This window comes from Stigmatopora argus, chromosome 22, assembly GCF_051989625.1.
Source record: "Stigmatopora argus isolate UIUO_Sarg chromosome 22, RoL_Sarg_1.0, whole genome shotgun sequence".
Taxonomy (NCBI): Eukaryota; Metazoa; Chordata; class Actinopteri; order Syngnathiformes; family Syngnathidae; genus Stigmatopora; species Stigmatopora argus.
The window spans coordinates 7,642,147-8,760,141 of NC_135408.1; the positions used below are offsets into that span (position 1 = coordinate 7,642,147).

At 40.9% G+C, this 1,117,995-nt stretch overlaps 69 protein-coding genes, 7 long non-coding RNA genes and 1 other non-coding gene across 171 annotated transcripts; 41 read left to right on the top strand and 36 right to left on the bottom strand.

The window, feature by feature from the left end:
- Positions 1–2,968: 2,968 nt before the first annotated feature.
- On the top strand, positions 2,969–28,931 carry stk32a (serine/threonine kinase 32A). Its single transcript, XM_077591812.1, has 13 exons — positions 2,969–3,261; positions 4,669–5,038; positions 7,265–7,320; positions 8,894–9,045; positions 17,857–18,030; positions 20,919–20,956; positions 21,674–21,763; positions 21,923–22,026; positions 22,767–22,883; positions 23,859–23,984; positions 24,291–24,419; positions 27,391–27,455; positions 27,563–28,931. Exons 2-13 carry the CDS (start codon positions 4,987–4,989, stop codon positions 27,678–27,680), a joined length of 1,221 nt encoding a protein of 406 aa, XP_077447938.1. The 5' UTR covers positions 2,969–3,261; positions 4,669–4,986; the 3' UTR covers positions 27,681–28,931.
- A 2,175-nt stretch (positions 28,932–31,106) lies between these two features.
- Positions 31,107–43,565, bottom strand: dpysl3 (dihydropyrimidinase like 3). 2 transcript variants are annotated; one of them, XM_077591811.1, is made up of 15 exons: positions 43,358–43,565; positions 39,375–39,463; positions 38,725–38,909; positions 37,829–37,993; positions 37,450–37,511; positions 37,151–37,231; positions 36,586–36,654; positions 35,807–35,927; positions 35,584–35,740; positions 34,988–35,129; positions 33,958–34,128; positions 32,670–32,849; positions 32,183–32,336; positions 31,595–31,710; positions 31,107–31,377 (listed from the first exon to the last, which is right to left on the bottom strand). In XM_077591811.1, the coding sequence occupies exons 1-14, from the start codon at positions 43,394–43,396 to the stop codon at positions 31,616–31,618; spliced, it is 1,710 nt and encodes a 569-aa protein (XP_077447937.1). In that variant the 5' UTR covers positions 43,397–43,565; the 3' UTR covers positions 31,107–31,377; positions 31,595–31,615. The 2 variants fall into 2 exon arrangements, with proteins under 2 accessions (XP_077447937.1, XP_077447936.1); XM_077591810.1 differs by having other exon boundaries at positions 31,107–31,710.
- Positions 43,566–46,949: 3,384 nt separating this feature from the next.
- jakmip2 (janus kinase and microtubule interacting protein 2) lies at positions 46,950–59,852 on the bottom strand. 5 transcript variants are annotated; one of them, XM_077592823.1, is made up of 24 exons: positions 59,699–59,852; positions 55,929–56,176; positions 55,494–55,748; positions 55,159–55,401; positions 54,783–54,992; positions 54,271–54,369; positions 54,044–54,190; positions 53,823–53,963; positions 53,633–53,689; positions 53,254–53,373; positions 52,955–53,083; positions 52,635–52,718; positions 51,906–51,968; positions 51,696–51,794; positions 50,807–50,908; positions 50,669–50,722; positions 50,516–50,581; positions 50,370–50,438; positions 50,221–50,298; positions 50,040–50,090; positions 49,691–49,843; positions 49,562–49,627; positions 49,136–49,212; positions 48,336–48,483 (listed from the first exon to the last, which is right to left on the bottom strand). In XM_077592823.1, the coding sequence occupies exons 2-23, from the start codon at positions 56,055–56,057 to the stop codon at positions 49,162–49,164; spliced, it is 2,466 nt and encodes an 821-aa protein (XP_077448949.1). In that variant the 5' UTR covers positions 56,058–56,176; positions 59,699–59,852; the 3' UTR covers positions 48,336–48,483; positions 49,136–49,161. The 5 variants fall into 5 exon arrangements, with proteins under 5 accessions (XP_077448946.1, XP_077448947.1, XP_077448945.1 ...); XM_077592822.1 differs by having other exon boundaries at positions 54,035–54,190; XM_077592820.1 differs by lacking the exon at positions 49,136–49,212 and having other exon boundaries at positions 46,950–48,483; positions 54,035–54,190; positions 55,929–56,160.
- Positions 59,853–61,195: 1,343 nt separating this feature from the next.
- On the top strand, positions 61,196–68,166 carry LOC144068361 (sodium- and chloride-dependent GABA transporter 2-like). The gene is made up of 14 exons (XM_077592824.1): positions 61,196–61,510; positions 61,571–61,705; positions 61,868–62,008; positions 62,379–62,469; positions 62,622–62,754; positions 63,558–63,692; positions 63,866–63,969; positions 64,117–64,241; positions 64,817–64,929; positions 65,022–65,159; positions 65,533–65,635; positions 65,706–65,806; positions 66,517–66,687; positions 67,109–68,166. Exons 1-14 carry the CDS (start codon positions 61,324–61,326, stop codon positions 67,250–67,252), a joined length of 1,821 nt encoding a protein of 606 aa, XP_077448950.1. The 5' UTR covers positions 61,196–61,323; the 3' UTR covers positions 67,253–68,166.
- On the bottom strand, positions 68,022–75,647 carry p4ha2 (procollagen-proline, 2-oxoglutarate 4-dioxygenase (proline 4-hydroxylase), alpha polypeptide 2). Of its 3 annotated transcripts, XM_077592825.1 has the most exons (16): positions 75,487–75,647; positions 74,545–74,644; positions 74,121–74,217; positions 73,772–73,923; positions 73,125–73,262; positions 72,630–72,869; positions 72,064–72,269; positions 71,579–71,755; positions 71,396–71,466; positions 71,104–71,203; positions 70,650–70,703; positions 70,090–70,149; positions 69,966–70,031; positions 69,563–69,631; positions 69,269–69,365; positions 68,022–68,630 (listed from the first exon to the last, which is right to left on the bottom strand). In XM_077592825.1, the coding sequence occupies exons 2-16, from the start codon at positions 74,624–74,626 to the stop codon at positions 68,560–68,562; spliced, it is 1,680 nt and encodes a 559-aa protein (XP_077448951.1). In that variant the 5' UTR covers positions 74,627–74,644; positions 75,487–75,647; the 3' UTR covers positions 68,022–68,559. The 3 variants fall into 3 exon arrangements, with proteins under 3 accessions (XP_077448951.1, XP_077448952.1, XP_077448953.1); XM_077592826.1 differs by lacking the exon at positions 70,090–70,149; XM_077592827.1 differs by lacking the exon at positions 69,966–70,031.
- Positions 75,029–99,785, top strand: tmem135 (transmembrane protein 135). Of its 3 annotated transcripts, XM_077592828.1 has the most exons (20): positions 75,029–75,206; positions 75,355–75,464; positions 81,511–81,659; positions 89,790–89,960; positions 92,464–92,524; positions 94,981–95,221; positions 95,613–95,740; positions 96,046–96,138; positions 96,217–96,250; positions 96,416–96,481; positions 96,556–96,602; positions 96,679–96,720; positions 96,811–96,987; positions 97,227–97,296; positions 97,368–97,535; positions 97,594–97,657; positions 97,719–97,795; positions 97,906–98,004; positions 98,084–98,151; positions 98,277–99,785. In XM_077592828.1, exons 6-20 carry the CDS (start codon positions 95,084–95,086, stop codon positions 98,425–98,427), a joined length of 1,422 nt encoding a protein of 473 aa, XP_077448954.1. In that variant the 5' UTR covers positions 75,029–75,206; positions 75,355–75,464; positions 81,511–81,659; positions 89,790–89,960; positions 92,464–92,524; positions 94,981–95,083; the 3' UTR covers positions 98,428–99,785. The 3 variants fall into 3 exon arrangements, with proteins under 3 accessions (XP_077448954.1, XP_077448955.1, XP_077448956.1); XM_077592829.1 differs by lacking the exon at positions 75,029–75,206 and having other exon boundaries at positions 75,299–75,464; XM_077592830.1 differs by lacking the exons at positions 75,029–75,206; positions 75,355–75,464 and adding an exon at positions 79,301–79,388.
- Positions 76,402–82,998, bottom strand: slc43a2b (solute carrier family 43 member 2b). 2 transcript variants are annotated; one of them, XM_077592832.1, is made up of 14 exons: positions 82,737–82,998; positions 81,382–81,676; positions 81,139–81,194; positions 80,957–81,033; positions 79,773–79,865; positions 79,560–79,693; positions 79,256–79,449; positions 79,033–79,176; positions 78,800–78,817; positions 78,116–78,248; positions 77,863–77,995; positions 77,631–77,704; positions 77,408–77,531; positions 76,402–77,341 (listed from the first exon to the last, which is right to left on the bottom strand). In XM_077592832.1, the coding sequence occupies exons 1-14, from the start codon at positions 82,894–82,896 to the stop codon at positions 77,180–77,182; spliced, it is 1,797 nt and encodes a 598-aa protein (XP_077448958.1). In that variant the 5' UTR covers positions 82,897–82,998; the 3' UTR covers positions 76,402–77,179. The 2 variants fall into 2 exon arrangements, with proteins under 2 accessions (XP_077448958.1, XP_077448959.1); XM_077592833.1 differs by lacking the exon at positions 78,800–78,817.
- Positions 84,865–94,179, bottom strand: hephl1b (hephaestin-like 1b). Of its 2 annotated transcripts, none has more exons than XM_077592818.1 (19): positions 93,877–94,179; positions 92,394–92,638; positions 91,648–91,860; positions 91,309–91,491; positions 90,963–91,217; positions 90,649–90,817; positions 90,229–90,368; positions 89,997–90,128; positions 89,710–89,915; positions 89,386–89,527; positions 89,026–89,238; positions 87,804–88,020; positions 87,588–87,727; positions 87,306–87,431; positions 87,121–87,227; positions 86,464–86,695; positions 86,117–86,256; positions 85,770–85,926; positions 84,865–85,653 (listed from the first exon to the last, which is right to left on the bottom strand). In XM_077592818.1, exons 1-19 carry the CDS (start codon positions 94,047–94,049, stop codon positions 85,580–85,582), a joined length of 3,264 nt encoding a protein of 1,087 aa, XP_077448944.1. In that variant the 5' UTR covers positions 94,050–94,179; the 3' UTR covers positions 84,865–85,579. The 2 variants fall into 2 exon arrangements, with proteins under 2 accessions (XP_077448944.1, XP_077448942.1); XM_077592816.1 differs by having other exon boundaries at positions 89,386–89,530.
- A 255-nt stretch (positions 99,786–100,040) lies between the features above and the next one.
- Positions 100,041–133,350, top strand: ltn1 (listerin E3 ubiquitin protein ligase 1). Of its 3 annotated transcripts, none has more exons than XM_077591550.1 (38): positions 100,041–100,329; positions 100,547–100,753; positions 100,822–100,920; positions 101,131–101,361; positions 101,438–101,490; positions 101,560–101,740; positions 101,883–102,056; positions 102,223–102,413; positions 102,548–102,713; positions 102,796–103,041; positions 103,119–103,415; positions 103,516–103,719; positions 103,891–103,932; positions 104,035–104,224; positions 104,476–104,715; positions 104,793–104,946; positions 105,163–105,310; positions 105,390–105,594; positions 105,700–105,856; positions 106,131–106,244; positions 106,344–106,471; positions 106,552–106,687; positions 107,037–107,181; positions 107,257–107,470; positions 107,721–107,958; positions 108,106–108,180; positions 108,264–108,450; positions 108,533–108,698; positions 108,783–109,003; positions 109,437–109,631; positions 110,033–110,200; positions 110,483–110,572; positions 129,134–130,204; positions 130,290–130,343; positions 130,428–130,464; positions 130,550–130,602; positions 130,684–130,727; positions 132,683–133,350. In XM_077591550.1, the coding sequence occupies exons 1-32, from the start codon at positions 100,288–100,290 to the stop codon at positions 110,543–110,545; spliced, it is 5,277 nt and encodes a 1,758-aa protein (XP_077447676.1). In that variant the 5' UTR covers positions 100,041–100,287; the 3' UTR covers positions 110,546–110,572; positions 129,134–130,204; positions 130,290–130,343; positions 130,428–130,464; positions 130,550–130,602; positions 130,684–130,727; positions 132,683–133,350. The 3 variants fall into 3 exon arrangements, with proteins under 3 accessions (XP_077447676.1, XP_077447678.1, XP_077447675.1); XM_077591552.1 differs by having other exon boundaries at positions 129,134–129,370; positions 130,159–130,204; positions 130,290–130,464; XM_077591549.1 differs by having other exon boundaries at positions 130,290–130,464.
- LOC144067708 (cell adhesion molecule 2-like) lies at positions 125,999–252,712 on the bottom strand. 9 transcript variants are annotated; one of them, XM_077591554.1, is made up of 11 exons: positions 252,335–252,712; positions 175,121–175,147; positions 168,930–169,079; positions 158,611–158,763; positions 156,917–157,054; positions 149,813–149,974; positions 149,647–149,737; positions 148,938–149,116; positions 145,841–145,951; positions 132,789–132,911; positions 125,999–131,995 (listed from the first exon to the last, which is right to left on the bottom strand). In XM_077591554.1, the coding sequence occupies exons 1-11, from the start codon at positions 252,393–252,395 to the stop codon at positions 131,877–131,879; spliced, it is 1,314 nt and encodes a 437-aa protein (XP_077447680.1). In that variant the 5' UTR covers positions 252,396–252,712; the 3' UTR covers positions 125,999–131,876. The 9 variants fall into 9 exon arrangements, with proteins under 9 accessions (XP_077447680.1, XP_077447679.1, XP_077447681.1 ...); XM_077591553.1 differs by having other exon boundaries at positions 145,841–145,954; positions 252,335–252,711; XM_077591555.1 differs by lacking the exon at positions 175,121–175,147 and having other exon boundaries at positions 145,841–145,954; positions 252,335–252,711.
- Positions 252,713–263,554: 10,842 nt separating this feature from the next.
- LOC144067784 (uncharacterized) lies at positions 263,555–385,365 on the bottom strand. Its single transcript, XR_013298033.1, has 5 exons — positions 385,077–385,365; positions 375,786–375,931; positions 308,601–308,671; positions 268,535–268,608; positions 263,555–263,614 (listed from the first exon to the last, which is right to left on the bottom strand). It is a non-coding gene; the product is annotated as an uncharacterized LOC144067784 (long non-coding RNA).
- On the top strand, positions 342,099–349,107 carry paxbp1 (PAX3 and PAX7 binding protein 1). Its single transcript, XM_077592532.1, has 18 exons — positions 342,099–342,532; positions 343,012–343,122; positions 343,257–343,457; positions 343,594–343,815; positions 343,881–343,981; positions 344,094–344,308; positions 344,542–344,731; positions 345,896–346,019; positions 346,631–346,733; positions 346,806–346,921; positions 346,999–347,198; positions 347,277–347,424; positions 347,534–347,655; positions 347,728–347,804; positions 347,873–347,939; positions 348,159–348,305; positions 348,385–348,539; positions 348,614–349,107. The coding sequence occupies exons 1-18, from the start codon at positions 342,229–342,231 to the stop codon at positions 348,732–348,734; spliced, it is 2,724 nt and encodes a 907-aa protein (XP_077448658.1). The 5' UTR covers positions 342,099–342,228; the 3' UTR covers positions 348,735–349,107.
- On the top strand, positions 349,444–362,894 carry slc7a1a (solute carrier family 7 member 1a). 3 transcript variants are annotated; one of them, XM_077592506.1, is made up of 14 exons: positions 349,444–349,586; positions 352,224–352,408; positions 354,894–355,165; positions 355,239–355,421; positions 356,013–356,171; positions 356,243–356,420; positions 356,791–356,924; positions 358,135–358,357; positions 358,731–358,870; positions 359,953–360,055; positions 360,461–360,654; positions 360,921–361,072; positions 361,161–361,269; positions 361,366–362,894. In XM_077592506.1, exons 3-14 carry the CDS (start codon positions 354,985–354,987, stop codon positions 361,542–361,544), a joined length of 1,935 nt encoding a protein of 644 aa, XP_077448632.1. In that variant the 5' UTR covers positions 349,444–349,586; positions 352,224–352,408; positions 354,894–354,984; the 3' UTR covers positions 361,545–362,894. The 3 variants fall into 3 exon arrangements, with proteins under 3 accessions (XP_077448632.1, XP_077448633.1, XP_077448631.1); XM_077592507.1 differs by lacking the exon at positions 352,224–352,408; XM_077592505.1 differs by lacking the exon at positions 349,444–349,586 and having other exon boundaries at positions 352,126–352,408.
- mtus2a (microtubule associated tumor suppressor candidate 2a) lies at positions 363,093–385,088 on the top strand. 2 transcript variants are annotated; one of them, XM_077591723.1, is made up of 16 exons: positions 363,093–363,206; positions 369,608–371,869; positions 372,341–372,593; positions 374,078–374,317; positions 377,951–378,115; positions 378,447–378,545; positions 379,324–379,487; positions 379,579–379,704; positions 380,217–380,283; positions 380,394–380,608; positions 380,853–380,958; positions 381,043–381,116; positions 381,190–381,288; positions 381,442–381,561; positions 381,668–381,768; positions 381,923–385,088. In XM_077591723.1, the coding sequence occupies exons 2-16, from the start codon at positions 369,875–369,877 to the stop codon at positions 382,395–382,397; spliced, it is 4,299 nt and encodes a 1,432-aa protein (XP_077447849.1). In that variant the 5' UTR covers positions 363,093–363,206; positions 369,608–369,874; the 3' UTR covers positions 382,398–385,088. The 2 variants fall into 2 exon arrangements, with proteins under 2 accessions (XP_077447849.1, XP_077447850.1); XM_077591724.1 differs by having other exon boundaries at positions 381,671–381,768.
- Positions 385,366–385,668: 303 nt separating the features above from the next.
- stoml3b (stomatin (EPB72)-like 3b) lies at positions 385,669–389,243 on the bottom strand. The gene is made up of 7 exons (XM_077591730.1): positions 389,091–389,243; positions 387,488–387,591; positions 387,335–387,407; positions 387,176–387,258; positions 386,901–387,104; positions 386,695–386,829; positions 385,669–386,614 (listed from the first exon to the last, which is right to left on the bottom strand). Exons 1-7 carry the CDS (start codon positions 389,152–389,154, stop codon positions 386,426–386,428), a joined length of 852 nt encoding a protein of 283 aa, XP_077447856.1. The 5' UTR covers positions 389,155–389,243; the 3' UTR covers positions 385,669–386,425.
- Positions 389,244–389,498: 255 nt separating this feature from the next.
- Positions 389,499–396,311, bottom strand: proser1 (proline and serine rich 1). Of its 3 annotated transcripts, XM_077591727.1 has the most exons (13): positions 395,827–396,311; positions 395,676–395,741; positions 395,531–395,599; positions 395,299–395,393; positions 395,099–395,192; positions 394,897–395,007; positions 394,289–394,390; positions 394,090–394,168; positions 393,822–393,914; positions 392,269–392,754; positions 391,410–391,650; positions 390,456–390,600; positions 389,499–390,269 (listed from the first exon to the last, which is right to left on the bottom strand). In XM_077591727.1, exons 1-13 carry the CDS (start codon positions 395,869–395,871, stop codon positions 390,147–390,149), a joined length of 1,749 nt encoding a protein of 582 aa, XP_077447853.1. In that variant the 5' UTR covers positions 395,872–396,311; the 3' UTR covers positions 389,499–390,146. The 3 variants fall into 3 exon arrangements, with proteins under 3 accessions (XP_077447853.1, XP_077447851.1, XP_077447852.1); XM_077591725.1 differs by having other exon boundaries at positions 391,410–392,754; XM_077591726.1 differs by lacking the exon at positions 393,822–393,914 and having other exon boundaries at positions 391,410–392,754.
- Positions 396,312–396,509: 198 nt separating this feature from the next.
- On the top strand, positions 396,510–399,845 carry vps36 (vacuolar protein sorting 36 homolog). The gene is made up of 14 exons (XM_077591729.1): positions 396,510–396,701; positions 396,815–396,883; positions 396,987–397,057; positions 397,150–397,264; positions 397,332–397,415; positions 397,804–397,890; positions 398,010–398,042; positions 398,139–398,216; positions 398,288–398,422; positions 398,506–398,571; positions 398,657–398,721; positions 399,210–399,294; positions 399,412–399,488; positions 399,608–399,845. Exons 1-14 carry the CDS (start codon positions 396,606–396,608, stop codon positions 399,687–399,689), a joined length of 1,143 nt encoding a protein of 380 aa, XP_077447855.1. The 5' UTR covers positions 396,510–396,605; the 3' UTR covers positions 399,690–399,845.
- A 681-nt stretch (positions 399,846–400,526) lies between these two features.
- thsd1 (thrombospondin, type I, domain containing 1) lies at positions 400,527–406,872 on the top strand. Of its 4 annotated transcripts, XM_077591686.1 has the most exons (9): positions 400,527–400,650; positions 401,479–401,592; positions 402,152–402,540; positions 402,606–403,266; positions 403,742–403,903; positions 403,974–404,337; positions 404,439–404,859; positions 405,012–405,129; positions 405,196–406,872. In XM_077591686.1, the coding sequence occupies exons 2-9, from the start codon at positions 401,541–401,543 to the stop codon at positions 405,624–405,626; spliced, it is 2,598 nt and encodes an 865-aa protein (XP_077447812.1). In that variant the 5' UTR covers positions 400,527–400,650; positions 401,479–401,540; the 3' UTR covers positions 405,627–406,872. The 4 variants fall into 4 exon arrangements, with proteins under 4 accessions (XP_077447812.1, XP_077447810.1, XP_077447813.1 ...); XM_077591684.1 differs by having other exon boundaries at positions 405,012–406,872; XM_077591687.1 differs by having other exon boundaries at positions 402,606–403,182; positions 405,012–406,872.
- On the bottom strand, positions 406,125–408,529 carry fgl1b (fibrinogen like 1B). Its single transcript, XM_077591695.1, has 9 exons — positions 407,945–408,529; positions 407,809–407,874; positions 407,512–407,734; positions 407,260–407,419; positions 407,099–407,196; positions 406,935–407,023; positions 406,736–406,861; positions 406,595–406,659; positions 406,125–406,498 (listed from the first exon to the last, which is right to left on the bottom strand). Exons 1-9 carry the CDS (start codon positions 407,948–407,950, stop codon positions 406,318–406,320), a joined length of 1,014 nt encoding a protein of 337 aa, XP_077447821.1. The 5' UTR covers positions 407,951–408,529; the 3' UTR covers positions 406,125–406,317.
- Positions 408,530–408,545: 16 nt separating this feature from the next.
- tpte (transmembrane phosphatase with tensin homology) lies at positions 408,546–413,459 on the top strand. 2 transcript variants are annotated; one of them, XM_077591693.1, is made up of 19 exons: positions 408,554–408,736; positions 408,952–409,036; positions 409,169–409,249; positions 409,887–409,934; positions 410,010–410,171; positions 410,331–410,450; positions 410,545–410,644; positions 410,716–410,779; positions 410,848–410,912; positions 411,007–411,067; positions 411,200–411,281; positions 411,414–411,502; positions 411,792–411,853; positions 411,928–412,008; positions 412,384–412,489; positions 412,596–412,693; positions 412,766–412,861; positions 412,956–413,026; positions 413,109–413,459. In XM_077591693.1, exons 2-19 carry the CDS (start codon positions 408,990–408,992, stop codon positions 413,209–413,211), a joined length of 1,536 nt encoding a protein of 511 aa, XP_077447819.1. In that variant the 5' UTR covers positions 408,554–408,736; positions 408,952–408,989; the 3' UTR covers positions 413,212–413,459. The 2 variants fall into 2 exon arrangements, with proteins under 2 accessions (XP_077447817.1, XP_077447819.1); XM_077591691.1 differs by lacking the exon at positions 408,952–409,036 and having other exon boundaries at positions 408,546–408,736.
- A 10-nt stretch (positions 413,460–413,469) lies between these two features.
- On the bottom strand, positions 413,470–417,658 carry smpd1 (sphingomyelin phosphodiesterase 1). 2 transcript variants are annotated; one of them, XM_077591688.1, is made up of 9 exons: positions 417,483–417,658; positions 417,114–417,346; positions 415,818–416,138; positions 415,214–415,494; positions 414,966–415,139; positions 414,733–414,904; positions 414,542–414,618; positions 414,279–414,424; positions 413,470–414,209 (listed from the first exon to the last, which is right to left on the bottom strand). In XM_077591688.1, the coding sequence occupies exons 2-9, from the start codon at positions 417,330–417,332 to the stop codon at positions 413,818–413,820; spliced, it is 1,782 nt and encodes a 593-aa protein (XP_077447814.1). In that variant the 5' UTR covers positions 417,333–417,346; positions 417,483–417,658; the 3' UTR covers positions 413,470–413,817. The 2 variants fall into 2 exon arrangements, with proteins under 2 accessions (XP_077447814.1, XP_077447815.1); XM_077591689.1 differs by having other exon boundaries at positions 417,114–417,658.
- Positions 417,659–418,839: 1,181 nt separating this feature from the next.
- nectin1a (nectin cell adhesion molecule 1a) lies at positions 418,840–425,835 on the top strand. The gene is made up of 10 exons (XM_077591690.1): positions 418,840–419,140; positions 422,872–422,984; positions 423,100–423,358; positions 423,463–423,580; positions 423,675–423,856; positions 423,932–424,049; positions 424,121–424,272; positions 424,349–424,481; positions 424,584–424,647; positions 424,922–425,835. The coding sequence occupies exons 1-10, from the start codon at positions 419,089–419,091 to the stop codon at positions 425,243–425,245; spliced, it is 1,515 nt and encodes a 504-aa protein (XP_077447816.1). The 5' UTR covers positions 418,840–419,088; the 3' UTR covers positions 425,246–425,835.
- A 156-nt stretch (positions 425,836–425,991) lies between these two features.
- On the top strand, positions 425,992–432,872 carry vsig10l2 (V-set and immunoglobulin domain containing 10 like 2). The gene is made up of 12 exons (XM_077593063.1): positions 425,992–426,879; positions 427,233–427,580; positions 427,786–428,061; positions 428,204–428,479; positions 429,538–429,807; positions 429,947–430,204; positions 430,523–430,813; positions 431,080–431,430; positions 432,275–432,397; positions 432,479–432,503; positions 432,580–432,680; positions 432,766–432,872. The coding sequence occupies exons 1-12, from the start codon at positions 426,831–426,833 to the stop codon at positions 432,870–432,872; spliced, it is 2,475 nt and encodes an 824-aa protein (XP_077449189.1). The 5' UTR covers positions 425,992–426,830.
- A 113-nt stretch (positions 432,873–432,985) lies between these two features.
- Positions 432,986–436,662, bottom strand: chek1 (checkpoint kinase 1). The gene is made up of 13 exons (XM_077591694.1): positions 436,432–436,662; positions 436,007–436,121; positions 435,808–435,916; positions 435,643–435,707; positions 435,497–435,566; positions 435,238–435,426; positions 435,066–435,170; positions 434,911–434,994; positions 434,754–434,838; positions 434,523–434,691; positions 433,996–434,127; positions 433,430–433,531; positions 432,986–433,349 (listed from the first exon to the last, which is right to left on the bottom strand). The coding sequence occupies exons 1-13, from the start codon at positions 436,494–436,496 to the stop codon at positions 433,233–433,235; spliced, it is 1,407 nt and encodes a 468-aa protein (XP_077447820.1). The 5' UTR covers positions 436,497–436,662; the 3' UTR covers positions 432,986–433,232.
- A 1,441-nt stretch (positions 436,663–438,103) lies between these two features.
- On the top strand, positions 438,104–444,827 carry LOC144068450 (complement factor B-like). Its single transcript, XM_077593004.1, has 18 exons — positions 438,104–438,230; positions 438,335–438,541; positions 438,618–438,803; positions 439,384–439,560; positions 440,101–440,187; positions 440,293–440,432; positions 441,187–441,331; positions 441,421–441,552; positions 441,621–441,731; positions 441,797–441,931; positions 442,431–442,528; positions 442,635–442,767; positions 442,972–443,110; positions 443,191–443,267; positions 443,764–443,861; positions 443,943–444,072; positions 444,411–444,460; positions 444,540–444,827. Exons 1-18 carry the CDS (start codon positions 438,176–438,178, stop codon positions 444,711–444,713), a joined length of 2,274 nt encoding a protein of 757 aa, XP_077449130.1. The 5' UTR covers positions 438,104–438,175; the 3' UTR covers positions 444,714–444,827.
- Positions 444,828–448,051: 3,224 nt separating this feature from the next.
- layna (layilin a) lies at positions 448,052–451,157 on the top strand. Its single transcript, XM_077592582.1, has 6 exons — positions 448,052–448,117; positions 448,800–448,957; positions 449,030–449,071; positions 449,135–449,194; positions 449,281–449,377; positions 449,645–451,157. The coding sequence occupies exons 2-6, from the start codon at positions 448,849–448,851 to the stop codon at positions 450,339–450,341; spliced, it is 1,005 nt and encodes a 334-aa protein (XP_077448708.1). The 5' UTR covers positions 448,052–448,117; positions 448,800–448,848; the 3' UTR covers positions 450,342–451,157.
- A 170-nt stretch (positions 451,158–451,327) lies between these two features.
- alg9 (ALG9 alpha-1,2-mannosyltransferase) lies at positions 451,328–456,142 on the bottom strand. Its single transcript, XM_077593087.1, has 15 exons — positions 455,967–456,142; positions 455,154–455,289; positions 454,740–454,874; positions 454,598–454,668; positions 454,376–454,464; positions 454,160–454,295; positions 454,009–454,096; positions 453,820–453,925; positions 453,327–453,449; positions 453,100–453,254; positions 452,902–453,031; positions 452,674–452,821; positions 452,204–452,333; positions 451,999–452,129; positions 451,328–451,872 (listed from the first exon to the last, which is right to left on the bottom strand). The coding sequence occupies exons 1-15, from the start codon at positions 456,104–456,106 to the stop codon at positions 451,749–451,751; spliced, it is 1,842 nt and encodes a 613-aa protein (XP_077449213.1). The 5' UTR covers positions 456,107–456,142; the 3' UTR covers positions 451,328–451,748.
- Positions 456,143–456,456: 314 nt separating this feature from the next.
- On the bottom strand, positions 456,457–459,667 carry fdxacb1 (ferredoxin-fold anticodon binding domain containing 1). Its single transcript, XM_077592407.1, has 5 exons — positions 459,253–459,667; positions 459,023–459,179; positions 458,567–458,770; positions 458,324–458,482; positions 456,457–457,951 (listed from the first exon to the last, which is right to left on the bottom strand). Exons 1-5 carry the CDS (start codon positions 459,428–459,430, stop codon positions 456,778–456,780), a joined length of 1,872 nt encoding a protein of 623 aa, XP_077448533.1. The 5' UTR covers positions 459,431–459,667; the 3' UTR covers positions 456,457–456,777.
- A 198-nt stretch (positions 459,668–459,865) lies between these two features.
- LOC144067712 (mitochondrial import receptor subunit TOM40B) lies at positions 459,866–464,130 on the top strand. The gene is made up of 10 exons (XM_077591574.1): positions 459,866–459,989; positions 460,386–460,583; positions 460,661–460,728; positions 460,825–460,917; positions 461,000–461,101; positions 461,805–461,910; positions 461,998–462,120; positions 462,215–462,291; positions 462,366–462,468; positions 462,542–464,130. Exons 2-10 carry the CDS (start codon positions 460,400–460,402, stop codon positions 462,682–462,684), a joined length of 999 nt encoding a protein of 332 aa, XP_077447700.1. The 5' UTR covers positions 459,866–459,989; positions 460,386–460,399; the 3' UTR covers positions 462,685–464,130.
- On the bottom strand, positions 463,747–468,193 carry bicdl2 (BICD family like cargo adaptor 2). 3 transcript variants are annotated; one of them, XM_077591570.1, is made up of 10 exons: positions 468,093–468,193; positions 466,989–467,412; positions 466,255–466,470; positions 465,975–466,091; positions 465,366–465,512; positions 465,020–465,166; positions 464,689–464,763; positions 464,351–464,433; positions 464,162–464,276; positions 463,747–464,070 (listed from the first exon to the last, which is right to left on the bottom strand). In XM_077591570.1, the coding sequence occupies exons 2-10, from the start codon at positions 467,232–467,234 to the stop codon at positions 463,900–463,902; spliced, it is 1,317 nt and encodes a 438-aa protein (XP_077447696.1). In that variant the 5' UTR covers positions 467,235–467,412; positions 468,093–468,193; the 3' UTR covers positions 463,747–463,899. The 3 variants fall into 3 exon arrangements, with proteins under 3 accessions (XP_077447696.1, XP_077447698.1, XP_077447699.1); XM_077591572.1 differs by lacking the exon at positions 468,093–468,193 and adding an exon at positions 467,493–467,601; XM_077591573.1 differs by lacking the exon at positions 465,020–465,166.
- Positions 468,194–468,548: 355 nt separating this feature from the next.
- Positions 468,549–469,607, top strand: mia (MIA SH3 domain containing). The gene is made up of 4 exons (XM_077591576.1): positions 468,549–468,741; positions 468,802–468,935; positions 469,075–469,185; positions 469,263–469,607. Exons 1-4 carry the CDS (start codon positions 468,624–468,626, stop codon positions 469,284–469,286), a joined length of 387 nt encoding a protein of 128 aa, XP_077447702.1. The 5' UTR covers positions 468,549–468,623; the 3' UTR covers positions 469,287–469,607.
- Positions 469,608–469,759: 152 nt separating this feature from the next.
- Positions 469,760–494,004, top strand: cfap54 (cilia and flagella associated 54). 4 transcript variants are annotated; one of them, XM_077591563.1, is made up of 58 exons: positions 469,760–471,963; positions 472,193–472,298; positions 472,364–472,513; positions 472,628–472,793; positions 472,854–472,912; positions 472,990–473,133; positions 473,490–473,609; positions 473,727–473,828; positions 474,119–474,311; positions 474,394–474,492; positions 474,584–474,696; positions 474,788–474,899; positions 475,123–475,199; positions 475,277–475,396; positions 475,459–475,585; positions 475,664–475,719; positions 476,084–476,212; positions 476,309–476,489; positions 476,555–476,688; positions 476,837–477,034; positions 477,115–477,207; positions 477,304–477,492; positions 477,558–477,676; positions 477,754–477,901; positions 478,045–478,200; positions 478,563–478,685; positions 478,773–478,895; positions 478,985–479,105; positions 479,374–479,463; positions 479,536–479,662; positions 479,751–479,850; positions 479,926–479,999; positions 480,081–480,278; positions 480,472–480,638; positions 480,702–480,826; positions 480,995–481,204; positions 481,281–481,477; positions 481,718–481,853; positions 481,932–482,034; positions 482,103–482,456; positions 482,572–482,659; positions 482,775–482,945; positions 483,036–483,102; positions 483,330–483,515; positions 483,584–483,670; positions 483,757–483,876; positions 483,963–484,010; positions 484,110–484,251; positions 484,377–484,507; positions 484,584–484,738; positions 484,817–484,928; positions 485,023–485,170; positions 485,513–485,667; positions 485,826–485,972; positions 486,038–486,207; positions 488,955–491,060; positions 491,154–491,272; positions 492,120–494,004. In XM_077591563.1, exons 1-55 carry the CDS (start codon positions 471,647–471,649, stop codon positions 486,149–486,151), a joined length of 7,527 nt encoding a protein of 2,508 aa, XP_077447689.1. In that variant the 5' UTR covers positions 469,760–471,646; the 3' UTR covers positions 486,152–486,207; positions 488,955–491,060; positions 491,154–491,272; positions 492,120–494,004. The 4 variants fall into 4 exon arrangements, with proteins under 4 accessions (XP_077447689.1, XP_077447690.1, XP_077447691.1 ...); XM_077591564.1 differs by having other exon boundaries at positions 493,027–494,004; XM_077591565.1 differs by having other exon boundaries at positions 480,705–480,826.
- LOC144067713 (alpha-crystallin B chain-like) lies at positions 469,910–470,836 on the bottom strand. Its single transcript, XM_077591575.1, has 3 exons — positions 470,573–470,836; positions 470,342–470,464; positions 469,910–470,273 (listed from the first exon to the last, which is right to left on the bottom strand). Exons 1-3 carry the CDS (start codon positions 470,750–470,752, stop codon positions 470,079–470,081), a joined length of 498 nt encoding a protein of 165 aa, XP_077447701.1. The 5' UTR covers positions 470,753–470,836; the 3' UTR covers positions 469,910–470,078.
- On the bottom strand, positions 486,306–496,757 carry LOC144067710 (homeobox protein PKNOX2-like). Of its 3 annotated transcripts, none has more exons than XM_077591568.1 (11): positions 495,422–495,510; positions 491,715–491,821; positions 491,075–491,211; positions 490,033–490,204; positions 489,740–489,925; positions 489,500–489,635; positions 489,276–489,373; positions 488,856–488,975; positions 488,679–488,755; positions 487,921–488,099; positions 486,306–487,683 (listed from the first exon to the last, which is right to left on the bottom strand). In XM_077591568.1, the coding sequence occupies exons 2-11, from the start codon at positions 491,799–491,801 to the stop codon at positions 487,418–487,420; spliced, it is 1,458 nt and encodes a 485-aa protein (XP_077447694.1). In that variant the 5' UTR covers positions 491,802–491,821; positions 495,422–495,510; the 3' UTR covers positions 486,306–487,417. The 3 variants fall into 3 exon arrangements, with proteins under 3 accessions (XP_077447694.1, XP_077447693.1, XP_077447695.1); XM_077591567.1 differs by lacking the exon at positions 495,422–495,510 and adding an exon at positions 496,663–496,757 and having other exon boundaries at positions 486,307–487,683; XM_077591569.1 differs by lacking the exon at positions 495,422–495,510 and adding an exon at positions 496,663–496,757 and having other exon boundaries at positions 487,632–488,099.
- A 340-nt stretch (positions 496,758–497,097) lies between these two features.
- On the top strand, positions 497,098–501,284 carry tmem218 (transmembrane protein 218). Its single transcript, XM_077591934.1, has 3 exons — positions 497,098–497,513; positions 498,413–498,515; positions 498,722–501,284. Exons 1-3 carry the CDS (start codon positions 497,404–497,406, stop codon positions 498,854–498,856), a joined length of 348 nt encoding a protein of 115 aa, XP_077448060.1. The 5' UTR covers positions 497,098–497,403; the 3' UTR covers positions 498,857–501,284.
- On the bottom strand, positions 499,197–507,267 carry dgat2 (diacylglycerol O-acyltransferase 2). Its single transcript, XM_077591932.1, has 8 exons — positions 507,105–507,267; positions 505,887–506,015; positions 505,529–505,636; positions 504,403–504,473; positions 502,895–503,099; positions 501,714–501,888; positions 500,946–501,148; positions 499,197–500,873 (listed from the first exon to the last, which is right to left on the bottom strand). The coding sequence occupies exons 1-8, from the start codon at positions 507,142–507,144 to the stop codon at positions 500,719–500,721; spliced, it is 1,086 nt and encodes a 361-aa protein (XP_077448058.1). The 5' UTR covers positions 507,145–507,267; the 3' UTR covers positions 499,197–500,718.
- On the top strand, positions 507,079–525,407 carry map6a (microtubule-associated protein 6a). Of its 3 annotated transcripts, XM_077591931.1 has the most exons (9): positions 507,129–507,191; positions 507,261–507,333; positions 509,636–509,785; positions 512,711–512,791; positions 514,746–515,742; positions 519,849–520,062; positions 520,531–520,742; positions 523,531–523,641; positions 524,998–525,407. In XM_077591931.1, exons 5-9 carry the CDS (start codon positions 515,042–515,044, stop codon positions 525,143–525,145), a joined length of 1,386 nt encoding a protein of 461 aa, XP_077448057.1. In that variant the 5' UTR covers positions 507,129–507,191; positions 507,261–507,333; positions 509,636–509,785; positions 512,711–512,791; positions 514,746–515,041; the 3' UTR covers positions 525,146–525,407. The 3 variants fall into 3 exon arrangements, with proteins under 3 accessions (XP_077448056.1, XP_077448057.1, XP_077448055.1); XM_077591930.1 differs by lacking the exon at positions 512,711–512,791 and having other exon boundaries at positions 507,079–507,333; XM_077591929.1 differs by lacking the exons at positions 507,129–507,191; positions 507,261–507,333; positions 509,636–509,785; positions 512,711–512,791 and adding an exon at positions 513,698–514,024.
- mogat2 (monoacylglycerol O-acyltransferase 2) lies at positions 508,716–513,928 on the bottom strand. Its single transcript, XM_077591933.1, has 7 exons — positions 513,854–513,928; positions 513,620–513,746; positions 513,016–513,194; positions 510,004–510,208; positions 509,592–509,766; positions 509,075–509,274; positions 508,716–508,961 (listed from the first exon to the last, which is right to left on the bottom strand). Exons 2-7 carry the CDS (start codon positions 513,711–513,713, stop codon positions 508,807–508,809), a joined length of 1,008 nt encoding a protein of 335 aa, XP_077448059.1. The 5' UTR covers positions 513,714–513,746; positions 513,854–513,928; the 3' UTR covers positions 508,716–508,806.
- A 396-nt stretch (positions 525,408–525,803) lies between the features above and the next one.
- Positions 525,804–529,818, bottom strand: umodl1 (uromodulin-like 1). The gene is made up of 10 exons (XM_077592579.1): positions 529,639–529,818; positions 529,274–529,386; positions 528,958–529,177; positions 528,655–528,792; positions 527,496–528,430; positions 527,258–527,418; positions 526,804–527,040; positions 526,446–526,602; positions 526,260–526,344; positions 525,804–526,168 (listed from the first exon to the last, which is right to left on the bottom strand). The coding sequence occupies exons 1-10, from the start codon at positions 529,730–529,732 to the stop codon at positions 525,981–525,983; spliced, it is 2,328 nt and encodes a 775-aa protein (XP_077448705.1). The 5' UTR covers positions 529,733–529,818; the 3' UTR covers positions 525,804–525,980.
- Positions 529,819–531,188: 1,370 nt separating this feature from the next.
- Positions 531,189–532,355, top strand: LOC144068238 (uncharacterized). Its single transcript, XR_013298139.1, has 3 exons — positions 531,189–531,246; positions 531,428–531,492; positions 531,575–532,355. It is a non-coding gene; the product is annotated as an uncharacterized LOC144068238 (long non-coding RNA).
- Positions 532,356–535,555: 3,200 nt separating this feature from the next.
- Positions 535,556–542,146, top strand: zbtb21 (zinc finger and BTB domain containing 21). The gene is made up of 2 exons (XM_077591697.1): positions 535,556–535,675; positions 536,770–542,146. Exon 2 carries the CDS (start codon positions 536,772–536,774, stop codon positions 539,772–539,774), a length of 3,003 nt encoding a protein of 1,000 aa, XP_077447823.1. The 5' UTR covers positions 535,556–535,675; positions 536,770–536,771; the 3' UTR covers positions 539,775–542,146.
- atg101 (autophagy related 101) lies at positions 542,140–543,570 on the bottom strand. Its single transcript, XM_077591703.1, has 2 exons — positions 542,699–543,570; positions 542,140–542,636 (listed from the first exon to the last, which is right to left on the bottom strand). The coding sequence occupies exons 1-2, from the start codon at positions 542,948–542,950 to the stop codon at positions 542,232–542,234; spliced, it is 657 nt and encodes a 218-aa protein (XP_077447829.1). The 5' UTR covers positions 542,951–543,570; the 3' UTR covers positions 542,140–542,231.
- c2cd2 (C2 calcium dependent domain containing 2) lies at positions 543,543–552,002 on the top strand. 4 transcript variants are annotated; one of them, XM_077591698.1, is made up of 14 exons: positions 543,543–544,449; positions 545,123–545,218; positions 545,321–545,440; positions 547,081–547,182; positions 547,324–547,440; positions 547,554–547,665; positions 547,881–547,989; positions 548,083–548,147; positions 548,232–548,347; positions 548,414–548,582; positions 548,732–548,973; positions 549,041–549,308; positions 549,619–549,655; positions 550,247–552,002. In XM_077591698.1, exons 1-14 carry the CDS (start codon positions 544,165–544,167, stop codon positions 550,425–550,427), a joined length of 2,019 nt encoding a protein of 672 aa, XP_077447824.1. In that variant the 5' UTR covers positions 543,543–544,164; the 3' UTR covers positions 550,428–552,002. The 4 variants fall into 4 exon arrangements, with proteins under 4 accessions (XP_077447824.1, XP_077447827.1, XP_077447825.1 ...); XM_077591701.1 differs by having other exon boundaries at positions 543,544–544,449; positions 547,557–547,665; XM_077591699.1 differs by lacking the exon at positions 549,619–549,655 and having other exon boundaries at positions 543,573–544,449.
- Positions 552,003–552,149: 147 nt separating this feature from the next.
- prdm15 (PR domain containing 15) lies at positions 552,150–559,548 on the top strand. The gene is made up of 23 exons (XM_077591696.1): positions 552,150–552,247; positions 552,790–552,829; positions 552,907–553,000; positions 553,123–553,276; positions 553,345–553,497; positions 553,581–553,686; positions 553,947–554,141; positions 554,425–554,634; positions 554,740–554,834; positions 554,934–555,021; positions 555,419–555,586; positions 555,682–555,776; positions 555,844–555,975; positions 556,159–556,299; positions 556,385–556,548; positions 556,690–556,769; positions 557,011–557,130; positions 557,194–557,325; positions 557,394–557,477; positions 557,617–557,792; positions 557,868–557,948; positions 558,023–558,244; positions 558,319–559,548. The coding sequence occupies exons 2-23, from the start codon at positions 552,799–552,801 to the stop codon at positions 558,850–558,852; spliced, it is 3,255 nt and encodes a 1,084-aa protein (XP_077447822.1). The 5' UTR covers positions 552,150–552,247; positions 552,790–552,798; the 3' UTR covers positions 558,853–559,548.
- Positions 559,549–559,973: 425 nt separating this feature from the next.
- On the top strand, positions 559,974–568,014 carry ripk4 (receptor-interacting serine-threonine kinase 4). Its single transcript, XM_077591767.1, has 9 exons — positions 559,974–560,229; positions 562,923–563,214; positions 564,071–564,219; positions 564,305–564,354; positions 564,682–564,840; positions 565,002–565,117; positions 565,807–566,050; positions 566,115–566,656; positions 567,076–568,014. The coding sequence occupies exons 1-9, from the start codon at positions 560,057–560,059 to the stop codon at positions 567,670–567,672; spliced, it is 2,322 nt and encodes a 773-aa protein (XP_077447893.1). The 5' UTR covers positions 559,974–560,056; the 3' UTR covers positions 567,673–568,014.
- Positions 568,015–568,164: 150 nt separating this feature from the next.
- Positions 568,165–577,229, top strand: c22h21orf91 (chromosome 22 C21orf91 homolog). Its single transcript, XM_077591770.1, has 5 exons — positions 568,165–570,891; positions 571,567–571,712; positions 575,148–575,648; positions 575,955–576,017; positions 576,106–577,229. The coding sequence occupies exons 2-5, from the start codon at positions 571,586–571,588 to the stop codon at positions 576,294–576,296; spliced, it is 882 nt and encodes a 293-aa protein (XP_077447896.1). The 5' UTR covers positions 568,165–570,891; positions 571,567–571,585; the 3' UTR covers positions 576,297–577,229.
- Positions 576,193–604,190, top strand: cxadr (CXADR Ig-like cell adhesion molecule). Its single transcript, XM_077591769.1, has 8 exons — positions 576,193–576,302; positions 577,684–577,948; positions 592,402–592,571; positions 595,662–595,866; positions 599,289–599,444; positions 599,534–599,656; positions 599,955–600,093; positions 601,812–604,190. Exons 2-8 carry the CDS (start codon positions 577,789–577,791, stop codon positions 602,089–602,091), a joined length of 1,233 nt encoding a protein of 410 aa, XP_077447895.1. The 5' UTR covers positions 576,193–576,302; positions 577,684–577,788; the 3' UTR covers positions 602,092–604,190.
- A 4,996-nt stretch (positions 604,191–609,186) lies between these two features.
- LOC144067900 (uncharacterized) lies at positions 609,187–635,129 on the top strand. The gene is made up of 8 exons (XR_013298062.1): positions 609,187–609,297; positions 611,180–611,329; positions 612,168–612,215; positions 612,904–612,994; positions 629,060–629,125; positions 629,514–629,633; positions 631,062–631,469; positions 634,503–635,129. It is a non-coding gene; the product is annotated as an uncharacterized LOC144067900 (long non-coding RNA).
- On the bottom strand, positions 629,158–782,034 carry auts2a (activator of transcription and developmental regulator AUTS2 a). Of its 14 annotated transcripts, none has more exons than XM_077591965.1 (19): positions 781,856–782,034; positions 778,785–779,514; positions 761,847–762,056; positions 738,414–738,518; positions 699,776–699,805; positions 658,662–658,710; positions 642,727–643,270; positions 641,567–641,838; positions 640,454–640,692; positions 638,911–638,955; positions 637,974–638,069; positions 637,827–637,898; positions 636,689–636,718; positions 636,498–636,569; positions 635,908–636,049; positions 634,842–635,072; positions 634,475–634,721; positions 630,423–631,439; positions 629,158–630,386 (listed from the first exon to the last, which is right to left on the bottom strand). In XM_077591965.1, exons 2-19 carry the CDS (start codon positions 779,061–779,063, stop codon positions 630,215–630,217), a joined length of 3,852 nt encoding a protein of 1,283 aa, XP_077448091.1. In that variant the 5' UTR covers positions 779,064–779,514; positions 781,856–782,034; the 3' UTR covers positions 629,158–630,214. The 14 variants fall into 14 exon arrangements, with proteins under 14 accessions (XP_077448091.1, XP_077448093.1, XP_077448094.1 ...); XM_077591967.1 differs by having other exon boundaries at positions 629,158–631,439; positions 634,475–634,709; positions 634,842–634,925; positions 634,992–635,072; positions 781,856–782,030; XM_077591968.1 differs by having other exon boundaries at positions 629,158–631,439; positions 634,475–634,709; positions 634,842–634,925; ... (1 more) ...; positions 635,908–636,046; positions 781,856–782,029.
- A 38,578-nt stretch (positions 782,035–820,612) lies between these two features.
- LOC144067901 (uncharacterized) lies at positions 820,613–821,204 on the bottom strand. Its single transcript, XR_013298063.1, has 3 exons — positions 821,127–821,204; positions 820,919–820,998; positions 820,613–820,724 (listed from the first exon to the last, which is right to left on the bottom strand). It is a non-coding gene; the product is annotated as an uncharacterized LOC144067901 (long non-coding RNA).
- Positions 821,205–821,935: 731 nt separating this feature from the next.
- On the bottom strand, positions 821,936–832,395 carry ints2 (integrator complex subunit 2). The gene is made up of 25 exons (XM_077592174.1): positions 832,043–832,395; positions 831,185–831,479; positions 830,946–831,084; positions 830,708–830,810; positions 830,052–830,165; positions 829,489–829,619; positions 829,225–829,395; positions 828,852–829,072; positions 828,644–828,769; positions 828,445–828,516; positions 828,148–828,262; positions 827,748–827,816; positions 827,490–827,624; positions 827,222–827,398; positions 826,703–826,817; positions 826,508–826,612; positions 826,226–826,390; positions 825,674–825,875; positions 824,291–824,416; positions 823,877–824,078; positions 823,529–823,810; positions 823,061–823,168; positions 822,861–822,966; positions 822,532–822,708; positions 821,936–822,152 (listed from the first exon to the last, which is right to left on the bottom strand). The coding sequence occupies exons 2-25, from the start codon at positions 831,475–831,477 to the stop codon at positions 821,977–821,979; spliced, it is 3,630 nt and encodes a 1,209-aa protein (XP_077448300.1). The 5' UTR covers positions 831,478–831,479; positions 832,043–832,395; the 3' UTR covers positions 821,936–821,976.
- A 203-nt stretch (positions 832,396–832,598) lies between these two features.
- On the bottom strand, positions 832,599–874,177 carry med13a (mediator complex subunit 13a). Its single transcript, XM_077592173.1, has 30 exons — positions 873,418–874,177; positions 869,935–870,169; positions 861,012–861,180; positions 853,246–853,391; positions 851,286–851,486; positions 850,778–850,972; positions 850,512–850,674; positions 849,631–849,741; positions 848,614–849,357; positions 847,126–847,342; positions 845,033–845,063; positions 844,640–844,761; positions 844,457–844,547; positions 844,046–844,257; positions 843,579–843,775; positions 840,849–841,768; positions 840,577–840,744; positions 839,989–840,212; positions 839,351–839,540; positions 838,783–839,137; positions 838,478–838,709; positions 838,028–838,219; positions 837,278–837,501; positions 836,370–836,512; positions 836,131–836,289; positions 835,254–835,442; positions 834,999–835,141; positions 834,445–834,609; positions 834,179–834,279; positions 832,599–833,563 (listed from the first exon to the last, which is right to left on the bottom strand). The coding sequence occupies exons 1-30, from the start codon at positions 873,481–873,483 to the stop codon at positions 833,431–833,433; spliced, it is 6,438 nt and encodes a 2,145-aa protein (XP_077448299.1). The 5' UTR covers positions 873,484–874,177; the 3' UTR covers positions 832,599–833,430.
- A 15,006-nt stretch (positions 874,178–889,183) lies between these two features.
- Positions 889,184–892,317, top strand: rnft1 (ring finger protein, transmembrane 1). Its single transcript, XM_077592373.1, has 9 exons — positions 889,184–889,363; positions 889,913–890,254; positions 890,370–890,446; positions 890,533–890,633; positions 890,708–890,861; positions 890,954–891,112; positions 891,186–891,251; positions 891,316–891,417; positions 891,489–892,317. Exons 1-9 carry the CDS (start codon positions 889,357–889,359, stop codon positions 891,621–891,623), a joined length of 1,143 nt encoding a protein of 380 aa, XP_077448499.1. The 5' UTR covers positions 889,184–889,356; the 3' UTR covers positions 891,624–892,317.
- Positions 892,318–893,233: 916 nt separating this feature from the next.
- On the top strand, positions 893,234–895,788 carry LOC144068618 (uncharacterized). The gene is made up of 4 exons (XR_013298220.1): positions 893,234–893,300; positions 894,628–894,715; positions 894,788–894,934; positions 895,681–895,788. It is a non-coding gene; the product is annotated as an uncharacterized LOC144068618 (long non-coding RNA).
- Positions 895,789–898,824: 3,036 nt separating this feature from the next.
- On the bottom strand, positions 898,825–943,337 carry LOC144067819 (ribosomal protein S6 kinase beta-1-like). 5 transcript variants are annotated; one of them, XM_077591795.1, is made up of 19 exons: positions 943,092–943,337; positions 942,425–942,468; positions 939,957–940,023; positions 933,235–933,363; positions 905,800–905,881; positions 902,949–902,992; positions 902,720–902,840; positions 902,596–902,664; positions 902,343–902,490; positions 902,190–902,247; positions 901,916–902,016; positions 901,723–901,813; positions 901,564–901,654; positions 901,383–901,490; positions 901,263–901,325; positions 900,947–901,024; positions 900,768–900,875; positions 900,539–900,651; positions 898,825–900,426 (listed from the first exon to the last, which is right to left on the bottom strand). In XM_077591795.1, exons 5-19 carry the CDS (start codon positions 905,806–905,808, stop codon positions 900,204–900,206), a joined length of 1,425 nt encoding a protein of 474 aa, XP_077447921.1. In that variant the 5' UTR covers positions 905,809–905,881; positions 933,235–933,363; positions 939,957–940,023; positions 942,425–942,468; positions 943,092–943,337; the 3' UTR covers positions 898,825–900,203. The 5 variants fall into 5 exon arrangements, with proteins under 5 accessions (XP_077447921.1, XP_077447920.1, XP_077447924.1 ...); XM_077591794.1 differs by having other exon boundaries at positions 943,081–943,337; XM_077591798.1 differs by lacking the exons at positions 942,425–942,468; positions 943,092–943,337 and adding an exon at positions 941,591–941,713.
- ptrh2 (peptidyl-tRNA hydrolase 2) lies at positions 943,293–945,145 on the top strand. Of its 3 annotated transcripts, XM_077591800.1 has the most exons (3): positions 943,494–943,509; positions 943,619–943,709; positions 944,145–945,145. In XM_077591800.1, exons 2-3 carry the CDS (start codon positions 943,690–943,692, stop codon positions 944,686–944,688), a joined length of 564 nt encoding a protein of 187 aa, XP_077447926.1. In that variant the 5' UTR covers positions 943,494–943,509; positions 943,619–943,689; the 3' UTR covers positions 944,689–945,145. The 3 variants fall into 3 exon arrangements, with proteins under 3 accessions (XP_077447927.1, XP_077447925.1, XP_077447926.1); XM_077591801.1 differs by lacking the exons at positions 943,494–943,509; positions 943,619–943,709 and adding an exon at positions 943,293–943,385; XM_077591799.1 differs by having other exon boundaries at positions 943,432–943,709.
- Positions 945,146–945,341: 196 nt separating this feature from the next.
- cltca (clathrin, heavy chain a (Hc)) lies at positions 945,342–962,140 on the bottom strand. The gene is made up of 30 exons (XM_077591928.1): positions 961,847–962,140; positions 959,314–959,521; positions 956,346–956,614; positions 955,944–956,105; positions 955,754–955,867; positions 955,466–955,639; positions 953,834–954,031; positions 953,354–953,554; positions 953,129–953,281; positions 952,920–953,042; positions 952,694–952,831; positions 952,456–952,620; positions 952,167–952,347; positions 951,614–951,777; positions 950,502–950,627; positions 950,289–950,431; positions 949,949–950,183; positions 949,752–949,874; positions 949,536–949,681; positions 949,265–949,448; positions 948,994–949,186; positions 948,525–948,682; positions 948,169–948,441; positions 947,680–947,997; positions 947,430–947,561; positions 947,231–947,341; positions 946,972–947,142; positions 946,671–946,892; positions 946,525–946,600; positions 945,342–946,462 (listed from the first exon to the last, which is right to left on the bottom strand). The coding sequence occupies exons 1-30, from the start codon at positions 961,886–961,888 to the stop codon at positions 946,326–946,328; spliced, it is 5,040 nt and encodes a 1,679-aa protein (XP_077448054.1). The 5' UTR covers positions 961,889–962,140; the 3' UTR covers positions 945,342–946,325.
- Positions 962,141–964,784: 2,644 nt separating this feature from the next.
- On the top strand, positions 964,785–969,858 carry nherf4b (NHERF family PDZ scaffold protein 4b). 3 transcript variants are annotated; one of them, XM_077592608.1, is made up of 11 exons: positions 964,785–964,804; positions 965,675–965,696; positions 966,099–966,157; positions 966,234–966,439; positions 966,947–967,151; positions 967,212–967,348; positions 967,783–967,987; positions 968,058–968,254; positions 969,049–969,240; positions 969,309–969,509; positions 969,589–969,858. In XM_077592608.1, exons 1-11 carry the CDS (start codon positions 964,789–964,791, stop codon positions 969,616–969,618), a joined length of 1,470 nt encoding a protein of 489 aa, XP_077448734.1. In that variant the 5' UTR covers positions 964,785–964,788; the 3' UTR covers positions 969,619–969,858. The 3 variants fall into 3 exon arrangements, with proteins under 3 accessions (XP_077448734.1, XP_077448735.1, XP_077448736.1); XM_077592609.1 differs by having other exon boundaries at positions 967,783–967,981; XM_077592610.1 differs by having other exon boundaries at positions 964,788–964,804; positions 965,675–965,856.
- Positions 969,859–970,041: 183 nt separating this feature from the next.
- Positions 970,042–974,762, top strand: LOC144067718 (polyubiquitin-A-like). 4 transcript variants are annotated; one of them, XM_077591582.1, is made up of 2 exons: positions 970,042–970,644; positions 971,572–974,762. In XM_077591582.1, the coding sequence occupies exon 2, from the start codon at positions 971,580–971,582 to the stop codon at positions 974,547–974,549; it is 2,970 nt and encodes a 989-aa protein (XP_077447708.1). In that variant the 5' UTR covers positions 970,042–970,644; positions 971,572–971,579; the 3' UTR covers positions 974,550–974,762. The 4 variants fall into 4 exon arrangements, with proteins under 4 accessions (XP_077447708.1, XP_077447711.1, XP_077447709.1 ...); XM_077591585.1 differs by lacking the exon at positions 970,042–970,644 and adding an exon at positions 971,020–971,061; XM_077591583.1 differs by lacking the exon at positions 970,042–970,644 and adding an exon at positions 971,076–971,506.
- A 165-nt stretch (positions 974,763–974,927) lies between these two features.
- Positions 974,928–976,174, top strand: atp5l (ATP synthase, H+ transporting, mitochondrial F0 complex, subunit g). Its single transcript, XM_077592511.1, has 3 exons — positions 974,928–975,096; positions 975,428–975,588; positions 975,994–976,174. The coding sequence occupies exons 1-3, from the start codon at positions 975,045–975,047 to the stop codon at positions 976,090–976,092; spliced, it is 312 nt and encodes a 103-aa protein (XP_077448637.1). The 5' UTR covers positions 974,928–975,044; the 3' UTR covers positions 976,093–976,174.
- A 358-nt stretch (positions 976,175–976,532) lies between these two features.
- ftr82 (finTRIM family, member 82) lies at positions 976,533–981,822 on the bottom strand. Its single transcript, XM_077591458.1, has 7 exons — positions 980,194–981,822; positions 978,682–978,777; positions 978,256–978,489; positions 978,013–978,172; positions 977,872–977,928; positions 977,642–977,719; positions 976,533–977,548 (listed from the first exon to the last, which is right to left on the bottom strand). Exons 1-7 carry the CDS (start codon positions 980,782–980,784, stop codon positions 977,028–977,030), a joined length of 1,737 nt encoding a protein of 578 aa, XP_077447584.1. The 5' UTR covers positions 980,785–981,822; the 3' UTR covers positions 976,533–977,027.
- A 2,202-nt stretch (positions 981,823–984,024) lies between these two features.
- On the top strand, positions 984,025–989,125 carry ftr83 (finTRIM family, member 83). 3 transcript variants are annotated; one of them, XM_077591457.1, is made up of 8 exons: positions 984,025–984,744; positions 984,856–984,951; positions 985,265–985,498; positions 986,075–986,234; positions 986,488–986,544; positions 986,963–987,031; positions 987,370–987,448; positions 988,227–988,357. In XM_077591457.1, the coding sequence occupies exons 1-7, from the start codon at positions 984,169–984,171 to the stop codon at positions 987,420–987,422; spliced, it is 1,245 nt and encodes a 414-aa protein (XP_077447583.1). In that variant the 5' UTR covers positions 984,025–984,168; the 3' UTR covers positions 987,423–987,448; positions 988,227–988,357. The 3 variants fall into 3 exon arrangements, with proteins under 3 accessions (XP_077447583.1, XP_077447582.1, XP_077447581.1); XM_077591456.1 differs by having other exon boundaries at positions 984,026–984,744; positions 987,370–987,444; positions 988,227–988,372; XM_077591455.1 differs by lacking the exon at positions 987,370–987,448 and having other exon boundaries at positions 984,039–984,744; positions 988,227–989,125.
- A 360-nt stretch (positions 989,126–989,485) lies between these two features.
- On the top strand, positions 989,486–989,558 carry trnav-aac (transfer RNA valine (anticodon AAC)). The gene has a single exon. It is a non-coding gene; the product is annotated as a tRNA-Val (tRNA).
- Positions 989,559–989,760: 202 nt separating this feature from the next.
- LOC144067658 (15-hydroxyprostaglandin dehydrogenase [NAD(+)]-like) lies at positions 989,761–992,387 on the bottom strand. Its single transcript, XM_077591459.1, has 7 exons — positions 992,212–992,387; positions 991,391–991,514; positions 990,682–990,788; positions 990,485–990,581; positions 990,263–990,339; positions 990,040–990,197; positions 989,761–989,971 (listed from the first exon to the last, which is right to left on the bottom strand). The coding sequence occupies exons 1-7, from the start codon at positions 992,302–992,304 to the stop codon at positions 989,842–989,844; spliced, it is 786 nt and encodes a 261-aa protein (XP_077447585.1). The 5' UTR covers positions 992,305–992,387; the 3' UTR covers positions 989,761–989,841.
- A 2,992-nt stretch (positions 992,388–995,379) lies between these two features.
- Positions 995,380–1,013,305, top strand: larp1 (La ribonucleoprotein 1, translational regulator). Of its 6 annotated transcripts, none has more exons than XM_077591939.1 (19): positions 995,380–996,043; positions 1,002,585–1,002,649; positions 1,002,840–1,002,905; positions 1,004,041–1,004,112; positions 1,005,093–1,005,246; positions 1,006,146–1,006,268; positions 1,006,348–1,006,657; positions 1,006,844–1,006,988; positions 1,007,256–1,007,424; positions 1,007,502–1,007,686; positions 1,007,912–1,007,986; positions 1,008,071–1,008,397; positions 1,009,424–1,009,547; positions 1,009,745–1,009,950; positions 1,010,030–1,010,294; positions 1,010,382–1,010,526; positions 1,010,582–1,010,691; positions 1,010,759–1,010,886; positions 1,011,090–1,013,305. In XM_077591939.1, the coding sequence occupies exons 1-19, from the start codon at positions 995,695–995,697 to the stop codon at positions 1,011,264–1,011,266; spliced, it is 3,195 nt and encodes a 1,064-aa protein (XP_077448065.1). In that variant the 5' UTR covers positions 995,380–995,694; the 3' UTR covers positions 1,011,267–1,013,305. The 6 variants fall into 6 exon arrangements, with proteins under 6 accessions (XP_077448065.1, XP_077448064.1, XP_077448067.1 ...); XM_077591938.1 differs by having other exon boundaries at positions 1,007,502–1,007,671; positions 1,007,894–1,007,986; XM_077591941.1 differs by having other exon boundaries at positions 1,007,502–1,007,671; positions 1,007,909–1,007,986.
- Positions 1,013,306–1,013,335: 30 nt separating this feature from the next.
- On the bottom strand, positions 1,013,336–1,016,798 carry faxdc2 (fatty acid hydroxylase domain containing 2). The gene is made up of 9 exons (XM_077592260.1): positions 1,016,736–1,016,798; positions 1,016,115–1,016,190; positions 1,015,813–1,015,907; positions 1,015,619–1,015,722; positions 1,015,183–1,015,304; positions 1,014,357–1,014,562; positions 1,014,019–1,014,124; positions 1,013,768–1,013,934; positions 1,013,336–1,013,706 (listed from the first exon to the last, which is right to left on the bottom strand). Exons 2-9 carry the CDS (start codon positions 1,016,142–1,016,144, stop codon positions 1,013,550–1,013,552), a joined length of 987 nt encoding a protein of 328 aa, XP_077448386.1. The 5' UTR covers positions 1,016,145–1,016,190; positions 1,016,736–1,016,798; the 3' UTR covers positions 1,013,336–1,013,549.
- Positions 1,016,799–1,016,838: 40 nt separating this feature from the next.
- Positions 1,016,839–1,024,880, top strand: macroh2a1 (macroH2A.1 histone). 3 transcript variants are annotated; one of them, XR_013298102.1, is made up of 10 exons: positions 1,016,839–1,016,976; positions 1,017,909–1,018,114; positions 1,019,483–1,019,679; positions 1,019,796–1,019,902; positions 1,020,434–1,020,628; positions 1,020,714–1,020,821; positions 1,021,628–1,021,727; positions 1,022,123–1,022,213; positions 1,023,396–1,023,485; positions 1,023,557–1,023,615. XR_013298102.1 is itself a non-coding variant. In XM_077592259.1 (10 exons), exons 3-10 carry the CDS (start codon positions 1,019,508–1,019,510, stop codon positions 1,023,977–1,023,979), a joined length of 1,104 nt encoding a protein of 367 aa, XP_077448385.1. In that variant the 5' UTR covers positions 1,016,841–1,016,976; positions 1,017,909–1,018,114; positions 1,019,483–1,019,507; the 3' UTR covers positions 1,023,980–1,024,880. The 3 variants fall into 3 exon arrangements, 2 of the variants coding, with proteins under 2 accessions (XP_077448385.1, XP_077448384.1); XM_077592259.1 differs by lacking the exon at positions 1,021,628–1,021,727 and adding an exon at positions 1,023,814–1,024,880 and having other exon boundaries at positions 1,016,841–1,016,976; positions 1,023,557–1,023,731; XM_077592258.1 differs by lacking the exon at positions 1,022,123–1,022,213 and adding an exon at positions 1,023,814–1,024,880 and having other exon boundaries at positions 1,016,842–1,016,976; positions 1,023,557–1,023,731.
- A 4,815-nt stretch (positions 1,024,881–1,029,695) lies between these two features.
- Positions 1,029,696–1,037,548, top strand: LOC144067659 (glutamate receptor 1-like). Its single transcript, XM_077591460.1, is given in 16 exon segments — positions 1,029,696–1,029,902; positions 1,030,201–1,030,338; positions 1,031,136–1,031,375; positions 1,031,446–1,031,630; positions 1,031,702–1,031,755; positions 1,031,887–1,032,036; positions 1,032,106–1,032,273; positions 1,032,336–1,032,440; positions 1,032,513–1,032,623; positions 1,032,686–1,032,892; positions 1,032,965–1,033,180; positions 1,033,261–1,033,553; positions 1,033,618–1,033,816; positions 1,033,884–1,034,131; positions 1,036,123–1,036,237; positions 1,037,293–1,037,548. Coding segments are annotated over 16 exon segments (2,685 nt in total). The 5' UTR covers positions 1,029,696–1,029,790; the 3' UTR covers positions 1,037,437–1,037,548.
- Positions 1,037,549–1,038,306: 758 nt separating this feature from the next.
- Positions 1,038,307–1,046,144, top strand: LOC144067661 (uncharacterized). 3 transcript variants are annotated; one of them, XR_013298016.1, is made up of 9 exons: positions 1,038,307–1,038,638; positions 1,039,014–1,040,216; positions 1,040,354–1,040,472; positions 1,040,957–1,042,898; positions 1,044,321–1,044,389; positions 1,044,535–1,044,634; positions 1,044,695–1,044,786; positions 1,045,648–1,045,722; positions 1,045,814–1,046,144. It is a non-coding gene; the product is annotated as an uncharacterized LOC144067661 (long non-coding RNA). The 3 variants fall into 3 exon arrangements; XR_013298015.1 differs by having other exon boundaries at positions 1,038,308–1,038,638; positions 1,040,957–1,041,029; positions 1,042,755–1,042,898; positions 1,045,648–1,046,143; XR_013298014.1 differs by having other exon boundaries at positions 1,038,308–1,038,638; positions 1,045,648–1,046,144.
- On the bottom strand, positions 1,038,665–1,040,941 carry LOC144067660 (magnesium transporter NIPA2-like). 4 transcript variants are annotated; one of them, XM_077591466.1, is made up of 8 exons: positions 1,040,859–1,040,941; positions 1,040,302–1,040,439; positions 1,040,180–1,040,236; positions 1,040,035–1,040,125; positions 1,039,796–1,039,956; positions 1,039,541–1,039,714; positions 1,039,389–1,039,471; positions 1,038,665–1,039,329 (listed from the first exon to the last, which is right to left on the bottom strand). In XM_077591466.1, the coding sequence occupies exons 1-8, from the start codon at positions 1,040,887–1,040,889 to the stop codon at positions 1,038,937–1,038,939; spliced, it is 1,128 nt and encodes a 375-aa protein (XP_077447592.1). In that variant the 5' UTR covers positions 1,040,890–1,040,941; the 3' UTR covers positions 1,038,665–1,038,936. The 4 variants fall into 4 exon arrangements, with proteins under 4 accessions (XP_077447592.1, XP_077447588.1, XP_077447591.1 ...); XM_077591462.1 differs by having other exon boundaries at positions 1,039,796–1,040,125; XM_077591465.1 differs by having other exon boundaries at positions 1,040,035–1,040,236.
- Positions 1,044,503–1,046,136, bottom strand: LOC144067662 (uncharacterized). Its single transcript, XR_013298017.1, has 3 exons — positions 1,045,667–1,046,136; positions 1,044,701–1,045,469; positions 1,044,503–1,044,621 (listed from the first exon to the last, which is right to left on the bottom strand). It is a non-coding gene; the product is annotated as an uncharacterized LOC144067662 (long non-coding RNA).
- Positions 1,046,145–1,047,241: 1,097 nt separating the features above from the next.
- On the bottom strand, positions 1,047,242–1,050,993 carry LOC144068113 (FH2 domain-containing protein 1-like). Its single transcript, XM_077592382.1, has 12 exons — positions 1,050,848–1,050,993; positions 1,049,913–1,050,329; positions 1,049,780–1,049,841; positions 1,049,379–1,049,481; positions 1,049,227–1,049,312; positions 1,049,014–1,049,114; positions 1,048,872–1,048,942; positions 1,048,704–1,048,811; positions 1,048,568–1,048,638; positions 1,048,385–1,048,502; positions 1,048,111–1,048,275; positions 1,047,242–1,048,036 (listed from the first exon to the last, which is right to left on the bottom strand). Exons 2-12 carry the CDS (start codon positions 1,050,240–1,050,242, stop codon positions 1,047,392–1,047,394), a joined length of 1,860 nt encoding a protein of 619 aa, XP_077448508.1. The 5' UTR covers positions 1,050,243–1,050,329; positions 1,050,848–1,050,993; the 3' UTR covers positions 1,047,242–1,047,391.
- Positions 1,050,994–1,051,319: 326 nt separating this feature from the next.
- LOC144068465 (arfaptin-2-like) lies at positions 1,051,320–1,055,810 on the bottom strand. Of its 6 annotated transcripts, none has more exons than XM_077593030.1 (9): positions 1,055,502–1,055,810; positions 1,054,654–1,054,869; positions 1,053,580–1,053,654; positions 1,053,054–1,053,162; positions 1,052,888–1,052,982; positions 1,052,537–1,052,758; positions 1,052,315–1,052,472; positions 1,052,085–1,052,259; positions 1,051,320–1,052,012 (listed from the first exon to the last, which is right to left on the bottom strand). In XM_077593030.1, the coding sequence occupies exons 2-9, from the start codon at positions 1,054,861–1,054,863 to the stop codon at positions 1,051,857–1,051,859; spliced, it is 1,200 nt and encodes a 399-aa protein (XP_077449156.1). In that variant the 5' UTR covers positions 1,054,864–1,054,869; positions 1,055,502–1,055,810; the 3' UTR covers positions 1,051,320–1,051,856. The 6 variants fall into 6 exon arrangements, with proteins under 6 accessions (XP_077449156.1, XP_077449158.1, XP_077449161.1 ...); XM_077593032.1 differs by having other exon boundaries at positions 1,053,598–1,053,654; positions 1,055,502–1,055,806; XM_077593035.1 differs by having other exon boundaries at positions 1,053,598–1,053,654; positions 1,054,780–1,054,869; positions 1,055,502–1,055,804.
- Positions 1,055,811–1,061,371: 5,561 nt separating this feature from the next.
- LOC144068219 (protocadherin-16-like) lies at positions 1,061,372–1,091,264 on the bottom strand. 5 transcript variants are annotated; one of them, XM_077592549.1, is made up of 30 exons: positions 1,091,215–1,091,264; positions 1,086,973–1,086,993; positions 1,086,192–1,086,930; positions 1,085,911–1,086,108; positions 1,084,785–1,085,558; positions 1,073,789–1,073,968; positions 1,073,492–1,073,723; positions 1,073,140–1,073,376; positions 1,072,015–1,073,064; positions 1,071,749–1,071,936; positions 1,071,584–1,071,680; positions 1,071,045–1,071,202; positions 1,069,938–1,070,369; positions 1,069,507–1,069,802; positions 1,069,320–1,069,435; positions 1,068,732–1,068,971; positions 1,068,537–1,068,662; positions 1,068,221–1,068,430; positions 1,067,777–1,068,033; positions 1,067,500–1,067,706; positions 1,066,902–1,067,298; positions 1,066,717–1,066,830; positions 1,066,419–1,066,630; positions 1,066,205–1,066,356; positions 1,066,000–1,066,130; positions 1,065,400–1,065,686; positions 1,065,156–1,065,297; positions 1,064,909–1,065,080; positions 1,064,406–1,064,815; positions 1,061,372–1,064,316 (listed from the first exon to the last, which is right to left on the bottom strand). In XM_077592549.1, the coding sequence occupies exons 1-30, from the start codon at positions 1,091,259–1,091,261 to the stop codon at positions 1,062,272–1,062,274; spliced, it is 9,867 nt and encodes a 3,288-aa protein (XP_077448675.1). In that variant the 5' UTR covers positions 1,091,262–1,091,264; the 3' UTR covers positions 1,061,372–1,062,271. The 5 variants fall into 5 exon arrangements, with proteins under 5 accessions (XP_077448675.1, XP_077448680.1, XP_077448679.1 ...); XM_077592554.1 differs by lacking the exon at positions 1,091,215–1,091,264 and adding an exon at positions 1,090,342–1,090,597; XM_077592553.1 differs by lacking the exon at positions 1,091,215–1,091,264 and adding an exon at positions 1,090,233–1,090,253.
- A 6,468-nt stretch (positions 1,091,265–1,097,732) lies between these two features.
- Positions 1,097,733–1,103,164, bottom strand: dpp3 (dipeptidyl-peptidase 3). Of its 3 annotated transcripts, none has more exons than XM_077592342.1 (19): positions 1,103,031–1,103,164; positions 1,102,347–1,102,502; positions 1,102,105–1,102,249; positions 1,101,928–1,102,017; positions 1,101,652–1,101,789; positions 1,101,492–1,101,566; positions 1,101,132–1,101,222; positions 1,100,937–1,101,067; positions 1,100,720–1,100,850; positions 1,100,592–1,100,650; positions 1,100,334–1,100,528; positions 1,099,792–1,099,904; positions 1,099,628–1,099,720; positions 1,099,411–1,099,473; positions 1,099,200–1,099,324; positions 1,099,005–1,099,125; positions 1,098,760–1,098,939; positions 1,098,304–1,098,466; positions 1,097,733–1,098,053 (listed from the first exon to the last, which is right to left on the bottom strand). In XM_077592342.1, the coding sequence occupies exons 2-19, from the start codon at positions 1,102,469–1,102,471 to the stop codon at positions 1,097,914–1,097,916; spliced, it is 2,178 nt and encodes a 725-aa protein (XP_077448468.1). In that variant the 5' UTR covers positions 1,102,472–1,102,502; positions 1,103,031–1,103,164; the 3' UTR covers positions 1,097,733–1,097,913. The 3 variants fall into 3 exon arrangements, with proteins under 3 accessions (XP_077448468.1, XP_077448469.1, XP_077448467.1); XM_077592343.1 differs by having other exon boundaries at positions 1,103,014–1,103,061; XM_077592341.1 differs by lacking the exon at positions 1,103,031–1,103,164 and adding an exon at positions 1,102,869–1,103,007.
- A 572-nt stretch (positions 1,103,165–1,103,736) lies between these two features.
- Positions 1,103,737–1,107,200, top strand: LOC144068300 (solute carrier family 35 member F2-like). Its single transcript, XM_077592717.1, has 9 exons — positions 1,103,737–1,104,109; positions 1,104,505–1,104,595; positions 1,104,681–1,104,853; positions 1,104,928–1,105,055; positions 1,105,412–1,105,571; positions 1,105,641–1,105,797; positions 1,105,909–1,105,961; positions 1,106,074–1,106,228; positions 1,106,535–1,107,200. The coding sequence occupies exons 2-9, from the start codon at positions 1,104,507–1,104,509 to the stop codon at positions 1,106,730–1,106,732; spliced, it is 1,113 nt and encodes a 370-aa protein (XP_077448843.1). The 5' UTR covers positions 1,103,737–1,104,109; positions 1,104,505–1,104,506; the 3' UTR covers positions 1,106,733–1,107,200.
- Positions 1,107,201–1,107,585: 385 nt separating this feature from the next.
- Positions 1,107,586–1,112,956, top strand: elmod1 (ELMO/CED-12 domain containing 1). Of its 3 annotated transcripts, XM_077592719.1 has the most exons (12): positions 1,107,586–1,107,750; positions 1,108,422–1,108,484; positions 1,108,660–1,108,805; positions 1,108,886–1,108,914; positions 1,108,990–1,109,087; positions 1,109,370–1,109,499; positions 1,109,563–1,109,696; positions 1,109,933–1,110,001; positions 1,110,436–1,110,456; positions 1,111,412–1,111,462; positions 1,111,529–1,111,662; positions 1,111,730–1,112,956. In XM_077592719.1, exons 2-12 carry the CDS (start codon positions 1,108,468–1,108,470, stop codon positions 1,111,903–1,111,905), a joined length of 1,005 nt encoding a protein of 334 aa, XP_077448845.1. In that variant the 5' UTR covers positions 1,107,586–1,107,750; positions 1,108,422–1,108,467; the 3' UTR covers positions 1,111,906–1,112,956. The 3 variants fall into 3 exon arrangements, with proteins under 3 accessions (XP_077448845.1, XP_077448846.1, XP_077448847.1); XM_077592720.1 differs by lacking the exon at positions 1,110,436–1,110,456; XM_077592721.1 differs by lacking the exons at positions 1,110,436–1,110,456; positions 1,111,412–1,111,462.
- The last annotated feature ends 5,039 nt before the right edge of the window (positions 1,112,957–1,117,995 follow it).

A 1,117,995-nucleotide genomic window follows, 5' to 3' on the forward strand; every position in this document is an offset into this window, starting at 1 on the left:
CTTGAAACACACACCAACACTAATTTAGGAATGGATGACACTTATTAAATTTGCTCCCAACCCTATTGGATGTTTGTGGGCTGTCTTTAATTCTTTCAAAACAACTGGGTGTCACTAGCACAATGGAGTTTTAAGAAAAAAGTGATGTGATGTGCTTAAGATTGACTTGACCTGAATATAAATTAGGATTGGAAATAAAACAAAGGAATTACCTGATTCTTGCTGACAAGAGCAAAAATCTTGGCTCTCCTCTTTACATGTTTTGTTGTCTTTGCTTTTGACCCTACCCACTATCTGACACAATAATTCACTTTCTCTATAAAAAATAAAACATAAATAATGCTTCACAGCACAATCTTCCCCAGACAGGATGAAACGAAGACTCAATAGTTCCAAGAATTTGTCATAATCCTCATCAAAAACCCTGTTTAATGAGGCATTAAACAGCAGCCACTTTGCTTCCTGTTTTATGTTTGAATGCACTTCCTCACTCTATGTTCCATACTATAAACCCATTTGTTTTCAAATACAAGTGAGCTGTGGGGGTGTGCAACGGCAGCGTAAATATTATTTCACACGACATGATTGTTAAAAACGTTGTCAACACATCTTGTTTGGTTGGAGTCGCACAGCAAGCAGCAGGTGTGTTGCCACTGGCTTTTTGTCACCGTGGTTAACACCTCCCATTAATTCTCACACAGGCCAGGCAGCTGAGACACACCACAAATGAGTCATCAGATGCATAGTGACATTGTATGGGCCTAAATATTGGGCTTCTTTATATAAAAGCAAAAGGACGATACAGAACCTATAATAGTTTCCACTAGAAACAGAAATTGGATTCTTCCATAAGAATACCTTTGTCCAAAATGTCTTGCTGAAATGAAACAAGACTATGTCTGGAGTTGTGATTTCTTCAGAGCAAGTTTAGTTAGTGTAGTTTCTCGTTTTGCCCTGTTTTCCAAAGTCATCTCATTAGAGGATGAAAATGACCAAATTCGAGGAAATTAATATAAAAATGTCAGATGTCAGTTTCTGTGTTCAAATTATATTCTAAATAAATCTTAAAATAACCATGCAGCAAAAATAGGAGCATTGTGTACAATATTTTATTAATTGAATTGTTAAGCTAAATAGATACTTAATATACTATGCTTAATTTACAGTAACTATGTGTTTCAAAATCAAGGTGACATGCTACGTGTGTTAATAGAGTATAGATTACTCCAGGGACATTTATATTGGTAAAATTAGTGAAATATGGGTTCCTGTTCTATCGTTTTCCTGACGTTAGGGGGGGCTACTTTCACACTTTGTACAATCTTTTTTTGCTATCAAGAGCTGTTATCGACTTTTTCCTTTCTTAACCTGTAGGAAGGCAAATAGTTTAAAACAAGTACCAGTCTGTTGAGGTAACTAAGCTGTTTGATTGTTGTGTCTTTCCAGATGAGACAAAGCACATCCGTCCATGAGATTGTACCATTTTGAAAGGCCGGCCTGGTTAGTTAGAGTGGTCATCCCAATCAATGTGATGTGCAGGAGGCTGTAAATAAAAATGGGCATTTCTCACCTCACTGTGTGTTTTGGAAAGACTCGGCAGAATATAAAGTATGCACTGTAGATATATCTAATGTATCATTCTATTGTCTGACCGCTCAATGCCAACTGCTATTGACCTTGGACTCCTCACTTCACAGGTGACACATTAATAATACTTTAGTAGTAAATTAATGATCAAATTGTATCTGACATTAATCAGAGTTAGCAGGAATCTGATACTTAGGCATTGTGCAGTGCTGCGTGTAACCCTTCTGTTCTGCTATTTCCTTATTTGCTGCTCTAAATCTAAATGACTTTGTGATTAGCATATTCCATTGTTGACTGAACTCAAGTTAAGGCCTTAACTGCTCCTGCGGCAAGTTGAAGCTTGTACATGGAGCTGTGTTATTGTTTACATTAAATGGCCCGTGACAGTAGCTTCATCAGTTACAGCCAATGACAGTTCCCGTGTATGGAAGACAGATGCTACTAAAAGTTAAGCTTTGCATATTCCACATTTTTGACTGAGATAACAGGGTTGGGGGGGGAGCTTGGGGCCTGGGCGCACCTGCGGATGTAAAGAAGTGTGGTTGGGTGTGGCGTGTGGTTAAAAAAATGAGCACCACAGTTTACAAACCCTGCTGGTTGCTTTCCCTCAAAATACCTTGTACCCAACACATGAAAATGTTTGTATACTCCTATTGTTGTAAATTGCCCCTAGGTATGAGTGTGAGCATGGATGGTTGTCTGTCTGCTCGTGCCCTGATTGGCTGGCCACCAATTCAGGGTATCCCCTCCCAGTACTTGGTCGTTTGGTCGCCAGGAAGGTTATTGATAATTACCATTTAAATCGTTGCTCAAATTCCCTAAATACAAACTGTGAATTATTATTTAGTCATACTTAATGCCCTATTAATTATTAGGCTAAAGAAAAGCTCCAAATTTCCCGTACTTTTTTTGTTTTTTTTGTTGGAGAACTTGTTAAGACCCTGACTGACGTACCTTCCTAAGGGGAAAACTCATGTATACATACAAACTCTTATACACTCACACGTCCGCTCAGTGAAACTGCTCAGGGCCATTGTTGGCTTTTATGGATGCGTAGACCGTGTTGTTTTACCTTGTTTTGTTGCTGGTCTTTTGGTCGCCGGTCTTTTGGTCGCCCGTTGTTTGGGTCCGGGCGACCAAAAGACGGCGACCAAAAGACCGGGGACCAATCGACCGCACACGCCTCTGCCCGGTGCCTATAGTTAGCTGGGATATGCTCCAGCACCCCCCACGCATAAGTGGTTCAGAAAATGAATGGATGAATGAATGAATGTTAAAAGTGTCCAAAAACGGCATTTTTAAATTTAAAGAGCAAGGTTGTGTGCATGAGTAACATCTACTGCCAACCAGCGTCACAGCACCTCAGCGCAAGTGCGTGCGCGCGTGCGTGCGTGCGCGTGGCCACAGTGGTGATGAGCACACCATCCAGGCGGCATGGTGGAGGTCAACGAACAAAACAGACGTCCTCCACAAAACGACATCTATGTTTTCCTACTTTGTGGTCGGGCAAAGCCAAATTTCATCCGCTATTATGATTGATTTTGGCACTTGTCATGTCTTATCGTGTGCGTGTGTGCGTGTGTGCCGAGCTGTGGACAAGTGCGCCTTTCAGAGCACTGTTGCTCTCTTGCAAGCCGAGCTGGAGATGCTCCTCTGAATTCCACGAGAAGAAAGGTAGGCTATGTTTTCTGGTGACTTCCTATTCGGTGCATGCTTCACCCATCTTCATCCTCACCGTCATCATCCGCGCAAGAGTGTCCTCTGCGGGGTGCTCGGCAATGCGGCTCCTCGCACTAGTTTGGGGGGAATTTGTTCACATCTGATCACACTGCCGCTCAGTGACATTGCATTTAAAAAGGGGGGTCACCAGCACACGCGTGTGCCTTCCCGAATTTAGTTAAATCATGCTTTTTAGAGGACACATTTGAACTCCATGCCTAGAATATGAATCATGCATGCTGTGTTAAAAAATGATGGTTCTGCTGCACAAGCCTGATAATAGGTTAAACATATTTTACTCCATCAATATCCAATGTAGCCCACGCTTTGGAATGGACTAGCAGAGTTCTCGAAGAGGTTCTGGTATATTCTCGTTTGGAAAAAAATATAAAATTAAATAAATATAATGAGCTCATCTGACAAGTCATTGTGCATTGAAAACTGCACAGCATTGTACTTCTGCAGTTCAATCCGTAAACTCCCCAATTATGAGTTCTACAAGAAAAACTGTTGACACTACAAAAGATAAGCTGTTCTCCTCGGGTGCGTTGCCCTGATTAAAGTATACTGAACAAGAGCCTGGTGGATTTGAGTAGAAAAATGACAGCTTATTAAAAAGAATAAGGTGTCAAAGTATTTGAATCCTCTTCTCAAGTAGGAACTTTGGAAAGGGGGCTCCACCTGTGAAGTTTCCTGAAAAAGTCATTTTTCTATTTAGTTATACAGTGCTACTCTGAATGAAGAGAGAGAGCCTTGGTGGGAAAGGGGTACACCCTCAAAAGTGGCGAAGAAAATGCACAAAATGAAAAAGGGCCTCACAAGAACAGTAAAAAAAATAGCAAACAAAGTGCATGTAGGCTTGTTTTTCCTGTATTCTCCATACTCTGTTGTTCATTGTTATTTCAAGTGCTCTGAAATGCACGTGCGTGCCATTTTTTGCCTCTCAGCTGTTGTATTTGCTAAAAATGTAATGGATCAGGGTGACTATAACAATGGTTCCAATAGCTTGCCAAATGAGCAAGCATTTTATTAGAGACTAAACTTTAGACTTATTGGTTACACTAAACTCTAGACTGCACCTTAAACAGGTGCATTTTTTCTTAACCAGTTAGTCAGGCTTTGTGAGAGGTAAACAGTACTACACTTGTTTCTGCTATTCTGAAAAGCACTAAATATAGCGACCCTTTTGAGACAAGTTTGCTTAAACACTGTCGCAACTGAACAATTTATCAACCCTGTGACACTTTGATTTCGACGTGACGCGCTTACTGTATTTTTTATCGCTGCTTTCCGCGCCACACCACCTGCTCGCCATCCTCCCCCTCCACTGACGGTGTCATGTTTTCCTTTCTTACCGTGCAGGTTAGACACTCAGTCACTAGAGGGTCACTAGTACATCAACCAGTCTCCTTCTGGGCTGCCGGAGACATCTTTCCGCCGGCACTCATCCAAACAAGACGGGACAGCAATCTGCCAAGGGGATGTGATTGTGTTTGCACGATTCTGAACGCCTGTGGTATACTAGCTCTTCCTCTACCCATAAAGATGTGGGGTTGCGTATGTGTGTGTCACCGTTGAAGAGGCTAGTCCAGTTTGTGTAAGCGGGCTATGAGCGCAAGCCGCCTTTGGATGCTGAGTTGACCGACGGGAGCTGAATCGGAGGGTGGCTGAGGAGTCGCCATGGGGCTCGGACAGTCCAGCAAGTCTCCTGTCAAGGGTGACACTGACGAGGGTGAGTGTCAACTGTGAACTTGCTGAAAACTTGTAGCACAAATGATTTAAAAAGTAAGTAATGCTATGCTGGGATCCTTCAAAAGTTGAACTGAACCGGTCTTTGATGTGAAAGATGTTTCATCTTATACATTAGAAGACTTCTTTTGGGGAATCGATATAATGAGATGATTTCTTATGGCACTTTCGTTCCATTCTGGTAAAAACTATTAAAGAAGCCATATGGCTTCAGCACAGCATGGCTTATCCATGCAGAGGCAGTGAAGGGTAACAGCTGTTTTTGTATTGCTATTATCTGGACCCTGGAAAAACATGCATGTTCGTTGTTTGGATTGGATTGGATTGGATAACTTTATTCATCCGTATTCGGGAAATTTCATTTCATCAAAAATACTGCTATCAAAAAAGGAAGGAGGTTTTTCCCGATCCCAAGTAAAAATCCTGACATAATCCATTTGGTGTGTTCCCCAAGAGTGTCCTTCCACAACTTTCTTTTTGCACACTGAATGACACAAAGGCCATAGGGTTTATTATGCGGATTTGATGCTCGAACTTCTGGCCCTGTAGTGTCCCATTAAGAATGTTACCAACATGCCGTTAATATTTTAATTCCACATTTCCATGACTCTTTTGTGTGGGGATATCTGCATGTAAACGGAAATGCAAAAGTGCATCTCCAGTAGTGCAGTCCTCCCAGGTCTTGTCTTGGTCCCCTTTCTTTTGCTGCTCTCATCTTGTGAAGTCTCTGTGCTAAAGGATACATTCCGAGAATGTTTTTCTAGCTTGCATCTGGGCACAATCAGCCAATGCTGAGGCCCCATTAATTGATCCCCACAAAGCCGTGTGCTTGACGGGGACTTTGTCAGGACATGTCCTTGCTCTCCTTTGAGGATGATTTCTTTATTCCCTGTGCTCTACACAAGGCAACTATGCTTAAAACGCTTGTTTACTGTTGATCGTGCCCTATTCACTTTGCTCAGTCACATGGGCCCATGGCCTTTGTTGCTGTTGTTGAAGCCACAATGTGAAGGCTGATGTTTGCTCTTGGCTTTTTAAGGGGTTCATGAAGTTCTGGTTGTGCAAGTGTTTGACAGATGACACTGTTTATCAACCCATTTTTTATGCAGGTTTTCCTCAGAAGGGATAGTTTTGAAAATGGTTATATTATGCATATTTACTGGAAAGCAGTTGACTTTTTTTGTACAATAACCTATGGGATTGTCATTATAAAGCTGGATGTCTTTACCTATGATGACTCAAACATCTTTGAGTTTAGTGTGAATAGTGAAATATGCTGTATTATAAGGGAGTACTTGCATACAAAAGGATTTTTTTTTTTTTACTTTCGATGACAGCTTGTCATACCCAGTGCAATTTTATCATTCCAATGGTTCAGTCAAATTCAAATAGACAAGAATACAAGCTCCTCATGTAAGACCATCCAGTTGCCTATTACAGTTGTGTATATAGCAGTAATTATACGCTCTGATACTCGTGAGTTGTTCCTTATAGTTCTTCATAGTGTATGAACAATCTGAGTCTACACACTTCCACTTGCATGCACAGGCTCAGCTGTCTCTTGGAAAAGCCATCAAGCAGAGAATCTCCAAGTGGCTCAATGGGAAAACGTGAATGGTGATGTGGACATGTGACCATAGATAGTAATTGTAAATCAGGCCTCTTGTGGTTTCTATTAAGTTGAGGACACGCTCTAAAATGGAATAGAACAAGAAGAGGAAGTGATATTTGGTGAATTGGTCAAAATATTAACAGTTAAAGTATGTTTGTACTGTGGGCGTATAAGAGCTTGGTCACATGAGTACGTTAGGCAATTCTCAGAGGAAACGCAAAGACTGGAAAATCTCATTCTCTTTGTTGTCACGGTAACCAGAAACAAACAGCCCATCCAAATGGCAGGACTTGCTGTCGGTCAATGATGGAGCGTATGTGTGTGAGTCAGATTAGCATTGGTCCAAAGAACACATTAAATCTTAAAGGGAGAGACAAAGTTTAGCATTTATGGCAAGAATATGTAAAATTATCTGCTCAAAGAATCTAAATTTGCAATGACAAACGATCTGAAATACTTGCATTTATGCTGGGATGCACTTGATCAAAACCTCATTTTACCCTTTATATCTCAGATCCTTTTGTTAAATATGACATTAAAAGCACGATGCATTCTTCATTAAATTAACTCCAGTCCTTTTCTCATCTTTTCACACAGTCAATTTTGACCACTTCCAGATCCTCAGAGCAATTGGAAAAGGAAGCTTCGGAAAGGTAAGGTTAGCTTTTGCAATTCTAATTTAGCACTCTTGCCCAGCGATTGGCTGGCCACCAATTCAGGGTGTCCCTGTAGTTACAATATTTTTATCTCATTCATTGAAATAACATTATTTTTTAAAACTCCAAAAGGGAAATATTGGAGAAAACATTTTTTTTTACTACAGATGATCAATGTGTTCTATTTTACCTCAATTTCTACTTTTAAACTTGCAGTGCTAAAGTACTTATCACAGGCATGCAATTTTCTGTACTGAGCAATTTTAGGCATGCCAAAGCAAAAATTAGTATTTTGTCATAAACAATTCCAGCGCCCATCCAGCGTTATTTACAGTCCGGAAAAAGCACTTCTTTTTCATTTGTCCGAGACCATCCCGCTGATTAGCGCTCCATTGTAGAAGGTAATAATTCACGTCAACTTTTTCAGCGCGTGCAATGACTTATAACAATGCTAGTGCATAGGCCAACTGTACACAGCATCAACATTCTGTCTGACGGCAGATAAGCAGTCTAATCACGGTACATGGCAAGCTGCTCAATGGGGGGAGTGATGTGATCAGGGTCTGGCTGATTAACTGTGCCAGCTGCTCTACAGAAGACACTCTTAAATAGCAGATAGCGGTAATCACCGTCTTATTGACGCTTGAAGCACAGCCGCACGTCTCCGTTACCGCCGTAGTCTCCTTGTCAAAAGACACTAAGACCCCTAATGTGTCATGTCTTTAATGAATTTCCAAGCCAGGTCTTGCCAAATAGGGTTCCCTTGAATTTATTTTTAGACTGATATCATATTAGGAAACAAGTCTCAAAGGACAGAAAGGAATAGCAAATCTGTTTTTTGTCAATTGTCACAGGAAAATATCTCATATCAAAATATCTTACAAGTAAACTCTCTGACGTTTGGTAGAACGGACGTTTGGTAGAACGGACGTTTGGTCGCCGGGTTGTTACTGTTGAAACCAGCTCTCAAAATTATAATCATGAGAGAGAGTTTAATATCTAAATATCTAATATCAAAATATCAACCTCATCTCTGTCATAATTTGACAGCGAGCGAACCCGGCGACCAAACGTCCGTTTTACCAAATGTCTATTCTACCAAACATCCGTTCCACCAAACGTCCTGTCGACCAAACGTCCGGTCAACCAAACGTCCGGTCGACCAAACGTCCGGGGACCAAACGTCCGGGGACCAAACGTCCGGGGACCAAACGTCTTTCGACGAAACGTCCGGTCACAATATTGGGAGTGAACTTCAACCAAAGTGGTGTATATGCTGCAGCACAAGCCAGTGCAGGAGGAACTCAGTATTCAGCTCAGGGAGACAAAGGAACAGTACCGAGGGATGGGTTGAAGACAATCACGAGCTACATATCAAAAGAGGTGGCACCAAAAAGGAGTATTTTAGCAAGAGCAACCTAGCTGAACCCATTTTTTCAAAAGTAACTCATTCACACATTTACCCTTCTATTTTGTCTCATACAACAACACCGTCAGGCATTTGTGTGAAAATGTGACTGATTTAATTTCTTCGTCATTATTTGCAATTAAGGTGTTACCCTATTCTCAGGTTTGCATTGTGCAGAAGAAAGACACTAAGAAGATGTACGCCATGAAGTACATGAACAAGCTTAAATGTGTAGAGCGTAACGAAGTGAGGAATGTCTTGAAAGAGCTGCAGATCATGCAGAACCTGGAGCATCCATTCCTGGTGAACATATGGTAAACCCTTTCATTTTTCTACTTGTGTTTTTGTTTTGTTTCTTGTAGCGTCTTCATTCGGCCTATTAGGGTTCACGGATGCATACATGAATACTGTATATGGAAAGAGAAAACACACCATGAGCACTCTTGTCATTGATTTCCACTTCCACTGCCTCCCATCGTAACCACAACAGCCATTTAAAGGCTGTTGTAGTGACACTGTCCATCAACGCGATCTCAAAAGAGGAAAATGACCCATTATAAGGCCGTCTAGCAGTGAGTCATGAACACCCACAATCCCCTGAGCGGATCATCCGTCCCTTTGAAGAAGCCGAAAGCAAAAAATAGTGCCTGCTTTGCTTACTCATCTCAGGCTTCTTCAACTTTCTGCATGTCATTTGCCTTACTTTGTTTGGGAAATTCTATGAGACAGCCTACTCACATTTTGAATCATCACAATTAGACTACTTTAAGCAACTTGATCATCAAAATTTCAGCGTGAGAACTGGGCAGCAAGAATCCCCATTATAATAATGAATTCCAATTTAAAGGCGCTTGATATGTGTGCCCTGCAAGCTTTTCGGTCTGAAAACCTTCATTAATTCTTGATAAGCACGCCTTCTCTCCCACACTCTTCTATGACCTCGAGAATCAGAGGTGGAAAGAGCTGCTGGCAGGGCTGAATAAAAATGAATAACCTCTGCAATCCTTTGTAGTCTGTTTGTTTCAAATATGCACACACTTTTTTGCTTATTCCTCTTTCAATCCTTAGGAGCAAACGGAGCTCTCAAATCAGTCTATATCTGTCAAAAGCAATAGTCTAAGAAAGGTACGACGTAAAGACGACTTTGAGGCAAACACAACCAAGCATCTCACTGGCAAAAAAAATAAAACTCAGCAGAGAGCGATAGCAAAAGATAGGATAGGATTGGAAAGGACGGACATGGCTACAGACACGGGCGATGTACTGATTTTGCAGACAAACAATGACAGCGCAGGTGTTACACCCTGCATTCGATCTTGACACACAGGGGGAAATAATCAGAACAGCGAGATGTTGTTGTTAGTTCAATCCAAACTTTTACTGTAATCATTAACACAAAAACCCATAACATACAATTAAACCCATATATATACATTATCAACACGTTAGAACCCAAAACATAATGTACAATTACACCTATATATATATAAATATATATATTAGCAACACTTTAGAACCCAAAACACAATGCACACACACACTCGTTCAACACACGGTCATAACTTGTTATATCTTTTCCTATTACAACTTCTAGTAGTCCTACTATTATTCAACAGGGCAAACAATGCAATATCAATAATATAACATCCTTTCTATGACCGTTATAGACACTGTCAACGATAATGGTGGCCGAAGGTAGCGTGCTAAATGCTATTCCATGTGCGAGACTCTCACATTCACACGTAAATAAACATTAATAACCATTATCTCTTTTCTCACACGCTAAACAGTGTATATTACAAAACCCAAACTCAAACAACCTTTACAACAAACAGCATACCTTGACACACAGGGGGAAATAATCAGAACAGCGAGATGTTGTTGTTAGTTCAATCCAAACTTTTACTGTAATGATTCAACAGACCTCCCGTGCCTCAAGCTCTTTGCTAAGACATCAATAATCGAATACCGATCTACTTTAACATGCCCCACACTTGCCATGTGGATCCAAGGATCACCAATCGAACACCGATACACACATTCAATCCAAACTCGTCATAGCTTCTTTACATGCAATCGTTAATAAATCAAACACTCTAGCATGTCACACTAATAAATCAAACACTCTAGTATGTCACACTAATAGATCAAACACTCTAGTATGTCACACTCTCCCCCACAAAAACAAATGTCGTCCCGACATCAGTATATTCCAAATATCTTCCCCTTGTTGGTTGTTATGCTGAACAGTCTAGCGAACTTGTCATTTCACATCCTCTTCTGTAAGCTGATACTCATGAAAAACTCCAGGCGGCAAGGGCCACAGTTCAAATATAATCCACAACTCGTACGGTCCACGTTCACTGGATGGAAACTGTAATCACAGTCGTAACAGTCCATGTTCGCATAATACATGCCACCCTTGTAGGCTCAAGCCTGTTGGAGTCCATACATAAAGGGTGGTTGAATGTAATATGGCTGCAGGTGTTTTCCTGCTGGTGTCTGTTGTCTAGCAGTTGTCTATTCCTCTCTTCTAGCTCTTGTCTAAGTCGTCTGATCTTTGCCTTTGAATCGGTAGGTTCCACCATCAGGTGTTGCTGAGTTCCCACCTGCTGCTGTTGCATGCTGGGAGGATTGACGATGGCCAGTGGACTGGGTGTGCCACAAAGCACACGAACCACACCTTCCCTTTCCTGAGTTAGCTCTGCTATTGTCTCTTCTTTTAGTGGTCTGCCTCCTCGGATTTTACATCCAGCTTGGAAATGTTCTCCACTCCCACACCGATAACAATGTGTGCACTTCACATCTCGCCCTCCCTGCTGACAAGCAAAACACCTTCTTGGGACATAAGCAGGGCGGCTAGTGTTCCAGGGGGGTGCTGGGGGCTTGCTGTAGTAATTTTGTTTTGCAGAAGGTGGCTGGGGCTTCCGAACTGATCTTCTAAATGAAGGTGGGAGGTAGGACTGAGGCTGAAACATAGCCTGCTGTAGTGTCTCTCTGATCTGAGCTATCTCTGCACTGAGATCTTTAAGAGAAGCAACACTTGCCTTAAGTTCAGTCAACTCCGCTCGTACCTCACGGGACACTTTTGGTTTTTCTTCTCCAGGGCAATTGGTAGGTCGTAGTTCTTCTAAGTGCACCTTGCTAATATGTGTCGCTGCCTGTGGGGTACTAAACTTCTTTTTATTTCTCCTTTCTGTTTCATTAGCACAGGCTACATTTAACCGCTCTAGCAAAAGCTCATCTGAAGTCTTACAGTTCAGCAAGAGAGGCTGCATATCTACTCTAACACTGTCACTCTGGAGACCAGTGAGTATCGTGTGCAAGCACATACGCTGGACTAAACTTGGGTTGTACTGGATCCCTGATTCTGATTCTCGAGATGCAAACAGTACCTTCTGCCTAAGAACTAAGACTCGCATTAAGAAACTTTGAGGAGTCTCTTTGATATGCTGCACTTCTGAAGCTAACTGCACATAGAGGTCGGTAGCACTCCTTTCCTGAAAATGAGCGCGTAGGATGCGTTTGAGTGTGGGAAGAGTGAGGTTAGGTTTCTCTTCCAAATAATTACGTAGCTGCAAACTGGGGGAGATAGCTCTGATAACTGCATCAATAATTTCCACATCTAGGTAACCCCTATTCAGTCCATTTTCAATTTGATGAACAAGGCTGGAGAATGTCAGCTTGTCCCTCTGGCCTGGTTCACCTATTTGGCCGGCAATTTTGAAGTCCTTGCGCCAGTATGAGCTTGGCTGGGGCTGGGGAGACACACCCCCTAGAGGGTCCGCAGCATCTGGTAGCTGGGGCAAAGTTATTGGAGTCTCTTCCAATCTTGATCCTTGCTTTTCGTTTTCATCTATTTTGACTTCATGCTTCATATCTGATATTTTATCTTTCAGTTTCAACAATTCAGACATGCCTTCATCCTCTACTTCCTCTAGTTCTTCTCTTTCTAGGTACTTCACAATGTGAGCCACTAATGATAGACGCGATTTCCGTTTAACACTTCTTAATATGTTAAGAAAATCACATATTTCCAGTAGGTTATTTTCCGTCAGGTTGTTCAATGTTCCTACCACCTCTTCGAGTAACTGTTCCATTTTGTTGACGATCTAGGAGCTCTGTTGACTGTACAGGAGTGAACTCTGAACTGGCACGTCTTTACTGTCCATCTGATGATCTCGTAGGCCTCAGATGACAAGTACTCAACCGCCAACTTCCAGTTCTTCTTAAACAGCAACACCTCCTTTCACTGCCATCTGCCTGGTTTTGTGGGGGGATTTAGCTGGCTCAGAATTCAGTGAGCAGGTCTTGGACACTGGACATCTGAACAGCAATCCCAGCGGTGCCTCCAAAATGTTACACCCTGCATTCGATCTTGACACACAGGGGGAAATAATCAGAACAGCGAGATGTTGTTGTTAGTTCAATCCAAACTTTTACTGTAATCATTAACACAAAAACCCATAACATACAATTAAACCCATATATATACATTATCAACACGTTAGAACCCAAAACATAATGTACAATTACACCTATATATATATAAATATATATATTAGCAACACTTTAGAACCCAAAACACAATGCACACACACACTCGTTCAACACACGGTCATAACTTGTTATATCTTTTCCTATTACAACTTCTAGTAGTCCTACTATTATTCAACAGGGCAAACAATGCAATATCAATAATATAACATCCTTTCTATGACCGTTATAGACACTGTCAACGATAATGGTGGCCGAAGGTAGCGTGCTAAATGCTATTCCATGTGCGAGACTCTCACATTCACGCCCGTAATTCACACGTAAATAAACATTAATAACCATTATCTCTTTTCTCACACGCTAAACAGTGTATATTACAAAACCCAAACTCAAACAACCTTTACAACAAACAGCATACCTTGACACACAGGGGGAAATAATCAGAACAGCGAGATGTTGTTGTTAGTTCAATCCAAACTTTTACTGTAATGATTCAACAGACCTCCCGTGCCTCAAGCTCTTTGCTAAGACATCAATAATCGAATACCGATCTACTTTAACATGCCCCACACTTGCCATGTGGATCCAAGGATCACCAATCGAACACCGATACACACATTCAATCCAAACTCGTCATAGCTTCTTTACATGCAATCGTTAATAAATCAAACACTCTAGCATGTCACACTAATAAATCAAACACTCTAGTATGTCACACTAATAGATCAAACACTCTAGTATGTCACACTGGCTTTCTGGCATGTTGCGTCGGGCTTGGGGGGGTGGCAGAGTCTGGAAGTGAATGTTTTTGGCAGTGGAAAATCCACCCCTGGGAGGGGTAGTTTCCCCCAGAGATGCTTGGGTCAGCAGCTTCCCTGCTCATCCACTCCCTCTGTTGTGTTGAGCTGGCACATGTTTGTCCTGAGTTAAGTATTCAAGGTCGAAGACCGAGTATTTATTTGAATTTATCATGAAATAAAGGGAACAACTCCCAAGATTTCATCCCTTTCTATTGCATAACATGTTCAAAAAATTTTGCTCTCAAATTTGCCAGACTCTAATATATTTCCACCATTCCTGCTCCCCCTTCCGTAATAAAAAGAGAAATGAAAAACAAGAAATGCATCCGACATATCCTTCTGTCCAAACGTTTAGTAGACGTGTGACTCAGCTAATTTGCAACAGCTTCTTCATATCATTGAGTTTGGCATCCCAACCTATTTGTTGTCATCATAGCCAATGTCAACCAAAATCAGTTGCAATGGCTAATTTAATATGTCTGAAGGAAAAAAAATCAATAATTAATCAGGCTACCATTGATTAGAATTGAAAAATATGGTGACAGCTCACTGGCGTTGGCAGCTAGATGCTTGGCTCCATGATCCAGCAGGCCGGCAGTATCATCCCTAATACTAACTACCCTTTAACCAAATAACCTTGTTAAATCACATATTTGTGATAATATGAACATTAACTGCAGAACAACCTAATTCAAGAGTCTTATTTTACTCAAATTGTATTTCTTTCATGTATCATATAGCCATGAGAGAGTCGCCTTTTCAGTTATTTTTGCTGGTCATCATGAGCGAGCGTATTTATTTACACATTTGAATGAGAAACTTTACTTGTGTGACCTCTGACCTCCTTTTTATGAATTCTTTATTCTTTTATTTTTTCTAAAGATAATCTCACAAACAAAGACACTATTGTACAGTGACAATGCGCAAGTGGAACAACAGGTCATACCGTACTACAATGAAAAGCTTAAACTGCCTCAGGGGGAACTCTGTTTTGCACCAGCAAGTCTTTTACAACTGACGATCTTTGTAATCCTCTGTTTGTACTCCTTATACTTTCCGAAAATAGCAATGTCTTAAACAATGAGACTTGACAAAAGATATCCACATGAAATAGACATACTACAATGCCTGAAAATGTTCAAAGTTCACAACATAATAAACCATCCATTAGTAATGGATTTTTATACATCGACATGAATTGGACTTATGCCAATCGATAAAGAATATTAATTACATTAGCAAAAAATGACAATTATTGATTTAAAAGGGGGAAAATCAGGAAATTTAATATACACATATACTCTTCATTTTAATTGGATCCTAAAACAGAAAGTCAGCACTCATGATTTACTTTCCCGGGCCACACAAAATGATGCGGCGGGCCAGATTTGGCCCCCGGGCCGCCACTTTGACACATGTGATCTAGATTGAAAATCTGGATCCACTCTGATGGGCCTGAAATCTAAAAAAATAAAAAATAAAAATACAGCCTGTGCTGATGGACTATACTATGTAAATCAATTATTTTCATATTTCTGCAGAATATACATCATTTCTTCTGCATCATACCATTAACTCAAGGACAGATTGCATTTGTACAAAAATAGTTTCATAATTAATCAATTACTGAATATCATGGAGTTGGAAAATATAAGTTTTACAAGCCAAACAGAATGACTGGAGTTTGCTTCGGATAAGTATCGATAATTTCAACAATTTTAAATTCCAATTTGCCTTTTGATCGCTGAAACATCCAAGTTCCAAATATACTTCCTAAGATTATTTCATTTCCTTCTTTGGGATTGACAGTAATGTTGAGAGAAAATGTCAGGCCCTGCGCAGCATTTCTATTAAATTTGATAGGGAGGAAAGGAGTCTCTTGTAAGGACATTATTCTGCGAGCTACTGTGAGACTTCCATTACCGAAGTTGCCTGCGGTGTCTCTGCCTCTCTAAAAGCTCCATGCAGGATGCGTCTCCCTCAGGATTGGCTGCCTGGAGGCCACAAAGTGGTCACATTCAAACACATGTGAGTGGAGAGACACAACAAGACAGCCAGCAGAACAGGGACAGCAAGAGAGAGAGAGAGTTTCCTTGGTGCCGGGAAGACTTTCAAAAGTGCTTTTCCTCACTCTGAATGTTGCTCTGTGAACAAAAAAAAGGCAACAAGCTGCTAATGGATCTCTAAGAACATGATGTTTTTACTTTTTGTCCTTTTATCCACTCCATTTTTTCACCCCTCATTCCATTCAAGTAGTATTGTAGCCGACGGTGAAAAAGAATGTGTGTAAAAATGTATACATGCATATAGTATTCATCTTTGTTTTGCCAAAAGGATCTTTTAGAGAAGTAATAAAATATATATTGGAAATAAAGATACCTTTATATTCGTGTGACAGCTCTGACTCATTCTAACCTTGACAAAATCCGATGAAAGGTATTCACATTCCATATATAAGTGTCTGTGAATGAGAGATGGAAACAGACAACACGATAATTAAAATAATATATAATAATTGTATATAATGATTGGGTGCGGGGGCCCTGCGGCTGAGTGATTAGCACGTCAGCCTCACAGTTCTATAGCCTTTGCGAAATTTATTTTTGAGGAGAAATTGAAAGCTGAGAAATGTAGGCAAAATGACATGTTAAAAAAATGTGTTGTACAGTTTTGCTTTGCTTAAGTTTTAGTAGAAAACTATAAAAAAATGTGTGATTAGTATTTTACTTGGCAGCATTATTTTTTTCCGTACATGGTGCGCTGTATAGTGAAATATTTAGTTGTCGTTTTAATAATTAGTTAACAGTATGGCAAACCGCAATATTCTTTTGCCATGGCATGTGTTGTGCAAAAGAAACCGCAAAGGCAGTGTATGTATCCTGTTTCCAACCTTGCCAGATATACTTTCTGTCCTGTTAGACCAGTCAGATGTTAAGTGGTCTCAGCAGTATCTGAGCCCTAACAAACGATTTGGAGTCAGCTCGATCAATCACCACCCATGCAGAAGAATCACCTTTAGAACTTTGAGTGTTAAAATACAACAACACAACCCGACAGTCTAAATGGACGGTTATGTCTGAATGAGGCTATTTCTAGTTACAGACACAGTGGGATAAATATTGCATTTCCCACCTACACAAAAATGCACTGTACAATGGATCATCTAAAATATGCAATTCATAACACCCAACAAATTGTTTAGAATTGGTAGTGTATCAAGTCATGAAACCATTTGAATTTGAATCAAATTTGTATGTTTGTTTTTTTAAATTTTGTACAGAACATAAAAAAACTTACATAATAGATTTTAGGACAGTAGGTGTGTTTTTTTGTTTACTCTGGGTCCAACATTTATATTGCATGATTTGAGTACACCAACTTCACTCGGCGTGAGTATGTGCATAAGCGTATATTTGTATAATACTCTTTAGTTATTGATTGGACACCAGTCAGTGGGAAATCCTATCAGCTTGATCCGGCTCCAGCTCTTTTGCGACGCTAATGAGGATATACGCAAAGTCTAAACGAATTGATGGATTATGACTGTACTTGAACTAACTGCTCATCCAGCAATATGTTGGCCAATACAGCAATTCCTATCCATCACTGTATCGAAACACTTTAATTACCACCCAAGACAGACTATACAAGCATGTTGAACATGTATTGCCAAAAATGTTTAAAATGTCAATGTTAGTTTGAAAGCCCCTTATTTTTGATACCTTACATACATATGTATAAATTCTGCTGAATACATTTGGTATTTAAGGCTAGACTGTTGCATAGCTTGGTCATTGCTTACTTCTAACCTATCTTCCACTTAAACAGGTATTCCTTCCAGGATGAGGAGGACATGTTCATGGTGGTGGATTTGCTACTCGGAGGAGATCTGCGCTATCACCTGCAGCAGAATGTCCATTTCTCAGAGAGCACGGTCAAACTTTACATCTGCGAACTAGCCTTGGCCCTGGGTTACCTCCGCTCCAAACACATCATACACAGGTTGATGTTGCCTCATATCTTCTTCCCATATTCCATTTATATGATAATTACTTATTTGCTTCTCAATACAATATTCCAATAATCACAAAATGTATAAAAATGTAAATGAGCACCTCAATAGCTTACCTATGGATAGCGAAGTGAAAAAATATGCAGCCCATTCTGAATATAACATCATCTTATGTTTTGAGATATTTTTAGTAGGTGGGGCAAGGCAAGACAAGAAAATTAATTAACATCTAACACCATTATTAAACCTTTTCTCCCACTTATTTAGATGGAGTTTTGTCTGAAATATGATTTTAAAGTCACTTCCTGTAGTATTTCATAGCATCATTAAGTAGTATGTTTAATTCTTCTGTGTCATTGCCTCCACTGCATTTTCCACTTGCCTCCCATCTTCTGTGTTATTTAGTCATAAAAAGACTGCTTTGGCAATGTGTTGAAAGGTTAAAATAGCATGACGCAAAAGCTCTACCCGACACAAATGTTATCCTTTTGCTGCAGACTGTGGTTACTATAAAATATGCAAGATAAAGGCTTATTTAATTCGTAAAATGCAGGTTAAGTGCTTTTTAAGCAGGTCGTGCCACATGTCGACTATGCAGAATTCTTCTGTGGGAACAAAAAGTCCTGAAATCCTCGACTACGCTCGGGACGATTAATCCTCCATTTAAAATGTGTTTATTCTGTCTACTGGCAATCACACCAGTCTGAAAATACTATTAACATTTAAATCAAGGTAACACTGTATTAACAGTTAGATTACAGCTTGCCTTTTGGAGCAAGTAATTGTGAATTTTGGGACTCATGCTGCAGATGTATGCATATTTTATTGTGTTTGAAGCCTAAAGTAACCAGCTTTCTGTAACCAAGCTAAAATTATCTCCTGACCATATACTGGAGCTCAATTTCTGCATCCTCCTTGACATTTAGTCTCTTTCAGAACCTTAGTGTCAGAACAGAGTTATCTTCACAGTCCTGGCAGCGCCTGTAGATTTTTAAAGAGTAAAGCCTCAAACGCAAATGAATCATCAGTGGATATGACTGATGGTAAACATCACGGTAATTTCTAACCAAAATTACATTAACTGATGATTGACAAGGTTGCAAGACCATATCGGTGTTCTTGAACATCAGCTAGAGTGAGAGGAGATTTAAAATGAGACGAGTTATTAAGTTGCAAATTGATTCAGCCCAATCGAGTATGTTTTATATTTATAAGTATTTATTGAAGTGATCTTTTCTATTTTACTGCCGTGGAGGACAGGCGTGCCAGCTGATGCAGTGATAGAATCAACATCTCCTCAATCTGCATTCATTAGTTTTAAATGAGATGAGACTCTCATCTCATTTCTATGGAAATTGAAATGAAACCTTTCTGCAGATGAGGACATGCTGACTTGGTAGTACATGTTCCATAAAGAATAGCTTCAAGGCAGTATTCCATTTTGCATTTTGCCTCTAGAATTTGAGATAGTGTCAGACTAAAAAAAAAAAAGATAATATAAGTTTTAGTTTTAAATTACTTTGTTACTGTCAAACTTCGCTCCACAGCTCAATTGTTTCTGATAACCATGTCCTCTAAAACTAACTTTAAACTCTGTCATTAGTGTTCATTTAAAGAAATAATGGAAATACTAAACATCCTGTAACACATGTAAATTTAGCCAATAAATATATCGATGCTATAACACAATCTGGACTATTGAAAGCCACTTATTATTGTGCTTGTTAATCATTCACAGTATTTTAGAAAGTTTTAACAGCTTATTACTGCATCATTTATAGCATTCTTTGTAATACCAGAAAGATGTAGACCTTGGGCCTCTGTTTTCTGTCGTGAAAAGCCTACCTAATTTCCTCATGAACATCCAAGCTGTGGTTCTTAGATGAGTAGGCAAGCTCCGGTATCAGCCAAGGATCATATGACCAGGTAACGGTTTCAGTTAGCCCTCTCCTGCTGATAGCAAGCTGTAATGAGGTCATTAGATCTTACTAATAGCTTGTAGAAACAGTCAAGCTTGAGAAAAGCAACTTAGATCAGCTTGCACCAACCAAGCCACGCACTACTGACATTACTCAAAGACATCCGCATTTTTCCTCCTTAATTAATCTTATCTCACATTGGACTTCTGTGTTTTTTCAATAGATAAATCAACCAGGTGCTGTGCTTGAATCAGAAATAATTACTATTACTATTTTATGTCCTATCCTCAGCCATTTTGGGGGGGTTTCTCCTTGTCCCTCGACTTAATGTCAACCTGGCCTCTTTCACTAGTGAAAAAAGGCTTGCTTTTCCTTTGTCGGTCTCCCTTTGCCTGTGTCTGTCACTTCCCTACCGACCGCCTCTGAGGCAAATGTCATCTAATTAAGGCTTACATGACCGACCTTTCTCACCCTCCCACCTGTGCACACGCACCACTTGATCTGCCAGAGCAAGCGTGAGCTCAGCACCGCACTCCTCACGTCTGCCACAGGGACATAAGCGCAAAACCCAACTCGGCATGGCTTTTGATATGCTAAATACCACAGACTTCCTGCAGGGCAGCTAACTGTAATGAGGGGAAGCACAATGAGGCGGCTTCTGTAAAAGGGATCTTTACATTCGTCCGAATTAACGAGCAACTTCATCCAGTTGCGATTCAGGATCATATATGGAGAAAATATTGTCTTTTTATTCATTATAAATGTACTCCATTAACTGAACCGGACACACTGTTAATGTGTTTATTAAAATAGGGTCATTTATATGATATTATTATTTATACCTTAAGAGAATACTGGTTGTAACTTTTCTTATTGAATAATGATTTTGAATTTACTATATCTGTATGTCCTTTTATGAAAAAAAACATCTCATCCTAACGTTGTGTTTCTCTCTTTAGAGACATCAAGCCTGACAATATACTACTGGATGAACACGGTAAGATGCATACCATATATTGATTATTATTAGACAAGTAGGGTAAAAAAAATCATCTCAAACTACAAGCATGAATCCATTATTAAATTAATTTGTGAATATATTTAGCATATGCAGAGTACTCTTTTTATCATAATAGTGGCCAGAAGCATTTGCAGTGAGGCAATATAAAAATAGAATAAATGCACAGAAGATCAATCTCCACAACAGGTATTGTGGTAATCCTGGTAAACTACATGAGATAAACTGACAACACCATTGTTTCGACTCTGGCAAGAATAATTGACCATACTGCAGAAGTGTGCTAATATTAATATCAAAGGTCTGAAAGAAAATAAAAATAAAAAATAGATGGAAAAAAAAATGTTAGGTGGAGACTATCATTAAATAGGAATAATGTTTATTTTAGATTCTACTTAGTGTTTTAGTCCTATGCATATTTATACCTATTAAACTAAAATGACATATGGCCACCCTCATTATTGAAAAGTATCTGCCAAGTCAAACTAGAATGATAAAAATGAGAAATTGATGAATGACATTGAAGCAAATGTTCCATTGGAGCTAATGTTTAGGTGTTTATCATGGAGAAATAGGCAGAAATTTAAATTTTGCCATTCCAATGATCATTGGCAGAATATGCCTGGTATACATATTGTACAAGATAAATACATTGTAAAGATGTTGTCATTCACGTACAATCTCTTTATTTAACAGGTCACGTCCATCTAACAGATTTCAACATTGCAGCCATTGTGAAAGAGGACCTTAAGGCCACATCTATCGCCGGGACCAAACCCTACATGGGTAATTGTCACGGGTGTGGGCGTAAACAAATCATAAATGAGGGAAGCTAGAATGCAGGAAACAACAAATGGCAGACAAGGGCGGCAGGACAACGGATGCAAATTAGAGATGGACAAAAAAATAACAAAAAAATAACAAACCTCTTCTTAATGATTGTAGCTCCAGAGCTGTTCCAGAGCTTTGAAGGCTCCCATCCCGGTTACTCCTTCTCAGTGGATTGGTGGTCTTTAGGCATCACAGCTTATGAACTACTGAGAGGACAGGTAACTAAAAAACTTTGATTAGTCTCTTCCTCATCAAATTACTGTCAGTCTTGGCCCTGTGTAGGTTATTATCACACTTAATAATAAATATGAAAACCTAGTGGAGTGTCCCAGAGCAGTCTCTCGTCTCCATAAAAAAAGAAAGGATGAAGCTCTAATTGAATTTTACATTTTGGCTGACCTTACCGGCAAATATGCTTGACGATTTTAGTCACGCCATTAGACAGATGGCTCTGGGGGTATATATGGAAATATACTCAAGAATAATTCGAGGGCCGTGTAATTGAAATTGATTTTCTCAAACGGGATTCATAATTTTCCTTTTGCTGTTCTCATCTGGAGGACGTTAATTTAAAATGCCATGAAAATAAACGTGGTGCCCCTCATTTCTAAGAACACCGTGGATTATACTTAAGACGTAAAAGATCAACCTTATGGGTCAGACACTGGTAGGCATAAATTGCTACTGTGTTAAAAGAGGAGGGAGGGAAAGAAAGCAGCGACAAAGAAAAAAAAAAACAATTAGAAATCCATCTTTTCCTTGGTCAATTGAAAAATTGCTTAGTCCCTCTTTGTTGTATCATTTCTCCTTTTGGGGGCGAAAATGAAAAGAACCAGAGGGGCAAAGAACAGCAAGAGGCTGATTGCTTTTAAGACACCTACTTTGTCATAGAAATTTCCACTGACAGTTAAACGTGAGCATTTATGAGATGTTCTCCCGTTTTCTCATCGGCTTTCAGAGACCGTATGTGATGAGGTCCAGTACTCCAGCCAATGAAATCCTTCACACGTTCCACAAGGTGCACCTCAGTTTCCCAGCAGCATGGTCCTCAGAGATGAAGTCACTTCTCAGAAAGGTTTATCACACTCGATATATCACACTGGCACGCCACACAAATCTATATATGCCATTAATCTTGAAGGACGATCGGTCATCTTTAACTGATTGGCTTCTAGACGTTTGTTGGAAAGTTTATACCATAAATTTCCATAGAAACTATTGTCTTCCCTGTAAATCTTTGTTTGGATTATAGAGCAAATTATGAATTTGCATGAAAATATTCCTATTTAAATGTAAATGAACGTCTGTATTTGGAAAGAGTTTTCAAAGCAAGACCATCTTTTGCATTTTTCAGATTTACACAAAATATCCTGGAAAGAGCTCCATTGTTTCTTTAGTTAATCCAACATGTACCCTCCCCAAAATGTCATCTTCCTGCGGTCAGCAGATGATGACTTTAAAGTAGAGGAGCAAAGACAAAAGGGATGCCAAGTGTTTATAGAAGAAGTGTTTGGACTCCATTACTCTTGTTTCGATTAAGCCTTCCACAAATCCTTGTCAGCTGTTACAGTCCAATGTGTGTGTATGTGGGCTTAGTTTTGGCAGCCATCCACTGCAGTCTAACTGTTGCATTGATGCGCGCGGCGACTTCATGCACCTCATTGGCATTCCGACCACGTGAAAGTGTGTGTGGCGCTCTGCTTGCGTGCGTGTGAGACAGAGAGAGACTAAGAGTGTGTGTGAGAGAGGCTGATGTAAAGGCTATGCAAGAGACGAATTCCACGCCTATTATACGTTACCATTACCCTTCACACTTACTAACCTTAAGAGTTTTCTTCAACCCCCATTTACTCACTATATTGAAGCTGTTGTCTTTTCTCTTTTGGCCACTCGCTTTATTATCAACCTCCACATCTACTCCCCCCAGCACACACCCATTTTGCAGCTATATCCTCATTCTCAGACAGATCATGTCTCGTTAGGGTCTGTCTCCCCTGCATACTCATGACGCCTTTTTTTTGCCTAAATTGGATCTTTTTGTCTTATTCAGTTGCTGTCCATAGACGTCCTGAAGCGCATTTCTTGTCTAGCAGAGCTGCAAGATCTTGACTTCATGTCGGACGTCAGCTGGGACACTGTGCTTGGCAAACAGATTCCGCCAGGATTTATTCCCAATGTGAGCATGACAATTCAACTGACATAACACCCTATTTGAGAAAAAAAAAGATCAATCTCGGTAAAAAAAGAGCATTTTGCTATCTGTCCAGGCTCTATTTCCTTGCACATTGTACATATGATGACACTGTCTTCCAATTTTCACAATGTGCCAGACAAAGCTTCTTTACTCCAACGATGAATCTAATGAGAGAGTCAGTTAGAACCTCATTTTGGTCTGGCTAATCCTGAAAATCTGCCTTTTATTTATCATTTAATGACTTCCAGCTCATGATTACTCCTGTATTTGTGACGTGAATTTTTGCAGAAGCGTCGACTGAACTGTGATCCTACATTTGAGTTGGAGGAGATGATCCTGGAGTCCAAACCGCTTCACAAAAAAAAGAAAAGGCTTGCCAGAAAGACCAGGGATCAGGGTTCTGATGGGTCACCACAGGTAATGTTAAATTATAAGCAGAATCAAGCCTGTACTAGTACAAATCATATTTTTATTTAAGCGACGGCACCTTAAAGTGGTTGTCTGTCTCCAAATTGCAAATAAGAACTTCAAGGACACTCCCTCAACCTCCCAACAAATGGTCCACCTGCCTGCTCCCTGACTTTGCAAGGCAAATAACATGAGCACTTTGTCCTTTTTCCATTTTCCTCACAGTCTTTAACGCTCATAAATCAGTTGTACTCCTCTGGGTGTTTATACAAAACAGAGACTAGAACCGAAAGGTTAATTTGATTGTCCACCGGTGCACTCGCACATCTACACAGGGAACGCACTTTAATGTAAGTGAAGGACATTAGATTGGAAACGTGAGTGATTTAATCCAATGCAGCGTGTTGATTCATGTGGAGTGAACCACTGTTATTGGAAAAGACCTAAAGTGAGCTTTTTGATTGTGCCTCACATTTTATCATCTGAAGTGCTAAAAAGCTTGCAGCTATGCTAAGGTACAATGCGAAATGTAGTCATTCATGTTTCAAGTAGTCCTTTGGTTTAAATATCCCTGGACAAAGTGCTCGAGGCTAGAAAAAAAACAAAACAAAATGACTCACCCGCTACTGAAAGAAAACATTGTTTGGATTTTATGTAGCTCGGATGAAGTGATGGACCATTTATGCCTTTATTTATTATCTTATTGGGTAAAATGCAATACTTGGCTTTATTCTACAGGGCTTCTTGTGACAAATGCATCTAGAGGAAGCTATGAAAAGACTCAACGTCATATTGTGTGTTTGAGCAATAGATTTTTAGCTTGATAACTGGGGCGTAACACTTCAATATTAAATGAAGAAATCTAGCTGTCCTCATCCTCATCTCTAACTGCTTCCTTCACTTTACCCCGAGAGCCTCTCTGTATTCTTTTTGCATATTTAGATTTCCTCTTCTGTCCTCCTTTGTCCCTCCCTCTGCAATGCTGTCTGCATGTCATTGTCACTCCCTTCTACACCGCATGTGACCTCTTTTTTTATTCATTTCCCCCCTATCTCACAGCCTTATACCACCGACCTCATAATGTAGCACTGGATTAGCCTGATGGGAACTCTTTGAGATAGTGCAGATATTTTGATTCATTTACTGCACTCGCATACACTCTTGAGATCTGAAGCGTGAAATGAGAAAACAGAACTTATTGACATTTATTTGAAGCTCATAGTTTGAGCAGCCTTCACGTTGGCACATCAAACCTGGTCAAGGACGTTGAAAAATGTCCCCGTCGGGCTCTTATCCAGCCAAGCACTCCCCAATGTTTGATCTACCAGTTTGAACGATGAGCTGTTGACTTCTTTGCCGGTGATTAAATGGGTTGTATTGTTATTTGCTGATGCCAAAAAGTCATCACGTGATTTCAAACTAAAACAAAAGGAAAACATAGAGGTTAAAATAAACAACAGCAACAAAAAGTAGCACTCAAAAGTATATTTCAAACAAATATCCTGAAGCCATGGCACATACTGTACATTTGTGTACAAATTATACATTATAAGTGTGGTAAGAAAACATCTTTGATCGTTGAGGTTGGCATCTCTTTAAAAGATGGACTATTTTAATATGCTTCACTTGTGCCAAGTGAGAGTAAAGTGGAAGAAGTAGTGGCCCAAAGTACAAGGTCATAATAGCAGAGGGTGGCACTGGAATGATGCTGTAATTAGCAAGATATCATCTAAAGTGTCATAAAAAGCATATTATCACACAGTTAAAGCCGTATACGCTTGGCTAATATAGAACAGACACCCACTGATGCATGTTTAATATCTTCTAGCCAAGAGCAGGATTTTCCAGATATTGAGAGAATGATCTACTATGTCACTCATTTGTGATTCGATTAACTTAGTTGGCAGATATTACTCCTCCCTGGGTGGCTTATGTTTCCCAAATCCTCCTTATTCTTTTCTGTCATTACTTGGCTTTTCAGACGCTTGTGGATGCATTATTTAATGAAATAAATGTTAGCAGAAGAACCAGTGACTGCTGGGGATGTCACTAAAAATAGGTCCAATTTGTAGCTTTTGTTGTTTTTGGTTCATTTGGTACAAAATATTTAATAGGCTGAATTATAAGTCTGTCCATTTTTGGAAACTCGCCATACTTAGTATATGTATGTATAAGTACTACACTATGTATGAAAACATTTTTTTTGTTTATCTATGAAACCAATTAGTTTTAGCTGTTTAGATTTGTAATTAAAATATTACAAAGATCATCGGAATGTAGCCCTCTCTGCTGGAAAGTCGTAGCAGGGAGTCGGGCACTTCTCATTGATGAGGGCACCATGCAGTTGGTGTTCGATCATTTCCGGTTGCAAGGGAGGCAAAAGGATAACCACTCATCTCTTAATCAATGGATCATAGTTAACATAAAATGGACAAATGTGGCCATCATAGAATGATAGAAAGTTGCTCGATGCAGACTTATATCTAATTCACTCCTGAGTCCTGACCACGTAGACTATGAAATGATCGAAAATTGCGTAACATGAACATGAGTTTTTAGCAATGACAATATAAAAGGTATTGTGTGCAGCATAACTCTGAATTTCACTGTAGACTATGAAGTTAACTTGGGTTAGAGTGGCACTGTGATCTCTCCTTGACATAGTAATGAAGCACCTGCGCTGTTGTCGCGGCTCCCCGGGAGATTGAGAACACAGCAGAATTTGCTGTCTTGATGAAGTGGACCACATATGCACCGGCCGGGAGGCGGTGGTCACAGCGGAGCACAAGCGTCCTCTAAAAAAATCGCAGTGTTCCGTTAACTTTATCCAAGGGGCAGAAAGTGACTGTGTGCTTTGTAGCATGGAAGGAACAAAAAATAAAGATATTGTTGTGCATCTATGAGTACATATACTTTTCAGGACTAGATAATGTTGATGAAAAATACAGTTTATCAGTTAATATGTTTGTCTTTTCTCCAGAACGGTCAGTTGCAGCAACGTTTGGATAATGTGCAGAGAGACTTTATTATCTTCAACAGAGAAAAGTAAGACATTTTTCATTTGGATCATTAATATACCGGACAATAAGAATGTCATAACATAGTCAGCGACTGTTCAGTCTGACTCATGATTTTTCTTTGTTGTTAAACAGGTCAAAGAAAGCAATTGTCAATTCGGACTCAACTGAACTATCCACAAGTAACAAAAACAAAGCGATAGAGGACGGTCAGAACAATAATGTGGAAACTGTCGACTTTTTATCAGGATAGGACAACCAGGTTCCGTATCCCCCCACCTCCCACCCCCTCAAACTGTCCTTTTATCTCGCAACATGGCTTTTAGAGTAGATCAGCACTAACAGTATAGCATTCTCCAGTGATGTAGGTGGGCTGCTACGTTGCATCAACGAACAGAGCAAAGACATGACGAGTACTGCGTGAGAAAGCTTATTCTAAGGATGTTTTTATGTTGGAAGAACCTTGAGGAGACATGACTCACACCTTGCTACTTTTCACCAGAAGAGACAATTTCATACCCATGAAACAAAAGACAGGACATTCAGTTGAGATCTAGTTTATCTATACGCAACTTTGTCAAGAATGGTGGTTCACCTCTGTGCTAATGGTCTTTGTTTTCCTTTGAATGTTTGTCTCAAAGCTTTGCTGGTCTTAACTTTGGAACATGAATCCTGCTGATTTGGATTGAAATGCAACACAACATAATGTAGGTTACAATGTCTGCTTTTGTGGTACACTTCATTTTTAACTTCTATGTCAGAGCAAGTATACAATTCCTTTTTAATATGCAAATGTGGTAAATGTAGCAATGGTTGTTTGCACTGGTTAATTTTGTGGGAGGAAGATGTAAATAGTCAGGCAGCATTGCAGAGGGACAAACAGTAATGGTAAAGGATTTTTTTATTTTATTTTGGCATTTCTACCAGTCTATTAGTCTGTCACTGCCCAGAATGATTAGCTTAACCTTTACTAATAACCCTCAACTGTAGTGTGCCAAAAAAAGTTGGATGAATTGAATATTTTGGCACCTTTCCCATAAAAACAAGCAATTTGACAATGTTCTTCGATTTTTTAAAATATAAGTCCTTCCTGATATGTTTGATTTGTGTATGATTATCTCCAAAAAGTTGGTAATGTTTTATAGATCGTAAAAGACGGAATCACAATTATTAATTCCTGTTGTTATACGTTGCTCTGTCAGATACTTGTACTGTATGTTTTCAATTTTTCCAATTATCCACTAAAAAGGGGGGGGTATAGTGTTTGGACTTGCTTTTCTTGTGTAGTTGTTATTTATTGTTAATGTAAAGTTACACATCTTTCCTGTATTTAAGTTTGAAACACTGTGTTATATAGTCTAATGCAGCTAAATCTAGTATAAAGGAAACAAGGTAGCAGACCTGTGAATCTCAAGATGGAAGTTTTGTTGTCACTTAGTTGTTCCTTCCACTCTGTCTATTAATGTGTGCCTTAAATAAGAACTAAAATTTCCTTTTGAACCAATCTGACTCTGTCATTTCCCTTTATTGCATACAAAATCATGGTTTCTGCCAGGGTTTATGTTTGGCTCATTTGTGTTTGTGCTTTATTGTGGGTTGTCTTTGTGATTATACCGGATTTCACCTATTGCCTCATTGTGCATCCACCAATCAGTTGTCTCTCAATTCATCCACTTGTTCTTCATTGTTTCATTCACACATCTGTGTGTTGTTCATTCCTTTTTGTGTTGTTTTTTAATGTTAAATGTGTGTTACTGTGCTCCTGATTTTTTTTTTATATATACACAGTTTTTTGTTTGGCTTCTCAATTTTTGTTTATCCTTTGATTTTCAGACTTTTCATTGGAGTTTTAGCATGTTGTGTGTTGTGGTTTAAGGTGCAGTAGAAGGCAATATAATAAAACTGTGTTTTTAACCTTTGAAAATGATGGCAGTACATATATACAAGCTTTTGTGCTTTCAAAAAGATATTGAAACTCATTTTTAACGTCAAATGTATACATAGTTTTAATATTGTAACAAGGGAGAGGGAGAATCATTATTGATGTGCTTGTAGCCTCCCCTACTGGAACGATACGGTATTGTATTCCTTCATAGGCACTAAAATAGTGGGTTCACCCCTTTGTATTGACTTTTCTTCATTCGTGTGAACTGGAGACGATCCCAATTTGCTCCAGCTGATAGACAAATAACCCTTCAATGGATGTGGTAAACAACATAAGGCATCTCAAGAAATATAGTTGTTGATGTTTTTTCTCAGTTTGCGGTCAGGGATGCTTGAGTGAATAATTCACTCTACATCAAGAAGCCCACATCATTCAGTTCTGCTCTTCATTAATCTTCCAAACTTGTATGAGTGTCACAACTAGTTGTCGATTGTTGCCTCACTCTATTTATTCATCACATGGCCCTAAACAAAAAGGCCACCCAAAGTTATGAGCGCAATGTTTTCTTGACTTGTATCGTGCAATCAAGTGATTTTAAAGGAAAAGTGTCCCACCACACACAAAAACAAATACACGCTTTAAGCATTCTTCATCTGTTACCCTTTTTTATTCCAGAACTAAGTCAGACCATCACAACATGTCTTTTTTCCACCTTTGCCATTTTAGGGGGTTTATACAATAGTATAAAAAGAAACAACATATAAACAAACCAATATAAATACAACAAACACTACTTGATTCCTACAAAGTTGTATTAGGGCCACACTGAAAAGAAACCACCAAATTCTCTAATAAAACAATAAAATTTTGAATAAGTTTGCCTTTATTCTTGTAACATTGTTTAAATTGTAGAGGTACAGATTTGTAACCATTTACTTTTGGACATATTTTTTTATTTCTTACAAATATTACTACATTATTGTCATGCTTGTTTGGCCATTTCTACTTGTTTTTCTTTTCAGTGCGGCTCTCGTGTACTGTTGTATTTTTCTGTCTCTGAGTCAGTCAGATTAAAAGCACCAATTTCTCCCAGTCCATCCTTTCCTCCACAGCGGCACACCATTTACATTGAATGTTAGGTAGAATATTAGATGCATTATGTTGAAGTGCTTGCATAAGGATGTTCTGGTGGGAAAGCTGCAAATTGGGATGTATATATGTGTGAGTGTGTGTGTGTGTGTGTGTATGGAATGTAGAACCCAAAAAGTGAAAGGGGTTGTCTTAAAGCTCATTTCTTCTTCTGCTGTGTATATGGGATCACATGCACTTATCTTTGAATTTGTTACTTACTCATTTTACAGTTGACTGATAAACATCAACAAATGCCTCGACATGTTTTTTTACAATAACAATAGTGTTATTTTTTGCTACTTTTTTTCGTCCAAATACACCTTATTCAGTACAACACATAGATCAGGTCACCTCAGAGACATATTGAAAAGAATCATGGATCACGTCACCAATGTGTGGCCCATGCAGTTCCATGTCTTCTGTTCAAGATCGGCCCCCCATTAGTATCTCGTTTATTATCTGTCCCTCAAAACAAGCTAAATAACATCACTCACAAAGCTACATGATATCTAGCATATGTATAATCACACGGCGAGCCAATTAGGATAAATGTGTCATTAATGAACAAGTCGTTTCCGTACTTTTTAAACAGATTTACTAAACCAAGAGCACCAGTACAGAATCTCTAGCATATTTAACTGTTGAGAAAAAGGCTGAAACTGGTTGTGCTTTGGTTGTTTTATCATTTTTTAATAGAATAAAAATTAAAACAAGGAAGGGGGTGGGCATTCAAAACTTGGTTCTTGCCAAAGTCCTGAATAAAACTTATGTTTTCAAAGTCTAGCATAGTGACGGGTAAGGCATGTATAGTCCATGTTATTGTTTGTTTTTTAATTAATTGTAGTTGTTGAAGTCAACCCTACCCCTACTCACACGTGCACACAAATTAACACAGTCTGGCTCTGGAGGCACACAGTTGACCCTACCGCAGGGGTGGGCAAACTGGTCCTCGAGGGCCGCTGTGGGTGCAAGTTTTTGTTCCAACTGAGCCAGCACAGACACTGAAACAAGAAGCACCAGACTGCAATCCATTGATTGCACTTGTAGGACACCAGATTGGTGAAAATGTGTCCTCTTTATGTGTTGGAATGAAAACCCACACCCACTGTGGCCCTTTGTGGAATAGTTTGCCCACCCCTGCCCTAATGGGATGGGAGCTGGGGTGCAGGGGTTTAACTGAGGGAGGTGATGTTGGACCGGCCACCAGGGGGTACCATAATACGACGACCAGCAGGCCTGCTGGAGACATCATCAGGGGTGGGGGGACCTGACAGCACAAAGAGGAGGGAAGCGTAAGGAAAACGCAGGTTTGGATTTAAACCAAAAACACCGAACACGAGAGTTGCGTGTCTGACACTGTCATGCAGGAATTTATTCTACAACGCTTGTATTTTTGTAGACGTGTAAAAACAAAGAACACATCCATTCTGAATAAAAAAGGGGGCAGCTAGTAATGAAATCATGTACAAATTCCTTCCCAGGGAGATCACCTCCTTTGTCTTATTTTACCCTGCAAGCTTAACTATGCTTGTTAAGACACACCGACAACAACCAAGACTGTATGTTGTTGAGTAGCACAATACAATCATGAGAGCTTTTTATTTTATTTACTGGTGGAGATTCATGAAAAGTGTGTTTTTCTTTAGATGTAAGCTTTCCATGCAGAGGTGTTGTAATAATGAGGGACTATATATCGCGTAAATTGAGGGATTTATGCTCACCGCATGGGGCAAAGTTACCTGATAGAGTAAATCCTGACTGGTGCAGGTTCCTGACAGGCTGCTTGGTGGGGGACGTGCGCGCCGAGGCAGACGGGGTGCCGCCTCGCGACATGGAGAATTCCGACACGGGGCCGTCATACATTCCCCTGGGCACTGCCCTTAAGACAGCCAGCTGCATAGAACCACAGACAGTAGGTTAAAATGGGACCAATAAAGAAGGATGACAAATGGGAAAAAGGGCTGTTTTGCGTGTCATGGAACTTTTGATAATTTATTGATTTTCCACTCATCCAGGCCACGTTTACATGAAAACAAGTATGTTGCTTGTATTTTAATTGCACAAGCCTGGATTGGTTTATCCAAATACGGACATCTCTTTGAGAAACCTTTCACCTGGACTCATTATTGCCATCTGCTGGGGGTTGTGAAGCAGTAAAATTGTGGACTTTTTTTCATATTGAAAAAAATGAATAGACAAAATGCTCCGAAGTGGACACACTTTTACCTGCTTCCTGGCTTTAACACGCTTGTAGGCGTAGTCCGGGAACGGCGAGCAGGGGACGAAGCGGCCCACGCCCGAGGTTACGTGCAGGTTGTCATCTTCCAGGACGATCTTGCCTTGACAGATGACCACTTGGGGGGCGCCGCGCAACTCCATACCCTCAAAGATATTGTACTCGGCAGCCTGGAATTAAAGTAGAAAAGCGAGACACGACGCATATGATGGATTAAATTGAAATGAAATATTCCACCCACTCCTTCCTCTGAAAGTCTATTTTCCAAATGTGGTAGTTTTCCACTTTCAGTCATTTTTATCTTTCTAATCGTGACTATAGTTAACTCCCTCATTCCACTGGTGCTCCTTTCTGGCTTGTTGTCCAAATTGAGGCCAGTGCAGAGCAGAACTCGTAGTGGCTGTGCACCAAAGATGATGTCATGACAAATAGCGTGCGCGAGTGGGCTCAATATGATAGGAAACATGGCCACTCCTGCTTGGCTAGGCAACAAAATATGCATTAGGTTAGATTTATTGTTTCTGGGATCAACTCTGAATTGAATTTTTGTGTTTTGGTGGATAGTCAAACTGTGGGAAATAAAAATGTGAACATCATTGACTGAGATCTCTCAACTCCTACTGAATCAAATTGACACTTTGTGGCGCAAAGCACAGTCAAATTGTTTTTAATTCAAATGTTACACAATTTTATTGTTGTTTTAAGAATTTTTGTGTTTGTTTGTTTTTTTACTTTACTCAGAATTTAGTAAATGGGAATTCTAGTCAAAGGAAGAGCGGATTTAGGGAATTAGCATGGTTTGTTACACCGTGAAATCTAATTCTATGTCTAAATCTGATTTGGGAAAATAAGTATAAAAGAGAGATTCATATTGTTTATCTCATCATATCCATCAGTAAACACATTTGCCATGTGATTGTGTGCAAATACAACAAGGCTCATTTGTTTCATTTTTTCATGAAACAATACCTCCGTTTAATGCATGGTAACATAACTTTGTGGTTGCTATTTTTACGTAAGTGTTTTCTTTTAATTCAGTAGGCGTGAATGTACTTTGTGAGTCAGCTTGAGATCCTCTGAGACCTCATTTCCGTTCGGAGGAACTCTGAGCTCTCTGGAGCCTGGTCAAAAATGTGTGTGTAAGCCAGTGTGCTGTACAACAGCACACACACTGTCTGTCTCTTATTCTACCTCCAGGGTGGACTTCCTTCATATACATTTGCTTCATATAGTTTTTATGTAGTGAAGAAGTAAAATGATGCACGATTTCCTACGCACCGAGTTGTGTTTCTTTGCCGTGATGGTTCGGATAGCATCGGTGTCCCAGATGACGAGGTCGGCGTCAGAGCCGACAGCAATCCGACCCTTACGTGGGTACAGATTGAGGATCTTAGCTGCGTTGGTGCTTGTAACTGCCACAAACATGTTCTCGTCCATCTTGCCGGAGGTCTACAAAGAGAAATAAAATATCGGATATTCAAATTTCTAAGAAGAACTTAGGGACATCCATTTAAAAAAGTGCATAACAAGAATGATACAACACCCAGAGTGTATTTGTTTTGTTTCCTAGGTTACTACAAGGATATTTAAATTAATAATAGTAAATTCTGACATCAATGCGTTTTGCTAATAACAAATTAACTTATTTCTGTGAAATTTACCCTCGGCAAACAAAATGTTGCCTCGGCCCTTATGTAGTAATTGGTACTCGGCCGTTTGGTCACCGGAATTTTGGTCCCCGGACTTTTGGTCGCCGGACGTTTGGTAGCCCAGAAGGTTATTGATAATTAACATTTAAAATTGTTGCTCAAATTCCCTAAATACAAACTGTGAATTATTATTTAATCATACTTAATGCCCTATTAATTATTAGGCTAAACAAAAGCTCCAAATTTCCCGTACTTTTATTGTGTTTTGTTGGAGAACTTGTTAAGACCCTGACTGACGTCCCTTCCTAAGGGGACAACTCATGTACATACAAACTCTTCTACACTCACACGTCCGCTCAGTGAAACTGCTCAGGGCCATTGTTGGCTTTTATTGATGCGTAGACCGTGTTGTTTTACCTTGTTTTGTCGCCTGACTTTTGGTCGCCGGACTTTTGGTCGCCGGATGTTTGGTCGCCGGTTGTTTGGGTCCCGGCAACCAAACGTCCGCGACCAAACGTCCGGCGACCAAACGTCCGGCGACCAAAAGTCCGGCGACCAAACGTCTGGTCACGGTAGTAATTTACCTCGAAACTTTTGTGCCACAATTCGTAAAAATAACAATAAGCGATAAAAGTAAAGAAGATTCCAGGCTTTCTGACCACAGCTTTGTCCCAGATGAGGGTCATCCTCTCCTCCACCCCATTGACTCCTTCGGGAATCTGAGTGAAGTCGTCCTTGCCGATGGCCTTCTGCGACACGCTAAATGTACAGTGAGCGCTGCCGCTCACACTCAGGTCTCCGCTGGAGGACACACAAGTTTTGTAAAGCAACTACGCTATCGTTATCTTCACAGGTGACATTTGACAGTCTCACACAAAACAGGACCCAGGGAATTTGGATGGAAAAATAATTCCTGTTTCCACTTAACTGACAAGTTGTGTTACTAGCAAAAAGAAAAAAAATCAACCCCTACATACTTTAAAACTACAAGCAATCCAGTGAAGCACACGTGCATGCATTTTGCACATATTATATTGATTATATTCAATGAGGTTTGATTTAGGCATATAAGCCAAGAGGAATTGTTTTCATCTGTTTGTTACATCTGACAGTGCAAATAGCGGTCGGTTAAGATAATGTTGGAAATTATTTTTCAAACAATAGAAAGCAACAAATTCCAAAGGAGCTTTCCGCTTGTTTCCCAGGGATTTGGAGGTTAGGTTATGTATTGCAATAAAAATAATGTAAGGTGTACCTGGACAGGAGCGTGTTCAAGTAGTCTGGAGTGGTTGGGTCAGGACTGAGTGGTGGTGAAGTTACAAAAGAAGCTGCTTTGGCCCAGTTTTTGCTCCAGTAATGGGTTCCGTCCGTGCCCAGGCTGGCCGTGATTGGCTCCCCAAAAACAACGTTTCCTAAGGAAGAAGCCTAGTTTTAGAAAATGAGCAGCAAAAGATGGCAGAAGGATTTCAGGCATTCACCTTTTTTGCGAGCCTGCGATATGATGTCGGCGGCGCTCTTGCTCATGACGCGGGTCACGTAGAGGGGACAGTTGGTTTGGCTGGCAATGGTGATGGCTCGAAAAACGGCCTCTGCTTCCAGCTAGAGCAAGTAACAAAAAAAAGGCACAGTTAAGTATGGTTTTCACAGTTTTTTTCTACGCAAATGCTAGCACAGCAAATATTATTTGAGGCTGTTTTTAATAAATACTTTCCAACCAAAAGTGGGAACTTTGAACTGTAATGCCAGAATTTGCAGTGCTTCAGTTACTACATTGACTTTCATGCATCTTTTGTACAGTATACTGAACTAAACAAAAGATATATAGACAAATCATCGGAGGTCACATTCATGTCATTGGACAATTTAAGAACATGTTCAGTCAGTTCTTAAAACCAATCAATTGAAAACAAAGGGGAAAGGTTTAACTCAGTTATGTCTTTGACATAAGCATCTGATTCTTCGTAATCCCAAAAATTCCTTTCACAGAGCCTCAAAGCAGACGAGTTGCTGGAAACTAAATCATTTAGTGACACCAAACTGCTGATTCACATCCTCCCTGTCACTTAAGTGCATGAAACCACATGCATAATAATACCAGCGCGATTGTGAGCGAGAGTGAAGTCTGTATGTGTGGCCATACAAGTTGTTTTGACTATGAAATTGAAGAGAAATAATTCTAATTCTCTTCAAAATCCTGTGTCAACACATAGATTGAGTAGTACTGTAGTGTTTGTTGTGTGTTATGTTATATTCCAACCTCTTCCGGCCGACTTAGCACGTGACCTTCCGGTCCAGTAATTCCCATCTGCAGCATACGGGCCTGCTCCTGTTGGACCAACATATAATGGGAAAACTTAAACCAGCATAGAACATAGAGGATTGCAAATAGTCAGGTGTATTTTTGGTTGTACTGGTTCAAATTAAGTTAAAATTACGTTATTTTTAGTTCAGAAATAGCAAAAGGACACTCTGGCCACAAATGGTCTAAGTTAGGTTTTGGATGTCATGGTTACCATCATAACAGTGGCTTTTAAGTAGACTTGAACATCATGTGGTTATCATTTGTTCCTGAAAACATGATAATGGACTCCATCCAATTCCTTGTTTAAAGCTTGATAAGATAGAGTTAGAAATAGAGCTGAATCAGATCCAACACTTTCATTTGCCCACCCCACCATGTGGAAGAAGTACTCCTACTCTCTTTCGTGACAGTGTGTTTAGTCTTTACGCAAAGGAGATACTCTATGAAAAAGGAGGGGGAAAACCAGATGATCCAATTTAGGTCACGAGAAGCTGTTTGTGAGAAAAGCAGTTTTCGTTACCTCTGCAATGATCTCTCCGTTTTCCGCATGGACCTGAGCAATGGCCCCCCTTTCTGCCAGGAAGGTGAACACCTCATAGAGCTTCAGCACAACAACAAAAAAACACAAAACACATTTCATTACGCTTGCAATTTGTTTCTATACGATAAATAAGATGTCCCTTTTGAGGCAGCGACCGCGTCTCATGCTGCAAATATTTTGTGTGTTGTCCTGAAATGACTGAGTATGTGTGGGGCAGTTCTCTAGTCAGATGCATGACACATGTTGGAAACTGACAGTTAGTCAGGAAAGCTATATACCTCACTGTTGCTCATCTGGTAGTAGTCCTTATAAGCCATGTACACCTGGAAAGAGTTTACTCCTATAAAAATGAAAAAAGACATATAAGAAGGTTGGTGCCTTGAGCTAAGCAAATGAATTTGACCTCCATTTTGAGGAAAATTAAACCAAATATAAATATAAAGAACCAACATTTTATTCCAAAGTTCTGTGTTGGTAAGAGAAAATCCATTTACAGCTATGTACAAAATATTTATTTGTAATTGAGTTGCTGTTTTGACTGGAAAAACAAACGATAACAAGCTTCTGTTTTGCACTAACGCCTTATTTTGTCATCCCAAGACAATTTCCTCTCTAGGACAAACAAAGTGTCATTGCATTTAAAAAAAATGATGATACCTTTGTCTTTCATCAGGCTTTCCACCTCCTGTTTGACACTGTCATTCCAGTGAGTGATGTCCACATGAAAAGAGTAGTCGCAGCAGGCCTTCTCGTCAGCCCACTGCTTCCACTGGTTAAAGGCCTCCATCAGGCTGCTTCCTGCCTCTGGGATCACATGGTCCACTGTATGTGGAGGAGAGGATAGTAACCAAAGGGTCACGTCAAAAGTTGTGTACTGGTGGTTCCTATTTTTCCATTATATCTTGCAGAAGATCATTTGTCAGTGCATGTTTTGGCTGCAACCCACTTGTGGCACCAAACAATGGCACATGTCACATTATAACATGAGATTGTCATATAAAATTGACCTATATTCTTGGCCCGTATTATTAAATCAGTCAGGGGACAGGACTGAAAAAACCCACACCAAAATTCAAATATTATTACCACACAAACAATATATAATCCCACTAAAATCTTACGTAAGGGTGAAGAAACTGTTCACTCCACACCCAACGAGTGAATGTTTTTACTTAGTCTCGAAATGTAATCCCCCACAAATGAATGGGGTGCGTGAATAGTGCTAACAGGGGCATGTCTGTTAGTAGATCTCTCACTGCCAGCTTTCATCGAAGTTTAGCGTGACGGCGACGATGCAATCTCGCAGCTGTTGGCTGTGATGCCGACGTGTCTCTTAGGACACACACGTACAGTAGATATGTACTTGCTATGTTAAGACAAGCGGACACACTGTTCTCAATTTCCATGGGAGCCGCTTGCCCAAAAGACCCCCCTCTTCTAAAACCTTTTGTATAGACTTGATTTGGAGAGTGGCCCATAGGGGGCTCGCTTAGAGTGTCAGCTCCACCTCTTTTACTCATGAGATTTTTAACCCTGAACTGCCACTCTCTTACCGATCATGGTTGTGCCCCCGGCCAGAGCTGCCTTAGACCCTTGAGCAAAGTCATCCACAGTGGTGATCCCGCGGTACGGCATCTGGAGGTGAGTGTGGATGTCGATACCACCGGGGATTACCATCTTGCCATTGGCCTCGATGGTCTTCACCCCACCGGGCACAATGAGGTTGTCGCCTATTTGCCTGCGAAGAATTAGTCAAGGTTATCCAACAGTTGGGTTTATGAGGTGTTATACCCAGCATTAACATTTAAAAAATATTAACCAAGCATGAACAAAGCTTAGTAAACGTTAGCCATTTATCCGAGTTAGTACGGACAGGTTTTACTAGGAGTGGGTGCAAACCAAAGTTGGTTATGTTTTGGCAATCTTCATTAAAAACAGGATTTGGAGAGGTGAACTTCAGAAAATATTAGGCATAGTGTATATTTATAAGTGTTTGGAAAGGGTTTGCAGTAGGCAATACTTAGACTTTTTTCTTTACTCACATAGTAACCCTCAAATAAAACTTGGAACTCTCTGAGTTCTGTGCTTTCCAGTCAAAATGGATTTCCCCTTAAATATCTTAGCTTGGATTTGCAGAAGCTCTCAAAGTGCTAATGAGGCTAAGGGATGAAAATCAAAGGGAGGGGGAACAGAATGGTCTTACTTGATGAGACCATCCTCCATGTAGATGTCTGCATGGAAGGATTGATCATCGTTCACAATCCGGCCGCCTTTGATAAGAAGCCGGTCGCTCTATGGATTAAAAAAAAGGGAGATAAGAACGAGTTCTATGCATACATTGAAGAGATGCAGCATTGTGGAGACTTGGGATTGCTAAACGTTCGTATAATAAGATCACTTGGTGTAAAATAAGAACGACAACAAAATATTAGATTACTTTGCAATGAAAATTATTGCTTGATTCGGGCATTGCCATGACGCCACACAGTCAGATAAATCAAAGTCTGCATCTACCGCCGAGTTGTGGACTGACTCCAGCGTGCTGCTGCCATGGCAACCAGTTCACCGCAGGGAGGGAGAGTGAATAGATTGGTCACTGGCTTTTGCTTTGTTGGAGAGAAGCAATGGCTGTTGTTACTGGGGGAACCAGTTGGAAAATTGCGGCTAATAAATTAAAACAAATCCACCACAGCGTATAAAACATTGTTAGATGAATGCATTATGAATTAAATGCATTAATTTTTGTACATGTAAAAATAACACGGACCTTTGTAACATGCGTAATACAGGGGTCTATTGATTAATGACGTATTAGTCATGCTGATGTGTACAAAATAACCTTATCCCATAACATGATTCCAAAATTTGTGATAAAGATATTAAGATTGACTCTGGTTTTGTGCTATATTTTCAGAACTTGGTGCTGCATCACTCTCTTACCAATGCCTACTGTTAGTCCAGACTCCAAATTGTCAATAGGTGTGAACATGAGTCTGAGTTGTTTGTCTATATGTGCCCTGCAGCTGACTGGCATGCAGCCCAAACCTAAAGTCAACCATCATAACATTCAGCTAATGCAGGACTGCATTGAGGACAAACAGTCCCGAAACTAAATGGATGGTTGTCAAGTCTGTTTCAGTCATGATACATCCCTTCCAGAATAGAGAAAAAGAGTCTTGGTTGTCTTCCAAGAGCTACAATCAATATACTGTATATATTTAGTGTACCATAGTGATGAAGTAGTATGTATTGAGTGCATGCTCAGAGGTTTTTCAGGCAACCACACCCTGAAAGCATTACACTACTCGATCGGAGTGCTCGCTCACAACTGGAACGTAGCTTGCCTACACATCAATGCTGCTCTAAAACTGTCGATTTAGCACATCCCCTCCCTCCACAAAAATAATCCCACTATTGCTACCTTACAACTGATTTCTTTCAAATGATACCTTTATTTGACAGAAAAATATTTTCAAAACAATTTATCGACCATTTTTACTTTATGCTGGCAATGGCTAGACATGTTTTACATTTCAAACCTTTTGCCTTAATATCATAACATTCTAGTTTTGTTGTTTTATAGCCTACTGTTAGTCTTTTTTTCCTTAACACCCCCAAAAATGCACTTGCCAATAAGTCTCAGACTGAATAATCCTCTTTTGGTTAATCGAGGCAAAGCTCCTTGACTTTCGGTGACGGAAACTCTTTGAAACCATGTGGCAGCTTTGGTAATAGACATCATATGACAGCAGGCCTAACGTTTAAAAGGGATGGTGTGATAGACCTATTGCGAGTACGAGGAAAAGAGTCGAGCAGAACAGTAAACATTCACCCGATATGATCCTTTTGATCCTGATCGGGTCAGACCATCCAGGGTCAGGCCCCAGTTTGCCACTCCCAATGACTGCATACTGCTTTACGAGTGGAATTTAAAGAAAAAATCCCCAAAGCATCATCTGTGTGTAGTAGTTATAGCTATAATTAACTACAGCACAAAGACCTCTAGACTGTTATCTGGCTTGTGTACATACGGAAACATGGAAATTCCATTCACAATAAGTATTTCTTAACAATGAAATATATGTACATGGTCAAATGTGTTTCTGTATTATGAATGACTGATGTCACTTCCTGCATTTAGAGTTGGGGATTTTGTGGTCGTTTTTATTTTATAGTGGGTGCAGGATTTGATGAGATTGCTTCAAACTAAAGCATTTGGGAGGATTAACATGCTCTCAACACGCAATGCCATCAGTGTTCAAAAAAAGAAGAGTAGGAAAGAACAGTATCAGGACAGTATCACCAAAAATAGAAATGATTCTACCTTTTTTAGATAATAATTCCTGGCAGATGAATTGAGTAAAAGTTCAAGGAAACAAAGGGCAATAAATTTCTTTTTTCTAAACAGTAATACCTAAAAAAATGCCTAAAATAGCACGCCTCTCCACAGGAAACTGTCTTTTGGCTGCTTTCTTCTATTAAAAAAAGGATGACAGGATGTTTTCATGTTATTTTCCACTTTCGCCAGAATGGAGGGAAGAATATTTCATACTGCCTCTTTTCACTTCTTGATAATTGTGGAAATTACTGGACAACTCCCAGGTTCGACAGGATGTTAGGAGCTTCTGTTACATTAGGGTGGAGTCTGCACCCATGCTTCCATTTTCTCGCAGTTGCATAGAGACCAAATATTTACCCAAAAGCTACATTTTTATAGAGTTGAGAAAAAAATACACATTTGAGTGGATTGCGGTAAAAGAAGTGCACCGACATATAGGGTATGTGTTTTGGTGCCATCTTAAATGCACACCGGTCGTCATGGTGAATCACATCTGGCTAGGTCATGTGTTTTGTTTGCATACAAGCCCACTATATGGCAACACGCGTGTTGATTGCATGAGCCCGAACTCATTTCGTGGCTTGGGGTTTTCGGGGAGAGGTCTCATTGGAAGCAACATTGGAGCGGGTGGGGTGGGAGTATGTTAGGATGTCTAGATCCAGGTTTGTAAATGATGATTCATGTCAGAAGAGACCGGAAAATCTTTTGTTCTGTTAGACCGCCCAACTTGAAACATATTATTCATTAAAGTTAAATATAACTAAACTGTAATCAGGCAGTAGATCATTCAAATACCACTAGAGAGAGCCAGCACTCATACCACCAGACAATTCTGAACATTTTAGAGTGACATTTGTTACTCACAAGCTCAGAGCTTGGTCCAATCACATCAATGGGAATCAAGAGCTGTGCATTTTGCATTATCATGATGAAAACGGAAGGCCAGACACGAACGGAAAACACAACCTGATTTTTTTGGACATCATTCCGTCGCTAAAACAAACGTGACGACAAAGACATAGCAATGCGGCACATCACTGCAACGATAAAAAGACAATGGAGAGATGTGCAGTTGGACGACAAACCAGAGGCGCAGCTGTCTTAACTGGCCTCCGTTCAACCTCCACCCTGCACGCTGTGACACAACTGCTGGCCTCCATGAAAATCTCAATTCAAGACACTCCTTTCCCTCTTCTGCTTTATCTCACATCAACCCAGAAATGGGCGTGTGCCTCCCATCAACCCCCCCTGCCCCCACCCTCTCCTCTCCTCGCCTTCCATCCACCTTCCTTGCCTTTCACTCGCTCCTCTGCACCACACAAGCCTGCAACATCAACGCTCAGCTCGGAAAGAATAAAATCCCCTTTGAAATGACGTTTGATTATTTGCCAAAGTCTCTAATCATGATCGGGCAGTGGAATTAAAGGATATAGAATATAATAGGATAACATGACCGTAGAGCAAAATGGCTGCAAGGCTCACTAGAAAAAAAAATCTCGTTTAATCCTACACAATGCAAAACCAACAATCTAAATCTAAAATACTACTAAAATAAAAAAAATGAATTGATTGAGATAAAAACATAAAGTGATATCTTTAATTGAGTGCTCACATGGGCGAGTCCCTCAACAAAGAGACTAATACTACATTAAACCATGACCAATACATTGTCCTCACCGCAGAATGGGGGCTGACAGACACAAAAATATTCATAATAAACATATTTTTTAAAGACTTTTGCTGCTAAAAGGTCTAGGTTAATGCTCTTGCAGACCAGGCTAATGCAGTGATTTATTTATCCCAGCCATCAAAGTTGCCAATTCCATAAAGCGTCGTCAACTACTCACCGTGATCTTCGGGATGTTCTTCTTGCCTTGATAAGACATTCTTTTTTTCCCTGTCAATCAAAAACCCAAGAAGAGGTATAAAATGATGATGATAATTCCCCTCCTGGACGGATGCTGGATGTGGAATGTGAAGCACGATGCGCGCGCGTACACATAAACACGCACACCCGTTCACGAGCTCGGCAAGTGTTGCAGGAGCGTCAGTGCTCGGAAGAGAATACCAAAATTTCAAAAAAAGACGGCCCCGCCTCATATAGAAAGGGAGCAGTGGCAATAAATTGTCTTTAGAGGACGCCAGAGAGACCCCAACGATGCATCCATCTATCCATATGGAAAAGTAGGCATTAATTATTGATCATTTGACTCATTTAGGGGCGAGGTCCACCTTTGCAATATAAAAGTCGTTATCCACTTGAATGCACTCACAATGCAAAAATCGATATTTAAGCATAGACACATTAAAAAGTACATAACAAAGCCAACATACTTTGTTGAACATTTTTACGTAGGATAAGTAAATAGTAGCATTTTGACAGTTTTATTTTCAATTTAACTTTGTGTTAGTCATAGAAAGCAACCTTTTGAGGTGTACAGATTATTCCTTGTTTGACAAATTCAAATGACAAATTGACTTCAAGTTTAACGCAAAGACCACATATTCATTCCCTGAATGAATAATGCCATTATTAAACGTGTGCACATAGAGTATGCATATATACGTTAGGTTTATATATGACAAAATAAGAGGAAACAAAACACTATCAGTAATTTGATGACTATTTTTGCCGAGATTCTCTTTATTTCTTCCAAATGGAGGAGGGGTGAAATGATGTAGCAGCTGTCACAGATGCTCTCCAGCACATGACACACCCACATTCTAATGATTCTATAATCTATCAACACACTCTGGATGCCCCCTAATGAAGCCATGTGACTCTATTGTTTAGACCCATGAAACACCAGCCCTTGCTTTCTCTCCACCAGATCTTTCCTACATTACTCAATCATCATCTTTAATGCACACATGTTTAAACAAACACTGAAACTCACCAACAGCCATGTCATTGTCTACACTATAAATGTATGTATGTACAGTACAGTATGTTCTCGTTGACTTTAAGTGTATAATTAATAGTTAGAATAGATTTTTTTTCTTATTTGTTATTATTATCGGAGAACTTTGCCCAAAAGGTGACATCACACTGCTGATTGAAACTTTTCTGGCTAGATAAGATGAGCTGTCCTGTAGCATTTAAACACTTGAATTTTGACTCGGTGACACATCGCTGACACTTTGTTCGACCATCCTCAGCGTTTTTAATACATTTGAGGTAGACAGGTCTGCTTTCTCCTCACTGTGACAACTTACATCACTAGGGTTAGTCTAAGGTTATTTGAACTGCGGAAGCAGCATTAGGGTGACTTTAATGCTGAATAATAAGATGTAATGTGTTTTACAGCAGTGTTGGCTCATAGAAAAAGTAAAAATGCTGCGCATAGCACGGGTTATGATCTGTTCAGGACTGATTTGTCAACTTCTATCCACCATGAATCCAGCATGTTCTGTCACCTGTCAACAGATGTACACGTATTTGTCGAGTCATCCTGGGGTTATCACAAATGTTTTGCTTAGCTGTAATGAAATAAAAAACACAATGAAGAACAGAATTCTATCACAAGGTGTTTGCTAAGAAATTAAACCCCTCATCATGAATACAGCCCTATATTATCGAAGCCTGTGCCACCCCGATATTTACAATTTCCAGAGCAGGTTCATATCCAGATTTGCTTATACAATGTATAGATGAGCAAATGGATTACATTCTACTGCACTTTACATGCCAAAAAATAAAAAATAGAGATGTTTTTGAAAGAATATACAGTATTTATTTGAATAGTGTACTGTATATGGCACTGTATTCTTGGGATTTGTGGCATGTATTGTGAAGAGTACATTGAGGATTGTGTTCATAAATGTAGACAAATATTAGGGAACTAATTCCATTTATAACAAATCTATCTATTCTCAACACTCGTTAAGCGGCTGAATGCCTGAATAAATTATTATTTGCAATGGCATGTCACAAACATTTTACGGGTTGGTCCAAAGGCACTAGTAGTCATATGTATGTCATCACGAATACATGCTGGATGCTCACCTTCTCAAACGGCGGGCTTTGAAGAGTTTCCGTCCCTTTGTTGGCTCGCTCGTCCTCAGAACCGATGTCTGTTCCGATTGAGAGTGAGGCCCTGGGGGTCCTCTTCTGACCCACACTGAGGGCATCAAAGTCTAGAGTCTTACTCTCAAAGGCGTCACTCACGCTGCAGAACATGCCGCCAAATTTTTGTCGAACCCTTTGGTCTGTAGAAGTGGGCCGGGCCAGGTACACGGGCAAGTCGTCTTGGGTCTTTTCCCTGTGCTCTGCCATGCTGCACGCCTGGTCTGGTGACACGAGAGAGGGGACAGAGAAGGTATCTGTGTGCTTGAGTGTGCGGGTGTGGAAAAAAGATGAACTGCAGAATAGTGGCTGTTTGCTGGACTAAAATATCGCGCAAAAGAAAAATGTGTGGCTAGTTTAACATTTTGTGGCACAGGATGGGTTGTATAATTTTATTTTCTATAACAAATTAATTTCAGCATTCAGTTGTCAAAGTATTCTTCAAGTAACTTGTTTTAATCATTACACATTCTTAATGATTTTTTCCCTTTCTTATTTTTATCTTTTGTTTTATGAAAATGCATTTTGGTTGGCTAGGAGATATATCATTATATTATTTAGTATTTGGAACTAAATATCTTGGTTTGGTTCAGCACAAATGATTTTTATTCTTTCTTACATCATGATAAGCCACAGTTTTGATATTTGTCATTATTTTTGACCCATGTTGTGCATTGAAAGGTTAAAATGTGAATATTGAAATTTACAAATTTCCATATTTAGGTTAGAATCTTGTTGCAAAGTATTATTAAGATTTTGGTTGTTTTGACTTGTTACATGAATGTCTTGTTTTTAATATGGTAGGCCTATTTTTTCTTTTTCTAATGAACTGGAGATGGACTTCATCTGCAGACTGCATTTTCTCTAACTTGATTGTATGAGCATCTGGCAACGCTGGACAACAGGCGGAAGCAGCTGCCCACTCTGTTTATGTTCTGTTGCTAGACAACACCCTGTTAGCATCAGACAGATTTGCTTTCCTGGAAGTCAGACTAATAGTTTGCATATGAATTTACAGTCCATTCACTATTAAGCCATTAGACATTAGGGTATATTTGTAAAAGTCAAGGTGGTCCTTCCTTACATTCAGCTACAATTAACTCCACTTGACATGTGTGTGCGTATTTGGCCCACTTACCCACTTCTCTGAAGGTCCCTGTTGCTATGAGGCCTTTGGTGGCAACTCTCTGAGGAGGATTTGCCCAACTGACTCCATTACGCACCATTGCACTTTACACTCGTCAGCCATGAGCAACATTAATGTCTCAGGACAAAAAGACATTCCCCCTTTCGTCCATTCAATTTGTATTTTGATTAAATTTGTCATGAGGGTTATACCTTCTCGAACTGAACACATTCACTACAAGTCCACGTGTCATCCAACAAAGGCAAAGTCTTGTTTGACTTTGTCAACTTTATTTAATCATTTCTGGGAAAAGAGGAGCGGGATTCAATTTCTATCGGAAAACAGATTTTTGTTTTTAAAAAAAGGTTTCTCTGTGAGTTAAAAACAAAATATATAGATTTAAATATACATTACACAATAATATCAACCACCTGGGGGAAAGAAATAAAACATGGTATCATAGGAGGCCTAGAATGTACAAGTGAAATATTGGAGGAAATGCATTTAAGGCAACTGCTTGTCAGCAAAGTTTGCACAAAAATAGCCTCGGTCATTCCCCGTAAAGTCATTAATGGAACGTGAGGCCAATAAGAGGTGCACATGCACCGATGCAGAAGATTGGAATGGCATCATTCCTTCCATATTGCAGGGACTGGGTAGAGGTTTTGGGAAAGAATAAGCCTGGGGGGGTTGTTAGTTTGAACTTGTGGTTAGCAAAAATAAGGGCAGTCATAATATGAAAATTATTAGTTTTGTCTAGATAATTCTTTTGTCTGTAGCTAATCAAGATTTACAATAATAAAAAAAAAGTTTGACAATATTTACAAGTCAGATCATTCAAATTTTAAAAGGAGATTCAATCTATGTTAATGTGAAACAAGTCTGCCCTCGTCTGGTCTGAAAGGGCATCTGCATGGTAAAAGACCCAAATGAGGGGAGAAATCATCTGCATTCATCTTGTTTTCCAGTTATTATGTTCAAAGAAAAAAAACCTTGCAACCATCATCACAGTTCGTTTTGGACAATTTTTAAAAATATACAATTGCCACACACAAAACAATGTGAAAGAAATGGCTTAAATGTACATAGAAAGACCAAAGATGTTTGGAAATGACTGCTGGCGAGCTGTTTAAAAAAAGGAAAGAGAAAGAAAAAAAGAACCCAATAAAACCACAGAGTCAAGATCTTACTTCATCTGCCCGCTTTTGGAGGAAAACTCTGAAGAATGTTGACAATCCTGTAACTTTAAAGTCTCCCCAGTTGTTTGAGTCTTCCAACCTGAGTAGCTTTCCAGTGGCTGTGCACTTTCCTTTGGACCTGTGTGACTTGCGTTTCTATCATTTTAAGCTTGAAAGAGGAGACAATAAGCTGTGGGCGGGTGCTTTTCTTCTCCTCTGTTCAATTCCCATAAACAGTGACACACAATAATATTAAGATTATTACTATTACCCTGCATAGCAGAGACATTGTTTACTTCCCAGGCTTTGGTTTTGGATTTGTCAAAGCATGTTTGTCCACATAGACGTGCGTCTACATGCAACTGCATGTGCATGTCTTTGAATTCTCATGAGTGTATATTGTTCTTGCAGTCGTGTGTCCTGAGAGACCCACATGAAAAAAAAAAAATCAACGAATAAAAAATAAAAGTGAGTCCATTGCCAACATCCAATTGACTTATATACAGTCACCACACAAACAGCCACTGTTGCTTCACCACACTTGGATGAATAATAAAGAACACAACAGCAGTGACCAACCGGATCTCTGAGCAGATGCACCACCTGCAAAAATAGAAAACAGTGGAATTAGTACAGATTTACCAAGAAAATAATTAAATATTTGCATGACACGCGAGTGATTATCAAATACGGTTATCACTACAGTAATACAAACTGAGTGATCATGTCCAAGAAATGTGGATGATGGGAAGTAAACTAGGGTTTAGAAGACCAAATGTGTCACTAAATGCCCATTTGTACAGCGAAAGTAAAAAAAATGAAAAGAAACTACCATAATTTTGCCTTAAAACATTTCCAACATTGTGCTTTGAATGGAAATGTCCTCTAATTTTAAATCTACCTTTGTTATACTAAAGGCCAGAAATCCGGAAGTATTTTTGTTATGTAAGAACTTGACGATGCATTAGTGATGATTGGAGCTGTTCTAGTCGAGGGTATGTGGCCTGTTTCCATCAAGCAGACTAATCCAGTCTTTGGAGCTGTTGCATTTTGCTCACAAGTGTTGTAAAATGGCCCAAAATGAAACAATTTTCACTGAGAGCAAATTGTTCTCCTGCTTACAGGACAGTATATATATTGAGATAGTTAATGGTCACTTGGTGGAAACGTGGCTGAACAATCATAGTAGTTGCAGACCTCTTATTTTTGGAATTAAAAAGTAGTACCATGCCGATATTTTTACCCAAAAACTCACCTCTGCTATGGGACCTGCCAAAGACCTCAAGGCCAAAGGATAAAGGCAAGAGAAAAGAACAAGAATAGAAACAAAAACTGCAAGGAAAGAAAGCAAAAATACAGAAAGAAAGAGAGAAAGTGAGAGAATTAGAGGCACATGCAGTATGTTAGTCACATCAGGAACACACAAAGAGGAACACTGGATGTCAACAATATTTTCAACTTTTGACAAGGTCTTTAGATGAATGGAATCCTAAAAGCAGCACACTGCATGTAATGAGACTCAGGAAAGCAAATGGATTCAAATTTGAAAATCAATTGTTTCTGGACTTATTTGTCCGTTACTTCTTGGACTGTTGTGTCATGTGTGTGTACATTTTGACAATAAATAACTGAACTGATCAATAAAAGACAAAAAGAAAGAGATTAAGCAGTAGAAATGTACCTTCTCTTCAAGATCTTTAATTTGCCTCCTTTGCATTTCAGTCTTGTCCTCAAGATCGCGAATCCTCTAAAAATATATGCATATAATTGGGATGATATTGTGCACCACACTTTAATAATGTGAATATACCTGGTGTGCCTGGTGCAGTAGCTCCATCCTTTCTTGCAGAATCTGACAGTCATACTCTCGACTTTTCCTCAGCATCTGCCTCCTTAGTTTTTCCACCGAAGTCCGTAGCTCATCCCGCTGAAGCTCGTCCAAGGGCTCGCCGTATTTAATCACCTATCAGATCAGAATTAAACTAATCTATAAACATTTTTGACTAAAAGCCTTGTGCATGGGAAATTTGTAACTATTATCTTAAATCACAATTGTCCTACATAAGAACCTGCTAACACTTTCGGCACAATACCAATACGTGTTTTGAACATTGTGTGTCTTATATATGTATGTAATATTTAATGTGAAGTGAAATGACCTTATCCTGCTGCAGGGCGTTGTATAAGGTTGCCTCCAACTCCTGAATTTGCTGTAAAAAAAGAAAAACAAATACAATCTGTTTGACTGCTGATGCATTGAATAATAAATATGGCATCTGGGAGTCATCACAAGATGATGCTTTGGTGCAAAATGATGTTTCTTCTAGCACACCTTCTTACCATGTAGGCCTGGTCCAGGGCTTGTTTTCTATAGTCTAGTTCCTCCTCCAGGTATCCTTTCTGTTTACAGAACATCTCCTGTAAAGCGTGAGAATTCAATGTTACTGACTCATAGAGTATAGATAGTATTTATGAAAAGTGCTAATTACCATCTCTATCTCCAAGTCCATCATTTTCTGGTGGAGTGCTGCCTCAGTCCCCTCAATCTGCTGAATCCACTAGAGAGCAGCAAATATTACCGTTAAGCATGAAAGTGAAAAAAGATCAATTGTAAAACAGTTTTGCCTTCTCTGACCTTTTCTGCTAACGACAAAACGGTGCTGGCCTGAATTATGGCCACTTGTTCTTCATTTCTTAAGTTCTTACAAAGAAATAAAAAACATTTGCATGATTGAACATATGTCAAATTTCAATCCAATAAATTCTAATGACGTGAATTGTGAATTACCCCGTTGTCCCCAAGGATGTCTAAAAGTTTGATCAGATCTGGTATGCATACATCCTGAAAAAGAAATATGGATTTATTAAGGTTGCAGGTTGCTGCCTGTTTTACTGTTACACAATATAAATTTACAATATTGCATACCTTTACGCCCTCCTTCATACAGTAGATCTGAAGTGCGCTGACTCCCTCGGAGAAGGGATGCATCCTCAGGTGGTTGAAAGGAGGCGACCTCCTTTCTCGCTCCTGCACCCATAAATTAATATTGTAGTTAACTTACAGGAATGTGAAACTGAATCGTTTTTAAGTTGCAATCATACAAATCATACATTATAGCTATAAATCACGTCTCAAGGTGGCGGCCCGGGGGCCAAATCTGGCCCGCCACATCATTTTGTGTGGCCTGGGAAAGTAAATCATCAGTGCCGACTTTCTGTTTTAGGATCAAATTAAAATGAAGAGTATAGATGTATATTAAATTTCCTGATTCTACCCCTTTTAAATCAATAATTGTAATTTTTTTAACATTTTTTTCTGTGTTTTTAGTTCAAAAATTATTTTGTAAAATCTAAAAATATATATAAAAAAGCGTAAATAAACATTGTTTTAGATCTATAAAAAACTGAATATTCAGGGCTTTTAATCCAGTTCTTTTAATCCATTTTTTTAAAAAAAAATCTAAATATTATATCTAAAATGAAATCGAGTTGACATTAACGCGGCCCGCGAACCAACCCGAGTCTGACACCCTTGCTATAAACAATGAAACACAACTAGGAATGTTGCGATTGCATATTTCTGCTTATGATTGTATGATTGTGACCGTGGATGGTCGTTTGTCTATCTGTGTGCCTTAGGACTGACTGGCGACCGGTCTAGGGTGTACTAGTCTGTAGATGACATTATCATATAACATGAAGTTATATATACATGACTGCCTTTATGACTTTTTTTTTTACAACCGTCATGAAGTTAATTCAAGTCAGGATGGAACATTCCTTCAGGCTGAATGCTTCAAGTATTGCAGGCTCACCTCTAGTTCAAGGATCCTGAATTCTAATAGTTCGTTCTGGTCTTTGGAGTCTTGGAGCTCCTCCAGAACACGGCTGTACTCCGTCTCCACTTTTTCCACCTGAAAACAGCACCATTTTTTTCAGCATAATTTGATGATGTCCATAAAACATCAAACATTTGCATTTCCAGACTGATTGCTCCTAAATGGGTATATCGATATATAACCAACCTTCTCTAAAAGTTCATGATTTCTTCGTAAGAAGAGCTGCTTCTCCTCCACCCATTTGGAATCCTGAGTGGAACAGAAAGGAACTTGTCATAGTTGACAATCTCTCGTGTAAGAAATCCTTAAAGCAATTTAAAAAAGATGTACGTCTATGTACTTTCATGTCCGCTGTCAGGATTTTAAATAACTAAAACTATCCAAAAGATTTAAATGTTCCTGTGATAGAGCTGGGCTGTCGGAAATTTACAATCGGTACTTTTGGAGAATGATATGCTGCAAAATTTTATTGTTTTGACATCATTGAAAGATCAGAGCTTTTCAATGGATAACTTTTCAGATCCTCAAAATTCCGAATAGACAGAACATTTGTTATTTTTAACTGGAAATCTGGCTTGGTGCAAAAAAAAAGTAGTGGCAACCATTTAAGTTAAATATGCATGTTACAGTTATTATTGAGAAATTAGTCTCAGAGTTTGAAAGATCAAAATACAATTATGACCGCCACCAATTGTTTGTTCCATTTTCTCAATTTAATGTAGAATGCTTTTTATAAACGCCTCATTCATAATAAACAACATAGGGACAAACTCGAGTATAGTTTCATGTGACATGTATAAAGCGAATTACACTAGAAACAATTGGCGCCGCCAAACTCCTATGATTTCAATCACGTGAGAATTGCTATCCGATTATGCATTTTCATCCATAAACGTGTTTTTGATGGAGTCGTACCTGACCCTTTGTGGTCAGCTCCCTCTCCAAGTCTTCTATTTTGGCCTTATACCTGAGTATGTCTGCTTGGAGTTGTTCCTGAGCCTGTAACATCAACAAAGTAGCTCAGTGTACTATTACATTTTCACATCTACAGGCCAACAAATAGGGAATAAAAAAAATACAGGGAAAACATGCAAACACCACACAAGATGGCCTGAAATTCAAATATTGGTGTCATAACTGTGTGTCATAACTGCTAGTTTTATCACTTTCCTATGCACTATAATTTAACTTTAACCCAAACCCATACCAGAGATGCTTGGAAATGCATGTGATACCTTAGCTTCCATCTCGGCATCTAATATCCCACCCTTTTGTTCTTGCAAAAGGGCATATGCTCGCTGTAAAGCCTGGTACTCCCTGGTAAGTTGACGGAACCGCAGCTCAGACTCCTCATTAGCCAGACCCTGACAAAAAAAAGCATCCAGGAAACACATTTAAGCAATTTCCGGTTCCAGATTGTTTGTTTGTCACTTGCAGGCACACATAGACAAACAACCTGTCATTTTTAAGAATATGGGAGGAAATTGGAGTCAAATGAATATACCAAAAAGAGAAAAAAAATCCAAAAAATCACCTGATCCAGATCTTCATCGGTAGCTGGTGTCCGGTCCATGCGGACAGAAGCCACGGAGGATGTTTCAGAATCCATTGACTCTTCATCATATCCAAAAAATGTATCCACAACAATATGCCTCTGCAAAAAAAGTGAGTCCAGATTTGTCCGCCTCATGAAATGCTCTGTTTATAAATATTACACAATGCTCCATTACGTTCATTCATTTCTGGCAGTACCATATTTGCCAGGTGGTTTTATTTACAGCCACCGAGACAGGATCCAAACTTGATGAAAATGAATGAATGAATAATCATTGATTGTGATTTTGTGCAAGAACTAACAAATTCTTGACTTACAGAAGATATGGTATGCTTGGGCTCAAGTATAATATTCATACCTTAATTGGCCTGGAGCTCCTTTTATGCCTTCTTTTCCGTAGCAGTTTCTCTCTGTCCTGGAACCAAAGAAGAATTCAAATCAATGTAATGCCGACCCTGTTATCTTCCATTTTAATGCTTAAAATGGGAAATGGCCTGGCTAAATAATCATTTTGTTATGGTCACGAGCCTCCTTTACGGAAAACATACTCTTGCAAGCTCGTCAATCATGCTCTGCTGCTCCAGGACTTGAAGCCTCAGAAAAGCTATTTCCTGGTCATCGTGGGCTTGGTCCAGGTCATTCAAAGACTTGGGCTTCTTTAGTGGTGGCTGGGAGCCTATCTTCTCTTTCTAAATGATATAAATAACAGATTCAGGTTATTTGTGGCTTGATTAAGCTGTAGAAAATGTTCATGACACACATTGCTGACCATCTCAAGGTTCTCTTTGGCCAGATTCCTTGCTTTCTCCTCCAGCTTCTGGATCGTCAATGTTAGATCATCATTGCGCTTACTCAGAATCTTGTTCTTGTCCAAGAGTGGTTTGCATTGCTTCTCTGACTCGCGCACGCGTTTTAGCTGTTCAGAGAAACAGAAAATAATTTTGTTCGGTAAAGAAAAGCTGAAGCGAGTTGGGGTAAAGTCAAGAATCGACTTACAAGTTCATTCCTTTCATCAACCAAAATGGAGTTTCGGTCCTCCAGCTTGCGGATTGTTGAATTGAGATCAGCCAGGCGCCTCTGATTTCTCCTCAGATCCTGTTAGAAATCAATCCAAAAAAATGAAGAACTAAATCTGAACTCATATTTATCATCACAATCATGTCAAAGGCATCATGTAAATGATTGTCTGCAAACAATCTCACTTACAGTACCTTGTTTTGACTTACAAAAAATAAAAAAGTGGCTTTCGTTTGTCCTTCAAGGCTATGATTATATCATGCTTTCTCGGCGGATGTGCAGACATGAAGGCCCCATAAGCAGTCACATGTCAGAAAATGAATCAGACACAGATAACGTGTTCACAACTATGATGTCGCAGTCAATCATATCGTTAATAAGCGGTCAGCTGTCAAAATTATAAGTCTATATGAAAACAGTTGCCTCAATTGAGATTTAGTGCAAGATCTGAACGCTTGCGTCTTATAGGTCTGTTTAAAAAGGGTACTTACCGGACTTCCACAGTGCTCTGCGCCGTCTGCCACCCGACCCGGGATCTCTCTTTTTGGGCTTCCGGCAACACACTCGGCCTCCTTGACCATGTAGAGTTGCTCATCCAGCGCATCCTTCTGAAGCTGCAGCCTCTGAAGGAACCCCGTCGTTGATTCCATCTCCTTTTCCAGGGAGAAGATGGTGCGATCTTTCGCTTTGATTTCATCCACCTGTAACATGAGAGGAACAAAAACAGAATGATTCAGACAGAATTGAAGCATCTAAGGTACACCTAAAAATCTAATGAAACACGCAAGTACGTATTTAACATTCAAGTGTGAATTGCAATTATTGTTATAGTGCCCATCTAGTGAATTTAGTCTAAAACTGCATTACCAGTCTCCGAATGTCCCTTTCGCAGTCCCACTTGATCTTGGAGATCTGTTCTTGGTGCTGCTGGTGCTCTACTCGAAGGTCCCCAGCCTTCATCTTGTCCGCCTGAATCATGTTGCTGAGAGCCTCATCAGTCTGCTTTTTGGATGTCTTAAGCTCAATGATCTCTTGGAGGAGCTTCACTCTCTCCTGGTCAAAGAAGCGGCGAGCATCCTCCTTGGCTTCCAGAGTCAATGCAGTGCGCACCTAATGACACAGATTCGATTTGAGTTCATTTGCAAGGACATAAAGAATTATTTTCCTGTTTTACTGGAAACAATCAAACATTTGCAGTTCACCTTCTCGCCGCTGCCGTCCCGGATGGCGCTGAGTGCGGTCTTGAGCCTCTGGTTCTCCTGGTCTTTGATTTTGGCATGGCGGGCCAGGTCTTGCTCATGCTGACGGGTCAGATTTTCTCGGAGAGCCTGAAGATCTTTCTGTTTTTCTTCATGCCACTTGGCCCGTTGCTCTGTCAGCATTGCTGTGTGGCGGTGCTGCTCCTGCTCGCGCACTCGCTTCACTTCCTGAACTTTGTCGCGGTCCAGCTTGCTCACCTATTGCACACGGGAAAGAAGAGAGATCAATACAAATACACATAACGTGTGACTCTTATGAAGAAAAGCGGTTCAAAAAATGAATAAATGTGACCAAAAAAATCTTCAACATGTACATTCCATCTGATGTCATGTTTTTTTAATGAATGAATACTATGTATTCTCTTTGTTTTACAGTACCTTGCATTTTTCCTGGTGCAGTTCAATTTGAATATCAGTCAGCTTGGATCTGAGATCCTCGTTGGCTGCCTGCAAGGCAGAGATGAGGACTTCGGGCTTCTCGCCCTTTGCACGCACTTTTTTGGCCATGGATTCAATCTTCTATACTGTCACTTCTGATACGTTCATGGAAACTTCACAGAAACGTTCACAGTGGTGCCAAGGCTTCCTGTTTCGCCTCTTCTTCATTCTCCTGTTAGACAAAGGTTCTGGATGTGGGTAAAGGTGGTATAAAACAGATTTTCAGTTACACAAAGGAATGCAATATCAGATTACAGTATCAATATATTGCATTAAAAGTAGTCCCTCCCTAGAGATCTAAGAAAAACCTAAATCCTCATTTTGTGTATGTGTTGCTCAATGGACAGTATACAAATATTGTGAAATTTTCATCAACACACATTACTCCATAAAATTCCACAATTACATTTAATTAATAAATGGTCCATGATCCGATTTCAATTGCAGAGAACATTTCCTTGCAATTTGCATTACCATTCTAAGAATTTTGAAAAATTACAATTGATCATATTGTACTGTATGTTAACCATGAATCAAAAACAAGCTAATATTAATCCTGTACCAAGATGTTATCGATGCACAATATCAATGACATTTTCCAGGAAGTCATCAGTCCACTGTTTTGATCAAATCTGCCTCTTGTTGCGTTTCTAATTCGAGTCATTTGAATTATCTGCTCCTTTAATCCCCTGCATGAATGGAATGATACAAAGATTTAAAGAGAGAGATCAAATTACATAACGTTGCTTAAAAGATTTTGCAACACAGATTTAAAATATAACAGTGGTCACATGGACTTTCATGCACTTTTTAAGTCATTTGTGTGGAATCTGTCCAAACTGAATCTGTAAATGTGCAAACTACTCTGGAGGTCTCTTGTCAGAAAATAATGTTCTTTCTGCCAGTCTTCTTTTTTATTCTTGGTTTGGAAATGAAGCAAAGTTCATCTTATCTTCTAACTAACCTGTTGCTGTCCTGTCTCTAACATGCCTGTGTTGATTGGTGGTTGTTTCTTAGGTTTGAAGGCAAATTTTGATGATAGTTTGCACAGTCATTCACTTTATATTACAGCAGTATTTTTGGTGATTTTTTTTTTCTTATTGTTATCCTATGGAAAATCATACGTAGAAGTACTGGCCACAAGACGTGCTCGCTTGTGATTGTCGGGTCAAGAAGACCTAAATCATACGTATGTAAAACCTTTGAAGGTTATGAGTCATCATTTTGATGCAGCCATGTACAACACCTTCATGTAAAGGCAGCCACCGTTTACCATGACTACTAATACGGTATTAACCCAGAAACCATTCAGAGCAGCAAAAACCAGATATGAATTGCCTGTGTTTTCCAAGGCTGATTACTGTCATAGTTCATCTTCGACAGTAAATTACTGGCAAGTGTCCAAAATTGTCAGAAGGCTTTTCTGGCAATAAATGAAACAAATCTGACCAGGCGGGTTAGCCAAAGAACTTTTTATGTTAACTGAAGAGACAAAAATTGTCCCTTCATATCTAGACATCAGAATCGGTTGAACTTTTCAAGGCAGGTCTTATGGGGCTGGAGAAATGATGAACAAAACAATACACTTAGTGAGCAGAATGGTACTGCCATTGTGGATGAATAGGTGAGCAAAACAAAGAATACCACAACATAATGCACATAACAATGAAAAGTTCGTTTTTGCACAGAGGATTAAATAAAACCATACTGTAGCCTCCTGGCTTCTGTCTGACAAAATCTAGCAACACTCACTGTCCACATCAGTATAGTTTTAGGAGTAAATTTAAATTATTAAGGAGTATTGTGACAAAAGGGGAGGATAAGTGATAAGTGAATATCACAGATTATTTTAAGATAAATGTTATCAGTTATGAGCGTAGTCAAGGAAGGAAATCAAACCCTGTTTCACACACACACTGTATCAACTAAATCCCAGCACCAATTAGGTTTGGAACTAAATGCGCAAGTACAAGAGGTCAAGCAATTTGGCCAAACCAACCAGAAACCAATTTCTTATTCCTCCACCCCTCAAAACCTTTTGTGCCAATGATGACGTAATTCCACGGATCATCCTGTCACATAAGTGACTGCTACACCACTAAAAGCATTTTGTATAATCTTGATTTTTACACTTCTTAACTACTCAACAACTTGCTTGTTAATCCACATTATGCAGTAAGTTTTTTTACTGTGAACTACACACAGAATCAATGAGAAAAATAAGTATGAAAAATATTAAGTCGGAGCAGGGCTCGGATTTAAGCGCTTTTGGGTTACCTGGACCAAGCAAAAAATGCCGGTAATGGGTAGGCAAATTATGAAGTTTATTTGTTGAGAAGATGAGCTGGCGCTTGTTATAACTCTGCTCAACTGAAGTCGTTTGAAATACACGTGCTCCAAATAGGTAACAGAACTTTTGATGTCTCTACTCAGAGATCAAGCTAAAGTGTATTTTTTTTCTTTGTAAAAGTAGCCACCTTGTTTCAAAGTAAAGTGTGGTTGGAGACTGGCTCTGAACACATGATTGAAAATGGTGGCACTGCTCTTGACAGGTGTCTGCATATGATAAGGCAAGACAGACTTTGGCGTATTGATTAAATTTTCTTAATGATAAAAATATTTTTGATCAATCAAGTATTTTGTGGAAGAAATTTCCATGTAAAAATCCCATGTTAAAACATAATACACACAATTAGGTGCAACCACCTATACATTTTTTTAAATTATTTCTTCTTTATTTTTATTATTTATTTCATTAAACTTATATATCTTATACCAAAGAATATAACAATGAATCAAGAAACAATCTGCAATTGGCTGGCCACCAATTTAGGGTTTCCACCCCCGGCAAGGGTAAGCGATACGGAAAATGAATGGATAAATATCATTAAAGAATACAACAAATACATGTAATTAAGACAAATAAAACTTATTGAATTCGACCAAACGTTTGCTTTTAAAATTTAAACTCATCATTGAGTTAAAATCAACCAAACCCTTACCATGAACTAAAGCTGGAGACATGCTCTATTGACATAATGGCAGATTGGATTATTTACAGCCCATCTGTGTGTATAAATCCCCATTCCTTGTTTATACCGTATTACTCTTGTAAAGAGGCAACTGCCTTAATAAGTGCTAAGCCTTAAAAAAAATGTGTAGCAAATGTATTTCTTTAAATATGGGGACCATAAAATGAGACCAGTGTGCCATCCCCCAGACATGTGAGGGCAGTCACTAACATTTTCGCCTGTCCTAGCATTATCCTCTTGTGTGCATATATTCTGATCGTGCTTAAATTAGCGTGGCATCCCAATGCAGAAAGGCTGTGCATCCCCGCAACTAGCTAATGCATGGCCACATCGATACGTGCAATCCCCATTATGTTTCTGAAAATGGCCATTAAGCACTCCCCCATCCTTCCCTCCGACGTCATCCGCGCATGCAGGCCGAGATGTCTCCCACTTCCGATATGCGGGCTAACCCGCTGCTTCGGGCTAAATAGTGCAAAACCCCGCGTTGATCGTGAGTCCCCACAGCTTTGATGATATAGATCGACATACTGTCTGTTCGGATCAAGTCGTTTACAGCACAGGAAGGGTTCTAAAACACGCTTTGTCGTCTAAAAGGCCCGCTAGTAGCGGAAAAGCCGCACGCTACGCGTCACCCGAGCGCATCCCGTACGTGCAAAACGCTGCATATCATCTTACCTCACAGTTCATGGCGAGATGTCCAAATAGGAATGATGCGCACTTCATGGGGGGTTTTGGACGTGTTTAGATGGAGAAAAAAGATGTCAGCATCATCAGCAGCAGTCAGCCCGATGAGGTGATGATGAGGAGGATAGTGATGCTGAAGCTAAGCACCGCCTTGTTCTTCACGTCGCCAATGATGAGATCATTGGCTTCCGCTGCAGTCCACCACGACTTTGAAATTTGGAGCTTGTTACTAAAGGCATCAAAACTATGAATGGACAGGAGAGGTTATGCACTTAGCGAACATAAAATAGGTGAAATATGTACATGAACGCATATTTTGCTATTCTAGTCCCTTTAGTTCCCCTCTGGTGCCTGTTATCTCACCTGAAATGGGTTTCCAAAAGTCCAGGAGTGTTTAGCACTTGTTGGACCCTTTTCCTTTCAGTCTTCGGTCCAGGTCACACCATCGCATCTTTATTGTGTTTAAGTCCAGTGACTGTGGAGGTTATCTTATCTGCAAAATATCCCATGTCATCACATCTCCTCCAATTTTCACAGTGACAACCAAAACATGCAGAGTCCATCCATTTACCTTTTCACAAGAAGACCCAGCAGTTGGAACCAAAGATGGAAAATTTGGACTTATCAGACCAAAGCATAGGTTTCCACTGGCCTCATGTCCATGCATTGTGTTTCGTTCTCTTTCATACCTCTTCTTCTTAGCACTATTTTCCCCTATACTGCCCATGCACACTATAATTTTTCCCCCGAACATAGATGCACATTAAATAAATAAAAAATATAAAAGTAAACTTACAATATACTTAAAACAAACACACACACTTGAGTTTGACATCACGAAATCGTGTCCGATGACAATGTCAAGTGCACTTTGCAACAACAGATAGAGCGGTGCAACTGTGGTGTCGTTTTAAATGACCATTTCTTGTCATTATGGTAGCTCTGGGGTGCCCCTTTTACCGGCTGGGGCCCCAGGCGACCGCCTGAGTTGCCTGTCTGCTACACCAGCCTCTACCATTAAACACTTTCTACAATTTCCACTGAGATCTTGGATTCTGGTTTAAATTATCTTCGATCATTTTTTTCCCCAAACATCTCCAATTCAGTCAGGGTTTCCTTATTTTCGAGCAAGGACAACAACCTAAAATATTTTCAACTATATTCAAATTCAAAAAATGAGATAGCATTCCATAATTTTACACTTTTTCCTATGCTATAGTGCCTTTTAGAGTTTGAGCATTGTAGAGGGTCGTTGTCACATTGAAATGTACAGACTGACCATAACTTTAACTTTATTAATGATTCATAAGGGCATAGAAAATGACAAAACAAACAACCAGGTTCTTTTTGGTGTGTAACCAGTTGTAAATTGATCTCCAAGCTGGAACGTTCCATACAAAGGCGCAACCCACTGTTCTCCTTAACTACTCACACACACATGGAATACACCAGCTACTGTCTCAGACTGCATCATTGTCAAGAGACAAGTGCTCCAATCACATCTGCGGAGTCACTATACTATTTCCAACTTTTGCAGGAGGTTCGGATTCACTTTTCTTTTAGTTTACACAGCCACAAAAAAGCTTTATCCCCTCTCACTCCCAAGTGCAGAAAAAATGTTCACAAAGGAGAAGGATGGTGGCAATTGTGTTGTTTTTGTATCCAACACGGGGCAAAAGAAGCTGAAAGAAGAACGAGGATACTGGGGGAACAAAGCCGAGTTTATTCTCACTGTGATGGGTGCCATCATCGGACCTGGCAACGTGTGGAGATTTCCTTACCTGTGCTACAAAAACGGCGGAGGTTGGACTTTATTTATTCATTTTTTTACCACTTTAGCGCTCATCGAATATTTCTTTCTAGGTGTATTCTTCATCCCGTATATATTGTTCATGGTCACCTGCGGGATTCCCTTGTTTTTTCTCGAGACTGCCATGGGGCAGTTCACCAACCAAGGGGGTATTACGGCTTGGAAAAAGATTTGCCCCCTTTTTCAAGGTGCTTATTTGCATATAAATGCATTTGACTTTAAAACGGAGTCTTTCGGGGAGGGTGCGTCTGCGCGTAAATACGCGTGGATTGCACAATCAGTTGACGGTTGGATCTTTGGATCTGTTTCAACGGGTTCTTTGTGAAATATTAGCAACCTTCTATTTGCAGGCATTGGCTATGCAAGTCACTTTATTATTGCATTCGGCGCCACCTCCTATATTACGATCATCGCGTGGGCATTCTTTTATTTATTCTGCTCCTTCAGCGCGGAATTACCTTGGACGACATGTGGAAACGAGTGGAACACAGGTTAGTAGTACTCTGCATTAAAATACTTCAAGATGATCATCCCTGTAATGAATTCAATTGTACTTTTAGAAAACTTTATGCAGGCTGACAAAGTGTTTCACATAGACTGTAGGAGTCAAACATGAAACCAGAATGTTTGTCTGCTTGTAGGAAAAAAAGGGACCAAATTAATAGATCATGATTTTCTCCTAATTTGGATTAAATAATCCCCTTGAAGAGGTGGTGATGAACTGAATGATTTAACCATAAGCAAATGGCTGTCAGTGCACATAATACAATGTTTTGCACAGATTATTTTTGCAATGTTAACTAACATTGTGCTTGATTTTGCAAAACTGTTCTCTTGCTGCCTTATTTCCTTACATTCTAGAGTCATGCATGGACTTCACCATTGCCAATCAGAGTTTCAACAACGTGACATACAGGCAGAACACCACTCTGCCTGTCTCAGAGTTCTGGGAGTAAGCCCGCATCAAACCACCTACCTCTCTGTCTTTACATTCCTCTTTTAACTGCTTTCTCACTCCTCCATATTGTAGCTTTTCCACCCTCTCTCTCATTATTCTTGTGTCTCACTATTGCCACCATTGGGCCACACATGTGCTCTTCTCAGGCGCAGAGTGCTGAAGATTTCTAGTGGTATTGAGGATGTTGGCAACTTGAGGTGGGAGTTGGTCTTGTGCCTCCTCCTGTCATGGGTCATCTGCTACTTTTGCATTTGGAAGGGGATCAAATCCACTGGGAAGGTTAGAAACAGTTCAGTGTGGCATACGTTAGTGAAATTCGGCATGCTTGTAAAACTTTTTAAATGACTTTTTAAAATTATCATATTACAGGCAGTGGTCTCACATTTTATATTGTATCGAGTGAGGCTGGCCTATGGGAGCATTTTATACAGCAAACAATGAAATTCTGAAAACTAAAATAATGAAAGGATTGCAATCTTATTACATTGTGCATTGTCTAAATAACTATCACATTTTCACACCAAAGTGTTACCGTGTTAGATGCCGCAAGGTAAAGGAAGGTTTTGCAATGAAGTGTCGCCTTTACTAAATGCAGACCAACCTTAACAGGGATAGGCTGCAGCTGAACCTCAATAACAATGTATTGTCTAGAATTGCATTAGTGGATATATATCATAATGTTTTACCATGAACATATAAGCATCATTTAAAAAAAATAGGAACAAGTATCTCTGATATTATATCTCAATTTATTCACATTATCTTTGTGAATAAGAGCAACAGATGCCGAAATAAGTTGAAATGGGATAACTTCAGTGATCAAAATGTATGTATAACTTTTCAACAATTCATTCAAGACTTCCACCCAAAAACAGGGATTTAGCCAACATTCACTTGAGGTGTCCAAAAACGTATTGTCATTTTGTCAACAAAGTTAACGTAAAATTGCTCATTAATAGGTTGGATCTAGTAATAGGTTTAGTAGAATTACTTGAACTCAATAATAGCAAGTCAAACACGTTGAATAGTTCTTTGAAGATTATTTTGTTCTGCTGAATTTGTTTTTGTTTTCTTGAATCCAGGCGGCCTACTTCACAGCAACTTTCCCCTATGCAATGCTGTTGATTTTGCTCATACGTGGTCTCACGCTGCCAGGGGCAATGAACGGCATTATTTACTACCTCTACCCTGATTTATCTCGCTTGTCAGATCCACAGGTAAACCAAAAAAATGCTCTGATATTGAATATTATACAACAATTTAGTATAACAGCATCCCAAGGCACAACAAAACACTTTGTTCAAAAGATCTAAGAAAGAAATATGTGAAATGTTATTCCTGAAAACTGAGAAAACCAAATTAACAAATATTGATACCTTTCAATTTTAAGGTATGGTTGGATGCCGGTACTCAAATCTTCTTCTCTTACGCCATCGGCCTTGGGTTCTTGACATCTCTTGGCAGTTACAATACGTACAACAACAATTGTTACAAGTAGGTCCATTAACTAAAACTAACATTCTGTGCAGTCAGAGGTTTTCAAAACCAGGAACACATGTTTACTTGTTTTTATCATTTAAGTTCTACATGTTCTTCCTTTTCTGTCCTGCTTCTACATCGTTGGATGCTTTTGTCTTTTAGAGATTGCTTCCATCTGTGTTTGCTAAACAGTGCCACAAGTTTTGTGGCAGGCTTTGCCATTTTCTCTGTTTTGGGATTTATGACCTATGAGCAAGGCGTGAATATTGCAGAAGTGGCCGAATCAGGTAAGTGGTAACTTTACTTTATTTTGTGAAACTAATGAGTTGCACCCTTCAATCTGTGTTGTGCTTCCCTTCGAAGTGATGAGATCCAATCTTCAATTATAAAGTTATAAAGTCTTTGCTACAATTGACACTTTCACAACTTTGTTTTAGCAATGCTGTCAATTACACAAATTCAAAGACATTTGGTTGCCAGAACAAACACTAGTTTGTCGTTGAAAGTACTTGACCGCGGGGGGGCATTCCATTTGAGGGATAAAGACCTACTGATATGGATTACACAAGCCTTGGAAAGCATCCACAGCTATCTAGGCATCTAAGTGCAGTGCTATGGAATTTTGGGTGGATTCAATTGTCTGGGGAAAAAAGGGTTTGGATTGTAGAAAGCGATAAATCTGGGAAAGAGCCTAGAATCAGACTTCTCTACTAATTCGATATAGCAGAAAATTCCCGTAAGACAAAAAAAACAAAAAAAAAACTTGGAAGGACATTTTTTTGGAAAAAGGCTTGAAAACCTTACTGAGAGGAAATAGGCTTGAATGATGTATACTATATTTTGAAACTGTACTTATGTTTAGGGCCAGGGCTGGCTTTCATTGTTTACCCACGTGCTGTAGCTATGATGCCCGTGCCACAAGTGTGGTCAGTGTGCTTCTTTCTTATGATCATCCTACTTGGCCTAGATAGTCAGGTAAGCATTCGTCTTTGGACATACAGTGCTCGTATATAGTACTAAATTCCCATAAGAATTTAAATTGAAGCCTTCTACCTTTACCAATGCAGTTTGTTGGTCTGGAATGCCTGATGACATCACTGGTCGATCTCTACCCATTTTACCTACATCAAGGCTACAGACGTGAGCTCGTCCTGCTGGCCATATGCAGTGTCTCCTTTCTGCTAGGACTTTCCCTGGTGACCGAGGTTTGTGACAAATAAACTATACAGGACTTTATTGCACCCCCCCAAGTCAATGTTTTAAAGGTTTCACATTCAGTGGACAGAACGCCGAGAATTTCACATACTTAATCATAATTCAAATGTCGAAGTGTCATCATTTCATGTAGTTTTAGAAAATGTTTTCTTTTTGAAGTATCAGGTATAACATGGTATTATATAAGTCATTCTTCAGGGTAGTGGGCGGCAATAGAGATATGCAGTTTATTAAGTTTTGAACCATGAATTCCATTGCCAAAATTCACATACTGCGGTGCACTACATCACTGAAAGAAAATGATTTGCAGCTATGTTAACATATTTCTGGTACTTTATGTTATTTTTCGTGAAATGCTTACAGGGAGGGATGTATCTCCTCCAGCTGGTGGACTTTTACGTGTGCAGTGGGACGACATTGCTTCTGCTTTCCATTAGCCAATCCATCTGCATTGCTTGGGTTTATGGTATGCTTCAGGAAAAAAAATACAATGTCACATGGGACGAAATATACATCATTCCCTCTTTACCTTATAGGGGCCGAGCGTTTTTATGGGAACATCACAGATATGATTGGTTTTCGTCCCTCTCCACTAATGAAGCTCTGCTGGTGCTACTTCACTCCCTGTTTATGTTTTGTGAGTATTCCATTGAATTCCATTTACAGTCTAAACCAGGGGTAGGGAACCTATGGCTCGGGAGCCATATGTGGCTCTTTTGATAGGTGCACACGGCTCTCTGCTAAAATGTGAAGTAAAATATGGTAACCGCTGTTGAGAGCTCAGTCCTGAATGCATCAGTAGGAGCGTTATGTGATCATTGTGGCACCGACACTACTTCTAGTGCGGCTTTAAACATTTTTTTCCATTAGATTCTTCTGCATGCATACTCCCATTAATTATCATTGATTAGCAACAGCGCGACAATGTTGTCAAAAGATCTCAGAGAACATTTGTACTTTAAAAGTGGGGACATTACTACAAATAGCACACATTTTAGTGTATTTTTTTTAGTATGGCTCTCAAGGAATAATATTTGAAAATATTAATTCTTTATGGCTCTCTCCGTCAAAAAGGTTCCCGAACCCTGGTCTAAACTAATGTATTCCCTTAAATTGCCCTGAAACGCAACACTCCAATTTGAAGCTTCCCTTTTCTTTCATGAGTTTATTTTCTTCTGTGCTATCCTGTCCAGATTAACACAAATTGAGAACGCATACATTAAGTTCAGGTATGCCCGGGTACCTAAACCTTTGCATTCCAATGGAAGATTAGCGGAAGAAATCATACGTAATTATGTAGTATTATACATATTCAACCATTATATTCATTTTCTTTTCTCACTGCAGGGCACCTTTATCTTCTCTATAGTAAGATACTCTCCCTTGAAGTTCAGCAGCGCTTACGTTTACCCACTGTGGGCCAACATCCTGGGCTGGTTCTTGGCCACTAGCTCGCTCGCTCTGATTCCACTTTTTGTGCTCTACAAACTAGCACACGGAGAAGGCACCCTTTATCAGGTGAGCAGAATATTCAATGACCAGCTGGAAGTCAATCTCCTGTAACTACGTGGCCAATCTAAAACATAGATATGTAACAATATCAGTATAAACAAAAAAGATGACTTAGGGGAGTAAAAAAATGGTATTATCCTATTACCATGCGTGTTAGCCACCTACAGACCTGTCTCGTAATTTACAATTTTTTATATAAATAAATTAATAATAATTTCATTAATAAGTAGGTGTGAATGTGTGCGTGCATGTGTTAATCAATTATGAAAAAAGGAATGAGATTCTGCCCAAAGTGAAAGAGTTGAAGTATCTTGGTGTATTGTTGATGAGATAAATGGCGTATTAGTGCGACATTTACTAAAAATAATGCAATGACTCACATATGAATGACTGAATTGACATTCTCTGGCCTCTCCTCTTTCCCCAGCGGTTTATGTTGCTCTGCATTCCTGAAGATGATCTGAAATGTCTCCCGCCGCTGGGAGACAAGGTCGTTGCACCAATCAACGAGCTTAAACCTTTGTCTTGTGAAGAAGAAGTTACCAAATGCCCAAGTGGGTCTAGTCCATAAACTAGGACAAGAAGATGAGAAGAAATTAAAGAACAGGCCTCAACTATATCGGAGACACCAAAAATAAATAAATATGTACAGTGCATTCTTTTTTTAAAGAATTGCATTGTTCACTGTAAACTTTATTTGCAAGAAGTAGTGACATCATCTGTTTTTTTATTTAGGTACACCAGTTATTTTGAATAGTGCATTATCATATTTGTATTATTTCTACGTGAGGTTATAATAATGATTTTGACAAATGTCTTACATAATATTATTTTAGGTTATTGTTTTTATTTGTCTGTCAAATCTAAGTCATGTATAGTTTTTTTTGTTTATGAATACTGTACACAAACATACTGGATTGTCGATTTCCAGATGATTTCATTTTATAAAAGCCCAAGTATATTGTTTATTTTGTGGTATTACTTTATTTCTACTGGTAAAAAAGACTATTTACTTAGAAATTGTCTTAGGTTTAGGCAACACAATATGTATTAGTTAATGTGCCTATTTGCCATATACAGGAAGTGTAATATAGATGAACTGGTGCCTCCTTGAGTTAAAGTTTTGATGACTTTTTCCTACATTGACGGGCTCAAGAAGCCAGCAGAGTTGTAAAAATCGGGATTTGATCATGGAAATTAACTTCCTGCCAAAGAATTTATGCAACAGGACAGTGCCTTTAACAACCAGACAAAAGAGAATGTATAAATCATGATGAAAAACTATATAATGATCATATTATTACTTGAAAGAATTTTGGTAACACAATAGGATAGGCATGTGGCATTTTAAGGAGACCATTTATTGACTTTCATGATGGCCATCTGGTAGAAAAAGTCGACTTCAATGGAATAATTTAAACATTCGATAAATAAAGAACAGGACTGAAAAAGACAAAAAAACAGCTTGTCCAAATAAAAACATTGTTAAAACATTTTGTGTGCATTTTTTATATGACAAGGTCATTTATTTTCTTTCAATCCTTTTGTATTAGCTTGTTGGCAGTCCTGATGGCAAGCTTGCTAAGGATGTTTTTACAACAATTCAGAGTTAACTCTTCAGTAGGGGTCAAAATTCAATCAATCATAGCTGATAAGTTTGATTTTCACATGGTTTAGGATTTTGCGTATAATGTAAATATATTTTAGGTTTCAGGATAGTGGATGAAGTGCAAGCTATGTGTACTTGTTATCAGAAAAATATGTTGGCAATGAAAAGTTGAAGAGAAAAAATATATAGGCTGCTTGTTTCAGAACTGTATGTCACATATAGGAGTGTTTTTTACGATCTTGTGGAATGTATGGGTAGGTGGTCAAAGTTCAGTCCACTTTTGTTAAGCCACACGGTCGCAGGAATTCCTGCCCCCGCTCATGAATCCACTTGTTTGACACTGGAAAAAGAAACACAAAATGTTTAAAATGTACATATTGAACCAACAGAAGCGCCAGTTCAAATTTGCCTGGGAAAAAGGCCAGAATAAATCAAAACTAATTCCACCATTAATGGGACCTATAACATGTAAACCAACGTGGTCTGGATTTTAGTGAAAAAGAAGAAAAACTCCTACAAGTGTAGGATTAAGGTACGCCAACACCAAACCCGTACAACCCCAAAATCTCAGTTGCTTCAAATGTTAAACGATGACAAAAAATAACAAAGCTATATAAGACTAACAATTTAAAGCAGGTTGAGTTCAAAGGCTTATCTTTTGGATTTAATCCCACAATTGTCATCATTCATTCCGCAGGCCACAGTCGCAAGTGCAAACACCCAAATGACATGAGACTGTACTAGATAAATGCTCTTGGCTGAAGGAATTATGAAGCAATGTGAGCGAGTCTCAGTAGTGAATAAACTTGGAAAAGAATTACTCATTCACACAAGTTGATGCCAGGAATCCACAGTAACCTTCCATTGACTAAAGCATTTTTTTTCTTTCATTATACTTTAGTCAACTCAATTATTTGCACATCGTAAACGTGTAATATATTTACATTATATATGTAATATAAGGACAAAGGAACTCACCCCATTTACTTCCAACTAAGACAGGACAGGCTGCGTGCCGAGTCCTGTAGTCTCCTTCCCCGCTTTCAAAAAGATTATACCAGAACACTGCTGTCCCCTGTCATGAGAAAGGACCAGATTGGACACAAACATCACCGAGTGGGCAATGAAAGCTGATAATTGAAACAATATGACTTATACAGGCACTAAGAACTTGGATTTTTTTCACCATTCTAAAAGCGCATAACACAAAACACCTTCACAGTTCATATGCACACACAAGCACTAAAAACATTTAACATTTATATAATATACCTTTCTTGGCTGGATTATAGCCCCAAGGTCAGGAAAGACTGTTGAACCGCCTGCCTCAACATCACTCATCTGCAAGAAAAAAAACATCAATATATTAATGCAATAATATGTGAAGAATGGCACAACTAATTGTGAAAATTATATACAGCAAACAACACTTTTTACCATACAATTTCAAACATTGTCTTTTAATAAGTTGTGTGTGGGGTGGCCAACAAACTCTACAATTAGTACTGGAAGCGATTGATGGGATGATGAGTACTTCTTGGCAATTTCTATCTAATCTCTAAATTTGGATTTTTGCTACTATCTCATTCTGTCAATCAATTCAAGTCCAAGATTGCAAAAAAGCTCAAGATGCCAATACTACCCACAATCAGCGGCGACTGGAAGCACTACTCACATAGTTCAAAAAAGTGGCCACACGATTTCCAGTGCCTAATCTTTTGAAAGCATCTGGCTCATCTTTCTACGAAGATAAAATTCAAGGGTAAAATATACAATGAAGACAAACCACAAGTACTTACGTAATTTAGGAAGGTGGCAAGCCTATTTCCATCGACCTTGAGGTTGCTGTCAAAAGGACGCTGCAACAGATGTTTATAACTTTAACTTATAATTAAGATGTTTTATCAGAGACGGGATTGCACTCAAATGCAATCCACTGGAGGCTTCATCAAAACAAGTTAAGTTAAGATGGTGGTGTAAAAAATGTTTGCTTCCTTCCTGATTTTCCTTTTATGTATGTTTTCCATTCATCTAACTAATGTAAATTTTAGTTAAAGAAACCACTGCATATTTAGTAATAATGAGTATCATTATGGTAACAAATCGGAATCAGGAAGGTGGAAAACAGTTCTTTAACAGCTGTATTTTTAATCGAAGCCAACAAATGTAATCTTGTTACATTTGTTTTTCGTTTTTTTCCCTGAAATGACTGGCTACGAGTTATACAAACCCTCCAATCAAACCTCTTTTTCCAAGCTCAAACATTTGTGCTAAGAACATATAGCCAGAGCAAATTAACCATGACTCCTGGAATTCAGTTCCAAGGTCTAACTCACATACAAAATCCACGTGAACTCACCCTGGAGAAGTCAAAATGTGGCTCGTACTGTCCTCCAACACCATAGTTAGCGACCTGGTCAACCATTAAAAGAGAAGACTTAAAGATCAATGTAAACAAATCATGTGCATTTGCAAATGTGACTTCAGTTGATGGTATTAATGTTTACTTTTCAGACATTTTTTGCTTGGATTAGATGAGCTCTTTCAATGCCTCACTACTAAGCAAATTAAGAAGTTTACATTGAAAAAAAAATCCCCATTGTTTGATAGTCTTGACATGGGGCAACTATGGAAAAAAAGGAAGAGCTTGAGAAGACTTCACCAAGTCAGAAAAGAAGATATACATTTATCATCACTACAACAGGTTGCAATAGTAGACCAGGCTTTTTTTTATATAAATTGTGAAGATTTCCTTACTGTAGAAAGGATGAAACTGTTTTATTATATAGAAGTTCCATGACTCTAAACATTACCTGTAGTAACTCTGCGGTGTCTACTGTTAGGCCTGTGATGTCCTGTATTCTCTGATTGACTCTGGAAATGACCGGGCCATCTTCTTCTTCTAACCAGGCACTGATTCAATGCAAACATTGTGCAATTAGCTTTATGATCTGTGAGTGTTAGTCTTCCATTTCACCAAATTATCTAACATGAGTTGTTTTGCCACATAATTCAGTATGTGGCAGAAAAGCGCAAAGAGGAGAATCCCAAGGGCAGATGTAGGAAAACTATAGCAATGAGGTTATGCGTTCATTCTGTCATTACCTTTTTGATACTCTGTAGTTGGCTGTCGTCAACACTCCTGTTTTGGGGTCTCGGACGGTCGCTCTAGCAAGCTTCAAAACAATATGAGTTAGTTATTTCATGGTGACTTTATTTGTACCTGTAGGTTGATTTATTTAACAGGCATTGACGGATAGTGTGTATCAAAGCAAAGCTATGTCTTACCCTAGGTTTGGCCATCTCTTTAATCTTTTCAATCTCATAGTCAGAGAGCGCTTCCAGGTAGCGTACAATGTGTGGGCTGTCCCACTCGTCCTCCTCCTTTATTGGCTTCAGCAAAAGACGAGGATTCCTACTTCCGTCATGGTAGCGACAGAACAAACGGCTGCGCCTTCCTTCAGTCTATAAACATGTTAACGTCAAAAGAAAGCAATTAATAACCATGTCAAATAAACAAATCTCTCTATTGTCAAACATAAGTGTGTAATATTAATTTGAAAGAAATGTTTCACTCAAGTAGTGACACTGTACTCCACTACTCCTGCTGATGTATCAGGTTAATCCAGATGCAAAAACATTTTAGTAGTGTTAATCCTTCAAAAACACAGGATTTCCTAATACTTATTTGTTGTATTGTTGTTTGAATTCCATTATCATAGTTTTATATAGCAATTGTTTTATTTGTATGATAGTAGAAACCACTAGCTCACCAATTTGGCTCCCTCCCCTCGGCATAGTGCCTCATAAATTTCTCTCTCCGGCAGGTGGTCTTTGGGTCTGACGTAGGTTCCAAGCTGGATGGGCTCCTCTGAAGAAGACTGGTCTGCCTGCTCCTCCTCCTGCTCATCATTCTGTTTTTTGAGGAGAAGCTTCTCATAATAACGCAGGTTTCCTCCTGCCCTCTGGTGGCTAGAATCTGTACACACAATTAAATTGGATTTGGCAATGAGCTCCACACACTATTGAACTGTTTCTAAACATACTCTATTTCTCCTTAAAGGATTTGCAGCTGTTGTCGCTGCAAACTTTGACGATAGGCCAAAAATGGACGAAAAAAACAGAAGTGCATCCATAGGGGTGCACCCCACCCTGTGGTTTTGATTTGCTCGGTACATAATTATAGTGGAAGTAATGGGGCTGCCTCAAAATGAGGTCTGCATAATGTGAAAAAGAGAAAGAACAAATGTAATGCTATAAAAAATGTTTAGAAAAAGGTGTGTGCACTGTACAATCATTTTCATTCTGAATCGTTTCTGTCATTCTTTTCATATCTTACCGATGGCCACCAGGCGACGCGTCAGCTCAATGGCACGAGGCAAGTCTCCCATTTGGTAAACGGAATAACTAAGATAGTCCAAAATTGACGCCTTGGAAACCACAGCTTCCTCTCCAGCGTCAAACTGCTTCAGGGCCTGTTGCACCCACAACACGGCGTGGTAATAGTCTCCTTCGTTGTAAGCCGTCTTGCCCATATCGAAGCAATCGTCCACCGTCAGCACCGCTTTAGAATGCATACCTAGGGCAGGATAAAGTGATATCTTCAGTAAAGATACTCTGGCCCTGTCTAAAAAAGCACTATTCACTATGCAAAGCTATGGATCTCAGGACTAAATGGGGGATGAGGCACGGCCGCCGTAAAGCTCAAATGTGATAGGTCCAGGACATCCGAGTACCTTCACCAATATCGTCACTTTCGGATATTGGTGTTTTCTCCCTTTAAATTTATTGAAACAATGTTAACTTCCCCTATCACTCCACACTTGTTGATTACCTGGAAGCCTCCCTTTGGAAAAGTCCTCTGAATCCAGACGATAGGTGTCCTGGAGACGCATCAGTGCCTTAGCTGCACCCTTCTCATCTTCTGCATCCGGAAAGTACTGTCTGTGCATGGTCACGTTGGAAATGAAGCCTGGACATAAGTGTAAAAACTTTGAGGCCTTCTAGGAACAGCAGTTATTGAGTCACACATCCATTTCTATCCAACTGTATTAGAAATGTGATCTCTAGCTAATCTTATTCACAGCGCCACATCTTATAAAATAGTGTACATTGTGAACATTTTTTTCTTGATTTATCTCTCTTGCAAAGCTACAGGGAATAAACACACACTCACACCAAAAAAAGGCAAACTGTAAACTATGCAACAGCTGCAACTGACACGTTGCTTCATTTCTCTGCTCATCTGGGGAGCAGAGATTGTTATCATTGAACTTACATTCCCCAAGGCTCACTTTAACTGCATCTGAGAAAAGTTGTTTTTTGTTGTTTTTCATACAGCAAAGCAGAACCATGTACCTTGGTTCCAAGGAATCTTGACAAAAAAGATTTTTTTCACCCTTCTAGATTTACCGCCACACCCTTTGACAAACAATTCTTTACAGACTATTTTCCAAACTAATTTAACACCCATTTTCCTACCATCTGAGGGGTTCTGCAGCACCAAGCTTTCCAGCTGAGACCACTCGCTGTGAAGCCTCTTCATGAGCTTATAGGCATTCACCGGGTGGGCCAGATAGCCCTCTGGGTCCGCCGTGGACACTCGAGTCAGGTCATCCAACTTTCTGGCCCAGCTTAAAAAAAAGCTAATAGTATTAACACCAAGAATGCATTATGCAAGCTATTTATTTCGATGGAATTTCATATATAGAGATGTGGCAGAACTAACAGGCTGAATTCCAGCCTCATGCCCTGACCTGTCTCTGTTGATTTATCATTGTTATCAACATAAGTTTGATTTACAAGTATATTCATGCATGGTGTACTTTACCTTTTTATCTCAGCCAGTTTAGATTCCTCTGCTTTAATATATTCTCGGAGGGAGTGGACCAGCTCTTTCTCAGTGTACAGGAGGTCTGTCATCTGGCCTGCACACATAGAAACGGTGCACATACTTTATTTCTTCCTTGCACTGAATCCGACAGCAACTTCCTATAAGATTTTGAGGCTTCTATTAGAATGGCATGCTTTTTAAACAAGTGGAAACATCTATTCATTGTGCAGCATACTTATCCTGGAGCAGAGCACTGGACAATTCCATAGGATTTTTCAACCGTGGTTAATTCACCGCGGCTGCCAGGCAGAGATATAACAGCCTGTTTTGCTTTCTGCTTGTACGCGTCACATCGAAACTACCAATCAAGAAAGGAAGATGATTGCTGGCCTCGGTGTTGCTGTCTGTGATTTGAACCCACCTATTGAAGTGAAGATCTCTGCTTGTGCCATCCAGCAGCAGCATAGCAGTAACCAGGAGACGGGAAACAGGAACAACCTCATATTGACTGATTTAATAACCTGCAAAGACAACTATATATTGTAAGATGCAATTCTTGAATTAATATTTTCAATCAACAGATGCTAAACTTAAAAATCAGTCTAGTAGTAGTAGTAAGTAGTAAGTATAGTAAATGATATTGGAACACAGAGAGGTGAAATTAATGTAAGAAAATAATAATAATATGGGATAGGCTCCAGCACCCCCCATGACCCTTGTGAGCATAAGGAATTCAGAAAATGAAATGATAAATGTTTGGTCTAGTTTGAAAATAAAACTTAATCACATGTAATTTCAACTCAGTGGTCACTTTCTGAATGCAATATGTTTTGTAAACAAGGAGATTTTTTATAGCATCTTTCGTTTTTTATGCGCAAATAAGGGATGACCTGTGACGTCACAACTATAGTAGTTTCTAGATGGGATCCCAACGCGTCAATTTGTTTGGGGCGCGTGGGTGGAAAAAGAAGATCATTTCTTGTGACAGCAGTACTAATTGTGTTTTAAATTTAAATTTAAAGAGTGTTAATGTGTCAAAAGGTGCTCCAGGCAAAAGTCGTGAGTTAATCGCTGTGGCACAAAGTAAGTATATTTCAATGTTTTCATTTTCTAGTAAAACATGACACAACGTGATCCATGTAGCTAGTTACACCGATCCAAACAAACATTTTGGAAACAAACTCGCATGAGTATAACCCAAGTTCATATTATGTTTCGAACTTGTTTTTAGGCTTGTAATCCCATCTAGTTGGACCGATCAGTGAGAAACATGCCAGCATGTTCGCGATGATAAACGAAAGGAAACACAGAAATAACAAAAGAAGCTAATGGGGGCGTTGGGTGAGCATCTCTATATTCTTACCTTTGTCTGTTGGGGTTCAGAGATCTAGTTAGTACCCCTGGGTGAAGAGGACGGAGAAGGGGGTGCAAGAGTGCCTCTGCCACGTACAGAATCTCCTGGAAGAAGCCGTAATACCATTATAGATGCGCAACGGTATCGGGTTTCGTCTGGGGTTTTTTGTGTTGCGTTTGTAGTAGCTCGTAAATTTCATTGTCTTGTCTATCCTCAAATAATCAATAACTCTCCGATTACCCCTATCATTCTGATCAATGTTAAAAAATGATCATAATGACAAACATTCCAGTGGTAGTATTTTGAAGTTTCTGGCTTCCATTGACGGCGATAGACGTCTAGACCATTTTGAACTATCATCGGACCCTTCGTGTACCGCTAGAGGGAGCCGGACTACCAGTTTATTAGTGGTACTGATGACCATGCATTTAAAAGTTGAATAATGCCATTGATGGAATGGAAATTGAGTGTGTAATGGTTACAAATTTTGGCGTAGAGTTGAAGGCATGAATGTGCATGCTTGCATGTGTGTTTTGCTCTACACAATAACTCAGGCCTGTCTATTAGGGTAAACACGGTAGTGCCGTACATGCACCTAGTCACGTTTACAATGTTTATCTTGTGTTTCCATGGCTTCTTTAATGGATTCCCTGCTACATTTTACATGACTTCTAAAGAAATGATGTAAAAAAATGTTATTTCACGTCAGTGTGAATGTGCAAATGAGATCAAGTGTATAAACATAACCAAATAATCCACATTTATAATTTTGAGGGTTTTTATCTGGAGAAATAAAAACAGAACAAGTCCATTTATTGCATACGTCACCGAAAATTGGCATATGAAATTTTTAAACCTGAGAATTTTATACAATTGACTGAATGAACATTAGCACTTAGTGCGTAGAGTCAATATTATTCATAAGGTAAGCAATTGCATCTTTATTAAAACTAAAAAGGCACATCTGTTAAGCTTAGAGTAAAAGCTCAAAAGTGTCACAAAATAAATATTCAAATGGTTACTTTGCTTTTAGCAATAACAATAATGCACCAATAATGCTGTGTGCAATGTAAGCCACCTAAATGTGGAAAAATAACAAAAAAACACAATAAATGAACACATTAATGACATGTACAAGAGTTCATATTGACATTACATTAAAATGTCAAAAGAAGGGTCTTGAAATAAAACTTGTTTAAAAAAAAATCCAAAACAAAGACCACAACCATTTTTAAAATTACTGTACACACAGTGGTGTCTTTGAGTCACACTGAAATAATGATAGTAGTACAATTATGATCTGCAGTTTTGATATTATGACATTTTTCATGACAGTCTTTTGTCCTTGCAATATTCTGACTTTTTCAGCCCGTTAAAGGGAATTTAAGCATTGACTTAAACAGTTCCACCCCGACAAAACAATGCTGAATACTGTAAGATAATATCAAAATAAAGTTGAGGATGGGGGAACACAGAGTGCTTATGCCTCTCTCCTTTCACAGTCCTCCGGCTTCATTTATCCTTTTCACCATATTGTGTTTTTTTTTTTCCACATCACAGAGTTTAAGTATTGCTTAATATATATAAATCCTACAAAGAGTATATGGTGAAACAGCATCCGTTTGCGCGCTGGTGTCTCTGTGCAGCACCACTCAGACGCTTTCTTATCATTCTTCCATTGTGTTGTCACCAGGCTTTGTAATTAGACAAAGGCTTCTTGGACGTCGCAGCCATTTATTTTAATGTATATTTTGGCGTTATTCTCCTTTTGTTGCTGCTCTTTATGGAGTCTATGTCTGTAGCAAACCAGGTAGAGAGGCAGCAGGAAGCCCAACATGCTGAGAGCGAGCAGGCCAATGTTCACCTAAATGGGGCGACATCTGAATTAGCGACACCCAAAATATTTGTGCACATGTGCCTTATTACATACCCAGAATGGATCTCCCTCCAGGGGTCCCATCATAGCCAAAAAGAGAGGTTGCTGTAGCAGGGCGAATACAGCACTGACCAGTGACTGCATACCGGTTAGACTGCCAAACTGTGATGATGGATACCTGGCATCACACAACAAGTGCATTTAGCACATGGATTTAAAAATGATAAAAGATTGTAATTGGGAAAGATAGATTCTGATCGTCAGCGGCGAAACTTACACAGCAGCATAAAGGCCACCAACGGCCGAATGAATGAATCCTCTCACGACAGTGTGTAAGACAAATGACACGATCTGAAACAAGAGCGCAGTTGAGGAGGTTTGGTGACTAAAATGATCATGGTTGAAATGACCAGGAATGTAAACAGTTGGAACTGCCATGCATGACTGCACTCTCAGGTACTATTCAAATAAGATTCACTAGAAATAAAACTTTCAAAATAACTGCTCACCTGGAGGGGAAGGTTCGGTATCAGGCAAGTGACTCCAAAGCCTACTAAAAGGACATTTGTCAGCACAAATGCTCGCAGGGCATTGGTCACCTTTTGGGTCTTTTTATCTCTTCGTTTTTTCTTTGGTTCATTCCTGTTGATGATATCCCGGTTAAGCCTTATTAATTATTATTAGTTCAGAATTTATGTGCCAACCCTAAAGGATCATCGCTTTTTAAAATATCTCATATTCTCAAAAGAGAAGAAGACTCACTTGTTGCAGGTATCCTTTGATTCCTCTCCATCATCACAGTCCTTTAACTTCCAGTCCATGATCTGACCAATCACCGGAGTGGTCATTAGGCAAAGCAGCTGAAGCATGCCGAATATGGATGAGTATAAACTCACTGTGAAGATCAGGGCCATAAAAAAATTACTGATGTTAGATAAAAGAATGATGAGGTATTTAGAACGTTTGAATACAAAGTAGAGGCTGTATAGCTATGCTTAGTAATGTATTAATTTGCAATTATTATGAAGTATGGAACTACTCCAAAGGTAAGTACCACAAAACTGAACAGGGAAAAAAAATCTAGGGACAACTGATGAAGCACGACATAAAAGGTAATAAGTAGAAAGCTGCGCATGTGGTATGTAGTCAGGAGGGCAAATTCAGATAACAAGCAATCATTAATAGTGTTTTCAAGCTAAATCTTAATGACATTTCTTGTGACTCAGCAGCGTAAACATGCCTTACAGCTAAGGTCAAACAAAGAAACCAAAAAGCAGCTATGAATAAAAAGCACAATGTTAGAGGGTTTAAGAGTAGCTGCTAAATGTTAAATGCAGGCCAACTGAAAGAAAATTTTTGCTAAATGTTAAATAAATGTTAAATTGTGAAAGAACAATGACCAGCTAGGTTATTGTAAAAGGGCAATTGCATAATTTGGAATCTTACCAACTTCCATTCTTTCGACTGAAAACCAAAGAGTGAGGATGACAATTATTTTTTCAGTTTTAATTATAAAACAGATGGCACTGATTTAAAGGAAAACAATCAAAATTGTCCTGTGAGAATGTGTGTCAAAATTTAAAAAATATAAATATATACAATGTGTAACCCACAGTCAAGAGTGATCATGAACTGCAGACCAGGATCAGTTAATTCTACACAAATAAAAGAACCCTAACCTGTGTTGAGATCACCATCACTGAGCACCTCAAGGACGCTGTTCATGGCGCCCATGTAGAATAAGAGACGTAGCTGAGTCACAGACATGGTCACCAGGCTGAGCAGGAATACGGGGGTAGTGATAGTTTTTAGGAATGATGAGGCTGCAGAAAAAAGTAGATGACTCATGATGATTCTAGTCAAGACTAGGAATGCTGAATGACTCAAGGCAACATTTCTTACACTCTTCTTTTGGCTTTCCGTCCAATTCCAGGTCCATGGTAGACAGGCAGAGCTTGCCCTCTTTGGATGGCAAATCTTTCTGCACCAGGCTGTTGCCAACACTGAGTCGACGACCCACTGTGGTCACTTGCTGGTAGAACTGTTTGCCTGTTATTTTGTGGTCAAAGCCTAGCCAGCTGAACTTGATCTTGACACTGAGAAATAATGGAAGGAGAGCAATGTGTACTATTTGTAACTTTGAAACTAATGTCAAGAATGCAACATATTTGATGAGTGCCATTGTGATCATCTGGGCAATACTAACGTGTAGTCCATGTCCTCTGGTCCTGGGAATGGTTCCAGGGGCCAGTTGAAGAAGCAGTTCAGGAAGACTAATCCAGCACACGATGCCCACACCACCAGAATAGTGATAAACGGTATGCCAAAGTCATAGATCACCTGCCCAAAGTGATAGAAGCTTGCTGAGAATACTAGTCTTATCCTAATCGTGGCTGAAAAGGATCAGTTTTCCTTTTACCTTGACACCAGGGAAGGTCACTGCAGAGGAAGCATAGGATCCAATCATCAGGGCAATAAAGGTGGAACGGAGGTCCCCGAACATGTTTGGCAACTGTTGAAAGGGAAAGAAAAATAGCAATTTTAGCATTTGGACTAAACCGTTTGTGCTTCTGCTTATGGCCCATATTTTCTCTATAGTTAACTGTTCAACAAAAAAAGACAGGAGACTCATTTATTACACCATTAACGATTATCACAGGTATATGTGATGTATTCACACAGTATGTGTTGTGGTTAGATTTTTCGATCATATTTTTTTGCACCCGAACTTGAGTCCGGGTCAACTGACTTTGGCGGTCTGCCAATATCGAGTACTGCTCCCGTACTCCTACATTTTTGCTTTCTTTCTTTTGATAACATCCTTGTTGTTTAGAAGTCATAAAAATCTTTGTCGCCCAATTCCACTTGGCAAAGAATTAAATGTCTAGTTCAAGTTTATCATAGGATGGCACGCATTTAGAAATAAAGATATTAACCAACATTTCTGTTTCGAGAGACTGAACAACAACAACAACCACATTCAATTACATAACAGATGGGAAAGGAGAGAAAGTAGAGGGGTGCCTCCATGGCGATAAGCCAGTGATCGCAACTGGCTGTTGCCCAAGAATTTAAAGGCCCATTATAGGGTGAGGTGGAGTCAGATAATAATTAACTAAACATGTCACGTTTTGAGATTATGTTGCGTGGGTGGGGGTGTAGTTTATGGTGAAAGAGAGAGGTTTATTTTTTTGCATACAGTTGTCCGAATATTGTACAGTATGGGGAGATTTACATGAGTAGAGCCCCTCTGTAATGAGCAGCATCACCATGGTAAACTTTTGGACTTTGTGCTTCCTTATAGGCTCCAATGTTGGCATAGACGTTGAAAAAAAGGAAAAGAATGCAAAGACGGTCACTGTTGTGAAACCTCATTGTTGCCCTTACTGGATCTGAGCTATTTTTAATTCCCAGTATGAGAAAAGCTGACTACAACTAAAGGAATTCCCCTAAGCAGCGTAAATATGTTCATTAATTCATTCGAATTTGGTCACCATGTGATGTAGGTGACTAAGGGTACTCGTTCCCCCATTTCCTATTATATATTTGTTATTGGAAGAAAGGAAAATGTTAATTTTCCCTGTTATATCCATTCAAACTTACCGTTAGGGAGGTGAAGGTCATGCACATGCCACCAAAGCCATTGAATGTCAGGGCGATAAAGATAAGAACTGAGAGTTCTGTCAAAGGAGAAGGTAAACCAGCTCATTGGTTAATCGAAACACATATACAGAAGGTGCATGTCTAAATATGGATACTCTGTACAGTGTGTGTTTGCACTTTACCATTTGGTTGGTAGGCTCCATAAGCAATGAGCAGACAAGACAAACCAAAGCACGTGCTGAAATGACAAAATACAGTTTGTGGCTCTTTTAGGATTCTCTAAAATGACAATAATATATGACTTTATGAACCGTTATGAGGTTCAGAGCAAACTCTATGGCTTCGTTTATCTTTTCAAACATGCTGTATCTATAGAAGTTTGCTTTTGTTGAAGTCACTCAGACCGATGTTGATTTGTCGCTCACCTTCCCAACAGACGTAGTTTGCGAGGACCGTATTTGTCCATGACGATTCCGAGCGGTAGCGTAATGGCAGAGAGTAGGAAAGAGCCAACTGTAAAAGCCAGGTTCAACATCTCATCCTGCTCTTTACAGATTAGCCAGCCGTTCATCTTTAAAGGCCCATCAGCAGGACCCAAGGGCCTCATCTCCACCCCGTCGCCGAGGGCCACAACATCTCCTTCGCCATCTTCATAGTAGTCAACGTACTCTTCGGGCGCTTGCGTCGTCTCCAGTGACAAATTGTAAGTGGAGCTGTTACCTGTGAATGGAAGTCAAATGAAATATAAACATGAAACATAGAAAATAATTTCCATCTCCAATGCATACATCATGTAATGTCATATTACATCATCAGTATCATTGATTTCCTATTTTTTTATTGTCACTCCTCTCTACTCATCACTTTCCTATCAGCCTGTTGTTCCCTCCCTGACCTTTATCAGTGGACTTTGAACATCCGCATGGCCACTACTAAAGTGCTGCTTCTGCTTTCCTCTGTCTCGCTATCACCTGTCACATGCCTGAAAAAGAGCTGAGCTGGTGCTACAATCACGTTTTTGAATTATCAGGCGCTAGATAAGATGTCTGTATCATTACACCGGAAGCTACCTACAAGGCATGACGGGGAAATATTTATTGTGTTGATTGGTTGGCTTAGGTAGAAACAACAGTCCCACAGATTAGGTTTTATCATTAACTTTGACTACTAATACACCAAGATAAATTGCCAATATAATATAATCAAATGTGAAGTATAATTCTAATTTCTATTAATTGTGCCCTCTTCAGAGGGTCTTTTTGGGTCGCTTCTGATCAAAAAGACCATCTGAGTTGAAACTAGAACTTCTTAACATGTTCCAACTGATCAATCAATGTTCTTAGGAGTCCAAAGACAATAAATGAGCCAGATGATCTCTGACCAGCCAATAGTCTGGTTTGGTGATTAACCACATGCATTTCATAGACATTAAATCAGTGTAATTAACTTTTGGCACTTTACTTACAGTGCAGAGAAAAAACAAATGCAAAATGCTCACATGATCTATTTCCCCATGAAAGAAAAAAATGAATTATAGTGGTGGTTATAAACCACCCTCGACTGGTCGCAACCCAAATGAATGGGATATAGTGTCTATACAAATATCCATTTGCACTCAAAGGATGTTTTTCCCACTTATCTTTGCGTGGTCTCTCACAAGGTGTGGATGTACTTTAACGATGATTCCAATCACTGAAGATAATAATCCAATTTTAACTATTCTAACTCAGCTCAATATTGTTTCGACACAAAGAAAAAGCTGTAGTGCTAAACAACTTACCTTCATAACTACAAAGGTATGAGTAGAAGCCCTCTGACTTGAGCATGATGAGAAGCGATCCCCATCCCAATAGTACAGCAGAAAACAGTAGATTTTCAACGATGGCTGTGACCGCCATCCACCAGCGGCGGGCAAACGCTGTGGCCAGCGTAGGAGCCATGCTTGAGAGAAGGATGACAGGCTATCAGACAGTGAGAAAGAACTAGACGAGTAGGAGACACTGAAGGTGGTGAGGAGGGGTGAAGAGAGGGAGCCTGTTGTTGTTGCCTCGTTGACCGGTGCTTGTGATGAAGGATCAGTGGTCACTTTATCTGAGAAGACAAAAGCCGGAGGGGAGGGGAGGGGACATTTTTTTACAGTCAGCCTATCGCTGCAAAACAACGACTAGTTGGGGTAACTTTTATTGCAACAATTTACTTTGAACCCTGCCTGATAACTGAATGAGCTACATGCGTGTAAAGCATTTTAACTTCATCTATCAGGAGTACATACTGGATTTTTTTTTTACCAGTGCAAAATGATGATGTTCAACTGAGTGAGCACCCATAGTGGAATAAAAGGGCTACTGTTGTTTTCGGCGAATAAAAGAAGATACTAAACTGGTCGAAACTGGGAGAAACTGGACTCCAAAACCTCAGGGCCCCTCAGAAGCTCCCCTCCTCCTGCCTCCCTGCCTAAATGTCCTCAGGGGCCCATTCAACCGCAGCACTGCAATTACTGTACTTTTGTGCATTCAAAACATAAAGGGAATACAAGACAAACAAATTACTGGAGACAAAAGCTTGCTTTTGTATGGGAAATTGTCACAAATGTTATCACAACTAAGTTATCTGCGCTATAATGCAAATATTCTCTTGAAAGTAATGCTGCAACATTACATAATAAAAATCTAGTAAGTCTTCCCTTAACTCACCTGTATGCACCATCAGTCATTTTATTATTATTTATTATTATTATATAATAATAAAATAATACTTTTAGGACTCCCTTCGTGGAAAAACGCCTCACTGACGTCATTATCTTTGCAAAAACAAAATGAGACAAAAACAATTGCGGGTCTATATTTTGATTATTACTGCAGTTTTAGACACGAGGAGGACTTTGCTTTCGTTGTCTTAAAGTAAACGAATAATAACATTGTTTAAAAATAACAAAAACTAAAAATGTTTTTACGGGGAATGTGATGGAAGATATAGGACAGGTTAATTGTTGACATTTAAATAATTCTTTAAACTATAGATAAATTCTAGTTTAGCACTTAGTGGATTCTGATAGATAAGAGTGAGTTCTTTTCTTCGGGCTATCTTGATCTTGACCGATACTGCACTGAAACCAGGAATTGATTGATTAATTGGTTTCCTACATCATATGTTTGTCCTATTCATTATATAAATAAGTGGGTCAACAAAAGCAATGAGAAAGGAAATGAAATAGAGAATTTAAACAAAAAGATCTGACACTAATGCAGGACATTTTCACTGGATGAGATTTTTCTTTGAACCTACACCAGAAACCAAATGCCATTTCTTATTTAAATCTAAATGTAGTACTCAGTTATTACTTTGTTGTTTTAACCAGTTTTATATATTATTAATATGTTTAGGGATAAAATATTTGAAGTTCTTAGATACTACTTGGTAAGATGAAATATCTACCTAAAAGCAGATTCAATTAAAAAATTAAAGAATGACTTTTAGATTTCTGTTTTTGCAGTGTAGTGAATCTGTAGCGTTGGTAGTGTTGTTGTTATCTAGGCTGATGATAGATTACACAGCAGAATGTGTGTGTGACAATGAAACAATTGCAACTGACTGGTGATGCACATGCAAATGAGGTCCCTCAGTGGTCGATCCCAATGCTTTATATTTATACAATATGTGTCGTTGCAGTGATCAATGTCTGATTATGTTTCAAACCGTTTGATCAGTTAGTCAATGATTAATCAGACTCTTGGTTCTACATCAAGGCTAGACTTTGTTAATAGTAAATCAAATAGTGACAAAAGGGAATGACTTATTTCCTCCAATTGAGGTCGTTTGAGTGCAAGAGAATTGAAATGGCAGGGGTCACTGACGTGGTGGTATAATTTGACCTGAAAGTAGTGTACAAACACAAACATAACACATCCCAACTTGACAAAGAAAGCTTTTATTCCAGTAAAATATTTGGTGCAGCAATACTATGCAAAATTAGCCAGTGCAACAATATAGTACACAGTACACACACATTCATTAGTAGTAGTACACACAGTTAAACTCCCACAGTCTTTGAATATAACCCTAACGGAACATCTAAACAATCCTGATTTTTCCTATTTTTTTCCCAGTGTATTTTCACAATTCCCAAAGTCTTTCAGTGTATCAATAATATGGCCCAGAGTTCAATTGTGATGGAGATAAATAACATCTGCATGGTGCCTTCAGGAACAGCAGCTGGGGGAGAATGGACACATTACAGAAAAGAAAGGCAGTTGTTAGCAACATAAACATGTACATATTGCATTAGAACAAAGGAAAAATTCAATTTTTTAGCAATTTATTTTATATAGAAACATATATTACTATAGCAAAGGTCTTTCTTTACCAATAGGCCAAATTTAATTGATAAAATTAAAAAGTGGGCCCTGGGCTTCACTAATCAAACAAATTTCAGAAATGAATAACATGTTTTGTCTGGAAAAACCTGAAAATGTGAGCTCAAAACACATCAAGTACTCTTGGTTTTTATTGTTGGCAAGCCAGTTTAAAGTGTGATGTCGCCATCTAATGATATCATGCTTCCACTGCAAGGACACTTAAGTCTGCACCAAATTAGGCTGCTATTCATTCCCCTTCCCCTCCAGACTAGTACTTTATAAAATTGTAATGAGCTACAAAAAATCTCACAAATAACTTACCATGTGAAGAGATTTTTGATTCTGGGGGGAAAAAAAGCAAATTTTAAGTCATAAAAACAATCTTCTTTAGTATCTACCCATGCAACTTTGTAGTTCCTTATGACAATGCAAGGCCGAGATGCATGTTGCTAACTTACTATTATTGATGGTAAAGGTTGTTTCCATGCCTGCATGGATATGGTCGGTTACGTGACAGTGGAGCAGCCACGTTCCCGGATTTCCAGCCACCATCTCCACCGTTTGAAAAGTTCCGGGGAAAAGGTCAAACACGTCTGCCCGGTGTACGCGGTCGGTCTACAAACACAAATAATTCATAATAATCCATTGGATTTGTATAGTATATCACTTGCCCAAGTACACTTTGACACCAAAAATTGGACTCCGAACCTTCCGTCAGTATTTCAAATCACGATAATTTTTCTGATCCCATGACTCTTAGGAAAACAAAGCCAATTTATTTGATGGTTTTGTGTGTGAAGCTCACCTTGTAAGTAAAAGTCTCCGCATGGAAGTGTACAGTGTGCATGTCCACTTCGTTACCCATGCCAAGTAAATACCAGTTAATCTTTTCTCCCTGGGTCATCTCCAATCCATGGAGGTTTCCATAAAGTTTTCCATTAATCCCTATAATTTAAAACAAGATATTTAAATCAGTTGGTGGGTGAGTGATTATCATATATTACTCACAGTCTGGAGATTAAAGATTGAATTCATTTTTTGTATGTTTCTGGCACACGTTATAATGTCAAAATTCTTTACTGGGTTAAAACGTGAGTCTTTGTGCTGAAATTCATCAGTTTTCATGTTTCACTGATCCTTTCCTTGTCTTACCGTGCATTTTATTGCTCTCTTCAAAGTCTTCATCCTGTATGAAAGTGTCAGGGTCCACTTTGAGGTATTTTTTTATGTTCTCTTTCAAGTAGTGGGACTGGTTTTCGTCATGCACCATGAAAAACAGGGCAAACTCCTTCTCTATGTCGATTCTGTACCGGTCAGAGCCTTCACCCTTTAGAACGCCAGATTTGCACACCACCAACGGGCCCAAAAGGCCACTGTAGATGTCCTAAAGGTGCACAAATGCTTCATCATCATTGTTTGTTGTGCCTAACTTCTGCTTATGAGAAATATTTTTAAAGTGAAAAGATCTAATTAAAGAGAGTAACAGAATCTACTATTCTCAGGAAAAAAATATACTAAATGATTTAAAAAAACATGTCTACTTATATCAGAATAAATATGAGTCCAATTAAAGGGCAATGATGTTGGCTGTCAATCACTGTCCTCAATCATTTAAAAGAAATTTGATTTAAGGTTCCAGAAGGATAAATGAGTCAAGTCTAATGTAAATGTTTCCCACCCTTTTGGTCAATATGTCCTATTTCCTCTTCCGCGGAACAGATAAGTTAATAATTAACATGTTCTTATAACACACTGTAAAGTCTGTGCTTTCATATCACTTACACCATACATAGGCAACGTGTACCGTACCTTGATGAAATTGACGTCAGAATAGTAGGCATAGGAAATGCAGTCAGGATCTGAGATCCCTGGTCCAGAACTTTCAGGTACATTCCACACCTCCTCGGTCAAATAGCCTGACAATACAGGATCAATAACGCTCAATTAGCCACCAAAAGTGAAATTTCTTCTGTATTTTTCCCTTCCATTCTTACCGGGGTCAACAGCAAGGGAAGGGCCAAAGGTCTTTACTCCATGTGCAGTAATGCCAAATGGATGCGTGGCTTTGTTCTTGAACGTGATTACAATCTGTTCGCCCACTTCGCATTTGATTATTGGACCTACATTAAAAGGAAAATACTAAATTAGTCCATTGTGTGACTATCGTGTATACATATTGGCTTTTCTAGTCAGAGCTTTAGACATTTTTCACACTTGTGAGCAGTGTATTGGTCTCTGTACACTATAATGATGATTATAATGAACAAAAATCCTACCCAGAATTCCCAAGTGTTCTTCACTGGAACTCCTTTTCTTTTCAACTGTGAAGCTTTCATCCAGGTATTCTTTATACACAGCTTTTTGGTAACGTGAGCCAATTCGGTTCTTCCCTTTTCCTACAAATATATTACCTGGACTGGGAAACAAATATTTATCTTTGTTATTACCGGTCCTAGCATTTGTCTTAAGTCCTATATATTCAGACACTTTACCTGTCCTCTGATGTGCTGTGGTGTTTTTCCAGCTCCCACTCCCTGCTGGGTGAGTAGTCCCACTCTATTTCTTCAGCTGCGATAAAATACCGAACAGTTTTGGTAGGAGCTGTATGTGAAATGTTCATTTCGTGGCCAGAGCAGGAGGTCACCCGATACTGCTGCTTCATGCCGGCTGAGTAGTGGTCGGTTACTCTGCAGCTTACCTCGAAAGTGTCTGGTGAAAATGTATGGAAAAGCAAAATACTGTTGTAGATCATGCACTTAACTCCATAGAGTGACAACCTACTAAGATTATTCTACCATACTGTGGCTTCTCAAAATTCCATTTGGATAACCCAAATCTCACTTTTTTTATGATTTATTCATGTACTCAAAAGTGTTAGTACCCCTTAAATCACATGTGTCAAAGTGGCAGCCCGGGGACCAAATCTGGCCCGCCGCATCATTTTGTGTGGCCCGGGAAAGTAAATCATGAGTGCCAACTTTCTGTTTTAGGATCAAATTAAAATGAAAAGTATAGATGTATATTAAATTTCCTGATTTTCCCCCTTCAATTATCAATAATTGTAATTTTTTAATCATTTTTTTCTGTTTTTAGTTCAAAAATCATTTTGTAAAATCTAAAAATATATTTTAAAAAAGCCAAAATAAACATTGTTTTAGATCTATAAAAAACCTGAATAATCAGGGCTTTTAATTCAGTTCTTTTAATCCATTTATTTTAAAAAATCTAAATATTATATCTAAAATGGTCCGGCCCACGTGAAATCAAGTTGACGTTAAAGCGGCCCGCGAACCAACCCGAGTCTGACACCCCTGCCTTAAATGCTTTGACTGTTCCTACAATAAACATTGCAGGGAACAATGTGGGATATTTGATTCACTGTCAAACCTTTTTATTTGCATTAATTTATCATTTACTTTTGTGTTCTATTAGCTGGCAAATAGTGGAACTTTTCCTTTAGCTTGGTTGGAAGACTTCCCCTGCATTAAATACTTGACATTTTCCAAATGCAGGAAAGGACAATGTTCAGATTTTCTTGAAAAAACTAGGAAATCTCAGTTCTGCCTTCGGAAATCTGCATGTAAAGATATCTAAACAGGATAGCTGATGACATAACTGCTTGTCAAGTACGCTCTTGAGAAATGGTTGGCCGCTCCCCAATTATTCGCAAAACAGGACGTGGTGTCCTTGTATGTATACATTTTTGAGAATGACCTGGAGTCTTTGGCTGCATCTCCACAGTTGCGGTGGTGTGAGGAAAGACGTTGAGAGTGTCCCGCGTGGTGCCCTGCTTTTTGAAGGTGTTCCCTTGGAAATAAACACCATGGATGTCCACCTCAGTACCGAGACCAAAGGTGTACCACATGACTTTGTCTCCAGCACACATGTCCAGGCCAGGAAGGTTCCCATACATGAGCCCATTCACAGCTGTCACAGTTAAAGAAAATACACTCAGTATAAAATGAAAACCAAACATGTCAGGTGTATGATATTGATCATACCTATATGATCCTCTCTATTGAAAAAGCTTGGTCTCTCTCTTGTGGCATCTTTAAACAAATACAAACTGCTCACCATGCATCTTGTTGCTTTCCTGGAACTCTTCATCCTCTACATTTGTCTCACGGCTGCCAAATGTGTTTATATTGTCATCCAAATACCAGCTCAGGTTTTCATCCATCACAGAAAACATGAGAAAGAACTCTTTGTCCACACCCTTCTGTGAACAATGTAAGCGGAGGCCAAAACTTTTTGGTACACAAAGGCAGTATAATAGGATGGGATACAAGCTCTAGGCATATTACGCATTTTTACTTAGCAAAAGATTCATTGTCAGAGGAATTTTTCAATCGCCAATATGTTCCTTTATGTTTGCAGTGTATTGGAAAGCAGAATAACCTGAGTTCCATCTTCTTCCAATGTTCCTCTCCGGCACACAAGCAGAGGTCCCACTAATCCTGAGTTTGTGTCCTCAACAGGTGCTGATGCAGAGTAGTACAAATAGGGGACGCAGGGAGAATCAGATGAAGATGGACCTTCCAGCACCTGCCAGGAGTAGGTGAACATCTCCCCCGGAGCAACGTGGGCGCCAGGTTTGCCGACACCTTATACACAGAAAGAAGTATAGCAACAGAAGATTCCACTAGAGTGTAAGTTCTTTCAAGTCCTTCAGTCTTTTCACTCACCGTCATCATAGCTGCTTCCTTCGAAGCGTTTTTCATAGTGCAAGCCATGTGGATGGATGCTGTAGTTTATATCAGCTTTATTTAAAAAGGTCACATTGAGCGTATCTCCTTCCTCTGCCTTCAAGACGGGACCTGAATAAATAAGGGATACCCGGCAGGATGTTAGAATTGAAAAGCAAAATGTGGGGGACAGGTTGCAAGAAAACACATTAAAGGAACACATAGCCCTCACCTAACATTCCCAAGTGGAGAGATTCAGGCTTCCGTAATTTTTCAGTACTGAAGGTATCGTCTGTGTATTCTTTGTATATCACCTTTATATATGTACCGCCAATCCGACCGCCATCTTCACCAAAAAATGCCTCTGATGGGCTGGAAGCATAACAGATTTAATCAGAGTTTATACAAACATAATGTCTTATAATTGGCATTATTTGCATTTAGAAGAATCTGAAGTCTTCAAAAGCATTGTAATAAAAACATTTTTACATGCGATTTGGCAAAATCTGATCCTTTTTATACATAAAACATATTTCATCAAAACATGTCACCAAAAATCCTAGGTATTTTCTACCCTAGTGTACTTGGATTCCGGGTAACAACAATATTTCATTCTGACAGAAGTTCTCACTAGACTTTCTTCTTCTCATACCTGCCTGCATCAGTGAGGGAAACATTTTTAATCAGGTCTTTTTCCAAAGGAGCATAGTTCCACCGCATTTTCTCTGCTGCCACATAGTATTTTCTGACAACACCACTCATGGCTTTTGTACTGGTTTCGTTGCCACAGGAATTTACTTGATAAAATGCCTGCATTCCAGCTGAAATAGACAAAAAACACACTGTAAGTCTGTCTTGGAGACTCACTATGAGCTATCCGACAACTGTTGGAATTGATTTTTTGTTTTCTAATTTTAATTCACCAAACCAAAGGGGATGGGGGGTTAAAGAGGTCTGGCACCCTACCCTGCAGGTGGTCATTAACTTGGCAGGTCAGCAGCCACTTGCCCTTCGCTGCGGGGACCATCTCAGCTGTAACAAAAGTAGCTGGAAAAAGGCTGAGCACGTCAGTCCGATGTCCGCGGTCCAATAAGGTATTTCCATGGAAAAAGGCAGAGTGAATATCCACCTCGTTACCCATGCCAAACAAATGCCAAGACACAGCACGGTCCTGGCATAGCTCAATTCCGGGAAGGTTACCAAACATGTACCCATTAATGGCTATTACACAAGGGGACAAGCAGACGTTATAAAGTGAGGAGACTCCTAAAACAAACAAGCGTGTTAGATTAATATTGAGCAGATCTCTTACCATGCATCAGGTTTGATTCCACAAAGTCTTCGTCTTCTCGGTCAACCCCAGACGGATTGGTGAGTCTCTGAATGTTATCCTCAAGGTACCAACTCAAATTTTCATCCATTACAGTAAACATCAGGAAGACATCTTGATTCACGTCATTGCGAGCTCCCTGTTCACTATTCTCCTTTAGCATTCCTGAGGAGTGAGTAAAAATACAAAACGTATATAGCAGCAAACAATCATCATTTAAATCCAATTTCATAATTCATACATTCAACAGGATTCAAGAGAGACCAAATGAGTTCAATGCGGGTTGATGGTCTGACGTGTAAGCACACGCCATCATCCTACCTTTCTTGCAAGTAAGCAGTGCCCCTATTAAGCCAGAGGCGATATCCATGGGGGCATCTAAGTGAGAGTGGTACACCCACGTCAGGCAGTTGGCGTCTTCATCGGTCGGCGCAAATTCAGGCTTGACCTCCCAACGATAAGTGTAGCTTCCCCCCGGTGGAACGGAGTCATCCAGCTTAAGGTTACCAGAGGTCCCGTCTGGATAAAGTGCCCCTGAGAGGCCAACAAAAGAAAAGTCTTTGTCAGTTTGCATTGAAAGGTTACTCAGAATGTTTCATGGATTTATGGGCCATTCTAAAGGAAAACAACTGTAATTTACTATAGAGAAATCAACATCTGGATGTTTTCTTGAGGAAATACCATATCTTTTTTGGCTTTAGCTCTTAAAAAGATTCCAAAGGCTGTTGTCCTCTTTCCCCTGCTTTGTGGGGGATGGGGACCTGTTGCATAACAAAGGGTCCAAAAATACTTAGGATATATTCTTTGGCAATAATTATTATCTCCAAAAAGACAAGTTAAGGATTGCAGTGCTTGTTTTTTATTTGTTTTGATTGTAAGATTGTAATTGTCACATTTCTTTTACCTCTGTGGCATTAAATAAGTTACTTTATTTTCACGTGTAAAAATGTTTATTTATAAATAATGGACTTTAGCTCACTAGTTTTACAAAAAAATGAAATGTTTACTTAGTTACAGATGCTCACAAAACAGCTATTTTCAGACTGAACTAGCTTTTAAAAGGCTACCTTCCATGTTCTTTTCATAGAAAACTCCATGGGGATGGATTGAGTAGCTTCTGGTTGCCATGTTTTTCAGGTGGACCACAATGATGTCGTTGACCTCCGCTCGCAGCACAGGTCCTAGGAAGCCTAACCAGGTGGGCCGGGGGGATTGTTGACTGTATGTGGCATTGGTATACTGTCGAAACATGGCCTTCTTATAAACGCTGCCAATACGCTGGGGTCCTCTTTCCAGAAATATTGATGCATGGCTGAAATGCATCATTTAAAACGTGAGCACATTATTATTGATGAGTCAATGTTTTTAAACCAAAACACATGACCCCAAAAGAGGACAAGGCAATCCTTACTCCTGTTAAGAAGAATGGGTAGAGATTTTAGTAACATGTTGGGAATACAGAATTATGTTTTCTGGAAACTATAACAAATAAATAAAGGTGGATGACTTCAGTCGGATTTTGATAGTTTTAGTGTCAGTAATGAGGGTACCTGGACAGATTTGAATTTAGTTATAGTAGTCATTGTATTTGAATTACACGACTTGACAAGAAAGAACATCATGGTACCCAACACACAAAATCAAAAGGCCTTAACTGAACAAAAGAAGTGCCAACACTTGTGGTGTTTGTTCTCCACACAAGTAGGTCAAAAGGCTGTGATTTATCTTTGCTCATGGTCAATCACGGACTGAAACTATGAGTCATGACTATGGGTCAAATGTCCCTCCAATTGTGTAGGTGGTTGACAAACAACTGCATAGCAGAAAACATTTCCAAGAAGCCAAACAGCTCCTTGGCTAAAACGCAGAAGTCCAGTATTATACAATCAGGCTCTTCTGGTTTCAAACGGGAACTTTAAAAATGCTGTGACAGTCCATTTCGTCTAGTGCAGTTTTAATCATGTTTACCTCAACTGTTCATGTGACTAAAGTGGTTCAAATTGTGCTAGTTTAATCTGTTTTTTTTATTTCCTGAAAAGTGGCGATTTTTTAGGCTATTTGCCATTTTTTTCTACCTTGGACAATATTTGCATTACACTTCAAATTGCCCCTTGGTATGAATGTGCCCTTTGATTGGCTGGCCACCAATTCCAGGTGCCAGCTGGGATAGGCTCCAGCACCCCCCACGACTCTTGTCAGGCTACAGAAAATGAATGAATGAATATTTGCCTTGTACTTCTTTTGCGAATGGCAAATCGCTGACGAATTTGGGATGAAACTCCAGTAAAGACATCACTCATAACCAAGAATGAGGGTTAAAAAAAAGAAAACAAACCAAAAAACAGGCAAATAACATCATATATTTTTGCTGCAGCCTGCTTGTGTCCTATACAGTTTTATGGGTAGTATTTTTTATAGTCAATGGAAACTGAAAGAGATTCGCCCAAGAGGTCAAAGTTTAAGAGGTTCTTCTGCTTCTCCTGCTCCAAGAACAAAACCCTTGTCAGGGCTTTTGACCACATGAAAATAAAAAAGCCATGATGGACTTACTCATCATCTGCGACGTCCACGTTGTTCAATAAATTTTTCCCACTTGGTGCGTAATCCCACAAATCCTCGACAACCGCCACATAGTAGACCCTCTCCCGGCCCCGCGTCCTCTCCACAGCCAGACAGAAGATAAACAATAAACAGACAGATCGTACGGTCCAGGTCGCCGCCATGGTTGCACGAGAGGGGAGGGAAATTCACCCTAAAAAGAAACAAGAGGGGGGCGAAACTCCGCGGAACGTTTCACCGTGGAAGCGCGCTGTCAGCGCAACAGGTCGCTTGAATTGCGTGTGCGAATGAAAACAGTCCGTCTATTGAGGACGGAGGAAAAAAGCAGCAGAGAAGCGACCGCCTCCGTTGAATGATGAAAAAAAAAAAGGTTAAAAACAACAACCCCACCAATATGACAGATTTGTCATCATTGTGAAATGTCCTACAGGGAAATTAAAGGACTGCCATTATGGGAAAGTGCAAATTCACCAGTCATGGGAATTTGCGAATTGGCTGTCAAATTGTCCATATGGTGCTGAGGGACATTTGGGATTTTTATTGCATGTGAGTTCATTTAGTTCATATCCCAGTTGTATGTGCATTATGATGTTAAATAATTGCTGACATCTACTGACCACATTTCAGCATTGCAAATGCACGATTTGCGCGTTTATTGGGTTTGTGAGGGAACACCTCAATAGTCAGCACTAAGGAATACATCATTATCTCGTGCATGGATTTAATTATGTGTTATGCTATCACCATAATAAGATGCGTAACCTCCTGAGACTGAAAACATTTAATAGTGATCCATTTTACTTTCCAAATGCGTATATATCATTCTAAATCAAACATAGAAAAAGGGTCCCATCATTAAGATTCAGGTGTATTTATTAATTCAGCTGATTACGAGATAAGAACTTTCCAGCCGTTCGTTTACTTATGAATAACAATGATAATAAAAAACAAAAACAAAAAAACAATTGTTTTGGCTCCATTCATCCCATGATGAAAATGCATGTTTAGTTCTGCAGACTGATGGAACATATCTTCAAACAATCGCACACGATTTTAAACATGGAATTGATTTTTTTTGCTTTTTTTCCCTGTCAGTCGGGGCTTGACGTCGACGGGGCTGGGCAACGTGAACGCCCACGTCAGCTGATGTCGTGTCCACCCACCCATCGCTGTCACTCAATGATCCAGCAGAACAACAATGGCAGCGCTCAGCAAATTAACACACAACTGCTACGAAGTCGGTCACACTTGGAACCCGTCATGTTTGGGGTCCACCGTGGACATAACGAGAGGCGCGCTTGAGGTCTCTTTCAAAATATACGCCCCTCTCTACGTGGTGAGTTGTTTACTCCTAACGCTAAAGCTAGCCACGTTAGCCTAGCAAACTAGAGTTAAGAGAATGTTTGAAGATCGCTTCGTTAAGATAGATAAAGCACGTTTGTGAAGCCCGATCTGCTTAACAAGTATAACTTTATGTCAGAAAGAATTGTACAACATGGAAGAAAAATGCAATATTTTTGATACACATTATCTCCCCTGTCAAGTGAAGATATATTTACTGTGTACTATAGCTTTGTACACAGTAATATATTTCTTATAGTAACTATAAGGACCCATGCAATGGCTATGAGCATGGTCGAGGGTTAAGTACATAAATAATCAAACAAAATGATGTCTCAGGCTAATTTATTGATTTTGACAGTTGCTCGGGCATTTTCATGTCACAGGTAGCAGCTATTCTTAGAAGAAGGAAAAAGGATTACTACTTAAAAAGGCTTCTACCTGAGATCTTACAGTCTACCTCGTTCCTCACTGCCAATGGAGGCCTTTATATTTTCTTCTTCTGTATTCTCAGGTGAGTGTTGCCCTGCAGAGGTTGCATTACTCCTGTACTACTACTACTACATGCGCACGTGCTCTTTGCAGTTTGCCATTTTCTCTATTTTTTTTTCCTTTTTTGACATGGAGAGTGGATTACAGACTAAAGAGTTGAAATGAGGCTGCCTTGACGGTCTCGTATATTCGCAGTGTTCTTGAAATGTAGTCAGAAAACAAAAACAAAGCATATGCCACAAGGTTTTCTGTAAAAGTTACTACACTCGTGTTTTGTTTTTTGCGGTCAAAATGTTCACACATTTACACAGATCGTTTCCATTGAAGGAAACTGCTGGGAGGTTTTTATTCTTGGTCCGCGGGGTTTGGTTCTGCCCTTCCTGCCTCATATATCGCTATCCTTCTGGAGCGTAAGAGCAGGTAAGATTGATTTTCCACATTCCTGATTATGTCATTCACTAGGCTTTAATTACGTGTCTTGACATGCTTCTTGTACAGAAGAGGACTTCTCACAATATACATGACAAATCTCGTAAGTACTGCTCTGTTCAATACACGCACTGTATTTCTTCAAATACTTAATATGCAGAAAGTAGCTGTTAAAGGAAGTCTTTCAATCTCCCCGTGACCGTTTGTCTGTATTACGAACATAATTGGAATACACTTGTACTATAGAAATGATGTTCCCTATTTGCAGGCAACAGAGAGCTTGTTTCGCATGGCCATGACGCGTGGCCTTATCAAACCCATCAAACATGGCGAGGTAAATGGGGAAAAAAAACCTGTATACCTTTTTCTTCTCATCTTCATTTCCTGATGTTCTTGTAATCCCCTCAGGTGCTCCTCTTCTGCATAACTGCATCCCTCTACATGTTCCTCTTTAGGTCAGATCCCATCTTTTCCACATACTCGCATAACTCAAACTGATTATTCATGTCAAATTTGTATGTTGTCCTGCAGGAGTAAAGATGGCCTGAAGGGTTTCGCCTTTTCGGCATTGAAGTAAGTTAGTGTGCATTCCTCAGCTATACTTCAATTCAGACTGAAAGAAAGATTTTTTTCCTCTTCTGCCGCACATTTTGCCACCCTCAGATTCATCATTGGGAAAGAGGAGATCCCATCCCACTCTGTTCTGGCCGAGCAGGTTCCGGCAACTCCCCTCGAGGCGCCGGCCGGCTCAGAGACGGAGGCTTCACACGATTCAAGAATTCAACGTTTCTCAAGGGGCAAATCTTTACTAGAATATGTCAGGAACATGCTGAAATCATTGTGAGGGAACACTCGTACACTGCTCATTATTTACAATTGGACCACACAGTGTTTTTGACGGACAAAATTATAACAATTAGCTATCGATTTTGTTTTCAAATTTACAAATTTAAATCATTATTCCTCTCGCCTCCAGTAGTCAACTTTACAAAAGTACTGCTTTTTCACATACATTTTTGACTTTAATAGAAGTACTGGTTGTTGTTTTGTTTCTCTTTGCATTTCTATAAATTATCCAGATGCCAACGAGGTCCAAAACACAGATGTTGTAAACATCAGCATGACAACTGTATTTCTTACTCTGTTAAAGTAAGTGTCAATACTTAATTCTTTTCATGTGATGCTCATTTATATTAATGTCAATGAATCTTTCTGATCAGAGTTTTGTGAGGATGTTCAGCGTTGGATACCTGATTCAATGCTGCCTTAAAGTGCCCTCAGCATTACGCTTTGTCTTCTCAAAACCTTCTCGGCTACCCTCTCTTTTCTACAACAAAGACAACTTCCAGCTCGGGGCTTTTTTAGGCTTTTTTGTTAGCATCTACAAGGTATGTATGTCCTTAATCCTGGTAAGAGTTTTTTTTAATCCTTTCCTGGTTCATTCAGGGAACAAGCTGCTTGCTTCGTTGGTTGCGGGATATTGACGATGAGCTCCATGCTTTGGTGGCTGGTAAGTCACTTTGTATTGCAATTAGTTAAGTTTGAAGAGCTAACATCCTATTTTTTTACAGGATTCCTGGCAGGAATCTCCATGTTTTTCTACAAGAGCACATCAATTTCAATGTATCTCTTCTCTAAGCTGGTGGAGGTAACATGAACCATATTTTTTGATATTTGTGTGTATTACTCATTTACAAATACTCATTGTTGATGCTTTTCTGATGGCTAAAACACATGACAACCTCCCCTCTGCACCAGACCTTGTACTTTAAGGGCATCGAGGCTGGCTACTTCCCATACTTCCCACAAGCAGATACATATCTGTACGCCATCTCCACTGCCATCTGTTTTCAAGCTGTGAGTGAAGACAAACAAATACACACAAAAGTAAATTGAAGCAACAGATTATGTGATTATAAGTGTCCGTCATTATTAGGCTGTGATGGAGATGCAGAATATTCGGCCCGCGTACTGGAAGTTTCTTCTGCGTCTCACTAAGGGCAGGTAAGATGGACTTATTGTAAATGGAGAGCAAAAAAATTATTCATTAAATAATAGTAAAAAGTTTGTTTCTTCACAATTTTGACATCAGTATTTTCCCCTCCTTCGGTTTTTTTCCCGTCTTCTAGGTTTGGTCTGATGAACCGACAGCTTCTGGATGTTTTTGGAACCCAGGCCTCCAAGAACTTTCAGGGTTTTTCGCCCAAACTGGATCCACGCTATGTTTCAGTGCCCAGCAAAACAATGCTTCCATCAGGAGGTGACATTCAGCTTGGATGACGTGGGTTGATGGTGTGGACATGATCAGAAATTGTGACCTTTTGTGAAGAAATGCTAGTTGGGTCTTTTTCAACCGGTTGCTGGTCTTTTACTTGTCGGTGCCCTCACAAAAATCTGGAGTAAGGATTTATGCATTTTTCACATAAGGTTGTAGCATTCCATTAATTACACCTTTCTTTTCTAATGTTTATTCCATTTTGTTCCTGACTGAGCAATGTTGGTCAGAATGGGTGTTTTAATGATACTGATAGTTGAGTTGAATTTAAACACAAGTGTGAGTTTGGTGTTTAAAATAAATTTGCCGATTAATTAAGGAGTGGAGAAACGTAAAAACCCGCCATTTGATTCTATCTTTACATCCATGCACTTCTAAAACTAAGATTTAATCCTGGAACTCTACTATTAAAAAAAATGTAAACACTATTCTTCATATATACATATTAAAAACAGTAAAAAAAATTGCATCATTGATTTAGATTTTTTTTCTTATTCTCAGAACTTCATAAACAGAAGTTTCCCTGTTAGCAAAATGGTTCCAAAATACAAATAATTTACAAATAAGTAGCTGCGTTTTAATGTCAGTGGTCCTGTATAATTTGTTTTTAAACATCTTTTCCCTTTACCTCCACCTTCTTAAACAGATGCCTACATCGAAATGAAAACACTTTGTCCCAAGTGTATTTTATGAGTTAAATGCAAATTAATGAGTTCAGTGTCTTCTAACTGTGTGCAAAATTTTACAACCAAACGAATATGTTTAGAGCTACGCAACAGCGAAAATATGTATGTGATCAAGCCATTTTAATGTGAAAAACTGCGACTAATTTACGTATTTGCAACCCTACACCAAGAGTTTCCAACTGTTACTTGGCTGCTAGGAATGAGACTTGAAAAATCTCATGAAGATTTCTGGTTGTCTGTGTTGTTTTTTTGTTGTTCTTATAATGTCATCACCAAGAGACCAACAACAGATTTTGACTACCACCAAAAAGATTGATTTCATAGCAAATTAAATGTTTACCATGTGTGCAAAGATGTATTATTTAGTTTTATATCCATGTTCTCGGGTTTTCCATTTTGCTCAATGACACATTTACAGTTTGGAAAACAGTCTCTACCCTGTCACTCCCACTTCCGTAGTATTTTATCTTCATGTGTTTTCACAAGTGGACCACATTTTGGTTATGCTGTAAAATGTCAGTTTTCTGAACATTTTGCACCTCCAAAATAGCTTTAAACACACATGACCTCTGGAAGATAATTAATTGTTATAAACATGACATTACATAATCTCTATTACACCAAGGCAACTGTTTGCATTTGTCAAAATGAAGTATTAAAAGTACTATTTTGATTCATATGGTGCAGCATGATCTGATTGTTTATCAAGGTAAAAGATAAAAAGTACTTAGACTAGTACATAACATCAACTTGAGATGTGTAACACAATTTTATTATAGTACATTTTAACGTCAATATTACAGCAAAATGCAGAGAAGCAGCCATGAGAAGGGCCACGAAGGAACCGGAAGTAAGACACGCCCACCAAGAAGAATATTTCAGCATAAAAGCACGTGGATCTACATACATGCAGAAATGTCAATAGTTTAATTAAACAGAAGTGGTAGGCGCAGATGTTTACAGTCTAGTTAGGTGTGTCACACATGAGAATCATTCTTTACACATGTATCACAATATTAAAAACAATTTCCTCCTACTCGATTTTTATTTGGAAAATATTTGCGCCAACACATGAGATCCACATCCTCAAATGTACAGTTACAAAAGTTGTATCTGGTCTTAATGTAATTTTCATCATTTCGCCAATTTCACAACGATTACCTCACTTTTTAATTATCCATGGGGGGCAAAAACAAACAGCGAACTAAAGGAAATGTTCGGGTAAGTACGATTTTCTTATTGATGTAAATAGTCTATCTTAGTGTTAGCAGCTAATGCTACGTATACCTGTAACACGTTTTGGTTAAAGTAATAATTTGGAGATCTGTCTATTTATGATCGCTGCAGTGTTTATTGCATTGTTAATATTTGCTACGATTCTGCGACTGCCAAGATTTTTACCCCAGTTATTAGTGATTTTTCTGTTTTTATCCTGCAGCCGTCCAGTAGCGGCCGGGCTGCCGAGGTGTTAACCCGGGAAGGTGGTGCCATTCCGGGTTTCGTTGGCTTCGAAACCACGGTGTCCTCGGAGTTGAGCTACGTGCCTGCTTTCCATGGAGCAGAGGAGCTCGACAGTCTGGTCGATGCAGACTTCAGACTGGTTCTTAGAAAACTATCAAAGAGAGATGTCGTCACCAGATTGAAAGTAAATTCCCCTTAAATTTGCAACATTCTTAGCATGTTTCTTAATGCACAGCATTGTGCTTTATCCAGGCTGTGCAGGATTTTGGATTGATGTGTCAGCAGCGTGATGCTGAAGATGTGAAGGGTGTCCTTCCATACTGGCCTAGAATTTACTGCAAGATATCAGTGGTCAGTGCTCAGTCCGTATCTTAAATTGTTAATCATTAGACTTCTATTTGGGCCCATTTACACTATTAGATGAACTCTTCACCATGCTACTTTAATCAAAGGTGTGCTGCTGTTGCACAAGCCTTGATATTGTTTGCACCATCTCTGCATTATACCTTAAAAGATGTATTGTACATTTTCAATGACTCCTTGTTTCATCCTATCTTTTAGGACCATGATCGTCGAATCAGGGAGGCCACCCAGCTGGCCCTTGAGCAGTTGGTACTGAAAGTACGCCGTAGCTTGGCTCCATTCCTGAAGAGCTTGATGGGTCACTGGATCCTGTCCCAGTGCGACACGTACACACCCGCATCCACCGCCGCACGTCAATCCTTCCAGTCCGCATTCTCGGCTGCCAAGCAGCCGGATGCCCTCAGCTTTTGCAAAGACGAGATCTTTAATGTGAGTTGTAATCGTGGATCTAACAGAGAGAGGATTTATTCTGCTAGCTATTTTTAAACATTTTGTCATACTACAGGTCTTGCAAGATATTTTATTGAAGGATACTGGAGACACACTCAGTGATTCTCAGTAAGTCAACCGTAGTCATCTTAAAGTAGCGGCTGGTTCATCTCATTATTTATGTATTTATTTTGTAAGAAACTTGACGGAGGAAGAACGAGAAGCCAAGTATACCCGAATGCTAACAAGTTCTCTTTTGGGAGTGAAGAGATTGCTTTCCTTACTTCCCCAAAATGACATTGCTGCCATGGAACACAGACTAGCTCATCTTGTCAGCCCTGCAAAGTTTTGGAAGTACAGCAAGCATAAGGCACCCCAGGTAAAACCTAATGTTTTTAAAAAATCTGGGTGCGTACGGGTGGTATTAATGTCTAGTGATGCACAAAAAGCATTAGGATTCAGAATGTGTTTGTCAATACTTTTAAATGAGCTCAACCTTGGATAATATTGCTTCTTCACAGGTAAGAGGGGCTTTTTTCGAGATGCTATGCGCTGTATGTGCGTTCACGCCAGGCCTTGCGCAAAATGAGGCAGCGCGTCTCTGTCCAGCCATTCTCCTCAGCATTGATGACACAGATCCACTTGTGCTCCCAGCTGTGTGGGAGGCAGTTCTTCATGTAGTGTCTTCCATATCTGTAAGTGTCTCTTTACCATGATTCTTTGTCCTTTTTAAGTTTTATTTACCTTGCTGGCCAAACTGCACATTTTGGATGTGATGCCTATACTTTATTTATTTGTTTTTACGGGACAACACAGACTTAAATAATATTTCCAACAACATCATCACGTCTCTTTTTGCAGGAGTGTTGGACACATGTAAACTCAAAGAAGGGCTTTCTGCCGAAATTGTGGACTCTTTTAAAAGAAGGCGGCAAAGGCATGGCTAAAGCACTTCATCCCAATTTGATGCCGTTGCTTAGTAAACTGCCTGAACAGGTGAACGATTCACCTTTGGAGTTCTATTCTACGTTCTTTACTTCACTCATACTTGGGTAATTATTTCAACTTTTCATTACACATGATGATGAAATCAACGCTCACGTTTGATTAAAGTTTGTTACACCCAAAAATCAGGAATCATCCACAGTTAACTGTGTATTTTACTGTGTATGTTTGATATATTTAGCATTTCCAGTGAACGAGCAGTCAATAGCCCTTCAGAAAGTGCTGTTATTGTGACGGCCACCATAGAGTGCTTGAGGTTCTGCTTAATGCGCCATTCAGCAGAGCGAGAAGAGCGGAAAGAAGAGGAAGATCAGTCCAAAATTCGCAACATGCTTATTTTACAACAGGTTAAAATAAAACGTGTAAATTTCCATTTTTTTGCCATATAAAAGATACTTACTGTGTTGTCTTTGTCTTTTCCTTTCTCAGCTATTGCCGCTACTTGAAAGCGCACTTGAGAGCCCTATGCTTCAGAATGGTCCCCTGTTCCTCCTAGTCACAGAAATGCTTGTTTCTTGGGAGAAGAGAGCAGGTGGTGAATCGAAAGCCCACAAAAATGTCTTTGGAGCTCTTGTGGCAGACTTCTGGGAGGAGCTTGGTCTCGCGTTTACGCGCCACACGGATAGCGAGGAAGCAAATCCACAAGTTTTGGAGGGCATCGCCACCTTGCTGCAGGTACATTTGCTCAATTCCTGCCTTGAGAGTCACTCGGATCAATGTGCCTTAGCTCTCGCTTTCTTCTATTTCTCCAGGTGATGCGCTACCCAGAGAAGGTGAACAGAAGGCAGATCATACAGAAAAAGTCGGTCAAGATCTGTTTGTCTGAGTCCGGAGGTGACAACGAGCCTGGCTTGGAGGGAACTGAAGGGCTGAAGATCGAGCCTGCGCCGGCTAATGTTTACAGCTCCCCGCAGACGCACCATTTTGAGGAAGTCGTGTGCCAGCTAGTACAATTGTGCCTGGTACATGTGAATGAGAGAAACTCGGAGAGGCATCTCGTCTTCCTTTCCTTTCTCCTGCAGTCTTTTCACACGCAAAAAATCTTCACCGTAAGTATTATTACTGCAGAAAGTTCCCCCCCTCCCCGTCTCTTAATCAAAAGCATCAAATTTGACAGGCATTTAATACATTAAATCTAATTTCACTTAGACATTGGTGGAATTGGATGACGCCGACCAGATAGTGGCGAAGAGTGCGAGCAGTCCGGCCGTTCGCTTCCTGCTGGAGCGAGTGGTCCCGTGGCTTGCCGACAAGACGCGGACAGACACGGAGCGTCTTGTGGAGATGGTCTTCAGCTCATTGTCTTGCTGCAGCCGCCAAGAGACCACACGCATCCTCGACCACATCACGACGGTAACGTTACGTCTATTTCCTACAACGCTTGTCCTGTTGGACATGCAAGTTTAAACTAATAAATGTTTAGTGTATGACAGAGTCACCGGTACAAGATTACTTCACGTTTCAGATTTTCTTCTGCCCCTCTTTTTTAATACTCCTTGACATCGAATGTGTTGTTTTTTGCAGATGGAACTAAACTGCGGCATCACTCTCCAAATCATCCAAAGAGTATGTATTTTTTTAATTTATTTTTGCTCAGAAAAATGTCGTATGGCATGAATTACTCCTTGCCATGTCATGTGAGTGGATCTTTGCTATCCTCCCTATCAGGCTTGCGAGGACCAAGACACGCTTGACAGTTGTAGAGACTGGCTCAAAGGTTCAATTCTGGGCGAGCATCTTCACAAATTAACCAACGACCTCTGCAAGGTCAGACCCAGCCGCTCCACCTCTGCTTCATCCCCCAGCAACCACTGTTGGACACTCATCAGCCTGGTTCTATCGCAACACAACAACAATGGTAATGAAGTTACTATGTTTTTTTATGAAGTTATATTTATCAATGCGTTATCCAGCAATTGGCGAAAGTACTTGGACACTAGAGATTAAAAAATGTGGGAGTACTATAATCAAAATCATCACTGTTGACTGTGTTTTAAGCAAAGTAAGAAGTATTGAAATCCATTTTTTATTCTAGTGAGCAAAGGCTTCAAGAAAAACCTTTCACTTTTATTCTTCAATCCCCGCTGACCATTTGTTTCCTCTCACTAGAACCTCTGATAGGGGAAGTGTACATGGAGAAGATCCTAGAAAATCTGCATGCAACGCTCTCTGAGACCAAGAGTCTGTCTGACGCAGGCAACATGGAGCCGCTAGTCTCTTTCATTTGCGACGTGACTTCTACCTTTTTCTCTTCGGTGCAAAACTGCCTGCTTCTCCCTTCTGCTGAGGAACTCCTGCTTACAGTCTTCCAGCTCATCGCCCAAGATCAAACACACACTGATCTGTCAGGTAAGACAATGTGACATCTCATATTTTCATATTGAGTCTTTTCTAGTGAGCTAATGTGTGTTTAACTTTGCCGACAGACACTCTCTTGGACAAAATGGGAAAGGTGTGCAATGCTGGTGTCCAGTCACTGGTGCAACTTGCTCAGGATGAAGTGCCGCAAGGTGGCTTCTTGCACAGTGCTGCCCTTTGGGTGCAGACCAGACTACTTACTGTGTCTTTAGATATCAAAAGGTAAAAATCTTCTCATGCAAGTTCAATGATTAATTGTTTTCAATATCTTTTATTAAACACAAAATAATTTTGTGGTATTGATATTTCTTCTTTATCAGAAGTAACAAATTGGCCCCAAAAATAATGTCGATTTGATTTAATTTAATAGCATCTGAGTACAGATGGCTTGGAAGCAAAATTGTGGTTGCAATTTTTAACTTGTAGCTTTTTTTTTAGTTTGGACTATTTAGTTCGGGCTGTACAGAGCATAGTGGAGACAATCACCTCTATCAATCAAGACTCAACACTTCTTCCCCAGTTCTTCGCCTATTTGATGCCTAGTGTCACCAGTTGGTCAAAACTCAGGCAGGGCCTGCCTTCACATGTAAGTCAACCAATCCTAAAAAGAAAAAAAAATGACCTGTGGAATATCTGTGTGATTTTCTTTTATGTTTTCTTTCCAGTGGGTCAAGATACCTTTGCTGGCTGGCCGTTTCAGGGGCATTTGCGAAATGTCCCGTGAGGACAGGTTCAAAGTGAAAATACCAAATGCCTTGCCAGCCCATTTATGTGCATCTGCCCTACTTGGAAAGGTGACTCGTGCTGCCTCGCTTTCAAATTGCAACCAACTGAAGGACTCGTGCCAGTCACCAAACCTGATAAACACAGGTACACATGTAACACACTCTTTAGGTTTACCTCTGTTTTTGACATTCACTACATACCTACTATTTATTCAGGTCCTTTTTAAATGTGGGTAATTCCTTGTCTCAGTGGCAGAACTGCTGTATACCCTGCAATGGTGTAAGGAGGTGGACTATGCACCTGCTATTGTGTCCACCTATCACCATCTACTCACTGAGTGGGGGCTGTCAGAGGGTCTCTACGACTTGGTGGCAACCACAGATTTGCTGGAGGCGCTCTACTCAAGGTGAGGGTTGCTCACTGGTTTGTGACAAGCTGTAAATATGTTCCAAGCGGCAATAAGTCAAATGTACATGTATTTCTTAATGAAGCTTGAATGCGTGGCGGAGAAAGCCATTAAGCCTCTGTGGATTAGTCGTGGTATTTAATGCTACTTTACTGCAATGAGAGTCAAAGAGAAACACGGTTATTCCTCATAGCAACATAACGGCTTATTTTAAGACAATGTAAATAAGCTTTATACAGCAGATTTAAATTATACACCACAACCGACCTCATAGATCAGTCAAGCATGGTGGTCTTTGGGCTCTAACACTGGAGAACTTCATCCAAAGTCACAACCTGGCAGACACACACAGCCCAAGTCTGAGGAAGCTGTACAACTCAGAGGATAAGTCAGTGATAATTAACCTCTAGTCATAAATACCTGTTATTGCGGACTGACTTGAATCGATTAAGATAAAGTTGTTTGTGATCTTTGCTTCCTTTATCAGTTTGTTGCCAGTATCACCAAGCCAACTGAGCACGCTGCAGGCGCTCTGTCACATTATAACGCAGGAAGAGCTACAGTCTCTGCTTGCCCTGGCCACTGCTGGAATCATCAATTGGGAAGAAGACGACAGTAAAAAAAACTTGCATAAAATATATATGTTTCCTGTCAATACAGTCAAGCCATAAACTTATGTTGTAAATGGTGTTTAGATGTGTACAGGAGTGTTGCAGTGCTGTTATGTTGTCTCCAAGCTGACACACAAGTAGAGGATGAGGTGGTGCTGGCTGTTTTGTCCGCCATGATGGAGTGGAGAACCCACAAGGAGGATTGGTTCCTTTTTGGCAGGTCAGCCATTGACATGTCGCCATCTGCTGTCGGTTATTGGCTTGACACTTGCTTCTCTATTCAACCAATTTGTGACAAAATATACATTTGTGAACAAGTTAATTCGTCTAAATGAGTGCCTAAAGCAATTAGAAACATCTCTATATGATTCAGTGCATTTATACACTGCTGTAGAAAACACTAATTTGTGTTAAATGATAAAAACCTAGTACTGAATGTGTATGTGTAGTACAAAAACCAAATGATGAGAACATGTGAATGCTCAATAAGGTTTTAATTTAATAATTTCAATAGTTCAATATAAAAATGAATATTCTGATGACAAATGTCTCAACTCTGTGTTTTTCAGCGACCTTTCTAAAGTGAGTACGCAACAGCTGAACCTGACAGTGGAAATGATGCGTTTCCTGTCCTGGGTGGTCACACGACGTCCTACACTGCTCAAAAATAGCCAGTGGGATTTCTTACTTTGTGCAATGCTTGCCTGGTTGGAGGTGAGCCTCTTTTGCCTCACTTTGGTCTTTTTGATATATTAATAGTCTCATCCGCACTTTTGTTCCTGATGTCAGGCAGCCAGTGATAACGTGAATTACCTGTGGAATCCGTGGGTGCAGCTGTTTGTATGTGAGAATGCTGCTCTGATTGTGAGCTTGAGCCAATTCTTTGCATCTGCCACTCCTGAAGTTCTGGAGAAGCTGCCATCGGAATTGGCCACCGAGTGGCAAGGCTTCTTTTTGGATGGAATTTACAACCTATTGTTACCTATGCCTGTCAAGATCACAGGTAGCTATTTAGCATTTAAACATCATTTCACCCAGTGCTTTAATTGGCGATAAAAAGAAGATATGTATACCAAGTCAGTATATGTCACACATATTTGCCGCAAACCACAGTGTGACCTTCAGTTAAATTGCTCCAATTTCTGAGTTTTCTATTGCAAAAGTTAGGTGCTATTTAAAGTCTATTCCTGCATATCAATTAAAACAAGTCAATGGCTTCAAGCTTTTCCTTGTGTTATCTTGTCTGAGTGCAGATGCCTTCAAAGAACCCGACGACCCCACTTTTCCTCTGGCAGTTCTGCAGTCACTTGGTGTGGCCCTGACCTACGTGCCTGTGGAGCAGCTGAAGCAGAATTCCCTCCCGGCAAAATTTGTAGCAGGCCAGAAGTCTAACCTGCCGCAGACCTTTCAAACGCTTCTGAACACTTTCTGTCCTCTGCTGGTCTTCAAGGCCCGACCTCTTCAAGTCACAGTCTACCACTTGTTGGCAAAGTAATACTTTATAACATCTCTAGGCAGACATATGCACCATTCATAAGTGTCAAGCTTAATCAATACACAGTATGTGTTAAAGGAGAGCACACTCCACACATTTTTGTTATCTCTTGGCTTTGGGGTAATTGAGATCTCTCACTACAGGGTCATGCCTGAGCTGCCTGAATGTGATGAAGGAGACAGCTGCAAGTCTGAAGATGAGGGTGACGAGCCAAGCCTGTAAGTCCAAATTTGGGTCGACACAAGTGTTCAGCAGGAGAAACGAATCAATCTGCTTCCTGTGATTTTTTTTTTTTGTTCAGCTCTCCTCCGGCTGCTTTGATGGCTGTGCTGTCAGCCTGCGAGGAGTTGTGTGATAGCATTCTGGAAGCAGTTCAAGTCGGAGAGTTTGCCGTGGTCTCGCCTCATAGCGTGGAGTACTCATGCATTCTGGGTTACCTGCTGGCCTGGAAGCTACTCCTCACATTTTTCAGGTCATCACCTTCCCATGTGAGTCTTACGACGTAGCAGTGAATTGAAGGGCTGTGAATGAGTTTGTAAGGGGATGGTTGTTCTTCTGATTCATCATCAGCTGCGAGCCCATTATGCCCAGTATCTCAAGAAAACATGCTCCCTGAACAAACTTCTACTTAACCTCTTCAAACTGATGCCTGAGAATCCTATCTACCCTGGCCAAATGACAGAAATGAGAGACTCCAAAACCTTCTTCACAGAGAATCTCTCTCTAGCAGTTGACAGTGAGAATTAAATGCCGCAATATCTATATATGTCAGCGGTGGCCGAGAGAAAGGGCAACTAACTCATCTTTACTACTCTCACAGAAAGGGACAAAATCAAGCAAGAGCTCCCCCACATGGCATGCAGTGTCTTCTATTGCACAGTGCAGGACCTGCCTGCTATGGTGCGACTGTGGTGGAATTGTCAGGAAAAGCGTGTGAGTGGCACTGTGGAAAAGTTCACCACCAAGTACGTGAGCCCAGTCCTATCGGCTCAGGAGATCTCGTCGGTCCACAACAGCACACAAATGTTTGAAAATATGTCGGTAAGGTTTTATTTATTATGCAAATTGTTTCTTAAAAAACTATAAAGTGGAAACTAATTAAGACAGACAGAACATTTTTTAAGCATATTAAAAAATATATATTTTGGGGAAAAAAGACCATTATTTTTAATGTTTTTTGCTATGAGCTAACCTTTCTGATGTCACACTGGGCAGTGATAGACAAACCCAATCTGTTCTAAAAAAACAAAGTTTTTATTGAAGACTCAGTTACTTGTGAATATTACCACTTACATTAACACAGTTCCTCCTGTTCTAATTTTATTTAATTTAATTTTGAGTCGGATTGTGCTGCTATATCTAATTGCATGTCTAATGAATGCTAAACATAAGCAGGTGTGGCCTTGGAGTCATGGAGGATGGTAATGTTTTATACTGCTGCTAACTTGTGCATCATTTCCCAACTTCCCGCCAGGTGAAAGCTCGCTCTGCTGCGTGGGAGGTGATTGCCACCTACTCGGTGGATGAGATTTTTATCGAGCTGGTGATTCAGCTGCCACAGAACCACCCGCTGGGCTCGGTCATTGTTGAGAGCGGGAAGCGGGTCGGCGTCTCTGTGCAACAGTGGAGGAACTGGATGTTGCAGCTCAGTACATACGTCACGCATCAGGTAACACCTGGCCTATACATACAGTACATCTGTGATATTAAAAAAAAATGCTATGTGTAAACTCTTTAGCTTCAAATTTATCTTGAGTTCAAGGTGCCTGTTCCCTTAAAGCAGGGTTTGGTAATCCGGTCCTCGAGGGCTGCTCTGATTGCAGGTTTTTGTTCCAACCGAACCAATACAGAGTTTAACCAATCAGATTACGGCTGAAACAAGCAGCACCTGACTGCAATCCACTGATTGCATAGCAAACATACCAGTTTGATGGGAAGATTTCCTGTTATGGGTTGTAAATAAAACTTTCATCCATTGCAGCCCTTTGTGAAATAGTTTGCTCACCCACATGCTCACTTTTTAAGGTTTAAAGTGTAGCCTGATGAACATGCTTTATTTAATGTGTTCAGAATGGAAGCATAATGGAAGGTCTGGCATTGTGGAAGAACAACGTGGACAAGCGTTTTGAGGGAATTGAGGATTGTATGATCTGCTTCTCGGTTATTCACGGCTCCAATTACTCGCTGCCCAAGAAGGCCTGTCGCACTTGCAAGAAGAAATTTCACTCTGCGTGTTTGGTAAGTTGTCTATTTCACACTTAAGTCATGTTGAAACAGAAAAAAAACAGCTATGTAAAATTCAGGTACAGCTCTTTGGTGTTTGTGGCAGTAATTAATGTTACAATTTCTACATTCTCCAAAGCAAACTTTAAGACTGTGGTTTGTACCTCCAAATTATAGCACCTTTTGGGGTTGGGTGTTTTTATTGAAGCCTTTTGAATTTTGCCTTTTGCTCATTTGAACTGGCTGATTAGTAATCAGTATTTTTTCAGCTTTATCACTTGTTTTCCTTCTTTGCAGTACAAATGGTTTACATCCAGCAATAAGTCCACGTGTCCACTCTGCAGAGAAACCTTCTTCTGATGAACAGCTTCTTTCTACAATCCATTGGTGCGTTGAGTTTTTTATTAGAATATTTTTCCTCTAGGGGCCTTTTTGACCACGGTGACAAATTGTTTGACTTTTTTGATTTTGCTGATTACCCGTTTGCAATAATATTGCCACAGCACATAAAAAAAATCATGTTTACATTATCCTTACCAATCAATACATTTAAAAAAAAAAAAAGTATTTTCTTCCAAGAGCATCAGCTGCTTTTACTTCAAATGTAACTATTGAACAATTAATTATTTTTCAATGTGGGGAAAAAGACATGCAATGTCCAATCAAATCTCAAATGTATTTTCCTAATATTTAGGAGTGTAAAAGAAATGTGATGTCTGAGCTGGTACAGTTCATCTGTAGCAATGATTTTTAGATCAAAGTCTAATCTATACATCACAAATACCCACCGAGTAAAATGTGTGATTATCACATTGGGTCTGCATATAATGAAGAACAAGTGTTTAGTTAATTCTTTGGGTCATTTATTTGTTAAATATCCCCGAGAATACCCTCTGAATTTTATCATCTATTTTTTAGATTAAAGTGTAAAAATCATAAAATGTTGGGCTTTTTTTTGCAAGTGACAAACATTTATGTGAGAAATTATATGGTTCTAAAACTGCAGCTCAGTTATTGCTGTTGAAAATGAGAAAAGGGGTTACTAAAAAGTACATTATGTGAATTGTACTTGTACTTTGTGAACAGAAAATCATTAATTATTTCACACCTAGTGCATAACTTTAAATTTGGACAATCATTCTTTCAGAATCAAAGCTTATAAAATACAGGTCTTTGTCCTATAAGGCTTGCCATTACCAATAAAAGAATAAATACATAGTGACAAATCTTTTATTTTAACATCCACAATTGATTGAAATGTGCAGTTATTCAGCAGTAAAATAACTTATCTATTCTTATCGTATGTGTACTTTTAATATTGTCCCCTATATTCATTTATCTTGGGGCCCACTCCATGTTGAATAATTCAACTCACCTTAAGGCCATTTTTGCTTGCATTTCAGAAGCTTCTCCGCTATTAATTATGACACCTTCAGGACAATCGATAAATTAATCGCACTCATTTTCCCTGCTATCGACAGCTCCTGATTTTCTGTGTGTTCATTTGTAATTCATTATGACCATCCAAATTCCATCAATACAAAGACCCAGCACCCATCATCATCCGCCCTTGACCTTTTTAATAGCCATTGATCTGTTTGCCAGACATAAATATTTATATTCTCTTGCCACATACCAAGAGAGACAAGCTCACTTCTTACTGCTCATTATCTGCTTGATTAAGCAGCATTGCAAATGTTTGTGAACTATACAGGAATACAAGCAGTCTTGCTTGGTTATGGGCTCAATCCAGTTGTCATCAATAGATGGCAGTGTTGACACAACACTGTAAGAATAGCTGCCTTGTGACGGATGGGGTTCATTATATACCTGAAGGGGCGGTGGAGGGGGGTGGGGGGGTTGAGGAAACGTTCACTGATCCCTAAAGACGAAATTGTTTTCTGACCCAATTTTTTTTTTTTTTTTTTACATCTTTAATTCTAAGTTTCTTGTTACCTTTCAAGTGCATTTCATAGTATCGGAATAGAAATAACAAGGACAGCCCAGTCAAGCGTGACTTCAACCAGCTTAACAATAAATGCTCAGAATAATAAATTCCTTACCGACCTCATGCATATGCCTGGTTTAAGAAATTGGGAAAAACTGCAGTATGGATGTGGCGAGGAGAATCTGCTGTTATCTTTAAACCAGTGACTGCAATAGACGTCCAATATGTTGGCCTGGCAGCGATCATTTGTTCCAGCCTCAGCCAATTCAAATGGATTAGATGTCTATTGCCGTCAATGGCACTGACACTTACTCGTTCACTGCTAGCCCTCCCAGTTTAAACGGATTAGGATCGATGAATATTCTGACCTGAGTCGGATAATAAAATGGCTCATGTTCAGGTCAACTTGACTCTGGTTGCGGTGTGTATACAGATATGCAGCATGCACGATATCTTTTCTATTGACATACATTTTACCTCACTTTATTTGCTTCTCTTTTCCACTCTCCCTCACCTCGTAGATCTTCCTAGCTCCTTCCTCGCTCACACGTTATTGCGTCTGTGTAATATTACACACTGAGCACAATCAATATCGGATTCTGAATTTAATCCTGGAAATTTATCCGGTTCGTTTATTCCAAGCCAAACGGACAACATGAGTAAATCATTGCATCTCTATTAATGCAGTTTCTCTCATGAACAATCAATATAATTAAGTGTTGTTAGCATATCATAAAAGCAGCAAATAAAGATGATGGAGCTCTTTTGGCTCTTTATCATTACCTACTGTGCTTCAGTTGAAATCTAACATTATTACTCTGTACAAACTTTTTGAGTTTTCTTTAGCATTGACATGTTAAAGCGTTAACAAAATCCATCTCGTACTCATGCGCATTGTATTGTTAAATCTAGAATGGATTAAATATCCACACAAAGCCCTTCCTTCACCCATTCATCCATCCATTCATAAAGCTATAGCTGCCCATCCATTATCCATACCTCCGTCCCTCTGCACAACCATAGACATCGATCTATCTCCGTCATTTAATCTTTTTAGTTCTCTTAAAGAACACAATCAAAACATGTTTTTTTTTCAGGTTGACAATAACATTTTCCTGCTTCTCTACGACATAATTCATTTGCACACATTTTATCACCTCCTCGCAACCCGAGTATGCTTTTAATGTGCTCTTTGCTGTAGTATCTCAACAAGATATATCCGTGACGAGTATATCAACGTGTGATCCAGCTCCATCTGTCGTCGTCTATCATACACTTGAATTGGCTGATAAACAAGTAAAAAAAAACGTGATCGGAGTGCAGTTTTGTACGTTGAACGTCCTGCAAAGGACGCTTCCGATTCTTAAAGTTTTGTACAATTAGGCAAATCCTAATTGGCAATTACTTTGATTGGTAATCCGAAAGGTATTTAATGAGCTCATTTAATGGTGCCGTGGAGCATGATAGAGGATGGTAATGGTGTTCTGTCAAAATACAACACCTGCAGTGCCACCTCCAATAGTACTATTGCCATTAGATGTCATTTGAAAGTGGGACTTCTCAATGCAGCACTTTGAAAGAAAAGGACACAAATAGTGTTTCCGTTCAACTCTTCTCACTCCTAAAGTCTATCAAATCCATCCGACACTGTCAGAAAACTTGGAAGCAGTGGTGCTAATACTATACTCAGCCAAGTAGGAAGTGACGATCTGGATAGAAAAAGCAGCAAGAGGACTAGAGTAGAGTGGGAGGCTGTGAAAAATAATGGAGATAGGGGGGTTGTACGCTGGGAGGGAGATGAGGTCAAGTCGGACACGGAAGAAAGAGGGAAGCTGGGGAAAGATAATGGGGAACTGAAGCGGGGAGTGGGAATGGAAGAAGAGAGAGGCTATGTGCCCTACCCTCAAGCGGGCTTGATATGACTGATGTCTGGGAGCAAATCTCAGTGACTCTGCTGATGAACGCCCGCGGCGCCAGCAAGCTGATCGACACGTACTCTACTTTCTAGTCTTACTTGCTTTCACAAACTTATTTGAGAGAAATTCGACAGATAGAAAAAATAAAAATGTGTGAGTGGGGGTGTTTCTGTGCAAGAGGGAAAGAGTTACTCGTTGCATGCTGTGTTGCAATACGGCTTTGTGACTCAGCCATGCCGTCGTTGTGCACTCAGGTGAATAGAGTTAGCTAACCCTAACTGATGAGAATAATTTATATTAGTGTGTCTCAAAATGTATTAATGGCTTAGTTCAATTATAATAATTGATTAAGTGTTATTTGGAGATAAAGACGATCGGATATTTAGAAAATCTTTGACCTGCCCTTGATATTTTCTTTCTTTCTTTACGACTGTTTCTTCCTAAATTCAAAATCACCACTAACAAAGTTGCCCCTCCAATCCGTAACTATAAACGAGCACAAAAAATGCATCCAAGCCACCATTTTAGCTCAACTTCTGTTGTAATGTCGGTACAAAATAGAATACAAATTGAGCCCTCTTAATACTCAACTACATTCTTTGTACTTGTCAAAAAGAAAACTTTAGATACAGGTATCTGTAACCACATTCTTCCTATTGAAAATTGGTATTTCGCATATCTGAATTGTCTTTATCTGAGACAAATGATGTCTCTCGTCATTTACGCTTATGGTGTCCCTCATTATAGATATCCACAAGGCGGCATCAGAATTTTTAGTATCTGCCTGCGGAAGAGTGGAATGAAAATATTTAGTCTTATTACTATTGTTCCAGTTTGAGGCGACTGAAGTATCCTATAGTCTAGTCAACCTGTGTGAAAATGTGTTTTTGATGAATTACACTTGTTTTTTTTCTCCATTCTGTCATTTTTAATCTGATTTGGAGCTTGCCACCTGATGGCCAATATATTCAGGTCAATTAAGCCTTTGAAGTGGGACTAATAATTCCCTGTTAATGAGCAGACAAATTTGCATTCTGAGTGAGATGGCTGAGGCTGCCTATGGCTGAAAGTCATACAAGAGAGCCATATCGCTGCTGGCCAAATAACAAGGTAATCAATTAAGCTAACTATGCAATTAAGGTAATTAATTGTGCATATGCCCAGGGGTGTCCTGGGGCTTGTCGCGTGGACCGCATTGCCACACTGGACGGTGATTAGGTAGCCAAGTTGGACTCGCCGTTTGACGAGCTCGTGTATAAGCAACAAAGTGGATTCCCGCTGCTTTCTGTGGACGGCTCTCCTAAAATCAACCATAAAATGCACCCAACTGAGAGGAAAGGAGCGTCTTGAGAATGTTTCTTGTATTCTTGGACCAAAACAAAGTCCTTGTTAGCCAAGGCCATCTCTACACAATCTCCAATTTGGACAAAATTGGACACATTTTTTTTTTAGATAAGGGTTTTTTGTTGTTGTTTTTGAGTAGTTTGCCTGGTTGCCTCGAGCAGTGTGGCTTTTCTCTTGGTATTGCAGTTTCCACCCACATTCCGCAAAGTATGCTGTCGTCAAAGATGGCTGATGACTCTAAATCTATTGGCCGCCCATTCAAATCAGATGTTTACCCAAGTGAGGATTACCGTTTTATTTTTTATTTTACTTAGTCAATTCTTTAACATGAGGGGTAGGAATAAATCTTCAAGTAAAAAAAAATGTCATAAAAATACAGGATAGTTATTTTGACATCCACCTGTGATGGATATTCATTTGAATTTCAATAGGAACAATTCATTTCATATAGGAATGAATTGAGATCCAATCTTTGTCATTGAATTAAATGCCTAAGTCAAAGCAGCAGTAATTTGTCTGCATGATACAAACGTGCACACCTTGTGCTCTTTTTCTCGAAACTATTATGAGCAAAGAGAGGTTGATTGTCATTACTGTAATGTGTTGTACGGGCGAGTGTGTGTCCGTGTTGTTTGCTGGAGCGTAGTAACGAACATTCCTGACAGATGAATTAGTAAAGTGTCGCCGCGCTACCATGTGCCATCAACACCGATCGCACAGCTGTCCTGTCGTGATAGCACGCTGGATTATAGCACAGCCAATAAAACATGTTGTTGGAAGCTCGTAAAACAGTCGGAATGGCCCTCCATTTGATTTGGCTGTTGTTTAAAGATCAACTCTTATCTTCACTTTTTGCCAGTCCTACCATTTGTGGGGGTCTTTGATGTCGTTGCTGCTTTTTTAATGAGAGAAAGCTCATTTAAATCACAATTCATAATAGAAATGCAATTATAGTTCAATTGACTTGACACGGACATTCCTCTCGTCCACAATCTAGTAACTCATTGGCTTGCGGTGATGCTGTCCCCATGATAGATAAACTAGTTGCTTTACAAATCAACTGTTTTTGCTCCCTAATTTTACCAGTAAGAGTAACTATGGTGTACTACCACTTACAACACTGGAACGAAGGAAATGCATCGACAACCTACTTACTGTTCTAGCAAATTTATTGTTATTTGATGAATTAAGTAACTAGTTGCCTTGGACAGTCATCGATCTTCATATTGACTGGGAGGGCCGACAAAGGTGGAAAAAAAAGAAACCGTGTGTAATCAGTGTTGATGCTGCGAAATGTAAATAAACTTACAAAAGTAACATAACCATACTTTGCTAGTACTCGAGCCACATCAACAAAACAGCGGATTAATGAACAGCGTACTTGAGTTTATGACTCAATCATAGCCACATTAAAGAGCAGCGTGTTGACTCGAATTGTTTTTTATGTCCGTCTAGAAGCAAATATACTTGCGGTGTGTTCACGCAGTGATCTCACGTTCCCTAAATTCGTGTACGCAATGCCAGCTTTTGGAACAAGCCCAGATGGTAGATTTAACACTAATTCAAGCATATGCCTGCTTCAAAGCTCATGCATCACAATTACGGGGCTAAACTAACTGCAAGTTGGAACACAAGGAGGCATATTTCGCTCGTATTCTGTCTGCAAGCTGGTATTCATTAGGTTTTATTAAAATTAAATGTGTTTGAGGGTCTTATCTGCTCAAAATGCGTTGGAATCATACTTTTTTCTTTTAAAGAGTTATTGAAGTAAAATCAAATGTAATGAAAAGTGGATTTAGAGCCTGATACAATTGAGAACATCATATAATTCTAGGGGACAAAAAAAAAGCCTTCCGTAGTTATATCACGCAAAATGTCCCAGGTTGTGAGTTTGTTTTCTGTTACCAAATTAAATTGCGTACCCAAAAGAAGCTAAATAATTTACTCGTTTAATGATTTAACACTGAAATAAGTCAACAGAAAGACTGTTTTCATATTTATAAAAGTTCATTCATAAGGCTCTTATTTCTTCTCACCTAGGATCATCTAATGCACATGTGTCAAAGTGGCGGCCCGGGGGCCAAATCTGGCCCGCCGCATCATTTTGTGTGGCCCGGGAAAGTAAATCATGAGTGCCGACTTTCTGTTTTAGGATCAAATTCAAATGAAGAGTATAGATGTATATTAAATTTCCTGATTTTCCCCCTTTTAAATCAATAATTGTAATTTTTTAATCACTTTTTTCTGTGTTTTTAGTTCAAAAATCATTTGGTAAAATCTAAAAATGTATAAAAAAAAGTTCAAATAAACATTGTTTTAGATCTATAAAAAACTGAATATTCAGGACTTTTAATCCATTTATAAAAAAAAAGCTAAATATTAAATCTAAAATGGTCCGGCACACGTGTAATCAAGTTGACGTTAATGCGGCCCACGAACCAACCTGAGTCTGACACCCCTGATCTAATGTATAATAATTATAGTAGATCTAGTAGCATCTTTTTGTCAGTGTTCACGTGAGTAGCCTACAAGATGGCGTATGGTTAATTGCTTCTGACAGTTGGTAAATACATAGTGAATATGTAGATAATCCATCTGAAAATGACAATCATTGAAGCCACAAGAGGCTGAGTGCATTCATGAAAGTGATTTTTAAATTTTTCAAAAGTTCTGCTCTTTGTCTTCCTGACAAGAAAAGTTCAAAGAGCATAAAATGTTCCATGATGCAGAAGCATGCCCTGCTTCTTTACCCATACTGCCATTTGGCCTTCTACTACAAGTGTTTTAGTGAAGTTAAACAAAGAGGTGTTTGCTCATCTTCCTCTTTGGCCCATCTTAATGGCACATCTTTAATAAATATTTATAGTGGGCCGCCAGGGGGGAGATATTAAAAAACATGCAATGCTAAGATGGCTTCATTCCCACGGAGATAGAGATCTGTGCAGACATATGAGGAAAGAGGTGAGGCCATACAGACTAGACAGTCATTAGTTTGCTGATGGCAGGCAAGAGGAGATGACTTTGGCAAGGACGTGCTTGATAGACATCTGTTGTACAAGATGTGGGCGATGGAAGGTTGATGCCACCTTTGTTCTTGAAGTGGAGCATTTAAGGGTAAATCAACAACAGGGCTTTATTAAGCTTTTCAGTAAAAAGCCTGTTATAAATGCTCTACTTTTTAAAAAAATGAAAACTCATTTTTTTAACAAATCAAGGCCTTTCTATACATGGTCTTTTTAAGATAAAAATCCCTGCTATTCACTATGAATACCCCGTAAAATAGCCTTAGTTTCGCCACTGGTGTTTAGATAAATTTCAAGACAAAATAAGCAACACATTCGTAACACTAAACTCCAAAACACTAAATAATTGACAGCAGATTAAAATTCTCTGAGCCTTTAATGTCAGAACAAAAAGTACGTAATTTCAAAATCTATTTTCATCATGATAAACAAACTCCAATCATAGTATATTATACAGGCTTAAGAATGAGGGTTTAAGTTTTGCACAATAACAAAGAATGCATGAGTGAATATGTATATGGACAATTTCTTTTATTGTATTTCTGTCAGCAATGTGTTGATGGCAAACCTCAGAACAAGGGCTGCACATACATTCCCCCTTTTTTTGCGGAGAGAAAGATGATCGACTGGAGCGGCCGTGTTGTTTTAAATCTTCAGGTCCGTTGAGGTGAATCTCCCTGTCCGATAGTTTTCCGGCTCATCGCCACTTGACCATCAATCAAGTCATATCAGCGACGTGTCTCCAAAGTTTGCCCGAGCTAAATGCGCCTCATTTATCACAGAGAAAGGCCTCATGTCTCAATCGTCCATGAACATTTCTTGTCAGAAGAAGGATAGGATCTATACGTATGCAAAGGCTCTTCAAGTGCACTTGATTAGTTTGTGAGGTCCTTCAGAAAAACACTGAAGAGTGACTGAGTGAGGCAAGAAGAATTTCCTGACTAGTGGGGAAAAAAAAATCAAAAGGTGTAGAGCAGGAAAAGACAAATGGAGGGGAGTGGCAGATAGCATCGCTGACTGATAGATTCTCGTGGCGAGCAAATTGGGCTTACGGGCCGAGGGTGACTCAGTCCAAGTCTTGAGTGACAGGCGACCGCGACGTTATCTATGATCGTTGAAGGGCAAAGTGGACATGGACTGAATTGCCTCATGATAAAGATACTCATTTGTAAGTACACTGCGCAAATCAATAATCACTTTCAATTGATTCCAAATGGATCACTTTGCTTAATCCTGTCTGTTGAGATGGCCAAATTGTACTATTTTATTATACACAATTGCTTGAGTTACAATATGAATTCCTCTAGGAATTTGAAATGGAAACATATGCTCTGTATGGGAAGAAGATATATAGTAGACAGGCACTGCTGTTTGGTCATTGATTGGGCCTCAAAGTGATAAAAGCAGAAGACGAACGGTGGTAATAAGACATAATGAAGTTCATGACAAGATGACCACAGGCTCATTATCCTTTTTCTCTGTCGACTTAAAAGAGCACTTGTCCCCATTTTCACCTCCCTTTGCCTCCTTGCGTCTGCACTCACTGTCCCACTAAACTGCCTGTAAAAGCCTCCAACAGATGGCCCAGCAAAATTATTTGAAGTGGGTGTGTGTGAAAGCTGTTTTTTTTTAAATTATATATATTTTTTAATATCAATCCTTAAAGCTGCACTGAGAACCACTGACATGAACACAGATTTTTAATTAACCACCTAAGTGCATTATTCTTATAACCGGAAAGATTTGACTACTAATTTAATGCATATTTCTCAGAACTAACACATTTACTGTTTAACAAGATTTTTCTATTACCTTGTAAGAGATGGATTTAATGATTAATTAAATGACTTGGGGAAAGTTTTAAAATATTTTGCAGCACCTCCAGCATTTTCTCCTTTATAAACATTCATCCTAAAACACCATTTAAAATTTTATGCTCTGTAATTGTACCCACGGAGACAATATGCATGCTACTAGATGTCCTATTTGGACTGGGAGATTTGGCATTTAATGATCATTTTCGATGCATTTGACGATGATCAAAATAATAGTATCTATAATAATTTTATTGACAATCTGAATATGGGAAAAGCTATGGAGGCGAGTCCTCACATTTATCAACACTATTGATTTGATTATTGATAAATTATGGCTGTCTTTTGAATAACACGATCGATTACAAAACTTAGAAATCTTTGTCTATTGTTGTCCAACAAAGTGCTCTTACAATTCATCCAAATATTTTGATAAATAGACCATTGAAGTCCAAACGTTTAGAAATGTCCTTTTTCCACCCTCAATAATTCAACTGTTAAAATCCAACCAATCATTAATTGGCCATATTTCAAGCGTCCTATCAAAAATAAATTACCTGTATGCCTTGAACTCTGTCACCCCGCCCTCAGGCAGCTTCTCTTTCCTTAATGGTGCAGTCACTCTTTTCTGGGAGAAAAAAAGCCTTAAGTCATAAATTAGGCGACATATAAATTCAGCCATACGCCCTCAAAAGGTTCAAGCAAAGTGAGAGGTGACCGTAACTTCTTCCGTGCAACACACTCCTTCAGTAGGGTTTTGCCAAACTCGTTAATGTTCACATTATTCAGCGTGAACAATTACCTCCGTGCCCTCTGGCTCTGCCTTCACATCGTTTGTCAGTTGAAGGAAGCTATCTGAAATTGTATTACTACCCCATCATGGCCATGACTCATCTTTACTGTAGACTCATCGCAACTGTATATTAATTACACACTGGCTAAAGAAAAGGGGCTGTTTGAGATCAGGTTAGTAACATCACATTAGTTTGTGCTTGTAAAGACACAATTTTCTATACTGTTGGCTGGAAGATTTTGTCATTTCTGAATGTCTTTCTATCTGGAGCTAGATTTCCAGCCAGGGAAATCTACGCCCGACTGCTCGATTCACCAAATAATGGTGAATTACCCAGCAGTGTCTGGCTGCAACAATACATGAGGGAAGTAGGATGTCTTTTTACTGACCACGTTAGAGGTTTCATAGAATTTTTATGCTCTTTTTAGGGGCTGAAAAAAGTCAATTTTCAACTAATCTGGCTGTATACAAAGAACTAGTATTTGAAACGGAGGAAATATATATTTTTCTTAAATGTCACCGGTTTCTGCTCCTCGTTATTTACAATGACTACTGCACGCATGAGTATTTTCTCACAGGAATGTCATGCCCCCGTTAGAGGTCCCATATATCGGACTTTGCCGTGTTGTGGTAAATTAGCACACTTGTTTTGATTGTTACATTTCATAAACCATTGTGTTTACTAACTATATATTATATGTGGGGTCATGTGTTGATCAAAGAAATTGAACATCATCCTTGAGCATTTCTGTGCACCCTGACAATACAGATCATTACAGTAATTTTTAGAGAACACCATGGCAACAGGGCACACACATACTACCACTGCTGACTGGCTCCTTAATTGGCTGGTCTCTTGAATAAGAAGTCAGCATTTAGTCTGGTCTTTTCTTTTATATTAATAGTTTCCGTCTGTACTTTGTGAATTCTATTTATTAAAAAAAGTGACTTTAAATGTCTTTAATCCCCTTAAAAAGATGGAAATCACTTCATTTATCCAAAAAAATGTTGACAATTTAAATGCAAATACCATTCAATAACTCAAAAGTACATTGTTAATTATATTTATTTTAAAAAAGTGACTTTAAACTTCTTTAAGCCCTTTTTAAAAGATGACAATCACTTCATTTTCCCCCAAAAAAACTGTTGAAAATTTAAATGCAAATTGCATTCAATAAATCAGAAGTATACTTTGTTAATTCAGAAAAAGTTGAATATTAATGATGAGAGATTATTAAGGTTTTCACAATTTCTGCATGGGTTTTCATATACTGTCACCATTTAATATGATTTATTATATACTTCCTGTTATTTAGTCAGAATGTACCAGTAGGTTAGATTCCCCACGTTTAATGAGCCCACTGACAAAATAGATAAACAATTAACTGGAATAGCAGTCTACGAAAAGTAGTCTTTGTGAATTTGAGCATGTTGTTTTTCTCCAAAAGTTTAAGCTAAAATTCAGAATAACGATGTGGCTAAAGCTAAACTTCACACCGACAGCCGGTAGAATGTGATTTTTGTTAATTAGCGTGATTAAACCCCTCACTTTTAATGAGCTGTCCCCTCAAATAGGTCTGACTATGAACTGCATAGAGACCTTTTCTATCTCACATTAGCGCCACATTAGCTGTAAATTAGAAAAATCTCTCCAACCGTGGCTTTGACCCAAAAGCTGCCTCCGATGCTTTGTGATGGTCCATAAAGCTCACATCATCAGAGTCACTGTCGTTTTTAAATGAGCAAGCATTTGGAAGGACATGCAGATACATCATTTTTTTGTATGAACTCTGCACTGAGAATGACTTGTTTTCTGCCCAGGCATCGAATAGCGTAAAAATTCAATATTTTCAGGGGCACTGCCATTTAAAGAAGGACTTTATGGAGTGATCGGATGATTTAAAACACTAAAACAGCTCTCCTCCACCTTTTGACATTAGAAACTGATTTATTTCTTGTTATTCAACTTTTTTTTCAAGGGGAAGTATTTGCTCTTTTGCTCTACTTGCTTGTTAACGCTTGGTATTTAATCACATGTTAAATATTGGGTTTAAAGCTTGTCATTTAGTGGTCTATTAGATTTTTAAAAATTAGTTTCCATTGACGCTAATAGATTTCCGAACTGGCTGACAGTGATCATTTAATACGTTGAATATTTTTTTTAAAAAACTGATTGATGCAATGATGGATAAATATTTAAAACGATGCTTAAATTATTTTGCTTTTAAAAGCTTTGCAGTATGCATTTCTTCGGAAACAAAATTGGTAATATTTATGAGCTACAGAATTGGTTAAAATCATGAAGGTTTTTCATTTCCTGAGATAGTTTAAACAAAAAAACTGATTGATGCAATGATAGATAAATATTTGAAACAATTCTTAAATTATATTGCTTTAAAAAGCTATGCATTTCTTCGGAAACAAAATTGGTAATATTTATAAGCTACAGGATTGGTTAAAATCATGAAGGTTTTTCATTTCCTGCGATAGTTTAAACAAAAAAACTGATTGATGCAATGATGGATAAATATTTGAAACAATTCTTAAATTATTTTGCTTTAAAAAGCTATGCATTTCTTTGGAAACAAAATTGGTTATTGGTTTAAACAAAGAGGAGAAAAATCTGGTATTGACCCAAACTTGACAAAATTCTCGGTCACCAGATGCTTACTGTGCTGTTGGTATCAAGCAGAGAAAATTCCATCAAAGGGAAGCCTGTTGGCATTAAAGTGTTTAGGTGGCATCCGGAATCACACCCGTCAGATCTTTGTTGTGTGTGTGTGTGCGCGCGAGCAGTCGAATAATGGCACACTTCAAAGTCTACTTATATCACTGTGGTCAAAGTCTGGAAATATGAACACTCTGAGGACACTTTATAGAAGATGAAGATAAAAAAAAAGGGATGACCGTGAGGCTACATAACAGTGTCAAAGCATACATGGAGAGATTTCTGATGAAGAGGGCAAGGCTGTGTTCCGTGACAGTGAAAAGTGAAAGCTGGAATTTTAACACCTTGAAATATAGTATTTACTAATGCAATAAATTTGAATTAGTAATGGGGACTTTCCGACTTTCCAGGAGTTCACAATGCAGTTCGAGTGAACCCCACGTAATCTGCAATCTGGACAAAAAATGGCTGTTTTGGGGTGTGGAAATCAAGGTTGAGTGGTTTATGCACCAATCTTTACCATTAGAATAATATAAAGTGCAAGTACATTGTCACATCACTGTACAGAAGCATATTTGATGGATGTTAATAGAATTGTTTTGTCTAAAGTAGTGGAAAAAGACAATTTATTATGTATTGGGAATAGGATTCGTTGTCATCTATTGTGACCTGATAAACTCCAAGTAAGATAAACAGTATTTTTTGATCCAAGCAGTCTGCATTAGGGAAAAATTCAAGCTGGATGGTATGGGAGAAGAAGATATTAGCATAGGGAGCGCCCACGCCTTCTTCCCTCACAGCATGAAGACTTGACAGCACTGGGCAGGTTTGAGCCCGTTCCATGCTGAGAGTGACACTTAATGAGATATGCTTGCTCGTGCACCTCACCCACGCTCCATTATTTCTCTCTCAAAGCCACACAAGTAAAGTGCTACATCATCTTAATTGTGAATGTTTTGTCAATTAATTTGCGCCAAGACCTTAGCTTTGATGATGCCTCCGATGACTGATTATCAGACTTATTTCGTTATCGTTAGATCTGGTTGTTATCTGTCCAAGAGTGTTGTCATGTACTTCTTCGGCCAGCACATTTTCATAATTCCGGAGCAAAAATGAATGCATCAAACAAAACCTTCCCATGCGTATTGTTTCTATTCCCTCTTTGGGTTTGAATCCAAGAGTAGAACAAACTGTAACTTTGCATTTTCTTGCTACTTAATGTTGATAACAGCCAGCATTTTCTCCTCCGATGAACTCAAGCTAATTTATTTAAATGCATATATATGAGGTTTAAGGGTGGGTAAACCTTTGGAACTCAGCCGAGGGAGTAAATTAGTTTCGATGAAATAACAATCCTAGTTACCTGAAATGAGTGAGCTCCTTACAGTTAGCCACAATGATTACAACTAAGTGATTATTCTGATAATCATCATCGTCAGTGGATGCTTGGCTAATAATGTTTCATGCTTTTTCTTTTTGACTGCTGTTCAGAACTAGATTGATTATAATGGTTCCTTGAATTTGAAGTTTTGTGTTATGAACTACAGTTTGGTTGATATTTTACCGGTAAAACTGAAATGTGATTGCTAAAAATGAGAAAACATCGGCCCAAGCTGGGGTTCTCTTGGACTAGAAGCTGGCATTTAGTGCACTCAGATGCAGTTTTTCTTTTTTTTTTTTCCCCTTCTTGATAATTGGTAAATGGCTCACTTCACATGTCCAAGCAGAGTAGAGTTGTGAGTCATAACACTGTTGTATATTATGATCAGAATCGGGCACAATTATGTTAGATGGCTTCAAAATGGAGTCCACAGAGTATAACAGGCAAGTGAAAAGAAGTTTTGCTTTCATAAAGAGGAGGCGGATATTTTTTCTTTTTTTTTTTTTTTTTAGAAAGAAAGGATTCAAGCTGTTATTATTATTCTTTCAAATTAATTGCAGTAGTTGGAGGTTGTTGACATAGTTACGGTTTGTTCCATGTCATCCAATTGCCTCACAAGGTTAATGTTTCTCCTTAATGGAGCTCAAGTGATTTACCAGCCAATTGAACAAAAAGGTCAGCATGGATTTACTGACACTAATTCTGTTTTTCGGTCGTTTTGCTCCGCTCTGAGACACGGGCGTACAGAACACAGCTGGAGGATTTAGGTGTTAAAACTGAAGCTAAGCATTATATTTATTAGTCCAACCAAATAATACGCCGACACACAACAAAATGTTTTTTTCATTTTTTTAATATAACTAGACTCTATTGTTATTCTTTTAAATCTGGCCAAACAAAGCCCAACAGACACACAGACACAAAAGTAGATGTTTTGGCAACTATTTATTCAACAATTCAATTTGATACATGAGAAGGAACCTCTAAATTAAATAAATCAATCCCCACAAACAATGGGAAAAAACACACATGGGTCATAGCGCTGCGTACGCCATCATGACTGCTCGATATAATATTTAATCATCATAAAACTTGTGGTTTCACCAAGAAGCTGCACTAACATATCGGTAGCGGGAATTCTGACCTTTTGTGTTTGCAGCACAACTACACACTCAATGACATCACGATGTGCACTTACCAACAGCTGGTATTTAAACAACATAGTGAAGAAAGTTCAAATTTGGTTATATTTAGCTTGTTTGTATTGGGTCAATATCACTAATATTAAGTAAGATATTTCTCCTAATTTTAAAATGAGCAACAAAATAAACATAGTGTATCTCTAAAATAGAAGTATATTCCTGAGATGCAAAACAAACAGTTGGAATGAGAGTTCAACCACCAATGAAGTATTAAAAAAAAATAGATACTTCATGTTTTGTGATCATAAGGCCATGATTTTCCAGTACCATGACATTAAAGTCAATTAAGTAATTGAAATATATAATAAAATAAAAATACAATCCAAAAGTATTACACATAAATATGTACTGTATGAGATGGCAGAGTTGAACAAATGTGGACGTTTATGTACATGATTTAAATTTCATTTCATTTATGTGCCAGAGTTACATACAACGACAGTATTTTTGCAAGAAAAGCAAGAAATTAGAAAAAAGTTAGCAGTGTTCTCAGCTTCACATGCCAATGAGTGACTCATTGCACAGCTTTGAACCCAGGTCAGTAAAAGAAGGCCAGTGATGACTCATGGAATTGATGCACTAGGTTATGGATGAGCAAGAGTTTTTAAAGCGTCATTAAAAAAAAAAGACCCAGATGTGATACATCTGCACTTCAAGTCAACATTCAGAGAGAGTCAGTTGATAAAAGTGACAACTTCACAAAAGAAAAGCCAAAATAAAGGTCAGTTCACCATATGCATGTCAGAAAAGGTTATTGAAATGTGTTTAAAAAAAAGCACAACTCAAAAGATGTCAATTCAAGTGCACAATTCAGGATTGGACACCTGCATATATACATAACATAACAGTGTAACTGCCTTCATTATTCTTTTTTTAAATCTAGCAACAAATCGTGTCAACTTCTATCGTGAATGAGTGAAAATTTACAAAGGTTTGAAAAACATTTCTCTAAACACATTCGGCTAGTATTATGTTTTATAAAACAACACGTTTCTTTGTTATCGATGCCTTTTTGACCATTATATGGGCAAAATGTTGTGTCTGGGCAAAACAAAAAGTAAAAAACTTCATCTCCACACATGTTAAAAAGACAAGAACGGTAGTGCGAATGCATTGTGGGTAGTCCGCAAGTAAGTACACGACAGCAACGCCACGTGTATAACCATTTGAAAGCAGAACTTGACACGTTTAAATCAAAATGCCTCAGCAGTGACGGGCAAAGATAAAAGCAGATTTATTGAATGCTTCCCAAGTTGTGACTCACTTCATGCGCTTCTGTCTTCCAAATCATTACAGGCAACAAAGGATGCATACGTGGGTGATATCGTGTTGATGAATAGACAGACAGAGAAAAGAGATTTGTAGCTTTTTGACCCACAACTGGGCCCTTTTCTTGGCCAACCCAAGTTAACTCGAAAGCCACAATATGTAGAAATTGACCTGTAAAAGATCTTTGAAAATGCACTGGCTTGTGGATAATGACGAGTAGTGTCATGGCAACGTCGTAATATTTATTAGTCATCTCCGATATTGGTGGATCATATTGAGCAAGGCTTGTCAAACCTTCCATTGACTTAACATTATTTTTTTCCTGTTCTTACCGTAAATCATGTACAATGGAGCCTGTAAAATGGTTCACTGACAAAATTGCTTAAAGAAAAAAAAACAGCATAATTGATTTTCCGCATGATGTCAACGTTTCACGTGACTTCTGTTCAATTGAGCATTATTGCAGTATTTTGCTTAGTCTTTCACGATATTTTTGTAATATCCCGCAAACAATCTTTTACAACAATAACAGTCCCCCCCCGATCCGGCACGCTTAAAGTGACCAACGTAAAATCTTGCCGTTATTTCCGCTGAGAACGTGAAACTTCACACCACTGAAAAATAGAACTGAACCAGATTTTTTTTTCTTAAATCATCCAAGTCTAACACAAACAGCTGCCTGCGTGACTGAGTATGTAAGTGAGTGTTATGTCCCACTCAAGGAGATGGCGCGGCGGCGTTTGAGTTCACTCGGTGACAAAGACATTACTTACGGACTGTATTTGCATAATGCTGGAAATTGGTCACCAAATTGGAGACAGCTGGGCCAACTGTTCCATTGCCCTTGGTAACAATTGCCTCCATCTTGCTCGATTAATATACTGCTCGCCTCATGTCTTTCACACAATAGACGACGTGACAAATTCAGTTTCGAACATGCTGGCAGGCGAAAATGTTGGATTATTTAGCTAAATTTTACAAATTTTCTCATAAATTAATCCTTACACTCAGATTAACAAACCAGGAATTCCGAACATTCAATTAGATAAAAGGCTCGTCCCTTTTATAAACAACAACAAACACTTCGGTTTTCCTTTTATCGAGTTTTAAAACATCCTTTCTATTCTCTTAAATATTCTTTCAAGTAATTTAAATAGGAAAGGAGGCCAACAAAAACTTGCCGATGTGTTTTTAAACACTTTAGTTTCTTACATTATTTACATGGCGTGTGCCAGGACAAATTTGTAGAAATTGACTGAAGTATATGCAATGAAGATTTAAATGGAAATGAACACAACACTGGTTCAAAGATGCTAATATACAAAAAGATTACAGAAGAGCTGGAATTCAATAGCAATTTTCACAACCAAACACGTTTGAGCAGACATTACACACCAAGGAGTTAGAATCCCTTCAAAGAAAAATATTTGATTTTTTTTGTTTGTTTTCACTCTGTTTTCACAAATTGGAAACAAAGATTTGTCCCATTGTCACCTTGGGGAAAAAACAAAACAAAAAAACCACCCCCAAGGCAAATGTGTTGTTTGCAATGGAACATGCTGACTCCATTTTGTGCTTTTTGTTTTTCAGAACTTGGTTTGGAAAATACCGTATCTTGACTGAGTGAGCTCCACATCAATGACACCCAGAGAATTGTTGGATTTTGTTACGCAAAGCGACATAATGGAATCATGAATATTTTGGGGCATCTTTCTACGGTACTGCATCCCTGAAGGGGATTTAAATGTCAATATTTCATGTGATTGTCACCGTGCATATGTGCGCTCCATGCACATATGGTGGACTTGGTATTGTGCAGTGACACATGTAAGTGAAATGCAATTTTTTTTCTTGATCCTTTCACCCTTCCCACCAAAGAATTCCACTATGCACCTGCTGCTAGTTGAAGTGCACATCAAAACGGAATCACAGAAATAAAATGTATTTACCAATAAATCCCTGTACAAAATGTAACTAATGCACTGTTTTTGACGCATTACCAAATGGTGTGCTTTTTCCCCCAATACGGCGGAAAAGAATTTACTAACTTAAACAACAGGGTCTTCCAAAATCTTTGACCCCCATTTCGTAGGCCAATAATTTTGACAATTTTCGTTGGAAATACCTCAAATTTTCACAGCTTGTGTGGAAACGTTTTAGGTTTTTGCGTATAATGTTTGCCGTTTCTATCTTTTCAGGTTAAGAATAGGCATTTTGCGTGTTAAAGTATGCTTGGACTCACTCACCGAAGATAGTGCAGCCTGCCTGCTTCACAAAATTTACAAAGATACCGACTACAAAACCAATTAAGACTTGGCACCAAAAATTTCAAGAAACACTCTTAACACTTCCTAGGACTATGCAGGAAGGCTTCACAAACCTGCTCCACTGTTTGTGCTGTCTCAAAATTATTGTCCTACGAAATGGGGTCAAACTTTTTAGAAGACCAGGTATTTGCGGGCCCAACTTAATAAAAAATCTGTACTAAACAGGTCAAAGTATGGTTTTGTGAAAATTATAGGTGCTACTCAAAGTAGCGGCTCTCATGTACTAGTTGGGCTTATGGCATAAAGGGTGCAGTGTGGCCTGAATAGTTACTACTCATTATTTTTAAGTGAGAACATGGAGAAGGCGGGGATCGATCCGAGTACCCCTCTCATGGTAAGTGGACGCTTCACCATTTGAGCAAAGTTCCCACCCACCTCCTTAATCTGCTACAAAATGGCTCTCTACATTTCTGTTTCAGCTCTAAGGTGACAAGTTGAAGGACGCGGGAATCAGTCCGACCAACTGTCGCATTGTAAGCAGACTCTTTACCATACCCAGGAAACCACCCACTAAGTCACAGAATGGCTCACCACATTTCTGAAATTTTCAATGTTAGTGTACAAGCTGCGATTTGATCCACAACCTCTCGCATGGTAAGTGGACGTCTTACCTCTTGAACTAAGTTCCCACCCACCTCCATACTAAGTCACGGAACGGCTCATTACATTTCCTTTTCAGGCGTCAAGTGACAAGTTGAAGAACGTGGGATTTGATCCACAACCTCTCGCATGGTAAGTGGAAGTCTTACCTGTTGAGCTAAGTTCCCACCTCCCTACTAAGTTACGGAATGGCTCACTACATTTCCTTTTCAGCCGTCAATTGACAAGTTGGGATTCGATCCACAACCTCTCACATGGTAAGTGGATGTCTTACCTTTTTGAGCTAAGTTCTCACCCACCGCCCTACTAAGTCACGGAATGGCACGGCACACTGTCTGTTTTAGCTCTAAGGTGACAAGTTGGAGGAAGAACGACTCGAAATAACTACCTTTTGCATGGTTAGGGAGCACTTTACTTTTTGAGCAAAGTACCCGTTTTCAGGGTAGTATGCCGCCAGCCCCCAGAGGACATTCGATCCGATAATTTTAGCAAAACCAAACTTATCTGTTTAGTGCAGTTTCCATTGAGTTTGGTCCGCAACTGTACAATTCTTACAGCTAGTTGTCCTGAAGCCATTATGAGGAAAAGGAAAGAAGCCAACGACTACCGGAATATACACAAAAAGTCCGTCGGTATAGCAGAATTAGAAAATGCTGTTCTATTCTTTTCGTGTCCTCTAGCATCAATAGTTATATTTTTGGTGTTTATTCTCAATTCTGAACAGGAGCACATTACACCCTCACTCTAATTACTATACACATAGATGAGCAACCTTGCTACACGAGTGTCACACAAAGCTTTCTTCTTATCTTACATGGTTCGACATTTTAATTACAGGTCTATTTAAAAACAGAAGGATCGTCTAAGAAATGTAAGTGCGAGTGTATAAGGCGCGGAATAGCACAGATCACCGAAACAATAATAATAATCCAAAAGAAGAAAAGACACAATGATGTGAGCTAAGCAATGGAACGACGGCCCGTTCAGGTGACCATCTAGAAAAGCATTTACATTGCTACCGACTGATACATGAAGGCATTGACACAAGTTCAATGGCGTCTGTCTTTTTAGGCACCGTGTTGATGTGAGATATGTGTTTGAATGTGTTTATATGAGCGGGAGTGTGCGAGCAGAAGGGAGTGGGAGAGCTCGTGGTGCTGTCTTCAGGTGTCTGAATGGGGGAGGTGTAAGACTTTAGTAGTCACGGGAGATTTACAGATTTACAGGATTGAGGGGCAAAAATACGAGTGAACTTCCACAGCGATGCCTGCGAAAAATGGAGGCCGAACGATTAGGAAAGATGAAGATGGAGTCAAAAAGAGAAGGACTTTGGGATCCTCTCTGGCGGACGGGTTACAGGCGGGGGACATCGAGGGACTGATGGCAAGGGGAGTGCCCTCCGAAGTCTAGATGAAGTACTCCTTCTTTTCTTCGGCGTGTGCATGGTTACCCTCGGCGTTAATGATGGCCGTGTCGGCGTCGGGTGCGTCGTCCGCTCCTTTGGCTTCGTTTGTCAAATACGTTCCTGAAAGGGAAAAAAACAACAACATGAATCTGCTTTCAAAACCAAGAAACGTTGAGTTGGCCTGCCCGACGTCTGATGCCGCAAGTGGAAAGCGACTCAGGGTGACGCTGCATTATTCATTCAGAATATGTCGCAATAGAAGAAAGCTTGTGAAATTCAACAGGCTACTGTGTCAGAACAACAAACAGTGCAAGCGAATACAAATAGGTAGCTTGACATTTTAAGTGATATGACAAGATTTTTCATAGCACAAGCCACTGATCTCAAATTCTTCAATTCAAGTCCCATTTGCTAACCTATTGACTAAATATAATAAAAGAGACCTACACTTTCTGTTTTTAAAACAAACATGGCTAAGCCCTCTGCTTACTTAACCCTTCTTAACCCTTGTATTCCTTAAGTGGAGCGAATCCCACCACTAATTTGATCAGATACAATCACGTGTGACCAAAATAAATGTTTTGTTCTTATATTACCTTTAGTTCAACCAATGCGGTTTAATGTGATCGGAATGATTTACAATATACGGAGTGGAAAGTCTGAATAATTTAACCTCATCCATCCAATGGTCTTTTCGGCACACTGTCATTTTTTGACCAAAAGGATTGCTTCAGTCTCACTTGCCTTAAGGGATTCCAACCTATATCAATTCCATGTCGTCTATTTTTCTTTGTCCGTCCTTCACAGCAGCGACTGCCTATCATTCATTTGCCACCTGGGGATCGTATGAGCACTGGGAACGTCTAACAGGACAGAGGGAGGTCACCGTGAGCCAAGTCCGCTGCGGTTTTACCTTTATGCCTGGCCAGGTATCTTCCCAGAACGATGATTAGACACAAGGTGACAAAGACCACCACGGCCACCACTCCCCCAATCAAAGCGTGGTCCGTGCCGTGATGGGCCAGAGCATTGGGATCTGAGGATGAAAACGCAAGCGTCAGTAAAGAGAAAAGGCAAACACTGCAACAAGGAATGAAGGCATTCTCTTTTCCAGTTTTTGCTTGTTCTAATGATGCTTCTGAGGTGCTCCTTCAAAATCTCAGAGGGAATAATAAAACCCTGAGCAACGGGATGAGACAAGAAAGACAGAAAGAGAGACATTCGGCCAGCAAGACAATGAGGAAGGCAGTCAGAAAAAAGGCTATCTGAATAATTCAGAAACCTCCCATGGAGTCACAGAAGTCGACAAAATGTTAAAATCAGCCTGGCAGTTGGAAAGGTACAGTAAATAAATCATCATTCGGAAAATTCCAAAAAGGAGCAGAATTGTTGTGAGCTGTACAGAGATGTAAAAACAGCACTGAGGATTGACAGAAGGATCATTATCATGAAGTTTGCCATATCACATGGGGGGGGGGGGGGGGGGGGGGGGGGATAAAAACAGAGCGGGAAAAAAAGGTGTCAATCTATTGCTCCTCAAACGTCATACAAAAGGGCAACAAAGCAGTCGAGCTGGATTTCTTTCACTTCAACATTCCCAAACCATGCAAAAAGCTTCCACAAACTACAACAACTACAGAGGCCTAATCATTTGTTTGTATTTGTTTCTAAACCGGTCTGTCGGAATTTACCATCTCCTCACACATAACCAACATTTTTTTCTTAAAAAAACGACATAGTATAGTGAGGCTTTTTTCTCTCGTAAAAAACGACATAGTATAGTAAGGCATTTTTTCTTAAAAAGTGTAGTAAGGCTTTTTTCTTTAAAAAACGACGTATAGTATGGCTTTTCCCCCTAAAAAACGACATAGTATAGTATGGCTTTTTCCCCCTAAAAAACGACATAGTATAGTATGGCTTTTTTCCCAAAAAAATGACATAGTATAGTAAAGCTTTTTTCCCTAAAAAACAACATAATATAGTATGGCTTTTTTTCTTAAAAAATGACATAATATAGCATGGGTTTTTTTCCTAAAAAATGACATAGTATAGTAAGGCTATTTTTCCTAAAAAAACGACATAGTATAGTAACGCTTTTTTTTTCTTAATAAATGACATAGTATAGTAATGCTTTTTTCTTAAAAAAACGACAGATAGTAAGGCTTTTTTCTTAAAAAAAACGACAATATAGTAAGGCTTTTTTCTTAAAAAAACAACATAGGCTTTGTTTCTTAAAAAACGATATTGTATAGTAAGGCTTTTTTTTGTAAAAAACAATATAGTATAGTAAGGCTTCCTTTCTTAAAAAACTACAAAGTATAGTAAGCCTTTTTTTCTTAAAAAAACAACATAGTAAGGTTTTTTTCTTTAAAAAAATGACATAGTCTAGTAAGGCTAGGGTTAGGGTTAGAGAATAAATCTGACTTCTGATTCTTCTCCTTCTAGTTGTTGCTGTGGTCCAGTGGTAAAAACATTGGGTCAGAACTTGAGGTGGCAATCAGGAGCTTCAGAACTTCAGGTGGACTCAAGTTCAAATCTGGAGTGAGTTCAATTCCACTCTTTGCAATTCTCAAATTGTTTATTGATGTAATGAAAATGATAAATATGACTTCCAACCACATCATTTCAGAAGTCACTGTGGTCCAGTGGCAAGGACAATGGGTCAGAACTCAATTTAGTGGATTTGACTCCCATGTGGGAGGCTGGGGTTCGAATCCCGGTGTCGTTTGACTGATCACGACACTATGTAGTTCAGTAAATGAGTAATCCTTTTTTCATTAAAATAAACACTTAGTCATTTTTTTCAGCAAAACAATTTGTTCCGGTCAGCCTTCGGCTGACCGGAAGACAGTTGGGGGGGGGGGGTTCCTGGTGGCGTTCGACAGTCGGCCTTCGGCCGACTGCCGACGCCATGCAGTCGTCGACACCGGGACGTGAACCCTCGACACCCATGCCGCAGGCAGGTGACTAACCCACTGCACCACGAGGCGGCCCGCCTATACATGATTGGAAGTTATATTTATCCTTTTCATTACCAAATAAACAATTTGAGAATGGCAAAGAGTGGACTTGAACTCACTCCTGATTTGAACTTGTGTCCACCACAAATTTCAACCCATTGACTTTGCCACTGGACCACAGTGACTTCTGAAAGGATGTGATTGGAAGTTATATTCATCCTTTTCATTACCTCAATAAACAATTTGAGAATGGCAAAGAGTGGACTTGAACTCACTCCTGATTTGAACTTGTGTCCACCACAAATTTCAACCCATTGACTTTGCCACTGGACCACAGTGACTTCTGAAAGGATGTGATTGGAAGTTATATTCATCCTTTTCATTACCTCAATAAACAATTTGAGAATTGCAAAGAGTGGACTTGAACTCACTCCTGATTTGAACTTGTGTCCACCACAAATTTCAACCCATTGACTTTGCCACTGGACCACAGTGACTTCTGAAATGTTGTGATTGGAAGTTATATTCATCCTTTTCATTACCTCAATAAACAATTTGAGAATTGCAAAGAGTGGACTTGAACTCACTCCTGATTTGAACTTGTGTCCACCACAAATTTCAACCCATTGACTTTGCCACTGGACCACAGTGACTTCTGAAAGGATGTGATTGGAAGTTATATTCATCCTTTTCATTACCTCAATAAACAATTTGAGAATTGCAAAGAGTGGACTTGAACTCACTCCTGATTTGAACTTGTGTCCACCACAAATTTCAACCCATTGACTTTGCCACTGGACCACAGTGACTTCTGAAATGTTGTGATTGGAAGTTATATTCATCCTTTTCATTACCTCAATAAACAATTTGAGAATTGCAAAGAGTGGACTTGAACTCACTCCTGATTTGAACTTGTGTCCTCCACAAATTTCAACCCATTGACTTTGCCACTGGACCACAGTGACTTCTGAAAGGATGTGATTGGAAGTTATATTCATCCTTTTCATTACCTCAATAACAATTTGAGAAATGCAAAGAGTGGAATTGAACTCACTCCTGATTGGAACTTGTGTCCACCATAAATTTCAACCCATTGTCTTTGCCACTGGACCACACTGACTTCTTAGATGATGTGATTGGAAGTTATATTTATCATTTTCATTACCTCAATAAACAATTTGAGAATTGCAAAGAGTGAAATTGAACTCACTCCTAATTTGAACTTGAGTCCACCTGAAGTTCTGACCCATTGCCTTTGCCACTGGACCAAAGTGACTTCTGAAATGATGTGATTGGAAGTTATATTTATTCTTTTCATTACCTCAATAAATAATTTAAGAAATGCAAAGAGTGGAATTGAACTATCTCCTGTCCATCTTAAATTCTGACCCAATGTCTTTGCCACTGGACCACAGCAACAACTGAAAGAAAATGATTGGAAGTTGTATTTCTCCTCTCTATTACCCCAGTAACAATGGAAAACAACTTTAAAGATGTAAGTGGTGGATTTGAACTCACTACTGATTTAAATTTCTTCCCACCTCAGATTCTGACCCAATGTCTTTGCCACTGGACCACAGCAAGAATTAGGAGAACAAAATAGCCTTACTTACAACAGTATAGTAAAGCTTTTTTCTTTAAAAAAACGACATAGTATAGTAAGGCTTTTTTTCATAAAAACGTTATAGTATAGTAAAGCTTTATTTCTTAAAAAACGACATAGTAAAGTAAGGCTTTTTTTTTCGTAAAAAACGACAGTAGAGTAGAGCTTTTTTCTTAAAAAACAACATAGCATAATAATTCCATATTTCATTAAAAACCAATTCGCTTGAATTTCTCTTCACTATGGCTAATGCATTATGAACATCCATATACGATTTTCACAAATCTAGCTGTCATCTGACTCTTTTCTTATATTCTCTTCCCATGTGGCTCAACTGAACAGCTGGCTCGCATGCGCTCCATAAGCCCGCGTGGTGTGAATGACCAGGCCTTCACACTTCACCGCCTCCCAGCGGACAAACAAACGCTCACAATGACACCCTCCCCACACTCAGGCACTTAACAGGGTTTCACTATTCTGAAGTTCTGCATGGTCAGTCAAGCAAAGCGGGGAGCAATGTCCCCCCCAAAGGCTGTGTTTCTGTGCCTTATTGTGGTAGGACTGTGAGGACTTTTAGGACATGCACACCTATGAGTGGGAAACACAGACATAAACATGTCACCGTGGCCATTAAAGCCTGCCGCTTGATGTATAGGAATGCTGTTACCGAATTAATTTGGAAAATACTATTGCACATAGAAATACAAGTTTTGCCATCGTACAATTTTTTTTGGGAGTGTCTTGTGTAAAAAAAGAAAAATCACTTTCAGATCGTCGTTTACAGCTGTCAACTTCTAAAATGTCACAATGTGGGTTCGATAAGTCGACCAAATTACTTATGTTTAAGCACATTGCAGATTGTTAGGAGATTTCGCCTAAGTTAATGACCTCCACTACGATGACTAGTACTATTTCTACTTCTCCTATGTGAAGATTGAGTGAAAGAAAGGAGATTTTTTGCAATAGAAAAACATCAAAGAATAAAACAGAAAGAACGGAAGCTTCTGGAGCTCCGTGGCTCTAAATCGCATGATCTTTTAACAAGGGCAGATACCTTCTCTGTGCGATTTCATAGCAGAGCACACTCCTCCTTCAATATTTATGGAGCTCTCCTTGTCACCCGGTCGTGTTGAATAAATCAAAGACGTTTACAGCTTGTGTGAGTCACTGACTCCACCGAAAGCATTTCTTTTCAAGCCACCAGCTAAATCCTCATCTGATGGGAATCACACATGCAATCGCTTTTAGGGGCTTGCTATCGTGACCCTTTGAAAAAAGTGAGGAGATGCTGCACAGAAAAAAGCAAAAACATGAGTGTGGCTAGAACAGCAAATGGTTCTCTGACTACAAAAACCTTGAGGAAACAAATTACGGCCTCGCCTTAGCCATTCCCAAGTTGCCATTAACAACCAAGAAATGGACTTCATTACGTTTAGCTACAGCTTCACAAGCACTGTAGCTAAGCAAATAGACAATGTTCAAAGTTATGATTAAATGAATGAATGAAGGAATGCTTTTTACTGTCATCGCATGAATGTATACCACGAAATCGAGGTGATATATACAGTGTAAATAGTAAAAGTGCAAAGCAGAAATCTTAAAATGATCATAAAAATGGAAATATTGCAGTTTGGAAGAGCACCAAAGGGGATTTATGTAATGCAATGTCATCGTTTGACACGATGGACACGACACCTGCACAATCTAAATAGATGTGTCAAATATCCTAGGCAGCGATAAGGTTCGATAAATACACCTCTCACAGAGTCTAATAATGGAAGCAAATAACAAAATAGACATTTTTCACGTGACCGTAAAGTGACAAGATAAAAGACATTTTTGCACAATTTCACATGTTTTTATCTATATCGGGGCCTCACCGTTGAGCGGATGTTTGGTTTGAAAGTCACCTCACAGGATTACATTCAAAATGGGAATCAGTCGTTATCAAAGTTTGTCTGTTGCACATCCGCCGTCTTTATCTAAAAAAACTCCAGCGCAGTCATTTACCAAACAGAATTGTCCTTTGTGCCAACATTCATCTCGCGAGGCTTAACAGATCAAGCTCAAACCATCAAATGCAGCATCTCCGAGGCCTAATAGACACCTTAGACAAAGGCTTACAGAGATTTTTTGTCCTTGAGTCTTAATGTGAAACAATAAAAGCTATACAAGAAGCAATAGAAACAACGCCAAATTGTAGATTTGCGATACCACATGCAGCACACCTGCAATGTCTACTTTTTCTCAACATAAGCAGGCACCAATTTTAAAACATGTTTTAAGTGTGGTAGACTTTACTCATGAATCATCTCATGCAAATAGCGGTTTAAATTATTTTTTGCCCACACAGAAAAACAATACAAAGAGGTCCAATGCAGTGGCTTTCAATGAGTTACCGTCACTACATCGTATTTTATATGCGCAAAGGTATGCAACTAGACAAAATTTTTGGTATTATTTTTCTTTATTTTGTACTGCCTGCAGGGGGAATAGAGAAAAATGAGAGCGTGAGACGTTTAAAGAAACGCAACGCAAGTCAAAACGCCGCTGTTTAAAACACGGATGTGTTTTTAAAAAAAAATGTTCCCCGTCCGTGTCCTTGCAGATTATTGCTAGGCAGCTCTGAGAGGATTAATTAGATTCTGAAAACAAATTACTTCTGCTAATCATTCAATAAAGCCCCTCACATGGTCGTGGACACTCTCTTGAATATTTAAGCAGCCAGACTTCCTCCCTCCTGTCCTGCTCTCACAATGAAAATGAAGTTATAATCAGAGTAAGACAATTAATCATATGAATTCATTAAGCCCAATGCGAGAATCAATCTATCACGATGGCTTTGCGTTCCGTGTAGTCGATGACCTCTGCAAAACAGTGAGAAGAAGCGACAGTGGGATAAGATGAAAGCGACACCTGTGCTAATTTGATCGGAATTTTATTGCCGCTGCTTCTCCTGCAACTTCTGTTAACACCACGTGAGAGGGATGTTAGCATTAACCGATTTAAATGAAAAAACCCACAGAGGGGCACGTCAAGCTAGAGTTTCCTTTGGAGACTTGTGTTAAATAAAGTTTCGTCAACAAATAAAAAGCAGAGCTTCAAGAAGGGGTTATTAGATGTAATTCATCGCATGCGACTTGAGAGCTACTGATTTTTCACTCTCCCTATTCTACACTGACTCCCAAATTGTTGCCATATTTCTTTCTCCAAAGCCAGTTAATGTGACAGCTCATCAATAAGCTGGCTCAGCAATAAGCGCAAAGCCCTTTGCATTGTGTTTGAATCGGTCGTGCGCCAATCGCTGTTATGCGTGGGAGGAAATGGACGGAAGATTGTTGTCTCTATTCAATATTTAACTCCTTTTGAACCCCCTGAGGATGCATCGACTGCAACATAACCCCTCTACTTTAAACACAAGTCAGCCACCAAAGCAGCGGTCGCGAGAGAAAATGTTATTTCTGCTCATCACACGTCTTAACCCTGTGCTAACGTTAGATCGATAGCAATGGAATAAAGCTGTTAGAAATCCCTCCAAGGAATGAAAATTGTCCTTTCACTTATTGAGTTTTCACAACAGGTTTCTCTCCCGTCTAAAGTAGAACACGCATAGAACACGAGTACCTGCAGAGTGCACTTTTTGTCCTTCATGTTCAAAGTTAGGGAAAAGTCTGTGTTTTGTCTTGATTTGATAATGGCTGAGACCAAAAATTGGAATTTGAACACGGTGGGGTCGACAATTATTATTTATGCCTCAGTAGATCACAATTTACTGCCACCTGCATTGTTTCATGTGACTGTCTTTTTTCTAATTCAAATATTTACTGGAAAAAAAATTAAACTACATTAGTGTAGATTCAATATCAACCAAATTTGGACTAGGCACTATTTCCAGAAGGTTTTAACCTATATTAACATCAGCCTATTATGCGAGGTAGGTGCAACAATCAAGAGCTAACGTTATGAATATTTCATAGTAGGGAAAACGATCCGATGTCTTTAAATGCAGACGGTACAAACCCTCAAGGAATAGAGCCCAAAGGAATGTTGGTAATTAAATCACAGCATGTTCGCAGTCTTCAGACAATCCACATTGCATCCCGAAACACACCCAGCTTTAGATAGAGATCGCCTTGCCACACTGAAGCAGCCCATTATTGATCCCCTCACCTTTGACTCTTCACGTAAACAACACATTCACGGCCCACAGAGAAAAATATTTGCCAATTTTCTGCTATATTTCAATCTTTAAATGAAAACAACAATCCATGCACCCTAGGAAAGTAATAGTTCATCTATCTGGGGAGCTTCTTAAAACAAAACAATTTTGGAATACTAAATGATAAAAAAAAAATCATACTTTAAGTGAAGCCTGCAGTAAACATAAAAATCCAACCAAAATAAATCATCATGGACAAAGGTGGCAAAATCAGAATGCAAACTAGTTTGGTAATTAAAAAACACAAGTGACTCAATAGGAGCAATGCACAAGCAATTGGTTAACAGACTCGAGGTCAAATGAGCCCTCTCGTTAACAGTATAGTAACGTTCATATGTGAACACCAGAGTCCATGAACTATACACTTGATTGATGGGAAGCATAAAAAAGACAGTGCTTTTAGATCCAAAACAAAGCATAAAAAACTCGTATTTCAAGGCACCACTGTCGCATCAGTCTTTCTATAACGTAGACTTTTCTTGGTAAAATCAAGGCATATCAAATGCATGTCTTGGAAAGTATATTCACTCGAAAAGGGACAAAAGGTTATTGAAGCTTAATTTCACAACCTTTATCCAAGGACTGAATTAAATAAGGAAAAGCCTTCAACCCTGAACATGTCAAGTCTATAAACAATGGATGCAAGTGTGTCTCTCCTTATCGAGTTCGCCTGTATTGAGCCAAATGGCTAAAATAATGCTATGAAAAGAGACCCTGATGTAACATAACCTATCAATTTCAAGTATCACATTCGGACAATTTCACTGCATGTCTCATGTCTTAGTAAAACCATTGTTTGTGTCAAAGCTCTTGGTGCAGTTTTTCTTCTTTTATCCTCTCTTCCTCTCGGTTACTAAGTAAGAGCAGATAACTTTAAGAGTGCAAGACGGTGGATGTGCTTTATTTCATTATTTTCTGCTCCTCCACAGGCAGAGGCACAGCCCATGAATAATTGCTGTCCTCTCGAAGACAGCGCCCATTCTTAGCACTGATATCACGCAAACCGGGTTGGTCAAAGGAATACTGATTGTGAGGACTGAACAGTAAATATTCCAAAGAAAAGCTGGTTGTGCGTGATTACTAATTTCAGCCGGGCAAGGTCACGCCTAATTGGCAAACCCGCAAAGAAGAACACAGCAGAAAGGCGAGCGGCAATGCAGGCGAGAATGTGTTTATGTGCCCTCTGATGACATTGCACAGACCTTTGGTGCTTGGGGAAAGACATATGATTGCCATTAAGAGTGACCGGGAGCACGCTCTAGCGCTTAATCAATACAGTGAATCACAGGCTAACTTCAGGCGTCAGAGTACAGTCATATACCACAGATTAGGGATCTTTATCTTTGCTCTAGCTGCACCCCAGAGGTGAACAACTATCACAAGGCAAAATAGACCTAATTAGAGTATTTATTAGAACCATCGAGTCTGCTGTATCAAATATTTATTGGCTAATATTCTTGCAAGCTTGAATGATTGTCACTATTCACCAAGACTCCAAAGCACAGACTACTAATACTAAACTACATGTGCTACACGCATTTCCAATAAGAACCACATTTGTGAATATTAGATCTGCATAATTGAAGTTTATTTCAGGTCTTATTGGATGAAATTTGCAGATTGTTATTGTTTGTAGAGGTACTTCTTATTACTCCCATATTTATAAAGTGTGCACGTCAGATTAGTTGAAGAATCTAACATTTTCAAGGGGAATGAATGAGTTTAAATAGATCATATTTTTTCTACCCTATCGTCCGTGCCGAACGTTTGCTGCAACTTATTGTTTTAGTTCAGCTTTATAATGTCAATTTAGAGTCATTACACCGTACATTCTGTCTCTATTATATCTATTTGAAGCCATACACTTGGCTAAAACTGAGCACAAAGGTCAGGCATTATCACAACTTCTATTTGAATGTGATGAACTGAAAAACAGACTTTTAACACTAACAAGAAAGATAAAATGCTATTTCTCATTAAACGACTGCCAGTTTTGTGTTAAAGACCACTGAAACCTTTGCAGAACATCTCCACATCCTGCATTTAAAATTCATCGTCAGCGTTATTGCAAAATCGTTGTTTGTTTCACCAAAAACTTCAGTTATATTTGCCAATTTTCAGCCAAGCAAAGGGAGCGATACTTTTATTGTGGCATCTGTTCAGTTTTTACAGACCTCTTGCTGTGAGATTAGATGACTTGTATTGGCAAGATTTACTTAGCAAGAACATTTTCTAAGAAGTGACTCCAACCTAGGGACCGTTATTCACATAGTAGAGCTTCATAAATTAAACATGAAACCAACATGCGCGAGAAAGTTCAATAATCTCATCTTTTAGATAAAATAAACCATGTCAATTATTTGTTCTCCCAGAAATGCTTCATGGTGAAGAACAGCCTCGTCCACCATTAGTAGCGCTCCAGGTCGAGGATAAATAGTTGCAAGGTATTGAAAAGTGAGCAGCGGATCAGATGAAAGAGATAATCAGCTCTGTTATATGCTAATATTCTGCTTTACGAGCTACAACATGGACGTCTTCAGCTCGGCACAACTTTATTAAAAAGACAAAACGTCATGGGGCTGTAGGAGCTCCATGCATGTTTGCTTTCATCTAGAGCCCGTGAAAAGAGCGAGTAATAAATCAAGAAGACACATGAAAGCAGATAGCGTAGCATTCCGCGACTGGGGACGCATTGAAGGAGTCTGATATCGAGATTCCCTCACGATACTCCGAGAAGCTCTGCTCCTCTTGTGTGTCAGCAGAACACAAATAGACATCACAAGCTGATGTGGAATATTTAACATTGTGCGGAAGCCTTTAGAGAGATCGTAGTGTACAATGGAGGAAAAGACAGTTTTATAAGGGGGAAAAAAAGGATAATCGGAAAGAAAGGTATTCGAGATGGTCTCAGAAAAATGTCTATTTCATCTTTGAGGACTATGTGGGGTCAGCGAGCTCATCTGCATTTTGCTTAACACAGCATTTAAGTTTTAAATTGATATGTCAATCAAACGCGACGCCTTCCGTTACCATATTAAATATGACGCCGTGTCAGCGTTATGGTATGGAGGTGCGTAAAGGGAATCACCAAGCAAACAGTAATTCAAAAAAAATGCTAATTCATTATTTTTGCCAGTCTTTTTGAAAAATAAATCTATTCCTTCATGTAGCATGAAAATATTCCATATTTTGCTTTGGGCATCTGTTCGTCCATCCTTCCGTGTCCAGCCATACTCTACATCCTTCTTTTCTTTTTGATTGGCTATTCTGGCCATCTGTTGGTCCGTCCGTTCACTATTCCAATCATGTCTCTTTGTTTATCAGTCTCACAATCACTTGCGAGGTTTGTCCATCTGTCCTTCTAAACACTGTATGGACCACAATAGTTTTCTTCTTCTTGTATGACTTCATTTGTCTCCCATCCAGTAAATTTTACTCTCTGTCCATGAGTCTCTTGCTTTGTCTTCCCGTCTATCTGTCCATTGATCTTTCTACTATCTGTCTCAAAGTAAATTAGGACAATCCCCCTCCATCTAGATGTACAACCACCCACCAAGCTATCTTAATATTCATCTTGATTGATTTACTTGATCCGTCTTCTAATGCCAAAAGTACTTCTTTGGTTAAACATGACTTCATTTAAATATGCAGACTATGTATTATTAAAAAGGGATTTGCCCTTAGTTCATTTAAACTTGGAACTTATCCCTAGTGGTGGTCTTAGTGAAAGATGGGCCAAAGACCACTTTTCTCTTCTTAAGTGTTTTTTTTTTACACCAGACTGACATCAAAGCCAATAATTGCAAAGTTTTCAATCGCTAGAAATATCTTGCACAACTCGTGCCTTATTACTCCAACCCCCTGTTGACCTGAACTTGAAATATGAGCAAGGCCATGCCAACACCCCCTCAATTACGTAGAAGGGTTCAAGAAAAGTCCTTCAATTGTTCCTTGTATCACAGACAATATCCAGAGAGTGGGGAAGTAGTTCTCATCCGGTGATAACATCTTTCTAGCTTCACTGGGCTCTTTGGTAGTCACCATGATAGACGCAAGCAGCCTTTTTGGACTGCAATCTTGGAAGAGCTCTTCATACAATGGAGGGCTAGAACAGAGTTCACTAAAATATGATGCTGTTAGCCTTGTGGAGGATTAAGGAAACCTACAGATGCATGAGCATGACCTTTTCACTCTGTATTACAAGAGGTGGCCAAGGTGTATGAAAAAAAAAAAATACCATTACCAATGGGATTCAGGACTCAAGGCCCTTCGCATAAGATTTATAAAATGATTTCATACCAACTATTGACCGTAATATACAGCGTTATCACATTGGAAGCAGATTAATGCTGTTGAGATGATGTATGAGATACAAAAGTTTAAGTACGGCGCTGAAATAGCCTTCTAGCTGGCATCATTTTGCTCTTCTTTGTAAAATATCACACTGCCTTTAATCTTTGCAAATCCACACAATCAACTGCATTCTTAAGTATCAATTACTGATGAGCTTGGTTTAGTCTATCCATTTTTGGCATAGCAACAATTTGTGAAATTTGAACTTGTTGTGACAAATGTTCACACCATAATGGATGTTTCATAGTCCACACTCCAGTGGAAAATAATGTTAGAATCAATTTAAATTAGCCTGCATGTCATCAACTTTTGTAGAAATGACAGACACTTAAAAATGGTGGCGACATCAGCATTTAGTAATCCTCTCTATAATGTTGAAATCCTCATTATAGATGACAACCCATTCTTCATAACACCATTATTTCAAGTTAATACGAGCGAGTATGTTAATGGCACTTCCTAAAAAGTTTGAGCTCTTTTTACGTGAGAAGAGTTCCTGGACTGAACACAGCATTAGAAGTCACGGTGAGTCATCTCTTGGGGGCAGACATTTGCAGTTGGACATGACATTTACTTCTTTGAGCTTTCCAGGCACATGACTACTGAAGTCATAGGAATGTCAAGGGGGTATTGGATTTTAAACAGCTAGACTCAAACTGAAAAAAAGACTGAATACCTAGAGGAACATTTTAAATGAAAAAAGCATGTCTTTTTGATATTGATGGAGTTGTGAGAAATGAAGGGAGCGCACAGAGCCGTAATAATGCTCAAATAAGCGAGATATAACGCGACGAGCCGTGTAGTTGGGACAAAAGTGGATGGTACTGTACCTCTGTATCCCGTGACTGTGGGGTCTGTAGCATGGGTGCCTAATAGAGCAGTGGAGTCTGGGGAGGTGGGATGGAAGGGGAGTGTGGTAGATGGAGGCAGGGTGGTGGGTTCTTCTGGCAGAGGGGATAGACAAACACATGAACAACGATAATGCAACAGGAAAAAAAATGGACTGAAAATGGTGCAGTAATGATGAGTAGTAATTAGATACGGCTGGTTTATAGCAAAGCATGATGTTAAAACAAAATAATGATTGTTAAAAACAAGCATTAACACAAAAGCATGACGCAAAATGGAAACATTTAGGATTATTTTTTTGATACAAATTACAAACAACAATTATGTACAATGTTGCTGGGGATCCTCATGTGTTTTTAACAGATGAAACCATTTCTAGTGAAAACACTTTTGCTTGATTTTCTCCAACTGATCATCTTCAATGCGTGCATGTTTTGATAATACGATAAATCGGATGCTCCTCTGCATATGAAGCGCCAACGACATGCTGTCTGTTTATGCTGGACACATTTACCTCTGATATTATCTTAGGTTAATTTCATATATCCGCAGATGAAGTACCCAGTGGTTTCTGTGACGCTAGTTTAACAACATAGAACTGCCAGTATGTTTCTATAGCAACCATATGAAATAAAAAGTTCAATGTGAAAGCAAAGAAACAAAATCAATCAGTGAAATAAAAAAACAAAAACAGAAATACAGTTACAGCTCGGTTGCAATTAACCTCACAACCAAACCCTTAAAGATCTCAAAATGGTTGCTTTCACAATCTTAAGACAATATTTGTCTATAGAAATAATTCTAAAGCAAAAAAATAAAAAGTAATGGTTTAGGCTAAAAACAACCATTGAAGTGTTTAAGTGGTAAGATATTATCGTTACAAAAGGATTGGCAGGGAAGCATTGTTTGACAAAATTAATGAGGCTACACCACCACCTTGTTTGTGTCGCTCTGGATTTTATGGCACTGTGGAGGTTTTCTTTTAATTGGCTGTGCTGAAAGGCCTGGGTGTCTTCGTGACTTTTCAGCCTCAGCGAGAATCGCACAACGGCTCAACTACGTGTCTTTGAGTGAAAATGTCTCTGTGGTGCAGAGGAACCATTAAAAAGGTATTTTCCAAGACTTATGACAGCAATTGTAAACGGCTAAAAAGTGCACTAATCACTAATGAATGCGGGGAACAAAGCAGGTGCCATTTTCAAAGAACAAGTAATGAATCTCCATTGGACTCTTTAACCCACCTGAGGCACAATTGCCTTTCTCTGTGGCATTTGAATTGGTCACTTTAAATGCCTCACTTTCATCAAGGGCATCTTTTTTTCTATGCTAATATTTTCAACAAAATTTTAAAGGAATGCTAGGCTTAAAAATATGCCGACATGCAGTAAGTAACATGCCAGGGCCCTCCAATTAAATCTCCCTCGAAATAGAGATCGATATTTGGTGTCAGTCAGTTACGAGTAGGTTAGACAAGGTGGTCTCTCTTTATTTGATGCCTGAGAAGAAAATAAACAAATGGTTTTATTTATGACATTTGCAAAAACTGGCGGCCTTTGTCAATCTGCTAAATGAATTTGTTTTTGTTATAGGAGTTTAATGAATTTTTAGGGGAACAAATGTTTTCCCAGACGAGCATTTAGTTGATAATTTAACCAAGAAAATACACACAAATGAGATAATCCGGTGGCCCAAAAATTCTTTAAAAAATACCCATACCATCACGCCTTGAAATAAAACATATTTATAAACAAGTATCTCTGCAGTCCGTGCAGCAACTGTAACTACAACCTGTAGGAGAAACGTAATGAAAAATGTATGCCAATCTTTCTTTGAATAGCCTTGCTATCTTATTACTTTGGAATTACTACCCGCATAGGACAACATGAGTTTCTGCTATTTCTTGACCAAAGAATATTCCATATACTGCTCATTGCAAAATTAAAACACTCCACCTGACGTGAGTAGAATAAAGCAGTATTTATGCCACACTTGCCCTAAAGCGAAAGGAAAATAGACTTAATACCAAGAGACAAATGGTCCGGAAGACACGGGAAGGGGAGAACGGGAGCTATCGGTTTTCCCTGACACTGATTCACTTCATCCTCCACTTCCCCTGGCATTGGTGAGAATGACTTATTCTCCGTGGTGATATTACTGACAACACAGCACTAAATTCCAGATATACACACTCTCACTCCTCCTTTATGATGTGCATGCATGATGAGGATCTAGGACGCGGGTTTATTTAAAGAAAGACGCTGGTGGTATTAGTGCCACCTGAGGCTCTGTTGAGCGATGCTACCACTAATCACTCACTGTGCTGCTGATACGTGTGCACAGTGGGACGCTCTAAAACCAGTTTCGCTTTTTAAAATGTTCTATTTACCTAAAAAATCCTTTTAGAACCATTTGCACCAGGCCGTGTGCCTTATTGGATGTATATATTTTATCCATGGGAAAAGGGTGTAGGCTCATTTTCCTTGGCTGTCTATTTATTTCAATATAAATAAAAATAATGTTCCAGGCTCAAATTCAATCATGAAATCCCTAGTTAAAACTTGATTGGAACTGCAAAGATAATTTTATTTGACATTTTACCTTTCTTGAATGTCATTAAAAAAGTACTTTATAATAAATTGGCTGGTCACTCTCCCTGCTGCCCGTTGTTGGCTGGGGAGGCTACTGCACCCCCGCAACCCTTGCGAGGATAAGCAATTTGAAAAATAAATGAACTATATAATGAAGTAAAACTACTCGCAGGTGGGGAAACAGCTTGAAAAGTCATCCTGTTTTGTAATGACAGTCATATCTTGATTTATGCCTTTAATATGTTTTGTGTGACCATGTTTGTAATTCAATTTACTTGTATATCAAATGTAAATTAATGTAGCACTGTTTCTCTATACATTCCATTTTTATAGGTTACCTTTACTCTGGAAAACCCAACTGAATTTGAACACTCAGTGGGAATGTTAGTTGAGAATCGATGGTGTCCTATTAGAAAATATTCATTGCCATTCCGTGAAACACAATCCATCACGTGTACTGTCCCCCCACCCTTCCCCCTAGAGGACTCACCATAGACGTAGAGTACATATTCATCACTGCTGGTACCGAGATGGTTGCTAGCTTCACAGCGGTAGGTGCCGTTGTCCGTCTTGTTAAGTGACGTAAATGTGAGCTCGCGACCCTCCACGATCACCCTGCCCAAGTCCAAAATTTCCACGCCATCTTTTGTCCACATCACAGGATCCGGCCTGAAAAGAATGATTAATACTTCTCATTGCTTTCCTTTGATTAATGAATTATGGCTCAGTGGTGGCGATGTATTTCTGCATACATTGAAACTATATATTAAGTACGAGACAATGCAAAATAAATGCTTATTCAAAAGCTATTTTACATTGTACATTAGAGGAAAGCAAAACAACAACAAAAAAACAGCCTTTTGAAAGGTCAACCATAACCGAAAATGATTACCTCTTACAAATTTGTGTGGACGGTACGTATAGGTATTTCATTACTTTTTGAAATGAGGAATAAATGGGATTTTACTCATTTTTTTCACAGGCCACTTTCATTGACCCATCAGCCGTGCTAAACGGACCAAAAATTGAAAATATTTTTCTTTATATATTTGACTGGGATTGTGTGAACAAATAGAATGAGTGGGTTTACTGTCGATGCTGCCATTATAGTTATTTTCTTTACACAACATGACTTTGGAAACAGCAGCATATATTATGATTGGATTAATCTAATGTATGATTAAACATTGGTGACTTACGAAGGATTTCCTTGTGACACACAGTCCAGCTTTAGGTACTGACCCTCCTGAGGGATAGCAAGAGAGTGAGCGATTTCCACCCGAGGTGCATCTGCAACAAACACAAAAGGTGCAAAATGAACGGACCTTTCATCTCTTCATTTGTAGCGCATCTCTTTACACTCACAGTGAACCTCGAGCACTTCGGTGGTCTGCTGTGGCGCCTGCAGGAGAGCCTCGTGATCCACTCTGCAGGTGTACGCCACGCCGTCGTCCCTTCTGTCCACGTGCAGCTGCAGCGAACTGCGCACGGTGAAAGTGTTCCCGCTGGCGTTCACTTCTTTAGCACCTGTGCGGAGAGCGCCACAAGAGTGTCAACGATGTGACGCCGAGGCGCATCGATATGCCGCGCTTTACGGTCTGTGATTAGGCAGACGATGCAAACATCCATACAACACAGATGGTAAAGCACACTGCAGCATTATCTAAAGGCAAAATATCCATAGTGCTCTGTTAATGTAATTAGATTAGCTGAGATTTGGCTGTGATAAACTGTAAACACAAGACGCATTTGATCTTGTAGGGAACTGGCTGTGACTACAGCTTTTATCTCAACAAATATAAGAACACTTCTACCTCGAGGGAACAATGAACAAGCTACAACTATACAGCGATGCCAACATATTCACTATTTTGTGTGCATGTGTGTTTTTAAAAGATTCTTAAATGTGTTTTGTGCATTCTTTCACTAATTTACATTGACAGAAGTCTTGTCACTTTGAACAAAAGAGCCTAAATTACGATATTTTTCACGTATTTCAAATCTTCTCCATCACAACATCACGGAACAAAACATAACCAGAGCTTATTGCCGCCTACAACCTTGAAGAATAAGGACTCTTAAACAGCTAAGAAAGGGGAGGACATGAGACGCTAGAAGAAATGAGGCAGCTCCTGATATGTAGGCACTCCTTTAAACTCTTTTCAATTAAGATCACTTCAATGTAGTCCTACTCCTATTACTATCTCATTTAACAAGCTTTGGCAAGACTGTCGTCCGTGTGACTGACGGATATCTCATTAGACTTTGCAAGTGTAGCTAATGTAGCGTGTGGTGAGTGTATATTGGGCTTAGTTGTTTATCTTCATTTGTTGTTGTTCTGCTTTGTAAAACAGTGTCCTACTTGTGTATTCTGAGAACAGTCAAGGGAGGACTCGCCTCCCTCGTGCAGGCCACCTTTTGTTTGCATCTCCTAAAGAGACTGTTTATTCTCCCCATGCTTCCCTACTGTGAGCTCATCTGCTCCACTTTTCAAACCATCCTACCAGCCTCGAATGCATCCACTTTTTTTTCCCTCTCTCGCTTTCTGTCTGTTTGTCTGTCCGGCTCGATGGTATCCAACATGTCAATCAACAATTCTGTTCTGTCACTTCCCTATACCGAGCCAATGAGCTCGCCTCCCACTTGAGATAAATGACTGACAGCTCTGCAGCGCTTGCAGCATCCATCCAGAGAGTGGGTGAAAATGGAAAAACGGCTGGGTGATTCCAAAAAATATACTAGAGAAAAGGCAAAAATCGTCCACCTTAAAAATGCCACTAGAAAATATTAAACAGATATTACTTTAACATTCATATCAATTTATTCATTTTTAAACTACTAATACGCTTGTATTTTGCAGTGCTGCATTGGAGCGCATCATTGAGAAACCTTAAAAACACTTTTTTACTGTATTCATGTTGGTAATGGCTTTTTAAATAGCTGATTTTTTTTCCTCCATTCTTTAGCTCATATTGTTCCAAACATCTCAATTCACAACTGTAAATGATGAAGGATTTATTACATTTCATCCCCCGCCTTTTTTCCTCCCAACAAAACAAAATATAATCTGTTACAGTGATATTGATCATAGAATAAAATGAGTGCATTTCCCAACATTATGGACATTTGAGGTGTTACTGGACAACACACATTCAGTAAATGTGTGATACAACACAGCAGGTATAACAACAGTGTTTGTATTTTGCGCTCATTAAAATATTTCCATTCCACTGAATGAGGCTTTTTTTTGCCATTTGATAAGAAAGTCTATTTGGGAGAATTTGAAATGTCTGTTTTCCTTCCTCATTTGGAAATTAATAGCCTTCATTTATTCCAACGATGCATATCACTTTCTCTCCTTCCTAGCCGAGGTCTTTGTCCCAGAAGCTCTTTTATTGTGTGCAACATTGTTTGTGTTAATTACTCCACGCCTAATAATCTGTGCGGATTTGTTCTCTAAGACCTCAACATTCAAAGAAAACAAATTGGAACTCCAATCTGTTCTGTTTGATAAACACCTGCATAAAAGTTGAGTCACTGAATGTACCATGTCCATTGTTTCAGATGTTGTGACATGTCCCCTGACCGGTCTTACTTGCTTGACTGTGCTTTTTACTGACATCGCCATGGCCGAGGGAACACTGTTAAAAGTAAGACAGTTCTATCAGCGCCAGGCAGATCTATACCACAATGTCCTCTCTGACGGAAGTCCCCAAGCATTCACTGCCTGAGAAGTGTCTTCATGAAACGAAGGGTCTTGGAAAAAGACCTGTGGGTCCTGTGGGCATTGGCACCTTGGCAGGCTGTCCACCTCCACTATGTTGATTCTAATAGGTTAAGACGGGAGGTGTCACAGTCTTATTTTTGGGACACAGAGCCAGCCGATTCTCACTGTCATACACCAACACTGCAGCATTGCATTGCATACATACAGATATGTACACAATATGGAATGACTACTTTGAATAAAATCATTTCTCCTACACAATGTTGTGCGAGTCTGAATCCTAATTGTGCATCTAATAATCAGTCAAAGAATGTTTGGTTTGAATAAAAGGTCTGCTTTAAATTGAATAGTAGTCAAGAAACTTAAAATGTTAATTACCAATTGCCTGTACAGTTAATCAAGATTGTAACAGAACAACATTTGACCCTGGATAATAGAATCATTTACATATTTTCTTTCATCAAGTGAAAAAATGTCAAGTAGCATCCAGAATGGATTTTGCTGGAGCTCAGGGCGTGATCTGTGGATTCAAATGTTAAGAAAGACTTTAATCTTATTTATTTATATATGGAATATTGGATATTTTCCAACAAGAAGATCCATTATGAAATCACAGACAGGAAAGCAATAAAGTGCAAAAATATTAATATCCAGTTACGGTTCTCTGATTTCTACTACAACCCAAGTGGAGATATTTACAGTGTATCTCAGATTTACAGTGATATACAGTGCATGAACCTGCTTCATAACTAATTTCTGTGAAATCTGCATTTCTAGTAATTAAAATGATGAGTGGCGAAAGGAAGATACTGGAGTTAATTTGGTTTAAAAAAAGGCACTAAATCTGAGTTTTATCACTACCTTGATTTCAATTAATGTACTGTACCATAGTAATTTGTAAAGTACTGTGATTTAGAGTGGGGACGAATGCTTTTGTGTGAATACATCTTTTATTCATGCCAGTGTGGCTTGCAACAGCCATCTCGGAATTACATCTTTAATGGTCATCGATCCACTCCACCTCACTCAGTGGGCTCTTGATGCTATGAATGTAGTCCAGGGACTGAGGCACGCAACAACAACAATGATGAAAACATTTTTTTAAGCTTAGAAAGGGTACTTAACTATGCCACTAAGCATGTAGTTCTCATTGACAGGAGAATACTCAGAAACCTCTTAAATAATGACATCTACCTCTCAAGGACAATGACTAGTTGGGACTATTTCTAAAGGTTATGCAGTCATTATCGAGCTCTTGGTGGACGAGCGTCCTAAATAAGTGGGGAAAGTCCGCATGCGGCAACAACAGCAGCACTTTGCCCTTGACTAACAACTTTGACAATAGAACAACTATGTGACTCGGAGCATTCTGAAATCAAATCTGTTTTCTCCTTCGAGCCCCCCTTAGGAATGGAGCTATCAAATATCACAACGAAGCAATAACCTCCACTGTTCAGGTCACACAGTATGATAATACTCATCTGATTGCCGACATAGCTACCCTATTTGGAATAAATATTCATTTCATGTGGCCCCCTGCATCAGTGGTGTGTAAACAAGTGCTACATTGCACTGGTACTGGCACAGGTCTCTCTGGGTCTTGGAATATAGCTGAGATAGAAATATATCATTACTTGTTGGTGACTGAAGGGACAAAGAAAGGGGTGAAATCAGAATATTGGATTTTCCGCCAGCACACACACACAAACTTTACATGCAGGCTATCGGCTTGATCTGTCTATTGCATCCTTAGGCACACACACAGATACACACTTTGCATAGGTTGTGTACTAAATGAATGGCAATGGGTGACGAACTGCTCCGCTGCCCGTGCTGCTAATATAATCGTCACTATTCCCAGAGATCCCAAAACAATATGTCAGAATCATCACTTATTCCTGCCATCGGGTGGCTTCTCATAGTAGACGCCGCCCTACTTTTCACCAACAGGAACACCCTAATATGGTAAATATAAATAATACATCAAATTTGCACTGTATTCATTCAGTGGTTTGATTGCCGGCTTTATTATAATTTTTTGTTGGCGCGTCATTGAAAGTCTTGGCGGGATGGAGTAATAAAAATTATGTTTCTATCTGTCTGTCCTACCACAGTCTTGACTGTTAGTCTCTAAAATCTAATTCCCAACCATTAAAAAATCAAGTATCAATTATTTATACCGGAAAAGCTACAAACCCAGAGATTAAAATTCATTCTTAGATGGAAAAAAGGCAATATTTGTGTGAGTATCAGCAAACTATCGGTATGTACATTTTTGTTGTGTTCTCAAAAGATTGCTGTTTTTGTTGACAGTTGGGCCTTGACTTAAAATGGTTGTCTGTTTGTGTTGTGAGCAACTGCTTGCACATGCTTGTTAATTATTCTTTTTTCCCCTAGTGCTTCTTTTGGACTAAGTCTTGAAAACGAAAATAAAAACACACAAAAGGGAATCCAAAATAAACACTCGCCTAACTTGCCCAGTGATTTTTGTTGTTATTGTATTAACTGCCAAAGAATCGACACTAACTTCAACTAAAAACTTTCATTCCAGCTTTAATGCCAGCAAGAGTGTTTGCAAATAGTTGGAGATATTATTTTCCTGAAAATGTTGTCTGAATCCCAAATGGTATAACTTTAAAGGCATTATATTTTAGAGGTTGCATTGATCAGTGAAAAGGAATACAACATGGTCAATATGATCTCCCGAGCGTACGCCATTAAATGGAAATATGCAGTGATGTTTGCTTAAAACTGCGTAGAAAACAAGCATTGATTTGATCCTATCTGCCAGCTTATCTGGACCCCAGGAAGCGCTAGTGCCAGATAGTGGGGCTGAGCTGTCGCAGCTTAAACTCAGCGAGAGAGGCAGCGCAATGGCAGACACCCAACGTGGGTTGAAACATCGCCTCGATCGAAATTCCTGACGAGTCCAATAGCGGAGCTGACAGCAATCTTCTAATCTGACGTTTGTATAAAGTCTCAAGGTGCTTTCTGTTGGGGGCCGCAATTTCTTTTACCAGGAGAAAAACGGGTACATGATAGTGATGTGCTTGTTTTTGTTCTTTTAATGAAAACTGTCTCCCTGTTTTGAAAGCTTTGAAAAATGTTTTGGTTGGACTTGGGAGACAGCAAAGAACACAATCACCGCTGATGGTTGTCACAGGGTAAGATGTAATAATACAACATACTTGGTCGAATACAGAGGATAAAAGATGCTCGCACACATCATTACTGGAATAGATAATAGTATTCTGACCTTCAATGCGACTCACTAAGAGCATTTTAGAGTGTGTCGCTGCATTTGTTAACCTTTATGGTAATTTCAGAGAAAATTATGTTCTGGGTGTGTTTCCATTTGTTTGATTGGGATCTCTCCTCTCTTAAGTGGACCACTGGGAAATGTAATAATCACCCATGTAGACGTAAGAACTATGAATACAAAGTTTCCTCGTACAAGGACTATCTCTGTGATAAAAGTGTCTGTCACCAAAGTATCAGCCACAGTATAAAAACTCAATTGACATTTCGATTCTCCTTCCAGGGAAACTAATACGGAGAGAGATTGAAATGATCTCTGTTGCGAGGAAAAACAGCAGCTCCTAATCATGTGAATCAAAGATGACTTTGAATTGGGAGGATGTCTGTTACGGGAGCTTTGCTTTTTTGTGCATTCCTACCCTATTTTGTCATTTAATGTTTGTTGTGCATCATGTTTTTAGTATTTCTGACCTTGGTAATGATTGGAGTGGTGCCCGCCATCTGTTGTTTCGCACCTTCACGGCATGTTAGCGGCCGCACTGTTTAAATTGAGTAGAAAATATCGGTGCTTTTTGACTGTCACCGCATTGCATGTGATGGTACAGAGCTGTAGAGACGCTTGCTGTTGTGAGCCCTCTAAGTGTACTATTTTCTTAAAATGAAAAATGTCAGCACTATTAGATTGTCTGTGATGCTTCGACTAACAAAAAAAAAGAAGAAGCTCGGGACAGAAAGGTTTAAGATGTGCGAATGTATCTAGACTAGCTAATTAAATGGAAATGTGTAATGACATTCGCTTGAAGCCAACATTGATCTGATTCAATCTCCTTGCTTATCTGAACCCTGGTAAGCTGAGGCTGGAGGGGGGAAAGAAACAGTGTAGTTGCAGACAGCGACGGCAAGACAAAGATATCCTGTGGCAACCGACAATAAACGCTTTCATAGTATAGTCGAGAAGGTGTAGTGTTTTGACAGTGAAAAAAATGGGACAACGTCTCTTGAGGGTGGACATGGCGATAGTCTATGCTTGACTCTGATAGGAAGTGACATCTCATTCAGCCATTGCACACTCTAGCCAATAACTTGTTAAGTGAGATTTTGATCGAACCTTCAGAAAGATGATAGTTTTTATTTAATCTAGACTATTATTCTTTTTTAATTCTTTTATATTGAATTGGTTTGGAGCGCAAGTAAGATTTTTCCGAATGCAAAATTTCCAGTTAGTGTTTAGACAGTAATTTCAGTTGTTTAATTGTTTAATTTCCAAAGAAACTAAAGGATTTTTTGAGACAGTGACTATTCACAAATGCAAAGTATTCCACAAAGGGTCACAGTGGTTGATTTTGAAAACTAAAACGACATACTTATTAATTCTCCATAGACACCAGGCCAGTACTGTTTTCAAAAAATACAGTAGTACAAAATGTTCTTAAAAACCCACAATATTAAGAAGGGGTACAAAGAAAAGAAGAAAAGTTACCTACCTTTGACCTCTTTTTCATTTCTGAACCAGCGCAAGTCTGCTGCAGGTTTACTGCCACGAGTCAGGCAGGTTAAAGTGATCTGGTCACCCTCCACGGCAGGCTTCATCAGGCCCTCGATCTTAGGCTTCTCCGGCACCCCTGAAGGATAGAGTGGAAGTCAGCAAAAAAACTCCGTTATTGCAAAGAAATCCCGCCCTTAGACACATGTGAAGCACAGTCTGAGGGGGCGCAATTATGATCATGTGCTCAGAAACTGACACCCAAGAAACTGCTAAAAGTGAAAGTGATGGAGTACATGACATGGCATAATGAGGTATCAACTATTGGTGTTTGACTTGTCAGTCTTTCCCAAAGAACAGACGGAATATATTCCTGGCTATGAGCGTTGTTGTATGCTATTTATGTCTGTAACTGCTGCTGATCTGCATGTGTTAAAGGAAAAATGATTAAATGTTGATGGCAATTTTGCTTTGTGTCAGTTTTGCGATAGATGGCCAAAATGTGATAAACACCTGTAATTATTAGAGAACTTTTTTTTGAATAATTGTTTTAGAATGAGCCAATATATGTACTTATTTTCCTATACATATTTTCAGTCCTGCAACTAATTTTTTGCAGCTTTCTTTGATCTTGCCGTAGCTGCGATGATTTCTTTGAGTACCTTTTTCTTTGTCAGCGAGCAATAAAGTTAGCCTTGAGCAGAGAGACTGAAAGCTCTGTCAGTCAGTGACAGGGACTCAGTCTAGCCTTGTCAGTCTCATCACCCCCATCTATAGGCTTCTTAATGGTCCTTGAGAGTTGTGCTATTCTGCAGTTTACTTCTACCGTCACTATACTACCGCTGATTTCCCAAAGTCAACTAAAACTTCGGTGGAACAGTTTGGAATATAAACAAGATTTGGGGAAACTAGCGTACTCACCACCAACAACAGTAAAGACAACAAGAACGGTGACTTGAAAGGGATTCAGCCAGTTGTATACAAATGTTTAAAAGAAGGGTTAATAATTTTAATTTAAAAAAAAATCATAACTACATGGCCTTAGAATATTAGCAACCACAAAATTCTAAGTCATTAAAGATTTTTAAAAAATCGATAATTAAATCAGCCTTTTAGGCGAGCTTGAGCAGTTGTAGTATTGTTTCTTATTAGTACTTTAACTTCCCACATCACCAAAAGTTGGTGTGTCCTATTAACCATTGGGCAGCATAGTGAAAATATTAATCTCTGTATCACTACTGAGCAATCTTATTTAATTTGTGCAATTCTCTTAATGCTTGTTAACAAAGCAAGGCAGCTAATGGGCCTAGAGTGCACGAGCACATCTATTAACATTAGCAAAAACTAATTGGCGAGTTAATATGGTGAGTGGCGCGAAAAGACAATGTTTTTGCAGGACGATGATCACAAACATTAGTGAAAAGGCTTGGTGTGTATGTGTGGATTTTGTGTGTGTGTGTTTGTATGTGGAAATTATTAGGACAAGCGGAGCATCTCATTTTAAGCGTAATAAATGTGTTTATCCTTTCAGCAAAACAAACACAGGCAAGAATTATCAAAGCCAAACTGATTCGGTCATTAGAAAGCATTTAGTTTTGAACTTGAATTTTCATGCACACAATTTGCTGCATTTGTTGTTGTTGTAACTGTTAGGGGAACTCTAAAGAGAACAAAAATAAAAAAGGACTAACTCACCGAGGACTGTCAGGTAGGCTTTGGCTATTTTGACAGGCATGGTGAAGAGAGAACAGGTGTACATGCCCTCATCAAACAGCGTGGTATCATGGATGCTGATGGTCAACTCCGACCACGAGGCACGAATCAGCTCGATTCTGTTGTCCCTCAAAGCTGGAAGGAGACACAAAAAAAGACAGACACCAATCATTCATTTGAGCTAAAGGCTAATATCAGTGGACCAAAAACAGAGTGAAACCCACCCCAAACAATTTAGGACCCCACCTTTCATTTATTTGGGAAAATAATCTAGTACAAAAATAAATATGGAAGAAATTTAAATAGGAAAAGTACATGCATTCTAAAAGTTTTCCAATATTCCAAAATCAAATGAGCACCAAACTGCAGAAAACGAATGCCGTACATTGTCTTCCCAAAGTCTTTGCACAAAGTTTTACTTATATGAAGATGCCATCCTCCAAAAGACACCAATGGAAATCAATAGAGCAATAAGAGGCTGTGAGAGAGGTCTAATGAGACTTTGGCAACACCAGGGAACTGAAATGGATTGGCTGAAATTAGATGCTTGGTTTAAAGATCTTTCAAACTCGACAATGTACATGACTTCAAAAATGACCTGGATCGTCACATCGGTAAAATTCACACCTTGGGAAGGAAAAAAAAAATCTAAACATGCCACAATTTAGCCGTTATTGGGTTCTCTGTAAAAATCAATGTCAGACTGAGTCGCAGTTTCTGTAATGAATTCTATCACAAGAATTTCAATCACACACACATGGCCATTCCGGATTCAAAGTCGTGGATTGGTAGTGTCGTGGTGTGGTTAACATATTTGGACTGTAACTTCCCTTTGACACTGACTAGGATAAATCTGTGTAGAAAATGCAGCAAATGCTGATGAATTGGATCATTTACTTTACGGGATACTGATTTAATTAAGCCTGGAGTGGTGTTGATGTGTTTTGTTCTGTGCTTATAGGCACATAAATACGGTTAGTTGTCATGCCAAAAAGCAGCAGGATCATTTTCCTAGTGAGGGTGGATTCAAGCTGGATTTAGAAATATAAAAAGCATCATATGATTTTGCCCATGAAGTCACGCTTGTTAGTAAATTATGGAGCCAGGAATAAAAAATAAACCAACAATCGTAGTCATAGTTACTGTATAAATATGGGCAATTTTTAAAAGGGTATTTTAGGTTTTATCTATTTGTTGCAATGATGTGCTCACTATTTGATAACTTTTTTTTCTGAATATGAATCATTTACAATGACTACAGTTGTACAGCTGCAAAATCGGCTAAGATCAATTTCAGACAGTGCAGGGTGATCCTGACAGCTGTTTTTGAATATTTTATTAATTTCAGTAGACGGCATTAACAGTATTTTCCCAACGGAGGCATGCTGTTGATTTTACTGAGCTGCCAAAAGGGAAATTTGTTTAAAGCAAGGTTTTTAAGTTGCCATTGCATCACTTAAACCTTCATTTGAGTTGTGACGATAATAATGCTCAATTCCAATCAAACTAGGGACAAATTGAAGTAGCTTATTATTGTGAGATGAGCCCCAAAGTGGAAGTACAGTATATGGAATTGAAACAAATCCACAACATTTTATGTTATCAAACACACAGCTGTGAAAAAAATAGACATGGTCTCCTAGGAAAAAAAGCCCATTAAAAGAGAAATTGTTTGTTGCAAGCTATGCAAAAAGGTCAAATAGGTCTTGTTTGCTTTTAGGATCAAATGTGGCATGTTTTTAACCTTATGTAGAATGTTCAGCTGAATTATAAATCACCACAACAAAAGGGTGTCCTTATGTGAATACACAAATTCAACCACTTGGAAAAGTTCTCATAACTAGACCAAATGCAACACATTTTCAAGAATCAAAAAAAAGCCTGTGGGAGAAAAAATATATATATAAAATGGAACCTCCTGTCAAGATTTTGATGTACAACTCAGAAAGGACCAACATTTTTCAGGAAAAAGCTTCATCAAACTAACTTCAACTTAAAACATATCCTGTACAGAAAGCTGCTCTGGAGGCTGTTTTCCTGACAATATTTCCCAATTAAAACCCCCAATGTTTCTCGCGGCGGCAGACTTCTAAAAATGGGTTTGTCTGATGGCACTTTGTTGCGCGTTAATAGGCTTCCAAAACCCCAACAGACAAGGCCTTTAAAACATATATACACACGGAACACTATGGGGCTTGATCTTGTGGCTGGGTGCCCAAAATAATGATGGCGGCTCCACAGCGATGACTATTATCCTCTTGTGTGCGATGACATTGGACCAGCAAACTGTCCAGTGATCCTCCAAATTCACAACACTTGGATTGTGAACCAGACTAGAAAACAGGCAATCATTTGTCTTTTGTTTGAGGCCAAAAATGAGCAAAACTAGCAAGTGGAAGCAGGCCCAGAAATCTCTTTTTTCCCCCTCCAGGCACTGGCACTGGCTGCAGAGCAAGTGAACACCATTAAAAGCAGCACGTAGGTAAACGTGTGCTTATACAAAGTATAAATATGACTAGGTAGAAAGCGCGATTGATACATTAGGATTTCTTTAACTGTACAGGACGCCAGCATGCATAAGCAATGAGCTCCAAGTATAAATTCACTTACTTTCAGGCTATCATGTTTGCAGATCCGCTCAACAACCTTTTCCTCCCCTTGCCCTTCCCTCTCATCCCCGCCATCCCATCCGCCGCCTTCATCTCTCCAGGGAACGCCTGTATCCGTATAGAACCCTGGCAGGTGTTTGCTCATTCAGCTGACACAGTTTTATAATGAGAAAAGTGCAAATTTCTGAATATACATTCAGCCCGCCGACGTCTGGAAGCGACGGCTCTCTTTTTCTTGTCAACAACTCATCAGGGGGACTTGACTCTGTCGGCCACGGACGGCGGCGCAATGCATGCGAAAGAGACAGCACGGGCGGGAGAGTGATGCAAAAAGAATGTTTTACTGAATAATGTAGATTTGGAATCACTGACATTTCACCAGCCCCTTTGCCTTTTCTGAGGGGAGGTGATGCTTTAGCAATGTTACATTTGGTCACTGTCTGTATAATAATTGGCCTGTGGAGATTATGTGGCAGTTCTGTTGGGCACGGGCAGTTTCATAGAAGTAGGTCGGTATAAAGCTCATGGTCTGGAGATCAGGTGGAAGTTTTTTTACTTGGATCATTGAGGTGGCTTTGGGCTATCGCCATGTGTGTATTTCAGTGGCGGGCCGTCAGGGCCTTCAAGGCTTTCTCTGCTGGCCTAAGAAATATCTGAATCATATATTATATTTTGTCCATCAATACTTATTAAATAATTCCAAATTGTCTGTTAGCTTCCTTTCATTGCTTTTCCCCCTGGTTGCACTGCTTCCAGGTGTGTGTTTTCATATTGAAGCATTTAACCAATCACATTTCAGCCATTATTTGTTGCCAGGGTCAGAAATCTGCCTCAAAGCCTTCACAATCAGTTCTGCGGGCTCTGCTGCATTAAACAAGCGTCGATAAGACTCTTGCTTTTACCAATCAGAGTTCGAGTGGCAACACCACAATGTATTGTCGCAGGCGTAGGGATACGTCATTGCCTTGTCGCAGGCGGAGGGATACGTCATCGCTTTCACCAACTATGATTAGCTGCCACACTGTATCTGGAGCTAGCTGCACAAGCAAATATATTGTTGTGTTGATTTAAAGCCATTTTCAAGAGAGGAGGATGGATATTGTGTACAGTTAAAAAGGATTTTTGGTGAGTAAAATATGGCTATATTCCTAAATAATATTTCAATTGTGGGCCCGGTTCTGATATCTGAAAAGCTGCAGTGTTTGTATTTAATCACTAAATGCTGCTAGGAAGTGGATTCTACCCCATTTTTGTGCATTGATTTATTGATTATTTTTTATGTGTCGCAGCTGTAGCTGCAGTCGAGGTTTTATAGCCATAAAGTAGTTTTTGAGGGTTGGATTGATTCATTGAAGGCGCTACAAGAAAATGCACGGACCGCCACTGGTATATTTATATTTTTGAAAAAGAAAAAACATGGTGATTGAAAAAGCTAAAAATGGACGTTCTGTATTCATTGCTATCTAAATTCACTACTTGCCATGAGCACTTTGGGCTCACGAATTGATACCAAACCAATTCGAAAATACAAATCCTTCATGCTCCGATCCATACATTTTCTATTCTATTCTGTACTGCTTGTCCTCATTAAGAGAGCGTGAGCTGGTGCCTATCTCAGCTGGCTTGAGGCAAAAGGCAGACTTCCGTCTGACAGTCAATAATCGGGCCAGCCACATATAGACAGCTTTTCCATCACAATGTAAAAACTGATTTAACGAGAATTAAGCAAACTAGATTGAAAATGCAAGTGACCTCAAAAAGTTGTTGTTTTTCTGATACTCGATAAAGTCTGTGGCCAAGTTAGATACAATACTTTTAATGATCAACACTATGTTTAAAAAATATCATAACATAAAAAACAATAGAGATTGAAAGGGTGATACATTAATTAGAATTATACAATAAAGGCTGATTAAAAGTGTGTTCATTGGGACAGTGAACCTTAAATGGAATACATTCCGAGTATTGGCATTTGTATTAGAAGTAAAATAGTGTATTATAAAATGATACTTACAATATCCTTTTATATATACTACAAAATGTGATTTAGGATGCATTTATAATTTGAAGAAAAAAAACTGAAGTGTCGATATTGCTTTTGAAAGAGCTCAAGGACTAAAAGAAAACATGTGAGTCTAAAGGTACAAGCCAATTAGATGTTTTTTTTAAATATATTTTGTCCTTAGGTATTTTTGTATTTCAACCTTGCAAACTATAAGTAGTTAGATTTGAACCTCCTCTTCGCTGTGCCTCGCTAAGGAAACCAAAGAGAAGCAGAACATTTTTAATTGCGTCGGGAAAATATGCCAGAAGAAAAAAAATCTTTTGTGCAATAAAAGCTGCATATTACACAATTCTGTACAAAGATGTGCACAGGGGTTACAGAAAGAGAATGCGGGGGCAGCTTGTTGAAGGTCAGAGAAAAAGTTTGACTGTCTTTCACAGGTTATAACTGTGTCTGAAAGCTCTCATAAAATGCCTCCTTAATTCCTCGCCTTTATCCCACAGAGGCCCACATCCCCTTACCCTTTTCCTATTTTTCCTATTCTCCTCATGTTTTATGATCCTTGTGTTGAAGGAAGGGGACTTGTAAAAGATTTACGATTTACAGCTGAGGTTTTTTCTCCTATCAGAGCAAACACCAACAATATTTGGCCCAATATGAAATCGTGCTTCAAAAAGTACAAAATCTATCTCAATAGTTTTCCTTTCCCTTCAAAATCGAGTTGGATTTCTACGCTAAATTGATATTAGCCAGACACATAAGTAGTTTTACATTCAGAGCACACAGCAGAGGCTAAAAATGAATACTTGGCCCTTCACTCCTCACCTGTAACACTCATCTTAATGTTTGACCAGATTCAATCAGTAAGCAGATGTCACTGGTAGAAATTAAATTTATTATCCATTGCCATTTCCTGCCAGGATGTTGCTTAACCTCCCATCGCTGACAACATGTGGGGCTACTTTAGAAATGGTTTGACAATGAACACATTGGCTGACAAGAAATTTAGGGCGCCTACTGCTGGGAGCGTGTGCAGTCGTTTGGTCGCCGATCTTTTGGTCGCCGGACTTTTGGTCGCGGTCTTTTGGTCGCCTGGACCCAAACAACGGGGCGACCAAAAGACCGGCGACAAAACAAGGTAAAACAACACGGTCTACGCATCAATAAAAGCCAACAAGGGCCCTGAGCTGTTTCACTGAGAGGACGTGTGAGTGTATGAGTTTGTATGTACATGCGTTGTCCCTTTAAGAAGCTACGTCAGTCAGGGTCTTAACAAGTTCTCCAACAATACACAATAAAAGTCTGGGAAATTTTGCGCTTTTCTTTAGCCTAATAATTAATAGGGCATTAAGTATGACTAAATAATAATTTGCAGTTTGTATTTAGGGAATTTGAGCAACAATTTAAATGGTAATTATCAATAACCTTCCGGGCGACCAAAAGACCGGCGACCAAACGACCGAGTACCGCTGGGAGTCAGCAGGGAGAGGCTTCAGCACCGCCACGATCCTCGTCAGGGATGATTTAAAATGTCAAATGTGTTTTTGTCACTCTATTCCAGCTATGAATAGTGACAGGCAGAACAATTATTCACAATTCCATCAGGTGGCAGAAGATAAAATATGCCTGTATATTCATTTGTTGCCATTCACACCAAAGAAAACGTCATGGCTTCCAAGAATAGACAGCTTGTGTTCAATTGAACAGACCCGCATTTTACACTGAATGTGAGACATCATCATCATTTCAGCATTTTGTTTAGCGTTGTGCTGGGATACTATTGGAAACAATGACTTCATGGAATATTGTGTCAAACGCTGACATTTTGTGCCAGTAAATCCAATAAACTGGTTTAGGATTTCAAGGGTTCAGTGGAGAAAAAAAAGTGAAGGCAACATTGAAGAATTAAAGACCGATCCTCTCGCTTAGCGGAGTACCGTGCATTCAAGAGTTCAGCAAATGCTTGTCTTAATAAGTTCTTCTCTATTCAATATCAACACAAAGGTAATTCCGCATTGCTTTGAAGGCTGGTCACATATTTCAAATTGAAGACACGATTATACAATTTCCAAATGAAAGAATTGGCATTCATGAATGACACACTGAAAATACAGCTGGGTCTTAATGTTCTGCCTTAGACACTACTCATCCATACTTGCAAATAGTTCCTAGAAAAGTAATTATTCATTGGTTTTCTATGCTTTGGGAGCAATGAAGATATTGTAATTATAGATCATACAAAAATGTCGCCTTCCTTGAACTTAAGCTATTATCATGTCTTAAGTTTCACGGAAGCAAAAGGGCAATTTGTAAAAGGATATTGGCCTCTTTTGAGACGTATAAAAGAGAGAATCCCTCTTGCCCAGTGCTCATCTGTCTCTTGCTGCCGAGGCACAGATTAAGTCCCTCAGTGGTGTCGTGATGGGGAGGACAAAGTGCCTACTTTTGCGCCAATGACTTATTTGAAATTCAAACAACCCTTTGCAGTCGTCGGAGCGTTCAGCAAGGACGAGTGACAAGAGGAGTCTCTTGCATCCGTCTAAGTGTCTCGAAGGTGAACCATCGTCAGCTGTGATATTAAAAGCCTTGGCGGCGGCGGCCAAAGCTCGCAGGATTGGTCGAGTTGTTCGTAGCAATGTCTGGGATAATATACTATGCCGCTAACTTTACCGGCGGTAGTAGGTGGTAATCTTTGTCCACTAACGTAGACATCATTTTTTTTGTTTATGGCATTGTTGCCATTCGTCAATACATTTTTATCTCTATTTTTTTTGGGGGGGGGATAAAATAATGATGGTGCTGATAATTTCATGTTTTATTTATGTATTTTTAGTTGTTTTGGGATTGTGAAAGGAAAGCACATAGCTATTTCTAATAGACTCGTAGCATGAAGGAGGCATACTAGGAACTAAAAATTGGGGGAATTTTTCTTTGAAAATGGCTTCCAGTTGGAGAGTAAAATAACCAAATTGTCCATTCTGATGAATTGCACTCAAAATGTTTCACTATGTTCAAAAACGCATACTGGCCCATTGCTGTCTCTAAATCACCAGCAATTGGCACAAATGGGTTGGAAATCTGTCACAAAAAAACACCCCCTAACTATTACCACATCATTTCCTCCATGGTTTTGTGTAGTTAATACCAAACTCTCATCCAAATGTTTCAGAACAAATTGATGCTCACCGGACTGTAAAATGTGTTTTCATTTTCAAACTTGAATTGTTCAAATTTTGTGTGATGAAGGGGGGACAAAATATTTTTCACTTTTGATTGCCTCACTGGCTTGAAAGTGTTTTCTGTCCACCAGCAGCATTCTTCCACCAACCCCAATGTCACTCGCTCCATTAATGTCAGCTTAGTTTAACTATCACAACAAGAATAAAGGAATTTAAAGCTATGTCATGTCAGAAGGAATTGCGATAGGGACCAGCAGGTCGACGGTATCAAAAAAAAAAAGAGTACTAGTCCAAACGGGCTCAAGTTTACGGTTGACTTCAGTACCCAGACGTAACATAAGTCTGGTCAACAACAAAAATGTAATGTGGCATAAAAACAATAATTTCCAAATGTTTTAGCTGTCCGGAAATCAAATCTGGAGTTAGATTGTTTTCTATCACGTTGATAAATTAAAATAACTGCAGTTTATTCCACTTGCAGTGTACTTAAAAATCCACTTGCAACAATGAGGTCTATTATTGATAAACAATTGAAATGTATTACTTTCTTTGTGATGTAATAATTGCTGTAATGCTTGATAACAAGATGCTTAAGCAGTATTGGTGTAAGCAGTGTTTTGATTTAGCATGCTATTTTTAGCTACCAAGTTTGCGTCAGTCATGTATTTGCTCCAACCATTGTGGAATACTAATATTCTATTTTGGCTGGACGGTGAACTGAAGTAAATGTCTTTGCTAAATACCGTGCCATATAGTATATTGTGTGATGTATATAATCAGAGGAAGATAAGACATGGTTAATCTAAAAAAAAACATGACGTAACAGAGCCAAACTAATGTCATTTTTTAAATCAGGCCCGACAAATTAGCCAAAATCACCATCTTGTTAGCTAAAAATATTTTTAAGCATTTGTTATTAAATTGCTGTCACATTTCAACATATAATTCCAGTTAATGAGAGAATGAAAAACGCCTGCAGTTCAGGGTGTCTTCAATTTCCCCGAGGCAACGGTTTATTTTTATTTTTAATCTTATTATGCAAGCGGTTCACCATAAGTTCATTTTGATTTTGCCACATACATACCGTGGCTTTTTGTCAGAACACGAATATTGAGGACTGTTAACTCTGCAACAAAGCCTGCAAAAAATAGATTGATGTTTCTTCGAACGAAGCCTTCTAAATCCTGATGTTTGAATTGTATCTTTCCGAAAATAGGATCACTATCGACTCTATCAACAATCCTCAAATTACGCTGATGTGAATATAATGAGTGTCACACACACACAAATAAATCTATGATTATAACTAAGAAAACTATATACAAAAAGTCACAGCGGGGTTGGGTATTTGAGCAAAAGTATGCCTGCTCCTAATCCTCGTCTTTCTCCCAGCAGGCAGAAGCAACATTAATCTGCAAGAAACTGTGCTCACAGCCGTTTGCAGCTCAGACATCTTCTTACACTGCCAGCGGCACTTTGGAAACACTCAGCATCGCAGCGCGCCCATCAGCATGTGCATGTGAAATGCCACGTCGGGCAAGACAAGCACAAACATGAGGCAAGCCACCCCCGCCAAAAGAAGTGCAATGCAATTCCGGGGTCTCAGTAGTAGCTCTACTGATAATAGGAGAGTCTCGGGGTGCCTTTTCCATTTCCAATCTGGCGCAGCTCTGCATTGAAAAAGCCACAGAATACGCCCCCGAGCTCAAGCCCCCCAGTGTGATATGGAATAACCCGCAGAGCGCATCAACTGTTGAATTTGATGCTTTTTTACGGCCGCTCTGACGGAAATTCGCTCGTGTATGCGGCTTCTCGTACGTAGTGTACAAACGCACACACCAAGAGAGCCAGTGAGCCAGAGGGCAGAGAGACGGGGATAATGGAAGAAGTGTAAATCCCACATGTGCTTAATCCGGACACTTACAAGAGTGTGTGATTCATACTCTATTACACTCCACTAATGGTGCCGGGAGACGCTGCGGCACACAATCAGTCAGCAGACTTGAACCCGCAAAAAAAAAACATCCATGAATCCTCTTCACGGGATTTAACTAAAGAGGGTGTAAAAGGTCAAAATAAAGCTTTTGTACTTATTAGCGATTAGAACAATGGCGGCTCTGAGCCACGCCCACATGATCATCAATGACATGCAGCTGAACAATTTGACTTGCCAGCTAAAATACATTTGGGATTTAAAAGGGAAAATTGTGAGGAGGATCGGACACTGATGGGAAATCCTTATTTGAGTTTGTGTACCGACTGCAGTGAGCAAATGCTTTAAAAAAAGATTATCTGTGAGTGTTGTACTCACTTCTGATTCCCACACTATCAATATTTTAAAGACATTATGAATAAAAGAGCATTTGGCTGGCGTCTTCTCCCCCAAAATAAAAGAAACTGATTTCTGTTGTGCTTTTAACTAAATTTCAGTTGCTGCATTATGTTTGTTAATGTGCGCAAAACAGACAAATACACCCAAGCCATGTGGATTGATTTGAATCGACTCACCCTTTTTGTCGCCGAAGAAGAGAGTTTGCTGTGCCGGGTTCGACCACTGGAGGGAGGTGTTGTCGTTGTACTCCACGCGACATGTCATGTTGGCCGTGCCTCCCTCTGTCACGGTGACATTCTGAACCAAAGGATGCTGACCGCTGATGCCTGCAACACAGAACCGAAAACACATATGACACCCATTTACTAATCATTCGGTTACTTCGTTTGAACAGACGACAAAGATCTGTTTAGTTTGAAGAAGAAAAAAAAAAAGAATTGGCACATAATGAATTGGTCCGAGGGTGCATTTAGCGTGAAGTGGCAAGCCTGAAACCTTGCTAAATGGAGAAAAACAAATTAAAAATCTGCTCCCAGAGGACCTGTGAACATGCGTGGGTGTTGCTATGTCAAAAACACCGAAATGTGAGACAAGTCCGCATTTACATATGAAACTGGAATTGCAAAGTCAAGCTTTCAGCACCATGGAGAGGTCTGAGATTTCAGCACAGCAGACAGTTGCAGATAACGCTTCTTTCTGTGCATGCATCTATTTTCAATGCTGTTTGCTTATCCGCATTCGGGTGGGAGATGAGATGAAATCTAACCCGGTTGATTTTGCCAGTTTATCCCTGGTCACTTGTCAGTCCAAAAGGGACAAGCAAGATCGGAAAACATTGGTGTGAAGGCAAGAGCTTGGATTCGAAACACCTACCTACACATTCTAAGGATGAGTGAATTCATTCTGAGGAAGGAAACAAGTAAATAAAAATAACCATAAATCTCTGTTCCCATTCCCAGAGGAAGGGCTTGAAAGGCTTAGGTTAGGGAGATTATTCATCCCTCACTTAAATCTTATTTTAACCCCCCAGGACAGGATCATCAAGTTAAAAAAATATAAATAAATAAAATACATTGGGTAGATAAATTGAAAATAAATAGCACATTGAAAATAAAAGTGATTCAAAGTCATTCCCAGTCAAACACTTTCAGTGAGAGCCCAGGTATGAAACAGTAAACAATTGCATAAATTGAGCTTGCGTGGAGGGAGCGGGGAATTTTTGGGAGGAGGTGAAGGAGGAAAGAAGACGGATCTAAGTCAAAGAGCACGGGTCATTTCCAGTGTTGATTAAGGCCTCCCAAGGTTAATCATGCGGAGAAGAGATAGAGAGGCAAGACGAGGAGGAGGCAAATGGATCGGAGCTTTGGGAGGAGAGAAATGTTTTATTCATGGAAGTTTTGCATGAAGCGTGCTCTGCCCCGTGATTTAGCAGCTTCCCGCCGCTGTCCTTGTGCTCTTTATTGCTTCCTCTCTTCACATCACTTACTTTTTGTCTCATTTTTCCCCAACTAATGCCGAAGGGCTACCGATACGTACAGTTAACCCCATTGGGAGAGAGTTGATTTCCTCTGCTCAAGCCACAAAGGGAAAGTAACAGTCAACCTTCTAAATTCATGGTTCTCGGAGATCAGTTTTGAGGAAGGCCCTGCAAAGTGTGACAGCCACAGTTACCGGTCAAAACTTGCAATTAAAAGGTGGAGTTTGGGAGCAACGTTCCTGCTCAATGGAATAGAGTACAAGTTGAATTTCTCCTTAAAAGAGACATTTAAGAAAATGTCAACAACAACTACCTGGTGCCAGAATTCGAGATCATGTTGCAAAGAGTTAACCTATAAACAATTACAGGTGGTTTTCAAAATACCAGGTTTGCCACTTCACATTCTTGGCATTTTCAACATCCCACCCTGACTTATCACGTCTCTATCCGACTTATCTTCCTTTCTCTTTTCCTTCAGTTACAAGTCCCTCTTCACATAGTAATTAGAATTGGACAATAGTTCATAGGTAGCATGTGTTTAAATGTATTTTTCTTGTTTTTCTTTTCTTCATTTGTCTGTTTCCCTTTTCTCTGTCATGCCCAAATCTTGTCCACCAATTTCTCCCAATAAATAAAAGAAAATAAACAATCCCACTGGGAGTATATCCAACTCCTAGGTGGCACATTAAAACCGTTCAGTCAATAAGAACACTCAGACTCCCATTCTCCGTGTTTATGCGGCTGAGCAGGACAGGTTTAGAGGAAGAATATTGACTATCAAGCATTTGGTATCACTCTAAAGCCCATGCAAGTAATTTTACTTTGAGTTGATTTGTTAAAGCTATATAGTTCCTACAGAACTCAATATAAACTTGTCTTTGCAAGATGGTTGTCTCACACGGCTGGTAATGGGACTCAGAATAATTTACAGATCAAACATGAATCCTTTTCACAAGGCCAAAACCACATTTTCGCAAAGAGAAAATAACGGGCAAGCTACTACAGGCGCAAGTTATCCTACAGAAAAGTTGTGGATACACAAATACAAACACTCAAATCCTATTTTGTCTGGCTTGCACATAAAAACAGTCTCACAGACGTCATATGTATAAAAAATAAAAAATGAATATTTGGATCCTAACCATGATCCTAAAGTTCTTTAGAATCGTCCTATTTCTGTGCGGTCAATGCAAATGTTTAAATTTAGAAGAAAATAAAATGATACCAACATATGCGAGAGTGGTCATTAATTAATATTGCATTAGAAAAATTGTTCAATTACTTTACTTAAGAATTGGTGGGAGTCTACATTTGCCATTATAAGGGAATGGATGCTAGCCTCTGCAAACTATAATGTGAAAAATGGCCCACTTTTGCAACATTCATTAAAAAAATTCAGACACCCCCACGGACACACACAGGTTGCACACACCAAGGTGGAACCCCATGACATCCAGTAACCTCTCCGAATTAATGGTCCACCAGGACAGAAAGGGCCAAAGGCACCGCCATGATGGTTGTATTAGAACAATGAAGTACTTTGTGTGCATAATTGACCAGTGGAGGAGCTTCTTTGCTTCTCCCTTCTGGCCACCCAGACCTGATTCAAATGTATCTCCTGAGGAAAAGAGGCAGCTGCTCTCCCCTGATTTCCATGTCTAATTTTAGATCTTCTCTCCAACTCGGAGCTTTCCTCTACTTTCTTTTCCAGTTCACACGCACGCCGTTCAATTCCCTGCTCTGTCCTATCCCTGGCTGTCGTGCAATTTCACTCGGAGTTGATCCCTGAAGGGTGCATTTCCACATTCTTGGGCTCTTTTTCATTTATCTTGATCTTTCCACCAGTCTAGCTTCCCTTTGTGCATGGGAAGAGCACATGGTGGGGGGTTGAGTTTAATTGCCCTCGACTGAATGACATGCCAACTCTGAGGCAGCTTCCTCATCTCCATGACATTAGCATGTGATGCAATGGGGAAATTAGCTCCTCTTCATTTAATTTGAACGACATCTTTCCAGATGAAGCACTAAAATTTAACATTGGCTCTGATCAAATGGTAAATTATGTTTCAATAAAATAAAAATGACTTCCTCACCACCAAGCTGACTCTGTAGCTAAAAGGAACAGTAGAAAGGAAGGACTCATCTACATCCATTTCCTCATTTATGAGGAGCGCCAAACAATCACGGCTGGCGCAGCGCTTTCCCGACAATCATTTGGACTTGTGCCTCCAAACCACTCATTACAGTCAAACTAGCGCATGCAGTCAATATGGCATCCAGATTTATTATGTTATACGCACACAATGTGTGGCTCTCTCAAAGAGACAGTACACGTGCAAAACTGGTGGAAAAGCAAATTAGAGGACAACTAATAGTAATATGAGAGAATTGAACATGCTTGCTCGGTGTGCTGCGGCTTGACCTTTCAAGCGAGTCTCCTAACTTTACTTATTTAGGCATTCAAGAGGCATTGAAGAAGAGGACGTGCAGCCGGACAGACGGACAGCCTGGAGCTGCTGACCTTTATGTCAGGACTGGAGCTCAACTGAGCTGTACAAGTATGATGTATAACTAGGGGGATAATGGATAAAGGCAGAGCAGGGTTTGTGGTCAGACCGGGTGCTTTCGAGATAGCTGTAAATTACAACTTTACTCATGGGGATCCCAAATCTTGGAGAAAAGACTGTTCCATTACTTTTTGAGATTGCATGTAAATGTTAAAGTTGATCTTGTAAAAAACAATCCTCAGATTTCTTATTATGGAACAGAGTGATGTAAAAAAAAGTTTGTGGGTATGAGATATGATAAGAAACATTTATATGAGTCCCTCAGGTGTGGACCAGAAGACGGTAAAACCCACTTGAGGTAAATTCGATTAAGAAAAAAAAACTACCATTCAAAGGTAAGAATGTAGGGTGAAAAACCCATAAAGTTTGACCGCTAAAATCTCATCCGTTCAACCTTAATTTAAAAGACGTGCCAAGGATGAGGAAATGCGCTGGAAGAGAAAGAACATAAGGATATATTAACTCACATGATGCCTGTGGTTATTTCATCAACAAAGACATAAAAACGGGTGCCGTCATACACTTCAGGACACTTGGTATAAGACCTTTTTTTTTTACTGTGACCGAAGTACGTTTTATTTTAGTTATTAGATATACATTCCAAAATTTGGAAACCTTCCATCATTTGGGAACAAATATTATTTTTCTAGATCTTTGCATTGTTGAACAATTTATTCATTATAGATCCCACATTTATTTCCTTTCATTCATTTTATTTAATGGCTTTTTCGAAATTTGGGCTCTCCTCTTCTCAAAAGTTTTGCAGTAGCTGACACTAAAGATCGCACTTAACACAATGGCATCAAAAGATCTTAACACAGAGTGTGGGATGATATCTCTTACTACTACTCAATTCAACCATAGCATCTGTTGTGCTTTTTAATAAGGGATTGATTTATTAACCTTCCCTTATTTTAGAAAAAAAAAAGAATGATAGCCAGCATATAGTCAATGACTCCAAATAAACTGCCCGGCAGGTACAGTACCGTGGACCCATTTAAATGAATTTGCCAAGCACACACTTCAGGAGGACAAGGGTATCAGGAATGATGAAGAGTAATGGGATCAGACATGGACTTGCATTTACAGTACAACCATTATTGCTGCCACTGATAATGTGATGAGGATGAAATAAAGGTTAACTGTAGAAAAACCCTTGACGTGCTTAATACACTTTGGATTTCAATATAGATTTCCACATTGAATAGAATGGAATTTCATGGGAGAAGATAATCACCGCCATTAGAAGACTACCAACCCGTTACACTAGTTTACATAAAAGGCCGGTAAAATCAGCCATGAATTAGTGAAGTACTTGCACTAGAATCATACAAAAATGGGCACAACTGACGAATCCAAGCTCGACCAATGGTTAATTGATTGACAAAAACATACAAATTACAAACACGAGGGGTGAAAAAGACTATAACTGAACTAACTTTGACACTTGGTGGAAAATGTTTGTTGCGAGTAGTCCATGAAGATTTATTAAGTCCATGCCAATCTACTTTTACAAAACGGAATGACTGTTTCCACTTAGCACTACATTTTATTTGTCCATGACACCATTGAATTGGTAATCCTTAAACTGGCTTGCGTTCCATGCAGATACGGTTGAATTGGTAATCCTTGAACAGGATTGCGTTCCACGCAAGTCATGCCACTTGCCAAGTAATAAACAAAGGCAGTACGGCAGACATCAAACTATGCTGTTTATTGACACTTCCTTTACACAATGTGCAGAATTTTTACTTTCCACATGACTGTCATATTTTTAATTACCATACATAATTCATAAACGGGGGAATGTACAGTATCTCAAATTACATTCTACAAACAAACAATTGGGACCCTAAGGTATAGGTATCAAAATTTAGGATCCTGTTCTGATACCTGTACCGCATCATGTTTGCTTTTTTGCGAAAAATATTTTGGCACTATTATTTATTTATTTATTTATTTCCTCCGCCCCCATGAATAAAGAAACCAAAACACAGCAGATCTCCAAACCCGTCTGTGTCTGAAAGGGTATCATAATATTTGAATTATAAAAAATAAAAACAATTTAATGTGGTCTTTTCACGACCTAAATGCATTTCCCACATTGTTAGAGTTTTGTGGTTTTACCAAATGGATCATAATCAAAATGTTGGTATCGTGACAACACTGTTTCGGTAGCATTCAAGATGGGAATGTCATGTTTGTGTCCCATTCGTATGATACCAAGTGGAGTCGTACTGCTTAGTGGAAACTACTAGGTTACCAAACTACACATCTGATTCATGTCCTAAATGGAGCTAAACTAAAGATGGCCACCACTCACCTCTGACTTTGCCTTTGGAAGCCATCACTGGTGTCCCCAAGAAGACAAAAGGGGGGGTTGAACAGACAGCGAGAGGAAGGAAAAGAGAAAAAAAAAAGAAAAAAAAACCAACAAAAAGGGACAAAGACAGAATACATGATTAGACAACTGTTGGAACAACAGCATGTCTCTATATTCTAGGAGGTGTAAAAATGTCTTCTTGAAAAGAGTCCTTCAAAATTGAATGTATAACACGGCCAATTCTAATCAATTCACCGCGACGTGAGCATCTCGCAATTTGGCAACCCTGTAGGTTGGCTGCTATTGACGACTCGGAGCTGTATTTCATCCGAGAAATCATCCAAGCAAACACTGCCGAAGGTTCACGCCCGCTGTTGACTGACAGCAGTGTAATCAGTCACGAAATGTTCAGATAGGAATACCTTCTGAGAAGAAATAACTTATGACAGAATGACAAGGACGTAGCATAGCTTGACATACTGATCATTTGATTAAAAAAGGAGATTTTTGGATTACTCAAAATTTTGTGTATATTTCCATATAAATATCCCATATCCTATATACTGTGGAAACCTTGATTTTTAGTCCAGTGTCATTTCTATGTAGACATATTGTTTTTTCCTAAAATTAGGAGAGCAAAGAGTTGGGGTTTGGCAAGAAAAATGGAGGAAGGCTTGTTTGCTTGCTCTGCAGGAGTATTACTGTTACTTAGCAACTGACACAGACAATAGTTCCAGGAAGTCCCAGGAAGCTGAAAATGTGGACATTTAATTTCACTCTCTCAGACCCCAATTTTAGCATTCAATGCACAGAATGATTTTAATGGGCACCCATCAACTGCTTTATGTCCTCAAACTGTTGCGTGCACAATCAAAGCAAGCTTCACTCCAAATTCTTTCTCTCATTTATAAGCAAATGCGTATTACTTAACAGAACCCTAGATGATTAATATTGTGCAATATAAAGTACTGACACTATTTTGTACTATGGCAACTTATATTGTCATGAAGTATTAAAAAAAACGTATTGACAATTTTCCCTCAAAAAGAGCGATTAAATGTAAACTTTTGTTTAGGTAAATTTTTGTAATATTCAACATTAACTTCTAGTCGTTTGCAGTAGTGAACATCTGCATGACTATAATAGGTTGCGCACTCAGAGTGACCTCAATGAATTAAATATGTTGTTATAGTTGCAAGAAATGGCTATTACATGAAGTCAATTCATACCTCAAGGCAACATTCCGAGTATCAACATGAATTTACTTTTCATTCCAATACCTGGGTCACTGGCTCATCTGGCTCAAGGCTAACATTATGAGCAAATAAAACGTGTGAGGCAGAGAGAGTGCGTTCCTAGGGTCACAATAGTGACGCGCAGAGATGTGAACAGCTTGTTGTCAGTCTCCGAGCATCAGCAGGGGAGATGTCATAAATAAACTGTGTGATACTTCATACAGGCGCCACCTGCTGTGACTCATATCCACATACACAAGGCACTGCGGTGATCACAGTGCTCCCTGAGGGTAAAGGTCTCGTGGGAGGACCAGTGTTCATTTCCCAGTCTTGTCAAAACTGACTTTTTATATCTTAAGACTTTTTACACCTTTTTGGGGGGCTTTGTGGTTTTCCTTGCAAGCAGAAGCAGATTTGCCCTGGAGTCAATTCTCACTAAGCACAAGTGCCAAAGAAGCAAATGTGACACTGGTTATTAAAACACAGCACGCCAAAGTGCTCCAAATCTCAAATAACAAAAAAGATGTTTCCAAGAAATGACATGAGTAATTCCATAAACTTAAGGTCCAGGACCCTATGGCTGTGACATGCAACAATCCCACACATTCACTGACTCCGTTCAGTCTCGTTTTGATTAAAATAGGTTTCCTTACCAACATAACGGCAAGTATAAACGCTGGTGATTCATCCAGTCTGGTGCATTTAAAAAGCCATGTCTTTCACAGTTTCCAGATGTCCTGATCAAGACCGGTGGGCACCAAATCTAATAAAGCTGAGGCAAAGCCAATGAACAGTGCATATATAGTGAGTTTGCACAATTTATGCCTCTCTGTATTCATACAATAACACACCATCTATACTTTTCTATCACCATTCAGACAATGTTGCAGAAGGGGAAGGTTCACAGAGGTATTGGTACATTTTGTAGAATTTGTCTCCAGGCAGTGCACTTAGTGAAGACTGCGGTCAGTGTAGGGGTGGTGGCAGGGTGTATAAAAGTATGGAGAGCTGTCTTTACTATAGCAATGTGTGATTTTTGATGCCTGGTACACATTCAGTTTGCAACCAACATTCCAACAGTGGCCAAGATGCTATTGCCAAAGTATTTAGCAAGAATCCAATGACAAGAATACATTTATAAATTAGGTTCAAAAATGTATTCACGCATGCAACAGTTAAAAAGGAAAATGCCAATATATGCATTCTCCCATTTGCATCGAGTCATTCATAAAATTGTGATGGCTTTTTTTCTTTTTATTCTTACATCACCACAGAATAAATATGGCCAAATGTGTCCCGTTCAGTCCAGCATATGCTTACGGCTGCAATTCATCTCGAAGCAATAAAGACAATGGTAAACATTTCTTAAAGATGGCATCATGCTTGTTTGCTGTTGCTTATTGAAAACATATTGGCAGCTTTACCAAATCGGTCTACTGTGACATTGTTCCATCACATGACAGGGAGTATGCATGTTTGTTTCATCATTTAAAGATTTTCACTGCAGATATCCGTGTAGGACGGATATTTGTGTTACCATCTGTGGTGATGATGCTGCGAAGTCTGTTCATGTGCAAATGACAGCATGCAATCTGGATTTTTTTTCTAATACATTTGCTGTATCACAGTAAGCATAAAGGCAATGGTCACCGCAGTTAGTTTAGATAGACGCTGTCAAAGAGGAACAGTGGTGTCTTGAGTTAACGCCCAAATTTGCAATGAGAACAGAGCGTCAATCACTTGCAGATTTTTGCAATTTGAAATAGGGAAGACTTTTCTCTGTAGTTTGATTTTAGTCATCATTTCAGAAAATGTATCAGTCATTTTTTATTTACTTATTTTCATCTCATTTTTTTGCAATGGCTCTGCTTGAATTCAAAGTAAGACTGGCGCTATAATCTCCTGCAGCTTTCTTTTTTCTTGAAAGTTGTAGGCTCTTCTTATGTATCATCATTTGGCCTTTTCAAGGAAACTCCCCAGGGATATTTGCATTTTACTCATTTCTGGTAGTTTGTGGGCTTACACTTTTACTGCTGTACCACATGAGCCAAGAGGTTTGACGCGTATGAAGAGGCACAGTGTGCACTTGATTTTTAATCTCTCTGTGTAAATGGCTTGGTGGTTGGGGACCGCTGGCTGAGATGACAATTCAATTAAGTAAGTAGAATAATACATCCAATTCTATCGCAGTGCAATTCTACACCACTACAAAATCTCTAATTTAAACAAGACTATCACTGATGAAAACATGGCATTTAAAGCTGTGTCCAATTAATGTTCATTACATTCCAGGAAAATTCATACTTATGCTGTTGTTTTTGAGGGACAGTTTAAATTCACAAGATGAATTTTGTGCATTAAAACTGTAATAACGGCAGCACTTCTCAGTGAAGGATAAGTCATTTTCTCTTACAATTTCTCCAGTCATGCAGAAATAAAATTTACTTCATAACACGTGAGTGAGAATTCTATGGTAAAGAACATTTGTCTTTTCAATGTAATATATTTACTTTTTTTAATCTATTTTTTTCGGCCCTTTCACAGATTTTTTATTCATAACTGAGTGCTAGTCAAAATGGTGACTTTGACGAATATTATCATTTAAAGTACATTTTATTGGGTTGTTTTATTTGTATGCTTCAGACTACACAAGACATTTATCAAACTGGTTGTCTACTTTAGACACAGAGGGATGTGAATGCTTTGTAGAGTTGTATTAAACAATTGCTATCATATTAAAATGATCAAATCATGTGGTGTTTAACATGTTACAGATTCCATCCTGAATTAGTACATGTGAATCTTAAGTTGCTAGTTTACTGGGAGTTAACATGTTTCTAATTCACTCAAACTGCTTATTATGCTTCGCATGATGCCATGCAGTTACAGACCATGGTACTATTATAGCAATCACTATTAGGTTAGTGGCCTTCCTGCCATTTAACTGATTGTATTCCATCCTTTGTAAAGGCAGACATTCGGTTTGACTACGACATTTGATCTCTGTAGACTGTGTAAGATAACACTAAAGAGAAGCTTTGCCAAACAAGTAAGCAATAAATTGTTTACATTTAGTAGTGTAAACCAAAACATTACGATAAAACGGTGCATAAAAAATGTATTAGATAAAAACTGTAGAACAGTTTTCATTTAATGAAAAAAAAATCAATACAAACGTTTTTACAGCACCAAAATAAACAAGTATACACATACACAAACAAAGAGACAGCTCATAAAATGTTGCCTTATGGCCTGACTCCAGATTTCCCCTCAGCTTGAGAAGCACATTTCCATTTCTCCAAAAACCCTGAGGGATATCGAAACCATGAATCACCCTAACAAGAATAGTCTAATAGGAATTGCAGCAGGATGGCGTACGCACCAAAAAAAAAAAAACTACACGCACATATACTGTCAAACAGGTGCTGGTGGAGGATGATGTACAATCCAGGTATAGCCCATAACTCAGCAAATGCTTTCTGTTTCCACCGCTTCTCCAAATGAATAGTTTAAAAGGTGAACTTCTATTGTGATCGATGCCTTCAGGCTAACAAAAGCATTCCTGAAGACAAAGCTTTGAAGCAAAAGGTGTATGGTCACCAACCTATAATCTGTTGCTATTCATCAGAGGGCGAGGGGACAGGAAAACTTAATGGATAATACAATCTTCATTTTTTTTAACCCTGTGTAGAGGTCAACTTCTCTAAGATGTGAGGTATCATTCAAAGGCAAGGCTGTATGAATGATCTCATTCCTTCCGGCTAGGGCTCCTACCACGAAATAAATATTAAATGTCATTTCAATGCCAGAGTATCATTTTATCTTTTACTTTGTAACTTCTTTGTATAGTTTGTCAAAGTAGCAATGTCCCCAAAATATGATAGTGGGCAAGAACAAGTGGAAAATAGGGTTTTCTAATAGGTTCAGTGAAGTGATATTTTTATACACAACCGTAATATTTTTCTGGAAGTTGTCTTTTAAAGGGTGGGGGATAATTTCAATAATGGAACCTCAAAGGTTCGTTCATGAGTTTGATGATTTGTATTAATGACTGACATGTTTCATAGGAAAGGGTGACCATTGGTCCCGCCTTTTCTCGAGCGTGCCTTTTTGATCAAAAATGTGTCATAGCATTTTGCTAGACCTGAATTATTCAAAGGTCAGCAAACAAAGGCAGCCTGGTGCCATGCTGCATTACAAAGGCGAGAATGGCGCTAAATTGGCAATGTGTTCACTGTGTCTCTGTGGGGAAGCTGACAGGTGACCTCTGCCTCAGGGGAGCATTTGGCATCACACGGAGTCAGCTCACTGTGATTGTTAGTGCTTAAAGTCAAGGCCAGCACCTGTTAGCGCACATATTCAAACCATCACCTTTATATCCCATTCTAGTTATGGCATTGTGTGGCTTTTGTGTATGGTGAGAGGTGAATGAACAATGGGGCCCATAAAATGACCAATGATGATTTATGTTGCTGTGTTTATGTATTTTGTGTTTGGGGACCAATTGACCACGAGGGCCGGTGTAACATAAGGATGAGCAATTTTGAGAAACTATTTATTTCTTCTTTCTCCATGTCCATTGGTTTTTCATTTTTTTGTAGTTTCATGCCAGTTTTCCGAAAAATAGAGACCAAGAATTACTGTAGGTACATATTGAGTAAAGTTAAACGTACAGGCTTGCCTTGAACAATCTATTAAGATTTCAGCCGAGACGACAAGGGGACTTCCAGCGAAGCATTATCCTCATCTCAATTTCAATCTCTACACTTTCCCATCTCATTAATGCATGTTCATGCATGCATGCTTATTAATAACATTCTAGTGAACAACACAACATGCCTTCACAGCCAATCACGGGGAAAACTTTCAAAGAACTGTTTTCTTCCTTAACTGGTGCTCAAATAGAAACATAAAATATGGAAATTTATGGAAAATACAAACCAAACTGGGCAAACCATGAAAGTGATGTTGGTCACCATGTTGAAGCTACAAATGGCAATTTGATATGAGAGTCAATGCAAATCCAACAAGCAGATCAACCTGGGCACGTGTGTTGTTTGCTTTAATCATTAGCGGCTTGACTTATTTTCTTTTGCTCTCTTACCAATTCGTTTTTCTTTTGTTAATCGCAATCTTTGTGCACAAAAAATGCAGTAGAACAACTGGTTTTCTACATATTGTCGACAAGTGTCATATAAAGTTGATAGACAAAATGGGGACACTTTACATGAAGCATTATAAATGCATCAAGGTTTATAATTATTGTACATTAAACGTAGATTTTGTACAACACTTTTAATGATCGTACTCATTTGATATTATTCGAAATAACAATAATTGTATTTGGAAAATGTCCTTTAAATGTCAATCTCATTTGTCTGACTTATAATTTTGCATATAATGATGTCTTGACTAACAGGTATAATTAATTCCATGCTGACTTGCCACTCTCATTTTTGTTAACAAATTTCAATCAATGGAAATATCAATTATATTGGAAGAACAGGAATCTCATTGTACAAATGTAACATTGGATTACTTTGGAGAGGGGATGAAACAATAACATAACATTGTGTAGAATTGATTGTTGATTAAAAGTATATTGAATCAAATGGCAGCATGGGGGTGATTTATTTAATATTAATCTCATGCCAATGCACATACTGTATGTACAAATAAACAAACAAAAAGTCTGTGTTCAATTACAAAAGACAAATGCAAGCTCCCCTGCATTATTGACAGAAATTGAACAATTTTTGGAGGACTCTAATTGCATGAATTAAGATAAAAATGCTTCCCCTCCCCATCAAATTAAAGATGACCCCTGACATGCTCCAGTTGTGTTATCCAAAGGCACCCAGGGGACTTGTGTAAATATAGAGAAGCCAGGATGTGGAGAGAACAGCTGTAAGTTAATGATTTGGCCTCCCGGGGCCATTGAACGCAGGCTTATTACTTCTCCAAAAATAAAAAGTATATACATATATATTTTTAAATCTCTCTATATACATCTTCATAGTTATCTACTCACTAACAACCTTCTCTATGAAAGTTTATCAAGATTTGATAAGACTCTACCTTTGTTTTTCTCACTCAAGGTGATAATTAGATAGAGATAATTGCACATGACTATCGTGGGACCTCCCAAGATGGCTAGCTCTTTCTAATAAATGTTCAGCCCCCACCTCACAGTGCTCCACACAATACACCAGAACATGGCTCTTCATCATTTGATACACGTGCAGATCTATCACCTGAGCTGATAAAATTTCCAATAGAAATCTACTGCATTATGTTCATTCATTCATTCATTACTAGCAAGAGGCGTCACCAAATACAACAGACTGTAACCCTAAAATAGTTCAAGCATGGGCAAAGACCTCCGTCATTGAAACTAGCCGTTTACTGACTTGGATGCTACAATGAGAAAAAGGATGCCTTACCCTCTCTTTTGGAGTGTAAGACACAAAGAGAGCTTGAATTTTAAGGTAGCGAAGGTTTGGCCTCCCATGGAGCTCTCAAAAGGAGCACTAATGTCAAGGAGTGGCAATGTCACATCCATCAGTGCAGACTTCCTGTCAGAGCCAGACAAAGGTGTTGACACCCCAACACCACATGGTGAGTGAAGGGGCCATTCAAGTGTCAGCTATTTGACACATAGCCACGCACTCATAGTTGGCTTAGTTTCTAACCGCTGTCTGTCAGCTTGGAAACTCGAGGAAAAGGCCGCTGCACATATATAAAAGGGTAGCAAAGCAAACCCTTGGGATTTAACAAATAAAATACTTCCATCTTTTGAAGGAAGTATTCAGTCAGTACAATCACTCTTGTCAAAACACAGACTGCTATTGGGAAAGGATGCTACTGTTGATTACGCTTTCTTAAGTTCATCCACTTATGCATATACTATTATGTTGGAAGTCAGTCAATATGTTCATTTTTTTTAAACACTGAATTTCGCTACTCTTGAAAGTGCCTTGTTTGCGATGACAAATATTCTATTCAATATTCTCCAATTGTTTTTGTTTTGGTTTAATTGTGAAATAAAACAAATTGATTCCATTGAGGTTTCCTCTATAATCCAGTTTACTAAATCCAGTGTTACTGGAGGCTCATAATATTATCCAGACCGATCAGGCCGGTGTCAAGAGGTTTAAGAGTGTTATTTGGAAATTACAGTGTTGCCATGTGCTTTGAAGGAAGCAGCTTCCCATTGCCTCCCACAAGTTTTATGGCAACCCCTCTCCTACAACACTTATCTATTCAATTTTCAGACTGTCTCAGTTGAAGTTCCGGCCTGTCAAGTTGACTTCTGGCTGACACCTTCTGTGTGTGGACTTCACCTCAAGCTGAATGTTAACAAGTAGATGCTCACGCAGTTCTGATAACTGTCACCCAAACCAGCACATATTGTGCTGGAAAATAAAACTTTTAGTGGATGTGCAGCATGATCTATGTAGTATGACCTGTAAAGCCTGAATTGTACCTTTAATTTTTTTGATAATAAATGATGCTTCCAAGATGCAGTTTCATTTTGAAGTACATTACAGAACAAAGAGAATACTACAGCTAAAAATTACACATTCTCTTTGTGTGTTCAATTGCTCCTTTTTTTGCAGCAACAGAATATTCACAACACACCTAAGCACAAACATGGATTCTTCAAAATGTGTTTTGAAATAATATGCATGTCACATTTTTCGGTAAAGTATGTTTCAACAAAGATTCAAACCTTAACTGTAATCTATATCAGTAACAACAAGATACGTTTAACAGCAAAAGTATATCATTCTTGTTGTGGGTGAAGAATGCTATTGAAACCTTCCGTATTTTAATGCTATCTATTAATTTCCTTCATCAGCACGCTTGCACGGAGCCGCCTGTTAGTTTCATCTGGCTGCTCTCGCAACCCCCAAGAGGGGCTTTCAAATATATACCAGGACATACACAATGCATGTACATCTCTCTACTATAGGCAAACACCAATAATGTGGAATAGTTAGCTCTTGGTGTCATTAGGAAGCAGTATGGATGAAACAATCCAACTAATGTGTTGCACACAGAAGGAAACTTATCCTGGTTCAATGCAGAGTAGTTTAGTGTGTGCAATTGCATTGGGAATGCAGAGGAAAATCCTGTCCCTGACTTGTATTGATTTGACTGGCCCAGCACAGTGTGGATGTGAATGCGCTTGTGTGAAGACACAGCTGTTTTTTTTATTGCTGTGTATGTGCGTGCCCTCTGCATCGATCCTCCACTTTGTTCCTATTATCGCCAATGGTGTGGAGCCTATTATTGCTATTTGCAAAAAGCATGGGGTAACACAAGAGAACACATCGACAAAGGTGATCCGGCAATAAGGCAGATGCGACAAACAATGAAACTTTGTCCGGTTTTCTTAATGATGCAAATGTCTAAGCAAAATACAATGGCACAATACTATTGCTTTTTTAGCCTTTTGCCCAGTGTATTCATCTTGTAGTCAATTCAGGTTTTCTACTGAAAACAACTGCTCGTAGTTGGCTGGGATAGGCTCCAGCGCCCCCCGCAATCCTTGTGAGGTTAAGCGGGATGGTCTGCTATTTGCAATATGTGAATATATTATCCCTAATTTGTTTGCGAAAATAAAACATTGCGCAACTTCCCTTATGGGCTGCATTACAAATGGAAACAAAGCATGTGCAGGGGAAATGTTATGCATTTGTATCAATTTGTGAAGGTGCATTTGCGCATGCGAATGAAAATCTCTCAGGCAGTTTGCGGCGCATTGTTTGATTCTACTGATTCGACTGGAGAAGTCACCCGAGGCTTGTTGCCAAGGTTCAGCCAATTGAATTAGGGATTTGCTGTTCCCTCCTCAGTCCAACCCTCTTGACCATTTACTGTTTCCACAAGTCCCAGAAGACCCTTGCTCTCCATTCAGCTGTGGGCTGTAATTGTGTTTTAGGATGCCTGTGCGCTGCCCAGTGGGATACATCCAAAGGGAAGATATACTGTAGAACAAGGGTGAAGGCAGAGAGGACTAAACCTGCTGAATGGGGAAATCAAGATGACACGTATAGATAAAATGACAGAATACTTTAAGTCAATTCCAAGGTTTTTGTTCAAATACATGTGTAATTTAATTTAATCTAGTTGAGATTTTTATTAATCAATTTAATTGTTTCAATTTGGTGGTAAAATGTACAAGAATCCTCATATCTTGGAAAAAAAACAAGGGACGCAATTAAAAGACACTATTCAATGTCTCCGAACTGAAGACAAAGTCCTAGTTGTAGTTGGAATAAAATAGGTCTGTAGGAGAGAGAGAGAGAGACTGCTGTAACTACTGCAGTGCTCACGCAATAAAGCAGGAATCTAATAGGCTATTACATCGGAAGGCATTAGGGTGGCGGCACAATGATTTTTCTTCACCCTCCATCTACTTAGAACCAGACTTGGAATCATATCTCATTGTAAGGCTAGAGTATCATCTTCAGTATGCCATTAGGACATATATCCATTTTTCAGATACATAATATGCTACATTAGAGTCACTACTAGAGTATGTCAATAACTCATTTAGCCTAGCATTTTGAGATCTCCATTCCTTCCAGTGTTAAACAATATCAATGTATTTGACTTGGCATTCTAGTAATATCAACAGGTGTCACACTTAGATGTCCCCGATCCAATCACGTGATCGCAAAATCGGACCGATCATGTACTATAAATAAAGAGCTTGATTGATAGTGATGGAAAAAGTTATTCACGGCAGAATAAAGATTGAGTGTTAGTTTAAAATGTGTTATGATCTCAACATTTGATAATAACCTGAGGGGGTATAACATCCAATTTAACTGGCATATCTGCCATTTAATATGAATGAGTGCATTTTGATGGCAGAACATTATTCAGAGGTGACATGCTGTCACAGTCCGGTTATAGCCAGAGAAAAGAGGAGGTTTGACAGGCTAATAGCCTGAGCTTGTAATGATTACTTATTCAAAACCTGATAAAAAGAAAAAAACATGCCTCTAGGGAAACAATAGTGACTTATAGTGTGTTGACACATTTTGTCACACCATATCATTTGCGAATCTTTAGTGCATTATTATGGCCTCTGTCGTAGCATCTGTACAATCTAATGAGATGTGCAAAATCTACAACTAGTAAGCGTAAGTAAGAGGTGGTGTGTTATAGTTAAACGCATCATCCTGAGAACACGCAACTAGAAAATAACACCCACACAGTACAAACTGTTCTAATAAGAACAAATCACCATCATTGATTATTTTTTAACTAAAATGTTTCTTTTTTTATATTGGTATTCTTTGTCAAATATTGTTCTTTTGCCTCAAGACAAAATCAATAATCGTCATAAATTCAATTATTGGGCATGTCTCTTGTTCTCATTAGGCCCTGCTGGTGGATGTGTGGTTAGTTTCTCAAATAGAGCATGTGAAAGCAAGGGTCTTCTACGGCACGCCAAACCTAGTCCTGGGGGACCATGAAGCTATTTTTCTTTGGTGGGTTTCCAACTGTTTAGCCTGACATGTGCTGAATAGCTTTTGATCTTCCCTTGGTTTTGGTCTGCAGAAAAAGGGGAACTCTCTGCACTGCTATGTGTCTTGCTTCTTTCAGATCAGCTCATCTTGACACACGTGGAATTTTTAAGGGGAAAGTAATACTAGGAAATTAAAGTATTTTTTACATGAACAGTAAAGGTGAATGACATAAATGGTGTGTGTTTTGGTGATTTTAAGTATATGTGTGGCTGCCATGGAAGGAAAATTAAAAAAAAAACAAAATCTTGCTATGAGAGTGGTGCCAACTGGTCTTCCATCTGCTACTGAGAAAACCTCCCCTCTTACTTTTCTTCCACACAACTGCTTTGACAATTCTCCGTGCACAGATGCTTGAGCTTCCTAACTCAGTTGATATCTTCAAGCGAGACAAATAAATTGGAGGGACCAAATACTTGCCTAACTAATTAGGAAAACTAAAAAGCTAAATCAATAGATGCTAAGTGATTTTTTTGTTTTGTTATTTAGAAGATAACGAGACAAAACGGAAAGTGCTACAACAAAATATTCTCAACTGATCTTGTAGTAGCCTTGATCGACCTTGACATTTTCCTCCATTGCCTCCAATATAAAACAAAATATATTCATCGGGCAATTCTTTTAACATCTATCAAGGTTACTGTTGTTGAATTGACTCAATTTCTGAATATAATTCCACTGGATAGTTCAGGTTTGTTTAACGACTTTAAATGCAAATAGGAATAGGCAACCTATTCTATAAATATTTCAGACAGACAATGTCCACACACAATGCCATAATTGCTTCTAGGCTGTCTTTCCCTTTTTAGAATATCGACTCCCAGCTGAAGGCTGTTCCATCTGCAGCCTTTAATTTGTTGGAGATGGCGCTCAAGCAAAGCATCACTAGGCATGCTGATGTGTTGAAATGACCTTTGGGCCGAATGGTGCATGGTTAAAAACAAGCTGTTGCAGTAGAATTGGTATAAACTTTGTATCAAATCATTTGTGTCGATAAAAAATGATGAGTACTGCAATCCCATTAACTTTTTTCAGGGCTGCAGCTGGCAAATACTTTTGGAATTGCAGATTTGATAGATTATTGGTCAATTTAAAGGAAATAGAATGTGCCTTGTATACAGACAATAACTTTGTGATAAGGTAAAAAAAGTGTGAAATGCATGAGATTGGGTACCCCTATTAATTTTTGATTGTATGGCTCAGTAATTTCAATGAGAAAAAAGTTTGAGTTATGGAAAGTGTGCAATAATTATTCAAACTAAGGAAAACAATTGTGCCAATAAGAAAACTAAGTGCTACATATATTCAAGTGTGTGGAAAAAAAAGAAATATTTTGATTGTCCCATTGTTTTCAAAAGAAAACTCTGATTTTGATCTTAACCTAAAATGCAACAAAATAAATAAGAGTTCCTATTATTCACGACATCACAATGAAGTCATTACTCACACTTAACAGACTGACATGGACGGAAATCGTTCTCAGTTTGAGTGATAGAAGCCACCAGGGGAAACGGAAGTGTAAACATGAAGCAGCTGACAAATGGACTGATAGGTAATGAGATGTCTTTGCTTTGTTGCCAAATTATACCAAGTTTACTGATCGCTAGCTTGCACTGTATACTGCCACAATCTCAATATAGTGGAACCTGGAAACTCAAACAAACTTCATCTGTCACTTGTCGCCTCTGCAGTTTATTATATGAATGGTTAATCAGCTGCCTAAGCATAGACAAGCAGCTTATTTCTGTGCAGCAGACATTGCTAGCGTTATGCCAGTCACATACTGTATTAACAGCAGAGCTCTACACTGAGCTACAATGATTGGAAGTGAATTTAAAAACAAACAAAAAAAATGCAGCATTGTCAAGGCTGCGGGTGAAGCAAAGCAAATTGGAATCATAAAGCATACAGCACAGAGTGTGCCTAATGTTGTTTCCTGTACTCTGCAAATATATATCATGTTACTCTACTAGATTTATCTTCCAACAGAGCTGCTGATTACATAAACCCCTAAAGTCAAACTGTTCACCCACACTCCCAAAAAATGTTTGGGATTTTGAATAACATTTTAATATTCTTTTTCTACAACACTTACCCTCATTAAATATGTTTGCTCGTGAGCTGGAGGTTTTCCAGGCTGACTTTAAGTGAGCCCATTATTTTCAACCATATGACGACTAAACGAATTATACTTGATATATGAATTTGGAGGAATGGGGTATTTTTATTCCCCTGATAAAAACTGATGTGTCGCATGATGATGCAAATTTATGACAAATAATATTCAAAATTTTGTAGTCCTTCCAAAGGAAAAAAATCTGACTTTTAATTTGCATTCAATTTTTTGGTTGATGTGGTATGTAAATGTTAATTTTGAGCATTGTGGTATCAATTTGTCAAAAAAATGCATGTCTCCGATAAAAATCGAGTAGTATTGTGGGGTGGAAAAGCTGAAATTAGCTGAGAAATCCATGGCGAATACCAATGCTTTCCTTGTATGCAGTATCAGTACTTTTGGATTTGATGGCATGGCATTTTCATTTGCAAAACTTGGCCAAGAATGTATTTGCCTAAAAAACCCTGACACGGGAGTTTGCATCAAATAATTTTACAAATGATTACAAACTTCTACAGCTCCTTATTCCCCAACTTGGTGAACAGCCCTCAAAGTGTCCGCCGAGTCTTAAAATGGCCAACACAGGACTAACTTCAGCCTTTCAGGGGACTAAAATAAGCAGTAGGCCATGTTCGCATCTTATGAGGCAAATCTCTGAGGAAGTGTGTAATTTAAAGAGATAAAGGATCCTGGCTTTTCCTTTGTAGTCCACTCGAAGACGACAACAGACATTGTCCATTTGGGATGCCATTAGAATGACGCAGTACCATGCATTCTGCTGACATTAGCAGGAGCCGTATATGTTCACTGTTTATTATTGGCCATTACAGATAATTTAGTGCAGCGGCAAGCAGTGACAGGGTCTCTAAAAGCTTCCCGCTAAGTCCAAACTATTCAAAGTGCATCTTTATGAGAAGCCACTGCTTGTCTACTAATGCTGCCGTATTGCCTTTTCCCATGGGACAGGTCAAATAACACTTCAGTCGCGACACATTGAGAATGTCGTCCAGCATTCTGCAGTCTTAAACGTATACTGATTAAATGAATCCAGATGCGTATGCATTTGGTCTTGATAACATCACAGAAGATGTGAAATACAATGATTTAATTAAGCCAATATTTATCTGTTTGGCATTACATATTTGCGTCTCACAAAGACACGTTCACATAACAGGTTTAGAGAGCTTACCTGTTGATGAGGCGACATGAGTCAAGATAGCAGTGAAGGGCCAGCCGGAAATGAAAGACAAAATGGGAAAAGAGAAAATATTAGGCTTCAAGTGATTTGAATGTAAACAGACTGAGGACATGACATGTTTGCCGATGTGATACAAGGTTTATAATGCTTCTCCTCCTTGTTACTGGCTCTGGGTTTGAGATGGAGGATGCTACTGTTTGTCTGCAGTAATCCATCACCGGATAAGGTCAAAGTGATACACTAACGCCCTTCCTCACAGGGCGACTTAAGATCAACAACACCACTGTACAGCAATGCACAAACCCATACAAAACACCATTTTCTGTATTGAAATCTTTAAGTGCCTTGTTTTAACGTGGCGAGCTGTATTTGTAAAGAAAGAGTGGCATTTGCTAAAACAGCAATGCCAGACAATCAGAATACCAGCAAAATAAGTGATGGAGAGATTTTTGGAAAAATTTAAGCTGGCGCTTGAAACAAGAGTTCTGCACATCTAGAGTCATACTGCAACCGAAAAACTGTGATCCTCTGCCTGGCTTTAAAACTCTAATTATAATATACTGTATTATTTTCTTTCTAAAACAAGGGGGTGAATGTCAAGGGGGATTAGGATTTCAATAATAAAGGAAGCAGTGTGGTGTAGAAGGCTGTTGGCAATGATCAATAGCTAGTCGTATACAAACTTTTTGGCACTTCAAATTTAGAATCAGCAAAAACAGAGGTAGAGGAACTCATTAAATCCACTTTCAGACGTTTAGTAAGGAGACACGGTGTCGCAAAGTGTGAGGGTGCCTTCACTCCATTGACGTTGACTAAAATTAACTTTAACAGTACTCCTCCTATCCAACTTGGAAAACTGGGAGCGTCAAAAATAATTTTTCAGGGGTTCCAAAATGAGAGTATAAGCTGGTACAGCAAACAATAGCGACACCCCAACGTTTATCGGTATTTAATGGACTGTGATGGGTCATAATCTGTCAACAGTCGCAGTGTTTAAGTCCATTAATTTTTGGGTGGGGATAATGTGCTTGAAATGAATTATGTTTTGTAAATGACTCGCAGATCTCCCTCGGATTGACGATAATTCCCTCTGCCGCTCCCCTTTGTTTACACTAAGCTGTGCCCTCAGAGGAGGGATAAGAGGGTTTAGAGTGTGTGTGATGGCAAACACACACTAATGGAAACAGTAGATATGCATACACTCATTGATCTGAGAGAGTGAACACTCGCGTCAGTGACCAAAAGTAAACTTGTTGGTGCTTGAGCAGGAAATGTAATCAATTCTCCTTAAAAACTCAGATTCCCAAGTAATTCTATCTATGCTGACTGTGACTGCAACAAACTTGTTGGCAGCACCCATGCTTCTATTCTATTTCTTCTAGTGCCGCAGCAGATAATGTCATTTCCTCCAGTCTCCCAGGACGATGGAAGGGCTAAGCGGTCACAGACAGTTTCGTGATGGGATTGCCATGTTCTTCATCACAGTCACTTTCGTTTTACACTTGTGTTGCTACTTGTAGCAGTGTGCTGAACAAGAAAAAGAAAAAAACAAATGCTTCTTGAGATGATAGGGGCTGCATTTTAAAAGAATAATGTAACCTGTCAGTAAAAAGTATATTGATAGGAACCCATAGTAAACAAAACAAAAACATTTACCCATCCATCCTTTTTCAACACCGCCTCACCTTCCCAGGTCACAGGGTGCTGGAGCCTATCCCAGCTAACTTTTGGCAAAAACACACCACACCATAAAATGGTAGCCAGTTAGTCTTAAGACAAACAAGGATACAGACAACCATCACAATCACACAACTTCTGCATGGGAATTGATCCCATGCTGCCCACGACAAAGTCTAGATAATCTTAAACACAAAAAAATATATCAAAACACTCCCACTGCCAAAATTAAACTGTAATATAATTTATATTATAGTGTATTGTAACTGCATCCCTCTCAACAAACGAAACAAACTAAGGCAAACCAAAAAAACAAGCATCTGTAGCTTCTGATATTGTTATTCATCTTCAGAAATGGGGTAGTAAACTTAACCAAGTTTTTAAATAATGACTAGCAAGATTTTCAAGCAGCTGTTGGTTTTATGTATTATCCCAAATATGGATGCTGGCTATCAAATCTAATCAATAGTCCACCAGTTGGATTTGAAGCAGGGGACAGCTGTTAGACACTTGAAAAGGTAACAACACAACCTACAGATGTTGTAGTGTGATTGCATGTGTCTGCGTGCATTCAAGAATACTAAATGAGGGTGCACAATTTAAATAGGTAATGTAGGTCAGGTAACTGCTTTTAATTTCAGAATTGGTTTTATTACCGAATATATTGCTATGACTGGCGATCTGATCAGTGCATTACTAAGATTTTATTACTTAAAGTGGACCGAAAAGCTGTTAATCACATCCCAATAGGAAATATTGGCCTGATATTTAGCATTTGGCTTCTTGATTAGTCCCACATGACCACAATTAATACCTACTCTCAATATTGTGACGCAAAAAAAGGAACGATAAAAGAAAAAAAACATGCAAAGTTTATGTGATGAACCCTCTATCATTTATATAATAACCCTATAACACACATGCACACACATTCATACACACACACACAGCTATATACATGTATACATTTTAAACTAAAACCCCCACAAGTACAATGTTTCCCGGCGGACGTCCGCAATGCATAGTACTGTAAAGAACAAACAGAAAAGTGGTTTAACCTCATAAGAGCTGGCATCCACAAGTGTGGACATCACATTTTTGGTTGTCAAAGACTACAATGTTAAATTTTGGACTACAAGGGCCTGGCGTCCGCTTATGGACATGTGGACATAATTTTTCTCAGAAACTACATCATGTAAAAAGCTAATTATTTGTTTTTACAAAGGTTCCAATTAGCCTAAATATCAAAGAGAAAATTAAATGCATGCCTTGCATATGTCTGGGTCGTGGGAGGTTAAAAACAGTTATATAGAAGATGTGAAAACCATAAACATATGAAGATTGAGGCTAGTTTCTGCTTTGTGCTTTTTTATGAATACCCTTGCGATGAGTTTAGCATACAGTAGGTTGTAAGAAAAAAAAAGTCATCCACTACAGTATAAACAATACCGTGAGTGACTGACTACATGTGCGCCAGCTGCCCAACACATGGCACAGTATATCATGTAGATAAGAATCAGCTTGCCAGTCGTTGCACAACAAACTGCTATGGGAAGTGAAATATGTAGGCCAAACATGGCACCTCAAAGTTATCCTGTCCTATCCTTGTTTTCCTTTTGGAAATTGTTCACCAAGCAGCCTCACTTAAATATGTCATATAAGCTCAGAGACACTATCATGACGCTGCTTTGAAAAATGTATTCACTTTTGATAGTGCACATTTAAGTGGAAAAACCGAGGACGAACAACAAAAGAAACAAAACCAGTGGAGAGCGTGCGGGTCTCAGAGGTGACTCGTTTAGTTAAGATTCTGACAGCCTTTTATTATCTCCAGCTTGCACCCATATTTGTTCATTCATGTCAGTCTTAACAGCCAAATGGATAATAGCTTTAATGAAGTCCATTCATACTGTGGACGACGGCCTATTCCCGACAACATCACGTCTCAAATCCTTAGTTCCTGGTTCCAATTCATGTTGACGGGGAAAGCAGGTCATGCCGTGAAACTCATGGTATCACTCCCATAATTAATCATACAGACGGGATTGTTTTGTTTACAACATGCTTCCTTCCTCTAATAAAATACCCCACTTCATATGACTGAATTAGGCTCCTCCATCAATTCAACAAAAGGTGCTTGACTCTAATATCAGATAGAAGATATGTATCGAAGAATGAATATGGTCATTGTACTGATTTGGGAACTATTGAATTGATATACTGTGAATTACATTTGTAAGTCAATGTGTAATTACTTTGAGGGTACAAGACTAAACTGACTTATTTGCTCTTTTTGGGATCCTACCCTCCCTTCACTGGTGTCAGTGTTAACAGCAGTAATTAGTGTATGTGGTCCTGTGGTGTTCCGTAGGAAGTGGTTGCCTAAATTGCACATTTAAAATCAGCGGTGACAAATGAAACACAGCTCAACCTGGGCAACGGGAATATTTTTAACTAGAAAAGGAGACTGCAGTAGATGTGGTAAAGTGGGGAAAAAAGAGTGGGTTGATCAACATTTAATGGGAGATGGACAGATGTACAGGTGAGTTGGAGATCAGATAATTCACTGGGTGGGAGTTTGAAAGGGGTATTTTTACTGCAGGGGAAAAAGGGTAGAGACTGATTTGAAATGGCAGCAAGAGAGATAATATAGAGGGCGGTGGCATGGTGGGAATGACATCAAGAACAATGGACTATTTTGGGACCATGCAGAAAAAGTTATTTTTTTTTTTTTTGGGGGGGGGTAAAAAAAATAATAATAATTACGTAACCCCTGGAGAGATTTGATTCAAGTAGAATAATTTCATTTTAATCCAAAGGGGTCGAAATGATGAAAGTATGTTAAAACCTTATGCATTTTTATAAAATATAGAAGTGACGCCGAACTCAAAATACATAATTTTTGGGGTAGTTTCTGGTGATCCCAGTGTCAGATTTTGCGTTATTGTATAAGGATGTTGCATTGTGTCTTCGAATGTAGAACTTGTGACACTATAAGACCATATTTCCCCTGAACAACACGCACTGCAGCAAAGAGACCAGCACTGAAAATAGACGTCATTGGGAGGCGGGACATGCAACTGTCATTCATGCATGGCGACAGAGGCACTTCATATCATAGTAGTGACAGTCCTCTCCTCTGCTTGGAAAGGGCAACAAAAAAAGACTGGATGGGGAGGAAAGGACAATATATCCGTATAACATTTTGAAGTCACCAATTTGTCAACACATTCACTATAAACAGGGAAGGTTAATAGGATTTTACGGTGTTTTTTTTGTCTGTATGGGGTGGAGGAACAGAATTATGTGTCCTAGTCTGAAGACAATGTATAGGTCTCACACGCTATCGGCATCCACACTCTCACGGGACAAAAAAAAAAGAAAGAGAGAGAGAAATAGAGAGAGGAATAGCGGTAACGAAATTACACTATTGGTCAATATTCACCGGAAATTCTGTCACCCCAGACTTCTCACGATGTGGTCGTGAGGCACCAGATTGGCAGTCGGTGGATATGTCAAATTACACAAGATGTTGTGACCCCCCCTCCCCACACACACCTAAAATATCAGTTGCAACATTCAACGATCCTCCATGATGTGTCTGTCAGGCTAAATTTGGGCTTGAATCCTTCCATTTCCATTTCCTTCCCCTTGTCCATGTCTTTTAGTGACATTTTTTTAGTGTATGTACACATAGGGTACTGTATATTCACTAAGCTTCACTCTATTTCTGTATCCAAACCCGTTGCCCCTGCCAAGACAAACATTCTTTCAGTATTTCGCCAACAGTGGGAGGATGTTTTATTTACTATGCCTGGACACCTGCCGTGACTCACTCACTCACAGCAGAGGCATCACATGATAAAGCAACTGCGGCACTGAAGGTTAAAAGGTTATGAATGAGGAGATTCAAAGGAAGAATAGATAGCGTTGAACAGTCCAGTAATAAACAAATCCCGAGTATTGTTAATGCCAATGTGTTCGGAATCCATTATCAGCACCACTTGGATAAAAATGGGAGGACAACAATTTGACATGGTCTTCTTTTCAATTGTCTTTCATAGTCCAAATAACAAGAGATGCAAAGTGGAACAAAGGCAGCTAATGGGATCTAAGTAGCGAGCCGTTTCCCTCCCAGCTTGAGTCACTTGTGATGGCCCCAACATTCTACGTGTGATACCATTTCAAAGAGTTACTAGCTAAGTGTCGCAAATTATCTTCATGACAAGCCTCAAATGAGCTTTTGTTGTCTAATCAAGCATGCTAATGCTGTATAAGCGAGAGCCTGAGATGGAGAACACCGAGTTTGTGCCAGCTTTTTAAATAAATCTCTGGGTGAATGATTGAGAAATTCTCCAAACTTCAAAAGACTGATCACTAACCTTCCACCGTTTACTTCTGTTAATATGGGTCGGTCTACAATTTTGAGTATTCTTTTTTTAATTTTCCATGATTTTACATCCTAAAAATTACAGTTAAGTTGCATGCAAATAGCAAAATAGAATGCAACTAATAGGAAACGGTATTATGCTGAATGGAAATTCAGCCTTTAAAATCTAAAGTACAATTAATATTCACTGAGGAACCATGTCAGTTTAGTAGGGTGGTCTTGTGCATTATTAATCCTTTTTGAAAGAAGAAGAAGAAGCTGTTACAGTGTTACTGCATGTCTGCTCATCGGATTAAGCATTTAAAGGTCAGGATATTTTTTCGGTACATGTTTTGTATGGCTATGCAATGGTAACACTGTGCAATTGGAACTCAGTGTATAATTAACTTATGATCCAATTTGACTTTGTCTGTATTCTAGTGACTCACATCAAATGTTATCATTACCAGTCAAACACCTACTAAATTAGAAAATACTAATTAAGCAGTATGCCGTTAATAGGAAAACAACAGTCACAACACAGTATAAAAAGCATGAATTTCTCAACTACTGAAAAAGGAAAACTAGACTTGCTATTCAACCTTATACAACTAGGTGAACAATATGGAAAATCATTTGTCAAATCGGTTTTAAATCCTGCTGTTATGTCGACTGTGCCATTATGGAAATGACAACAAAGCTTCAAAACAAGAAAAGCCTTCTCCAGAAAGTGCATCACCACACGAGTTGCAGTAATTCATTCCCTCTATAATCCTATATGAATATATGTATACCATTTTATAAATACTGGTTCAAAGCACATGGTGCACAGACCTCCCAAGGTCAGTACTTCAAAACAATGCAATACAGTGTATGCTCAACATTACTCATTCTTGCATCCATAGCTACACAAAAGAATGACTATAGAAAAAAAGTCGATTTTAAAAAGTCAAAATTGTTAGCCTAATAGCAAAATTGCCTTGTGTTTTTTATGCACCAAATTCAGACTTTTCCTTTTTTTCTCTAATAATTGCAGCACCATTTTGTCATCTTTAGTCCTAAAAATCTAACAATATGTTTGGGAAAAATGTGTTTTCTCCACTTTTCATAAAAAGATAAAATATGACTTAGGTAATTATGTTATCAGTTTAAGAATATATGTTTTTGCCTGTTTTGAGAATATTGATGTGATTAGCTTTTTTGCTGTCTTTTACGATAAAGCTAGACATAACATGAAAAAATTTGACTGTGAAACTATTGGTTTTCTTTTTAAAGCTTCAGTTAACTTAAAAATGCCACACTAGTGGATTTCTGTTCCTTGGCGTTGCACATGCATGGTAAACGGAGCAGGAAAAATCCCACACAAAATACCATGCGCATTCATTCGTGACTGAATAGCATGACTGTAAGATGTCGGCGGGTGCTGGGGGACAGGGTAAAAGTGGGTGAGCTGGGGGTCACTGGTTTTTGTGTGGGATTTGTTGAACTGCAAGCGGGGGAGGATGGATGCTGTGAAGGGACTGCACTGCTTCCTAATGCACTTCCTTTTAAAATGTGAAGCTGAACATTAAGTTTTCATAGACTTCCCACTGCTCGTCTTATCTGGCAAACTGGCGAGCCGCACTAGACGCACACATGCAGCCACAAAAATTTATGAGTAAAGACAAACACAGTCCAATGCACACAGAATGAATGCACGGTGAATTTGATGATCACACAGCAAGAAAAGAAAGCTGCCAGCAAAGAGTATCTTTAATGACTAGCTTGTGTACATGCATGGCTTCTTTATTCAATCTATAGCACAGGGTGAAGAGGCTTAATATTGATTTAGTCGGCAAGAATGAATTTGATTCTGGCAAGTTAACAAACCAGACTCCTCCTTGTTGCAGTGGACACTAAAACCCAGCAATATCGTCATTAGATTACATTTTTCTGACTGTAGTTACATATAGACATATACATATAGATATATATATATATATATATATATATATATATATATATATATATATATATATATATGTATATGTATGTATATGTATATATATAGAGTTGTAGTACTCTATTGTAGAATACTAAATATTGTTTCATTTAAATGGTTTGTTTTGTCTTCTGTGATCGATAAACTCCACTGGAATTTAACTTATTAGCAATAAGTATATATACAAATACATATATATGTCTATATGTATATATATATATATATGTATGTATATATATATACACACACACATACATATAGACATATACATATATATATACATACACACATACATATAGACATATACATATATACACACACACACACACACACACACACACCAGCACATATTAATCAAATATAAAGCACCGCTTAGAAAATTGAAAGACTTACAATATTTATTATTCTCTTCTCTCCTGCACATCTCATTTTGCAATGAGACTTTTCTTTTGTGGACCTCTTGGGAATTGAGGTCACCCAAGGGAATCAAATATTGAAAGCACTGAAAGGCATTACTTTTATATATAAATTTTCATTCTGCATTTGTTTACAAAGGTGGCGAGTGGAGGTGTGGCTGAATGGTGGCAGCCCCCATCTCTTTTCAATGGGCCTTTTTTCAGGGTCAGAGAGTCAGCAAGCTGAGTTTTCAGAATTCATAACTGTTTCAATAACAGGACAAGGGAATCTCTGGAGAATGTGAAGTATTGATTCAGAGAGAAGCTAAGAGAGCAAGTGGACGTGAGCACACATACACAAAGACATGCGATGTATCATTCCTGTTTACAGTATTTTCCTGCTACTACTCACTGAGGAGTTGTAGTACTCTATTGTAGAATACTAAATATTGTTTCATTTAAATGTTTTGTTTTGTCTTCTGTGATCAATAAACTCCACTGGAATTTAACTTATTAGCAAGTTAATGAGACCCAGGGCTGTAACTTAAGTACTTCAGGAAAAATAAGGAATCCGAAATTGATTAGGTTGTAACTGGTGATAATGTTTAGACTTCCACCCATTCACTTTTGTCAAACAGCTCTTAAATTCTTGGATTTGCTGGTGATCTAGTCTAAAGTCTTTCATGAATGAATTTAGAACAGAAAGGAGAGCCTGGACTAGTCGTCAGCCATACAACAGTTGGAACTAACCTTCCTACCTTGTTTTGACGACACATGCTGAGAAAATCACTATCTGATGGTGAACCAATGCGAAGAAACGTGCCTGTTTCGATGTACAGAAGAGACTGCATTTTTAAATACTACTAATGATTAGATAATTTAATCGTGGCTTCCAAAATGATGACCGTAATTATGATTGCATTATTAGTGCAGCCCTATGTGGAAGGAAACTGGAGTACGAAGAAAAAATACATGCAAGCAAAGAAAGAACATGCATGCTCTAGTCAAGATTTGAACCCAGGACATCTAGACTGTGAGGCAGACGTGCCACCTAGAATTCTGTTTGAGTTGGAATTTCACTTTTTAAACGATGCATGGCATGTAGTATGTTTTTGTGTGGATTCTCATAGGGGAGAGCGCATCGAGATGAGGGAGCCTAATCCTCTTCTCATGGAGATATCAGCTCAAGAAAGAAACACGTGCATCTCTTGCTGTTTCATCCTATCAGGTTTGGCACTGCTCTTTTATTTATATTTATCCAGGAGAGTAGACAGACCGTATTCTACTGGATCTGCATCCAGATTTTAATGTTAAACTTTGGCGGGAAGTTATATCTTATAAAGAAATTCTCTTTTATTGTTGTGAGTCTGCCACTTGTGGAATATATTCTTGCAGAATTTTGCCAAGTCTTGGACTGCATTGGTGCAGAATTTGTAATTTTCATGAGCTGTGTTAAGTGCTCAGCGAGACTCATGAAGTGTTTCCATAAGATACTCGTATCAATATTGATTTTTATTTTTTACACCCAAGGCTTTCAGCCTTTTGCTGTTTTGCTAGCTTTAATGCACACACTAATATAGCTGCTGACACAACAGGGAAAAAAAGAATTAGGCCATTAAAAGAGAGCAAATTAGAGTGATATAAAAATCTATTTACAGAGAACAAATGATGCAAGTTCTTGCATGTGTCCCAGAGTTGACAAGGAATGTAGCATCTGCTGGGGTGAATTATTAAAGATCTCTCCAATTTGAACCAAGTGACTGAATGAACAAACTAAGTGAATCGGTGGATTAAAGTACATCAATTCAGGTGAACTGAGATTACGTTGAGATACAAAATATTCCATTTTACTTGTAGACACTCGATGAGTGTGTTTAAAAACAATAATTGCCTGATGTGATTTGTCATTTAAAATGAAAAGGTATATCTACATAATGCAGGAATAAAGTTCATTCAGCAATCAGCTACTCTCGAGTTCACTTGAGTCAAGGACCGTTCGTTCCATAGTTGTTGTCTAAGGACACAGCCATGACATTCAAACTTGATGGGAGACAAAACAAAGAAGAGAAGCCTGCTTGGCATTCTGGCAGCACATCACCTCAATGCCAAAGTATATTTGGAAGCAAAAAAATAGGAATTGTGTATTGTCAGGGCCCCGTTTTAGAGCATTAAACTGATCATTACACAATCCCCAGTCCAAATAAACACAAAGGAATCTTCGCAGCTGACAGGCTAGAGTATGGAACGAGGCTGCAGGTAAGAGTACCTTACTCTCAATCACAGGGTTAGCGCACCATTTCTCCTTGTACTGAAGCAAAGAGAGCGCCTGAGTGACACAGAGAGAATAATGCCTCATGAGAGATGAGTGGAACACATTTCTGAGCCCCTCGGATGGGCGGAAAAGGACAAATAAGAGCGGAAATCGGTTCAAGTGCAACTCTTTTATGAGGGGAGATACTTATGCACTATGTATCCTTACGTAAAGAGTATTGTATTTACATTCAAGGCTATTACACTTTGTGAAAGACATTAGAATATTAATTTGAGAGAGCTTGATTCATGAAGAAAGGAAATTCTCTCTCGCTATATATAGTCTAGAACAAAAGCCCCTTGCAGTGCATTCTAAACTTTTCTGCTTTATATTTAGTGGACAATACATTCTCACTTTTCTTCAATTTTTTATTCAAAGTTCTGCTCTGGCATACTATTTATTATTGCCCACATAAACTTGCAAAAAATTACCAGTTCATAGAAATACTCTAAGTATGAGTAATGCCTTCCAATACTAAGTTTGCAGCGGGGAAACAAAGCTCAGCGTAGCGATTTCTTTGGATACGACAAGACAGCCTGAAATGACCAAGTAAATTAATTCTCTTTTATGAGTTACACACCTTTGGCATGAAAATAATTGACGTCTTATGAATGAAAAGAGAACCTCTAATGGGTTGGCGTTCGAGTCGAGGGAAAATACAGGTAGCTCAATTCATTGGGAAAGAGTAAAGAAAAAAAACAGGAGTTGAGTGGATGTATAAAACATCACACGCACATACTGTATACTTTGAAGAAAAAGAAAGCTAAAGTAGATAACGCCAACACATTTCCAATAGATTGTGACCTCCAAGGCTCATTCAGTACCGAGTTATGGTGCATAGATTGCACTAATGTTGATCAAACGCCTACTCTACATTTGTATTTATCTCTGCATCAGTATGTTTTGGGCCACTACTTAGTTTGTGGAGGATGGCATTAGATGAAGGGATCACGACATATTTATTCTCCAGTAGGGTTTCTTCGATTGCCAAAAGGGAGGAGAAAAAATTCTTAAAACTACAAGAATTAGACTGTGTATTTAACACACCCACATAGCTTCTGCTTGTCTTAATACAAACAATGCTAAAGGCAATGGGGGCTGTGATGTGTTCTAATGCTTTAAGCAAGAGATAATTCTGAAACTTTTACTCGTTTGTGTCTGCATGACTGTATAAATACTCTCTCCAGTGAAGCGGTTCAATGAATTAATCATGCATAAAGTGCTTTGATTTAGGGTTGGGATTTAATCCAAAAATTGTATTTAATAAACTCTGATTAATCACATTTTAATTGTACAACAATAATCATCCCAGCAAGCTACATTGTTTAATTTGAAAGGATTTTAGTCAACATATCAATGCTGGGTAAATTGTAATGCGATATAAACGTGAAAGCTCCAAAAAGCAACAAGACTACCTTTCTTTTTTTAATGTGGTAAAACATCCCAAAATATAAATGGTCAGCTATGAAACTAGAAAACTAGATTGGCTTTATAATAATTGATCTGAATGGACGCTAATATATTTTACATATAACTATAAGCGGTCGTGTGCTCTTGCAAATAACGATTGCTTACCATTCAGCAGAAAGGCTTGAACAGAAATAAATAACATTGCTGTTCAGGCAAATCTTATATCAGGAATGGCTTTGGCGCAGCAGGAATGATTGCTTCTGTATGGGGGCGACTTCCATCCATGCACATGGCTAAAGCCACCCGCTCGATAGTTGGTGAGGTGGGGAAGATGTGATAAGAAGGTGCTGGCAGGGTTGCCCTGTAATTAATGCACCTTTTCGCAGTCCGAAGATTTGTTGGAAATACAGTGAGTTTCCAAACACTGCGGATGCTTAAAGACACCATGACTCAATGCAAAGACATTTACAAGCTTAAAACAGCAGTTCACTAGGTTATTGGAAAGCACAAATCGAAAGAGAAATACATAAATCAAAAGGGCATGTTTTCCATCCGTGTTCTTCTGAGAATTAGAGACTGATTTAGAATAGGGGCTTATCTTATACATGCATTGTGTTCGATACCATAAATGTAGGTTCAGGGGTGTGCAATTTGCATTATTGATTTTTTTTATATAAAAATACACAAAGGAGATAAAACTGAATGTGCAGTAATGCCATTTTTTTTTACAACCAAGTCTAATAATAAAGATGGACAGACAACTACCAGACACATATATACAAGATGTTAAAAGTCGGAAATGACCGAAGTTTTAGTTGGATTCAGCCATTTCCTTCATGGCAACTGATTTGAACTGCCAAGGCGTCCATGTGTTGCAAATCTTGCAAATCTCTTACAGACTGTGAAGCCTTCACCAGCAATTACCCGCCAATTGACTTGCTTATCATCATCCATCATCTGTCACAGGGGGCTGTATTTTTCTCCAGCACATTATCATGTAAATGAACGACTCCTCAATCAATTAACACACTGATCCTTCTTGCATTTCATGCATTAGGCAATCGCTGATAATATGAATTATTAAAAAGCCCAACATCCTTTTTGTTGGCTTTGACGAAAGGGGACTTACATTTTCTCTTCTACTGTAATTAATATCAAATGTTATTATATAATTATCAAAAGTATTTAAAATGAAACTTTGCACTTCTAACTGCGTGTTACTGCTGAAGTATTTTCCACAGAGGTTTACCAGTATATGCTATTTCTTTCTTTTTACCCATCACACACCTTCGTGTTGACAGCTTCATTATGCAGAAAGTGTGGGAATGACAGAAGGTTGGGAATAAATTGATACTAATAACTAATTTGGCTGGAAGCATCTTTGAGATTCATATTTATGACACATCCAGGGAGAGGAAAAACACTAACTTAGAAAGGAGATGATTGACTCAACCATAAAATTGCATGATAATTAGGGCTAATTCTTACCATAATGCTGATAATTTAAATGAATATGCACCACTGGGATTTAATTCAGACCAAACTTACTTGCATTCCCTTCCACTTCCAAAAAAAGCGAGAGCCTTCTGACTGTTGATCCCTATTTTAAACGTGCAATTACATGGAGAGTCAGTGGCCCTTAACTAGGCTACTGCTTCCCGGCATGTGGCCATCACGTCACTGCACATGGATCAGAAAGGGCATGGAAATTAGGAGCCAAGGTATAAAATCAAATAAGTGGGAGATGGAAGAGTGAGCTAGAGCTTCCTCACCATATAAATCATTTTTTGTGGGTATTTTAATGGTGCCTGACTGAACATGTGACTGATTTGATCCGTTGCATATCTCATTTGCTGCTGAGATTTAGTAGCTGTCATTGACCCAGTAAATGTCTACGTACAAAAAAAAGTGAAATGAATGGAATGTTTGCCTAATAGCATACACTGTAGCCTTTAAAATAAAAAAAATCACAAAAATAATCAGCAAAATCTCTAACAAAGGCTCAGCAGCCGGCCTCTCAACTGTGATGCAAAACTCGAGTTTTGCACGCAGCAGGTAATTAAGAAAACAAATGAGTCGAACAGCGGGCTCTTTTTTCCAATGAATTTCAAGCCTTTTTAGTAAGCAGACAAACAAAGTGGGAATTTACAAATACAATACACTGTACACTGAATGTAAATGAGCAGTTGAGACGATCAGCGCTAAAAAGACGCGACGTCGCTCATCTGGGAGAAGAAGAGCCATCGTCATTAGGCTTGCTGACACGCGGCGAACTCCCGCGGCGAGGGAGGCAGCGATTGAGTCAGGCGAAGAGCGAGTTACATACTCCCCCCTCCTACCAGAGCGTCGAGGTCAACCTCAACTGTATGGCAGTGCCAATATAGCACCCAGCCTCTCCCACCCAATCCGTATAATGAAAATATTCAACTATCTAACCATTTCCAGTGGATGCCAAGAATATGTTGTTTGCAGGGACTAGCCTTAAAAAAAAATATCATTGTGCATTCTGTGTGAAAGCCTCAACAACGAACACAACATATTCCACCAAAAATATGCTTCACAAGACTCATCAGTTTAATCCGATCGATTTAAGATTTTTTAAGACTCTAATGAATACAGTTTAAGATCAATTTCACATCGATACTGGCAAAACTGTACAAAAGATTTGAAGGAAAATTAGAGGCCCGGAATTACTTTCGAAGTATATAAATGTGTTCTCAGCTATTTGCAGTGCTCCGGCTCCTGATGTAGAGCAATAGTATTTGATTTTGATTGATTTTATGACTGCCTTGAGCTTTTCCAATTTGCAATGGGATTCCAATGCCTTGATACCAAATGTACAGTGTGCTTCATATGCCTTAAAAAATGCACTGAACTGTTTTTTCCTGAAATCACAAATCATTAAATTTGCATTTACCCATGGATCCAAGTACTGCTTACAAAGCTGTCAAAACACAAGTGCATGAGCACAGTATCAGCTGTTGATGTTCGATAAATTCTGTCTGGGCAGCACAGGTAATTCAGCTATCGTGTACTCATTTATTTGAAACACTTAAGTGAGACTGAGGTTTCTGCATTTTCTAAATAAAAGTAACCAATAGGTTTTTAAGAAATTTCAAAATTGCATTTAAGATCTTTGAGATTTTAGGAGAACTTCAGATATTTTATGGCCTTAAATTCAACTGATTGGATTTAAGACTTTTTAAGACCCTGCGGATACCCTGGTCTTGATAAATGTGTTTAGCATAGGTTAATTCCTTTTCTTCATTGCTCTGGGATTGTGTGTCATTTTCTTCCGTCCATTTGAGAAAATAAATAACCTTCAAGAAGTCCCTGGCTATCTTTGCACTGACCTTTTTCTTCAGATTAGACTGGTGGCAGTAAATGGAGCAAATGTAGTTAATTTTTTAAGGGAACCTTCACTGAATTTCCACTGTTTCATGTTTGAATTACATTCCACCTCAAATATGTGGGCAATTGACGCTGAACCTATGCTAGGGGACTGTTGTCTAAAAAAAATAAAAAAAATAAAAATCAAGACTTTTTAGAAACACATTTGAGAACTGCTGTGCGTCTTGTTTGTTTTTGGAGGTTGTGAGTGACAGAAAATTGGATTTGCAAGTCTTATACACCCGTGAGTCACTTGTTTTTGGTGGGGGAGATGCACACTGTGGCAGCGCGGCATCAAATGTGCCTGTTGGAGTCCACTCAAACGGATGAAATAATCTGCATGTTTTCACTAGCTGAACTGCATGTTGATTGGCAAATACTTTGCTTAACTAATTTAGCGGCGGTTGCTTCGAGAGAAAAAAAAACAAAGCCGACATTTCAGTTTTTTTGAAACAAAACAAATACAGTTTAGCTTTTTGAGAGTGTCAAGATGTATTTCAACAAGGCTGTTTTCAATTGTTGGCTATGTAGATGGAACACCATGTTTTAATGAGAATTTAAGCCAAATGCACACACGAGATCACACAAATTATGTCAATGTCAAAATAAAAGCATGTGATTCTGTACATGCAGTGCGAATGAGCTGCAACATGCCTGTCTGACAGAGTCGTCCTATTTTGCCCTCCTGGCCCATTAGAACCTACATATGACACCGCTGCAATAGTTATCTATTAAACGATCTTCTGTTAATTATTAAATACCTGCCCGCCATCCACGTAAAGAGAGCTGACCCAGTCACAACAAGTCTGCATTGACTGGGAAGCATTGTGTCAGCTATTAGAATTAGATGAGCTTCTAAATAGCCTTTAATTTATTTGTGTAGAAATCCCTAAGCAATTTAGACGATTGATGATTGTGCTGTTTGAGCTCCCTTTGTGAACAGTAGCTTTGCTTTGAAGGACATTTCTAAGTTTGAAGACAGTTGGTAGCTGCCAGCCATGAAAACAGTGTATAATTGGTCAACAGAACCCAAATGCATTCATCAAATTAATACTGTGGGCATCAAATGAACAGAATGCCACTCACTAATACGAACATTTTTTTCCGCAATAGATCCCTTTGTGTAATTATTTGTATTTTAAAGTCTGTCTCCTTTGTAGAACTATTCTAAGTTCAATCTATTCCATATGAGTGATCCAGTCTTTCACCTGAAAGCAAGAACATATAAAGCCTGTCCAAATGAGAGCAATCTTAACATCTCACTAAATGTGTCACAAAACCTCCTGCTCCGTGTCACCAGTTTCATGCTCAGAGAAATCCAATCTATCATAATTACATGGCCGTGTGCCCATATTGATCACGTGCTGGTCAGGCAAGACTCACAGTGAGAGAGGTAAGATTAAAATAGATGTGCAAGTAGCAGCCATGAGCTGGGGGACTTTGACTCCACTTTGGCCGCACAGCTCTGTCTACAAGGCTTTTAAGTGTCATTTTGACAGATATCTTTCCACATGCAATATCCCCAGCACACACACACGTACACGCACACACTCCAACACACATATGCTGTCCTTGGTATATAAAACCTGATACATAGTTCAGTCTGGCACATATATATAGGAATATATTTGATACAAACACGAGACAAGTTCAGTGCTACGCTGCATCACTCCACTGTATACAAATCAGAGCTGCTGGCACAAATGCGTAAAAATGGTCCATCAGCCAAGTGTATGCTTGTGGTGATTTATATGTTGCAGCACCTCTGCTAAGATAGAGAAATGACATTATTCCAGACCAGACAACACCGCTCCTTTTTTGGTGTGTGCACGTTGGCCACCAGGGGACACTAAAATATAGACATTCAGTCACAATTTAAGATAATTTTCACAATTATGTTGAAGTAATATTTGTCGAATAAAACTATAATGGGATGTACTATGGAAATTTGGACTATTAATCGCTTGTGGACAAATGATTTGTTCTCTGGTGCATATTAGAACTACCTAGATGACGTCAAATCCATCTTTTTGACAGCAATCTCATTTCTAAGAAGCGCAGGAGCACAGTCTGAAAAAAAGACATATAGACAAGTCTAGAGGGACAGCCTGAGAGTGTCTGTGACACACCGCAAGTCACAAATGACTTAGTTCCCCATATGTTGAAGATAGCCCAGAAGATAGCGCAATTGACTCTCAATGTCGGTGTCGCTCCCTTGGGTGTAAATGTGTTGACACGAGAACATGGAGTCTGCCAACTGCCAGCTGGCCCATTTCAGCCACATCATTACACTTGGCTTTTACCTGAGCAGTATGTTGATAGCTACGATGGAAAAGGTGTAAATACAAAAAGGTACATGTGAACATAAAGACCCTGGACCAATGGACAAAAAGCAGAGATGAAAGGCCTAAATCAGGCAGGCTCTCAGTAGGGAGGGCGAAAGCGAATAGGCTGAAATACCAAAGCAAAGACAGGAACGAATAAGTTGTCTTTCCCATTTTTCATGTTCGCCCTGCTGCAGACAGCCCGTTTTTCTTGTTGCACACGCGCAAACCCACAGCCACACTCACAGAGAAGCGCACTGACAGACAGCGTCTTAGTGTGTATAAGTGCACTGAAGAAAACTATGAAAGTAAAATCGTCTTCTGAAGTGCATATCAAAATGTGAAAATGTGAAAGGGATGGCAAAGTATTTTTTTTAATTTAAACATATTTCTAATGCCACAATTTTAATTTGTTATTCCGCTTTATCAAGAAATCGTTATGGACTTGCGATTTTAAAATCACAGATAGAAATAAGGGTTCGATCTTGGTGATCAGTCTTTTCATATTTAATCGAACATTACATAGAGCTGATGGAAACTAAAAAAGAATCCATTGTTGACGATTTTTACGGTCCCAGTGAAGTAAACTCAAACACTAAACACAGAAAATTATACGATTTCCATTACCACTTCTTTTTCTACCAATGTAACAATGTCAGCGGTTATCTGCAACATGCTGCCTCCAAGTGGCCAATTTGCAAGCACACTGAAGGCTGTTCTTCTAAATTAAAATGGAATTATGAATCGGTATAATATTGGGCTAATTCCTAAATTCAGATGACAAACATTCTGCGTTTTTCTATCCCCTCTAGCACATCCAAATAAATAAATTTGTCACCATTGACCCCAGGCAAAAGTGTGATTACAAGTTTTTGTTTGTGAAGGGCAAAAATGAAGTGGCTTCAGCCTATTGCACCTTCCAATCCCTTCTGGGAAAGAGTGTGAAAAGGACGCTGGCTGCCGTTTCAAATGCATTGTGCTATACTGTATATTGTATACTTTGTGGGTCAATATTTCCCGAACGGCCTGTTTTCTTCTGTGTTCTCCTTTTCTCCTTCACACAATATGCCTCACTCATTCAGTAACACGATTGCAACTATAGTTCATACAACACAGATAATAAGGTCATGATACAAGGTTGTAGTCAAAGGTTAGTCAATACAACAGCTACAATACGCTATTATATTTTTAAAACGAGTTCAAGTAAGAATTATACTGTCCAAACATAGCATCTACTAATAAGTGACCTCAAGCTGCATTATTGTGGAAGAGTAAAGTTCATGCATCGTGTAATATATGTTGACCAGATAAAATCTGAAATGTTTCCCTATTATAAGGACATCATCTGGACAAGTATTGACAGCCAAAACAGTAAGGGGATAAGAAAACCGCAACCAAGATGGCGCCATTCAAGTGGCAGCCGGCGGCGATAGCTCCGTCCACTCTTGCTCGTATTGTGTTTTTGCTGCCTTTCTGTCTTAATGATTTGATATGGTGATAATCAATGATCCCATTTACTTTGATTTGCTTTGTACTTTGTGCTTTTGCTTTGTTGTTCTGTCTAATCACCCTCTTGCTACTGCCACAATGAAATTTCCCGAATACGGGATGAATAAAGTTATCCAATCCAATCCAAAACTTACACAAAAATGAGTGGTTCTTAACATAATAAATCACTATAGATCAAATTACAATGCAAATACTTCAATGTTTAAGCATGAATACCAGCAATTCAGGGATTGAAATATATATACAAGTACATACCCAATATGACAAATCATCTTTTGAAGGGCTACAATGGGAATGCCCAATTCAAATGGTGGATAGAAAGCGTAAGAAGAACTTTTCTAGGATGTGTTTTTTGATTTTTGATTTTTATAAAGTGCTTAGTCTCACAACGAAGTTGTTGCTCTACAACCTAATATGAAAACCCAATGAAAATAGAGCAGCTTTAAATAAGCGTCTATGAACAAATATAATTCACTGCGGTATTTTCCCCTTCAATTCAGCTCTCCTGAAGATGTCACAGCTTCCTTTGCCCTACTTTACAGGGAATGTTTACAACACAGAGATATGCATGCATGCATGTGTTAATAGTCAAGGGTATTCAACTTTCAGAAGTAATAGTGTGCACTGGCCCCTTCTGGCTGCTTCTGATTACCATTGACAGTGATTCATTGTAATGGATAACTTATAGTGTAAAGTCAAGATCCCTCACGTTTTGTTCATCACTTTGATACGCAACCATCCTCAAATGAATCCAAGAACCGTTGCTCAGCAATTTCTTCCCTTCATCAAGTATACTTTATCTAGGGGCAAAAGATGCCATTATGCTCACGCACTCCCTCAAGTTCAAATACTGTCGACAGATTAAAATCAATAGAAAAAGCACGTACAAGCCCATACTCAGCCTCTTATATAGAATTTGTTCAGCTTTCGTTCATCCTTTAACCTGTAATCACTTCTTAACCTCCACCGTGAAACACTTTCTCCTCAACCTAGCACCGACCTTATCAAACCGCCATCCTTTTCGCCGCATTTAAGTCGGTTCAGTGGCACTCCAAAGTGCCAATTTCATGTTACTTTGATCTTCGCTTGCCTGAGGACCTTCTGGTTCATGTGAAATTTGAGGCAGAACCGCCTAAATTTGACTTTAATCACAGCACTGAAGAGTACCATTGTGTGATTATCACCCACGAATATGATATGTAGAATAACAGCAAAACTAGGAGGAACACTAATAAGATTGAACCCCCCAGTAAGCCTTCCTACTGTTAATACTCTGAAGTAATACCAGAGTGTTTATTGGCTCTCACTTGGTCCACAGTAAATCCCCCACGAGATTCCCTGCCCCCCCTGGGTCAAACTCATAGCACTTATGTGTTGGAGTTGAAGTCAGCACAAATGATATAAGGAAGACTGGAAGAACATTGTGGAGAAAAAAAATGCTTTCTTTCTGATAGATCTATTTTTGGCATGTTTGGTTTTGACAGTAAAACCGCCATCCACTTTTTATTCAAAGCCTTACAGGTTGAAATTTCCACCCTGTTATTAAGAAAATGGCCAAACCACATAAAAATAAAGCAAAACCTTATGGATTAGACAGAACTTGCGGAATCCAACATTAAAAATCTGTGACACTTTGCAGTATTCACATACTATCAAAATAGTACTATGAGTCTATTTTAAGTGATGTAGAGAATTAATTTGTGTGAGACAGTCAATTTATGTGCGCACATACACTGCCTGTGTTACTCATTAATGTATCTGTGTGCCAGCAGGCCCGAGTGAGCTAATATGTTGGTTGGGTTCTGGATTTGTGGCTTTTCTGCAGTCTATATTTAACGGCAACAAAGCAAAGACCCAGACCTCAGCACCCTCCCACTAAATCCCAGTTCATTTTACAATCCCTCTACTATCCCAAAAAAACATTACACTTTTATATCCCGTAACTCATCTGGGACACATATGGGGATCTTTCAGAAAGATAAACAAGTGGGGAAATATAGTGTGTGTGTGTCTACCCTCTGTCTCTTCTCAATGCACATGAGTTTATACCACGAGCCATAACGGAATGCAAAACACGATTTAAGATAGTATTAAACATCTTAGTTCAGTTCCTGCTAAGTATGTCATGTTTAAGCGAAATAAACTGGCCTTAAATCACTCCAGTGCGTTTTGGTGGGTATGTTGAAAAAAGAAAAAAAAAATCTAATAGGACAGCCAGACCTATTAGTCCAGCTTTTCCATGCTATAAAATAAAATGAGAACACTAGCAAGTTGGCATAGTACAACTGAAACTGACACTGTGGGCTTTTGAGCTGTCATATTTGATTCCCGCTTGAAGCTCGTCCTTGAACGTTGTGCAACCCCATCAAAACGTGTCCATATTAGACATGCTTTTACTGTATGTTTTTCAATCAGCCCTCAGATATGTTCCCTTTTAGAAGAACAAGTAACGATATTGCTATAGTTACAATTGCTATAGTTACAAGTCAGCTGGAATGTCACCATTCACGTTGTCCGGTGGACAAATGGAATCAAGTTTCCATGCCAAATTATTCTGACATCCTTCTATGAATACTTGCACGCGTAAGTCTGTAGTCTGGCCCTCAGTTAAATGCGCAACAAAAAGCCGTTTTTATAATGAGTGAAATGGGAATGACGAAAAAACAAGGTATATATTAGGGAAATTTGGTACAATGTTAATCTAATCTGTGAATCCAGATAATACGTTTTAACAGCTGAAAAAATGATTAGTAAAATAAGATAACATTTCAACTGATGGCCCATCAGGTCTTGAAGCAAAGGCGGTATATTATAGACCGCATTATATAAAGGTTAAATAGGGGTGAGAATAGTATGACTTCAGAAATCTCAAGTGACAGAAGATGCCATTGGGCTTGTCTGTCATGGTGACATTTTCCGATTCTGAAGTTGGTTTATGAGATACATTGCATGTTGACTCTACTGTCAGCTATCATGTATAAGTGCATGCTGTAAGCATGCCATGTAAAGCATTTCACATGAAAGCAACATATCCCCTGATACTTGTTCATTGTGATGCACCTAAGATGTAGTTCAACGGGCTTAACAAGTTGTTTGGAAACAATATTGCAAATGTATTTATCCCTAATTGAGCACATTTGTTGGGTAAATATTTAAATGAGTCTTGATATGATTAAGCACATAGATTGACTCCCACATAATTAAAGCTAATTTGCTTTGGAGATTTGTATACTGAATTAAGTGAAGTAAAATCAAAGTCTTTTCTGTTTTAGCTCTGCATATAACTTGAGATGACTTCTTTTTCCACCCAACAGTTATGGAACGGAAAAGGCTGTTCTGTGTAATGGTTGGCAGATTGGTGTTATCCCTTGCACATGCAGAACTTCCCACTTGTTTTGATATATTTCCTGGTGCTTGGGTAGAGCAGGCCAAATGTTCCACTCGCTTTGCTTTTCCAATATCTTGAGGTTTTCATGTGCTTGTGCAATATGTCCCTGTATGCACGTGCGTGTTCAACACTCTGCCTTTTTATGAGGTACACGGTGGCATGTTATGAGTCAATGAATGAGTAAGGATTGATTTTGAGATCGCAAGCGAAATAAGTGGTTAACCTGCCAAAGATAGACGAGAAATTTGAAGGGTCTTTTCCACAAACCCTACAACGAGCATTTCTGTGCAATGACCTAAGCAAATTAGGGCAATTTGTGGTATTCATTGGAGCAGAGAGTAAAAGGATAAACTCCTTAAGTCCTAACGGCTGTGCAGAGAACACATCAGGAACAGTGACACTTATCATGAATTTTAGTCAATTTAAATTTAAAAAAAATTCATCCAAGCAAATTTTGATTGCCGGAAAGTAAAACTTGACAGTTTACTCTGTCTTGGTCTTTCAACAAGTCAAGTGTATTTTCTCCCAAGCTTTTAACTTGTTTCCAATCTGTCTTTCATGCTGATTTTTCCACTTACTTCTGAAAGGCCAGGAGAGATTCCACAGAATTGCAGTTAACAATTTGATGTATTATGCTGGATTTGAGAAACCTAGATAGTTTGTGAACCAACCAAATGTCATACAACTTTAACACCGTGGAGGGTCAAAATACTGGAACAAGACGCAACTTTAAGTCACGGACTGAAAACCTCATCTTTTGAATTCCATTGTACACAGTATGCTAAGACACAGCGCCAAGCAGTAAACCGTGACTGTAGAAACCACTTCAGAAAGTGCAAGAGAGAGAGGCCTGCAGTGCAGGGACAGAAGCATATCCCAGATGAGCAAGACTGAGCTAATGCACACCAGACTTACTTCATCATGGTGTGCTCCCCACAAAAAAAGATATTATCAAAACAAAGATGGGGGCACATGTATTCTATTTCACATGGTGCAGTGCTGGCTATTTCTATCATCAGGCTTTTTCTTCAAGTTCAAAAGTTTGCTTTCTTTTACCAAAAAGAGCTTTCTGATTCTGTTGTTTTTGTGAGTCAAATGTTCTCTGTAGTCGAAAGTGACTATCTGAAATGAGGTAGAGGAAACTGGGGGGCATGTCTGCAGAATGTCTATGTCGTGTTAGAGACCTGAAAGCTGAAAAGAGGTTGCAGAAGGGTTTCTTGGAGTCAAGTACTGCGTTTATTTTTAACCGAGTTGCGAAGATCACGACTAGGGACAATTCAAAAGTGTACTAATACGGCAGAAGTGGAATAAAATACGAAAAATATCGTTCACCAGAAGTACGGGTGTGTCCTCTATGAGTACGAGTGCATAAAGCAGTCATTTCAGAAAGTGACAAGTCGGAGAAGGTTGATTTGATCTCAACCCTATTATTTCTTCAATCTCCCCAAGAGGACACTGAACCAAGAGCATCCTTTTGCAATGAGCGTCTTTGAAGTGTCTGCTTATGCTGTTTTTCTCTTTTGGCTTGTTAATCTTTGTATTGTGCACATTTAATTCTAGCAAATAGCATTGTTGGGCTAAAAAAATGTTGCAGATTTCAAGTGGCTGCACAAGCCGGCACTTCTCCTGAATATGTACTTCAATGGAATCATCTTGAAAGAAGAGTGACAGCAACCTGAACGATGGGTCATGGGCAGACTCTTCAAGCACACATACTACAGTATATGTAGTGCCTACAAGCTTATTTCTCCAAAACTGAAGCATGGCCCCTATGAGAGCAGGGTACAGTACAGTATTTCAGATTGGAATGCTCTTCTTCTTTAGAAATCTTTAGGATGCGTGCATTCTCTATAAACTGTTCTGATAATCTCATGCATGCACAGTACAAATAATTGGACTCCATTGTGCATCTAATCCACCCAGTAAATGAAAAGGATGTGAACAGCTGTCATCATGTAAACATGAGGACTATTATTGCAATTAAATCACTGCATATTGACAGCCTGCAGATAGGCCCCTCTAGATCAGATGGTGAATTGCCGACTAGCAGGAGGTTTGTCAGAAATGTGAAAGCCTAAAGGAGAGACTCTTAATCTGAAGGCCGGGGGCTGAAACTAAAATCTGTATCAACTAAGTGTGTCTGTGAACAGATATTAAGCGACTGGGTTAAAGTTATATCTGTAGATCTTTGCTCATGTTAACCACTGGGTCCATTAACGGTTGAGGATTGGATACTTGTGCTGTCTACACAAGATCAGTGGCCTGAATTAATTTTGTCATCGCACTGGCCAACAGAACGCAAGTTGGAAAAACTTACTGCAATTCTCACCATAAAATTGTTTTGACTCTAATGGTAATGAAAAAGCCAACTCTAATTAAATTTAGCTCAGTGTTAAACGAAACTTATTTTCGTTAGCTCAAATGCATTTGAATTGGATGGAATTTTGGGCAGCCTTACTATTTCTTTTCATATTGTATCAAGTTATGAGCAATTAAAAAAGGTTAATTTAAGTGCATTTACAGAGAAGAGTTACAGTGGTTCACATTATTCTGCGCTTCAATTTACTTTGAACAAATACTAAAACTCAGGTTTGAGTTGTTAGTTTTATTACAAATTAATCATCAACTCATAATTGCTTTTATTTGGGAATTTAATTCCATTACGGTGGCTGCTGTGTCATGAATAAAATAAAAAGGTTTCTTCAAAATGATCGGTCTTTGTGTTAATCAAAATTTCATGTACGACACATCTCATTGATTTCGGCTACTTGGTATGAGAATCGGTGAGGACTACTTACATCACAGATCAAGTCGAAATCTATATTTGTTCAGTCCTTGTTTGCAAACCTGTCTGTATTTAAATAACAATGCTAAAATCCTTCATTATTTACAAGTAGCCTCCGGTGGCTTGTGAGGGATACAATTGGGAATCCCAGTCTGATATGCTCCCTTTGGCTATTGTTGGCTTGTTGTTTTTGCCTCAGGTTGTTTAACTGGAAACTGTTTGGATTTGCATACACAGACCTGATAATAGTGTATGTGTCATATTGTAAAATTCTCTCGTTAAACGTCACTAAGACTGAAGACTGTTTGTATGTTTTACCTAGAGGGTAAATATTCCACATTTTGAGGAGTATAAACAGAACTTTTAATTTATTAAAACCACAGTCGTTCAAAGCAGTTATGAATTTGATTGGGCAAATTTAATGTAATGTTTTAAGTATGAATTGGCTCAACAACTCCAGTGATTTTGATTTGCCAAGGGCAGCCAGCAAATGGATTCTTAAAAGTGTATGGAGGAAAAAAAAAAAAAGAGCAGAATATGATTGACTTCCTGCGTTTGAACACTGCAAGGCAGGGCTCACACGAGTTGATTTACTCCTTAAATATTGCTTAGTGATCTCCTGGGGTTAACCCATGTTCAAAGTACAGAACGGGTCTCCACTGCAGGTGAAAACGTATCAGTGTTATGGCTCTTGGCAAGAAAACCAAGCTAGTACTGCAAGACCTTTGAAAATATCTTTCTGCCAACGAGCCAATGATTGGAATGCTGCCCTGTTCCAATGTTTTCATCTCTGTCCAGAGAGGTGAAGTCATTTTGCCTTTGCATTTTTTGTGTTTTATTTTTCCAGTTCTTATGAAATGAAGAAAGGTAAATGGGTTATGATTAAATTAAGGAAGCAACTGTAGGCAATTCATAAGTCTTTCGAAATGTGGATTCGTCTTAAGGTGGAACAACTACCAGATCTATTATCCTTTATCTAATGTGGCATGAAACGGTCAGGTCAGGCTAGCGGTCTACTTTTACAGTGGATCCGCTTTTGCATCGACCCGACTTTGTAAAGAGCAGTCTGCTCTGTAGTGATGCTTAAATATTACATAGAGGGAGCAGGTGCTCTGACACGGATAAAGACAGATATTTTGAAAATATATTTTATTGAATACAATTCCATAATGGAAATGTGACATTAAGATTATTTTGAAGAAAGCAGCTTTTTAAGATTTAAAGGATACATTAGAATCAAAGTATGGTCAGTTTAGCCAAGGGTCATCCTCTCTTGCTTTATCTCAAACCTTTTTAACAGACGGTCTAAAAAAAGACTACAAATATCAGCTCTAATCATTTTAATGCCACCCGCAACACTGCAAAATTCGTAATTTACCAGCATGCTCGACGCAACAGCCCTACTTTCTCTAGCTAAGCATACAGTGAATAAAATGAGGTGAGGGAGGAGAGATTGTATGGTATTTTTTGCTGGCAGGCAGAACCACAGATTATAATTAGGCCATTAAAAAAGTAAAATATAACGTAAGAGAGGAGGCAGGACAAGTATTACATGCCACCACACTCATAGTCATCAGTCACACACAAATACTAAGGTGCAAGATTTGAATGTATATATATTTTCTCTCATAAACACATGCAGACGGCATTTCATCCATTTTAAAAAAGGAAACATTTGCAGATTGCAATGCAGGGGAAGATAGTTTAGTGATTTAAAAAAAAGTAAAGCAGGTTCATGGTTTTAGGAAGAGTGAAAAAGATGGGGTAATTTGTGTTTGCCAAGGGGAGTCCATATCAAAATGGTTGTTGCAAGGCACGTGAAGACATTAAAACCAGCCACACACACACACACTCACACAGAAATAACAGAAAGCACAATGTTTTACCCAGGCGATTTCTACTTTTAATCGCCTGAAAGCACCATGAACCTACACTTAAACACCTGGGAGGTAGTTTTCTACTGGCATTTCAATCCAGATGGCGGCGGGAGGTGTTTTGGCACTCACATTACAGCGTATATAATGGCCAGGACTGTGCAATTATACCTTGCAGGTTTGTGCAGGCAAGATAACCCTGAGCAGGTCAAATTGCAAGTGTAAAACCTTTCTATTAAATTCTTGAAATTTTCTAGCTGGTTGCTGTCAAGTTGACAGTCCCCACCTCCAACCCCCACCGACTCTCCTAATATATATTGACTATTCTATTTTTTTTCTCCTCTTTGGACTTTTGTTGACTGGATGCTAAGAAATATTCTGGCTCCAGTAAATGAAGTCACGTGAATGAATGAATGTCCTCACTAAAATATCAGCTCTTTTTACGGTGCATCCTGGGGCAAATACAATGAATTTAGATGGGCACCCATTGTACAAGGAAAAAAAAGTCGCAGACAGTCTGAACGCAGCATGAAAAATCTGCTTAATTCTTGACACAACAGGAAAGAATACAAAAACATGATTACGTAATGTCAATCTACTGACATCACTAAAGGCACTGCCTGGGTCGTCCTGACATCTGTGTGTTGAGGCTGAGCTGAGCGAGAAAGAGAGAAAGATAGAAAGGGAAGAAAGGAAGGAGAAAGAAAAATAAGGTGACAGCAGCTTGCTAAAGAATTGATGAGCGGAGTCAGAGAAATGTTTCATCCATGCCATTTCCTGCCGTGATACACGTCCTCCACAGTGACTTCCTGTCATCAATATCGTGACATTTTCGAAGGATGAGTTGGCTAAGATATTCAGTCTGTATCGATGCCTCATCGTCATTGTACAAAGGTGCACCGTGTTCATATTGTTAAACGGACGCCATGTTTGTAAAGGGTGCGGTCGGACATTATAATTAGGTATCGAACATTAACAGTGAATTAAGAAGAATTGACCTAACTACAACGAGCAGAGGCACTTTGGATCCATTCAACCAGATAAGAGTAAAATGTCATCATAATACTGAAAAAAGAACATTTACAGTAAATATACCCATATCGCAATGTAGTTTATATATAATATTATTGAATACTATTCGGCTAATAAAAAATACAGTATAGGCATGTGCGTAGTTTATCATTTTTGGGTTACTAGCAATGCCATGGCTTGAACTTGTGTCTCATGGTAGTACTGTAATGCTTTCGGGACTTGCAAAAGTACATTCCATTTTGTCCAAATACAAAATATCCCCCAATAAATGGGAATATTGTGTCCAGAAACTAATAAAACAACTCCCTAATCAAATATTTAGACTCAAAATGAATCAAGGTTTATGATAAGAAACGAGCAGGAATCCTCTGAGGCAAGGAATATTGCTAGAAGCGTGTCTGCAAAAAACAACAACAAAGAAGCATAGTTTGTCCTGCATTTGCTGTAGGACTCCTTATGAGTCATGTAATCCCGATTTACCAATATAAATCCACTCCATCTGCAACCATAGTATATTTTTTTACGACACAGAGATTGGGTCAGACGGTGAAGACACCGATAACAAAATGTCCCTGTGTTATATGGTAATGTTTTGAAATATATACATATGTTACTGTAGGGCAAAGTGTGTACACAACAGCAAGATTAGCCAAGGTGCCAGAGCTAATACGACATGACAGGTGTCGGAGCTGGTCTAACACTGTATACCACAACAAGAGTTGACCATAGCAATGCAAGAGCTAAGCCATCTTACCATAATGTTATTTAAAGCCAAATGAAATGTATGTAGTAAACATCCAATTTTCAAAATGACCTGACCGAACAAACAGAAAAGCAAAACAGACCCACTAGGTAGCGTTAATCATGTCATCCAAAACGAGTGAGTGTTTATCATTTCGGGTTTTGTTTTGGGGTTTTTTTCCTGGCGAGTGTTAATCGAGCAACCTAAAGTGTATAATCAACTTGTACCTGCATTTAGTTACCATGGAAACAGAGAGAAAAAGAAGTGCACAAAAAAGACAAGAACTCTGCTTCCATGGAGATAAAATGTTCGACAGATGGATGGAGTTATCCCAATGCAGATTTTGCAATCTATATTCCACAACGTTATCACTTTCCTTGCAACGCATAAAGTCTGTGCTCAGAGAAGAAAAAAAGCCAATATGCTATACAATTTTATACACTAAGAAAAATCTGATATTCCTTTACTGTGTTCTTTCAGAGTTGAGTAAAGGCTTTAAAGATGGAAAAATATTGTAAGAAGACATAGATTTTTTTAAGAATGATAGGTTGCATCATAATTCCTAATATAAAAAAAATCTCAGGTGACTTGTTCATAATGGAAATATACAGAGATTTAATATAATTTGTAGTAATTTAATTTGGTATTTCTTTTAGCATCTCTTCACAAAAATCTAACCAAAATTGTCTTTAGCCACCATTAAAATGTATTCTCTCAATGTTAGTGGCTTAATTGGTAAATGGAAACATTTTATGCCATAAAATCGACTTCAAATTGAAAGCCTCCTGTGAATTTTTGATTTTTGTGTGTACTTTTTTGGGTCTGGATATTTCTCTTACTCAGACATAAAGTCAAGCATCTATTTGATTTTTTTTTTTTTATCATTCAAGTGCATGGCAGATAATTTGGGCACAGGGAGGCTTTTATTTGCAGACATGTTATCTTATATTCAGCCTACTTTCTATGGGTTTAGGCCCTAAACTTTAGCGGGTGGGTGGCGTTGCCAAAGTTGAGAATTTGAAAGATATTAGCAGGAAGAAGCTCTATTCCATGTGTAAATACTATACATAGTTGAATGTATAATATATTATGTCCACCCTAAATGCTGTGAGTGCACAAGTGTGTATAAAATAAAATAAAAGATGCACCAACACAAGTCGATGATGGGAGATGGGAAAATGAGAATAAAGAAATATTGCAATATAGTGACTTTATATTTCACACATCCAAGTCCCATTTATCATGCTGTATTTGGGTCGTTATATATTAAGCCAACCGTTTAGAGTACAATCACCTCAACGCCTTTTGATGGAGCTATTGATTGAACGTTCACCTCTTTCACGTGAACAGCCAAGAAACATCAATCACTCGCTTATCCATGTCCGCACCACTGTCCCAATGCAAATGCATATATTGTTGCTGCTCACAGTCAGTGAAATCAATTTTAAATGATCGCACCAACAAATACAGCACACTAGATTTCATTGCCATCTATATATCAACTACCATGGTCTACATGTGAAAACAACGCAACGTGTCAGTTCATTCAAAATATAAATGATTACTATAAAAGACAGTTGCTCAACTAAATAATGTTTCAAAAAAATATATATGTATAAATAAAAATAAAATCAAACAAATCACACTGCTCACAGGGCCAGGCACTTTGTGATGTCATTTCTATCCAAGCACATACAAAATCATCTATTTGAGTACAGGTGCATATGTTAATGGGAATTTTAATACAATAACAAGGAATCATTGATATTCTGCCTCCGTACTGAGTGGCCATTTTCTCTAAATACTGGCTTTTATATAAAATTTTCTCCATTATTGGACATTAAAAATGTAATTCTGTCGTTTTCCAAGTTATTAAACAAGATGTTTTCCGCTGTAATAGAAATGATAAAAAAGTATTGTCTTTCCCTTCAAGCCTATACTGTAACTCTTGGTGTTAGGTCGGTAGATGCAGTCACGTCCATTATAGATGCCCTGTCCATTACACATTTGCTGTGTTGCATTCAGTCTTCTGGCTCTTACAGCATATTGGATATTGCGGCTACTTGGATGTTTTTTCAGCTCCTTGGTTGTATCCCTGTAGGCTAAGTATTGGTGCTGACTGCTACAACTCCTTCCAATGCATTTATGCTCTACCTTGGGAGCATATTATGTCTACTAATCAGGAAGAAGGTTTTAAATAAAAACTGACTTTGCATATACTTTTGCCTCCGACCGGTTGCACAACATTACCATAGCAAACGTAAATAAACATATTTGGTCAAGTTGCACCTCTGGGGATCTCATTCAAACCGTACTTAACTTTCACCCTGATTATAAAGGTATTATCAGCAGAAGACAGATGTGACATTCCATCACTTTGGATGGCTTCTATGATTTTTGAATTACCATGCATCAATTCAGTCACTCTAAACGACCCTATCATCAACAGAAAACAGCATCTAATATTTCAGGTTGAAGAATATTTGTCTTTTTGGAAATAAGCAATCATGCCTTGCCTTTTCAAACTAAAGTGGGTTAACTTGTGTGTGGCGCTCACAAAGGCCCCAACTTTGATAGAAGTTTGAATTACCATTTAAATAGGATTTCCGTTTTTGTTGTGGTGGGGGCTAGGCATCATACGGAAAGATAAATTACATTGTAAACAACGTCAAAACATTTTAATGACACACATGAAATAAAAGTGCCCACCCTGTTCTTTCTTGACTACCGAGTGAAATAAAGAGCGGACTGAATAAATAACGAGAAGGCCCCGGGCAAAAAAGCCACTATGCAGACTTGTTTTGTCTCTAGCTGGGCTTGCACTTTTAATTGACTTGAATATAAACTCAATTACAGCATTGTGGCCACCGGAGGGAGAAAGAGCAAGTGAGCGAGTAAGTGCAAAGAGGACGAGGATGGAGGGAGGGGGCCAATAGAAGGAAAGAGGGAGGAGGGGGAGTTAGTGGGTCAAAATGGTACCTTGGGGGTGGAATCAGGACAGCAGACAAAGCTTTTCTACTGGCATGTCTGTCTATGGGAATTACACCTCAGTAAGAGATAGACTGAAAAAAAGACAATGGTGGAAGGGGAGGGGGATGCATTCTCCTTGTCTCTTAAGTCTTTCTTTATGCATTTATTGTCATTTTTATCTTTTGCTGGTCTTGGTGGACGGGGAGACTGATTGAAGATGACAAGCATTGAGTCAGCCAGTAAGCAAACACGTCCTCATGATCCCCACTAGAAACTAATGTGATGCAATGAGCGGAAAAGGGGAGCGTCTTAATGAAAAGAAACATCCTCTGCATTGCAAAGAAATGGTGACAGGCATGAGTCATTACGGTTCTTGCTGTATAAATAGACGTGCATTTATGTTTTATTCTTAATTGTGTATGAACATATGGCTATGGTGGGAGGACTGTAGAAGTCTGAGCGTCCTATACATCTGAAATGGCAAAACAACTCTCATTCTCGCTCTCTCTCTCTCACACCCCCACAGCAGTCGATGCAATGTTTTCGTACTGTGAGCCAATATTTCCATGTATTCCGTGCCCAATGGTGCACGTGTGCGTAAGGATGGCGAAGCATTGTTGCCATTGTTGCGCTTTATTGATTAGTCATCTCTGTGGGCAATAGGCGGCGTTATCAGGCCTGACACGGAGACAGACGGGGGTGGATGATGCATGGGACGGCAAAACCGTTCAGACGCAAAGATAATGGAGCGACGCACACGCCGGCACGCAGTGCTGCCAAGACGGACGGCTCTGCAACTGGCACATGCTCTCACAGTCTCTTGCACACAAAATAGACCCCATTACACAAGTGAGCGCAAACATATTGGCAGCGATGGATTTGCTCACAGAATCTCCCGCCGCATATGGATTATGATTATCTACTGTCACTGCTGCACCTATCATGAGATATCGCTTATGGACGTCAAACACAGATGCCCTTAAGAATCAAACAAAGTAAGTGTCTCTCAGAACAAAAAAACAAGGAAGATAAAGTGCATAAAAAGACAACAAACCCCACAGAGCTTTTCCACCGCATAGAGCCAAGATTTCTGCAACTCACCTGCAAGAAAAAAAAACAAGAGAAAGAAAGAGGTCAGCATTAAAGAATAATAGTCAGATGCAGCTGAGTGTCTTCTCTGTACTTAATGGAGCAAAACATTTAAATGAGCTGCTTCTTGGAGCATGTTCAGCAAAGATAGACCCATATTTGCATTTTTTTTAGTAATTAGTCATAATGATTAAAACACATGTAAACCAAGAATTGAGAATCACTCCAAAGCTAATTCATAGTGTACTTATGGCAAGAAAAACAATTTTGTTTTGTTACCCATACACATTTTTTCGGAATGGTGTTTAAAAAAAAGGATGCTTCATTGTTGCACTTTGTTTGACAGCAGACTACAGTATTGGAGACTGAATCAGCTGGTTATATCGATTCCAGTTGTGCATTCCTCATTTGTCCATCAAGCTTTAAAAGATTCAGTCAATTGAGGAGTCAATCCACTATATGTCAATCTTGAGCTTTGTTGTGTTGTTTGGGTTCTTAGTGTTATTTTTGTACATATTTTTCATCTTAAAGAACCAAACATCCCACCCATGTCCATATATTTTTCATGAAAAAATTATTCCGGTGAAAAATATGGTACAGTCTAAAGATTGCAACTTTTAGCAACATTTTAAATGTATTCTTGTTAGTTTGGCTTGGTTTGTGGGTGAACCCTAAACTGGCTTTTTGAAAGGTCGATTGTATTTGCCTGTCTCATACATGTGTTCATTTTCCACTTGGGACTCAATTGAATCAGCCAGACCTCTGTTCTGGGATTTAAGTGAGTTGTGGTCAAAAGTCAGCTATAAAGTCGGCTGTCCACAAGAGGCCAACCACCAGCACACAGGGAATAGATTGTCATGGCGTGCGCACAATACTCATGTCTTTGTCCACAGGGAAACGTAGACTCAGGTTGCCCAGTCAACCGTGAAAATACACAAAGGTCAAGTTTTCCAGCACATTGGAAGGATTGTGGTTGGGTGAGGCCACAAAGCAAAACCACAAAAATATAATGCATCCATAAAAATGGAGTTTGTATGAACATTTTTGGCATCAAATGATCAGTCAATCACAAAGGTCAGATTTCCAAGGCAAAATGACAAGAAGTAAAGTGTTCCTCAGTCAAACCGTAGTTGTTAAAACTTGGTGTTAACAAGTTTACTATGACGGGTTTCTTTCCCTCTCGAGCCAAAACTCTGATATTTTGCATATACCTCATGATGTCTTTCTAATAGTGTTATGTTTATTGTTGGAATTGTTTTGTGCCTAAATCTGTTGTCAAATAAGACTTGCAGAAGCATGCAGAATGTCTTCTTTCTTTGTTGTCGCGTCTTATTTAAAAACAGATTCACAACTCTCTTTCTCTCCCTCCTGGACTGGGAGGGTATCAACAGAACAGCAGAAACAAAGGAAGGAGTGTCAATTGCAGACAACAATAGGAAAACAAAGCCAGCGAAACTATTCAGAATTCAATCTCTCTCCCACCTATAAACTGCACTGTGCATGTATTTTTTTCCAGGAAGGTTAAGTATTCATATTTTCTGTTTTGTGTTGTCAGGATTCAAATTGTTTGGATATATTTAAAAATATGTACGAGGAGTTTATTCAAGGATTAATGGTAAATAATGACCGAGCTGTCCATTTGGTCTCGCATAAGTAAGTCTTTGCAATAAGATGGTGAGACAAGACTTAAAGACTTACACAATCCTAGCTCTAATTATTTTCAAAACGAAAAGCCGGAAATAGAAATAATGCAGATTGCAATCTCTGCGACCACAACTATAGCTCGCTCTGGATAAACTGATCTGATTTTGTATCTGCAGGATCAGGACTGTATTCAGGCTATATATTCTCAATTGTTAAATTAGAGACTAATTAGTTATAAAAACAAGAATTGTAATAATCCAGTTTTGAATCAAGTACACACAAATAGAGAGACTGTTTCCTCTTTTCACTCTTCCAGACAGCCTGATTCGATTATGTTTAACAGGATTTCCTACAAATAAAATACATGTAGAAGAATCCCTTTAGCTTGTCCTTTAAAAAAAAAACAATAACTACAAAAAAACTTAAACTTAAGTAATTTAGTAAAAATACTTCAGGGGGTGATCATTTGGATTTCCGAATAACTCTGAATGGGTCATCTAAATGTTGGTTAAATGGCAAGGTGACTAAAGGAAGGACTAGTTTAGGCTCATATACTATTTTATATGGCCCATTTGCTAGACAGGAAGTGAATTGCGTGCAGGTCATAACCATGGACACTAAATATAATGCCCATGCTCCCCGCTTGACATTGACCCTGAACTCTAGCCAATAAACTGTAGGTCCAATAACCTTGTGGCCTAGGACAGCATGAATAATAATGGTGCAGACGGTGTTTGTCAAAGCAGATTAGAAGGAGCTTCAAGGTCTCAAGAAGTTATGTTGAGAGCTTTTCTAAAAGGGGTGCTGGAACGCAAATGCATGAAATTCCCTGAGACTGAAGTGTTGATCTTATTGCACTATAGTAAGTAAATGGTTGCAGTGTAAGTGGGGACCATCCATAAAACCCACGAGTTCTGTGTGGGAGTTTATTGATTTTCTTTTCCACCTGTTTTCTCATCTTCACTTCACAGGCACACCTGTATTTTTCTATTTGTTTGTGGACATTTTCCTCAGCGCTCACTCTGATGGAAAATGCAATCTTGTCCGGTCCCCTTGCTTTCTTTTCTTTCCTGACTAATAGAAATTCTGTTAGTGTGTTTGTATGGGATGAAAGATGAAAATAATTCTCTGCAAAGGAAGAAAGATGGTCAGGGAAAAGAGGGAGTCGGTGATGGCAAAAAAAATGGAGGATGGAAAATCAATGAAAGATGTAATATATGAGAAGTCTTGGAGCACGGTTAGGAGGATATGATGCCCATATGACACTCAGTTGGACCAAGCAGGGGCTGAGGAGTCTTTGCAAGATGGAGCGTGATAAAAGATGGATGAAGGCAGGTCTTAGGGTACACAAGAAACATCTTCTGAACTCAAACATGCTGCCGTTAATCCAGTGGAATTGTGAATTTGGATTTCCCCGAGGTTGTGTCAACTAATGAGTACATGATTAACATGCATTAAATGTCACGAAAAACCCAATACTTTAAATGGGTTTCCTGCCTGAAAAGCTTAGTGAGACAATTAAGGTTGTGAACGAAAGCGACAGAAGACCATGGGAGGGGGGGGTTAAATGACGGCTTCCCCACGTTCAGGCAATTGCACATTGTATGAGCCTGCGAAAAAAAAAATATCAGGTTGTGAGGCTCCCCATATAGTACATTGTACCATTGTATTTTGAATTGAATCACAAAGGGATAACGCGACAACTAAAGATGAAGCAAATGACCTCATTTCCGTTTACGTTTCTTAGACACACTCAACACTATTACTGGATGGAAGGAACTTTGGAACGGTTATGATGATCCTGGCAGAAATTAATCCACAAGATAAAAATATATTCCAAATACCAAGATCTTTTTCTTAACCAGGAGGTATTGCAATCTTATCAAAGAAGAAAAAAGGCATCCCACTCATATGAACAGTTTTATCACAAGGAGGCGAGAGAACTGTTACAAATAGCAGCGGCTAAATTTGCTGACGTGGGCGAAACATGGCCTGATACAAAAATGCGGAAACATATCTCCCGGCAGTCGTCCCACGCTAACTAATTCAGCAGTTAAGTCGCTAAAGGGGCCAGATCAGCAGGCTGTGTCTCCAGTCGCAAGTCCAAGTCCTAGTTCCATATGCCCAGACCATTAGAGCCCCCTTCTCACCTCCTACAGAGAGCAGGCCATAGAACAGCTGTCCACAGATGCCTCCCTGCAATAGCACTCAACTAATTAAAGGGCCATTAGTGCCTGTGCTCAGCGGGTGGCGTGTCGGTCAGCGAACCTGTTTGCATATGTAGCTATTCTTTGGATTAATGCAATTTGTTGTTCTGCGATAATTACTCTGTACATGATGTGATTGTTCATTGTAATTGCCAAAGGAGAAAAAGACATCCGTGTTAGTAGCTTTGTTTTCCCCACCCATCCACATGGGCCCCCCTACATGTATCAAACATTAGACCTCCACACTCGCCATCCCCCACTCGCCATCATACAATTTTAATTCATTATACAGACAGAAGTAGGTCATTTAACAAAAGTGTCACATCTGTTCCAATCGAGACTGTGGCTCCTTTTAGCATCAATGTTTCATCAGCGACTGACACGGAAACATAACCTGGAATGGAACCTAGTTACAAACATACCTGAAATGAAATCATCTGTAAAGGAGGTTTCTGTCAACAAAATGGCCAAAGATGGTTCTCGATTTGATTTCGAATACAGATACAGATGTGTAACTTTCACAAAACACAAGTCTAAAAAGCCAGCAACTCAGGTTCCCTTCCACAATGGACTCTGTTCTACAAAGTAGTGAATAGAACTGCACGAAAAGAACAGTGAAAAAATTAAACCATTTACTTGAACAAATGAGGCTTGTAAACTGTAATTATATGGTCAATAATTATACTATCTTCAGAGAGCCTAACATTTACTTTGTAGAATGAATTATTTGTTCGAATTGTTGTTGAAAATCCTCATACATACATTTAAGAGTTAGTTTTGACTATCTATATAATAGATGATTAAGTTGTCTTTGTAGTGTAAGACAATGCCTAAATGTTTTGGTTACCTGGAAATGTGAAATATAAAAGTATTTATATATGGCACAACATACTGAACATCAAGTAGGTCTTTTACACTAACAATATAACAAGGGTAATAACAATCAAGTAATTTTGATTACTATAATCTGGGATGTATTCATAAATGTTGCATAGAGCAGATTAAAGTGTGTTGGGATAAATTTTTTGTGAGCAACTCTCACAATCCGACAAATACAGTATACATATCTATTGTGTGATGCAAAAAGCGTGCAGAGTTGCAGCAATATTCTGCTTGGCTGGGTTCCATTTAAGAGCCGAAGCCACACAAATGCCCATCTTCTGTTACTGCTCTGATATGCCAGTTTTTTTAAATCTGTGTACCAGAAGAAAGGGTAGACCTAAGCATACCATGGAAGTAAACCAAAATAGAAATAAAGCCCTTCTATCTTCATCGCTTAAGTATTGTTGAAATGAAAGCAATTTTCTCCAAACAATTGTTTGTGGTATCATCTGCACCTGATCTTGAACGTTTCTGGGGAAGCAGGAGACGAAAGGAACGACAAGACATTGCACTCAGACAACCTCTGTCTCTTCAACTTATTGCTGCAGCCGCAATGTTCATCCATGCTTCAGTGCCTGCCACAACAAACATCAATAGCCATTGTCTTCATTGCGCCTTCTCGAATCCACTAAGCAGAAGTTCATAGGCCATTCACAAATTAAATATAAATGTGGAAGTTTTACATTTAGCCAAAACAATGAAATTGATTCATGTCCAGTGGATTAAATAATACAAATAATAATACAAACAAGAGCAACAACAATAATAACAATTGATAATAAACTCTACTGATATCTTAACTCTAAGAAATTGTGGACAATTATTGCTTCACTGAATGTTAGTCACTTCATAGTGTATGAATGTTAATGGGCACAATCATCACCATGTTATGCATCTGCATGTACACAAGCAGCTGCCTCTGTTGTTATTTTGGGAAATTACTCTTTTTTTCTCACCACGGTGATTGATCGCCTTCTTGTATCAATTGTGACAAGAGTTTGGCAGGGTCAGAACAAGGGTGTTGTAATTAAAAGTTCCTTCATGTCATGTTGGGAATGCTGATTATTTTCTCCTTGGATTCTTGTACTGGTACGATCATGATATAATTTATTTTTATATACATATAGATTATATTTAGATATGAATACATTACAGTATTTTCATATGCCTATAACTGCTGTAACATTTGATATATATATATATACACACACACACATATATACACACATACATATATATGTATATGTGTATATATGTATATACACATACACACACACACATCAGACAGACATTGATATTTTTGCACGTATATTACTTTCATGCTTTAAGGGGCATGGGATTAAATGTCACTGAGCCAGCATATTTCCCCCCCACATTAAACAAATCTGAATATCCCCGAGGTGTTTATCTGGGGGAAATGTGGAGCGAGCAGATTTTGTGATGAGCCAGCTTTAACTTCCTGCACACCTTTGCTCGAAAACCATGTCGAGGATGGTGCCGAACAACCTGTTAAAGTGATAGCAACACACCAACAACACATTCCTCCTGCAAACAAGAACAATCAAATCCCTAAGCTGCTTGCGCTTTGTTCCCCTTTTAGTAGTGACAAGCCCAGACGGCAGAGGGTGGTGGATGGAGGATAGGGAGCTGCCAGCCTGTGCCCTATTTGTAGCAGTTGCCAGACTCCATAAAATCCCCCTCTAGTTGTGTAGAATATGTCGCCCACCCACTGACAGCCTCCTCAGCTTGACACTCTCTACATTGCCGATGGGAGATGGTGGGGAGAGATTTTCAACCCAGCTGGGTTAATGCTGTTATACAGCTATGCACCAAGCACATTATCACCAAGAAAACACATTTAAGATGGAATCAAGCAGATCTTAGAACAGTAGAAAAGTTCAAGTTGTTTTTAGTTTTTTTTGTTTTTTGTCTTTGCTGTGTTAACTCTTCTAAAGGACGACCTCTGCAAGCAGTGTCAAAAATCAAACATCACCCATTAAACGATGCAGGGTGTCTTTCAAGATGAGCGTGAAATTGGACTCCTATCACCATTAAAGAGAGTCTTGGTTTGATGTTCCCGTAACTTTCTGGAAAACGTATTTTGGGGATTTCAGTGTAAGATTTGCAAACGAAATTGATATCTGAACAGCAGTTCTAATGTTGGCTAAACAAAATAGTAATATGTCATTCAGAACAAACCAAGGCTCAACCTCCTGTCATTTAAAATCAGCACCGGGAAGAGTTTGAAAAAGATTGAACTATCATATATTGCCCACTGGGTCTGGCTCAATGGGAATTACTAATATAAAGTATCTGTTCAAATAGTTACTGCTTGATTAATAAGTGCAATAATTGTTATTCATGATATGATGTATTCAAAGCTTTTACAATTGCAGGCAAGTCATAAATCTACATTCTACAAGCACGTGTTTTAGAATTGAAAAAAGAACGAAATCTATTTGGAGGAGCAAGTGAGTTGGAAACAAAAATTAATGGGTAGAAAGTGACCGTACACAAACACTGAATTTCAATTACTTTTCTTTGCTGTCTAAGCTGAGACGTTAGCTTGCAAACACACACTGGCAGGCAGGAAACCAAGACATAATATGGTTTGGCATTTTTCATTTATCTTCATTTTTTTGGTTCATTTTTTAAAGCTAGAAGACCTTCAGTGTACAATTTTATTTTGTACGTAAGTATTTTGTTCAGAAAAGAAACAAAAAGTCATGGTGACCCGCCTGCTAATACCACAACACACAGTCAATTTTCAGTCAGCGGAAAGGAAATGCATTAGAAATCAATTAGTCACATGGCAACAGCAGGAGCCGGTGTGCACTTGCTGACCACAAATTTTGCTCCAGATTGGTACATCAGTGCTTTGTGTTTTTGTAATAAAAACATACATTTTGGACAACATTAATTAATAGAATTGTTGTTTATTTTGTTGATTAATTAATTTATTTATTGATTTGCAGAATTTCATATTAGAGCCCTGGAGATCCGGTTTATATTCTGCTACGAGATGCATTTCTTGATTTTTTGTTGTTGTGTCAACACCCAAACGTCTTTGTCTTGGTCTCTGTGAGTTCTGGTCTGAGGAAAGTCTTTGGTCTCACATAGTGTGGTCTTGTTGGTCTCATTGCAAATGCAACGTCCAAATCCACCTTTTTTTGCTGGTGTCACATCAATGAGCTTTGCTGACCGTGTGTCATCATGACCAGTGCGACCCGGTACACGGTCGATTGGTCGCCAGTCTTTTGGTCGCCGATCTTTTGGTCGCCGGTCTTTTGGTCGCCGGTCTTTTGGTCGCCCGGAAGGTTATTGATAATTACCATTTAAATCGTTGCTCAAACTCCCTAAATACCACTTCAAGTCTGGAGCATTCTTTGCATCCTATCTAAGGATTTCAGGGTGCCTCATGTCAGCTCCTTGTCACTCTATCAAGCTTGCTGAGTGCCCCGACATGTTAACATGCAAGTCCTATGGCAGGGGACATTAACATGCAGAGCTGGTAGCCGCTAGGTAGGCCTGAGTCAAGCCATGGCAGGTGGCAGATAGTCAATGTGCATGGTTCTAAATCATTCATGACACTGGGTGGATGGTATTGCGCATGTTTGTTGGGCATCTGTCTACTGTACTCGTGAGAAGCTGCTATTGTACATTAGAAAAGGTGAAGTGTGTGCCAGATTATAGACTATTTGTATACCCCTAATTTCCATAAGAAGTAAGGGCAACGAAAAGGAGCGTGGTGGATGGGTGATTGGGGGATGATGAGAGGAGAGTAGGAAGGTGAAACTGACATTCTTGAGAAAGGGTAGAGCATGCAGGCAAGGTTTTGTTAATGAATTAGCATGCATGGCTGGTGGCACACAATGACCTCAAGCCAGGAGGTGATATACCGTAGACACTAGGTTGAAACAAACACCAACACCACAAATTATTGCCTTTTCATTATGGAAATTAGCCCTTTCATCTCATTTCTCCTACTTCACCTCCGTCACTTTCCGCACCTGCTTTTTCACTATTCTTCAACCCCCACACAGCGATGGTGGAAGCAGAGTGGTGTTGACTTAGAAGCAATTACCTGTCATTTATCTGTCTCTCTCCCTCACTCTGTGATCATGAATTTTTAAGTTACAGATGAAATAATTATCTTTTATCTCAGCAAATCAAACGCAGTGGGAGGGGACATGCCATGTAACAATATGCAGCATGACTTTAAAACTCCAATGTATTGCCTCTCTCATAAAAGAAAGTCCTAATATTCCCTAATATGGTTCGTTTTGCATCTACTTGGACTTAACAACATGCATACGTATGAATGCACACTGTCCGTGTAGGTGTGCATGTCACAAGCGGGGGATGTTGCATAAGCTTTCACTCCAGGCACCTGTTCAATCGACAATAGAGCTGAAAAGACGAGGATGCAGCAGGAAGACAATGGAAAGGGAGGTGAGAAGTGGGTGAGTTCATGGAAAATATGCCTGCCTATTGCAGATTCCTTTTGTAGCATCTCCAGAGTAACAGCCTTTCTAATGTTCTCAGTGCTTAGTGTTTTGGTTCTCTCTTGGTATTCCGCAGAGACAAAGCCAACTTCCTTTCCATGAAAGGGATGACAAGCAAGAAACGACTAGCCTTACCTTCTCTTAAACATTTATATAGTGGCATACTGTGGTTTCAGCATTTGCAAAAAAGTCCGTATTTTGTTAGCTATAGTTTCCCAGCCTAGTGGAGATCATTATTAATAAATCAATGACTTGCGTCGCAGAAAAGAATGTTAACAAGCCTGCCAAATTGGAATTATTTAAGAACATTTCAAATGGAGAAATATAAGATGCTCTAGGTGTGTCCATTTATTACGTTGAACTACACGCTGGACTGTTTTCAAATCAAGCAGAGTTTAGTATGTGAAAAGAAGATAATCCCTTACACTAAATTCAAATCATGTCTGTCTGAGTCATGTGAAAAACCAATCATTTCATCGCACTGACTTTTTTTTTATTTGGGAAAACAATACAGGGGGAAAAACCACCAGTCTATAGCTCACCCGGAATATATTTTGCTAGAAGAAAAAATATGGTGTGTGTGCCCAAAATCATTTTCACTTTCAGCCGACAGTCTCTCCGCACAGCGCCAGAGACAATAGCAGGCTGCAGTGGTGAAATATAAACAGCGAAATTGATGAGCTACAGGGACAGTGCAATCCTCAGATAAAGGCAACAGCAGGGGCGAGGGAGGTGGGGGGCCTTCTGGAATCTAAACACCTGAGCCACAAGGAGGATGGTTAAGTGCGGGCTTTCTGATCTCCAGAGCACAGCTTGGCGTGTGAGGTGCTGATTAGAGACAAATTGCAAGCACAAGCATACACAAATATGCTAGAAGTAAAATTATGTGATTATATTACTTTTTGTGCTAAAGTGAGTCTGGGACTTGACAATGAATATGTCAAATGTTTTCCACATTAGCTTCATGGAATCCCTACTGGAATGTATCGTCATTGGTTATTGGCTATTATTATTATTTCTCCAATATGGCGAGTACTCATTGACATGTCATGATCAATTAATTGTCTGTCTGAATCCCTACAGCACATGGAAAACACAGAATTCCCTTAGAAGCAGCAAGATAAATGATTTTTAAAAAAGCAATTAAGGATAATATTAAATGATAAAATTATTTTGTATTACATGCAACAGCAGAACAGTCGATTCACGATAGATTTGGCATCCACGATGAAGTCAATGATATTATTTATATCGAACACCACTGCCTATCCATGCTACCCAAAGAGTTTTCCTAGTTTATTATGTAGACACAACTTTACTCACATGGCCTACTTTCCCATTGGCAATATCAGATATTTTGCAAATGCTCACTCATGCTAATGTCTGAAGGCTGGCACTGGCCTCATTTGCATATGGCAGCCAATTCACCCAGTGAAACAGCGTGACATGGTGACCCTAGTCAGTTTGGCAGAGGAACAACCAGGCAACTGCTCTGCCCAATACACTCTCTTCCACACACAACCACACTAAGGCCGAAGGACAACTTCATCCCTCACCTACTAACTCATTACTGATAATTGCTTCCAACTATGGCCATCCTCTCTTCAAAAAAAGCCACAAATTTCTACTGTTGCATCTCTCATGCACAAATACACATATGCAACGAGTCAGATAGCACTGGTTCTTGACAAACAATGATGCATGAAAGCAGGAGACAGTAAGCGTACCCGTTTATATGCATGTGCCTGCTTCTGAAGCCAAACACACAATATCCATTTCCCACAGCTCAACAATAGCTGACAGGGATGGATGTTCTGGATTTTAGCTTCTTAAGGATTATGAGAATGGTCTTCTCAGCACACGATAAGCCAATAAGACTGTTTCTTGGACAGGCCGTTTGGGGCTTCCAATGTGCAACATTTAGGAATCCATTCACAGCACTTGTGCATGGAAGGCAACTGACACAAGGACACAGTTGGAAAGTGGAAGGAAGAGCAGAAAAGGTTGATAAAATGGAACGACTGTATAAAATGAGTGCTTGCACTCAGTCTAATTAGGTAGATACTTTTTTTAAACCCTCAGGACATTCAGAAAAAGAATGTCTCTTAAGGAATTTCCAAGACCACTTACAGCATTTTTTTTTCATTCTACTTGTATATCAAAAGGCAAATCCTTAGATGTTTCTCTGTGCCTAAATCATGAAGCTTAACTATGTTCACTCATTTTAGCACTGGGTGTAGAACTCCAAATTATATTGACGTGCTTATGGGAAATAATAAGTATAAATGTGTCAAAAGAACTTGTGGTTTAATTTTCATTGACACCCAGTTGAAGTAGCCACAGAGTGAGCAAACAATCCAGTCAAAATCAAGACACTATCAAATGAACTGCATGTCTTTCATTCTCACGGAGTTGAAATAACGAGCAGAAATACGTTATTGGCTACCAGCAACCTTGGCTCTTCGATTTTGTCCGCGTTGAAACATGACCGTTAATGAAACTGAGAGTGGAAATGAGGTAAGAGGAGCCCTGTGTTTAGACAGATTGTTCACGCTTATTTGGGCAGTAGTCTTTTATCTAAGGGGATGTGTTCATAGGGGATTTTGAACAGCATTCACAGCAACTATTTGGTCTTCTGTTATTAAATGTAGTCTGTTGAAAATATCTTTAGGCAAACCTATAATTGATTAAGCTTAGCAGGCTTTTGTTTTCCCAAATCCCAAATAATGCTTCCATCTTCTGCGTCACCGAAAGTGCGGCTAATTTCTATCTTTGTATTTCTCACATACCCATGCACAAGCATACTTGGATTGGTTTCGGGCTTTGGAGTTACATGAAATCATGCCAAAATATCTATATTTCACACTTCTACAGAGAATGCTTTCATCACTGCTTAAGGCAGCCGTTGTATAGAAATCATCAGAGAACTTGACTTTTATTAATTGTTAAGACAGGCCACCCTGCAAGGCTAAAATAGATGGTGACATGGCTGGTAGTTAATCAAGGCTTGGCTCCCTGACAACCCCACACCAGGCCGTTAAACTCCCTGTCCTTCGTGTGTTGGAGGACGAAGAAGACGATTGTAAAATTGGTATTGCACCAATATCGTATCGTAACCTTTGTGTGTATGTGTGTGTGTGTGTGTGGGGGGGGGGGGGGGGGGGTGCTTGTAATTGTTAGTTACTGTACTATATATATATATATATATATATATATATATATATATATATAAGGTAGATAGATAGATATGGGTGTGGTTAACTCTGAGTTTGACTGAGTCACTGACATGACTGCAATGTTATATGGAACAAACATTCGGTGAGGAACCTGAAGCTTGCACTGTTTACATTAATACTGGAGAAACTGGTTGTGGTGAGTGTTTGTATAAGATTTCATAAGTCATTTCCTGCAGTAAAAATGACAAAAAGCAGGTTTGCAGCAATGCAGTTAAGAACAGTTATCCCTGGCTTCTCTGACATTTATAATCAAATAATTTCAGATAAGGAAACGCCATTCTTCAAATGGAATTCTAATTACTTAAACTGAAAAATCATCACCTAAACTACATTTGGCAGTACAAAGAAATTGAGAAATTTGCAAGAAATAAGGTCTTGAAGCAAAAACACAAAAAGGAAAAACGCTGCATGAACATGCAATGCATTAAGTAAGGTGGAAAAAGCGTACAAGAAATAAAATGTGGTACAGCCAATTGGCCCCACATGCCCTTCATCAAGACCAAGGCAAGTAATTCTGCCACGTCAATGAGTGAATTTCAAAAACACATCAGGTATGTTGAACGAGGCCTATAGCCAATAGTTTGGAGAAAAACAGTGTGACAGTGTCAGCGAAAAAAGGCAGTGTGCATTAGAAACAAGACATTAAAAAAAAAGAATCTGGACAGATTCTAAATCCAAATGGCAGCATGCTGATGTCTTTAATTTCGATATCTTGATTAATCTCAAGGGAGTGAATGGCCGTGCAGCTAGAATTATAGGAACGGTAGCAGGAAGCATTTACTTAGGCATATATTGCCTCGCAGAGTCACTTTCTAAGCTCAGAATCTTTTTTTAGTCTAATTCCAAACTGCAGCAAAGGCACTTTTGCACACTTTTACCCGTATTTCTTGTTTATGAGTTTTCTTTCACTGAAGTAGTTTTTTTAATTACTGCTCCCTCGTTCCCCCTTTTACAGCCTTGTTTTCGCTTTTCCTTACACACGGACCTACACGTCTATCTATCCATCTATGAATCTATCGATCTCTATCTCAGTTGCATTCCATCCATCTCTATATAGACACACACAAAGTTATTTTATGATAGTTTTATAAGTTTCACCATTGGCTTGAAGCAGGGGTGGGCAGATTAATAGGATGGTAATGTCATTAAAATGGTAATGTGTAGACTTGGGCTAGATGCTGAAAACAATAAAACTCCACTTGATTAATGACCATCAATATGAGCACACACACGTGCGCATGTGCACCCCCACGAGCACCCACTCACATATAAACGACACCAATTTCTGCACTGTTGGTTTTGTCAAGCAATCTTTTTTTTAATATCATTACAATCATCGTATGAGACTATTTGTCAATTAGAAGTCACAATATAGTGAAGCCTGGACACCCCGCGGGTAAATATCATATCAAATAAGTACCAGACACACACTAGTGTCACAAAGTAATAGTACAACACAGTACAAAATGTAATAAACCAAAAAGTTTGCGAGAAGTTAAAAATAATGAGGACCCTATCTCGAGACTCGGCTAGACTTAATAACAGTGACAATAAATTACTCAGTACTTTGGCTGTCTGTTTCCATGTAATTAGTTTTATTCATTTGTTCATTTTCCGTACTACTTATCGTCACAAACGTTGCAGGGGTGCTGGGGCCCTATCCCAGCCAACTCTGGGAAGTATGCGAGGATTACCCTGATTTGGTTGCCAACCAATCACAGGGGTAATTACTTTTCTCTTGGTTGAAATTACTAATTAGATAAAAACAAGTATTCAATAGTTTATAATTGTTAAAGCAACAGAAAACTGAAGCATGTGTTATATCTGTTTAGTGGCTCAAATGCATAGTTGATGTAAAATGGTCAAATAATGAATCACAGTGACAAATACAGCACACTTGAAGGTTGGAATATATTGTTCCGCTTAGCCTCCCAGCATGCAGGCATTTTCATAGAAACCTTAGTTAACTTCCAGGCTTCTACATTAAACAGTGCTGCACCCCGTGGACTAAGCATATACACCTCTTATGTCGCCAACACGATCAGAATAGCTGATGATACATCAGTCACGTAAGAAGTACAAAGCCTACCATGAACAGCTACTTTTAGATCTGTTTGGCTTTCTGCTGACAAATACAAAACATCTGGAGCATTGAAGCAAGAAACCCTCATTGTCACTCTTATCAAAAAAGGGGAAAATTACATTCAGAAGTTGACCAATATCCCAGAAAGGATCATGTTCAACCTGAGCATTTACACTGGATTGTACGGACATAAAGAGGAAGCATGAATCCTGATTTTTTTTCCTCTATGAACTGTGTACAGGGTAGTGGGTGCAAATTGACCTATGTTTGAGGAACAACAAAAATCGACAGGAAATAAAACAATGCCAAATAGTGTCAGCTTCTAAGCCACAAGAGACATGTGCATCACGCACACATACAAACACACACACCCACATCCAAACCTACAAGCACGTGCAAACAAACCAAACAAATCCAGAGAGCAAAAGAAAGCTAGGGAGGGTAGACTACCACGTAACATCAGCAAACACCTCAGCATACAAAATGAGCTGCACACGACCTTGGTTAAAAGGTATGGTCCTATATGTGTGTGAGAAGGCACTGATTACATCTGGCCTGTATGTGACCATGAATCAGATCAGACATGGTCATGGGACTGCATTTGTGATGCTTTTCAGACTTTGGGAAAGATAACAAATGGTAAAAAATTGAAGTGATGCTTACACAATAAACACGCATGCTTTTTACTTGAGGAAGTGAGCCAACTCAAACCCTTGAATAGCAGGTCACGGCATGTGTAGTGAGGGTGAGTAATCGTGTGTTTCAGAAAGAATATGGGAAAAGAAGTATGAATATTTCAAAAACGAAAAACTGTAGACATCCAGAGGGTTGACACATGCACGGAGCCCCGCTGAATCGGTAGTGTAAAGTGAGCAAATATTGTATAGTTGGGAAATCTTGAAATTTTGTGTCATTGAGGAATGATTACAGTCTGGGTTTAACCGTGGTTGCAAAGTCACTAGGTTCCCATCGACATGCGTTCTCCATCTATGGCCAATCAAAGCAAAGATTTTACATTTAAATATTAAATATTCAAATTAGAGCGAGTCTTCTGCATATTAATACAAAATTCTAATTATGCAGAAACCCAAGAGCCATGGCAACCAACAAATAGCTTAGAAAAATTACATTCTGGGCACTTTAAACTCAAATTGCCATGCAAACCCATAAAACGGCATCCAAGATTCTCAAAATAGGGAAAACAAATAAAAAATAAAATCCTAACAATAGTACGCATCAGATTTGTTCAAAAATCTGTTTTGGCAACAACACGACTGTTTGTATTACAAAGTTGTATTGTTTAATATATTGAGGTTAAAGTAAAAGCGGTTTCATCCTTCTGTCTATAAAAGAAAGAAATACTTTTTTTTCTTTAAATCAAACACTGAAGGTTTTTCGAAGCTTTGCCAAGGCACACTGGACCGGAGGCTTTTCGTTCGCCGCTTTGTTAGATCAACACATATTGGACTAACTGCATCATCATAATCCACACAACACTGCATCTAGACAGCTGCCTGGTAAGGCATAAAATGATATCTTACTGGCACGCAAAATATTGTCACACTTTGCTTTACACCAACGGCGACAGGTTTGTCTTGGCCTGTCCACAGCGAATAAGCACACCACAACATGTTCCTGCTTAAAAATGCGTTTTACATTTAATGCCTCACTGCAACAGATGGCATTTTTGTGGATACACAGAAATGTGGAAGGTGACGGAGAAGGTCCCGCCGGAAGAGGTGGGGGATTCATTACTGTCAACCGCAAAGCAAGATCCTCATGTGTAATGAATGCTGAAGTGCACATTTTTGCATGTTCACCATCACGTTGGTGTGAGTCTGCACGTGCGGTAATTGCGGTGCGAGGGCCACTTTGGGCCACTGCATAATCACGACGTTTCAACACAAGTAAAATGTAGAGGTGGAAAACACACACAGCAGTTCAGAGAGGCCTCTTGTTACTCATGCATGACCAGCCCATAATACACTTGTGCGCATTCACTCACGGTTGGCAGGACAACAGAGTTAGTGAGAGAGGGATTTGGGAAGACGGAGTTTGCCAAGACTGTGGGAACAGCCAGATTCCTTCTCACGTTACAAAACGGTGGAGGAAGAGCAGTTTGACTCTCAGTTTCCGAATTCATCTTTGTGTTAGGGTACTTTTACACTTCCATCATTTATACCATTTCAATCACAGTGTGTTCTCACTTCATCTGAACCATATCTGTTGATGAATTCACATTTTCACAGTGTTAAAGACAAAAAAATGAAGTGATGCTTACCAACAACATACAACACAGCATGCTTCTCTATTCCTATTAGACGGCACAAGTTTGAAAAGTCACAGGTTTTGTCTGCATACTGCATTTAATTACTGCACCTTGTGCCGTTGAGTGTCTTCCCTGATTGACCCATTGGTCTGTCGAAACAGATCCAGGTCTAGATTCTTGCTCATCACAATTTAACCATTCGCAAAAGGATTGAAAGTCTACAGTTGACTTCGTCCGCAACAGAGTTGACTACTATGTTTTTAACTCACCCAAAGAAAAACGCCAAGCGAGAACAGGAACCAGAAAGTAAATAGTACTAGAGTCAGTGTGAAAGCATCCAAATCTTGAGTAATGTGACCTGACATTGCATTTTGATGTTATTGTTGTTAATTATGTAGTCTTGGTCGTTATGCACAAAGCAGCATTTGTAAGTGTAAGTGTTGACAGTAAGTCAGGTCATGCATTGAGTTTGGCTCCCACCAAAGCAGATGTGGGCAGACAGCTAATGGAAGCACGAGACCCAATTAGCCCTTTGTATGATGCGACTAATGGAACACTGCAAACAAGTCATGATACCTATTTTGGACATCAGAAAAAAGGAACGGGGCAAAGTCACTAGCAAAGTCAGCATCAATCTATGCTGCAATGGTTTAAGAAGCCATTATGTTAAAATGTATCTCTGTGACATGCGGGATGGAACATAATTAAGCACACAATGTCACACTCAGTATTATGTTGTTAAATTAAAGACATCGTGTTCATACTGAATGAACAAGTAATAAGACTAGAAAGGGACAGAAGTAATATTCAAATTTTTGGAATACTGTATCATATGTGTCATGAGAATATTAAGTCAGTCAGACACTATAAACATTAGTCTGAACGTAGAGCAGGAGACAAACTATATAGTCAATGTGCAAGAACATTGCTGGTGAGGTCCTTCAAAAGGTCTGGGTGTATTCTGATGGAAATGTGGTATGTGTCATTCTATAAAGAAGAAATTATGGGACATGGTTTATAAAGCACGCACTTTATATATTTTCAGAGTCTGTATGCTGGGGGCTCAGCTCATTGAACAGTGGATGTCCAACACTCACTCAGCATGACATTGGCTATTTTTTAAGCCACTTAGTTGGTCTGCCATAACTGACAGGAAAAGAAGAAGCTACTTTTCTCAATGCACTATTCATATATTTGGATCGGAACAGAATTACAACAAAATGATGTATTTATGTTGTGAGATATTCTGGCCCACCATTGCCTATGTTTTTAGAAACTTACTCTGAAAGCTGTAAAGTGGCTTCTGAGACGAGAATCACGTAAATGTGCCATCAATAATTAAATTTAATTTTCAAGGCTACCTGGGTCACAATTATCAGCACGGGCGCCGATGTGTAAAGAGAAGGCATGCGTGCATCTCCTAAGTATTTTAAGACAAGTCATGTGTGACAATTGTTCTGTGTGACTGATTAAAACCCAATAGAGCACACATTCTCAAACTGATTAATAAGTGCTGTGTCGTCTCTGTGAATTTATACAGCAACTGTAAGACGAGCAACTTCTAAATTGACGACAAAATTGCAGTGTTTAACTTTTTCATACAAGACAGTACAAATAACTATTCAAAAACTTGATGAACGGCTGCAAGGATTACGACAAAAGGTGCTTTAAACTTTAGTGCCCGTTTAAATTAGTCGCAAGATCTGCTTTTCCATTGGTATGCACTTTCTGCCTTACTCGAAAGTGCTTGTTAAAACACCGCTCATATCCATGCCAGTGCAATGAATGCTGTCTGACAAGGGTGCTTGTCTGCCAATTGGAGGATTCTCATAAAGAGAGCACCCCTCCAAGATAAAATCCCCAGGGTGAGGTGGAAAGGTCTAAGGCAGAAATTCAAGACAGACCGTGGGAGGACATGGACTGACCGAAAGACAAAGATGCTGTGAATAAGTGAAAAGTCAAAATAAAAACTAGTCTATATATGTAGAAGCCTTCATTTGCAGACAAACAGTCCAAAAACCAACAATAAAAAAAAAATCAGTGCCTGCTGTTAGTTTTCTAACCTGTTCTATTTACTCCTCAAATAAAATGTTTAAAGTGCCAATTCTTCAACATTGCTCTATTTATGATCATATCTCCATGCATAATAAATTACTCCAACTGCTTGAATAAATTATTCAGATTTCAGAGATTGGGTGTGCACGTTTGTATTGTTGAAGCAATGTCAAGGCTCATTTACTGAATATCTCATGCTTGACTGTTGTTTTTTTCTCCGCTCCTTTCTTCTGTGCCATTATAAAACACTCTACTACTGCTGTTTTTCTTCCCCAAAACCCGATAGGGTCATCTGTCCCGATTCCCAATTCATACCCTGTCGTGAAGGAGCAGATGTGAACTCCTTTAAATCCTCTTCTGCCTGGATCCCTCCTGTTACCCCCTAACAACTCTTCAAATATCTCATCCCTCCACACCTTGATGACACTCCAACATGCAATGTTTGCCGTTAACCCCATCGCTGTCTCATCACATCTCATCACAGGAAAGCTCTGGTTTGGCTGCAGCCAGGTCGATGTCTAGAAAGATCCCACACAAGCCGCAGGAAACAACTTAGACTTGCAAGACATCACAAGAAACTCCATCAGCGTCCCTGATGCATCACAGCGCCTTCTACTTGATGAGTCGCCTTTACCCTATTGTTATCCATCGAAAGCTTTTTTCTTTCTTTCAGCGAACACCCATTTACAGCAAAGGATACATTTCAGAGCCATTTGAAGATTGGAAATGTGTAAGAAAAAGGTACAATTTTGATATACAGTTTTATCCTTCTCACACACAGACAGTCATGCTTTTTTGTGTTTCTTAATGGCTGTTCTTTTTCAAAAGTTGCATATTGCAGATTATTTGACAAAAACATTGATGCTGTTGAAACCAACAATTTTCCAATGAGCATAACGTGCTTCTCCAAGATGATTTTTTATCACTTCTTGTCAAGTTAAAAAAAAATCACGATGGGAAAATGATGCTGTTACAAGAAATACTATCTTACAATTTATATAAGGAACAAACTCAGTCAGAGTGAAACCTCATTAAATAAATCGCTGAAGTTGAATGTGTATGGATGTACAGGATGTGAATCCTGCTGACAGCACATTTCCAACTTTTGTCATACATCTTCAATTTATTACATGCTATCTTGTGCAATATGATGGGGAGCACTTGCCTCAGTATTGCAAGGGATTATAATCATTACATTTCCAACAGTAGTAATATTTCCAAACTTCGTTCATAGTGACATACTACAAATGAAATCTGCGGGCCTATGCAAGTTGAGTATCTTCTGTACCAAAATCCGAATGCCTTTGGAGGTCAAAGGAGGTGACAGGATTAGGCATTGGGTAGGTTATCTCCTTAGCCAACCTTTTTAAAAATAGCCCACGCTGGATAAAGTTAGAATCTAGAATTATAGACAATCTGGAGGAGTCCAAATGTCTAGTTACACTTAAAATAAAATCAGGATTAGGATGACCGGTGTTTACGAGAAGGATTTAGGATCATTGCTTAATCCCAGAGAGGTTTTTCTATGTTTTGAGTTTACACATTCTTGTTGTGTGAAAAATACTGCAATTTGCCTTAAATACTTCTCCATTAATAACATTTCTCTTGCCTTTCTCCTCCGTGAGCCATCGCAACTAGAAAGTGGTGCGATATTTTTCTGTGAGAGTCCTTCACAGAGGATTAGCACAGATTAGCATTATCTTGTGCATTTGAACTGAATCCACCTAGTCTATAGGCATGTTTGGCTGTATAAATTATAGAGCTGCATGTATTTGCGAAACCAAAATGTCTCAGTAGAAACTCAAACAAACATCAAAACCATCATTCAACAAAAAGTAACTAGTGCACGATTGAATTGAAGTTACATACATAGAAATATAAGGAATTTAAGGCAGGAACACAATTGTTTGTGGAGAATAGGAGTGAGTCTTGAGTATAGAGTTCAAAGTAAGAAACGCAAATAACTAAGATAAAGGATACTGAGAATCTTGTCCTTAAAAATCGAGTTGAGGAGGAACAGAAACCCCCACAGATTTTCTAATAAAAATGCTTATGTTCTATCTTTAACAAGTGTGTCTGGTTATGATCCATTTCACAATTCTTCTGCTACTCAACTGAAGCCAAGTGGGAAAGAAAAGCAAATATCTTTAAGATACGCATTGAAATTAGTGGTAATTGGAGCCCATTTACACCCATAATAGCTTATTTGTTTCCACAGCAGGAGATTTAGGGTTGGGGAAGCAGTTTGATTAGAAGTGGGGATAAGTTAGCTATAAAACTACTGAGCTGAACCCTGGTGAGACTCAAGTAGTAGTACGTGGCACTCGCTGTGTTGAAGCAGCGTGCAAACAAATGCCGTGAATATTATGAATGTTCAAAGAAGGAGGAAACTGAACCAAGAGGAAGCTATAGAACTGTATAAACACAGTAGGTGTGTATATTTGAAAAGAGATCAAACTCTTGAGACTTTAATCAGGGAAGAAAACTGAAACAGAATAAAGATGTCATGCTATTTTTGCGCGTGCGTTTATTTATTTATTTATTTATGTCTTGGTGAAATCGTGATCTTTGTTCGCAATGTATTTGCGTCTTCCCAGGTCTTTACATAAAATGGTCCGCTCAAACATATTCCACGCAATAGCAAGCACTAGAAAAAATGGGGCTTGCTATGATTTATGTTACAAAATACAAAGCATTCTGGCGTGCATAAAACATATTTGTGGGACTCCAGTGCCGAATGCAAAACAAGCCACAGGATTTCCCCCAAAAAAAGTCATTGGCACAAAGTCACTGTTCCACTGAACGAGATAATAGAAAGAAGCACAGGGGTGTGCACCATTTGGAATGGGGAGGAATAATGTTGAGGAGCCGGCAGTGGATTTGCAATGTAGCAAAAAAGACAGATGGTGCAGAAGTGATGAAATTTGGACACACATTCAGATAGTGTACTGCAAGTGCCCCTAAGCACATTATGAATGTTGTTGCTTACCAGAATCAAATGGTAGCAGTTTGTATGTTTTCCCAACTGTTCAAAGATGTTATCACTTGAATTCGTTATCACTTGCCTGTACAAAAGGTTGAAAGCAAGTTTGACAAGGAGCGCACCCAGATTCCAAGTTGTATATGCTTTCAGATCTATTTTTTGTTTCTTTTTTTAGCGAAAAAAGTGGGAGTCTTGGAAATAAGGGTCTCCCATAGACATAATGCATTAGTCCAAAAACAATGAAAGAAAGATCTGCTAAAAATATACCAGATCTGGAAATGGTTAGAAGTCAGAACTACTAGATATATTAGAAGAGGTTATGTTGTCCTTTCACAGTTGCTTTAAGACATCACCAAAGGCACTTGCCCATTCCTCATCCTTGCTGAGTGTTCTAAATGGTTGTTTCGGTGCCAGCTCTCTGTTCAGTGCATGTACTATAAAGCTCAATTTATCATTACTACTGTCATGGTAATCTTCTTAATACTGTAAACTAATTGAACTAATGGAATAAAGAGCTCCTTTGCAGGTTGCAGCCAAGTAGTTCACGTCATTGCGTATCATTTACTTGAAGATACAATTAATCAAGAAACTATTCATTCAACAAGAGATGGGATAGAATTCACAGAATCAATTTTTAGCGAACTGCAGTAATGGGGGCGCTGGGTTACAATTTCTTCACAGGAAAGAATACCTGTGCCTTTCAAAAGTGCTCCCTCAATTGCAGTCTCTAACTTTCAAATAGACAGAAAACGGGCTTTGAATTTCACCCATTGAAAATGTCATTGTTTGTCAATTTCCCATTGAGTAGCCTGAGCCACAGAACCATTGGAATTAACGATGAACCAAACAGAACATGGAAAGATTGGTTGAATTTGATTTTAGCTTATCATAACTGCAAATGTCATAGATTATTGCATGAATGTGTTCACAGAAATTGTATTACATGCAAAACAGAGCCTAATAGCTTTCGAAGGTTGAATTAATATGTGGGTGGAAAGGAGGAAGGGAATTGCACGGGGCTCCAGCTGTTGATTAGACAAGTGACTAGCAACTTACTTCGGGCTACAAAAAATGCCACACCCTCTTAACTACACACATAGACCGGGAAACACATGCACACAAAGACAATTAATATGAACATCTGTCTTCGGGGAATTATATTTCAATTAGCTTTCTTTACTTCCAGGCTTCTTACTCATTGCTGAAACCAATGTAGATAGTGATGTGTGCAAGTGCAATAAATACCACTTTTCAATTAGTGTAATGCCATAACTCCATTCCAATATGCCAGCAATTAAGCCTAAAATCCCTATGTTGAAGTATATTAAAATGGCTATGATACTTGACCAGGGGGACCATATGGAATGGCATGCAAAGACCCCCAATGTAGCTCTAATTAGAAGATTTTTTTTAAGTATATAGAGTATAAAAGACATAGTATGTACGACCTCTCACACCACAGGTTCACTGCATAGATGAATGCGTCTCATTTCAGGGATTACTTAGTCGAATTAGAGCTGTGGTTAGTAAAGATGAATATTGGCTTCATAAGTGTAGGAGAGGGCTGGGAATCGTGGATTATGTGTGGATTTGGCTTCATTTCCTGTTTAGACATTAAATGAATGCTCTCTTCAACACTTTAGACAATAAAGCCCTAGAGCAATATTTAGAATTTTTTTTTTTAATTGGATTATAAGAACTGGATCAAAATCCCTAAATATTCAGTTTTTTATAGATATAAAACTGTTTATTTGAACTTTTTTTCTTAGTAAGGGAAAACATCTAATAATGATAATTTGTTTTTCATTTCAAATGGAAACATTTTTTTTTTAATTATATCCAATATCAAAGTGGAAAACCGCACTCATGATTTACTTACTCGGGCCGCACAAAATGAGGCGGCGGGCCAGATTTGCCCCCCGGGCCGCCACTTTGACACCTGTGCCCTAGAGTGTGGAGATGCAAGAAATGCTATGTCTGTATTCATAGGACACTTTCAAATTTAGTGGAAGAAAAACCTCTATCTTTCCATTTTCTCTCCCGTCAGCATTCGTGAATTGGCTGGTGTGTAAACTCTTTGGACAGAACAGCGGTAGCACACTCCATAACTTGAGAAATTGTAATTCCAAACAAGAGTGAATTTGTCTACCGTTCATCTCGCTGCTGTGTCTACAACCAGCAGGGGCATAAATGTGCAGGTGCATTATGTGCGTATTGTGGCATGCAGCAAACAGCATAAGGCTCATACTCTGCACCGCAATATAGGCTATCTTCGCTTTGGCGGAATTCATTTCTGTCAGGAGCAGACACAGAGTCCCCAAACAATATTGGCTTTGGGCGGGAAACAGAGGGAGAGAGCCAAGTTGTGACCATATCTTTATCGTGGCTCAAGAAAATGATTATTGTGACACGTACGAGCAAGTCTCTCGACTGTGCCCCACAGGGATTTGTATGAAAAGGACCTGTCAGATGAAAGGGCACATAACATGAAAAGAACATTATCAAGAATAAGGCTTGTTAAGAAGGAGCGTGTTACATGAACCTGGAGAGCACATTAAGTTCAGTTGCACGCTACATCAAACCACTTGATTTGTTTGCTCATTTGCAAGAGAGTTGTGAGTGTGGGAGGGGAATAAGATATACTTAATCCGCATGGGAGTGCTAGGACTCTTTTTAATTGTCCCTAATCTTTTTTTTTTTCTTAACAGAAGACTGGCGTGTGAGATTAGCAACATGTTAATCTTCCAGAACTCAATCCTAATAGGGACATCACACAAACATAATTTCTTTTGAGTTATATGTCATGTTAGAGCAAAGCTTTTGGTAGGGTATGGACCTTAGACTGGGGTTCCTATTTACAATATATTTTTCCAAGAATTGAATTCCAATGCAGGATTGTTTATCCGAACATAAACAAGCAGGGCTCAAAACTCAGTGCCTCATTATCTTGTTCACTCGCGTTAACTAAAAAATATGGAGCAGAGTTGCACTGCCAAAATAGGAATGAAGACAAAGATGTTTTTTTTTTCTTCCTTCCCCCAAGTGAATTTCAATCTGAATTACATGTACTGTATTTTCAGCCCGGGAAAAATCTGTACAGACAATAAGCAATGTCTCATCAGTACGATTTGGTAATACACAATTCATCAGACATTAATGATTTGCTGAAAAATGTAGCATGCTGTAGAATGTAAGCCCGACAAGCTAATTGAATGTTTGATGACGGATGCTTGACACATGATGATGCATGCTTCTATTGTACTGTGATTAACATAACCAACCATGACAGTGCATCATTGCCATCATACCACCAATTACTCTTGCGTTTTGTATTTCTAGGGAAAACTTGCCAAGGAGTACTAAATCCATCAGTATTCAGTGAACACACTTACGGATCACAACTGAACAAATGTAATGAAAAACAGAACAATCCCATCTTTTGAACATAGCATTTAGAAAAAAAATCTAAAATTGAGTGCATGTTGGGCTAATATGTCAAAAAATATACATATATTTCATGCATTCATCTTCGAAAGGGTTGAGGGGGTTGCTGGAGCGTAACCCAGCTGTCTTCGGGCGAAAGGCAGACTACACCCTAGACTGGTCGCCAGTCAGCCGTAGGGCACACAGAGAGACAAACTACCATCCGCAGCCTCAATCATACCACCACCAGCGGTAATTGAGCCTGCGCCTACCCACACCAAAGTGAGGCGTGTGAACCACTTCACCACAAAGGGGCTTATATACATACATACCTAGGTGAATTGAAGTGAGTCTGTTATTGGTAGTACTGAGAGAGATACCTCTTTTCTTGTAACATCAAGGAGAACATAGCCAACCTTTATCCAGATGCTAAGGGATTCTACTGTGGCTCATTAGTCTTCTAATACAAAGGTTGAATGGATAAGCAATACACTCAGTAGATGCAGCATTCAGGCCAGAAGTGTGACTGTAACATAGACTAGAAATTTGAGTTTACTGTAAATAAAGTCCCCAGAAAAGGATGTATGGGAATTTGTTGGCGATCCAAGTTAAGGGAGTACTGGGCCTGAGCAGTGGTATGCATTGCCACGCCAAAGAAGGAAAGTAATTGACCCAGTGACACCATCATTAAAAGGACTTGTTCTCATTTAGATTGTTGGTCCTTTTGCCCGGATGAACTCATCAAGTCACTAGAAAGAAGGAATCATAAGTATGAAATTGCCCGTTATGTTTCAGGAAGAGCTCTGCACCAGTGTACCTCAACCGTGCCAGAAGTGCTTGTAGCTTCAGAATCCTACCACAATCCCCTCCAGCCACTTCCTCCTCTCTGTTTCAACTTTTTTTAACACCTGGAGTAACAAAAAGCCAGGCTTTGATCAGGGGAAATCCGTTGGCAGAGCAGCAGTGAATTCACAGAGGATCCTTGTGCATGTATGTCGGGTTGTGTGCGTGCACTCGCGAGCCATAGTGGTCCGGTGATGCTCCACAGAGGATTCCGAGCTTTGAGGCTTTATGGCATCGGCACAAGGTACGGAGAAACTCGTACGCTCTATCTGTCGGAGCACGCGGGGGGAAAATGGATGCAGAAAGTGGGAGGGAGAATGTGGGACATGAGGAAGAAACAGAGTTGTTTCTCGCATGTAATCAGTGGCTCTGCAAACACAAACACATACACACAAGGCCGCTTGTTATCAAAAGCTTTCCCACGCTGCCTCGCCACAAAGCTCCAACACCAGGACCGGCGGATGAGAACAAGGGAGGAATGGACGAAGCTGCACAGGGATGGAGGGTCAGCCTTCAGCAGCTTAGATTCACTGAGGGGATAAACACATGCCTCAGCGGGAGCTCGTATGGCGGCTAGCAGGATCAGAGTTCGGAACAGACGGACTAGTGAGCCAACGAGTGCGGCGACGGCACAGGAGATAAACTAAGAATCCAAAACAACGCAAAAAGTGCAGTAGTTGCACTCTTATCATCAGGAGATTACACACAACTCCTCCACAGTTCTACTCCCATATTGTTCAGATAACAGCCTCTCTTCCTTTGTTGCCTTCCACCTCACCAGCCGCTCAGCTGGCCTCTTGTGTAACAGGCTTATTTGCATGACGCGCTTTCTCTTGCTTAGAGGCAGATGCAGGACAAAAGCTTCAACAATGACGAGCTTTAAAATATATATAATATATATAATATATATAATATATATTATATATATATGTATATTATATATATTATATATATATAATATATATATATAATATATATATATATAATATATATATATATAATATAATATATATATATATATATATATATAATATAATATAATATATATATATATAATATAATATAATATATATATATATATATATATATATATATATATATATATATATATATATATATATATATATATATATATATATATATATATATATATATATATATATATATATATTCTAGCTGTTGTAAAGAACAGTGAGTTTGTATGCGACTTCAGTGATATCGACTCCATTCAGGAGGAGGCTGACCTGCCTGCTGCGTGCGACCTACACAATAATAGGCCCTGCACTGGGAAATGACAGTTCAAATCACATGGTCTAGTATTATACTCTTCAGGCTTGCTGAGATATGTGATGCATCCACAAGTGCATCCACATATGCGTATACTCATCGTATATAAAACCACATGGGCTAGTATGAAAAAATGCCCGCGCACACATTCTAAAGAATAACAACCCTAGGTAATTGGAGGAGGTTATTTCATGAAACACACATGTTACATGTATTGTTAGCAACCTATGGCATGCGAGCCATACACGGTTCATAAAATAATCAAGACCTGCCAGACTAATGGCCAAGAACAAGTGTTGAAATATTCAACTGACAAAAGCCGGGGCACCAAAATGTATTAAGAAAAATCCCAAGACACATCACCAAACAAATAAAGTAATATGCTAAAATAATGATAATATGGCTAATAATGACCACAAAGCGGAAACACTTCCATCAAGCAATGATACAATTCATTCCGTGAATAGCAAAGATCCAGCACATATTTTAATATGACTTTCTATGCACTAAAAATAATTGTCCTCTCTGTCACAACATGAAGACATGGTCGCACTAATACCAATATAAAAAAAGAACTCATTGTACATAAACTAGAATGTGAATAGCTGTCTCACATGCACAAACCACACCCATCATGTTTGTATAATGAGCGCGGTCATTCACTGCAAAAAATACATCAAAGTTTTGCAAATGCAATGTAATTTCTGTCAGAACTTCTTCCATTTCTTCATTTTTGTATTGGCTGTGTGTAGAGAAGCCATGCAGCATCATGCTGCCTCTTACAGGTGAGTCTTGGTATTCAGTTTTAAGTATAAGACTTGTGTCTCTGGTGCCAAGTCAATCATCTAGCTGGCAATATGGGATATAAAAAAAACCTCAAAAACACCATCAAGTGCAGAGCTTTAATATGCATCTATTCCACTCGATGTGTTTAAAACCACGTGACCTTGACCTCCAACGCCTTTGTCTTTAAATGTTTATGCACGTCACGCAGTACATTAGGGTGGCGCACCTGTTTCTGCAATCAGTCTCCATGTGACTTCTTACGCCTAACAAACAAAAAAACTAAATCCCCTGATTAAAAATGCATCACTATCATTGCAACAGTGACTCATCAGCAAAATGCATTTTTCCCAAAAACCCACGAAGTGAGCGTTGGGGGGGATACGGGGATCACGTCGAGGTGTGTCCGCCTCCCTGCTTTCTCTTGCCGGGAACGCGATCGTGTTTTTATGACCACTGGTGCAAGATGCTGAGGAGGAAGAGCAGGTGCTTGATAAAACACCTTACTAATTCCTTGGCACTACATCTAGATGGAAAACAAGACCCCTAGGAGCCCCCGCGTCACTTTCCAAATGTATAGATGCACATAAGCACACACGCATACACACACAGCGCGTTGACTTGGTCCTGCACGCGTCCTAAATAAACATCGGCAAGCAAAAGAAAAAAGCTTACCTTTTAGAAGAATGCCATAAACGGCGTAGAGGGTGAAGATGGCATGACTGTTGAGATTCATCCTGTCTTCCAGGCGTCTCGATCTTCGCGTTTGCCTCTTGTTTGTCCGCCTCGTAGCTCCTCAAACCGGACTTGCTCCGTTCCAGGTGCGCTTTTTTTTGCCGAGTCCTTAGAATGACAGGTGAAGTCGAGTGAGATTGATAATGGACCCGCCCCCAAAACAGCAGATTTTCTGTGCAAGTGTTTGTTTAGAGGAGCTGCGGCACAGTGATGAGTGAGTGGTTGAGTTGTGGAGAAAGTCAGATTTGACCGAGAGACGACTGCTACCCTTCGGTAAACTGAAGACGTACTGCCGTCTTGCCCCGCTCGCTGCGTTGAGCAAGCGTGAGGTGACCAAGCCCCGCCTACACTTTGACTGAACTGATCTTTCAGCCAATTGGGGAGAGGGAAAGGAGAGCTGCAAGGGCGGGGCTCTGAGCACTAAACATGCTGTAACAAATGATTTTTTTAAAGACCCCTTAAAGACGGTGGGTGACAAACATATGGCACGCGGACCATAAACGGCCCGCTTGGGGGTCCAATCCGGCCCACAGGAGTGTTCTGTCTAACTTTGTAGCTCATTCATACTGTACATAAAGAATAAAATGCTTTCGTTATTCTAAGACATGGGTGCTGTAACACTAGAAGTTGGTGAGTTCTGTGGTTGAGTACACACACTATTCCTCTTTGTCAATGAGTTAACAAAGAAGCTTAAATGCTCCCAAATCAGCAGGAAGAAACCTGGAAATAGCCAAAAATCTGCAGAAAGCTTGTTTCTTCATTCACCCCACCAAGTCAAAATGGATGGGATGTCTAGCGCCATCAGATGGTGGCCCTTAAATTACCTTTTCATGGCCAAAAATAAACTAGCCTTAAAGCACTTCAAGATTACTATTTAGAGTGCACCTGCGGAATAGGCAAATAATTTAAAATGGACTAATTCGTATGCCTGGCATACCACAACAAATTGAACCCAGTGTGTCAGTCCAATTAATATAAATGATTCATGGTGACAACAAATTTGCTTCAAAGATTTCCTGACATGAGGTTAGGCTAGGATTGTGTTAATGCGAGGTCGTAGAGTTTGTGGACTAGGAGATCCCTTCAGAAAAACACTGTTAGGATTTAAGTGGCTGCTGCACCACACAGAAAAGTGAAAAAGCACAAGATGAGCATTACTGAAAAGATATATTTAGGTACAAACATTTACAATGTGTATTTCCACTCACCCTACATACTGAATGGACCCTTGCTCTCTAATTGCATCATTAGCTTTACTTGAAGATGGCCTTGAACAGAACCCTATGCATTATTTATATGATTTGCAGTGCTCTTTTGAAGTACCCCACAGACTGTACAGTTCATATGCTAAAAACATCCCAGTTTCATTCAATCACCCAATTAAACAAGGGGTCATAATTTTTTTGGGTTGACTTGAGGTCCACCAAATCACTTGCTTAACTGTAGACTAAGGTTCATTTGAAATAATAATATTTGTATAGATTGTTATAGCAAATGTATGTAATATGTAAGACCTTGTGCAAGGAACAAATCAAACATCTCAAGCAGGGGTCACCAAACACCAAACTTTGAATCCATCTATCTCATTCCAGGTACAAAAGCCTTGTGTAGGCCCAGACCTCTTTCCTGAGATCCACCGGTGGCCACAAAACAATTCACTATTCTCATGAGTCTTTCTGAAGAAGAAATTGTGCTTGGCCTACAGATCTCTGAATTTGGGTCACTTAGCTTTATTGGGGAGGGCCACAGAACACCTTGTAATGGCTCATTTCACACCTACTGAATTGGTGTGCACCTCACTTGGGCAAAGCAATCAGACCTGGGTTGGTCTCCAAAAAGTGTTCCAGGAGAGAAGCCAATGTGTTGACTGATAGAAACAGCACATTGAGGTTTCCGCTTCACCTGGTATGGTCCTGGTGCTCCAGATGGCAAATAGACCACCCCCAATCTCCTGCCATTACCCCAAGCAGACACTAAGTGAGAATCCCCTCAGCACACACACACACTCACAAGTTACAAGTAGCCACCACCTGGTCCTGGCTAAGACCATTGCTCATTGGTGCTCCTAATGTGGGCTGACATGTTACCAAGCTGAGAGAGCAGCCCACCAATCTTGAAAGGAACAAGTTAAGGCACCACATGAAGCATACCACTCTTTACACTCACTATTTCTCTCTTGCATGTCTGTTCACACTTAATGGATGCAGAAAATAATACAAACATGCTCAACAGAAATAAACCATGTTGTACAAATCAACTGCAAAGACATTTGACCTGACTACGTTCTAGAAATTGAGGTTACGTTGCCAGCATGGGACTCGGTCATAACTCGAGGAAGACTACATAGGTTTTGCATTATCACTTAAGAAAAACAGAGGGAAAGATTTATATAGGTTCTTTCAACTGACACATTACAGTGTAAGACATAGTAATGTAAGGTCAGAAATGCTATGTAAATGTCACCATGTGTTAATTACAAGTGTGAATTATAGAGTTTTACACTATAACCTCATGCCGCCTGTATTTGCGGAGAAAGGAAAAAAAACTAAAAAACAGAAGAATATATTTACACATTCAATGTCGGTATTACAACTTCTTCACACTTTGGATTGATGACATCTGGTCATGATATGAAGCTAAGAAGTTTGCAAAGTGACATCTGGGCAAATATTATTTGTTGCCAAGATTTCGCAGGCGAGCCAGTTTGTTGTGATGATATCTTTTGTGTGTGTCTGTGTGTGTGTCGCTCCCAACAAAGAAGCACCGTCTGCATTGTCGATGATTCAACTGATCTGTAACTGTGGAAAAGCATGCAATGACTGATTTCAGAGCACACTGAGTGCATGTATAGTACAACTTATCGCATAGGTGATGGTTAAGTCCAGCCACGCTCATGTACTGGCACGCATATTAGCATTTCTATGTGGGCAGGGCCAGAAAAAAAAGATAAATTCATTTCAGGCAAAAGATGAGCAACAAAGATTAAGAAAAACAACGTTAAGAGAGCGATGCGGCCAATTCGTTGTAAAGGCTTCAAAGCTCGCCAGCCTAAAATGGATTTCTAGCTCCAGTTTTGACACAGGGGTCTTTTCATAAAGACACCTGTGTGTATGCACTCTCCTACCGAGTCTGTAGTAAAAATGACCTTTCCCTCCAATTTCAGCAACCATTAAGTGCCACAGAGAGCAGCAGCCTAGCGGGCAGCCGCACCGCAAGGAGAGGCTGTCCGCCAAATACGAACACGTCCAAAATGCAGCAACACGTTTGAGTTGGTTATTGACTAAAACTATGAAGACAATGACTATAAGCAATGGCATCTTTGTCATGTGATTGGCCACATTCCTCACACATTCAGAGAGCCAAGACACACCTGCATGTTTGGAATTACAGTGTAGGCATCTGAGTGGGGGTAAAATCTCCGATCTGCGAACTCTAAATTGGGCATTAAAATAGTTGGAAGGTAAATATTAAACCTTTGGATTGGGTACATTTGGCTATAGGCTTTTTTTTTCCTTTTGATATTACAAATAATGCTTTTTAATAAAGAATGTGCTTTTGGCAGGCTTGCTGTCATCTACAAATATTAGTAACCCACTTGTAATTTTGGCAAGAAGACATCTCCAATAAAAGATTTCAACATTGAGTCAAAACAGGCCAAAATCATAATGAAAGTATTCTATTCAACTAAATCCTTTTGTTAAAATTTCACTGGGGGTTGTCAGCCTGCCAACACTGACAACCTGCTATTTCCCCCACCAAAAAAAGGACCCACCTGCACATTGAAATCGCAACAAGAGAAACAAAACCTGGTCAAACATACTATAAAGCGTTTGTGAGAAAATTAGATTTTTACATGTAAGGAAATAATGACTTCAATTGGAAATTGAAAAGTGTGCTTAACAATTTGGGCCGCAACTCTTCTTTGGGGATAAGCGTAACGTAAAAGGAATGAATGACTGAATATTCAAACGGTCCCTTTGCGAGTGGATGAGAAAAGCATGATAATCTCTTGTGACAGCAGAAAGTACAACTCTCACAAATGATAACAGCAACTTTCAAAATGTGCTCGTCTCATCATGATGACTCCCTTTAAACTTCCCATGAAGGTCATCCCTGACACCAGTTTACATGGCAACCACAGATTGTATGAAAAAAAGATGACAATAACTCTGTTTCCTCTCGCATGAATGTACCCACAAAGATTGTGCCGGCACCGCTGCCAATTTACCCTGCTTAGTACTCCTCGGGGGATGAAACGCGATTACATTGCAATTTATGCTAAACTTGAGCCCTATGAAGTGAAGAAGGCTAATTAAAACCATATTTGCAAATATCGCTGCTTTTCAACTTGGAAATGTAGACAAAAGCATGTTTAATAGAGATGTGGGCTCATTTCTGGGTGTGAGTGGAGAAAAAAAACATATATTAAATAAGTCAAAGGTCACAACTCTAGTTTCTGCATGTTTTTCCAAATACCGAAATGTCACATTATGCATTGCTGCTTATTTGTTGTAGCATGTGTGCGCCTCAAAAATTGCAGAGCAAAAAAAAACACATTAACAAGCGCACCAGACGCGCATTTATATACGATATGTATGCATAAAATACTATACATACATAGTTGTTAAACTTGGGCGAGCAAGCTGCAATTATTGGCAGAAAAACTTTCTTTTTTTGAGCGAGATAATGATCTTTCCAAATACTAACAATTTATTTTGCAGTCATCTTTTTTAATACTGAACATCTAAAGATGGTAGGACCTTATATCATCTTTTTAGTTAGTTTCTCTGCTTAAAAGGCAGATTGCTCTTTCATTTGTTTGTGTAGGGTTGGGTTGGGGGGGGGAATTGGTAGTCAACACAGTTTGATCTGACCATTAAATGGCAAAATAATATAAATCAAAATGTTCTCCTTCATGTGTCTGTGTTTGGACTACATCCTACATCCAGCACTGGTCTGAAAGGATGGCGCCAGAATTGAAGGTGCCAACTGTTTCCTGGCATTCTGGAGTAACTTATTAGCCAGTCCATTTAAGTAACATTTCTTCCTTAGAATGCCATATTCAGTCCTGCCAGTGACGCCAAAGCAGTGGGAGTAAAGCTAAGATCAAGTGCTAAATAGAGGGCTTGCATTGCTTTAATTTGCCTAGCAGACTGTGATGTAAGGCCGGAGGAGAGAAAAGCTCATGCTTGAAAGGAAATTTTGAATGAATTATGATGAATAGATAGGTTATTTATATGAGATAAAATAACAATGGTGTAAATAGTGCAGGAGAGATGACGAGTTACTCTGGAGGTAACAAATGAGTCAGCTCATAAAGCGAAGTTGTTACAAAAATAGGTTGTGGAAAGTTAAAATGAATACGCATGACAATAGCCAAGGACACCTTACAAAAGACAAATTAATTCCCCTTGCAAAACACAAATTAATTCCAATTCTCTTAAAATAAAAGAGATGCAATGCCACAGCAAAAAAAAAAGACTCTAGGGCAAAGAAGAAGAAAGTTCCAAAAGCTTTTTTGTTGATAAAACAAAAAGTAAATATTGAAAAATAAAAAGCAAAGTGAGTGGAAATAAAATAAGAGCAATACGCCACTTTTGCATTTTTTCCGATTGTTGATCCTGCAAATGTGGCCTTCCTATAAAAAAAGACTTTTGTGACTACAAGGCCAATCAACAAGAAGAAAGCCACAGAAAAACATCAGATTGGAGGTTGAAAATGTTTTGCACTGTAAATACAGTATTTCATCTCACAACGAAGGTGAAAAAAAATGGATCTAAACTTATGTGGCAGAAACATGAACCACACCGCCACCAGCAGCAAAAATGACAAGCACCATCATTTGTAATTTATTCCTAATATGAATGTGACTGCCCACAGCTGAGCTAGTAGGTCGGGCCAGAGAACTCTCACTCATGCAGAACCGCATGACCATGCATGCGCACGGTCACAAACACACTTTGACTCACACCAAAGTGTGTCTACACACAATATGTACACTTAAAGAGCTTACTGAACCTCAGCAGAGCAACACTTGGACAGATTTTGGAATGATTTAGTCGGGGGGGTCAGTCTTGTGGCCGCACACGCACACACAGCCAAGTTCTGGCTTCTAGGTGAGGCAAGACTCGAAAATTGAGTTCACGGTGGTCGCTTAGCAATGTTGAGCAGAGGGTGTGCTATCAGACCAAATTGTTCCGGTTCCTCTTGGCTCCCCTCAATTCCGTCTGAGTGTTCACGGGTGGAACGACGGCACACTGATCTGGGAGGATTGACATTTAGGGAGGCGGAGAGGAAAACTGAAAGTCGGAAAGTGAAAATTTATCATTGCTTGAGGTGAAATAATAACACTCACTGAGTATTGTCTTGTATTAATTTTACATACTATACTTCCAGACAATTTCCAAGGTTCAGCAATGTTTTGCCATTTTGCTGTTTCTATTTCAGACTTGTCCTCCATAGACAAATCAGACGCTGACTCTATCAAAATGAAAACACCACTGAACGGTCATTAAACATTTATCTTTATTGTTCCCAACCGCAATGCATTTGGCAAAACAAAACAAGATCCGTTTTAGCTCTAGCCCAACAAACACTATATGTATGATACATGAAAAGTAACAGACCTACAAGTATAACTGACATAATATTCATATTTGTAGACATCCTTTTTTAATCTGGAATATACATATTTTTTTCATTGACATCAATGTTCCCTTTAAGCTGCGCGCGTGCGCAATTGCGCACTACTCTCGTCTTCTCTGCGCACAGCAAATCATATGGAGCGCACAAAATAAAATCCCTTTTTTTAAGCTGAGGACAACCCGTGAACCACTCATCCGCCGGGCCGCCCATTCATAGATATTAATCATTACATTTTATTATTACTAAATCATTCATGTGTAGTAGACATGCACCTGCTTATGGCAGGTGTGATACTGGTGTCTGCCCATAGTGAGCAATGATTGATGATGTTGCTCACACTGACACTCAGTGTGCTCAGGCAGGTTGTCTTTCTGCCCAGACAAACAAAAAATTAGAGGGAACATTGATTGGCATATACTTTCTAATTCTATAATTTATCTTTTTGGCTCCAATTGTCTTCATAATGAAATGTCAACAAGAAATACTAAATAATTATTCACATCATTAGCCACAACTGTGATCAATTTTAAGTTGCTTTCTTGTTCAAACACCAAACCCGGATGGCTTTATCCTTTTGAACCCAAACCACTTCTCATATCAATGACACAGCCCTCGTCTGATGCAAATCACCTTTCTGACATCAATTCCACAATTGCACATATCCCCTTCTTTTCCTCATTCCCATTTGGCCAGATAATCCACCGTCATGGTCTCATCTCCCACTGCATCCAGCTCCCGATCCACACCACTGCTTACACCACATCTCTGATATCCCGACTTTAAGCCAATTTCCTCCAAGTCCAAGAGTCGCATTAGAAATCATTATCATTGGATCAAAAAACACTCTCACAAAATTCATGCAGTTTCAACCGCTGTCTCCTCTTTCCCTCCACATAGAAAAAAGTGGCATCACTTAAAATAAATAACATAACCCTTTTTAATTCATCCAGCATTTCCAAAACAGCAAAGCAGTCATCGACTTAAAAACAAGTGAACCTCTGCAACAATCTCTCCTATGATCCTTCTACAAACACCATAAATAAACATCAATAGAAATCCGGACCCATGCCGCAACCTTACTCAGCCTGACCTCGGCAAGCAATGTCTCGCTGTCCTTTAGAAAATCCACTTTAAAATCCTTTTCTTGGGTTACAAAGCACTAAAAAAGCTAGTCCTGCCCTACCTGACTAAGCTCCTGCATTGACGCACACTTTCTTTCCACTCATAGTGGAACCAAACACAATCCTCGAGCAAAAAGAACATCTCCGTCACTCCATAACTCCCGAGAGTCATACATGACTAACCTTTTATTCTTTTGGTTAGAAAAAAAAACATTGAAGCTTAACATATTCCACACCACTTTTGACTACTTGCAGTATTTCTAATGATTTTTCTCTCTTAACTTTGACGAGTTTTGACACATGATAGAATTTTGTCAACGAATATTCAAAAATAAAATAAGAGCCACACAGATATATAACTATTGAAATTGAACAATAAAAACATATTTATTTAACAGTTTGTCTCGGCAAAGTTCAAACTGATGAATAAATAATAAAAGGTAAGTATCACGAAATTGAAAGTGAGTCATTGGAGGAAGAGGAACATTATTTTAAGGACGGGAAAAAAGAGCCTTATATTGGAATTTTTTGTTTTGGAATTATTTCCAAAACATGTGTTAACCGTTTTTATGATAAAATGATGCAATTTTTTGGAAGAAAAAAAAGGTAGATCAATAGACATCAAGTGATGTCAACATAACATGTAGAAAGACAGGGAATAACTGTCTGCATTTTCAGTTGTCTACAACACGTGTCAAAGTGGCGGCCCGGGGGCAAATCTGGCCCGCCGCATCATTTTGTGTGGCCCGGGAAAGTAAATCATGAGTGCCGACTTTCTGTTTTAGGATCAAATTAAAATGAAGACTATGGATGTATATTAAATTTCCTGATTTTCCCCCTTTTAAATCAATAATTTTAAATGTCTAATCAATTTTTCTGTGTTTTTAGTTCAAAAATCATTTTGTAAAATCTAAAAATATATATAAAAAAGAGCTAAATTGTTTTAGATCTATAAAAATTGAATATTCAGCAATTTTAATCCAGTTCTTTTAATCCATTTATTTAAAAAAAATCTAAATATTATATCTAAAATGGTCCGACCCACATGAAATCGAGTTGACATTAACGCGGCCCGCGAACCAACCCGAGTCTGACACCCCTGGTCTACAACATAGATGCTAATTAATACTAAAATCTACACACCAAAAGACGGTCCAATGCAACTTAAGCAGTCAAAGGAAGATTTGCAACACGTGCAAATTAATTTGGATCAAAAACTCAAAATGTTACTGTAATTGTGAAATGTAATGATGCATGCATAGTACACTCAATTAATTGTGTGATTGATTATCCCTTCCAAATGACAATGCCAGTAGGCATTGGTCTTTTAAGATCATCTGGTTTTATTTAAAAGACATGTTTCATCAATGAAAACATGCACTGTCTCAAATTGATGACATTAGTATAATATAGAGACTAATCATTTGATACTTGTGACTTTGAAGTCCTTGCCAAATAGGAATTATTTCACGCTGGTGCACATTCTGCCTCCATGTCGAATATGCACACTGGCTTCCCAAAGGAACACTTGATGTGTTGCCATTCTAATAGGGAAAAAGAAACATCATTTCCTAAATAACCTCACTTAAAAGGCAATGCGTCTGAATGTTCTGACCTTCCATATCTGAGCATCAGTATTGTATTGCAGAATAACAGAAACTAAAATGGTGGCAGTTTACTACGGAATTCCATTCAGTTGCATTTTCTTCAAGGGGGTATATTATAAAATAACGGAGAATTAGATGCTAATCTGCTGCTTTCTTTCCCTTTTCTAAATTATTTTTTTATTAGACCAGACTAACCAACATCAAACAGTAATTGAAAAGTTCAAATTCAAAAGCAGACATCCATATGTTAGTGATTTTTTGAAATCACTGCCATGATCATCCACTCCTGCAAATAAAAATGGCTTTTACATCTTCCGCCATCATTCTCCAAAAAAATGCTGCTCAATTTGTTTGGGATAAAAATGCCCCAAAAGAAGGGCTGAAATTCAAGATAACATGTTGACTACTCATCCCACCAATTATTTTTCACAGCATAGAGGACACAGCAATCACTGACTTCCCAAAACATTAAAAACTGTTTGTTTACTCAAGATGACGCATTCTCTTTTGTTTAATTACAATATTGATGCTGTGGCAGCAGCTTTGTATGAGATTGTTCTGCAGCTGCTCAGTTATAATCATCATTTTAGTTTGATGTGTACACTGCACCATTCATGTTTCTGCAATACTATTTTTAATTGATTTTGATCATGCATCTCATTATTTCACCCATCTCCTTATCAGCAATGGTCTTCCCCGACTTCACAGTTTACACAACGACATGATCAAATGTGTGTAAACAATCGTACATGCTTTGATGATAAATGTTTCCTTACTGAAAAAAAAGTCACTGTTTGGAAAATCATGTAATGGGATAACAAAATGGAGTCCTCTCCTTTTAGACACAAACACACACTGATGGGTTTTCTTTGTACTTTCACTGATGTGCGCATGCTTTGTTTCAAATTCCTTCATTATGAATTCAAATGCGCGTTCGCCCTTGTCTTTTGATAATGCTGAACAGCCTTGAATGAATAATGATGATCTTGTGTTTATTTGAGGTAAGCTGCTATTTTTTTTCCATTCTGTCTCAACTTTGCTGCTGCTTTGACTCCATTTCAGCAAAATATTCTGATTTTTGAAAGCCACAATGTATTTTTTTTTCTTTGTAGTCTATATCAAATAAAAAGAATGTATTCAAATGGCTATGCATAAGGACTACAGTATAAGGGCTGATACTTTGATCTCAAGACACAGTGGAGATGCTGCACTTGTGCTGTCGGCTTCGTTTGTTTGTGTTTTTATGTGCTGATTAAAATGTAAAAAAATCATTTTTTTGTTTTTTTACTTGTGTAATTTTTTGTCATTATTTTAAAAGTTTACGTTTTTGATCCATGTTCAATTTTAGTTTCTTTGCCTGAAGTACTTGTACTACCTATAATTCCTGAGAAGGAAAAATAGGGAGTCTATTCAAAAGAGGCATTAATTGTATGCATTTAATTGTCGTTATTGCAGCAAAAAATTATATTCATTCATTCATTGGCTGATCCGTTCATCCTCATGTTTTAGCTAAAAGGAGTTATATTCTATCGTATGCTTACTGAATGTCAAATTATTTGTTTTCTTTTTTTGAATTACTATTTGAGAAATTTGAACAACGTTTTACTAGTTTATTCAATTATTTCTTTGACCATTTATTAATTTGTGATGCGTACAAGTAAAAGAAATATCACTATTCTGTCAATCCTTTGTATGTTGCTGAACCTTCTGTGTTATAAACAAACGGGAGTGTATAAATAATGTTTTGTTTTTTTTGTGGACGGGTATAAGGTCAAGTGAAGGACATACCGTCAACAAAAGCTTGCTGTTGTGGTGGAAGGTCATGGACTGCTAAGGAGGTTTAGTTCCTGTTTAAAAAAAAGAAAGCAAAAAGATGATATAGAGCAAATTGTGGACTGAAAAAGACAGTTGATTATGATCAGATAAAAAATTTGAAAGAAATCTAAGGTGGCGAGAAATATGAACCCAGCAAGAATTCTTTTCATTTCAGAGATTCTACAGATAAGCAATAACTGAAATTCAGCCCTTGCTGTGAATGTCTGCTTGCGTTGGGCTTCAACCAGATCTTGCGAATAGAAATTCCCCTTACAGGGCTTGAGTGAAACTTCTTGGTCAGCCACATAAAAAAATAAAATAAAACAAACTGACAGGATAAAAATAAACGCCCTAGACTTGAATGTGAGGGCAGTTTGTCTAAACCCCAAAATGAACATTTGGGCACTGTGGGCAGTCTGACTCAGCGCCGACTAATTGTTATTTTCTGTTCTCTTCATGCCTATTGCCCTCTGGTTGTGTTCTGCCATTATCTTTTACATCCTTGTGAACCACACGACTGGAATTCAACACGCGCTCCCTAGTTCATCGTTTACTTTGTGCAGTCTCGGTCGCTGCCCCCCTCCCTTCTCTGTCGCTGTGTTTTGTGGAGTTGATGAACCGCGGTGAAGCCGTTAATTCCCGACGCAGCGAGTCCACACACCAGAGGAGGTGGGGTCTGAGGCGTTTGAAACTGCTTCGTTGTGATCCACCAGCTTCAAGGCAAATATCCCAGTAGCCTTGACACCCGCACGAGCATGCGTGAAATACAGATAAACTAGACAAAGACCGTGACCACCAGAGTGGTGCTGCAATCAAATAACGGGTACCATTTCAGGCTTAGGGCTCTGTATCCAACAGTTTTCCATCAATACTTGAGGAAGACTGTTGGCTCGTTCAAGGATACATGCTTCTTCGTTGGCTACGAAATTATTAGTGGAGCATTAGAATTTTATGCAGTCAAATGGACTCACTCACTCACATACATTTATTGGAACAAAATATCATGTTATTTGCTGGCAACCAGTTAACTAACCAGTGGCGGGGCGTCAGGGCCTTCAAGGCCTTCTCTGCTGGCCTAAGAAATATCGGAATCATATATTATATTTTGTCCATAGCTTCCTTTCATTGCTTTCCCCCCTGGTTGCACTGCTTCCAGATGTGTGTTTTCATATTGAAGCATTTAACCAATCACATTTCAGCCATTATTTGTTGCCAGGGTCAGAAATCTCCCTCAAGGCCTTCACAATCAGTTCTGCAGGCTCTGCTGCATTAAACAAGTGTCGATAAGACTGTTGCTTTAACCAATCAGCTTTCGAGTTGGCAACACCACAATGCCTTGTCGCAGGGATTGGGGATACGTCATCGCTTTCACCAACTATGATTGGCTAGTGATTAGCCAGAGCTACCAAACTGTATCTGTAGCAAGCTGCACAAGCAAATATATTGTTGTGTTGATTTAAAGCCATTTTCAAGACGGACTATGCCAGAAATACCACAGGACAGGCTCGACTTTCAGCATTAGCTTCGATGGCGATAGAAAAGAAGGAAGGAAGAAAGAAAGGTGGATGGATATTGTGTACAGTTAAAAAAAATTTTGGGTGAGTAAAATATGGCTATATTCCTGCGCTGCGAGAAAATGCACGGACCGCCACTGCAGTTAACAATGTACAAACTTAACTGGGATAGGCTCCATCACCTCTGCGACCATTATGAATTTAACCGTCATCAAAGATGAATGACTGTATTCATTTGGAGCAAAACGACTGATGCTTAAATGCATTATGCAGGTGCAAAAGGGTTGAATAGAATGAAATATAAAATTGTCGCTTAGCAGCTGATATTGTTGTCATCTGTTAACCAGAAAGGGCATCTTCATAAATGAAAATAACCAAAACATCGCTTGAATAAAAAGCATTTATTCTTTTGCACATGTCCAATCCATCCAAAGTATTATCCTGCACAGTACCGGCAAATGCGACGCATTATAATAATGTCTGGATGGAAGGTCATTATTTGTGCATTAGTTTTGCACCAATGAATATTCGGTGTGGATCTATTTAAGGACACAAACACAAAGTGCTGTGTGAAACAAGGACAGTTTCCTGAACTGTGCTTATGACAAAAAAGAAAATGCTTTGACATTTCCGATGTGCTGCAGGGGAATCACACACGCTGCTTAAACAAACTTCAAACATGGTGAGAGCTAGCCTAAGGCGTTAACATTATTGGACTAAGTCCTTGGCATTGTTTTGGGAAATACATCATTCACAGTCGTAACTTAGTTTGAAAAATTAAACATGCTAAGCAGTCGCCTTGAATTAAGCAGTGGTTTTCACACTTGTTATTTTCCGTCTTGAAATGTTCCTCAAAATTGGAATAGCATTATATGCCTATTTTTTCTGCATATTCTAACACATAAATGCCTGCCTAAATTTACCTAAGGCATAACTCAATGTTGCTGATAATTATCATCATACCTTTGTGTTTCTAATTCTCCCTTTTTTGGCACTTTTCAGAATTCTAGTGCTCCTACATGTTGCATCGGTTTTAGTGTTTTGTTTAACTTCTTCCAGGCACAGCTCAATTATTATTTTAGAAAGTCTCCATTCTCATTAACATTTAATGTGTTTTATTATACATTTGTATTTTTGGCCGTTGCTACTCGCACTGTGTCTACGGGTTTGGCATTGCCTGAAAATGTGAAAAATATGTTGTTTTTGGGGGGAATGACTATTTTCCGCCATGACCCATAAAATTATATGTAGCCGTCAAAGTATATATCTAAAATGATACGCATTGGCATCACCGCGGAATTCCTAATGTGCCATCCTTTGACGTGGATACACCGTGGGACGCTTTAACTTTGATGCCTCATCAAATCACTTCTAATATTTCTTTAGGACTGAGGTGTCCACGCGCATTTCCAAGTCCCCGCTATGTAATAAACCTTTGGTTTATGACAGCTGTCCAGATGACCGCGTTAGGCTTGAAGTGTTTCGGGGTGCTTGCAAACGTTCCGCTCATCAGGCTCCCTGACTTTACAGGCCCTCTTTGTACGATTAACACACACATTTGCGCGCAGAAGCGGGAAAATACCTGCACTTTGTCCGGTGACGACCAGCTGCTGTTTCTACGGAGCGTGAGGATGAAAATGACATTTCCTATATATAGTCTAGCTGTTCTGCACAGGGGATGAAAGAAAACGATTCAGTGCAGATTAAGTGCCCTTCATAGGCAACTATAAAAATGATTCAGAGTTGAGGTGAAATGACAGAATACCTTGAAAAGGCTTACATTTTTAGTGGTTAAGGTTAAGGTTTTTAAGTGGTGGCTGATAGCTTGAGACATTTCAACACGCCAAAATCCCTCACTTGGTTTATTGGAGGTCAGTTGTCTTTTGGAACATGTCATCACAGGTTATCATGAGTCAGTTTGCAATTAGAGGTGGCTTTTACCGTCCCTAATCTGTGTAATGTACCAGAACAGATAAGAATAGCCACTCATTTCCGGATAAAATTGTGTATTTAAGATCATTTTCTAAGAACACGGTCGGAAAATAAATGAGTATTAAACTTTATTGCCTCCCTTTATCTAGCGGAAATCCTGCAGTGAAAAGAAATCCGGTCTGTGAGTGAGTAATTACGACTTTGAGTCATCGCACTGTTTTTAAGGATATCTTCCATAATTTACAACTTTAAGGAGTACATAATCCCAAATATGTCATATATTGTAGGAGTTATTGCGTTATTGTAATGAATGATCTTATTTAAGCTACCTCCTATATTAATGTTTGAGTTCCATCTTGCAATGAGCAGCCATTTTTGACTTATTGAAATCCTATTCGTGTACCTGCATTATCATTTGAAAGAGGAGTATTTTCTATAGTCAAGTTAGACATGGGTGCCCCGGTGGTGCATCAGCCTCACAGCTCTGGGGTCCTGGGTTCAAGTCCAGGTCGGTCCACCTGTGTGGAGTTTGCATGTTCTCCCCGGGCCTGTGTGGGTATCCTCCAGGTACTCCGGTTTCCTCCCACATTTCAAAAACATGCATGGTAGGCTGATTGGATACTCTAAATGGAGTCGGCTGGGATAAACTCCAGCACCCCCCGCGACCCTAATGAGGATAAAGCGGTTCAGAAAATGAGATGAGATGAGAGATTAAACATGAATTAATGTGTAAACCTAACACTTGTGTTAAGCATGGTTTTCAATTCTGAATAGAAACAGGACCAATTAACCATTCAAGTTTAACCAATCTTCTCTCACAATACAAATATAACATTGATTCTGCAATTTCTGTACAAATAAATATTCCGTGTATAATATAGTGAATGATGATGGTGTATAAAAGGAGGCGGATTGCGAAAATAAAAGGCTTCATCAGGCCGTTGAAACAAGAAAAATGAGAACCAGAGAGAATAATGAGGTGCTTGAAAAAAAAAACCACACTGATATCACTGTATATAGAAAATCTCTATATAAGTACTTAATGACACTGGGAGAAGTAATTGATTGCTGTTATCAGCGAGGAGGCAGTTACAGTAATGCCAATAATAGCACTCATAATACACTGTTCCACAATTCAGCGTTGCACTGATTGAAAGTGACTTGAAAAGAAAGTCATGAAAAACAAGCAAAGAGTAAAACAAAGAATGATGAACACAGTCTTATAGTAAAACATTGTATTTCCATTTCACTGTTGCTATTACTTTGGACGAAGGTTTGATCTTTGCTCTTGTGCTTTCATTTTTCCTGTTATCCATATTGTTCGCATTAGCAGGCTTTCATCATTATTTATCCTTTATCAATAACCACCTATTGCACGTCAGTAACAGCCATTCATCTCCTCTCACCTATTTTCGCCCTTTTCAGGCCATTTCACAGCCGTCCCAGAGCACACCTCCTTAATCAAGTCTCTACTCATTCATCACACTTTTTCCCCACTTCCCTCACCTGCTTTTTGTCTTGCTCATCAATTCTCCGCCTCGCCGCCGCATCCCGGTCCGAGGCGTGCAACCCTTTGCCGCCTAGAAGAAAAATGTCAAAATACAGCATTGTGACAAGTTTTATCAATAGACGTTACGAATTGGCGTGTTAAAGTCTTCAAGGATTACAGCAGTGCATGATTCCAAATTCCATGTTGTAAAAGTCTTACAATATCTCAGAGATGAAGGCTCATTGATATAATACGTTTCAACCGTTGACATTTGGCGGACTACGTGACATGATTTGTGTAAATGCAGAGCCTATATATGACATGCCACTGTCTTTTGACTGAAAAATATGGTCAAATTGGCACGCTAGCCTCACGTCTCATTGAAAAATAGTATTAAAATAGACACACACTGAATGCATCATGATTATTAAAAGAAAAATACAGGCGTTAATTGAAGAATTATTGCTGCCAGAGCCTCCCGGTCAAAATGGATTGGCAGTGAAACATGATCATTCAGCATCAACTACTTAAATTTCTATCTAAAGTATGCCAATAAAACACAGCCATCAAAATGAAACTTTGCTGTAACGGTGTTTAATCAATGTAAGGGTTGTTTATCTTTTTTTAAAAGTGACAATGATGATGCCATTATTTGGGATCCTTTACAATGATTGTCACATTTGTGGTTTGTATGAATTTACAAGGTGGGCCAACCTTAAAATGAAAGTGCTCATTGAGTACGTGTGTGTGTGTGTGCGTGTGTGTGTGTATTTCTATTCCCAGCTGTCTTTTTTGTGCAGGATTGACTCTATTGTGTTCTATTTTGCTGGTCATGCTTGAAATAACCTGAGCTAAGCTGCCTTGCTGTAAATTGATAGGGGACCACAGGAGCGGTTTACTCAAAATTTGTACAAGGAAAAACAACAATCGTTCTCATGTTTCGGCTAATTTCCGAAAATGAACTGGGACACCTAGAAACTAATGCACTCTCGTCAGGCTTGTGAATTCTGACATTACATTTAACAGAACAAGAAAAGATTACACTGTGTTACTGGGAACAATATCAGACTTATTTGTTTGATATTATAATACATAAATGTTTGCTTCCTCAGTTCCTTTGGTGAATTTCATTATTAAAACAAGAAAATAGATATGTCAATATTCATTTCGAATGAACACTACTGATTCTACTACATTGATGTTATTAAATTGCATTGTATTGTATATGTATATAGTCATCATAGGTGAATCCAACACAGTTGACTCAGAAACGATTAATAATTTGTAGAATAATTAATATATTATAGACCTTTAATACTATAATACTTTATTATGTACACTGAAGTACAACTAGAATAGCATGAATATGGCAAAATTACCAGAAAAAGTCAAAATTAAAGGAATTGCAAAGTCTATTTAAAACAGGGCACAAAAGTGAAAGTGATGTAAACCAAGGCAATATTTGACTATGATTTTGTCCATTTTTATTTAGTCATTCGATTGTGCAAGTGGACGCAGGCAACAAATCCTCCAACAAATTTAAATTAAGAACACAAAATAACACTATCCCTGTTGCTTAACTCTTGACGACTGTATGTGATGCTTTGGATAGGAAAATGTACACTTTGTTAAAAGTGAAACACCTCCCACACTCATCTATCTGCATCCAAGCCTACTTTTAGATAAATGTCCTTGTCCCCGTTCATAGCGCCTCATCATACTATTATCATTATTAATGATAATATGGAAATTTTTCCATCAAGACAGTATATTCTTAACCGACTCTCAACTTAAATTAGCATTGAACTGTGCTTTGTGTGTGTGTGTGTGTTTGCCATTAAGAGGACGTTGAGCTCAAATTGCAGTTTGTATATGAAGACTAGATTGGAAGGTACAAACTGCACTAAAGGGCTGCTTCATCTAACATTGTTGTGTTTATTGTGAATTCATGGAAATAAAAAAATAAAAAAAAGACCAAATGCAAACTATAAATCGCAAATATGTTATTTTCATGAAATATTCAGTGTGAAAGTGACACAAAATCAGTTTACTCTCATTTCAGATTCACGTAAAACGTGTAGGCTAGCCTACTGCTTCAATTTATAATGTATGAATGTGAATATCCATGCAAATCATGCTTTAGATTATTTAAAAAGTGGAGAACGCAGGTGCATTTAAATTGGGGCTATATTAGTCTAATCTGAGAATAATACATTCAGGACAGTGCGCCGGTGGCGGCTGGCTGCCTGGGAGCAAATTATGAACATCTGCCTGAGACCTACACATAAAGAGGCAGCCTATTATCACTCGTGACACACTTAAAGGCTTTAATGGGCACGTCAAACTAAAAGTCAGTGCTGTAGCAGATCACAGAATGCTTGATAAGTTACCAGAACGCCCGAATGATGAAAAGGAAGTACACACCGAGTCAAGCGCCGTCACGCCAACAAGCCTAAAGACTAGCCCGCTTTATTTTTAACCGCCAATCTGTTTGTGTACTTATGAGTGGCTGCCGAAAAACGGGATGCATGATTTTTTTTTGTTTTAATTGGTTTAATCAGGCAGAACAGCACAACCTCAGGCATGCAATGCAGTGTCTTATCTCCATATGTTTCTGCCTATAAATGAATTCCAATGCCTCAAACTGTACCTTATTTGACATCAACTTTAACGCATAATAAATGATATTGACATGAATATGGATGGTGGCACGCGTGTAAACATGCACAAAGACTAAGGCCCAACAAGCCATAAAATGGCAAAAGAAAAAAAACAAGCAAAAATTTCATCTCAAAACTGCATAAGAACAATTTAGTTTCTGACATAAATCTAATGCCATATTCAGTCAAATTCTGTACTTTCAAAAATTAATAAATCACTTAATATGACTAGTGTAACCTTAGCTAGTTTAGTATTTTGTATTAGATCTTATATAAAACATAGAAAGTATATAGAAAGTGATGCACAATGCGACGGGAAAACCTTGAATCTGTTTCTGTTTATACAAAAGATGGACTAGGGGTATTTTCAGCATACTTTTACAACTTTAGCAATTACATTTTTATGTGACTTTGCGGCTATGACCGTCCTCCTGAGGGCAAACATAACTACAATATGGCCTATGATGAAAACAAGTCGCACACCGCTGCCCTTTGGGGACAAAAGTATATCGTTTGCAAAGTGCTGAATTCCAAAAGTTGTGATGAGTGATTCAGCGAAAACACAGATTTGCGCTTACTAATCTTTAGCTTTTGACACATTTTGTTGTGTATAGTTTTAGACACAATTCTTAGTCTATTTTTTACTTGGCGGTAGGTGTCCAAACTTCAGCCCGCTACCAATTCATGAAGGTGGGGGGCTGCATATTACATACTGCTTCTAATTTCTGCCTGGAGAGACTTTCGAAAGGCTCTTGTACAGTATAGAATATAAATTGGCCGGTTAATGTGGGGGATCAAAAATCTATATGAAGTGCATTAATACACATTTCAAGGCTTTGCGGGATTTTATAAGCCAACAATGGCTGATTGCATTTTTTTAAATAGCACCACTCTGCTATCAAATAAGCAGCTTTGAAGCAGACCGGTAGGAAATGCTAATGTGGGCACTTGGTTTATCCTTATCGTGCTTACTCGAGGCATGTAATGAACAAGCATAATATTGTGCTTATATAAATGTTGTGAATAGCCATACTTCAGTGTAGGTTTCGCCCATTAATATTTGATTTATTTAAGAAGAAATAAAAGCCATGCAGGTTATATACTATTAAAAAATAAATACATAGCAATACGATACACAACCACAATGTCACCTATAAGTAGAAGTTGAACTAATAAGCTCATGTTTTGGCTTTTTTGGTAGCGCTTATTATGTTGGTCATTTGTACTATTGCACATGATTACCCAGTTACTTAAAAGCACAGAACTCTTGATTATTTCCATATTTTCTCCCCATTCATTAACAGCCCTCCCTATAAATCTTTTACATAATTCCAATTAAAGCTACCTCCCTGTTTTTGCTCCACGCTTAATTAGTCTACGTGGATGCAGAAAATCTGCAGACTTTAACTCTTTATTTATTTGAGGATGGCCAGAAACAGACTTCACTCCCCAGGATGCAAAGACGACAGTTTGCTTCTATCAGCAGAATATTACACAGCACGACTCCTTGTATATGTGTGCGGCTTCCTACAGCTGCCGCTGCGTTTGCCATCCATTTTCTACTACAACATACCCATTTTTCAACGACACGAATCCCACCATCCTCTCACACACATACCACACCACCATCACATCATGTTTGTCTGTGGCTATTGATGACAGTGATTTTTGTTTGACAAAGTGTACTTATATGGCACAGTAACACATTTAAAAGTAATAATGATAAGAGTGGGAAGTCTGGCTGGCCTCTGCCAGATATATTTCTAAAGAAATGAGTGCAGATGCACGATTATTGCTTGTTTCTTCACAAGACATTACACAGAAGATTTAGAGGCAGTGCGTTATTCTTTCCCAACAGCTTATCCTCATGAGGGTCGTGGGAGTGCTGAGCCTATCCCAGTTAACCATGGGCAGTAGGCTGGGTATACAGAATGGCTTGCCAGCCAATGCTAGGACACAAAAAGACGGAGAAAATCCAGGAAGCTATGGGAACACCATGAAAACCACCTACATGAAGACCACAGCCTGGAATTGAACCCTTGCTGTCAGAACTGTGAGTCAGACGTGGGAATTGCTTATGCAATTTGTAAACTCTGCTACGATCGTCGACTCATTGGTACCAATTAACAAGTTTCTTTACGTTCCCTAAAACGGCAGCGTGTTTGATGATGCACTCTTTCTTCTACTCCTGCAGTGATGGATTTAGAAATGAGAAAAAAAGATTATAATAATTGTAAGTAAAAATAATGTATTTCTACGGTGAATCAGAGCTTTTAGGAGACTAGAAATCTTATACTTCCTGTACACGCTCTGATAATGAGAGTACCACTGCCATCTACTGAAGTGGATGTGCAATTGGGTACTATTCTATTCCATACAAAAACATGTTCCCAGGATCACATGCATCCCCCTGGCATCACACCGTACCACCCCCAGGGTGGCTGGCCCCACTATTTGAGAAGGACCTCTTTATGGGAACACCATCAATATGTCTGTTAAAGGCTTTTTAATTGCACCAAGGTGTCTACCACCAAGCAAATGGCACTTGTGAAGAATGAACTTGGGCTTTTGAAAGGAGATCAAGGTTGTGTAATGACACCTCTGGAGATGTGCCCATAGTACCTGCTGTGCAGAAAATATGCCAGTCAAGCTCCAGGTGGTCAGCAGCTTGCGACGATTTCACTTCTGCAAGCATGAAAGGTTACCCCGCCACACACACACACACATCTCAAATGTTATTAAAAGCAAAGAAAGATGGAGGTCCAGGCATGAATAATTATGTGATTCAAGATGGGACACAATTGCAGCATGTTGATGATCGAATGTCTCCATTTAGATTCCAAGTCATAATTAGCTTAGAGCAGCGAGCCACTTTTGGTAACTGATGTATTTTTTTTTCATTTGGGTCTTAGATATTTTAATATAAAACTGTCATTTATCCTAACCAACTGTCAGAGAAAGAAATGACATTAATGTTTAAATAAAATGATCAGTACTGTGTATTCAAGCCCCTGTGAGGTATAGGGGTCCAAATTGAGAACGAGATGGCTGTGTTGATTCAATTTGAAATCTGATTGGTTTAGATGGGCCGGGAGGCCCATTCATTTATGTGGCAACACACAGAAGCTGAAAAATGATGTGAAAAAAATTAAGCCACACACTACCAGGCAACCAAGATCCCATGAAAATAAAGACTAAAGACTTGTAAAAGTTCAGGTCAGTTTTAAGTCAAAGTCAGTGAAATGTTACGCTGGCAAAGAAGTCAAGTTGACACTGCAGGTCAATTCCTTTGTCCAACGCAAGAAATACCTTTTCCTTCTTGGTACCACACATGAAGTGATCAGGTTTAGAAAAGATGCAGCAAGAGATGGTGGAGAGCTCTCAAAGGAACTATATGTTACATTTGTATATACTCTATGCACAAAATGCGCATGCCTGTCACTCGGTGGCCACATTATGTTTACTCAGGAATTCACAGATGCTTTTGCAAATGGAACAGCTACACCACAAAAAAATGGTAATTCGCTAAAAGTCCATTTGAGCGTCGCAATCTTTGATCTAAATGATGCCTTAGATCACCTGTGTCAAAGTGGCGGCCCGGGGGCCAAATCTGGCCCGCCGCATCATTTTGTGTGGCCCGAGAAAGTAAATCATGAGTGCCGACATTCTGTTTTAGGATCAAATTAAAATGAAGAGTATAGATGTATATTAAATTTCCTGATTTTGTTCAAAAATCATTTTGGAAAATCTAAAAATATATTTAAAAAATGCTAAAATAAACATTGTTTTAGATCTATTAAAAAATGAATATTCAGGGATTTTAATCCAGTTTTTTTAATCCATTTATAAAAAAACAATCTAAATATTATATCTAAAATGGTCCGGCCCACATGAAATCAAATTGACAATAACGCGGCCCGCGAACCAACCCGACTCTGACACCCCTGCCTTAGATACTGAAGTAACAATCAAAACGGAGCTTTATTTTCCTCATTGGAATACAACTCTTTGTCTTGTATCTTATTGAGCATCTGTAACTAATGGAATTTATGGTAAGCATGTCAATCTGCGTGTTTATCGTGACACATGTAAGTATGCATGTGTTTGATTCTAAGGCAAGATTGTTTAAAGCGTTTATCCTTCTTTTCTAATTAAACCACGTTTGAAGGCATAATTGTGGCAGCTTGGCTCTGCAAGGAAGGCAACCGGAAAGTCTTACCTTGCGTCTCTCGCTACCCGGAGTAATAATTACCTGAGATAATTACGTACGTTCCACTTTCAAGCAATTAATTCCAATTCCGAGCGACAGTGCTCAGTAGTACTGTTAGACCAGGGGTGTCCAACCCGGTCCTCAATTGCTGCAGTCGGTGCAGGTTTTCAAATGTTGAAGAGGCTATATTTTTACCACTCTGGTGTTTTAAAAATGCAATCTGTTGATTGCAGTCAGATGCTGATTGTTTTGGTTAAACTGACTGTGCTGGATCAGTGTGGAAAAAAATAGCACTTTTCGTCGCTCTTGGTGGAGTAATTTGGAAACCCCTTGCATTAGAACAATTTGACTGAGGGGGCTCAGCTGATGTTATGTCTATGGGGTCTTCGACCTTCAAGTAGCTGGTGTTAGTTAAACCTAAGCACAGACAAAACCAAGCAAGCCTGTAACTACATATACCCTATTATCATAACTATTATTAGACTAGGTGGCATTCCTCTCTAAGGCATATATTTATCTTAATTGAAGATGAGGATTAAAGTCCTACTATCGTGAGGTTTTTTTTTTTTAAAGAAAGGCGGATTAAAAAACAAGATTTCCTAAAAGAGCTCATTGTCAGTGTTACTCGGAACACTTATGGAATTAATGATGATCCAAAGTGAGTGTCTGTCATCCTGCTGAGTCGGAGTGGGCATGTTGTCACCAATGTAAACATGTGTGAATAAACAACGGTGCCGCCATAGCACGCGGGACGTTTGTGTGCCGGTGCCAGCATCTCATCATGAGGTATGCAAAATCATCTCAGAGGCTGACCCCATGCTCCCACTTTGTTCTTATTAATTTATTTCTCGGTTGCATGCAACCACGTGGCCCGGAATAGAAAGTCGCTCGACAGGGAAGGATGAGCACTCATCTCATTGAAGCTGATCTTATCAAGTGATTACTTATTCACACAGTGTTTATTCCCTCTTGGATGTCGCCGGCTCTCATTTGCAGAGTTGCCGCCTGACAACACATCAGTAGCTTGTATGGCACCCCATTGCATTCTAAACACCGATGATGAATGAGGGTCTTAGCATGTCGAATCTCACGCACATTGTGAAAATCTCACTTATTAGTGCTACGCTTCAAAGCTGAACACCTCTGCTATGGCACAACTCACCCAGGCAGCATTCATTTACTGAAAATGACAAAACTAACAGAGAAATAGAAAAAGATGGAACTAATGAATGGACATTTCTAAACTCAGAGACACACTACTTCTAACAGCTTTGCTTCTTCCTGCTGTCCTACTGAGGTATAAATGATGCCAAAGTTTCATTGAATTCAGTAGAATTAATGGGATCTTAGCAATGTGTTAAAACTTCTACACTGAGGCATTGCCAACTAGTTTGCCTCTGGTGCACTACAAGGAAACTGGAAAAACTCCATTTTGACTGATTGTGCTAATCCACGTGTCAAAGTGGCGGCCCGGGGGCCAAATCTGGCCCGCCGCATCATTTTGTGTGGCCCGGGAAAGTAAATCATGAGCGACTTTCTGTTTTTGGATCAAATTAAAATGAAAAGTATAGATGTATATTAAATTTCCTCATATTCCCCCTTTTAAATCAATAATTGTAATTTTTTAATCAAATTTTCTGTGTTTTTAGTTCAAAAATCATTTTCTAAAATCTAAAAATATATAAAAAAGCTAAAATAAACATTGTTTTAGATCTATAAAAAACTGAATATTCAGGGATTTTAATCCAGTTCTTTTAATCCATTTATTAAAAAAAATCTAAATAGTATTATATCTAAAATGGTCCGGCCCACATGAAATCGAGTTGACGTTAACGCGGCCCGCGAACCAACCCAAGTCTGACACCCCTGTGCTAATCATATTGATTTGAGTAAATGTTAACAGAAAGGGTGGCCATATAATGATAACATCACCACAATTGGAACACACATGCACAAACACAAAAAAGGTCAGATTTATTAAAGCTCTGCCTTTCCCAATTGAATTGCACAATTTTCAAAGTACGACTTCCTAATGACAAAGGCTGAGCGTAGTGGAAAAACAACGGCAATATCAACTAGAATCAATCAGAACCAAAATTAATTAGTTAGATAATTAGAGGACAAAAACAACATCAAAATCTTTGGCCATTTAAAAGGTCACTGATAATATCAGGAGACACTGGACCAGGCTGCCAATACATTCCCAAGTACGCGACGGTTTCGGCCCCTTAATGGGACATCCATATCGATACAAATACTGTGACTTGGCCCATATACACTAATTACCCCAAGTATTGTTGTAAAACAAAATCTGCATATAATTATTGTGTTTGTATGGCTTTGTCTACTCTCGTATGAAAGTTGTTGAAAAATAGTGCGAGGAGATGACATTTGAAAAGTAGACGTGTTGTTGACTATGGGAAGTTAAATGACCCCATTGTTTCTGAAAGTGCGTAAATGACAACAAGAGGAGTGTCACCTTTTGAGTAAGGGGGGAGGAGACAAACAAACAATAGCACTAATGATTCAGAGTGTCCGTGATAAATGCGGCGAGCCTGCCTGCTTAGGCTGTTTTTGTCTGCTAGGAACAGATAATATGCTACTTAAATATTCATTTAATTACTATAGATGAAGAGCCTTTCATGGAGTGTGTGCTGACATTTGAAATGCCATTCAGGAAACCCTCAAGTCGAAGCATTCCTTAACTGGCTTCCTCTTTGGGGCTCAAATAGATCCCAATTAATGAGCTGCATGGGCAATAGAGGTCACTGATACTCAGAATAAAAAGATCAGACAGAAGTAATTGTATTTACACAATAGAATGTAGGACTTTATATTTTCATAAAACCCAGTTCATTTGGCAGATTACCACGTGAGTGTGGGTTTCACTATATTGAAATTAAGAAGAAGGTCAATGAGTGGGATGTACGTACGGATTTGAAAACGGGGAAATAGTTGAACAAATTTAACAGAAAGTAGTACCCAGAGAAAAGCCACACACCCTGGGGGAAGCTGCAAACTCCACACAGGAAGGTGTGGACCTGGGATTGAACCCTCAATCTCAGAATTGAGGGTCCGATGCGATAACCATTCGTCTACCGGGCCGCCAGATGACATTTTTACCATTGTAACGTTTGCAGATTCACAGAAAAGAATGAAATCAAACCCAGGTGCTCTGCCTTAGCTATGAATGCTGTATTTTTATGAGAGCTAGAGTTTAGCCTGGTGGCTATGCTGCAGTAGAACAGCCGTCTGACTACAAGAAAAAAAAACATTGCTGCCTCAGTCAATTTGGAAAAACTTTTTGAGTGGTTAAATTCACTGAAATAGTGACTGGCAGAGAGCAGTGCAATAAAGAACATAACAGACTTTCTTGTATCTGATACTCAAAATGAAATGTGATCTGGCTTTGATATATGGTTATCTGTAATCTGAATTGCAAATAATACGTAAGCACTGTGACTGACAAACAAGAGAGTAAAATAAAGTAATGGAATGGAATTCATTTCGCAAATAATGATGATGCGATGTAACTGCCAAAATTGTGTTGTAGACGTATTTCTGGTTTGTAAAAGATTATATCTGAAATTGTGACACTAAAAAGAAAAATGTTTCGCTTTGAGAATCTGCACTCTCCTGCTATGGAGAATGCATTCAAAGCTCACAAATCTCTTCTATTTTCTTCTCATCGACACAAAGTCCAGTAGTATTTTGTAAGAGGACAGTGTCGGCTAACAATTGTTGTGCCAATCCCGTCTGGACAGCGACATTTCATCCAATTATGTTGGAAATACAAAAGTGTTTCCAGCAACAATGGCAGGATTACCAACGGCAAAAAGAGAAGAGGGGGAAGTGGACGAAGACTTAATAGAGAGTCATAGAGACAAACCGAGACATGATGCTATAGGTATTGTAAAGTGGTCTTTCTCAAATAAATGCAGGGTTTCTTCCTTTACTCTTCAGAGAACAACTGGTCAAATTGAAAGAAAACAAAAACATGCTGAAAAACCTAAAGAGGATTAAATACGCAAGCTATACGATCAACATAAGCATGATTTGTACAGAATACGCCCGTCTAAGCCTTTTTACCTCATTTCAACCCTTTAAAGACATTTCTGTTTACTGAAAATAAATGGGAACCTTGCAAAAATAGATTGGTTTCCAGTCGATTGCAGGCCACAAGGAGACGATTAACCATTCATGCTCACACTCATACCTAGAGGTAATTTAGAGTGAACAAGAGATTTTCGTGGGATGTTAGTTCAAAACTAATTTGAAGGAAACAAAACCTGCATCGTCTACTAGGTTTTTACTACTGCTCAAAGTAGTGGTGAAGATTGAGGGTTACATGAACGATGAATGGATGTTGTTAGTATTCAAACTAAAATGTCAATGCTTTCCACAAAAATATTTCATGAGTGATTCCCTTAATTTCGCTGTTTTTAAAATAAAACATTTCCCCTCTCATGATTGTGCATAAGTGAGCCAGCATCACTGGGCCTGCTGCTGTCGTTTCAATTAATATAATAATGCGTGGCCTTTTGGATTTGTGCTAGGAATAATAAAATATTGATTTTTCATTTGACATTCGCTGATGCAATTCAGCTGACCCTTGCATAAATGCTAGAAATGCGGCAATCACCGGGAGGCAGGATAAAATATGACGTAATGTGTGATCACCAGTTCTTACCTTCTTGAAAGATAATGCTTCTATCTGCATTAGATTTCATCATTGTTAGAATTTGGTCTTTGTCTATTGTATGTTTTGCATCAGTACAGACTTCATTTATTTGAGTTCCCAGGCAATGAATGTGAGTGCAAATGCTTGCCTCTATCTCTGGCCTTTTTCAGACAGTATTACATTTTTGTTTTATCATGACTTTAAGGAATCTACAAAATAATTTAATAATTAGACAGTGTCAGGAACTTGGTGACAAAAGTATATGTTTAAAATAGCATACTAAAGAGTGGAATTGATCTCTGCATTCATATGGGGAGGGAAGCGAAGTGCAGAGGATAGTTTGGCAGGAGGGGTGTGCTGTAGCAAAAGTAATTGACATTCCAGTAAAGAAAAGCTGTCGTTATCCTTGGTTTACAGCTAAACGATTTGGTAGTTTTTCTTCTGTTGATGCATTTGCGTTTTGTGCAGCATATTGTATCGGCAGCAGAGTTACTGATCACCACGCCGTTACCATAGCAACCCATGCAGCAAAGTCAGTCTAGAGCACTGATGTGTGAAGGCAACAAATTCAAGATGGTTACTTGCATAAAGACAGAGCAGACAGAAAAGATTGGAGATCTACTTTGTTCAGATTGGTCTTATACCTTAAATCAGGGACACTGAAATTATTGAATGTACCATAATTACTTTGCAGTTGCACTGCTTGAAACAAACAAAAAAACCAAATAAAAGTTTAGATGATTATCGCATCATAATCGGAGATACACTTTTTACAGTATAATATTTTTTTTTAATTTTTTGCTATGCTAAACAAAAAGAAAACCTTTCAGTTGTGTGTTGGCAATATTTCAAGAAATCTGATCTGCAAAGTTGGAGAGTTAAGTAATATTTACTTGATATTTGTATAGTGGCGAAGTTCTTCTTTTTGAAGGCGCTTGACAACTTTGAGTACTTATTAATGTTGGTGTGGGAAAAATGTTTTCAGAAGCGGAAGTAAACAAAAGTTATTCGAGCCTCCTATCATGTTATCTGGCCTATTTTTAAATTGGTATGTTGGGGGTTTTCAGGCAGTCTACCAGCTCCTTCCTGCTCAACCCTTAGATAACTCAATCGAGGGGATATTATTAATATTAAAATAAAGGATTCCAAACTTTGAAAACTAATCTTAGTTTTAAATTATGCCTCGTGGTGACAACATCTGCCTGTCTCATTTGCTTCAAAAAGTTGGATTAGTTGATGTTGATGGTGAGAAGCAGTAGCATTTAAGCACGATCACTCAGCCAAAGTCTGCATTTTAATTAGCATGGGATCATTAATGAGGTTGAAGAAGTAGGGACCGCTTCCATTTTTTGAAATGTAACTTGCTCTACCTCAAAGGCCAGTGTGCTAATAGAAAAGTTAATTACATCAGAGACATTCATGTTCATGTATGGACTTTGACAGAAGCTTTATAAGAAAAGGTTAGAGGAATGTGTTCCAGGTCCCCTGACAGCAGGCATGTTTAATTACATCGACTTGGCATTGAATGTCAGCTTGACAGTCTTATAACATGTAGCCATTTATTTATCTGCGCTTATTAACAGTTTTATAGAGTTTCAACCATTGGAAACCATATAATTATGAATCGGCGGTATCGCACGAGAGTGTTTAAGCAAGTCCACCTCATAGTTCTGAGATTGACGGTTCAATTTCCGGTGGGTTCCGATGTTCCTATGTGGGGTTAACTTGTTCTCCCCGTGCCTCGTGTTTTTTTAGTACTGTGGTTTGCTCCCACATCCCCAAAAATAATAATTAAATGGGCAAAACCACCAAGACACTGCCGATACAAACAAAAATAGTCAAGACACAAATGATAATATAATAACAGAAATGGTTTAGTATACCCAAAAAGGAGGAAGTAACACAAGCTTATTTAAGCCTACCTCCATATCTAGTCTCAATTTGACAATAAGAACTAGCAAATTGACAGACAATTTATGAAAACACCTGATTGTTAAACGCAGTCAGTGACGGTGAATGGAAAGGTCTACAAGGCACAGTGGTAAGACCAGCCATGGTGTATGGCTTAGAGACGGTAGCTTTGAGGAATAGACAGGAGGCGGAGCTACAGGAGCTGAGATGTTGATGCCGAGGTTCTCCTCAGGAGTGAACAGGTTGGATTGGATTATATTAAATGAGCGAAAAAGAAGGACAGGGAAGGTTAGATATTTTTGAGGCAAGGTCAGAGATACCAGAATGCAATGGTTTGGACATGTCCAGAAGAGAGATAGGAGAATATTGAGGGTGGAACTGCCAGGGAACAGGGCTAGAGGTGACTGAAGGGAAGATATATGGATGTAGTGAGGGAATATATGAAAGTAATTGTTGTAGGTGGAGGAGGATGCAGGGGAAACTGAAAAAATGTTGATTCGCTGTGGTTACCCGCTCACGGCTCACAGCTTAAAGTGAAGTTGTAGTATTGAGTGGCACATTTATTTATTTTTTCAGGAGTCAAAATTTGGATATGCATCATCGCAGTGTTGAGTGAAAAAAGGGCAGGACCAAGTATCAAAAGATTGGACTCTGTTTCCTTTCAAAAAGCCAACATATACTTAAATCTGAAAACTGTCAGATCCAGTGATGTCGGACAGAAAATGTCCATCAAACGCAGGGGATGTCTTTGATGGCTAGAGGTGAAGCACGTTGTAGTTGTTGAGAGATGGATGTCTTCGGTTGACAGAGTTTGACAACAAGGAGATTAATCATCTCAGAGGTGATTAATTTGGAAGTCAGCTCGACTGGCAGAGAAACAAAATGAATCAGATGGCCTGTTGATATTTCAACATGTATATACAATGAGGGCTATGCTATCATATTGACTATGCAAACACAGTTCCAATACAGCGCTCTCAACAAAAGTCTACACAATTTAGAGTAGAGAGAATATTATTATTATATATTCTGGAAGAAATTTGCTCACACGTATTAGAGAGAGACAGCGGCGCAAAGAACAACTCAAGAGAACCATCATGAAAAAAATAAAAGGTGGCATCTTTTCCAGCAGAAAACCCAGCTAAAGTTACCTCTCCCCCATGCATTTCCTTCTTTGCATATGTTACAATGCAAACGACCAAAAGATCAATGTTATTCATTAGCCTCAAAGCAATAAACAGGCCTATAATGGCGATCAACACTTCAATAGGCTCAATGGGAGGAAAACAGAGATAAAAAAGGCGTGTCACCCCATGGATGAAGACAAGAAGAGCTTTGTGCTTCTGTCTCTTTTTTTTTCAAATGTGCAGGTGTCCTGGCACACAACTGTGAGTGTTTATTCGTTCACCTTTACTGTCCTCACCCCAAGTGCCCTAGATCAACGAAACGTACTGCGTCATCAAAAAAAAAAGCACGCACACAAACATCAAAACGAGGCGCACTTGCAAAGTTGTGAGAAATGCTCTCAGAGGATTCAGCGAATTTTATACGTTGAATTCTCCATGCGCGTTCACCGAAAAGTCCCACTATCCCCTCAGGGGGTACTGACTAGATTGCACCTCACTGAGCTATAACCCGCAGTCATTTTCTTTGTAAAATAAACAAAACTAAAAAATACACAAAACTCAGTTTTAATCCCATCTTATTGTTGGCTAAGGTCAGTTAGCGGAAGTGATGTGGCAGATGGCAGGCTTTTTCATCCGTTTAGTTTCATTGCTGTGGGAGCCAGGCTTTTAGTTGTTTTTTTGCCAAAAATATCAAAGGTTTTATCCGAAAAAAATAATAAATACATGTAGAAAATGATTCCAACAAGAATACTGTGAGAAGCCCCCACATTTGTATTCACAGACAGTGTTATTATAAGTAGGAACTGATAAATTTCCTAGCTATTAGAATTTGTTTTTCCATTGGATGTTACATAACTTGATTTTAACATGTAGCACTTGCATTAAATGGTGACAATATACAACTAATTTACACAGTTTAATCACACACAAGAGGTTATTTGATCGAACAAGTTATACTTGGGTCATGTATATTATATTTACATAATCAAATTGACTGTGTTAGGTGAGAAGACACACAGTCAGTGGCTTTGCTAATTAATAATATTATGCTGGCAATCCCACGAGGTCAGACAGTGTAAAGTACTGCAGTCATCGACTTTACAAGCTAGAACTATTCAGAAGTTTTTGTGTTGTATTGGTCATGACGCTGAATCTGCACACTTGACACAAAATGGTGCTGAATGGAACCCTCCAGCAGCCTGAGGCTAACGCAGCCCCCAAGCATGAAACACCTAATGGTTGTCAGCTCGCTGGCAGAAACATGGTTTTAAGCATAAAATATGTTGAATTATTTATTATTTCTTTTCTTCCCCCCTCCGCAAATCTCCATGTTTATAATTCTTAAAAGATTTTTCTGTCGCATGTATAGAATAATATCTAGTCACAAGTATTAGATTCAAGAATTGATCTTTTTCTGCCCAAAACAGAAACAGTATAAAAAAGTGAAGCTAAAAATGAAACGTACAATTCAAAATAAAAGCTTATTCATTTGTATTTTCACATTTGTTCCGCCACTGACCTAAACAATAGCTATGTACACGGATGCTCAAAACACATCAAACTGACACATTTCTAAATTCTACCGAGCTTAAAAGCACACATACAGCAAGAATAAAAAACCAATGGGAATAAAGGGAAAAGACCAGAGGGAGAAGAACGTCAAGGCTTGGCCTGTGACAAATTTTCTTATTAGATTGTTACACATCTAATTGCCTGTTGCAGGATTAGATCCAAAGAGCCAACACTGCATTCACTGGATCTATTGTGACTCATACAGGCATGCTTTCACAGCGATGAGGATATCTTTTTATTTCATAGTGGGCTTGTGAAGGGAGATCACAGCATTCAGTGAAACTTAAACGATTTCCATTGGTGTATGTTTGTGTGTGTACGCATATTTGTGATCCAACATGTTAGAGGGCAACCCGAGCAAGGAAAGGGATGGCATTTGTTGCTTGCGAGGGGGTGTGGGAGGGGGTTAGCGTCTGTTGACTACACACACGTAGACTGCACTAGAATTGAACACATGCGCACGCAGTATGCAAAGTGTACAGCCTGTGGCGTCTGACTTGCCCCCCGGGCTTTTTCCTGTCCATCTGTGCTGACAGAACGACCACTCTGTCGTCGACTACTTGACCAGTCGGGTAAAACCGCATGCAAGCGAGATCCCCCTCCCCTTTTTCTGAGAAGCAGCATGAATTATGTTTGTCTAATTAGGGCGTTCCACTCGTTTGACAAACAGGGCACAGTTGCACCTTTCCGTGAATGCACAATGTGGATTTTCGGATTTCATATTTTAACTTGAACTGTTCTAAGTACTTAATAACTCATCCAAGATTAGTAAATGTGCTATTTCGGGAGAGGAATAAGGCAGTTGCAACGTGCTTCAGAAAATGAAGGTTTGCAAGTAACAGGATTGGAAAGTTGAAAATTCGTGTCTCCAAAATAATCGCAAAGATTTATTAAGTAAGTGCTAAAGAAGTATTCATTGGGGGGAAAAAAGAACAACACACTGCAAATGGAACTGAAACCACTTGAATATTAAATCTTTTTCCAATATGTTTATGGATATGCCGGTCATCTGTTCCAGCCTCTTTGAAAACAACACAATATTTCTGTATATGTGCCTAAAGCATTCAAACAGTTACTACTTATAGGCTCTGACACAGTAACATTAATCCTATTTGTTAGCCTGTTAGTAGCAGGCTAAAGATTATTGCAAAGCTTTCTGGTTGTCTAAAATAAATAAGGAAATCAATTTATTTTTTGTTTAGCAATTGTTTATCATCTGCTAAATTGCTACTTATTGTTCAGGGAATGATCACTATAAAGTGCTCATATCTCAAGTAGGTGTTCACAAGTCAAAGCAAATCAACAACAATAACCCGTACCTCAAAAAACTCGATTTTTACTGAGAATTTTCTAGATTTCTTCGTAGCATTTGCTGAGTACTGCACTATGCTGCATGAAGACGACTTTTCTCTTTTAAACTTCATTTGTACAAATGTCAAATCTGCTATGCAGCTGGCATTACTTGCGAACAACGCGAAAAATGAAGTCTAACACAAAACACATGGTTGTATCAGTCAGACTCAATGTAATTACAGCTACCCAGTGGCACCACCTGTTATTTTGCTTCGCTTATTTGTACCTCTGTGATTAATTGATGCAAAACATCTTTTAGAGGGGGCACAATTTGAGCAAATGCAATCTTCCATATGCATTGATTCATTTAGTTGTGCGAAACTACACAAATAGAAATGACGAGTGCAATAATTTTGCCTTGATTCCAAACAGTGAAGTTATTTGAAACGTCGCCAACAGTTTTAAATAATCAAACGATAAATAATCATTTATATCTTCTATCTCCTTTTAATCTGAAGGCCCATTGATTTCATTTGTAGATCACTATTGTGAATGTTCTATGTGTACTTTTGTTCTCTTGTGTGCATGTGTGTATAGGGTTTCGCACATTTAAACAAGGTGCCAGAGGTGGCCAGATAGAAATATAGAATAGTTAAATGAGGCAAATGTTGTACAGTTGTGAAATGGGGCTTCCAAGCAAGCTGGCCCCCAAATAGAATTAGCATCAGAACAGAAGGCTTGGCAAAGGTGTACATGTGTTTCGAATTGACTGATCAAACTGAAACCTAAAAACATGATTTGAAGCTCTGAAATATACATGAGAATGAATTATTTATGCTGTACCACAGCTTCAATCAAGGAAATGAGATGAGCAAAGCCCTAATCATTACAGCCATGGTTGACATCAAAGCCTCCGAATGTGTGGGTGGAAGTGTGCCCCAGTAACTTCACACTTTGTAATTGACCTGGAGATTTGTGTAAAGTATGCGATATACCAGGATTGTATGACAATAGAGGTGAGAAGATCTTTTATGCTCATGTACACGTCATTTCTTGCATAACTCGATAGCTAATCATTTTTGAAGGGTGCCTTTGTTTTTGGTTCATTTGTTTGAACTGTTTTTCTACCTGTCTGCGTTGAATAGTATTTGAAATATTTGTTCCCTTTAAATGCCAAACAGGTCAGATGGCCTCAGCATTCATAGTGCACACTGGATAGGTGATAGGCCTAGTTCATATCAACATATATTCCATATATATGTATTCCATTTTAAACTTTTCTCGCAATGTTCCGCTCTATTGAACTGCCTTACAATCTGTAAAAACTGAAGCAAATGCTACCATATAGAAAACCTTTAAAGTTAGAATTCCAAAGCCAACCACCTCTAAATCCAACAGCCAATAGTTACGATCAGACCATACTAAAATATACAATACTTTCATGCAATACTGGGGGTTTTCCTGGCATTAGCTAGAGATAAGGGAGCCCAAAGGAAAGATTTAGGCCTTCCCTTATTATCTTCATCTGAGGGAAATAAGCAGATAAATGGATTTTATGATGTGACTTGCTGGAACTGAGAACTGTCTCTGTTTGATAGCATCTTTCAAAATCGCCAACCCTCCAGAATTCGAAACCGCAGAGCTTTATCAAATCCTTGTAATAAACGTGTATGGTTTCTGATGACGACGTCCTCATGAATCCACGTCAAAGATACGAGGAGTCTGAACGCATAAAGGATGATAACGTGCTAGTCGCAATAACCACAATTTCACGATCTTCCCTCACAACTTGTGTGAGAGGTATAATATTCCCACCTAAGCATCAAGAAGACCTAAACTTTAACTTGAGTTCAATTATAATGCGCTCGTTTGAAGACAGACTTCGTCAGACTGTGGCTGCGTGACTCAATAAGAGCTTCGTTCCTCATAATCATTTTTTTCATTCCTCCTCTCTTCTGTTGTCTCGGCCCTCTTTTATCAACTGTGTGAGAAGTAACGTTAAAAATAAACGGAGATGAGTAGAAAATCAAATTGTTTAAACAGCATATTGAATTTTAGACGGCTGTCTTGAATTAATGGGATACGATTTCCTTGTTAAAAATTCTGAGGATGTGGGCAGTACTGCCCCGAGAAGATATGAGTGAAGGCACAGCGGGACTAGTTGGAATAGTCACGAAGATTAAACCATTGCTGACCTTATTTAACTCTTAAACAAGTATTCTTGAAGGGTGTATAATATGTACTATGTCTAAGCGCTGTGTGCAACCCGGGGTGTCATCAAATCCAATCCACTCATTCAGAGAAGCTAATTCCTAAGTGTCACACTCAGTAGGTGAAACACACCAAAAAAAAGCTGCTTTACTTCTAAACGTACATAAATTTGACATACATGACAACTCTGGCCTGTGATCGCTTTCTCCAGCAGGGGCTTGCAGGGGACACTTCCTATTTATCAGACTGCCAGCCAAGTGAAATCAGATTTCCCCTGAAGACACCATGAAATTATAGATATTTTCTCTCCCAATCCACCTCAGTACCAAAGCCCACGGGATAAATATCACAACACCAAAGCCTTTCAAGCTGCTCTAAGCTGGCACACTGATGACATTTTGACCAGGCCTGTGTTTCTCCCCAAAGCCTTCCACAGAGTCACACAGACTCTCGAATTCCTCCTTCATGCAGCTCCCCTTCTATGGTGCACAGTGCTTGGCTTAGCAGTGCAGTGATCCATGGTAGCAGCCGTCTCTTTATCCAGGCTAAGTGCTCTTTGCTGTGCCACGTTGGGTTTTTTTTCTCTTGGAGCTGACCTGCTTGATTGATAAATATCGTGGCAGTCAGCTTGTGGCCTTTAAGGTAATCGAAGTACTTTAGGGAATATGGCAAAAAAGGGCGGCCATGTGCTTAAAAATTGCCTCCAGACTCAGGTCAAATTCGAGAAAATCTATAGTAGTTGAGATTTAGGATTTAGGGCAATTTGAGTGTATTTCCATGATCTTTTTTGTGTTTCAATTTTGGTCTCAATTTTATGATGTGGGTCGTATTGAAGACAAGCGTTAATAACAGAAACACAGGATTTTTGAAATGAGTTTTTACACATTAATTAAATGTCAAACAGTGTTAAGAAATAAATGATCAAGTGTTGGCACAGTTTTCCGCACAACAAGTAGAAACATTTTTTTCCAAAAATGCTGGCCGCCATTGCAATAAAACTAAACAATAAACCACTACACCACTTCCGGTAAGTGACTCTGGCTTTGTGGGAAAATGGGATTAAATCTGTGGTTTGCACTTTTCTTGGTTTATTTTACAATGAGGACTATGCGTTGTGCCTCAGTGACGTCCAATTCATCGAATTCAATAAAGTGCCCCCTTAGGTAATAGTGGGACTTTAAGTAGAACAAGGCACGCTCTGTTACCATAGTTACTATTTTAATTTGTTGAATCAAAATTGTATTACTAGGAAAAAGCAAAACAAAAAACAATTACAACATAGACAATAGACTTGATGCACACTGAGAAAATGAACAGATGTCTAAAGGACATTGGCTCACTTATGGAAGTCATATTTCAAGTTAAAACAACATGCCGCTCCCTCTCCCAAAAAGTGAACATTAACCTTTAGTGTAGGGACTAGTGAAACTGCCAAAAGGAGAACCTCACAAAGAAGACATTCATCTCTAGAAGGTCAGCAAGTCTTGTCAACATTTTTGTGCTTATTTTGCTGCTATTTCTTTTTGTATAATGTTACATCCAAACAAGCAGACAGGAGGAAGTTCACCTGAAATCTCTAAAGAATTTCTGATACCATTTGTGTCACATTCAAACACGCGGGAGATAGCAGGAGATTCAAAGGGCTGCAAAAGCTTTTTTGGAGAGACAGTTACTCATGACAACTGCAGCCTATGTGGCCTATTTTATAAGACACTTTGAGCCCTGTTTTTTTCTCGTTCGTGAGTGAAATGGTGCTTTATTGAATTGCTTGGTTGCATAGTCTATTGCACAAAGCAGGTTTTTGTGTCCTGTAGCCATCTAACTCACTATGAGATGTTAGGAGATCAAGGTCAAGTGACAAAGGAGATGAATTAAAAAAATGATTAGTTTTTTTTTACAGGGGATTCAAGGGAGGGAATTAGTGAGATTCAGACGCTTTATAAAAATATATATATTTTCGAGAGCGTTTCTTTAGATTCTGTGATGGAATCAGCTCTATAGAGCAATCAGGTAAAAATTCAATGAAATAAATGGAAAAAAAACTTCTGATAGGCCACCACTTCATACTGATTAGTGTAGTGAGCGATTCGTTGAATTTGACTACTAGTTGATTAGTCAGTCATGTCCTTCACCTTAGTGGTTCAAATTAGCCAATACTTTTGAATGTGAGGCTCAGGGAAGTCTGGGGAGGAACCGGCCAAGAGGGATTTTTCCCCCCGCTTTCACCATCAAAGTGGAAGAAGAACTAATTAGCGATGCACTGAAATATAAAACAATTCTGTGCTAAAAGTGAAAAAGGAATAAGAGAGAATAGAGTCCTAACATTCTAATAAACATTTTTAAAAATATTTGTAATATTCATATTGTGCCTTGGTATTGGCTAGCAACTCTTTCAGAGTGGCCCCTGCCTACTGCTCACCATTGGCTGGGAAAGGCTACGGCACCCCCACGATCATTGTGAGGATAAGCAATACTATAAATGAAAGAATTAATATTTATCTTAACAAAACTAGGCGATTATTATTCAGATTGACCTATTTTCATCTATTCATTTTTTCAATACAAATGTAGATTTACAAAAATAGATATTTGTAACTGCTATTTCAACAATGGACGGCATAAAATAAGGTTAAACGCAAAAGAAAATATTTAATTTAACCCGCTATAGAGAAAAAGGCCTGTTCAACTTGCTAATAATAATCTGCTATTTGTCCACATACACCCCTTTGTACCCCACCTCGCCAACCCGTTGCCTGTGGTAGTCTTTGTCAAAGAGTGATATTTACTCAGGGCAAATCTGTATTCTGATCTCATATCTGGTTATCTCACGTGTTTGAGTGCCAGCAAGTTGTTGCTCTCTAACTGCTGCTCTCTAAGTCTGCTGTCCATTTATTTCACCAACTTTTCTTCCTTGCAGCTGAGCCCAAAGGGGCACTGACCTCATCTAAACCCAAACTCTGTGACCACTCTGCTTCCTGTGTGTCGGAGAAGAGATGAGAGCTCCAGACACCACTCTTATTAAACCTCTGGCTATAAAAGCCTAGAGGATGCGGGGGGGTCGAAACGAGTGGGCATGACCAAACCGACTGTCTTTTGTCATATCCTACATTACACCCTCTAATTGGATCCCATAGGTCTCTCTCATCTGCCAAGAAGAAAACAAAAACAAACAACAACCCCAAAAAAATAAAAATACAAGTCGGCATGCATATAATTCACATGCCCACAAATGAACTGCAATAATTGAGGTGAAGTATAGTTTATGTCGCAGTGTAATATATGTGAAAAATGAAATTCCAATGTCACTCATACACACAAAGATGCACACACACAGTTGTTAATTAGAGCAATACTAGATTATAACACAGTATATTGTATTTGTAAAATATTAAGTACATAAAAAAGTGGTGAGCCAGCAAAAGATTTTAAGCTTAGGGGCACAAAACACAATTTAGAGACTGAAGTAATGCAAGGAGGTAGAGAACATAAATTAAAGGACACCGGCCATCATTCAGTTTTTAAGACTGTGCGGTATGTGTATTACGTCCTCATTATGCCTAGTGATCATCATCATCACTCCCATAATAAATTTTTGTTCGGTGCCACCTAATTTAAGCGAGCTAGTATGCAAACTCCCTGAAAGTAAATAAACAATGAAAAGCGAATAAAAATAAGGAACCATATTATCATCACTATTGTCATGCATTATCGACATATGCGTCAAACTGAATATAAAGCAAAGATAATTGCACAAATGTATTGCAAGGTAAAAGAACTATAAATATGCAAAATGTCAGGCATGAACAAACTTTTTTCATCTAGGGTGCAGTGTTGTTAACTCTGCTTTTAAGAGGGTCGCATGGGTGCTAGAGCCTATCCCAGCTCGCTAAGGGTAGTCGGTGTGGTACACCCCGAATTGGGTAACAGCCAATCGCAGGGCACAAAGGGACAAACAAAAAAATTGTTTATGTCTAGTATACCAAAGTTATCAATGCACTGCGTAAATGCGAGTTGTGAAAATAAATCAATTTTCAGGGACACGAATCAGCCGATTTTCGATTCTGTGCTGTTTTCTTCATTCACCGCAACCGTCTTCGCTCCATCAACGTGACACCGAGATGGGAAAAGCAGAATCATTTAGGAATCTTCCAAATTATTCTCATTTTCTACTCACTGTTGACTGAATCCCCCCAGGTTTCATATGGCTTGCCTGGCCTGCTAAATCATCCAGTTTCTGACACCTCTTGCCATCAACTGCATCTCGATGGCACCTTCACAGACTATAGATTAATTCACTCTCTCATACAACAATGTTTAATTACACAGCCTTCCGAGCAGCACAGTCACAGGTGGCGATTTATGTGTGTTTGTCTGCAGACATGAGGACTATATAACTGCTCGCTGTCAGATCCATCATCCCAAATAGACGGAAGTGACTTTAATTCCTCCCTCTGTTGGGATGTAATTACAGAGGTTTACTGAGATGGAGAAGACTTCTGACAGAAATAAATATGCAAACTACTATGCCTCGTCGCTCTTTTCACACCATCCCGAATTTTGCCCTTGTTGTTGCTATGAGAGCACTTTCCCTCCCTGTTAAAATTGTGTCTTCCCTAAAGTCCTACGATTACCAGCTTTTATACACTAATTAAAAGATAGAATCTTATAAAGCAGTATTCAAAAATAATGATCAAGTCTAACAAGGAACCAGAGCTATTAAAATAATTCATGTAGTGGTTTGCTTCTGCATAGATGAAGCCAAAGGAGTAATCAAATGTAAGGATTATGGCAGAGGGCATGCATCTGAGTCAATGTAAAAGAGTAGTCGACTCGTTTTCTTTTTTTTTTCGCTCGTGCGTGAAGTCATAACACGAAATTAAAAGTGTGTCAGAGGAAGAAGTAAATCCAGAAGAACATGATTCCGGTAGAGACTTTAGCATAAAAATTCAAACTGAAGGTAGAATCACCGCAACCAAGCAATCAAGCAAAAGAGCGCCAGACACGAAAAAATCTTGAGCTCCCTTAACATTGGATATAAGGCGCCTACTGACTGGTAAAAACCTTACATTTATGACCCTAAACTCTACAAGCAGGCATAGCATTGTAAAACAAAACTAAAAACTTAACTTTTTTAACTGGTCCACATTTGGTGAGGCCAAGGACAAAGCATTTTGGTTCCCATGTCATTGTTAACAACTTTTCATTGGCAAGTCGTTATTTGTCCCTTGGTCTTCAATAAGATGTTTTAACAAAATAAATAGGCTACATACTGGTGGCCCCACTTCTTTCTGTAAAATCAATCCACGCCGTTTACTGCTTGTTCAGATGGGAAACATTGAAGCTTATATTGGATGTGTTCGTGTTGGTGAATTTTCCTACACAACACATTTTAACCACTTTTCCGATAAAACTATTTCATTTCTCTGAATAAAATGCTGGCCGTCATCAATGAAACTAAACGGATGAAATGCCTATCTTTCACCACATCACTTCAGGAAAGCAACTATGGCTCCCTGGCCACGAGCAAAATTTTATCAAAACTGTATTTAATGCCTTTTTCTTTTATTTTACAAACAAAATGACTATGGCTTGTGGCGAAGTGATGTCAAATTTATCCAATTCAATTAAGTACCCCCAGAGGTGATAGTAGGATTTTAAAAGCATTTTTTTTAAATAAATTCAGAAAACATGAGCACTTAGGACTGATTAAACATCCAATCTAATGATTGTCCTAAAATCACTCATGGCTTGATTGATATGAATGCCCTTGAATGACCATTATACCCTTCATGAGGTCTATTCAGACTCCCTTGCAGCCATTTTCTTTTGCTCAGCTAATGGGTGTAAATGTTGGAAGCGCTTAGTTGAGAGGCAGCTGTTTATATCCGAAAGGACACAAAGGGAGAAACCTGTCCCCTCTAATTGGTTCAACTGAACAATTTGGATGGTGTGGAGGATAAACTGATTGGGAGCCAAGTCGAATGGAAAGGGTTGTGTGATACCTCCGCCAAGGAAGTAATGTTTTTGAATGTGAGGGTTTGTTTTTCAACGTTTCTTCTTAAAACTTTATGGGGTTGTTCTGCCTGACAGGCCCCTTACAGCTCATTCATATTGTACATAAAGAACGTTTATTTTGACATTAGGACCACAAAACCAGAAATTTGTGAGTTATGTGATCGAGTGCATGTAGTACTGCACTTTGCACAGTTTTGTGCCCACAGTTACATTTGTTCAAAATGTCGCCATCAAGGGAAGCCAGTGACTTAACATATTTGGCCAAGGATTAACTGGCCTAGCCACCATGATATCAAATTTCCATGAATGAGGTCCATGAACCAAACCCTGTTTGACAACCGTGACAACTATTATTAAATCAGTCACAATTAGTCAGCTCTTATCTGGAATATTTCTATTTTTGTTGCAGTAACTGACAAAAATAAGTCTGATAGCTGCAAAACTCCTGTACTAAATGCTCGTTTAGTGCAAGCAGTTCCCACTCCACATGACCACAACAGGCTTGTGCAAATATCCATTCAAGTATGAAATGATGGATGAATCCTGCATGTGGGTGCAAGTTGCTGCAAGTGCCAAAAACGTAAATGACAAGAGAGTCATTACTTTGCCAGTATTGTACCAAAGTGTCAGACAAATTAGAAAGTCAAGTGAAACTGTGTGCAGTGTGAAACTGCAGTTCTTGTAGTACCACCCACCATTGAAACGATCAAATTAAGTGCAGCCAGTAGCTCCCACACATGACGTTGGTTGCCAGTTCTCTAAATACTTTCAACAAAATTTTAATTTTGCCAGAAATTGCAACCTTACATCGCAGTCGTTTTTAACCCAATTGTAAATAAGCTACTGTGGGTGAGGGAATTTTCCAAAGCGAAAGTGAGCAGAATCCTTGATTTCAAAATGGTTACTATTTGAAAAAATATATAACTTCTGCAATCCCCAGCTCACAATTCTGTGTGCAAACACACTTTGTGCTGAGGTCAGTTTGCTGCGGCGACTGTTTATCTGCTTTAAAAGGTTTCGATCAATGCTGGGTTGCCTGCTAAATTATTAATTACTTCCTGTTAGAGTAAGGTCTTCACTCTCATTTTCTAGCCTTGGAAATTCCTTTTTTCTTTGACCAATAAAAATCCTTGATTGAAAGATGAAGGTGGTGTTGCAAAAAGGCATCTATAAATATGGAGAGGGCCAATAATCACAAGGTTCCTGAGTGGTGTTTTAAAAAGAGCAATAGTTTAAAGATTGATTTTTGGGATTTTATGAAGTATTTAAGCAATGTTGAGACGTCCTTGGATTCGGAGTCTCCTTTGCACTCCTTATGAAATCTGAATTTAAAAAAAAAATCTGATAAGCTTTATTTGGAGGGTCTATCCATTCGCCATTGTGAGCAAGGGTTGGATAAAAATATAATTAAGATGCTTGGCATAAGTGCACAAGAGCTGAGAGTTGAGATGAAAAATACAAAGGTTTCTTTTTAAGTTACTTAGTAATAGAATATTGGATTGAGGACATAGGCTTCTGTGACTCTTAATGAATTTACCACCTTCACTTTGTCTGAAGCTAACTATCAGTACTGTGTCTGCTCAGTCAAGTCTCAGGTGTTGCATGGCACATAATCTAACAGTAGATGCACATAGCGTCATCATGAATCTTGATGAAATGAAACGCAACTCGGTGTTACATAGCAAGAACAACAAGGTGTGGTGGTAACTATGTGGGGACCAAAGGAGAATCTTGAATTCAACACATCTAATGTGCAACACGTTATGACACACATTGGAGAAGAAGCTCATACCAACATCAATGAAACTGCTAAACACTTCTGTTCTCATTATGTTGCTTTCTGCTGCTTCATCAACGGTTACGGAAATTATTGTTTATTACCACTCAGAGACGGAGCCTACATTTTTCAGTATCACTGAGTGCTGCACGAAAAGATGATAGAGATCAACAAAACAGCTTAATATACTTTAAAAATATAATATAAAGCACTGAATTGGTCGCCAGCAAATCATTTCATTTAATTAATGACTTATATATATATATATATATATATATATATATAGATTTTTTTATTAATTATATTTTGTAACAATAATTTACAGCAGCCTTTAAAGTCAAAACCTCCATTAGAAGATGTTAGTAGATACTTACATAGCTTGAAATGTTATCTAAAAAAATGTGATCTACTATGCTGACCACTGGATTTTTTTTGTTTAGGATAAAGTATTACTTGATGTATTTAATATTTGGGGTAGGTCAATTTAATGCTTAATAAAATGAGCTTGGGAATTGTTATAATTGTGGTATAATATTCCACAAGGAATTAAAAATGATTATACCGTAATCCTTAACGCCGATTAAATTCTAAACCTCACCAAAATCTGAACAATTCAAGTATTCTATACTAATTAAAAGAAGACTGGGAGTCTTTGTGTGCCTGCAGTATCGTATTGCCTTTGGGACACTTCCAATTATTCACCACATTGCAACTTTAAGGATAAAGTGTATTCAGTCTTAACTTTTCCCCCAAAAGCCTGTCGCCTAGTTCTGCCTGCACCTTGGGTACTCAGTGAAGCAGAGCGGAACGTTCAGTCTGGGTGGCAACTGACCCAGATGTGAACGAGCTGAGCTGAAAGATATTTTGCAACTTTCAACTCACGCCTCCTTCCATCAACCTTCACTCTTGCTCACTGTGAGTTTTTCGTTTTTTTTCCATTCCAATTACATCAATGTGACACCTCACCTCTCTCTCGAAAACTATATTTCTGTTCATCCATTTATTTGGAGCACATATAAAAAGAATGGAATTTCTCTCTTAAAATAAATTGATGAGTTTTACATAGGAAGTGCTTATTCCACAGTTCATGATATAATCACCGAACACACAAACGGTGGGGGAAAGTATGTGTAATTGGGACGTGCTGCTACATAAATCTGTATTATATTAGAATAATAAGCTGTTCTTGGTGAGGAATGCAACTCACTTCGCATAATGACAGACTGCTCTACTATACAGTGCCTCCATCATTCTACATGAAGTCCAGCCAATGTAGTGGAAGATGCTTCCAGGCTTACATCACTGCGCATTCATAGCTGTTCTCCGCAGTTTACCAAATGAATCCTTGTGTGTGCAACTGAATAATTGCATGGCTGATAGTTACCCTGCTTATTTGTCCGACTGCCTTCAGCCAAGAGGCCGCTGCCAAAACCCAGCTTTCATTCCTGCTCTGCTGCTCCAATGTATTTGAAAACGTTGCCTGTCTGTTATAGTTCTTTTCACCCAGTATTTATCTCACTTTCTTCTAATTTGCACCCTTCGATTCAGAACTGCAGATGCAGGAAAACCGCAAAAACTGCACACTATTTTATTTTTATTTAACACCATTACACACAAGGGTTGTTGACTCATGTTGCTGTTGCTCTTCTTACAATTGTATCACTGTTACACGGACTTAACTTTTCCTCAGGGGGGAAATTTCCGGGATAGATTGTACTTTACTGAGCCAAAAGTTGTAGTCTTTTTCTTTGTAAAATAAACCAAAAAAGCACAAAATACAGTTTTAATCCCCTTTTGCTGTTGGCCACGAAGCTAAAGTCATTTACCGGAAGTGATGTAAGAGATAGCAGACTTTTTCATCCATTTAGTTTCTTTTCTGAGACGGCCAGCATTTTATTTTTTATTTTTTCCAAGAAATTCATTCGTTTTTCTCCTAAAAATGGTTCATCCATGTTGCGTAGGAAATTGTTGCAACACGAACACTGCTGATGTAAGCCTCTATTTTTTTTTCTGTCCGCCCAAATGGTGAGCTGAGTGGATTAGGCACATAGAAGAAAGTTGAGCAGCTTCTAAGTAGCCTATTCTATCGTTTTGATGAAAACATTTTACTGAAAAGACTGCTTTGACCAAGTAACAAATGATACATTGCCAATGAAGAGTTGTTAATAACGATATTGGAACAGAAACTACAAGACTTTTGCCGGTGTTCTTGGCCCCGGATAGCCTAAAGTTTAATGATTTTATGATTTAATGATAAATTATCAGTTTTATATTCTTCAGGACTTTAAATATCATATTCCGACTCATCGCACGCTAAAGTCATTGAGTCTCGAGTACTGTTTTTTTATTGAGGTACAATTTGAACAGCTATGGATCCGTTATATCTTGATAATATATTTTTGAATACTAGTCAAGATGCTATGATTAGAATGTAAAAACTCGTAATAGTGGGACTTTTAAGGAGACACCAATGACGTGGCAGCCAACACATTAATCAACTTCTCTTGTTCTAGGTTCTAGTTTCAATTTAGATTTTCTCTGAATTCTCAGAAACCACATCTCATTCCTGTGCCTGTTAGGTTTTCTTCAGGTACAAAAGCTCCCGCCTACATTTTTCCACGGGTGTGAATAATCGTGTGAATAGCCCTTTGTCCACTTGTCTGAAATCAAATAGAAACGGCTCCAGCTCTTAAGGTGCTATTGAGGATAGATATGTTAATGACAAGGAATTCTATCTGTGTAAAATATAGTCACACCGTTTTAAGTCCAATAATCTACAGTCCTGGAGTGATTTTACAGCTAAGTACATGCACAATAGTTCATGTTTGACCTTTTCCACCACTGGCCACATACTGTTTTGGAGGACCGTAGAATGGTTTCATGAAAGCAGCTAAAAATAAAAAAGGGACAAAAAGAAAGAAAGGACACAAAGCCCCAATTCCAACACTGTCAGAAGATGACAGACCAAAGGCCACCAAGATAAAATGCATCCCATTGCACATTCAAGGCATGCATTGTTCAAAGTGGCTGCACTAGCATTTTGTTTTATTTTTAACAGTTGTATTTTATAGGGTGAGCAAATGCCCACATGCCCACATGCTTTGTTGGATGCTGTGAATGAAATATACCTGCTGAATCGAAGGTGGTAAAAAGGTAGTAAAATACTGGTTCAACAACTCTAAAGGTGACGCAACTTGGCCTCGCAGTTGCAGAAGCTTGCTCAGCAGGTGAAATGGGTCAGTCCTGTCCTTATTAATATCACAACACACACGGAGAAGCAAAACTAGAAGCAGCATCTTGTACTTCACATTTTCTTCTTTTATTTTATAACCCCACGCACAGGCTTTCAAGACCTTGTGACGTTAGATGCCTTTGACCCCCGTCTTGCTTGTTGAATAATGTCCCATTAAGTGGGCACTGACAGCTGAACTAAATCTTTGGTGCCTAAGTCTATGTGATTTTTTGGGGGGGGGGTCGAAAACATGTTGAAGTGGTTAAGGTGGCCTTCTTTAAAGTGGTACGGAGAGAGATTCATTGTGGTCTTTTTCTTTTGTTGACGACACACGGGGTAAACAGGGTTTGCTGCCAATAACCCTGATGAACAACAGCCCCGTTGAGAGGATGTGGAATGAAATGATGGCAGAATTTTGGGTGGCTGAGATATGCTTGGTACAAAATTCAGATTTATTTCACTTTATTAATGAGACCTTGAGCTTGAGAATTTAGTTGAATCTAAATAATTGATTTTACCCAAAATACTTTTGTCAATTTGATGGTTTCAAATTCATCAGTGGAGTTGTGGATCTCTTTTATTTTTCTGCTTCATTTTCAATTAACATATATGAAGTGCTTATTTTTGTTTTTCTTTCTAATGGGTTTGAAATGAAGCTTTGAACTGTTGGTCTTTTTAATTAAAACCAAGGACATTTGAAGATTTCACACTCTTAGATTTCATGGTAAATGAAAACAAATGGGTTTTTAAAACACTCAAAGCGCTTGAGTTTACAATAAATAATTTCAAAGGTTGAATAAAAGAATGATCGATGACAGGCAATGAACCTTTGGAATATTGTCAGTTCACAAAGAAGCATTAAATCATATTCTGCTTTATCATATGAATCCAGGCAAGTGGCCTTTTTTCATACATCAAAAAATGTGCAAAATAGATACAGCGACCCAAACTAAAATAATTTTCCAATAGAATTAATGACATTAAAAAAGCACACACAGAAAAGACTTTCTAAAAAAAAAAGCTATTTCCTCAGATTTTCAATGAGCTAAGATGTCATTTTCCATGCAACTTTCAAAAGCATTTTTCCCCTCAACATGTTAAGAAATTCTCCAACCTTAAAACGTTTTTCAATGCTTTTGAGAATGGACCTTCATAAATTGCTGAACCGAAATATGGAGTCACATCTCATCTCCTTAATTAAAAGTGTCTCCTTGTCACGCTCATAAAACAAACAAACTCAGCAGCATCTCTGCAGGTCACGAGCTGTTGGAGGTAGTCGTCTACACCCACTCTTGGTTAAGAATTAGTGTACACCAATGTTACACATGAGTGGAGGAGGAGGGTGCTATGTGTGCGATGGGAGCTAACTGGAGATATTTATTTATACACCCACAATATCTAGTCCATAGCTGCAGCTTCAACTTAATAAAGGAAATGGTGCCCTTTACGTGCCTCACGTGGGCTACTGTCCATGTTTGTGAGTGGAGTTTTGCAAGAGCAATCTTCCTCCCTGATAAACAAGTGTATGTGATATAACCTGCAGCAGCAGGTTTCTAAATGATAAACTACTAATTGGCTGTGTGGGTGTTCAATGTATGACATTGAGAATCACTAGTAAATTGGCCCATGACATTGACAAATTGTGCTTTCTTTCCTATAATAAATTAAAAATGACTCCTAAAATGAATTCTAAAGCTATCTCTGAGGGGCCTTCAGGACATAACAGACATTTGTAACGGCGCCGTGGATTTTGGAGTTAAGACCAAAAACTATTAGACTAAAAAGGCACTGGTGCTATGCAAGAAGGCAGTGAGGAACCAAAAGGTTATGTTATTTGTTATTCCACCATTAAACAATAACAAGGATTTCACTTTCCATACTTAAATCTTAACAAAACAATATTATGTGATTTTGATTAGATGGCGTGAATACTGAACAATAAATAGCACGCAGTCGCTAGCCTTTTATCGGCCAGATTAAGGGTTTTTGAGCACCTAGGCGCATTGATTTGCATGTTTATTAGAGGAAGTTATTTGACATTTGGCAGCTTAAGCGGCTCTTATATAAAGTGGCTCTGATGCTGGGTAGGAAAGATCTCGGCTTGTTGTACAGTGTGTTAATTGAGGAGCTGACATTTTAGTCTGATAAATACATTACAGTCCCTCAAGAAAATGCTTTGTAAGTGTGCACATTATCAGTGGGCGTACAGACCAGGTGTGGAAAAGACCAGTGATGATAGTAATCTAGTCAAAACATTTGAATATTACCTATTGCAGATGATTACATGGGTTAAGGGCAGAAATGTTATGCAAGTGACTGAAGATCATCCATTGGTCAATTGGTGGCCGGGGTCACAATTCATTTCAAGAAACTGTTGGGTATTTTTTATTTTAAATGAATGTGAAATGACTACATAAGAAATGAAGGCCAAAATGGTCAGTATTGAATTACAGGAATGAAAAGCCATAGCCTTCTCAGCACCAAACAAGTGCTACATTTTTCCTGCAGGGCTTTTTGATTGAAGTACATAGACATTCATGTGGCCTGTATAATTGGGGTTGGACGCAGGTTTTGACATAAGTGGTTTTGTCACAGTCCTAATATCTTCGCGTCATGGCTGATTATGAATAAGTGGGGGTAATTCACAGCCTCCTGGGGATTATTTCCTCCTCTTCGACACCATCTGATGAGCTAAAAAACCTGGTGTCAATATAGAGTATCAGGCCTCGTCAAACCGAATCGACATCTGCGATAGGCTTGATTTCATGGCAAATTATAATTCATGGGGTTTTGAAAGGGAGATGTGCCAGAGGAATATGGCGAGACAACAGGGATGACTTGAGTTATTCCAAGAGAGTTAGCAGACAGCATTTCTCACTTCAAGTCATCTCTCTGAGAAGCTGTTGGGAGAGATGCAACATGTGGCCTGTTGCCACAACTGGGGACGACGATGCCGCGACTCTGCGCCAGCCACCCCTCACTGCCTCGGGTCTGTCAAGAGTGTACAGAACTTTTCCAGGAAGTGTTCCATGTGTCATGCGCCCACATACAAATAGACTTCTGACAACGTCCAACGAAGTACTCCAATGAATTAAAATTATGCATGATAGTTTTGATCATGCATTCTCTTTTTCTTTTAACCATGCATGGATGGATGTTTTCTTTTCAGTCGCGTGTTTATATTAGAACTATTTGTACTGTGCTAGACTCTGTAGAACTGCTTCGGTTAACAAAGAAATGAGGAAATAATGGAAGGAGCAGAATCGAAATGCAACTAGCATGGTATTATAGAATTTTTAAAAGGACAAATTTTAAACTAAAATAATCTCTACCTCCATATTATTTCATGCTTTGGTCCGTGAATACACCGTTCTTCAGGGATTGGGCATATTACAGTGTGAATGTGAACCTCATGAACTGAACTATTGCAAATAAATCTTAAGTCAATCATTTTGACAATCTAATTCTAGGCATTTAGCGTTGGTGAGAGAACAGCAGTTCATTCAAGTTAAGTATCGCATGTGGCCCTTGTTTTATCAAAGGTTGAATTTGAATCCCTTAAAGATCAACGTTGACTACATCTCGAAGACACATGACACAACAACAATTATAAGAAGAAGAACACTGGTCATGTCTCATCGTTTCCCATCTGCTTATTAAGAACAGGCTCTATTAACGCCTCGCGATTTATTATCATTGATCGAGAAATGATTGAGAGCGTGACACTTCTACTCAGATACAATCTTTCACCTCACGTCAGGTCTGTGGAAGAGAAACCTAACTGCTGGGCGCTCTGTGGCCCTCCTCCCCTGCTTTAACAACTCTGTCAGGGTATCTTAGCAACACGTCAATCTTCATCCAGCAGGGCAGGTAATTTGTAGGCAAGGATCAACCATGAAACAAGACTGTGAGCTCAGCTGATTGCCAGATTGTCTAAATGGCTTTTAACAGCTGCTTTGAATCAAAGCACCGAGGGGACGGATACGAAAAAGGATGCAATAGTGTTTGTAAAGTTACTCAGCGTGGCAGAGTTTGAGGCCACCTTAAAGCCACAATACCGAGAATCTGAGATCACTCTTAGTGCATCTCCTCCTTACAGCAATCCCACCTTAAGTTAAATATTTCCTGAATCCATTTATAGTATTCATCTTCCAAGAAACCTGCTGTGAGGTTATTCACTTTCTGGAACAAACTATTGGGTTTTTTAAGGGTATTTGATGCTGGTTGAGAGGGAAGTTGTCGAGGGCAACTAAAAATTATTGCGAGGAAGACAAATTAGAATCAAAGTATAACCAGATTGTATCAACTCGTGATAACTATGACTTTAAATTTGCCAAAGAAGCAAAGGCCATCATTTTTGGTTTAACCAAATTTCTTATTTATATGCTATATCATGTCTTAATGGCAAGTTACATCTTCTTGAGCAATGAGCAGCCATTTTGGTTGACTGAAGTCTGATTCTTGTGGGAGCCCTTTAGGCTAATTGTGGCTCATCATAGATCATATTATTATTTGTAATCTTTTCTGTTCATCATGTGACCAAAATAACATGCCGCTTTCGATAGTTAGGTTCACCAAAAAGTGTTGACAGTATGACCCTATAAAATCAAACTAGAAGTATGCTTTTCTTTGAAAGTATAAAACTCATTGGGTGCTATTAATAGAACTTGACATTATTGGGATGCCAAACTCTCCCAGTTGAAATAGTTGGTACTGGGAAGTAATGAGTTAATGTGGCTGTTTTTTTTTTTCTAACCAAGGATCCAATCTAGATTCATTATCATTTAATAGCTTTTTCAACGATGTCTTTAAGGATTCAAGAAAAGAAAGAAAATGATACAAAAGATAGAGGGGGGTGAGGAATGTTCTGTACCGCATTAAAACATAAAATGGTTGAAATAGTATAAACATCCTGATTGTGCTTTTACAGCCGACTTGCTTCGGCTCCCAGGTGCTCTTTAGTATTTCCTTCTTCGCGTTCTGTTTTTGATAAGGTACATTGCTATTCAAGGGTCCCGTCTCAGGGGCTTGTTTCAACACACAACTTTAATGGGATAGAGGGAAAAAATACAACATAATAATATTTAGAAGATGATGGAACAAGCCAATTAAAGATGCCGAGTGTCTCAGTGGGCATGCGTAAGTGGCTCGGGTTTAATGGAAGAAGAAAATGAAAGATATCTAACTGGTTCCCTTTTGCTTTAAAGCTTCGAACATGCAGCCATGCTTGTCCTGTCAGTCAGCCGTAGGGATGTCTTTATTCATGAGCTTGATTCTTGTGACTTAAGGGCTGAGTTCATTAAAAAAAGGGAGAGAGCGAGAGAGCGAGAGAGAGAGAGAGAGAGAGAGAGAGAGAGAGAGAGAGAGAGAGAGAGAGAGAGAGAGAGAGAGAGAAAGAATTCCCTCAAATGTATACATCCATTGTATGTAACGAAAAGTATGATGTAAGAGATGACATCATCATTAATGATGATACATAAGAAGAACAAATCGTAAGAGAAAACCCAGGCATAATAGACAATGCCTAAATACAGAGGAGGATGAATGGGGAAATGAAAATAAATGCTGTGGCTCTTTGTACCCTCTGTTGCATTCTCCCCTTTTTGTGTGCAACCTCAGGCCCATTAAACTCACTTTAACATTTGCTACATCTGTAATGTGGCATCTCAGCATCCTATCCACCCTCCCCCGGGACACCGGAATAATCTCTACTAAGCCTTCGGGAGGTAGAGGAATTTTATCCTTGCGCTGACAGATAGAGAGAGAATGAAAGAGGGAGAGAGAGAGAAGGAAGGAGCTGGCCAGTGGAGGATAACGACATAGATAATGAGCTGGCTGTCAAAAGACGTTTTTTTACTATTATTTTTTACCTTCTCCATCCTCTTGTCCCCATTCCTCAACTTGCGCTCCTGCTTAATCGCGCCAGACTCACAATGGCTTACTTTTGCTATTCATTAGCCTAACGTCTTGGTCATTTTTAGAAGTTGATTCAAATATGTTACATAGTGGCATATTATTGTATAATGTGTTATTACATCAATCCTTTTTTTAATAGCTGATAAAATGTCATAGAATCTCTATTCATCGATGCAGAAATGCGGAATTATTTATAATTGACAGTAGTGATGCATCGATTAAATTGAGTAATTCGATTAGGGGGAAAAAGCTTTGAATTAAAATGTGTTGACTCGATTAATCGTTTAATTAGAGCGGTGGGTTATTTAGTTTTATATAGATTCAGGAGGACACACTTCCCTCTGGTGGCAACAGTGAATCTCTGTTAGGAAAGTGTGTTTATGTTAATGTGAAGAGCTATGGTCAAGTCAATACTCATGTTGGGCTCCAGTAAGCGAGGCATGTTATAGAATAAAGTGGCACTATCACCTCAGGAGGTACTTTACTGAATTGGCTAGATTGGAATTCACTGAGCCGCAACTCGTAGTCTTTTTCTTTGTAAAATAAACCAAAAAAGTGAAAAAACAAACAAAAACACAGGGGAAGATTGCCTTCTTAAGACACTGCACCCACTTCTATTTAGCTCCACTATTGTGGCGGCCAACGTTTTAGGGTTTTTGTTGTTGTTGTTGTTTTTTTTCCCTTTCAAAAATGCATGGTGTTGAGAAAATTGCTCGAACATGAACACTGCAGGTATTATTAGCCTTTATTTTTTTCTCGATCCGACCAATTCAATCGTTTTATAAGAAAAAATACATGTTGTGTAGAAAATTGCTCCAACACGAACACCGCTGATAATAACCTTTTTTTTTTTCTGTCCGAACAAGCGCTGAGCTGAGTGGTTTGAGCACATAGAGGGAAGTGGAAAAGCTGGTTAGTATCTTATTTTGTTGTTTCGATTAAAACATTTTTTTGGAAGGCTGCGCTGACCAAGTAACAAATGACATGTGACCAATGCATATCTAGAATACTTAAATAATCAAAAGCTGCAACCCTAATTGAAAGTGAAGTATATGCCGCAACATTTTATAATGATACTTAATGTATGCACCAGACAACTAACTGCATAAGTGGTGCTGGATTCAGTGTTTGTATGGTGGGCCGAAAAGTAGTACTTGACTATTCATGGATGATAAGTTCAAATAGGAGAAAAAGCAATTGCTCCTTCAAAGAAGAGCAAGTATATCAGCAAGCATTGCTGATAGATTTTTTGTTTTTAGGTTTTCCCTCTACCATAACAAAACAAAGAGATAGATTTCTTTCAAAATTGAATTAGACACGCCATCTCTGAATGTGATCCATTCTATTGTTTTGACAGTTTAGTATACAGTCTGCATATTCGGCTTCTGACCCACCATTAAACTTATTTTGGCTGAGAAGGTCCATTTTGTAGCATAGTTTACAGAAAACAATTGGGTCTCATTAAAATGTCCATTGTAATGAGCCTTGCTTGTCTACAAAGTGCCATTTTTCTGATAATATCCAAATTGTAGCCTTAAAGGCAAGTAGTGAACAAAATGGTATCATGAGACAACACTGACACTCACTAAAAACAAATTATATTCTGGTCAATGTACTGAAAATCGTAAAATGGACAATCAGTAAAATGAGTTGAAGCAGGTGCTTGGTTTATGTGAGCATTTGGGTCAATGTCATGTCATGGCGGTGGACCTTTTTGATGTTGACAAGCTGGACAAAGACATAACTCACACGACTAGCGGGAAATGTCAGGGATAAGAGCCAGCAGGGAGCTGGAGTGGCTGGGAGAAAGACGTGGGACTGACAGGGGGGAGCGCACGGCCCATAATACCAGCAGCATGGCGGACCCTTGGGTGACAAGTGGGGATTTATGAGCCCAATTATGAGAAAATGTGCAGCCAGGGAGAAACACGCCTCAGTTGAGCAACGCTTTCTGTTTGGAGATTGTTGATCGGAAATACACAGAAAGTGAAGTGGCTCTAGGTCTCGAGCCCTGAATGTCTGCAATCCTCTATTTGTTCATTCTTTCAGGAGGCTGTAAGTGGTCGTCTCTCATTCAAGGTGTAATGCTTTCCTCGCCTGACTCCCAAGCAGGAAGCATGGAGTCCCTTCCCACTCAGACAATGTCAATTGCTGTCTGTATGTAGCCTGCGATTGACTGGCGACCAGTCTAAGCTGTATTCAGCCCGGTACACGGTCGATTGGTCGCCGGTCTTTTGGTCACCGGTCTTTTGGTCGCCCGGAAGGTTATTGATAATTACCATTTAAATCATTGCTCAAATTCCCTAAATAGAAACTGCGAATTATTATTTAGTCATACTTAATGCCCTATTAATTATTAGGCTAAAGAAAAGCTCAAAATTTCCCGGACTTTTGTTTTTTTGTTGGAGAACTTGTTAAGACCCTGACTGACGTAGTTTCTTAAAGGGACAACTCATGTACATACAAACTCTTATACACTCACACGTCGGCTCAGTGAAACTGCTCATGGCCATTGTTGGCTTTTATTTATGTGTAGACCGTGTTGTTTTACCTTGTTTTGTCGCCGGTCTTTAGGTCGCCGGTCTTTTGGTCGCCGGTCTTTTGGTCGCCCGTTGTCGCGGTCGGGGCGACCAAAGGACCGCAACCAAAAGACCGCGACCAAAAGACCGGCGACCAAAAGACCGGCGACCAATCGACTGCACCCGATTCAGCTCCGTGCTCAGAACTCAGTGATGACCACACACATACATACTCGGAAATATATATGTTGGTTTTTTTACTCATTGTCACCCTCCACCATTTTCTGTGCAACGCGCCCTGACAAAGATTCCGTGTTTGTAACGTAACAAGCCATTAAACGAATCCACCAAACCAAAAAGTGTATTCTAGTGTACCGTTACACTCCTTGTAAAAATGAGGCTAGGAAATGGCCAACATGCGGTTTTGTCTCGACATCCCAACGCAACACGTGCCCTTCATGAGGAGTATCACTGTGAGTTTCAGTCTCACTGGAACAATTAGAGTGTAAAGGAGGGCTGGGCTCCTGTCAGCTTGACTTCACGGAGCATTCATTAAATCTGATATAATCTAGGACTGCGGTCAGGCAGTAAAGAAGAAAATACTTGTGTAAGTACTTCACAGCAACTGTAATTGGCTCCAAACGTTCAGTGTTTAATCAGGATAAGAAAAAAGTTGGGAAAAATTTAGAAAATGTAAATGCACTTTCTGAAGTGTTGATTCGCGAGCCGTACATTTTTCAGGGTGGAAATATGGAATCATAAAAGTTTTCAAATAGCCTGTTGTGTCTGTCTATAGCAGGTTACTGAATGGAAAGAAAATACATTTGGGGAAAAGCAAACACGTCAGTAACACCGCGTCCACCGTTTTGCTGTGGTCGATGCTAATTGAGTTCACTAAATCTATTTAAGGTGTGCCAGTAAAAATTAGAGCATTAATGGCTAAAATGGGTTTTCCTTACCTGATTCGTTTGCCACCAACAGTCAGGTGCTCCTTTTTGCTCAGGGAGATGACATCATCTGGTTTGAAAACCTAAACCAGCAGAGAGAAAAATGGGATTTTACTTGTTTTTTTCCACATATACAAAGGATTGTATGCAATTTCAAATATGTGCTCATGTGAAAAGTTCACTGGATGGAGCTTATGTAATGAAACACTAGAATTTAATTTGCCTGAGGCTTTCAGCAAACTTTGCCCAACTTTTGTCTTCTCCTGTCTTTGTGTATAAAATGAAAGGAAGCACATACTTTCTGTCTCTCTCTCTCTCTCTCAAAGTAGCCAAGGCTGAGTCTTTCACACTTTTCAAACACATTTCTACTTTCTTACGCTCCCCTCCCAGAAGCTCACTGTAATACTCAGTGCAGGCTTATACATTCGTGTACGTATATCGTAAAGCAGACGTACGCAAAGCAGGGCCTGGGGCTTACAGCACGCCGGGTTAGAGGTTTTCACCCTCAAATATTCCGAAAGTTAAAATAAATCTATCCAAGCAAAGTATTTGTGCAACGAAACACGAGTGTTCCATGTCTGCAATATTGACAAAAGCAACAGATTTGACTTTTTTTTCATGACTTTCATGCCCAAATGGTGACTATTTTGTTTAAAGAAACAAGCAATTCCTGGTACAATATAATTTGCCTTAGGTAAGAACATATCAAGATTTATTTGAAATATTTCTGCACAATCATTTTAGTGCAAGTGTGTATTGACTTCCTTCCTCTAAATCAGTGGTGGTCCAGGTGTCGGTTATTGCCCCCCTATGCTTGTTAGTGTTCATACAATAAAATGAAACGAAGCCAGCATCAAAAGCTTTCCGGACAAAAAATATAAATGGTAATAAAAAAATAAAAACATCCCACCCAATATATCTACAAGTCTTTATTTCTAGCATCATGCCCATTGATAATTGGCCAGCACGTTTTGAAGTTTTCAGCTCTGAATTTAACACGAGCGCCCGAGTATGAGTTTTGCAACAAATGATTTACTTGTGCAGAGATAGGGCCTCACGTAAATTCCAGTAATTGATCACATTTCAAAGGGATAAATAAACAAACTCTGTGCCAAGTAAATTGCACCGCAATAGCTAACCTGCTGAGCTCTTCAGCTGACAGCCGTAGTGACATTTACAAACAGCTAAAAATACCCTGATTAAAATATGCTAATGAGACTGCGGTCTGATTTTCTAATTCTTGGAGCTTATGTTATTTTTCCACAGTTAAATTAGTCAAACCTGCACAGCTGACTTACTACCAAATAATTGAACGCCGACAAGACATCATTTAAATAAACAACATCGGAACAAATCTAAGAGTATTAGGTTATTTTGGCAGGTGGAGCTGTTGTGACAAGACCTCTAGTTCCTTCCTTTGGTGCTAGGATGTCCTGTTGCAAGTGACACGGGTAGAAAGGGAAAAAACACTGATGGTCAGACACTGTGACAGCTTGCAACTCCATGTGTGTTTTTGTGCGTATACACTTCAGCAAGTGGAGCAGTTTGTTGTCAGGTTGACGCCTCGGGTGAGTTATTAAGTCGCCTCGGGCCACCTTAGGACCTTCACTGTCTCCTCAGGCAGCGGATGTGTGTGTCCTTGGACAGCAGAGGCAATTGTGACTCTTTCACTCCCCCCAAAGTAGCCACACAACATCACAATCTATCTGGGCCAGGGGACAAAAACAAAGGGAATGAAGGGACGCATGAATAGAGACAGGCATTATCGGATTGATAAAAGCGTCTTGCTTTAGAGTTTGATTAGATTAGAACTATTCGCCTCCGGGCGAGTTCTCCACGATGAGAATGTTTCACTTTTGCACGCATTGCACGACAGGTTTCTCGGGTGCTATTGAAGTCAGAAGTAACACTATTGTTTCATTTTAAACTCGAAAAAAGGAATGTCAACAATGGGAAAGTAACATCACTCCGAACTGAAATAAATAGAAAACTACATCAATGGCAATCAGGTTAGTTTCAAACAAAAACATGACACAGGAATTGTGGGCCAAATATTAAAGGCAAAGTTCAACAGGTTTTGTGCTTCATATATGTCACAATTGTTTTTGGGGGGAATCAGTCACGGCAATTTTTACAAGCTACTTCAAAGGGGGAGTCACAAAGTACACAACCAGGTTTTTAGGATTTTTTTTTTTAAGTAAATGGCTACTCCGTTTCAGCTTAATCGCCTTTGTGCATGGGTGTTTGGTCTAACTGGCTCAATGATGATAGTAGATGCTGTGGAATAGGAAACACTCCTGTATGCAGATGTTTAAATAAAATGAGGATAAAACAACGCAGTAAAAAAGGGGCAAACCATTCAATTGATCGTAACATGAGGAGAATCTGAGGACAGCTTTGACATGAAATGACATGACAGCCATGCAATAAATGTGGTGAGTCCACCAAGGGAGACGTTTGGACCACTCTGGTACTCCTGCTGGCCTCTTTGGGTGGTTGGAATCCACCTGCCTCCCTGGACACTCTGACAGACAGATGTTTGGGCTATTGAGGTGAGAAGGTGACTCCACTGAGAGTCATCGCCCCAGTAATTGGCTGTCACACACAGCTTCCCAAAGTTGGCAAATCGGATTGGCATCCGTGAGGATGTGTGCGTGTTGGGAGGAGAGGGAAGGCCATGGATAATATGGCAGGGTGAAGGCTTTAACTGCAGGTGCAAGAGCGTGCACTTAACCTCTTTTTCACATTACGGAGATCTTCTGTCGCTCATCCACCTTCTTGCTTATGTTACTTCTACTCTTACTCTTAACTTGATGTGGTACTCTAATCGGCTCACCTTCACAGCAGCAGATGTGCTTTGGTCAGGTGTTCCGTTGAGTATAAACTTCCTTTTTGTGCTTCAATAGTGTGGGATTTTTTTTAACTTAGTGATGAACTCATTCATTGGGAACCAACATCACCACCTTTTGATTGATACTGTCGATTGTGGGGTAAACCTTTTAAAGAGATTGAAATAAAATGCTGTCTTTTGTGTGCCGTCGTCATATACTACAATGGTACTTATTCTTCTATCTATGCCAGTTTCTTCTCCATTAGATGGCAAAAGTTACGATCATTAACCTTTGTGCCCACCTGTCTGCAATCACAGAACCGAGTAATAGCTTTTCAGTCAGTAAGCTTCCATAATCAAATTCAGTTTGGAGATCTTCACGGTAGCTACAGTAAGTGCCCTCTTAAAAATGTCCTCTTATTTGTCTCCCACTGAGCTACATTGTGTTCCAAGAACCACAGAAAGAGCATATTCTTTTTCCACTGGGGTGAAAAAGCAAGGGATTGTATGGTGCCATTGAAAGAAGAAATTTGAAGAAGCGTGAAAACACAACGGGAGACAGCAGTCGTCTGTGTCCCTGTCGGAGTCCCTTGGCCTCAGGCTCTTCGACAAACATGCAGGGGCTCTACGGGATGTGAGCACAATGTTCAAGAGGAAGATAACCTGATACAAGCAATGTTCTGCACTGTGCCTTGAGTGGCCATACTGTATGTTCCCAAAAGCTTAACTTTTACAGTCCCTGGAAATTTATTGGAGGTGCCAAGAGAGTTCCTCAAAACAAGGGAAGGTCACATCATTTGCGTAAAAAATTAATAGCAAGTATGTCAGATTCATTTGTATTCATTTGTAAGGCCATTCATTTTCAGATTGGATGTTCACGTACAATAAAACAAAACAAGATTTTCTTTGGGTTACATATTTGTTTCAATGTCAAATATGGACACAATCTGATTACAGGTAGAGAAAACATAAACTGACTTGCAGAAAAGAGCAAAATGTTCAATTACTAATCACTTAATCTTTAAATGTTAGAAGGATTTGACCTTGATTAAGTGTCTTTGAGACGTGGATGCGAAATAAGCACACTACTTTGTCGCAATCAAAATATAAATGGAAGAAATCCAATTTGAGCTAATATGTATTCTAAGCATGAAAAACATAATAATATCAGCTTGAAGAAATGAAGACTGACCTCCCGCTATGAGTCAAACCGTGCCAACAGTATTATGCTGATCCGAGGCATGGAAACAAAATAATGTTTTCTTCATAAACATTGATTTATAGTAAATGAACTGTTTATTTTCTCAATAGTTTACCAGTGAACTTTAGGGGTTACTCGTGTTTTATGTTTTTTTAGACCAAGTTAATTTCCCTGGCCTTTAACTGATGGGCGTACCTCAAGGCTTCTGGTGGTACTAAAATATCCAACATAAATCTAAATTTCTAGAAATGAGCATAAACCATGAACAGATGATTCCGTGTGTATCTCTATGTGTCTATAATAATTGGGATTGATTGTCTCATAAATGGACCTGCAGTCAAGTACCTATTACTAGTCATATGTACAAGAGAATTTACATATTCTTACCATGTATTGCAATGCACTCACTCGAGTATGATTAATTCTTTAGTTTGCACAGGACATGTTGTAGGTGAACAGTGGCAGCAGAGCATGAATGCGTGAAGGTGCTAGTGTGGAACCCTCAGCACACAAGCGAAAAGGCTCTGTGGGGTTGTGCTTCTGTCAGAAAGGAGTGGAAAGAAATGTTTTTCTCCCACCTCTGTGCAAGAAAGCGGTTGGCGAAAGCAGGGTTTTTTTGGGAGTGTGAACAAAAAAGAAAGAGACCACATTTTGTTCTTCTGTAGGAGAAAAAAATGCAATCTATTCTCTGTTGGACACACACACACATACACTTTCTCAAGTGGTGCTGTTAATAATGTGATGGGATTGCAGCAAAAGATCAGAGGCGATGCAAGAACTCCCCCTTGATTTTACATTTCAACAATCTTATACCATGAAAGCATTATTGTGGTCATAACAAACACAGTCAAGTGTTTATTCGAACCACAGACCCTGACCTTTATAAAACCGACCAAGCGTATCAACTTGTTACTAGCAAAATGGTCATAAGGAGTCATCTAAAAATAAAGGGAAATCATATGGCTTCTACAGTATTTACCAAATCCTCTCTAAGGCAGAGAAGACCCTTTTCACTTGACTTTGAAAAGTGCAAGTTGTTCCTGACCAAAGTTCCCAGGAATTGGTAAAGAAAATCAACGTAGAACGTGACTGGAAAGTATAAAAACAACATTCTTGTACTTACAAGGTACAAACTGCGCAAGTGGGGGGAAAAATGAGAATGGGGAAGACATCATCGTTTGATCTGATTCTGACTCTCCAATTCGTGTACTCTGCACCATCCACAGATCCATGTGGCAGCAGTCAGGTGTGCACTGAATTCCATAATTCATTTCATGAATTATGTTCTTTAGTTTTAGATATGCCAGTCAACATTTTGTGTACCTTCTTGGGGGAAAAACACTTGATAGCTGGCAGACATTCGAAAACTCCTTGATTGAAGGAGTAGAGTAAAAATAAGGAATGGTTCTCGCAGTCATTGAACACACAATTCAGCGCATCCCTGCATACACACAGAAAGCCATCAACATGCTTTTGACTGCGAGTTAAAATGGACAAAATGTGGCTTTTATGCATTTGCTAGCTAACCCTACAGTAGGGGAGTTATTGTCTTTAATTACTAAAGTGTATTTTCCCTTCTGGTAACCCCAGGTACAATCACGTTAAACTGGATGGACATCAACACTGGCTGTATATTATAATGCTCCATGGCAACAAAGTGTTGGCTGTAACTCAAAATTAGACATGGCTCGTAACGTACCGATGCATCGGCGCATGCAACGAGCTTACCCCTCAAAGTCTCGGCGCAAGTACCACTTTTGCGTTACTGAGCAATTCCTTTTCATGCAATCAATTGCGGCCTATGTTTTATTTGGCAGTCAGCCATAACTATCCAGCCAACATGAAAAGTTAACTCCGCAATAAGCAAGCGTGAGTGCCGGCTGGTTTTGTCATCTGGCCGGTGTGACGCTCATTATGTTGCAGTGATGTTGCGAGTATCACATGTGTTCATGTCACCGCAGTGTGAGGCGATGTTTATTACATGACCACGTTGAGAGCTACAAGGTTTCCCTTCCAGAGTTGTGAAGCTGATGGACGGCTGACAATGTCAAGAAGATTGATGGGTGGGTGGACTGATAAGCTGATGGATGAATCTCACCTCAGTTGCGTGTCAGTAACCACCAGAATGAAATCCTAGCTGTAGCTCAGCCCTTCATTATAGAGACATCAGCTGTCCTCTCACCTCATGTCAAGAGAGCCTTTAAGAAGATGAAGATAACACTGAAGCTTCTTTCATTACAGGAACCCCCTGTGATGGAGCGACACGCACCTCCTTGCTATGACTATATTGAAGTTCTTTGTGCATTTGGGAAGATTTAAGGATTAAGATTTAACTGAATCAATCTATTTCAGTACAGTATGAAAAAGTCAATTCTGGGATAAATGAATTCATTTTTAGGGTTTTTGCAACGTGCTTCATTGGTTACCTGCTATTTCATTGCAACATTCATGTAAACAGGTAGTCTTCGTTTCAGTAAACAGTTTAGTTTGAGCAAGCAGCTTTTCATACAGCGTTGTTTGTGTGCATGCACTAATGGCCCCTCAGCACCAGCCAGCCAACATGTTTTGTGCCTGTTCCATCAAATCCTGTCGCTGTGCAAAGCAAAACACCTGCAAAGAGGTAATCACTGCCAAAATTGCAGAATAATTTTGTGATTCACTTCAAAGCATAATCACAAATGCTTCCCAACATCCAAGCTAACAATTTCTTGCGACTGTTCAAGACCACTCAACAATAAAGTTTCATTCAACTGTGATAGTAAGTTACAGAGTATAAGTACATACTTCAAACTTAGCGAATGTTGCCATGACTTGACAAAAACATCAACTGTGATTGAGAACTTGTAATTGCTAAGTTCCCGTTTCTTCACATTTATAAGGGGTCTGTAATACAATGCTTTCAAACACCTTTAAATGTGACCTCTCAATTTGTGCATGAAAATGTTAAATACCCTCCAGCCCCCACATGATCCTAGTAAGGAAAAGTGGTACAAGAATGTAAATTTGGATGACCACATAAAAACCCAGAAAAAAAAGCGTGCAGAATTTTTTTAATTTTCTTTTTTAAATATAGAATAGGCTATCATGAAGTTATGAATTGTGATTGAATGAAGGGACACTTGTGGACGGGCCTATTTTCTATTGGAGCATGAAACTATGTTCTTTGTAGTGTGCATTACCAAACCCCAGGATGCAAATATATTCGTTGATATTCATGCACACAAGACCTCCGGTGGAGTTATCGATTTCGTATTATTGATTAATATTTCAAATAAGATGCACAACAAAGCTCAACTAGGGCAAAGGTTAACAATCAATATGCAATCCTTGTGTGAGGGCAAAGGTGTAACAACTGAATGCTACATGGAAATATGTGTAGTACCCATTCTACCATCCAAAATTCCAAATTAACCTTGCAGTGGAAGTTATTGGTACGAATAACTACAATACAACACGTGAGAGATAATAATTAAAGTAAACCGGCTTATAATGCTGTGTCCCAGTGTCAGTGCTTCCATGAAAAGCTACAACTATTTTTGTTTTCCCAAATGTGAACCACAGAGAGAGAGAGAATACCAAGCCCTGAGTAGGCTAACAAGATACATTGGGGCCTGGTCCAACTATTCTTGGTATCTGTCCAGTATTTGGCCGCGTACCTGCTCTATATGAGAAGAGACAGCTGTTGAACCTTTGTTTTGACCGTGTTCAATGTGACTCCCTTTTCATTGGGAAATGTTACCATTTTGGCCAGAGAGTGAGTACCAGCATGCCTCGCACATTTGCCACAAAAGCCAAGTCAGAGGTTTGCTAGACAACTGTGAATAAATTAGCACCAAATTATGAATAATGCAGATTTGTGTATGTGTACTAAAACCCATTGACCTTGTGATTACTACAAGCGTACTACTAAGGTCAACCCTGAGCCATTGATCGCTTACATTTCAGGGTACAATTTGGACTTTTTCCACCATTTTTAAGGGGAAAGTACAAACGTTCAAGGTTGTACCCGAGTTATTTTAAAGTGAATAAATGTCTTGTCGAGCAGTGATGCCAGATTGGGCAGAATCCTGCTCAATTTCAGTCAAGGCTTTTCCCAGAATACACTTCAAAACCAGCTCTGAACAATATTGCCAAAGCTATACTTTGACTGTGAATTCCAATGACGAACACCAATTTTTGATGTTTTATAATGAATAATTATAGGGTTAATTGTTATTTACCATGACTGTTGATATGAAAAGTCTAACACAAACAGACAAGCTGAAAATACACCACACAAGGTGAAAGGGAACTTTCAAAATAGAAAATATGACAGGTACAATAAAAAAAGAAATAACAGCATAAAATAGTCCCTCAGCAACATTTGAATAAAGTCAGACTCCTTTAAGCTCGTGCTTTTCATTCGGTTAAGTGCACAGCATTATTTCTCTCCTGACTGCCTGATGAAATGTCTCTCCACTCAGTGATGAAAGTTGGTCACGGAGTAATGACACAGTGTCTTTGGTGCTGAAAGGCATACAAGAAAACCAAACAACTTGTTTTGCCCCAGAGGGATGTTTACTAGAATTTCCCACTTTCTCTAGACTCCTGTTGATGCCTTCCACTCTGCAAACTTTATGGATTTGTTTTCTCCACAACTTTATTTAAATCATGAACATGGAAGTAAAAAAAATGCAGGGACGAGGCATTGCTGTCAGAATTGTGGGGGAGAAAGGGTGCCACCTTTGTGAGTCTCATTGTCTAAGCATGCGGGTGAACTGTGCCAGTGCGAGTGTTTTGACAACAAGGAAATATTACCATATTCTGGCAAGCATTCCTACTGAATATCATTAAATTTGCGGGGGACAGGAAAGATACAACATCAAAATAGAGTATGGAACTAGGCTGGACTATAAATTTTAATCTATAGATTTTAACCTAACATTGACCTATTTGGAGAAACCTTATCAAAACCTTATAGCTATGATTGTTTACAACCCCGTGAATCATAACACAAGATTGAAATGATTACCAACACGGTGTTTCCATGTTTAAACATGAAATAAGAATGGCAAACCAGACATTGCTCTTGAATTGATCTTTCACATAAAGTGAAATGAAAACTGCATCTGCATCTGCAAAACAAGTTTTGCGAAAGCTATGCAGGCAACTATGATGCAAATATTGCTGACACCAGTGCGGACCCATGTGTTTTTCAAATAGATTGGAAGAAAACACTTGCTTTAAGGCAATGCACTAGCATAACATTTGATCATTTAAAAAAAATTGAGGATGGAGTTAAACATTGGGAAGTCACCACATTGCTTGCACTGTGGGAATTGTACAATGATCTTAACATTGTACATTTCTGTGGTTCTTTCAATTACACTGACATGGGAAAAAATATTGAGACAAATCAGGATCTCTAAGCATCTCATTTCGATAAATTGATTTGGAGTAGAATCACATACATCGATAGCAGGGTGTAAGATGCTGGCTGGATCAGCGTACATAAGGAGGCACAACCAAGTAAGATAGGAGAATACACAGGATCACCTGGGACCAGTATGGAATACAAGTGTCCAGATCCCAACGGGCCACATAGTAGATAGGCTGAGAACAACAAGGCAAAGATTCTGTGGGATTTCATCTTCCAGTCTGGATGTTTTGGTGATGCACAAATGGCAGAAGAGAGGTGGAGCGTTACCAAGTGCTGAAAGAAGGGCTCCAGCACAACTTTGGAACAACATCTCAAGCCTCAGTCCAGAAGGGTGCAGTCTTAGGAACAGCTAAGATACGGCACTTTTTTCCCAATTAAAAGTCCTATAAAATATTACTGTAGGGTACACTAGATCTTCTGAAGCCAATCCCAAGCCCTTCATGAGTTAACCCACAATCTATGCAATTTGTAGCCGTGGTAACGTATTTAGTTATACATGAATAGTCGAATGAAACTTCAAACCATAGACCTTTGTTATAATACTGTATATTTTTGTCACTGAAATCATGCCAGTTGGCTTTTGTGCTGTTGCGTCTCCGCTTTATAACATTTCAGTGCAACTTAGAAGCTGAATAATCGATGAGGTTGCATGAGCTTGCAGCAGAATGTAGAAGGATCATGGGTAACCTTCCCTTTAGACTGGTCTTTGTGGGAAAGACAGGGCAAGTGATGGTTGGGAACAGGTTCCTCATGGTGCAAGTAGTGTAAAGCTTTTGCATTAACGTCTTTGATGCTGCTTTGTCAGCCACTTCAAAGACCGCGATACATTCTGGAGCCTGGCTGCTTTTTCAACGCGTTCCTCTATTTGCACTGCCTAAATCGAAAAGCGTAAGGCCACGTAAGAGGGCAGCCTTGGAAAGCAAGGGGCTGAAGAAATCATGAAGGTAAAAAAAAGGGCTGTGGTGAGAATTTAAGGTACGTATTTGTAGGGGTTGGCTTACAAGAAGCATTTCACATCACAACAGCATTATATTGAGAACCAGTGAAGATTGTAGATATATTTTGATTTGTAGTAACTGTTTCATTTTTCATTTTATAAAAATCATTTGGGTTATGAATTGTGACTTCAAATGGGGACATGTGGATATATACATATGATATAATATGCTCTAAGCGTTTTGATAGCAAACCGAGGTGTGATAGGGAATTAAAAACCCTGACGACACATACTAAAAGGAGGGCAGAGCCAGAGGCTCTTGGTAGGGAATCCATCTTCGGAAAGATGGATTTCAAAGTGGAGGTGTTATCTTCCTTTTTTACTATTCTCTCTGCAGTATAAGGTGGCAGACAAAATTCTTTCAGCGCACAAGAGATTCTAGTATAAATTCCCCATTCTAAGAGTTAAGAAACCTGTTTCATTACTATGCATCTGTCTAGTTAGTTGTTCTTTTTTTTTTTTTCTTTTTTTTATCAGTTTCAAAAAAACATCTGAGCAAACTAATGTTAGCAATTAAGACCCGGGAATGAAGCCCATCCCTAAATGATTTTACAAGTGATATTCCAGAATAGTTTGAGGTCTGACTCCGCTTACAATTAAAGGAGCAATACTCAAAATTAGACATGGCTCGTAACGTACCGATGTTATACTTGTATAACAAATACACTTGTGGTATAAATACATGCAAGTACACACATACGTGCGGTTTACGTTCCCGTGAAAAATGTACGTGTAAATAAGGTACAAGTCCACTTTTGAACCGTACTGAAAATTGTCATTTTGTTGTTATCGCGTGATTTCAGGAAGTCAAAGTGCAAGTACTGTACTTACAGGATTTAAACATTAGTATAGGAATAACACAAGATCAACCGTTCATGTGAGAGAACTCTAATCAAAGCCTCGAACAATAATGCTCGCAGCTCTCTAATTGCCACTTACCACCGGGTCACCACGGTTACCACTCAATCGTACATGGTCTGCCTACTATTCCCTGCTGTTTTCCTCAGGGGACAAAGTTTGTGCTTTGAGCGGCGCTCACTTTCTCATTCCTCTCGTGTGCAATCTAAAATGATTTGTAAATTACGGCAGGCCTTTTGAAAAGCTGTACGACGGCCACAGACACGACAACTAACTAAATGACAATCATTCCGTGTGGCTGCGGAATTGTTTGAATTGTCTGTATGCGGCACGGTCACGTTTAAATCATCTCGCTACCCACCTCCACATCTGCCTGGCAACACAGTGAGCTGCTAAATCACAGGAAGTAAATGTGACAGGGTAGCTAATCCAACAGTAAACACATTTACTCCTAATGCTGATCTATAAATGGCTTTTGGATGATACATAATGGGAATGGGTGGCAGTTGTAAGCTTGAGATCGAGAATGGAGACAGGACAATAAGTTGCATTTATGCTGCCTATTCAGTACCGGTAGCAGAAATGGCTCCACCTAATAAGACATACAAGCTGCAGAATAAGCGTAAATTAGTCACTCCCAACCACTGGCGCAAACGATTCAGTCCCACTTTCTAACTGGAATACATACAGTAATTCCAGATCAAATAAAATGTCTAATATTTCACAGCTATAGATTTCCAAAGCACTTTTCTCTCTCTCTCTGTTTGTTTATTTGTTTGGTCTGTATAAAAAGAAACAATAATGAGTAGGGTCCAGGGTGTCACTGGGTGGTCCAGGAACAACTCGAGGAGCAGGACTAACAAGCTGCATAATGCTCACGTGCAGCATTTCCCTCTTAAGTATGCACTTTAGTATTTCCGAGGAGTTCTTCAAACAAATCTCTGCAAGAGACGAGAGTGGGAAGAGGGCAGGGTGGTGGGAGGTAAGGCTGACAGACCGAGTAAAAGCGGGGCAGGTGGAGGATTAAAGCTGACAGAGGGAAAAAGCAGTTATGTCTTGAAATGCTTCTCAGCACTGCAGGGGTAACAAGTAAATAATGCGTCTATATTAATTTCTCTCCAGCTTTAACACTCCAACACTGAAGTGAATGGTATTTTCCTAAGAGATCAGTATTTGCCCATGATGGGAAAGGTTAAAAAGGATGAGTGCTTTTATATCCCAGCCTCTTTTCTCGATTGCATCACCTGCATTGACTGTAAACCCAGGTGGACATCATAGCAAATATCAAAGCTGTAATGACAAGGTTTATATATGGCCAATATTTGCACGATGTCGGGATAACGATGAAAGGCTTAGAGCAGAGCTTCTGTGATTAACCTTTAATACAAAATGAATTTTAAAAAATAGAGAAAGGTCAGGCTTGAGTTTAGACACAAGAGATTTACATCCACCAACAAATGCTTAAAATTGTCTATGGCTTTTACCACCCTAAGGAATACTATGCAAGTATCTGTTACCATAATAATAAAAACCATACATCCATTTTGAAGCCACCAGATTATGGTACATATATTTTCCTATCTCTTTTAGGGAGGAAAAAAGACATACTGCCACTTGAACAATGGAGGATAGCTACAGTCAAGTATGGTGATCAATGCATTATGCTTTGAACTTGTTTTTCTAAGGTAAGAATCAATATATTAATTACGACAAAATGACTTGCTAAGAGTTACTGATAGCATTGAATTACAAAAACATCATGCTCAAGCTTAACAACAAGAAAAAAATCTCCAACCAGGAAATTAAGTGGTGAGTCTTGCAGTCCTACGCATTTGGAACACTTGTGACAAGTTTTGTCCAAGTTGTGCCATCCTAATAAAGTTCTACACTCTAAAAAAGCTTGAATTAAAGTTAAAAATAGCCAACACTGGACATTATCTGCAACACTTCCTTGTAATGTCCTCTTCTGTTTCCTAATTTGACACTTGTTTGGTGCTCTCCAACATCTGACAGAATTGATCTGGGTTTAGAGGCTATAAGGAACGACTGTGCTGTTGGGTACGCCCGCGGTAACAGCACTGGTGGAATAAATCTATTAAATGGACCGTTGCTTTTTTTTCCTCTTCCACAAACTGGCCTTCCATCTCTTTATCTGCCACACCAGATAAATACAGATACACATGCAAGGGAGAAAAACATACACTTTTGACACATTTGGTATGAATAACAAGATCTCTCGAGAGTTGCATTCCAGGCTTCGGAAATGTCAGGCCGGTTTTGTGTTTAACCCGTAGCTTGTTATGAAAGCAGGAGTTATTTATTAACAAGTTGACTTCAAATGAACCACAAACAAGCAACAAAATGACAGAATGAACATCAGATATTCCGAAGCGGTCCCGCACACGCTCAGATGCGACGATCCCTCATTTAGATATGCAAATGGCGGCGCAGACCTGGCCTCTGAAACCAGCAGACAGCAATAATTGGCAGACGTGTTCAAAAGCCTCGTCGATATTTACGCATGGATTAAATTTGCGACTCCTGTTCACGTTCTATTAATTGCCGCATTTGGCGCTAGCCGTGTCGACGTTGTTGTCCTTTGGCTGTTTGTTCGGACCAATTAGGCCTGATGCTCATCGGGGAAAACCGGACTCTTCAGATGTCTGCTTAAAATATTGATTGCTTTCATCCCGCCTGGCTATTGCGTGCGTGTGCGTGTTTGCGTATGACAGCGTGTTTGTTGAAAACAGATGGGGGCGGGTGTTTGTGTACGTGTTAGAAGGGAGTCGATCTCATTTACACGCGGGCACGCGCCCGCACACACACTTTTGCGGAGGAGGGAGGGCCGGCAACCCGAGTCTGCGTTTGTTTGCCTCCAAGCAGCATCTCGCTCTCTCTGCCTCGGCACATATGCTCATAGCACTGTGTCATTATCCTTCTCCGTCTCATTTGTCTCACCCTACATCTTCTTTTGCCTTGCAGCCTGGCATTATAACCCTCCGTCACTGTCTTTTACTTTCCGCCCATTCACCCTCAATTTTTCCATCCAGCGCCGTTTCTATTATTCTGCCTATTTTTATTTCGCTATCACTCATTCAGAATCCATTCTCATTGCTTATTCACTCGTCTTCGCCAACCTGAGTTGGAATCTCCTCTCCTTTATTTCACCATCCATCAGTTTTCTTTTCAAATCCCGTATGCCGAGAAGCCACACTCCAGAAGACAAAGGTAATCATTCTAGACAAAATGAGGGTGTGATTTCATGCATCCCGTATTTGAATGTTGATTACGTGCAGCGGAAACACCCTCCAATGTAGCAGCGTGGTGGAAGAGGAATCGGCATGGCAGCCTCACAGAAAAAAAGCCACCTGGTTTGTTTCCAGATCGGGTTTCAAATTTAGGGCCTGTTTTCCTAAGAAATTCTGCATACATTCGTCTCTAACGGATTGGGCTGAGCTAAAGGAGCAAAGGAGGATGCCAGCGCTAGAAAGACTGGACAAAGTACCTTCCTTTGTCTAACCTGATTATATTCATGCCATCTCAACAATATGGGCAGATGAATGAACTCTGAGTGGAAAATTAGGAGCTGTTCGCTCTCTTCACGGTGCTCATGATCCCATCACCTCTCGCTCATTAGATAATTTAAAGCCATGAATGCTACTGTTACTGTGGCAACCTTTACACTTTACAGCGTGAGTCACTTACTCAAAGAGAGCAGGAAGAAAAAGAAAAAAAATGGGATCAGAATCATTCAGTTAAAATTTGAGAGTAAATGCATGTGCAAATACTCAAAGAGGTAGATCTGGAATTAAGTCATTATCTATTTTTATAGACCCAACAAAATGGGTGGCTGAGATGCAAATAGCATATATTCAAAGCCCCAAAATGTTATTGTCATCTTCAAATCCCAACATCAATAGATTGCCAACTGCCACTCCTTTCGATAAAAATCAAGCCTTCAATGCCATTTTATTTCAAAGCATTAGGCTGATAGGGAGTCTGTTTAAATGCTGAGTTCAAAAGCAATTGCAATCTGCAAATAACAAAGGCATAATGACAGGCAACAAAAACTACGGTGTGCTTTGTTTTCCTAAAGCAAATGCAAATTCCGAAGGGCCTAGCTCCTTTGATTTTGTATTCTTGTTTCATGCCAAAAGCTGCTGGTATTGTTGGAAGCAAATTACCATTAGTGCTAATTGTGTTGTTTCAGGGATGCAACTGTGTGAAAATAGTTTCATTGTTTTAAACGAATGAACAGACTCCATCAAACACATTTGGCGTACAAGTTACAATGGCGAAAAAATGTGTTGTCGTAAAGTGACTGCATCTATTTTAACTACAGGTTTGGTAAAACCCAGTTTTATTTAATTTTTGTCATTAACTGTTATAAGCATCAAACCTTTACACGTTACACTAACAGTAACAAAAGTTTTTGGTCTCGTTTTTTTCAGATATCGCGCTTATGTTTCGGTGAAACTTGTTTTCAGTAATGTTTTATTTGATTCTGGCAGAGCAAGGACGGTCCAAGAAGTTCATGTCGACACAAGCGTATTGACTCCCTCACACAAACGCCGTTTCTCTGAAACTCCTACTCACCTGACCCTTTGAAAAATAATATAACTACAAGGACTGAGCTACAGCGCCTGTTCAAAATGGAGCTAATATCTTGAGTTCAAAGAGGCACAAATGCTCCCTGACCTGTATAAGAATCTAATCTTTTGAGATGTCTGTCTCGAGAGAAAAACAACAAGCAAATCACAGATCAGAAAGATAAGATACATAAGCATTTACACCTGCACGGTTTGGTTCGGACTAAACCCAAAAGGTTTTAGGCTGATGTGAATTCAAACCTGCAAAAGGAACTGGATCAAAAAATAAAAATAAATCACAGATACATTGTATTTTGTTCCAGACCAAAGAAAGTCAAGTATGGACTTTCCTGGTGTAAATACACCCTTAAATTGATTGGTATCAAAACCTTGTTAAAAACCAAATCAGAACATATGTAGTGAACTTCAATCCATGTCAGTTTTATGAAGCGCTAAACTACCAATGAGCCAAGATTCCAACTCAATTCTCAGAGCATAATATATTGAAGAGCCTGTCACATGGCTGGCTTTGATAAAAGTCAGACTCAACGCCACTGAGTAGATGATAAGACAAACTGATAACTAATTGAGAAACAAAGTACTGAGTTGACGCTGCCAGAGGGAGGTTAAGAGTTATGTACAATAACATTTGATGATCATGACATGCCAAAATGGAATTTGTCTCAGTTGTTCTTGTTAAGATTTTACTTGTTAGGTACTTTAGAATGTGAACTAAGTAAATCTGTTCAAACAGAAACAACAATCACTAACATCTTTGATTGGAAAGTGCATTTGATTGGGGGGATATTTAGGGTTCAAGCAAACTTCCACCACGAGCTCGCCTTCTCATGCCTTACCAGGCCTCGCTTTCTTTCTTTTTTATTTTGATACACTCGCGATCTTTCTCTCTCTCATTGGGAGTCTCCATCCATTCCCTTGTCTGTCTGAAGACTGCCAGCATGGAGGACTCTATCATGGGATAATTTAATCACAAAGAAGTTCAGGGAATTGAGAAAGAGAGCTTGAAACAGAAGAGGAAATGAGTGAGAGATGAGTAGCACAGTTCTTTATAGATATGTGATGAGAAGAGACTCATCCTTTCACATACAACACACCATTCGCTCGCTGTGTAGAGGTAAGTAACATTCGTATAAGCCGCTGTCTTAGATTAAAAAAGAAATATGGTCGACAAATTCCAGAAGCTGTTATTGTCTAATGTGTTTTTGTTATTATAAAAGTTTTGTTTTTTCTTTCACCCACTTTTCCAACCATGTCAGCCTTGAGGAGGCTTTTTTTATTGAGTTAGTACATGACTTACTCTGTCTTTTCTTTCTTAAAAAAAAAAAACAACCCTCCAGGCAGTGTGTCTTATGAAATATAATAGGGGGTGGAGAAGAGATGTGTAGAGCCCAGCCCATTACATAGTGAAGTGCTCATTCTGGTATCATTCTAAGTTCTTTAATTAAATCCCAACAGGCAGAAACAACACTGTGAATTAACTAATTATTTGGGCCTTGTTCTGTATCATTCACTTAGACATGTAAGCCAGTGATTTTGTACTATTCCAGCAAGGAACCACACACTTTTAACCTATTTTCAAATGTCCAATTTTCATTCTTAACCCCGATTAAAATGTTAGAAGATAAACCCTTTAAGATGACAGTTTTTCTGCATTCATAAGTAAACAGTTGCCCTCATTAAAATAAGTAATACTAAAAGCACAATAGTCTGAGCATGTGCGTCAACATCTGCAGTATGCCAATGGCTTCATGTCTCTGTTTGACAGACTTTTGACTAAATTCTAAATGTCAGCGTACATTCGCAGATGAACATAACAACGACTGCAATCTGGCCTCCCACAAGAGAAAAGCAATGGAATAGAGTAAGGGTCCCTGAGAGTGGTAATGAAAGATAGAATATGTGAAATGGGGATCCAAAACATTTAGGGATTTGTATGTTCTCTTGTGTCCTTTGTTTTCACCTCCATTGAGCTACTCTTCACATGCTTGGCAAACGACTTGCGGCTGCTTGATAACCCAGAATACAGATAATATTGTCACATTATTTGCTTCGTTTGCATGAGTACATGGGGGGGGGGGACTTTCTTTTGGCTTTCCCTAAGGTTGCTGTGGATGAGTACTCTAGTATGAATGATCACACTGAATGTAATCAATTCCAGGTTAGATGAGATAATGGAGGTCTTGAGGCAGACATGAGAGCAGATCCTTATGTCTTTATCCGCAGAGGTTCATTTTTTCCCCCTCAATTTACTCCATTACTGCTGCTTTTCCCTTTCTTTGCTAATGCGCTTAATATATCTTTCAATTTGGATTTGGATATCTCACCTCAACATCCGTTACCAGATGCAAGAGAATAGCAATGACTGACTCCATTTACTTCACATAACAAAATGAGGTGTCAATTCCACTCATACCTTGTGCTACTTTGATGTCGCTTTCCATTCATTTTAGCTTGACATTTGTGTCCACGGCAGAGAGAGAAATTTGGTTACCATGGAGATAGAAGCAGCACAAGTAGCATTTAAGGCATCCATATGTCATCATTTCGAAGCGCATCGCTACACACAATTCTAAATCCTTAGCTTGATTATGGGCATTTTTTTTCTGATCCCTCATTTTAGTTTTACAAAACAAAACAGTTACCTTCCTTGTTTTCTGTAATTCCCGTAACGCTTAATAGAAGTGTACTACAACCTGCACTAGCGCATTCTATTTTTTTATCCTTTTACTTATTGAATATGGACATTCAATTCACACTTATATTGTCTTTTTTTCCAGAGACATGATTCGGAATATGTGAGGAGGACTCATTTGAAGGAGAAAATCCATGCAAGTTCAAGCAGAACATGAAAATACCCCATAAGTGAGCCCCCACCTATCAACGGAACCTCAAAACACCAAACTTTCTATCTCGTTTATTCGCCTCAAGAAGGACTTCTTGTCCTCATTCTGCTGAGCTGAAGCTGTAGCCCCCCCAACAGCTGGCATCGTCGAGACATTTTTATGAGAGCCGTCAAGGACAGGTTGGCGAATGTAATGTGTTTGTATGTGCATGGTCGATTCCACATGAAGGTGTAATTACGTGAGTTTGGCCCCAATAACGCAATTGATGTTGTTAAATCAAACTGTTGCCTATTCATAAAGAGTTAAATTTATTGTTTATGGTGCAAGTATATGTTGATTTTATTACAGTTTCTAATATTTGACTTCTAAATTTGTTAGTTTGCAATGAAAGTTCCTTACCGCAATAGGCAAAATATTTTGGTTTTATTCGCTTTTGCTCTGTCATTGTAAATCTCAAAGCTTTTTTGATAGGGACACTTTTTTCACCCTATTAGGCCTATTTACATTCTTTCCTGAGGGGAAAAACCTTCTAAATGCAAACTTCCAAACCAAAAAATGATCACCCAATGCACCGTGTGTCAAATCATAGCTTTCCCCCCAAATGAGATTTGAGGATTTTTCCAACTCACAGTTTGTGTTTGACTAGACCCAAACTGTCTCTGACTTGTATGTGGTGGAGTCCCATGGCAGATTTACTGCAGATTTTCATTTCATCAAGTGGATTTGACACACTCCCCTTTCTGCGAGCACATTAAATTTTCCTTAGTGTGCAGTAGACCTGCCGCACGGTTACCATTCAAAAGTTCTACCTGGTCTATAAACATCATGCACTATCTTCACATGGGTGACTTATCGCCAACCATTTTCACTATTAGTTTGAAAAGTGTTTTAAATTAAAACATGGCATCCCGCCAGAAGGGTTGGTTTGGAAAAGAAGACCTTAATACATGTGGCTCACGTCATTTGTCTTTAGTAATTGAAATTCCTGAAAGTCTTCTCACTTTCACACATGCATACTTCTACGGGTCCCCTGGGAGCAATTTGCTCCTGTAGGAATATGGTAGGAGGTACTGGCCACATAACATTCACCCATTTACCAAAGTAATGAGGCTTACTACTATTCATGGTCTCTTTTTCCTTGACTATGAGGAAAGAAAGAAAAAACAAATGTTCGAGCATTTTCTTCCTCACACTGTGAATAAAAGTGCCCGGTTGAATTTGGCTCAAGCGTGGACAATACACTGCGATATGGGCGAATTAAAGTGGTCTGAACAGCAATTTAGTTCTCTTTAAGAAAGGCGCAAGGACCAAAAAGAACAGTGCATCTACAAGCAGTTTGGTTCTACACTGACCTGTGTGTAGTAAAATCGTTCGTGGAGAGAAAAAAAAGGCAACCAAGCAAGCGCGGCATCTTGGGAATTTACAGAATATTAAAAAAGAAAAAGAAAAGGAAAAAACAGGGAAAGTGCTTAGTAAGACGAAGATAAGCAACGACAAGAGGAGATGGAGGAGGAGGTCACATTGGGTGAAGGATCATAATAGTTTGATGCTAAAACTCTTTATCTCGACATTTCTAGCCCAGATGCATTAATAGAAAATCAACTTTAAGAAGCGTATTTGCCCGCTAGGTCAAATAACACAATGTCCACATCCATTTTAGATCCCCAAAGCAAAGTGAATGCAAAAAAACCCCAAATGGGACTACGAGAATAGTACAAATATTATGAGAATTAAGCCAACTATGGTCACCAAGCGCTTGACAGTCTGAATTGATGGCCAGCTAATCATTGCACAAGCATCTCTTCATTTAAATTGACCCACCAACCCATCAAACCTATCTACCAGATCCTCTAAATCACGTGTCAAAGTCGCGGCCCGGGGGCCAAATAATCGGAGCTAAATCTGGCCCACCGCATCATTAAAATAAACATTGTTTTAGATCTATAAAAAACTGAATATTCCGGGATTTTAATCCAGTTCTTTTAATCCATTTATATATAAAAATTCTAAATATTATATCTAAAATGGTCTGACACCCCTGCTCTAAATCTACTAAAAAAATAATATCTTAGAAGAAACACACTCCAAATTCTTCCTAAAAAAAGTCACAGGGAGTGTTGAGAGGGTCTATGCATAGTATGAACAATTCAAGGTATACACAGTACCATTATCTAGTTACAAGAAGGAACATACTGTAAAGACAGTCCAAGAATACCTCAAGCCATATTTTTAATGTACCTGCAACAGCTATTTTGCTGAACGCACAACTTGCATTTCATGTTCAGGGGACCAATAGACATCAGCAGAGATGAGCTAATGGTTATAATAACGGGTGGCAAGAGGAGCAAACCAGTGCTATGAGTGGAGAGATGTGCTGAAGTCTGGAATATTTTGTATTTTATTATCAAGTAGGTGTTCGCTTACGTGTGAGGGGGAATCTCCGGAGATTGACATCAACATTCTGAGCTCTAAAAAAGAACAAAAGTCATCTGATGTATGATAACCTCAAAGATATCCCGCCCCCTGCTGTGAGAGTAGCCCAGGTAGACAGTCTGGGGCAAAAGGCATGCAATTAGCAATAAATCCTGCAGAGGCTATGATTTATTTGATGTTGGGAATTTTGTGTTTATAATCTCTAACAGGGTAACTGTCATTTGTATTCTTCTACACTTCTCTTCATGCTGCAAAACAATCTGCCCGTGAACTTTAAGCAGTGTGAACATGTCTTGACAAAGTTCAGGCTAGAGCCGTGGGACTTAGAAGTTCTCTCGCTCGCACTTTTTGTGCCGTAAGTAAATCTCGGAAATTTGCCCTTGTCAATTTATTTACCCGCAAAAAGAAAAAGACGTTTGAAATGTATACTTTTGAAGTGTAATACTCAAGTGTTAAATAAAGATTCTAGACTGGGGGAAAGTTATTGTGGAAAGTAAATTCCTTCCTTCCACTTACAGGTTTTAGCATCACCTATAGAATTGTTACTTTGGAGCTCTTGAGTGCCACAGAGACTAAAACACCTTTCAACTAAAACCTGTGCTTTACTCTGTGAGTGTTAATACCGTTGTTTGTCAGCATCTCTTGTTGTGCTAAGGACTACTTTGCAGTTTTGCAATGCTTGCCTTTCCCTTTGTGAGAGAAGCTCAATCCACCATTGTATGTCATAACAATCAATACTTAAGTCATTTTCAAGTCAAGTCAAGCTTTCCTATTTATCAAGATTCGCCACCCACAGCTCACAACTCTTCACACAGCAGCCATCTCCTGTTCTGGGCTGCCGTGAAGCAGCAGTAAAAGTTTGTGGTGGTAGGAAAATGCCGCAATGGCTACCAGATAACAATGCGGCAACCGCACACTAATTGGCTTGGGGCTTACTGAGAGAGTCGTATGTTCAGCCGCCTGGTATTTGGGGAGAGAAGGTGGATGGTGTGGATGTGTTCTGGGTAGGGGCTCAGCGTCAGTTCTCATTATGGATGCGTGAGATAAGTTTCGTCTGTGAGGTGAAAGAATGGTGTGGGTTTGCATGTGTGCGTGGCTTATCTCATGCGTGACTGCCATACAAAGCTCTAATCAGAGAAGATGGCTTATGCTCAAGCACTTTTTTAAGGTTAAAAGCGTACAGGAGGAACAAGTCATAATACAAGCCAATAAAATCTCAGTTGCCACTGCATTTTACAAGTGAGTCATTGTCTGGGTTTTCTTTAAAGGACAGTTAAAGAAGGATGTTGACATGCAGAAACCAGAAAATTGCATCCAATCTAAAAAAACATGGTTCATTCATTTTCATAGTCTCTTATCCTCACGAGGGTCAATAACAATAGACAGTGAGGGATGGATACACCTTCAATTAGTTGCCAGCCAATCGCAGGGCACAAGGGGGCTAACAACCATGCACAAATACACGCATACCAACAATCTTTGATAAATTTACTGTTGATTCTTCAGAAAATGAAGGTTATTTTCACCATATGAAAATGATACGCAAGGCAATATTGCGGTCAGGATGGAAGCGAGGACATACAAATAGAGGGCTAAGAACTAAAGAAAAAGGACCATTGTTGTTCTAGAGCTGACTACTGCTGTATTTACTATTGCAAAATTGTAAAATACAAAGGTTAATGCAAACACTGGAAATAGAAGCACCTAATGTTGTATATAGCTTTTAAACTTAATGGACTCTGTTTCATAATGCAGACGCCTTAATGGAAAGATGCTATTAGGTTGAATCAGAATAGGCAAGCTTAAGCTAAAAGTGTAATGTTTATGGATCAGTTGGAACAAAGACCAGCACCCACTGCCCCCTTTGGTGGACAAATTTGGACAGCCCTACCCTAAACAATTCAGTGCAATACAGCTTGCAGTCAATAATGCATTTAAAAACAACTCTCTAAATTCCCTTCACGTCAGTTGTTGTGCTACATAATACATCAGGAATGGACCAAAAACTTTCCCAAACGAATTGTTCTATTACTAAGTGATGGAAACCACAATGTGGAGGAAGGGCTGGCGTTTTTCCTCTACCTTTAAAAAGTCGCAGTGAGTCCTTTTAGAAGGTTTGAGTCAATCAGTAACCTGTCAGATCGAAAGCATTTTCACCTTGTGGTTTTTCCGGCCGCCTCTGCTCAACTCAATCCCCTTTTTTACCCGGTTTTTCAGCTTTCCTCTCAAACTTGTTTTATTACCTTGACTCTATTGAGTGAGCCCACCTGCCAATAAAACATTGCTCAACTCCCCTCCACCTGCTCAAGACCCCCACCCAAACCTACGCTGCTCAGGCTTTGTATAAAAGAAGGGTCATGGTGTCAGACATACTCAGCAAATTGGGTTGTGGGGGGGAGGAAAGACACTTTACAGTGGATAAAGCTAATCCTGTAAAACTAAACCTCTGTCAGTAGCTTTTTGTAACTATTTCCTGGCCTTTTCAACAGACAATATTTACTGTAAATTATAGCCATAATGATTGAACACGGGTTTGTTTGCAGTATTCAGAAGACAAATGAATTTTGGTAACTGGACCTGTATTTCCCTATGCTGCAATTCCATTCCCGACAAATATCCAGCTTTATCGTCTGTGTGAAACCATCTGCCCTCAAGTTATCCAACTTTGGCCAGCACTGTAGTACTAAATTGACAATGTTTGTAGTATAAGAATAGATAATATACCAGAAAGTCGGGTGTTTATGATTTTTACATCAGCAGGGGTTAAATTCTTGAAATTTGCAGTCAACTATAATGAAAAAAAGGTGTCCATTTTTGGACATACCAATTCTGTATGTTTTATAACCTATATTTTGCCTCTTAGTCCTAATAAAGTCATCCATCAATGCAAAGTAAAAACCTATAACCTCCAGGGAAGTTTGCTATGGAGACCCGCGACGCCCTACAGCTCAGGTAATCATCAGATGTCAATCATCCCTCACTTAGCCTGTCACTACGTGATTTGGATGATTGATGACCATCTTGATAACAAGGAGAGGAAAAAATCCAATCCACAAAACACGTATTGATAACGTGTAGGTTGTTGTAACAGACAAACTCATCTAGTAGCTCGATCCTTTTTGAGCAATACAGTTTAAAAAATATGAACACAAGGAAATTTTAACTGTGATTGAGAGGGGACCAGTCTAGAGTAGAACGCCTAAAATCGCAAAAAGTGTGATTGAAGTCCGCAAAAATGAATAAACGAGCCTGGACAAAGAAACATGAACAAGACAAATTTTTAGTTTCCCAAGTAGCTACTGTCTCGACTTCCAGTCACTGACTTGGGCTCAGCGACAGAGAAAGGTCAGTATTGAGCAGCAAGGTTGTGAAAGTTGTTTCAAAGAGAGAAAGTGGTAAGCAGTCTATAGGAGAAATTACAAAGAAGCAAGCTGAGGCTGAAAACTATATTTTAATCCCTCAGTGAACGTAAGATCCAGTGTGCCACAGACGACGGTAGTAATTATCTTATGCTGCAGGTTAGGCTATTGGTACAACCTACATTGTATTCACGGTGGTACAACTCATTCAAGCTCATCAACAGCCATTGAATGGGTGTGTTGGAGCAGGCGACACACGGCACCGTGGGGTCCCCGGCAACACGCTCGAGCGAGACAAGTCGTTACCCAAATGCATCCCAATAAATGCTGAGAGTCGGCCCGGGCACGCTTCTTCATCGACCCGTGTGAAAATGCCTTAAAGTGCATCGAGTGAGAATCCCAGTGGGGCGGCAGAGTCAATACCAGCCAACGGGAGCCCTGATTGATTGATCTTACGCCGGCGTGATCGCCTTGCCCCACCTTTCTTTGCCCTGCTGATCTTCGGGCGGGTGCGTTAGTGTGAATGTTCCCAAATTGGATCGAGGTTCAATCACCATAGATTAGCCTGCCTGGGTGCTGTTTTTCCCCGAGATCAGATCCAAACTCAACCAGTAATTGATCACGTTCAAGACACCAGATTCGACGATGATTGTCTAAATAAGCAGTGATGACTGTAACAAGGGCAAGAGGAGTAGTACCCCATCAGAAAAGCGGAATATGTTGAAATCTTCATCAAATAAACCAATCTAATGCCAGAAAAGCCATTTGAGCAGCACATTAGGCAGTGCGAGATCACTGTCCCGCATCTGTGTAGCTCACCTCAGGTTTTATTTAAAAACACTCCTGTGAATAAATTGCGTCAACTCAGATTGGAATTCACAGAATGTTTCTAGACTGTTTTCATTTAGTCCTTCCAAACTGATTATGATAAGAAAGCAATTTTGCTCTGGGAATGGCATGTATCAGATCCATTCTGATATAGTGACGGCAACAAAATAAAAAAATTAAAAAATCCAGTATTTTCCCGTCTCTCACCCAGTCAGACATTCAAATCTCATACCAGTGGTTTTCACGCATTAATACTAGCACTGAGGAAGAAATTTCATGTTTGACAACCACCGTGGCGAGAATATGTTGAACTCCCCTCCGGATTCTTTATCAGGGTACATATTTTAATGAGCCGCGCACAGACGGAGACAGGAAGCGAGGTCAGCTTTAAACACGGCGATTAGCAGTTCAAAGAGAACAAGCGGGGTTTCATCTACCTCTCCTCCTCTCGGCCTTCCCTCCGCTCATGCTCGCTTCCTCTCATCTTCAAACGAACTGGGTGGAGGGTGACGGATAGCCTCTCCTGGGTCCACCAACAGGGGGTATTGAAGACAGGACGTGTAAAGCTCGAGGACAGCTTTGTTGCCCGCGTTCTCGGTCTTGCACGCAAGGCCCTGGTGTGAGGCCTTCTGCTCGTGCTAGAAGCCCGCTTGTCGTGCTGGTGTTCTTGAGGGGCTTTAAAATGTCATCCATTTTAATTCAAGTTGCCCCGAAGGCACATTTTCTCCTTATGCTGGACAAATAAATCACTCAAAGAAATCTTGTACCTGCGCAGAATCTTAAGCAGTTATTGTAAACTTGCTGCATACCAAGTACTCGGGCAAAGACTGTGATGATCCTTCATGGTTACTAACACATCTGTGTGGTGTGGCCAAAGGCACTCAGAAAAAGCCAATGATTAATCAATGCTTCTTCAGATTGCTAGTATCGTGGTTTATGAACAATATTACAAAGTTGACAGCACCCGATGGTGTAGTGGTTCATTGGACTGACTTCAGTGTTGGCAGCGTGGAATCGATTCCCATCTACTCTATCTCTATGTTCACCCTACGACTGACTGGCGTCCAGTCTAGGGTCCGCATTTCGCCCAGAATCAACTACGATAAGGCTCCAGCACTCCCCCTTGGCAGGTACAGAAATCGAATGAATGATAGTAGATAGCAACCAAATGAGCCAGCTCATTTTCACATTGAGAACAAGAGCGATGACTTCCACTGAAAACAGTGGACATAAAATTGAAATGTTCCACATTATAAACATTTCTTAACACTTAACGCTAATCGTACCGCTAAATGACAAAACAGTAAAACAACCAATTTCACGGTACAAAGGAATCTAACCATTTGCGCCATGAAAGGTAAATACGAATGTGAATAGTCTGTTCCTTCCCTGATATGTTTCAGTTGAAATGTTCTAACTTAAGCCTCAAATCCAGCAATTCAAAAGCAGCCAGAGGCACTTCATCCTCATCACTCGAGCTAGCACCTGAAGAAGACGAAGGTGGGAAAGACGCATCAATCTGGTGCAAATCAATCACAACATCCACGGTCTAATTTGTGTGAAAACTTCATATATTGGGGGAAAAAGTTTAGTGGACATTTGAAAATTCTACAGAATCTATACTCTAACTTACTATTATTATGCATAATGGTACTCATAGGAACTTTGACGCTCTCGTCCCGAACGGACATGACTAAATTAGCAGTTCCAAAGGTCGGGTAGAAATATTCAAGGAAAATCAAGGAAGAATCCTTCTGTGATAAGATTGTAAAGACAAAAGCTCCTTGTTGTTCCTGGTCGGTCGGAAAGGGTAATTATTCCACAAAAACTCACGGCTTTTCTTTCAATGTAATAACGCATGAGAAGGGGAGGGAAAACTCCTGAGAACATGTGAAATCCACGTGTGGGGAAATGAGAAGGAGGGAAGAGTCGATGCAGGGTCAAGACTTCCCTTTTACACATGATGGACTAATGAGCAGTCAGATCCACTAATAAATTAGTAAAGATAGCATGTAAAACCTCTCATTTTGTGCAATTTGCTCTCATGAGACTTTAGTGTGAAACCTTTCAAAATGTTAAGTACTATATTAAAATGGTTTTACAGCTGCTTGAGCTCTGTTGTAAGTTCCAATATGTACAAATTCCCACTTCACATTTTAATATAAATCTATCTTCTAAAATCACATCAGAGTTCACTAACTAAAAATATAGAAGCTGGAGTAGTCCAGTCAGATTCTGATTGATTCAAGGTGTCCCCTGCCTCGTGCCCAAAGTCAGCTGGCATAGGTTCCAGGACCCCCGCGATCCTTGTGAGGATCAGTGGTTCAAAAATTGAATGAATGAAAACTACATATTTGAAATAACATTGTACGAGTGAAAATATTTGCACTAAATTACTAGCCCTTCTTTTGAGTGACCTCGAGAACAAACCAAAATTGAAAATCATTGTTCATAATCATCCCAATTTATCACAGCGTTCGCCTACTGCATTATGTGCTTAAACATGTGTCCAGTGATCCACTAATTAGCCAGGCTCACACAGAAATGTGGCACAATTTCCGCTGTGCTCATATTCCAAACATCCACATTAAAAATTCTCTTTCTCCATTTTCTACCCGGAGTAATTCTCTCCAACAAGTGCCCCCTCGGTGGAAGCAGCCCCTGCACCCCCATACTGGCAAATGAAAGCTAACTCGATGAGCGCTAATCTCAAGGCCTTTATGAGCGTTGCAAGGATGAAAGAACTGAAAAGACAGTTTTTTCCCCATCTTCTCTGCAGCACTGTCCACTGATGAAGGAGTTTAGGGCCCGTTTGTGGTGATGATTAAGGATTAAAAAAACTCTGGTTCCCTCCTTTATGCTCTCCAAGACAAAAACAGTTTGCGAGTAGATTTTTGCCATTCCCTTCCATCTTTGACAAGCAAACGTGAGTTTGCGAGAAAGGGGTTTGAATGTGAGGATATGACAGGAAATGAATATTTAAGCAAGGAGCCGCAGGTGGAAGATCTGCAGCCATTTCAGTAGGCTTCTTGAGTACATCATTTATTTAGCAGTTCAAGAGACTTCAAAGTGGGTTTAAACATCATCATATTTTCTCCTCTGTTTTTCTTTAAACAGGCACACCACTTCCTGCTCACCCGATGACTCACTCGCAGGTGCCTTAAAGAGCAGACGTTATAGATCAGCGTGGGCTCATTTAGTCACATTAACTCGGCATGGAGAAAGTCAGATTCTTCTTCAGAAGATCTTAATAGTGGCTTGGTAAACTACACAGGTGAACAAGTGTCCTGCACACAATAGTCTATTTATCCAGTTGCATTGGGGGAAAGCTGGGATTGCGGACTGGCCTCTGGGGGGCCCAGTTTGTGTGTAAAAGGGGCGTGGTTGGACAAGGGGAGAGTCTAAGGGTGTATTTACACCAGGAAAGACCATAGTTTGCTTTCATTGGTCAAAACCAAAATACAATGCAACATTCTTCCTTTTGACATTGCAATTTTTGCAAGTGACCCGCAATTTGACAACAAACAAACGCATGTGCAAATGCACCCAAAAGCAAAAGTAAGATAATGCCCATTGTGTAAGTGTTAAAATATTTCTGCAATCATTTTACAACGCATAGTCAATCAAGTACCTAAACAAGGAAATTATACATTAACTCATTGGAGTTGAGAGATGCTGAATCCGTTTTGATTCAAAATTGCTAGAATAATATCAAAAAAGCCAACTTAGACATTAAAAAACAAACCTTATATTGCACAATGCCAGCAAAAAAAGTAACATGCTCCCCAAGTCAGATCAGCCAAGAGAGAAAAACATTAACTACAGTGTGGCCCATGCCCAAGAAATGATTTTGGCAAGCTTTGATTTGCAGCCTACATTTATTTTAACATGTTTTTTGAATGCAGAAGGAAGTTGGAGTTCTGCAAGAAAGCCCACACAAGCATAGAGAGGACATGCGTATTCCACACAGGGGAATGTGAGTTGAGATCCCAAATCAGTACATTCTCGTAAAAAGAAATTTGGGATGAGAAGCATCCACATTCAATGTTGCAGCGTGTCCAAAATTTTCACCTTCCTTTGTACTATGGCATTAAGACAGGAGGTTATTCTTTCTCAGTTTGTTAATTTTTCAGTTTCTAATAAGCATTAGGCAAAAATGTATTCCTTTAACACTTTGTGGATTGAAAAAAAGCAACTGTGACTTCAAGGTTACTTTTTGAGGTCTTTTTATATGAGTGCTAAGCGCCTGGCAGAGCTTTCTGCAGTTGTTTATGTTCTGCTTGGCAATTAACAAACCAATTTTATATTGTTGTAACTAAATGCACTTTTTCTATGGAAAAAAATGCTCACTTCACTTTATGTAAAAACATAACTTGAAAGATTTCCTTGAAAATTCTCATTTCACAGAAATCCTTTGTGTTGATATGCAGACCACAATCTTTCCGATTTGGTTAGTCTGTACTCGACCGGCGAGTTTTAAAGCAGGATTATGCAAAATATTTTTTAAAAAGTTGAAAGACTGAGTTTCTTTGAACTTTGTAAAAAGGAATTTTGTATAAAGCTAGAGTTATAAAAAAAGGTAGATATAGGGTCTTATTTTATTCCTCTTTCAACGTTGGTTATTGGGAAATGAATGGCCATCCCAATGCATGCTATTCAATTTTTTTTTACCGAACAATAAAATATGCCTTCAGTTTTGGAGAAGGTCAAATTAAGTTCCCTGTCCATGTTTACAGTTTCACCTGTAAAATATCCAAGTTACGCTGCTATAAAAAAGTAGCTATAAACGGCTTTTTATAAGAATTATACGTTATATGTCACTCCAGATGCGTTCTTTTGAAATGGCACGGATGGAAAAAAGCCAATCCACCATAGAGATGTAAGAAAAGCTCCTCCACTTTTTTTTACATTCACAGTAGGTAGTGTTCTCTGTGTGACTCACTCTCCTCTGAGCCCCTTTTCACTTTTCAAGATCTTGGCCAGAACATTCTACCCTTTTGTCAGTGGGCATTTTTCATTGAGAGTAAAGACAGAGAAAAAGCAAAGAAGCCTGCTGCGCCAGCTGCTTTCCAATGTTTTCTCTCCTCCTGTGTAGTGTGAACTATCAGTGTCCTTCAGGGATCCATATTTCCCTTCCACAGGATTCCTTCACTGGGCAAGATGTGCAAGTGTGGCTCCTGGTGATTAGACTTAGATGCTACCTTGACTGATAGTTGGGGGGTGGGGGGGTTGCGGTGGAGAGCAAACAGAGCAGAGGCACTGCTGCTGACACTGAACTTTACTCTGATAACTTTGTTATACTTTTAAAAGTGTTTCCTGCTCTTCTGACACCAAAACAACAGCTTCGCTCGGGGAGCGCCGTTTCAATCAACAAAGGTAGAATTGATGAGCCGTGTCAGTATTTCAGGTGGAGAAGGTCGATGGAAAGCATGGGACTCGACAGCGAAAGTCATTGTATCCATTATCCAGTAGCGATTGCATTATGCACAGGACATGTTTTTTTCTCCTTGTTTAAGGTTAGATACCGACTTTTCCCTTTTTCTCCATTCAGAATTGATCCTATCATTCTATTGTCACTTATGTTTCGGTTCAAATCTTTTGTTATTTGCAAATTGTTCAAGCAAGGAAGGCCAATCTGGGACTAATATTAAATCATGATGTAACATTTAATTCTATTTAAATCACACCTTACGTGTAAAATCTGACATTATATACCACCACCAGCTCTACCATGTTAATATTCATTGGCCACTCTGACCTAGACTGACCTAGCTCAGTCTTTGTTTAATGTACTATGTTGTACTGTTACATTACAATGGATTTCTGTTGGACAGAAGCTTTGCAAATCACTGTTCATGAAATCTTTGGCCGGGCTACAAGAAAGTTATATATACCAGGTTGCTTATATTTATACATTAACGGTAAAACCTTTTCAACCATCAGAGTCGGTATTTGAACAGTGCAATGGTGTTTGTAACTGCTTCTTAGCCAGACTTAAAATATTCCAAAATGTTCACTCCTCAACAAATGTCTGATCTCCTGTTAGAGATAATAATAGGAATTCGTCCAAGTTGTCGTATTTATTTTACATTGGCGTTTGTAAAATGACATCAATTTTCTGCCTTCAAAGTATGCTATTACCCGAGATCACTGGGATATGATCATTCCAAAATCAAACATCTCTCATTAAAAAAAGGGAAAGGAAAGGACTCTCGACTATGAAAACACGACTGCTTTAATCCTGCTTTAAAAAAAACCGGACTCATTCATTAAATTTGACATCCCAATTTTCTCCGAGCTACCAAACATAACCTTGCATTAATGAAAGTATTTAGTTAAAGGTGAAAGGTGAAGCTCCCATTGCCCTTTAATTACAGTGGCACTTACCCAACCTCCAAAAAAATAATATCTCTATCTTCATTACCTCAAGACATGCACTCTGTGTATTTAATAAGCCAGGGTATCCAACCCTTGTGCTGGTTCCATCAGTGCAAATCAAACCGTGGACTTCAATCACATTTTCAGTTGATGTGGGCAGATTAAATTATTATCAGTACTTCTCAGCAGTTGACATTACAAGTAACTAAATCATGAAATATCTTTTCCATTAAATTAAGTCAATGAAACATCACATATAGATATGGAGGCTACTTGATCACCCTTTCTAACTGAACCATTGATGCTATCTATATTCTTGCTGGTTTGCAGCAGATACTGACTGCATCAGGAAATGTCATTGTATTTTATTAGCATTCATACATGAATAAACTTTGAGTCGTACCCTTAGCCCCAGAAAAGTAACATTAGTTTCTATTGGAAAGTGTAAGAGTGCCCCCAAGTGTCTATTGGGTAATGTCAAATCTCTGCTTAATAAAAATCCTTTGCAGATAGGATTCTAGAATTGTCTCGGCAAAAACTCAGTCTGAATGGTAATTTTTTTTTTACATAGAATGTTATTTTAAAAAAAGCATTCAATAAATATAATAATATTAGATAAAATGAAATGTGTGAGCAGCAGCAGGGGCGGAACTAAAAATCATGCATGATCATGTGCAGAGCTTTAATAATTTGTTAAACCTATCATATTTGACATCAAAATCTACTCTGGCCCCCTTGATGATGAACATGTGACAGGAAAAGGGGGGCAAAGGGGTTTACAAACTCACATAGTAAGTAGCACATTAATTGGAAGATATTACAGGGAGTTGCTTTTTCATCCAATTATTGTTTTAATGCCAAAGGGTCATCTGGATTTTAATTAATCACAGCAAATCATTCCAGCTTCCTCTGTGGTGACACTTTAATTTGGTCAGTTATTATCTTGCCGCGGCGTCGACACAGCACGTTGAGTAATGGCTCTGTAATGACCCTCGCTAACTGCATCCTGCATGTCTGCCATTTAATGATGCAAGAGAACAATGTCAAATGTGCAGAATGCATATTGTTTGATCAGAAAGGACATGAGCCCTGTCAACCTTTTTACCGACAGTAACGTGTTTGACACGGTAACATGCATATTGCCGCAATCAAGTGTCATGGGACTTGCTTCTTACATACTCTGCTGATAAGATTATTTTGACTGCAGCCCACCTGTCTCTCGCAATGGTGTATTTCCATTGTCTTATGTGTTGACATTGTTTCAGGAAGGTAACAATACACATTTCTTGGCACATGAGGAAAATGATGTGGATTTATTCTGGTGGAGAATTTATGTTTTTTTTTTAATGAACTGTTACCATGAAGGTTACCAAAGGTTTCAACGTCATGACTTTATGCAGTAAGGGTCAACATTTTAAGATGCATGACTAAATGATACTGCCTTGAAGAGGATAATTAGCTTGGAAAATAAATGAAGTACGCTTGATGAATTTGTTATGGGTGCTTTTGAATGTTTAAAAACTGAATTTCAGTAATCCATTTAAAAAAAGAAAAAGAAAAATGAATAGAAAAGGCTTCATTAAGATTTTTTTCAACTATTTGGCTATACAAACAGTTTATTATTTTAATTGACAAATTATATTTCTGAAAATTACTTTTAGACCATTGCCCTGGGTGTGCGACTGATGCATATATACACGTTTTGAGCAGATGGGGCAGTAATAGGAATGAAAAGGCATTAAATGTGTCGCATTTCCTAGAACGAAGAAGCAGCGCTCCCCGGTGGAAGAAAGTGGCTCACCAGAGAACGGATGTCAATTCTGCAGCATTTGACTACAAGACTACCGATACTTGAAGCATGTTTGATCGCTGCTGAAAACGACAATGTTTAAAAGGATCAAACGCGCAAATTTCCGACGAAGAAACGAGTCCGACGAGGAGGAACGAGAGGAAAATGTGCAGCCGATGCTGGCACCGACGTTGTTCGGGCCTGTTTTAGAAGAAGTCCCTTTCCTGGAGACGTCCAGCGGCAACAACAACGATAGCTCCAGCCCCAAGAGCAATGGCTTCGGGGCCAATTTTAAAAGCTCTAAAGATCTTAAAAGGGACAAGAAGGTGAAAGACGGCGCTGCCTTACTTGGACCCACAAAAGCCAGTTTGCTTAGTTTCGACGATGACGAGGAAGAAGGTACCGCACCGACGCTCATTTTGGCTGACCATGGAAGCTTTGCGAGCCGCCATTTTCACACAGTTATCCTCTTTAGTTTCGAGATCATAACACATATCGACTCTAAATACCCAATTCTGCTATTAAAAAACGATGATCTTACCTAACTATAGTATACATCAGTGGTAGCGTTTGACTCATAAGAAAAAATGTGATGGAATAAAATGGACTACATTGAGAAGGCAATTCTTTGTCATTCTGCCTTCACAAATTCAAAAAACTTAATTTTTCTCTTTCTGATTTCCAATCAGAACGCATTAATTGATGAACGATATATTTTGTCACAGCCCTTAAAAAAACAACGCAAATATACAGTTGCGTTTGTGTGTTTTTATGATGATGATGAATAATAAATCATGTGTTAAGGGGGAAAATCTTATAAAGGTGTCTTGAAAATTATTTCACTGTCTTCCTTCTCGTGTGGTGTTGGTTACAAACAGAAGGACCAGACGTCTTCCGGGTAAAGAAGTCCAATCACAGCAAGAAAATAGTTAAGCAGCTGAAGAAGGAATATAAGGACGACTTGGAGAAGTCTGGCGTTGTCAGAACAGGTGGGCGATTTTTATCACCATTGCCTAACATGCTATTAATCACTGGGGATTGATATAAATTTATAAAGTGTCATTTGGTAGCTACCCTCAGCTTTAGAATATCTTGCTTGACTCTTCTTTCTTTTGCCAAATAGAAACAACGCCTCAGCCTTTTGTCACTGTCAAAGAAGAAGTGGTCATCAAAGTAGAAGATGTTGGCGAACAAGAAATGGAAGTTGATGGTGTTGATGAGCAGAAGGAAGATATGAAGGGAAGTCAATTACAGAGAAGCAGTGGTGGAAACAACACTGGAGCAACATTCAATACACTCTCCTCCCTCAGTACTCTGAAACCTGGTACTACATTGCTTCATATGTTTAATGTGTATAGGTGTTTCTATCTTTAGCCTATTGTTACTCTATAACTATGGTCCTCAAAAAAAAAGTTGCGACGGCTTCATTTTACAAATACTGTGCTCTTCTGTTTTCCCAGGGGAGATCCCTGATGCAGCATTTATTCATGCCGCCAGAAAGCGGCGACAGCTGGCCAGAGAGTTGGGCGGAGACGCCCCGCTTGTTGAGACGGAAACCCCCAAGAAACGCATGGCGCAAGAAGACCAAGACGGAAGCGACGACGAAGACGGGGATGAACAGAGGATTAGTTTCAGCGGCGTCCGCAACAAAACTCAGAGGCAAAAGATCGCAGAAGAGATAGGCACGTTCCCATATAACGTCGAACATCCAGTTTTTCGAGGGGCCTGACCTTCCGCACGCGTGCAGGTATCGAGGGCAGCGACGACGAGGCGCTGGATGGTGGTCACGATGAAGAAGTGAGCCGGTGGGAGCAGGAGCAGATCAGGAAAGGGATCAGCATACCACAGGTAAATAACCACCCACATCAATTTTTTTCAGTGAATTAAATGGTAGCAATCTCTGGTTCACCGTAACACTACCATCATTCCTAAGTGACCAGGTCTTGTCACTCTTCGACAGGTCCAACCAGAGGAGACACCGAGCTACTACCAGAACAGCTACGACACTCATCCTTATGGCGGTGGCTACAATATGCCCTTCACCTACGGTGTAATGCCCCCGCAGGCCGGCAAGATTCCCGGCCTGACTGACGGCGCTGTGGCTCACTTTGGGCTCTCTGTTAGTGACTTATCCCCAGTGTCCATCGATCTGGTAAAGAAACGTCTGCAGGATAGGTAAGAGCAGCCTCGTCATGTCGACCGCTGCCTTCTGTCTGTGCTGTGGTCTCGGGAGACCCCATAAAGCTACATACAGCGCTAACAACTTTTTTTTGGTTGGAGATGAAATATAAAAAAAAGACAACTGCATTCGAGCTTTCTCTTGTGTCTAATGATCTCCTAAAAAGATATGCTTCCCTTGACCTACTTTGTACTCTTTTTTTCTCCCACTGCTTGTTTTGTGTCAATAGGCTCGGTCATATGAATACAGGCCACAACAGCAACGTCAACCGGTACACACAGATCCAAGAAGACCTGGCTGCCTCAGAGAGCGCCATATTACAGCTGGACGGCTCGTCCAATGACAATGCTGATCAATATCAATTCTTGCAAGAGATGCGAGGGTATGTTGGAGACTTGCTTGAGTGTTTCGGTGAAAAGGTAAGGGAGATAATCTGCCCTCTGTTTGTTTAACTTTGTCTTTTTTTTAATCTGAATACATGATTTTTTGAATGATGACAAAACGTATTTTATTATTACTCATTTAAAAGTTGATTGATAGAAAAATATAGGCACTTTTAAATATTTTTGAGCCACTAACACATTGCTGGAAATCTGTCCTTTGACAAAAATTGAATCTGTGATGACACTAGGTCTGTTGCTTGTCAAACAATCAAAATTATTTTCAACATAACATTCCATGACAAACACACACTGCTCTTGTACTTTAGAAGGTGGAAAATTGCTACTTTCACAATGTGAGGGGAAAAGGCAGAAGATTGGGGCTTTTGGTGACTGTTTAAAAGGGTCTAAGTGGGTCTTGGTTTTTTGACAGTCACAACATATAACAATTTAGGGTTACCAAGCTGTCTAAGGGGCTTTCTTCTCACTGACTAAGGTGACATTCCAGTCATTCTCCACTCCCTTTTTACAGTAATAATAAAAGAACACGCCCTCGCCCCCTCAAATTGTCTATCAACTCCGCTTCATTTCCATAGCACTTCAGCAATAAATACAGTTATACATCTGAGACTAAGAAATTTTCCATTCCAAATAAACAAAAGCTCCCTGTATGAAGTTAATAGATGTGAAGCATTACCTATAGTACTGTTACAATTACATATTTTATATAGATTCTGAACTGAATAAGTTTACTGCAGCAAAGCCTGAACAAAGAAATTGGTGAACAGTACTACAGAATCATAAAATTTGCTGACTATTAAATGCGTGTTTAGAACCAAAAGTTTTGTTCTTACAGCACTAACTACTTGAGCAGACTGTGTCTTCTAAACTCACGTTTGCTTTATTTCTAGGTGATTGCAACCAGCATATTAGCACCAGCATTAGGACTTAAAACGGATCCCTGAAATGATAGTGGAATATTGCTTGTTAGTTTATAAACGTATTGGCCTTTTTTTCTGCTGTAATTTACGGCTTCAACCATTAGCAAGTGATTTGCTCTGTCCCCACACTGGCAATATTCCAGCTCCATCATTTTGTCGTACATCACAATCTTCCTTTCCCTCACAGCCACGAGGCGTTTCAATGACTCCAAGCCCTGCTTTTGTGTAGTTCAGAGGTCACAGAAGGCGTCATATGTTTCAGGTGCCCGTCGTCGAGGAGCTGGAGGCTGCCATGCACCAGTTACTAAGGCAACGGGCCTTGCGACTTGTCCAGAGAAGACAGGATGATATAAAAGATGAATCGGCGGAGTTTGCAAGCCTTTCAAGTCAGTCCATCTATAAGGTTTTTATGATTCATTCGAACGGCCTCGTTAGTTTTGTACGTGTGGGCGAGCACTGTGTCTGTATGGTTAGATTTATACCCCCTACTCCCTTTTTAAAAGTGCGGCTCTGTGTGCGAGTGAGCATGCGTATATGGGGGGGTGATGTATCATCCTGAGTCTCGCTATCAGTGGGATTCGGGTAAAGTCACCTTAAGAGGTGACTAGAGTTATCTTGTGAGCTCTGAGTGTCACAAGTATGTTGCAGACAGGTAAGTGAATGGAAATTGATTTACTGTGGGATGGAATGATTAAGGATTTTGCAAGCTGGAATTTATTGCAGGGTGCCCGCAGTATATTTATTACAATAAAAACGACTTTGCTACTAAACAGATGGCACATTGTGATCAATCAAAATGATGTACATCTGAAATCATTATTATTGCTCATCTTAAGTCCAAATATATGTAAGAAATATCCTACATTTACGTGCATAATCAGTCATTTAAAAAAAACTTGATGTCAGTATCACATTTTAAGCAGTGTTAATGTAAGGTGAGGCTATAGGATGATATTATAACTAAACTGGGCCCTCACATCACTCCTGTGTCTTTCAGATAAAGCTGTCATGGCTCCCAGTTTGGATCCATTTGGTCGCGACCGCACATTGTACTTAGAGAGTAGTCGCCAAAGAAGGACAGCGGAAAGGGAAGCCCGAAGGTAAGAAAAGAAAGCTAAAGTCTGAACTCTGCTTTTAATGTAATTGGCCTTTTATTTTAAAAAAAATTTAAGAGCTCGACGGCGTCAAGCGCGAGAGCAGAATGGAAAGTGGGCGGAGCACAAAGAAGGCTGGTCATCCGACGACGAAGAGACGTCTACGGACATCACCAGCTTCGACACGGAGCATGGTATCGAAAATCTCATTGACCAGCTTGTGTGATTAAATAGCAACTGACCCATAGGCTAACTTATTCTTCCTTTCCAGATCGTATCACCAAGGAGTGCAAGAAAGTGTTTGAGGATGTGTTGGAGGACTTCCATTCCCTGGACTACATCAAATCCCAGTTTGAAGTGTGGAGAAGAGACTATGCCGAGTGCTACAAAGATGCTTACATTGGCCTCTGTCTGCCCAAACTCTTCAGTCCCCTAGTTCGACTGGAGCTTATCACATGGAACCCTTTTGAGGTGAGGCCTGTTTTGATTTTGGTTTTAAACTTGCAATGTGGAAATGCTAACATCTACCTTTGCTTGGGCTCTCTATAGGCACCATGTGCAAACTTTGAGTACATGCTCTGGTTTGAGTCGCTTCTATTCTACGGGTTCAAGGAGAACAGCGCATTGCAAAAAGGGGACGGGGACATTGGTCTGCTCCCGGCTATTGTGGAGAAGGTCATCATCACTAAACTGACAGGTACAAGTTTTCCACATTCTAAAAAACTTTTAAAAAGGTGCGATGAAATGGCGACCATGCCAAAAAAAATTAAATGACTGCACTAGTGTAAATTTTACATGACCTTCAGTGTTGTCAGAACAAGTTTGGGACCCGCTATCAAACAGTCAGACGACGCGACTGGTTGGGTTTATTCGCAGACTGATGAAAGGTTACCCTACTGTTCTCCATGGCGACAACCAATACACACGCGTAAGAGCTACTTTACCTACTTTGTTCTGTGTCACTAGCATTCTAAATCTACTCTGTTTTTTGGTTTGTCAGGAGTTGTTAAAAACAGTGGTACTGCGGGTTCGGCGAACACTGGATGAAGATGTTTTTCAGCCACTCTACCCCAAAAAGTATGCTGCACCTTGACTAAAATGGGTGTGGTATTCGTCAGACTAATCACGGTTTTGTTTTTGTTCAGTTTGTTGGAAAACAAGAATGGTGGTCCTTACTTATTCTATCAAAGGCAGTTTTGGACTTGTGTGAAGGTTTGTTGGCAATCTTTCATGTATTTGTAGTTTACTTTAGATCGAATGACACAAGATAGCAGTAAAAATCGACAAGTGGGTCATACGTGCTATATCCAGCCACCAAACATATTTTTTAAGACGTTACTACATTTTTAAAGTGTTATACTTATTAGTTTGTGGCTGGTTCAATGATTATTGTATTCATTTAGTCTCACAATGCTTGTTTTCTCTCCTTAGCTTTTGAGAAACATCTTGCAATGGGAGGGCATTGTCTCCACTTCCTGTCTGAAGGACCTGGCTTTAGACAGCACTTTGAACAGGTACATCCTCTCTGCACTGCAGACCACCGAAGCCAGTGAGGAAGATGTTCTCAAGACCCAAAAGGTAGAATTTTATTTCATTTGTTTTTGGGTCTACCAGGCTGATATTGTAGTAAAGAACTGCTCTTTCCTTTGCCGCACAGGTGGTTTTCTGTTTGCCCGCGCAATGGTTCGCTGGGCTGAAGGGCCAACAGACGCTGCCTCAGTTAGAGCCGTTGTGTCGCTACCTCGCCCATTTAGCCAATTCGTTATACCGCAGCAGCCTTGGGGCGTCTGATATTGAGCGACGTGCGACAAAGTAAGATCCTCTAGTTCCTCCCTAATAGCGTCAATATGATTTCCTCACTATGGGTTTCTGATGCTTTTCCCCAGGGATCACGTGAAAGAGGTTGTCAAGATGCTGATGCATGTGAAGGCTGTCGACCACATCATTTCTGTGGCAGCTCAGCAAGGCATTAAAGACATCAAGTCTCTTTTGGATACCAAGTCGTAGAGCACTGACCTGTTCTATTCATTGTCATTTGCCCCCCTTGCTAAATTGCGCAGACAGGATAAAACACTTGTTTAATTATTGTGAATAATGTATATAACAGTTTGTCTCCATTGTGTCTAATAAACTTGCCTGTAACGCTAACTACAGCCAATAGACTGGACTAAAAATTTGAGGTTAATCGGGCTTAGAAAAATGTTCACTGAAAGATAAGTTAAAAACTGCCTACACATTTCCTCACAAATGTGCAAAGGGTGACTTTTTGCTACAGCACACACAAAGAATCCTGCCGCCAACCCACTTGAAACAGTTGTATTGTTGGAATATTTTTCTTTATCCTTGGTTTGCTTGTGAATAAAGTATACAATTGAAAGTACTGTTATGATTTCCTCCTTGAATTCTTTTAGATAGATAGGCCTCTTGCACCCTCTTGTGCTTTCTTAGAGTAACAAAAATTGCCCAAATGTTACAAATATACATTCTATTGTGCAGTATGAATGCATTGCTTAATTTAATGAATAATCGCTTGGTTAAAAGAAAATGATATTCCTAAAAATTCGTACAATTGATCATCCTAATTTATGAATGGACCCTTTTCTCAAATGATTGTGGAAGACTCCCCCTCCCCAAAACAACGCACCCATATAGTATATCCAGTCAGTCGTCACCACGCCCACTCTGCGTCCCACGTACCAAGTTGGCTAATGTGACGCAATAGTCACTCAAACCCAACACTCGAGTAGTAAGAGACTGATCGGAACAATTTGGACTTTATAAAAGTGTGGCGATCGCGTTTGTATGCATTTCGTGTAAGTTTGGACCAATCTGTAATAGCTTCTGCTGCTAACTGTCTAGGTAAGCAACTTTTTGCATGACTACTACTACCATGTGCACACTCGCACACGATGCATAGAGCCGTCATATTCTGCTGCATGGAACTTTATGTACAGCTTTTCGATCAGGGATACGCCTCTTCATAACTTGGAATCAAATCACAAGCAAAATGAAATAAAGACTTGAGGACTTGATGTTCTCCCAACATGATAATCCGCCCATGCAGACGGTTTTATGGTGGCTTTTTCTTAGGAGGACCACAAAGTGATCAAAACGGTGTATTGCATGTTTTTTTGCGTCTTTGGAATACATAGCAAAGTTATTTGGTTATTAGGGAGAAATTTGTTACTTAAACTAGCACTTCCTTTAAAAGTTACACCCTAATTTTTGAATTAATTTACTGTCATTATTAGTATCCTCATTATTACATATTTTGGTAACTATAATTACACCTTTATGACTGTTAATAAAATCTGAATTATAAATAGAACAGAATGTGCTTTATTCATCCCGCATGGGAGAATTTCACTTGTCATCACCTTGACACAATAAAGACAAATATAGTCATATAAATAAATAACAGTACTATATGCAGCACATAAAAACAAGCAGAATAGTGTTAAACAATCAAATAAGTGCAATTGTTTTCAGAATGGGCAGAGAAGCGACATAGTGGTAAATGATCTGTGCATATTGATGTACTAAAAAAACCTTTTTGTCAAGTAGTGCAATTCGATGTTTACCCAATGGGTGCTACACCCTTGACGTGCACGATACACCCTGCAGCCACCGTCGATTTATGTTGCACTAGCACTGGACTGTATTATATTTAATGGATCTTATGTAACATGCAAAAAAAGTACCCTACCACAAGGGAAACTGCAAGTTTAAAAAATGTAGTATTAAAGACTGTCTCCATACGATAGCTTGTTTGTTCTACAAACTCTGCAGTTCCAAAATATTCGATATTTTTCTTTAAAATGTATGTCAGGTGAGGTCAACGTAAGCTATCTTTGGGCAGCAAGGGACGGAACAGAGCATGATTCAAATGCAATACGTGAGCAAAACCGAGGGGGATGGGAAGCATCTGGAGTGAAAGCAGCAAGTGGTTACACTGCAGACATAAGCGCAACAAATCAAAAAGTACTTTTTTATAACCTGTAATACATTTTCACAACAGAGGACTGACTATGCACCCTAACTAATCCACAATTGAATGTAGGTAAACACCAAATTAATCTTCGTTCCTACAGCTATGTTTTTTTAAATACACTTGAACTCTGTTGACCTTTTGGACGCCACAATATCAAAAGTATCTTATTTATTTCTAGGCTGTCTAATTTTAGCCGCCTTGTCCTGAAAGTGGGTCACCAGTGGTCTGACTGCAGGAATGGGAGATATCCTATATGTTCAGCTATGCACATTTTATGTAAGCTCGTGGCGGCTTTCCAGGTTTAATGGGATGAGAACCGATCAGATTTACTTTAGTGTGCTGCTATACTGATTTTTTTCTCAGTTAAACTACGATCAAATACTCCATTTTAAAAGGGTCACCAGTGGAAGTTTACTCAATATTCACCAGCAGCTTTTTCAAGACAATCACAGACACAGATGGACAAAGTGTACCTAGTCGTCAATTAATAGTAAATTAGATTTTTTAAATGATCTTAGTTCAATGAGCAATGTGACTCTAAAAACGGACACAGCCACAACAATTGAGAACGTGAGAAGAAAGGGGTCACCACCCTTTGGCCTCACCGTGACTATTTTAAGTAGGTGATAAATGAGGCACAATGTATTTTCAATAGTTCCCATTAAGTACTCTGAGGAGTCTGACCTCCTTCCATCTGGATACCAAAACAAGGACACCTTGTAGTTATTGACAGGCTCTGTTTGCAAAGCTAGATTTAGTCTCAGCATTTAGAAAGCATTATGCCCTAATATTATAACCATTGAACAAGTCATATCCAGATCCAATACTCAGTATCCATATCCGCTATTTTTGGCTATCGAATTTGGTCTGATCGGATTGCGTGTGTTTTTAGTGTTTTTTGGCTGCTGAAACTCAAACCACAAGGCAAACATGTCCGCTAAGTCGGATTACTTCTCTTTAGAAACTAATCATAGTAACAGAGCATCTAATATTTGTAAACAGAGCATTTTTTGAGGAGTTGCCCGCAGTGCACACTATAATAAAAAAAATCATTTGTCTTTGACTGGTTGCATTATTTTAGCATTATTTTTACAGTTCTAAAAATATGGGTAGAGGACCAGAGTAATAAACACATTTCAACACAGTGAACATAATGTTCCTGTCCTTTCTGACCCACAGAAATACCTTCCACACAACTCTTTGTTCTGTTTATAGTGTAATCATTACAGCCATCAATCCACGTATTGGTCACGCAGCTGAAAAGAACGATAACTAAATGTCAAGGAGTGTGTTCTCTATGCTGTTATTCGATTGGCTGACAAAACACACACCCAAGTTTCTCACCTGACACACCTCCATCGAAAGGCACTACTAACATCCGTGGAGTCATCAATCACACCATTTACATATTGAAATAACTGTAGATTACCAGACCACTTGGTAAACCTTACAAAAAATGCCCAAACATTATTAAAAGAAAATTATTATTATTATTTTTTTATCAGTGTGTACAGTACCAAACGTCACTCCTGCTTGGAATAGCTGACCCATGTGATTCCCACGGATCCTATTTCGGAACACTAACTCACCGCACGCTCCTCTCAGTAGCTCATTCTATAGTGAAACGTGCAATTTAATCCTGTTTGGCTGAGGTTCCTAGTTGATCAGTTGAAGAAGGTCGGTCTATCAAGTAAGTTATAACACCAGTTCATAGATATTACTCGCTTTCTGTTAGTTTTACTGCTGCTTTGTTAACAACGATTCAGACAGTCCAAATAAACAATGAAAAACTTATGCTACAATTGTTTGTATTTGGAACTTTCTGTGTCTCTGAGGTATTTGCATTGTTAAAAGCTTGCAACTCCAGGTTCTTGCTTTAAGGTGCTTGAAGGTCATTCATGCCGCTTAATTAAACAGACAGATTGCTTTTGATCCAGCACTGTTTCCTAAATTCAGTTACTAAGGGGTTCATGCAGTTCATCAAGATAGTTTTGATTTACTGCGTGTGGCTCTGTAAGTACTCTATGACAGTCAAACTATTTTGGCGCCAGCAAATTTATTTCTTCAGGGAAAGGCTTTTTCATCATTTGTTTATACTGAATTGTTGGCAGATCTTTGCATTTCAGTGACAAAATAAAGTTGTGTTTGTTAGGCATTAAGTCAAGCAATTTAATTTCAAATGATAACTGACCCATAATGAATATAATAGTTTTATAAAATACACAAGATGTGTAGGAAAAGTTTTAGGACTGGTGAACACAGACATTTTTCAAATCCAAATTAAAATTATAAAATTTTCCTGGAGCCATATTCATATTCCCAGAAATTTTTTACTCTTGGCAGGTTGGCAAATATTAGATATGTGATCTGATATCAGATTTTGAACCAACCAGTTATAATAACCATGAGCAAAATGAGTATTGCAATTACATCGCTGCATTTGAGTAAAAACAGTTATGTTTATTCTTTTTGATTTTTTAAAACCAATTTATAGAACACTTGGTAAATATAAAAGCTTCTGCAAAAGTTAATTAGTCATGCAAACTAGGCATGTTATTTGACTCAGTACCAAATAGATAGTATTATGCTTATAGCTTTGCTAGTTGTTCTGCATTACAGGATGAAAACGCAACAAGAGCTATTTGCTGGGTTGCTATTCAGCCCATGTTAAAGGGAAAAAAAATGCATAATTTGGATTTGATATATAGCCTTCATGGAAGCAGTCCCAGAGCTTTTTTGACACACCCTGGTTGCTTTTTTTAGTTCACTTTCAAAATCTGTGCCATGTTGAAGCGGAATATGATGCCTGGGCCTCTTATAATTTGCTCCTAGTGACCTCGGATACACTAAATAGAACCTTCATATCTGACAATCAGGATTTTAATGTATAAGGTCTGTCTGCTATATGCATAACTTATCAACTGCAATGTTCACGTATATCTTTCTTAAAGGATTCAAAGCCCGTAACCTTAAGTCACCCTTGAGAGGAAGTCACTATAGGGTGTGACATAGCTCTGTCGCAGTACAGATGAGATATTGATCTGAATTTAGCCGTTTTTTTCTCCAGCTTAAAAAAAAAAAATTCTGTTCTTCAAGCTCACAAATTTCTGTTACTCAACCTCCCCTTGCATCAACTCAATGGCTAAGGAATGTGGAGGCGATAATAAACCCTTCTTATCATCTAGGGAGTATATTCTAACAACAGCTATGTTGTTTTGCACCAGAAATTGGCTCCAGCACATACAGAATAGCATTTGGAGAATTACAAGACCAAGCCTATAATGCAATCTGTATCAGTGGTTGACCTCCAATTTGTTCCGATAATAAGAACAGCTGAAATAACCACAACGCTAAGAAAAAATATTGTACTGGGAATATTCTACAAACTGAGACTCAGTGTGTTGAACAACATAAAATTTGCGCATGACTTAATATAAAACATTGAGGTCATAATAACTATAACTGCTTGGATGTTGTCGTACATCTTCAATTACACTCAAAGACTATGAAGACTTGCAAAACATCATTTCATCTGGTAAAGAAATACTTTGGAATGTGGGACCATGGTAAAGTCGTATTTCTATGAACTTCAATGCAAAATTAAAGTCATACAAACTCAAGCAGAGATGAGGTTTGTTTTTTGAGTTGTGGAAACTAATGTGCTCCAATTTTAAGTTTACGCTGCGGATAAGCAATTATTAGTGACTTCATAATGAGTCACTTCTGTTGAATATGTACTCTAAAAACAAGATTCTAATGCAGTTGTAGTACCTATGTCACAATTCTTGTATTCATGGGGATTTGCTTCCACGCCTACGAGCTTTATTATGTAACTAACATATGTCAACAACACATCCGGCAATAAAAGGGATTATCCATATGGGCTTTTATATTTTCTGGAAAATTTGCCAAGAAATAATGGATTTGAGATTTGTTATGTAACACAACAGGAAACAGTGTTCTACTTTAGTTAGTCAAGTATGTTCAAACTGTAGATCTGATTGCAAGTGCAGCCGCTAAAATTGTTCCCACAGCAATGTGCCTCTCTGCCAGTGGCTCAAGCTTCTTCTCCTTAACCACTGTATAAAACTGTATGCTTCGAACCCTTGCTCATTTCCACCAGCGGCACCGACCCTCGCATTGTCTTTTACTATAATCCTTCTCTACGCCCTCAGGTGTGCTCTGCTGCTCTCCTGTGATCCCTGAATTGCGGTCAACCGTCTCCGCCTCGCCCGCCTTCCCTTTCCCGCAGTCGGATCAATAACGATGGACAAACTAGTGAGCTTTGGGAAGCAGTTGCTCAGGGTCAAAGTGGTGGACTGTAACACGGAGGATTCCCGTCTGTCGAGATGCCTAAACACTTTAGATCTAGTGGCATTGGGAGTGGGGAGCACGCTGGGGGCCGGCGTCTACGTTCTTGCGGGTGCCGTTGCCCGGGAAAATTCAGGTAACAGTCATCCATAATTTGAAATTTCGATTTTTTTTTTCAAAGCCTATAATTGCGAGTTTTGCCCTCGTAGGTCCCGCCATCGTACTGTCTTTCCTGATTGCCGCTTTAGCATCGGTCTTGGCCGGTTTGTGTTATGCTGAATTTGGAGCCCGCGTTCCCAAGACAGGCTCGGCTTATCTGTACTCTTATGTGACTGTCGGGGAACTCTGGGCCTTCATAACTGGATGGAACCTCATCCTCGCTTATATCATCGGTAAGACATCCTTGCTACCGTAATACATACCAAAGATATCATAGGCCATAAAAGACGAGTAGCAGAATGCCTGATTTCCTTTAAGGAAATTAATTCTGACAATCATTCATAACCTCATCTAACAGAAATGTAAACGTCTAAACAGGTTTGATGCATTTTTCTATGTCGAACTGGAGCCAGGTGGGCAAACTAAATCAGATCTAGAATTATAATCCAATGTCATTCAAATGAGATTGTTTACAAATATGAGAAGAACGATAAGTTAATTTAATGACACAGGTGATCGATAAAAGATCAACTGTTGTAGAATAGTGTTTGCTTCATTTTTCAAAAGTAATACATGAAGAAATAGACATTTTCTTTGTAAGGCTTTTTCCCCCCTAAAAAATTGACCATGTAAAGTAAGACTTTTCCCCCCAAAAAAATATTAAGACTTTTAATTTAAAAAAATGACCACGTATAATAAGGCTTAAAAAAAAACAATTACCATTTATAGTAAGACTTTTTTGCTTTAAAAACTCCTACCCAATCACATTTTCATTTGCTATAGTTTGAACGATAAGTTAATTAACTTAATTTCCTGCAATTTAGGCACTGCTAGTGTGGCCAGAGCATGGAGCGCTACCTTCGATGAATTAATCGGGAAGCGGATAGAGGAGTTCTGCCGAGGGTACATGCACATGAATGCGCCAGGAGTACTGGCACAATATCCCGATTTATTTGCAGTTGTCATTATTATCACCCTCACAGGTAAGAAAAAAAATGATAATCACTTGTTTTGCCTTTCTAACTGTGTTTCCCGATTCCTATTGAAATCTAAGGTCTGTTGGCGTTTGGAGTAAAAGAGTCTGCAATGGTCAACAAGGTTTTTACATGCATCAACATGCTTGTCCTGTTATTCATGGTAATCTCTGGCCTAGTCAAAGGTTCTTTGAAAAACTGGTACCTGGACCCTGATGAAATCCTAAATGCCAGCAATAGTAGTAATTCAAGCCACAAGTAAGTCCACATGCACACACAATTCTTATACTTCCAATTTCTATAATTCCATGAAACATGAGGCAAAACACCTCACAACAATCATTTTAAAAAGTCCAAATTATGATGCAATCAAGGTCCATCGCAACCATTAAAAAGCCAAAATTAACATTTTTGGCACCATCTTTGTGCTTCAATCAAAAAATGCAACAGACTAAATGTATTTTATACTCTAATATACTGTACTGTGAATAATTGTTATTCTAGCCACCTAAAGGATTGGACTATAACATTTTGGACTCATACCCAATCACATTTTCATTTGCTATAGTTTGAAACGTCTCAACCATGCTGCACATAATCAAAGTTCCTTTTTCCCCCCTTTGGCTAGTTTTACAGATGCCTTACCAACCCGAGAGGAACTCGGTGTAGGTGGCTTCATGCCATTTGGTTTCACAGGCGTTCTCTCTGGAGCTGCTACCTGTTTCTATGCTTTCGTTGGATTTGACTGCATAGCAACCACAGGTCAGTGTTGATTTGGTCACCCCTCAGCTCCTCCTCTAATTTCCACGTGGCTAATATCACTTAGTAGAACGACTTTTTTGGGGGGGAAGGGTAACTAGATCTGGATTGAAGATCATATTTCTGCAGCTTGTCCAAACATTTCGCTCAATTACATAAGCGTGGTAAAAAGAAGACATAACGTTCGAAAGTGCTTGGCCCAATACGAACTGTGTGACCCAGGTAACATGAACCACTCGGACAGCCTTCCTTTTATGTACTGTAGCTTCTAATCTGTTCACTCTGTAAAAAGTTTTTTAGGAGCTTCCTTTAGCGGCTGGAGGAAGCTCCTAAAAACCTTTTTGCTAGAGTCTAGCCCATCTTGTCCCACCCCCATATGTCCTGCATTCTAATTGGCTCCTCTGCTGTTAACCCAAAGTAATTATTTGCGTTTTATTTATTATGGGGGTGGGGGGTTAGGTCCAACACATGGCGTTCAGACTTTAGTGTGTGTATTCTGGGTCAGGGGGAGGCTTTGACCTGTCAAAAACAGCGACGGGATCCAGACGGTGTTGTTGCGATGTATTTTTCGACCGCGCAAAAAGTCCCAACTATTCGTTGCAGGAACGCTTTTACGTAATGCCTGTAGTTGAATGGTTGTGTGTTTTACTTTCACTGGCACAAAATAAGCTCCTTGTTCAATTCTGTTGCAAAATGCAGAGGGAAGCATAATCAAATAAGTCGGTTAGCTCTGTTTTCACCATTTTTACTCGGATTTTGCCATCTAAGCTTAGAGTTTAAATATACGTACATTTTGCAACTAAGTAAAACATGCAAAGTATCCAAATGAAAGTGTCAATAAAATTAACTAACCTCAATAAAGCTTGTATTTATTCTTGTTTAATAAGAAACAATAATTGTCCCGAGTCTGCTGTTAATTTATTGATGCCGGTCATGTACACTGACAAGCAGAACAATTACCACAAAAGCTTTGTGTAAAAACTAAACAAATTTTTCATTGTGAGTACCCTGAGGACAGATCATTATTTTCATATGTCGTATATATATGCTTTTGCACCATATTTTATTTTTAGGCTTACCATTACATTTTCCTAACAAATATGTGCTCTAGCTGAATTTTAAGATTCTGAAACACTGACCCAATTTAAGCATTTTAAGTACAAACTTGTACATAATGTTAGGTTGTGTTTGCTTCCCCCCATGATTCCTTCAGGAGAAGAAGCAAAGAACCCTCAGCGGGCTATCCCAATCGGCATTGTGTCGTCGCTGCTCATCTGCTTTGTGGCGTACTTCTGCGTTTCTGGTGCCCTCACTCTCATGATGCCTTATTACCTGCTCGACAGTAATAGCCCCCTGCCGGTGGCCTTTAAGTATGTGGGCTGGGATGGGGCCAAATATGCTGTGGCAGTCGGCTCCCTTTGCGCACTGTCCACCAGGTACAGTCTCTAGGTCTGCTTGTGTATACATATTTTTAAAGTCTTGGCTTGCTAAGAATGTACTGCCATCAATTAGACTGCATGAGATCAGCAAAGGGCAGGCTACATCTTTTCTAAACTTTGTCTTAAGTGCGCGTGTCTAACCTGCACTTGCAGTTTAACCATGTCTTTTGTCTAGAATTACAATACGCAAAACCAAAACTGTTACCGCATGCATTGTACCGTATCATTTCCTACATTGTTTTGTATGTGACTTTGAATGATGTCTGTTGTGTTGACTATTTGAGAGAATATCTCAGCTCTGTGCATCCCATCTCACACATTTACATACTATACTTCTCTTTTCCTGGTGCCCCTGTCCTACATCTGATAGTCTACTAGGCTCTATGTTTCCAATGCCCCGTGTCATCTGGGCTATGGCCAACGACGGGCTGCTTTTCGAGTTCTTGGCCAAGATCAGCCCGCGCAGTAAAACCCCGCTAACAGCAACCCTCACCTCAGGCATGGTGGCAGGTGAGACACTAACACGCATGTTTTCAAAATACATAACAACTGAGCCTGTAACAATATGTGAAATCGTGGGAATCAGACTCACGTATTCTCTATCGGTCTACTGCCACATATTTTTAAGCCAAGTTCAAACTCAATACTCGCAACAAGGCGAGCTGAGATATCAAGACGTTTCCAAATCTTTTTTGTAATGAAAACGGTCAAAAATCATCAATTGAATTTGGATACAAATCAAATCTCCAATTTCTATAGTTTACAGTCCTTATAACATTTTCTGAGTCTTCCTTTTTCATGCTCTTGGCTCTAACATTTGTTTTTTTAAGCACACTGGCAGAAACTAGTACCAAGGCATAAAAAAAGGAATTCCCTAACCCTCTCTTATGTCATCGCTCCTACTCATAGGATAAAATCCATGATGTAAGCATAATAATTGAAGGGTAGAATCGAAATTAGAACGCAGATTGAAGACAAGTCAAATGACATATTCTATATAAGCTTATTCAACTGATCGCCGTGCTCTGAACTATCGCTCGCTTGCCTCCTGACACTTCTACCACCCGTCGCAAGTCCACAACTGGCCATCTGCATCTGTTTCCTGTTGACTAATAATTTCCTTCTCCCACCCGACTGACCTTTTCTAAATCCCCCAATGTGCTCTTCTCATGCCTGTCACCCCAATCTGTTGTTTACCTCCCTGCGCCACCACCCAGTCTGTTGGGTTCCATGTTCCCCCTGCCCCGTATCATCTTTGCCATGGCTCGGGATGGCCTGCTCTTCTCCTTCTTGGCCCGCGTCAGCGAGAGGAAATCCCCCATAACATCCACTATGGCGGCTGGAGTTCTGTCTGGTAAGACAAATAAGGGACGCCTAGATACCTGCATGAGTTGTGTGGGAGTTCACTGAATAATGACTTGCATTACAAAGTATAGGAGAAGTAGTTAGTCAACCATTGAGTGGCCCCATGTACAGTTATAGTATTTGTCATTACGGTAGTTGCAGGGGATAGGAAACTTACAAGAGTACTAGACGTAGTGACAATTTTTAACATTTGTTGTCACTTTCAAATGCTTGTTCTCCCTTTCCAGCTGTGATGGCATTTCTCTTTGACCTGAAAGATCTGGTGGACCTAATGTCCATTGGTACACTGCTGGCCTATACGCTAGTGGCCGCCTGTGTCTTGGTACTAAGGTACGTGGAGTACTCGTAGAAAATAGTTTGCAAAAGTTCATCAACATTCGTCATAAGAGCAACACACAGAATAGCTTTGTTTTGTCAATCTTGCGAATTTTGCCATGGGTGACGAGTCAAAAACGACTAATGTGCACTTCATCAACTCAGCCGCCATGCAGTAGTGCAGCGTCTGCTATCAGACAACCATCATGATTGAGCCATTTCACACCTCATCATCTTTTATCCCGCTGCACAGATTACGACCGGCTTGAACTGTATTTGTGGATATTATGATTGACAGTACTTATGAGCTGGCCTATTGCTTGTCAACGTTAGAGCATGACAGTTTGCTACCGTGAGGCAAGTGGCTGTTGTGGCAATTTTCAGTTTGAATTCTGTTTTGTGTGCCTATTCGATTGGCAGATACCAGCCCGAGCAGACTGCTGTCATGTATCAGATGGCAAATCTGCAGGAGGAGATGGAGCAGAGTGATGGCAGCATGGGAATTCTGCCCGGTGTGGAGGAGAGCATCCGCTTTAGGTCATTGTTCTTCCCAGACAACCTTGAGCCGTCCTCCCTTTCAGGCTTCACGGTCAACATCTGTGCCTTTATTATGGGTACGCAAACACACCTGGCCTACTTTCATGCGTAGAGGCATGAGTATTTATCAGATAGTACTAGTAAATTTGTCATTATTCTAGTACAAATAAATTCGTGATTGAGGGCAGATTCAAACCTGCACGGTTTGGTCTGGCCTGAACCCCCAAAGTTAAGTATAGATTCAGTATGGAGGACAAATCCCTGCAGCAAGCAGAGAGATACAGTACCAGGGTCTGAAAGAGTACAAAAAGAACTCAAGTGTTTTTTGTTCTTTTCTTGGCAGGCCTGCTGATACTACTGTTCAGTGCAATGGCAGTCCATGGAGGCTCAGCTATGTGGAACGTTGTGTTTCTCAGTGTCATCTTCATCGCGTGCCTCCTCCTCACCTCTATTGTCTGGAGACAGCCGCAGAGCAAAACAAAGCTCTCTTTCAAGGTTCCTCTCTTTTGCTCGCTTACAAATTAGCACTGGGTCTAATGACTTCCGGTACAGTGTTACTATTCTGTGAAATTTGGCCTCCAAGGTTCCACTGCTGCCCATTCTTCCAGTGATCAGCATGTTTGTGAATGTCTACCTGATGATGCAGCTGGACAGAGGCACTTGGATACGCTTTTCGGTCTGGATGGCTTTAGGTAAACATCTCTTTTCCATGCACAAGTTGCAAAGATCTGTGACTTGTTAGTTTAAGAGTGTGCACAACAATGACCGCAATATCCGTTCTTCCAAAGGTTTTTTGATCTATTTCTGCTACGGCATCCATCACAGCGTCGAGGCTACAGCGGCCCGTTCGTCTCCCGATACGGAGATGAATGGCTTCAAGCGTGATTCCGTATCCACAACTCCCGAAAAGGAAGCCTTTCTTTACAACAGCATTGTGGTCAGTGAGGACGATGACGGAGAATTGTAGGGAACTTTGTTTTGACCTCTGGCCAGGGAACTGTGTGTCTGTGTAATTTGGACTCAATCAATATATCCAAACTATTCGGGCACAATTCACTAAAGTGAACGCCAAAAATGTCACAATCAAACACGGGCTTGTAAAGCTGAAAGTTTATATATTGAAAATGTTGCTGACATAAAACCCGCTGATTTCAATAGGGCTACTTAACAACTTTCCACACTATTGGGGTTTAACAAAATCAACATAGAACAACATATACAATGAACTAGCCAGACTTTACCACTAAAACAAACATGTTAGACCTGAACTGATGCATAACGAAAAAGCTGACCAATGGCAGGGCTGGATTGAAACCGCTGTACAGCGACTAAATTTGTAGAATTGTACACCTGCCTTACTGTGATGGTAATACCTACTGCATTACTGCAATGTAATTACTTTTGTAACACGTTATGAGTCACAAGACTGAAAATATTTCGTTGGTATACGCCAGTACATTCTATCATTGCCAACTCTTATGTAATGATGTTAAAATGTTCCCCCCGCTTCTGGCAGGACACTCCAACACAAATAGATCATCCCCTGATGTTATTGCTGTCCTTCACTGGCAACACAAATGACTGCACCTGCTAAGGCAGTGGGTCATACAAAGATCAGTGTCCAAAATAAGGTTACAAGTGCTGGTTTTAGTCGTAGTTTGGAAATTAAAGTCCTATCTTTGACAAACGTTGCGTGCATTTTCACAGTGCTGGCAGCTGTGTTCTTTTAGCATTCTTTTGTTTATGGCGTTAATTTAACCAATGTAAAATAATGCATTGTGTAGCATTTATTTTTTCCCTTCTCTTATGATAGACTTTATCCACTTTTGTTTCATTCTATTCATTTCCCCATGCTTGGTTTTCATATTAAAATCATCAGTATTTTTATTTTAAATAGGAAGAATTGGATCCATTTTTGTACAAATGGAGGTTGTAATAACAGTACATTCGCCACAAATATATATGGATTATGGTTGTGTCTTATTTTTAAGACAGAATGGCTAGACTATGAAAAAGAATGTATATATTTTTTGTTTATATTACATCAAGTAAATTATTTGTAAATGTGGGAACGGTGTGTGTTAGGGTATGTCTGAAGTATAAATTGTCTGCGGGTGATTTGGAACCAAAGAGTTTTGTGTTACTGTACATGTGTTCAATAGAATGTAAATCACAGTGTTCACAGTTCTAGAGTAGCAACACAGACAAAAGTTTGGATAATTAGACATTTGTTCTGTTTGCTATCTGATTGTTCAAATAACATGCCAAATGAACATTGTCCTGTACAGTATAAATACAGTTTTTAAAAAGTACAAAATACAGGCTTCTGTCATTATTAACAGGCTTTTATGTACTTGCAGACTAGCTCATAAGTATAAATCAATATTGCCATTGGTTTTTATGTACTACAGTACTCGTGGTAATAGAGTATTTAGTATGTATAGGTTATGGAGGATCCAGCAGGGAGCGCTGTGGTGTAAAAAGATAATCTAGCTCTGACACGGTGCCAGGAGTGGCCGCAGCATCAGCACCATCAGCTCCTCCTCCTCCTGTCCGCAGCATCTCTATATTCGCACCATTTCATCCAGAAAGAGGCACACATGTGTTCCGGCTGCTATCGCCTATGACGGTAAGCTCATAAAAATTTTAATCACAGCACAATCGCAGCGGAAGGTATGCTCGTATCATTTTGTTAATCGTATCAAGCTGAAAGGGTCGTCAAATTGATAGAAAGGGATTATGCTTCAATTTTATTCCTGTTTTGAGGGATTTGGATGTGTTTATACATGAAAACTGAGCAGCAGACCGGACTGTTAAGTGGAGTGACGTGAGTTTAAGCGTCAGCGATCGGGCTGCCGTGACCGACGCGGTGTGTCAAGTCCCTAACAATCACGCGTAGATTATCTGAGCTTTAGGGCGAACTCCGGTGATGATTAACTGCATGCAGAGATGGTACGGGAGTGGGCCAGTTGGGGGCATTTCTAAAACAGGCTATCGTTGACGTATACACAAAACCAGGTGGTTGAGTGCTGCTGATTTAACTCTTTTTCGATGATGTTTTTGAGCCGGATCCGTCAATCTTGAATAATTTACAGTAGCTCTCTTTTGGGAAGACTTTTTCTATTTTGGGCCACATCTGCTACCCTCTTTGAAGCCATTCAAGGGTCTTTCCCGTGAAGTGTGTTCTTTGGGCAGGCACTGCGGGTGATGCGGGCGTGTTGGGAGAAAGGGGAGGGGAGCTGGGTCAACTAAAGGTGAGTTTCTCTCTTGTCTTGATGGACCGTTGTCTGTCTGGGGGTTAGGCTGTCCTTGAATTGCACGTGTGTGCAAAGAAGAGCTATCATGTGCTTACTCTGATTTTGCGCAATTGTTTCACTGCAGAATAAATCCAAATTTGAGTCGCTCTGAGAGCTGCTGCATCCAGGGCCTTGCAATTAGTTTAATCTTGCAAATATCCACACAGCACGTTGATGTGTGATTTGACACCACATCAAAGTCTGATCGCCTGCGGCCTTGGCTTGGCCTGCCGCGGATGCTGATGCATGCGGGATTGATTCATTACGTCTGACCTCTGCGATGTCTGAACAATGATCAATTCAGCAGATATCTGCCAGGGAAGCCATCAGGGGGTTGGTTGGTAGTGGGCCTTGGGGGTCTGTGGCTCAGCAGCTTGCACTGTGGTGACTGCTGGCCGGTCTCACGTGACTTTGCAGGTGAGACATGTTAGGGTGCACAGGAGTGTTGCATATTAGAGTGACCTTCAAGGTCGTTTTGCAGGGGGGAAAAAGGGGGGAAGTGGCAGGAGGGGGGAGAAAGCAGTTGTAAAATGAGGGTGAGCGGTAGGTTTGAATGTAAAGAATGGCAAGCTCATGAATTTGTAAAATTGGGAGGGGGAAAAAGTTTGGTAGGACTTCTTCCATGCAACAGTTTGACTTGGTTTTATAATTCAACTATTTACTCAGAAATATAGCCTTGTACACAGTTTTTTTTTCAATGTGAAAAAAACATTTCACAATTTCATTTTATCGGTGATGTCTGCCATTGTGTGAGTGTATCCAAAACACACAAGAATGGACACACTCCACCCTGCCTTTGTCTGAACCTATGGTGGCTCACACAGAACTCGATTTACAGTTAACACGGAGCACCTTTGATAAAGACATTTTGGATTGGAATATAATTGAACATGTAACCACACGATACAATGTATAAAATAATGAGCGTAGCTGTCTTAACACTGAACGGTTAGAAAAAGGAATCCCTTGAATTTGCTACACACCAAACGAGTAAAAGTGCTTCTTTAATTTCCTTTCAGGAAATGCAATAAATCCTGGCCACTACAAAAAATAAATCATCACCTATATTCTTGTCTCTCCCATTCCAGCAAATGTATGCCATCTACTTCCATCACACCAAAACCTTCACCTCTCACTGATCCTTTGCCAGCTCTCCCTCCCCCACACCCTTGGGGCTTCATTGCCACTTGCTCATTATATATACACACACACTTGCACATTACAAGGTTATAGAGAAAATTCTACCACAGGTTTCCTTTCCCTCCGCAGCACCTGTGGTTTAGTCATTTCCTAAGAATAACAGACGCGGCTCAGACTATAGTCTTTGTCTCTACTCTTTGTCCACATTGTCTGCACATTTCGTGCTTTCTGTCTGACCGTTGGGTGCATCTGCGTGGGTAAAGGCTAACATCCTCACAGTCCTAAATAGAATCCCACACAATTCTGGAATCCTTTACATTCAAGTCTGCATTTGAACTCCTTTCCTCCTTTCTTTGTCTCCTCTTGCTGCCATGTGAGAGTTAATGGTTTTCTTCCAGGGGTGGAGGGGCTTTACAAATAACAATCCCGAGCCACCGTGCATGAACAGACAACTTCTCCACATGACACCCCTATCAAACATTAGGTCCGTCTGCATGGCTCGATAAATCCATAAAGCTCTCATCAGCTCCATTGCCAAATTCTATTGTCACTTATCTGTCATTTCTTTTTCTATACAACTGTTTAGTTTCCATACACACGCTCCTAACTCCTGTTCATTTTAAAAAGCCACGTGGTAGAATAATGGTTTCACTTAATAAAAGCAACATGTAACAAAACAATCAAAAACAAAGACCTGTTCATCAAAATTGTGTGACATAAAATGTCGTCTTTTGTGACATATCAACAAAGCCTGTGCAACAATTTAACTTGCATGTATTCTTACGTTGACCTTTTCTGAGGTGTAGCCTTGATGAGCTTGCTATTTTAAACAGACAGAGATATTATATTCCTATTTATATTTACCCTTTTGTGCCAGCGACTTCATTCACGCGATCGAAAATGGCAGTTTTTCATCATACTGATGCAAATCGCTCACATTATTTTTCTCTGAATATTTTGCATTCTTCGCTAGTAGTCGACATTACTCGCTTGCGTGTAATGCTGAAATAAATCAGCTTTTATTGCAGATGATCCAATTTCCACTTTCTTCTCATTCATCAAAGTATGAACACTTGCCCTGACCCTAAATCCCATTACAGCCTGCCTACTGATGACAAACGAATTCCCCTGAGGTACAAAAATGCACCAGAATGTAACCTCCGAGCAGAAGAGTGAAAATATGGAACAGGGTTTGAATCTTGTTTTTTTGCAAATGAAAATAGGATTGATTATGTCAGCTCCGCTCATTTAACTCTGTATCAAAAGGTTGAATTCAATTATTCTTGGAACAAAGTCTGATTCTTACACGCAAATACCCTGATTCCACATTTAGATCAGAAATAAGTGATCACATTTTATTTAATTAATAAAAAATAAAATTAAAAAAGAGATCAAAATATATTATTACTTTTACAGAATATTCCAAACAGTTGATTTCTTAAGACCTCTTACTTGGGAGTTTTCATTACAATTACATTCATTGCCTGGCTGAGCTAATTTCACATACACAAAAGCCATCGCTATTCTTTACTCCTTCTATTGTGTGTTCTTCAAGCGTATCTCTCGGCTATTGAGTCAGCCTGAAAGCGACAACTGGTGATTCACGCATGTTCTTTCAAACCCTTAGCCTACAGTTGGACTGCAAATAAATCAAAATCGATGCATGCAATCAAGGCATTTCTATATTTGATGACAAAACAAGCACACTTTGCTTGGTAAAATTCTCTGAGTTAATTGAACCACACAAATTTCACACCGCATTGAGTCATAGGAAATGGTCTAAATATACATACTGATGAAAGGGGGGTCATTAGCGGTTACTAATTACAAGCATAGTGATATACACTACTGTATATGCAGTAGTCAGGGGAAGAGAGCGGGACATGTCGAGGGATAAGTGCTACACTGCATTTTTATGTAAGCGCATGCGCTAAATCTAATTATGTCATGTGCGACCACTCCACAGCCATAAATAATGGCTATGCTCTTGTCGGTGCCTTTTTTCTTTCCATTTGCATCTCTTTTTTTCTAAGTGCAATTCATAACTTGAGTGTGGATGAAACAGAGGAAATGCGACAGAAGTGCAAGTGTTAGTGTGTGTACGTTTGTGGAGGGGGTGTGGGGGTTCCCCTGGGATCACACTGTGGAGAACCTGTCTGCTCTCCAGTTGGGGGGGGGGGGGTGGAAGCTATAAAGAAAAGTGCCAAAGACAAATGGATTCCGTAATATCCACATGTGCTATCGGAGCCACAACAAAGGTGATGAAAGAAGAATGTGTTTGGGGTGACTGACTGAAGCCGAATCGTGGTAGAAAAAGGCAGTGATTCCCAAACAGCGTGCTATAAATAAAGTAGTTTTATATTCTATCGATGCAGGTGATGTTGAGTGACAGACAAACACATTTTCTTCCACTGCCTGGCACGATAAAATAGAATAAAATCTGTTGATATTCATACAACTGTTTTTTTAAATATCATTTCAACAGAGTTTCACTTAATAGTGAGTAAGTTTATCAGTAAATTGAGGTCAGTATTTTAGTATTCATAGTATTTTGGGGAATATTTTGGATGGTGCTATGCAGATGATTTAAAGGTAAAATGTGCATTTCTATTCAAAGATTGCAAGTGTTGTTTTAGATGTTTGCTGTTTACAGAAATTCCCAAAAGTCTATAGGGATAAGGATCAAGGAGTGCTTCAAATAAAATACCACAAATGTCCTGAATAGTAGCTACAATACAAAAACATCCCAGTTCACGCGCAACATCATGAAACGTGTTTTCCAGTCAGTGATGGAAATTGTGTGAGTGTAGCTTATTATATAAATACTACAATTGAACTAAAGCACATCAGCACAGATGTTTGTTTTTTTAACATATACATTAGTTACTGCAGATTTCCTATTGCCGCTCTTTAATTGTCCTCATGTCTCGATACATCATTTTCCCGAGCACCAATTTCTGCTGTATTGCAAAGCTCACATTTAAAAGGGAAATGAACTGTCACTTTGTATACAGTTTTTTTCAATTTAGCTATGACAGCCCAGATGCTCACTCAGCTTTTGGACACTTGTGAGAGGTCTTGGATCTGGTTTTCATTGCCTTAGGGATAAGGCTTTAGAGTAATGACATGGACAAAGCCACTCTTAACTTGGTTGACTGTAACTCTTGTTAGAAGTACAGGCTTTTCACTATTTTGGGAGCCGTGAGATGTTTGTGTGGCACTGTAAGTCGCCTTTGATGTACAACAGAATGTACAATATGCATGTGCTTAAAAGCATGTTGCCAACCTTCCAAATGAACTCTCTTTCTGGCACTGACCTTTCTCACTTATCGCGGGTTCTGTCATTGTCAGGGTTGGTATTGCCATGACAACGAAGCAGGACTGCTCTTTTTGCATCTCATATCTCTCCCACGGGAGCTCAAGGTGTCATCCAGGGAAAAGAAAATATTTCTTATATATGCTCTTAGCTTACTCACATCAAGATCCTGAAATTTGAAAAAAAGGACTTACTGTATATCATTGCTGTTTAATTTAGGTTTTGTCACCTGAACGGTTATAACGATTTGTAAAATGAGCCTGGTTGCATTTTTGTATTTCCACCAGATTGATGCAGTCTTTGGGCAAGCGCCCAAAGAATGCTATCATCAGCACAGCTCAACACTGCATCAACAAAAGCATTGATCAGCCACAATGTCCTCTCAGCAAATTTTCCCCCAAACGCACCTGTGCTTTTTCTGCCGTGCATCTCCCTGGCACCCTGCTTTTTGAATTATTTCCATCTAGGCTCTTCTAATTACACATTAACCATTTGTTTGTGTAGAATAACTGAAGGTAAATGAGTTTTACAATTTGTGTGCACACTCCAGACACTATTTGTTAATCATTTCCTACAAATTAGGACTCCAAATACAACACTTTTTTTTCCAGATCAGAAAAAAATGCTGTGGAAATGCAACAATATGAGCTCCACTCCAAATATGGTTTTTCATCTCTATACTGAAAAGACCTATCTTGAAACATTTGGGCCAAAATGTCTGCTTTTTCTTTGTTCTTGTGAACGGAATGCTGTCACTTCCTAAATGTATCGCATGCAGAAAGGTGTTAATTGTATTTTGTTGCAAAACAATTGAGAAGTAGCTTGTTCTATTGTTGGATAAAAGTGACTCATGATAGAATCAGCTATATGTTCCACTTGAGGAGAGTGTTAACCCCCCTGTAGAGATCAGGCCTTTAATATGGATTTATCCGTACTAAGCTAGTGTTCCTGCTTCTCGACATTACCGTGTTTACCGCCTGCCCGCAGCATGTAATTTAGTCACTTCACTTGTATACAAATATATCAGAGGTCCTTATGTCATTGTCTCTTAAAGGAAAATATTCATGCCAAATCATTTTCTTATGAACTTGAATGGTTAAAAAACAAGCACCACTAATACTAGAGTTGCCAATCTGTCTTCTAAGCATAAATTATCTCAAAATTTCTAAATGACAGAATTCACGCACAGAAAAGTATATAATTGACATTATTGTATTTGAAACTAACGGAAAAAATGTAGCTTTTTTTCTAAATCTGCTTTGATTTTCTATATTTCAGATTGAATAAACCTCTATCCTGAGCCATCACAGCGTACATTGCCAACTCAAGGAGAATTCAAAATGAGGGACGAGTTGATGTAAATTTAAAAGAAAAAGAAGAAAACAATATTTTGGGAGATCACAAAGCATCACAAAGAACCTGACGCAATTTACAGGGCTTAAATTGGGTGGTTTGTAAATCAATCAATGGCCTCAAGCATCATAATTTTCTTTGGAAATAAGGACTCTCTTTGGTATCTTTGAGTACTCAAAAGAAACATAAAAAATGAGCATTCCAACCAGTTTGAAAGGAAAAGGGGTTGTTGTCGAGAGAGTGGAAAAGATAAACATAACTCCAATCCAGTTCTCTCCCACGGGCGATGACAATGCCAACCAATTATCTTCCTTAAGCGATCAAAGCGGATTGTTAGCGGAAACAAGATGCCATCGAACCTCACTTCCGCCTTTAGTATCTCAAAGTGAATCGAATGATAAAGTGATCATCTGGGGATCTGAGCAGCAATGTTCGGAGCCGGGCCTTAGAGAAATCGAGCTTGTGAACTGTCCGGACATACATGCATTCTTGAAAAGTCCTCATGAGGATGAGGACAATGACGATGATGGGGAAAGCACAAGAGAAGGTAAAGACGAGGGCCCTATGTCCATATCCTCTAGTTCAACTGCCAGCTCTATTTCAATTGGGGTGAGAAGAAACGACAACGACAGCAATGAAGTGAAAAACGACACTGCAAGTGTAAAACAAGAATGGAGAAAATATAATAGTCATAGTGCAGAGCAAGACACTTATCTGGCACACTTAACCAAAAAGGAGAACACCAACACAGGTAAAAGAGAGCTCAAGCAGTCGAAGTCAGAAACAAATGTCTTTATCACCAATCTTTCCACAACAAATCTCAGTGGAAGTCTGTCCAGCACTCTGGATTCTGGCAGAGAGACTTTTATCTGTCTGCCCAGCACTAAGACCAACATTTCTTACGCCAGCAACACTACCTCAGCCCAAGCTGTAAGAAGAGCAACTTCTGTAGATAATAACCCTCCTCCATTGGGTTATCGAGACAAACCTCCTCAACACCACGACCAAGATGATGGACAGGAAGAGAATGGGCAGCTCAGAAATGTATCATCATCTGAAGGTGGTCTTGGCCAAAGGAGAAGGACTGGATTTGAGCAAAGGGTGCTGCCACCCAAGCGGCAACAGCTCGTCAGACCCCTCTGCCAGACGGAGATGGGACTGGCTCAAAATTTAGCTGAGCTTTCTGGGCAGCCTGCTGAAGCTGGGCAATCACCCCCAAACATAACAGTTTTGGTGGGTCATACTTTTAATGGGTCAAACAAAAGGTTTACAAAGTCATCTTTACGCGAACCATCAGATTTTTCACATTTGTACAGCACTTGTGGAGTGGTCCAGTCTAGGCAGCCCAACCAGGCAGCCAAAAATGAGGTGTTACTAGTGGAAAAACAAAAAGGGTCAATAACGACACCGACTTTGAATACCTCCAAACCTTCCGGCGTGGAGCGGCAACCTCAGACTCAGTTGACCTACAGACGGAATTGCTCCAGTCCGAAAAAGACATTTACGCCTCCGCACTCCCCTCTCAGGACACCCCAGGGCTCGCCAAGTAGGCTAGCCGCCATGTACCTCATTTCAAAGGACACACGCAGAGGAGTTCAACACATCCTGTCAGAGGGCAGCCCCACTGTAAGGACATTAGCTCAGGGCCATGACAATGCCAGCATTAGAGCACCAGTTAAAAGCAACATAAATCTGACTGCAATTCCCAAAGCGCCTCTTAACAACCAACAAAGCACGCCCAACTCAAGCCATAACTCGAGCCCCAAAGAGAGCTCACCGTCACCGAAACTCAAACCTAAAGGAGCCCGCCCCAAAATCATCACTTATATTCGTAAAAATCCTCAGTTTAAGCCCCAGACTGCTGACGGACCTTATCAGGTATCTTCTTTACCAGCAAGGTTGTCCACCTATACACACGGTGCTGGTCCAACATCTAATTCCTTCAAAGACACTCCTAAAGACCCCTACAGGCCAGAAAAAGAAATCAGAGGGGCACCAGTACTCAGTGCATCCAACTTGCTTTATGACAGGTACCACAAAGACACGCAAACAAATATCTTCCCATCAGGATTGTTGGCCAGGAGTTCCCGGGCTCCAGGACATTCAAACACCGTTCCTCCTCACAGCTATACAGCACCGCCTAAGCTGGGCAGTAAAACAAATGAAGTCTATGGGGAACGGTCAGAGGTACGTATTTGTACTCAACATCCCACTTAACTCACTAATAGTGATGTCCCAATCTTATACTCGGTATGTCAAAAAATGGGTATCGGATCTAGTAGTGTATATTTTCAGTACCACGGTGCCATAAACCAAACCACTTGGCAAATATGCCCACTGACTGAGACTACTGCTTTAGGAACTAATTATAGTAACACAGTTTTGTGTAGTATTTGTGAACAGAGCATTTCTTGAGGAAGTACCAGCAGGGCTCAATTTAATACAAAAATTATGATTAGTCATTTACTAGTTATCTTATTTTTAGCATTGCTTTATATTTGTCTAAAAATATGGTAATTAAATTGTTATTGGAGTGGTATTGGCAATCATATATTAAAAAAAATCAATATTGGGGCATCCCTGATTACTAATCTTTTTTGTTGTTGTTATAACACATGTGGGTAGTATAAAAGTAGCTATTTCTTTTCTCATTTTAAGGTTGGGAGATCAGCTAGTTTTAAAGATAATTGTGCAGAGGACCCACTTCAGCTTCGCATAGCTGCTCAGAGCGGAGGGAGTGGCAGTCTCCTGCGCTCTAGCAGAGGTCTACGTCTAGGTCTGGGAGCCGTTACAAGAACAGCTTCGAGTTCAATCAAGGCCAAAGTCCCTGCTCAAAGTCAGAGGTCGACAACGAGCCAAGTGAGCCAACAAGCCTGCACGGCACCCAGGCAGAGAAGCCAAGATGCCGCAGGTGAAACACAAGTCCAATTTCATTTCATCTACCAGACATTTGACACAATAGAGAGCCGTTATATTTTTCTTCTCCTTTTCAGCAGCAAGTGGATAGGGTTACTATAAACTTAGGCTGGGATGAAAGTGTCTCATCAGGATGCATTCCCTCAGGTGTCAAAGTGAATGCCCAGAGGCTAGATCACCATCATTTTATCCTTTTTTTTCAATGAAAAAAAAGGAAAATACTTTAAAAAAATAGAAGACAATATTGTGCTATTAAGAGGATTTAGACAAATTTAATGTCTATATATCGACAATCAGAAACTCAGTTCATGAGAGTTACATTCTCATTCTGCTTGGCCTTATGGGACATGCATGCTTCAAAGTGAACTCCCATTAACTCTTCATTAATATCACTTTCTTCCTGCTGCTAGCATCTCACATCCCCTGCTGCTTCTAGTCCTACAAACACTGCATGCAATCTAAAAATTTCTACAGAAATAATTCCCCTAGAGATACAAGCAGATTCTCACCTACCTCCTTAGATTGAAAAAAAACACATTTTCAATTACCAAGAGAGGAGATCTGTGGTGTTCAGATTTAAAAGGGATTTTTGTCAGAATTCCGCTGTCACTACAGTGGAAGGAAAGGCCCACAAACTGGGAAGTAATGGAAATTGAGACATTCATCTTTAATGATCTCGTATTACGGACTGGAGAGCAGTGAGCTGCAATCTAATTCTCTGTCCAGAGGGCTGGCAAGGAGAGGATAGGTGGAGCTGCAGCAATGATGGCAAATTTAGTTTCCACTCTTTCTGTATGCTAGAGAGATACAGGGCTTATATATTTTCTCATAATGTGTTTATATTTGTGGATTGATGTGATGGGGCTGTGCAGCATCCAGAAATTGGAAAGTGAAAAGTGCTTCCTACCTAATCTCTGCAGCCAGCTGAGCATTATCTTTCACCCTAAATTCTAGGACTAGGTCGAGAAATGTGTGAATGAGAGTGCCTGTGTGTGTGACGGTCAGTGGGATAAATCCCTTCTAAAAACAATTTTCCTGACTGATTGGCTGACTGAAGCATTCATTGTCAAAACAAGCTAAGCCACAAATCGTTAATTGCATTTTAAACATTGCCACAATGTCTGCATTCTATAAAGTGCTGGTCATTAATTCCGTCTTCAAGGAGGACCACACAAAGCCAGAAGAGGCTGTCAGCAGCATATTTCAAAAATGCACACGGAGCAAAGTCAGAAAAGAGAAGCCCGTCGAGGGCAAAATCCACAAAAAAAATGATGAACGACTTAGTGAGAAACAAACAACGAAACTGGAATCATGTTCATACTGCTAAATAATGTCCATTCAACACCAAGTGTATGAAAGCTTTCCTCAGCTATTCATGAAGCTTAACTATTTGCAGCTTTTCTACTCTTGCCGTTACACTCGAAAATGCCACAAAAGAGCGGCGTGGTCGCTTGACTTCGTTTTTTTATTTTATTTTAGCTGACGATGAGGTTTTCACCCCACACGCTCCAGCGCCCGCAGTGACGCAAGACACGAGCATCAAGTCCCTGCTTCCCAAAGCAGGCCAGTCAGGCCTCCGCGCACCTGGCTTCAGCTCCACCCGCAACCCCGTGAGCCGCCTGGCAGCATTCGGCTTTGTCAGAAGTTCTAGCGTATCCTCCGTTTCCTCTGCGCACTCAGCCGACAGCACACAAAGTGACCCGAGCAGGACAACCCACCGTAAGTCTCAACGTCTACTTCCTACATTTGCAGACCTTCTGTCCATAAACAACACAGACTGCTAAAACAAAGTCTTGCCATGAATATTCTGCTTTAGAAGGAGCCCTAACAAAGGCGAAAATAATGCAATAGGGTACTTTAGCACTTATATTCCGCCAAGCACCGTTTGGCACAGTGGCAGCAAAATATCACTCCATGGGTTCACTCAGTGTAAAAGGCAGAGGCGTATATATTTTTTATTTATTTTAAACTGCCCCGATAGCTTAACTACCACACAAGAGTGTCATAATCATCACCCCCCATCTTGTTTTCATTATCGCTTTTATGCAACATTTGCATAAAGAGCCCCCATCCACATTCATTATGATATATTTACGGCTAAAGCTGTTTCCACTCATGAAGGCTTACACTATTTATTTATTTATTTGACGCAACGAAATAAACTTTGGAGCCATTGATTTTCTCCAGCTGAGCTAAAACTGAAAAAAAACAGATTGCTTTTAATGTCTGCTTTAAATGACTGTAAAAAAAATATTTATGGAACTACCGCATAATTCCGTTTTAATCAGAAATCAGCAGGAATAAATGCCCTCTCATCTCTTATGCCATAAATTTGAATATTTCATCTTACGGAAATTGAAGGGTATGCTGGACTGGTTAGTTGGCTGAATTTGGAATAACGAGATGCCTTTTTAATGTGACCTACATAGCTTTCTCATTTTCTCCCAGTTACAGTTGACGTAAGCTCCTCAGCTCTCATATACGTCACGCTCCCCGTTACGTAATCCCTCTTCGCCCCTTGTTTCCCTTGAGCACTTGTTTCATCTCTCTAGTCACCCACCCATTGCTTGATCATAGGTGCAAGCTGTGTGCCAAAGTGGGGGAGGCCCATCTTTGACAACCATTGAGGGAAGAATTCTCCATCGAACCATAGGATAAAAAAGGCATTTTCAGATTCTCATCATTATTTGACAGACCAGAACATTTGTGCAAAGAATACAGTTTTACCTACCTGTTACTACATGCATCAAGAATGTTTAAACTTTCCAAGACAGTGACAGCATTAGTGGATTCCTAGTTTTACAGTAATTCGCTGACTTTATATCCTCTCTTTATATCAAGTTGGAACACTTTTGCTGTCAACCAAACTTGGTGCCAACATTTTCTGCTTGTGCTATGCAAAACCAAAGAATCTAATCATGAAATGACAACGAAAGTACATTCATATTTCAAGAAGCAATTAAGAAAGATGGCATAAAAGTCTGGAAAAATAAGCATCGTACTGATTTTAATTTCAGATTTTACTTTCATTGCATTGTAGCATCCAATATTCTGAGTGACTGAGCAAGATGGTAAAGTGACAATTGCAAAGGGAACATTACACTAGTGATTGCGGTTTCTAAACAACCAAGGCACATTTTCACATGGGTTAATGGATGTGTGAATACATGTTAGGATAAGTGCTTACCTTCTTTTTGCTCTTCATGCAGCGATATTTTCCTTCTCTTGGCACGCTCCAAAAATCTGATCAAAGAGCAGTCAAATTGACAGATGAGCTCTTGCACATCCTTCCAGCGTTATTCACGGGAGACGCACTCAACCCGGAACCTCATTCTGAAACAAAGAGTACAGAAAATGTTTTGGGCTCAGTTGCTCATTCACACCATTGATCCCAAGGAAGAAAGGCTCCGATTGGGCTCCGGCGGATCCATAAAAGAGCAATCATTAAGGAATAGCGTTATATGTAGCCAAGGATTGCTAAGCTTTAGTAAAGTGGGTGAGAGGATGATCCCCCGAGTTTAGTGAGCAGTGAATCTCTGGTATTTTAAATTGAATTCATCTACAAATTTTCATATTTCTTACCCACCCCCTCACCATCTATACACAAACAGAGTTGATAATTCTACAAACTAGTTTTCTTGAAAAATGGAGCAAAAAATTACTAGCCTAACACAAATTTTTCAATTGCAATTTTCGAAGGGTAGATAACTCTTAACAGAAGACCGTCAATTACAATGCAAACTCAGATAATGTTTTGTCAATTGATAACAATCACATTCATCCCACCTTTACATAACTAACTACTAACTTCATTGTTTTGGCAAGCCAGACAAAATCATTAAAGTTGCCACAAAATCGTTTTGTTGGACATGGCGCTCTTCTTCAGTCCCCTCGGGCACCAGAAACGGTAGCGTTGAACATAAATTATCGATTGCTGGAAAGCAATCAACTACAGTACACAGACTGCATGTTTGCATTTAAAACTGTATATGCAAAGATGTCTATCATCTGCGAAATTGTGCATTACCCAAGAAAATTGATTGTCCGTTAACACAATCCAAGTACTGACATCCCTAGGGTGTTACGTTGAGAGATGCATCCATGTACACCACGACTATGTTGTTAATTCCTCATTGATTGACATGTTGTTTTATAGCTAAAGGGAAGTCAATAACCAAAACAAATACAGCTATATCGCAGCTCTCCGTCAATTCTTTAGGTAAAATATGTCTAGTAATAAGACCAAAAAGAACGAAAAGTCTCAGAAGAAGGGAGAGAAGGGCCGTGTGGAGAGTCTGGCACCAGGAAGAGAGTTGGATGTTGCACCCCAGATGCCACGGCTCCAAGCGCAGATCTGGCGCGTGACTCATGCGAGCTCACTGTGACCAGATGGTTTCCTCGGCGCATGCGTTCACTTGAGCGAAGTGGAAACACACAAGAGGCGAGAAGCAAATGAGCTGGCCGATTAGATTTGGACGCCTCTTGGCAGCAAAATGGAGGAAAAAACTATCATGGCAGCCGTGAAGGAGTTGATTCATTGCTTCATTTCAACCATCTTCACGTTTACTACTCTTCTTTTGTCTTCATATTCCAGTCAGGAAATGCCGCTAATTGAAATGAATCTTTCCAATTTCGCACGCAATTTGTGGCAATGTTGAGATCTAGCACTTTAGTACCCACTAAAGAGCTAGATCTCAACATTGCCACAAATTGTGTGCAAAATTGGGTACTTTACTGAATCCGACAGGGAGGACTTTGCTGAGCCACATCCCATAGTAGTTTTCTTTGTAAAATATACCAAAAAGCATTTATTTTTTCATTTTCACCATAATACCAGAAGCATCAAATCGATGATCGATTTAAAGCCTGCAATCATCATTCGGACTAGCATCTGCATCCCATCCACCTGATCGATAAAGTGAGCACTAAATAATCAATTCTGAACAGCTAGTTTAATATTACGTGTTAACCAGTTGCTTTTAGCGTACAAGCAGCATGAATTTTATGGGCATAAGTGCCTGCTAATTGCCCTGAAGTTTTACAATGTAGGCCAAAAGGAGACGAGTTATAGCCCAATAAACACCTCACGGCTGTTTGTTTATCCTTACGTGACACATACAAGGACAGTCTCCTTATTGATTGGGACTACAGAGATAAACATGATTTACGCAGTCTAACAGTGTTAATCTAGTAGATGACGGATTAGACAAATTGGGGCTCAGTGCGTGTGGAAACAGAACATTTGACGAACATTTCTCTCATATATTTCTCTTGGCATCATTTTGACAGGACAATAAATGGTGAAATTGTGAAGGTGGTCCAAGGTCATTTATTGCAATGAGTCTATTCCAGGATTGAGTGTCAGCGAGGAGCCGCCTATGCACAGAGTGACGGGTGTACATCCGTCATCCGATCAACAGAGAAGTGCACCATGTCGCAGCAACAGTCTACAGCCTCCGTCCACCCCGGCGCTGCCGAGACGATACCTGCCCGCTCAACCAAGGAGCTCCCCCGGGGGTCAGTGCAATGATACTTTTTTAAATTGAGTTTTGTGTTTACTTCTTTGCCCACTTTTGCGTTCCAGTTGAGCGAGCTACAGAATGTCAGTTCTCTGTTGAACAAGCCAAACAGATGGTGTTGTATCTAGCATTACTGCAGTTAAATGGCATTTTATTGTTTACAAACTCTAAATTTCACGCTAATCCCTGCTGCGTCATTTAGGGACCTCCAGATGTCCAGACTTCCTATACCTTGCAATTATATATCCACTGCAATTTTTTTTTTATGGAACATAGAAGACTAGTGATGGGATAAGTCACCCTGAGTATCATCATTATTTGTTTAACAGTTGTCAGGAAGGAGTTCCAGCAAAATTCAGAGTTAACACGCTCCCTCCCCCCGTCCCCAAAGAGGCTGGCGGTTGTGCCACCCAAACTTCAGTCTCCAGGTCAGTAGTCCATTAATTGCATTTCAACTTTCCGCCACGTTATAACCCAAAAAAAAACCACATTACTTGATTTGAACTCTGCAGACTTAATTTTACTGAAGTGCGCTTGCTGCATTTTACTCTCATTGTTGCCTGTGTTCACATTTTACAGCATAATGCACATACGTATTTCTATTAATAGTAGGCATTTTCTTACTGGGTTTTAAAAATATTGAAAGAGCCAAAATATCAATATATGACTTGCATGAGACACTCCATTGTTCTTCGCCTCCCAGTCTGACTTTCACACTTCAAATAAACTAATTAAGTAAGATCACTGTCTATCTGTCAAGTGTCATTCATACATAGTGTAGAATTATTTTTCCATTCCCACTCTTGTTTAAAATGATCCTTTCCGTAAAGAACCATTCCTCGCTTCTTTACCTCTTCAATATTTACCTGTCACCTCAGACTAACTGATTTCTCACTCATTATCTGAGACCCCAGCCAGAGGTTGTCATGGAGACCGCTCCCCAGGCATTAATTGACTGAACGATAAGGTCGACGCGGTGTGAAACCGTGTGTCAGACTGTTAGTTTTGGCAGCATATTGTAATTTGCTCATATTTGGACGCTGATTTTTGGATTGGTGCAAACTTTTCCCGGGTCGCATATTTTGGCGATGAAAAGCAACGAAATTTTGCATATACAAGGGCAAGCTCTCTATGGACAAATGCCGCCAAGACGCGTCAAGGTGACTTTAGATATTGACACTGTTTCTCCACTTTTCCTCCCTGCAGTCCAGGCAGGTCAGCGACCTACAGGAGGACCAACTCGGGGATCTGTGACCCCCGGATCCCCTCGTCGCGTGCCCCCCCTGAAGCCACAGCAAGAAAAAGAGGATGCTCAGCAGAGAGAAGAAAGGAAAGCTAAGGAGAGAGAGAATGAGGAGCAACGAGAAGAGGTGAAAATTTGAGAAATTCAGTATGGAAACACACTGTGTGACTCACAAAAATGGATGCTATTGTTGATTCCTTTTTTGTATTTCGCATAAGATGGAAAGACTACGTGGACATTGTCAACAGCAAGAGAAGCAACTGAGAGCTCTTAAAGAAGAACTAAAAAAAGCCTCCTTAGGTTTAGAAGCATTTATTGTCACCACTCAGCATTACTGCCTCAAGGTAACAAAGCTCATCAAATACATCTTAACATGATCCCAACTGTCATTGGTACAACACAAATGACTATGGTCATTTTTTTAAACTGTTTTTTTCCCTAATCTTGGACTTGATTCAGTTATGTAGGCAGCTCACGCGCTCGATATCACATACAGTATTTAAGTGTTCACGGTGTGGTCCCCAAGCGTGATGATTCTAAGCGAGTGTTAGTGAATGCGGGGGAAGGTTCGAGAGTTCAGCGTGCCACTGAGCTTCTCTCTTGCAGTTGACTGGAATGGTTTAACCCGTGAGGTGACCAGACGTGTTTATGGCTGCTGTCTGAGTGCAGAAATCACTAGCCCCTCAGTGCAAATAAATACATAATCGTTGAAATGATGGCACATAAAGGGGGCACAAGACTGCCACCTGCTGTCTATTCAGAGAGAGCTTAATATCAGAAACATTTTCATATTTGATCTTGGTTATTACATTGAAAGACAATCATTTAAAGTTTGCACCTATTTTTCTCCCATCAGAATAAAATCACGGAAGAAAAGGAATCTGACTTGTTTGAGGAAATAAAAACAATCAAAGAGCAACTGGGTAAGTCAACATTTATATCAAAACATCATTTCAAAAGTCCATTTGATAAAAGGGAAGGCATCTTGAATGAAACAATAAAATGCTTCTGACTTGACTCCCCTCTCGCTCAGTGACCAATTCAGCAAACTGGGAGAGGCTCAAGCAAGAAAAGTCTGCCGTGGAATCGGCATTTGAACGAGAGCTGAGGGATCTGCAGGTCCAACAAGAAGCCGAACTGGCCGCCGTGGAGGAAAGTCTGAGGAAGTGTCACTTCGCCGAGATGGAAAACTTGAAGGCGGAGCATCAGTCAGAAATGGAGGAGCTTAGGATGCAACAGCAAGAGCAGGTGCCAAGTGTTTAAAAAAATTCTGGTGTTCACCAATGAGTTCATTTTAGCCCATTAATGTCATTTCCTTTTGAGTTTCGGTCACTTCCTGATGATTTGGGGGCCTTCACAATTGATTTTGAATCATGTCTGGGTCACTTCCGGTTGAACAAACTTTTCGTCCGCCCCTTCCAGTCAAAATGGATTAGACGTCTAGCGCCGTCAGTGGCAGACATTGAGTGAACATGTTTGTTTCATGTGATAGGTGGACGACATGACAGCTCACCAACAGGCAGCGATTCAGGAGCTCAGAGACATGCACAACATCACCAAGGCAACGATGCATGAGGAGCATGCCCGAACCATGAGAGGTATGAGTGTAGGTCACGTTCAGAGAACACAACTTGACCTTTACAATCCACATGAACTCACTCTCCCTCACCGACGAATTGCAGATTTAAGGAAAGCTCACGAGCAACAGAAGGTGCTGCTTGAGGAGGATTTTGAGAAACTAAGACTTTCTCTTCAGGTAGGAAACATCAAATGCTTTTGAAAGCAAAGCTGCGATAAGCAATGTTATGCGTTTTTTGTGTGTTATTTAGGATCAAGTGGACACCCTCACATTTCAAAACCACGGTTTACGGGACAAAGCCAAGCGCTTTGAAGAGGCTTTGAGGAAGAGCACTGATGAACAGATCCTTGTGAGTTTTTAATCAAAAATGACACAATACATTGGACGCCATACTAAAATAGTGGGAGTATTTATCAAAGACCTTGTATTTGTATGTAAAAATGGAGACAACATGCCTATAACAACATCACAAGAGAAGCCTGTTTTCTATTTGATGCAACAGGATGCCTTAGCTCCATACCAGCATATTGAGAAGGATCTGAAGAGCTTGAAAGAGGTTGTTGAAATGAAGAACCTGCAAATACACCAACAAGAGGAGAAGATCTCCGACCTGGAGAAAGTGGTAGGCTCAAATAGGCCACCTTCGCCATCGCTCGCTCAACACGTCTTAACCGTGAATATACCGGACGAATGAATGACATTGCTTCGGTTGTGTTTTTACATTTGAGCAGGCTCAAAAGAATGTGTTCCTGGAGGAGAAGGTCCAGGTTTTGCAGCAACAAAATGAAGCTCTGAAAGATCGCATTGACAGAAACCTCAGCTTATCAAGGTTAAACACCTACCATGACTTTAGGGATGCTGATCTGACGCACTTATTTTTAGACCAGTAAAAAAAATGCAAAGAACTTTAATAATAGCCATATCAATTTCTAAATGTTTTTCCCCAAGCAACACACAACATCATCTTCAACCTTATTTTCCAGGCAATTATCAGAAGAGAACGCCAACCTCCAGGAATCAGTGGAGAAGGAGAGCACGGAGAAGAAGCGACTGAGCCGAAACAACGAGGAGCTGCTGTGGCGTCTCCAGACCAGCCCCCTGATGTCCCCCTCGTCGTCGCCTCTCCACCGCTCCTTCTCTACCTCCCCCATCCCTTCATCCCCATTGTTCTCATCCTCACCTGGCCCTCCACTGAGATGCCACTCCCCCAACCACTGCCACGGCTGTCCCGAACAGCCACAATCCACCTCCCCCTTCCACACGGCCAATCAGAATTACTCCCCTGGCCCGGCCACGCCCACCCACATGGCGGCCAACAATCAATACTACTCCATGGGCCCAGCGACCCCTACTCATAGGGCAGGAACCAATCAGAATTACTCCCCAGGCCCGTGCACGCCCACTCATCGGGCAGCCGCCATTCGAAATTCGGCAGCTTGTCTTACGTTACAGAGATAAAAATAATTATAATAATAATTTACCTTTTTTTTTTAAATAATTTACACTCTCCTGACTCATGTTAAATGTCAAATGTATTATATTGTGTCCAGGGTGACAAATTAAAGTGAAACTTCTATTTAAAGTCTGTTCGTTAATGTTATCTTGCGCAGAGAGGCTATTTGGACCCAAATATGCAAGATGACTCAGATCAGTCTTCAAATAGTTGTAAATATTATGTACCATAGATACAAATATTGTCAGCATGAAGTCATTTACAGTAGGAGTCCCGCAGAGACAGGAAGCAGTACACAAGAACAAAAACCTCCTGTGTTCAGATTTAAAATGTAGTCAATTATAAATATTAAGCACCTACCTGCTGGCATGAGTTTGCCAGTTCTGTTTTACATAAATAATTGTCAAACAAAGCGCCTTAATTCTGACATTTCACCAGCAAAGGTTAGTCATTTTTACATCATTTCGATATTGCTTTCAGGGAATTTCTCTGTAAAAGCTATGATGTGAAGGAGGGGATTTTGTTTGTTAACCTTCAAATATTCAACACATTCCGTCAATTTTTTCCCAAAAGTTGTCATTTGTAGAAAAAAACGACAAACATGAAATCTTTGAAACTCTACAGGAATACAGACAGGTAACCAGTCAACGTGATTGACAAGTTTTTCTCATTTTAAAACCGAATTTCCTTCCTCTTGTCTCTGCTACGACTCGATACTACCTCTTCTACAGAAAATTGTGGTGTCACCTTCTTCCGTTTAAAAGACGATTTGCACCTATTTTCTTCATTTAATTTGCAACTCAAGCATGCACTGTTGACGTCTTGATATTTCTGTGGTTTGTCTATTTATTTAGAAAGTTGATAAGTAGTACAGGAGACCATCTTTATATTAATATGTCAGTAAGCTATAAACAGTTTAAAAAATTGTTTTTCTAGACCAACCTATACATTAGGGAACATTTAGAAAGCCTGCCAAAAATTTGCAAATGCATTATTTTTAACGTCAAATTTCAAAATCTTAATATTGAAGCCTTTTTTTCTGAGGTTTCTATTTTAACTGAACCTGCATTTGTTTTCCAAAACGTATCCTAAACTCAGATTTCTAAAATATTTGAAAATATGCAGGGACATTCTCCTAAAAATGTTACAATAACTTCTTTTAAATTTCTTTTTATACACTAGTCTCTACTGTTTCTAAACAAACGCAATAGAAACCAACCAAGATTGTATTATTCACATGTCAGCCTCAGGGCGCTCACGTTAAAAAAATCCTGCTTTCCAGTCAGTTTACATGAATAGTATTTAGTCTTTGCATGAAAATGAATTGCTGTAAATATACTATTTAAGTGAGGCATGTAGGCAAACTAGTCATTTGTTCTTTTATAGCAAGAGTGGGGAACTCAAAATATTGTACATGACACTTGAGAGAATTTAACCTGTCCTAAAAAAAACAGAGACAAAAATAATTTTTTAAACTAAGGCTGTAAAACTACTGGACTGAAATGATTCCTAATAACAGAAAAGAATTCCCCACGCTTTGTTGCAGCATTTAGTAACATTACTTGCACTTTTTTTCTTTTTTCCTCGGCAACAAACTGTAAAGTTGCTGCAAATTAGCCATACCAGCACTTTTGATGGCCATGAAATGAAAGTTGTATCATGATATGGAACTACAAGGGTTTTTTTTTCTATAGATGGTAAACAGGGTGAAGCGCTCTTAAAAGGAATGTCAAACAGAATGAAATATTTGAGGATTTAAGAATGTTAAATTGTGTTAAACTGCCAGTCAATCAGTCACTGTGTTTATGAATATTTACAAATGTACTTCAGGGTCACTTCAGGTGTAGAAAAATACAGTTTACAAGGATGCAACACAATAAATAACAAGATACAGTTACACACCGTTGAATTATAATAACACTAATGACCCAGACAGTATGTCCTGTGGACATGTGTATCTTTTTCCTGAATGTGGAACAAATGTAACAAGTTGACTGTATTTTCTACCATTCACATGATTTAATGAAACAAAAGGACCTCTTGTCTAAACAATACTGCATTTCTAAACCGCCATTTAATACTATTTGTCACAATGTAGCACTGAGTCCCCAGATAAGACAAAAGCAGTTGTTTACAGAAAGATAGCATTTGTAAATTGTCTTGTTATAAAACATCAGATGATTTTCTTTAAATAAAAAAAGAAGATTTGTAATCTCAAGGAGCTAAAGGGACATTATACCACCAATTTGACTTTGGTCCAGAGGAAATATAGGTTTGTTCTGGCACTGATTGTACTTGTGAATGTAAATATATGGACAACACAACTTGTGTCTTAGTGCACTAACCAAGTAATAGAAGCATGTTTTTGTCAGTCTTTGCTGTTTCTCTTTCTTGAAAATTGAGCATTTGAAGATCACCATGTAGTTTTAAAGTGTGACAGATCAAATTGTAAGGATTTTTCAAAATGTTTGTCAGAATTTGTGCTATGGAGATGACTAGAATGTGTTCCATTAGGGTTTGGTCCTGCACACCTGACTTGTGTTAGACTAGAATAGAGATCCACCATAGGAATTAAAGTACTTGAACATCCTTAATGTCTGACTATTTCGCTCGTACTAAAACTTTTAGGATGTGTTTTTTTATGTTATTAAAAAGGATTGAATAAATGCAACTTGTGCTCTTACCTGTGGAAAGAAGTCACTTGTGTGTTTCCATGTGCTTTTTGGCGTCTTGGATTTCGCGTCAAGAATTTCGCGTCAATAACGTCACACTGACGCACCCGCAACTTCCAAAAACACGCACAATTCCACTTTTTTCCGCACATCGTTTGGTCATTAGGGGATTTTTTCACTAGCTAGAAATAAAGTTTGTATTTCCGCGATAATAAATGTTTGATAATCGCCGGGGACGGACATGTTTCTTGTAGTCCTTCTTCCCTTTAGTATTGTTTTTTTCTTTTCCTGGTAATTAAGTGGCACCTGATGTTCAGCCTCGTAATGCACAAAAATAACAAAAGACATTTAAATAATTATATTTTGTAATAAACACCACCCCCTGTGGATTGTTAGAATTAATGAACGATTATCAATTTTTTTTTTAAAAGCGAAATCCGTACCTTAGAACATTATTTATTTATTTAAATAAATAAATACACATATATATAGTGGATCTAAGTAAGAAATGAACTACTAACAAACACGTAAGACAATCATTCTAAATAAAAAATGATAGCTATTTAGAATGTTCAAGATAATAACAAATGAAGTGAGGCGCAGCTTGGTGCTTTTAAATGATTTATTTCAAACAGAGTAAGGGAATAACTGGCATGTTTTAGGGAGGTTCACAATAAATGTTATTTTGGTGAAATTAAAAATGTAACTTATTTGTTTTACAGTGTCAGGTGGGTGAACCTCTACACCAGTGGTCCCCAAACTATTCCAGAAAGAACCACAGTGGGTGTGGGTTTTCATTCCAACCTGAAAGAGGAAACCCTTCCACCAATCTGGTATCCTAGAAGTGCAATCAGTGGATTGCAGTCAGGTGCTTCTTTGTTGAGCAGAAACCTCATTGGATAAACTGTTTGTGTTGGATCGGTTGGAACAAAAACCTGCACCCAGAGCGGTCCTCGAGGACCGGTTTTGAGACCTCTGCACCATCAAGCAGCTTTCATTCAATCATCTTTATCTAAAATTATTTATTTCTTTTACCTGTGTCTCTTTCAAATGAAATACTTGTAGTGACATATTGTATCTGATGTTCCTATTTATGTTATGTAAACTGTTTGATTTGTGTTTCTTTTTTACTTTTGTATTGTTCAGTAAAAAATATTATAATAACATTTTAAAAATAGAAAGAATCAAATTCAGCCCAGTTTTAATTTGGCCCACAAAAAAAGATTGAATTCCACCTCCATTCTTTTAAACATCTCAGTTTGAACACTAGATGGAGCCAGTCATTTAAACAAACATTCAATGCCATTGAAAAACTACATTGTATCAGTTGCAGAGCAACATCAGCAACCTACCAAAAGCCACTATTTGCGCATAAAGTGAGAAATCATATCCATGGGCAGGGGGAAGATGATGGTGGAGTTCTTCTCTGCAGCAATGGTGTTGAGAGTCTGCAGGTAACGCAGCTGCAGAGCTGACGGGGACTCGGCGATGACCAGCGAGGCCTCCTTCAGGGCGCGGGATGCATTCATCTCACCCTCAGCGGCTATCACCTGCAGTAGTCAGAGGTTGAGCAGTTGTTTACATTCTTAGAATCACACAATAAAGCCTATTCTGTCTTCCGCCGTTTCACCTTGGCTCTGGCCTCCCGTGCAGCCTCCGCTTCAGCAGCCATTGCTCTCTGCAGTTGATGAGGGAGCTTCACATCTTTAATTTCCACACGCTCCACTTTAATACCCCAGTTGTCTGTAGCTTCATCCAGGTTTGTCTGAAAGAGCACAAAATGAGTATTTGGATGTTTTTTTATGTTTCTTTACGTATCAGGATATTTATCCATACCTGCATGCTATGGGCGATGCCCTCACGGTCAGACAGGACCTCCGCTAGGTTCTTGGTCCCTAAGACATTTCTGAGGGTGGTCTGGGCGAGCAGGCGGGTGGCGAAGTCAGAATTAGCCACATTAGCCACGGAAGCGATAGGGTCGTTGACGCGGAAGTACACCACACCGTCCACGCTCACTGTCACGGAGTCCTTTGTCAGAATCTAGAGGCAAAAAAAAGTCTGACTTGGCCTCTTCCGTGTGATACGGTTTTGCAGCATTGTACTAAAGTTACCTCTTGCGGAGGGATGTCAAAAGAAACAGTTCGCAGATCTACTTTCACAAATGAATCCGTGCAGGGTAGAATGAAGAAAATTCCTGCAGATGGCCCATGAAAAAAGATTTTCTGTCAGTAAGATAGAATAATGTTTATGGTTTCACTGATCTTTCCTACCAGGTCCTTTTGCTTTCCTGTCTGTGATGCGGCCCAGTCTGAAGATGACCGCACGCTCATACTCCTGAACTATCTGCAAAAAACATGTCGTGCATGAGGTTAAAACCACAATCAAAAAGGAAATGAGACTGGATTTTTTTTTTTTGCACCCACCTTCAAACAGAACCAAATGGTGAAGGGGAAGAGGACTATTGTGAAGATGCCAACTATTATAACTATAACCCACCCAAAGCATCCCAAAGACCCGGTCCGCTCAGCTGCAGGAACAGACAAGACATGATTTTAGTTTTAAAACAAACAGTGGAAAACTACAATGATCTTATATTACCAATAATACAAAAATAATTATTCGTGATTGGCTGACAATGATTTTAGGCTGTTTGGGTTCAGCAGCCCTTGTGAGGATAAACAGTGCAGATGACTGAATGAATAATTAGTTTGTGGTAGTCTCATATATCCATTGGAAAATGCATTGTGATTCCGCTCCTCCTTCGTTTGCAAAAAAAATTCAATACAAAGAAAATGCAAATAATAAAATGTTGACTCTGGCTTTATCATCTCTACTTTCCTCATTAAAAAAAGAGAAAAAAACAAGTAAGCCGGGGAAGAGTTTGTTTTTCCAACATGCGTCATAGTTTCCACTGTCATTCAATTTACAAATATTTGAATAATCCTTGAAACAAAAATGTTTTAAGATGATGGAGACATATTTTTCAATATTAGTAGCTTTACGTGTAATGGCAATTACATGGATAAATAGGGATAAAAGCAGATTAGAATTGAACTTTGGAAGTCATGTTCTTTTGATTTTGAATCAGACAATTATCATTGTTCAGTTTTTTTTCTTCTCAAACCACATGATTTGATGCTTCCTTGTAGTTGAACAAAAAAGGAATTTTACTATCGTGTAAAAATGACATTGTCATGCATAGCGCAACTGATTCAGTCACATGATTTCCCATATTCACAAGGAAGATCTCACATTCTAGTTCACATTCTGTTTCGCGTACGTGGATGTAGTAAAAATTATAATGATTATCACTAGTTCACAAATATTGTCGCTGTATAGGATCGCAAATCATTTTACGTACAATGGCAAAATAAATTATGAGTGCTATCATAGTGTACTGTATCATACATAAGTTACACCCCTGTATATAGAAATCATTTAACTGTAATGTATTTATATTTTTTTTTACATTTTTCTAATATATTGGTTTTATTATTATTCATATTATTTTATGGAACTCTTTATAAGTGAATAGTAAATTTCACACACAAAAACATTATAGTCATACATGGAAGAATTCACACATTATAGCTGTATACATTTGCAATATTGTATTTCCAGGCATAATCTAACACACCTAATTCAATATAACTGTGTAAATATAAGAACTACACTAGATGGCATCTGATTTAAAAGGAAACACTTGAATCGCACTCATCTCAAATGTTATGACAATATTTCTATCTGTCATAAAGAAAAATAGCAGTGTGATGTAAATGCTCTGTGGATATAAACGCACAAACAGGATCACATGCTTCAGGGAGACATTATCTAAGGGTCTCTATGACAATGAAGCACTACAACACCCTCGGCTATCTAACTCTACTTGCACAGGTTGGTATTCAAATACAGAACAAGTTGCTCTTGTGAACATTGTTTGTTCTAAATGATTACTAGGAAGTGGGCATGCTTGCTTATCGACAGCAGTTTACCATGAAATGGATGAAAAAAGATGGTTAAACTTACATATTAAGGTCTCTTTGCTGATGCCGGACCGCTTCTGACTTTCCATTTGGTCCTCCATTTCCATGTGCGAGGAAAAAGTGAAGTGAAAATCGCTTGAGTAAGCGTATGAAGTGTTACTAATCAGCAGGAAGTCATCTGGGACCTTTTAAAGCTGCAGTATGATATTGTACAGCTGAAGTAGAAAGGTGTGTAGGCGTGGTTACTTGTTGATTATCAACAAAGGATGATGTATAGGATTTCACGATAGGTTTATAGCTTTCCTCCGTTTGCGCAAACTCTGACTAAAACCTGTAAAAAAATAAACCAGCTATCAGTAAATGTGACTGGAATTTCAAGTTTCCATGGAAAACTTTCTCAACACAGGTCACATTCATCTTTGTAATACATCCATGTAATCAAATGAAACCATTTCTTTTCCTTAGTGTCCCCATTTATTTACGTAGTCCACCTATATTTCATTGTAGTCTTGGCCCACTTGTAACATGGCATGACACACAGCACCTGGTGGCTTATCAGCTAAAATATGGAAACTAATTAAAAATCACTGAAAACAATACAATGTAACAAAAAAACAACGCTCAAACAGTAAGGATTAAAATGTCAATCAAGGGGCATAACAGTTAAAAAACTTTGCATTAAAAACTACGTTGCGGTATCAATGTACGACTGTTTCTCTCACAGTAATGACAAGTGTGTAACAACTCAATAGCTGGAAAGAAAATATGTAATAAATCTGCCATGTTTTTTAGGAATAGGAAATCAGTTGTCAGTATTAAGTCATTTCATTACAGGCAGCATTCATTTTTAGACCATTTTCACTTAATTCATACTGTTAAAAGTGGCAATAGAACAACACTAACATGTAAATTACTGATAGTCTACTTAAAAAAAACAACTTGATAATTGCATCTGTTCACTATTAAAAATGCACGCAGCATCTTTTCCTCAATTCATTTCACATTCTTCTATCTTCGGTTGATGGATGAAAAAGAAAAGTTCCTAACAGGCCACTGAAAGGAGTGTTAGCATGTTCTCACTCAAAATGAATGGCATATATCACTGCCAACCCAACTGGGGGTGCAAGCCAGGCTGAAGGGGGAAGGGATTTCCCGGTCCTGCGGGGTAGTTGGAGAAGGAGCTGGGCTGAGGAGGTAAGCCCTCCAAAGTTGATGTAGGAGCCTGGAAAATTTGAAGAAAAAAAACTTGGATCAAACTAAAGGGCGTATTCACACCAGGAAAGGTCATAGTTTGCTTTCATTGGTCCGGACCAAAATACAATGCATGGGTTTGATGTGGTTCATATTCACATCCCAATTTTTGCAAGATACAGATACATTTGTGAGTAGTGTGAAGCAGTGTGCCTACCTGCAGCAAGGCAGGCTGCAACACTGGATTGTGGAGGCCACTGAGAGCGGCAGGGGAGGCGGCGGGAGAGAAGGCCGGGACCCCAGGAAAGGACAGCAGGCCTGGGAAAGCGTTGGTTGCTGGAGCCTGGAGGCTACTGTTCAACCTGGAATTAAAAATCAACCAAAATTATTATTACATTATTATTAGTAGTAGTAGCATCACACGTGTGCTTGTGTTTTAGAACTTTATCTTGCTGTGTGTTTAGTTTTTTTTTTAACATCAGCATCATCTCAAAATATTTCATTCTCATGTCATAATGGTGGAAAAAGTTTCAAAAAAATGGTCTCAAACTGTCCTATAAAATGTCTGTACGAGTCTGCTCCGTCACATGTCAAGTTCAGGGTGTGGCTTGAATTTATTACAAATATGAAACACGTCATCATAGTTGGAGGATTTTCTCTAGTCAAAGTCCACATACTCTATCTAGGGCAGAGTCCACTGTGTAGAAGATAAGGCTCTTCTTGAGATACAGTGGTTATAAAACAAGTCTACACACCCACACCCCTATTCAAACACCAGGTTTTTGTGCTTTTGACAAATTTCAAAAGGTGCAGTACAATGATACAGGTCCAATCATGTGGGGCTTTTCATCCTTGTTGTGGATTTAAATTAGACTGCTACTAGAAAACATCCATAATAGACATGATTTTTAGAAAATCAACAGCCTATAAATTAAGATAATTAGGTCATTTTGAGCACCCCTGATGATGAATATATTAGTTAATATGGAAGAAGATTAGGGCCACTGAAGAAAAAATGTCCAAGTCCGAATTCTGACTTTTGTCTCAGAGTTCAAACTTTAGAATTGTTCTCTGAGAACTAAGTCAAGAGTTTTGGCCACCTTTAGTCCTCAGTGTCCCTTTTCAGTTGGTTAAAAAAAAATCACCACATTAGAAAGTTTTTGCAACCTACCCAGGCTGGAAGTTGGAGCTGAAGGCAGATGCAAAACCAGGTAAGACCGGCGACGACGCTGGGATGCCGGCCGCCTGCGCCGCTGCTACCGCGGCCGCCTGCGCAGGTGCCACCGACGCCGCAGAGGACGGCGCGGCTCCCGCTAATCCCATGAATGACGGCAAGACTGGGCTCCCTGCGCCGTGCCCCCCCGAGACTCCCAAGCCTGGGAACCCGGTGGGGCTCGGACCAGGCGGGAGGCCTGGGAATATAGAGGGAGCAGAGGTGAGGCCTAGCCCGAAAGGCGAGGCTGCGCCGGGTGCGGCATTGGCAGCCAGCCCCGGGTAAATGGAAGTCGGGGAAGGATTTGAGATGCCGCCCGATGGGGAGTTGGAAGTCGGAGGGAGGGAGGTCGAAAGAGCAGGAAAAGGAGACAAGCCCGGGTAGTGGGGGGGTCCCGGGCTGCCGGACAAAGCTTGAAGGCCACTGATGGCCACGGGACTGGCGAGGGAGACTTGAGGAGAGCCCGGGTGGTGCGAGAGCCCCAGAGAGCGAGCCAGCGCGGCCTGGGCTGATCCAGGTGACACCAGAGGGCTAAGCGAGGGCGTGCCGGAGCGAGATGCCCCCTTGAAAGCGGAGGGCACGGGGCTGTTATTCCCACTGCCGCTACCGCCGATCTGTCTGTTGCCAGCTACACGGTGCTGCTCGTGCTGAAGATGCCCAGGCGGGCCCATGGAAAGTTGGGAAGAGTGGACGGGGGAGGGTTTGGGGCTGGGCCCTGGACCAGGAGCCGGTGTGGAACAAGTGGGAATCGCCGGGGCGGAGGACCCGGGGGGGTTGGATGACATTTCAGAGGGAGTGTAGCTGCGGATCACCGAACCTGAGTGGTTACCCGCTTGCGGGTGCGAGCTTTGGAAAGGGTTGTCAGTCGATGGGGCGAAAGACCTTTGCGGAGTTGAGCCTGCCGAGATCATCTGAGGCATGACGTCGTGGCCGCCGCGGGGGGTGCCGGGGGTTCCCGGTCGGGAATGGCAATTGAAAGGGGAAGGGGAGAAGCTGCCGGGGCCGGGAGTGCCGCAAGGGGTCCCCGAGGGTGTGTGGGCTTTAATGACAGAAGATGAGGTCGGTGTAGTGCGGCCCGCCGGGGTCTGCGGACCTGATTTGATGACAGACGGACCGGGCGACGGAGAGTTTTGAGAGGGCACCATGCCGGGAAAAACAGGAGTGATGAGAGTCGTGGGAGGAGGCTGAGAAGGGGAAGCCTGCGCTGGGACGGGGGTGGACGGCGTGGAGCCGTGAGGAATGTGCAGCGGCCCGCTCTTGACTCCTGGTGTCGTGTTCAGAGGATTGCCAGGTTTGGCGTAGCCTAATGATGAAAAGATAGCAAGATGATTCTGTTCTCATTCTGTCGCCACATGCCATGACTGCACTTTAAAAAAAAACAGTGATACCTTTACTTAATTTGGAGTTTACGTGGCAAGCTTGGTAAAGATGACAATTAAACTCCTATGTAAAGGTTTCACCGTCATATATAGATATAGGCCAATACATAAAGTATAAGAGAAAATAGCACAAGGTAAAATAGGAAGAATTCTGCACGTGCAACTTTAAAGCAATATGATCTTACCTTTGGGGGGTCTTAGCATCAGAGTGCCTTTGGCAAATAAATATTAGGGTTTGACAAGGAAGAATTTGACTGGAAATAGACATCTTAATTGTGGGTTACATTCAAATGCCCTCCCTCCCCAAAGGCCCAGGGATATGGATTTCAAGTAAATAAAAAAGCATTGTGAGTTAAAAGACCCCTCATGTGCTGCAAGCAAGAATCCAGAAAGAGCCCAAACATCATTAGTCTGAAGCTATTTGCACCATAAGCAACCAAAAGATAAAATGAGTTTCCACATTGACTGACCAAAAAACACAGCACATTAATGTACTAGTTAACATATTTCCTCTAATACGCTTAGTATTATTACCATTCTTCCAGTCTGTGCAGAGTCAAACCTAAGTGAAAGTTTCAATCAAAAGTCTACTGTATATGATCCTGATCACTCTAAACTGTTGTATCATTTGTGTCGCTAAAATGACCTAATACCTGTTGAGTGAATATCACTTCTTGTCACAACAATTCAGGCTGTACTTTGTAATGGTGTCATATTCGACTGCAGTTAACTCTGTCCATTCGAGACAGTTATAAATTAAACTGGAGAACTCGACATGCTTAAATTGTAACCAGGAGTTGCCATTTTCTGGTCATTCAAGTGCCCCTAAAAGTTAAAAATAATAAAAATAAATTAAAAAGCATATTGTGCACCTGATAGGGCATTAAAGCTGCAGAAGCAAAAATAAGCAATCATGCCAGCTTCTCAGGCAGTGAGCGTCAATAGATTTCTACTTGCTCACGCGCTTGCAGGCTTCTCTGTTGAACCATACCTGCTACTTTGTAGGCAGCGTTGTAGGGAGGAGGGGGCACACTGGTCATTATGACCCCTCCCATAGATACAAGGCCTGCGTTGTTGTACGCACCTGTGTAGCAGTTGCAAATATTGTCAATGAGCACGCGCTCACACACACACACTGTACCACTTTTGCAGATGCGACCGCCGCAATCGAAAACTATCTGACCATCTCCACCACTCGACTGTCCGGGAACCTTTTTTTGTGGTTTTTAAAGGGGCTATCTTATTGTGTCGCTTCTTACTTGGAGCAATGGTAGCATGGGGTCTGCACGGAGGTATGGGATAAGGCACCGGACGATTAGGGTTGTAGCTTGAAGGGAACTGCAAGAAAGAAAATATTCCTTTATCGGGCTGATCTAATTAGTGACAATCAGTTCTACTTATTTGGCAGCACTTAATTTTATTATTGCATGATGCTATACCGTTATAACAAGGACTCACAGGTTTGGAAGGTCCGATTATTCGAGTAGCTATCCCTTTGCCTTCCATATTGGTAGAAGTGTCATCTTTCTTGTCTCCTTCTTTCCTTGCAGGAGGGAGGCCCTGTGATCAAAAGTGCTACATATTCAGTGATCAGGTTAAAACCTTTACCAAAGATGATGTTGACTTAAAATGGTTGGGTGGAATCAGCAGAAAGAGACATAACAGAAGCACGGTACTGTAATTTTAGGTCCTGCATAAACCAGCTTCATAAAAGTTGGGAAATTACAAATCGTAAAGGAAAACTAAATTTCAATATTTTATTACAAATCGAACATAGATAACAAAGCAAAGGTTTGAACTGAGAAACCATTTTTTAAATTGAAAAATATGTTTATTTTAAATTGTGTGTCAACAAATCTAAATAAATAAAAAGTTCAATTCTTAATAAAATACTGAATTTGGGCATTTCCACACCATTAAATTTCATTTTTTGATAACAATTTGTATAACGTCATGACTTTTTAGGAATCCAATAGTGTTTGTTGTAGTACATAAACGATCAAAATGACAGGTGTTCAGAAAAGTGGAAAAAAATCACTGTACAGTCCAAACTTCATAGTACTTACTGGGAAAGTGCCAGTAACCAGACTGGGTCTGCCTTTTGGATATGGATTTCCAGGTATCATACCGCAGGATGAAATCATAGCAACAGGAGCCTTGCAACCAACCTTGCACACCTCATGAGAAAAAATATGCAGCATATTTGATGTGTTTTTCCAGATAGGAGCAACACTAAAAAAATAAAAAATAAAAATTTCATTCTCATACCTGCTCCAGGATCCTACGAGCACGCTTCTTCTCCGACAAGTGTATGCGAAACAAATCTTCCACGGGGCGGAAATTTTGGGCATCTGCAATGTTCCTGCGTAGGAATGACAATGGAACATTTTAGGCAATTTTACGCCTGCTTGATCTAAACAGGATGATCTTGCTAATAAGAAAAGGGATTAGTTAGCGAGTGCACTCACAAAGCGATCAGCTCCAAGACAATAAGTCTGTCCTTTGAAAAGGTGAAGCAATTGAGAATGTTGGCAACTTTAGTGGTGGGGATTGCGACCATTTTCTAGAAGAGGAATTCATACATCAAACATGGCAAAGAACAAAATGCAAGAATAGAATCTATACAGCGTTCCAAATGAAGAATTGTAACTAGGTTTTGGATATTTTATATAAAACTGTAACAAGTCATCATGTACTTACATGCTGCAGAGCTTTTACTGCTTTAATTTGAGGGTCTGCCCATGAGAAATATTTCAGAATGTCCATGACCTGCAGATGTTTAAGACATATTAAAACTTCATTATATGCATATTTTTTGTTAAAAAATAAATAAAAAGGCAATTACCTGTTCGCTTGAGAAGTATCCATGAACCTGCTCAATTGCCCGAATCCGTTGATCAGTCAAAACACACTAAATAATACACATGGGCGCAATCAGAAAGCTTCCACATAATCCGATGTTCCAGTTCATCACAATGTGTAACTTGGCACTTTACCTTCTTTATTTCATCCAACACGATATTAAACGATTTCTTGTCCATGGTGATATTTATTTAAAAAAAACTGTACTTCAATCAAAGTGGATTATTTATGATGATCTAAAGCGAGTGAAGCCAAACGATGCTGTCATGCAACTACAACCGATCATATTTCCCAGGATTTAATATTTAATCATTTAATACAACTTTCTTCCTTTTGGAACGATTGACTCCCCGCAAAAGAGAAAAGCCACAATCTGCCTGCATTACATCCTGAACAACAAGCTACTCATTTTAACTGCCCCCTTTCAGTGCATGATCTGAAAAAAATACGTTATTCATTTAGGGAAATGTTTTTAAACGTCCGATTTGTTTGATTTCTTTTAAAACAGATACGACAAAATATTAAAACAATAGGATAAAAACAATAAAATCAACAAAACCGCAGGGAAACGCTAGCTCTGATGCTAACGAAGTGACATCTGGCGAGGCACGTCAACACGTTCGAGGACCTCTTTGAGGTAGCACGATAGAATGCCGCTTAGATTTATATTTTTTTAAAGAAAGAAAAGAAAATTCCTAACAACAAATCCATATGTATATACAGTTTTTATTTTTATGTATTAAATTAAATGTAATACCTTTTTGTTAAACGTTTTAAAATTGTAGATTTTGTTGTTGTTGTTGACAGGCAGTGTCGGGCATTTGTAGAAATTGTACAAGCAGGAAGTAAACATAAAATGAGGAGCTCTAGTGATTTTTACTCAGTATTGTTGTGATCCTCACGCCTCAAAAATATGGATCGCTTTTCGTGGTCTAACGGTCTTTTGGATATGAACGAGACTTTAGTTATACAACAACGAGGGGTCAGATTATATGATGGCGACGACAAGGTAGTGTTTTCTGTAATGAGGCGATCAGTCATGCATGCACAAACTAAACTGAACAACAATATATCTTAAGATGTGTTGTATTCTCATAAAGTATATTTCTTCCACTGATGTAGGCTAAATTGGATGTTGGAGTAGCTTTGCTGAGCACTCATCGTTTGATATGGAGGGACGGGAAAAATCATGTAAGGCAGCCATGAATTTAATTCTACTGATGTAAACAAAACCTACTCAACTTTCACAAAATTGCTTGCCAAGGGGACTCTGAACATCTGTTATTTTTCATAGGAATGCTGCATTTCAATGCCATTGTCACAGATTATATTTTTTGAGGAGCAGGCTGCAGGAATAGGAAAGAGGTCATTATCACTTACTATATTAGTATGTTTCATTTTTAGTAGAAGTGATTTTTTTAATTCACAACTATATATTTTGTACTCGTGTGTTCTAGTGCAAAAATTGTTATACATTTGCATCCAGTATCTCCTACCAAAGAGCAAGGACCCTACCAACTCAGCAAGTTTTCTTACATCAAGCTCTCTTTTAAAGAACATGGACAGATTGAGGTAAAACCCAGACAGTTTTGCTTTGCATGCCCCCTTTAAACTGCTCTGTTGACTTTTTCATCTTCAGTTTTTTAGGAGACTAAATGAGGAGATGACACAGAAAAGGTGGGAGAACCCCCCACCTTCTCAATCCATTCCAACAGGAACACAGGTTAGAAAAAATATAGAGAGGACGGCAGAGATTTAGGTTTGCATTGAAAAGTCAGCCAGCTAGTGACAACTCAACCATCAATTCAAAAGACTACCACAAGACGGCAGTGTTGCCTCCAATCCCGATTCATAAACTGAGTCTTCAATTGTTGATAAGCGAGTCAGAAAACGAATGAATGAAAAAAGTAATCCTCCATACACATTTCATTGTTATAATGGTAATTACATATTTTTTCAATGTTCTCATATGGTATTAAATTTAACTATGTTCATGCATTTACTAGTATGAATTTAACCTTACAAGAGACAGGTTTAGGAAACCTGTTTCCTGTTCTCTCGGTTTCTTTACCCTAAGAATGTTAATGTCCCTTTTCATTGTGTTCTTGCAGACAGGAAGGACACGCGCAGTCGGGATTGTTGGAATTGAACGAAAGATAGAAGAGAGAAGGAAAGAAACGGACAAACACATCTCAGAGGTGTCGTAAAATCTGTGGCAAAAGCAATTGATAGTTTTTTATGTGAATAAGGAGGCCAACTAAAACATTATTCATTGCACTCATGCAATCTTCTGCTTATTCATTTTCTCTTTATTTAGGCCTTTGAGGATCTCAGTAAGCTGATGGTAAAGGTAAATAATACTACATTTGCATTGCATTTACCTGTTTATGGAATATAAACAAGGTTGTAGATTTTACTGAGTGTTTGTGTGTTCTCCTTCAAACAGGCTAAAGAGATGGTAGAGCTGTCCAAATCTATAGCCAACAAAATAAAAGACAAGCAAGGGGACATCACAGAGGATGAGGTGATAACCACGTTAGACGCTTCTACGTATAACATTGAAACAATGATGCTATGACTGTTTCTTCCTTAAAGACCATCCGCTTTAAGTCTTACCTGCTGAGCATGGGTATCGCTAACCCCGTCACCAGGGAAACCCATGGCTCAGGCACACATTACCACATGCAGCTGGCTAAACAATTGGGAGATATGCTCCAGGCCCCTCTGGAGGTTAGCATTAGATAGCACTTAAAACCGTAATCTCACTCAAGTCCTTATTTGTTTAATCATACGCCCGTTTGCTGCATTCTCAGGAACGCGGAGGCATGATGGCCCTGACTGAGGTGTACTGTCTGGTCAACCGGGCTCGAGGCATGGAGGTAATTTTATCACTGAAACAAAAATAGTCCATGAATTTTGCTTGGGACATTCAGAGTCAGTGATTGGTTTATCTGCTTTTTGCAGCTTTTATCCCCAGAAGATTTATTAAATGCTTGCAAGATGTTTGAGTCTTTGAAGCTCCCCTTGAGGTGAGTTTTTTTTCTGCGGTAGCTCGCTGTTGTATCATTGGCATTTGTTAATATTAGAAGTGCAAAATGAAGTATTCAAATGACAAAATTATGTTTCTTTTTGTGTCTTTATATGTTGTGGGTGGCCTTCCAGTTTAAAGCCCTAAAAGACAAGCCTGTTGAATTTTCTGATTTTGGTTTAAAAATTAGGCATTTAAGATGTTTACCTTCCCTGGCTTTTTTTTTTTGCACAAAAACATTACAAAAAAACGTGATCTTCCAGTCACCCACATTTGACCTATACAGAAGAACCAGCCAGCATTTTCCTGTCAGGCTTCCTGTTTTTGAACACGTTGACCACTTCCTGGCATTTTGCACTAATCGGTCCCTGTTAGTCTTATGTACTGGACCTTCACTTAAGTGTCAGAAAAGGAGGAGGAAAGAAAAAAAGAGAATGACCAAATATTATAAATTGATTCTAATATGTGACACACTTCTACCTCATGCAGGCTACGTGTATTCGACAGTGGCGTGATGGTGGTCCAATTGCAATCTCACAGCGAAGAGGAAATGATCGCCTCAGCTTTAGACAATGTGAGCGGCACAGTTCCAAACATACAGTTGGCTTCTATTCTACCCTCTGAGATAATCTGGTTCTTACTTGAAAATAATGGGGGAAAAATCTGTACCATTTTTGCTTTTCCTTATCAGGTGACAGAAAAAGGGTCTCTCACGGCAGAGGAGTTTGCTAAACTTTTGGGTCTCTCTGTGCTTTTGTCTAAGGAGCGGTAAGTGTTATTTATATAGTACTACAGAACTACATCAACATATCAGGAAAGTTGATTCAATTCAATGCTAATAGTTTGTTTTATCACATTTTGTGGGTCTCTATTCTCTCATATTGCAGTTTGCTACTGGCTGAGAAGATGGGACACCTGTGTCGCGACGACTCGGTTGAGGGTTTGAGGTTCTACCCAAACCGCTTTTGACGTCTTTCCACCACGCCTATTTTAGATGAAAATGTATCAGAACTTTTTTTTCTTAGAGGGACTCACTCCATCATATCATGAAAGATGTTGTGTGTCATGCTTTATGAATTAATGTGTGAACTGAATTACTGGTGTAAATAAATACCCCCTGCACAACTTTTACAAACAGTGTATTTACTACTGTGCGTCATTTTCTGTAAGAAAAAGCTTTTGAAATATTTCTGCAGAGGCAAATCAAAGCATGCTGGAAACTAATTGCTTTAAATGGGAGCTAAAATGAAGAAAGATCGGGTTATGATAAATAGGTATAAATCAAATTAGTACATGTATAGGGTACATTTGAAACTTATTGACTTTTATGTGCAAAAAATAGGATATCTAAGCAAATGCATGAAAAGTTAACAGACATTTGAATTATGCTTCTTTCAATCTAGATAATGGTAGATATTACAAGTATACATGTTTTACATTAATTAAATGTTTTGATGTTACCATCATAATGGCTTGGTAAACCAAGTATTTTTGTGGTGGAAGTTAAAATGTTTAACAAGAAAAAAACATGGAATTTCTAGATATTTAGCTCATTTGCTTGTGACGTTTCAAACAATACATTTTGATGATTTATTTATATTGTGTTGTTCAAATAACCCATGAGCTGGGCATATTTTTAGCATTAGTGAAAACAATAGGATCCACAATGACAACTAATGTAATAATAAAGTCAGATGGTTTGTTTTTTTGTTTTCTGGGGGGAAAAATGATTTGGCTTGAATTTTTAGGGACGTGACGGTTTTAGTGAACAATAAGAAGTTCCCATGAAAACAATAGGCACGTGAGCTGATCCATGTCTCACTCATTCGAGTCAACTGTAGAGAGAGACCCACACAATGCACCGTTTTTCTTCATGATTTCAAATTGAAATGGATCAAAAACATGGGAAAATCCGAATCATTCTGGACGCGTGAGTACAAAATTTCAATGTACATTTTGTCATGCTTTGCTTTTATTGACGCGAATATGCTATTATTTATGAACAAAACAACAACTCTCAAGTTGAATCAGAGGTGGCTTAAACGGACTTAAACTAACAAAACGACGCTAAACTTGAGTTAAACTTAAATTCTGTTTCTATTAACTACTGTCACGGGACGCGATTGCAGATTAAAGACGAATAATAATTATTAATTCGGGGAATGCGTGAAAGTTTTGTGCATTTGCAAACATACTGTTCATAAACGTTCTGTATTTGGTGTTAAAAGACATATGGTTTTATTTAAAAGCGAATCAACAAAAAAGACAATAGGCAACCTCATCATAAATGCGGTCAAATATATTGGAAGAGCAAAAAAATGACAAAAGAACCCACTTGGTATTAAGTTATACAGTCTCTGCCTCCATCTGAATATAATTCATGTTCATACATATGCACCATTAAAATTGCTTGCATATTTACATTTATATTCAGTTACATTTTGAATTCATATGGATTTTAGAAAAATACTTAGGGCTCTATATGATCAAGCTTTTGACTTTATTTTGTATCATTTTCAGGAAGCAAATGGACTGTCTTTACCAAAATGTCTTATGTAAATGAATTAAAATTCAGATATGTACAGTCAACATAAAATGTAACAGCTGAATGGATTGGCTAGTAGATTTCTCTTCACACATAGGAATAGAATTGTAATTGACATTTTCTTCCTTCTGTGTACTTTTAATTTTCACGTAAAATGTGCTGCTTAATTTTCGTGCTGGTACGCCATTATTTTTACTTCATTTGTCATTTTAGGAGGTCAATGATGATAGAAGATCAATAGCCATGAGGTGTAGGGTGAAGAACAGGACATAGGAATGACACAAGCTGTCTCACTGCTCTCGCTGTTGCTGGGGCTCATTGGATATGGTAAGTGGGACTGTACATCAATACCAGAAGTGTTAGTGTCCATAAACATCACCACGTGAAATGTCCTAAACATAGACTTTACAGTGGTTTTAACAATACACTACAAAACTATATGACACTCTTAAATTATAGCCATGTGTATCTATACTGAAGAGCTCGTAAATTTGATTTCTCCCCTTAAATAGAGTACAACAGACTATGCATCATTGTTTTGTTTTGATTGAATTTGGGAGCACAGTCTTCTCTAAAAGCATCCTATTAACGTTTGAAGGAGGTTGTTCCTAAAAACAAATCACTTAAACAGAGACAAACATCCAATCCATTTGAACAGTTCAATGAAACATAACGATTAACTGTTTGGAGAATGAAATAATAGCAGTTGTATCATTATTCTCAACATGAAACACTATCTAATATTCATTATGTAATGGTGTTAAATGTGAGTTCAAAACAGAAACAGTACTGTTTATTGCACTATACTAAGAGGACGTTCTAATATTTTGCCCCTTTTGCATTTCAATTTGCTCACTGACATGATGTCTGCTTGATGCTCAACAAGCTTTGGGAGGGCTCAACATCTGGCCCTCCTTCCACGTCGCCCTTAGCAACGCCAGTGTGTTCGTGGACTTCATCTCAAATCCCAACAGCAGTCTGATCGGCCAACTTAGCCTCTCCCTGATCGACATGGACACAAACGCAACCCTGCTGACCAGGACCCTGCCCAACAACAATTCTGCCGGTCGGGCGGAGTTCAGCTGCACCTGTTTCCTGTATGCTGGAACTTTCCGCTTCCTGCTCACGCAAACCAGCACCAATGAGGAGCAGACCTTCAATGGGACAAGGCGTTCGGAGAGTACCACTTGGTGGTGGAGTTCAGAACTGCGGGTGCAGTGGCCCACCTTTCACATCGCCGTGGAGAGGGTCGGAAACCACTCGGGAGCTTTCCAGGCAAGTCAACACATAAAGTCAGGATGCAATCATTTAATACATTCCATTTCTTCTCCTCTCTCCAGATCGGAATTTCCACCAACGAACACTTCCGGGCTTGCTCCGGCATCCTGGACCCTGCTCTCCTCCTTGAAGTCAGTTTCATGCAGTACAACCAAATTGGGCGAAAAGGCATCAACAAGGTGCAAGCCCGCACTCAACTTCCAATCCGACCACTGCGCTCCCAGACCGTCACGCTTCCCTGTGCATTCCCTTTCACGGAAAAAGACTTCATCCAAGTGTCACTCCGTTCTCTCCATTCAGCGCAAGAGTTAAAAAGTTCCGTTCGTCTCTACCTGTCCAACATCTTCCCCTATAAGCTCCAAGTGGAACGCGCCAATACCTACAGAAGCGGGTGCGAAGAGACTGTGACCGTGAAGCTCATCAGCCCACCGTGCGCTCACATTGATGGGAAAGTATTGTTGTATAAGGATAGCGTTGTTGGAAGAAGGGTCGCCATCTCCTCCGGGGCAGGAGCAGGGGGAACAACGGCGATGGGCTTCGGGGAAGAGGAGCCGCCATCTCCTCCTTTGGCCTTTAACTGGCTCACTCAAGGAGAGAACGAAACGGAATTCAACTGCTCTGTTTTTTACCCGGGAAGGAGTAAGTACTGCTTCCGATTTTTCTTTAACTACAGTCGCTCGCCTAGCCCGGCTCAGACATGCCTGGTGGTACACAGGAGTGAAGGTAAGACTCTTTTTTTTAATTTAGAGTCCCACTATCACCTCAAGGGGTAATTTAGTCATTTCAATAGGTTGGACTTTACTGAGTCACTACCAGTTGTTCTCTTCCTTGTAAAATAAACCGCAAAGCCTTTAATTTATTTCTGTACGACCAAGCGGTGAGCATCTTTCTCACTCCCTTGTGCTGTGTTGTGGTGATTCTGCCTCTCTCCAGTGTCATGCCATTTTCGCCCACTTTCATTTTCACCACGACTACTGTTTTCCATTTAAATTGTAACAAACCGTTACAAAACATTTTTTATTGCTTAATTTCATTCGTTATTTTTCTGTGTGAGTCTTAGTCAATTAAAAAAATATATACTGTAAATTTAAGATTTTGCCATTTAAATACTTATTGTAAGAACTCGTGATAGTGGGACTCTGAAATACCAGTATAATATTTCACTTTTTAATATATGCTTTAATTGCCCACCTCCAAGAATCGTGGGGGCCCTGGAAACAGTGGAGCGTCTGCAGTGCGAGCTGTGGCGAGGGCATCAGGGAACGTGCACGCGACTGTTTATTGCCCTCTGGGGGGGAAGGAAAGCAATGCACTGGAATGAAGAAGAAACAGTCACTTTGCTCCCTAGAAGACTGCTCAGGTTTGTGTCAGGTTTGCCCCAGTAAGCTAAAAATCCAGTTAAAATAACCACCATCCTTTCTACCCCTCAGCGTTGCCGGCACCTTCTCCATCCCTTCCTCCGATACTCGCGGGATTTTCCCCCCTCGATGGCAACATGGCAGCATTTGCCGGGATTTCCATCTGCCTAGCCGTTATCCTTGCCACCGTGGTGATTACGGTCTGGAGGAAGCTCTACCGCACCCCTCAGTGCAGCTCCATCCGTAGAGGGTCCGCTCATTCCCCCGGCGGGCGCAAACTCTCCGCCGAGGCCTCCATTTGCGGCAACAGCCTTCAAAGGCCCGGTCAGATCCCTTTTTTGGGTCCGCCTCTTCCTCAGACGATGGTATTGCCACTATCAGAGGATCCAGGAAGGTTGTCTCCCACTGGTCAAAAGGTGCTGCCTCCCATTTTTGGGTACGTGTTGGAACCACATTTAAAAACATGTTAACTTTGAGGTACTTGTGAATCAGTAGACCACCCAGGTTTTTTTCCAAGTGTCAAATTTGTATCCGCAGGTATCGATTAGCTCAACAGCAGTTAAAAGAAATGAAGAAGAAGGGCTTAAAAGAAGACACGCAGTTGTACCACGTTTCCTCCAGCCCGGTTCATGATACCTCCATCGAAAACCAAATTTCAAGAAATGACCCCCATGACCCCACGCCAATCACGATCTCCCTTTCGGAGCTTCCGTCGGCAAACCGACTGAGTTCCAGAGTGGACCTTGTCTCGGCCCCTCAAGTTTCTGGCTCCAAGTGGCGCGACCGCACTGCTGATTGGGTGGAGATGGTTAAGAGGAGCGGCATAGCGGATGTCACAGCGAGACCCATGGGAAACACGGACCACAACAATCCAAATTTCCGCCGAACTGCCAGTTTTTCAGACACGAAGCCTCCGCTTCTATCTTCAGGACACTTCCGAGACAGGAGTATGACTCAGGTGAAGTCTTCAGATCTATGTATCTATGTTTTTTTGAAAACTTTGACGCCAACAGCAGCATATAAATTAAAATGTCAATTTTCCTATCTTTCCTGTCCTTCCCTCTATCGCTGTTTCTTCGGGAAACACTTCAAATTATTATTTTTGTTTAGGTGGGTTGTCGGACGCTTCCTGAAGGAAACTCTTGGATCAAAGAGAGGAGAGAGAGGCCTTCATTTAACTCCTATTCCATTCCAGAGCACGACACCCCAAAGTTATGCCATTCTAAAGGTCAGAGTAGCGGCCAGAGGATAGCAAATTCCATTCTATCTCATAGTAATGAAGTGAAACACGCAGGAACCAACACCTCACAGAACCATGAGGACCACTATGGTATCGTGGAAAAACTGGTGAACTGCGATCTTGGAAGCACTGCTCAGAAGGGAATCTCGGGGATCGGCGGTCCGCTCACGAGTCCTGACATTCAATACGGGCCGAATCTGAGTGTAGAACGGGCCGAGCAAAACTGGAACCGCCGTGGTCCATCGCCTATCCAGAGGAACATGCTGGCACGGAAATTAAAGGAAGCTCAGGCTTGCTCGAACGACAAAGTACGTCAGCGTAGCGCCACCTTCAGTGTGCCACCATCGTATCGCAGCAAAGACGATGGCCGCTTGCGTCCTGGTTCTGGATGCTATGTTGGGAACAAAAGCTTTACTTACACCCTGAGCGAAGCGGAACGAAAAATTCTGGACTTTTCGCCAACATACGCAGAAGAAGAGAGCTGAATAACAAAAATGCCATGTCACCAATATATTGCCATATAGTCACCAATATATTTACGTATGAGGTTTGAGCTAGAGTATTTGTCAAGTCTTTATTGATGCCCCAATTTTTTTTCTTATTTCTTTGGTCTCTGACAGCACAATATTATATATAGAATGTGATAGCACTAATACAGGGTCTGATACAATGACAGAATTTGCAATACATTTAGGGTGTGGGAGGCATAAATACAGTACATAATAGCCTTTTTCACTTATTGCTTTTGTTTCTTATTATGAAGGATCAAATTTAAAACAATTATATTAATAAAGTTTGAGTGCAATTGTGTCAAATAACTTTTTACATTGTAAATAAAGGGGCATGTTTTGTGGCATTTGACAAAATGTTTTGTTCAGTTTTTTTTATTTCTACTTTGTATGTTAGTATGTGCGCGTTTGAGAAATTGTTGCCTCTTTTCCAAAAGAAAACATTTTTCCTCAAGATAAACCTGCTATAAATCGTTGATGTACAATGTTTTATTTATGAGTTACATTACATATATTCATATCTGGTATAGACTGCTTAGCTTCCATTCGTGTTATGCTGTTTTAATATCAGAAATTCAAGAGTCCTTATTCAAAGATAATGAAATATAATATACTTTATAGTAATGATGTCCTGATCTGATTACTCAGTATTGGTATCGATGTTTAGTTAACCTTCCCCGTCACCGCTGCCCATGGCATCCAAGAAAAGCAGTGGGCGCACCTTCATGGTGGTGTGCCTCAGGGAGTACCAAAGCCCCCTCCATGTGCCCCACACCACACCATTGTCATATTGGCCTTTGTATTCCCCTTTGCGGTAGAACTTCCCATTCAGATTGGCCATGTGGCATCTTTTGGCAGAAAGGAAAAAGCACTTTCAGCATTTTTTGAACCAAAATAAATCACACTTTTTTCCCCCAAAATAAAAGGAGTTCCTCAAGTCCTACCTGTTGTACCACCAACCTGCATTGTTCTCCTGGGCACAGCTACCCTGAAGGTAACGGTCATTGTCCTGTGGATGATACAACAATGACCACACATCTCCGGGGCTGATTTTAAATCCAAAGCAGCAGAGGTGGACTACAAACCTGATCCTTAGTGCTGAATTGCATGCCATTAAGGCCCGCAGACCACTGTTCCACCATGCCACCTCCACCTGCAAGAGCATCCCCAGCTTTCCCACTGTAAAGACTGTACTTCAGGCGATAGCGATCCTATAGTATAAAAAAAAATACTTCTTCTACAACCTAAAAAAGAAAAAAAGTACAGTACAACTGTGGTACATACAGTTTCATTTGTGATGCGGAACTTCTCATAATATGCATGATTTCTCTCCCCGGCCCAGTCCATTAGGTCTATCTTCACCAAATTCTTACCTTGATACACAAATAAACACATTTTTGACATGCAAATACATATTTCATATCATTTTCCACTCAGTTCTAGCTTACCTTCCGAAAGCAGGGCATAGATGTGTTCGTTTCCCAGCCAAAACTCATCATTCCACAGTTTAAAGTCACCAAAGCCATCCTTATAATCCACCCAGTCTCTATGAAAAGACATGCACCCTTTTTAACAAATTGTTTAAATGTAATATTAATTATTGTAACACCTGTCAAAGTCAACTTTTCCATGTCGCCGTTTCTGGAACACCGTCCAGCCTCCTCCATCGTCCATGTCGCAGTAGACCAAAAATGGCTCCTGGTGGATTTTAGGCCTGATACGGTAAAACCCACTAGGTGGTCTTATTCGGTCAAACAGCTCAGAACAATCTATAAAGTTACATTGAGATGGAATAAATACTCCTAGTAGTTGTTTCACGGACAAATCAATATAATTGATCGTCTTAAAAGGGCCTCGTAACCTCTGTCGTGGACAATCAGGCTTCCTGCTGGTGGAAGAGGCTTCACGAGGGTCGTGTTGGAGCTTCCCGACGTCTCGCTGCCGTTTTTGGAGCTCGTCGGCGTCCGAATCGGACGGAAGAATTTGTGCCTCTGCAAGTGTTCCACCTGCCAAGCCCCGATTAGGAGTCTGTTTTCCAGTTTCCGTATGCTGCGTTTGAGAGCTGCGACATCTGGACTGCATCCCTTTGCATGTCATTTTTTTAACAACATGATCAAAACTCCATCCATCAAACCACAAGATACGGTGGGTTACTTACCGAGAGCTGGTTTGACGAGGTCTCCGTTGGGAAAACCAGGATGAACAGGATAAACACGGGGAAAGTCTGAAATGATAAAAGACAATCAAAAGTGTATTTAAAAAATAGGAGATTTTCAAGCTTGATAAATGTGTACCTCCATTTCAGTGTTCCTTTTGTTCTACTGAAGCTTTGTGTTTGTTGTATGATTTCAAAAGGGGTTGGCTTGGTTCTGCATGGTTCACATTAGAGGAACCACCTTGCCAAAGCTTAACCTTACGCGCCCCCTTTTTCAAGTATTTCAGTTTCGGGAAAAGTAGCTGATGTCATTGTTTTCATTCCATGAGTATTATTATTATTATATTTTAGCTTTGGTTATTCCCAATCAGAATGATTCGGACGTCTATCCATCTGAATTGCAGCCAAAAAAATGAGAACGCCAATAAAAAGGATCATCCACCCTTTGCCAACACTTGAAATTTTCAACAATGCAAATGAATAATCACTTTTGGCCAAGTATAAATATGAATTTCATATTTCATTATCATCGCATTCCTGTCTGAACTACCACCCCTCTTGTTACTAGGTAAAGTTTGTATGGCAACCTGGCTATATAATCAAATAATAAAAAAAGGAATTTGCCAATCATAAAATAAAAATCATAGTAATAAGTCAAAGAAATATGTTTATTTTATTTTATTTCTCTATTTCTGGATTGTAATGAAAACCAGATGTGAGTGAAAAGAAGAGGAGGAGCTGACTTACTTTTGCAACAGCGACAGATGGGAAAAGAAAAAAAAAATATCCAGGAAGTTCCACACTAAAAAAAAACCGCTACGCAAGCACAAAAAGGTGAAGCGTCCGTTTAACCTTCGAACTTTCTTCCTTTTACTCCACGCCGAGTCACAAGACAAATTCCTGGTGATCTTCCCGAATGTCAAAGGCAACGGTAAGGAAGCAAGGAGACACTTGAAGAGAAGACCAATCGGGATTGAAACTTGTTTCCTGCATGGTTTTTTTGTGCATCTTTCTTTGCTGATGAACCTAATTGACTCGCTCGTTCAACTTGTTGACGCGAGGAAGTTATTGCACGTTGCATACATGCTTCTATCTTCATTTATTTTTGGGTGGAGAAACGTCTGCATGCTACTTTTCTCCTCGTAGAAACTTCAGTTCCATCGCAACACTTTTTTTGTAAAGTCATGAACGCGGTCCACTTCTACCCGGGTTCGGATTCTGGTGTAAATGGGTGAGGATTTTTCACAAATAAAATGCATCACTTCCTATGGGAAACATTAACTATTCATGTGCACGAGTTTGTTTTTACGGAGTGGTTTAATGTTTGATGCCTTTTATGTGTTACTTATTTTATTTTTTACAGAAGTGTGGCAATGATGGATGATGCCAAAGTGGAGATTGACAATGGAAAAGATGATGCTGTGGAACCGGACACAATGTATAAGTGAGTCAATTGAATTGGTTTAAAATGCATTTACATTTTGTCTCAAAGTTGATTTTTATTTTATTTTACGTCCAATCCGATTTTCTTTTCAAGATGATTTTCCAATGCCGATCCCATAATTTGAATCAAATAAATATAGTTAAAATAATCTGATCAGTATATCACATCATATTTTCGTATTAACGTGAGTTCTGGTAGTCCCTTCTCAAGAAATGTTCTGTTTAGAAATATTACACAATGCTCTGCTAGTTTCTAAGAAAATGGTGGATGGTGAACACACGGCTCTCGAGCCACATGCGGCTCCCGGCCAAAATGAAAGTGGCTCTTTGCTGCTTATCATTTTTTTTAAATATACTGTGGCTCTTTGTCTTGTTTCATGTTTCCCTTTTTTAATTCTCTCTTAAAACACACTCAACTTCACCATGGCCCATTAAAAACAAATAATAAATTAAATAAAAAAATAATTGGATAATAATTGCAAATTGGATTATTTTTTAATGCTGTTTCTGATATAAAGTGTGGCTCTTTGACTCTCTCAGTTTAAAACACTAATATGGATACTCAGTAGCGGATTGGGACATTATGAATTATTTTTTATCTTTATATGTGTCCCAATAAAAGTATCTTTTTGTCCCAGCGATATCAGGAAGAAGATTGCCCCGTTTGTTATGTCCTTTGGATTCCGGTTAGTATCTTTCTCAAATTCAGAAGCAATATTGTCTCATTTGGAAGACTAACATTCGTTATTATTTGCCATCAGTGTATTTGGAGTGGTACTGATCCTGGTTGACATTGTACTGGTCATCGTGGACATTTCCCTACCAGCCAGAAGCAGAGAAGTTGGGAACACTCTGGAGACGGTATCGCTTATCATTTCCTTCTTCTTCCTGGCTGATCTTCTTCTCAGGATCTACGTGGAAGGGTAAGACATGCAAACTCGTGCCAGAGAAAGTACAGAGTGTGGCTTGGTAAGAGGAAGTCATGAAGGCGGAAGGAAAAGGAGTCCTTGTGTGTTTTTGGACTTGTTTAATTGCGTAATTTTCAAACACTAATAATGTTTTTCTCCCTGTTTATGTTTAAGGTTTAATGTTTACTTTGGCTCCAAATTGAACATCATTGATGCATGTGTTGTGGTGGTCACACTGGTGGTCACCATGAGCTATACTTTCACTGACCTGTCTGGAACCAGCCTCATTCCTAGGTATGCGTTACGCGACAAGAATTTTATATTGGAAAAGGAATAATGATTTATTATTGTGTTGCGTCACACAATTTAATTGCCTATCCTTCGCTAGGGTGGTTTCCTTTTTGCGTTTCCTGAGAGTTATCATCCTGGTGAGGTTGTTCAGACTAGCGGCTCAGAAGAAAGAGTTGGAGAAAGTTACAAGGAGGATGGTAAAAAGCGCCTGATTAAAAATAGCAAATTGAAGAAGAAGAAATGTCAGCGTCCGTCCGTTTTTCCTCAGGTGTCCGAGAATAAGCGGCGCTACCAGAAGGATGGATTTGACCTGGACCTCACCTATGTCACGGGTAGAAGCGGCATATCGTGCTATCAACCTATTGGCAACGTGATTTATTTCATTGACTTTTTCCTCCAGATCGTGTCATTGCCATGTCTTTTCCTTCCTCCGGGAAGCAGTCCTTTTACAGGAACCCTATCAAGGTACGGTTCATAGTGATTTGGCATTCCAATCAGACAAGGCAAGTGATCAGTGATTGTTTGTGTTGTCAAAGTACTTGTCCTGTGATGTTTCCAGGAGGTAGCGAGATTCCTTGACACTAAACACGAAGGCCATTATCGAGTTTATAACCTTTGCAGTAAGCCGTCTCCTCATTTTTCACTCTGTCGTGGCACTTGGTGGTGAAGCTTTAAATCTCATTATACTTGTATAATGACAATCAAAAGCAAATTTAATTTCTACTCAAAGGAAGACTTTTGTACGTTAACAGGTGAGAAAGGTTACGACCCAAAGTTCTTCCACTATCGTGTTGAGCGGGTTTTCATCGACGACCACAACGTTCCTTCTTTGGAGTAAGTTTCTCATGACAAAATTGTACCTCATTGTCACTGTTGTGTTGAAATGTATGTCCAGTTTTGGTTCTTTTTTTAGTTGTGTCCCCCTCACCCCCCCTTCAAAATCTTTTAATATGTTGTGGGCGATAGGGACATGCTGAAATACACAGCCAGTGTGAGAGAGTGGATGTCAGCCGATCCAAAGAACGTCATCGCCATTCATTGCAAAGGCGGGAAAGGTGATTCTTCTTATACCGCATTCAGATTGGCTATGTTTTGTCACCAAACGTTGTTTTGTGTTCACGCCGACCTTTAAAAAAGGGAAGTTCACATACCCCCGGAAACTTCAACTCGGTCATCTTATCTGCCACCTGTGACCCTTCTACATGTCATTATGTTAACTTTGTGTAGGAACCCATCGTGCAACCAGAAAAAAAAACACGGCCTGTCTGAACGCTGTGTTTTGCAAGACCACAACGTTTTGGTTTGACCCGTGTCTAACACATAACTTTTATTCCAATGTTGCAGGCCGTACTGGCACTCTGGTGTGCACCTGGCTTATTGACAGTGATCAGTTTGAGAGTGCACAGGTGAGAGAAACCTAAAAGTGGAGAAAATAAGGTGGAACGTCGATAGCCATGGATGTCATTTTTTTCCTCAATAGGACAGTCTGGAGTATTTTGGGGAGAGAAGGACAGATAAGAGTCGAAGCTCCAAGTTTCAAGGAGTGGAAACGCCTTCCCAGGTGACACATGATGCATTCTGACCGATTGGGTTAAATTTTGACTAGTTAGTTTGAATTATAAATGAAGTGAAATGCATTTCGTATTTCTTAGATTTTAAAGGTATATGAAGCATAATAAAGTGCTTTTGGATTGAGAAAATCATGACATATTTTAATTAAATACATGAGAATTGTCCTAAACAAATCTCTAAACATTTACATTTTAAAAATGTACTGGTTCATGTATTTTTAGCATATATTTGATGAGATTTGCTCATGTTTATATAATACAGCACTTTAAAGGTGATTTTCATATGCAATATGATGGTTTTATTGAACTATATGTATATCTGCTGTTTTGGATTATTTTGTCGGTTTTGTTCGTTTGTACTATAGAGCAGGTACGTGGGCTATTACGAAATCATGAAGACAAAATTCGACAGGCAGCTTCCTCCTCCGAAAAGCCTCAAGATCAAAAGCATCCGCGTCCACTCCATAGCAGGTCCTTTGACGGCAAGATCCATTGACAGCCAATACCATTTCAAAGTGATTCTGTAATCACTGAAAATTTACCAGACATTAATTATTGCGGGTGTTCCCATCACCAGGTGTGGGCAGAGGTAACGGCAGCGACTTGAGGGTGAAGATAATAGTACGGAAGGAGCTTGTGTTTCAGTGTGTGTGCGCCACACAGGAAAACTGTAAAGTAAGTCACCTGCTGTTCTCTAGAATGGGATCATTTGCAAGTGGCTGGACTTTTTGTTTTTTTTAATTGTAGGTGTTTCCCGACGTGGCCGGAAATGCAGCAGTCATTAGTCTGCAGGATGGACCTGAGGTTCAAGGAGATGTCAAAGTCATGTTTGAGTCCACTGCTGTGAGTGTATTATTTATTATTAGTATTTTTTTTGCAAAATATGCTAACCATTGAAATTAGATATGAAATAATTGGCTGACATTAAACCCTGCAGGGTATTCCTAAAGGATATGAAGATGTTCCCTTTTACTTCTGGTTCAATACTGCCTTTGTATCGAATAACAAGTATGTGCTTTCCTTTCACTGATAAATACACTACTATGTTATGTTTACATGTTGTAAAAGGCAGGTGATTGTGTTTCCGCAGGCTATTTTTACCCCGAGAGGAACTGGATAACCCTCACAAACCCAAAATGTGGCATTTGTATAAGGAGGATTTTGGGGTCACTGTGTCCTTCGTGGACATTTAATGCTGCGATTGGAGTAATAAAAATGTCTTCAGCAAGATGGATTACACTGAAACTTTTTTCCTACAAAATGGCACTGACTTGTAAGGAATTAACCGTGTCCTTCGTGGACATTTAATGCTGTGATTGGAGTAATAAAAATGTCTTCTTCAGCAAGATGGATTACACTGAAAAACTTTTTTCCTACAAAATGGCACTGACTTGTAAGGAATTAACTGTACACTTGTAAAATAAATCATTGTCAACATACAGTCGAGAAAATTTGACTTTTTTGTAAACCAGGTTTTATTTCTGAACTGAATCGCTGAAAAAGGTTTTCAACTTTTGGGATTTACAGAAAACAAGTACAAAAATCTATTTTATGCCGAATTTAGACATAAAATAAAACAGCTACAACTGACATCTTGATACAGATGGACCTTGTGTGTCAAATGAAGTAGAATACTATTGTACACATTTGGACTTGCTACTTATTTGCTAACATTAAAGTGCAGATAGATAACTTGAGATTTGGTTGTGCCAAATATGGTTTAGCTGGAAACAATCATGAAAGCAACCCTCAAGTAATTGCCATAAAATTCTCCCTGAAACAAGCAGCTCCTTACATGCCTAACACAGAGTTTGTCTGACCTTAGCACCATTGGAGAGGTGACATTGGTGCAGCAGGTCATATCGGCTGCTTCTCAAAAGGCACACTATGGCGGTTTTGCACGTCTCCTTGCACGGCTCAGAGACGTGCCCCTTGTGTCGGAAGTACCAAAACCCCTGGAAGAGGTGGTCGTCAGCTAGGAAGCCCCGTACGAGCGCTTCCAATTCAGAAGGGAAAAGGCTGGCGAGCCCGTAAGCCTCAGTGGCACGGTACAGCAGAGTCCACTTGGGGTTTTCTTGGGGCTTGCCCCATTGTTGGTTGGCCTCAGTCAAGTTGAGTATGTAGGTCTCGTGATCCACAACCAGTCGGGAGCTGCCTCCATAGTTCCCATCTACGTAGTAGACACGGTAACCTGTGAAGACAAGTGGCAAATTAATTCTGTGCGTCTTCTAAATTAACACCGGGGGAATATTGTACGCACCAGGGTTTAAATTGATGTAGGTGGTCACGCTGGGAGCAATAAATGCAACTCCCAGTGGACGGGACAAGGTCTCTGTATCATAAAACATCTGGAATTCGTCAAAATGGGTGTGTCCAAAAAACTGTCCTGTAATGGTACTTTCATATCTGGGGGGAAAAGGTCCAACATTTTCACTTTAGCTTGGCTGCTTTAGAGAATTTTAACCTTTACAAAATCTCAAGCACCAAACAGTGCCAAGATTCAATCTTTCAAAATGTGTGTACCTATTGATGATATCATAATAGTTCCAGCTCCAGCTACTCAAACACAGACTGGGTGGAATATGACCAATAATATGAACCTGCACCAACAGAAACAAATACGTACGGTCAAAGAAAAATTGAAAGCAAGTTTGGTCTTAATAAAAATGAAGATTACAATACCAAAACAGGAGGATTTCCTAGTTGTTCCTCACCTTTTCGCCCTTGTCTTCACTAGATTGAAGTATGTGGACCAGCCATTGCAGCTGGTTGGCAGGGTCAGTCGAGTTCACCATGAGCCAGAAGTTCTCGCGTGCGCAGAAATTCATGTTCAGGGAAACTAGCCTCAACCCCGGCTGGATCTCCACCGTGTAAAATCCTCCATATCTGTAAAAAATGGGTGGCATTAAGTGTGATTTTCAAATGGGACTCTCAAGGTGAAACCCACCTTAGGGTCTTCAAAGCCTGTTCTGGCAGCCATTGAGACCACTCGTCAGCCATGGTGTCATAAAGCCAGGTAGAGGATCGGTTCCCGTGGACAAACGGCGGAGGAAAACTATTCACCGGTGTGCTCTCGTGGTTACCGATGGCAGGATAGACTGTCACATTAGGCCCGAGGTATCTGACACAAAAATGGAGTGAAAGTGTTTGTTCTATTGGACCCAAACGGGACGTTAATGAACCATTTGGTCTTACTTCTGGATGAGCCTGGTGATAACGGTCAGTTCTGAGAGCTGCTGTTTCCTGGTCTGAGACCAGACATTGTGGGCCGGGATGTCACCCGTCCAGTAGGCCCAGTCCCAAGGGCCGCTTCCAGCAACATTTTCCAGGAGATTTTCCACCGTCCAGAGAGGCAGGTCACATTTGCTATATGTTCCCCAGTAGCCTGCCTGCTGTCGCCGCCACGGGGGTGAGTTGGAGTCATTGCGACAGCACAGGGGCTCCTTACAATCAGCAGCACTGCCTGTCACGTACTCCTGTTGTGCAAAAAAAGCCATATTATGGAAGATTGAATTCCACGTTGCATGTCAACTGCCGGTTTCAGAAAACAACAACTAAAACCGAACTGTTCTGCATTTCATAAATGTATTCATGTCTAATCTAATTTGTTTCCCAACTTGAGCTTAATTAACTTCTTAGCAAAAACCAGAAGAGGGCGATCTGGCTCCGTTACTTGCAATAGAAGAAATAGCAACAGTAATTTAACAGTAAAGGAGGTTGCCAGTTATGATAAGCCAAAAATCAGTCCTTTTATCATTTAAAATTGCGGTAGTTATTCACACAAATGAAGAAAGCTTACTTTATCCCAGTGGATGTCTGTGAGAAAAAGCACCCTGCTCTGCGGAGAGCCGGGTTTAGGAGGTACAGGGGGCGTAACGGGAGGCTTGGGGTCTTTGGGCAAAGTGATGTTCCATGGCGCGTAGATGTCAAATTTGCCACAGGAGGGCCCCACCAGTACCGCGCACGCCTCGGTGGGCCACAGGAGAGACTCCTGCAAGGCCCGGATGAAGTCGTCCCGGAAAAGCTCGGTAATGTTTCGACACACGTGCTCGTCAGCTACGTGGAGACGGATGCAGGCCTCGCGGACGGCATGCGCCACCCGCTCTTCATTGATGTCGCTCTGGAAAAGGGTCACAAAAAGTAAAGGTTGATATAGATTTAATTGACAGCCACATGTCATGAGGGCAAAGTGCAACTCAATTCTAAAACCACAGCAAAAATGTTTGCGCAAAGCGGCTCACATGATGTGCACCGAATAGTTTCATAAAATTACACCTATTGAGGTCAATCAATAAAAGCTTTTTATCGCTTGGGATGTGCTACAAGTCAGTCACAAGGAAACCTTTGGAGTTTGGAACCAAGTGAACATTCATTTTGAGTCATCTGTGTAAAAAAAAATGACAGTGAGGATGAGCACCCACCCTGAAAAACAAGACTCCAATATATTTGTTTTGGAGAACCTGTAAATGATTAAACTATTTCATACAAACAAACAGTTTCAGATGATAATTATACAACTCCATCTTAACAAACATTCACGTTTAACAGAACACTAGACCGTTTCTGATGGCAACTATTTTATCCATTTGAACAAATATTTACATTTATGGAAAGCTTTGTCTCCTCATATTAACAAGCGTGTGGAAGCCGGCGAGTGAACAGGAATACAGTAATGTTTTATAACCTGCAATGCAAAAGTTTGTGTATTTGTTTCTCTAATAGTGTTTCATATAATACAATACACAATAAGGATTTAGTATGACAAAAAGCTATTTCTCCAATGAGTGTCAGTGGGATGGCTGGAGGGACAGGACTTGTATTAGCTTTCTTTATGATGTCATTCATTCATCATATTTAATATGCTCAAAGAATAAAATTTGACTTGATTTTGGGAAGTGGTGGAATTTCACCTTTGAGCTGTTTTGCTCTATTTGAACATGGAAAAACTAGTGCCAGATTTATTGTTGATAGTGACAAAAGATGTACCCTTTTACCATCCAGTAGCATAACACTAAATTATTAATCATAACATTCACACAATCCCTTCTTAGCATAGCACAAATGAAATGCTGCATTTGCAATGTCAAGACTTTACCAGCAGTGCCACATCCAAAACGGTGAAGAGTACTTGACAGACACGGCAGGAGATGCTCGTCCAGTTGAATTTGAACATTGGCAGACTGAGACGCTCCATAACGAAATCGCTCTGATCTGAGATCAGCGTCGGGTGGCAAGGGCAGCTCATAGGTAGCAATAACAACAGAGCGCAGGTCAGCATCCCCAAGTGCCACTGCGGTAAGGGCAGTTGTGCCATTTTTCTGAAGAAGCCTTGATATGTCGTGGCGTGGGTCAAACACAAATCCGGATGGCAGGTTAGTGATGAAGTTTGATCACATTTATGTTAAAGGTGATACTATCAAGTATAACAAGTATAACGTTGAACTTGCGAGGTTTTTGCCTGTACCTGAGGCATAAACTACCGGGATCTTCGTCGTCGTTTTCACCCGAGCGAGGACTTGTGCTTCCCCGCTGGGGACTGTAAAGAATAGGCGTCGTGGAAAGTGGAGTTATATTGAGTTTTTACAACTAGCTGTTAGCAGCCGGCCAACCGAGCCTGCCGACTGACTCCTTTTAAGGAAGTCGGACAGTCATCTGATTGGTCATGTGACGAACACGTGCGCCGTGTTTTTATTTATTTATTTTTCATGTATATAATTTACTTTAGTTTTTAAACAAACTCATTTTTAACAAGGATCTGAACTTGAACACTTTTTTGTTTTATTTAATGTAGTAGACATCCTGACTATTTGTACTCACGCTATCAAATGATTCAATGTTATATACTAACCTGTGCCCCCCAGCGGTTGTAATCGTCATTACAACCATTCTTGTGTTGCACTTTTCATCATATCGGTCGATTAATGTAGGGATGAAAATAGATTTCCAGGATAGGCTGGGATGGGACAAACCAACTAAAGCCTTGCAAATATGCCATCTATCAGGCTTCTCTAGCAGACAGGGATGACCACTCCAAATTCCATGAATTTACTTTTTCTCGATAATTCAGTTCATAATATCAAAACTAAAAAATATAAGGAAATATGACATTTATTCATTCATTTTCTGTACCGCTTATCCTCACAAGGGTTGCACTGGGGGGTGCTGGAGCCTATCCCAGCTAACTACGGGAACCAGGCAGGGGACACCCTGAATTGGTCTCCAGCCAATCACAATGGGCACAAGGAGATGGGCAACTATTATTCACACTACTACTTAGGGGAAGTTTAGAGTTTTAAACCAGCCTACCTTTAATGTTTTTGGGATGTGGGAGGAAACCGGAGTACCCAGAGAAAAACCACGCAAACCCGGGAAGAACATGCAAACTCCTTATGGGAACGTTCGGCCTATTCATATTTTTTGAAGGTTCAGATTGAATGAATGAATTAGACTATTGTCAAAAAAGTGACATTTTGGAACTGTGAATTTTTTAGAAAAACTGAATAATAAAGGCCTCCGAGCAACACATTTTGGGAACATGTTGAAATGAATTGGTGAAAGAGTGGTCAACTGAATTGAGAAGACTAAGATTAAGAAGAAGAAGGTTGAGAAAAAAAGGAATTTTATATGCCACCATCAATTAGAATAGTATTTTCCACATGATTTTCATGTTCCCTGCCTGTTGAATGACCTCGTAGTATACTTTTTGGGGGGGAAAGTGGTGGTGGTGGCCTATTGCATGGTGGTGTCCGGCCCCCTGGGCTGTGACAGATAACTGACGGTCGGGACTGGGGGGAGGCTATCTGGGAAATAATCTGCCCACTCGTTAAGCTGCTTTATCCTCGCCGAGCCGAGCCGACTGCTGCGCCTCCGGTTCACGGACAAAGCATAACACGGGTGGGAGAAAAAGGAATCAAATCTCACGGTGCGAGCTGGTCAAATTGTTTCCATCTTGGGGGCGAAAAGAGCCCCAAGTGGACGGTCAGAAGATAGAAGAAGTTGCTGCTGAGGCAGACCACAAGTGCGCACTGGGACCAGAACCAAGGGGGGAAACTGGCAGAGCTGGTTTGGGCATGGAACATATTACACTTTGGTTATTCTTGATAACAGTTTTCTACTTGTCAGGTATGTTTATGATTTGTTTTGACCTCACTTGGTGGAAAATGAGAACTTTTTGAATCATGATGGCTCACTGTGATTTTGCATGTTAAATATTGAGGTTGAAAATGACCATTCACATTCACAACTTAAGAGTTTGTAATATATTAATGGAATACATGTGCTTAAGTTATACTCATCAAGTTTGAATAAACTTTATAAATTATTTTTATTATTATGGATAAAGGTTTAACGTGTAGCTGTTATTGTATTGTTATATTTTGAACGGTGAGTGCACATATTAGTTGCACATTTATTAGGGCGATTATGAGAAACTAGTGGTTTAAATCCATTGGTGAAAACCAACATTTTACATAACTACATTTATATCATTTAAAAATTGGTTTCTCAGCTGCTGAAGTTTTTTTTTTTGTATGATTAGTGCTCTCAGTCCTTAAACTGGAATGTCAACAATGTCATTGCCTCACTGAGGATCCAATCAGATTGCCTACAGCCACATCAGCTTGATTTTATTTAAAAATGGATATTACTCTACCTTTTGACTATATTTTTCTATCATACATTTCTGTCTTGAAATAGTTGCCTGCAGAATTGCCTTGCTAAAAAAAGACTTTAGAATTCCGTTGCTCAGAAGAAGAAGATAAATGGAGGTTTTGTGATGCTTGCCAGAATCACGATTTGGAATGTTTTCCTCTTTCTGCATTTCTGTAGATAACCAAGGCAGATATTTTACATCAGAGACTAAAATATTATGTTGTAATGATCCAGTTTCCAATTTTAATTTGACTTTTTGACAACGGCGGAAGAACATGGCTTGATTCTAGATAGACGAACAAAGATAAGCTATCTCTCATGTCACAGTGCAGTAATAGATAGTTGGAAATAACTGTTGTAATGGTTTTTGATGAATGGACTCATAAGCAATTGCCGTCAGTCTTGTGGCAACATCCCCACAAAAGCAGGTCGGGGGGCTGGGCTGGTTACATAATGCATATAGTGAACACATACGGATGTATTGAAGCGCTATGACATCTGCTCTGATTGCTTTTTTCACTCAAAATTACCAGTAAAGCCCTCCCCATGCCATCTGAGCAGTAATTTGCTGGTGTGCTTACATGTGTATAGTGCATGCCCCCCTCTGCGTATAGGCCATGTGCTGAAGGACAGGGATTAGATCCGCACACAGAGGATGAGACAACAGGATTGCTGCCAAAACTCCACCGTTTATTTATCGTTAACATTTTTAGTAATGAAGACATCTCGTCTTTATGATGGCCTCCATTTTAGTCTCGGCGTGACCTCTCCTATTTCTCTGTCCCCAAAATGCATCAGCAAGAGTCATGCTAATCCCGCAAGCTTGCCTCGCTGAATGCAGGCCAAGTGAACACTCCACGCTCCCGTGCAGATTATACATACAAATGTGCACACAGGCGCGCTCAAACAATGACAGATTAAAGTATATGTTATGATTTGGAAGAATAAACAGGCAAAACTGCATTTCAATCAGTTAAAATGGGAGCATGCAGGGATGTAATTTAACAGAGTGCATGCCGGGGATGTATTTTCGTTGCAACTAAAGATGCTGTGGTGGAATCTGTTGCTTTTTGTGTCAGGAACTGGAGTGAGAAATTACATAATTTAATGTTGTGGCGGTCAGTGTCACAAACCAAACAGCTTTTAGGCTGATGTGTTTATTATACGGCAGGTTCCTCCACGGAAATTACATGCGAGTAAAGCGTGTTAAACCCGGATCAATCAGAGACTCAATGGTGCAGGGATTAAAGGGTTAATCTGCTCTCATTCGCTCTTTCTTTTTCTTTTCAAAATGTTTTTTTTTCACTATCAGAATTAGCCTACTGCTATGTTATATTACATAATTTCATATACATAAAAGTTATTCATTAAAAGTGCTGTGTGCTAAAATAGCACTGTATTTTAAATTCAGCATAACACAGTTGATATAGAAAACTGCCAGTGTTATTGTTTATTTTTTATCCCATTTCATTTTAGATTTAAGGCATTCCAAATTATTATTATTTAGAGGAAACAATAAATGTTTATATTTTGGAAGGTTAGTATGAATATAATTTAAATGTTTTTCACATTTTAAAAAATCATTTTTTTATTAAATCATGGGTCAAGAATAATGATGTGAACCATAATTCTGATGTCAAAACCTTGCCTAAAACCCAGGAATAAAAATGTAAACACACGGCTGTTCTAAAGTGCTTGTTTTTCCTGCTATGAAAAAAGTAATCCGTATATTAATGTTATGTTCAAACATTTTTCCCCCCTGGTATTAATTCACACTCAGCTGTTAAAAAGAACAATACTACAGTGATAATTTAAGTTTATGGTTGATGGTTCAATAGGACAATTCATATTTTAATGCAGCGCATGTACCCTAATTGTCTTTATGTATTTTGTATCGGACTGATTTTAAAAAAAAAGTCTCATTCACATGCGTGTTACACGTGTAAAACAACATGACCATTGTTTTGTAAAATTCCCATGCTGCTGCTGCTGTTTTTAGGTCATTGTGTCGTATGCTCATGAGGTCATTTCCCATCCTTTTAAACAATGGATGAATGAATGAATGGACTTGGACAGAAGGAAGGTGACACAAAGTGACGTGGTGGTTTGGGTGAGTGTTTGTGGTTGGGTAGTAATATATGGTAAGGCATTTGGACAAAATCCTTTAGGTTTAGATTAACTTGTAACTCAGATTTACCTGCCTAGTATTTATTTATACATTTGTTGCATTTTAATATCCCTTAAGGCCATAATGTACTGCCTTTTTTCTCTCCACTACAAACAGAAAATGATACAATGCTTGATAAAGCAATGTACCAGAAGTCATATTTGCATGACGATGTAAAAATGCATGAAGGTATCACTACTCCTGTATACTTAATCTATGATTACATGATGAGGATTTGAATCTTAACTCATTGTTTCAATCAAATAAGCATTGACTAACTTTAAACCACAATAATAGGTGCACCACTCTGGAGTATTCTTTACATTTCTTTTTATTTAAAAAGTGCTAATTTCATTTATTGCAACTCTGAATGTGGTATTAAGATGACATGACAGATTAGGTGGCGTTTACTGCATAAAATGGAGCACTGTGTCCAATATTTGAGTTGGCTCTTGTTAGCAAACTACAGAAAAATAGAGAGACATTGTTGTGATCAACTCTTGTGTGCGTGTGTGTGTTTGTGTGAGAAAGGGATCAAGCATAGTTTGGAGTCTGTTTTGTTCAGTGTGCCAGCAACCTCCATTATGAATCAATCAGCAGGGCGAGCTGCTTAAAAGTAAGCCCACTTACTGCTGTCTGACCACCAAGCACATGTAAACACGTGAGTAGCGTGCACTATTTGAAGTGGGGGAGGCTGCAGTGGATTTGTTCCAGAGGATCAGTCAGGTAGAGGGAAAAGTACCTTACAAATCACACTTATTTATACCTTAACTGTAATCCACCAACTCTGACCTCAGGGCCCTTCTGATATCCCAACTTTAAATACATTCATTTCTTAAAGAGAGGATCGGAATTGGGTTGAAAAAATACGAGCAGGTTTTCACTATTACACATTGAGGGGAAAAATTCAGTGTCTTTTCACTTTATTAAACAGGATTCTTCCTACTGGTACACATTAGATCAATGTCTTGTCTTATGCTATAACTTGTTACCTCATGCAGTCTGTGTTTTTTTTTTTCATTTTTGTTTGTCACAGGTGGTAATGGCCAAACTGTAGAAATGGATGATGGGAAGTCAGGGTACATGGGTTCCAAAGTAGATCTTCGCTGTCGGTTCATCAACAGCTTGCCGCCCGTCAAAATCTCGCAGGTAATTGAATATTTAAATGTATTTAGAATTCCAAGCCGTTCAATGTTTAGGGCCTTTGAAACCCAATTAGAAACAACAGTTTCTGGATTCGATCTCCCTTTTTGTGCCCCCACAGGTCACATGGCAGAAACTGGTTAACGGCACCAAGCAAAACGTGGCCATCGCCAACCCGTCTCTCGGAGTGTCAGTAGCTCCGCCCTACAAGGATCGCGTTAGCTTTAAGAACGGCGCCGTGAGGCGTCGGACGCCGACCCTCGAAGACACCACCATCACCTTCTCTTCATTGCGCTTGTCTGATGAAGCCACCTACATCTGTGAATACACTACCTTTCCTGCGGGCAACAGGGAGAACAAGGTCAACCTGACTGTTTATGGTAAGAACCAATTCACAAATGGCCCTAAGCGACTGCCTTGATTGCCTGTCCGCGAGCTTGGCCTCTACAAATAACATAATGATAAAAAACTCTCATGTTTTTAGTTCGTCCAACCACTCAGATGAGTTTATCCACACCTACGTTGGTGGCCCGCGCATCCAACCTGAAGACGCCCGTCGCGTCGTGCATCTCCGCCAATGGGAAACCACCTGGTGTCATCAAGTGTGTGTTTATTCGATCAATCTGAAGTCATCATGAGCCTTAAAAATCTGTGCGTGTATGAAACACAACGATGATATGCTCATCTTTTGGGCAGGTGGGAGACGAGGGTGCCCGGTGAAGTCAGCACCCGCGAGTATAAAAACTCAGATGGCACGTTCACAATTCAGAGTGACTACATTTTGGTGCCCAGCAGAGAAACACACAAGGAGACCCTCACCTGTGTCACCTCCTATAATGAGGAGGTGTTCACAGACAGCGTCACTCTTGATATTCAGTGTAAGTCCGTCTCACTGAAATGAATATTATAGGGCAAAACCAACAAATTGCTCGTCCTTGTTTGCGTCCATTCAGACGAACCTGACGTCCTGGTGGACGGCTACGATGGAAACTGGTATCTGAACAGAGAAAATGTCCAGCTGAGCTGCCAAGCGGACGCCAACCCAGCAGTCTCACTCTATCAATGGAGGCTGTGAGTGAAAAGCACTTTAAAAATGGGGTTAAATCTTTGGATTATTAAGTTTGTCACTGTGTCTTCATCAGGATAAATGGCTCAATGCCAAGCTTTGCTGAGATCAGAGACAACGTCCTCATCTTTAAAGGGCCGGTCACGTATGATCTGCAGGGTACTTACGTATGCGATGCCACAAACAGTATCGGAACCAGATCGGGCTTTGTGGAAGTCAGTGTTATAGGTAAGAGAACGTTATTTTGCGTGACGTCTCAAGTTCGCAATGTCAATGAATACACGGTGGTTTAATTCAATTGCAGAGAAGCCACTGCCACAGATAGCGACAGGGGACGTCATCAGCGTGGTGGCCTTATTGTTGGCGGCTGGCGTTTTGATGGGAATTACCATCACAGTACTGGTGCTCAAGCTGAGAAGCAGAAAAGACGACAGCTCGTAAGGAAACGCTCTACCATTTACTGGTCATATGCAAACAAGATAAAAAGGATAAGAGGTCTCAATGGGGTGAATGACTCTACACTTTTTCTGTTTGCTCAGAGATGTCTCCCCATCAAAAAAACAGTCCCAGCCCATACGCAAAAGACCAGCCGAAGATATTCAGGTACACATGACACTCATTGTTCATGGAATCTAATAAAGGTCCACAGAACATAAAAAATAACACCCAATTCCGTTCTTTCAATGGTAGTTTAATTCGAAATGGTGCAGTGGACTTTATTGCGGACTTGCTTTGTAACCCAAGAACTCCCGTTATTCGGATTTGGTTCTAATTGATTAAAATTCTCACCTATCCATTGTTCACGACTTGTAAATGTACATTGTTGAAACACACTGATCAAAAGTTCAAAGTAAGAGCTCTTCTAAACCTTGCGCAGCATTCTGGGCGTTTCTACGAGGAACTTCCGAACACAGCGGACTACGTGAGTTACAGACTAGCCTGCAACAAGGAGGACTTTCCGGAGCCATACTCACCTCCCATCAATCCTCCATTGTCTTTCCTGCCCCAACACCCCTACCACTCTCCACAAGCGACTACGGTCGCGGCCAGCAGCAGCAGCAGCACCAACTCGTCCAAGAACACCTTCTCTCCGCCCCTGCACTCCACCGCCATCTTCAAGTACCCCTCATCATTTTCGGGCATGTCCTCTCCTACCCCGGGAGTCGGGACGTATACATTCCCCAAAGAGCAGTACGTCTGAAGCAGAAGGATTTTGCAGTGAATTTAAAAAAGAACAACAAACTTTTCCCAAGAGGAGGTTGGAAAACTCTACTTGACAGTTTATTTTTAGACTATGGACAACACTTGAGGGGGTATTGCAGCTTTTGGACTTTTTTTGTGTCTACATTACCTTTTCTCTCCTTGTATTCCATATTTTGTTTCATTATCATTTTTTTCTAAGAAGGGAATATTGTCTCGGCCAAATTATTTGTGTTATTTATAGTTGTATATCATCAATAATTTCAATTTCTAATGGAATCTTTTAATGTGGCTTGACCCATTTACTGATCCTACACTAGCCTATCATTTCCTTAGAAAAAAACATCCCAGAAAATACAAATTGAGAAGGATATACCCATCGTCCTGAGCCTGCACTGTAAACATTGATTTCCAATCCTAGCATACCTCACCTTTTACGTCCTGTTTGTATTTTGAAAACACATTTTTTTGACTGGTTATTTCTGAGGACATTTATAGTACAATGTTTGTCTGATTTAGTATTCATTAACACTGGTTGTTGGATGAACTCTGAATTTTTAGCATTTCAATAAAAAATGGGCAAGAGGCTTACCTCAGTGGTGTTGATAGTCAATTTTCCACTATTTAAAATCATGGGGAGCAAAAAAGCTTAAGTGGTCATAACACAACCGAAATAAATTGTACTTATAGAACTATCAAAGAAATGAGAACATAGTTATACCTTAGCCAAATGTCTGAAACTGATCAGTGGCCTACATTTATTCAAGAGACATCTCACCTTACCGACTAACGCCAAACGAGACGTACTACATTATTATTCTCTCATTTTTTTTCTTCTGACGTGTCAAAATCAAAGACAGATTTGTTGAAGAAGAAAAAAACTAAAGCAGCTTCCAGTAGTGCGATGAAACAACAGTCTCAGCTGCAATAAAAGTTCATCCCTAATCCAAATCTCATCAATCATGGTTATTTTGCTTTTTATTCCCCATGCGACCTCCAAAATTAAAGTCTCCAGAATTTATTTGTACATTTCCCAAAGAAGATTAAAAACGGGGAAAGCGATCTCCTATAGCAGATTATTTTTTTGTATTGTTTCATTCAGTTTCTCACATGGGTTGTGCATCCGGTGTCCTCAAACAAAGAGAGCAAAAGAAAATCAAACAGAAAAATCCCCTCTAATCCCCTTTGTGGGGATTTCTGCATCAGATTGGGGCTAACATAAAAAACACTTGAGTTTTGACTAGCAGAATGTCCTCCTTTGCCATTAGTCTAATGTGCACTTTGTGCAGGTGTATGTAGGCCTGCCTTGTATAATGGATGAGCAAAAGGTATCACTTGTGTTATTCTAACCCCACTGGAGAAAGAAAGAAGTATATAGAGAAAGGAAAATGACATAAATAATTGAGCGCAAATCAGTTGACTTCATCTCTGCCTGCTCCCCGGCTACTCAAAGTCGCGACTGGTCTCTTATGGAAACTTTAGGATGCAATCAAACGATGAAGAGGAACGCATTTTAGCTGGCCTTTAGCTAAGTTTTTTTTATTTTTTTGGAAACATTTTACCTGACCGAAGATCATGATGATACCATGCTCGCCCAACTGCTAGGGCTGATTTTTCTTCTTAACACTGCAAATTGTAAGTACATTTTAAATGATTTGCAGCATAAATGATGCCTATATGAAACAAAACTATGGTTGTGTTTAATTTTGTCTTGTTACTGTCATGGTGCTTAACCTATTGAGTTAAAAACCTCAATATACTATATATTTTGTGGTCACTTGACAGATTCATGGCTTCAATGTAAATGTAATGTAATGGAAAGTTGTCTGATTAAGTAAAAATGCAGCAAAATTGATCAATTTTAAGGGATCTGATTATTTTACTCTGAACTTTACCATGCACTTAATCTTGTAAATGAATACACACCTGATACGCAACACCTGTCTGCACACACACATTGGCATATATGTGTTTTTGTCTTACCCCAGCGCAGACCATCAATAGCGAGGTGGTGTACCATGACACCACTATGTACGGTGTGGTGGGCAAAGCTGTGATCCTGGAGTGCGGGTCCGCCATACCTGATATATACATCTGGAGCTTCACCAAACCTGGCACTGAAGCAATCAAAGCAGTAGTGTACGACTTGGGCCAAGGTCCCAAGATCCAGAAGGTAGCCCAGACGCTCGGACAGGTGACGGTCATTTCCAAAAGTGCCGATGTCAGCATCGACAAGCTTCCTGTGGCAGCACAGGGCCTCTACACCTGCCAGGCTTTCTATGACATAGAGAACGCACCTGTAGTTTACTACTACTACGTGCATCTCAATGTACGAGGTAAGGCCGGCAGTCCTTGAGCACGGTTGCATGCACAATACTACAAAATGTCCCACCACTTGCTCAATGAGCACCAAAGAATAACGGTTCTCCGGATGATGCGCCATCGACGGCATTAACCCTAAAATGTCATATTATTGTTTTGTATCATTTACTATATTTTTTTAAAGCTCCATTAGAACAAATCAGCCTCTGCTCTATACAGTTCCGGTGACGAAGCCATACCTCTTGGTGAACGACGTTTCTCCAGTGGAAGGTTCGACAATATGGTTTCGATGCAATCTAGACAACGGGACGGGTCCCATCCAATATATGTGGCAGCAAGAAAACCGCCACGGAAACGTCTCAGCGTTCGCGCAGGGCAACAGCAGCATCGTCAACGTGACCGAGGTGAACCGTAACCACACGGGATGGTACAGGTGTCTGGCCAGCAACGCAGTGAACAGTGAACGTTCGGATCGGATATGGCTGGATATTATCTGTGAGTAGAGATCACTTTTTCAGACAAAAGCATCTGAACAAGGCCGGATTTAGATTTTAAAAGAGCATAGACTGTATGATCATTTTTAACAGTCAAACACCAATCTGGTGGATGATAAATTCTTATTTAAACGTCTCCCCAGTTGGTCCAGACATTCCCAGGATCGACGTGACGCCATACACGGTGACTGAGCGAGGGTACTCGGCTCTGGAACGAGAGACCGTCTCTCTGCAGTGTCAAGCTCAGTCCAACCCACCCAGCCAGTACGTGTGGTTCTACAACAACTCACAGGTGTACAGCGGGCCCCAGTTCACCATCACCAAGGTCCTCCGCATGCACACGGGGGAATACGCCTGCCTGGCACAGAACACCTACTTAAACACTCGCTCCAAGAAAACCATCAGCTTAACCGTGTACTGTGAGTTTTAACTTTGCGCCGTCGTGAAGACTTTCAATTTCCGCCCATCATCTTGTCTTGGTACAGTAAATGGTAGCACAAAGAACAGAAGCAAACTGGCCATTTCTAGACCAAAACAAATCTTTGATCGCACCTTTTCTCATTTCTGTCTTGATGGGACCTCTTTCACCTGTTTCTACCTTTAATTAAATTCAAGACATTTTCTGAATCAAACACACACCACACTAAAACACACGCAGACGGGTGTGGAGGCTCTCCAGACTGGTTGTTCCATTTGGGCTGTCGGGAATTTGACGGGCTTCTCTGACAGGTAGTACTTGCTGTCATGTCACAGCCATGACAAGCAGCAAATGAGAGAATGGCAAATGCTGGTAACCATTGGCATTTGCCATTCTCTCATTTTTGTCTAACTGATACAGTGTACCCTCGCTATATCGCCGTTCATCTAGCACAGCCTCTCTACAGATCTTTTTTTCCTTCACCAAAACCCCTGCTAAATTGCAGATACCTGTGTTTTACATCTACTGTTTTGTTGTTGTTTTAATCAGTCACTGTCCAAACTTACTCAAAGTCCCATTTTAATTGGACAATTTCAATAGTTATGGATATGTTGGATTCCTGATCATTTATTTTTTAATACCCTTTGACACAATTCTCATTTTTAATCATTTAATTAGTCTGTCAATTAGTAATTAGTGGGACTTTAAGTTACTGATACTGTCTTTCTTTATCAAAATACCAATAATCTATTCTTTACGGAATATTGTGACTACATATTTTCAATGAAAGTAAATAGCTATTATGAAATATAATTTTTTGAACATGATAAAATATAAATATATCGCACAGTAGCTGCAGTCAGCAAAGAATGTAACACAGATGTCACAATAAATATGCATTTTTGTCTGTTCAAAGCTTTCTAATGTCTTTATCAAGAGTGATTTAGAAACACATGTCCAGCGATGAACGGGGGTTCACTGTACGAAGCGTGCTCAGTGATGTCACTCTGGCTCTCTGCATTTTCCACGGCCTTGTTACGCTGCCTCTTCTCCCCCCAGATCCACCGGATGGCTCGCCTTCGTGCTCCTTGGAGCCAGCTTTTAATCACACCTCCCTGAGACTGCACTGCTCCTGGAGTGGCGGTTTCCCATCCGCCAAAGTTCAATGGGCAGATCACTTAAGAAGGGCAGGAGGAGCTGAGGCCGAAAGTGGGCACAATAGCCAAATTTTGCTGTCGTCCCAATATCTGGCCGGCAACAGCAGCTTGTTTAAATGCACAGGCTCTCACCTCGCCCTTAAAAAATCAGTGGAGTGCAGTACGCGTGCAAGTGAGTGCCCTTTGCCAACAATGCTTGTCCGAAAATGTGCAACCAGTCATGTTTTGCTTGGCTAAAACTCATGAACCTGCTAAGGGGCAATCACTGTTCACTGTATAGTATAATAGATGAACCTTTTCTCCTGCACTAGATCTCCCCCATTCAGAACCCGTGTGTTTAGCCTACGTGACCATCAACAAGCTGTATCTGATGTTATCTTGCTCCTGGGATGGAGGGACACCAAATGCTTTGGTGTGGTGGGAAGGCCCCACTGGCCTTGGAACGACAAAGGAAGAGAACTCCAATACCCTGATCATTCGCTATGGCATGGCCCACAATGGAAGACCTTACATTTGCCATGCAAAACATCCACTTTCAGTCCGAACGCAGACCTGCAGGCTCACGTTAGGTCAGCATACAGAACTAAAAACAATCCTGAATAGCTTAAAACACTTCAAGCAATCCTTCTTATTTCATTTCTTAGCTTTGACTTAAGAAAAAAATACTTTAATGTAACTACATTTTTTCATGCAAAGAATTTTGCAATGTTTGGACATCTTCCTTGTTTAGGACAGCACGTTTAAATACACATACACATGGAAACACTCATTTAAATTATTATTTTATACATATCTGAGAGAAAATAAATACAGCACACTCCCATTCATATACATACCTTTTGCTGCTTTGTTCAGCATATGACTCCACACACTTTTCTATTTTACAGAGGCCCCAGTATTACTAACCCAACGGAGACGTATATCTGTGTACGAGGGGGCTGATGTCCAACTCTCTTGCAACTTGAGGGCAAACTACCTTCCCACCAGTCAAATAACCTGGTTTAATAATCACGGTTTGGATGTCAGGGACACATCCAAGTACATGCTGCTACGAACATCAGCATGGACCAACCTGACTGTGCGAAACACAGATGAGACTCAGGATAGTGGCGAGTATCGGTGCACCTCGAGCAACGCGGTTGGAGGAGCTGACCTTAACATCACGCTCGTGGTTAAGAGTAAGATTCGCCTAAATCACAGGTGTTAAACCAATTCCACAAAGGGCCACGTGACTTGAGGATTTCATTCTAACTGAATATTTAATATTTTTACTCTGACGGACTGGCACTAGGTAGCTTGCGGACCGGTGGTTGGGGACCACTGGTCTAGGTGGTTGGAAATCCTGTAGCCAATTGGCCTTTTGTGGAATTGGCTTGACACTTGAGGACTAAATAATATCTTACTTGTAGCGGCCACAATATTTGTCATTAACCTGTCTTCTCAGAGCACCCAGTGCCACCCAATGCCACCCTGATCAGGGTCGCGTATGTCGGCCGGCTGCGGAATGAGGTAGAGTTAGTGTGGCAGATGGAGGATGACGCCCAACAAGGCTGGACCGGATTCTTCGTGGAGCACCGAGCATTGAACGTGAGGCCCGGGAGGAGAGCCAACAATGACTCACTGGAGGAAAGAGAGGAACGGATGAGCTCCTCGGTTTGGCAACGTAACGTCATCCAGGATCCTGATGTCAGAATTGACACCGTGGGCAGGCTCACACCCACATCAAAATACCAGTTCAGAGTTATGCCTTTCAACCACCGAACCTACGGGCACCCCTCTGCTGCGAAGACGCCAGGTAGATTAAGCAGTATAAATGCAAAAATGGTACAGACAAGCACCAAGGGCAAATAAACTCAAATGTAGATGATCTTTATTTGTAAACCTGGCCTGAAATGATAACACGTCCTTTAGGTTTACTAAGATTTTTTTTTAAACATGGCTTTTAACACGGGTGGGAGATGTGGTTACATTTCATCACAGTGAAATATTAGTAAGACTGAGGAATGATTTAATCTAGTAAAAGTTTAACATTGTTTTTTTCTTCTTCTTTATCTACTCAGGTGAAGACCCAACATGAACCCTACATAAACACATACACACACGATGCTTACTTTCTTTTTACTTCTTCCCTTCAACTTTCACCTCATGTTCTGTGTGCATCAAAATATTCCACCTACAGATAATGGTGGGAATTTTGGAAATATTTAAAGTTGGACAAAGTTGAGGATGCAGGGGAATTCATATGACAGAATGGGTATTTTGGCACGATTGGACATATTCTCCTAATAACACTTTAAAGAGTATAGTTATAATCTAGTAACATGAGTCATAGTACAGAGAAGTTCCTTTTTTAACTATGATAAAACTTAAAAAAATGATCTACCTCTGTTCTGTGTTAAAACGCCACCTTTGTAACTTATAAATACCCATGCATCCATATCATATACCATGTCCAACTTCAAAAATTCCCACAATTTTTCAAATTTAGTCATGCTATACAATTGTTGACAGTTGTACACAATACAATAACACATCCATGTTTGAACTTTTTCCAAGATTACAACTATATCAAGCATATAAACAGTATATATAATGTACTATGTAGCTTTTTTGCAATGTGTAACTGTGATGTGTTGCAGCGGAGCCACGATCTAACAACTACCCTGCTGTGATTGGCGCTGCCATCGGCGGGATGCTTTTTGCAGCCATCGCAACCATGCTGCTGCTCGTGTTCATTTTCCGTAACCGCAACAACACCCCTCGTGAGTGTTGTAGACACACCGGTGAATGTTAGCGCAGTGCAATGATGCAGAAATCAACTTTTCCCTATTGCTTTTCCACAGGACTTCATGACATGTTATTTGGCCTGTGAGTAAATATTGCATGTATACAAATAGAGAATTTGGGCATGATAGATTGATGGATTATTTTGCTTTTTCCAAAGACGTCACAGCCAGTCGAGGGAGAACATTAATTTCCCAGAGGATGAAGTGGTGAATGGGATGGAGGGGGGAATCGAAGACATGGGTGGCTCATCCAACCCAGGCAAGATGGATAGTAGAATTATTCATTTAGCTTCTGTCTGATGACGTAAAATAAAAATTTGTTAATAAATATTTTCTTCATTTAGCTCCACGAATACCCCGGGCAGCTTCACCCTTGACAAGTACCACCCAAGCCCCGACAACAGAAGACAACGAACCAGTCAATGTCACCATCACCGTCCAGGCTACCTGATCCTAAAGCATATTAAACTCCCCAAATCATTCAGTTCTCCATTTGTAGAAGATTACTATGAGTGAAATATGCACTTTTATTCGTCTTGAAAAAGAACCCACTTGGGACAATCATCTTGGAAATAATTTATTTAAGATATACTTCCACAAGTAACATGAAGTAAAATACAAATAAATCCGTCTCCTTAGTGTCTGAACAGAATCTCTATTTATCTTACTTAACAAGAGACCGTGGGAAGAAAAAACACAACAAGCAGAAAGAAGAAACAAGTGCACAGTTGAAGAGAACACATTGAAAACACAACTTGAATAATTGAACAGCGCCACATATATATATACAAACTCTTACTTCTCCGTCCTTTTATGTTTGTTTGTGGTCACCAGAGGCAGTAGGAAGTGCAATTTTCTGTGTGCAGATGATGTCACCCAGCTTCTGCTTTATCCTCAAGAAAAGGCGCTTGAATTCCAGACCGTCACCCTAAACAAACGAGCTCATTAACATTTCACATTGTGTCAATTTCCTTTGACTTTACTGTATTTGTAGTCACCAAAACCCACCTTAGATAGCCTGAAGTCTAACAGCACCATCTTATTCATTTCCAGCAAGTGGACTTTGAAAATGAGCTTGTTATTCCGCTTGTCCAAAGTACTTAAAGTCACCTAAAAGGGCAAATAGAGGTTAAAGTGCGTGTAAATGAGAAGCAACACTTCCCCAAAACACAAATATGGAAATGAACGCCTGAATGGATGAACACACGGATTTTAACACCACACTGCTAACTTCCCACTTGGGCTTTTTCTGTAGGTTTCATCTGTGTTGCCATGAGCCAAAGCAGTATTAAAAAGGCGCCCTCTGCCGTTTGCTGTAGAATAAACTGAGTATGCTGAATTAAGAATAAAATTATTAAAGATAAAGAATACAGAAATATGAAATCATGGAATTGCAATTGCAAAAAAATGCCCACACTAGTGCAATAAATTTGATAAAAGTCCAACTCACTGACACCATACTGAACAATAAAGCATGCTTGATTAGAATCTAAAAGTCACAACTTAATTCACTGTTTGTCCCTTTAAAAATTATACACAGATTATATATTAGTGTACTTGAGTGTTGTTCACACCTGATTGTTGCAGGTGAGCTTGTAGCTGAGTGCCATGTTGTCACAGGCGGCTTTGAGCGAAGTCATCGAGATGTCAGCGCTCACCGATGTGAAGAAACGTGTCATTCGGCGAACTAATCGTTGCCACGCCGTCTGCGTCCAGGGATGAAAACATTACAAAATGAAGTTAGCCCAGAAAATGGCAATGAAACTTAATCATTCATTACCAGTTGTCCCAAAATAAAAAAAGGGCTTGATTAGGGTTGCAGTGATTAATTGATTACATCATGTATCTTGATTGGGGGAAAAAAGCTTCAAATACAAGTTTGATGCTTCGGTGATTCATTTAATTGGAGTGGCTTGAAATAGTTTGTTTTGAAAGTTTCTTACAGTCTTGTGTTTGAATGAATTGTTAAGAAAATGAAAAAAGGAAGAAACATTATCATTTTATGGCATTTGAACTAGCAGACTGTTGCTATGCAAGTAGGTTTACTTTGAAATTGACAAATTACCCATTTAAACCCTAAAAAAGAGGCTTCGGGAGTCACCTGACTTGCTCCCGGCGTTGCCAGCAGCTGAGATCCCACCAGCATGTGCTCAGGTTTGATCGGCTGAGAGAAGCTGACCTGACCGTCCGATTGGGCGATGAATAGCATGGCTTCCCAGCCTCCCGCCGTCGGGTCGGGCTGCGAGCTGGAAAACTGCATCTTATCATCGCTGCGCAGAAAATGAATGTTAGGAGCGTACAAAGAAGTACATAAAAGAAAAGGTACATTTACCTGCTGATTCGAGATATACTTCCAACATCTGACCGCCGGTCTTTGTCTGTACTTGAGGTTAAAGTCGAGACTGACATTTTTACACCTGCGCAAAAATAATATTCTTGACTATCATAAAATTATCATGTTGAGGTACAGGCTGCTTTAACTATTTTACCTTCAGTGAACCAGCGGTCTTTGTGGATGTCCTCAATGGTGATGCGTGCTTCTGGTTTGGTCAGAAGTAACTTGGACAACAAACCTGACCAAAATAAAATGGAGTCATGCACCAACATGGGAAAAATGCGCTTTGTACACCGACTGAGGACTTACAAAGAGGCATTGGCTGAATTTTCTTCCAGGGGGGCAAGTAAGTTTTCTTCTTTAGCCAATCAGAAAATTCCTGGCAGATTTCAGACGGCTGATCCCACGGCAATTCTGTGAATAAATGACAGATGCTGCATGTCAAGGGTCAACATTTTGTTAAGTGTGTGGCAAGACTTACCTCCAGCCAGCATTGCCGTCAGTACAATCCCACAAGCCCAGATATCTGCAGGCTGAGCTTTGTATTCGCTCTGGCTCAACAGCTCCGGGGCAACGTAAGGAAGAGTTCCGGAGAGACGATTCATTAACCGCTCCCGTCCTTTGAAGCGAAACATGGTTGCCAGGCCAAAATCGGTCAACTTGAGGTTGTCTGGAAAGCACAGTCATCAGAATAAAACTTTTTTTAACTCTAGCCATTTCATACATGAATTGCTTTGCACCTTTGTCATCCAGTAAAATGTTCTCTGGCTTTATGTCTCTGTGAGTGATGCCAATTTTGTGGAGGTATTTCTGCAGGAAGCATGAAGAAATAATTTTACACATGGAGGTCACCTGATTTACACAAACACACAAATGCTTTACTCACTACAGCGGCTATAAGTTGCTGGAAAAATTTGTGAGCATCTTTCTCTGCCATTCCAACATCCGGCTCTATGGAGAAAAGGCAACATTTATTCAGTTACTGGATTTCATTAGCCTCACAAGCAAGATGGTCTATTTTTAAAAATATATTGTCTTATGTGCATCTCACCAATCCGATCAAACAGCTCGCCTCCTGTGCAGTACTCCAAAAAGAGGTAGAATGTGGTCCCTTCATTGCGACAACCAAAGAATCGCACAATATTGCGGTGGTTCAGCATCTGAACAAATCGTACAAAAGGGTCCAACACAAATGATTAAGCTGTTTGATTTTAATAATCGTACGGATTGCATCGGAGTTCGTAACCTGCCTTGTGAACACAGATTTCCTTCTTGACATTTTCTGCACACTCTTTGGCCTGTGTGGTGTCAATCACTTTGACGGCAACCGCCTCCTGCGTCTGTCTGTTCACCAGCAACCTCACCCTGATCAAAAAGGCAAAAAAGATTAACATCTGACAATGTAAGATGACATAAGAAGACACATCTCAAATGAAAAAAACAACAACTGGAATTCATGGTGTCCCTATCTTGATCATACTTTACACAACTGAAAAATAAGCAATGGCAAATGAATGCAACCATATTTACTCCCAGATACATAACTAGTAATGATAGCGATCGGCCCACCTATTTGGTTCAGAAATGTTAGCACACAACGATCTTAATTTCATAATGGGGTGGACATCTTTACTGGTTAAAGACATGAAACAATGAAACAATAAAAGATTCTTACTCTCCATAAGCGCCTTCTCCAAGTGTCTGAACAACATCCCAATCTTGCACAAAAGGCACCGCCATACTAAAAGTACAGATTTTACACACGTTCGTATCTCTAAAAGTGTGTTGTTTTCTGGAGCATGATAATAAAAACAAATGCAGCCTGCAAATATTCGTTCGGAACAAAAAAGTTCAAAATAGCAGAGCTTCCGATCAAATCGGCGCGCTGGTTTTTGACACGCCCACTTCAACGTTTTGTCATTTCCGGCGTCGGGTTACTTCTGTGTTGCGGTTTGCCTGTCAGTTAAACATTATCTATAGTTTAAAAGCATACTATTTACGTATTTGTATTTATTAATCAGATAATAATAAACTATTCCAAATTATATTACGGACTAAAGTTGTTGTAGAAGAGTTCCATAGCCCACACAATACTCCACAATAGCATCATTAAAGTAAAAATATTGAATGATGGTGAAACACATTTTAACAACACAAAAAAACCACAATGCACATTAAAGAATATCAAAGAGAAGAGTTTAAAAATGCTTAATACAGAAATCTAACAGTAAACAACAAACTAGAAAGTAGAGCAGAAAATACACAACAATTTCAGCCGTGTTTGCCAGTCAAAATGATTTGGACGTCTAATGCCGTCAATGGCAGGCGTTTAATAGTGATTCAAATATTTAATCACATTTTCATAGTTCAGTTGGTCCAGATTTGCTATTTTCTTACATTGGTCAACAAAAACAAAAACTTATTATGTGCCTTTGTGGTGCTGAATCTAAATCTGAGCCTATTTTTTCTTTTAAACTCTAGTTATTTTTAATAGTTTTTTATTTTTTTAATGAAAATATATATTTTTTGCAATAAAAAGTTAGTACAAAACAATTTTTAGCAAGATGGCAATTTCAAATAGCCCCCAAAAATTAATATTATATGTAGCAAGATCATACATGTTATGCCATGTTTAGACAACTGCAGACACAGGAGACCAACAATAGGAATAATGTGACGTGCTCCAATGCACTGGTAATGTTGACAACGATTCGGGAAAATGTACAAAACTATAAAAAGAGTTGGGATAAAATATACGATGTGCCTGTATAAAATGCTACTAATGTAGGAATAAAAATAAATGATGTTGTCTGGTTCTTTTAGATGCAAAATGAGGGCAGGGGGAATTTCTGGATCAATTGAACTTGCACAGTGTGCGATCAATTCAGTATGTAAACAAATACACGCTCAACCCTCCCACTGCTTTTGGGAAATGATGAAGCGAGTGTACTTTGTCTTGCTTAGGGAGGTGTTCACATGGCTTAAATACTACCTCATAAAGAAGACAAAACATAATAGATACAATAATTAGCCCTCACCCATTTAACAAGAGTAAATTACTATGCTTTTTTAAAATGTAATTCATTTGTTTAAATTCCAGTGTATACCTAACTCAGCCATACAAGTCACAGATTACTATTACAATCATAATTGAAGACTTTTACGTTCATTTTAACTGTTACCAAATGATTTCAACCCAAAAAGGAATCATACTGCAAGATATAATGAGACTTTTTAAAGTTTTGATAGTAATCCCTTTTAGTCATATTGATCTCACTTTATTTGTCCCCAAGTTAATCAGTAACATCTCAATTTGGAAAAGTCCCATCCTTCCCTGCCATGCATCATTTTTAAGTTTATAAAAGCCCATCTCCCATGAAACCTTTCTGTTTAGATCCTCGGTTATTGACGTTTCCAAAATGCAACTATCTGTCTTCTGGTTTGGATGGATGGTGCTTCTATGTCTCCTCATGGGTAAGCCATGCAGTGTTTGTGATATTAACATTATCTTGCTTGCTTGGAAATGTAAAGAATAAAGGATGACTTGAGTATATTCAAAATAAAAATTGTCCTTTTAGGTGGACAAGTGTGGGGCGATTGTACTGAGGACAATATGCAAATAGCTGGAGGTCATTACACACTGACTAAGGGGTTAAATGTAAGCAGTATGCTGATCTATCACTGTCCTGAGGGTTTCTATCCGTACCCTTCCAAAAGGCGTGTTTGTCAACTCAATGGCGAATGGAAGGAAAAACCCAGCATCTCTAGGCCTCAAACATGCAGGGGTGAGTAGCACCAAGAACTCTTTTACTCTTACTTGGCACCATAAATTGATCTCATACTTTGTTTCTGTTTTAATAGTGGTTGAATGTCCGAACCCATTTGTGCTTATGCACGGCAGCGTCAATCCTCCTCAGGAGAAGTATTTTGTAGACAACGAGACCACGTATGAGTGCTACTCTGGTTACACGTTGCGAGGCTCGGATAGCCGGGTTTGCCTGCCTAACGGCAAGTGGAGTGGCTCCACTCCCATCTGCAGCCGTGACTGTGAGTTCAGTTTTACTTTGTAATTTGAATCTTTTATATCAAATATAACAATCTTGAAGTTCAAACTATCATCATCACCACACTATATCATTATACTGCTATAATGGCAATAAAAGCCATCAATTTAATTCAATTTGCTGTAGTCAAATCTTAAATTACCCTAAAATGCCACAAGAGGGAACCAAAGTCCTGTATCGGGGGCCAAATATAGGTACAAAGTAAAAGTGGAGAAATATTGTGTATTTCCTGAGATTTAAAAGTATTGCTAAATTTCTTGCACGGTTTTTGTGATTGCAAATTCATTTTACATTCTTTCCCACTAGCAAATCTGGATGGGAATCAGATTAATTTACCTTGGGTAGTGAACATGGATTTTTTCATTCATTCATTTTCCGAACCGCAAGGGTCGCGGGGGGTCTGGAGCCTTTCCCAGTCAACGATGGGCACCACACGGAAAACACCCCGAATCAGTGGCCAGCCAATCACAGGGCACAAGGAGACGGGCAACCTATTCATTTTTGAATTAATTATTTACTTACTTACCCATTTTTTTTAACTGTTGCACTTTGACTTCCCACAGCAGGAAGTGATTGTCCTGATCCCGGGATACCAGCTGGGGCCTTAAGAACTGGCAATTCCTTTGGACTAGACGACAAAGTGAAATACAGCTGCAATGGCAATTTGTTTCTTGTTGGTTCCCCTGAGCGAATGTGCCTGGAGAACGGCCAATGGACGGGCATCGAACCAGCTTGTTACTGTAAGCGGGGCACCAAGTGTATTTCAGTTTATTTACAAAAAAAGAGCAACATTTTCAACTTCCTTAAACTGTTGAAAAATATTCATTGCTTTTCAAATGGACTCAATGTCAATGTGTTTGATGTACAGGATATATACTACAGATGGGAATGAATGTGTTAATAACGACCTATATTCTGTGTTTAGTTGACTTATCTTACTTTCATTTGAAAGAGCTAAGACATCTTGTCCTCATGTATGACATCATGCTGGCTTTCCCCATTTACACAATGAATTCTGGGTAGGCCAGGCTCAACATGACCATCATCCTGAGGTCATGACCAGTAGGTTGGTCATTCAGACTGAAAGATTCCATATGGACAAAATACCTTGTTGCTCATCTAAGCACCTTAAACGTTTGCCTCCCCACTTTAGTTTGAAATCATATGAATTTGTTTTGTTGGTGTTTTAACCAGTGAGATGAGGAAAATCAAGTGAAGAATTACTGCACATTATACAAGTGGAATTCATTTTTACTTCAGTTTGCTGTTTATATTCTCAGATGATTACACTTACGATACTCCACTGGAAGTTTCAGACGCTTTTGGCAGCGCAATTAAAGGAAGCCTCACCACTTTGGAACCAACAGGCAAGTCTAATGACGATATCATGGAAAGCATAGCATGGTTATGTTTTGTGTACAGTAAAAAATAACAGTGTCTTTTATTATTATCATTTTTTTTTAACCATTTAGATGACACGCAGGCGGGCAGAAAAATCCGGATTTCCAAAAGTGGAAAACTCAACATCTACATTGGTGTAGACATTTCAGAGAGCATTGAAGAAAAATACTTCATTGGCGCCAGAGATACTGTAAACAAACTTATCACCAAGGTAAAAACTTTTTTCTTTCTTTCTGCTAAGCGAAACACTTCAAAATCAGATTTAAATGATCATATGCATTGGAAATTGTGCCTGTATAATGGCTAGAGTACAATTGGCATCTCTTTTAATGAAATATGTCATTTAAAGAGTCAGCAGAAGCTCAGCTATTTAAGAGATGAAAATTAAATCCTGATTGTGGTTTAAAGAATCGGATTGACACTGGCCACAATTGTGCTGACTTACAAAAAAAATACTTCACTGATGTAGTGGACTGCGAAATCCTCATAAATAAACAATTGAACTATTTTAGCCTGAGGAAATGGAATTGTCTTCATATTCTTAGAGTTTGCTCTAAAATGCTTTTTCACTGGACATGAAGAAATGGTAATTTGCAGTATAGGTGTGTGTAGTACTGCAATAATTGACAGTATGTTTTAGGGTGAAGCAGTTACAAAAAGTGTTTGGCACACCTTCATGACCACACTTTGGCTGACCGTTCACCAAACGTGTATAAACAGGGTCTTCTCATCCCATTAGCTGTCAGAGCATCATCCCATTACAAGTGCATTTCATTAAAAACACTATACGAGTCATAATCCTGGCTGATGCTTCTCAGACGGCATGTCTTGGCATGTTGTCAGTGTTATTAAATGGCTCTCTTAAAAATAACACACATAGGCAATTACCTAAGCAATTTACATGTGCTTTTCTGGTCATTATAAAACTTTAATGTCATTTTTTTTTTGTCACCCACCGCTCTCAGATTTCTTCTTTTCCTATCTCGCCAAACTATGAGATTATCTTTTTCTCCTCGGAAATATTTGAAGTTGTCAACATTTTAGATTTTTTGGATGGCGCGGTTCAGTTGAATCACGTGAGGGCCCAGTTGGAAAAGTTCAAAACAGGAAGTGAGTGATCAAAAGATTGGGCCTATTTCTTAATACGTCTCACTTTTGAGGTTTTTTCCTTACTCGGTTTGTGACTTCCTTCTCAAAAGATAGAAACACAGCCGGAACTGATCTGAACTTGGCCTTTGAAACCTTTTTGGAAAGAATGGCTGTAATAAAACAGCGAACCGGGGAAGACGGCTTTAAGGACCACCGACATGTCATCATTCTTTTTACGGACGGTAACTTCATTCACATCTGAAATGTGTCATTGGTTGTTTGAGATATCAATTAACCCATTTGATTTCAGGTGCGTACAACATGGGCGGTGCCCCTGACACGACGGTGGAAAAAATCAAGCACATGGTATACATGGACCCAAATTATAAACAGAAAGAGCTATTGAGAGCAGATTATCTAGGTGAGTTAGCGCTAACCCAAATGAGTTTGATTGCAAATGAATTAATATTTGCCTCCATCTTTCAGACATTTACATTTTTGCTATTGGAGCGGAGGTCTTTGACGATGATTTGAAGCATCTGGTCGTAGGACTGGGTGGTCAACATTACTTCAGGATGAAGGACATCAAAAAATTGCAAAAGACTTTTGATGAAATCATTGGTGAGTCTCCTATCTAGTATGACGTACGCATTTTTCCTTCTTAGTACAGATTGTTTTTATTCATCTCTGACATCTAATTTGTTTCTGTGGACCTCTATACAAGATTATAACGTGATGGTAAAACAGCCTTCTCTTGTTTCTTAATGTATTTACAAGACCTATCAGACCAAGGAGATCAAGTATCATTTTACACCATTGATTTCATAACTATTTAATAACCATTACACTACATTACAATGTTCAAATGAAGGGCTCTAGGATTTGGACATTAGCCTCTGACAATATGACATGAGCCAGGAAAGAAACAAACCCAAGTATAAACATAACTTTGGGACAGAAAAATGGCTGCATTAAAACAGTATGAGGCCTGACAACGACAAAAACAGGAAGACATACAAAAACATAACACAATGACACATTGATAACAACAATATTGACAAAAATGTGTCCATTTTGTGTTGACTGGAATTTTTGACACATAGTTTTGATTCATTTTCAGATGCGAATGAAGTCGCAGGCACATGTGGTCTTCATAAGGATTATGAAACCACGAAAGGAAGAGAGAACTATCCATGGTCGGCCCAGATTGTTGTCCAGGTGACAAATGAAGAATTTGACTTTTCATTCTTTTTGCCCATTGCATTACAATCTGCCTCTGTGGACTTGATGTAATTATTCATGTGTGTCTGGCTGCCTCTTTAAGAACGAGGGAAGGGTCATGAGATGTATGGGCTCTTTGGTGACGCCCATGTTTATCTTGACCGCCGCTCACTGTTTCACATTTGAAGATCTGCCCAGACACGTCGTGGTCGACATTGACGACGGACAGGGCAGAAGTAAGTGTATACCGACCGATTGGCCCTCCATTTTGTTCCAAAAATGGGGTCTCCAAACTACGGCCTGCGGACCACTGCCTAGTTTTTATAGGCCTACACCAAATGATGAAAATAACGTTGAATAAGGACCTCACAAAAAGTTTCAATTCAACCTAAATTCTATTGCACTGTACCGGATTTTCTCTTTCTTTCTCTCCTTAACAGCAAAAAGAGTTAAAAATTTCTTTTTACACCCGAAGTTCAATATCAGCGCTAAAGTGAACGAGGGCGTTAAAGAGTTTTATGACTACGATGTGGCTCTCATCCAACTAAAAGAATTTGTGAAAATCTCCACTCTAGTCAGGTACAAGATGATTTGATAATAGTTTGAATGATAGCCGTTTTGAAACTGTCTTTTAGACCTTGTCTTGTCTTTGTGCTCAGACCTATTTGCATACCCTGTACCCAGGGGACAAGTGATGGTCTAAAACTTGGTGGTGAATCCACTTGCGCACAACAAGGTAGGCAAAATTCTAATTAATCTGCAAATGAAGATGTATGTATCGATTAAATAGTTTGATTCATGGAGTTATCAGATAGCAAACATTTATATGTTGCAGATTTTTTGTAATGAGATATATTACAAAGATATGACTGTTTATGCTAGCAATATAACATTTATTTTGACCTGTACATCCAGTGACGACCACAGCTCTTCATGTTAACATAAACACACACTGCTTTTTCCGAACAAATAAGCAACTCCCCACCCGAGGGCAGTGTATCCTCCCAAATCAATAAAACAAATACATCACTTTCAAAACAAACCACTACAAAGCCCCTCTAACTAAATAAATAATCAAGGCAACAAAATTCAAAGCTTTTTTCTTATTAAATTACTGGATTTAATCGTTGTAACACTGGGAGGAAAATGAAATGAAAAAAAAATAATAATAATGCACTCTCAGTCTGTAAATAAAACACTCAAAACTGCATCTTTGTGCTCTCTAAAAACAGAACAGCTTCTGTTAAAGAATATGGAGAAACTTACTTTCCTGACAAGTAGAGGCAAGTGGGTGGACGAAAAACACGTCCACGCTAAGCTTGGTGATAATGTGAGTTGTTGACAAATGTGGCCTCATTTTATAGCAAATGTTCCTTTGAGTGAATGTTGGCTTTCCCATCATGTGTCACAGCGGGATGACTGCATTAGACACGCTTTGGACGCGCCGGGAATCACGACAAATAACCCACAAGTTCCTGTGACTGAAAACTTCTTATGCACCGGAGGTCGAGCACCCCTCAGAGACCATATAGCATGTAAAGGTAATGTCGGTCTAGTCTTTGCTTGAATGGCCACGACTGTAAATGAAAGGCAATAAGATTATAAAAAAAGAAGAGAAATAATAAAACAAATGAATAAATTAAAAAAATCAATAAAAAAATCAACTTATTATTATTTCTTTTCATGACACTGTATTAATTTATACAAAGCCTAACCCTAACACACCTCTACAGCCAATGGTAATATTTTAGCCGACATGACCTAAAATATGTGGACAACAGATCTTTATGAGGTGATGTTGATTTTTATGCTTTTTAATGGCCATAAAATAGTCACTATATAAGGTTAACTTTATACTAAGGAATGTCGTTTGGGCCAGGTGATTCTGGAGGGGCTGTGTTCAAGAACTACGAACATCGTACAGTGCAGGTGAGCCTTCTCATATAAGATCATCTTGTTCGTTTTGGCATTGTTATAATTGGTTATGGTTTTTTTTTTCTCCCTCCAGATTGGAGTGGTCAGCTGGGGAAGCCAAAATTTGTGCAAGGGTGGCGGTGTTGTCGAGTCACAGGAGAACTCCCGAGATTTCCACATCAATGTTTTCAGAGTTGTACCTTTCCTCAAATCTATACTTGGAAATGACAATGATGATTATTCCTCGCTGAACTTCTTGAAGAGCTAAATGCTAAATAAATGTATATGTAACATGTTGCTATGACAATAATTGCAGAGGAAGCTGGCATGAACTATAATAGTCCCATTTAGATTTTTGAATAAATCTTTTTCTCAAATTTTAGACACATTTGTATTTATTTGCAAAAAAATTAAATGGCAGTTCTTCCAATTGATCTCACCTGGTAAAATCAACCAATCAGATTCTTCCCAGCAATTCTCCATCCTTTTCCCCAATCAGAATTTTAGTTCTTTTCTTCCTAGCTAAGTCTCACCTGTGTCATTTATCTTGTCACACTTTTTTTCTCTAAAGATAAAATATAGTTGCTTCAAATCTATCATTTTTATCGCACTGTATCACATTTACATGCTGAGGATTCAAATTCAGAGGCGAGTACAACATGTTGTCATCCTAATTTTGTGGCCGCTGAGTAGGTACCCCCCATAGCGTTCATCATATTCAACAATTTTCCTTTACAACTGGTCGTTTGTCAAATTGCGAATACAAACGCGGCGCGGAATTACTAAAAGGTTTCATTAAAAGGCTTTTACCTTCGCTGATGGAACGTTCCGACTCTCCTTTTAGGTCACAGAGTCGAGGCTTGCTTCCAGCTTGTCTGCGCGGGCCTACGCATTGCGGACACCACGTCTGGTGGCGTGCCAGCTCGCATTATTCAAATTGAATTTAGCGGAAAGTACTTATGGTTACAACGCCGGACAGCCCTGTCTCCCTCTGCGGTGCAAATCAGCGCGACTTGTCATTGTTTGTTGTGTGTGTTATTTTTACGAGGCCTGCATTGCATTAGAAACGATGCAGAGGCGGGTTTATGGCCTCGAATGAGCTTATTTGACTTGATCAGCTGACCATTATGCCGTCATGGTTGGCCTCAGTGGATAAAAGTACAACGAGCCATTCTTCCTATTGGCTAAACGTCCAATATGTGACTTTTCCATCTGCGTCACTTTGGCATGTGGCGCTTCCCGCCCGCTGTGTGTGTGCGGTCAATGCTTTTCAGGAGCATTCCCACGGGAGCATTCATCTCATAACTAATTAGGATGGAGAGAAGGGGAGGTCAGCGGGATGGCCGGAGACAGAAGATGTGAGCGAGACCAACGGGAGTCCTAATTGAATAAAAGCTCCTCCTGCTCTCAGATGTCGTAAACAAAAATGCTTTAGTTAGCCATCTCACTTGTCTTCTACTTTATTGTCCACCTGCTAACCTCAACATGGCACCCTCCCATGTAAAGCCCAGAATCAATCAAAGCCAAAGGGATGAGATACTTGAGCAATTCCACCCTTGGTCTTATGCCTAGCCAGCCCACACAGCAGATTCCTGATGAAGCATCCTACTTCCTCAAACTCTGGCTGATCTGTCTCTCTGCTGCTCCTAAATCAACCTTATAGTCCATTTTAGAAATTACTCCCATCAATAAGTGCATAGATTCCTTTTTCCGCCATTTGTGCTGAGAAAAGTGCTAGCTGCTGATCCTTGTAATCCGATTGGTAAGTTTGAAAGGAGTCTTCCAGAACTTGCAATATATGGCTGCTCCCGATTAATACTGGAAACAAAGCTAAAATAATGATGTGGTAGTTATGAAATGATACCCTCCAATCAGACATTCTTCTTGCACCAACGAATAATGTTATCCTATTTGTTTCCCCATTAGCTATCCTATCAGTATTTACAACAAATATCTAAACTAATTACAGTTTTTCAATTTCCGCAGCCGAGCTAAATCATAACAAAAATCCCATCCTTTAAAAATATAAAATCCATTGACATTAAAAACTCCAACTACACAACGTGCCAATTACAAAACACAAAAATATACATCCTCCTCATGGTGAAGCAACACATTACCCCAAAAAAATCTGTCCTGATGAAATTATAGCATATCATTTTCATGTAACACTTTTGTAATGATAATCCCTTAAAGCACCAGTCATAAAGCCAGGAATGAAATCTGCCTCATGTCAGCGTTTACAATGAGAAGCACTTGCATGATTAGATGTCTTTGCGATCAATGCCGCCTCCTCTGACGATCATTAAGACTGCTCTTAACAGATTACAGCCCCCTCCCTGGCACGCACTGCCCCTCTCTCATCCTCTCCCGCCTGCTCCTCCTTCTTTAACACATACACACACACAAACTGTAACACACACAGGAGGACCTGACTCTTTATTTCTTCATCTGAACATTTTTGGAGCGTCCCGTCGCTCTATCAAGTGTTGGCTGATGAGATGCTCAATGTGTGACATTGATATGACAATCTAAGTATAACTCCATTTTTAAGTCAGATACCAGAAGCCATGGAGCTGCTCGCCTTATCATTATTCCACCTCTTGATTTTATGTTTTAATCCATCAGGAGCCACCAGCGTCATCACAGGTAAGTCCTACACGCCTAAAAATTTCATGCAGCTACTGCCAAAACTTACTAGTGGATCGCTTTTTGATGGGATTCTTCTTGCCTGACGCCATTCTTGATACTGGGGTCCTAAAAGTGGATGCATTCGAAACCAGAGGTAAGTAGCGGATATAATATTCACACTTTTAGATACACTTGCAAGTCAAAAGTACACCAACAACAATAATTATGTTCACTTTTTATCAACTCTGTCACAGAGATACAAGTTTGACTATGTATTTTATAACTGTAATGTATCTAAAGTGAGATCCGAGATCAGATAAGACTCGTTAGGATTTCAAAATATTCGATTATCCTGTCACTGTTTTCACTAGTGTAGCTTTGGACTTGCCACATATATAATTAACAGTGATGAATATAGCATCTAATACATGTACAGACATTAGCATCAACTTTAAAATTAAGTTGCATGTAATTGATATTTAATGAACTGTACTACATTTCCTTTGCACATTTTTTTTCATTCTGTAGTGGCATCATGAGCACACACAACTTTCCCAAATTTAACTGAGGCAAAATGTTATTTACAATGTCAAGTATGAAATTGAACTTTGGGGGAAAAAACACATTGTACCTTCTTCCATTTGGTGGAAGAGCATCTGTTGGTTAGACAGAAAGATATTCGATAGCTGGAAAAACTATAGTCAAAATTGTGAATATCTTGTGTTCACTGTTGATAGGTCAGCGCATTTGCAAGGCGGGAAACAGCAGGCCTTGTTACAAGCTTGCTTACTTCTCCGAGTTGCGCCGGAGGTTGAATTTTGCGGATGCCGACCTGGCCTGCCGTCGGGATGGCGGGCAGCTTCTGAGCGTGGAGTCGGCGTCCGAGCAGAAGACCATCGAACAGCTCATCGCCGATTTGAGGCCGACCGATGGAGACTTCTGGATCGGGCTCCGGCGTAACCACGGCGACGAGGACAGCAGCGGCAGTAGCGATTGCTCGTCGCAGTACCGCTGGTTGGATGGCACAAAGTCTACGTTTAGGTGGGTTAGGTTTAGGATGTATATTAACTCTTTGATTGCCATTGCAAAAGGGTGAAATTTGGGAGAAAAAGCAACTTATAATTCCATCTATAGCCTAATATTATAGTTTTTTTTAACTTAGATACTCTCCTGGAACCACTGAATAGCTATATGCTTTATAATGCTTTTTTCAGACTAATGTTATAGAATGTTTAGCAGTGCTAATCATTGAACTCTGCTTAAGACTAAAAAAACATGCGTTTGTCCTTTCAGAAACAACACAGAACGCAATTATGATGATGTCATGCAAACTGTGATTGCACCCAATCAGATTGGCCGGATTTCATCTTCATAGTGCTCTTAGCACGAATACTCTTCATTTAATTTCATATTTCTATTACCGTTCACGCACAGAGTCTAATGGAATTGCAGTTTTTCGTTTTAAATATAGTACTTCTCGCTATGTTATGTCTCGGGTGATATGTATTGCACTATAGTTCCAAATGACAGCCTCCAAAATGGCCATTCGATAAGATCAATAGCTCTCTCTTAAACAATTACAGTAAAAGTGGACATTACGACCCCCGAGAGAGAAAGATTTATCACCGGATTGCATTCGTTTTATCCGAGCGAGCTCAATAAAAGAGAGCTGAATGACAGACAGCGTGTGTGTGCATGTGTGTGTGTATATGTGTGTGTACAGGAACTGGCATTGGGATGAGCCATCATGCGGCTATGAGGTGTGCGTGGTGATGTATCACCAGCCGTCCGCTCCCCCAAGCCTCGGTGGTCTTTACATGTTCCAGTGGAATGACGACAACTGTGAAACCAAGCACAATTTCATCTGCAAATACACAGCAGGTCAAACTGGCTTGCTCATTTGAAGCATTTGAATCTGCTTACTTCACTTTTTCTTCTGTTTTCTTTCTCCAGAAAAGTCAGGTGTTTCGTCACCTCCTAACTCGACACACGCAGGTAAAATGCATTATTTTTAGGTTTTTTTTGAAAGATCTTAATGGTGCTGTTTTATCCTCATAGACATTTTCCCCTCATCTGTGCCCTGGAATCCGAATGATCACAGTGCAAAGAGAAATACAGGTTAGTCAATAGTACCCCCCTAAAAGCCTTACTAATATTTTTAGTTCATGAAACATATTGTCATATTATGTCTCATTTTGTCTTAGCAATGAATGTGATCTACATTATCATCCCCACAATTCCACTCATTCTACTGCTGCTGACGGTAACGTGTGTTTGCTGCTTCAAAATGCTCGTCGCAAGGTGAGGATTCGATAAATTTGACCTGTCAATCAATGACTGGACCCATCCAAAATGGAAATCGTGCTGGCAGAGCGCACAAAGTATTCGTCCTTAATTTGAACCTCAATAATGCATTTCTATCGATCACAAAGCAGCTAATCTGCATTTGGATTGGCATAAACAAGGCGCCATCCTAAATTGATGTGTGTCTAACACCCTGATTGACCTCATTATTTCCAGCAATGATTTTTTTCCTCCCACAGCGCATGTTTGTTTTCCTCCCGACAGACGGACGAAAAAGCAGAAGTCCGAAGTAACGTTGACGGAAACCGGCGCGTCTCCGACCGACGTGTATAACATGATTCGCTCCCAAAAAGACGACGACTTGGTATCTACGCGGCCCCACACTAAAAACACGTCCTTTCTCTGCTCGTCCCCCGACACCCCCACGGGGGATTACGACAACCTCGGAGGCCGTGACACCGAGAGCGGTTTCGTGACTCTCGCCAGCACCGAGAGTTGCTTCCTCAACTTTGACCTCAACGACCTCAGCTTGGGCCGCCGGGGGACGCGGGACCTCTACAACTGCAGCTTAGGCCGTCCGCCGAAGAAGGACCCTGCCGACGGGGGTCTAGCTCGACCCGGGCTGTTTTACGATCGCAGTCTGAGCCGCCGCACCACCAAGAGTGAGCATTTCGGTAGCGGCGGCGCCTACGGGGATCACGAGTTATTCGATGATATCCTGGCGGCGAAGAGGGAGCTCTATGAGCCCAAAGCGACGGCCGGGGGGGAAGCCGTCAAGGCGGATCTGTATCAGACGTACAGCAACGATGGCAAAGTGGACTCTTACCAAAGCATCCTGGGAACGTACGGAGGCCGGAAACCCTACCAGGCCACGCTGGATGGCTATAAAAGTGGCTTGAATCTAAATGGAGGAAGGAGATACTTGGATGAACAACACTGGCTGGACAGCGAGAAGTACTGACATCATGTACACTTGTGTGTGTGAGTGTGTTGACTTCATGATAAAAAGTTGCTTGCGTGTGGTTGTACATGGTTATGTAAATGGGGCAAATCTACAGTAATTGAACATGACTTTTTTTAACTGTATGTATATATATATTTTCAAATAATGAAAAAAATTCTGTTAGATACCTCCCCAATTCAGAAAACATGCTAGTAGTTGAACTCTAAAGAAACCATAGGTGTGATGGATGATGGTTGCTCCTCTATATGAACCCTTAAATTTTACATAAATAAGACACATTGACTATAATAGACATCCAATCCATTTGAAATCAGAGGACTGGCAGTGAATAATCGCATTAGTGCCAATAACGGTAATAGACATTCAACCCGTTCGGACTGGGAGGTATTCCCAATTAGTTCATGTTAACTACAGTAAGTAGATTCACTGTTTGGACCTTTAGTTCACGAGTTATGAATTGATATTACGGCAATCAGGATGAGTTTTAAGTATGATCATGGCGGTGTTGCATGCACTGAACAATTCTCAGAGAAAATGCAGTTTGTTAATGACTTAAAACACTCAAGCGTCTGTAAAATGAACCTAAACCAACAAGGAATACAAATAACCAAGACTTTTAAGAGAAATAAAGGGCACATTCTGAGTGTTCGCATGAAGCATTTTGTTTGTTTATTTAAAACCATGACTTTAAAAAAGTGAAATGGCCTTTTGCATGGACTGTTAACATCTCAGTGATGTGTGCTGTACCTTTAAACAGGGTAAAAATGTGCATTGTTTGTGTTTATGTATAATTGTACAGTGGCACAGTAAAAAGGAATTTTGGTCCGACAAAGTCTATTTTGATTCATAATGCTTGTGATTGGTGAGGTAGCTCATTTATTTCGCAGCATGTTATGAAGGAATGTTGAAATATTTGTAAAGCAGTGTAATGTCTTCATTTCCACTGTGCTTTGTATGTTTGTTAAGGAAATAAACAAATCAGATGGCCGTGCGTTTATTTTTATTTAAAAACAATGATTGTGTTCACAGTCACATTATTCTTTTATTACACATCAGACTTAAATTAATCTCATACATTCATTCTCACACCTCACCCCCAATACTTTAAGAAACTATTTTAACGACATGATTCAAATACGGCTTTTCTTCCAGGCACCACTTTGAGGTCCGGGATGAAGGAAAACATGAATATGAACTGCTTCAGTTCCACCCCCCCAAAAAACAAGTTGCTTGCTATTAAGCATCCACTGGAATGGTTTTCAAATGAATACACGTACACAAACACACGCAATGTTCTTAAAGGGTTCTTCATCTCTTAAGACACACACTTCAAAACATGGACGCACGCATCTGTGTCAGGACAAGGGGGAATGGATGTCTTATTTGGGCGAAAGAATTCAGGGGTCAGCCATGGCCCCGCGAGCGAGGCTGCTTTTGCCGCCTCGGTTTGAGGATGACGTAGCGCCTGAAGCTGGTGTGATGGTCAGATAGGAACGGGATATAAAAGGCTCTGAAGAATGGCGAGGACCTAGAAAGCAGACAGACTCATTTTACACAATTAATTTACTCAATTATGGTAGATATATATGCAAAAAAAAAACAATTATACAAAATAAGACATATCTACTATATGCGCGATTTGAATGGGAAATACCTAGAAGTTTGGAGAAAAGGCTTATAAGCAATGACGTTCCACTCTTCCTTATTGGCTGCGTAGCGTGGTTCCAATGGCGTTTCTTCTTCTGTGTCGAGATCTACCAAGTAGTGGCAGTGTCGGAGGTCCACCTGGATAGAGGTAAAATTAGACATTTGTCATCAACTGATGAGATAGATTCCGTCCTGTGGTGGGGATGACGTACATATCTGCTTGGCTCTTCTAGATTTTGGTCATTCATATCTACAGGTATGATCTTGGTGGCTTGAGGACCCGAAGCGTACCGCTTGGGGAGTTGACCTTTGAACTCACTTTGGATGAAGTGTAGTTGCCAGCTGGAAATCAGGGACAGAAAATGTTGACAGTTCTTCATCAGCAATTCAGTAACCATTTAAAAACGTGTTCAGGAAAATTAACAAATTAGCGATTTTTATTTTTAGTCACGGATAAAAAATCTAGCACTGAATGCATTCACATGGTTGGACTTGAGATTTAACATCATTAGTTTATTTATTCATGTATATAAGTAGCTTGAGTTTGATGTATTTAATAAAAGGACACTATCTATTAATGAACATATATGTAATTAATCTCATTTCCATCTTGATGTTGTTAGAATGTAGAAGAACATTTGGACAATTTAGTTGGTCCAATCTCAGATTTGTGACTCCTTACTTGGGTGGAAGAAGGAAGCTGCTGGGGAAGCGATACCATTCCTTGCCCACACAAACGCTAACCGGTCTGCCTTCGGGGACCGAGTGTAAAGTGGTGTCCTTGGCGATGCGGAGGAACTCTGGGTACAGGTCGAGAGGGGCGTGGTAACCTGTGGGAGGGAAGGAAAAGCGGAAAGATAGTAAAATGGGAGTACGCGCAGAGTGATAAAGTGCCACAACACGCGCCCACCTCTGAAAAGGGCCACGGACCGAGAGAGAGACACGACCCCAAACACGACAACTGCACTAAGTGCCAGCCAATTGGAGGAGACTGTGTAATGCTCCAGTCGGTAGCGCTGGAACAGGAAGTGGTAGCATTTCTGCAGGAAGAAAAAAAACAATGACCTTAGCTGCTTGTCGGATACAATAGTGAAAAATGCAATCCCACCTGTAGGGACGAGAGGGCCACGGCGCCGTTGAGGCAGATGAGAGGGTAAATAGGGAAGAGAAAGCGCTCTTCTTTGTGAGGTCGGGTGAAGAAAATCAACATCCAAAGGTACATGGGGCACAGAGTCAGCCAGTAGGGACGGCCCAGGTTCTGCACTGCAGAAAAACACATGACCTACTATTAAAGGGGAATCATTTACCCACAAAAATCTCCCCAAACTGACTCACCATTGAACTTGTGCAGAAGGGTCTCCATGAGAGCAGTGAGGGGCAGGGAAAAGAGGGCCAGAACAAACAAGAGGTTAAAGTTCAGGGCCCCGTTCATAAAGTAAAAGTGCCACGGCTCTGTACCTGTGAAGAAACCCAACACAAAACAATGTGGCCACGCAAGAAAATATGTCAAATGCACATTTGGAAAAAATACAGTAATTATTCTGATAGCAATTGTTGAGAGACCTATATTTGTAGTGTAGAAGGAAGAATGAATAGCAGTTGGAAGCAAACATGGTATTATATTTGGTGCATACTTTCACTAGATGCCTAATAAATACTGCATCTGGCAAACTGGCTTTTTATAATGTTCATCGTTAAAACAAGGTCAATTAAAGTGGCTTAGTTAGAAATGGGCCTGACGCCACTGCTTACTTAACACCAGGCTCTTATGTAAACATATATAAATACATCTATATATACACATCTATTTCTAATATGTGTTAATTACCATACAGATCAGGTCCATGTGGTGTGAAGACATTATAAAGTAGAATATTGAGCGGAGCCACCACTAGCTTGCCATAAAAGAAAGAGTCCACTGCCACTAAAGGACCCTGATTAAAGAAAAAAAAAAGATTTTTATTCATTATTTCCCACTGGCAATGTGCTTATTATAATTATTTTTCATTTGTTTTACCAGCAGTAGCAGCAGAGCAATAGCTGACCAGGTGATAAAACTCTTCCACTGCCTCTTCATTACAAGCAAGTCAAATGCAATTGGCAGCCTGCAAATGCATCAAAATGTCATTAAAAAATATATTGCTGGTTGTTTTGGTAAATAGGAATACCCAATCAGGGCGGAGAAGGGCCAGCCAACGATGGCGCCGGCCGCTACGCCCATAATGGCTAACGGCGTGGAATCCTGGAACCACCCTGTCATTGTAACAAGTGTTGTGTACATGCAGAAGGAGGAGGGCAGGAATGCTGTAGAAGTAAAGAAAGAAAAGAAGATGAGATGAAGAAAATCCTCCAGCAATGTCATAAGCTAGAAGAATTCTAACAACCTGCAGAAGAGATGAACATTCCGGTGCTCAGGACCAGAAAAGCCAGCATTAGGCGACCGACGTGCAAACCGAATTTCTTACAAACGGCCCTAAACACAAAAGTTGCCATTAGTTATTATTAGTCTCCACACCCAGTGTTGTTGTTTTTAATGGAGTGGAAAGATAAATTTTACTTCCAACTGCTGCAGTTAGGAACAATCATCAATGAATGTTGGGACTCACTTGTAAAAATAAAGCTCACAGACACAGCAACAGAAAGCGAGGACACAGCGTACAAAGTAGAATACCAAGACCTGCAAGAGAAAGCAAATGGTTACCACTGGCACATATTCTAGTGTGACATCATACACCGAGGAACGCTTGCCTTGCTCGTCTGCAGTACATGGGCGTGCAAACAGGCCGGCAGCGCGTGAAGCCACAAGTAAGCGTAAGACCTGATGGCGTACAGCGGTGAGTATTCCCATGTTTGCATCCCTGTGCCATAAAGCAGGTAGTGCATCTGTCAGAAAAGAGTCATCACAACTATTACAGACGTAAAACTCTTGTGTGAAAGCGTTGTCGCGTGTGAGCGTGAATGGCAGCCCGTCTCCTCGTGCCCTGCGATTGGCTGCCCACCAATTCAGGGTGCCTGAAGTCAGCTGGGATGAATACTATGTGTCAGTCCAAGTGCAAATAACAAAAAAAAATGATTTCAATGGGCTTATTCAAATATAAGCTATTTAAAAATGTCATTTTTCACAATAAGTTATCATTATGCATCATTAGATGTATTACTTACAGGTTCCCAGTAGTTGAAGGTCTCATCGCAGTCAGAAATGTTGCTAAGCAACGCTGCACAGAAGCGTGCCGAAAGCAGACATTTAAATGCGGTGGAACCTTCGGGGGCCCACACTTGCCCACCGCGACTTATTGACCTAAAAAATAAACATACACATAGTAGACACTTAGTTTAGTTTAGAATTTAGGGTTAGAGTTAGAATGTAGGTTTAGCCTTAGAATTTAGGGTTAGAGTTCGAAGGGTTAGGGTTAAGCCTTAGAATTTAGGGTTAGTGTTCGAAGGGTTAGGGTTAGAGTTTATACTTAGAATTTAGGGTTAGCATGTAGGTTTAGGGTTAGAATTTAGGGTTAGGGTTAAAGTTAGAATTTAGGGTTAGAGTTATATTTTTGGTTAGGGTCAGAGTTATATTTTTGGTTAGGGTTAGAGTTATATTTTTGGTTAGAGTTAGTATTTAGGTTTAGAACGTAGGGTTGGAGTTACAATTTAGGGTTAGAGTTAGAATTTAGGGTTAGAGTTAGAATTTAGGGTTAGAGTTAGAGTTACGTTTATGGGTTAGGGTATAGGGGGTTAGGTGTATAGTTAGAATATAGGGTTGGGTTAGGGTTCGATGAATGCGCATTTGAAGCTGGTGGCGTCGGTAGCTCCAACAAGGTTAAGAGCCACTGGTTTAGAGAGAGGATTACAAATATTTTGTCACGAAACTGCTATTTAAGCAGCCGCTTCCCATCCCAAGCTGTCAGTCAGTAATCAACCCGCGGATGCACAATACAACAGCGGCGTGTCAACTGTCCCTCGCCCCTTCCCTTTACTCACTCTTGCCGGATCTCTGTGGCTTTACTTTCATCACCTGCTTTTTCCTCTTTAGAGGTCCGAGCTTCTGTGGATACGGTGACGTTATTCGGATCTTGTCTGCTTCCTCGCCTGCTTCGCTGGCGAAGCGCCTTGGCCGCCATGTTTACTGACGAACCTCCTGACTCGACCTTCGTTTATTTCCGTCAATGTTCGGCTCGGGACACGGACGAGAGCCTCTGATTGGTCCGTTTGGTATAATCGAATATAATGGCAATGAAAGCATACAATTCAATTCAACATAAAAGTTAGATCATGAAACACGTAAGCAATAACTCTCCAATATGAAAAAAGAGTGAAAAGAATACAATTTTACACTCTATTTATCTCCAATCATTTTTTAATGATTTCAAATGCATATGTACTTTTTGCACTTTGTCCATGACACAAAGAAATCTATTAAAATGCTTCATATCAGTGTCATATGTGGATTGCAAAGACAACACACCATCCATTCCTTTAAAATATCATTTATTGTATACAAATGACTGTACAATAGTACAATAATGCTCTTCCTCATGTTTCTCGTGTGGAGCAATTTACAATTTATGGATAAAACATACCATATGCAAACTACATTTTCACATTGTTCTGTCATTTTAACTTGGTCTCTGACTCAGATAATAAATAAATAATGTTGACTAATAAATATATATGAATTATAAAACTGTGGCATTGGTGTACTTTTTTAATTCTCTCTGCAACACCTAGATTATTAAATGGAACGTCTCTAAAATATAAAACCACTTTTAGTGAAAGTGAAGGATTCTAAGTGTTACCTGATAATGAAATTCAAGGAAGAGGACAGTAATGTCTCCAAACGTTTGTGAAACTGGAGGGCTTGGCTATGTGACAATGCGTGTGTGTGAGAGTGATAAATTAGCCTGTAACAATAGCTGGTCTGGCTCAAATCGGGATGTGAGAACTTATCTATGAGTTTAATATGCTCCACCGTCCCGCAGGAGGCCTCTCGGACCAAGGTGTGGAACTTCTGGTTCTCCGACGCCGAGCCCGTCCAAAAGCTGATGTCGAAACTGTAGAGCTCGGGGAAGAGAGAGTACGTGGTGAAGGGTGTCCCCGGAGTCGGACGGAGCACAAACTGTTGCGAGAAGCGTGGGTCGGGCGACCAGAGCAGACGCCAGTCTGGAATTGAGAACATGAGGACGGCCAGGAGGTCCAAATTTAAAGTCACAGTCACATTGAGGAGGCTGACGTCACTTGTGCTACTTGGGAGCACTTTGCCGATTAAACCCATGGGCTGCGCCGTCAGGTGTAGACCTTCCTGCTTGGTAACGATGGAGATGCCGTAAGGAGCGAGTAGATGTCCCAAACTTTGTTCCAGAACTTTTAGTGGCTCGTACTTTTTAGGAAGAAGACCGGTTAACAGGAGCTCGTGAAATGCCGGCAGACCCCAGTGGTTAACCGGTATGTTTTGGAACACAAGACCACTGATACCAAGTAAGTTTGTCTTCCAGTTGCCATTATTCTCCGCTTCGATTCCCTTCATATACTTATTTTCCATTTCTTCCTCCCTATTAGTCCACTCTGCTTTTTTAGCGACTTCTATTTGGGTGCTTAGTGAGGGGCGCAATATATAAAGAGCAGTTTCCTCCTCAAGGTCAACATCAGAGGAGCATAAAGACCTCATTGCTTCGACTCCCTTACAATTCATGACATTTTTTGCTGGCTTTGCACTCAAACTATCCTGATCTTTCAACTCCTCGGTAGTGTTACTACAAGCCTCTGTGCTCATCTCTTTCTGACACGCGTGAATCAGATACACAAGCGTAGGGTCGATGTCGGAGCAGCATAACTGCAATTGTTTGGTTGTGAGGAGGAGAGGGAGAGTCTCTGTCACCATGGCAACCGGCCACTTTTCTCGTAGTCTTTCAAGAATAAAATCTTGCACCAATTTGACAGGATGGACAGAATCGGAGGTGAGAAAGCCCCTGAGAACACACAAAACATAGTAAACAACTTGAATGGTAGTTTCGATTCCTAACAATGATAGTACATTCAAAATAGTGCTATTATACATCCAATATTTAACAGACAGTTTCTCGTGTCATTATCTAGCAATCAAGTTGTTTAATAAAAGTACATTGTATGTAACGTATTTTCTGGATGATGTCACACATTTTTTAAATTGTTGGGCTGTATTATTATTTTTTTCCACTCTGACAGCTGCAAGATTGTTATATAGGCTATAGTTATCGAAAAACTGTTAATATGCCCATTGTACCATTATTACTTTAACATATAATATTTGTTATTTGTTTCTGAAAGAAATCACCCAAAACTGGTTATTGAGGTCATAATACCGAAACATGTAATCGCTGAGCTCTGCAGGAATGCTGTACTGGATCGTCTCTTCTTCCACAGTTTCTTCCACTTTTAAGACTCGAGGGCAGCTGAAGGGGACGCTGCGAGTAAACACGTGGAGCAAAGCATTCTCCAAATGGAAGCCTTTATCCTGGCTCCTGTGGAAATAAAATGTTAAACCTACTTTCCAATCCCACATGAAAAGAACATGTTTTTATTGAACACTCACCTTTATATCTTACCTGTATCCCGTGCACTTGTAGGCCTGGTATTTCTCACTCTCAAAAGGGCGGACATCACTAAGGATGAGGTTTGCCTCTGCTGCCATGGCAACCACCTGCCAGCTGTTGTGCCGCTCTCGCCTGGGCTGGTCGGCGGGCGTGCCGCCTTGCCCATTGCACAGGGAAACGTGAACCTCTCCGTTTTCAGCTAACACTTGAGTGCAACTGCCAAGGAAGGACGCAAAGGTTTAAATTAGGGATGTCTGGTCATTTCTTGGCAACATTATTTTGTGATTTTGTGATTTTGGGGGGGGGGGGGCAGGATTGTCTACAAAACAATATTTCACTGCACATCATTTAATCTAAAAAGAAATAATGAATCTATTGCTCCATCACTATCAAGCCTTCCAATTATTTGTATAACGGTGTCTACTCTGCACTGCAAATCCACAACGCAATAAAGAAGCAATTTTTTACCTGAGAAAGAAGTCCTTGAGAAGTTGCCTGTTCTTTTTAACACCGCTCTTTCTCCCACAGTGAGGAAAGTTAAAGACCACACAATCAAACACATGCCCTCTGAGGGATGCACATTCCTCCAGCTTTGTGCAGTCTACCTCAAAAATCACTCTTCCACCTGCAACATAAAAGCAAATGTGGCATAGGCAACAGCACAGGAGCTATTTAAGAGCAACAAAAACAATGCTTACCTGAGTCCTTGATGCTCTGCGTGTTATTGAATGAGCCTTCCTGCCGCATTGCCTCCTCCTGCGGCTGTAGACAAGTGGCAGTGACGCTCACCTCTGGTGAAAAGTGACACAAAGCAGCAGAAAACGAGAAGTTCCCTTCTCCCACCAGCAAGACCGATTGTGAACGCGACATGATCATAAATTGATAGTTCACTGCCCTCTCCAGAAAAAAGGATTTTGCAGCTTTCTAAAAGTAATTATCTTCTTATCGCAAAGGATACCCGCGTGGGAGCTTGGCTGTTTTAGAAATTCGGTTGATCGTTAAGTTTACCCGTCAGATAGGGAAAAAAGCTTAAACTTATCGAGATTTACGGTACTTGATCTCTCGGAAGATCGTGATTAATCTTCTCATCCAAAGCCTTCGTTCTTATCACGTTACGACTATTGTTGTCCGGTAAGAAACAAGACATGTTATTTTAATTTCTTAATGTAAAAATAATAATTTCAGACAGTAATTAAACACTAACATAAACACGTTATATTTATGTTTTTAAATAAATTAAAAACATTTTAAAATTTCAAATGCAGCTCACAGATGAGGGTGCAGCGGTCATTTTTTTCAAGGGACATTTTATCCAGTGACACACAACAGCTGGAGGATCAGTTCCTTCATCCCACTCCTAAAAAAATCTTCGTTCTCAGCCAAATTTTGTTTGGTTTTCCAATGAATCGTTCCCGATTTCTCCCTGGAATTTAAGGTATAAAAATCCGGAACGTTACTATCAAAAAAAAGATGCACAAGCGCCCACTTTTGTTGATGCTAAGGTCATACAAGCTAACATGCCGTGTCAGGTGCACCCGAGTACAGCATCTTCCATGTGTGCTTCCAATTAATGATACTCTTTTGTTATTATATCTGTCAATACGCTGATTTTCAGAAAGCATTTGCACTAATCAATATTGGACGGAGCTTATTGTGGTCATGTTTGTTTGCGCTTTTTCCTAACCTGCACTTAACATAAAATGATGAATCCACATCACTTTAGGTTTAGGGGGTCATTTTAATGCAACTCATTTTTATGATGCGATGTGCACCTGGTTAATTCAAACGTGATGGTTGTGCGCCATTTTGAAAGACTGTTTTCTTCCAAAAGGTCTTGCAGCCCCCATGGGCAGTGTTCTGGCTTTGTCTCCCGGTGCGGGCCATCAGAACTGGCCTTTTTCTACAGACCCCCCTCTTTCGCGGTGGGATGCGCATCCTGCTCATTGGTACACCCCACCACGCTGGGAGAGGAGAGATGGACGTCTACCTAACCCAGGCAGTTTTCACTCCCTTCACAGAAGTTGCAAAGGTTTGCTTAACATGCAATTTTCATTCATCCATTTTCCATCTCGCTTACCCTCATCCGTATTTTTCTCCTCCTCCCAGATGTGTTTCCTCAACAGATTGAGGGAGTCAAGATGATTGTCAATAAAACTCTAAGCAGCTTCTTTAAGGTGATGCTCGCCACTTTTCATTGAATTGGAATTTTGCTCAGATGTAGATAGAATGTAGTAATGTAGTAATACAACCATGGATATGTTTGTCTTCAGGTTAGTCACACCCTCCACCTCAGTGCTGTCAGTCCTTCATACTATCGATTTCATGTGGAGCACCTGCAGTCTGATGATTACAGCAAAGACAAAGTAAACATTAGTCACAATTGTGAGTGTGTATGTGTTGTAGAGATACACACAAGTTGTATATTGATGCTTTATCAACCTCCAGGATGCTCCCGCACTGATCGGTGAGATGGATTCCTCGGGCAGTCTAAATGCTCATGCTTTGCTGCATCTGACTGAACGTGTACGAGCCAGATCGGTCTTTCAGGTAAAAAAAAGACCATATTTTTAAAATATTATCTGTTTTCCCCAAATTGACAATGCACTACAGAATTCATATCTTCTTACGTATGAATTGTGGTTGTGTTGATTGACCTAAAAACTATTTTGTTGTAGGGTAACTGTATTATAGTGTAACGGTAACAAGCTCCAAAAAGAAATTGATCCTTCATCAAAACAATACAACCACTAATAAGTCAAATTAAACAATAAGTACAGTGTTAAATGACAAATGCGGAACAAATCCGCCCTAAAATAATCAGGTGTGCCTAATCTATGAAAATATAACCGTAATTTAATTGAAGTTTGGTGTCCAAGCTAATACATGTGGACAGAACAATGGTTCAGTCACACGGTATTGCTGAACGCAATATATGCAACTTATTCTGGGTGTGACATGTTCCGTTTGGAATTCTTTTTGAGTGGGTGAGGCCTTGGCAGCTGAGAAAGGAAGAATAAATAGCATCCAATTTCATTATTTTTTCTGTCATTTTTTAAAATTAATTTGTGTCCAAAATATAATTTGCTCTCATTTTAAAGTCGCCTGCTGTAGTAAGACCTTCAATTTATAATTTTAACACAAAAAGTCATTTCAATTGCGGTTGTAGTCCAAAAATACAGAATTCTGTAGTCTCTCCTGTAAAACGAAATTTTTGTTTTTTAATGATACCACATTTTTTATTTTGATTTAGACCCAGCAGTCCCAGTTTGTAACGTGGCAGTTTGAAACAGAGTACAGGGGGAGTGACTTCACTGCTGCTGTCACCGTGGCTAATCCGGATGTTCTTAGAGAATCAGGTACACTTGCAATGTCAGCCGGGGTCACTGTCCTCCAACTTGAGAGCTACATTGTGTCTCAACATTGTGTGTCCTTTCCCCACACAGTTATTCTAGTGGCTCACTTTCTACAAAGTGTGTCCTCTAATCTGGTATTAGGAGGTGAGCTGGTCTACCACCGAGGCAGAGCAGAAGAGGGTGGAATACTCACACTGGCTGGACAGTATTCAAGTGGGATTTCCTTGTGAATTAAGTAAATGTAGCCGTGATATTGATTCAACCGTTGAAGGATCTCACAGAACTTTCTGTCCCTCTTTGTGTTCAGGACCAAATTGGGTGGCGACACTGAACGCTGGGAAAGGAGGAGCCCATGCTAGCTACTATCACCGAGCCAACAAGCAGGTATTGGATCTACCAGGACATCAGTTCATTTAGGTTTCATTACTAATGCATGGATGTGATCTGTGGGCTACTAGATCCAAGTTGGGGTGGAATTTGAAGCCAGTACCAGAACTCAGGAGACGACAACATCATTTGGATACCAGATGGAACTACCAGAGGCTAACATGGTCTTTCGAGGTATGACTTTTAATCAGACTTGTTTTGATTGCCACGAGAATTTTTTAAGATTGTTCCTGCCATTTTCTTGCAGGTATGATAAACAGTCGCTGCATCATTGGTGGAGTGCTGGAGAAGCGATTAAGCCCACTCCCTGCCACTCTAATTTTGGGTGCCTTTGTCAACCACCGTGGTGACAAACTCCAAGTAGGTCTGGGTGTCAATGTGGGACATTAGTCTTCTTTTTTAATGCTGGAATGACATCTGACATTGACAACTGTAATGTTGAGGGGGGAGTCCCAGAAACTGCTTCAGGGACTCAGTCTTGATTCAATCCTTTTCGTTGAGTCAACTGTGAAAAAGAGCACCCTATTATGGTCTTCAATTGCAGAACAGTTCCTCAAATCAATGCACCCTCTTTCAATCTACCTCTGAAACCAAGGGGGATTATTTATTTTGTATTTTTTTGCTCTCCAGTTAAGCAGAAATACTAATGCTATTTATTATTTATTTATTCTCTTAATGTGTGCAGCAGAATTCTGATTTAATAACACAACCATATCTATATAAAAAATCAGTTTTGTATTAGCAACAACAAGGTCAAACACAATTAGTTAAGCAGCTGCTACTTTTTGGGCATTTGTGCAAAAATCCCAAAAACACAAACAGCAATAAAAATGTTTGTGGATTTTGAAATCAATATACTGTATGTTGGAAAAATGGGAAAAATCGATCCAAAGGGATATATGTGAGGACCAAGTGATGAATTATACAGGAGGTTTGTACAGTACTTTTCTTTTCATGCACTATTGCATGATCTGATCATTATTTATGTATTCGTTGTGTTATTTATCCTATTAACAAAGCCATGTGTAAAGGTGTGTATATTTTTAAATTGGATTATTAAACGCTTTTATTTCTATTGTATATCATCGTTTAATTTTTCTAGCAATCAGTGCACAGGACAAGACATCTGCACTTACATCCAAAACTAGAGCTTTATGAAGAATTCACCAAGGCGTAGTCACTGCAAAAAATATATATATTTAAATCAATAATACTGCTATTTTTTGTCAAAGGATGTTTTTTTTTACAGTTGTAGTATTATCTTTTTATATCTGATTTGAAAAGTGGATTCAAATTGCGTGAAAACGATTTCTTATTCAAACGTCTTAATGTGTTCACTGTTGACATTAAAAGAAATGTTCATTTCATTTTAATTAGAAATTTAAATCTACCTATAAAACAGACAAATGGTTACGTTGTTGAAGCCTGTGAAACAATGCCACCAACCTAAAACAAGGGATCCCAAATAATATTTTAATAGAAAGCCGTATAAATGTCTTTGCTGTACATTCATAAATACAATATTTATATAAACTGTACACTTGCTTATGTTAGAAAATGCTATTTCTGATCAGTTCAACGTGGATGTTTCTATCTCATTATGTGTTATTTGTCTTTAAAAAGAGATGAGAAAAATCCTCTTCCTCCTTCGCCTTTCAATTTGAGAGATTTGCTTCTCTGGAGTCCTCCTGAGCTCCTTCGCTCTTGTTCAACTGCCTTTAGTCTGTCCTCCTCCTTCTGCAGCACCTGTTGATTGATCACCAAGCGCATATCCTCCTGCCAGACAAAATGTCAGACTTAATATCCAACTTTTTGTGGCATTGTGCTGCCCACTGACTGTTTATATTTCAGTCTATTTTAGGCATACCTGCCAAGCGTCAAGCTCTTGGGAGAGCGCCACTTTGTGTTGGATGGTGTTGAGAAGCTGTTTCGTCAATAATTCCTTCTCCTGCCGCACCGTGGCAAACTCACACTCGAGCGAACTGGAAATAGGTGAGTTCACCATGATAATTATCAAGTAGGATATTTTTAGCAACATGGTGTGTAGCGTTGTTACCTATAACTTGGCGCTCCTGGTCTGTTTTGAAATGGCTTGATTTCCTCTCTCAGTGATTCCAGTTCTACTCGTTGGGATTGCACCTGAGACGGGGTGGATATCAAACATCAGTCATGCGAGATAATAACAACACATTGAAAAGGACACTCTCTTCTTGCTCATTTGCGTATGGGAGCTTGATTAAAAAGGCAATTTGACATATACTAATATACATTGCAGCACGGTGGTTGCAAATCACTATTATTGTTGTTAATGGAATGTGTTTGAGTGTAGTCTATTTTTAGTTTGTCATAGTCCTATTTATGCTAAGAGGGCGGATAAGCGAAGTTTTTACAAACCTCCTCTTTCAGTGCTGCTATCTCATCATCTCTTGCTTGTAATGCCACCGAGTGGGATAGTAGTGCATCTTTGGCCTGTAGATTATAGGGAAGAGGGGTAGATTTAGGTCCTAATTGCAACTTTTTTTGATTCAACAATAAAGGCATAAATACACCTCCATAGATGGGCATACATATTTCATAGATGCGACAAAATATTAGGCGGTTTAGGTGTACATTGGTCAATGCATTCAAAATTCAGCAAAAGCGCAATTGCTTATTAGTGGTTAATACGCAGAAAAAAATAGAAATGTGAGCTTTTTGTGTATGTGTGTGCGTCCACTTTATGTACCTGAGATTGCTGAATTTCACTAAGCAGCGATAGAGGTTGTGTGTGCGTAATGTCCAGGGTGCTCTCTTCTCCCAGGCTCAGGGCATTTTGCTGCAGAGAGCGATTTATGGTACGCAACTCAAACACCACCCCTTGTTCCTGCTCTAGCTACACAAACACACACACACACACACACACACACACACACACACACACACAGTGAGTGACATATTACACTCCGAGGTCTACCAGTACAATGGTCGACTTTGTGTGTTAGTACCCCGTTATTAGTGAGGGGGATGAGTGAAGACAAAGACCACCCAATGGCTACAATTTGAGCACCCATTGTCTCAGGCCGGCCATTTACCTCTGACTCTTTTTCCTTCAGTTGCACCTGCAGCTCGGACACTCTGTCCCTCATGACGTCCCGCTCAGAGCGTAGCCTGTCGCTGTCTTCCTGGGAAGCCTTCAGCTGGGCTTCCATGTGACAAAGGCGCCCCTTCAAAACTCGGCTCTGTAGAGTGAAAAGTTACAGCATGAATTAACAGGTAGTGTTTCATACTGTTTTTTTATTTTTATTAAACTACTGTTGATTTCTATATATAATATTTTTGTTCTCCCCATTGGCATTCCATTCAAATTGAATATTAACCCACAAACAAGTACTGTACTATCTTTCGGGGTGCTATTGACAGTACATAGGACTCACAACATTTATAGCCATACCACTCAATGCCATTGACAGCCGTATATACATTATATTATATCATATATAGAATCACCCAACAGCAAAACTACCATCACAATTTCTCCATAAAGGGGTGTCATTTTCGTAAACTGAAAACTATTTGAAAGTTTTAAAACACTTTCCACCGGGGACTTTGTGGGGAAAGCAGTACTCAAGACTTTTGTCCTTCTTTCTAAAGAGGAGACTTTACATAACATGCTTATAAAGGTGTGCCAGTGATATTTATACCTCGGCTAGAGTGTTTTCTAATTGCGTGGAGCTGATACTCCGACTAAAGGAGGAGTCGTCCATCTCTTCTCTCAGCGTGCGAATCTCAGTCCTCAAGGAATGTTCCAGCGTCACAGCCTACAAAGGTACGGTACCAAAGTGGAAAAGTTGACAACTCCAAAAACCAGTTCCTCGACATTGCTTTTGCTTTGAATTTCCTTCCGCCTCCTCTGGTGCTATGAGTGCATCGTCAAGACCGGAGTGTTAAAACCCGCTCGATGGGTGGTGATGTGAAACACACCTCCGATAGCTGTTCCACTAAGCGTTGGTTATGATTGGATAACTGGGTTAGTTGTTCACTCTCATCTCTACGCCGGTCCCGCCCCTGAGAATGATGGCGGTCTAATTCGGATCGCAAAGCGGCCAAATCTCCATTCAGTTCGGCTTCTTTCTGTCCAGACGCCAGTTCGTTCATCTCCATTCTTCTTTGTATAACGTGCTTCTGTTGCTGTAACATCTGAAATATTCAATGCAACACTTACATTTCAATGACATGGATTTTTTGGCAATATTTATGCATCAAAACTAAATTGACTGTAGTAATCATAGATATATATTAATCCATCATTTTAGTGGGTGGGTGGGAAAATGAACATTTATGGTTTCTTGTCATTATTGTTCTTGTTTCCAATTTGAGATACTCATGTACCAATGCATTAATTCCACCAATTTGATGTAGTTTAATACAGAGCTGTTTAAAATAGGGGCATTTTAATGAAAATATTGTGCCGTTTTGATTAGAGGGATATTTGTTAACAGTGTTTTTCAGCGTGTTAAAGATTTGCTGCGGTTACATAGCTGCACTACTTGATACTTTGCGGTGTTTTAATATTTTGCTTCCTGGTAGCTACTCACAAGGTTGGTACGTTCAGCAACTTTTGAAAATCTTCAAGTGAATAAAAGCACTTGAATGTTTTGAACCAAAAGCTACACTTGGGTGAAAACCACAGACTGTATATCGAATAATACATTTACCTCCACTTCTCTTTCTTTCTCCTCCAGAGCTGCGGCCAATTCCTCATTCTTCTCCAGTAGAGCCTGTCCTAGCTCTGCGGCCAGAATCAAGTCCGTCTCTATGTCCCCCCTGCTGTCGATGCTCCTGGGATCTGAAGTCACCGTTGGAAGGGCGAAGGAGAGCGAGATCGAGGAGGACGACGAGAGGGGGAAAAAAGAGTCCTCCAGGCTGGGAGAAGGGACACTGTTCTTCCTCGGGCTGAGCATGATATCGAGTTTGAAGGCGTCAGCCGGAGAACATTGTCCTAGGAATGACAGGTAGGTGGGCAAACCCCCCAAAAGTCCTTCACAGCAGTGATTTGTTCGTTATTCAATTAGTCGTGGTGAATTGCTCTCTACTGAGAACCAGAATGTCCTGACGCTGGTGTTATTCCCAAGTCTTGTCCTGTTAGGGACAAGAACACAGTCCAACTATAAATATAGGGCAGAAGACATAAAGGTTCCCTCTGGCTGTTTTCTAGTCACCTAATCTCTATTCTCCTTTGTCTGAGAGTCGCTTTTGTCACGTTCTGACCGAAATTCCACATCCACTAATACTGCAGTCATTGTTTTGATCCACTCGCAGAATTCCCATTTTTCCGCCTAATAGGTCAACAAAAGTTTCCACAAAATAAACCTTTACTCAATCCTTGCTAATCTGATTGAGACAATTTCATCGCATTGACTTTCAAAGATAAAGTTTCTGATAACAAAGCGTGAATTTGCCTTTTTGGCACGCGATATTATCCAACGTGAGTGTTATGAATGAAGAGTTTGTCATGTTTTCCTTCTTTGTTTGGGATTGTAAAGCAGGCAAAATATTCATATAAACCACTCACTACTATATTGAAAAACACAAAAATAAAGGAGCAAGTCAATCAAAACTTTATTTGAGGAACTTGTGTTTAATTTTTATCACTCTAACCATGCAGCCTGTTCCTTATTCCCAGTTTTCTCTGATTGGAACCACAATAATCCTTAATATTGCCATATTTCTCATTGTAATTCTAATAGATGGACAAAAATAGTCTAATGTCAGTCACACTATCCTTCAATTGAACTTAGAGAGCCAAAAATCAGCCTTACCTGAGCGTGCTCACTGGCGACTCAAGCCAAAGAATAATAGTCTTCCTGTTTGGTGAGTGTGTGTTTGCATAGGAGAGGTTGTGCTGGTTCCCTTGGCAGTGCAGTGCACGTATGTAAATACAGGTAGAAGCTCCACCTCTTGGAAAAGAGGTGGGGAAGAATCAGGAAGAAAGCAGCAAAAGATGTCCAGAAAGTCTGACATCTAGTGGATGAACAAAGATGAAACGAACCCAAGGCTGGCCTCAAAGAAATACTCACTCTAGTGTGAGCCCCCTGGACCAGTTTGGCACAAACATGAGGGCGGGTGGAGGTCAGAAAACAAGCAACAGTTTGTCAAATCTGCACGTCCCCCCATCCACAACACCCCCTCACCCTTCCTGTTTACCTACTTGAAAGCTTTTCAAAGGACTTCTGTGTAAGTCGTTCTTCAGCAAGGGCACGCGATGGAGGCAGTACAAATAGTGGGCGGCATCATAACATCTCCCACTAAAGGATAAAGCTCACAAGGAGGAGGCCATAGTGGGTGCAAACATGCCTTGCAAATTCTTTCTGTTACTCTCACTTTGGCTTTTGTTGCCATGCACGGATGCTGGAAGACAGATGCCTAAACTTTCGGCTAGAAAACGCTGTGCTGACTCGGAATGTAGCTGTAGGTACCCACTGTTTTGAGTCAAGTCTTCCTGTGACTGATTTTTCCATTTCTGCACAGATGCTATCCTGATTGCTCGCGCCGTGCAGGATTACAGCCCAGGAGACTGCAGGTTCATCTCCATCAGACAGGGGCAACTTGTTTATGTCTATGCCATGCTTCAGGACACTGGCAACCTCTTCTGGGCAGGCAGTGTGAGTAGATTTTGTGTTTTTAATAGTTAGTGTGGTAATACTGTTTAGTCCAAGTTGGGTGTAATGTGCAGGTAATAATAATATAATAGTAATCCAATGAATTTTCATGCTTGAAATATCACCTGTCCCATACTTCCAGGTTCAGGATTCCTATTATGGGGGACAGGAAGCTCGGATTGGTCACTTTCCCAGCTCTGTTGTGGAAGAGGTTCAGGCTCTGGAACCGGCTAACACCGAAGTGAAAACAACTGTGGGTGAACACACATACGCTACACAACTACGTGGTTGATGGTGGTTCTTATTTTCTATTTTCCTTTCTGATTTCAGAAATGGGACTTTTACTGTAACTGAAATGGGTTCCATCAAGGAGGAAAACACGTTTTTGCCGTTTACATTCCTTTTTGCAGCAGCCACTTTACTAGGCCATCAGCAGAATCCAATACAAAGTTTGCATTTCGTAGAATCGTATTAAGAACTGTCGCACAAAGCAGAACTTTTTTCCGTTGACGAGCAGTAGATAATGCTTGCTTTTCTAACATAGCACTTTTCAACACGTTATTCAAACATTTTCTTAAAGGCATGAAAAACCGCAGTTTAAATTTAATTTCTACACCAATGAATAAGACTATGTTCTTTAAGAGAACTGAAAATAAACATCACTTTTTAAAATCAGTCCTATAGCTCTTGTGTGTTTACATTTAAATCAATGACTCTACCATTAAAAAAATAAGAGCTTGGCCTTTGTAAGCATAAACAAACCCACATGTTTGTTTTTCCCCTCAACATTTATTCTATGTATTATGTGTTAATACACTGGGGTGTCCTCAGCATTTGCAAAAAATATTATGGAGCATTTTCGGGCTTATTTTAACTCTCTTTTAGACTTCGCTGCGCTCACACATACAAACATACAAACATACAAGTTATCCCTTGCATTTTTTAGGCCCTTTTTGTCCGTGGAAAAAAATACTAAATTAAGTTAGATACTGGTTTATTAGAAGGTTCTTTGCAGGAATCTAGACATGGCTGACCCATCTATACATACACCTCATATGCCCACAAAACAGGCTAAATACAAACACATGCAGAATTTAGTAGTGATGATTAGTAGTGAAACTGCGTCAGAGGCATGTTGACTTCATTCTACATTTTCTGCTTGGCTGTTCCGTCCTCACAGGAGATTGGGATGTTGCGCTCGGGGCCGGGTGAAGACCTTGGTGCTATGATTGTCAGCACGCCGTCGAACGACAGGCTGGAGGTGATATCAGCGCAAGACACTCCGGCGGGGGGGAGCTTGTACTTCCGCAGGAACTCCCTTGACACGTAGCCGTAGTCATCCTGGGGAGTTGGGAACGTAATTCAATCACATCGGTGTTTATAAGTTGAGTTGCAACACTTTCACTGACCTGTCTATCTTCATGCTTGGCGTGTATTGTGATGAACTCCTCGCTGACGTTGACGTTCAGCTCGTCTGGTGAGAAATGCTTCACGTCCAGGTAAATAACATAGCGATCCTTTTCCACATGCATCTACAGATTGGACAGCACACCTCTTAGTAAGACTGAGAATCCAGTATTGTCTTTTATATTTAAAAAAAAGGCAAACCCTTTAAAATGAAGCATGTTTGGGCACTTTACCTCACTGTGTCCATTTTCAGGCCAGCTTAACCAACGCGTGAGACTGGGGCGCATCCAAGCAAAGGACCAAGGGAAAGGCCAGACGAAGGGCCAATCGGTCGGCGAGTCGCCCAAGGACAGGTCGGCACGTCGGTATGGAAATCCCCTGCGGTACCAGGGGTACTGAATAGGAATATCCATGGCGACTATCCGGATGATGTGAAACAACGATGAAGTGTCCGAGGGTGACACTTGGTCTCAGATGGGTGCTCGCTGTGCTTTCCCGCTGCACATTTATACTACTTTACCCACCCATCCCATCCCATCCTGAGCAACTCTGTCCACAATCCCCCCCCCCCACACCGAACCATAACAGCCCACTTGTACAGTGACCCTGCCAACAGCCTGATTTTTCTGGAACAATGATGTCAACTGTTTATCTCACCACTGCCCTCATTGTTTGATCCTTCCAATGGCGAATTAGTGTCTCTCCATCCTTTCTCTCTCTCTGATTCTCCCTCCAGTCTGGTCATGAGGTGACATTGGCTCGGAATACTGCTGATGTTGCCGATGTTCTCTACCCAGGAAATGCCCCTGTCTGGATCCCGGTGCACGTGTTTGTATGAGGACGAGCTGCCAGAGTATTAGACTGCTGGCCTTCGAGTGCCAGGAGCTTTAGGAACGCGGGCAAAGTGGATGGTGGCTTGAATAGGAAATGATGAGTTTGTACGGCGCTGCATTAGGCCGCAACCAAAGCGTGGACCATTTTTGCTGTCAGCTTGGATGTCAAATTTGAAGTCCTTCACACATTTTTGCACCGATAACAGTGTGTCAGTTCATTCTTGGCCATAAGTATTTGTTGAGTTAGGACCTTTTTTTTAAGTGCTCCCCCTCAAAAAACTAGGAATATCATATTTAGATGATATGAAGTAAATACCCCCGTGTTAATGTGTACAATTTTGCAAAAAAAAAGTGTGGAAAAGTAAGAGCATTTATCAAAAGTATCCAGGTTTGATTTAACACAAACATACATTGTGTTGTTTATGATCTCTAAAATGAAATAGAAAAGAATAGTTTAAAGGAAATGGTTTTCAAATGCAACGTCATGACATGGTGTTTTTAAAATCACAACGACGTTGGAAGTTGAAAATTCCGACTTTCTTTGATGACCTCAAAGTTACTTTGTTTATTTGGCGTCCTCCTCATCACCATGGCGACGCGCCTTGTCCTAAACGCGTGGACGGTTTAATAACTATTATGGCCTCAATGGATTTACCAGCAACATATTATGGCAAAGTTGACAAAAGAAATCCAGTTATTGTGTCTTTTGAGCGCGATATCAATTCTTTTATGACTATAATGAAACGAGTTGCGCCGTCCACCTGCCAAGACAACGTCGCTTATGCAAAAGGGTAATATAGCGAACTATTGTGAAATTTATATACATCTAATTAGGTGACAGACACATACGCACTTTGGAATAACCTGAATGTTTGATAAACATGTTTTTACCTTAATTTAAACAAGCATGTGCAAATAAAAACATGCAAAGAATTTTTTATTTTTTTTAGAAGATTTATATTTCTGATGATATTCTGTCATATTGATGATTTTCATCGTGATGAGTGTTTTGTTTTGAAGGATCACCCTGCTGGCAGAAATCTGGAGAAACTTCAAACCACGTCTACCATTTAAATTGTACCAGGAGCGCATGTTGCAGATAGGAGATTTTCTCACTGGATTAAAGGTAGGTTAAAAAATGACCCTTTTTATAATGTATCTTAATTATTAATTTGTCTCTTCTTTAACCAGTTGTACCAGACGGCATTCTCTCAAGGCTACAGCCTGCACCTGCTTCAGTTCTGTTCAACTAGTATAACAGACATTACTGATGTGGACCATTTTATAAATTGCTTCTTCCCCGAAGGTTTTGATACAGATCAGGATGTCTTCATCATGAAGGTATTTTGTTCTTGTGTTTATTTGTCTTCTGTGTGTCTGCAAATATTATCATGTAAAGTCATGCCCGGTCGGTGGTTAAATTATTTTGGGCTTTGGGTCTGTGTGCGCACTTAGGTCCGTTCAATGCTGGGCTGTGCACAGTGCATATTTGAGTTGGAGAAAAGGCCCATGGTCCTCAGCCAGAAGGGGCTTTTGAAACTGCTGCATGTGCTAAACTTCATCAGGATAATGATGCAGGCGTTTCAGCAGAACAAGCAGCTCTGCTGGATCATTTATAACGGTAAACTATTTCAGTTATTTTAGTGAAACATACAAAAAAAATGTGTGTTGTCTTTTGCAGGTACATTGCAAATTTTCAAAATGTGCAGCTACCTGATGGCATTGAATCATAGTGCAAAGGTATGCCGTGTAAAGTCTTGTTTAAATTCATGCTGAGAGCCATTTTATTCATATTTCTCATTTGTGATCCCTCCGAGGCATTGGAGTACCTTCTGTGGGCGAGTCTGACTTTAGAGGCAGCCATGCCAGCCTTGACTATTAAACATCTGCCGTGGCTTGTCAAGCTGTACTGTGCTGTCTGTCATTGCTACTATGACAATTTGTCATCTCTCCGCGCAGAGGTAAAAAGACCCTTATGACGACCTTACACTAAGATTAAATTATGTTAGGGATTGGTTTTGTTGTGATTTTCCCCATGTGATTGCCCATTTTGTTCACCTATTGTGTCTCCTGATTGCTGCTTCTTGTGTGACCCAGATTTTTCTGATTGTCTTGTCAACCCATGTCAGTTTTTTCAAATCCTGTGTATTTGTCAGTCCAGGTGGGATCATTCTATTAAGTTCAGGGGTTGGGTGTGGACAACACATCAAAACAAATCCCTAACAAACGAACTCTCGACTCATCCTCTTCATCAATGCAGAAACCTTGAAAAGTGAAGCATTTACTTTTACATTTGCATGGTTTTGGATGCTTGCAGGAGTTTGCCAGGAGAGCGCTTGGAAAAATCAATGACCTTGCAGAACAGGAAAAGGATAAGGAAAATAGTGACCCTTCAAACAAAGAGCCTCAAATGGCATTCAGAGAAGCATCCATCAAGGCAAACTAGGCCAATCAGGGCCAATTTCAATGCATTTCTTTGTACTATTTAAAATGCCACAATTTGCCCTGTTCATAAAGAAGTACAATCAAATTGAAAATGTTATTTTTCTTCCAGCTGGCTGCTATTATGTTCAAGAGGGCTGTGTTTGAGACCAGGAGGAAACCCAAACACATTATTACAATCAAGAGCAAAATCACTCTGAAGGACTTTCCAAATGTAAATGCAAACTATCAAAAACAAATGTAAATGCACACCATTGAACACTGCTGATTTGAGGCTAATATTGACCTAAACAATGCATGTTGCTGAATTTCAAAGCTGCATTGCTGCACAGCTTGCAATGGGCTGGAAAATTTCAGAATATTCACTTCTCCAACAGATCTGGACAATAAGCATTTCTTTTTACAGTTTGTGTATTTGTTCTCTTCACTATTTCCTCATTGTAGCAACAAAGCCGCTTGATTATCATCAATTTAGGACGCTGAAAGTACTCAATTGTGTCGCAGATACCGTGGCCTCGTAATGCCACGGAGCGGATGCTGATGGGCCTCTTTGACAGCAGTGCATCGCAATTCTTGGGCATTTGTGAAGCACTCTGGGACAGCTCCCTGCGTCCTCTGCAGACAAGGCTGCCGGAGGAACTGGAGCTGCAGGACGTGGTCTTGGAACTCTTTGCCTCTGGAATCAGTATATTATCTGGTCAGTCAAAAACATAACAACAAAACTAATGCATCCAGAGAAAATGTTACTGGTGTAATTAGAATTTCTCTCCATTATCAAGGAGCGGCAACTACTAGCGATCAGAAACGTCACGAACAGTCCTGTGTACCTCTCAGCGCATTGTCCACAACGTCGACTCTGATGGAATTAGCGGTTGCAGGTAAGCCATTGTCTTTCACATTTTCACACAAATTCTTTAGCCTTAAATAAATAGATTTGTAAGCATATTGCTGCATGTCATTTTGCTACAGGAGAACACAAAGTGCCTATCAGTGCTGCCGTCAGGTTCATTAAGTTGATGATTCAGTACAAACAACCGGACGCTTTTGCCGAATATTCACGATTGATGATGCAGAGTTTGTCCGTGAGCTCTTTTTTTACTCGTCCTGTTTTGTAGAAAAGGAGAGGAAAATAATGCCACCCACGTCTGAAAGGATGCTATCTCTGTGTAACAGGTCGTGGAAGGTCGTACGTTCAGGAAGGCGGAATACGAGCTCGCCTTGATAAACGGTTTCAGCACTCTGAAGTCCTCCCATCGAAGGCGCCTGAGAGACGACGGCAGTGGCGGTACAAGTGATTATGTAGTCCAGTGTTTCCCCAAATTGTAATAACAATTGTAAGGAAATTATTATTATTATTTTTACATCTAGCTACTCATGTCCCCATACCGCTTAAAAGACACTATCAATTTTCCCCAGAACAATAGTTGCGTATCAGATCTATCAAGAATGAAATCATATTTTTACATTCAAATCACTGCATATTTCCATTCATCAATGTTTTTTGACAGAGAGATTCAGAGGCTCTCTTGAAACGATCATCAGCCTGACTGACACTCTGTACAAGGCAGTTTGTGATTCTGTTCCGGTAAGTTTACTTTGCACTGTATTAACGTTGTCATGCACAATATGAATTTACACGTGCATTTCTTTTTTTTTTTATAGGAGGCAAAGCCAGATGTGGAACTTGTTTGGGATGTTTTGCTCTTTCTATGGGGGAAGCTGAAATTGGCGATAATGATCGATCAGATCAAAAATCCAGAATTCACACAAGACCATGACAAGGTAAAAAAAAAATGAAGAGAAAGTGATTTAAAGTGATTTCACTTCTCTCTACGCACACACAGTGGGCGTGGTGTTTGTCCATGCAGTGTGAGGTGGCATTTGCCTGTGACCTTGCAACAGTTGACTGCATAAAGACAGCAGAGATGATCCATAGATTGGTTTTATTGTTGGAAAGTGCATCTGATCGGAGTAAGCATAACACACTGTTTTAGTGTAAAATATTTTAACATTTTTTTTCAATGTTATGATGATTATTTTTCTTTTTAGTTCAACCTAAGAGCAAAACTGGTTGTGAAAGGAAATATTGCTTCAACTTGCTTAAGGTATGTGAAATGCATTTTGCATTGTGCAAATAAAGTTTATATTACCATATTTTTCAGGCTATATATACTGAAATTTGAGTTGCATTTTTGGAAGGGCTTTTTTAATTTTTTTATTAGAAACCAAGACCAAATATGTTAAAGTAATAATAGTAAAATAGAGAACAACAGGCGAAACAGGCCTGTGTTAACACAAGTGTTTCTAACTATAGCTAAAAAACAAGGTTGTCAAAAACATCCCAAGTCGCACTTGAGTATTAGTCGCAGGCCCACCCAAACTATAAAAAATTGCGACCTATAGTCCTGAAAATACAATAATAATAATACAGTGTAAACCTACACTACGGTGTTGTTTCTTTTTTTGCAGGGGTCACGTATAGAGCTTCTTCAAAAAGTGTGCACGGTAGTCGAGAAAGGTTTCGAGGCTTTGGTCAAGCGTGTGGTCACACTGATGCCCCAAGATGGCGCTGCTCCCCCTGACATTACTTACCTATTGGTTTGTGCCCTGTACCTTATCTATTAGCCTCCATAATTTGACGGGTTTTCACTTTTGCATCAAATTTGTGTGCTGTTTGTGCTTTTTTTTTACAAGAGGAACGATGGAAATGGAGAGAGTGAAATATCTGAGAAGCAAAAGGAAGAAATAGAATCAGATGCTAAAAGGAATCGGTCCAACCAGTCAACCCACACGGCGATGCTTGCGACGGACATTCTTCTTGAACTGGACATCATCCACCACAGGGCGTCTCTCAAGTTAATGCAACTAAATGCAGGTGAGCCTACAAACAAAGAGAAGACATGCCATTTACTGACACTTAGTGTTTTCATTTTTTTTCAGTGACAGAATCCGATCTCTTGGACAAAATCAAGAAGAATAAAGTATCTAAAGCACTTTTCCTGATCCAGAAGGCCTTGCTGATTAATGATGGAAGTCAATCAAATGATTCCTGTGTAACCAGAAGCCTTCTAGAGGTCGTACAAATATTCCTACACCACATTTAACATTTTATTTTTATATATGGCTGTCGGGTGAAATTTCTGGAAACTGATGATTACATGCAGCTGATATTATCTACTAAAACAATCCATAATCCTCACTCGCCCTTATCACGTTTTCCAGGAAGCCTGCATTTTAATTGAGAAGGCATCTATAGAAGAGAGAAAACTGTACATTGCCAACAACCCCAAATTTGCTCTTGAAAACAAAGGAAAAATTGCCAAGGAGGAAAAAGAAATCCCTCCACCTCGTCCTGTTCTCATTTCACGCACTCACTGCTCCTTAACGTTTGCTCCCGCTCCATACCACATGGAGGAACAAGTGAGAACTTCCTTTTGGTTTTTCAAAATTACAATTCTTTGAGCAAAATAACATGAAACAATGAATTTCCTCCCATCAAGGTGTGCTGGTACCAACTTTGGGGACGTGCAGCAGAGGGCATCGACCTAAAAGTCCGCTTCGGAGACTGTAGCTTAACAGGAACTGGAAATTTAGTATGCGTTATTTTTTATGTTTTGTGGTTTGCCATTTATCCCAATTATCATTTAAGACTAGATCATTTAAATGCTATGAAAACAAACTTTTTGCAGGTACCAGCAATATGTGGTGAGTGGCAGCTAAAGGCAGACAAACTGGTGCCCAACCAGAAGTACGTTTTTGCCATAGCAGCTTACACCTGCCAAGGGAAGTTACTGGGCAACGCCATTGGAGCCACCACGTTCCCACTTTTGACATCCATGCCGCAGTCACTGCTGTCGTCCTGGGCTCACCTGGCGCAGGTAAGCTTTGCTTGTCTGTCGTATGGCTAAAATGACACTAACTTTTTGGGGCTTGTCAATTTCAGGTGGCATTTCAAACCAAACAATACGACATAGCGAAGAAAGCATGCAAGGAATTATGGAGCCATTTTACAATTCGGCACAGCGAGCCTGACAAAACACAGGATCGACTTGGGTCAACAGCGTGAGGCGTTCAGAAGTCACAAACTATCAATGAAGTTGCTTCTCTGCTCATCTCATTCCACTCTCTTCTCATTCAAGGCTGCATATGAAATATCTGCAATGCTCGTCCCCACTCTTGTGTCAACTTTTCCTCACATCCATCTTCATCGAGACGGACATTAACATTCAGCAACAGTCGCTCCAATGCGACTCTGGTAGCCTCTGTGGACTCTTTGTCTGGAAACAGGTACGCAAAATATATTTGACTGATTATTTTACTCCATCTTAAACTCTGTTCTGAACATTTCTAACCTGTCATTTTTTAGTGGTAAAGCTTTTGATCTCCACGTATATTTAAATTCACCATATTTGCACATGTGCTGCATACAGGAAGCCCGACTAGCTGAATGTGAAAGATTGCTAGTAGCCATGGACTTGGCCATGTGGTTAAATGACAGCAGTTCTGCTGTTCAAGCGGTAATTAGCTGTTATGGCCTCTTGGTTCCATTCATCTTTCATCAGATCCGTTGCGATCCTGCCATAAAGGTGAACATTTCATTAACCACCACTGTGTAACATTGTTTAAACAAGTAGCGTATTGGTCCGAATATAAGACGACACCTTCTTTTTCAAGACTCAAGTTAGAAAAAAGGCTTTGAACACCAAATTCTATTTTTCTACACAAAATAATGCCACTACATCTGAAACAAATGCTTATAGTAATATTTTGGAGAGAAAAAGCATGTTATTTTGCCTCATTCAAAGCATGCAAAAAATGTACATCACATATTAATATCCGAACATTTAAATACGTTAACTAAAGTGCAATCACATTTGTAAATGAATGGCTCCTGGGTTTTGAAATGCCCTTCCTTCCTTTAAACCATGTCATGTGTTCCATTTTCCAGTTGCTGAATAAATGCTTGAATATATTGAAGGACAACGAAGCCCACCTCAAGCAAAAATGGTCTCGGAACACTGTGGAGACCCTTATGCATATGATTGCTTGCATCACCAACTATCTGTCCAAGGTATGTCTTTTTTTTCTTAAAACACCACCCGGAATGAAAACAATGTTTCCACTTTGTAGTATATTTTTGACGTTTATTATTTTCCAGGCATTGCGTGCCCTGAAGGAGCATCAGAAGGCCTTTGTGGTGATAGAATGTGGTCGTGCGCTTCTTCAAGACATCTTCGAAACGCAAGAGCGGTTCATTCGACTTGCTTGCAAACGTGTGTCGGTAAAAACGAGTGCTATTTTTTGCCACTATTTGGTTTTTAACTTGATGTCATAAATTCCCTTGAGACTCTTATCTATATGTGTTCTTAGACAAAGACCGACGATCCAGCTGCAGTGAAGGAAGAACTTAAAAAATGTGTTAGACTGAGAGCACGTTTCATGAAGTTTGTGGAGGTCATCACAGCTGAAGGAGATCTCAACACAGTAAAGGGTAATACAAATAAATGAGAGTGCTATTTAAATTTTAACACAAATTTCTACCATACAAAATATTGTTAAATCACTCACTTGTTCCACCCAACCTAATGCCATCAAAATAACTGTTGTTTTGAATTTCTTTGTAATCAACGGATATGCACAGCTAAAATTTTGCATGAATCTAAACTACAAAAAGAATAACAAGCACATAGCATTGTCTTAATATTAATTATTCAAGTACTCAATCTCTACCTTAATCAGATCTATTCGTGTTTCTGTAGATAGTTCCCCCTCACTTAGTGGTTCTGAAGATGCAGCCATGTTGCGTGAACGGATCTCCACGAGCACCCTACAGCATGCCTATCGAATCGGCAAGTAGCTTGCAATATATTCTCTTTCAAATGGTCAATGGATTAACTCTTGCATGTGTGTTTTTGTAAAAGTAATGCAGTTGGGCAGCCATTCGAATTTCATGGAGATCTCGTCGCTATTACTTCAGAGAGCCTTGGAAGACGGAGACCCTGATCACGTATTGCAGTGGGGTCAAACTATATTCGGATTTCTCGCAAGGTATTGTTGCAAAAGATTGTTTACTTGAAAATGGATTGTGGTAATAATGACATACAGTAACAATTTCAATGGGTTGTGTGTTTGCCAGAAGAGACGACGAAATAGTCATGCCCACCAAATGTTCCGAGCGAAACAGTCATTGCGATAAAGAGGCGGAGTCCAGTGCGACAGAAAGTCAAACATCACAAGTAAAAGAACACATCAATGAAATAATCAAGAAAAAATCAATAATTGAATGAATGCATGGCGGCTTTTTTGCGCAGAAGTCAACGAAAAAGGCTCCCAAGAAACGAAAGAAACTCAGACGCGGCGCCCTTTTGACGGCAAGAACCGTCAGGTAGACCATGCAGGTTGTGTGTGACATGTGACAGTGTATTTGAATTTATATCATCACAACAGTGATTCCTTAATTGCTTAGGGAGCTGAAAGCTGTCGAGAGGCTGTTGACCTGTATGAATTTTGTGGTGGAACGGCACAACCGCCGTCTTCAGTTGAGGAAGAGGTGCTCCGAGGAGAGAGTGTGGAGGTGCCAGATCAATTACAGCATCGCTCAGGCGCATCTTACGCTATTTGAACAGCGCCTACAACCTTTGCATGAAGCGTCCCTGCAACCCAGGTTTCAAAATATCATTCATACAGGATTATGCCACTCACCAGGAGTGACCAAAAACATGGACTGGTTACCAAAAGAACAAAAAAACCACTCTTATGCAAAGTATTAGGGTTGATTGGATTGGACTCAATCATTTTCCATATTATTATTAGATTTTGCAAGGATTGCAGACTGATTAATTTTCCATCTTTTCCAGATATAGCCACTTAAATCCCTCCATCTTCTTTCTGGCCAACTCTGGTGTCATGGTGAAGAAGAACTTAGAAGAACAACTAGCCACTGTATGCAAAGTTAGTTCAGTGAGTGACTCGTCACACTCTGAACTGTCCGATGACGGATCCAGCAAGGACTGCGATAAAAATGGTAGGTGAAAAAACAGAGAGAACACAAAATGAGAAATAGGAGACACTTTGCCTTCCCTTTTAGAAGATAGTTCAGACACTGGAGATAGCTGTGAAGATGGAGAAGATCTCCCTCAAAAGCCAGAGGTTCCAAAAAATATACCATTGGACATGCTGGAGAAAGCTGCTTTTCATCTACGCAGGGCCATGGTACACTTTACTTGGTTTGCAACATCTTATTAGCTCAAAAGCTGCATTAAGATTCCAATATAAGACACTTTGTAATATTGGCCCTTACAAAAACAATACAATGAAATATATCATATTAGTATGTGCATTTATTTGTGGTATGTACTGGATTATTTTTTTTTTTTTTAGGTATTAGCCCACCGTGGAGGTCACTGGACAAATTTGCAGAAAGTCTGTTACACTGTGTGGGAAGAAAGCAACCGAATTATTACATTAGAGCAAACAGCTTCTCAATTTCAACCACCTTTCCTGGTTACATCCAACGAGTTGCACAATATTTTCAACCCGTTATTGGTACTAGCAACTGATCTCATCATGGACATGCTGAGCAGACTGGGAGTAAGTGTCTCACAAAGGTCCGTTTCTGCACAAATGATAGTTGGGTTTTAACCCACCGTTTTGTTGTTATTTCAAGCTCTGGCGTTTGTATGAACGCGTGACTGAAGAGGAACAAGAGTTCAGTCTCTGTTTTGCAGCCCCGTTGGACGACTGCACCCAAGTGAACATGCGCTTTGTCCACGACTTAGTGTTGCGCACCCTGGAGCTGCTCCACAACACCGGCAAATGGGAACGCCTGGCGCACTTTGCCCTCATTTTCAACTCTTACACCCGGTAAATATATATAATGAAGCAATGAAGAGTGTTGGAAAATATACGAATAACTAAAATGGACCCACAGAAATTTCGACGACTGCCCTTATACTCGAGCCAACACAAAAAACTTGAACTTCAATTCCATATGACATCATTTTCAACATCAACCAACCTCCTTAAATTATTTCAGAACCATGACTTCAATATTATTATTTTTTAAAAAGCCTTGAAATTGAAACATCACCTGTGTCATCCTAGCGAACGATACGCCATGACAGTGACTCCTCTGTTGGCCCTGGCCCAGAGGAAACTCCTTGAAAGAATTTGTGCAAATGGAGGCTCAAAGATCCCGCAACCACACCATCTCAAGACTCGATGGGCCACTGGCAAGGAGGTAACGCAGTCACACAGCCTAATTCAGAAAGGGTTGCCTTCAAAGCATCCTGTTCATGTGTGCGTTGGACCTTTCTAGGTAACATACAAGAGTTACGCGGGGTGCCAGCTTCTTAGTGGTTGGTTACCTCATTCAAGCAACGCAGGGAAGTTTAAGCCAACGGAAGAAACTGAGCTCAAAGGTTAGAATACAAGTGTGGTCTACAGACATCGTTTATTGTCAGGCTAATGTTTTGTTTTTGTCATTAAGATGCAGAAATGAAGTGCTCCCAGTTCCTCGTATGTGTTCCTCTGGATGTGGCCAACACACTACACTTCTACCGTCAAGCCATTGAAAGAATACCTCATTGTCTCCAAGTGTTCCGTTATAGTAGGGCATTGCTGTTGTTGCTACTGGCCCACACGCAACTGTGTTTTGAAACGGAGCAGTTCTGTGAGATCACATCAGACCAGATTGACTTCAACCCAATCCTCATGACCACGCCAAACATCCAACCTTGGGACCTAATTCACAAAGACAACATCACTCCGGACACTCTCTACAACTCACCCATCAGCTCTGACTGCATGTCCAGAATCATTTCGACATACTTTGAATCCACAAGTAAGGACACAAAAAATGCAAGTACAAAGTATGCAGATGAATTGTGCATCACGATTCGCTACCTTTCTCATCTGGCAAATTCAGTGTGTTAAAAATGTATTTTCTCTTCTTGAAGAATATCTCCAGACCAGCAAGCAAGAATCCCTCAACGTATTTGCTCTGCATGAATTGGGAAACCTTCATTTCTACGACTTAAACACACGGTGGGACTTCTTTTATAAGCATTCTCTATGCAATTACACCGGGAAAACTACTAAGTTAAGGAGGTTGCCAGTTTTTCATTGTTCTCCTGTATTTTTTCCCCTTTTTTTCATATAGGATGGCACACACTTGCTGGAGTAAAGCTGTAGATGTTGCCTTACACAGCTCAGCGGTGATAGATAAGTGGGATTGGGTGTCATTTGGAGGTGGCACCCTACAACAAACTCTAAAACAGGCTGGTATTTGGGGATGTATGCAGGCGGCTGTGATCACTGCTAAAATTGCAGAGTAAGTTTTAGTGAAACTAATCAAGATAATTGTGTGTTTGTTTTTTTAAGCCTTTTGCCATTTAAACTCCATGTGTCCATCCATCTACAGATATATTTTAACTTCAGATATCAGCCAGAGAACCAAGTGTTGTCTCTTGTCTGCACATCTTTTCAAGGTAAAATTATATTCTTTATTCTATTGCCGGTGTGGTTAAAGCAGGGTTGTCCAAACCTTTAATATAAAAATTAAATGATGAGAGGGCCAACTTGAAATCTTTCAACCTTTATTTGTAAAATTGATGATTGGAATCAGGAAGGAAAAAAATCAGGTTTTAAAATTATTTAATTCTCAACCCTAAGTTTTATGTTATTTCTTTTTTTAATGTCACTCCCACCTCACTAGTGTGTGCTTTGCTGCTCCCTGGCCCACCCACTGGAAGACCTCCCATATGCTTCCTACAGCATTGGCGATGAACTTCTTCCCGGAGTCGACCTTTTCTCCGAACCGCACCGGGCTGACCTCTCCAACACCGTGGCAAGCTTGAATTTCATCTGCCAATGGTTGTTCATTGCAGGCTACTACATCAAGGTAGACACGTCATCAATCAATCATTCCGGAAAGAACGTACAGCGTTAAAGGAAGGTTTTCAATTCCAGCTTCTACCCATGCTGGCACTTTATCAGCACCTTGTGGGGACAGTTTGCAGAGATGTTCGACGCAATGTGGAATGCAGAATAATTAAGGTCAGTATTAGTTTTTTGCTCACTTTTTTTTATCTGCCATTTTCCTCTGATCCATTGACTTATAGTTCGTCGTGATTTGACTACAGATCCGTGCTCTCACTGAACTGTACTTCTTCTCGGAGGCCATAAATGAGACAGAGCACCTGTCTAGAGGGGCAGGGATTCTCCTCCCAAATGGACGCTGTATCGCGCGTGAGTTTCACCAAGTAAGCTCACTTTTATATCGCTGTTTTGTTTCCCCTCATTTTTTAATATAGTTGATCTCACTACAACTTGACCGCTTCTTTTGCAGTCAGAGAATTTGTTTTGTAACAGCAAGTCCCTCCTGGACAATGTTCAGGTACCTCCACTCTCCACTCTATTTCCATCATCATAGTGTCTGAAGTAAGATTTTCCATTTTCTGTACTCTGTGAAGTGACTTTGTGACTTTTGGGTTAGGCTTTGGAAGCTCTTTTGTGCTGCGAGCTTTCTCCCGAGGTCAGCATGCTGTATGGATCCTCACTAGCTCTCCGATTCAACCTTGCACGTGTTCAGCTCTGCTTGGCGCTGAGTAGAACTGTGAACGGTGGTCCTGAACCAGGTCCGCAAACATGTTTATTTTATTTTATCACATTTTGGAGGACAATCGGCGGATTTGTTGACGTGTTCTGTGGAAAAATAACACTGGTTCTGTCTTGTCTTTTGTAAAAAATGACATGCGATTAGTGTCAGATAGTGAAGAAGTGGACTTGGATGAAAATGAACAAGTGGACTTTGATGACGTGGAGCAAGTGAAGGCAAAGCCAAAAGCGAAGGAATTCGTTTCCCATCAGACCCTCACTCTGGAAAATGTCAAGGTAGGAAGTGTGTAGCATTTTTTTATATGCTTTTCCCTTTCCTGTCTTTATTGGTCGCCTGTCTTTTCTACTGTAGTACTTGCTTCTAAAAGCTGCTGGCCTTTTTTTGGACTCTATATTGGACAAAGTCCCTTCTCCCTCATACAGTGAAATTGAAAACATGGAATTGAAAATCGAAGCAAATCTTCTCAAAGCAAACCTGTACCTGCAGCAAGGACACGTGGCGCCAAGGTATGAGCATCTCGGGCGTGTGTCATGTTTATTTTCTGTAATATGCCAATAATTAGTTTCACATCTGGACATCCTCAGTTCTGAAATGGCAGTTTCCTCCTTGCTGCTCCTGCAGGACTTCAAAGAAGCCATACTGGATCTTAAGAAACCGTCCTTTGAGTTCCATCCTGGGGAAGCTGAAACGGAACAGGTGACGCTTTGCGTTTCACATCGGAAAAATGGGTTGATGAAATAAATGAAAAAGTATTGTGCACATGACAATTCATGTTTTACTGTGTTTTTAGGGAATTGAACAGAGCATACAGCATGGAGACTGCCCGAGAGCAATTGAGGCCAGTGAGAGGGTCGGATGTGCTTTGTGGCTACGTTGCCGCGTGGCGTTGCTTCGTTGCGCTCTCTTACAGGCTTCAGATGTCACAGCTCCTAATCCAGGTCAATTTCTCCCTTAATGCAAACCCACCTCCGATGTTTGTTTAGCCTAAACAAGAATGTGTATTTTACAAATGATACGTCTATATAAGTGCATGGATGGATTCATATTTAACACTGCGAATAACTAAAGTATGTGGTTTTCACCCTTTTGTATTAACTTGACAAAATATACACTACATTTTACTAGAGTATCAGGATGTATGAATTATGACATGCATTAAAAGTTTATGGATGGCAAAATTTAAGTTCAACTGTCAAGGTTAAGGTGAATTTTTGTCAATATTTCTAACTTTCTACGATTCGTGTATAGATACAAATATACATTTTTTAATCTTTTTACAGGGAAGCTGCATGACAAGGCAGCTCTAGTATTAAAGCAAAGCCTGGAGGACTGTGTAGCTTTGGGTGATGTCGACACTCAGGCACTTTTCCTAGTTGAAGGTTCACAATTAAAGTCACGAAGAAAGAGGGGAGATGACGGCTTGTCACTGTTGCAGGTATCGACGCAAAACTTAAAGAGAAAAAAAAGATCAGCAGAATTGTGATGTTCCAATACATTTTGCATACAAAGTATAAAAGATTGGTGCCAAAATGATGACTTGAATGGTCAGTTGCTAGATGAGCAATATGACTCTTACGTGAATTATGTTCATAGGAAGCCGTGAGTCTTCTGTCAGGACGAACTCGCATGCCGCCGGGATCCAGCATGACTCTAATTCGAGCCACTTTGCGTCTCACCAGCCTTAAAAACACGCAGAGTGGCAAACTTCTAAATCTGACTCATAAACTTATACAAAAACAGGTAGACACATAAACATTTATACCGACAGTTTGCAAATAAAACTTACATTTTCCCCTTTTTTTCAGATGTGTGAGTTTGGTGAAAATGTTTCATTGGATGATGGAAAAGTATCTATTTCTGCTCCTGGACCAAAGAACATTTACTTACCTTATCTACAAATGTTGGATCAAATAACTTAGTAAAAAGTGGATTCATATTTTACTAATTTCACTGCATATTACAGAAGACTTGCAAGGTACGTATTTAACTCTTTTTGTAGTGGCACTTTGTGTCCATTTTTATTTTTTTAAACTACATTAATAAGCCAAACTAAATTGTCAGCCAACAATGTAGCAATATTGTCCAGTGTCACATATTTTTTTATTAATTATTAAAATGGATCTATTGAAACACAATAGATTTTGACATTAAGTTTAAGAATTCTATATTTACCAATTTTGGCTTGGAAGATCAAGTTATAAAAACAATTAAAAAATGCAATGGCAAACTTTATATTGTTAAACGTCACAGTCATGACAGAGAACATTTAAAAAAAAACATTGGCTGTTTTAGACATTATTGAAAAGTTTCTTGGAATTTTTAAACATAAATGTATCTTTATAGTTGACTTTTCTTCCACAAAATGTTCTTCCTTTAAAACATGAGTTGGAAATGATGATTGCTTTAGCCATTCAGATATTCCAAATTCTTTAGGAATTATTTGTGAGAATTGTCATGATACTTGAGTCAAGCAAAATACAAACAACTGAAAGAAAACAAAAGTACTTGTAAATCGATACTAGGACACTTGTTTACTATGCAAGATTGAATTATGACGACCAGAAAATAAATCAATGATCATGCTTAAAAGGGTTTTGGCAACTCCATTTTTTTGTAGTATGGAAGAAAAATGCTCAGTATCTGTTTGACCTGAGAAGCTCTGAGTTATTTAACAGATATGAACAGGTTTTGTGCAGATATTTACTTCTCACCACTTCACTCTTTATCTTTAATCCTCCTTTCATTTGAAAAGTTCATCACTTTTGCCACGTTTTTTTAACAAGCAAAATAGTTGGGCTATTTGCATTTAAGAAAATCGCTATGTAAAGGAAATTTCAAGTTGTATTTAAACAACCCCCCTTGCACAAAAATCTAACTTCCATTCACATTCAAATATGAAGAACATATTTATAAAGCCCGCAGTATCAAAACATCAAAACCTAGTATACGTACGTACATTTGCTAACCTGTCAACCATACTGCCCTTTCTTAGTGTAATTTCCCACTTTCATGAGAGTCATTGTGTCATATTTATTCCATAGTTGGTAGAGAGATGGAGCCCTGATTGAATTGCATGCCCTCAAATTCATATTCAGTATGGAATGCAACCTGTTGCGTTTAAATCAAAAAGTTCGCCATAACAACGGGCTAAGTCAGTCCAACACCTTTCGGTATGTCAATGGCTACTACAGTTCATCTTTGTGCTCCATGCTCAGATCGCTTCTTGCCGCTGCTCTCCCTAACCCCCTACTGTTTTCATGCTGTTCCTCCTCCTCCTCTTCCTCCATTCCCTCCTCTTCTTCCTCCTCCTCCTCCTCCTCTTCATCCTCCTCCTCCTCTTCCTCTTCCTCTGTGCCATCCATGGAGTCGTCAGCTCCCAGCATGGCTTGCTGCATGGCCAGAGTGGCAGAGTCCGATGACAGTGACTGAAGGCTGTCAAGGCTGAGCGGATCTGAGAGTCCGGGAAAAACACTGTTATCCATCCGTCAATCTTTTACTCTATATACTACTTAGTCATTGGGCTGGATGATATAGTTTAGATTTTTTTCTCTCTAAAGATTTGGCTGCATATACAAGTGCGATATATATACATACATTATCTATACAGGGCTCTGTTAGATTATAGATGATGGAAGTGGTGGCATGTGACTATCAATTGCATGTCCACCATGGCATGTTGTATTTATACCGTCTGGATTGATTCCTAGTTGAGATCTGTGGGTCTGGAAAACACCAGCCACAATAGAGTCCGGCCAGAAACGCTGCGTGGGCCGATGCTGAGACTTCATCTTCTTTACTTTAGGAGCTGGGTCAGGGTTACTGGCATCCAACATAGGTTGGAGAATACGGCGACGTGCATTAATGAACCTAAGACACATAAAAGAGTAGTGAAAGGTTACGCAGAGACACCGCCTAAGTGTGGAAATCGAGCAAACATAAATGCTAAAAATGACTTCTTGAATTCAAGCAGAACGTTTACATGGACTGTGCAACAACAAAAACAAAAGTGTGCCCTGTGATTGGCTGGTAACCAATTGAGGGTCGCTGTGGGTGCAGGTTTTTGTTCCAACCGATCCAGCACAAACACTTTAACCAGTGGAACAAGCTTCTGACTGCAATCCAATGATTGCACTTCTATGATATCAGATTTGTGGAAAAGTTTCCTCTTTAGAGGTTGAAAAAAAACATGTTTTTGCACTGTGTACGTAAACACTTCAACTTTATTATTTAGAGTCTCAAGTGAACCTTCTGAGTTTTGAAATGTGCATGAAAATCCAAGCCAAGCACAAGAACACAAATAATTCCACACCCAGCCAAAACCTTTGACGGTGAGGCATAGGTGCCAAACGTTGACAAAATATGCGGTTCACTGAGTACCTAGCATGACCAGGAAATGTCAGCATAAGCTCACATGCTAAATTATGTGGGTACACTTTAATATCTTACCAGTTATTCACTTGCAAAAGTGTCAAGCTTGTTTGTCCTGCAATCTGCCTTTTCTCATCCTCTGTTGGGTACGGATGCTAAAAAGAGTACACAACAGAGCAAACGGGAGTATGCTGCTTCGTTTTGCCACAATCGTCACAAAACATGGCGCATGAGAATGAGCAATTTCTCCCTTACCATGAGATGCTGAAAGAGCCATGATCGCATGATGTTGGTTGCTTGTTTGGGAAGAACACCCCTCTTGTTCCTTGACTTCTTGTCTTCGCTGTCCAACAGGGCCGACAGATCAACATTTAACTGTGGTAGGGGAAATGTTATAACTTAAAGGGCAAATTAAAAAGGATGATGAGGCTTCAATTATATCATGGAAACGCATGGAAACAACCCGTTACTGTTTACTGTGACAACAACAAAAAGTCCTTCATGTGATACCATGGTAACTGATTTCAAAAAAAGCTTTCCTCAATCTTTGTGTCTCATTTAAAAGTGCTATTAATAGTGTCATCTCTTATTATTCTTTTTCTTTTGTAAGTCACCAGGTACTCGGTAATGTGTGTATTAGGTTGTTGCCAAAATATGTATCACTTGTTACTTTACCTGTGAGTTCTGGATTTGAATGGCTCCTGGTGGCAATGCCTGTGTTAACACTTCTCCTTGTGATGTCACCATGGCAACCGGCTGGTAAAGGCTCACATCTAACACGATAAATTATTGTCATGGGAATCCTTTACTTTCAAAGAGAGTATCTGTCGTGTAAAGCTATTTCATTCTTTGTAGCATCACATTTATATCATTTATTAAATGTGTGTGCAAATTCTTACCTGAGACCATTGGAGAATTTATTGTCGTGATAGAAACACTCCCCTGTTGCAAACCTCCATTAGATGCTAGAATCCCAGGAGGGTTTTCAGAGTTAGACACAGAAGTCACAGACGGAGAGGAGGTTGGATTCAGTTCCTAAGGTTACATAGACAAACACCATGAATATGGGAAAATAACTAAATAATATACTAAAATATAGAGTACGTAGAGAGCATTTTTATCCGAAACTTAAGGCTGACCTGCTGCACGCTGAGATTGGTGTGCGTTGGAGAATAGGGCCCACTAAGGTCGTTTCGGAGAAGGTTGTCACTGTGCATCTTAGTTTTGAGGCAGGTAATGTATCGGTTGCAGAAATCCTTACACAGTTCATTGACTTTCTCGAGCTCTAGTAAGTGGATCCGCAATACTTGAATAGCTTTAACCATCTGATTTTGACAAAGACACGAAATAGGAGACAATGAAAGATCACAATAAACAACAATCCAGGTTCTTCATCTCAATGTTCCATAAATTGTGACACCATTAAATTTACCAAGTTATCTAGCTCTGGATCTTCACTGAAGAAAGGCTTATGATCTCGCTCCTGCTGATGTACAAAGTTTTCAATGTCCACATCGAAACTGGCGGACGTGATGCACTCAGATCCTTGTGTGGCCTGCTCACATTTCTCAAACAACAATCCCAGCAGTGGAAACAGTGGATGTCTAGAGAGAAAGAAAGTTTGGGGGTGCTTACACATTTGTTGAAAAGGAAAATTTAGGAAAAGTGCATGTGTGGAGGGGTGTTCCTGTGTGTCGATAATTCTAAAATAACGCGCGTGTATATACGTAAATTATCAACACAGGCTTAGAGTGCCCTCTTGTGGTATACATATAATATTTTTTCATTCATTTGCTGAACTGCGTATCCTCACAAGGGTCGCGGGGGGTGCTGGAGCCTATACCAGCTGACTTTTGGCACAAGACGGGCAACCATTCACACTCAGACCTAGGGGACATTTAGAGTGTCAATCATGAATGTTTTTTGGAATGTGGGAGGAAACCGGAGTACCCGGAGAAAACCCACACAAGACGACCGACCTGGGATTGGGATCGAGCCCATTCGTAAACATTCAGAGTTACTTCTTTAAATGTGTATGCATAATATTTTATGATTTTTTTTCTTATTTCATTTTTATTTCTACTCTTCATACCTGAGAAATGAATTGTTGTGTGTGCATCATTCTTTTACCACCATCATTCAACATGTGTTTGCAAATGTCTTTCTCTATTTTCCAACCACCCTGAGTTCTTTAACCCCCCATATAATGTTGGAAGCCAAGAGGAGTAGGTTCTTTCTATCTGCACTGCGACAGAGTAGATATTGCTGGCAAAGGAATCATTACAAGGGCCATAAAACAGCAATCTACAGGACAGTCAGCATGTGGAGCCAGCATGATCTTCCACCCCCCTGGCACTGCACTATAATGGGTCACCAATGAAAGTCCCAAAAGAGAAATTCAGAGGTCATTTGGGAATAAGATGACTTTAACTTTAAGGCAATCCTTTGGCTCTAACTGTGGTAAGGGTACCAACCTGTAAACAGCCCTTTTGTCAGAGTCTAGTTGGGGTTGTGGGTCAAGGGTCACACTGACAGAGTTATTCCCTCTTGCAGATGCTGCAGGGATATGGACCTGCGTTGTTTTGTTGTTCTGCTGGCTTGTCCCGGTCATCTGTGAAGAAAAACATGAGGATATTCAGGATGGAAAAACAATTACTAGTCTTCAAAAACGGGTAAGACTGCAAAAAGCCAGTGTATGAATAACAGCGTGTACTGCTATAATAGCTCAAATTCATCTATTCTAATCACTCCCAAATGTATTCAGTTACATCATGTATTGCATTCTGGAAGACTATAAATGAGAATTGCCAGGGAATAATTTTGCATGGAGGGAAACCCCTTTGTGATCAATCTTTTAATTGAAATGAAAAGAGACGTAATTAATGAAGCAATAAACAATGTGAGGTGATACATTATTTAAAGATTCTGGTTAAACTTTTGGCAATTGGTATTTAGTAACTGAAGCCCTTCTGTAGTAATTTATATTACGTGTGTGTATGTGCATAAATTGGATGTTACCTATAGTCATTGTCCATATTATTAGTATATTCAGAATATTCAATAGCCACGTAGTATAAAGTAGTACATTTTATAGTTCACCAATTTCTGACAAACCTGTGTGCTCTCCTGGTACGATGGTGGAGGAACATGCTGGGTGGCCATCATTATCACTGCAGGTGCTGGGGACACATGTTGCATCATTGAATGCCGTCACATTGAAACTGAAAGAAATAAGATTGGAATTGATACGAATATGATTGATCAATATGATTTTCCTTACATTAGTGTGACTTCCCATTTGCCTTTTCTCCCAAGATGTCTTTAGCATATTTATATTTTTCTCTCTTTACTTATTATCCGGCAGCAAATATTTCTAAATATTATAATTCTCTGTCAAAAATGAATCAATTAACATCAGGCCTTAACATCTAATCATCCATCCAATTATTGCATGTAGCACAGTCTTTATTTTAATGTGGCGAAAGTTTCCTCGAACATGAAAAATATGTTTCTCTGTAGAAATAAAGTGGAAGGGTCACCCCCCATCCCTGGATCAAAGTAAGAATATTGATGATTTAGCGCTCCCCCTCCATCTGTTTTGTTTTCCTTATATTACTGTTTTTGATGAGCTGTGTCTTTAGTACCCAATATAAAATCCCATTAGCTCTTAATGAAGTCAGGCTCCTAGCCTCTTGGCCTCACCTCATTTAGCACAATTGTCTTGTGGCCATTAGCATGGAGGCAATTACAGCCGTACGACAATAGTAATTGGAAATGGCGACGGTAACACTGACAAAATATGTGGGGGGGGAGTATAAAAAGATATTCAGACTAAACAGCTCCCATGGAAATGGAATGAGGGAGCCGCATGTGTCCAAGGTAAATCGACATAATTACAATTAAAGTGGGTAGGGGTACAGTGTAGGTAAAATTGATATGGATGGATTTTCACAAGAGGTAGTAAATACGATGAACAAAAATTTAGTATCACACTGGGAGCATAAAAACGAAAAGCAAAACCATATCCCTGCTCTTTTCCAGGTCAGAGAGGGTATGTTTGTGAACAATAGAATATTTCCTGTTACAAATAACATGGAGAATGCAAAAGCAACTCAGTAGAGGAGTGGTTAGCACATTCGCCTCACAGTTCTGAGATCGAGGGTTCATCCCTGGTGGCTTTCAACCTTGCTGCATGGAGATTGCATGCTCCGATTGAGAGAAGAAATGTTATTTATATATGTTGTATGTTTTATGTGTCTGTAACATGAGAGAAAAAAAAGCTATTTGAAGTCAGGATCAAAACTATAAAATGACCCAAAAAGTCTGTAAGATTGGGGTAGCATAAGGATTTCTGGACAAATTAGGATATGTTTCTGCTCCTGTCTGAGATTCCAGAGGCAAGCATACACATTCACCTACTCTGCAGGACATCAATCGGACCTTCCTGTTGACGTCAAAGAAAATAAGAGCAAGAATCGCTGCAGCGTGAGGCTTTACCCAGAGTTCCAGAGCTCAAAGACCATTCGGTACAGAAACCACAGATAAAACAATCATTTCTATAACTGTCCAAGCCATTTGCTTATTTAATATTGCCTGGCAATATAATTACACAAGTTTCAGAATCTTATTTGAGCATAAAGAATGATCGGCCATCTAGTCTTCCACACGGACAGCTGAATAAACAAGGATTACTGGTGAGGTCTTGCCGTGAATATTGCACTCTTTTGGTGTTGCCTTGCACTTTAAAATGAGGATTTGTCACCTATCACAACACATAGCACCAGGAAAAGGAGAGTTGGCAATAAGTTACTGGTTTCCGACCGTCCTGTGTGGAGTTTAAATGTTGTCTCCAGACCTGCGTGGGTTTTTTCCGGGGATTCTGGTTTCCTCTCACATCCCAAAAACATGAATGGTCGGTTGGATGAACATTAAATTGCCCATTGTTTACTTTTCATAATTTTGTCACAAAGAAAAATAATCTCATTTAATTAGAACTATCTATGTGACAATTGTGGGTTTTTCTTTCCCCAAACAAATGGTAACCAACCATTTTTACCACGCTGTGTGTCACATAAATCTATAACCTTCTTTCCTAGTTTTGTGTCTTTATTGGAAGCATTTCTAGGAGCAATCTCCAGATGGATGTCTTTAAGATTCCAACCTCCTCCACCGTTGGATCTTTGGGGTCAATGACAAAAAAAGTGGCCCATAAGACGTGTTTCCCACAATGTGTCTACAGCTATACCCCCCAGCTGTTCTGGGCCTTTCACAACAACAGCTGCACAGAGGTTTAGTGGTTCATGTTGCTATGACAACAGCAGGCTCAATTGGCATGCACATACTTACTGCTAATAGTGAAAGTGACATTATGCCAAAATTCCACCTCAATAAAAAACCAACAGTTCTTTTTTTCTTTTTCTTTTCTTATTTCTTTTACAGCTTTGCAATTCAGAAGGGAACAAATCTTTTTTTTCATCATAAAGCGACCAATATGCCGCCATTTGCAATAGCAAAAATGATATCCTGGACAGTGCATTGACAACTAATATTACACGTCAATTCATGTATTTCAAATTAACATTTCCTGTGAACAAGTGGCAAGTGGAAGTTAAAGGGGAAAGAAATTCTGCTAAAACTTACTTCGCATTTACAGTATTGCTGTGAAAAGCACAGCTTGTGTATCTTTTATTTTGTCTAACATGTTAAAGAAAAGTACAGGGCATTATAGTGATTTCAAACAATGGCATTAGTGGGTATTCCCACAGGACTAACCAGAGCCAGTGTAGCATCACCATGGGGGATAAGCCTGACATTTAACCAGCCTGCAACTGATAAGGACTGCCGTGCCAGACAAAACAGGTCGCAAACAGTATTTCCTCGAATTTCACAGATCCTGTAGACCAGACATTTCCGCGATCATTGAAAAACCACCAAGTAGGATCACCCCTCATATTTCTATCATCCTACTATGTTTGACAGAGGATAAGACCTTGCTAACCTTCCTCGCCCTCCCTTCAGGAGTGAACCTTGAACGTTACATAACGGTACATTGTGTTGCAGTGATGCTGTTTGGTTGTGTGGGGCTCTGCAAGATTTAATTTAAAAATACCTATTCGATATGTGACTCAAATTCCTATATTTTAGCAGCAGCCATATTTTCTGTCATACTATGATGTTATAATTGCTCGATTGGATATCCAATTAATTCATCCTTTTTTCCCCATATCGCTAAAAGTCATGTAATGACATCTGCATCAATTCAGCGCTTTTTTTGTAATGAGACATCTCGGCCTAGCGGATGAGTGGTTAGCGCGTCAGCCTCACAGCTCTGGGGTCCTGGGTTCAGATCCAGGTCGGTCCACCTGTGTGGAGTTTGCATGTTCTCCCCCGACGAGCGTGGGTTTCCTCCGGGTACTCTGGTTTACTCCCAAATTCCAAAATTGCATAGTAGGCTGATTGGACGCTCTAAATTGCCCCTAGGTATGGGTATGAGTGTGCATGGTTGTTCGTCTCCTTGTGCTCTGCGATCGGCTGCCCACCGATTCAGGGTGTCCCCCACCCTGGGCCCGGAGTCAGCTGGGATAGGCTCCAGCACCCCCCGCGACTCTAAAGCCGTTCAGAAAATGAATAAGACACAACTCAGTGCCGAGTGAGCCCAACCCGCCTCCACAACACACACACACACCACCAACAACGCAAATTTGAGGATTTTAAGAGCAGCAGCACAGCTCTCTCTTGCCTTGTGCCGGTGTGTTAATGCGCAAGCATGCACATACAATTAAAGTTGAATTGTACATTACTGGTTGTGCGACATATCTCACCATCAGTTGTAAGAATCCTCGATATATTTATAAATATATGGGTAGAATAGATCATTTTGACGTTAGTGTATCAACGGGTTTAACAGCTGAGCTTTGGTGGCCTGGGGGGGGGGGGGAAGGTAAGATTGTGGGAGGTTGGATCCTTGAAAAGTTGATTTTGGAGCAAAAAAAGTGCGTGACCACCCCTGATAAAGACATTCAAAATATGTGGTACTCCATTTTCATTTAAGTTTTTGGACTAAAGACATGTTATTTTGAGTGTGCTGTCCATCTATTTCTCATGTTATTATGGATGGGCACACTTCAAAACTCTAGGGGCAATACAGAAAAAAAAGGTTGTAGTTATTACTTGTAAACTTTCATTCAGAGCGTTCACAATAAGAATCACGCTGACTTGGTATTCCCAATTGTGGCTATTTCATGTCATGACAGACAAATATTCCAAATGATACAGTAATCATGATCCATTGAAATAAAATCAATTAGGTAATTCTCATTTGAGGGCAGCCCTTAATTATTTTCTTACTATAATGATTTTTTTTTCCATTTTATGCAAAAGCCCTGAAAACCTTACACAAATCAAAAATGTTAACTAGGCATAACTGCTTTATTTTTATACAAACTATCTTCCAGTGCCAAAAGCGCACATGCATTAGTGCAGCACTATCACCATAGCGTTTTATTTTAAAAAAGCATTCTCATAAAAAAATAAAAAAATGATGAACCAAACTAAATCAAACTCGCCCAAAACCCAACCGATTCAAATACACATCAAAAGCCCCTTTAAAACCTACAGTGTCCAATTCTAAAGCGCCTAGAATTTCAAAATCAATGGCATCCTATAACCTCCACATCATTCCGGTCCATTGAATTGAAGTTAACATCATTGCATGAAGCAACAACAACAAAAAGCCTGCAAAACAAATCATAAACCAGCGACAAATTGAAATCCAAAACGGAGAAAAAGAAAAAAAAATCCCCTGGTCTGTCCTCTAGCACAAGACTACGCGTTCCCTCCTCTCCCTCTTTTTCTCCCCTCCTCCCATTCCCCTCCCTGCCTCCCTTCCTCCCATCCCTCTCTCCCTCCCTCTCACCCTCCCTCTCTCACTCTGGCCTGGATGCCTGTCTGACTCCATGAACAATGGCCTGCCTTTTGTTAAGAAGAGGGGAGGGGGGAAAGGGCCGCTCAAATGTAAAGCCCTGCTCGCAAACACTGACATTGAAAATGAATGACAGCTTACCTGCATGCCAATCTTCATCAGACTGACACTGGCTTGACAGCACAGCCTATACTCCTCCACACAGCAAGTGACGTCAGCCCGAGCAAGCCCCTCCCCACACTGGCTGTGTCTCCGCTCCCTATTTTCTCAATTTACCGTGATGCTGTTGCCTTCATGTTTCCATCGGAAAAAGGAAACCTTACTTTTTGGGGGGCGTTGAGAAAGGCATTATAATGATACGATTTAGTTATACACATTTAAAATATTCAAAATAGTTGCATGCAAGTGTTTTATGCATTAAATTAGAATACATGCATTTAAATATTACCTCTTAATTAATGACATATATGCAAAAACCAAGCCAAAAACGTATCGTTGGCCATTGTATTGTTTTACACGAGGAACGCTCGGGTTTGAGTAATAAGGCCTTTGATTGGATGAAGTGGATTTCCAAGACCCAATTATATTTGAGTTTGCTGTTACTAGGAAGCTGAGAGGCTGGGCGCATTGTATGCCATTAAAATTCAGATGTATAGTTGTTTTCCATCCTTTTGCACATATTGATTGGACAAATGGACATTACCAACGCACTTTGCCATGATCGCGACGGCAAAACCACAATGTAGATCCGTCAGTGTAATCCGAGTCATTTCTTAGAAGGAAAGATTAGCGGGTACACTTAACGTGGTATATCCACCCAGCAATGGAATCCTATATTTAAAATAACACTGCATGGACGCCTAATGTTCAAGAAACGATCACATGGCTGCTACAGTTTTAGGAGTCGGCACGGGCGTTTTCGTCATCAGTGCTGTTTGGATTGTGACTGTCATATTCTGGATGATACTTCTCAGAGCGTCTGGATCAGTAAAGTGAGTATAGTATCAGCAAAGTGAGTATAGTATCAGCAAAACCTAACATTTCTCACTCAACCATCATCCCTTATTTATCGTTGCCATTTCAAGTACGTGATAATAGTATGGAAAATGAAAGATGTCATACCGAATACGGGATGAATAAAGTTATCCAATCCAATTAAAAAAATACAAATGTATCCGCAAAGGGAGGGGCTTGTGTATATTTCTAAATCTGGACTAAAGGTTATCTTTTAGTAAAAGATAAAAGCACCCACCCATATGTTCACTGTTTGTCCACTTGTTGGTTGGACACCGAGGTTTTAACTTGAAGAAAAATGGAAAAGCCATCACCCTGGATTGGCCAAGGCGTTTTCATCATTGCTGCTATTTTAATAGCATCTTTATTGCTTGGGGTAACACTGTACAGAGCAGCTGGATCTCTTATGTGAGCAGAGCATTGACACACACAATCTAAATGACCACCTAATTGCAAGTAAAGTTCTCTAAAAGATCATGAAAGGCACATTTAATATAGTCATACTATCATATAAACAAATATTTTTTTATTTTCATATTATATTTGTATAATAACGGCTTTGTATCAAACATCGAAGATCTGGATGTGTACCCTCTATCTAAAAATGTCCTACCAAAAACAACAAAGTTGGCGTTGATTTTACAAAAATGTAATTAATAGATTGTGATACTATTCACACTTTCTCCATCAATCCAAAAGTACACAAAAATGCAGTACTATAAACTGTAAATGTATTAAGGTATTTTCCTATGTTGTATACATTTTTGACTACATCAATGATGCTGAAATAACCACTCTTCTCATGTGCAACATCGCACAAATTAATATTTTCTGTCTTCATAATTTCACACCATGAAATTTGTTTGTAATTTTCCAGGCTCGGCGTTGTCCCGGTTTTCCTTTTGGCTCTTACCATAACCCTGGCTCTGGTGTTTTTCCCTCAAAGCTCATCAACTCCTTCGGTCGTCAAAGAGAAAAAGGTGAAACTATATGCTCATTTGGGCATTTTTTAACATTTCTGAACAAATATTTGGCACTGTACGATCCAGTAAGGCTCAGATTGTAAAGCTGCTGTCTCATCCCAAAAGAAGGTTGTGCCTCTTTATGTCTAAATAAATAAATATGGTAACACGCCTTAAGAAATGAAAACACTAAGTACACTTATATCTTCTTTATTCCTCCACAGATAGTGGACACTCTGTTCATCGCTCGCTATGTGCTGTTGGCTTTATTGACTTTGAGCTTTCTCTTTGGGTTGATCATGCTAATCCCCTTTCATTTCCTGGAGCCTGTGTATGCTAAAGCTTTTAGAACACACTAGAAGATTCGACTCTGGACCATGTTGCTGTTGTCCAACAGTAGGTGAATTTACATTTAGGCACCATCTGTATTGAGAAATCTTTTTGTTCATTTGAATTTTGTTGAATTGTGTGTTGAATTTTAAATGTCAACCCTGGTCACATTTCAATATGTTTCTATTGTTTCATGAATAAGTAGGGCCAAAACTAGTGTGGGACCTGTTTGTAATTTGTAATTTACCTATATGTGCCTAGTTTTTGTCAAATTGCCCTGCAATCCCAAAGAACATGCGCCACAATAAGCGGTACAAACAAAGACACCACAAAGGCTTAAGACGCATTTGAGAGATTATAAATAAAACCTGAAGTTGAAGTCAATTTTAATGTAAAACTTGACGTACGTACCAGACATACAGAGGATTGAAAATGTGTTTCCCTCATCCCTGAAAATGCAATGGGATAAGTAAAACAAGCATTATGAACAACATAACAAACATTTGTGCAAAAACAACAAAAGTGTACATAGAAAGCACAGTAGCAATTAGTCTGTACACGGACGGCACGTTCAAAGAGATGGAGTCTGTTGAAATACAAAAACGTTTAAAATTTAGGGAATTCTGCTCAGAATTTTGTCAAGGCTACGGCACATAGGTGAGCCATTCCATCAAAACCAGACTCTTCCACGTTGTCAAAATGAGATATGATATGATGATATCTAGTAAGGTTATAGTTCTTTCTAAACATTTCATACTTAGTGGCATTCTAATAATGAAAAGTTTTACCTGTCTGCAGTAAAATGAATGCACGCTTGATAAGGACATTAAAGACCCTTATCAATCGAGCATAAAACAAGTTGCATATTTATTAAATTTGAGGAAAATACATATACAACATGTTGTTTTATCATTTTTTTCTAATTTTATGGGCAGGAAAAAAATGATTATCTAAACAAATCGAATTGTTTGAAAGTATCTTTGCAGTTCTGGAAATATATTACGTAATATAATCCCTTCCTTTTCTTTCTAAATTACAACCCACCATGTGATCTAATAAAACATAAAACTTCTAAACAGATATCCTAATTCACATCGTCCTTTTAAGACTTCAAACGTAAACCTTCTCAAGGCACTTGGAGGGGAAAAAGCCACAAAACTTATAACAGCACGACACACCCATTCAAGCCCAAATTGGACAAGAAATGAGATCTCGTATTAAAAGTTTTGTTTTTTTTGGGGAACAAAGCCGCTTAAAGAGAATTAGTGAGTAAAAAGTGCATTGGGAACATTCATTGAAGAGACAAGCGCCCACATAGGCTCCGTTTCCTCATAATGAAATATAATTATAATACTTTATGCAATTCCAAAATCACATGCAGAAATGTATTGCATTTACAATCTCAAAACCCAATGGATACATGTAGGCTTTTTTTTCTATGTGTCTATGACAACCTTATCACTAGGTAGTTTTATTTATCTGTAATTATTACTATTCCGTTAAACCTAATATGCATTGGTTGTGCTTTTATATAGAAACGTGAATTTCTAGGTCTTGACGTCCTTTCCTTCTACTTTGCGCTTCCAGCACACACTTTTTTGGTTACCTTCGTTATTAAAATGTAAATATACACACAAGAGGCACTTGTTGCTAAGGTTTTTTTTGGCTTTGTCGTGTTCAGTGTTGGTCCTTGCCACAGTGCCATTCTCTCTGGCCTGTCAATCCCTGAGGATAACCTACAGTATGGCTATTTGCTTGAGAGACACGACACGATCGCGCTCAAGTTTGGCATCGCAAGTACAAAGATAACCCCAATCAGGCACCAAAATTGGACTGGAAAGAGTGAAGGCGGGATCAGAAGAAGACAGTTTTCAATGTTGACCGTTTCCTTTCACTCTATGATCAGCATGTCACTCTCCTTCAAGCCAAAACGTGTCTTGTACTGGTCGAACAGGCACTGGAGGGACTTGACATACATTGCGTGATAGAGATCCACCATCTTTTCCGACGGCTCTTCTATTTTTGGCACCGTGATCGGCTCCCCAACTGCGATAAAGTCAAGCCCGGTTAGCATTTGACGGCCATTAAGTGTTTGTTCTTAGCAAAAAGAGCGCTTACCTATGGTGGTGATGGGTTTGGCGTATGGTACAATACCCCAGGAATTGCCAAAAAAGAGGCCGCAGCCATGGAAAAGGCACGGAGCAAAGCCGAACAACTTCTGTAGTTTCTTCTGGACGCTTTTCCAGTAAGAGCCCTCCTCCAGGATCACCTGCTTGTAGGCATCGTTCTCCCCAAAAGAATACACTGGAACCAAGTCAGAGCTGAAAGCACAGAGACAAATATGTGATAACTAGCTAAGCTTTTAAACTGAAAGTTTTTATTTTAAATTGAATTGTAATCGAAAACCTGCTTCCCGCAAAACCCATTTTCAAATAAAGGTCATGCTCCGAAAAGTTATGCAAACTCGTATTTTTCATTTTATTTTTCTAACACAACTCCTTGTCTAAATGGTCTGTAATCTTTAGATCCATTTAAGAATTATTCTTTTGGTAATAAGTGCTAATAAAAAAAAGCTACTACATTGAAAGGAATAGCTTCCTTTTCAATCTGAACAGTTGCAAAACTGTTATGTTGTAATGTCTGCATAACTGCATTTGTTTTCTAACCAGCACTAATCTGCTTTAAAAGGTAAAACTACAACTAATCCTTAATGATATTTGCCATAATCTGGGTTGTTTGGGTTCCCTGGATATCACAACTGATAGAATGTGTATTATTGGCATTTGTCCATTACTAAAGGGCACAACATGATTTAGTAACAATGTACTGGGAATGAGAAAGAGTTTACTGAAAGAAGATTGGCAGAGATGGAACAACCCATCTTACCCTTTCTGAAGTGCCATTTTCACAAAGCCTTTACGGTTCTTCAGAATGACAGAATTCATGCCAGGAGCACAGTGTAACGATTCCGCAGCACCTCCCACAACGATGATCACGGCGTTTCCAGTACCGTTGCAAGTCAGTAGGTAGTCAATGGAGTTCTTATTCACAGGACAGATACCTGAAACGTTTGGATAGGAATGTTCACAAATTTTTACCACTGTATTTCATCCTGTGGCTCAATACAAGTACAGAAATTGTTTAAATTTGTGATGCAGACCTAATGTTTTGTCTTTAGGTCCCAATCAAAGTCCAATCAGTTGTTTCTAAGTACCTTTGGGCATAGATAGTTCTATGTAGTAGCATGTTTTTAAAGATTTGTCGGGCTACCAATATGTCCCCACCAATGTGTACAAGCTGATTTGTGTACTTGCCTCATAGTTAGACCACAGTATCAATTCCGTTTCAAAGATGGGCCTCATAACATGATTATGTAAGTCGACATCAATTTCAAAGTACATACTGCTATCTACAGTTGGGAAGATATGAGCCCTGAATGAAAAACGCAACTTATGTTTTTATTCCCCCTTCTTCTGACTCACTTTTTAATTCGTGCAGAAAATATGGTACAAATTGGCATATAGTTCGCCATGATTTCAGTTCTACGGGGTGTAAAAAATCTCTAAAGAGTGCTTTTAGGATGGTTAGCACTGAAAATATTAGGTAATGGGAAAAAGGGAAAAGTGCGACTGATTTGCTCTCGAACAGTTTCGGGACAATTTACCCTGAGCAGTTTAGATTAAATATTTTATTCTTCTTGTATTTGCCAATTGCCATTTTATGTCGCATTTTTAGTGTCCTTAACTAAATCTGTATATGTTCATCTAAATAGGTTTGCCATGTAGACCCTTACTTATGGAAGTAGTGTCATTGTTAGTGTGTGTACATCTCCACTTGTGTATGGATCCTGAGCCTAAAATGAAGTCCCTGACCTAAAGTAACCTTAAAGAGAATGTGCATTGATTTGAATCTGGGTCTGGAGAACAAACAAAGCAAAACCCAGTAAACAGAGCTACTGTAGCCGTTCGAAAGGACAAAGATCCCTCGTCTGGCGGACCATTATCACCTCTGTTAACAGATCAAAACAACTAAGTGTAACTCCTTGTGTTTTGTTGGGCTCCACTCACCTCCAGACATTAGGTAGTCACGGAGGACCGGCATCCGAAAGTTCCCCGCCAAGGTCGCCAGGGACGGCTTGATGCCCGGAAATTTCTTGGAAAAGCCCGTGGCTTCTGTGCCAAAGTTGCAGAAAGCCCCAAAACATAAGATGCCATGGGGGTGGTAGCCAAAAATGTAGTTCCGGTTGGGTGGCAGGTTGTGGGTTTTAATCAGCTGTCGAATAAAAGGACAAAAGGGGGAGTGAGACAGCTTTCCATAAAGGAACACATTGCAAGAGGAAGAAATACGGTTTTAAAAAGTCCATATTTATGTCATTCAGTAGTTAATTTTACCACTGCAGGTGAACAAATAGCACTTAAAAGGTGACATCACATCATCAGTCAATTTTCTTTCATAGGATGTCTAACATGCCATATTTGACTTGACCGCTACCTTACTTTTACACTCACATTTAAAAGCTTGGTACTTAAAATGTTTTAGCCGTACCGTTCAATTGTATTAAAATAATTGGTTGAAATGTCAATTCAGACCAGTGCATTATAGGAACAAAGAAACTAGGGCATTCTTATCAATGGAATTGTCTATAACACCTTAATTGTGCTTATAAAATAATGATCCAGACCTGTTCAGGTTGCCGTGACCGAGACAGAAAATGTAGGTTGGTGGCTATTTCAAACTGCAACGATAATCTATTAATCTGATTCACTGTGTACACCATAAGGAGTTGGTCAGGCAACAGTGACAGAACCACGGAAGCAAATGAGATCCCATTTAAGATCCCACCTGGTTGTCATGCCGATGGACAGTAAACCAAAAGGAACAGAGTACACCGAATACAAAAGCTTTGAACTTCACAAAACTCCTTTCATAAAAGTCATCGTACTCCTTTTTAATGCCGCTTTGGACTTTGCTCAATTAGCCTCCAGCTCATGTAAAAAAGCAGCCAGTTGTTCACTGTCCATTGATAGTAATCCATTAATAAATGGATTATCTTGCAGAACTTGAATGGTAATTCGGAGAAAAAGTGTGCGTGTGGAAGTGCAAATTGTTCCAGGAGATGACTGGTAACTTTTAAAAACTAGATGTAAGAAAAAATGGCAAGACCTTTGGTTTGTTCCTTCAGCAATGTACGTACTGATATTTCTTAAAATGACGACAAGCATTTTAGGGAACAAAATGGTCAAACAAAGACACAGTGCCGATCAGTACAATGGATAAAGTTCATTCTCGAAAAGGTAGGACTTGTTTTCTCACGGCTACGGTATTGGTAACAACTTCAAAATATCAAGTAACATACAACGTAAAACAAAAAACATCTTTCATCATCTTTTATCCTATCAAGCAGGACAAAGTCAAATCAAGGTCTTAACAGACAGCTGATAGGCAAGCATTGCTCTGATAAGTTTATCTATTATTAAGCCATACATACTGACAACAACTTCGTCAGCAGTTTCTGTTGTTTTGTATGTTCAAAAATAAGTCATATTTAGTCGTATTGCGCGCATATGGTACTTACCCTTATTGGGAAATAGTCTCGAAAGTAGGACCACACTCGCCAACTTCTTACCCATGATGATCTTCTGCCACCTGGTTTGAGAAAATAAATGTAGAAAATAATTATGGTAATTCAATATTCTGTGTTATGTACAGTGTATTGTGTCTTGCTCAAGGGAACAAGATTACCTCGACAAAAAATAAATGTGAAATTTATAGTATGGTAAAAACTTTATTGTTTCATTGTATACAGTAACCCTGCTGCTAGTTTTTTTTATATGATATATCATCTCAATATATTTTAGTTAGTTTTGTGAACACACAATCTAGTTTCAGTTGTTTTTTTTAATTTCAGTTATACTTTTTATTTCCAGCACAATTTACAAAGCACTCACTTGTAATTCATTATATTGTTTGTTTAAGCTTGAATGTAAATGCCCCAAATCACTAGTCACTGCTTTTTTATTTTTAAATTAAGAATGAAATTCTCACAATTGGGCATCGCACGCAATTCAGGATTTATATTGGGGGGAAATTTATGTAATATAGTACGCAGACTTTAATTAAAATGAAATCAGCAATGTTAAAATGATGAGCCATTCACTAATGGCTTGAGGGTAGAAACCATGATCCAAAACCCCCAATGGGAGATTTTGTCTCATACTTTATCTGACTAATATCCATTTCTTTGATTTAACCATTTTGCTTGCACTACACATTGAAAAATAATAATTATAAACGCGCCAGAACTTGAAATCCAAAGTTTTCTCCTCAGTTCATTCACAAATTTAAGCACGGCCAACAACCTTTTACATAGAAGTAGATGTAACTCATTTAATGAATTAAAGGAATGATGAGTACTCAAAATACATTACGTAAGGATATTTCCAAAAAAATTGACAATCAAGCGATTGAATCTTTAACACAGTCCCTTTCCCGCACATTTCAAAAATCCCTTTGGCGTGCCTTCGATGATCAAACAGATCCACTTCTTTGTACGTGCATTGCCTAATCGATTTCACACCTCAACAACAAGCACTAGGTTCACCCGTGACGCCATGACGCAATCATATCTTTTTTGGGGCTTGAAATTTCAACCCCTTCAGATCATTTTTACCCCCAAAAAGCCAGGAACACTTTAAAAATACCTTGTTTTGGGGTGTTCCAGTCAACTATGAGCCAGGCGGTGTAAAGGGCAGCGATAAGCCAACAATCAGTGCAGAACATGTAGATTAGCAGCACAGTGCAAACTGCCCCTGGGAGAGAAAAGGGGGGGAAGGGGTTGACTGTCAAAAACCAAGAGTGGCAACTCAACGTATACATTTAAATAAGTTAAAAAGAGGACGGAATCCCCACAAGGCCTTCGTATGAGTCTGCATTTACAATACTGCATCTTAGCAGGCTGACCTACTTTGGACTAATGAGACTAATGCTAATTCTGTAGCTTTTACTTAGCTTTCTTTCAGCATGAGAAAAATATATAATAACGAGCGCACGTGCACATACCCAGCGCTAAGAAAGAGAGCACCCATTGCAGCACTGAGAGGACCTGGAGATGTCTTTCCATCTTGGATCCGTGGAGCCAAAAAGCCAATGGCAGGTCTTGCAGGGACGAAAGGATGCTGGTGCCGGTGCCTGGAATTTTTTGAATGTGACAGTCGAGAAAAGTAACCATTTAATTCCATCCACTTGTAAGCAGTCGAAAGTAAATGACAAGAGAGCAAAGTGACGAAAAGACGGCTGACTATGAGATCAATACGTTAGAGTTAAATCAGATTTAAATCCAATGACAACTTCTCACTTGGAAGACTTTAACTAATCTGATTAGTCCACACTGAAAATAACCTGGCACCAAGACACTAGTTGGTGTACCTGAAAAGGAGAACCCATGACCAGTTCAGGCAATCAATAGGAATTGTGTCAGTTTGTAAGCAAGACAGTTCTCGTACGATCTCACTCGGCTAGATCAAACTGGTCAGCAGACAGAAAAGTAAACCAAAGTAAACGTGCATGTTATGGCCCACGCATGTGCACTCAACTATTGAGAAGGAAAGTCGTGTAAAATATAAAGATTTCTTCCACCTCCATACTTGGAAGCAAGGAAGCAAAGATATAATAATTTTGTTCATTTAGCTAGTTTCAATGCATTTATATGAGTGAATATACTAGTTATTAGTGTTCATTTTTCTTGGAGTCATTCGTTTTAATTTAGTTTTTAGCTTTGATTCAAGTACTGATTGTCATCTTTCACACAAATGATTATTTTTCACAAAATACAGTTATAATAAAAATAAAAAGCAATCTAAAAAAACACATGCATTGAGAAGTTAACAGTTTGTCATTTTGACCTGTATAAACGACGATTCGGCAAATAACCAACAAATTAGTGCATTCAATTTCATGATTCTTTACTAAGTTGAGGAACATGAAGTACAATTACTTAGTATTATTATTTGGCTATTAACCTTGCTTGGAACAAATGTCATTTTTGTATAATGCTGCTTTAATTTTATATTCACGGTTTGGGGAAGAATGACAGCCAAATAATCAACATTTCTGAACTGTGAATTTGTCACAGTCGAAGATCAAATCCTAACACTTGATTTCCAATCATTTACAACTTCATCTAACCATGTTCACTTTCTGTGTTTGTGAATGTCAGCTGATTTAGACCTACCAGCCTCCCCTGCCTGCACCTTACTTGCCATGCTTGACCTTGCTTACCTTTTAGCACCCCCGAGTATGCGGCGAGGATGGTCTTCATGCTTCTTGGATGGAAAAGAAAAAACAGTCCGGGGAGGAAAATAGGATGTACGTGCTAAGGTACTAAAAAAAAAAGGTCCAAGCTCACAGCTCCTCCGTCATGACTTCCACTGCAAGGAGCCGGGACTCCCGTTGGGCATTTAATCGCTAAGAAGGCGGAGCTACGGGAGGGGGAGGAGCGAGTGAAGAGGTGAGTGAATATGACGGCGTCCTCTTAGAAAACAAGAGCACGTGGAGCTGCAGTTCGGCCCCATTGCACCTTTGCTTCATGGAGTCATGTGCATATTGAAGACTAGAAAATGACATTTCTCGTCAAATTGCCCGGGGGTGCATTTTTTTCTATTGGGCATTTTATACATATTTTTGGTCACAAATAACTTGGCTTGTGCCATTTCACAAGGGAAGCGTATAATGTAGACTTGTGGGAGCGGTCACAGAATTTTGCAAAGCTTATTTTCCGTAAAGTTTTCTTTCATATTTGATTGGGGGGAAAAAACTTTCAAATTCCCTTGTGTAGTTTCTGGGGAATTGCTATTAAAATAATAAATATATTACTTCCTTTAGGAGATATTTTTTGTGGCATGCCCTGCAACTATCTGCAATATTGATGCTTGTTATTGTGGTTGCTGAAAATCTTCTATATTATTTATTTCTCTTTCCCGTGTTCGTTCTTTCAAGCAATGAGTGCATTTTTAAATCATGTGGGTCTCCTCTTGACCATTTTTCAGCAGATTTCCGAGCTTCCTCAACAGGATGTCATCGCGTTGGCTACAGTAATCGGGCTGCGGTGAATGCCAATTTCGATTGCCTGATAAAACTCGTTTGCCCTTTGCTATCTCTTGCAGTCCGCCCCAAATTTTGACCCGATTTCACATATCTGATGAACAGACAGTTTTTAGATGTTGTCATAGAGTCCATGACATGAGGTGATGGGCAATAGTTCACTCGAGTTCAGCCATTTTCTCACTTCTTTTTCCTAAATACCTTTGCTAGTATGGACACTGAAGACTTCATATAACCCATTTTGTTGTACAAAGTCCTCAGACAAAGTCCTTATCCTGCAAAGTGACACGCGCTTTTTGATTTCAGCAACTATTTTGTTAGTCAAACACACTTATTGCCCAAAATTGTGGTGAAACAATCCGGCCATCGTCCAGTCAGACAGACATTCCATTTGGAAATATCCAAATCCAGCCAACAGCTAATAAAAAATGGCCAAAGTTCACAGACAGCCTTATCATTTGGAAACAATCTTTACTTTGTACCATGATATCATAACCCAATCATAATGACTTCATTACTTTTTTTCACCCCAAAAAAATAGTTCCCGATTTCCCGTTACTTTTCAAAGGAGACAATAAGTGCAAGAGATACACAGGATTTAAAGCAAGGATTTTTCTTAAAATATTTATTTTTTTAAAGAGTTGGACAAAAGTAGCCTTTATTTCCCTCCTTTTAAAATATAGCGTCAAACATTCATGTCAAATACTTTCTCTCTTTCGCCTTATCTCCCCCTATTTGTGCTGTCAGCCCCCAAACACCCAGAAAAAATACACAAACAAACATCACCTTCTTAATAATTGCATTACATTTTACACATTTATCCCCTACCCAATGAACAGACCCTTTCCGAATAAATAAAATAATGCTTCATTAGTGCAGTTCAGACAAAGTTCAGGTGGGTTTCTTCGTCCACGCCGTAGTTTGTCTTGTGCTGCTCAAAGAGATGACTGAGCTCGTCCATGTACAACTGGTGAAGCTCGTCCAGCTCTTCTCTTGTTGGCTTTTCCATCTTTTTCACCTTAATGGGTCGTCCGACTGCACATAAATAATGAATCAAGTGAGATATTGGATCAGGCTAACGTTAGAAAAGTTTGCCAGACCCAATGGCATTGGTGAGGCCAGGACCAGTTCAAACTTAATGCACTCACCAATGGTATGAATGGGTTTTCTGTATGGCATGAGACCAAAGGAGTATTGGAAAATCCCACGAGCATGGAAAAGAGGAAGGGAGATACCCATGATGCTTTGTAACTGTTCCTGTAAACTTCTTAGCCAGGTCCCTCTCCTGTTCCCTACTTGGTCAAACACTTCGTTCTCACCAAACGAGAAGACTGGCACCAAGTGAGCGCTGGAAAAAAAGCAATAACAAACTATAAGGCACACTAGGTGCATATGTCCTGTAATTATTCATTAAATGGCCCCAAGATTTCAATTGATATGTAAGACGGTAGTACAGTCCTTTGTCTTCAGTTTCACAATTATTTCTCCCTCAAAATCTTTACCGCACATCGCCAATCCATCCCAAATCACATGACAAATTTCCCCAGGAAATTCCAGGACCTGAATAAACCTCTGTATAACAAATTTACAAGCAATCCGCAAAATATGTGAACTAAATAGACTGACGCAAGCCACAGAAGCTTAGAAAATCAGAACTTCTTTTACCCGTTCTCCATAGCCATTTTAATGAACCCTTTCTTCTTGGCCAGGAGTACATTGTACGTCCCAGGATGGGCATCCAGGGCCTCCGGAGCGCCCCCCACGGCAATCGCAACAGCATTACCGCCCCTCCTCTGCCTTAGTGGATAACTGGCACTCTCTTTGTCAGATGGAATCAGACCTGCACAATTGCAACAGAGGTACGTTAAATACACAATGTGGGTTGATGAAATTTGATGTAGGAGCCAAATAGAGGGCCTCCTGTGTCAAATGATGCCAAGGCTGACTACTTCAGTGAAGAAGAATCTAAACTACTTAAACTAAATACATTCTTGAGGTCTTTGGTATTATTAACGGCTACTAGAAGTTGTTGAACGTAGACAAATTTAAATGAAATGAAACAAATGGTGGAGCAAACCTGCACACATGATATAGTCTCTGAAGAAGGGGGCTCGAAACCAAAGTGGCAGCATGAGCAGGTAGCATTTGAGGCCTGGAAATAGTTCTTTGAAGCCTGTGGAATAGGTGCAGAAATTGGTAAAGGCTCCTGCCACCAGGACGCCATGCGGGTGGAAGCCCATGACGTAGTTTTGCCGAGGGTCCAGGTCAGCTGTCTTCACCAACTGGGGGAACAAAAAAATATATATTTTAATAATACAAAATACACGTTTCATGTGCAAGATAGGTCAATATAAATGTGTGCCCTGGTTAAACAGTCATAATTTTGTAATTTGATTTCAATTGCTTTGGAAAGTTTGGGTGAAGTCAGAAGATGAACATTTTAAAAATAATGACTACTCAACAAATAAAATGATAAAATATAATTCCCACAAAAAATGTCATTTATCCTACATGGCGAATTATGTTTTTTTGTTGTTGTTGTGCATTTTGGACTTTCTTCTTCTGACGTTCGCCCCTCTAAAAATAATCCAATAAAATAACACAAGTAAGATGTGTTTACATTTTTGGACACGCCCAGTTTAGGAGATAGCGAGAGATACCGAAGGTCGCTATCAACGTTCAACATCTGTCCTCTTGAGTTGTTTGTTTTTGCAGAACCTTTGTGTAAAAACAATCAGCACTAAACTACCCAGAGTGAGATTAGTACTGTATTTCAAGGTTAAAGTACTCTCAGGGTCACACATGTATATGATCAAGATATTTCACACATTTACAAGCTGTTTTTTTCCCGTTGGCTTCTTCACTCATCCGTTTTCATGCTGATGCCACACTGTTGAAACATGTTCTTCAAAACAGAGCCATGTGTTTGTTTCGTTTCATTTTGTTTGTGTTGTACGGCACGAGAGCTCAAGTTAATCATTGGTTTGAATTCTGAAAATCCAAACATAGTTTATAAACAAAAGGTCCAACTATCATACTGTCAGGATTCCAGAATGGAGGGGCAGGTGCAAAACTAAAAGTGATTTTATTTAACAAAAAAAAATCCTGTCATAAAATAGCTGGCAAAACCAACACAGTAAAACAAGATGGCTTGAAGCACAAAACAACACTACATAGGTAGAAACAACATTCATACAAAAGAGCTGCCCAAAGTATGCTAATTGTGAATTTATTAACCTCTGATGACGGAAAAATGGAAACAACTGGGCGAAACCATTTGGAGAGGTCACTATACCCATAATTTGAATCATCCCTCATTAATTTTGGACCTCAATAGATTGTGAATCCAACAGAATGACCCACAAGTGTATGATATGATAAGTAATCAATCATTATCGTTTCCTAAATAGCACATTTCCATGTTATTCGTGGTGGATTATTAAACCTTTGGAATGATGCTTTGCATTTGTGCATTCTGACATTTCATGTACACAGCATATTGATTTCTCACTCAATATCAAACATGTAAAGTAGTTGCGATGAATGTGAGTTTTTTTCCCCCTTCCTAAACCAACGTGCAGAGAAAAATTCTCTGAACAATTCCTCCTTTTTTTCCTAATCAGAATCAGCTGCTTGAGTCAAACCTGACCATGGTATCATTAGAAACAGCGGTTTCAAAAGTCCAATGAAATAAAAGGAAAAGGGTACTCCTTCTCCTTTCCACATTGCTTCTTTGTCCCAGTTTTAACGCACCATAGAGTCAGATGACGGTGAAAAGACCACATGGATGGTAGAACGAGGCAGGTTTAAAGGTTGGAAACGTGATAATCATTTACAAACTTGGAGATCCCAATTGGCACATTATTTACTTTGTATTTTACCAAGTGTGTCGGGCACAAACATAAACAAATTTCAACACCGATAACACCATCAGCCAATGTCCACAAAAAAAGATCCTGTTAATATTTGTACTAGTTTTTTATGAGCCTGCCCAAGAAATAATGGAGAAAAATGTTATGGCATTTATACTGAACTAGCTGGAACAGAGATTATTTGATATGAAAATTCATGAATACAAAGCAAAATTAATCTCTTTGATATTCTAAACGATTAATTAATACAAAGCAAACTTAATCTACCTTAAAACTTTTATTTAAACCCAGTACAGAATAGCTATATGTATTAGTATTTATATTATACCTGTGTATACTGTTAAAATGTGATCAATCCAGATCATTCAAATACAAGCCTTATTAATTATATTTCTTTTTTGCTTTAGTTCAAATCCTAATTAAAAAAACACTTTAAATGCAACATACGGTACACACCATTGGAAAATGTATACTAAAATTGTGTATGATTCACAGGATTGAATTAAAACGGCAAATAAGTGTACATAAAAAAATTACAAATAACAAAAATATTCCCTAACTGACCTCAGCTACAATATCTAGAGTACTTGCAGTCTTAGGGATTGACCACAAGAGGGACACAACAGTCCTGACACTCTAGATGGCAAAGGAAACGTTCAAAACATTGAATAAAAATCCTCCTTATGTTGGGTCAACGTACCTAAAATCAATTGTCAAATATTATTTCATTCAAACATGCTTGAATGGCAAAACATACAGAGTCAAAATAAACAAGAACTGCCCAACTATGACGTTAAATGGACATTTTAAGAAAGGAGTCAATGTTTGACCAAATCTTTTAAAGCGTATAGTAAATTCTCAAACAAATCACGAGAGATGAACTGTATTGATTGTATTTCACTTTGTGCAAAGGTGAAACGTGGAAAAACGGAGATCGATAGCAGACTTCCTCTAGCAAGTGAAATTTGAGCTCGGGTGACAGTTGGCAAGAAAGTGAGTGAAGAACAGCAAGGACATCATTGCGGTAACGAAGCATTGCAATTCTATAATGAGTCTGCCAAAAATGCAGGGGAGTACGAGTTTGGTTGTCACAATGGTTAGTTACTCTTTCCTATTAAACTCACAGTCAACACATCTTAGAATTGTATTACAGAGAACCTCAATATATGGGTTGGGGTTTATTCCTTTTCATGATATCCCCATCACTTGCATCTCACCTTGATGGGAAAGTAATCCCGCATGTAGTCCCATATTTTAATTCCACACAAGTAAGGCACCCTGCGGCCTCCGCGTGCAGGGGTATCGTAGTCAAAGAACCACCACACCGAGTAGAGCACGCTGATCAACCAGAATCGCGTGAACAACAGATAGAAGAACAGGAGGATGCAAGATGGAGCTGCGAAGGGAAACATCAACATTGTTTTTCTTTTTTTAATTCTTCTTTTCACATATTCCTTAACGAACTACTCTGACCTTTCACCTCTAACGATCGTGATGCTGACTACGACACCAGAATAAGGCTAATGCACATGTTTCAAACAGACCAGTATGTTGTACATATCTCTTACATATGACAACAAAGTTGATCTTGACCTGTCGTCCACATCACGCGACTTTATGTTTGGCTCCCTCCCTTGGACGCTCAGTTCTAAAGTCGATTTAATACTTTACTATCTACTACTTAATATCTTAAATCCTAGTTGCACTGTGGAGACTACGAAAACTAAGCCCAGAAGATATTTAAAGCATGCCAGGTTTTGACCCGTCATTCCAAATCTCTATGCACACGCCCATAATTTGGAAGGAAATGTGCTTACTTACCTAAGGCAAGAAAGGAGAAAACCCAATGCAGCACCGCGGCTGTCTGCAGTCTCCTGCGTAGGGGCACGTCGACGGGGGCAAAATCAATCTTCATGTTACCCCGAGAAAAGCGAGACAACGCGCAGAACTGGGAAGGGAAATAACCGAGTGAAGCAAGTCCAAAGTCTGGCAAGGGTTTCATCCCTCCTTATGGATTGCCTTATCTCCAAATGCGATTCAATGGATGGTGCTTACCTTATCGTACCATATCTGATCTTTGACCTGACAAGGCAAGAATGGCTCAAACAGAATGTTGAAACAGGAGCAGAAATTAACACACGGACAAAAGTTTCAACTCCCTTGTGTCTTTAGCAACTCTTTCTGTAGCACAAAGGGCAGGCTGGAGGGAAAAAAAAGACTGAAAATGTAAGTAATAAGATTAATAAATATGAGTCTCTGTAGAAGTAGCCCCATCTGGCTGAGAGAATTGAAAACTACATTTTAAGAGTTGTATATCATACATTTTGGTATTCAAGAATTTTCATATCTTGAACAAAAGCACAGGCATTCCAGTTTTCTCAATATTAAAGAATGAGAGTTCAAAACAGGGTTCTTCAGAATATGATGATTACTGATGCACTCTCATCTTTATGCTATTCAAAATATTTCTCATAATGTCTAGGTGAATCATATCTTGACATTTTTTGCATTGCAGTTTTGTTTATTTAATGTGTTTTTGTTACATATCTGGAAACAAAAAAGTGGTCTTTTAAAAAATGGTGACATTTTATTGACCCAACTTTATGTAGACATGCCTACTGTACATATACATACATACAATATATTTATATACATATAAAGAGTTTCATCAGCACTAATGATTCTCCTGCTCATCAATTTGAAGGGTAATTAAAGGCACCTTGCAAAAGTCAAGTCCAAAGTGTTTGATCAGGTTCTTACCAGAAATTGTGTTACGATTTCAAAATAAAGCTGGTTACTCGGCTCAAATGAGCATTTTTAGTCAATTTATAGTCGTAAGAGTTATTATTATTTCTTGGTGGTGAGACATGTGACAACAAAACTACGTTTTTATTGACTCAAAGGTCTCAAGAAACAACAAATGAGTTGTGGTTAACCGGATGTTTAGGTCGTGGACCCCATCAGACCTGCACTGCATCTTCGGATGCTGAGCGGCTGCGGCGAGGGCGGGGCTTTCCTGTGTGGCGTGGAATGATGTGGCAAGAGAGGATACGGACACAGACGACGTCCGTGCACAAATCGCTGCTTTGATTTTCAAAGGTGAGATCGACGGCAATGCACGCGATGCATTTTAACCTTCACCTAAACGGTCACCGTGCAATCGTACAGTAAAGTATCCCCTTCCAGTTTGAGTCCGTCTGGGGTTTTGAAAAGGGAGGATCGGTAGGGTGGGAGGTGGGGAGCATGGCGTGGCCCTGCATCAGCAGGGCGTGCTGCATGGCCCGCTTCTGGAACCAGATGGACAAGGCTGACATCGCGGTGCCTCTAGTGTTCACCAAGTACACGGACGCCTCGGAAATGCAGCAGGTCCAGCTGCAGCCTCCATCCCGGGCCGGGGTCGCCATAGAAACGCAGCCGCCTCGCGGCCATCGGCGCCCCGTCGCGGGTCCCCGCGCGCCGCGGAGGTGCGTGTCCGAGGAGCGAGTGTGCAGCTCCGTCATGAGGGAGGACTTCAAGCACTGGAGGGTGAGACCCGAGCCCAGCTTTAAGCCCAAGAACGAGTACCACGGTCCGGAAATACCCTTCAACAGTGAGACTCAGTACCAGAAGGACTACAAACCCTGGCCTATTCCCAAAAGGTATGATCACCCGTGGATACCTAAGCCGCCCGCCACCATCTCTGCGGGTGATGACCGGCCGCCAGAGAGGTCCAGACACGGGAAGCAGCAACCGGCGGATGCCGCCGGCGGCGTGGAGAAGAGCGCCGTTGCTGACAAAGTGCAGGAAAAACACCTGAATCCAGGCCCTGAAAGGAAAAAGAGGTTGAGCAAAAACACCGGAGGGGAGAAGAAAGTGGTCCTGAAGGTGGAAGGAGAAGGACGGGCGGCTGTGGATGCGGTCAACAGGCAAATTAAACAGGAGATTTCAGCCGGCAGCTCTTACAAGTGAGTAGAAACCTGCCACTCGTTCACTAAATACAGCAAGGGCGAATGAAAAGCCTAAAAAAATTCCAGTATGTAGGCCTGTAAACACTGCAAAAATGATGATATTTTATATCCAAAGTACAATTTATGTCAGGGGTGTTTGCAGGCCACATTCATGTCAACTAAATCTCATGTGGGCTGGACCGGTTCAATTTTGGCCCAAAAAGTAAATTAACTAGTTAATTTACTTGCTGCCTTTGTTGGCACTAGATGTCGAATCCATTTGATTGATTAAGTCAAAATGGATTGGACGTCTAGCGCTATCAATGGCACTGATGAGCATCCCCAGACAGTTTAATTGAATTCTCAAATGGATGTAATAAGTCATAAAATTCCATTTTCGGGTGCTCAAAGGTGACTTTTGGTAAAATTTGTATAATTTCCTATTGATTTGGAGGACTGCCATTGAAAGCATTGATTTGATAGCAGGGGTCGGAAAACGGTGGATAGAAAAGTGAGCCAAGTGCAGAAGTGCACGCACTTGATCACACTTCTGGCTTTACGGCACCCTTGTCGAAAAAAATAAAAGCATTTCTACAAGTCAGGCAGAGGAACCGGATCGGTCCTACTAGCGGCTCACCTCCGGCCCGCGATCTGCACGTTTGCCACCCCTGGTTTATATACCTGACATTACGAACGGGTTGCCTTAGGATGAAGAACAGCTGATTATGATGTGCTTTGATGCCATCAGATGAGTGTGTCTTGTGGTGCAGCTGGTTCGTGGCCCACTGACGTGTGTGTGTGTGTGTGTGTGTGTGTGTGTGTGTGTGTGTGTGTGTGTGTGTGTGTGTGTGTGTGTGTGTGTTGTGGAGGGCTCGGGGCGCTGTCCCCCAACCCCACATACACACAAGCACACACACACACACACATGGCACGGCACGGCACAGGCCCCAGCCTATCCTCTGTCTTCTTCTGCCAATAGAGCCTCCAAGCAGGTCAACTGTTGGTTCATATTTTGAATGGTGGGCACAAATGACATGGCACACACTGCAACGGTATCCGTGCTAATTTGGAAAATGTCTGAAATTCAATTACTACGCCGGATCGTCACTGCATTCTCGGAACATTAATGACTCCTCTCCAGCTGGACTGTGCCATATGGTACAGCAACCATATGAAATAAATAATATATGCTCCTATCCCATATTTAGAGCATGAGCTCAAGACATAGCATATGGATTTGTGATCAGACTAGGCTATTTTACATGATAAAATGATACAGACTTGGTAAATGTTAATGCCAATCTCCATTTGGTCGACAGTACCAAATATAGCTTTTGATAACTCATGCAGTTCCTCATTCATCACTTGCCTGTTCTGGCTAAGCTATTATTATCCACCGTGTAGAATGACCTCAGCAATCATCTGCTCTTTGTGCCTTGCTTTTCCCTTCGGTGGAAAATGGACCATCCATCCATACTTCTTGTCCTCATTAGCGTTAAACATGAGTTGGAGTTTATTGCTCTTCTGCCTTTGCATGAGAAATTGGACTAGTTGGAGCTCAATTACACTGAAATTTTAAAAGATATTTCTGGGAATTTTAACTGAGCTTGTAAGAGATGGACAAAATCAACATTTTTAACCCAAACTCCTTGTGACGTTATTTTCTAAGTCACATTAAAGGGACATTTTATTACGCCTGAAAATAGCTCACCAGTATGAAACAGCCACCCAAGCCTTTGTTCATCTTCTATTTTTTCCTGTGATCTATGAGCATTTTTTAACCATCATAAAATGATCAGGGAGGAAAAAATTGCCTCTGAAAGTATAGTTTTATCTTTGTCGGTCAACCAGTACTTGCAGCTTCATCCCATATTAAGTGAACTCTCCAACCAAATCCCTTTCTCTCTAAACTGCCCCCCGTCTATTATTAAAAGCCTTTATCTTCAAAATGAGCCACCAGAATGCAATGTAACTAGAAGATTGTTAGATTTAGGAAATCATCCTCTTAGAGAGCCTGCAAAACATTGTTTTCCCTGACACGCAAGAGAGAAACTGCAGGAAATGGCTGCTCCCCAGATAATGCAACTGTAAAACTGCTTTGGATTTCACACTCAGAAACAAAGTTCACATTTTGTTACCAAAATGTAAAATTAAAAATCAAACCCACGACATTTGTTTCATCAGTCCTTATTCAGACCTACTAGGGCTGTTTTATGTAACCCATTTAATCTCACAGTAGCGTGTGTCATTCACACGATGTCTACCCTTGAATGTGAGAATGACAAGCACTAAAAGTACTGCTGTAAAAAATACCCTGCAAATGCTATACAATACTAAACGTTGTTGCTCACTCCATTTACTCACTATTCGTGTGTTGATATTGATATTCACTCATGAGTTATTGCCTCTATAGTGAAACGTTTTACGTCACTGAATTGACTGGAAACGCTCATAAAGATACACAATTGCCATTTAATTAGATTTTCTTGCACCGTAAAGAAAGTAATAACGTAGCAAGGTTGCATGAGTCTGACCCAGCGCATATTGTACAAGATTGAGGCTGAGTTGCATGCTGCGTCCTGGCGCCTTTCCACTCCTGTCAGTGCCAAAAGCTCGGTTGCAGTGAAGAAAAGAAGCCTTTCTCTTCACGTCCACTGCACTACAGCGGGTCACTCTGCTCAGCACAAAAACAAAAACAAAAAATATCACTATGGCACCAATAGCTATGTCGCAGTGATGCATAACGGATGTGTCGGTATATGAAATGTATAGATCAGGCTTTCCTCATAAATGTTTGAAATAAATACCACTCTTAAACCAACACTAAAAATATCCCTCCTATTTAATGTTCATTCAATATTGAAATTAACTTTTAAAAAATACAACTTTGGCATAAAGCAAGCTTTTTTGTCAACCATTCACACCAACATTTATACTGGGACAACAGACACAGAAATCTGAATAAACATACTATCTCTTATATTAAATTAATATTATTCCGTGTGCTGTTATTTTTTTTCATTAACTCTCCATCAGCCGTCATGTTTTACACACTAATACACTCACATCACTTTCTGAAGCCAACATTTATCTCAGGGACACAGGAATTATTGTTACACTGACCATGAATAGCATCCACAGTATGTTGTCGTACTTTACAATTACACAATCGACACCCCGTTGTGACATGTAAGTGTTTTATACCCTTGTCCTTGGATGCCATTGTATAATCTCTCATTGCTCTATGGCCTCGTGGTCCATCCCGGCTCTGAAAGCGAGCCTAAGTCCTGTTATGTCATGCCTCTCTGTGTGCTGGTTGTCGTTCTCTTTTTGTCCAAGTCATCAGCCTTTGTGCTGCGCACAATTTTCATTTCCCATGATGACATTTGGCCCTCTGGCCTATTTCATACATGATCCAACTGTCCCCAAGGAGTCTTTGAAAAGCAAATGTTGGTGACTCAGGCAACTGAAAGATGGAGTCAATATTAACGCTTTAAATTTTAGCTTTAAGGTCCCCTAAACTCATTTGAATGCTGTCTTTTGCAAAAAAAAATGGTGCATGAGAGTTCTCACTGCAACCAAAATGTAGCTTTTTACCTGTGAGAAATGTATTCAAAGCTAAAAATAGGAAGGAACAAACGGTCTTTATTGATTTTTTTTTTAATCCTTATAGGTAATGTGGCCTATTTTTGTATAATGATGCAGCAGGATTTTGGCCAAGTATTGAGTGCTTGTAACAGTTTCCTTTGTTTATTCCGCGACCAAGGGCATTTAAATGTGCCTCGCGGACCTTTTGAGTCGGTGCAGGAGCCAAAAGGAAAGAGTGATATTTATCATCCGTTTAGACAGAAGCAGAGCCGTGTTTTTCCTTTCCTGTCAGCACAGCTTGAGTTTATTGACATTATCATGTATTTCCTCGTTCATTATTTATTATTGCTACTGTACTGTTTAAAATACTAGTTTAAAAAAGGGGGAAGAAAAATCCTAAATAGGTAGCCACTTGAAAACAATGACATAACTGCATCCCACCAAAAAATAGTACGGCAAGAGCTTTTCTGTTTTTCCATTTTTAGCACCCTCCAAATAAAACAAGCATACAGATCATGTCCATTTTCTTCCTGCAGAACCGAATATAAGGCGTACAGGGATGTGAAGCCTGCGCAGATGATCCGGGCCAAGTCTCAGTACCTACCTCCGGATGAAAAGACCTGGCTGGAAACCAGCTATAGTGCGACATACAAAGGACAAGCCCCGGTCCAAGCTACGGATAACAAAGCTCAGGAGAGAAGGAGGATACGCAGTTTGTACAGCGAGCCATATATGGACCCCATTAAACAGGTGAGTACCGCTCAGCTAGATATATATACAGCACGAAAATATACATTTTCTTTCAAGCAAGCCTTTTACCGATAAAGATTGTGGCTAAATGTTGCAATAAAACAGAAAATCATACCCATTTTGGACCAACACACATGAATATTTAGGACCAAGCAATTAGCACGTCCGTTTCGCAGTTCCGAGATCAAGGCTTTAATCTCTGGGAGGGAGTTTTCATGTTCTCTGAGGTTTCTCAGATACTCGGGATATATGGAAAACGCTTTAAATTGTCCCTAGCAATTAGGGTTAGAAGGGAATGAGAAGAGCTGCTTTGATTGGCAGCGGATGGCTGACAGCCAGACGGCAAAATGACCGAGGTTGTCATAAAAAAAATGGAGCTCACGGTCTCAGCATTAACTCAAAGGCTGTTCATGTACTTTTTAAGTGCTTCGAGGATTTTAGCTCACGCGTTCTATCCAATGTCCACAGGTGGATAGATCCACCGTCCCTCGCACTAGGGCCAAAAAGCCGATGCCGGTTGCGCACGGACAGGCCAGAGCGCCCAAGAGAGCCAAAGAAAAGAGCGCCGCGGCGAGGGGCTCCGGGAAGACGACCTCGGAGAAGCAGGCCGTCAGCCGACCGGCGTTGGGCGACAAGGAGAAAAGTAAAGAGATGAACAACAAACTGGCCGAAGCGAAAGAGTAAAAACCATTTAGCACCTTTCACATCTCGTGTTTTCGGGGGTCAAGTAAACACGGAGGCTGCAAAATCGTTTTTTTTTCCCTATTCTGTTGCCACCCTTTTTTGTGCTTTGCTCCCATTTGCTTCCTCTCCTTCTTGTGTTGTACTTTAGTACAATAAAAGAAAAGGATGACATTTTTTTTCTTCCATCGTGGGCATGAGTATTCTTTATCCCTCTGCTCCTCCGCCACCCCCACTTTGCTCGCCTCCGTCTCCCCTGGTCGCTATGGCAACAGGCTCAATGCGAGGGTGAACCGGGCTGTGTACGCACGCTTCTAGCGTTTGGCTTGATCAACTGAGCAGATAGTTGGACTGTGTTCATCAAAAATATCAACGATTGAAAGCACTGATTAGGAATCAGAACGAGACCTGAGCATCTTTTGATCAATTTCGTGCTTGGTTAATCAAATGTCTGCCATTTCTGTCTCGCTTTTTGTACCCGATGTTTCATCTTTAAACGCTTTTTATTCATGTTCATGCTTTAGGTGGAATGCACGCATGATCATCATTCTGTGTTACTTTGGAGATCAGCTTTCGCAGAATCTATCTTTTTATGAAATAGTCGTCTGTATCCCATTTTTTTTACCTCATTCATAGTCCACATGACTCTATTGGTTAAATTTTTTCATGTTAGGTGTTGGATAAAGAATGCAAGATTAGTAAGGTGCTTTGTAATAATATAACTTGAATCACACTTGTATATATTTAACTTATATTAGCTATTGTAGTACCATCTTTAATGTACGTACGCTCCAAAATGTTCAGTGAAACCGGAAAAACTCAAACCTAAACCAATCAACAAGTGATTTACTAAATATTTTCTTAACTGGTAATTCATACTTTTACTAACATTCATTCCGCCTACAAAAGAGGTGTCAAACTCACTCCTATTTTAATCATTAATCAATTATTTATCAAATATTTTTTGACCTAACAATTGCCCAAATCGCTTTTTTTTCAGCGTCATTCATTTTATTTCCATAAAAAGGGGAAGAGGAAATATTCCATTTTTTTATTATTATTTTTTAAAACCTTCAATGACACAAAAACAGTAAATATTTAGTCTCTATTTTTTATGTACCAGATTTTCTATTGACATTTATGATTTTTATGTCAACCTAAAAAGGGTAAACATTAAATATTCTTTTTTTTAATTAGGACACAAAATGATCATAAGAAGAAAACACTTAGTATGTATTCATTTATTTAGTCGCAATTTTAAAACATCGGTAATAATAAATACGTTATTTCAGTTAAGTTGGCCTTTAGGCTCCCTTGAAATTGTATAAATTACATATAATTATTGTTATTGTCACTCATACGGAGCAGTCAGGTGGTGACCACTAACATATGTTTGGAAAACAAATGATTTGAGCGCGCTACACTAAAGAAACATCCATTACATCCTCCCTTTATGCGGAGCGCAACCATCATGTCTGTGAAAGCCCAATGCATGGGAGCTGAAGGCCAGACTCATTGGTGTTTTGCAGCCTTCGCTTAGGCCTCTCACTTTGTCACATGACATTGGCGAGAAGAACACGCCATGTAGACAGCACTTAGCACGCCACACACACACACGGTGCTATCTTTGTGGTTATTCGCTAAATAAGGATAGAAAGTATAGTAAAGGAAGTTATGTCTTCACCCCAAAAAAATGACTGTGACGTACTTGTGTTTTTTGCTTGCTCATCTTTAGAGAAAAATTAACAAATAAATGCCGCCCAAAAAAGGAAAATCAAAGGTGTCTTCTGGCTTCTTTTTGCATTAGCGATTGCAGGCGTCATTCCGTATTTCTCCCGTTTTAGTCTTTGTCAACCAAAATCTGAAATTCCACATGGAAGAGAATTTTCCTTTCTTTCTATGCTTATTCAAGATTGCACCACTTTCTGGCATGACTGCTGGCATTCTTTCTATGATGCATGTTGTTCTTGGTCAGAAGACTGTATTACTTTTGCTTCATATCTCGAATACAAATGCATTTCAAACTTTGTCAGTCTACTGAAATATTTACATGCGCTTGTATTTTTATTAAGAGATCATGTGTCTTGACAACAACATGCATGTGAAAAGGTTGTCTGGGAGCGGATTCCAGATTCAAATCTTATGTGCTTGTTTCATGCTTGTTGCCTGGAAATGGTATATTCTGGACTATAAATCGCATTTTCTGAGGTAGTCTGAAAACAAAAACAAAAAGACTAATATTGCAAATTTTACAAAATATTTACAAATTTTATTTTATTTCCCTTCACCTTGACTTCATAACTTGTAGTGCTCAAATTTTCTATAGTCCTCGATGAACTACTAGGCTAACCGCTAGCTTAGCCGTTTTACCGTATTGCTCCTTGGGTATTGATCCTACTTAAATCTTTTTTATAAATCTTTTCTCTCATGGCTACCCTTAAACTATTCTTTTGTAATTGCATCACACTCGTCAGGAATGAACTCTGAGTGTCCAATGAAATCAGGGATCGAATAGCCATGTGTTGGTGCTAGCATAGAGGCCTTTCATAGCAAACAGTGGACAGCCATCTTTTAAAAATTTCTCTCACAGAACATGCGACTCATACTAAGGTGCCACTCACATATGTTTTTTTTTTTTTACTTTTGGCTAGTGCGACTTATAGTCCGGATTATACAGTAAATTCTTTCTGCTGCTGCCACGGGTATTTGGGGGTGAAAACTCGTTTGGATAATGCTGTGTCTCCCAGTTTTCATTTGCTAATGAGTGGCATTTTTATTCATTTGAAGGGTTGTGCTAAAACAACAGCACTACGTACAGCTCTGCCAGCCAATCAGAGATATTGGCTGGGTGCAGACGCTAAAGCAACACCTGTGGGGCTGTGCGCTACCCAATCCCAGGTAACCCTCAAAACAATCACCTAGAAGACGTCGGCCGCGGACAAACGGTGCTCATTGTCATTCATGACTGCAGAGATGTCATATTTTGGGAAATATTTTTCTTTCTTTTTCTTTAGTTTTGATTGTGGCACACATTTATTTAAGTGGTTATGCACCAACATGGCATCTTTAATCAATTTATTTTATTTTTTATTGTATCTCTTCCATATGGACACCCGGGTTGGTTGTTTTGTTGGGTTTTGGTTGCTTTCACCTCCTGCATGTAAGCTTTCTTACATAGCAAAATGGACCCTGAATGCTTTGAATTTAGTTCACCATAAGTGCATGTGATTTGTTTAATAACAGAGAGGATGCAATTGAAGTCCTGATTTGAGGTTCTCATGCAGTGGATACAGAAAATGAAAAATGTCCATCTACTTCCGTAACTTTACATCAAAGTCAGTTATCTTTCATGTGTTCTTTTTTCAAATACTAAATTGGTCACCAGCATGAAACAAACCCTTATATAATTATCGAATTAATTGCTCATCTGATATTTTTTATCCCCTTTCCAAGAACTGAAATTGCAGCAGGGAGAAAAAAAACATTATTCAGCACAGTAATTAACCATCCAGTTCTAATTGTGCGATAATATCACGTTAAAACGTGTTCTGTCACATAACATGTGAATATTTCCCAGTAAACATTTTAAATAAATTGTTTTACTAATTCAGTTTGCTTTCGGAAACAATGGCCGCCTTTTTACAACTGCTATACAAACTCTATTTATGCTATTTACACATGGCTCTTTTTATGCCAAATCTACAACAAGACTTTCTGTATCCACTGCAAAAGCACAGTGGTTTATTGTTAATTGGACCTTATTATAGGGTTTAATTGTATTCTGAAAGCATGCCCTCGCTGTTTTTTTTGTGGGACCTGCAATTGCAGACCTAATACAGAATATTTGTGGAATTTTAGATGGGATGAACTGTCAACGGGGGTAAGTACAGATGAGCGGTGCAGGTTGTGTCAATGACTTGATTAAGATGTGCGCTTTTTAAAATATTTTTAATTCTAACAATGTTAGAAGACCCCGAGACCCTCATTGAATTGGCTCACTTTTGAATATGTGACCTCAAAAATGCAGTGCTAAAGATTACATTGTTTGCATCCAGTTGTAGCTATCATTTTCCCAATTTAGTGTTTGTGGTACTTATAAAGTAGTTTGAGTTTTCCATTTAGATCTAAAAATGAGCAGTTGCAGGGTGCTCGGCTGAGATTTTGTGCTTCTCTTGAAACAAGTGTTTCAACATCTTATCTTTTATTTGTTTCTTATTCTTGACACCTTAACCTTAACCGTGTGCTGCGTCCTAGAGATCCTCAGGACGAGTTTGTCCGAACCAGTCATCATCATTCCCAGGGTGCTACTGGAGGAGAGCCTGAACCACTACGGGAACGACCTGAGCAACCACGCAGCGGTGGAGTCGTGCGATTTGCCGTCCCTTTGAGCCAGACTGAGTAGTACTGTGAAAAAAAAAACACCACCATATACACATTTTTGAGGATGCATGTCTGAAATAGTTTTGGGACTCAAATCTACCACTCCTTGGCAGATGACATTATTGATAAGGTGCTATATAGTTATATTCTTGTTTTATGCCTTGTATTTTGAAACTGTATATTGACAATAATACAAATAAACACACCATTAAGTGCTAAAAATATTCTAAAGAAACCTGTATACAATCATATTGTAAATAAAAGAGCATCACTTAAAAATTCAAGTCATGTTTTGTAATCTGTGTGAATAGCAAGCAACATTTGTCATGTTTTGTTGGCGTTTTGGGTGGATGTGATGTGTGCATGTTTTCCTTGTGTGTGCTGTCCGGGTGATTGTTGTGTACGTTTCACCACTTTTGTCCCTCTGGGCTTCCCTTCCCTCTTGTAGCCAGCTGCGTGTATTTTGTAATCAGCTCCTGTGTGTATTTAAGCCCCAGTGTTTTGTGGTATGGTTGTGGAAGTATTGCTTGGTGTCTCGTGTGTCTCAATCACGTAAGTAATGTTTTTGCCTCTTCTTGGTTCTATCTCGCCTCAGAGCCGAGCATATGGTAACACTATGTTTACATTATTTATTGAGGGGTAAACACAAAGCATAGATCAAAACCAAATGTGTGAGTGAACCATTGCAGAATGAAAGGATGTAAAATAATATTTAGTATATCCAGGTAAAAAGTTCACTATACATACAATGGTTTACTTTTTATTTAAATGTGTCCGTTTCTCAATGTTGGACATCCTTTCATTCAATAGAACCCTAATGACAGACCATTTAATATGCAAATCAATAGCTTTGACAATTAAGCATTCAAGTTGATGTCAGTCATATTTAGTGACTGGGATTTGGAGTTGAAGTTGTAATGTCCAACGCGATTCCTTTGATAGTAGAAGAGACAGGCAGATCCAATGATGAAGAAGAGTACTATAATCACTCCAAGGAGGCACATTCCAATCAGTTGGACTTTGTCATCTTCACTCTGTGGAGACTCTTGTTATACAAATAAAAAAAAAAACAATGCAAAAAAACAGAAACGTCATCACACATTTGGTAAGAATTAATGAGTCGAAAAACTACAAACCTTCATCTGACATTAGCAACGGCCCAGTAGAACCAAAAACTCTTCCAATGATGTTGGAAGACCGAGCTAATCTTTGCACACAATCCTAGAACAAAAGAGCAATTTTACATGTTTCCATTAAAAAAATGAAATAAAATAACAACTGAAGTCTATGAAGTCCATAATTGCAGCAATAAGCACACTCACAGGGACACAATTGTCAGATGCGATCTGCATACAGATTTGAACGTGGCAGTGCAGATAAATCAAATTGACTTTAACAAAGGAGAATATTCGCACAGACACACGAGATGTGCTGGAGTTTCCATTCATCAACACAACAGTGTACATGTTGAGGGCACATCTGTAACACAAAGACTTGGATGTGTTGAAAATATCCCGTGAGCACTCCCACCAGACCAAGAAAGGTTGATATACAGTATATTTTCACATTGTTCCAACATTTTATCATTTTTATTCGATTTCAAACAACGGCAGTTTCCTTTCAATTTTAGACCAAAGAAACCAGTTTTGGTTGGTAGCTCATAAATGATGAAGAGTTTACCTGTTGTCCAGGAAGATAAAGCGTTTGTTGTCAAATGGATTTTGCGTTGGAGTAGCCCAGCACGAATAGATCACTACTTTAATGTCTTCTGCTGACGTATTCATGCTCACTTCCACCACCACAGCCTCCTCTGGAGACAAGCTATAGTTGTAAGGTAGCGGAAATGTGCCGTTCAACAGCTGTACAGTCACCTGGAACGTCCCTGAGCTCGTGATCACATCTTGTATCAATTCGTACCTGGAAACAATGAATAATAACACCAAACATGACATCCCTGGTCTGATGCAACGTTTAGGGACAAATCGGGTGGTCGTAGTTCATTTTAAACTTGTTTGTTGGCCTTATTTTCTGAATGAGCTGGTTTGCTGATTTCATTTATCCTAACGTGTTTGTTTATATCACAATCTACTGTTAGCCTTTATATGAAATAATCCTGCAAGTAAGGGAATCTCACCCCATGGGGCCAAAGTCAGCAGACATGAGCATGCTCCTCAGGTAGGTGCAAATGATAGGAACTTCCAGCCGAAGTTTGGGTGCTTCCCATGTGCCATCAGATGACAGGTATGTTTCCGTGTTGCTGAACAGAGTAACAGAAGCTGTGTAGTAGGATTCATTCTAAAATAGAGAAACAGTGATCAGGGTGGATATTTTCAAGGTAGAGTACGAAGGGGTAAAAACGGGCGATAGCTTACTTGAGCAAATATTATGCCGCACTCATTCCACTCCACAATCAGCTGAGCATGGCTGCCATTTAACCTACTGACCCCACACCCATCGTAGCCCAGGTATAGAGTTGTCTCTTGAATGTTGTGATTAACTAGAAACTCTCTAACCACTGTGACTGTAATGCCAGTTACTCTGCAATCGACTGAAATATCTCCCACAATTGAATACATTCGATTGGACGCATCCTTTTGGGTTGCGAGTTCATTCGTGGGTCGAGCGGTGGTGAGAAGGACACTGGTGCTTGATGCAATGGGTTTGCTTGTTAATTCGGTGGTCATAGTTGTCGATACTCCAGTGGAAGTTGTAGCCGCAGTAAGGGGTGTTGGTGCTGTTGTTTCACCATTAGGAGTAGTTTGTGGTACTGTTGTGACAGTTGTTGGACCATTCAAATTTGTTGCTCGTGCATTAGTGGTATCTGTTGGTATCATACCGCTTGTTTGTATAATTGTCGCAGTTGTTGATATTGTGCTAAAGGTTGTAGCTGTGGTTGGGATGGTTCGCGTAGTGGTGGTTATTGGTGATTTAGAGGTGATTGTTGGTACCATTGTGATGGTTGTTTGAGGATTAGGGGTAGTTGTTGGTGCTGTTATGATGGTTGTTGGAAGATTAGATGTCGTTGTTGGTATCATCATCATAGTTGTTAGAGCATTAAGAGTTGTTGTTGGTATGTTACTGGTGTCTGCTGACACCCCAGAGATGGTTGTTGGTACAGTTTGGGCGATAGAGGTAGTTGTTAGTGCGTTAACGATGGTCTTTGGTGGGCTATTGGTGTCTTTTTCAGTAATGGTGATTGTCTGTAGAGACTTGTCTGTCATAGTTGGAGGTGGGTATGTTGATGTGCTCACTTGGGAAAAAGGGAGAGCACTGACTGTGGTGGTCAATGTTGTTGTCCCCAAGATAGCTGAAGAATGAAATGGGTATAAAACTGAGTCATTCTTTTAGTTTCTTTGTTTTTACTAGTAGAATATTTGGCTTTAATTGATTATGAGTATCATTACAAATAGAACTATTTTATGTTTAATATCTAATGTTAGTCTAATTTCAATTTTAAAATCCATCTTTTTCACAGGTCGCCTTGTAATAATTATATTGTCATGCAGCAATTCCACACTTTGAAATCAATACCTTGACAGGCTCTACCAGGCCTCTGTGGTTCTGTGTCCAGAAATCCATCTAGACAAGAACATGTGTAGGAGCCCCATGTGTTTGCACATTCGGCCCACTGGGAACAATCATTTTCTAATGGAACACATTCATCAAAATCTGAAACAACAAAATAATAAACAAAACACAATTGTCATTTATAATTTTACAGATTGTGCCTTTTGATATTAGATCACAAAATCCACAGGAGAAGAAAATATGCGTTGCTACAGCTTAGCTTGAACAAAAAGAATTAAGAATGTGCTACAACATAAATGAATGTACCACTGATGCTTGTGTTGTTTTCATCCATTACGTAAATGGAGCTGTTCATTAGTGAATATAGTAGTGCTGTTGACGTGTTTCTGATGTCCTGTTCCTGACCGGGGCTGAAGATTACTGTGAAGTTGACCACCACACTGCCCGGGGAAAGCTGTCTGATCTCAATTCTCACCTGACCTGAATTCACTAAAGTCTTTGTCTCTTGTGGCAGAGAACGATAGATCTGCAACAACAACAAAAATGGAAACAAACCCCTTTTCACAATGTAGGCTGCGACATTTCTATGCAGTTCATCTGAAATTCTACACGATGGGCCTACCTCATCTAATATGCTGACAGTAAGATTTTTATAGGCCTGGCTGCTCGTATTGTGCAGGTCAGCAGTGAACGGGATGTTGGTAAGTCGAGTGGTGGCATCCAAGGTATGAGCATCTGGAAAATATAGTCCAGGTAAAAAAACTACTTCTACCACTACTACTTCTAATCCAACTTGGAAGCTGGCCTGTGTCCACAAACACTTGTTGCTCCAAACCTGATTCTCACCTTGTCTTCTGTGATAGCAATTTGATGAAACTGTCGTATTGTTGAGATACCAGCAAGTCATTTAGCCAAAGTAACCTTAATACATTTTCTGTACACTTAAATGGCACATTGTGACCACTAGTAACATATTAAATCTCTTACCAGTTTTGACTGCAATGTGAAGACTCTGGTTTGTGTGGAGCTTAACAGTGACATTATAGAAAACCCCAGGCTGTAGATCCCTCAGTTCCAACATGTTCTGCTCAGTTGTCCATTCCCTAATAATCTCCGAGCCCTCACTAAGAACGACCAAGTAACTCTGGTTTGCTGGGATTATGCTGGACCAGTAAACGCAAAAAGAAGTGCCAGTGATGTTGGCAGACTGTAATCTGCTGATCCCGGGGGATGCTGCAGAAGGGCAGAGAGGGAGTGAGGGAGGGTGCATCAATAATTCCTCTTGTATTTGCCTCCAGATAACATAGTTGAAGAATTGGAAAATATTTCATACAATTAGAGATTGGTGCTGGAGTAGTAGCAGCGTTGTCAAGAGTCCGAGGTGAAGTAATGGTAACTTGGGAAGTGCAACACTGGGAGGCCTCTGTGGTGGTTGGTATGCTCATGTTGTTTGGTTCTAAAAGACAGAAGATACACTAAGCATCAGAACATTATGGTAGGAGGACACGTTTTTATTTGCCAAAAATACTAGTTAAGTATTCTTCATCTGGCCAACATGCACCCAAGCAAAATAAAATCATCATACAACTGTTAAAAAAATAAAAAAAATGAATGTATTTGTAATGTTTCAAACATATATGCGTTACACCCATTAAATGTTAAATAGCCCACATGCAAAATTCTATAACATGCAGATTTTTTATAAATAAATTGACTGTACATATCCTGAGACCAAGAAATCCCTACTGATCCCTTTCAGATAAATGTGTTGGATTCAGGTTTATGTGGCGATTGCGACGCCTGGTGCTTGCAATAGGAACAATGATTTGCAATGCATGTTTTTTAAAATAACTTTGATCATAAATAAAATTACCCAGTGCACTTTCAATGGGAGAAGGTGGGAATATGTTGTACTTTTTGCAGTATTTACCCGATGCAGTATAGATCATTTCCATGAACTAAGTGGCTGTGTGCATTAACCAAGGGAAGGAACAAGTAGTATAATAGTGTTTCAATATATTTTTTATGCAATACTATGAATGGCATTTTTTTTTAAATCAGTGGGATCATGTATATTATTTCTTCTATCTATTTAACTGACCTGCACATTGAGTTCCGGGATTGCTGGGGTCAACATCCATGTATCCTCCATGGCACTCACACTGGTATGAGCCAACTATATTGCTACATTGTGCACGTGGAGAGCACTGATGGAGAGTAGGATGCCCACATTCATTTATATCTATAATGGTGAACATAAACACTTGAAGAAATTACACTGGAATGATAGTGAACAAATTAATAAATGAAGGAATTCAAAAAGCTTTCGACTTGAGACACATTGTAAATAATGCTAATAATTAAAAAAGGAAGGTTTCAAAGCTCAACTTTACTTCATTAGCATATATGTTACGTTTTCAGGTGCCAAAGACTGCACATTGGTGACGCGCATAATTCCGTGACTTGTGTGCAATGGCGACGAGAACGTGGGGGGGAAAACCGTGTGTGACTAACTCGGGTGTTATTTTCTGCCACCACAGGAAACTTCCCGCAGAAGACACTCGCTCAAATAAGCGACGTGAGACGGAGGCTGTGGTACGACTGACTCATTCTTTTCACAATGTTAAGTTCTATGGCAGGGGTGCCCAAACATTTGTGAGGCACTGTTTAGGCAACTAAACCCATCAAGCGTTAAAGCTGAGAAATGCAACAGAGTGTATGCTTTATTTAAGATTATTTTGTGGGCCATATTCAATGATGCTTTTTTCATTTGCAGCGGGCCAGTAAAAACTGGACGGCGGGCCGTAGTTTGGACACCCCTGTTCTACGCAAATGTGACAGGTGACAAAAGACAAGTCAATTCACAAGCAGTCCCGCCACAGCTTGTTCTCCTCACCTTCGACGGTCACATCTGACACCTCAGGTATGTTTTTGAGGAGGAAATGCAGCTTTGACGTGACGGCGTCCAGTGAACGAGTAAGGTTGAAGTCTATCAACAGTGATGTGGCAGTCCTATATGGATGCACAGGCCAGGAGGTGAGGTAATAGACTGAAAATTGGACAGACTGCAGTGCTCCAGTGACCTGTGTAGGAATCATAAAGGCAGTGAAAGTAATGTGAATCGGCAATGGGATACAGCATTAAATTGTCAGGTTTTTAGTACCATTGCTTGAAGTAATCTTGAGTGGTTAAGAAGGGATCCATTGTTCATCAATTGCTCATAATCTGTCTTCACTGTCACTGTTGCATTGAATCTGCTCCTCCAATTCTGACTGTAATTGTTTGACGCTGATAATGACAAAATATTGGAAAAGTAAATTGCCACCAATGAAATATGTTGACAATTTTGCATGTGGAAATACTGGAGCAGGACTCAATATGATATAAAACATAGACTAGCACGCAATCAAGCTCAACCTGCACTGAGTGTAACAAATGTTAAAGTAGGAATACCCATCCCCGCCCAACAAAACTTTTTTTTGTTTTATTTCACTCACGACTGATGGAAATAATGTAAAATCTTAGCCTGTTTAGTTGAGTACCACATTCATAAACTAGCAAGAAACCGTGAGATATTTTTTATATGAATGGAAGAGTATTTAAATGTGATGCCTTTCATGAAATGTCACTGGCATTGATAGATGAGCCAAGGATATTTTGAACAAATGGATAATTCTTAGACAAATAAAGTCAAGTTGATCATGTTCCACGGCACCATTTATGTTCTCCCACGTCACACTTGGTTGCCATGGGAGCCTGCTTGGTAATCACTGGTTTATGGAATCAGCAGCATGCGGTCTGACAAGAATGATCCAGTGCCAAATGCATGGCCTTTATGTATGTGTCTAGCACACAAACAATACAGTGCAATCAAGAAATACTCATACTTTGCAACTTGATTTCATTACAAAACACCCACACTCAATTTAGGTAGGCCCATGAATTTAGAAGGCAGTTTATTTTATCTAGCACACTTACCATTGACCAATAGTTGTGGCTGTGTTGTTTATGATAAGAGTAACCACAATATCATGTTCTTGTTTTTTTTTATAGGACTTGGCAATTATTCAACATTTTAATCATACTTAATAGCATTATATTGTTCTAATAATCTACAATGTATCATATTATCATTACTAATTACATACTTATTTTTGAATACTGTATTAATAGTCTTGTCCAAATATGTCCTGACTTTCCTTTTCCTTTCCTACTTTGTAATCCCAAATAGTTGAACTGGGTCATAACTATTCTATTCTATTTATAGCTAAGATGTGTGATATGATAAAAAAAATATTAGGGAATCATCACTGAAATATTGTTGAGTAATCTTATATGAGATGATGATGAGATGAGTAATCTTATTTGAATCTGTTCATAATACAGACACAAATAAAGTGGGCAAAATTAACCTGAGTTAAAAAGGTTAGGGTTTAGGTTCAGGGTGATACAAATTGTACTAAAATGTAGTTTCCAAAAAAGTACTAACTTTCAGGATTAGTGCAGAAACGATGCCCTAATCTCTTGCAGCACTTTTGCCGGACTGGGCAATCTATGTCCCAGTCACAGTAACCATCATCAGAATAAGATCCATTTGTAGTTGGGCAGGATCCAGGTTTGCTCATGAACTCCTCACTAGAATTTAATACTCCATTGAAAAGAAAAAATATCATTATTATCGTTACCATATTGGGAGCACATACAGATGTTGAACCACAGGCCTATATTTCTTCACCAAAAACTGCACACTTACACAGGGCACAGTAGCTTCCAATTTGTACGTAACCATGGCAGCATCTGGTCACCTGCATCTCCAGCATCTTGTGTTCAGTATGATGAACCATTCTAAAAAGTGTCACTGGACATGCTTTCCAAAAAAGCCAGCCACCGCAACTCTTGTTCACAGTATAAGGAACCCTTCGCACCACCAGAGCACTCAAATTGCGGGTCTCGTTGTAAATACATAGATGGTAGCCAGATGAAGCCAGGGTATTTCCTGTTAAGTAAAGTTCCTTAGTGATGACATTTGCTGGTTGATTGAAAAGCTATTATTACACAAAGTCAGCATTACAAGGGCAACAATTGTTTAAGGTCTGGCAGATGTTTTATACAAAGTATTGTGTGCAGAATCAAATATTCAGTTTTTCTCCTTTAACTTATATCAATTTTTACCCACACATTTGTAAAAACATCCATTCATTCATCTTGTAAAAACATAATAGTGTTTAAACACATTGCAGTCATGGCTTTTTCTTTCAAATTACATTGTATTTTAATATTTGATTTTTTTTTATTTTAAACATCAGTTAAGTACAGTGTTTTCCTTTGAGAAATATTATAGGTTAAAAAAATACACTAAGCATTCATCAATAACAGCTGTCAGACCTAAAACAACAACAAAAGGTGTTCACCAGTTTTAAAGAACTTTCTGTCCTAGTAAAATGTTTACTGCATGATAGTACATGCAGTATTCGGTCATACCTTCGTACGCAGCTGTTTTCCATTGGTAGAAAGTCAGAAAGGTAAATAACACCCAAACAGAGCAACCCATTTTCATTAGCGGCAAAGTTATATATTTAACAGCAGCATTGTGATTGCATGTTCCTCATTAGAATTATAGCAATTCGTTCTTGGGTGTACTGTGCTCAAAGCCCAACTCCCTTGGGTTTCAAGCTCCCATCCCTATTTGCGCCACCTTTCCCTGTTGTGTTACCGAATAACAGAAGCCAGCAACTTTTGGATTCATTTTCAAGTGTTTGATCATGAAACAAAATTTATGAATGCAATTTTTCATACAGTACCTTGTATGGAATGCGTATTTAAATCATATGACAATTTAAACAGAAGAAATACCTTTTGGAATTTTAATATTTTTACAATGTTGTCCAGGAATTATGTCATTATTTGGTATTTGTAAAGAGAAATAGAATCATTTGCTTATTATTATAACTGTAAACATGCTTCTAATGCCAGGGGAAATATGGATTAGAAGGGAGAAGCACACAGGTCCCCAAAGAAGTGGTTTCCATGCAGGTAACCATGGCAGTAATACTGCCACATATTGTGTCAGCAAATATAATCTTGTATTTTTCATTTATTTTTGTCTGGATGAAATATCATTTTGTGCTAGTGGGGTTATAAAAATGTACCTAATTAAGCTTGCTACAAATATTAGGTTAGAAAGGAGATTAAATAAGGGTTAAAATAAGTTAACCTCATATTTACTAGACATTTTCTATAACATGAGCCCATTGAAGTACATTTACATGTTGAATGTGACATGAGGTAAGCATCTGCAGTGATGCAATGAGTGCCACACCTTAGAAGCTTATTGACATATAAATGTGACTTCAAGATACGTGATCAAATGACTTGTGTTCATTTCTGTAAGTGATTTTAAGACATTTTTAATGATAACACTTTTCTGGTAGTGGAACACAGATGTGCACATCACTGTATGCATAAAATAACCTGCATAAGGTAACGCGCTAAGTAGTAAACAAGCAACACTGGTGTTGGGGTTGATTGCAGGTCTTTTTTTAATTTGGAGGTCAAAATGTTGTCTGTCCCTTCAAACCTGTGTAATATCTATATTTATTACACATGCCTCATTTGAATTAACGTACAGTATGCATGTAAGACATGTGTGAAGTACTACTCCCTTTAAAGCAAAGTGACAACACAATTAAGACAAAATTAGATTTTTGTGCGGGTAATGAGGTAAGGATAAGATTAAATCAATTATAATGTAAGAATATTTCTGTATTTCAATTGCACAAAAAAAACTCAGGTAATATCTCTTTAATTTCTGCCAACGTCAGTCCTCATTTGGTCCCGCCTTCTCGGCTATCCAGCCAATCCAAGCGCAGTGCACGTGACGAGCTTTCATTGCAATGACCTCATCCCTGGTCTGGGATGACGTCAAATTCAAGATGGATGGAATCACGACCAGTGCGCAGAAAACGACACAACACTGAATAAAGTCCAGATTGTTTGGCTGAAAGAAGTTAATCACGAAGGCCGGGTAAGAAGAAAAAATCCATTTGAAGTTCGGCTAAATATAGAGTGGAACATTCGCTCATAGAGAAGCATTTTAGCGGGCGCTTTTTTTTTCTTTTCACCCTGACGTAACTCAAAGGGGCAGTTATTCTGGTGTTAAACCGGAGCAGCTACAACCTGTTTAGCTCGGTGCGGCGTCTCGTATTGCCGATTTTTCATCGCTTCACAGTCAATAATAAACAAACCGGTTCTCTAAAAGGCACAGCGGGTGTATTTATAATTCTTTTCTAGCGAGAGCGTATCCAACTGAGTCCACAACGCGCCCAACTTTTCGCCACCGCATTCTCGCCAAACGACAGCGCAGGAATGGCTGAACGTGACCCCGTATTGATTCGCCTCACAAATCCCAAAGGCGGTGCCATTCTTGTTGACTAAAGTGACATTTTTTGGGGAGGGGGAGAAGTAAAGTCCCATGCGGGAGTGCGCCACGTCTCACGGATGAGCTAATACCCCGTCCGTGTTACTTGACTTCCTAGTAGAGGGGAAAAAAAACGACACGAGTGACGACGGATTCGCAATTTGGGGTGAGGTTCGCTATTTGGGTCCCAAGTGTTACACGGGCGAATGAGGGAAAACGTCTAAAATGACGTGAGGAAGTTCGCAACGCCGATAATTAGCACAATTATTCACTGGATTTGTGTACCCCGTACAGAGGAGCACGTTTGCGTCAAAAACGAACAAAACTGCTCTGATGTGTCGTGAGAAAATGCATCAGATCGCGTAAATCTGATTGATCTGACATGAAATTCAATCATCCATAATTATAGCATGTCTATGTATTGTTATGACAGGGTGGGAAGCTATACATTTTGGGGTACAAGGCTCACTTGAACGATTATCTCACTGTCGACAATAAAAATGTATTTACTGGTTAATGGGATTGGAAAATGGATGGATGGAATAATAAACACATTTTTTTCCACATTGCATAACGTTTTATTTGAAAGTTAGCTTAGTGTATGAATTGTTGTTATTGTTCCCTGCCAAATAGAGCTCAATAGTCAATGATGCTTGTCATGTTAAATTTCACAGTGTTTTTTTTCCTCTTGTGTCATCTAGCAATGGAGAGCCTGGTGCACTATAGTTATCCTAGCCATGCCCTCTCGGTGCTGGGGTTACTCAATGAACAGCGTCTCCGAGGACACATGTGTGACGTGGTGCTAATTGTGGCTGATCAACGGTACCAAGCCCATAAAAGTGTTCTGGCTGCCAGTAGTGAATATTTTCAGTCCCTTTTTACCAGGATGGAGGACGCCTCACTCAAAGTTGTAAAGCTGGACTTCTGCGAACCTGATGCCTTTGAGATCGTTCTGAATTATATTTACTCCTCGTCGCTTTTTGTGGACAAAGGCAGTCTTTCAGCCATACAAGAGCTGGGCTACACATTGGGGATCCCCTTCCTCACCAACATAGTGTCCACAAGGCCGCATGTGTCCTATTGCGTCTCTAGGAAAAGGCTCTCCTATACGGAAGGGGATGACAGTGATGTCCAGACAAGGAGCGGAGTCATTGTTTGTCGTGTCCGGAATGACACTTCTGAATCCGCTTGTCAACTCTTTCAGGCCAAAACACCAGAAAGCTCGTCGTCTCTAGTCACAACTGAGGTGACTCGGCCACCGTCAGAACCTAACTCCTTTGACTCGGCCAGAAACTCTGAACAGCTGACTAGAAATTCACCCGAACGGAGCGAATCTTCCGGAAAGAGGTCCACACATCCGTATGCCTCCATTTTGAAAGGGAATCCCTCGTGCATCTCTTCTTATAGGCCACAGCTGAAAACCTCGGCATCATTCTGTGACGCTGAAGTCCATCAGACGACACTGCCCACTCGTTCCGACCAGAATACGAATCGTGATTCAGAGGTGCAAGACCCTCACTACTGTACAAAATTAGCTTCTCGGATTCAAGCGTCTGAGGTGAGCCAGACTATCGACCGGAGCGGGCCACTCATAAAAAGCTTACTCCGAAGATCCTTATCTATGGACAGCCCCGTTCCGGTCTTTTCGCCCACACTGGAACTTAAAGAGCTACAAAATCACGACCAATCCCTCGCTAAAATGGCATCTAAATTATCGGATTCCAAAATATCTGCTCGCAATGGCAACTCCAGACGGTCGCCGATTATTCTCACGTCAAAGTCCCACTGTAGACGCGATGGACAAACTCCTATGGAAAGAGGGCAGGTTGTGAAAGTAGAACCCAGCAGTCCTCTCGCAGACCCGTTAGACATTGTTCGAATCACAGTGGAAGAATCTTTGCCGGTCAATCTTAAAACGTTGCAAACAAATTACGAACAATGTTCCAAGGTTAACTTAATCCCTTTCGGGAAACGTAAGGAAAGGTCCGATAACAGACGTTACCCGTTCAAAAAGAACAGAATAATTAGAGAACGGGCTGTCTCCCCTGAAGAAAACTCATCAGAAGTCGTTTCTCAAAGCGACGAGAACGAGCACAATCAGGAGTCGTCGCCAAACAAGATTTTTACCTGCTGGAACTGTTTCAAGGTTTTCAGGTCCAGCGCCGGACTACATCGGCACGTAAATATGTACCACAACCCCGAAAAGCCGTACGCTTGTGACATCTGCCACAAGCGCTTTCATACCAACTTCAAAGTGTGGACACACTGTCAAACTCAGCACGGGGTCCTCCAGAACCCGGCGTCATCCTCAAGCTCCCCGGTCATGGATGATCGATTCCAAAAGAAACTTATAGATATTGTGCGAGAGCGGGAGATTAAGAAAGCTCTGCTCTGGAAGTTAAAAAGGAACAAACAAGCTTTGCAGTCTTCCACCCTCAGCAAAAAACGATCAAGGTCCACCTTTGTATGTCCCTACTGTGGGAAAGCTTTTGTGTTTCAGTCACAGTATAGGCAGCATTTAAGGACACATCCTGCAGAAAAAGCTGACAAGGACACGGAAGGGGAAAACATCCTTTACCAGGAACAGGATGAGGTGATTCACCAGAAGAATTCTGATGCTGGCGTTTACGCATGTAGACTCTGCAACATGAAGTTGCCCTCACTCATCGAGCAGTGCGATCATGAAAGGGGCTGCCGGAATGCCACCGTATGTCCGTACTGCGGCCTGAAATTCTCCAGTGCCACAGTCAAGAAAGACCACGAGGTGCACTGCAAGTACAAAAAACTGACGTGCCTGGAATGCATGCGAACCTTCAAGACCTCCTTCAGCATCTGGCGCCACCAGGTGGAGGTGCACAACAACAACGTGATGAATATGAAGGAACAGATGAATCTGAGGCAACACGAGCATGACGAAGGAATGTCGGAAATGTTCCTAGAGGAGCACTACAACAGCGAGGCTCCGGCCAGCGACAGCAATATTTACAACGACTCTTCAGGCACCCACATGTACGATTCAGAGGACTCTTCGTCGTATATGCCCGAGGACCTGAGCATGGGCCATCTCGGTAAACTGGTGGTGAAAGAAGAGCCCTTGGAAGAGGCGGTGAGCGAGCGAGAAGAAATGGAGACCGGCCAGACCGCATTGGAAGAAGCTGGCGTCTGGCCTTGCGAGAAATGCGGGAGTCTCTTCAGTTCCCGCAAAGATCTGGAACGACACCAGGAGCTCCTGTGCCACATCAAGCCCTTCATCTGCCACATCTGCAACAAAGCCTTCAGGACCAACTTCCGCCTTTGGAGCCACTTTCAGTCTCACATGTCGAGCACAAACGAACACTCGGCCAAAGAGATGGACGGGAACCCCCCGCCTCCGTCACCGTCCCCTCCCATGTCCGCCCCAAACTCCGAACGGCCCTCTGGGCTGGCTATGGCCGACGAGTCCAGCAGCCCTGAGCCTTCCGTGTCGGCGCTAAACAACAAGATCCACGCTCCGCACGAGCAGCTACCCGGTAGCCATAGTCCCGCGTCAAGGTCAAACAGCGCCGAGAATTCCAGCGGGGCTCAGGATTCGGAGACCCTCTTTTACCACGCCCCTTCTCTTTCCGCCTTGACCTTCAAGAGGCAATACATATGCAAACTCTGTCATAGGACCTTCAAGACCGCTTTCAGTCTCTGGAGCCATGAGCAAAGCCACGGCCACGTTTAGGCACCCGGCATCTTTTTCCCCAGTCTTGAGGGTTCGCACTCAATCACAAAAGTAAGCCTGGAAAATGCAGACTTTGAATGTATAGTTTACTCGCATGTGTCCTACGTTAAGGGGAAAGACGACACCTTTCATGAGCTTCACGTGAAGGACGGTTAATGGTTTTACGTAAATAAAATGGCTGCTTGCGACTTTTTTGTGATGTCAGTTATACCCTTTTACACATGCTGATAGGTGCCAGTTTTACAGATTTAGCCACTATTATACATCTTAAGTGAAATTCTGTTTTTAATATTTTAATTTATTAAAACTGATTATTTTTCCCGTGATGCAGATGATAAAGGTGTCGCCTTTCCCTTCAAGTTGTTGTTGTTGAATTGGTTATGAACAGACGGAGTATATGGGTCACACTAAAAAGCAAAATACTATAAAAAGTCATGTATTTTTCATGGGGGAAAAACATCTACACTGAATAAAAATCATAATCGTGTGAATTTTAAAATTTCGTCATCGTTTTAGTACTTGATTCATTTTTTTTCTTTTTAGTGTGACCCTAATACTCATTGTATAAACATGAATGTGCAACAATTGCTGGATGTTTTGGGGCTTTTGATATTATTCAGTCCAAAATCATCTCGTTAAACTTGTCATAGTTGCCTCTTTGTATTCACATTCATGGATTGGTATTTTGGGAGAACAAGTTATGGAGTTGTAACCCATGTGACTTTCATGAGCTGCACCACATGTGACTTTAATGAGCAAAGAAAAGAGGAATGATGACATCCATTGTTTTCTTGGTAAATGCTTCATTGGCTGCTGTTTAATTATAGGTTAGTGCTATGCTATTGCATCAGAATTTCCTTACTGTGTTAAAGATTCTTCACGCCTCGTGCACTTTTTTGCCTTCATGCAAATAGGAAGATGTCAAAATGGTCGAAACTGCTTCAGTTGTACACTTGTGACTTTGAAGGAGCTATTATGTAAGACCGGCAGTCAAAAAACGATACTGCAAGACGGTGTCTTTGCCACGGTCAATTGAACCCCGTGAAAAAAACGATCGTAGCAAAAAAATGTCTGCTTTGTTTGAAATTCAAAATGCAATTGACTTAATTTGCTGTTGTTATTGGCTGACGGTGAAAGCTGGGACATCGGTTGAAAACAATAAAATAGCATTGCGTGTCCCTGAAACATATTTTAAAATGTAAATATTTTAACTAAAGCATTGAGAACTGTGTAGAAGGATTTCCAAAATTGATCTTTAATGTCGATTGAAATATTTGCTCCATTTTTATGAATAATAAGGTTCAAATTTTACATAATGCTCCTTTTAAGTTTGATGCCTGTACCTAATTGCTTTGTTACCAATGAATTTGTTACATTCATTTTATTAATACTTTAACAGCAACATAACACATGATACCTACACCAAAATATCTCAGGTTATTCCAGAATTTCAGATTACTCATGGGAGGGAGGTTACAGTAGCTATTAACTCATAGACTGCCGTTGACAGTGACAGACGAACCAGTGTTGCTTTAAATAAGAGATCTGTTGACTGACCATATTATTTATCACTTGCTAAAATGAAGAAAACATGTTAACAGTCGTTTCCTTTTGAACGGCTTTAATAAGTTTAATATATTTTCAACCTCTGATGAAAGTAAATGGCTAACCCTCACCGTTCAGAAAAATTTGATGTCCATCTTGATCAATGGCAGTGAATGAGTTAATGGTTTATTATACATTTTGTATCATTTGTACAAAAAAAAGTTTCTCTTCATGGGAAATTGCCAAGACTGAACAAAAAAAATTGAATCATGTGATTACGGTCCTCTGCTTTTCATATTTGAATATGGTGTTAACGCATTTGTAATGAGTGTTGTTATTAAATGTTTGTTTTTGATTGATAGGACTCTAATTTCATAATGCCCCAAATGGAAATCTCCACTTGGCCTGAGCAACCATATCACCGTCAATGGTAGCGATGCAATACGCTTTTTAACCAACAATTGGTACGTGTAATCCACTCTGTCCGCAGACCAGTTAATAAATAAAAAAGTAACATGGCAAATATGTATTGCTAATAACATCGAATATGAAGTACCTGATGGTGATATTAACTTAACGTGCCCTTCAATTCTCTGTGCAAAACATTTTATGCACTGTTAATGGAAGTATTTTGGATTGTGTACATGGATGTGTTTCTGAAGATTTGTACCAGTTTTGCTAGTTAAGAAAAACTTTTTAGTACAACTGTGCTCTACTTAATATTTTTATCAGCATTGGTTGTGTTATTGTTGCTATTTTGTGATTTTTTTTCTACCGTGTTTTTTTGTGCTTTATTTCGGTAATAAAGAGTTTCATTGGATAATGCAGATAGTATTTTTTTAATTCAAAATATCAGAAAGTAAGGATGAGTATTCATGCATTTTAGATCATACGTTTCACAAATATGCAAGTTCACAGTGCCAGGGTGTCTTTTATCAACCTTCTCATGGTGGTGCTCACAGACGTACCCAGAGAATCCGTAATCTGGTATGTGATTTTATACAGATAAGGCTGGACTTCTCTCAAACTGGTGTCAAAGACATTGTCCACTTCGGACTGAGTGGGCATCTTGGGCAGATACTCGTGACGGTTGATGACCTCGACCACGTTGATGACCTTCTCGCCAAGTTTCTCTCCCACTTTCTCCCTGCAGATCTGCCTCTCCTGCTCGTTGGCCAGGTTGACCACGTTGACCTTGATGCTCCACACCTCCCAGGGAATACATTCATCTGAAAAGGGCCAGCGGGACTTCTTCTTCTGGTAGAATTCCAGGGATATTTGACCGATGCCGTCGCTTCCAGAGACGCTCAGAGCGTCCTGTAAACAAAATAATGGGTTTAATGATTGCTGTCACGTCATTAAAACGAGAAGACTTGTACCTTGAACTCAGCCGCTGCTTTTTTGATCACCCTATCGAGCTCATCCGAGGAAACTCGGACAAAAGTAAAGTCAATGAAGTCACAGTCGATGTCCACGGTCCCAACTGTGCCGATAGAGTAGGTGCCTTCCTTTTTGTAGTGAAATTTTCCAGTGCTTCGGTGCAGTAAAATGGTGTGTAGCAAAGACAGTATTGATTCTTCAACCTGCCTCGCCTCCACTGTAACTTCGAGAAGCTCTGATCGACAATTCATTGCCAAATCGTGGTTTAGAAGCTACATGCGATAGGTAATTGCAGTCTTGGCGTTTGTTGACAAATAAATTAGCATTAGCTATCTGCTACAGCTGCATTTTTTACTCTAACAGGTACACGGTACAGATGATTTTCAGAAAATTATAGGACGATACGTCGTTTGGTCATTTATGCCAATTTCTAACTAATAAAAAATGTCGAAGACTTGTTTTTTTCTAATTACGACGAGCTACCGAGCTAGATGTTAGCGTTAAGACCAGTAGACGTATTGTTGACGTCAGCGGTATATGCTACGGCAAGTCACGCCGTTCAAAACATTAATTATTTATGTATATTTTGCTAAAGTTTTTTTCACTTCATATTTACACATTCGAATCGGACATTTTAGCTAGTCTACTTTAAACGATGTGTTGCACAGTGGTTTTGTTTTAAACGATCAGGGTACGATGCGGACTCCTACCGAACATATCTAAGCGTGATATACATGATGTTTACCATTCAAAACGGCATTCGAATAAGACGACATATTTCTACTTTATAAATATATAAAGAAAATGTGTATGACTACATCAAGTGTACTATATTAAGATATTGCATTATTCTATTTTGTATTTTTGCAATTGAGCCTCCGCATGCATCTCGCAGTGCATTGTGGGAGTTACAGTTTGTGCCACATATCCAGTAACTTCTCGTACAAATTACACTGCACAAACCTATTCAAGCGACGAGAACTGCTGTCTCACTTTATTAGTCGTTTTCAACATTTTTCCCTGGGAAACTTTTTTCTTTTTTTTTAATCGGTCACCGTTTTCTGGCGTGCCACTGAGGATTTTTGGATACAATTCCATTTAGAGGAAAGTTTGTCAGATCTCGCTGCTAATGAGCTGTTTACGCGAGCCATAGCCGGGATTAGCCAACTGAGCTAACACACGAATTGAATTGATGTTTATTATTTGTCGGACTCATCTAACATGATTAACTACCTTTAGAAGTCGAATTAACGAGAACGATCGTCGTTTGCATTAAGGACATATCCCTATGGCTTGACATATCCTCAAGGAACAACATGGAGAAGAAGCCTCATTTCTTTCGCAGATTGAGGGCAAACCGTTTATTAATCAACAATCCTAATTTTATAAACAAGTAGATGACCCAATAATGCTTGAGACGTTTCCCATGGAGTTGTGTTAAAGCGTGGGTTTTCATCAGCAAAGAATGTCCGACCTGGAAAGTTCCGGTTCATATTTTGGTCTGAAGGATCCGCAGTGGCTATGTATGGTCACCCTTTTTATCGCATCCCTGGTTACCCTGGTACTGTATTTTGTACAGTATTTCCACCTAAGGGCAACGGGTTTGGAGAGGACTGGGGCAGAGGACAATGCGGCGGAGGAGGAAGCCGCCTCTCTGCTGGGTTGGGCGCTGTCACTGAATAGCTGGAAAAGTCAGTGGGGGCGAGCATGGTGCAAAGCTTTGAATGCCAAATCAAGAGAGAGTAGTCAGGTAAGTATTTACATACATGCATATAAAAAAATATGTTTTCATTGCACTGTTCATGACTCATTTGATGGCACATGCCAATGTCATATTTTCACTCGGTACTACCACAATGGGCTTATTGGTTATTAACAACAATAGCCTTCCAATGTCTTTTAAACTGGGAAACCTTTCTTTGAATGTTTCATCCTTAAACGCAAGTGACAGCGCTGGATGTCTAAACTGTTTCGACTCAGATGGCTGGCATCGAATGATTGATTGGACGTTTGGCGCTGTCAATGGCAGCAAATGCAAGTCACAGGTGTCAAACTCAAAGCCCGGGGCCAGATTCGGTCCAATGCGTCATTTTGTGTAGCCCTTGAAAGTAAATCAAGTGCATCGTCCAACCATGTTTTTTTTTTGCTAAAATTGCATTTTAATACAATTTCTGTAGTCTTCAATGAAAGCTATGGGGACTACGTTAATCATAGATTTTTATCCAATTAATTTCCAATAAAGTAGTTAGGGCAGTAGTAGTTAGGTGGTTGCAATGTGAATGGTCAGTGCATGCACTGAGTGTATTCATAGTAAATGACAATGCAGGTATTTATACTCTGTTATGTTACATTGTGTAATGTTCTTGCCTTTCATCTAATACACAATTCTAATTTAAGTGATTTTCTTTTTCTTTCTTCATTAGAGTCCAATTATTTTGACCTTCCGTGAAGATGATGTGGAAGCATCTCAGCTCATGGTCAGCAAAGTGTCCAGCTTTGAGAAATCTGCCCCTAACAAGGTACATGTCTTTATTGTATTGTATATTTATTGCATTGACCTCTAACATCTGTAGTTGTGGATAAATCCATCTCTTAAGCGTGATGCTTCCTTTCTCCAATAGGCTGCTTGCTGCTTGGTGATCGGTGAGAAGTTTCAGTTCTCTCTTGGTGCGTCCACAGCCGCATCATGCGCAGCAGATCCTTGTCAATACACAGTGTGTATAACTCCATTGGAAATGCAGGTAAAGTTCACCTGCGTAGGAAAGCAATATAATCCGTCCCGTTTAAAACAGTGTTGAAGCGACTTGCTTGATGAAGGGTCTTATTAAAAGTGACAAGCGACCTAGAATTGGATCTTTCCCTTTCAGCAGCATTAAAATACATGGTTGATGTATCTATCTTGACTCGGCAATTACGACTGCGACTCATATTGGGAAATTTAACAAAATATATTTTTGTCAGCAAAGAATTCCCAGGTCTCCAGATAAAGGTGCATCACTGCAAAAATGGATGTCATTGTCGAATGTGTTGGTCGACCAGTATCTATCATCTTCACCCTGCTAAAACGAGATATCGTGTTGATGACTCAGCTCCCAAAATTAGCATACCACAGTCGTCAATGGAAATGTGTATATGTTTTGAGTGACCCCATAACAAGCGGGTGGTCTGATTTTAGCTGCACTAAGCTTTCATCCCGTATTTAGGTTCACTTTGAGCTCTTCTATGCTGGCTAACCCAGTAGTATAAAGATTATTTTTAAACCAATAAGGTGCTTGTCACACCTCAGTACTTGCTAAACTCTTTTTGTACTATAAATACAACATGAGTGAGCGGCTAGCGGGTTACAGTCAGGATTAGAAACTGTCGGTTTGCTCAAAGCAGGTTCCAATGTTTGCGCTCGCTGTTTGAGCTTAGCCTGGAAAGGTTCAAAAGTCTTTTCATAAGACCCAATATAGCCAATAGGGCATTGGTTAGCATTTGACCTGAACATTTAAACAACAGGCACTGGTTGGATTGGCCAGTCAGGTGGTCTGAACTGCTATTCGGTGATAATAAAAGCAATTGTTATTTTTTGTTATGGTGACCTTCACGTTTACGTGCACTGATTTGTCAGTGATTGCGCTGCAGACTGGGATATTGTTCTTTGGAAGCAACTAGGCGCTGTCATTACTAGCTGTTTCGCGTTTCACAGGCAACTCTGGAGTCCAACGCTAAAATCCAGGCTTGCACTGACATGATTGTTGGCCATCATTTTTAGTCTTGTCTCATGTTCTTTGGCTTAATCGCTTGCTTTCATTTTGACTTTTTTCCCCAACCTCTTTTCTCTTAAGATGACTAAATGGGATCTAGCAAAAAAAATTCTGTCTTAGTTATTTTAATGATTGGAACAACAAAGTTTTTTTTAAGCCTGGGATTTATATATTCCAGTGTGGTTTATTAATGGGTTTCTACAGGCTCATGAGCTGTATGTCTTTTGGTGTACAGTCAATATTGCATAATACAATGTGGACAACTCGGTTTATAGTCCAGTGTGGTTTACATATGAACAAGTCAAGTACATAAAAAACTTGTGGTATATTTGTAGGTAAATGTAGTACCATTCAAATATATTGGCACACTTAAGCTTGTTTTCAAACCTTTGACTGCACTTTGAATTTAAAATGCTGAGGTAATGCCAGGGGATGACTCATACTGTAAAATACAAAGCATTACATTACTGCACCCTTGCACCTCATGAATAGTAATGTTTATAATCAAATTACAATGTTTAGAGCTGTTGGAAAAATGCGGATTAGGTGTCTCAATCATGGATTTTAAAATATATATATTTCTCAGTACACAATAATTTAATTGTACCTTTTTTTAACTCGTTTTCCCTCAGCTTGAGCTACAGTTGCAAGAAGCTGAAGATCAAGTCAAAGTGAGCTGGGGTATTTCTCACCTGGAGACAGAAATGGTGCAGGTGACACCTAATTTGATCCAGGTAATTTCCTTTTGTGGATGAAGCATGGCTTCCCTTAAAGTAAAGGCAAGAGTGCAATTTAGAGTGAATACATACAATTGAATCCACATTGAGGAGGCCAAGTTCAATGCACATTTGTGATTTCATTGCTTGTTTCATCAGGACAATGTCAGCGCTTCCTGTGTTGCAACAATAAAAGAGCAGTTGAGGCGAGTATTGCGTGCAACGCGACCCTCCGTCATATTGAGTTGCAAGGCTTCTCAGGGCTATGACGTCAAGGTGGGTTGCTGGTTAGGACATGCTTCATCTTAATAGACTCAAAGATGACAAATGTTAGGGGGAGTGTCTGCTTTTGTTTGATTTATAAGTTGTTGTTTTTTTACATGATTCAGCAGGGTACTTGCAACAAAGTGTTTTCACCCCCCAAACCACCTCGCGCACACGACTGGCGGCTCCTGGTGAAAAACATTTGCGTGAAACTCACTCAGCAGGAAGATGCTGCAGGTAAGCTTATTCTCAACTCATTCGACAGTCTGGTTAAGGCTTAAAATGAATAATTACATTTTAACATGTGTTTTTTTTTTTACATGATTCTGATAATCGAAAAACATCATGACTCCTAATGTATCATTTATATGACTTCTTGATAATTGACTATATAGTAGATTCCATTGTTCTAATTGTATTGTGGATATGCAAACATTGTCTTCTGCTTGCAGGCAGCATAAATCCCATGTGTGTACTCCAGTTAAATGACCCTCCTCAGAAGTTTAATACATCCGTTTTGAAGAACACAGCCAATCCTTCCTGGGATCAGCCATTTATCTTGTAAATTTCACACCAAAACCCAAACTAGTGCTCTAATTCTGTATTCCCAAATTGTAAAGTTTCTCACTCCCTGTAATGTTTATGTCCTTGCAGTGAACTGAATGGACGCTCAAAAGAGCTTATTGTTTTATTGGTGAATGATGGACAACCTCAAGAGGGTCAGGAAACAAATTTCTTTTTGTGGTTACACTACTTCTACATTCTTAGTTCTGTCTGACTGAACTATATTTTGTGTATTTCAGAAAACCTTCTTGGCCAGGTGAAAGTGCCTTTTGACCTTGTTAGGAAGCAGCCTAAAGGACAACAAACCTTTTCAATCTTGACCAAAGATGGAGTGACCGGATCACTTACTACTGATGTAAGACTGGCATATTCTTTTCCAGGGAACACTGTTGGAGTGATTAAATGAAACTGAATTTTTCAGTTTACCTACCTGGACCCAAGTGAGGTCAGGTCCTGGCAGCCTCCGACCCCAGCCTCCACCAAGAGAGTGGAGATGGACCGTACAGTCATGCCTTGTGGCACAGTGGTCACCACCATCACCGCAGTCAAGAGCAAACCCGGTCGGATGCTTCACCCTGGGCTCAGCATTGGTAAGGAGATGTTATAACTAGTTGTTAGTGGAAAACCGACTGTCTGTGTTTGTACATAACCATTGGAATAAAATGATTGTCATTATTATAGTGAGTTCCGGAGCTAATGTTTACATCGATATCTAAAGTCAAGTTTTCTTCACCTTCAGATTCTTCCCAAAAAGCAATGACCCTCAAGCCCAAGCTTTCCGAGCGGCGAGTTTCAGATCAGACGTCGACGCTGGGAGGATCGGTCAGCAAGGCTTTGTCTTCTTCGGACACAGAGTTACTGATGCTAAATGGCACTGATCCCGTGGCCGAGGCTGCCATCAAACAACTCCATCAGTCTGCCAAGCAGAAGCTCAGGTCCCCAGTGAAGAAGAGTACCATCATCATCTCCGGGATTGCCAAAGTAAGCATGTCCGGGCTCATTTTGGCCGTGTGCGTGTGTATCAATTGTTCATGACTGTTATTTCCAGACACCGCTGTCCCAGGACGATGAGCTGGCTCTGATGGCAGGCTACGCTGCAGCCATGGACGCTTCCTTGTCAGATGAAAGCTCCTCTCAGGATATGACAACAGCCATTGTGTCAGGGACAAGCACCCCCCTGGAGGGGTCTGAAACCCAGCGAGGTCCCAGTGGCGTGGGCCGCCCCCCTGAGACATGGGAGGTCCACACGGGAGAGGACCTAAATCATACTTCCCTCTCCATGTGCGTATCGGAGGTCAGCTGCAAAAAGAGAAGAGGTAAGACATTGCAATTTGCCTGTTTGTGGTTAGTTCTAACCTCCCGAGTCAAACATAAAAAAGGTGATACAATGTGGAGTCCTACGGGAATTTCCTGAGAAAGAAAAGAAGATAGGAGAATAATTCACTTTGCAGTATTTCCAAAAAGAAAAAAAAGATCCTAGAACTTGACATGGATTAGATTTTTTTTGTTACTTTGTGTGTGTAGCTATACTGTTAAGTCTGTCAATTCATGATTCTACACATTTTGTTTCCTTTTCCTCTTTTTTGACCACTTGTCTGAATCTCTGTGTTGTCATTGCCGTTGTAGAGGAAAGCAGTTCAAAGCACACGTTATACCCAAATGAGTAAGTGACCAGTTATGGGTAGTATCCTTAGTCCTCTAGTTTTTACTGTGCGTAGTTCAGTAGCTCACATTGTGTAGTTTCCTAAGCATTCCCATTTTATAATGCACTAAAATATTTTTCATATTTAACTGTTCTTAGTGAGTTTGGCTGGCTGATCACTAATCTATCACAGGGCACATATTGAACACATTTTTAATTTCAGACTTCAAGTGCAGATTTTCAATGGTTGTAGTTGAAGTTGTCACAATAGCCTCCGCAGTACACAAGTTTTGACGTGACATAAAATCTTTCATATGCTCTCCTTTCACAGCAGGTGTTTTGATTAAGCCTGCAACATGAATCCAAGTTTGAAATTAAATGAGCAACTAGCTTTCACAAACCTTCAAAGGTTTGTCTTAGAACATCGGCCAGCGGCACTATTTTTGAAGTGGAGTTGAAACTCCTAGCTATGACGAGTTACGACTCGCAAAATATCAGGTCACGAAGTTGCGTCAATTTAAAAACAAACGAATACAAAAACCATCACATGACATCATCTCGCCGTTTTGTCTATTATGTCTCCATTGCTGACCGTCCCCTTCCACATTGCAGGCAGCTTCCTTCAGAAGAGCGCCAAGCTCTTCTTCCGGCGTCGTCACCAGCGCAAGGAGCCCGGGATGAGCCAGTCGCACAACGACCTAGTCTACCTGGATTCCCCGGCCACCGTGGAGAGGGCCAGCAAAACCGCTACGCTCAGCCGCATGCTCAGCCGCAAGAGCAAAAGCAAAGCTAATGGCTCTGCTCCCACCGGGCACCCACCTGCCTGACACCTAACGACGAACACCGCCTCCAACTGGCGCTTGGGATTTTCGACTCGCAACGGGCCGGTCAGGGTACTCCGGCTCGTGTGGCTAAACTGCAGAGTATGCTTTTTTTGTTTGTTTTTTAACTGCTGCATACTGTTTTAACACAAGTGTACATGGCATAAGCGGGCATGTTTTCATCTTGAGAGAATATTATTTGGCATGTTTCCTCAATTTGGTTTTAAGCAGCATTCTTAAGTGTTCGTGCAGCCGAAGGGAATGAAATGGACCTTCTCGCTACTTCCCCAATGTTGAGGAGCAAACGTAACCGATCACTGCTGTGAAACCATGACTTTCGTACGACGGACCTACATGACCAAAAACCAAGTCGACAATGGTATTTGAGGATTTGCACTGTTTCCGGCATCTTTTCTATTTGGAGCGCAATGACTGTTGTTCCAAATATTCACAAAGGGAGATGACTCATTTTATCCAATCTGGTCAGTGGGAGTTTGAAATATGACCAATTTTGCGCAGGAATAGTACAAATATGCTATTTAAACATAGTTATTTCTTTCAAGTTTTCTTCCGGAAACAGTAGACGTGGGTGATTTGCAAATATGGGAATATCTGTAATGTATCAAAATCACTATCAGCCATGAAGTCTGAAATTATTATAATAATAATTAAAAATTCTAATGAATGTCGGCTCCCCAAAATATTTTCCTTGTACTGTATTTTTGGGCTTCTGAGTTGCACCAGCCCAAAAAAAGTTGCACTGGATTTTAAGTAGGAAAATGGAGAACAAGATCATGAATAGGCATCTGTCAACATAACACATCAACACTTATTTAGATTATTATAGCCTATTACCATACTCTCGATCTCACTTCAAAACGCTACCAATGCCATTCGTTTTGATTTTCGGTAACACTCTTTAACTACTCCAACACTGGAGGTAGCTGGCATGTCCTCGTATATATCAATGTGAAATTTAAAAACACATTGGTCGCACTGAGTGTAAGTTACAGGCCTGTCCAACCTATAAAAAGTGCGACTGACAGTCCTCCATCTATGATGTCACACTAAACTATGCCCGTGTTTTATCAAAAAAAGCAATTTTTCCATTCATAATATTGTTTCTAATGCCCTGTACCTTTTAAACACGATTGAACAGTCCAAAAAAAACTCCAGCTCATAATTGTATCTCTATTTAATAACAATTGCCATACCTGATTGCCTAACAGAAGTTTTTAAAGATTTTGCCACAAATCTGCTCTAAGTACTACCTTCATGTTTCATTTTTGCAGAATATCTATTATAAGGTGTTTGCACTATGCTACTATAAAACATTCATTAAACAAGGGCTGCTCATTTTTTGGGGTTGTTGTGGATGGTGTCTTTTGCACGCAACACACTGATCATTTATGGCTGCAAAATTAAGCAAATTGTTTCATTTTCAGCAATAATTACTGGGCTGGGATTCTGTCGTTGTCATAACATTTTCATATTCATTATGTATACAAATGGTGTGGAAAAACTTGAATAAAAACTAAATGCATTGATTTGCAGCTCTCATTCAACCCACTGTAATAGGCTACACGATTAAACACGCGTTCTAATAAGAAACTACCAATGTACACCACAAAAATTCAAATTCCCTCAAATATGGGGTGCAGAACACGTTTTGAACATTTGCCTACAACTCCCACAATTCAGCGCGCGTCTCATTTCCGGTCCTGCGCCGTTTCTGGAGCGGATTGGAACCCGGAGTCAGGATTCGATAAATGAAGTGTCTTTTGCAGAGAAGGTAAGATATTTCACGGTCAATGCAGGTTGGAACTGAGCAAAATGTCGCCGCAGTCGAGTAGAAAAGCCCTGGCCGGTTTGTTTGGTTGCCTACGAGTTCCTCCTTTTTGGCTCCACGAGTGCCTGCGGGACGCCGAGGCATTGCGACTCCGGTCTGGCGCTCTGCGTCTCCGTTCCATCCGCCATGCCGACTGTTCTTTGTTACATTTTATGTTCGAGGCCAGACGCTCAGATCGGAGTTAAAACCCGGCTACGCTTTAGGAGCAACCAAAATCCCGGATCCACTCCCGCCGCACACGCTAACATGTTGGTTCCAACTATGTTGCATTGTTCATGTTGGCACAATAGCGTCATTTTGGCGCATAATGCCCCATGGGCAGGCATTGGATTTATTTTCACCATTTCATTTGTATTGGAAAGGGCAGTCTCTCTTTCTTTACCTCCTATTTTACAACTGTTAACTATTTGACTTCCTGCTTGTTCAGTTGTGGTAGTAGTAGTGGTTGATCAGTTGAATAAATATCCCGTTATTTGTTTTCCCAGGGTTCCAGAATGGCAGATCAGACTCCCGAGGAGTTTATCTGTGAGTATAGACCCCCTCGGAATGGGTGTCAGTGTGTTGACAGGTATATAGTGTTTGGGGGTGTGGGCGTGTTGCAGGGTGTGAAGACTGTGGGCAGTACCATGACTCGGAGTGCCCGGAATTTGGACCCCTGGTGACTGTCCAGGACTCTTTTGTTCTCAGCCGGGCCCGGTGAGAATTCACCTGATTGAAAATCTGACTGAAATGTGCAGAGAATATGTTTTCTCTCAATGTTTACAACATTTCAGGTTACCTGTCCGCTCCGTTTAATAACAACTCATGTTCTTTTTCAGGTCATCCATTCCAAATAGCCTGGAGATCAGGCCAGTAGCAGATGGCAGCGAGGGCGTTTTCGTCCAGCGACGGCTGGTCAAAAGGACTCGTTTTGGTCCCTTCGAGGCTAAGCGGGTCACCGTTTTGGAGAAAGAAGGAATATTTCCCCTGAAGGTAATTTCATCTGAGGCACACGTAGTGTTACAGGGGTTAACATACCCACCCTGCCCTCTGTTGAGCAGATCTTCAAGAAAGCTGGCATAGTGGTGTGTTTTGACTATAGTAGTGAAGATGACTGTAACTGGATGATGCTGGTTCGACCTGCCACCGATCACCAGCATCAAAATCTGACGGCATACCAGCAAGACGAAGAAGTGTTCTTCAACACATGCCAGGTTCGTGAAGACATCCAATCCCGAAGGCATTTGGGTATTTATCTGCAGCTCATCCTTTCTTCATCTGCTGGATTTTTGAGCAGGACGTACTTCCAGGAACAGAGTTGAGGGTGTGGTATGGGGCTTTCTATGCCAAAAAGATGGAGAAGCCATTGCTCAAGCTTTCAATTGAGCCGCCACCACCTCCAGGTTTATAATATTTTCATCAAATCTCTTTGAATGGTGTTCAATATCATAACCAGTTGTACTTGACTAGCTTGTGAGAAAACCATCTTCTCTAGGACGCCTAAGATGAACGACAAAAACAGCCATATGCTAGGTTAGCTAGCACATGCCCAGCTCACCATGACCCTAAACTAGATAAGCAGTACAGAGAACAGATGTATGTCGACAATTTAATGCCATTATTTTGAATCCACTGGTTTGTCGGTGCACGTCTCCCAATGCAGATCCTGTCAATAAATTAACAGCATCTAAAGCGCTTCCAAAGGAGTCCGTACGACCACAGGAGGAGTCCACGGTGGAGCCCGTCGAGGAGGGAAGTGAGCCCACTTCTCGGCCACCTGTAAAAAGGGGGATCCATCGTGGAAGGAGGGCTAAGGGTCGAAGGCCTCGAGCTGTTGCCGCTACATGCAAGAGCAAAGGTGAGAGGAACGCATGCTCCTGTGATTTGCATGAGAAATCGCAATACAATTACAATACACTTCAAATGTGAACAGTTGCTGTCTGCCCGCCCACTTCTCCATTAACAATCAACACTTGGCTTATGACTCCATCACAGCGTTATTAAATAATGCAATAAATGTTATTAAATAATAATACTGTGCTTATAACATGGGTTCCATTAGTTAAACAAAAAAAATAATGTGAAAAGTATTGTATTGAGCTAACATTTAACCTCATGTTATAAAACGACCATGTGTGCAGACGTGAAGCCACCGGCGGCGAGCACCGAAACGCTTCCTTCCGAGTCAGCAGCTGGTGCAGAGAGAAGCCGTCGTCTGGGGGCTCTAGACGCGGGGAATCAAGTCCTCAAGAGGCACAAAGGCCGAGAGCACAAGAGGGTGTACCGCTGCTCCTTGTGCAACAAGGTCTTTCAGAACAGCAGTAACCTGAACCGACATATCCGATCACACGGTACTGGGTGGGACACACGGGATGGGGCCCCATTTCCCCTGACTTTTGAAAGTGCTTTTAAGGTATTAAATATGCTTGCTTTTCTGTCCCGACTTCAACCGCCAGGTGATAAACTGTTCAAGTGTGACGAGTGTGACAAACTGTTCAGTCGAAAGGAGAGTTTGAAGCAGCACATCTCCTACAAGCACAGCAAGAATGCGGTGGGTGCTGTTGCGGAATTTGCTGCAATAGAAATGAGCTTCTCTTTCTCTGCCTTTTTTTTTTTTTAAACATGACAATTTTTTTTTTTTTTTTTTTAGCCTGACCTGGAATACAAATATAAATGCAACATTTGTGAAAAATCATTCCGCCTAGAAAATGCCTTAAAATTCCACAATTGCAGGACAGGTAAGCATGCACTTTTCTGTTTGCTAGCTGAGTTGTGTATACTTGGCAAATCCCATTCAATACATTCCCACAAATTCCAGACATTTTATTCTTAAGATTGCAGATCTGAAGCTCCATTTCCGCCAAACAGTACGGTTTGCTTCAGTACAGACTTCTTCAAATAATGATAAAAAAAAACTTGCTTGATTATGCTACCTCGCTATAATTAGGATTGCAAGCTTCAGTACAACTGCACTGACCAAGAGGATGCCTTGTGAAGAGGGGCGCCTAATAACTGACAGGATGTGACGAGGGAAGATAGGACAGATCAGGGTGTGATGGGACAAAGAGCTAAATTCAGTTGTATCTAGTTCCAAGTGGTAAAATTAAACAAATTTTCTTATCTTCTTTTCGCCAGACGACAAGACCTTCCAGTGTGACATCTGCTCCCGCTTCTTCTCCACGAACAGCAACTTGTCCAAGCACAAGAAGAAGCATGGAGAAAAGCTCTACTCCTGTGAAATCTGCAACAAGATGTTCTACCGTAAAGATGTCATGCAAGAGCATCACAGGAGGCACGGCGTCGGTGAGAATATGATTTTTAAATATCCATTTTAACTCTGGATTTTAAATGGCTTCATCCTGGAGGTGGATATATTTACGTAAAGTGCATTTGAGCAGGGCCAAAGCAAATGAAGAGAGAGGAGTTGGAGACTAATGGAGAAGAAGCCACAAAGTACAGAAAAGAACCGTCTCCGTGTCCCATCTGTGGAAAGGTGAGGTCTCTCCGACACTCGCGCTGAATCCCAACAAATCGACTATTGTTCTCATGCGAACGAGCAGGTGTTCTCCTGCCGAAGTAACATGAACAAACATCTGCTGACGCACGGCGATAAGAAGTACACCTGCGAGATCTGCGGCCGCAAGTTCTTCCGAGTGGACGTGCTTCGCGATCACATTCACGTTCACTTTAAGGTGAGGCATTATGAGATGGAAAAAAAATGGAGTTTCTCCTATCTGCCATATGAGAGTGGCAATTTTGCACTAGAAAAACTCCATGAAGCCCGAGAAGACTTTCGAAAAGAGTTACAATACTGCCACCAATTTTCTCATGTATCAAATGACGCGGGGGATTTTTTTTTTTTTTTTTTGTTGCAGGATATAGCCGTAATGGATGAGCAGAAAAGAGAGGACTTCATCAAGAAAATCGGCATTTCAGCAGGCGACAGTGACGAAAAGGAAGATGAAGAAGACGTCGATGACCCTGAACGCCACAAGTACAACTGCAAGAAATGTCAGGTGAGCTCTTCCCGTACTCGACCCACTCAACATTTTCAAGATCGCTACTTGAGTCGTCGAGACCGATTCTCTTTCACGCCCATAGATGTCATTCGCCAAAGGCCGAGAATACCTGAAGCACATCACCGAACAGCATAAAGAGCGAGGCTACGGCTGCGCGATATGCAATCGTCGCTTTGCCCTCAAAGCGACGTACAATGCTCACTTGGTCATCCACAGAGAGCAGCTGCCTGACCCTGCTGTCCAAAAGTAAGCCCAATTGTGCTTTTACCGGTTTTCTTTGGAATGGTTTCCCTAAACTTGAGCATAATTTTCAGTCTGAAAATGGTCCTTGACATGTTTATGTCCACACAACATCTAACCTTTTCACATGTTTCTCCTCATCTAAAGGTATATCCACCCCTGTGAAGTCTGTGGCCGAATTTTCAATAGTATCGGTAACTTGGAGAGGCACAAGATTATCCATACTGGTGAGATGATGCTTTAACACTACAATATTTTTTATTTTAGAGTCTCCAAATGATTTGTATGATTGAAACAACTGCCTTCTGAAGGCAGACCAATATATCGAATGATCGGAAACACCAGAAAAATGACATTCTCGGGTCTTAAATTCATGAAACACAATTTTTGCACCTGATAAACAATGTTGTCCATCCCGCGGAGTAGCCAATGTGGATAAGAAGCATATTTTTGACCCAAACGCTGCAGGGGTGAAGAGCCACAGCTGTGACAAGTGCAGCAAATCCTTTGCGCGGAAGGACATGCTGAAAGAGCACCTGAGGGTGCACGACGACATCCGAGACTTCCTGTGTGCAGAGTGCGGCAAAGGTCAGCTCCTATGGTACGCGGGAGTAACTCGCTGGGATGATCTGGACGTGCTCTCCCGTTCAGGAATGAAGACCAAGCATGCGCTCCGCCACCACATGAAGCTGCACAAGGGCATCAAAGAGTACGAGTGTAAAGAGTGTAACCGCAAGTTTGCTCAGAAAGTCAATATGCTCAAGCACTTCAAGCGACACACGGGTGAGTTGTCATTTCACAGCGCCGTGTTAAAATGAACAGTTCAAAGCATTTTCTTTTTTTTTGTCTAGGAATAAAGGACTTCATGTGTGAGCTGTGCGGCAAGACATTCAGCGAAAGAACAACTCTGGAGACGCACAAACTGATTCATACGGGTCAGTTGGGCACATATATAAGTTGCATTGGTTTAAGTCACAGGCTCAGCCAAACTCAATCAAAAAGTCTTATGTATGAAATTGTATTTATGGTCCATTGTTGTATCTAGCCACTGTAAAATTTCCTCTATTTCTACAGTGGGAAAAACGTGGACTTGCGCCACGTGTGATAAAAAGTATCTGACGGAATACATGCTGCAGAAGCACGTGCACCTGACCCACGAGAAGGTCGAGGCCCAGTCGTGTTACATTTGCGGCACCAAGGTTTCCACCAGGGCCTCCATGAATCGACACTTGCGACGCAAACACCCTGAAGTGAGCGGCCGTGCTCGTTTAATTAGACTTTGGCGTGCTACTAACCACTTAACCTGCCTCCCTTCGTATCTTGAGATTGTGCCCGTTAGAATTGAGGACTTTGATGAGCTGCAGGAATCCCAGGCCATGAACGACTCACCTGGCAACATCGTGCAGGTAACTTGGTCACTGCATTTTGCAGTGCCGTAGTTATTTTGTCAACTCCATGACCCCTCCCCCTTCCGCTTCAGCCCAGTCTGACGCTAGAAAAAGACGGGCAATCTCACGAAAGGACCGTCCGGACTGCACGTCATGCCAGGAAGAAGCTAAGAGTCACGCCGGAGTCGGAACTGTCCGAATCCGACGATTACGTTGATTTCGAAGAGCACCCTCACGAAACCCTGCCGGAATTCAACACCGTGGTTGTCGGCGAAGAGACGGAAACGAGCTCCGCGGTGCAGAGTATCCAGCAGGTGCGTTATTTCTTCTCTTTGCTTGATTCTTCTTTCAGAGCCGTGACTCAGGAAAAAAATCTGCTTGATTTCAGGTGGTGGTTCTGACGGACCCCAACGCTCCACCCGCTTCCTCCCCCAGCAACGCGGTGGGGTTGAGCAACATCACGGTCACCCCGCTCGCCGGCCCGAGCCCCGCCCAATTCACCAGCCTCCAGCCCGTGGCAGTGGGGCACCTGACCGCCGGGGACCGCCCGCTCTCGCTGGACAACTCCATCCTCACCGTCACCTTTGACTCGGTCAGCGGCTCGGCCGTGCTGCACAACAGAGCCCCCGACCTGGGCCAAGAATCTGTCAGCCACACTGGCGGGGCGCCGGCGCAGTCGGTGGCGCACTTCATCAACCTCGCCGCTCTGGTCAACCCCGCTAGTCAGACGCTGGAATCCCAGACCATGGCCTGGAGGCCGGTAGCGCCGGCTGAGGGCGGCCAGTTGGCCCCTGCGCTCGGGGGTGCCCAGGGGAAGGTGCACCAGGTGGAGAGACAGGGACCGGAGGCGGAGCGCCAGGGTCAGTCGCCGGCGCCACAGCAGCAGCAAAGTGGCCCCGTGCAGCAAATGTTCAGCTACTAATCAGGTGCCGGTCACCTCCAACCAACACATGTACACTTAACACTTAATGTACACATTTTTTAATCGTCACCCAAATGCCTCTCCAGTGCCATTTTGTTTCGGTCACAATACATGAATTTTTTGCCATTTTTTAAATTTGTTTTTTAATTAATCTACTACTTTCCTCTAGACCTGTCACCAGCCTTTTGTGTGCATGTTACCAAGGTAGAAGTATGGTACTTTGATTTACTATTGTTATTTTTTTTAAGTCATGGAAAAATGAATGAATGCTAAGTTATTGTGGCTCGGTTGTAAATTATGGAGAAGGAACTCTTTGTCTTGAGAAAAACAAAGGTTATAGTTCAGATGATTTTTTTATATATAGATATATAATGCTGTGTAAATGTCTGTGAAAGGAAGAAAAAAGATGTGAAACATTGATTAGATAAATCATTTTTATTTTTTTCTTCATTATGTAAAGTTTTCTACATTCATCTGACTTATTAACCCATTGACTGTCATTCATGGTCACAGGCGCCCAATCCATTTTGACTGGGCGGAGATTGCCAACAATGGCAGCCAATGAGTTAATGACTGAAATGTTGAAAAATAGATCATTGTTATTTTTAATGCAACCCTATTTAGCTATGACAGCTGAGAACAGACCTCACTTTCAACATTGAACCATTCAAACAAATAAAAATACTACAAGCTCAACATTGTCATATAGTTAAATATTTTTCAAATGCACCATTGTGTTCATTATTTTCATTCTATCCAAATGGGTTCTGCAATTCACTTTTTTTCTTTTTCCGCCACAGGAGGGCAGTAGTTCACAATACAATTAACTTAAAGGGGCCAGTTATCATCACTTGGCGGCCATTTTGCGTCAGTGCCATTAGTGAAAGAATAGACAAAGCAAGCATAAATGATCTGAAATATATTTGTATAACATTAAGGTATTAAGTATTTTTATTATTATTTGAATTCACCTATTTATTTTTATGGCATTTGTTGTCAGGTTTTGACAATAATAATAAAAACAAATGCCACCGCTCGAGGCCCCGCCCATCGTCACACCTGCAGAGAGGGCAGGGCCAGGATGGGCTTGACAAGAAGAAAAACAAGGAAATACTACAAGTCGTGTCGTCGGCGTTTGCGCTCACTCCTACACTTTTTTTGACGGGGGAAACGAAGAGCTGGTCCTTCCACTGGTAACACTGGTATGGATGTTCCCGATGGGAATATGGGACTGCTTCGGACCTTCGATTCTTCGGAGTTCTCCAGCTGGGAAAAAATCGGCTCAGGTGGATTTGGACAAGTATACAAAGTCCGGCACGTTCATTGGAAAACTTGGCTCGCTATCAAATGCCCTCCTTGTCTCCATGTAGATGACAAGTAAGTCCTGACAATGTTATTCTTCTCTGATCTAACTTCACTCACATCAAGGTTTTGTTGGCAATGTCACTAGCATTTTAGATAGAGATTCACTATTCACATGCTGTCAGTCTAACATAGGTTGAAAGTTCTCCTGAAAATCAAAGTATGACAGGAATGCACGTTTTTCTAATCAGGCACCAATCTAAGGCTGAAATAAACATTTCAGAATCACCCTACTTATTCTACCTCTGTCCTAGTTTACTAACAATAGCCTACTGAATATGTTAATGTTATGCTATGGACACATCAATCATTGCAACATACCCAGCCAATTGTGTTAGATTTACACCTCGGAAGCAATTTGAGCTCAGTTGATTATTTTACTTGCCTGCAACCTGCAGAGCAGGTATTGATTTAGTTTTAAGTAACCCAGGCTGATTATCACCTCTCAGCACTATTCCCTTGATAAACAAATGGCATGGAAACTGGAGTTTTGAACATTAAGAGACAATTTCCTATCCTGATAAAATTCCAGATAATTGTTGGTTTGTAAGGAACCGATTCGTCCAGTCTATAACTCGCAAAAGCAATTTGTGGTCTGCAAATAGCTTACAAATAGCAAGTTACAACTTTGGCCCGAACTATGCATTTCCTCCTTATGGCCTCCAGTAAAATTATACATAGTAATATTGCTTTCTATCTTCTTACAACACGTATTAGATGTGATGCATCACATCAAGGGTCAATCATTTAACCGCTCACAAAAACAGATAACTAAACAGACATTACTGACTATGCAAACAGAGAAATGAGGCGCTTCCCCCAATCCTATGGCGCAACTTCAAGCATGGGCTGAACTCGAAGCCTAGATCTTATCATCCGTAAACATCTCCAAAGTACATATTCAAGTCATTTCGCTTGCGACTTCATTGACCCCTACTCAACACAAGGCACCTTTGTGTTTCGGAGTTCCTGGAAGCCGCACTCTGGCATAGAGTAGACAATAATAGAAGCTGTAAAACCAGTCCTACCAGGCCTTGTTCTGTACTCATTGTGCCTAGGCGCTGTGAGCAGCAATACGGATTGGGCATCGACCCGCATCTGCAATGGCTGATAAGTGTTAGGAAAACTGCGTAGTCAAAGACAACACGAAAGCAAATTGCGAATGCCCTGTAAGAGAAAAATGGCGTGAATACAATTTGTTGGCCAGCATACGGTCCAAAAAGCCACACAACAAACCGCAATTGCCCGCAACACAAACTGGAATTTCAGTTGAAAATTGATCTCTTTTCATCTCATATTTTGTTCAGACTGTACTGCACTGTTTAAAAATATTGTAAGGTTTTTAGTGATAACTAAACAGCTTTTTTTCTTACTAGAAAAACCCACACGGGGAAAAACAATGTGGTTTACTTTTTATTTTTATTTTTAATACTTGATAATGGACCATGTGTCCTGACAATGGTGATAAATTGGATAAAAATGTTTGTCTTTAAAAACAAAACAAAAAACACATGCAACAATTAAAGGTGATGATTGTCCCGGTATGTAAACTGCGTAAATGATCTAATCAACATTAATAGTTGTTGCATTCCACTCACAAGGTGGAATTTGTATGCTAAATATGCTCGTCATGCTCTTCCTTTGGCAACTGAATGAAAGGGGTTGAAACAAACGGTAATCTAATCTCTAATCTCTCTGACGCATTCCTAAAAGGACACAATTTATGTGATCTAAGAGTTTGTATTTAGGGCTTTTGCTTGAATAATGTCCTCGGAGTGACCCTCACGCTTGTGTTCCAGTCATGTGAAGGAGGCCGGTGTGCTGATTTTATCAACTGAGCAATACAAAACAATACACCTTCTTGTACTTCTTTTACTGGACAGTGAAGAGCCCAATCCATAAGTAAAAAAAGCAGTCCATAAAGTCTCAATTCTCATACCTTGGAGACCAGTCAAAAAAAAGAGACCTGAGGGCTCCAGGAATTTCAGTTGAGGCTCCCAATGGTTTGGTTAATGATTCTTGAGAGAGTCGCAGAAATATGTGACTTAAACCCATGTATAATTGCAGATTTATCCACCGCTACGTCCATGATGTAAAATATCACCCGGTATAAACGACCTTCATAAGAAAGATGTTTAATTTAAGTTAAATTTAAGCATGAATATTGTGGAGGTGTAGTTAGCATGTTTGCCTCACAATTCAAACAAGACCTAAGGAGGATTGGCGGTACAGAAGATGAATGAATGAATTTTGTCCTTTTTTTGGTTGTTTTTTGTCATGTTTAAGTAAAAGCCTAATATGGGTGATACTGTAATGTGTTTAAAAAACTCAAATACTGTATAAAAAATTAATATAGAATAAAACTTGTAGCATTTATTGATTGCGCACTATGACATAGTAATTTTAGCAACTACTATAAATAGCACTGCAGGAAGTGCACAAAGTACATATGGGTTAGTGTGTTATCAACCAATCAGAAGTAGAAAATATTTGATTGCATGAGGCTCAAACACCAAAACAAGGGTTCCTATCGCTTTCATCAAATCGAACACATCGTGAAGACATTTTGGATTTAGTATTTTCCCAACAACAGTACAACTTTTAAAGACCACCTCCTTCCCTGGGGTTTGACGGAGCCATCCAAAAACATGTCTCGGGTTGCCAGTCAACCTCTTTAAAATGCGATCATCCCTCTTGCGTTTGCTCAGGGAACGATCGGAGCTGCTGGAGGAAGCCAAGAAAATGGAAGCCGCCAAGTTCCGCTACATCCTGCCCGTGTACGGCATCTGTGAGGACCCTCAAGGCCTGGTCATGGAGTACATGGAGACGGGATCGCTGGAAAATCTGCTGGCGAACGAGCCGCTACCCTGGGAGCTCCGCTTCCGTATCATCCACGAAACGGCGGTGGCCATGAATTTCTTGCACTGCATGAACCCGCCTCTGCTCCATCTGGACCTGAAGCCGGCCAACATTCTGCTTGATGCCCACTATCACGTCAAGGTAGCCTATAGTTTTTCTCCTAGGATGGTGTGGAAATGTTATTATGTTAGAGCAGCGGTGTCAAACTCATGTCCTCAAATAAGTAGAAGACCTAGTATTTGATATTTCCAATATTTGCCATAGTCACTGTAACTGGGGTTGCAAATCCGTCCTAACGTTAGCTTTTTTCTTAAAAGTAGAATTTAGCTGTGTATCCAACTAAACCATTTTTTAATGTAAACAGGACAAGAAAAAATGATCTCATTCTGAAATGAGAATGGAAATAAATTTAGCTTTTTTTTAATTCAAGACATTATATAAAAAGAAGCAAGTGCCTAAATAAATACAATTACATAAATAGTGACTTGATGATAATTTTCAAAGCATTTTTGTCTACAAAAGTAATAGTCAATATACCATAGTGAAAGTGTCAAAGTATACTAACTTAAAACCTTAAAACATTTTTATTTTCTATAGAATATCTTAATAACATTTTCATATACTGCAAATAAAAAGGACAGTCTCCACTTTATGCAGTGATTTTTTTTCTCTACTTTTGAGCAATCCAACTGAAATAGATGGTGGTGAATGGGAGTGGGAGGAAACCATTAAATTAACAGTAATAGCTGCATGTAAACGCCTCTTCCAGGCTTGTCCCTACTGGATTTTCTTAGTTGCTGTATAAAGGTAAACTGTATGCAGTATATGTCGTATGTGTGTGACTGTGCGTGGGTGCGCTCAGTTCGCCAAGAAGGCGCTTTCCTGTTTTTGCTGCATGCCGGGACTTGGCCCAAGAGCATGTTTGACGCTGTTTGCGAGCAAAATTAGTCAGCGGGACCCTCGCCGCGAACTTCCTTATCTTGTCTCTCTGTGCCAGATATCAGATTTTGGCCTGGCTCGCTGGAACGGTCTGTCACGGGGCGATGACATCAGTCGAGACGGCTTCTGCGGCACAATCGCCTACCTGCCGCCGGAAAGCATCATTGAGAAAGACCGAGTGTCTGACACCAAGCATGACGTATACAGGTTTGAATTTTTCAAACCTTCTGTTACCAGTAGAAAAAGCGCAGAATTGTGTGGGAACTTAAAAAATATATCCCATGTTTTCCAGTTTTTCCATTGTTGTCTGGGGCATCCTCACTCAGAAGAAACCATACCAAGGTGAGACTCATTTGTTGTTTGAATCATTTAGAAAAAAACATATAAAAACCCAAGTGGCGGCTCAGTGGTCTGGCGTGGCGGAGGCCTGGGTTCAATTCCCGTTGGTTTTAAGGAGCAGCAAAAAATGTAGTTAAAGTGACCCTGTGCGAAAACACGGTTGCCAGGTTTTCCTCCCTAATAAAAACTGCCAAGTTCCCTACATGTATCATTTAGAAACTTTGGTACTGTTCTTAATTTTACTTTCTGTTTCCAACATACGCAGTACTCGCGTACAGATTCAAAAAATGGTTGAGTTATTTTTTTGTTTTGTTTGTGTGTTTTCCCTAGGAGAGAATAACATCTTGCAGATCATGGTGAAGGTGGTTAAAGGTGTGCGTCCGGATCTGGGAAAAGTCCCGCGTAATCGCCCAGCCGCCTGCAATGGCTTCCTACATCTAATGCAACGCTGCTGGGCAGCAAATCCTGAGGCCAGACCCAGCTTCCAAGGTGAGTTATCGCTTCCAAAAGTCCATTAGATTGATTCCATTTATTAATACTTACCAAACAGGTAATAGTTTCATGGTGAATTAGTGTAATGTTGCATAAATACTTCATCACCTTTTCTCTATGATTCTTTGAAATTGACTAATGATTGGCGTTTTTCCCAGACATCACGTCGGAAGCTGAAGATCTGTGCTGTAAACCTCAAGAGGAGCCCAAGACCCCGACCTCGGCGGGATTGGAGTCGGAGCTTACGTACTGTGATGGGCTGCCACTTCAACAGGTGGGTGGAGCTTGCTTAAGATGCCATTAACTGTCTGCTAAAAAAGGGGAACTGGTGCCTGGTAACTTTAGCCTAATAGGAGAGAGCCAGCCTAGAGCCCACCAGGCTTATAAAGTACTCGTGGAAACCCTGATATAACGATGGCTAAAACTAAGGATGTCGCCGATCACAAAATTTTCAGAGAATAAGATAGATGTAAGATTTGAATGAACATAACTTGCTCCTATCAAGTGTCTGCATTTTTGACAAATCTGTAGATAGATATACTTTTATTTTGTTACAGGTTCAGTGAATATGCCTCCTGATTTATTTCCCCCTTTTTATCCTTAAAATTGTATGACTAAGCTTATCCATTATTGTCTTCCAGTCAGCTGTGAGTTATTTCCGTAGTAAATGTTTGACTAGAATAATAGTGACATCGCTGAAGAAGAATGTTGACCAATGGGATTGCACTGTCTGGCTATTGTGTGTCATATCTGCACTGTTGACTTTGTGACAAAACATGGCGGCTATTACAGCGCATTTGTCTGTTTGATTACGCAATAGATAATACTGGCATATTTTAATATTCATATTACTCTGGCTGTAGTCCTTTAATGTGAGTTCATTTTCCACACTATGTCCATCTAAAGACATTTTCCAGACCACTTTGTCCGCGAATATCCATTGAGTTTATCTTCTCTCCGCAGGTGAAAAAAAGTAAACAACCGGTGCGCCCCATCTCGGCCATATTGCCCGAAAAGGACTACAGTCTGTCCGAGCTGTTGACCCAGGTGGATTCTGGGATTTCGAGGAGCTTCGATCGCCTGAAGGACGACAGCCGCCAGAGCAAAGAGAACACCTGCAAGAGGCTATCCGGCATGTCCTCTGCGGATTCTGCGTTCTCGTCGCAAGACTCCATAACGCTCTCGTTGGAGAAGGAAAGCGCCATCGGTAAGAGCGAACGTCAAAGTCCGCTTAAAGAATAGCGGCTAACGACATATTCCCTGTTGCCTAGATTCCGCCGAGGTGCACAAAAGGAAATTATGTGAAGCCATCAAATTCAATGACATGGCCAAGCTGATGAAGATCCTCCAGCCGCAAGACGTTGACCTTCTCCTGGACGGCGGGGACGGTCTCGTCCACTATGCGGTCTCCTTGGCCAACGAAGAAGCCGTCAAGTTCCTCCTGCTGAACAATGCCGATCCCAATTTAGCCAACGCACGAGGCTCCACCCCCCTCCACCTGGCCGCCGAGAAGCAGCTTAAACCGCTGGCGGAACTTCTGCTGACTCGGCGGAGCGCCCACGTCGACGCCAAGGACGAGGACCAGTACACGGCCTTGCATTGGGCGGCTCAAAATGGCGACGAAGCCGTGGCGCGCTTGTTGCTGGACCGGGGGGCCGCCATCGACGAAACGGACGGTCAGGGCCGCACGTCCGCCCACGTGGCCTGCCAGCACGGCCAGGAGAACGTCGTCCGAGTGTTGCTGAGTCGTGGCGCCGACGTCCGGGTCAAGGGGAAGGACGACTGGACGGCGTTGCACTTTGCCGCCTGGCAGGTAGGCTCCCAAATCACCAATTTCTCCGTTGTGCGATAGCTGTTCTTCGGAAAAGAACCGTAAAATGGTTCTTTTGCTAAGGGCAATCGAGTCATGTGATTTTCAAGTAGTTGTCAATGATGAAAAATTACATACCTGTCAACCTCGGCCAATCGCCTAATAATGAGATAGGTCGTCTATGTCTAAACATGAAATCAAATGGGTTGGACATGCCTGCCCTGAATCAAGAAAAAATACAATGCACTTTTCATCTTTTTGATATTATTGTCTTGCCAAACGTTGCAGTCATTTGAATGAAGGGCATTGTTTTTAACAAAACGGCATTCCTCCAAAATGGAGGCCATCCATCAATGTTTCGATCTGTTTCCATCGGGTTTTGTTTCCCTTCGATGGATTCATTGTTCCACCCCTTCCTGCAGGGTCACCTGGGAATCGTGAAACTGCTGGTCAAGCAGGCGGGGGCCGACGTCAACGGCCAGACGGCGGACGGTCGCGCGCCGCTCCATTTGGCCGCCCAGAGGGGCCATTACCGAGTAGCCCGAATCCTCATCGAACTCAAGGCGGACGTTCACGTGACCACTTGGGAGTTAAACACGCCCTTGCACGTCGCGGCAGAAACCGGTCACACCAGCACATCCCGCCTCCTGATCAAACACGGGGTGGACCTCGGCGCCAAGAACAGACAAGGGTTGACCCCCCTCCACTTGGCCTACCGGCGAGGCCGCACGGCCACCGTCAAAATGCTCATCGACGAGGGGGCCGAGCCTCAAAACCTCGACCGCGCCCAACTCGCTCAGGAAGAACGGCACGTTCAGCGTCCGGACACGGACGAGGTGTCCCGGTCGGATCTGGAGGGGTGCTCGGCAGAGGACCCCCGGGACTCGGTTAACCCGAGCTCGCCGCCGCCCGACCCCGAGCGGCCGGTAAGGCCCAAGTCGCTCCAGAGGAGAATCGTCATTCTCAAATTGACGGAGCACAAAGACGAGCCAGAGACTCTTAACTTCGCTTTGTGCTAACAGGACCAAATTAGCTCATGAAACTGTACCCCCCCAAAAATGGATTAATTGCTGACACCCATCTGGTCCAATGAGTGGAGTAGAATATGCTAAAACCCTGCTGTTAGGATTTTATCCTGTTTAGAAAAGCTTCTGTGTAAATATGTTTATTTATGACACTTTTACCTTTTGTACCCACTTTTTTTTACTCCGTAGGTTAAATGAAATTCTGATATGGAAGCAGTTTTGTGGACATTTTACCTGATATTTTGAGCCATGATTGATTTTAAGGTTGGAAATGGTTCTTCCCTTTTTACATATCCGTGCTACATTACGGAGCCTATTAAAATATGTTTAACCTTCGTTTAGCTTTTTGCGACTTTTTGTGCTTTGAATTCTGAATGGGAAAAATATAGCTATTCTCTTTTCAGTTGTGACAATTGATTCCATTTCTATTTGATTCATTCGTCCACAAAATTCCTTTCAATTCAAACAGTTGGGGACAAAAATTATGTGATTATACAAGATTAATGACAAAGCCACTTATTATTTTTGGAATTGAGTCCCACCTGTAATATATTTATACGGTCTGTGTATATGTGGTTTTTTTTCTTCTTTTTTATGCTCCATCAACCAGGAAGTAATGAGATGGGGAAAAAAACAACACTAACAAGAAGATTCTAGAGTCGTAGTATCTTGTTTCATCCGTCTGTTCTCACCACTGCTTTCCCCGCCCACATGTCAAAAAATAATCATCCTTGACATGAGGCCAAGTTGGCATTTCAGCACCCTCATCATGAAATGAAATCACAGGTTGTCTCTTCTCTAGATCCCACGGATCGTGTCAAAGTTGGCAAGCACCATGGGAACTGCCCCAGAGGAAGATTACATGATTTTCGCGTGGTTTAAAAAAAAAAAATGAGGGAGGCTCCTGACGTTTCATTGTGGCATATTGACTAGAATGCGAAATTGGTACTTGTAACACGAGTCTGGCAGCATGGTGGCAAATGCTTCATTTTCCTGTCAATACAGCTCAGCTTTGTAAAAAGGCTGAAAATAACTATGTAACTTGAAGCCACTGTTAACAGTGGGAAGTTGGCCGTCAATCAAGCAGCTCTGGTTAGGTAGCCTTAGTCACTAAGGGCAACATCTTATGTAAGAAATTTGCCCAAACACAGCGAAGCAAAAATGCTGTTCAGTTAAATACACATTCAATATAAACATACTGGATAGGATGGGTTTCAGCTCCAAAGATTTGGGATTTAAATGACATTTTAACAGATGGCTTGTGGACTATCGGGTTCTGAAGCTTCTAACTATGTCTTTGGAGCTTAGGTTTTAAATATTCATGAGTACGCCTTTTGTTTTTCCTTCTTTTGATTGCTTCAGTGCAAGGAATGCTTAAGTGAAGAATGAATTCAAAAGCCGTACCCAAATTATTATGCCCTATTATAAATAGTACCTATAATGAGTTTGTAATGCCATTTATAGGCAAGGCGAATAAACTGTAGTATACAAAGTCGAAGTACTCAAACTAGCAGTCCTGATAACTTTCACAACTAGAAATTATAAGTAATTAAATACATTTCTCCCTTAATTTATCACCTTTTAAATGTGTTCTCTTGAAATGGGTTACAATGTTTTAGAAAGTAACCAAAAAGAAAAACATTAACCAACTTTTACAGCATGTTGCCTGAGCAAATTGAGATCTTAGTGAACGCTGTGAGCTGTTTTCCTTCCCAATCTTTACACCTCTTTTTCATTTATTCTCAACCTGACGGAACAAGCTAAACAAGATCTACTAATACGTGAGACATGCGACAACACGATGTCGTCTCCCTCAGGCGAGCGCACTCAGACGTGGGCGTCCTCAAGCAACATTGATGAAATACGTGATTTATGGATTCTTTCCCGAGTCTTGCACAACGACCATAAAGCCTCATCTCGGCCCACCGGGCGAAAGGTTAATCCATTATTTTCAAATGAGGTCACCAATGAAATTGGAATTGATTCTGGTCGTTGCTTTTGATGTCACAATGACCAGTGTTGCTGAATGGATGTTTCCTGGAGGTGTTTGGAGATTATAGAATGGGGAGGATAAAGTCCAAAGAGGGTGGGAAGAGGCACAGTGATCTCACTACATTGTAAACAGTGTGTGTACTGTGTCAACATGTGCACTTTGCCAACATAACAGGAGGACATTCATCACTTTGACACCATGGGAATTAAAAATAAGAGCTCTGGAAGGATGTGCCATTCTTTTGAATTGTTGACATGATTAAGTAAAAGCTATTTTAAGAATATGTGCTCTTTTTTTCAAATTGAATATTGTTATTTTGTACTTAAATTGAACAAATTCATTCAAAATCAGATGAATGTTGTTTCTCAACTGCACCTTGCGAAGTTGTCAACTTGGTGAAACACTGCCCTCTAGTGGGATTTATCCAAAGATTCGTGTAAACAAAAGGAACCTCTGCAATACTCATTTCTGGCCACAGGGTGTCACAAACTCTTCATAACATAAGAGCCACGTTATTTCCATCTTGTTTTAATTTCAATTCAGTGAAATTGCCCTTACATTTTTCAAGAGAGAACAATGAGATTCCACATTTTCAAAATGAATTGATTATTAACTGTTTTTGCTGTACTTTTGGAATGTATTTTATCTGCTCAAATGCAACAAGTGATTTTCCTTTCTGTTGTGAACGCAATTTATCACGTTTGACGTGAGAACAAAAAAAGAGAACTATGAATACAAAGTTTCTATTAACGTACTAATAGATGTAGAAGTATAATTTATAATCTAAAGGTCATTTCAACATCGAATCCCTCATGAGAATGCACATGACGACACTCGTGGGGCACACCATGTTGCTTTTTTCGGTCTGTATTAATAAGCAACCCTAAAAGCAATAATTACATTGAAAATGAATCCACCCTGTATGTTAGTATTATATTTATAGCATATTAATATGGATATTGTTTTTGAATGTACCTATTTTAACCGTTGTTTTGTTAGAATTCATGTTTTTTATTCACCCCTTGAGCAAAACTAGTGGAACATTCCAATGAGGGGCAAGCGATTTTTTTCTGCTAAAATGTTTCGGGATTTGCCGTGACGCGTGCTGCTTGTTTGGCGTCTTCAGTGGCTTTCTAACGAAAAAGTCAAATTGTGGTGTGAAAACAAGAGAAAAAAAAAGCATTCTCGAAAGATAAGCGGGAATCGGCGACACTTGCTGGGTAAGATATATTTGTGTTTATCAACGCCGAATAGCGGTCACGAAATACCCAGCTGAATCCACTCGGGGGAGGATGCTAAAATCTAAGCTTAACTTCTGTGTGTAAACTCGATTTTTTCGTAATAATATGGACGGATGCATTGACCTGAATTGTTTATAATGTAAGTAACATCTTGCAGTCTATAAGCAATGTGATCTGATGTGAATTAGGATCATCGACGTTATCGTTTCTTTGCTAATGCAATTACAATGTAGAACATTGAGTTGCTTTTACTGCTAGTGGGTTCATTTCCACGGAAATTAATTTGTGATATTGTATTAACTTGTTGCAAATTATTAAAAAACCTTTAAAGGGCAAGTGACTATTTTTGGTATATAAAACAAACAAACACTAGTCATACATGGACATCACATTTTGGGTCAGCCCACAATATTAACATTTGGTTTACAAGTGTGCCCTGCTTTACTCAAATTGAATGCTTAGATTTAAGTTTAATTAAATATCACTAAATATATTTTAGTTTAGTGTGCATTATTGCCTGGGAATAATGTTCTTTATTTACCACATCAGTCTCACAGTTCTGAGATTGCGATGCAAACAAATGTCAAGATCTGTTAAATTGTGCAATTCTCTTGTGCAAGCTTCTTGTATTGAGCCATGAGATTTATTTCACAGCCGTGTCGCCAGGAGCGCTATGGATGAGGAGGAGCAGTTTGTCAACATTGATCTGAACGACGACAATATCTGCAGTGTCTGTAAGCTGGATACAGATACGGGCACTTTATCTTTCTGCCATGTCTGCTTCGAACTCAGCATTGAAGGTAAGTCCAGAGGATGGCTATTTAAATCACCCCCCATTAAAAAAAACTATTGTCAACACACAATACCTGAAAATTTATAAGGTCTACTGACTTTGGCTATGTTGACACAAAGCCAATAACCCTTTGAGGATTGGGTTTTTATGTAGACCTGTTCAAAAAACTAAACATTGGATTACATTTCCTCCGGGTTAACCACTTTCTAAACTGAATATCTGGCCGTTTAACTCTTTGAGAAATAATTCTTCACGTTTATTTTGCAAAAATGTGGGTCATTTAAAAACGGGAAGCTAAACTAAATACTCCTTAATGTAGTGAAAGGTTTTAACATTAACATTTAATGGGTGGTAGAAAGTACTGGGAGATGAAGTGGAAGTGCAACTCGGGGCAGTACAAATATGACAGATGTAATGTTCCAAGAGATGACTTCACTTGTACTACCACTAGTCTCTTCCCAGAGGATAAAGAATATAACTGAACACTGTTAAATTGCCTTTCTATGCGTGTTGCTGTACTGTTTGTGTTCAATAAATAACTTAACAGTCGTAAAAGTTCATTTCGGTTAAGGCATCATACTTTTTTAAACATATTTGTTTGACAGAAATACTAAACTAAATTTATAATGTATTGCACTGTATATCTGAGATGAGAAAACAAATTGTGGCAATCACTCATCGCAAAGCTTTTCAATCTCGTTGGGGCAGGCCACTTCTTCCTTAATATTCCCTCATCAATCCTACCAAAACCACAAAGGCATTGTGATAAATAACTCAATCTACGTTTTGACTCTTCAATCATGGAAAAAAATGAAGTTGTCTTTAATCCGTCTAAAACGTAATGCTGGCCCCGCATTGAAATTCAGTGTCATGAGTGAGAAGGCTTCTCTGCAAATTCTACTCTAATTCAAGTGTTTGATGTGCCACTCAAACTCAAAATGTGTTTGAAGTTTCCTTATCTTAATTAATGAGTAGCCTGTTTGAGGGAAAAAAAGGAAGGATTATTCTCTTTCAACTCCGATCGTCAGCATGTTCCACAGCCATTTTCTGCACTCAGGTATTAAGTATTTTGCTGGACCGAGAACAGAATTTTACTGTACTTTTTAAAAACAGACCCATGTTTTTTTGCACCCATTCATATAAAAAATGTATATTTCTTGTGTACTTTGGAGCATGTCAATTGATTATTCTAAATGTCTCCCCTTTACCTTAACCCAAATTTTAGCTGCATGTAAATGTAGGTACCTATGTAACGCCCTAGCCCTCTAATTTATTTTTATTTGTAAATGAGAACAAGTTATACGGCATTTATCAGGGATTATACAATAGAATATTAATAAGCAATTTGGACTATACAGCTGTGCCGTTCTTGAAGACAGACAAGACATTTCGACTGCTTGGTGAGTTTCTCGGGGTTCCGTAAAGTCGTGATTGCATAACTTGTTCCTGGTAGTGTTTGCTGAGTGGAGATTATGAATCAGTCAAGTAGGGGCAGGTACTTCTCACATTTGAGCCAGTTTTGTTTGAGTGAACATAGTCGTGTGTGAAATGTTCCTTACCTTTTTGTCAGAGATTTTAAAAGCAGCACTAGCGCAGTCTCTAAACTTTCTATGATTTAATAATTACTCAGTAAGTGACTGTTGTTTTTAGTAATTCAACAGGTGGCTAAGTTCTATTGTTTGAATCTGAGCTTGTACCCAAAGTCATTGTTACTCTAAGGTTAGCCTCAAATGGTGACATTCAGTGCAAGGTAAAACTATGTAGTACAATCACTCCAACGATATAAGTAGTAATATGCTTTATGTTCACACCACAGTCCAGTAGAGCACTCATCTTTTAGCAAACTCTGAGCCTCACATGACAGAATATTCTTAGAAGAAAAATACTTTGTGGTGTTTTGAGTCTCGAGGAAATGTGCCTTTTGTTGGAGCTCCAAGTAGGTGTTTCCTGAGGAAACTGCTTTTAGCCTATGTGTATGTACGCGTTCTTTTAGAAATGATTGCATATGAAACTCTAGCTGTTTACTGTTAATAAAAAGACTTTAAAACATATTCTTGAGGAGGACTTTCTTAGTGACAGAGACATTGTTTCGTTGCATCATGTGAGTTGTGGTCACCACATGGTTATGTTGACTGAAACATCAGCACGGCAGAGAACAAGGAGGCCGCTGTTCTCAGAAAACAATAACAAGCAAACGTCTTTAGTATCACTGGCGTCAAGCTGAAAACTGGGGCAGTGTTGTCAGATTGGTGTACAGTAATCCCTCGAATATCGCGGTTAATGTAGACCGGATATGGCCGCGATAATCAAAAAATCGCGAAGTAGGGTCACCCCAATTGTAAATACCTTTTTTTTTCAGTGCTGAGTCCTAGTAGCAAGAGTGGCTTCCGCTTACAAGTTTCAGTGTGGATTTTCACATTTTTAAGAACTTACTTTTTTTTTTTTAATCGTTAATAGCAGAAAAAAATTGCACAGTGAATTGCGATAATCGAGGGAAGACTGTAGCTTATTCTCATATGGCGTACAAAAGTGGTCTTTGTGACGTGCCAATTCATTGGTAGTGAACTCCTCACACAGTCCATTATTCTTAAACGAACTTATCAGAATAGGACATTTTTTTTATATGCAGCTTGTCCATGTATGACTGCTACTGAGGTCAGTGTTGTTGTCTATTTAGACCTGGCAGCTGCTGACTACACATTCTTCCACGTGCTGCCATGCCATTTAGCACCAATGACCTCTGTCTGTCCCACATGTCTGCAAAGATAGCTCTCTGGTGTCTCACTACACGAGCGTCCTTGATTCCTTCCCAAATACTTGTAGGGATAAACAACACCTTAAACGTGTCTCCTTGTGGAAGGAGTCCTGTTTAAAAAAACATATTCTCCATAATCAGATGTCTAAGAATTTAGCTATCCCTTTAAAGATAGGAGATAAAAGGTTGTTTTGTAAGTGATACCACTGGTATTTCTTCAACACTACTGCAGGAGTTTGCCAGATTGGGCATTGGCAGGTAACACAATTCTCTTTGAACCCAAAGCATTTCCCTCCAGAACGGATTCAAATGACATCTTAGCTCAAATATCACTTTAGCTTTTTTCTTTTTTGCTGATTATTATTTCTATTACTTTGGCAGGATTTTATGTCCATTGAGATTGTGCTCTTCTATTACAGCTGCATCGAAAGGCTCAATTTGCTAATCCCCAACAGCATAAGCAGCTTTCACAGAGGGATTTCGATGGGTCAACCTGACAGTTTTTTAGCTTCGGTTTTTACGCCCGAATATTTATTTAGATTGGCACTTTGCTGGTTAATGCAGTAACTTAACTGCCTGTCGGTTTTGTTTTCGATACCTGCAATAAAATCGTTCTGTAGATCCCTAATGTAGGAGGTATTTTTGAGCCTTGTCTCTGATGTTGCTGTCTCGTTTGTGTTATTCCAGGTGTTTCTTTAGCCACTCTTTTGCATTCTAAGTCGCTACGTGGCCACCGCGACTGCTTTGAGAAATGTCACCTCATCGCCAACCAGAAGCTGTCACGCTCCAAGGTGTCCCGAAGTGCCTACGAGGGCGTGAAGCTGGCCCTCGGCCAAAAACTCAATCGTATCATCCAGTATGCCCAGAACAGAGACGACGACCACCCCTCCGACGGCCTCGGTCGACGCGGGTCCAAGCTCCTGTGTCACGGCCAGCAGGGCGACCGCAAGCTGTTGCCTCAGTCGGAACCCCGGGTACCCCGTTACGCTCCTCGCCGGGAAGCGGGGGAAGCCGCGCGGCTGCCCGACTATGCCCCCGGGGTGTCGGAGTGCCACGCCGCTCAGAGATTGCGGGTGCTGGAAGAGGGTGCCCGGGCTAGTTGGAACAGGGCGGCTCTACACCTTCGGAATTCACCGTCGGCGAGAGGGAAGACTGAACGCCAGCATCAAAGCCACAGCAGAGATGAATGTGAGCCAATCTGGGTGTGCTTCTTATGTAAATATGAAAGAGGAAATTGTTTAGTTTACAGTTTGTTTTTATTATTGTATATTAGCATGTGGTTAGTTGCCGGCATGTGATAAGAACATAGTAAAGAAGGAAACTGTAGAGAAGAGAGAGTGAGATTAGGGATGGATTCCGTACCCAGAAATGTGTTTAAAATTGCTGTCAGACCCAAAATAACTTTTGTTTTTGTTCTATTTTTTTAAAACTAGATTGAAATGTTCAACCTGTGTGGAACACAATCTAATTCAAACTGTTGTTGTTGTTTTTTAGTGACTAATATGTGTGTCGATGAGCTTCATCACTTGAACACCGAGCTTCTCATGAAGATTCAAAGTAAGTCCTCATGTAAATTACTCTTGAGGAATGATGAACGGTGGGAAAAGTACAGTATAATCATTAGATGCTTTCTGGTTTTATTCAGGTGTGTTTGAGGAGCTGACGGCGGCCGTGCAGGAGAAAGACTCGCTGGCGTCCGAGCTGCACGTGCGTCATGTAGCCATCGAGCAGCTCTTCAAGAACTGTGCCAAGCTGCCCTGGTTGCACATCAGTAGGGCCGGGGTCAAGACCGCCGCCGCCGCCGGCAGCAATGGCGTCGGAGCACCTGTGGAGTAACGCTGGGTGTGTGAGTGAGTGTCACGTCTCTTGGGGACCCTCGAAAACGTTCTGCATCTTCATGTAGTTAGTTTTATTCTTTAAAGGTATATTTTGCCCTTTTTGAATATCGCTTCTGAGACGTTAGCATCCATTTGTGTTGCAAATACAAAAGCCAAGTCATTATTAGAAGCCATGTATGTGTTTTTATCTTTCGCTGACATTAGGTTTTACATACTTTACACATTGATACCATATAGACCTTTTTTTGCAATAAGAGGCTAAAGCACAGATCAAATCTGAAAAATACAAATAAGGCATCATGATGTCATTTTCAAACCAAAGTCTTCAAATGTTTTGCTTCATATATAATCTACAATCACCATGAATAGATGTCGCAACACTGTTATGTGTTTTTATAAAATGGGAAGTCAATTAGACGTGGATTGCTTTTCATAGTGAGAGGTAATTCTTTCCAATGTCGAGTATTTGGAATGCGTGAGAGACTGCTATTCTTTGAATATGCAATACGATATTTTGTTTTGTTTATTCAGAAATCTATGCAAGAAGGAGGCAGATCATTTATCCAATAGAAATATTTGTCTTAGCTGCAGAATCAGGTTCAGGCTGGGAAAGATTTAATGTAATGCTTTCATTCTCTTTGTAAGAGATTCCATTGATTTTGCCCTTTTTTGGGTTCTATTTCTATTTTAAATGGACGTATGTTTTTTGTCTTCCTGTTTTTAATGGGGATGGTGTCTGAAATAATTGTTTCAAAAATGGATGCTTTGTGTTTGTGTAAAGGGGGGTAAATGGCCCCGTCTTTGTTCAGTAGACCTATACTGAAGATTCAAAGTACTTTTTTTATATTTCGTTTTCTATTTATTTTGGGTGTGTTATGGCGAAATGGTCATTTTCGCTTTCTTTTTTAAATAAAATTACTTTTGTGCTAGAGTGTTTGTAGTAAATTTCACATTTTTGCATTAACCTGGAAAATATTAAGGGTTCATATTTTTGACTTGAATTGGTCATCTAATAAAAATGTATGACTGGGTGCATGGTCCCATCCAGTGGGCAAATGAAATCATTACAGCTCCCTTTATCACGTTTAAAGAAATTAATAGAGAACGTTACAAAGGAAAATACCCATGATTGGAAAGAAACTGCAATTTTGGAAATAGCATAAATTATCATGGCATTGCTTCAGATGTATTGATGATAGATTGGGTAACATTTATTCGTTTTGGCCAAATAATCATGATAATTTTGTAAACAATTGGAACATAATGTGTTTGAATAAATTTACTGGGTTGTAAATGCAATGCCATGAAATTTAATGCAAGGGCTTACACATTTAGGGATTTTTGTCTGTCTGTATGATCAAGGCAATACTATCTTTCTCCGTCAGAGGGCAGCACTGCATTTCCATGAAGTGGAGCGCCGGTCACGTGACAGCCTGCGGTTCCCTGTGCACCTGCAGAGTGAAACGAGGAGGAGGAGCGGCCAAGTCTGGATGCTTGGCCGAGAGCTCAGCCCTGCTACCGCCTTCCTCTCTTCAAACACCACAAGTTTGCCCAAGTTTCGCCCTAAGGACTTCTACGGGGAGTCGAAGGCAACGGGGATGGAGCCACCGAACGTCAGCTTGTGCTGTTTGCTGCTCAGCTTTTTGGCAGGTAAGTTTTTTTTACACACGAGACGCTCAATACTTTGATTCCGACGCTATTTTATGTCCGACCGGGTGGCCAGTTTCGCCGCTTGGCTTGGTTTCAATGCGTTCAAAGTGCTCATAACTTCGTCGAATTCTTGTGTTCCTCCGAAAAAGTATAGATTTGATCGACAATATGATTTAAACGGATTGCTCAACTGAGGTGAACTAAGATCCAAGGTCAGTTTTCGAACCTTAGCGATCAACAAACGTCGACACTACGTTATATAATGAAATTGTCACACAACTTTGGCAAAAAATCAAATACTACGTTATGTTAAACCAAACGATTATTGATGTCTTCTCTTGTCGATTAACACAATGGCTGGAGGGTATTTTAAACTGTCGCTGGACAGCTTTTATATAATGAAATCCCATTAAATATAATGCTTAATAATATTTAGTTATGCAGGCTACTACTTATTAATCAGCCCTAGTGACCTTAAGTTAATAATGTGAAGTCAGCAAAATCACAAGTAGCCCCATAAATGATTCCTTCCTACCTACCCTTTTCTTATTTTATTATTATATAAATAGTATTAGTACTGATCTATTGAAACCTCAGGTTTTGTTGATAGAAAGTCAATGGGTGTGTTTAATGTTTTGGAATTTACAATGAAACTCACAAAACAAACTCCTCCCATTGTAAACTATCACTCAAGTGGTATAGTATTTTTATTTTACTGTTGGCTGTTAACATTTGTTGAAAAGTGTTTGGATTTTAAAGGGTGAAACCACATAGCTGTGACATTTCCTTATGGGTTGCAGCCATCCTGAAATAAATAATGCTTTGTTCAAACTGTGGGACATTGAGTGTAATACATTGTTTAGATTTAGAGCATGACTTTTTTTCTTTTTTTACACTTCTTTTGTCTCATCGCTCACATTGTGTCTGGGTGTGTGTGTGCTGTTTGGGCTCATTACCATCCTAATGGCAGCGTGGCTTCATCATTTGGGCAATGTTCCACTTCAGTAGACAAGAACAGTGTCCGTCCAACTGGTCACATTCTTTTGACAGTTTTGTCTTCAGGAGTAAATAATATCTGGGAACTGCACTTTAATGGGGAAATAACAAGGAAGGGTATTTGGCTTCTACTTTTTGTGCAGCAATTGCGTGGGCTGATGACATTCACTGACTGTATAAACCTGACAAAAAAGGAAATCATTGAAATTAGATTTCCTCCCTTGATGTAAATGTTAAAGCTATTGATAAGCTTTTTCTTGCGCCTCCCGTGCTAGTTTTGGAGAACGTATTAGAATATTTCACTATAGATCGAGTTCACACATGAAACTTCGATTACAGGGGTGTCAGACATCTTTTTTGTTATCTGAGTGACAACTAGGGCTGCCACGATTAATCAACAACTATAGGATTAGGAATTTAATCAAGTATTTTAAGTTTTTTTTCCCCGAGACACCATTAATGTAAAGATTTCCCTTTTTCTTTTGTTTAAGGCCCTATTAAGCAGATATACACCTTTTTTGCCATTTTATTCATGGTAACGGTAAACCAAAGAATCACTTTCTGTTAAATTTCATTGAATTTGAAAAAAATAATTAAATAAACAATAATTGCAGTTTTTATTTTGGGGTTTTAAATGTAAAAAACAAGAAAAACGTATAAATAATCTTTATTTTTTTCCACATTTTAAATCGAAACAATGTGGGACGGAACGTGATTGTCACTTGGATTCTTATTTACTAACCCGTTTCTCATTTACCAGGTAGCTGTGACAGGAGCGAACGCTAACAGTCAAACGTTTTCCTCTCTCGTATTTCGACTTTTCGCTGGCATTTTGGTGTATGTTGTCCCCACCAAGTCTACCGCTGACTCTGTTGGTCAATAATAAAACAATGTCGGTCGGTGACCTTGCAAAAACAGAAACCTGAGGAAACAGCGAGCACACAGTGCAGTTACCTGATAAGAGTATAAGTGAAGTCTGTGGACAAGTGCTGGTTGCTTAGTTACCTTTTGAAAACACACACTCACACACACGCAGCTCCCGTGAATACGCTTTGTGTGTATGTACACATTTTTTTGGGGGGGGGTATTTTTTCAAACGCTCCCCTCCCCCTTTTACATACAAATGTTCTCTGTGGGCTCTATTTACAGCAGGAGAAAACAATCCCGTTATATTTAATACTGAATGTTGTGGGGGTATGATTAGCTTAATGTAGCATGTGTGTGAACAGGATTTGATTTAATGGGAGAATGCGTATCTCTGGCAACATTTTCAAGAGCCTGTCGAGGTTCATAGGGGAGATGAGAAAGATTGGTAGAAACCCGAAGAGGATGGCGATAGCCATTGTCATTGGCCCCGCTGAGCTGAGGTCACATTCAACGGTCAAGAGCCAGACGTCCATTTCTATTACCTCCCTCCTAAAACAGGTTGCACATAAGCAGGCGTTGGTTCGCTCTTGCCCTGTCCTTGAAAATGAAGCAGTAACACGTGGAATTAGATTACACTCAAGAGTAATAATTTGTCCTCCAAAATAGGAGAATGGGGAAAATCACCATGAATATCCACAGTCCCCGGGCCTTAATATTTTAGCATACTTGACTCACGGGCCCCGAGCCAACTCGTTTAACCAGTGGTGTCAAATGTAAGGCCCGTGGACCGGTAGCGGACCGCTAGGTGATACGATCCAGCCAACTTGGTTGTTCTGCCTGACATACTTTGTGGCTCATTCATACTGTACATACAGAATCAAATGTATTTATTATTTTTGACACCAGCGCCATAAAACCAGAATTTCCTATCCACCGTTTTTCCGTCGCCGTCAATGGCAGACGATACGTTACCAAGGAACTTTAAAATGCCCCAAACCCAACAAGAAGCAGCCTAGAAATTCCCTCAAAACCAATAGGAAATGACCCCAAATTTACAGAACGTACTCTAAAATGACAAGAAAGTGGCACAAAATGAACTCATTGCCTGCTATTGACCACAATAGCTGTCCAATTCACTTAAACTGGCTTTGGATGCTCATCTTTTAATTATTTGAAGGCACGAGACGTCCAATCCTTTTTGACTGGGAAGGGCGAAAAGTGACTAGAATATGAACCGTGTCTAAAATGAATTTGACACCCCTGGTCTACAACCCAAATGTATGCAAAAGAGGAGGAATCGTTGACAAAATGTTTTGCATTTGGCCAAGTTCCTTTCTAATATTTAACCATTTTGTGGATTAAAAGCAAGAGTTTCCCTCCGTGTATCCTTGTAACATCCGTTTACACAAGGTCATTGCATGCTGAATCTGCCAGCCCTCGTGAGTCCATCGGTTATCTTGCCACGGTTGTGCAAGGGTGATGAATACGGGTAATGAATACCCGTAAAGCACATTCATCACATAGCCATATTATGTCCAGCCCTTCCAACCCCCTCAGTAGCCTTTGCTCTTAATGGGAAATAATAATGAGCTCAGGGACAAATAACATCTACGTAGCTGTGATGATGGTTAGAAAGATTTTGCCGAAGAATTTTTTTGTTATATAATATGCATGCCGAAACAGGACTGAATATTTATTCCTCATCGCTGCCATTCCCCCAGTCAAATTGGTTTGGACGTCTATCGCCATCAATGCCAGTGAAACATGATTATTCATTGCCAAATGTATTTGTTGCCTATAACTGATAATGGCAGTAAATGAGTAGAATAAAACAAAATAATGGTGGAAGGATTTTGCAAAATAGGTGGCGTATCTTCCGGATTATAAATTTCAGTTTTTCATCATTTTGCTGTGACAATACTGAAGTCTGACTCATTTTTTTTCACTCTATAGTTATCTGAAAAACTGTTATGTTAACAGATGCCTATTAAGCCACATGCTCTCCATTTACTATTGTTACTTTAACGTATGTTTTTTTCTTGGTTTCTGATAAAATCGACAAAAAATGGCCATCCGAAAAATGTGACTTCTACTCCAGTGTGACTTATTTATACGCCTTCATTGTGTATTCTGGTGGGACTTATCGTCTGAAAAATACAGTAAGCATTTTAGCATTCTAAAACTTGAAAAAAAATCTAGGATTATTTAACATCATATCAATCCAGACTCTTTAGCTGTCATAATCTATTTTAAAAAAGTGGAAAACAGCACTATCCTGCTCCCGAGTAGACGTGAGTATTTATTATGACAGCCTATCTTTTGTTGTTGCTTCCAAGTCTCATTGGACAAATTATTTTGCAGACAAGGCTGACGTATTGTGTTGCGCGTGTCTCACATTATCAGCTCATGTCCAGGCATTCCTTCTCAGAGTCGAGTTGAAGGGAGATAATTGCATTGTCTCCCCCAGCAGTCAACCCAAGAACTACCTTCGAAGAAACACTAGACAGAATTGTTCGTCTAATCTTGAAATATATTAAGGGTCTGAAAGCGGGGTTGTAAAATGGTGCTGGTTGTAAACAGCTGTTGATGGAGGCAGTTTTACCTCACCTTGTTTATTAAAAATACATGACACATTGTCAACTAGGATTATCGAGGGGGAAAAAAGGAACATTTTGGCAGTTGAGTCTCCTTTAATTTGTCATTTTTTGTTAAAGGGAAAGATAACACCTACTTCATGTGCATCCTAGCAGAAAGATTTGTGTTTAATAAATAGATAAATAAATCAGACACACACACACATACAAAACTGAATTTTTTTGAAAGACTACGTGAAATATGGCAGTTATGTATTGATGTTGTTTGGCAGCCAAGGGAGGAAATCAATCAGCATTTGCTTTTCCAAAGCAATTAAGACATAAGTCTGGCCATTCAAACCTTTTTACGTCCATGTCTTTAAATGATACAGCTCAGCTTAGCTCATCATTAAAATCGAGTCTGAAAAATGTCAACAGTTTATTAGAAAAATACACGTTTAGTAAATGCTGAGCTATTGCAAATAGTATGCATTCTTTGCAAAACGGAAATGGTATTACTGGCTATGTTAAATGTTTTCACAATCCGTAAACCGAAAGCAGTTCCCTTCCCAGACGGATGGTAAAAAAAATAGAGAACAACAAGTATAAATTTGGCATCGTATGCGCAAACGTTTCTCTGCTTTTGGAACGACAGATTCTTGGAACTGAAACAAAAGACTCTTTAAGTGGGTGGCCGTCTGGAGGCACGCCAGTAATGCAAACAAAGTGGTTGTATGAATTCGATTTGCGCCAATGGGTTTGCAAGCAGGTGTCCATTTAGCGGCGGCCCACCTCCACTGTCATCGTTAACATACATTAAAATACTCGTTCCTTCTTCTCGTGCCTTGGGATCCATTATACCTCACGCTGTCAGTGGCTCAATACCGTCGTTTTCATGACAGAGACATCTGCTTGAGTTAGAAATGCTAATGGCCCCGTGCCTAAACCACGGAGGGAACTAAAACGCAACACTTAATTTAGTAATGTAGGCCATATTACTTTGCCAGAAAACATTTTTGACATTCTAGATTCTGACAGTCACAACTCACATTGGCATTAGAGTGCTGCCATTTAAATAAGCAAGCACTGTGTAGCAATACCGCTGAGGTGGTGACTGACACCAGATGTTAAGTTTATTAATGAAAGTATATCTAAAATTCATGGGGACACACTGAGCTTTATGACTTTGGGGTTTTTTTTTCTCACAGGGCAGCATTTGAATAAAGCAATTTGTTATATCAGTCATACATCTAATACATATTGCCCAATATTTTTTCAGTTGTTTGCGTAGTCTGTTGGTAAGCAAACATGCCTTACCTGTGTCAAACTCAGTTTGGTTCGCCCAAGGAATGCCAATTCGATCTCTTTTGGCCCAGACCAGTTTCTTTTTTGCCCATAAAGTTAACTTACTTGCCGCAATTTACATCTAGCACCGTCAATGGAACTGAAAGATGAGCATCCACAGCCAGTTTTAAGTGAATTGGACATCTCGGTTAAGTTAATTTTGCATTACTTTCTTTTTAGGATACATTTTGGATCATTTCCTATTGATTTTGAGTGACTCTCCAGGTTGCTTCTTGTCCAACAAAATGAAGGTATTTAATTCCATCAGGGCAGAACAACCCGATCTGACCCCCTAGTGGGCCACTTCCGGCCCGTGGGCCGCAGGTTTGATACCACTGATGTAAATGAAATGGCAAGTGCTGAAATTTGTTTTGGATCTGGGCTGTGTAGTTTAATGGGCTTACTGCATTGAGCTGAACTTTCAGATTTCTCTTCGGCATCCATATTTCTCTGAAACTAATTATCGCCGCGAAGCGTGCGAGAATGCATGTCTTCGTAGTCTGTCGCGGCTAACTGGATTGCCAATTTGTTGGGGATATCTTAACTAGTTCACTGGGGTTATTTTTAACATTCCCCATTGTATCTTGTCACTTAACGTTGTTTGTGGACTACTCGTTTTGTGCCACGTGTCTGTGCTCAGTGTGCGAGCTGGAGGCATGAATAAACCCGGGCCGTAACGATAACTGACAGTCTTCGCCTGTGGCATCCTAAAGGGTTCGTCAGCCAGGTATGTTTACGACTTTGGCTTTCAAGAACCTCTGAGAGAAGAAGAGACTCCACCTCTGGAACATCTAGTCTGCTCGCCATCTCTGTTGCGATCAAATGAAGAAGACAAGAAGGGATTGATCCAGCTTATCTCTTCACAACATTCTTATCTTGATGTCCTGCTATAGTGTCTCCATTTTTTTTATATACAAAGGACAGGAAGGAACAGTCTGTGTTGAAATGTTCTCAGCAAGTCCTCACTCTGCCTGGTGGGAAGGCTTTTGGCAGAATTAGAGCGTTTAGCAAGGGATGCCATGAATTTGAAAAGGAATGGATGTTTTAGTTGATATTACAAAGTACTCAGCATCTCTCCTTGTATTCTCAGAGGGAGTTAACAGTAAACTTTTTGGAAGTGGCTTGATTTTCAGAGGGAATGCAGAGCTTGATTTTTTTTACCTAGTGTCTGGAAGAGTAGCATCAATATCCCAGCGGCAGAAAAACTAATTTTAGACTGGAACTTGTAAATCACAGCATGAGTCATTGAATGCCTCCCGTAATTCCAGGTATGCATGCTGTGACATAAGAAATAAAAAACACTTGGACTTATGCACCCGGACAGTTTAATGTCCCATTTTTGGGGAAAAATAGTGTGTACAGGTAGTATGCAGCTGTGAGGTATTCTGTGTTTTAAAGGTTAGAACCTCCCACTGAAACAAAAACATTGCTAGCCTTCGGTGGGGATAAATGAGAGAGAAGCTAGGAAATGAGATTTTATCGCATGTGTACCTCTGCAAATAGTTTTAAGCTACAGAAGGGGAGATTATGTATTCGGTTTCGTATGTCTGTTTGTCTGTAGTAGCAATGCTATGGTCTCTCTCCTGCTTCTAGTTTTCTTGATTGTTTTTTTTTTGTTTAATTTATGGTGCTACCTGATAATGTTGAGTTGGCGTCAGCTTTTTTTTAGCTCTTTGAATAAACATCCCAGTTTCTGTTACATTCATGCTGGTAGATGATCTAAGGATGTTTTCACCGAGTCATACTTGACTAAACCTCTGTTATTTGTGTATCAGCAGAATAAACAGTACATGAAGAATGTGTTTTTCAGCATTTTTATCTTGAATGTTTGTTTAACTTTCCTATCCATCTATCTCGCAATAACGGGGAATAGTATTTTAGTATCCTTTAGAGGTTTTTTTTATTATTTTTTTATTTCCACTGACTCCTGGATCTCATTTCACATGGCAAAGACCTGAGATTATTTTGACTGAAACTTGCATCTCATTATCAACTTTGTGACTTTCCAAAGCAACTTTGAGTCATGACAAGTCTGGATGAAGTAGTTTGCTGTGCTACATTTAAGTTTGAGTGTTTGATCAGTGTTCCTCCCTCCTGATCACGCTTGGCATTGCGCCCTAGGGCACTGACAAAGAATAGGCCGGGGGCACCAGTAGGGGCCCACTCTGTATCAGGCCCCCACTGTATTTGTTTTGGGGGATGGGGGGATTTTGGAGGCAGCGCCACTTTACTAGAGAAAAAGCCTGTGTCAGGAGGGATGGCTATTCTAAACTCCATGACTGCTCCCCATTGAGCTTTTTGGCTTTCCGAGTTTCCCTTTGTATTGCCTTTTTTTGTCATTTTCTAAGTGTTTGTAATTAATATTATAACTTTTGTATGAGATTTTATCACCATTTGAAAGATGGTATCTGATGTTGCGTTTGTACACTACATTAATGGGTCCATTTTTGCGGCTATGTTACTTTGATATAATCATATTTTGTCCGCCTCATCTCTGCTCTCATACATAAGACCTACATATTGATATGTGCTGTATATGTCTGGTTTGCACGTCTCAAGTCATGCAAACTACTTTCACATGCTCTCTAATTGCTCTCTGGGAATTGTGTTCTCCCCTGCAAAATCTGGAGGACATGATTTTGTACTTCAGCATCTCTGACTGGAGAGTGATCTTCATGTACTGTATTCCCATCCCCCAATTTTGTAAAGCTGTGGCTGTTGCCTTTGTTGTGGTTTAATTTCCTCCAAGACTATATTGGCACTTTTTCCCCCTCCTCAGGATGTTATCTGCGTTGTTTTTTACGCCACGGTGTCGTGTCTATCAGCTTTACGGCGCAACCAACCATCATTTCGTCAATAATAGTGCCTTTGTGGAGATGATGCCCTATTCTTATGGCCGTCGGTGACAATTCTTCATGTGATTCCCTTTCTGGATTCTGGTTACATTTAATGGAATTTCTGGAACAAGCATGGAGATCATATTAGGGATATCACAGTGGAATCATCCCTTGATTGTGATTTTCTTGACTTTTATGCTCTCTTTGTTTACAAGTGTAAATATAAATATACATTGTTTGATACTATGTGTATTTGGATGATACAGTATGTCGTTGACTAGCGTTCGATCGCTGCCAATCCCCCAGTAAAACTGAATTGGATCCCTATCGTCTTCAATGGAAGCCATTGAGTTATTACTTAGAAAACAATAATAACGTAATCTATTTGAACCGATTCTGATCCTCTGAAAATGATGTGACCGCATGATCAGATTGGGCTCATCTCTATATAAAATGATTTTGCCCCTGAAAACTACCTTTTTACCTTGCAGGTATTTTTGGGTCTTTGGCGTCTGCTCAACCCTGGAATGTGATTTTGTGAAATGAAAATGTCCTGACATCATTATGATGGCCCTATTTCTCACGCTATGCTAAAAGTCATGGCGCGTTACATTGGTTTTAATATCACAGTTCACTTCACATTTGGTATAGTAAATTGTTACAATGGCCAGCTCCACCGAAGCATTTCTGCAAGGCTGCTGTAAGGCGATGCACCTTCATACGTGGACAACGTCAGTCAAAGCAAGACGTTTCCTCAAAAGGCCTGGGGACGGCTTTTATTTTCTAGCTCGATATACACATCTCCTTTAAAGGGGCTGGGTACAAATGCTACCACCACACAGTGTTGTGAACAAGTCTGCAAGATTTGACCAAGTCAAAGAATATCAATAAGATAAGATTAGATTGGAAGATAAAAATAGCTCTCTCTTTCCAGTTCTTGGCACGTCCACTTAATGTGCTGAAAATATGCCCCGCTCAACCTTCACCTATCAATTATGCCTGCGCCTCACACAATGGACCTCATTTGCTTGAAATGTGCAGAAATGTTCTTACGCTACGCCCAAGCAAAATCACAGTCAGATTATTAACAAGTGCATATAATGACCAATTTTCCAACACTGTTGGAGAATCAAAGTTCAATCCAAAACAGAGCTCGTGGCATTTTGAAGTCTTGGATTCAGTGGGGATGGTGACGCATTCTTATCTAACCCCTTGACACTGTATTTAAATAGTCTCCAATGGGATGGGGGTTGTCGGGAAAGAATGTGGGGACGTGGTCTTGCTTTAGTTGTTTATTGCTGACTAATGCCTGGTGCTCAACAGGTTAGGAAACCTGCTTGTAAAATACCAATACTTAAAGTGCAAATCCACTGACTATGAAAGTGCAATTAAGACTTGCAGACTTTTTCATTAAGTGACCATTAAATAACAAATACCACTGGGAATTCCCAACCCTCTCTCCTCCATTCTGCTTCCATCCCCTTTGTCTGTAGTCCCTTTGTTGCCTCAATTGTTCAGCACCATTAGTTTTTTCTAACTGGATGGTATGGCTACAACTCATCTAAATTCATGAATTATAATTAAGTCATCACCTTCTTAAGGATAGTTTATCACAACCAAAGCTACAGGGATGTCATGAATTGTTGCACAAAGAAAGTTTGGGGCTTTCATAATTGCTTCTATACCTGCCAATGGGACAGCAATCTCTGTCCATTGCAATGACATCAAAATATCCCTCAAAGCCCCCTTTTAAAAGCTCTGAAATGTAAATACAAAGTCAAGTGTGTGCCGTTTGTCACCGCGTCATCATTTAATGTCCAATTATGTCAAAACAGCCTTTAGGTCACACTCACTGGGAATTGATGGCGGCGGAGCTTTCGAGCTGCATTAAAGCACAATCGCAACCGTTCAACATTCCCAGCCCCGTACGACACTAAATAAACGTCACTAGCAAAGCACCCAGGGCGCACACATCTCTTTAAATTCCACTGGGTGCACTTGGGAGTGTATTCAGAGGCTTCCTTCTGAGCGGCAAACAAGTTATGAAGTTATCTTGTGGTGGGAGCAAGATAATTGATGTTCTCTGTGGCACAGTCACAGGAGACTAGCGTAACTGTTTGTGATGGTGAGAGTGTCTCGGCTATTTCATTTTCTCCTTCCACTGCCCCTAGACTGCAATATTACAATAATAAATGACTAATGTGTTCGTGTTTATTCTGTCCTTTCCTACGCAAGAAATGACTCTTTACTAGCCCGTCTTTTCCCTCTTCCCTTGTCAATCAAGCTCACCTTTCTCCTCCCTTCTCATGTCCGTCTCTCAATCGCCGCAGCAACACACCCCTTCTCCGAGGGATTGGTTGCCAGGAGACGGGATTCACTCCCCATTGTATGCCGACAAAGGTGGAGGGGTGAACAGAGTTACAATCGGTAACACCGCAGAGAATTAGAGGTCTGAGGGGGGCTGTAGTTGGCTCTTTTACAAGTAGCGAGAACGACAGCGCTGGCAGAATTGGCAAATGTAAATCGGTGAGTACGAGTGGGAATTTTGAATGGGCTGTGCTGACACCCTGAATTCCTTGTGCTCATTTCCGCTCTTTTTCTGATCCTGCTGGTATTTACGGCGTTGTAGAATGGGAGGAAATGTGACATTCATGAAGACATGCTTGTTGGTAGTTATGGAAATGTACTGCAAATACTATAAGGTGGTGGCATTCTCTTGTACTTTATACTTGTGTGCTTGACTAATTTACAACTGTATTTATACTAGATAAATGCCTCCCATTTGACTGGTGTTTTACCTTGGAAGGACAAAGGTCAGTTGACTGTTGTCCAAAACAACAGAGAGACTTTTTAGGCCATACTTTACTCAGAATATGTAAGGTACATCTACCTTGGGTTGAGCACAGTTTTTAGACATTTATTCTATGAAAGTGTACAATCAGAGGTTTTAGGTCTCATCTTTGAATTTATGTTAAAAATGGTGGAATGTTTGTTTTTGTTGTAGGTTGACTGAAAATATTTGAGTGCGACTTTTTCATTAAAATTCCATAAATCCTGAAGGCTTAATAGTTCATTCCTTTTCTTAGCTACTGAGCCTCCCAATGGTCGTGGGGGTGCTGGAGCCTATTGCAGCCAATGATAGGACTGGCTTATTAGCTATCATCAATAATAATCACCCACACACTTTTTATATTGGTAACATCTTTTATTAGAATTTTGTTGGATGTAAATGTAGCTGTATTTTTAAATGATTCATTTTCCAAACTGCTTATTTCCACAAGGGTGGCGGAGGCTTTTGAATTAATTGACTTTATTTGTAGGTGTGGTCATGTGGCTATTTATGAAACAGCTCAACATGATATATTACATTTTAATTGATAAAATTCTAAGGTTATACTATTTCACATTGACACTGTCATTTTTTATTACAGTTGCGATTGGTAAAATCAGGCAATTTGAATTAAGTGTATTTCTGTGGATTCCACGAGCTGGATTGAACAGATTTTTGGACCAATGGTTGGAATCGGTGTTTTTCTGTCCTGGCACTGCTGTCACCAGAGAGTCGGCAGCCAAGCACCCTTCCCGTGTACAAAGCTGAGATCGAATAATACACGTGTGTGGAACAAAAGACCGTATTTAAGACAAACCATGCATGCTCTGTGATTGATTTACAGGTGCATTAGACTGTCAGCGAAACAACCAGTTTTTCAATAGATGCAATTTTCTCCTACAACCTCCTTTGAAAAATGCCTAAGCTTTCATGGCGTTGCCTTTTAAAGCCGTTTATCCATTTGGAGAGTGACAGTTTTCTCGATATTGCTTCTCTCGTCTATGGCCGATGGCACTTGCTCGCACCCGCGAAAGCCGTCTGTCAAAACGTTCAAACGACCAGCTGGAGCACCAATGGCTACGACATGAAAAGTATGTTTTTGCAAATACTCGACGGGTTTAAGCCTCTAAAACAGTGCATGTGACTGTGCACTACACACATATTTGAATTCCGTTGTGCAAACTTGGCCTCGTTTTGGATTGGGTTGTAAAACGAGACAGAGCTCAACCTGTGGCTGCCGCGTAAGGATCTCGGACTTAGATTATGCAATAGTCTTGAGTATTACAAATACCTAGACAAAGAGAACTCTTCTCCAGCGAGAGATTTCCATTCATGATTACATTTGCATTTTTGATATGCTGACAGTCACCTTGACCTTGTGAGCAATGTGCATGTAAATGTGTGTGAAAATAACCACCAGCGCTGCCATGCTGAGGCACCCCCCTCCCTCATCTGTCACATTAATAATACAGGTGTAGTGGCTCAATTGCTCAGGAGAAGAAGGTCTTGCAAGTTTTTTATTTATTCATCTTCAAATCAGGTCGGCAGCACAGAATAAGGTTGCGGACAAATTACTATTGTTTAAAAACAAATAAATAAATCAAAAATATGTCCCATGTGAAAGGCTTTCTTAATTGGGGATTTTCTCGACTTTTGTTCTCTCTTTGTTCTTCAAAGTTTGTTTCACTTGTGTAATTAGAATTTTTTTTTTTTACCTTAACGGGCCTGATTTCCAATCACATGACCAGATCAGGGACATTTCTAGTTTGAAGTATGAAACGATGTTTATTGCTGGATCTGCTTTTGTTTGTAAATCTCTTTGTTGTATGGCAATAATATCTTCTAATTATTGAAAACCTTCCAGAAGGAATATGCAAATTGTGTTTTTAATGAAGAGCTCATCGTTGCCTGGTTTGGCTCCTCTTGCAATTACTTTAATTACCCTGGCAACACAGTTATCTCCACGTCTGTATGTTAAGCTCAACTAGATGCAAATGGGACTTGAAAATGTTAGTGTGTTGGTTTTCTTTGGACATTTTGTTTGTTACACTTATACAGCACATGGTCGTGGTTTCATTTTTTTTGTAAGCCCCCCACCCGCTGACTCAAAGGTGGATGCCTGTCAGATGGATTTTAAAATGTCGAGACAGCATGTGACAAGTCCATTATCTATGCGCTCTTCCTTACTGGGATTTAAATTTCTTATTGAATGGAGCCTATTAGCCCAGTTGATGTCCCCAGGAAATGATGCCTATTCGTTCTAAGAATAAATGCGTAAGTCTGTTGAGTTTGAGAAGGGCTACAACATGCATTGCTTATTACCCTTCACTCAGTTAAGCTATGCTCGACTCTATTACTGTGTTTTTCACGGTGTTTCACATCATGCATATTTTAGGAGCTACTTCACTGCTACAACGAGATGTAGCCATAGTTATTTTATGAGTGCGACGTTCTTTAGAGCCAAAACATTTGACAGCTTACTGGTTTTCTTTTTCTGTGTGTCATGCAAGTCGCTGCACATTTCATCGGTGAACCCCCAAAAATAAGGATTGCAAAAAATAAACTAGGTATGACCCCGCTCTGATCACGTGATCGCAAATGGTCGCATAGGAGAAAATGTCCATTAAAAAACAAATCAAGAATTCACTACTAAAATATGTCTATTCTTACATTGGGTGACCAACTTTATTTGCTGCACAAGTTCATATGTAAAAAAAAAAAAATTAAACCATTTGTAAGCAACCTTATATTGGTGCTGAATAACTGATTTATAAAAATGTTGCTGTTGAAGTCACCTTATGCACCTAGCGCTGTTCAAATTGGGTGAGAAAAAGACATTAGATATATTTGATACATTTCTTTGGTATCGGCAGATTCTCAAAATCAGGGGACTCGGACTTGGGTGCAAAAATATGTGATCGTCCCGATTACTGTGTACATCCATGTGGGTGGTGTTGCGCCCCATGCAATCATTACCACTCGTCTTCTCTTTGTGTGTCCATACAGGTTCTTCAGTCGGACTGGAGATAATCTCCACAGAGCCGACATCCATTGAAAAAGCCAGCGGTCAAAGTGTAAGGCTGGATTGTAAATTCAGTTTAGGACCTGATGACTCTGGACCGCTGGATATTGAATGGAGCCTCCTGTCTTCTGACAACCAGAAGGAAGACAAAGTGGTAAGTGCAAAATTACCCATAGTGTAGCGACAGTATTGTTCGATAAGTGACCGCCCCACTAAGTAAAAACATTGCTCCAGTTTAGATATTTGGCCAGTGTGTGTTTTGGCATCAATGTGCCGTGACTACACATCAAACACAGGTGATTTTGATACAGGGCCAAACCCTAGGTGTGTATTTTATGAGGGCTTTTAATACATGCAGTATGTATGCACCATATCATTCTTTTGTGTTCTAGCGCCCTTTTCTTTTTCACACACCCAAGACACAAACACACACACACACACAGACAGACACACAGTAGGGGTGATGGAGAGTCTTTTTATTACAGCCAGTGTCTTTCCTTTCCCTTTCCCGAATGGCTCTCTGCCATGTAAAAGGAAAACTACACAACTTCAGGCCTCCAATCAATCGCCATATGCCCTCCAGGCTGGTGTAGCCATGGAAACGCTTTTGTTACTGTACCTCATATTGGTGTGATCTGACGGTGGGCCCGTACAAAAGGTCAACTTGGTAAATCTGGGGCAGTTTGGACTTTACCGTCCCTTTTATTATAATGCTTATTGTTGACGTCTTTGTATAAAAACGATTCCAACTGAGTCTAATCAAGTAATAATACATATTATGCACAGCTTTGACACTTTGCGACAAACACAACCCTGCACAGAAGATCCTAGATTCAGTTCACAATATTCTAAAACTTGTTAACTGTGGTTTTGCCAATGAGAACATCATTTGCTTGTTTGTTTTTTATTCAGCAAGTGTTTCCCCTAGTTTAGCAGATAATAGCATGTACAGAATTTGAAACTAAAGCCAGTAGCATGATTTGCATGCCTTGTTGTCCTCAAATGTGTTAAAACATGCCAGGGTGACCAGGAATTCAAAGAGCTACAAAAAAGTCTTCATTTCCTTCCACTGAAGCATATATTTGAGGTCTTCCGTCCCAAGTGTTGTCAGCATTGCCCCCCTCTATCTGACATAACCCACATATCATCAAGGTCTTTTGGCAGCTAGTGAAGCGTAGCTAACGTAAGTCGCTTTGTTGGGCTTGAACAAGAGATGCCAAGGATGCCTTCAGTAGCAGCCGTGTGCATTCCAGCTCTTCTTGCCAACCTGCAGGCTGAATGGAAGACGCTTGGCCGTGACTGGGAACCTGGACAATTATTATTTTAAAAAGATGTTTCTTGTGATAACAGAGGCAGTTCATTCAGAAAAAGATTTTCTTGTAAGCCATTCATTCTTTATTGAGTAAAGGACCAAGCTAGTATTTTCGTGAGTATACAGACTAAGCATTTGTGGTCCTATTATTTGGACCGCTTGACTTTTTCCTCACTTAGCAACATCATCCCATGAAAAACACCTCATGTGTGTACGCCTAATAAAACTACACCTTTGTTTTAACATCTGCAGCCTGGGATGTCCACAGAGAATGCCCTGACCTGGCCAGGTGGTTGCTTATTTAAGCGAAGTGAGCATAAGTGCTGCAGTGCGCCATCAGCTTGTCTTGTTCTTTTAATTTTTATTTCTCAATTGTCTTTGTAGGACTTTCTAGAGTCTCAAGGTCATAAAGTAGTACAATGTGAAAGAAATAACTAGTGGTGTAAAAATTCTCCTTGCTGTCCAACAGTAGATACTTGAGTCCAAATTCTTTTCTGGCTGAGCTCACCTAATTTCCTCTCCTTTGTGGTTTCGTCTCATGTATTGCTGTTGTTACTACCCTTGTTCTGTTCCTCGGTGAAAGTGAAAGCTTTCATTTCCCTCCCCCTTCAAAACATAGCAGAATTTTAATAGAATAACCTGTTTAGGCCAATACACACAAGATGGACGCCATTCCTCGCCAGTCACCACCATTACTCCATTCCGTACACAGTAAACCTTATTTTCCTGGTTCCAACTATGTTAGGAAAGCACACTGGTGTGCCATTTATTCTTGCTTATATACTTCCTTTGGGGGTTCTGCCTCAACCAATAACAATTGTTTTATATCTTGTGCCATGTTAGTTTTTTCTTTCCACCCTGGGGTATCGCTATGAATGTCTTGTGCTCATCGTGGCAGAGAAAGCCCTGTTGTTCCATCTCCCGATGGACTTGTGAGAGAAAATGTTCCAAGTGACGGGTTTTCCTTTTGCCTCCACCTGGCTTTCATTTTTCTGCATTTTCATGCTACTCTTAAGACCCCGAGTGTGGATGTGTTTATGTAGCTGGATGGCGGAGTGGACGTCATTATGGTTGTCTGTCCTTTGTTGACACAGCAGGTGCTGATTTGACTCCACACTGGCCCCTTTGTTTGTTCCACCTTGGTCCCAGTAGAGCAGACTGACGGACATTGTGAGATAAAAAAGCTTTTAGTCCTCTAGATAACGTTCCCAATTCACAGACCAAATATTTTCCAACAATACATGGACAAAAATATAGTATTTATACTTGCATGGATAGATACTGTTGATTCCAACGTCATTCTATTGGTATTGATGGTTCACCTTTGACTTTCAATATGGATACTATATACTAGTATATAAAATGCAGCTCAACAGCTTATTTCACTGTGTAAATATTGGGTCTGTTCATCGAAGTTATGTTGAAGACTGCAAAACAATTTGCTGTACAAGTAACTTCTCACTCCGATTTAACTTTATGGGTCATTCTACTTCTTGAAAATCAAGACTTATCATAATTGTTTTTTTATTAACTATTAATCAATTATGGGCAATAAACTACATAAAATTCAGCCAGAATCATGCATCTTTTAGTATTTTGTATGGGGAATATCAAAAATTGGAAGGCTTGGATGTGCAATATCCTTTGGAACGACCTTTATTTTAATTCAATTTAAGTACTGCTCCATCCAGCCTTCCATGAATCTATTTGTATTACCTCTCCCATCCCATAGCCAAGGCAGTAAATTGCTGTTTCCTTGTCATCTTTTCATTCATTTTGAAAGAATAACTAGTTTATGGTAATGCTACTATTGTGTACTTTTTCTGACTATGTTCCACAGTATACTAAATAGCTTGGAAATTCTTCTGTTTTTTCCAAAACCCTAATAATTGTGTGTATATTAACCAACTTCTTCATGCCTCTTGTGACCAGGTGATCCTGTACTCAGGTGACCGGGCCTACGATGACTACTATGCCCCCATGAAGGGTAGAGTTCATTTTAACTTGGCCGACCCCAAAAATGGCGACGCCTCCATCAACCTGACAGGCCTGAAGTCGTCGGACTCTGGCACCTACCAGTGTAAAGTGAAGAAGGCTCCTGGCATTCGTAGCCGAAAAATGCTGCTGATTGTAATGGGTAAGTGAAACAAAAGCAAAAAAAAAAATCTGTCCAAACTAGGTACCTTGAACATTGGTTTTCCTCACCGGGCAGAGACCCTGCTCTGTATGCAGTAGAAATGCTTCGAATCACACGCTCATTGCCTCGCTTGGCTGTTTTGATTTAATCCCTACTAAAATTGAGAACATACCCTTCCCAGAGGCTGTAGTCCATTGACCCCCTCGTGTTACAATCCAGTGTTCACCCACCCTGATTGTCAAAAGTGATCATCTTTTACCTCCATATTGAGGTCATTTTCAAACATTTGTCTGAAAAACGCATTTTTTAAATGAAATTAGAAACTATTACAATGTTCAGCGTCACACGTCAACATGTTTTATTTTTTTAACACATTTTAATTACTGGCCGATCCATCTCAGCTTTTGAGGTCATTCTGAGAAGCTGTTGGTCCTCTGAGCCAATGTCAAAAGTGATTGTGCTTTTTGTGTATGGGAAACAACAATCTACATGGACCACTCATGTGAGATAAGCCCTGCATTGTGCCCCTATCGTAACTCTGTTATCTGGTGTTTCTTAATAGGAATCTTCCAAAAATGGCTGTTCCTTTGCCAACCAAATGTGACTTCACTGCCCCCACAACGAAACTTTCTCAAGATACTGCTCACTTCAGAACTATTGAAAACCTTTTGACAATGTGTGTTCTCGGGGACTGTTTGTATTCAGCCCTGAAGCTGTTAAACTACTTTCCAGTATGTTAGTTTTTCAAACTAGGAATGAAATGTAATTAAAAAGATGTTTGGGGAGGGAAAATAATAATTTCATTTCAACTGCAAGCAGATGGTATTTGATAGAGGAACTTAGCCTTGAAATGTTTCTCCTAGAGGCAATAAGGCACTATTTGGCCAGGCAGAGAAACCGCTTCAGTGCTTCAGTCTCTGCTATTCTCAGACTAATGAAACTCTTTCTCCTCCATACCATGCTGCTTTTTAATCCCACCCTCAGAGGGAAACGATATCTCGTTCCCTCAACTTTGTACTGTACTTGGTCGCACACTGGTGGTCATTAACTGTTTGTATTAAAGTAAAAACATTTCTACTTGTGCCCACCACCTGCATGCTCTGTTGCTGTTGGATCTAGCAAGAAGCTGTGGCAGAAAAACCCATCCGCTAACAAACTATGTGACCCAGCTCTGATCTCAGTTAATATGCTGACATCTCAAAGCAATAGCGCATGTGACAGTGCGCGATCTTGAAATAGCCGTAGGCTACATCTCTGACAGGTTGCTAGCAATTGACCCCAGGGCTTAGAATGTTCTTAGCAAAGACGCAATGACAAGGAGAAGAAGAGGACACCTTGTTGCCTGCTCTGCATTTTACATTTAGCTCGATCTTGTCACAGTGTGGAAGCTGCCAGGAACACAAACACGTCGATGCTAATATATACAGCCAACCAGGTGTTGCTTTGCCCTGCCACGTACACTGCTATGTTCAGGAATACGTGCACGCTGACAAGAAGCGAGCACACAGTGTCACGTGTTGTATTACGTTACAGGAGGTAGCCATTGCGTTGTGTTCAGCTTATAGCAGGACATTGACGTTAAGAGGAAGGGAATACCCACCTGCAGCGAAAAACGGCATGTCAGCAACTTGTTTAGCCCAATTGCATTTTACCCAATGGTACCTGGAAGATTCAGACCATAGTTCACAAAATTCTCTGATCTTGTGAACCAAAAACCAACCCATTTTGGGTGTACACCAGATCTCTTGTTTGAAGGAAGCATGTACCGTTTATCTACTGGCCGTCCTGACAGTGAAGGAAAACAGTCCCCAGCATGAGGCAACTAGAGATGTTTTTCAACGGCAGGAACTGGGGTACTATTCAGAATGGATTTAAACGAGAAATACAGCAATGTAGAGGGGACATAGAGGATGGAAAGATGTTTCATAGTCCTTTTGACCCCAGACTATGGTGACAATTCATCTTGTAGCTGGAGGCATACAGGCAAGATATCAATGGGAATAGCTTCAGGACAACTTGGTGAATGTCCTTGAGTGGCTCAGCCAAATTCCAATCCAATTGAACATCTTTGGAGAGAGATGAAAATGACCGTCCACCGACATTCCCCATCCAATTTAATGGTGCTGGAGAGGCGGAAAGAGGATTGGTCGAAACTGGCCAAATATGGCTGTGCCGAGCTTGCGACATTATTTCTGAGAGATTTGAAGGTAGTTCGGTGCTTTGGTGAATTCTTAGGAATATATTTAAATACATTTGCTGAAAAATTAATTAAAATTTGGAAGACAAAAACAAAAGCCAATCGCTGCAAGCAGTTTATGTTTTGGAATGCCCGCACCAGTCAAAAGTCAAGGGTGACCGATTCATCTGGCTTTGTTCCAACTATATCATTACCAATTCCACAATTGCCCTTTGAAGTTGTGTTGAGCAACTCGTAAATCCCAGCACTTTATTCATTTTACAGAGCCAGATTAGCTCTATGGCTGTAGTCTTTATCCCTCCGTGGCCCTGCGGCCCCCCTCACCTTTTCTTCTAACCTCATCTTTCAAACAAATAAATCCTTTCTGGATCGCATTCCTAATGTGATATGCTGCGTGTTACAACCCTTTGACGCATCCACTCTCACCCTTTAAAAGATGCGTTCTGAATGTCATCGCTCTGTGACATTTAGCATCCGTCGGCAACATGTGTGTGGAGGTACATTACAACAGCAGGAAGAGCAGTCTGATAGGAATAGCTCAGCCTTGGCCCCCATCACTACCATCTGTCCATCAGCGCTAGCTTATTTATTTCTCTCTGTCCTGATCCAATGTGTGTTTAGAATATTACTATGAGCACTCAGGCGCTGTCAATCTACAGTTAATCCTGGCAGCCAGGCTCCTCCCTCCCATTTGACACCTGGTTTTCATCTGGAGAGCCCCATTTCATGCTCTCGTTGAACCCATTACCACACTGTGATGTCAGAATATGGCACAGGCTTGGCTCCTGGGCCGTTTCTCACTTTGCGTACCCGCCCCCAGTGCCTGGCTGACAGTGTGTCTGGATTCCACCGGAGTTGGTCTGCTTTTAATTTGGAAGCGGTGTTTGTTTTTGAATCCCCCATCTCATCTCCTGCCAACACGCCAACTGACCCAGGGGTGTTTGCACACATTCTGCTTCAAGATGGAAAAGCTCCTTCTCCATCCCAAACTCAAGTGTAGGGGCACGTGTGTTTCTTCATCGCGTCCTTTCTTCATCTCCATTATCCTGAGTGACATCTCCTGTAATGACAGCAGCTGTATCAATTACTCTGATTACTACTCTCATTATGCTGACGAGTGCTGCTTTGACTGAGGAAGCCAATCAACTTAAGAATTCAGGCACACAAGTTAGCCAACATGCAAGTTTCATTCATTCGTGTTTACAACTCTCCCTTTTCGCCACAGTGAAGCCATCCAAGCCAAGGTGCTATGCCGAAGGACTCACTCAAGAGGGCAAAGACATTGTTCTAAGGTGTACATCTCAGGAGGGCACCAAACCCATGCAGTACAGCTGGGAGAAGACCAGTAACGGAAACGTGCTCCCTGGTTCTGCTGTGATGGGTAATGCTAACGCCATTCCACCAACCGAAACTGCATTTGCACCGTTTAGCTTCTTGTCTGTAATGGTCGATCATTTGTCCTTACTCCAGACCCAGTGGCAGGTACCATTAATGTGAGGAACGCATCTGCCAGCGCATCTGGTACTTACCGCTGCAGCGCGTCTAACCGGGTCGGGACTGAAGAATGCATACTCCATCTCAATATCACACCTCGTAAGTAGAGTATCCAGATCATGGATTTTATTTGTTGTCTCTTGTGTTTTGACTTCCCAGGTCTTGTTTTGTGGCTTCACGTAATTTTTGTTGTTGATGTAAAAAAACAGTAATAATGTCACTTTTACTGTATTTTCCAAACTTGAAACATGTAATTGACATTAGGCATGTTAGTTTTAGATTATATACTCCCAATAAGAAAATATCCTGTGATTAGCTTGATTAATAATAACCATGCAACACCAAGAACATTTCCCTAATCACAAATCCTCTAACTTTTTCTCTCCTTTGTGCTCAGCTCCCAACACTGCTGGCATCATTGCAGGAGCTATAATTGCAGTACTCCTCATCCTCATCATTATTGCTATCATCCTCTTCTGCTGTTGCCGTGCTCGCCACAGGAAGAAGTATGAGAAGGAAATTTGCAATGAGATAAGGTATGCTCACTCACATCTGGGATTTGGTTCATTGATAAGTTAAGAGGGATGTATACTTTAGTGTAGATAGTGGAAATGGACAATTTTAAGATGGAGTATCAAGGGAAAAAAATTGAGGTTGATCTCTGGGATTGCGTCTGTCACCTATAATCGATCATACCTTTTTTTTGAACAGTGTCACAAATATAGTTGACTGTTAATGTTTTTCAAACTGATTATTTTACTCCAGGTCAGATAAACTGTAAAACTAAATGGACACAAGCAAGAAATTTGCACACGAAAATACAAAACACTGTCTTTCAAACATCCATTAGCTTAATGCTAATATAAAGTGGAAAATGCCATTCACTCAGTGATGAAAATTAGCATAAAATATGTGTAACTACTCTGTAGTATTTTTTTTACATACTCTTTAAAACTACCAGTTTAAAAAAAATACAAAACAGCTATCTTTATGTTCTTTAAAACTGCAAACGTGGGAATAAAATAAACCCCAAAAAGGTAAATACATATTATCTGCACAAAATATAAATCTGTCATTCAGTGATTAAAAAAAATTAAATGCTATCAATGTGATAACATTAAAAATGCAAACATTTCCGCTGCAAATGCTGCCATGAAAACGACAAATAGCGAGTAAATAATGGAATAAAGTCACATGTAATAAAACACGACGTTTAAAATGACATAAATTGCAAACCAAGATGACAAGCACCATTTGTCACACGAGTAGTAATAGTCATTTCTCTCCATCGGAAGTAGGCGCACATTTCTCCGGTTGGATTGCCGTTTTTACCGGCTCCTAATGATTCTTCCCCACACCGAGACACACTCATCAAAGTGCACTCAAACCCACATTCCCGCTTCCACTCAACATGAAAATGTTGTTTTTCTCCATCAGCGCTTTTCTTCTCTTTTTTTTAAACCACTCCTCAAATAAACAGCTGTGGTAATCAGTTTGAAAGCTTTGTTTGCTCTGTGGATCCTGTGTCATGTCTGCAAAACCCCCCACCCCCCCATTCTCCATCCGGCCCGGGGGCTCTTTGCAACCGGCGGGCTTACTATCACTCCACTGCCGCCACAATCTGTAAGACCACAATGTGACACTGCTCACGGTGTAGGACAAAGCGGATTAGAGCACTGGTCCTGTCTAGAATGCACATTTGCTGAAACACCACCCCATGATGCAATGGACAACACAAGCTCCGGCCCCTCCGGCCCCTCGGGCTCTGTTTGTTGGAGCATTTAACTGGATTAATGCCGCTTATTAGCTGTTAATGTGGCTGCACAGGGAGGAGAGGGCACGGCCGTTTTGGCTCGATCGGACTCCACCTTTGGGCGATTGCGGCAACGCAGACGTCGCCCATCCAAACGTACTCATCGGCTGAATATTTAATCAATGATTCCTTCCCCCTCTTTAATCAGTCCAAGCGCGGTGCTCTTCAAATGACCCATCTTCTTGGGTGTTCACTGTTGTCCTTATTATGAAAGCGGAGCCAAACTAATTGAGGCAGTGTCAAATTCATTTTTATTGAGGACTGATGAACATTTGCCGAATGAGCTTTTGACTAGATTAACGTGATTGTCTTTGTTGGAAATGAACATTTAGGGAAATGATCTAGTTCAGGGACGTCCTACCCTTTCCAGAAAGGTCTAAGGATGCGAATATATATATTTTTTCCTTGTGGTGAATGTGCCATTGACTGTGGTTTCCACAGAGAGGACGTGCCGCCTCCCAAGAGTCGCGTTTCCACGGCGCGAAGCTTCACCGTGGGCAGCCAGCGTTCCTCGCTGGGCTCCATGTCGCCCTCCAACCTACACGAGTACGCCCTAAAGCCCCAGTACGACAAGATCCCCTCGTCGGAAGAAGACAGACCTCCGAGCCACACCCCTTTGCCCCCGCCGACCGCTCCCAGGATGGCGGGGCCCAACCTAAGTCGGATGGGAGGCATCCCCGTCATGATCCCTGCCCAGAACAGGGACGGATCCATCGTTTAACGTGGCCTCCTCTCGCAAAGGGACTGCTCAACAAAGGGGAGGGAAGAGATGACGGGAGCGGGTCGAAATGCCACCGCTCGCCTGACTCGGCTCTTCCATACAAATGAGAACTTCTCCCCCCTCCTTCCATGAAGATCTAAATGCTGTGGTGCCAAGAAAAGAATTGAATTATACACCGGAGGTTCCCACCAGAGCACAGAGCTTTTCTTTTTTTTTTTAAATCAGTCACAATTTAGAAACATTTTACTTCCTGGACTTTCTTGCTCAAACATGAACTGTAGCAGAGTGGTCATGATAGAAATTTATTGTATATTATTGTTGATTTCTATTTTTTTTTGTTAAAGGAATAGTTGGGCCCTTGATTTAAAGATACTTCATTTCTGAACAGGTATAGACGTATGAATGCAGTGTGAGGATGGAATGGTCTCTGTGTGGTTCGCTGAACTATGTTAATCGTTTGGAATTTGCAAATTGTCTGGCACTTCCCAGACATGGTATATTTAAATTTTAAGATGAGATCATTTCATCCAATCAAAAAGTCAAATTTCTCCACCGTACTGCAGTTTTTAGGGCTTCTGACACTAAGAAACATGCTCAAAATGCGTGTATGAATAATTTGGGCTTCAACTATATCGTCAATGTGCTTTGTGTCTGCGTGTGTCAAATGTATAGTGCGTTCTCTTTCTTTTTATTGCCTACCGAATAGTATGAAGGATGTTGTTTGTTTTCTTCACTAGTTCTCCACTAACTTTTCCATTCAACCCGAGACAAAATGAGATTAGGAAAACTACAAATATTCCGTTTCTGTTCCAACCGTTTGAAATTTCCCATCTGGGACGGGAAGCGACACAATTGGCCCTCGGCGAATGGGCGTTCGCTTTGCGATTGGCCGGATTACCGCGTCTGGGAAAAGCTTAAAAAACAATCAAATCCCCCCTACCCACCCCGCTCTACTATACAGATTGACCCCTTCGAAGAGGGGGCAGTTGGACGGTGAGGTTCACTGAGCAATTAGCTCTGAATCTGGTGGACGGCCAAAAGACCTTAACACCTTTTGGCCAGAGTGGCGCGCACTGGGCTTATTAACAGAGCAGTGTTCATTTATCATCTGTTGCAGTAGAGGACAGCCAGCCCACCCCCCCCTGTGTGGCATAGCACATGTAATCCTCCTTATATGTGCAGTTGCACTCCAAAGAGGCACCAACTTGATTAACCTTCTTTCCACGCTCAATATGAAAGCCATCATGCTTTCTCTACCATGAATGGATTTTTTTGTTTGCACACCCTTGGAAGGCACGTGATAAGATTACGTCCCTTCACATCCACTCGGGGCGCTACTTTGTCAAGCTCCGTATGCAATATGTATTAATGCCAGATTTGGAAAGTAGCTGTTCTTTTAAGAAAGTCGGAGCGGGCGAATTGTTTACGTTGTGCTCCAAAGCCTTATTCGGTTCCTTTTATAAGCTTCCACGTTAGCACAGCCATGATTGCTGGCTTCTGTTGTGCCTTGTTATCCCAGTTGTAGCACCTCCACACCACGGTGGTCGCATACGTGTGGCGACATCGGCCTCCGTGGCTGCTGTTGTTCACAACGCGCTCTCAGTCCGACCAGGTGTAGCATTTCTCATGGCCACTTGGTGCATACAAGTTCAATACCTGATCAACAGTCTTATACAGGTTAATCGTTTTTGAGTTTCCTCTCCAATTTTTCTTTTCTATTATTATTATTATTATTGTTTGGAGCTAAGAAGAAAGTTGCGGCTGTTTTTTTTGTTAGTGTCTAATCCCAATTGTATGAGTGATGTCTGGTGTCAGACTGTTGCAGTGTGAATGAAGCCCTTGTGTAGAATTCCAATTTCACCTGGAGACAAAATAATGAGGTCTAGGTGGGTAGTCTTGTTACTGTCCTTCTAGAGACTCCGAACTTTCATGACAACTAATATTAATATCAACTAGTTTCTTTAAAAAAAAGTGTACTAATATTGTATGATCTCTTTTTGAGTTTTGCACTCTGTATGAAATCCAATTATCCATTTTGTGTGTATTTTTGTGCTGTATTTTTTGAATAAAGTCATCCGGACCAAAAAACAAAAACAAAATGAAGAGCCTTTGTTTAATATTTGCTCATAGATTGTTAACATCTGTCTGCTTAATTTCTCAAGATGCGAGCGCTCCAGTATGCCCGCCTCCTGCTGCTTCTTCCACATGATTAATTCCAATCGCTCGGTGAATTCAGCTTCCACACGCTAGGTAAGGCACTTAATGATGAATTAATCAATGGAGGGGCAGGCTTCTTTTAATGCTTAATCACCACTCAGCATCTGCATGAATACACTATGGTTTGTGTTTGCCAAACGACTAAATGTGTCTAACTAACTATTGATTCGTTCTCAGTCACCTGCTGCATTGGAAGTGCGGATGGTTGTTTGTGTATCGACTTCTTTTTCAATTACTGTTAAGTTAAAAGGACCGACAACACCTCGCATAAACCTTCATGTGAAAGGCGATGGCTCAAGGTATATAAATATATAATTGGTGAATTTGTTACACCTCTGATAAAGGAGGAAATGTTCATACACATATATGCTTATATATGGGGATAGTAGTATATGAAAATGGTCACTATATACACTGTATACACACATACATACATATAGATATACATATACATACATCATATACATATACATCATATACATATACATCATACATATACATCATATGTACATATACATCATATACATATACTACATATACATAAATTATGGCATGTTCAGCCATTTCAAATGAGTTTGCATGCAACAAACTAATGCCTAAATGTTGTTGGGTGGTGAATATGATAATGCATTTTAAGAAATTACAGTGGAGGATTGTACAGAATAATTTTCATGGATGTGCCAAGGCATGTGCAACATATTCAAAGAAAGTGACCCGATGTTATGAAGATTGTACTTTTGAGAAGTTCAAGTCCAATCTGAGAAATTTCCCAATACGACTGAGAGAAAACTAGCCAAGATTCTTACCAATAACAAAGGTTTTGTTTGTCCACATAATGTTCCGGGTAATTATTGTTATTCCTAGCCAGTGCTAATCAAATCTCGGCTGAATTTTCTTCTGCCAAATTATATGAAACGCTTCATTAACGTGCAAAATCATTTATGTGGCTGTCATGTCTCACTTTGTGACCACCGGTGCACTTGTAGCACGCTTAACAGCAAGCTGGTCATCTGAATCGATAGCGTATTATTAGCCAATAGTTCCACCGCGTGCGTGGCGCTGACAGCTTGTCAATAAAGAGACGAAAGCACTTAGCGGCAGTGCAAAGCGGGCAACCATTGGTATAATTGGATGTCAGTAATAGATAGGACCCTGGAGCATTGATCTGTGGCCAGTCGAAGTCACTCATGGCGTTTAATGGCTCCCCAGCAGCGCGTGTCAGGACGGCGCCCTCCCGCAAATGGATACGTCGGGGCGTAATGGTACTTTTACGGCCGTGCATTCCAAACATCCATTAAAAAGACGTTATCGGCGTACGCCGCAGAATACGTATACGAATTGGGATTTACAAACAAAAAGCCGTTCTGGCGTGGCGGCCTCCGAGCTTAATGCGTTTTGCAACACACCTGGGGATTTACGTTGACCTCCCCTTAGTTCGCGCTCTCCATTTTGCTTGCGTAAGGTATTAATTGTTTGCGTGGATGAAGCGGAAGGGATGGGGAAAAGCCCAGGTTGGTTTTCCAGGAGAGTTTCCTTGGCAACCTTATCCGCCGGTACACAGTTTAAGCCGCCTGCTAGCGGGATGATTTATCTTGTAAAGTGTGATTCGCTCTCCTGCTAACAAAAGAGGCCTCAAAAAGCTCGGGTCTCATCAAAGTCGCTCTCCTCCGGCGTGACGTCGGCTGTCACAGGCGTTAAGCCTTCTGCCATTTTTAGAAACCTCAGTCAGGTTTAGAGAAGGGTTGCGAGGGAGGGGATTCTGGGTAGGGATAGTGGAATATGCATATGCATGAAGATCGAGCTTCATGGGCTCCAGAGGCACAGCAGTGCATTAACATTTTGCTTCCGCTCTCTTAGCACTTGACAGATTATTATAGGAATAAAGTTTTTATAGAAGTGATACAGCACACTAGGTCAATATATGGCATTTCCAAGCCATTTCTGGACTCGCCGTTGCTTGCTCGAGTCGTAAATGCCGGACAACGTGGCCCCCTGCACGTTATGCCTGCCTCTTAATCAATGATTTAATCCATTTGGCTTTGTGCAATATAATTCTCTATTGTTATTCACGAATCGTTTGTCTTGCATTTTTCACCAAGTGCAAGAGTTGAATGGCTGCTCTTCATACCATTATAGTTAGTCATTCAGATTTGATAACCGTCCTGATAAAAGTACTGTGTATTTGATGTACTTTCTCTAACAGATGTTTTTGCAAAGGGGTTCTTGTTGGCTCACTTTCTGAGGCAGAATTTAGGAGGGTGATGGGGTCACGACCAGGCCTCTAGGGGGGCATAAAGAGGTGGTTGGTACGGTGAGGGCCAAGTTTCTTTCTAAAATACACTTGGGTAATTTTGTTATCGATAGAGGAGCAAAAATGCCAATAAAAACTTTCTTTGACAGTATAAAGTGTTTTTGTGACGAGAAGCGCCATCGTCTAATCAGTATATTTTTGGGAAGTTTGATGATGGTCTCAAATTGGAGCTTTCCCAGATTGATCTGTGTGGTATATTTAATTCTTATTTAAGTTATGACACCCTGTTTTCTGAACTACAATTTGCAAGTTTGGCTGAGCCTGCTGCCACTTATCATCTGACAAATACAGTCATTCATTGTGGAATGGCGGTGGATCAAATGAATGAAAGCTGACAGTCTGAACTTTAATGAAAAGCCTTAGAGAAACAACACGGTGTCACAGCACAATCGCCGGCGCTACGCTACCTCCAACAACCTGCTCGGATAAATCCGGAGTCGGTGAGTCTAAAAGTGATCTACTCATCATCCCCCGTCCGTCTGCGAGCGTGCAGTCGGCAAAGCGTCCCCGGCGAGGCTCCCTCACTCGGAGAGGCCGAGGGGCTGTTAACAAGCTTTCAGCTCTTCTCGGCCCCCCCGTACGAAGTCAGGTGTTAAGTGCAGACCTTTTGCCTGCCGTGTTGTCAAAGTTTTCCACTCTAACCACCCCATATTCTGCCATGACTAATACTTGACTTTTGATGAATGACCTCCCTTCCCTCTGTGCTCCAGGGAGATGTGTGGAGAAGCACGCTGAGATCATCTTCGGCCCTGGCGCGTCCCGTTATATCCAGATCCCCTCCTGACTCGGGGGGGCAGGCAGGACTTAGTCTGGTGAATTTCATGGATCAGTGAGGTGATGCTCATCAGCCGATGTGACATTTCATTCACTAGCGGGAACATCGTGTGTGTGAAAGAGACCCAGGAGACGCTCGTGTCATGTGAGGGCAATTCGGTGGAGGTGGAGGAGAAAATAGTGACGCTAGCTAACATGCCATGGCTTAAAAGCTTTTACGCTACCAGGGTGGAGAGCATTTGACTGGCAAATCTTCTAGATGGGATAGTCAGACTCCTAGATTCTCTCTTTTGGGTCACTTTTCTGATTATCCGCTACACGTCAATCCGTTGTTTTATTGGCTGGCCGACTGCTGGGATAGGCTCCAGCACCCCCAAAACAAATTTTATTTTGTGCCCAATCCCTTTTAACTGGGAGGGCTGACAGCAAAAAAAACACGTTCACTTTTATTGTTATACTTTTTTTGTATGCTACCTATGTACAATTTATACATGTGTACACTTTATGGTGAAGCTTTCAATCTCATTGTTCTAGTGTAATGACAATAAAGGCATTCAATTCAATTAAAAACAGATTGGACAATATCAGAGGTCTAAGAAATTTGCAATTTAAACACATAAGTCAACTGTATTTCGCAGGAAGGTTATCGTGCCGCTAAATAAAAGTACACTTATGAATATGTTCGCGTTACAGCACATACTGTGTTATGCATTTTTGGGCTAAATGTTCCGTTAACCTAACACCCTTATTAGTTATTCCCCCGCCCCCTTTGCTGCAAGGTTGAAACTGTCCAGCAAGATAGCGAGTCCCCAGCCGTGCTGTTTTGTACAATTTGATTTGTACTCGTAATCTGCACTCGGGCGCAACTCCATTACAGGTGATCAGCCTCCAATGCCAATGTCATCACAAGTATACAATGGAGGCCAGCGATAAAACGCAGCCTTGGCTAAGGAATGGGGTCTGGTTTCGCCTTTTTTTTTTGCGCTCTCTGATGATTGGGGTCATCTCATCTTATTACCACAGCCATGTCGGTGATACATGACTTGTGTGTGTGTGTTCATAAAGTATGTATTAGCTGACCGGGTGCATTCATGTGCAATGGAATCACTCTGGATGGCCACAGCGAGGGCGGAGGTCAGGGTGGTGATTTAACACGATCGGGCAATCCTCCTCCTGCGACACGGACACACGACGCACGCGACCTTAGGCTATTTCCAGCAAAGCAATTAGCGTCTCTTCCTCATTCTGGACACGTACCCCGGTCTAGACCACCTTTACAGATTTGAATCATCCACTCCTTGCTGCAGATTTAACATTAAAAGTAAAGATGTCCCAGATCTGATCATTTGATGGGAAATCCAGCCCAACCGAGTTATTTTCAGAGGATGGGAATGAATCAGATTTATTTACTTTATTCACTCTTTGGCGACAGATGTCCAATGCAACTTGACTGGGAGGGATGGCGGTTGCCTCTTGATTGTGATTTTCTTTACTTTTATGCTTATACTTCAGCGTGTGCAACAGTTTAGAAGTGCACTAGTCTAATGAAATCTTTTTTTTAATACTCTGGACCTTTGCTGAGGGTGAATAAAATATTCACGTTACATACATCAATGTCTCTCAGTATGATGGAATGACAGCTCTTGTAATTAATCTGGTTTAATGTGGATGTTGAGTGTGTTTGTGTTGAAACAATTGAAATATCACCATGAGCTGGGTTGGATAAACTTCACAGGATGTCATGAGGAGTTTGTAAAAGAAATTTGCATTTTACAGATGTTATTGTTTTTTTCAGTGTCTTCGTGTGTGATTGTGGTACACTATCTGGTGATTGCGCATGAGCAGTCTGCATGCGGAAGCTTCACGCGGTACGAACCTGCGCGTAATTGTTTTGGACGCTGGCCGTAAGTATTTCAATTTTTATCCATATTTATGGAGATCGATTGTTTGGATTATATGCATTTTGTTTAGATCGTTTGTCCGCGTATTCCGCGACGTTGTTCGTTTGACTTTTGCTGCGCGGAGACTCTAAATTAGTGTTAATTTGCTACCTAGTCAAAGTAAATTGACTTCGGCGACAAAATAAGTGTATGGGAAACATGATCTGATTACGTTACAGAAATGTTAGGAGTTTGCTGGGTTGCATTTGTTTGAAAAAATCGCAGACATTTATTTATTGTTTAGAAAAATCATACACTTGTTTAGAAAAATCACACATGCACTTATGAACGTTGTAATCATGGCTTGCACAGGGTTGCCAAATAAGGGAGAATGCAGCAATCTTTCCCCCAGTTTAAAGCAGGTGAACAGTGAAAAATATTCCCATCATCTCCATTATGGTTAATACATAAAATATGCAGTCTCCATCTTAGTTCTGAGTATTCGTAGGAAGATGAAGTCACTGCTCCCTCAGTCGCTTCTGTCTCAGGAGCTGTTTGAGAAGGTCAGAGCTCACACACCAAATGTCAACTTAGTGCACACCAGCTCCGTCTCATAACAGTTTCATGTAGACCGGAAAAAAAATTGTCTCGCTGCAATAATTAAAGCTCATTTGTCTGCTCCGTTTGAGCCGAAACTTGGAACTAATGAGGCCCTGCTTAGATCAGGTCGGTGAAGGTCATTCTAATGATGGCTCTAATGCGATGAGAGAAAAACCTGTCGGATTAAGCTGCATTTCATTGTCTGATAATATCTGGGGCAGTGTGATGCGCGTTTAATACCTTGTTTGGGAGAAGGATAACACGTCGTCATAAAACGGCGTATCTGAAGGGACGCCATGAGTATAGAAAGGTTACCTTAATCAACTTTGATAAACAGTGAATGCAATTATCTGTTCGCTCCTATCGCATTGTAGCTTGTTTTCTGAAGGTCACATTGTGTGAAAACATCCTTCTTTTCATTCTCGCCTACACACTTGTTTTTATTGCCACAGTTCAACATAAGATACATACTGTATAGTTTCAAGGATTTTTTAAAATAAATAATGAAAATGCACTAGATGTTCTGATTGTGACATGAGGATGCAAGGTCTCCAAAATATATTTTGTTGCGTTTTATAGGATGTGTCATAAAAGTAGCTATCATGTGGATTTATTCATTGTTTTCGTGATGAAGGATCACTCGGACGTTTATTTTGTATTGTCAGATTTGGCATTAAATGGCACCAAATGAAGAAATAAAAAGTATTGAGACACTCAAAAGGCGCATGAATTAAGCCGTGTTTGGATATAGTACGACCATAAAGACTAAATTTTATTATTTTAACCCAGTGATCCATTTAAAAAAAAAACTTCTTGGATTAGTCAATCCTAGGCAACATCTACATTGTACACTCTTACTCAGTGAGCCATTCAGACCATCAAACACCTTTAGGATGAGTAAAAACACAATTTTTCATAGTTATCCTTGACTTTATAGACCATTTACACATTTTCTTTCCAGTCAATGGATCGTAATGCTTCACCAGTAAATTCCGTCCGTCTCTTCGACAAAGACGCAAACCATTCCTCCCTCCCAAACGTTTAGCAAAATGCGCTCTGTCAACGGCCATGGGGGAGGATGGGGTGATCTGAGCATTCTCTCTCAGGAAGAAAGCGTTCAGCTCCCCACTTGGCCGTCACGGTATGTGCTGACGGCCAACAGATAAAGGCTTATCAGACGCTTAACTTCTCCTCGGCGCTGATTTGTGATTACATGTATCTTTTTAAATGGTTTTCATACGTAGTGTTGAGCTGCTTGCATTCAACAGGGGATTTATGATGCATTTTTCATTTCATCCTTTCCCAGAAATGGAGCCCTCAACTCCCCTCCCCTGCCGAAGCCCCCTCTTAGATGTTCTACCCCTTCTTAACAGTTCAACTAACGATGAACTCTGCTCGAGAGGCCCCAGCGTAATCCGTCTATATGGAGGAACCAGGAGCACTTGGCCCGATTTGTGTGCGTGAGTGGTTTTTCTTAGGGGTGTACCAACATCAGCACCGTTTTTGCAGCTCAGAGATGGGATAGACACTTGAAAGTGTTTTAGTGGGGCGCATTTGTTTGGCCATGATTAGCCTTATTGTCAGTGTGGATGGGGGTTTACTACAGGCATTTTATTATAATTGCTTTTTTAAAAAAAATTGTTTAACCCTGCAGTGTGTGGCAAATAGAAAGTATGAATATTTATCCAAAGACGTTTGAGCATGAAGCAGGTTTGTTTACAGCCAGGCATCCGATGTTCTTGTTTGCACAGATAATGTGAGGCAGCGTATCGCTCTAGTCAGATGACGTCTAGTGTTTCAAAGTAAATACGAGCCTGCGAGGATCCAAAGCTTTATTTCCTTCCTTTGAGCTCAGACACAAAAACAAGGAGTGGCTTTTTCTTAGCATGCCGCTCTTCCAGTTGGGCCACATGTGTGGGCTCGCATTATTTTGGTGGAATCGCGAGCGGGTCAAAGGAAGTCAAGCAGTTCGACCGGTTCGCCTCAGTTCAGATGACCCGACAGTCGTACCTGCTCGGATATCCAATACGTCTCGCTTCCTCCGCCCGAATAAGCCAAAAGCGTGCACTTACGCCACCTGGTATTCACAATGATAACTACAATTAAAGTAGCATTAGCATAATTGAAAAGTAAAATGCGAGCGTAAGAATGTCCAGTGTTTATACTTGGTTTTAAAAGAGAAATACTGCAGGAATAAAAAGAAATATTTCCCTTCGTAACTTCGCTGCTACCGGGCTGAATCGTGATTAGTATGGTGATTTGTACATGTTTTTAAACAATGTTTTTTTTTACAGCTGATGGGGAAACCTGCCTCGAATGTGATGATTATGTGCGGATTTAATGTAAGTTGGATACATTAGTATTATTCTGTACGTTATGCACATATTTGAATTTTATATACATGCATATGCATGAGACAAAAATTATTTCATGATAATTATCGTTATCGTTTTATCGCCCAGCTCTAACTTTACTTATGTATGTTTGTGTGTGTGTATGTTTGAATGTATGTATGTATGAATTTATGCATGAATGAATGCATGAATGTGTGCATGAATGTATGCATGGATGTATGCATGAATGTATGTATGTATGAATGTATGTATGAATGTATGTATGAATGTATGTATGTATGATTGTATGTATGTATGAATGTATGTATGAATGTATGTATGATTGTATGTATGTATGATTGTATGTATGTATGAATGTATGTATGAATTTATGTATGAATGTGTATGAATGTATGTGTGTATGAATGTATGTATGTATGAATGTATGTATGCATGAATGTATGCATGAATGTATGCATGAATGTATGCATGAATGTATGCATGAATGTATGCATGAATGTATGCATGAATGTATGCATGAATGTATGCATGCATGCATGTATGTATGTATGTATGCATGCATGCATGCATGCATGTATGCATAAATGATTTTTTGAGCATGCTTAAACCATCAAATTTTCATTTGATTATTAATTTGTAGTTTGCCTGTAAAATAATTCAATTTTTCCCCTGGCAGGCATGAAGGCAACTCAAGGAGAGAAACTCCTCTGCTGTCGGTCACCTCGCCTAAATCCTATTTCAAAACTTAGGAACTGCATTACTTTGAAGTAAGTCACTTGTCTGATTGAATGTCATTCACATAATTTTTTTGTTGTTGTTACTCAGCCAGTTGCTCTTGTCTGTAGAGCTAGAAGTGGACGAGCCATAGTTTCTGAGCAAGACGCTTAGAAAACATTAAACCCGAGCTGTGCTGATGATTTTGGCAATTTAGGATTTTTCAGCTCAGTGAATAGAAAAGTTCTGATTAGAAAAAACTGCAGACAATACTAGTCTGGAAAATCTTATGAAATGTTAAGAATGAAAATTTGAACTTTTAGGTGGCCCACTGTTTATATAACTATAGATTAGTCCAAAATGTATATTTTTAGCTTTCTGCCTGCCATGTTGTGTAAAACTTATGGACTGATGCAGTCATAGAAGTCGACTCAAATGCTCTTAATTCTAAGACGATATGCATTTACGCCACGTTGTCGCCCTCATGTGGTCAGGTCGAAAATACCACCTAATGCTGTTTTTTTTCTCTGATTATTTTAGTCCCAAGTTTTAAAAAAACGACATAGTATAGTAAGGCTTTTTTCTTTAAAAAAACGACATAGTATAGTAAGGCTTTTTTCTTAAAAAAACGACATAGTATAGTAAGGCTTTTTTCTTTAAAAAAACGACATAGTATAGTAAGGCTTTTTTCTTTAAAAAAACGACATAGTATAGTAAGGCTTTTTTTCTTTAAAAAAAAGACATCGTATAGTAAGGCTTTTTTCTTTAAAAACGACGTAGTATAATAAGGCTTTTTTCTTAAAAAAAACGACATAACATAGTAAGGCTTTTTTCTTAAAAAACGACAGTGTATAGTAAGGCTTTTTTCAAAAAAAAAAAAACATAGTATAGTAAGGTTTTTTTCTTTAAAAAACACAGTATATAGTAAAGCTTTTTTTCTTTAAAAACGACATAGTATAGTAAGGCTTTTTTTCTTAAAAACGACATAGTTTAGTAAGGCTTTTTTTCTTTAAAAAAACGACATAGGATAGTAAGGCTTTTTTTCTTAAAAAACGACATAGTATAGTAAGGCTTTTTTCTTTTAAAAAAATGACATAGTATAGTAAGGCTTTTTTCTTAAAAAAACGACATAGTATAGTAAGGCTTTTTTCTTAAAAAACGACATAGTAAGGCTTTTTTCTTAAAAAACGACATAGTATAGTAAGGCTTTTTTCTTAAAAACGACATAGTATAGTAAGGCTTTTTAAATTAAAACGACATAGTATAGTAAGGCTTTTTGTCTTAAAAACGACATAGTATAGTAAGGCTTTTTTTCTTAAAAAACGACATAGTATAGTAAGGCTTTTTTTCTAAAAAAAACGACAGTATAGTAAGGCTTTTTTAATTAAAAAACGACATAGTATAGTAAGGCTTTTTTCTTAAAAACGACATAGTATAGTAAGGCTTTTTTCTTTTAAAAAACACAGTATATAGTAAGGCTTTTTTTCTTAAAAAACGACATAGTATAGTAAGGCTTTTTTCTTAAAAAAACGACAGTATAGTAAGGCTTTTTTAATTAAAAAACGACATAGTATAGTAAGGCTTTTTTTCTTTAAAAAACAACATAGTATATATAGTAAAGCTTTTTTAATTAAAAAACGACATAGTGTAGTAAGGCTTTTTTTCTTAAAAAACAACATAGTATAGTAAGGCTTAAAAAAACGACATAGTATAGTAAGGCTTTTTTCTTACAAAAAAACGACATATTATAGTAAGGCTTTTTTCCCCTTTAAAATGACATAGTATAGTAAGGCTTTTTTCTTAAAAAAACGACATAGTATAGTAAGGCTTTTTTCTTTAAAAAACCGACATAGAATAGTAAGGCTTTTTTTCTTAAAAAACGACATAGTATAGTAAGGCTTTTTTTCTTAAAAAACGACATAGTATAGTAAGGCTTTTTTTCTTAAAAAACGACATAGTATAGTAAGGATTTTTTCTTAAAAAACGACATAGTATAGTAAGGCTTTTTTCTTAAAAACGACATAGTATAGTAAGGCTTTTTTTCTTTAAAAAAACGACAGTATAGTAAGGCTTTTTTTCTTAAAAAAACGACACAGTATAGTAAGGCTTTTTTAATAAAAAAACGACAGTATAGTAAGGCTTTTTTAATAAAAAAAAGACATAGTATAGTAAGGCTTTTTTCTTAAAAACAACATAGTATAGTAAGGCTTTTTAAATTAAAAACGACATAGTATAGTAAGGCTTTTTTGTCTTAAAAAACGACATAGTATAGTAAGGCTTTTTGTCTTAAAAAACAACATAGTATAGTAAGGCTTTTTTCTTAAAAACGACATAGTATAGTAAGGCTTTTTTTCTTGAAAAAACGACATAGTATAGTAAGGCTTTTTTCTTTAAAACTACATAGTATAGTAAGGCTTTTTAAATTAAAAAAACGACATAGTATAGTAAGGCTTTTTGTCTTAAAACACGACATAGTATAGTAAGGCTTTTTTTCTTTAAAAACGACATAGTATAGTAAGGCTTTTTGTCTTAAAACACGACATAGTATAGTAAGGCTTTTTTTCTTTAAAAACGACATAGTATAGTAAGGCTTTTTTTCTTAAAAAATGACATAGTATAGTAAGGCTTTTTTCTTTAAAACTACATAGTATAGTAAGGCTTTTTTTCTTAAAAAACGACATAGTATAGTAAGGCTTTTTTTCTTAAAAAAACGACATAGTATAGTAAGGCTTTTTTCTTTAAAACTACATAGTATAGTAAGGCTTTTTAAATTAAAAAACGACATAGTATAGTAAGGCTTTTTTAATAAAAAAACGACATAGTATAGTAAGGCTTTTTTTCTTAAAACACGACATAGTATAGTAAGGCTTTTTTTCTTTAAAAACGACATAGTATAGTAAGGCTTTTTTTCTTTAAAAATGACATAGTATAGTAAGGCTTTTTTCTTTAAAACTACATAGTATAGTGAGGCTTTTTTTCTTAAAAAACGACATAGTATAGTAAGGCTTTTTTTCTTAAAAAACGACATAGTATAGTAAGGCTTTTTTCTTAAAAAACGACATAGTATAGTAAGGCTTTTTTCTTTAAAACTACCTAGTATAGTAAGGCTTTTTAAATTAAAAAACGACATAGTATAGTAAGGCTTTTTTAATAAAAAAACGACATAGTATAGTAAGGCTTTTTTTCTTTAAAAACGACATAGTATAGTAAGGCTTTTTGTCTTAAAAAACGACATAGTATAGTAAGGCTTTTTTTCTTAAAAAACGACATAGTCTATAAGGCTTTTTTCTTTAAAACTACCTAGTATAGTAAGGCTTTTTAAATTAAAAAACGACATAGTATAGTAAGGCTTTTTTAATAAAAAAACGACATAGTATAGTAAGGCTTTTTTTCTTTAAAAACGACATAGTATAGTAAGGCTTTTTTTTCTTAAAAAATGACATAGTTTAGTAAGGCTTTTTTTCTTAAAAAACGACATAGTATAGTAAGGCCTTTTTCTTAAAAAAACGACATAGTATAGTAAGGCTTTTTTTCTTAAAAAACGACATAGTATAGTAAGGCTTTTTTTCTTAAAAAACGACATAGTATAGTAAGGCTTTTTTCTTAAAAAACGACATAGTATAGTAAGGCTTTTTTTCTTAAAAAACGACATAGTATAGTAAGGCTTTTTAAATTAAAAACGACATAGTATAGTAAGGCTTTTTGTCTTAAAAAACGACATAGTATAGTAAGGCTTTTTTAATAAAAAAACGACAGTATAGTAAGGCTTTTTTAATAAAAAAAAGACATAGTATAGTAAGGCTTTTTTCTTAAAAACAACATAGTATAGTAAGGCTTTTTAAATTAAAAACGACATAGTATAGTAAGGCTTTTTGTCTTAAAAAACGACATAGTATAGTAAGGCTTTTTTTCTTAAAAAACGACATAGTATAGTAAGGCTTTTTTTCTTAAAAAACGACATAGTATAGTAAGGCTTTTTAAATTAAAAAACGACAGTATAGTAAGGCTTTTTTTCTTTAAAAAACGACATAGTATATATAGTAAAGCTTTTTTAATTAAAAAACGACATAGTGTAGTAAGGCTTGTTTTCTTAAAAAACGACATAGTATAGTAAGGCTTAAAAAAACGACATAGTATAGTAAGGCTTTTTTCCTACAAAAAACGACATATTATAGTAAGGCTTTTTTCCCCCTTTAAAATGACATAGTATAGTAAGGCTTTTTTTCTTAAAAAACGACATAGTATAGTAAGGCTTTTTGTCTTAAAAAACGACATAGTATAGTAAGGCTTTTTTCTTAAAAACGACATAGTATAGTAAGGCTTTTTTTCTTAAAAAAACGACATAGTATAGTAAGGCTTTTTTCTTTAAAACTACATAGTATAGTAAGGCTTTTTAAATTAAAAAAACGACATAGTATAGTAAGGCTTTTTGTCTTAAAACACGACATAGTATAGTAAGGCTTTTTTTCTTTAAAAACGACATAGTATAGTAAGGCTTTTTGTCTTAAAACACGACATAGTATAGTAAGGCTTTTTAAATAAAAAAACGACAGTATAGTAAGGCTTTTTTAATAAAAAAAGACATAGTATAGTAAGGCTTTTTTCTTAAAAACAACATAGTATAGTAAGGCTTTTTAAATTAAAAACGACATAGTATAGTAAGGCTTTTTGTCTTAAAAAACGACATAGTATAGTAAGGCTTTTTTTCTTAAAAAACGACATAGTATAGTAAGGCTTTTTTTCTTAAAAAACGACATAGTATAGTAAGGCTTTTTAAATTAAAAAACGACAGTATAGTAAGGCTTTTTTTCTTTAAAAAACGACATAGTATATATAGTAAAGCTTTTTTAATTAAAAAACGACATAGTGTAGTAAGGCTTGTTTTCTTAAAAAACGACATAGTATAGTAAGGCTTAAAAAACGACATAGTATAGTAAGGCTTTTTTCCTACAAAAAACGACATATTATAGTAAGGCTTTTTTCCCCCTTTAAAATGACATAGTATAGTAAGGCTTTTTTTCTTAAAAAACGACATAGTATAGTAAGGCTTTTTGTCTTAAAAAACGACATAGTATAGTAAGGCTTTTTTCTTAAAAACGACATAGTATAGTAAGGCTTTTTTTCTTGAAAAAACGACATAGTATAGTAAGGCTTTTTTCTTTAAAACTACATAGTATAGTAAGGCTTTTTAAATTAAAAAAACGACATAGTATAGTAAGGCTTTTTGTCTTAAAACACGACATAGTATAGTAAGGCTTTTTTTCTTTAAAAACGACATAGTATAGTAAGGCTTTTTGTCTTAAAACACGACATAGTATAGTAAGGCTTTTTTTCTTTAAAAACGACATAGTATAGTAAGGCTTTTTTTCTTAAAAAATGACATAGTATAGTAAGGCTTTTTTCTTTAAAACTACATAGTATAGTAAGGCTTTTTTTCTTAAAAAACGACATAGTATAGTAAGGCTTTTTTTCTTAAAAAACGACATAGTATAGTAAGGCTTTTTTCTTAAAAAACGACATAGTATAGTAAGGCTTTTTTTCTTAAAAAAACGACATAGTATAGTAAGGCTTTTTTCTTTAAAACTACATAGTATAGTAAGGCTTTTTAAATTAAAAAAACGACATAGTATAGTAAGGCTTTTTTCTTTAAAACTACATAGTATAGTAAGGCTTTTTAAATTAAAAAAACGACATAGTATAGTAAGGCTTTTTGTCTTAAAACACGACATAGTATAGTAAGGCTTTTTTTCTTTAAAAACGACATAGTATAGTAAGGCTTTTTGTCTTAAAACACGACATAGTATAGTAAGGCTTTTTTAATAAAAAAACGACAGTATAGTAAGGCTTTTTTAATAAAAAAAAGACATAGTATAGTAAGGCTTTTTTCTTAAAAACAACATAGTATAGTAAGGCTTTTTAAATTAAAAACGACATAGTATAGTAAGGCTTTTTGTCTTAAAAAACGACATAGTATAGTAAGGCTTTTTTTCTTAAAAAACGACATAGTATAGTAAGGCTTTTTTTAAAAAACGACATAGTATAGTAAGGCTTTTTAAATTAAAAAACGACAGTATAGTAAGGCTTTTTTTCTTTAAAAAACGACATAGTATATATAGTAAAGCTTTTTTAATTAAAAAACGACATAGTGTAGTAAGGCTTGTTTTCTTAAAAAACGACATAGTATAGTAAGGCTTAAAAAAACGACATAGTATAGTAAGGCTTTTTTCCTACAAAAAACTACATATTATAGTAAGGCTTTTTTCTCCCTTTAAAATGACATAGTATAGTAAGGCTTTTTTTCTTAAAAAACGACATAGTATAGTAAGGCTTTTTGTCTTAAAAAACAACATAGTATAGTAAGGCTTTTTTCTTAAAAACGACATAGTATAGTAAGGCTTTTTTTCTTGAAAAAACGACATAGTATAGTAAGGCTTTTTTCTTTAAAACTACATAGTATAGTAAGGCTTTTTAAATTAAAAAAACGACATAGTATAGTAAGGCTTTTTGTCTTAAAACACGACATAGTATAGTAAGGCTTTTTTTCTTTAAAAACGACATAGTATAGTAAGGCTTTTTTTCTTAAAAAATGACATAGTATAGTAAGGCTTTTTTCTTTAAAACTACATAGTATAGTAAGGCTTTTTTTCTTAAAAAACGACATAGTATAGTAAGGCTTTTTAAATTAAAAAACGACAGTATAGTAAGGCTTTTTTTCTTTAAAAAACGACATAGTATATATAGTAAAGCTTTTTTAATTAAAAAACGACATAGTGTAGTAAGGCTTGTTTTCTTAAAAAACGACATAGTATAGTAAGGCTTAAAAAAACGACATAGTATAGTAAGGCTTTTTTCCTACAAAAAACGACATATTATAGTAAGGCTTTTTTCCCCCTTTAAAATGACATAGTATAGTAAGGCTTTTTTTCTTAAAAAACGACATAGTATAGTAAGGCTTTTTGTCTTAAAAAACGACATAGTATAGTAAGGCTTTTTTCTTAAAAACGACATAGTATAGTAAGGCTTTTTTTCTTAAAAAAACGACATAGTATAGTAAGGCTTTTTTCTTTAAAACTACATAGTATAGTAAGGCTTTTTAAATTAAAAAAACGACATAGTATAGTAAGGCTTTTTGTCTTAAAACACGACATAGTATAGTAAGGCTTTTTTTCTTTAAAAACGACATAGTATAGTAAGGCTTTTTGTCTTAAAACACGACATAGTATAGTAAGGCTTTTTAAATAAAAAAACGACAGTATAGTAAGGCTTTTTTAATAAAAAAAGACATAGTATAGTAAGGCTTTTTTCTTAAAAACAACATAGTATAGTAAGGCTTTTTAAATTAAAAACGACATAGTATAGTAAGGCTTTTTGTCTTAAAAAACGACATAGTATAGTAAGGCTTTTTTTCTTAAAAAACGACATAGTATAGTAAGGCTTTTTTTCTTAAAAAACGACATAGTATAGTAAGGCTTTTTAAATTAAAAAACGACAGTATAGTAAGGCTTTTTTTCTTTAAAAAACGACATAGTATATATAGTAAAGCTTTTTTAATTAAAAAACGACATAGTGTAGTAAGGCTTGTTTTCTTAAAAAACGACATAGTATAGTAAGGCTTAAAAAACGACATAGTATAGTAAGGCTTTTTTCCTACAAAAAACGACATATTATAGTAAGGCTTTTTTCCCCCTTTAAAATGACATAGTATAGTAAGGCTTTTTTTCTTAAAAAACGACATAGTATAGTAAGGCTTTTTGTCTTAAAAAACGACATAGTATAGTAAGGCTTTTTTCTTAAAAACGACATAGTATAGTAAGGCTTTTTTTCTTGAAAAAACGACATAGTATAGTAAGGCTTTTTTCTTTAAAACTACATAGTATAGTAAGGCTTTTTAAATTAAAAAAACGACATAGTATAGTAAGGCTTTTTGTCTTAAAACACGACATAGTATAGTAAGGCTTTTTTTCTTTAAAAACGACATAGTATAGTAAGGCTTTTTGTCTTAAAACACGACATAGTATAGTAAGGCTTTTTTTCTTTAAAAACGACATAGTATAGTAAGGCTTTTTTTCTTAAAAAATGACATAGTATAGTAAGGCTTTTTTCTTTAAAACTACATAGTATAGTAAGGCTTTTTTTCTTAAAAAACGACATAGTATAGTAAGGCTTTTTTTCTTAAAAAACGACATAGTATAGTAAGGCTTTTTTCTTAAAAAACGACATAGTATAGTAAGGCTTTTTTTCTTAAAAAAACGACATAGTATAGTAAGGCTTTTTTCTTTAAAACTACATAGTATAGTAAGGCTTTTTAAATTAAAAAAACGACATAGTATAGTAAGGCTTTTTTCTTTAAAACTACATAGTATAGTAAGGCTTTTTAAATTAAAAAAACGACATAGTATAGTAAGGCTTTTTGTCTTAAAACACGACATAGTATAGTAAGGCTTTTTTTCTTTAAAAACGACATAGTATAGTAAGGCTTTTTGTCTTAAAACACGACATAGTATAGTAAGGCTTTTTTAATAAAAAAACGACAGTATAGTAAGGCTTTTTTAATAAAAAAAAGACATAGTATAGTAAGGCTTTTTTCTTAAAAACAACATAGTATAGTAAGGCTTTTTAAATTAAAAACGACATAGTATAGTAAGGCTTTTTGTCTTAAAAAACGACATAGTATAGTAAGGCTTTTTTTCTTAAAAAACGACATAGTATAGTAAGGCTTTTTTTAAAAAACGACATAGTATAGTAAGGCTTTTTAAATTAAAAAACGACAGTATAGTAAGGCTTTTTTTCTTTAAAAAACGACATAGTATATATAGTAAAGCTTTTTTAATTAAAAAACGACATAGTGTAGTAAGGCTTGTTTTCTTAAAAAACGACATAGTATAGTAAGGCTTAAAAAAACGACATAGTATAGTAAGGCTTTTTTCCTACAAAAAACGACATATTATAGTAAGGCTTTTTTCTCCCTTTAAAATGACATAGTATAGTAAGGCTTTTTTTCTTAAAAAACGACATAGTATAGTAAGGCTTTTTGTCTTAAAAAACAACATAGTATAGTAAGGCTTTTTTCTTAAAAACGACATAGTATAGTAAGGCTTTTTTTCTTGAAAAAACGACATAGTATAGTAAGGCTTTTTTCTTTAAAACTACATAGTATAGTAAGGCTTTTTAAATTAAAAAAACGACATAGTATAGTAAGGCTTTTTGTCTTAAAACACGACATAGTATAGTAAGGCTTTTTTTCTTTAAAAACGACATAGTATAGTAAGGCTTTTTTTCTTAAAAAATGACATAGTATAGTAAGGCTTTTTTCTTTAAAACTACATAGTATAGTAAGGCTTTTTTTCTTAAAAAACGACATAGTATAGTAAGGCTTTTTTTCTTAAAAAAACGACATAGTATAGTAAGGCTTTTTTCTTTAAAACTACATAGTATAGTAAGGCTTTTTAAATTAAAAAACGACATAGTATAGTAAGGCTTTTTTAATAAAAAAACGACATAGTATAGTAAGGCTTTTTTTCTTAAAACACGACATAGTATAGTAAGGCTTTTTTTCTTTAAAAACGACATAGTATAGTAAGGCTTTTTTTCTTTAAAAATGACATAGTATAGTAAGGCTTTTTTCTTTAAAACTACATAGTATAGTAAGGCTTTTTTTCTTAAAAAACGACATAGTATAGTAAGGCTTTTTTTCTTAAAAAACGACATAGTATAGTAAGGCTTTTTTCTTAAAAAACGACATAGTATAGTAAGGCTTTTTTCTTTAAAACTACCTAGTATAGTAAGGCTTTTTAAATTAAAAAACGACATAGTATAGTAAGGCTTTTTTAATAAAAAAACGACATAGTATAGTAAGGCTTTTTTTCTTTAAAAACGACATAGTATAGTAAGGCTTTTTGTCTTAAAAAACGACATAGTATAGTAAGGCTTTTTTTCTTAAAAAACGACATAGTATAGTAAGGCTTTTTTCTTTAAAACTACCTAGTATAGTAAGGCTTTTTAAATTAAAAAACGACATAGTATAGTAAGGCTTTTTTAATAAAAAAACGACATAGTATAGTAAGGCTTTTTTTCTTTAAAAACGACATAGGATAGTAAGGCTTTTTTTCTTAAAAAATGACATAGTTTAGTAAGGCTTTTTTTCTTAAAAAACGACATAGTATAGTAAGGCTTTTTTTCTTAAAAAACGACATAGTATAGTAAGGCTTTTTTTCCTTAAAAAACGACATAGTATAGTAAGGCTTTTTTCTTAAAAAACGACATAGTATAGTAAGGCTTTTTTTCTTAAAAAACAACATAGTATAGTAAGGCTTTTTAAATTAAAAACGACATAGTATAGTAAGGCTTTTTGTCTTAAAAAACGACATAGTATAGTAAGGCTTTTTTAATAAAAAAACGACAGTATAGTAAGGCTTTTTTAATAAAAAAAAGACATAGTATAGTAAGGCTTTTTTCTTAAAAACAACATAGTATAGTAAGGCTTTTTAAATTAAAAACGACATAGTATAGTAAGGCTTTTTGTCTTAAAAAACGACATAGTATAGTAAGGCTTTTTTTCTTAAAAAACGACATAGTATAGTAAGGCTTTTTAAATTAAAAAACGACAGTATAGTAAGGCTTTTTTTCTTTAAAAAACGACATAGTATATATAGTAAAGCTTTTTTAATTAAAAAACGACATAGTGTAGTAAGGCTTGTTTTCTTAAAAAACGACATAGTATAGTAAGGCTTAAAAAAACGACATAGTATAGTAAGGCTTTTTTCCTACAAAAAACGACATATTATAGTAAGGCTTTTTTCCCCCTTTAAAATGACATAGTATAGTAAGGCTTTTTTTCTTAAAAAACGACATAGTATAGTAAGGCTTTTTGTCTTAAAAAACGACATAGTATAGTAAGGCTTTTTTCTTAAAAACGACATAGTATAGTAAGGCTTTTTTTCTTAAAAAAACGACATAGTATAGTAAGGCTTTTTTCTTTAAAACTACATAGTATAGTAAGGCTTTTTAAATTAAAAAAACGACATAGTATAGTAAGGCTTTTTGTCTTAAAACACGACATAGTATAGTAAGGCTTTTTTTCTTTAAAAACGACATAGTATAGTAAGGCTTTTTGTCTTAAAACACGACATAGTATAGTAAGGCTTTTTTTCTTTAAAAACGACATAGTATAGTAAGGCTTTTTTTCTTAAAAAATGACATAGTATAGTAAGGCTTTTTTCTTTAAAACTACATAGTATAGTAAGGCTTTTTTTCTTAAAAAAACGACATAGTATAGTAAGGCTTTTTTCTTTAAAACTACATAGTATAGTAAGGCTTTTTAAATTAAAAAACGACATAGTATAGTAAGGCTTTTTTAATAAAAAAACGACATAGTATAGTAAGGCTTTTTTTCTTAAAACACGACATAGTATAGTAAGGCTTTTTTTCTTAAAAAACGACATAGTATAGTAAGGCTTTTTTCTTTTAAAAAACGAAATAGTATAGTAAGGCTTTTTAAATTAAAAAATGACAGTATAGTAAGGCTTTTTGTCTTAAAACACGACATAGTATAGTAAGGCTTTTTTTCTTTAAAAACGACATAGTATAGTAAAGCTTTTTTTCTTAAAAAATGACATAGTATAGTAAGGCTTTTTTCTTTAAAACTACATAGTATAGTAAGGCTTTTTTTCTTTAAAAACTACATAGTATAGTAAGGCTTTTTTTCTTAAAAAACGACATAGTATAGTAAGGCTTTTTTCTTAAAAAACGACATAGTATAGTAAGGCTTTTTAAATTAAAAAACGACATAGTATAGTAAGGCTTTTTTAATAAAAAAACGACATAGTATAGTAAGGCTTTTTTTCTTAAAAAACGACATAGTATAGTAAGGCTTTTTTCTTAAACGACATAGTATAGTAAGGCTTTTTTTCTTAAAAAACGACATAGTATAGTAAGGCTTTTTTCTTTAAAACTACCTAGTATAGTAAGGCTTTTTAAATTAAAAAACGACATAGTATAGTAAGGCTTTTTTAATAAAAAAACGACATAGTATAGTAAGGCTTTTTTTCTTTAAAAACGACATAGTATAGTAAGGCTTTTTTTCTTAAAAAATGACATAGTTTAGTAAGGCTTTTTTTCTTAAAAAACGACATAGTATAGTAAGGCCTTTTTCTTAAAAAAACGACATAGTATAGTAAGGCTTTTTTTCTTAAAAAACGACATAGTATATTAAGGCTTTTTTTCTTAAAAAACGACATAGTATAGTAAGGCTTTTTTCTTAAAAAACGACATAGTATAGTAAGGCTTTTTTTCTTAAAAAACGACATAGTATAGTAAGGCTTTTTTCTTAAAAACGACATAGTATAGTAAGGCTTTTCTTCTTAAAAAAAACGACATAGTATAGTAAGGCTTTTTTCTTTAAAACTACATAGTATAGTAAGGCTTTTTAAATTAAAAAAACGACATAGTATAGTAAGGCTTTTTTAATAAAAAAACGACATAGTATAGTAAGGCTTTTTGTCTTAAAACATGACATAGTATAGTAAGGCTTTTTTTCTTAAAAAACGACATAGTATAGTAAGGCTTTTTTTCTTAAAAAACGACATAGTATAGTAAGGCTTTTTTCTTAAAAAAACGACATAGTATAGTAAGGCTTTTTTCTTAAAAACGACATAGTATAGTAAGGCTTTTTTTCTTAAAAAACGACATAGTATAGTAAGGCTTTTTGTCTTAAAACACAACATAGTATAGTAAGGCTTTTTTTCTTTAAAAACGACATAGTATAGTAAGGCTTTTTTCTTAAAAACGACATAGTATAGTAAGGCTTTTTTTCTTAAAAAATGACATAGTATAGTAAGGCTTTTTTTCTTAAAAAACGACATAGTATAGTAAGGCTTTTTTCTTAAAAAACGACATAGTACAGTAAGGCTTTTTTTCTTAAAAAACGACATAGTATAGTAAGGCTTTTTTCTTTAAAACTACATAGTATAGTCAGGCATTTTAAATTAAAAAACGACATAGTATAGTAAGGCTTTTTAAATAAAAAACGACATAGTATAGTAAGGCTTTTTGTCTTAAAACACGACATAGTATAGTAAGGCTTTTTCTCTTAAAACACGACATAGTATAGTAAGGCTTTTTTTCTTAAAAAACGACATAGTATAGTAAGGCTTTTTTTCTTAAAAAAACAACATAGTATAGTAAGGCTTTTTAATTAAAAAACGACATAGTATAGTAAGGCTTTTTTTCTTAAAAAACAACATAGTATAGTAAGGCTTTTTTTCTTAAAAAACGACATAGTATAGTAAGGCTTTTTTCTTTAAAACTACATAGTATAGTAAGGCTTTTTAAATTAAAAAACGACATAGTATAGTAAGGCTTTTTTAATAAAAAAACGACTTAGTATAGTAAGGCTTTTTGTCTTAAAACACGACATAGTATAGTAAGGCTTTTTGTCTTAAAACACGACATAGTATAGTAAGGCTTTTTTTCTTAAAAAACGACATAGTATAGTAAGGCTTTTTTCTTAAAAAAACGACATAGTATAGTAAGGCTTTTTTCTTAAAAACGACATAGTATAGTAAGGCTTTTTTTCTTAAAAAACGACATAGTATAGTAAGGCTTTTTTTCTTAAAAAACGACATAGTATAGTAAGGCTTTTTTCTTAAAAAACGACATAGTATAGTAAGGCTTTTTTTCTTAAAAAACGACATAGTATAGTAAGGCTTTTTTCTTTAAAACTACATAGTATAGTAAGGCGTTTTAAATTAAAAAACGACATAGTATAGTAAGGCTTTTTAAATAAAAAACGACATAGTATAGTAAGGCTTTTTGTCTTAAAACACGACATAGTATAGTAAGGCTTTTTCTCTTAAAACACGACATAGTATAGTAAGGCTTTTTTTCTTAAAAAACGACATAGTATAGTAAGGCTTTTTTTTCTTAAAAAAACAACAGTATAGTAAGGCTTTTTAATTAAAAAACGACATAGTATAGTAAGGCTTTTTTTCTTAAAAAACAACATAGTATAGTAAGGCTTTTTTTCTTAAAAAACGACATAGTATAGTAAGGCTTTTTTCTTTAAAACTACATAGTATAGTAAGGCTTTTTAAATTAAAAAACGACATAGTATAGTAAGGCTTTTTTAATAAAAAAACGACTTAGTATAGTAAGGCTTTTTGTCTTAAAACACGACATAGTATAGTAAGGCTTTTTGTCTTAAAACACGACATGGTATAGTAAGGCTTTTTTTTCTTAAAAAACGACATAGTATAGTAAGGCTTTTTTCTTAAAAACGACATAGTATAGTAAGGCTTTTTTTCTCAAAAAAACGACATAGTATAGTAAGGCTTTTTTCTCAAAAAAACGACATAGTATAGTAAGGCTTTTTTCTTTAAAAACGACATAGTATAGTAAGGCTTTTTTTCTTAAAAAACAACATAGTATAGTAAGGCTTTTTTCTTAAAAACGACATAGTATAGTAAGGCTTTTTTTCTTAAAAAATGACATAGTATAGTAAGGCTTTTTGTCTTAAAACACGACATAGTATAGTAAGGCTTTTTGTATTAAAACACGACATAGTATAGTAAGGCTTTTTTTCTTAAAAAACGACATAGTATAGTAAGGCTTTTTTTCTTAAAAAAACAACATAGTATAGTAAGGCTTTTTAATTAAAAAACGACATAGTATAGTAAGGCTTTTTTTTTCTTAAAAAACGACATAGTATAGTAAGGCTTTTTTTCTTAAACGACATAGTATAGTAAGGCTTTTTTCTTTAAAACTACATAGTATAGTAAGGCTTTTTTAATTAAAAAAACGACATAGTATAGTAAGGCTTTTTGTCTTAAAACACGACATAGTATAGTAAGGCTTTTTGTATTAAAACACGACATAGTATAGTAAGGCTTTTTTTCTTAAAAAACGACATAGTATAGTAAGGCTTTTTTTCTTAAAAAAACAACATAGTATAGTAAGGCTTTTTAATTAAAAAACGACATAGTATAGTAAGGCTTTTTTTTCTTAAAAAACGACATAGTATAGTAAGGCTTTTTTTCTTAAACGACATAGTATAGTAAGGCTTTTTTCTTTAAAACTACATAGTATAGTAAGGCTTTTTAAATTAAAAAACGACATAGTATAGTAAGGCTTTTTAAATAAAAAAACGACTTAGTATAGTAAGGCTTTTTGTCTTAAAACACGACATAGTATAGTAAGGCTTTTTTTCTTAAAAAAACAACATAGTATAGTAAGGCTTTTTTTCTTAAAAAACGACATAGTATAGTAAGGCTTTTTTCTTAAAAACGACATAGTATAGTAGGGCTTTTTTTCTTAAAAAATGACATAGTATAGTAAGGCTTTTTTTCTTAAAAAACGACATAGTATAGTAAGGCTTTTTTCTTAAAAAACGACATAGTATAGTAAGGCTTTTTTTCTTAAAAAACGACATAGTATAGTAAGGCTTTTTTCTTAAAAACGACATAGTATAGTAAGGCTTTTTTTCTTAAAAAAACGACATAGTATAGTAAGGCTTTTTTCTTTAAAACTACATAGTATAGTAAGGCTTTTTAAATTAAAAAAACGACATAGTATAGTAAGGCTTTTTTAATTAAAAAAACGACATAGTATAGTAAGGCTTTTTGTCTTAAAACACGACATAGTATAGTAAGGCTTTTTGTATTAAAACACGACATAGTATAGTAAGGCTTTTTTTCTTAAAAAACGATATAGTATAGTAAAGCTTTTTTTTTTTTAAAACGACATAGTATAGTAAGGCTTTTTTTTCTTAAAAAATAACGACATAGTATAGTAAGGCTTTTTTTCTTAAAAAATAACGACATAGTTAGGCTTTTTTTCTTAAACGACATAGTATAGTAAGGCTTTTTTCTTAAAAAAACGACATAGTATAGTAAGGCTTTCTTCTTTAAAAAAAACGATACAGTATAGTAAGGCTTTTTTTCTTAAAAAATAACGACATAGTTAGGCTTTTTTTCTTAAAAAACGACATAGTATAGTAAGGCTTTTTTCTTAAAAAAACGACATAGTATAGTAAGGCTTTCTTCTTTAAAAAAAACGACATAGTATAGTAAGGCTTTTTTTCTTTAAAAAGGCACAGTATAGTAACTTTTCTCTGATTATTTTAGTTCCAAGTTGGGGACCTTCTGATGCCACCGTTTAAGACCTGAACCTTCCATGTCTTCTACCCTAAAGTGAGTGCTTTAAAAAAAAACTCTCAGACAAATTCAGTACACATTTTTTAATAACATGGCACAATTTACATAACACATTTTGAATGAGGGACATGCTGAAGATTCAGTTACTTCTTTTTATCAATTTGTACACAATCTACAGAGATTTTCCTCTTTTTTTATCTGTACAAGTTAACAGCAAATTATAAAAAAAAACTCATTTGACAATCTTTTAGCAATACGCATCAGCTAACGCCACTATGGCTGTGTTGTTGTACATTTCAATGTTGAAGTAAAATAACACTGCACGAAAGGTTCACCAAATTTGAAGCGCACTACTAAAATAGATCTCTTCTTGTTAGAAACAAAATGTCCATAGTTTGATTTTTTTGTCTTTTTAATTTTGTAGGTACCACAACTCAAGAAAGCACTTTGTATACACCAACATGACCTATTTTCATAACAAGAACTTTACACGCCTTTTATGGATGGATCAAATACGCCGTTTTCCAAGACCAAAGGCAGTCACGTGAGTTTAAGATTTTTCTCTCCATTTGCGCTGCCGCTTCTTTCGGACACAAATTTCTTTCAACGCAATTTCATCCCTCGGATTGTCCCAACAAAGTACCAAGCGATTTGTAGTGTGTAAAGTTGTGGAGAGAATACGGCGTTTATTTTTTTGTGGTGAGCCAAATTTGTTGCATAGTAGAACGCGGGGTGGGGGTCTCTGGTACAATGCGTAATCAGCTGCGTCCATCCAAAATGCAAAAAGCACATTCGGAATCACTCCCTAAATTCTCCTTTATGTACATTTGTCCAAAGTAAAGCTTTCAAATGACTCTTTTTGCATATTTGTACCATGATCCATACAAAGCGAGCACAGTGACTGTACATTTATTTATAACATTTGCTGTCCGTCAGTGCTAAAGTATCTGTACATTCCAAAATCTCCATCCCCCTTTGGCTGTACAATAAAAAGACGCGACACCGAAAAATCAAAAGGTTGCTTTCGGAAATTAACGCCAAAAATCGATTCCTTGCTCGACCGTATTTTCGTTCACAGCTATGTTACAGTCTCACTTTTGCCCAAAGCTAAGTGCTAATTGCAGTTCACCGTGCCTCGATGTCCTTGTGAGGAGGTCTGTCTCTTATGTCAGTGGTCAAGGGGGTGGTCCGTCTGGGCGAGGCCGGCCTGGCACCCAGTGTAGGGATGAGTGGGGGTGGGGCGCTAAGTGAGGCGGTGGGCGGAGTCTTAAGAATACTGCTCTGATGGGCAGCGGCGGCCGCTGCAGCAGCAGCAGCCGCCGCCGCCACGGAGGGGCTGACCCTGGAGTAGTGCATGCCCGGTAGTCCCGGGCCCACGAGGCCCTGAGCGTGGTGGGGTAGATGTCCGTCGAGGGCTGGATGGTGCATGGCGGGGTGAAGGCGGTGCTCGTATTCCTCCCGGAGCAGTCGCTCGCGTTCCTCCAAGTGCGCGCGCTCGTGCTCCCGCCTCTGCTCCAAGGCCAAAGGGTGCAAGTGGTCGCGGTTGAAGTCGTGGGCTTCGCGCTCCCGGTAGGACCGCTCGGCCTCGTAAAGGCGGGGCGCTGTCAACCGTTGAAGAGGATCGTTCCTGAGGAACAGGTCCCTGGCCAGAGGCTCCCGTCTGTGCACGTCCAATCCCCTGTAAGGGTCCCTCATGGGGTCCCAATGGAAGGCGGCGGGGTAAGGGAAGCGTTCGGCGCCAGGGATGGGGCTCATACCCATGAAGGGCGCCACCACTCGAGTTCTCTCAAGACCGCTCATGCTGTTGATGGTGTGGACTCCCGTCATGCCCATGGGCATCGGCATGGAGGCGGGAGGGTGGAGGTGCGGCACTGCGGGCGCCAATGGGTGCTCGCCCGCTTTCTCCGCCGCGTCTTGGTCCTCCTTTCGCTCTTCTTTCACTTTGATCTCACTGTTCCTCTTGTGTTCAAAGGGCAGCTCCCCCTTCTTCTCCGCCAACTCCCTGCTCAGGCCGCCGTTGGGGCGCTCCAGGCTCGTCTGCCGTACGTAGGGCGATGCTGCGCCTCTGTTGGACACCTTGTCGTCCGACAACTTCCCATCGTGGATGGCGTCCCTGTCGCCAAGTTGGTTGTCTTTGACTTTGGGCTCATCCACGCCGCTATCTTTTAAAGAATCCGGGGGCTCCCTTTCCCTGTCTTTTAACTTGTTCTCTTTGTCTCTTAGAGCTTCTCCAGAGGACGGAGGCACGTGGCTCCTGTGGTGGTCGGGAGGACGACTGTGACCGAGAAGACTCATGGCGGTCACCGGGACCGGAGAAGGGTGGCTGGAGTGCCTTTTCTCCGCCGAATCCCTGGAAACACACCCAAAAACACACTTCTAGGTACAGTTTGGAGGTCTGTTTTTGAACTTCACGTTTTAGATTAAACTGTATGTGTATATACGTATATATATGTGTGTATATATATGTGTATATGTGTATATGTATATATATATATATGTATGTATATGTATATATATATGTACATGTATACATGTACACGCGTTTACGTGTACACGTGTGTACTCGTACACGTGTGTACATGTACACATGCACATGTGTGCATGTGTACATAAACACATGCACATGTGTGCATGTGTGCATGTGTGCATGTGTACATGTACACATGCACACATGCACATGTGTACATGTACACATGTACACATGCACACATGTGTACATGTACACATGTACACATGCACACATGTGTACATGTACACGTGTACATGTACACGTGTACACATGCACACATGTGTACATGTACACGTGTACATGTACACATGTGTACATGTACACATGTGTACATGTACACATGTGTACATGTACACATGTGTACATGTACACATGTGTACATGTACGTGTACACATGTACATGTACACATGTACATGCACACATGTGCATGTGTACATGTACACATGCACATGTGTGCATGTACACATGCACATGTGTGCATGTGTACATGTGCACATGTGTGCATGTGTACATGTACACATGTGTACATGTACACATGCACATGTGTACATGTACACATGCACATGTGTACATGTACACATGCACACGTGCATGTGTACATGTGTACATGTGTACATGTACACATGCACATGTGTGCATGTGTACATGTTCATGTGTACATGTACACATGTACACATGCACATGTGTGCATGTGTACATGTACACATGTGTACATGTACACATGTGCATGTGTGCATGTACACATGTGTACATGTACACATGTGCATGTGTGCATGTACACATGTGTACATGTACACATGTGTACACATGTGTACATGTGCACACATGTACACATGCACATGTGTACATGTACACATGCACATGTGTGCATGTGTATGTGTACATGTACACATGCACATGTGTGCATGTGTACATGTACACATGTGCATGTGTGCATGTACACATGCGCATGTGTACATGTACACATGTGTACATGTACACATGTGTACATGTACACATGTGTACATGTACACATGTGTACATGTACACATGTGTACATGTACACATGCACATGTGTGCATGTACACATGCACATGTGTACATGTACACATGTGTGCACATGTGTACATGTACACATGCACATGTGTACATGTGTACATGTACACATGTGTGCACATGCACACATGTGCATGTGTACATGCACACATGTGCATGTGTACATGTACGCATGCACATGTGTGCATGTGTACATGTACACATGCGTACATGTACACATGTACACATGCACACATGTGTACATGCACACATGTGTACATGTGTACATGTACACATGCACACATGTGTACATGTACACATGCACACATGTGTACATGTACACATGCACATGTGTGCATGTGTACATGTACACATGTGTACATGTACACATGTGTACATGTACACATGCGCACATGTACACATGCGCACATGTACACATGCACACGTGTGCATGTGTACATGTGTACATGTACACATGCGTACATGTACACATGTACACATGCACACATGTGTACATGTGTACATGTACACATGCGTACATGTACACATGTACACATGCACACATGTGTACATGCACACATGTGTACATGTACACATGTGTACATGTGTACGTGTACATGCACACATGTGTACATGTACACATGTGTACATGTGTACGTGTACATGTGTACATGTACACATGTGTACATGTACACATGCACACATGTGTACATGTACACATGCACATGTGTGCATGTGTACATGTACACATGCGTACATGTACACATGCACATGTACGCATGTGTACATGCACACATGTGCATGTACACATGTGTACATGTACACGTGCATGTGTACATGTGTACGTGTACACGTACACATGTGTACATGTACACGTACACATGTGTACATGTACACGTACACATGTGTGCATGTACACATGCGCACATGTACACATGCGCACATGTACACATGCACACATGTACACATGTGCATGTGTACGTGTACACATGTACACATGCACGTGTACATGTGTACACATGTGTACATGTACACATGCACGTGTACATGTGTACACATGTGTACATGTACACATGCACGTGTACATGTGTACACATGTATACATGTACACATGTACACATGTACACGTGTACGTGTACACATGCGTACATGTACATGTACACGTGTGCATGTGTACATGTGTACATGTGTACACGTGTACATGTGTACACGTACACATGTACGTGTACACATGTGTACATGTACACATGTGTACATGTACACGTGTACGTGTACACATGTGTACGTGTACACATGTGTACATGTACACATGTGTACATGTACACATGTGTACATGTACACATGTGTACATGTACACATGTGCACGTGTGCATGTGTACATGTGTACATGTACACATGTGTGCATGTGTACATGTACACATGCACACATGTGTGCATGTGTACATGTACACATGCACACATGTGTGCATGTGTACATGTGTACATGTGTACATGTACACATGCACACATGTGTGCATGTGTACATGTACACATGCACACATGTGTGCATGTGTACATGTGTACATGTACACATGCACACATGTGTGCATGTGTACATGTACACATGCACACATGTGTGCATGTGTACATGTACACATGCACACATGTGTGCATGTGTACATGTACACATGCACACATGTGTGCATGTGTACATGTACACATGTACACATGCACACATGTGTGCATGTGTACATGTACACATGCACACATGTGTGCATGTGTACATGTACACACATGTACACATGTACGTGTACACGCGTACATGTATACGTACACGTGTACACACATACGCATATACTTACATTTTGAGAAATAGACTCACCTGTCTTTGTCGTCTTTACTACCGACAGAGTCCCGTTTGTCAGCGTCCCGCTCGTGGGAGCTGACCGAGGCGCTCCTCTCCGATTCTCCAGGCTTCAGCCAAGGCGGTGGTGTGGGGAAAGAAGGCGGGGTGCGGTGCAGGCGGTTCCAGGGCTCTTGGTGGTTGCTGTTGGGGCCGACGCCAAAGTGCTGCTGCGGGTTGGGGCCATCTTTATGGCCAAACATGGAGTTAGCCGCTGCCAGGGATTCAACACGCGGCAAAGCACAACAGGACACAAGTTAAATGCGTATCTCTACTACGGCACAGCTATGGTGTTTGCCTTCAAATTCACTTTGAGAGAACGCCTTGTCGCGAGGCTCAAACTCACTTAGTGCCGGATTCCCCAGTCCTCCGAACGCCGACGAACTGAGAGCTCCCAGGCCGCCGAAAGAGGGTGGCCTACTGAAAGGTTCTGGAACCAAACAGGATAGATTTAGAACCTTTTTTTCAATAATGTGAAGACAAACGGCACTCTTACCCAAGTGTGGTGCTGGGCTCAGAAAGTTTCCGTGATGGTGGGGTGGATGGCTGAAGGGACCAGCCGATGGGTGTGTTGGACCTGAGAACATTAAACAAGAACATTGTCATTTTAATAAAAAATAAAAGCCTTACTCTACATGGTCTTGTTTTTTTTATGTTAATGAAGAAAGCCTACCTTTTTTTTCTTAAAAATAGTCTTACTATACATGGTAATTATTTGAACAAATAAAGGCCTTACTTATAGACAGCAACACGTGTATACATGTACACGTGTACACATGTACATGTATACATGCACATGTGCACGTATACAAGTACACATGTGCACGTATACATGTACACATGTACCTTACTTATAGACAGCAACATTTTCCTTAAAATCAGTATGAACATTTAAAAGTGCATTTTATAAGTATTAAATGTTGTTTGGATGAAGAAGACCCATCCAACATTGGAAGTGCAGACAAGGAAAATGTTCGAGATTCTTTTTAAAAAAGAAGTCCCTGGTGCCGAGTGTTTATATGTGAACCAGATGTCTTTAGCTTTACTCTGTTGCACAGGCCTGTTTTCAGACAAAATTATTCAAATGGCAAATGTTTTTCGCAATAATACAAACAACGTGTCGTGTTCGCTGTCATTTCTATGGCAAAGAATTGTGTTAGGACTTATTTACCTATAGTGTCGTCCTTACAAATTGGCAATAAATCCTCAATTACTTTTGACATTAAGATAAACAACCTCCAAACATGCCGTTCCTGCCAAGTGGTGTTCGTTAACTACACCCAGAATTGAATTTATCGTGCCTTAGTTTTTATCAGACTTTTTTTTAACCAACGTAACTTGGAAGCATGTTTTGATCGTAGTTGAAGTTCCTTTTGATTTTTGCAAATACCTTTTGTTATTGTCAAACTCACCTGCAGCAGAGAAGAGCGTGGCGGGCCGTGCCAGGTCGCCGGGGTGATGGATGGCACCAAAGAGACTCGGGCCCGGGGGTCGACTCAGGAACTCGGGCTTGAGGCCAAAATCCAACTTGTGAGGGTCGACCTGCATCTGCTGCTGGAAGACAAAATCCACATCCAAAAACATGTAAAAAAATACTCGGGATGAATTCTTTTGTTTGTTTGTAAGCACCGACACAACCAAATGGATCAAAGTGTTTGTACAAATATTTCTGGACTATGAAGCCATTTGATTAGCAAAGATTAACATGAATGAAATTGTCCCTTTATGAAATAAAACAAACTCAAACGCATCTATAGGGGTTCTTTCTACCAGCGCTTTATACGCCTGATGGGTTGCCAGGTGAAAACTTTAAAGGCTATAAGGGGAAGTGTAAAAGATAGATTTTAACCATGTTTGCTCAAGCGGTTGAAAGCGTAACGGTGACATCTAACGGTAAACATGTGAATAAGCTTGTCCCATCACTCCCAGTGTGTGATAGCAAGAAGAGATCATTCTCAGTGTTTAGCACAATTCTGAAAGCGAAGTCCAAAGAATTTCTCACCTTGACTTTTTGTTGATGATGGTATATCTGCCAGGCAGTATGGACGTGCATGGCACACCACTTTCCTGGTTTCTAAAGACATGAAACAGAAAAAGATAATGATTTCACACACATTTCATCATCTGTTAACAGATGCATGCAGAGAATGTATTTTGTACGTGCAAAATTAAAATGAGGCACCCATGACTTACCCTGAGAATGGGTCGAAACGGATCCGCTAGCTAATGAGAGGCGGCAGAGGGGAGAGAACAAATAGAAATATTTGACACGGAATCAATACCTTGCAAGGAGGCTTATGAAACAATACAATTCGATGAAATGAAGACAGCTGTCCAATGTTATCAAACAAAACCAAATGGAATTCACGAGCTGAGATTAAAAATCAAATTAACACGGCCGCAGTTTGTTTCATTGAGAACGTTCCTTGACACAACAATACAGCAGTGTTTCCCAACCTTTTTTGAGCTGCGGTACACTTTGCATTGAAAAAAATCTCAAGGCACACCACTGGCTGAAAATCTTCCAATTTAAAACTATATTGCCAATATTAACAATATAACGTTGTTCTCATCAAAGTTTTATCAACAGGAATCTTATAAATCCCCATAACTATTCCAAAAGTTGATGTCTACGGACCCCGAAACACAACCACTTGTACAATTTATGAATCGTTGTATATTCTTACGGCACACCTGACCATCGCTCACGGCAGTGTTTGGGTAACACTGCAATACAGTAATACGTGGCCTCTTGAATTGATCTCTACCGTATTTTCTCGCATAGAAGACGCCCCCGCGTATAAGCCGTACCCTTAAAATCATTGAATTTGACAATTTCACGCATATAAGCCGCCCCTGATTCACAATTTTCACCTCCATATTCATGGTGTTAATAGGGAGTACAAATGTGTTACTTTGAAGGGAAAATCTTAAGAAAAATCCTCACAAGTGTTATTTCTGAGATACTATATGAATCAAAAGCACATTATCCGGATCAATATCATAAGGAAGTTAGTAATGTATCCACTAATGGTTGTTTTCTTACTGCAAAACAGAATAGAACCAACAAATAGTAAATGTTAATTTGCTGACATCTACTGATATAAAAAGAGTATAGCAACGCTGTAAGTCTTGTGCGCATATAAGCCGTAACCTTGATTTAGTCATCATTTTTTTGTGTTATAATATAGTATGCAAGAAAATACGGTAAGTGAAGCCAAAAAGTATTACTTTTTTAAACTAAGGAATGACTTTTGCTTTAATCCTAAATTCATTGTGCCTGAATTGTCTTGGAGGAGAATATTGTTCAAAATAGGTTACGTTTCCTCACCCTCGGGTCCTTCTGTAAGAACGTGTGTGGGACGGCGCCGGGTCTCCCGGACACGTCGAGAGGATTGGAGGTCTAGACAAGACGACACAAAAGATTGAAAAAGAACATGAGTCAAAGCTCGCGGGTCGTTTTGAAGGCGACTTTTACCTTGGGCTGAAATGCACCCTGCAGTGAGCTGAAGGGGCCGTTCGGGGGGATGACAGGGGGGAGCCCCGACATGGCCGGCGGGTACGAGTGAAAGAGCTGTAGGAGAGAATGCATCAATTAGAAAGATGCGAAGGAACGCACAAATATTGCAAGGAAGACGCCATCCTCAATGGTCGGTCGGAGAGCCTTCTTTCTTTATTCATGCTATTTAAGAATTAAAAAAAAAACCACAAGATGAAAGTCGAAAACCTAGCTTAGGATCTTGTTTACACCAGCTGCTTTGATATAAAAATGAGGCTGTCGAATGATGCAATGTGTGCAAGGCTAACGTTGAAGGCAGAAACGAGACTACACGTAAGCAAAAGACTCCGTCTTATGAAAAAAAAAGATCAGTTCTCAGTTTTTGATAGGTTTTAAAATATTCCACCACAGCGTGATAAGGAGGAAAAAGGCAAATTTTGATTTGGATTTTTGATACTATTAAAAATAATCAGGGAAAATGCAAGCCTGACTCTAGGTGAATAAAATAAATAGACAGTATGTTCTAGGATTTATATACAATTTGGAAGGGGATTCTTGCGTTAAGTGTTTAAATTTGGTTGACGATTTAATTCACGTTGACGCAAATCATTGTTGCAATGAAAAATTCATTTGTCATTAAGAATCATGGCATACAAACACGTTTCAGTTAAGAAATGATGGGGGGAAAAATACTAATCACAAGTAACAAAGAACATTAAAAAAATGTATTTTTAAGCTATCGTGTGTTGGTGCATCTGCTAAAGATGCAAAGATTCAGATTTGTTGATGCTTACTTCAAACATCCATTAAGATTACAATGAAAATGCTTGCATAAAATGTCACATGCGCACACAAAGTTTAATCTGGGCTTGTACGACAGAATTGGCGAGGAAAGTAGACAGTAGAAAAAACTCACACTGTGTCTGTAGAAGGGGTCAACTTTTGTTGGGTATTTGTCAAACTGTGGGAGAGTGAGAGAAAAAAAGCACAGTTAATCCACCACATTAAAGACAACAAAAAGCTACACTGGGCGAAATGTTCCCTTTCGGGTGTTTTAGTACAATTCGAGTCGAGAGCGAGAACGCGCTAATGAATTGACCACATCCCAAGAATAGCGTTTTCCCTCTGGTGATCATGTGTAGTAGACCTTGTAAAACGCCGCCTCCTTTGCTCTCATTTTAGGAGAGGGGCACATTTGAACATTTCCCTCGTCGGGACTAAACGCGGGAGCTATTAAGAGGATTTTTATGGCCTCATTAGCTGTCAGAGGCCAAGGCTCGCTGCCTTTGAGCTATCATCAGAGCCAGGCGGGCCTCCATGAGCGTCCGTGGGTACGTCTGCGTACGCGTGGAGAGGAACGCTCAATGCGAGGCGAGGCATCGTGGCAGCCGTGAAAAAACCCTGAAGGCGTCAAGTCACGGCATTCAGACTGATGAATTAAGTGGATTATGTTCTAAAAGTTGGTTGCAGGCATGCTTAGGGCAAGTTATTGCTAATTAAGAAAATAACAAAGCGACAGATTGGACGCAGGAAACGACAAGAATTGGCTTTCTGTGAGTTAAGAGCTTCATTGCGGCAGAGAAACGAGAAGAAATGCCGAAAATACACGGGAATGGACGACGCGCACCTCTAAAAACGCATGCCACCGGTGTCAAACTCGAGGCCCGTGGGCAAGATCATTTTGTGTGGTCTGCAAAAATACATCATATGTGCCCAATTAATTTTTCTCACTGAAATAAAACAATTAAATTTGCACTCTATTTATTTTTGGACATAGAATATTTCCTATTTTTCCTCAAAATGATAAAAATACATTTACTTTTTTCCTCTTTTTAAAGTAAAAATATTTCAATGAAAAACATAAATTAAGATGACAATGCTTACATTTGTTATTAAATAAACAAATACATTTTGTATAAGATTTACAGTGATCCATTTTTAAATCCAAAAATTGAATCTATCTTAAAATTACAAATTGAAAAAGAGAATACTGTATTATATAATACTATATTTTTAATAAAAAAGTCATTAAAATTACAAGTATAGAGATTTTTGTTTACATTAAAAGAGAAAAACATTTACTATTGTCTTACTTGAATCTCTAATTTGAACTGAAGGGTTTGTGAAAAATATTTACGTCACTAATGTCTCTTAAAACTACAAATTTAAAAAGGGAATACTGACTATGTATATTTTTAATAATAAAAGTCTTTAAAATTACAAGTAGAGATTTTTGTTTACATTAAAAGAGAAAAACATTTACTATTGTCTTACTTCAATGTTTACGTCACTAAACGGTGTACTGACTATCAAAATAGTTGCCGATTTATTTTCACTAATTTATCAGTTGTCAATTGGTGGATAACCCGTGACAAAAGCCAGTTTGACACCCCCGGACGCGGACGAGCTCGGGTCCCCGATCCATCCCTCCAAACCCGACACCTTCTACTTATCCTCACATTTCTGGCAGGGGTACGCACCATGGACGGTGCCGGGGTGGGCATTATGGCGTGGGGGAATGGCGTGAAGGTGTGCTGGTGCGTGTGCTGGTGGGTGTGTTGGTGCTGATGCTGGTGCTGGTGTTGGTGCTGGTGGAACTCGGTGCGCAGGTAGGGCGGGGGGCCCAGCGAGGCGCCGCGGTCGGCGTTCTGGGAGGCCAAGAAACGAGTGTTGAGCTCCTGACGTAGAAGGTCTTGCTCTGCACACAACATACAAACGGGGAGGAAATTCAACCTTACGTCATCCACTGAGACAAGCAAGCTATTTTAAAACGGGGGCAGAAATCATGAATCAAGAAGGTCCACAACCCTAAAAAAGGCAAAGGAAACCCTCTGAGATTAGAATCAAAGAGAATGATCTGCTCAACATAGCAAGCATTTATTTTAGTTGGATTGCACGACTGCATAAAAGCATAAAAGAAGGAAAGTAAATTAGAAACCCATGTTTACAAAGTCTGCCAGCTGGAACTTTAAACTACTGAGATTTGATACCCATGAAATTACCTCAGAGACATCTGTTGTTCTAATTACTTTTTTTTTAAACCCTCCTCAACAATCACAGGCATATTTTGAAAAATCAGCAAAATACGCCTTGACGCATTAGAATCGTGGTTCACCACTGTGGCTTGCACAACTATTTTCTTTTTAAGCTTTATTGGCCAGGGAGAGGAGCTAGAATTTTCTCTTCAAATGTCCTTTGAACTAATTCAGCTTGTGCCATTGGCTACTGAACAAAATCTCTCCACACATCACAACTAGGTGTCACTAAACACATCCTGGTACTTAACTGTTGATGCAGAATGTCACCTCCCTAATGCAATGCTCCCATGTGACACTTTTAATACCGTGCACTCACCCTACCCTCTCACACCCTAATCCGACTTATCACCCCTCATTCGAATTCGGTCAAGGTAGTGACAAAAAGCTTGCAACACTACTTCCAGCTAGGTAGCATTTATGTTTCGGAATGTACTATTTTCCCTCTGTCGCCAATCTTCTGCATTTTCTGAAGAAACGACACAAAAGGGAGGAAAGCGACCCCCAAGACACATTTAGCCTTTAAAAACGTTTTACCCGAGTAGGCACCCCCAGCAGCAGGATGTCCCGGTACTGGCAGTGAGCTCGACGTCAGCGGCGGTGGTGGAGGCAATGCCGCTGGAGGAGCGAACATATTGGGGTGATGAGGGTGCGGCGAGGACTGCAATGCAGGGGGGAAGCCGCGGGGGGTGCTGTGGTTGGCCGAATGAGGCAGGGGGAAGGTTGACACGGCGGCGCCGAGCTGCTGGGGGAGGTGCGAGGACGGAGCGGGAGGCCCTTGGGGCTTGCTCCCGGGAGTGCTACTCCTGCTGCAACAATAAAAACAAAAGGAGCAAGGTTTTAGAACCCTATTTCATCTCCATCTGCAGGTCATTTAACCTGAAACATTAGAAACATTAACCTGGTAGACAAGCACGTCCTGTACGAGCCCCCTCTTTTTACAACTTGATTGCATGCAAACACGCATTTCCAATGTCAAGGGCTGGTGAACATATGCACTGCCAATAAGCAGCCTGCTAGCATTTTCTTGTGCAAGCAAAGAGTGTGTAGTGTGGGTGTTCCCCAGAGGCCGTCGCACTCCAAAGCCCCACACGCTAAGCCTAAAAGCTCATTTGCAACACTGGCGCTGGGCTGCAGGTGCCGGACGCCATTATTGCTAGCGGGTACCCGAGAGAGCCTTTTTGGTGCATGGGCAAAGCCAGTGGGGCTGCCGTTGCGCTGCCAAATTCTGACATTCCCAGTGGGCTCTAAGGCGATTTTCCAGATTCTTTAATCGAGGAGCTCATAGAATATGTTGACACTAGGTTCAAATCTTGATTTAATGTAATTTGTCAAATTGCACTGTGTAATACCATTAATATTTTGGAATGCTATGGGAAGTTTGACATTTTCAGCTAGTTACAGTTAACATGTTTTATTGATCTACTAGTTTCAAATGCTTAAATAGTACAGTTAACATGTTTTATTGATCTACTACTTTCAAATGCTTAAATAGTAAATTTCATTTTACCCTGAAAATATTGCTTATCGTTTGTCAAAAAGTAAGATAATTGACAATCAACCCCAAGAACCACCTTAACTGGTACCCAAAAATTGCGCCCGTGCGAGTGTGTATGTGTTTGGCGATAAATGACATCACAAAAATGGACAACTGGGCAACAAACGTGGATGGCGGGCTGATTTGATTCGTTGTTTACCTGTGGCCGTTGAGGGCGGTGTAAGCAGAAACAGCTCGGGGGTGGCACCGTGAGGGAGGGCGTTGGGGCCCTGCCTGGCTGGGGTGTTGTTGCTGCTTCTGATTGTGGTTGGCGAAAGGTGCAGGATGACTACCGGGCGTATGCAGTGACCGAGGTCGGGATAACACTTGTGGTTGGTGGTGGGGCCGGGCAGGAGGTGTTGGCGAGTGTTTTCGGCCCTGGGCGGGAGGCACGGCTGCGGGAGTCCGAGGCCTGGGAGCGGCCTCCGAGAGTGGGCGTGGATGACTTGAGGCGACAGCTGGAATAGAGTTGACCGGCTGGGTCTTTTGTCCGGATGGGGACTTTGGATGGATCTGAGTCTGGGGTGGGGATTTGGGAGGGGGCAGAGGCTGCCTAGGGGCGCTAGATGAAGGAGGCTGGGAATCCCTGCAGCTCTCCTGGCTTCTTTCTTGACTGCGCTCTAGGCCTGACACCTTGAGGAGGCCTGGGCCGAGAGGCACCTGGCTGCCATTGGTGGAGAGCGCGTTGACGCCAAAATCTGGGACTGTGTTAAAAACAAGAGGAGAAAACAACTTAAGACAATTGCAAAGGACACATTCACAAAGATCATTAAACATCTTGAAGACATGTATTTGGATTTGAGGGCACATCCTAATTGATGGATTTGTTTCTGAAGTTGACTTTTCTTGTTTTTAACGGGTGATTAATAGGTTTTGCCCAAGTTGTCTCCCATGATATAATGTTGGAGGTCATGGAGAAAGATGGCTAATGTAGGGGTGTTGGTCTGTAGGGATCTCTTCCAACAGAAGGCATCTTCCGACATCAGCAATCAGATTTATTGCCTCAGGCGCTCATGGGAAATGACAGCGCATACACAAGCATTAATTAGCTCTCTCTGGGCCTGAGGGATTGTGGCTGGCAGGACTAGGGGGAGCTCTCTGCACTTTGCCCAACATATTAAAAGCCTTGAGCTGACAACGAGGTGCATAACCCCGTTGTTCTGACCCTCTGACACACTACTCCCTCCACGCCGCCTCCCTTTTCACTTTTCCAAAACAACCCCCGTAGATATTTTTTTCCATTAACATCAAAATGCCAGGCAATAGCTGTCCTAAGCTCATGATCATTTGGTGGAGGTGAGATCACAATTCCTTTAAATCCGACACGCAATGCAATTCCCTCTGTGTTATCCTGACTCATGCAAATAAGTCACTGCTCACTCTCCTGTTTGCCAAAATGAATTTGGCGCTGCGTTACCGTGACAACCGAGGAGGAATCGGTTCTGAGCCTCGATTCTACCCCCGAGGACAAAATGCCCTTTCCATAATATCTATTCCAGACGAAGGCTTTGAAACCTGCAAGCGTCAGAGCTTACTGGGACATCTGTCAGAAGACAAAAGACACAGTGACAGGTTGAAGCAGTTTTGCCATTGTATCCCCTACTTCAAAATGGGCAGCTGTTCTCTGGCCAGCTGTACTCAACAACAAATCTGGTCAAAAGAAGACACCAATGGCAAGCACAGGAGAGTCCCTCAATCTTCAATCCTATTAAACCTGTTTTCTTTGACTTGTTTTGCGAACCTGCTATAATATTAAAACGGTGTCTATCCCGTCCCTAATGAAGACTCTTGGGCCAGCTGCAGTGGGGAAGGGCGATAGAAGTGTGTGACAGTTTCTCTCCCCTAAGGCTTTATTTGTTGCTCTTCTTTATCCCTGGAAACAAATAAGCTCAAATCCCACTGGGCTCGCTGGGGTTTCTCAATATTTCAGTGGTATTGCATATTCAACTACTATAGTCTGGTGGAAGGTTTTTACAGGAGCAGGTAGCCTATGTGGATATTGGGAAGACAAGCTGAATAGGGTTAAGGAGCTTTAACAGGCTTTGTGAGAATTTTTCAGGGTAGCATCAGAAGTCCAAGCTAGTGGTTAAGACTAAGAATGGCCCAATCGCTATTTTTTGCACCGGAGTTAGCTGATGTTGAGGATCTGAACTGATCCAATATAGCTACCAGAATGTTCTCCTATAAGCTGCTTTTGCTCTTTCTGGTTGTGATGAAATGTTGCATAGTAAAAACATATTTAGGTTTCTTTTGACATCATCTTTGTGCACCTGGATTATTTTGTGTTGCTTTGTACACTTTAGGATTAAAAAAAAACATTTTAAAACCCCAATCTTTTATTTCGAGCCTTAAAAAAACAATCATCAAACAATAATCAATTGTGAGCCACATCATGATGTTAAAAGTGATGTTAATCCTCAGTACAGTTCAATTCAGTTTGCCAAAGATTGTTCTTAGGATGGTGATCACCATGCCACATAAACTCTAGCAATTATTTGTAATCATCTTTGCACTCCAATATGACCAAGTGAAACTTATATTACGGAAAACGACACTATTTTCAATACAATACACGAGGAGTATAAACCCAGCCAAAATTTTCATTGTGCTCACTTGATACGGCTCTGCCTGTATAAATGATTGACAAATAAACGATCATGTTTAAAAGGCATGACTAGAGGGAAAGCAGCTGCCCTTTTGAAAAATACATGAGCAACTTGAGCCAAAAGCACTTTGCTAATGTGTGTCTTTCATGTGATGGTGGGTGGACATGACAACCGACACTCTGCCCTCCAGACATCTTAACAAATTGAAGCCTCTGGAGACCCGTGCGACATGATAAGTCTCTGTCCTTTGCTGTTAAAACTTCTCCTGCTTTTCTACCGCAAAATAAGGCCCTAAAAGCTTTTCCACACTTGTGTGTTTGCACTGGATAAGGCCTAAGACTTGGCCTATTTTCTACGAATCCACCTGTCATATTGGACACGCAGAACGGATATGGGTTATCCGATATTTGGAGGACATTTGTGGTTTTCTGCTACATACGTATTTATCAATAATAGATAACGATCAAAGGCTTATCAAAGAAGTCTTCCACTGGAAAACTGTGATGACAAAACCAATTCAGTGTTTCTCAACTACTGCCATCTTCTTCCACAAAGCAAAGATACTATCAGTGGATCAATGCTCCTTCAGAGACACGTTTTCCTGCACTCCAAAATGTGTACAAAATTCATCCATTGTCTACACAAAGGTGGCGTTGTTCACCTAATATAGGAGATGGATCTGTTGTTCCACTCGGAAAATGAAACAATGTTCGGTCAATCAAAATACATTTATTCTACTTTGCACGGTGCAAAATGATTCGTGGCCATTAGAGAAGATTCCATCCTACATGTCTCAGTAAATTTGAACAACAATAGCGCTTTTGTCTGCAGAGTTTATGGACTTTGGCAGCAAAAATGAAAAAAATGAATATGTTCCAAGCCCCTAGTTACACAGAATGTTTTTGAAAATGCTTTTGGGTTTTGTCTGGAACCCATTTAGTGGGGAAACTGCTTCCATATTGTGTTTGACACCATAATGTGGGTCAATTACGAGTCTTGACAGTGGTTTAGACAGCAACATATGGTCGCCAGGGTCTTTTTGCTGAGGGATTGACCTTTGTTTATGAGTTCTTAATGAAGTCTGAAGTTGAATTAATGGCAGCAGCAAAACACTTTCCTACACAGATGAGATGACACTAATTTCTTCTGTCAGGCTATGATCTCACTCATACCTATACACGAAGCCAAATCATGCATTACTGTACTCGTAACAGACTGTATTCACAGAGGTTTTCATAGTTTGGTTGGTTTGGATTTTTTTCCCTCGAGTATATTGAGCATTTCTAGCAAATTACACTCATGTGCGACTTATAGTCCGAAGCATACAGCACTCAAATATCAAAATCAATCAGATGATTATCTGATTAATCATTCTTACTTGATTATTCTTAGTTTTGGCATAAACATGACATCTTTACAGAGGGAGGTCGTGCAGCTGGTGATGCTTAGAACTGGTTTTCATTTATTTGCCTTTTTAAAAATGGAAGCCTTTGCCGTTTGTGTCTACAATATGTTGCTGATAATGACTAGCCAGAGATGTATTCAATTTATATTGTAAATGATTAAGTCGTTTTATAAATATAGCCTCAAAATGAAAGGTGGAGGTAGAATCTTTCCATGAATACAGAATGCGTGCGAGTTAAAACATTCCGGCCAGTTGAGTGGTATACCCAAGAGTACATATTAGTGGATGACAGCTGAGCTCAGCTCCCATGCTGCTGTGATTGGAAGTTGTTTTGAGAGCCCTGATGTTATAATACTCGTCTCTGGTGCCCACAGTGGGGAGGGTTCATGTCGCCCAAATCCGCCCATCATCTGAGGCGTTCATTTCCATAAATGTCGACCCGCTGCACAGCTTTTAAGAGCCTTTGCATGTCAACTTGGAAGTGATTCATTACCATGTGGCCCACCATGCTAAAAGCTACAACTGTTTATATTAGTAATACTTTGCTCAATGATGCACTCACGTTTGGCACTATCAGCTCCCAGTGAAACTGAAATCCTGTGTCAGTAACATTATCTTCAGAAGCTTTCTCCCTGATCTCATAGCCGAGGCCTCCGGGGAATCTCCAGACTATTAGCCTCTTATCCCCCCCTTCCTTATCTCAGAAGCCTTTAACAGCATTAGCTGTTCAGAGAGTAACACACTTCTTTTCCAGTGTGTCACTGCAGAGGCCCGCTACCACCCCGGGATCCGTGGCACTGAGGTGTGGCAATGACGGACACTCCCCTGCTGGGTCTCCCAGACTTGCTATCGTGTCAACAGCTCTCCATTGCCGAGGCCAGGAGGCGTGTTGGATTACATAGCTTGGACATCCCGCTATGTGGAGGGTCTTTGACTCGAGATGTTTTATTAGCAATGGACTCCCCAGGGTGGCTGAGAGAAGCAAGGGGGAGGGAATGGACTAATCCGAAAAAAATATCTGGGGGACAAGCGAAATATCCCGCCTGGGATAGTCTGCCGAGTGCAGTCTCTCAACTGATGGTAGCCCACAGTAAATAGAGTTTCTGTTCGAAGGATTTAAAGCTAATATACCATTTATGACGGCATTCGCGTTATGAAAAGAGCATTGCTTTGCCATTGGTTTTAAAGTACAACCTCATCGGTATCATTCATATACAAGAAGTAGGGCATAAGAAACTGAAGAAAATGCTCATGATACTCTGCCAAAAGCAAGTTCTATTAATACATGACAAAGCGTCACCTAGCCCCAACTGTAAACTGCATTAAACTAGTATCTAGAACAGTTTGAAAGTAAAATGAAACATTAGGCCATTAACATTTAGGGAGCTAGAATTGCTACCGTAGTTTCCTTTCATTAGCTATTCATACATGAAAGTGTCTCCAAGTCATAATGAAGTCACTGACTGCCGAGGCAACACTCTTCCGCCAACAGTAGCTCTGATTACAGCTGCTCTGATATGGCTGTGAACTGATCTACGTCTCCCAGCAGCCTTCGGAAAAAGTGTTGCCTTTGACAGCGTCCTAAACATTTGCCCCAGCAGTATATTTACAGTACATTCACATAAAGCTGGAGTGAGTGTGCACTTTCCAAGTAAGCCATCAAGTTGAACCTCTTAAGAGGAAAAAAAAAGCATGGATTCTCATATAACGACAACTGACTGTTCCTCAGTACATGACCTGAAAATTGGAGGCGCTACTACGTATATAACATCCTATGTCCTCAAAATGGACAAGTGATCAGCAAAATGTGTGGATTCATAGACGGATATGGCAATAAATTTACCACCCGGTGGGTGTCTGGGAAACATTTGTCAATCACAACGAAAGGATCTGACGCAGTTGTACTTTGGTGTTGATAAAACAGCAGCATGGAACAAGGACCCAACTCTGACTATTGCAAGCGTTTGACAAACATTCACACTGGTGTAGTAAATCCAGACCCGCAGACATGGCAGCTGTGTCACGCTCTTTGACTGCCAACATGTCACAACTGATGATATTTCTCACAACACTGATGACATGTGTGATATTGGAAAGATGTGGAAACAAATTCAAACTATGAAAGACTATACTATTATCTTACATTAAAAAAATGGATTTGCGCCCCAATTTATTGTATTAACAACGAATTTGCCAATGCCAACCCTCACAGTCAAAATGGATAGGACATTGAACGGCATCAACGCAAGCCAACAATGACATACAGTATGCCGTCTGTAGGGCCAATGAGCCATGGCGCATTGATGTGCTCATTAAAACAATGCATGCTCCCCCTCAAAAAACAATCAGTTTTACAATACCAGGTCTGGAATCGCCTTGGAGTACATACCGCAAGTCTACGTAGTCTGCCTGGTTCTGCCTACTCATGTCCCAGGCTCCGTGCAGAAAGAAGCCAAACCACGGGCCCATCGGTTGGGGACAGACGGCTAATCGTGCAGCTGTCTCCACTCAGGCAGAAGGCAGCTTTCGTTATCAAATTGTTGTTGTTGTCTGGAGAATCTCCAATTGCTGTAAAGCGTCTCGACAGACTGCCAATATCGTGCATCGAATGTAAAAAAAAAAATCCTTCTCTTTCTTTCTTTTCCTGGCTCTCCAGCTCCTTCCAGCCTCTCGTGAGCCATCAGGCAGAGTGAGTGCAACTGACTTGCACAAGAGGTTGAGTGACAGCTCGAGCTGACACGCTGACACCGGCGATATTTTGCCGGAGAGAAAAGCATTTGGAAGGCTGGAAAAAGAGAAATGCGTCCCCGGAGAGTCATCAGTCTCAGGCTTCTTTCACTGGCTTTCAAATGGAGCCAACTGGTTTTACACATCCACACCACACATTCAAGCAACTCACTCTCGAGGATTAGATTTACCGCCTGTGTCGGTTGTAACAGCGACTCATACCAGAGTGCTAATAGCATGACAGCACTGATCAAATATCCAAAGACTTGGCAAAGTATCAATTTGCATGTAGCCTTTTGGCTTCTTAAATCTTACACAGAAGCCGATGTGTTTTTTGTGTGTGTTTGTGAGGACGTCAAATGCTGTCCCATTACCCCCTTGCTCAAGTTTCACGGCCGTTGGATTAGCAAAACACACCGAGAAGAATTTAACAGCCACTCTCTCAGTTTTCCCAGAAATATGTCATATTTGATTTCGGCTTCAACTAACGAAAAAAATCTTGGGGTGTACAATTTATTTTCTACAGCAAATTATAAAAATGTCATTTTCATTGAATATAGCCCACAAAAGAATCTAGAACCGGTTGGATATTGCAAACAAGTTGAAGCCAGAAGTCGCACTCCCATACTTAGTCTGTCTTCCCAGTCTTTCTGTGAAGCCACGGAAACAAGCTTTGCAAGACTTATCTAAGACCTTAGTCTTCTAAAATATCCATACATGTGTGTAAAAGGTGCGTGGGAGTACACCAACCCATCAACCACATTCGGGGGGAAGCAATCCTACATTCTCAACCTAGGCCCAGCTTTCTTTAAGCAGAAACCTCAACACAAGCCGCATCAACATGCTTTCTAAAATCTCACCTCCAATTAGCTAAGGGGCTCTCGGCAAGCTCAAATGTGATGAGTTACAGCTTTGGGGCCAAATTACTTTTTTTGTGGGGGGTTTCAGGAAGGCTGGTTTGGGATTTAAACTGTTTATTTGAACTGCCCTGCCATCTAAACAGTCTGCTGCCTCCCTGCTTTCTTGTCAAGCCTCGAAGATTAAGTGAGGATTGTGGAATTGCGGGGAGAACACAATTTGATATCCCCTTTTGGGCAGCGACTGGTGGAGGTTTAGGTTACTGGAACAATGAATCCTCTGTGCATGGCCTCTGAGCCAGTGAGAGCACGGGATCCGAAAAGCCAGCTAGCGTCGAGCGCGGCTAGCCGATCCCTACATCATAAAACCGCAATACGCGCCGTATGAGCGGAGTTGAGGGGAAATGCTTCCAAACACGGCTTTCCGGATTAAATGCTCCGGCGCAACCCCACGTCTCAATGTGCTGACGGCTCCACAAAACGTTAAGAGTGTAAAGACACAATTGACTGTTTGCTTTTTGGCCTGAAAGGCCTGCAAATGCGATCCCTTCTGGGATTTTTTTTTTCTACAAGTGTTTACAGTGGAGCCCGACAGTTGATGCTGGAACCCTGAAATCAAATAGCTCCCACCAGGAGCAGCTTAATCTCTAGCAGATGGTGACAGCCCGACGGACATTGATGGGTTTGGGCAGGCTTAGAAGAAATGTGGAAGTACGCCAGGAAAGAAGTCGATGAAGGAGAAAAAAAAATGAACACGGTTGCCTTAAAAAGAGAAAATCTTTCAACATTTCTTCGTTACCACTCAACACGCTGCAATTTATCTTCAACTACACATGACGCTAGCTTGCCATCTCAAACCACATCGTACACCAAGGGGCAATGTTATCCTAAAAGCTCCATCAAGGTTCTATCTAGAAAAGATATAAAGATATAAAGAATAGGCCCCGATCAAGTCCTTTTCAAAGGATCGGAATCTGCCAAAAAATATCTGGATTTTCAAATATATTTATTCTTTACGTGTTAAGGGCTATAAACAACAAAAGAATACTTAGGATATGTACTGCAAAAAAATACATATACAGAACTGTACTATGTATTTATATTCAAACTAGGCAAGCAAACTTTGCAGAACAAAAGAGAAAATGGAAAAAATCACCAAATCACAATCAAGAGAACTCAATTCACCCCATTGCATTATATCTAGTATTAAATAAAATAATCCAGTTATATCTCCAAAACACCAATACGGTATGATTTTTATTATATATTCATACGAGTGAAACAAACTTTGCAGAACAAAGTCTAGAAAATCCCAAACCTCAATTTATCCCGCTTGTTTACAAGAACCCAATAATTAAATGTAATTTGTTCACCACCTTATTTTGTACTCCACAACCTTTGTTCCATTTGGGAAAAAAATACATTTGCATATGCTACTTTTTTCTCTTTAATATATTTTTGGGGGTATCGGATCAGGTGACGGAGTCGACTCGCATGCAAAAATATGCCGTGGGGACATCCTTAGTTCTATCACACCGACTATGTACGTAATGGTAGCCTGCGGAAATACAATAAAATGTGGGTTGAGGCAAATGAAAGCCAGACTATGTGTGTAAATACAGAGTAAAAACACATGCAGAAGCCCTGTGAAGTCCTGCTAACAAACCACCATCCCGATCTGTAGTTCTCTCTAATCCGCCCTGCGGCTCATCAGAGCTTTATTTCTGTCCTGCATATTTATAAGAACCACATAGTGCACGAGGATAGGAGAGGGGGAGAGAAAAGATAACCCCTTCTCTTGTGGGAGCAATTAAATCCTTGCTTTCATCAATCCTGATCAGAGCCCTTGTGCTCTTTCCTCTTGCAGCTTTTTTGTCTCTTTAAAAAGGGATGTTTACGCTCTACTCGCACCGCGCCGACCCCGAAAGGGGTCCACGGAAGCTGACGAAAATACTGAAAAGAGTCTTTACTCGGCCTATCTTATAAAAGACGACTGCTGGGAATTACGAGGGCATTCATCGTGTCAGTGTTCTTAAGAGAAAAATGTGGAATACTGTCATGCCAATTAAGTTCCACATCATAGCATTATATCTATGTTTAACAACAGCTCCTGCTACAGAGATAAATATACCATGTTATTCAGACTACAGAGTAAAAAATACATAAGTGGCACTTGAGTAAAGCGGCTTATACTCCAGAAAATCCGGTTTATTGCTATTGATAAATACAAATTTGACCAAAAAAATCTGTGTGGAATGTTTAAAAATGTTTGAAATGCTAATCTGCTTTACAACAAAGGATAAATGGACGTACTATGTTTACTTCATTGTTGAGAAAAAAAATAGATAGTTTTATAATGTCATATCATGACAGTCCTATTTAAGCCAATCAAATGAAAGTATGCATTTAGTATTAGTATACAACATTAATCCTGATTATAGTGCATTTGCCACAAAATGGCTGTGCACATAAGCCGTGTCATTTTATGTGATTAATTATATATTTTTTCCTATGATCAGAGGTCAAAGAAATCTGAGATTTGTACATTAAACTACTTTTGCAACCGTCGTTCACATAAAGCTCATTTATAACTACTTGACTTTTTCCACATCCAAGAAAAAAATGGCTGCAGACTGAAGACCTTGACAAGGGGAAAAAGACAACGGCACGGCAGACAGGCAAGATAGATTAGGATTGCACATTGGAGACCACAAGTCCTGCTGTTCTGCATGCACACACTAATGTGCATACATCCACGCAGGAGGCCTCATTAAGGAGGTCTGCTCTCTTTCGCTCTTTGGCAATGTCACCTCAGTCTGCCGTGGGGATTGGGGACTGACACGGGCATAATTGGCCTGAACACACCAGCAGCCAGCGCTGGGAATGCCCGTTTCTTGATAAGTGACGTGCGCATATGTGGATGTGTGTGCTGCTCTGACCCTGTTAATGCGGCACAGTTGGCAGGAGAGTGGCTCATGTCGCATTGGATCAATGGTCACTGGTGACGCTGATGGGGAGGATTTCTCCTGGGAGGACTGAGGGGAGGGAGACCCACTATTTTACACGCCTGCCATTCCGTCCACCGCCGGCCGCTCCATCAGTCACGCTCGGACTATAAAACACTTAAATTGGCATCGCTCCAATATGCATTGACACTCACCTGCCACAGCATTGGGGGCAAGTCTGAAACGTGTCCTCGATCTCAGGAATAGTATATTATCCAGTTTTATTTGAAAATTTAATGTGTTCATTTTGTGTTTTGAGTTTGCAGTGGTGATGAACTGCTTCACGTTGAAGGCCGCGTCTCATATTTTGACCTCTAATTTTTTACAATGATCAAATTAAACTGTGCTTAACGTTCTAAATCAAGTACCTTCATGTTCTGTTGGCAGCTTCCCTAGCCTCTCAAATAAATGTACTACAGTGGTCCCTTAATTTGTGAGATTAATTTGTACAGTGACAAGGATGGTGAGGCAATTTACTTGTTAATTCAATTTGCCGCAATTAAATTACTAGAAAAAAACATTCATCTGTTTCAGCCATTGCATTAAACTGTGCCTAAGATATAGTTAAAAATAATCTATTTTAAAAATCTTTGAGAACCTCAATTTATTTGTAAATAGGGATATCCCAATTGCATATTTTTGCCCAATTTATTGGATTTGCAGAGTCCTGACCGATACCTCGTAATTTCGGGCCCTACTGTACTTAAATAACGCCTATAGACATAAAAAGTCATTTTAAAAACGTGCCCAGAATCAAGGTAAGAAGCGTAAAAGAGATGAGTCCGTCCATATATCATACAGTTGCTCTCCATTCAAGCTTAACTGGCAAGCAAACAGATGCAGACCAAGGGGAACATAAGGCCTTTGACTTTGATCTCTGGAGTGCAGCCCATTTAAATGTTTGTGTTTGAGACGTATCCTTTAATTTTGCTCTGATGGATTCCAGGCTCTTTGGGTTTACCGTGGCATGTCGGAAATAGAGAGTGTTTACACAGTCTCCCTGCTGTTGAAATAAATGCATTAAGATGGATGGATTTAGTTAGTCTCCAATCTCTGGCTTTGAGGAACACACTCTCAATGACCCCTTTGTGCTGCTGAAGGACCAACAGACCTGCTCAGCATCCTGTCTAAACAGGATCTTCTGTCAACAAATATCAGTTAAGCGAGCCTCCAATCTCAAATTTGCTAGATGACTCTCACTTTTGGGACAAATGCAAAAGATTTAAGACTGACAATTTCGGTATACGTACTACCAAGCAGAGAATAAAGTCAACTAAACAGGTTTCCCTAAAAATAACGATATAAATGATTAAATTGATAATTTTATTATTAAATAAATCTCTTACCTGCAGTTATTGGATCATTATGAGTCATAATTGTCAAAAACGAACTATGGTTTTCTTTTTTTAATATCGGACAATAAATCAATATATTCATTATCGTGAAAGGCCTATCTATGCACATCTTAATATTCGTTCCAAAGTTCTCCAATACAAAAAAGTCCAAGAAACATTTTGTCCTCCTGTAAACACGTTTTTTTTTCATTCTCAAATGCGTCAGGAGCTCAAATTTATTTCTACAATGGTACTGTATAAAAACACCAAGCGTGTTTTATTGCAAAAGTAATAGGGAGGGGCATTGACCTCCTGGTGACCTCTAAGCCCCCAGCAGGGGGGCAAGAAATTGTCCTTGACTGCAGCCATTCCTCACAAGGCCCGACAGGCAAATGGTAGCCAGGTCATCTTTCCACTGCACATCAGGTCAAGTTCCACAATCGCCACTGATTTCTCGACACCCAAGCCGCACGGTCTCCAGAGGTCGGCGGAGGTCAATGGCAGTGTTAGCGAATGAGGGCGGGGGGGGGCTCTAAGTAAAGCCACGCTGGGATTGTAAAAAAGGCCAAGCGGCCAACTGAAAGGCTTCCGGGGGCGGCTAGGTGATTTGCAGCGCCATCGCCACTCTCCATTTCACTGGAGGGCAGCAGGTGGGCGCCCAAGCGCAAAGCACACAAACGACTCCATCACAGTCTCAAATTGGCGAGAAAAACGCAAGCCTCCCTCCCACGCACAAGCCTCGCAGGCCATTTTGCGGCACACCTCTGATATCGGCTACCTGAGTTCACCCCTGTTTTTCCTCTTTGCCCCCTCCATTTTTTTAAAAAACAATTCTATCAGCGCCGCAAATTAAATCTTCCACATCGCACATGAGCCCCCCCACCAGTGACAAAAGCACTCAAGCCCGACACGAGTTGCTGATGGCACTGTTCACGCATTGGCTACATTTTCCCATTAACTCGGTAAAGCGCTGCGAAATCCGCGTCGTGCGATGGGCGGAGGGGGTGTGGGAGGGGGAGAATTACTACATGGCGCGTTTAGTCACAGCTGCGAGAGAGGCCTCCGGAGACGAGCGCTCGCAACAAAAAAAAAAGACATCTTTGACTTTAAACTGAAATTGCATGATGAAATAATTACACAGTACAGCATGTAATTTGGGTCACGAGCTATGACTCATGAATCTAACTAACAAACACATGCGATGAGGTTGTGCGATTTCCTTTGTGGAGAAAAGAAAAGTCGTGGTAATATTAGTTTACTAAAACAAAATGCAAATTTTAGGGATGTCCTGATCACATATTTTTGCATGGAAATTAATTGTCATGTATTTTACATAAATAAACTTCTACGGCAAATAAACTTGGTCACCCAATGCCACAAATTGAGCTATTTTAGTTGTGATTTGTTGGACATTTCCTTTTTTTTTTTTAAATGCTTCCCAATAGTGTCAATATGAATATAGAAATGTTAGAAATTATCCTGTATATATATATTTTTTTGCATTATACTTATGGCTCATTTTGTGACTTGTAACTCATTAACTGCAATTGCAAGCGATCATATTTCCCTGCCTTTGATCGAATAAACGCTGGACATCTGTTAATACCTCAAAATGTGAACCAACAACGCGCCACACCAAAATATAGGTTACTGTTCTCAATTTTAGGTCTAACATTTATTACAGTTACGTTGTAGACCAGGGGTGTCAGACTCGGGTTGGTTCGCGGGCCGCGTTAACGTCAACTTGATTTCATGTGGGCCGGACCATTTTAGATATAATATTTATATTTTTTTTAATTAATGGATTAAAGAACTGGATTAAAAGCCCTGAATATTCAGTTTTTTATAGATCTAAAACAATGTTTATTTTAGCTTTTTTATATATTATTTTTAGATTTTACAAAATGTTTTTTGAACTAAAAACACAGAAAAAAATTGATTAAAAATTACAATTATTGATTTAAAAGGGGGAAAATCAGGAAATTTAATATACATCTATACTCTAATTTGATTCCAAAACAGAAAGTCGGCACTCATGATTTACTTTCCCGGGCCACACAAAATGATGCGGCGGGCCAGATTTGGCCCCCAGGCCGCCACTTTGACACGTGTTGTAAACCATTCGAAACGACAAAAAGGAACGGTATGCAGCACATTCAACAAATATGTTGAAAAAAAATGGGTTTGAGCGAAAACAAGGTGTTTCTATTCTAATCCGACTACTCCTAAACTCCAATGTGCAATATGAAGTACTATCTTTGAGGTAGACTATGATAGATGGAGGAAAAAACGAGGCGATCAAAGGCAGCGTAGCTGTTTCTGGGAAAGTGCTTCAATTGTTTCACGGGTCTCTCAGCAGGCGTTTTGTGGTCACAAGCCGTGCTCTTGTGTCATCTCCAATATCTCCCCAGATAACCGTCTCGGCAGGATACGGATTTTCCTGAAAATGACGTGAAAAGCACCCCCACCGCCGACCCTAGCCGAGTGTTTAGCGGAGGCGAAGTATCAGGTGAGCGCGCAACAGGACACCTGCGGAGGGAGGCATTGGCAGCCAAACTAATTAGAGCTCACATCTAATGACTCTTAGTTAACGCAATCCGCTCCTGCGATTAAGACGGACGAAGGAGAAAGTGAGGCGTCGGCAGACGAGAAATGACTTCAGATGCCCGAAAGAAAATTATTCGTGATTCTTTAGTGTCAACGCTTGGTTCAAAGTGAGCAAAAAGGTCTGGAATAAAACGTGCACCTTAACAAAAGATATTTGGATCGACCCTTTTGAGCGACTTTTAATTGTTCCCGTTCTTTGTGGTCGTTTTGATCTTCTCGCCAGCCAATAAACAAAGAGAAACTCTTCACCACTAATATAGGAGCCACAAACTATGCGTTTTTTTGTCATCGGAATGTGTCGTTTGTGCCGTGGTCTAGATCTTTAGGATTGAAGGTAATCCCCTCCAACAAAACGCCGCCCAACCTTTTAATCCCAGCGCCATCAAAATACCAACGTTGCGTCCTTTCTTTGCACCTGGATTCTTTTACTTGCCTATTGCGAAAGGCGCTAACATATGGAGAGGGAGGAGGGAAAGGCTGGCCATGATGAAAAGGCCACGTTTAAATGGAAATGGAGAGTAAGGGAACAAGCACGCAGAAGAGAATACGTCTATTTTGTGTACTGTTTCCCCCTGTCGGGAAAGGGAAAGAGGGAGGCTCTCTGTTGATTTAAGATGCACAAAGGAGGCCCTAATGCTTTCAAGGGAACCAAATCAATCTATAGAGAAGCACGTTCAAAAAGAAGCCTCCCTGTCAAGGCTTTTGAGACAACAGCCCCCTCCCACCGCCGCCCATGAATGGCACAAATCAAGCCCTGGAAGGAATCAAAGGCCACAATGTGGGAAATGGGTTGGTAGACCATAGAAGAGGTGGTACGAGGACGCATTAGCAGTTTCTGCCGCGACCCTAAAGGGGTCGTAACCCTAGAAAATTATCTCCCCCACCTCCGACACCACCATCACATTACACAGGAATGTCCATTCACGTGGGGACACCTCCATTAGCCCAGAGCTGGAGAAAATGAGTCTGCCATTAACAGCAAATTAGTGCCTTGGTAATGAGGTTACATGCGATGTTAACACTCTCAGGCCATAAATGCCAGATTTTTCGGACAAAAGGTCGCACTAGCCAGAGAATGAATGATGGAAGGGGGAAAAAAATATAAAAGTTGGACTTAAAATGAGTTTTTTTTTTTTAAATGATCAGAAATGTGGTTAAAGTTACAGTAAAATAAGGAACAACAGACAACATAGTGTTAAGTTATTTGTTAAATATAGCCTAATAAAACAACATGATAAGCTTTTGGCGGTCAGAGTGAAAATATGCGTCACTGGCCGAGCCAAACTGTGACAAAAGTGCCACTTATAGTCCAGAAAATACGGTAGGTGACTTTCAATTTCCTGTGTTTCAATCCCTGAGAATTATTTCTTCAACTAACAGCAGCAAGAGAAAAATGACAAAAGGCCTTTACTGACTGAATTGGATAGATTTCCGTGCACCCAGCTGTTTGTGTAATGTATTGCCAATACCAGAAACACAACAAGTATGCTGCTCATACACACAAATGTAGTATTATGTTCAGCATCAAAGACAAACTGTACAAAATACACATACCTTTAAGTGTTGCTGTGCTGAAAAATTGCTCTGAGCTGGCATCGGAAACCTGGAAAAAAAAGACAACATACACATTTAATTTACATGTTGACATGAATGCTATTCTGGAAATAAAAAAAACATTTCTTCAGGTGTTCCTGATTTATATAACCCTAGAAGGTAGTAGATTTGTTTTCTTCAATTGGTTATCAACCTGAGTGTATTTCCATTTGTATTCATTTTAGATGTATATATCTTGTTATTATTCATAAAATAATTCCGCAAAAAAATCATTACATTTGAAATCTAGCACACAAATATTCTTGTGCGCTGTTTGACACAAAATGGCACACCCACGTATTTGTGGTCTTGTTTTCTTTTAAAATGACCAAAAATGGTAAGTTATTGAATCATGAGTCAATACATTTATGTTGGGAAGTTCTTGCTATTTCTTAATATTGCATTTTGCCAAACAATCCCACAGTTATGTCAATGTCCAAAGAAAAATCCAATGTACAGTACATTTCTATGAAAGAGCACTTATTTTTCCTCCCACTTGGTGGCACTGTTGGTCCGTGACTCGGCACCAAAATAAACACAGAGGCGCAGCACCGACAGCATCTTTTGGGTGCAAATAAAATATGCGGTTAGGGGATTTTTGCGAGGATAATAAAAGAAAGCAAAGCTTAAAAATGGCGTCAAACATTTTAACAGGCGTCGACTGTTATTTTCTGCTTCCAGAGATTATTCTAGTTCAAAGCGCTTGCTGTATTTGGTCAAGGACGGACGCAAAAAAAACGCACCCGATTAAAAAGCTGCACATGTGGAGAACATCGTCAAATGAATCAAATCCGATCCAAAACATAAACAATTATTAACAAACAAGTGAATCCGTGCTTGCTATGTCTTTATATTTCCAGGAATGCGCATCTTAGTATGCGCGTCGTCAATGAGTTTTGCAGAAGAAACGTGCATTCACACAATAACAATAAAAAAACCCAAATCCTATTATTTTTAGACTTCCACTAAATACATCTGCTTTTCATACGTTTCTCGAACGCTCATTAAATGACACATAATAACTGTCAAAATCCCAAACACCACACAGACAATAGTGAACGCCGTCAGAGGAAAAACCAAGCTTGGAATAATAATAATACGCATCCACCGTACCTGAAAACAAGTACTTTAGCCAAATGTGTCTTCGTTTCACATTCTGCTTGTTTTGGCCTCGTTTTCTAAATAGCATAATCCACACAAGCGGCCAAGAAGAAGTCTACTCCGTTCGCATCGAGGACAGCCATGCGGGAGAAACACAAGGTGATGAAGGAAAGGCAAAAGGAATCCCCCTTCCAAAAAAGCCGTTCAGTGACTGCGCCTTTTGGACAAAGGGAACCATGTGTCTGGGCACCGATAGCTTCTCTCTCTTTGGCCGACGCACAAGATCCCTTGGGCCAACCGATAGACGCCTTGTTGTTTCCCCCTCGCGTGTATTCTCCACAATATCCGAGGGGGTCCGAGTGGAAGAAGCAATCCAACGAGGCGAGCTCAAAGGGTGATCTTTGCTTCAGCAGCGTCGCGGAGGGGGAATGCCGTTGGTTCCGTGGCCATCGCACAGCAAACGGATCTCCAAAAGCCGATCCAAAGCAACCAAAACCGGACAAAGTCTCATTCATCCGGCGACTGACAGGACACACTGATTTGATTGCCTGCGAGAAGCCGCTGCTGCTGTTGCTGCTGCCTTCACGGACCGTCGGATCCACCCACTTTCTCAGCTAGAGTCGCTTTCACTGCAGGGCAACGCGTCTAGTCTTTACCCCTCTTGCGTAAAAAGGCGTGTAAAAAAAAATAAACGACATGTATCAAACTCGCAGCACGGGGTCCAGATCTGGCCAGTTGTGTTACGTTCTTAGGTAGAATCTCATTTAGATACAGTTTAGGTAGTCCTTAATGAAAGATGGAGGACAACAGAAATGGGAATTTAGAAATTTCCCATTCAAGTGAATCGACATTTCCCCCCCAATAATACGTAGATATGTACTACTAGTTATGTTTAAATATAAAATAAAAAATGGGTTGTGTTCTAAAATAAAAAAGAGAATATGTGTGTATATAGGTAAAATAGAATGACAATTTTGAAATTTACTTTTGTGTGTGTATGTGTTAACTCTTTCACTGCCATTGACAAATCCATTTCAATTGTAAAGATCCTGTTTCATTGCCATTGACAGCGATAGATATCCGAACCGGTCAAAGAGGATTGGACGTGTATCGCCGTCAATGACAGCAAATGAGTTAATACTTCCAAAAATGAAAAACCCGATCTTTATCATGCAATTCCGATCCTCTGAAAATGACGCAGTCGGTCCCGATTTCCGATCACCTGACCGGATCCGCGACATTCATTTCAATTCATTTGCTATTCCATTAGTAGTCGATTAATTGCGGCAGAAATAATGCCCCCCTGAATTAAACTATAACAAGCAAGTGGAGAGGGAAGAAGATGAAGAGAGAAGCAAGCAGAAAGATATGGTTTCTTCCACTGGGTCAGATGATGTCAGACATTAATGAATTTCCCAGAAGGGGGCTGCTGCTACCACCAGGGGAAGAAAAACAAAATGCTCCTTCATGAGCAGCGCGCACCTCTTTGCAGCCTACAGGCCATGTCTTCCTTCCACTTGGATAAACTCCCACTACGCAGGCCTGAAGGGAGGTCAACTGTTAATATAAAAAGCACTTAAGGTCATTCAGCCTTCAATGTGAGCTTTGAGTGCTCTCTGTGCCCACCCTGACAAGGCTTACACTATAACCTCACAAGCTGCTACTTAACTCAACTACACAGTCTTATAATTATGTGATAACTTTATAGAACCTCGGAGGGATTTAAGAAGAAAAAAAAACCTTCAGCTTATTTGCACAGGGTCAACTTCAGAACAGAACCAAGCAGTTGGCCATAAGGGGCCCCCTTGAGCTGTTTCCCTAATGCAGTTTTATTCAGTCCATGTTGTAGTCTTTCCTTCCCAATTTTGCCTGGGAGGAAAGTTACATTCTGGACTGGTCGCCTACCAATCATACTGCTACTGATACTCCACTTTGGGTTTGTCTCATGAGGGCAAACCAACTGTTTCCACTTTATCCCTCCCTACCCCAGCCACTTCCATGTATCTTCTCCAAGGTCCACCTCTAGCCCTTTCGCACCCACAGAAATAAAAGAAACCCAAGGAAAAGTCCACAATTATAACAACAAATAAATAACTGTGTTTGGCCAAATATCTTAAATATGGATAGCGCATTCGTAAGGGATTAACATCTCCGACATCCTCCACAATGATTACAAATCACCAAAAGTCCAAAGGTAATATTGCGAATCAGGCTTTAGTTTAGCCAGACTGAGTGGCAATTGGCTCTTGGCCAAATAGTGATCATTTGCTTTTTTTTTTTTGAAGTAAATGAGTTAAGAGAAGAGTCATTAAATGGTTTATCGTTTAAAAATCCCGTAAAGGAAAAAGAAATGCGTCAATTTGCAAGCCTCCTGGATTTGAACGGATAAAAAGAAATTAAAATTGGTATTAACAACAAAACAAAACATGCATTCTACAGCTCTGGGCTGAAAAACGGTTACTCGGAATATCCGTTACATAGCGAGACGCTTGTTAGATTGCGGGCTATTACATGATTTCTCCTGTGTGCTATCAACAATATCACTTTGTTTTTGTATGTGATAACATCATTGTACAGAGCCGCTGTGCTCCAAAGCGCCTCCGTTGCTGACCTATGAGCGGCGGAGGCGTAACGGTGCGGTTTAGCAAAGCCCTGGTCAAGTGAGCTGAAGCGGGCTTCTTCCGGCAGGGAAGATCGGGGGGGCACGCGTACTAAAGGGGGACATCTTCCCAGTGCGCAATGTGAAAAAACATCTATTTCTAAAGTCAAATAGATAACCAATGGAAGTTGATTGACAAGTTTATGGATGAGCAGTTACAGCTGCTGGCCCTGAGATCACACAACACCATCTTTGTTTAAATACTCTTAATGTAATCTTTCCGTGAGCGATAATGACACTTTTCCCTGTTTAAATCCCAAACAAAAGCTGGACATTCCAGTGTAAGCCTCTTAATGGTGCAAACCCTTGCACCAATAGCTTGTCTAATGAGAATTAACCCACTGGCAGGGAGGTCAATGAATGGACAATAGAGTCACACTGCAAGTCTTTCCCTGCCAACTCAGCTCTAGTAACTTAGCATAAAACCATAAAACAGACTTAGCTCATAACTGAGATGCTAGTCCATCCCCTGGTAACAGAAAATGGGGGCACAATGACTGGAGCTGGCTTTATGAACATGAAGTCATGGGAAATGGGCTTAACACAGCCCAGCCAACCAAATCCTTAAACAGTGGAGGCAACACATTTGTCTAAAATTGCAGTCAGCTGCTAAGGCTTTCGTGTATGGATACAGGCTCTCATGTGGCTCTTTGGTGATAAACCGATGACACAGAACAAAGAATCTTAAGTACCACACGGAGGTGGTCAGATTTGGCCTCTGGTGTCTAGTTAAAGTCAAGCTACTTGGTTTATCTTCAGGAGAGAGAGAGAGCTGCTCTTTACAAAGGACCTCAGAGAACCTCCACCATTCACGCCCACTTGAATGAAGAGTTGGCTTCAAGCACGTGGCATGGGTGTTTCCCAAATATGTATTAAAGTAACTTTAACACCAGGTCAGTGCAGCAGGAGCTATGAACGAGATGCTGTTCTTTTTTTGAAATACTTTTATGTCTTGTGTGCAACCACCAGTTTGTGATTACAGCCTGCCAAACAATCAGAATTCAGTTGACTGCCTGCATATCATTTTTAATTCCAAAGAAATTCTGACAGACAGCAGCGTGCGTGCACATGACGCATTTTTGGCATCCATCTTTTTGCTAAAAATCATTTGCAAAACAAACACAATGTATTCGTGGATTTCATGCTGCTCTTACTATATCATCAGCTTCTGACACATTGTGGCATTTTATTCCTTTTTGGGTGCTGAAAACTGCGTTTTTTCATCTTTCCTCTCACAAACAACCAAGGTTCTGTTTTACAGGAACTCTGTCCTAGATTACAATCATAGGGGAGAGCTTTATGAATTGTTCTTCGCTCACATGAAATGCACCCTCCTTTGAAAAAGTACTGATAAGCGTAACATGAGTGCGCACAATCTTCTATGTTAAAAGCACTTTATTGCATTTCTAAACCAAATAAATATCCTCTTCCAACTACTCTCTACAGTCTGTTTTCAAATGATCTTCATCATTTTAAACAGTTACCAGTGCTACAACATCTACTATCTTTTGAAATATGTTAGATATTTCCACAAAAACACAAAGCAGCCCTAACATAGGAGTCAAGAATTCTACATATAAAGCATTTTTAAGCCTTTTCCACGGTAGACTTGGCTCGTTTTGGGGGAGAAGTGGATCGAGTGTTTGCAGCAGCTAGATACTTGCTTCTACCCCCGAAAGAAGTGCCCGCAGTGTGGAATAACATCACTTGAACTAGTGTGTAGGTGGTCCATGGACACATTGCCAAACATAAACACTTTCCATCCCGCACACTGCCACTGACTCTGAGAAGTGCATAGAGAAGCTAATTCTATCAACTAACAAAACCCTTGGAACATAGCCACCATGGCTTATTTAATTACAAACTGTAGCATGTGGCAAACGTCCGAAATGCATGGTCACAGTACCAGTTAAATGACCGCTTTCTCGACGACCGTTTAAAAGTAAGTGAACAATCCTCTTGAATAAATGAATATGAATAAATACCAATTAGCCAAATATTTAATGGGCACATCTACCACTATTATTAAAAAAGAACCCACCAAGTTCCCCAGTCCATCCTTGCAATGGTTCCCTATCCTGAATGTCTTGTGATATTATTTTCAAAATTATTTGTTCCAGTTATTTTATGCAAGCTTATCTCCCAAAGCTTGTCAATGACAACTGGCTCTAATCTCTACCTCCTCTCGACAAGCAGCACTGACAGGTCCTTTCTTCTCGATTCCTCAGACACACAGCCAGACATAAATTAATGTGTCACTCACCACTGTTATTAATGCGAGAAGGACACATGGCTGCACGAGAATATCGTCCTACAAAAAGCGACAAGTATGTCCAGCCTTCAGAACCAAACTGGAACAGCAATGCATGTTGAAAGGAGAAAACGTAATCAGGAAAACCTAGTGTCCTGTTAATTCAGCTGTCTCAATCTCTCTGCCACAAAGATGCTAGAAACATTTTTCTCATCATTTTCAACTACCAAACTAACGTTGTTTTTGCGTTCCCATGTCATTTCAACAACGTCATTGCGTTATTTGTCATTTAGTCAAAGCAGTCTGAACGCTCCCAAATGCTCACTTTGTGTGTGTAATGACAGAAAAATATCTGAACCTCTCATCATGTCGGCTAGGTGATTCAGGGGCACGTATTTCTTCCGCTTGTTCAAAGCATGTCGAGACAATGTTATCTGCTTATCTGTCCCTGATCTCTGAAAGAAAGCCAGTAGTAGTCTGGGGAGTGGGGGTTCAAGAGAGAAATAGCTTGATCAATGGCCAACATTATCTGGATCTGTTAAGCAATAATCCGATCCAGTTGACATTGTAAGTGCAGAAAGAGCTCGGCTGTCAGCAGAAACAAACCTACATGAGTGACCGTCAGTGTCCTGACCACAGGACACGCTTTGGAAAAACAACATACAAGAAAATTGTTTTAACCTTCCCTTCTTCTAATGTTTTTGCCTGCATCCCTTGTACACCACTGACCCGTCCCACTACGTACGTACGAACGTTATTCTGCGTCCTTGGAAGAGAAATGAGAGACCCGTTTGCCTAAATGACATATGTGGCTGTGGAATGTGGGCAATTGTCGAACATTTCAGACCAGTCATTTGCGCCTCAAAACACATAGCATCACGCATTGTGGGCAGGGTTTTCGATTCAAGCTTCTATAATGATAGCCTCCCAAAGCGAAGGCAAATTAAGGGCACATCTCCATCTTTATATCTGTAAGTATGTCGAGTCTTGTTTTCAGTGAAACAGATCAGTTTGCATTGCCACAGTATGGTAGTTTACCATTAGAAAGATCTGTTCAGAAGTATAATGCAGGCTGTGTAGGCAGAATAGGGATGAACATGGTGATATGAACACAAGTGTGCAATTGTAAAGAAATGACTGAATTACTGCAAACATACAGTTTGTTGTGATGATCTTTTTTGTAGTAACAATACCTGGACAGATATGTCTGAAAACTGCAAACTTTTCTATCTGTGTACCAACATTTGCTTTCATTTACTACAAATAAAAGTTAGAAACCTGTCTACCTCGGACCAATTTTTTCTTCTGAATTATTGCAATTTAATGTTACTCAAAAAGAAACAGAGTGTATGGCAAACCCCCTAATATTTTAATTTTTCCTTCCTTCATCTATTTCTTTACAGGAACCTAATAGGTGACTTACACCGTTAGAAAACCGTTATGCTGGAGAACCTACCTCCAACCCATGGGTTTTCTTTTTTAATGCCAACTGAGAGGAACTGTGATGGCAGGGATATTATTTTCCTTTTCTGATTATTTTCTCTCAGAGGCAAAGAGACCAATAGGACAAAGGGAGGTGGTAAGATAAAGGAGCAGGAAACAGAGAGGTTGCGGCCAGAGAAGAAAACAACACAGGAGGAGGTAAAGGAGAGCGAGACAGAACAGACAAGCACCCGAAAAGGGAGCCGCGAGAGAGAGAGAAAACCTGCTGTGTCCTCCTAAAAGGAATGACTACAGGAAAGCGCTGAGGAAATCACCACTGAAACCCCCTATTAAAATCCGTCTGACCCTCTACAGACCCCCCCCCAGAGCAACACCCAGCTGTAGCAGTACAGGCAGGGGATCAGGCCTTAGAATTTATCTGTCAGGACCATTATTTCAGGCATCATAAGAGACAAACCTTGTCATCCCTCTGGACCCCTGGCATACAACTCCACTCACACATGCCTCTCATTACACTCAGGAACTCCAGAGTGGAGCCTCACTATGGTCCCTAGAGGGTGACACAAAGATGGACATCGGACATTCAAAACCACAGGGGGAGCTATGCCCGCACTCCCCCAACCACCCCTCTTTTCTCTTAGCACAAGAGAATCCCACTGCTTATGGAGGGGTATCTAATTGTATTTTGCAAGGCCTAAGCAAAAATAAAGTTGTTCTCCTAGCAACAGTTACTCCCTAGTAGGGATAACAGATATGATTAGGAAAACTAGGATGTCCCATGAAATGGATGTGAATGTTTTCTGCAGGAGCAGAACGTTAAGAAAACCTTACTCCTTGCTGGCTATAGAACAGTTGGAACTGTTTTTGGAGTGTACATCTGGAAACAAGAACAATTTAATCTGCGAATTCCGTCTTTTCCCCTGGTGCCGGTAAAGTGAGCCGAGGGTCTGTGACCTACAAGTGAAGCTGGTTGTGGGCCAGAGACTTCTCCATGACTAGACTGCAGGGGGGCTGTCTGTTGACAAGAGTGAGAAGCCTCATCTGCTTTGAAGCCCTGTATATTTAAATATTTCATGACCGCCTTGACTCTAGATCCTTTTATCTGATTTGCACTCTGGCTTGTGGCTGTCTTTTATTAATAGCACAGCAAGAGGCATTAGTGTCGATCTAATGTCCCCATCAGCCAGGCACAACTGAAGGAGTACATCCCCATACTAGGCCCTGTTGGCACTCTGCATATCTGCAAGACGATCTCATTAAAGGCTTGTAACAATTACGACAATTACAGATAAGCCCGAGCGTGTCAAAGCGCAACATGATGTTTACTATGATTAGCACGCCATGTTATCAGCATGGATGTAATCACCGCTTGCTCCTGATGCTTCACAAGATCATAGATCTCTACTGTGGTCTCAATCAATAGAAGGCCATCTAAAAAAACCTGTGCTAAAATTGTCATGTTTTGGCAGCAGCTCAGACAGTGCAACCTCAGTAAGGCATGTCACTCCTCCAACCAACCAGACTGAGGTTGTCAAGCATTATCACAAGAACTCCTCAGACACTTTTGCCTATTCTCTCAACTGGAAGTGGTTTTCGCGGTGGAGTGGACTTCAGAATGGACCAGTAGATTTCCACAAGGGTGCATACTGACATGGAACAGAGAACCGGTATAGAAACATTGATGTGAGCCTGGTGACCGAGACATAAGGCCCTACTTGTCTGCATGCAATAGAGATGCCTTTGAGACCAGACGACATCTGCCCGCAGAACACATTCCACTCCAAACTCTGAACCGCCATCACACTCTGGGACCTAAATGTGCACATTGTTGGCTGACTGACAGCGGCACATTCACTAAGAGCCTATTTGAGTGGTCTCTCTCTGTGAAGGCCCACCTCTCTCTCTCTTTCTCTCTTTCTGTCATATAAATCCAGTGGATTTTATTCAGCTTGTGCCTGTTTTGAGCATAGTTTAAGTGTGGCACAACACAAGGCCACGAGGGATAAGGCCACCCAGTGAACTCCCATCGATAAGCTGGGCTCACGCTTTACTGTGTTTACCAACACCAGGTTTCAACAAGATGATCTGGGACACCCCCACACATACAGCTGCTAAGAGGATTTGCACTGGCAACCAAGAGGGGGAGAGAGAGAGGCCGTGTTGATTATCCAGAAAGAACGCTGTAGTCCCACACTTTGTTTGACCCATTCTCACGTGCCTGGATATAAACATAACACTTGCTTCTTTTTAGGGGTGAACACAGGAGTATCCTAACTTCTATGGTTGTCAGAGCTGGGAATGCTACAATAGCTCTGAGTTGAAGGATCAAAATGTCCTCAATGATGTCTAAGGACAGTGTATTCACTTGTGGTTAGCCACAGTTGGTATGACCACGGCCACACTGTGAGCCTACATGAGGGGTTTGATTCGCAGCACCTTCAACTATGTGACCTAGCTGCACACAGGCATAGGGAAGTGGATGCACCTTATCGTGGACTCAAAAGTAGGATGAAGTGTCAACCAGGTAATGGTCAAAGGATGAGATATGTGCATGCTAATCATTGACTCTAGAAGCTGGCTGTACGGGACATTGAACGGCAGATTAACTCTTGGTCAGAGAAGGAATATTGCTTAACGGTAAGGCTTGCCGTGACACAGGCTTTGGACCTAAGAATCGGTCTTCACACGAGGCTTCCCCCGTGGTGGAAATGGCCAAATTGATACCAAACAACACAGGGTGGTTGACTGGCGCTTGAGGAGGTCATTCAGAAAGAGCACACTGACACTCTGACCATGGATATTAGAGAAGTGCCTTTTAGTCAAGCTCGATGGAGTCCAGGCTCTGCCTTGATCAAAGGCTACGGTCCGCAGGGGGACCTAACACACCCAGAGAGGCCCATAAACACCTGACATCTACTCGCGCCCTAGGCACAATAACACCTGACACTGCTCATGAATTCACACTCGAAAGCACTGGCATCACAATGTGACATACCAGTCGGCGTGGTTTCCGACGTTGAGCCATATGCTAGATCTGTGCATACACGCTCCACAGAAAATATCCACAGACACGCGTGCAAGCAGAAAGACAATTAATCACACCATTGCACTTCTGTACAGTCACAAAAACAACACATACACATAGATATCCCCACACAATGTCAGTGCCAGCGGGAGCTAAGACCCCCCGAGGTGACAGAAGTGTCAAAACAACATATTGGCTCGGCTTCTTTCGCTCCGGTGTTGCTTTGTTGCTTTCAGCCGAGAAATACGCATAGACGTACGCGCACACACTGGATCTGATTGGCTTTGCGTCTGGCTGATGCATTTTTCAAGAGTTCCTCCAAAAACACCTTGTTCCTCAACATTAAAAAGCAATTTCGCACTCGGAGGATGAAAAGCGCATGTTAAATTAAAGGCTACACTTTGCAAGGACATGAAAAATTGAGCGTGCTCCTTATATTAACCAGGTTGAGCACTGCACACAGCATTTAGCTCGACCAAATGGAATCTTTAAGCATTACTAATTCATTCACGGGAAAGCTACACGATCTCACTTACAGTGCTGAAAACACATTAGCCGGATGGCAGATGAAGTCATATGAGAGCACTGTGTGAACCTAAGAATATCGCGTAATTGTGCCCTTTAATTTCAATAAAACTTTGCTTCTCATGTTGAAAGGATGCATGATTTTTTTTTTAACCGTACTGTGCCAGTATCATGTGTGCGACATTTTCTTCTTTTAATTTCCATTCAGCCTCATTTTAAAATACATTTCGTGGGCAATGTAGAGTGAATTGGTTCCATGTAATTAAATTCTGCTTTGCTTCTCAACACCCACTCACAAAAAGGCAAAACAGATGGGGTGTGCTTTTACTGGAGTTCTAAAGATTGCGTCTTTAAAACATGTTGATTTTTTTTTGGCGTGTGATATTTGGATTATGGGTATTGGTTACTGTAATTATCTGCAGTGAGTATATACATTCATTCATTCGTTTTCTGAACCGCTTATCTTCACCGGATCGTGGGGGTGCTGGAGCCTATCCCAGCTGACTTTGGGCTGGCGGCTGGCCAGCCGATCACAGGACACGAGGAGACGCACAACCATTCACACTCATACAGGTACTATCATTAATCAATTAGATTACAATCAGTATAGAAAATGAATACAACTCCAGATTCATTAAATAGTACAAGCCAAGGCAGTAAAACTGGTTTGGCTTCTCTGTCACATGGCTTAAATTCTAAACGCACTAAAGCAAATGCCTGATAATGCAATCAAGCAGCTTTGAAGCTTGATGATTCTCCAGTGCTAGAGGTAATGAGGGGAAAATGAAACTGTTCCCTTAGCGTCTACCGATCTGTCTGATGAGAGCTTCATCACGGAGAGGGAGACTGACATCGTAAGAAAGAGACAGAGGTATCGAACATGGACCATCTTCAGCTATCCCAGTGAGTTTAGATAGCAGAGATCCCACATAGACAATGCATAAAAGGACTTCTAAATATACTGTACAAGCTTGACTTTATAGGCATGGTGAAAGGTTATCATAATTGACCAATTCAGTAAAACCCCATTCGCACAATGTCCAAACTGTACAATATTAAAGCAGTTCAAAATGTGAAAATGGCTTCTAAAAATATCAAATTACACTTATACACAATAAATGATTAAGCGCTCGACTGTAGTTGACCATATGGAACATATATGTTATCTAAGCAGGTAATTTTCTGCCTTATGATACTGTCATACCACCACACAGCAAGATGCATGCCTTCAATGTAAAAGTCAGCACCAGTGTCTTTTAACACAATTTGCAGTTAACTGTCTTCCAGTCTCTCTCAAGGGCTAAATTAAACGCCACGGTCTGCTTCAAATTGTCTTAATTAAAAGTGAAAACACAAGCTTCATAGAAGAGACACTCGATGATAGAGTAACAGTTGCTGCAGTTGTCTTTATAACAAACCCTGAGGGCCAAATGTTAATTCTATTACATCTGCGTTGCTAAGCAAATGCTGCTCATCTATAAAAGGGGTTCTTCTATGTGGTCGTTAAGTAGCACTTCACAGCCCTCCACTTGTGGGCCAAGAGCACGTAAGAGACCAGATCTTACTACATCAACCGAAGAAGAAAAACAGAACAACTAGAAAGACTGGCTTCTGAAAACAACAAATCATTATTAATTACCTTTAATGCACTTGCAAAAGGTGGATGATTGTTTATCTTTTTCCTAAGTTTAAGTGTTGTCAGTGGTTAAATGCCAACGTTATTGAATGGTCAATGCAAAAACAATTCATTTTTCGACCAGATCTGCTCTGTTTATCACTATCAATAGCAGCTAATGAGTAAATAATTGTAAACATTTATATCACGATGCCCTCCGAAGGGAAACCGTTCACTAGAATGTGACAAAAAAGCGGGTTTGACACCCCTTTACACTTACACACAACAAGGGGAGGCAAACTGCGCCCACAAGATTCTGCGTGTGTTAAAAAACCCTCTGAGGATGAACAAAAGATTTCCAAGTTAGATGTCATATTGTTTAGCAGGGAAGGTGGGAGATGTGAGGCAGGTGTTGTGTTGATTGTCAAATCGCATAAGGACTGAAATAATGATGACAAAATTCTGGAGCAGAAATAATTTGATTAGTGCTTTCAGGTTTAAACAGGAAGCTGGATGTGTATCAAATGACTGCGAAGAGGGAAGGTGAAAGTCGGCTCTTAATTGCCGGAACAGCACCTTGAGACTTGATGATTTGTGACATCTTATCCGGTGCTCTACGGGAACGCTAATAACTGTTAATTAACTGTGGAAAAGAAACACATAGACCACACGCGTTCGCGGATTGGTGTGCTACCCATGAGACCAAGGGCCCGTTTACACGGTGACGCTCCTGTTTGAGCTTCCCTTTTCTTGCTCTCGCTGAATGCCACCTCTACTTCTAAACTGAAAAGTGTTCTAGTAGCCGAGGGTGAACGGTAAGACTATGATGCCACAATAAATCATTGTTGAGCTGTCAAGACCTAGCCATAACTGAAGAGAAATTGACTAGTACTGACGAAAAATATCTCTACACTTATCCACTGTTCTTCACTCTGTCCTCCAGATATTATTGCTTAGTCGATTGTCACACAAAGAGACATGAAGTCTGTGGCCTAAGAGAAGATACACAAAGAATGCCATCACATGTCACGACTGCTTTAACTGATCCGTTGAAGTAGTTAGCTTGGAGCTCTAAATCATTGACATAAGCAAAAGCATCTCTCCAGTAATACAAAGCTGATTCTCACATCTCTCTGACATTACTTTGATGTTTGGAGTTTAAGGACATAAAATGTCCGACTGTGTTATGTAATGATCAAAATAGCAAGTTGCTCTTTCACAAGAGCCTTTGTGTGGACTTGCGCCGATTGCATTGACTTCCAAGATGGATATGGAAGATGACAATGTTGTTGTTTACTAAACAAAAGATGGCGCTCTGTTTCTGCTTCTGGTCTCCCACGTCAACACAAGACCCCGGGGTGTTATTAGAGCAACGCAGTTGGGCAGTGCTTCTATTTCCCTCGTTTTAGTTTGACAGCACGGTTGCTTGTTTGTGTGGCCTCCAGAAGTTGAAGATGCTGTCAGTGTTTCTGTTTTGTGTGAGTAACTGGAGAGTCCTTTGGAGATTAGAAGGAAAAACTCCAAGGAGTTCTGTAAATGACAGATGTGTTTACCTGAGCTCCAATTTCGGTGAAACAAGCTTATGACAGCTTTTCTGTTGGACTGTGATCTGGATTGTTTGTGCGCAGTGATGATCAACCCGCCAGCGTGAGTCAAGTTCTCTCTGACGTTTGGCTGACGTCTTGACAGATGGTAAGTGGAGGTATGCAGCCTGTCTGCCAAAGATGGAGCGCAGCGTTTTGGAGAGACGATTCCTCACAAAGCCAATTAAAGGACGCTTAATGAAACGAGAGTGCATCTTTCCGCCTCTCTGAGCTTTTGACAAGGTATTCTAATTTGAAAGGGGAGGGCTCGTCAATCTGGAAGAGTGACGTCTATCAAAGAACCGGCATCTAAAAATAAAGCCATTTGAACGCGTAAGCACAGATGTTTGACACATTGTCGGCAGAACGTGGTTTGGCACTCCTGGATTCCAAAAACATTGTCAAACGTTTTTTTGATCCACTCAGCATTGCCTCGAGCTGTCCTCCGTGAAATAAGCACATTCCAAAGATAGCCAAAGCAAATGAAGAGAAACTCTGGCTGTTGTCCTTTTGTGCGGCTCCTCAGCAATGTCTTTCAAAACAAAGCGACAAGTGTGACAAAACCATCACGGACTGATGTGCTCTCAGAGTTCAGCCAGAGAAAAAAGTCTGAGCCGCGAAATCGGAAGATCGTCTGTGACTGATGGGAGGTCCTCGGTGTCAATTTTTTTCTTTCACGTGTTTTGCCCCTCACTTTCTTTCACAGCAGCATGACCTCTTCGCGAGAGAGCTGACCCGAAATTACTTATAGGACTGACACCCACTGACAGATGACTCACCATTGAAAGGTCAAAGAATGGATGGCAACACCTGCTATATGACAGGACCAACACTTTCCTAAGTGCTCAGAGGAACCGTGGGGGCACGGATCATTTAGCTAGAATACCAGAGAGCAAAACACAGTTGTTTTACATCAAACACAAGTTTTGGGAAGAAGACAAAACAATAAAGAACAGGGCAGTTACTTCAGTAAAATACCAGGACATCAAGTGAGTAGGGTCATTGTGATCAGCAAAGAATGCTGAGGGCTAGGGTTTACTTCCTGCAGTCCAAATCCACCCTTGTGGCATCAGTCTTTAGAAAGTTTGGAAAAGGAAACTGAGCATTTTAAAGATGCTATCTCCATTTGGCATTGGCGCAGCAGAGCGACTAACACATGAAAGCTTGTTTGACCCACTCCGGCTTCAAAACCAATATCCTTTTCTCTGTGGCAAGGCTCATAAGCTGCAGGCCCAAGCGTGTCCAAAGGTTAGGTACACACAAATGAAGCCAGACACAGCTAAAACTACAACCAGAATGAATAGATGATGTAGTACCCCGGTACTAATCTGTGTTCTTGTTAGTATAAAGCTCAACTGGAGAAAACGCGGTGAGCTTAAAAGGAAAAAAAACACACATTCCGTGCTAACATGCCAGCTTAAATCTAGCTCAACAAGGGCGCAAGTTTTTAATCTTCAAAAGCCACTTTTATAAGTGCGTAATGAGCAAGACCACAATAGAAAAACAAACCATTTATTTTCCTCCCCCAGAGAGTAAATGAAACCATATGGGGCTTTGCTGAGCCAGATCCCAACATCTGGACGGCATAAAAGAATCAAAGCCAAGTGGTGTGCTGTGGTCCTCGGTGAACTAGAGCAACCTTTCTCTGTCCTGGCAGAACTGTAGTCAGTTAAAAAAAACAAAAAACTTTTGGAACTCTGTTCTCTATGGAGTCTGTGTTTTTCCTAGGCCTTTTTCAAGATAATTGCTAATCAAAAAGGGGCTGTCGGCAATGGTCCGAGTGCGGTCCAAAGCAGTAACCACTGACAGCTGTGAAGCTTGACGTACCAAAAAAAAACAGCTGGAAGCAACCGATGACAAATAGAGTTTCGTGTGACAGGAAAGAGGTCACAGACAGTTTCATTTCCAGAACCTGATTTTGGGACAGTAAAAACTTTAAAGTGGACTATCATCAATTTCAATTTATGTTTAGCGTGTGAAAATAATAATGAATTAAGTAAATATGGGTTGTGTTTTCTTTTCATGATTTTCTCAACAAAAATGCAGTCCACTAACCTAAGAATTATTCTCTTGAAAGGTGGATTTAGGTTGCCGTGGCGTGATGAAAGGAGGTGATTCGGTGCAACTTTTTAATGATTCCCAATAATTTCATGTCTCCCGAGGAGTGGTTCCGCTGGATTATAATGTAAGGCCTATGCACACCAATGTGTCACCTGTCCAATAGGCAATGGATCTATTAAGTCACATGATTAACAACAGTAAAGCACAGCTTGTTTTAATAGCCTTTAGCTAGACTACATTACTTGCTAGTCAACAACAAAGAAACATTCTTATCAGACTGAGCAGGCTGGGGTTAAGAAGCACCACCACCTGAGGCCTATGTATTTTAGCTGGGGAATTACCATCTCAGACTAAGCCACTCTCCTTCTTTCCCTTTTTTGTAATCCCACCCTTTTGGGTGGAATCACATTCAACTACAAATACCAATTTGGGTAGAAAAATGGGCCTCAACCCATGCTACAAACGAACACCAAATCAACTTTTTGCAAACGATGTAATGCTGTGTAAAGGTTTAGCAGCAGAGTTGATGTTACATATGCTCATTGGGTGAGTGATAAGATGCATGAATATAAAGGACAGATAATTGGACATGCCCTGGAGGTTCTATCCCATATTTTAATGCTCAACAAAGATAAGGTTGAGCACCGAGTATACTTGTCCTTTGGGAGGTACGAGAGGTGGATTCTCCTCCCTCATGTCCAATCACATTATGCCAGAGGGGTAGCAGCCATGCTAATTTATTCCTGAGCGGTCCATTGGGACGCTGTTTTTTGGAAGTCTGGCCGTCCCAAGAGACGTGGGCCTGGGAGGCATAATCTGGAGTGCAACGGTGCCACTGGGCACATTAAAAGTCAAAGACCACCGATATAAATTGGGCAGCAGTTTGACATAATCCCTCTTAATCAGTAGGGTCTGTCACCCCATGCCTATTTTGTTGACTGTGTAAAGATCCAGCAAACAGACTACATAAAAGATGACGGTGAAATTTACTTTCCAAAGAAAAATGTCCTATAAACTACTGAAAGCCTATAAGATACCGGAGAAACCAATTTATCTTCCTCATTATTACCAGTTAAGAGAGCAAGTGGGCACGATGGAGGGGGGATCAATTTTTGAACAGACAGAATTAATAGCACCATTATCTCCCAAACAGAAAATGCGTGGGTAGTTTCCCTTTACAATTGCTCTATCTACACTAAAGAGCGATTGTCGTTGGTTCGATCAATTCGCCCAATGCACTGTATTTAAACAAAGGCAAGAGGAAGAAACTTTTGCTGATTTGGATCAATGTCATGGAAGAACTTGGCTCGTTGCACGTACAACTCAAATATCATTACATTACTCTATGTCCCATGGGCTCCCCAGCCAACATCAGGATGTCTGACCAACAGCAACATCTACAGTAGCAATAATCGTTAACCGACGACTATACAAACAGATCTAAATTGAAAAAATAAATAAATACTGAACGTAACCCGGGACTGAGTCAAGCGTGTCTCGTAAGACCTTCATCAAAGAGGCCGTTGAATCCTTTGATTTTTCCAGACCTCTCTATCCTCAGACATTGTTCACTGCAATGGGAGGGAACTGGGAACATATGTTGGGGATACAGTGGGAGAGTGGGATGATTATTCTCAGATGTCAGCCAGGGCCTTTGGGTAGGAGCTCACCTTTCAGTAATGCTCTCTTTCCAGACCTATTACCAAACAACATGACTGAGAAGCATAACGGAAACACATGCCAGAATAGGATTAAATACTTCTAAATGTACTTTGCTGAACGGCACTGTACTGAGTGGGTCTAGCTTTTGTTGATAGAGTTGTGGCACTGAATTCGAGCTGGTTGGTTTCATTCTGTTATTGTCATATGTCCATATGCTCCTAGACTGATTTGAATTGAGCCAAAGGATTAAGAGTGAAATGAGATATACAGGGGTAGTGGGATCTTAAAGCGCGTGTGATCGTGATTTCTGTAGTGGTGGCTCTTGGTGTTGTTTATGGGTGTTTTGGGATGGGGCACGGAAAGCCTGCTGGGCACAATCATAGGAAGGACTCCCCAGGCCATTAGTACAGGACCCCAGGACTTGGTGCTATTGTTGGCGCCCGCTGAGCAGAACACAGCTGGTGTTTCACATCTCACTGCCTCACAGCCAAGAAAGCCCCATTAAAGACGATAAGGTCCCTGACAGAAAGTAGTATCCAAATGCAGACTTTCATGTTCAAGTGGATGAGTGAGTGTTGACAATAATGTCTTATCTTGGAGTCATGGGGTGTGATTGTCGACACACTCAAGTATCTGGAATTGCTGCAGTTCTGTCAATGCTTTCACTTTCTTTGGAAGGCTTGTTTGCGAGGTGCAGTAAGGTGCAAAGAAATACAACAGCTTTATAAATATATATATATATATGACCTACGATTCTTATCGTAACTTTCCACTTTTCACACAATTTGAAAAGTCTGCTCTAAAAGTGACTTCAATTTGAACTCCATCGCTTGTTATCCCTGATATTTTTTCTTTAACATCAACCCAACCGGCAGACTAAAAAAGCATTTGGGGAATCATAAAAGAGACTATTTAAATGGATTCTGACCATGTAATTTTTTACTTGGACAGAGAAAGGCTTGGGGGAAAACAATAATTAGGAAAATGTTTTTCTAAGAATGGTAGCTCCTCTTAACGGCGCTGCTTGAAGATGAAATGGCCCATTTTTCCTCCTCTTTATATTCTCCCTCTCTAACCCTCGATGAATTCCTCCCGTGGCCCGCCGCTCTCTTTTAATGAGAAACTGAAAACGACAGCTTTAATCACCGCCCGTGGCCATAGCAAAGGGCCTGTTAATGATAGAAAAGAACAGAGGGCCATTTGCATCAATCAGTCCTAAATTACTTTTTATGATAATGCAGCAGAGGAGAGGGAGCGAGCCAACCCAGATGACTTTTGCATGATGATGACGATGGTGATGATGATGCAGCAGTCAGTCTCTGCCCATCCTGCTCACGGATGTTTCTTAAAGAGACAGTGACTGAAAAGTGCCCAGTCACGAAAAAAAAAAAACCTTGCCATTACAGAGCCAAGCCTAAAATGCTCTTTGTAGAGCGTGAGCTGTTTAATTGGCGAAACAATGACATTTAGCGGTGCGAGTCGATTACACAGACAGGTCTGGGGTGCCATAGCACCAGATTGCGTAACAGCTCCTCTGCTTAGGCTGACAATACAACAGAATCAAACTTTGTTAGGATCCGCAATGTTAATGAAAACGAACCATACACGTCCATAGGTTTTAGAGATGATTGCTTGCTTTTTTAATCACTTAACAGCAAATTTTTGTCTGCTATGGTGAGGGTCCATTGAAAAACTAAACAGTGCTATATAAAGTCCAAAGAATAGTGATTATTGTTGTGGTATTTTGGAAGGTTCAAGCAAGACCAGTCAGGGTCGTGGTTGATATTGAGTCGATCCCATCTTACATGAGGCAGGATAACTCCTGACTTGGAACTGTCTAAACATAAAAGACATACTTTGGAGTGCAAGCATAAACAGATGATGCAAATCCTATACAGCAAAGCTGGATTCTGGATTTGAAAGAACAACTTATGTATTGTAAAGTACATGTCCTAAAAGCACTTTGGATGGTAATCTCTTGACTCAAGTCAAATCATTGTTTACAAAATGCATGTCACTCTAGTGTTCAAAAGGGCCGGTAAACAAGTGAGGAAAGCTCACAAAAAAGCAGCAATCCCTCTTCAAAATGAGTACAAATATTTTCTGAGTTAATGATACCAAACCTAATAGTTACTAAAAATTATTAATTATGAATGTAAGCACCACTATAACCTGAAATACAGTGCCATACATCACTGCAGAGTTTCCTATCATAACATCAAAATCTTTAATGTTCCGTAAACAATTTATAGTGTGTTTAATTACACCTAATGTGACATTTGCAGTTGCTATAATGAATTCCAAACTGCACAGATTGAACGCAATCAACACAATTGCTAACACAGAGGGGGTCTGTGCATAAAGATCGTCTTTTGACGAACACTGGCGTAATCAGATGACATAACATCTCATTTGCATTGTGTTTGAAAACCAGAAAGTAAAGATGACACCATCAAATGAATGATGCATTGTCTTAAAACAACAACAAAATCAACTCACCTCAGACGCCACTACGACTGCTGTGAAAATAAAAATCCTACCATCTGAGGCCACGGCAAAGCGCAAACAATATCAATATCCGGGGGAAAAACTTGCCTTGGAAAAAAATAAAAACAGTGGAAATGCCCATGAACACTTGAATAAAGGGACGGAGAGGCTGGCCAGTGGCTGGCAGTTTAAAACGGCAGAACAAAACATACCAGTTGATCACAAAAGACAAATCTGACAACGGCACAATCCTCGCCGACACACCGACAAGCATGACAATGGCCCTTCGGGCGATTGCCTACTTGTGTTCACTCTTCCACGCTGCGTGTCTCTCGTGCACTCTCTCTCCGCCGCAGATGGCTTCTTGGGAGTGCAGGGGAGGGCAAGGCTGCTCCACAGTAATCCCCAGCCACACAGACGGAAAAGCTTGTTAGAGCACTTGCTGATCACCACAAAAAGTCAAACCCGAGCCAGGGAAAGGTCACCAGGAATTAGGCATTGCTCAAACTCCAAAGGCTTGCCTAATTCCCCTGATAAGCTCCTTTGAAATTCAACCTGTTCTGGCTATGGCTTGGTCTCAGCCTTGCCTCAAAGTGAAACCCTCCACTAAATCTAGCTGGTACTCATTTGGAGTTTGCACACACAGACACAAACACACATGCTTTCCCAGCTGCAGACAGCGCTGACAGCACAAACAGGGCTTTCCCGATGACTAGACTAGAACAATCGAATAAAGACTCAAATCAATAAGGACCCATGTTTGAAAGGCACCGAGGCTACCCAGACGCGGCAACGGGGCTTTGCATCTGAGCTCCTTTGGGCATAAGGGAGCTTTGTGGCAGGTTTGGACTTTACACCGTTGTTGTTGTCTATTATTTACTTTGAATAGCACACGGAGGGGAAAAAACTGACAAAAAAATAAATGACAAAAGAGCCATACAGCAAAGAACATAGCGTGAAAGACGACTGATGATGACAAGCTCGACCTGTTTCAAGTATTTCCTGTATAACAATGATGATTCACTCCAAAGTAGAGTTTAGTATAAAACAAATATGTGGAAGATTTGTACTCTTTTAAGCTATGCTGATTTGATCTACTGTATTTTCCGGACTCTAAGTCACACTTTTATGAGTGTTACTTCAACGTCTGTTTGTTCTTGTTTTCTGGTCAAATTTAAACATTGTAACAACACATATTTTTCCTTTTTATTGTGTATTGTTTGGCTGGTGCAACTAATATGGAGATGCGACTGATACTCTGGAAATTACGGTACTTGGCTTTCAAAAACTGCAAAATTATTGTGCCACCAATTTGTTTTGGTTTTTACCGATATTCTTCCCCTAGTGGCCAGTCCTAGTAAAAAAATGATGCATTATGATGCATCCAAATAAGACACAAACCTAGCATAATTCCAAACCACCAGAGACAGGCATATTTCCTATCCCTGCCAAACTCGAAGAGCAAAAAAAGCAGAAAACCCCGGCATGACGCTAACGGGTTCGACAAAGTATACTGATTTGTGGTACAACGCCCTTAAAAATTCATAACAAAGGGATATAGTTAAGGAGAAACCGAGGCCAAAATAAGCTGATGTTAGCTTATCATATGAACGTGAACAGATTTAGAAATAAGGCTATAGGAAGTATACAGGAAATTAATATCACAGTGACTGATGGCAACGGGCCTATGTCGAGGCCTTTCTCAAATGCTCCTCATTAACAGCTCATAATGGCTGGCAAATGCCTCTCGCCACCCAGGCCCACTCTCGTTAGCAGCTGGCACCAAGGTGGGAGATGAGTGTACGTTGGCATGATCCCACCTGCACTCAAGTACGGCCCATAAGTGCGGAATGAAGAAGAAGAAAACAATCTGTCATGGGTGGCACGAGAGGAGAGGGGAAAAAAAAGAAAACATCTCTGTAGATTTAATTAAAACGGGGTTGAGCAGATGGTGAAGATGGAGCCACTTCCAACAGGAGATGGCTCATCTGTCTAGGTTTCTACTTTTCTTTCGTCCATACTTCCATCCTTCTCTCAAGTCTGCTCTGGCTCAAGTTAAAGCTTCAGCACTGGCAATCTAACAGACGACAACTAGTTTAAATGAGCTGCAGTGGGAATATATACTGTCAAAATTCAAACTTGCTAATAGCCATGCTCAAGACTACCACATTTTCTGGACTATAAGTCGCACCCCAATCGTTGTACCAGCCAAAGAATACAAAAACAAGGGAAAGATATATAAATCGTGCTGAACTATGAGTCAGGCCTTTTTTTTAAATGTTATCCGAAACCAAGAACATTACAAGAACTACTTAGTACACAGAAATTGAAATAAATTGTGTGAACATACTTTTGGCCATCAATAGCGGCCAAACAGTTTAACTTAAAGTCCAGTTTACGAAAATGTTGCGCTCAAGGCACTCAACTGAAGTCCAATCAATGAAAGGGTGATTTTTAGAATTTTCCATCAAAACCTGAAGTGACAATCTGCCAATCTGCCAATTATTTTCTTTTTTAACAGTGGAGACTTTTGTGAAGGGTCAGCTCTAGTCCCAGGACATTGTAGTCAAGAACAGCTAAGCTCTTATTAAAAAGGTAATCCAGGCAATCCCTGAGTAAAATAAAAGAGCTATTTGTTTAAGATGGAGAACCACCAGGCACAGTTCTAGCCAGACAGATGGGAAGGTCACTCAGTGTAGGATTTGAGATCAGAAAAAAAAAGATCAAGCTTGCCCGTGGCTCTCTCTCTCGCTCTCACAGAAGAAGTCTCTTTTCATTAAAATGTAATCATCACCGCACAGTAATATGACCTTCATGGCTGCATGTTAAAAGGAGCAAAAGCAAAGCATTCAGCTCTTTGGGTCCCTGTGGCCATTCCACAATGTACAAAGAGATCATAGAGAAGCAGACGAAAAAGCGTTAAATGAATTCAAAGCGTTATTGAATAATAGGCTCCGCACTTTACACAGGCGTAGAAACATTACCACTCCGCTTACGCATGAAAATAGCACTCTGATTTCCACGTGTTTCCATAGTACATTTGACTGGTGCTTTGATTGACACCCGCTGTCAAAGAATCATCAATCCTCACCTTGGCAACAATGCGACTAGTTCAGCATTTTTCTACCGCGCCACCGCCATTCCCCGCTACATTAATCTCATTATTCTCCGAACCTTTTCACCGTTAATGCCAAATGCAATTTGTATTCCACGAGCTTTAAAGTGATTATCCCAATTTGAACCGTGGCAGTCCTAGATATTGTCGAGTGTGAAAGGGCCATCTCGCCGGTGAATGGGCTTCTCATATGCCTTCTGAGTTTCATGACACAATGTTGCGTCTGCTTTGCAAGGGATAAATTAAGCGTGTGAAAGTCTAAGCAAAGCCCTCATTTTCCAGTTAATCAAATCTTCGCCTAATCAAATTAGCGCGCATAATTCCTCTGGATATGTGGTACAAAAACAGCATTATCCCCCCCCCCTCTCCGGAGCTGAAAGGCGGGGAATCAGCGTGGTGCCTCTCTCTCCTCTGCATGAGCGGCCCTCAATGGAGTAGGAGGGCCAAGCTGAGGTGGGGGCCAGAGGGGTGCCGGGGCAAAGGGGGAGGGAATGGCTCTTCCCGGTGGCGTAAAAGAGAAAGGCAAGGACGGGGTAAACTTTGGCACCGTCTGAGTTCCCAGCTCATTAAAAAGCCTGGCTCATTGGCCCCCTCCAGGGAGCACTGGAGCGTTGGCTAATGAGGTACTTGTTTAATTTTCTTTCAAAGGCCTGGACATCTGTGACAACCCCCGCTCCTACCTCACAGTCCCTCCCATTTCTGCCCTCAGCCTCTTCTATTTTTCCCCTCAACCCCAGACAAAGCCCATCTATCAATAGGCCGCAGGGCTCTCTGTGGTTTGATGAAGTGTCCCTCATTGAATAAGGCAGATAAAGGAGCGCAGAACAATCGCCATTAACTCTGATCTCTCGGTCTGAACAGTCAAAGCCCGTCATGAAAATCCAATAGTGGTCAAGCTAAATGGATAAATGTTCACAGTCTACCGTAACGCTCTAATTGATTTCCCTTCATGAGATAATCTACTCCTCTCAATGTGGTCCCGGCCACCCTCGTTCACCTCTGCCATTCCTTCGTAGACATTCCGCAGATAGGCAAGGGATGAAAGAAAACGGGGAGATGAATGGCTAGTGTGGATTCTCGGGAGTGACGGCTCCATCTTCTCGCCACCGTGTCGCCGACATTGCCACAGTGACCTTTACCTGAGTTCCGCCCTCGATAGCCAAGTCCCGTAACATCTCGAGGGACTAACGTTAAAAGGCACCTTGCTCGCCACCGCCTCTGTAATTGGAATTCAAAGCAGCTAGCGCCGTGTCTCCCTTCATTGGTCACTTCCACTTATTTCATAATGCGTCTTGATTCTTTCATTATGAGAGCTGTCAGACTCATATTTGCTCTGTGATGCCCCACTAATCTCACAAACCATGGGCAGAATACAAATGTGCCTATATTTCCTCTTTGTCTGTGTCATCTTCTTGTCTTTGGTGAGTGATTTACAGAGGGGGGTAGTAAGCGGCAGGTCCTGAATCCCATTTGGAGCCGGTTAAAGGGCCTCATGAAAACATTAGTCACTTTGCACAATGTAAACAGGCTATAACAATGTGTCTTGGGGTCAGTGGGTCAAATCCATGGATCATGCATCAGCTGGCGCGTGGTTATTGTTCCGCTCTGGCTGTCAAAGCTGGGACATCAGGCGTGAGTCTGAGTGTGTGTGACACAGGCTAGATGTGGAAGAGACTCGGTGGCCTTCGGGGCGATCGTAGCTAAAACACCATGCTATTGTGTGCACCATCTGGATGGTTTAATGAACCTTTACCACCCTCTTAAACAGAGCCTTGAGCTAATTTCCTAAAACAATATGCTTGTAAAAAAGGAGCTAGATTATAAAAAGCAACAAACTTAACTAAAGAAAGGTCTAACATTGCAAACTATGCCATTTAAAACATTCTTCATATTTAATAAATCCTTGTCATGTGATCGGTTGTTTGATATTCGTCCCATTTCGCAATGGCGTAATGATTTGGATCTAATCTCTGAATTCTGAAATCATATGTTTTGTGGGGCAGATGCGACATTACCATGTCTTCACTTTCAATGTGTATGCTAATGTATTAACACACCAACACAACGTACGTAAGGACAGTGCAGCATGTTTCCAGTTAAAGGTTACAAACCTATCCGTAATATTACTGGACAAGTCGACGAGACAGGCTCATCTTGACCTTTGGCCCTGGTTTTCACCACTGATGATGAATGTTGATCTCCCCCTGACTGTGGAAATGTGGCATGGCAGCAGACAAGCCGGCTGTTAAATGTGGACGAGGACTCAAAGGTCACCATTGGGGCGATGGTGCCAGAATGAAAGGTAATATGATATTATCTATCTCTTTTTTGGACAGCCCACAGGGCTTTTGTGAAGTTGGTGTGCTACGAAAAACACAAAGAAGAATGTGAAGCTTCATATTACAGACGCAGAGTAATATTTTGCAATCTGATTTCCATTGCATATTTTTCTGTGACTTATTAAATCTATTTTCCCCCTTCCTTTCATGATTCTAACATTTCTTACAGCCATGTCGATGAAACAGGCCAAGAAAATCCCTTCGAGGACAACCATGTGATTGATCGGACAAGACAGGACAGATTAATAGACACCTAATTTAACCCGCTGACAATGTCATCTTGAGTGACTGATCACTGTCAAGTTGCTGCACTCGTCAAACGGTGAATGTATTCTGTGACTTTGAGCCAGGAAAACCTTCATCTGCCATGTTTGGGAATACATCCGTGGGAGATGTCAACACGCATCTTGCGGCGAGGAAAGGAAAGCACACCCGTCAAGTTAACAAAAGGTTAGCAGCTCCCGGGCGGCATTGCGCAGCCCACATACAGTAGATATCCCTGTCTGAGTGGGGGACGACAGCTCACTTCTTTATGCTTGATCCGGGCATCGCCTTCAGCTACACTTGCGCCCAGAGCAAACCATAGTGGTGGGAGGAGAAGAGTTTGTTACTCTTCTGGAGGCGTGAAAAATTTCATCTTGGAAAACTGCCAATCCTTCAACTGACTGGAGCACGAGCCCGCGAGTTAGACTGTTCTTATGACACGGGTCTACCAGTGTGGGTTTACATCACACTTGGCAATGTTCCTATGTTTTGGTTGTACTTACAAGAATAATACATCACCGCTGGCCTCGAAAGATGTAGACCTTTGACCTTATTGGAAAGGATGCATGATATCAAACTTGAGTCGAAAAGAAAGTTAGCCACACTGTACAGTGGACCCTCAATATACAAGCACCTAAATGTATCATCAAATTATGCATCTTATCATGAGGAGAGAGAAAAAAAACATGAAATAGGATCGCTTCAGTTCAGAATCTGACCTTTTCTATGTGCCTATGAATAGTAGACATAGTAGAATACAAATTTACATTTGTAGGATCAAAAAAGGTCTCAACTCAAACCTCTACAAGAAATAGCAGCAAGTGTTACGTTCCCATTGTCAGTCATTCAGAGGTGAAGCTCACTAACAACCTGCCAAGTCAGTTGTCTAGAAAATGAAGGCACACCAAGCTCATTGGCATCAAAGACAACAGTTTGCTAGTATGCTCAACTTCACGTGGAGCCTATTATAATTGCAATTTGTGACTATTTTACCCGGTGAAATCAATACAGACACGGCAATAGCTGTGGTTTACGACTTGACAAATCGACGAGCGGGGTGCGTCGTTTGAAAATTCCCCTGCCAGATGTGATTGTGTGCGTGTCTTTGATTAACTTCATTAATATACAGGCTTCGCTATGATACACAGGCAGCGGCATATGGTCAAAGGCAGAAACAGGAAAGGAGTGATTTGCTGTTTGCTCCGGAAAACAAACAAGCCAACAGGTCCTAGCAGATGGTGTCGTGCAATGCTGGTGGGAGGCAATGTGCAGCATCAGTATTGCCGCCAAGCAAGGAGCTCTCCTGCCGATCAAAAGAAATCGCCCTCAGCCTGCTGCACAGTAAACGTGGCATCAGTCTGCTTTCTTGTCTGTTAATCTTTTCGTCCCAGGTTGATTTCGCCTAGCGATTTCAAAGCAAGAAAAAAGTCTGTTTTTGGCAAGTTTCAGTGCCCGAGGCCAGATGCTCTTAGGAAAACAGCTAAAAAAGAAATGCACGTTAGCTTGCTGGTGCGCAGCTCTCATTTTCCACGCTTCTCGCTAAGTCTTCCCTCAGCATGCCTGCGAGCAAACTTTCCTCTTTGCTCCCATTTAAATACGAGAGTTGCCGGCTCATTTACATTGGTAATCGATGTTAGTTATGCGTTAGCAAGACGGTTTGTATTGCCGTTTTTCCTTTTAGATAACATGCATTACTTAGGGACGTACTAAACGCCCCAGCCTATAAAATACAACACTATTTTTGGAATGGAGACTAGACCCCACAGGACAAGATTAGGACAAGTTAGAAATATTCTATTCTTGAGCCATCGAGAAGGATGTAAGGTTCAATACATGGTCATCCCCTCAATATATTCCCATTTTTTAGGAAGTCACTCTAAATGTTCATGAATATAAGACAGCGCTAAAATATGTGCAGGTGTTTACTCACTAGGAAATACTGAGGAACATGCTGCAATGCGTCATGAACAAAAGTGAAGGTAATAGAAAAGCGAGCCACACACCGAAACGGTTTGGAGACCGTAATTAAGCAGTAGTTTTTTCTTGTCGAACCGATTTCCCAAAAGAAGAGAAGACTGACTACTTAATTGGAGGAATCAAATTTAGTCTAGCACCCCGTCGGCTCCAACCTAGATCATTAAAGTTGCCAGCGAACAAACATCAAACACGAGGCGGCATTAATGAAGCAGATGTATTAATTTCCCATTTATGAGAAGCGAAGCAACTCACGGCTGTTCCACAGCTACGCTGCACTCCTGTTCTCCCTGCCTCTCTTTCTCTGACAGCACTATTAATGATCTTTAATACCCCACAGGCAGTAATAGGCCCCGGTGGGAGAGCCGAAACACCGCAATTTGTATTGAGGATTTAGACGTAACGGGGAACGAGAGAGATCTCGGAGGTGCTTGATCAGAACCGGCCCTCGCAGGAACGCCTGCTGCTCTGCCGGATTAAATGACAGCCGCACGATTAAATCAAACTTTCAGCTCTAAGGGGCCAGAGCAGATGATTGTCACTAACAATCGAGTTGATTTTTAAACACCTCAGGGAAAAGAAATCAAAAAGCAGACGGCGCAGACGGACCAGAGCCCGGTCCAGGGAAGAAGAAAATTTCATCCTGGTCTCATTAAGACAATACCCACAATGCATCAGCCAAAAAAACATAGCAATACTTCCACACTGTGCATCATTAGTGCAAGAAATAGGAGACGTACAATACACAAGCTAAGTGACGATTTCTTTTGGGATTTGCCACATTCTGCCAGAGTCGTTATTTATGTTTTCAATCCTGCAAGAACGAAAGCAAATCCCAACACGCTGTCAAAATTCGGATGGAAACGCTGAATTTCGTATGTGTGACACGAACAGAAAAAGCTAAACAAGTGACAGGTAGAAAACAAAGACTATTTGGACATTTCATCTGCACATTAATTATACAAGAAGCAGCAAACTGAAAAACAAGACTTTGCAAATACTGTATCAAAAACGTGATGTGTTATGCTTTTCAGATTTGATGCTCTCTGGTGAAAAATGTCATTCTAAGTTCTGTTCTATATTATCCTCCACATTTTATTGTCTTCCTTCAAGAACATACCGTCCATGGCCTCAACAATAGCTACCATTAAGAAAGAACATTTATATTATAAAAATACAAAGCTTTATAAACAATAAATTGTTCTCGCTTCCTGTCATTCTTCCTCAGTCAGTAGCAGCCTTATCGGTGTGCTCTGATTTACTACTGTAGGCGGGAGAGGGGTTAAATTGACAGTAATGTGGCAGGTGTAAGAAGGGGGCTCCAGCTGGGGGTTGCAGATAGCACATTCTGTCACATACGGTCAGGCTTCTTGCAAATGAATGGTCGGGAGTATAAAAAAAGGTGTTTTTGTTATTGCTGAAACCAGCAGGGTTTTACATTAGCTTACCAGCATGCAAAAAAAGGGGGAAGATAGGTCAATAAAGGGTGTAACACGACAGGGTGAATGCAAAAGTAATGCTAGTGATGAGTCGTAGGGAATTTGTTCTTAGGACAAATAAACTGTGAACATCCTACTATTTACTATGTAATTCTTTATCATGGCACCTGCAATTATATCCCAGTATGTGTCTAGTGTAACTAATCAGGCGTGTACTCACTCTAACATGTGAGTTAGTCATGCCGACGGCGCTTCCCTTGATCAATGACATTATCTCAAGTTGTTTCGAACACCCCCATCCAACCCAACAACTTAATTAGAGTCACATCTGGAATGATGAATCCCCTTAAGGGGGATATCAATCCATTTAAGAGTACAGTCCTGAATCCCATCTTCCTTTAATAAAGGAGCCATCAAGCAATGGGAGTGGCTTCAAAGCAACAGGCCGCAACATTTTAGCCCAACAGCGGCTTCCTTAAGAAATATTACCTTCCGGCTTTATGATGGAAAGACTAAAGCTTCATTTATTCCCCAGTGATAGCACTGCTTTTGCACAAGCACAGTTTCCTTTTATCCCCATTACCCTCCACCCATCCCTCTGTGTCCCTGTGATTTACTGGGATTTTCTTGGGAATTGATTTCCAGGGTATTGTGCCTAGTGCCCATCTTTCTGTCATCAGTCAGGACTGTTGCTTTATATTGTTCACAGCACTACAACTTCACACATTCCTTTGAGTCAGGAGCCTTGTTTCCATAAAACGGCAGTTCGGTTCGGTTCAGACTGTCCATTTCCTTTTGGAATTTTCCCAAATTTACCAATACACAAGAATTCCATTATACCGATGCGTGATAGTTTGGCTTGTGTTGGCACAATTCTTATCTAAATACACAAGGCTGAAGTAAACTGAAAATGTCATCTTACAATTTGCTGGTCCAAAGAAAAACTGTAGTCAACTCTACGGCTTTTCGGAAAGTTTTGGTATAATTAAAAAGCAAGACAGACCCAAATCAAGCCAACAAATCAACACATTCTTCACTGGACGTCTTTGAGTTTGAAAGTTCTTCCAACAGATTATAGTTGGTTTGAATAAGATACGGATGGAGTAACGTTTGTCGCCAACAAAGCATAAGGAGAGAAAAAGGGCTTATGGTTATTATGGCCCCTGAGGAACAATACACTCTGATTTGTTCCATTTACGATTTGACAATGTGCCAAATTGAAGGACTGATTGAGCGACTGGCATTGCTTTTGAAAGGAAAAGTGCACATTTTCCTCAGTTAGTTCTGAAGTACTCAGCAAGAGGCCTGTTTTTCTTTTTTTTTGTGCTCACTCTGCAATCCCAGAGTAGGCAGAACTGAGAAAAACACAAAGGTTGAATATCACTGTTAGTGCTTATTAAGTCTGAAGCCCCAATTATGCAATCTGTCACATTCACAATGAACATTTCAATTATTCTCAAAGGATAGGACTACATTGACTAAATAATGGCTTTGCTATATCAAAGAGCGTTTGCAAGACTTCCTTGTGAAATGATTGATTCTTGCGGGGGACAAATGTACAGTCCGGTGGTGGGGAGACTTCCCAGCTGCTCCTTAACTGCATCTCACAGATGCTTGATTAAGGTTTTTTGTTTGTTTTTTTCGGCCAGGAAATGAATCCAACCTGGTCAAACAAGCAATTCGCTGTATTAGTAGGCCGAGCTAAAACAAACAGCAGCAGAGTTGTCGCTCGCCAGCATGCTCTGGCTTTGGCAGCAGAAGCTTATCATGTTCAAACCCAGGCTTGGCAGCATGCAATGATTTACAACAGCATTTAAGTGAATCTAATAAGCAGAGTGAATGCTGCCCGACGATTTGGCACGGCCCGTGCTTTGGCCCTAATCATTCAAATATTTTGGCAAAAGCCAATGCCTGCTCCTCTCTAAAAGAGAATAATGAGACACGGAGCTCTTAATCACAGCAGATCAGTTCAAATAAATAAAAAGGGAATCAAAAGCATTCTTCGCCGAGGCAGCCACCATCTCCCTCCAAATGAGCTGACAGCCAGCCAGAACTCCGAGATGGAGACTTAGCCGCGAGATGCAGCAGATTTTCCATGACTACAGAATAAGTGCCTCAATATTGGCAACAGTCCCAGAAGAAATTGGTGCAAATTTCCTCAACTTTCATCTTCAAAGATGCTATACAGATAAGAAAAAAACTAGAATATTGATGATCTTGACTGAAGGAATGAAACGCCCAAATTGAGTATCTCAGAAAGAGTAAATATTGTGGAAAAGGTCAATATCAATGACATCCTTGTCTGCTCATCAACACAAAACACTTGCAAATGCCTTTAAATGGTCTCCACTTCTAATTTTGCAAGCTATGCAACCGCAGATTGCTAACGTGAAAGTGGTTCAAAAGAAAACCATTGACACCTTACACAACAAGAGCAAGACACAAAAGTTCATTGTGTAAGAGGCTCTGTGTGCAAACACATCAATAGACAAGCGATGGGAAAGAAAATATATTATAGAAAAAGATGTCCAAGCAATACAGGGATAACGGCGCCTGGATGGAGATTCACAACAACAACCACCACGCAATTACTTTTTCATTATATTCCTTTTTTTTTTTTTTTTTACAGTTCTCATTGATTTTTCACAGCTTTTTAATTGGACACTCTTCCATGCAACTCCAATCACACCTCAGATGCTTTTTGGAACCCCCCGCAGTAGCAATTGGATAGCTCTGACATCTTTTTTGGAGTCCAAAAACTACCGCAGTTGTCTTGCCAATTTTTTTTCACTGCCAACATAAGCCCCTCGCGCTCGACACGCGCTCGTTCTTCCTCAGACAGCCTTTCGAACAAACGATGCTGTCAGTTAACAAGATGGAAAAACATTCTGTTAATTTTGCCTCCCGCCCGTCCTCAGCGAGAACTCGGAATGGGCTCGCACGGAGACGAGATCACAGCCTTCCTAGGGGAAGCCTGACATAAGACAGGCTGGCGCTGACATGATGAGCCTGGAGACTGTTCGCAAAATCTTGTGATGTCACTTCCTACACTCGACAGCTCTGACACCCCGACGCGGGGTTCTCGGTAGATGAGGAATAGAAGGAGCTGCTGGAGTGTTGGTGGAGGCGGTGAGAAGCGGAGGCCAGATGGAGTCTTGATGAGAAGAAACACTGATGCGTCGTCTGTACGGCTCTTCTGTTTTCTTTAATGTTCCCGCTTTTATCAGCAGTCTGAGCTGTCAGCGGTAATCAAGCTTGTAGCAAAGAGCTGAAGAGACGATAAGCCCGGCCTGTCAGCGCCACATCCACAGAGGCAGACACATGCTGCTGCCTTTCCCCTTGTCTTTCTTTATGCATGATGGCAGGCTCCCCAGAGAGAGGTGAGGAAAATGCACAGAATGAGACGGATCATCCTCGCAGAGAATGCTATTGCTTCTCATCCCTCTTTAAGGTGGGGTGTGTTGTGTCAGACTATGGTGATCAAAGGATATATTGTAGGTTAATTAGCACAGCATGGACCCCCCATATGCTACTGTTTTTAATGTTGCAGTAACAGATCATCATCATGACGACTGCATGAAGAGTTGTTTCAGTTCGGGAGCAAGACGATTTGAGACAATATACACAAACAAAGCGATACAATTTGATATGACATGGTAAAATAGCACAAGGTCTTGGAGCAATTCCATCGAGGACCAGGTCAGGAGGCAGACCTTTGCTATCGTACAAGCCTAGAAACGATTGCATTGTTGCAGGGTTCACGATACTTCAATATATTACATATCGTAGATAATATTAAGGCTTGCCTGCAGCAATGGCACACAAGAAAAATATCCAATGATTGTCACATCATTCCTGCCAGAGCTTCATCACAACAGAGATGAATACGAATCACATACATGTAAAACATGGCTCACTGCAGTCGCATCACATTTATGCCAGGTGGCGTGTGACAAATAAATAATGGAACTAAGGCAGCAGAATGTCACCGGGTATTTGGTTACCAATTATCTTTCTCTTGTTAGGATGAAAAAGCTGTGCAATGTTTACCATTAAGAGACCTAATTGAATAATAATAAGAGGCTCCACCTGTTCTGCTAGCAGAGGTGATTTGGATTTTTTTTTCTGCCTAATTCTAAACATTGGTCTGAAAAGCCTCATTCTTCGCAATATAAAATAATGTGACCTAACCTGTGCACAGGCTAACCACCTTATGTTCCCTGCCCTACCTTGGGTGTACATGAATAATGCAGACCAGGTCCCTAAGCATGCACACAAATGAATCAATAAATCAGCTAGGTCAGAGCAATTGCATTAGACCCCAACAGGCACAAACACACACATCAATTCTGGTGTACACGTGTCGTCGGCGCTACATGTAGTCGCCCATTTTTAAAAAGAAGATTTTGCCTTCCTGATCAAGTAAAACGGATGTGAGGAGAAAAAAACCACTCTGCAGTGCCATTATAAACACTGTGAGGCATATAACAATACACTTAAATTCAAATGACTTTGCAACTTTTTATGAGAACGCTTCCAAAGACTCCATGCTGCTTGAATGGTCCTATGAAATTTAGATACTGTCTAATGTGAGTTAAGGTGGACAGTATTTGTATATAATCAAGTAAACTAACTGTTTTATTTATCATAGCTTAGTTTTGTGCCTCCGTTACGAGCTCATAGTCATTTCCCCTTCGCCCAATTACAAATGAGTCCATTAGTCTGTCTGCAGTGAGCCCTGTGCTGTCTCCCAGTAATGGCTTGTGAGATTTCCATCATAATCATAATGACTCCCAGAGTAGCCATGAGTGCAGATGGAAGGTTGCTCATAGGTAATGAGCTATCTCGCGACCCAAAGGGCACTTCTTTGCGTTGCTATTTTGAACTGTATGCCTACACATTTGGTCGCTTAAGCCTATCCATTACAGTTCTTCTACAAAAGCATCTCCCTATACATGTATAAGCATAAAGATTTCAATGTATGAAAAGACCTAGATACATTTCGAAAATTGGTGTTTTTTTTAAATAACTATAAAGCACAAGTGCAATATATCGCGTGTGCTTCTTTTAGGTGGTGATAGAAAATGGTAGATGGTCGAGAGTATTGTTGATGGATTATAAAACGGGAGTGTGGGCTGAAAACTGCAGTTGTTAAATCACCCAAGTCAAGTCTGACACTTGCCAGCTATCAGCAAATGCCATCTGCACATTAGCTTGCGTGCTGACATTCTGCCGTCGTCTCCTTCCCTTCGCTGCGTTGCATTGCCAAGCAGAAATATCATGGCCACTAGTGCCAGCGTGACTCACCTCTAGTTGCCATTCAAAACACACCCTGTCTGTCTTGGCAGTATGGCGGCCAAATTATCTGCGTCTACTGACAATTATTCTCAAATGGCACAAGTGAGCTGGCTGCCTGTAGGCCACAAAGCAAAATTGGGGGAGGTGATTGGCTGATATTAACATTTGATCAGTCGTTTTAATTGACCACAGGGGTATTAAGGCATCTTTAGATTTTACGATGGGATGTCTAATTTTACGATGGGATGTCTAACTGAAGTTTGTCTCTCTGTGTGAGATGTAACGTGGTGACAGTAGAGTAGGTAACTTTCTATTTTCGGCAGGAACGTTAAATTGTTTCACTATCGGTATTGGTTTCTGCATGAAACAGAATTAACAGTGTTCAATGCTTGGAGTTCTAGTCTACAAAGAACAACTAAAGGTTGGAATGATGGTAGTTTGTCACGCCGAACTATTGAATTGCCCATTTACTAGCTTTATTGACAAAATGATATACAACATGGTCAGAGACAACCCTCATTGGTGTTAATTTGTAAGGAAAATAGGGCGCAGATTGATTGATTCCTTATTGCGTTGACGTTTAAATACGTGCCAGGCGGCTTTATGAATTCATTCATCTCTATAAGTTTCCTCAATTCCACTTAGGCCTCATGCAATCTGGGCGAACCCTCTTATCACCTCATTTGTACGAGAAGACTATCAATTCCTGCGAGGCATCGTGGCCCTGGGAATTAGGTGGGACATACCCAATTCGAGTGACAGCGTACTGATTACGTAGCCCAAACACAGCCCCTCGGCAGATCACTTGGGCGACCTCTATTTACAGTTGTTATAAAAAAACAGTGGTGTTTTATGGCATTTGTAGCCTCGCTCGCGATCACTTTAAAATATCCTCATCATGAGTCATTGATGTATCAAGACGATGAAAGTTAAAAGCATTTAGCCGGTGCCTGGCTCTGCACATCGGCCTCATAAAGCCAGACAATGGCTGGTCTTAATAAGAAAGCGAATGGATCCCTTGAGTAGAAAGGAGCCATCAAGCTGGGGAATTTCATTTAATTTCCCCGGGGCCGTCTATGTCTTGTACACATAATTAGGGCCCAACGTGCAATGCTCCTTGTGTTTTGTCAATAATTCCCAGAGGAGCAATCAGGATAGGGGTTGGACATGCCTCTGTGACCTGGGCTACTTGCAACAAGCTCAGCCACCTAATTACACTGCCTCTAACAAGCGGTGTGCTGGTGGCACTTGCAAAGGGAATGATGTTTGATGGGGTGGGGAACACTGGTCTACAGACCCTCCTCAAAGCCCCTCATGTCATTAGAATTGTTTGTGGTTGCCGCCATGCATGCTGGGATATATATCATTGTCTGTCTATTCGATCTCGCCTGGATTTAGCTTATTTAGGTCCGCTTGGCATGGTGACAGCCGGAAGGCGTTTTATGAAAAGATGCTTTTCATAAGAACTACTCATTGCCAATTGCCACCTTTTAATGGGACCAAAATTTGGACATCCTTGCTATAGCGCATAAAGTATCATTCACGTTGAACGTACTAATTCCATCTGGAACCCAACACGGCAGATGGAAGAACACTTTGCTATAGAGATAAAGTGGTTATGTGTGGGCGAGCTGAGACTCCCTGAGAGGAGAGCAAGACAGAGCACGAAAAGTCGCCTGCAGAAAGCATCGTCTTGACCAAGAAGCATTAAAGAGGCAGAGGTCTGTGAGAGTCAACTGTTCAGTGGCCAGGAGGAGTTAACGTGTAGGTGAGCCAGGCCTTGACTGACATTGGCCGGACAGAGTGAGATGCTTTAACCTTGATGTGTCTGGGAAAGTTGGCAGAAAGACACTGAGCGATGAAGACGGAGTGCATGAGTGAAAAGTCTTAGGCACCCTAAAGGGCTCGCTGAATAACAACAAGTGTTTTTCCCCCTCAATTTGAACCTGACGTCTGACGCCATACATTATTGAAGACCAGTAACTGGAAACGCTGCTTCATAAATAGAGATGAGCGCAGACACCTGAGGAGTTGACACAAACCTGGGGATAGCTTCATGAAGCGCACTTATTCGAATACGTTTTGGTTCTAAAATTCAATACCATTTTACAGTCGTTTTCAATTGATCGATTCACCATGGAAAATAGTCATTGTAATCGGAAATTGAGGTACAAACTACAACATGAATCGGGAGTGGATTTTCACAAGCTCTCAGTCAAAATGAATTATTATTATTATTAATACACGAGTACGAACTTGGCCACAATGACAGCAAAACTCACAAGTCAAGGTACCACTGATTTAACATAGGCATGACTTTACTTACTTACTTTAAAAAAAAGTAATACAATTCATAATAAAGCTTACACTCTATGCTACAGCATTGCTTCACGTGGGCAGTCACATGAAAAAGGTTTGATTGATGGCGATATTTTACCTAAGACATTTTTCTTTTTCAGGTCAGGAAAGATGGAGATTGCATTTATTTTCAATAGAATGAGCATATTAGTCAAACAATATATTTGTGTTTTTTCTTGCCAATTCAATTATTTTTCACTCTGCGTTCTTAGTTTGCACAAATTGGATTATTGCTTTTGAAATGGCGACAATCCCCCCTGCCCTCCATTCAATATCAAGGACTATTTTTAGTTTTGCCAATCGCTGGCATTAGACAAATTTTATTGCCGATTGTAAACGACGGATGAGTTGGATGTGAGAGGCAGGTGTAAAACTAATGGAATTAAATGTGTAATACGTCTCAAAATTAGCATTGTCAAGTTGCTAGTCCTATGTTGGTCCTGGTTTTGATAATTTGAAATTTTAAAAGTGAGAGTATAAGCACTAAGGTTTTTCACTTCAGTCTTTACTGTGCAGTAGTTATTTGGACAACTCAAACTGTTTCACAAAATGTTGGTTTATGGATGGGTTACTTATTACTATAACATTGAGGGATATCAATAAACTTGTCTTCTGTGGTCTCCTGATTTTTTCATCTAAATACTATGCTGCTAAATGTCGACGTTTTACAAAGATGGTTGGGTCATTAGCAAGGTCGTTCAAGAATTGGAGGCCATGTTACGTCCTCTCCATTACATTTTAACCAATCCACATTCAAAACGCACACCACTAAGTTACCGAGAATGAAGGCTTTTAAACAATATTTTCAAAAATAAACCCGGAAGACCCCTTATAAAACGGCCCATTTTCATGTCCCACTTTAGCTGTGCTGGTACGAACCGAAAAGACACCTGTCAATGATACAGTTCTTGATTACAGCTATTATACAGTCTCTCGAGGAACATTTTAAGACAACGCGACAGAACGAGCTCGACTAACGACTTCCGATTTGCCTTCAAAGCAACTACAACTTGGCAAATTGTCAAAAGGGTCGGATGACATGGCACACATGTCTTTGGTTCATCCGTATTCAAAATGGTGACTCATTTCCTGTTTATTTGCAACGGCGGAGAGCCACGGGAGCAAGGATTTGCCATTTATTGGATGGAGGGGAGCCGTGTAGGTCTGTGACACTCGCTAACCTTGGACAGGGCTACTGGGACTGGTGCGGGTATCCATCACTGTGGCAGCTTTGAGACCCAGAGCGAGGGTAAAGCCACAGAAGTTGCAGGGGGAGGGAAAAAAGCTAGTAAAAATTTAATGCACTCCGCAGAGCGGTCATGTCATACTTGGTTATGGAAAATAATCCCAGATGCCTGCAGTGTTCAAATGGAGCTATAATGTGCTCGCCTCCTAACCCGGGCTGACAGCCGTGATGTACGACCACCATTACCGGAAAATATCACTTCAACTAACCCGTGATCCGGCTCCGCTAAGGGTCACATTATCCATGAGGAACAAATTACACTCCCCCAAAGTAAATACAAATTTCCTGCACTGACTGAGTACAAAGCACCAGGGGAGGAGGAGGAAGAGGAGGGGCCCTTTACGTTACCTATGACAACGCTCGGCAGAGTGACAAGGATGATAAAGTACATGACAAATCACTGGCTGACAGGATACTCTAGTGCAATCAGCCTCAGCCTCAACCTAGTGAGCACCCACTCAAGCCTGTAAACACTACTCTCCTCCTTTGGAGGGGGCAAAACACATAATCTTTTAACGCTGACAAGTTGCTCTTTCCTTTTTATTACTCTTCCTTCCCACTGCAGTGCAGGCAGGGAGGGAGGCACGCTTGGGCTGGATTGTAAACCCATTTTATGTACACTGCCGCCAAGTCATTGAGAAACACAACTCTTCACTGAGAATTACCAGAGGGCAAACACAGCAAAACAATAAAGGAAGATAAATAGCAAATTTTATTTCATGTCAAAGACAAACAGGTTTGGACTGCTCCAAAGCGCCCGCTTACTTCCCTGCCCCCAAAGGACTACACGCATGGCCATAGATTTCACTCCAAATAAAGAAAAACTATTCCAAATGGAGAGTTTGCCAATGCTGGCTCATTAGGTAAACATTACTCGTGAATAAATCATTTTAAAAAGCGCTGCTGTGATCAAGCCTGACTGCTGAAAATATGACTGATAATCGGATTTAGTGCATATTCGAACTCAAGTATTCAGGTAGTCGTCTCAAGAAATCACTTGAGCATAAAAGAGTCTCGACCAAAGTGCTGTTTAAAATATTAGGATGTCAAAGAGTTGCTAATCGATGACACTTAAGTCAATGATTGAAATGGAATGTTTATTTTTATACATCGGAGATGTTGCTCGTCTTTGTGTTAGGAATATTGTTCTTCCTGTACTATTTTTAGGCACTCATTACTGACTCAGCTATAGACGCTCTTTCGTCTATATTTTTATGACATTTGGACATGAGTCCTCAAAGAGTAAATACTTGCATCAGCAATACCGATGACAGAATTTTACTGCCGTATCGGGGCCCCAAGCAATATTTGTGTTGCGTCGTTGGAGCAAAGGCTCTGACACACAACACCACACACGGCGCACATTTCCGAGATCCAAACGGCGTCTTATCAGAGCCTGGCACCTCCAGTCGACATACGCCGAATATGATTTCTCTAGGGGACACATTTTTCCATTTCCTTTTTTTTCAAGGGAACCAAAATAAGCCACGTTTGTCGCCACTGGAATCCATTTGACCCCTTGAAACCATCTCACTATTTTCAGTACCCCCTTCTCGACTGGGGCGTTGCAAATTCGATCGCGTGATCCGCGGAAAGCAAATCACAACAGTGGAAGCGGCCTGGCGGGAGCAGATAGTGACAGAGGTGATGTCAACTCCCGAGGACTAAAAGCGACGCGCTTAAATGACTACTCCCTAACGACAAGGGCGAACACATGAGTCTGTCGCCGGGGTCGCCTATTTACTAATTCGCTCCTCTATTACTTGAGCACACAATTAATCAATGACAGCAAGGTGCAGTCCAAGCTGTTCTTCAGAAGCAGGAAGGTACGCCCAAGTGAATTAATACAGTCAAGGGCGGGATTCCAGGGCACTGTGCTCTCTCTTGCGTTCAGGAACAAAAAGGAAACGAGAGAGACAGGACCGATTGAATTGGACAACACTGAGTAATGACTCAATTTGCTGCTCTGTCTAAGCAGGACAGGCAGAAGGCATTACTAAACCATCAGAGTGGATCTATTATGCTAGTTAAAAGTCAAGGGATCATATCGCTTCCTTTTAAAGTAAGATATGCTGAAACAAGAGATACTTGGAGGTTCCGGTGAAACGAAATCGCTGCTTTTTTAGCCGTAGAGAGCACTTAGCGTTCAGTTGTTCTTGAGAATTTCTACCAAACTTCAACATTGGAATGAAATTTCTTGACTTTAAAGTTCAAGTACTGCCATTTTCTTCCCTAAACACGACATCATTGCCTATTAAATGGACAATTTACATAAAAATGGACTCTTGTGTGTGCGTGTTTTAAGTAAAAAAGACCACGAGAACGGTTCATACATAAAGAAGCAATCTAGCTAATACCAGACATTGTTTCGTAATGGCTTTGTGCATAAGGAAAACCCTCAGTTTGATTTGAGGATAAATCCTTTAAACCCAGACAAGTCTAATTTAAATTGTGCATGTCATTAAGAAAATCTCTAATGAATGTGGAACTAATTAAAGAGTGGTAATATCTATTAATAGCGTGTTTCATTCTAATTACAGCAACTGTCAAGCCTAAATGATGAACAATGAATCTTATTCCAAAGTGATTTGGACACCCCCCAAATGGTGTGGAAATGTTAGGGGGCTTACCTTGTCTTCCTGGTCGCTCTCCGTGTCACACTGTAAGAGAAAGAAAAACAAATTAGATGTCTTATGACACACTGGCATGACATTTTTCTTCCAATCTAATCTTTCCAATCACATTGTACCAGTTTTCATTGGCATGCAGCAATATTTCAGTGAATATGGTCCGCAAAACAATCTTAAATAGAGCCTATATTCTGTTGTATTTCTCAGCTTTACCACAAGCTGGAGCTAGTCTCTTAAACGGTGCCTGTACAGTATAGGAAACTGTTTTACATAAATATGTTAAAAACATAAAACAAAGTTTAATCTGATAAAGAGCAATCTCGGTAGTGATTTTCTTTTGACGTCACAGTTGCGATAAAAACAACCACAAATGTTATTCCATATAGCGTGTTTTTACTTGAGGCTGGGAATGAAAAAAGGGAAGACAATCTTGTCAAGGATAAAAAGTGGTTAGATTTCATTTTTTTCCCCCTCTTCAAATTTCAATTTCAAGGTCCACTTAATTCTTTATCAACTAATTAGTGTCATGCTGGGTGACTGGCAGCCTCCAAGTTGTGCATATGGCTGAGGTGCAGAGAAGCACTGAAGTCAGTAATGAAGAAGGCACTGGGGGGGAATATAGGCATCGTATATTTATGTGAGGGGGAGAGGGGAGGGGGAGGGAGATGAGCATGAAAAGATTGACAGCTCAGGGAACGAGCGACAGACGGCACTTCTGTCTTGGCTCTCTTTCCCCTTTTTTTGGCTTTAATCTATTTTTTTTTGCTGATCTGGACCCTCCAGAGCTCAAAGGTAGAAGGCCGGCCATGTGGCGGGTATGTTTCTCAAGCAGGATGCTAAAAAGGGGCCATGCGAGCTCAGCAGGAGCATAGCATCCAATTTACAGGCCTGTCCCTGGTGCCCCCAGGGGCAGCCGGCGGCACGCTGCCATGATGGTCAGCTACAGCTACTCATAAATTATGCAGAGGCAATAAACGCAATGGGCAAACGCTCTTCAGACGCTCCCTTGCCCTTTATTTCTCTCTCACTTGTTCTCTTCCCACTTCCTACAGCATTCCGACATCTATCCGCAAAAGGGTTTAAAGTTAAAATATTTCTCCGCGGGATGCCATGAAAGAAAAGTGAGTCAAGATTCCATTTATAAAGGAAGGTTTTGAATAATTGGCAAAGACATCTGCAGGAAATGATTATAGACAAAAAAATTGCAAATTTAATAATAATCCCTTTATTTGTTCTTGAGTTGTGGGGTTAGGGTTAGCGGTGGCGGTAGCTCCGTCCATGCTTGCTCGTTTTGGGTTTTTGCTGCTTTTCTGTCTTAATGATTTGATTTGGTGATTCTCAATGATCCCATTTACTTTGAACTTTGCGCTTTTGCTTTGTTGTTCTGTCTAATCACCCTCTTGCTACTGCCACAATGAAATTTCCCGAATACGGGATGAATAAAGTTATCCAATCCAATCTTAAGAAAAACATAGCGGCCAACAAACAGACCTATAGAACCAGTCTGATTTTGGTTGTCTGATTTTCCACAAGTGTATTTGCTCAAGAAATAAGGCAAGTGCAAATAGGTCAGAAATTCGTAAAAACGTGATTGCTTTTCTTTACAAGTAATTTATATTTGGAATAAAAGTGACATATTCGCTTTGGATGTCTCTGGAGGCCTCCCACACACAACCGCCTGGCATGAGGATGCAAAAATATCAGAGTATTAAATCCCACAACTTCAATCTATTGAGGCCTGTGACACCAAACCGAGTACTCATTAGCGACTCCTCCAACGGTACACGCGTGGCAACTGGAACGCGGGCGTGCTCCAGCTTTAAATAAGTACGATTATGGGCGTTTTATCTATCAGGTTAGAAGCAACGTTCCTTTTTTTTCGCTTTCCCTCTCGCGCAGCCGACGGCTTTGATTTCCTCGAGAGAAGCCGGCCGGAATGACTTGCCCTTGCTTGTGAAGCAAATGGAACATCCTAATGGAACTCATCGTATTACCCGATGCAAAAGTGCCATAGCTCATTACTTTAAGATAAAGGGATATCATTCTCGACGGCAGGCAGAATTGACTTTCTGCGCTGCGACTTGATGATGATTTAATCAAGCGCTCTCTTTCACTTCTCATCCCGCCGCCTGTCGCATTCGCAGGTACGGCTAAATGAAGCGCTCACATTGCAAGTGGGGGGAGAGAAAGGAAAATAAATTGCTATCATTACATTCTTTTCCAGAGAATTGCGGTATGTAAATTTCCCAGAGCAACAAAAGGGACTAAAAGGGAAAACTTAATAAAAATGAAATACCTTTTACAATAACATTAATAAAAAAAAAAGCTTGAAATCAGGCTTGACATTCAAGCACAGTGTAATCATCCTTTAAAAGGAAACGCTTTGGTATAAAAGGAAAATGGTCACAAGTAATAACTGTATAGAGATACAAAAAATATAGGCATACAGAAAAGCCTAAACTATCACTCACATTTATGATCACAGATAAGTTATCTTTGCAAAATAAAATAGATATTTTTGGGGGAGTAGAGACATAAGCTTACATGTGCGATGTGAAAGTTTATTTCATACATCTCCAGCTCAATTTACCGTATTTTTAGAACTGTGAGACTGGGACTGTAATTTAGACACAAGTGCGACTTATATATGACTTTTTCATCAATTACTTTTACTTTCAAAGTTGGCAGAGTTGTTCAGACATCTCTACAAACTATACTGATGATGAAAACTTGGTACTGGATTTGGTAATAAGTTGGGGTAAGATCGACTTTAATGAACAAGATGTCGTTCACGCTGCAGGTCAATTGGAATTTCTTTGCCCACATGCAACTTGTATCTGACAGAAGTCCAATTTTCAGGTCCAAAATGGTGTCATTTGTATGGGGATGAATATCTGATATCTCTCCGAGGGCTCACAGGTAATTGTGTTGAAGACATCTTGGCAGAATTGTGTGGCTTGGAATTGGAATGAAAGACAGAACGAACAAAATGACTCACACAGTGTAAGTATGGTTTTGTTTCAGCATGAGAGCCCCAAAGTGTTTATGACAATTATGTTGACTTAGAGCTCATGCTCAAATTTGCAGAATGTAAGTGAAATGTAAAAAGAAAAATGGTCTCTCTCTCAAACACTGGGAGGTCATGTCTACTAAATAGGAGACATTCCAGAGGATTTACATTTCTGACAAAGTGAATATTGTCTGGTGCCATGAGTAAAAGCATAACAGTGGTGCCATTGAGATCGCTCTGACAACCCGAGCTAGGTAAATGCTTCTAACTTAAAGCAAAAGTCATGTACAATAAAGCAAGTCCGACTCCAGGGAGAGGGGAGCTGACAAAAGAAAGTGATCTGTACTCAGGCACATTATTTTCAGATGGCGGTATTTTACTATATAACAAGAACCTTGTGTTTAGTTTAAGTAACTCAAGAATGTCAAACATTAACTTCATCTCTAAGAGCTGTTGATCTTGGCCTGTATCCGGACCACTTCTGATTACCCCGCCGCTCTCACTGGGGTCTCGCATTTGGTTCCTATAAATTTCTCTGCTCTCTGTTTGAGCATAAGGCCTTTACTTAAATTGCTCTGAGTCAGAGAGAATTATTCTTGTCCTAAATCCAACCCATATGTGAAAAATAGTTCTTGAAAAGCAGAGAAACATTAGAGCCCGTAGAATAAACGTCGCAGCTTAACTCTCACCCGCAGCTGCTCGGATTCAGGACTGAAAGACATTTCTGAACTGCAAGTCTTAACCACATCACACATAGAAAAAGAGGCACGCCAGGCCAGAATTCCCATCTTAACCACTGAGGAATCCTCTGATCGAAAATGATGAACATATGATGTTTAAAATGTATTCAAAACAGTGACAGAACTCAAAGCATTGATTAACGGTCAAAGCGTGGCCTTAACATGCAAGTTGTTGCTTGAATGACTACAGGGTAAATCGTTCGAGATTCTAATGCACATTTTAATAGATCTGGAGTACCACTCACTACAAATTACTATCCAGATTCAGTCAGGCCCAAACGCAATAAAAAGAAGTGGCAAGTCTCTTTACTTGCGGCAATTCAATAAAAGACGAACACAGTCGCTGATGGCCACGGTTTGCCTGCCGCCCAACTTCCCTTTCTCCATTTTACACCCACAATTAGAAACATTACAAAAATAATCATGACGTTGTCGTGTGGTGTGTGTGGTGAACACTATCATATGTACTTCTGCGTTAAAGACATCAACATTGTGCTGGAAACATTCTGGAAATATGGCATGGTTCCTTCATTTTTACTTGTCCAATTATAATTGCTAAACTAATCAAATATGCCATGAATCTACTCTAAAGCACTTGTACCGACAAAATTCGGATTTTTTCGTCTCTTGGGACAAAATGGTCCCACTCGAGGCTTTTCGGAACCTGAATATTTCGTTAAGTCGAGGTGCCACTGAATATATTTATACATACACACACACACACACATATATTCTTTAAGCCAGAATGAGTGAAATAGGCCTCAGGTGAAGCTACTTTCTGTCTATCCATCAACATGACCATAGAATTAATTCTGGTTGATAGCGGGCATATTTAAGCATCCCTTTGCTCACAGGATGGTGTCTGTTAATCTAGGCGAAGCAGGCGGTCCTGAAGGATGGCCGAAGGGGTTAATAAAAAGAGGCAGGGCGCTCACATTGGTTGCATGCCTGGAAGCTGAAGTAACAGCAAGTGGGATGGCAGCCAGTGCCAATTTGATGGGGTGTTGTCAAGGGCTTCTCACTCCCACCTTCTAACAGCTCCTTCCAGATATAGCTGCGCATCCTGATGGTTTTCGGATACAAACAGTCACAAGGCAAAAATCCCCCCACCCTCCCTCCCGGCCCCCCTCCTGCTGCATTCTAGCATTCTACTCCATCTGCTGCTGGGGCTCGCTCGCCGTCCACCGCCTGCCTGTCACAGCGTGTGTGGAAATTAGCTGGGGAGGAGGTGCTCGCTTGTGCTAATTACATTTTAATCATTGGAAATGTGTTGGCAAATCAAGCCTTGATTGCCATCTTGGAGCCCAGAGCGCCTCTCTGCCGTAACGGCGTGATGTGGCAGTGTGCCTGTCCTACTGCTGGGCACGGGCAATGGTACATCCATGATTCATGAAGGTGAGAGGAAGACGGCATAAATAATTTCAAAAAATGGCCAATCGTTTTCTAATTGTGGCCACACCAATCCAAATCATGTCCTGGACTTATTATCAAGGGAGCAATGATGATGTTTCAGCTAGATGGACATTCCCTTCATAGGTCTGCTTTCCATTAGCCATGAACGCAAAGCCACTTTGGCTTAATGCCATTTTATGAATCGGCAATCATGTTACCCGTAGAGATTTGGAATAAGCATGAGGGAGTGTGAATACTCAAGATGCAAAAGATTACTATGGTTTCTAAATGAACCTTGAAGCTTGTGGCTATCAATAGAGTCAATGGTAACCAATGCTACCCTGCTTTGATTATCTAAAGCACGCGTCTCAAACCGATTTCGCCGAGGGCCGCAGTGGGTTCTGGTCTTTGTTCCAACCGATCCAGTGCCGACATTTTAACCAATCAGGTGTCTTTTAAAATAAGTAGTACCTGACTTTAATTAACTGATTACACTTGCAAAAGGTATCCTTTTGTTGAGTTGGAATGAAAACCTGCACCCACTGCGGCCCTTTGAGGACCGGTTTGACACCCCTGATCTAAAGTATACTGTTTGGTCCATTCACATTAGGAAAGCTTGATTCTAAACTGTCATGTTATCATGTTTTTGTTGTACTGGTCCAATTCGAAAACTAGTGGTCAGGGATTAGTCATTTATAATGCAATTAAAAAAGCAATAAATAAACGATCTCTGAATTATAATTGTGTCTTGTCTAAAATAATAAGCTGAAAGATATATTGTATTTAAATTGACCTACTAATTCCTATTTCCAGACGCTAAGCCAGCGGATCTATTTTTTCTAATTAAACAATTGACATGTAAGACACTTTTATAAATAAACATGTAAAAAGTTCAGATAGTTGAACGAAATGCAACATGACATTTGTGACTGGGTCAGATCATTAAAATAAGATTGGTTCCACAGTAATGACATTAAACATGTAATTTCCACAGCATCTGCGGAATGTCAAGCTGTCTCATAAAAGAATTGGACACAAAAAGCTGGAAGCAAATGAAAAGGAAAAGAAAAACAGCTTGAGCGTCTACGTAGTCACATCAGGCAAAACGTCTTCTCAGCGGCCAAAAACGTTTCGTCAGGACGGGCCAGACTTTTGTCTGGACTAATTTAATCGGGTCTGATCCAGATGTTCAGCAACAGCCAAAAGCAGCAGACCAACATCTGAATGCAATTTCCTTTCAGATGTAAAGCTTTATCCGCAAGATTTGGGATTTGACTGCAAACTTGAAATTCCAGTCACTGATGAATTTGAGCTAAGGGAGGGATGACATGGGAGAAGGGCAGAAAAATGAAGCCTTCCATGAAATAATCTAAACTTTATAGCCTGTGACCTCTGGTTTAAATACCCTGGAGTGCATTTTTAATATATTATATACTGCTTTCCACTCGCTGGCAGACCATGTCTTAAAATCTGGAATTTATTAATTCCATACAACTACATCAGTATGCAGTGGATGTAAAAAGTCTATTGCCCCAAAATACTTTTTCCCCGCACCATTAATATGATCTGGGGAAAATAAATCTTTTTTTAAGAGGTAAAGTAAAAATAAACAGCTAGAATCAGGTGTTGGCAGACGTAGAGTTGGCATCCTTCATGGTGTTCATAAATACAAAAGAAAGTCGGACTATAGCTTGTGTTGAAAACTGAAAACTGTTGGGAAAAAAGACAGAGTTGTCTTTCTTTTAGTCCGGACCCAAATCTATTGGGTCTGGACATTTTTAGGCGCAATCATGGATCAATCACTGGACAAACTGGTTTGGCAATGGTGAAATACGGAGGTTAACAATCGCAGAGCTCCAGCTTGCAGTACTCATGCTCACGTGGGTACGGTTCATCCAACGGCAAGCATTTGCGGGACATTTGGAGAATCAAGAGAACATTGTTACGGCTACCGCCGAATGATACAATAGTCTAGTAAGTACAATTACCTGACGTTATAACAAAACGATCTTTATACATCTATTTGTCTTTCTCAAAGGTTGCTTTCCTGCTGTCAATGAATAACCACAACATCGAGTCCCCCCCACCCCCACAACCCCCCGTCCCCCACTCTACTCAGCCGGGAAAAGACGGAGTTGGGGGTGTATCCGGATTAGGTTCTGTGACTCTAATCACTTAACTCCTCACACCTGATGGCACACTATTAACTTTGAATATCTCCAGTGACCCCACGGGTCGTTGCCCATCGCATCAAGTTTTTATTAGGGAATTTTCCTCATCATTAGCCTAGGGTTGGAAACGAGCCATTAATATTCATACTGGCAAAGCAAAATGAGGTCCCACTGATTTTCTATCATCAAGGCTATCTGTACAGCTGCCGCTGTTAACAATCACCCCTGTGCTGCACATTTGCCATGTATCATTATGAGGCTCCATAAAGCCCCCCCCCCTTTTTTTATAGATATGCCATGATGGGAATGAATGCAAGGTGGTAGAGGAGGAAAAGGCCAGCAGCCAGCTGACAGCCATCATAGAGTAACGGCCCAGCTTTGCCAACAATCTGCCTGCGAGTCTCAGGCAGAAGGACTGGCGCCGTCAACCGCTAACAAGCCCTGCAGGCTCTGCCAGAGACACAGCTGAGGTACGGAGAGGACCCAGGAGTCCTCACGTTGGAGCGCATGCTGTTCGTCAGTCCGCCCTGAACGAGTGACGTGCTAAGGCATTCGCAAATATTTGTAATTTTCCTCAGCACGATGACATCGGAAAACACCTTGATGGAATGCAGTTCAATTCAACAATGTTAAATTGACAGGATTTGACACTGATAGATGCCTTTATAATGTCAAATGTACAATAAAGTTCAAATAAAACTAAATATCAATCCTTACCAGTTACTTTAATTCGTAAAGAATGCAAACAAATAAGCTGATGTGATAGGTAATTTAACAATGCACAGCACATTTTTACTTCTACTTCAAAATGGTGTATTGATATTAAAAACAGCACATGTCATCAAAAACTTTCTCCAAATTGAGGACATAAGGTGAAATTTGCCGAAAAAACAGCTGCAGCAGCTTCGGCACTGTCTTTTGGATAATTAGAGCCGCTACGGGGGAAAAAAACACTTCGTTATTCTCCATCCCTTTGCGAGCTGTCACAGACTACATCTGAGTCGCCTCATTATACAGAAACTATTCAAATAGAAGCATAGACTACACAATCCTGTCACTGTCTCGAACAGATGCAAACAAGCAAATATAAATAAACATTAGCTGTTGTTCAGGGCTGCTCTTTGAGCTGTGAGGCTTACAAAGATTCACTTTGTACAGAGTAAAAATATTTATTTTGAAAGACGCTTGCAAGGCAAAACCAAATTAAAAGGAGCCCATGCTAAGTGCTAAAACAAATTACTCGCAGCGCACTAAATTATATTTGCTCCTCCATCAGTGAGATCAAACGACTTTAGTTTGACTCCACTGCTAATGATTTCCTGCACTCACCTCCTGTCGTATCCCATGGGTGTTAATAAACACTCTGCTTTTTGTTTGTATATTTGTTTGTTTGGGCTATTTATACATTCCCTAGGTCTAGGTTTATCCAGATTTCCCTCCCTCACGCCTTCCCTTCAGCCGTGTTGTCGGTGCCAGTGGAATAAGCAGGATTTCATGTAAACCAGGTCCTGGAGACCAGTAGGTGGGAACGGCTTTGGTCAAGTGATTTAGCCTTTCATTTGGGATGAATTAGCATAAATAGTAGACCAGGTTAACAGGCTCAAATTCATGAAACGAGTACTTGATGTCCAACACCTTCCACAACGCAGTTGAACTGACAACTCGTGTCATGTGTATTGGTCCCGTTTGTTATTTGTCAAAATTGACGAGGGAGTGACTTAATCTGACAATTTACTCCCAAAATGAGCTCAACTAAACTAAGACAGGCGATGTATCAGTTCACAAAGTCATCCCACTCATTACAAACGGATAATTTGTGAATGAGCGAAGACTAACAACACTTCTATTCTTATCGTTCCTGTCTTTGAGTCCTATTGCTAATATTATCCCATCCACGTGCATTTTTCAAATACATACCAAACCAATGAACATCCCCAGAGCGAGTATACCCCAAGAGACATACCACCTATCAACTATGCTGCGTGACCGATCAACTGAACAGAATCCGTTGGAAAAGTCCTCAAACAAACTCGGTGGACAACAAAAGGAAGGATAAAATTTTGACTGTTATCAGAGCAAATCATCAAATCTAGGCTGGTGATCACAGATTATTGTGAAAGAGGATGTCTTTACTGAGAAAAAGCCAAAATTTCAGCTGTCACAAGAGGCACCAGTGTATTTCTGGGCCACTGGTTAGTGCTACCCTTGTGTGTTGTTCTAAAGTCTCTGAATAAGCAATTGTGTGCCAATAAAAACTGACCTACCCTTAGCTCCACTCGAGAGCTTTCAAGCCAACTCAGCACACAATATCCCGCATGCTTTATTACAAGCCTTCTCTGGGCTTTCTTACAGAATAAAGAGACTCGGAGGAGGAAAAGGAAGAGAGGGAAAAATTCCCCGTGGAGTGTTTTGTCATACATAATTACTCTCCAATTATATGGTCAAAATATGGCATTATGGGGCACTTTGTTGTCCAGGCGTGCTGGCTTTGATCAAACAGTGATGGAATGTGGTTCACATTAGGCGGACCCATGGTTATGCATGTTTCCTGTCATGAAAAGGATAACATTGAGGTCAGCAGAGCAAGTAGTACCCCCTCTCTGGGAGCAATCGCGGTCACGCACAACCTCTAGGGGGTACTTCCCATCTTGCTGGTCACAGGAAATGACAGCTTAGATGAGAGTTAAGTGAACATATTTTTTATTAGTTAGCTTTTAGTCTTTTAGTGTATTATTACCTAATGCTTAAGAAGTTTGTTTTCCGGACTATAAGTTGTTCTCCATTTTACTATTGTTTCTTTAAGATATGTTTGTTCTGGATTCCTGATAAAAAAATGTAAAAAGCCCTCCCAAAAATGCAACGTATATTTTGAATTTCTTTCCAAAAATATAGTGAGAAATAAAATAATCTTGCCTCAATTGGATTTACTCCAAAAAACGTAACAAAAAACTAGCTACAAGCAAGCATTTAACTTAGAAATCTCTGACCAGAGGAGGAATTCCCGCCAGAATTTGGCTGGTCACTCCTGAGGGATATCTGTCATGCCAAGGACATGGGCATGTCCTCTTTCCAAAATTCCTCTAATCTTACTTCTCTCAGGCCTAGCTTCTTTGGTAGACATGGCCATTTGTGCATCGCCATTGGTAAAACTGGCAAATGAAACCACTGGAACAATTCTACCTGGATCTGGGCTTTTGGTTTGAGGGTTCGAGAAGCAGGAGGCTGGATATGGTGGGGTGTGGGATTCTCCCGCTGTTTCAGAGAGCCACTCCATAACACTTTCCTCATAAGCGCTCCTCCAGAGAGCTGCGGGAACGTCTCAAAGCCATCTGGGGGGAAGTGGAGTGTGGCAGAGAGCAGCTGGACGCTTACAGCTGCTATTTAAGACTTGGCAGCACACCTTCATATCAGTCAGTCAGCAGGAAATGTAAGGGCGCAGTGTAGGGCAGGACCTAACAACAGATGGACGCAGCTACACCTTTCTCAAGCAGTCTAAACTCAATTTCTACATTGACTTATAATTGTGCATAAATTAAAATTGAAATACGGATCAATGCTTCAGACCGAAGAACCCAGCTATGAAACACTGAACTGCTATCAAATGGCACCATGTCAAAAGGTGAAAATGACACAAATCACAATCATCAAGAAATAATTGTGCAAGCTTACAATGTCAAAGAAAGACAAAACATCAATATACACTTGGTTTAAATGTGTTCAATTGAGCTGCCAGGGGGAAAAAAATAATCCAATGGACATAACCAGAAAAAAACAGAACTGCCCATCAACAAAAAGCTAACTTCTTCCCACATTCTCGCAGAATGTCGATTGACCGCCAGAGACTACACGGGATGTTTTCTCACAAAGCTGAACAAGCCTGGAGTCTTATCCAGCTCCCCCGAGCTCAACCACCCTCGTGTGAAGCTATGTGCAAAGGCTCCTGTCAGGAGAACATTAATTAAAGTGTTAAAGGTAGAAGAAGAATTGACTTCCTCTCTTCTGCAACCTCCCAACCACTAGAAGCTAGCAAAGCCAGCTGCCCCCTGAGGTTAAGTCTTCCTCTGGCTTAGGCCTGGGAGGTAAACGGAAAAAAAAGCCCCACTAAGACCAATTAAGGCCTTCACAAGGAGACTGAAAGGAAGACAAATGGAGGCAGAAGGCCCGATTACAAGAAACCTTTGTACAGATGTAAAGCAATTAGAGCAGTCTCAGGGGCCAGACACTGTGGTACCTATGAGTCATAGATCCTGCGACCAGTCAAAAGTCAAAACAATTCCTCCATTCTGTTTAGGGCCCAAGTCAGCCAGTGTATTAGTGTCATATATCAACTGATAGGGCGAGTATTGGTTTCTGTAGAGCTTGGAAGCGATGGTAGTCTGCCAAAGAGAACCACTCCACCCTCCATTATCCCTCTCCGAGAAAAAGGACTCTATTATCCATTCAAGCAGGGGCTTTTCGATAAAACAAGAGCAGGCAGGAAGTATAACAGTGCTCAGATGTCTCATTCCACTAGTCAAGTTTGCCAAAGAGGTCATTCAGATAAAAGCTGTGTAATTATACTGCACAGTACACTTAGTACCGGCCAGTGCGACTATTACCTCTACTTGACAGAGGCATAGAAACAAATATAGAGTCGCTTTTGCGCTGACAATGCTTGTTGAAGAGAGTACGATAATCTCATGGATCGCGAATAACAATTTTCTATAAATTCTACCCAATCTAAATGGGCTCTTTGCTTTTGTGACTGTATTAATTTAACGTGAAGGTCACATTTGAAAAGTGACTGAAGCCAGAGTCCATCCACTCAGACAAGTTGATTGGAAAGTTTGGATAAATAGTCTACTCTTGGGAGGTCCTCACTCTTCCGTGAAAATTCTACGTACGAGCACACCATTGTTCCTAAATTACACAACTCAGTCAGGTTATCAGCACCTAATTGAGGTCTACCGTTAGTGTTTATATATCATCAGATTAACGATTTATACAGTACAATCCACCAAGGGTATTTTTCTCTCCTACTCACATCGTTTTGCATTTTTGTTAGCATTGGACTTATCTTGACCTTTACATATCAAGCCAAATTTGTTGTCGTTTTGAATACATACATGTATTTTGGCAGCAAAACTGCGCATAGCAATAAACAGCTTCATACTGGTCGCTATTAGAAAGTTAGTTTTACGACGCAAGAAAACAAAGCAAATTAGGTGCCAACTAGCCTAGGGTGTTCCCAGCTTGTCTTCACAAGCCAGCTACAGCTCACAATTGACCCTAAAAAGAACAAAGAGTACACACAATAGATGGATGGATAGCCTAGTCGATAATTAAGTGAAGCAAAAACCCTCCTTGTGACCTGTAATTATGAAATAATTTTGACAAATTTAAGTCTGGTCTATAATGACCTTCTTCTTAGACGACCCATGGCCCACTGCGGTCCTTATTAATAATGGCTGCCCTTAAAAAGCAGGTATAGGAGAATAAATGTGCGGCTGTCACTGTGTGTAATGGGGCTAATAATGGTGTCCTGTGTGGCGCATAATGAACCCCCCCATAGAAACACTATCTCTTCTGCTATGGTTGATGAACACAAATTTTCCATTTTCTCTTTCATAGCCTGCCAATGATATTGCAACAAACCTTTTTTTTGCTCGTGTGCGTCCCCATTTACACACGTTTTGTGCACACAATAAGCACATTACACACACAAACATAAGTCTATAAGTCCAAATGTCGACTTTACCGAACAGCTCTCCCTTTCCAAATTTGCAATATGCAACGTTCTACATTTTCTAATTTATCTTTTAACATTTTTTTGGTGCAGCATTATCATACGAAGTGCCTCCGTCGGCATTACTGATGAATAGAAAGTGTAATTATTTTTATAAAACAACAATTTGGGTCTTTGTCTTCCCTTGCTTGATTCGGATGGAAGTGAAAATTATACTTAACTTCATATATCAAGCTTGTCTATGTTCCGGGGTACAGCTGGTTAAAGACTTACACAGATGGTGCATGAAAATAGCAGCTCTGATTTTTTTGGAGGTGCATGTCGACAGGCATATGGCTAGAGTTCATACCAAATCAGAAAAAAATACTAGCCTGAGGGAAAGCAAAACTATCCAAGACAGGGTATAATAGGAAACAGAAGAAATGGGAAACTGACAGAAAGATGTTGAAATTCCAGCAATATGATAGTGTTTTCTCTAATTTACTGTGGGACCATTCCGATCCTCGCAGTCTTAAAAAAACGGAGTCAAATTAACAGTGAGTGGAGGAGATAAATTGAGTTCTGTTTTAAATCAGACACAAATCAAATGAACCAAGGGGGCGAATGAGGGAACACGTGCCTCGGGTGCTCTGGGAAAATCAAACTATAAAGCGTTGGCCAAAGCTCACGTCCTTTTGTCTTCAGCCAAAAGATTAGAGATGAGGACATTTTGCGGTCAGCGAATACAACGAAAAAAAGTATGAGCCTATCATTTGTGGGATTTTATATCAATAAAATCTCAGAGAAGTCAAATCCACAAGGCAGAAAATCAAATAAAAGGCTCATATCCTGCGTAACCTCACACCATGAAGTATTTAGGCATCTTCTGCATGGTCAGGCTCTCCTGTTGGAAGACAGTTTGAAGGAATAAAGTTGCGTGAGCTCCTAAAGCAAAGCCAGATCAAGAAAAATGGCGCAGTCAAGAGTTTGGAGCGCTATTACCACGAGAAAATGTCTGATGAGAGGCGTAAAACGTAAGCGGGAAGGATTTTACTAACTGTCGGGCGGTGGGACTCAAAAATACTCACTGAGATAAGTTCAAGGGCCGTCAAAACCATTTAAGCTAGTCAATTCTTATCATACATGCCAAAGTATTGCATAGCTTTTGAATAGTATACAATTTTTTAAACTATTAAAAGAAAGCAAAAAAGCCAGTGCCCATAATGTACTACATATATGGATGCCAAAAAAAATCATTGCAAAATGGTGAGAGACATCTCTTTAAAAAGATGATTAAATTGGCCTGTTCCAAACAGAAAGCTTTGAAAAATATAGAGCACCTAAAGAAAAATGAATGTGAACCTGACATGAAAGTGAGGCCAAGGACGTCTTATCCCAAGCGTTAAGATTGCTTTCGCATCAAATGATTAGTCTCATCCATGCTAATTATACTGAATGGAAACTAATTAAGAGCAACTACGTGTCCGCTAATGAGGATTTGGTGCTGTGTCCATCTTATAACATAATTTGCACTAGCTGCAAGCTACCAAGATTTTTCTTACAACATCTTCTGTGACTAAGTGCCATGACGGCTTTACATTATCAAGCATGCAACAGTGGGTCATTAAATGAAAAACTATTATTGGAAGGGCAATTCATTGACCTTTTTTCAAAACAGTTTTTGAGGAACTCCATACTTCCTCCCCAGAGTGGGAGAAGATTATGGGGGTACACACTTCTAATGTAGGCCAATGGAAGTAACCGCACACTTCTGCTAGACAGTTTATAACCTGAAATTTTCCTGACAGAAAACAATAATATTATTTCTAAAGCCTGGTAATGACACAAAGTAGTAATTCTTATACTAAGTTTATGTGCATTACCAGATGTTAATGCACAATGTGTGTACGTACTATAGATGGACAGCAGATATGTGACAGTCCACAAGCAAATGTCACATCTGTCTTCCATTGACTTGGTCTTACTTCACTTTTACAAACCCTCCCATCATCCTTCCTGTGTGGGAGGTCGTAAATACTGGACGCATTTACTTCAGGATGGAGAAACTCCAGCCCACAGAGTGCTTCTATCAGACAGTGCTTCATGCTAGTGGTTGAACTTTTGACCATAAATCAGTCATAAAACTTTCATCTTGCCTAGGCCATGGGGACATTACATGTGAAGTGTGTGTCAACCACTTTCAGAAAGAACTGCCAAGACTCAAATGTTTGTACCAAAAAGAAACACTGAGTCATGCATGATGTTTTTCGTGGTGGTGACTAAATGAACCACCAACGAGAAGAGGAAATATGGTACGCTTCTAATATCTCAGGCTTGCTTTTTTGATGCTTGGGAAAAATTTCCTCTCCTGTTAAATCACCGACTAATGCCATCAATCTAAAGCAAACATACAGAGAGAGACGTGAGGATATTTGTGTTTTGGGAGTCCATCTTTCCATAAAAATGTGATGTGAAGTGCAAGAAATGGGGAAACTATGAGAAACTGTGGACATCCCCTTCCTAAAAAAATTGCTTTTACTGGCTTGACATCTATAGAATATTTTCTTACCCTTCTCAGGACCTCAGACCTTAGACTTTCCGAACTGGATCACTGCGAAAACCAAAACACGGATCACCCTATTCTACCGCGTCCCGCTGATTAAATGTTAAGTGTGTACAGTGCAATTTGTTAAATTACAAGTATTTTGCACGTGTAAATATAGTTTAATTACAGCAATTAAGGAGATTACGGAAGATTGGCAGATGGGGAATGTAATGTTGTTCTAATTACAGTTTGAATGCTCAGTAATGCAAACAGAATGTTAACCCCTCAGAACAGAATGGGCTGTTAGGCTCTGACAAATTGTATCCCGATGTAGCTTTCAAAGAGCTGATAATCACAACATGTGTGACCCAACCAAAGAGAGCGATGGGAAAAACAAAGACAGGCAATTGTGCTTGGGGAGACGGAAAAAGTGATTGGAAGAGCAGGGATGCAGAGACAATGAAAAACAGATGACCGTGCTATTCTTGGAGGAGCAGCCTGAATTAGGATGACAAGTCAAATATTTGGACAAGAGTTAATGTGGCATTAGAGGCAATTAAATCAGATTTAGACCTTAAGATCAATCACAGCGGGTTGAACCAGCTCCTAAATGTGGATTTGCAGATTTATTGGCAAATTATGTTCTTGGCAGAACATCAACCATGAACCAGAAGAGGGGGAAAAAAACACTAGAGCTGACGCAGAGTTAAATAGGCCACAAATAAAAGGATACGTGAATCCAAATGACCACAGATTCCAGGTGGGCCTACTTAAGCAATTAAAATAAGAAACATGTGAGGGTGATGAGATAGAACACATGTTCCAGTAAGTCCCCACACAAATCCAGTGAATGCAGGCTTTTGACTCCTAAAGCTTACGGTTAACTAATCTTAATTGAGATCCACGTCTCTACTGTAGCTGTGTACATTCAACCTCTTCAAATTTCTACTCAATAGCCCATTACAAATTGCAATTAGAAAAGCCCTTTTCTCATTTATATATTTGAACAGTATATGTAGTTAAGATGATGGTGTAGTAAACAATAGTCCCGATGTAAAGGATCCCAATGCATTCTGCCTGTCAAGTAGAATGTGATCGCATTAAGTGCACACTGGAGAATTTGTAATATTACGACTTTTCTCGCGGAATATTACCTTGGATTATAATTGCACAGCAGGGAACAATTCTATGCCTAATAAACGGAATACATCGATATATGGTTACAATCGAGGTATGGAGACAGTTTATAGCTACAGTAGTTCATAACAACAACAATAATAGTCGATTCCGTCCCAGAAGCTAACATTCAACTGCAGAGTCTCCTAAAAAGACAGTCTCCATTTTCATGAAAAAAAGTGAATTTAAAGCACAAAAATGTAAATGTGACTTAACGGAACCTGCATTGGCATTAGATATTGTTCTTCAGCTCACAATCTATTGACGTCACTGCTGTTACACATGATCACACACACCCTAGGCTGAGGAACGTATTATATGTTTTGTTGGTGAATAGAAAGAAGTCAAAGGTGACATTTCTCACAGTTTCCAGTGAATTTAAGTCATCCACGCCTCTCAGTGTGCACTCGCCTCGGTGAGATCACCGCAGGGTGCCCAGTCTGCACCGTTCAACTACTTTTCTTTGTACTTTTCTTGTCTAAAAATGATGGACAGATCAGAGAGCTTGACAAAAAAGACATTCCACAGTGGAGTTGAAGCCATTTAAACTCATAAAGATTTGAAGCTGCCACATAAGTCAATGGCTTTCAGACAAATTAAACAAAATGGAGCCTTTAATGGGCCCAATGAGGCAGCATGTCAGCTCTGGGCACAAAAGGGGCGCCAGCAAGACAAAAACTTGAATAGCTGTATTATCCTGGACTCCCCTTGTCCAATAGCTCATTTCACACCTTGTGCCACCTGTTTTCAACTTTCTTGCATTTCCCAAAAGATGTAATCCCCCATAGAGTAGAAGAATTTGCATTTTTCCTTGGTAAACAACTCTGTACACTGAACTTTATATCGCCTCTATTTGTTAGCCATCGGGAAAAAATAATTCATTTCATGTTCATGCTATTGTTTCATAAAGATCACATTTTTGGGCTTCTAAAAGCTACAAAAACAAATGCATGCCTTTAGTAATGTTGCAATGTGCACGTCAACTCAATGAGAATGCACGAAAACTCGGAAAAGGGTTCAGTGGGCAGGCAGCCTCTTATTTTCCATTTTCTTGATATAACTGTAAAATAATTGACGCCATTAACTAATGGAAGCTATTTACGTTAAGGGCACGGGAGTCTCCAAACATCTGGCAAGAGTTTACCCAAGACATCTACTAAGTCTCAAATTATTTTCTGTCCAACTGAAGGTGAACTCTTGGTCTTAACAAGGGCCCCTTCATGGCTTTAATGTGATTACGCTGCTGCCTGTAACAGTGAAGACCTCTCTTACTCCCCCCAGCCTCTCATCAGACGTGAGCTAATTGAATCCCTGGCTAAATTAAAAAAATTAGCCATGTGTTTAATGGAAATTATTTATTATGTCCACTTAACCAAAACACACACTAAAAGCACTTGGTGCTTTCAAATGAGACAACATTTATTATTTTTCAAAGGTCGTTACCTGTTTTGAAATTGTAAATGTTAATTGTAATGCGTCGTTGTAATAGTCTGAATAGTTGGAATTTTAATCAACTACTAATCTCAATGTACACTGATTTGAATAAAGAAAAATTCTACTGTTCAATTGTAGAGTCTAACCAGTAGCGCATTAGTCTACATTATGCATTTTCATATCAGAAAATTCACTTCTAAACAAAATATTAATATGCAACTTCCAAACATAGACAAAATATGAATTGAAGAATATCATTTGGAAAAGCATTAACATGTTTCTCTGCAAACAGCCAATCACATTTGCCTCTGGTTGTTTACTGTGTCAAATTCTAAATTGACATTAAGCGCTTGAGTTTTGTTCGGTGATGAACAAAATAGATCAAAAATTAGCTACCTGCCCGCAGTTTAAAAAAAGTGTCATGATGAATATTAGGAATATGAGAGTAGTTCCACATTGACAGCAAGTTGGGAATCGGCAAGATGTCAAGCTAAATCTCAGCATGGTCGTCTCGTGGCCGGCGCTGCCTGGAAGGCATCACTGTTTATGCGAATCAGCCTCACCGTGACAGAAAGCTCTGAGATAAACGGGGAATGAAAGGGGCCCTATCTCATAGGAATCTCTCTATAGCCGCCAGGACCACAGGACCCACTTTCAACTTCAAACTTTAGAGATCAAGTTCCCACCATTGGGGGGGACAATTTTAGTTCCAGAGATGGAAAAATGGTGCATTCATATGTGGCTTTTCCTAGGATTTGGAAAATGTGTACCTAAAAATATTGGGTCAGACATTTGACGTAATTTTTCAGGTAATACAATTTAATTTCTAAGTACTATTTCACTCTTTTCTAAACTATAGATACAAGGCAGGCAATGGATTTCTGAAAGGTGAAAGGTTAATGGTCCCTGGCTGACATCTACAAGATTCTGTACACAAATGTCCGCATCTATGAACAAATTAGTTTTCCAGGTTAACATGGCTGAAGTTCACTTATAGGTCAAATGTTCGTTTCCAAGACCTACAAATGTGTCCATCTCAGTACTTCAATATACAAATAGAAGTTTTTTTGAACTATAAATCACACATTTGTTTCATAGTTTGGCTGTGTCTGCAATCTATTATCTTTGGTTGGTGATGTTGTTGAGAAAAGATGCTTAAGATTTCAGTGTTCAAAACAATGTTTTAGGATTTTTCATATAGGGAAAAAGAAGGTGGACATTCCGAGAATCAAGGCGCCACTTAGATTTGAGCCCCTCCAAGATAAATTAGAGTTTAAAACATTAAGACCCGTTTGTTTACTACACGCAGAACGTCTGTCTACACATATGCAGGCACCTGATGGGTTAGGTCTTTAATCTGTGCTGCATTAGAGCAACAATCACACAGACAGACAGCTGTACTCTCAAGGGAGTCTGCAATCAGGCAGAGCAGAACTACCTCTGTCCTTCAACAGGCAATTAACACCGAGTCCATTATGCCTCCCACGGGAGCCACTGGCCAGGGAGGCTGGGAAAAGGCATCAACTGAAAGGTCAGTGCCTGGAGAGAAAACAGGAGGGACGGCGGCATGTGATGGGAGAAGTGAGGAAGACTGGGAGGGGGGGTTTGCCAAATGGAGTGTGAAGCCAGGACTCTTTGTCAGATGCAAACTAATCACTATTTTGTGAGAGGATGTGACAGCAACAATGAGTACAAAATGAGGAAAATCACTGAAGCTCCTCCAAAAGTAGCCTTTGCCCAGTACACCACTATAGTACAATACATGTATCACCAGTTAATACTGGGAGTGTTTAACTTGTGGTGCAAAATGATATGATGCAAAAAACACCAAAATGCTCATTTTATATGATAAGGTTCACATCTTTGCCCATTCATTTGAATGTGTGAATGGTTTCCATGCATTAACTTGATATTTTTCTAGTTAAATCCCATATTATACAATATTTATCGAGGTTTACTTCAGTTTATATTTGAACCTTTCTTGCACTTGTCTGTTTTGTAGACCGGCTGATTCCGGTGATCACATACCTTTGTGTTCATCAGTATTTTGAATTAAAAGCCAAGCATCATTATGCTTTCAACAAGGTACTAAAGTAGAAAATCACAGGCAATCACAAAGACGCATCGATGAAATGTTTCAGAGAGGAGAAAAGGCGCATGGGATCAATGTGGTCAATGAATGAATGAACAAATAAATGAGTGTGTAGGTGTGCAAATTAGTATGTAGCAGCCAAGAAAAATTAGAAACAAGCCATGGGATTGAAGTAACAAATTGCCTGAGGGGGTGAAAGAACAGGCGGGACATTAAAGCAAAGAGTTAATCAATGAACTCGGGGAAAATGCATTCAGGACTGAATGGGGATTAATACTAATATAAGTGCATCATTACCCAAGTGATTAAAAAACTGGAGCAAAAGCAGGTAAACAGCAAGGGCATTGGCCCAGAAATGGATTTAATCGGAATTAACTCATGTGTGTTAATGTGGAACAGACTACATATATTAGAAAGAATTGCTCTCGGTTAAAGCAGCATGGCGGATCCTAACAGCCCTGATTTGAGTTCAAATCAACAACTTGGGCACTTTTGTCGTCATTAGAATATCGAAATTATATCCTCCAACAGCAAATAGAGGTCATGGATATACATAAGGACTTAAGGTAAGAAAACTATAGAGATTCATTGCCTGTCTTTGAATGGGAAGCTATTTTTTTTTTCAATTTCGGAATTATAGAAGGAAAAGCACCTCTGCTGAGTAGCACATCCAAAACAGTGGAATCTGTTTTCTGTCTTTGTCATAGCCAGAACGCTGTGAGATAATAATATGAGACTCATTTCATCTCAACATGCCCTGACTCTTTCTCTCTCTCTCTCTCTCTCTCTCTCATCCACAGTATACATCAACCATGTCTCACGGGCCGGCAGAGGTTAGAGTAGAAACAAATAGCGTGCGGAAATGTTCTGATGAAGCGTGGCGGCCTCTACAAACTGAAATAGAGGAGCTGCTCTGCGTATAAACAGTATCGTCCAGCCGTCTTTTCCACATCCTTCTTGAAGATTGCAACCATCATTCCCTTAGCTCGCGTATTATTTCTCATCCATCTTCTTTGTTCCCTACCTTTTTCTAACTCACTTTCACTTTGCTCCCTCCCTCCTTGGCCAACCTCCCTCCCTCTCCCTCTTTCTCTCCCGGGAGGTGAGCACAATCTCATTAGCCACTGCAAGATGAGGCGTCCTCTCCTCTCAGGTTCAAGGTGATGGAAGATTAGGTCGTTTGGCCTCAACTCATTCCGTATTCACACTGCGGTTTTGCTGCCCATGAACACCAAATTACATTGAACCTAGGGAGTCTAACTCCATTAATTTTAAATGGAAGATTAATTTGACAATATGCAGCAGATATTTGTTACAAACCCATCATGTAAAAGTGACGTCTGGCTATAAATTTGCGAGAGCTCAGTCTGGCTGCCGAGCCCACAGCGGAAATAAATCAGAGGCATTTAAAGCTAATCTCTATTTGCTATGGACAGTCACACACATCCAATGTTATATTGTAACTATACATTGACATGAAAATGGAAGAAGAGAAAAATGCTAATTTACTGGAGAAATGCAGAAAGCAATAAAGACGCATTAAAATTAATGTACGCTATGTAATCCTCAAACTTAAACAAGCAAGCTCATTTCAAGAATTGAATGTCAATTTTTGGAAACCATGTATATGGATGAACGTATAACTTTCCAATGCTATTTACTAGAATACATTAGCACAATGACAAGATCAGTGGATCAATACGGAAATATCCATCTCTCAGATACCAGATACTGTATTCATGCACTAAAATCATGTCACTGTACTTGGTAGTGCTGAGTAATTCCTCTCCAGATCTCCTCTGGGACGTACTTGACTCTGCAAGATGGTTCAAAGCTCTACGTGGTACTGCACCATGTAGCAGTACCAGCACAGGCAGTCGCCACACAAACTTGGGCCAAAAACAACAAAAAACGCATAACCCACAGGGCCAAACACATCAAAACAAATACTATACTCCTAGAAAAAGATGTGGGTCCTGCAGACGACATGTTACATTCAAATGAGAGCTAAACTGTGATAGAGTGAACATTCACAAGCTGGGGTATGATTTATTTTTCTCCGAAAAGTGTATCCACCCCTACACCTTGCCGGCATACTATGCTTCCTACTCATCTTTTGTCTCTCTAATGGGAATTTCTTTGGGGAGCAAAAAGCCTAATTATAGGAATTTGTCGCTTATTAACAAGGGCAATTCATTTCAAAGTCATTAAAGATAACCGTGGCAATAAGTCTGACTATAAGCATCACTAGGTTTCACAATCAGTGTGAAGGAGACGAGGGGACCGAGGACAGTGGCAGCGGCAGAGCGATACTAAGTCAACTGTAAAAGCTTGTTATTAGAATCCGTAAAACTGCCAGCAAGAAGAAAATGACATGGCCAAAGCTCATTTTCCTGCAAGTTAATGAAGAATAAGCGCTCCCCTTTGTCACATTAGATGGTTCACAGGAGATTTCGGCACTGCGCAGCGTGTTGAACAATAGTGTCAATTTAACCACAGAAGAGCTCATAGGCCCTTAGCAGGGCATCGTTCACAACCGTCACAACCACTTATCTTTCTCATTGTCACAAATCCTACGAAATTCAGGTCAAGATATTTTAAACCCACGCTTGCCATTTTTCATTATGATTCTCTGCACTTTGCTGGAAAAGACAGATTTTCTGCTACTTGAAGCTAGACGAATAATCAATGTACGAGTCACGGGAGACCTTCTCAACTGACTGTTTAAATGCGAGATGAAATGGATTGACAGCCTGTTACAGTTTGCGTCACACCTTCCTATTTTTCTAGTATTAGTAGTCACACAATAGCCAATGGATGTGTATGGGGTCTGGCTCTTGTATCGGAAATGGCCTGTGCTATCTCAGGTTTAAAATGGTTCTGAAGGCTTGGCTATTAAACGCCTATATTCGTGTGAACTACATCTCAGTCAGTGCTGTCTTAGATTTGCAACGCCCAACTGCAATGGGGGTAGACTCTAAAGGCATCTGCTTGGTTTCCACACAGCTCACTTGGAGGTCAAGCTTCATTGCCACGTCATTAAAGTAGTCAGTCATTGCATCCATCATCATCTATCTGTATGGACTGTTGAGCAGGATGGTGTCATCAGTGTATCTGAGGTTAGACTCCAAAATGAACACTGGGAAATGGCTCGTATAGTTTGGTCATTTGATAATCCATGACTGACTGATTTCCCATTCACAGTGGGGGTCCATCAAAGGCTGAGCGGCCGAATCAAGGCAGGTGCTCGACTTCTAGCTTTGGCTTTTTTCCCCCTCTCAACCTGCAGCTAGCTGAAGCTGTCATACTAGTTAATAAATTGATGCTTGATGTTAAGTGCAAGCAGTGTACCCTTTAAGAGCGACACGCATGCTTTAAGGTGCAAGGACAGAAATAAGGTTAGGAAATGAAACACGAATAGAAGCCTGCAAAAGTAGTACGTAAGCCTTTATATTGGAAAAGAAAATACACAATGGTGTGATCATGTCATTTCTTATGCTGACAGATCCTCCTCTTAGTAATAGTGAAAGAGGTGAATGCCTAAAGGCTAAAATATGACTATTACTATGACACTACGGTGTCTGTTGCAAATGAAAAGTAAAATATCCTTACTCTTAAATCACGTCTGTAAAATGACTTTGTGAATTGCTACGTATCGCTTACAGTCTTGAATCTTCTAAGGTTTAATTCCATAAAGTATATAGCCAGATATCAAAGGGGCAACAATTTCCTTTTCAAATAGGAGAATAAAATCCTCACCCGCCAAAGGACTGACGCTAAATGGGTCTCTGGAGTAACCTCGGTTCTTTCCCTCCATCCATAACGGAAACTAACCATTTGGGACTGACACCACACATTTTTAACCCCAGAGCTCATTATGAAAATCTCTTGGGCACTTTGCTAACCCGAGTAAAGAATTAGGTAGGATTTACGGTGAACACTTGGAAGCAAAAAAAGGATGATACAGTACCAGGCAGTACTGTTTCAAAGCAACGATAAAATATTGTATATTACACAGTATAAAATACAAAAACAAACTACTCGAGAAAATTGTAACACAAAAATGTGTGTGTAAAACACTAGAGGGCACAGATGTAATATGTTGAATGTCAAATGAAAGCAATGATTGCATTTAGTGACATGTCTGTTTCACGCTTGAGAAACCATGTTGACCTAAAACCCCATCTGACAGCCATCAGTTCTCAGTGGCATGCCCCAAGGCTCAATCTTCAGCCCAATGCTTTTACGATACAGAATTAAAAAAAATCAAGACTTGTTTTGCTTGATTGTCTCAACCTTGGCTGCTCTCATATTGCTTTGCTACATCACGCAACAATCCTAATCAACAAAAAGGCAAACCATAGCCTTGCTAAGAAACCATTTGGCTTGACAGAAAAATAAATAAAAGTAAAGTGAGTGACAAATGAGAATGAGCCCCAGAGCGCACATCTGCTCAGATTCCTATCTTGAATGCTGCAAATTAAATTCCCTTGTGAAAATTCTAATCATTCACAACAGATGACGCTTATGCTGTTTTAGATCGGCAGGAATTCTAATGGTTATGGTTTCTTTTTACATCGGGAGATGATTGCATTTTAATAAGACCTCCTTGGGACTTGCCGTAACAATAGAATGTTGCCAACTACTGTAGCTAGCTATTACTGCTTGCAGAGGGAGGAATCAAGTTAGTGTGGCAAGCTGCTCTTCCTCTACGGACCCCCCTCTCACCCACCCTCCAAAGATGGCTCCGAGTGTATTTACTAGCAAATTAAGAATGTGCCGCGGGAATAATATTTTCAACCGACAGAGTGGAAGGGGAAAGGAGCTTGGCTGTGGATTTTCATTAAAGTGACACATCTGTTCAGCAATTTCGGCAAAGTAATTCCGCTGAAAGTTTTATCAGCTAATTTTAATTATTCACTCCACTGACTTGAATACATGATTCATCGTGTTGAATTAATACATTTGGCACGATTATTTTTCTCCCCCTTTCCTTCCTAAAAAGACAAAGAGAGAAGAGGCAAATGGGCTGCTGCAATCAACAAATTGAATTGTCATGCTCCGTGGACTAAATTATGTTTTTTTTCTAATTACAAACTTATATGGGCTTCCATATTTTAAAGAATTAAGCGGCTTAGAGCATTCGGCAGGAGAGATTAAATGGTACAGCTATTCGCGAGTAAGGGCCATGTGTCCATCACCTAGCATACTGCCAAATATGACATTGGAGAAATGAAGTCATATTTTAAAGTTGCACACCAATTTACTATATATTGAGTTGTATTGAAATGATTAGAATTAAAGGCCTTAAATGTAGGAAAATCCCATCCATCAAGACTCCACTCTGCCAGTATGTTTCTTCACAACTTAGCCTTTAAGAATATCACCTTGCAAGGAGCGCTGATGTGCAGGACATGAGGCAACGGAACAAACGATATACCAGACCAATGAGACGTACAGATCAGAAAATGATACATCTCAAAATGGCTTGGTGGTTAAAGTTCTCCCTCCTCCTCCACCTTTCAAAGTTGTGTGAAGTGTCCCTAAGGAGTTCTGCTTAAGTCTGAGAGGGCAGGGGGCTTTTCCTGGACAAAGAGAGGAAACTGTGAACAACCCAGCTGTATTAAATAATAGCCTGAGGGAAGTGAAGACTTAGAGGTACCCTCTTTTTCTCTCTTGAGACCAAACAGAGCAGAGCTATTCTTAATTCTACCTTGCCAACAAGGTCAACTGTGGGAAGACTCGGTTGCCATGCGTGTTCCCACGTGGAGATCGAGTATGAAAAGGTTGCAGCTGGTCAACAAAAATAAATACAATAAAACACTCAGTTTGCCAGATGTAAATGGCTTAAAGTAATACTACAGGATTTGGATTCGGAAAATGTTTTCAAGACTAAGCACCTTAACTCATAAATCAGTTATTCAGAAAACAAGGCAAGACAAACAATAGTAGAAAAAACTGAGGGAATAGTAATACACAAGATGACTTAATATACTATATAAAGGCAAGCAAGTCGTGAGTAGCATTGCAATCTTTTTATGGCTACTCTTGACAAGGGCACAATAAATGGGGAGGGGATATATTTGGTAACCAACTGGATAGGAAAGGGAAAGATAGGCCAGATAGGCGTACGACAAGACAGGGTGAATGCGAAAGCAATGTTAGTAAGTTAATGAGTCCACATCCTAAGTTTGACTATGTAAACGCTAATATCCAATAGTAATACCTAACATGAATCAGGGAAATTTTAAACCATTTTGGCTTATTTCTATTGTACATTGTGAATACACAAAATTGCATGAGGTCCATAAATCTTCTACATCTCCGAACCAAGTGTCGCTAATAGTAACAAGACTGACTTGTAAGAGGGAGAATGAGTGATGTTTAACGAGTAGAATTGCAGAACTGTTTCTAAATCGTATAAATGCAGCATTGAATGTCTTGAGAGACCAGTTTTAAACACATTCAACACGACTACTTTCTCCTCATTCACCGATCACGCTGGGGTTTAAAATTCTCCCAAAATCGTATTAGACTGTCTATTTCAGGACATAAAGAGTAAATCTCACAGGACGGATGCAGACAATTACCCTTGACGAGTGATGGGAAGGATGACTTTGAGGGATCTTTACCATACTCCCTTCCTATTTCTTAAATGACATGCAGCAGAATGTTTTTGGCTCTCTAGAGGCCTGTACCGGTTATCAAATTAAATAAATAAAGTAAGTGAAATCTGTCTACTCTTCATCTTCCTTTCTCTCCCAGGACTTGCCTCTGCTGGCAAATTACCATTTCCAGGCACAACTATTCCCAAGACACTGTGGAGCTTTTCTACTTTTTCCCCCTGATGGAATCGGTTGAGCGCAGTGTGGGACTTGTTATCCACTTGCAACTTTCCTGGGAAAAAAAGTGACAGCAGGTACTGACAGATACCCACAGAAAACTATCTTTAGACAAGAGCTGGAGGGGAGAAGCTCAATTTGGACATGTTTTCCTTGTCGTACACTAAGGTGCACTCATCTAGCAGGAAACAAATTTTTACTCCTATTTAATTGTCTGCGTGATCTACTTAATGGGCTGAATAAAATGTTCAGCACTAAGTCTGAGAAATCAATGTTATTTTTCCTTTGACCGCAGTAGAATGCAGCCACTTTTCAAAGCAATTTCAGTGAGAGTGACGTTCAGCCTTGGCGTTAAATTAGCAAGGCTGCATGGTTCGCTGTATAATAAATGGATCATAATAGTTCTCTAATATATTCATCCAACACTAAAAGAAAATGACTGCACTGCAGGCTGTGAATGCTTAAATTCAAGAAACGTTTAAATTCGGACCACCATTTTTCATGAATACAAATATTAATGTATGTAGATAGCTTGATAGATATACATCATCACAACTCCATCTTTGCTAGATGGGACAAAGTCTTAGTTTGGCCCATGTGTGATAACCCTGTCTGGAAAGTGAAAAAATAGCAGCCTTTTTCAATCTTAGGGGAACCCCACTTAATGGCGGAAATTAGCCAGTCAATCTTGGGCATGACCCCTTCCCCTCATATAGACATAAGTATAGGAGCTCTATAATTGTGATTCATGGAAGAAGAGCAGTGGTTTTGTCCATTTGTGAGAGCCTGTGTTGATACCTATTTTTTATGTGTGTGTAAATGGATTAGCGTGTAGTTGGAAGGCACAGGAGCAAGAGACTAAAGACTCCACCTGGCGCACTGGAAATTGGGATTGGAGGTGACTTTCTGCACATGCAATCCAATCCAAAAGGATAATTGAGCACTGGCCCAATCCAATCCAACATTCTAAACTGCATGTAATCCACTCAGTGGAAGTGTCACAGCAGCAATAGCTTGCACCGGACCTTCTGCTGGACCCATTATCCACAACCAAGCCAAATGATATAGGACTTTTAAAATGATTTTAAAAAAGAGAGAAGAAAAGGATTATTTCAGTTATTTGAGAATGTTCGAAAACGTAATCCATTCATTATTGAGTTACTTGAGGAAGGCATCACAGCCATACTTGAGATGACAAACACTGCTGTGGCGAGAAACTTACGTCTGTTAATCAAGGAGGGCAATAAATATGTACTCCAGGGCTCAAGCGGTGCATACATACTTGATCTCATTTTGATTCCGATAACGAACGGAATGTCAATTGAGTAAACATGACAACATTGTTTTCTAACTAACATACTGAGACGAATGACGTATTAAAGGAGACACCGGGCATTAGAACGGGAGACGAGACAACGATAGCTTTAAGAGGAAATGCTTTAAAGCTACGTCAAATCTATCCACAGGCCACATTCGCTACAAAAGGATTAAATCTGCGAACGAACCTTTCTAATGTCTGGACTCCTTCCCTTTTCACCTTCCATTCCAGCTATTCATTACAAGCCATTCCCTTTTTCTGTTATCAAAGGAGCTGTCAGTTGCTCTTTCTTCTGGATGGCAGCCAGGTCAGGGGGTGGAAGGTTGAGGTGGGGTTAGCCGTTTGAGGCTGGGCCTTGGAGTGGCTACCAGGGATGTACAGAGGCTGAAGGCTGTCTTGAACTTGCTGATAACATTCTCAAGGATGTTCCCCAGAGGAACACAAATGTCAACACTTTCCAGCTATGACCCTATAATTCTATCAACAGAGAGAACCCATAAGGAGGCAATGCATTCACTTTGTCATCCCTGTGGAACCTATATTAGTCCTTTCTTCTCTGTATGCTGTGGTTCTCATGGAGCTACTAAGCAAAGTAGAACACTAGTATTGGGTTGTTTCTCACAAAATCAGTTGTGTTGCAGCAAACACTAAGTCTGAAAATATTTATTCAGCATCATCCTAATTTTAATGAGAAACGCCTCACACAGGAACACCATGAAACATCTGAAGGTTTGCTAGACAAACCTACTGTTTACCCTCATCCAAATCTTACCACTCTGGTTAAACAAACACATTTGCTCTGAGGTTGGCTATGACAACAAACAAAAACAAAATATAAGAGATTTAAGCATGGGGGAAAAATGCTAATTACCTATAAGCTTATCTTACCATTTTGCTTCTATTTTTTGTGCCTGCTAAGCTAAATGGAAAAGGGGGACAAAAAACAAAGGCCCTCGTTCTCATTTTCTGTCCGAGCGGACCACTGAAACTTGCTTGATTTCCCTAGTCCAATTATACCTCCGTGCCCAATCCTTCCAGAATAGAAACATTACACCGAGGGACGCTGTCTGTCTAAGCGCAGCGTGCCTAATGGAGTCCCAGAAGTTGACTCCATTTCATTGCGCCTAACTAATGGGCTGTGATATTTTCCCAAACTGACTGCAGCTCGTCCCCATTGGAAGCTAATCTAGTCAGTGCTGTGCTTGGCCCAACTGCGACTGCCTTCCTAATAACACCCCCACAATCTTACCCACTATTGCATTGTCTTGATGCATACTAACCCCCACCCCCTTTTGCTCATTAGTGCTTTCTGGCTAGCTGCTGATTGTCAGAGGGCCACAGTAATGCCAACTCTCCCAGTGCACCCAGCCTGTTGCGGTGAATTTAAGAGGACTTTAATCTAACTGGGCTGAGGAGATGAAGATCCGCCTGGGACGGGAGTGTAGGGGGCAATTACATGGCGACTACAGGTTTATAGTGGATGCAGAATTACGCCCACAGAGGTGCTGACCGTCTTTCAGCGGCTACATATTGCTCTCCAATGGATTTCTACGCCGGGAACGAAAACACGTCAAGCAATAGTCGCGCATTCATTTCCGAGAATGGCTCCCGCTGTGGCCATATTGTGGGCAGAGCAAGAGTTGGCCAGATGGCTGAGAGCTGCAACGCAATCGTACAGACTTCAGCTGCTTTCCCCCTCTACTGGTCGCCACTCAGCCACAGGGGATATGCAGACAGGTAACGTTGTCACCTTCACATGCACACTGAGCAAAAATGGAACCTACACATAAAACATGACACATCTCACACAGTATTTCATCAACAGAATTTTTTTCTCAGTCAAGACAATCTACTCTTTCTAGGTTTATTTGATTTAGTTTTTTAACTTTTTCATAACACTATTCTCGAGGCCTCTTAATAAAATTGTCGAAATGCTTTCGCATCAGCATAACGGTAAACTACTCTAGCGATAGCTGACATTGAATGAGTTAACTGTTTGTAAAGATTAAAATGCCTGTCTCATAGAACTTTGAGGTTAATTATTTTCATAAAGACGCTGGCAAACATCAAATGTGTTTTCTTTCTCCTAATTGACAATAGGATTATGGACTATATTTGCTGAATTGGGTTGTTTTAACCACTAAGAGTTTCTTAACATTTTGTATTCAGTACATATGCCTTTTAGCCAGTTTAATCACCATGATTGAATCACCGTGGATAAGAGTAAAATCTAATTATGCACATTATTCACCTTTGTAAGTGCCTGCTTTGAGCACGAAAAGGCAAAATCCCTCAATGCCATCCTCACCTCATGTAAAATGCAGGTCAGGATACGGCCGACAAGAAGCAAATGGTAGTGAGGGGAGCTCCAAACACATGCTCGGGGTTTTTCTAGGATACAGTTAAGTGCCGTGCTCCCGACGGCTGATTATTGCACCTTGGCCAACCTGCCGTCTCCGTGCGCGGTGAGCATTGATCTCATTTGGCCAAGAGATAAGGCAGTAATTGGATGAGGGCTTGGAATCAGATGAATCTGCCCCATTTGGCAAATTCCACTCTTCCGGGCCATGTTTTAGTCAGGGCCAAAGGGGCTAAAGTTAATCCCATCCAATCCCCTGTACGATGTGGCCCTGGACTACCCTATGACCTCTTGATGAAACAGCACCACGGCTGGTGTGATTCCCTTTAAGCAGGCCACATTGAAATGTCTAATTACAGTAGTTTACCGATACAGAGGGCACCAAATCCCCACTCGTACAAAATAATAACAGGCAATTGGCGTCAAAATGAGACTTGCGTGGTATAAAGGCAACAGTAGAATGGCCATCCATTGGTTTCCTGGGGCCTGACATCTAGATTGCAGATGGATAAGTGCACGTTAAAACAATATCCTGCTGACCAAGAAAATCATTTCTCATTGCTGCCTCTATTTACTGAAACGCTGCTTGTCTCCCGCTGCGGCCCAGACAAATGAAAATGTTATTTCTCTACTCATGAACTCCTACCTAGCCTGTTTTTTCACTGCTGGCAATTTCATTTCTCTTGGAAATTTGACTTAAGACCACGACTTCAGGGAAATAATGTCTGTCAAATAATTTTCTCCAGCTCCAATTCTGAACTGTTGTCTTGTCTTTGCAAATCCAGATATCCAATTTTGCAGAGCATTATTATGGTTTGACACTGGAAAGGTCATCTAACAGCTATAAATAGCAGTTGGGCTTCATCATCAACAATTATATTTTATAGAGTGTTCATTTAAAAAAACTTCGTTTTGAATGTTACATTGGCATCACGATGAGCATTTTCTCGTCTTTACAGATGCAAGAAAGAAATGTGTCCTTGGATGAACGGTCCACTTTTGTCAAGTTAATACATTATGATAAACTTACTGAGAGTGTTGCTAAAGTGCATTTTCCAACTTTGGTCTTTCTGAGCTCTAGGCTAAATGTGCGAGTTGAGTTAAAGCAAGGAGCTTGGCAAGTGTGCAAACACAATATTCCATATTCAAGCCTACAGCTGTTGTAGAATCCAGACATTTTGTTACTTTAAATAATCTTCCTGATAGCTTTGTAAATGGTTTCACATTGACTTTGCAATCGATTTGCTGTTGTTAAATCAGTTTTACGGGTAAGTCCTCCATAAAAGACATAAACAACGCATACATTATGTTTACTGAGTTTTAGGGAAAACTATCTTGCTGCCACTCTGGAATATATTCTATACTTAATAGGCTGTGTACTTTTGTCTGCGTTGTAAATGTAAATACACCACGAGGCAGCCTGACATGCTATCTAAGCCTCCATTAATAGTTGTTTATGAACCAACAGGCCATTTTCTATCATATACAGAGCCGTTTGTGTCTCTCCACCAAACGCAACAAAACTTGACACAACCCTAGCCTCCCACACAACTCTTTTGCCCTGTAACTAAGCTCCCTGCTACACACTCACACACAACAGAGATTCACATATACAGTCCATACTCAAACACATTCTTTGGAGATGTTTACATCCATCTCTGTATGCTATTATCTGAAAATTACGGGTAAAAGATTTTGCTTAAGTCAGGCAGGGATCCCAAGCACAACAATGCATGAGCTAGTAAAACAGATAAGCGGGTAAGCACAATTTGCTGGAGCTACTGCACTGAATTGCCCGTAATCATGTGAGAAGGAGATGGTTCTGGACTCCTGGTGTCTCTGATTGTGTTTTCTGCAGCTCCCAGCTTGGCTCTGACAGGCCATTGTGATTTAAGCATGGCTCTCTAGATCTGCTTCTCTTTGGGTGGGATGCGTGTCAGACTGTGTGTTTTCATCTATACAGCTTGTTGGACAGTGTGCATTGAGAGAAGAAATGTCGGTCAGTAGAGACCTCATCACAAAAGAAAGCACCACTTCCCCTTATTCTCCTTCATCCAGCTACAGTTCCCACATTTCTCTCATTGCTATGGCAACCGGCGCTCTCTCCTTGGGCTCCGCATGCATCTAATCAGAGGGAGACTTCTGCGGAGACTCCTCGGGGCTCCACTTATTCAACTTACCCCCACTGAAACAGCTCCGTGCTTAAAAAAAAACCTGGAACAAAGAGAGGAGAGACTCCCCATTTGGGGGGATTTGGGGGCCCTGTATAAAATCAAAAATGGATTGATTTCCGGGAAAGGCGGAAGTAATAACTAGCCAAAAGCTGGAAGAAGCACAGCCGAGCCAAAAACGGGGAGGCGGTGTGTGGCTGTGGCAAATTTCAGTGGAAATTAGGCTATGTGGAAAGGGATTTGTTATTGGAAGCCAAGGAGTCTGAATGCTTGGCAAGTGCTGCGTGGCTCTGGCACCGGTTTAAGCTTGATAAGTCAAAATGGATTCTGGCTGAGCCTATTTATGTCATTCCTGAAAACATATGGATAGGATTCAGGCGCTCAATACTTTCAACCTTCAACAATGACATTCAACACCACTTCTTCAGTCCATTAATCTTCCATGAGAATAGATTTATCATCCCCAGCAGAGAGAAAATTGCATTCGGCGACAGCAGTATTTACCACTTCAACTCACTCTGGATCGCTTTCACTTGTTAAAGAACCTGAGTTTACTGGATTAACAGTAACGTAATGGACGTAGTCGAGTTCAAAATACTCCGCCAATTTGTCAGCTTCTATTTTAACGCCATGGCTTCTGGGTGTAGTAAATAATTAGCGCAGATAAACTAGTAACATCTATTGTCAACCGGAGGGCTCCTCAGAGGTCAGCGCGCATAATTCTAATTATATTTCGACGGATCTCGGCAAGTCTGAGTAAAGCATTTGTGAATACACGTAGGCAGGCGTGCCCCCAGCATTTTTAGACAAGCCATCCAAGGGGACCTCTCACAGTCCCCTGACAGACATTTGGCTGTTGAGATTTTGGCAGGGCAATTGAGACCAAGCATAATTTTGCCCGACTGCCATGACACAGTGTGTCACAATCTGTTCATAACAAGCTGACTGCAGGCGATGAAAGTGGGTAAAGGGACAGCTAAATAAAACAGAGTGAGTGGAGAGGGAAAAGTGAACTTGTTTTTGATCTCAGCACCGTGATGGCAGCCTACTTCCTGGAAGACATTGATTAAGGGAAATTGATCCTGAAACATTTAAAACTAAGAGCCGATTGTAAAACCAATGGGAATTTCGAGACTAAACGGCAATATTTTGATAATGGCTCATTGGAAGAGTTCACTTTAACTGAAATGTGATCATGATAAATACTTAATTATTCCGATAGTTGCGTGTGAGACATTCGAAGCAGCCTGGAAAACCAAAACGGTGCATCTCAGCCTAAAGCTAACACACAGAATGTCTCACGATATGCTTTGGCAGTACTTTATATGAAAGAAAATACTTTAAAAAGCTTAAAACTAAGTACCAAATGACCATTGTTTTGGTTACACCCAGTGCAATCAATTTCAAACAGCTTGCATAATACAGAAAACAAACAAGATTGTATATAATATTATGCATGACAATATTTAGTGGCACTTCTAATGTTGCTGCATGTGAACAATCTCCAAATGTTAACCGAAACAAACCATTACAAGAACTATTCTGTTTCCAACTTCCACTTCCTACCTAAACGGAATTGTCATCAAGAGTCTGTGCACTAGTAGTGGCCTGTCAATCACAAGGTAAATATAGTTTCCAGCATGTCATATGTGGATTGTCATTCCATCAAGTAAACTTTCGTCTTGATAGGAGATGACACGATAAAAAATAAAAAAGCCGGTAATTGTTTCACCGCTTTTTTTCCTCGACATTATCAATCTTGAATATCTATTCAACGTTTAAAAAGACTGCTGCTCATTTCCCACCGTCACCACGCACACATACTACACACGCACCTCACAAGATGTTCAAAGATAATGAGCTCATTATAGGTACAACATTCCGACTTCCATATCTTGTCGAGAATGGGAAACATTTCAAATCATTTAGCGGCAGACAGCGAAAGAGATAATTGATGCAAGCAATTACAAGTTTTGCGTCGAAGCAAATTGTCCAGCATATCTGGGCACGCGGGGTGACTGTGACCTCATTTACACTTGAGTGTAAGGAAATAATTGGAGAATGTATTGAGGAAGAAAAGGTGGCTACGGTGCAATGCGGATCAGCTCCCCTCATGTTCCATAAACAGCTCTAAACTGAAATTCAATTCGCACAAGAAGCATGCGGAAAAGTAGTATGTGCAGCCAAGTATAAAAAAAAAAGGATACGTTTTGTAAGCACAGGCAAACCTCATCAAAATACTGAACTTTACAACAACAAATATACTTTATGACAGTAATGGGTTTCTAAAAGCTGTAATTTAAGCATTTAGAATGGTTTTACCGCATGCACACTGTATTTGGCAGAGGCTGTCATGTTTTCACCAGAATGCCAGTAATAACTAGGTTCAGTTTCAAGAACCGTGGCAGAGACTTTGGCAGGGTTTAGGGCTGAAACCGCTTCAAACGCATGAGAAGATGATGTGCTTGACCCTAGACAACATCACTTCCAGATGTTTCATTACAAACCAGTCTTCCAAGACCTCAGTGAAGGCAAACACTCGTGTATAAGAAGCCAGGGGTATTCTGGTAGGCATATTAAAAACGTAGTGATATTTTTTAGTTTTTTGTGGGGGGTCAAAGTACTCAAGTTTTGGAGTTTACGTATGTGTTAGCTGTGCTTGCAAGACATTAAGTTGCCGAAAGACAGATGTTTATTTTTGTTCTTTTTTTTAAGTGGGTACACTTATACTGTTTGACTTCTGATCCAATCTGATTTTTCTCAACGTATGTTTGGCCAATATTAATCCGATGCCCATTTTTTAGACCAGCAAAAATTACGCAAAATATAATGATAAATCACTTTCTTGGTAACAACCCTTTACGATATTACACAATGATCTGTTACTATCATGAGTTTCTAAAGCGATGCAGCCCCATTTAGCAGACATTTGGCAACTAGTGGAAAAGCACAACAGTACTGAAAACACACACAACTACTGGATCGGATCCCATCCGATACCTAAAAAATAATACTGAGTATCGGGACATCACTATTTTATACGTGTCTGAAACATGCTGTTGGCATATTTTTGTGATAGACATTAGGATATAATTCCCCACAAAATGTGACAAAAATAGATTGCAGTGGTGGAGATTCAGCTTGCTGTAAAATGTGACTTGAATTCAGACCTTCATTCATTATAGTCTGCTTCTTGCACTACAACCGGTGGGCTCTGACCTAGCACTCTAAAGCTTTTCGTTATTGCCCCCCCCCCACCCTTATAAAGAGCCTTGGGTAGTGGGGGGGGGGAATGGAGTAACACGCTGTTTACTCGCGATCCCAGCCCTGTAATTGCCAATTTATTTGATAGGCAGCTGGGTAATGATGGCATTTCACCCCTTGCCACAGAGACTAAACAGGAGTGATTCATCCCAGGCTCCCCCTTCCCTCCCTGATCCAGATGACTCCCTTTGCCAGGGACCGCTGCTTGCCTCAATGCCTGCCACCCAGACTGAAAGGGGTGGGGTGCGGTGGGGGATGGCGGCCATGTCGGCTTCAAACAAACCCAAAAATGGAAGCCGGTGCTTCAGAGGAAATGCGGCTAAGCCTGCCAATTTAGCTGGGGTTTTGGGGGTTGAGGCAGACACAGCCGACCTGATATGCCATTTGTACTCCTTAATGAGCTGGCAGCATCGGGTGAAAAGGGAAGGAGAACGCCAGAGACGAGGCTGCCAGTCCTGACCTGCACTGTAGTGTCCCTCCAGCCACAACAGGGTCTGAAAAATGACTTCATTTGCTTCATTGGGTCATAATTGCTCCAGCGGAGGAAAAAAAAAAGCCTGCCGCAAATAATATTTATCATCTGTTGTTCTAATAAACAACTCGGATCAAGCTGGCATGTTAGTCAGGACATGCTTTTTCAATCCAATGCGGAAAGGCTTTATAAATATATCCAATTATTTGCTAAGCTCTTTGGACAGTTTTGGCATTTTCGTGAGGGTAGCGATAGTCACCTACTTTGTTTTGTACAATATATGGAAATTGTTGGACACTTTTTGGATAGTTTTTTGTTGCCTAGTTACAAGAATGAAGTAATGTTAGAGCAGATTGAGTTTGTCTTTCAATGGATAAAATTCATAGCATTGACTCCAAACTCTATGTTTCGAGTCATTGCGCCAGATAACCTTAGTTTCCCGAAAAACTCACAAACTGGGTGTGTATACTGTCACAAAAAAGCTCTAATTTGCATCTGTTGTGATGTGTGAAGTAGGTTTTTACAATCTTGCTGGAGGGGACTTGTTCAGGAACCTACGGGGATCTGTTACGTTGACGGGGGCCGGGGTGTCTAAAAGTTAGTCTTTATGCCTCCCCCCTTTCAGCAGCACTTCTGATGAAATGCTCAGTGTTGTGCAAGGTGTCTCAAGGCAAGGGGAGAAAAGGGCTGTGCCTCCTTCTATTGTCTACTGTCCTCCAGAGAGCCTCATATGGCAGTCCAGGTGCAAGTGATTATAGAGAGGGTGACACATGCTACTTGAGAAGAAGCTAGAGAGTGTGGATTGTCGTATTTCTGCTTGGAAAAAACTACAATATCCCAAATAACACTGCCTACTACCTAGGCACGCTGAAAAAATGAAAGAAAACCACAATTCTACTGAGGGATGATCATGAATTCTAGAGTTTTTCCTCTCTCTCGTTCTCCTTTACAACAAATATTCTATTATTGCACGCAAAAATGACGTAATCTAGTGGAGAATACCACCGAATTAAAGGCAGGATTGGATTGATGAAATCCATAGTTGCATGATGATGGCATTAAAACTAATATAGTCTGGTTAGAGACTCCACAGATGATAAATGGCCGGTATCATGAAATGCACATGACATTCCTGCGATGCTCGTCATTCACACGTTGGTTGTGTGTGTGGCAGAGAGACCAGCGTGTAAGGCTGACATAAATCAGCGACTATCATTTCAATTTCAACATCATATTACTTATTTCATTTCATGCCCGGTCAAGCGTTAAAGCTACATGTAGAATCGTTTTTGCTCCAGTTGTTGGACCATGTCTTTATTACAGACGAGACATATAGAATTATGTATGGCCTGATAGCAGACTGAGACCTTAAAGATTCCACGTAGAAATCCATTTTTTAATACTATACATATGTAATGTGCAATGTTCATTATAACAGGATTAATGGTAAACTTACCTGACATGCAATGATAACACTTTGAGCAAAATAACTTAGATTGTTTTTTAAAAGAAAAACGAAACCCATCTGTTTGGAACAATCCGTTAGAGCAGCGGTCCCCAACCTTTTTCTCACCACTTCTATTTTCTTGCGGACCGGCGAATGGGGAGGGCACAATTTAAGACAAAATTGTTTGGGGGTGGGGTCAGTGCACAAACGACACCCACGACGGCCCAAGCATAATAGGAATTATTTATTAGGAGGGCGAGATTGAAAACCTTAATATTTTTTACTCTGAAGGACCGGCACTAGGTAGCTCTTGGACCGGTGGTTGGGGACCACTGCGTTAGAGTAATTAACCTGTTTTGGTTTCAAGGATTCATCTCTCAAATGACATCAGACGACTTGGCTTTGGCCGGTCCCTTTCAATATCTCAAAATACGCTATTATATCATTGGTGGTCGTTGAGGGTTTGAAACCAATTAAAGGAAAAGCCATTTTGGTACTCACATCTGTTAGTCGGTCTCTGGAGCTGCACCTCATGGAAGGTTTGGCTTCTCCACTCGCGCTTTCACTATCACTGTCTTTGCGCTTCTTCTGTCCTGGCTTGAGCTGCTCGAACACAAAATGAGACCACAGGTTAGTAACATGAAGATGAACGGCACCAGTAAGAGAGCACACAAATAATTGCTGGCCATAGAAAGCCTCCCGCAGAATTCCGGTCATGAGGATGTGAGAACTGGAAGGAGCTGAGGAAATGCCTACGCGAATCTGTCTTCGTTCTCGGTCCATTCACGGGGCGTCAAAACACTTGCCAAAGAAAGAGGCCATCTGATATCCCAGTATGACGCTGCTTACTCGAAGCCCGTAAAACAGAGACAAAGACCCCTCCGCAACCTTCAATTGGAGCCACTATCCTTCCTAAGCAGACACCACATGCCGAGACAGCAGGAGCTCTGCAAGTGCTATTCTCCAGACGCTCCGTTGGAAATGCGGCAAAACCGGTAGCCTGAAGAGGACAACGGGCCAATCCACAAGCATCTGAGGCTCTTCAAAATATGGAGAACAATAAAAGACTCCAGAGAGTGGAGCCGAGTGAAACGAGTAGGGTTGTGTACTCCCTGTCCAAGTGTGTGATTCAAGCTCCAAAAGTGTCGGTGCTGTCCCTTGCAGACCAGATAAACACTGCAGGTTTCATTTCAAACCACATAAAAAATGAAAAAAAAAACTGGCTTTATGGGACAGTGCAGTAAAGTGTGGTTCAGTCACTTAATAGGTAGAGTCGAGAGATGCTCTGCATGCATAAAGAGTTTGGACAAGAGCATGATGGTACATTTGAGAAGGAGTCTGGGGCTACTGGGCCATAAAAACATTATATTTTCCACCCACTCCTTTCACGGTATTGGCAAGGGTTCGCTGTGAATAAAGGCCACACGGAAAGGGAATAGCGACAGAACCCTTGAGTTGAGCCGATAATTAAACTGAAAATGTTTCCCTTTCTTTTGCCATTAGTAATGTGAAATGAATCCTATTCCTTGGGAGAATTGATGGTTAGAAGGCGGGTGGATTTGCCAAAGTGCTGCGTGCGATAAGAGAGTCGCAGCATTGGGATTGCCTGATGGGCCAGTGTGCCTGAATGTGTGCGGGTGGTCAGACAAAAATGAGCAAAAGCTGCAGACAACCAAAAGCAGAAAAAGCGGCAAAAGCACAGACCTAAGGGCACCAATGCCCTGTGCTGTGATAGCACTAATTACATATAACACATTTAATTCCCACCAAAACCAGAGCACACTGCACTTCTTTTTGTAGAAAAAGCCATATTGTCCGAGGGGAATTCACGGCCAGTTAAAAGGAAAATATCGTATCCACTCCGACCCAGAAACGGATTCCTAGCGGACGCATTGAATTATGCTGATTACATTTCACTGTGAATTCCCTTTGTCAGACTTATTCCACCACATGGCCCATTTAAAATATAGCATGAAAACTGTAACATGAAAAAATCCAGTAGAAAGAGAGAGTTAACATCTGGGTGACTTTCTGTCCACCAAGTAATATGTTTTAGCTGATCAGAATTTTGTTCTTCACTTATTTTAGCATGATTTTAAGAACTTTATTGAATCAGACAAAAACAATTCCATGCTTTTTACAAATACGGAAGACAGTTTATAGGGCATTCTGCCATAGCACTCTAAAACTATGCACCTTGTTCCATATTAGTGTGCAGGATATCAAATATTGCCCGTAGTCTGTGGAGTCAATTATTTACTCGCTTTCTGCATGAGCTCGCATGACCATTTTGAAATTTGACCAAAGTGCAATGGCCTTTTCTCCAGGGATTTGAGGCTATAGAGTTAAAGCAATCAAGCACTTAAGTAGGTCCTGCTAACATTTCTAACCACAAAGCCATTTTAGACTAAGCCAACTGGACCACCAACATCATGATCTCCATCAGACAAAAAAGAGGGCTGCCTTCTTTGCTCGCTCGAGCCTCTGTAGAATTCTGCTGCCTTCAATTCCTGGTTTCCCTTAGTTACGCACAGCAAGCAGCTGCAGAGCTCGACGGTAATAAAACCGAAAACAGTTTAACGGCTTTTACTGTTCTTGTGCGGGTCTCAAAACAGCTAACCTGCACTCGCAGGATCTGACAGTGAGAATTCCACTAGGGCGCCAATGAAAGAGGATCTCATTTACCTAAAAGCGCTTATGAATTTTTAATTTGCTTTAACAAGTAAATTAACAAGTCCCTCATTTGGGAAGTTTTATGGCTGCTTGCCACTGAGGGAGAACCATGAAAGTTTTATAGATAATCCACTCGCTGGGAAGCATCGCTGATAATAAATTGTCTATTTCCCGGGGCACTGTCGTAGCCGTCGGTCTCTCCGGACTACACTTTGAATTTCTTCTTTTATGCAGCCTTCAGAGGTCTACGTAGCATGGTTATTCAATTGCTCGCCACTTACGGAATTCTAATGGAAGTCACATGTTGCTTAAACATAGCCTTCAATTGCCATACATTGCAACACGCCAAACTGAGCTAATGGTGGGTTCTAAAGCGTCTAGTATATAAATCATCGTCAGAGTCTATGTAGTTAAATCACCTTGGGTTACTTGACCACAGCAGTTGGAAACTGTTGCTTGGGTTTAGCGCTCTGTGAGCTTTATCTGATAAGACCGAGTAGTGAAAAGGGGACCTTAGGGCTCGTCAGGGCCGGTAAGAGGGCTGACGCGAGGACCGACGATATCTTTTTGACAGCAGCCGCGTGAAGAGCCCACTAGCGTGGCCGGACGCTGACCCGGTGCTTTGCTCCGATTCCCGGCTGCTCTAACTGCCACAGACAGCGGTCCCGCCTGGCCTTCGTGTCACCCACAAGTCCTTGTGCCACACTCTGTCGTAGCCTGTCACTAAGCATCAGCCTTTTGCATCGCTTGCCCCAGATTTGTTTACTGTTCGTGTTGTACGAGGTGGTAAACAGGACACAGTCTGCAAACCCTTCTTAACGTAGTGCTAGGTGACTTTCAAGATCGAAGGCAGAAACATATTCTCTGTTCTTTAAGAAAAAGCTAACAGAAAGAAAATGACACAACATTCAAAGGAAGACGTCGTTCATTCACTTACGAAAATGATCGTGGCCTTGCAATGGATAGTCTCACGCAAACGCCACGATAACCACCACAGACAACATAGATAACAAAACTCACAGGGATGCGTTCTTTGCACGCCGCAAGTTATGTTATATCAACAAGTATTGCTGACAAGAGGCAGAGTATTCGGTCATGTGGCGCTGCTGAAACGCTCAGTGAATAAAATGTTAATCTACTGCATTTCTCGCTTTCATTGCATATTGCAGTAAAAATCAAGACTGGGGGAAAAAATGACAATCACCCAGCCCTACCGTCATGGTCAGAAAAGGACAGAGCAGACATTCTAGGCATGTTTACGCTCAAGTCCCTTGTTGTGATTTAGATGGCATTTACTGAGCTGGGTTAAAGTAGTTGATAACCATGGAAAAGTAGCAATTCCTCTCCTTCTCAAGCCTCTTACATCATTGAGCAGAAGCAATCTCCGGAGACCTCGTCAGACATCATTTTCCAAGCAAAGGAGGGATCAGTAAGGCTACAAAGGTGGCTTTTATAGCGTCTGTGCTGGAATGTGAAGCCGAAGCAAGGATAAGAACCACTGAGGACTAGTCACAGTAGCCGCAGGGTAAAAGCATCCTGAGCAGAGTGGCAAATGGAAGCTTGAAGGGGGAACAAGAGGATGGAGGGAATCCATGGCTGAGAGCACTGTCTTGATCTCATCAGTCATACTAAGGACTCCATTTCCTCCACCGCGAGCTGGAGGCTACTGAAGTTTGTGGCTGCATTTATCTATTGCCATAAATCCTTGATTTATGACGACATTACAGACAAATCAATATGCTTTTAACATCCATCCTCTGGCCTGCGTCACAAGCACACCACTCCTCTCTCACAAATGGTCATATAATGCTGTAGTCTGGTGCATTGAGTTATAGGGACAATTCCCAGATTTAATAACCAAAGGCGCTAGTGGGGGGAAAGTTAGTGCTGAGAGGGGGGCGGCGGGAGACCTGCACTCTCAGATCATATCCCAACATCTTGTTATAGAGGGTGAGCATGGCAGTAAAATAAGCCCCCCAGTCCACTTTACACACCTCCAATTCTCTAAAAAGGTTGGGGGTGGGGGGCCTTGAAAGACCAGATGAACGCTCATCACCGCATAACTACTCATCAAAAAATGTGTGCACAATTAATTGCACGGCTCCCCAGCTCTTCAATCTGTGCTACAAAGTTATTACTCCAATATTGGCTTTCAGAGACTCATTCAACTATAGGCACAACGGGTGTGCCAAAAAAATAAATATAAAATACAGCTCCCTGAGCATGGGCGGCCTCAATAAAAAGAGCTATGGAAAAAAAAAAAAGACAACTGAGAAAAAGACCTCTCCTAACGGGTTGCAGGGGCTATCATTTCTCTTTTTTATTGCCATTTATTTTCCTCCAGGAATTCACTGCCAGTATATTGCTGAACCTTCCAGTAGATGGATGCAATGAAATTTAGCGCGGACACTTAACATTGGGTCAAACCTTGCGTGCAGTTTACGTGCGGAACCAATATTCTAGGTAAAGTCAGAAATGAAAATACAAACGCAGGTTGCATGAACAGAAAATAAAATGCTAAACATGTCAATGGTGGTCTCTGCTTATAACGCCTCAAGCTCATTCAAATTCAGCTAATTTAATAGTCACTGTGTCGTACTGAACTTAGAATTAAGATTTTGACAGGACGGTTAATTAAGTCTTTGAATTGAAGCGGGGCTTTTCATCGCTAACTAGCAAAGATGCAGTTTAAATGAAGGTCATGATATCATTCGATGATTTCTTGTCAGCAGCTGGTTATTGTGGACAGACGGTGAGTGAGGGTCTGCGAGTGTGTGGTATTAACCGAAATGAACGATACTATCTCACCTTAGCTGAATTTGGCTCCATCTGCACTACCATTTAGGGGATTGGGGAAGGCTGTAAAAATGATGGCAGGATATACCCTTCCTATTCAGCTGACCTGATTATCTGCCCAAGGCCGACCGACTCTATCGTCAGTAATCGCTGCAGTAAGTGTCCTCATCTAGCCACCTCCCTAGCATTCCCATCTGCTGTTATCAAGCCATAAAACTAAAATAAAATAAGCATCATTTGTCTACGGTGTTAGGCTTATGCCAGCAAACATCTGCTATGGCGGGTCTTAATAAACCATTGATGGATAACAACAAAAACACAAGGAAAGGACATCATTGGCGTTGAAATGATTATCGCGAGCGGTTATTCACATGAAGCTCACGTGACCTGGGTGCCATGGTAAAATAATGGTTAGCAGATATGATATAAGAACATACAAGTTTAAGAAAATCTATTGAGAAGATCCCCAATGATTGGACAAGAAGTTGTGCCTGCCAAGTCAAAAATTCCAATGTACAATGGCCCAGTTACAGCTGATCCAATTTCGACATCAGAAATGGAGATAGCTCAGTCCTTTTTATTTATAAGATTGTTTTTCTCTCATGCATTACTGTCTTTCTGCAGCCATTAGAACATTTGGCAGGACAAAAATACAACTCCTCATTTCCATCCCTTATCCCTAGTTGTTTTTGCCTGGGAAAGTAACGGTACACGTTAACCCATAAATCATGTGTACACTGTTTTTTGAGTGTCTTATTTTCTTTTTCCTTGCACTTGTTACAATATTTAGCGCACAACACCGTGTTTTCGTCCAGGAAAAAGAAAAACAACCGCAGAGGCCAACGAATGGTTTCACAACTCTCGAAAAAACATCTAAGGCTCCGAATTTAGACCACTATGTGATTTCAATGACCCATCCGGTTATAAAGCACCATCAAACGGGGCGTAGTTTTTACAAAAGGTCCAAAACAAGGCTGCGAACCATACAATAAAAAAACCCGACAAGATTTGTCAATGCAATCTGCGGAATGCCTTGAGTGATACTGGATCGATACTTTGCACTCTCCTAGGTCATCACCGGTGACAAGGCCTTAAGTAATAACACATCTTGTGCTGCCTCGCCAATATAAACGCTTGCACGGCCACAATATTTGTGTTTTTATATCCACATTTTCCATTGGAATGAAAAACGGAAGATATGGAATGTGGGCGGTATCAGATAAGAGGGTGAACGTGTGGTGGAGGAGTGATGAAGAATGCTTATGTCTTTGCACTGATGCTGGCTTAGAGAGAGAGGTGGTACGGAGGGAGGGGGTCTGATAAATGGAAAATGACTGGCTGCCGAGTTGTAATCTGCCACCGCCAAGCCCCCTGTAGCAACAAGCCAAATGAAAAAGCACGCTGACAGGCCAGAGAGATGAAGGGCCTGCGGTAGATTACGGAGAGGAGATGGTGCAAGGTGGAGAAAAAGAGGAGGGGCTGGCATGGAGACCAAAAGGAGGGAGGAAAACAGACCCAACATGGGGGATAGACTTTTTGCTTCTCTTTACAAAGGTGTTCAGAGGAGCAAGACAGGAATTAGTCGGCCGTAACAATACCTAAAAACAAACAAACTCACATATTCGCATTCCTTGGAGAGGCGGTGACTTGAATTAGTTTTTGCAATTGTTTGCAATTTCCAAACCTGAATTCAAATCAATTGAATATTGCCACGTGGATGAGGGAAAACAGATCGTATGTGTCGTCAGTGGAGATGGAGTTAGTTAGCCAACTCGTTGGTTAGCTAAGGGCTAAGCAGTCAGGCCATAAAGGGCAAAGGCAAAGGCAAAGGACTTAACTCGTGATTGGCTGATTAATGGTGGAGACGTACGTTTTAATGGCAGAATCAAAACAAGAACTTACGGACTTTTAAAATGGAATCATCTCGTCGTAACATTGAGTTCCGTGTTTATTTATTGTCTAATGAAACATTGGGGCTATTTAAAGAGTAATGAAAGTGTAAATCTGACATTGCTCCAAGAATCCATTAGTAAAAAAGTGTGTTCTTGTAATGAGCAAATAGACCTCACCCAAAAACAAATGGTCTAAAATGAAAGGGAACATTCTCCGCCATGTCACATTACGCTTCTTTGTCCAACTCATCGGCAAATTACAGGTGACAGGTTACTAACAGCGACAGTCGCACGATTGACTCACTAATGCAGCGATCGCCATTTTGCAAAGGAACACCTCCCAGGAAAACAGATCACAACATTCCCCATTAAAACTGCTTGGCAAAATTAAAATCATAAAACCACAATCACACACTAACATCTGAAAACAAAGCCTATCATATCAAGCTCATCTCCCATGTAATTTTTGCTTTTTTTTTGTTTTTTGTTACTAAATGCCAGCAGGACAGGGGACAAGAAGCAATTGTCCTTCACAAGCAGGTGAATCAAGCCGCGACTTCAAAATCCGACACAAGAGCTCCACCTACTGCATGAACAATCAGCGTGCCCCTTTTTTGTGATGCGTAGACCGCCACACGGATTGCAAAGGAACAACAGTTCTTTCTCATTTGTTCACATTTCATACTAAGCAATAGCCATGCCTTTCTACCAACAGGCTTGCTCTTCTCATCGATGAAGCCCTCTCAAGAAAAGAAGAAGGTTGATTCAGCAGAAGCGCCGGGACGCGACAAGACAACGAACATTACAAGTGGGCAATTCCTAAAAACTTGTGGAAAAAATAAGCCAAGATGCTGCAGGCAGATCCCACCCTCTGGTACAATGGACGGGAAAAAGCAAACAATGTCTGCCAGCATCTACAGTTTACACATCCACATCAAATGTGCTGCATTTATTTAGAAATCACCCGTGGCTCAGCGTGAGGTCTGATGAATTCGCAAACAGCAGGAAGCAGCGGGAGTGTGCTTCCAACGGCATTATCAGCAACTCTTTGTTGTTTATCCATTGATGATTTTTTCTTTTTTTCCCCCAACCACTCCTCTCTGCTTCAGCACCGCTGCAGATTTGCCCAGGAAGACAACTGGGGCTTTAAAGATGTAGAGAGTGGATCCCTCCTCCCTTCGTTTCATTTGCAGACAGTAGGACTGTCACGAAGAAAAGCCATCTCTCTCACAGCATGGCCGCTGTTTTACTGCAACGCCGATCGGCTGCGTGCGCTCTCATTTCCCGCACTCCCGCCAGGCTATTCAAGAAATCATGACTGAAACGGAAGCGTTTCTATTCGTATCGTGGCCATTCTTGGTGGTGGCGTTGAAAAAAAAAATCAACGCCTATTACTTCGCATGTACACTGTGGTAAGGAAATGATTTTTGAAAGTTGAACTGAACAAAAGATATGTTTAAGATTGATGAAAGATGCTTTGACTGAGCCAAGAATGCTGAAGAAATAAACCTGACGGAAATCCTATGCACGCACCCACTGTATTTTTCGGTACACGGTCGATTGGTCGCCGGTCTTTTGGTCGCCGATCTTTTGGTCGCTGGTCTTTTGGTCACCCAGAAGGTTATTGATAATTACCATTTAAATCGTTGCTCAAATTCCCTAAATACTAACTGTGAATTACAATTTAGTCATACTTAATGCCCTTGTAATTATTAGGCTAAAGAAAAGCTCCAAATTTCCCGGACTTTTATTGTTTTTTATTGGAGAACTTGTTAAGACCCTGACTGACGTCCCTTCTTAAAGGGACAACGCATGTACATACAAACTCTTATACACTCACACGTCGGCTCAGTGAAACTGCTCATGGCCATTGTTGGCTTTTATTGATACGTAGACCGTGTTGTTTTACCTTGTTTTGTCGCCGGTCTTTTGGTTGTCGGTCTTTTGGTCGCCGGTCTTTTGGTCGCCCGTTGTCGCGGTCGGGGCGACCAAAAGACCGCGACCAAAAGACCGGCGACCAAAAGACCGGCGACCAAAAGACCGGCAACCAATCGACCGCACACTGTATTTTTCTAAGTCAGTCAGGAATACCGAAAAATTGAATTTTCTCAAGAGCCGCAATGTTGAGAAAGAGAATTTCTTACATAATTTTATTTTCCTCTAGGTCAAAAGCTGACATACATGATGTTGTAGTGATTAGAATGAATGTTATGACCTATGTTGTTTCAAAATGTAATCTAACAAGCTTCCATTATGAGTTTGGTGTAACCTTGCCGCCAAAGCTGGGCTCGTCTTAAAGATAAGATTCACTTGGATTTCTTCTAGTCCTGCAAACTCAATTGTCCAGAGACAGACAAAACACTAAAACCTCGCCCCAACAAACCTTCAAGTATGTGCACGAGTCAGCACACGGGTGAGTTCCTACATAATGACAACTGTGCTGAGTACAAGATAAAACTAAGCCAAGGTTGTGCAGTATTGTGCTACAATGATTCATGACCTCCAGACATTTTAATTCCCAATCCAGCTGGTAAGACTCCAGGAGCCAATAAACGTTACTATTGCTTGACACTCTACAAACAATAGCTGCACCTGTTAAGTCATTATGTATCACCTTTAGGGCATACCGTATTTAAACCACAAAACAATGAGGACCTTTTTTTTTCAAAAATTGGATCATTAATGATATTTTTTAGGACTGTCGTCATTTCACAGAGCCAAGAAATACACCATCGCTGCTTTTCTACTCATCTATTCTCCCTAAGAACATTTTTAAATTAAATTGCCCAGACAACGATGAGACACTTAAAATAAATGAGGTATTTAAAAACTCAAGGCATCAAAGTGTTAATGTCCAACCCCAGTGGGAAATCTTTGAAACAGACGAGTAAATAATTCAACACAGTCTGAACAATAGGTTCCCAAACACGGATTTGCTCCTCTCATATATGCTGCACTTTTATTCCACATCCCACAACAAGTGGAAATGAGAAAGGCACTTTTCCTTATGTTGTGGTTTATTTCGAGTTTACAGTAGCCAGATGAGTGGTTACCTTCAAGTTATCATCATGTTACCCTCCTATTGACCTGTGGGTGGTGCTACATAACAACATTTCAGGATGAGGAGAGCATAAAGGGGGCTGTTTTAAAGTCGGGGTAGGGGTAGTCAACCAAGACACAGCACCATCTGAAAATGTTCTCATTTAAAACGCTGTCACCTACATTTCTGATGTAAAGTCATTTTCATCAAACTTTTATCTTATCAGGAATCAAAATCTAAGCCATTCCCTAGACAGTGTTTGTTATTGTCAGTTTTCGATGTTTATGATGGCTACATTTTCTTCTGAGACCATCTTCGGCACCCCCTTTTCCCCCACGGAAGGAACACTTCATCAAGATCAAGAAGCTCTTTTCGTGATTGGGGTTGTTTGACATGAGGATGAGTCGAGACTTATGTTTTATGAAGAATTTCATGTCCTGACAGAATTATAAAATAAACAAGGGATCGATCTGTCACCGTGCGCAGACATCTATCTCCATGTAGCCAAAACATCACAGACTATTGTGTTTTTTATCATTCAAAATGTTGCAACATCCATTAGAAAGCTGGCAAATCTGATGACAATGCTCTAGAACAAGGGTGTCGGACTCGGGTTGGTTCGCGGGCCGCTTTAACGTCAACTTGATTTCACGTGGGCCGGACCATTTTAGATATAATATTTAGATATATTTTTTTTATAAATGGATTAAAAGAACTGAATAAAAAGCCCTGAATATTCAGTTTTTATAGATCTAAAACAATGTTTATTTTAGCTTGTTTTTATATATTTTTAGATTTTACAAAATGATTTTTGACCTAAAAACAGAAAAAAAATTGATTAAAAAATGACAATTATTGGTTTAAAAAGGGGAAAATCAGGAAATGTAATATGCATCTATACTCTTAATTTTAATTTGATCCTAAAACAGAAAGTCGGCACTCATAATTTACTTTCCCAGGCCACACAAAATGATGTGGCAGGCCAAATTTGGCCCCTGGGCCGCCACTTTGACACACATGCTCTAGAAAATTAAATGTAATACAATTCGTATGCATGGCCGATCACTTCTGACAATGGTTTCCACGTTCCGCGCTACTAATGACCAACAAGACATGCACGGACACGCCTCCACACAGTGCTCAAAGCGTTAACAGTGTGAGTCATCTACTAGTATCACGGATTCAACAGTGTGATTAATTACGTTATAACTAAATCGATTCTAATTATACGAGTGTAGGCTCTGGTAAGCGTACGATGGAAAAGGCAGCATGATGACCAACAACACAGTTAATTTAATCCAAACACAACACACCGCATCAGCATAAAAATAGTCACGCACACTTTGCTCACTCGCAGTAATATGTGGGTGGATAGCAATGAACTTTGAGCTGAGAAACACAGGTTTCATAGTTCATGATGGGATATTTAGACTATCAGGATAAAAATAGAGGGGTGCTTAATGTGTCCCGCCACACGCAAAGCAGCCTCCCAAAGCAATTACATCTCATTAGGCCTTCATCAAAAACCTGCCAATCAAACACTCCAGAATACTCAATACTCTCTGTCAATAACACGCTTTGTCATCTATGGTGATTTTGCCAATTGCCTGTTGGGACGAGCGGACGGCGAAAGCTGGCTAAATTCTAGACAACACGGGACCTGTGGGCAGGGGGTCCTCCGCCACGCCTTGCCCGCCTCCCCGCAGATGCATAATGCATGAGAACATGTAAATATGTTATTCCGCACATGCATTAATAATCACGGAGCAGCTCCCAGTCTAAGCACCGGGGCAATTAATAAAAGATGGCGCACAGATAAAGGCCCCCCGTCTTCAAAACCCACCAGCACTTGATCCGCTGAGACACATTCCTTGCCAAATCTTAACCTTGTTTTATTTCTGTGCTGCTTCGAGGGTTGTGCCACAGCCAGAACGGGCTGAATAATGAATGGAGGTTATCAGAGCACCCGACGACGGTATAGAAAAGAAGGCAGCACACACGCCCACGCTCACACACAAACACACACACGTGCGTGCATATATTACACACAAACATGCACACAAACAACTGCCGGGGTCCTCGGTGAAACCCTCGGAGAGGAAATATGAGGTTAACTGGTCTCTGGAGGGCTGTGAAACGAGGCCTTCATCGCTCGGAGACAGCGCATAAAACATCAACGCAAAAAAACACTCAGACACAAACATTCATCTCCGAGGTAAAAACAGTGCAAATAGAGAGTTTAAATGCAAGTTTCTCTACCCACTGCTAGATTTTTCCCAGCTTGGCTTGGCGAAAAAGACGATCGGATAAAGTATAAGTATGTGGCAATCGTCTGATTTTTAATAACAATAAGAAGAAAAGTCTGATTCAGCAAAGCAGGGTGTTTTTATATTATACTGAATCATTTTAGCATGTAACATTACTTCCACATTGTTTCATTCCTAGCTAAATATTATCATATTTTTGAGAACGCAAGTCTCTCTTGAGTATAAGTCGCACCATGCATAACGAAGAGGAAAAAATATGTAAGTCTCATTGAAGTTTATCACATTCACAGCTTGGGAGTGTATTTTTTTACTTTAAAAACTGTCTGTATTTTGTTCCCCGAATACATAGACGATTATTTTTGTTTGCTTGTTTAGACAATGTTGACCTAAAAATGGTCCAAATTCTCTGTTTTTGGGCACAATATCAAATGGGCTTCCTATATTTTCCATTGGCGACAATCGTTGTTGACCGTTTGCCAATCGGAATCCAAACAAACATTTTTTCTCCGATTTTCAGTCTTTGACAGCCTTGTCATTTCATCACTTGCGCTGAACGAATGGCCGACCTTTCACCAGCGTCTCTGTGCTTCCCTTCTCTGTCAAGCGTGAGATACCCAAGAGAACCCACAGAAGGGGGGAAACCCACTTTCCCCCTGCAGCCAACATTCCCCCACCTCAATATGGAGACGTAAAATGACAGTAATCACTGTTTATTAGCTCACTTCACCCTTGTCATGTCCACGAGAAGCAGCCACATATTAGCGTGATTAGATAATTAGGGTCATTACAGTATTACACTGGCCAATGTCACACATCAGGCAGTGGATAACGAGCAGCGACAAAAGCTTTCATGCTTTCCATCCATTAAGGGCATTTCAGTAACTTTAAGCTGGCAGAAAATGGCCCAAATGATTGCAGCTCGCGTGCACCGTTGCCCTATTTAGAAGCAGATGGAATTTTCGGTTCAAATTAACAACTGAGCATAAAAAAGGCACAAAGAGGAATAGAATGTGTAAAGTGAAAAACGCAAAGCGAATGCAAGGAGCCTTTTACTTCAACGCTAATTACCATACGGCCTGGCATGCTAATTTTCCTTAAAATGTACTTAACACCACTCACAGTGCTTCATTTATCTGCACTAATAAGCGAAGAGATGTGTATCTACTTAAGCTGCAGAAGGTCAATTTAGTGAAGCTGAATAATTCACTAAATATAATATCTAGGCCACTCAAAATCCATAGTCGAAAAAATATACACAGAGGAAATGCAATCATAATTAGTACAATTATCTCATGCTATGTTAATGCTTTGCAAGCTGAGTTGTAATACCTCTAATAGAAATTATGTTTGCCTGTAGTGACACTCTTTTTTTTTCTGTAAATCCCGAAGAATACTAATGAGAAAAACTGAGCCAAAATGCAAATGAACAAATGAGTACAGAGAAACACCACGAATGCAGAAGGGAGCCAAAAATGGAAGGAACAAAGCCCCATCGTTTATGCTGAGGATGTCACAGCACGAACGGCGAAAAGCAAACAAACAGACAAGTGAAAATCTGAGATGGAAAGGACACGAGTGCAAGATGATGGGGGAGGGAGAGAGAGGAGGAGAAGACAGCCAGCATCTGGAGATTTGAAAGTATCACAGCGGTCTGATGGTCAGATTCTCTTGCATGCGGGGTAAAAAAAGGAGGAAAATCTGTTTCCTGTCATCTTCCATCTTGTCAGTCTTTGTTCAAACTTCTAGCATCTCCTCGACCAGCTGTTTGCTGGCTGCCATGACAGATGGAGGCTTCTCTTTGATATGCATGCTCCCCCGGTCTGCTCTTCCCACCTCACCCCAACATCACGACCCCCTTCCAGGTAAAGTTTCGAGGAATAGAAAACTGCCTGACCAACGGACTGCAACATTTTTCCGATTTTGTGAATGGCAAACACGCCAAACAGGGATGACTGTAGAAAAGATGTTTCCTAGATGTTCAATTGCACCCTAGCAGACAGTTACACAAGTCAGCATTCAAACAAAAAGCCATTGTTTAGCTATGTTATTCAGCAGTGTGCACATTGGATTCATTCCCCTTCCAAATCCGTGACGTTCTCAAAGCTCACGTTTCCTGACTGCCGCTCTGTTTATGCATAGTAGGTGTGAAAAGACACCAAACCGCATGTGCGGGGGACAACAGAGAATTCATTGAGCCCGGCTAACATGGTTTAGTCATGCATATCAGTCGAACTATGACAATCCAGTCATCCGGCATCCTTATAAGATGAGCTACTGAAGACTAGAACATAGACAGGATGCAGCGTAGAATTCCTAGTATAATTACTTCTAAGGTTTACTTCTTGACATGTTGTCTATATGTACTGTCATGTAAAGTGGATTTTTAGATCATATCTATTAAAAAGATTGAAAACCCCATACAAAAAAAACTGTACAAGTGGACAGATCAGGGTTAAAATGACCCTTAGCGGAACTCACATATTTCTGTAATACCAGCCAAAGGTCCTTCAATATACCACATCTTCCCATTTTTACTATAAAAATGTTATGGTTTTATTATGGTATTCCGAAAACGAGTCCAGTGTAGGTTAAATAATAGGCAAAACCATCAGGGTTGTTTGGGTGAAATTTGTCTTTTCAGTCGGCTAGGCATGCAGTCATTCATTGGATCCATCTGTCAGGCCTGTCGCTAGTGGCTACACAGAAGGCTTTCTCGCTCTCTCTCTTGTGCTCTCCTTTTCTCTCTGGCCAGCAATTATTCAGTGATCCAGACACTGGTCAGCGCAGCCTCTCCGCAAGGTGAAGACCATAGGGCGATGCCCTCCTCTGCCTAATAATCTACTCACCATAACCCCCTATATCGGAGCTTTATCCTTCTGGCACTATCCTAGTGTTCCGCTTGAACGTGCTGGGTAAATTGCAGGGTGCCAAAAAAGGTCAAACAAAGTGTTACGCCAATTAGTCCAGAGCAGAGGTACAACATATTGATGTCATGTTAATGGGACAGTAGCACCTCTGCAGGTTAAGGAGGTGTGTAAAGTGCCATTTTTCATTGGTGCGTAAGCAAGCAAAGCAGATGCTAAGGTACTAAAAGTATGCCTTTACACGACGTATGTTTATCATTTTGCCATCTGTGTAATCTTTGAGTAGAAACGGTGGCTTCATTGACAAATTCTACAGTTGTTTAACCACCAAATATTTGTGTTATACACTACAGCCGTCCACTTTTAAGCTTAGCATAAGCACGAGACGCTCTGGAAAAGCCACTTAGCACCCCATAACAAGTCGAACAGAGTGAAAATCTAACACGTCGAACCACCACTAAGCTTCTGTCTGTCGTCAAGGTTTTGTCAAACAGATGTTTACAGGGGTGGGGCTGTGTTTTCTTGCTATGTGCAGACTGGGAAAACATCTGGAGTGTACGGGGATTTATTAGTAATCCTTTCGGCAAGCTGCAGAGTGCCCCTCTGGAATCTGGATGTGTCTGTAAAGTAAGCGTTGCTGAAGTTGAGAGGGGGGGGCTGTTTGGTCCGGATTGACGGATCCCGCTTTGTGACAAGCATCCCGAGGGTCAAGAGTCCTGTAAGCCTCTTATCGTTCCAGCTTTTAGGAATAAATCATTTAGACTTCCTTTGCTAAAATGGCTCCAATAAACTCCTATTTAAGTCCTTCACGCATGGATGAATTGGCAGAGGGTTGACGCTTTCATGCAGACTAACACATATGCTATTTCTTGAGGAGGCCAAGATAGCATAAACTACTCGGATGGCCATGACAGAAAAACCTCTAAAATATCAAACATGCTTACATTTGAGTTATAACTTGAGGGAGACTCCAATAGAAGTTTATGTCCTCCAAGACTTTCTATAAACAAAATGAACAATGAGAATGCACACCCATGGGGATGTATGGTTTTCCTCTCCCACTCGGGTCTATGTTTCAAACAACAAAGAGCCTTCCACATTCAAGAATATTCCTCGCAGACATCAAACATTGGAATCAGTTTACCTTGAGAATAAACCAATACTCTTTCTGTATCCATGTAGTCATTACAGTTAACCAGCGTCTTTCAACCAAGTCATAATGAATGCTTTGTATGATGATGCCTTTTGGTGATTTGAAAGAGGAGAGGCAATTATTATTATTTTTAAATTCCCAATCACCCTCCTCTGGTGCTCTACCTGCATACTCATTGTAGTACTCAAACAAAACATAAAAAAAGATATTATTAGATCTTTAAACAAAAGAGCAAACCTCGACCACAAGACTCAGCAATTACAGGTCTCTCAATCATCTCTAATTCCCCAGAGAAGAATTGCACCACAACATCTTAATCATCAAAATACCTGTTGAAATGTCTCTAATCGGGTTTCTGGAATATATTTTACACGAATGTGGACAAGCCATCTCTCAGCGAGTCCTTTAACAAATGTGTCCAATACGAGTTAGGTCGCTGTTCGTCTCCCTACGACGACCAACTTAGCACACTGGGGGGTCCTGGCGCCGATTTAGAGGAAAAAGCACTCCGAGCAAGACTGCAGTGTTGTTGTTCCACTCAGAGGAATGTAACCAAGCTTCCAGAAACACAGACACACACCCTCCCTTTCATACCCCCTGACTTCAGAACATTAGCCCACACACAGGGGTAGCTTATTACTCTTTTACCCAGACACGATGACCCCGAGTTCTTGACCCAGAAGCCATCTAGCTTTGAGCCCCTTTCACCCTTTCCCTTCAGGAAAGACAAGCATTCAGTCAGAAACGGCAGTGCTTGTTTAAGGTCACTTCCTACTGGCATGCTGCTGAAAGCGTGCCTGTCAATCACACGCAATTACACAGAGACCGGCAGCTCCCGAGGCCAAACAGCTTGGTACAGGAGAAGCAGATGGCAACATAAATGTTCCTTCTCCTCTGATGCCTTCAAACCCACGTGAACAATGAAGTAGGATATCCGAGTGAAATAAAAACGACGAACCTGAACCAAAGCTCAACTACGTGGGGTGAGGTGGCTACCATTTTTCCCCATGCCAACTCATCTAAATCGGATTTAAGAGGAAGGATAAGCAATGTTCAAAGTGAATGCAAGCATGGTACTGCGGTGCATCCTCTACTTTTACGCCAGACTGCTGACAAGCACTTGCCCTGTTGCCATTGTCGCTAACTTACATTCCCTGGCATTCTTTTTTCTAGGAATCTGGTGCAACCTTCTGGCAATCCGCAAAGAAATTGTTCTCATTACAATATGTGAATTCGTTAATAGCAGATGTTCTCAGAGGCTCTCTTGTTCAATCATTTAACCTGCACTTAATAAAACAATAACTAAGGCCAGTCAAATGTTTTCCACTGAAGCAAAGGTCTCCACTCACATAGGAGTGCTAGCAAGCAAAGGTCCACCTTGGCTTGTTTCATGGAAAACGAGAGCATTATCGATCCCGTAGCTCGGACAAATGATGCTGAGAGACTAATTGAATAAATGGAAGGGGTCATGACCAAAACTCATAGTCATGTTACAAAGGCATTTAAGGCATGACCAGTAGCTGAGACTAATGACATGACGAGATGGACTCTAGGGGTTTTGGGTGAATAACTGCATCAAAAACTGACTACATTGCTGGGTAAGAAAAAGACTTCCAATAATGATGACCCTAGCCATTTCCATCATTAGCTCTCCAACTAACATGTCACACCACAAAGATGATTGTCACTAAGGATGTGCCATGTTAAGTTCAGAAAGCGGAATTTCTTCAAGCTCCATCGACTGTTGTACTAGAGAGTTTGGTCTTACAAACGAAAGCTTCTGATATTGCAGTGAACACATCCTCTGCAGACAAAATATGCAAATAATCAAATTCTACATTAAAGTTGCAAGGGATTTAAGTGTTTTTCTCATTGAAAATTATTGTTAATAAATTCCCATGAATGTAAAATGAGTCCCAAAAAAGGCTGACACCCCACAAAGAATTTTCCCTTCACCGTAAGCATACAAATCTCTGCCATGAATAATTAGCCACCGTCAAAGATAAGACCTTCTGGATAGATTATCCATGCTTGACGACATCTTTCCCATCGTAGCAGATGAAGCCATAATTGCAAAGACAATGTGTGCTCAAATGCAGAAAGGCAACGGGGAAGAAACCCAAACTTACCTTCTCATTAAATTTGAACTTGACATAGAACCAACTGGACTTGATCATCCTTTTCTCCAGTGTAGCAGAGAGAGTGAATATCCAGAGAGAAAATGTCTTCCAAATGAGAATGTTGACGGTGTTGTGGAATTTCTGCTGCTCTATCTCACTGTGTCCGACTTCAAGCCTCAATGCCTGAAACTGTTTATACTCTTGTGTGTGTGTCTGTGTGTGTATGGGGGGTTCTTGGATGGATGACAGAAGAGCTTCACAGATAGAATTTAGCCGTAGTGACAGATGCCAGTAGAGGTGAATGTTTGTCTTCTGACTGCACATACTGAAGGCTAGAACTATGATCTCTCTCTTCTTACTCTTTTTGATACATACGTATTGCTTTATGACAGTGCTTAAAGCTTTTTTCTTCCTGTACTTATTGTTCTAATGTAGTGTTAAAATCGATTTGATAGTGTCTAACCCCTCTCTATGCACATAAATCTAAGATAGTTGAACAAATGTCAGCCATATAAAAATGTAAATGCCTATTAAATGCAGGCCATATTACCTTGTTGTGCACATTGGTGCTGTCATTTTTTTTTAATTGTGATCATAATTTTGGCAGCCACAAATCAGCGTGACTTATTTTCACGTTAGATAGATTAGCGCGTGTCTTCCTAGTCAACTAGTTGTCAGCAGATAAGTAGGTTTTTATAATGTAACCTGTCTCAACAGTTTATAACTTATTTTATTTGTCGTACTTTAATACCTCCGTAAAGCATCTCAACATGAGTTAAGATGAGGACTAGCATTGTTTTTTTTAAAGATACAACTATCATTGTTATTATTTACACTTTGTAGTGCATGTAGTAGCTATGTTTTGCTAATTATTAACAGCAAAACCGAACAAAAAGTTTAAAAAACAAAATAATAATGCCACAATAGAATGCGCGTTCCTTCTCTTCCGCTCCACAGGCTGGATTGGCCGCAAACACTAAGGCCATTTCCTGCTCGCTACACATAAACAGATATTAGTGATAAAGCTGGCTTTCACTGCTGGCCAGATAATAAACTTTCCTTCTAGGTCAGGAAATCTAATTACACACCGCGTACTTTAACTCTTCCAACACTGGAGTAAAAACTCTTTTCTTTACACTCGTTTTCTATTCCTATTGTTTTTCATGAGCGTGCATGAGGCACCCATATTTTGTAAATAATGATAATTTGTTGTGTCAAATTTCATTCTCACTTGTAATTGTAATTTGCACAACATTGAATAAGCTTTCGGCCATTGCGTTACAGGTAAAAATTGATTTTTAATTTCCCTGGATTGGTTCATTATTAGGTATTGCTTAAAGTATTGCAATGTTTTGACAATCTGGATGTTATCAAGGAGCTTATGTGTGCGCAACAACTCCTGAGGGGAGCATACAATGATGCAGTGTGTTTACAGGCATCCATAATCTTGAAAAAGGCCCGCAGGGGTGTGTGTGTGTGTGTGTGTGTGTGTGTGTGTGTGTGCATGTGCACAACAGGTGGATGCACATCAGCCTCAACCACAAATCACGACTCCATTTGGAAGCCATTTTGGGCCTGTTGAAGAGGTGAAACTGACTGAAGACGAAAAGGAGGTGAAATAGTTTTATAATTCAATGACTTTCAGATAGATGAATGGGGGTCTGTGATGTTTTAGTTCCCCTTTGTCCTACTTGAATCTCTTTGCACGCATTCTCCACTTCAAGAATGGGGAAAGGGTCCCCAACCACAGCTGTTGGCTGACTTGCCCAGATGAAAATCAGGAAATATAAAGCCAGACTAATTGCTTACAGATATGATACAAGGTGGAAGAAGAGGTAGATGGGAATACAAAGTTTGGAAGAAACATCCCTGATGACAACCAGGACACGGTCACGTACGTACACAGAGTGAAGATGAGTCATGAGAAAATAACTATAGCAGATTTTGCTTTAAAGTGTTAAAGACTGCTAACTCTGGAGGTTGACTTCGAACTGAAGAGGGTCTTTGGAAAGTGTCGTGTGCCCACTCAAGGGGTGCGTCAGCCTCCTCCTATAACTGCACTTTCCCTCGCAATTGACATGTTTTTCACCGAGAAAATGACTAGCGCGCAAAGCACTGGTTTGGAGACATCCCGGCTTGGTTGTAACGTGTCACTGGATAATAAGCTGTAGTTATTTTCGCTTCATTATCGCCCACTGGGTCGCTTGCATCAAGGAACATGACAGCAAATTGGCGCTGCAATTCTCTAGTAAGACACTCAAATGGAATCTTCAAGTGTCTATCAGAATGAGTCTGCCGCTGCGCCTTCATTAGTGCGAGCGGAAATAACTCATGTTGACTTGTAGGACATATCCTTGGGATTATTCCCAGTTCATGGAAGTGTAAGGCTTATTACAAACAACCGTTTGTACTTAATGATGTTATTTCTTATGTCAACTGTCCTATTAGACATTACAGCTCACGATCATTGGATCAGTCACGCTTGCTTTGTTCTGAAATAGACAGAAGGGATTTGGCCGAGTCAAGCCAATTAGGAAGGGGGGACTCCGATTCAAAAATGCCTGACTGGCACTTGAAACAAGGAAGTCTATTTTGAAGCACATTCAAACCAAGTGTTTCAAGAGTTAAAGCATTCTCTTTGCCCAGCAGCAGAGGGTGCCACCACCCTACAAAAGCATCCTGCCAAGCTCCATCCCTGCATGTACTTTTGACTCAACAGGAATGGTAATCACACTCAAACAGGGCAAAAATAGGTTGCAGTGTAATTAAGATTACTCCACGATGTCATATACTACAAGCTTCAACAAAGGAATATTCCCGCCTGTGTCTAAAAACCTCGATTACAAGCGCATGGTCGTAGAATCCCTTGTTTATAGCCCGGGGTGAGCTTTGAGGCTATGAACTTCAGCTTTTATGTGGATTATTAGCGAGATATGACAAAGAGTGTTGACATAGTCAAGCGCATGGATTTATCAAAGGACGGTTCAAGCGGATATGGAGGGATGCGCGGCTGTTCTCGGGAGGATTTATTGTTTCTTATCTCTTCCCAGGTCCATTGTGGCAGGCAACTCCCAGTTGGATAAATCACAGATGGGTTTTTCGCTTGCTTTGCCTTGGGGCTGGCTATGGGAAGAAGAAAAAAAACAGGCGGAGAAGGCCACCCTCCCGGCCCGAGGTGGTCAAGAGCTGGCTCAGATATGAAGTAGAGAGAGGGGACTCCAAGGAGTCTGGCTTTCCCTGGTGAGTTCTCAGACACCATCTCCATCTGCTCATCTGGGACAAAGCTGTCACTACTTCCTCCCTGATGGTGAGGTAGAGCGACCATTTTGGGGTTTGCTGTAAGGCTTGGGAATATTATAGTATTGTAACTTTTAGGCCCATCCGTCCGATTAAATCGGACCATGCGATTAAAGATTCGCTTCGGGTAAAGGGAGCGTAAGTAGTTTCTTTTTTCAATGTCTGGATTGTAGTAGAGGAGCAACAATGAGCCCGTGGAGAGAGTGGTGAAGGTGTAATGAGCGGTAAAAACTGGATAATCATATCTTGCCGCAGGGTGCGTGCATTGTGAGTGCTTGTAAAGAAATGAAATGGAAAGAATGTGTTTCGATGCTATCTAGCAGATGTCAAGTTCTTATAGTATCTGGCACGCTTCAACATATTGTAACAGATTGTTCATCCTCACGATGAAACTCGAATGCCAAACATAATGAGATGAGACGGTCTCCGTTTTCTGTCCTTTTTTTTTTAAATGCTATATTGACTATAGTGTCATGGTCGTCAGTCAATGGTGGAAATCCAACACACTTCATGAGTCAGCATTGGAAATTCTGCAGTCTCATTTAAAAATAAATAAATAAAACACTTTACCCATGATACAGTATACAGATTGCCAAGATACCACCCCCAACATTGTTACCTGATTAGTTAAACAACAGTTATGGTGGATGTTGCATTCAGGGCAATTGGTACAACGGTTAGACTGGCAGATGCCGATGTTGTGGGAAGAACAACACTATGATTAGTAACATTTAGAATATTCCCAACAGGATAAAAAGAGCTTTTGAAATCTTAAGCCAGACCGAAAAACATCTGCCTCTGGTTAAAAGAGGCAGAAAGTTAGATAGACCAAGATATGTGGTGGTCTTCATTGCTTTTCTCCTAATTCTACCAGAGAGCAGATGGGCTTCACAGCATGTCCCCCGTCCAATCGAGCCACTGTACAAAACAGCACGTTCCAACATCGGTGAGCCAACGAGCCCAGCATCACCCTTTAGACGTCATACCACAAAAACAAAGCCTAAACTTGTGAGTAGTAAATGACAAATGACTTCTTTTTAAAAAAGAGGGGGGAAAAAATCCAAGTCTATTAAGTATAAAGTGTAGGCGACAAAATTGTAATATATTTCCACCGTGCCAGAGATTAGCAGGACTTTTTCTGGCAGCCATCACATCCTCAATTTTGGTCAACGACAGCAATTCTCTCTCTTACCTTTTAAAGTCAAGGCTACGCAAAGGTTGATAAGAGACCCATTCTCTTCAGACTGTAGCTTTCCTAATGGCAAACTTAAACTTGAAACAACCTCTTGACATTTAAAAAGCTACCTTGTGGGAGGACCATGCCTTAACATTTATGACTAGTGAAAGCAAACAAAATGGACGATTATTCTGCTTCGGGAAGAAGAAAAAAAAGGGAGGTGAAGGTGAGCTTTTGATTATTCAACTATAAATATTCAAAGTGTGTGTATATGTGTATATTTCTTCCATCTGGATAATATATATGATTGTTGAATAAGTGGAAAGTTTCCCATTCTGCCTCTCAACCAACGAGTTAAATTCTGTGTTTGCTGGTGTCAGCAAATACAATTTGTGTGTAAGAAGGTGAAAAGAAAGCGAAAGCGAGAGAGAAGTGGGTGTGAATGTACTAAGTGATTTTGTGCCAAAGTGTCAGAAATACATCTGCAAGCCTCTGCGAGAATACGAGAGAGTTTGTACGCTGTACGCGCACTCTCGCTTGATCACAGTTGATATTACTCAGCGGGCTACATCAACAACACCCACCCTATGTAAAACAACCCCTTGGCAAAGTGGAAGTGCCAATAAACAGACAGATAGATAAGATCAACACTCACTGTTGCACGCTTCTTGTTCAGGTGTTTCTTTTTCCTGCTTTGTGTGCGTGCCAGACGGGGATTGTTCTCCTGGTCTGACGGCTGGTGATGCTGATAGTTGTTTTTAAAGGGTTCCGGGCTCAAGCCGTTGGGGATACCGCTCAACTTTTTCTTGCATAAGGGCGCGGAGAGGTTCGCTCTGTGCCCTCGGGGCTTCAGGGCCAGCTTTTCCTATAGAAGCAAAAGAAAAGGGCAAGGTTAAACTCAGAATAAATACAATTCAGCACACATTTATCAGCTATAGCATATTCTTTGGAAACATTAACACTCATCACTAATATTTGGAATTGAAGATATTCGGTAAATAGTTTAGATCTAAGCGTTATTGTCAAATACAAGTCCATCTTCAAAGTCCTTGTCCACAGATAAATACTCGGAAAAACAGTTTAAATTTCCATTAAAATCGAATTCACATTAAATATCCTCCGACGTTTTTGCCCCAAACATAAGAGGAAAACGCCCCTGACCAAATCAATCAAACCGACAACTGTACAATCAACTTAACATGTTTAACTTCAATTGGTTTATAGCCTCTTAATAACTTCAGAGTTAAAAACAATATATGTTAAGGAGCATCTGCAACACAATCTTGTTCTTAGACTGTGAGAATTTTATGAATGCACCTTAAAATACTCCTTAAACTGTTTCCCCCACGCTGAAAGAAATGCATGCTCCAGCTAATGCCATTCGTCTTATCCACTCACTCACACACGTCGAGAAAAGGCAATATAACGTGATGTGAATTGTGCATATAATGTTTGACAAAGACATGATTGTGCTAGACGAGGATTCAATGAGCCAGCATTTTTTGCGTGCCTCTGAGTCTCCAAACCATAATGATTGCTGGAAATAAATAATGCACAATATGTTTTGCTGGCTCATTGAACAATAGCAATATAAATTCCTTATTGAAGCGTGCAGTGGAGTCCGCTGGAAGGAAAATAATTGCTCAATATGGCTCCTTCTCTAACCTTCATTATTCGGATTGTGTCCGAGCACCCAAAGCAATTTTCTAGTGTTTTGGATTGCATGTTTGCTGGTAAAATTACAATGCGCCGGAATACTCAAGCAAGTCAAATGAAGCGTCTCTATGACTTTTGCGCCCCTGTATACCTGGAAAGAATGCAATTAGTTGTCAGAAGGGTTTGTTCTCACAAATCCTGTGTTGGCAGAGTGCGATGCCACACGATGCCAGTATTGAAATGATCAGAAGTACGCCAATTAATACATTTTAAAATGCTACGTTGTCTTATTGTTATAATTCGTTACGGTTTGGTTCTGTCTCCTTCTTGTGATTGTCAAATTTATGGCACCAGTTGTTTGCCTGCTCATTGTTCTGGCCTGTTTTTCCTCTCTTTACGTCATGACTGTGTAATTAATCTCCTCTGTTTCGGATCCATGTCAACGCGCTAAACAAGTGTAAGACCATTTACCACCAAGGAGCATTAGATACTGGCCCATACAACATAACTAGCAAGTTATAAAATGATCAGTTCACAAATGACGGAGAGTAGGACTTCAACGTCAGATTCCACAAGAAAAACAACAACTACTTGACTGGCGCCTTGACGATCCTTCAGCAAGCCAATAAAACAAGATAAAAATGAAAATCCAAAACCCGCACACACCAAGAACGTGACACGCTTCTGTCATTCTGCACACAGCAAGTACAAACGAGGTGAACATTTCCTTCAACGGAGTCAAGTTCAATTTGGGTGAACAGAGATACATAGAGCAAGCGGCATTTCACAAAAACATGCTTCAAGTCAAACATAATATCAGCACTGATTTAATCATTGTAACCCCGAACATCTCTACATAACAACAAACACAGTAAACAATTACTGTTGATCTAATCGGGGCTAATAAGAAAATAAAGAGCGATAAGTGAAAGCACCCCTTGTGGGGTACTCCTAGACAACAGCGCATATTAAAATTGAGCTACCTTGTTAAGTGGAGCTGTGAATTGTCTCTCCTTCTTAAGGGAGCCCTTGACCTGATTATCCAATTTTCAGTAGTATATGTGGAATAGCATTGCATCAGTTTTTTGTCTACTGGAGCTCATTTGACACTGCTCTTTGCAGTCATGCAGCCAATTACAAGTGCGATTAGAGAAGCTGAACTGTTTCACATGTGGTTTAATTGTGAGTCTGCCACCTGGAATATTGAATTGAGCAAATGCTGAAAGATTCCAGAGCTGTCAGAGGATAACACGGCTGGACTACCACTACAGTGTCACTTTGTCATTGAAAATGTCACGACATACTCATTCTTAAGAGATAAGTATAACTGTAGTACCTGGAGGAAATCTATGCAAGCATTAACATAACACAGAAACTAGAAAACATCATTTTTTTACGGACTCGCAAGGAGAAACTATTCACTACACGACCTTTGTTGGTCTGAGTATTTGTCCCATTAATATTAACGTGTCATATTTGTAAGTGTCACCATAGATACACTGGAATAATGTGGTAATGAAGACTCAGTTAAAGAAAACTCTTAGAAAACTTGGCAAATCAGATTAACTCAATTGTTTTGTTGCATAATTAAAAAAAAATTCAAATCATGCACGAAACTTCAGTCATTTAAAATTGCAAATTTCTATGTCCTGGAAGCTCAAGGTTTTGAGTACAAATTTGAGTATTCCCTGTTTGTTTCCTCCTTTTTCAAACAAGAGAACAAGTGTTCATGCTAATTGCACTGATAGAATAAAAGAGGCATCCATCCACTGCCCTCTCTCAGCGTGTCAGAATAGCCCAGCTGCCTTGCAAAATTGCCTTAACTACTCCAACTTCAACAGTCGTGCCCCCTTGCTTGGACCACCGAGGAGGAAATGATTAACACTCTCCAAAAGGAGCCCAGGTGTTTGCAACATTGAAGCAATTTCTTCTATTTAAGCAGGAAGGCTGTAAAAAAAGCCTGTTTGCTCCTTGTGAGAGTTTGCCTGCTTGAAGCTATTTAAGTACTTCAGGAATTAACCTCAATGGTTTTGCAATCCCTTCCATCGTTACAGAGCTCTTCATGTCCATGATGCAATGTTTCTTTTGGGATGTGGGGCTCAAGAAAGCATGGTAGATGTTGCCTAGCAACTAAACCTGAAGAAGAATATCATTTCATTGCACCGATGCTCTCGTACGTCTTTTTGTATTTTAGGACTTGTTGGTTGGTGAATATGTTCTTGCTGCTACAATGGCAAGAAACAAAAAACTTTCAAAAGTGCAGTTTAGCGCTTAAAAAAGAAAGAAAGAAAGAAATCACCTGATGTAATCAAATCTGAGAAAGTGAAACAATGATTCACTACAGCAAAAGGAATCAAACATTAATTTAATCAAAGATTTTGTAACAATTTGTGTGACAAATAAATATATTTCAGGTTTTTGTGCTTTGTTTATAATGCACAAAATATATACAGTGTTATCTATCACCTTATGTTGAATCGCGCAGCCCTAACTTACATAATTGATATTGTGTCTTTGATTCCACTTTCTAAATAAAATCTCATCAAATTTGCCTCAGCAACAAGTCATGTAAATACATTGGCATAAACATAACTTGCCTCATTTCTGTTAAATACACTAAGAATAACTCAGTTGACGAATTAAATACAAGCAATGGTGTATATTATGCAACTGTGTGTGGTGCATGAAGAAGAAAACTTCCTGCCTCTATTAAGCATCTGCACTGTGGTTGCTGCCTAACAGAGAGCCAATAATGGCTCTATTCATAGGCCACACACATTAAGGCTACGAGTGTAACAAGAGAACCCAGACATGGACCTCTGCTGGTAATTAGAAACCAAGTGCAAGCAGGCCACTTTCACTACCGGCGGGAGACGGAAAAGAGGGTGTTAGGGGCCTGTCAGAATTCACTGTAAGAGCCCCTCGACTGCCAGTTCTATATTTCACTTTCCTTCTGTCTTTGTTCAATAAATATTTCAGTGAAATTCTCCAAATTGAGGACAATTGAAGCAACTACTTATGGAAGCACTAAACCATCTCCTACCACTTGCCTATTGTTGGCAGTATTGTGAGCTAAATGTCAGGAACTCCAAGTGATAAACTAAAAGATAATCTCCGTCTGCTGGTCCTAAAAAAATACCACTCAAAGAGAAAAAAACCTACACATAAAAGGCACTAAAAGTGTCTCGTGGGGGATGAAGTAGTCTTATAAATAGAAATGGACTTGAAGCTGCACCTTCAAACACATGTTAAACAGGCAGACCTGCACTGGTGAAAACTACTTTGAACGTTTTAAGGGAAACCAGAAACAGAATCTGAGCTCAAAATTTTTGCATCATAAGGTGGAATTTAACATGTTACATGACGCACTGTTTCATATTGATTGAAAGATGTTGCTCACATATCTTTCTTTCTATTAATATACTAACTGCCAAAAGATACAACATACTCCAGAAAGATTCCCTTGAGAAAGAAGAGGAAGGATTAAAGCTTGCTATTGCTGGCCATTTCACAGAAGCAGAATCGAATTAAACTGAATGAAATTCCCAGCTAGTGTGTCCTTTTCTCAGCTAAATCGATGCTACCATGACAGGTTTTGTCGTTTTTGCGGACTTCAGCAGCCCTTAGTAAACCGTGCCAATAGAGAAACGCCAGTAATTGGCTTTCAGTTGAGTCATCTTTTTGTCCTTCTAGTAGCGACTTTTAGAAATATTTTTGTTCAACCTTTGAGCAAGCAATACTGTTAGACCAAAAGTGCTTGAAGGATAACATGTCTTTTTGTCTGTATCACAGTTTTGTTTCCTTTATGAGGGAGACGAATTAGACATCTTAGAGCAGTCTATGGGTTACCAGTAAAGTGTTGGTAGCTAAAAATGTCATTCGGCCAGTACATACATCACAACACAAGCTAAACCAGCAAGGTTTAGGAAGCTACACTAATCCATTTGTGAAATACCCACAAAGCCCCAGTTGACCAAACATTGCAACAGAAAAACGCATGTATCTAGGTTTCTTTTTTAGCTGGGACAACATGTGCCCGATAAACAACCTGCAATCTTAAAAACCTGCAAAAATAAATCAATCCAGACTTGAGGATTTCCCAAGGCTGTCTTTTCCAACATTGGCAGTCAGAGTCTAGACACCATGCAGAAAATAATCGCCAAGAAATTGATTTGCAAATAAACACGAGCATCCTAAAATATCCCCTGACTGACTGCTTTGTATGCAGCCAGTCGGTCCCTGTCAGGGTGTTGCGGGCAGACGAATGATGGAGCCTTTCAAGCGGCACGCAGACAGGCTCTGTGAGGCTGTCATGTGACGATCAAAGCCGGTTAAAGCGCCATGAAAGCGTGGAACACAGGAATGGCGACAAATGTGACAAAAAGGCTTCTTGGAACACAAAACACTTGAAAGCTTAAATCGCTCCACGCGGCGTGGGGGAGAAAGGACGTCAAATCATTGTCCCGATGTGTCAGACATAACAGGATGCACACTGCTCTATGAAAACACACGCGCTTCCTCTCGTCTTTGACTGAGGCGGAGCTCTGCAGCTTTTTAGCGCCTGGCACAAGTTCCAACTTTCTGTGTTTGTCTACACGGAAACACCATACACTAGCGCCTTGACTGGAACAATGAATATCATTTGAGAAACACACACACATACCTCCTCATCTGCTCAACCACACATAACGGATCTGAATGAATGTGTCCAAAAGGACCCCGAGAGAGAAAGAGGAAATGTCCGAGACATGTCCAAATCAAATTAACTGGTAGACCCAATTGCAAGAGATCAAGGACTACAACCCCAGCTGACTAAAGTACAAAAAGTATCCAACCAAACTTACTTCAATATGGACGTGGCAGAACTGGGATATGGACAGGACATTGACAAACACCCGTAACGAAGCCTGGACAAATGTAAAAGGGAAAAAGGAGAACTTATATCCACACACAGTGATGAGATAATGAGAAAGACCTCAGAAAAAAAACTGATTTGCAGACACAGAAGCAGCAACCTGCTGACTACAGGTTAAAATACTAAGCACCCAAAAAGTTCACTGAGGGATTCGTCATTATGTGGATCCATCGTTAACTTCAGCATTCATTGAAAGCTCTCGCAAAAGGTAGTATGGGAGATTGGCGATTAAAGGGCCAATGTCCCTGCTTTCTAGCTCATTACCTGTGTTTGTCTAGGAACCAAGTGCAATTTACAGCACATCGGGCCGGTAAAACCACTTGAACCCAAGCAATGAGGGTTCGCCGAGCAAAGCCGACAAACACAATAGTGGAGATTTTAATGGAAACTATTCATATTCAGAGAACAGGGTGGCGGTTGCATTCAAGAAGCCTGTTTCTTATTAGTCACCATGAATTGTCCAGGTCCGCCAATAAGCTTTCAAGCGTGTGTCCACACATGAATAAGACTTACAATGCTTGGCCTGGGTACATCTGTTAAATGCCAATGTCAGAATGTTATCATCCTCACAATGTGAATGAGACTCCATGTGTTTATTGATCAGCTGAATACATTATTGCCACAAAGCGAATGATTTTGGCCTCCATTGACACCTAGACCAAAAAAAAACCCCTTGATTGCACTTTCACCATACTATTTTCCTCTCGTTTTTTAGACCGAGAGCAATTCCCAAAAAGGGCATCCATTCACCATCCAAACGCTAATGCTATTCATGCCAAAAGAAAACAATACCAATCGTGCACACAATAGGGCATACATCCAAACAACCATTCCATTAACGTCCCAAAACAATGTGAATAGCGGGTTAAGTGATTCAACTTACAACAAACATAATGGCACTGTACTTTTTAATTTGGTTAGATGTGGTTTGAGAGCAAATACGCGGCTTGCAAAGCTATTAGATTGTACAATGTCTCTAATTAATCAGTACTTCTAGTCTCATCAAGTTGGCTCCATCACTGATGAAGACAAATAGAGGATCCTCCTACAAATCGAGACTGTCAGGTCCCATCAGCCTCTAGCAATGAGCAGTCTGCCAAAATAAACACAAACACGCCGCCTCCACAGAACAATGAAAGCCAGCCAGAGGCCCTGCGTTCGCTTGCTACATTTACGAAACCCCACCAAAGCAAGATGAAGCCTGAGAAAGGATGTAGAGCACATGGAACCGAAGGTTCTGCTTATATTTTCCCAGTACCGGTACTACTTATACTGTCCAGTACATCGTACAAGTGCAAAACAGTGTTCCTGTCCAAGGGGGTGAAGCACCCAAAACTAGACGCCCTTGCAAGGCTTTGATAAAACAACACAAAGTTTAGTTGACAGCTCGTGAGTCGCCTTCATGTTCAGCGTCATATAATACACCACTAGAAGAACATGACATCAACAAATGCAGCTCCTCGGGGACACATTATTCAGTTCAGAACAACAAGACAAGACTTTGAAATATTCAGAGAGCTGCTTTTCCAGTGTTAGTTGTAGAATAACAAGAGCTATATCATTAATTTCCCCTTGTTTGAGCATGAAAAGTAGGATGAAAAAAACAAAAAACGGGCTAACTAGAGTGCCTTGGCTTTCCACTTCCTCTCACGCTGCCATCGCAGGCCATATTTCCTCTGACTTGTTCCTGTCATTGTTATCTAAGAACATTTGAAACACGGCTCTCTTCCCACAATAAAGCTGTCAGCTGAGCAACTGGCAGTCAGATTGATTTGAACTCGGCAAGTCATCATGTGGCAATCTCTCCGACACTGCTGAATATATTAAAGCCTTGTTGACGTTACAATTCTCCAGAGGGGCTTTTAATGAATGCAAACATGGACGGCGGCTAGGATCAAAAATGCAAATAGAGACATAGTATCTACAATTACATTGGATAATGCTATCGAACTACTAGTTAACGTGTGAATGAGAGAGAAAACAAATTGTCACAAAAAGCTAAAATTGACAGTTGAAGTATTTTTAGTTTTCTACTGGAAATTGCAAGGTCATACAATGTAATATTCAGAGAGAAAAAATAATATGAACATACCGAGATTAAAATTGAACTACTGCAAGGTTAAAATCAAAATATGATTAACATTAAATTATAGATTATACTATTACAGGACATCATTTTGTCGCTTCTTTTTCTCTAAGATGAATCAGAAGCTGTTTGGTTTCTATGGCATCAACTTTTGCCGACGTAAAGTCTATGCGAGCACAACATTTTTGCAGATTCAATCTTGTCTCCTTTAATAATTTACACTGGATGTCAATTATGGCACTTTCTGAATTTGATAACACTATCGATTAAGAATGACCTGTGAAAGAGATAGGGCGAAGAAAATTGAGTGTAAGCCGTAAGAATAAGGTGATGCCCAAAAATATTCTCAGTTGTTGTGCCCCAAAAGGGTTTTGTGTGCTGAAAAACAGCATTCAGGTATTTTTTTAGATATAAGGAAAACGGTGTATTGCATGTGTATTCAATCAATTGATATGCAGGTTTATATTAGAGGTGGTAGATGATGGAATTAATTAGCATTAAACATCTTTTTACAAATGTAATGAGTTTTTTTTAAATGCAGATTTTAAACGCAGGTGGACAGTATATACAAATATACTGAATAAATAGTAGCTTATGAGGCAAAAGAAAGAACCAATGTGCCACATAGCTCACGGGTGTGAAGTGCATTATTTATACGTCTCTGCTCTTTGTGACTTAGTGTCTCCAAGTAGAATGAAGAGGAAGACAAAACACTCTGTTGTGACTGCCAGGGGTGAAAGATTCCATGGAAAAAAAAACGACGCACTCTGCCTCTGGTTGCCACACACGTAAAAGCGAGTACACATCTCCTCCGCCTCTAGCCCGCGTTCTCCTGCCATCTCCCAGTCTATTTGAAGGTGACATGTAGGAGGAGATGGATGTGTGGTTTGCAGCCATTAAAACAAGCCCATGAGGCAAAGGAGCTGCCATTAAAAGACTAACACAGCTTGGAGTGATGAGGAAAAACAAGACTCGTACTGCTGAGTTGTTTTCATCATAACACAATGACCTTTTTCCGTAGCTTCAGAATAAAATGCTTAGTACTAGAAGTAAGGTGGGAAAAAATGAAGGAGCTACACTATGATGGAAACATCCACTTTATAATCCAATCCTGTCTAGCTTGGTTATCAAAATATGAAAAATAGAAGACAGAACATTTATTTGCGCTACCCATTCTATTGGAAAGATTTTTGATAAAGTCAAGACCAGCATATCATAAGAATATTTGGGTCACTAAGACTATAAGAGAGTCAAGATCTGCCATGAAATGCATTTTTCCTTATAGGCTACCTACAGATGATCAATATATATAACCAGATGATCTCACTCAAATAAAAGCATCTGCATATTCATGCAGGATCTCCCCAAAAAAAACACAGCAGCCAAGTAACGGCTTATCATAAAAAGAAATGGCTACTCAAGGATTATGAGCTCTTAATGGTGACGGGGCCGCCAATAAATATGCCCTTTACTCCTAGTGGCTTGTTTGTACAATACCTGATGGGAGGACTTTTGAAATGTCAAGAAAGATGCATAAAAACAAAATGACTCAGAACTGATGACTGGGCTCCGACTAGCCTTGAGTGCCTGTGTACTGAATGATAAGCAGCTATTGTTCCTCTAGAGCTGAGTGCGCAAGGTTTGGAATTATAGATAAAAATAAATTTTAAAAAATCCACGTACAAGGGCGCGACAATGTTGGCGTTGCTTTTAAACGCCGTGCATTTTAATGAAAAGGTCATTAAAACGGCTCCTTCATTAAAGTCTTGTTTCTACCTGAGCAAATCTTCAGTCTAGACGTTTATGCAAGGAAAAGAAAGTGTTTTGACTATTGCATGTGTCATAATATGAGTCAAGTACAGTGATCATCTAAGAAGACAATGGTTTGTAGTGGTTTGCTACTTCTATTTTTTAACCACCTGACCTAATTTTCATGACGAGAACTCATTATTGCTATATTCCCAATGGGGGTCATGTGGAAGATGAAGAAAAACGATGTCAAAATTGGCAAGTTGAACAATTTGCAGAGGCTGACCAGTTCAAAACATGCGAGTGACATCATTACAGGCCAACCATATGTCAACCAGTTAATGCGTAACTACAAACAAACTTGGTCATCACCAACAATAACTTCAGAGCGAATTCCATTATATGGGCCATTTTAGAATAATATGACAGAATTTTCCTTATTCTAACTGTAAGACACCTAATATCCATTGTTCCTGTCACAATGACAATAAAGTCATATCCTATGCTATTCCAGCTACTAAACCGAAATGCAAATTAACTTCCTGAATCCGTACTTTTACTTAATAGAGACTGTTGCATCTGCTAATGTACGAGCATCGGGCGACAAAGAGTAAATGAGTTTGCGATGTCGCGATCACATTCGGGAAGGCTGGTGTAATTTGGTGCTCGGGGGTCGCATTTCTTCCTGATTTAAAACAAGCCGTTCCAATTGGAGCAGATTAGCACCTAAGGGCTGACAAAGAGGTGATTTAATTAACCTCAGCCTATTAGTGTGAGAACACTGCTTTTCTTCCAGCGGAACTGAACCAGCTACAATAAAAAATGGGAGCGTTGCACATGAAAAATGTTGCAGGTGCTCAAATACAGCTGAGTAGTGCATGGAAAATGTCTTTATCTAAACACACAATCACTTTGAGCCACAATTACTCAAGATTACTTAAATATAGAGCATCAATCCTTCGAATAGCAGGCAACAAGATTAGGGTATATTTAAGTGTTACTTTGTAAAATGCTTGAAATGTGCTTTAAAAAGTCATTTACTACATCAGGCGTAAGATCCAGCTACCACATAACCTTAATCAATAGAAATAGAAAACAGATGAATGAATTCCTCTAATCTTAACATCAAACATCAAAAATATGACAAAGGAACATACGTAATATAGATCCATAAAAACCTACCAATCTCCCAGGGAGCAAATCTAAACTCTTAATAAACTCCAGATTTAATGATAACAGTTGCGAGGGTTTGGGGGTTTACAGCAGAAGCCCTTCGTCAATCAATCAATCCATCCATCCTGTCAGGGCGAACCCACTGTAAGGCATTATATTATTAAAGATGGTAGGGGTCTTTTTCAATTATAACTCGCCTAGTGTGGATCTACTACAGAAGAAAACGTCAAGCTTTGATTTAGGGCCACTTTCTGCCGCAAGCATCAATATCAATTACTGTTGGTAACAGATGTATTCAGTAAGGAGTGGAAAATATCAGCCTGACATTCACTTAATTTATTTCCCACCTCCATTTCCATTAAGAAAAGACCAATAGGGCTGTATGGCGGATCCAATTTAAAACCGACTCACACTTGAAAATGAGAGCAAAATTGTATGTATTATTTTATCTATAATTGAATTTCAAGCAAGAACATTCCATTTTTCAAATCAATATTTTGTTCACTTTGGACTTCAAATGGAATAACACCCACAAAAGTTGCAAACACGCGGAACACAAGCACTAAAATATTCATCTAGTTTCCCTTATTCCGTAGATGACAGTAACTTTTTGTAGAAGACTAACAGTAATGGGAATTTTTGTGGACAGCAGCAAATGGAGACAACAAGATAAGTAATGGGCAAGTCTACTTTTTATGCTCTCCTCTTTTCTTTCACGGGCTGCTGTGTCAGCATTAACTTACTTTCAGTGCCCATGGAGCTGTGCCAGCTGCCTGTGCTAAGGTCAAGTGCCAAAACAACACAAAGCTCTTGCTTTTGTCCCCAGAAACACGAATTATAAACACACACAAATGTACGGCAGTCTGGTAAATGTTGGAAATATCGCGTTCGGTTGAGAGTTTCCATAATCAGCGCTGACAGGGTGAAATGAATTATGTATAGCCTTGAGTTGCAAAAGACGAATCTGCTTTGACAGAATGGTAGGAAGACAAGTCGGCAAATATAACTAAAACGCTGTGCTTGAGGCTACGGGCAGGTTTGGCTGGTAAATCAAATAGAGATGAGGCAGAGTGGCGTGCAAAGATTAATAGTTTAAAACAACACTGGAGTTGGAATCACCTGGAGGATTTATCAGTTTAAATGTAGCTTTTTCTCCAGGTGCCAGGCGGGAGAAAAAAAAATCACCAGTGCGGCAGTGGAATATAAACTCATCATTCAGTGATACTGCCGGCAAAGTCTTTCCAATGACCTCTTATTAGCCACCAGACTTACCGTATTTTCACGACTATAAGGCGCACTGCATTATAAGGTGCACCGTATTATAAGGCGCACCCTCAATGAATGATACATTTTTATTTTTTTCCATATATAAATCACACTGGATTATAAGACGTCCTGTCTATTTTGGAGAAAATTTAAGACTTTTAAGTGCGGCTTATAGTCGTGAAAATATGGTAAATCAAAACCTGTCTGAGAATTTGTGAAAAATCGGCACTATATTGTTTAACATCTGACTGGAAACCCAGATGAAGACCGGGTGTGCTAAATCGCTTTCTGAGTCCAGTCACTCCTTAAGGAAAATAAGACCAGATGTATTACAAAATAGTAAAACGTCCTTTGCAGAGCTCTGAGAAATCAATATTATTGAGGAAGCTGCTACATCGTTCCACTGAGAGGGCCAAGGAGTTAAAGATGGGATCCTACACAGCAGTTGAATGAGGTGTCTGCAGGATAATCAAACTCAGACTCACCGTCGTAACATATCTTCCACATAATAAAACAGTTGAGGCCTACAACACCCAGGTTTTCTCCTAAATCCATCACTTTCCGCCATGGGATCAGTTGGTATTTTAAAGCTGGCGGAGGCCGTAAGAGGGGCTTTAGTGGCGCTTACAAATTTGTTCGGTGTAATTGGCAGCCCTGGGTTATGATGGCACACGCTCCAGGAAAACTGCAAAAATCTGGAGTAAACACAGCGGGCTATTGTGAAACCCAATATCTTATCACAGAGTCTTCTTTTCGTGTGATAAGGCCAAGTGGTTAGTCCGGAGGCTCTTTACATCCATATTGTCCGTAATATTCCTCGTAAAAAAATAAAAATAACTGATGGTAAGCATCTTGTGGGGTTTGTTGTGTGTTTTTTTGCTGAACTTGCCGGCATCAGTTAGACCGCAAAAACGGAAAAACTAGAATATGTCCTAGCAGCAATTTCCTTTTTATAATTATTATTTTTTCTTTAACTTTAACTGTACTGGGACTAAATCCATTTACAGCAATCGTCATCATTCACAAATTAATTTATGAGTACAGGATTTGCATGCAGACAATCCAGAAGTTTTGGACTTTTTTTTGAGTCAACACATAAATTAGAATCTGTAATTGATTGTATTGGTGGCTTTGATCATATGATTTAAGGAAAATTGTGTCTCAAAGCGTTAGACCAAAAGGTGTGATAGTGTTATGTCCAATAAATGAAAAGTCTTGTCAATAATCTTGCCAAGAGCACTTAGGATAAAGCGTTAAAAGTTATCCATAGACGACGTAAGTGAGTGTGTGACAAAAGCATGGAGAAAAGGCGTCCTTGTAAAACAATTTGTAAATACATTTGATATCACATGACTTTCTTTCTTGTACTGAAGCATCAATCAATGCGCTCGTCTCTGCCTACACTTCCAAGTTCTCCCTCAGGCAGGTTTCTTAGAGAAAATCAATTGTTTCTGAAATGCTTTGTTTTGAAATGTTGCCAACGGAATTATAATACGGCTACCATTAGAGAACGGAATAGCGTTCCGCTTAACTGCAATTCATCCTTTTCATTAAGACGTAGGACAGGAAAATCCCTTCGTTGAGATAATTGCAGCGGTTGATGCTGAGCCGGATCTCCCGCTTTGCATTAAATGTCAATAGTTATTGATGAGCAAGCTAATATTTGCCAGCTGAAGGTCTCAAAACATATCAATGAACCTATTACCACGGTGTCCTTCAAACATGTAGCGCAATGAATTTGGTTAAAACGACCATGACGCTGCAAGTGATGAAATATGTTGAGTGTGGCTTTGACATTGTTGCAAAACCGGTACCGCACATAAAATGGCTGTTGGCTAGACAGGAAAACAGAATGAAAAATATTGACAAGAACAATCGTTATGGTATTTCATTTTGCTCAAACTAATTAAGCCTGATATGGACAAGAGGAAAGTAGGATTGATTCCTATGAGCAGTTTTACAAAGTAAGAGTTGTCACTATCATTTTTTTAGACTTGATTAACCTATGAACTAAATATAAAAACAGTTAGTGATTGATTAATTCCCCCGCTTAATCAACCGTGGCTGGGGTTTTGAAATAAATGAATTATTCATTACCGTCCTTTATGCATATAATAAGACACCAGCAAAATTAGCCAATGTTAAACTGTTACGACAATTAGTTTTCAACTTTAGAGCAATAAACACAAACTATCACTTAGATCACATAATTTTAGATAGTAAACATTAAACGAGTACCATCATTTTTTTTACTATAAAACACTACTTTTTCCTATTGTTTGAATCATGCATTTTATAGTCAAGTGCCGATTATAGAGTATGGATTTTTACAGGGTAAAAGAGTCGCTTGTCTTTTGGTGTAAATATCCCATAATACAGATATTTGTAGTGCAGTGAACAAATACATGTTTGTTTGTTTTTTGTAGGATTTTGTGTGTGCGTTTTATAGTGTGAAAAGGACTGCATGTTGCGTCTTAAAACTCATTAAAGATTCTAGAAGGAAATTGGGAGAAAAAAAAAACATTTGTACTGACATAATAATAAAAATGTCAGCAATTAAATGCATCTGTTAGTGATGCTAACTGTACTTAGACATTTTGGCTCCATTCAAGTTCATTCTTGGCTGCGACAATTTTGTTAGATATTGGGAAAATACTAATCTGATACATATGTGCTTTATTATGCCTGTGAGAAATTAGAAATATTTTTTGCTTTTACAACGACCGGAAATCGACATCTCACTAGACGGATGGCAATGAATAAAAGCAAACATTTTGGGGTATTTTCCTACCGAGTAATAATACTCCATTTGCCCTTTTAAACTAAAACATTATTCACCAACCACACTTGACTGTATGTCTGACATTAAACCATGAACTAAAGTACTGAAAGACTAAAAAGGTCAACATTGCGAGAAAGAATTTAAGAAAAAAGATCATATAAAAGCAAGTGAAAGAAAGGACAAGAGTCTATAACATGAAAGGAAAATTTTAAAAGGCTCTGGAGCTGTGAAAAAAAATCGTACTCTGACTATCATAACGATACAGTGAGGACAAATAAATGCGAACAAAGAAACCCCAGAGATTTGGTCACACCAATCAAACACAATATTGCAAGTCAGAGTGCGTTATTCCTGCAAACCTAACTTCGTGAATTCACTTTTGAGGAGTCTTTACGTCTCATAAAAGCGATTCCAAATAAACCAGCAACCTGTGTATTATGTGCAAATGTTCCAGATGTTTAAAAAAAAAGGAGCCACTAAAAGACAAACGAGAATCTTCTCAATGAAAGCAATTTACACGTTGTTACGTATCCTGCCAAGCAAACTTATGCAGCACTCCAACAATCACTTATGCATTGCTTTCCTAACAATTTAACCTTGGCAGAGATTTGCGCCCCACTGTATTCAAGAGTCTTGTTCTCATTATTCTTTTTGAGTTGAGAACCATGACAGATGCGTTTAGTCATAATGGGAGGCACTATTTGAAATGTTGGCTCTAATAAATCCGATTTGGCACTACGGCATCTCATAACTGTCATAATAATCCCATTATTGATTGAATCTGTTTTTGTATTTGAAACATAACTAGCTTAGGGAACAGAGTTAGGCATGAGTATCTATGCGAGCTTGTCGTAAAACATTAAAAATCCATTTATATACACACTGTAATATTCTAGTACATTTCTATACAGCCATGATGGTCAAAGGCAGTCTGTGTCAATCAAAGGAGAAGCCAGGTGACAATAAATCATTGCCATTTCGATTAAACTTGTAGTTACCATTGATCAAAAAGCTTTTTACACTCTTGAGCGAATAAATACACAACCGCCGCTACAAGCGCAACTGAATATCCTTCACGTGGAGTCCCACTTTAATGGAAAATCTTGTAAAAATGAATCCAATGCTAAACAAACAACAGAGACGCTGGCAGGCATCTCTGGAGCAAACGTTACCTTTAAAGCAGGGGTGTCAAACTCATTTTGGTTGGCGGGCCGGAACAGCATATCCAATTGACGTACTCATTTTTAATTGCACATCAAATTGACTAACTAACAATATTATAAGATACGGCTTCTAGAGATGCACAATCACTTGGTTTATGCGGCTAATTTACATCTTCTCGGCCACATCACACCTCTCCCCGCAGCACACGCATGGCACAATCTTTCTGAACCGCATCCGTGCCCAAGTGTTCAAACCCCGCGGCCGTTACCACACAGAAAAAACGTGGTGGGTAAGCTACTCCTAGCGGAGTTTTGTAGCTGAGTGCAGACACGGAAAAGCTTTTTTCCCCTCTTAGTGTGGGCGCACTAATTCACACAAGTCCAAACACTTTGGATGTTACAGCGAAACGCATCTTGGAACCGCTCAAACTAGTCACAACACTTTATTTTTTATTACCGACATCGGCAAAGGTATTATTGGCAGAGCAATTGCAGAATGGCTGGATAAAGTGCTGTGCGGATACTTTTTTTTCTTGGTGGTTTGTTTTTAAATTAATCGTTCAGGGTTTTCCCTTTTTTAATCGCAAAAATCCCAGTAACCACAGCTGCTGACATTTGACCGTAAATGTTCCCAGTTTTTTTTGTCCCCGTTTATCTTTACCGTGTGCCGTAATGAGCCCACGGGCCATGCATTGGACACCCCCGATTTAAAGCCAAGACCATCTCACCATCCCCAGAGAGTGCGGGTGGGAGTTGAAACGTCAGATTGATACGGTGCGAAATATAATCAAGAGAGAACTCACCTCCAAAGCCTCCAAGGTCACGTAGCCCGTGATAGAAAAGCCATCAATGATGTCTTCCTCCGCAGAAGTCGACTCCTTGCGTTTTCTGCGCGGGGGTCTCGGGCGGGACGAGGAGGGCTCCCTGTTGCCTTCCCGCTCCGAGTCAGATGAGAAGTGAAAGACGGAGCCCTTAACATGATTGTCGCTTATCCCATTTGATCTCCTCTCCCGATTTCTCTCCGACCTGGACTTTTTCTTCTTGCGCAGGGCACTAGATTGAGGGCCATCCATGTTCTTCATTGGAAAGCTCCAGAGAATACCTCCTCTTAATGAAAAGCAAAGTCTTCAAGGATCAAATACTACTAGACGCTCCACTGCCTCCACAAATCCAGATGAGGATATCCCAGTGAATATGGCTTTAGTGGATCCGATGCACCACCCATGTGATAGCCAGCAGATAAAGTCTTTTGCAGGCAGGGAAGGCAAAACTGCATTGAGTCACTGAGGCAAGTTAGATTCCAGGTAAAGTGACCGTCCCCTATGGCACTCCATCAAATCCTAGTACGGTGCCGTAAAATCATGGATTAAACTGCAGAATCGTTGAAAGGATTTCGGTTCCGCCACAGATTTTTGATGAGGTTCTCAAGTTTCAAAAAAAATTGCTGAAGGACCAAGTTCGGCCAAGGCGAGTCCGACATGTGACGTGACATCTTTCCTGTTCTTCTTACGCAAACACGGCAAAGTGGCCCTCCTGTTGGACAGAGGGGGACAAAAAAAACAGTCAATTTGCAACATGATCACTCAGCAGAGTTCAACTGCACTTTTCAGTTAACGATGCCGTTTTTCCTAAAGGTGTGGCAGACTATTACGGTAGGTTTGTGCCGTTCTCCATTATGCAAGATGAATGTTTGATGAGGACCGCTACGGCCTCGTCTGGTTCCTTAATCTATCGGGCAATAAAACCTGATACGACATCATTATGTCTTTTAAGACTATTCGTCTAACCTCGCTGAGAATTTTCTTTTACAAAATTTCTCACCTCAACATAGATTTTTCGATGACTGGACCTCTTTTTGATTTATAACACATAAACGTACGCAATTTTGTGACCACTTGCACTACAAAATGAGAATACCAGAGGAAAACTGGCTGATATGAACTAATGAAAACTGAACTCAGTGATATTGGGAGCTGTCAATGATGTTTTGATTGGTTACATGTACCAGTACCAGTACTGGATCTCATTCAATTGTACAGGGTCACCTAATGTGGTGTCTTAAATCAAATTTATATGTGTGGTAATGTTATGTGTTAGTGGGTAAATGGAGTTAAAGTATCTGCGTTTCACAAATACCGTAATAGTCTTTACAGAGATGAGTTTTTTTTGGGAGCAAAGTACAATGCAAAATCGTATAAATGTAAAACTGTTTAGGCTTTTCTATTACACATGACTAAGAATCTCATTTATCAGAATGTATTCTGACATTTTCCCTCCATCTGAGCTCAATACCACATTCAATACTTCATGCCAACCTTTATTAAATCTACAGTGTCGACCTGGACCCAACAAAGTAATATTCAAGCGAATGTTCTGTTATGATAATGTGCCTTGCCAACAATATTTACACACAAGCCAAGTCTTAGGTCAGTGGTTTTTTTTGTTTTTGTTTTTAATATTGTTGAATAGTATCCCCTAGCTGCATATACTCTATTATATGTTAATTTTAGAATATGCAAGTTTTTGTTTTTCTTTCGCATATCAAATTGGGAAGTTTAACATTGTACTAATATACTACCATCACATGGAACCTCTGGGGGAAGAACAAAACAAACTGAAAAAACAGTTGGCAGAAAAAAATCATTTGGCATGATCCTAAATTTGAAACCACTGTATTACATTATAGAAGCAAAGAAACTGAACTGGAAAAAAATATTTTGTATCCTCAGATTTGGTGGATTGCAATGACAGTGGAAAGCATTTCTCCATTTTCCATACTGCCTGTCCTCATCTGACAAAGTGGAAATCGGGTCAGTAGCAAATCACAGGGAAATGATCCATTCCCCAACAATTTCTTTTCTACAACTTTTCATATTTGATGAACATTTTGTGTCATTTCCAATCAGGAGCTAAATACTCCCTTCAAAGAATTGGCCAGGGTGTAAATCATGTGTCAATTGTGTCAGTAATGACATAGCATCACTGTCAGTCATCTTGTGAACGACACTCAAGGAGCACTTTAAACACATCAAAGCTATAAACCAAATTATAGGCCTGAATCTGCATACCGCTAAATCTTCACGGATATAGGAGGAGTGCGTGTGTGTGTCAATCCATTACGTCATAGGAAGCGATCCAATGTAATAAAATACAGACCTTAGTAAGCATTACTTTAAACAAGCACACCAGTGGGTGTAGCGTGCAGAGGTATTGCACCTATAATGCATCAACAGTCGCGCACACACACACAACAGAACCAATTTGTCACAGTCAAGCCCCATGTTCAACTTCACGTTGTCTCTTTGGACACAGGTTGGCATGTAATGTGTCTCATTACTATAGCTGTAAAGTGACCCAAACATGTTTTTTTATTTTTTATTTTTTTATTTTATTTTTATTTTTTTATTGGGCAAACAAAACAAATCATTTCAAATGAACGTCCACGCCATGCACGCAAAACCATCCCAAAACATATCCACGACGTGTTGTTCTAAACAGCACCTTTACTCCAATAAACCCAGCCAGCATCATTGCATTTGAACCTGCTGCCCCCGTGCAAACACTCATCTGATCGCTCCAAATGATCTAGTAGAAAACTAGCTTTTCTGTCCCCTCCTCCTTTAGTTAAAAAAAATAAAAAAGACTTGTCTTTGCTCTCAGTCTCTTGATTTGTCCGCCTGATCCTGTCAACCGAGGTTCTCTCTCCGGTTCTATTAGGCAGTGCAGCAGCAGCAGCCAACATCGCAGCGGATTTTCCACTACAACACATACAAGCAAGCGCACACACGCAACAAAAGCATGCCTTTCCTCTCTCTCTCTCTCTCTTTCTCTCTTTTCCTCCGAGATACGTCATGCAAAACCAAGAAATGCAAACCCTTGCGAGTAGGGGAGGGACCGTCCGGATAAGTTGCAGTCCGTCGGTCAATTGTTAAACAAATGATAAAAAAAAGCCTGAGTAGCTTTGGAGCTGACAAATACATCCGGCAATGGGGAAGGTACGCTCCGCTCTTCCCCGGCTCAGACTTCCAGGATCCCGGAGACTCGGGAACCGGGGCGCAGGGATACGGCGGTGCCGCAGTGCCGCTTTACATGCTACACGCTTCCTCCTCGCCGCAAATAGTGCTGGATCGTTTGGTACGGGGCTTTTTTTTCTTCCCTTTTTTTAGAGGGAGACACTGGAGGTTTAAGAGTGGAGGGGGCCTGGGTACGAGAGGGGGTGGGTAACAATGTGTAGGGCTGTTGCCGGGGACAAATACGTGAGCTACTAATGGAAAGTTAGAAATTATAATGCAATAACAGGAAAAGCGGGGTGCGTATAATTGATTTGTAATGAGGAAATTAGATGGTAAATGTTTTCTTTTGGGTTGCGCCGGGCAATTCAAATGAAAGTCTTTGTGAGTGGTCAGACAAACTATGAAGAAGAGACTTTCATCATTTATTTATAACAACACATCTCCTGTTAGGAGGTCTGGGCGGTCGTGTTGCCGATTTAGTTCTAAGGTGATATCCTAATGCTGCCTTTGTTTGCCATGGAATTATTAATATGCTTGTATCGGATCAAAAAAAATCAATAAATAACAGACATGAACTTCATTGTAGTTTGTTGCATGTTTTAGACCTATTCTTTCAGCTACTGCAAGAGGGTACATCAAGTTTGTTTGTCATGTTTGACATAACAGCATGACTAATATTGGTCCCCCTTGAGATGCAAAGCAGGTGTCAAAATGACCTAAAACTCTGACAATGGAGAAAAATATGTTTAAACAAAAAGCCGTTTTGTGACCTCAACATGGATGTGAGTCGAATTTTAGCATGAAACCTGAAGTCGAGACACATGATTGACTTTTGCGAGCAACAGTCACAAAGCCATAATGTCTACAAAGTAAGAATGAGTGTCTATGGAATCAAAAATAAAGCAAATAATGACATTAGGAATACTGCTGTGTATATCAAATTATAACCCAGGAAACGTTTCTCCCTAGGCGTAAACCTAGGTGTCAAATTATCATTTGCCTCATGAAATTTGTGCAAAGCCGTCACCTCAGGGACACCCGTGGATAACTCCGGGGCTTTTCACGTGTGAAGTTACGCCTGCTGGTATTTAAATCCTTTTTAATGATCACTCTTCTCACCATTGAACATCAATGACTTTACAGTGTACATTAGCAGGCAGAGTTGCTTCAAAAAAGCTACACTACTTTCACCTTTTCCTATATGGATGTTTTTATATTGCAGATTGGAGAGAATTGTAACTAAGGAAAATGCAAATATATGTAGATGATTGTTACTGCATGTATATTGTCTTGACATTACCCTGTAACAATAACGTTATGTAAAACTTTAACTGTATAATCAATTCATTGAATTAAATAAAGCAACCTACAGTCTTCAGACAGATACTGCACATACTGACCCAAAATGAACGGGAATTGAGCCAGAAACTATCTGTACATGGTATGTATGATGAAATTGTCTTAAATTATTATCACTACCTTAATCGCACTAAATCTATGCAAGAACAATGGCGCTTCCATCCTCAAAATGCTGACAAAATTAATAAAGACATACAATTTTTGACTAGGTCTTCCTATCTCACATTATGGGAAGCAATAATAAATGTGAAGCAAATGTGAGCGTCTGAAAAATGGCTGAAGCTGTGAATTGAACGAAAAACGGACAAGCTCATTCTGACATCCCAAGCTAAGCGTGTTTAGTCGGAATACGCGAAATTTATGGATAGAAGTGAGGCGTCTCGAAAGGAAAATAAACTGTCCCTTCGTGAGAATCACGGATGGGCCGTGTATTTTTAGGCCATGTTAATGATGCAGAGGAAAAACCAAGCAGCGCCATGCTTCCTCAAGTAAGAGTCTCCATCCCTGTTGTCCTGTAGGAGCGAGGGACCTGCCATGCCTTGCAGAAAAATTCAGGTCGGGGACAGCCATGCACTTGACCTTGTCTCATCTTTCCAGGAGGAGTGTCCTTGTGACAAATGGCACGGCAGCATCGAGACAACAGCTAGGCAGCTATTTCCTCTAACCCGCCCTCTACTCATTAGACCAGGAAGACAAATCAGACTCTTCCTTCTGCACGGTCATTATTAGCTTTAATTACACCTTCAGCCTAGCTTTCCTTTGCCTACACGGCCTTATCCACTTCCAACACCCAAGAACAAAATATTTGAACGTGAGGATCTACTGTAATCTATCACTTTTTAAAAGAACACTAAAAGGCAACCAAACCAATTATTCATGCAAAACCATTTCACCTTATTCCCGACATAACATTCCAAAAAAACTTGGCATTCGCTTACATGGACAACACGTTTTGGGTCAGGCATTCCTCTATATTAACAAGTCTAAGCCACCTCATCTATAGCATTATTCGACAATATTTGATGGAACTACACTTGGAAAGGAGAATCTGGAGAATAAATGACTGATTAATCTGTCAGTCTGGTGATAACCTTGCCCTAAAAAACGGATTACAGACTTTAGATTTGCATGGCTGCTGAGACTGGGTTTGTTATCTTGATTTTTTTTCTCAGGAAATTGAAACAGGGTTTAGGTCTCAACTTTCATAGAGGATATGTCACATTCTAAGTGTTAAGAAAGCCTTCTCACCCACAACAACACAATAAGTGTGCATTTTAAATACAATAGAGTGATTCTGTATGGCTCTACAACTGAAGATATCTGTGAAAAGACCTTGTAAAGAGCCAAACAAACATTCATTGTAGTCCTCTTTACATAGATCTTGAGTCAACAATAAAAGAATAACTACTAACTATGACACTGGCTTCCTAACACTCTTTTCAAAATACATGGCACGATTTCAGAGCAGTTCGGACGGAAGCACTCGCTGTAAACTCCCACTCACTTGAAAAGTGACCGATAACCTTTTGCTGCATCTCAGGTCTCAAAGGAAGTTATCTACTTGTGTATTCTCGATTTCAGCAGGAATGTGGACACTCCACTGCTGTTTTTCTTCCCTAAAGGCAGAAGTGCAGGGAATACACTTCACATCTGAATCTGTCAACCAGGCACAAACTCTACATGACTATTACGGACAAATAACTATTTCACCAGTACAATTTTCACAGCTTTCACCCTGAAAAAAAACACCACACCCCCTGGGCAAGTCCAATACACAATGGTGAAAACCCTACCTTGACCACGGCTTGAAAGTAATTTGCCTTCAGCAATTTCTCCTCGATTTTTGACAGACGTCCTTCAGGGTGTGTTTAAACGAGACCCAACAGGAACAAGTTTGTGTATGTTCTTTTTGAAATGTGATATCTCTTGTATAAATGTCAATTTACACACTAGAGTGTGTCATTTTCTTTAAAAAATAAAAAATAAAACCTACCATATTTTCCACACTATAAGGCGCACTTTCAATGAATGGCCTATTGTAAAATTTGTTTCGTATATAAGGCGCACCGGATTAGAAAACGCAGAAGTAGTAGTGGTGGTGATGGTAGTAGTAGTAGTAGTAATAGTAATAGTAGTAGTAAAAGTAGTAGTAGTAGTAATAGTAGTAGTAGTAGTAGTAATAATAGTAGTAGTAGTAGTAAAAGTAGTAGTAGTAGTAATAGTAGTAGTAGAAATAGTAGTAGCAGTAGTGGTAGCAGTAGTAGTAGTAATAGTAATAGTAATAGTAGTAGTAATAGTAGTAGTAGTAATAGTAGTAGTAGTAATAGTAGTAGAAGTAGTAATAGTAGTAGTAGTAGTAGTAGTAGTAATAGTAGTAGGGGATTGTGTTATACATTCACAAAATTGAGCTGTCGTAGTAGTAGTAGTAGTAATAGGGGTTAGGTTAGGAGATGTGCTAAAGGAAATTTCATTTCATTTCATTCATTCACTTCGGGCACCAAGCCTGAATTGGTGGCCAGCCAAGGAATTTCTTACAATGACTAACCAATATTGACCCAAATATAAGGGGCATCAGATTATAAAGTTCACTTTGAGAAAATGGAAGTCTTTAAGTTGTGCCTTAATAGTGGAGAAAAGGGGCTATAATTTGAAGAAAACTGTCAGTCATCGTGCAGCAGTGAAAAAGTGCCATCATGCTTTCTTGAGTGGGCTGGCAGCGGTCTCTCTCATGAACAGGAGGATGGGATATTTTCCAATTACTGAGTCGCCGCTCCCTCCACTCTCACTAGGCATGGAAGGCAAAGACTTTTATTTATATTGGGCGCTTATCCCCCAGAAAGCCCCCACTTAGCTTGCTCCCCCTGCAGCAACTGTGCAAAGCACTTGAGATCACACTAATAGCATCTTGTAAAGCCTTCAAATAAAGTGAAATTCAAAAGACAATAGGACAAGAATTTTCTCTTTGCTGCCGTACCAATGAGGCAGACGAATAACAATAGAGCGTGAGGAAGGTGAATAAACCATGACTCCATTTCATTCTCATTTCTCTTCCAGTGCCATGAATTGCATTATTCCAGATGAGTCATTAGTTTATGGACGGCGCACAGAAGAAGTCCATTATTGGAGGAGACGGTCGCTGCAAGAAAACTGAACCTCTGCTTTTACGATGACTTATACGTAGTAATATGCATAACAAGTAAACTGCTTACAGTGGGGATGAAATAGGCAGCAATTGTTTGTTTTTCGGAATAATGTTGAATACCAGAACGCCAAGAGCGATAGTCTTTTTTTTTCTAATCGTGGTTCACGTTTTGAAAAAGGAGAGTCATCGTAGCAAAGGATTTGAAGAGATTATATGGATCAGAAGGATGATCTGCACACTCTAAAGACGGACTGTGTTTTCTACAATTGAGAGAGTTGAACAGGAAAGACATGGAAGCAAAAGCAATTGCAATAATATGGCACAATAGTCTAATCTGAACTATTTCTGGAGAATAATTTGTGTTATACTGAAAGCGCTCAACTGAATCTGCAAAATGGATGTGGATTTCTCTAAGGAAATAATGGTGAGTAAAAATTATTACAAAATTAAACTGTTGCATGGCACTTACAGTTTTTTGTAAACTATTGATACAAATGTAAGCTGCTCAGAAACACCAATCATCTCAATGCTGATATTCCACAACACCACCCTCTTGTGGTCGAGTTATAGAAAGTGTGACAACCAACCCCAATCTCCCCTATCATCAGGGCAACACCTGGGACAGACCTGGCACCAAATCCAATTCCAATATCTCGTTTAAATTGACAACATAAGCATAACTTGGAAACCAAACATTTTTATGGAAAAAAAATGTAACATAAAGTACTTTGAATTTGCTTGTGCACAAGCTTTGTCATGGATCATTACCACTGTTTCATCCACATCTGTTTCTTACAATCTGTTGTCCTTTGAGACATCTCCTTTAAAGAATGCTATTATTATACATTGATAATATAGCATAGACAAATTATATGCTGATTATACTCAAATTTTCCCACGTTATCTTTAGTTCTCTCTTTCCAACCTGTTGTCCACATGTCAAGCCTTTCTGTGAGCTAAAAGAATATAGTCAGGCTTAACAACTAAACTGAGTTTTACATTTGAATGCGGCCATTTGCATTTAGTGTGAGGTTTGGCCACTTAAATTTGCAAAGATATTATTTGAACAATATATAACAGCAGACATCATCACAACCATAAATCACTGCATACCTTTTATCAAGCGTTACCCTAGTTACGTTCCTCACATTGTTTATTATTAAAGGGGATGGGACGGCAGGATTTTGGCACCTGTAGCTTGTAATTACAAGTACTTAACTTTTGAATGTATTGAATAAAATGCAACGCAGAGAGCAAGAGGATCAATTGTTGGGCAGCAAATGTCTTGACAATTTAGAACCCTTGTTGGCAGTGATGGAAACAGTGATCAACAAAGCAAGCCAATAGTCTACTTGAGCCAGATGGACGATCAGGATTGTTTGATGAATGATTATTGGCTAACTGAATAAAAGGTTTGAGATTCGCAACAGCCATATTTACACTATTTTCTGTAGCTTGGTTTAAGGCTGGCGACAGCAAAAGGGATATGGAATAGAAAAGAGGAGATATTTATGAAACAAAGGATGAATGAATGCTGATTTAAAAAAATGCAGATGACATAACTTAAAGTACACACTAAGTATCACTTTTTACCAAATCCGCCTACTGCCATGTCATTTAAAATGGCCAACTCTGATTTCTGTGGAGTACATTTTGGCAGCCATGGAGGGCCCCTTTATTGGCCGTGGCCCCAGGCGACTGCCTGCCTGCCTGCCTGCCTGCTTGCCAGTCTGCTAGCTCTACCTCTGGCAGAGACAAAGTGGGGAGGGGGACCAATGCAAGATGCTGGAAAAAAACAGTGAGCTGTTAACTCAGTCGAATGATCCCATAATTGAATGGATTGCAATTTGACAGCCCTAAATTGCTCCACTCATCAGTCAAGAAATGGTCTGCTGTCTCCTGACAACATCTGCTCTGATGTTTGACACCGTCATGTCACTCGTCCAATTATCCATGTGGTTCTATGTTAATGATCAAATCAGCCAAATAAAGTGATTATTATTACATGGTGAGAGGAGGATGGGTGTTCTAGTTTTCTTTTTGCACATTCCCGGCAGCCCGAGAATTGCCTCTTTGGAGCTATAAAAAAGATATAAAAAAAACCTTGCATTTGTACAGGGAGGAAAGAAACAAATGTTTATTTAACTCCCCCTTTACCAAACATTATAGCGGAGCATTAATTAGGCAGTTCAGTGTTGCTTAGCAAGTGGTTCCACTTGTAAAACACTAATGTTCCAAAACATCACGACTGCATGGGAGCTGTCGTGGAAATAAACCGCCACTGTGTTTTCCTGCCAAACAAAGCATGAGTAATGACGCGGCTCGATGAAATGCTGAGCTCATTTTCTTACTCAGGCCAGTGACATGCGGGGAATAACATGAGGGAGGAAAAGACAGATTAATAGGAACAATGCAGGGAGTCTGAGGGGATGAATGTGATACTGAATAAAAGATGAATATACTGCATCATTTAAAAATACAGCAGACTAGATGGAGTACAGGATTTTTAGGAATGGGAGAAATTCGCAGTGTTGCATGAATAATGATTCGGTGTGTGAACATTGCTAATGTAAATGACCCAATGCGGAGTTAAACCATGATTAACGTCTCTATATACTCTGTTTCAAGTATGGTAAAATGACTAAAACGTTAGTTTAGTCTAATGGCGGAGACAAATCAGGTCTTGTGTAACTGCCATTTTGCTCATTTGCCTCGTTATGCTGTCATGGTGTCACGAAACCGTGTGCGGTCGATTGGTCGCCGGTCTTTTGGTCGCCGTCTTTTGGTCGCCGGTCTTTTGGTCGCCCCAACCGCAACAACAGGCGACCAAAAGACCGGCGACCAAAAGACCGACGACCAAAAGACCGGCGACAAAACAAGGTGAAACAACACAGTCTACGCATAAAAAAAAGCCAACAATGGACGACCAAACCCCACTGTACCCGAGAACAGAATATAAAACTGCTAATACTATCGATTCATTGGAGCCTGTGGGCACAATTCATGAATTATTGATAGGATTTCCTGCCTTGTAGCTATTTGCATTTTACTTTAACGGGATACTTGTACTTCCATTCAAGTACTTTCATAACATGTCACTTTCATCCTTTGCCACTTTGGTGATTAGTTTCATTTTTATGAGCTTCCGGTGCTCATGTTGGACATTTTGGGTCCACATTACCGACATATTTTTTCACCTGGAGGAATGGTATGAAAGGTTGGAAGATGAATCACGCTAAGCTATAAAGATGAAAAGAAATCCCCCAGCAGGCCTACAGCTCTAACCACAATGGTGCCTTACTTAAACGCGCAAAGATTAATCGTTTGCAGTTCCCACCTTAGGGAACTATTTGCAGGAGATACTTTCCCAGATTATCTCCCGGAGCATCAACACAGAACCCAAGTTATTCACTTTTCAGGCACCAAACACATTGTCTCCAGGGGAAGATGATGGCGCTCCTGTACCCACCTGCTTGCATCCCCGGAGAAACATTAAAGAGCTCCACGTTTAAATCTTCCTGGAGATCACTCAGGACTTCCCGTCGATGTCTGTGAAGCCCCACGCAGATCCTGCGTGCCGCCAGGCTCGCCCCCCGATACGGCAGCTGGGGCGATGGTGCGCCCAGGCCTAAGAATAGCGAGAGAGGAATAAAATAAGAGACTGAGACGCAGGGGGAAAGAAACATGCATCCTTCACACTGAATAAATCCTCTTCTGTCTTTGAAAGCTGGAAAGAAGCCACTTGAATGTGTGGAAAATACAGAGTTGAGTATTCACAAGTAGAGGCGCTTTTGAAGGGTTTGAAATTCATTCATTTCTCAGTGGGCATGAGAAATGAAGAGTTCATTTGCAGAAACTATGTATATACATTTTCAATATCCTCCCCCTAAAACACATTTGTCAAAGTGGCGGCCCGGGGGCCAAATCTGGCCCCCCGCGTCATTTTGTGTGGCCCGGGAAAGTAAATCATGAGTGCCGACTTTCTGTTTTAGGATCAAATTAAAATGAAGAGTATAGATGTATATTAAATTTCCTGATTTCCCCCTTTTAAATTAATAATTGTAATTTTGTAATCAATTTTTTTCTGTGTTTTTAGTTCAAAAATCATTTTGTAAACTCTTCAAATATATATAAAAAAGGTAAAATAAACATTGTTTTAGATCTATAAAAAAATGAATATTCAATCCATCTATAAAAAAAAATCTAAATATTATATCTAAAATGGTCCGGCCCACATGAAATCGAGTTGACGTTAACGCGGCCGGCGAACCAACCCGAATCTGAAACCCTTGCCCTAAAAAATTCAGGTTAAACCCTCTAAAAGGAAAGTTGTGTGGTTTTTTTTTGTTAGAATAGATGACCTAAATTAATTGGTAATTGAACTCGCTGTAGTCGGACGAGTCTATAATTGTACAAACACACCAACTCATTAAAAAATTGGGTAAGCACGAGGCCAGAATGAAATATAGGCCGACTCTGTAACAGTATATTAAAAAGTGTGTAAAAAAATGTCAGAAGCTGTTTCCATAACCAGTAATAAAATAATATTGATTTTACACTTCCATGAGGCGGCGTGGCTTTTCAGAGGTTTTAGTATTAATTAGGTTTTAATGTAGGTAATGTCAATGGATACACCACATGATTTACATACTAAGATTTATTCAGGCACCTGCAAAAATGATTTCTTAATTAAATTATTATTAAGTATTAAGTCAGTCCTTGTTTTCTTTTTTTCTGCACGAATTAGTATTTATGTAAACGTCCATTAGTACCTGCACTCAGTGTTGAAATATAACGTGCGATACAGCCGGCACTTTTGTTTCATTTTATTTCTTACAGACACTTTTGTACCAATTGCAATTTAATACAGAGTGGTTTAAAGCTTTTATTTCAAGTCATATACTTATCGCTTATGGCTTAGTTATAATAAGCAGTTATTGGCCATAAACACTCTTTGCTTTGAATCATTAATGACAATTATTGCAACACTGTTGAAGTTGAGTCCCTTGGTACTGCTTGTTATCTACAGAAATGAGTGATGTTTCAGATATGCGCATAAAGAAGACGAACGATTGATGATGTGTTGAGTTTTTACCGTTAACTACAGGCTGCACTGACGATGAAAGTAGCAACGAACCGAGGTTGATCAGGTAAAGGACACCCACTACCCCCTCCAGTACGCCTTTTTTTGCAACGTGGATGAGAAAGAAACACACAGTAGGTGCGCTATCATGTGCCAGGTGCCCTTGTTGTGCCTTGAGCTCACAGTGTGAACAAGCCCTCAGCTGTCACCCTTGTAAAACATAAAATGACTGAACGTGTCCAGAGTGTGGACAACGGAGATGCCACTTTAGACGTCCAAGGCGTTTTGACTGAGGGTCCGGCAGCGATCAAACAGAGAGAAATGTGATCACTCAATGGCAGCTTTTGCAAATTGAAATGGATTTGATGTCATATTCTGTTGCTGTACAGTTTGCAAAGCATGCATTAAGCAAACGGTTAACTACAGTAAGCCAAATTGAGTCTCATTGAACTAAACAAAGTTGACATAAGGTTAAATTAAACAGTGGCTCTCGTAGTTCTCAGATGATATGTTGGCACACGAGCTCGGTAAACTGGATTTCCCTGAATTGCCCTTCTGTGACTACATTGGCAATTTTAAATTATTCACTCTCCATATTTTTTTTTATTTTTTTTGCCCTCCATCTGCCACCTATCACCGTTTAAACTCTCCCTGACCTTCTTCTGCATTCATTGCACATTCATTCCCACTCTGCATTATTTATGCGAATGTCACCGCATCAAAGTTATTGTTTACATTTTGTGGTGAAATCATGCCAGCTGCCATTGAGCCGGGTCAATATGTTATTCAATAACTCACACTGTAGCAACATACGGAAGGACCAGGAAACAAATTTGGGTGACAATCGCTCAGATGAAACAACAGTGTACTTACTGAGATGGCGCCAGGGGGAGAGGGCTTGTCTAACTCCGCCTTTCTGACATGCTTTCGACAACATGAACAAGTGCTAAACATGTCTATTATTCACAACAACAGATGTTTCTTTCATCGTGTTGAATGCCTGAGTGGTGACGCCGCTATCTTGGGTGGGTGATGTGCAAAATGCTTAGTAGGCATTTGAGGACACTCCAATCTCCAGTTTGTCTGAGTGGAAGTGGATTTTATTTAAACCACCCACTATGAAACTTTTCTAACAACGATGATGGCTACAACATGAGCAAAATAATAAAACTTTTAATTAACCATGGGAGCTAAAGGTTTCTTAAACTACAGTGGTACCTCGTGGTACGACATGCTCGTGGTACAACGAAAATTTCGATCAAATAATTCGCTCGCGATACGTTCAAAATTTCGAGATGCGACGAAGCCAGGTGGCCATGACATGAGAGGCTGTTTATCATTGTAGCGCACTGTCTTTTTTTGCCGCATCTCTTTCATGTATAACTACTATATCTACGAGGACTGAACGATTTATTCAGACGAGTTTCGACCAGGAAACGCAAAACGCACATGCGCGGGCAAAAAAAGGGCTTTCTGGGTAATGAAGTATACCCGTGCACACAACACCCATAGGCAATGGCACCCTTTCTCAGAATAAAACTTCATGACCCACAATCAATACGTGGGTTGGCTATTGCATTTCCCTTTTCCGCCCAATTTTAGTTATATTAAACACATTTTATTACTATTAAACCACTAGTTATGTGTTACTTTGTTAATAGATGGCGAATTAGAAGAAATAAAATATTTTTTCCAATCCAATATCCTGTTTTTGGTGTTTTTTAAGAGGGTTGGAACGAATTAATTCGTTTTTAATTCATTTCAACGGGAAACGTTCGCTCGAGTTACGAAAAGCTCGACATACGATCTCAGTCCCGGAACGGATTAAGATCGTATGTCGAGGTACCACTGTATAGGGAACTTAATACTCCTACTTGACACTTGCTACTGTGTCTCATGAATTCATGCAATAAAATAAAGTTGTTAGTGTTAGTTAGGCATGAATTGATCACTCATTTCATCAAGTGTGGATTAAGAAAAACAAAACAATATTCACAGTGCGCACCCCCACATGATGGCTTCCTTTTTGTGTGCAAGAGGTGTTTTAAATGCAGCATAGCTCAAGGGAACTTGAGAAATCAATGAGCCGCTTGGGACTGCGGCGCCCCACATGAGAGCTCTAACTGGTCTTGGAGGCAGGATTTAAAGGTTGCCTCACAACATGTAGAAATACACCCACCCCCCCGACCCCTGTCCTCCTCTGGGAACTTCAGTTTTATTCATAACACTTTGTTTGCTTGGGCTAGACGCTGTGTGGCTACGGGTTGTCACTTTTAATATTGGAATATACGATAAGTGTTCCTTTGTGCTAGTCCAAAAGCTCTTATGGTGTTATACAATGTGCTCAAACAAGACAAGACAGCGACTTAAGAGGCAAAAATAAACGGATAGTCAGTTCTTTGTTAGTTTGTGGGTTAAAAAAAAGGGCTACCGTCCTTCTTTGCTTCTCAGATGAGGCAGAAAACGGCATGTGTGCTGTGGTTTTCAGGATATTCCAGACCAAAAAAAGTTCAGTGGAACAACTGTATAATTCTTCAGTAAGTTTAGATTTTCGCTTCCTAGGGTGTTGGCAGGCCAACATGCTAACTAGAAAGTATTTGCATTCCCATTAGGTAAGATAAATTAGGTGAATAAATGAGTCTCCTTATAATAAATATATCACATGCCTTATTAAATGACAAGACTTAATTAGATTTCATTGTGTCTATTTCACTTCAATGAGTAATAATGTTCATTACGTGTCAATCTCTGGTGATGAATTAAAATAGCATCAAGACCGGTACTAAAACGGTAACGTAATGTGAAGTTCTGTTCTAGTGAAATTGCAGAAGACAGAAAGAAAATATCTATAATAGAATAGAACAATGGAATCATGCTGGATAATTTAATATGAGACGCTTTTGATTTGGAGAAATAACAATTTGTGGACCTCAATTATTGTTGTTGTGTTTTTTTGGTCAAATTAACTGTAAATTTACCGATCATTGAAATGAATAAACAAACACCACAAACATTACATTGTGGCTTTAAAAAAAAAATTACATTACAGTATTATACTAAGCGAATTTTCCTTGTGACAGACGGTCTCAAAGCCACTTGCCATTGAAGGGAGGCTGCGAAAATCAAATAAAGTGAGGCTGATTTGCACATCATACCACAGCGAACAAACAGGACCCCCCCCCCCCCCCCCCCTTCCCATTTCCTGCTTGCCGGCTATAATGAATCTTTTATGATTTCATAATACATCCAATTATCCTCCCTCTGTTAAAATCACATTGCACCACCTGGAACCACTTTGGCTTCCCTTTATTCTAATATACTTGCCTCATTTACCTACATATTCTCGCAAGTATGTAAATACAACTGATCTTATGGCGTCTTTAGCAGAGGGAAGAGCATTAAGCTTCATTTTTCGGAGTCGATTATGTAAAAAGACTTATAAACTATTGTTGAAATGGTCTATGTTAATTCAGGCAGACTTCTAAAGTGGCTAGTTTTATGCCACATAAAATTTCATCAGTCTCCCGTAAATACTCGGGGGTTGTTGTCCCCAAATCTCCTGCAAAATCCAACTCAAGCTGGAGTTAATGAAAGACCGCAGGTTTGTTTGCAAGTCACAACATAATTGGTGAATAAAACCGTGCTTGCCTTTAGGCTGCTCGCAGCATAAAATTTAGAAGCATCATCTTCCTTGTACAATTTATTTTCCACGGTTTACTTCCCTTCACTCCGTTTCATCTTATTTGAGATTCCCTCTAGGCTTCACTCACATAATCACTCATTTCATCTTTGTTTCCCAATAAACTATTAGAGGGACACGTTAAGCTTGCAACAGCAAAATGACTGCATTATAATCAACTCCCATGTGGCACTTGAGCTGCACAATTAGAGATTACGCCAGCGTGTCCCAATAGAATGCAGTTTTTTGTGTCTTTTTTTGTCCTGACAATATAGATCAAACATGTATACTACAATCACTCTATAACTACCCGCTTCTATTAACAAGGCTATTACGCGAAGGGCATTTATTTAGTCTGTAAACGGACCCATAGGGGCCATTGACCGCACATATAGAGAAGATTTTAATTACACTATGAGGCATCTATCTGTTTAGATTGTACCTGAGGGCAGGATTGCTTGTGTGTCTTGGCCTGGAAGAGGAGATTGAAGACAGGAACGGGAGTGCTCAGCCACTGGGAGTCGTTTTTCACTGTCTGCTGGCCAGATTACCTGTCAGATTACAAAACACCCCCGTCAAACGCTGGGAGAGGTGCTTGGCCCAAATACATTGTGATGGCGCTCGGCTCACACAACTACAGATGTTAAAATGCTCATGTACTGGAGGACTATGTAAAGGGAGACAGAGAAAAGTGATGAATAATGTTAGGTGGATGCCAGATGAAAAATGAACACTGGCTGTGCTCTATTTGAAGTACGTGTTGCGTTGTGTTTACAAAAGTAAATAGGGTCCCTTTGGGAAGTCTCCGCTGTCAGATTTTGTGCTACTGCAGTCAACATTTCTAATGACTTTTTCATGTACACCTGTGATTTGTTCTGTCAAGCAGAGGGGAGGTTTTTCACCTGTTGATAATGTACAGGTCAAATGTGTACGTTGGATTTCCACATGATTTTTGGAGTTTTCTTACCACTGGCATGGTAAGACAAGCTCTCGTCATTTTATTGGGTCACGAGATAAAGCAGGAATATTTGCATACGAGGATCAAATGACGGAAAGGGCTGCCACAAATATCAGATGTCAGCCATTCAAAATGGCTACTCGTTGATCAACGAGATGCAACTCTCACCGTACGAACATGACAGCATAATTTAGATCGTTCGTTAAACACAACTAGAACAGGTCAGGGTGTGCTTAACCCTGAAGAAAATGACAATAATAACGTAACCATTTGCACCATGCTTTTAGCCGAAATTCAAGTTGCAACAATTCACTACAAATAACACCCTTATCTCACTTTTAATCCTCAATTCCCACATAGATTTATAAGCAATTCTTTTCCTATAATATTCCGCCAGGTGAAATCAAAAACGCGCGATGTTGTGGCTTCTGCCGCCATCCTCTTATTTAATGGACGGGAAAGACAGCAATCCCTGTTTAAACAGTGGCTAATCTCATAATTGAATGCAGATTTATTCGAGCCCTTGTGCTTGGGCTGGATTTAATACACTATGGGGAGCAGAGCGGGGGGGAAGGGCTGCTTTCTGCCACTGGGGGTCAGACAAGGCAGCAGCATATTGAAAATTGATTCTCACTGCTTTCCAGGAAACCACTGTCATTTATGTGTGACATTAACGCTCGCCTGCTTGTCCCAGGGAGCGGCGCTGGGATTAACCTCGCCCATGTGAACACCTCCGCCTGCACCGGCACTCAACGGCGAAAATGACCTGCGAGTTGACCTTTGGTGTGTAAATTAATTTCATACGAAGGCAATCATATTATCCTCCAGTCAGCGCCATCTCTAAAGAGCACAGAGGCTATTCCTGCAGCCCGAGGCATAGCGAAGGACTCTGACCAAATGGGAGACTTTGTCATACTAGCGCTACCGCTCTGATTCGTTTATGATAATGATGGCCGTGCCTGAGGTGATGTGGCTTCAGAAATGGCTGTATTTAATATGTTAAAGGCTGAAAAGAGATTTGGAATGAATTATCACACTGGGAGTTTAACCAACATAATTGTTTTGCCTCTATGAATAGATGAGGGCGTATTAAAAGATACCTTTATGTAAAAAACATTATTGCTACCTAACATCTTTTATGTATTTACCTGTTAGGAAGCCCAAGGACTTCAAATTTTCCCCTTTTGATTTAACTGTACTGTACTGATGAATGCAGTATTAATACTTTGGAAATGGGTGTGGCTTACACGGACGCTCCTTTTATTGATAATGGCATTTTGATTGAAATGGATGGATCCAAAGTTGCTGTATTTTTTTCTATTTGAAACCTTTGGGAAAAACAGTCTCATTGAAATTCAAATATGTATCATTTTAATAACAAAACTAAGAAGTTGGGTACTTTCTTTGTTGAAATAACTTCTGTCTTTAGTCCTTGACTAAAGTCAAAAGCCGCTGGGAATCTATGAACTTTTGAGGAAGGCCATCAAGATGTAAGATGGATGATCACAGGATGCTATTTAATGCACAAACCCCTGAATTACATGTCTTGTCATATAGACAAAAGGCAATAACATCGTGGAACTCTGTCATGTGTGTTGACAAGGGCCTTATGACAGTCAGACAGGAGGAAGAAAGCCTGCGATAACAGATCTGCCATCTGTTTGGGAGCAGGAAAACACCGAGTCTGACAAGCTGCTTTTATGTTACCTCTGCTCTAAGTGCCAAGCCTTCATCATTCTTCGCCGCACAAGCGCTACACATCACATGTGCGTACGCCTTCAGAGGGAGGCGTAGCCCGGGGCAAAAGAACAGAAGCTCAACCGGGAGAAAGAGAGGGCATAAAGCAGCCGCGGCAGCAGAGATGAGACATCAAGGGAGGGAAAAAAGTGGGCTTTCACTCAAAAGGACTAGAAAATTGATGCTCTTGTAGTCATCACAATTGTAGACAATTCAAGGAAGCATGTCCACTTCATTATTGAGGTCATCAATGACCCTAAATAACCATTGTCGTAACTTAGTTACTGACATTGGTGTGTGGCGGTTGACACTTAAGCAACACAGCATTTGGATGATTGATTTCAAAGTACTTACAGTAATGTATTCTTTATCCTCAGCAAGGAGCTGAGCTAAAACTACTGTAGCTGTACTGGAGAGAATATATGTCTGTTTGGTGCAGAAGCATATTCAGCTCCCAACTTGTAATGTGGCAATAGACAAGAAAGCAGGTAGAAGCAATAGAAATAAATGCCAGGATACAATCACGTGGAACAGGATTTAATAGGTAGAAGGATTTTAATGGGCGAGAAAAGTGTCTCAAGAACTGATGACTACACCTTTGCATGCAAGCATAATGAAGGCAAATAAGTCTTTCCCTGCAGCCAAAAATGACTCAGGAGAGCTGGTGAGGATTTAATGACCCCTGTTTGTGTAAATAAGTAGTCTGGAGTCTGTTGGCAATGTTAGTCAACAGAGGCCCAACCGAAGATTTTTCTTGCTACAAGAAATAGCTGTATTTAGCATGCAATACTTGGCAGTAGTTTCTGGTTATGGATTTTCTTTTCTCTCCTATATATATTTCAGGTTTAATGTGTTTGAATTCGGTCTTACTTATATATTTTGGAATGTAAAAGTGAAGGGTGTTTTTGTGAGAAAGTTCAGATAGGGTTCAGGCATTACTTACATCAAGTTTTTTTTTTTTCAGAGAGCAAAAACAGAAAATGTGTTCATTTCCAGATTAGTAATATTACACTGTGTTCAAGAGAGGTTTAGGGTTCAAACGTTTAATACCAAACTCAAATATTGATATAAAAGAAGATTGTAATATGACCATTTACAAAGTCTGATCATCAACCGTTGCATTTTAATGTTAACTTCCGCACAATTGTCACATGTCATTACAACATGATTAATCTTTACATTGATTCATTTTGTTTAACCAGTCGATTAATAGTGTAGCAGTGGTGTCCTGTTTTTCATCCTCAGATGATGGATGGTGTCTTTATCATGAGACATTTTAGCCATTAATGTCACATTAATGTCTGAGATCAAGTAAATAAAGTGCATTCTTCTGCTCTCTGGTCTGAGATGTACGATCATTTTGTCAGCATACTATACAGATGTATAAAATATGGATAGTATATATAAGCACGCATCTGGTTTTAGCAAACAAATAGCAGAACACAACCGTGCCAACTTGAAAAGGAAGTCAAGTGTGATTCTGCGAGCATGCCCCCAGGTTGTAATGGGATCATTTGCCTTCCCTGCAGATATGCAAAGTTTTGTCTGCATGATTATTCATTCGCATCATTTCTCTGCGCACGACAGCGCGACGCCCGCCAGGGTTCATGATGAGCACGGGGACAGATGTTTTTCATTGTTAACTGAAGTGATGACTACAAGCTCACCTCCATCACCAACGTGAGACACAAAAACAGGATGATTACTTTGCCTTTGTTGCAAATCCATCAAATGTCAAGGCCTTTTTTATCCTGTTCAAATATTATTATATACCATATTGTTATTATGCCGATCGTGATATAACCTGGCCCATTTCACTGTAGTTTACCCCCTATATATTGCCCAGCACTAGAAATATGGATACGTGGTGTAGCTTTTTTTTTACATGTACAGGTATTATTATAATTTAATCAATAAACTAAATTGCCCATCAGACATATCATATTTGTGGACTGGCATTATCAGGAATGGCCTTTAGGCAGATTGTTTTATTGAGTACTTTTAATATATAACTTGCTGGTATGGTGTGTATTCAAAACCTCAATCGGTCATCATGCCGAGTAAGTGCACTATGCAGGAGTAACAAAGGGACATGGGGAACCTCATTTGCTCCAGAGGTATTATCTGTTTTTAGTGAGTAAACATGGCAGCTGAGCTACCCGCGTTCAATGGATATTAAAAGCACTCAGTCAGTTAAAAGCAATCTCCGGTGAGTTCTTCTCTTTTGTGCTTGAATGAACTACTAAATGCTAGAGGGGAAACACAGAGAGCCTTTTGGTGGTAGCCACATATTTTGGACTTTCCACTCAGCAGTCCATCAATATGTGTGGGCATTTAAAAGAGAATCAATGTCTGCCGGAAGGTAGCTAATTCCCATGCCTTGCGCTTTGTCTAGACTCCAGCACCTTTTGTTACTTAACATCAATCTGCCATGGCGAGAGTAAAAGACCACAATCAGGTTAGTGACAGGTAGACTTTTCAGTGAGATAACATTCTTTTCTTAATCATGAGGGCAAGTGCTGGACCTGGACATGCTGTGCTTGCTCCACCTCTGCCCTTTGAGAACTCGGTCTTGTTACGAATAAATGATAAATACGAAGTGCTTTCTTCCTCATGTCCCATTGTTCTTTCGTTTCAAGTTAGACCAAGCGACCACTACACTATAAAATTTACAAAATATACAATACATTGTCGAAATACTATCCAATAGTCAAAGTCAACCCTTAATATGACCTTGGTAGCCTAGGATGAAAATTACAACATTAAATTTGTCTGGAAAAGCAAATGTGGCTGCGTCCTTTAGCTACTGTGGTCAGATCACATTGTTTAATAGTCAGTACCTTTTACAGGGTGAGCTCATTTTCACATGTACGGCCATTAAGAACGCATTTCTGCTTTGTGGAGAGGATTCAAGTACATGACTGACCTGTCGATTGAAGCAATCGCTCTCCCACTCTGTACGAATAGGCTTTTGCCCATCGTAAAGGCTAGTGGATTTCATGTGCCATTGAACTGACACCACATAGATTACAACCACTATCTCTGCCTTCAGCTCCTATCCATTTCTCCCCCAGCTCGAATTACTTCTTTTTAAACTAGCATCAATAAAGCACCCCCCAGCACACAAACAGACCATCTGATAATAGCTTTGGCCTTCCTTCTACCTCATGTACAAAACACAATCGCCTGGTGTCGAGCTATTTATTGCTGAAACAGGAATGCGATTACTGAGCATGCAGGTACAAAGTACTAACCGCACTATGAAAATAGAAAGGAGCATGTTAATTTCACGGCCAATTCAGCAAGCCTAATTGAGTCATCTTTTCTTTAACTGCTTAAGCCTTTAAAAAAAGATGTTTTCATTTCAAGCCTGCTACTGATAAAATAACACCACTATATCAATAAGAAAGTATGAGGGTGCGTGGATGAAATGGATTGCTGTGGACAGCCTATCAGGGCAACAGATAAGTCGCCAAGAAGTGTTTAAAAGCCTTGAGAAATGCTTTCGGTGGTTATCTGAAAATCGAGGACCACGGCTTCATTGAGCGTGATGGATTGTGGCAGAAAATCAGTGCAAACTATAGCAGGAGGTGTCTGCTTTATGGTGTATAATCCAAGGCAAAAGCAGATCTATGATATTAAAGTCTTATTCATTTTGTGACTGTCCACCCATACATTATGGCTGTTTTTCTACAGAGACCAGTCAAGGGTGTAGCCCCCTTGTCGTTCACTGCTATGAAGAAAATGAATGGAAGGAATAATGCTTAAGACTGCAGATTTGCGTTGCTTCTCCTGACAAGCGTACCTTACAAAATCTGAACTTCATTAGCTTTCAAAATTGCCTCTTACTTTTGACAGGAGATCCTACAGTCAAGTAAAGAGCAAAACACAGAAGCAGAGCTACAGTGATGCTTCAAGCAATACATACAAAGTAGAAAATTAAGTAGAATATCACTTGAATCAATTCGACGGGACACTAAATCTAGTTCCAAGGAAGCAAAGCTAATGGGACAGAAAAGTCCCAAAGCGCAATGCTTATTAAGCCATGACAACATCTGTCGTTTAACATATGCCCTCTAACTTGATCTCAATAATATATCCGGATCTTAGAATACATTTACATAAAACTTGCATAAGATTGGGTAACATCACTGGTAGGCACACTCCAGATCTTGGTTCATCTCTCTGCTTATGAATATTAAACACCATATGATCTTGGGATTAAATGTGTTCTTTTCGGTCTGACAGGGACGCTGGATCAAAGTAGAACATGCTTTGGTACATAGTGTCCTCAACGAAAAACAAGGGGACCTGGGCACCTATACTATGCCAGTCGTGTGCATCTAGATGTTTATGACTATTATGCTCATGCTATTACAGAAATTGTTTCATGCAAATTCAATATAGAATGATTTTTTGAAACTGGCCAGTGTTTGTTTCAACATTTTTTGCATGGAAATGCATTATTTCACACTTGACTCCCAGCAGTTTAAGACCTGCCAGAAGAAATTCAATGGGTTTTTAAGAAGATTAATGCAGCTAAGATTTTTCAAGAAACTGCAAATATTGTACATTGTCACTATTAAAAATGTGGAGAAATTCCAATTTATTTTTTTAAGGCTTCTGATTTTAAAAACTAGGTATGATTCAATGTGACGCCAATATAACAATACAATAAAATTAGTTCGCAGTCGTGTATAGCCCTCCGAGGGAGACCCTAATAACAAAAATGAATTAGACAGACACCCTCTGGGAGTCTGCGATATGAGTGCTATGGTTTTTTTAAACTGAAATCCTGCATGTATGAATCATTTGGAACACAACATAGACCAATTTGGAATTCATTAAGTGGAAAAGACCATGTCTAAACAAGCTATTGAAGCAATAATTGCTCCGATAGCAAACTACAAACAAATGTGATGGGATCATAAATACTATTAGTTCCATTTTAGAATGCTACTTTTCATTTTAATGCTCCATTTCACTTCACGCCATCATTACCCACGCTGTCGACATTACTCGCGAACATAATTGCAGTTGTATTTACAGATTTACCATGGAAACGAGTGAAGCGGAACAAGCACAGAGAAGGTAATGTCGGGAAGGTAAACAACTCAATCATTGTACACTTAAGATTCTCAGATGTTCATGCAGGAACAACATGCTGTGAGAAGGGAACGGCAGATTATGTCCCGTAAACTGTCCTTCCATTCATTCTCCCGAATGCGTCAACACAACAGACAACACTAAATATCAGTCCTCAGTTGTGTACACACCAAAATCATGGGATGTTTTGCCCATTAGCACAAGAAAATGTCTTCAAAATGTATGATGATGATGTTGTTCCATCAGATTGGGCATTCAGACCTTCAGCCAAGAAGGGCCCCAATTAATTGGGTCAGGTCCAGCTCGTGTTGTTTTAATGTATCGGTCGGCCACAATCAGATTTAAGGCCGAATAAAGATCGCAAGCGTTACACAGATATGGCCTAGGTCCGTAAAAGGAATGTCTTATTATGCTATTCTCGCCTCCTGCCGACTTCCCTTTAGACTCATTCTGATGACAGTCAACGTTTTATTGGCAAACAATCTCGGCTGTTTGCTGGCAGGTAATTTGATATGACACTCGTTGAATGCGATACATCATTTTGACTGCCTCAATGGGGCCATCTGCGCGAGTTCTCGGTTCAAACGGACAGACGGGGGAAATTGAAAAGAATTGAGCCAAGCAACGAGAGTCTATAAAGTGTAATTGGGCGGGTCGTTCTTAGAGCTAGAAGGGAAATTACAGGGCCGTGACTGTATCAACCGGTCAGCAGAAAAGTGGATTTTGCAAAGTGCGCCATTCGGTCTGCGGAGCTGCTCCTGCTCGTTGACCGGAACAGCGGCTTTATCAAGACACATGCCGTTTGGGTTTTCTCTTTACACATTTATACGGTGATCACAGGCAGGATTTTTGGCAGGACCCTTAGTAATGGAAACGCCGCAGTGCAAAAAAACAAACACATCCATTCAAAAGTGTTGTTTTCAAGTGGCCGCAGTTAGTCGTTGACCCTATTTTAACTGCATAAAGGAGGTTAAAGAAGAGAATATTCACGGCAAAAAAAAACTATAAATAGGATTGACAGGGTGGAATATTACTGACAACTACAACAGGCAAAAAAAATCTTCTACAGACCATAATTGTCTCAGACGAGTAGTAAGTACTAAATTAAAGGTATGATTGGTTTAAATGTGTCAAACATAGCGGTAGCTCCGTCCACTCTTGCTCGTTTTGTGTTTTTGCTGCTTTTCTGTCTTTATGATTTGATTTGGTGATTCTTAATGATCCCATTTACTTTGATTTGCTTTGTACTTTGTGCTTTTGCTTTGTTGTTCTGCCTAATCACCCTCTGCTACTGTCACAATGAAATTTCCCGAATACGGGATGAATAAAGTTATCCAATAAAGTTATCCAATCCAATATTCATGTTACAGCACTTTACAATGAAATGCATCTCTGTAATGAATGCCACATTGCAGAAAAAAAGACAACTCGAAAAGAGATATAATATAGTTCGATAACACGTCCTTCATTTGCACTTGGCAATGGGACCATATGGTCTGTAGTCGCCTTTAGCCACACACAGTTATGTTAACAAAGTCATTCCTCTACAAAGTACTAGTAATTCCTCTCACTTTTCCGCTTTCATCTCCGGGAGATTAGCGATTAATCTGCATTATTTTATGAATGACTCGGTATTAATATGGCAGCCACTATCACTTTATTGCCCTTTTACGACGCTCTTTTAAATGACATTTTCCTGACTTTTGCTATTGGCAAATGAAATCAAGTAAGACTTAATTCAAGGGCGCGGGCAGGGTTAACAATCACATGATGAGTTCTATGGCTGCTTTCAGACAGCGTGACCCCCACTGCCACCGACGTTTAAATCTCCCACTTGACTAAAATAGAGCTGTCAATGTGAATCGCTTTCCGCCGTAGAGTGCATTCTCTTGCCGCAGTCATTAAACAAACAGGTTGAGGAATATTTAGCCACACAGTGGTTCACTTAGTAGGCTCAATATTTTCAAACAGAGGCACCCTGTTGGCTTTGTCCTGACAGATTGGGAGGTGAGTAGCGTCGGAAAGGCCAGCGCTCCAATTACGAGTAGCCTTTGCTTCTTAAATGTCAAACTACTTTACATTAGCCATAGCGCAAAGGCATTCAAATCGCATTAGCGCCGATCTGGCGACAGTCCATCAAACTTTTTCCCGGAGCTCCTCAATTAAAACATTGAAGTTTTCTTTTGAAAAAGAAGAATGACAGGTGACCCTTGTGAGGATAAGTGGTATGAAGAACAAATGAATAAGAATATAGAAGTTCTACTTCATATGTGGAAAAAAGAATACATATTCGGAATTTTCTAAAAATTGCTGTAAAATACCAAAAAACAGAGTGACTGCAAATTTTTCACAGCACATTTTGAGCAATGTTGGGCACTAAATTTTGCCTTTTTTCAAGCATGTGCTGTTTTACAAATCCTCCCTGTTTCATGAGTCGCTTTCATGGTATCAGTGAAATTTAATCATGTATTATTGCTTAGGATAGACACTCCATCGCATGAATAAATACAGTACTTTTCCCTATCTTGGTAACATCGCTCTATGAACAGAAAATGACCTTGATTTTAGGTACTCTTAGCCTATACCACAAGAGTTGCGAGCGTATTCCCCACAGTAGAGTGAGGTCTGGTCCACAGTGACTGCTGAACTTGTAATTCCTAAGGCTCTTACTCAATGTCCTTCAACCTTTCCCCACCGTTACAAGCCCAGTGAGACCAAGGATTCAGACAGAGAAGAAAGCTAACTGGTTGTGCTAATAGCTTGCCAGTCACAGGGGATCAGGAGAGCCACTCAGCCATGCTGGAGCTTTTTTTTCCTCCCCTGGCTCTCAACAGATGCATCATTGCCTCAGGTCTTTGGGGTTTTGGCCAAAAGGGAAAATGCAATTCTGACTTATTTAGTGATGACCATGAGAAGAGATCGCAATGATATTGTTAAAAAGTCATTCATTTCGGTAACGGGTTTCCCTTCCACCTTGATTTGAAAATGAAAAAGCTGCTCATCCCGATATGGTGCCACCCCTGTTTTGAATACCGCTTTAATTATAAAACTTATCCACAGTGATTTCAAGGTTGTCATTTTCAAAGGGGGAGACAAACTTTTAAAGGTCAACTGAAATTGCACTGCTAGGATGAATAGTAATCAAATCTTAGCTGAATAAACAAATGTAAATAATGCCTCCCTTGAGTCTCTGAGGTCAACAAAATGTTCTCTCTGACTCACCTGTGTTTCTCCCAGATGCTCCGGCGTTCTTTCATTCTCCATTTTCCTCACACATTTCACCCGATGCCAGACTTCCGAACCTGGGAAAGCAACGTGACAACACTAAGCGTCAATTTCAAACGATATCATTCACCACACATCAAAGCTGCCCAAGTCAATGTCAACTAACTTACGTACAACTAAATCACAAACAAATCCGTCCTTGACCACCCGACATTATCTTCTACCTGGCAGTTGAAAGCTCGTCCTTGGTTTGAACATTGCTTGGTGTTATCTCAAGGGTATGGACCTCATCCAAATAGCTGTATCATGAAAATACAGGGATGCATCTCAAACCTCATTTGCATTTGTTTGTTTTGAAAATTTAGTGGGTGCAAGGAGAATCTTTGTCTTTTGTGCGTACGCGGAGCAGCCTGCCAATTGTCATTCTATGACCACATCCAACAGAGGTAACATTAGGTTTACTAATCACTGCTTTGTTTTGTTATTTCAAAATGCCTCCTAAGGCTGAAGAAGCAACCGTGGAGAAGAAGATTGATGGTTTGAAATTCGTAGCAATATTGACAAGAATATAAAGCTTATTAGTGGCCTTGTTTGTTGCAGCAATTGGAATTCTTACTTGGAGGTTCATTATTTTTATTCTTTTCAAAAAAAGCTCTCCTGCCTACTTTACAAAACATGATGCCTGGTGCATATGGAGGTGTTGGATTTAAAATCAGAAAATTAAAGAGAATATTGTATAAGATTTTTAAATCTTAAATTGAAAGGATTTGTTTCTGAGAACGATGAGTTTTGGTGATTTATGGCATCTGGTTATGTCATTGTTTAGAATAAACAACTACGATTCTATCAGAGCGGCCAGTTGCAATTCAATTGAGGGCTGAGTATTGATTTAGATGGAGGCGTTATTGCTGTTTAATGCAAGGAATATGAATTCTTGCTGCAAAGCTTTGGGCCTTTGTGGAATAATGTTCACACCATCAAGCCTATAGGCAAGAATATAAAACTCAAAAATAAATACTTGTGGCTACTAGCTACTTAGGAGTAGGGAAATATCACTCATAAATGTCATGAGGCTTTTTTGAACATTCTGCTCTCAAGGTAGTGTACTTTGATTCATGACTCCTATTATGCAGCATATGACAAAGCACTTAGTTAACTTGACAACATTAGAGCAGTTCTAAGGGTGTGATGATTCACAAATGATTGTATAATGAAAGAGACTGCGCTTTTGCAAGAGGATTTAGAAGAGGATGTTGTCTATCAACTGGGAGAATGTCGGGAACAACAAATGAGCAGTAATGATGATCACAAAGGAGCTTTGAAGAGTGGAAAAAAGATAACAGATAAAGACCTCTGTGATTCCATTCCACAGAAACAAAAAAAACATGCACAACGTTAGATAAAGACACAACAGCAGGCGGTTTGCATTTATTGGGTTGTTATATACCATCCTGCGTGGGTCAAATTATTAGAAGACTTAATACGCAATTCCGTTCTAAATCATATTGATATAGTTGGGGTAAGAATATGTACTGCTGACTAGTACGTTAATCATGGATAAGGTTGCTGTTTTTCATTAACTGTTGGTCTTAAGGTTGTTTTCCTTAAAATGTTGAAAGATGGCTGCATTTAAGGAGTAATGCTCAGTGGTTTTTTAACAGCTAGGTAAAAAAATAAAGGGGGAGAGAGAGACGTAAGGTGAGCCTGGAAGCAAGGTATCGGATCAGTGGGCACACACTTATTAATTCTAGAATGCTCAGGGTGCAACAGATTAGGTTTGGCAAAGGTTTTCCTCTGGTCTCCTAAAGCTGATATTTGCGGCAGGAATTATTTATCTAGACAACAACAGTGCAGTGCTAGCCTCGAGGCATTAAAGGCTACAACAACAAAAACCTCTGCCAGGTTTCTGTACTCTAAACATTATCAGATGATCTATCAAGGTTCTTCAAACTTCCAAGGGTCATTTTTCTCCAGTGTTTGAAGGGTCCAATGACAAAAACTGCTCGGGACAAATCAACACGAGATTTATTTCAGGACTCTGAGTCTCTAAAATCAGCGTTCATTTGAGAACGTTGGTGAACATGTGTTGTAAGGACATGTCGGAATCCCAAAAAAGATGGAAAAATAAAATACGGACTACCCATGTAGAATCCTACCTCTGGGCATCTCACAGCAATTTTGAAAGTCATAAAACAGTTCTGAAAAGTCCATTGCTACACAATGAATGATCTTTTTAGCAGCAGCGGCCAGAGATGGTAGCAAGGATAGTGCTGGTATCATAATTAGCTTTGAGCAGCAGAGGTAATAAGGGTTTTCATTGTTTTTAAATGGCTTTAGTTTTATGGAACAGATGGATGCCTCCTGGAGGGATGAGAGGTCTGTTGGTTTTCATTCTTCCCACTAAAATTTTTATCTAAAAGAATGAAAGGAGGAATAAGTAACCCAAGCAGGTAGTCAGTCGACCAGTAAAAGATGGAATACATTGGAAGGAACAATGCACTCTGTTCTTTTTCTCAAGAGAGAGTATTTTTTAGCACACAAATGGCGCTTATCTGTGTAAACGTGGTAAATGGTAAGAACCTCATACAGCCTAACTAGCACTTAAAACAGTCAAGATGATGTTGATAGGTGCTAGAGCAACAGTGCCAGACTAAATTTGTCAGTACAAGAATAAAAATATAAAACATTTTGTTAGTTTGAGCCAATTGAGCACGTATAAAAATCAACGTACAAACACCCGCGGTCTGTTTTCCAGATATTTGATAACTGAGTATTTGCCGACTTTGCTCGGGAGATACAAAAAATGTTAGACTATCTTGACTGTTGCCATGCGCATTTCCGCTTACTCAGAAATACCGCCGAGTGTCATCCCACCTTCCATTTGAGACTGACTTTAATCAGTCCATAAAAATCCAAGAAATACTCCAGCTTTTTCTATAGCGAGTTCTGCAGGCATTTAACAGCCACGCCATGCGGATGATATTCTAGACCGAAATGAGATTTCTCAGCTATCTCATTTCTCGTAACTTTTATTCCTTCTCCACAGCAGTGAAGCCTTCTTGAAATTCACCTTGTAGACATCTCCTCCCCCTCCGGCTCCACAGACAAAATAAATGAACTGCTCTTGCTTGTTTACGCCAGGCCTCTTGCGCAGTGCATCGGGGTTATGTTTAATGAAACAAACATCAAGCCACCCTACAGGCAATGCGCTACGGTCATTTTGCCATGTCCTCAGATCAGGTAGAGTAAGCAAGACAGCATCCGCTAGCAAATCAATGAGTGCCGGTAAACAGAAAAACTAATTGGACAAGTGTAATTCAATCTAGTACCAGACTGACAATCCTGGTGGCCATTTTAGCACTCACGTATAACCCGGTATGTAAATGTGACATCCAACTCATCTGACAAGCAACCTTGTTTTCCCCGTCATTAACTCATGACGGAGATAGACGGCCAATCCAATTTGCTGCGAGTATAGGTAAATGTGTGACAACCGTGTGATCTAACGATCGCTAACAACTGAAACAGGATCGCTCAATGCCAGCCTTTACAATTGAAATGGATTGGAAGTCTATAACTGAAACAATCCAAATAATTATTATTATCGGGCAAACTGCTGCATGGCATGAAATGGGTTGCCATCGTGCAACTCTGTCAAGTTAATATTTTCAAAAGGCAAATTAAAAAAGATGTCCAACTGAGTCAGATTCCTTGTATCTCCAGGTACTATGCAAATATGATCTTTTTTGCAACATTGAATCGAGAGAAAAGTAACTAACTGGTGGCGCAACACTGCCCCCGTGTGAATGTCGCCAAAGTGTATATCACAGCTCATCCTCTCTTTATCGCTCTCCCCTGGCAGCGCCCTATCAGCAAAAATCCATTACATGCATCATCCGTGTTTGACACCTGCTACTGCAAGCAGGACTCTTTTATAGCAAAAGGCTTTATGTGGTTTTCTGTTGTCAAGCTTAAATCCCCATGACTCAAACCCTCGACACATTCCCTCCTTGTTTACTGCTCGGAGGCTGCCGCCATCACATTTCATGTCAGTCAGCAAAAGCAGAGTAATCATGGTGGCAAAAGTATATCAATGCTTGAGCCAGACGGTGCGACATACGAGAATTGCACCACCTTACTCCGATTTTACTTATACGTACAAGAGGGATGGATGCCTTTTTCCTGTAGTTGGTAAAAAAGCCATTGTTAAGGTCAATGTTTTCCGTATGCATCTGACCTTTATCTTGACCTCTGTTCATGTTCTATGAAAAAAACTGTAACTACAATAACTTTTTGACCTCCATGTTTTTCTTCATTTGTGGAAAACGCCATAGTTCACTGAAGCGCTAACACAAAGGTTAAGAAAAGTCTTTGCAACCCTTTTCAAGGAGATTGAAGTCAATTTTGTTTTTCTTGTGATGATGGCAACTTTTTAATTTCTCTTGTTTAACCTCATTTTCCTAGAAAGGCTCAGAACAATGTGGTTGATAAATTTGCATCACAGAAGGCCCTAAATATCACGTTTTAGGTTCAATCCAATTATCCAGAACACAATTTAACACCAAAAAGAAACATCTGCTCCAGTCGGAGCGCTGAATTCAGATGATGTTAACTGTTTTTACAATTTTTTTGTGAGTAAACCATTAAATGAAATTTGCGTACTCGTGGAAAGACGGCTCGCGCATCAAGGCAAAGAGGGAAAGCGATAAGTTGTGTGAAGTACAGTGTGTACAGAAACTACAGAGGATTCGGCATTCTAATTAGCGTCCCCTGCTTTGTCTGTACTCATTAACCAAGCTTTTCCTCCCTTGAAGGGAAAACAATGTTTCCGCTCCCTTCTGGCCTCTTTAATCTCTTATGCTGCGTCTTTGCCGAATGGCATCAGCAAGGTGCCGCGTAGGAAGATGTTACAACAGCGTGAGACCTACGTGGAAAAAACAAGACTTGCCAACCATCAAAGAAAGCCACGATTAGTTTGGTTTTTACAAGGCATCAGGTGTGCCCATTGATGCACGCGTCATTTATGTTTTTCCAATTAAACTAATAAAAATGATCGAAACCGTTTCAACTCTGGCACGTTTAAAAAATTCTCCCGTTTGAACTGGCCCCTAATGTTTACAGTTGCCCCAAAAAATACCATGTATTTTAAGGTGTGCATTCATTTTCAATGGGAACATTTCAGACTTTCAAAATGTATCATCAATTTCAACTTGGATTCTTTAAAGCAACAGTGTTTAAACCGCTGCCCAGTTTTAATTGGCCTGCAGTAAATGATGAAAATATCATTGAATATGGCCCACACAAAAAGCTTACATATATATATATATATATATATATATATATATATATATGTATATATATATACATAGGTATATATATATGTGTATGTGTATATATATATATTTATATGTATATATACATAGGTATATATATATATGTGTATGTATATATATATATATATATATATATATATATATATATATATATATATATATATATATATATATACATACATAGGTATATATATGTGTATATATATATACATATATATGTACATCTAACTGCCGACGTCCAATTAAATTTGATCTAGAGGCTGGTTTGATCAAACTGCCATAGTTTTTTTTAAATCATGATTTTTATTATCATGTATGCGATACTACAAAAGACTACACATCCATTAAAAAGACATTTCCACAAAAAAACGCAATCTAATGTGTTTACTGTCAACACGTCATCAGGACTGGATTAACTAAACGCGCCCGGCTGTGAGCTAAATGACTTCCAGAGCGGAGCGGTGATTTGTGTGACGTGCGATGATGGCGCCCGAGAGATTGATGAATACAAGGAGCGTGCTTTTCCTGCCAGCCTGCCTGCTTCTTGTCCCAATCAATGCCAGCGAGCAGACAGCTGATAGCTGCCTTCATCTGGAATGTCACCGTTTGGTGACAAGGGGTTAATATGGGACGACGCGGAGGTAAGAGGATTTTTACAAATGGAAACCATGCCAGTGGTAAAAGTTAACTCTTTGGACAATCTTAAAATACCGGCCGACTTACATTTGTTATTTTAACGATCAGGCTGATATTAGGCTTCTTGTGCGGGCCATAGTCAATAATATTTCCATCATTTTGAATTGGCCCTTGGGTCGTAGTTTAGAAACCCCTGCATTAGGAGAAAAGGTGCTGATGTAAAAGGTTAAAAAAATGTTCCTAGTCCCACACTATTTTACACTATTCACAAAGCTAAAGCAGAAACGGCACAGAAATATGAATTCAATCAGAAAAGCTGTCGCAATTAAAACCTCTTCACATGCTTAATTAGGCTTCTTCATCTTGCATTTATTGCTCTTGCTTTCATTTGGATGGCGCAAATTATTCTAATTTTGCCATTTGAACATCCATTCAAACAAATGTGCAACAAGACGATGACAATTCCGCGGTGCGTGCGTGTCGATGTTTTCTATTTGATGATTCAGTATAAATGACACTAATAAAATAAATGGGTTCCCAAAAATGGGCAAAAGATTCATGTGATTAAAATAAAAGACAAATACATTCAATCAATTTTGACCCCTGCGGACTAAAGCCTTTCGTCGTCGATATACGAAGATAATTAGCTTTAATGAAGGCCTGTTTAAAATAAGTTTTGAGCAATTGGCAAGGTGACAGCCGCCTGCCTGCACAGTTTATTGAATTTGGCTTGTCGGGTGACAAGGAAGGCCCTTCAAGATAATGCCTCATGATATGCTTTTCTCCACACCGGCGGAGATGATTCATGGCAAGCTGTCAGCACAGCGTGAAATCGATGCCTTATACACTCTTCTTGTCTTTGCTTGTCTTTATCCTTCTCAAATTGATAGCTTTTTACCACCCAAATGTAGAACAGATTAAAGAGTGATACGCACATCACCAGAAGAAAAAAATGACCTCAAAAAGGTCCACCCATCGGGAGCTTTGACTCTACTGATGGACATATAAGAGTGTGGCTATTGAAATAAAAGCCACAAGTTTAAAAATAGTGTATATTGGGGGGAATCTACAGTTTGAAGGAGCGACAGTTGTAGTTAAGACGGGAGATTTTTCCATTTTCTGTACTGATGATATTGTCCTTGGTTGCTAGGCGCTAAAGTCTTGCCCATCCAAAATAGGACGTCAGATGAGAAAGCTAGCCAGTCGCCGACAGACGGTCATTCTACTTGTCAGATAAGCTGACCAACTCGCTTTCCAATTGTTTGTTGGTATTGCGCCAGCTTGTGTGAGTTATAAAAATATCTTGTTTGCACAAACTTAGCCCTGCAAATGTCTAAACATATCAGCCCAAAGTTTGTTTGCATAAACTCTGCCCTACATCGTTGTGATTGAGACTTTGCCCTGTTGTTCACATATATAGACTTCGTTCGGAGAGAGTTGCAAGGAACAGGCTGTGCATCCACAACTGTTAGAGCTCTCTCCCCATCCTGCAGTCTGGTAATAAACTTATTTCCTTCCAATTGGTCTCACTCTTTCTGTGCCTGCTGCTGAAGCTGTTTTACAGACCCAACACTACTGTACATGCCATTTCAAGAGTCACTCATTCTAGTTAGAGGGTTCAATCCCTAAACATTTTAAATCAAAGCAATCCCAATAGTTGGCTATTAACTATTCTTTTAAACATAGGCAGAGCAGCCAGCTTTAGAAGTTCCAGTGTTCAGCTGACCACCAACTAATAAGAACAAATCAATTTCTGAATAAAGGTGTATTTTGCTGCGATGAATCAAACATTAAGAGGCAAAAAAACGAATCAATTTGTTTGAAATGAGTTTTCGGTACAAGGGCTTTTTCCGAAAAGAAGGTGGGTTCACATCAGTCACTCTTTTTAACATTACTGAGCCTCTGGTGAAGACAGCTGTCATCCTGATCTATAGCCCCTACAGCCTCGGTAATGTAAGCCAAATTGCCTGAAAGGCTACAAATCATCCAGTCATTGTTGAGGAAATTGGAAATCAATGCTTGCCATCACTGAACACGGCTTCCTTTTTGTTAAAAATAGAGCCAGGGATCAAATGTATTTTTACAGGCCAGGCACCGGGGACAAAGACACCACAATGTCAGCGATAAATGAAGGTGGGCAGCAGCAAGACAGATACATTAAAAGAAAATCCAGCAAAGACGATCATTTATTGTGATCAATGTTAAACGGTTTCATGACTGTTGTGTCCGATGGCTACTTTTTAGAAGACACATGCTTACATCTTTTAATTGAAAAAAGCAAATCCTCTACCAATTTATGGCATTTCAAACACAGTATTATATAGATTACAAAATGGATTCTGACCTCTTCATTGGCTTTTATCATTTGGAAAATGAAAAGGGGACTAAACAATCCAAATGTCAACTCACTAATGCTCACGTGATTTCTGTTCATAATACCATATCACAAACACAGTTTGCGCACCTGTCACACACTAATCTGACCTATCTTCCCACTTTCTAATCCAACATTGCTTGGCAATATCACAACGAAGCGGTATTTAATCCTTCCAAAAGACAGCCACCATCCATTCCACATCAAAAAGTGCTCTACAAATCTACTCAAATAGAACAACGTGTCAAGCGTGATGAAGAACAATCAACCGACGGGAGAGATGTGGAGAATCAAAGCACGTCAATTCCCAGGATGAAATAGATTCCACTTTGCTCCCTGATGTCGTTCTTTGTTTGTGTTGTTATTCAAGTTGTATGTTCATGTCTCCCGCGGGGTGCTGAGCAAGACGCGAGTCATCCGTCATCCTAATTGGTTGCGTTTAGAGAGCGACGATTGTGTTTGATGGAGAAGCTATTCCACTCCTGCTGGTCAAAACAAAGCGGTGGCTCTGCTATCCAGGATAAATGGCTATACAGATAGAAGTAGCCATAGATGTGATTATTGGAGGCGCGTCTGTTAGGCTGTTACAAGCGAGCATCCTTCATCTGCTCTACGCCTGGAGAAAAGACAGCATGACTGGTTTTGAAGGGACCAGATTCATTTAAATACATTTGCGGGCTGAATCCAAAATCAGGAGCCACTCTCAAATGGGGAAACAACAACAAAAATGCCAAACTCATTAACAATCACTACCAAAGCCAGTCTTCATCTTTGGTATTATTGAAAATACTGCCAAAATAGAGGTCGCCGGTCCAAAAATAAGTAACTCATACTCCAGAGAATACGGTCAATCATCAAATCACCATCATCAAGGATGACTTCAATTGTGCTAATGCAAGGTAATCGACAATATCATAGCGTATATTTAGATGACTTTTTAAATCATTGCAGTGCATCAGCCTATAAAATATGCTTTATAATCATCCAACCATTCATGGGAGTCCTTAGTAACTCATCTGATGGCGTCTAGCAGCGATGAATAATAATAATATTCTGTAAAATCACAGCAGGGATTTGCGTCTCTTCATATCTCACACGCACACGAACCCAATAGACACAAAGTTGAAGGTTCAAGGTACAGTCAATTTTTATGCAACTGGGACGACCAGCTGTTTCAACTGGACAACTGAGCCAAGCTCTTCCTTTCATCTCTACTTTGATGGTTCTTAGATCTGGAGAGTGGACCTATATTTTACCTCAGATACGTGCTTGTGATGAAGTTGCACTGATCATTAAAAAGAAAAGTTGACAAACTTTTCCACTGCTTCCCAACATTTAAATGGTTTAGCGGATTATCATTTAGAACCTTGTAAATGGTATAGAAAGTCAACAGTAAACGTCAAATAAGAGACAGGGGAAAAAATATAGTATAATCTATTATTTAAATTTTCTTTTATGACATTAAAGTGGTACCTCTACTCACAAACGTCTCGATAGTCTAAATATTTAGGTTACAAAACGCCTCAGTTGGAAAATCTTGTCTCTGGATGTGAAATAAATACTGTTACAGAAATCTGAAAAAATTCAACTATGATGAAAACTGCAAGTAAAATGTAATATCTTGCACCTCGCCCCGTATTCCCCGAACTAGTTCGCTTTCCACGTCAAACGTTAAAATTGCCAGAAAATTCCACAAGAAACCCAAGTCGCTAAATTATGGCCCTGCAAACCGAGTAGCCTCAGTATGCAAATCCTTGTCACATTAGTGTGTGATTCACTGTGTGGGTCAGAAAGATGAGTCGCACAAGTGTGGCCAAGTATATGCCCCAAAACGAGCGTCAAAACAACAATTACACGCCGGCCTGATTCATAACTATAAACACGGAGCAGCGTTGCAAAGACCGGTAAACGGGGCGCCGTATTTCGTCAAGGTCCTCCGATTTCATTTTGCCATGCCGTCACACAAGCAAACACAAACCCAGCAAACAGGATATTCAGCCAGGTGGCTTAACTGATTAAAGCGAGGACATTTTGGGAGGTCCTTGAAATGCCAGTGGCTTGTTTCCGCCCAGTTAAATTGGGTTTAAGTGAGGCATTTGGTGGCCAAAGGCCTGAAAAATGTCAACTTGTTTGCCCTCAGCTTAAGATAAAATACACCAAATCTACACCTGATCTGGATTTGAACAACGTGCCATGCAAACATGACCATTTTGACTATTGACGCGAGAATGTCAAAGTTAATTCCATCGCAGGGATGGAAAAATAAATACAATAAAAACATGAATAAAATGATCAGATCATCACATTCCTATTAGTACCACCCTATGAGGCGGACGAATGGACTGTGAATATGAATTGGTCTTGTCCATTCACCATTATTATGAAAGGTGCCTTGCTATTTACCACCGCAGCTCTTTGAGGCGCCTCTTTGCTAATTAAATCAAGGAACCAGATGGCATCCTTGTCCCGATAGATGAAAAGCCGCCACTACGGTTTACCTAGATGATCTCCATTTTGTCCATACGCTCCCTCCGAAGCAGACGATAAAACGAGAGGCGACTGCATCGGGGCCGTTTGAAAGTAACAGACTCCCCCGTTTGCAGTATAAGCTGGCAATGAAGCAATTATTCGCTTTTCCAGAGAGGCCTCGCTAGTGTCGACAAATCTCTGACATGGCGCCCTTGTGTTTTAACACAGTGCGCAGACGCTTTACATTCCGGTGGGCCGCTGTGAAAAACGCAGCCAGCCGTATTAATGTCACTCCTCCAATCCCGCCTCCCGCTATCTCTCTCCATCACCCTTATCTCCTCTTTCATTTCCGAGACGCTCTATCATTGGGCCCACACGGCGACGTGATTGCGGCTTCCGCTGGAGGGCAAAAGCTGAATACTATCATTACTCCCAGGCCTATAATCAATAGTGTCAGTAATAGTGACGGTAGGAACTGAAATCTTAAATGGCCGCATGGTTTGGAGCCGATCATTGTGGTCCAGGGCGGCCCGGCGGGTGAGTGGTTAGCGCGTCGGCCTCACAGTGGGGGACCTGGGTTCGAATCCAGCTCGCTCCCATATTCTCCCAGGGCCTATGTGGGTTTTCTCCGGGTACTCTGGTTTCCTCCCACATTCCAAAGACATGCATGGTAGGCTGATTGGACACTCTAAATTGCCTCTAGGTATGAGTGTGAGCGTGGATGGTTGTTTGTCTCCTTGTGCCCTGCGATTGGCCGGCCACCAATTCAGGGGGTCCCCCGCCTCTGGCCCGAAGTCAGCTGGGATAGGCTTCCAGCACCCCCCACGACCCTAGTGAGGATTAAGCGGTTCAGAAAATGAGATGAGAGAGACATTGTGGTCCATTCTCCAGGGTCTTGTTTATTCTACAATTATTCCAATTTGACTCTAGGAATTTTCCACAGTCAAACAGAAATGTTGAATGAAACTAGATAGGTTTTTTTTCCAAGCAATCGTATAACTGCATGAAAAGAAAGGGACGAAATCCCCAGAATGTGCAGTTAAGAGAAGACATTAGCAGATCTAGTCATTTAAAATGACTGCCTCCAGGAACAATTCCCATGAATGAAGAGTCCTGTGGGTGTCGCATTGAAGTCATGGAAGTGGCCATCACAGTTAGAGCCAAAGTCACAGGCTAACTACTGCTCCCACGCCGCTCCGTTCCCGCCGGGGAAAACTAGGCCAACGCTGTCACAACACCGGAGAGGCAACAACAAACCTGCCGAGGAGCCCCGAGGTGCAGGCTCCGCTTGCTCAAGATGGCTCCAACATGTGCTCAAACTGCCTCGCCACGTTAACAGATGGCACTTTGAGCTTCACGTCTCCATTTATAAGTCCCCAGATGGAGCTTTTCGACACCATGTAAGGATCATTTCCTCCGGGTACCCTTACAACATCGATTTACTCATATGGCAAGTCATCAGTTATTAATGAACGGCCACGTGGAGGTGTTTCGAGACACCCTTTGCCACGACAAGCGATCTCATGATGAACTTAATAGTGGGGATTCTCTTTATGTATTTTTTCAGAGGTCAGGCAATTGAGAAAAGATGTTCCTATGCAATGCCAACCTGGCTCGAATAAATCAAATCTTCATTGTGATGCAAAAGCCACTTTAGCTCATTAGGTGTCAGTCACACGTGATGAGCTCAGAAAGCCCATAAATACCTCCAAAGGCCCACCGGCAATGAAAAAAAAAAAAGCCTGCGTGCACACTCAGCGAACGTGAAGGCTAATCACAATCCATAATTGCTTCTTAAATCCCAATGTTAATGACTAGATCTCTTGATTGTAATGCATTGTAACCATCCCATTAATATGGAAGGCAGCCATCTGTGTTTCCACAGGGGTATGCGACGGGCGCGCCTTTTTCAAGGACCGTCTCGTGGCTGGGGAGCGCAGAGCGCATAATCAATGACAACCGGGAGAACTCCAAATTGATCCGTCAATCACCATTTTCAACCCTGATTATGCATCTTCTCCACGCTGGACGTTTATTCACACAGGAAGATGAAAGCGCCACTTTGATAAATAACAGACGGTAACAGCCCTACAGAATACAATCACTTTTCCTCATTGCGTTCACTTTGGGGTAAGGAAAGATGAGACCTATGCGCGCAAACAATTATACTCCATTTATATGAAGACAGGGTTCTTGCAAGTCTTAACAGGTACCATTTAAAGCTTTTTACTTACCTTTTAAGACCACTTGGAACATAATTTAGCACCAGAATTATGGAAATTAACCGGCCAACCTCACCTCTTTTAAAATGTCAGAACATTTTATACATGCAATTTCATGCAATGCAGCAAAATTGGAAATTTAAGAAAGTTAAAGCATAACATAGTGATCAGCTATGGCGATAAAAAAATAACATCCTTGTGCCTTTGTAGTTAGTGTACTACTGTGTAGTGAGCTTTCGCATTTTTTATTTTTTCATTTCACTTTTACGTTGGGATGAATTGGAGGTGGCTAGGAAAATTTTAATGACATTGTCGTCCCTCTTTAACCAATTGCAACATGTTTTAAAAATTACAACACAACAATGATAGGAATGACATCATCGCTATACACGCTTCATTCAATCTGGATCTAGGAAGTGGAAAACTGCAGTTTTACTGGAGACGACGCTATAATATGCCTGAAGCACCACATATCGGGGTAACAGGTCTTTCTGAAATTGAATCTGGGACAGCTGGCTCCAACTGTTACGTAACTATTCTGGTTCAAATCACCATTACAGGGTGAATGTGAGTGCATTTTTGGGTGCTTCATCATGCCATTAAATGCCTGGAAATGCCATAGCTACAATGACATTACAGTCAATTTAAGACCTTAATAACATGGATTTAAATTCAGTGCTTTTGTAGGCTTTTCAAGGACCCGAGGAAATCCTTTAAGACTTTGTTCACAGGAATGTACGGAAGTGTGCGAGTTCCCGAGACACTTTCTTATTTTTCATTTTATGTTCCCACATCAAACTGACTCTTTATCCGGAAACTTTTCCTGACTCCCGGATACGAAATCCGGGGAGTTTGGGATGTTATTGCTAAACATCAATAGGGCCGTGAGTAATGTATTTTGGGCACAAAAGCATATGTTGCTTTTAATGAAACTCTGTGGAAATTCCTCAGGGTTGTCAGTTTGTGCTTGCATTTTTTTTTTAGGAGAATAGAAGGAAACAAAGGCTCTGCATTTGGCTCGGGGTTGATTTTGACATCCTTACGAAGCATTTTGGCAATTATCTCATCTCATTTTCTGAACTGATTTATCCTCATTAGGGTCGCGCGGGGTGCTGGATCCGCATTTCGGCAATTATGAGGCACTTATATTGCACAGTGATGTTGTTTAGTAGATCCAATGAGTTGTAGTAACAATAATAAATGCTAAGAGATGTTTGGGTTGCAATTAGCGGAGATCTGCACGTAACCTGATTTTCCTTGCAAGAGTGACAATATAATAACAAGATTCCTACCTTTTGTTTCGTTTTTTTTCCCTCCGGGAAGGCTTTGGAAGTCCATCTAAGGCATTTATGGATTTTGTGGCCACTTTAGAAGTTTAGATCTTGATTGTCGGGTGTTTGTGCGCACCTGTTCGCAAGAAACTGTCATTACATTGACATTTTGACGAATAACTTCGATATACACAAATTACACACAAAAAAAGCACAAATCATACAAAAAAAAGCACAATGCATTCCTCGATGATACCCCACCTCGATCCAGGAATTTTAATTAACGTAATATGACTTAAAGTTTGATCACAGATATCTGCAGGATCTTACCGTGTTGATTAATCGGCGTTGACTGCTGGTAGATCGTTCCCACAAGCCCTTGCTGTAATTACACGTGCTGTAACACGAATCTGTCAAAAGATGTTTTATTTTAAAATTATTTTTTTAAACAGGATTTTAAAATCGTCTTTTAATTATGTTATATATGTTTTTTTATTATATTATATTTTTTTTGCTTGCGATATACTTTGTCCAATACCTCTGGTTTCACTTGACATTGACGGCCATAGACGTCCATTGTATTTTGACGAGGATCGACAGCAATCGCTCGAAAAACTAAATTCGATTTCAAAGCAGAGGAAAAAGTTAAATCAAAATAAAAAAATCCCAGTATTTCATCCTAATAAATAGAATCAATTTCTGATTCAAATAACTTCTTAATGGCGTTATTAATAATGGTTTTCACTTTTGATGAGTGCCACATTTCTGACTGAGATGTATTTTGATTTTTGTTGTTTTCTAAAGCAAGATTGCCCTCTGGTGAATTACTTGCAAATGACTATGAAGATGGTCGCATTAGTTTAGTTTGGGACTTTACAAGACAAACTTTTAGCAGTTAGTTAAACTGGAACTTTCTTTTTTTTGTTATATTGCTTTGGGTTGATACCAGATTTTTGTGCAGCATTTCAGTACAATACGCTACGCTTCAATGCGATTTGACTCAGCATTTCTTTTGTTTTATTACAAACGATTGCAATATGACACAGTATAAAAACAATATCCCTTTCAGTTGGAAAAAAAAACATCACTTTACAAGTGGTCAATAAATTGACCTTTTCTGTCCAATTCAGCGATTCAACCCTCTACATTTGTAACCAAGGACCTTATCATATTTGTTCTAAATAAACGGTTCATTGTTAAATGTAAAACTGATTGAAATGCCCTTTAATATCTTCAAAGCACTTTTTACATTTTGGATTCTATGTTTCAGTGGCCTGAAACTAACTTACCAAATGTTCTAGTCAGGCACTAGACCACCAGAACAAATACACGACACCACAGAATGAGTGAAGCATAAATGAACATGTATTGATTGTCGGTCTGCGGCGCTACAGGCCGTGAAGAGTAGAACTGATGATGTCCATGAACGTTGCTTCGACACAGTAACAAATCTGAACATCCGTGTCCGATCCTCCGAGTTCCTCTGCTGTCCTTTGGGGTAAAACTAGTTTGGAGGAAGCTTCTACCGAAGCAGCTTGTGGCTTCTCCTTTAGATACTGCAAACCTAAGCAGAAAAAGGAAACAAGTGCCATCCATAAAGTCAAGTGTGCAATTGATAGATGGCTTTGTGGTCAAAACACACAATGTGACAAAAGAACATTTATCTGAGGGTCACTATAGATTTCTTAAAATGTATTTTATGACTTATTCAGATAAATATGTTTGCCCTCCAGATCCACAGTAACGACTAGCTTGTACTCCTGAGAAATAAACATTAGTACGGATTTACAGCCTTGTTACTAAACATAAAATAAATCAAAATATGACTTGATTTGTCATATGAGCTAATAAAAGCATTGGTAGTTTATTACCTATTGAGAGCAGAGAGATGAAGGCTTAATTTTCAAGCATTTTGACACTAAAATGTCCTTCAAATGACTTACGAGCGATAAGAGGGTCAACGGCCCGTGCTTTGGTGGACACGTCAGAGGCACAAACCTGCCCCACTTGCACCAGCAGGGCTGTCACATCTTCGTAAAGGGGAGGGAAGGCCTGACAGAAGGCCACCAGGCACGGCAGCGTGGGCATGAAGAAGGCGTAGCGCTTGGCACGAGTCAGCACTGAAGCGTGGAAAAAAACACACCAAACAAAGGCTGAACCGCAGATCACTTGCACTGACTGTCAATGGCCAGGTGGTGGTAGCAGCATGTGTTTAGGAAAGCCACTGCCGAAATACGACAGCGACTTTGCTTTCACGTGGTTTGTGTCAGACCTGTGAGAAGTGTGCCCATGACGCTGACGGTCAACCTGGCTACACTCAGTGACTTGGGCAGAGCGTACTGGATACACAGGTAGGACAGCAACTGGATGGCAAATATCTGAAAAGTTGAACAAAGCCGAATATTGGAGCCAACAGGAAAGCACAAATGCTCTAACACAAATTGGACTAGAAAGGGGTGGCCGGTTTCTAACCTGCTTCTCTAGTTGGGGCTGAGCCAGGAGTTCTGGGATGAAGTCCAGGCAGATATGCATGGAGGGGATGCCGGACACTGTTAAGGGCAGCAGAGCTTGAGGATAACCCTGAAAGAGATCACGTCGGTAAAATTAAGACGCATTTAAATGCAATTGGGAGCTCCGGTGAATTAAAAAAATAGTTTATGTAGATCGTGTGGGGGCTGAACTAAGTGCCCATGCCAGCTTTTGTACTTCAACATTATCTAGCATGTGACCATCTGCCGTTTCTGGGAGAACAGCGGCAACTGACTGCTGACGGATGCTGCTGGAAACTATGATGACAAACTGGGTCAACGCTAATGATTTCTAATCCTTTGGAGGAATGTGAAACATTTTAAAATTGGCGACACAAATGATGAGGCAGTCCAGATCTGACCGACTGATTTTTATTTTTTTTTGCTAAAGTTACACCACATATATTCTTACCTGAAAGTGGACTAGTTTGGCTATGTTGGGGTCAGCGATGAACATCTGATGTAGGAGGCAACAGATGAGACACTGAACCTCCCTCAAATCACTGAGCAAGCCCCCCTCTGGCTCCACGTCCCTCAGCTCCCCCTCGCCTCCTGGCGGCAGACTTCTTTGTTCCGTCTTCATCGGCACGGGCCCCCCGATGCCCTTCAGAAGACTGTCGGCGCTCCGTCCCAGCCGCTGTTCCTCGGAGGTTTGCAAACACACCTCCAGAAGAATCTGGACCGCTGCACTATCCTAGAATTGGGAGGAAGCATTTAGTAAAATAAAAGACAGTTACATTGAATTGCAATGGGATGGTACCTGGGCAGCTAAAAGGGCATTCTTCAGTTCTTCCCTGGTGACCTCCGGTGTATCTGGCTGTCCAGGTACCCCGAGGTTCGAGACCGTCTGGCTCTGTCTATCAAAATCTGCAGTCTCCTTCAAATGGCTATGCAGGTAGGCTTTGGACGCTAATAAATAGCCATTCAGCATGTGAAGGACAATGTCCATTAAAGGAGGACATCTAAAGAGAAAGGAATCAAAATAGACTTAGGATATCTTAGAATGGAACTTTGGATTTTAAAAGACTTATAAATGAATGTTTACATCGAAATGCCAAAGATCAGCTTTAAATGGTCAAATTAGGTAATGATCATTGACAAAATCTAGCAGTAGAGAAGCAATGTTAAATAATAGTAACCGCTGCTTGATGATATTCAATATTTGCTGTGGTACCTGTACACCCTGTGATCACAGCGTAGAACAATGAGCGGATCCACCATGAGGTCGTTCTGGGTATACGTCTGCTGCCTGAGCAGCTTTGCAGAAGGTTGGAGGGCGTTGACTGTCATCACCCACAATCTGCAATGCAAACACGTGAATTTTTTTTTTTTTTCAACATTTAAAAGAATATATAATGAAGCATTTTTCATGTTTTTTAATTAAAAGCCCCCAAAAACATTGATTATTTTCCCACCCTTTGTTTGTTTTACATAGAAAAGGGCAATATTTACTGTTTTCCCCCTTAAAAATATATGGAAAACGAAAATATCTGCTATTTAGGGCCTCACCCAAAAATCTGTTCATTGTCTCCTAAGGATTAATCAACTATGAAAATAGCTGCTGATTCATTTGCTTATGCGTGATTAGTCGATTAGTTAACTCATGGCGGCAGTCCTATTTGTCCCCCCGCAGAATATCGCAACTACAATGTAGCCCTAAAAAAAGATGACTTTGACAGCCGTGGTATAATAATATAGGCGATCAGTCGCTTGAAAGGGGTTTCATTGCATAATGTATAAATAGTGAGCAATCTTAAAATACCAAGTCTGGCCTGGTTTCCTTCTGAATTAACGAGAGCCGTCATTCAGTGGTTTGAGAAGCGGACAACGGTCTTCAACTCTCCCTTTCAGAAAATTCCTCTATCGTCCCACAGGGGCCTACTGCAATCAATAGAATGTCTGCTCGGAGCTTTGTAACTGTGCTCCTGTCAACCTGGAGGTCACGGAGAGTGACCCTCTTCTGTCTCGAGCTTTGGATGAGGGCCGACAGGACTTGTCTCGCCCGCTACCTCTGGTCTGGTTCACACAATCATCCCTGAGTAAGCAGCTTGGGGTCAAGGGTGCAACAACTCTTGCTGCACAGGTCTTGCTCTAATCCACTTACTGTGTCTAACAGCAACTTAACACAGAAAGGCCACTGACTGAAGAGTGGCTGATAACCTTTCCCTGAAACAACACCACAACTATCCTTACAGACACTTGAGTTATTTCAAAAAATGTGCTAATATGATTAAAAACTAGCTGACATTTTAAGGAACTCAACGGATTTTGGGATGAGATGAGGCCAGGAATTCAAGGGGTTCTTATCATAAAATGAATGACTTGGGAATGTGCCCACGAGTGCATGAGAAATGCCGATCAGCCGAGGTGGTTTCTTGCATAACAAATGCCGCTACCGTGCCTAGGTTTGTATTCTTTAGAAAAGTGTTTGTTCCTAGCCCAAATAAGGCTGATGTCTTTCACTATGTGTGAAGAGATTCTGTGGTTTCTTTAGTCAGCGGATTAAATCAGACGATATGTATTGTCTTGAAAATTGAGTTGAATTGGCATAATCTACCTGCGGGGCATCACTGTGTTAAGACCCATCCAGAGCTTGTTGAGGATCTGCAGAACACGGCGAGGCACAGCAGGTTCCAGCAGTAAAGCCATGCTGGCAGTGATGGACTCTGAATAAGGGATGAGGTCTCCCGGTGGGAGAAGGGTCAACTGCTCCAGGATTCGCATCACCCTCGGACTGCTGGATGGTAACTTCTGGAAGGCTGGCCATAAAGAGGACAAAACGACGGAATCAATTATAACTGAGAATCTCATTTATAATGTGGTTATTCAGTCAAATTGCAACTTCCTTTATTCATAATGATGCCACTCATTTTTACCACTTATGTGGAGTTAGCCATTATAATTTATGTCTACAAGTTCCACAATTCTGACCACCACTTGTCAAAACAAAACATCTACATGCCAATGCAACCCATAAAAATTCTATGAAAGGAAGAGTGTTAAATGACTGGAATAAACGCTCTAATTGAGGTCAATTCTTATGATGAGGTTTGACCCTGAACTATTTTAAAATGTGTTCTTTAAAGACAAGTAGGGACATGATACCCACCCTGATGGAGCTGGCTCTGAGTGTATCTGCAGGTGTTACTGGGGAGCATCATTTTCCTCAGAAGCGGAAGAGTACCAGTTACCTCCTCTTCACCCACCCAGTCTTCAACAAGACATAGGTGAGGGTAGTTGATAGCTAGCAATCTCAACAAGGCAGAGTGCAAACCTGCCAACACAAAAACAGACCAGAAGACATTTAACTTGCAGCTTGGCTTCTTGTTCTGTTATTTGTAAATATGTTCGTAAATCTGAACATTTTTAATAGAATATTGTGTAACCTCACCTCCAAGCTCTTGTTGCAACCCCTGGGCTTGCGTAACCAAGTACTTAATGGGGATCTTGTCCATGAGTGCTGCTGAATATGACTTGGGCTTCTTCTGCATTAAAGCTGGAAGGGATGAAGTGAAGAGCTCGCGTGAGAACATGCAGGACAAAGAGAACATGGATTATACATGCAAAAAAGTCAATGTTTGCATACCCAATTGTTTAGTACTAGCCAGCAGGTTTTCCTCGTAGGACAGGATGTAGTAGAGAATAAGAAGTTGGGTTGTGATGGAGTTGTGCTGGCGTCCAACTCGGCCGTTGTCTCCTTGCTGAAAGAAAAACAATACTTTTCAGTCTCCCTTCACAAGCAAGAAACATTTCCTTTGAAGAGAGGTGATGTATAGAATACTAACAAGATAGTGCTTTGGCAAAATAAAAAATAAAAAAGGAAAGCATTTGATTTGGGAACCCACATTTTTTTATAATATAGAATATCAAGTAACAGGCGTTTTTTTTTTTAACTTTACTGCTTTTCATCTTGTTGAACCCACACACTTCAATTTGCATTATTTGCATTTTATTCATCGAGTGTCAAATTCACCTTCCTGTGTTGAATTGCAGAAATACAACAACCAGGTTATTCTGATTTTCTGAGTTGTACTGATATATGTCGACAGAAATTCAAGTCAGTAGTGTAGTATTCTCCTAAATAAATGTAGTCATAATGCCTTACAACAGAGGAGACTTGATAAACACTGAGGATTTCCTGCTCTGTTATTGGTTGGTTGGTGGCCTCAGAGTTGGCCTTAGATGCTGGAGTGAGGATTGAGTTGATGTAAACATCAACCAGAGGTATTAACTGGGTGTGGATGGGGGTGTCGGTCTCGCACAGCTGACGATAGATCCAGTCCTTTGAACAGAAAGATAACATCAGGGGGCGTGGATGTTTTCAACATCGCACCACAAGAGCAGGAGGACTGACTCTGCGGCAAAATGGCTACCTTGATGGAGACTTTGTGCTTGGTAAAAGCTCGGCTTCGGAGCAATTGGTAGATACAGTGAATGGGGAGGAATCCTGTGATATTGGCGCTTAAGTTGTTGGTCACTGCAACCCTCACTGCATGAGCTGTGACCACCTGCACACAGAACAAATGTGCTCAATGAAACAATAAGAACAATCCCTTTAAAAACATGTTTTGTAGCTCAAAAAAATGGGAATTCCAAAACCAGACTGTTCCCCCATAAACATATAAAAGCACCTGTTCTGTGAAGATCTCTTGTGTGAAAATGGTCTTCATCTTGCTTAGAGAGCTTGGTTTGATGGCAATCTGGAGAAGTAGAATATAAAAAGTGGTAAATGTACCAAGAGTGAAAAAATTGAAGTAACAGTACAAGTATTATACGGTGATTATGTTTTATAGAAAAAAAAAAACACCTGGCTTGGCAGGTTGTAAATTGATAGAAATGCCTTAGTGGGGAAATAAAAGAGCAAACATACTGCAGGGACATGAAATGTCTTAGCGGGTACTCCTTAATATGTATATTCAAAGTCTTTCAGTGAGTTTTTGTGACACTGCAGCAGTGGGCTAGTGAGGCCGGTACCCGATCAGAACGAACGACCATTGTAATCATCGCTGTCATTAGCCAATCTAATCTTACCTTCATTCCCAAAGTAGAGCACACCAACTCAATAATCGAGCTGAGTTGGTTGCTATGGAAATACATGGCCACCAGTAATAGCATCTCTCCAAAAGAGGCAGATACACCTGCAGCACTGTAAGGGGAAGAACACAGATATGGGATGAGAGCTCGATTCTATTTCAACCCGGGATTCCCCCCTTGCTCTAAAAAGTGTGAGGCATGCACAGTGCCACCCGACACAATAGTCAAATATAGACCCCAAAAGTGCAACATCTGCTTGCTGTTGTCTAAAATGAATTTTCCAAAGCATCTTACCTCTCAAAATATTCCTCCTCTTTGATCATCCAGCTGAGCCACATGACCATGAGCTGCTCCTGCTCCGGTGTGCTGGAGTCATACAAGAAGAGAATGTAACAAACACCTGCAGGCGATTGCTCCCCGTGCAAGAGGACCGGCAGAAAATAGAAAAGCACTGCTTCCACAGTTAGAAATAAGTCAAGACAACACATTGTACCTGACCAGCGTGGGGAAGGCCAGGAGTTTGCAGAAAGACAAGGAGACAAAACGAACACCGGCAGGAGTGGCTGGAGGTCGACTCGTCATCAGCTGCAGAAGCTGCTCTGCCTCCTCGTCTGTTGGTCTGGGTGAGAACGGCAATTGGAGGGTTCGCACGGTCATTTCAATAGAAAATATAAGTTATGACTGCATCTCCTCTGACTCACCTGAGGCCAGCGATGCCCATGAGAGCGCAGTAGAGTCTGAGCAGAGCGCTTGCCTTCACCACATGCTCCTCTCGGAGGCCAGAGTAGCCCGAGCCGCCTTGGTCGTCCACGTCGCCGTCGTTGGGCACGTGGGTGCTGCGCGAGCGAGGCAGGATAGCCACTAACTCCAACAGCAGCTGCCTGCGCATCTGCCATAGGACTGAGCTGCTCTCTCTCTTTCTCTAAAAAGAGAGAAGAATGGCAGCGGTTGAGGAGCAACCACACGGATGCAACTAGTGTCATCTTGTCAACAAATGGTTGGAGTTTCTTTCACTCAAAATGGATCGTTTCGGCTCCTGCTAAATTGCAACTGAGCACTTCTAAAGGAACTCACCTGTTGGCCATTGCGAATGAACATGCTGAACCAGGTGCGGACTTTGCCGTTGGTGCCTAGCAATAAACCGCTAACGTAGGAAACTAAGGGGCTGACGGCTTCGTCCGCAGTGTCTGGTTTGTAATCCAGAGTCAGCGCCACCCCCAAGCCCGGAAGATGACATTCCTCCACCTAAGAAAAATACAAATTTGAAACAAACAACAGGTAAATTCTTCGATGTAGGTATCAAAACATTGAGCTATTCTAAAATGTTTTATCACTGACCACCATAGCACGTATATTGAGAGCCTGCGAGGGATTCATCTGACACAGCTGCCTCAGGGCTTCAGTCCGGCGTCGACCGCCGACGCTTTCCTCATCCTGACGCTCGCCATTTTTGATCAAACCTCTGCACACTGCCAACACAAACAGGTTCCTTTTGATTAGTGATGCTTGAATGCTAAATTACACAGCTCTATAGTACATTTTTGCGAAGAAGGGTTAAGAGGATGTTCATCTGTTTCCTTAATGGCCGCGTTGCCAAATTTACAGCATTTTTTTTTTCATGCTGACTTTTGGTGTAAACATTGTATGCTACAGTGAGGCCAAAAAAAGCATCTTATTGATTTTTAGATTAAGTACCATTTTCGATAAGTGATAAATCAGATAATTGTAGTAGATTCCTCTTACCTACCTTAGCAGCTAGTGTAAATTTTAAAAAATTCTCTTTACTAACCCAATGAAAACAGAAGGAAATGTGACTTGAATGGGATTATATATGAATCTGGTACTGTCAGTTAGAAACGTCATTCTTTTTCTAGGAGAAATGTATTGAAGGGAAGAGTGACCTTCACTGAAGCTGTCAGGCACATTGGCAACCAGCAGACACAGAAACCAATCTCCATTGCGAACATGCAGCAAAGCTTCTGCCACATCCACAATTGGCAACAGGGAAGGGAGTTCTGTCGAGACAACAAAAAAATATGCAGTACACAAAATGAATGATGCTGTCTGGGCTGTATAAGAATGTGCAATATCATCTGACAAACAGATCATATACATATCCAATACAATAGAGGGATGCCAAATAGAGTCCTTGTCCAAAAACATCACACCCACAAAATATCAATGTCTTTTAAAAATATATAATGATGAATGCAGCTTTGTACAGAGATCTTGATTAAAAACATGTTCCACAATAGCCTGGCCCCTAGACCGGGGCAGCAGTTTGTGTTTCGGCATCTAAGACAATATATCAGAGGAGTTGCTTCATAACAAACCTGTCAATGTCCCTCAGTGGCCTTGAGTGACAATAAATAGAGGCGATGTTTTTTGTTTTTGTTTTGTTTTTAGCTCAAAACACATTCTTGAAAAGTGGGAATACATTTTTGTCTTCAGATTTCTGGGATTTTAAGCAAAGCAGCATGTCATTCTGTATTTTTTTTAAATGTGAACATATGCAAACCGCCCCCCACCCTCCAAAAAAAGAAAAACAGACTCGTACCTGCTTGTAGAATGCAAAGAACATCTGCAACTTCTTCCAAATAGACTGGGCTTTCAAAGAGTTCTGATGACTTTAGAAAGAATTCGCCATTTGAATCAACCACCTGAAACAAATGGTTGCAGAAAGGCTAATGTTAAAATGAAGAACGGTCCGAATGATTTCCAAAACATGCTTTTAACGTGTACTTTTCCCTATATTCGAATGTACTTGTTATGCATGACGATGAGGATGACCTTACCTTACTCATGATTGCCAAAAGCTCACTGAGGGTCAGACGGAGTCTCCTGAGAGGATCGCTGTGCTCAAACTCCAAGGTAAGGCCATGCTGCAGCTGCGAGACCAGGATGCTCTCCACATTCGAACCACCGGCCTTGTGCCTTGTGCAAGTCATTAAAAAAAGGGATGGTTCAAAAACAAACTCACTTATTTCCTTCGTCTCGCTAGAAATCGGGCACCAAGAGATTGGCTCAGTTGTACCTCAGCTGCTGCTCCTTCCTGGCATCCTGTTCCAAGGCGTGGAAATCAACAGACAAGAGTGCTACAATGGAGTTGACAGCTTCCACTCCTGAGAGCAGCCGGAGGATGAGCTTCTTGTCTTCTGCCCAAGCTGGGCTTTGGTCAGCCGGGGCACACAGAGCCATCCTCACCAAACAGGGAAGCAGTAACCTTAACTCTGGGTCACTTAATGCTGCAAGGCGCTGCACGCCCACCTTTTGCATTGCCTCAAATGCATAGGGGCTGACAAACTGCAGCCCAGCGCTGTCAGCCATCTCTGAAAGTACATCATGGAAGTTTTTGATTCATTTGCAAAGTGGATTTCATGTCCATTCATAAATGTTGTCAATCACGTGAACTGTCAAAAGTAGCTCGAGTAGCTCTCACGAAGTCAGTTCAGTGTAACACAAAAACATCGGATCACTTATTGAACAGGAGTCTCGATCTTAAGTGAACGCGTCGGGTTTTAATGCTAAGACAATACGGTTTAATAACCTTTTGTTTTTGTTTTATTTCCCATACGCTAACAACGACAGTTCGCCTCGTGCTAATTCATACACACAGCGTGTTCCAAAACATTCATATTTTGGATCGGAATATAAAATCCACAGTGGTAAAACAACCCAATATGTTTGGCATGGGATCCATTCAAGTTGCAATGGTTTATGGCACATATGTCACGATCCCGTCACTTTTGGTGTAGCTTAGCAATGCTACGTGTTAGCCGTCTAAGGCTAAAGTAAGCGAACGCTCCAAATAAAGACCGATGCAACACACAACTCATTTGCTAAGCGTAGTAACAAACTAAGACGCTATAAAATGTAATAGTAACGGTCTTACCTCAATGATTGCGGCACAGTGGTCTAAACTTTCAGGTCAAAGGCCTTCAGACCTCGGACTTGAATGAGCACCAAAGCCGTCAAAGGAGAGCGCTAAACCGGCCAACGACCTTAGCATTCATCCACACGTTTCCTGAAATGTATTCAAATGTAGCATTTTCAACGTAGCAAGTACTACAAAAGTGATGCCATCTCCGCTCGGGGAGGGTTTGATTAACCATAAAACGACGGCAATAAGTAAGGCATTACGCCGGGAAGCGATAGCATGGCAACGCTGATGAAACTCCGTCTCAAAGATGATACAGCTTGACGGATGCCTAATGCATAGCTGCTGTTTGTATTAAGACAGCCATCATCATTTATTTTTCATGGATCGTAAATATTAAACGTGTAAAAACAAGTGTTCATTCATAAAATTTCAGGGCTTTTGCATTAAAAAATATAAAGACTGATGTGTTTTACATTTTAACAGATTTGATTGTTGTTTAACCAGTACAAATATTGTTAACACTTCCATTCCCTCTTTATCAAAACAATCAACCCAACAAGCAAGGGGAAATATTTGGACACATTTTATTCCTAAAACAGAAGCCACGGCATCAACTGCTGGCATGGCATTCATATATATAATTATCTATATAGATAGCAGTTTTGTTGTGTCTAAATGCATGGTATAAAATATTATATACAACAATGTACCTCTTTATTAGAACAGTGAAGTTCATTGCTGTACAATTCCTATGTAGCTACAGCTTTGCTGTAAGTCATATTTCTCCACTTTTTCTGTACATTGTGACAATACAAATAGTCTTTCTCCATTACAAAAAATAATACTCTGAAAGCCACCTAACTGGGACTTTCTCTCCTTTTTCTGCAATAGTGTCTTCGTTTTAAGTACGATGATAACATATACCTTACACAATTGCTTTAAAGCGAGAAGGTGTTATAAACCTTCTCCATTTATATATATTTACTTATAAAAGAGGTTAAGAAATAATACATTTAAAAACGTACAATAAATAAGATAGACGCAGGCTTTTTTGTTTGGATACAATTTCATCCAAAGGAATAAAAAGGAATTTCCGCTTTGGAAAAACCAAAATCCGTTCTAAAAGTATTTCCTCTATCAAATACGTCCCTTTGTCGCTATATCGATAAACATTTTTCTTCCAAATACAGACTGGTCAGTGCGTGTAGCGCCGCGTTAACAATCAACACGGTAAGCATCTCTCACTCTCTCACGTTCATTTACTCGGGTTTCCAGGTTTTTTTTGTTTGTTTGTTTTTGTTTTTTTTGCAATTCCCTCCTCTATTTGTGCACGTCTTTGCGCAAGGAGGACAAGCATCAAGCAACACTGTGTTCCGGTACGGTTCTCTCTTCTTGAGTGGCTACAACATGTTGGTGATGAAGTTGTACATCTGGTTGAGCACCACAAAGTGGATAGGCAGGCATGATCGTCGGTCCTGTGTCGCTGGGTCACATGTGAGCCAGGAGAGGGCGTTGTACTGTTCCAGCACAAATCTTTCGGGGAAAACAATAGCGGTTAATATTTTGTCGTGGAAAGTGCACTGATATGTCATTTCAAGTTCTCAAATGATCGGCGTCACAAAAAGTGACAGGCACTGAATGTTCAGTTCCTGTTTTACTTGTTTTTTGCAACACAAGAATCAAAGGTCCTAAAAATAGCCGACGCACAACCATTACTTGAGTAGAATTTCAAAGAGTATACTTAAAAAAAGATAGAGTTCAACTACTATGTTTAAATTAAAAATTAAGTTATTGCATTTTTTTTATTAACATACATCATTGGTGTCCGGCCTGCCACATCATTTTGCTTGTTGTTAATTGCCACTAAAGTCAAATACAAATATAATTTCTGCAGTCCTCAATCAAAGAGCAAAGACAACAGAAATCAGACTCATGTTTCTTTAAATTCGACAGGTACATTTTCAACATCAGAAGTTAGGATTTTTAAGGAATGACATAAGAAAACACTCTCCACCATTCTAACATAATTAATACTCAAGTAAACCAATGACTGAAATACTGAAAAAACACGTGTACTTCCCCCCCGCTGCTGACCTGCCAAGAACACTACAGTACAAGTCCATCAACATGTATTTGGTCAGTATTTACCTGAGTACATCTGAGGTCTGATTAGAGTCAAGAGGATGCGAGTGTTTACTGTGCAGTAACTCATCTGACTGCACTGAAGACACATGGAGGTGCAAAGAGGCCTGAGAAGTAGCAGAAAACAAAAGGGAGGGGATAAACTGGTGTCGAAGATACGGTATGAAACAAATCTTTGGAACAAAAATCTTAAAGATGATAGAGTGAGTGTCCAAATAAAGTCAAGGAAATCAAATAGCAGCGTATTGAAAGGGAGAGCTGAGCACGGATACCTTGAGGAAGAGCGGACACTGGTTCTGAGCCTGCGGACAGGCTGACCAGAACCAGTCAGGCAGTGGGCCGGCTTTGGCCGTGGACACAAAGTAGCCGAGCGCGAGGGGTTGTTGTAGGAGGTTTGGCGCCTCTTCACGAGACTCCATGCGGTCTGCACTCTGGCCCTGCAAAAATGCACATACATATATGCAAGATGTTTTTCCAACAAAATAAATCAGGCCATCCTCACGCAATCAAGCTGATATGTGACAATGACTTTTTATGCCTATGACTTGGGTGTAGAAATATTCACTGCATTTCAGTTATTCCCTACAAATTCACCTGACCTACCAGAAGATACTTAGTCTAAATAAATGTCCTACTTCCCAGACATTATAGACCCAACAGGAACCCTAAAAAAAACAAGGTAACGCTGTCCTGTAATGTGGACTTACGTGACTTTGGGACATTCCAAACTAATTATGCATTTGGTGACCATTGTAGGAATGGAATTCTATCATAAACGGAGGACTTCCTGTTATTCAAACGAGAAAACAAAGATCCAAGCTCTTACCTTACTATCGTCACCCCCGTGGTGGTAGTGGGATCCTGGGGAATGCACCGGTGACGTGTTGGGTGAGATGTTTATGATGTCAGGATCCACCAACTCATTCTCAGGGTCCAGCAGATCGAAGAGGTCCATTCCGTCAGATCCGTCTGAGTAGAAAACAAATGAAATTTGATCGGAACCGATCTCTAACGACCGTGCTACGCTAAAACTTTCAAATGTACAATTGAGAATTCCAGAGGAAGGCAAATTGCTTCTGACCTGTGGTGGCGTTCAGAATATCGATGTTGGTGTCGATGTTGGTGTAATTGGAGCTGGCAACTTGGACAAAGGCAGAGGTGGGGAAGACGAGGATGTGGGTGCACGAGGTGTCCTCGGGCGTGTTCAGCTGGGGGGTCTGCATGTTCAACGTGGTGCTTCGGCGAAATACTGAGCCTGTTGACACTGAGTCTAATGGTAGACAAATAAAAGAGTACTTTATTACTTCATACACAGAGGGAAAAGGGCACAAAACGTTCAAATTCGGTACTTCCAAACGTATAGATAGTGTAAATAAATCTACTGGAAATGCAAGTTTAATCAGTGTGACAATAATTGCTGCTAAGATTTAAGGTTTTGTACAATTACAAATACTTCACACGATGAATAATTGCAAGAATAAGCATCCTAAGTGGGAAACATTTTCTATTTCATTGGAACGACGTTGGTTAGTTAAGAGTTATGTTTAAAGGAAACCTGGAAAAAACTCCTCATACAGTTAAATTTAGTCTTAATAAGATTTCACACAAGTTGGCGTCATTTTTATCCCGACAATACTATATCAAAGCGTACTCGTGAGACGCTCGGACAATCCTCCGCTCGTTTCCCAAAATAAACCCATTGATCGAGCTCTCCATCACACAGCTTTGGGATCAATGCGTGTCTGAGAGGGAGTGCTTTATGGGCAAAAAGGTACACCATCTTCCCCTGCCATCAATCTGCCCTGGACTAGGAGGTGACAAGCTTTGTGATGAACTCCTTCCATCCATCATGCCAGCCTCACAAACACACACACACACTGAAAAACCCACAGCGCATGGCTGTAGAATATATACACCCAGCCATTTAAGTGAATGGATAGTTCCCATGTTGTATGTACCTGGCATTATGATGAAGGAGCCCTGGGGCTCCATGGCAACTAAGCACACGCTAAAGATGCTGGGAGTATCGGAGGCGGAGATGCCGCACATTCGACACATTTCCTTCAGACGGCGACTGAGTGACTGAAGGTTTCTTCTGCTCAGCAATATACTCCAGTCTGGCATGTTAGCAGAAGAGCGCAACAGTGTCAACACATTATTGATTTCTCCCCCCCACTCGTGACATTAGCATTCTTACCTTTCAACTCTCCGTGTCCTATCCTGCCAAGTCGTCCAATTACTACTCTCCAGGGCACTGATGTCATCTGTACTAGCCCCAAGCACCAATCCCACAGCTTTTGTAGGCCGAGGCGCCGAACAGATCCCTTTTTCCTCCTGGCTCTGAGCAAGGAACAAGACACAAGTGTGGAGTCATTTTTCATTCTTCATAAATATGTCAAGTAAGAGTCGAGAAAAAGCCGTTTTAGTAAAAACTTATTTCTCAGGAATGCATGTACTAAGCTTGATTGATAGCTATTTGCCCTAAAAACATGAGGGAGGGGGGGTACTTTAAAAATTGATTTGACATCATTCAGGGGGTGTCAAACTAATCTGTGCCACGGGGGAAACAATGTCATTTTTCTTCTAGGGCTACCACAATTAAGCAGCTGATAGACAACTAATTTCGATAATTGATTAATCATTTATAGACAATGCTGACCTAAAAATGGCTCAAATCCTTTTTGGGAGGCTTTTATGACAAGTACAACACTACCTTTTTTAAATAAGGAAAAATTAAAAAGGGACAAAAATATTCGTGGTCAATATTCCCTTTTTTATTGTTTGTCTTTAAAAACGTTTTAACTGGGAAAAAAAGAATGATTGGATTTCTGCAATCCTTGACCGGTCATTGAGGACAAATAATATGTTAATAAAATGTGATTTTAGCAAAAAACATGACGTCATTGACCTTCGCGGGTCACATAAAATGATGCGACCAGTCGGATCTCTGTCCCCGGGCTACTAGTTTGACATTAATTAGTGGGGAAAGTTACAATATTTATAGAAGTGGTATTTTGGGGGGGGGGGATTAATAGAAGATGGAGTGGAAGAATGTAGATGGTTAAAAAAAATCTATTTTTTTAATGTTTTAGAGAGTGGTTTTACCTGTTGGGCACATCGATGTTGATGATGCAAGTCTCCAAGAGTTCCCCGTACTGGTCAGTGCATGTGGCAAGTAGCCATCGCTGGTCATGGGAGAGACAGTATCCCACAAACAGCACGTTGTATTTCTGCGACGCCTCCCCGAATGCCTCTCCGAGCTCAGTTTGCTTGTCTTTAACTGGTGCGAGGATAAACGGAGGCGTGTACAGACGCACACACTCTGGTCTCTGCACAAAAGCAGTCAGAGAATTTGAGGATACTTTCCGGCAGCTAAGACGGCAACAATTTCCGATTCAATTTATTCAAAATGGCATTCTTTTCTCGTTCTTTTTTTCCTCTGAAACGGCACGCTTTGATCGTTTATATGTGGCTCACTCTAATATTTGGACTATAAAGCATAGCAGATTATAAAACTAACAAGTTGATTTTTCATTCATAAGGCACACTTGATTAAAAGTCAATGTGTTTTATTTTTATTTAACATTGTAATTCTTGTTTTAAGTATGGGTTGGATGAATGTGGCTCTTGAATACTTGACCGGAGCGCAATAATACAGTTATGCTCTGAAAATATGTCAACAAGCAGAAATAAATTGATGCATGTCAATTTTGGGGAATTGAAGTGTGCCTTATAGTCCGTAAAATACGCTCTAGAAAAGTTGAAGAGGCGCTTGCGGTCAAGCAATGACAAGAACAATGAAATACATATGGAAGTGGTAGTACACAAAGAAAATGCTGACAATTTACACGTTACCTCTGAGCTTTTAAGTGCTGTATCAATGGCTAAACCCGGGCCAAAGCCCGTAAGCGACTTGACATTGGTTGAAATGGGCAGGGGCCGTCTGCACTGGGCGAAGACAGAGAAGGCTAAAGACTTGAGGTGCTGAACGTAGATATGGCGGTTTCCACCCTTCACTGGCTGAAGCAGGTACTGACAGGGAACAATCTAGAAGATTAAAAACATACATGTCAAGGGCACAAAACAGTGCTTTACACTTCATTTGATTGTGTTCCATCTGAGGTGGTACTACTGCTACTGACCTATTTACTATTTTATAAGAAAATATACTATAATTCACTATGTGTTTGTGTTTCTGGTGTTGGGAAACCATGGTGTTGGCCAGAGGAAGAAGAATGCAAACTGTTCTGTAACTGTGAAAGAAGCTATCATCACATAAGTTAAGCAGCAAGTTGACTGACTCACTTGTACAAATACGGAATTGCGGATTTGTGCGGGAAGCAGCTGAAGCATCTCAAGGTAGCAGCGTAACAAGCCAAGTGTCCATACACTGGAGTGGGCTGGCACGGGGCCATGGCCCCCTTCAGGATCCTCGTAGCTGAAGGGGTCCACAATGTAAACAACAATGGCAGGTGGATATGTAATGGCATGGGAGTCGCCATCTGTGGGCACGCCAACCTTGTCACGTTCCAAAGTGCTGTGGACCACACATTTATTTTACTATACAGGTCTTTTGTTATATGAATTTCCTCAAATATGATCAGCTGTACCTTTCTGGGGGCTCTATAGGGACCTGGCCGTTGGAGGTATCCCCCGGGGTGTTGGAATTCTGGTTTCCGCTCTGAGGACCACCTCCTTGGGTTTTATTGGCCACGCTTCCAAAGGGGGCAAAGGAGCTTGCCTTGGTAGACTGCCCCCCACTGCCAGGTGACGTCACCAAACTGTTGGACGATGCCGAGCCACTGTTGTTGTTTGGGACTGAGGAGACGTGCGTTGCACCCTGCTGGCCAGCCGAGTTGGAGGCGGAGCCCGTCGGAGTCGTAGACGGTGGCGGGTTGGCTAACGATGGGGGACTCGGTTGCGTGAGGAGGGAACTATCCAATGGCTGCGATGCAAGGTATGGAGCTGAAAAGGAGAATGTTACACTTAGAGATGAAAATATAATGCACTTTTTTTTCAATTGCTCTCTTGGTAGTAAAATATAATGCACTTTTTTTCAATTGGTCTCTTGGTAGTAATATATAATGCACTTTTTTTTCAATTGCTCTCTTGGTAGCCTTTTCTCAGCAAGGAGAGAGTTGGGTCAAGATTTGAAGACTGAAAATGAGAAACACTTACCAAGGTTGTGGCGGCACACTTGTGCATAGAGTTTGAGCTTAACGAAGGCGTCGTCGTTGCTGCTGGCGGCCTTGAGGAACCAGTCGCTGACCGGCTGATCCGCGAGACTTTTGGCTCCACTGCCGCCGACGAGGACGATGCCGTCGGGGTAGCCTTTGGATATGGGCCGATGCTGGCCGAGCCGACACGACTGGGAAAAAGATTTCAGTTTTGTTGACATAACAATAGGGATTCAATAGCATAAGTCAGTAGTTGGATATCTTAGGCCAGTCTACTAAACCTAATCTAACGTGACATTCACACCGCAATTCGTATGTTTTATTACTACCGATATTTCTTTGTCGATGTTCATATTCACAAACGTGCAATTTTCGCTTCTGGCCATTGTGTTTTTATGCCAACTTTTCTCCTACCAAAGGCACATGCAGAACTTTGTCCGCCATTGCTCATTGGTGTCTGTAAATTCAGATTTGTGTGTGTGTGTGTGTGTGTGTGTGTGTGTGTGTGGTTGTCATTTTACATTGCATTAGCAACTGTGACTCCCAAGTGAACAGAATGCACTGTGACGAAATACACATGCGCATATCCATCCAAACATTTGTTGCGTGCAAACACTACACCATTTCATGATTCTCTACCTCATAGACAGCTGTGAGGTCCCTGAAGAGACTCTTTGCACCGCTGAGCAACGCTTCGTTGTCAGGACACACCACCAAATACCCGACATCCCTCTGAGTGCCAAAGGGATCCAGCAACAGCTTTTCCCAGTAGGGTAAGCCGAAGGGAGACAGCACCACAAAGTCGTACTCATAACCAACTAAGAAAGTGGGGATGGGCAGCGGCTCAGGAGACTCATCTGTGCCTGCGGGGGCAAAACAGAAAAGGAAAGTGAAACCAAGAAAAATAAATAAATAAGAAATGGAATCATTTGATCAGGGTTTTTTTCTTCATTTGAGCAATAAACATACAAGATAAATTTTCAGTGAATACAGGAACTTGAAAAATAACATTTTGGGCATTTTTAACACAATTTGTCTTGCCAACTATAAAATGTTATTAAAGGTTGTTTAAGAAAATGAATGTACAGTTAAATATGTCACCATGACTCAAAATGTAATCGTCATTTGGCTGTGAGATTCGAAACAAAACACCTAATGTAACCTCTGTATTGCATTTCCTAGCAATACGTACAACTGACTATCACATTGACTGACGGATTGACCTACCATATGAACCCCGTCCAGCCATCTTGTGAAACTGCTGCCAGGTGAGGGGACCCTGAACGCCCCAGGACCGCACAGTTCTTTTCTTCTGGATGGCATCTTGGAGTACGGGCTGTAAAGACATCAACACTCTGAGCACGTCCTGAGAGCACAGCGCACTCACGTCCACCGCTGTAGAAGACAGCAATAAAGACAAGGATTATTTAAAGGGGGCAAAAAAAAACATTCTTCACGAAGTATCCGATGTGTCTAAGCAAACTTCAATGATCTCTTACCATTTTGTTTGGACCAGTGATGTAGACAAGTGCTTTTGACCAGTGCCTCATCCACCTTTCCACCCGACATGTTGTCCATGAATTGCCTGCCGTGTTCTAAAGCCATGTAACAGTCGCTGTGAAAATCCCGCTCATCCACCCTAACGCATGGTGGTACGGCGCCACCCTTGGCTCCGCGAGTGGCGACGTCGTCCAAACCCGAAATGGGCGAAAAGGGGTTGGTGCATTGGTCCTGCAGGAGCAAAATCAGTTCATCTGGGACGTGGTCTCCCCTCCCGACGCCGCTTCTATTGAGCGAGGAGAGCCGTAGCTCCTCGAAGCGCCTCTCCGCCTCCCGGCTAACGTCCGAGCCGCGACCGATGATATCCAGCTCGTCTTCTAGGAAGAGGCCGGATCCGTTCCCGTAGCGCCGGTTGACCACGGCGCTGAAACCGCAGCTGCAGGCTTCCTGGGCCTCGGCGACAGGGTCGCTGAGGTACACGCCCACGTCGGCTCCTTTGATGTTCATGTTACATACGCAGATGCAGCAGCTGTCGAAGTTGCAGTCTTTGAAGAGGTTCAGGACTGATTCGGAGAGAATGAGGGTGACGTAGAGGCTGTGAGCCTCCGGGATGGAAGGAACGGTGGCCGGTTCCACCGAGTTGAGCGGTCGGCAGGTCGAAGGGGTGGAGGCTGGCGAGTACAGATCCGAGTTCTCGTATTTCAACGAGCCCTGGACGCTGGAGGGGCCTCGGGGTGTGCGGGGAGTGCGTGGCGTGCGTGGCGTGGGTGCTGAAAAACGCGGGGTGGCGGGAGAAGGCAAGATGCCCGTGCCGCTGTTACTCGGTGGGGCGCTGTTTGACATGAAGGGCGTGTGAGTTTGCGGGGTGTAGGTCTGGTTGTAGTCCTGGTCCATGGCGCTGCCCACACTTGGAATGTTACTGGGAGAGCATAAACGCAAGGACAGAAAAATGCCATTACAGAATGAGAAAATACATAGCGTATTTTGCAGACCATAAGTGTCAGGAGCAGCTCGTCTTGCCGTTGGGTTCGAGCAGCTGCGAGTGATTCATGATTACTTGCGGATGTGTGTATTTAAACACGACTGAATTTGTATTCATTGTGGGATCGTACTGCGTGATACTGCATAGATCGCTGCAAAGGTACTGTTCTCCATGCTCCGGTTTTGTTTCGTTTTAGATGTATAAGTCCTTGTTATTTCGTAAGGCTTCCTGAGTTAATAAAAGTTATTTTCATGAGCACAGTTCGCCTCGTCACCTCCTGCTTCCCCGCTACTGGGTCCAAATCCCTCCGATCGCGACACGTAACAATAAGTCACACTTTTTTTCACTTATCTGCGACATTTGTTTTATTTCTCTGACCACCAAAAGCATGTTATGTTGCTATTTTTGGGCTATCGCTATCTGAAAAACGGTTATGTTGACATATTAAGCCTGTTGTTCTTTACGTTATTATTGTAACTTTAATGTAGGTTTGTTGTTGGATTCTGCTCAAACAAAAATTGCCCTAACAAAAACTGATACTCCACTATTTTTTCCTCTTCATCAGATGTGACTTACAGTGCGACAAATACGGGAGGTGTTTCCCCGTCATACGCAATGTTCCATTCCACTCATCGATTGACACTATGAGAACTACGGAAGGTGCACCCCCCATTTTTAAAAAAAAATGTTCTGAGAGATGTACTATAAACATTTCCTCAAGTTCCCCTCTGCGATAATGCCTATTTTTAGGGGTGGCGCCCAACTGTGAGGAAGCAGTGGGAGAATGAGGGAGCTCATTGTTTCTCTCAGCTGCATGTGAGCGAGAAAAGCTGGCACCGACCCATGGCGAGGAAGTCCCCGCGTTATTGCAGCCCGGGCGCGTTGATGACGGGACGTGATCTCAAAGGCAGCAGCGACACATTGTTACAAGATTGTTAGCTATGATTATCTGGACGGCGGCCAAGTTGTTCTCAAGTGCACTGCAGACATCTTTCCTTCCCCCAACAGCACAGCTAAAGAGATTTGTACAGGTGGCCCTTGGCGTTCAGGCGTAGCAACAGACTATGTTTAAAGAGGACGGAAACCACGCAATTGAATTAATCGCCTGAGATCATGTTGTCAGGCAGCAAACGAAGCTCGCCTACTGTTTTTCTTGGAATTTTGTAGACAGCAACAGAATGACAACATGTACAAAATTGCACAGGGACTCGCCAATCTACCGTGTGGTGGCAAAGACCCATTAAGATTCAATTCCACCCTGTGGGATTTATTTAAAAAATTCCGCACGCGTCTCTGTTTCGGATCGTCCGTCGTCGCGAAAGAAAAAGATCCAAGCGATTTGGAAATAGGGATGATTGTCGGGGCGCAGATGGCAGCGGTTTGACTCACAAAGACGCTTCGCCGGCTGAGTGAGTCAATATGAGCAGTGACTAAAGGGGATGTCTGTGTTTTAGATCTATGAAAAAGACATCAGTGCGCATATGAGGACAAGAGATGTTGATCTATTAGCGTGAGACGTGAATAACAATATAGCTGAGTGCTCCTCGGTTTACCGAGAAGGTCAATTAGATTAAGATCCGTCTAATCTAATTCACCTTCTTTGTGCATGTAAGCAAGTATGCATGCAGTGTGGACGCAAGTCCAACAAGTGTTGTCGTAGCTTCCAGTTTTTAGGCTATTTCTTGGTTTGTAATGTCCTTTCAAAAATATCTGAAACTAGAAATAAGCACGAGTGATAAATCCATACCTGTCTTTGTTGATGATGGACATGACAGGCATGGGATTGAGCATCTCCCTGCCCATGCTCCAGCTTGGTCGGTAGACGCAATCGTCTGGTATTTTAATGGGCGGGAGACATTGGCTGGGTAGTGACTTCAGTGGCGCAAACATGGAGCAACCCACAAACGCTTGGCAAAGCTCGGGCTTGAACACAAATGAATAGTCCTGCAAAACAGAGCGGCTGTTCAAATGATTGGTATTCATTCCCGTGGAATATTTTGAGTTACACTGAGTTTTATCTGACTGCTGCAGCCTGGCTACCCAAGTGGAATCTCTTGTTCAGTCTTCATCTAATTTTGGCAATAATTAAAAAAATGTTGGCTGGTGCACAATTTCAACCATTTTTTTTCGATGAATGACATCATTGGCTATAAAAGTAAATCTGTCTCATGAGTTGTGTCTCTGGCATAAAACATAAACTTGCTAAAAGCTCACCTTAATCTCAGAAGGCTTTGGGCTACAGAAACTTTCCTCCACCTCGATCTTAAAGTGACCCCCTAGAGACGAAGTTCCGTCCAGTGTGGTCATACCAGGGGGTGCTTCCATGCTGCCGTACTCTTTGCTACACATGTTCATGGGGGAGTAGCCCATAATGTGCTGCTCAAGGGAGGGAGGAGTGGGAAACATCTGGTGCAGGTCTGCTGAGCCTGGGAGTGAGAGAGAAGTGAAAATGGCAGTTTAAAATAAGAAATGCATTTACACCTAACTCAATTTCAGTGCAAATATTAGCAATGTGATCTGCCAAAATAAAAAATGTATACTATAAGATATCCTAGCTTAACATAGTGTAGCTACTGTGATAAAATGTCATTCCTAATAACTTTGATCAATTCATGAGATTCTTACTAATGCATGATACTGGATCCAATGTGGATGCCTTTGATTCTTTGTTGCCAAATTTCTCATCTGTTCCATTTACCGCCCGTCTGGAACCAGGCTGTAAAAAAGGGAAAGTATATTAGGACCTCAGTATTAGACAAAACCCTTTCTGAACTCTGGTTGAAAAATAAGGAGGATTGCCTAACTAACCCCTAATTCATCTTCATCCGAGTTAAAGAGGTTGTCGAGGTCATTGATGGACACCACCAAGTCGGTTTCGTGGATGAGGCTCGTGGAGGCTAATCGGTTGTTTGCGGCTGAACGTTGAGAATCTACAAGCAAACATTTCAGATTATAGAATGAAAATGCAGAGTTCAAAATGTAAACAAGAAAAAAAAATTTTTGCAAAAGTGTAACGTTCATATTGACAATAGTGAATGCACAGGAAAGCGGCTGCCAAGTTGCATTCGTCAGATGTAAAAAGAAAGCAAGGTGCTGAGTTATTTAAAGATTTTGAGGTAGCCCAGGTGATTCTGGTCCATGTAACAGCAGCCAAGTCATGCAACAGAACAAGAAGGATACTGAAAGAAAAACCAAACCTACCATCTGATGTACTCGATCCTCCATCTTCTCCCTGTTACAAAGTGCAAGAAAAAAAAAACAGTTAGCAGTTGTAAATACAATACAGAGTTAAGTGCTCAATTAAACCATAAACTACTGAGAGTTACTGTTAATTTTTTCTACTTTATAGGATTACGATCTCATATCCAATATGACCTGTTAGAAATTAAAGTATATTTGATAGGAAATCATTGGCCATAAAGCAAATAGACAGTGAAACAAACACATGCGCTTTGCAAATCAATACATCATAAAATGAGATCAATAATGAATGCTCAAACAGCAATAATGAACACAATGGGGAGTCACAGAAACAGAAAACAGGGGGGAAAAGGACAGCTTTTCTAAGATGTGGCAAATGGGATTTCCAGTCCAGATCAGAGGGAAATCAAGATCCAAAGGAATGGCTTCTCAGGCTTCTACTCAGACATCAATATTTGGGAGGCCTTGTCTTTAAAGTGTGTGGAAATGCATGTGTGCAAAAAAAAATAAACAAGAATGTTATGGTCTGCTGTGGCTATTGATTTCTTCATGCTCCGGGGTCCACAAAAACACTAGCGATTTTGTCAATAATTAGCATATACATTGTCTGTATGATGAGAACTGCTGGCAATCTTTTCATATTAAAGTTTAATATGGCGATTAACTTCACAATCTATCAAACATAATCTTGTGGAACTTTAACAGAAAGAGCAGTTAATATTTGACTGACGGAGAGAGAGAGAGAAAGAAGGTTTTGGTCTCAGACTGTTGCTTTTATGATAACTGTGGGAACTCGTCAAAATAATGACTTCAGTCTCGTTCATTTGTTTTTTTTCTTCCATTTTGTCAGTGAATAAGATGCTCAGGAAGAATAAAGATCTTGACATGAATATCAGCGAACACACATTCAGCTTTGCAAAGCCTCCACTATAGTCAAGATGTCTTTTAACTTCATTTGGCCTGGCTTCCACTCGAAAGAAGAATACATCTGAGGTTTAATGGTTCATTGAGTAAGATTCTGTTTTGTGTTCAGATTACCTTCTGCAAAGTGTGCAGAACTCACAAACTCACACTTTTGCACACATGCAGACAGGCTCTCCATTTCAGTAACAGGTGGCACTTGTCTGGCAGGGGCGAAATTGAGGCTTACTGTATGTTCGTTCACATGAGGAAGTAGGCCACATTTAACCGTAAAAACAAACTTACGGAAAAGTGGAACCAAAACCAATTGGCAATTGGTATACTATTTCTACCTTTCCCGGTTCCTGACCTCTTGTCAACCCCTGTCAAAGTGAGCATAGAAGAGGTCTTTCCTTTTCTAACCTTTTCCATGTGACTAAGAAACCACCTTTTTTCGCATAGGATCAATTGGAGTGCGGTCTGAACACTCGCAAATCTGCAATTGGACACGAAGCACGTAAAACTGTTCAAGAAACTCATCTAAATTGCACAACCTTCTGATATTACAAGTCAATTCGACTCAAAGGCCTTCTATCATTTTGATGCAATAATTGAACTTAACACAATCTGTTCCATTTCACCTCGAGCAATCGAGACTACAAAGCATTTTGATGATTATAAAAACTTGGCGGAAGAACATTTCAGATTTCATTTTATGCATGACATTGCATCGGTAGCAATATTTCGATAAGAAAATGACCCAGCAGTGACATTTGCATGTCTAAAAACCAAAAAGGAGAATACACTATTTCTCATTTTCTAAAGGAGTTATCAATATCTTCATGCCGATTATCAAAGACCGCCATGTAAATATACCCAATATTTCAATTAACATTCAGGTTCTAATCTGTTAAAAACAATCAAGCGTCACTGTAAAGAAAGATCCAAATAATTGCACTCATAACAAATTGCATTAGTAGCTCAGAGGTTATCTGTGCAGCACAATCATACATGTTTGTATTCATAAAATTAATGTGAATATAATTGGACTTTTTTAAAGCTGACTACCTGAGCAACAAAGCAAGGGAAAAAGACCCGAAAAAGAAAAAAAAAGATAGAAGATAATTGCTTGTGGACATTTTAACAAAGAAGACAAACACATCCATTAGTTTCAGCTCGCCCTTAAGCCTTACCTTATGTTTTTTCCCTGGCTCTCGCTCCCCGCCTGCCTTATCCTTTTTGTTGGAAAATGTGAATTTCACGTCTCCTTCCTCAAAAGCGTAAGGGTCCACCTCGGGCTCGTGATCTCCATCAGCGATGGCAGCCGCCAGGTACTGGCTTTTTCTGGCGCGATACATCTGAACGCGTTCATCAGAGACTTTCAGTGGGAATTTCGATGCGGACATCACCCTAGGGAGAAAGGAGAAATCATGAATATTTATTCCTCGTGTCAATTTCAAAAGCTTCATTTTCAAGCCTGCGCCAGAAATAAAGATTGATTTGAATTGGTGGGTAAATTAAAAAAAGGACATCAACGTTTGCTAAAGTACTGTGCCACTGCTTGATGGTGCTTGTCAGCTCTGCTTTGTGTTTATCAGCAGTAAATGCAATGGCAGCCATCGCAAACAACTCTGACAGCTGTCTTGGAGCGGCATTGGGGCGCATGGTGTTTGTTGTCAGACGACTACATTTCAAACAGATTAACGAGAACGGGGCCACTCCGGCATGGACTGTTCCTACATTTACACACGCATTAATCACATGTCACTGAAATGGCTCATAAGACTGTCATATGTGGCTGAGGCTTATTGTTCTTCTCAAGGGAGGGAGAACGGTGGGAGGGGCACCTCAATTAAATCCCTCCACATGTACTGTATGTCCCCTCGTCGTGCTTGAGCGATTGTGATCCGAGGTGATGGAATGCAGTGGCCTGGGCCACAGATTAGCCATCATTCTGGGCCATAGCTCGGAGGATTATAGCGCACCAGAATAGCCCGTCCGAGAGTTGGGCCCATTGGGATTGCACAACTCCACTGTTAATTTCCACTATGTCCACCCCCTAAGGTGGCTAGCCCCATATGCTATTCCTCAAGCAAGACAGACACCCCCTTTGCTCTCTTCCATCTGCCCTCTCTCAGATCTAACAGCCTCTTAATGGTAAGTGTCTTATCCAGAGGCATAGCTCTGGCTTTGACTCCATTATAACGTCAGTTCATCTTGAGCTAACCTGACCATTACGCTTGCTTTCTCTTAGCTTCTGTGTCTGCTCAATGAGTAGTGCTGTCCCTGCATATTGCTGATGTATGATGTCAAAAGGGCACAAAGAAAGAGATTACCATGCAGGGTACGGCTAAGCGCTACAATCAACATTCTGAAGCTGAGGAATTCGAGAAAAATAGAAATCAACGTGGAATAGAAACATACCGTAATATATTTGTTATTGTTTTTTACGAGGTGTAATTCATCACGCCGTGAGAAATAATGTGATGACACTTGAGTGTAGATTTTTACACATTCACGCATTAAATTCCTCCACAAAATAAGAGGGAAGTAGGCAAACTGATTCTCCTCGACACATCCCCCATGAGTTCAGAATAGTCCCAAGAGACTGATCCATCAAATACTCGTTCCAGACAATCATTTAAGGACGTGGAAAACACTGATTAATGACTAGTACTTACTCAGTCACAGACACCAGGTTGTCTTGTGAGAACGGGCCGTCTTCCCTGTACCTTTCTCCTGGTAGCAGGGGTGTAGGCAGCTCGGCTTCTTTCCTACGGGGTAGGTTGAACAACCCCCATGGCGAATGAGTGCTGCCATCTTCTGGGTGGACCCCCGTGCCCGTGTACGTAGCGGGTTCTAGAGATTCTGAATAACCAGAAGAGTGAGCTTGGCGTGAGGAGAAATGATGGCTCAGATCCTGTGGCCCTGCAGGCACCTCATTGCCACCCTTTGCCCCGCCCAGGCAAGGCTCGGATGGAGGCTGGTAAAAGTGTTGGTTGTTGGGGGTGGATGGGGTCTTTAAACCCTCGACGGGGTCTTCACCACGCTCGCAAGGGTGAGGGCTAAGTGGTGGGGGCTGGGGGGAATGGGCGAGGTCTGGCGGCCCTCCTGTGCTAAGCGCCCCGTTGTTGAGCTGAGGCGTTTTTTGGATGGTGGGCACGTCCGCTGTACGAATACTGGGGAATCTTCCTCCATCCTGACTCCTGATCGCAAGTCTTTGGCGGGCCGTGGTCTCCGCCTCCATTGAGGCGTCTTCGCTGGTCAGGTTTCGATGATGGAAAGGCGTCTGAGGTCTCTTTTGCTGCTTGTCAATCTTGTCCGGCTTCTCGCCGGCGGTTTTGTGCTTTGTGGGAGTCTGGGCCTGGCCCGCTGACTGAGCTTGGCCCACATTTACACCTGTTCGCTGCTTCGCTGATTTATGTCTGGTGGGGAGGGGGACATAAAAATATTATACAATTCAGACGTGGATGCAATTGTCACACAAATCAAAAGTAAAGTGTTTATATTTGGAGAAATGGCATTTTCTGGTTTCAGATGAATTTCTTAGTTATTATTTGCCGAATGCATTATTGCCTGTTATTTCACTAACAGAACTAATTTGACCGGATATCATGATTGACTGGGCCAAGTGGTAAAAATGGTAAAAGAAAAGCAAGAAAAAAAGTTGCTTGGTTTGTCATAGATGGTCCACTCACCGAGAACAACTGCAGTACGACTTCTTAAAAGATTCCACAAAATCCCACTTTGCCACTCTCTCGGTTACATCTTCCTCACAGATACCATTGGTTGTAGCTGAATACTTCCGCCTAAAAGAAAGTACAAGAAATAATGACAATTAATAGAGTGACTCTTCGTGCTATTTATATTCTCACATGAATTGACAATTCGTATACTATTTCCTTTCTGGCATTAGACAATGGTAGATGCAGTTTGCTGCTGAATCTGACCGCATAACCCTGCTTGAAGCAATAGTATTTTGGATGACACGCTAATGGCTAACTCCTGCTGACATTTTGTGCTTGCACAGGGGGCAAGCGAGCCTTTGATGCTCTCAATGTGTCAGATTCACTGATAGTGAATAATTCACAACTCTGAGGAACAACATCATTGTAATATGCATTATCCTTTTTCAAAACCGATGTGTACTTTACGCAACTACATATTTATTTTTGGCCAAACAGCAGTCGCTTTTGAGGATAGTTTTCCTCTGATGTTGTTGCATTGCAAGTCCAGGTAGCAAAATACTGATTTATTTTGAAACCTGTGCACTCAGTTCATGTCATCAGCAATAAATAACCCAACAGCAGTTCTCTGCTGCCGGGATGATGTAAAAAGTGAAGCCTTTTCATTGTGAGACAGGCTAAGGGTTTTTTTTCACTTTGAACTTTACTTAGTATGGAGTAGTGATATCTCGATACTACACTTTGGACTGCAACAATGCTAATAATACATTTGTTATGACGTTGCGTGCTGACTGAAATGACTGTAATGGTGGTTTTATTTAAGACAGAGCATTTTAGATTGGAATATGGTATCAGAGGAGAAACCAAATGACAGATGGGAATGAAAACCTCACTTGTTCTGGGCTCGGTTGATCTTGCATTCCTGCCAGACACGCTCCACAACCTGACTGGCAAACCGCCGCGGAATCTTGCCTCCGTGTTGGCTTGATTTGTCCGCGGTTAACGTGTCGCATGAAGAAGGCATCTTGAACCACTTCTGGGCAGAGTGAGAGTCCACTACAGAGACAAAGATCCAGTGTCAAATAAAGCACATGAAAAATGGAATGACTAAGCTTAGAGCTAAGATCTCCCATTTTCAAAATGCTCTTCTTTTTAGTACCTGTGTGCACCTCCTCGGGCGACGTGGGAGGGGTGAGGGTCACCAATGACATGGCAGGCTCTCGCTGGGATGCAGGCACTTGGTGACCACCCGAATAGACGGCAGTACAGTGGGAGGGCCCCACAGGGGCCACAACAGGGATGTCTGACTGGGGCACCAGCACTAAACATGCTGGGTACACCATTCGTACACCACCTACGCAAACACAGTTTACATAGAAATGGGAAGATCGTGAAGATAGATTAAAAAAAACACAAATGTTAACCTCCTATGACCTGGCATCCACACGTGTGGACATCACATTTTTGGTGGTCAAAGACTACAATGTTAAATTTGGCGTCCTGGACATCATTTTTCTCAGAAACTACATCATGTAAAAAGACAATTCTTTGTTTTTACACTCATCAGGACCCAATCAGCCTAAATATCAAAGAAAAAATGCAAGAGTTTGGGTCTTAGGAGGTTAAGGTGTACTATACCACGTTGTTAAACTAAAATAAACACTAACCAACAAGGACCTCCACAGAGGCCAACGAATCATCTTCCCAATCCATTTCTTCCATCTTGTCCTCTAACACACCATTCTTGGCACCTGGACTGATGGGATAAAATTGGTTCCAGTCCTCAATCAGCTTTTGGGTAGGTGGGTCGCTCATCTTGAAAGATTGACCAGTCAGAGTTCCATTCAGGCCAAAAGGACTTAGGATGACTGTTGAGACAAGAACATTTCGGAGGACACAATAGACAAGGTACTGTTATCCAGTGACGGGGGGAGGTACTGTGAAGACATCGTTCCACCATAAATCTGCTAAAAACCCAACCCCAGCTCCACCTTTATCGCTTTAGTCATTATAAATCTTAGTTGTTGCCTCTCTTTCCAGCATGACTCTACAGCAAAATACTTCTATACTCTATTTAATTTTTATAGTTAATTTTTAAGACCTACAAAGCAACAAAATTCTCCAGGCACACAAGGATAATCCAAAATAAAATCAAAACATATATTATAGAAGTAAACACTGCGGGTATGAGAACGTTCTGGTGGCTGACATGATAAGATAGCGTTAGACTAATGCAAGAATGATAATGAATGCAGTATTCGATTATTTTACACTTAAATATCCTTTTGTATGTCTACATATTGGGACTTAGTATCAGCAGATGCGCAAAATGAGGCGACACAGCTTCAGGTGCTAAAATCTGCGATCGGGACATCCTTATTTCAATACATTTCCACCCCCCGCTGATATTTTCAGACCTCTCTTTGCTTTTCCAATGTAATGTTTCTTTTCCTTTCCCCTCCATATGCTTTGGTTTCTTCATCATTCTGTCATCTCCGGCCTATTCAGGAGCATAGTGACCTTTCCGTAGCAAGGCTGGTCCCAGTCATTCCCAACGGACTTGCCAAATACTTACAGAGCAATCCAGACGTCAATTATTGGCAAGCGGCAGCCTCTCAGAGGCCATAAACAGAGGCTTATAAAAAGGGGCCATTCCTCGACAAACACACTTCAGTGCACAGACATATGGAGTCACAAAGAGCCCATCAGTCTGCTTATAGAACAGACCTTCATCCATCAGTAAATGGAGATACCGCTATAAACGAACATGCATAATGCATGCATACCCACATGAAAACCATATGAATGGGGTGGGTGTGTTTGTGTGTACTGGGTACACTGTACACACACACACACATACAGAATATCAGCTTGTTATGCATCCACTCTCTCTGCATCTATCATACAGTACATTGCAAGTGAAGGTGGGTTATATAAATGGTTATACTGGATGGGTGGGTGTGTGATTGAGCATCCGCTATAGCCCTTCTCCGGGTTGCTTTTTCATTTGGGGACTAGAGGGCCTCAGGCCCCAAGTATTGATCCCAGGACTGGACCATGGAAGAGCTAGAGCTTCAAGGATCTCAGAGCTGGCAGGAGATCATGAGAAGAAAAAGTAGGAAAAAAATGTATTCTTTCAAATCTTTTGGCTTACATGTTTCTGGGACTTCTGAGGAAATGCATTGCAGGTGTGTGAGCTTTTTTACTCAGATCTGACACGATAATCATTGTGGGAAAATAAAAACTAGTACATTCAAGTCGAACATCACGAGGTGAGCCAGAAAGATGACTAGCATCTCGGGTGGGAATACAAGTAACAAGGTAGGGAAAAAAGCACCACCGTTGAGTATTATCAGTAGATCTAGACGGAATTCTACATGCCCAGACCGACAGTAAAGGTTCCACAATATCATTTCCACAAATGAAATTCAAAAGTGACCTTTTTTGTAGTCTTTAGAGGAATATTTGAACTATTAGCAGGAAAGGTAATATCACACAAAATCAGTTTTCGGTCTTTTCCAACACTTTCTATGTCCGCATAACAGATAATTCATCATAAATCTGTTCAGGCCCAGCACAGACTCCATGCAGCAGTTTCATTTTTTTGTAGCCTTATATGAAACCCACCTTGGAAGGGGCTGGATGCCTGCTGAGCCAGAGTGAGATGCTCCTCGGTCAGATGGTAAACAGGCTGGTGCTGGTTGATCTCCACACTAGTACAGACGTTACTCTCGCCATGCAAGAAAAAGGTGAAGGCGCAGGATAGGTGCTCGCTGTAAAAAGAAAAGCCATAGAAATTAGTCGCTTCAGATTAATGACTCCAATTAGAAATATATACACGACAGAACTGCTAAAAGCTGAGAGGAGAAATGGAAAAATTCAATGTTGTGTTCAAAAATTCAAAAATGGGCTTTATTCAAATCTACAGTTAGACATTTTTTCCCTTGTATGAAAAAAATAGAAAGCATAAATGTATCCTGATGATTTTAACAGCTCCTTTATTCACCTGGCAAGACACTATCAATCACGGTATCATGTTTGGACTAGCGTTGTCACTTACAATCCATTTTATCAGAGAAAAAAATGGATCAAGTGCCCCTTTAAGGTCCTTGCATACAATCAAATGCACCCTTGTTGCATTGTGTCGTCTGTAAGTGAAAAGGACAATCCCAAGCAACTCTGTCTTTTTTGACAATGAGCTCATCTACACAATAACTTTCTCTCTCTCTCTCGCTCTCATTCACAGCGGCTCTGGTTACGACAATGCCTGTCTGTGCCACGGTGACCTCATCAGCTCTGAAAGAAGTGACACCAAAAAAAACTGGGAAAGGAGCGAGGCAGTTGCAAATAGAGCGGAGATCGGAAAATGCCTTTCCTCCCAGCTCTTCCGGGCCCATCTTGTTGGACAAACAAATTCACACGGTGAAAGAAAGAAAACGTAAGTGACGGCTAGCCCATTAAAAATGAACACACCGCGCTTGGAAGTAAATCAAAGAGGCTTACGTCCTTTCAGGATTTGATGCAACATAAATATAGGTCTTTTCCCTGTGACTCTCGCTCTTAAATACCTCTTTTGCGGAAGATTAAGAAAAGGTGGAGATAAGAATGCGCTGCAATGAAGATGTCGTGAGAGCACTTGAAATAAGACAGTCCTTTTATTTCACACTGTTCATTAGTTGATGTGTCCCTTCCTCACACTGTTTTTTTCTTGTGTTTACAAATAAACATGACATAATCAGACCCGAATTCCAAGTGAGATTATTGGATCTAGGACATTTCTAGTTTAATCCATAGTTTCATGGCGCTATTCTTTTGAAACCAAGGGTGCAAGTGCAAACGGCAGAAAATGAATTGCTCTTGTCATCGTTGGGTGGTTATAGCTGGAACCAGTGATGAACAGAAGCGAGGTACAGAGAGAGGAGGGGCCGCGAAAAGACCATTGTGGAATTGGGCCATGTGCTGTAACAATCCGGAAATGGAGCCTTTGTTTCAGGAGTTGTGATGTGCCCGGACCCAATCGTAGAGCAGTAAATTACACCTGGCTCTTTCTGGGAGGTGTAAGCATTAGCACCCGAAGAATATCCGTGGAATATGCACCCTTGCACGCATTTTATGTCTATGTTATAACCCAATAAACTGGGTGTATATGGAAATAAAAGACGATGGACAAGAACAGGGTTGTAAGAAAACAGACAGACAACAATGGAGAGATGAGGTGCATCACATTCTGCAGAGCTCAACAGAAATGCGGTCTATGACTCTCCTCTCGCCAGCGAGCACAGCATACCTTACACAACACGTTCACATGCGTCTGTGCATAATGTGCTTAAGGGAGCGGCATACCATCTGTGGCTCAAAGAGGCCAGCAACTTCCAATTTGCAAATAGATTGATGAAATGGGCAAAAATGTTTCAAAATCGAATTACTACAAGCGATGGCCAGATGTACTAAAAGTACTTCAATCAGTCAACGGTCCAATGGTCCTTCATACCCAAAGCTGGCCGCTATTTCTTTTTTTTTTCAATATTGAACAGCTGAGCACAGTCACGGCTGAGTAAGGGCTGAGTCACATGTCGTCAACAGGTGTGTGGTTGGCCTTTGATGAAACGGAGGCCAAAACAACAACAATGTCGCGTGTTTTCTCGCATCGATGTCAAACCCGTGGAAAGACAAAGGGTTTTAGAAAATAATTTTTGCCTGTAAAATGCTACGATACAGAAAACTACGGGTAGCTGTGTTGAGAAAGACCGAAATGGTCATTGGCCTCAAACCAGTGAAAATGCAAGATGATCACCCAGGGAGTATTTGAAGAAGTGTATTCAAATAGCAAGATAAGGAAGGAAGGACATTGGCTGTCAGCTGGCTATTCATGGAAATGAGGATCCAAAGGCCAGCGGCAAGTTTTGTGAAGGCAGGAAGACATCAGTGAGACCCAATAGGGCTGACAGACACGATCATTGTCACACGAATAGACACCATTGCGGCAGATGACCAGTCAAAGTTAAAATAGCATCTGTTGATACAGAAAATGAACTGCGTCGTCCTGTCAGTTGCTTGACAGTTTAGAGAAAAAAAATGGATTGTGTTAAAAAAAGGTTGTACATTCATTAGCAATGAAAAATGTGTGAAAGTAAATTAATCAATGTAGTCAATTTAGATGTTTGTAAATATGTTTGGTCAATACGGCATCCTATGTCACCACATAATTCAAATTAAAGGGATTTTCAATATAGCTCATGATTCTCTGAAATTTCCACTCTCCAGGAAAGTATGAAAAGAATGACTATGATTGAGGCTTGTTGCATCAATAATTTCCTAATCCAACTATCCACTGTCTAAGCTGCTATAAATGAACACTGTTTATATTTTTGCCCCATGAGATCAATACCATACTGCCAAACGAGTAGAATTTCCCCTAGCATCTTCAGTGTTTACCCATTTGAGAAACTACTTGCTTGCCTTTTTTTTAAACGGTCAAACAACGTTGACACTTTTGAACCTCAGTGTGACAAGATTAGTTTTCACTAATATGAGGCATTAAAAAAGGCATCGGCTTGGGTAATGTTAACCAGTATTGTTAGATCTTTAGCAGTGTTTTTTTCTTGTCATGAGTTGTTTTTGGGGCACCCAGTTTTAAGAGCAATGTGAAACCCGTTTGGTCAAGAGAGCGGCGCTGGACAATGAGGGGACGAGGGCATTAAAAGACGGGAGGAAAAAACAGGAGACTGCCGACCTGTGACATTCCTGAAATGTTTGTAGGGCTTGGTGTGTCTGCAACTAAGCGGGGCTTCCGCTGAAATGAAGACCCCTTCTTCAGAACAACAGCATGGTCACAAACATGGACCTCTTGCACTGGGACGAGCCAGAACCCCCGTCTTTTGACATTTTCGCCTCTGGGCTGTAATCCTGACGGATAGCAATCACCATCTAAGTCAAGGGACCACGTTTTGGTCAGTCGTGTCATAAAAATTATAGCTAATTATTGATTTTGCTGTTACTTTGATGGTATTTTTAGGTTAAATTAGTAGTCATTTGAAAGGTTTTCCACTCCATTGTTGGTCACAGCTTTAATTTACGTTTCCAATCCACCCCTTTAATATGTAATCCCAATTAGGCTTTTAACAAAATAATATCCAAGATGATATAACCTCCCTTGCTGTCAAGCCACCTGACTTCTAGAAAACACTTTTGCTGCCAACCTAGCACAAACACAGACACGCAAGGCCACAAGAGACGCGCCTGCTTCTGCCTTTGCGCAGTGTTTACACAAGAGACTGCTTGCTGGAGAAAACAATAAGATAAAACTCTTAAGGCAAGCAGGTTTAACACACAAATCTTGATGACTTAAAATTGATTTCCCTCGGCCACAAAGAGAGAGAGCCTCTTTACACATGTCAGATTAAAGCTGAAAGCCAAGGAAGTCTATGGAAAGAGGAGGAATCCAATCAATTCTCTTCAGAATATCATACCTGCACACGGAAAATTCTTTATTTCATGATAGACTTCCTATCACGATGACAATTGGAAAATAATAATAATAATAATACCCCACAACTAGAGGTGAGCAAAGCGTTCTTTAATAGCAATCTTTAACAAAAAAATGGCTGAGTGTTAAGACCTACAATATGCATGCATGTACATCTATCTATGTGTATGTATGCGACACGCTTATTTATTTATATATTTTTTCATGTATTTATTTATTAACTTACTTATTAAATTACCTATCTATTTATGTCTAAAATACCTTTCCTATTTCTGCATCCTCACCCTCTTGCTACTGTGATAACAAAATTTGTCGAATACGGGATGAATAAAGTTATCCAATCCAATGCCAAGCTTATATTTTGCTGCAGGCAAATGTATAATAAAATAATAAAAATTGTGAACATGTCAATTTGTTGTATTGGGTAACGTGCCTTGACGCAAAAAGCTAATGTTTGTTGCAAATTATTTGCCTGAAAAGGCTTAACTTTGAGCCATGTTTAACGACAACATTGTGGTATTAAGCCGTATAGTTGATTATCTTCAAATGCAACCCTCTATTGGATTTAAATACAGTAGCAAGGAATCACAGCAACTTTTGGAAGCCGTGAGGGAGGGGTGACCAAGCATTAACGCTGGATGGATTAACTATGACGACTTCATCAGACCTTCCTTTAACCTCAGCCGTGGCCTCGTGTCACATGGTTGAAGCGGGGAGAAAGTACACAAGCTTATAGCAGTTAAGAGGGCAAAAGAAAAGAAGAGGGAAATTGAAAAGAAACAGATGATTCCAAGTTGTAGTGTAAATGCAAAAGGTCTTTGTTACCTGCCCTTTTGTTGATTAAAAATCTACCATATTGCATCGTTTCAGGGACAAAATAAGAGAAACACTAAATCTCCTCGGGGGTCTCCATGAATTTACATTTCACAGTATATCAAATAGATGACATGAATTGCAGTGAGCTTGCTCATTTTGACTCAATATATTGAGTTCAGTAAACACAAAAACAGAAATATGCTATTTAATATTAGATACAAGTTGGAAATTCTTATCGTCCTACAAAAATCAATGATATTTGTTTATTAATATTCTAATAAGGCACATTTGCGGGAACACCGTTTTAAAAACTGTCAAGGTTATGTGCAGCTTAACATTTGAATGCAATCATTTTTCAGACTTGATAGAGTCACTGCATAAGAATTCAAGCATTTTCAGCGAGAATAAGCTATAAATAAACATTAGATATACAGTGTATAAGAAGGGAGAGCCATATTTATTCTGCACGTCAGGTTACTGAAAAGACTAATGAATTCCAGAAAATACCCCTCCATCCTCTCGTGGCTGTCTACATATGTTGAGATTGTTTCAAAGCACTTTATTCTTTGCTCTTGTTGGCTTCTCTTGTCGACGCCATGCTGGTTGTTGACACACACATGCTTGCATGCCCATCTCACTCTGTTTGTCTTGCGCTCGGAGCACGGAGGGGATAAATTTAGCGCTTTAGCCCCAGACTGGAGGCAGTGGCCCTTTATCCCGCACTGTCCTACTTAACAAGAGTGCTGCCTGCCGTTTCTGCCTACCACAGCGCACTGGGGCACACGCACACCAACAGACCAAAGCCCAAAGAATGTTCTCCGACACATTTACACCCGCGTCACGGCCTCAAATGTTCATGTTCGTATTCACGGGGACCGAACGGAGAATCGAATCCGTTCAAACGTCAAATCTCAAATTTGACACACTTATTAATAAACATCTCGGGGTTGCGGGAGAAGATCAGACACTGGTGTCGCCGCCACTTTAAATACACCTTTCTCCTGATCAAAATGGAGTCATCAAAGACCACGAGATGTAATATTGTGCCCGTTTCCCAAACGCGGCCAATTAGACGCAAGTTGACGAGTCAACTCTGGCCAATGGAGCTGAAGCATCCCGCTTCACCTTGGAAACACGCAATCCCAGGGTGCATTTCTCTGCTGCCATGACAACCAAGATGAGCTCTCCCTTGTCCGTTCCCTCGCTCTATCTCGGCTCTCCCTCTTCCTCTCCCCTGCTGTTTTCCAAAGACAGTCTAGCTCGCAGCGTCACTGGAACAACCTGCTCGCGCTACTTGGAGACACGGCACACCAGACAAAGAACCACTTCCACTTGTAAGCACGCTGTGGAATTAGGTAAACAAAGGCTCGATAGCATAAAATAATGTGCATTCATTGTGGAAAGAGCAGAAAGCTCATATCTAATCAAAACTCAAGGAGTCACGGCGCCTTTCACGTACTGTATAGTGCGTAACACGGTCCGTACACCTAAAGATAAAGGAGGCTGGTGAGAGGTGGGGGCGAGGATGATGTAACCGTTTCAACACTGGCTGAGGGCTAGGGTTGAGGTTATGAACACTGTCAGCTGGCTACCAACTGGAGACTTTGGATGATTAACTGAGAGATAGGGGGGTGTCTTTTCAGCGTGTTCCATCAGCAGATGGCAACAGAGAAGCCCAACCCAAATCTTAAGTCTATTTTTACTTTCCCAAGGACAGAAAGGCACATAACATACAGTGTAAGCTAGTAAACAAATAAAGATGGTTCCAAATGGAGCAAAAATAGGCAACATGTTGCCCCCCAATCTCAACGTTAAAACTTGCAACGATCTTAGGGCGCATTTGTTAGAATGGGATGTCAAGGAATAAAAAAAAAATGAATGAGTGGAAGATTGCATTGTATCAGTTAAAAAGCAAAGGTATCATAAAAGGAAACAGGAAAAAAAATCCCTGACAACAAGAAAATTCAGGGTTGGTTGCTCCACTATTTATAACCTGTCCAGTCTGTTCTGAGACAGCATAAGGGGGTGGATAGAAGGGGGGGCGAGTGAAAGAGAGAGGTACCGACCGGTAGGAGGGAAGAGGAAAATAGGAAAATATTTTTTTCCCTACTTCCTGGCCGGGTCTTTCTCCCCTGTGCAATGTATGTAACTTGGATAATCAAGCGGTGAATGTTGGAGCTGCAGATTTAGCTCTCCATGGGAAAAAAAACGACAAATTGTCTTTATAGATGAGGCCATTTCTAAAATTTACTGCAAAGCCCCATGACACCTGACTAGAAGATGTGACGACAATATACAAACAGGTTCCTGAAACAGTAACAAATGGGCATATGTGCACATTTGCCAGTTTAGCTCAGCGGTTAGTGCATTTGACTGCCCAAAATGTTGGGCACCTAGACAAAAGATTAAAATAGAGAACTTAATTTTCTTGTTTGTTTTTGAAATGCTAAAACGTACTACGACAGAACCTCGTGATGGCAATCTTCTGTATTATGTAAAGTGATGTTGGCAAGAGATCAGCGTAGAGGAAAGCATTGCGGAGGTGGAATGTGTCTCATTTGAAGACAAACACACGACTGTAAGGAAGAACAGCATCTCTTTCTCGCATCAAAACAATGTGATATCAACGTGTCCCAAGATGACTTACTAGATGAGAGATGGAGCCAAAAGCTTTTATAGTAATATCAATGTTCTATACAGTCTGATCCACCCATAATCCTTCTGTTTACACGACTGTGCTATAAAGCCTTATTGTACTACAACCTCCATGCAAGCATGTTTTGCTTGCAATATCATCCCAAACAGATACGGGTAATTACAGACCCGTTAGGATTGGAATAAAAGTTAGTACAGCATAAGTAAACAGAAGTATAAATAAGATGACGTTGTTTTAGATTGGCATTTGACCTTGAGTAGTTGTTGCAGTAAAATAAAAACTTGCACATATTTAAGCCAAGTCCAAACAAAAGTGATTAAACTCTTAGCCTTGTGTCATTTAGAGCCTTGCAAAATCCACTAAGGGCATCAAACCACATTGCAGCTAATACCGAAAATTTTAAGTGAAAAACGCATGCAGCACGCTGACACTAACCTGTTGTTGATAGGCTTCTCATCCTTCTCGTAGGGCTTGACAAACCACTTGCCGATGCGCACAAAGCTGCGATTCATGAGGCAGCGCTCCAGTAGGTTGTGGATGGCTTTGAAAAGCAGTGTGCGGCACTCGTAGGAAAGACCGTTCTCCCAGAGTCCGTCGTCCTCGGCTAGAGTGGACAAAGAAGTGACAGAAGGTAAGATTTACTTTGAGATTTTTCTTCAAACATGCTAGATAAGTAGCATGGGCCAGGATCTAATCAATCCCCTGGGCTTGATTTTGGATTTTTTTTTGTATGACAGTTGATCCATCAATTGAGGTGATGAGTTAACCAGTAAACAGTATGTAAACTGTTTGTCAAAGCATTTACCCTGTAGTGTGCTATAGTACGTATGCTTGTTTTATTTCCTAATCTAATTCAAACAATAATATTAGTTTTGTGTTGTGCATTTAAGAGAAATTTTGGATGCAGGATGTTCGTTAAACAGCTGGCAAATAAAAAAAAGTGCTATACAGTATAACACAAGCAAAAAATATATAAATAAACATTGACCAGAGGATGACAGTGTCCACAGTCAAGGTGTTGAGAATGACTGGAAACATATCACAAGGGCAAAAAGCCTGCCTGCACTAACTTGGCTGTAGGATAAGCCATTGCTCACATCTGACAGGATTTGCTGTCCTTCGAGTCAAGTCTCCAACAAACACGGACCTCCAAGAATGCTGTCTCTGCATGAGCACCGTGGCCCATTCATTCTTCATCTCAGCTTAGCATACACAATGGAAGCCCGAGCTACATGAATTGTCATTGGTTGAAACTAAAACTGTGACTTGCCACGGTCATGCCTGAAACATTTCCAATGTCAATGATGAAGAAATGACATGAATTAAGCTGTCATGTTGAAAACACAATTTTAACAAAAAAAAGTGATAATAAGAGAGGAAATGTATCACCTCAAGTGAACTGTCAAGCAAGAAAGGTGACATGTAGCGCATGCTCAATCTTTTGATTTCTTTCCATTTATTAAGCTCACTGAAATGATATCATGCTATCCTTAATAAAACAGGTCTAAACGTAGGGGCAGAGCCGAATTGCATTAGCATTTACTGAGTGTGATTTTCCCATTTTTTTTTCCTGAAGAGGGAAGTGATTAATTTCCTGCTGGTGGCAAAACGGTTTTCTAGGGATGTGGGGAACAGTTTAAATAATAAAAAGGCATAACAGTACCAAAAAAAACGTGATTTCATATGGGAACAACATAAGCGAAGGTTGTAACGATATTGAAATGACCACACTAGGAACGTGGAAGCTGTGTTAAAGCGTAAGAAGGCAGACTGCCACCTTCAAGCACAGTTCAAACCAAATGAAAGTGCATTTGAACTGCCGTGTGAACGTAACCTTGGAATGATTAAACATAAATACGCTCACTTTGATTTGAGTGAGTCAGCATCTGGTTAGACCAGATACCTTGCAGGTAAGAGGTCAAAAAAGTCAACAAGAAAAGATAACAGGCCCCCTAAGGGACAGGCAGGCAAAGAAGAAAAAAGGACAGGGCGGAAGGAAATAGAAGCTTTTAGGCAATACTCCAATGTCAGTGTGCTAGATCCATGAGAATGATAAGATTTGAAAGCTTCAACAGAGGAAAAAAAGGATGCAAAGCTCCAATCTAAAGCAAAGCAAATCATACATTTGGATTGATCTTGTGGAATGTCGTCTACTCCCTATTAATGGTGGTTCTTATTCAAAATTGTCACTCTCCGTAAAGTTAATATGCCTTTTGCTTCCATGATCACAGCTGTACTGTACCTCCTTCTCCAAGCTTTGAAGAAGCAGCTTAATTTCCATCAATGTTTCCAAATTGCACATTTTAGAGCTTCCTGTGGGCCTGCTGCAAGACTACACACATCGACATGGAGACAGACTTGAAACATCTCAAGTTAAACAAATATTAAAAGCCCGATTGGACTAGCCATTGAAATTAAATGAACTACTCCCAGAAATCATGGGTTTGAGAACAAGCACAATTCTACATAAACCATATTTTTTGTAAAGCTAAACGAAATTCTGCTTCAAGTGTAGATTATAGACATCTCTACCAATATGAGATGCCAAAAAAAGCCCTGCTAGCTTTTTCATGGCATATTATGTTCCAAAAGGTAAGTGGCCTCATTGAGACAAAGATTTATTGGCCCAGCTGATGGCAGGGGCACTTTTATCTGGCTGCCTCCTGTGTCGCAGACCCAGATGAGGTGACCTTTATAAAAGCTCTTAAGCGGATGCATAGCAGATCTGCTCCAAGCACGGCAACCTATTGTAGCACATGCAAGGACAGAAAAAGCCAGACTTCCTTATGAATTTACGCAGAGTCCTCCAAAATTCAAAGGTCCATCACCAAACGATGTGTCTGCGTCCCCCCCTTAGTGAAGGAGAGTGTGATAAAAGCTTTGGGAATGACTTTTAAGGGGTGGTCTTGAGTGGGACGGGGGCCACATTTGTTCACTTGTGTATAAGCACTTAGCGCTGCAGTCATTAAATACCAAGATTAATGCTTTGTGATCGACCGCGCTCGTGGGGATTCTCCCAAGCCCGACCGACTACAAGGTCTCGCCTCTCCTCCATTTCCTCCTTATCGGCAATTGGAGAGAAAGAACCAGCACTGCTCGAACCAAGTCTCCATTACTAATTAATGAATATTTCCTAAGCAGAAAAGGGACAGGAAGACAGTGTGGAGAGAGAGAGAGAGACTGCACCCATGGGCCGGTGCGGCACGCATGGCCAAGTCCCGGCGCTATGTCAGTCCAGAGAGATCCATCAGAGAGCACGAAAGGAAACTGCAGCAAGAAGAAAAAAGGAAAAGCAGGGAGCTAGTTCACAAGCAGGCCGAGTCGATTACGCGATATCTTCAGTTTTTTTTCAAACTGGTGTCAAAGTGGCAGCCCGGGGGCCAAATCTGGCCCGCCGCATCATTTTGTGTGGCCCGGGAAAGTAAATCATGAGTGCTGACTTTCTGTTTTAGGATCAAATTAAAATGAAGATTATAGATGTATATTATATTTCCTGATTTTGCCCCTTTTAAATCAATAATTGCAATTTTTTATCCTTTTTTTTTGTGTTTTGAGTTCAAAAATCATTTTGTAAAATCTAAAAATATATAAAAATATTTTCTGTTTTCCACTTTAATATAGAACATAATGATTAAAAGAGATGTATATTATATTTCCTGATTTCCCCCTTTTAAATCAATAATTGCAATTTTTAATCCATTTTTTTCTTTGTGTTTTTAGTTCAAAAATTATTTTGTAAAATCTAGAAATATATAAAAATATTTTCTGTTTTCCACTTTAATATGGAACATAATGATTTAAAGAGATTTTCCCTTACTAAGAAAAAAAGCTCAAATAAACACTTTTTAGATCTATAAAAAAATGGAATATTTAGGGCTTTTGATTTAGTTCTTTGAATCCAATTTTTAAAACAATATCTAAAATGGTCCGGCCCACATGAAATGAAGTTGACGTTAATGCGGCCCTCGAACCAACCCGAGTCTGACAACCTTGCCCTGAAGGCATACATATTACCAGGTTCCCCTTACCATGTTGTTTATGACTGGAAACTGTGTGAAATGTCTAATAGAATCACTTTCCTGGTCCTAATCGGAGCGGAAAAGTGACTCAGTACATTTATTATTTCTTTCCCTGCTTTGGACTTGGTTATTCTATGAAATTGGAGGGGAATATATTTCAGGCAGGAATGTATCAATGGCGAATTCTAATTGATAGACAGTAGCAGTCCAGAATATTTGAGAGTGCCGTATTTTTATTAAGTCTGGTTGAGAATAACCTTGATGTTGGTAATTGAATGGATATTTCTAAATGCATGAAAAATGCAGTGTGTTAACATACCCCTATTAAATTTGCAAACCGAGTAAAACACGATTAAATGAGAGCAATTGCATTTCAAAATGAGGTGCATCATGCTTTAATATTGCTGTAAATATTCATGCACCAGTGTGTTGAAGCTCTTGAAATGAAATTAGAATAAAATTATGCTAATAAGCTTTTTGTAAAGCCATCACTTTTATGGGTTTTCACAGCGTACTTGTTGCAATAAAAGCCAATGTTATGAAGGTATGATACTCACATGTATCTAACACACATAACAAGTTAATGTGAGCACATTTTGTGCGTTCCAAAATGTTTGCAATTTATGTAGTGTGTGTTTTACAAGTTATTTTAGTAGCAAATTGGTCCGTTTAAATACATTCAATGAGTAAGGAAGCAATGAAAGGCTTCTTTTTGGAGTTTTTTTTAAACACTCCAAGTTTACAAATGAGTGCCATCAATAATAAAGCCTTCTTTGGAAAAATACTCCTAATCAATTACACAGAAGTACTCCAAATATTTATAAACACTTTTAAAACCCAATAGAAGACAAATAATGGAATGTGATAGGTGTTTTTTCATGGAAGTCAAAATTGGGAGCGCAACACTAATCACAACAAAAACCGATTGGCCCAGGAGTTACATTAAAGATCTGGACAGACACGAGCCGAGCTCAAGTCTATTCGAGCAATGCAGAAATCCGCAAAAATAATAATGACGTCAACTGGGAGCCACACTAATCTAACACAAATATCCACGACATTCCAAATTCTCTTTTCGTCACGTTCCAGTCATTCAGTCATTCAACATTGTGTCACCAGCCATTGGCTTTAAAAGTGGAAATTTTATCAGACATTTTATTGGAAATTCAGCAAGTGCATCCACCATGGAAAGGGAAATGGGCGAATGAGAAGAGGGAAATTCCCGGGAGATTAGCGTGTTTTAGCCCGTGCCGCAAACGGAGCAGCACGGCTAAGCGAGCATCGAGCGGTGGCCGAGGACCGAGTATTCATGACACGCCTGTCGATGCTCAGCCATTGGCTCCACAAGTGTCTTCATAAAAGTCTCCAGAGTCAAACGAGGGAAACTACTACACTGTCCTTCAGCCTTAAAGCTCATAGTATTTTTCGCATGTTTTCACTGCTTCTGCGTAGACAAGGTTTCTGTTCAAAATTTCAAAACAAAGCGACCAAATGTGGCAGAATATGAACTGCGGCGTTTGGTGATGTCACAGCGCCAAGAGAGTTCCCAGTGGTTTCTGTTTAAACGGAAGCGGAGAAAGCCCCGCCGTGGAACCGTTCCACTAGAGCCCGCAATTGAAATCTTGCGTCTTTGCTCTCCAGATCCACTGTCGCCGTGAGGTCAATCCGCAGCACAATGCTTGCGGATGGCTGTTGTTTAAACGGTCTCCGTCTCACAGGATGTTATGCTACGGCCCAGATTTTCACCCTTTAATCACCACATGCGCGGATGCGGAATGATTACAAAGTAATCATCAAGACTAGCCAAGGAGCAACACTTGTTCTCTTTTTCTCAAGCCTCTTGATCTTGCTCGTTCTGTTCGAATCTGAGTGGATAGGAAAAGGCTCACGCTACAACGCCCATAGTGGAGATTATTTTTCAAGTGGTCGGATAACCACACCTTGGCATTCAATTTGAAACGTACACGTTACAAAACGGGGTTGTAAAAGCACAGGAGCTATTGCCTTGTGGCTAAGTAGTATGTAATGAGGGGGTCGGGGAAACAGCCCAGTGCAGCATAGCAATGCAGAGCTGCTTGTTAGATGCAACGATCCATGTGAAGCTCCAGTTAGACTATGTCTTTGCTGCAAAGCCAGCGAGTCCAGTATACAGTAGATTTGCCAATAACTGGAAGCACATTCGTGCCCTCTTGGTAACATTTCTGCATGACTACCTCAATAAAACTCAAGAATGCAAGAAACGATAAAGTTGTCTTTGTGTGTAATAATTAGTATGTACTGTCCGGTACAGCCCAGGCCTTGTGGTCTGAGTACTTGGCATTACGGTTTATCAGCCCAGAACATACTGTTGAGAAGCACTGCATAATGTGGCAATTATCTCGCTCTGTATATAGTCTAGTGGCAATCATTTACATCTTATTGCTCTCGGCGGATGTGTGGGAAAAGACCCAAAGACTTGAGACACACAGTTGGACTTTGTCATTTCTTGTGCTTGGAATTTGCACTGTATAGAGCAGGGGTCCTCAAACTCAGTTTGGTTCTTATGTTGGCAGGACTAGTTTATTTTTGGCCCAAAAAGTTAACTTACCGGCCACCATTGATTGCGCTCGACGTCCAATCTATTGTGACCAATGTTCCCTCTAATTTTTTGTTTGTCTGGGCAGAAAGACAACCTCCCTGGGCACACTGAGTACCGGTGTGAGCAACATCATCATTGCTCGCTATGGGCACACTCCAGTATCACACCTGCCATAAGCAGGTGCATGTCTACTACACATAAATGATTTAGTAATAATAAAATGTAATGATTAATATCTTTGAATGGGTGGCCCGGCGGATGAGTGGTTCGCGCGTCGTCTTCAAATAAATAAAAAAAATTGGGATTTTATTTTGTGCGCTCCATATGATTTACTGTGCGCAGAGAAGACGAGAGTAGTGCGCAATTGCGCACATGCGCATCTTAGAGGGAACATTGATTGTGACTGGGAGGGGTGACTGAACGTCCCAGTTGATGCATAATAGTACGAACTAAAGAAACCTAACTATTTCTGCACAAACATTTCTTATGCTGAAAAGATCAGCATCTCCTGGTGACAAAACTGCAAGTTTTTAGAAAAAAAAGGGTGATGAAGGGAGCAGGGTTTTTGCATAAGAATGCATAGATATTCCGAACCAATGGGAGGGGGGAGCTGCAATTTGATCTGGCAATGGTAGTCACTCAGGAAAAGATTAGAATTACCTTTCTTATTGTGTTAGAAAGAGTGAAGCTAGTTATTAAGACTCCGCTTAGCAGTTTGTTACCCTTACATTACCTCAATAGTGATTAAGTGTCAGACATGAAAAGATTCCTCAAGTTTACGCCCTTTAGTACCCTCGGCTCTTTGGCTCAACTCCTTCTCGCCCCCCATGTCCCTGGAGAGAAGGGATTACTGGCACGCTGATTTATAGAAATGGCACTTGGTCAAAATTAAAAGTCTTTCACAGGCCGCTAATCTAATGAGGGTTGAAGAGCGGGGAGCGAGTGCCATTTCAGCTTGCCAAAATCAGGGGAAAGCAGCAGATTTGCATAGCAACCACCAAAACTTCACTACAGATAAAAAAATACATATTTTCTGAAGCCCACACAAATTACAGTAAAATTTAAAAAAACACTTAATAACATGAAAAAAGAATTTACTCACCTGTTAACAATAGATTTTGGGGACCCCAAATTATAATTTTCCAAAAATGCATTGCCCAAAGTTTGCAAAAAAATTGCAAAAAATAATTCCCCCCAAAAAATGTGCATGTTTACATCCCTTGCCGTTGTATATATATATGAATATTTTATTCCAAATGATTATTGGTCTAGTTTACCAGGCACATCAAAAGCCACATGTCCTGAGAGGAAAAAAAAGATGAATCATTTTCCAATTCCCCGTAGGTACAGCTGCTCTTGGCCATATTAAATCATCAAATATCTCATGTGAACCTGCCTAAAGCATATGTAAGACCCTAGTTAGGGGTAAACTCCTACTATTTCCCTCCTATAGTAAGTTTGCTATGCCACCCCATCTGACTTGAAATGTAGCACTCGCTATTACAGCTAAAGCATACCCTTCAGGTTATTACGGGGAACGGTTCAGCCTGAATGGTTAGCCCTTGGAAGCCTCAAGGTTTCATTGGGAATCCACTTCAGGCACAATGTCCAATTATGAAGGGGAGTCATAGAAAGGCTATGCTTAGCTCAGCTCCCAAAGTTCAATCAACGTGGCAGACAGCATGAATAAAAATGCCCTCCTCCATCCCTCAGCACTAATGTTACAGTTGGAGGAAGGAGGGGAATAAAGTGGGATTTGACGCATTTTCCTCCTTTCCACATGGTTGCGCCTGCAAGGAGCCCAGTTCAGTTTCTGACCAGCAAACTGTCTTGTTCGTTCTCTGTAGAGTAGCCAAACATGCTTTTTTAGTGTTCTATACGTCAGTGGGGAGAACCTGATACCTGAGTCCTCCCATTTCAAACACTAATGTGAAAATGAGAGCGCATGATAGCTGGCGTCCCCACGGAGACTTGAGCAGCGTGGCGGTGTCCTACAGGTGCTGGCACTACCAAAGCGTCTGGCCGGCTCATCAGTCACAGATTCTAACATTTCCCTGGGGTGCCGACTTACAGGGGATCCCTGGTGCCCACCTGACAAGCGCTGAAACTTGGATCATTTTTCATGGTACAACCAATAACATATCACGACAAGGTGATTTATGTTCACATTTGTATTATACAGAAGCTGCAAACCCTTTTACACTTTCCGTTGTTATTTTTTTACAGCTAGAAAGCCGCTAGCTTAAGTGACTCCCACAAATGGTGAAGCAGTAATGGGCTGTTCATTTTATATTCAAAGATAATGTTTCTTGCCAGGCAGGGGCACTGATTCAGATGAAGCCCTGTGTCTTCTTTTAATCACCTTATTTCAAAACGCAACCAAAAATAGTGTGGTTGAGTTAAATGGCTATTCAATTTCCCTTTTTTTTTAAAGCAAGCAAACTGTCCATGCAACTAAAATACCTTCAAGTCAACGTTCAGAGCCCTAGATTTTCATTTTTCAACCAACATCATCTTATAGGAATTCCTGCGGCTTCCAGTGCCATCATAAAAGACTCTTATCATATATACACTTGCACTTCCCAAGACCTGTAAACAGACTTTGATGTGGCGCCAGCTTCCCTTTTAACTATCATGCAGCCGCAAAGTACATTACACACTCAACCCTGACAAAAAGTTAAACTCTCTGGGTGAGCAACAACATGAGCTGCCATGCAGTCAAGAATCCCCCGATTGGGAAAGTGCACTGAAAAGATCTTACCAACAAGCTCGGGGTGAATGAGATGGGCAAAGTTGGGGTCGTCCCCCCACCAGAACAGCCATATTTCCCGCCGACCCGGTCGCTGGCTTCGTCGCCACACGCTCAGGACGTCTGCCTTGAGACAGCGGCTGAAGCTGCACAGTATGGGATCCTCCTCCGTCACTGGGAAGAGGATGGGCGCCGAGGTGGGACCCTGCCACACAAACCTCTTCCATTTGATTCCCGTCAAGTCCGCCTGCGTAAAAGGAGAAGAGACAGCTCATTAGTGCCCATCGTGCATAAACGCAGTCTGGTTCGCGTGGCAACGAGATCTCGCGAGGGGCCGAGTCACAAAAGTTAACCCGCTAGCCGCCATTGACAGGGCCAACGTTCAAAAGATGAGCCCCCGCAGAGAGTTTAAATAAAGTGGACATCTATTCTTGTCAATGGCAGCCGATGAGTTCATTTTGCGTCACTTCTTTGGTATTTGACGGTACTTGTGGGCAATGTTCCCTCTAATTTTTTGTTTGTCTGAGCAGAAAGACAACCTCCCTGAGCACACTGAGTACCAGTGTGAGCAACATCATCATTGCTCGCTATGGGCACACACCAGTATCACACCTGCCATAAGCAGGTGTATGTCTACTACACATAAATGATTTAGTAATAATAAAATGTAATGATTAATATCTATGAATGGGCGGCCCGGCGGATGAGTGGTTCGCGCGTCGGCCTCACAGCTAAAAAAAAAAAAGGGATTTTATTTTGTGCGCTCCATATGATTTGATGTCCGCAGAGAAGACGAGAGTAGTGCGCAATTGCGCACGCGCGCAACTTAGAGGGAACATTGCTTGTGGGTCACTTCCAGTAAATTTTGGATCATTTACTATTGTTTTTGGGGCTTCATAGTCATTGGTTGCTTTGTGTTGATATCAATGGCAGCCGATTCCTATGATTAATTTAACAATTGAAAGTGGAATGATTTCAAGTTGTACCCTTTGAGTTTATTTTTCAATCTTCTTGAATAGATTCGATGATTTAAATTGAGTATATAAAACATCTGTGAGCGTGGGAGTTTTGAGTCGAATGTTGTTTTACTTTCAATCTCATCTTTAACTTGTTTTTTGTCATTCCAGCTAGATTTGTGTGTTTCATTGTTTCCATGTCTCACATTAAATGTTCATTAAGACATTGTCTAGTGAGTCATCAGCATGATCAACTGCGCACTGTAATTAACATGCCGACAAAGCATTTTATTATACCTGTGATTCAAAAGTGTAGTCTAACAGCTATTGTTTTTTTAAAATAATAACTACCTGATTGTGCAAACTGCACTGAGAAACGGATGTCATTGGAAGAATTGCTAATATCCTTTTCTAAAAGTAGCCAATCAAGACAAGCGGGAGAAAAATACAATGTGTATGCATTCTTTCTGCATGAAACCACAAAGCAGAGAGTGTTCTGTGCGTGAGTCATAACAGTAGTGGTGTTATGCTTAGTTTCAGTGTGCAGGAAAATGTCAGCCAGACAGCCATCTACCAGCCTGGACCTTGCTTGTCCACTGTAGCCAGCGCTGCCTTCAAGTGCTGTCATAAACATTGTAATTACAAGCTCAGAGCAATGCTGTATGCCCAACAGAGTACAACAGAGTGGGGATTTTTTTTCTTCTTTTGCAATTAAATGTCAACTTCTCGGCGTGCACAGCTCAGGAGCCCAGTTAATTGATCATAAAAGATGCTACGTTATTGGCTTATTCTGATTAGTGTATGGTTTTCTGGTCACTGATCATTTGGCTTGTTTTTACGGCTCGAAAGGAAGAAGTCAAATGCAGCCGCTTCCAATAACAATATTTGCGGGAACTCATAAAAGCTTGTTAATTTCCAAGTACATCCTTTAAGGGCGCAGAGACGTCTATTAGCAGCAGAAAAGAAAAAAAAACGGATACGGTCCATGTACTACCATTCACCGCCATTGACGGTAACTGATGTCATATCCATTTTGACTGGAAAGCGGCGATGGGCACCCCTGATTTAGAGTAACGCTTTGTCACAAGTTGGAAACGAGCGACGAGGGGAAAAGATATTGAAAGACAGATAAACACGTTGGATGCCAAAGACAACTCCCGGTAGCTTTTTAGTATGCAAACGAAAAGCTGGGAACTCGAGCAACCTGGATGTGTGTACTGTCTAGAAATGCATGCCAGAGATTATATAATAATCAGCCCGGGGCCTCTGTGTCCTAGTTGGTGCAAAGACTGGGGAATTTGGAGGAGATTAAGACACTTGTGAATATGATGACTGACTACATAAATGATTTGAATTTGCCAACAAACGCTAACATTGAAAACAATCACGTTTCGGGAGGGAGGGTTCGTCTCGGGCAGGACACCTATTTGTCCTTCGGTCTGGACTTGCACCTGAATGCAACACTGTGAGCTGCATAGTATAGTATTAACAGAGTATGTTTTGTTATTATTTGGTCAAAGTAGAACAGCTCTATTAAAAAACACACCCGCTGATGGGATATTTTAACTGTATATTTATGATGAATTGGTAGGCATCACTGCCATTAATTAGTTTTTTTGTCAAAAAGTTACTAAAAGAGGAAATTGATGGTTTAATTCAATTGTTTTTGTTTGTGTTAGCATGTCAGCCGCTTATAATCATGTTAGACTTGGCAATAGTTGTTTGTTTTTTAAATATAAACATTGTGAAAACAGTTCAATATTTGCCCGGTCATAATAAATAAAACAAACACTTGCATGAGATGAGTGTCTGCTGCGTTTGATCCAAATTTTCTTACTACTATGCACCTATTACGTGGTATTTACTATGTATATTTTCGTGCAAAATTCAATTGGCACATTCAAGCCTTTGTTTTCCTGCATTTTCCAAATAAAAACATGCTGATGTACTAGGAAATTATGTCACAAATCTCATTGTTTTGATGAGGACGCTCAAGTTGGATGTTGCGACAAACGCCACAAAAAAAGTCTGCTTCTTGAGGAAAAACATCCAAAGTAGAACTTTTAAAACTTGTAGTGGCAGCCGCCAACCTGTACGTGTGTGTGTGTAATAGTCTGTAACAAGAAAACGAACAATCGGACAAAGTGAAACTTTGCAGACACTTGATTTCCGTGCTCCTTTGTTGCCATGTTTACCTTGGCGGAAAATGTCAATAAAACAGCAAACGTACGAGTGTCGTGACCGCAACAGTTTGCCAAGTGGGCAATCGGTAAGGAAGCCGTAGTAAGCGCAGCGAGGCGGCGAGTGAGTGACACGCGAGACCAGGCGTTTGTTCACTGGGAAGGAAACATGATCTTGGAAGAGTGGCGGAACGGGGGAAGAAGTCTCGCTGCCCCAAATGATGTCAGATCGACGGGCCGTAAGCCTTTTTTTTGGCTAAGCTGCTATTAAAACTGATGGCTCCGAGGCGAACGTTAGCTTAGCCGCCGCTCAGCTAGTTAAAAAAATGGCTGCTTTGCTTTAGTTTTAAATCTCTTACCAGACAGAATAGATTGGAATGGCAATCCTCCAAGCTGCCCCCGTTTGGTACAAAACAAGAACTCATCCTTCTTCACTCCGAGCTCCGCCGCGCCATCATTTCACTTTCCGGGAAATAACAAAAAAAGGGGGGCAAATGTTCAGATCGGTCTTTTTTTCCTCTTCCTCGGCTTCAAGCTTAATCAGCGAGGAATAATTTTGGCAACATTTGGATGGAGCATAGTTCATTTAACAACCCATCCGATTGCAATTGAACCGGCGTGGTTTGAAAAGCCGATCGAATTGTTTCGGGTGGTCTTCAGGGCGACATCTCCCAAGCATCCCAAGTTCAATACATTTCCAAGGAGGGGGGAGAAAAAAAATGTTCATAAAACAAAAAGAAAAGGAGCGCAAAGAAGCAACTCTCCCCCTCCCCCTTAGCCCTAAAAACGGTCTCAGCTTAAAAAATAAAAAAACATTCCGGAGCACTCCACGGTGGAAAAAAATCTTCTAGAAGCCAAATCCATCCCCGGAATAGCCGCTAAAAATGGCATCAGCCTCGATCCGAACAATGATTACGATCATGATATCTGTCTCGGTTCCTGTTGGTTTTTCCATTTGAATTCATGGATTCCTTTCTTTAATGGCGGCCACAGGGGCAATTCTGCCTTCCACAGCCGATTGGCTCATTCGTGGTCAAAGATTTATCAAGCTAGCCGAATTCCGCCTTATTAGAATGCCAAATTCTGATACACTTCCGAGAAAATAAACGTTCAGAAGAGACGCCCCCTCCACAATGTGGTTCGTCCTGTCAAAAACAAGACTATAAAACCATCATTTTACGTCACGGCAATCTTTTCTCAACCATTCCGCGGCGGTAAAACCAAAGCTCGTTGGGATAGTGGGCACTTTAGTTGGCGTTAGACTTCGCCGACGCTTTATTTTGAAAGGGCCAACAGCAGCGTTCGTTCTGAGTGTGGCAAACTTGACACTGTCATGGTCATGAGGGTTGTAACAACACAAGAGCTGCTATGTGTTGCCACTTGGCTGTCCAGCCGGCGCAAGTGGCGCTGCTGAGCAACAGATTTTGTTCCGGAATATCAAATGCAATAAAGTTGCTCACTTTTACACAGTGCTCCACCTAGCGAATGTAATGTTGCTCCTTTTTCGGAATTCGTGCACCAAACATGCACTTATCCATCAATGCCTTCTTTTGTTTTCAGCAGGAAATTTGAAGTAGTTATGCAATATTTGAAAGCAGATTTGGAGGATCGTACCTAGTAATAAGAAAAATGCAATGGAAATGGAATAGATCATACCAATAGTTATTAGATTTGCTAAATTGTTACATTGACCTCATAATCGTGTAACGTTGCAGTGTTTACAAGTGGGTTCTTGTAATTTCCCTCTAGATAAATAACGTATCCATGTTTAAACGGCGATGCACAGCAGAAATCAATTCGGTTGCTCACTTTTCCCCCTTTTTTGCCAAGCCCTTCATTATTTGACACAGTAAATTAGAATATGTCTCTCATTTGTTTGCCACCAAGGGCAGCAATTATGCAAACACATTGTTTCTGCTGGAGATATTAGCTGGTTGACTCACACGCTTGCCTGGGAGGAAAGCCATGGCTGGAATGAGAAATAATTGCAGGTATCTGTGTCCAGCTCAGTTTGCTTGACTAATGTGCGTACATTTGTGTTATGGGCTATAAAAACGAATCATTTTTTTGCTGTAATTGCAATCTGTTATGATGATATGTTTCATCGGCTCACAGTGCTAAATAAATAGCAGTGTGAAAAAGTATGTATTGTAATATAAATAAAAGGGGAAACATACTATTATCTTTATATTCTTTTAAATGTTTCCAGAAATGTTAATTGAAATGTACAAAAATTGAGAGAAAAAATGTAAATAGTGCTCATTATCATTAAGGACCATTAAAATCTTGACATTTCATGTGAAGTGGCTTTTAATGAGTAGTCATGCAGGGTTTTTTATTTTTGTCAAAGATTTACAGAATTCTGACCAGTGTTTAAATGTCTATAAGGTTATTGCTGCTTCATAAATGTTATACGCTTCGGCTGTAATAAACATCTCGGCCATGTTCCCATAAACTACCGGCAAATTAACTATAGCGGCTCGTTGTTTTTCCGTCTGTGTGCTGAATATCTGAAAGTGATGATGACAAAGGAATATATATATATATATATATATATATATATATATATATATATATATATATATATATATATATATATATATATATAAATATATAAACTGGGTTCATTTTGTGTCAATCGTTTACATGACAAAAAAACCTTCAGTCATTTCTCACACTGTTTTAGGAGACCAAAGATTTGCCTATAAAATCCCACACAATTGTTGCGAGCAAATGAACCGAGTTGCAAAACTGTTTAGGAATGAATGGAACTCAGTGACAAAGATATTCTAAAAAAAATGGGTGGGTTGGAATTGGGGTCAACAAATATGTTGTGACTTAAGGATCCTTCCACAAATGATCCTTGTTAAACAAGTACTGTAAACAAGGCGATCTTGAATACAAAGCACAACAGGAACATTGCGCTATTATTAAGAAATCTCGGCGGCCCCACAATATCAGCTTTATGATCCCATCTGATCCTCGTTGAGCGGCTTTCTCCAGCTTAAATCTCCCCGCGGGAATATGAATTGCAATCACTTACAGTCACGGCTTTCTTTTATCTTCACTCGACTTGATGTGAAAACAATTGTCGTGGATGATACTATCTTGTAAAAAAAAAAAACAGTCAGTTGTGAATGCAAAAGCGAACGACGATTGCTATCAAGTCTGCTAATGCTTTCCTATCATTATCTCCACCTTCTGTTATCTTCCACCACCAAGAAACATTTCCATCCGAGCACAACTCGTACTTTTATCGACAAAACCACTTCATGAGATAGTTTGGCGCTGGCAACTAATTGGACACGCAACACGGGCCCTACCGTTTGCGGTCAAAGTTGTGTGACTAGCCCCGAGGAAAAAAAAACAACAACAATCGTCTTTACCAGGGAGAATTAAGTTTGTATCCATGTGGATGTATAGTAACTGCATTGTGGGAGTTATAAAATGAAATAAAGGTTATTTTTGATTGACTTCTGGAGACCACGCACTGCGCAGAAACCGCAGTCGGAGCGATCGTAGGAACCGAGACTTATTTGTCAATAAAATGGACAACAAATGGCCTCTAAGAACTGCAGACACGGTTGAAGCATCTGGCAGTTAAGCACACCTCCAAGGTCTGGAGTTCAGGAGCATGAAACCTGTGTTTACACAAGCTAAGTGGTAATATCCTATCCTTAGACTCAACGGCTATACAAGCATGATAGATAGTTCAAATAAAGCCCTCGTCCTCCTCTTCCACCCCCAAAACCCCCATTTTAGTGTCATTGACTTCAAATCAGACCGCCAGAATAGCCTGGGGGTGAAGCACCTCTATCCAGATTTAAATAACTGCATTGTTGACTTGCAAAGTAGTCCCTAAATAACGGGATACTTCCAGAAGTGGAGGTAACAGATTAACAAATCCTGGACCAACTCACATTAATACATAATGGAAACAAACAAACCAAAAATGAGTCTTATTCTGATTATAAAATACTGTAACTAATAATAATAATCTCTTCAGCCCAGTATGACCTCAACCAAAAACCAAAGCAGAACTCAGAAACTGAAATACAATTCAAGAACATTTACGAGCCACCCAGTGTTGCAGTGGTATTTTTGCCTGACTTTGGCGCAAGATGCTTGGGTTCGATCCCCATCGGTGGCGGTGTGATGGTAAGAAGGAATGGTTATCCGTCTCTATACGGGCGCTACGATTGATTGGCGACCAGTTTGGGGAAGTCAGCTGGGATAGTCTCCAGCACCCCCGCGACCCTGATAAGCATAAGCAGCTTCAGAAAGCTGCTTTTTGTTCACACATCTTTAGTTAAAGACTATCCGCTCCGTTGGTGCAACAATGTTTTGCCTCTCTATTCTATTAAGGGGAGGTCTGTTGCTAGCGGGGGGTCCGTAGCACGATCCCTCCAAAAATGGGACGCGGGGTTAGGTGGGGTTCCACCCCCTGCGCTACGGGGACATTGCAGTTCGACAAATACGGCCGGTGCCAAACCTTTGTTGCCTCTGCCTGCGAAAGTCTGGCATCCCCTGCTTCTGACACACATTTTTCCCCCGCTATAGTCTTTTTCTCCAGCCCTTGTCATTTGGCTGTTTCTCCCCCCCACTTTTGAAACACATTGCAAGCAGATGGAGGAAAGGCTGGCTGTATCACTCCTCTTAATCAGCCTTCTACCCTACATAAGCAGCATGGGATTAATACATTCAATATGAAGTGAAGGCTAATGAAAAGTGCACTGGCAGGCTGAGCAGAGAGTGAACAGATGAGATCATTGTCGGAATGACTTCCGTCAGCAAAAGCAGAAAACTGGCATTCGGACCCGGGTGCCCCACATTCTTCTGGGTCTCATTGCTTTCACAAATTCTCAAACTAACAAAACTATGGCTTTCCTACAATAGGAAAATGAAGGTACTCAAACAAGAACCAAGGTAAGAAGAAAAGTCATCAACAATGACCTAATAAGGACTGAAGCTAAAATAAACAGACACCTGTGACAAGAAAAATGGGCGGGTGACACGCAAGGCTGGGGCGAAGCTGATTGGTTAGATACACCAGGAAGTGGCGGACAACAGGTGATGGATAAAATAAGAATGGATGATAAGAAACAAAACAAACAAGACACACTGGATTAATCCAAATTCATGACAAACCAAAAACACCATAAAAGGTATCGTAATCCGGTTTGGGAATATGATTCAATAAGGAGCTGTGATTGAGAGATTTAAAATGAAATGTTATGAATTGAACTTTGAACAAGTTCATGTAGAAAATGCTGTTATCATTTTATGAGATTATCTTCCACTGGGATTAAACTATCCTCTCGATAATGCCATTTTCCACAGAGTGAATTTTTGTTTTCAATGTTATGAAAAAAAAAATACATGAGAAATGGCCATTTCGTGCAAGTCAACTTGCATTTTATCTCTGTCGTGCGTCACTGCTAGTGGGGGGAATTAATATCTGTGCCAACATGATTTAGAATTTCTCTGTGCATTATGGCTACAAGTGAAAGATGACCCCTAAACAAATTTGTGTATTCAAGTCCAGTAGATTTCTGTATTTTTGGGAATCCCTTGTCCCCCCGTTGTGATATATTACAAGATGAAAGTTCAAAAAAGTACACGCATGTTACGCGTCTTTTCCCGTCTTTATTTCTCAATGTTTATTCAACAGTGTCTATTTTCCGGGTTTACCTCGGAACCCTCTTTTCACCTCTCCCGGGTCAATAGCTGCTCAAACAAAAGAGGGACAAACTTTGCCTGTGTTTGAGGGAACAAAGCTTTTGTGTCAGACCCTCCAAATGTCAAGGCCAAATTAGATTTACAAAGTGCTTTTATTTGCTTATTTGCCCTTCAACAACTGATTAGTCTCCCATTGCCAGCGGGGTTCATGCCAGGCGCATAGCATTTCAATTCCGAACACATCTAGCTTTATCCCGGGGCCAAATAAGTGTCTGCCTCCAGTTGGCGTTTCGGCCCGCCGGCGAGGGAACCGGCGAGCGAGCCAGCCAGCGAGCCACCACTTCTCTGCGTGGCGGAGGAGGTGCCCGGGGAAGGCGAGGGAAAGGGTGGGTGGAGGGACGGGACGGGGACGGGGACGGGGGAGGCGATTGTGAGCTCCCCGATGATGAGGAGCGACGATGAAGAATGACAACGAGGCATGGCCTTGGGGGAGGGGCGGCGGGGTCTTCTGCTTTTGATGGCAATGAAATTAAAGAGACAAACTGCTTTCCGTTCCGCTCGACAATACGAGCGGCAATAGGGGGCTTCTGAGCTGAAGCCAATGGGCAGAAAGAAGGCTATTTGCCCCCAAAAAACCCTAACATTATTTCCGTTATTTACCCCAAACTTTAGCTGTGTGCGGTCTTTTGGTCACCGGTCTTTTGGTCACCGTCTTTTGGTCGCCGGACTTTTGGTCGCCGTCTTTTGGTCGCCCAGACCGCGACAACGGGCAACCAAAAGACCGGCGACAAAACAAGGTAAAACAACACGGTCTACGCATCAATAAAAGCCAACAATGGCCATGAGCAGTTTCAATAGGCCGACGTGCGAGTGTAGAAGAGTTTGTATGTACATGCGTTGTCCCTTTAAGAAGCGACGTCCGTCAGGATCTTAACAAGTTCTCCAACAAAAAACAATAAAAGTCTGGGAAATTTGGAGCTTTTCTTTAGCCTAATAATTAATAGGGCATTAAGTATGACTAAATAGTAATTCACAGTTTGTATTTAGGGAATTTGAGCAACGATTTAAATGGTAATTATCAATAACCTTCTGGGCGACCAAAAGACCGGCGACCAAACGACCGAGTACCATCTCAATCTAGAGTGCCAATCTACGGCTTACTTATCTTATCCATCAAGTATTATCATTGAGCTTCGTGATGCTTTTGGTCTGTGCTATACTCCATTTTTTTGATGAGCATTTATTCTTTAAAAGCACCATCTTCACAATCCCGTGGCCCTCGTGCCCCCAGCTGTGTTGGATGAGACTGATGCTTTTTCCTGCACTTTTCATTTGCCGAGGGGCTTGGCAAAGGAATAATTACCTGTCTCTATGATCAATTACCTGATTACTCACCAGAGTCACACAAGACGTCTGAAGAGCCTCGGTTTCAAACACGTTCGCATTGACTCCACACTGTACGCCACGCACGGCACGTGCTCATAAAGAGACAAACGCGTGTGCAGCGTCTATGCATAAATACACGGAGATAGCGGTCCTTCTCTTAACAAATCAACGTAGGCGAAATCGAAGACGCGGGTGGGAGTCAAGGACGCGCCGACTAGACGCTGAGAAACACAACCATAATTAAGAACAATCTCTGACCTACATCACCGCGAGAAAGTCTGGTCGTGCGCGGTAAAATCATTTAAATTGCCCTGCTAAGATGATAAATGTCATCCTGCACCGCGAGAAAATAAGCTTTGAACAAGAAGTACAGGACATCATTCGCTGATAGCCAGAGTGTCCCCGAACGAACAGATGACATCACGGCGTCTTAACGTTTGGCCTCGTCCCGTACAATACGATAAAGCGTAGTATCGTCCAACAATACTTAACCCAATACACTTGTGATTCCCAAATACTGTGTATTACTAAGGCTGTTTTACATTCACCTGCCATTGTTTCCATTTTACAATCAGCCACTGTGGTTAGTGTAGCTGAAGAGTCCTCCAATGAAATGGACAATTAAGCCGATCAGACACTTTAAGTCGCTCGTATTGATTCTCACTACAAAACCTGGTCACATTGTTAACTCAGGGCAGCGAATCAAAACAGTGACTGACAATTGTTGTGTGAATAGAGCGACTACTACGATATTGGGGAAGAATTTTGCTGCTAAAAAGGCAATAACACACATACTTCTAAAAAACTACACAACCCAATTTATTCCAAATGTATTATCCTACCACAGGTGTCAAACTTAAGGCCCAGGGCCAAGATCTGGCCCACCACGTTAGTTTGTGTGGCCCTCCATAACAAATTATTGACTTAATATTTCTTGTTCAAATATTGCCTAAATTGTTGTCCCTTTTAAAAACGCAGACGTGTTGTTGCTACCAATCCATTATTTAATATCAACGGAAAATGTGTCCTAATTTACACCACTTGAAACAGAATGTAAACTCCATTTAAGATTCTTTTGTGGGCCATATTCAATGATCTATTCCCAATTTTCCGCGGGCCAATAAAAACTGGGCAGCCAGCCACTTTGAAACTGGAAGACAGCCACAACTTGCCTCCATTGTCAAATATTGATCAGTAAACAAGAAAAGGTGGCTTACAAGCAATTTAATAATCCCAGCTGCTTCAGATCTTATTTTTTTGAAATGATTTATGTTGGCCAAGTGTACAAGACAAATTATTTTTGAGAGATTATCACAGGAACAAAGACATCTAACGCCAGTCGGAATGACAGCATCTTGGCATTGGCTAAATCCATTCATTCACGCATCTTTTCGACTTCCTCGGATGACACAAAGAAGTAAGCTCCTCCCCCTAGAGAGTACTGCGTAGTTGTCAAATACATTCAGAGTAGGAAGACACCATTATTCCTCGCTACATACTAATTACATATCATTCACCACTAAACTTCACCATAATCTACCTTCCCGTAACGCGCGTGCATATCCCGACAGCTCTTTTGATCACCCCGAGCAATTTATCCACACGTTTTACTGGATCATTTCAACTCCCGTCCTGGAAGCAATAATTATTTTCCCCCGACGAAGCTGTTCTTTGGCCTTCTGGAGCGGTGGGCTTAGCGGGCACCCGAATTCGTAGTCCCGCCGCTCGCCGTGCATGAGAGCACGTGTGTCAGCGAGGCTCATAATTGGCAGGGTGCTAGCGTCGTACTAATGGAGGCTCGGCACGCTAACGGCGTGAGTCATTGCCTTCCCACTGTGAAGGAGGCGATGCTCGATTATACAGAGATTCATGCAGTGGGCTGGGCTGGGACTGTATGTCTTTTCTGGGGGCTTTCCACTTGCTTTGATTCATTACATTGGCCCGTGCAGTTACAAGGTGGCAAAGTAAAGGCAGGGGGACAGGGGGAGTCGGCTGAGGCGATTGGGAGGAGAAAAAGGGAGAATAGGAGTGAAAAGGAGTCATTTAAAAAAAAGAATGGAGGTTAAAGGTCCTAATTAGGTCCTGGACTAATGCGGCATTTTATACGTAGAAAGGAATTTGGAACTACTTTTGGGCCAGCGTGTCCCAGTATGCTGATAACTGTGACCGGACGTTTTGTCGAAAGACGTTTGGTCCCCGGACGTTTGGTCGACCGGACGTTTGGTAGAACGGACGTTTGGTCGCCGGGTTCGCGCGCTGTCAGATTATGACAGAGAGTTTACTGTTGATATTTTGATATTAGAGATTTAGATATTAAACTCACTCTCTCTCTCTCATGATTATAATTTTGAGAGCTGGTTTCAACAGTAACAACCCGATGCCCAAACGTCCGGTCGACTAAACGTCCGTTCTACCAAACGTCCGGTCGACCAAACGTCCGGGGACCAAATGTCTTTTGACGAAACGTCCGAGTACCGCTGATAACACAAGGAGAATTAAACGAGGAAATTTTGACAGAAGGGCAACAAGAGATTTCGAAAGGATGGAGAAGAGGAGAGGAAAAGGGGGGGAAGCAGAGAAAAGGAAAAGGCAGAGAAGGAGGGGAGGGAAACAAGAAGGCAAGGACAGAAAAGCCAGGAGCGAGTGTAAAAGACGGCAGGACAGGATTGAGCTAGGTGTGGCGACACGAAGAGACGACCAGGGAAGGATGACACCCAAGATGGCGCAAACGTTCCCTGATGAAATAAAGTCAGCCCACACCGTGCGGCTTAATAATGACACGGCGATGACTTGACAAGAGATAAGACGCGGCGACAGCCAACTTTCAGAGGACGAGGACTGCCATGAGCCTGCCATATTTTGAGCAGACGGTATTCGATGCTTACGTCTGCGTGTTTCGGATCGGTCAGAATAAAATGTCGGAATGATGGAACGAGCCAGCGATACAAACAAGGCGTGCAGATTTTCCCCATGGCGCTGTTGGTTCCGCTTGATTATTTAACAGGAGCAAGTGGAAATGGTTGACATGGTTTGATGGGCTTTGTGCGGTGTGCACTCCTCAATTATGGATGGGAAAAGTGACACTGTGACAGCTGTAGCTCTCAGAGGGTCGCAGAGAGTGAACGCTAACCAGTCACCCCCCCCTTGACAGGTGACAGTCTCCAACACAGATGTGACACGCAGAGCAAAACATACTGGTCCTCGAAATTAAATATGCTCTGAAATATGACAAGGAGGCGGGGGTAACGAGGAAATTATTCACAATTCCCGACATGCTTTAAATCAGATTATGTTTGTCTCCCGCTTTAAAAGACACGGACGTCATCCACTTCTTACTTCGGGCAAATCGCCTCCTACTCACGTGCTCACAGACCAAAATGGCGCTCTCGCCGAAGGGTGCAAAAGGGAAAAAAAACTCATCTGCATTCATTCCGGTAAGAGACAGACTGAGCAAGGGCGGGCAAATTATCCCGAGATGAGTTCCAACCTGCTGCCATCTTGGAGACGATGGCGTGGGAGAGGGCGATGGGTCAAAAGAACCGAACTCGCTACCGGCTGGCCAGACAAATAAAATGCATGGACACTTGCGCTCAGAATTGGACGTGCATATCCATTGTGAAGTACAGACATGTGAAATTATGTTTTTTTTTATACCCAAAGTATCCAGTGGGCTAGGGGTGATTGAAAGGGAATAACTACCAGTCAATATCCAGTATTCTAGACCAAGGGTGTCAGACTCGGGTTGGTTCGTGGGCCGCTTTAACGTCAACTTGATTTCACGTGGGCCGGACCATTTTAGATATAATATTTAGATTTTTTTTACATATAAATGGATTAAAAGAACTGTATTAAAAGCCATGAATATTTAGGTTTTTTATAGATCTAAAACAATGTTTATTTTAGCTTTTTAAAATATATTTTTAGATTTTACAAAATGATTTTTAAACTAAAAACACAGAAAAACATGATTAAAAAATGACAATGATTGATTTAAAAGGGGGAAAATCAGGAAATTTAATATACATCTACACTTTTCTTTTTAATTTGATCCTAAAACAGAAAGTTGGCACTCATGATTTACTTTCCCGGGCCACACAAAATGATGCGGCGGGCCAGATTTGGCCCCCGGGCCGCCACTTTGACATGTGTTCTAGTCACTCAAGGGGAAGAAATGTCAAAAAATGGATAAGGAAACTGTTTTACTAAAATTTTAGTTATCAAAATGTACCACAAGATTCACTTGGTGACCCTTTTGGGTGATATTTTCAATCAGAAATCAGACCGGAATCTATCAGAAATCCTTTTAAGAGGATTGGAATCAGGTCAAAAAAAAAACAAATCAGGTATTTTTAATGTATTAGTTTATGTATTAAATCATCAGCTACCAAGGACGCCTCTCGCCGTGACTGGCAGTGAAATACGATTACTTGCTGTAGCAGTTAAGGAGTCAAGATAACAAAACTGTGACATTTTATTTGTGTCTACATTTAAGGCCAATGCTGATCAATTTCTTCCACTACTGCGTGCCATGTTATCAAAAGACTGGCGCTATCTTTCACCTTGCAGTCGTTGCAGACGTCGCTGGAGGTTATTCATCATATTAACATTTTTGCGATCCTGCGAGAGTCGACTTGAAGAGAGCAAGGGCACAGACATATTTTATGTGTCTTGACTTCACGCGAAGCATAAAAGGCCTTTTGTCCGAGAACGGAAGGCTTTGCAAGGTTATCTATCGCTCATATTAAAAGGCTGCAAGCCCTTAACCTTTATGGTAACTATAACTTTACACCAACAGGCCTACAAGGGGGCCTTTTTATTAGCCATTTAACATCGATAAAAGAATGTAACAATGATCATATAAAGCCAAATGGTGTCAAGCCTTCCTACATATTTTCAACTTTTCACTTACTGTAAATCGCAAGCGAGGAAAGAAACCAAACAACTCCAAAGAGAGAATGTGGGGTTATTTACGCGACTATAAATAGTTCCCGTCGCCGCCGTTCGCTAAACTGAGCCCCATTGTCAATCTCGTCGACAAATGTTTTCCTTTTGGACTCGGAATGGCGCCTGGTTTACGAGCAATACAAAAGGAAATGGCGGGACGTCTGTGTTAAAAGCCTGTGACGCTACCTGTACAGCTGTTTGATTCCATGCTGCATTGAACTCCTGCCACGGTTATTGTAATTAGCTTTTGGCAATCAACACCAGATTATCTGCTTAATGACTGGGAGAAACTAATTGTATCCATCCTCCTAGCAGAGGAGCTTTAAAGTGATCAAACACGCCGCCGTTAAGAATCCCGCTTTACAAATTAGCATGGAAGATTATCAAGTGGAGTTGGAAGTGAGGCCTAGTGGAACAGCCACTTTTTAAAAAACACGTTTCAATTATTAATATAAAGTCTCGGTCAGTTGTGCACATCTACTACAGAATTTGCTTTTCGTAGTGGAACTTAAGGTCCGCATTCGGTACTCGGACGTTTGGTCGCCGGACGTTTGGTCGCCTGGACGTTTGGTCGCCGGACGTTTGACAACATGACAGAGAGTTTACTGTTGAAACCAGCTCTCAAAATTATATTCATGAGAGTGAGAGTTTAATATCTAAATATCTACTGTTGAAACCAGCTCTCAAAATTATATTCACCCGGGCGACCAAATGTCCGGGCGACCAAACGTCCGGGCGACCAAACGTCCGGCGACCAAACGTCCGGTCACGACCGCATTCAACGGCTCTTTTGGTCCTTGGACTGGATCAAACGGCGCCAAGTGGAATGTGTCAAGCGCGTTATGTGAAAATATGGATTATCTCGGAGGCGGGTGGAGGGACAAATTGCGCAATCATATTAGGGACACGTGCGGGGTAATAAAGTCGCCTTGTTGCCCCAGCGCTGTGACAGCTGGGTGTTAAACGCACCTTGTTAGCAAAGGTGGCGGGTGGCGTGCACCCGTAGGGACCTTGGGATAACAGGGACGGGTGGGAGGGATAGGAAACAGGCGACACGGTATAGATCAGACGGCGCAGCCTCATTTGCATACTCCACAGACCGAGAACAGCGGCATCAACTATCGCCGCAAAGCCCGGAGGAGACGCCCAAACTGGGGGAAGGCGCCGTGGGAGTCAATGCAAACAGACCCAGCCATTAGGGCCACGGGGGAATGTCTTAAAATGGAGAGATTACTGTATTCTGATGCTAGCTCACTTTCTGAACGTACTGTTTTCAATGACATCAACAAAGGTGTCTGTCATCTTCGTGGGTTTGATTTCCTTCGGGCCAAATAGCCTCGCCGCGATGACACCGGATGCCGCACGATATCCGCGTGCCGCTGTAATTAAACACGGACCACCAAGGTGCACGCTAATTGCGAGCAGGGGGGATTCTAATCACTATAGGCTAAATTAAAGCAATCAATTGAAAGGAGAGACCAGCAGAGAGAAATCCATTCACAGTTGACGCACAGATGTGTCAGCCATTTTTAGTGCTGGACAGTTCCATTCAATGAACAATTCAATGATCGTGTAGTCATTGCATTGCACTAATATGGTCATGTCATAAATAATAGTAAAGTATAATAATAAAAGTTCATGACAATGACGTAGTGTTAAGGGAAAAAACCAAAATCGGACATTATACGCAGTTACTCATTCCTGGAGTATTCTTTTCAACAGATACTAAATTTGGGGGGTGACAATACTTGAATAATATTATTTTGAAGTAATACTCCTCTGACTTGAGTAAAATATTTGGCTACTCTACCACCTCTAGCTATTTCCTCACACCTAATCTTGCCAATTTAAGACACACCCACCTTTTTAAATCACACTGACGACTGACAAGCAGTAGAAAAACACTAATAAGCGCAAAAATTTCTTTAAAAGCCTGTACACATCTGCAAGGTATTTTCATGCCTTCTCATCAAGTGAGCTGAAGGTCCTTAAAAATGGGCCAGGTGACCTCCAGTTTTTGTCCAAATCTGCCTTGCTACAGAGCTACAAATCGTTTAATTTTACAAATTCTCGCATATAAACCGCCCCCTAATTCACAATTTTCACCTCCATATTCATGGTTTTAATAGGGAGTCCAAAATTGTTACTTTGAAGGGAAAATCTTAAGAAAAATCATTGCACGTAGTATTTTTGAGATACTATATGAATCAAAAGCATGTTATTAGGGGCAATATCATAAAAATTAATTCATCCTGTAATGGTTGTTTTCTTACTGCAAAACAGAAAATAACCAACAAATGGTAAATGTTACTTTGCCGATATTTACTGGTAAAAGAGTATAGCAAGTCACATTTTTCTCCCTAATTCTTAGAGAATCAGATCTATTGAGATGAAAGCAAGGTGAGGCAAAGGTCACCATAAAATGACTTTTTTTCAAAATTTGTCTTATAATGTTTTATTGCTATTTCACCCTATTTTGTTTATCAATCGCAACTTGTGTTGAAAAAAATCCAGTTGAGCTTTCATCCCACAGATGTAATGACAGTTTAGCATCAGCGATTGAAGATAGAAAAGCAATTTGTCATTTGCTGAGCAAGTTTCCTGATCTTATCATAAAGCGCCACCTCCTGGAAATTTCAATCCCCCAAAGCTCCACTCAAAAAATTTAATATTTTAAATGGCTTACCTTGGAAACACATTTCCGGTGCGTTTGCTTGTAAGTTGACACTGATCTGATAATGAGAGAAAAAAAATTGTGAGCTTTTATTTTCTAATTTAGCCTGTCAAACCCGTTGAGCAAATTATCATGAGTTTTTTTGTTTCTTGACTTATTTACATAAGATGATACTTTTAGTTCCTCAGTTAGTATTTGTTACAGTGACTATGACAAGTATTGTAAAGGAATAAAAATCTTACCATTGATGTGTAAACAGAGTTAATCAAGCTTTTGTGAGGGCTAACTTTTCAAACATCCTCCAATTCTGATATACTAACGTATTTAAGCGGAGGGAAAAAAAATACTAATGTTCACCTTTTGTCTGTTGTTTTGTGCTTTTCTTAGGTGTACCATTATGAACAATTCTTGACCCTTGCTGACTCCTACACCGTATTTTGGATAATCACCAGAGCGGCAAATTATCTGACTCACATCTGACGACATAATAAATAAGCATTCATTTTGAAGACTTGATAATACTGACTTTCACACGTTCACTACACAATGGCCGAATAAGTCCATATATATTGTACGATATAGGATGTGCCCTTTAATCATCCAATGAGTGAATTGCCTTTCTTTCAGAGGCTTCTAGAATAATAACTCCTACTTTTCCCTGAGCCTGATTAGGAAAACTAGCCAAGGATGGATAAACGATCCAATAGATAGATAGATGAGTACAATTTGTCTTTATCTACATCTTTCCCTCATCATGTTTAAGCATCTTGTTTTAAAATGAATATCATGTGACTGACTGTATGTTGTTATAAGCACAAAAATGCTATGAAATGAATTATTTAATCAAAAAGATGCTGCAGGGCTAGGTGGGGTTAATACTTGAATCCTGGTCACAAAAGCAATGAATATTGAAAAGGAAAATGTTGAGATGTTCCTTTTCCATCATGTCTCCGCAAAGCATTCAATATGTTTGAGGGCGGCATGAGAGAATAATAAGGATTTGTAGTCCGAGGGAATAAAGAGCAAACGTCGATGTCAGGAAATATAAGCCCATGTCAGGAAATATAAGCCCATGTCAGGTCACGGCGGTGTGGTGTTCCCCATTCATCTTGGCCGACAGCAATTTATATTTCAAGTTAACCTTCCTAGGTTGACTTAGATACGAGGTCTCTACTGGAGCTGTAAAATCCCACCAGCTACTGCATACTGCAGTGAAATAGTATTACAATTGGGTGTTTATTCAGTTTATTTAATAATAAACATTTTTCAATGTAGATATGTTTTGCTAAATCATAAAATAAATGTGATTCGTTAAATCAAAAATCATTCGCCTCAATACTACAACTATAGTACTATACTGCAAGGAAATTCAGTACCATGCACACATTCTACAAATTGAACACTAGGTAGCGCTAATTCGCCATTGACAACAAAACACTGCGATAAAGCGCTAATTCCAAAGGAGGAAGTTGACAGTGACGTCAACCCAAGGTTTATGGTTGATCCGGGCAGTCATCATTTTAACTGCTTTTGTTTTGATTCGGTTTCGTTTGGAGTTGTGCACCTTCTACGTTTAATGGCGAATAAACAATTATCATGAAACTCCGGATGCAAAATGACAGGTGAGTGTCCTGATGACTGGTAGACTGCTCAAGCGACCGTACTATAAACATCGGCGAGCTAATGCTAACTATAGCGATCATGTATGTGATGCTAGATGTGGTTCGCCTGCTTTGAGCCAAAGCGTTAGCTCGTTGTCAACGGTCGGCCATGTTGTATTTCAGACACATAGTATTGCAGTCAATGGGGCGTCTACCGATTTTCAAATCGGTTGACTTGCCACAAAAGAGATGCCGTCATTTATTTTGTTGTTATTTTAATCTTGACATTCACAATTCTTGATGCGATTTGCCATAAACTAAGCAGTTTGTGACTCCATGTCGCTATTTACCTACTCGCCTTAAGACATCTAGCCTCATGCATACACATTTATGAAGATAAGGACATTCCTCTGGGGTGGGATTTTTAAGTCTTTGTTAAAGTGGGGTCTTACAGAGCAGTAGTAATCGTAATATTATATAAATATTATACAATTAAAAATCCAACATTGGAGTATCTTGATCTTGAAAATGCCCCCCTTAATGGCTTCCTTTTTCTTCCTCTGCAAGCAGAGCCTCCCACCAGGACGACACCCTCCGGCGCAGTGGCGTCCGCCCGCTCGGACGCCGATGAGGTGCGCGTATCCATGAACGCCGCACCGGGCGAATCCGGCGGAAGCGCCTCGGCGAGAAGGTGCAGACTCAACCCGCGGGCCCACCCCCATTCCCACGGGCACGCTCGCGGGCAGCAGCGACAGCCCACTCCCGAGCCCCGCCCGACGGACTCCGGCGAGCAGGACTCCGGAGACGCCGGCGCCTCGCTGTCGGAGCTACGGTGCCTGTTCCGCTGGCTCCAGAAGAGTCTTCCCTTCCTTGTCATATTGAGCGCCAAGCTGGTCATCCAGCATGCACTTGGTGAGTGTACGCTCATCACACTGCAAATTCGGGTTTGCACTGACACAGCAGTAAAATGACCGGAAGAGATTGTGAGTCAAGCTGACGTGTGCATGGCTTTCTTCTCTTTGAGCAGGACTGGCAGTCGGCGTAGGCCTTGTCACCACTTTTTTCCATGTGAATAAAAGCATCCAAATGCAAGTGTTTCTTCAGGTAAGAACAGGAGAAAGACAAGCGCCATGGTAGACGGTCTCGTGTCCAAAATGCTTTGACCATCGTGTGTGTTTGTGTGTATTCAGGGTCGACACGAGAAGCTGCATTGTGTTTGGCTGCTGCTCCTCCTGGTTTCCTCCACACTATTGCTTTACTACACTTTCCTCCCTCAGTCACTTTACAACTGGTAACGTGGCTAACCCCAGTGAGGTGCTTTGTCCTTTATTTTTTTCCCAAATGCCGGTTTGTTTCCGTCCGCAGCCTCGTGTTCCTCAGTCCCACTATTGAGCCTCTGGGATTTTGGGAAGTCCTCTGGGCAGTGGGCATCACCAACTTTATTTTGAAATTCCTCTTCATGGGGATCAAGTGCCTTCTCCTGCTGCTGCCCACTTTGTTGGTCAATCACCAAACACAAGTGAGAGCAACTCGCTGCTATCGTAGCAGCTTTGTAGTACAAGCACGCAGCGTAAACTCAACCTAAAAATGTCTGAATGAACATGTCCATAGGGCCGCTGGCTATTGCTGAGCGAGGAACTAGCACAGACGTACCAGGCCGTGGCGCCCGCGCCGCTCTGGTTCCGCTACCTGGTGACCTATCAGGAGGCCGACGGCGCCCCGGCGCTCACCGTGGGCGTTTTGCTGGCTCTGCTCTACCTCATACTGAAGGCACGAAGCTTCTTTGACCACACGCCGACGTCGCCATCTTCTCAAAATCTCTTCTTCTTCCCTCCGCTTGCAGCTTTTAGGATTGTACGGACAGTGGACATCTTTAATCAAGGCCGCCAGGATCTTCTTAAAGAACGAGGTGAGTGTCTGTCAAAATTTCTCCCAATTTTTAGATCCGCTTTCTAAATGCGTCGTTCTTTTAGCGCGCCGGGACGGCGGCCACGCGGAGCCAGTGCATGGAGTCCGGAGACGTCTGTCCCATCTGTCAGGGAGAGTACAGGGAACCCCAAGCGCTCGTCTGTCAGGTAACGACGGTCGTCTCGCTCGTTCGCCCGCGTGGAAAAAGATTCAAAAGGAATGTACCGCTACCACGCAGCACGTATTCTGTGACGAGTGCATCGCCCTGTGGTGTAATCGGGAGAAGAGCTGCCCCCTCTGCCGGACCGTCATCACCGACAAGGTGCACAAGTGGAGAGACGGAGCCACATCCCCCCACCTGCAGATTTACTAATCGCACGCGTTTGGGGTCTTCTAATGTGACATCGTAATGATTGTTCGCTTTCTACGACACTGTCCGTTTTCTTTTTTGGGGAAGCTGTTGTAAAAGTCCCCATACCACTGAATCCAATTCACAAGATCTTATGATACTTTCCCTATTATGCATATATATTATTTCCAACCCCCCCCTTTTATTTTTGGGTGATGAATGAATAGTACTACATTTTTCCTCATGGACCAGCATCCTGTTCTTCCAAATTATTCTTGTAGTGTAAATATATAAAAAAAATCAATAATTTTCTGGAGAGTAACGTTTATCTAGCGCTACAATTGATCCGTACATGTGAATTTTGAGAAAAGCAAACGTGCAGGAAGCTCTGACCTGGGCTGACTGCTGGGGATGTGTCTTTGTTTCATCTTGAAGGCTTCAAGTCCATTCGGGACTGCGGCAAACTGCAAACTGCCTTGCCTTTTCAAGAGATTCCATCTCCCACAGCAACCTGTATCAGGCGGAAATGATGGTCACACACAGAGTGTACACATGTAAACTGGTGCTACCAGTTGCTATTTTTCTAGCTCACATCCCAAAAATATGGTTGCAGCTCAGCTGACATGGTTTTATAAAGGTTTTTGAATCATTTTTACAGAAGTAATGTTGCTTCCTTGTAAAACAAAAACAGAAATAAATTATATCTTATTAAATCTCATGTATGTTTTTGTTCTCTTCATGAACTGTCAGAATACAATTTTATATTTAAAGATCTTACGCCACCTTTAATGAGGGGGTCATCGATGACCACCAGAGGGCGGTGTTTCACAATGTCAGTAATGAAAGGATCAGAATCTCATCTCATTTTCTGAACCGCTTTATCCTCATTGGGTTTTTGGGGGGTGCTGGAACCAATCCCAGCTGTCTACGGGCCAGAGGCGGGGGACACCCTGAATCAGTGGCCAGCCGATCGCAGGGCACAAGAAGACAAAAGACAACCATGCACACTCACACATACCTAGGGGCAATTTAGAGTGTCCAAAAAACCTACCATGCATGTTTTGGGAATGTGGGAGGAAACCCACGTAGGACCGGGGAGAACAACATGCAAACTCCACACAGGTGGACGTGACCTGGGTTTGAACCCACGACCCCAGAGCTGTGAGGCCGACGCACTAACCACTTGCTCCACCGGGATCACAATTGCAAAAAGGGGGAAAAACTACTTTCTGCAATAGAAACAAACAACAAGTTTGAAGATACGTTGCTACCTTTACTTGCGAAATCAATTCGATCCAGAGATACTTTTGTAACTCGTATCTTAAATCAGTAGAGTCGCATTTTATTGTAAATCCCCTAATCCGTTCCAAGGTCCCCAATACTACCCCCTAAACTCTTATTACAAATGATAAAAGCATCTATCAATTTTGTATTAAATGTGTCAAAAGAAAAAAAATATTTACTAAACGATTAACATGGTTTCAGCCACTATATCACTCATCTGCATGCCATTTCGCTATTTTTTAACCATCGCTTTTACTTCTGTTTTATAGATCAAGACCACAAAACTCACGACTATTCTACAATGTGGGCGTGGTTACGCCTATTGTCGACGTAGCTGAGTTAATTAAGCGCATGCGCAGTAACCGTTCCTTTTTGGAAGGCTTTTGCCACGCTGCCGGCCGACGAGACGCCAACCAGGTAGGAATGGAGCAATTTACTGTCCTAAATGCGTTTTTATCAAGCTATCAGGAGATTTTTCAGCAATCAATTGAGCCCAAAACGCCAACAAATATCTTACTTTAATGCCAGGTTTAGCACACCGTCGACAATTTAAGTTTGCGCTTAGCGTTAGTGTCACGAACTGACTTAAAAAGTATGTTGTCCGTTTTCTCCATTATTGAGTCGTGTGGCAAGACTTAAAATTTAATCAAACAACGCCGAGTCATCAACCGACAGTTTGCTGGGTAAATGCTCACTCTAGAATGACATCCAAAGGAATGACTTAGTTCCTGTTGTGTTTGTTGGATGTAATGATAGTTTTCATTGCGATTGCTAAATACCCGTTGCCGATTTGTAATTGTTCTGTTTTTACTACAAAAAATCACATACAAAACTGTTAAGCCAAATTTCTCCTAGCTGTTAACATCAGTCTGTATATTTAATCGCCGTATACAAAACTATTAATCCAACTTTCTCATAGCTCACTGGTGTCAAAGCGGCGGTCCGGGGGCCAAATCTGGCCCTCCGCGTCATTTTGTGCGGCCCAAGAAAGTAAATCATGAGTGCCGACTTTCTGTTAGGATCAAATTCAAATGAAGATTATACATGTATATTATATTTCCTCATTTTCCCCTTTTAAAATCAATAACTGTAGTTTTTAATCCATTTTTTCCTTTTTGTGTTTTTTTGTTCAAAAAGCATTTAATAAAATATAAAAATAAATATATTTTAAAAATTCTGTTTTCCACTCTAATATTGAACATATTCCCAAAAATATTTTGTTTCCTTTTGAAATGAAAAACAAATTATTATAAGATATTTTCCCTAATGAAGAAAAAAAAGCTCAAACAAACATTTTTTTAGATCTATAAAAACTGAATATTTAGGGCTTTTGATAGTCAGTTTTAATCCAATTTAAAAAATAAAAAAAATCTAAATATTATTTCAAAAATGGTCCGGCCCACGTGAAATGGAGTTGACGTTATTGCGACCTGCGAACCAACCCGAGTTTGACACCCTTGTCCCAGCTGTTAACATCAATCTGTATATTTAATCGCCTTGTCTGGAAAAGGAAGAATAGCACTTGGCACTCGCTAACTAATTTTCATTCTTTATCTTGATCGTTTATTAAATTTCTTGTAAGATTTCTCTATCCCGTAATTGTTTGGCAACCCCCAAATACCTTGGTTAAATCAAGTTTTCCGTTTAGCATCAAGATAAAACTACTTCCCCCAAAAAACAACTAAGCCTACCTGTTGAATCTACAGGCTCTATATATGCTAACTTATGCTTTTTTGTGTGCAAGTTTTCCCTGTTTAGCACCAAGATGCAGCTCTTCTAGCATGCCTAGAGCACTCTTGAGGTTATAGAAGAGGAGCCTGGGCCAGATCAAGGTAAAACTACAAAAAAAAGTTGAATCTCCATTCTATATATTCTAACTTTTGCTATTTTTTTGCATGCAACAGGCCTGAGAGACCTTCCTCGCAAGTTGCCCACTTGAATCCTATGGTGTCTCGGTACTTCTGAAAATCCAAATTAAATAAAAGCCTAAATCAGCATGGTGATGTTTCACTGGCCATTCATTTCCACAGCTCTTTGACTAAATCTTTAAGGTAAGAAGGATCTCAGTTAATGTTAGAGCAGGAATTCTAAGTATTTATTCCCAGTTTTTTTCTAATTTTATTTTATAAGTGTTTATTTCCCCAGCTTTTTTTTCCAAATTTTATTTTCCAAGTGTTTATTCCCCCGGCTTTTTTTCCCTAATTTTATTTTCTGTTTTTCCTTTTTTTAGTGTTTATTCCCCCAGCTTTTTTTTCTAATTTTATATACCCCATTTTTTTCCTAATTTTATTTTCTAAGTGTTTTCCATTTTATTTTCTAAGTGTTTAATCCCCCCATTTAAAAAAAATAATAATAATTTTATTTTCTAAGTGTTTATTCCCCCAGCTTTTTTTTCTAATTTTATTTTCTAAATGTTTTCCCATTTTTTTCTAAGTGTTTATACCCTTTTTTTTTTCAAATGTTATTTTCCTAGTGTATATACCCCATTTTTTTCCCAATTTTATTTTCTAAGTGTTTTTCATTTTTTCTAATTTTATTTTCTAAGTGTTTATTCCCCCCATTTAAAAAAAATAATAATTCTAAGTGTTTATTCCCCCAGCTTTTTTTTTTAAATCAAATTTTATTTTCTGTTTATTCCCCCAACTTTTATTTTCTAAGTGTTTATTTCCCCCCATTTTTTTCCTAGTTTTATTTTTTCTTCTAATTTTATTTTCAAAGTATATTTTACAAAAACTAATTGGAAGTGTAAAATTGTTTTGTGAACCTTTAACTAAAATGTCTTGTCTTATGTCTACAGGTGGACAAAACAGAGAAAAGACTGGCTACACCAATCAACACTTCAATGTAATGACAACTGAATGTTAGAATTGAAATGTTTACCTGTAAATAAATTTTTTAACTTCGATTGTTACTTGCATTTTTTGTTAGATAAAGACAAACATGTATACATTTAAAAACTTTTATTTTGACATAGAAAAACAGGCTCTCGAGATAGGTTCTGGCGTAACACCCAGCACCGAGAAATGTGGGGGTGCGTGAGCCTATCTGTACATAGGCAGGAAACCTTGTCCCCCTTGAGTGGAATTCTGGAAAACAAAAAAAAGGGGTCAATACACAAAGTTAAGTAAAAAACCATTCGCAAGGTCTTACCTTTTATTTTGAAAAAGTTTGGAGATAGGTTCTGGCGTAACCCCCAGCACCGAGAAATGAGGGGGTGCATCAGCCTATCTGTACATAGGCAGGAAACCTTGTCCCCCTTGAGTGGCATTCTGGAAAACAAAAAAGGGGTCAATACACAAAGTTAAGTAAAAAACCATTCACAAGGTCTTACCTTTTATTTTGAAAAAGTTTGGAGATAGGTTCTGGCGTAACCCCCAGCACCGAGAAATGAGGGGGTGCGTCAGCCTATCTGTCCATAGGCAGGAAACCTTGTCCCCCTAGGGTGGAATTCTGGAAAACAAAAAAAAAAAGGGGTCAATACACAAAGTTAAGTAAAAAACCATTCACAAGGTCTTACCTTTTATTTTGAAAAAGTTTGGAGATAGGTTCTGGCGTAACCCCCAGCACCGAGAAATGAGGGGGTGCGTCAGCCTATCTGTACATAGGCAGGAAACCTTGTCCCCCTTGAGTGGAATTCTGGAAAACAAAAAGGGGTCAAGGCACAATAGATTACGTTACAGAAAAAAGAAATACAGACTAGGGCCTAATTTAACTAAAAAACCTACATTTAGCTTTTTTTCTTTAAAACATCAATAGGGTACCCATTATTCAGACACTGCAAAAGGCAATATTAGACAAACTCCTGATGGTCTGGTTTTCTTTTTGTCTGCTGCAGAGAGACTAAAAAATGATCCGAGTCTTTAAAGGCCCCTATCCAGTCTATTTTTCACATTTTCCTCCACAAACAAATAATCAGGATCTTGATGTGGTTGGAAATATAGAAAACACACTGGACAGGGGCCCACAAGGTACAAATTACATGAAAATAACAAATAAAATAAATGCTACTTCTGTTTTGAGTTTTTCAGTCAATTATTTCAAATCCATTAATTCTTACAAAAAAAAATCCAAAAAGCTTGTTTTTCTCTTATGCCGAGGAAAAAAAATGTTTAAAGGAGTCAAAAATGACACCTGCACTATTGTTAAATAAATGTCACTTAGGTTTTGTCAAAACCACATTTAAAACTAAAAATGAAACGGTCCAAGCCCTGAGGTCTTTAAGAAAGTTAACGGGGTAAAAGTATATAATCTATTTGAGTGCACAGTTCCACTACATGGCAGAATTTTTTGTATCAATTACCAATTTCGTCATACGCAGTTATCTGGGTATGATGACAATGCCTATGTTCGATTATTATTTGTAAGTTCAGAAAGATGTGAAACTCACAAGCGGAAGCTACTCCTACACTTGCTACTATAGTTTTTTTTTAAATTAAATCCAATAGGGATGACCCTACTTAACAGTTTTTCATTTATTGCAGCCATGTCTGGTCTACATTAACCGCGATAATCGAGGGATTACTGTTTATTCCTTACACGTCCACTAATGGCATTTGTGTGGGTGACTTATCCACAGGTTTTTGCTATTAAAAAACACCAAGCTAGTTAGTGTTTTCATTCAAAAGTTGAATGTATCATGATGAAAAACGAGCCAATTGCGCAAATCCTTGAATACTGAACGCTGACGTTTAAATATTACACGGATAGATAAAATCGGAACTATTTAAAAATGACTCACTTTGTTATGGCGTCGACAAGATGCCCCTTTCTGGTCGTTTTGGCCACATTCTCGATGTTTCCCAGCAGTCTGTGCTTGTTGAGGGACTGAAACACACAATGGAATGATTTCTTTTTAAACAAAGAGCGATCGGTAACGCAATGTAGCCAATTTGTTTGCAAACATTTTGCTGTGTGCACACACATGGGGCTACATCACGTCAACGAATCACGCTCTTATCACTATTAAGACGAGAACTGGGGCTTCGAAATCCCCAAATGACAACGTACCGAATGTGCTGCATCGTCCTGTGAGAAGTTTGTCAGGCTTTCTTCGGCAAAAGGTCACTTTTGAGCTGCTCTGCAGTGCACATCCGTGTTGCCTCCTGGCTCATCAGCCATTTTGGGGTTTGACGTCGGCTATTTGAACTCTGGCCTCGGCCACGCCTATTAAAAATAGACACACACAAAAATATAAATTGTTTTCATAATAACGTGCGTTAGTCATTGTGTGTGTGTGTGGGGGGGGGGGCACTGTAAATGCTTTTGGGTTGGACTTTAATACTTTAAAAAATACATTGTTTTCATAATAACATGCATTAGTCAGTGGGCGGGGCGGGGGCGGAGCTGTAAATACGTGTTGATTGGCCATTCATACTTAAAAAACACATTGTTTTCATCTTAACATGCATTAGTTAGTGGGGGGAGCAGTAAATATTTTTGGGTTGGGCTTTAATCCTTTAAAATACAGTATTGCACATTATGAACATTGTGGTGACATGCACTTTAGTTTGTTTTTTACTTATAGACATTTAAACAGTGGCGGGCCGTCGGGGCCTTCTCTGCTGGCCTAAGAAATATCTGAATCATATATATTTTGTCCATCAATACTTATTACTTAATCATGAAATGCTGCTAGGAAGTGGATTTTACCCCATTTTTGTGCATTTGGTTATTGTTTATTTTTTTGTGTCGCAGCTCTAGCTGCAGTAGAGGTTTTATAGCCATAAAATAGTTTTTGAGGGTTGTATTGATACGTTGAAGGCGCTACGAGAAAATGCACCCACCGCGACTGCATTCAATACTGTACTTTTCCCCATAATTAATTAATACCAATACCAATCAATCTTTAGGCACTTTTCGGTCAAATTACTTTGAACTAATTATTCTGTTTTTAAACATTAAGCTCCCCAAAAATGGATGCACTGTCTTGAACTCTCCAATATCACCTTAAGACAAACATTTTCCTGTTTATTATTGAAAATATCACAAATAAAAAAAACATCTTCAGAACCAGATGTAATATTCAGTAATTTTACAGACTGATTTCTATTCACTGCTCAACAGTGAGTAAAAGCTAGCTCGACCTACGTTTCCTTCTCCAAAACATCTTAATGTGTGGAAGCTCGCATTTTTTGGACCTCAAACATTTTTCGCCCAAAATGAACTTATATCACTTTCACATCAACCAAGAACCAGCATATCTAATTTAACACGCAGAAATGAAGCATAAATTCAAGTTTCAGGCAAGATCAGTAATTAACATTATATACATGTTGGCAAAGGGAGAACAAATTCATAAAAATGCCACAACAAATTATAATTATCTGGAGTGTCTCGCTCAATTTTCATCCATGGCGCATTAGGGGTTGCTTTTTTGACCTTTTCAGTGTGAATAAAATCAGATTGAGCATGGATAACATTCTTCCACCGCGTCTAAATAATCCTAGACAATAAATACCGAGTTTGCATAGTGCGAGCTAAAATCAATACGCTAACAAATTCACAGTTGATGGAAGGAAATCAATTGAAATCTAAAGAAACAAATATAAAGCATTTGGTTTGCTTTTAAAAAAAGGAGATTTTTGCCCATGTTTCGGTGGTACTTATCTTTGCCGTTAGAAATAAGTGTCACACAAAAAAAAACTTCCAATGGCTTCAATCCAGAGTCGTGTGTGCAGCAGCAACTTCAGGGATGGCGAATATTTGGAAGAACATTCTGTCGTGAAATGTAAAAAGCTTGAATTTGAGGTAGGCCAAAAATGACATTTAATTAAAAAATAATAAAAACTCTCAGTAGTATCCAAAAGGATTACACAAAAGGATTTCAGTGATTGTGTATTTTAGGTGTTTTGGTATCAATGTTGAATTTTGATGCAAGCTTTCTTGGGGTTTTTTTGGTGTGTATGTGAGACATTTTTTGTATCTGTTTTGAAGTAAGATTTTTAAGATAATTGGTTTATTTTTAAGTGTATTGTATGTGACTTTTTTGCTTTCAGTAAATGACTATTTCAAATTGTGTGAGTTATTGTGAGAGAGGGGTTTTCAGCGTACGTAATATTTCATGTAGTTTTAGGCTCACATGGGCTGAAGTTTTTTACATTCAACTCAAAGAAACTTAATGGTGAACATTGGTGTCACTTTTGAAGTGCACGATTGTCCGTCGTGAATAGGAAAAACTTGCTTTCGGATTAAAAAAAAAAAAAAATGTAGAGCACCGTAAAAGGGAAGCAATAACCGGATTTTTGAAAGGAGGCGGAAGAGCTGATGAGGTTACCGGCCGAAAGGTGGGGAGGAAAAAGCAAGGGGGGAACGGGCTGAGCGTCATAGGTTCATCCGGAGGTGTTCCGGACGCTTGGAGTTCAGGGGGTACACTTGTTTTTTGTAAGTTGGCGCGCTGACGCTGGGCGGTCGCTTGATGGGCAGCGGCGCCGAGGCTTCCGACGCGCCGCTGCTCGAGGTGTCCGTTTGCTCCGACGACGACACCTCCATGGGTTGTTCCGTGGACCCCCACGGCCAACCGTCACCCCGCTTGAACTTGGCCGGGCTGCGAGAAAGGGGGAGGAAGAAAAAAAAAAGAATAAAATAAAACCAGTCCACGGTTGAACATTTTATCATCTCCAAACGAGGAGCGAAAAAAACAACAACGTATCGGCCACCTGACGGGCGTTCTCGGGCTTCCCGGGAATTTGCGAGGCGAGCGCAGCTTGGGTTCCGGCGTGGACTTCCCCTTGATGTTTTCGAGTACCGACGGAGCCACGTACGTGAAACCCTGCGTACGAGGCGAGAAACTCAGTCGGCCCGAAACGCAACTTGACACGAGAGCGAGACAATCAAGAATATTCTTAACAAAAAGCTTATTTTCATCATAGGTGTGATATGACGAACCAGGAAGATTTCGTTGGCGCTCTCGCTGAGCGTCGAGTCGTCCGGGCTATCCACCGGAGGCTGGCTGGTGAACTTGGAGTCAAACTGGCTGACGTCATCGGCCGATTGCTGCCAAGAGAAGTGGGTCGGTCAACCGGATGGCTTCGGGCTTCCGCCGACAGCCGGACGGATGAACTCACCAGGAGAGGTTTGAATGGCGGTTCCACTTGCCGGGCCAGGAGTTTCTCCCAGTTGGTATGGCGGAAGAAAGGGTGGGCCTGGGGTAAGCCAGCACAAAAGCCCCTTTAGACGTGCCAAATTGGACTTCACCACAACTAGTCTTACACTTGTAGAGCGCTTTGACAGCGTACGTATAAGGTCACCAGCACAGCTAATTACGTTTTGACAGCGTAACCTTTCAATTATGTGCCGTAAAATAAAAGAGCAAAATAACAATTCCTTTGTTTCCAGCCATTTTCTGACTCCTTTTCGTCTTCTCCATTTTTCAGTACGTACCTGGACCTCGCGAGCGTCGTTTGGCCCCGCCCCCAGCCGCATGGAGGCGCTCCGCTTCAAAAGCTGCGAGAAGAATACAATGTCAGGCCAGGCGCTGGCAAACCGAGACCGACAATTCACCTTTTTCAGGAGATCCCTGGCTTCTTGAGTGAGGTACGGCGGGAGGCTAAGTTTGCATTTGAGAATTTTATCGATGGTCTTCTTTCGGTTTTCGCCGGTGAAGGGAGGCTGCGGGAGAACGAGGCCACGGCTCGGTCAACGCTGCGGCTGAGTTTGCGAGCGGACGACGGCGAACGCTTACTGCTCCTGTCAGCATGTCGTACATGAGAGCCCCTAGACTCCACCAGTCTACCGCTCGGTTGTGGCCGCTCCTCATTAGGATCTCCGGAGCCCTGAGTCGAGACAGAGCAGTTTAAAAAAAAAAAAATACAGATGCGCGTCAGGGCGCCGACGGGCGTACATGTATTCAATGGTGCCGCAGAAGGTGTGGGTGACCGTCCCATCGTGGATGGACTCTTTGCACAGGCCGAAATCGGTCAACTTGACATGCCCTGAAAGCACAGATGACATTGAAAGTTGCCGCTTTTTCAACCGCCGGAGGAGCCGACAGAGGATGAGATCGATTCGGCCAATCGCGTCAATGGTTCTGATACCGTTATTGTTGAGCATGATGTTTTCAGCCTTCAAGTCTCGGTAGATGATGCCTTTCTGGTGCAGGTGACCCAGCGCCATTGAAATCTCCGCCAGGTAAAAACTGTCAAAGCGAGCCAGGTTATGATCGTTCACAAAAAAGTGCCAAAACTGAAAAGTTTTTTTTTTCTAAATGAAAGTCAAACAAGGGATTAAAAAGAAATGATATTAACACTTATAAGATCAAATCAAAGTAACTTGCCCTGTTTTAAATGTGTCTTAAAAGTTGACACTTACCATGCGGTATCTTCCATAAAGGTGCCTTCTCTCTCCAGTTGCATAAAAAGCTCTCCACCTGCAGTCCAGCACAGTCAAACACATTGAAATGTTATTGTTGTTGTAGTTCTTGTTGTGGTTGTGTGGGCCTTAGACCAATCAGACAATTCTTACCGCTGAGATACTCCAGGATTAAGTACAACTTTCCTCCTGTCTGGAAGGCATATATAAGATCCACGATGAAAGGATGCTTGACTTCTTCCAAAATGTTCCGCTCCGCTTTGGTGTGCGCCGTGTCCTTTGCGTTGCGAACAATCATGGCCTGACAAAACACAGCAGCGATATACACATCCATACCCAAAAACTCACCATTTGATTGTAGAAGGCTAGAGACCTAAGTCAATAATGAAAAAGGATTCTTGCTCACCTTTTTTAAAACTTTCATGGCAAATATCTTCCCAGAAGTGGAACCGGATACTTTACGAACCTGAAAAACCTGACAAAACCTAAAAGTCAGTTTAGTCTTAACGGCGTAAACGTTAGGAGCTCACCTTTCCGTAGCCGCCCTTTCCCAAAACCTTCAGCAACTCAAAGCACTCGGGCTTGATTTGCTCGGTCCCCTGGTTCACGCTGTTCTCAGAAATCTCAAACTTTTCACAATCGTTGATGTTGCTGGCAAAATAAAAATGGCAAAGAAATGAACAGTAAATTTAAGCAGATGTTATGTGAAACCAATTCACAGTAAATATTCAATAATCACACAAACGGGTTGCTACTCACAATTCAAAACTGCTACATTGCTCCATGTATTCACTGATCTGGTCCTGAAAAAAAAGGAGGAAATAATAAACCATTAAGAAGACGTTAGTTGCCATGCTCATGTTTTTTTTAAATTTTTATTATGGTCATTTTTCAAATTAGTTGTGGACTCAATATGGCCTGTTTGGACTAAAACACTACATTCATCAAAATGCTCATTGGCTTGATTACTTTCATATTCAGCATTTTTTGCAGAGGTGATAAAAGGAGACTCGAGATCTCTTTGACCTCTAACTGCTTCAAGCATCAAAGATGTCGCCCAAGTGATGCTATAAATGTCTTTTTTAGGGGTTGGTTGGCTATTCTGGTTTGTGTTCATGTCTAACGTTCCTTATATTATTGTATTTAAACCTAAAATAATGGCTTATCCATTAATGCAAATCTTTATCCAATGGTAAATGAAAATTGGGAGGGTTTTTTTGTATATTTTGGTAAAATTACAGAACATTTCCTACTAATGTCGGACACCACCCAAAACAAATTCACTTGCAATTGACATCAGCAAACGTCCAATGCAATAAAAATGAATTGGACGTCTACAGCCAATTGGTCAACCTATTTTCTGGTGTAAAGAAGCTCTTATTAGGTTGAATTGGACGCCTTTATTGGCATGTGAAATGTTGAAACAACAGTAATGTGGTTATAACGTACGTTTAAGCACCGTCGCTTTAAATCGGGGGAAATGCGAGTTAAATGACGTGTTGACAATTGTGAGGAATGCGAGAATTCGCGGGAAACGCTTGTGTACGATAATGGATGCCACGACCTCACCAGCAACAACATTCCTCTCCTATTAGCATCAATGCTAACGTTCGAGAGTATATTGTACCTCATCTTCGACATCGTCGTCCGACACGTTTCCGTCCGGTTGGTCCAAATCGATGTCGAAGACCCCCGCCATGGCTTCCCAGCGTTTAGGCACAAAACACAAGGCCGCTCGCTCCCCCCCCGTCCTCCCGGCGGGCCGCCTACCTGCCGGCCGGCCGGCGTCACACACACACGATCGAGGCAGTAAACGTGAGCCGGAGCGGAGGCAGCGGTCTGGCTAAACAAAACACAACAAGCATTCTACGCTCGGGAAGCCGGGAACGCCTCTGGTGTCCAATTTAGATAACATAGGCGAGACTAGATGTAACAAGTCCGAGTCGATTGCGGAAGTCATAGCGACCATCTTGCGACAGAAATCGCCTTCAAAGCAAAGGCAACACTCAAAACAACAAACCTTTGATCCAGTAGATGGCAGTAAAAAACACAAATCATTCTAAAGACCAAATAGTACATTAATAGAAATTCCTATTTTGTCAAAAAGAAAGCGTTTGTCATTCTTGATGTCGTGTTTTTTTCGTTAACAAATTAGAGGAGCACTGAGAAATTCATTTTCTGACCTCTGTGACCCTTTGACCTTAATACCCCTAAAATGTAACCAACCAATCACCTTTTCCCTTTCATATTACAGACATTTAATAATACCTTTATTTTCTTCTCTTGGGTAGCCTTGAACACAAATATAAGATGCGCTTCGGTAGGTTTATGGCCCTTTTGCAAGAATTTTGATTGAATTCTGATCATAGCTCTGCAATCAAATATACTAAATATTTTAAATAAGGTAATATTGCGCTACTGTCTTTTAGTCGACAGTTCTGTGTGTTTCCCCCCATAATATACAGATCAGATATCAAAGAAGATCAGTTTAAAATGGCCATCCAACAAAAAAATGTTGTGACTCAGGTGATTGACAGCGCTAGCTAGGCCTGCTCCATGTAAAAGCACCTTGACACGTATTGAATAAATGTAATCATCTCTGGCCGAGAGTCAGTGGGACATCTCAGCAGTAGCTCAATGCAAAACATTGGAGTTGAAATCTCCAGCCGTGCTTTAGTTTCAGAGCGCCGACTCATGTTGTTGCTTTTTTCTGACCCTCAGCATGTGTGAGGGGAGCCTTCTTTCTATTTGATGACTCATTTTACAGGACGGACCCCTCATCCGAATCAAGGCTTTTCCGTTTTGTTCACGTTTACAAAAGCCTGACTGGGTGTCACGAGGCCCACGTCTGTTGTGGCTTGCCCTGTGATCGGCAACGGAACCTCATCATCACTTTACCTCTTTCTATATCCGCCTTCTTTTTAACAAACATGGCAGAAAAAAAAATTACATTTTTTAAATTTTAATCAACTTTTGACAGGGCATAATCAGCGCATATTTCCATTTATCACTTGCCCTAAAGAACTCTGGGAAAATAAAATTCTTAATGCGCAGTCTTTGTTTTTTAAATTTCAATACAGAAAAAAAATGGCATGTGCAACTATTTTAAAGCACAACATGCAAAACTACATTTTTTAAAAATATGTATCATGGTATATATATATATTTTTAAAAATCACTAAAGTATTAGTACATATTTGCAACCCTGTTACACTGTGAATACGCCAAGTATTTTAAATATCAACTCAAATATGTGATCTGACCTAGCATTTATAGTTTAGTCAATTTTATGGGTTAATAACGAATTAAAAGGCTTATTTTTCAAGACTAGTCAAGACAAAATGTCCCAAAAAGGGGCAATGAACCATAACACTCTCGACTTTGACGGAGACTTGCTAATCACTGCCACAAATTAACATTAAAATCCATTCTTTTTGTCATTTGAGCTTTTGTCCAATCATGATCAAAATGAAATGGTACCCAAATATGGTCAGGGATGAATTTGTTGACTAAGGTAGCATCATATCACGGAAACGCTCTTGTCAAATAAGTCAAAGTCAAGGTGTGTGGGAGCTATGCAGTTGGTTTTGTCAGTTTGACGCCCACTTGCCTGCCTCATTGTTCCTCTCGCTGCTTTTACGTCCTGTGTGATCAAGACACACCTGAGTGACGCAGGTTCCCTGGCAAATCTCCTGGAACAACAAAAGTCCAAAAGCAAAGTGAGACTTAACGTGGGATTCCACAGCACACACGCCTATTTGAACATTTTTTTCATTTTTTTTTATTGAGCTCATGATATCATTTGTGACTCACATAAAGAATGTTTACTCCCTCATATTAAGATCTGTGCTACTTTGGACGTGCCATACAACACCCAATAAAAAGGTGTTTCACAAGGTGTGTTGAGTCATGGTTCATATTCAACATGAGGAAAATCACCAAACAAAGTGTTCCAAAAAAGTCAATCAATTATTAATTTTATGCCATCTCGTGGAACATTTATTTCAACGATGGGAATATTTCAGCAATTACACAATTGGGCTGAAACTATATCAATTCAATCACATCTATTTTCTACTAAAAGGACCCCTCCACCCTTAAAACTGCTAAAAAAATACACCTAGACAACACATTTTTAAAATGCATGGGTTAGACTTTAATTATGTTACTTTTCAATCTTGCAATTAGAAATATTAATTTTGTTAAAAGGGATGATAGCTAAGTATTTTTACTTATAATTTGTTAAAGTGTAGAAGAAGCATACCTTCAAACAGTAATCGAGTAGCTGCCTGCGTAAAATGTTTTCAAAAATAATAAACAATAATCCAGTCCATTTTTTAAAGTACAGTAATAATTGCAAATATTACATTATTTTAAGACCTTTTTAACATTTATTTTGCCACTTGGACACTTTGATGACTGATAATGAATCTTATAAGATGAAATTCAATTCATCTTTAAGACAATTCATAAAAATTTAACATACCCTTACTGAGAGTCAATGTCAATTTAATGTTCATTTATGCCCCAAATTTAAACCTTTTTAATGCATATGTATATTTAAAAAAATCTGTTTTTTTTTCTTTCTTAACGTGCATGTATATTGTGAAACACCTTAACATGGAAATACAATATTTACCCTAAGCATTACCTAGAAAATGTCACGGTGAAAGAAAAGTGTGCGTCACTAAATGAGGCATAAAATGATGGCCAACGTGAAATAAGACGGCTTGTTTTTGGAACGTGGGTGGCAGGAATTAGAATGCAAATCCCATTGGAATTAACATCCTGCTAACGTACGGTACAAGTAGGTGAATGCGTGTTAGCTTTCGGTCAATGTGCTCGCTCGGGCAGTACTAATTTGCATGTTGGTGTTCAGGCTGGGCAGGGAGGGGCCGGCCCACCGGCCCACCGGCCCACCGGCTTTCCACTCTTTCTCATCTCTTGTGCTTTTGGATGAGTTTGCTTTACGGAACCTGGCTCATCCAAGACACATTAGACAACCCCCTCATTTTCAAAGACACACACACACAAACGTGCAGTTTTACACACACATGCTAAATTTGAATTGACAGCAAAAATCAAAGTGATAAAGGGATTCAAGATACAATGACATACAATGTCTTACCGTATTTTGTTCTGCCATCAAAAAGTATTCCCTTGATTTGATTCGAGAGAATTTTTATGGCGTGATCATGGTGAGGGTGTTGGGTATCGACATTTTTGAGGGAAGCGTTAAGTGCTATATAAAGGTTTGACTTGCAATCCAAAATGGAGATTATGTCAGTGTGGAGAGAGCAAATCGGTAATGTGATAAGTGCTTGAATGTGAAACATTAGACGTGGCTATCTGAGTGCTGATGGATCCTCCTCATCCTCTCTTGGCTGACGGGAGATTCTTGAGAGGTTTCAGGGTCAATGTCTGTGGCGGACAACGTGTGGTCAACGTTTCAATCCAAATCGACAAGAAACCCTTGATTTTTTTTAACAAAACTTTATTGGAAGTTCAAAAAAAAAACAATAGATGACATACAAATACTTCAACATGAAAAACACAAAGGCATTTTGAGAATATACAATGACTTGGGGGATCAAATGTGGACACAATTATAAAAAAAAAGATTCAAAAGTACAGCCATTTCATTATTTTTTTTAAAAAGTAGTCTGAGCAATTGAATAACTCTATGGTTATGACCTGGACAACTTTGATCCAGTTGCTCTGACCAGACAATAGATGCAGAATGGTTACCTCATAGAATGCAAAATAATCAAACCTAAAGATTTAGTGAAAAGTTGAGGAGAAGGAAGTACAAGAGGGAAGAGTTTGTACCATACTGATGAGTGCTGTCACAATAGTATATGTTGCAATAAGGTGTGTACTCTGTGGTTTCTCCGAAAATTCAAGGGTAGTCATCTCACACCCACACCCAGTCCAAGACACGACTGAAGTGAGGTCATCACCACGGACGCTCATATGTACACAGAATATACAGCGGTTCCAGATTTGAACCGCCTCCCCCCCAAAAAAATCTAGAACAAAGCATGGCTCGGATGCTTTGGGCAGGCGGTTGGGATAAAGGGAAGTACGGTTATAGCGCGCCACGCACCCACCCTGAAATGGGAACTGATGCTCGCCGAGACAAAGAGACAAGGAGGTGGTGGAGGAGGAGGAGGAGGAGGAGGAGGAGGAGGACAAAACAGGATGCTGGTCAGATGAAAGAGCCCAGAATGTCAGACAGCCTACAGACTGTTGTCGCCTTGTAATCTTAACAGCCAACACCAGTCTGATAAGCTATGTGACAGGCCAGGAGAGCCACCGGCACGGAGGACACCGCTCGGGAACAAAGCGTTCTAATCCCACTTACCGTGAAATGCCAAAAGCGGGATTGTCGGCAGCGCGGCGCTGGCTCGGGCCCGAGCAACAGTGCCTCTCTGTTTCCAATCTACTCCGGCGATTCGTCTCTTGGCTCTGCGACTAAAGGCGGTGCAACGGGTTCATTGGAGGGTTCAGCTGAGGTAACGGCACAGACGCTTTTCACTGAGCGCTCGCTTCAAAACCCCCCACCCGTCCGTCCGTCCCCCCTCTTCTCCTCTTCCTCCCCCTTTCCTCCTCCTTCCCTCGCTCACTTGTGCCGCGCTCAGTCCAGCGTAGCGGTGCACGCGAAAATAGAACACTTTACACACAAATGCCGGATACCGGAGAGAGAAAGTAAAAGCCTCGTGAGTTACGGTCAAAACGGCAAGCGTGCGGCGTTAAGAGCTTTAAGCGCTTTGTGATAGTTACGCGCAGGTGTCTAGTTTCGATACACCAGTAGCCTGGTTTTTACAAAGAAAAACCGAGCTCTTTCCAAATATACAAGGTGCTATCAAGTTATAAAAAGAGTGAACATGCGGGGGTTACAAAAGAGAAGCGCTTACCAATTGTCACGCTCGGGAGGCTAGTTTGGTTAGAATTGTTTCCAGCCAATGTCGGACCACCACCTACGTTCCCGTAGCGGACGTCGATACGATTCAATACGTGCTCGCATCTGGTGGCTGACTCATGCCGCCTTCCCACAGGCGGAACAATGAGAGTAGACAAAAGGAGCGACACGGACGAGGGTGTTTTATCGTTTGGCCTCAGAAGGTAGCCAGATAAGCGCCAGAAGAAAGAAAAGCGCGGCGTCTTGGCGGCTCCCGACAATGACGTCTACGCGGCAGATGCTCCGAGAACAAACACTCGAAGGTCTCGTCAAACTATCGGGAAAGGTAAACGGAAGGAATGATGACGGAAGAATGACTTGTTAGGGAACGAAAGACTTGAAATAAGCTCGCCGGTTAGTATAAACACACTCACCGGGTACAGATGGAACTTTCTGAGTGATGAGCAAGGTGAGGTGCAAAAAAAGTGAAGATACTGGTCTCCAGGTGGACCGGCGAGACCACCGTAACAACGTACGAGCGAGCGGGCGAAAGGGACCGGCGTGTGCGGGACAGATAGACATCGGCGGTAATAAAAAACCCGTCGCAACCCCCACCGTCCTCCCTCCGAACGCCCCCGCTGACCCCGGCCGGCGCGTAAAACTGCCTCGCCGCTCTCCCGTAACTGCGGCGGGCTCGGGTTACGAGAAAAAAGGAACATTGTTCTTCAAATGCCTTAATCTGTCCATGCAACTGTTAAGTATTTCCGTATAAGCCCATGCCCACCCAAAAAAACCTAAAAAAAAAAAGTACGTCTTGGTTTCAAAGTGAAGTGAAAAAACCCCAAACTAGCGTCGGAGAGCGCACGGGCCACTCGACTGGCTCTTTTTGTTTAAGAGAGGGAGGTTTTGAAGGATTGTCACTAGCCCGGGGAGGGGGGCCGGTCGGTGCTGGCTGCCCCCGCCTCGGTCTACAGTCAGTGCTGAGTTCAGGCGGGGCACCGAGTGCAAGTGCGTGTGTGAGACACACACTCACATGCTCCCAATTGGTAAGATGGAGCATGAGTCAGCAGACTACAGTCGTACACTTCAATACCGAGTGGAGCCAGACCCCGCGGTGGCCCCTCTCCATCACACACAAACATACACACACACACACACACACATATACACACGTACAGAGCCCGCCCAGTGCAGCGGCGCCCCGTCACTCCAAACAATCCCCTGCCATCTAGCGGATAACTAAATAAACGCCAACGTCCCGCCGATGACATTTCCTTGTAAATGTGCTGTAAAGGAAACCGAAGAAGAAAAGAGAAAAAGCGGAGGGAGAGCGCATCCCGTCAAAGAGGCAAAAGTGAGGGGCCGACATTCCTTCCTCGGCGTGCGCATGTGAATGAATAGAGGCAGTGAGCTGCGGGGGTTTTGGGGGTGAGGAATGGTGGTGGTGGGGAGGGGGGGGCGGGCGAGGCCCCCCGTACTTACGGCCTGGGGTCCCCGCTCGGCCCTCCGAGGGCTCCCCGAAGGCGCGCTGCAGTGCCGCGCCCAGCGGACGAGCGAGTCTGCCATTCCGCGGGAGAGAAAGAAAAAACGAGATGGTTAGGTATGAGCGGGGGGGGGGACGGACGAGGGGCACCAATCACGTCACATCTTTGTTACTCACCAGCCCAAGGGCATTCACAAAGGGAGGCGCGCTGGAGAAAGACCAGGGGGCAACGGGTGCACTCTCATCATCGCTCATCCACACACGCAAAAGGTACACGCAAACCCAAACACACAAAAAAGGCGAAAAATGGAGCAGGATATTTCGAGCAAAAGCCAAAGTTGTCTGGTCCTCAGATGGTGGCTGCGACAGCTGTAGTCATCCACATTCTCCCACTCCTCCCGCTCTCTCTTTCCCTCTCTCGCTCTCTCTCTCTGTTTCGCTCTCTCTGTCTCTCTGTCTCTCTCACACACACCCGCACGCAGAGATGAACCCGTTCAACTCCCTCGCAGTGCCGCCTCTGCCGCTGCAGCGTGGAGAAATGAATGACTTCTCAGAACTCTCACATTTATCACAGGCGGTTCCTGTAAGAACTGGTTTCAGCCAATTAATGAGGAAGTGAGTCTCACCGAGCTGTGTCATCACTGGCTGAAACCGAGGGGGGTGGACCACAAGGGGTGGGTGCGCCCGTAAGACGGCCCATATTAGGAAACCCTTTACAACACTTAGCCACCAAGTACAAGCACACTACCGACCGCCTTCGCTCTTCATTGTCGGTCGGAGGGGGGCGGCGGGGGGGCGGGGGGGGGGGACGGTTATTGCGGAGAATTCCCTCGAAGAGCGAATCGGCCCATCCCTGAGACGCAGCAGTTAGCGATTCAGCGCTCAACAAATACTTCCTAATGACCTGCTTCCACCCAAGCCTTACGCTATTTGCGGTGTCATCCTCAGCCATCCTTTGTTCAAACGTTCCATTCGGCGAGCCCGCGTGGGAAGTGGCGTCACAAACGGTTGACTTGACTCCATAGCTGATAACTTTCTCTGAAGGAGGCAAGTCATTTCCGTCTCTTCCCACTTCCTTCGACAAACCATTACACACCATTAACATCATACAACTCCACTGTATTTATAGAGGCCTTAAAAAGAAATAAAAAAATAAACAGCAAGGTAACGATTCCACAACAAGAAAAGCAGTCACAAAGAATTAACGTTGCAAACTTCCGGAGGGAAAATGAAGCTCCCTCGGAGGACCCCCTTCCCCCGACCGACGGGAACAACAAATTCCTGGGCTCTTCACAAACAGAGGATGTCACCAACTAAAAAGCAAGTGGTGGAAAATGAATGGAAATGTGACCAAATAACACACAAAAGGGTCGAAATTTAGTGCTAAAACACAACATCTCGTCTCTCGGGGGCTCGAGAGGGGATTTTCAGAAATGGCGCCCGACTCATCGCCGAGTCGATGAGCAAGACTGAGTCACGGGCACGGCCGTGATCACCAGCTAACGCCGTACAAATGCTCAGTCTGAAAGCTGCCCGGGGAAGTCAGGAGTGTCTCACACCCCAAAATAAACTGGATTTTAACAAAAAAATACAAATTTTTGGTCCTTGTTGGAAATATACTTGACTTTTTGTAGTGGAGGCAAAATGTGTTGTGAGTAAAACTGACTTTGAAATGTTTCTGTAGTGTGTTAAATGTTACTGTTAAGGTTTCAGAGCAAAATTGAGTCGAGTAGAAACGTTTGTCGCAAGAACGTTTGTGGCGGTCACAAGATGTAATTTAGATAAGAGCTATTTACAGCAGCTACTGATCATACTAACGACAGGTTTCTTTAAAATCCTCAACTGTAAAGTCACAATACGGGCACAAAAGCTCCAAACTAGATTGTGTGAAACACAGTTCTATAAATAAAACTGAGTGTCTTGTTTAAATTTGACCAAAAAATACACTATTGCAAGAAGAATGTTCTATTTTGTGCTTGAAGTATTTTAGTATATTACTTCTTGTACATCATTTAATACTGTAAAATATTTTTTTATTTAAAAAAAGAAAGGATCCTTGTGTGAAAATGTGTTTGAAATTCTTTAAATGATTGTCATTAGAGCTTTATTGCCTAAATCACTATAAAATGACTTTAAAAACAAAAATATATATATCATATGTTAATAGATGATGTTACCATGAATTGAGGCAAATTGACTCTTATGCTATTAGACTAAATGGATATAAAGTCCAAAAAATATTGAAAAATGATGGTAGTGGCAACATATTATGTTGTGATTATGTCACAAAATCTAAATATGTAAAGTGTATCGTTGTACTGTATATGTGATGTACATTTAAAATGTAGATATATTATAATAAAGTGAGCTTGCATTGATACAGCCTAGTCGGTCGGGTGTGTTACTGATGACTTCATTTCTTTGTTCAAAGTTGTGCTTGACACACACAGTCAAGTGAGTATAAAAAAGTAATATTTTAAGTAATAATTTTAATTAAATCCTTGAAAATTATGAAGGATGTGCTTGATATGAGAAAAAAAAAACAAGATTGAAGTGTGATTTTTACTGAGTAAAGGCATTTGGATCAATTCTCCCAGTCATTTTCCTTAATAAGTAACATTACTTACAACAGCAATGTGTTTTGTACAAATGTAAAAAGTTAAGAGTAAATAATCAAACCAGACTGTCATTGACAGTCAAAAAAAATTACAATAATTAAATTTCATTTACTCAAAGTAGGTAAGGGGACTAAATATAGTCTAGTCTTAAACAAAAGATAGCTCTGGTTCCTCCAGTTTATTTTTTTTGTATCATGGTCTTTCATTTTTCTAAAAAAAAAAAAATCTGGAATATATTTATATTATATATAGGTCACAGACGAGGTGTCTAATAAGTCTTGTTAAAATGATTCACATTATGTTTCACAAAACTTTCTTCAACAATGAAGTGGGTCAATTATATTTATTCATTTAAAATCAAGCAACCTATAAATTATACGGTGTAATTTACAAGCCATCAGCAAAGTTGGGTTATTGTGCCTAAAATTGTTTTTGTAAATTTGTCATTTAATAAAAAAAATAAAAAATAAAAGAAATGAATGAATGACTTTGAGTCACATTTGGATTCTTGTATTTTACATCTAACTGAATCACTTCAAGGAAGAATTTAATGACATTCACCTAACTGATATATTCAATAAAAACATCTGCTATATTCTTAAGTACTTGATTTTTAGTTTTAGTTAACTTCACTCTTATTTACTATCAACTCATTCAGATTCACAATGATCTAAAATGACGTAGTTTTTTGGGATGGAACTTTTCAGCTATTACCATTTGTTAAGAACAACATTTAGATTTTATAACTGTGACTTTGCCTTATCCGATCGATAATAAGGAACAAGAGCACAAAGTATTGAATGGGGGGAAACCCCCACATGACTCAACTTCCTAGAACATGGACGTGACAGAGAACATTTAGTAATTGAGAGAGCACTATCTGCTCCCCCATTTTTAATAAATGACTATTTCCTGTTGCCGCACGTGTGTTTGATGCTTTGCATCCTGTGTTTATTTAGTAAAAACGGAATTCCACAGGCCATGAGTCAGAGCTCACCTTTGACCCGCAGGCTGCCACTCGGAATGGCATTCGCACATACGCACAAACGCACCCACATACGCGTGGCCTGACGCCCCGAGCTGGGGACGATAGAGAACAAGGGCTCACATGACAGCTCGGCCGGGTCCAACTGGTTACGACACCTTCACAACAACTAGCTTAGGCAACACTGTTACCCAACACTCCACGAGGCCACAGTTCACACCTAACATAACAGCACCAACAACAAGACGCCGGGATTTGGCGAAGACAAACATGAAGGCCAAAAAAAAAAATACCCACACCATCTCCAATCTGGCCAAACTTGAAAAATGAGTGGAATAACAGGAAATATTTCACCCAAGAAAAATGACGAGTGCTGTGTCATTGCCGTAAGGTAATATCTATTTTCCTATTATTCCAAGGGTTTTTTTTCCCCCCAATGACTGAACCACTAAAGCACCGAAAGCCCCCTTCCTAGATGGAGATCCCCCTGCCTGGCATGTTTATCACATCCACAGCAGTTTGTGTATACCCAAACTAAGACACATACTGTACTCTACCCTTGGATGCCAGCTCTCGTGGCAGGAAGTCTAGTGGCAACAATCATTCTTATTTCCCCTTTTACAGCTCCATTTGTTTTTCTGCCTCAAAATATTTGACCCAAACAGACTGAGTTGGTGAGACAAACTGTACGTACGCACTGAGCAAAAATGAACTCATCGGATTCTGTTCAATATGTGAAAGAGAGTATAAGGCTGGCAAGAAAAGGAATTAGATCCATATATGTTTTCATATGAAAAAGAGGTGAGGCAGTAATAGCTTCATTTTATGTGCAATCTGTAAAATGTATTTATTAACCTTTTAATATCTTAATTGGAACTGGAATTATCTAGCTATTTGTATGTAAGATTCTCTATCTAACACACAATATTGATAATTTCTTTGCAACCTGTCTTGTGCTCTATTAACTAATTGACTGCAAAAAAGATCTTATTTTGTAAAATTACTTTATTAAACTTTTAATATCTTAATTGGAACTGGAATTATTGGCATTTCCAATATTATTTAAATATTTGTATATAAGATTCTCTATCTAACACATAATATTGATATGTAATTTCTTTGTAACCGGTCTTGTGCTCTAATAACTAACTGACTGAAAAAAGAGATCATATTTTGTAAAATTAATTTAGTAAACTTTTAATATCTTAATTGCAACTGGAATTATTGCAACTGGAATTATTGGCATTTCCAATATTATCTAAATATTTGTATACAAGATTCTCTATCTAACACACAATATTGATAATTTCTTTGCAACCTGTCTTGTGCTCTAATAACTGACTGCAAAAAGAGATCATATTTTGTAAAATTAATTTATTAAACTTTTAATATCTTAATTGCAACTGGAATTATTGGCATTTCCAATATTATTTAAATATTTGTATATAAGATTCTCTATCTAACACATAATATTGATATATAATTTCTTTGCAACCTGTCTTGTGCCCTAATAACTAACTGACTGCAAGAGAAAGATCTTATTTTGTAAAATTAATTTATTAAACTTTTAATATCTTAATTGAAACTGGAATTACTGGCATTTCCAATATTATCTAGATATTTGTATATAAGATTCTCTATCTAACACATCATATTGATATATAATTTCTTATACTTTATAACTAACTGACTGCAAAAAAAAAAATCTTATATTAAACTACTCATGCCTTTTGCTCTAATCAATTTAAAACAAAAAAAGATGTGCATTCATCTTTCGTGAATCCAAATTATAAGGATGCAAAGTCCCTCAAATATATATAGTGTAACAACAACAAAGGGCATTTACAGTACCGGCTAAAATGGAGACCACTCCCTCGCTTTGTTGGGGATGGATGGCTGACAAACAGTTGTTTTGACAGAAATGGGGTGGGGAGCAGAGGAGTCTGGATGGCTGAGCAGGTACTAGCCGGCTAATGACTCATAGCGTGTCTTGGGCGACTGCTCGTTCCATGTACAGACACATCATTATATTCATCAATATCCTCAATGACTGCAGTTTATGCTAAATTAAAACCACGATGACCGATGATGAGCAAGCAGCATGTGCTGTGTGGAAGATTGGAAAGAAATGGCAGAAGCAAGGAAATCAAATGGTAAAAAAAAAAATCAACATGATACCAGATACGGAACGCAAATGTGACCTCTCCCTTTTCTTTGTGTGCCTCTCTGACGCTCACCAAAGCTACGCTTACATTACAATCATTGTTCCCCTTTTTTAGTCTCTCCGAGTGGCTTATCAGTGAACAAAAGACCCCCCCTTTATATCATTGATCTGTAAACTAAATTCACTCAACTTTGGGAGTCTAAATTTTCTTAAGAAAAAAATGTATCAGGAAACCTGCGAATAGAAGGCTCATTTATGAAATACTATGAAGTCAATTGTGCTACAATTATAGAATGACCCAAATTGACTGAATTTCAATCCCACCACAAGCCAAATGATAAAGTTTTGGTGACGGTGGATTGAGCTTCATTTAAAAACAAGAACCACGAGGGCAAAAAAACAGAAAAATCCCATCATTGTCAATGTGCTTCTCAGGTGACTGGCACTCCCAGTGCTCACAAATACTACCTTTTGCGTGTTGGATTAACTCAAAACCTAACTCATAGAGGACTATTAACAGGAGTCAAGTCCACAAGTGTTGGATTTCTCTCTCCGTTAGCAATTATTCCCAAAGTTAAGAGAAATAATGCATCGAAAAATGCAACCCTCTGCATTCAGTAATTTACATTAGAATGAAGTCCTGCTATTTTTATTAGCTGAGATCCCCCCCAAAAAGTATCATGATAATGGTGTTTGAGATCATTAGAAATTTGCCTCATCTCTCATTAAAAAGCATTAAAGTGGTGAGGAAAATCTGGAATGATCCAGTAGGATCCAGTAAGGAGCTAATAATGCAAGGCTGGGTGACCTGGCCTGACCCATAACTCTCCACTGGCCCACCGCCTGCTGTGATCCCCTAATGCTAGTAGCCTTGTGAGGCAGGAACAGCCATCTGCAGGCCCATTGTGCTGGTCATGAACTCCCGCCTTAAAGATGGGCTCGCATGGAAATGATTGCATTCTCATGGAGACGTCTTTCCCCCCCCAAACGGCCCGGCACACCACTGACTACTGGATAACCTTTTCAAATGGGGGCTTTTCCTCTCTGCATGTCAATGGCGGCCTCAGCAAGAGCATGCCGGTGACTGAGCCACCTCCATACAGGAGCCTGAAGGATTAGTCAGACACAATATACACTGATTTGATCAAGATGGATGACTGACAGTAGTCCGTTTCAATGAGACACAAGAGGATGGTCTTTCTTATTTAAACGGCAAAAAGATTAAGTTTAGCCATTTTCAATACAGAAAACTGCATTTCAAAGAAAAAATATAAGAAAGCAAATGGGTCATTTTAGAGTTGCTAGGCAATTTACCATCCTACAATGTTTTATAATACCAAAAAAGTCCCAAGTACCCCTCATTTTCTCACTTTTCTCCCCTTAACAAATAGATTGAACAGATAAAACAGCTAATTTAGTCCCAATTTTGGGCGGAGGCTTTGTTTCATTGCTGTCTCTTGTAACCATGGGAAGATTTGTTTTACAAAATATGTCCAATATTATTTATTATTCATAGAATGTGCATCCCACAATATGCACGCAAGCCTGCTACCATAACATTTTTATCACAGTAGAAGGAAGCAGTGAGTCATCAAAGTTTACCAAAACAATGAGTAAAGCATTTCTCCTCTTGTCTATTTTCCGTATTATTACAAAAGAATTAGTCTTGGTTGAAAGCATCACTCTACTTCACACCTTTTTATGCATATAATAAGAACAGGACAAAAGGGAGTTTGTCCTTTTGGAGAGCCTAGCTTCACCTCCGGAAAAACTATACTATAAAATTGACCATTAATTTGTAAACTGAGCTAATCAAACCATTGCTAGTCCTAATATCGATGAATATGGGCCAGAAAACCAGAAACGTGAAGATTTGTTATCCAAGAATTTTGAAACAAAAATGTCCTCCAATTCTGCAATGCCTCACATTTTTAATACAGCAATCGAGGTTGCAAATTTCAGTCTTCAGATGTAAACTTTGGCGGTTTCATCACTATTATTTAACAACACTGTTTATAAAGTAGTACTTTTTCAACACCCGCTAAATTGTACCCATTTCAGACAATAACAACAGCGCTCGCAATACAAAAGTTGTCATCGTAACGTGATTGGGATCAAACAACGTCAACTCATACGCGGACATTTTGACTTTCTTACAACCCATCTTTTAGTGTCTGCAGACGTAAAAAAAATGAATAAAATTGAACACTGATTATTTTACAAGAGTACATTTTCCTCCTCACAAGAGGCTATCAATTGAACTAGACGAGGCGAGTTCTTTTCTCTTTTTTTTCCTTAGGTAATGTGCCTGATATGCAGACAAAACACTAAAAGCCCATGGTCTGTGACTACTTTAGATGTTGATCAAAGCTCTATTGCTTTGGACTTCGCAGTACATTTCCCGACTGTAACGATGACCGTGCACGCACGGACGCTCCTGAAGAGGAGACAAGTACATTAGTCACAGGATGCACGTCTGATCAGACGTGGCGCTTCGTCCACCCTGTTTTCATCAGCACAAAAGGCTTAAAAGGGGGGCTTTCGTGGTCAATTTCTGGCAGTTCAAAGCAAAATTATCTTTATTACTACGAAGCCGCTACTGACAGAAGATTTTTAGATGACCTGAAATATTCTACACACATTTTTAACCCCATATGGTGTAAATATCCTTCTTATTGACCCAGTGAATGATGAAAATATCAGTAAATATGGCCCGCAAAAGAATCTTAAATGCAACCTACATTCTGTTATACCGGACATTAGCATACCTGTCAACCTCTGCCGATAACTGCCCTTATAAATGATTATGATTCCCCTTACAAACCCCCCAAAAACCTTACAAACACCGTACGACTCGTACGGTGTTTGTAAGGTTTTTTGGGGGTTTGTAAGGGGAATCATAATCATTTATAAGGGCAGTTATCGGCAGAGGTTGACAGGTATGCATTAGTCACATAAAAGTATTATCTAAAGGGAAAGCCCATCATTTTAAAAATGCCAAATCCTAATATTAAATTAAAAATCAAATATAAAACATTACACCCCCCATAAAATAACAAAACGAGATCTCAAGAAAGGAAAAGATTAAGTTTGTGTGCTTAATCAACTGGGCGTGTGTGTACAAGGTACAAACCGATTTCCAGCACCTGCATGTAATCTGATACCAAAAAAAAAAGCTCCAGTCAATGGCGGGCGTCCATTCAGAAGGTGATTCGTGAGGGTGAAAGAGGCATGCTCAAAAGGTGTGGCTTATGGTTGATTGGGTGAAAAAAAGTGGAACTAGCCTTGCCAGCTAAAAAAAAAAAAAACAGGAAATGAGTCAGAGTGAATGTGTCATCAACCAATCAACTGTCACTCAGACCCACATGCTCATGGAATAGTGAAAAAGAGGGGTTTTCGCAAGTTTACTACCATATTTACTGTGCGCCAATCTGAATGAACAGTGTGTGGAATGCAACAAAATAGACTAAATGAATACGAGATAATGCAACTATGTGTGTGTGTATCTTAGTGTACACATGCATATCACTCCCACCCACAGGTGTGTCAAAGGAAGTTTCCAAACCACTGCCCCTGGCATTTCTTCAAGGATATAGGTCATGGCAGTAAGTGGCTCCCACAGCAAGTATCAAGGCTACGATTTGATTGCACAAATCTCATTGCATGTAGTCACTGAGCTTTTTCCCTATTTTGCATTTCTGTTGATATCATTTCAGTTTTAGAATGTCAGAAGAACAGATGGCTCCTCAATACCTCGCCTCGAAGCGAGGTGTCACATGATGTCACAAAATACTGCTTCCAAAGACTCATTTCAGCAAAAACAATCACTTTTAAAAGGCACTTAACCGCAACAAGTCAAACGAAAGCATTCCATCTGAACACAGATTAAGTAGATAAAACAATACTCAAGATCAAGGCATCTTTTAAAGAACCCGAAAGCATTTTATCCCGTCTAGCAGCCTCAAAATGTTCCGTCATCGGGTGGAAACATCCAAGTCGTCAATCACCTAGCACGCTATTGCGGCGCCAGAGAAGAAGAGAATCCGACAAAGACTTACAAACTGCTTACAAGAAAGCAACAAGTCATTTCACGGGATCACAATGTTCAGTTCAAAGGCACTCCTAACCTTTTCTGACCTTTCCTGCTTACCAAGAGCTATAAATGACCTGAATGCTACACTCAAAAAGTTCCTCAACAGCCGACACCAAAAACACACACCGTTGAGTGAAAAGGCTGACCAATCCCCGCCGTGATGATCCCAAAGATGATACACACAATTCATTTAGCATGTCAGACGATGATGTGAACCATGAGTTCACTTGCTGCAGTGTGTATCATACATTGATTTCTTACCACTCACACACACACACAGACACACACATCTTGATCTTTTCGAAACTACGATGACACCCTTTTGTCCAGCGAGAAGTAAAAGCTTTGGGATGTATGACACATCGCAGACAGCACATTGGATAAACATACTGGCAATATATCATGTCACAGTTTCTCCATCCTCGTGTAAAAAAGATGGCGAGCTAGTGTAACGTAGGATGGTGTGTGTGTCATTTCTGCAGAGGGGGGTCTGGGGGGCCAACTCCTGTCTGGTACGATTCCTGCTTAGTCACTAGGCCAGACGAGACATGAAGGCAAATCATCGGCCCTGAATGAGTTTTGTGGAAGAAATTTCAACACAAGTGAGCTTGCGCCTCTCTTTTCTGCTACATATTCATCAGTAATAAGTCATAAAAGAATCAAACGCTTGATTAATAAAATGTTAACATTAATAAAGAAGGATTTGGTTTGTATTTATTATATTTTTAGTCTCAAAAAAGTGTGCAGGGATTGCAATTTTTTTTTCCAGAGTAGAAGTTGGCTGTTGCTGATAATTAAGAGGATAAAACTTCATTAGAAAATTAACAGAAATGGTTTTATTCGGATCATATTTGGATCAAGTTGATAGGCTTTCAATAGATGCGGACTATTTTGTGAAAATATGAAAAAGAAAAGCAAGGTAATTCATTTTTTTCCCCGAGCCTATCTGATGTCATGTCTCACATATCATATGATTCAGCCCTTTTTTTCTACTAGATTCCACAAATAATAATTAATATTTAAAAGACAGCAATGATACAAATCATTTCCCACCCCTAAAACTGACAATTAACCCCATTATAATTGATCTGTGATTTTTTAGCATAGTGTTAATTTTTTCCCCTGATGAAAACTGATAAATTATACAAATTTAAGACAACTTGAAATTTTGTAGTCTTTCTGTGCTGATGGACCATTAAAAACTTTTAAATAATTTTAATATATTATGTCAATTATTAGTAGTTTGGGCTTTAAAAAGATTGAAATGTATCATTTTTATTTTTTAGGGGGTGCTCTAGACCTATGGGGTATTTAAAAAAAATATTTTTAAGCACTATTCTTTTGCATGTGGATTATTTATATGTTGAAAGGTAAAATGTAAAATAAATGAATTAAAATTGGGGATTGCTGCTCTGACAGTAACTTTTGAGACATGTTGGCTAGTTTGTCGTTACAAAGTCATGCAAAAAAAAGCCATTTCAACCCGCGGGATCTTATTTTACATTCTAGTCCAGAAGCCATGGGTTTCCAAGGATACTAAATATATAGTGAGGAATTACAGGGACTAGAGTATTAAATGACACAGAAGACATCTTGAATTTTCCGGTTTTTGTGTGATTATAGATTGATGACAAAACCGACCAGAACACACATTCTTCATTTAAATTACATGATATTAATCTAGAATTTTTCTTTTTTTTTTCGCCCGCTCATTGTTCAACACATTCCTTCAACGGTAAATTTAAGATAATACGTTGAGGAAGAATATCTGTAAACGTCACTCCATTCCAGGAAATGTTTTCACAGACAACTGACAAGCATGTTTCAATATTTTCCCTTGTAAAATGATCAACTAAAATGTGTTTTCAACATTCACTTATATGATGCGTGACGGCCAAGCCAAGAATGTGCTGCGTCACATATAGACGTGTTGCCTCAAGTGTTTTAACATCTGTATTTATCCTTATTTTATCTTTGTTTTATTTTAGTCAGTAACATAATCACAATCATCTACTAGCCAGCCTTGAAAATTGTGTAATGCCCATTTCGTGATTCCTTCCATTTACAATTCCAGGCTGATAAGAACTTTTTGACTCTCCTTCGTAAAGGTCACAGTCCATCCTTAAATACTGTAAAAGCACAAATGTAATAGATAAAGCGGAACTAAGAAATATTTTTATTAGCTGGATATAGGATTGACACACAAACATAGTGTCCAAAGCCACCAGTGGTGTGCCATCAGGGCCTTCAAGGCCTTCTCTGCTGACCTAAGAAATATCTGAATCACAGACTGATGTTAATTATATTTTGTCCATTAATACTTATTAAATAATTCTAAATTGTCTGTTAGCTTCCTTTCATTGTTTTCCCCGCTGGTTGCACTGCTTCCAGATGTGTGTTTTCATATTGAAGCATTTAACCAATCACATTTCAGCCATTATTTGTTGCCAGGGTCAGAAATCTGCCTCAAGGCCTTCACAATCAGTTCTGCGGGCTCTGGTGCATTAAACAACCGTCGATAAGACTGTTGCTTTAACCAATCAGATTTCGAGTTGGCAACACCAGGCGTAGGGATACGTCATTGCCTTCTTGCAGGTGTAGGGATACGTCATCGCTTTCACCAACTATGATTGGTTAGTGATAGAGTGGACTAGCCAGAGCTACCAAACTGTATCTGGAGCGAGCAGCACAAGCAAATATATTGTTGTGTTGATTTAAAGCCATTTTCAAGACAGACTTTTCAAGAAAAAAGCTGGACATCACTAAGAAAGGTCGGACAACTCAAAAGCAAGCAAGCCTGTCACACCTGGGAACGAACATTTTCAGCACTAAATCGAATAAAAATATTTTCCAGAAATACGACAGGACAGGCTCGACTTTCAGCATTAGCTTCGATGGCGATAGAAAAGAAGGAAGAAAGGAGGATGGACATTGTGTACAGTTAAAAATGATTTTTGGTGAGTAAAATATGGCTATATTCCTAAATAATATTTCAATTGTATGAGGTTATTATTGATGATTTTTTATGTGTCGCAGCTGTAGCTGCAGTAGAGGTTTTATAGCCATAAAATAGTTTTTGCTGAAGGCGTCACTAGGAAATGCACGGACCGCCACTGAAAGCCACACATACTTAAATCTTACATATTCCACTGACTGCAATTGTACAATTAACAGAAAGTGGCGTAGCCTAAATTTCTTCCATTTGTAACAAAAAACACGGCAGGTTTTGCCATTTTCTGGCAGAGTGCCATTAAAGAAGCCAAATGTAAGATTGGTGACCAATCATAACCTGCCAGGTAAGCACTTCACAATCTACTTTGTGTCTTTCTGCGTTCCGTGTCGCAACTGCTTATCATTATTACATTTCAATCAGGCAAGAAAAAGGCTATTAAACACTATAACATCCAAGTATAGCTGTTTCATTAGATTTTTTTACACTTTACTTCTTTGTATAGCACCCGCCATTTTATTTTTGGTCAGATTTTTCGAATGGACACCTTACTATTCCAACCACTGGATTATCTTTGCTATCTACGGGAAGCGGATGTCCTGGCAACCAACTGAGATAAAATTGGATGATTCACTTACTTTATGATTCTCATACACGTTGCTACACGCTCATTGAAGTCATCCATGAGTCACTTCGACTCACACAAACTCAATACAGTATTGTATCCATACTTAACTAAAATGACAACAAGTCTGCCTTGTAGGCACAAGTGAAAGTACATTGAAAACATGCCGCCTGAATATAATAGCTCTACATCAAGTATTATATTTCTGAGAGCCATATCAGGTGCAACTGTGCCACACCTCACCCATCTCCTGGGCCTACAAAAAGTGTATTTCCATGACATCACCTATTCATTTGGTATTCAATATGTGGTGGAGGTGCCACAAATGTACAACAATAAAAAAAAAGATTTCCTTGGAGACTACTGAGAACGCACCCGAAGCATGAACAACGACGTCTCGTTAAACCACAATTTGAAGTATACTGACGCAGCCGTATTTCCGATATGTCAGGCCCGGTCGGATTTGAAAAGATTGGAATAGGTCTATTCATACTGCGTGAAAATGTCACATATGTGCCATATACTGGCAAAAGAAAATGGAAACTTGGGACTCACTTTAGGAGGGAATATGATTTCAGAGACCAAGTACAAAGATGACAGTCTAAATTACCATTATTCCGTTACATTACTAAAGCCTAGACAACACAACCTGTTTACCAAACTCTCCATCTCCATCCAAATCATGACCAAACCCAACAACTCTGCCAAAGTCTCATTTCCAGTCCATAAAATAGCGCCCACCCATGATAACACCACCTGCTTGTGGTCAATGATCTGAAATTCTTGCTTTTAATGTCCAATGAACGAATGACGACTCTCCAGCATCAGACTTGGTCTTAAGGAAAACATGTCTAGCTGGAATTGGTCAAGTCTTTCTTTCCATGAGATAGAGACACACCTCGGGCAGAAGGGGTCCTCTGGGTGTAATCGGTTCCTGTTTATGTTGGGCATGCGTGACAAGCCCTCCATCACTCCCTACTTTTCTCCATGGCCTCCCCCGGACAATTTTCCAGCGCATCACCCCCATACTCAAGATCAGGACAATGTTTTCTATCTACGATAAGGAACGAGGCCCAATATAGTTAACTTTGAACTTGTCCAGTTGCGCCCCGGACAGTAAACGGTCCAATACTTAAGGGATTTTCCTGGATTAAGCCTATGAATCGAGCTCATCTTAATCAGCACATTTTTCTAAAAGGTAGGTATTTTTTCTTATATTTCTGGTTATTTCTGCGCTGTGTACTGCAATAGAAGGAGGCAGCTGAAGCTACAAACACAAAATGGTTGACTCCCTACAGATGATTGAACAAAATGGCTCCCTTGCAATAGCTCATACGTGCTGTACGACTCATCTTTTGAGTCATTATTTAACCCCTAACTTCCTCTGTAATAACTTTAATAAAGTTTATAATTAAATGGGAAAAATTGTCATTGACAGCTGTGAATGAAACTGTACTAAGATACTCTTAAGTAAAGCATTTAATATGCATTTGTGCATACTGTTGAAGTTCTATTTTTACACTTTAGGAAGTATTTTCAATGAAATAAACAAAATAAAATGACTATTTTTTACAGTAATTTAAATTCAATTTAGAATATGGCACCTTTTTTAATACATAACACACTTAGAGCAGGGAGGGCTAATTTATTTTTGTTTTACTAAGCTTTTGGAAGATTTTTAATGTGCTTACTCCAATTAAAGTTTAAAAAAATCCAAACCAAGTTTAAGTAGTTCTATATTTTGTATATTAACAATACATGATGAAGACACAGAATACATGTCACTATATTCATATTCCTTATTTTCCAGTGATTTTGTCTTTAAAATAAACCATGTTAGGGGTCGATTAAATGATTAGCCAACTAAAGAGTGTTTAAATAATTGTAATAAATGCTGACATTAATTTCTTTGGACAGTTTCACATGGTTTGAAATCATAAATCTAGAGAAGATAACTGGAATTTAAGACAAATTCTGGAACAGTCTTATCACAGATTAACTAGCTAAATATTTAGACTCTGCTTTTCCTTTCGAGTTTATCGTTTTTGAACTGACATGAAATCTTTTCTTTTTATTTCCCAAAACACATACATATCATGACGGAACGAATAATTGGTGAAAAACGTGGTTTTCCCCTTGGACTTTTTTCTACTCACAAGAAGAAATAAGAGTCACTCACTGACTTTCCTAAGTAGAAGACTCAAGTAGAGTGTCAGTTTTTATATTTTTCAATAACCACTGAACTGTTTTAATTCATATTAATACAGCTTAAAAACCAAATATAAACATTTTTCATTTATCAGGACTACATTATTTTAATTTTCTACATTTACTTTAAGAAAATTTCAGAGGATCATTAACACTTTAATGAATAATTAATTTGTTCAGAAGGGATTAAAATAAGTAATTTTATGATCAAACAGGTTTTGTGCTTAATTCTCTACAACAGTGAATGAAATTATTGTCATTGATATGCTTGCTATATACAGTAATTAGTTATTCAGTTTTTAAGCATTTTTTATGTTGTAATAGTAATTCACAAGAATGATTAAGCATACTTCTAATGCCAATGTTTAATTGCAAGGTTGCGGGAACGAGACAAAAGACCTTTGTCATTATATTGACTCAGAAATTCTTCTCCTCTGAATTTTTATTTTTAAAAAAAGCCTCTTTTCACAGATCTTTCCCCAATATCCCTTTTTGGGATGGGGAAGTTCACAAGATTTTTGGGGGATGATGGGGGACAATTATAGCAATATGAAGGTAAATAAATTATTGATTGAAAAATTTCAATTACTGTCATTCTTTTATTTTTCCCCACAAATAACAGCAATTATTATTTGTTTTCTTCCCGGTGTCATTTAAAATGATGTTTGACTAGGTGTTAAAGATTATTATTACTATGTCAAGTTGTTATTTTTATTATATATTAAACTGGATACTGCAAAAAGAAATACAGTCAACAGTTTGAATGTTACTTTATGGACTTGATATTTACTATTATGCCATCTGAAGGAACTAAATTTGAAATAAAAATGTATAAAAACTAATCAATAACAATATTTCATCACATTCAATTACTATAATTAGATTAGTGTCTAGTATAAAAAGTCCTTGTTGTGTGCAGTATGACAAAATGACCATGTTTACGTGATTTTTAGTTCCATTACATTCAATTGTAAATTATAGAGAGTATTTTAACATGTTCCTTATATTGTTTTTCAATAGTTTTCATGCAGCAAACGTGTAATGATTGATTCAGAACTTTGTAAAATGAACTCTGAATTGTTGGTGGTGCTTGAATATGAACAAATATGTTGGCATAAAACATCACGGGACGAAAAAATATATTAGAGAAGAATGTCCTATAAACGGTTGAGCAAAATAAATGGATTTTGTTGTCTTTCGAAATGAAGGCCTCCAAAGCATCAGGTTAATTAAAAAAAAGGGGGGAGTGGGAGTAGGAGGTGCCTAGTGAGACATGATTTGACCTTATATGGTCAACAAAGCCAGTCCAGTCCCAATGACACACGACGCAGGGTGCAACCCAGCAGACAGGAAATTTGAGAGACATGGGAGGTCACCTAATAAGGTTGTGGAGGGGGGAGCAAATGAGAACTGTGATCTGATTGGTTTGCTATTTGAATTTCAGCCTCCTCTCATATCCAATCAAGATGCCTCCTGCTTTTACCAGCTCGTCATTTGAATTTCAGTCTAGCCCCTCGTGTGCGAATTTGCGAGCCGGCCGCCGGAACGTCGGAGCTGTTCGGCTAGAGGACGACAAGGCAAGGGAAGGAATGTGTGCGTACGGGTGCTTTACTACGGAACCAATGAGGAGCGTCTGGCTCCAAAGCACCTGATGCGGTGGGCGACCAATCGTTGTTGCCGTGACAACATACGCACCACATTTGTTTCCCGACACATGCGCGGTTGGCATTCAGTGTGGGACTTTTCGCCTCGTAGCGAGAGCACGAGTGCGTTTCCCCCCGGCAGGGGGTGATGGGAGCGGTGGATGACTTTCCGATATTGGGATTTACCAGGGGAAGAATTTTGCGCTTTGTCTTGGTCTCTAGATCTATCCATTTCACATTTCTAGACCAGAGAGGCGTCTCTATCTTTGATGGCTGGGGTTCAGACATCCAGACTCTGTGGTTGGTGGTATTTGGAAAAAAAAAATCACCATTTTAGCCAGGCTGCCTAAAATCCACCCACCCGCACCCTGACACTGCATCACCCGTGGGTGAGCCGTCACATCTGGTATGGGTTGTCAAGAGTGCAGTGTCATTAAAATGATGGAGCTTTCGGTTCAAGCTCAGGCACCAAAGACGGACGTGTGGAGAAATCAGTTATTGCGCCGACTTCTCCTATACGGATGGCAATTAAAACACAGACTTGGAATTCATATTGGTTTCAAAAATAAGAAGTCCATTATTGGTATAAAATGATTAATTCTATTTTTTTGTAGGTGAGGGTTGCAAATCTAATGTCATGTTAGCTTTAGAAGCTAGCAGTTTGGGTAGCTTTTACCGATGACCAAGAAATACAAATTATATGACTAATGTAAAGAATTTTATATATATATATATAATTCTTTACATTAGTCATATAATTTGTTTTTGTTTTATTTAATTACGACATTTTTTTTTAATGTCTTCCTATTGTGTCAGCGTTGTGGATTGGTCTTACATAACGTGGGCATATATTCAGGCTATTAAAAATGTGAAGGTGCGGCAAAGTGAACATGACTTTTATTATGCTTTGAGCATTGGTGTTGCCAGCAGTTGATAAAAACCAACGCTTCGGGACAAATCCGAGTGAGGACAGTTTTATGAATCGTACGCAACCGTGGTAACCACAAAGCGTTAACGAGGACAAGCTTTCTTTATTCCAAGTGGCAGACTTGCATCACCATGCATAAGATTCAAGCATTTGATGATGCCAAAGATCTTCTAAATGACATTCCAGGGTGTGCTTCCTGTAGATAACGGACTCTTTATGGTACCTCCCTGAAAGGTATCATTGGTCATGCTGATTTGGTAGAAAGACACAGTGAGAAGACTCCGTGTGGAAAATCTAAGTGTCTGACCAGGAAAAAAATATATGAATAGCCTATACACACACAAGTCAACACCTACACACATTTTCCTTCCCTTTCCAGTGCTTTTTTATTTTTCCTCAATGAAAATGTTTGGCAGCGAAGGCGTCATTTGTGTTCGCTCGACACCAGGATGACAAAAGTTCATCCCATTAACTCCTGACAAGCCTTCCCCCGCTCTTTGGAGAACAGGAAGCGGTGTGATTTAGCACCCCTGACGCCATTGAATTGTCTGCCCCCTTTCCAAAAAAAAAAAAAAATTGCAAAGAAAAGAAAAGAAAATGAGGAGCTATCACTCCCTGGCGCAAAAAAAAAAAAATGTACCCCTGAGTCCACGTTGACAAATTCTTTAACAAGCTGTGGTTAAAAGGAAGCTGGTTTTACTCTGAGTCACCCCCCTCCTTTCAAACGGTTTACTGGAAATAAAGCGGGAGGAGAAGGGAGGGGGCACTTTCAGAGAAGTCACGTGACCCAACTGGGCAAACCACAGCACAGTGAGCCTTTGAGTGCAGTAGGCCAGGGGGGGAAGGCAGGCATACGCCCAGCGCAGATGGCCCTGATTTGAGTTACATACAGGAGATACAATCCTGGGAGTTGGCAATCAAGAATTCACAGCCTGTTAACACTTTCAGGGACGAATATTTTGAGGGACGGGTCCAACCAAAAAAATGACTTTGTACTTGGAGGATTCATATTTCTTCATCTGGACATGTTGAGGAAGTGCACGGTTGTTCTCGGAGCTAAACACTTTCTCCGAAGGAAGCACTTGGCCTTCTTATGAGAGCCGCGGCTTGGCGATCCCTTGAGTGAAAGGCCAAAGGCCAACCCCTAACCTTTACATCTTACATTCCTAACAACCCAATATTGGATTCCCAACTTCATGTCACCAACATTGCTTTGAAACGGACCCTATCACACCCCTATCTGACCTCTCTTCCCTTTTCCTAGCATTTTGATGTACGTACTTCACTAAATTGTTCTTTCTTTCTCCCTAAACTCTCTTCTGAAAGACCACATTTTCTAAATAAAGACAATATTTACAATCTCAAAGAGAGCCCACATTAAAAAGCTAAAGTCAAAGATTCTGCAACCTAGAAAAAAATACTCAGGCAAGAACAGGAGAGACAAAAGATCAATGGTAGGGTCGCTAATGCACAAAAATTTCCCACTATACTTTTAATCCAGTTAGGTTTGAGATTTAACCAAAATAAATGGAAAAAAATCCACAATGAATGAATGCCTTTGCGCTCCGTTAAACGTTAAACGGATGCTGCTCCGAGACGTCCTTGGAAAAGATGGAAACGTTTGTCCGAGCAAGGTAAAAGGCGAGAGAGCGACCCATCCGGATGCTGTCCAATCCCGCGAGGAGAACAATTGACACACGGGGCGGCACGGGGCTGCCAGAGAGTAGAACGCACAGTGGGAGATGAACAGAGTGCGTGCAAAAGAATAGGCGCAAAGCAAGAGTGGCACAAAAAAAGACAAATGAACGCGAGCAAGAGGGAGAGCGAGACAACGGGTGTGTTTTAAGAGGGCAGCGTGCAACGTCACTTCGAGTCTGCTTTCGCTTGGATGCAAGGAGATTCTTACGTGAGTGACGCCACCACAGCGCTGCTACATCCAAACTTACTTGGGACAAAAAATGGAGGACCGCTTCATCCTCTGTCATCATTAAATTTACGTACATTTTGAAAGACCAGATGTGACTTCATTACAGAGCAGAAGGCTTATGAGATTTATTGGTTTTTTTCGTAGGTGATGGTCTTGTTTTATTAGGCAATTTCAACAATTAGACTTTTGTGTCTAATCAAAAAGAGCATCCAAATGAGTTTTTGTGTTTGTCGTTGTCTGGAAACAGAATGAAAAATAATGCAGATTTGAAGTGATTATACGTACACGAATCAGAGACGTGTGGAATGTAACGTCCCTGGTTTTATGGTTTTATAGTTTTAGTTCAGGAAATGTTAACAAGCCTAGTTGAAGTCCAGTTGGCTGTGGAAGTAGCAATAAAATGATATCTGACAGTCAAAAGGAGCGCATACCTATAAAAACAATGGCAAATGTGTGATTTACGGGAGGCTTAGAGGAAAGGGGAGGACGGGAAGTGATCGGAGGGGAAAACTTCCTCAAAGTGTCAATATATAAAGATGCGCTAGGATGCGAAAGTTAAAGCAACGAGTCAATTAACGCTGCCAAGAAAGGTTGTGGGTTATAATATCTGCTAACATCAAATTGCTTTAACGTAGCGGCGCCCAAACTTTTTTCTCCAAGCAAAATCGAAGGATCTAGGACACCTGTGTCAAAGTGGCGGCCCGGGGGCCAAATCTGGCCCGCCGCATCATTTTGTGTGGCCTGGGAAAGTAAATCATGAGTGCCGACTTTTGTTTTAGGATCAAATTAAAATGAAGAGTATAGATGTTACATTTCCTGATTTCCCCCCTTTTAAATCAATAATTGTAATTTTTAATCATTTTTTTCTGTGTTTTTAGTTCAAAAATCATTTTGTAAAATCTAAAAATATATTTGAAAAAGCTAAAATAAACATTGTTTTAGATCTATAAAAAACTGAATATTCAGGGCTTTTAATCCAGTTCTTTTAATCCATTTATAAAAATACAAAATCTAAATATTATATTTAAAATGGTCCGGCCCACGTGAAATCAAGTTGACGTTAAAGCGGCCCGCGAACCAAGGTCTGAAACCCTTGATCCAGGACCTACTTAAAATCCTTCCACTTTTAAAAAGATCAGTTTTTAAAATTTTACTTTTTCTAAGCATGAACTCATGGGTCGCCTTTAACGGCAATAGACCTTCCATCCATTTTAACTGTGAAGGCTAGCAGCAATCTCTCGATACACTCAACATACGTCCTTTTTATCGACATATTTAGCCGAATAAAAGTTAGCGCAAGCTAATCAGCAACAACAAGCTCAAACATTCCCTTTCAGTTGGTCTCGCCACCCCAAAACCTGGCATTTTACTTTGGCTCTCTTGTTAAAAACCAAGTCTTTGATGAAATCTGCCATTTGGTGTCTTTGTCAAAGACACGGCAGCTGCTCCATTCAACGGCTTCTGCCTTTGCACGTGTTTGCGTGGCGCTCAGTGAAATACATCCAACTGTACGGCCGTTTAAAGTGGCCCACTTACGAGAGCTGCAGTGGCGGACACACAAAAAAAGGGGGAAAAAAAAGAAAGACATGGCACATCCAAGGAAGAAGGGGGTGGGGGGTGAGAGGGTCATTGAGGGTTGTTGCTGTGGGGAACACAGGTATCTAGAACTGTACAGCTGACAGGCGGGCCGGATGTCAGAGTGACCTGGCGAATGTTTGATGAGCCTGTTTGGCCACATTTTATAGCGTGTGGTGATAATGTGTTGCATTTTGTTGGGTTTAATCATGATGAACACACTGCTACTGTAAATCCAACATTTATGTGATAGGATCAACAGGTGGAGGGAAATGTTTCCGAATAACTGTAACCACTTGGTTGCAATGTTGTTTTAACAAGTACTTTGCATAAATAACCCATTGTTTTTAGTTAATATTTGTGGAAGGATGGAGAGGGTAAAAAGGGATGTAGGTGTTTGAATGTATTCAATATTCATTTGACAGTTTTATAGGGTATTCATATATTGTACAGCATCGTTAAAATATATTGAAAAAATATTGTACCTACTGTCATTTACTCAATTTCAGGGGCACATGTTTAGATTCTAATGAAGTTGGGCAGGCAAACTGTAGCATCTAAGTCAAAATTTTCATTTATCCTTGATTTGAAATGATAGTACTGTTCTCAGTTGTTGGTTGGGGTTGTGAAGACTAATGTGGCCACACAGGGGAAACGAGTAAGGGGTTTTCTTGCTAATTTGTTTAAAAAAAAATCTGTGTACTTTCAACCACTATTTGAATGCAAGGTTGTGGCATTTCGTTTTAAAGACACTAGTGCATTAGAAACTTTTTCTTCAAGTAGGGAAAGTGAAACATTTTCAATGCAATAAAAACACACATTTTAACAGTGTGCGTGTGTGTATGTAGTTTTTGAAAGGCAGACTCATGACATTTATATAAAAATAAAAAATGTTTTCTAGTGTAGTGATCTTGGAAATAACCTTAACTGTTAAGAGGTACTCACCCACTTCCAGATTGCCATTGGATAAAATCTCACACAGATATAAGAGGTTTCTTCACGGTGGGGTTGTTGTTTCCATCTTTAGTGTTGTTTGGTAGAAGAAGTTTGGATGAATCCAAACATGACACAATGCTGTAAAGAGAAAAGTGATGTTTTAGTTTTGAGTCAGAAGAAGACCCCTCAGAAAAAGACACCTAGGTACAGTGAGTCAAATTGTGAAAAAAGTAGTTTGAATAGACAAAAAAATAATCAGGAGGGGAAAAAAAGAAAAAAAACACTGGGTATAATCACTCAGATAAAAGGCCATCTATGATCATATCATATTTTTCAGAATATAAATCCATATTTTCCTTTTCCATAGTTTATCCAGGGATTTATACCCAGATTTCAATTGTATAGATAAAATGTTTTAAATTTGAGCAGTGAACAAGCTATTTTTTCACCAGAAAGAAGCAAACACGTTCAACGAACAGGTGGAATGTGACTAAAGTCAGGGTTAATTATGGAAAAAAATATTAAAACCAATTAAAAACAAAGCCCCTAATTTGGCCTAAAGTTAAAAGGGGGATTATTTGATTGATCAGGGTACACGCAAAGTAGGTATGGTTGTGAGTAAAGAACATAGAAGCTAAACCTCATCCCAATAGTAGCGACATTATGACTGAGAGTATTATACAAGATCATTCAAATAATCAAGCTGCAATGAAGAAGAAGAAGAAAAGACCACGTGCTTTGGGTAAATCCTGTACACACTGTACACTGTCTTGATTGACAGATATAATCAAACAGGTTAGTAACAGTTGAATGGGCCTGAAAAGGGGCCAGTGTAACGCCGTTTGTTTAAGCTCATGCACACATGCGTGTGTAGAAAGGGTGCTTGTGACGCACCGGGCCAGTGAGCCGTTACGCAAGAGAACTCGGCTAAACTGGGCTGGGGAAAGAAGTACCGGACTTAGACGAGGTGAGGCACGACAAGACTTGACAGATGGAGGAGGGCTAGCGAGTCCACGTGCCCCTTTTGCACTCTTTTTGGATTCACGCTTGCCCCCCACTCCAAAGCAACTCCATTCAACTTGCATTACATTTAAGTGTTGCCAAATATGTTACATTTTATGTGTGAGAATGTTTTCATAAATTATTAATATTTATATTCATAAATGATTAGTCGATGAATGTTAGTGAGTTATGTGTTGAATTTGCCGTTCCGCAGTCCCATTGGACGTTAGTGGTATGAATGAGTTAAAATATATATGGGGAATACATACATAATAATCACGAGAATAGTAGAAAATTTGATTACAAAAATCTGAAGATATAAAATAAGAAAACTGGATAATTCAGGGGAAAAAAAATCCAAAATATGAACAAAATATTCAGGCTAGAAGGGGTTAAACTAGAGTACTTTAGGAAATTTAATTCAAGTCATTCTTTCAGATAATTCTGTAGAAGAAAGTCAGATCTGATGCAACATGAGTAGAATAGGAAATATTTTAAGAGTAGCTCAGCAGTGAAAGATAATGTGATTTTCTGTGATTCATGTCCAAACCTTAAATCGCTTTCAAAAATAAATAGTAAATAGTAACTTAAATGTATTTTCAAACTATTAAAGGAAAATTTGCAGACGAGTACATCTTTAACATTGCTTGTATTGACGGTTGCATCAGTTGCCTAAAAGGTCAAGACAGTTCCAGAATTCAAATTCTTGTCATTTCTGGGCCATTTGAAATGTTTCCATGCGTATTTAATCAGCTCAGGGGGTTCCCCCATTTCGTGCCATCATCTGGAGTTTCCAACAGCTCACATTTATCTATTTTTTGAATCATGTGCCATCATTGATGCACGCTGGGGCGATTTAATTTACTTTCCTAACATTTTCTAAATAGCAATAGCATTTAAATGAACCTCACCCTTAGTCACCTATATTATCAAGCTGTATAAAACTCAAAAGAAAAGTGAAACATGGTCGCTTTCTAAGGCAGTTACTGATAAGAAGTAATAAAATAATGTATAAGAGCAAAAATGATATGTATACAACATGACTTATAATATTTCTATATAATATTCAAACAAACCGAATAATTGATCTATATAAAATACATTGGTTAAACAAATTGTTAGCAAAATTATTTATTTATTGTTATTGTTTTTATTTATTTTTGTTGCTTTTTTAAAAATTGATTTATATAAAATACATTGGTTAAACAAATTGTTAGCAAAAATATTTTTTTATTCATTCATTGCTATTGTTTTTCTTTATTTTTTTTTTAAATCAGCCTTTTTATATGATTAGAATGTTGCGATAGCTCTGACATTTAAAAATTAAAAATACACTTTGACCCTCCTTAATACAGTTTCTCGGTATTGGCATATTTCTCAAGATCAGAAGACTTAAATTGACCATCAAGATTTCCAATGACAGTGAACTTTTCCCATAAAGTCCCCCAAAATAATATTTTTATATAAAAAGCTACCTCAGTGCATCTTGGCATGCTAAAAAAATAAAACCAAACAAAGCATAGAAAAGCTACTTTGAATCAAGTTCACCTTCTTTGTGCGTGCCCGTGTGTGTGTGTGTGTGTGTGTGTATAGACTGCGTGGGCCTGGAATGGACAGCGAGTCATACACATGCCTAGGATGACTGAGAAATTACATGCGAGAAGCCATTAATCCAATTAATAGTACCCACATTGCATAGAGTCCACAGAAAACGCTCCCCAATTACAAATCCCTTTGGTATGTGTGGATAAAAAAATTAAAAAAAGAGTAGTACGTAAGTCACGAGAAATTTGGGCAGATCTCTGTCGAAGGGGATGAGGATGGAAAATAGTTAAAATCATGAATGATAGCAATTGTGTTCCATTTTTTCCAGAAGAGGAGAAATACTTGTGGTTGGATATGTCATATTCTCATCCAAATGGAGAAGTCGCATGTGCGTCAAATCTTAAAACTAAATGAAACATCATAGAATAATAGAATCCTAAAGTGCATTAGTGGAAGGCTGTATGTCAAGTTCATCGCAGTGGAAACATGACTATAAAGCTCAGTAGAGCAACTTAAAAAGAAGAAGAAAAAAAGAGTCAAGAGTTGGGAAATAATACTCTCAATGTGTCAAGTGACCTAAACAAGCAAAAGAAAAAAACAAAACAAAAACAAAGGAGAGTGAAAAATGGACTACAGGTCGCGTAGTGCAGAATGAGGATGAGAAATGTTCCAAACAAAGCAACATTTTCAACGAGGTGAAGATGAAGATGTTTATTTAAGGATTTCTACAACGGGCAGGTGAGTTTGGAATGCTAAGCAATATTGCATTTGAAAGAAAATGCACATTCTGGACTGCGTTGAAAATGTTTTTTTTGACAAACATGAGGCTGGAAGGTCGAACAAAAACATGTTAGACAACACAAGCGCTAATGATGTCAATCTGGCATGCGAAAAGTCATCTGAGAGCTGACTGTGTCACCCTTAAAAAAGCCAGTCCACCAATCAGCAGCTGCTGCGTGGAAGTTTTAACACTTGTACTCTCTGTTCGACATAAACTGGTGTCACCATTGAAGGTTCCGTCCAAAATAAACCATTACACCCATGAGAAAAGTAACAGGGTAGCAAATCTGTACTAATTTTAGCTTTACTCAGAATTAGAAGATGGCTGTTTATCTTGCTCAGGGGTATCCAAACTTTTCCGCATTCAGAAAAGGGCAAAAAAAATCAAACGTGTTTCTATTTTTAACATAAACTTGACATGAAATATAGATTTTATGTCAATTATTGCGATTACATTTAGATTGACGGAGCCATACAAAAAAAAAATCCAAGTGCCACAACATGTTCATGTGCAATTGAGCAAAAAATGATTCCCACTTGATGCCCCCCCCCCACCAACCCAATGGAAAGAGGACCCCAGCAGTCAGTCCTCTTCCTCAATTTTATTGTTTTCATGGTCTGTGAATTAAGCACTACCCAGCAAGCTCCTCTCTGGGAACAGCAGGTTAAAATACACTTGATGTTGTGCCAAAAAGTGTGCATTTTCTCCAGCTACGCTCGAGCTGCACAGTTTTATCTCTCTCCAAGAAGCGGTTGTGCCCACGGACAGTCTCGGCGGGATGAACGAACCGAGAAGAAGAAAAGAAGCCAAGCGCACCAGTCTAACCAAGGCAGGGAATAGAGAAGTATAGTACCACCATATTGTCACGTGTGTTCAATTCAGGTTTTTCTACTCCCTCTATTGGGGAATTTTAGGTACTTACAAGACGGATTGGATGGTTTTTTTGCCATTAGTGGAGTGGATGCTTCGAGGGAGGGCGCCAAAGCTCGTTCACTTTGTTCAAGTTGTTTTTCTTGGTGAGGACAGTAACTCAAATGGCAACTCCTCTATTATTTGTGGATTGATCACAACAAAATTTTCTATTTAGATTCTTGATTTGTATACGCACCCATCCTAGGAGTCATATTTTGATTTTTTTTTTGTGTCGAGGCTGATTTAATAAATGATTTCATTCCCTTTATAACTGTATTTTCTTTTACCTAGGGTTAGTTGTTGTTTTTTAGATGATTTTTTTGCAATAAGTTATTAAGGTGCCCTTTGTTTTTATTATCAGATATTTTATACTAAATTTTAAAAAAATGCTAAAAAAAATAAAAAAATAAAAAAAAATGCTAAAAAAATTAATTAAATAAAAAATGCTAAAAAATAAAAAAAATAAAAAATGCCTAAAAATACAAAAAATAATGCTACATTTTTTTTATTAAAAAAATGCTAAAAAAATAATTAAAAAGTGAGGCGACATATTTTCCAAAGGGTACTGAAATGTTAATCAGCACATTTTAATCTCTGGGCCACTCATCTGCTTATTAAATTGGAAGTCAAATCATTGAAATCAATACAAATTGAGATATTTTTCAATTGTGAGTTTCTGAAAATTATCCACCACAAATGTAAATACTTCTAGCAGTTAAGAAAACAAGTAAAGAGTTAAAAAAAATAGTTTTTCCATGGTGCATAAACTATTTAAAGGGCAGTAGAAATATGAAAACATACAAGTGTGTGTTTCTGCGGTCTACTACTGCTCCAATGGAAAAAAAATAATCTTATTGAAGATGAGTGATAATGTGGGGTTGTGTAATAGGTGTATCCAATAGCTCTGCGCTTGTACTTTTCAAGGTCGTAATTTGATCAAAATGTTTTTATGCCAACACTGCGGTGTGCCGAATTTTATGCTCAGCCATTTTACTTGGCTTTTCAATTTAACTCAGTGACTTGATACAATATTGTTGCATTCTAGCTGTCATAGATCAAGTCGCCATGGTGATTGCAGCCCTTTCGATTGTTTTGCAAAACCTATTTAAGAGTCTCTGCTACCCTCTACTGATCATTTAACGCGTGATTCGCCACAAGTGTAACGTTGTTGCGTAGATTAGAATGCGTTGCTGTGCTGATGAATATGGTGTATAAAATACAAGTATTATTTTAAAAAGCGAACAGCAAAAGCTTCATTCATAATCAGTTATTAAATACAAACCCAATTCTATTCACGCGCTTAGTTTTCATATTACAATTTCACTAAAACTTCTGTCGTCTTCAATCGAGGCTACTTGACTTAGGCGAAAGAAATGAGCTAATGTTTGGTTTTGATCCTTTGAAAAGATAAAATGCTGAATTAACAAATCCAAAGAGACCATTTGCATTTTTTTTCCCTGAACAAAAATAACACTAACATCTTTAAAGGAAAAAAAAAGAAAATTAAGAATAGATGAATCCAAATATTTTATGTTTTTTGTTTGTTTCATTGAAGATCTAAACAAAAAATACAGGCAAATAAACTTGCTATTAGAAAGCTCTAAAATTAGGACTGTTTAGGTAAATAAATAAAAAAGCTCTAAATTTGTCAACCATCAATTTTGACCCCCTCCCTTAAATCCTACCAAATCCAAATGTTTAACAATTCCATGCAAAGATGGATCCAAGTTGACGTCAAACTACCACACAACCCAAATGCTGCAGGATCAAACAAAAAAACGCTTCAACAATCCAATTCCTAAAAAAAAAATGCTCAAGAGCAGCCTCAGCAAGGAGCACAGAGTTCCATCATGAACCCAATGACACCACACCCTTGCCGACCTGGACTGCTCCCACTAGATGGCGACATTTCCCTCAAAGTCTGCTCTCAAAGTGGGAGGGTATTCGTCGGGCTTTTTAAACACAGCAAACTGCGGCGGGCATTGCACGTCCTGGTTCGAGTCCAGGTCCCAACGAGGGCTACGTGACAGCTCTGATGACAGATGGAGCAAGAGCAGCGAAGGCGAGCAGATGTCTCTGCCCGCTGATCTAATCGACCGTGCTGCACGGTCCAAAAAACCCTCAAGAGATGCGGGGTAAAGATTGAAGACAGAAAAAGGAGGGTGAGTGGGTGACAAAAGGGGGAGAAGTATGGGAGGGAGAGAGTTCTGGGAGGGAGGCGGGCGCCAGAGTCATTTTATCCTGGCGCGCATGCAGTCGGAGGGGTCAGCGAGTGCGATTGTTCCAGGACTGCCTGTCAAAACAACACCCGTGCGTGCCCCCCTGCTCTGGACGCATGCACAAATCCGCGGCGAGACCTCCGTCCCGAGCGTCCACCGACATCCCCGCCGAGCTTTTTTTTAAGAGCTGCGTCACACGCTGACGCGCGGAGGCAAGTCCGCAACGGTGTGCGCAACTTCTTGGCAGGTTCAAAAGGTAGAGGTGGTCTTACCTCGAGGCGACGAGGCGTTGGGGTCGACCCGAGACTGCGTCTTCTTCATCTTCCCGTGGAGAACCCACTGCGGGGACCACAGAGAGAGGGACAGTCAAACGCATGGCGGGGACACGCTATCAGAGTGAGCAAAACAAGGAAGACAAGTGAAAGAGGGGGGCTACAACACACAGAAAGGGAGGGACGGAGACGGAGACGGAGAGAAGGTAGAGGAGTGAAAGTGTACAAAACGCCACTTTGAAGGGTGGGAGAGGCCAAGAGAGTGGTGGAGAAAAGGGGGAGAGAAATAGAGAGAGAGAGGGAGAGGGAGAAAGAGAGAGAGAGAGACCTGGAGGAGCCAGAGGTTATTGCTGTTGTTGTCGAGTTCAGGGCCGGAGGGCACAAGTGTTCAGCACACAGACACAAGAACAGTTCCATGACTCGGGCAGCCCATATTACACAACTGTTAAGTCAACAAAAGCAAAAGATCTCGTCTTCCCGTTCGTGCAACGCTATCACCACCATCTATGCTTTTGTTTATGGCAGAGGGAGCAGCTTCCAGGAAGCGCTATGTAATAAAACAGGGGTGCCCAACCTAAGGCCCGCTGCAAATTTGGAAAATATCGCGCAATATGGCCCGCACAAGAAGCTGGAGTTCAGCCTAGGTTTGGTAGCTATGGGTTCTGTCAGGTTTTGGGCTTTAGCCTTTTTAAACCTATGTGACCTGTCCTGGTGATTGCCCATTGAGCACACCCATCGTTGCCCTAGGTTTTGTATTTAAGGCTTTCTTATTTTTCTAATAAGTTATTAAAGTTACGTTAGTGCTCTATTTGGGTCCTTCTCCACAAACCACGTGAACCTGTAACAATGTTGTTGTACTTCTCAGCTTGAACAAGATGGTGTAGAATTTCCGTATTTTGTTTTACACGGATACATTTTTATAGAGGGAAAAAAATGTGATCAATTGAGCTATCTCGGTTGTGATTTATTTCCTTTTTTCTGTCATTTTTCTCCGTTTTGCAGGGTTTTTTTTTTGCATTCTTCCTTTGCTTGCTCCTACCACTTCATTCACTACCCCTCAGTTATATATGGATTGGACCTCTCTGACCGCCAATGGCAGGCAATAAGATAATACCTAAAAAAAAATAGACAATTCATTTTTTTTTTTTTTAAACACTTTTTACCCAATTCCGATGCCGTTTCCAAAATCAAAGTGGGAAAATTTCAAGTTAGCTCTCGCACAATTAGATTCTTCCATCAGAAAAAGTAGTTAAGGCTTGGGGGGGGGCTAGAAATGAGGTCTGACATGAGACGTTCAATTTCCCGGGTAGCCGAGCAAAACAAAAACAACACGTCCAGCGTGGGCGTGCCGTGCCAACCAGAAGCGCGTGCTCACTCAGAAGCAATTGCGCAACCCAGTGAGGGAGAAAAAGGGGGACAAGCTTTCACAGTCTGACAGTTTCAAAACAAAGAGTGACATTAACTCTGTCACCCAAATGTCTCCAATAGTGCGTAATCGGAGTCAACGCACCAAAAACAAACACTAAAGACTAATATATTCAAATATCCTGTAAAAGTCAAGCCTGCGAAATGTAACGAAGCAATCTAAAATCTTGAAAATGTGTACGAATAGTTCTCAAATGAACTTGAATAACCTGTAAACAGCGGCTTTTAAATGTTGAAGAGTAGCTCCTCCGAGAGAGCACGCCGCTTGCGGCGCGTGCGGCTAGCCGCATCCTCTTGTCGTTTACAAAATAAACACTTTGTCGTCACACACTTCGAGGCCTCTCCGAGCGCACACGCTGACCTTACGCTGGCCCGCAAAGTCGTAAAATGTTGTGCGGCTTGGAGGATTTTTTTGTGTCTGCTAACCTCTGACAGCATCTGTTTCATGGAAAAAATAGGAGGTGGAATAAGAGGGAAATATTGTGATGATCCCAGATCCCATCGTGTGATCGTAAATCGGGCCCGATCACGTCATTTTTAAAGCATCGGGTAAAAAGATTGTGTTTTTACTTTTTTTTTCCTTATTGATAGACATCCAATCTAATTTGACTGTTGATTACGGGTTTTTTTCAATACATCGTGATACAACATCATACCTGTCAACCTCTGCCGATAACTGCCCTTATAAATGATTATGATTCCCCTTACAAACCCCAAAAAAACAAACACCGTACGACTCGTACGCGAAATTTTATTACTATTGAACCACTCGTTATTTATTCCTTTGGCAATATATGGCGAATTAGAAGAAATTAAACATTTTTCCAATCCAATATCCTGTTTTGGGTGTTTTTTCAGAGGGTTGGAACAAATTAATTTGTTTTCAATTCATTTCAATGGGAAACGTTCGCTCGAGTTACGAAAAGCTCAACATACGATCTCAGTCTCAGAACAGTTTACGATCGTATGTCGAGGTACCACTGTACTTTTCAATGTTGTCTTAGGTAAAAAGATCAAATTGACATGTTATGGAAATATCCTACCTTTGAAACAAGCTCCTGGGATTTAAAACATGTCTCCACTTGACCTGTAAACAAAACAAAAAAATCTGTAACACTTGACACAAAAGTACACTGGTTTGAGACAGTAAATTAGTTTTTTTAAATGTCGAATAAAGTTGTTTTGGAGTCACTATGCAAAGGCAAAGGATATACCTATACAGTAATATGGGCTTAGTTGGTGAGCATATGGAAGTTTTGTGTTTTGTAAAGTGGTAAGAACACAAAATGTTCATCGGAAAAAAACAGTTTTGAGACATGAAAGTCTTCGGTGGCATTTACAAAACAAACAAACAATCATACAAACAAAGACAGATTCAAGGATGTGAAATTGGGTGGTTACAAATAAACACACTCACATGCTGACTGAGTATTTCAAAACAAAGTGGCGATGAATAAAAGTCATTTATGAGTGGACTCAATTAAATATGTATGAGAAATTATTAAAATTCGAGAATGGAATGTGCAAGTCAAAGCAGAAGCAAATTTTTGGTCCGATACTTTGCCAAGCTAAAAATGAAATCTGCATGAACTTGAAACATTAGATCCACAAAATATAATGAAAAGACAGCATCTGGTCGCGTACTGTAAAGTTTTAAATGAAAACACAAGTGCAATCATTGTTAAATAATTAACATTACCGTGTATTCACCTGCAGACTTGGTTGACTTTGCACTTCTTAAAAAGAAAATCGAATAAAAGTTATCATAGCTTTAGGGGCGAGTAAACAAAGCCTTAAATAAATTTAAAACTTCAGCATTAACTTTAACACGATAGCGACCAAGACGCTAGATGACACTAGCACGTGTATACAATCAAAAAGAAAGAGGAAGAAGGCGTCCTCCGAACCACTAGATGGCGATGACACTGTTTTTTTTTTTAATCCATTCAAAAAGTAGAAAAAGGCACCGGTCAACGCTTGTTCGTTACGTGGAGCACATTTTGAGTAAGTAACTTTCTAACGTCTTGTGAATAAATATTTACAAAAACGTTGTTACATTAATCCAAACCGTGGAATTAAAGCTCAGAGCCATTGTCATAGAGAGCGACGGGCTGCTGACGAATATTGTGTAGGCGCAAACCGAATAGAATAGAACGTTGTCTCGCCGAGCAATTTCCGCACTAAAATTGACGATCACATTTACCACATCTAGTAATTGTGCTATTTTAATCTCGCAGGCCGAATGCTTTATTATAATATACTGTCTACAATGACAAAATAAGCGTGACAGTCTATAAAGAAACACAAGATGGTGTCTTGGAGTCAACTGTAAGTAGAAATGCATATTTTGTGCAAAATTGCGAGGTTCCCGGTATGCTTAAAAAAATCTTACAATCAGGATTAAGTTTTTACGACATTTTTCTTAGCTATAATTTACAGCCAATCTGTAATGTTGCCAATTACCGTTAGTGTTGGGCGATATGAACAAAAATTGTTCACGATATTGCCGATTTTATATCATGATAGCAATAAGCAACCATTTTTAGATTGCATGACAAATCATACTGTGATTATGACAGCGTTATAAAGTGGCATTCTAAATCTAAACAGGTGACACAATGTCATGCATATTTTTGCATGAAAACTATAAGACTATATTTACAATTTTTATATATGCATTACATACACACAAAAGTATATAATTCTTAGACTGGGGTCATTTAAGAAAGTACATCTAATCAGATTTCAACATGTGTGTTCTAGGTTAAACATGGACCTCATCAAGGGTCCATTGGACATGCTAAAGAACCCATTAGGCATGGGCATCACCATCGGACTTGGTTGCGGGCTCCTCCTGGGTTGGCAGCTGCGTGCCTTCTTGGGTCCGTCCCCCAAAAGTCTGATGAGGTCCATGGGGGCCGGCTCCCCCGAAGCATCGGTGATGGGAGAAGGAGGGGGCTATAAGATGATCCTGGTTGTCAACTGCAACCTGAAGATGGGCAAGGGTAAAGTAGCGTCCCAGTGCGCCCATGCGGCTGTGGCGGCATACAAGCAGGTCCAGTCCAGAAACCCAGACCTCCTCAAGATGTGGGAATACTGCGGTCAGCCCAAAGTGGTGGTCAAGGCCCCGGACGAGGAGACCATGGTACAGCTCATGAGTCTGGCCAAGGAGTTGAGGCTGCCCGTCAGCCTGATCCAAGATGCGGGAAGGACACAAATCGCCGCCGGCTCCCGCACCGTGCTGGGCATCGGTCCGGGTCCGTCCGACCTCATTGACACTGTCAGCGGGGACTTGAAGCTTTTCTGAAGTTGCTCCTTTTCATACCAATGTCCTTGAAAATTATGACAAATTAAAATGCCACCTCATTTTGCAATCTCTACAGCTTCTACACTTTTCATATCAACCTCAAATTTGATCATGTGTGGCTTTCACTCAAGACAGTTGCTAAACAAGGAATTGATAGGACAAGTCGTATTCACATTTCAGCATGAATGAGCAATGAATTAAGTAGATATCATTGTTAATGCAGAGTCCATGGACAAAGTTGAATTAGGACATTTTATCTTATTCCTACCAATTACAATGCATTTTTAGAAGCTACATAGAAAATTGCTGCTTTAATGAACAGACTTATCTGTCCTGAGATCAAAATGTTAAAAACCAAAAGAATGCTGTGAAATATTTTAAAATCAAACATGTCATGGGAAAGAACTTCACAACACCCTGTCCAGTGACAATAAAGTTTCAATTCTTAGAAGCACAACTTGTCATTATTCAAAATAAGTGTTACCTAAAATTCCAATTATAAAGCATGGCTATAGAGAAGTGACCACAAATATCAATGGCATAAAATAGCAAATTTAAAATGTATAAGTGTATTCAACACAAGTAAAATACATGCCTATCTAAAGTAAGAAAAAGTATCGCATAGATTCTTCCACACAGTAAAGACAACAAAATACTGCAACAAACCAGAAGCCTTTATTTTTAGTGGAAAACAATTGGTTTCATTATGATCCTTGTTATGCACAATCATCATAAGTGCACAATTTCAACATTGGATAATTTAGGCAGGATTATACATTCTGATTTGAGACGCAAACTTTTTTGATAGTTTTATCTCTATACGCTTCAAATTACAAGTCCTTAATGATTCCAAACTCCAAAAGCAGATTGGTTTAGAGAATCTGAGAGGCGAGTCAAACTACAAGGTGCCGAGACCACCTGAAGCATCAAGGGGGTGCGCATTGGAGCTCTGCTTCCCTGCCAAGTCGGGATGGTCCCACGTTCTCATATTACGATTGGGCCTCGTCCGGCTGTCAAAAGTCCTGCATAGACTGATCATGACAATCGAACATGTCTTTTAAAAACAAAAATGCTCGCCTTTCACAATCGGCCTAAATGAGTGTTTCGTGACCGGGACGATGTAGTGTTTCCGGACTGTGGCGGTCACGTGATCAAAAGGAAAGGCGCACAAGTGGGTTTTGTGACGGAATATACAATATTAAATGCATTTTACAGTCAAGAAGCTGCTCGCGCTCACAAAAATAGGAAGAGGGTCTACGTTCATTTCTTCTCACTACTGAGTGCAAATCCGAAGCTTAACGACGGAGAAGACGGCAAAGCTCTTGCCAGCCCCCCGCCCCGACCCGACCATGGACCACCCTATTGTACATTAACCATATACCATTCAAACAAAACAGAAGCAATGAATCTAGTCGACAAGGAATGTGAGAAAAGTCATCGTATGTGATTAAATCTTTGAAAACAAAGAGTCCTTCATGAGAGGGAGGGGGAGTACAAAAAAGAGAGGGTTCTTTGTATGATCCCTAGTTCGCTCCGTGTCAAGAGAAAGGTGGTCCGCGGGCCACGGATGAGCGGTTACTCCAGCCAGCACACGGACTTGATGGCAGGTTTTCAATTTATATATTTATTTTGGAATTTTACATGCCATAGCCAAATCCCGGCGCGGCAGCAGGCTGACCGTACGCCGCGGCGGGCGCCTGGTAACCGTAGCCGTATGCTGGTTGGGGGGCCACGGGTACGCTGGGGCCCGCTGTTAGCATCAGCTGAGGTGTGCCTGCAAAGTAGACAGGAAAATTGGGATGTGGAAACGGCATCTAAATAAGTCTTGATGCCTACCATAGACGATGGGTTGCGTCTCTGTTGCTTGCTCCTCTTCTTTCCTTAGTGACTCAGAGGTTTCGAGCTTGTCCACCTAAAAATAACAAAAAAATGGGCTTAGTCCCGCCAACTCCAACTCAAGATCATCTCAATGACTTTCTTACCTTACTGAGGTATTCTCTCATGACCTGAATGAAGTACGGCATAGAAAAGTCCATAATGTTGTGTCTCCAGGAGGTCTCCAGCACCACGTCGGGCCGAAGCAGATCATAGCAGGAAAACAAACATGCGGCAAAACACTCTTTCTTGTTCTCCTGGAGGAACCAGGACAGCAGTTCCTCGGCTAGCTCCGTGTCCTTTGACTCTGATGCGTACTGCATGGCGTCCTGTGGGCAACGTGGGGTTATATGAAAAGTCAGTGGGGGAAATTCTGGAGATGTGCACGAAGTGATGGTGGAAAAGCACCTTGTAAAGCCTGTCCTTCTTGCAGAGCTCCACGCTCTGTTTCCAGCGGTTGTTGCCCTTGAACAGATAGGCGGCGATTCTTCGGAACTCGATCAACTCGTGCTTTTCCAAACGCTGCGCCAGTGAGATGTTGTCGAAGTTGTCGTAAGCGTCTATTGATGTTCTCAATGCCTGAGACAAATTGGATTCACGATTCATCAGGCTCAATCCCAGCAAAAAATAAAATAAAAAAAGGGAAATGGCATAGCAGGAGGCTCACCTGGTAGTCCTCCTCTGTGATGAAAAGGTTGTTAAGTGCTTCGTTGACTGATTTGTTGTTGTGGTTTTGAACGGAGCGCAGGTATGGCTTGACCAGTGGTAGCTGTTTCACCTGCAGAATCAAGACCAACAACCATAAAGGCTTCAAAAATGTACAGTTCAGCTGTGGTTGCCAAACTTTTTGTGACAAAGAAGCGTACCTTGCTGAAGAAGTTGACAGCACGAGAGTGATCCAGTCTTGGAGACAGTACTATGAGTAGATCATTCAGTAACAAAGGCTTGAACTCCAAATAGAACTGCGTGGCTTTGTAGTACAGTTCGACATTGGCCACCTGCAAAGGCGAATTGCCAAGAATAAGGAGAGTCAGACCGTTTCAACTGCAGTAAAACATTACAAATGCTTAAAACAATCAAATTGTCAATCCTATGAAATTCACAGTACAAACATACCTTTGTGATGATATCCTTGAACTGTCCCTCCTTCCATGCGTCCGTTGGGTGGTTCATCATGGTGATGATGGCGTTGTCATACTCCTCATACTTGTCGTAGAGGAAAACCAGCTCGGCCCACAGGTGCGCTTGTTCCGCCGCTCTCAGGACCTTGGGGATGTTCACACGGGACCAGAAGAGCTCCAGATGTTCCCTCATCTTCTGTGGTTTGAACTTGGAGTAAAGAATGGCTAACTCTGTGAACATGCCCATGTGAGCACGCTCCAGGCCCAGAGCCGCCTCCAGCATGGTGATCAGCTCCTCAAAGTAACCACGGTCCTGGATGAGAAAGATGGAGAACTTTAGACCCGATCTCAACTCAATGGCCGCCATTGACGACACTAGAAAACTAGGGGGTGAGGGTTTTATTTGTTTTAAAGCATTGTGAAGCACAATGTTCTCCAATTCTGGAAATGACCCACACACATACTGGAGTATTTAAACATGTACCTGGTAGTAGTTGATTAGCTCTTCCAGCTCATCGGCGTGGACCACAATGTGGAGTCCACACATCTGGGCCAGTCGGAATTCCTGTCCGTCTACGCAGGCGAAGCAGACTTCCTTCCAGGTGCGGGTGCTGTTGGCCTTCCGGGCGCCATCGACGGCGGCTTGGTACTCCCCGAGGTGCACGAGGGTTGAGGCCAAGCGACCAAAGTTGGAGACGTTGTTGTATAACAGTTTAGCGGCCTCGTACATCTTCTCGTCGTAGCAGCGGTCACCGACCTACGAGATGAGAAATCCAAACAATTGACAAAGTTGCAATTTTGAGCGGAATGGCATAATGCACCGTGAGTGCAGCTACCTACCTGCTGAATGTGAGCATTGTTGGGTCCGTTGATGAACTCCTCCAGTTCGGCAAGGCGATTGGTCTTGGCCAAGGCGAAAATCAGTTCCGTCTCCACGTACGACTCTCGGGCCTTCTTACGGGCCATTTGGAGGAATTTGACCAGGTCCTCCCAGTTACCTAAACCACAATGGTGGTCACGAGTTAATCATTTGATCTTTTTGAAAACAAAATTCACAATTGTAAGCAGCAAAATAGAGTGATGGACAAATACGACCACATTGTATTGACGTAAAATTTTACATTTTCTCATTGATTTCAAATGATGGAACGAGGGCACCACTACTAACTACAGTGGTAGATGTGAAATTCTACTCAATTCAACTAAGGCCAACAACAAAGCATGTTCCAAAAGGTTTACATGTGATTTTTGCTATTTTTAAAATGAAGGCACTCAGGTTGGCTTAAAATGGATGACCCTCTTTCTTTACCGCTCTTATCAGCAGCCTGCACCACCTCCATGTATGCAGAGGGGTCGTCGGCTTTGATGTATGAGTCGATGGCCTCTTTGACCAGACCCTTTTGGAGTTGCGCTTTGGCCAGCTGGCTCCAGACGGCTGGTTCGTTGCAGCGCTCTGCGAACTCGTAGGCCCGATCCAGGTTGCTAATGTGTTCAATCAGGACCTGGAGACAAAGCAAAGGAGACGGGAAATAAGTCAAATGTTTCCCATACTCAGAAACCTAAACCAAGCGATAACTCGCCTGCACGGCTGAGGTGTTGACATCAAACTTTTTGAAGATGGCAAAAGCCTCTTCAAACAGCTCGTTGCTGATGGCAATGTTTGCGATATCGGGAGCGTCGTAGTTATCCAGTCTGTTGATATACTCCATCACACGAGTGCGGTCGGCTTTAATCGCCGTCAAAATCAAGAGATTCTGCAGATTCCTGCAGACAAGTGTCACAGAGCCACATCTTCAGCATACATGAACATTTCAACAGAAATTCTGATCACTCGATGCTGCCAAACAATACCTGTGTTCACTGAAGACAGAGTTGTCCAAAACAATCTTCTCCAGCAACTCAATAAGCTCGTTGGGCAAGTCAGCCGTCATGAAGGCCTTGACTGTGACCGACACCTCTTCTGGGTCCTGAGTCTCCGACAGTGCAGTCTGCACCACCTAAGAGAAACGGCGGGCTTAGATCTAGAAAAAAAGTATTGTGAGGTCCACTCAAATCTCCGGTGAATACCTGGTCGATAAGTGGTCGTCTGAACGGGTTGGTTTCCAGCAGAACGCTGGCCCACAGGTCGGGATCTCTGCGGCGCACCAGGTAGCGAGACAAGCTCTTGAACAGCGAGTTCTCATTGCAGACCTGTTGTAGAAATCACATTTAATTAGGCCGATCACAAAACAAGCTGGCAGGGAAAAAATAAAATGAAGCCTCACATTGATCAGCTCCTGATCACACTGGCCCCTCTCATATGCCACACAGGCCAGGTGGGGATCTCTCTTCTCGCAGTACTTGCCCACCACGCGGCTGTCGTAGAAGGGGTTTTCCCTCAAAAAGCGTTCAGGGTTGTTGTTGCTGTCGATGTAGATCTTGGCCAGGGCGTTGTGGGTAGCTGGCTCTTCGCAGCCCTCGTGTATGCGAGACTCTAGCCATGGCAGGAGCAGCTTCAGCCTTAAACATTAAAAAAATATATATAATAAACATTCAGTGAACACAAATAAAGCCGCCTGATAAAATTCACATCTCCAAATTTTAGTTTCAGCAGGAATGATATACCTGTTTCTCTTTTCCACCTCTGCCACCAGTTCATCAGTTGAAAACTGCCCCCTGACAACCAGAATCAGGCTTTTAATGACATCTTCTGAGCAGTCCACGTCCAGAAGACCCCCGATCACCACAGGCAGACGACTGGGGTTCACCTAAAAGAGAATATTTCGTGTTGAAGTATACAATAATGTACTACTGTGGAAAATGTCTCGAGAGCCTGACCTTCTGAACATAGATCTCGATATACTTCTGCAGGTTGTTGCGGTACAAGTACAGGACCAGGTCGTGAACAAAGTCGAAACGGTCGCAGACAATGATGAGCGGCAGCTGGTCGGTCAGTTTAGCTTCCTGTTGAGAACACAAAGCAACAGACAAAAAAAAAACTTGCTTTACTGCAACCAACACAGAAGATGAACAGTTACAGGAGTTTTGTTTCACTACTGCTGGACTCCGAACCACAATGAACTAGTGTGCAAACATACTCCACCCATCTAACCAGGATTAACAAACTGGGATTCTGCAATTTGTTTAATCCAATCGCATGCTGCACAAAGACGACATATATTGACTTAAATAGACCTAGCTAGGACTAACAAAAGATACACGGCCACTTCTTGCATCCCTGTACGTGGATTGATTGGTGGTGTATGAGCACATACACAAATCCCAGTTTCAATCCTTTCCTTGAAATTAGGGATGATGGCAAAAAAAGGACGAGATCCTTTACTATGAGACTGGGGAAAGACAAAGTTACCTGATTTATGTCCTGCCATTCCAACGATTAAAAAAAAAGAAAAAGCACAAAAAAATAAATTGCCTGGTTGGACCATTGCAAGAAAAAAAATAGATTTCTAGTGTATGTAACCATTCAAATCTATTTGTAAATGTATGACAGAAGAGGTCAAATGGCTAAAAAGATTGGAAAATGTACTTTCAGATTAGGTTCATAACTCAAAAGACTCCATTGATATTAAAGTAAATTCAGTTAATACGCATACAAGATGGTGATAACATGTTTTCTACAAAAAGCAGCATTCATCAGTAAAAATTTGACTGAATTACTGCACGAAAGAAAAAGTGTTTGGAATGAACTGTTATTAGTCTATCATGATGAATTCAGGGTGCATGCTTTGATGGTCCGTGCCTTGGCCACCAGAAGGCAGTATAACCCAGACAAGAGTTTATAAGGTTTTCTTTTTGCATCCCATCTGCTAACTTCTGCCAACAGCGAGCACTCACAATTCATGTCAAAGGCATGTTTTTAGTAAACATGTGTTCTAATCTACTTTCGGATAGAGATTTCATGAATGAAATGGAAACAAGGGAGTATTAACCTTCAAGAAGTTCTTGACACGCTCAGGATCGTAACAGTTGCTCTCTCGACAGATGCGCTCTACTTCCTTGATCTGTCCTGTCTTGCAAGCAGCCTGGATGTATTTGAAGTGAACCTCGGGGTCCTGGCTGAAGTTGACAATGGAACCCAAGAAGTAGAAGAGACCTGAAAGACGCAAAGGGTTCTTTTACACAAGATTCAGTGAGCTATGACACAAAGTATAAAGTGAAAGAACAATTTTTGTTTTTTTAAAATTAGAAACGGCAAGGGCGCATTTCTGACTCTCCCGTGACCAAGGAGTTTGAATATTCAGTAACCAATTCGTCTAATTTAACCATCTGCACTATTTATTGATTGTCCTGCATTTGCTATGGCCTAATTGCTGAAACCATTGGGAAGCATGAATCTGGAGCACGCAACTACAGCCAAGAGGGAGTAAAATCAAAGTCGGTCCCTTTAGCCATAAAACACACATTTTAACTTATTGACTAGATTTTAAAGCAGAATTATGAAATAATTCAAGTACAAGATGACCCCAATCTGTCAAAACTCACCTTCAAAGCTTTTGAAGGACTCGAAAAGCTCGGTCAGAGACTGCGTAGTGAGCTGCTCGTGGTACTTGGAGGCCACCTGAACGCAAATTTGCAGATTCTGCCGGATGTTGGCGGACAGCATGGCCCTCAGGCACTCCAGGGAATCCTCCACAGACAGCGAGCCAAAGAAGTTCACCAACCACTGGAGTGTGACGAGAGTACATCGGTTTCTTACACGGACTGCAATAGTGCCTCAGAGTTCATCAGACTCGACAGCTCAAAATAGGAAAGACAAGGAGCCAAGTTTTACCTCAGGATTGAGAAGGTGTGTATGCACCACAGCACGCTTGATGTCATACAGGTCCGTGTAGTGCTCCAGTGCCCTTTGCAGGAGTCCGGCTTTCTCACAAAGTTGGGCAATGTGTGCGCGGTCATAATTGGTGAACATTTGGTTGCCCAGGATGGCATCGGCAACCTTCATTCGTGACGAAACAAGCGGTCAAATGTTGAACGATTCACGCTGCGTGTGTTGATGTCCACGTTTCTACCTGAGGCGCGTGCATGAGGTTCATCTCCAGCAGGCGGGTCTGCAGCGGTCCCTCGGAGGGTCTGTTGTTCTTCAGGGCATCCAGCAGGAATGAGGTGCATTGCTGGATCAAGTTGTATTCCATGAACACATCCACGATCTGAGCAAACACAGATGGGAGATGAAAACCACCGGAGACCCATATCAAATTTGTGGTTTAAGAGGTGTTTAAATAAAGAAAATTTAACCTGTGTGATGTCTGCCAGGGGTTCTTCATCTTGAACCAGCATCTGGGCAAACTGCAGGCCTTGCTCTGGATTGATACGCATAACATTTCTGAGAAGAAAGATCCAGTCTGGAGTGTAGCCCACCTGGCAAAAAAAAAAAAAAAATCATACATTTGACAGAATTTTAAATTGGATTAGTCTAATTAAATGAATTAGCCCGATAAACATACCTTCTTGGCATAAAGGACAATCTTGGGGAACTGTCCAGTCTCTGCAAAACATTGAATGACCTTGTTGGGGACATTGGCCCTAAGGTAGACGCTCAGCGCCAGGGTGGGATCCACTGCTTTCACCAGGTCCCCAAGTTCCTCTGAGCACTCCAGCTAAAAACGGCAGCACGAGATAGTAAAATACTTAACACTTGAAATATTATCTGCGGGGGAACGTCAAAATACCTTATCTTCTTTGAGCCATTTTTCCAAAAGCTGCTTTCTTCCCTGCTGGAGGACAGGCCTGCAAAGCTCCAGTGATTCAAATTTGTTGAGCTGGCCCTGGTCCAACAAGATCCCAAAGTACTGCAGCAGTGGTGACGTCTGCCCTGGTTGAGTAGGCACAGTCTGGAAGCGACGGATGGTGTCTGGAGTTCGCAAAATACCCTGAGGAAAAATTGAAAAAAGAGTGATGACAACTACAACTGTTAAAACTAAACCTAAAGAAAAGTATACATAGAGTACAAAAAATGTCATTTTCCCAGCACACTGCAAACTAAAAATGCTAAAATACAATAGTAGATACCATTGTTTAAAAACTACTAGTTAACAAAAAAAGGTTTCAAACCCTCTTTCCTGGATTCCCTGAATATAAAGCTAAGCAACTAATCTGAATGGCAAGGGAATGCATTAATCCCAAATATACTGCACACAACTATGGAATACCTTTGGCGCATTGGCAGCCACCTTGGCAGCCTCAGAGTAGTTGCCAGCCGCAAACAGGTTGTTGAATTTGCGGGCAAAGAGCTCTTCAGCACCAGCAAGGTTGTTGCGGACAGCCAAACGTAGTGCCAGATCTGGATTCTGAAGCACATTGGTGATGTACGGAATGATGTTTTCTTCCTCCACACAGACTGACAGCACCTGGATTGCAATGACATTGATGGAACATTAAAAAAAAAAATCTTAGTAAAAACATCTGTCTAATTGTTGGGTGCCTAGCACTAGATATTTTCACGACGAGCCACTAACTTGATGCGCAAAGAAACATTCAATTTTAAATAATGCCTTCATTGTTACCATCCACAGAGAACAATCTGTTGTAGATGGCCTTTTAACTAACCTTGCAAGCAAATGCCAAATACCTTGATCATGTTCAAAAGCAAACTAAGCTGAATCTCAGTGGGTCACAACATTGAATCTCTGTCTGGGCTCTCTCTCTCTCTTGCTCTCTGTCAGGGCTGAGGCTCTTGAATACAAATGAATACTGAGTGTGTCAGTGTCACACACGGTTTTTGTGAGCCGTCTGGCATCTAATGAAAAGGCAGTTGAAAGCAGAGGCGGTAGAATGGAGGGGGGCTAAGGAGAAAGACAGTCTGTGTTGGCCCTTCTCTACAAACAAGCTCAGCAGGTCAGACCTCCATCTATTACCATGACTGATTGGACCTCTGACACCATTGCAGCCCCTGTTGCTTATATTGTTGTGGTGAAAGAAAATTTAGACACACAAATAGTCCTTAAGAAATTTTAAGATGCCTGCTTAGGATACAACAATATATATCTCAGTTTTCTTGTACTGTACACTTTTTGATTCAAGTCATTTGAACTGAAGCTCTTTGGACATTTACATGTAACGTGAAAGACTTGTTTTCAAATGTAATTGGAATATCCATTAAAACCGTTTTTTACAGATTGCAAATCATCTATTTTGCTTTAAATATTGCAATTTATCTAACAAACCTAACAACAGGGGGGGAAACTGTTCCAAGAGTAAATAGTCATTTTCTAGAGGTGGTCACTTAATTCATTGTATCAGATTACCAATATTGCTGTCAACCTACTGAAATAAAAAAAAACTTGAGGCCTTCTGAGACGACGCTCTATTCCATAACCACTGTTAGGTGTGTTTGTGTTCCACAGACACACACAGTTCACAGCCCTGACATAAAACCAGATCCATCCCTGCCTTCAGATCAGTTTTCCTCTCTTGCCTCAATTATTCATGTGCTGCATGGCCTGGATGGAATATTCTTACTCAGCTGGCTGGATCCAGTTATCCTATTTGGTTCAGCTTTACAGCAATAAGAAAGCAACACACACGGACGCCTGTCTGTGTGAAACCCAACACCTCAGATAGTATACTCTGCCCTCACACAAAGACTCAGAGGCGATTCTGTTGTCACAGCCAGAAGGAAGGGGTTAAGTTGTGGTCAATTGCACATTTTTACTTGCAACCAGTAGTAACAATACAGATGTGCCTGTGTTGAAGAGCAGTAGTTTTGTACCCGTCCGTCTTAGACAATATAACAAAATCGTTATACTAATGCAATATTAATGCTTTGGCCTTGAAACACTTACTTGTCCCTTCCTGTTGACCCCGATGATTCCTGAGGTGGCCTCGTGAGGAGCAGTAACAAAGATGGTCTCCCCACTGATGCGGTTCATATAGATGCAAGTGCCCGTTTCCAGGTCATAAAGGTGAATATAACCATACTTGGTGATGAGGAAAACGACATCCTGCTTTGAGCTAATCTGTAAGGAGAAACATGTAAAATGTTTGTAGAAAACAATCATGAAAGCAAAAATATAAATGGGACTTTAGATTGCAATTTTTAAAAAAAGACCCAATTCCACTAGCATAGAGACCTGCATGGCAACAGGAAAGTCATTTTGCGCTTCTGGAGGGAAGAAGACATCCACTGCTTTCTTTGGAAACGGCTGATTGCCAGTTGGTGGAGTTCCCACTTCAATGATGTGCAGCTGCAAAATATTTTTATTTTATTTTATAATGGGCATTTCAGAAACTCTGCCATCTGTTTCCATCAAGCTGGCTTACCTTCCCACCAGCCTGACTTCTGACAGCGAAGCAAAAAAGAGTTGACTCTTCAGAATTGCCCTCCATCTTGAACTGGGCAAAGCTTGCAGCGTGGCCTTCAATGGGCTGGGAAACTTTTCTATCCACAGAGTACAACTGCATGGCCCCCACAACTCTGTTTTGCTAGAACAAAAAGAGAAAGATGTCCAAAAACTAATACTACTCTTTATTCAGAACTCACATCATTCAGGATGCTCAAACTTTTCGCTCATTCGGAACGATTATTGATAGCATCAGCATTCTTACATAGAATATCAACATAATTCAGCAATAGCCTTTGCTAAAATCAGTATCCAGGAAGTAGCTCTCAGTCTCCAATTGGTTGGAGACTTCTACTGTAGACCATGGAAGTTTATGACGTACCTGTGCTGAAATACCAATGAGAAGGAGCCATTTCTGCTTGGCGTCAGTGCGGTAGTTGATAATCTGACATCCTGCCAGGCTGGAGTGGCGGTCAAAAACTTTGATGGGCTGCGAGTCACCCTCCATGCTCCAATGGTAAACAGCGGTGTCAGTCACAAGTGCGACCGTGTTAAGGGAAATCCACTTCCAAAAGGTTACGTCATCAGTCATAGTGTGTGCCTTCATTTTGCTCTTCATTTCAATGTTGAAGATCTGAAGAGTTTTGGCAGCTAAAAGTGGGAGAAATATAGCAAAAGCCACTCACAAAAAAAACTCACAAGAGGAAACCCCAAATTGGAAAAAGGAAAAGGACCACGTGAAATTTAAAGAGTTTTTGATAGGGTAACAATGGTCATACATGCAACAGTGTGAAATGACATGAAGTCTCAATAGAATGTTCAAGCGTCATCATTAGAGAACAAGTAAAACATGTTCTTCGATGAGTCGCTGTAGGGCAGATGGATTTAAAATACACAAGGTTGAAATTATTGGTAGATCTTTATAAAAGAATGAAAAAAATTAAGCATTTTTGAAATGTTTCACTGGAAATTAGCTGATTAAAATCAGAAAGTGTTTCAATCTTGTGGTTTAACAATGAAACAGACATTAGGGATTTTGTATCTTAAACATTTTATGGCCATTTGTTATAAATTGACTAAGATGTTCCATACTTATTTTAAATTCTTTATCAAATGCATCAGAAAATGAGGTTCTTGTTTTTATCTTTAATGAACAGAAGGTACCAACAATGGTGTCCACGTGTATTTTAAAATCCACCTGCATGCACAAAGTCTTTTATGACAGAATTGATAATACCTCCATTTACCTGTAGATGGTTAACAATTTTCGGTTTTAAAACGCTCTACTGGAGAATTTATCAGTTTGTGTGATGTTTCCTAATTGATTTTGACGAAGGTATTACGAAAGACGACGAGAATCGCATCAATCGAAGTGTCGTCAAAAGAAGAAATGAAGCAGACGCGGATGGATGTGACGAGAAATCAATCACAAAAAGGGTTGAACACATCTGCATCTCAACTGAGACGATAGATTCTAACAATTAGATAAACGCAACATTTAAGTATGCGTACAAGAAGAATCTTTAGAAAACTTTCCAACATGAAATCCATCGATTTCATTCAATTTCTATTCAACGACAGACCACACGATGAAATAGGTTAGATCTACTCACCTGCATCAAGTTTAATTAGTGGGTTAATTAGTGAGTTTAAGCTGTATTAAGAAGCAGTGTGACTTTCCCTTGTTTGATCAATAGTCATCACTCATTAATATAGTGAGAGGAAGCGAAGACCAAGGCAAAACAGCATCACTGTCAAGACCTTTTTGCAATCACTGAGCCACAAGAGCCAATCAACTTGTAGCAGCAGCCAAATTTCCAAGAGCAAGCACAAGGCAATACAGTAAATTATACTGTTGTGTGTGACTTGTAATTATTCTCCTGTGTGATTAAAAAAAATGGTGCTCAAGTTGCAACTAATGGGCAAGTCCATTACTGTCCATGAATCAGATTCTAAGTGAAAAACAATCGTACAGGGAGAAGACGCATTTTTAAGCAATTATTTGACTGGTTCTATTAAAATCAATGATAATGGGCTAACTTTAAAATGATCAACAGATCTAAAGGAGAGCGGATTATAATGGGGAAAAGAGTGGTGTCACTATTGTTAGTAAAAACTACGTTATTTTAATTGTCTTTTGGTGAATGGCTCCGTTTTTTTCGAAATGGGAAAGAAATAGCTTCGGGCAAGCACAAATCACCTCTTGTAAAACTGACAGAGTGAAACGGATAGAGGAAGGATATTTTAATATCTAAAATGTGCATGTAGCAGAGGTCATGTGATTTTTATATGCTCTGTGTATTGTACAACTAATATTTAGTATAGACTGCAGAATGAAGCCATAGTTACAGAAATTATGTGACGATTAGAAACATTCCAATTGGTTCCTCAAGAACTATCAACTTCATGCAAGACCAACGCTATGTTTATTCATGCCATTCCCTTTAGCATCCAAGACAAAAATCATATATAAAATCCTAGATGGGATGAATACCACTCCTTTAAACTGATGCATAGTTGTTCTAAAATATTGATGGCAACTGAATCCATTTCTTGCAAATGGACTTTAGGTGCGCGTGTACACTAGTGCTAAATTTGTATTCTTTAAAGACAGTGGAAAACAATTGGACAACATATTGGATAGATGGTGTGGAATTAAAATGAAAATTAAGAAGAAATGTGAATTGAAATAATATTGGCATGTCAAATAGATTCTAAATCATTCTTACGATAAATAAAAATGATGGAATGCCAGCAAGCTATGAATCATGAAAGATAAATCCTGTTTAATCAGATACAACTCTTGATGGATTTGATGAGGAAGCGGTCCAATAAGGAATCGAGAAAACTGCCTTAAATCTTAATCACCCTAAAAAAAAAAATGGTACCACAACCTCATCACACCTTTTCTCAGTTTATTGACTGAGGGAGGGTCAAATGAATCAAATAATTTAGCAGTAACTTAAAAAAACAGGATTTTACCTCCACAATATGAAAGTTAAAGTTTAACTCACCGTCTGCAAACATAAGAAAGCAGTAAAGAAAACAAAAGAGCACAGAAAAGACAAAAACAACAAAAAGTCAAAGCAATCATGATGCTTAATGGAATTTAAATAAATGTGCTTATTTTAAAAAGTAACTGAACAAAACGTCCATTAAACATACCTGCTGATTAAAAAGTCAAAGTAAAAAACTAAATTATAATTAATCATTTTTATCGAGGGAAATATTTCCCTTCCATATTGAAATACTGCTAAAAAAATTATATATACATATATATTTTAGGAGACAATGATATAGACCTTACCTAAGCATTTGCTAACTAGTGAATTGTAAATAGAGCAACTTACCTTTGAGTGCAATAACCTTGCTCGCTGGGTTCATGATGGCGCTGTCTGCCGAGATGGGCCTGCGGATTGGTGTATTGGGATCGGCCATGTCAATGATCACCACCTGAGTCTGCTCGCCAACTTTCTCCCGGATACAGATGAATTTATCCGACTCCATTGTTAGGGTGCTAAAGCCGATATTGGAAGGATTGATCCCCAGGTTTTGGAGCTAAGGAGGGAGGAAAAGGAACATTTTAGGATCACTACTAATGGACTGCCACAGGTGAAAGTCACAATTGAGTTACTGCATAGGGACTAGTTATGAATTTGTCGGTTTAAAAAAAAAAATGACCAGAAGTTTGTGGAAATAGCTTCCAAATTGAATGTACCTTCTTACTCAGCAATCAAATAACCAGCTTACTATAGCTTCTAAATTGAAAGCATCCTCTTACTCAGCAAAAAAGAAGTTCAGTGTATATCTAACACATGTTAAGTTCAAGGAATGGCAGGGAAGGATGTGCTATGTAATGTGCTGAGTCTTGCAGCACTTCATAGCTATATTCCACAACAGGAAACTTGGGGCTATTGTCCATCTAGACTGAAACAACACCCCTGCCAAATTCAGCCTCCTCCACTACCATGTGATACTGGTGTGAGACATGTGACCAGTCCAACATGGGGCAGCAAGGAGGCAGCCTTTACTATTAGATAGGTTTAAAAGAAATGAAGAATTGGACATTCTTGGTGCTAATCCATCTGGTTTGTAGAGAAATCCGGAGAATAAAACTTTGATCCGCGCAATTTCCTTTTCTCCCAAAGCAATTAGTTGCACAATGAGACAGTGCTGCACAATGTCAAGTCTTCAACATATCAGCATCCTTGCCAGCCAGTCACGGGATGTCAGCAGGTCTGTTACTAGCGTAGTTCAAAGGGCAAAAAAAAAACCTTGATAAAGTAAAACTCACATAACTTAATTCAACATTTCAAAATGGCAAGATTTCCTTTCATGGTGTTTGCCAGCATTTTTCAAAATCAACTTCCTAAATGAAATGGAAGGTAAAATAAACTATAACACGCCTTAGTAACAGCTGACAATAAACCCTTACAATTTGTAGCTTTGAGGTTTACGGAGCAAAATCACGGGACAGTTTCACCGTGTACAAATAACGAGCAGTAAAGGCAGGTGCCAGGAAAATAATTTAATTTGCCATTGAGGCAATTAAGGTTCTGCAAAACAGTAGTCAGCACTAGCCTATATAAATGGATGATGTATGAAATTGCAAGCTGAGCAGTTGATGAAAAAGAGAAAAGGGGAAGGTGATTGGTTCCAACTCCCTGCAACAGGGGTTAAGGTGAGAACAAGTGCAATGCCATTCACTTTTTTTTTTTCATACCAACTAGCTGAACATAATGATCTATCATGAAACAATTAAAGATTTAGTTAACGACAAGGTGATTGTTAATGGGTCAGCTGTTTAAGCAATTGAACCCCAACAGCATTTGTAGTCACACCCAACAAACTTCAGCTATGACACAGCTGGCAAGTGGCAACATTGCATCTGGTCTTGAACTGGCACAGAAAGATGAGTTTTAGGGTTCACACTAATATCCAAATAACCGGTCCAGGAATCCAACACTGTGTCTTCAGGGTTTTTGCTGATTGGGCTCAATACGGATCAAGGCGTGATTGCAACATTTTTCCTGCTACATTCATTCATTTTATACTAAGAATTTTCCCCTTCCCATGTGCACACAAAAAACACCACTGGCTATTTCTGACAGTCTAAATGGCTAAATAAGTTCTATACTGTGCCGTAATGGCACTCTGAGCAACTTTTTGGGAACAAGATAGAAAAAGTAGCCATCTGTCACGAGGGAATTAAATGTGACCTCATTTAGAGTACTACCACGGTATCATGAATTTAAAAGGCCGTGGGAAGTGTCAAATTCTGCTTTTATCAGTTTCTGCTGCCATGATGGTGGATTCTTTTTTTCCGCACAACCTGTCAACGCAACACGGCAAATGACAGTTGAAACTGGGGCAAACGTGAGCTCATACAAATCATTATTAAGACGTTCCAACTCAACAATCGAAACGCAACAAGGTGATCCGAGATTAGCATTTCTCAATTTATTAAACAACGATAAACGTAACACGGCTGTCTGTGATCGCCAGGGAGCACAAAGTAGTTACCGCAGACATTTAGGACAAGTCAACTTAGGGAGGTGATATCTATGCTCCACGATCGGAACAAATTAGCCCATATAAGTAAAAAAAATCATTCCAAATCATCACGAAGTTAATTTAGATCGACGATCATCAGTGAGTAATAAACTGACGCCGATTTAAACCGACAGCGGTGTCTGGCTAAACTGTTAGCAAGAAGGCTAGATGCTAACTCAGATAAAACGTCATCCACCCAGCCCGGCTAGTTTAGCCTAGCTCGCCAGGCTAACTTTACTTTCCCCACAGTGTTTCCCTTAGAAGTTTCTTAGGGAAGACGGATCAAAATAAAACCCACGTACAAACGATCGAGTCAATTGATCCACTCACCTGCAGGTGCTCCTGAAAACGAATTGGCAGAATCTGAGCCATGGCGGTTCCTCTCACCCTCCTCCGGTTTCTTCGATCGCTAACAAACTACGGCGTCTCTCAGATCCCAGCCGCACAGCCAGGGAGCCTCTGATCGGAGGTTCCAAAGATAGAAATGGAAGTGTCGTCGGCGTGATGCTGCGTTTATAAGTGCCTCTTTGCTCTTGACTCTCGAGCTTCCCCTGGCTAACGGCGAGCTGCCACTACACCGACTCCTTAGACCTGCAATGGCGGTGGAGGTTAGCAAGCAAAAAAAAACATCCCGGAAATGGAAGTACTCGGTGAAGCGGATGGATACATATTGACACCTTTTTCAAAAGTGCTTTTTTTGCAGTGCCTGTCACCCTTCATTTCATTATACAGTACAATACAAACGTGAAATTTTGACTATTAAATAAAACTCCCATTTTTAAATATATAGGGCAATAAAATCAGATACTAATGTTGGAACTATTTCTTGTCAATCGCGCCTTGATTTTTGCCACATCATTCGTCTGTCTCTAAATGGACGTCACATAAGCTTCGTAGTACACTTGTTACTTTTGTCCAATTAGATCGCACTTGACAACCACAAGTTGTTTTCGTCGCAATTTATAAATAATTCTGAATTCGCTTGTAGTAGTCGAAGCATTAAGTAGCGAGGGAGTCAAATAAAGATGTTGCAACAGGGCATGAAACCATGTTAAGGACTTAGTATATTTTATTTTAGCATCTGGTATGCAATGCATGGGTTAACTGAATTTATTAGAAGAGTGAAGCTCACTTTTGCTGCAAAAAACCCACTTAATATAACCACTCATCACTCCTGGAAAAAAGAGTTTATATATATTAGTCGGTTCGGTGTAGTATGTTGAGTATCCGAGTCTTCATTTCCCCTTTTAACATCCACAATTTCTTTGCCTAACGGATGTTACCTTTCTTGCTCAATGTGAAACAAACTGCTGAGTAAGCAAGCTTAAATTTCTGCACATTTTGTCTTTTTTGTTTATGCTGATATTGCACATACGTACATTGTAAATGGCCATTCATTCAAATTTAGATATATTTCTTATACAAAATTAGAGTTTCTTTTCAAATTTCCTCTATTTTCCCCAATTTAGGCTCCACCGACATTCTGTATCATCAATATTTTTGCAAATCAAGTTAAAAGGTGCACAACAATTTGCAAATAAGGTAACATCCACCTGAATTTACCGATAGGATATACGCAATTTTCCTAATCATGTGTGTTTCCCTGCTTAAAGAAACTTTATTGATACTTCTGGTTGATATTTGCTGTCAAACAGAAGATAAAACTGGGGAATTTTGATGTACTATATTTAAAATGAGCCCTTAGTCTGTTAGACAAATGTGCAGCCGTTACAAGGATGCTGAAAATTGCCGCTGACAAAAAGTCTCCTTTGCACATTTCGACCGTTAGGGCACTCCAGTTCTGGTAAAGATATCGGCACAGATAGGAGCTCTGTCTTCCTGTTAGTGACTCCACCTCAGAGACTGAGAATGGCTGCCACTTGCAAGCGAAGGCCCGTTGAAACTCCATCGGCTCTTTCCCATTCTTCATTATTGCGTCAATTCAGTCATGCAAGTGACAGACCAGATTTTTGAGGCATAACCAGTTACCCCGTTTTCTTCAACCACATTCCTCCAGGATTGGAGCATTGACCCCTTATTGACTTACTGGTTTCTCTAAACTGTGGTTTGCATGCCACTTCCTATCAGCACTCTAGCCGTGTGTGAGTGGCCAATCCACAAGTATGACCTATAAACACATTGGATTTGCTAAAGTTGCTTTGATTCTGATAATGAAAACATACACAATTAAACATAGCATAATCAGAATTTAAATCATGCCAGAATTCTCATTTTTGGTCTTTATTGCAAACCAGGAAATTGTAAGTAGAACCTTTGAACTACTTTTGAAGTGACGTTACTCATTGACTACTTTTGGGCCTTTGCTTCCTGCATGCATGCAAGTATATCTTTAAAACCTATTGCCATCTAGTGGACTCATACTTACATTAAAACATGGAATATTTGCTTTATTAAATCTATTATGTGCTATTTTTTTATTCAAGGCAAGACACTTAATATACTATTTCTCATCTCATTTTCTGAACCACTTTATCCTCACTAGGGTCGCAGGGGGTGCTAGAGCCTATCCCAGCTGACTTTCGGCCAGAGGCGGGGGAGACCCTGAATTGGTGGCCAGCCAATCACAGGGCACACGGTGAAAAACAACCATTCATGCTCACAGTCATACCTAGAGGCAATTTAGAGTGTCCAATCAGCCTACCATGCATGTCTTTGGAATGTGGGAAGAAGCCGGAGTACCCACAGAAAACCCACGGAAGCCCGGGGAGAACATGCAAACTCCAAACAGGTGGACCGACTTGGATTTGAACCCAAGTCCCCCACTGTGAGGCCGACGCGCTAACCACTCAGCCACCAGGCTGCCCACTTAGTATAGTATTTAAAGAATCTATTTTATTGACATTAAAAAAGGAAAGTAGAAAAATAAATAATCTATCCAAGCATAAATACCACCTCTGATGGACACCAAAGATTTGCTTTATACTGTTTATGTACTGACTGTTATAAAATACTTAAAATAATCTATAAAAATATCTAAACCCTGTCTAATTACAACTTAATTTCTATTTATTTATTTGAAACATACTGGATGGTTCATTCATATGACTGTTTTGACCATAACTCTCATATGGATATAGATAAGGCGATACTGAAAGACATAAATTCAATGTCAGCTGAAAGTACAGTAGGTGTACGCAATTTTCATGATTTAGACTTTGTCCCCTTTTGGGGGAGGGGCCTAACAGATTCAGAATAAATGTGTATAGTATGTTTGAATTATTCCCATTGCATCCCCCACTGTGCGGCCAAGAATGACAACAAGTACAGGTACTTTTAATATTTTGTCAATTTATATTATATCATGTTTTGTACATCCTTATCCCCTATTTGGAAAATGTTTGGCATATCTTGTTCTTTGGGCTGTTTTTACCATTTTAATATTCAATAGTTAAGACTCGAAATACAGGTTGACTGTTGACACGAAGATGACTGACTTTTAGTTAATAGTGTCTTCTGGGTCAGTTATTAGCAGAACAGATGCAATTCTGCTAAATAGTATTATCGTAATTATATACATTTAGAAAAAAAAGTTGCATGGACACATATAGTATGTGAAGATGTTCCAAATTGTACAAGCCATTGCGTTCCATTTATCTTGTCAGACTGGAAAAGAACAGCAAAGTTGAGAAGAGATTGTGACTGATTTTGTTATCAAAAGCAGTGAGAGATTAGACGTGAGTAACATTTTAACACCATATTTTGAAGAATTGTCCGTGGTGGAAGAAACTTTTTACAGATATATAGTTATATTTCATGAGGGAAGAAAATAAGAGTGTTGCTATTTTACATGAATAATTCAAAGTTCAATATGTGTTTGAATGGGAAAAGCCCTTCAAGGAGTGTAACTATGACTTTTTCCCTTAAATGACATTTGGCTCACCTGCCAATCCTTGAAAGTTATATTTCCTCACGCAAACTTGTACTACCTTATTTTTATGAGCATAAATCTGCAAATGCTGTTTATTGGCTAAGACCGCTGAGACATTGACAGAGCTCAAAGTTCAAATTGATATACTTGTCCCAGAACTTTGATTAGTATTTATTTGTTTATGTCTAGATTTGCGCTCGTATTAAACATTATTATTGTAATGATTCACTTACTAAATCCAGGCTCTTGATCTGATGTTTTTTTTTAAGGCTTGGTGTTATGCGACACAAAGTAAGTCTTGCATTTGATCTCATTTGTGACATTTAGTGTATTTCCGTATCTTTCAACAGTCTTTCGACTGAGCTTGTTCTAAATAGAGAACTGCAACAAGCCTCCAAATTGAATATGGCAGCTATTGTTTATCATTAAGTGAAGAACCAACTGTGAAAATGTGAGTAACCTTTTCACATTTAAGGTTTTTTTCGCACTGTCATCACAAATGCACAAGAAAGGAGATAAGACTTGGTGTTGCCATATAAAACTTTTATTGTGACAATTGACCTATGGTGACCTTCCGTTTAATGATATCCTCTTCATTCAAATCACTGAATGTAAATTGCATATCATTGTTTACCATCCATTACCATAGCTAATCCATTGAAACAGCGCTTTGTCTCTTGTCTTTCTGGGAAGGGAATTTACATTTAATCCTAAAGAAGGCATCGACAATCCACTGATGGTCATCACAGAAGGTGCGTCTATTTTGGGGGGCTTGTCATGGGGGGCTGTGGGAAAGTCTAAAACTCCTGTCTAACACTTGGCTTCCAGAATCCACACCCACGCCACGTCTTTGTGTGCTAAAAAAGGAGGAAGGGGAGTCTTATGGTTTTCATCTGAGAGTGGAATGGGTGCAACGGGGTCACATCATCAGGAAAGTGGCTTCTGGAGCAATTGCGTGGCGTTGCGGACTCCAAGATGGTGACAGGCTCCTTGAGGTCAACAACGCCTTTGTGGACGACGCACCTCACCAGGAGGTCAATGAGTTGACTATTTGTATCAGACATCTAAATAACCAATTTTGTGACCATTACTATTCTATCAATTAATTCAACCCCCACTCTTCAATTTAAAATAGATACCTAAAATGCACCTTTATCATGTTTTTTCTAAATAACCAATTTTGTGACCATGACTATTTTATCAATTAATTCAACCCCCACTCTTCAATTTAAAATAGATACCTAAAATAAACCTTTATCATGTTTTTTCTAAATAACCAATTTTGTGACCATGACTATTTTATCAATTAATTCAACCCCCACTCTTCAATTTAAAATAGATACCTAAAATAAACCTTTATCGTGTTTTTTCTAAATAACCAATTTTGTGACCATTACTATTTTATCAATTAATTCAACCCCCTCTCTTCAATTTAAAATAGATACCTAAAATAAACCTTTATCATGTTTTTTCTATCTAACAAAATTGAAACTAGGTTTATATCCATCATGATTGTTTCTCAACTGAAGTATTTTTTTTAGGTGGCCAAAAGAATAAAGCTAAGTGGAAATCACTTATGCTTATTAGTTCTGGATGGGGAGACGTATGAGAAGGCAGTGGCCGACGGGCACGGCTTCCGCCATCTTGTCAAATCATTTAAGGGTGAAGACTTTCAAGCACCAAGACTGTGTCACATCCCCATGCATCATGTCTTGGGTCTGGGTATCAGCTTCATACCAGTTGGAGGTACGTACGGGTCACCACGTTTAGAACAAAGACTAAAACTCTCTATCCATGTCGACGTAGCCGAAAAGGGTTGCTTCTCCGTCAACCTGGTGGCCGGAGGGCAAGCTGAAAAAGCTGGCGTTCGCAAGGGGGATCGCTTGGTGTGGATGAATGGAGCTGTGGTTTCCCATCTCACACACTCGGCACTCAGCAAAATGGTATGAACGGCTTTTTTCACCATCCAAGTCTATGGACAGTGACTTCATGATATCATTTAATTTCTCTTCCTGTCTTTCTAACAACTTCCACCATCCCCAAACTAAAAATACAAAATTGTAGAAGGGTAAATGTTGCTAAAACTAAGGCTGAGGTTTTATCTACTATCGCTTTAGAGGATAAAATGACACTGTACTTATATTTAGAGAGGGAAAAGTACTTTTTATGTGCCCTGACCCTCAAAATTCGAATAAAAAGTAGGTAAATATACTTGAAAAAGAAAGAGTTGACGTCTTTATTCTTTTATTACAAAAGCACTGAACCATGATCACATAAAATAGCCAAATTCATCATAAATAAACATGTGACTGTCCAACCACTTTTGAAAAAGCTACCAGTTAACCGTAAGGCAGCTTATGATATTCTTTTGTCGTAGATAAAAAAATGTGGCAATTTCATCACCATCCTAGTGATCGACAACGAAAGTGAGAAGAAGTACACTCAACTTCGGATGCCCATCCTCCCAATTATGGCGGTTCCGCACAACCTGCCGTTCACAGCGAGAAAATTAGATTTGGATTTAGAACCAAACGGCTACGGGTTCCTCCTATGCTTTGAGAAAGCGACATCAGGACGTACAGGTAATAGCTTACACAAAAAGTGCTAAAAATCTTTTAGTTTGGTCTGTAATTGTCTGTTCGTATGGTACAGCTCATGTGCTACGTAAGGTGGACACTGACAGTCCAGCAGGGAAAGCTGGAATGCGGGATGGCGACGTCTTGCTGGAGCTCAACGGCGAGTCGGTGGAGTTGTGGGAGCACGACGACATCGTGACAAGAGTTAGAGAAAGTGGCCAGCATATCTCAATCACCACAATTATTCCGCAAGGCCATGAGTTTTACACACAGGTTGGACATATTTGCATTACATCTTGTATTTTATATTTCTGGGCGGCCCGGTGGCGCGAGTGGCGTTAACCGTTAACGCGTCGGCCTCACATCTCTGGGGTTCTGGGTTCAAATCCAGGTTGGTCCACCTGTGTGGAGTTTGCATGTTCTGCCCAGGCCAGCGTGGGTTTCCTGACTTTTCTTTTGAAATTCTTTGAAATCCAAAAAAAAACATTCTTTTAAATGTAAAAGTAAATAAAACTGACTTTTTACCATTTTATTTTGTAATGTAATTAAACTATATTACTATATTTCCTTTTTCATTCAAAACGTTTAAAACTTACAAATAGAAATATTTAATGTTTCCCTATTTTTTTTAAATACATAGGTCATTATTTTAAAACCACCTGTGTGGAATTTGCATGTTCTCCCCAGGCCTGCGTGGGTTTTCTCCGGGTACTCCGGTTTCCTCCCACATTCCAAAAACATGCATGGTGGGCTAATTGGACACTGTAAATTGCCCCTAGGTATGGGTGTGTGTGTTAATGAGGCTAAAGAGGTTCAGAAAATGAGGGTCTTAAACGCATCTTATCCGATTTTAATCACCGTATTTTCCGGACAATAAGTCGTGCCTGATTATAACTGAGCTGCCAAAAGCGTATACTTGGATATACTACATCTAATTGCGCGTACAAAAATAAAGCTCAATATTATCTCATTTTTACAGGTTTGCGACCACTGGTTAAATAGAAACAAATTATCTGTGTATTTCCGCTAAGAATCGGACTTTTACACTTGGCTTAATGCTCTTGCAGTTAGGTCTATCGCCGCTCCTCTTCTGTGAGGACGACGCTAAGGTTCGAGCGGTCGACGCATCAGAAGATTGCCTTCAAAATGATACAGCGGGTTCACCTCAGCCTAGGCTTTGCACTCTCCCAAAAGAAACCTTGGGTTTCGGCTTCAACCTTGGCTGCATACCACAGCGCCCCGGAACCTTCATCAGTCAGGTACGGTTAAAATATCAACTTTAAATGACTACATTCGACACAAAGATAACATTTAACCTATTTTGCAGGTGGCCCCAGGAAGCCCAGGGGAGAAAGCAGGATTAATAATGGGTGATGTTGTGATGGAGGTTAACGGGCAAAATGTGGAAGAACAATATCTGGAAGATGTGATGATCCTTGTGAAGGAAGGAGGGCCAAGTCTTTCCTTACTTGTTAAGGATAAAGTCAACTGCGAGAACTCCAAACAAATTGAGATAGTCAACAATGAGGTGACGCCATGATGAGGCCATGAGCCAATAAAAGCAGGCCCTCTAGCTCTTCTTTATATTTTTGATTTCTATTCAACAGAGCGAAGAAGCAGAAGTGTCACACTTGTGAAATGACTTCAAAAGCCAAAACGACACTCCATGCCGTGCTCCAAAATGCTATTATTTAACAGTATTAAAAGTGACTAATCCATATCAAAGATTTGCATGGAATGGACACATTTAAAACAAATGGTTTGACCAATTTACCATGTTTAGGTTCAATTATTTGTGAAATTGTGACTTAAGCTACAGAGTAATAGAAAGAAAGTATGATTATTTTGAATATTCGTGTTTATGTGCTATTTCAGAAAAAAAATCTATTTTTTAATTGTACAGAAGCAGTTAATCTGTTATTAACAGGTGGATAATCAACATTAAAAAAATTCTTAATGATTTTAATTTCTTTTTTATGGAAATACCCTAGATCAAAAGGTTAAACTGTATTTTCTTAATTTATTCGAAATGTTTTTTTTTAATTTTAATTTTTTTTTTTATTTTGGGGAAAAGGTCATTTTAATTTTTGCATCATACTGTCATGCATATTTTGTAGTATAAACAGATTGTTCAAATCGTTTTAATTAGCTCATGATTTAGCATAGTTCCCTAGCAAAGGAAGTTTTTTTTAACTATAATTATTATTATTACTGTGTTATTATTTACAATCCAAGACCTACAAAGTTCACGTTTGAGTAGTCCGCAATCCTTTGCCCAAATAGAACCATGGATGGTGTAAAATAAATTTTAAAACAACGATTTAATTACCTTACACAACAGACATTCAAGAAAACAATCAACTTTAAAGCACGTTTAAATGTGGGACTGAAAAAAAGCCATCAGAGTTAACTGACGTCACGAGATGACGCAATCGCTTGAATTTTATTGAAGTCCTTGATTCAAACTCGACGTATAACATTCGTCGTGTGCTTACATTTGTGACGATTATTGTGACGATAATATAAAATTCCGAGACATTAGCACGTGGGGAGCTTTAAGCACCCGGTCGCCGACCTTGCGAGCAGGAGAGAAAAAAATCCAAAGATATTCATATTAAGAAATTCGTCCATTTCCGGACAAGATACTTCCGGTGATATTTATTGTAAGTAATCTTTGAATTTGTTTACAAACGGTCTTATTTTGATGTACAAGTTATCTCAATAAACATAAAATAGAAGGTAAAATAATTTAATTGCCTTATTAAAGGCGTGCTTATTAAAGATAATATTTTAAAATGTCTAATACAGTCTTGAATAATCATTTTACATATTGGTGTATTTTTTTAGTTTAAAATTTGTAACTAAAGCACTTTGATTTGCTTTATGTTTGAGTGGTGCAATGCTACAAATAAAAATGCCTTGTAATATTAAGTTTATTTTTTACAAACAAATTCCCTTGAGATGCTAGTGCCAATTTGATGTTAAAATGCATCATCACATGAATCAGTTTTCCTGTTTGGACATGGCAACCAATGATAGGTCTGATAACACCCACTGTCATGGGTTTGGCTGAAAATGGGGTGTGTATTGCCTCTTGACTGAGAGTACTCCTCAGGCCTGAATCTTAATCATTGTTGTGTGTTGAATCTGACATTGATGTTGTTCGGGTGGTGCTTTGTAATATACAAAATGGTTGGTTCAACATGAACATGCTATTTTAGACATTCAAATAATCTAGAATGTCTTTGAATAAGATTGGTGAAAGGTAAACCCTCATATTTCAGAAATGTTGTTTGGCATTAGCCAGCAGTTTAACATTGCAATTCAATACAGGAAAAAACTGCTTAAACAAATCAATAAAAATGTTTAAACATGTATTCAAGGGAACTGTACTGAGGCAATCATTTAAAAAGTCTTTAGCATACCCGTAGCATAACATGGAAGCTCACCATATCAGGCCATTTGACTTCAGAGAGTCATACGTCATGGTTGATGACTGAATAAAGCCTATTGACTTTGATTAAGGTACTATTTTTAGTCTTCGTTTTTAAACGGAGTGACAAGAGTAATACATTTTTTTTCCTTCTCAGGTGCAAACATGCAAATCTTTGTGAAGACGCTTACTGGGAAGACTGTGGTTCTCAGTGTTGAGTGTACTGACACCATTGAGGATGTGAAGGCCAGAATAGACAACATGGAAGGCATTCCCCCTCATCATCAGAAACTGGTCTTTGCTGGGAAGCAGTTAGAAGATGACCGAACCTTCTCAGACTACAACATCCCCAAAGAGTCCACCATTGACCAAGTCCTGGGCCTGAGAGGGGGCATGCAGATCTTTGTGAAGACACTCACTGGCAAAACTATCACCCTTGAGGTAGAGGAGAGTGACACGGTCGAGAATGTGAAAGGCAAAATCCAGGACAAGGAAGGTATTCCCCCTGATCAGCAGAGACTGATATTTGCTGGCAAACAGCTGGAAGATGGCCGGACTTTATCGGACTACAACATCCAAAAGGAGTCCACCCTCCATCTTGTCCTGCGTTTGCGTGGTGGCATGCAGATCTTTGTCAAGACCCTCACGGGCAAGACCATCACTCTTGAGGTTGAGGATAGTGATACAGTTGAGAATGTCAAGGCCAAAATCCAGGACAAAGAAGGAATTCCCCCTGACCAACAAAGGCTGATCTTTGCTGGGAAGCAGTTGGAAGATGGCCGCACCCTCTCTGACTACAACATTCAGAAGGAGTCCACCCTCCATCTTGTCTTGCGTCTACGAGGTGGCATGCAGATCTTTGTAAAGACCCTCACTGGCAAGACCATTACTCTTGAGGTTGAGGGCAGTGACACCGTTGAGAATGTTAAATCGAAAATCCAGGATAAGGAAGGCATTCCCCCCGATCAGCAGAGGTTGATATTCGCGGGCAAACAGCTGGAAGATGGCCGGACTTTATCAGACTACAACATCCAAAAGGAGTCCACCCTACATCTTGTCCTGCGTTTGAGAGGTGGCATGCAAATCTTTGTCAAGACCCTCACTGGCAAAACCATCACCCTTGAGGTCGAGACCAGTGACACCGTGGAGAATGTCAAGGCGCAAATTCAGGACAAGGAAGGCACGCCTCCAGACCAACAGAGGTTGATCTTTGCCGGTAAGCAACTGGAAGATGACCGTACGCTCTCCGACTACAACATCCAGAAAGAGTCTACCCTCCACCATGTACTGCGTCTGAGAGGTGGCATGCAAATATTTGTGAAGACCCTCACCGGCAAAACAATCACCCTCGATGTTGAGCCGAGCGATAGTGTTGAGAACGTGAAAGTCAAAATCCAAGACAAGGAAGGTATTCCACCTGACCAGCAGAGGCTGATCTTTGCAGGCAAACAGTTGGAAGATGGCCGCACTCTGTCTGATTACAACATCCAAAAGGAGGCTACCCTTCATCTTGTCTTGCGTTTACGGGGCGGCATGCAAATCTTTGTGAAGACTTTGACCGGTAAAACCATCACTCTTGAGGTAGAGTCCAGTGACACGGTTGAGAATGTCAAGGCCAAAATCCAGGACAAAGAAGGCATTCCTCCTGATCAACAAAGGCTGATCTTTGCTGGAAAGCAACTGGAAGATGGTCGTACTCTCTCTGACTACAACATCCAAAAGGAGGCTACGCTCCATCTTGTGCTGCGTCTCCGGGGTGGAATGCAGATCTTTGTGAAGACTTTGACCGGTAAAACTGTCACGCTTGAGGTGGAGTCGAGTGACACGGTTGAAAATGTCAAGACCAAAATCCAGGACAAAGAAGGCATTCCCCCTGACCAACAAAGGCTTATCTTTGCTGGAAAGCAACTGGAAGATGGTCATACCCTCTCTGACTACAACATCCAAAAAGAGGCTACCCTTCATCTTGTCTTGCGTTTACGGGGTGGCATGCAAATCTTTGTGAAGACCTTGACCGGTAAGACCATCACGCTTGAGGTGGAGTCTAGTGATACGGTTGAGAATGTCAAGACCAAAATCCAGGACAAAGAAGGCATTCCCCCGGACCAACAAAGGCTGATCTTTGCCGGGAAGCAACTCGAAGAGGGTCGTACTCTCTCTGACTACAACATCCAAAAGGAAGCTACCCTTCATCTCGTCTTGCGTTTACGGGGTGGCATGCAGATCTTTGTGAAGACACTGACTGGTAAAACCGTCACACTTGAGGTTGAGGAGAGCGATACAGTTGAGAACGTCAAGGCCAAAATACAAGACAAAGAAGGTATTCCCCCAGACCAGCAGAGACTGATCTTTGCCGGAAAACAACTGGAAGACGGCCGTACTCTCTCTGACTACAACATCCAAAAGGAAGCTACACTTCATCTTGTCCTGCGTCTACGAGGAGGCATGCAAATCTTTGTGAAGACTTTGACTGGTAAAACTGTCACTCTTGAGGTTGAGGAAAGTGATACAGTAGAGAATGTCAAGTCTAAAATCCAGGACAAGGAAGGAATTCCGCCTGACCAACAAAGGCTGATCTTTGCTGGAAAGCAACTTGAAGACGGTCGGACTCTGTCCGACTACAATATCCAGAAGGAGTCTACCCTTCATCTTGTCCTGCGGTTACGCGGCGGCATGCAGATCTTTGTCAAGACCCTTACTGGAAAAACCATTACCCTTGAAGTCGAGGACAGTGACACAGTCGAGAATGTGAAAGTCAAAATCCAGGACAAGGAAGGCATTCCACCTGATCAACAGAGGTTGATATTTGCGGGCAAACAATTAGAAGATGGTCGCACCCTCTCTGACTACAACATACAAAAGGAGTCGACCCTTCATCTCGTCCTGCGCCTAAGAGGTGGCATGCAGATCTTTGTAAAGACGCTCACTGGAAAAACCATCACCCTCGAGGTCGAGGACAGCGACACGGTTGAGAATGTGAAAGTTAAAATCCAGGACAAGGAAGGCATTCCACCTGATCAACAAAGATTGATATTTGCTGGAAAGCAACTAGAAGATGGTCGCACTCTTTCTGACTATAACATACAAAAGGAGTCTACGCTCCACCTTGTCTTGCGGCTGAGGGGTGGGCACTAAAGTTACTCAAAGTTCTGGGCTCAAACCTCTCAAATGTGTGTGTAGTGTGCTAAATGATTGAATAAAAGATTAAATTCAATAAAGGTTCTTTTGTTTGGATGTAATAGCTGAAATTAGTCTGTCATCAAATAGGAGTCTTTGTATTACAGAATAGTAAAAATAACAACATTAAATATTAAAGTGTTGTGATTTTGCCAAAAAGCTAATTTAGTTCATCAATTCGAAAAGGAAAGAATATCAGATATTGTTCCAATATTTTAGGAAAATAATGAACATGATATCTTGTTTTAATATTTTTATAAATCGTACCAGTAAAATGCAGGTCTCCCTCCATACCAGAAGAAGGCGGTATTGCACAAAAACGTAATTAAAACCAATCGAAGAATCTACACAGGCAATTGTTTGGGCAGCTCCCGAAAGGGGTCCTTTTACTGGAGGTGACATTCGTCGACAGCAGGAGACAACCACAGTTTATCCGTGGACAATTGTCTCAAAATGGCACAGGCAGTGCAAAAGCTGGTCGCTAAAGTACCGACTTTGGTTGGGGGTAAGCTATTAAATATTCTAAAAAAGTGTGTTTGGTTATGAGATGCATTTTGTGAAAATGGCGATAGCGGATGTAAACTGGCTGCTAACTGAATAACATGCATGTAATCATTGCCAGCTAAATTTCTATCTAAACAGCAAGTCTTGAAGTTATTTACTCGTTGCCGCTCAATAGTTATTGGTAGTGGCTCGATCATTTAAAAAAAGCTCAAGGCTAACGTTAGCATTCGTTGCCACTCAATAATTATTGGTAGCGGCTCGATAATTTAAAAAAAATCTAGCTAGGCTAACGTAGCATTTAGCTTTGCTCAACGTGTATTCTTTCCACCCAGCCGCTGTCACTTATTCAAAACCTCGGCTAGCAACATTCTGGCACTACGCTCGCGTCGAACTTGTCCCACCCAGTCCAGCCGAGATCCCCAAGGCCATTGAGGGCGCAAGTAACCTCATCAAGGGTTTACAAACTGGACGCCTTGGTGAAACAACAGTTAAGGTGAGTTAACGTGGATTTACGCATGACATGGCATAAGGCTTACTAGCAATAAAAGATCCTACAAATATTAGGCTGAATATATTACATGTAAAATATGCAGGATTTCTCCATGCCCAAATTGCAAAGCCTGGTTGTTTAAAATGACTGGTGTCACTTTTTTTAATGACTTGTGTTATTATATGGCATTTAATAACAATACCAAAACAGTCTTAAAACATTGAGTGACACCCTGACTGCGTTCTCAAACAATAGTAAATGATGAATAAATTGTAACTTTTCTAGTCACCACTCCTTAGACGGATAAGATAATTGAAGTAACATTCTGCAACAGTTTCCTTATTACATATTTTACAGTTTTATTGTTTTATTTAGATGTTTAATTAGAACATGTTCCCTCTCATACAGGATGCTTTCAGAAATGGACTGGTGGCCACTGAAGTACTGATGTGGTTCTACATTGGAGAGTGCATCGGAAAAGGAGGACTTGTTGGCTATAATGTCTAAATCAATTTTGTTTTCCTCTTGTGCATTGTATGTACTAATTCATATAAAAATATTGAAACAATAAAAATACCTCCAAAAATCATTGATTTGGTCAAAACTATACTTTTTTTGCACTGGTGCACAGTGACATTTATGACCCAGTAGGGGGAGATAGAGGTTGGTTTGCTAGGTTCTGCCACAGATATGTTTATATGGCTTCTGAAGTAATGTGGAAAAGTGTAATCACTTTTCGGCCATCTTAAGGACAGAGGCAATATGACATAGTCAATGGAGCGCATGTAAAAGGCATTTTACGTTTTGTAAAACACTCAAGCCTTTGTTATTCTATCAGAGTTGAATAGTAGTTTTATTGAAAAAATGTACACCTTGTTGGTTAAATTTCCCCTATCTTGTACTTGTTTAATTCGTGTCGATGATGAAAAACAACAGCAAAACACAACTTTTTAGTGTAGTTGTTTATTCCAAAGTATAAATCTTTATGAAATGAACAAAAACTGTGCTGATAACAATTGTATTGGTGGGATTTTGTAAGTGTTTTTAAGTAAACATGCATAACGTTAAATAAGAGTTAGTCAAACGGTGAAAAGATTATATTTTACATTTGGTTGAATAGGATTGAATTTGTTGTCGCAAAGATAATTGCAACAATGCACTTTTTTTTAACAAAAAAAAACATTTGGCACACCCTTTGAAACAAGATAAATATGAAATACCAGAATGTGACATAACTAAAGGTGTTAATGGGCATGAAGGCCTTTTATGGCAGTGATCTTGTAAGCTGACAGTAAATTGACAACAAAAAACAGAGTATAATACAGCATGTGATAGTTTGCACATTTTGAGTTAGAAATAAAGAGCATTAAAAATGGTAACATTATCCATTTCAGAATAATGCACAAAAAAGGCAAGGTAAAAGTGAGATATTTTGCAAATGTTCACTTGACGTTGCAGATTTTGACCGAGGTCCCCACTCCAAAGCCTGGATAAAGGGGCTCGGTGAATGTGGTTTCGAAGCGGTGCAGCAACGTCATGCTACTTCCGATGCTATAGAACGCCAGCAAGCCCGCACCGTGGTCCAAGTACACGCCTATTCTCGGGGAATGAGGGCCGCTGACGCTTTTATCCACCCTGTTGTGCCAGGCCGAGTAACCGGTGTCGGAACAGAGCAGACTCCAGGATTTGTCGTTGTAGCCCAGCAGACACAGGGAACCTTTACCCTTACGGCTGATGCCCTTGTAGGCCACTCCGATGGAGAATTCTCCGCTCCACTCGATTTCCCAGTAGAATCGGCCTCCGGACAGACCCTCCCGGCATAGAACTTGGGCAAAACTGTCGAACCTCTCGGAGTTTTCTCCGTAAGGCTGCAGATCCCTCGTTCGGATGACTTTTCTACTGTGCTCGGAGATGAACAGCTCTTTGTAGGCTGTGACCGGATCTAACTTGAGTTGGCAGAAGTCTGTGTTTGAACAGGCGATACGTTTTTAGCCAAAGGAAGTCGATTTAGGGGCAACGATTGTTTTGAAACATCGGGGAGAGTGTGGAGACTTACATTTGACGAAATCTGCTCTGCTTCTTGGCTCTGGTGTAGCATGCGTATTGTCAACTGTTGTCATGTTGTGGTCTTTACCTGGAAATAAAGTCATATTTAAGATAGATGTTGGGGTGTTTAACTTAATTACATCCAGCCTGCCACTTCATTTTGTGCTTGCCTAAAATGACATTTAAATCCCATATTCTGTAGTTCTTAATCATGGCCATTATTGTCAAGAATCAGCTCACCTCGGCTCCTTCTGTCCAGTGTTCGACTTTCTGTAGTATACACAGGAACGTCATTCACTGCAAGGCAAAGCAGATTTATTCACGTTGTTCTGTGCTCATTTGGAAGGATTGCCGTTCTCCGCTTGTAAAAATGGAACAAACCTGTCTTGGAGATCTTTAGCAACTCTTCTCGACCAAACTCTTCCAGGCGATCCTTAATCTCGGCCACGGCTTTCCTGACGGTCCCGAAAGAAAAATCGGGGTTGACGGTCACCTTTGGTATGAAGCCATCGTCAGTGGGGGTGCACAGGTAGTTGAAGTTCTGAGGGAGGAAAATTTGGCATCTTGTAAATATATCTTCCATATGTTGTCTGTCATTCCCGACATCTTTCTAAGGGAGAATACCTGCAGAAAGTGGATGTGGTCGTCCGTACTATAGAGTTGCTTCAATCCTGACTCCTTTTTCTTCAGTTCATCAATTTCCTGTTCCAGACGCTCGATCAAAGCTTCAGCTTGGTTGAACGCGGCTTTCTCGTTAATCCCAATCAGCTTGGTCACCTCTGACCTCATCCTCTCGATGGAACGAATCATGTCCTCAAACATCTTCTGACTCTCCAGCATGGCTCGCTGGGCGGAATTCTACGGGAGAACACGGAGGAGAATGGAGACATATACTTCTTCGGGTATGTGTTGACATGTGTATATTTGTACATGCAAATGGGAAAAAGTAATGTGAAAAAGAGTGGAAGCCTTGAGGATAAACACAGGTTTCAAAAATATTTTGGACACAAATACATGTTATTTTGTCAGGATTCAAATGTTTGACCTTACTTTTAGCGAATCCACTGCCGTCTTCAACTCATCCAGCTCCTTTACGCGTTCTTGGCATTTTTGTCTGATCTCTGATGTGGAGATTCCCAAGAGTTTCTGTAAGCAACATTTTATTCCTATTACATGTTAAATGTCAAATGATTTGTGTGTTTTAGATCAGTGTCGTGCCATGATTGTTGAGGAAATAAATACAGGTGACTCGTTCCAGAATTGGAGGGCACTTTGACTTCAACAATCAAGAAAAATGAACCTTCATTTTTGGGGGTTTTCTCTACATATTACGGGTTATTTCTAATTAGAGGGATGCAAAATGTCTTCCAATTCTGAAATGACCCAGGTTCACATTTAAGGTCTTGGTATCGACCGCCAACTCAGCATGCCTAATAAAGCCTATTCAGGAAATTTCTCCATATGGGCAGGTTTGATCTCAGACGGGGGGGGGGTCTGTCATGGAATTCTGGTCATGTCAGGAATGTGAATCCACTGCTGAGTGACTTTTAAAAGGGATGTTTCAAGGTGCGCGCCAAACTGACATGCAGAAAAAGGGGGCTTTTCTAATTCGGCTTGATTCTCAAGCTCACCAAGCCATTCTTCAAGATAAGCTGGTGGAATGTGGGGAATCTGGCAGGGGTGAGCGCCAGAGGGGGAGGGGAAACAGAGGGCGATGCTGTGAGATTTGTAAAAGTCTGATGGTAAAATGACATGATTGGAGATCCTGGACTCTATAGTCGGGTAAAGGATAAGAATCTAACACGGTCGATTTAAAGCGCGCTCAGCCTGTGGTCAGGGTTTTCTCACAGCTAGGCAAGTGCTTTGGCTGTGACTCATGAAAAACCTTGACTCCCTGACATTCCAGTATCGCCCCAGGCCTCCTCCCACAGGTGGGAAATGGCACAGGAAGGCAGTTTCTGTCTAGCTATCCAACAGATGGAACAGCACATTCTCTGAAAAGCAATTTTCGGTGACTCCCCCAACCTTCACGCAGCTAATCAGAGAGCCGCACTTGTTTTGGCGCCGAGTGCCTGCCAAGGTAGCTGATAGCATTGGAGAAATAGGACAAAGTACGTGCAAATGTGTACTGCAGGATTTGGGGGAAACAGATAATCACCTACAAGACAATGATTTTGTAGTTTGGTATGTCGTATCTTGGTTTCTGTTGTGTATTAGGATTCATCGAGTCGAGTAGTAGCGGCGTTAGAACTGAGTGCATTTGGGATTTTAATGCACTGTATGTGGAATTATCTTTGTTATTGGTATTTACTGTACCAGTTGACCCCATTCACGAATTGAGGTAGTAAGAGGCTGACGTATTTTCGTCATTTATGAGTCATTGGCTTCCACAGATGGACCTAGGTCAAAAGTCATGTATGACAGCCGTGATGGTCATAAAGTGTTTGTTTGTTGAAATGCGTACACTTTGTTTCCCCGGGCTATCGAAAGCGATCTAACCGGAAGCGGCACTATTTGTGTATTTGTGTAGATGAACAACATGGTATGACATTTGCCCCGTACCTGTTTTTCACTCCTCTCGGCCTCGGCCGAGACGATGTTGTGGCCTTTGTGTTCGCTGACGGTGCAGATGGCGCAGATACACATCTGGTCGGTCCGACAGAAGAGCTCCAAAGACTTCTGGTGCTGCGGGCAGATCTTCCTGTCCAGGTTTCCCAACTCGTCCACCAACTTGTGCCTCTTGAAGGTGGCCGACTCGTAGTGGGGCTTCAGGTGTTTCTCGCAGTAGGACGCCAGACAGTTCAGACAGGACTTGACGGCCTTGAGTTTCTTCCCGGAGCAGAAGTCGCAAGGGACGTCGCTCGGTCCCGCGTAGCCGTTCCCTTGGGGCAAGTGGACGTTCAAGTTCAGGCCGCTCTTCTTGATCTTTTCAGCCACCATGCTGAGCGTGGCGTTGGGCCGCAACACGGGCCTCTGGGTGAAGGTGATCTTGCACTGAGGGCAAATGTAAATCCCCGTGTAGTCCGATTCGTTCCAGTAGCCGCTGATGCAGTCCATGCAGAAACTGTGGCCGCAAGGAATGGCCACGGGGTCCCGCAGGAGATTCACGCATAGCGTACAGCTAAAGTAGTCCGGAGACGTGTGATCGGCCATCGCGGCGGACGGAAGGACGGACTGACGGAGGGTTGCTTTCAGACCTGAGCAAGTCGAGAGAAATTGCCGGCAAGCGATAGCGCTGAGCCCAGTGTGCGTGGGAGCCCGCCCTCTTGACTGTGGTACAGCCTGCCAGAGACAGGACCTTCTTGTATTTCGGAATTTCACAGGTTATTGATTGAAAGCAGACAAGGCCCGCCTCCAAGCGCTGTGAGCCCGCGGAGCCCTGCCCTGCTCAGATAAGCAGGTTGAGCAAGTGTGGAGAGCGAGAGCGAGAGGGAGGGACAACCAGGAAAGAGGAGGAAAGTCAAAACTGCAAAAAGGGAATGAATGAAATCCGAAAGGCTTAAAACCAAGAAAAAAAATGCTACTCTACGCTTGTAAACGCCTCATTTTCCCTCGCCGCTAACTTCCAATTCCTCTCGTGGCTCAACTGGGGAGGAATTGAGGGGCAGTTCTCAACAGCTGTATTTCCACCTATTGTTGTCGGACAGAATCGCCATTGTCTTGAACCGGTTACAGTCCAACAAACACAAACGGAGGGTTAGGCGCTGATGGAATTTTAGCGGACCACCCAATAAACAAGCACGGCTGTTCCCAGCTTTAGCATTTTAGGAAAACATCCCTTCTCGTTACTTTGATCAGCCTCCGTATTCCCTTTTGCTACATTCAGAGCCGGACAAACCAGTCCAATGTGTGTCAATGTGTAACTGAAGATATGGAGATTGCATTTGTTTGCTAAGCAGACGAAGACACGCACGCGGTCGTGCGCAAATAGAACATTCCTCTACCATGCAGGTGTGTAGATGTTTGACATACTTGGGTTACATCATGCGGAAAGTTGCCTAGTCTAGTGTTCAAAGGAGCCACAAGAAAGTAGCAAATTAAAGTTGGGATCGTCAGTAGTGGAAGGAAGTATATCAGGAAAAGGGTCAGCGACCATGATGGGACAGGTGGACAGGACGGTGGTCAGGGTAGCCACGATGTATAGGAATGACCGGCTTGGATAGTTGGCGAGACTCGTCAATACAACTGGAACAAAAACGTCCCTTGTCAATGCATTTGAAGTACAGTATTTTTGCTTTTCCTCCAGATCCTGCATGACGTCATACGTATTACTTCACCATATTAGGTCAAGTTGTGATAAGCCAGTTTTCTTCCCCTTTCCTTCCTCCAGGGTCGAGCTAGCACCCTGTGATTACAGATTAACTACCCAGAGCTGTTGTAGAGGGGAAATCACTTCTGATTTGGAAAGAGGAAAGAAAGACTGTGCAACTACTAGAGTAGTGGCTGTAGTCTAGCAAACATGAGCATGTTGGGGATTCGGGATATTTTAATCCTCTTTAATGAAGAGTTTGCTGCTTGTTGGGAACTGTGCACTTGTGTTTTTGAGCAAACACTGTCACACGAAGCTGAAAGCAAGTTCAAGGTGAAAGGTCAACAGAGTGGTTATACACTTTGTAGATTAAGTGCACACGTCTGTTTCACACAAGGGAACATAGCGCCAGCTCACTGAGGGCGTGTAGTAAAGACGGGAAGACGCCATTCCAATTATGTGATGGTAAAAACACCAGACTGATTGGTAGTAGGTGCCGATAATACTACTTTATTTATTTCTCAAAAATAGAGCTTCCTTTGTTTGTCAGCCATTTAGTAGTAGTTATTTATGTTACGCAACTCACCCTAAAACAGACATTCAACATGACTAAAAGAGAGCTGCGTGTGGGTTGCCCAAGAGATTCCTCTTCTCCATAAAATGGCAGTATATTTTTGTTTTATGGAAGCAAAGTCCATTTACTGTCCATACCAAGGTCATTTATGTTGGCAGAACAAAGTACAGAGACGTTTTCCAAATCGATACGTCCCGTGTCTATTGACAGCAAAGCTAGAAACGTTATCTAAATGCCATTATTGTCCTCTAAAAATAACTACAATGCTACATGTTTTTTCCCCCAAATGAATGTCTGAAGTGATCCCTTGTATTGATTACAATTAAAAGAGGCCTTATTGAATATTGATGTTAGTTGTTTGTCAATACTACAACGTTTGCCTTTCTTTTTTGGTGTCCACGTCCGATATTTATGTACAGTTGTGTCGTATCAGCTGTTGTTGATGGACAGCAGACCTGTTACTGTCCACCCAACAGGGGCCATCTTGGCTCTTTAACAATGGAATCTGTTTGCCCCACTCTGTTATCTGGGCTATCAAGTGGAGTCGCATTCCACTCCATTCCAACAACCCTGAAACTCCATCTTGGCTGAGATTGTGTGTGTGTGTGTGTGTGTGTGTGTGTGTGTGTGTGTGTGTGTGTGTGTGTGTGTGTGTTTGTGTTTGTGTTTGTGTTCACTGTAAGATGAAACATTCAATGAGAGGTATTTTCTTCACTCTGACGAGAAAACATTCATGTGATTGCAAGCACCTCTGCAGAAACAAAGTTTCATTGCTGACTGAAAAAATTCCATAAACCTTTAAAGGGCAAGTGTAACTGTATTTAGTTAGTAATGAATCATAAGTATTTATTATTCTCATAATATTTTGAATTTTTATTATTCCTTATTATTGGAGATTTTTTTAAAATATATTTAATGAATAGATTTATAAATGAATCAAATAGAAATGGACTATAACAGAAATAAATTGGTTCAGCCCCTCAATGAAACTTATTGTATTTTTAAGTATCAGTTTGATGTATTGTGTATTGTTTGAGATAAATGAATGCTATTTTAAAAAACAAAATGAATCAAATTAAAGTAAATGGATTTTTCCAAAAGTCATTTTACATTGAATACTATTTAATGGAATACCCTATGAAAAGGGTTGAAGGTTCAAATGCTAACTAGTCAGCAAAATCCTTCTAATCCAATCAATTAATTATGCATCACTTCAGTCATGTGATGCCTTTTGAATAGACTGATGAGTTACTAGAGCAGATCATAAAAGGCGTGAGCAGACTCTCATTAGTAGCGCCATGTGACTCGAGCGGCTACATTAAGATATCTCGCTCAACGTTCGTAAGTGGGACGCACCCACGGCGGAATACGCCCGTCTAATTCATCTTTACTATTCTACAATCATTCAAATGCAATTATAGTATTTATGGGCCCATTCTGCCAGATTCTTTCAATTTGAAGCCCCTCCCTCGCACATGCAATTCCATCAATGATAAAAATGAGGAAACCGATGATGACACAATGCCCGCGCCACCTCACATTTTCTTCATTCTCTCCCCACAGTAAAACCGACGAAGACATCGGCCCGTGCCCCGTCCTCGCCGCCCCGCCCTTGTTTTACTGGTTTCGGCTCAACCAGTTTAGCCTCTCCCTCTGTTTACTCCATATAACTTCCAGCCCAGTACTATCTCCAATCACTCGCTGGAACGAGAGCATGGCGTCCGAGCAGGACAACTGCCACCTTTGCAAGGAATACCTGAGGGATGCCGTGTCCATTCCCTGCGGGCACATCTTCTGCTCCATTTGCCTGAAGACCTACTGGGACCACGCCGACCACACGGGCACGTACCTGTGTCCGCAATGCCGGGTCAGCTACAACAAGAGGCCCACGCCCCGACGCGCCGGGGGCTCTCGCTACTCCAGCCTTCAGCACAACTCGGACTCCTTCCCGCCTCCGCCGCCGTCCCCCGACTACAACGTGGCCGGACCGCAAGACGTGGGCTGCGACATCTGCGTGGGGAAGAAGAATAAAGCTGTCAAGACCTGCCTGATGTGCCTGGCTTCTTACTGCGAGAGGCATCTGAAGCCCCACTACGAGTCGGCCACTTTTAAACGACACAAGCTGGTGGACGAAATCGGCCATTTGGACCGACAGATCTGCCCCCAGCACCAGAAGGGTTTGGAGCTGTTTTGTCGCACCGACCAAATGTGCATCTGCGTGCTGTGCACGGTCAAGGAACACAAAGGTCACGACATGGTGTCCGCCGAACAGGAGAGGGCAGACGAACAGGTAGGAAAGACGAGGAATGTGCTCGGGTCGGGTAACGCCTGCGTTTTTTTTGTGTGGTTTTTTTTTGCTGGTTTTTCTTCATACGTTCACCCGCGTTTTTTCCTTCCGCAGCAACGCCTGGGTGCCACCCAAGCCGAGATCCAGGAGAGGATTCACGATCGACTCAAGCAGATGGAGGAACTCAAACAAGCGGTGGACGTACTCAAGGTTCGTTTGAGGAGGTGTACCGTGTTTTTTGGACTTAAGAGAAGAAAAACTGTATTTTTCAGGCTACAGGTTGCACTCGAGTATACATTTGCAATTAAAATACAGTTGTATTTTATAAGAGAGGAAGAACAGAGTATGATTTATGAGTCAAACTAGGTTAACCTCTTCCAGATTAAATCGGAAGTTAAGTCAACTAACGACACACTCGACATTCCTTCATACCGACTGCGATGAAAGCTTTGCTCAGGATGCTAGCAATGAAAAAAAAACATCAGCCACTTGATGAATGGCCTACCTTCCGTTTCCTGCGCAGAACTCGGCGCAGAGATCCATGCAGGAAGGCGAGAAGATGCTCAGCGATATGATCCGCTCCATTGAGAGAATGCAGCAAGAGATGGCCAAGCTGATCTCCACCAATAAGCGAGCGGCTCTCAACAACGCCGATGGCCACGTGGAGCGTCTGACCCACGAGATCTCCGATCTCAAGAGGAGAGACAGCGAGATCACTCAGATGTCCCGCACGGAAGACCACATCCACTTTATTCAGGTATCATGAATGCATAAACGTCAACCACGGCCAATTGCTCCCCTTATTAATGATTGTAAATCCCCTAAAAATCCAACGCGGCACATAGGGGGCACTTAAAAGTCAAAATTTTTCTCCAAAGTGGACGGGGTGCCCAAACAGTGTGCACTAAATTCAAGATTCTGTAGATGTTTCTATATGACGTTGACAGCTTGACTGTCCGGGTACATTGCTTGCTGACATGCTATATTTATATAGTGAAAAGGGGAATATCATGCTTAAACATGACAATATTAGTAGTCGCCGATGACGTTTTTGTCTGCTACCAGTGACCGAGACGATCCGGCATAGAGCCAAAATGGCTAAAACGAGATCGGTTTACAGGAAAACTGACTTAAAAAAAATATTAAATCCCATAAAAATGTTGTTATACGGCATAGACAGTTTGAAATGATCAAAAAACCTATAAAATAAGGGAAAAGACAAGTTGTAAATGGCTCATGACGGAATCGGGCATTCTCCTTTCTGACCAAGTGGACAATTAATATACTATATATAAAATTAAATGGAGCAGGATAACCTGAATTTTCTCATCAGAGCTACCACATGCTGATAGCCCAGACCGAGGCGGAAGAGCTGCCCACAGTGACCGTGAACCCTTACTTCACCTTCGGCCCAGTTACCAAGGCCATCTCTGAGATGAAACAGCACATGAACGAATTCAGCAACGACGAACTGGTCAAAGTCGCCAAGACGGGTAAGCACGCCACTTTCGGCACGAATGTCCAAAAACGGAGAACTCCGGCCCGTTGCCCCACTTTTTTATTATTTATTGTAAATACATTTTAAAACGTGTCATCTCTGCAACAATTATAAGTGGAAGTATTAAGATTTTTTTCCAAAATGGCTCTTGGAGTAAACCCTTGATTTACAGTATTGTCACTAGGAAGTGGCATTGTTGCAATCCACAGGTATTTGATTACCACAGTAACGCATGAATGTGTTTACAGTAAACAAAATGACATTCTGCCAACTGGAGGATCCCAAAAAGAAACACCAATCGAAAGGTGAGTAAGGCTTATAGAAATGTTTTTCTTTTTGGGCCTGCTTCACTTTTTCCAATGAAAACAATGCATTTAGAAAGAAGGACTGCATTTTGCCAAACTTGAGTAGAAGTAGCTAATATCCTATTTTCCCACTGCTACCTTATATTATCCATGCGGTGTAATTTGAGGTCGCTCGGTAGGCACTAGTTCAAATATTTGCTCCTGAGTTTTTACATGAACACAATGTTGACTCAACGGGTATTATGATGCAATTCAATGGAAGGGATGTAAAACAGCTTTGTTAAGTGCAACCTAGCAAAAAGAAATCATCTGTTGATCATTATTTGACCAGATTGAAGAAAATAAATGTTCTGGCAGTGAAAGTCTCTTATTTTAAGTTTGACATGTTGTACTCAAGTTGTTATTTTTGGATCCAAAGGAGAAGATGCCCCCATATACAGAGCCGTGCAAGTCCAGGAACCACAGCACAGGGACGACTTCCTGAAATGTGAGTGCCTGCTAATCCGCTTCCGTCAATTCCTGTTTTTTTTCTTCTTTTTTTCTCTCTCTCTCTTTCTTGCTCATTTCAGCACTTCATTTCCTTCCGTCCGACACAATAAACCCAACAATGTGACCGACTCGCTATAAAAAAAACTTTGTAACATCTTCAATGATTTGTATTAAGTAGTCACTTTAGACCAGAACGAAATAGGCTAATATAATAACCTAAAAAAACAAAAAAAAAGTCTGTTCCTTGTATACAATCAAGGCCAAGACCGCCAGACTTTACAATTCTTCCTGCTAGTTTTGTGTTTGTGGTCAAAGTTGATACCTCTGGCATTCCAGATAATAGGCCGGGCAGATCTAGCAGGGCTCGCCGGGTGTCCCACCAACTGTGATCTGCAGAGAAAAAGACAGAAGGCAGGTGACGTCCAACTCCTGCAATAATTCTCATTTCTTTGATATGTCCTTGAATCCACACAGACATCTTTTCCATAGCTCCTCCCCTTTTCAACTCAAAAGCAAGCATTTCTTTTCATCTGCAAATTGTTTTGTTTTGTCCATTTGTGCTGTTAATTGGCTTTAAAAAAAAAAAAAAATTGCAGTAGTTTAAAAAACGCAAGTGCAAATGTTAACATCAAATATATAAAATTGAATATTGACAATATAGAAAGCACTACATATAAAAGCCTCAAATACAGACACCGGAAAATTCATGACACACAGTTCCCTATTAAAGGGCAAGAATAATAAAGTAGGACCCAGATAAAATTCCGTTGTTGACCCACAAAAATACATTATTTATATATACTAAAACTACCAATCAAATCTCAGTCAAATGCCTCGGTATTTCACTATTATTTGAAAAAAAAATGCACTTTTGACCTAAAAACGAGTCACTGTTTTGGACCAAAGGCTTCCTTAATAGTGATGGGGACTTAACCAACCAGCATGAAAGATTCTCATGCAATTTCTGGTAGATCTGGCAAATTAGTAGGAGGATTTTAGTGATTCAATATAAAGACAGACAGGGGCATCTTTGGGTCGCTTGGTTTAGTCTCCTCCTACCGACATTCCGAGGGCTCTGCTCTGATTTCAAACTGTGAAATGGTGATAGAGTGGGTGTGGCAACTGAGAAATCAAGCATTTCTGCCCTTTAAATGCGCTAGCGTCCAAAATTCCACGCCTCTTCCCTTTCCCAGATGCTTGCCAACTGACGCTGGACCCCAACACGGCCTACCGACAGCTCCAACTCTCTCGAAGTAACAGGAAAGCGGCCCTCAAGCGAGACCCCCATTCTTACCCCGACAGCGCGGCTCGCTTTGACTCCTTGCCCCAAGTCCTGTGCATGGAGGCCCTGGCGGGCGGCGCCTACTACTGGGAGGTGGACTGGAGCGGGGAGGGGGCCGCCATGGGGGTCACCTACAGAGGGATCAAGAGAACGGGTTACGGGGACGGCTGCCGCATCGGCTACAACCGCAAATCTTGGAGCCTCTTCTGCTCCGACTCCAGCTACTCGGCACGTCACAACAAGGACCAGATAGAAGTCAACGCGCCCTACTCCCCTCGGATCGGGGTCTTCCTAGACCACGTGGGGGGGACCCTCTCTTTTTACTCCCTCGGGGAAACCATGTCTCTCATTCACCGCTTCAAGACCTCCTTCACCGAGCCTGTCTATCCAGGATTCTGGGTTTGGTACGAGTCGGCCATCACTCTCATCCAGCTCTGATTTGTCATAGTAATAATAATAATAATAATAGTTAATAATAGGCAACTATGATTCGAGGTACATGTACAGTTTTTGGGGAGATGGGGAAACTTTAGGTTTTGGAAATGTGGGTTTTTTTGAGTAATCAGATGAACAAAGTCAATAAGTGGACTGTATAAATAGTAATACATATAAAAAAATTAATTGGTTGGAATTGTACTTGATTGAATTGTTGAGGTAATTTGTCATGGCCATTTATATATTTTTTATCATAAATAAGCATTTTATGAAGGTCTGTGTCGTTGTTTCTGGAAAGGCCTTTTGATATGAATTTGAAATATATCTATTGAAGTCCATTGAACTTTAACAATAAAAGACACACTTCATAAGCTACTGCTTTTCTTTGGTGTTTTTAAAATGAAAATGACAGTGTACATCACTCAGAATATGGACATTCTAGTAAACACTACTTTATCACTGAAATCAATCATTTGGGGTTTATTTTCTACTTTTTATTATTTTTCTTCCTTACTTGCAGTTGGTACATACAGACAGCAAGAATCCCCGCACCTGAGGCCACAGCACAAGGGGTTTATTTGAAGGAGAGGATATGAAAAAGTGCTTTGGGAATTCAAAATAAACACTAGTCTCCATTCTTCCTTTAGGCATAATCATAATGCGACCTCTTGTGGACACTGAAGATAGCAGGATATTTTTGCTTTATATATCTAACATGGTAAATTTTCACCATCGGTTTCCGTAGTGTAGTGGTTATCACGTTCGCCTAACACGCGAAAGGTCCCCGGTTCGAGACCGGGCGGAAACATGTTTTAAAAAATTCTTTTTAAAAAAAGTCAATCAATTTTTTGTTGAAATATATGTAGAGCGTAAAATTGGATGTTGTTTTTTTTTATCGCAAATAAGTATTTGAGCGATTAGATACTTTAATGAACATTATTGCCATACACCACAATGATTAAAATATCTAAACTCAAGTAGAGCGGAGGAGGAAAAAAATATAAACAATGCACCTTCAGTAAAGCTTTAATACATTGAATAAGATTACAGTATATGTGCAAAGATGGATTTGGAATTGGGAGCAAGAAACACTATTTGGTTTCCAGCTCGATGGACGGGAACGTCGTGTACATCTTTCCTTGGACGGCGATCATGAGGGCTTCTCCGTTCTTGCTCTGGTCCGTCACCAGCTCCAGAAGGCACTCCGCTACCTCCGAGACACTGAAAAGTACCACCCGGTGGCGTCAAACCCTCCCTCATTTCGAGATTCCTTCCATCCGCCAACTCACTCGAGCACGCCAAGCTTGTCTATCACTTGTCGGGTGGTTTCCTCCAGGTGTGTGAATTGGCCCAGTTTGTCTCCTAAACTGCTCAGCAGCTCGGTTTGCACCAGAGCCGGGCAAAGGGCGTTGAAGCGAATGCCGTACCCCCCCAAGGTGGACGCGCCCTAATAGTGCACAAAACACGCCATGGAGCGTTCCGCCATTGCCGTGCAGGAGGACAGAATCTTACCGCCATGGCCCTGGAGAAGCTAATCACGGCACTTTTGGTGGCACTGTAGACCGGGCAGCTTAGCAGAGGTTTGATACCTACGAGAGGGTGACGTGGGCCAGAAATTTTCAATGTTAATCACCAAACATTCTTGTAGTGAGTGAAAGAAAGGCTAATTGTTTAGACTAGCTTCTTTTTTGTGCATCTATTGGGACTTTTCTAGTATTAGCGCCTTGCGATTACCCGCCATGGACGCAGTGTTGATCACGACGCCCCCTCGGCCCCCGTTCAACTTGCTCATGTGCTCCAAGGCCGCGTAGGTCCCTTTGATGACACCGACCTATGGAACCAAGGCGTGAAAGGCAACTACGGTTAGATAACGGAGAGGCCTTTGCTTTTATTTTTTGTTGTTGTTATTGTTATTGTCACCGAGTTCTTACCAGGTTGATGTCCACCGTGAGCTCCCAGTTATTTTCGTCCAGGATGCCGGCGTTGTTACACAAAATGTCCATTCCTCCGAAGGTGTCTGTGGTGGTCTTGAAGGCATCTTATTCACAACAACAACAACAACAAAAAGTGAGTAAACACACTTGCAAAAATGCATGTTAGTTTGTATAGTGATTGAATTAAAAAATAAGAATCTTTGTTTACCTTGTACTCCATTATCTTGACTGTTTGCACTTTTTTATGGCCAATTGTAAATGATAAATATGTTATATTATAAAGAGTGGATGACAGCAAGTTGTAATACTGTGAAAGACAATTAGATAAAAAAAAATAACCTTCATTTGCCCCTCCCAGTCACATGATTGGACGTCTATCACTGTCAATGGCAGCCAATGATTCCAAACTTTAAATCCATTTTAAAACATTTTTTAAAAACTAAATCTGATCGTCCATTTAACAGATAAGTGTAACTATTTCAATATGGCCCTTGAAACCTTTTTTTTTTTAATGGCCCTTGGAGAAAAAAATGTGGACATGTGCGTTCTGCGCGATTGTTGGTTTAGCGTGTAATTTGACAGGCAGGTTTGGACAGGAAGAAGAATGTCATCCAATCAAATTTACTCTGACTTCACACAAACAGAACTTGTGAACGTTGTTTTTACATATCGTGCTTCGTACTAAAGAAAAGAGAACGGAATTCACCTTTCAGCTGCTCCTCGGATTTGACGTCGCAGGTCAGGAAAAGAGCTCGGCCTTGACCGGCTTCCTTATTCAGAGAATCCATCAAACTCTTTCCCGCGCTCTCGTTCACGTCCAGGAGAACCACCTGAGTGAGAAATATGTCGATAGAGCCCAGCAAGTCTCCATTTTTGTTATTTTTAAGAAGGGAGGTCCAAACTACAGCCTGCTGCAAAGTTTCATTCATTATCTTATCTTCACATGGGTCGGAAAGCAACACCAGAAATCCAGAACATCAAATACATTTCAACTAGGAAGCCTGACATTGAGTCATCATGCCTGACTGCCCTTGACAGCAATACACGGATGACATTCTTCTTCCTGTCACCGCGACCGTTAAAAATATTTTTAAATGCATACGGATGGAAAAAAACAACTCAAAGTCAACTTTGACAATACTTTTGATCACTTTAAGCAATTGTTTTTCAGATTAGCATCTGCCTGACATGCTAAAATGAAGTCCAATCAAGTGATTAGACCACAGTTGGACCTAAAGAACACTTAGGGGAAAGTAAACCCATCCAAGCAACATGTACAAACGTGTTTCCAGATGACAAAATGCCTCTTTAGTAAGCTTTACAAAAATATGGTGCTCAGTGATTTATTTACTTGATGGCTCTAGTTGGCTAGTAATCAATTCCGCTCAGGAAAGCAATACTTTGTTCCTCTTCCTTCATAAACGTCTACTCTGCTTTGGGGAGTCATATCATCAGCCATTTTTTTTTAGAAAGAACTTGACAAAAACCTGATGATCATGTCCCTTTTTGAAAATTGAACAGACTTACATTTGCTCCATTCCTGATGAGGATCTCGCTGAAGGCTTTGCCGATTCCTGCAGCAGCTCCTGTCACCACAGCTACTTTTCCACTGAGGGACATTTTGGTACAAAGTGTGGATGGATGGTCTTCTCCGTCTCAAGGTGCGTGTGTGTGTGTGTATGGGCTAATGATTGGGTGCATGTGTGAGGTATAAGTATGCGCCAGAGGCACCACCCACAAAACCAAACACTGGCAAGAAGATTGTGCAATCGGAAATGCTTGTTTTTTTTTCTTTTTTCTTCTATATTGCACCGTTAAGCGGATAGAAACGAGATTTGACGAGAATTAATGACATCGAATTTAATAAGAATGTATGGGATGTTTTTAAATCGCGTATTAGTATGAAAAAAAAATCGCATGGCAGTTTCCCCAATGGAGTTTATTAGTAGTTCACATCTTGGCTAAACATGTGCTGTGTTCGGCGAACCCACTAGAGGGTGCTATAAAGCCTCAATGTGCGTTGTATACTGCATTTCAACGGTTCTCAATTTTCTACTAATAAGGACTAGGAGTGCAAAAATTAAGTATATTTATAAACTATTAGAACATGAAAATAAGAGCATTATGACAACGTTTAAAAATTGCTATGTATTCGGATTCAAATAGACCATCTTGTGTGCTCTTTAAGATCAATCTTAAGTGAAATCTAACCAATCTAGAAAAAATATTTTTAAATATTGGGTGGGGATTAATTCTGAATCCCAATATGCAGGGGTAGATCTGTCCACCCCCTTAAAATATATATAAAAAATAATCAATCCAAAGTGAAACATAACTGAACTGCATTGTATTGCAAGTATCTTGCATACCGCTAGAGGGAGACAATTTACCCCCAGTGATTACCGCACTAGGAACACTAAAACTGGAATGATTAGTAATAATGATGCTGCTGTTTCTGTCTTCTGTCAGAGCTTTCAGTTCAAATGAATTGGATGCCAAATGCCACCAATGGCAGTAAATTGACTTAATTATAGAACTCCCTTTACACTTTCCAATGTAAAGTTTCAAAACGGAGGTCACAGGAGGACATGTGAGTGTAGATTTGCATGCGTTGGCCAGTGAGGGCTTGCGGCTGAACTCCTATCAGCTGCTCTCAGGGGAGACACACCCTGCTCAAACAGCTTCCACATTAACAATTGTGTTTCCCCTAAAAAATTGGGTCTTGAAATACCCATGTCAGACAAACTCTGATGACAACCCTTGGTAGATATTGATGCAACCACACCTACAAAGAAAACAAAAGTGTTTGCTGAAAAATTTTCAATGGTAAGTAGATGTGGAACACCCGCATTCCCCACAGATGAGACAAAATGTCTGGGTAGTATTGCTTTCTCCATTTTTATCTGGCAACTTTAAATGCATTCCCACGCAAAAGTATATACGTAGTTTACAAGGCGGCCCATGCCGTCGCTGTATAGCATAGTCGACTTTTGGCGCGACCCCAATACGGGTGTCCTCTTCCGGCCAATCAGGGATGTGACCCAAAAATGGTTAGTTTGTGCAAATAATGTGGGTGTTGAATACTCACTGGAGAAAATATGGTTTATGGGACCGCCCACATCGTACCAAAAGTGTGGGTGAAATAGCTACTACATCTACACAGATGTCATTCAAACTTGTCAAAAGTGGGGTCCTCACTCACCCTTAAAATGGGTGCGATGAAAAGGGTGAGTGTGAGAAGTGGTACTGGAATATTTATCTAGGAATAGTGCGGGTGTCTAAACTTCCACGTACTCTGAGAACATTGCAAAATGTGAGTGTTGAAACTTTTCACTGGGAAAAGGGCAGGTGTTGAAACGAACGTTTTGTAATCAAAACGCTACAGTTACCTAGCTAACGAACTGAGCAACAGTCGTCACTTGGGCACGCGCCCCACCAGTCGTCCCTCCCGCAGCCCCCCGAGTTGGCCGGCGGTGCTTACGGCGCAAATGTTGCATTTATAACCTTTCAACTTGCTGACCAGCTGCTGACTTGTTGTGTTTTCACGGGCGATTACGGCCCCAAAAGGACAATGGCCGCCAGCTTTGCGCGTACTATTGAGTCCCCCGGCGACCCGTTCAGAGTCCGGGGGCCTCGGTATCGCTGCACTTGGTAGTGATTATGTATCGTTGGTAGTGTAGCACGGCGACCTTCGTTTGCTCGGCATCACGACCAAACGTGTTACCCATTGCTAAGTATTTAGTGGCGACATGCCGTTATCGTGTGACCACAACCTCCCAAAGCAAGACAATGATTTGACACATGAGCACCTTGAGGAAGGCTTGAACAACTTTACCGTATTCACTTCCATTTTGTTGAGCGGTATGAAAATAACTTTGATATTTCATACTTTCCAACAACATGTATCCACTCCCAGGACACATCAAGTCAGACTGGTACTCTGTGTACTACTCACTCATTATATAATCCCTTGACTACTCACTAAAAGACACCTTTGACACTCCTTTGGGTGCATATCGAGCATGACACAGTTGTGTTGTCCTTATGTGTTTATGAAATGCTTACATTGTGGGAAGTCCAAGAAAACATCCGAACAACAAGAATATATGTACTATACTAGTACTTTTTGAGACATACGCACAAGGCATAGACACGTGCAGGGCAAACTAAAGAGGCGTTCAAAGACACCCTAACTTCCACATTTGTTAACTTTGTGTTTGTTTTTGCAAACTCACTTCACGTCTCTGGCTGAAAAATATCATTTTGAACAAATTAATGTTAGATTTAGCAGGTTAGGCCTAAGACACATATCTTTCAAATGACAGATACGGTATGAAAGTTTTTTTCTTGAAAAGAATCCATGGTCGGATTGAAAAACACGGGCTGTTCTGTTTACCCGAAGACCCTGAACGCATCTTTACGCTGACGTACACATCGACGTACACGAAAGCTTTGTGTTGCGATCATGTTATCTCTAGACTTAGACAAATTGTACTTGAAGGAAAGTATTATGTAAGATTACAAACAATAATACACCGCGCATTTGTTTTATTTCAAAAACATAATCCATATAATTTTTCCTTATTTAATCCAAACTGTGTAATAAAGGCCAAGCTTGTTGTTTTTAACCAAATCCTTTGAACGCAGCACTACTATGACGTACGTCGAATGCGCGTTCCCGACTGTACGTGCCTACTCCCCCATTACGCCGTACGTGCGCGCCCCCTCCTATCGCGTGGTGGATAGCGACCATATTGGTGCTAGTGGCGGAGGTCGGGTTGCTCTCCCCCGTAAAGGCTCATTCGAACCCGGTTCCCTTGGCGTCGAATCCATGTTTTAACCGCGGACGTCTCCGTGTCTCGGACGGAAGATTGTTTTGAATTGGACCGAGAGAGGAGCGCCGCACTGACCGCCGAACAACTTCACTTTTCCCCTTCGAGCGAATTCGGACCGGGGGGAGGAGAAGGACTGGTAATCCCGAAGGGGGTGGGAGTACGACGGCTGTTGGAAATGGCCACTCAGGTGGAGGCCCTCCTGCCGGCCAACCCGCTTATCAAGGCGGAGGAGCACGGCAAAGTGATCCGCGGCGAACCACAGCCAGAGGTCGAAGGGGCCGAGCGGGGCCAGGCGGCGGCCGTCGTCGCTGGGGAGGAGGAGCCCGGCTGCGGGGAGAGCTCCGGCAGTCCCACGCGGCACACGGAGGCGGACGAAGGGGGTTGTGACAGCGAGGCCAAACCCGACGAGGAAGGCGGTAGAAGCCGGAAGGAGTTTACCGAGGCACCACCACCCAAGGTGAACCCGTGGACCAGGAAAATGAACGCGGTGACTGTGGTCAGCGTGAACGGACAAGCGCATCACGGTGGGTAACCTCCCCCCTTCCCCTCGTGTTTGTTCTCCGCCTGTCACTCGCGGCTCCGTCCGGCAGCTGTGTCTGTCAACTGGGCCAGGTAGACGTTCATTTCTGTCCAAATGTCAATCCGCGTTTGATATATTTGGAATCCGTATATGTGTCCTCCCTCCCCTCCTCCCTGACCCGGGGAGGCTATTCCTGGAATCCAGGGTGGCCGAAGTACTGCCGGAGGTGTCTCGTTGCACAGGGGAAGTTATCGCACGCAACCCTTGAAAAAAAGTGTCTTTTTTTGTATTGTTTTAAATCTGGAAAGTTGTTCTGCAAGAAAGTGCTACGTCACACCCGTGCATAGAAAAGGCCGATTGGACTGGTCATTTTGGGTGTTTACTGCACACGTCACTGGCCTTTTAAAACGATCCCACGTTGAGTTTGGCTCATATGAAAGCGGTTGTTGGTTCTCTTCCCCCCTCGTAACCGTAGCGTTTACACCCCCTAAAAGAAGCGGAGACGCCCGCCCAGTCTCAAGTAACAATAGCACGGGCCTAGCTAACCCTCCCTTGGCCCTTAGCGTTCATTTGAACCATCTTCCTCTAAAACACGCCAATCTTTTAACAACCCATCGGCTGCACGTCCCAACACAAACACACCCCAAACATTTGTTGGTTTAATGTTCAAATAAAATAAGCAGCTTTGTTATTGCACGTCACGTGTTAACTCCACGTGTAGAAGGCATGGTAAGCTCTGCTAGCCAACGCGAGCTAGCCGGCTAATTGTAACTGTAGCGAAGCCGTCGCCTCGCCATGTTGTTCGTGAGTTCGATTATTTTTCCTCGTGGTCGTCGGGCTACTTGTCACGTCGCTTGTGCGGCCCCAGCCGCCCGAAAGCTACTCATTCCGGGGGCTAGCAGTTAGCCGTAGTAGCTAGCAAGACTGTGTGCAAGTCATCGTGGTTTTGCACTATTTCTTGCGACACTCTGATTAGCAAGGTGTCTGTTCTGTCATCTAGACTGATATGAATCTAAATGTGTTATGCTGAAGGTGTTTTTCGACCTCCAGACACGGTGCTTAGTGTAAAGACAACGTGTCTTTAGCTATTTGTCCAACCCCCATCGCCATGCTGTTTTCTTCTGTGTTTTAACTGAACAGCTGTTTAGCAGTCCGGTGGACGCACATATCGAAAAGCTCAGCGTATTAAAATGTTGCAGAATCAGCAACAACGCCTCATTTAACTCATTGTCTGTGCCATTGTGACAAATAATTATTTGTTAACCTTCATATTTTAACAATCAACCTGTTCAATGGCTGAAGAGTGGGCCCTAGAAGGCTAATAAATGAGTCTATTCTACTGTTCTTATAAACACGAGGTCAGGCTAATTAAAATCTTGAGTGTATCACTACGCTATCTACAAACCTTGGAGTTCTTAACTTTAGAAAATAGATCAAACTGATGTTTAAGACTTGGAAAATTCACGATATTGACATGCCAACATATTTAAAATTTGCAGACTACTGCTATTTTAGACGTGAGTTGGATGTACATGTATAATATATATAGTCAAAAACTTTGGGCCACAAAAAAGACTGGATTGTGATTTAGCGATACGCAACAGCTATTGTAAATTACCGTCATGTGAGATACGCTTCCAGTCTTTCTTGGGCGTGTCCACTGTTCTGTCAGAATGGCATACCTGTATGGTTATATTTTGCGTTTTCACATATTAAGTGTAGTAATATATTTGACAAAGTTGTCTGCCTTTTTTAAAAAGAAAAACATTACAATGGCATTACTGTAACTATTTAATTTTAATACAGAAAAGGTGGCTGCAACAACGCAGCTAAATAAAATGCAGTTCAGGGTATGCCAAACCTGCTTAGTTTAAAATTAGAACTTTAATGAAAGGAAAAAAAATATAAACAATGTCGTCACAAAAGCGGTTCCGATGCACAGAAGCAACTTTTCTTTAAATGAGAAATGGCTTGTTACCTTGAAAAAGTAGATTTTGAAATGTAAAAAGTTCGCCCTTTCAGCTGAGTAAGTGTGACATCTTAAAACTGGCGTTTTATGTCAGAATCAAGTCCCCCGCCTGCTGGAAATCTGAGAGCGGGGCTGTCCAAAATATTACACAAAGAGCCACAGTCGATGTGATTTTGATTCCAACGGATCAAGAAGACACTTTTTCAACAATCTGGTGTTTTTCAAGTGATCCCACTCAGGTGAAACTGTCAGATTGGTTGGCCAATCAGCTAAATTGGTGGCGAAACATGTTTTCCCTTTTTTTTGCATAAAAAATACAAAATGTCTTGTCCTGTGTAAAGTTTGGGCTATAGAGAAAATAGCTCTTCAGACTGCCATAGTGTTTCGACTGTTTTGCCCCAATAAATCACCTTTAAATGCAAAAAAAACCTAACAATCCCACATGACATTCCTATTTAGTAACAAATGCTGGTTTATATTTTGTATTTTTGAGACTGCTAAAGGCAGATTTTACCGCTTATCACTTGCGCGTGTGTACACTGCGTGTCCTTGGAATAAATCCAGTCATGGAAAAGAGTAGTCTAAAGAGTGGAAACGTATTTCAACATCCAAGGTGGCCTGTTTTAAAGATTGTATCTTAGCTTAAAATCACCTTTGTGACCAGCACTTCACATCAACCTTTTTATTTTGAAGTCGCATAGATTAGAAATAAGAAACAGCAGATGCTCTTTAAAATGTGACACAATTAAAATGCAGTAAAACCCAAAAGCATATGTCAGAATGAATTAAAAATACTCAACTGTGAGAACTAGCAGCCCCCCGGGCTAATTTTTGTGGACCGCCTCAGTCCAGTAGTGGCAGTTCCACAACTGTGGCAAGTCTGTCGTGTTGTCACAAAGAGGGGATTTAAAAAATAAACAAATTTACGTCATCTGTGGTGGCACCAGAACTCTGTTTTGGATTAGGAATGTTGACGAGATTCACGTGATGTTGAAATCCAGATGACGGTCTAATCAATAACACTCACTTAATATCTTATCAGAGCCCTCACGTAACAGAAAATTGTGGCGCTAGGAAATCATTTATTTCCTCAACAAAGCAAAGCAAAATGCCACGGTTATTCCCCAAATTTTACGGCTGCTCGTGTAAAAAAGCACATTTTCCACTCGTTGTCTGGTTCATCTTTGGCTGCCATTTCTAGGAAATGGTGGTCCGACACATGACCAGGCAAAAGAGCAGCTGTTGCCGAATGGTCGCGAACATCAGCTCAGCTGATTGGTCAGCTGGTGTGCCGTTTAGATATTAATCGTCGACCCACATTTAGGTCAACTACCCCCTATCGTCTTTCGAGAGTTCTCTCCTGTCAAGTTTCAGGTGACACAATTTGAAATTTCCGACTGGCACAATTCGGACATGAATATGCGTATAGTCCATTTTTGTTTTGATCGGAATCAGCCTTCTCCCAAATGTCGATAAAACGTCTTGAAGTAGTAGACAAGAACTTTGCCGGATCGTGAACAAGTCTTCAAAAGTTGTTTGGGACCAACACATTGCCCACTTTATCCTCTGCAAAGAGCATCTTATATTGCCTTAGCTCACTATCAGTATGGTTTGTCAGGACGCTGCATAATTTCCATTTCTTTCAATTAGAATGTGTCCTTACAGAAATTCAGGTTGAAGTGGTAACAATGCATTGCTAACATTTGTTTTAATTTTTTTTAGGGCTACAGTATGAGTGCAGCATTTATGTTTGCGTGAACTTTGAAACACTTTGAAACCATCTCGACTCCACCTTTGCTCCTGTACAATCAGCTGTTTGAGGAGAGCTCTTGTCATTAGCGATCCATCTCTGGCCGCTTTATCTGTCCACGGCCGCGTCTGCACTTGGCGATAGAACTCGACAGGGTGTGGACTGTTGCCGCCGCTCCATCACTCTCTCCAAAATTGTAGTCTTCATTAGCTTGTCAAATGTAGAGAGGGCAAACTTTACACTGTAATTTTTCTGGTAGCCCGACTTTCAAGCTTATTGGATTAGTGCGTGAGTCATTTTCAAAAGAATGAACGCTGGCTATACTGCGGTTCATCTTTCATATCCCTGTTATAGCATGTTCTAATGAGTGAGGAGGGGCTTCCTGAGAAATAGGTTATCTGTTGATGATACAGTATTTTTTGGAATCTCCTTTTTAATCTTTATATTTAGTCCATTGTGGGATTTGGGAAGGTGTAGATTAAAGGTATTGTGATATTGATAAAACCAGCTGACTAACAGGGCCCCTCTTCAACCGTATTTCATATATTCAGACACAAATCATCACAGTGTCTTTAACAAATGTGCTAGCTAGAATTTGTCTTGTGCAACAACCTCTCCCGCAGCTGACCGTTAAATCTTCCAGCCACATTTGTACACAAAAGGCACGCAAGAAGCTCGGTAACGCGACTCTAGCCAAACAGTCGACAGTAGCTCATTGGCTCTTTCCTCCATATTTGGCTCTCGCAAGTCGGCGCGACCGGCTTCCCTCCGGACTTGGTTCTACACGACAGCTAAATATGAGGTTTATCATTACGCTGCCTGCTTCTGGAACTTCCAGCGCAGCGCGTCTATCCCATGAGTCATCACTCCTATGCCCTAAAAACCCATCAAACAAATCCGTTTGTTCATGAGAGTAAAGCAAATTTAGCAAAACATGTGAGTGTTTATGCATTTAAAAGCTGCGGTTCGGCCTCGTGAGTGACAACGGAGTCGGCAAATAAGCACGTGGTCGTAGCAGATCGCTAATTTCGAATTGAGTTAAAACGAGAGGTCTGAATTGTCCGACTTTTGTAATGAGATGAAATTAGACCAGATTGTTTTGATTGGAATTTTTGAGCTGGGATCTGTATTTTTTAAATACAATGAAAGTATAGTTTGTTGGACATTTTTGGACGCTAACGTTAAGTCTTGCTACACTCGACAGAAAGCCGTGCCTCAGGTAAGGCAAGAAGTGTCACCTGTATTTGATCAAAGTTGTCAATGTTTACAATGTGTTTTTTCTGGGATGAACCCACCTGCAATCCTTGGCTCATTAGCAGTCCACAATCACCTTTTATTCGGGAATCCACCATGTTTTGAGAAGACAAATTTTGGCCACTTAAAGCAAGCTTTTCATGATCATGACTTGACCGTTTTCGAGCCCGGTAACCTCTTTTTAATATGATGTTCGGGCACCAAGCCAAGAGAGTTGCGCATAATAACGGAGCAAGTTTATTTGTCAGCTTTCTGAAAAAGATCATTCCAGCGTTTCTAAGCCGAAACCTGCGGGGATTCGGTGAGACAAAGCGCCCGTTTGTTAGCCGCCGCGTTGTGGAATGCATGCTCGTTGCCCGTGTGGCCGGCATTTAACGCTTGGCTCTGGACGCTTAGCTCTGGCGTCACATTTTCTAGCAACGTCGCCTCGTACGTAGTTGGGGTCACGTGTCGTGTCGTCAGTTCTGCTGAATGAGCTAAAGAGGGGATGGCAACAAACGGTATGCTAGGCCTATTGGAAAATAATCAAAAATGATGTTTATCTATATGAACTTTTTTTGGATGGTATAACGTAAAGTAGATAAATATTTTGTCAACATAACTGATTCCAAGACTTGCATTAAGGCCACTTAAAAGAAGTTTTAATGGATCTTTCCATTGGTGCTCACTTTCATTAGTGGCTCATGTTGGCAACACTGACCGGGGATTAAATATGTCCACCACATTTGGTTTTTTAGCTCTCACACCCTTCTCTTCTTTCAAGGTTTTTCGCCGCGTTTTAGCTCTTTTTGGAATCCCTGAAAAGACAACTTGCATTTCGCAAAACGGCAAATGTTGGAAGTTGTCAAAAGTAAACAATGGCGTAAAGCCCCCTTTGCCACTGACTCACTCTCGGTTACAGGAAAATGAGTTTCCTGTTATTTCACTACAGATTATTGAAACTGCAGCAGCATCTTTAACTGTCTTTTTTGTGGTAGAATGCAAGGAATTATTGAGCCCAATAAGATGAAGTCACAACACCTTATTTTTTTGTAATAGGGTTGTTTTGCAAGTGACTACTACTTTGTCATTCAATCCTGTTATCAGAGAAACAATCTAGCTGATTTTCCGCAAATCCCATGTAGGATCCGCATGTCGTGTTTGAGGACAAAGAGCATATTTGTTGTAATTTGTCGGCTCCCAGAACAGACCTTTAGCCCAAAGTGAGTATATCATTGATCTGGTCTGGTTTTGTAATAATAAAAAATAAAATAAAATAAAAAACAGGCACACAGATTGCCAGAGAATTGAAAAATATTTGAGGAATTCTGGGCTGTTGTATATTTATATCATGAAAAACCTATCTCGAAAAAGACATTATAAAGGGCTCCAGAAATTATTAAAATTAATCGAAGCGGCCATCATCTGTACCATCCTGCGGTGTTATTTTATCACTCCCAAAGTTTTCTTTGTCACAAAAAAGCTAGCTCCTTTCTTGGCTCAAGTGTATCGATCTGCTTTGTTTTGTTCCGCCCGTGGTTGCAATATAATCAGCGGGTTTCTTATCATGATGTACATGTCTTGTTTCAACAGAGACGACGGTTCCTGCCAAAGTGGTGAAAGCGGGAAACCCTCCCAAGCCCAGACGTGGAGGAAAGGTAAATGTTCAGTTTTTTTTTTCCCTGTTATCAGTCTTTGCTACAATTGGAGAATGCTAATATGGCCATAATTGGGGATATAATCGCACACAAATCTTTGTGCTGTTAGGGAAAACGGTGCGTGGATTAATGTTCCATTCTTGGGCTAAGAAATGGAACGGTAAATTAAATTAAATGTGTGTTTGCTTAGGTCGGGGACTTTTGCGACGCCAATAGTTGGCCGACCCCGGGGGAGATTGCCACAAAAGACATGCAGGTAAGTGTTTTTTTTTTTTGGATGTTATTTAGGTGAACTTGGGTTGTGCTTCTTCTTATTAAAGGAGGTTGTCGATTTGTTGGTTTTCTTATAGGAATAGTGAGACTAGGTAGTATTTGTATGCTTTTCTCAGAGCAGTTTTTGATTTGCATACGGCTGAGATATAGTATAAAAGTTTGTTATTTACAGTGAGCATGAGCTGCTAAGTGACAAATCACTAAAATAATGCAGGAATATTTGGCTATTAAAATAATAGTTTGTCTCAGCTCAGGCTGAGCGATTGGGCAAAAAGGTCTTTTTTTTTTTAACTGGTATGTTTTTCTACAACCGCTCCTATCATTGTGTTAGCATTAAGTTAGCAAATTGCAAGTGTTGCATAATAACCTGGACCTAAAAAGTCGTCTCAGTACCAAACACCCGTGACTTGTTCAAGCACACGTTCCACCCAACCCAAACAGCATAAACACTCAGAACCGTCGGCTATTTCCGATCCCCAGATTGGCCGGCGTGGCTGCTAACCTCCCCTAATTTAGACCCCCCGACGAGCGCGACGGCGCGCACGTGTCGCTCAGCTGGAAATTGTGGGTCAACGTAATGGGAGCCCGGAATAAACGGCGCTGCCGGAAGGGCTGGACTTTTGGACGCGTGGGCCTAGGTAGGGATGTCCTTTTAGGGATCCCCATTTTTGTAATCCACCCTTGGATCCGTAAGGCCGCTGCTATTCTTGGGGGACCGTACAAGCATCGTGTAATGGGAGCGTGTGCTTGCTGGCACTTTTGTTTCATTAAACGTTTGACTTGAGCAGTTTGAAGCTTTTGGACTGGATGGATTTTCCTGGTTCGGATAGTCTTCAAAATCCCCTGAGCCAAGTCTGTTCTATTGATAGTTTCATCAGCACCAAATAATTCCAGATCCCCCCCTTTTTTTCTTTGGTATTTCTATTGTCCCACCGCGTACATCCTTCCATATCATACTTTTAATACATGACAGTCCCTTAACAAGCAGATTTATCTTCATCTCATTTTTGCCTGCGATTGTTTTATTTTAATTTTTTTCTCCCTCCCATCGCTATCCACGCCATTGTCTCGTCTAAACTGCTCTTCCCTCCCTCCCTTCCTCCCCTCCCTGTGTTCAGATTGAGACAGTGACATGGACCGTGTCCTGTCCGCCGACTGTCAGGCAGGTCAAAGACCCGTGGAGAGCCACTGTAAGTTTCAACCTAATGCCTGCGACCAGCCTGCATCTTGCTATCCGCTCGCCGTTTATAAGATCGGCTTATTTCAAAGCGCCTTCATTAAAATCAAGGACACTTTTGAGAAAATGAAACCAAAAGCAAAGAAAATCTTAACATACCCTTTCTAGACAATGCAGTTCTCTTCCCAACAAATGTTCTTTGGACAAACTTAGCCTTTGCTAACCATTGGTGCATTGGAGAGTATACTTTAAGCATTCGCAGATACATGAGTGTTGTCATAATGGAACACTCGTTATAGTCAGTAGAGTCTTTGAATGCCTACAAAGTCCGGGTTGTGGACCGGAATGAGAATGTTATTTTATTTTTAACGCGAAAACCTTGTTACTCAAGAATATGTATGAACTCAGCCCTAGTGCAAATGGTGAAAATCCAACAAAGCATATTTCCTTGGCCTCGAGATGGCTTCAAAGCAAGGTTTAAATGAAATGACTAATTATGAAATGACCACTCTTTAGTTGTACTTTATAGCATTCATGTCACCCCTACTCCAACCCGTCAACAGCATTTGTAATTCATAAAATCCCATCCATCTTTTGCTTGTCCTCCTATACCTTCATTAGTTCTATGTCCCACACGCCATTCGAAGTCTGGGCACTTACATCTCGGTTAAGTGGATTATGCATAAAGGACACGTGCTGCGGTTAATCTGTGTTTTGTTGGGAAATTATAGTGGTAGAGTGCTAATGCTGCTGCTCCGTTTTCACTTGAGGCCACTTTTTAATGCTTGTGGATGCAAACGGGAAGTGGCTTCAAATACGTTTGCCTCGCTGCCCATTATTTGTGGAAGTGGTATTCCAGTTGAGTTCTTTAATACATTGTGAACTTTAATTGTACCTTGATCCGTTCGCGGCATGATTTTCCCTGCTAACCGGTCTCACTTTTTTGGTACGCATTCCGAATGCATTCAATGAATGTCTCGCTCCTCCCATCAGGCCCACAAGAAGACGACCACCAAAAAGGAGACGAAGGAGAAGCGCGAAAGCAACGAGGAGAGCAAGGAGAACCTGAAGACCAGCAAGTCGGACGACTCCGGAGAGGAGAAGAACGGAGACGATGACTCCCAGAAGAACGGGCAGAAGAAGAAAGGTGACTTTTTTGCTCTGTGGTGAAATTCTGGCCACATAGTGAAATTCTGCTCAAAATAAAAAAAGGCAATATTGCCTTTCACTTTTTTTGGCGGATTGTGGTAGACCGCAGAATTGCGGGGCAATTTCCTTGTCCTTTTTTGTTTTGATTCTTCCACCTCATTCCTGCGCCCGCCGCTTTAGACAAAGCCAGTGCCACGTCATTTTTACAACAGAGCTATCATTCATTTGTTTGTCCTTCCACTCTCCTTACATCACAGCAGTTCACTAACTCTCCCTACAGGCGGACAGAGTTACTGCAACCTAAAGCCTGACTTAGTTAAGTTTCACGTGGGCCGGACCATTTTAGATATAATATTTAGATTTTTTTAATAAATTGATTAAAATCCCTGAATATTCAGTTTTTTATAGATCTAAAACAATTTTTATTTTAGCTTTTTTATATATATTTTTAGATTTTACAAAATGATTTTGAACTAAAAACACAGAAAAATGGATTAAAAAAATACAATTATTGATTTGAAAGGGGGAAAATCAGGAAATTTAATATACATCCATACTCTTCATTTTAATTTGATCCTAAAATAGAAAGTCGGCACATATGATTTACTTTCCCGGGCCACACAAAATGATGCGGCGGGCCAGATTTGGCCCCCGGGCCGCCACTTTGACTCATGTGAGTTTGACAATTCTGTCAAATCACTATGAATTTTGATGCCGTCAACAGCGTTCATACACGATATTTGACGGCGAAAAAGTTGTAATGATGAATTTACGAGGGGGGTGATCGTTGCCGGCCCTCCCAATTCAAATCGACCGGACGTCAGTCACCATCAGTGAGGTCATTTTGCAAGTTAGCAAAGCAATAACGTCTCCCCTCTGTGCCCCCCACCCCCAAAGGAAACAAACAAAAGTGGGTCCCCCTGATGATCGAAGGTCCCCGGGAGCGCTCGGCCTCCCGGAATAACAGCAGGCAGAATGAAAATCTCCGCCTGCCGCCGAACGCCAGGAACGACCTGCGAGGTAAAGCGCAGCCGGCGCCACGCCTCGCATTTGTTTCAGCCACTCAGCAGAAAGTTCTGCACTTTACCGATCTTTTCAGACTGGCACAGTCAAAAGTACGAACGGGAATGGCGCGACGACCACGACGAAGTGTCCAGCGTCAAGAGCGAGGGGGCTCCGTTTCGCGGCGGCTACCGGGGACGCGGCCGCGGAAGAGGGCGCGGCCGGGGCAGGGGCCGGGGCCGAGGTCACTACGAGTACCACCAGGGCTACAAGTCGTATGAAATGAAAGACGGACCTTACGGGCAGAAATTCAACAACTCTGCCACCTACTACTACGACAACATGAGCAGTAGTGACCTGTACTCGTTGGACCAGGACCTGCTCAAGGACTACATCAAGAGGCAGATGTAAGTTTGAAGCCAGTGGGGCCAGAGAGCTGCAGAAATGATGAGTTTTTCATGTCTCTTCTCTGATTAATCAATGAAGAGAGCTTATTTCAACTCTGATCTCAGCGGGGTTCTTTTGAGAGAATGAGATTCCGACCTTGGTAGTTTAGCCATTTTTTTTTAAATTCTTTGGCCTTTTTCTTTCAGCGAGTACTATTTCAGCCTGGACAACCTGGAGCGTGACTTTTTCCTGCGCAGGAAGATGGATCAGGAAGGCTTCCTGCCTATCGGACTCATCGCCAGCTTCCACAGAGTGCAAGCCCTCACGACTGACGTCAACATTATTCTGGAAGTACGTCTGTTTGTCCTTTTTGTCTCTGTGGTTGATGCTGAAGAAATGATGAGATGTTCATGTCTCTTCTCTGACACTGCTGGAGAGGACTTAAACAAATCTGACTTGAATGGCAAACTGCTCTTCTAATGCTTTGCATTGTTTTCTTTAAATTTTAAATAGCATTCAGTGTGGAATTATCTGTGGTAATTGGTTATTGAACGCCTCCAATTAATGTCATCGACTAATCGCGTCACGCACGACGCCTCTGTTCCTCGCTTCTGTCAGTCTCTGAAGGGCAGCAAGGAAGTGGAAGTGATTGACATGAAGATTCGTCGGAAGGTGGAGCCCGAGAAATGGCCCCTGCCAGGCCTGACCGTGCCCAACCACACGGACTTCTCCCAACTCATCAACTGCCCAGAGTTCGTCCCTAGGCAGCCCACCGAAGACCCCGCAGGTGAGCGCACGTATTAGCCGAATTTGTGGACGTCGGGCGAGCTCCTGTCCAAATTCCACAACGGTGCTGTCTTTCAGGGTCTCCCGGGGCCTCGACTTCCACGCAGCGTCCGCCAAAGCCCAAATCCGACGTGACCTCCAACCTCAAGACCATGCCCAAGGGCCTGTCCGCCAGCCTGCCGGATCTGGACTCCGAGTCCTGGATCGAGGTCAAAAAGCGGCCCAGACCTTCGCCGGGTCCACCCAAGGTCAGCCCAGAGAAGGTGACATCATCATCATTATCATTCATTCCTTTGCTTTATGGCTCATTCCAAAATTGGAGGACAATTCCAGGCAGTCCAATTCTGGAATGACTCTTAAAGGACCATGATGCATCAGTCCGCTCATATCGTTTTGACATTCATGGTTTTGTTTCATTTGCTCACTTCACCGCCATCCGCATCCCCGTCTGTCGCCGTGCGATAACACAGGCGTCATCTCCACAGCAGCAAAGGGAAAAAGACGACGCCAACCGCTCGCCGCTGCCGCAATCCTCGCCCTCTCCGGCCAACCCCGGAAACAAGGTAAAGTCGGCAAACGGTCCCCGCCCCCGTCGTCTCTCGTCAGACTTTGTCGCAAATCCCGTTTTGTCTTGTTTTTTGTTCCAGGAGGGCGGCGAGCACGACGAGCCCGAGGAGCTAGATTTCATGTTCGACGAAGAGATGGAGCAGATGGACGGGCGGCGCAACACCTTCACCGACTGGTCGGACGAGGACACGGACGGCGAGATCGACGACCGCGACGTCAACAAGATTCTGATAGTGACGCAGACGCCGCCCTACCTGCGCAAGCACCCCGGCGGTGACCGCACCGGCCACCACACCTCGCGATCCAAGCTCTCCACCGAGCTGGTCAAGGTCATCAACGACGGCCTCTTCTACTACGAGCAGGACCTTTGGGACGACACGTACGAGCCCGAATACGCCACCATCAAGGTGAGGCACCCGGTTAAAGGAGTTGAGTTCACCTGCTTCTCAATTTTATGGAGAACTACTTCAATTTGTAAGACGTGAGAAGGTGTCAGCATCACTGGCGATGCCTTCAAAGTCGTATTTTTTTTTTGTTTAGCTCCGTTTTTGTTGTTGCCGCCACAGCAAAAATATTCAGCTCATAAATATATGCGTATTAAAATAACAATTAGAGTCCCCATTCTGTCAGTCTGGTATGAAGCGATGGTATCGTGGCTGGTCAACCAAGAATGTGGATTTCAAAGTGTTATTTTTTTTCTTTTTATGTTTTTAATGTAACTTTTTACAGCGCGTTTGTTGCCTTTTGCAGAAAAGGCCTTTGAGGGGGGAGAAAAATGTAAATCTGCTTTTGTGTTGCGTTAAAGGCAAATTCTGAGCGCTTCTACGTTGTCGCATAGAAGAGACCCACGCTACTGACTCAAAGTCAAGTTCTAGAGCAGAATGGTTCTCCTTGGTTTGGAACTGTTTCTGGATCCGCCAACAGAGACTTTTGTTTCGGGACGTTTGCTTTTTGTTGACCAGCTCTTTTGTAAGTCCCTCACGTGCTCGTCCAGTGGCGTGTGGAACCGTTTGTTTGAGCAGATAAAGGCCCAGCGCCATCGGAGCCGCGGGGGTGGGGGGGCTCAAAGATGGACGCCGGACGACCCGGAGCCACTCGTGCGCTCGTTCTTTGAATAGCCAACTAATTGCGCTCGTTCACGTTTGTGAGTTGGAGCACCTCGCGGTCACTTCATTTGGCGTTCAGAGCTCGGCGGCGGCGACATGAAGGTGAAGCGTGCTTTTTTGGCAGCTGCATTGTTTTGCTGCGCTTCCATCTCCAGACTGCGACAAATAAGGTCGGTGGTCTTTGGCCGACGCGGACCCCGGTGGGAATAGGGCTTCGGCCGTGTCGTCATTTCTCCGCTCGCAAGGGAATGAATGTGCATATGGAGCCGAAAAATTGTGATTTCCATGCATATGGTTTATACAGTTTGATTTTTTTCTCTCTGGCAGCAAGAGGTGGAGAACTTCAAGAAGGTTCACCTAATCAGCCGCGAGCAATTTGACTGCCTGACCCCTGAGCCCCCAGTTGACCCCAACCAGGAAGTTCCTCCTGGTCCTCCACAACCCCAACAGAGTAAGAAAATGTCATTTTTGTCTTGATTAAGTAGAAGCACGTTATTCCAGCTATTTGTTTTGTCGCACTACAAATCACAGACTCGACCAAACTTTAAAAAACTTGTACTAGTTTGGAAAATATGGCATCCGATTTTTAGAATAGGACGCCAATGTTCCTAGACGGGACCCCTCCCATGACTCCCGTTGTGTTCTTAGTCCCCACAGATGCCTTGGCCAACAAACTCTTCGGCGCCCCCGAGCCCTCGTCCATAGCCCGGTCGCTCCCGACGACGGTGCCCGAGTCGCCCAACTACCGCAGTGCCCGCACGCCCCGCACCCCGCGCACCCCCCTCCGGAAAGACGCCACCACCACGCCGCGCTTTTACCCGGTGGTCAAGGAAAGTCGGCCCGTCGACGCCAAGGTGAGGCCTGCCCCTTTTTTATTTTATTTTTTCCCCCTTGCCGATCGCGCGGTGGTCACGCGCCACTCGTCGATTCCAGACCCCGAGGAAGCGGAAGACCCGACACAGCTCCAACCCGCCCCTGGAGTGCCACGTCGGCTGGGTGATGGATTCCAGAGAGCATCGCTCCAGGACCGCCTCGGTCAGCTCCAACGCCAGCCCGTCGGAGGGCACGCCCGCCTTGGGGAACGTGGGCTGCACGCCGCAATCCCTCCCCAAGTTCCAGCATCCATCCCACGAGCTGCTCAAGGAGAACGGCTTCACGCAACACGTCTACCACAAGTACCGCCGGCGCTGCCTCAACGGTAAGCCCAGGTCGCGCTCTCGAAGTGCTCCCCCGTCCGTGGTCGGTCCAAGCCGTTGACTCCAAATCTCGCCGGAAATCGTGGCAGAGCGCAAGCGTCTCGGAATCGGGCAGTCCCAGGAGATGAACACCCTCTTCCGCTTCTGGTCCTTCTTCCTGCGGGATCACTTCAACAGGAAGATGTACGAGGAATTTCGGCAGCTGGTCGTGGAAGACGGCAAAGAAGGATACAGGTAAGAAAGAGACTTTTTTTGCATAAAAGGAGCCCGCTGACTGTCGATTGGGCAGGTACGGCTTGGAGTGCCTGTTTAGGTACTACAGCTACGGTTTGGAGAAGAAGTTCCGGACGGATATCTTCAAAGACTTCCAGGAGGAGACCATGAAAGACTACGAGGCTGGTGAGGGGAAAATGCCGCTGGTGCGCGAGTCGCCTGGTAGACGCCAGCTGACTTTTGGGCTTTACAGGTCAACTGTACGGACTGGAGAAGTTTTGGGCCTTCCTCAAATATTCCAAAGCCAAAGCCTTGGAGATAGACCCCAAGCTGCAGGAGTGCCTCAGCAAGTTCAAACGTCTCGAGGACTTCAGGATCGACGTGAGTTAACACTGCAATTAACACAAATAATGTTGTGGTGGTCTACTGTTGCTGTTACGTTCGTTAATGTTTGCGTCAGTCTAGTTTCGAGCGGGCATTTTCCGCTGCATCATTTCACCCTTTGTGTGTGCTTCATTTGCTTAATTCAACTCGGGGTGAAAAATGATGCCCGTCGTCTTTGTAACATGTCGGTGCCTCGGCAGCCCCCGATGGAGGAAGGAGGCCGCCGGAGACACTCGTCCAGCGGCGACAGCCGGCGCCGACATCCATCCCATCCTTCCAGTCGACCCCAAAGCCAGAACAGCTCCGCCTCCAGCCCCGTGGCCGGCGCCACCGCCGCCAAGGATGACGCCAAACCCGACGCCAAGACGCTCAAGTAAAGACGGCAGCGGGACCCACACGCCGATATCCAATCGCACGCCGCCGATTCTGGCTCTGCCCCCATCAGCTCTCTCCTTTTGACGCATCCCTATCCCTTTTTTCCCTCTTTTTGTTTTTGGAGGACTACGGAAGAAAATGTTCATGGGCTTGACGTTTTAAGCTTGGGATTTTTTTTTCTCTTAACGTGGCAAGCAAGCAATGAGGTGTCAAACACGTTTTTTCCTTTGCAGATCATTGCCAGTCCACCAGGTGGATTTCTTTTATTATTTTTAAATAATTTTTAACATCCACTTCTTTGGTTTCCTTCCCTCTTGAAGTCTTTTATTTTTTTGGTGCTGTGGCGGCATCCAGAGGCAATTTTCCGACAAGCATGCGTGATGACGACGGCCCCACTAACAACCGAGCGGACCAAAGCGCCTTTCAACAAAAATAATTTTTCTTGCTGGATTTTTGGGGGTCGAGGAAAAGAAGACAAGCACCCCAAATGTTAAAAAAAAAAAAAAAAAGAGGAATCGGAGGAGAAACAGACTTGGTTGCGAGTTGCCTTATTTTGAATGGTTTTTCCGAGCACGTCTTGCCAAACCGCTTGAAGCGTCTTCCAAGTTCCATTTGAGGTTCTGTTACGTATCCCGCAATCCTCACCTTGGCTTGTTGTCGTGTGGCTTTGCTCGCGTTTCGGCGCCCACGCCGACGTTGATTTCCCGCGTCCCATCCGTCGAGGACTGGAAGAATCAATCATTCGGATTACTTGAAGAGGCGGGAAGTGTCAGGTGCTCTGGGTGGAGATAGGAGATTTTGGGTGGGTGGTTAGAACCCAACACACACACACACACACACATACACATACACATATACACACACATCGTCTATGTACGTAAATGTGAACTCTACCCATAAAGAGAACTTTTCGCCGGACGTTTTGGTTCTTCCGTGTTCGTACTTAACGTTAAATGCTATTGGATTTTTTTCCTTTTTTTTTTTTTTTTTTCTCTTTGGGGTGGGGGGTATCGTTTGTGCGAAGCAGGCGGGATGATTTTTTGTTTTCCTGTTCCTTTTTTCCTTTTGACAACAGGAACGTACGTGTATTTAACGTGGCAAAAGGGAACGAAAAAAGCTCAAGCCAATCTTGTTTCATGTTGAAATTTGATAAATTCCCACATTATTTGTTCTGATCAACCCCCCTCACACATACACACACATGCACACACAATTGGATTTGTCTTGTGGAAACGCACTAAGAGTCTTAAAACAGATCAGTGACAGTCATTTTAGTTTTTTTTTTTTTTTTTTTTGCCTTTGTCACACGTTTTCCAAGAGGAATGCATTTATTTGCCTTTTGTGCTCTTTGTGGACGGCGCTCTAATTTTATCTTCCAATGCGAGCGGAGCTGGACTTTTTTTGTTCTTCAGGGAGACTTGGATCCGTTTTAGGGGGCTCATCTGGATGAATCAGTGTTTTTGTTGAGGATGGATGGCAAACCAGAGAAGATTGTGGTCGGCCGCAAATGCGCTTATTCCTCCAGCCGTCGAGACATTTGGAGCATTTTGGAGTCCTTGCGTTTGAGTTTTCGAAGCCCTCAAACAAACTCTAGCGGGTGGAGTGCACTCTACGACACAAAATGGTGGACTGGTCAGTGCCCAAGATGCAAACTGAAAAAAAAAAAACGCAGAAGCGTGTGCGGATGGACGGACAATGGCTGGTTATGATGTCTCCAGACTGAAAAAGTACAATTATGTCATAAAGCCATAAGAAATATAACAAAAAAAAAACACAAACTGTATATGAGGCATTGAAATTATTCACTGCATTGCTCGAAAATATCGTTAGGCTTGTCATGAGGAAAAAAAAAGCAAGAAAAAAAATATAAAACGGAAAAAGTGAATTGAATGAGATCTTGTATTATAACATTGAATATTCACTATCTGCTTTGTAGGCTGATGTGATTCGCTATTATTAGTGTTATTTGTAATTTGTAGTAATTATGCTTTTTCCTTTAATAAAGAAAAAAAAACACAAAACGGACAAAAAAACCCTAAAACTTTGTCTGATGAGTCATCTTTTCACAACATTTAGGGGTAAAATATTTTATTTGGTATTCTAAATGCAAATACAGCAGCGGAAAGTGAACTGACAACACAAAACATTTCAATTATACATTTACATTCATGTCAGTTAGTAGAAACAATTAGTGCAAAAATTAAATCAGGTGCCAAAAAAAAGTCAAAATCTGATTATGCTTGAGAACTGGAATTTTAAACCGCCCAAAGCGGTACGGTGATCCATCAGTGGTCCTTTTTCGGGGTGTCGGGGATGCTCTCGGTGAGCGGGGTGAATCCGGTCAGCAACACGTGGCGCTCGTACTGCTTGGTCTCCCGGAACTTGGCGTCGGTGCCGTGGAGGCGGTCCAGCACGCCGAACACGCCGAAACATTGGTTGAACCTGGAAGCCAGCCAAATTTAACTGACGGTTTCTGCCGTTTCCTAATTGCACGCCAACTCACCTTAAGTGGTGGAAGTCGTGGAACTCTGGCGAGGGCAGAAAGGGCAGGTGGTACCCGCAGTGCGAGATGCTCGTGCTGACCAGCGCCAGGCAGTACCACATGGACGTGCTGGTCACGTGCGAGGCCAGCAGGAGCGGACCCATCACCACCGGCAGCAGATTGGAGAACTAAAGGTAGGAAACTGACTTATTTTTTTGAGCCTTGTGTTGCCGCTTTTCTCTTCTGGATGGTAAAAAAAAATGTGCATTTACCATATGTTCCAGCGGGTGGGCGTAGGTGCCGATCACGCCGATGGGCGCCGTCCACTCGTGGTGCTGCTTGTGGAAGTGCTTGTACAGGCTGGGCTGGTGGAAGAGTCTTGGAGGCCAGAAAGAAATGATGTTCGGGTAAGCGGAATGTGACTTAATGGTGGCGATTGGTCGTGACCGGATGTTTGGTTGCCGGACGTTTGGTCGCCGGATGTTTGGTCGCCCAGGTGAATATAATTTTGAGAGCTGGTTTCAACAGTAGATATTTAGATATAAACTCTCCGTCATGTTGTCAAAGTCCTGCGACCAAACGTCCGAGTACCGTGATTGGTGACGTCTACCTGTGTGAGTAGTAAAACATCACTTCCTCCAGGATGGAGAAGACGGCCAGCTCGACAAGGGCCCATTGGAAGGTCGGCAGCTCGGGGCCGCACGGGTTTGACCTCCAGCGGGTTAGGTGGTAGGCGACCACCACCGTGGGTGCGGAGATGAACAGCTGGTTGAAGGTCACCGTCTTAAGAGCTTGGCGAAGTTTCTCGGGGTCCACCTGTGTAAAGGTAAGACGTTTTTTTTAAACATTGCATACAGGATTTAGGAACACTTTAAGGAGCATAAACAGATTAGATTACAAATTACATTTTCAAAATGTGTATCATGTATTAGTCTTTTTTTTAAATTGAATTTAATGGTTTATATTTAGATGCAATATAAATACATAGTTGTTTTGTAACAATACGCGAGTTTGTACTACAAAGGAAAAAACACTTTCAATTCTGGGTTTGGAAAGTAATTATCTGTCTGCTTCCGTGGTGACAGACACATTGTTTTCGACATGCACTGTGTAAATATGAAAAATAAATAGAGCGCAATCAGTATTTTGATAACGGTTTTAGCTGAATCTACAAAGCCGTTATCAGCTCGCTATCTAGATCTGGAAATGGACTGCGGTATGGTCGACAACAGCAAGGCTGGCTGCGTTGGTTAAACACCACCCAGTAAAAAGGACTTTGACACACACTGATATATCTAAGCATACATGACTATATAAGAAAAGTTTAAAAAATAAAAAAAAATAAAAAAATCGAGCGCCCGACTGAAACGAGCTGATAACGGCGGGACTGTTGCATAACATTTTTTAGTAAAAAAACAAAGATGTTGGACGCCTACCGGGTTGTTCTTGTCTGCTTGAATGCGATAGCGAGTGATGAAGGACGGCTTCCCGGTGGTGTCCACCACAAGCAGCAGAGCATTGAAGCCCCAAAAAACAATCATGGGCACCAACATTGTGCCTGTGGACAAAATATTGCTCATTTAATACAAAGTAACGCTTCCCTTGTGTAGAATGGAGTGTAATCATCTCTGAATTCTGCCTGGCAACAAGCCCTCTGAATCCATTTCAGTCAATAACATTTATTAATTTAAAAAGTGAATGTACTACAGCTGCAGATTTATTTTCAATTGATTGTCACTCATCCAAGGAACAATCACTTTATGAATGCTATAAAGAACCCAGTGTGTTATAACTCTTGCATACAACAGCTCACCCAATGATAAGAGCTGATCAAAAGATGCAAGATATCATAATCCGAGTGCTGCCACGTACCTGTGAAGAATAAAGCTTGGTCGTGGCCCTCAAACATCACGTAGAGTTTGGTCCACAAGTTCTGCCAAAAGTCTCCTGAAGCTCCCCAGAAATTCTGAAGATGCCTGGTGGGTGTTCAAAACAACATACATTTGTCCAGATATTTTATTTTCCTTGGCATAGTTGGCATGTATTGGGTAAAAGGCCTCCCTCACCATGTCAGGGAGTTCCCAAAGGCAGCCAAGAACAAGATTCCGGATCCGATAACAAATGCGGCTTTCTTCACGGAATCCCACAAGCCGCCTAAAGCCTGCAGTAAGACGACAACAACAAAATATGTATTGAAAAGCTAAATCTTTCAAACTTGAACCTGACATCTTTGATAGATGAGAGATTTCTTTCTACTGAGTAATGCATGTGTTCTTGACTCACAATAAAACCCAACAAACCTGCCTGTCCTGAAAAGAAGCAAAGGCTTACTTATACAATAGTTCACGTGTGGGAAAAAAATTCTCACCTGACTGTGGTTTGTCTGTGGACCCCTCATGTTTGTAAACAATGACTACAAACCAGTCAAAGTAGTTATGACAATCCTACAGAACAAGAAGCACAACAAATACGTTGATGCTTGAATGTATATAGTACGCATGTTTTTTTTTAAATTCCACTGACCTTTAAAGCTCATAATACTACATGTACATATATAGCAGTTCTGTGGGTATAACTGGGTAAGATGCGTCACCACAATGCTAGCATTACAGTTTTTCTTAGTTTATGACACTCCTATATTCTAATCTATTCTCCATTATAGTAGTTTATTTTGCTTCATTTAAAAGATGACAAGTGATTTATGAAGGACATACAGATTGACATTAATTTGCCTCCATAAAGGTTGCCAGAGATGAATTAAAATCCACAATATTCACTTATGAATTCATGCAATCATAACCAAAAGTCAATGCACCACCATCTATGTATGTAAACTATATAAAACGACACTTTTCGAATTAATCTTATAATGGTATTTAATTCATTTTTATTGACAGATTCTGAGTATTGAACACTGTCACAAGTGCAAATGGATGTTTTTACAAGTAAAAGTAAAACAAACATACAAACAAATGTTTTGGTCACTCACCTGCGCAGACTGCGTCAGTGCTGTTGTGTGCCTAACCAGCCCCGCTGCTGCCTTTAAGCCGCCTTGGTCACTGAAAAACGACACTCCGATTGGCTCGTTGTCTGTCAGCTGACCGGAACTGTACCCAGAAGATTAGTGCACTTGTCTCATGTTGATTTTTGATGAGTTAGTGAAACCAGCTAAACAGACAAATATAACGTGTTTTATTATAGTTTTTTGTGTGTGTTGGTGAATATGACTGGTATGTATATATGTATAACAACATTTTTTTTCGTGACAATATTATTACCATTGCTATATTGAGTATATATAACAATATCCACTGTGCAGATATTTATCGAAACTGGTGTTGTGTAGAACGCTTAAAAGGAGACTTTTTTTCTACTTAAGTGACTATTTTCTTTGCTAAATAGACTAGTTTTTGTAATTGTAAAACTTAACTGAACCACACTAAGTTTAGAGTCAAATTTGGCCCAAAATGTGATGTCAACGTGTGGATTCCGTCTCTTTAATGTATACATGAACAAATAAATTAATGAAATGTTAAAAATATTTAAGAGGAATAAAAACACCTTAATGCCCCCATTAAAGTATTTTTTCATAATAGTTCAGTTCATTTGAAGTGGAAAGACTGTCAGAATGCTCATTTTTTTGTTATTGCCTTTGCGAGATTTTAACTGGGAGAGGTTAGTAGCAAGCGACCGTCAATGGCAACTAAGATCTATTTAAAGGTCATGATCGCAGGGGGATTTTTTTCCATTTGGCATTTGAACAGTGTAGACTTTTTATATACGGTGGAGTCGATATATATAAATATACAGATGTCCATCCAGTTCAAATGAATTGGACGTCTATCGTTGTCAAAGGCAGGCGAGTTGTTAATGTGGCTTACAGCCTTTAAAAAAATATTTGACTCTCAGAGATGACGATAAACGTCTTATCAATTTCAACTGTCATCATTCAAATGGACCCCTTCTAATATTTTACAAATTCCCTAATTTAACTTCCCGGAGGAATTTTACTGAGGGGGGCGGGGGTATCTAGAAATATTTCTCTTTTTGTAAATGTTGTTAATAAAATGTAGGAAAAAAATCCATCAATTTACATAAACTGTCATCTGATTTTTTTAAAACTGTATTGTTGGTGTTTTGGGGTCACGTTTGTGGTTCACAGCAGCCGTCCGTGCCACCGGGCGGGTCGTAGCTGGTTGCTCCCCGCTGAGTGGCGTCGTTGGGCGGCCAGCAGCTCTTCGCTCCTCTCGCTGTGGATTGTGGGAGTCGACTGAGCGAGCCACAGCAACAGCGAGCGTAACCGAACCGAGCCTTCCCTCTCAGTCCCCGGGAGACATTTGACGACATTGTCACGGCTTTTTAGTCCACGTAAGTACACCTTCGTCCACACCGTGTCGTTTTCGTCAGTATTATTATTCTCATTTTAACCGAGGGAGAGCCCAACGAAGGCCGAGGTGGCGAGCTCTTCAACGGGAAGGCGGGCCGACTAGACAGGGCTGCCGAGTGACATGTTGCGGAAACGTTTCTTGTCCGAACCCGGTTCGGAAACGAGACCGCCGTCTTGTTTTACGCTCCAAAGCGCGGCTTCCTAACCTTATTTTGACGTTCGACTTGGGTTGCCCGGTGCAAAATGGAGCCACCGAACACAACGCGGATCATTGGCTTTAATAGCCGCCTCGCATGTGCCGTAACATCCACATTAGGAGCCCAAATGACACGTTATTCTCTCGTTATGGCATATTATCTCATTTCAAGAACAAATATGTGCATTTTAGTTCGAATGATGGTTGAGCGGTGACATTTGGGCTTCATTTGAATATTGGCTAATTACTGCGTCAACACAGCTAATGAATATGAATGGTGGCATGATAATGACATATTACTATTCCATAGGGAGTGACTGTAAAGATGACATAGTCAGTATCACTACGTAACGCATTGAATGACGTCCATTCGGTTTGAACAGGGAGGGTTGGCAGTCAACTATGTATTATGTTTCATTCAGTGCCTTTGACAGTGATAAATGTCCTATCCATTTTGACTGGAAGTCTCAACAGATTTGAATTGAATGCTTTTATTGTCATTATACAAGCATAAACAGATTTAAAGCATAATAAATAAATAAAATGTATATTTTGCACTACATAAAAAACAACAACAACAACAAAAATTCACGAAACAACCATTTATGACACAAATTAGAGGTGCGCCAAGAACATTTTTTTATTGTAAAAAATTAAACATTTCCAATTATATATGCAGTGTTCTCTAAAATAGGAAAAGTTACCCATTTTAACTCCATTTACATAAATTGAAATGCGCTAGCATTTAGCTTTACTAAGACAAAATCACAAGGTTTTAGAATTAGAGAACTAAACTTTATTGGTCTCTAAGTTTTTCATTTTTTTTGCATCTGAGTGTGATGCAAATTAGCGCCTAATGAAAGGACAGACAGAGTAATGATGTACAAAATTGCGTACAAATTCCACTCCTTCACAAAAAAAGATTAAACAAAGAGCAGCATGTATTAGAATTCTATGCATTATATTGGCTTGGGAAGTATGAAAATAGCCATCAAGTGCACTTATATGCTCACATTAATGCAGAACACAAGTCTGTCAACATTTAGGAAAACAGGCCTGATCGATAAATGCTGATCTGTCAAAACCTCAAATTTATTTATGACGCGAGCACGACTCTATGAGCTAATGGCACGATACATGTTCTTTGTTTCAGGTCTTACAGCGGGCCGTTGCGCACCATGTCGAGCCGAGGAGGCAAGAAGAAGCTGACCAAGACGTCACGCTCCACCAAGGCGGGTGTCATCTTCCCGGTGGGTCGCATGCTGCGCTACATCAAGCGCGGCCTGCCCAAGTATCGCATCGGAGTGGGCGCGCCCGTCTACCTGGCGGCCGTTCTGGAGTACCTGACGGGTGAGTCCGCGAAACGGGAGATTTCTTCCCTCCTAAACTTTGCATTGAGAGCTTTTTTTAATGGATGGAGAAGCGCCACCGTCAGCTGACCACTTTTTCTTTCTCCTCCAACACAGCTGAGATTCTGGAATTGGCGGGCAACGCGGCCCGAGACAACAAGAAGGGTCGCGTCACGCCGCGACACATCCTGCTCGCCATTGCCAACGACGAAGAACTCAACCAGGTACGCGACATCCGTCACGTCGGTCTTCAAAATCCACCTGACCGTGAATCAACTCCATGTTTTGCATGTGTCCCAATACTTTTGGGTCTTTGCATTCCATTGGCATTATTTCGCGCCATTAAAATGCCATATCATGTGTCATTAGATATGTTTTTATGGCACGATCTCTTTCAATATTTAAAAAAGATATATTTTGCGCGTCATCAAATAGGATTAGAAAAGACTGAAATCAATGGAAGACATTTAGATAAATACATTAATCCAAATCATAATGAATACAAGTAGAAATGGAAAGTGAATATGAGTATGTAAATAAACCTGGAAAAAAAAGACAACTGAAATGATAACCTGTTTTATTTACGGAATGAATACATGTTGGCACTCCCGCGCCACAGGGCACCATTCCAAGTCTCTTCATTTTCCGCTCATTAACATTTCGCGACAATATTGGCAACCACGTCGACACGGTTTCGTGCGATGGCGGCCAATTGTGACGCCGTCGTCATAAACCCGGCTTCTCTCTGGCACCAGCTCCTCAAAGGCGTGACCATCGCGGCGGGCGGCGTCCTGCCCAACATTCACCCCGAGCTCCTGGCCAAGAAGCGTGGCGCCAAAGGCAAGCTGGAGACGCCCCTCTCGCCCGCCCCGGAGAAGAAAGCCAAGCCGGTGAAAAAGCCGGTCGCCAAGAAGACTGGCGGCAAAAAAGGCGCGGCGGGCAAGGCCAAGGTAGGAGCCGGCAAAGGTGGGCGTCGGTCTACGTGGGGCACCGCCTCCTCCGCCGTGCCGGGGTCACGTCGGCCCCCTTTTCCAGAAAGCGGGCGAGGCCAGCAAGACGGCGTCGGCCGACAGCACCACCGAGGGCTCGCCAGCGGACAGCTTCACCGTGCTCTCCACTAAGAGCCTCTTCCTGGGTCAAAAAGTCAGTCTCCAGCGCCCTCGCGCACTTTGGCCTCTCTCTCATTTGCTCGTGCTCTATGTGAACTTTAAATTGGCTATCTTGATTTGTTTTGGTTACATTTCTTTCCTTGAATGTGCACGCTTTAGCGGTAATTTCATATTCTCCTTTTTCATGGCTGGTGATGGGCGGAGTTATAGCAATCACAACACTTTTTATTCGCAATTCACTGTGACGAAATGTGGTGCTAAATGAAAATGCGTAGTATTCCTCATTTTTAAGCTCCATTGGAGATCACACCGGTCTTTATTTTTTAGTGCAAATATAATTTACATTTATTTTTAGTAGATTGTTTTTTGACAGTTAGGATATTTTTTTAAATCAGAAAACATACTGTGCTCCGTCTACTGTATCTTGAAGTTATTTTTTACATGAAAAAATCTCTAACCGTCGGTTTTCTAACGTAATTATTGTTCAATCGGTGCATCCTGGTTTAATACTAATCTTATGTCTTGACAGAATGTTGCCTGAGCCTAAAAAAACAAAAAAATCAATTGCAGTTCAAAGAACACCTTGACTTTTTCTATTTGAAAAACTTGCCATTGGTGTCAATTCAATCATTTGACACAAAACCGTTAAGATTTCTATTGAGAATATCAACAACCGTCGGTAACATTTGGCCATTTTGCGCTTACGGTCGCTCACAAAAAGTCAAGATGTCCGTAGAGGCTCAGGTAGTGTCACTCTGCTTTTAACGGCTATGCTTCCTTCCTTGTCGCTCTTCCTCGGCATGACCCACCCCATATGCGCCCCCTCCCCAAACCCCCCAGCTCAACCTCATCCACAGTGAGGTCAGCAACTTGGCTGGCTTTGACGTGGAGGGGGTCATCAACCCCACCAACGGCGAACTTGAGCTAAAAGATGACCTAGGTGAGATGCCACGCCCCCAGCCCCGCCCCCAGCCTCGCCCGGCCCCGACCGACCACTCCCTTTCGGCCGCGGCAGGGCTTTGAAAGTTTCCCCATCAAAGCCCTCCCTCCGCTCATGTGTTCCCCCCTTCCTGTTAGGCAGTTCCTCGCTCTGTCAACTCTGCCCGACAGGAAGTCCACCGCCTGCCGATATCACCAAAGTAGCACGCCTCGCTTTGTCAGAAACCCATTGAAAAAAAAACCACATGCTCCCAGTTCAGTTTTGGAATTGGCAAAATTCAAGCCATTTCACTTTCTGACCAAACGAGACCCTAGCGTCGCTATCATTTCCTGTCACGTGACCATCCTGTTGTCGCGTATTGTTTGACCGTCGTGTTGTTTGTGATTCATCCGTAGTTGCAAGTTGTCCAAGCCGACATTTCCGTCGTGGAGAGCGACGCGGTCGTTCACCCGACCAACTCGGCCCTCTATACGGGCGGTGAAGTAGGTAAAGGAACCGGCTAGCCTTGCCAAGGAAAGGAAAGCTGCTTCTGTTGCTGCTGCTGCTGCTCGCTCTTTGTTTTGCCGCTAATTTAATGATTTCCACTCTTGCCCTGCCTTATTGTTGCCAATACAAGAGAAAACGAGAACAAAATGGGCTTTTTTGTAACTAGAAAACAGCTCTTGTCTAAAAGAAGATGATGACATGCCAATATTGGTCAGAAGAAATTCTGACAATCAGATTCATACTTGATGGCTGTCGGTTTTCTCACATTTTTCATGCAAAAATGCATCCGCTGATGAATAATAATTCCTACACAGCAATGTAATCCGGCTGGATGAGTTTAAAACGGAGCTGGGTGATCTGCTGCGTCATTTTTAATCGGGAAGAGATAAAAATGGATTTTGGACAGTCCTTTCAAAACTGTTTTATGACACTACGGCTCAGGTCAATTGTAAAACTAAAAACATATTCCTAACAAAATGACAGTTAACAAAACAAACACAAGTTAAAAATCGTGTCATCCAGCCCAAGTAATTATTACACATGTCACTGTTTGTTACTACAAATTTCATAAAAAAACAATGGCTACTGTAAATACTACCATTTTTTACTCTTGTATTGGCTCTTAGGCTGGATTTACACTAATATCCAAATTTATATTTAAGGCCTCTAAAATTCTAGCACACTTTATCACATTCATGATCCCAATTTTTAAAAAAAATGATGTTTGGCATGATTTCCATTCAATCAAGCAATTTATTAAGCACTATTCAGCCAACCACTAATAAAGCGCCAATTTCCACTTTGCTACCTTGGATTCATCCACCTCATGCATGTTTTTTACTTTGCCTCTTTGCCAGCACATTTCCGATTTCAGCATTGCCGCACAAACAATGTAAACGGCGCCTTGAGCTTTTAATTGAAAGTTCATCCATCGCAATGATGACGGCAAATTGGCTGGCTTTTCCTCTCTGTCGCCCGCCCGATTTTGAATGTTTCGTGTTCGGGTCGTCGCCACATCACGACCACGTCCTTCAGGACGCCTCTTTCTAACTCTCGACTTCGACCACTAATCACTCGGCCGGAGTTTTGCCGACAAAATCCGAGACGGTTCCCAGATTTAGAGAGAGGCGTCGTCCCGCCGACCCTCTTCACGTTTTTCCATCACCGGCCGTTTCTTCGCAGGTTCTGCCCTGGAAAAGAAGGGCGGCAAGGAGTTGACCGAAGCGGTGCTGGAAATGAAGAAGAAGAACGGGCCGCTGGAGGTGGCGGGAGGTAAGCGGCTCCACCCGTCGACTCGACCACCGTCTCAACTGGACTCACTCGTTTTTTTTTCCGGCCCGCAGCGGTGTTGACCGCCGGCTTCGGCCTTCCCGCCAAGTACGTCATCCACTGTAACAGTCCGGCGTGGGGCTCGGACAAGTGCGAGGAGATGCTGGAAAAGACGGTGAAGAATTGCCTGGCTCTGGCCGACGAGAAGAAACTCAAGTCGGTGGCCTTCCCGTCCATCGGGAGCGGAAGGTGAGCGCGAACCCGTCCGCAAACGTCACATCTGAACGAATGCGGCCATTTTTCTTTGGCTAACCGTTGTCCTGTGACGCAGGAACGGCTTCCCCAAGCAGACGGCGGCCCAGGTCATCCTGAAGGCCATCTCCAGCTACTTCGTGGCTACCATGTCGTCCAGCATCAAGACGGTTTACTTCGTGCTGTTCGACAGCGAGAGCATCGGCATCTACGTGCAGGAAATGGCCAAACTGGAGGGCAGTTAGAAGCCGCAGCAAATCTTTCTAAACGGCCGGGAACCTGTTTTTTGCATTACGTTTGTATTCTTACCTATAACTTGCTTTTTAGTTTCCTAAAAAATGGCTTTTCCACACCTAGTCGTACACTGAGCTGACCTTTTCATGCTAACAGTGGCGAATAAAAGAGAGGGTTTAATTTTCTGTAAAGAAAAAAAGAAACGGGTATATGCATGTTAACAGCAGTATTGATAGTTTCAAAAAAACAAAACAAAAACAACAACAACAAAAAAATACGCTCTTTTGCCGAGCTTTCACCTCGGTAGTGTTCTGGTGTTTTGACGCGTCGCTTTTTTTCCGTCGATTTTTCTTTTTGTGTGTGTCGTGTATCGTGTTTGTGCTCCCGCGGTTTCGCCCCGTTAAAAAAAAGGGTGAAAATTAATCTCACCTTGCCTTGTTACAATCATCGTTATCGCCATTTAAAGACAAAAGTGAATTGAGTTTTTGGTTTTTTTCATCGATGTTATTAGATGGAGTATTTGTGGAAAAATTCTAGTTCGAAGTAACATAGCGGGTTATCTTGTGTTTTTAATTTGCACATCTTAAAAAGGCACTTTTCATTTGGATGCCAACGTTGGCCACATTGTTATTTCTGTTTGTGTGTTAACCGTACAAAAAAAACGACAAGAAAAAAAATCAGGATGACGTTGGTAGAACGGTTGTGGCCGCTAGGTGGCGCGCTATGTCATCCTCACCTCATTTAGCATTTGTTTTAAGTGGAAAAGAGTTCAAAGAATTTTTGACTTTCTTATGATTATAGAGAGGAAACATGCTTTTTAAAGAATTAATATTTGCTCACTACTCACACACACACACACACACACTATAATCTGTACACACTCAGATAATAAAAATGCAAATATTGAAGAGCTATGCTGTTCCCCTTTTTGCCTTTTATTAAATAATTTGAACCCTTTTTTCTCCAATTTGAAGTAGTGATATATAACTTTTCCGGTAACATTTTGTTGCGCAATTCACTGAGTAACAGGTGTCCAGCCAATCCCAGGATACGATGGAATTACGCTGCGCAGCCAATCACAGCATTGACAGTATGTTTACTTCCGTGTTTACAGTGCGCCGGAGTTATGTGATGCTAATGCTAACGCTTTTTGTCGACTCCCCAAACCAAAGTAAAAAAGAACTGCGCTTTCTGCATCTTATAAGTTGGAATGACTGTCGGAGTATGTGCAATTAACAGGACAAGTGGTGAAACTCTGCTCTGCATAACAGCTCAAGTTTGTAAGCGAGTTTTCATATAGAAAAAGATGGACGAAATGGACGCCAGACTACCTCAAGCGACACGTTCAGCAGAAAAGTCATTTGAAAGAGGACAAGTGAAAAATAAGGTAAAATTTAAGACACATTTGTGCAAATTCTAGTGACATTTATTAAGATATTTTATTCATGGTTATTAATCATTACATTTTATTATGACTAGATCATTTATGGTTAGTAGACATGCACATTAAACCAAATGTATACTTCTCATCTCTTGAATACAAAAGATATAAGCTCTCAAAATAATAATAATACTTTCTTTTTTAAATTGAAAACACAAAAATCCTCTTGGCTTTACATAGATAGTCTAAGCATTTAATTAATTAAAATTGAATGTGCCTTGTGGTTGGTGCCGATGTTTTGTTTGTTTGTATGTTTTTAAGATTTAACGGTTGTAATGACTAGAAACCGACCATTGGGGGCCCCAGTGCACCGTTAGTCAATGTTCATTGAGTGTGACACAATCTGGTTTGAACTCCCACTGTCTAATTAGCCTATCATCATAGTACTAAGGAAACATAAAATGGAGGTTGTTGCGTCTCCCTTGGGATTGGCCTACTCTCCCGAGTGCATGTGCACGCGCACGCGCACTCCTTGGCTGGCACAGCTGCCCCAGCTCTGGAGGATGATGTTGATCAGCCACCACGGGTCAGAGGTCACCCGATGCGCAGCTGCGTGACCGCGGGCGTCGGCAAAGAGGAGGAAGATTAAAACGATGTACAAGATGAAGATGATGATGATGATGATGAAGAAGAAGACAGCTAAGATCAAAAAGTTCCTCAAACAAAAAGTCCTAACAAGCATCATAAACAAGAGTGGCCCCGGGGAGGGGAGATGGGAAAGCGGGAAAATAATGAGGGGGAGGATGAAAATGCCGGGAAAAAAGGCGCGAACGGTGAGGAACGGGAGGCATCCCGGCAGGAGGATGAAGAGGAAGATGAGAATGGAGATGCTGGTGGGAGAGGAAGATGGGGATGGCGTTGATGGAGTCAGAATTGGGAAAGCTGCGAGGAGGATGAAGGCTAATCAAAATGTTGATGTGCTGATGTTAAATGGGGGCCAGGGGGGGATGAGGAGAGATGAGGAGGAATACAGATGATGAACAAACATTAAAGAGAGGGGTGAAGATGGAGATAATGATAAAGAGGAGTAGGTTGAAGTTGGTGAGGGGTATGCAGATGACTATGACAATGGATGATGATGTTTAAAGGGAAGATGAGGAGGATGTTGAAGAGTAAGATGGAAATGACGATGAAGAGGCTGGTCAAGAGGGGGTGGAAAAGGAAGATGAGAATGATGATGAAGATGGGGATCAGGAGAACGAAGGTGATTATGCTAAAAAGCAGGAAGAATGAGGATGAGGAAGAGAAGTGGGATGATGATGCTGATGCTGATGCTGATCAGGATGATGACAATGATGATGATGATGACAATGATGACGACGATGATGATGACAATGATGATGATGATGATGAAATGATAATGATGATGAAGAAGAAGAAGTGAAGGAGGAGGGGAAGCCATCCTTGCGGTGCACCACTGCGACATGTCACATGACCATCGCTGCTTATTTTTCACTCGGATGAAACTTTCCCCAAGGTTGGCCCCGCGATGGCGACGATGATGACGATGATGAAGGGAGAAGAGGAGGGCGGCATTAGCATGCTAACCATTACGATATGTATCGCTAGACATTTGTCAGCCGCTTGCCGTCGCCCGTCGCTTCCCGTCACGGCCATCTCATAGGCCGCGCACGCTTAACGAGCAGACGCTTCACGGCCGAGTTTGCGGGGGCGCCGTTCCGTGGTGGGAAAGGCCGCCGTCGCCCAGGCGGGAAATGAGCAATTTGCTTTTGCTCAGCGCACACGCTGAAGTCAGCGCTAAGCAAAGCCGAGCGAAGGAAAGCCGCGCTCTTCCCGTTCGACAATATTGCGCCAAGGAACGCCGGCTGACCCGACGACGTCACCTCCATACTTGAACGCCGCTCCGAAAGGTGCTGAGCAAGGAGAACTTGTCAAAGTGATGTGGAAACTAAGCATGCGTGTTGATTTGTGTGCGCGTCACGGTGGACTGCGCTAACGAGGAGCACCTGTGATGCAAATGGGAGTCAGGAAGTCTGGAGGGCCTTATGGAGACCTTACTCAATATGGCCCGCACAACAAGTTGGAGTTCAGCCTATGTTCATCGTCGCATTAATTTGAATGTCAGTGGGGGTCTTTCAGTTGGTACTCGGACGTTTCGTCGAAAGACGTTTGGTCCCCGGATGTTTGGTCCCCGGACGTTTGGTCGACCGGACGTTTGGTCGACCGGACGTTTGGTCGACCGGACGTTTGATCGACCGGACGTTTGGTCAACCGGACGTTTGGTCGCCGGGTGCCCGAGTCCCGAGGTTTGAGTCCCAAGACTTTCATTTGTTTAACCCTAACCCTATTCACTCAATGTTAAATAATAGTCATTAAATCCCTATTCACCCAATGTTAAAATCTATCAATTGCATACGAACCTGTTCTACCAAACGTCCCTTCTACCAAACGTCCAGTCGACCAAACGTCCGTGGACCAAACGTCTTTCGACGAAACGTCCGAGTACCAACTGAAAGACCCCTAGTACCAACTGAAAGAGTTTATACCATTCTTAACAATTTCTCAACATTTGGACGGCCCTGCAAAAGCTGATCTTTTGACGGAAATGTACCGGAATGTGTGGCCCCGGGGCGTCTCCAGCTGTTTTCCCCTGACTCTGCACCGTCCCCAGTGAGGGGCCTCAGCTGGACCCCCGACGCAACATCAGTCCTCTGGGTCGTGGTCTTCCTCAAAGCAAAGCAGAACATCATCGGTCGCCATTGACGGGGATAAACGTTCAATTTATTCCATCGCTGCCAGGTCCTTGCATCCAGCTGCATTGGACATCCATCGCCATGGAAACAAACTCAAGCGTTTGGCTTTTCATATCACGCTCAGATGAAAATAATCGCGACCGATCGTCTATTTTCGGGAAGGCGCCGCGCGAGAACAATTGATGATGTCATAGTCGGGGGCGAAAGTTGTACGAGCTACAGCCGCAAATAATTCATTTTATTATGGTGCATTTACACGAAGAGCCACGCGGGTGGCGTGTGTGTTTGTGTGTGTGGGTGCGTGTTTGGGGGGGGCGTCAACCTTCAGCGGGTGCTGTCGTTAATGGCCTCCCGCATGAATAAAACAGCGCGGCTTTTCGGGCGCGTGCCGTCACATTTCTTGTCGAGTCAACATAATTGGTCGCCAACTTCGGGTCAACTTCCTCCTTCCTCGCTGTAAGCGCGTCTTGTGAGGATAAATAAATGATGGCGTATTGTGGCGCCGCCGCCACGCCGCCGACGTTTCCACACGCGCGTTCGCAGGGCCGTTCACGCCGAGCTGAGCAAGCCCACGTGTGAAAGCGTGGACAGGAAGTGGACCGGCTAATTGGATGCCGCCATCCCGCTGTGTTCGTTCTGCTTCTACGGGCCGCCTCCTTGTTTTTAGCGTGACCCCCCAAACACACACACACACATACAAGTCACACACGCTAAATGTTTTTTGAAGTTACCACGGTTACCAGAATTTTACGGTTAAAAACGTCCACTTTTGTAGCCTCTCAAATGAAAATATTGACTTCATTCATTCATTTTCTGAACCGTTTTATCCTCACTGGGGTGCTGGAGCCTATCCCATGAATTGGTGGCCAGCCAATCGCAGGGCACGACGAAACTAAGAACCAATCACTCATAGCTAGGGGCAATTTAGAGTGTCCAATCAGCCTAACATGCATGTCTTTGGAATGTGGGAGGAAACCGGAGTACCCGGAAAAAACCCACGCAGGCCTGGGGAGAACATGCAAATTCCATACAGTTGTTTTTAAAATAATTACCTATATATTTGAAAAAAATAGGGAAACATTAAATATTTCTATTTGTAAGTTTTAATCGTTGTGAATGAAAAAGGAAATATAGTAATATAGTTTATTTACATTACAAAATAAAATGGTAAAAAGTAAGTTTTATTTACTTTTCCAATTTTTACATTTAAATGAATGTTTTTTGGATTTCAAAGAATTTCAAAAGAAAAGTCAGGTCGACATAGACCAATGACTTTGGTGGGCCGAACCTAGAGATGCGGGGGGCTCAAATCTGACCCCCGGGGCGCCATTTCCCCCGCCATTGGGATCGCCGCAGCCGCCGCTATATTACCATGTTGTGCGGTATAACAATTTAGAAGAGTAATAATAAAGAAGGTGACACATGCTTAGTCGTCATATGATGAATGTTAGCAATTAGGGGTCCTAAATTGCCCGCCCGCCCGCCGGCGCGCGCGCGTGCTGATGCCGCTAATTTGATAGGAGCGGAGGGGGGAAGGGGCGGCGGCGGGGGCGGGCAATCCATTCCCGGGAAAGCCCACGCCTGCGTGCCCGAGTGTCAGACAGCTGCAGTGCTCCCGAGGCTGCGTACCGACCGGGGCTGGAAGACGGGAAAAGACTTTGACGGACATGTGGGACGTGAGGGACGTGATGGACGTGAGGGACGCAAGGGCTCTGCTGCCTTTGGCGTTGGCTTTGGCGCTCGCCACCGCCGACACGTTCCCCGCCAGCGTCAACATAGGTGAGCTCCCCTCATCCACGCTTCCCTCTCGCTACCTGAAAGGATGCGCGAATGGATTTATTCCGGGTAAATTTGCTCAAATTGCCGTCGCACTGAAGAAAGTTTCCACGCTGGGACCGCCGCACTTTCAAAATCAGTCGAGGCGATGTCGTTACGGACGGACTTTTACCTTTCGATTTCTTTTGCTTTCGTTTGCAACAATTTGGGGACTGTACGTGTCACTTTATTGATTGTATGTCATTTACTGTTCAATTTGGAACGCTCGTGGGTGACTTCCTGTTCATCCTTGGGCGCACAGGGGGACTTTTCCCGGCCGGGTCGCACGAGGGAGAAGTATTCCGCTTCGCCATGACGCAACGCAACGGCGACGTTCCCAAACTGCTGCCTCAGATGGACGCCGTCGACACGGGCAGCAGCTTCGCCATGACGTACGCTTGTGAGTATCATCGTCACCATCACCGTCGTCCTCCTCCTCCTCCTCCTCCTCCTCATCACGGCCCTAAATGGGGCGTCCGTCAAACATTCGTGTAAAGGAGCGCTAGGCCCAAGGGCGTCGTCGTTGTTGTTGTGACCGTCGACAATGCGCTGACCTCCTTCTTTGGCTGAAACGCCCACAAAAGACGAAAACATCAGCGACGCTTTCCATTCGCTTCTTCCTCTCTTCAGCCACTTCCTTTGTCCTCTTCCACCATTCGACTTTTTTGTTTGTTTGCAACTCTCTCTTCGTCTTTTAATGCGTCTTTGTCTCGGGGTGCTTGACGCCTACGTTTTGATCCCTGTTTCTACCATTGTTCCGTCTTAAATCCTTGTTTTTAGTCGCTGGTTTGAGTTCCGTTTCCCGTTGGCGAGTACCACCACTCGATTCAGCTTCTGCTTTTCATCGACTAATTCTTGTCCTTTTTGACGTTTTGATCACTGTTTTGATGTCTTTATTTGTATTTTTTAATCCCGTTGTCTATTTCCACTCTTTCCCGAGGCGTGGCCCACCACGTGTCCCCCGTCAACGCTTCCCGTCACTTAGCTCTTGATTGTCAGCGACAGCCAGATCATTAGCGCCATAGCTTGGGCCTCGCGGCAAAAGTGCTAAAGTTATCGTAACAGCCCGGGTGTGTTGTTGTTGTTGTTGTTAGCAAGTTAGCGCCATGTTAGCGCTCATGTTTATTTTTGTCTACCCGTGAGACAAAAAGTCGAAACCCTTGAGTTTAATTGGACGGCGATACCCTGCCTCGTCAGTCTGCTCGCAGTTCGCCAAGGGCGTCCACGCGGTGATGGGCGTGTACGACCAGCGCACCGTCAACATGGTGTCGTCCTTCTGCGCCTCGCTTCACGTCAGTTTCGTCACGCCGTCCACCCCCGAGCTGGCCGACGGCCCCTTCGTGCTGCAGTTGCGCCCCGGCCTGCGGGAGGCGCTCTTGTCGCTGCTGGACCACTTTGACTGGCAACGCTTCGTCTACATGTACAGCGCAAACGGAGGTGACTTTTGTTTTTTGTTTTTTTTTGGTGCTCGCCGGAGATAGGCCAACTTTATTCCTGTTTCGTTCAGGCGTGTCGGTCTTGAAGAAAGTTCTGGAGCAGGCGGCTGAGCAAGGCTGGCAGGTGACCTCCGTCAACTTGGACTCGCTGAGCGAGGCCGGATTTATCTCGCTGCTGGCCGACCTGGACTTCAAGAAGGAGTTCCAAGTGGTTCTGGACTGCGAGGCAGATCGCCTCAACGCTATCCTGGCTCTGGTTGGTCCCTCATGCTGCTTGCCTACCGACCGTCTCTGGGACCGTGTGGCCACCATCTTGTCTCCTGGCAGATTGCGTCGCAGAGAAGAAACCTGAAGAACTATCATTACATCCTTCTCAACCTGGTACTTGTCCACTCTGCGTCCAACGTTTTGTTTGTTTTTGTTTTTACCCGGACTGAACTGGTCGGCTCGTTTTACGCAAGTTTGTCCATCTATCACGAATTCTATTTTTCTATCTTGTTTGTGTTTGGTAGGGCTTCGTGGAGCTGAACATGACGGAGTTCTACGCGTTGTCGCCCAACGTGACGGGTTTCCAACTGGTCAACTGGTCTGACGCCTTGGCGAGCAGGGTCCAGCGAGACTGGAGGAACTTTGACGGCAAAACGGCGAGACGCAGTCTGCGGGTACGGGCCGACGCCGCTTGGCGTTCAGCGCGCCCGACCCGACGGTGACCCTCCGCTCCGGCGTCTCAGTACGCAGGCGCGCTGACCTACGACAGCGTCAGCGTGATGGCGGCGGCTTTCCGCAACCTCCGACGGCAGCGCATCGACGTGTCCCGCCGCGGGAACGCCGGCGAGTGCCTGGGGAACCCCCCGGCGCCCTGGGGCCAAGGCATCGACATACAGAGGGCGTTGCTGCAGGTCCGGCACCCCCGCAGGCTCAAAACGCTGGACATTTTTGAGCTGACCTTTCGACCGCGTAGGTGCGTCTGGACGGTCTGACAGGCCGCGTTCAGTTCGACCCGCGGGGACATCGGACCAACTTTTCGCTCGCCGTCATGGAACTGAGCCGCACCGGGCCCATGAAGGTGCGTGTGTTCGTGCGGGTAAAGCGCGGGGACCTTTTTTTTTGCAAGGCCTTGACTGCGTGTCGGGTCCAGGTGGGCGCGTGGACTGAGAGGAGGGGCTACGTCAGCACGGTGCGCTACAAGCCCTCACAGGAGGAATTCCACGGTCTCCTAAACCACACTTACGTCATCACCACCATCTTGGTGAGGAGCAACGTGGGCGGGGCCGGAGATCATCGGGGCCGAACGTGGGCGTGTCCTTCCAGGAAGCGCCCTACATGATGCTGAAGAAGAACCACGAGCAGCTGGTGGGCAACGACAGGTACGAAGGTTACTGCGCCGAGCTGGCCGCCGAGATCGCCAAGCACGTGGGCTTCACCTACCGACTGGAGCTGGTGGGCGACGGCAAGTACGGCTCCCGGGACCCCGCCTCCAAGATGTGGAACGGGATGGTGGGGGAGCTGGTCTATGGGGTGAGCGCTCGCCGATTTCTCGGGAAGAACTGGTAAGCTTCCGACTCTGACATTTTTCCCTGCCCGGCGCAGAAGGCGGACGTGGCGGTGGCGCCGCTAACCATCACGCTGGTGCGCGAGCAGGTCATCGACTTCACCAAACCCTTCATGTCTCTGGGCATCTCCATCATGATCAAGAAGCCCACCAAATCCAAACCGGGGGTCTTCTCCTTTCTGGACCCGCTGGCCTACGAGATCTGGATGTGCATCGTCTTCGCCTACATCGGCGTGAGCGTGGTGCTCTTCTTGGTGAGACTCCTCCCCTCGCCCGTGCGCAGATAGAGGTTTGACGCGCGCAACGATGTGACCATGGCTCGCCGACCCGACAGGTGAGTCGTTTCAGTCCTTACGAGTGGAAGAAGAAGGAGGAGGAGGAAGAGGAAGATGGAACTCCAGCCATGTCTTCTAAACACGCCACGGGTAGCTCAACGGCACGCAAGACGAGTTCCAGAGTAGGTTTTGATGCGGTTTTGGGTCTCCGTTGACTGGCAGGACACGCGTCTGAGAGACAGAAAGACAAAGACAAAGAAAGTCTGGAGCACACCAACGACTTTGGCATCTTCAACTCCCTGTGGTTCTCCTTGGGAGCCTTCATGCAGCAAGGATGCGACATCTCACCCAGGTCCCATTGCGCCACCGCCAGGTCTATAAAGCACGTCCGTTTGACGGAACCTTCCGTCGGGCAGGTCCCTGTCGGGTCGCATCGTGGGGGGCGTGTGGTGGTTCTTCACGCTGATCATCATCTCCTCGTACACCGCCAACCTGGCGGCGTTCCTGACGGTGGAGCGCATGGTGTCGCCCATCGAGAGCGCCGAGGACTTGGCCAAGCAGAGCGAGATCGCCTACGGGACATTGGACGGCGGCTCCACGAAAGACTTCTTCAGGGTGAGAAGCGTCCCGGGCGTCCCGCTATCATTTCTTTTTTTTGTTCAAATCCCTCCTCCCTCGCCAGAGGTCCAAGATCGGCGTGTTCGAGAAGATGTGGTCCTACATGCGCGGCGCCGACCCCACCGTCTTCGTCAAGAACACCGACGAGGGCGTGAGCCGCGTGCGCAAGTCCAAGGGCAAGTACGCCTACCTGCTGGAGTCCTCCATGAACGAGTACATCGAGCAGCGGGCGCCGTGCGACACCATCAAAGTGGGCGGCAACCTAGACTCCAAGGGTTACGGCGTGGCCACGCCCAAAGGCTCGCCCCTCAGGTACTCGCTCGACCGTCTTCGTCTCGTTATTCTCCTCGTTTTGCCCCCTTAGTTTGATTAGCGTCCTTAACTTTCTAAGCATCTTTAGGCTTTTTCTTAGCTTTTTTTTTCGTTAGCGGCGGTAGTTTCCCGAGCCTTGTTAGCTTCAATATTACCCTCGTTTTGTCAGCAAAATTTTTGAAAACCACTTTTTCCCTCCTTAGCTTTGTAAGCATGATTAACCTCGTTAGCTTCATAATGAGTTTTGCCCCGCGCGGCGACCCCTGAGGAGATAAGCCGAAAGTACACCACCAGTCTCCTTCACGTCGTTAGCTTAGTCAGCGTAATGAACATTAGCTTTGTTAGCATCCTGAGCGTTCTCAGCGTGGACAAAGGTGAAAGCCACAAAAAAAAATTAGCCTCGTTAATCTGGTTAACATCGTTTGCCTTATTCAGACCAGTGGCATTTTTAGCTGTCTTAGCCTCACCGTTAGCACCATTCGTCTCATTACCATCAAAGTCTGGCAGGCTAACCTTTCAGCGTGTATGTTATCACACACTCATCTGTGAATAGGATTTTATGACAAATGTTACTTCTACGTGAAAATACGGCAATATTACGTGTTTGTTCGGATTTGTAAACTGTCTGTTTTGAATATATACATTGCTTTTTTTTGTTTTTTTTTCGTCTTATCGCGTATACGTATGTGCCCGAGTGAGTGTTTTTTGTCTGATGTCTGTCTCTTTCTTCTGTCCGTCCAAATGTTTGAGCCCCCCCGCCCCCAACCCCACCACCTCGGCTCATCTGTGTGTCGGCTCATGGCGGCTGCGGACGGCTGACGCCTTTTAACGCTTGGGTCAGTGATGCCGCTTAGCTTAGCTTAGCGGAGTTTAGCGCCGCGTGCCACCGAGCGCATGTTGCCTAGCGACCGTCACTCACGGCGACTCGGAGGGAAACTTTTTTTTATTTTGGGAGCTTTTATGTCTTCTCCAGCACAGCCAGCATGCCATTGTTCGGCTCACTCATTTGGTCCACGGCGACTCACGACTCAGCACAATTTGGGATCCAGTTGCCTAGCAACAGCACCACACACACACATACATCCGTGCTCGCGCGCACACACGCCGTTAACTGCCATTAAAGTGCTATTTAGAGTTTATATATGGGTGTTTTCATGTGTCTTTGTGTTTGACGAGAGTTTTTTAATGTGCCCGTGTTTTTGTGTTTGTGTAAGTGTGTGTTTTTTATGTATTCTTGTCTCCGTATGTGTGTGTGTGTTAACTCTTTCACTGCCATTGACAGTTATAGGCGTTATATCCATTTCAATTGGAAAGGCTGGCATTGAGGGATTATGTTAAAATGTAATTGGGGCAATAGACATCCAATTGAGTCAAACTGCGATTATTAGCCATTTTTTTACAACATGAGACAAATAGCTAAAGCGTTTATTTTACTTGGCCTGGATGATCTAACCTTTTTTCCCCAAATTCAATTAGTTTAACTTTTTTCATGTTTCCTTTTTAGCTGTTAGCTTCAACGCAATGAGGTATAACATTGTATAGCTAGAAAAAATGTTCTACGTGGTTTTAATGCACAATATGCGTCATTTTGTGAAGTATATGTTGATTGATCGCCACCACTCAAATTGAATTGGACGTCTGTGGCCGTCAATGTCAGTCAGTCAAGGAGTCAAGTGTGGGCATGTATGTAGTTTGACATTTTAAGTTTCTGTGCTGTGAGTGCATGTTTTGTGGGCGGGGTGTTCCGAGACACGCCTTGTTTACGTCTTTGTTCGTGGACGGCGTGCGTACGTGTTTGAGGGAGGGAGGAAAGGCCAGAGTAGGATGTGCGATGGGTGGGCGGGCGGTTCTGGCTGTTGTATGATGTTGCTGCTGCTGCCCCCTTCTCCCGCTGATGATGATGATAATGATGATGATGGTGGCGATAACATAAGATAACATGTTGGCTGTTGATGTTATGTTATGTTATGTTATGCGACGGTGGGCCTCAGAATTCCCGTCAACCTGGCCGTGCTCAAGCTCAATGAGCAGGCCATCTTAGACAAGTTGAAGAACAAGTGGTGGTACGACAAAGGGCAATGCGGACACAAGGACGCCGGCAGGAAGGTCAGTTAGAGGTCGCTCGCTCAGACGCACCCGCCCGAGTCCCGCCCCCACGACAAACCCTCACCTTTACACTTGAGTTTCATTGTCTTGTGTTGTATTTGGTGTTTTTTTTACTCTCCTTTTTCCTTCTTTTCCTTTGTTCATTCCTATTTTGGTGAACATTTGGGTCTTTCAGTTTCATCTTTCAGAATTTTTTTCTCCGATTTTTTTATTTTTATTTTATTTTTAAGCCTGTTTGTGGCGGGTTTTTTTCCTTATTTGGTTTGTCTTTTTTGTAGTTTTCCCCCTTTTTGCAAGAGGAGCATGACCGCCTGGTGACTGAGCATGAATCCAACAACCCGCGGAGCCCCGCCCCCAACCGAATGCGACCTTTGACATCTCCCGGCGTTCCCCTCCGATGTCAAAGGTCACGTTTTGGCCACGCCAAACAAAAATGCTTTTGTCTCCAATTTGTCACCGCCAAGGTCGCGATGTCGTTTCCCGTCGGTGAACGTTTCGTTAACTTCCCGTAGCTCTTGACACGACTTCCTGCTCATCTCTTTCGTCGGAAGTTCTTGTAGATTTTCTGTTAAACTTCCCTTTGTGCAATTTTATGTTGAATTTTTATTTGCGTTGTCGATGCTTGTCCGACGTTTAATTTTGAAGAATCCCGTCAAGACACTTTGGAGAGAAAAGCATGAGCCGCTCACGGGCTCCGCCCACTCTGACAACTGCATGCAAATAAAAACGTTCACTTCAATTCAATTTCTGAAAGCACATTTTAGTTGAAATTTAAAACATTCCGATTTTTTAAAATGGTTTGACAACATACAAAGATTTGATTAAATTGCTGTTGGAATCTTTAAAGAAGAAATGTATATTCCGAAATAATGTAAGGGCACTTTGGTGTTTTTTCGGGGGGGGAGAAGAGAGCGGATAGTTGCAAAATAATGACTTGCTCAGTGGAGTGTCGTGACTGGAATGGATTTGTCCTGCACCTTGACGCCGCACCCTTTGAAATAGCCCCACCACCCCAAAAAAGTGGGCCTAAAAGCTGTGTTTTTGACCCTGGACAGGACAAGACCAGCGCGCTGAGTCTGAGCAACGTCGCAGGAATCTTCTACATCCTGATTGGAGGTCTGGGCCTAGCCATGATGGTGGCACTACTGGACTTTTGCTACAAGTCGCGAATGGAGTCGCGTAGGATGAAGGTGAGCTAACGAAGCGCTCGGCCTTCATTGGCGCCAATTTGCCAGACGAGAAGAACAAAACGCACCTCGGGGACGTCGTTTAAAAGAAAATTTGAGCGGATTTCTTTCTCCGGATACCAAAAATAACTCAAAGTTGAATTGGCCGACGCGCCACTAATGAAAAACGAACCCCCCCGACAGGAGCTGATCGATGCGGCCATGCTGAGCAGCGGCCTGGGGGGCGTGGGCTCGGCGGGCGAGAACGGCGGCGTGGCGGCGCGGGAACTGGCCCGCGCCAGCGCGCCCGGATTGGTGTGCGTGAGCAAGGCCGCCGGCCTGGGACTGGCCTCTGACCTCATGTGACTCCGCCCCCGGGTGGGCAGAGATAATCACAGAGCTTTTTTTTTGTTTTTGATTTTTTCCTTCCTTTTTTGCGCTGCTGTTTAGAAGAAAGCGATCACACGTCTTACAATTGCCTGTTGAGCACAAATAAATGTTCAGAAAATAGGAATTCCATCAGGTTGTTATTTAAAAAAAACTCAGTTTCATTTAAAACATCAACTCTACTATTAATCAATGCCATCTGACCATAATATATCTTGAACAAATTACATTTCTTCAAACAAAAAAAGTCAACAGATCTTTTTCTATACACAAGAGTCCATGAAAAAACATTCAACAATTATTTTTAAAATAACATTATAAAATATATTAAAAATACTGGAAAATTTAATTAATCTGTGAAATTGTAAAATCCAACCTGAATTGTAAAAAAAACATTACAATGTTTCTGTGCCATTTTGCAATAAAGCTTTGAAGCGACAACAAACGATGAAACTATCTCTAACACTGTGTCCAGCCAATGATATGACGCGGTTCACGTCACGTGTGTTTACTTCCGCTACTGCGAACGTGCGTGGTTGTGTTTTGCAGGTTAGCATATAGCTAACGGTTCGGTGGAGCTGCTGCCAAGCTCTTCTCATGGCTAAAAGACCGGCCTGTGGCAGAGCCACTCATCAAGCCAAAGTTAAAAACAAATGCGCTTATTTTGAGATGGAATGGCTGTCGGAGTATGTGCAAATAGAAGAGAAAAATCGTGAAATCGGGTGAGAAAGGTCTCCTCTGCAACACATGGGGCGAAGCTAAAGTTGCAAGCGAGTTTTCCCATGGACAAAGATGGACTTCACTAAATGGAAGTCATTTGAATGAGAAGGACCGGCGTGAGGAATAAGGTAAAGCTTCTTTTCAGATTTGTGCATATTTTATAGTGACCGTTATGACGTTTTATTCATGGATATGAAGCATTAAATTATATGATGGCTAGATCCTTTATGGGTAGTAGACATGCACCTGTTTATGGCAGGTGTGATACTTGTGTGTGTGTGTTTATGGCCATAGCATGTTGCTAAGGGAGGTTGTCTGTATGCCCAGACATATGAAAAATTAGAGGGAACATTGCTTCTAACAGCTAGTCTTGTCAAAATAGAGAAAAAATGAAAGATGCAGGTCCCCAAATTGGTTGGCCAAAGTTCAGCTGATGACAAAAACGCCTCGTTCGACCACCTGGGGGCGCGCGTTCACCAGCCTGCGTTTGTCTTCTTTCTTAGCCCCGCCTCCTCGTGCCATCGCCTCCTCCGTGAGCTCCTCCTCCGCCCAAGTCGTCGCTTCTATCGCACGCCTGGCGACGATGACGTCGGCGCCACGAGTCACCCGCGCGTCTTTGAAAAGCTGGAGCATGGCCACGCCCTCCGCCATCACCAGGAAGGCGCCGACAACGGTCACGGCGTCCGCGGCGGCCAACCGGCTCCATTCGCCTAAAAGGACCGTCGACGTGACCAGGACCACCGTCGTAAAGGTGACGTAGTACGCCGGGTACACCAGCAGGGGGCCGAAGGTGTCCAAGGATTTGTTCAGGAAGTGCACCTGCGTGGGCGAATCGACTCGTCGATCGGTCCGGCTCGTGCCGGGGGCGTGGTCATTACCTGCGTGACCACGGCGGCGAGAAGCGTGACTAGCAGCGTCCAAGTGAGCGGCGAGGACAGCGCGGCGGTGGCGTCGTGGAGCGCTGCAGAGGAAGACAAGAAAGAGCGCACGTCTCCACCGGACGGACAAAATGGTGGCGTGCTTCACAGACCAGTTCGGATGGCGGCGGCGAGCCCTTTGACGCTGGACACGGTGAAGGCGCCCAGGAGGGAGCAGACGGCCACGTCCGGCAGCACGTAGGCGCGCGACACGGCCGGCCGGAGACACGACAACCACATCAGGATGGCGCACGCCGTCGACACGCACGACATGTACGCCACGAAACCTGCCACGCCATATGACCACGACTCTCAAACATCTATCCTTGCTTGTGTAATATTTACTCGAGCGAGTTAGCTTCGCTAACCGGGCTGCATCAGCAGGTGGCTCATTTCCCCGAGTGACATCACTTCCTGTTCCTGAGGGGCATGGATGACCAGCAGGACGCTTCCCAGCACGCACAAGGCGCAGCCCATCTTGCACAAGACGTTCAACGTCTCCCCCAGCAGGAAGGATGACAAAATTGCGCTTTGCGCGCAGGCAAGCGAGATTGAGTACCTGGCAACGCATACAAGCGCGTGCAGCCATACCTGGCAACGCACATACCTGCAAAGGACGCTGAGCGCGCCCAGCGGCGTCACCAGCGTGGCCGAGGCGAAGACGTAGGCCGCAAAGTTACAGGCCTCTCCGACGCCCACTGCGGGACAACGGGTGTAACGGCAAGTCGGACGCACGCAATCGACTGTCTTACTCGTTAGCAGGCCGCTCCACCACAAGCCGTCCCTCAGGTAACCGTGACCTCCGTCGCCTGCGCACGAGCGCACGTTAGCTCGGCCCTTTTGCTAGCGGGCGCCAAGTTAGTCCGGAGTTAACCTGCACGTCTTTGTCCCCTGGTGGCCGATCGTAAAAGCGCTTTCTTCTTCAGGACCACGCTCCCACCGATCAGGATGGCGGACAGCAGGGCGAGGCTTAGTCCCGCCCACTGGCTGTAGGCGCCGGGGACGGGAACTTCTACAAAGCGGACGTGATGTCACGACAACAGAGGTCAGGCGACACCGTGACAGTGGCTTGCTATTACTACAGTTGTGCGCGCTAAGGACGGCCCTTGTGTTGACATAGTAAACATGGACTCATTTTACCTGCCTGAAAAAATGGAGTCGCTTTAAAAGTGAACTCTGTTTACATTGAGCACTCGGTAACTTTGACACTTAGTATAACACTTCAACTCAAGAAACACACTTCCCTGCCTTCCTATTGTTAAAATGGATTTCATAATATTCTTTTGATTAACATCCATTGACTTCCATTTTTTATTTCTAACCTCTAATTCAACGAGACCATGTGTAGGTGAACTGTCAGCAACACGAAAACATTTTGGGAAGCCAAATTATGAATATGAAGATGCCGATTTATCAATAGATAACACTCACCATGTACGCAAGAGCCGTTGTTCATGCACATCCTGCCAGCGCAAAAAAAATAAATACACACGGACGCACGCAAGCTCACTGATGGTTTGACCCGCCAGGTAAAAAGGTGACCACGCCCTCAACGACGACAATGACCGAGGAGTGCTGCTGCCATCTAGCGGTCAAGTTCAGGTTCGTTACGAAACAGTTACAGCATGTTTGAATTCATAATAAATGTTCATAATAAATCTCTCGTTATAGCGATCTCTGTCAGACACAGTCAGAATCTTGTAAGAAAACAAACTAATGTTTGTAATTTGCATGTATGTTATTTATTAAGTAAAAAAGACTTGCGTTGCATCATAGCAGGTAGTTAGATCGAATCCCACAGTCATCCAACTTGTCGCTTCACGACTGAAAAAGAAATGTAGTATGTCGTTCCGTGACTTAGTAGGGAGGTGGGTGAGAGCTTACCTCAACAGGTAAGACATCTGCCTACCATGCGAGAGGTTGTGGATCGAATCCCACAGTCATCCAATTTGTCGCTTCACGATTGATAAAGAAATATATTATGTCGTTCCGTGACTTAGTAGCAAGTGTGGTTCGATTCCTGATGTGGTGTCATTTTCCCTTAAATACAGACGGCCGTGTGTAGTCAAGGGTTCCCAAAAATGACAAGCTAAGCTGTGGCCACTTCATGGTGTAGAGGTTTGTTCACCTGGCTACCATGTAGACAGTTGGGGTTCGAATCCCAGTTGGGAATCATTTTTCCCTTAAATAGAAACAACCATGTGTAGTCAAGACCTTCCAATAATCACAAGATAAAGTGTGGTCACTTCATGGTGTAGAGGTTTGTTCACCTGGCTACCATGTAGACAGTTGGGGTTCGAATCCCAGTTGGGAATAATTTTTCCTTTAAATGGGAAACAACCATGTGTAGTCAAGACCTTCCAATAATGACAGAGTAAAGTGTGTCCACTTCATGGTGTAGAGGTTCACTCACATAACTGCCATGTAGGCAGTTCGGGTTCAAATCCCAGTTGGGAATGATTTTTTTCCCTTAAATAGAAACAACCACGTGTAGTCAAGACTTTCCAATAATGACAGAGTAAAGTGTGGCCAATTTGTGGCGCAGAGGTTCACTCACCTGACTCCCATGTGGGAGGCTGGGGTTCGAATCCCAGTTGGGAAACATTTTCCCTTAGTTGTTTCTATATATTTGTAGTCAAGACCTTCCAATAATGACATAAGGAAAGTGTGGCCAATTTGTGGCGCAGAGGTTCACTCATCTGACTCCCATGTGGGAGGCTGGGGTTCGAATCCCCGCTGGGAAACATTTTCCCTTAGTTGTTTCTATATATTTGTAGTCAAGACCTTCCAATAATGACATAGGGAAAGTGTGGCCAATTTGTGGCGCCGAGGTTCACTCACCTGACTGCCATGTAGGCAGTTGGGGTTCAAACCCCAGTTAGGAATGATTTTTTTCCCTTAAATAGAAACAACCATGTGTAGTCAAGACCTTCCAATAATCACTAGGTTAAGTGTGGTCACTTCATGGCGTAGAGGTTCATTGACCTGACTGCCATGTGGGCAGCTGGGGTTCAAATCCCGGTGTTGTTTGACTGATCACTATGCAGTTCAGTATATTTTTTCATTAAAATAAAGACTTAGTTCATTATACACAGCTGTATGATGACAATAAAGGCTTGTGATTTGATATAAAGGCGTAGCATCCCATAAGACTAGGCTTTCATTTCAAACTATTATATTTTAAAAAAGAAAGAAAAAAAGTCGAGGGCGTTCCCTGAAGTGACGTCACATTGGTGAGCCGGAAGTGAAACAGACCGGAAAAGACAATGGAAAAAAAGGGTTTTCGTTGACCAGTACACTTTGTTTTGTTTGTAAACGTCTTTTCAGGTTTTTAATCGCATGATCTAAACGGCCTAATTTGGGTCAGCTCCAACCAAAACACGTTTGTTAACGGACATGAACAGAAGTCCACCAAGAAGTTGTTTTTTTTTACGTTGGCTGATTTTTGTGTAATCGACGCATGGCGAAAAGGTAAGAAATGCTCCCGTTTTCTACATTGCACGCTTCTATAAAGATATAGTTCCACTTGCAGTCATAATATCTCCCAATCGAATTGCGTTTAGTGTTTTTTAATCGTTTCAAAGATCGCATAAGGGCAGAAAAAAAGACTCCTCAATGATTTTTTCAATTCGAAATTCCTTTATAGTCCATTTGTCATAAAACGAAAATCCTAATTGTGGAAAGACACTCTCCAGTAATATTGGTAAAATCTGACGACTTGATTTATTTATTTATTTTTGGTAAGGCTTTTTTTTTTCTTTAAAAAACGACCTAGTATGGTAAGGCTTTTTTGAATAAAAACGACCATGTATAGTAAGGCTTTTTTGAATAAAAACGACATAGTATATATAGTAAGGCTTTTTCCGTAAAAAATGACATAGTATATATAGTAAGGCTTTTTTCTTTAAAAAATGACATAGTAAGGCTTTAAAAAAACGACATAGTATATATAGTAAGTTTTTTTTCTTAAAAAACGACATAGTATAGTGAGGCTTTTTTTCTTAAAAACGACATAGTATAGTAAGGCTTTTATTTCTTAAAAACGACATAGTATAGTAAGGCTTTTTTCTTAAAAAACGACATAGTATAGTACGGCTTTTTTCTTAAAAAACGACATAGTATAGTAAGGCTTTTTTTCCGTAAAAAAATGACACAAATTATAATAAGGCTTTATTTATTAAAAAAACAACATAGCATAGTAAGGCTTTTTTCTTTATAAAAAACGACATAGTATAGTAAGGCTTTTTTCGTAATAAAACGACATAGTATAGTAAGGCTTTTTTGTTAATAAAACGACATAGTATAGTAAGGCTTTTTTCATAAAAAACTACATAGTATAGTAATGCTTTTTTCTTAAAAAACGACATAGTATAGTAAGGCTTTTTTCCATAAAAATGACATAGTATAGTAAGGCTTTTTTTATTTAAAAAACGACATAGTATAGTACGGCTTTTTTTCTTAAAAACGACATAGTATAGTAAGGCTTTTTTCTTTTAAAAAAACGACATAGTATAGTAAGGCTTTTTTCTTAAAAATACGACATAGTAAGGTTTTTTTCTTTAAAAACGACATAGTATAGTAAGGCTTTTTTCTTTAAAAAACACATAGTATAATACAGCTATTTTTTTATTAAAAAAACGACATAGTATAGTAAGGCTTTTTTTTTCGTTAAAAAATGAAGGCATTATTTATAAACAAGGCTTTATTTATAAAAAAATGACAGTATAGTAAGGCTTTTTTTTCTTTAAAAAACAACAACGTAGTATAGTAAGGCTTTTTTTTCTTTAAAAACGACGTAGTATAGTAAGGCTTTTTTCTTAAAAAACGACATAGTAAGGCTTTTTTTCTTTGAAAAATGACCATGTATAGTAAGGCTTGTGGTATCTCTGACAGGATGGAGTAGGTTTGGGACCAGCTTGTGGATGAAGCGCCGTCCCGACCGGTCGCCTTCGTATTGGCTCGGTATGTGGTCTCGCCTTGTTGCAGCGATCATAGTGCATGTGCATAGCCATAAAAAACTTTTTAGAATGAAAAAAAATATTTCTTATAAATCACAGTCAAGGTCACATAATAGATTTGCTGTCAACTTTTATTTTTATTTTTTCAGATTAGTGACAAAGGCAAAAATGGATGACTTGTGGGATGGACAGTCTTCCAACGAAAAGGTTTCCCAAACTGTGGAGAGCGAGGACACCTGAAGACAAAAAGTAAGTTTAACAGACATTCATGTTGCTGTGCAGAAAATATTTCTTTTTTGTTTTTCTTAGACTCACCTGCGGATGGCGGTGACGTAGGATGTCGATTTCACCAGGTGGCTGACTTGGCCTCAATAGGAGAGCACAAACTTACCATACAAAAGGTAATCGGTTGGATTCCCCGCCTCCTCCAACTTGTCACTTTTCAGGGCAAATAAAAACCGAGTGGGCAGGACCATACTTTTTAGGGCGGTGGCTTATACACTTAGTCAATTGAGTCGTGCGCCCTCCTACCGAAAATACTTGGCCGGTCGAAGTTTAGTGGGTGTGTGGGTGGGCCCCTTGGCGCACACAGTGGAGTATGCGCCTACCGCCGAGTGGATGCTGGTTCGCGTCCCGCAGACGTACTCTTGGTGCCTCTCCCCGCCTTCGGCGGGGAGAGGCACCTGCGACATGAGAATAATTACCTTTTACTAAAAAAAACTTTAAAAATTAAATTTTACATTTAATCATCACATCAAACTTTGTTAAAATAATTGGCCTAAAAAATCAAAAGACACTGGCTATTAGCTAGGATGTCAAATTGACACCCAAACATTTTTATTGGTCTGAAATACATTTGCATCGCACTGGCAACGAAACGCAATCGGCAGGTCTTTACTTTTTAGGGAGGTCGCTTATACACTTAGTCAAATGAGTCACGCGCCCACTTACAGAAAATACCTGGCCAGCCGAAGTTTAGTGGGTGTGTGGGTGGTTCCCTTGGCGCACACAGTAGAGTATGCACCTACCGCCGAGTGGAGGCTGGTTCGCGTCCCGCAGACGTACGCTTGGTTGGGAGAGGCACCTGCGAAATAAGAATAACTATCTTTTACTAAAAAAAAAACTTTAAAAATTAAATTTTACATTTAATCATCACATGAAACTTTGTTAAAATAATTGGCCTAAAAAATCAAAATACACTGGCTATTCGCTAGGATTTCAAATTACAACCTTTTTGTCCTACGACACTAATATATTTACAGTGGCGACACGGTTTTCAACCTGGACATGACGAAGGCGGTGGCGACGTGCATCTGTCCCAACTGCTTCTGCGGCCGGTCAGCGAGCTCTTCCCGACTGGAGGCTGTGAATGACATAAAGGTCACGTGACCAAAGTTGTGATGTTGACGACGACAATCGGACTTACAGATGGGTGAGGATTTGCCATCCGGCAAAGTCGTCCGCCTGCATCTGCAGGAGCCGTCCAAAAGCATGACCATGTCAGCCTCCGCTCACTGGGGCGCCAGAGACTCCTGGATGAAGGCGCAATCCGGGGTGCGCAGGTACAAGTCTGTCAACAAACAAGGCAAGGTGTAAACTTGTGGGGAACATTTCCTCCATGCTGTAACTTATTCAACAAATATCTTGTACTTACATGAGCCTTGTGAGGATGAGCCAGAAGCAAAGATTCATTCATTAAGTATACAATAAAGTCAAATATGACTATTTTTGCTCAAATGCCACACAAAGCGGGTTTTTGTATTTTAAAAAAAATAGCCTTACTATATATATATATATACATATATATATATATATATATATATATATATATATATATATACATACACACACATACATATACATATATATATATATATATACACACATATACATACACATATACATATAAATATATATATATACACATACATATACATATATATATACACACACACACACATATACACATATATATATACACACACATATATATATACATACACATATATATATACACATACATATATATACACATATATTTAATAAATAAAAGCCTTATTCTACATAGTCATTTTTTAAGAAAATATGCCTTACTATAATGGTCATTTTTTTCTTCAGAAAAAAACGCTTTACTATATACATGGTCATTTATTTTTTAAGAAAAACGCTTTACTATACAGTCGTTTTTTAAGAAATAAGCCATACTATACTATGTCGTTTTTAAGAAAAAAACCCTTACTGTACTATGTCGTTTTTTTTAAGAAAAAAAGCCTTACTATACTATGTCATTTTTTAAAAGAAAAAAGCCTTACTATACTATGTCGTTTTTTTTTTTTAAAGAAAAAAGCCTTACTATACTATGTCGTTTTTTTTAAAAAAGAAAAAAGCCTTACTATACTATGTCGTTTTTTTTTTTTTTAAGAAAAAAGCCTTACTATACTATGTCGTTTTTTTTTAAAAGAAAAAAGCCTTACTATACTGTGTCGTTTTTGAGAGAAAAAAAGCTTACAGCAGAAAACGTCTTACTATACATCAGGGGTGGCCATGCGAGAGGTTGTGGATCGAATCCCACATCATCCAACTTGTCACTTGATGGCTGAAACAGATACGTCCACTTTCCTGCAAATTAAAAAAAGAAAAGCATTACTATACATAGACATTTTAAAAGAAAGCTTTACTATAACTGGTCATTTTTTGGGAAAAATGTCTTCCTATACCTCAGGGGTGGCGACCTCCAGAGTTGGTAACCCCTGATATATAGCAAGGCTATTTTTCCATTTAAAAAAAGGCTGTGTATAACACACTCGGCCAAAAAAAAACGATGCCCAGTGGAAAGTAGGCAGGCATACATCAAAATGTAGCAAAATCTCCTTTATTGTACGTAAAAAGACTCAAGTAAAAGGGGTGGATGTGGGGATATTTAAGAGCGGACTGACACAAAATTCCCAAGGAACAAAAACAAGTGCCCTGTTGCTTCGTTCACTATTTAAGAGAAATAAGAAAATTTCACGTCTCCCTCGTCGCCACCGGCGAGTCCGGTGCCTCTCCCGTCTCGTACTTTCCTCCGAAGCGTCTGAAGAAGGAAATGAGGGTCAACGGGGGGGAAGCTTGGTCACTGGAGTCTGACGAGTACGTGCGACAGCCGGCTCCCTTCCTGAACAATGTGCTCAGTCGGAAGGGGGCGGGCGGAGTCGACGACCAGCGGGTGGAGTCCACGGACGTCGAGCGGCCCCGGGGGCCACTTTCCCACGGGCCCCCGTGCGCCCCCGGGCCGTCCCGCCGCTGTCGCGAGCACGCCAGCGGGCTCAGGATGGTCCACGGCGAGCCCACGTCGCCGTCGCTTGAGAAGAAAACGTCTCTGCCGGTCGAGCGAGGCGTCGTGGGTGGAGACGGGGTCCGGGGGACGTCTTCCTCTTCTCTGCTGGCTTTCTTCTCGGGACTGGGGGGCTCCCGTGCGGATGGGCGTTTACTCTTGGCGGCGGGGGGTGCCTCGGATAGGAATGTGCGCAAGGCCGACTCTAGGCTGGATTCCTCGGTCGTCGGCGGCGGTGGCGGCGGCGAAGGCTTGGGGTCGGCCGCCCGTTTGGCGGTCGTGCGGACGCTCGTTTTGCGCTGCCGACGCCGCTCGCCTGCCTCACGCTCGCGATTCTCCTTCAAAAGATAGAAAAGGTTGCTTCGATCTGGCCATTTTGAGGGCACGCCGGTACGCACGTGCGGGCGCCCACCTGCACGGCGGTGTGAAAGCGTTGGCAGAAGGAGTGGAAAATGGCGCAGCATTCCTCCAGCTTGAAGCGCACGGGGTCTTCGCAGAAATACTCGGCCACGGCGCAGCTCAACACGTCCAGCTCGTGCGCCGACACCTGGAGCGCCAAAAGCTGCTCCTCGCAGTGCTCCGGAAACGACAAGACACCCGTTGGAGCATCGACCAAAACATTTGGCCGTTTCCGTCAAATAAGTATTTCAGAGCACTTTTAACGAGGAAAAAATGGTTATATCTACCATAAGAAAGGCCGCCATCTCCTGTTGGAGATACGGATGCCTGTCCACGTAGAGCTTGACCTCCTTGAGTTTGTCCACCTGTCGCTCCAATTCAGCCAGCACTTCGTCTTTGCAGATTCTACACAAAATGATCCAAATGTAAGTGGAATTTGAGCAAAATGTTCGACGGCGAAATGGACCCACCTGGCCGCCATGCCGATGTGTTCCAGCTGGCTGGGAAAGGCCAGCAGTTCACCGTCGCTGTCCTCCGCTTGCTAGCCAAAAAGAAAATAAATAAATAAATCTGAAAATGCATTTGACGGGACAGAAAAAAACAGACCTTGGCCACGTAGTGCATGAGGTTGACGCCCGGCTTGTTGGCCTTGGTGTCAGCCAGTTTGAGCAACGAGGCCATCCGGAAGCCCATGGCGTCGGCGCAGTAGCCGCCCTGCGCGGGAAATGGCGTCTAAGGAACCAAAAGATGGAAGCCGACGGAGAAAATACGCACGGCGTTCATGTAATTGCCAGCTTTCAACACCAGCCGGATGACGGCGTGAAGGTCGTCGCAGTCTAGCAACTCTGCGCGGGACGATGGAGACACGTGTGGGATTACCGCCGTACGCCGACAGTCGAGCCCGCCGTTAGCCTACCGTTAGCCGCTTTGATCATAACGGCTAGCGACTTTTCCGTCTCCTCCATGAGAGGCGAGAACTCTTGGCGCAGGACCAAAGTCTTCAAGAGTTCCTCGTAGCTATCACGATAGAAGAAAAAAAGGCGGTGAGAAAATATCTAAGACTGTCTTTAAATACTTCTCAAAAAGAGCGACAGATAAAAATCGGTCGCCACGTTTTTGGCGGACTCACTGCGGCACCTTGACCAGTTGCACCATGAACCAATCGGCTTCGGGCAGGAGCGACGCGTTCCCACCGAAGGACAGCAGCGACTTGACCTGGGAAAAGAGCGGTGAGCGAGCGGCGCCGACAAACCGAGCGTTGGGTGGCGGGGAGCGCCGTACCTCGTTTTGGTCGGGCAGCAGCTTGCAGAGCTCCGTTAGTTTGCCGCGATCGAAGGCGCGCCAGTTACCCCGGACGATGTCCATCACCACTTCTGCTGCCGGCCTGTAGAGGGAGACACTGTTTAGTTATTTATTTATTTAGTTTTAACCAAAACTAGAGCAGGAGTTTATTTTTTATTTTTATATCTTTCATCTTCACCTGTATTTGAGCATTTTTTTATATTCCTGTAAACGATGTGCATTTTGGACTCAAATATTACTCATTCTTAAAAATATAAAAAAAATTGTGTTAGTAGATTTTTAGTCAAATTTAATGACCAAATATGTGTAGTTCTGTATTTGAAAATTAGACTGCTTGTTGTTGTTTTTTGCACTTCATAAATGCTGATATTTTGACTTACCTTTTAAAATACCTGAGGAGGATGCTGACGTTCATACTCTTTTTGTTGCCCAGAATGCTGATCTAAAGACAAAAGATGATTTTTGGGGGGGGGGAGCCGGGGGGGCTTCCCTCAAGATGGGACCGTTCCTTACCTGAGCTTGGGGCGAGTGGACACGGACGGGTGCGGCGGCCTTGGCACAGGCCCGCCACTCCACCTGGCTGAAGAGCTCCTCCATGCTGTGGATGTCCAACACCAACTCTCTGGGGGGAAGCTCCGACGTCCACACGTTGAGCTTGCCCAGCACGCGCTGGCTGGGAATGGTGTCCCAGTTCAGCTTCTTCATGGAGCGCCGCTGACAAGGGGGCGGCGAGTGGAGGAGGGGACGAGGCAAGGGAGGTGGCGGCGGCGGCAGCGGTGGGGGCAATGGCCGACCGCGACCGCAAGGAAGATCTCCCACAGATGAGATCTGCGCCGCATCCATGGAACCAGAGAATGATCTATACAACTTTGTGGGTGAGGGTCAACCTGGAACAAGGCTGCACTACCGGAGCCTACCACTGGAGACGCGCTACAAAAAAAGAGCATTGATCTCAGCATCTAAATCAAGTGACAACAAACATTTTTGGATTGCAATTGTTAAACAAAATATTCTACAAACATCCACCAGTGTGTACTTTACAAAAAACATAACGATACGACTATGCCAAGATGATGTAGTAGTCATTTGATTAAAAAAGACAGGTGTGTCTTAAAGCATTTAGTATTCACTAGAATTGTTCCTAATTTGAACCCATGCTTCTCAGACCGTTGTAGAAAGCAAATCAAAAGAAACGTGAAAATTAGTTCTAATTGTTTTGTCCAAGTGCCCAACAAATTGAGTTGAAACCCCACGATGATGCATTTTACGTGTTTTTACCTCAATTGATGAAACTTTGCTATCGTATGTCGTTACGGTGCCGTATACAAACATTTGTAAACCATCGCCGTTTTCAAGCGAATCGAGCGACGCTTTCATCTTTCAACCAAAAAACGAAACTTCTAAAAGCATTCTATATGTCTGGTTATAAATATTCAAACAATTCTCACCTGAATATTGTAAAAACAGAGTAGTCCGAGAGACGTTGGCGTCGTCGGCATAAAAGTGAAAACATGGAAACTAGCACAGGTGTTGAAAATTAAAATCCCCACCGCCAATGGGATTCGATGTTATTGACTGGGTGAGCGTCTCGGCCAATCATATTCGGGGTTGCTGCAACGTAGTAGCTTACAACTTTCCATTGGTTGAAATTGCTTATAATGCTCGCCTATGAAGTTCCTAAGCCAATGGGATTCGATGTTATTGACTGGGTGAGCGTCTCCGCCAATCATATTCGGAATTGCTGCAACGTAGTAGCTTACAACTTTCCATTGGTTGAAAATGCTTATAATGCTCGCCTATGAAGTTCCTAACATTGGGGTGTTAATGCATTAAACGTTATCAAATCTGTGGTGTACTTGCCAATTGACAGCAACGTAAATATTGACATTTGAAGAGATAAAATAAGACCTGAAAAAAGCATTTCAAAATGACTTCCTGTAACTTTATTTCCAGAGGAGGTTTTAGTGCTCACTTACCAAAAATGCATCACTTCGACATCCACCGTACACAAATAAGACATCTCACTTTTACTATAAAATAAGATTCCTTCTCCACGTGTCCAAAAACAACAACACCGCACTCTGTGTCATATTTTGGAAAATATTGCTGAGTAACGGCCATTTTGCCCATGCCAAACACGCTTGCTCGTTTTTGTCAAGGCCGTCTACGGTGTTCAGTTAGCATTACACGATTGGCTTTTGGAATATCTTCAATATACTAAACTTCAACTAAGGAGTGACATCTACGCCGAACCATTTCCTGGAAAAGCCTTCCGATAAAAAATAAAGACAACGGGTTTGGTCCACAAAATGTGCACGTTGGTCATACAGACTGGAAATGATCCGAAAACAAACTTTGGAGTGACCGAAAATGTGCCGTCTACATTGATTTGGATTGGGTAGTGTTTTGAAGCCGCCGGGCTGGATCAGTGAGGTGCGGAAGGGTCGGTCCTTCCCGTCACGGTTCCTCCAGCCAGGACGGCTTGTCGGCGCCGGGTGGTTTGAGCTTGATGTTGAACTGCTGCAGGGTCTGCTCCAGCTGCTCCTGGTTGCCGGCGAAGTACGCCGAGATGGCGTTGTGGAATAGCAGAAGCTGCTTGTGCATCACCTTCACCTGCGGGCGGACAAGCGGGCCGGTCAGGACGTCGTCGATGGTGGCGGCGGCCTCGCCTCGCCCTTTTCCTACCTTGTTCTCCTCCAGGAACTTGAGTTTGACCACCACGTCGGAGCGCAGTCGCTCGTATTTGTCCTTCTGGACCCGGTAGAGCTGCTGGGCCGCCTCGATGCGGGCCACGCCCGCCGCGTCGCGAGGCCCCAAGCTCAGTTCCTCCAGGTCCGAGCGGTACGCGTCGAATTCCAACCTGGTCGGGCCCTTCGGGTCAAGAGGGGTCTCGGCGAGGGCCGGCGCGCCCTTACCTGGCGTTCTCGTACATCTTGATGGTCATCAGCGTGTCTTCCATACTTTTGTTGACCAGCGTGTTGATGCCAGACACAAAGAAGTTGACGGCGCCCAGCAGCGTCTCGCCGTTCTTACACAGCAACTTTTGGGTCTCGGCGTTGTAACCGAACTCGTCCTGCACGACGGCGACGGCGTTAGCCGGCGACTCGGCTCGGCGCTTCCGCCCGTTACGCGCTCACCCTCAGCTCCGGCGACTTCTGGCTGAGGTCGGCGAAGGCGTCGCCCAGCGCGTGCTGCGTCTGCACCAAGTTGTAGAAATGATTGGTGAGCGCTCGGGCCAGTCGCAGGACGTTCTCGTATTTGCGCTTGGTGTCCCTCAGCAGCTCCATCTGGGCCTCCAGCTCCGTGTCCACCGTCCGCTGGCCGCGCCCGAAGCGCTCCGAGATCATCTGCTTGGTGCACTGCAAAGCAAACGCCGATAAACGTTGGCCATTTCATGACAAATTGAAGAGCAAATCTTACATATTGCTACTTTCGTTCAAAGTAGGGTAGACAGTGCCTCCAAATTTGGAGTCACTCGGGCTATTTACCTTGTACGTGTTGAAACCCCACTTCTTAACCGTTTCCAATTTCTCCACCGCCACGCCTCGGCCGGCCTCGTCGGCGCACGGGCCGTCGCTCGAACCTGGGGTGGCGCCGGGAGAAAAAAAGTTACGCTCCTGCCAAATGGGAGGAAAATTATGAATTTGTGGCCACCTTTGGCGGATCCAGCGGGGCCGCCGCCCTCCGTCGAGCCGCCGTATCCGCCGGACACGATGCTGGTTTCGTTCAGGTTGGGACCCGACGCCATCACCTGCTGCAGGTCCTGCGGACACCACGAGGGAGGGAAGGATCGATTACGTTGCGGTCTCGCCGTAAGCGTCCGATCTGGTTCTGAGCCTGACGGCTTGATAAAAAGGAGTGCCAAAATTGAAATCACTAAAAAGACAAGTAACGTTCAGCAGAAAATCCAGTCAGTTAATTCTAAGGCGTTTCCAGCCCATTTAGCGCGCTCAATGGCAGCCAATGAGACATGTTGATATACACTGCTTATTGATGTCATTTTGGCACTCTCAGTCCTTCATATTAGTGCATTAGAAAGATGACAATTAGTAATCTAGACTAAATTTGGACAAAGGTCACTCAAGAACTAGTTTATTTGTTAGTGGCGAGCACCGCAGTATACAATTGTGCGTGCTAGGGTCACTACAAATGAGGCTCTTGTGACTATAAGTGCACTCACGAGCGTTGGCTCGCTCACCCTGGCGCCTCTGTCGCTTCCTAACTTGTCATTTAAACGCCTCTGCCGCTCGGTGGTCTGCACACGTAGAAAAGCACGTCGCCAAGCGAGACAGAAAGGAAGAAAACATGGTTGAAATGGACCGGGCGCCAAAGAAAAAACACAAACAAGTGAGGACATGCAACACAGGTGATAAAACATAAGATATAAATGAAAGCATGACTGCGCAAGTAAGATATTCATTTTTTTAAACTTCAATAAGAGTATAATTATTTTTTCCAATTTATATGCATTGTTTTGATTTCTAAAAATGAGTAAATACAAACGAAAAATAAATCATGGAAACTTTTTGGGTTGAAAAACCATAACAAATTAAAAAATGAGAGAATACTATAATTATATTTTTATAAATATGTAAAATGATAAACAGAAAGGCGTGTGAGCATGAATGGTTGTTTGTCTCCTTGTGCCCTGTGATTGGGTGGCCGCCAATTCAGGGTGTCCCTCGCCTCTGACCCGAAGTCAGCTGGGAACGGCTCCAGCACCCCCCGTGAACCTAGTGAGGATGTAGCAGTTCAGAAAATAAGATATACAGAAAACTGACAGTTGCCTCCTGTTTTTTTTACTCAAAACAAAGTAAATAAATAGTGAGATATTTGCTATGAAGAAGCTGAAAAAAGGCCATTTGAACCATTTCTAGGTCAACAATGTATCCATCTTAAACAATATACCAACTATCAAGATGAAGCAAGCTAAGTTTGACATTCTTGAATTACAGGAGGATTTTTTTGGGACAGAAATGTCATCTTTATACACACAGCCTCCCACGTTCCGGCGAGCGGCTCGCCCGCTGACTAGCCGAGTACAAAGCCGTGTCCCTCCGAATTGCCGTCGCCATGGCGACAGCTGCTATCTCCGGGTAAACACTGCAGCACGCACGCGCTCAGGCTGGCAAATAAGCAAGCGTAAGCATTAAGTCCAGGATGTTCCACATGTTTGTTGAAGGAACACATCGCACCTTAAGTCACTTTGAAAATTTGGACACCGCCTTCCATCAACAGCGACATTCAAACTGACCTGAAACATTTGGCTGCTTTCGCACCACCTTTGTCTTCTCTTCACGAGAAGCTCCCAAAAGCACACGTTAATCGAATAAAGAAGCAAAAAAGCCGTGCACCGAGAAAGTAGCGGGTGCGGCCCCACCTGCTCCAAGCCGTCGTCCGCGTTTCCATTGCTGTTGATGGGGATCTCCACGGTGGCCGCTTTGCTGATGATCCCGTCCGCCATGGCGCCCTACGCAAAAGACGGACATTCTTGTTATTATTCAACAATTTCAGGTGGAATCCAGTTGCCACCTTAAACTTTATGCACACGGCTTTAATACAACTTTCAGAAGTTTCAACGTAAAACGCCTCACGTTTTTTTGTTTGTTTTTATTTCCTTCCAAGCTACTGTATGTAGAATGACACCCGGACAAATAAACAGTGGATAGCTCAAAGACGAAACATTAATATGACTTAAAAGACACTAAAACAGTAATTTTTACAAACACACATGACTAAAGTGCTAAAACAATGTTCTAAAATCACGACCGAGACAAAATTTGATGGATTTTGACTGATTCTGCCGTGTTAGGATGCCATATGGCAGGTGTAGCCATTCAGGTTTAACAAAAGTAAAAAAACCTCACTGATGACATTACCATGATATCATTTTTTATTAACAATATCCAAATACACATAAAAATGACTGGAATGAATCTTAATTTTCGTTTTTTTTTTATTTGTGTGAAAAGAGTGAATCGAATGCACGGGCACAGCGACGTGGCTTGACAGACTCGAGAATAATAATGCTGCATTGTAGTTTCAAGGGGCATAAAAATTGGCATTTGGAAGGAAAATAAGAAGAAAAGAGAGATGAATTACCGGAGAGTGTGTTGCCGTCGGTCCGCACCTACGAATGCTAGCCGTGGAAAGGCTAGGCCGGCTAGCTAGATGTCAGCTAACGGAAAACAGGAAGCATCTCAAGCTAACGTCGGTCTAGTTGAAACAGGAGCACAAATACGAGCCTCCCACTTGGAAAACATTTTTACGACGTGACTCAATTGAAAATGATGGCGTTGCACAGGGCGATATTTTTGCAGTGGGGGTAATTAACCCGCTGTGATGTATTGGAAAAAAAGTGAGAAGATGCGGGGGAAGTGACGTACATCAAAGATGCTCGATCGACTAAAGAGAAGTATAGTCACTCGCTTGTAATATTTCGTAGCTTTAAATGGGTATCATTTGAACGCATTGACTTTGGCAGTTATAGACGTCCATTCCATTCTATTTGAAGTGGGAGCACCAGTGCTATTAACTGCAAGAGACGTCCAAAATAATTGAAGGACCACCGCCGTAAAATTGTTCTACTTGTGTCAACGGTGAACGGCATGATTTGTAGTATTGTCAGTGACCGCTAGACGGTGCTGCTATTTCGTGTTGTGAAGTTTCTTGCAGGAGCTGATGTAAAGACCACGCCCCTTCCACCCCTTCTTCACCCACACTTTTACTGGTGTAATAAAAAGCATTTAAAATGATAATACATAAATCAATGAAATGAGATTCTGTCTAGTTTAAATGGAAAAAATATAACACAAAAGCTCAGAACCATGAGGCGGACGTGCTAACCACTCATCACCGTGCCAATTTACAAAATCAATAGCAATATAAGAAAATGTAAATACATTCTTTAAACTTTGCACAAGTCAAAAAACCTGATTCCCGCCTCAGACTTGAAGTCGGCAAGACAAATAAGTTCCATTTTCATGCCACGTTGACACACGAGAAAGTTAACGGTGACCTTTAGGACATCTTTCGTCAGGTCGCTTGGCCTAATCTACTTCCAGGCGGGATTTCTCTGCCAAAAGCCGCAAGAACAACAAACGCCGCGCGCGACAGTCCAGCCGAGTATTTCACAGCTGCGGATGGGAAACACAATACTTCCCCGGGGAGTGGAGCGAATATTAAATTCTCGCTGCTTAAGTGGTCCTAACGCGAGTCCGGACGGACGGCGGTGTCGCTGGCTAGCATGCTGAACAGCGGCAATTATATCGGATAGGCCAGGTATTGATTTACCAGAGCAGTTTTGTTAAGAAAATTTGAGCCACATTGGCATAATAAACACAATAAAGTGCCACTGACAGGGATGACGCTAACGTATTTGTTTGTTGCACAACGGCTTTGTTTGTGAATCCAACATTGTTTCACAATTGTCCTTTTTGAGGACCGGGATGAAACCCAATGAACATTCCGTGGTTATGTACTGCGTCTTTGTCCTTATAAAAAATAAATTAAAAAAGAATCTGAATGCTTGTCGTCAATTCTCTCAGATTTAAAAGCCAAAGCCGTTCCAGCCCGTTGCTTTTAACCCAGTCAGAAAGCAGAACCCAAATCCAAAAGCGATTGAGCTGACTCACTGCTAAAGGCTACAGCTAGGTGGATGCAGGTTGCAGAGGATTGGACACGCTCCAAAAAAGGTCCAAGACTTAAAGTGGAAACTATTCCAGACGGAAGAGTCATCTGCTTTCACTTGAGTCCTAAGCCTAAATAAAATAGCCCTCCCCGAACCCTTTTATTGTCTGTTTCTTTCCGTCTATCCTTGCGCGGCGCTATGCTTCTTTTTTTTTTAATCGTCTTTCGACCCGCGCTCGGGGGAGTTGTCTCCCCGACGAGAGCCGGCGGCATCAATTCCTCGCCAGGCTCTCTTCTGGGGCATAAAACTGTCTCACGCTTTTAGCAGAGAAAATGCTACCGGCTTCAGTTTCTACTCTAAAAAGCTCTTTGGGGCAGCTCAAACAAGTGAGCCATCTGGAGCTAACCACTTTATTGTCTGGCACTTGCTACATTAAAGTTTTTGAATAGTTTTTGTTACTGCATACAGGACGGTCTGTATTTAGAGTTTTGGATTATAATGCTACGTAGAAATTCCTAAAACTTTAGCAGTCTTTTCACATAGCACAAGCCAGTCCACATTTGGAACTGCCTCCTAAGCTAACAATGATATTAGCCTGGTTCCTTTTTTTGGTTTGGAATTCAAACAGTTAGCAAGCCAATACATTTTGGCTAATGCTCAGCCCGTGAACTAGCGTCAATCAGGCTGGTGACCTCTGCCCTTACCTCAAAAACAACAATTAATCACAATCGGATTGACAGAACATCGGAAAGCCCGATACAACAACAGGAACAGTTGACAATAGCTGAGCGCTGATGAATTGTTCTTAAACGTTGGTGAGCTAGACCTTAATATTACTTGAGTAGAAAAATGAGTTTTTTTTTCCTGGCTACATTCGGTCCATTGTTTCCACTCGACAAGAATTGGATGGCTGCTCGTCCATCGTGAAACTAGACCAGCAATGAAGCCAAAAGTCAATTTCCCGTCTCGATTTTTTTAATCCGACGCTCGTACATTCTTTGGAGGCCCTCCCGTTTCTGTCAGGCCGTCATCGCCCGCTCGATTGACGACATTTCACGTCGGCCGCTGCGGCAAAGGCGACAACGATCAAAGTGGTCTTCACATTCTGGCGGCCCGTTACCGCCGGCCAACTCTACAATAACCCACGTTTAGCGTGCGCAAAGCGGGCGAGTCCACACCGCAAGTCATTAAACGCTTAGACTCTGGAGCGGGTCCAGAAGCTGCGCCGAATCAACGAGTCAGCGTGATGGCCAAAGGGAATGACATCCATCTGGTAATGTTGTTCCTGCTAATGGAATGAGAGCTGCAAATGCTAACAAAGAGAGCATGACCGTCAAAACCTTAAGGAGCTTTTGGTTTACGCTAGGAATGAACAAAAGCTTTTTTTCGCCATTCAGGCCAGAAACAAGTAGATTTGTTTTTCCACCTGGCGACAACTGAGCTGAATTTATCATCTAATAGAAGCGGGTCAGCCTACCACACATACATCGGACTATGGATTGGACGTCTAGAGCTGTCAGTGGCAGGCAAATAATTGTTCTTAATATTAGAATATATGATGCATGTGTGGAAAATGAACAGAATGGAAGGCTTAGAAGAAACCAAAATAGTTTACCAAGGCCAGATCATTAATGTCGAAAAGTGCTGACACCAAATGAAAAGGGGACACGTTGTGGTCCCGCCCCCCTCGCCACCAACCTCACATGCTTCGTTGTCTCCTCAAAACCCGAAGGAAGGAAGGAGGAAAATATTTATTGCGTGCTCCGTGGAGAAAAACAGGATAACGGTTAAGCTTTGGAGGTCAGCGATGATGCTTCCAAAGCAACATTTAAGTCTCAAATTTCATGCGTCTTAGTCCAAAAGATGCGAGATTATCTTTGAGCCACATATTTGTGCCATTAAGTCGTAAAACACAGGCGTCAAACGTCATTTTGAAAAAATTGAATTGAATTATTGAAAAAAAACTATTGCAGATATTTAACAAGAAGACTTAACGTTTGCAGTACCATACCTGTCAACCTCTGCCGATAACTGCCCTTATAAATGATTATGATTCCCCTTACAAACCCCCCAAAAACCTTACAAACACCGTACGAGTCGTACGACTCGTACGGTGTTTGTAAGGTTTTTTGGGGGTTTGTAAGGGGAATCATAATCATTTATAAGGGCAGTTATCGGCAGAGGTTGACAGGTATGCAATATTTTTAGTTCAGAGGCTCCAAAAAAGTTTACACAACTAAATCCAAAAGTCAACAAAAGACTCTAAAAATAGTTGTCGATTCATTTGTTCACTGATTAGTCAGTCGATTCAGGCCCTAAAACTTAGTTGGATGATTTACCGTAATGCTATTGCAAATAATTCTTGGACGGGGGCAAGAAAAATGGCTCCACTTAAGCGAACATCACAGTCAATGAGAAGCTGATATGTTTTTTAGCGCTTGAATTTGGATCAAGCTCAATTTGGCGCTAGAAACAATGGACGTCCGTCTCAGTCCGTTTGGCCGCAGACTAAAAACGCAAATCTCTTTCCCGTGACGACGTCCTCCGGGACAACTCTTGCGTCGGTGAGGGAGATCCGACCAATGGAGACGGCCCAACTACGTCATGGCTGAAAGAGCAAAAACATTCATCCTCCTAATTTGTCAGCTGCTCTTTTTTTTGGGTGAGCGGTCGCTAAACCAGACGAGAGTTAAAGCTTTCGCATGCCGTAAATCTGCTTTCCGCCACCTGATCTTTTTCTCCGGAGGAGAGGACGGCTTTGAGTTCACGTCGACGCAAAAAAAAAGACACTTTGTCACACAATGTCAGAGATTAGCGGCTTTGACTCGGAAACGTCGCCGAGAATGTCGGATTTCAAGGCTATCGTCTCCCAAAGTGAAAAGCCACCAAGATCTGAACCCTTTTGGGAAGTTCTGTCACCTTTGTCCTGACTTCAACTGATATTCTTTATCCTCACCACGCACGAATGGAAAGCTTTTCGATCACAACGGGGCATCAATCTCATAAAACTCTGCAACTTGAGGAAACATCTGCTCCTTCCACATCGCGGACGCCAATTGCCATAAATGAAGTTCATAGGCTGCTTTGATATTCAAGAACTGAGAAGTGTTCCAGAAACTTCAGAAAATTCTGACCTTGAAGACAGTTTCACTTAGCAACATGAAAGCTGGTAGATAATTGCGAGTAAACCCAGAAAAAAGTCTCCCGAAGCCAAGTTGTCAAACACACAGGACGTCGGCCATGTTGCTTTAAAGCCATCTTGGAATGTCTCCAACTCATAGCTCGCGAAACATTGTAAAAAAAAAATTCAGCCCCTGAACATGGTTACGCTTATCAACATGAAATTCGGTGTACATGACTATCATTAGTAGAGCCACAAAAAAGTCTCAAGAAGCCATGCTGTAAAACCCACAGAAAGTCCACCATTTTACTTTGATGAAACAAAGCTTCCATATTTAGTCCTGGCAATGTTTACGTCAATGTCCGGGCTTTCAGCGCCTTTCAAAAAGAGAAAAAAAACCCCAGTCATTTCAGCATAAAAAGCGGCTAACGTTTCACAATTGCCTTTGCGGAATATTTGTTCTGTGATCCAAGTCGTAAAAAAAGAAAAGACACCGACTCTCCGGTCGAGGCCGACAGGAGAAGGCCGAGTCGTAAATTTCCACGTCGGGCACTAGAGAGAGTGAAGTATTTTATAAACGTCAGGCGGTAAATCCCGTTTATGGAAAACAAAACAACGAGTTTACATCAGAGAAAATGTCCTGGTCGAGGGAAACTCATTAGTCACCCAATCGGTCGGCCTCTTCGTGTCTGAGCCACGGACGGGGATGTTTTTCCTCTCCCTGGGGAAATGGAAATAAGTTGTTCCTGGGTCAAACCGTGCCCCCCATAAAACCTTTATTAACCGTACCGTCAAAGCTATGCGCCAAGGAATAAGTCAAGCGTAATATGTCTTGTCTCCAAAAGGGCATTTAGGCTGCGATGGGGAGGGATTGGTCTCCATATTATTAAGGCTTTAGAAGTCCTCTTTTCAGTTTTTACAGGCTGAAGGCCCGGAGGTTTTTGTTTTGTGGTCAGGAACTTTACAGTCCGCCTCTTCCTTCATAGATGAAGTAATTCTCTTTGTACTGATCAATTAATTGCAGTATTACAGTTCGGAGTTAGCCAGAAAAACGCTGGTTTCTGTAATGTTCAGAACGAGCCAATAAATGACAGTCGTCTACAACACGTGGAGTTATTGGTGCCTGTGTTGCCTGTAGATTACGATTTAGCCAGGAGAATGCACAACTTCAATTCTTCCTCCACAAAACCTAGCATCAAAACTGTTTTGTCTCAAAAGGGATGACTGGGGGACTTATTTTCTTGCTTTATTTGCTCTAAACACGAGTACAGTACGTTACAGCTCTTTTTCAAAACTTGAGAAAATACATGACTATGGTAATATGCAAATGAGATGGAGCCGGAGAAAAATACGGTTCAGGTAAACGCTTTCACTGACGCTGATGTTGGTGGACGTCCAATTGCCATTTGTTCATTCACTGCCAGCACGGATTGGATGTCTAGCAACGTCAACAGCAAACCATTGAACCAGGCATGAACCTAAACGACGTCGTTGCGTAGTGACATTTGCATATTTCCCTTTGTGTCGAGATGAACTTGCTCATCATCAATGCAGGAAGCACTTTGATAGTAAAGACACGAAGGTGATTCATCTCACTGGGACTGCAAAATAAACAACTCAATAGAAAACCCTCTCCTCTTTAGTTCTTATAAATAACGCTAACAAACACATTCGCGTCTCCGAGGCGCTAAAAACGCACGCAGCCTATATTCATACAGCCAAGTATACATATATGCACAATTTCCAATTCCCTCTCCAAAATCAGACAGACAGCGGCACGTAAAAACGATCCAATGGCAATCGTTTGTGGACCGACAGGCGACCGGGTGCTCTCTGGCCAGCCAGCGAGGGAACCAACCAGCATCCAAAGCACACCGGATGGTCCAGCAGACCCAAAATCGACTCAATTGAATCAAATATTGACTCCACCCTGCCAGGCAAACATTCCGAGAAGTATCATGGCATTAAATCTGACATTGGCAAAGTCTTTCTCCCAAGTACGGAGTCCCCGGACCCCCAGACGGAACTACGGGGGCGTGTTGTCGCCGCCCTGAGTCCGGTCCACAGTGGCAAGGAGAAGGAAAGGCAGGTAGTAGTTTAAAAAATAGTCAGACTTTGTTTTTATATCCTCATCTCGTGATCGGGACTCTGGTCCAACGAGGGCTCCCGGGTGCTGATCAGGGACGCCGAGGGCCCCTGGCTGACGCCGAAAGGGGAGATGGCGGGCGAGCGTGCCGCCAACGGGGAGAGCGAGGGCGAAAAGCTGGGCGACATGGCCGCGGACGAAATGGAACCCTCGTGACTGATGGGGGAGCGGCGGAGTGACGCCAAGTGGGGGAACGTCCGACTCAAGGTGGGGACTTTGGGCGGCACCGACATGGCCCCCGGGTGGGCGACCGAGGTGATGAGCGGCGGCGGGTCTATTCGGGGTTTGGGCTCCATTTTGGCCCGGGGTTGGAAGGGCTGCAGCGGGTTGGGGTTCTGCTGGGCCGTCTCGTCTTTCAGTCTGGCGATTTCCGTGAAGACGTTGGCCAGGGGCTGGAACTGGGGGCACCAGTTCAGAAGGTAGTCCCAGTTGTAGCTTCCGCGAAGCTCCTCGTCACTGGCCACGATCGCCGTCAGAGAACCGTCCGCTTGCGGTTTGCCGTCCTCGGGGAAGGCGTAATCCTTGGGGAGGGAAATGTTCAGGCCCCGGCCCGCCCCCAGGTAGCCGCCCCCCTCGTCCCTGTAGACCGGGAGGTGCCCGGAAAGCAAGGTGCCGCTCAGACTGCCGCCCAGTTTCTTGCCTTTGAACCAAGCGCTCCCTTCCAAGGCGGCGGGCTCGCAGGAGACGTCGGAGAGCTGGTCGGCGTCCTGCTGGATCCCGGAGTCGGGTCCTCTGGCCGCGATGTGCTCCTGCATGGAGGAGCTGACCGAGGCCACGCGGGGGTACTCGTTGATCATCCGGATCTCGTCATCTTCCGCGGCCTCGGCGGAGCCTCTCCCGCTGGAGTGGGAGGGATCCGAAGAGCCTCCTCTTGTGTACGAACCCCCACCGCCGGCCCCCTGGTCTCCGCCGTAGCCCGGCAAGGCCTGGTGGTAGATTCTTTCCCCCCCTTGTCCGGGACCGCGGTCCTCCGCATTCTTCGGAGCGGCCCCCGAGACCGGGCTTTTATCGGTGCCGTTCTGGGCTTTCTTCCGCCTTCGCGACTTGACCAGAAAAACGGTGGCCGCCGTGATCACCAGCAGAACGATCACGCCCAGCGAAACGGCGATAATGATAACCAAAAGAATGTTGACGTCGGGGGCCAGGCCAAAACCCGTGTTGGTGACGTCGATGGAGATGCGCGCCGTGGCGTGGCGAGACGCGTCCAGCGGACTGTGAGCCCTCACGTCCAGGGTCATTGTCCTGCCTTCCCCTTTGTTCCGACCCGTGGCTCCGCCGCGACCGCTCCCCGAGCTGTCCAGCTTGAGGAAAACCACGCCGGTGGTTTTGTTGATCTCAAAGTAGGGAGAGCCGGCGGGGAGAGAGTAGAGGACGATCCCATCCACGCCTCCGTCCTCGTCGTTGGCCTTGACCTGGCCAATGCTCTGACCTTTCCTGCCGTCCTCCGGGACCTCCAAGGAGAATTCGGAAGACGTGAAAAGCGGGTCGTACTCGTCCTCGCCCGTGACAAACACCTGCACCGTCACAGTGGCAGAGTGGTTTCCCGCATCGACGGCCAGTGCCACAAAGTCGAAGGAATTCATCTTCTCAAAGTCAAAGGGGCGCTTGCTCCGGATCTCTCCGGACGCAGAATCCACAGAAAAGTCCTTTGTCGCGTGAGATGGCTCCACCACGAAGTAGCTCAGCTGGCCAAAGACCCCCGTGTCGTGGTCGATGGCGTGGAGAACGGTCACGGGCGAATTGGCCGGTTGGTTCTCCCTAATACTTGCGGTCAAGACTTCCACCGGGAAAAAAGGATGATTGTCGTTGACGTCTTTGACTTCCACGAGCACGGGAACCAGGGCGAAATGTTCTTGCCCGTCTGTGGCCCGGATGACGACCGTGTGCGTGGACCGGCGCTCGCGGTCCAAGGCCCGCTGAAGACGCAAGGCTCCGCTCCACTGGTCCACGGCAAATAGGTCCACCTCGTCCCCAGAACTGATAGCGTAGCGGACCTCCGCATTCGGCGTCGAATCTGGATCTGGGGAGACATTTTTGAATGAATTCCCACAACTCACGAGGAATAATAATAATAATAAAGAGATCCAAGCGGTGAAATTCTTTTGTTACCCGTGGCGGTCAATCGAATGATCTCGGTCCCGGCGCCGGCTCCCTCGCTCAACGCCACTGTGTATTCCGCCCTGCCGAAAACCGGCGCGTTGTCGTTCACATCGGCGATTGTAATCAGGGCCGCCACGCTGGAGCTCCGCCGGGGGACGCCCCGGTCGGACACCACCACCGTAAGGTTGTAAAGGGGCTTGACTTCAAAATCCAGAGAGTCCGCTAAGAGCAGGGTTCCCACGGTTTGGAAGCCGCGGCCCTCCAGGAAGCGAACGCTGTTCTCCATCTGGAAGGCGTTGCCCTCGTCGCCGTTGGCGATGGCAAAGTTAAAGCCGCAGTTTTCCCGTGAGAGGTCGCTGTCGAAGGCTTCAAATGTCAAGACCGTCACCCCCGGGACAGTGTCCTCGGAAACCATCGTCCTGATAGACCAAAACAGGAAAAAACGATGTGGGTTCGAAGGGGTTCAATCTTTGACTTTTTCTTCTATTTTGGGAGAAAACATCCAAACTGACCTGTACTCGGATTGATGGAAAATGGGCGCATTGTCGTTCACGTCGGCGATTTGAACCTGGACGGTGGCGAGAGCGGTACGCGGCGGTGAACCCCCGTCGCGAGCTTCGACCACCACGTTGACGGAAGGGCGTTCCGGATCAAACTCTGCTCTGTGGTTGATAAACAGTGTCCCTGGAGACCCCCCCAAAAATGTCAGGAAAGCCCAATGGTCTGATATTCTATTTAACAATGAAGCTGCTCGCCAACCATTATGGGGATCAATGTAGAAGCCCTCCTGAGTGGACGACATCACGCTGTAGGCGATCCTTCCGTTCTCTCCGGAGTCCCCGTCGGTCGCCGTTACCGTGACGACCGCGCTCCCGGAGGGCGCGTGCTCGGGTAGGTTGACCTGGGATCGAAATAGACATAAAAAATGCATCACCTCGGCACTCGGCCAATAGTGCGGCTATTTCTTTGGCGCCATCTCAGCACCACGGCCGGGCCGTCCAACCTGATAGAGGTCCTGGGTGAAAGCCGGCGCGTTGTCATTGACGTCTTCTACCAGGATGGTGACGTTGGCCTCCGTGTAGTGTTGGCTGTCCGTGGCTCTGACGGTCAGCGTGTACCAAGTCTTCTCCTCAAAGTCCAGCGGGGCAGTGAGGGAAATGCCTCCCGTATAGCGGTGTATCCCAAATTTGCCCGAGGCGCTTGGGTCCATGTGCAAGGAGTAGGCCAGGGCAGGACCAGAGTCCACATCGTTACCCGTCACCAGAGTGATCTCGGTGCCTATCAATGTGTCTGGCGGGCATGAAGTCATGGTCAGTTGATTTGCACAAATATAACACACGGGAGAATAATATCTTGACTTAAAGGTGCAATGAAATACTACAGCGATTAGCTTTAAGACGAAAGCAGACCATATTTTAGACCTAAACCCACTAAAAAAATTCTTTCTAATGAAATTAAATCCTGCTTAGTCTTGTTTTCTCAGCTGCCTCCACCTCGCACTTGCAAGTCTAACTTGGACCAAGCAATGATCCTCCACCCCAAAATCACAAGTTCATGTCCAAAGTATATGTCTACGCTATATTAAAACAGATTTGATACATACTCTCTGAGATGCGAATTTCTGGAGGGAGGGGAATGGTGGGACTGTTGTCATTCTGGTCTACGATGATCACGGTCAAAGTTGCCGAACCTGCCAGTTTTGGACTTCCCCTATCAGTCGCTGTTATCACGAGCCTGGCCAACGACAAGAGTAATCAACAAGGATGCTACGTATGCTACACAAGAGCATACATATACTTTTTACTTACTTGGTTTGGGTAAAGATCTCACGGTCCATGATGGCCGTGGTGGTAACGCTCCCGGTCAAGGGATCGATCTTGAACAAGCCGCTCATGCCCGACGACTGAATGGAGTAAGTCACTTGACCGTTCTGGCCCTGGTCCACGTCCTCTGCCATGACCTAGGAACACATTTTGCCTGCTTTAAATCTCCCGGGAGCAAGTCGTCTAGATTTCACGGTACCTGTATGATCGGTGTTTCGTATCCCCGGGCCTCCCTCATGTAAGCCACGTAGTTTTGCAGCTGGAAGCGAGGCAGGTTGTCGTTGACATCCTGGAGCATCAAGTTGATGCCAGTGAAGGAGGCGGAAGACGTGGTTTCAGCTTTGACCACCAGCCGCAGCCTGGGCGTGTCCTCAAAGTCCAGAATTTTCGAGCTCTGCACCCAGATTTCTCCTAGCGAGCACATTAGCGAGTTAGCGTACTTTGGGAGTTGGGAAGGAGAGTTGACGTCTGGTCAGAGGGTGACTGAGGCGGTCAACCTGTGGAGGAGCTGATTCTGAAGGCTTGGTGTCGGTTGCCGCTAAAGATGCTGTAGCTGATCCCCTCGCGGTTTCCATCTGGATACTGGGCCTGAGCCTGAGCCACAGCTGTGCCTAATCAAAGGAAACAGGATGACAATGAACAATCTTTGTCTGGTTCACTGTTACCGAAAACAATGTCGGACCTTTAGCCGCGTTTTCCTGCACGCTGACGTCCCGGGCGTTCCTGGAGAAGCGAATGCCGTTGTACTCCACCTCTTTCACGTAGATGACCACCACCCCCTGCGAGGATTGGGCCGGTGTGCCCTGGTCCATGGCCTCCACAATGAGGGTCCGTTGAGCCTGGGACAAGGAGTCCACGGGCTCCGTGGCTTGGATTTCCCCGGTCAGAGAGTTAATGCCGAAACCCTTCACGGGGGCGGCGAAACGATAAAACACGGAGCCGTTGGCCCCAAAGTCCTTGTCCTCGGCTTTCATGGTCGCCAGAACCCGCTGAGACCTCTTGCCGGACACCTCAATGACCAGCGGGTCTTGGATGAAGACGGGGGCGTTGTCATTGATGTCCATGATGGTAATGGTCACCTGGAAATAGGGTCAATAAAATCATTGTGCGCCTGGAAACGTCAACAGTGACATGAAATGACTAAGTTAATAGTTTGTTAGCTGCACGTGTCCGAAAAATATCAGTGACATTTTCAGATTATCTTGAGAGGTAGGTGACACTGTCCAACGATAGACAAAACTAGCTTTGTGTTCGTTGGGCCAATATAATTCTCTGCTTACTTGTGCTGAAGAATTCCTGGGCAATGCCGGGGACAGGTCGCTGGCAAATACTAGGAAGCTGTAGGACGCTTGCTTTTCGCGATCCAGAGGAGCCGACGTACTGATGTGGCCGGTGCGTTCGTCCACCGCGAACGCGCCGTGAGCCTCCTGGCTGAGGAAGTACAGAACTTTCCCGTTAGCATCCACGTCGGCGTCCGTGGCGGAAACCTGAGAACACATCCGAAGACTGTCAGATACTCAAAACTAAAATAACATCAGAGACAAAATAACTTTCTACCGTCAGGACTCTGGATCCCTCCTTAGCATCCTCCGAAACCTCGGCACCGTATGCGGCCTTGCCGAAAACAGGGCCGTTATCATTGACGTCCAACACCCGGACGTGAACCGTGACCGCCGTGCTGAGAGGCGGGCTTCCTTTGTCCGTGGCCGTCACCTCCAGGGTGTACTCGGCCTTGGTCTCCCTGTCCAGTCCTCGCTGGGTGGACAAGGCTCCCGTACTGGCGTGTAGATGGAAATCTCCGTCCGGGTCTCCGGCTGTCGTCAAAAAAAAACGAGAGGTCTAGCACTATTTTTAAAGTCTTACATGTAGAGCCAGTCTTGTGTCAAACTCGTAGATCTGTTTTTATCTGCGGACAGGCCCCGCCAAAAGTGAGTAACATGCGTTCGGTGCCAGTGAACTAATGAAATAGTTGGCGAGGACGACTGGTGGAAAATCTCTCACCGGTAATCCTGTACTCCAGCTCCCCGCCGGCACCTGAGTCTGGGTCCGTGGCCCTGAGGAACCACAGCTCCACAGGGGACTGGTTTTCGGGCACTTCTAGTCCGTACCACGGCTGGGCAAAGACCGGGGCGTTGTCATTCACGTCCTCGATCTCGACCCGCACCGTGGCCTTGGCAAAATTGGGGGGCAGACCTCCGTCCTGGGCGTACACTGGAGAGAGGCGTGGTTATATACAATAAATTGGCTTTCTCCAAAACATCACGTTAGGTCTTAGACTTTGCCGTTTCCATAAACAAAAACACATCGGTTTCAGTACCGGTGAGAACGTAGTGATCCCTGAGTTCTTTGTCCAGCTCCTTGGTGGTCGTGATGACGCCGGTCGACGGGTTGATGACAAAACCTTCCTCCGTCACCCCCCCAAAAGTAATGTGCCCATTGGTGCCTGCGAGGGATCACGTGCCAATGAAGAGGCTTTTCGACTCCTTTGGCGGTAACTTGGCGAGAAGCCAACCTTGATCTCTGTCCACGGCCGCTACGGTCAACACGGTGGTCCCGGGCCCCTGGTTCTCCAGAACCCGAGTCTGGAACTCTGTCTTCTGAAAGACCGGGGCCTCGTCGTTGACGTCCATCACCTGGACCTGGAGAAGCTGGGAGGTGGAGAGGGGAGGCTTCCCGCCATCCTCCGCCATCAGCGTCAAGTTGAAAACCTCCTGCTCTTCTCGGTCCAAAGTTTTCAGGATGGACAGAGAGCCTGCCAAGGGAAATTGGGGATTATTACATTTTGTTTGGTTTTTATTTTTACTCTCCGAGTTATTTTTGTAGCCATCATGAAGGTAACAGTTCATGAGTAATCTATCTAGTATTAAAGCTTAATACCATCTGAGAAAACAAACCACAGGCTAATACAATTCACACCCAGAAGACTTTTAGTCCATCTGGAAGTCCCATCAAGTGAGTACCTGACCCCGACCTCAGACGCCACCGAGGTGAAATATTACTCCAAGAAAAATGATCTAGCGTGGAAGTTCATAAAGCCCAGCCACATGGAACAGTGTGTCGATCTGCGGACCCCACACTTGGTGGGAGCAGGTCTTCTTACCGGTGATTGGGTTCAGACTGAAGCGACCGGCGCCGTTCCCCGATCGGATCCTGTACGACACCCGGCCGTTTTCCCCCTCGTCCGCGTCCCGGGCCATCGCGTGCAAAATCACGAAGCTGCCCGTCAATAAAAAGAACAGTTGAATCGGGCTCAATCTCCGAGATGAAAAGAGTAGGAACCGACGTACCCAACGGGCTGATCTTCCGTAACGCTGACGGCGGCCGGCGAGCAAAAGACGGGCGCGTTGTCGTTTCTGTCGGTGATGAACACCCTCGCCGTGACCGAAGCCCAACGCCTCTGCGAGGGTTCCATGGCTTGGTCGGTGGCCCGGATCACCAGGTGAAGTGACGGAACGGTCTCTCGGTCTGGCGACTCCTCCAAGCTGAGGACGCCACTGACTGGATCCAATTTGAGGAGGCGGGCTTTCTCTGGCCAGTGGTTGTCCACGGAGTAACGCACTTCACTGTTGGGACCACTGCCGTCCTGCGCGAAGACCAAGCATTTCACTTTCAGCCACGGAACAATTGCCGAAGCTTCAATTAAGAGCCAAAAACCCAGACCCAGAAGACCCAAAACTACCGCTAAAAGTGGCGTCAGAAAAAGAACCTGCCGCTCTACCTTATCCAAAGCTCGGAAGGTATATATAGAAGCTCCCGGCTGCAGGTTCTCGGGAATGACGATGGTGACGGGATCTTCCGTAAACTGCGGCGAATGGTCATTGCTGTCCTGCACCTGGATGCTCAGTTTCACCAGGTGGCTTCTGGGAAAGACCCCAGAGAAGTCCGACACCTCCACGTGCAGCGTGTACTCCGAACCCTTCTCGTAGTCCAGCTCCTGCACCAGGTAGACGTCTCCCTTGGAGCGCTCCACCATGAAGGTCCCGTCTCGGTCCGTGCCGTCCACCACCAGGTACGTGACCTGACCGTCTGGGACGGCCCATTCGGGCTGGTGCACCGAGCCCACCACGGAGCCCGGAAGAGCACCTTCCACCACATTCAGGGTCATGGACAGCACGTTGGGCTTCGGGGAGGACTTGGCGGAGTTCAAAACCTACAGATCAAGGGAGGGGGACAAAAAAATGGCATCAGACCTACCTGGTCCAATCACCACGTCATCATCTGGTCCATTCCAGAAGATCTGGAGGGACTGCAAAAACTACGCTACTTCCAAAACTATGGTAATTACCCCTACAATCAAACAGCGTGAAGATGACATGCAAATCCTCCACTAAATTCATCCCGGCATGATTATATATAATTCTGGTAGGGTTTTTTGTCGTTGTTAGTCATAATTAAAACAAGGGTTATCATGAATAACTGACATGTGGGACCGAGCGGGGCAGTGACTAATTTTTCCCAGTGGAATATTTCTCGTCCCTCTGTTTATTTTGAATTTGCCAGGTGGTTACGGCACCTATCGCGGCCCTCGTCACGTCATCTGGGAGCGTTTGACTCTGAGGTAAGCGTTTCCCAGATATCCTTAAAGATATCAGAGCTGATCTGAAGGGATTGACCCGAGTTCACGACAACAAATGGGCTTCCTCGGCCCAGGTTCTGGTTACTTGGCTAACCTTGGGGGCAGGAAATAACCCGATCGCAGAGATTGGAATCATTTCCTGGTTTTCCAATTCTTTTGACAGGCCACAATGAGGAAATGACTATAAAAAGACAACTTTTTTTTTAGCCCACGCCATCAGGTCCGTATTTGCCGAGAAAGCGTGATTACTTGTATCCGCAGCTGGCAGGCGGAGCTGAGGCTCGGCGTTCCGTGGTCGGCGGCGGTCACGGTCAGGGCGTACTCGGCGCGTTCCTCCCACCTTAGCGGGGCGGCGGTTCGGAGCTCCCCGGTGGCGGCGTTCAGGGAGAAGCGCTCCGCTCTGGAGCCTGCGGGGAAAAGTATTAATTAACTTGCGTCCAGTGAGTCATGGCACGATGCTGCTTTCAGACCGGCTATGTTCAAAAAATGCCGTTTTGCGTCTCCAAAAATTGAAGTCGGCAAATCCCAAACAATTTCCACTTCACTTAACAACATAAAATACGGCCTATCAAACCAACCATCCTATTCCCTGTTACTCTACACAATAAATTAGCACGCTTTCTAGTCCACAAGGTCCAACGAAAACAGGTCCCACTTATCACACCAGGTATTTCAAGTCTGAGTGATTTCACCATTTTTATACGAGCAAATCCTAGCAATAAATTTGACTCGGACCTCCCAAAAAATTCAAGGCTGCATGTTGAATGTCACTAAATGCTAAGTCTTGCCTTCTAAAGAGTAGTAGACGGTGCCGTTTTCTCCCTCGTCCGGATCCTTGGCGGACACGAGCCCCAAGACAACCCCAGAAGAAAGCCCCTCGTCGACCTACGATGGAAAATCGTTACTGTAGTCCTCCAAAGATCGGTTTTCAAATGTTTTCCGGCAACGGCTACCTGAAAGATCAGCTCCCGGTCGGGTCGGATGTGGGTGAATCTGGGAGCGTGGTCGTTTTCGTCCAGAACGCTGACGTGAGCGGTGCCGGTGGCGCTGCGAGGAGGCGTGCCGGCGTCCTGCACCACCACCGCCAACTGGAAGCTGGACTGCCGCTCTCGGTCCAGGGCCTGCCGAGTGCTGATTTCTCCTGGAGAGCCAACAGCCCGGATGTGAGTCCTTAAACTCGACGGGCCCTAAGACAAACCGCTTTGGCGTCGGTCTTTACCCGTCTGCGAGTTGATCTGAAAGTGTGCGTCGGCGTGCAGCAGCCTGTAGGAAAGTCGGGCGTTCGGTCCCGCGTCTCGGTCCGTCGCGGAAACCCTTCCGAAGCCCGTCCCCGCTAGCATGTTCTCCCGGACCGCCAGGAAGACCCTGTCCCGGGTGAGCTTAGGGGAGTTGTCGTTCTCGTCCGTCAACGTCACCCTGACGGTGGCGCTGCCCGTCCTTCCCGTCCCGCCCAGGCCGGAGGTGGCGACCACGGTCAGCAGGTACATGTCCTTGACTTCGCGGTCCAGGGAGCTTCGTACAAACAGCCAACCGCTATCGGGCGCCACGCCGAAGCCGGCCGCGTCGCCGTCGGGTCGGAGACGGTAGGAGATGTCAGAAGAAGAGGCACTTCCGCCGTTTCCGGAGGCGTCTCTGTTGAGAGCTCGAACCTGGAGGAAGCGGGTGCCCAGAGGTGGGTTCTCTGCAAGCTCCACGCGGTAGGTCAGAGTGTCGAAGTGAGGACCCTGCGCGTCCTGCGCCTGAATGTGGACCACCAACGTGAAGGTGGAGCTCAGCTGGGGAGCGCCGCCGTCTTTGGCCACCACTTGGAGGTCGTAGCGGGGGACGCTCTCGTAGGACAGAGCCCCGATCAAGCGCACCTCTCCGCTGGCTCGATCCACTCCAAAAGTCCTCTGGCCACCACCGCCGGCCCCCCCGGCAGACACCAAATCGAAACTGACCAGACCGTTATGACCCGAGTCCTTGTCCGAGGCCCGGACGCGGTAGACCGCGGTTCCCATTTTGGTGACCTCGGGCAAGAGGAGGGATTCGGACGACGAGGGCAGGAAGACGGGCGCGTTGTCGTTGACGTCCGAGACGGACACGATGACTCGCCCGGTCCCGAAGGACGGAGGGGTGCCGAAGCGTGCCTGAATCTGCAGCTCCAGCCTGGGGCGGCTTTCGTGATCCAGGGGGAGGGCAGTGCGAATGGTTCCCGTGGCGCCGTCCACGGTGAAGTAGCCATCTGGATCTCCGGAGGAGATGGAATAGGAGATATCCTTGGAAAGACCTGATCAAAGCGGACATCCCATAAACGTCTGCCAGTTTTGACAACCCGCACGTAGACCGGACGAGCTTTCCCGACCTGTCTTAGTAGCGGCGCGGACCACTCCCACCGCCGTGCCCCGGAGAACATCCTCGGACACGGTGAAGAAGTACTGCGACTGCTCGAAGACGGGCGACGACACGGAGCCCCCCACCACGCTCACGTTGACCTTGGCGTCCACCGGAGCGCTTAGACCGCCGCCATCTTGGGCTGATATCACCATGGAGATGACCGAGTTGGCTTTGCCGTGAAGGGAGCGCGACAGGGATATCACACCTGCAGGATAGAGGCTTAGTGGCAAGGGGTCCTTCGGCATCGCCCCGAGACCGCCAATTTGGCGTACATTTTCCCTAGAACTGTTGAAAGGAAGGAGATTTGGGGTTAGTCTAACCTGTGTCCTTGTTGAGGGTGAAAAAAGAAGACCCTCCCCCCGACGCCAGCTGGTACGCGACCCGGCCATTCTCCCCGGCGTCGGGATCGTGGGCCATCACCCTAACCACAGACGTCCCGGGGGCGCTGTGGGCACTCAGGCTGACGGCGTAGAGGAGCGGGTAGAAGGCGGGCCGGTTGTCATTTAAGTCCACCACCAAGACCCTCACGCTGACCGCCGAGCTAAGTCCGCCCTTAAGAGAAAAACAATGGTTTTAAGACGAGCAAGTTTCCCGACCAACCGAATGTCGCCTCCTACCCCGTCCGTGGCGGTGACCGTCAGCTCGAACGCGCCGGGTCCGTCGTCGCGGTCGATGACGGCGCCGGTGCACAGCCGCCCGCTCTCCTTGTCCACGGTGAAAAGACCGGACGTGGCGCCGGACGCCAGCTCGTAGGAGATGGCGCCAAAAGAACCGCGGTCGCCATCTGTGGCGGACACCTGAAGAAGAAAAAAAAACGGAAAACTCACAGGTGAGCCCAGAAAAATTCTGGTTGGGACAGAGTCAAAGTTTGGACAAAACATCTGCACGCCACATGAAGGCGCCGACTTCAATTTACGCCGATACGCTCTGGGCTTAACCTTTTAAGTAAGTGGAGATTTATTTGCGCGCCTCATTTTATGGCCGCAAAACGCACGGCCCGATACTAAATTCGAGAGCAGGTGGAATGCGAACGATAACAAATGAAATTGTCAGTTGCCTTACTGTGGAATTCTGCAATTTTTGTTTTATTTTGAAAGAGCAGAGGAGCAAAAGTTTAGACTTTCATTGTGGACTATTTTTGGACTTTGGACTACTTTGGAGTGCTTCTGTTGGTTTTGGAAGCCAATTGGGCGCCACCTGGTCTTGTGAGGAATGATGGCAAAAACATTATTGTGGCAATTTGTTCTTCTCCTGCTGATGAGTTGAGCCTAATTAAGACCCCGAGCAAGGCCAAGGTTTTTCTTTTTTTGGCAAGACCGATGACAACTCGAGACCTCGAAAGCGGAGAAGTCCCGACCGACTCCCACCGTTCGGCTCCTCTATTTTTGTTTTTCCTGCGTCGCATCTCTTCTGCTTTCAGCACCCCATTATGACCGGCGCTTTCATGTGGAGTTCGCAGCTGGAAATTATTAGTGGAATTTCAAGAGGGATGAGAGGTTAAACGGGGGGACGGAGCAGTAAAGAGATTTACTGTACTTCTATATTTGGGGAAAAAATACAGCAGTGTGCCCGCATCCATCATTTCTCAACCGAGAGGAAAAAATAGCCACAAGAAGAACAAGTTTCACCAACTACAAGAAGAAAAATATTGAGGAAATTGCATGGAAATTCATTCATACTTGAGTAGACCACTTGATGTTGATTTTCCAGGGACTTCCTTCCATTTTGTGTCATTTCCCACTCCTATTGAGTGTACAAAATCAACAGGAAGGGACCCCAAATCCACTGGAAGTGACTAGAAATGCCCCAAAATCAACAGGAAGTGACCCGTGAGTGTTTACCACGCAGGATCACCATGCAATTTCTCCAGAAATCACATTTTCTAGATAGAAACTTCATAAGCAGCTGTAAGAAGTCAGTCCGTCTACCAACGATGACGCCGATGAACTATTCGCCCATAATCTTACCCCTGAACTCGGCTATGAAATATGTCCCCGTTTAAACATGACGGCGTGGAGAAAAGCAAAAGCTCAGCCGTGAAGAAAGAGTCAAACATTTTCTCCGTTGACTCCCAACCACAAGGTCAAAGTGCGGCCGCTTTCAAAACATAACTCCGGCGTACCAACGGACGTGCAATTTACCAGCACTGTCATTATATATTTTTACACAAGCGCCTACGAAGTGATTGCGCCACTAATGACGTAACCGCATGGCACAGCCCAACGCGAAGACGTGGCCGTTAGCGTTAGCCGCAAAATTCCTTTTTAAGACCTGAAAAACGTGCAAAATCAATGCAAAATTAGTCCTTCTTAAACATTTACATTCAAATATTGCTAACATTGACAATGCTAAACATCCAATCCACAACATTGTGTTGGGAAAAGCTAACCCTGAGAAATATTCTGTTATTTAATTTTTTAAAAATATTTCCCTATGTACCCTAAATTAAAGTATTTAATAAAAATAAAGATTATTTTTATTTTTTATTATTGGAAGTATTTCCCAGTTCATGAGAAATACTTTCAATAACAAAAAAAAACTTTATTTTGTTTTTAAAATAAAAATATATTTTTTTATTATTGAAAGTATTTCCCAGTTCATGAGAAATACTTTCAATAACAAATAAATATATATCTTTATTTTTTTTTCTATTTTAAATAAAGAAATATTAATTTAATTATTGAAAGTATTTCCCAGTTCCCATGAAAAATACTTTCAATAATAAATAAATAAATAAAAAATATTTTTTTTAAAATTACGAACAAAAATAGGATTATTAATAATATAATAGGTATTTTTAACCCTTACAACCAAAAAAGCTGCCTAATCACAATGGGTTCATTGAGGACGAAGTATGCTAACGTCCGACACGCGCACAAAGCGTCGCTATGCTAATCAACGCAATCGATTTAGCAAGAGGCTCCTCGGAGGCCGGGTACAAACGAGACAATTCATTGAACGGTCCCCTAGTTCAATTTTCTCTCCCCCGTTAACCAGCGAGCCACAAATGGCCGCTTCGTCCTCCGCTGACCCCCATTTGACTCCCGGGCCGGCGGTTCGAGCCCAGGTCAGCCACAGGGTTAAAGTGACGCCGCGTAATCCGGTTAGGCTAATCACACAATCAACTTTAGCTCCTTTGTCAGGAAAAGGGTAGCAAATTAGCTGACGTATTAGCATCGCGTGAGCGCCCGCTTCATCATTATTGTCGTCTAGGGCCACGGGAACCCTTTTAGTGGTACGTCAAGACCTTCTTTAATCCACTACAGTTTAACTGCGTTCAAGTCCAAAAATACCCACCGAATGTTTATTTGAATTTGTTAAAAACTACCTCGGCATTGAATTTGTGACGTAAATGCCGATCACTGGGCACCAAAAACAAACATCACGATGCACTCGAGCCAAAATGCTGACTTCACTCCTTCGTAAAAAGCAAACAGCGTGTGTGTTATTAGCTAGCAAAAACTCCCCAATTGCCGCGTATCGCGTGACGCGATCAATGTAAATGTTTAGACGTGGAATAATAAAACTGGCTGGAAGATTATAGAGTCCAGTTTCATGTTCAGTCATTGAATTTATACACTTTGCGGTTCAGCGGTGTCCTTTTTCCAACATTTAGACTCAAAGTGGCCCATGATGTAAGACGCTAACAACGGTGACCGCTTTTTGTGTTTGAGGTGGCTTTTAGTCAGAGCGGAAAGTATATATTTCTTCTTTTGACCAGAGAAAAAAGTCAATGAGAGCCGGACGCCACTTTGATGTCCCGCAAAGAGCGGCCGGCGAGTCTTCCGAAGCCAAAAATAAAACACTTGAGGTGTATTTTCATGTCATGTTTTCGAGAAACCATGCAAACTATTTAAGTGGGACCGGCGAGGACGGCCAATGTAAACAAAACAAAGATAAGACCGCCAAGACGTGCTAGCTTTTCCATTTTTTTGATTGGATTTCAGCTCGTAGCACGCTAAAAGCAATGCTAGCAGAGTCGTCTTTCACCGTGGCAAAATACCCAAGAGTAACTCAACGTAAGCCGGCGTAATTGCGAGCAAACACTTGATTTGGCGTTTAAACGGCAGCCTGACGCTACAACGCGCCAAGGAATCAAATCTTGTGGCATTCCAGTCGGGGGGGAGGGGAAAAAAAACAGATTCCTTGCTCCCTCTACCGCATCCTGGCCATGTTTTTATTGGCTAAGACGCCACAATGCTAAAAGTGAGCATATAGTCGAAGCAAAACGTTGGTCTGTATATAGCACATCTCTCATAACCGTGACCCCAAAGGCTTTTCTTTAGCCTCCCCGTTAGCAGCTAGCGCACAGACAGTCGCTTCGTTTCTGGCACCAGACGGACTTTAAATGAACGGTTATAAATATTCGAGATTAGCCGCCCGTCACTTCTGAGAGAGAAAATACGGAGGAGGACCTGGTCTTTTTACGGACAGATAGTATCGCCCGTGGCGGCTTATCGTGCCGCGGCAGTGATGTCATCGTTTACTGTAAGCTTTCATTTTGGCCCTCGAGTTCATTTTCGACAATTTGTCTTTTTGCACCTAAGGCTTGGCTGAAGACGTGAACATAAACAATAGACACGCTTCCTTGAATAGAAGACGCCAGGGATCGTAGGGACCGGAATTGTCCAGCTCGGCCTCTTTTAGAGAGTTGGAAGTTGGACATTTTGACGCAAAGTCAATAACCCCTAACCATAACCCTAACCCAGTCCCTGGACACGTAACAACAAGCTAGCTTGAAACCCTTTTCATGTCCGAAACCTTGTTTTGACCCCTGACTCAGACTTCAGACTCTAACTCCAATCCACAGGATTAAAACATTCATTTGAGAACTATTACCCTTGTTTAAGATTTGATTACGCCAACTCCTTGAATGAAACAAAACACAACTTCCACCATTTTCATGTCATTCCGAATTCATTTCCCAGCAAAGACAATGACCAAAATAAATCATGCAAGAACTGCAAACAAAACCTAATCAAACTTAACCAAACAAGCTCACTATCCCAGAATTCTTGGGTTTCTACTATCCACGTTTTAACCTAACCTTTACCCCACTTTGAGTCTCCAACTTTTCAAAAGCTACAGACCCAACGTGTACATCAAAAAGTCAGTACGATTAGCACTTTGCACTAAACGTTCCTTAAACTTTAGTAGCAAATGCGGCTTTGGCTTACCTAAAACTTCAGCATCTCGGTAGGAGAAAGACAATCCACCCACCGAGTCTGAAATTAACGCTGAATCATCTCCACCTTGGGAGACGGAAGCTTCCGGAGAAAGCTAATGAGCTTGATTAATCCCCTGCCTGCGCTTGTCTCCTTATCGCTAACGCTGACACTTTTAGCTCATCTGCTAGCTTAACAGTCGGTGTCAGAAAATTCCAGCAGAAAATGAAGGTTTTTACTGGTCTAAAAATGGCATCAGCAAATAAATCAATAGGATTGGAAATGAAATTTAAAAAAAAAACATTTCTACTGATGGGCAGCACACGATAGCTGATGAATTTATGGTTAGCTAAGCTAGCTAGCAACTCGGTTGTTTCCTGCGATTGCAGTTTTAGAAAGTTTAATGAACCCGAGTGGAGGTTGCTGGGTTCAGACTGGACTCAGAGGGGATTAGACGCGGGGGCAGTCACGGGTCCGACAGGACCTCCGGCGTGGTTTCGCCGCTGACCCGGTCGCGCACAGCAGCCAAAGGGACGCCAGGAGGTCGCCTCGTATCACGTGGTGGGAAAAGCAGACCTGCCTGAGATTAGCAATTTGATCAAAGCTGCTTTTCAATTGAAAGTGCAGGAGAAAAAAAGATTAGGCCAAAGGTTTTCAATGTCCTGCAAAAATGAAAAATGTTAACTATTTCGGGGACGATCGGACACAGCTCGGATAGCTTTCGTTAGCGTTAACGCGCCGAGCTAGTTTTTTTTTTATACATTCGTTCCCACGCACTATTTTTAAGGCGGCTCGCTCACGACTTAAATCTTAAATAAAGGTCCGCTTGTAAGTGGAAAGTAGTAAATTGCTAAGTCAAGGTAGCATGTGGCGAAAGCGGCGTTTCGGACAGGAGGCCGTAAACGCGTCAAGCGCACGACTCCCCGACGGCCTCGTCCAAACCCCGTTTCGACGCCTCCCGCCGCGAGCCACAATGGCCGGCTTGTGCCGTTCGCTCGTGAGGGTACTTCCCCCTTTGAACCCGCGCTTTTTTTTTAATAGCTCCTTCCGACACCCCTCATTTCCCCCGCTGAACTATTTCGGACGGCTCGATCCCGCCAAAGGTCGCGTGGTCGCGGTTGTTTTTTGGGTTATTTTCCAGTTGCTTCTTGGTTTTGGCACGGGGGAAAAGAATGTTTTGTCACGCGGCTAAAAAGCAAAACAAAATATTTTAAATTTACACTCTGTCCTGCTACCAAGATTTTTTGGCAAGCTCACTTTTATTGTTGGTTGGCTTACAAAGTTCAAAAGCTTTCTTGATTTTTTAAAGACATTTTCTTCCTTGTTTGTGCAACTTTCTATTGGGGCTCGTGTCATGTTGCACGTTAAAATGACGCAAACAATTTAGTCGTTGCTGTTGTAAATATTTCTAAAATGAACATTTTACTGGTCTTTGGATTAATAAATGGAGAGCAGTTTATTCTACTGTAAGATTCCACAGATTTTTATTGCAAGTCAGAATGTCTTTGTGCAAAATAGTGGCGGCGTTTTTGTCCTTTTTCCACCCAAAAATTGCATCATTAAATGACATGACTATATCAGTGACTCACGATATGACTTTTGCAGTGACTTTTAGCATCATGTGTAACCTATTAGGTGAGTCATGATGTCATCGTATTGGGACCCTTTACTTTAATGTCTGACGTCGTTGGGGTCAAAGGTGGGCCTTTTTGGGGGTGGTGGTGAGGGGTACTACACCTCACGCAATATTTGTCGCTAGGAGATTGTCTATTTCCTTTCCTATCTGATCATGGGGCGAGAAGTTTCCCAGCGAGAAGCTGGAAGGCGGAGCCGGGGCCGTCGGACGTTATTAGAAGCTGAGACGGGAAGCGGCGCGGTGGCGCAGGAAGCCTTCGGCCCCGACGCTATTGTCGAGACGGGGAGAACGGACGTTCTGCCCGAGACGATACGGGCCGGAGGAAGCGGCGGCCGAGGTCCGGTGGCGACGTGCTAGCAACCGAAGAATTGGTTTGCGCTCCATTTTTGACAAAGTATAGGAGAAAAAGTACACATCTGTTTTGTACGTGCACACACACAGACACACACATGCATGCACACACTGATTGGTAACAGATGAGGTGGGGGAGGGGGCACGCTTGGTCGCCATCCATCTACCTTTTAACGCTCTGACAGACAAAAGATTACCAAGACTTTTACCTCATTCATTGTGTGCGTGGGTGAGGGAAAGTTTTTCCAAGTGGGGGTGGAAAGGGACTCATGCCTAACACCCCTTCTTTTGTGTTCTGGACATAGCAGCTGGTGTGCGGGTGTTGTGCCCGCGTGCCCCTTTCAAGCCGTATTTAATTGGATCATTTAGGAAACAAAAGACGGAGGTCACGGGCTAACGTTCAGTCAGGTATTTTGTCTGAACAAATGGAGAAAAATGGTAGACATTTATGGCACTAAGTTGACCTCTGCCATTCCACTCCAGACCTGAAGGGGGCAGTAACAGTGGCCAGTCAACTCGTGATATAGTACTTAAACAAGTACGAGTATTTAGGGGAATTTAAGATTTCACTGTAATATTATTCGCCAATTTTCATTCAAATTTTAGAATATTTCATTGAAATATTTTGGGTCATTTTTTTTGGCATGCATCTAAAAGGATCAAGATCGAATCCCTTTAAAATGTGTATTTTTACAAATGATCCATTATATTATATTTTTATTTAATTTTTCAAAATCCTAACGTCATTGTGCATCAGAAAAAAAGGTACATAAACACTGCCCCCCTCCCCCTAATTCTGACGAGACAGTGGGGCAGCTCCTCCATTTTCCTTCCCTCTCGGTTGCCGTGGTTACGGGTGAAGGCTCACCCGCACGTGCGACATCATGGTCGATATGAGCGGCGCGTACGGGGGTGGGAGGTGTTGGCCAAGTCCGCCCTGCCTCCCACCGCGACATCGCCATGGCAACCGACAGCCCGTTTGTTCACGCCTCTCTTTGTCTCCTTTGGGAACCTTGATTGAGAAAATTCCACCGTGTCATCAATAATTCAAGATGACACATTTTTCTCCCAAAACATCAGCGTCGGGTTTCAAATTTGGTCTTTATTGGGCTTCATGCATTTCGATTCAATGAAACCCACTCATTTTATGAACCGCTTTATCCTCACTAGGGTCGCGAGGGGTGCTGGAGCCTATCCCAGCTGATTTTGGGGGACACCCTGAATTGGCGGCCGGCCAATCGCAGGGCACGACGAGACAAACAACCATTCACGCTCACACTCATACCTAGGGGTGATTATTATGGTACTCGGACGTTTTGCCGACGGACGTTTCGCCGACGGACGTTTGACGGACGGACAGGTCGCCGAATGGACGTTTCGCCGAACGTTCATTCGGCCGAACGGCCGTTCAAACGTCCGTCGGCGAAACGTCTTTCGGCGAATCATCCGGTCACGGATTATTATTAATACTATGAAGATGCTTAAGTGAATTCGATTGGCTCCTCCGAGTTAGCTGAATAAAATCGCTGTGGTTCCAAAATATGTTTCCAAGCACGCGAGCGGAAGAACCTATTTTTTTTTGCTTTTCCCCATGTGGCGTCCCGAAAATGAAAGGAAAGCGGCCAGTCGCTGGCTTTCCGCTCACCGACGCCGTCGGGCTGCGGTCGCCGACGGCGACGAGGAAAGCAGATGTTTAGCCCCGACGACGCCTGCCTCCACTGCCGTTTTTCTGACTTCATGAAACACGTCGCCTGACATCTTTTGGTTTAATCCCCCAGAAAAAAAATGGACCTTCTGCATTTTTTTAATCTGTCAGCGCCACATCATAAACGTCCGGTCGTCATTTGCTGTGGTCCCGGATAGACGTCCAATCCAGTAGAAGGCCCTGGCGCCCCTCTTACTTCAAATAGAATGGACGCCTAGCACCGTCAATGGCGGGCAAGGAGTTACAAAATAAAATCGGTTCTTCCTCTGGCCAAGATGCGCCACCCCTGCCAAGACGTTTTTACAAAAAAACTCTAAAAATGAAACTACTACTAACGACCATGATTATTAAAATGATAACTGTGTTGACGAGCATTGTTGTCTTTGATGTCAAAGCGGTGCGATTTTTATCGCTGGCCACGCCCCTGCCAGACGGATCGGAACAACGGGGGCTTTAAAGTCGATTCCCCAACGAAACTCAATCCGCCGTCGCGTCTTAACCAATCGGGCGCAGCTGTCGCTTCCGAGCGGACGCACACGCTCGCACTCGTGTGTCGGAATTTTTCAGCAAAAAGCTTGGATGGCTTTGACGGCTTTTCGGCCATTCGGGATCCATTTTTCTTTCCCAAAACGGAAGTCATTTCGTCAATGTGAAAGATTTTTGGGGGGTCTTTTTTCCAAAACAGTTACGTTTGACCTAAAATTGTCCAAATCCTCCATATTTTATTGTCTTTTGCTTTTAATTATTTTCATTAAAAAATAAAAAGGGGATCAGCAAAAGTTCTTTTTTATTTATTTGATTTTTTACATGTTTACTCTATGTATTTTTAAATTTTTGATCATTCTTTTAAAAAAAAAAAGATTAAAAAAAGGAACAAAACCACAAATTGTCTGATTATTCCCTGCGATTGGCTTGCAACCAATTCAGCTTCCTGCTAGTTGTTAGCTGGAATAGGTCCAGCACCCCCGCGATCCTTCTGAGGATAAGCAGTTCAGAAAATGAATAAATGAATTATTTTTCAATCTTTCCCCCAAAAAATCTATATATGAATAAAGCCATTTTCTTTAAATGTCCCTTAGCGAGAAACACGTTCCATCATTGGGCCCCCAGGCCCTGCGTTTGACACCAGTGCTTCACATGTGTTAAAAAAAAACATAAATCGGCGACCGATCCATAATCCGCGCTGTCTGGCGAGGCGACAGCTGCGCTCCAATTTGCTAACACGTCGCGCTATATCGCGTTTCACTTTTAGCATTAACCAAAAGTGACCGCGCCTACAATCGTTCTAATCCGTCCTTCACAACACAACACGGGCAATAAAGGAGCGGAACCGGTCCGAATCCCCGCAAATCCGCGAGCGCTCGTCGGAATGGCCGCCTGGACGACGTTAATAACGAACCTTTCCGGCATCTCCTGAGAAAAAAAATCTCCTTGAGCACGAAAATTGCTTCTTTGTTCCCATTCTCATGACCCCTACCTTGACAGGATATCACCCCAGATCAGATGCTTACGCACAAACGTGAGCGCACGCACGCACGCACGGCTCGTCCCGTCTGAAAAAGGAAGCCGGGAGATTCGGCCGAGAAGCGGAAAAGGGCTTTTCTTTGTGTGGCCGGTGCAGACGCGGCAACAATTTTCAATGACTTTACGGTTAACGAAAGGTCTTCGCTGACTGAGGCCTCGCCAGAGCACCTGCAGGGAGCGGAAGGGCCGCTCACAAAACAAAGCAAACACTTCATCGTTTCAAAGTGTCTCAATTGCAAGAAAAAGATGACCCAGAAAAAGCAACAAATGTGAAATAATGAGCAGGACGGAGTTGAAGTGTCTTTGTCCTCATTTTTTCTCACTGACTTGTTAAATGAATTCAACGACGAAAAATAGCCTTCAGCAATCATCTCATTCCATTGATCCGATCAACGGCCCAGTGGAGGAGTGGTTAGCAGAGTTGTGAAGTTCTGGGTTCGAATCCAGGTGTGTGGATGTTTGCGTGGGTTTTCCCTGGGTACTCCGGTTTCCTCCCACATTCATGGACGGTAGGCTGGTTGGACAATCTAAATTGCCCCCAGGGATGAGTGTGATTACGAATGGTGGTCTGTCTCCTCGTGTCCTGCGATTGGCTGGCCACCAATTGAGGGTTTTAAATTAAAAGAAAAAGTGCTCATTCGGTAACTACTGACTTATTTTCATTTTTGCATTAGTATGCATTTTTGATTAAAAAACGGGAGCCTAAAGTCAGCTGGGATAGGCTCCAGCACCCCCCACGACCCTAGTAGAAGATGAGATCAGACTATTTATAATGTTTTAAATTAAGAGACAAAGTGCTAATTTGGTAATTACTGACTTATTTTCTTTTTTGCATTAGTATACATTTTTGGATTAAAAAACGGGAGCCTAAAGTCAGCTGGGATAGGCTCCAGCACCCCCCGCGACCCTAGTAGGAAATGAGATGAGACAATTTCTAATGTATTGACTTAAGAGAAAAAGTGCTAATTCGGTAACTATTGACTTATTTTCATTTTTGCATTAGTATAAATTTTTTTTTAAACGGGATAGGCTCCAGCACCCCCCGCAACCCTTGTGAGGGTTCATTAAAATGAATGAATGATTTGATCCAACGCGTACCTCGGCCTATTTCAATCATGTGTGACGGCGAAAAAACCAAATAGAATAAAATAAAATATGTTAGTACTCAACTCAACCACACGAGGAACAAATGTTTCGCGTCTCGGAAAGTAGGCAAGCCGACAGATCGCTACCTGGAGGAAGCAGGTCCCGGCGGGGGCGTTCTCCTCCACGCTGGCGTTGTAAAAGCTCCGGGAGAAGACGGGCGCGTTGTCGTTGGCGTCCTGCAGAAGCACGTCCACCCGGGCCGTGGACGAGAGCGGCGGGCGCCCGCCGTCCGTGGCCACCACCGTCACGCCGGGCGAGGGCTCCGACTCAAAGTCCAGGGCGGCGGCCGTGGTGATGATCCCCGTCCGCGGGTCCACCGAGAACCAGTCCCAGCGGGAGTCGGCGCCCTTGAGGAGACTGTAGCGGATTTCCCCGTTGGGGCCCTGGTCCTTGTCCCGGGCGGTGACCTGGAGGACGAAGGAGCCCGGGTAGACCGCCTCCGGGATGCTCTGCTTGTAGGCCCGCTGGTCGAAGAGAGGCGGGTTGTCGTTGACGTCCGTCACCCGGATGGTGAAGGAGGACTCGGCCCGGAGGGGAGGCGTGCCCGAGTCGGTGGCCATCACCCGCAGGTCGTAGGCGTCGCGCTCCTCGCGGTCCAGTTCCTGGTCCACGTAGATCAGGTAGATGATGCTGTCCTTGGTGGTCAGGGCAAACTTGCCCTCGCCGCCCTCCAGGGACACGTTGACGTTGGCGTACTCGCCGTAGTCCGGGTCGGTGACGGAAATGCGGGCCACGTACTGGCCCGGCTGGGCGCCCTCCGAGATCCTGGGGGAGCCGTCCTCGCTCAGGAAGATGATGGTCATGGTGGGTTGGTTGTCGTTGTAGTCTCGAACGTGAATGGTCACAAAAGCGTTGCTCGCCTGGGGAAGGAAGGAAGTTAATGCTCGATTTTTTTTTTCAAATTCTTGCTAGAAAAGCTGTCATTTGTGCTATAAACTACTCGCTAGCTAGTACTAGATATTAGCTACTAACCCCTTGGCGCAAGTGTAGAAGTTGAGTTAAATCCTGCTCCAAGAAAACCGAGTGTATTTACAAGTCAAATGAATTCGGCTATTCCCTCAGTGGTCAGCACGTTTGACTACCCAAGTAACATTTTTTTTACAGTCATTTGTCTGTTTTACCCTTTCTGTAACGGTAGAATTCCAGCCAGGTTTCCCGTATTTGACTTTTGGGGGGAACTTACAAGGATACGGCTTGTATCCAGCGTCTTACCTCCGGCTGACTGGCGTTGTCCCTGGCCTGGACCACCAGCTCGTGGACTCTCTTCAGCTCGTAGTCCAGCGGTCTGTTAAGCGTGATGACCCCAGACTTGAGGTCCATGACAAAGTAGCGCTCGGGGTCGCTTTGCCGCCGGTTGATCTCGTATAGGACCAGACCGTTATCGCCCTGGTCCTGGTCGGTGGCAAAGACCTGCCCGAAAAATAACCAAGGGGTCAGCCAGAGACGATGGACTGAATTTTACTGCCGTAAAATCGAAATAAATGAGATTTCACCTGTAGTATGCTGCTTCCCTGCGGGAGACTCTCTGAGATGACGGCGTGGTATCGACTCTGGTTGAAGACCGGCGCGTGGTCGTTGACGTCGGTCACGGCCACCTCCAGCGTCATGGAGCCCACCCTCCTGGGCGAACCGCCGTCAAAAGCCTCCAGGACTAGGGTGTAACCGGAGCGTTTCTCCCGGTCCAGGAGTCCCTTGACCACCAAGTCCAGATACAGTGCCTCGTTCGCGGCCCTCTTGGTCTCCAGGCCGAAGACCTGGCCCACATTGCCCTCCCTGATGGAGTAGCCCTGCGTGGTGAAGCGGTCTCTGTCGGCGTCGCCGGCCGGATCCAGGGAGAAGCGGGTCCCGGGGGCCGTGTGCTCGGGGATCTTGAGAAGCGCCTTGCTTTTGGGGAAATGCGGCGCGTGGTCGTTGATGTCGTTGACGGTGATGGAAACTTGGACGGTGACACCCGTCACCGTGACGGCGATGAAGCCGTAGCGGTCCCTCCGCTCTCGGTCCAGCCGACGCGCCGTGGTGATGATCCCGGTGGTCTCGTCGATGTTCAGGTCGCCGCCAACCCCCGTGCCCTCGTGGTCCGAGATGAAGTAAAGGCCGGCCGACTCGCCGGGCGGCAAACCGGCGCCGATGTCCCCGACCACCGTGCCCGCCGGCTGCTCCTCGTCCAGCTGCAGCTCCAGCGCCCCAAGGACGACGACGGGCAAGACCGTGGCGAAAAAGAGGAGAGAGCGGAAAGAGGGGCCGCCGGGGCGCCGTGGCGACTCTTGGCTTCTCAAAGACATGGCTCGGCTACACCTGGACGCAGAAAGAACAGATTCCAAGAGGTTCATTGACAAATTGGACGCCATTTTGGGTCGAAATATTTGCTCGAATGAACTGGATTTGTTTTCAATCGTCAATTGTTTATGCACGTGCTTGGTTTTCCGACTGGCGACCAGTCCACGGTTTGTCGAAAGGAGCTTTCCCAGATCTTGATATAGATCGGACTCGATCGAGCGTAGAATTGAAACGAGGGGAAAAAAATTGGCCTTAAACGTGACGATTTACGTCGTCGTAAATCGCCACGTTTTTGGCAGCCGATCAAAGCGGGACGTCGCCGCGCGGCCTCCGTCTTCACGTTACACCGCTGAATAAATAAAAAGTCTGGACAAACGCATTCCGCAACGTTACACCTCGTCAAGGGTCGCCGCTGATCGGCGTGAAATTCGTCCAATCAAAACATCCCACCGTGGAAGCAACCCAAGCGGCGAGAACTCCTGGTTAACGCAAAGGTGTCCGGCGGCACTCATCCGGGTGAGCGCTCCCGTGGCGCCAGAAGAATTTGGACGCCGAAGCCAAGGAATGTTCGGCACATCTGCCCGGGCTAACGTGCTAAAGGCTAATGGCTAACTTGAACGTATATATCTAATGAATTGTTTGATTTTACAAGATACGGGCGAGACTTCCAAAATTGCTTTTGTTTTGATTTGACATCGATGGCAAAGAGAACGACTGATTTTATTGGCGGTCCCTCCCCGCACGCGGCAGTTTTACGACCCCCCCGAGGGGCTCCCATTAATAACCCGTGTATGGGTCCCTCGAGGAAGAGGGAGGCGGTCGACGGTGGCCCCTCCGTTCCGCTCGCTGACCTTCACATCTGGAGGGGACGGGACGCTGCTGCAATTTTTGTTTTTGACGAGTGGGCCTTGAAAATGAGGGTCACAGTGAGAGGAACGTTACGCCACGCGCTGGGAATGGCGCCCGCGGCGGTTCCAGCGAGTTTCTCGATATATATATATATATATATATATATATATATATATATATATATTTACATATATAATATGTATATGTATATAAATGTGTATGTATATGTTTGTATATATATGTGTAAAGATATATAAATATGTATATATATATATATATATATTATATATACATATTTATATATCTTTACATATATATACAAACATATAAACATACACATATATATATATACATATACACATACATATATACATACATACATATATATATACATATTATATATATGTAAAGATATATATATATATATATATATATATATATATATATATATATATATATATATTTACATATATATAATATGTATATATGTATATGTATATAAATGTGTATGTATATGTTTGTATATATATGTAAAGATATATAAATATGTATATATATAATACATATATATATACATACATATTTATATATCTTTACATATATATACAAACATAAACATACACATATATATATACATATACACATACACATTTATATACACATACATATATACATACATATATATATACATGTATATCTATTTTTGTTATATATTTTATATTTTGTATATAGTTCTGCTCAAACATGATTCTTCATAAAAAACATGACACTCAGCATTTTTCTTTTCTTTGGGGACCCTTTAATATAATATCTAAATTATGTCTTATTTGCAAAGAATTTCAATTAACATGCATTAATCTAATGTGGCAAAAATGATAAGAGTCCTATTTGTTAACCATAAAAAATGTCAACACTATGTTCACCCTTTTTCTTTTTTTAAAATTCTTTCCTGGCGGTCGCTGGCGACCACGCAGCAGCCGCCGCCATGGCAACGGCGCATCCCCGAGGGAGAATGCTAATGAAATGTGCCGCCCAGGGGAAGGCTTATCAATATTCATTCATTCATCTTCCCTTCCGTAGCGCGTATTTTCACAAGGGTTGCGGGGGTTGCTGGAGCCTATCCCAGCTGACTTTGGGTGAAAGCCACAGACTAGACTCTAGACTGGCCCCAAGTCAGCCATAGGGCATACAGAGAAGCAGACGACCATTCGAACTCACAACTATACAGCCACTAGCGGGAATCGAGCCCAAAGTCAGGGGAGTGAACCACTACAGCCACAAAGCGACCTGGCCAAATTTCTCATAGAAAGATTCACTTTCTTCTGCCATTTTGGCCCGAGCCAACTCATTCAAAACAGAAACTGTTCTTACTTTGCCGATTTGAATGGACTGCCAAAAGATTGGTCGCAAAGAGGAATAAAAGTGTCTCTGTTGTTTTTGGCCGCACACACAAAAGGGAGAGATGAGGCCGTGGACAAACACGGCGGTGTTGACTTAGTTGATAAGCGCCTCCGAAGGCCTCTCCAAAGCAACGGAGGACATGATTAAATAGCCATGATGTCGGTACGACGCATCGAGTTCAGCAGGTGGCGCCGGAATAATAAATGAGCAAGTCACGGCGAGGAAATCTCTACGTATGTCCCAATACTTTTGTCCACTTTCCTTTTTTGGAGCCGATTCTTTCATTCTCATATACATTGTTCGTTTCCTCGACGGTTGGGCAGTGTGCAAGTGTCCAAATACATTGAAAATTAATATCAAGTGACCTATTAATGCCCCCAAATGAGAAATGACACAGAACCCAGTCCCCTAATTGACAGAAAGTGACCTGTCAAAACTCCAAAATCAACAGCAAGTGACCCAAAGTCAACAAAAAGTAAGTCAAAATCCTCAAGAAGCCTTTTTATCGACCATCAGAACAACACATCCCCAATCAATTCCTCCTGAAATGACATTTCCCACCCCAAAAATGTATTTTTTTCTTCAAATTGATGCACTATAGCAGGGGTGGAGAACACGTGGCTCTCGAGCCGCATGCGGCTCCTAACCAAAATGAATGTGGCTCTTTGCTTCTCATATTTTTGCAACTGCATTTGATGTGTATGTTGAATATTCTTGTTGTTTTATAAGATATAAGAAAGAGTTATGGTGAATAATAATCTTTTAATGTGTGTTTTTGTGCGTTTTTGTGTTTCTATTTTGGCAGCTCACTGTGTGGTGTAGCTTTTTGACTCTTGACAGTTTAAAAATTTTCCTCCTTGTTCACCACCCTTGCCTGTGCATAATGTTATCTCTCAAGCCCCGTTGCCCCCCCCCCCCCCAAAATACAACCACGAATAAATTTTCCAGCACCCCCGGCGTGCATGAGCTGGCTTTAGCTCTGCCCGACCCCCCAATTGGCATCTCACCCAAGCAAGGTGTGCATTGCGCTAAACGCTAAACAGGCGTGTCAGTCCATTCATTGATAAGTGGCACGTGCGCGCGCATGCACAGCAATCACAAGACGGCGACACTTACATTCATTGGGGGGTTCGTGCACGCGCGCTCCTTCGGGTAGATCCAGCTGAACGCTCGGCCAAAAAAGGGGGGTTCACCGCATCGACAAAGGGGGAAAATAGGCCACTTCCATAAGAACGATCGGAACCGTGACGACGTCAAGTGACGTCTAAATGGTTGTCTGGATTTCGCGATCGGGATCGGGATCGGGATCGGATGGAGACTGTGGACCGACTGAGCGACCGAGCGACTGACTGGTTGACTGGTTGGCTGATTGCTGCCGAATCCCCCCTCCCACTCCCTCTCCCACCCCAGCGGCGAGCCCACGCCCCTCCTCCCCGAATGTGGGTAGCCGGCACAAAAGTGGGGGGACGCGCTGGAAGAAAAGAGGAGAGACTCTAGTGCCCCCCAGCTCCCTCCCGAGGAAGTCAACAGGACAAAAGGAGCCCTACCGCATCCCCATCAATAACCAATCAAAATGCTATACAAAGATTGGCTGCCAATGACGACGATGGACGTCCATTTCATGGGGGAGCGAATGAGTGGATAAAATAATAGTGGAGGAATATTTGTATTTTTCCCCTTTTGTTTGTTTGACTACAAAAGAATACTGCTTCCCCTGATATTATTTTTAATTGCTCTGATTGGCTGGCAAACCATTCAGGGTGTACTCCCACTACTGCCCATTGTTAGCTGTGATAGACCCTTTGTCTGTTCATAAAAATGAATTAATACATATTTCAATTGAGTCATAGTCTAGTGTTGTTTCATACTTCTACAAAATAAAAAATGTGTTTTTCTTTTGAATTTAACATTTGACCAGTGTCAACTTTACAGAGTCAATGGTACTCAATTCAGTGTTAAAATTAACAATGTAATGTGTCAAAATATCACCTTTTGTTGGGTTTTCTGTGTTTTTTCCTTGTGTTTTCTGTCCGCATGATCGCATATGAGTTTCACCTGTTCTTCCCTTGTCTGACACAGGTTTTCATGATTGTCTCGTTAACCAACCCCTGTCTGTCTATTCAAACCCTGTGTTTTTTTTTTGCATCCGTCTTTGTGTGTCTCCCCAGTTGAGTTGTTATTTTTGTTAATTTTGGTGTAAACAAACAACACTGTATAGAATTGACTTCATTGTCCACGCAACTTTACACTGACTTTTAACCACTAATTAATCATTACAATCGTTAATAATAATAAATAGCTGCGGCTTCCGCCATGGCGCCCCAATATTTTGAGCGCCATTCCACAGCTATGGGAATCTCGACGACAAACAAACAAGCAAAGCCAACTTTTCTTCCTTCGTGCAGTGCGCGTCCTTGAAACAAATGCTTTGCACGTGGACATTTGCCGCCACCTCGCAATTATCATACATGACGCTAAGCGGCAGCAGATGGCGAAGGCCCGGCGCGTCGCTCGGTGGCGGCCGATCCCCCACGACGACGCATCGTAAAGTAAAAAAAATCGCGACGCGTGTCATATCGGCGGGTGTGCGGTCTTTTCCCATCTCCATCCATCAGAGGAAAAACCGATTAGGGCAGCAATTTGGGAGCTGTGAAAGACGGAAAAAAACTCGGTTGGAATCTTAGTGAAGATCCAAACGCTAGCGTGAAATAACTTGGACGCGTCCTTGATTATCTGGTCACACGCGCCATGCTGAGCGCTGCATTTTTGGAAAGCCCGACGACAGACTGTAAAAAAACGCGGCGAATATTTTGACCAACAAGGACGAAGTAAACACAGGCAGGATGTCGGTTTTTCTTTTTTAGCTACTCATTATCTTTCAAATCTGCTAGCGCAGGAGTTTGAATTTGCATAAAATGCTGGCTTCAAAGCAAAATAGCTGACTTCCTGTAGGTTTTGAGACATTTTGGTGGCTCCACCCACGCTAGACAAATACCATTTTTCATGTTCCTTGGAAAAAAAACGACCGTGAGTGTTGAATATGACAAAAATCGATTGTAGGACGGCCTAGAAATGGCTTTAAAACTAAATGGCTGATTTCCTGTTTATTTATTGGAGTGTTTTTTTGACCCATCATTTTTCATGTTGCTAGGTAGAAGTGGCCCTTGGCAGCTGAATTTTTCAAACATTTGTGACACAGCCTGAATGGCTTTGTTTCCTTCCTTCTTTTCTTTCGCTTTCAAAAATGACGCGGCGGCGACACGCCTTTCCTGTGCGCCGCCGAGGCAGGAAGGAACGGTCGCGCAATCCAAGCTTCCGTTCCCAGGGACCCAATTCATTGACCACCGGGAACAGGTCCATTCTTGTTCCTAAGACCGAATGGCGAGCGGTCCATCCAAACTCTTATTTTCAGCCTACGACTTCCCGCGTGGGCCATTCCGTCGGCCATTTTGCACGCACCCTGACTTGTGCGCGTGTGTCCGGCTGGCCTTCCCCGCCACCTGCTTCCTGCCCGGCAGCCAGGCATCGTGGGAAAGTGGCACCTCGGCTCACGTGTGCGCGTTTCCAAGCCAGATGTGATTTTGCGACATTAACGACATGCACGCATTGCTGCCGGTCCACATTTAGAAGCAATGACAGATTGATGAGTGGCCAGTCTGTGTTAGAAAGCCTGCTACTTTACTTCTGGAGTCCCTAATCACACCCAAACGCACTTTGTGTACCTTGTACACACAAAAACACACGCTGAGACGTGCACATTCTCACACACCACCTTAGGTATAGGCAAAGAAACACAAAGGTGGAGATATCCTATTTTGATCTTTGGTTTTGGGCTTCCAGTTTCTCGACTCGGGCTTTGGACTTCCTCTTTCTTGGTTTGGATTTTCAGTGGCATTGTTTGAACTTTGCTATTCATGGTTTGGGCTTCCAGTTTCTTGTTTTGGGCTCCAAATTTCTGGTTTGGGGCTCCTAGTTTCTTGCTTTGGGCTCCCAGTTTCTTGTTTTCGGCTTCCAGTTTCTTGTTTTGAGCTTCCAGTTTCTTGTTTTGGATTCCCAGTTTTTAGTTTTGGGCTTCCAGATTCTTTTTTTGGGCTCCCAGTTTCTTGTTTTGGGCTCCAAATTTCTTGTTTTGAGCCCCTAGTTTCTTGCTTTGGGCTCCCAATTTCTTGTTTTGGATTCCCAGTTTCTAGTTTTGGGCTTCCAGTTTCTTTTATTGGGCTCTCAGTTTCTTATTTTGGGCTCCGAATTTCTTGCTTGGGGCTCCCAGTTTCTTGTTTTGGATTCCCAGTTTCTTGTTTCGGGCTTCCAGTTTCTTGTTCTGGATTCCCAGTTTCTAGTTTTGGGCTTCCAGTTTCTTTTATTGGGCTCCCAGTTTCTTGTTTTGGGCTCCGAATTTCTTGTTTTGGCATCCTACTTTTTTTTGCGTTGGGCTTCCAGTTTCTTGTTTCGGGCTTCCAGTTTCTTGTTTTGGATTTCCAGTTTCTAGTTTTGGGCTTCCAGTTTCTTTTTTGGGCTCCCAGTTTCTTCTTTTGGGCTTCCCATGTGTTTAGTTGAATAATACGCTGGTGTAACGGGTGGAAAGGTTAACTACTTTATGTGTGTGTGTGGTAGCGGTGTGTCACATTGCGTGGATCAGCTGCTTCCTGTTTAGCGTGGAGATGAAACATTTCCCCCGTGAAAATCAGAGATGGCGCTGGGATCTTTCAGGTCGCCAAGCGTGGAGTTCCGGATGGGCCGCCTGCTCTATCTTTAGGATTCTTGCGTCTACATCTGATGAAAGCACGATGCAGCGTCTCCAAACAAGCTGATTCGGTTTGCCGGGAATGCCGACCTTGAAGCCTCCCTTAAATCACATCAAGGGAAATCTATCAGACTGGAAACACAATTTGCGCTCGCTCCGTCGTCGTCCAGCTGCGCGCAGCAGCGCCGGCCTTGTAAAACGGCGCAGCTGTCGACGACGGCGGCGGCCAAGGCAGAAGCCCAGGAATGTTTTCAGTCGCCGTCAGATCGGGGCGCTGCGCTCCGGCACCCCCTCGCTTTGGTTTTTCTTGGAGGGGGGATTCTTAAGACAAGCGCACGCGAAACAAAGCACTCCACAGTTTCTTGTTAAATTGGATGACAAGAATGTTTGGGAATGTTTTTCCCAAGTGAATGTCTGTTGTCCACAGGTGGAAGTGGTAAACATAAAAGCTTAGGTGCTTATATCATGTTTTTTTGTTTTTGGGGGGGTACTTTTATGTAGAATCCCACAAACAAACAAGCGAAAATTGTCTGTTTGCGTGCAATTTCCTGGCAGAGGTCGCAAACGCGGGTAACAGGGCGAACATGTGACGTGCGCTGTAGTAAACGCATTTACCTCAGTTAAGAAAGTGAAAAGATGTCGAGACACACCGGCGCCGCTCGGTTTTTTTTGTCACCTGACTTCGCTTTCTTCACCAAAACTGTTTTTTTTAAATCAAATAAAAAAAATCAATTGAAATAGCACACTCACGAACATATAAAAGTATTAAGCAGCACAAAAAAGAGGATTAGCATGTCTCTAAATGATTCAGTGATTGACGATCAATTATAATGGTGTCCGTGATAAAGATTTACATGCAGTGAGATCGCATGTTTAGTCTTGGATAAATGTAATAGTAGTACATTACACATTTGGCCACGTGGACTTAACCGCATTGAGAGGTTGCTCTCCAGTTCGCGTCTTTGTCTCAATTCCAAAGTTTTTTTCTTTTTATTTTCTGAGCGACATCTTTCTCCAATTACGCGCGTGAAGCTTTTTCCATCATCGGGTTTGTCGTTTCCACAAGCGTGATTGGAAGCAGGCGCACGCGCGTGTGACATTTGCCAGGCCGGCGGGCGGCGGCCAGGAAGTGGCAAATGCTACTCGGCCAACTCTGTGCTGCAGGTGTGCCACCCAAATGTATGAAATGCTGAGCCACGCCCCCTCGAGGAAGAACCCTGCTAATCACCACACAATGCTTGATTAAGTTATAATGTTATTCCCCCCCAAAAAAAATAATCTCACGGCTGTCATGAGTTCTTGGTCGTTAGCGCGCCGGCCTCACGGTGGGGGATTTGGGTTCAAATCCAGGTCGGTCCACCTGTGTGGAGTTTGCATGTTCTCCGTGGGTTTTCTTTGGGTACTCCGGTTTCCTCCCACATTCCAAAGACATGCATGGTAGGCTGATTGGACACTCTAAATTGCCCCTAGGTATGACTGTGAGCGTGAATGGTTGTTTTTCTCCTTGTGCCCTGTGATTGGCTGGCCACCAATTCCGCCTCTGGCCCGAAGTCAGCTGGGATGGCCTACAACCCCCCCCAACCCTAGTGAGGATAAAGCAGGTCAGAAATTGAGATGAGATGAGATTTCACGTGACAGAAAAGTCTTTTTTTTTTGGTTCAATTCAATCATATAGAGCAGGTGTCGGGAACCTTTTTGATGGAAAGAGCCATAAACAATTCATATTTTTTTAAATGTTAATCCTTGAGAGCCATGCTCCGAATTTAAAAGTCAACATACATAAAAATGTGTGCCTTTTTAAGCCACTTCGCCACTTTTAAAGTACAAAAAGTCTCTGAATTCTTTTGACAACATTTTTACGTTGTTGCTAATCAATGAGTATCAATCAGAATATCCACGCAGAAGAGTGTAACGAAAGGAAAAATTCCATAGTTTCCATATTTTACCTCACAGGTTAGCAGAGAGCCATATGCACCCATCAAAAGAGCCATATGTGGCTCCCAAGCCATAGGTTCCCTACCCCTGATATAGAGCAAAATTTAATGTCACATCTATTGTTGTGGTTCAACATTTGGTCAATTTTCATTGGCATTTATATCATAGTACATTTGTACTCTTCCATTGGTTTCAATTTATTGTTTTGCTAAAATGATACAATATGAAGGACTAACCTACACTTATATTTAAGCGCGTATTTTATACACATAAATAACATTGATCATCTAATATATCCGTGTTGCGTGTGTGGGGGGGAATTAGGGCCAGTGAAAATGATGGTCCACATAAGGAGACATTTAGCCCCCCCAAAAGGCCTCGTGTGACCTGGCTTTCAGTCTTCCGCCATGTTTGTCCTCAGATGCGTTTCCCATCTTTCCCGGCCTGCGCGCAAATGGAAAAGCAAGGTGGCGCGCGGGCGTGCGTGTGAAAATCTGCCGGGTCGCTTTGGCAGCGGCGCGTCCGTCCACATCACAGCGGCCGCCGAAGGCCCGGCTCTCTAATCAAACCGCCGCTCGCCACTATTTCTGTTCCGGAGCGCACAAGCGAGCACGCCGCCAAAAGTCAACATGTGACACAAAGAGACAACCTGGCGACCGCTCTGTTTTTTTTTCCCTCCTTGTTTTTGTGCGCCCTTTGATTGACTGGCCATCATTACATTGCTAGTCCAAAAGTAACTATTTATTGTTTTTTTTAGTTCAAATGCCTCAAAATGTAAAGAAAATAACTAAAAAAGATCATTTACCGCTTTATTCAGAAGTGACACCCAAAAATATCCACCAAATCAACCATAAGCGACCTAAAAATGCCTCAAAATGATTGTTGTTGAATCTGACATATTGAATATTGGACGTTTATCATCGTCATTGGCCGCCAATGAGTCAAATAAACGTCGTTAAAGTTATTTTACCATTTATTCATTTCAACATTTCTATTTTTATGTATCCCTATGACTCACCTAAGTTGCAACGAAAGATTCAGTGAAAAAAAGACCACAACAATTGTTTGTTGTGCAAGTTTGCCGATGAGCTCATTCTCAACTATCATGGCGTCACTTCTTTGATCAAGCACAAAACAGCTGCGATGTCTGCTTTCGCTCATATTTCACTTTTTTTTTTGCTCGCCCTGATGGGATATAAAATAGAATTGACCTCCGTGCTCATTTTGTTTCTTTAACTGGCGGAACAAATGATCCCCCAAAATAGTGAACACGCCGAGAGTTCATTTGTACGAATTGGCTTGTGTATTTTTTTTGTCTTTTTCATTTGACCTCTAAGAACGATTTTGGCACGTGTGGGCTTTTTTTCCAGGTGCGGACGAGTCCGGCGGTGCCAAAAGTAACGAACGACTTTTCCACTTGGACGCTTTTCAAACACTTTTGAGAAGAAAAGAAAAAGACAAAGTCATGACAATGTCCAGTAAACAGAAGGATTTAGGTCATCCATTAAATGTTGACAGTATGCAGTAGCTTGCTTTTTGGATTAAAAATAAATCATAAATTACTGGTGCAAGATGTCCAATCCAATCTGACTCCCAGTTAAAGGTAGTTCAAATGAGTTTGAGGTCATACTGTCAATGGGAGCAAATGAGTTAAAGTAATAATAATAAAAAATAGCTTAACTTGAACTCACGGGTGGTCCTGGTCGTCTCATCCATTTAAGATGGAACAAAAGGCCTTAATTGGGGGTCTCAGTTACCCCGGAACTTAAAAAAAAAAAAAATGGATGGCAAAAATAAACTATAATATTTTGGCCAATAATGGATCAAAGAGTTTTATCAAACATTTTATTTTTGAAAATTGCAATTTCCCCATCTCAGACGATGAGTGAATACGACAATGTTTGTTATGCGCGTGAGTCTTTACCAGTAAATGTGTGTCATGCTAACCTGGGTCTGTTCTACAACTTGGTTAATTGAGTTAGTAAGACTAGCAAATGAGGAAAAAGCGGCCATCAACACCAGCACGAAGAATCCAATCTTCTCAACTCCAAAAGGTCCGCCTCCAGTTTCTCGTTATCGTGGAATCGCTCTACGAAGGACTTGATCAAACCCGACGCGTTTCCTTCGTATTCCAGCAGCTCCACGCTCTCCTCTAAAAATAAAAACGTAGAAAAGTCAGCAGCGCCCCCTATCGTTCATTCACGACCCTCCATTCATTTCCAATGGCACATTAAAGCAATTTTTGATTTTAGATTTTTTTTTTAATCCTCAAAACGTCCGATCCACCTGAAGTGGCAATAAATGAAGGAATTTTCATTGGCTGCCGCCCTGCCACTTCCAATGGATTGGACCTCTGAGGAACTCGGGTTGAAAAATGACGAATGCACGGGCAAAGAAATTACCGTTGATTCTGGTGTTGGCCTGGACAAACATCTTGCGATCCTCCTTTCGCAGCAGCACCGTCTCACGAAGGCGGAGGAAGTTGTGCGCGCCGCTCTCACCCACGGTCGAGTAGTGCTCGTAAAGGGCACGCCCTTTGTCCACGTCGCCTGTCGATTTGAAGACCTGCAAAATGGAGTCGGCTCAGACACTTTCCAGCCAGACTATTATATAAGAGGCTGGTATTTTCTGGATTATAAATTGCACCATTTTTATCGTTTGGGTGAGCATGCCAGCCTCTCCAAAAAATGTGACCTCTAAATATATTTTTCCTCTTTATTGCGCATTCTGGTGCAGCTTTATAGTCCGGAAAATACGCTCCTCCACATTTGTTGTCGTCGATAGCAACTCATCATTAGCCGCTAATGAGTTAAATAAGGAATAGCTTTTAAGCGAAAGGCTAGGCGAGGCAAACGTACCTGCAATTTACAGAGGAACCTGCGGATGGCGTCCTTTCCAACAGTGCGGATCTTGGCCCGGTCCAGCGCCACCAGAGCGTCGGGTTTGCCGTCGGCCGCGGCGACCTCCTCCAGGCTCACCAGGCCCTCGCCGGCCTCCAACAGCACGCGTAGGATGACGAAACGGGCCTGCATGTGAGCCTGTGTCGAGCGCGATTGGGAATTAAACTCGGCGCTTGGCGGGGCGAGGCGGGCGTCGAACCCACCTGTCTCCAACTCTTGCTCTCGGGCGTGTAAAACTCCAGTCCGAGGAGTCCGCCTCGAGCCATGCTCAGCCAGTTGACGTAGACCACGTCTTCCGCGTCTCGCCCCTCGTGGCCGAAAATGCTGCGGCGTCAAATCCGTACGGGTTAACGGCGAACAGCTTCCCGTGGCCGGGGGGTAATGAGCGCTGAGCCCACCTGAGTACATCGTTGATGAGAGACAGGTAGAGCCCGACGCACTCGGCCCGGCATTCTTCGTAGGAGGAGGCAATGGAGGAAAATTTGCTGTCCCAAGTTTCGCTGTCCTGGTACCAGCTGGAAATCTACAAAAACAAAAAACGGCACCGTCAGCGAGGCCGACTCGTCAATCGTTTGGAAACATTTGGGGCCGCATTTTTAGGGGACTCACCAGCTCGCCCGTTTCCGGGTTGACCACCGCATTCTTTTCAAAATTGAACTTGCCCTCGACGTCCTGTAGAGGACGCCAAACATTCAATCGTGTTTTGCTAACTTCATACTTTTACACTGATTGTGAACTGGAGCTTATTTTGGCCACACCCTCTAATCAAAATGGCCAACTACTCAAACCAAAGTATTTGCTGCGTGAGAAAGAAAGATGGACCAACCCGGACGAACAACTTTCCGCTTCCGTGGCCCAACAGTTCATGCAGTCCGACTTGGACCTCGAACGATGGGCTCTTCCACTTGACGAACAAATCCTGGCAAAAACAAAGACGTGGAGAGCGCATCATGGTCCGTTGCGATCTGCTCGCCGTTAATGGCGCCTCACCTTGTCCTCTTCGCCCAAGAACGTTAGCTTTTCTTTGTTGGTGGAGTAAGCCACGGCCAGCACGTTTCCTAAGGAGACATTTTTGAAGCCCTCCGACTGTCTGATGTCATCATCTGGTTCAAAAAATACACATTAGTGGTCTTGGAGAAAGAAAAAAAAACAGGCTTTAAAGCAGGGGTGTCAAACTGGGTGGGCCAGATTCGAGCCAACGCATCACTTTGCATGTAAATGATTAACTTCACAGTTAAGTTCAATATTTTTAGAGGTTGACCGAAACAGTGAACATATGTTATTGTATGATATTAAGGATATAGGAGGTCATATATACAAAAAAGTCATATATCGGCCCGACTTTTATAACGAGTATTATCATCCAAATTGTGGGCGATCTAGAAAAAAAAATTAAAAATCCCATATCGTCGACCTTTAAAAATTTGTATGCGTTGGCCAACATAAATCACCCCGAAGCGACCCAAAACTACAATCCAGGCCACGACAAAAACGAGTTTGACAACCCAACTTAATGGCTTTGGCGCTCTTACAATTAGGAATGTTAATGCCGGCTGGAATTCCGCTGCCGGCGAAGGTGAGTACGTCGAGGGACGTGAAGTCCGGTTTGAGGAAAGTGTCTTTCTCAAACTCCCTGGGCCAGGGAAGCTCGGGGAGCAGCACTTCGGCCGAGCTCACCAACTTGGCGAAGCGCTCGCTCATGGCTTTGTTCACCACCGCCACAAAACCTAAAGATCAGAAGAGCGCTAAGCGGGAGAACCTGGACAAAGAGAGGGGAAACGTGGGGGTACCTTCAAACTCTCCTCTGGAACCGAAGGGATCCCTGTAGCTTTCGATGAAGCCTATGTAACTGGCGGGAATGGAGGAGAAAGACTCATGAGCACGGTTCATCGCCAAAGTGTCGTTCAGAGGCTCTCACCTCTCCACAATGGGCCCCTTGTCTTTAATCCAATAGCGCGAGCCCTCCTTGTGGGCTTCCACCGAACCCAGGCTAAAGCTTCGTCTGTACTCCTCAAGCATCTTTTTCTGGTTATCGTTGGCGGCGTGGGCCTAGATTTTTTTTAGGGGGGAGGAAACGGCAAGCAATTTTAAAACGCCGGTTGCCGTTTTAAGAAATGGGCAATTCTTTTACTCGCCTCAGCCTTCTGAAGATAATGGCAGACCCTCTCCATGATTGGCGCATAGTCGCCCCTTTTCACGGAGAACTCTTTTCCCTCAAAGTCGAAGCAGCCGCAGTAAGAATCGCACTCGCCGTCCACGGCGCAGTCTGGCAAGCGGAGTTGCGTTAGGAAAGCGTGACAAAGTTTGGTTATTTGATTTCTACGACTGACCTTTCTTCACGGCGGAGGCCAGGCGCACTTCGTAACAGGTTTTGTCGCCATTTTCCCTTTTAAATAGGCGGGTGTTGTAAGCAGACAGTTTCTGAAGAAGAGCAATGATGGTCAAGCACATTTCTTATTGAAAACACCATCAGGTAGAGACGTTCAATATGAAAAATAAAAAAATATATTTTTTTTTTAATGTGAAATACAATACAATGGCACTAGACATCCAATCCATTTGAAGTGGAAGGTCTGACATTGAAAAGCCCTCCCACTTTAAATGAATTGGATGCCTACCAGTGATAAAGTCAATTCAATTTATTACATTTATCAAATAACTGAAGCTGTTATTGTCTCACGATAGCTTACTTTGGAGTCAAGAAACTTTTGTGCTAACTCAGCATCTTCCATACAGCAGTTTCCTGAGAAATAGGTGGTAATTCCCTGAAGAGATAAGTCATGAGCTTCAGTTTAAAGCACAAATATCCTAGTAGCCGTAGTCTACTTTTCAAGAGTTACAAAGGCGCACCTTGTCACCAAGCCCCAGTTGTTTCTGTTTGTCCATCAGGGAGTAAATAGGACATGAGCAAGAGTCCCACAGAGCAGCCATCTCAGCCGGGTCGTCCTGAAACGCCTGGCTGGCCCTCACCAGCGCATCCAGCTTCTCCTGTGTAAGGACAAACCATCCATTTTAGGCCTTTTGTGTAACTTCATAAAGGAGAATGAGGGATTAACATACGTCTTAATTCTGATTTTGTGCCATGCTAATATAACATAACTATAAGATGCACACAAAAGCACACACCTTGGGCAAATTTGGGATAAACTTGGAATCTCCAAAAGACTTGTAGTTTCCCATATTGGCATAGAGACCTGCTGCATACACCAAAAAGGCCTGAAAGAGAACAGAATAGAAAAAAAACAATACAAGTCAATGAGGTGGTGGATTTCTAAGAAAAAAATACATCAAATTTAGAAGTACCTGGTACTCTTCGGAACTGAGCCCGGCAGCTGTCGCCACAGCTTCCAGCTGCGAGGGCGATTGCTTTCGGAAGATTCTCTGCAGCAGGACGAAGATGAGCGGTGACTCCGGGGAGGTTTGCAGGAGCACGGCCAGGCCTCCGCACCTAAGAGAGAAGGAGCAATTACATCCTTCTGATTGCCACTTGTCGACGTTCAATCCATTTGAAATGCCACTTCAAATCGCTGCCAATGATGACCTACCAGGATGCATGCGACAAATAGTGGGCGTACAACTTCTCCTGAGGGGAGAGCAAGCCAAAAGCTTCGGCACAGTCCAGAGCGGCGATGCCGATGTCATTAGGGAGGAAGTACTGAGAGTCCACCATCTTCAATTCAGACGACAAATAACTTCTTAAACTGTAGGGGAAACATAACACAATGATGATGATTATGATAATGATGATGATGAAGATGATGATGATAACAGGACTTCCAATTGCTTGGAATGCAATTGATGGTGTTTTGAGTTCACATTCTGCAACTCAGCATAAAAAAACAAAGATAAACACAAAGTAGGTCAGTGAAAAAAACAACATTAAAGACTCCTTCCACTTCCATTTTTGCATTGATGGAAGTGAAAGTGAAATTAACTAAACTCATCATAATCACAAGTCGACTAAATTCAACATCGCCTCAGAAATTAACTTAGAAATAATACGTATTTTGTCAAATCATATACTGGAAGTGTTCTAAACCTCCAGGCAAAGAGAACAAGTATCGTACAATAGCATTCATCCACGTTTGCTAATATGCATCGTTTTTTTCTTCTTAAAGGACCATCCACGACTTCTACAAGCAGGAAGATTAAAGATCGAACTGCGTTGTATATTTATTTCAATCCTTAATCAAAATCATGAGGAATTATTACCAACGGAGTAATGCTACCTCGTTTCAAGTCGGCTTTTCCACCTCACGTCAAAGTGCAGTCTCACTACGCTATCCACTTCCTGGTCTATTCTGCTTTAGCCCCGCCTCTTGGCCTATCACAGCACGCAAATTAAGATCGGCGGCAAGAAAGGCCAATCACGGCAGGGTTTGTGTCCAATGCCTTGGGAATGTAAATACTACTGTGTAATATTCATTCATTCTCTGTACAGTGTATCCTCACAAGTGTCGCAGGGGGAGCTGCGGGGGGGTGTGTTATCATTCTTTTGCTATGTGATAGCATTTCCCCATAACAGCTCAAAGAATTCATCCTTCACTTCATGATAAGAGAAGTCGTTAGTAGAGAAAGTGTGGATTAATCTTATTATTTATGTTTTTTCAATGTCAAAGTGACATATCCAAGGTCATTCGATGTAGGACCCACGTTTTATAGTAAAGTCAAGTTATACTATAACTGCATGGCATTTAGTTCATTAAATACTGTTAATCACAGTATTGGGTGGCATATTGATTCACTCACTGGCTTATCTCGCTCACATTTAGTCACACTCATTCTTGGATAGTATTTATTTATGCAAATATTGTTGTTGCTGATGAAATTATAACTGTTTATATGAGGCACAAGAGCGATGCTGTGACGTTTTATGCAAGCAGTCTGATTGGTTAAGACTCCGTTACGTCATAATAATGGGACACTTTTTCTGAAGTAGCAAAAGCAAGACAGGTAGCACTAATCCATTTTCAACCTCCCACACCGATGTAGCATCGATAAAAAACGTTTCATCTATGTAGCAAAAGGTCCGATAGGTTCTGGCTAAGGACACGAAATCTGACCGCGTCTTTCATTTTGGTTCCAATGGAAGAAGTAGGTGGAGAAAACGGGGCAAAAGGGGGCGCTTCCGGTGTGACAGCATGATAAGTCTCGTACAGTGACGCGTGCATGCTGGCGGAGGTTAAAAATGTGGAATATTTTCTTTTTTTATCCTTCTGGGTTCAGACTTGTGATTTTAGAGTGAAACATTACAAATTATAGACGTTTTTTTTTCATTTGAAGTGCCTAAACGAATTCTGCCCTGAAGGTAAGACTTTCTGTCTGATGTCATTACCCTGTTGTTATTATTAATATTATTTTTATGTATGTTGCCTTTATTTTATAATAGCAATTTCCTATGAATCGTTTTATTGAGGGGGAAACTTCATTAGAATGTGTCCCTACATTTCTTTTGTTGTTGCTTTACCTTAATTTCTGTGAGACAAAAGTATGTAAAATTACTGTATTTTGGGCTTTCAGTCCTTTTTTACGTGGGTTATTGTAGGATTTGGGTTGTTTGTCCAAAGAATCCACAAAAGCATTCAAAGACAAAAAAAATGGAAACCAGAGATTTTCCAATGTGACGTGTAGCGTGCTCTCCTTAATTAGCCAGGACACTAATTCCTTCACATGCCTCTTTTTCAATCTTTTATTGCTTTCAAGCAATGGAGGCCCAAGACGAGGAAAGAATGTGTGGGAAACTGAGGTCGGCCTGCAGTCTTTACAATTACAAGCTGAGGGACGTCTTCACATGGCGAGTACTTGGAATGCAGGCGTGTTTTTCTTGGAACATCATCCAGAGTAGCCCTGTTGATCCTCGTGAATTCTCTGCTCTCCAGGGATTTGCTGAAGACCTTAGTCATGGGCCAGGTCTTGTCCTTGATGATCTGCGGCACGGCGGTAACCTGCCAGTATCTTGCCAACGCTGGCGCGGAGACGCCCATGTTACAGAGTTTTCTCAACTATGCCCTGCTCCTGCTCGCCTATACCACCATCCTCTGCACCTACAAAGGTATACACACAATGTTCATCGGGATTTATTTATTTTTTTTTACAAGAAAAAACTTTTTTTTTTTAAATTCGCAGAGGAGCAAAACATCCTGCAGGTGCTTAAAACCAAGTGGTGGAAGTACCTGCTAATGGGTCTGGCTGATGTGGAGGCTAACTACACAGTGGTGATGGCCTACCGCTACACCACGTTGACCAGCATCCAGGTGGGAGACAACAGTAGTTGGTTTAGTAACACCAACATGGATGTTTGGGATTAGTGGAAATTCTCCCCTGCTCGTTTAAATAAATATTTAAAGACGCATGAACTTGGACTTGTTTTAAATGCTCATGTTTTGACGGCGTTAGACCTGTCAAGGGCAGCTATTGAATATTTTAGTGGAAAATTTTGGTCTCTATATTGGTAGCAACCTTTATTGAATAGAAAAAAAACCTTTATTGACAATATATCAAATGTTCATTTGCCCCTCCTAGTCAAAATGAATTGGAGGTCTAGTGCCGTCATTGGCTACCGTTGACTTAACTGTTTTAATGGAAAATTTTGGAAACCTTTTTTTTGCAGTTGTTGGACTGCTTTGTGGTACCGGTACTGATGGTCATGTCCTGGTTCCTGCTGAAAACCCGCTACAGGCCGCTGCACTACATCGCTGTGAGCGTGTGCCTGCTAGGCGTGGGCGCCATGGTGGGTGCTGACGTCCTGGCCGGAAAAGATCCGGGCTCCGGTAAGCGGGTCTTTTTTTCATCGTATCCGCATTGAATCGATGCTTTAAATTAACGTTATGTCTCCGCAGACAGTGATGTGGTGCTGGGCGACAGTTTGGTGCTGATCAGTGCTGTCCTCTATGCTGTGTCCAACATGTGCCAGGAATTCACAGTGAAGAGCAGGAGCCGGGTGGAGTTTTTGGGGATGATGGGCTTATTTGGGACCATCATCAGTGGGATTCAGCTGTGAGTTTTATGCCCCACAAATTCCTTTGATGGTTTTTCTTGGCTTGCTTTATGTTTTTAATGTATTGCATTGTACTTAAAACCCTAAGCTGAGCACATTTTCCTCTGCAGGGCCGCACTGGAAATTGGTGCAGTCAAGAAAATCAAATGGAACTTTCACATCGGTAAGCTAACTCTGTTTGACCTCCTACTAGTATTTCTACATGAGTAAATACAGACTTGTAATTGTCCTGTTTTGCCCTAACCAATCTCTTGTGTTGTTTTTGTGTGGTGCAGCCATGCTGTTCGTCCTCTACATGCTGTGCATGTTTGCCCTTTACAGCTTCATGCCGGTGGTGGTGAGGAGGACCAGCGCCACCGCCGTCAACCTCTCGCTGCTCACCGCTGACCTTTTTAGCCTCTTCTGTGGCTTCTTGCTCTTCCACTACACGGTAAAGAGCCTTGTCTGGTTTCATTTACATTGATAGTGAGCTAGACTATTTTATTTGTTAGAGCTGGGCATCAAAATGATTCGATGTCTTTTGTCGTCATTGTGAGACAATGAGAACTTATTCACTGTGCGATGAATCGCATTCCGTACAGTAGTAGTCATTCAAAAGTAGTGTTCTTTTCCAAATGTACGGACATATTGATGAAATATCAATTTATATGAACTCACAATGAGTTATTGCAAAATAATTATCTGTAGTGCCTCCATCGTTTTGTCCCTTTTTAACAATGAATATGTTCTATTCCAGTTTTCTCCGCTGTACATCATAGCGTTCACACTCATCATGGTGGGCTTCATCACCTTCAACGCCGTGCCCACCCGCACAGCTCACCCCGAGCCCGTCTCTGGGGACCCCTCGGACCAGGATGCCCAGAGCGCTTCGGACCGTTTGTTGCCCGCTGACTCAACCGGGCAAAGTCACGTGACGGTGGGCTCTGCGCTATGACCGCAGAAAAAAAGTCTTTCTTTTCTAAGAAAAGCATCTCAAGTCAAGTCTGTCGTGCTGTTACAAGAACAGGCAAAGTATGTTGTTGACCTTCATTTTGGGAAGGCGACATGTTATTGGATTCAAATGTTACTGCGGACATTTCACAATCCACAACCTTTCTGCTGTTTTATATCCTTTCCTTTAATAATTTCACTTATCATAATTAATTTTATAGTTTCGCTGCATATTCTTACTGGGAATTGATTTTAACGTTCTCTTTTTAATACAACCAAATACAATCTCTTGCCAAAAAGTATTTTTTTCTCCTGTACAATTGCGACTTTACGTATTTATTTGGAAATTTCATTTGAATGTAAGTTGTTACAAAATAGCCAGAGATTTGTTGTTTGATTCTTTAAAGTTGCCTTTTGCTTTTCCCAAAATATGTTTACTGCTGATATAATTCATATTCGCAATATTGTCAGCTGCTCAACTAAAGTGCATTAGTTTTTTTTCACTGTTTTGTTGAATCAATCCTTTTATTCACCCTGATCAGGTGTATTTTTAATTGCGCTTTTGGAAAGAATGTGGCAAAATACTGCTGTTGGTGTACTTAATCATATTTAAAAATGTTTACCTTTGTATACCTCTTAAAAATATTACAAATGTAGAAACCTGAAAATGGGACCGGCGCCTTTTTATCCTGTCAAAAATGTTTACTGTATCTTTTGTTTAAACTAAATAAACTGATTTAAAAAAATATCTTTTTCAGAAACCAATTTTCAGTAGCAAAAGGCCTGTCTTAAAATACGACTACAGTATTTTATTCTGAAGGAATACTCACCACCCATGTCACGTAAGGATCGCCTCACTGCAGTCTGGCGCCCCCTTCCGGCTTCATTGTCACACAACGGCGTCGTCATGGAGGCGAAACGGACGTCTGCAGCCGAGTGACGGGGGAGTGACACAAAACCGCACGTCGTCTGTTTAGCCTTGCACCCCCTTTGAAAGATTATATATTCCAGGGTGGAAAAAAAAGGTAAGATCCTCTTTTTTTAGACGTATTTTCTGACGCGCTGTTGACCTTGCAACGCCGCGGACGATTGCGGATTATGCAAATGCGACGATTTGCGAATCGGGTGGCAGATGATCGCTTGACCGTTGTCGATCATTTGCTCACGTGTATTTTGGCGAAGAGGAGACAAAAGGCAAATGAGAGTGGTCGCGCCTTCATGGTTGCGCACCTCGGACAGTTCCTCGGATGCAGGCCCGCCCGCAGCGGTGGGCGGAAGCCGGGCTAGTACGGAACAGCACTCCAAAACAGCACCACGCATTTTCTTATTGATAAAATTCCTTTTGAAGGGGAACTCTAATTCATTTTCAAGAAATTAATATGACCCCTTTTGTCGTCAGTGGCAAGCAAATCGTAATCATGCATTTTTTTTCTATCAAGATTCATTCATTAGCTGCCATTCACGACGATAAACGTCCGAATCATTTGAGGTGGCTTTTCTTTCGCTGCCAACCCTCCCAATTCAAATGGATTGGACGTACTAGTGTCAAACTCATTCCAATTCACTGAAAATTATGGAATGAGCATCGTGATTGGAAATTTAGTCGTATGCCTATTTATTTTTGTATTTTTTTAAGCCAAATGTTCACGTATGAGTGCTTCATCGTGTATATTTTGCACTATGTTGTCATTGCAGGTCAACCCCGGACAGCAAATCCAGTGAAAAGGACAGCAAGCATCATGAAGAACTTTCTGAGGTAAGACGAGTCTCCATTTGATCTGTTGGTGGAACTCATTTAGGACGGTGTTTAGACAGAAAAATGAAATGAATTCCCAGCATTCCAGTTGGCAGCTCTGCATTGAAAGTTCCCGAGCGCCAAAATGATGTCAAAGCAATGCTTTAAAAAGATCCTTTTTCCCCCTCCCCTTCAGGGTTTTGACCCAGTTCTTCGTGTTCCTCTACTGCAAATGTTTATGGAGAGGCCTGAAGTTCACGGTGCGCAAGTTGACGGGACGCTGCGAGCTACAGCGGATCTGCTACAACAACAAACACGGCGCCCGCAGGACCCTCAAGATCGGTGCCATCCCGCGCCCCGCCGCCGACCTCTTGAAGAATATCCTATCTTGTCATTTCTTAATTTGTGTACTTTCCTTACAGAATCGTCTATGAGGTACTCCAAAAAAGAGGTATAACTATTCAAGTGCCATCGCTAAAGATGTCGGCTTTTTGAATAGAAAGCTACAACGTTGTTTTTTTTGCAGCTTCTGCAGTCCGCCCTCAGCGTCCATCCCGACAAAGTGGAGAAAACAATTGAGGACATCATGGTCCTGAAGAAGATCAACCCTGATACCAACCCTCAGTAAGCCCCCTGCCGAGTGTTTATCGGCCTGCAGAAAATTTTGAAAATATCAGCGCACAAAAGAATCTTAAATTCGGTCTACATTCTGTTGCATTTCTCATATTTAACACAAGATGGAGTTAGTCACTAAAACGGTGCTTTGTCATTATTTCCAATTATTGTAGAAAACTGTAGAATTAGAACGATCGCTGTCAGTCCTCCCAATCAAAGTGGATTGGAAATATATTATACTAGAAAAGAATGAGATAAAATATTCCGAAACTGTGTTTTGCGTCCCTCCAGGCTAAGCATCTCCCTGCAATCCAGCCTGCTGCAGATCGTGGGCTACCGGCACTTACTGGCCGAAGTGGAGAAGCTTCGGCGCGAGCCTTACGACTGCGAGAACGCCCAACACGAGGATATGCTGATGAAGGTGCGCCAAAATCCTGTCAAGACACGTTTTCAATTGAATATCTTTTTGTTTTGTTTTTCACAGTTATGGAAGGAGCTACGTCCTGACACCCCTCTGACCGGAAGAATTTCCAAGCAGTGGTGTGAAATTGGATTCCAAGGCAGCGATCCCAAGACGGACTTTCGAGGCATGGGCTTGTTGGGCCTCCACGTTCTGCTGTAAGTTAAAAATTCATTTTTCGTGCAGGAGCTAAGCTAATTGGCTAATTTGGGGCCTTGGGCACACAACCCCCCTAAAAAAAAATTGGAGCAGGGGTCTCGTGCGCCCCCAAATGTGTTGCACCCTGGGCGGTCGTCTATGTTGCCCATAGCAAAAACCGGCCCTACCCTCCAAAGTCAATTTTTATTTTACTTTGCAATTTTAGGCGAGAAACTCCACTCTCTTCTTTTTGCAGGTACTTTGCAGAACACGACAAGGCGGCAGCGCTTCAGATGCTCCACGATTCCTTGCTGCCCAAACACAAGTATGTTAAAAGACCTCCTACTTTCTCGCACGCACTATTTGTTACATCATTGTTTTTTTTTTTGGTCCCACTATAGCAAAGGTGTTCTCGTGTGTTCATCGTGCTCACTGTCGGCAACATAAACACACACTAATTCACAACACATGGACAAAAGCATTTACATTCCAAAGTGGAATAGTTTAGACAACCCTGAGTTAAGTTTGTGAATTAAAAGTGTCCAAAATGCTCGCTGCAATTCCACAAATAGTTCAAGAGGTTTGTCAGTATGCTTTTGTCCATCTTCAGCAAATGTTGACAGCTCGATGCGGTCACCCACTGCCTCCCTCATCTTCTGTTTATCGCATCGCTGCTTTGCCATCAGCATCTCAGTGAGCTTCTTCTGTCTGTTTCGACACGCGCTTCCCACCTCTGTGTCGCTCCCACGTCTGCTACAGGAGTGCACACGGGAGTCACAGGTACTCCATTTTCACCTCCACTCAGCCACACACCTCTTGTGATTCCGGGCACTCAAAGCACTCCATTTCAAACGGGGCTCGGGGAACCTTTTGTTATCGTCAGCTATTTCATGCTAACTTGATGAGATGTACAAGTGCTAGTGCCGCAAGATGGCCTAAGCGCACGAGGTTACCGTAACGATACACCACTAAAATGAACTCATTGGTATAAGGGAGTGCTGGGAAATAACATGCCAATGCTGCCCATCATGTACTTTTTGATATCTAGTATCCAAGTGCTGGCCACCAAGCAAAATCGTCCTTCCGTTTAGAATTTTAATGGGTTTGTCATTTGTAAACATGGTACACCATGAGTTAGGTGGGGCTGTAATATCAGTTACTTTACTTTTAAGTGAGTGTGCAGTAATTTAGTATTCAAATAAGTGTTGTTTTTTTAAAGTGACAGTATTGGCATTAGCCAAAAGCACATAATTGGGTTTCAGAATCGGTATCGCACCCCAAAAAACAAGAAACAAAACGGTATCTATGCAACAACGGTTGTCACAATACGCTTATTTTCAACTTTATATATCGATATGCAAAAAAATACTGGATACCGTTTTTGAGACTGCATCAATGAAAAAAAACCCAAGTTACATTTTTCTATTCACTTTTTCGTTGCCATTGAAAATGATAGACGCCCAATCACGAGCCTCTTGAAAACGAAGTAAAATGCCCTTCCTGTCAATGTCAGACATTTAAACTAGAATAGCAGTTATTTTACTCTTAAGTGAGTAGGCAGTACTTTTGTATTCAAAGAAAAGTATCCATTAAAAAAAATAGTGATATCTATTAAGTATGCTTGCTGCAGACATATTTAGCCCAGAAGTAACCGTTAAAAATTGACGTTTTCGTAAGCGGTCTAGCGGTGGTTTTCTAAAAATGCTTTGTGTGTGTGTGTGTGTGTCCTTCACAGTGAGGCAAACATGTCTGATAGGGAGCAGAAAAACATTGACAAGGCTATTGGGTAAAGGTTCCGTCCCCGCCAAGCATTTTGCCGAGCCTATTTCTAACCGATGATATCCCCCTGCAGCTTCTCTTTCGCCATTGTCGGCATCAACATCACGGACCTGGCCTACTCGTTGCTGACCAGCGGCGCCCTGAAGACCCACCTGTACAACGTGGCCCCCGAAATGCCCACCTTGCAGCACCTCCAGCAGACTTTCTGTGAGTGAGACCGCGACTGCCATTCCATGTCCAATTTTGACCCAAAATGGCCGTGTGCGCGCGGCAGGCTACCTGATGCACGAGTTCCATCGCTTCTGGATCGAGGAGGACCCCAGCGACATCATGGAATTCAACCGCGTGCGCGCCAAGTTCCACCGGCGGATCCTGCGGCAGCTGCGTGACCCCGACGCCACCCTCTGCCCACGTTTCTCCGCCTCCGACCTCCACCTGGTCAACCTCTAAGCCCCGCCCATCTCTACCACACACCACGGGATCTCCCGGTAGGCCCGCCGGTAAAAACATTCGGGCTCGATACTAAAATTGCGTCACTGCCGGCGGCTCGTATAATCACATAAACGCACCGTCAAACACCGCCGTTATCGATTGTCGTAGTCACGTTTACTTTGACGCATTCAACGCCATCGACGGCGATAAACGTCCAACCCCGACTTGATTGACATTCATTTATTTGCACAACTTGTATGTGAACTACTCCCACATCTGCCCTCTATGATCATTTTTCGTAACGTTTGGCGACCGATACCCATTCTGACGTATTGCTGGCGGCCATCTTGGATAGGGCGACCACCCATTGATACTAGATCTCCGAAAATACATATTGCATAGCGTTATCATGTTATTTCTAAGCGCTCCCCGATGCCGATGACATTGTTTTAATGCCGTAACCGTATCGGTGCTACACTACTATCGTTCAAATTAAACAAAAATACAGAAAAAAAGTAAGGTGTACATGTGGCACAAATTCCTATATTTATTCCATCACCTCCTTGCCAATATTTTGAATGTTTGTTTCAAATTGTGTCTTTGTGACATTGGAATGCTTCTCATTTGCCTTTTATAAACAAAAAAAACACTTTATTGTGAATGTTTCTCACATAAACGATTGTTTCAGTTGAAATCCATGGAATGTGACACTAAATGTTCGCTGTCAGCCAAAGCAATAATTCTCATTCAGTTAGCATAGAAGAGTCGACACATGCTTTTTTTGATGTTTTCAATCTAAAGGCTTTAGTAGTTTAGTTTCGTAATATTTAATATGATTGTTAGATACTTATAAAACTCTGAATTAAGGTGAAGCTGCTTTGTTGGTTACTATGTTCAGCAACACTGTTTGCCTTTGGACGTTTTCTTGCTTGCCTACTTTGTAGAGTCTCACTTGGCTTTCATTATCTTCTACTGGATGTTCTAAGTAGATATTGTAACGTTGTGATTTCTTTGTCTGTGTTGTGAATAAAAATAAAGAATACATTGAAAACAACTACAACAAAAGACATTCGAAAGGATGGCTGTTTCCATTTGAAATAATAAAAAATGCATTCCTCTTTTTTTCTTTTTACCCTACTTCCCCCATTTCCCCATTATACTAAATAACATGATTCTTTTGTGGGTTTTCTCTGGGTACTCTGGTTTCCTCCCATATTCTAACGTCATGGATGGTAGGCTGATTGGACACTCAAAATTGCGTGTGAGAATGAATGGTTGTTTGTCTCCTTGTGACCTGGGATTGGCTGACCACCAATTCAGGGTGTCCCCCACCTCTGGCCTGGAGTCATCTGGGATAGGCTCCAGCACCCCCCGCGATCCTAGTGAGGATAAAGCAGTTCAGAAAATGAGATGAGTTTATATCACATAAAATATCATTAATAAATTAGAATATATTCACATGCCTGGATTTGGGCTGGGTTATAAAAATCCAAGCTATTTTGTTTTTAATTTATGTTCTTGTTTAATTCGTTTAATTAGTTTTTTTGAACGGCAGAAGTGTCATATATGAAACGTTATTCTCACACTACTTTTTCTCAGGAAAAAAGCGAGGAGGCACACGTAATGCTCGGGATGGCCACGAGGTGGCAATAGTGGCTAAAATGATATCTTCCAAGCGGTCAGAAGAAGCGGAAGACAGGACATCTGTCATTTTGTTCCAAGCACGCGCACTCATGCACCAATTCCCCTTTGCCAATTACGTGCCCCCATTCACCTGGTTGTGTACTTCCCTGATTTCGAATCGCTGGACTCCGCTGACCCACATCGTATAGTCATTTTCTTTGCAAACAATACCTCCAAAAAACGCAAAAACAGTTTTAATCCCATTTCGATGTTGATCAGAATACTACAGTATTACTACCGAGCGATCTTACGAATGCATGACGTTTAGTTTCAATGCAGTGGCCGCCTACGTTTGAGTTTTTTTTCCTTTAGGAAATTCAAACATTTGATCGGAAAATGGTTCATAGGGAAATCGAACAACACGATCGCTGCCAAAATTAGCCGATTTTATTCCGTATGATTGAGGGATGAATTTAGTATCTGGACACATACAAGTACCCGGTAAGTAGTTTGTTATCTTATATTGTTATTATGACCAAGTGCACGATGATGCGTGGCCAATGATTTTCATTATATGGTTAACGTGGCTCCTTGCTAATTGCTCCTAGTTTACATTTGCATGGGAACATAAACAAAGGCTTTAAACTGGTGTTGATGGACCTGCATTGGAACTTGTAATTAATAACTTAAATTAATAGTCATATCTAAATTTCCTGCTCCTTATCTGTAATTTTCAACACCCCTACTCTTCTGATGGGTAAAATATCGACTGGAAATTTCCTTTTGATCCGGATCCGTTTTTTGGGGGCAAAAACTGGATCATATAAAGCTTATGAAAAAGTCATATTTTCCACATTCTTGCTCCTCTGCAGTATAATTCACTTTGGTCATTTCCCCTCAATCTGCCATTGACAATGATAGACGTCCAATCCGTTTTGACTGGGCCAGGATGTCTATCACTGTCATAGGAACTCTTTCTGAGTATCTTACCTTTTTTATTGATTACATATTAAATGCCATTGACGGCACTAGACGTTCAATTTATTTTGACTCGAGTCAAAATGGATTGAATGACTGCCGCCATCTTTCAATGGCAGTGAAAAATTCACAACCAGTCCCTTTTTTATATTTTATAAATATAAAAAAAACCGAAAACACCCCAGTAAATATTGTCCTTTTAATGTATATAAATTAATCCAGGTGAAAAATCCATCCGACGTCAACCCTCGTCAATAGCAGCAAATTTTTACTTGGTGTGACTCACCATTTCTCACTGCACGTTAATATATTAATAAAGGTGCGCACCCCCTTTTCTCCTTCCTCAGCTGGATTAGGTGCTGCGGCGCTAATTCTTAGCGCGGCGCCAACCGCTTTGAAGTCGACCAGTAGAAAGCTGAAGAAAAAAATCACCCGCTTCCTCCTGAATTGGCACATTTGCATAATCCCGTCGGATGAGCCGGTATGCGGCAGGCGGGCGTCATAATCCAGCAGCGTCCAATCAATATCCCCGCGGATCAATGGGCGTAGCTCATTCTGCACTTTATCCGCACAATCTGCTGCGTGCGCTCTCACAGTGGCTGTAAATGTATAAATAGGCTTTTTGGAGTTCATTACTCAGCAGTCAGCTCCCAAGGTGGCCATTTTGTGACAACCTCATTTTCGACTTGATTACCAGAGACGTCCTCTCTGATGAGGCCGGCTTGAGGAAGAGCTGACAGATGCAAAAATCCTGTTCAAAAATATATAATAAATAGTCAGCGATAGGTGTAGATAGAATCACTTTGCCCTGGGTGTTCCCATTTTTTTTTGGACGTCTATTGGCATTAATGGCAGCCACTGGGTTAAAAAAATTCATGGCGCCGTATGACTCCCTGATCCACTTCTTACAAGGTGGATTTGAAAGTTAAGTGTATCTGGATTAGCATAATGCCAAATGAAAAACAACAGGGATGCTGATATATAGTTCATGATAAAATATACTTCATACTTTTACACAGTTGCTTTCACTATAATGTGGTACCTCGACATACGATCGTAATCCGTTCCGAGACTGAGATCGTATGACGAGCTTTTCGTAACTCGAGCGGACGTTTCCCATTGGAATGAATTGAAAACAAATTAATTCGTTCCAACCCTCTGAAAAAACACCAAAAACAGGATATTGGATTGGAAAAAATGTTTTATTTCTTCTAATTCGCCATATATTGACAAAGTAATAAATAACGAGTGGTTTAATAGTAATAAAATGTGTTTAAAAGAAGTAAAATTAGACGCATTTCGCCGGGGATATAGACAGCGACATACACACGGAGGCGGGGGGAGCTGTTCGGGGGGACTTTAGATATATTTTATACACGAAAAAGATGCAAAAAAGACAGTGCCATGGCCACCTGGCTTGGTCGCATCACGAAATTTTGATCGTATCTCGGGCGAATTATTCGATCTAAATTTCCGTCGTAACATGAGCATGTTGTATAACGAGCGGTCGTATCACGAGGTACGACTGTATACATAAAGACTTTGTGTCAGCATATTTGGACATCACATTTTGGGGCATGTTGGCCACAATATTGATTTTTTTTTTATTTATTTGCCTACTAATTAGGATCTTCATTTTGTGGATACCAGCTCCAAATGATACCATTTTTTTTATAGTGGATTCATGTTGTATTCATGTTTTTAATGAATTGGACCGTCAATAGCAGCCAGTGAGTTAAACGAGCGCACGATAAAATGGGTAATTTGGCACAGTATGTTTCCACATCACTTTTAATTCAGAATTAATACGCAGCAATGAAAACAAGGTATGACACAATAAGAAAAAAAAAGAAAACATAACAATGCTTAGCATTTGGCTCAAAGCACCACATGGCTGCGGGCTTAGCTGCAGGCGTAAAATGTTCCACTTCAGGACAAATTTCAGCTCAAAGTTTCTGATCTGGGACAACTTTAATTGTCTTTTTTTTTCGGGTTAGCGATGACAGTAGAATGCAAATTTAATACGGGCGAGCTGCGATTTTTGCGACTATATTTTGCAGTCCCCCTCAAACAATGACAAACGCTGTCCTTCCTTGCTGACTAATATAATTGATGTACTATTCAGTTATTTTAATTTGGACTCTGGGAGAAAAAAAAAATGTCTGCAAATTAAATAGCCGGCCGGATCTGCCGAGCAAGACTTCATTAGCATTCAGGACAAACTGACACGCTGAGAGTTGCACTCTGTCAAGCTTGACATTTTATAGGAGGAGAAAAGGTGATGTTTGTTGCTGGTGGCGTTTGTGTGGGAGAAATAAGAAACCCGAATTAGGCCATCACTAGCCACGCCCATAAAATGAAACATTGATTTTCTCACTTTTGTTTCCCTGTGGTTCCATGCCCTCAAAAGGCCACCTTGAAACAATTTTTCTTGTTTTTCCCCCCCTGAAGACCACTTTATAATCCTCCCTATTGTATAACCTTGACACGCGAACATAGCGGCAAACTGTGAGCGTTTAACTAAGCCTTCATTTCAACCGTTACCGTCACAGAAAAAAAATATATAAACATCGTCATAGCAACACCACAATGGTGCACAAAGACAGCCTACCCTAACATATGGAGTGCTCAACCGTTTTAGAATGCGACTATATTTTCCATGCATAGATTATGACTTTTTTTCTTTTTTTTTAACCTTACAGGTTACCTGGAATCCTCTGATCTTTGGAAAAGGTATGTTGACTTTGGTACATTTTCGGTTCCTCCTGAATTTATCCTTAAAGACTGAACAGACTTTTTCTGAGTAATGCCACCGAGCAAAGCAAGGGTACGATCAACCCCCTCTCCCCCTTTAAAAAAAAAAAAAAACGGGAAGTCACTGCCACCACGAGAAGCTGCTTCTTGCATGCGGCGACAGGGGTTTATGCGCTCTTTCTAGCAGCCATGACACTTACTTGGCATCGCTTTCGCACCTTTCATCTGATTAAACGGCCAGCTTTGCCTCCCGCTAGCGCCTGTCGGTTTGACAAGCGCTGTCGTAAGGCAGGGGAGGAAAAAGGCGGGGCAGGGGTTGTTTTATATGCCAAAAAAAAAACAACAAGATTTTTTTAAGGGGTGGCAAGATGAAGTTTAGATGCTATACAGTGGTACCTCTACATACGAGCTTAATTCGTTCTGGGACTGAGCTCGTATGTCGATCTTCTCGTAACTGGAACGAACGTTTCCCATTGAAATGAACTAAAAACTAATTAATTTGTTCCAACCCTCTGAAAAAACACCAAAAACAGGATATTGGATTGGAAAAAAATGTTTTATTTCTTCTAATTCGCCATCTATGAACAAAGTAACACATAACTAGTGGTTTAATAGTAATAAAATGTCTTCAATAGAACTAAAATTAGACGGATTTCAGACAGGGGACATGGGGGGGGGGGGGGTGACTTTCCACGGCAACAGACTCGTAACCGAACAAACAAATTTAAATTAATTTGGATTAATATATACAGA

Excerpts from the sequence above, each read along its gene's own strand:
- stk32a (XM_077591812.1), top strand. The coding sequence starts at position 4,987 with ATGGGGCTCGGACAGTCCAGCAAGTCTCCTGTCAAGGGTGACACTGAC. Across the intron at positions 9,046-17,856 it reads CCATTCCTGGTGAACATATG|GTATTCCTTCCAGGATGAGG; the intron begins GTAAACCCTTTC and ends CCACTTAAACAG. Across the intron at positions 20,957-21,673 it reads TATACTACTGGATGAACACG|GTCACGTCCATCTAACAGAT; the intron begins GTAAGATGCATA and ends TTTATTTAACAG.
- dpysl3 (XM_077591811.1), bottom strand. The coding sequence starts at position 43,396 with ATGTCTTATCAAGGCAAGAAGAACATCCCGAAGATCACG. Across the intron at positions 37,232-37,449 it reads ACCAGATGAGCAACAGTGAG|CTCTATGAGGTGTTCACCTT; the intron begins GTATATAGCTTT and ends GTTGTGCTGAAG. Across the intron at positions 36,655-37,150 it reads ACGGAGAGATCATTGCAGAG|GAGCAGGCCCGTATGCTGCA; the intron begins GTAACGAAAACT and ends TTGGTCCAACAG.
- jakmip2 (XM_077592820.1), bottom strand. The coding sequence starts at position 56,057 with ATGGCCAAAAAAGTGCGTGCAAAGGGCGAGAAGCCCGAAGTCCTCATC. Across the intron at positions 54,993-55,158 it reads AAAGGGACATTCGGAGACTG|GTGGATGAAATCAAAGCGAA; the intron begins GTAATGCAGTTT and ends CTCATGTTACAG. Across the intron at positions 51,795-51,905 it reads ATCATGAACTTTTAGAGAAG|GTGGAAAAAGTGGAGACGGA; the intron begins GTTGGTTATATA and ends TGCTGTTTTCAG.
- LOC144068361 (XM_077592824.1), top strand. The coding sequence starts at position 61,324 with ATGTTCACAAAGGAGAAGGATGGTGGCAATTGTGTTGTTTTTGTATCC. Across the intron at positions 61,511-61,570 it reads GTGCTACAAAAACGGCGGAG|GTGTATTCTTCATCCCGTAT; the intron begins GTTGGACTTTAT and ends ATTTCTTTCTAG. Across the intron at positions 65,807-66,516 it reads TCACTCCCTGTTTATGTTTT|GGCACCTTTATCTTCTCTAT; the intron begins GTGAGTATTCCA and ends TTCTCACTGCAG.
- p4ha2 (XM_077592825.1), bottom strand. The coding sequence starts at position 74,626 with ATGAGGTTGTTCCTGTTTCCCGTCTCCTGGTTACTGCTATGCTGCTGC. Across the intron at positions 72,270-72,629 it reads GCGTCGCCTGGTGGCCATCG|ATTCTAGCCACCAGAGGGCA; the intron begins GTAAGATATGAA and ends TTGTGTGTACAG. Across the intron at positions 69,366-69,562 it reads CTATAATCCAGCCAAGAAAG|GGGACAGCAGTGTTCTGGTA; the intron begins GTATATTATATA and ends TTCTCATGACAG.
- slc43a2b (XM_077592832.1), bottom strand. The coding sequence starts at position 82,896 with ATGGCTCCTACGCTGGCCACAGCGTTTGCCCGCCGCTGGTGGATGGCG. Across the intron at positions 81,677-82,736 it reads ATACCTTTGTAGTTATGAAG|GTAACAGCTCCACTTACAAT; the intron begins GTAAGTTGTTTA and ends TTCCATTCACAG. Across the intron at positions 79,177-79,255 it reads CGGAAAGCCAAAAGAAGAGT|CCTCATCATTCCTAAAAACT; the intron begins GTAAGAAATGTT and ends TTTTTTCTGCAG.
- hephl1b (XM_077592816.1), bottom strand. The coding sequence starts at position 94,049 with ATGGCGGCGACCTGGACCGTACGATCTGTCTGTTTATTGTTTATCTTC. Across the intron at positions 87,728-87,803 it reads CACAGCACATCAGAGGACAG|TCCAGGTAATATATTTGTAG; the intron begins GTAAAGTGTCTG and ends TTTGTTTCCCAG. Across the intron at positions 87,228-87,305 it reads TTCCCTTGCTGTTGACCCCG|GCTATTTGACCGAGGAGGTG; the intron begins GTAAGAATGGAA and ends CTGTATTGTCAG.
- tmem135 (XM_077592828.1), top strand. The coding sequence starts at position 95,084 with ATGGCAGCGCTCAGCAAATTAACACACAACTGCTACGAAGTCGGTCAC. Across the intron at positions 95,741-96,045 it reads TTCTTCTTCTGTATTCTCAG|GAAACTGCTGGGAGGTTTTT; the intron begins GTGAGTGTTGCC and ends TTTCCATTGAAG. Across the intron at positions 97,536-97,593 it reads TTTTTGTTAGCATCTACAAG|GGAACAAGCTGCTTGCTTCG; the intron begins GTATGTATGTCC and ends TGGTTCATTCAG.
- ltn1 (XM_077591549.1), top strand. The coding sequence starts at position 100,288 with ATGGGGGGCAAAAACAAACAGCGAACTAAAGGAAATGTTCGG. Across the intron at positions 102,714-102,795 it reads ACATGCTTATTTTACAACAG|CTATTGCCGCTACTTGAAAG; the intron begins GTTAAAATAAAA and ends TTCCTTTCTCAG. Across the intron at positions 106,472-106,551 it reads CAATTGGGAAGAAGACGACA|ATGTGTACAGGAGTGTTGCA; the intron begins GTAAAAAAAACT and ends AATGGTGTTTAG.
- LOC144067708 (XM_077591553.1), bottom strand. The coding sequence starts at position 252,395 with ATGAATCTCAACAGTCATGCCATCTTCACCCTCTACGCCGTTTATGGC. Across the intron at positions 149,117-149,646 it reads GTGTCACAAGGAAATCCTTC|GCCGGATCCTGTGATGTGGA; the intron begins GTAAGTCACCAA and ends CATTCTTTTCAG. Across the intron at positions 131,996-132,788 it reads ATACCTGGCCAGGCATAAAG|GAACGTATTTGACAAACGAA; the intron begins GTAAAACCGCAG and ends TTTCCCTTTCAG.
- paxbp1 (XM_077592532.1), top strand. The coding sequence starts at position 342,229 with ATGTTTAAAAGGATCAAACGCGCAAATTTCCGACGAAGAAACGAGTCC. Across the intron at positions 343,982-344,093 it reads AAGGGATCAGCATACCACAG|GTCCAACCAGAGGAGACACC; the intron begins GTAAATAACCAC and ends ACTCTTCGACAG. Across the intron at positions 348,540-348,613 it reads ATTGAGCGACGTGCGACAAA|GGATCACGTGAAAGAGGTTG; the intron begins GTAAGATCCTCT and ends GCTTTTCCCCAG.
- slc7a1a (XM_077592506.1), top strand. The coding sequence starts at position 354,985 with ATGGACAAACTAGTGAGCTTTGGGAAGCAGTTGCTCAGGGTCAAAGTG. Across the intron at positions 356,172-356,242 it reads CATTATTATCACCCTCACAG|GTCTGTTGGCGTTTGGAGTA; the intron begins GTAAGAAAAAAA and ends TTGAAATCTAAG. Across the intron at positions 360,655-360,920 it reads CATCTGTGCCTTTATTATGG|GCCTGCTGATACTACTGTTC; the intron begins GTACGCAAACAC and ends TTTTCTTGGCAG.
- mtus2a (XM_077591723.1), top strand. The coding sequence starts at position 369,875 with ATGAGCATTCCAACCAGTTTGAAAGGAAAAGGGGTTGTTGTCGAGAGA. Across the intron at positions 372,594-374,077 it reads GAGAAGCCAAGATGCCGCAG|CTGACGATGAGGTTTTCACC; the intron begins GTGAAACACAAG and ends ATTTTATTTTAG. Across the intron at positions 374,318-377,950 it reads CCCGAGCAGGACAACCCACC|GATTGAGTGTCAGCGAGGAG; the intron begins GTAAGTCTCAAC and ends AGTCTATTCCAG.
- stoml3b (XM_077591730.1), bottom strand. The coding sequence starts at position 389,154 with ATGGAAATGGAGGACCAAATGGAAAGTCAGAAGCGGTCCGGCATCAGC. Across the intron at positions 387,408-387,487 it reads CCATTTGGTTCTGTTTGAAG|ATAGTTCAGGAGTATGAGCG; the intron begins GTGGGTGCAAAA and ends TGTTTTTTGCAG. Across the intron at positions 387,105-387,175 it reads TTGACATCCCTCCGCAAGAG|ATTCTGACAAAGGACTCCGT; the intron begins GTAACTTTAGTA and ends TTTTGCCTCTAG.
- proser1 (XM_077591725.1), bottom strand. The coding sequence starts at position 395,871 with ATGGACAAGAAATCGTTTAATATCGTGTTGGATGAAATAAAGAAG. Across the intron at positions 395,600-395,675 it reads GATACTTCTCAAGCGAACAG|GTCATGGACATTCTGAAATA; the intron begins GTAATTGCCTTT and ends AAACATCTGCAG. Across the intron at positions 390,601-391,409 it reads AGCTCCAACTTCCAGCCTGG|GTTGAACAGTAGCCTCCAGG; the intron begins GTAGGTTGCAAA and ends TTTTAATTCCAG.
- vps36 (XM_077591729.1), top strand. The coding sequence starts at position 396,606 with ATGGATCGCTTTTCGTGGTCTAACGGTCTTTTGGATATGAACGAGACT. Across the intron at positions 396,702-396,814 it reads TATATGATGGCGACGACAAG|GCTAAATTGGATGTTGGAGT; the intron begins GTAGTGTTTTCT and ends CCACTGATGTAG. Across the intron at positions 398,722-399,209 it reads TCTTTGAAGCTCCCCTTGAG|GCTACGTGTATTCGACAGTG; the intron begins GTGAGTTTTTTT and ends TACCTCATGCAG.
- thsd1 (XM_077591684.1), top strand. The coding sequence starts at position 401,541 with ATGACACAAGCTGTCTCACTGCTCTCGCTGTTGCTGGGGCTCATTGGA. Across the intron at positions 402,541-402,605 it reads ACCACTCGGGAGCTTTCCAG|ATCGGAATTTCCACCAACGA; the intron begins GCAAGTCAACAC and ends TCCTCTCTCCAG. Across the intron at positions 404,338-404,438 it reads GTGCTGCCTCCCATTTTTGG|GTATCGATTAGCTCAACAGC; the intron begins GTACGTGTTGGA and ends TTGTATCCGCAG.
- fgl1b (XM_077591695.1), bottom strand. Across the intron at positions 407,735-407,808 it reads CCTCGTCAAACCAGCTCTCG|GGATGCAGTCCAGATGTCGC; the intron begins GTAAGTAACCCA and ends TGACATGCAAAG. Across the intron at positions 406,862-406,934 it reads TCCGCATCACAAATGAAACT|GATCGCTATCGCCTGAAGTA; the intron begins GTATGTACCACA and ends TTTATACTATAG.
- tpte (XM_077591693.1), top strand. The coding sequence starts at position 408,990 with ATGAACGCGGTCCACTTCTACCCGGGTTCGGATTCTGGTGTAAATGG. Across the intron at positions 410,172-410,330 it reads CTCAGGATCTACGTGGAAGG|GTTTAATGTTTACTTTGGCT; the intron begins GTAAGACATGCA and ends TTTATGTTTAAG. Across the intron at positions 411,282-411,413 it reads CACAACGTTCCTTCTTTGGA|GGACATGCTGAAATACACAG; the intron begins GTAAGTTTCTCA and ends TGTGGGCGATAG.
- smpd1 (XM_077591688.1), bottom strand. The coding sequence starts at position 417,332 with ATGGCACAACTGCCCTTACCGCAGTGGCACTTGGGGATGCTGACCTGC. Across the intron at positions 414,905-414,965 it reads CAGGCTTTGAAGACCCTAAG|ATATGGAGGATTTTACACGG; the intron begins GTGGGTTTCACC and ends CATTTTTTACAG. Across the intron at positions 414,619-414,732 it reads GTGAAGACAAGGGCGAAAAG|GTTCATATTATTGGTCATAT; the intron begins GTGAGGAACAAC and ends CTGTTGGTGCAG.
- nectin1a (XM_077591690.1), top strand. The coding sequence starts at position 419,089 with ATGGAACATATTACACTTTGGTTATTCTTGATAACAGTTTTCTACTTG. Across the intron at positions 422,985-423,099 it reads CGCCCGTCAAAATCTCGCAG|GTCACATGGCAGAAACTGGT; the intron begins GTAATTGAATAT and ends GTGCCCCCACAG. Across the intron at positions 424,050-424,120 it reads TCACTCTATCAATGGAGGCT|GATAAATGGCTCAATGCCAA; the intron begins GTGAGTGAAAAG and ends TGTCTTCATCAG.
- vsig10l2 (XM_077593063.1), top strand. The coding sequence starts at position 426,831 with ATGCTCGCCCAACTGCTAGGGCTGATTTTTCTTCTTAACACTGCAAAT. Across the intron at positions 426,880-427,232 it reads TCTTCTTAACACTGCAAATT|CGCAGACCATCAATAGCGAG; the intron begins GTAAGTACATTT and ends GTCTTACCCCAG. Across the intron at positions 428,480-429,537 it reads CATCAGCTTAACCGTGTACT|ATCCACCGGATGGCTCGCCT; the intron begins GTGAGTTTTAAC and ends TTCTCCCCCCAG.
- chek1 (XM_077591694.1), bottom strand. The coding sequence starts at position 436,496 with ATGGCGGTGCCTTTTGTGCAAGATTGGGATGTTGTTCAGACACTTGGA. Across the intron at positions 435,708-435,807 it reads CGAGCTGTTTGATCGGATTG|AGCCGGATGTTGGAATGGCA; the intron begins GTGAGATGCACA and ends TTTTCTCCATAG. Across the intron at positions 434,128-434,522 it reads CAACGCCGGGAGCAAGTCAG|ACGGCGTGGCAACGATTAGT; the intron begins GTGACTCCCGAA and ends CCCTGGACGCAG.
- LOC144068450 (XM_077593004.1), top strand. The coding sequence starts at position 438,176 with ATGCAACTATCTGTCTTCTGGTTTGGATGGATGGTGCTTCTATGTCTC. Across the intron at positions 442,529-442,634 it reads CGGCCCAGATTGTTGTCCAG|AACGAGGGAAGGGTCATGAG; the intron begins GTGACAAATGAA and ends TGCCTCTTTAAG. Across the intron at positions 443,268-443,763 it reads ATCCACTTGCGCACAACAAG|AACAGCTTCTGTTAAAGAAT; the intron begins GTAGGCAAAATT and ends CTCTAAAAACAG.
- layna (XM_077592582.1), top strand. The coding sequence starts at position 448,849 with ATGTATCACCAGCCGTCCGCTCCCCCAAGCCTCGGTGGTCTTTACATG. Across the intron at positions 449,072-449,134 it reads TCCTAACTCGACACACGCAG|ACATTTTCCCCTCATCTGTG; the intron begins GTAAAATGCATT and ends TTATCCTCATAG. Across the intron at positions 449,195-449,280 it reads CAGTGCAAAGAGAAATACAG|CAATGAATGTGATCTACATT; the intron begins GTTAGTCAATAG and ends ATTTTGTCTTAG.
- alg9 (XM_077593087.1), bottom strand. The coding sequence starts at position 456,106 with ATGGCGGCCAAGGCGCTTCGCCAGCGAAGCAGGCGAGGAAGCAGACAA. Across the intron at positions 454,875-455,153 it reads CCTTCAACTACTGGGAACCT|ATGCACTACCTGCTTTATGG; the intron begins GTAAGTAATACA and ends CTTTTCTGACAG. Across the intron at positions 454,097-454,159 it reads CCCTTCTCCGCCCTGATTGG|GCTGCCAATTGCATTTGACT; the intron begins GTATTCCTATTT and ends ATGCATTTGCAG.
- fdxacb1 (XM_077592407.1), bottom strand. The coding sequence starts at position 459,430 with ATGATCATGTCGCGTTCACAATCGGTCTTGCTGGTGGGAGAAGGGAAC. Across the intron at positions 458,771-459,022 it reads CTCAAGGACTTCTTTCTCAG|TTGCACTCAAGTGTTAGCTG; the intron begins GTAAAAAATTGC and ends CTTCCTTGGCAG. Across the intron at positions 458,483-458,566 it reads TACAAGTGCACGGGATACAG|GAGCCAGGATAAAGGCTTCC; the intron begins GTAAGATATAAA and ends TTATTTCCACAG.
- LOC144067712 (XM_077591574.1), top strand. The coding sequence starts at position 460,400 with ATGGGCAGTGTTCTGGCTTTGTCTCCCGGTGCGGGCCATCAGAACTGG. Across the intron at positions 462,121-462,214 it reads ACTGGCTGGACAGTATTCAA|GACCAAATTGGGTGGCGACA; the intron begins GTGGGATTTCCT and ends CTTTGTGTTCAG. Across the intron at positions 462,469-462,541 it reads GGCTAACATGGTCTTTCGAG|GTATGATAAACAGTCGCTGC; the intron begins GTATGACTTTTA and ends ATTTTCTTGCAG.
- bicdl2 (XM_077591570.1), bottom strand. The coding sequence starts at position 467,234 with ATGCTCAGCCCGAGGAAGAACAGTGTCCCTTCTCCCAGCCTGGAGGAC. Across the intron at positions 466,092-466,254 it reads TAGTGGAACAGCTATCGGAG|GCTGTGACGCTGGAACATTC; the intron begins GTGTGTTTCACA and ends GTACCTTTGTAG. Across the intron at positions 465,513-465,974 it reads TAGAAAACACTCTAGCCGAG|AGCCGAGTTTTGAAGGGGCG; the intron begins GTATAAATATCA and ends TTCACTCTACAG.
- mia (XM_077591576.1), top strand. The coding sequence starts at position 468,624 with ATGCCTTGCAAATTCTTTCTGTTACTCTCACTTTGGCTTTTGTTGCCA. Across the intron at positions 468,936-469,074 it reads ACCTCTTCTGGGCAGGCAGT|GTTCAGGATTCCTATTATGG; the intron begins GTGAGTAGATTT and ends CCATACTTCCAG. Across the intron at positions 469,186-469,262 it reads ACACCGAAGTGAAAACAACT|AAATGGGACTTTTACTGTAA; the intron begins GTGGGTGAACAC and ends TTCTGATTTCAG.
- LOC144067713 (XM_077591575.1), bottom strand. The coding sequence starts at position 470,752 with ATGGATATTCCTATTCAGTACCCCTGGTACCGCAGGGGATTTCCATAC. Across the intron at positions 470,465-470,572 it reads CTGAAAATGGACACAGTGAG|ATGCATGTGGAAAAGGATCG; the intron begins GTAAAGTGCCCA and ends TCCAATCTGTAG. Across the intron at positions 470,274-470,341 it reads CCAAGCATGAAGATAGACAG|GATGACTACGGCTACGTGTC; the intron begins GTCAGTGAAAGT and ends CCAACTCCCCAG.
- cfap54 (XM_077591563.1), top strand. The coding sequence starts at position 471,647 with ATGCAACGTCATGACATGGTGTTTTTAAAATCACAACGACGTTGGAAG. Across the intron at positions 474,900-475,122 it reads GAGAGACGACGGCAGTGGCG|AGAGATTCAGAGGCTCTCTT; the intron begins GTACAAGTGATT and ends GTTTTTTGACAG. Across the intron at positions 482,660-482,774 it reads TTCTACGACTTAAACACACG|GATGGCACACACTTGCTGGA; the intron begins GTGGGACTTCTT and ends TTTTTCATATAG.
- LOC144067710 (XM_077591568.1), bottom strand. The coding sequence starts at position 491,801 with ATGATGCAACATGTGTCCCCAGCACCTGCAGTGATAATGATGGCCACC. Across the intron at positions 490,205-491,074 it reads GACAAAAGGGCTGTTTACAG|ACATCCACTGTTTCCACTGC; the intron begins GTTGGTACCCTT and ends CTTTCTCTCTAG. Across the intron at positions 489,926-490,032 it reads ATCCAGAGCTAGATAACTTG|ATGGTTAAAGCTATTCAAGT; the intron begins GTAAATTTAATG and ends TGTCAAAATCAG.
- tmem218 (XM_077591934.1), top strand. The coding sequence starts at position 497,404 with ATGGCTGCTACAGTTTTAGGAGTCGGCACGGGCGTTTTCGTCATCAGT. Across the intron at positions 497,514-498,412 it reads AGAGCGTCTGGATCAGTAAA|GCTCGGCGTTGTCCCGGTTT; the intron begins GTGAGTATAGTA and ends GTAATTTTCCAG. Across the intron at positions 498,516-498,721 it reads CGGTCGTCAAAGAGAAAAAG|ATAGTGGACACTCTGTTCAT; the intron begins GTGAAACTATAT and ends ATTCCTCCACAG.
- dgat2 (XM_077591932.1), bottom strand. The coding sequence starts at position 507,144 with ATGAAGACCATCCTCGCCGCATACTCGGGGGTGCTAAAAG. Across the intron at positions 506,016-507,104 it reads ATACTCGGGGGTGCTAAAAG|GCACCGGCACCAGCATCCTT; the intron begins GTAAGCAAGGTC and ends AAAAAATTCCAG. Across the intron at positions 505,637-505,886 it reads GCTCTCTTTCTTAGCGCTGG|GGGCAGTTTGCACTGTGCTG; the intron begins GTATGTGCACGT and ends TTTCTCTCCCAG.
- mogat2 (XM_077591933.1), bottom strand. The coding sequence starts at position 513,713 with ATGAAGATTGATTTTGCCCCCGTCGACGTGCCCCTACGCAGGAGACTG. Across the intron at positions 509,275-509,591 it reads AAAATGGCTATGGAGAACGG|CGCTCACTTGGTGCCAGTCT; the intron begins GTAAAAGAAGTT and ends CTTTTTTTCCAG. Across the intron at positions 508,962-509,074 it reads AAAACCCATTCATACCATTG|TCGGACGACCCATTAAGGTG; the intron begins GTGAGTGCATTA and ends ATTTATGTGCAG.
- map6a (XM_077591930.1), top strand. The coding sequence starts at position 515,042 with ATGGCGTGGCCCTGCATCAGCAGGGCGTGCTGCATGGCCCGCTTCTGG. Across the intron at positions 520,743-523,530 it reads AAACTGGCCGAAGCGAAAGA|GGTTGTGCTAAAACAACAGC; the intron begins GTAAAAACCATT and ends ATTCATTTGAAG. Across the intron at positions 523,642-524,997 it reads TGTGCGCTACCCAATCCCAG|AGATCCTCAGGACGAGTTTG; the intron begins GTAACCCTCAAA and ends GCTGCGTCCTAG.
- umodl1 (XM_077592579.1), bottom strand. The coding sequence starts at position 529,732 with ATGTTGGAACTGAGGGATCTACAGCCTGGGGTTTTCTATAATGTCACT. Across the intron at positions 528,431-528,654 it reads GCCTGGTAGAGCCTGTCAAG|CTATCTTGGGGACAACAACA; the intron begins GTATTGATTTCA and ends TTCATTCTTCAG. Across the intron at positions 526,169-526,259 it reads GTTGCTAATGTCAGATGAAG|AGTCTCCACAGAGTGAAGAT; the intron begins GTTTGTAGTTTT and ends TTGTATAACAAG.
- zbtb21 (XM_077591697.1), top strand. The coding sequence starts at position 536,772 with ATGGAGAGCCTGGTGCACTATAGTTATCCTAGCCATGCCCTCTCGGTG.
- atg101 (XM_077591703.1), bottom strand. The coding sequence starts at position 542,950 with ATGAATTGTCGATCAGAGCTTCTCGAAGTTACAGTGGAGGCGAGGCAG. Across the intron at positions 542,637-542,698 it reads AAGCAGCGGCTGAGTTCAAG|GACGCTCTGAGCGTCTCTGG; the intron begins GTACAAGTCTTC and ends TTTTGTTTACAG.
- c2cd2 (XM_077591698.1), top strand. The coding sequence starts at position 544,165 with ATGTCCGACCTGGAAAGTTCCGGTTCATATTTTGGTCTGAAGGATCCG. Across the intron at positions 547,666-547,880 it reads TCAGCAGGAAGATGCTGCAG|GCAGCATAAATCCCATGTGT; the intron begins GTAAGCTTATTC and ends TTCTGCTTGCAG. Across the intron at positions 549,656-550,246 it reads CACACGTTATACCCAAATGA|GCAGCTTCCTTCAGAAGAGC; the intron begins GTAAGTGACCAG and ends TCCACATTGCAG.
- prdm15 (XM_077591696.1), top strand. The coding sequence starts at position 552,799 with ATGGCAGATCAGACTCCCGAGGAGTTTATCT. Across the intron at positions 555,777-555,843 it reads CGTGTCCCATCTGTGGAAAG|GTGTTCTCCTGCCGAAGTAA; the intron begins GTGAGGTCTCTC and ends GCGAACGAGCAG. Across the intron at positions 555,976-556,158 it reads ACATTCACGTTCACTTTAAG|GATATAGCCGTAATGGATGA; the intron begins GTGAGGCATTAT and ends TTTTTGTTGCAG.
- ripk4 (XM_077591767.1), top strand. The coding sequence starts at position 560,057 with ATGGATGTTCCCGATGGGAATATGGGACTGCTTCGGACCTTCGATTCT. Across the intron at positions 564,355-564,681 it reads TCAGAAGAAACCATACCAAG|GAGAGAATAACATCTTGCAG; the intron begins GTGAGACTCATT and ends TGTTTTCCCTAG. Across the intron at positions 565,118-565,806 it reads ATGGGCTGCCACTTCAACAG|GTGAAAAAAAGTAAACAACC; the intron begins GTGGGTGGAGCT and ends TTCTCTCCGCAG.
- c22h21orf91 (XM_077591770.1), top strand. The coding sequence starts at position 571,586 with ATGGATGAGGAGGAGCAGTTTGTCAACATTGATCTGAACGACGACAAT. Across the intron at positions 571,713-575,147 it reads CTTCGAACTCAGCATTGAAG|GTGTTTCTTTAGCCACTCTT; the intron begins GTAAGTCCAGAG and ends GTGTTATTCCAG. Across the intron at positions 576,018-576,105 it reads GCTTCTCATGAAGATTCAAA|GTGTGTTTGAGGAGCTGACG; the intron begins GTAAGTCCTCAT and ends GGTTTTATTCAG.
- cxadr (XM_077591769.1), top strand. The coding sequence starts at position 577,789 with ATGCTTGGCCGAGAGCTCAGCCCTGCTACCGCCTTCCTCTCTTCAAAC. Across the intron at positions 577,949-592,401 it reads GCTGCTCAGCTTTTTGGCAG|GTTCTTCAGTCGGACTGGAG; the intron begins GTAAGTTTTTTT and ends GTGTCCATACAG. Across the intron at positions 595,867-599,288 it reads AATGCTGCTGATTGTAATGG|TGAAGCCATCCAAGCCAAGG; the intron begins GTAAGTGAAACA and ends TTTTCGCCACAG.
- auts2a (XM_077591958.1), bottom strand. The coding sequence starts at position 779,063 with ATGAAGAACATGGATGGCCCTCAATCTAGTGCCCTGCGCAAGAAGAAA. Across the intron at positions 658,711-699,775 it reads AGAGCGACCAGGAAGACAAG|GTTTCCGATGCCAGCTCAGA; the intron begins GTAAGCCCCCTA and ends TTTTTTTTCCAG. Across the intron at positions 631,440-634,474 it reads AGTAAAGACGACAAAGACAG|GGATTCGGCGGAGAAAAGGC; the intron begins GTGAGTCTATTT and ends GTGTGTTTCCAG.
- ints2 (XM_077592174.1), bottom strand. The coding sequence starts at position 831,477 with ATGGCTGACAGCGCTGGGCTGCAGTTTGTCAGCCCCTATGCATTTGAG. Across the intron at positions 830,811-830,945 it reads TTTTGGCAATCATGAGTAAG|GTGGTTGATTCAAATGGCGA; the intron begins GTAAGGTCATCC and ends CATTTGTTTCAG. Across the intron at positions 828,770-828,851 it reads ATGGGCATCGCTGGCCTCAG|ACCAACAGACGAGGAGGCAG; the intron begins GTGAGTCAGAGG and ends GTTCTCACCCAG.
- med13a (XM_077592173.1), bottom strand. The coding sequence starts at position 873,483 with ATGAGTTCTTGTTTTGTACCAAACGGGGGCAGCTTGGAGGATTGCCAT. Across the intron at positions 849,742-850,511 it reads ATCAACCGAGCCCAGAACAA|GCGGAAGTATTCAGCTACAA; the intron begins GTGAGGTTTTCA and ends ACTTTCTTTTAG. Across the intron at positions 847,343-848,613 it reads AACCTGGTGTCTGTGACTGA|GGTGATGTCCGCATCGAAAT; the intron begins GTAAGTACTAGT and ends CTTTCTCCCTAG.
- rnft1 (XM_077592373.1), top strand. Across the intron at positions 890,634-890,707 it reads CCTCAGTCACTTTACAACTG|CCTCGTGTTCCTCAGTCCCA; the intron begins GTAACGTGGCTA and ends TTCCGTCCGCAG. Across the intron at positions 891,418-891,488 it reads CCCAAGCGCTCGTCTGTCAG|CACGTATTCTGTGACGAGTG; the intron begins GTAACGACGGTC and ends GCTACCACGCAG.
- LOC144067819 (XM_077591793.1), bottom strand. The coding sequence starts at position 903,888 with ATGGCGGGGGTCTTCGACATCGATTTGGACCAACCGGACGGAAACGTG. Across the intron at positions 902,665-902,719 it reads GAAAGGGCGGCTACGGAAAG|GTTTTTCAGGTTCGTAAAGT; the intron begins GTGAGCTCCTAA and ends AGGTTTTGTCAG. Across the intron at positions 902,017-902,189 it reads TTTATGGAAGATACCGCATG|TTTTTACCTGGCGGAGATTT; the intron begins GTAAGTGTCAAC and ends TCGCTTTGACAG.
- ptrh2 (XM_077591799.1), top strand. The coding sequence starts at position 943,690 with ATGGTGTCTTGGAGTCAACT. Across the intron at positions 943,710-944,144 it reads ATGGTGTCTTGGAGTCAACT|GTTAAACATGGACCTCATCA; the intron begins GTAAGTAGAAAT and ends TGTGTGTTCTAG.
- cltca (XM_077591928.1), bottom strand. The coding sequence starts at position 961,888 with ATGGCTCAGATTCTGCCAATTCGTTTTCAGGAGCACCTGCAG. Across the intron at positions 956,106-956,345 it reads TCATTGGTATTTCAGCACAG|CAAAACAGAGTTGTGGGGGC; the intron begins GTACGTCATAAA and ends TTTTTGTTCTAG. Across the intron at positions 947,562-947,679 it reads TCAAGGATATCATCACAAAG|GTGGCCAATGTCGAACTGTA; the intron begins GTATGTTTGTAC and ends TCGCCTTTGCAG.
- nherf4b (XM_077592608.1), top strand. Across the intron at positions 965,697-966,098 it reads TTGGTGTTATGCGACACAAA|GGAATTTACATTTAATCCTA; the intron begins GTAAGTCTTGCA and ends CTTTCTGGGAAG. Across the intron at positions 969,241-969,308 it reads CCGGAACCTTCATCAGTCAG|GTGGCCCCAGGAAGCCCAGG; the intron begins GTACGGTTAAAA and ends CCTATTTTGCAG.
- LOC144067718 (XM_077591582.1), top strand. The coding sequence starts at position 971,580 with ATGCAAATCTTTGTGAAGACGCTTACTGGGAAGACTGTGGTTCTCAGT.
- atp5l (XM_077592511.1), top strand. The coding sequence starts at position 975,045 with ATGGCACAGGCAGTGCAAAAGCTGGTCGCTAAAGTACCGACTTTGGTT. Across the intron at positions 975,097-975,427 it reads AGTACCGACTTTGGTTGGGG|CCGCTGTCACTTATTCAAAA; the intron begins GTAAGCTATTAA and ends CTTTCCACCCAG. Across the intron at positions 975,589-975,993 it reads TTGGTGAAACAACAGTTAAG|GATGCTTTCAGAAATGGACT; the intron begins GTGAGTTAACGT and ends CCTCTCATACAG.
- ftr82 (XM_077591458.1), bottom strand. The coding sequence starts at position 980,784 with ATGGCCGATCACACGTCTCCGGACTACTTTAGCTGTACGCTATGCGTG. Across the intron at positions 978,490-978,681 it reads CGGCAGTGGATTCGCTAAAA|AATTCCGCCCAGCGAGCCAT; the intron begins GTAAGGTCAAAC and ends GTTCTCCCGTAG. Across the intron at positions 977,549-977,641 it reads CAGAGCAGATTTCGTCAAAT|ACTTCTGCCAACTCAAGTTA; the intron begins GTAAGTCTCCAC and ends GTTCAAACACAG.
- ftr83 (XM_077591455.1), top strand. The coding sequence starts at position 984,169 with ATGGCGTCCGAGCAGGACAACTGCCACCTTTGCAAGGAATACCTGAGG. Across the intron at positions 985,499-986,074 it reads ACCACATCCACTTTATTCAG|AGCTACCACATGCTGATAGC; the intron begins GTATCATGAATG and ends TTTTCTCATCAG. Across the intron at positions 986,235-986,487 it reads GGTCAAAGTCGCCAAGACGG|TAAACAAAATGACATTCTGC; the intron begins GTAAGCACGCCA and ends ATGTGTTTACAG.
- LOC144067658 (XM_077591459.1), bottom strand. The coding sequence starts at position 992,304 with ATGTCCCTCAGTGGAAAAGTAGCTGTGGTGACAGGAGCTGCTGCAGGA. Across the intron at positions 990,789-991,390 it reads ATCCGAGGAGCAGCTGAAAG|ATGCCTTCAAGACCACCACA; the intron begins GTGAATTCCGTT and ends GTTGTGAATAAG. Across the intron at positions 990,198-990,262 it reads GCTTCTCCAGGGCCATGGCG|GGCGCGTCCACCTTGGGGGG; the intron begins GTAAGATTCTGT and ends GTGCACTATTAG.
- larp1 (XM_077591937.1), top strand. The coding sequence starts at position 995,695 with ATGGCCACTCAGGTGGAGGCCCTCCTGCCGGCCAACCCGCTTATCAAG. Across the intron at positions 996,044-1,002,584 it reads GAACGGACAAGCGCATCACG|AGACGACGGTTCCTGCCAAA; the intron begins GTGGGTAACCTC and ends TTGTTTCAACAG. Across the intron at positions 1,010,295-1,010,381 it reads CCGCCGGCGCTGCCTCAACG|AGCGCAAGCGTCTCGGAATC; the intron begins GTAAGCCCAGGT and ends AAATCGTGGCAG.
- faxdc2 (XM_077592260.1), bottom strand. The coding sequence starts at position 1,016,144 with ATGAGGGGTCCACAGACAAACCACAGTCAG. Across the intron at positions 1,015,305-1,015,618 it reads CCAAGCTTTATTCTTCACAG|GCACAATGTTGGTGCCCATG; the intron begins GTACGTGGCAGC and ends TTTTGTCCACAG. Across the intron at positions 1,014,125-1,014,356 it reads ATGTTTTACTACTCACACAG|ACTCTTCCACCAGCCCAGCC; the intron begins GTAGACGTCACC and ends CTGGCCTCCAAG.
- macroh2a1 (XM_077592258.1), top strand. The coding sequence starts at position 1,019,508 with ATGTCGAGCCGAGGAGGCAAGAAGAAGCTGACCAAGACGTCACGCTCC. Across the intron at positions 1,023,486-1,023,556 it reads GCCGCTGGAGGTGGCGGGAG|CGGTGTTGACCGCCGGCTTC; the intron begins GTAAGCGGCTCC and ends TCCGGCCCGCAG. Across the intron at positions 1,023,732-1,023,813 it reads CCGTCCATCGGGAGCGGAAG|GAACGGCTTCCCCAAGCAGA; the intron begins GTGAGCGCGAAC and ends CCTGTGACGCAG.
- LOC144067660 (XM_077591461.1), bottom strand. The coding sequence starts at position 1,040,889 with ATGTGCATGAACAACGGCTCTTGCGTACATG. Across the intron at positions 1,039,715-1,039,795 it reads CCACCTGCTGATGCAGCCCG|GTTTCGTGGCGTACATGTCG; the intron begins GTTAGCGAAGCT and ends ATGGCGTGGCAG. Across the intron at positions 1,039,472-1,039,540 it reads CGCCGCCGCCATCCGAACTG|CGCTCCACGACGCCACCGCC; the intron begins GTCTGTGAAGCA and ends CTTCCTCTGCAG.
- LOC144068113 (XM_077592382.1), bottom strand. The coding sequence starts at position 1,050,242 with ATGGATGCGGCGCAGATCTCATCTGTGGGAGATCTTCCTTGCGGTCGC. Across the intron at positions 1,049,482-1,049,779 it reads CTCCTCAGGTATTTTAAAAG|GCCGGCAGCAGAAGTGGTGA; the intron begins GTAAGTCAAAAT and ends CTCCCTCTACAG. Across the intron at positions 1,049,313-1,049,378 it reads TGCTGCCCGACCAAAACGAG|GTCAAGTCGCTGCTGTCCTT; the intron begins GTACGGCGCTCC and ends CTCTTTTCCCAG.
- LOC144068465 (XM_077593030.1), bottom strand. The coding sequence starts at position 1,054,863 with ATGGCGGACGGGATCATCAGCAAAGCGGCCACCGTGGAGATCCCCATC. Across the intron at positions 1,053,655-1,054,653 it reads AAAGCAGCCAAATGTTTCAG|ACCACCGAGCGGCAGAGGCG; the intron begins GTCAGTTTGAAT and ends CTACGTGTGCAG. Across the intron at positions 1,052,013-1,052,084 it reads AGTTCCTGGAGGAGAACAAG|GTGAAGGTGATGCACAAGCA; the intron begins GTAGGAAAAGGG and ends GTCCGCCCGCAG.
- LOC144068219 (XM_077592549.1), bottom strand. The coding sequence starts at position 1,091,261 with ATGCGGACAGAAAACACAAGGAAAAAACACAGAAAACCCAACAAAAG. Across the intron at positions 1,073,969-1,084,784 it reads CCGGGACCTGCTTCCTCCAG|GTGTCCGCCACAGATGGCGA; the intron begins GTAGCGATCTGT and ends TTTCTTCTTCAG. Across the intron at positions 1,068,663-1,068,731 it reads GGCCGTGGACAGAGATCAAG|GCACCAATGGGCACATTACT; the intron begins GTTGGCTTCTCG and ends GATCCCTCGCAG.
- dpp3 (XM_077592341.1), bottom strand. Across the intron at positions 1,100,851-1,100,936 it reads ATTATCTTCAGAAGGCTGAG|GCCCACGCCGCCAACGATAA; the intron begins GCGAGTAAAAGA and ends AAAAAAATCTAG. Across the intron at positions 1,099,905-1,100,333 it reads CGGCATTAACATTCCTAATT|ATGATGACATCAGACAGTCG; the intron begins GTAAGAGCGCCA and ends TTTTTGAACCAG.
- LOC144068300 (XM_077592717.1), top strand. The coding sequence starts at position 1,104,507 with ATGGAGGCCCAAGACGAGGAAAGAATGTGTGGGAAACTGAGGTCGGCC. Across the intron at positions 1,105,572-1,105,640 it reads CGGAAAAGATCCGGGCTCCG|ACAGTGATGTGGTGCTGGGC; the intron begins GTAAGCGGGTCT and ends ATGTCTCCGCAG. Across the intron at positions 1,105,798-1,105,908 it reads ATCATCAGTGGGATTCAGCT|GGCCGCACTGGAAATTGGTG; the intron begins GTGAGTTTTATG and ends TTTCCTCTGCAG.
- elmod1 (XM_077592719.1), top strand. Across the intron at positions 1,109,500-1,109,562 it reads ACGAGGATATGCTGATGAAG|TTATGGAAGGAGCTACGTCC; the intron begins GTGCGCCAAAAT and ends TGTTTTTCACAG. Across the intron at positions 1,111,663-1,111,729 it reads GCACCTCCAGCAGACTTTCT|GCTACCTGATGCACGAGTTC; the intron begins GTGAGTGAGACC and ends TGCGCGCGGCAG.